The sequence below is a fragment of the Amphiura filiformis genome, chromosome 3 (genome assembly GCF_039555335.1).
Source record: "Amphiura filiformis chromosome 3, Afil_fr2py, whole genome shotgun sequence".
NCBI lineage: Eukaryota > Metazoa > Echinodermata > Ophiuroidea > Amphilepidida > Amphiuridae > Amphiura > Amphiura filiformis.
In genome coordinates, this window is record NC_092630.1 from 20,205,012 (window position 1) to 21,120,778 (window position 915,767).

General features: G+C 36.7%; 19 protein-coding genes, 1 long non-coding RNA gene and 22 other non-coding genes across 42 annotated transcripts; 7 read left to right on the plus strand and 35 right to left on the minus strand.

The window, feature by feature from the left end:
- The first annotated feature begins 6,292 nt into the window (after positions 1–6,292).
- On the plus strand, positions 6,293–150,115 carry LOC140148178 (voltage-dependent L-type calcium channel subunit alpha-1D-like). Its single transcript, XM_072170038.1, is given in 38 exon segments — positions 6,293–6,451; positions 8,677–8,900; positions 40,488–40,591; positions 60,363–60,478; positions 65,778–65,831; positions 68,086–68,121; positions 80,253–80,343; positions 81,127–81,287; positions 83,489–83,714; positions 85,361–85,571; positions 86,509–86,629; positions 87,780–88,038; positions 88,630–88,651; positions 90,335–90,380; positions 94,590–94,764; positions 95,297–95,426; positions 97,747–97,806; positions 98,761–98,867; positions 101,564–101,602; positions 105,210–105,300; positions 105,920–106,080; positions 107,023–107,175; positions 108,967–109,070; positions 109,073–109,170; positions 109,996–110,154; positions 111,448–111,558; positions 112,259–112,342; positions 128,458–128,583; positions 129,023–129,088; positions 130,685–130,942; positions 132,811–132,938; positions 135,102–135,198; positions 136,502–136,604; positions 137,837–137,938; positions 139,873–140,021; positions 141,008–141,136; positions 142,030–142,375; positions 149,520–150,115. Coding segments are annotated over 38 exon segments (5,178 nt in total). The 5' UTR covers positions 6,293–6,399; the 3' UTR covers positions 149,999–150,115.
- On the minus strand, positions 27,684–27,756 carry Trnaa-cgc (transfer RNA alanine (anticodon CGC)). Its single transcript has one exon. It is a non-coding gene; the product is annotated as a tRNA-Ala (tRNA).
- A 17,761-nt stretch (positions 150,116–167,876) lies between the features above and the next one.
- LOC140148181 (uncharacterized) lies at positions 167,877–168,332 on the plus strand. The gene is made up of 2 exons (XR_011858453.1): positions 167,877–168,105; positions 168,249–168,332. It is a non-coding gene; the product is annotated as an uncharacterized lncRNA (long non-coding RNA).
- Positions 168,333–187,910: 19,578 nt separating this feature from the next.
- On the plus strand, positions 187,911–194,953 carry LOC140147112 (ATP-binding cassette sub-family C member 9-like). The gene is made up of 3 exons (XM_072168889.1): positions 187,911–188,516; positions 189,178–189,420; positions 194,756–194,953. The coding sequence occupies exons 1-3, from the start codon at positions 187,911–187,913 to the stop codon at positions 194,951–194,953; spliced, it is 1,047 nt and encodes a 348-aa protein (XP_072024990.1).
- A 1,645-nt stretch (positions 194,954–196,598) lies between these two features.
- On the plus strand, positions 196,599–207,691 carry LOC140147113 (ATP-binding cassette sub-family C member 8-like). The gene is given in 8 exon segments (XM_072168890.1): positions 196,599–196,718; positions 198,740–198,895; positions 201,339–201,473; positions 201,916–202,015; positions 202,018–202,077; positions 205,185–205,225; positions 206,892–207,140; positions 207,686–207,691. Coding segments are annotated over 8 exon segments (816 nt in total). The 5' UTR covers positions 196,599–196,649.
- A 1,467-nt stretch (positions 207,692–209,158) lies between these two features.
- LOC140148182 (ATP-binding cassette sub-family C member 9-like) lies at positions 209,159–245,432 on the plus strand. Its single transcript, XM_072170042.1, has 21 exons — positions 209,159–209,301; positions 210,443–210,521; positions 211,302–211,407; positions 211,675–211,773; positions 212,377–212,542; positions 214,296–214,433; positions 216,231–216,447; positions 216,732–216,937; positions 221,604–221,767; positions 221,944–222,013; positions 222,350–222,507; positions 223,236–223,328; positions 228,831–228,933; positions 229,891–230,116; positions 231,105–231,232; positions 234,287–234,365; positions 234,582–234,690; positions 237,406–237,509; positions 243,151–243,284; positions 244,123–244,185; positions 245,030–245,432. Exons 1-21 carry the CDS (start codon positions 209,239–209,241, stop codon positions 245,165–245,167), a joined length of 2,643 nt encoding a protein of 880 aa, XP_072026143.1. The 5' UTR covers positions 209,159–209,238; the 3' UTR covers positions 245,168–245,432.
- Positions 245,433–251,610: 6,178 nt separating this feature from the next.
- Positions 251,611–251,729, minus strand: LOC140149327 (5S ribosomal RNA). The gene has a single exon (XR_011858578.1). It is a non-coding gene; the product is annotated as a 5S ribosomal RNA (ribosomal RNA).
- A 2,262-nt stretch (positions 251,730–253,991) lies between these two features.
- Positions 253,992–254,110, minus strand: LOC140149426 (5S ribosomal RNA). The gene has a single exon (XR_011858660.1). It is a non-coding gene; the product is annotated as a 5S ribosomal RNA (ribosomal RNA).
- Positions 254,111–256,223: 2,113 nt separating this feature from the next.
- Positions 256,224–256,342, minus strand: LOC140149428 (5S ribosomal RNA). Its single transcript, XR_011858662.1, has one exon. It is a non-coding gene; the product is annotated as a 5S ribosomal RNA (ribosomal RNA).
- Positions 256,343–258,608: 2,266 nt separating this feature from the next.
- On the minus strand, positions 258,609–258,727 carry LOC140149433 (5S ribosomal RNA). Its single transcript, XR_011858667.1, has one exon. It is a non-coding gene; the product is annotated as a 5S ribosomal RNA (ribosomal RNA).
- Positions 258,728–260,994: 2,267 nt separating this feature from the next.
- On the minus strand, positions 260,995–261,113 carry LOC140149431 (5S ribosomal RNA). Its single transcript, XR_011858665.1, has one exon. It is a non-coding gene; the product is annotated as a 5S ribosomal RNA (ribosomal RNA).
- Positions 261,114–263,375: 2,262 nt separating this feature from the next.
- Positions 263,376–263,494, minus strand: LOC140149440 (5S ribosomal RNA). Its single transcript, XR_011858674.1, has one exon. It is a non-coding gene; the product is annotated as a 5S ribosomal RNA (ribosomal RNA).
- A 2,263-nt stretch (positions 263,495–265,757) lies between these two features.
- LOC140149452 (5S ribosomal RNA) lies at positions 265,758–265,876 on the minus strand. The gene has a single exon (XR_011858684.1). It is a non-coding gene; the product is annotated as a 5S ribosomal RNA (ribosomal RNA).
- Positions 265,877–268,151: 2,275 nt separating this feature from the next.
- LOC140149334 (5S ribosomal RNA) lies at positions 268,152–268,270 on the minus strand. Its single transcript, XR_011858584.1, has one exon. It is a non-coding gene; the product is annotated as a 5S ribosomal RNA (ribosomal RNA).
- A 2,238-nt stretch (positions 268,271–270,508) lies between these two features.
- Positions 270,509–270,627, minus strand: LOC140149345 (5S ribosomal RNA). The gene has a single exon (XR_011858595.1). It is a non-coding gene; the product is annotated as a 5S ribosomal RNA (ribosomal RNA).
- Positions 270,628–272,898: 2,271 nt separating this feature from the next.
- LOC140149357 (5S ribosomal RNA) lies at positions 272,899–273,017 on the minus strand. Its single transcript, XR_011858606.1, has one exon. It is a non-coding gene; the product is annotated as a 5S ribosomal RNA (ribosomal RNA).
- Positions 273,018–275,284: 2,267 nt separating this feature from the next.
- On the minus strand, positions 275,285–275,403 carry LOC140149368 (5S ribosomal RNA). The gene has a single exon (XR_011858617.1). It is a non-coding gene; the product is annotated as a 5S ribosomal RNA (ribosomal RNA).
- Positions 275,404–277,667: 2,264 nt separating this feature from the next.
- On the minus strand, positions 277,668–277,786 carry LOC140149381 (5S ribosomal RNA). Its single transcript, XR_011858623.1, has one exon. It is a non-coding gene; the product is annotated as a 5S ribosomal RNA (ribosomal RNA).
- Positions 277,787–280,054: 2,268 nt separating this feature from the next.
- On the minus strand, positions 280,055–280,173 carry LOC140149393 (5S ribosomal RNA). Its single transcript, XR_011858632.1, has one exon. It is a non-coding gene; the product is annotated as a 5S ribosomal RNA (ribosomal RNA).
- A 2,265-nt stretch (positions 280,174–282,438) lies between these two features.
- Positions 282,439–282,557, minus strand: LOC140149404 (5S ribosomal RNA). The gene has a single exon (XR_011858640.1). It is a non-coding gene; the product is annotated as a 5S ribosomal RNA (ribosomal RNA).
- Positions 282,558–284,917: 2,360 nt separating this feature from the next.
- On the minus strand, positions 284,918–285,036 carry LOC140149430 (5S ribosomal RNA). Its single transcript, XR_011858664.1, has one exon. It is a non-coding gene; the product is annotated as a 5S ribosomal RNA (ribosomal RNA).
- A 2,263-nt stretch (positions 285,037–287,299) lies between these two features.
- On the minus strand, positions 287,300–287,421 carry LOC140149432 (5S ribosomal RNA). Its single transcript, XR_011858666.1, has one exon. It is a non-coding gene; the product is annotated as a 5S ribosomal RNA (ribosomal RNA).
- Positions 287,422–289,685: 2,264 nt separating this feature from the next.
- Positions 289,686–289,804, minus strand: LOC140149416 (5S ribosomal RNA). The gene has a single exon (XR_011858651.1). It is a non-coding gene; the product is annotated as a 5S ribosomal RNA (ribosomal RNA).
- Positions 289,805–292,068: 2,264 nt separating this feature from the next.
- Positions 292,069–292,187, minus strand: LOC140149424 (5S ribosomal RNA). The gene has a single exon (XR_011858658.1). It is a non-coding gene; the product is annotated as a 5S ribosomal RNA (ribosomal RNA).
- Positions 292,188–294,455: 2,268 nt separating this feature from the next.
- Positions 294,456–294,574, minus strand: LOC140149425 (5S ribosomal RNA). The gene has a single exon (XR_011858659.1). It is a non-coding gene; the product is annotated as a 5S ribosomal RNA (ribosomal RNA).
- A 2,694-nt stretch (positions 294,575–297,268) lies between these two features.
- Positions 297,269–297,387, minus strand: LOC140149427 (5S ribosomal RNA). The gene has a single exon (XR_011858661.1). It is a non-coding gene; the product is annotated as a 5S ribosomal RNA (ribosomal RNA).
- A 2,861-nt stretch (positions 297,388–300,248) lies between these two features.
- LOC140149429 (5S ribosomal RNA) lies at positions 300,249–300,367 on the minus strand. Its single transcript, XR_011858663.1, has one exon. It is a non-coding gene; the product is annotated as a 5S ribosomal RNA (ribosomal RNA).
- Positions 300,368–303,054: 2,687 nt separating this feature from the next.
- On the plus strand, positions 303,055–352,550 carry LOC140148183 (uncharacterized). Its single transcript, XM_072170043.1, is given in 14 exon segments — positions 303,055–303,104; positions 309,463–309,630; positions 311,239–311,523; positions 313,707–313,777; positions 315,317–315,360; positions 315,362–315,459; positions 316,225–316,290; positions 321,948–322,090; positions 326,504–326,600; positions 327,587–327,720; positions 328,205–328,332; positions 330,132–330,230; positions 337,947–338,071; positions 350,343–352,550. Coding segments are annotated over 13 exon segments (1,467 nt in total). The 5' UTR covers position 303,055; the 3' UTR covers positions 338,032–338,071; positions 350,343–352,550.
- Positions 352,551–367,773: 15,223 nt separating this feature from the next.
- LOC140148198 (synapsin-like) lies at positions 367,774–871,068 on the plus strand. The gene is made up of 15 exons (XM_072170058.1): positions 367,774–368,036; positions 402,980–403,015; positions 439,688–439,726; positions 476,032–477,275; positions 481,609–481,666; positions 484,047–484,138; positions 484,985–485,141; positions 489,454–489,543; positions 849,626–849,664; positions 858,626–858,688; positions 861,333–861,475; positions 863,980–864,054; positions 864,975–865,077; positions 866,289–866,395; positions 868,851–871,068. Exons 4-15 carry the CDS (start codon positions 477,040–477,042, stop codon positions 869,167–869,169), a joined length of 1,482 nt encoding a protein of 493 aa, XP_072026159.1. The 5' UTR covers positions 367,774–368,036; positions 402,980–403,015; positions 439,688–439,726; positions 476,032–477,039; the 3' UTR covers positions 869,170–871,068.
- On the minus strand, positions 502,545–511,405 carry LOC140148196 (metalloproteinase inhibitor 3-like). Its single transcript, XM_072170057.1, has 4 exons — positions 510,886–511,405; positions 504,215–504,463; positions 503,621–503,748; positions 502,545–502,972 (listed from the first exon to the last, which is right to left on the minus strand). Exons 1-4 carry the CDS (start codon positions 511,019–511,021, stop codon positions 502,715–502,717), a joined length of 771 nt encoding a protein of 256 aa, XP_072026158.1. The 5' UTR covers positions 511,022–511,405; the 3' UTR covers positions 502,545–502,714.
- Positions 524,102–545,278, minus strand: LOC140147811 (uncharacterized). The gene is given in 5 exon segments (XM_072169559.1): positions 524,102–524,454; positions 526,755–526,875; positions 526,877–526,902; positions 529,300–529,765; positions 544,797–545,278. Coding segments are annotated over 4 exon segments (771 nt in total). The 5' UTR covers positions 529,721–529,765; positions 544,797–545,278; the 3' UTR covers positions 524,102–524,251.
- Positions 564,525–569,810, minus strand: LOC140147650 (metalloproteinase inhibitor 2-like). The gene is made up of 3 exons (XM_072169420.1): positions 569,545–569,810; positions 566,736–566,945; positions 564,525–564,909 (listed from the first exon to the last, which is right to left on the minus strand). Exons 1-3 carry the CDS (start codon positions 569,702–569,704, stop codon positions 564,779–564,781), a joined length of 501 nt encoding a protein of 166 aa, XP_072025521.1. The 5' UTR covers positions 569,705–569,810; the 3' UTR covers positions 564,525–564,778.
- LOC140148184 (uncharacterized) lies at positions 570,702–575,969 on the minus strand. Its single transcript, XM_072170044.1, has 3 exons — positions 575,788–575,969; positions 573,089–573,277; positions 570,702–571,654 (listed from the first exon to the last, which is right to left on the minus strand). The coding sequence occupies exons 1-3, from the start codon at positions 575,921–575,923 to the stop codon at positions 571,521–571,523; spliced, it is 459 nt and encodes a 152-aa protein (XP_072026145.1). The 5' UTR covers positions 575,924–575,969; the 3' UTR covers positions 570,702–571,520.
- On the minus strand, positions 593,022–601,499 carry LOC140148185 (uncharacterized). Its single transcript, XM_072170045.1, has 4 exons — positions 601,228–601,499; positions 597,533–597,784; positions 594,824–595,051; positions 593,022–593,371 (listed from the first exon to the last, which is right to left on the minus strand). The coding sequence occupies exons 1-3, from the start codon at positions 601,373–601,375 to the stop codon at positions 594,864–594,866; spliced, it is 588 nt and encodes a 195-aa protein (XP_072026146.1). The 5' UTR covers positions 601,376–601,499; the 3' UTR covers positions 593,022–593,371; positions 594,824–594,863.
- LOC140148186 (metalloproteinase inhibitor 2-like) lies at positions 636,048–653,569 on the minus strand. The gene is made up of 5 exons (XM_072170046.1): positions 653,256–653,569; positions 641,602–641,746; positions 638,488–638,660; positions 637,807–637,922; positions 636,048–637,182 (listed from the first exon to the last, which is right to left on the minus strand). The coding sequence occupies exons 1-5, from the start codon at positions 653,404–653,406 to the stop codon at positions 636,943–636,945; spliced, it is 825 nt and encodes a 274-aa protein (XP_072026147.1). The 5' UTR covers positions 653,407–653,569; the 3' UTR covers positions 636,048–636,942.
- On the minus strand, positions 698,820–708,597 carry LOC140148188 (metalloproteinase inhibitor 4-like). The gene is given in 5 exon segments (XM_072170047.1): positions 698,820–699,904; positions 699,907–699,943; positions 701,935–702,059; positions 704,547–704,981; positions 708,241–708,597. Coding segments are annotated over 5 exon segments (918 nt in total). The 5' UTR covers positions 708,365–708,597; the 3' UTR covers positions 698,820–699,707.
- Positions 743,136–747,767, minus strand: LOC140148189 (metalloproteinase inhibitor 1-like). Its single transcript, XM_072170048.1, has 4 exons — positions 747,557–747,767; positions 746,414–746,626; positions 745,195–745,319; positions 743,136–744,691 (listed from the first exon to the last, which is right to left on the minus strand). The coding sequence occupies exons 1-4, from the start codon at positions 747,672–747,674 to the stop codon at positions 744,458–744,460; spliced, it is 690 nt and encodes a 229-aa protein (XP_072026149.1). The 5' UTR covers positions 747,675–747,767; the 3' UTR covers positions 743,136–744,457.
- Positions 760,817–768,641, minus strand: LOC140148190 (metalloproteinase inhibitor 3-like). Its single transcript, XM_072170049.1, has 5 exons — positions 768,627–768,641; positions 767,855–768,207; positions 765,064–765,279; positions 763,055–763,179; positions 760,817–762,171 (listed from the first exon to the last, which is right to left on the minus strand). Exons 2-5 carry the CDS (start codon positions 768,027–768,029, stop codon positions 761,899–761,901), a joined length of 789 nt encoding a protein of 262 aa, XP_072026150.1. The 5' UTR covers positions 768,030–768,207; positions 768,627–768,641; the 3' UTR covers positions 760,817–761,898.
- On the minus strand, positions 772,151–778,619 carry LOC140148191 (metalloproteinase inhibitor 3-like). The gene is made up of 4 exons (XM_072170051.1): positions 778,355–778,619; positions 776,603–776,773; positions 775,211–775,335; positions 772,151–772,396 (listed from the first exon to the last, which is right to left on the minus strand). Exons 1-4 carry the CDS (start codon positions 778,497–778,499, stop codon positions 772,226–772,228), a joined length of 612 nt encoding a protein of 203 aa, XP_072026152.1. The 5' UTR covers positions 778,500–778,619; the 3' UTR covers positions 772,151–772,225.
- LOC140148192 (metalloproteinase inhibitor 3-like) lies at positions 782,818–787,102 on the minus strand. The gene is made up of 4 exons (XM_072170052.1): positions 786,582–787,102; positions 786,206–786,409; positions 784,744–784,901; positions 782,818–784,176 (listed from the first exon to the last, which is right to left on the minus strand). The coding sequence occupies exons 1-4, from the start codon at positions 786,715–786,717 to the stop codon at positions 783,991–783,993; spliced, it is 684 nt and encodes a 227-aa protein (XP_072026153.1). The 5' UTR covers positions 786,718–787,102; the 3' UTR covers positions 782,818–783,990.
- LOC140148193 (metalloproteinase inhibitor 3-like) lies at positions 828,321–839,608 on the minus strand. Its single transcript, XM_072170053.1, has 4 exons — positions 839,328–839,608; positions 834,833–835,078; positions 832,303–832,436; positions 828,321–829,474 (listed from the first exon to the last, which is right to left on the minus strand). The coding sequence occupies exons 1-4, from the start codon at positions 839,464–839,466 to the stop codon at positions 829,262–829,264; spliced, it is 732 nt and encodes a 243-aa protein (XP_072026154.1). The 5' UTR covers positions 839,467–839,608; the 3' UTR covers positions 828,321–829,261.
- Positions 871,069–877,728: 6,660 nt separating the features above from the next.
- On the minus strand, positions 877,729–894,024 carry LOC140148194 (F-box only protein 7-like). The gene is made up of 9 exons (XM_072170054.1): positions 893,869–894,024; positions 888,246–888,717; positions 887,422–887,608; positions 886,662–886,742; positions 885,263–885,352; positions 883,985–884,037; positions 883,072–883,230; positions 881,878–882,020; positions 877,729–878,186 (listed from the first exon to the last, which is right to left on the minus strand). Exons 1-9 carry the CDS (start codon positions 893,967–893,969, stop codon positions 877,961–877,963), a joined length of 1,512 nt encoding a protein of 503 aa, XP_072026155.1. The 5' UTR covers positions 893,970–894,024; the 3' UTR covers positions 877,729–877,960.
- Between the last annotated feature and the right edge of the window lie 21,743 nt (positions 894,025–915,767).

The window sequence follows — 915,767 nt, forward strand, 5'->3', positions numbered from 1 at the left end:
AGGGGAGCATGTTTTTCAAATGTAACTGGTCAGGGTTAATCATTTTGAAACCCATACTCCCTCTGTATTATGGCTTTACCTATATCTTCCACAACTGGAGTGAGTATTTAAAATGGAAGTTACTCAACTGTCTATTCTATTCTATTCTATTCAAAACTCATACTCCCTCTGTGGCAGACTTGAGCTAAATCTTCCACAGGGGTAGTGTGGATTTTAAATGGAATAGCCCATTTCATGAACTGTGAGCTGATTTAGTAGTAAATCATTCCATAACCTATATATATCGAAGTAGGGGAATGCATCAGAGTTATATGGTTTATCCACAAGCATACAGAAATTATGTCACTTCAGTGATGTGTAAGTAATTGAAAGTAGCAATAGAATAGATCCTAGCACCGCTTTGATATTTCTAATATAGGACTTCAGGACTGTAGGTCTTATAGTGGCTCCAAATTGGGATATGTTTTCCAGTGGTTTTTAAGTAGCAAGTTATTGTGAACATTTTAAAAGATAAAATGCATTTGGGCACATTTTAAAGCCTCTATTGTGTCATATTTCTGGTGTTTGATTCCATTTCAATTTCAACAGTATAATAGCTTATAATCCTACCAACACAGATGAGCTTTGATTAATCATAGCTCTCAAATTATGTGTTATTAACAAACCCTAAACCATGCATACTATATTAAGGCCTAGTCTGTAATGAAATGTGACATCACTAATAGATGACATGCTCCATCCCAATGTAGGTCACATCAGGTCTCTCTCTCTCTCTCTCAATTTATATTTCACAATTATACAATCCCATGGTTCAAACAAGTTCCAGTGAATGTTGGTAATAAAGGAAAATCCAGATTGTGGAATAAAATTGAAGGCTTCAGAAATATTTGGTGAGTGAAGTATATTTGGTGTTTCTTTTGGCCAGCGTCTTGCAGTAATCTCAAAATGTTTCTTGTACGACCCGCACCGTCAGTCAGCTAATGTAAAATGAGGTTGTTGTTTGCAAGCGCGGATTGGGGCGTCCACGAATAGCTTCAATATGGCTGTCATTTTGCAATTTTTTTTGGTTTTTTTCAAACTAAAATTTTACACAATAATAGTGCCAAAATGGTCCACCAAATGGCTTCAATTGAGTCTTAATTTTGCAAAAGTTTCTGACTTCTCAGGGGGTACATCCCCCTCAGACACCCCCCTGAGTCGCAAGTCGGGATCGAATATTCATTTTGGGATATAATCAATAATAGTATTCAACTTCCTTTGTATTTTATTGTTCTGAGCAACACTAAAATGGCCATATCTCTGGCACCATAATAGGGTTTCAGCAAAATATAGCTCTGAGATATAATGAGATTGAAAACTGAATTTTGATTTTGATCGACATCAGACTGTGATGCTTGATCGCATCACATTTAGGCCTAGCGATACACCATTAGGGCTTATAGCAAAACATGACTATCAACCTGCATCACATGATCACAATAGACTTGAATCCTGATCAATTGGTTACAGCTCGCTAGTCCGAAGGCCCGCCAGTCCGAAGGTTCGCTAGTCCGAAGGTTCGCTAGTCCGAAGGTTCGCTAGTCCGAAGGTCCGCTAGTCCGAAGGTTCTCTATTCCGAATTCTAAATAAGGTCCGCTAGTCCGAATTTTAGAAAGAAAGAATTAAAGGAAGAAGGATTTATAGAGAAAGTACTCAATGAAGAAATAAAATAAATAGAAAAGTTTGTATTTTAGACATTCATAATAGGCCTAGCTCTCGTTGTTGTTTTGAATTAGGCCTATTTCCATTACCATTGAGGCGATGGTGTATATTTGATTGCAATTTCATTCATTCTGCAAAACCTACATCAGTAATTTTTAAAAGGAATAAATATTCAAATACTTTAGAAAAACAGCATCTATACCATGTATACTTTTTGTGTCTTTAGAACATAAATATACAGTTTTCATCGATTTGGAAATGTATACTGTTATGTACTTGCCATCATTACTTTTAAAGAAACAATGCAAAACATGAACAATGTTGTGAACCTGTGTGCACCTACTCAGGTAACACGCTATATTTGATCAAACACCTCCAATACATTTTGAGACCGGTGTATGGTGGCGCTGATCAGGTTCTTTAAAGAAAATTCGGACTAGCGGACCTTATTTAGAATTCGGACTAGCGGGCCTTATTTATCATTCGGACTAGAGCACCTTTTTTTGATTCGGATTAGCGAACCTGATTAACAATTCGGACTAGCGAACCTTTTAATAAATTCGGACTAGCGAACCTTCGGATTAGCGAACCTTCAGACTAGCGAACCTTCGGACTAGCGAACCTTCGGACTAGCGAACCTTTTTTTCGGACTAGCGAACCTTTTGCAAATTCGACTAGCGACCGTCACGTCCTCCATTGAAATATGTGTTCGACTAGCGAACCTTCGGACTAGCGAACCTTCGGACTAGCGGTCCTTCGGACTAGCGGGTACTCGCCGATCAATTAGTGGATCGTGCCCCCCCCCCCGGCACTTCAATATGAAATGGATATAGGTGTATGGCTGGCACTTTCGCAGTAAGGGGCATTCGGTGCGAGTAAAATGTAAAAAATATGGGGTCATTGGGTGAGAACATGACCTTTTTAAATGGAACCTTTGGGTGAAAGCCAAACAGCACCACAGAAACCTCAAACAACGAATTTTCAGTTCTAAATGGCCTTTTAAAAATTTCTTTGTTTTTTTTTTAAATAAGTGATCAATGAAAATTGCTGTTCAAGTTGAACTTATAAGGGTCTTTGGGTGACAGATCAAATGGAAAAATAGGGGGTCTTCGGGTGACAGAGCATGTGTTCGTAGAAAAATATGTGTCTTTGAGTGACAGCGATGCTGAAAAAGGGGGTCTTAACAGCCCTACATATGCATCACCTACAAAGTGGGAGTGCCCCCCGGGCCCATGGAAATGCACATATTTTAGGTATAAAGTAATTTTTCCAGTATCAGCAGATAAAATCATAAAATTTTGTCAACTCAATTTAAATACCCGCTGGGAAAAGATCATCTTTGCTTTCAGTTCGCTTTGGTTGTTGTGATCACCATCACGCTACAGGATATGTGTTGAAATCGAATTTCACATGCTGGTGTAATCGATCGAAAAAACATTGTAGCTGACAAGATTTATCAAAAGAGATTTTAGTCCCGATTAAAGTCATAAATAGTGAAAGTGAAATGATGTGTGGTACTGCATGGAGACTGCGAGAAGACAAATCTCAGTCTCTGTCGCCTGAAAGTGCTGCATTATTACGACACACATGGGATGGGAGCAACTCAGAGAGAATTCACGGCCTATAAGAAGCGATAGGAAAATTTAGGGAGCGCTTCAGAGCAATCCAATTGAAAGTTGTAGGGCAAGAGAACGGAGATCGTCTCTGAAGAAGTGGGTCGTCGCCGCAGCACATACCCATATAGCTGGGATACGTGAGTGCCCACACCCCGGGTACACACCTTTACAGGGATGATAACTAGATGGATGAAATGGCAAAAGAATTGATACATGGTTCATCAGATGTATCACATAATGATGGATGTGAATATCAGGGTGTTTGTAGTGTAGTGTATTGGGTATAGATAATACATTTTCCATTAATGTTCAGCAATTCATAGAATGTTGAAAGTTATTTCCCAAATATTAAAATGTTGTAATATCGTACACATATCTCATACAATAGATTGCCAAAGTGAAATCTCATCATCCATCATCACTATGGATTTTACCCACTCATGTAACTCCCATAGAAACCCTGCTCTTAATTAAAGTAAAAGGTAAAGGTTGTCTCACAGTGCTAGATCTCTTCCCATACTCCTGTCCCTAGCTCCCATTATATTTGGTTGGCATCCTTTTTTAGCACTATTGTGCTTAGCCTGACTTTGGCTGAATGTTACAAATAAAAAAATAAAAAAATAACTCATTGTCGCGGGGTGGGGGGGGGGTGGTCCTCAAGGATTTTCAGGGTACACATGCTAGATCCAGGGCTCCTGGAGGTAACCCCTACCAGGACTATTTTTAATCAAACAAATACCCCTAGCGGGACCAGATTTCTATAAAAATATACCCGTTTACAACCGGACTAGTGTTAGGTGAAGGTATACTCCTACTGAGACTAGATTTCTATGAAAACTTACCCTCAAACGAGACTTATTTTCGCATGAATTGAATTTGTTTACAAGGATGCAGTGATTTGTATTGTTTTTGCAGCCGCTGGGATGGGACGTGAAAGAGAGAGGTGCTAGAGATACCCGTAGTAGGACTGTGATTACAGATTTTATATCGCTAGCACTAAGCAGGACTAGAGTCTTTTGGAATATGATATCCCTAGCAAGAGTCATTTTGTAGATTTGATACCCTTAGTGGGAATCCCAAGACTAGCGCTAGTCTCACATTTTGCGGATCAAGCATGTAATGGGTACCCGGCCAGAATCCAAGAATCCCTGGCTCGCCGTAAACGAATACACACTTTCTAGTAACATTTTCTTTGGTTATCATTTCTTCTCAACCAGAGGAAACCCTTTGAAAATGAGAAATCAGAGAAAAAATGTTATGCAAAATTAATTTTGAGGCAAATAATTTGTAATAACATCTAAATGTTCACATCAACACCTACCCACTGTTCTTAAAATGTGTTGGGTTTAGGCATCCCAACACATTTTGATGATGGGAAAATTAGACCCAGTGCACGTATATGACATGGTTATATTAAAATAAATGAACAATAAGAGTGTTCACATGATCGGCACCTTCTTTCTTCTTCCTATATACGTGCATACCTCAATTTGAGTATTGTCACACGGGCTTAACATGCACAGTTTACCTATGCACGATCCTGGAACCTAGGATTGATTGCAGATATCAGAACCGGGGATGGTCCCCCTTCTCTTTTCGAATAGCTCTGACACTTGTTGTGGCGATATATTATTTTATAGCCCGTGCCTTCTATTTTAATTTATTTATTTATTCAAAACTATGGTGTCATTCACCTCGAGTGAGATCACTCTCTCGTATCATTTCGATTAGACTATCGTTAAACGTCACAATGGTCTTTTGTGAACGAATGTGTTGTGTACGACGCAAACTGAGAATGAATTGTAGTCTGTGGCATTCACTCAGATGGTTAACATCTCTCCATAAACTCTCCGTAAAGGCCAAGATTTGAACACAACTTCTTAGTTTAGAGCGAGTACAATTCTCGCTAATTATTACTGGATAATGGAGTTTGTTCTACTCCTAGTTCTCTTGTTAGTTTTAATATAAAGTTTCATACCGAATGAAGAAGATGTAGTAAGTAATAAATATAACTTAATTAACAGTAAATTGGATTTTGATTGTCTTCATGTTTGTGTGATAATACTCGTGCTTGGCTGATTCTAAAAGCCTAAATAAGTCCCTGGTTGAACCTCTGGTTCTATGAAGAACTTTATTTTAGCGCCCCTACTCAGGCCAAATCTATGATGAAGAGGCGATGAACCGAATACCAATCTTGAGGGACTAGCCGAGACGAGTGAACCAAGACGCATCTACCAAGCCGTGTGATTATTCCCTGGTACCTACCTCGCCGGTTAAAATATTTAGCGAGTCCTATTCCCAAAGTTCTTTATTAGACACTTAACGTGCACAGGGTTTGACTTTTCCTGTACATGGGACCAACGGCTTTATGTGACTTCCGAATCATGGACATCGCACATACACTACCTATATCTGCATGTGCAGAAGAAATTCTACAATTAAATTCTGTGATGTAACTAAACTTAATTGAAGGATTCCCGACCATATAGGAACTTTTTTTCCCGACAATACAAGTCCACACAAGTGTGTTTTTGTCATTGTGTCGTAATAACTTCTAGTTATATGCATACCACTGCAGTTACAAAGTACATTGAGTAAACTTGAAACCGATGGCAAAATGCGTACACACAGGTAATTATGATATTATTTTTTAATACAGTTGTTACACAATCGTAACCGTTGAGAAAAAACACACTTGTGTGGACCGGGTCTTATACTATATACTATTATATTATTTTAGTCATTTATAACATGTTGAAATACTGTGTTCTTTGGTGTCAAGCCTAAACCCTTCCCTACTTCCCTACTACCCTTTGCTTTCCCACCAATCAATGTTGGGTACTACTAGGCACGCATGAGCAACAATGTAGGGTTCAACAGAAGAACGGGGATGCACAGCACTTTTGATGAGGATTGCAGGTCTCTATCCAGCACCAATAATAATTTGTTGTGTTCTCTTTCCTTTGCAGGTCTACAGGTGGTTTTAAATTCCATCTTCAGAGCCTTGGTGCCACTCATACACATTGCCCTCCTAGTAATTTTTGTAATTATTATCTACGCAATCATAGGCCTGGAATTATTTATGAAAGATATGCATCAAACTTGTTATAGAAGAATTGGTGGTAATGAATCAGGTGAGTGTTTATGAATTTCAATTTTAGAAGTCACATGCCTTCATAGAATATATGTGACCAGGGGTCTATTTCACTAAACTTTGAACCCTTCGTAACTCCAGTAACCGTTTGTAAAGTTACGAATACCTAATACTAGACGTAACTTTACGAAGGGTCCCTGTAGAAATCCCTATTACTAACGAAGGGTACCGGTCGTAAGTGAGTTTAATGAAATGGAACTTACGAGTCGTCGTAAGTTACGAACAATTTCGAGACTTACGAAGCTTCGTAAAGTTTAGAGAAATGAACCCCAGCTCCAACAAAACCCGGAACAAGTCGCCAGGCATGTTTTTTAGTTGTAGGCCTTTAAAGATGACAATCCCATAAAGAAAATCAAATTTTGGAATTCTTAATTTCATGGTATTTGACCTTGAGACTAAGTGGACTTTCAAATCCTTGAAAGTACTTATTGAAAAGAGATTTATTTAATCAATAATTGACAGATGAACTATAACTATACTAATCCTTATTCAATCCTGTGTAAAGCAAGGTACTAATTAGCCCATTACTAAGAATACAATTTAGCAAAAATATCAAGGTGTCATTTATAAAATTATCCATATCTTGAAAAATATTTTTGCTATGTATATATTTTTGGTATCATTTTAAAGCTTATTGTTATTTTTATTGAAATCATGAAATGTCAAAAATGTGACTTGTTCCTGGTTTTGTCAGAACGGGTCACATATAAGCATCATAACGGGCTGATTGTGAGAATAATACGAGCATGCAAAATGAGGACAATTTAACATTCATATCTTTTGTGTTTTAAGTTGCTCGAGAAGTCTAGCCAAGAATTTGCTCACCGATAGCTTCACATTCTATAGGCTAGAGACCATTGCATTCCAAATCTAGTCGGCATCTAGCATGACACCATGTAAAGCAATGGAAGTTCAGAAGTAAACACAGCCGATCACAACAGGCGATTGCATCAAAAATGTTGCTAAAATTACACTTCAGCAAAATTTTAGACTGTCCAGATTTGGTAAATCTTGCTCAAAAGATACAGTTGACTCATCGAAATAACTTTCATCCAAATTTCAACATTAACAGAATAAATAACCTCCGGTGCAAAGAATTGCACCACTGTCCGACCGAAAAACCATAGCAAAGTACTCTAGCATCGAATGCGTAACTATCGTGTGCAAATTCGAAGCTAGAGTTCTCAAGTAAGTTTTAAGCAATTTTAAAAGCAACTTGGATGGATTGAGATGATCATGAATTTGACTCTTCTTGAAGTGGTGACTAAAATATGCTATTCCAGTTGAAATCCACACTACCCCTGTGGAAGATTTTGGAAATATCTTCCACAGGGGAATATGTTTTTCAAATGTAATTGGTCATTGTTAATCATTTTGAAACCCATATGCCACTGCATTATGGCTTTACTTATATCTTCCACAACTGGAGTGAGTATTTCAAATGGAAGTTACCCAACTGTCTATTCTATTCGAAACCCATACTCCCTCTGTGGACTTGAGACTTTGGCTAAATCTTGCACATGGGGTAGTGTGGAACTGGAATAGCCCATGTATTCGCTGTCGTAGTGCACGTTAGTAACCATTGGTTACTGCTCCAAGCCTGGGCTCATACACCTGTTCCGAATTTTGATATGCCATAGGCTTTGTGTTGTGATCATTTCGATCAGTGGTTCGTAACAAAGAAAGCGTGATCCAGTTGGCCTAGCAACGGTCATATTGTAACGTGCACTACGACAGCGAATACAGGTGTTATTGTTTGTACATGTGAATATCAACTTATTACTCTTCTTAAAGACAGAGCTCTTACATAATGCTAATAGTGTCAGATAGGAAGTTGAGATTCTCATTTTGTGCAGCAGCCAGTGATGTTACTAAATGACACATGGATATGTAACACTAATCCTGAAGGAAGAGGAAATGATTAGCTATTTGATGTAAATAAATTGAAATTTTGAGAGTTGTCTGTTTCACAGAATCTATGTTGGGGATATTTCTATCACAGAAATGAAGTTTCATTTAGTGTTGTTATTTTCACATTGCCATGTCTGTTCATAAAATTTACAAAAATTAAATCCTACAGCTTTGCAAAGGATTGTAAAAGCAATATTTTAAGTTTATTGATGAACTTTTTATCAAAATATTACGATCAACAAGGTACAAATTGAATTATTTTTAATTTTGGTTGTATATGTTCTTCTATTACAGAATTTGATGAACTAGCCTTAGAAGAGCCCCATCCATGCTCAACATCACCACATTCAGGTTATCAATGTTCAGATTTAGCTGAGAATCCAAATGATGAAGTTTTGTGTCTAGAAAAATGGGAAGGACCCAACCAAGGAATCACTTCATTTGATAATATAGGCTTAGCTATGCTTACTGTGTTTCAATGTGTTACCATGGAGGGCTGGACAGATATACTGTATGATGTAAGTACATACTCTATTTTCTATATAATTATATTAACTATATTATGGCACAAACCTGCTGCACTAACCTTCAGATGCACTTTGTAAGAAGACGTTTAGAACATTATTTTTTTATATCGAGGGTGCAGTGCAATAAAGGCCTATATGCAATAGCTGCCAGGTGTCATATGTGTACAATATAGAATGCAGAATTGTCAAATTATCTATACGGCAGCTATTGCAGATAAGCCTTTCTTCCGCTAAATCTTCAATATGATGTATGTATAATGTATATAATACAATATTGGGCATGCTTTCATCAGCTGTATTTATTATTATGGTTAGGCGTCCTGTGTATGTACTTTTATGTCATGTAGATTCCTATCAAGAATAAGTACTGTAAAGAACCAATAATGGTTTAGCAGATCTTTACTCCCTAAAGAATCCTTTAAAAGTCTTTATTGGTTCTAATTATGATGACCATTCCTGATAAATGAATAATGCTCTAAAAAGTGGGCGTGCGTTTTCACCTACGAACGAGGACACCCACTTGACATTTCACTTATAAACTGCAGACACACACAAAAACGAGGACGTCCTCGTTTTTTTAACGCTTGCAGAGGGCGCTATACAGCTCAAAATTGCATAGGGGGGTAGGTCCCCCAATGCCGGTAATATGTCAAGGTCCTCGGTTAGTCAATTAATTGTCATGTTTTCACACAAAAGTCCACGGTTAGAATGTGAAAATTCAAATGTATAAGGTCCTCGGTTTTACTGTCCTCGTTTGGCGGTGGATACGGGTAGGGGGGGTGTGTGTGTGGGGGGGGGGGTGTAATACAAATGCACACATACTTCAGTATCAGATGAAACTTTCTTGGTTCTTTTAGTACTGTTATTGTAGGATTCTATATAATATAGAAAGAATGATGTAAGTACACACTCTATTTCTATATATTAACTATATTGAAATTCAAATAATTTCTGTGAATGTTTTGTGTATGATCATTTATTCATATCCTAATTATTACTACTATTATTACTACATGCTGTTATAATATGTATCCATTATGTGGTGGTTATACAACAGGTATACACTCTCAAATGATGTACAGCTGAATTTCAATATTACTTTACATGATTTTCTAGTCAAATTCGGCTCAATCCATGTCAAACTTATTTGACACAAATACTGGTCAAATTTTACTAATAAGGCCAAAAAAAAAAAAAGGTTCGTCTCAAAGCTTGCGCGCACGTTTGTAAAATCCCACGATTTGACAAAAAACAAATGCACAAATTTTTTTTTATTTCAAAAAAAAATTTTTTTATAGTTTTTTCCATAAAAAATCTCCGAAAATCATACTTTTTTCTCAAAATACCATGAAAAAAAGTCGGGAATAACAAAAAAAAAAAAAAAAATCACATTTCGCATTTGTTTTTAAATTTCTCGTGAGCTTTGAGAAAAACCTTTTTTTTTTTGGCCTAAGCATGCTAAATTATTTGTTTAATCAGGAATCTAGTCAAATTCAATGAGAAAATTTTAAAAGTGTAAACAGATATGGAAGCTTGACAGCTTTATATTATATAATGTGAACTATGTCAACATAATATCATTGATGTTCAATGTTCTGTTTTGCTTGGTTTTGTTATTGTTGATGTATTATGTAGATGTATTTTATTTGTTGCATACTGGTAGTGCTAAGAGTGTATTCTGTAAAGTTAATTAAGTTAAACCGTAACGTAAGATATCAAGGTTTCACAGAGAGAATATTAGTTGTTAGTTTTTCAAAGCTATACATATGATCAGAATCCAATTTCATAAAGACCTCCACCGCATCATAATTACTTAAGCCAGGATGATACAATTCATGATAAAATTTCTGAGGTTTTGTAAACCTAAGATGCATAATTTCTGTGAAGTTGGATCCTGGTGTATTAGTATGGACCTAGTGTAATTTAAGTTAGTTTCACATATCAATGCTCAATTGGTACTTGGTATAGTTTAAATTAGTGTGATATAATTATTGCAATTAGTGTGAAATAATTATTGCAATTACATTTTTGTGTGTGGAGTTTGTAGCCTGAAAGTTAGGCAGTTTTTACCAGTCCAATGTAAAACTTGTTGCTTGCTTATTTGTTGTACTGAGCAGGTGGTTGAACTCTTCAGTAACAATATAATAAATTATAAGTAAATTCAAATTTAAATTAGTCCATTTAAAAGACATTTTGAGCAGTGCTCACCCCTATTTCACACAAAATAGAGACAAATTTGTTTTCAAATTCTAAACAAATAAAAATATAACAAAACGGTTTGTATGGAGAGTTTTTGAACATAAACCATTTTGATGTTTTTTAATTTTGAAGAAGTTTAACTAAAACTCATGATTTTTAAAATTAAAAATTTGTGATTAGACTTACAAAAATGAATGTATCTCTCTTTCATGAAATTAAGAACAATAATGCAGTGACATTGTAATATTGACTTGACCTATTGTCTATTTGCTATCTACTGAAGATACTTTATTTCTATAATCATAAAACAGACAAGCTCTTATTAAATACATTACTACAATTGAGGATTATGGAGGAATGATCCAAAGGTCAATAATATACCAGCATTGATTACCAGCGTCGAAATTTTGGTTGTCCGTCGCCGGGACAACTAAAAAGTCTCCGGACAACCAAAAATATTGATTCGGTTGTCCGCCGGACAACCATAAATCTGTAGCCAAAACTCACCTTTTGTACGAGTATCTTTTAGCCGATGATAATATTTAAAATGTGAAACTATTTTTGAATAAAATAAACATGAATTTAAATGTGGTTCCACAACCCATGAGCTGCGAAACTCAACCGCAGCCATTATCTGTTTACTTTATCGAGCCCCTCGATACCTGAAAAAAAGTTTATGCATCGGGGAAGTTCAGTCCTTTGCGCTTGATTACAAGTCTGGATTACAAGTTACAACCATAAAAATGTGCACCACTGTTACTGAATAAGCTTAACATAAAATGCATTGCATTATTATCTTGACATTTTCAGAAGAAATCATGACCAATGTAGTAAAAAACACCCATAATTTGTAGCCAGTATTTTATAAATACCCAACCCTGGCCATATGCATCGGTAAATGTAAACAGCTGGTTTGGGCATTTTGACACATGGTCGGTCGAGCGAGGGCTAGCATGGTTCCCGAATCTGTCAAGCTCTTGCAATAGTAAAATCATGTCTAAAGAAAACTGGCTGTCAGCAAAAACCCAGGCAAAAAATCTGACCTCTGACCGCTACTAAGTGATTACTGATGATGATATTATTATAAGTTTCAAGACACACCGTGGCAATTATAATGTGCATAAAAAATATTCAGATCAGATCAGTTTCAAAACACCCATTGGTTTTTCGGGATTTCCGATGAACTCATGAATAATTAATGAGGTATATTTCAATGGAGATTTTTTTTTTTTTTTTAAAATCTTGACTTCTTGAAAACAATCATGAATTCTGATGGCTTTTAAGCATAAAATACGGCACAAATATGGATTTATTGATGATAAATAATTGATGAACATACAACCTGTATTTTCTTGGATATATTTGATATTTTATTAGCAACAAGGTGAGTTTGGGGAAAGTGTGTGACTGTGTGAATTTGGCGGCTTTGTATGTTTTTAAACTTGCAACTTTAAGCTTAAAAAGTTCATTAAAATTTCGACAACCAAAAATATTTTCGACAAACTGTGGGTTTGTTGAGGTTGTCCGGCGGACAACCTCAAAAAATTGCTTAATTCGAACACTGTTGATTACCCCCTTTTATAAGACAAAAGAAAGGAGGGAATAAAACAAAACAAACCAAAAACATGACAAACTATCACTCAAGACACAAAACTTGCTCCAAGAATTAATTGTAAGATGAGATCAGATAGCAATGAAATACATATGTGGAAGCCATTTATCTGTGCTATCTACTGAAGATAGCAATACATTTGCTATGCTGTCTACTGAACATAGCAATAAATATGTTTTTCTGTGCTATCTACTGAAGATAGCAATACATTTGCTATGCTGTCTACTGAAGATAGCAATAAATATATGTTTTTCTGTGCTATCTACTGAAGATAGCAATACATTTGCTATGCTGTCTACTGAAGATAGCAATAAATATGTTTTTCTGTGCTATCTACTGAAGATAGCAATACATTTGCTATGCTGTCTACTGAAGATGGCAATAAATATATGTTTTTCTGTGCTATCTACTGAAGATAGCAATACATTTGCTATGCTGTCTACTGAAGATAGCAATAAATATATGTTTTTCTGTGCTATCTACTGAAGATAGCAATACATTTGCTATGCTGTCTACTGAAGATAGCAATAAATATGTTTTTCTGTGCTATCTACTGAAGATAGCAATACATTTGATATGCTGTCTACTGAAGATAGCAATAAATATGTTTTTCTGTGCTATCTACTGAAGATAGCAATACATTTGATATGCTGTCTACTGAAGATAGCAATAAATATATGTTTTGTTGTGCTATCTACTGAAGATAGCAATACATTTGCCATGCTGTCTACTGAAGATAGTAATAAATATGTTTTTCTGTGCTATCTACTGAAGATAGCAATACATTTGCTATGCTGTCTACTGAAGATAGCAATAAATATATGTTTTTCTGTGCTATCTACTGAAGATAGCAATACATTTGCTATGCTGTCTACTGAAGATAGCAATAAATATATGTTTTTCTGTGCTATCTACTGAAGATAGCAATACATTTGATATGCTGTCTACTGAAGATAGCAATAAATATATGTTTTTCTGTGCTATCTACTGAAGATAGCAATACATTTGATATGCTGTCTACTGAAGATAGCAATAAATATATGTTTTGTTGTGCTATCTACTGAAGATAGCAATACATTTGCATATCAAAACGTTAGGGTACCCTAAGCATCATTACTCATTTTCTTATTTCATTCCATTAACAACCGCGCGTACCGTCCACTGACATCAACAAAAATCAAACATTTTCTCAAAACATTTGTATTACTAAAATCACAACTTTGAAATTATTAGTCATATATCACAGTCGATATACCAAAACAAACATGAGAATGTCCTGCAATTTATGATTGCATCGAAAATAATGTAGATGATATTGTTTACTCGCCAATAATTTTTATTCACCTCCACCTTTGTATTAAAAATGTTTCGTTTTCTGCCTGAAATCCACGTTTTTCAATTTTTCTATGATTTTCTACGTATTTTGACCATTGATCTCAAAGCGTTATAATGACATGGAACCATTGTATACCTGGTCGAGGTATCCAATTGAAGCTTGGGATGTTTCCAAGCTTATCATCTAAGAAAGAATCTGATTTGTCAAGTATCTCACTCGCCGGATCGCTGTACAGCGAAATATCTGGGTACGAGCAAAAACCCCAAATCACCTCTGCTTGAACTAGGTATACTGGTCTTTGCCGCATTCTGTACACAGTCAATGCAGTGAGCCGGTTCGTATGTTGAGGTTTCACAAAGGTTAAAGATGGTAATCTGAGACTGCATTGAACTACACACAGAGATTGCGTTTGACCTTGTGATCCCTATAAGCAGTGTTGGAAAGAAGTTATAAGTCGCAGTTTGTAATGGGTCTCTCACAGCTAAAACGTTTTGATATGATATGCTGTCTACTGAAGATAGCAATAAATATATGTTTTTCTGTGCTATCTACTGAAGATAGCAATACATTTGATATGCTGTCTACTGAAGAAAGTAATAAATATGTTTTGTTGTGCTATCTACTGAAGATAGCAATACATTTGCTATGCTGTCTACTGAAGATAGTAATAAATATATGTTTTTCTGTGCTATCTACTGAAGATAGCAATACATTTGCTATGCTGTCTACTGAAGATAGCAATAAATATATGTTTTTCTGTGCTATCTACTGAAGATAGCAATACATTTGCTATGCTGTCTACTGAATATAGCAATAAATATATGTTTTTCTGTGCTATCTACTGAAGATAGCAATACATTTGATATGCTGTCTACTGAAGATAGCAATAAATGTTTTTCTGTGCTATCTACTGAAGATAGCAATACATTTGATATGCTGTCTACTGAAGATAGCAATAAATATATGTTTTGTTGTGCTATCTACTGAAGATAGCAATACATTTGATATGCTGTCTACTGAAGATAGCAATAAATATATGTTTTTCTGTGCTATCTACTGAAGATAGCAATACATTTGCTATGCTGTCTAATGAAGATAGCAATAAATACTGTAAAACACTTTAATTTCAGGCAACTTAATTTCGCGAATTGCCAATAAGCCACATTTTTGCGGCAATTTAATTTCGTGAATCAAAAAAAAAAATACAAGCTTAAAATACACTGTATTCCATGACAAAGTTTCTGAATTCATCACCTCAATTTGCACGGTATTTTCTCTTGTTTTGGGGTAGAATTTTCATCTTACCTTTCCCAACAGAATGTTGCAATTAATTTACAAACGATACTAGTATGTCTGTTTTATTCTCGGAACTTAAATGCAAACTATGAAGAAAATTATTTTTATTCGCGAACTTTGACTTCCATGCTTTCAGTATGGAGGCTGCCATTTTGGATAAATCCCACCATGCCCCTACATCCTGGAAAAAGTAGTTTGTTTTAAAACTTTATTTTTTCATCCTACAACACTAAATAATAATATTTTTATCATTTATGACATAACATTACGATATTATAGCTAAAAATAGTAATATTCAAGACTTATCGGTTGATTTAGGGTTGTCAAATTCGGCACTAGTTACAAGTGTATTTTCACAGATGTAATTTCGCGGCAATTTAATTTCGCGAATCGAAGGTGCTCGCGAAATTTGCGAAATTAAATTGCTCGTGAAATTAACTTGTTTTACAGTATATGTTTTTCTGTGCTATCTACTGAAGATAGCAATACATTTGATATGCTGTCTACTGAAGATAGCAATAAATATGTTTTCTGTGCTATCTACTGAAGATAGCAATACATTTGATATGCTGTCTACTGAAGATAGCAATAAATATATGTTTTGCTGTGCTATCTACTGAAAATAGCAATAAATATAATTTTGCTGTGCTATCTACTGAAGATAGTAATGAATATCTTTCAAAATCAAGCTATGCATTTCATGTGATGTGTGTAGATTACTGTATTATTTGTTTGAGCCAGGACTTCCCTGCAGAAATATGGTCACAGCCTTGTAGGACCAGACTCACTCGGGCAAATACCAATGCTAGGCTTTTAAAGTCAGTATAAACATGCTGACCATTATTGAAAGAAGAGAAAGATAAATAATGATGATAATTATGCTAAATAAAATAAGATCACTCCCTACAAATAGCAGGGAATTATTTTCATGTGCATTATTTTCATCTCAGAACTATGAATGAAAAAGCCTGCCAAAATATTTTTGACCTATAGATCAATGAAATCACAAATAAAATCATTGTAAATATGATTTAACTTGATACTGCTAAAATCAGGGGAGTCAGATGCGATATCACCATTTTGGGCAATGGATTAACACATAATCATGAAATATTCACAAACAATTCTAAATGTGTTAAAGGTTGCTAAAACTGGTGGGGTTCGACAAAATACCCCACTGTAAGTGTGTTGATTTTCAATTTGTAACTGTTAACTGTCTATTTTGAACGGGCTCTTAGTCTTGTAGTCTGGTCAGCCTCGTACGTCACTTGTCCTATACCGCCTGGCTAAAATATCCCGCCATACAGTTTGTGTTCAGTGCTACATCAAGAACTTCATTTAAAAAAATTCCTTTAAAGGCCTATGCATCCCTGTTGTCAGCAACAAACAGCATTCCAAGAAATTTGAATGTTTTTTATCATGGATTATTTTGGGTTCATTGTAATAAATTTGAAGGGACGAAAAACAGTATAAAAATAGCACAAAATGTGAGCAATTTGAATCCTTATGGGGATTCAGAGTGATATTGACTTGATTTGCTTTTTTTTCATGCCAACATTTATAAAGTTTTGACGTCAATATATAGCTTGTATTTCACACATCTGCTGCTTGCTGGATTCAGCTTGTGTTTGTGACCTTGCAACAAGTGCCAGTGCGAGTCAATAAGATTGTTGTTGCTAGTATCATGCATTACATAGAATGTCCTTGAATAAGTGAAAATTATTTCTTTTGTTCAAAAATCAAAGTTCTACAAGCTTATACACAGTTGACATTGTTTAGTATCATGTCCAACTTTCATACAACTTTTGTACATTTTAACAACAATAAGAACAAAGAAGAATAGTATAAGAAAACATGCAAATTCATTTTAGACCTTTTTGATCTGACTTTTTTCCCTTTTATTTCTTTTGATTCATTGACATCAGCCAATTGAATTTGCAAGTACAAAATGTGACCAGATTTTGACCAAGAGGATCAGTCACGGTCGGTCAAGTTTGCATTGGCAACATCAGTGCTGGAACTAAATTGCTCTTTTCTTTGTTTGATCAGCCTAAAATTAAAAGGGATGTACCTGACAGTGAAATTTGGGGGTGTTTAATGAGCTGAAAGTTTGTGTTATACAATTTGAAACTGCAGCATACTTTCATTCCCAAGAAAATCTAAAATATATGACAATACCACATTAGCCTTTTCAAGATGGGACACAATAGGATGGCACTGCACGAAATGGGTAAAGTCTTTTGCCGGGTTTTACCCATATTGAAGACTGCCCTCATATTGTGTACGCCATATTTTGATAAGGCTAATTTTGGCCTTTAGATCCATGTATTATTTTCATGCAGTTTATTGATTGTATGCTAATGTTGTTACGTAATCAAGTGTGTGGTATCATTCATAAATGTGTGGTGTAAAAGACGAAGGTACATTCTTTATGTTATCATAAAGAAATGCCATGAAAATGGAGTGGCTTTCATCACCCTTCATATATTTACAACCACTGTCATACAATTTGAGTGAGATTCCTGAGGTATGTAGTGATTCCTGTCATTACATCTATAGATGAGTGTCACCAAGGTCAGTTTCTCATCTCTCCCTGATTTCATTATTGGGTATGCAGGAAGTGTCTCTTGAGTTCCTGTACAAACAACCTCATATTTTGACAGCTTCTATTTTTCACATAATAAAAACAATGGTGACCTGATTTTTGTCACAAATTACGTTTGACAAAAAACTCCCCAACACATTACAACATTTGCAAGATGTTGTCAGACTATGGAGAGATTGCACATAGAAAGGAATGTGTGTGCGTTGCAATATTTGCATGGATAAAAATGTTGATTTATGAGTATTGGTCATTTACACTTGAAATTTGAATTTGACCCTTCTCTAACCACTTGATCTGCAGGCATCAACAACCTTGAATGTCCTGCCTATTCAATGCTATGGGATGCCCATGGCATATGAGAACACACCAATTACTTAGCTATATAGTAGGAGAGTTAGTCCAGCATGGTCAGCCAGCCTGTTAACTCTCTTCACGCGGGTGTCGACTGCAGACGACAAGTTTCATATTTTTTTTTATAATTCAAAAATTTCAAAAATGTAAATTTTCATGACCATATTTGGAATCAGCATGAAAAATGCATTAAAATGAGTACAAACAAGCCTAGTATTGATTCAGTAGTTCTTAAGATAGCTCTTGATATTTTGAGAAAATATTTCAAAACTTGAAATTTTTCCATTGAAGCGCATGGATAGCACGTAGAGCATTAAAAGCCACAAGAGACCCTGCAACTTGGTGATGAGAGTGGGGCGTATTGAAGATATAACCCGTAGGGCGTTGACAGGACTTCCAAATTTGATTGCATTGGGTGCAAATTAATTTAGAGTTATATAATGACCTAGCTTCTCTGATATGTGTAAACTGACATGTTGTGTACTGATAGCAGAAGAATGCACACACATACTCCACCCAATTGAAGTTAACATTTAAAAAAAAAGACAGTTGCAGTTGCTCTCAATCATGCTCTGTGCTGTGTATGTTGGATGATTACTGCCAAACTAGTACTGATTTAGTATGCAAAATGGTGATAAACATGGAAGTACACTCCCAAAAAAATACGGAAATCAAGTATCTAGAACAAAACAATATTTCTTGTCTCATAAAGATAAATGACAAGAAAACAATAACAACAAACAAACCACAAGTCTAAACTTTGATTATTTCAATACATATCCCTATATTTATGATGAAAAGCAGTATTTAAGCAATTCTTTCTTTGCTTTTATTAATTTGATCAAAGAAAAACAACACATATCTGGTTTAAAATGTTTTTCTCAGCACAGTTGATGAATTACTTTACAGAAAATTAAAGAATGATTTGATTTCATGTTTTTGAAAAGAACATTTAATGAAAAACTTAACACTGCATAGCATCCTTACAGGGCATACGTGACATTTTGTGGATTTGGCAGTGTCTGTAATTTTTTCGCCTGTTTGGCAATCTCAAATTAATGTGTGATTCAGGAAAGTGCAGCAACTCAAACGTGGAAGAAATTGAATTCAACTTGAGTAAACCTTTCTTGGGCATTGGACATTTTGCCGTTGGCAACTGAACCTTTAAATATATTCAAAATAAAAACAAAAGTTTAGAAAGGGGAAGAAAGTGCATGCAGTAACTCAAATATTAATTCAAACTTACTTTGGGTTTAGTAAACCTTTAGATTTGAGGCAGTAGTGCCTTTGCTTTCTGAAAGAATGGAATGAAAACAACACAATGTGAATTATTCCAGTTTTTTCCTTTAGTAATTCAAGTTTGAATGAGTATATATATTTGAAGAGTTACAAAATATCTCCATGTTATATTGATGAATTTATGAATTTTCTCACAACAAAAATGTTCACTTACGTGAGCTTTCGGCTTGCGGTCGCTAAGCCTTTTTCAAACTGATGTTATTGATCTCAATGTTGAGTGGAGAATATGTTTCACTCAATATGGTTAATCATGGGACCACTTTCAATAAACTATGATAACACATGTTAGTAGTCACGTATGGTCTGTTCATTGTTATATCCACATATATTTTGTCCAGCTAGACACCTTTAGAAATCCGATCAATTCTGGGGGTTATATTTCATTGCATACAGCTTGTCGTCTGCAAATGAAGACTTTGTGTTGGGTTTTCTTTTTCAGAGCCAATTTACTGTCACTTATGAAAGAGCCTTTATGTCTATTACTCTTATTAAAATAAACACATTTTTGCCTGAATACCACTGTCCATAAAGACTGATGGATGTCAGGAACGGACGATGGCCAAGTTTGTCTACTGCTCCGCTACTTGCTTCAAAGGTCATTCTAGCCAAAATAGACATATGCCTTTGGTCAAGTTTCTGACATGTTTCAAGACATGTCAGGATGTCGAGTGATTTTACTTTTGGGGGAATTTTCATCTCTTCATATCCTGTCATGTTGTTAATTATTGGCTTTAAACACTTCATACATATGCTGTCAGGGATTTTCTTTTTGTTTGTAAACCATCCAGGGATATGTAAGAAGCTAGGGGGTCCAGTTGGATGCATGTAAGGAGCAACAACACTACAGAGAGCTATGAGAAAATATTCCTTGCCAAGTTTTAACATTACACAAACAGTGGCGGCGCCATGGGGTCAGAACTCTTGCTCCCCAGAAAAAACCAAAAATTACGAAAATTTCCACTTTTTACGGTAATTTTGCGCAAACTTTGTTGATTTTGCCCCCCCTGAAATTCACTTTGCCCCCCTAATGCCCCCCCCGAAAAATTTTTCCTGGTGCCGCCACTGTACACAAATATTATACACAAGTGCGCCAGAAATTCTGTTTTTTTTGTACATGGGGAATTATAGCCTAGCTTCCCTTTTGATGTTCACTGATGTATATGGAGAGTGTGACAATCAATTCTCTAGACAGATGTCACAAAGTGCTTCTAATTGCCATGGACATCAAAGGAGCATTTGACAAGGTATGGCATAAAGGACTTTGCTCCAAGCTGAAAGGCAAAGGAGTTTCTGGCAAGCTTCAACCTGGATTGAGAGGTACCTTTCCAACAATGAACAATTCTCGCTATTTCGCAATAAGGGCGCCGCAAGCGTTTTGCGATGTAATCGTGATGTATCATGGGAAAAGGTCGACATCCAAGTCCGCAATACTGAATATTACCATGCTATTACATAGGAACACGTGACAATATTTTTTAGTTTGTCAAAATAAAGGTGTTACACGCGAATCGATACTCAATAATACTTAATAATGTGATTTGAAATGTGCACAATTAATTTTTTCTCTATCGATTTGCGTGTAATACCGTATATTGACAAACTAAAAATATTGTCACATGTTCCTATGTAATAGCATGGTAATATTCGTCTTGCGCGGACTTGGATGTCGACCTTTTCCCATGATACATCACGATTATTACATCGCAAATCCGCTGGCGGCGCCTCTTTATTGCTAATAGCGAGAATTGCCACTGTATCTAGACATGATGAGACGTCTCTTATTTATCTTCATTTGTTCTGTTCTGGGCTCACCATATTAATTCTAGACATGATGAGACGTCCTTATTTATCTTCATTTGTTCTGTTCTGGGCTCACCATATTAATTCTAGACATGATGAGACGTCCTTATTTATCTTCATTTGTTCTGTTCTGGGCTCACCATATTAATTGTAGACATGATGAGACGTCCTTATTTATATTCATCTGTTCTGTTCTGGGCTCACCATATTAATTCTAGACATGATGAGACGTCCTTATTTATCTTCATCTGTTCTGTTCTGGGCTCACCATATTAATTCTAGACATGATGAGACGTCCTTATTTATATTCATCTGTTCTGTTCTGGGCTTACCATATTAATTCTAGACATGATGAGACGTCCTTATTTATCTTCATCTGTTCTGTTCTGGGCTCACCATATTAATTCTAGACATGATGAGACGCCCTTATTTATCTTCATCTGTTCTGTTCTGGGCTCACCATATTAATTCTAGACATGATGAGACGTCCTTATTTATCTTCATCTGTTCTGTTCTGGGCTCACCATATTAATTCTAGACATGATGAGACGTCCTTATTTATCTTCATCTGTTCTGTTCTGGGCTCACCATATTAATTCTAGACATGATGAGATGTCTCTTATTTATCTTCATCTGTTCTGTTCTGGGCTCACCATATTAATTCTAGACATGATGAGACGTCCTTATTTATCTTCATCTGTTCTGTTCTGGGCTCACCATATTAATTCTAGACATGATGAGACGTCCTTATTTATCTTCATCTGTTCTGTTCTGGGCTCACCATATTAATTCCCATCTATCGTATACTAATTTGCTACTCGACCAGAATAGCTAAATTCTATATGTAGTACCTCTGTGGACATGAAATACAATTAAGAGATTTGGTAAGAATGATATGATTAAAGTGAACACATCCTTGTTGGGGGCAATCTATTATTACATTCAAGTCAGCATTATTTCTCTCTTGAATTGAGGCAAAATTGGCTTATTAGCATTCATTGAAGCATGTCATCCCCGAACTAACTGAGATACAAATTAATTGTAGGATTACCCATTGGATTTTGTCAGTGTAGCAAGGTTCTGTCTACACCCTGGGTTGTTAGATTACTCTCCATAGGTTTCATTTGTAGGATGTTAATGCTCTGCATGCTAGCCATGAAGTTTTGAAATATTTTCTCAAAATATCAAGAGCTATCTTAAGAACTACTGAATCAATACTAGGCTTGTTTGTACACATTTTAATGCATTTTTCATGCTGATTCCAAATATGGTCATGAAAATTTACATTTCTGAAATTTTTGAATTTTTAAATTTTTTAAAAACTTATCGTCTGCAGTCCACACCTGCGTGAAGAGAGTTAATATGTTTAGATATGTGTACATCTCTTTTGGAGTAATTGTATTGATAGTCAACGAGGTCTCATTGATAAGTGTGATTAACAGATCTCAAATTCAACAATATATCACACATTTTTGTGTGCATAATTGAAACATAATTGCAAAATTGGATTAGAATGAATGCAAATGATATTCATATTGGCTCAGTGGTCCTTGAGATAGAACTAGAATGTTGTGAAGAATCGGCAAATTCTGGGTGAATTTGTAGAACGGAATAAGCTGCATGCAAATTGTTAAGTCAGATAAGAACTTAATCTGCCAAGTACAGGTCAATGTCTTACTACACTAGGTGTGTTTAGATGGTAGCCTACTTTTGAATGTACTTACTTTTGATCCAGTAACCCTACTTGCAAGTGTGTGTCCACACCGGACTTACTTGTAAGCCAACTCACAAGTAAGCATGTGGCCTTCACTGGTAAATTGTGCACTATCAAGGCCATGCTTATTTGCAAGTTACTGGCAAGTCTTGTTCACATTGGAATAACTTTTGAAAGTAGCTTGTTACATGTAAATAAAATCGTCAAAAATAACTTGCAAGTAGCTACTTGTAAGTGCGGCATTTGGACAGGCACTACTGTTAAGTTTACATATGAAAGTTGTTACTTTTGATAGTAAAGTTGACTTTACTTGCAACCGTCTGAACCAACCGTATGTTATTAAATTATGCAACACTTTTTGATGCTTACAAGCAGAGAAAAGTAATATCTTCCTTTATAATTTACCAGTGAAGGTCACACGCTTACTTGTGAGTTGGGTTACAAGTAAGTCCCATGTGGACACACACTTCTTACAAGTAGCGTAATTTAATTGTTGGGTCGAAAGTAAGTACTTTCAAAAGTAGGCTGCCGTTTAAACACACCTACTGCATGTTTTAGGTTGTGTGAAACATGAACACTTGTTCTCAGAATCACAGCATGATACATACCGTATTTCGTCAAATAGTCGCCCCCCCCCAAATAAATGTCCCCCACCACTTTTTTTCAACCAAGATGTTTAAAAAATGCCGATATTTCCATGCTATCTTGTGTAGTAAGCTTACCAAGTTGCGCACATGGTCCATAATAGCGTCAATAATTGGCGAAAAATCTGGATCAGAAACCCGGAAGTGAGCCAGAAGTCAGTGTTTCTAGTTCATAGTTCGTCATTTTAGCGTGTGTTTTTAGTTTACCTAATGATTTTAACGGGAATTATCGTTCTAAAATTGACCTTGAATAAACGCCCCCCCTTGGGAAAATATAACGCCCCCGGGGGCGTTTATTTGACGAAATACGGTATGTGTGTAGAGGTGCCACCATGGGAACACTCTCTCACTTATGGAGATGCAGTTTAGCATCACTACATGTACCACTTTGACATGTAGATTGCACGTGCTACAATCAATGAAACAGAAAACAGACAGCATTTGAATTGGTAAGATATTTGATATGTAAGCCCCGGCAAAAAACGCAATCTCGGTTTTCTCGCCGCAATTCTCGCTATTGAGTATAATTATCTCGCTTTTACAAGCAATAAAACAAGGTGTTTTATGCCACAAAATCTTCCGAAAATCATTGAGTTCCATGCCGTGTTGACAATTCATGTCATCAAGTAAGCTTAAATGCACTCGCCAGTGTGTAGTTTCAGTGCTTAATTGGTCTCTAAAATGTCATGTCAAGGTAATTGAATACTAAATTATAGTAGTTTATTGTTAAATTTATTAAACTGAGAAAGGATTTATAATGTAAACAACATATGAGGTGGAAATAATTGAATTTCTGTTTACGTTTTTCGTCCTTCGATCGTGAGTCGGGCGCCATGTTTACATACATTGGACTGCTTAGACTCCCAGAGGGCAGTATTTTGTTTTATTTAATTTTTAATTTTTCAATTTTTTGTTTTTTTAAAGCAAATTTGGGGTAAATCTCGCTTTTTATTTTTTCATATCTTGTTTTTTGCCTTTAAAAATTGCGTTTTTTGCCGGGGCCTATTGATATGTGTCATTGGATTGGAAAGTCATTTCTTAAACACTTGAGAAAGTTCCTGCAATCTTATTGGTTCTTAGCCATGTGATATGACATGGTAAAACAACAAAATAATGATGTCACCCATGTTATATGAGACGATAGACGCACAACAGTGGCTAAAACAATACCTTTATTCTCTAATTAAAAATATGAGTACTGACCGATTTGAAATGGTAAATAGTCAAGGGAATTGTGCGTTTATTTAATCATATGTGACCATCCACCACAACTGAGCCCGGATGTCTTCAGTGCCACTATTGAGATATGCTCCATTGAACTTAACAATAAACAATTTGAAACAAAGGATTTATTGACTGTTTTATTGATTTTTCACTACTTAAATGTCAAGTACTATAGACATGATATACATCATTTTAAGGCTAATTTCAAGCATGCAGAATATTTTGGTTGAATATCTCAAAAATGATGATTGGCGACTTCAGGGCTCAGATGTGCTAGATGGTCACATATAACATAATTGTACTAGTCATGAGAAATTGGATGAATTCACCTGAATGACTCGCTATTATGAAATATGTTAGTATTTTGGAGTACTGAATTAGATGAAGTTTGCATTCTATTTTTATTCAATAACACCATCATTAACATCATCAAGAATAACCACATAACAACAGCAGCAGTAAGAACAATAAGAGCAGCAACAAATTTACCTTTCAAAAAGAGCTGAACCATCAGCCAGGGTTGGCTATTTTTTTGATTTTTTAAAAAAAATCAAAAAATCAATTTATTTGATTTAAATCGATTTTTTAATATTTTTTTTTATCCCAAGAACTGCTATACCCCATGATAAAGTCTAAAGAGACCAGTGGAATGCTAGACATATGCACAATCCTATCAGGTATTTACAAAAAATCAAAACATGTTTTCAGATGTGAAAATTTCAAAGAAAAAAATTGGTAAAATCATGGGAAAACACCTGTTGAATTCTAGACCTTGAAAATGATTTTTTAGCAATAGATAAAATGACATCATAGAGGTATTTAATTGTATCCAAAAGGTGTAGAAACATTACAAATGAAGTAAAACAGGCAATTCAAGATAGAAATTAACTTAAATTTATCAAAAACGGTAAAAACTGAAAAAGTTGATTTAAATCAGTGATTAAAAAAAAAAATCATTTGATTTAAATCGTGATTTAAATTGTGATATAAATCAATTGATTTAAATCGCGCCAACCCTGCCATCAGCATATGCACATGAAGATCTTTCCACCAATAGTCAAGGTCAACTGTATTTATTCAGACAATACTTTGTGACAGAATCATAATTTATAGCAAGAATTCTGATATCTGTTTACATACATAACATCTATGAAATAATGATACAAAAAAATACAGTCAAATGTGCAGAGGAAAGAGAGGAAGAAATAACAACAGTTGACATTCAAAAAGTTGATATCAAATTTCAAGTAGTATCATTGATAGTACTAGTGGGAATCATTTTATGCAGAAAGGCTCTGTTGTTATTACTAATTACCACACATTTTCAAGAAAACTCTCCTGCATATATAACTTGAACTACCCTTCCATTTGCAGATGCAAGTGGTAATTTACATTTCTTACTGTCTTTCCTTAGCAAAATGGCATTTTTCCTTAGCCAATAGCCAAATGGCATTTGGCTAAGGTCTGTTTCTGTCAGGTTCTGATTCTTCTACCAATCGTATAATAAGCAATCGTCATATGCGTTTGTCAATTTTGACGGAATTTGGTTAATAGGACCATGGGGGGGAGGGGGTGCCACAAATGTCACATGAAAATGTCTGGCGCAAATGTCATGTCAAGGTCAAAAAGGTTAAAATGCTACTCCTTCACCATATTACATAGCAACTTGACATCACTTGCACACATGCACTATCATTGCTTTTTAAAACAAAAAAGGGCCCAAACTCGATATGTAAAATTTTAAATGTAACACTGACACTTTATAGGTCTAAGACTTGAGCTTCGCAAGTAAAGCATGCATGGTGTTGAATTGAAGTCGGCTCGGAGTCCGTCTTAATAGGCCTACTGACTTTGGTGACAAAATGTGACAGGCCCTACATATCGGTGGGCCCGTCGTAATTTTCACATGCTTTTAGGCAGAGGACCCGCCTTCAAGGAAAATAATCACAGACCTATATAGACTGACCCAACTGCGATTTAGGCATGGGCCTACTATACGTGCAATTTAACCTTTTCCCTTCTCCTTTTCTCCCTTTTCTCTTCTTTTTTCTCCTTTTTCCTCTTTTTCTTCTCTTCTCTCCTTTCCTCTTTTTTTTTTTTTTTTGGAGGAGGTGAATCTGCGCCTGTTTCAATGTTGGAGGGTCTGATGACAACATGGCTTTGTCCAGCACTTGATGGGTGTGGGGGTGGAGGTGCAGAGATTCATGTGCCAACATTTTTTCCATGATTGTAGATTCAGGAGATCTTGCTTTTTGCATGGTCCTGCATTAAATCACAGCACCATGACTGTCTATTCATATGACATTCACTCATCTCGTTGGAGGGGAACAATTATGATTTGAGCATAAATTGTCTCTGAGGGATGTATATAGTGATTCTCAGAAGTGGGTTGACATTTAGGGATTGTTTTCATCTATTGTGAAGATAGTAGCTAAGGTAAAGTTAACAAGTTAATGTGATATCAGATTGCATGTCACTTGGGAACGCTTAGCTAAGGAGTTATATAAACTAAAATCTCCAGACCAATTTGTATTTCATGCTGGCATTATTTCGGAGCCCGATTCCTATGTCCCGCTGATGGAAAATCTCATTTCATTATGAATTTCTGGTCATTTGGGAGAGTTCAAATTTGAACTAATCATATCCCACGGGGTCACTTGATAGTGCTATGCATCCGCATTAATGAGTAATTCCTGCCTGTATGGGGACTTGAACCCCAGACCTCTCGCTTGCGGGGCGAGTGCTCTAACCACTGAACTACACATACTGTCCCTGATAAACAGGACCCAAGTCAGCTACTTATGGATATGAGCAGTCAGGGTAAACAGTACAAACAACACATTACATACCAGTGTACGAGATCAATTAATGATGCTTACCCGCCTACCTAATATTATCATACAAACAAGGGAAGAGGCATACACTGGAACATCACTAACTAACACACAAGATCAAATGCTTAATCGTTATTCTTAAGGTAAGGTAAGCAAAAATGATGAATTGTCATATTAACAGCTTGCACAGGAATGTGTGGAATGTGAGTTGGGTACATAGGTTATGAACTTGACATTCACAGGGGTACTAGTAAAAGGTACATAGATTATGTCATGTAAAGGACATTTATATTTGTTAACATTAAGGGTAGGTACTGTTGGTCGAAGCAGCCAAAATATATCGATTTTCATTAGGCCAAAAAAAAAATATTGTTGTGTTGCCCTCAAGTGGAAAAATGGGAAATTTGGGTCGGACGGTCGGATTTTTTAAATATTTTTTTAATTTTTTTAAACCTTCAGTTTTAAAATTCCCCTCAAATATTAAATAATGCTTCTTCAATTAGGGGACATTTGTCAATTTTGACTTCTGGATTCCTGTTAGACATCAATTAAAGACTAGTCTTTCAATAAAATATTAATTTTAAGTGAAAAACATTGAGTTTTTGAACAAATCTGTAAAAATCATCATTCAAAAAAAAAAAAAAAAAAAAATTGCGACCCTGATTTTTCAGGATTTAGGGTCGGACGGTTGAGGGCAACACAAGAACTTTTTTTTTTTTGCCTTATGTAAATCAATATATTATTGAAAAATAACACTGATGTTTTGCAAAAGTTCATTCTACAAATCATATACTTTCAAACCTTGTTTGATTTATCGTTGTTAATGAGTTATGTATGTTTATGTAAGTGCTGCATGTGTTTCAGCTTCCTACAACATAACTCAAGAACCACAGGACCTACAAAAGTATATCTGTGATATTTGAGTTCTTCTGCACACTCGCTATGAAATGAGCAATGTGATTTTTGCCAAAGCTGACTACCATTCGCAAGATGCTGTGAACTACCAAATCGCAACACTTTAAAATAGTGTCAAACCTTAAGTTAGCTTAGATTATATTCAAAAATCTTTGGGACACCCAGTATTATTAGCCTAAAGTCACAATATTTGTTTATGGTAGAAACAGTTCTCTCAACAAAATATGACACGATCTGGTCCATGGGGGCCAAAGGCGGCAAATTTGAAATTGAGATAAAGGCAAAAACATGGAGTCAAAAAACAATAAAATACATAAGAAAATTTGCATCTCAAAACTTCATAACTTTAGAACCAAGTATACTAGACCTTTGGTGTTTTCAGTATATGATAGCCTAATGTTTGTATAAGGTAATAATCATAGTAACTCAATTTTCAAAAATGCCTCCTTTGGCCCCCATGAAGCAGATCGTGTCACAAATAGTGACTTACTTTTAATATAAAATATTCCCAGAGCAAAAAAATTGTGACAAATTTTGGGAATCCTATGTCTTCTTTAGGGGGTGCCTGGAATAGCCCATTTTGCCCTATTTAAAGCAGAAGTCCATCAAGTCAGTACGCTGGAGTTAATTATCTAAAAAAATATGCTATGTTAATTATTTTGATTTTACAACTGCCAGTCAATCATTGAGCATTGATATTGTGTTAACAATTTATTGTGTATTATACTAAGTATAGGTAACTATGTGCACATAAAGTATCTGTACACTTAAAACAAAAAGCAATATCGTAAAGATGCTAAATAAAGTGATCAATAGATGGAGAATTTTGTTCTGTGTATTTTGACACCTCATTTGGCATGATGCGACTTTATCCCCTCATTATACCAAAAGTTGAATGGAATATTTCTTCCTTCAGGCGATACCCACCGGCTTATCTAGTGGGCTCATTACAGATCAACAAACACTCACTGTTTTAGCATGTTTTGGAGAAAAAGTGTATGCAAATCTTTGTCACTTTTGTAATGCTCTCTTTTTTCATATAAATTGCATAAGGAAAATAAAGCTGAATCGTGCTGGATGCAGAATCAAAATATGCAGAACAAAATTCTCCATCTATTGACTACTTTATTATGTTAATTTAAGTGTAGTGTCCTTTAGTTTTTAAGTGTACCAATACTTTGTGTACGCAGTATATAAGAAATCAATTATGCCAGTTTGGAGGGAACCAAGTTACAAAATAATGACCAGTAAAGAAGTGTGTTGTGATTGGATAAATTACAATGAGTGATTTGATTCAAAAGCAAAATATTTTCCTAATTGAACAAATTAACATTTAATTATTTTTACCCAATATAAGGGCTACAGATAAATTGAACCAATGTTTGCTGAGATATGGTAATGTTCATGTTGCTGACAAGTACAAAAGAAGTTTTACATATTTGCCCTTGGTTTAGGACATTTCAGAACTCAGTTTTCTAGATCACATTACATGTTTAAGTATTAAGTACTGGTAAGGACTTAAACAATATTGTAAGATTTTCCCTATCTGATATCAAAAATGCATCACTTTAAGCCCTTGCTTTTTACAGGGTATTTATAGTTCATCAAAGTACATATATCAAGTAAAAATCTGAATTCTTTTACAAATCTTACAATATTGCTTTAAGAAAATGAAACTTATAAGGCCAACAAATTAAAAAGTTTCTTTTCTGTAGGTGGCCTGAAAAAGTAGGTTTTAGATATGAAACAAACTGTATGAGAACAAATATTTTGACAGATATTGTCATAATATTTTGCTTAAAAACACAATTTTTCCTGGATTTCTCAAATAAAAATATGAAAGGGCGTTAAAATTGCTCCCAAAAATGAAATACACAGCTTTTGGAAAACACACATGTTTTTTTTTCTGCCTAAGCAAAATTTTTGCTAAAGGCTATATAAATATTTAGTAGAAATGTTGAGTTGTCTCTTTATTTGTGCATACCATTTATTCCTGGTTCTTTATGCTTGATTGCATGTTGTACCATTAAATTTCTCTCTTACAACTGCTTGTCTTTATTTATATATAAAAATATGGTGACGTTTTTCAAATCTAAACAAATTAAATCAAGTGATATTATGATATAAATCAGGGACTTTGCACGACAAGTATGCTGTTGTCTTAGCAACCATTAAGGGGCTTGTTCCTGTGCATTGACCTAAAGAACAAGCAAGCGAGTAAAGATGTTAGCCAAAGAATTGATGGCAAAAAGATATGGATGATGATTATATTGTGGTATCAAGAAAAGAGATAACCACGCATTGATGTGTGTTTTGTATTGTCGGATGATGAGGAGGATAATTTTAGATGAAATAATTTGTTTGAAAGAAATTGCATTTGTCAAGCTGACCCTACTAAAAGATTGATTGATAAGCCCTAGCATGTAATCAGATGTCAAACAGTCATTTGGTTTTAAAAGATAAAAAATTATGAAGTAGCTTGAAGTAGATGCGAAAATTAGTGACAATTGTGGACTTATATTACCTCTGTGGAAGTCTTAAGCTAAATCTTCCACAGTAGTAGTATGGATGTTAAATGGAATAGCCCATTGTTATGAAGGAGGAAGCTGTCAAATGAGACCAAATTTACCACCCTAAGACCAGGTAAAATACCTTGTTCTACAAATTAATTCACTGCCCCTTTTATGCATGGCTTTATTTCCGGCATGAGAATTTTCAGGCTTTGGCCTGAATTCAGGCAGTTTTGTTGTCCAAATTAACACATTTTTATTTAATTTTTTTTTTCAGCCTGTTTTAAGGCCGAATCAAGTTCACACGCTTTTTCGGGCAGTTTCCAAAAAGCCATTTTTGTGCATATTTGCATGCTTTTAATTAATTAATTTATTTAGAAATCCTGGACAAACCCAATAGTGAAAACACTAAATTAAAGGGATGCCCATTACATCAAAAACAAAACACACAAAAACAAAAGGTGCCAAGGCAAAATAAGGACAAAGACAGGTGGAATGGTGAAAGGAGACCAAACGAAATGGATAAAAAGAAAGAAAACCTGACTACACAAGGTAGTTGGGCTTCAATTGGGCTTGTTTGCAATTTTCATAATACCCTAGGTGGATATAATATATAATATTCAAAGATTGCTGGATATTGCATACAGGTATTTTATTGTACTTATATTTATAGTGATTTATTTATGTAAATTAAGTATTTTAAGTAGTTCAAGCATTTAAGCAATTGGAGAAAAAAACATCTCCCCTGAAATCTAGGTCGGTATAGGTGAGTGATGAAGGCAATACAACATTATTTTCTTGTAGGTCTAATGCCTTGAAATTGTTGACCCAAGATCAGCAGTGGTACCCGGAGAGGGGGCACCCAATCATGGGCTTTGCCCTCCCATCAATTTTTAGGGTGAAAAATGCACAATTTTTGGCAATTTTTCTGAGTTTTTTCTGCTCACAAACAATTCACATTTTCCCTCCCAATTGATGGCATAAGCACTGCCATAGATTAATGTTAATATTGCCTGTACCACAAATCAACCACATTGGGCTATTCCAGCTGAAATCATCCACACTGTGGAAGATTTTTGAAATATCTTCCACAGGGGGAGTATGTTTTTCAAATGTAATTGGTCAGAGTTAATCATTTTGAAACTCATACGCCCACTGTATATTGGCTTTACCTATATATCTTCCACAACTGGAGTGAGTATTTTAAATGGAAGTTTCCAATTGCCCATTCTATTCAAAACTTATACCTCTGTGGAAGTCTTAAGCTAAATCTTCCACAGGGGTAGTGTGGATTTTAAATGGAATAGCCCATTGTTATGAAGGAAGAAGCTGTCAAATGAGAACCAGGTAAAATACCTTGTTCTACAAATTAATTCACTTAATTCCCCTTTTATGCATGGCTTTATTTCCAGCATGAGAATTTTCAGGCTTTTGCCTGAATTCAGGCAGTTTTGTTGTCCAAATTAACACATTTTTATTTTTATTTTTTTTCAGCCTGTTTTAAAGGCCGAATCAAGTTCACAGGCTTTTTCGGACAGTTTCCAAAAAGCCATTTTCGTGCATATTTGCATGCTTTTAATTAATTAATTTATTTATTTAGAAATCCTGGACAAACCCAATAGTGAAAACACTAAATTAAAGGGATGCCCATTACATCAAAAACAAAACACACAAAAACAAAAGGTGCCAAGGCAAAATAAGGACAAAGACAGGTGGAATGGAGAAAGACCAAACGAAATGGATAAAAAGAAAGGAAACCTGACTACACAAGGTAGTTGGGCTTCAATTGGGCTTGTTTGCAATTTTCATAATACCCTAGATGGATATAATATATAATATTCAAAGATTGCTTGATATTGCATACAGGTATTTTATTGTACATATATTTATAGTGATTTATTTATGTAAATTAAGTATTTTAAGTAGTTCAAGCATTTAAGCAATTGGAGAAAAAAACATCTCCCCCTGAAATCTAGGTCGGTATGTTAGGTGAGTGGTGAAGGCAATACAACATTATTTTCTTGTAGGTCTAATGCCTTGAAATTGTTGACCCAAGATCAGCGGTGGTACCTGGAGAGGGGGCACCCAATCATGGGCTTTGCCCTCCCCTCAATTTTAGGGTGAAAAATGCAAAATTTTGGCAATTTTTTCTGCTCACAAACAATTCACATTTCCCCTCCCAATTGATGGCATAAGCACTGCCATAGATTAATGTTAATATTGCCTGTACCACAAATCAACCACATTGGGCTATTCCAGCTGAAATCATCCACACTGTGGAAGATTTTTGAAATATCTTCCACAGGGGGAGTATGTTTTTCAAATGTAATTGGTCAGTGTTAATCATTTTGAAACTCATACTCCCACTGTATATTGCTTTACCTATATATCTTCCACAACTGGAGTGAGTATTTTAAATGGAGGCTTCCAATTGTCCATTCTATTCAAACTTACATGTATATTCTCTTGGTGGAAGATATTTCCAAAATCTTCCACAGGGGTAGTGTGGATTTTAAATGGAATAGCCCATTAAGCCTGCAGTTAGCTTAATCTTGATGAAATGGGTTGGAAAAATATGTCAGACAGAAAGTGAGTCACTTACTGTAACACCTAGCATAGGAAAATTAAGTTGGCATTAAGACGAATGAATTCAGTTTGGTTGGGTATGTTATAATAGGTGAGCATGACCCAGAAAAAGGTAGCAGGTAATCTTCAAGTAGTATTATATTGCAATTAATGTATGTTTTGATAAGATGTAAGGCTATTAACTGTTGGCTTGTATGTAATGCTCTGAAAAAATATGATGGGTCAAATGATCTGGAAAGTAATATGAGCCTAGCTAAATCCAGTCAGTTTTCATCTTGGATACCATTCAAATATGATTCTTTTCAAATAAATGTTGATTTTTTTATCTCATTTGAATATTTAAGGATATAAAATAATAAGGTGATATTGATTCAGCTGTTTTGTTATTATTATTATTACTACTGTTATTATGTTATTGCTGTTGTTATTATTGTTGTTTTGTGTTATATGTGTTCATTTTGTTTGAATACTAAGCAATGTTATGTGAGACTACTAATATGTGAAGGAGTATATACCTTTTTCTAGAAGTTTAAACTGACTTTCAGCACCAAAATTCACTAACCTTGAATTTTCGATGTGTGACACACATCCTCATTTTGGTGCTGAAAGTCAGTTTACACTTCTAGAAATTGTTTATCACCAGCATGTATGAACTTACATTTGAGTATATACCTTAGAAAAAAAAAGTGGGTTACAATTTGATAGTCCAAAGGGTCATTAGTCCGAAAACCCAATAAGAGTAATTATAAACCCTAATCCTACCCTTAACCATACCCCTCACCCTAACCTTAATTTCCTAAGTCCTACAACCTTATCTCTAAACCTAATTCTAACACTGACCCTAAACATCGCCTAACCTTATCCCTAACACTAACCATAACCTAGGCAGGAGTTTCGCGCGATCGCGCAAAAAGCTTTTGCGATTTGGGGGTCCATCGCGATTTTGGTGGTCCATCGTGAATTTTGAGAATTTTGCCAAACACACTACTTTTCAATGTAAATTCACCAATATTCCATTTGATGCAGGCCCAGCGCCTGTTTACGTGAGTCCAGACCAGCACAATATCCTCCCCGGAAGCCCTTCCGTGATATGCAAATGTCCGATTTTTTTCCATGACGTGTTACCATGTGTGGTAGTTAATTCTTTACATCGATCGTATGTATGAGTGACGTCATTAATCATATGCATAATTGATTGAGCGAAGAAGGGTAGGATATAAGTCACAGAGCGCACGCGAGATACGAATCAGTTCATGACAAAAACAACATTTGGACGCAAAAAAGTACAGTTATGCATTCAAATGTTTATTGTACAGTACAGTAGTAGCTTTTCACATAAAATTTGCATTGTTCACATAATGTATCAACTTCATGGAGAGAAAAACATCGGACTAGCACGTGTGAAATAGGTGCAGAATTCGCATACTTGATTTACTTGAATTATGCGTGTGACTTCATCAATGGATACAAAAGTGGTGGAAAACGCATTTTCGCTTTTTGACTTGAATTTGTGCGCTTTATAAAAAACCGGCCGCGCATTTTGCCGTTTTAAATCGCGCGAAACTCCGGTGCCTACCATAACCCTAATACTTACCATAACCTTAACCCTAATCCTAACCTAAAATGCCCTAAACTCAAACTTTTAACCCTTTTCGGACAATGACCCTATAGACAGACAAACGGGCAGCTCCCAGAAGAGTGTGGGTATGTAATGCTGGGTCATATTTTTGATACATGGTGTATCATAAGATTGCATGAAGGAGTACCCATGGAGTATAACCATGTTATGTTTTGGGTATAATGAAAGAACCAAAATAGGATGTGCATCATAATTGTGTTATAAATAAATAAATAAATGTGTTATTATGTTTATTGCAGGGATATTGCTTCAAAAGTGAGTCTGTATTTCATTGAGTCTTGCAATTCTTGAGTTACATACTGCAACTAACATATGATCTTAATTCATACCTCAAGCAAGATTTGCAAGGCTTAATGATTGTGAACTTGCATGAATGGGCATTTGAAAATGTTCTTGTGACATTTTTTCTGAAATTCAATTTACAGTGTGGATTTGACCCAGGATTTGAAGTTAAAATACAAAATAGTGAATGGCTCATACCCGCCCACCCGCCCATAAATGGCTGGACCTAGCCCTGCAATGAAGCAATACATGCATGAAAGTTTTATTAACCCTGTTGTGTTATTAACCCTATGGTCAAACATTATTATTTATTTGACATCAAATAATAGACATGGCTACCTTTTCATAACATTCCATTTCACTGCACTAACCCCTAACCAAGCTGATACAGAATCCATGACCTTTGGTAGTTTCAGAATGCATTGGGGCTAGCATCCAAGATGTAGATTCACCCTTTCCCATGTACCCCTCAACAGTCTTGGCGGTGGCAGTAAGACGTATCTTCATTAGGCCTTAAAACAAGTTTGTATTGTCCTTTGACCAACCCAAAAATCTGATTTTTTTTTTCATATTTGAATTATCATACATTTGGTATAAAATTGTTGCAATGTTTTGCCTGTTTGGAATTCCTACTGACAATTCTGACATATTAAAAAAAGCCTGGCAAACCATACAAATCATTGTTTACCATTGAAGCTGCGTTTTTTAATATTTGGCGGAATATTAAAAAAAATACTGACCGACTGACCAACCCTGACTTTGGAGCTTTAAAGATGATACAAACTTTTTTTTAGACCTTAGCTGCCACACCAATAGTTGTATCTAGATAACCCATTAAGGGCTTAGAGGCACATAGACATATGGCCATTTCTCATTTCTGTATCACAGCACATATATGTTACTCCAGTAACTAAAATGGACTTAAGTCTTTGTTTTGCTGAGTCCGACATAAATGCAGCTAACATCTCTATGTCATTAAGCCCTGGGCTATCTAAATGCAATAATTGTTCATGTAGCATGTAATGGATACATCTTATTGCTACTGATTCATTAAAATAAACTTAGTACATAATTTTAATTTAGATTTTAATTTAATTTTTTAATTGTAATTACTAATCAAAATTAATAGAGGAATAAGCTGAACTTATTAATTCCTTGTTAGGTGCTGGTTCAGTTTGGTCATGGGTCAAAGGTCAAATGGAGTTAAATAGGGTTATTGCTATAAACATTGTCCTGGTTTAGTTAAATCCAGCTGGAGCTCCAGTGTCCTGGGTTAATCCAGCTAGAGCTAAATCATTGGAAACATTTTGGCCTGTCCTGGTTTAGTTGAATCTAGCTGGAGCTCTAGTGTCCTGGGTTATTCCAGCTAGAGCTAAATCATTGGAAACAATTTGGCCTGTTCTGGTTTAGTTGAATCTAGCTGGAGCTCTAGTGTCCTGGGTTATTCCAGCTAGAGCTAAATCATTGGAAACATTTTGGCCTGTCCTGGTATAGTTGAATCTAGCTGGAGCCCAGTGTCCTGGGTTATTCCAGCTAGAGCTAAATCATTGGAAACATTTTGGCCTGTCCTGGTTTAGTTGAATCTAGCTGGAGCTCTAGTGTCCTGGGTTATTCCAGCTAGAGCTAAATCATTGGAAACATTTTGGCCTGTCCTGGTTTAGTTAAATCCAGCTGGAGCTCCAGTGTCCTGGGTTCTTCTAGCTAGAGCTAAATCATTGGAAACATTTGTGCAAAATGTATTTTATTTCTAACTGCTATAGCAAGAGGCCCATCACAACCCTCCCTGTGACCGTGACAGGCGGGGATCAAGTGGTTCACGAACCGCCTTGTTGTCAAAATTCTAAGGACACTGAAAATTGATCCTTTAGTTCCTGTAAAATGATGACAGATCAAATATTTTGAAAATCTGAAAGGTGTTTGTAAATAAGCAATGTCTCAAAATATCAACCTTGTATTCTGATCAATTAACAATGTCTTTCAGACATAGGTGTTTTGGTACATAGGTAATTATGAAATGTTACCATCAAATTCCTTTGTCAGATTTTGTTTGTATTTCCAATATTTTTTGCACATAACATTCATATTTATTTTACCAAATTGTTTCCAATTGCTTATACATGTAATTTATGCATCGTATGACATGTGCAATAAGAAATTTACATCAAATAATAGATAATGAATAATGCAGAGGTCACCCAATATCCAAAATTATTATTTATATCAGGCTTTTGAGCTAAACAACAAAACTATGTATTGCTTACGTTTTGCGAAGTACCCAGATGTAATACAATATCGTTTTGAATATTGTACGCCATCGCGCGTCACCATGGTCACAGCGCCAACACATGTCAGAACAATACAGCCACCTTACCGGCTCCAGGGAGATATAAACAAGTTAAATGACAAACTTAATTTGTGGCAATTCTGGATGATAAGTCACATCTACAAATAAACATGTTGTCTTTGGGGAAGAAAAAGCAGAAAACAAGAAGATCAATAGGCAAGCTTACAATACACGTTGGCTAGGTTGTTAAGCTTCAATTTTTATATTACCGCATAGCAAAAGCCTGATATAAATAATAATAATAATATTAAATGGCTTATTTTTGTGTGATACAAGAACATATTGCACTCGATATAACAATATTGCACTCGTCTGTGACTTGTGGAATATTTTTGTATCTTGTGGAATATATTCTTGTATCACACTCAAAGCCATTCAATATTATATAAATATGCAACTTTCATCAATGTATACTCACTCATCATATGCTTGCATAAGCTGTAAGATTTAATCCTGCAATCATAATAACATAAATAGAGATAGTAATTGCGTAGATGCTGTTTCCAGAAGTATATCTTAGTTAGGGCATCTGTCATGTATTTGTGACTGTTGAAATTTGGGCCTGTGAAAATTAATGAGAACCTGTATATTTTAAGGGTCCTTGAAACATTTGTCCTATTTCCAGCACTGCCTATACAGATTAAGAAATGACAGTGTGTGCACAAAGGTGGGTGCCACTGTCCCCACTAGTATTTTGTCACGTCGGTGGACATTTAATGCCCCAAATAAAGGGATCAAAGCGAGCTGAAAATGTTAGAGCAGTTGGAGAATCAAAACCTTGGGCCACTACTTTTGAAAACATGCTCATGTCGCTATATCCTAAATTCTATAATTGAACTGTTAAAACAAGAATGATTGTATGGGGTGTCAATTTTAAAATTTGAGTTGATGCCCATAAAATTGATGAGGGCTTGTAGATTTTCAGACCTAAGGGCCCAATTGGTGTCCCATTAAGCATGATGTGCAATCAACCATATCCCTCCTTCCTTCCCCTAAGTTTGCCACAGAGATAACTAAACACTAGCCTGACATGATGCTGCCATTTTGAGCCCTTTTATCTTTGCCATACAAAGATAAAACTAAATTCTCTCCTGACATGATGCTGCCATGTTGAGCCCTTTTATCTTTGCCATACAGAAATCAAACTAAATTCTCTCCTGACATGATGCTGCCATTTTGAGCCCTTTTATCTTTGCCATACAGAGATAAAACTAAATTCTCTCCTGACATGATGCTGCCATTTTGAGCCCTTTTATCTTTGCCATACAGAGATAAAACTAAATTCTCTCCTGACACGATGCTGCCATTTTGAGCCCTTTTATCTTTGCCATACAGAGATAAAACTAAATTCTCTCCTGACATGATGCTGCCATTTTGAGCCCTTTTTATCTTTGCCATACAGAGATAAAACTAAATTCTCTCCTGACATGATGCTGCCATTTTGAGCCCTTTTATCTTTGCCATACAAAGATAAAACTAAATTCTCTCCTGACACGATGCTGCCATTTTGAGCCCTTTTATCTTTGCCATACAGAGATAAAACTAAATTCTCTCCTGACATGATGCTGCCATTTTGAGCCCTTTTATCTTTGCCATACAGAGATAAAACTAAACACTAGCCTGACATGATGCTGCCATTTAAGCCCTTTACCCTGATTATTGCCAAATTATTTCTGCAAGTTGTTCAAATTCTGGACCATGCGACTTGTTCAAAGATTGTTGCTAAATGTAGTAAATATTCCAATACAGGATTGAGTAAGGGGTATCTTACAACTTCCAATATACTTGTGTTATGCTTCAAATATATGACAGATAGTAGCTGCATTGAAATGTAGTTGTGTAGTATAGTATGTGCCGGACCTAAGACCCCAAAGTGTATATCTCAAAGCTTGCAAAGATTTTAGAAACCTAATGTGGATTATGGGTTTCTGTTCCTCTTCTTTTTTTTTCTTGGTGAATTTTTAAATTTTTCCCCAGACTCAAGATCAGTGTGAGCTTGAGATGCTGTAAACTTTCAAAACATACATTACACATAATGAAATATTTACACCAATTTAAAGTGTCAAAAACAACTTTCATAAGAAAAATACTTTGAAAACATTTTAACCGATATTTTTGTTTTAAAAATGTGGCTTTAAACTGGCCAATTTCTCCAAGACAAATGTGCACAGCAGCTTTGAGACATACAATTTTTTGCCCCCCTCCCCAAACTATAGAAATAGCATTGGAATAGTAGAATGTTAGCAACGACAGACAATAACTCTAACAAACCTTGCTTGCTGTTTTTCCTTTCCCTTTCTCTATGCTCTTGCTAATTCGCTCCTCCTCGCAACTGTACATACGTACGCACCTGGGCCTGGATCATATTGGATGATATTTGAAACACAGATTAATGACTCACAAGGACATTTATGGCCCTGGCTCTACTTTATTAGTCTCATCATTGTTGGTTCCTTCTTTGTACTTAATCTTGTACTTGGTGTACTTAGTGGGTAAGTATTACAAATTGTGTTCAGGTTTACAAAGCCATTCGGTCAGAGACGTCAACTAGATTCAGCATGATGCCTCTGTCATCCATATTTGCATGAAAGCAATACAAGTTCAATGTATGTACCAGGTCATGACTTTATGACTTATAATGTCATCATGACTCATTATTGCGCATTATGAATATTCATTTATTCATTGCAATGCTCAATCTGCTTGACCTTTGACCTTGTGGCAGCACTTTGCTGAAGGTTGGCTCCTGAGGTATGTGTTTGATTTTAATACTTGGATTGTAATTTTTTGTTTGTTTCATCATATTGTTTTCAGCACAATTAAGAGTCAACCTTGTGCAAAGTGTATATCTGGATTTTGGGAAAAGAATGAATATTCAATCTGCATAATATTGACTTGGACAAAATGCATTTATAAAAACTCTTCTAGACTTGTTTGAATCATTTTGATTACCAAATTCTGTTTCTATTTAGGTATTATAATGAAACTATTTGCTTTCCACAACATATCAATAATATTGTAGATGTAGACAGAAAATCCTTTTAAAAGAATTTCTTATATTAATCAGGATTGAATATGCATTCTGTAACCTGACAAATCCAGAGGTTCTTGTCCGCTGTCAAAGCTAGTATAGCCCAATGTTGGGCAACTATGAATAACTCTGACGGGAAATCTTTTTTGTGATTTTCAATGGAATGGTTTTAACAAAAGTTGAGTTGTTCATAGTTGGCCCAATGTTGTGTAAAAATACACAGTGCTTTAACAGTGTACTATGTTATATTTACTCACATAATATATCATGCACATTTTTGTTGTATTTGCTTTCATTTTTACTTCATGCACATAGATCAATGATTCCAAAGGTGCCGCTTGGCCCTGGACCATCTTTTGTATCTCTTCTTATCATTGACTCATTCCTAGTATTAAATCTTATTCTTGGTGTCCTAACTGGGTAAGTTGTTCCAGCAAGGTGTGGTATATGATGTGAAAGAAGGACCAGTCTGTCCATGTTTACACAAAGAACTTGCTTGACAGGTGCATAATACTACTGTCAAAGTGCATATTTTGGTGCAATTTATGACTTGCTGAGCTCCCTTATGTAGACCTATACACAAAAGGAATATATTCACCCATTGTCACGTGTGGCATCTACTTGGAACACAAAAACGGCAAAAATTAAATGTAGCCTTAAAAGTTCTATTTTACAGTATTGCTGCAGCGGTAGTCAGTCAAAAGGTGATTGTGTAAACACTTCCTTCCAGAGGTTGTCTCATATAGAAGTAGTCCTGATAATTGAAATAGAGTTCATTTGAGTTCAACTACTGATCCAGAAGTTGATATATCAGTGACCTGCTGAATAATAAACTGGCCTCAAAAAGAAACTTATAATTTTTCACAAGGTCATATCTTAAAATCCTCTTCATAAAAATGAACAAAAATTGCACACAGGATTACTTCAATACTCTACTCTAAACACATATCAGTAATCAAGCAGTTGTCCAACTGACACAACAGCAAAATGCACTGACATGGAACACCTTCCTGGACCAAAATTCACATCCCAACAGATTTCTTTTGTTGGGTTCCAATTATTTGCCTGTGAATGTGGTCCCGGAAGCTGTTCCGTGTCAGTGCATTTTACTGTTGTGTCAGTTGGACAACTGCTTGGTTACTGACGTGTGTTTAGAGTAGAGTATTGAAGTTATCCTGTGTGTAATTTTTGTCCATGTACAGGCGAATAATTGGAACCCAACAAAAGAAATCTGTTGGGATGTGAATTTTGGTCCAGGAAGGCGTTCCATGTCAGTGCATTTTGCTGTTGTGTCAGTTGGACAACTGCTTGGTTACTGACGTGTGTTTAGAGTAGAGTATTGAAGTAATCCCGTGTGCAACTTTTGTTCATTTTTATGGAGAGGATTTTAAGATATGACCTTGTGAAACATTATAAGTTTCTTTTTGAGGCCAGTTTATATCCATTGACATGATAAGAGTGACTGGGTATGGCACCAAAATCCTTGAGCAGTGAAAATCAAGAGTTCTGAAATTAAAAAAATCTTTACCCAGAGGAGCCAGCACACATAAACATTGAAAAAAAAACCCCACCAAAAACAGTGCATCTGGTCGGATTCAACCCAGCAACCTTATTATCTTCAAAATCAGGAGGTTTTCAAAATTAAATAACCACTGTTTACCATACCATGTTCACAAAACTATCTTATAGCGTGTTTCTACTGAGCAGACGGTTGCGGATTAATTCGAGTTAATTCGGGTGATGCGAGGAATACACGGTAACGGCCCCAGCAGAAACAGATCAGGTGAAGGTGAATGCGCGGTAATGCAAGTGAATCCGTCAACCACCTATTGAGGTGGTTAATAGTGGTTAATACGCGGTAACGTTCGCAGTAGAAACAGTACGGGTGAAGATTTTGCGGGTGACACCGGAAGTTAGCCTATTATAATACAGTGTGAGCATTCAAAATCTGACCTTGAAAGGTCACAAAAACTATTTGCTGGACTTCCGCCTTCCCCACTAAATATGTGGGTAGTGAATTGTTACCCTGCATTTACAGCGCAGTAGAAACGACCCAGTGAATGCGAGAGGATTGAAATGCGGTGAAGGTGAATTCAGCGGTAATGCGAGGTGCTCAGTATAAACACGCTAATTGTTTAAACCATTCCATTTTTTTTGTTAAGATGTATTTACATTTTTAGCCAAATTTCATGCTCAAAGGCTCTGAAAAGGTGCAAGTTAGAAAAGTCCATGGATGGTGGCATGATACACAATTTGAAAAAATATTGACAAAGATTGACATTTTTATTCATCAAAACTGAGATTTTGGTATCAGAAGAAAGCTCATATTTTTCTCATTATCCCAGTGAAATTTAACGCCCCAGATATTTTTCCTTTAAATGATGTGAATAGAAAACGTAGTGATTTGTGGTTACCACACCGAAAGTGTATGTACTATCCCATGGGGCCATTGTTATACACGTTTCTGCTTCTCATATCAAAACTGCTGCAGCAATACAACTGAATCTAAGATAGAAAATAGAACATGAAAAATCGGACCACGTCTCTTTAAAAATGGGCATTTATTAGGTCCAATGCAGTTTGTTGTTCTTCAATGTAAGCATTGTTGTATCACCAGTTCGCAATGGAATTTCGGTGCACATTATATAAAGAATTTGAAAATTGGATATTATGTGCATTGTATGAAATGGTGCAGAGCATTTCTGACATATCAACCTCTTGGCGTGGTGCATTACTTCCTGCACATAATTGTATTTGTGTAAACATTGACACGTCCTTACCTACACACCTTGCTCTAATAAGAGTGATTTTTCCGTACCTGCAGTTATAGCCAGCAGTAAAGCTATAGACAATACTTCTCCTATTAGTAATGTTATGACTGTGTGGTGTGGGTGGGTGTGTGTGTGTGCCAGTGATGTCAGCCTGGAGCTGTTTGGTTGGACATATAAAGGTTATGTTAGATTGAGTAGACCCACTTCCGTCTCATCATAACATATTTGCACAACTGGCTTTATTAACAAGAATATAGAGAGCTGTGAATATTGTATGATATCCCAGACAAGGGTAAACAATATAAAAGGTAGTATATGAAGTCATCAGGATGCAAAATGAGATTTTGTGTTTCAACGATGATAAATATTGCATGAGTGTTGCGAATTAATACCAGGCACTTCCTTTTCATATCCGTCTTGACAGCATGACGTCAACAAAGAGCAAAGCAAACACGTCCAGTCTTATTAAGTCATGTTTATTCTCTGAATTTAAATAAAAAATGCTGGTTTAAATAAAACCTGCTGTGTTGAAAGAAGGTGAATTTTATTCACCACGCAATCAGTGTAGAAATTAAAGAGATATGCTTCGCTAAAAACTAAACATAACAAAACAAAAGGAATTATGTCCCATGTGCCACCTGCTTCCAAGTTTGGGCTATTCCAGTTGGCTATTCATACACCCCCTATGGAAACCTTAATCTCCCTCACAGGGAGTGTGAATGTCGAATGGGTATACCTGAATGGGTAACTGCATTTGAAATTGACACCTCCTGTGTGGGAGATTAAGATCATGGCTTCCATAGGGGGTAGGGATTTTAACTGGAATAGCTCATTTAGCCTGAGAGATTTAGGAATTTGGCATTTCAATATTGTTGTACTTTTAACATAAAGACTGCACAAAAAGTAACACACCAAATCCTTACTTGATATTAGGCCTAAAAAAGGTTTGTTAGGGTCAGTCGGTAATTTAAAAAAATATATTTTGCCACATTTAATATTAGAAAGTTCACCACAAAATACAATGGTAAACAATGATGTATCAGATCTTGGTGTAGATTATTCATCCAGTTGGTAAAACAAAAGTTAAATCAAAGGCCATGGGAATTAAAGTAGTAGATTTGCGTCCACCGCCCGCATGCTCCAAAACCTACCGCATATTTTTGCATTATTTGCAAAAAATTTCATTATTTACCAGAAACATGAAAAAATGGCTTTCAAACATAAAATCAGCAAGTTTGAAGTTGGTAAAACAGTCGTAAAAACCGTGAAAATGAGTCTGCAATGATGTTGTTCACCCGTGTTGGCTGTTCACCGCGAGTCCCGTGCATGTAGTTCAGTACAACAAGCATGACAACGCCGGTAGCCAGCAGCCATCTTGAAAAAAAAACCCACATGAATATGCTAATGCCTGACCCCTGTTCCCGGGCCCCTGTTAAGGTCATAATTTCATTCATAAAAACATGCCTGGTCAATCCCAACCACTCCGAGCTACCGATTAAGACCATGTGAATGTGACGTGATTGGGTTCATGAATATTTAATGAGCAGCGATACTGCCTCAAACGGTAAAAAAGATGACGGGGATCACCAAAATGCCGATGCTATGCACTTTGCATGCTTTGTGGTGCCTGGCGTGCTAACCGGCTCCTTTACTTTAACTTGTACAGCGTGAATGGGGGTAGTTCGTTTGTGCCTAAACAGAATATAAATATAAATGAATAATGAAAAAATGCCGTGTGGGATTTCAAAAAGTTCTGGACGCAAATCTACTACTTCAATTCCCATGGCCAAATATTGATACTTATGTTTTGTTTTAAAACATGATGTTTTGGTATATTTATAGAATTGTGTGGGATAAATTACAAACAGGCAAAACATTTTGCGAATTTTTTACCAATGAAAATTCAAATATGAAAAGAAAGCCAAAAAAAAAGTGACCCTATTTTTTTGATATTTAGGGCAATGCAAATCATTTTAGGCCTTTTATCACTAAGGGTATGGCCCATCCATCTGTTCTCTCTGGGCTCAGAATAACCAAGCAGATATTAAATTTACCATGTACTTCAAATCTGTGATATCTTCAACAATAAAAAATTCCTTTAAAAAGGAATGGGGTGCCCAATGTGAGCTTGGACGTGATTGGGTGAATTACATGGTGTTTAGATTATTGTCTGTCCAATTAACTTAGACACCCAGTTTTTGTTACTTATTTGAAAAAATATCCACTTTCAAAGAAAGTCATGAAAGAAAAGTGTTAACATTCGCTGAGACCTAACGGGATTTTTGTGTTTCCAAAGCATTGAGTGAGAGTTTACCGGAAATTCTATTGAAATTGGAAGGTTTTTCTCAACACTTTAAAGATAATCAGGTAGAAGTTGGGTACCAGTATTTTGGAAGGTCTCATTATATAGATTTGTAGGTATTGTGGTTTTGGATAGTGAATGGATGAATAGTAAATAAATTATACTCCTCACCAAAAACATTTGATAAAAATGAAAAATATAATTCAGATCATAAAATGCAGACAGTGTTTGTAATTGGCATATTTATTATTAACTCAGTGATCCCAGCTGTCCCTCAACCAATTACAACAATTCGGCGCGGTATTTGAATCTTGTTCTGTGCATGCTTTTGGCTTGGCCCAATTCTAAGAAAATACAAATTGTATGCCCTATGAATGTTCTAATGTTATTGGTGAGGAGTATAATTCACAATACACTCCAGACACATAGTAACTTGCCATATCATTTGTTATAACGCACCAACTGAAATTATTGATTGGATCCAAACAAAGGATTTGAACCGGTGTCCTTCACCGAAATCATGGCACAGTGCAGTCCATTCAATCAAATATTGTCATCAACCTATTTGATCGTAGTGTATTTGTTATGCGTGTGAGACAACCTATCGCGGTAGATTGCATACATGCTTTTGTTGAATGCATTTGAGTAGACCGCCATTATTGTGAATTAGTAAAGATCAAAGAAAAAGGGTGGCATCACTGATCAATATGCATGATTACAATGTTCAAACACCCCTTACTGTAAATAGATTATCCCATCAAAAGTTTCAAGTCATTAGGATATTCGGCTGGACCCAGATATCTTGCTGTAAATCGGTCAAAATTGAATAAAAGTAGACAAGGAAGAATATTTTTTCATCGCTTTACTAATAATTTCTGTTAGGTCTGACCGTGTTTAGCAACTTTTCTTTCATGACTTTTTGCCAAAGTAAAAACTTTTCGAAATATATCCTAAAAACCGGGTGTCTAAGTTATTTGGACAGACAGTAGTTAGGGACACACCATCTATACAACAAAAAGTGTGTCCTCTGTACAGTGTTATCTTAAGAACTTCATGTCACATATTAATATTGACTCTATATGGATGCACATTTTACATGCCATAGGCCCTAACATGTGATACAACAACGGCACTTTTAACACATCAATATATAGCAATTTACTAAGACAATACACTCATTTATATCCATATACATTGATCTTTACATGAACCAGTTCAACCTGTCATGTGGTCATTTACCATTAACGTCATATATATGTCATCTACAAATTGGACTCTTCATTTGAAATCCACTCTCCACTTGTGGTGGAAGATTTCGCTAATATGTCTTCCACAATTGGGTAATTTCCATTTGCAATACTCACTATACTATGATCAGCTCGTAATAGGCAATAATTATTCAGTTTTTGTTACTGCATGAGTCAATAAAGTCCCAACTTACGCCCGTGTAAATTCACAAAAATGCATGTCAGTCATGCAATACACAAAGCGCAGTTCACGTAAGTGCTGGCTGTGCTGGGGTGTGTGTACGCCATTCTATATCAATCCACAATGTTATGTGTCCCGCTGCATACATACAGTTGTGGAAGATATAGTCAAAGCTATATACGTACAAGGGGGATGTTTCAAAATTATTAACCCTAGCAAAAAAACATACTCTCTTTGTCAAAATTTTTTACACAGGGGTATGCAGTGGTGGCACCAGGAATTTTTTTATGGGAGGCAAAAATAATTTCTGGGGGAAAAATTGCCGTAAAAAGTTGAAATTTACATAATTTTGGGGTTTTTGCCTCAAAAGTGGGGGGAAACTGGGGGGCAAGAAAAATATTGGGGGGAATGCACACCCCCCTTGACCCCCCACCCGTAGCGCCACCACTGCGGGTATGTCAGATCTCAAATGGAATAGGTCAGTCATTCTGCATGACAAGATATATATTTGTTGATATGATCTAGTTTTTATTATCACAGATCTTATATAGCCATGTTTAAATTGCTTGCTCTTTTTATCCCAGTCTGTGGATTGAGCTAGTGCAAATGCTTGCTATCTAGGCCTTTATATTGTGTGTATTGATTTGAAAGTTGTCCTTGCACCGATCCAAAATATGTGGAGTCACAGGCAAACATTTTATGCATTATTATATATGTGGCACCTGGCCTGCATAATTAAAATATCCAGTAATGCCGCAAATATTTTCCAAGGGTCGACACATAAATAGAGTAAAAATTAAATTATGCTGTGCAAATCTAACGAGACACCTCAGTCATGTGTGCAAGCAGCCAGAAAGCCCTAAAGGTGCATAAATATTTTTTCTTCCTTTTATTGAACATGTAGCAGGTCTGCGGCAGTGTTTAGGATAGCGCTTGTAATCGCTCTGTTATTGTCTTAATATGTTTGTGATCGGATATCATGACATTATAGTTTGTATGATACAATCAGTAGTCAAATTAATTGCTAAGCTTTAGGTCGTCTAAGCCAGATTTACATGTGCATCTTCATATTACAAATGTTTTGAGCATAGGATCCTTGTTTTATTCAAGAACGATTCATAAATAATATGATATTGCAGGTGTATTAAAGCTTATTAACACACCTTGCCCTCCCTGCTTTTGGCATCTATACTAATTATAAGAAGTGATCTTTATAAAGCTATTCTTTTATTAGGGTACCATCAACCCATCCAATTAAATATCACTCTGTATCATTAATATGTGTTTATCTTCCTGATTTGTTAACAATATAACCTCCACAGTGAAATCAGGAAGGAATTCAACATGAGCAGGCCTTGTCCTTTGAGGAGTGTGATTGTACCCTTAGCACTCCTTAAATGATTGCACTCATAAAAAATTAGATTTGTTTTAATATGTTTTTCCTAACTATACACAACTTCAATCCATCTCGCAAGCCTTTCTATAACTATACAAACCTACACAAGTTCAACTAACCTTTAACCTAACCCAAAACCTTTACCCCAATCCCCAGAAGAGAATTAGGAGTGAAATTGATTTCAGCTCAAATCTGACCTATATTTAGTGTTCTTAAATATATGAATTTAACCTCATTTCATCAAAATTGCTATTTTTATTGCTAATAAAATGAAGGAGTAACCTTTTACATAATTTTGGAAATTTAAAAAAAAAATCAGTTTTAAAGTGTACAAGTTTTTATCTAACATATATGAATATTTCTTGCATACAACAGCTTTTCTCTTGCAGATTAGAAATTTGTAATTAGGTTATACAAACATGGATCTGTTTATCAAATTTCTAACCCACAAGAAAAGAACAAATTCTATAACCCAGCAGAAGAAAGCCTTCCCAGAATAAAGAAATTCCACCAAAAAGCAATTTTTCAGCTTATATCTGTTTTTCTTAGGCAGATTTATTTGTGCAATACAGATATGCCTATTTAGCAGCACTTCTAAACATTTTGAGTGTGATACAAGTCACACCCTTACAGCACTCCTACATGTCTAGAGGAGTGCGATTCATAGCACCACTGGAAATTTCAGAAGGCAAGGCTAAGCTATCCAGTATAAGTATCCAATAAGCTATTCAGTATGTGGCTATCCAGTTTTATTCAATAGGCTATATCCACAGCTTTGTGTCAAATGATTAATGTTTCAGTACATATGAACATCAATACACAGTACGTAATATCATCGCAGCGACACATTTGATCTGTATGGAGTTCCTGCCTGCTTGTAAGCATACCGCTAATCTAGTATTGATTGATGTTTACGGTATCGATCAATTTCCATTATCGCAGCCAGACAGCCATCATTTTTTTATGAGGTCATCAGTATGTCTTCAACGTGAAATCATTGACTTATTTTTGACTGAAGTGAAGACTGTTCTATTTTAGAAGTTATAGGTGACAAGAATACTACAAGAACAATTCTAAAATTGAGCTCATGCAAAGATTATTAGTGAGACATTACCACAAATATTGGACAGGCCTTGATGCCAATGACAAATTTAGAACCACCATATGTGAAGGTACACATATGGTGATTGAATGAGCATATTTAAGAGTTATCTTATTGTAATACAAAACTGGAAAGTTGCCCTAAGAAATGTTGGTATAGTGAGCACTTTCACCTATGCATAGATTACCAGGTACTCATACAAATAAGTGTACTGCTAAACAAGAAGATTAACTTGTGAAATAGAGACATTCCTTTTTTTTTTTTGTTTCATTGATTCAGACCTAACTTATTGGCTGGCAATTGATGAAAGAAACATTTTGGCGTTTAAATAATCTTAATTGGACGTTTCATTCCAGAGCTTTGGCCTTTATATAGGGCTGCTAGAACATGTTAAAAAGTCCAAAAAGGAATACTAACAGAAAGTGCAATTTTAAGGTGCTTTTTCTTAATGTATTTATTAACTAGCATTATCTGGAACATTATATTTGCTTATAACAACATGAAATAAGATCATCCTGAAAATTTAAGCGATTTTGTTGGCATACAACAATAAGACCTCAAAACACATGGTTTGTTTGGTGGAACCTCAAGTATGATCATAGATGGCTGCCATGGAAAATATCTCCATAGCATGATAGAGGAGCTGAACGATAAGAAGTGCATTATTTCAAATGAATAGCGGCAGTCTTAAACATTGTTCAATCTTTTAAGGTCAGCACATTTTATCTTCAAAAATGATTATATTTCATCATGACATAAGTTTGCTAACATTAATCACTACCAATTTTGAGAAATTTGCTCCAACTCAAAGGTTATCTTTACTACATTGAGCAATATACTGTGTGTGTGCATGGAAGCCATGATGGGTAGGGTAGTATATCTAAAATGGACATGGTGGTCAGAAGTGCATAATTTGAGATGGGTTTAGGAAGGCTTTTAAACATTCTTTAATTTCTTAACATCCTGCACATTTTGTCTTCAAAAATAGTTAAATTTTATGATGTACTTCAAATTTTATCAATCCAAATACAGAGATAATTGCATTTCAACACCTGATGCACAGAATGGTGTCACTTCAACCTGTTGTAGTTCTCATCTCATTAAATTTTTCTTAAAAAAAAAGTTGATCCCTTGATAAACGAATGTCCTCTCTATTTACTGACCAATCAGGAAAGAGTTTGGTTAATGTTTTTTGGTGGAATAAGGAATTTCTTGAAACACTATGTTTTAAGTCTAAATTTGACTACAACATGTAACTGTGCTCCATTTATCAGCTATGGCAATTAGTGTATAGAGCTGTGTTTGCATAGACAATACATGGGTGATTGCTCACATACAAAAAGAGGAAAACTGTTCTAGCAGGAAATGTGTTGACAGTGGACATCCCTACAATAAGATTTGATGTAAGAAAATTATTGAGCAGTCAAGTAACTCAAGTTAGCTCAATCGATAAGGCGTTCGACTATGGTGCAAGAGGTTGCGGGTTCGAACCCTGGCGGTGCCTAGTACACTCTTGTGGAAAAATTGCTGAGTTAGATTGAAATTCCCCTGGACATGGAACTTCCTGCTATTTGTCTCATTGTAACCCGTACAAAACTTGGGGAGCTGATCCTGGTTGTGATGGTTATTTGTGGAATGTCTAGGGTGTGCGCTCTTGAAGCAGCAAAGTCCCTGAATTGTTGTTAAATGGTTTATGGAATGGCTGTAGTTGACAACCTGCCCAAAAGTGTCTTTTTTTGATATGACATGTCACATAGCACTGTTTGCATGATAGTGCATTCATATATCACATGTGATACCTGCTCCATGGACGAAAGAGATACAGACAAACTTCAAACAGTATCAGCATCACCCAATAATGAGGGCCGATCGTTTTTGAAATGCGACAGGTGATACTGCTACGCATGTACCGTGTATTTTTACGGTCTTTCATGTAAAGACACGCAAAGATCTATTGCATACGCGAAGGCACGCAACGCTGTCGCGATTGTTAGACAAGGCAAATTCGGCCCTTATGAATATGTGAGAATTCGACAGTTGGAAAATAGTGTGTATTAGTCTATGACGTGCGCTGCAGATACTTTGTGATGTGAGCTGTTTTAAGGTTAGGGTTAATGATATGAGATATGTAAACAAAAATGATAAGAGAAGCAAATTGGATAACTTGAAATGACTAGTATATGTATGATTATATAACTATAAACTACCATACAATAATTTGAGTATTTAGCTGTCACCAAGCCTTTTCTGCATTGTACATCATCAATACAAACATACTAGGTAAATACATATTAGTCCCAACATCTCACTTAGGAACCTAGAAAAAAAAGTTCTTTCATTACCAATATCTCCAAATGAATTAAGGGGCTGGGAATTGATTCTTCTCGGAGTCTATTTATTTAATCACAAAGCAAATTCCCGATAAGGGAGGGTTGACAGCTACAAAAATCTACACCGTTCACGACGATTTCCAATATCATAAATTGTGCTGATAATGGATTTGTTGAACATACAAGTAATTTCGGATTACAGCTATTGCTTTATATTATACATATATGTAAGAACATCCTTTAATAACAAATAACGCTGAGGCTTAAAAGCCCCAAGTCTGTTAAAAAACATCAGCATTGGTGTACATTACATGTGCTGAGAGAAGAGAGCCTGTTTGAAATTCAAATCAATAGCTTCTCTGTTTTTAGAATTCCCTGGATCTGGATAAAGTAAGCTTAAAGCAGACCAATCGCCAATTATAACCTAGTGCCGGGATGTTGTCTAATAGTGCAGGATGTGGATGTAGTGGGTGCTTGTTTTAACCCTTACCTTGAAAAATAATATCAAACAACACGTCCTTTCACAATTTTTTATTTAAAATTTATTTCTGTTGTAAAATATAATCATTGCTTAATTCAATACACTCACAGACATATCTAATATTATAATATTGGTAATTGATTCTTCTTGTCTTTGTATTTTGAGTGAAAAGGCTAAATACTCTTGAGTTGTTTTATAATGATAGAATGTAAAGCTGAGAGCACATTGTTGAAAGGAAATAGAGCTATATGCTTGAACAGTTTAATTGTGTGACCCTTAAGGGTATCCGTAGGGAGAACGCTTTGTTTTACGGCCAGGTCTGGCCCGGTGCATGTTTGTTCGCAGTCTACAGGTGTAACTAGGTTGTTGTATATTCTATAATTTTCCTGGTGTGTTAACTGTGATTACATCTAGACACCAGTTTATTTTTTATTTGAACGGGACCCTAATTTAATGAGAAAAACGCCAAAAAGAGAGGCCCGGCAAAAGCCGATTTGCAGACAATTTTGTAGCTACAGACAGCTCAGTATTCCATATAACAACTACGGAAACCAATCAGTGCCAGAAGTGTTGATTTATATTTCATCCACTTAGGTTTGGCTTAACCCACTAAAAGGTAAAACTTTAAGGCTGATCATTTTAATTATAAATGTAGTGTGTGTGTAAAAGTATATTTCTCAAAATGGAGGAGAGCGCCTATGACTATTGTCCGTTCTGTCTACATGGTCTATGATAATTATTTTCTTACCAAATATATTCACTTAACACAGACCACGGTTGCCAAACAAATGAGGGCAAACCGCTGGGTCAAATCATTGAAAAGTCGCCCAATATTTTTTTTTATCAACCGTTGGTTTCTATGAGATAAAAAACTACCAGAAGTCGCGTAAGCCAATGTTGAGAAGTCATGCAATATTTTTCTTAACCATCAATTGGTGTCTATAGGACAGGAAATTGTCGCGAGGAAAATCTTCAAAACTCATCCTATTGACCTAGGCCTATTACATCGCGGGTTTGGCAACCCTGCAATATATACAGTTATATAACATCGCACCGCATTGTGAGGTGAACGAACTGAATGTTGACATTGTATTCAGGATTTAAAACAAGAACTGTCTTTAACCAGACAATGCGCGGTTGGTATAAAACATAGCGTGTGATATCATGATATCAACTTCAAAATCTAAAAACAAAAGTAAAGAAATAATTTAGGGCGAAATAAATAAACAGCGTACAGCAGGTGCTATCTTGTCAATAATGATAAGAGGAACATGAAAAACCCAGCAGAGAGCATGCACCCCAGTAAAGAGTTAAATAAAGCAAGGAAAAATCATAATGTGCAGAAGGCCTACTTTTCGGATGATATTCACAGAAACAAAAATAAAGAACTAAAGATCTAAAAACAAAAGTAAAGAAAATTTAGGGCGAAATAAATAAACAGCGTACAGGATGTGATGATAATTATACACTTCGACCAAAAATTAAAAAAATACTTAACACGCGACATAAATAAACAGCCATCTATCAAGAATGACAAGAGGAACATGAAAAAAAACCACCTAATATATGAGAGCATGCACCCCAATAAAGAATTGCTTTAAAATAAAACAATGAAAAATCATGACATGTGAAATGTATGTTGATACACTTATAAATAATACTCAAGGGTGAAATAAAAACACCTTATCTACCGATATTTCCACAGATAAACATACGCAGAGATCACTTGTACTACAACAAAAATAAAGAAATACTTCACAAATGATAAGAGGAACACATAAAAAATAAATAAGCGAGCATGTCCCCAAAAAAATTAGTAAAAGATAAAATAATGATAAAACGTACAAGAAGGGGCAAAATATTTGTCGCAAAAACTTATTAAATGCTCATTTGCTCTAAGATATTTAATGTTTGCAATTTACTCCTAGTTTATCATTTATTTATTATTTATCTATGCTTATATATCTTTTATTTATTTATCTATTAATTTATCTATTTATCAATTTATTTCAATATCATTATTATTAAGTGCCTATTTATAATGATATTTAAATCTATCAACATTATGCTTACGGCATCCAGGAGTTATTATCCCACTTGAAATCGCCATATAAACACAAATTAATAAAGAAATACCCAATGGGTGAAATAAAAAGCATGATCTATCTTTTCAAGAATGAAAAGAGGATATAAAAATATAACAGAGCATGTCCTATAAACATGATAAAGAATTATTTAAAATCGTACAAATGTGAAACATGTAATATGACATATACTTAAGGGAAGGGGTATGAACGTTTGGACAGTATTTATTTTGGGACATTAGAGCACATCAGACATATCGAATTGTATTCTGAATACGAAGAATGTCCTTCTGATATCAAATAATTTTGATTTTTTGAAATTCGCAATTTAATACACATTTTATGGCAAATCATTAAAAATTAAGATATGGATTTTTTTCCCCAAAACACCAAAAGAAATTAGGTCTTTTTGGGAACAAAATCCATATCTTGAATATGAAAGGTCAAAATTTTCAATTAACCGTCGGCTTTTCCTCCCAGCTACATACACTTTAAGAATATATCATTAGATTTATATAATTTACTTTGAGGACTGTTATATATCAAAATTTGAAAAATATCAAATTTTTATAATTTGTCATAAAATTTGTATTATATTGTGATTTTCAAAAAATGAAAATTATTTGATATCAGAAAGACATGCTTCGTATTCAGAATGCAATTCGATAGGTCTAAGGTGCTCTCATGTTCCACAAAAAATACTGTCGAAACGCAATAAACGCTCATTCTGGATCCCTTAAGGGATCTGGAATGAGCGTTTACAGTATTTTTGTGGGAAATGAGAGCACATCAGACATATCGAATTGCATTCTGAATACGAAGAATGTCTTTCTCATATCAAATAATTTTCATTTTTTGAAATTCACGATATAATACAAATTTTATGACAAATTATTAAAATTTGATATTTTTCAAATTTTGATATATAACAGTCTTCGGTAAATTTTATAAATCTAATGACATATTTTAGTATAGCTGGGAGGAAAAGCCGACGATCAATTGAAAATTTTGACCTTTCATATTGAAGATATGGATTTTATTTCCCAAAAAGACCTATTTTTTTTGGGGAAATCCATATCTTCAATACGAAAGGTCAAAATTTTCAATTGATCGTCGGCCTTTCCTCCCAGCTACATATACTTAAAGAATGTATCATTAAATTTATAAAATTTACTTCGAGGACTGTTATATATCAAAAATATCAATTTTTAATGATTTGTCATAAAATGTGTATTAGGGACGCACCATTTGATACTCAGGGGGGGGTAGGAAGTTAGGGTCGGGGAAGAAAGAAGTTGTTTTTTTTACGCCAAAGGCGGCAAGTTTTTTTTTTTTTTATTTCATGCATTATACACAGTTAGGTGGGGGAAGGTTTTTTTTTGGGTTTTTTTAGTGTTGGTGGGGAAAGTTTTTTTTTTTTGCTCATGTAGTGGCTGAAGTTTTTTTTTTTTGAATATTTTCCTTCCCCCACCCTGAGAATCTAATGGTGCGTCCCTTACATTGTGAATTTCAAAAAATCAAAATTATTTGATATCAGGACATTCTTAGTATTCAGAATGCAATTCGATATGTCTGATGTGCTCTAATGTCCCACAATAAATACTGTCCAAACGTTCATACCCCAGCCCTTAACATAAAACAAAATAAAACGGTCATGATAATATGACATTAAGGGCGAACACCACTAATGAAGCGCCTTGGTTGAAATGCACGTGAAAATTAATGTCTTTCTTTGCTCAATTTGAGGCCTTTTTGGCTCTCATAGTTGCCTGATGTACCCGTTACATTTTATTAAGAAACAAGGTAGTATAGTTTCTCTCCATTGATTTTGCAATAGCGCTCCAGGAGGGGGGCTCAGAGGGCTTTCAGATTTATGCGGTGGGGGGGCTTAATGGCTAAAATCGCCAAAACCGCCTGATTTTACATATCCCTCTAGCGTTGGTTGTCAGTAGATTGCAGTCACTCCTCATCAAGTGTTGACAAAGACAACAGTGGTTGTTGAAACGCATACAGTAAGTGCATTTTCTTGGATCAGATACTACGAACTCTGGTTTACTAGTTTACTCTACCGATCCTGATGAATTTGTTCAATCAATAACGATATCTGGGGACCAATCACAAGCCAGATTCATTTAAAGATGCATTACATCATGACCAATTTTAGTTAGGCCAGAAATTGGCCTAACTCTCCATAGAATCCCGTGTTAAAAGTTATCCGCAATCCAAAGTCAGTAGTCCACTTGGGAAGCTAACAAACAGAGGGCGACGGTGACTGAAAAGATTAGATGTGAAAATCTATCAATTGTGCACAAATAATAATCAGAGTTTTAAGCTTAAATGCAATAGCCAGAAGCACAATTGGCAAGTGGAGTACGGAGAAGTCTAGCTACACCCTGGAAGGGAAAAAAACAGTATTTGAAACGAGGAAATGTGCAATATGACTTAATGTAATACATTAGAAAAGGCTTAAAAGGCAACTATTAGGCCCTGATTCATATTTAATCATCATTTAGGCCTGTAAATTAGATTGTCTGTGTAAATTTAGCAGGATCCGACTTTTTATGACGACTTTCAAAATGTGTTACATTTCAGAAACACCAAGCTGTTTGTGAGGTGGCGTTAGCTGTATGGGTTATAGGTTGAAATTATTACAATAATAATAAAAAAAAATCCTGAAATCCATATATTAATTTTTACAATGGATGTCGCATCTGACCTTCTGCTTGCAGAGAGGGAAGTTTTAAGAACTGAGTTGTTTTCCGGCCCCTGTCTGTACAGAAAGTCAGTGGGGTTATTTACTGGTGTGCACCCTAAAAGGCCCTTGTCATAACCAATGGTGGCGGCATGATTTTTCCGTGCATGAGGGTTTAGGGAAAATTAAATTATATGTCTAAACTTGAGGTTGCATGTGTAAAACATGGTCTTTTTTAACGCATGTTTGGGGTATTGAAATGATATTTTTTTTTTTTGCACAATCATGGTAAAGATCCATGTCATACATAAGAGATTATTGGACATACAATACTTGGTAGGCCTAATGATAATGCGTAAACTTTGTACCTGTTATGGAACTGAAATCAGACTGAAAACACAAACGTCATTCGAGGCTCTGTCTCACCAGTTGCATTTACAAGGCCCTTGTTATAACCAGTGGTGGCGGATGATTTTTTTCTTGGGGGGGGGGGAAGGGTCACACAAGGTTCTGAACAGAAACGTCACATACGGACCAACCCACACTGCCGAGAACCGCGAAAGCCGAGAACCGCTCTAGTTGCAGATTGATTCATATCAGTCTGTCTCAGAATAGGCCACCTCTTTGAAGTCTGTGAAAGCAGACAAGGGATCGCCAATTTTGCAGATGCAAGCAACACTATAAACAATTATTTTGCAGGGGTGTGTTGTTTATAGGTTGGCTTGAGTTGGTATGCATTTTATGTTTGTACCAAAATGCTAGCCATTCATCCCGCTCTACTAGCCTAGTCCATGGAATTCGCTTGGCACTGCAAAATAATGACATAATATAAACATGCATATTTGTGAATTGGACTTGGCATTTTTTGAACAATTACAACAAAGAACGTTCGAAAGGACCCTCGTGACTGTCAAGGTAAAATGAATCAAGTATAGCACTTCAGAATAGGTCTAGTGGTTCTTCAAAAACAGCAAAATATTTGAGATTTCAATGTTGGCAGGAATGTGTATATCATTTCAAGTTGTTCTTATTTATAGATTCCAAATAATTTAATCATTTCTTGTCAAAACTTTATATAAGTTATCAAATACTAATTTGATTTTCAATTTTCCAAATTAAAATTGATGTAAGGGGATTAATAAAAGAATATGTGAATAAATCATTTTGAATTGAACTGAATTAATAAACATAATCAGACATGTAATAATGCATTCTTTCTAACTGTATCTCATCTCATCTTATAAAGGTATACAACCACTCATGCAATATTTTCCATCAACCCTTTCATTGTTTTGCAAATGTGACAAGTATGTTCAAAGCATGTGTATTGATCAATTTATCAAACTTAAGGCCATATTGTATAACATTTCTATTAGAAATATGTCTTTTCAACTAAATGTTAGATTTCACTGTCATGTCCCCTCTGTTTAATTTTAGCCCGAACAGATGAGGTAATGCTAAAAAAAATCACTGTTTAATACCAGCGCATACATCGCTAATAGGACTTGCGAAACACTCTGTCGAATGTGACAAATATGTTATGACCTACCCGCACCCCATGTACGTTATGAACATCGCGTACATGTTCGACTAATAATCAAGGATTTTTGTTCTTTAAAACTAAATGGAGTAGAAACTCAGATTTAAGATGTAGAACACATGACACATTTAATATCTATGAACAAATGCATCATCAAGGAGTATTTCGTGAAAGAGGATGCTAGCTCTTCGCAACATTTTGATATATGATTTGTCCATTTGAAACATCTGTCCAATGCCATAAAAAATTTCATGGAGGTGGCCCCTATACTACAAGTGTTGACACATGTTTAGATCCTTATTAATGAATCCAGAACTTTCTTAGGGATCCTGATTTATTGAAATCCAAGCCCATGAACTGGACAAGTCTGTAGTTGTACCAGGACCTAATTTTACAAAATACTTTATATGCAGTGTACTAACTTGTGCAGTGTAGAAGCTTATTATATTTAACATAATATTTGTTTGGGAAGCTTGTGAAGCACTGTGGCATGATATATTCCAATTCTTAATGAAATTGACTCTAGAAAACATACTTGTGGGGAGCCCTTTTGGGACAAACAAAGTTGACTTAAGTATAATATGTCTTAGTGTGTAAGTATATGGTATATAGTTTCTTGTTCCTAAATAACAAGTCAATTGACCAAATAGTTATATTAAAGATATGGGTTACAACCTACATTTTCCATGTATGTTGTATATAATGCAAGCCATGGTTTGCTGAAAATTCCTACTGGCGCTTATAATGCGTTCAAACACAATATTTTGGTCAGTTGAGGTTACCTCTTCAGAAGTAGTGGAACAGACTACACATTTTACCAATTTTGAAATGTTATTTTTATTCAATTTCAACATGTTTTAGGTTGGCAATAGTCAATCAGGTTTCAGCAAGTTGATTAAAACCACAGCAACTGGTACCAAACACTGAAATTGAATAGATTTTGATATATGTTCAAATCTAGCGCTGCAACATGAAAATAAGCAAGCAAATGGTCATGTTTTTAATTAAACTATTTAAACCTGTTTCAAAGTATAGTGAATGTATAAGAATATTGTTATGTTGTTTGATGTCATACTAACAGAAGTACCTTTTTATTTTGACCTCAGAGAGTTTTCCAAGGAAAGAGAAAAAGCCAAAGCTAGAGGGGCCTTTCAAAAATTTAGAGAAAAGCAGCAGATAGAAGATGATCTCAGGGGTTATTTAGACTGGATCATGCAAGCTGGTAAGTACACCATTTACTATATATTACAAATAAATTCAGAATGAAATCCTCTATGTTTTCCATAATTTACGCTGCCTGTCAACACTGCCTGTCAACTTGAAAATTTGCCATATAACAAGAGTGTGACTGCCGAATTTCAAACCTCGGCTCAGGAACAGACATCAATTGAGCTTACAGTACAATTTTTTGACAAAATAAAGATGGAAGTTAAAAAAAAGACAGATATCAACAGTATTATTTTGCTTGCCGAACACACCCAAATAACAGAGGTATCCAGATAATTGAGGGCTAGATAACCGAGGTGAGATTATGTCGATGACAAAATAGCAATCTATACCATTGCTGCCGGTGTTGATGAATGAAGGATGAAGTAGTTTTTCAGTGCTGATATCAATTTGATGAAATAGCCATCTACTGCTGATTTCAGCATTGATGAAATAGGTAGCTCTGTATACTGTTACGGTTGTTTGATGTGATCATTTATTAGTTTTTGTAATAATTATTATAATGTTCAATTCTAGACCTGAATAATACCAACAGCTATCACACTAATAATCTGTATATGTGACACGATCTGGTCCATGGGGCCAAAGGCGGCAAATTTGAAACCGAGATAAAGGTAAAAATATTGAGTAAAAAAACAATTAAATACATAAGAAATAGACATCATAAAACTTCAGAACTCCAGAACCAAGTATGCTAGGCCTTTGGTGTTTTCAGTAAATGATGGTAAGTATAATGTAATAATTACAGTAACTCAATTTTCAAAAATGCCTCCTTTGGCCCCCATGGACCAGATCGTGTCACATATACACATATATTTTGTAGCAATTTTTAACATAGATTTTCGTTTCTATATCAAATTATTCATCTGTTTTCTGCTTTTTGTGGCATTTTTAATTCTATAAACTATACATTTGGGTGCAAATTGTGGGCACTATTTACATATATTTTAAATTTGAATTAGCCAAATAATATGAGTTACACCTTACATTTCATGATAAATAGTTTTTTTTTTTTTTTCCTTGTCATTTGTTAGTCTGTTTGCTGATGATCTAATACCATTTTACAAGAGTCTACCCATGGTAAAGATGCAAACAAGATTTTAGATAAATAGCACCATCATTGTTCAACTTTTCTTTAAAATGACACGGTTTTATATGCCATCAAACAACCGAGCTGTTGATATAGTTATTTGTTGCTCATATCAGTGTTGATGAAATATCTAGCCTCTGGTAATATGGAGGGTGATGAAGTGGCTTTCTGCACATCTGTGTTGATGAATTGGGGAGTGAAAATAACTTATATTGATATAGCAAATTTGGAAAAGACGTCCCTTTCATGACCTTGGCACTGGTATTAGATATACCTATGGTTGATTTGGGTATCAATGAAGATGTTAGTTACTGCAAAAATTACTATTTATATATGATGTTGAATTTATCTCTTGAAAAATTCATAAGCCTCAGAGGCATGATAGGTCAATTTGAGAAAGAACTAAAGAAAAACATTAAAAGCCTTAATATTATCCACTTCCTCCTTTTAGATGTAATAAACATTTCTATGCCTGGATGCTGTTGTCAAAAATAGTTGAGAATTTACCATTACGTATATGTTTCTCACTCAAGTGTCGATTTTATCAACTCAGTGGGCAGGAAATTAACTTTCGCATGTTCAGAGTTGATGCCTGTACACCAGTAGCTAGCAGTACATGCTTATGTTTAACAGCATGTGGTGTTTCAATAAAATCTGCTCTTTTTGAAATAAATTCCAAAAAACCCTTTTACATACGATGAGAGCTAGATTTTATTTTGAGTGCATGGTAAGACATCTAAAACTCACATATGTGTCCACTGGTTGTTGAGTGAAAACTTCAAAAATCCATCCCAAACGAAGACCTACTTCATTTTTGACGGCAACAAACATGGACAAATTTGCCAATTTGCTTATTTACACACTGCAAAATAATGTTATATCTTGATAAGATATCATGCAATATGTTTCAAGTTACACTATTATGGGAAGACCACATACATATTATAAGCAACTGTCATGATAACATTATCAAATGGATTCACATGATTGATGAACCCAACATAAAGAGTACATTATACATGAATGCATTCTGTCATATCAATCCATTTATATTGTATTTCATAATGCTTTCAAATATTATACCGGTTGGGTTAGTTTTAATCATCTCTTATCAGCATATGTTATTCAGGATATAAATCACTATGAAAGTATATATTAGGCTATGGTATCATTTCAACTTAAAAAATAACTTGCATGTAACATTAGATAGCAATTTATAGCGATTTTCTGGTTTTTTTGTCTTTTATTTTGGGTAGATAACATTTATAATTGATTACTCGCGGTAGCTGTGACCAGCAAGTTTAAAAAATAAACTACTGATGATAAAGAAGACTAAAAATATGCTCTGTGACACCATGTTTACACGCAACATTAAAGTACTTGTTCCATGATGTTTTTTGCTGGGTAACTCAATGTTATTTACTGTCCTAAGTTTAATATTTTAAAAGTCATTAACGCCATAATGTGTGATATGTTTAAAAAGCCCCCATGCACTTCAGCTCACTTTTTGAAACGTGGTCCCATTTTGAACATCAACAGCAAATAAGTGTTTTTATTTTATTTTCAACAAGATATAACATTTTAACAATAGCATAACTGCCATTGCAAGTCTACTTGTTATTCATTGAATTCAACCATTAATCATGAAATTAATATTGTAAAGCAAACCATGTATAAAATATAGGCTAACCATGCCAGAACATGACAACAACCTTTCTGGTCATTCCAACAAGATGCAACTGATACATAACACTGTTTTAAGTTGATAATATGAAAAAGTTTAAATCAGTATCTTTTACAAATGGGACCATGTTTCAAAAAGTGAGCCAAGGTTGGGGCTTTCTTTCCGTTGTCAATAGTTTTTTGGTGGATAGCAATTTACAAGTTATTGCTACATAAAACTACACAACAGATGTCTGCTTCAGTGGATACCATTTTGCTGTCTTCAGTAGATAGTAATTTACAATAGATTGCCATCTTCAGTAGATAGCAAATTTACAATTTGCAACATTATTGCTGTCTTCAGTAGATAAAAATTTATAACAGAGGGCTGCTTCAGTAGATTGCTGTGTTCAGTAGATGGGAATTTACAATTTACTGCTGTTTTCACAGTTGATAGTAATTTACAACTGATGGCTGATTCAGTAGGTAATGTTTTTCAATGTATTGCTGTCTTCAGTATATAGCAATTTACAATGATTTGTTATCTTCAGTAGGTAGCAATTTATGATGGATTGCTATCTTCAGTAGATAGCAATTTAGTATGGATTAATATATACAATAGACATCAAGTAGGGATTTCTGCTTTCAATAGATAGTAAGTTACAACATATTGCTGCTTCAGTAGATAACAATGGGCAATGTATTGCAATCTAAAAGATTACAATTTACAACAGATTGCTTTCTCCAACAGATTGCTTTCTCCAGTTGATAGCAATTTAGTATGCTTCGTTATCTTCAGTAGATCAAAATTTACACAGATTGTTATCTTCAGTAGATAGCACTTTAAAATAGATTTTTGCCTTCAATGGATATGACTTCACAATGGGTGTTTCCCAATTCGAAAACACACATCTAATTTCAACAAGTAAGACCTAATTTTTCTTTCCCCTTATTACCAATGTACATTATACCTCACATGCTTCAATGCCTTGGAACAACTATTAACTTTCACATTTTATTGGCCATTTACTGGCCGATCAGTTTCCGTTTGTTGATTTCTCTCATCGCTGTCAACTGCAGATCTTGCAGAGAATACCATAAAACCAGACTGATTTTCATTGTAGATAAAACAAGCTATTTGTAGCTTTTGGGTTGAAAACAGATAAATACTTGGCTCATGTGTGATACTACATTAGTTACACATGTAGCATGAGGACTCCAAACCTTATCTATCATCATAACAGGGTAACAGCAAGCCCTGCATGTCTGTATTCATTCAGCTATCATAGGCTATTTAATATAAGGCATGACCCATGGGCCATGCCAAGACCACCAAGTGATCTGCTAACAGATAGGAACTTTTCAGACAAATATCATACTACAAATGTATAAGGCGAATTCATTACACATTGGGAGAATTTTTCACATGTTTTCAAGAACTAAATTCTGGAAGTCTTTACCGACAGAAAAAAAGTTATTGATGGAAACTCTCACAATAATACTACAAAGTTGAGAAAAAAACCCAACTTATTTGCTTGAAAATCTGGACTCACATGATGCATTTCCAATTGAAATACACATGAAAAACAGACGCTATGCCAAAGGTCACTTTTCCAGACTTCTGTTTACAAGCTGTAATGTCAGCGCCCATCTGGTCATGTGGGCATTAAATTAAGTATCTTTATATAAATAGCCTAAGATCACTGTCAATAGAATATTAAGTTATGCATTGTCTGGAATTTCTCTTATCAGCCCAAGTTTTTTTCTGCTTTACATATTTAATATGGGCCAACTTTGTCTTATTTTTTCTTCAGAAAAATATAAAATTTTATCTTTAAAATGAACCAGCAAGTAGGCCTAATCTGATTTCATGTAAACTGAGCTCAAAAAGAAACTTATAATTTTTCACAAGGTCATATCTTGAAATCCTGTCCATCAAATTGAACCAAAATTACACACAGATTTACTTCAATACTCTACTCTTAACACATGTCAGTAACCAAGCAGTTATCCAACTGACACAACAGCAAAATGCACTGACATGGGACAGCTTCCTGGACCACATTCACAGCCCAGCCCTGTTTCATGAAAAAAGTGTATGAAAAGCAGAAAGCAGCACCGCTTTTATCATCTGTGCAAGGATCTTGTGTGCATTCTCACAGATTTTTTGTCCTGGGTGCCAAATGTTGGGCTGTGAAAGTGAAGGAAGTCCAGGAAGCTGTCCCATGACAGTGCATCTTGCTGTTGTGTCAGTTGGACAACTGCTTGGTTACTGACATGTGTTTTGAGTAGAGTATTAAGGTAATCCTGTGTGTAATTTTGGTTCATTTTGATTGACAGTATTTTAAGATATGACCTTGTGATTCACAAGTTGTAAAAAATTATAAGTTTCTTTTTGAGCTAGCTCAGTTTATATATAGCTATGCCCGCAAGTCACTGAGACAAAGCGTTATTTTCTTGACTTTCTACACCAGTGCATCATTTCAAAACATTCAAAAGGATTTTATAATTAATTGAACTTGTATTATATTTGTACTTACAGAGGACATTGATCCAGATAATGAAGAGGAAAGACAAGGGGAACCACCCAAGCATGGTAAGCTGTAAGATACAGATGCAAGTTATACTTATAGTGAAGTCTATGTTGGTTTTTTAGCTGTCAATTGTGGGTTGGAGGAGAAATGACAAGTATAGTTGCGCATTAGTTCTGGTGGTGGGGCAATTGGGAGTTGCTGGTATTTTTCAATACTCTCAGTAGAGAAATTATGATATTTAATTCTGAAAAATAAGTATACTAAAATTCAGTTGAATGTCAAAAGTTTTGAAGAACAATTTTATTTGTGATTTTTCATATTGAGATTTGCTACTAATATTCACAGTTTTAAGTTATTATGTTAGCACAGTTTCTTACTAATATTTGTCAAATAAGATATTAAGTATGAAAACAAAATCTGTACTTCATTCAAGAGAAACACATAAGGCAGCAATTCTTTAAACAAAAATGTCACCATCATAAGAGTACAACTATTACAAATATTACAAATAAACATTTGCCTGCAATCATTGGCAACTCTCTCGCTTTATAAGACATTCAATTATTATCTCAAATCATATAATTAATATTCATGTTCCATTTTTTATTAACCAAAATTACGCTTATTATTTTAATTCATACTTACAAAAATTGATTTCCATCAATTTGCATCTGTTTGCAAGGCAACACATAGTGTAACCATATCAGTCCAAAGCTTGAAACTTTGTGTTATTCTCATTCAAACAAGTAAATATGTGGCAATACATTAGCATTTTGGGCATATTATTTGTGCATGAAAAAGAGAGAAATTATGATATTTATTATGCTTTTGCTTGTGGCAGATACCTATTTTTGCTGATTATGATGGCTCTGATTAAAATTATAATAGATTGAAATTTTAGATTTGAATGAACTTACAAGTTATTCTGTTTTATGTTTTTTTTTCTTCTTTAATTGACCACTAGTTTTAAATTATCTTTTTTTGTTGTGAAGCTAAAGTTACGTAAATTATGTCAATGTTTGACGCTATAAATGTATATTGTATTGTAAATGTGACTACTAAATATTATCATTTATGTGCTATTACTTTTTCACTTTAATCTTCTTGCAAATATTAATTTTCATTTCTTTATAACTACCATCAGGTTATCTGTTTACAACTAGTGGTCATATTACTGCTTGATGTGTTTTTATAACCTTTTGTGAACTCTTTGTCTTAATCCACATGTGCCATGTCATGATAGAATAAAATGGAATCATGTTCAAAATTAATTTGAGTTGGCAGTGATGTAGAATGCCATATTTCTCTACCTGGTCACGTTTTGGGGAAGCTTGGCCGGCAGTTAGTGTTGATTCATTTATTGATTAAAAGTCCTCCTGTCCTTTTCAAGTTGTCTCGATTTAATTCCACATTTCATCATTTTGTTGCTGAGCATATTATATTCATTTAAGACCTTAACCATGTCATTGATAGGCTCTTTCATGCGTATCCTTGTTTTAGACTTAAGATGAAAGTACTATCAAGTTACACATTTCATATCTAGACATAGAATCTGATAGTACCATCTGGTTTAGGGAGTACCAAGAATAATATTTGTTGAAAGAGGACAACGCTTCTAAAATTGCACACAAACGAGGTCATCTGTGATTACCAGTATAGAATATTTGTTTTTCTATTTTGAGGTAGATTTCATTCATATATGCCATAAAATTAAACGTATTACAGTAATTATCCAAAGTGATAAAACAATGTCCGTCATCCATGTTAGTATTTAGTAATCATAAACCATGATAATGAAAACAAAATGAAAAATGCCCTAATTTGAACTCCTTAAGAAGTAAAATTAATACTTTGGTGTGAAAGAAAGGCTTGATCAATTAACTGTAGAGGAATTGTTTGGTCAATGGCAAATACAATTGCTATGTTTATAAGGCCAAAAAAAAAAGAAGGTTTGTCTCAAAGCTTGCGCGCGCGTTTGTAAAATCCCACGGTTTGACAAAAAACAAATGCGGACATTTTTTTTATTTCAAAAAAAAATTTTAATAGTTTTTCAGAAAAATCGGCGAAAATTTTTTCTCAAAATACATTGTACCATGAAAAAAAAAAAAAAAAAAAAATCGCATTTCGCATTTGTTTTAAATTTCTCATGAGCTTTGAGACAAACCTTTTTTTTTTTTTGGCCTAAGCATTTACATGTACCACCACTCAACTGACATGGCACAATCAATGTGAAATACTAAGACTTTACAAAAGGTTATCTTTCTTTGGTTTCTGGATTGCTTTGACTGAAATGAATAAATCTATTGCTTACTGCAGTGCTGTGGAAACGCCTGGGTGTTATGAACACCAAAGGTAAATTAGATTACAATTTTTTGGTACAAAGGTGTTTTTTATATTATTGTAAGAGTAATGATGCCGACTTGTGCACTCTTAGCTTGTGTATATTTTACTACAAAAAGTATTGGAAAAATGAGGTGTAACAGAAGTGTGCTTGGCTTCTTCCATGTAGCGATGTCATCAAAGCTCAGTTATTATGGAGGCTGTCCTATGCTACCTACATTGGTACCATGTACCATAATTCATGAGGGTTTGAATGTAATTTTGAGGTTACTTATATTGCAATGAATGTCAACAAATAGATGTTATTGGTAGGCCTAATACTGTTTTATTTTGTTTTATTATATTTGGAATTTTAATAAGTGCAAATTATATGAAGAGCATTTTATGCAGAGGTTCTTATATATTACACTCTTCTTTGTTGGTTGGGTGGCTACATCCACTGCATTGGTTCAGTAGGTGCGTTGCTGTATCAAATTGCGCACGTAATGTTAGTCTCACAGAGCTTACACATGCATACAAGGGCGGTTTGATGGCACGCTTGCTGTGCGGTTTGACAGCAAGCTTTGCAGCACAACTGCAAAATAATGATGACATCACTACTAAAATTGAGGTGAACCAAAGAATAAACCCACATTAAGTATTTTTTATGATGAATAAATCATCAAATAAGAACCAGTTCTTTTAAAAAACTGCAGTACAGGATGTAAAGTCACCTTTTAGATAAAAATTCATGCTCGTCCTGGAAGGTGGCACTGGAAAACGGAAAAAATGGAATAATCCCAGCAGGAGCACTGTAGCAGGTTGATGCAACAACCTGAAGCCTAAGCCTGCAGGTTCCAAACTGAGTGATAACTAGGCCTACTTAGTACAGTGGGTGGCGAGCCTGTCTTTTTTCTATTTTCATTCTTTCCACTTCCTTTCTCTTTCTTTCCTGTTCTCTTTTCCCGGGCTCTTTTCTCTCTTCTGAAAGCAACCAGCCCAAAGCGACCCAGAACGAAGAAGCCTGGTTGGTGATCGCCACATGGCCACAACGGCCAGTCCACCCTTGTTGAGATTGTTGACAATATTTGTCTTCTTGGTCATTATTGGGGCATTGGATAAAATATGCACAAGCTAAAGAAATTATAGTCGGCATCAAATCAAAGATTCATTGCATATAATGTACATCTACCTGCTATAAGTACAGAGGATCGAATATCTTACTTAATTTGTTGAGTTCCCAGTACACACTACTTCACAGAACAAGAATTCTCAAGGAGCTAAAAATATACATAATTAAAGAGTGACAGTCTGATATTTGTAATGCAATTAGGCAAAATCTGTTGCTAAAACTGATTTTGAGATACAGCCAAATGAAATTTGAAATTTCTGTTAAATTTTGTTATTTTCAGTAACGTGACAGTGACTATATCTTGGCTAGTAATAACAAGCCCATTTGATGGGATTTTCAGCATATATTTTACATAGCCTGTATATTGGACATGAATATTAGATAAGAAAATTAATGAAATTGCCAAATTGCATAAAGTTTGTACCTTGTGTGCATTTCTGTACTAGTATGGCCTATATAAACTTCAATTAAATGACAATGTAATTGCAATTGTGTGCAATAATTGTGACCTTCAATGAAGTGACAATGTATTGAAAATGTTATGGAATAACTTTTTGGTTACAATTTGGGGCTTAATTTGATGACCTATTTGAGCAAAATATGGTTACTTATCGACATCAGAAAGATGATTATCAAGATATGATGACAAACAATTGTGCAAAGCAATTGACTGTCATCCACAATTGGGCAAATTTTAACAAATTAGGCCCTTACAATATCACCTTAATCTTGTATAATTTTGTTCAAATTGCAATGGTTTTTGTTAAGTTGAAGGGAATCTCCAGATTTAGTCACTCAACACAGTTTACAGATGTGTAAAGCATAGGTTAGATCGCCTATAATTATATGCAGTGAATCTTTCACGGAATCAACATGCTGTCATTTCATACCATTATAATATAATATAATATGTGACCATCCAGCACAACTGAGCCCAGAAGTCGCCAATCATCATTTTTGAGATATTCAACCAAAATATTCTGCTTAAAATTAGCTTTAAAATGATGTATATCATGTCTATAGTACTTTACATTTAAGTAGTGAAAAATCAATAAAACAGTCAATAAATCCTTTGTTTCCTATTGTTTATTGTTAAGTTCAATGGAGCATATCTCAATAGTGGCACTGGCGACATCCAGGCTCAGTTGTGGTGGATAGTCACATATAATACAAAGCTATGACCAGGATGTTATGTGCATGCCATGAAATACTCCATCTCAGTGGAGCGAAATCTTATCTTTCAAATTGGTAAAATGTTGTAATGGTTTAAAGTGATAGCATGTTCATTCTAAACTTACATTTTTGCTGTATGGCTAAACTGTGCTGTATTAATTCAGTGCAAACGACACTGTTTGGCTTGTCAGTGCTACATTTTGTTTTGCAATATGTTACAATTTTACTTTTTGTCAGTTTATGTCATCAAGAAAAATGAGTGGTAGATTTGCAATCACATAACATGCAGATTTTGCTGATTTGGTACTGATGTGACTTTAGAAATCAAGAGCTAAAAACAAAGTAAAACAGTACCAACTGATCAGCAGTGGAAGTTTGGATGGATCTAAATTGATTCACACAACCAAGGAAAATAAATGTTAAAAGCGGTTTAATATGTACAACGACATCCAAAATGTAGGTTTAAAAGGATTTAGGTTTGAAAAGACAACTGATGTTGCGGATTCATAAAAACATAAAAAGGGTTAAACAGTTTTTAACATTCAGAAATGTTGAAGTGGTATGTTAAAAGAATAAGTTATGAAACACTAGCATACAGCCACTTTGGGTATAGAACACATATATCAACTATGCCAGTATGCTCTCAGTGCACACATCAGCATTTACTCAGTTTTGCGATGATGAATTTGCATACAATTCAATTTTCTTGATCATATTCCAACAGTTACCATTTATTTATTTCATTTCTTTGAAGTGTTGACCCATATGATACTATGTCTTTTTCATGTATATATATTCATTTGTTTTGTTTGTTAATGGACAGTGCAATATTCTAACAGGCTCATCAATGTAAAAGGTGGTATTTATCTGTTAATGCTAGATAGCATTTTATTAACATGTTTGGATAACACTTTGTTAACTTATTGAAGTTTTATTCTTTCCCAGTTTTAACATGTTCACACTGTTACTTATACGTTAATAAATGCGTATAACTTGTTGGGGGGTGAAATTGTACAAAATAATGCACACATACTGAGATGCATTTTTTTGTACAATTTCTTGAGGAATAAGTGATATGCATTTATTAACCTATATGTGACCAGCTCCAACAAAACCCGGAACAAGTTGCCAGGCAAGTTTTTGAGTTATAGGCCATTAAAGATAACATTCCAATAAAAAAAAATCATATTTTGGATTTCTTAATTTCATGGTATTTAACTGTGGGACTAAGTGGACTTTCAAATCCTAGAAAGTTGTATCAAAAACTAGGTTTATTAATCAATAATTAAAAATTGAACTATGATAATCCCTATTCAATCCTGTGTAAGACAGGAAACTAATTAGCCCATTACTCAGATTAGCAATTTGGCAAAATATTAAAGTATCATTTACAAAATTATCCATATCTTGAAAAGTATTGATGCTGTGTATATAATGTTGGTATCATTTTAAAGCTTATTGTCTAGTGCTTACATTTATATTCGGATTATGAAATGTCAAAATGAGACTTGTTCCTGGTTTTGTCAGAACGGGTCACATACTTCATACACGAGAAAAAACATCCTGTGATTTTTGCTATTTTTTTATAACAAAATTGTCACTAAAAATGTTGGAAAATGCAAGTAAATATAAATGTATCCACCTGTGATAAAAATAAATGCTTGTGAAAGCACTATGGGTACTACACGAAGTGCGCGCCCATGCAATTATGCAATATTTATGCATTGCTATAAGTTTGCTCAGATTGATTCTCACTATCTCACTATCTAGGAGCACAGCAGCTGAAGGGAGTATCCCATCATGCATCTGCTTGCTCCATAGCAAATACATACAAAACAAAGTAAGAGCGGCTTAGATATTGAGAGCTATGGATAGTTTCACAATACTTTCGAGATCATATTTTTTCAAACAAAAGTCTTAACTCCCCTGATAAAAGCGATCGAGTAATTGAAAGTTGAAGTGAGGGATTTTGTGTACACTTTCTATGGTATGTGCAGTTCTACTGTGGTACTGCAGAGCATGATGGGATACACTCTGCTGCTGTGATCTAGGAGTGTATGAAAAATTATTAACACATATGTGTAGAAATAGATATCATGGAAAGATTGACACTTCAACATGTTAATTAAGTGTTATCTAAACATGTTGATAATATGGTATTATAGCGTTAAAAGATTAACACCAACATTTACAGTAAAAAATTGCTTAAACCTATGAATCCCTTGTACTATACGCTAGGCATATAAAAATTTAAAAAATGGACAAAGCAGCTACGATTCAGATTTTTACTTTTGAGGACCGCAGATATAGAATGTGCTTGTGTGTCACACAAGGGTATGATCAGACGATAGCCATAGGTATACTGTAGCTTATATACCATCATATACACAGTGCAAATTGCTTATGCTTTTATACTATAACAGTACTCACATCCATATGTCAAAATGCATTCAACTGATTTTCCATGTTATCATCTACATTTTCTATGTTACAAACACTGATGAACTAACCCTTCTGCTGTTTTGTTTATCAATTCACCTGTCTGTGAATAGGCCATTTTGAGATGGTAACATGCCATATGAATGCGATGACGGGTTTCATGTTTAGCGTTTCTGGGACCGTATTAGGCCATTCCATTTAAATTCCACACTACCCCTGTGGAAGATTTTGAAATATCTGCCACAGGGGAGTATGTTTTTCAAATGTAATTGGTCAGAGTTAATCATTTTGAAACCCATACTCCCCCTGTATTATGACTTTACCTATATTTCCACAACTGGAGTGAGTATTTCTAATAGAAGTTACCAAATTGTCTATTCTATTCAAAACTTATACTCCCTCTGTGGCAGACTTTAGCTAAATCTTCCACAGGGGTAGTGTGAATTTTAAATGGAATAGCCCATTAACGCTAAAACACTGATAATGTGTTAAAATTACAAACTTTGATCAGAATTCAATAAGACTATCAAATACTTTCAAATGAGGATAAAACCATTCAGAGCAAATTACTAATGGAATATTGTACTGTTACTATTTGCTGATTATTTCTTGTTTTTGATATTACTGTTCAATTATATTGTTTGAATTAGTAGTGTTTGTCTTTCTAAATGTTGTACAGTCTATGTTATGTGATGGAGCACATCAAAAGGGGGACTTTGTTGCAGAGTGCTTTTCAAGTAATAGACAGAAGAAAATAAGATAAAATAATAAGAATTTTGGATGCTTTTTCACTTATAAAATATGAATGCCTTGATCTATTTTAGCAAATGTGGTGTCATTTTAAACTTGCAAAATGCTTTCAAAGCAGAAATACTGAACTCAAAATTGATTTCACCTGCAAAGTCCCCCCTCCTTTTGATGTGCTGTATCACATAATTACTATAGCTTGTTACCTAATGATTTCTGTTTCAGAATCTGTGTGAGTTTATCCTTTCACAGTAAGACTTCTCTTCTATATGCTGCCCATACCGCAACTGTCCTGTGTATATGTGTTTTATGTTTTAAGATTTACAATGGTTAAAACCCAATCGTGCATTCAAAGCACCATTTTTCTTAAAGTTTGTGACAAATTCTACCCTAGAACCAGCAATTTTTAGGTATAGTTCGTCGGCAGAGTACTACACTATTGTAAGTGACATTTTTGGCCAATTTGAGATGTTGACGAATTATGGAAAGCCATATAAATACACATAATTTTAAACCAGGTTTTAAGTTTCAAAATTGCTTAATTATTTTTTAATTAATAAAATAAAATATTGTAAGTGCAATGGAATTTTATTAATGCCTGCAACACTATCGTATGTACCACTTACAATAGTCTCGTACGCTTATTTTGTTTTTCCATTTGCTGAAAGACTATCGTATGTGCCACAATAAAAGTTAAGATGTGAAAGATATCAGGGGAGGAGACTTGAAACTGATCTCACATTGGGAACAAAACACAGAACGGGTTAAATAACTTTGCATTCTAGATGGCAATGTGTCACAGCAGCCCATAGAACAGTGCACATGCAACTTCCAGGTGGCAACAACCAACCTGGCATGTTCATGTTCATACCACCTAAACCAAGCATACTTCAGGCCTATAAAATTGCACAGGGTAATGAGAAAAATATTAACTTACCCAGTACCAAAAATCTGAATTTTGATGGGATAAAGTAGGTCAACCCCAATGAATTCGAATGGTTTTATATCATGTTTATATACACTAGGAGCCCACTTGGTATAATTTATGGGTGTCCATACATTTATCATTACCCTTCACAGTTTACAGAAGAAATCCCATTTTCAAGCATCAAGCATGTAATCATTACATGAATTATCCATGGTGTTATGACAGATCCTTGTTAGAACCTGAGATATAGTGTGTACATTTGCATGTGTCTCACTGATCCAACCTGTTGTCAACATATCTTACATATGTTTTGTACAACCTGCCAGCCAGCCAGCAAGCATCTATGTGGGCGGCTGATTTACTAACTCCCTTTGCTATTCAATTATGCATCACTACTTCTTCAAGGCAACAAGTATGATTTGCCATAACATTGCACAATCAAACTTCATCAATCTTATGATTTGTACAATATTTTCCCATTGCTATCTTTAAAAGAAAATTTATAAAAAAAGAATGCCATACCCAAATGATTCAAGGATAACTATGTGTACCTGGAAAATTATGAATGAAGAATAAAGCTTGGGCAAGCTAATAAGAATAGTTTTATTGCGGAATTAAAGGTTCGCAGTATGATATCCTATATTGTTGCTCTCTCTCAATGCAACCTGGGTTTGATTGCATTTCCTTATTTGACATCTTATGTTCATTTTATCAGAAGAAATAAATTGGCGCATCATCCCAGCCCTACAAAGGCAATAATTATTCATTAAGCAAGAGCCAAGTGAGTTACAATTCTCTATGGGGAACTGGGAAGCTATATCATTACACTAGTTCTCATGATTCCTTATGCTCTGCGTGCTATCCATGCGCTTCAACAGAAAAAGTTCAAGTTTTGAAATATTTTCTCAAAATATCAAGAGCTATCTTAAGAACTACTGAACCAATACTAGGCTTGTTTGTACTCATTTTAATGCATCTTTCATACTGATTCCAAATATGGTCATGAAAATTTACATTTCTGAAATTTTTGAATTAAAAAAAATAAATTGAAACATGTCGTCTGCAGTCGACACCCGCGTGAAGAGGATTAAGTATACACTTCATTTGCTGCTATATCATGGATAAGATGGCAGCTGAGCTAGATGCACTCTAATATTGGCCCTTATTGAAACTGAAAAAATGTAGGAAATAATATACTTGAGTGGATTATTACATACTTCTGTACTTCTGCTTAGGTCAGAAACTAAAGATGAATTAGAAACCATTCTTATATATGGTCAGGGATTAAAAACTTTAAATCTGGAATGAATGATTCAGGGCAAGAGTAAAGAGTTTCCTAAATGGTAACCATGAAGGTTGTACAAAGATTGATAACCTTATGAATGAAGGTGTTGGGTGCCCATGGGAGCTAGGATTCCCTTTTATTGTTTGGTAGAGTCATTGATTGATTCATTCCTGCTCCTTAGCACATTGCTCATCTATTACCTGGTCATTACTTACACAAGATTGTCACAGCTTGATTTGAGAAATACATCTCAGGTAGCTAAAGTTAAGTGAAAAGAAGCACCTATCAGATTGTTACAGACAGATGTATTCCTCTCCTCCCTCTAATCTCTTACTTGGCGATCCACTGTTCTATCACAAGTACAGAATATCCTTCACTTCAGAGTATTGTACATGTTGGCAGTTATTGCTGCCAAAGGTTTCTGTTGTTGTCATATTGAATTCCCAACAGCAAAACCGTGCAAGTTTATAATACCAACCCCAGGATGCCACCTTAAATCCCGATCCTAACCTCAACTCTTATAATAGTTTCATAAACACCAAATATTTAATGTTGACCTTGATACTAACCCTAATCATAGACCTCACAAACCATAGACTTGGAATGGAAGCTCATCTTGACCTGGATACTAACCCTAATCATAGCCCTTACTCATAACCTCACCAACCACAAACTTGGAATGGAAGCTCATCTTGACCTTGATACTAACCCTAATCATAGCCCTTACTCATAACCTCACCAACCACAAACTTGGAATGGAAGCTCATCTTGTCCCTGATACTAACCCTAATCATAGCCCTTACTCATAACCTCACCAACCACAAACTTGGAATGGAAGCTCATCTTGACCTTGATACTAACCCTAATCATAGCCCTTACTCATAACCTCACCAACCACAAACTTGGAATGGAAGCTCATCTTGACCTTGATACTAACCCTAATCATAGCCCTTACTCATAACCTCACCAACTACAAACTTGGAATGGAAGCTCATCTTGACCTTGATACTAACCCTAATCATAGCCCTTACTCATAACCTCACCAACCACAAACTTGGAATGGAAGCTCATCTTGACCTTGATACTAACCCTAATCATATCCCTTACTCATAACCTCACCAACCACAAACTTGGAATGGAAGCTCATCTTGTCCCTGATACTAATATCGTAGCCCTTATTCACAACCTCACCAACCACAGACTTGGAATGGAAGCTCATCTTGACCCTGATACTAACCCTAATCATAGCCCTTACTCATAACCTCACCAACCACAAACTTGGAATGGAAGCTCATCTTGACCTTGATACTAACCCTAATCATAGCCCTTACTCATAACCTCACCAACCACAAACTTGGAATGGAAGCTCATCTTGTCCCTGATACTAACCCTAATCATAGCCCTTACTCATAACCTCACCAACCACAAACTTGGAATGGAAGCTCATCTTGACCTTGATACTAACCCTAATCATATCCCTTACTCATAACCTCACCAACCACAAACTTGGAATGGAAGCTCATCTTGTCCCTGATACTAATATCGTAGCCCTTATTCACAACCTCACCAACCACAGACTTGGAATGGAAGCTCATCTTGACCCTGATACTAACCCTAATCATAGCCCTTACTCATAACCTCACCAACCACAGACTTGGAATGGAAGCTCATCTTGACCCTGATACTAACCCTAATCATAGCCCTTACTCATAACATCACCAACCACAGACTTGGAATGGAAACTCATCTTGACCCTGATACTAACCCTAATCATAGCCCTTACTCATAACATCACCAACCACAAACTTGGAATGGAATCTCATCTTGACCTTGATACTAACCCTAATCATAGCCCTTACTCATAACCTCACCAACCACAGACTTGGAATGGAAGCTTATCTTGACCCTGATACTAACCCTAATCATAGCCCTTATTCATTACCTCACCAACCACAGACTTGGAATGGAAGCTCATCTTGACCTGGATACTAACCCTAATCATAGCCCTTACTCATAACCTCACCAACCACAAACTTGGAATGGAAGCTCATCTTGACCTTGATACTAACCCTAATCATAGCCCTTACTCATAACCTCACCAACCACAAACTTGGAATGGAATCTCATCTTGACCTTGATACTAACCCTAATCGTAGCCCTTACTCAATACCTCACCAACCACAGACTTGGAATGGAAGCTCATCTTGACCTTGATACTAACCCTAATCATAGCCCTTACTCATAACCTCACCAACCACAAACTTGGAATGGAAGCTCATCTTGACCTGGATACTAACCCTAATCATAGCCCTTACTCATAACCTCACCAACCACAGACTTGGAATGGAAGCTCATCTTGACCTTGATACTAACCCTAATCATAGCCCTTACTCATAACCTCACCAACCACAAACTTGGAATGGAATCTCATCTTGACCTTGATACTAACCCTAATCGTAGCCCTTACTCAATACCTCACCAACCACAGACTTGGAATGGAAGCTCATCTTGACCTTGATACTAACCCTAATCATAGCCCTTACTCATAACCTCACCAACCACAAACATGGAATGGAAGCTCATCTTGACCTGGATACTAACCCTAATCATAGCCCTTACTCATAACCTCACCAACCACAAACTTGGAATGGAAGCTCATCTTGACCTGGATACTAACCCTAATCATAGCCCTTACTCAATACCTCACCAACCACAGACTTGGAATGGAAGCTCATCTTGACCTGGATACTAACCCTAATCATAGCCCTTATTCATAACCTCACCAACCACAAACTTGGAATGGAAGCTCATCTTGACCTGGATACTAACCCTAATCATAGCCCTTACTCATAACCTCACCAACCACAAACATGGAATGGAAGCTCATCTTGACCTGGATACTAACCCTAATCATAGCCCTTATTCATAACCTCACCAACCACAAACTTGGAATGGAAGCTCATCTTGACCTGGATACTAACCCTAATCATAGCCCTTACTCATAACCCCACCAACCATAGATTTGGAATGGAAGCTCATCTTGACCTTGATACTAACCCTAATCATAGCCCTTACTCATAACCTCACCAACCACAAACTTGGAATGGAAGCTCATCTTGACCCTGATACGAACCCTAATCATAGCCCTTACTCATAACCTCACCAACCACAAACTTTGAATGGAAGCTCATCTTGACCTTGATACTAACCCTAATCATATCCCTTACTTATCTCGACCCTGATACTCACCCTAATCATAGCCCTTACTCATAACCTCACCAACCACAAACTTTGAATGGAAGCTCATCTTGACCTTGATACTAACCCTAATCATATCCCTTACTCATAACCTCACCAACCATAGACTTGGAATGGAAGCTCAATTTTTAAAGCTGTGCTACAAAGAATTAGATTTGAACACCTGTGCTACAAAGAATTAGATTTGAACACCCACTAAGAAAGTCATTGGTCTGTCAAGATCCACTTGCCCGGTAGGCGATATAGATTGGACTGACCAGTTGCTATGGTTCACAAATTATTTATTGAGGGCCTGTAGGTGAGCTTTTGTTCTTGCAGCATGTATATTTACAACTGGAGACCTATAATAACGCCATGTTGAATTTCACAGCAGCAGATTCAAATCATGCATGTGCGCTATCCTAATCCTGCGGAACGTATACACATGCATAGAAGCGAGATTTGTCTGTACACTGGCGATGCAGCCACGTAAACGCACTGATTTGAATCTGCCACTGGGAAATCCAGCATGGCATTACTCTAAACAATCCTAAACACTATAGACAGGTATTTCTGTTTTTTACAACTTGCCTGATGCATTCATATCTTTCAATTGCCCATGGACACAAATTCAAGCCCTGGTCAGGATTTAAACATGTATAGCAAAGCTGAAATTATACCACATGTATTAGACATCATAACTAGTTCCTTTTCTTATTATAAATGATTAGACACTGTTAACACTCTAATAGTGTCTGACTGCTTATATATATCTATATCCCAACTATATTTGTTTCCCATTTCTTGATGTGTTACAAAATAGTGTAAAAGTGATGTCCTTCTTGCTTCTGTGAGTGGTTGTTGGTGTTGATATGGTATAAGAAGTTCATGTTTTATATGTCATTGTACTCTACATAAAGTACCGTATCCATTGTGTAGTCTTGATGTAATAGGGATGCTGAAATGTTTGCTTAAATTGAATGTGTGAGTTACATTTGGATGGTGATACATTGTAGGTATACACAGGTAAGTGATGTCAAATTTATGTCATGTAAACATGCTGCTCTTTACAAGGAAACCTCATCCTGCCTTATATGTTGTAGTATTGGCCATCATGGGACATGTCTCGTGTCCACTGATGGCCAAAATGTACATACCATATGACAGTGATGTATGTGTAACTTGTTTTGTAATTGGCTTTCTTGTTTTACTTTATTAAACAGTGCCAAAACCTTTAAGTGAGTCTGACTCATCTGAGAAATCGGAACTAGGAAGTGGAGATATACCCCAGTTAACCTGGTTTCAAAAGAAACAGTAAGTGTTATGTATAGCCAAAAGAATAGCACCATTAGTGTCTAGATAGTTACTGTTAACAAAAATTGCAGAATAGATCTCCAAGATGAACAGCTTCTTGTCAATATAGAATTATAAATTTATTCTATAGATGTTAGCAATTAAATTCAGGCCTCCCCTTCCAGAGCAAGTGCCTTGCCCACCACGGGGGATTGAATCAAGGTCTCATGCACATTACATCCGATGTGTGTATTCCTACTGTACTCATAATGCAAGCACTCCTTTCAATTGTTTGCTTGCTTGCCAAAATATTCAACAGTGGTTGTTTGTTCATTTACTGTTTCCACTATTGGCATTTTTCCTGGCTGTTTCAGCTGAATTTATAAATAAAATTGACAAAATGATCAATACTTGTCATTGCTGTATCAGAAGGATCAACCATTTTCGGTTATTCCTTCATGTAATTTTACATGAAATTAGGGTTAGGGTTAGGGTTAAGGTTAGGGTTAGTTTAGGGATAGGATTAGGGTTATGATTAGGGTTAGGATTAGCGTTATGATTAGGGTTAGGATTAGGGTTAGAGTTAGGGTTAGGATTAGGGTTAGGGTTAGGATTAGGGTTATGATTAGGCTTAGGGTTAGGGTTAGGATAGGGTTAGGATTAGATTACATGAAATAATTACATGAAGGATCAACCTAGGGTTAGGGTTAGGATTAGGGTTATGGTTAGGGTTAGAGTTAGGGTTAGAGTTAGGATTAGATTACATGAAATAATTACATAAGGATCAACCTCATTTTCACACAGAAAACATCTACGAAGGTGGAACAGGAGATGTCGTCGGCTATGCAGGCAAGCAGTCAAATCACAAGCCTTTTATTGGATTGTCATTGTTATGGTGGCTTTAAATACCATGACAATAGCATCTGAACATTATGGGCAACCAGAATGGCTATCGGATTTTCAAGGTATGTATGAAGCAACAATAGAGTTTTGAGTTGGAAGGGAAAACTACTCTCTAAATGTGAAAGAGTGAAAAACAGCTCAAAAAGAGTGGTTTTTCCACTCCTCCTTGGAGCTGTATGAGTGACCACTCCTTTTAGAGTGAAATTCACTCTTCAAAAAGAGTGAGGAAATTCACTCGAAAAAAAAGAGTGAATAAAATCACTCTTTAGTGAGAGTGAATTTCACTCCAAAAGGAGTGGTCACTCATACAGCTCCAAAGAGGAGTGGAAAACCACTCTTTTTGAGTTAATAGCTCTGAAATAAAGAAGTGAATGAGATTGACAAAAAATAATCACAGAAATAGGCACAAAATGTTCATTCATTCATGTATTTTTGTGAGCAAAGGAATTACAACACAATAAGTGTTATTACATGTTAATTAAGATTAAAATGGTAATTTTGGCATGATTAAAAGCTTAGTGACGTAGGACTATGGGCCTAGCATCACACATGCAGATAAACGTGCTGCAGTATATAAACATGATAAATTAGAGACTGGTCAGAGATAACAGGCCTATGCTTTGGCCTGACCCTATAGCCTAATCCTAGCTAGAGGCCTATAGTCCTCTGACTTTTGGCATCACACATGCAGATATAATGTGCTGCAGTATATAAACATGATAAATTAGAGACTGGTCAGAGATAACAGGCCTATGCTTTGGCCTGACCCTATAGCCTAAGCCTAGCTAGGTATAGCCTGGCCTTGCTGCATGTGATCCTGTGGCTACTGGTATGTATAGCATGACTAGCGCATCGGACTCGGAGATGTGATCGGGTACATACTAACAATAAAAAGGCTGACGCAGTATAACAAACATTACAATTATTACACAAGTACACTCAATCATTTACAGGTTTATGAAGTAATACATGTACCAGGTATGCATAGCAGTGCATGAGTGTGCTACCGTAATGCCGGACCGACAATGTGAATCAATGTGTTCAACAAATGAAGAAGCTTCATGGGTACAATTATCACCTTTGAGACAGTAACATCAGATTTTTAGTTGTCGATTACAATCTGCAATGATTCAACATATAAATAAAATAGTTCAAAGTATACTTACCAACTAAAAATATTGGCTATTTCTTCGCCAAACTGCTACTGACAACTCCACCGCCATTGCTGCAACGACTATTCACCGAATGAATAATCACAATTTTTTCGTGGCTCTCAGCGTGAAAATCCGCTTTCTGATTGGCTGTACGAACTGTGGATTCACTCCAGAAAGAGTGATTGTAATTTCACTCTAAAATTGAGCGGTAATTTTGGATCACTCTGTAAGGAGTGAATCTACATTGACCGAGTAGAAGCTTTTTTCACTCTAAAAGAACGACTAACCGCTCGAATAGAGTGAGAATGAAATCACTCCAAGTTCCGAGTGAAATTTTCACTCTTTTACATTTAGAGAGTACGCAAAATTCAAGGAAATGGTAGTGTCCATTATTAGACAAATTGTGGAATTTTTGAAAAGAAATTGGCAGAAAGTAGACTAAACTGAATTATCAGATTCAAAGATAATGTTGCATTCGTTATTTCAGTAAATGTTTGGTGTACGTACTATGTCAAGTTTAACCAACCAACTTGAATTGCATGCATATGGAGGGATGTTCTGATATGGATGTCTGTAGTTGTAGTTGAGTGATTTATGATTGAACGGCCATTGTGTATTACTTTATATCATATCACATCAATATACAAGTATATCATAATTCAGCATTTCAAATTGAGACATAACATCCAACATCATGAAAGCAAAATACGTATAACAAGCATTATCGGATGCGCTCTTGTCATCATGAATATTGTATTAACCCTAACCGCTTAAGGGCTTTTTGGCGACGGGAAGGGAAAGAAGGAAGGAATAAAGAGAGAAAGAAGGAAAGAAGTTGTTTGCTCTGGGTGGGATTCGAACCCGAGACACTGGGTCGGCGACACTTTGCCACGGTCTTGGGCTTCGCTGGCCAGCGAAACCGTGCCTATATATCACTTAGGGCGATTGCGTCATCACACCACGTGGGATGCATGCACGAACAGCGCATATATCAAGTAGTATTCTGTAGTATACCATCCTGTTAGGGTTAAGAAGACAGCCCACTACTTTTCCTTCCTTTGACCTACTTGATGTTATATTTCGTTTCCTTTATTTGATACTATATACAGATTTCGCCAACATGGTCTTCATTGTGATCTTCACAATTGAGATGATACTGAAGATGTACAGCTTAGGCCTGGATGGTTATTTTGTGTCCCTGTTCAACCGTTACGACTGTTTTGTTGTATGTAGCAGTATGATAGAAATAGTACTTATGGCTGCTAATTTATTGCCCCCTATTGGTATAAGTGTGCTTCGTTGTGTCAGACTACTAAGAGTCTTCAAAGCTACCAAGTAAGTCCGTTGACTCATGAATACACTCTAAAAACTAATTTATTGCCCCCTATTGGTATAAGTGTGCTTCGTTGTGTCAGACTACTAAGAGTCTTCAAAGCTACCAAGTAAGTCTATTGACTCATGAATACACTCCAAAAACTAATTTATTGCCCCTATTGGTATAAGTGTGCTTCACAGTGTCAGACTACTAAGAGTCTTCAAAGCTACCAAGTAAGTCTATTGACTCATGAATACACTCCAAAAACTAATTTATTGCCCCCTATTGGTATAAGTGTGCTTCGTTGTGTCAGACTACTAAGAGTCTTCAAAGCTACCAAGTAAGTCTATTGACTCATGAATACACTCCAAAAACTGTGCTGAACCATACTATGTTTAGCCATTCAACACATTCGTGCCTTCATTTTGAAACATGTTTAGAAGCTAAACATTATGTATCAAATTCCTAAGTTAAGTTAAGTCAAGTTAGCTCAATCTATAAGGCGTTCGACTGTGGTGCGAGAGGTTGTGGGTTCGAACCCTGGCGGTGCCTAGTACGCTCACATGGAAAAATTGAGTTAGCTTGAAATTCCCCTGGACAAGGAACTCACTGCTAATTTGTCTCGTTGTAACCCGTACGAAACTCGGGGAGCTGATCCTGGTTGCGATGGATATTTGTCAAATGTATAGGGTGTGCGCTCTTGAAGCAGCAAAGTCCCTGATTTGTTGTTTAATGGTTTGTGGAATGATGTGGGGCCGTAGTGGTCAGCGACAACCTGTAAAGTGTGCTGAGGCTTGTGGATCAACGTCTAGGCATTGTGCCTGTGCGTAGCGCACTATAAATCACTGCGCCTTTTTTTTTAAACATCAATGTTCAATGGCTAAACATTATGCGTCAATGCTCTTAACATGTTTATAGTATTGAAACCTGTTTACAAAGGGAAGGCAAGAATGTGTGTAGAGAAAATGTGTAATGCTAAATAGAAATATGCATAATTATCTTACTTTTTGCACTATTAAAGTCTTAAAAGTCAACATGAAAAGACTATGTCTGGAAATTTGCAACCAAGGTTTAATCCCAGGGTAAATATTGAACGGTTTGGACCAACTTCAAAATATGGGGTAAAAGAGCTCTTTTGATGATTGGGACAAGGTTTAACTCCATTCTTCGTTAAAATGGGTGAGGAAGGGGAGCAAGTATTTATACTACTTACAGTGATGCTGAACAAGGGCAGTAAAGATCAACAATGGGTTTCTGAGATTGGCTCACACACCTGAAAGAAATGTAGGTCAAAGTATTGATACTATTGAATACTTTCATACCTAGCTACACTACTGTTTATTATTGCACCACACTGATTTGCTATACAACAAAATCCTAGCTTATACTCAGGGGCGGATTTAGGGGGGGCACAGCCGGTGCGTGCCCCCTCTATTATTTGACTAGCAACGGGCGCCGGCCTAACTTAAAATACAAAAAATGAAAGAAATTTTTAAAAAGCGAACAAATTCGGCCATGACCAGCAAACAATGAGCCAAAACCGTTGAGTTTTCGAGGGGGTAACCCCCTTAACACCATTTTTTTCGTCATCGACCAAAAGGCGCCCCCTCTATCAAAAATTCCTGGATCCGACCCTGATACTTACTTGCCTTTATGTATGTTTCAGATACTGGGCATCACTACGCAATCTGGTAGCATCATTACTTAACAGTATGCGTTCTATTGCTAGCTTGTTGCTCCTACTATTCCTCTTCATCCTCATCTTTGCCTTACTTGGAATGCAAGTATTTGGAGGCCGCTTCAATTTTGAGAAGTACCAGGAGAAACCGCGCAGCAACTTTGACAACTTTTGGCAGTCATTGTTTACTGTGTTTCAGGTGAGAAAAGATTTTATACATTAAATGGCTCATGCTTAAAATGGTACTTTCAGAGATTCCGGAGAGCATCAACAAAGTCTATCTGCAGAATATTCTGAAGTAAGTTAGCCAAATAACCATCAACCATTTTGCTTTCAGAAATATTGACAATATATGAAGAAAACAGAAAGGTTACGTTGGCCTTTGAGATCGCGTCTCCTATTGGATTGCAGAGAGTACCTTAAGCTTGGATATGAAGAATGAAGATTTGTCTCTTTTGACAAGAGAACATAGTATAGTCCATTTGGCCTCCAGTGTGCGTAGTTTACATGTGTAATAAAACACAGTGCATCTGTACACACTCCGCTCTGACAAAGTACTAACATCACTGTATCAAGGAAGCCAAATGGACTATAGGTTTTTTAGTGTAGGGGTTAGGCACCACATCCAATTTGGTCCTATAGAACTATTGGTGCCCGGTAAGGTACCAATAACTCTTAACATCGCTCCCTGGAAATGTAATACATTGTATCAAGCATAACAATGAACATTTGCACAGTGTTATTGTTTTTTATTTAAATAAAAAACAAAAAAAAAGTACCATCTGTACCTCTTTGGGCACCGATAGCGCTATAAGATCAAAAAAGATGTGCCTTAGTAATAAAAAACGAAAAAAAGTACCATCTGTACCTCTTTGGGCACCGATAGCGCTATAAGATCAAAAAAGATGTGCCTTAGTTGCTACATCAGTAAGAATTCTATAAGTGCAAATAAAGTGATGTGTGGGGAATATCGTAGTTTGAGATTGATGAATCTCTGAATGTTCCTTTAACTTTTTGACTAACTTGCCTATTGAATGGCTGGCCATGGTTGACATATTGCCCTATAAGTGTTTTATTTTGCTCAGATATTTTTAAATATTTGTGCTAAAATAATGTTTGTTGTGATTTATTTTTAGATTCTCACTGGTGAGGATTGGAATGAGGTGATGTATGATGGCATTCAGTCCTATGGAGGAGTACACTCTAAAGGCATCATAGCTAGCATGTATTTCATCATTTTGTTCATCGTTGGTAACTGTATCCTTGACACTGGAAAGAATCTCATATTCTTAGACCTCATTTTGTAGATTATATAGTGTGGTCTTAAATGGACAGGTAGAAAGGTGACAGTTAGGAGTAGAGGTTAATTATATACATTATAATTTGGGTGTTTTGTATATGTGTGTAGGTAATAGGTATTGCTTGCAATAAAAGCAAAATGTGCTAAAATTGGTAAATAAATAAATGAAGGAAGGAATGAGTGAGTGAATGAATGAATGAAGGAAGGAGTGAAAATAACAACAGCAATTACAAAACAAGAAAGAAAACCATTTTTTTAACACCTTTATTATTTTAACACTATTCAAAGTGTAAATAAGGGTAGCTCATAAAGGGTATAGTTTATTTAAAGGGGTCATGCCAGGTATTGCAAGAACAAAACAAGTGCCTTAGTTTGACAGATTTGAGATTCCTACCAAGTAGTAATTGATGGAGAGAAATCAAATGATATATTTGAACTTTGTGTGAAATTTATTCCAGGAACCGTTACATGAAAGGCATAACCAAATTTGTAATGACTTGACTCAGAATAAATTGACTTGACTCAGACTTTACACAACATTTAGAACTTGTGACTCAACTTGAGTCTCAAATCCCAAGTGACTCAACTTGACTTGACTCGACACTTCAATGACTTGTCTGGACTCAAGCACTTGATAACTCGATTCGAGACTTGAGTGCGGTGACATGACTACAAGTCTGGGCATAACTGTATCACAGGCCCAGTACAAGGAAGTTAAAAGTGGTGTGGCACTCGCAAAATATCCACTCTATAATTAATGTAATTTTCCCCCGATTTGCAATGGTAAAAGTCTGCAATCATGGCAATATACAATCCAATTAGAGTGTAGCGAGCGGAGTTTATAAGGGCGTGAAGATTTCTTTCTGGATGTGCTTAGAGGCCATTTCCTATTGTTTTTTTAAAACTTTTTTCCCCGCGTTGCTCAAAACTGGTGGCGCCTGACCTGTCACATAGGTTGCGCTGGCCCTGTATCAGATAGTCATAGTACATACTATGACTATGTAAAAATAAGGACTTTAAAAAAAATGAAGGCATATTGCTTGATGAAATCTGACATGAAAGAGTATTGAAAAGTATTTTCCTGAGCTAGCCTTTGCTGCTAATCAGATATCCTGCTAAACGTCTTCTTGGCCATTGCTGTGGATAACTTGGCTGATGCAGAAAGTCTCACAGCTTTAGAGAAGGAGAAAGAAGAAGAGAAACGAAACAAATCCATCCGCAGGGCCAACGAGTTTGACCTGTCCAAGCAGTTACCACCGGGTGTAGATCCTCATGGAGTCAATCGTGGTCCGAAGAGACTCCAAGATAAACGAAAAGCACTCAAACAAGATGTCAACGAAGTTAACCATAAAAATGCCATCAATAAGTAAGCATGAATGTCTGAGACTGCAACAGTATACTCTGTAAAGTTTTAATTAGTCAAAAAAGACGTCTAATTGGACTAATTTATGATTAGTCATGCAAGATATTTTTTTTAATTCAAGAAATGCTGCTGAAATTGTGTATTTGTAATGCCAAAAGAATATTAATAACAGTTCACATCAATTTGCATCATTTTACAATATTTTCATGATTTAAAATAGTCAATTTGTACAAAATATCAAATTGCATGACTAATCATTGACTTAAGACTTTGTGATTTAATTAGTCATTAACGTGAATTACTAATTTGGCAGTTTTTAACCATTTCCGATATACCAAATCCGTATTCACTTAAACCAATACATTTTAACAACCAAAAATCACATTTTAATCAAATACTTTTATTTTGTAGCCAAGATATAAGAGTATTATCATGGCTAATTTCAATTGCATGGCATGTATGATAAGAGAGATGTGATGATGGAGGTAGAACTTTTTGAATGACCCTCGTAATACGTACTGTTGGTTTGCAGTTGCTTCTTGAGTTGAACACTTGTTTTACATTTCTGTCTTTCTGTTCTTTTTTACTTTTCAGATCTGAAGATAGTGAAAGTAAGGTAAGCAAATTAGTTAGAAATGAGAAATGTGATCATTATATGATACATTTTGTTTTTGCGTTTTCTTATCATCCCTGTGTGTCAAACTGGTAGAGGGAGAAAAGACACACACAATGAGCCCAATGATCATAAATCTATACAAAATAATCATTACTTTTTTTTAAACAGCAAGAACATAAAAGGACAAAAGAGACAAAGTTGATGGACAAAGACATCGTTCACTTTCGCTCACATACAAAACATAACTACCATCTTGTGTCATTCTTTCATACAAGCCAGACAAAACAAACAACACGCCCCTACAAAAACTCAACAAGTGCACATCATGCAGTGATGCCAACGCCGCGTCTTAGGTGCACAATTGGGCTACTTGGCGATCACTTGCCGCTACTCAAAAAAGCAGTAATTTGATGTATTTTCCTTTCAATTTAGCCAATTTATAAAGGTTTTGAGTCTCTGAAGCTCCAAATTGCAATTACAATGGGTTTCGTGACCATTTATTGATCGGTCAGTACTTCCCAGTAAGTACCAGAAGTTTCAAAGTCAAGTGCTTTTCCGCCCAATTGGGTGTTTTGCGTTCTAAATTCGGGTAAATCCGCCCAAATATCCGATATTGGGCGCTTTTTGAAGCTTAAAAATTGGGCGACTTGAGAATCCTTTACCGCGGCCTGGCGAGTCAATGCGCCGCGCCTTGACGCTGAAAAGTTTTGGCAACACTGGCCATAATCAGCTTGAAAATTAAAAGGAAAACAATTCAAGAAGATGCTTCAAGATCAGTGGTCCATTTTATGAAATGCAACCGTAATTTCAGCAATTTTATACTCTGTTTTTCTATTTAGAAAAGCATTGAAACTAAGGTTGGTCTAATTACACCTGCATCTATGAATGTAAAATTTGCCCCTATAATATACATAACTTTTGTTACCAGTGTGTTCTTATTTTTTGAGAAAAATGCAAAAATAATCAAAATTTATAAAGGGGTGTTGTACCACCTTAATACAATGATATTTTTAACTGTTTGAAAATGAGAGCAATGATAGATGAGAATTTATTTTGTGACATTGGGATAATCCTGGAGAGTAGCAATTATATTCACTGAAAGATTGAGAGGGGTAGAGGGGGGAGGGGAGAGAAAAAGAGAGTAGCTAGGGAGAGAGACTTTATACCATAGCAGAGTTGCCAACTCTCCCTCTTTTCGCAGGAGACTCCCTACTTTTAACCCTTCAGAACCCTTAATTTGTGGTCATCTCCTGAAAAGGAAATGGTTTCATCCATTAAGATGTACACATTTTGACAAATTTCCCTGATTGCAACAGGAAATCTCCCTTTTTTCAAGATTCAAATGTTGGCAGCTCTGCCATAGGGTGTTATGAAATTCTACAGGAATGCATGTGCTACATTGTCATACTATAGAGAGTACAAAAATGTACCCCCTGAGAGTTTTGAACTATTCAGAATTTCTTAAATAATTGCTGTATGATTTTATTATCAAAATTCATCTTGATATATGAAGAGCAGTAGTAAGTGGGTAAGCAACTGCTTCTCAGTACCCACATTAAACTTACTTTTCTATGTGAATTAAAGTATAATGTAATTACATGAAATAGAATTTATGGTACATGTATGATCATAATTTTTTGCTAAGTCCTATAATGAGCCCTATTGATTATTGTTTTCTTGTAGAGCGCAATTGATGACGAGGATGTGAAGAAATCTCTGAGGGAAGCTGGTAAGATACAAATATTATGCAACACCAGTGGCGTACCGTGGCCGCCCCAACCCCGGGGGGCTGAAGAAAATTCAATTTTGCCACCCCTTCCTCAACAGCCCGAAAAGGTTGACCCAATTTTTTTCTCGGTCGTTTGAAAAAATGAAAGAGCAAAAAAAAAAAAAAAAAAGTTTCAGGCGCTAGCGCCCTAAAAGCAGCCAATTTTTGATGTATAGTACAATTTTTTCAAAATTTTTGATGCTTTATCAAATTTTTTCCGCTTTTTTTATTTACTAATTCTTTTTGCACCCCCTTCGTTTTTTTTGTCGCCCCTGTTTTTGCCGCCTTCTTCTTCCGCCGCCCTTCATTTTGGCCGCCCTGCTTTTACCCGGGGTTGGCGCCCCCAAAGCCCCAAAATACGCGCATGAACACCATTGTTGCCAAGGTGGAATAAACCTTTTACCCACTATGTTCTTGTCAGCAAAGTCACCAAAATGTGTAAATAAGTACTAATTTTATTTACAATTTTGCTCTTGTTTTGCACACATTTTTATCAGTCAAAATAAATCTACTCTTTGCCCAAACAGCATACAACAATTTGACATCAAACTCAGTCCTTTTTTGGCTAAAAATGCTGATTTTACACGCATACGGCAAATTAAAAACTGAAATTTTGGTTGGTCGGGCCTGTAGAATAGGTTTTTTCGTTGCGTAAAGGAAAAATATTGTTGTACTAAATATTTCCTGGGTTTACATGTATGAGAAAAATTTCTTAAGATGCTCAAATCTTGAAAAGTATTGATGTTATGTATATAATTTTGATATTATTTTAAAGTTTGTTGTCTAGTGCTTACATTTTTATTCAAATCATGATCATATGCTAATTAGGTTTCATGCATTTCCTTGCTTGCCTGGTTTGATACAACATTACCAAGGCACACAACTGTATTAATATTTTGTGGGATAGGCTTTTACGACTGGAATTCATAACAATTAGTGGGTTTATAACTGTCAAGCTTTCGTCAGGAGTAGCTCTGACTTCTCTCAACAGAGAACATGTAGACTGCATAATACTGTAATAGAAGTATACAGCTTACCAAGGGGTAGACTTCAGTGAACAGCTCTTTTTTTCTCAGAGCCAACAAACCTTTAAATTTAGCAGATAGGCGAGATCTGCTTGTTTTCTGTTGACAAGAGGCAGTCTTCAGTGAACGGCTCTTTTCAGAGCCACCAAACCTTTAAATTTAGCAGATAGGCGAGATCTGCTTGTTTTCTGTTGACAAGGGCAGTCTTCAGTGAACGGCTCTTTTCAGAGCCACCAAACCTTAAATTTAGCAGATAGGCGAGGTCTGCTTGTTTCTGTAGACAAGGAGCAGTCTTCAGTGAATGGCTCTTTTCAGAGCCACCAAAACCTTTAAAATGAGCAGATAGGCGAGATCTGCTTGTTCTCTGTTGACAAGGGCCAGTCTTCAGTGAACGGCTCTTTTCAGAGCCATCAGTAGGCAAGGGGCGGTCTACATGTCTCATTCTTAGGTACTTTGTCGTGAAGAAGTCAGAGCTACTCCTGACGAAAGCTTGACAGTTATAAACTTGTACGACGGTGAACCTGCTAAAAACCCACTAATTGTATTAATATTAGTGGGCAAGTCTATGTACAAAAATTTTAATTGGCAAATTTTTTGTGTGTGCAATTTTTGAAGCATGAAAAAAATAATCATTTGAAAATTATCACTTACAACTGAACAGAGCAAAGCCTAGTGCAGTAAAAAAGTGACAACATTGCAAAGAAATTTGCCCAAATAACCAATTAAAAACAATTGAGATTAATTAAAATAAATTAAAGGTGGTTTAGAGCATAAGCAAATTGCTTGAAATGAACTGATTGCTTTGAGAGAGAAGATGTTAATGAAGTGATAGAGTGAGTGTCTGTTTTGCATTGATGTAGAGGAAATAATCAATAGCATCTATCCCTAGGTGACTAAAGTGTGGGCATCCTCTTATCAAGTTAAGTCTATATGTGGCTATTCTAGCAAACTAGGACATTGTAGATCAAGTTGTTTACCAGTTATGAACGTCTCTCACATCAAATTCCTTGTATTTCATTATGTTTCCTGCTGTTATTTTGTTGAATAACGTGGCTATCTTAGCTCATATTTTGAAGGAATATGGTGATTATACTGTAGCTTATAGCTTGCTCCATCTTAGAAGATGTTTATTTCAAAATTGATATTTTCCGACTCTTATCTCATTTTCTTTAATTAGGTCAAATGCTGCTACAAGAGTCTTTCACTGTGTCTTAAACAAGCTTGGTGTATTTTTAGAAACAATCAACATGTGTTATTAGCTTTTGTTAATTGTTGACAAGACATTGATGATAATATGGAGTGAATATAATCTAATATTAGCCTTGACACCTGCTGTCATAATGTTATATAACCTAAATATCACATTGTGTATACAATAGTATGCAATATGGATTCACCTGCTGTACACTGGAGGGGTAATATTCACATAGCCATAATTGGTCTACTGGAACTAATCTTGATAAAACATGCATGTATAGTGAAATGTGATTTGCATTATCATGTATTGCTCAATTGTTAGGTGGGGGAGAGGGCGGCACACTAATGTTAGCTAATGTTGCAAGGGTTAATTAAAATTGGGTCTATTATGTGGGCCCCAGGGGCCACCTTTTTACACGGATGAAAAGTGGGTGGTGAAGGTCTGACCCTATGTTGTGCTATCTTGGTTCCATAAGCTTTAATACATTTTGTGTAAGAAAACAATGCACATTGAATCCAAATTGATCTAGATTGATGAGCGTCGTGTAGATGTCGCCTGTGATAGGATTTGTATTGCCTCATCTTGGTGGCATACATTTCCTCTGGTATTCTTGCTGGTTTTCATATAGTTTCATTGATCCAGGAATAGGTGATTGCAGTATATATGCTGTCGTATAAAGACACCCACTTATTTCTTCTACATGTATAGGGAGACACTACCTGAGATTGGAAGAATTTTTTAACTTAAACACTACTAAATTTGATCGCTTACCGGGAGTGCTTTCACAGTACCAACTGGGTCCTCAGCTGGAAGTTATGGCTTCCTTGGATGCTGTCATACTTTTTGATCACATCAAAGGTGTTTTCCTCATCCCCCTGATGATCTTGGATCTAAGTCTAGGTTGTCAAATTATCAGATCCATAACAAGGATGCTGTCATACTTTTTGATCACATCAAAGGTGTTTTCCTCATCCCCCTGATGATCTTGGATCTAAGTCTAGGTTGTCAAATTATCAGATCCATAACAACTGGCTGAGGATGCAGTTGGTACTGTGAAAGCGCTCACGGTCAAATTTAGTAGTGTTGAAGTTTAAACATTCTTCTAATCTAATCTATACCACTATATGAATAGCCATAAAATATGAAAGTATTGAATGATTTTGATTTAAGAATTACATTCAACCTGCATGTTTTATGAATAGTTGTAGGAAACTTTCCCTGATTATTCTAGTAGATCAAATTATGTGATTTGTGCATAGTACCCAATAACAGTTGACTATAGACCATCCCTATGTAACATGTGAATTGCTTTACACAATATAGCCAAGCGTGAGCAAGAACCATGACCAGTTTTGCACTGTACACAAAATCAGCATTGTTGCCACCTGTAGTCAGGATAATACAAAGGGGTGTGGAGTGACACAAACCGGGCCCTTAATAGTTGTATGCTATTGTCAGTATGGGATGATCACAGCAATAGGATTGATAGTGAGCTGTGGTAGTAATTTGTCAAAACATGCTTCATAGTATGTTCATATCTCTAGATTCACATGATATATGGTATTGCAAATGTGATTTCAGGGTGCCCACAGACTCTGGTAAAGTCAGGACATTTTTTAAAGAATTTGCAAAAAAAATCATGGAAAAGTCATGGATTTCTGAATTTGATCAGAAATAGGGAGGTGTAAATAGAGACCGGTTTTAAGTGTTGTCAAAGCCTGTATGCAGGCCCGTACGCGGGGGTTGGACAAAAAGTCCAAAAATTTCAGAATTTACAGGTTTTTCGTCAAAAAATGTCCAAATTTTGGAACAAAAAGTCCACTTTTCACAAAATTGCCCCCCCCTTGGGAAAATGGTCCACTTTTTCAAAATCAGCAAATTTTTAAATTGAAAGTCTGTGGGAACCCAGAACATGCAAGTTCTTTTTTGTTTTTGTGTGTGTATCAGGAGATGATGAAGCAGAAGAAGAAGAGGACGAGGAAGAGGAAGAAGAAGCAGAAGAAGCTGAGACTGTAACTACAGCATCAGCCAGACCTAGAAGGTTATCAGAACTCAATCTGCAGGAGAAGAAACAACCCATGCCATTGTTTAACTCACTTTTTATATTTAGGCCAGAAAACAAGTAAGTACAAGATTGTACATTTTATTTAAGGTTTTTGTAACATAAAAACATGTATAGAAACTTCACCAAATACTTATTTTTAAAATGGATTGTTGGCACTAACTTTGACAATATCTTTCCCAATTTTATGCTTATATTGCTGTCTACATATCGTCAGCCTGCTACGCTAATTGCACAAGTCAGTTTTTGTAATTTTGAGAACAAAGAACAAAATGTGGTTCAAGCATGCATCAGTTACGTAACCACCTTTATTATTTCGGATTATTCCCTTTCATTTGTATTGTTATCATTTGTTCTTGATATTGTGCAAAGATTGATGAATAAATATGTTTAAATGCATGCTTGAACCATATTTTGTACTTTGTTCTCAAAATTACAAAAAATGGCATAGGCAATTAGCGTAGCAGGCTAACGATATACCACTTAGTTGGGCAGGGTTGCAAGGGATAGTAATTACTCAATAATTGTAAACATACTCATTTTATGATGTGCTTGTTCTTAAACATGTCTCTCATGTTCCTTTTATCTGCAGGTTTCGCAAGGGATGTTACTTCATTTGCAACCATAATTTTTTTTCCAATGTGGTGCTTGTTTGTATTCTTATAAGTAGTGTAATGCTTGCTGCTGAGGATCCATTGAATGTGGACGTCAAGAGGAATGAGGTACATCATGTAATGCATTATTCTAACTATCAAAAAAATTAATTTTTCTTCTTTTTTTTATCTAATATTAAACTGAGCTCAAAAAGAAACTTATATTTTTTTACAACTTGTGAATCACAAGGTCATATCTTAAAATACTGTCAATCAAAATGAACCAAAATTACACACAGGATTACTTTAATACTCTACTCAAAACACATGTCAGTAACCAAGCAGTTGTCCAACTGACACAACAGCACAATGCACTGTCATGGGACAGCTTCCTGGACTTCCTCCACTTTCACAGCCCAACATTTGACACACAGCACAAAAAATCTGTGAGAATGCACACAAGATCCTTGCACAGATGATAAAACGGTGCTGCTTTCTGCTTTTCATACACTTTTTTCATGAAACAGGGCTGGGCTGTGAATGTGGTCCAGGAAGCTGTCCCATGTCAGTGCATTTTGCTGTTGTGTCAGTTGATAACTGCTTGTTTACTGACATGTGTTAAGGGGTACTACACCCATTGATTTTTTTGGCATTTTTTGCATTTTGTGAAGAAATTACAAAAAAAAAATTGGACAAAGTGGTATGCAAAATGAAGGGCAAATCTTCTCGCTTTATTGGTGGCATCGGTATCAACGTAGCTTACATGCTTTTAAAAGTAGAAGCCAACAGGTGGTACATCACTGATGATTTAAATTCACTTCATTTTGGAAAGCTTACTATCAACGGATTTCGTTAAAATTTTGGATATGTGTTGCTAACACATTAGGGAAATAATGTTGATATGTAAAATGGGAATAAGTGGTCCCTGATTTCTTTTATGACTTCATGAACTTGGTGCTCCACAACTATCAAAAAACGAACCTGTTAAAATGCTTCTATTTTCAATGTTGAGCTATATTTTGTATTTTTAACTTGCGACATTATTTCACTGAAACTTAATTAAGCCATAGGTAACAGGTTACCACAACCATACTACAGCAATGTTGAAAAAATTGTATTTCTTGTCACCTATACCACCATATTGGGTAGTTTTCCGTAAGCTTAGCTTTTGTGATTTTGGTAACTATTTTATATTTATTTGTGAAATCCATCTCAACTAGGCATTTTAAATTGTACTCACCATTTACATCCCAAGGTATATTAGTATATCCACCTTGCACTTCTCGATATATATCCAGTTAAGACAGAATATCAAAATTATTCCTCATTCTGATATCACAGACTCTCACATGTGTATTCAAAATTGATGCTTAAATTTGACCTGAACCAATTGACCTATAACCTGACATACGGTGACCTAATAGCCTTTTCTTCTCCTAACAACACATAGTATTGACTTGACTAATGACTATATGCATCTATTGTGTAAGTGTTTATTTAATTTATTCAGTGTTATATATTTTGCATGTACCACTATAGATTTTCTATAGAGAGTATAACAAAGGATTTAATGTATTCTATTCATGTACCCTACTTGAACATGTTGAAAAGAATAAATTATGATTTGTTATGAAACACGATCTGAGTAACTAGGTTACAGTAAACAAAAAATATATAGGGCTAAAATGATTTACTATACAATGGTTTAAAACCACCTTTTTTTTTTTTTTTTTCTTTTTTTTTTTATTTCACATGATCCGTGCATATATCGCCTAGCTATAAATGACAAAATATTTTTTTAGACCAATCAAACCAATATATGGGTGTAGTACGCCCTTAAGAGTAGAGTATTGAAGTAAATCTGTGTGTAATTTTGGTTCAATTTGATGAACAAGATTTGAAGATATGACCTTGTGAAAAATTATAAGTTTCTTTTTGAGCTCAGTTTATAAGGCATTATTCTAACTATCAAAAAAAAAAAAATTTTCTTCTTTTTTTTTATCTAATATTAGTAAGACCTAGTAGAGTAGGAGGCAAAATTGAATATACAAATCATTTATTCCTTGTAACATTTAAAGTTGTTGTTTTTTTGCTAGAACAATAGATCATTCAAAATTCCCAAAAGCTTGTGAGATTTTTAAAATAAGTCAAGCTGTCCTGATACACAAATTGTTACAGCGCAGTGCTCTGTACACAGTAACAATGATGTGTGTATCGGCGTGACATATGTAAGGTTAAATTGCTTTCAGGATTTACCAAAATGGACTATGCTCACTCGGACACATGAACAATGGATAATTTCAGTCAATTTATTCAGATATTTTATCAAATATGTGCATGGTGATAAGTTTTTCATTTTGTTCAGTCGATATCTGAATAAAGTGGTTTTTTTTTCAGCATTGTAAATTTTGGCATCTTATTTATCAATCTGCTAACTTTTCCCCCACAGATCCTGGATTATTTTGATTGGGGCTTCACTATAGTTTTTACAATAGAAATACTTCTTAAGGTAAGTGAACTTGCCAGAATTAGCCAAACTAATTCATGTCTATTAGTCACACACTACATTGGCAAAATAGCATGCTGACATACCAGGGTTTAGTCTCATGCCCCCACAGTAATAATCCCCAGAACAATGCAAAGATTCACAACATCTGTGTGGTATACTGCTCAGCTTTAGCTGCCATCGCTGCGTTTGTATATACACTATACTGTCAAAGCGTGGCTTCATCACGGATTAACAATGGTTGGCTCCTGTACAAAGGTATACGAAGAGTTGTTAAACTGAGTATAAACCCAGCCGCAGTTGTTGGGGTTGAGGCGTGTCAATCGACGCTGCTCATCGAGTGTTTACCGGTAAACAATGTGCAATGGAAACTGACTGTTATCCGTCTTTCGCCGCTATTTGGCTGCGAACTTCAGAACCAACCATTATTCATCACCTACAAGCTTCTTTTTTTTTTTTTAGTTTGAGATCCTGTTATAATCCCACTCTCAAGTGTGGTCACATTTCAGTAACACACAAAGAAATTTACAATTATAACAAAAATATCCTTAATTAAAGTATTGATATTGATTGCATAGTCTCAGATGTTGTGGAGGATTATCCCATATTAAGTTGGAGCTATGGCAGAGAAAGACTACAAATTGACCACATGATATTTCCTGCACAACCCATATAAACGTGTGTTAATTTGTTCATGAGAGTATTGAAGAAAGGCAATAATAATATGTTTACACAATCTGTTCCACTCAGACCAAATTCAGAAATTGTGAAATTTTGAGTTAATACCATTAATAACTTGCTCAGTACTTAAGTTTACTGATGTAAGTTTTATTTTTTGCTCGTTATTTTGCTCAATTTCATTATTGCCAACTTTGGTTTGATTGGATCAGATCAGACACAAACAAACTATTTGTGGACAGTCATTTTTTGTGGTGATTTTGTTGATTTGTCATGCAGGTTGTTTCCTATGGCCTGGTTTTACACGAGGGTGCCTTCTGCCGTAGTACTTTCAACCTTCTAGATATGCTAGTAGTTGCGGTCTCTTACATATCCATGATCCTTGGGTAAGTTGAACATTTTGCAATTATATCATAGCAGAAGATTGTATCAGCAATGGACTAAGTAGAATTCTCTTATAGGAAGGACTTAGGTACAGGTATAAGATATTAAAACCATAAGTACCACAGAAAAACTTTTATTTAACTCTAAAAACTGTGGGGAAAGGATTAGACCTGCTATATTTTGATCAAAACATTGGTCTACATTCCTTAAATGATCTACTCCAGTTGACTGTGTGTTTGTAGTAAAATCAGGTCGTCAACAATTTTGTAGTCAAATTCGATAGAAAAAGTAGCAAATTAGAAATTTGCTGGTCTTATTTTGCTAGGAACCTAGTCAAATCTTTTAGACTGTTTAAACTAAAGAGAGCAATAATTAGGAACTGATTAAAAAGAAGGCGCTCAGGAAACTGATAATAGTCATGCAGTGTGATTTTGATGAGTGGATACAGACAGATACGGTAGCAATGCAGGAAAGGATGTTTGTGAATTCAACTAAATTTGTATTGCCCCATAGATTATTTAGACAACCTATTATTTAGAGTGCCCAGTCCTATATTTAACATGGGTATTATTTAACAGCACATGCATATCGTGCTAGTTTTATACACTCTTTTCCAGCTAGAGGGAATGGAATAATTTTGGCAAAATAATGTCAAATACAGCAGGGGTACAACCTCTTGGGGGGAATGACAGGGATAGGCAAATAATTAGATCAATCCAGGGCTCTATTTCACAAAGACTTAAGGGAAGGGGTATGAACGTTTGGACAGTATTTATTGTGGGACATTAGAGCACATCAGACATATCGAATTGCATTCTGAATACGAAGAATGTCCTTCTGATATCAAATAATGTTGATTTTTTGAAATTTGCAATGTAATACACATTTTATGGCAAATCATTAAAAATTGGTATTTTTGATATTTAACAGTACTTGAAGTAAACTTTATAAATCTGATGATGTATACTTAAAGTGTATGTAGGTGGGATGAAAAGCCGACGATCAATTGAAAATTTTGACCTTTCGTATTGAAGATATGGATTTTTTTTCCCAAAACACCAAAAGAAAATAGGTCTTATTTCGAGGACTGTTATATATCAAAATTTGAAAAATATCAAATTTTAATAATTTGTCATAAAATTTGTATTATATCGTGAATTTCAAAAATGAAAATTATTTGATATCAGAAAGACATACTTCATTATTCAGAATGCAATTCGATCAGTCTGAGGTGCTCTCATGTCCCACAAAAAATACTGTCGAAACCCAATAAACGCTCATTTTGGATCCCTTAAGTCAACTGTTAAATTGATAGTAAATCTTGCAAAATTGTAACATCCCATTCTATCAGATTTTATATGTCAAGATGTTGACTATATTTCATACATATTTTTCCACTCATAAATATTTAGTTAACGTCCAGTTATGTCTTTCTGGGATGTGATGAATGCAATAAATTGCAGTCCTTTCCATTTTGTTTCTAATAGAATGAGTGTGATATAGTGTGGTGGGAGGATGGGTGTTAGCATGGAGATACAGTGCAGCTGCATGCTTGTGTATGTCATAGTTAGAAAGTTGCATGAACATTATTGTTCCAAATGTATAGCTACCCATCAATCCTTTGCATGTGTTAATTACAAATGAATTGACTTAGAGCCTTATATATATAACTCCATCAACTAGAACATTCATTGCACTTGCATTTGGCAAGGTAACACATTTGGAAATCAACCCTAGATTTAATAGGAAATAGTGCAACCTATGCGAGAATAATAGGTTGTTTACAAGTGCTCACTAGTTAGCTATCACTATCACTAGTCTCGTCATCATCCTTTCCTGCATGCTGCCTGTTATATTCCACCACAATTAGAATAGATCATGAATAAGGTGAAGCAGAGATATTTTTTTAGGTTATTTTTCTGACATTTTTTATTTGGACATGCAGCTATAGATTGAAAATGACAGCATTTGTATTGGTTTGATATTGTTCTAACAACATTGAATATAATACAAACTGGTTTTAAATTTTCAATGTCTTCAGCAAGCTAAATGTTCTTAACAGAGGGTAGGTTGGACACATCATATGCTGGAACATTTAGACATTTAAACATCACATTCATGCTCAAAATCCTCCTAAGAGAGAGGTTTTTCTCTGCTTGAAGGAGGTGTGTATACAATAAAGAAGCTAAGTGTTCTAGTATGGGATGAATATTTTTTTCATGTTTGACTAATACTAGTATCCAGATTTATTTTAACATTCGCCTTTATATATAAGCTTCCATTTTCAAATTACTTCTTAAATAATTTGAACATTAGTAGAATAATTAGTAAGAGCTTAAATGAATTGCTTGGATATGTAAGTAAATCTTTATGAAAACAAATTTACAATAATGGATGGAGGAACAGTTGGTAATATGTGCATGAATCCACCTCAATGGCCATTTGCCTGATTCTGGGGATTATTTTGCATGTACTATATTGCAAGATTGCAATTAACCATTTTTGCATAAAAGCCCAGTAGTAAAAACCACCATCTTGCCTGTTAAAAAGAAGGGTACCTTATAAATTATTTCTATATACCTGAAATATTTCATCATTTTATGCTCCAATTTGCTATATGCCTGCTAGAACAGATTGATTATACTAAAATGGCTGCTTATGTTCTTAGCTTAAACTCTAACCCATTTAATTTTTACAGTGTTGTGACCAGGAACTGTTACTTTACCATAGTATGCATGCAAGTAGCCAGTGTTTTGCTCCTTCCATCTCTCTCATCATGTCTCTCCAGTAACTCACTTTGCTGTGTTTTTGCTCATATTATATTATAGTTGCAGTTTTATTGTCCCCGCCAAACAAAGTTTGGAAAGGGGACTAAAATGAGTTCCAATGTCTGTGAGGTGGGATGTGTTTCTGGGTGTGCAGAAAATGTTAACATTTTGCACAAAAAATACCCTCAGCATCATTTTTTTTATTTCTCCAACATACTTTGATGGATTGTACATGATTGTGTGATATCAACAAGTGTGAGGTCATCTAGGGGTCTCTTGAGGTCATTTAGCAAATATGTAATGTTTTTTTAACAATCACAATAGCCCAAGAACCACCCTTCCTGGCGGGGACACATTTTACGCACTGCGTAATGGACTAATCTACTTGTTTTTGCAACTTTAATTTGCCTGCTTATCTTTCAACCTTTTATGAAATCATAAAAATCTTTACACATTAGGGGTTATATTTTTACTTTTATCTCACCATTTCATGATTTAATCTCTCTTCATATTAACATATGTATTTGGGTGCTTTAACAATCACTGCACATGATTGCACCATTTGGTGCACATCTATTCATTGTGTGAGCTTCAACAATTCACTAACTCAAGCAAGGACCATCATGTGTACTTGGGTTACGTTGGTTCCCTGCACCAGCACCACGTTACTGAGATTTCAGACTGCCTTTTTTAAGTGGAACAAGGTCAAAGTATAATGACCTATTGTCTTAGTAAACACTATTGCTTAAATGGTCAGTTGGCACCATGTTTGCACGTTCAATTTTGTGCCAATTGTTTATTTTGTTGACACTTTTATTATCGCTGCAATTTCATTATTGAATACTTGTAGCACAGTAACATGTTGAATATAATCACATTTGGTCATTTTTGAAGTGTTGTTAAATGCACATTTCAGCACAATCTCTACACACACAGACAACGTTTCTGTAGGAAGATTAACCCCGCAACAACCTGTTTAGTGTGGGGCTTATGATACAGATGGTTCCTTGGATGTGGTTTGCTGGTTCAATGGGTTGAAGTAAAATCATTAATCCACTCTGCAACTTCAATGCAGTAACTAATCAACTTCATTCATTGCCTGATATACAGCATAGTTTTGTGTCAGGTTATTTGCATATTATTAATGAATATTAATGATCTACTCTGCAGCTTATACGCAATAACCAATCAACTTTGCAGAACATCATTTGCATATTTGTTAATATTAATGAGCTTATTGCATAATTTGCCTCAAATTCCATTAATTCACTCTGCATCCTACATGCAGTAACCTTTCACTTGGTATGGGGATAGAGTGATCACCTCTTGTTGTATAGTTTACGTCAAGTTATTTGCACATTAATGAATATTAATGACTTTATTTCCATATTCTTTATATTTACAAACCTTTGTTGTGGGTCACCTTAATTACAAACTGCGTAATTTCAGTTCAGCATTCTTTATGTGTTTGCCCCTTAAAATTACTTCTGTTCAATGAATTGATAGAAAGGACGGATATGAATTGTGATCGATAGTTGCAAACACAGGGGTTTGTCTCAACTACTGTGTCTTCTTTGCCCAGGATTCAAATGTGTAATGGCCGCCAAAGATATTAGACATGAGGCCAGACTCCGTCATGTTTACATGTCACTCACAGGCATGGAACTTAACTTTTTTTGCCAAAAATGTACCCGTCCGAACAAAGTTGTACTCGTCCAATAATCACGGTCGCCAAATCGCGATCAGTGCTGTTTTTCGTGGGTCCATTTTCTCGGCATGAAAGACGCGACAGCCGCCGTGTGTTTTAAAATCCATGACTCACTTTGTGTGCATGATGCCAAAAACTTAATCATTAATTAATGATAAAAAATAAGAAATTTCCATTCTTAAGTATGCAACATCAGGAAATCTTGCACTTTTTTATGCTTTCGGTAACGACCTACATGAACGATGGTTTGCCTGGGAAATCCCGATTGATGAAATAATATTCAGACTGACGAGTGACGACGTGCGGTTAATGTTTATTTAATTATTTTTTACAGTTTTTAATATATTAAGTTAATGTTTTCCTAAATAATCTACGTTTCCTTTATTATTGTTACGATAAATAAAAGCAATTTTAAAAGACAAAATCAAAATGATAACAGTTTTTGTATTATTGTGGCACCACGTGCTTAGTGTTTTAGCATGACAACAAAACGTTAAGAAGTGCGGAAGAACATTTGCGCATGTTTTTGCACCTGTTTCTGACCAAAACTGATTTAGAATTGAAAAGAAGAAAAAAATATCATAGCAACTACAGATGGAATATGATAAAATATCACGGTGAAAATGCACTTTTATTTTAGAACAATCGACATTTGATGAGGTCAAATTGTACTCTGAGCCTGGGTAAGGGTTAGGCCAGCCGTGAAATGTTACTCGCCAGTCGGGCTGGTGAATTTGAAACTTTACTCGACCGGCTGCAATTTTACTCGCAATTGGCGACCGGACGGGTGGAAATTTCCATCCCTGGTCACTCATGGAGGGTAAAGTAGTGTACCGCTTCAGCAAACTACAATTGGGCTATTCCAGTTGAAACCCACACTACCCCTGTGAAAGACTTTGGAAATGTCTTCTACAGGGGGAGTATGTTTTTCAAATGTAATTGGTCAGGGTTAATCATTTTGAAACCCATACTCCCTCTGTATTATGGATTTACCTATATCTTTCACAACTGGAGTGAGTATTTCAAATGGAAGTTACCCAATTGTCTATTCTATTTGAAACTTATACTCCCTTTGTGGAAGGCTTTATCAAAATCTTCCACAGGGGTAGTGTGGATTATAAATAGAATAGCCCATTTCAAGCATTCTGCATGTAATGGCAGGTAACACACACTACTCACCTTTGTAATGTGCAAGCATGAAGATGCAAATCATTGTTTGATATTGGACATTTGGGTTGATCCTTCATGTAATTATTTTGTGTGAGCTAATCCTAACACTAACTCATAATCCTAACCCTAATCCTAACCCTAATCCTAATCCTAACCCAAACACTAATTTCGTGTAAAATTACATGAAGGATTAACCGACATTTGCCAATAAATGCTGGAAGGTATATACTAAATGGCAGTTTTACTATAGCGTTATTAGGCACTGGGCTATTAGTCTGGACTCTTTCAAGTCAATTCTTGGTGGCATAAGCACAAGCTGGAATGATAAACAGAATATTAATGTGAGAGAGAGGAGTGATTTTGTCCTGTACTGAATGAAGTGGGATCAAAGTTATGACATCTTAGAGCTTTTATCAAAGGATGCAATGTGAAACAAAGAAAGTCATTGACAGCATTAGTATTATTTAAAATCCCAGCCTTGGCACAAATTTCGCAAAACATTTGTGGTCAGTTCAGTTTTAATCAAATGTTTAAGATATAATTCTGAAGCACAATAATTAGCAATGTGAACTTCAAAAGAGACAGTAGTCATTTTGTTTCCAGAAACTGAAATTAATGAATTATGTATTTTATTTGATGTATTAATGTGTATTTTTTGTATAAATAACCTTTATGTACATTTGCTTGTGTTTTTACAGAGACCAACAAGGAATGTCTGCAGTGAAAATTCTGAGGGTTTGCAGAGTTTTAAGACCTCTCAGAGCTATCAACAGGGCCAAAGGGCTCAAGGTAGGTCTCTTTTATCTGTTCAGTTTCATGTGTAACATAGGTCTTTTATCTCTTAAGTGTCATGTGTAAGGTAGGTCTTTTATCTCTTAAGTTTCATATGTGAAGTAGGTCTCTTATCACTCCATTCAGGTGTAAGGTATAGGTCTCTTATCTTTTCAGTTTCATGTGTCTAAATAAGGTACACTTTGGAGATGATTTTGTAAGAAAGTGCCTTAAAACCAATTTCATGGGAGCTTTCCTTAAGATTTTCATTGTTTAGAGACATATCTATAATTGCAAAACACTATTGCCAATACACAGCTTTTACAGTATAATTTATGACTCAACAGTTAATACTGCCTATTTTGAATGCACATTACCATACATGTAAGAACAAATCAAATAAATTTACACCAATAGCAGCAAACAAGAACTGCTATAAGCGGTCATTTATTCCTCGTACAGTGGAATAGTCCAAGGTTACAACCATGGAAGGAAAAGAAAATTTTAAAACTGCTTTTATTACAACTTTTACCAATCTCCTCATGTGTGCACACACTAGAAAAGATTGGGCAGTACATAAGAAGAAGAACAACAACAACAAATCAAATAATAATTTTTAATTTGTCCTGTTTTTCAGCATGTGGTTCAGTGTGTGTTTGTGGCCATCAAGACTATTGGTAATATTATGCTTGTCACCCTCCTGCTTGTATTCATGTTTGGTTGCATCGGTGTACAATTGTTTAGCGGTCGGTTCTACAGCTGCTCAGACCCATCCAAGATGCGTGAAGAGGACTGCAAGTAAGTTTTCATGATTTGTGCGCAGGGGTGTAAACCACAGTATGTAAAATGGCGCCCATCCACGCGTCTGAGGCAGACTACTTTGTCATCAATAGTGCTACTTTCCTAACTAGCTTGTCCGACAGATGTCCTGATATTTTGATTGGGCCCAACCATTTGTTTTTCAACTTTAAATTGGTTACAAGGTACAAGAGATAATTGACACATTGCTGTAAGACAGTGGGGATGGAAGGAGGAAGGGAGGGGAGAAGGAGGGAGGGAGAGAGGGTGGGAGGGAGGAAGGAAGGGAGGGGGAGAAATTACAACCATCATGTTGTACATTTAATTGTTTTGTGCATTTTGGCTAAGGGGTGGTGCAATAATTATGTGTACCCGGGTGGTGAATTATAGGGGGGCAAAGATTTTTGGCAGGCCAAAAGGGGGCAAGCATTTTTTGGCAGGTCGAAGGGGGGGTCAAGCGATTGTTGGCAAGTCAAAAGGGGGCAAGCGATTTTTGGCATAGATATTTTGGGCACCGTTTCTATATTATGCCCTAAAAAGGTTAGGAAAACGTTAGGAACACGCTCAAATGTGCAAAATTTCCTGCTTTCACTAGCGCCGCATTATATGGTAAGACAATTTAAGGTTGTAAATTCAGGTTCCCAAATCTTGCATTGGTAAGGGGGGGCAAAGATTTTTGGCACATCAAAAGGGGGACAAAGATTTTTTGGCACGTCAAAAGGGGGCAAAGATTTTTTAGCACGGCCAGGGGGGGGGGCAAGCGATTTTTGGCAGACCATTTTGAGAATTCAACACCCCGGGGGTACACATAATTATTGCACCACCCCTAAATGAAAAATTGACCTACATGTGAACTGCAATCTTTGTAACTCACTCTTACGATATTCACTTTGAAGATGTTTTAAAAGCTAACCTTAACAATATTTATGTTCTCATTTCTAGGGGGAATTTCTTTGTCTACAATGGTGGAACATTTGAATACCATGATATGGATATACAGGAGCGTGTATGGGAACAAAATGAGTTTAATTTCAATAATGTAGGATCTGCAATGCTAGCTCTGTTTACTGTTGCAACTTTTGAAGGTTGGCCATTGTGAGTATATAGGGTACTTGATTTGTGGGCATCTTATAACCTATCATATATAGTCATTTTAGTAAAGTGAACAAAATTTGCTATCATGTGAACAATAAATTTTCACTCTCCTGAAGTGGACTTTGAGTTGGGTTGACTTTTGTGAAGTTTCCTTCAATATGTTGAGATCATTTGAAGAACTTGGATGCATAAACTGATATATCCATAAATATAACCGGTCAAATGAAATGAAAACATGATAAAATATGTGTTACTTTGATCATGATTTCAACAATTTGCCTTGGAAAAATTAAAGTAGGATATCAATTTCAAACCATCATGATAGGTCAGATGTTGGTGACCTTAACGTAGCAGTCAAGTTAGCTCAATCGATAAGGCGTTCGACTGTGGTGCGAGAGGTTGTATGTTCGAACCCTGGCGGTGCCTAGTACGTTCACGTGGAAAGAAAATTGAGTTAGCTTGAAATTCCCCTGGACAAGGAACTCACTGCTAATTTGTCTCGTTGTAACCCGCATTTAAACTCGAGGAGCTGATCCTGGTTGCGATGGTTATTTGTGGAATGTCTAGGGTGTGCGCTCTTGAAGCAGCAAAGTCCCTGATTTGTTGTTTAATGGTTTGTGGAATGATGTGGGGCCGTAGTGGTCAGCGACAACCTGTAAAGTGTGCTGAGGCTTGTGGATCAACGTCTAGGCGTTGTGCCTGTGCGTAGCGCACTATAAATCACTGCGCTTGCTTGCGCTTAAAACAAAAAGTTTGATAATGACATTCATTGGCTTTTGCACTTGGGCACAGAAGAGGGATCTTTTTTTGTAGATTATTTGGGATTGCATCAAACCCTCATCTCCAAGTCTGTGGGTCTGATCGTCTATGAGGCATGTTTGTACTCTTTTATGTTTATGTTTTTGTTGATTTCACATGTAAATGAGAGTTATGTTGCAGATTTGCATTTGCATATGCGATACAAGCAGGCAAACTAAAATACTTGCCTCAAAACATTGGTTGTGAGTAATTTAGGACTAAAGAAAATGTTTGGCGTTTCTGTAAACATGTAATAACCCACTCAGCAAGATAAACCGTACAACAGCATTAATTTTGATGCAAATTTGAGCTGTATACACTATGAAAAAAATCAGGCTAATTTGCGAGTGAGTAGTGCTGGCACAGCCGGCATCCACTATGATAAAAATATTGGACCTGCCTGTCGTCTATCACACGGTAGAGGATAGTAAAAACCAAAATTCCTATCGTTTATTCTCAATCTTTGTCAGTTAAATATTATTTTAATAACTAAAACCCTGCTTTATTTAGCAAAAATTAAGATACCGTTATGATAGCTCCCCTTTTTCTGATATGAACAAAACTTGTTTACCGGTTTAAGTTGCGCGTAATGCGATCTCGTTCGCATATTATTATCATAGAACACACTACTATTACTCGCGCTTCAACAAGCTTCTTTCACGACAATGCGGTTGTTAAGTTCAGCGCCAACAAGCTAAGCCACAGCCACTGACTAAGAATATACTTATACATTGTTTTTTGTGAGTGAGTTTGTGTTGTGAATGTGCCTCTGCCATAACCACTGACAGCATCTTAAACTATAATAAATTTTATACCTCATCTAAAGATTACCGCCATCTGATTGGTTAAAAGCACAGGCATAGTTTTGACTATGCCCGCAAAAGTAACTATTTCCCGGTCATAGTTCTGCATACAGTGCTTTGTTCCCAGCGTAAAATTATATTGAATAATAGACTATTAATAATGCTCTTATTTTATTTCATTTTTTTGCAGATTACTGTATGTAGCAGTAGATTCCAACAAAGTGAAAAACCAAGGACCCATACATAACAACCGTCCGGCTGTGGCCATCTTTTTCTTTGTTTACATCATTGTTATAGCTTTTTCATGGTCAACATCTTTGTAGGTTTTGTCATTGTCACGTTTCAAAGTGAAGGGGAACAGGAGTACAAAAACTGTGAATTAGATAAGAATCAGGTAGGTCAAGTGGAGAGCGTGGCTCAATGGTTAGGGTACTTGCCTTTAGTGCATGAGGTCCTGGTTTCAATTCCCGGCGGTGGCGATTTGCTGGGATATTGATTTGGAAAAAAAAGTCTGAAATTAATTGGCAACATCTAAAGATTAAATTCAGACTTCCACTCTCCCCATGGTTCATTTAGAATTGGGTAAATGAAACATGAAAGTACCCCATCCTTCGGAGGGGACGTTAAGCCGTTGGTCCCTTGTGCAGAGAGCCATACATGTACATGTATCTCGCAGCCAGTTCCCAACCTGTCCCAGTATTCAAATGGACCCCAATGGAAATAAGCTTCAATAGAGGCATAAAAGTTGAATTCACAATTCGTTTTGAACTCGACTACCGTGTAAACACCCCGTCAAGAAATAATATCCCTCGGTTCCAAAGCACAATGTTTAGATATTTCACAATACCCTCAAAACAACTGATGCGCAGTCATTAACCTCCAAATAATTTATATTAATCTTTAGTTGTAATCTGAATTTGATGTCGCAATTCAGGTTGACTTCTCTGTGTGTAAATGGGGTCTATGTCTCCATGATAAACTCATTGATTTTGTTAACATCAACATTTAAGATAAAGATGGTCTCTATACTATAGGAAATTGTCCATTGCCATGCTTGCATGAAGACTAATTAAATAGTTACAATTAAGCTAGCAAAATCAAAATTCAAATGATTGTTGGTTGGCTGGCCAGGAAGTTTGCTGTTGTTTTCTTCCTTCTGACTGACAACATTACAAGTGACTTTAATAATTATGTTATTGAAATTTGTTTTCATACATAGCGTCAGTGTGTGGAGTTTGCCTTAAAGGCCAAAGCCCAACGCAAATACATTCCAAAAAACTCAAAGCAGCTGAAGATCTGGAAGATAGTGACATCACGCTTTTTTGAATATGGTATATTTGTATTGATCATGTTCAACACTGTCATCCTGGGCATGAAGGTAAGACAATAAATACTCTTGTTTGAATATTCTACAGTTTATGCCAGCCTCAGCTATGACAATATCAGCCTGCATGCCAGTGGTGGGTCACTTTACTTTAGAGCGGGTAAATTAAAAAATTACCCGCTCATCATGTCTAGAGAGTAAAAAACTATTCAAACATTTTTAAAATTTTAAACAACCGCTGTTTAAACAGTGACAACTGTTGTTTAAAGTTTTAAACAATGGAGGTTGTTTGAATTTTAAACATTTAGTTGTTTAAAATGTTAGGCAACCTTTTAAACAGCCTACTTTGCTTCTAATTAAACAACTGTTGTTTAAAAGTGGTTGTTAAAATATCAAGGTTTGTTAAATGGTGGTTGTTTAAAAATGCAGGGTTGTTTAATGACATTTGTTTAAATTCCCAGGGTTGTTCAAATGTGGTTGTTTAAACCCACTTTGGTTTGAATGTTAAACAGGAGTTGTTTACATTTGATATCAAATTGTTTGACAAACTTTGTATACGGTGGAGGCTTTTAACAATCCGATTCTCATGTTACAAAACCAATACAACAACAGTCTTGTAACAATGCCCGAACTTTATACATGTATCACTTATGCTGTGACATGATGATTGAGATCGTAAGCTTGTGCACGCACACATGTATATATATATGCAAGTCATCTGTGTAAACTTTACATGCATGCACAATTCACGATTGATGAGGTTGATCACACAGGCTTTCACAACCAAACTTAACAGATCTTTTATAGTATGATATGGCAGGGAGGCCTTCTAAATGAGTCAATCAACACTGCAAAAACTGTTTATTAAGTGTTGCTCTGCTGTTTTTGCAGTGAACTCCTCCAAACCCCTACTCCTTAGAATTCTGCATACAATGTCTACCATGACGAAAAGGACAGTTTGCAGCATCACAAACGAATGGAGCATGAATCAATGTGACACATAACTTGTGACATCAAATATATTTAATAACCTGCTACGCCAAAATTTACATTTTCAAACAGCACAAGTTTAAAAATGGGGGGGTTGTGAAAAACAGACCCATTTGGGCATCACATGCGGAAGTACCCCTCAGCCTTGTCTGGAGAGCATTAACATCTCGGATCAAAGAAGATCACTTGCAACAAATCAAGTGAGCAATGATACATGCAGCTTGTGGGTCATGTGGAAGGCAATTTTCAATCTAGTTCAACTGCCACTGGAGTAGAATGGAAAACTAGGTATTGCGAAGTTGTTGGCGTGGTTTTGACTTATATATATATTATCTTTGTCGTTTCTCTTTGCCACAGTTTTACAAGCAGCCTGATAATTACTCCAATTGTTTGGACTATCTCAATATTATGTTTACTGCTGTGTTTGGTCTAGAGTTTTTACTTAAGATTATTGCCTTTAAACCAAAGGTAAGTCCAAGGGCAGTGGTATGTAATTCAGCTCTACTTTGTTTGTAATTGGGTACAAACAAGTTTGTGCACCATACTACAGGCATGGTGACCTCAGTGGTTTGGCTTATTATCAGCAAGTTGCAGATTCAAACCTTGACATTGCCATTCAGTACTTCACCAAGGACCTTTACCTCTATCCAACCATGTGTATGCACAGCAGCAGATAGGTGTATCCCATCATGCTCTGCAGTACCACAGTAGAACTGCACATGCCATAGAAAGTGTACACAAAATCCCTCACTTCAACTTTCAATTACTCGCTTATATCAGGGGAGTTAAGACTTTTGTTTTATAAAAATATGATCTCCAAAGTATTGTGAAACTATCCATAGCTCTCAATATCTAAGCCGCTCTTACTTATGTTTTGTATGTATTTGCTATGGAGCAAGCAGATGCATGATGGGATACTCCCTTCAGCTGCTGTGATGTGTATGGTACTCATTTATATTTGGATGATAAACACACTGTAAACCCCATAGCATAACTATACTGAAGAGGGGTCTGACCCAAATTCCAAACACAGGCATAATCTTTACTTTTGTTTTTAATAAATAATGAAAATAAAATACATGTCAAAAAGCAAAACATACAAATAAACTGAATGTGTTCGGTAGCTTATACATGTTAATGTCATATTCGTATTTCTTGTACTTTTCAGAATTATTTCAAGGATTTTTGGAATGCATTTGATTTTATCATTGTATTGGGGAGCATCATAGACATTATTAGTCAAGAAGTCAATGTAAGTTTCCCTTGCTGTTACTGTCCACAATGCATACAACTTGTTACTAATTAACAGCTTAATTAAATTGATCTGACATGGTACTGAAATGTTTTCTTTCAACAGCTACTAATGTACTTTGCATCATCATATTAGTGCTGCAAGTGCTGCCTTGTATAGATAGCTATAATAGCTGTCTTTGGTTTAATATTTTACTTGTGATGTCACAGTGTTCCATTATTTGGACCATCTGAAACATGGGCATATAATGTTCAATGTAAAACACCACATTGTTTTTTCTCCTGAACAAGCTCCATTGTCTTGTCTATTTTTTAGAAACAAAAAACAATAGTTCAAACCAGTGGCGGCTGGTCCAGTAGTTTTACCGGTTCTTAGCACCACTTAACTCATCACACAATAAAGTACATTTATCAGGCTTATAACTCGGGTATTGGAATTGATGGCGTATAGATGAATAATATCACTGCTCTTCTCCATCTGACTCATTAGCTCAGTCGGTAGAACATCGGCCCGGTGATCCGAAGGTTCAGGGTTGTGTAAAAATATTTCTCATAAGGCTTTACAAAGTTGTCAACCCAATAGCATGTGCAACTGATTGTGAGGATTAGAACTTGGATATGTTTGGGTTTTTGAGGCCTGTACCCAGGCCAGGGGATGCAGGGGTGTTCCTCCCCCATCATGCCCATAACCAGGCCAGGGGATGCAGGGATGTTCCTCCCCCATCAGGCCTGTAACCAGGCCAAGGGATGCAGGGATGTTCCACCCCATCAGGCCTGTAACCAGGCCAGGGGATGCAGGGGTGTTCCTCCCCATCAGGCCTGTAACCAGGCCAGGGGATGCAAGGGTGTTCCTCCCCTATTATGCCCATAACCAGGTCAGGGAATGCAGGGATGTTCCTCCCCATCAGGCCTGGGAGGGTAAGTCCACTTTTTGTAGGGAAGCAAATTTATTTTGGAAAAAGGTCCACATTATTGAAATTCCCCACTCCTGCAAAAAAATCCTGGTTATGGTCCTGATCACAAACCAAATGCCCAAAGACTCTTCAAAATATGACATAAAATAATGATAACTAAGAGGCAGCTATTACAGTTTGTCCACTTTGAAGTACAAAGTGACAACTTGCGCGTAAACAGTGTGCAGTGCTGCGCCTCTGCTGCAGGTATGCGTGCCTTCGCTGCAGGTATGCGTGCCTTCAAAGTCAGCACTATGTGTGCGTCTGCATCAGTACTTTGTACTTCAGAGTAGACTGACTGTATAATTGCACTTACATGATGATCTTTGATTACAAATTGTAACAAACTTGATTCTGTTCCATATATCACTATAAATGCATGAGACTAGCACATCTATAGATCATTCTGCCTGCCAGGGCTTTGTTGTCATTGGCTACCTTGGCAACATATACCCATGGTGATGTGTACCATTTAAGTGAGAAAAAACTACTATATACCATAAAGCACATATGGCTGTGGTGTTTGCTGAGAGAATGAGTGGTAACATTGCATAATATGCATGCATCATCATGACCATTCCCTACCTCAGCATGAATTACATATTTCAAATCCTTGATCCATTTTCTCAGACCCATTTCTACATAAATTATGATCATATGTGACATGATCAAGGGGAGTTTTGCATGTGCTTCTAAAGAGGGCATTTAGAGCTTTCAGAAACTGAAAATCCTAAGTTGATACGACTTTTCATTGTGAAGTTACATCAATTTATCAATCGCTGAAAACAATATAAAACAAAAGAATTTGAACACTGTTTTTGCCAATATCTCAAAAACAATATTAGCGACATCCGACTCATTCCCCTTGATCATGTCACATATTATGATTTGAACAGAAGATATAGTGACAGTAGGTTGAGAGGCATAGCATGAGTCGTCCAATTGGAGTTGCACCAGGACTGACTGAGGGGCATTGGGTCTGACACCGGTCATTATTTAGTCATTTTTGTATGGTCAAATTTTTACTCTGATGGGTGGAATATATGCCCTTATGAGTAGTTTCTAAAAACCAAACTGGTAAAGCCTTTATTCAGCTGGCCATTTATTACCCAATTTCTACTAATCATTTAAGGGATCTAGAATGAGCGTTTATTGCGTTTCGACAGTATTTTTTTTGTATCATGAAACCACCTCAGACCTATCGAATTGTATTCTGAATACTGAAGCATGTCTTTCTGATATCAAATAATTTTCATTTTTGAAAATCACAATATAGTACAAATTTTATGACAAATATTATAAAAATTTGATATTTTTCAAATTTTTGATATATAACAGTCCTCGAAGTAAATTTTATAAATCTAATGATATATTCTTAAAGTGCATGTAGCTGGAAGGAAAAGCCGATGATCAATTGAAAATTTTGACCTTTCATATTGAAGATATGGATTTTTTCCCAAAAAGACCTAATTTTTTTTTGGTGTTTTGGGAAAAAATCCATATCTTTAATACTGAAAGGTCAAAATTTTCAATTGATCGTCGGCTTTTCATCCCACTTACATACACGTTAAGTATAAATCATCAGATTTATAAAGTTTACTTCGAGTACTGTTAAATATCAAAAATATCAATTTTTAATGATTTGCCATAAAATGTGTATTACATTGCAAATTTCAAAAAATCAAAATTATTTGATATCAGAATGACATTCTTCGTATTCAGAATGCAATTCGATATGTCTGATGTGCTCTAATGTCCCACAATAAATACTGTCCAAACGCTCATACCCCAGCCCTTAAGAACATTTTGATTTGTTTGCCTCTGTTACGCCAAAATCAACTATTTTGTATTTTTCCATTTATCTCACCTAGAACATTCTAAAAAATACTGTTCATGTGTAATAATAAATAGTGAGTATACATCTGCTCATTGCAGATCAAAGTGTCAAAATTTGATTTTGAGAACTCCAATGGGCTTTGCATTTCACTTTCTTACATTTTGCTTCAAACAATTTGGAGATGTGCAAAATAATCCTTTCAAAATCAGAACAATTAATAGAATTGTTATACATTTCAAGCAAATCAAAAATGATTCAACTAGTTTCTTACATACTTTGACAATAAAAACAAATTTAAGTAAATATATATCTTGTTATTATTGAATGAAATCCAACTAATCTATTTTTCTGTTATTCCAATTTACCCGGATCTTGTAACCTGTTTTGCCCTGTATACCAAATCAGAGGGTTTGTTTTCATATATTTACTTAACCTTAACCTTAAACTTGAGTTGTGAAAACTGACTCCTCATTATTTCTGTTTCTATAACCAGTCAAGATTAATAGGTAAATTTTCACGGGAAAATTTTCTGGACACATGACCAATGCGTATCAATGTGAGTGTAACCTCGAGCCTGATCTCTGACCCCCGGCGGTGACCTCGCTATTCAAGTCTTAGTAATTTTGAATTGGAATAGTATTTTTGACCGCAATTTTGATAAAAAATTGTGCATTGCAAATTTATTAAATATTATGTTATCTTAATTTCTTCACAATATCATCAAAACGTAATTTCAAAAATATCTATCTACGGAAAAAATATTTATCTACGGAAACTCTTACCATAATATTATTAACTTATGACAAGTAACTTATTTTGCATCAAAGTAGGAATTCTTCCTATTCAAATACATTGGAAGAACACCCGCTGTGCTCGGGGTCACATTCCATAATGCTAATATGTCTGCGCCCATGGGTGTCACATGTCCAGAAAATTTTCCCGTGAAAATTTACCTATTAATTCTGACTGATAATAGTGGCATCAGCAGCTTTTATACTGTCTGTGGCATCCTAAAATTTCATTCTTGCAGTGGTTTATTCTTGCATTTCTTTTTTTTCCATATGTGTGCTTTTTATTATTGCTTATAACCATTTTGCCTTTAACGTACGCACCTCATCTGCTGTGGCTGTCATACACACTGCAGAAAGCTAAGGTTGGCAGACCTTTCATTGTTTATTGATCTTAAGATATTTCCATTTTGTTATCATCTTACTTTGTGTTCACTTGCATGCTGTAGCCATAATGTCTGTCTCATGTGTAATGTGCAAAGTTTCTTATTTTAGAGAGATGTTGTGTATATGACTTTGTCACAGGCAGAGATAACATGTAAATGCCTTATCACAGTTGATCAATGAATTTCATATATCCCAGTTTTGCATTCTGTCAGATGCCATAATGGGCTATTCCATTTGAAATCCATAATCCCCCTATGGAAGATTTTGGAAATATCTTCTACAGGGGGAGTATGAATTTCAAATGGAATGAACATATTAGGCAGCTCCATTTGAAATTCACCCTCCCTCAGTTGAAGATTCAGATTAAATCTTTCTTAGAGGGTGTATGAAATTCAAATGGAACTGCCTAATGTGTTCATTCCCTTTAAAATTCATACTCCCCCTATGGAAGATATTTCCAAAATCTTACACAGGGGTAGTGTGGATTTTAAATGGAATAGCCCAATGCTGCTGTCAATAAAGTGGCAATTATCATGTATTATCAAATATCAGCAATAATTATGAAGTCAAAAAGTGAGCTGCTGGAAACTAATTATCCAGAACAATAGCCTGTTTGATAAAATTTCACAAAGTTTTTAGAGGCCTGAGCATTCAATCCCATCAGAATCTGTATCAAAGGCATTAATAATTCTGAAACTACATGATATATGACATATAGCATAGCCAGTATGAGGAGATGAGTTGAAGTCTATTGTATGAGTTTATTCTTCTCATGTTTGCAAGAATGCAAAAATGGTATTATATTACATAAAATGGTATTATATTACATAATATTATATGGCAAATTTCAAAATATCAAAATTATTTGATATCAGAAAGACATTCCTCGTATTCAGAATGCAATTTAGTGTGTCTGATGGGCTCTCAGGTTGCACAAAAAATACTGTGCAAACATTGCTATCCGATTCCGTAAGAGATAATAAATGAAAGAAAATCACTGATTGGATTGGGGCCACTGTATCTTTCCATTTAATTTTAATTGTTTTAGTTTGTTCAATATTGGCTCATGTCCATGCATTGTGAAATTTATATCATTTTCAGTGAAATAATGTGACATCAATTTCATTTGATCACTTTGTATAATGTTAACATCATTACATTTGACATCATTTAGCTGTTGTTGTAATAGTGTCCATAGTGGTATAGCCACAGACGAGAAAATATACAGACAATTCACCAACAGGCAAAGTCCAGCATCATCTGTTAATGAGGGCCCATCATTCCATTGAGCACACACATGAAAACGTGCACCCAAGTTGCACCTGTTACTCTATATTTTTTCAAAGCAGCCTTGACATCTTTTGTGTAAACGCATAAAATTACAGCTCTGACCACGATAGTCACAAACGGTATGTGCATGATTTGTTAGACACTGGCGTTGTAATGATCAGCCCTCATGAATATGCGAGAATTCACAGCATACAAAGCACAGGGACTTTGCCTGTTGAGAACAAAAACAGAAAATCCAATGAGGTAGAGTCAAAGAGTACCGACACTGCCATGTTTGTGTGTCGTTCATGGAGGCCACTTCATGTACCTCCGCATTATTTTGCTATGTGCCCGGCAAACTTTGATTCAGCGTATTGGGCCACTCCATTTAAAATCCACACTACCCCTGTGGAAGATTTAACTAATAAAGTCTTCCACAGAGGGAGTAAGAGTTTTGAATACAATAGACCATTGGGTAGCTTCCATTTGAAATACTCACTCCAGTTGTGGAAGATATAGGTAAAGCCATAACACGGGGGAGTATGGGTTTCAAAATGATTAACCTTGACCAATTACATTTGAAAAACATGCTCCCCCTGTGGGAGATATTTCCAGAATCTTCCACAGGGGTAGTGTGGATTTCAAGTGGAATAGCCCATTTGGTTGTTTGCGTTCTGTGTGTATGTGGTAAAAACATGCTAAGCGCTGTAAGCAACCTTTGATATTTTTTTACCATTGTTTAATCATTTGATATTTCAGATATTGTTACATGTCCAATTGTTTCTAATAATAATATATTTATTGATCATATTCTAATAATCCAGTTTTTAATCTGCTGTGTCATGATTGGTAGTTTGATTTGCAACTTATATGCTAATATAAAAGCTTATTACATATTTGTAATGTAAAGACACACATGTCTCATCAGGCAGTAAGTTTCAATACAGGTGTGCGTTTTTATTATTAATTATTATGAATGAATGAATTTCTATTTCATTGGAAAATATCTTATTGGTGCATTCATTGAAATTAGAGTAGAGTTCAACATGTATATTTGTTATCACATTCTTGTGTTGAATGACTGTGTAAAATAGGTATTTCATGTGATTTTCATCAATGTTTTCAGGTATATCATCTTTAGTGCATATTTTGTAGTTGTGGCTATGCACTGTAGCACTCTATGCAAAGTATGATGAGGGAAAATTTACATCACAAAGCCCATCAAAATGTATATATATAAAACAAATTCATCCTCCATCAATTTATATAGGCTGCATGGTCCATAAATATAAAATGTGGGAACTAGTCATGTGACTGGCTATTGAAATTAGTAGACAACTGGAAATTAGTAGCTAATAAAGATGATCACAATTTCCCCATAATCTTTGCATACAGTGTGACCATTACATTCATATTTGTTCACATTTTGTTTCAAACGATATTATCTTTGTGTTTTAACCAACATTGTCTTGACTTGTTTTGCTGCACTTTATAACACAATTTCTTTGCATATAACTGGAGCTGTCTTATCGTCAACTTCCAGTACTTTGTACTGGTGACATTTCGTGTTTTTCATGTGTAACAAAAGTAATTAACTTTTTAAACAAGAATAAAAAAAAGAATATTAGCTACCTTGGGATTTTAGCTTATTTAACTAACTGTCATCACTGTCATGATTCTATAGACTGTATGTATGTAAATTAACAGCTTCGTCATAACATCAGCCTGACGCTATGTTCTCTTGCTTTTTACTTCCACTACATTCTTGCCTTCGAAAACAACAGATATTTGCTACGGTAATTCATCATCATCGTTCAAGTCTCAGTCAACACAACCATTATGTTGATATCATTGCATGCCATATAGCTGTTTTCTCTTTGTTTTCTTCTATATTTGGAATATTATATTTAAGTTCATTTGCTAATTTGCCCTTTTGTATTTGATAGTAATCATTATAGTGTTTTTATTTCATTTGTTACCATAGTACACAATTGTTCACACTCTTGAACCATTAATGCCATTCTGCATTTATTTTGTTTATTAATGTGTAGAAGTTCCTTTTGCACCACCATGTATTTCTTATTGAACTGCAATAAAGAATTATTCCATTGTTGTTTATTATCTCAATTTTTACCTTTACATATTTGTATTAGAATTTTTTGTAAATTTTGTTTATAGTTGCAATTTTGATGATTTTAGATCAATTTTATTATCTTGAAAGAAATGATTTTGATTTTGATTATGCTCAAAAATTATGTCTCAAAAACAAATGCAGAACATTTTTTTAAAGATTATTTTGTATTAAGATGCCATTAGCACACAGAATAAAATTTTGGTTCATTTACACAAATATCAATTGCTTCATACCTAAACAAATTTTCAAAATATTTCTTTGAATTTCATGATTTTAGGGCAAAAAAATGGGGGTTTTTTAGCGGAAATTAAAAATGAATTTGCCATTTCAGCTGAAATGGACGCGCTAAGAAAAATTAATGCACGTGGGGGCTTTGAGACCTAACATTTATTTTTTTAGCCGCCTTGTATAGGAACTTGCCACGCTTCCTTTTGTCATAATTATAGGCCTATCTTGGGACAGGGTGCACCACTCAGTCCGACACGCCGCTAGTCCGACTACACATATTTCCTATACTTAGGGGTGCATCAGTTCAAAAATGAAAAACACTGTACTAGTAAAAAAAAAAGCATGCGCTAGTCCAAAAATGAAAACCACTACAGCAGTCCAACACGTAGACTATGCCATAGTCGAATTTTATTAAAAATATGTTATTATTAGTCATGATGAACCCATTTTGTTGAACTCAAAATTATACTGATGTTTATTAAAATTAAAGTATTCAATAGTAAAATGGTCATAAAGAGTTAAAAATATCAGACGATTAGTGACAATAAAAGTAATTGAATGCAACATTATCTTGCATAATTATAACGGCTCACTTTAATACTGAACAATTCTGATTTTGGAATCTACCAGTTTATTGATAGTGAACCCCGAAATTTCGACTATGAACTTTGAATTGTAAGCAGAACTTTACCCCCTGGACTTTGCTCTCTAAAAAACACACTGTCAAGCATACTTGTTTATCAGTCCATTAACTACAAGTACTAAGCATGGACGCGCTAGATGTTTGATGAGAGATTAACTTTTGCGTCAACACAAGCGCCGCAAGTACCACAGACAGTTGTTTACGGTGTAGTTAATGGTAATGGCGCGGGCCCAGACGATTTAAACCATAGCGAGGTATGGGCGACCAATCACAAGGCAGATCCATTTAAAGATGCATTACATCATGGACAATTTTAGTTAGGCCAGAAATTGGCCTAACTCTCCATAGAGTTAAAATCTTAACCGCAAGGCAATGTCAGTAGTCCACTTGGGAAGCTAACAAACAGAGGGACTTAAGGGTGACTGATCAGATGTGAAAATCTATCAATTGTGCACACATTAATTAAATCAGAGTTTTAAGCTTAAATACAATATCCAGAGTATGCAAGTGGACTACGGGGTAGTCTATCCAACACGCCGCTAGTCCGAATCTGAAACATTTTTTCAGTCCAACACGCCGCTAGTCCGAATCCGAAATACACTGCGCTAGTCCAAATCTGGAAAACACTGCGCTAGTCTGAATATTGGACTAGCGCAGTGATTCCCAAATTCAGATGTAGACTAGCGCAGTGTTTTTCAAATTCAGACTAGCGCAATGGTTTTCAGTTCCAGACTAGCACAGTGTTTTTTAGATTCGGACTAGCGCAGTGTCGGACTGAAGAAGGGTTTTCCAGATTCGGACTAGCTCAGATTCGGACTAGGTTCAGTTTCGGACTTAAGCACAGTGTTTTGCATTTTCGGGCTAGCGGTGTGTCAGACTGGCAGAGTGTATTTTAGAATTGGACTAGCGGCGTGTCAGACTAGCGGAGTGTCACGACTAGCGCCGTGTTGGACTAACGCCCTGTACCCTCTTGGGACATCTATAATACCCTTGACTCATATCATATAGTTTCTTAAAAGATGCTATGTTGGCCTATTCCAACCAACCCAAGTTTTGGGTGCCCAAACAGGTAATTTTCTTTATAGTGAAAACCAACCTGATCTATTTTAGGGTATTATATAATGTTTATATTTTCTGTTCAGATGGTTCACTGGTTTTAATTTGTTTACTCTCTCCATTAATGTATGGCAATTTGCAAAAGCTTCCCTTTGCATTAAATGAAAGAAGAAAGAAAGAGCAAGAAAAATGTTTTCAGGTGCCAGCTGACTTTGGGATTAATTCAATGGTAAAATTATTTTGTGTCTCATATTGATCATTTTTGTATAGGTGTTTGAAGCTCATTTCACTTCTAAAACATGATTGTTTGATCTGCAGCCAGATAATGAGGGAAAATGAAAGAAACCACACTGGCTATTTTGGCAGTTTAATGTTGAGTTCTATATAGGCATATGGGGGACTTAATGTGTGAATTATGACATTATTGGTCCGGAATTGCTCTGTTGACCTTCAAACACAACAAATTTGGCTATTTTTTCCGTTTAATGCGGAGTTCTATATATGGGGGACTTAATGTGTAAATTATGACATTATTGGTCCGGAATTGCTCTGTTGACCTTCAAACACAACAAATTTGGCTATTTTTTCCGTTTAATGCGGAGTTCTATATATGGGGGACTTAATGTGTGAATTATGACATTATTGGTCCGGAATTGCTCTGTTGACCTTCAAACACAACAAATTTGGCTATTTTTGCCGTTTAATGCGGAGTTCTATAATATATGGGGGACTTAATGTGTAAATTATGACATTATGTCGGAAATTGCTCTGCTGATCTTCAAACACAACAAATTTGGCTGATTTCATTTAGGTGGTGTAAGTTGGGACATGTGTAATGTGTATTATAAGATCATACATTATGGCTTAAAGGCCTATTCAGTGATTTGCTCATTCGGAGGATTGTAAAATCATCAAAATTCATATTTGAGCACCTTTGTTAGTGACATGCATTTGCTAACATATATAGGCTATGTTAGCACATACATGTCACTAACAAAGGTTAACACAAATAATGTGCATGAAACACAAAATAAGACATTTTACATCTACGTAAGTTGAGAAATTAGAAGAGAAATTAGCTACATGTATTTGAATGGGACTACAAATTTGCCAATACTGCTGTATTCCTCATTTTTTGGCAATTCTTTTCATTGCACTTTTAGGCAATTAATACAGAATTAATTTTTCCACTTTTGGTGGGATCACTGAATGTGCCTTTAACTCAGACTGAGACTTATACTGTTACACACATTGGGCTATTCCACTTAAAATCCACACTACCCCTGTGGAAGATTTTGAAATATCTTCCACAGGGGGAGTATGAATTCAAAATAGAATGAACACATTAGGCAGCTCCATTTGAAACTGAGAAAGATTCAACCTGAATCTTCCACAGAGGGAGGATGAGTTTCAAATGGAGCTGCCTAATGTGCTCATTACATTAAAATCAATACTCCCCTGTGGCAGATATTTCCAAAATCTTCCACAGGGGTAGTGTGGATTTTAAATGGAATAGCCCATTATAGCAAAGCGGTTCTACCTGTGGCACACAGGCACAAGCTCTTACAGAAGGCATTATTATTAAAGTTGTTCAAATTAAACCAGGCCCCTGACAGTAAATTTCGCTGATACCTGCTGTCTTTTCTCATCTCGATTTAACCAGCGATTCCCGCTGTTGTTGTGGTTCCACGCCAGCACCCCCGGTACACACATGGAGGCCGCCATCTTGGGTTTTGGGGGTGCTAGTGATCGATGGTCGATCGACGGTCGCCAGCACCCCCGAACTCGCCTACCACCATGACTACGCGTTCAGCATCGCGTATAGTTCGTGTTCGCGACTGATCTAAAAATCTTGTTAAAAATAGCTGTTGAACATTTGAAATCAATACACTACAGCAGGCTTGAAAAAGTCTAACCGTAGATGCAGCAAGCAGCGATTTTATGGGCAATTGAATTACTTGAACGCTGATTAGGCTGGCTGATAGTGTTCCAGGATACGCAATGGCAGGGTAATGGCAGCTTACATACCTGTATATATTATTTGATTAGCTGTCATATCCCATCTTACCTTATCCCTGATTAAACTCAATTCAAACCAAGTGTATGTTTTTGTTTAGCATAATGTTGGTATCTATTCTGTCGGTCCAACATCCGGGCTATCTCTAGTCTCGGGCCCAAACTGCATGTGGCTCACGGTTTGTTATGAACAACAGAAACCGGCTGTGAAGGAGGCTACATACACTGCAAAAACAAGTGTTTATATTTAAACACCATATTGTGTTTATCTGAGCAACACTTAATAAACACATAATTCATGTTAATGGTCTAACACTAATGTTAATTTTTCTAACACTAATGTTCATAAATTAACACTTGGTGTTATATTACAAACATTAGTGTTTGTAATATAACACCAAGTGTTAATTTATGAACATTAGTGTTAGACCATTAACATGAATTATGTGTTTATTAAGTGTTGCTCTGATAAACACAATATGGTGTTTAAATATAAACACTTGTTTTTGCAGTGTAGCGATGTTGTTGGAGTGACATTCAATTTCGGAAAAAACGACACTCGACCATGGAATTTAATTTTAAGTTGTCAGTATATAAACGGTAAATCAAGTAAGTTTCTTCCACTCTGAAGACTTAGAAACGGTTGTTTGATTCCACTGACTATTTGCGATCGAAATTTACATAACACCAATGACAGAAATCATCAACAAAAATCGAATCAGGAACTTCTTTTCACTCGACCGTGAGTCGCATCATCAACCGGAAATGACGTGGCACGGACCGACAGAATTGGTGTTCAGTATCAATGGTTACCCATGTGATTTTTTTGTATATATGTGCCTGGACACCTCGAATAAGCCGTAAAGTCCCCCTCTGGTCATTTTTACATTTTTGCATATTTGCAAAGAGCATGTTTCAGGGATTAAAATGACACCTCAATGAACTTCATATGACAATCAGACGCGAAGTTATGGCTTGTTATAGGTTGTCATGAATCAAAACGCGAAACTGAGCAAAACGTGTTCAAAGTTAGGGAAGCATAATGACCATTCATCAGACGGGCCTCAGAAACTGTAGATTATTTCATATTTCCACTTATTTCTTTAAAATAAAACTTTGTATGTGTTTAGAAGAAAGCTTAAACATTTAAAATCTGCAAACATCTCAACTTCGCCAAAATACGAGATTTGCATATATTTTCACCTGTAGCTCGAAATGAAGTTTGCCGAGTTTACGGCTCATTCGCCGCGTCCAGCCACATATTTATGTGACACAATCTGCTCCAATCACAACCAGCATTAGACTTTGTTGAAATTTGTACAGTTCATAAGGTTATGAGCTTTCATGTCAATTTTCTTATGTATTTTATGCTTCCTACTTGTATCTTAATTTCACTGCCTGACTGGTTACGATTATGTCATATAAAAATGAAGAGTTTTCAGAGTATATTTTTTTCATTTGTGGAATACTTGTATGTAACCTGGATCATATGCACCACAGTTTTGTACTGTATTCCTGACACTATTTAATTGTTACTGAATTAGAATAAAATAAACAAACAAACAAACAGCAAATATTCATCTCTATGCCAAGTTTACAAAATTGTCGCCTAAACTGGTTCAGAATGACATGTTTTGAACCGTTTCCTTACCATCATTGTAATCAAAAAGGCGAGGGACTGGTATATCGATATGCTTGAACAAACCGCTACACAGTTCAATGACTTTCTTGTACTATATGGAATGTGGTGGGTGATTTAAAATGCATGTGCCATGAGCAAACTACGATGCGTACGCACACCGCAGGGCAAAGAACAATGGAAATGGCTATAATTTGCTCGCATACTGCCGGGCAATCACATCACATGTCAATTGGTCTATACTTTGTGATCTTCAAATACATGCTTAACAAAAATTTTACACAATGTTGTTTATGATATGAACTTGCTTTGGGACCCGCAGAAGAACAGTGGGTTACTTTTAATTTGTATCCATTGAGTACCCAAGATTAATTTGACAATTTGACAAAACCAAGGAAAACCTGTTTTGAAGAGCAAAAACAGTCACATTTTTGTTTGGTTTTGTTCATTTACAGTTTCCAACCAGTTGAACCTTTTTTTTAAAGATATATTAAAGAATAACCCATATTAATGAAGACATGCAACAAAAATAAGATTCAGTATAAAAATATTAAGGCATACTGACAAAATCAGAACTATCATACACATTACTGGTTCTAGAGGTTCTTGCTGCTTTACATAAAACACCAGACAGATTCTTGTACATGAATATAATCTTGGATTTCTGCACTACCAACTCCCCCCTTTTGTTTAGATACTTAAAAACTGCAAAAAATACACACATACCATGTGTGGATACCATTGCCACATATCAGCCAACCTCATGCACAGCCAGTCAAGAGCAATATAATATCACCCGCATTAACTCTTTCCACGTGGCTGTCGACTGCATACGACAAGTTTCCAACATTTTTTTAAAAATTCAAAAATTTCAGAAATGTAAATGTTCATGACCATATTTGGAATCAGCATGAAAAATGCATTAAAACGAGTAGAAACAAGCCTAGTATTGGTTCAGTGGTTCTTAAGATAGCTCTTGATATTTCGACAAAATATCTCAAAACTTGGGACTTTTTATGTTGAAACTTACGGCTAGCACGCAGAGCATTAAGGGCCATACAGCCTCCTGAGTATTTGATGTAGAATAAGTTTGATGTAACATGTCTTCGTTATTTAATCTATTCCCATTCTATTTCCAGTGATGTATAACTGATTAACTCAGGGCCGTAGCAAGCGGGGCGGCCTGGGATGCCATGGCCACCCCACTTTTTGAGAATTTTTTTTTTTTTTCTTTATATCTTTATTTCAATTTGGGCATAAATTTGTAACTTGGCACCCCCACATTTGTGATGGTCATTTCCCCACATTTGTGATGGCACGCCCCACATTTGTGATGGTCACCCCATATATTTCAACCTTGTTACGGCCCTGGATTAACTTCTAACGAATGTTTGATGTCTGTTTGAAATACATCATCAATTTTTCGTCATCAAACATTTCTTAGAAGTTAAACATTACTGGAAATAGAATGGGAATAGATTAAATAACAAAGACATGTTACATCGAATATCCTACAACCACTAAAAAGTCAGTATTGGGCTGCCCTTACCCACAAAGTTTGAAACCACAAGTATTTGCTTTGATTATCAATAGTTGCTAAACACATCAAAAGAAATAAGTCCCCCTCTGAAAATTTCGTCATAACATCGTAAAGTAAAACTTTGTACCAATAAAACTTACTTAGAAATAATTATATGAATGTTTACTAAGTGTTTTGTAAAAATTAAAGATGTCCATGGCTTCATGGCTGAATGAACCCAAATTGAAGACAAAACTGCCCTTTCTAAAAGTCACAAAGTAGGCCTATGCTTGTTAACTGCAAGGCGTGTTGGGACAAGGAATGGAACTGGCCATCTTACAACTCACTATGCTGAACTCTGCACCAAGGGGATTTGCATGGCTGAATGATCAAGAATCGATACACATTACAGTAAATGTTCACTTGGTGAGGATTTTAAACTGCACTCAAACACATGGGGTTTTCCATTAGTAACAAGCCATGAATCAACTTTTGTGACAAGCATAGGCCTACTTTGTGACTTTTGAAAAGGGCAGTTTTTGCCTTCAATTTAGGCTCATTCAGCCCTGAAGTCATGAAAATCTCTCATTTTCACACAGCACTTAGTAAACAGTCATATAATTATTTCAAAGTTAGTTTTATTGGTAAAAAACGAAACCTTACAATGTTATGACGACATCTTCTGAGGGGGACTTATTTCTTTTGATGTGTTTATATAGCTGACTGACTGAGCTGGTTCATATAATATACATTATTGTGTCTGACCATTAACACTGTAAAGTGGATTTTCTTTCACCACAAATCATGCAAATTGGTACATACCAAGTTTTATCATTCAATGGATCCAGGCAATGGATAGTATTAAAATTTTCATGATTATGTTACAAATTGTTCCAGAGTCATAATTATGTTCAAGTTGGTATCAACATGTGGTCTGCATGCATGGGTAAAATAAATGGCGACAACTCTCTAGTCCGAAGGTTTCCTAGTCCAAGGTTCGCTAGTCCGAACACGTAATTTACCATTTGCTAGTCCGAATTCTGAAAAAGGTCCACTAGTCCGAATATTGGGTTCTCTAGTCCGAGGGTTTGTTAGTCTGAATAATAAATAAGGTTCTCTAGTCCGAATATAAAATGAGGCTCGCTAACCCTAACCCCAACCCAAACCCTAACCCTAAACCCTAACCCTTATTCTATATTTGGACTAGAGGACCTCTGGATTAGTGAACTTAATTTAGTTTTCGGATTAGCGACCCTTCAGACTAGAGAGCCTTTGGACTAGCGACCCTTAGGACTAGAGAGAAGTCACGAAATAAATTAGTATCATAATCACTTAAATTCAGTTCAGTTGGGAAGCAAAATCAACAGATCAGGTCAAATGTATTTTTTTTCCATCATTATTTCTTTCCTTCTCCCCCCTCTCTCTCTCTCTCTGTCTCTCTCTCTCTCCCTTGATTTCTCTCTGAAATTTTAACGTATTGATAAGCCATTTTGTTGTTTTTTGTCGTTCCGTATAAATGTGTTTGCACTGCAGTGATGTTGTGTCATTTGGTGAGCAGGCCTACAATGATTTGAATACTAATTTCTGATGTGAATGAAATGTATAATATTAACAATCTTATGTTTATGTTGTAATTCACACATACAGCCTGGCGATGGGACTAGGATCAGCATCAATTTCTTTCGGCTCTTCCGTGTCATGAGATTAGTCAAACTACTCAGTAAAGGAGAGAGTATACGAACGCTACTATGGACTTTTATTAAATCCTTTCAGGTAAGAGGAGAAAAACATTGGTAGTAGAGGACAAGCCTTGAGGAATTTTGACAACATTGGGACATGGCTCTGCTTGTGTAACCATGTACTCTCTTAAACCCCCCCCATGAAATTCACTTTGCTCCCCCCCCCCTCAAACAAATTCCTGGTGCAGCCACAGCCTACAGTCATCTGCAAACAAGCATCTTGTAGAGCTCTTGGTGCTGGCTGGCTGGCAGGTTGTTGATGAAGATTAGAAGCAGGATAGGTCCAAATATGCTGCCTTGGGGTACCCTTGATATAACAGTTCTTGATTGCTGGTCTGGCCATCCTCTATAACCTGCTGGATGATAGTGATGCTCTTATGATTGTATATGAATATTTTATGTAACTTTATCATTTTTGATTGTTATAATTATACAATTATTAATATAACTTTTTTGTTCATTTCTGTTCATAGGCACTTCCATATGTTGCACTTCTTATAGTTATGCTGTTTTTCATATATGCTGTTATTGGTATGCAGGTAAGAACTGTACATATATATGTGACACAATCTGATCCAATCAGACCCAAGTTGGAAATAATGGAAAGTTGGAAATTAGGAGATTTATGCAAAAATGAAAATAAATAACAACAAAAAAGAAACGAAAATGGACATGTGAAAAAACTTGGCAATCAAGTATATGAGGGGATGGACAATAAATTCCGGCAACCATTTCATATCTTCACTCAGGCGTGATTCAAGTAACATTTTATTTACAATAATAACAACTAGATACCTTTCAAAATTCACAAAATTACTATCAGAGTACATTTAATTACATAATCTCATTTACATAAATATAATGACTTTCTACGCCAAAATTTGCATTTAAACAGCACAAGTGTAAAACCAAAGCCATTTTGTTGTTTGAAATTTTAAACAAGTTTGTGATAAACTGTGTTTTTGCTAGCTATATTCATTATCGGTTTTGAGGTCCTTGCCGGAAATTGATGGGGTTTGTTTTGGGCTGAGGTAATTTTCTGAGGAAGCGAGAGTTCCCAAGGAAAAATCCAGAGGACCAACACAAACTCAGATAATTTAGCACAATAACCGAAAACAGAATGGATTTAAGTCATTATTATCACTAGCGGCACAACCGCGCCCCGCTAGATGAGTGGGAACGTTCACTCAAACAGGAAGAATTACTGAACAGGTAGACTCAAAGGGAAATTTTTTTTCTAGACCTGTTCCTTCTTGCATTTCCTTTTTAGCTTCTTTCTTTCTTTTCAGTTTCTTCTACATGGGCCTACTTTGTCCCCCCCCCTTTTTAAAAAAAAAATTTTGCTGCTCAGCTGCTCAATTTTCCGTTTCCATGTTAGTTGGTTGGTCGGTCGGTTGGTTAGTCGGTCGTTCCCGTACCCTTACCCTAATCCTGTTATCTCATCCCGTATACCATAAGCCTGTACGCAAGTTGGCTATTCGTGCAAGTCAAGTGGCGCGCGTCGTGTACGCTGACGCGTACCAACGGCGCGGTTTATGCTAGACATGTGGACGCGTTGGTTGGCATAGGCCGTAAACAAACAACCACTATATATTTGCCCGAAAAACTAACTTTTTTACTGATTTTGAGGTCAATTCTTGACCGTTTTCAACCAAATTTTCACATTACCATCTCGGTATATTCCTCGATCTCCCGTATGAATGTGGCAACATTTGGATTGAAACTGACAGAGCCTTTATACACATACATAGATAGATACCCACAACATTCCCCTACCGCCACTTTGCACATTTGTGTCATACAGTTTGTTCACTCTAAAGTACAAAGTAACAACGCGCGCGTATACATCGCGTAAGCAGTGCGCGGTGCTGCGTCTCTCCTGCAGGTATACGTGCCTTCAAAGTCGGCGCAATGTGTGCATCCGCGTCGGTACTTTGTACTTCAGAGTAGACTGAGTGTAGTAACACAATATTTTGCTTAAAAGACTATTGAAAATGTATCTTCCTGTCACTGTTTTGGTGCGCATTTATGGTCTGATCAACAAGCAGGCTTTCTCGCGGTGATTAAGCGTGCTTGTTTTAGGAACTCCAAATATTTTTTGTAATGAAATTTTATTTTGTTTGTTTCTATTGCAGATGTTTGGTAGAGTCAAAATTACTGTAGATGGGGCCATCCACAGAAACAATAACTTTCAGACATTCCCTGCTGCTTTACTGGTGCTATTTAGGTCAGCTACAGGGGAGGCTTGGCAACAAATCATGATGGCATGTGCTGATAGACCATCAGCATTATGTGAACCAATCTCCATACAAGGAGAGGATAAGTCAGAAACATGTGGAAGTGGATTTTCATATGTATACTTCCTTTCTTTTTATATACTTTGTTCTTTTTTGGTAAGTTGTGACCCCAGGGTGACATTTATACAAAGGTTTTTAGCATGCTTGTGAATGCAACTACCCTTAGCTAGGATTTTCGAAAGGGTGACACAGTGACCCTTACAAGGTTCACCCTTTTACAAGGATGATCTCATTTGTTACTGCCAACAAAATGATTCCACATTTATCATTCACAAGCATGCTTACAACCTTTGTATTTGAGTGCCCCCCCCCCCCCAAACAGTTAGGGCATGGTTCCTTTTACTTACATATGGAAGGCTTTAGATCAGACATAGTGGTTTAATTTAAACCCTTACTTTGAGGATGTTTAGTCCAATTGAAATCCACACTACCCCTGTGGAAATTTTTGGAAATATCCATCACAGGGGGAGTATGTTTTTAAATGTAATTTGTCAGGGTTAATCATTTTGAAACCCATACCCCCTGTATAATGGCTTTACCTATTACTTCCACAACTGGATTGAGCATTTCAAATGGAAGCTACCCAATTTGTCTATTCTAATCAAAACTCATACTCCCTCTGTGGAAGACTTCAGCTAAATCTGAAGTGTGGATTTTAAATGGAATAGCCCAATACTCATACAAGAAAACTTGGGTATGAGGAGCAAAAATAATCACCCGGAATCGATGCAATAATTGGTGTGTGAAATACTATGTGTTCTGTGTTAAGTGGATTTAGTATAGAACTTTTGCCGGCATTGTAAGTGGCCATACAGACACTGGATATTCGATGTAGAATATTTGATGTAACATGTCTTCGTTATTTAATCTATAATAATATGAAATCAATAATATGTCATGTTGAATATCTTGTGGAAATATATTATTGATTTTACGTCATCAAACATTTGTTAGAAGTTAAACGCTACTGGAAATAGAATAGGAATAGATTAAGGGGGTAACACCCATTGCATTTTTTTGCATTTGTTTGCATTTTGTGCAGAAATGAGAAACAAAATTGGACAAAGTGGTATGCAAAATGAAGGGGCAAATCTTCTCGTTCTATTGTTAGCATCGGTACCAATGTAGCTTACATGCTTTTAAAGGTAAAAACCAAAAAGTGGTACCTCAGTGATGTACCACATTTTGGCTTCTACCTTTAAAAGCATGTAAGCTACATAGGTAACGAAACATCCTAGATGGTGCAATCTTATCCTTATTTGAATTGTTTTATCAAAACGAACAATTTGACACCTCTTGTCAAAATCAGAGCACTTCAATGTTTTTGACCCCAGAGCCAAAAACATGACCTTTGACCTTTTTTGTTATAACTAAAGAATGGTACATCCTACATAGGTCAAACTATACATTTTCTGAATCCTTGTGACTAGAGGAATACATTGGAACACAATTTGAGCAAGTTTGAAATTTGACACTGTGTAATGTTTGATGACGTTTTCACACCAAAATCTACTCTGGTTCAATTGCTATCAGGCATTTTTATATAGCCCATGATGTCAACTACATGTACATATGTGACCATCCAGCACAACTGAGCCCTGAAGTCGCCAATCATCATTTTTGAGATATTCAACCAAAATATTCTGCTTGAAATTAGCTTTAAAATGATGTATATCATGTCTATAGTACTTGACATTTAAGTTGTGAAAAATCAATAAAACAGTCAATAAATCCTTTGTTTCCTATTGTTTATTGTTAAGTTCAATGGAGCATATCTCAATGGTGGCACTGGCGACATCCAGGCTCAGTTGTGGTGGATGGTCACATATGGTAAAAGTACAGCTTCCCCCAAGTTGTACCGTCCCAACCCCTGAGCTCACACACTATGACCTGGCTATATGGTATAAATAAATGAATAATAAAAGTGGAGTGTACTTTTCATTTATTGTTTGTCCAATCCACAGGTCATCAATCTTTTTGTAGCTGTTATCATGGATAACTTTGATTATCTCACCCGTGATTGGTCAATTTTAGGACCTCATCATCTGGATGAATTTGTAACCCAATGGGCTGAATATGATCCAGAGGCAACGTAAGTAGTAGATAATTGACACGGAAAATTTCCATCATTGGGCCAGTTTAACATGATCGTTTTGTAATTGCCTGCAATAATTTCCTGTGTGTCCCACATTATGTTGTTGTATGAACCAAATTCAAGGTCAGCATCATGAATGATGACACTCATAATTATCGTAGTGTGAATATGACCAGAAGTGATTATGACATAAACGCTCTCATTCATTTATTGTAACTGTACATGTGGTGTAATCTGGAAATTTGGACACAATGATGAAAAAAAACTTGTGTGGACTGGGTCTAAAACAGCCAGTGGTGGCACCAGGATTTTTATTCGGGGGCAAAGTGAATTTTAGAGGGGGACAAAATCAACAAATTTTGGACATTTACATAATTGTGGGTTGTTTTCCTCAAAAGTGGGGGGGGGGACAAGAAAAATAATGGAGGGGGGGCACAAATGCCCCTGTAGCGCCGCCACTGAAGACAGCACAGAAATTGGTGTATAGATAACAGTGAGGTATGAATGCTTTATTCTGTGATTTTTTGTTAATAGTTTTACACTAAGGATACACCCAACATAAGTAGGCCTAGTAGTAAATTATTGAGAAAAGATACTAGCAGATGGCTGAATATGATTCAGGGACAATGAAAGTAGTAGATTATGCTCAAGCTAATTTACTGCCTATATATCGCTCATTCTACAAAATCGGGTGCCAATAGCCTTTTTTCCATTCTTTGGTCCACAAAAACTTTGTCGAGCATTTAGGGCATCAAATATGTTGTTTTTCTGGTAGAACGCAATGAGATCTACACGGACATATATAGTTTTCCATACTTTAAATTCTTTCTTCAGCCTGATTAACCCTTGCAAAGGCTCAAATTTTGCTAAAAATGCGTTTCCACTGCTCAAGTGTCAAATCTGACCCTTAATATTTTCTTTGAATAAATGCGTTTCCTTTCCTTTTTTGTTCTTTTTTAATTAGATAACGCACCATCATATTGTTTATCAACATTATTTTTAGTGATTAAAACGCCTTTGTGTAATTCTAAAATAAATTGCACTTTCCACCAAAACGCTGTGAGCTACGTTACCTTTTTTAACACACGTTATTGGAAAGAAGTAAAACAGAGGTATCAATGTAGTGTGCTGTTTTTGAAAGGAAACACTCATAGGTTTTTAAAAATCACAGTAAAAATCGTGATGCTGTAGCATTTTTGGCATAGAAATGTTGTAAACATTGAAATTTAGACCGACCATGTTAAGACTGGTGAGCTACGTTACCAGAATTCTATAGTATGCACTTGCATAAGATGAACTTCCTAATAATATGTGATAGGTACCAGTGATCGAACCCCATTTATATTAGAATTAAACGACATAACGTTCTAACGTTCACAAATCACATCAAAAACATTAAAAACCCGTGAACTACGTTACTGTGAGCTACGTTACGCACTCATCCACGCATCTGTAAAACTTCTATGAAATGGTGAAATCGGTTTTACATTTCACAAGTGATCTTTTGTTTGCTTTTTATGACCTTGGATTAAGTAAAACCAGCCCATTTTGGAGCCGGTAACGTAGCTCACATTACATTAGTGTTAAAAAATATCATGACTTCCTGAAAGAAAAATATGCAAGTGGTGTTGGCAATCTTTTACATCTGAAAGTAGTGATACATTTACTCTTAAAAAACACAAAAAGCAGGTCTTTTTGAACAACTTTTATTTTTTCAATTTTTACAGTGGATTGGCACCCGATTTTGTAGAATGAGCGATAAGCATACTGGCTGGCTGGCCTATATGGAAATAAAAGAAGGCTACTCCCAGTGGCGGCACCAGGAATTTTTTTTTGTTGCGGGGGGGGAGGGGGCAAAGTGAATTTCAAGGTGGGCAAAACTGACAAAAGTGGGGAGGGGCAAACTGAACTGGGGGGGGGGGCAAGAAAAATATTGGGGGGAAATCCCTTAGCGCTGCCACTGGCTACTCCCAACAAATCATGTGAACAATTTATGTCAGCCTTTGAGCCAGTAAAGATGAGGGAGGAGATTCTGAATCCTATATCAACTGCCTGCATGCCATACAAGGGATTGGTTGTCAAGGGCTTCTCTAACTAGAATTCCACTGTTTATTGAAAAATATGTGTCATTGATAATTTTGTTTTTGTTCTTTTCTACAGGGGCAGAATAAAACATTTAGATGTAGTGACATTACTACGTCAAATATCACCACCTTTAGGTTTTGGTAAATTATGTCCACATAGAATAGCATGTAAGGTAAGACCTGCTTTATTTATTTGTACTCATATTCCACAAAAAGAATATTGTATCTGATAACAATGATTGATATAGTCAAATAAATATTTAAACTGTTCATCTGGACTTACTGTTTATGCTGACTACATGCAGTATCAGGTCTCATGACTGATTATGCTACCTACAGTATCACATCTCATCCGAGGCGCATCTTCATACAAGTTGACTGTCATGAGATAGTCCTCAAGGAACTTTTTTAATGGCTGCATCGTAGGCCCTTGACAGGTTATGGCTGTTGCGGGATCGAAAAAATGGAAACAATCAAATTTTAATCCTTTCAGTTTTAAGGAGGCAAAAAAAAATATTGGTTCCAGTCCACTAATAATGTAGTAAAAGAAAATCACAAACTCCATAGCCCCTGAACTACAAGAATTTGTAAGTTGTAATTTAAATTTTCAACAGATTTTACATTATCACATCTGATATATCTAGGAAAAAGCAGCAATGTAACTCTGACATTTTGTTTCAGGTGATCAATATTATAGATTAATGAACGTGTATTACTTGTTGGGAGAGATATTAGACAAAATAATGCACACACACTGATGTTGACTCTCATGCATTAGACGTATCAACATCAGCGCAATTGCATTATTTTGTCTAATTTCTTGAGCAACAAGTAATACGCATTCATTAATCTATTTCATACACAAGAAGAATAAAACACAGGGTTTTTGCTGTTTTTATAACAAAATTATCCCTAAAATGTTGGAAAATAGAAACTGACATAAATGCATCAACCCGTATTATATGAATCAATCCTACATAACAAGAATGTGTGTGAAAGCTGCGCGTAGTACACGGCGTACAATATACACAATCACCCCCTCTTGTAGATGCTGCCAAGTGTGGAGGTGTGTGTATATTCCAACTGGGGAGATTCACACACCCACATTCAAACTGGGGAGATTTTTTTACACAAATCTCACAGCAACTGCCATACTGTGGAGGTTGCTCTAATCAGAAAATGACAGGTGGTATACCCCCCTCTATGGCTCAAAAACCCCATTTTTGAGGTTATCTCCAACCCGGGTCTCCAACTGTGGAGCTCCACGGTTGTTGGCAGACTCCACAGTGTGAATGTGACAAACCACACACACACCTCCACAGTTAGAACCATTTACAAACGCAATGCACTCTGTGTACTTTTTAACTGCTTTTCTAATTGGCTGCTTTAATATAGGAGTGTATGAAATAGTTATAACATCATTGATTAAATAACAAAGTGTCTAAATATGATTTACTAATGTTTGTGTTTTTGCAGAGGTTAGTGACCATGAACATGCCTCTTAATAGTGACGGCACAGTGATGTTCAATGCAACTCTCTTTGCTCTAGTTAGAACGAGTCTCAAAATTAAAGTTGAAGGTAAGTTGGTTACTTTCTTTAGAGGTGCTAGTCAAATATTTTCATATTGTGTTTTCTATCTTACATTGAGGTCTTAAAACAATCTGATTCCAAAATTTGAGTTATATTGCGCCAGCCATTTTGATATCAGAAGTATAACAAGGTGATGGCTATGTTGGTGGTGCTATGGCATTGGGCTATTCCAGAAATTAATGGCACCCCCCTAAAGAAAACATGTAAGTTTGTACCATAAATTTATGGGCCAATTCCCAGACCAAAATTTTATCCAAAAAAAATGGGAATTCCCAGTTTGACAATAAAATGATTAAAAATTTGGGAATTCCCGGTGTCCCTAAAGAAGACAGGCACATTTTTGCCAACATTTTTGGGAATTCCCAAGCCTGAAATAAAAAGGTGTCTTTTTCTTGGGAATTTCCATGTCTTCTTTAGGGTTGTAAAAATAATGACCAATTTTGTTTTGGGGAATTCCCAGAGCAAAAAATGGTGAAAATTTTGTGTGTAAGCCAAGATGGATGGAACCCTAAGAATGTGTAATAATACACTATAAAATAATACATACTTCTGGTGGGGGTTACCACTTTTTTTTCACACCATTTTAACAAAACATATCTTGGGTGTAAAATTTTACAGGGGTAATGAGAAAAGTATGAGCTTTATCTTCTGATATCAAAATCTCAGTTGTGAGGAGGTAAATTGGGGATGAGGTTGTTGATCTTGTCACAGACCTTTAATAATAAAAAGGGATTTCTAAAGCACCAAACTTAAAATAACCTTTCAACACTGTACTTACAAATATGTGTATTTTGTATGTGTAACAGTGTATTTCACATAATTGAATTTTTAACAGCATCCATAATTGCTGAATGAGATTGAAGGTGATTTTCTGTACAAAATATTTTGTTTAAATGCACCACCGACTAATAAACAATTATATATAAGCCTAGTTGGCCACAATATAATATAATATTTCAGAGCGACGTATTTATAAGTGTAACTTACATAAAATAGACATGATATTATCATGTCTACTTTGTTAAACTTATAAATACATCACTCTGAAAGTGTGAATTACTTTCCTCTGTGTCTACTGCATATTTGACAGCCTTGCTCATGGGATAAGAAAAAACAAGTAATAAAAATATTTGTATCTTCATTTTCGCAAACACACTTTTGTTAACATGATATGCAATAATAAAGTATATTTATTTCAATTTGTTTCGTTGCAATTGCAGGTAATATAGATACGTGCAATGAGGAATTACGGGCCGTTATCAAGAAGATTTGGAAGAGGACTAGTACCAAGTTGTTAGACCAGGTGGTGCCTCCCGCTGGTGGTTAGTATGCAAACAAGATATGGCCAATGGGTTATTCCATTCAAAATCCACACTACCCCTGTGGAAGATTTTGGAAATATCTTCCACAGGGGGAGTATGAATTTCAAATGGAATGAACAAAAAAGGCAGCTCCATTGAAACTCACCCTCCGTCTGTGGAAGATTCAGTTGAATCTTTCTTAGAGGAATAGTCCAATGTCATATAAATTATCTGCAAAATGTTATGACAAATAAGTTATTGGGTGGAATGGGCTATTCCAGTTGAAATCCACACTACCCCTGTGGAACATTTTGGAAATATCTTCCACAGGGGGAGTATGTTTTTCAAATGTAATTGGTCAGGGTTCATCATTTTGAAACCTATACTCCCCCTGTATCATGCCTTTACCTGTACCTTCCCCAACTGGAGTGAGTATTTCAAATGGAAGTTACTCAACTGTCTATTCTATTCAAAATTCATACTCCTTCAATAAAAGACTTTACCTAAATCTTCCACAGGGGTAGTGTGGTTTTTAAATGGAATGGCCCAAAACATCCCCAGTCTTGGATATTTGTACAAGCATGATCATAATCCATATCCTAACCAATCTTGGCTATTACAAAATAATATCCAACTAAAAGAGCCTTATATTCACCACATAAGTATAGTCCAATGCATAACACTGTATGGTAAGTCCGACATATTGGATCGCTAAGCATCAAGCATTTATCGGCAAAAGCCTGAACAATGTAATAAGGGTTTACATGTGTCACACAGAGAACGCAAACAATCACGCACTTTACATCAAAGTTTGCAAGGTGCATAGTGAAATAATCTGGAGGTTACTATTTGCCCTCCATGAGTAACACGTAAACATAGCAGAGTTCAGACTGAAACTGCTTGGGGTGAGACTCAAAATGATGTAAGATGAAAAAAAAAAAAAAAAGTGGGTAATGGTGAATCCAACAGACGAGGACACAAAACACATCAAGAATCAATAAATGATACAAGAGGATACCTTGAATATGAACAAAAGGAAAGAAAAAGAGCAAGGTACACCAACTTGATTTGGGGAAACAAGTAAAATACAGACTAGACAGTATGCAGGGGGGACAAATGTAGGCATAAGAAGTAGGCAAAGGTCGATAGCCAAAAATTACCAGTTCCAAGGTCCACAGAAGTGCTAAACCTGCAAAAACAACCAGGATCAATGGGAATACAAAAGTGCACTAGAACAAGTGATGAAAATCACTTTGCATATAAACAGACATGATAAACCAAACAATCAGTGTAGGCACAAAAACAGGCAAAGTTGCGTGGCCAAAAATTGCCAATTCCAGAGCCCACAAAAGTGTCAGGAAAACAGTACAAAAGTACACTGGAAGTGATGAAAATCACTGTGCACATATAGCAGACAGAGAAAACCAAACAGACAGTAAAAAACAACAACCAACATTTTGAGCAGATAAACTGCTCTTCTTCAAGAACAGACAACAAAATATAAAAGCAAACAACAAAAACTACATGCTGTAGTTTAAAAACAAATTCAAGTCAAAAATTGAAGGCAAGTTCAAATTGAACTCGGTAGCAAACAAGACGGCAAACTAAGCTGTGTCTTAACTCAATTGGAGCAAGTTTTAATGTAAGATGACACAATTATTGCATTATTATTGTATTCACACATTTGGACGCAATATCTACGCAAAGTATGCTTATCATATTGTGAGGGTCTGAGGGAACACTTGAAAATGTATATGCCAGCATAAGTTTGAGACTTTATAGAAATGCATAATAGTAATTGCCAAATAATGTTTTTCTGTATAGAAAATTAAAACCTGTTAATGTTGAATTAACAGTATATTTTATGCTGATACTGTTTATTCAAAAATAAACAGTAAATCAGCATAAAATTGTGAATGGCTGATTTGTTGTTTGTTTACTTTTCTTTGTTTCAGCTGATGATGATGTAACAGTAGGCAAGTTCTATGCAACATTCCTGATCCAGGATTATTTTAGAAGATTTAAAAAGAGGAAAGCTGAAGGGGTCAAACTTGAGGGCAGGCAACCAGGTGATGGCAATGGTGGTGGTGCTATGGCATTACAGGTAAGCCAAGGGGTCAAACTTGAGGGCAGGCAACAAGGTGATGGTAATATGGTGGTGGTGCTATGGCATTACATGTAAGCCAAGGGGTCAAACTTGAGGGCAGGCAACAAGGTGATGGTAATATGGTGGTGGTGCTATGGCATTGCATGTAAGCCAAGGGGTCAAACTTTCGTTTAAAAAACCCCTCATTTAGAGGCATATATGCTTCTAGACGACATTCTACGGTATTGCTCCAGCAGTTTTGATATCAGTAGTAAAACAAGATGATGGTGGCGGTGCTATGGCATTTACATGTAAGCCAAGATGGATGGAATCCTGAGAATGAATGGCATTACAAGCAAGCAAAGTGGCCACATTGTTAATCAAATTGTTTTTGAGTTCAGAGCTTAATATTCAAGTATTCGAATAAAAATTAGTATTAAAAAAAAAGTATAAAAATTCGAGTATTTTGCAATTAATCTTTGTAATGAAAGTTTCATTTTCATTAGAGTGATATAAATATTGCTAGCAATAAAACATTATTGGTTATGGGTTATCACAATGCAGGGGACAAGAGTATTTAGTGCTCTGTACAATGCCATGTTGTTATGTTTGGTTTGTTGTGACGGAACAGCTGCAGTTCTGTGAATATTTTCAATCAATTTAGTGTTTTTTATATTGTATTTTGACATCGTGTCATTAGATGGTTAATTTTCATGTATCAGTGACAGTGCATCGCAAAAAGGTGAACATTATGCTTTCTGCAAAGTTTGTCACTGTGATTTGCACATTGCCGGAGGCAGTGGCAAGGATATTAAAATACATTATAGCAAAGGAAAAACACGTAAAAAAATATAGAAGCAGAAGAAAGAACAAGCCAGTGATCTCTGTGCAATACAAACCATGCAAAATAATGTAAGACATGTTAGGCAGTCTACATGTTAATTATTATTATTATTATTATTATTGTATGTGTTGGTTGACTTTGTTTTTTACTTCTTTTTTAGGCTGGGTTGAGAACCTTGCATGAATTAGGTCCCCAAATCAAGCGAGCAATATCTGGCAATTTGGAAGACATGGAAGAAGAGCCTGAAGAAGGAGAAGTAGCTGATGATGTTGATGAACCTTCACATAGGGTAAGATTACGGCAGGGTTATGACATGGGGGCCGGTATTTTTACTGTTAAATGTTAGGAGTTATGGTAGCTAGCTCTCCTTGTTTGTATTGCAGTTTTAGCATTTTATACATATTTTTAGATCACTACCGTATGATGTTGGGCAGTCAGATGCTTTGAACTGAACATATTCCCCCTTTTTTGGTCCCCACAATGTGGTGGGCTTATGTTATGGTGCAGGTGGTTGTTCGGTTGGTTAGCTGGTTTGTTTGCTTGGTGGAAGCAAAATTATTAATTATTAATCCACTGTGCAACTTCAACATAGTAACTGATCAGCTTCAAACTTGGTAGGGTGGTGATTGGGTGGTTTTTTTGCAATCACTTATTTTTAAAGAAACCTTATATTTTGACAGTATCAAGGACATTTTATATTTGTTATTCACTCATTTTTTCATTAAATGCATAATTGATTATTAAGACAAGAAGTATTTCCATTTAAATTCAGTCCAAAAATTACCATAAAACATCCAAGCATTTGTCAATATCAATTAGCGTTTTCAAAATGGAGGAAGGCCCATGAAAGACCCTCCAAATGTTTATCTTAGAAAGGCAACCAAACAATTTGTTTTGGCCTTAACCTATAATCAACCAATGAGATACTAAGTCTGGGCCACATCAGTTGAGAAAGATTGTTACTACTTCAGCTGGTAGTTGGCTTTAAATTATAACAAATGTCCATTTGTCAGATTGTGCTTTCAGTATCTTATTGTACATCTTGATCATTGAGCCATTTTGTTCTTGTATATATTTTATCTAATTGAAACAATTAGAAGTTCTAGTTACAAAAATATCTTCAAACATATGCTGATACTAAGAAATTAAAAATATGTGTTGCTTTTTTTCTGTACCTTACAGAGAAGTCATTCACTATTTGGCAATGTACTGCACATGTACCAAAATCGTCGCCTGTCGGCTCCTTCTACCAACAACAATCATCCACTCACCATGGGCAACAGTTTGTCCATCTCTCCGTCCAATCATCGCAAACTTTCACCGACAAACTCACTTAAAAGTTACGGCCACACTCCAAGGAGTCGTTCACCTTACAATTTCTCCCCTAAGGGGTCATTGCGGGGCAACCGGCCAGGAACAGGCAATTCTTTGCATGTTTCCCGCCTAATTCCATTGGTTTTTCGCCAGTTAGTGGTGCTCCTTCAAGATTTCCATCCAGACCTGTTAATGGTGGACCTAATAAGTACAGGTAAGTATACTTAGCTGCAGTTTTATGCACTCCCAATGGAAGACATGACCTTAATTCAAATGGGGTTACCTGAATTGGTGATGACTCAGTGGTTGTGAGATTAAGGTCATGTCTTCCTAAGGGGTGTATGGATTTCAACTGGAATAGCTCATTTGATGATCAAATACAACAAGTCTCATGTCATAACTGCAATTCGCGTCTTTTTTTTCTCATCAAAATTACTTTCCTGCAATTTTTAAAAGCTACTTGCTGAAAAGACTTTTAAAACAATAATTAGAATTCCTAATTCCTAGCCACCCATCATTTTGGACAGGCAGTTCATTCCTAGGATGGGCAAAATATACCAAAATTTAAAATTAAGGTCAAATTTGGATTGGCAGTTTGATTTAAATGACAGGCAAACCTCAATGTGTTGCTATGACGCTGCTGGGATGTAACAGTTTTATGTTGTTGAAAATTTTGAGATATTGCAGAATCAAATGCAGCATATACTTTGGAAGTATCTAAAGATCAATTGTTGTGACATGCCACTTATTGTGTTTTATCGATCATAACATATTGTTCCTAATTCATACACTCTTAGATACAGAGAGCCATTCAGAGCAAGTGTTAGAAAATGCAAATCATGCATTGATTGTGTATTTAGAGAATAAAGATATTGTTTTTAACCGGTGGAGTGCATCTATCGTCTCATATAACACGGGCGACATCATTATCCTCGTTGTTTTACGCCAAAAATAATGATGTCGCCCGTGTTATATGAGTCGATAGATGCATGACAGCGGCTAAAAACAATACCTTTATTCTCATTCTTAAACACTTCAATTCAAATAAAAATATTACAAATTTTAATCAAATTAAATTCTACATTTTGCAAGGAATTATGCCTAGGGCTTAAAATCGATCAGTCCCGTTGTTGCTATGCGCCTCCGATTGGTTCAAATAGCGAGTACGCGTATCGATCCGCGTTGATGCACACACGCTGACCCGTGTGATATCATGTCATATCACACGGGTAAGAACCAATAAGATTGCAGGAACATTCTCAAGTGTTTAAGAATGCACGACATGCACTTCACATAATAACTATATGCAGTGTTTTCGGACGCGTTCTTTTTTCTTGCAGGTTGATGCGGGGGCTGATGCATTATATTTGCTTGTATTTTCCAACATTTTGAGTAACACTTTTGATATAAAAATAGCACCAATCATAGAATTTTTTTCTTGTGTATGAACTAGGTGAATAAATCATTTGTTGCTCAAGAAATTACAAAATAATGCACTTGTACTGAGATGTTGATGCGTCTAATACACTTCCCTGCTAGCAATAAAATGCCCGGGTCTAACTCATTTTTGTAAAATGGTGGAGTTAGTAACATAATAAAAATGTAATCAATTCATATGAGTTTAAAGAGATCTCCTTCAAAGTGAGTGTTAATTAGGAACAATATAGTTTTTTGTACTTCGTTTATAGATGGTCTTTCATATGGAACATGATCTGATCCATGGAGCCCAAAGACAGCAAATTTGAAATTGAGATAAAGGCAAAAAATATGCAGTAAAAAACAATTAAATACATAAGAAAATAGACATCAAAACACTTCATAGCTTTAGAACCAAGTGTGCAAGAAATTTTGTGTTTTCAGTATATGATAGCTTAATGTTTGTGTAAGGTACTGAATATAGTAACTCAATTTTCAAAAATGCTTCCTTTGCCCTCCATGGACCAGATCGTGTCACATAGGGTTGTTCTGCATGTTTGAGTTTGTAAACACATGCTTTATTAAAACATTACCATCAGTCATGATCATTTTCAAATAACATATTTTTTGATAACCAATAACAATTAAGTTGGCTTACGTGAAAACATGCTAAAAGTAGCTGTGCAATTATTAACCTTTGTATTAACACTGTAATCAGAATAGGTGATCTGCGGAGGGAGACTTATCATGGTTCCCATTCCTAATTTTAAAAGGTCCATAGGCCTAAAATTACACAGATTCTCCAATTATTGAGTAGTACACTAGATTTTGGAATACAGAACTTAGGACATAGCATAAACAAATCATAAAATATTGTGTAACCAACAAGATTAAACTAGACTTTGTATATAGCCTAGCTCATGATATGGGAAATATACTCTATCGGATTGTCAATCACAGGGACCAAATTAGTTTACAGGCCTCCACCAAAGGTGAATGTCTGAAATGGAAGGATCCACTGTGTCTTTTAAGACACATGCTAAGACACATGCGTAAAACCTCTTTAAAAATGGGGGGGTTAGCACTTAGGTTGCATAATCAGTGCAATACATTACATGGATATTGAACACATGCTCATAAGAGGGTGAGATGGCCAAGTGGTTAAGGTGTTGTGCTGTTGACTAGGAGAATACGATCTGTGTGAGTTCTGGCCTTGGGCTTGCCTTAGGTGAGAGGTCTCTTCCTTTCCCAAAATTATCCTATAAGGTCAGAAATCCTGCAGTTGAGTTCAGTTACTTTACAGAAAATAATTTTAGAATTTCTTCTCACACCTATCCACTGCTTAGGGTTTGAAATCAAAATGTGACCCCAGCGGTCAACCGCTGGTTCCGGGTGGTTCCGTCCAGTTCCTAATGTTTAGATGCTGTAGCCAACCCTACTACAGATCCCATTCTGATCATGTACAACATACAGACACCCTCAATTAAGTATAGTAATACATTGTCCTCAGATCATTTAGTCTGATTCGATTGATAGTTTAGCACCTAACATTGCAAATAACATTTGTAAAACAGTGGACACGGTAGTGATGGGACTCAACCATTATTATCAGAAGAAGAATTGCCTTCACCCATTCAAGATGCGCCTTATAGACGGGGAAACCCATTGGATGAGGAGTACCAGAGTTCACGCTCTTTAAGTCCTCTTGAGCAGGACGAGGAGAGTAGTGGACGAGAACGTGATCATTACCAACAGAGGGAGCCATATTGTTCGCCTTACAGGGAACCGTTCAGGGATTATAACAGGTAAGGTTTATAGTGTGGTCTATATAGGGCAACAATCTGCACATTAGCTGCCCTATGCAATGTATTGAATTTGAATTAATGCTCTGCGTGCTAGCCATGCGCTTCAATGGAAAAAGTTCAAGTTTTGAAATATTTTCTCAAAATATCAAGAGCTATCTTAAGAACTACTGGATCAATACTAGGCATGTTTGTACTCATTTTAATGCATTTTTCATACTGATTCCAAATATGGTCATGAACATTTACATTTCTGAAATTTTTTGTTTGAAACTTGTCGTCTGCAGTCGACACCCGCGTGAAGAGAGTTAATAATTAATTTCCCGTAATGCCATGTGTGGTATTTTTACATTTTCATGAATTTTGGCAGAGTAGGTAGACAACACTCGACCAAATCCTGGGTGTGGATGTTACTATGGTCATATGTACTTAATTTGTCTGTTTCACATGACGGTGTATGTGCTAAACACAATTCGTTCTCATAGTGTCCTATCTTGCTGATTGTAAAAATCGTCTCACAATGAAATACGACAGTGTTATTTGTGTCGTTTCTCACAATATGCAATTAGGCCTTTTGCTGTTTCACATAACGACGTATAGGCCTAAGTTTCTTCAGTGAATACATAAATAAAGTGGAGAGTTTTTGATCAAATCCCATTTATTTTAATTTTATGAATGTCTTCTTTAATAGATGGAATGATTTTATTTCAAGTAGATAGTACAGAAACAATTGATTTGGGTAAAATTAAAAGTGTGATTTTCTTGAAATACATATTTTGTGAGATACACCATTATGTGAAACAGACATTGGTTTAATAGGACTATCTTTGAAATTATTATTGCTGTTGACATATTTCACACTTTAACATAGACATTATGATGACAATTTCTGAGCTCACAAATAATTCTGGCTGGTGTCCAAATTAGTTTATATTTTTAACAACTGTATTGCAAGTCTGAGGTAGCAGAAAATCAGCCTATTTTGCAATATTAACAGCAAATTTCAGCCTGTCAGTCCACCAATAAGTTCAAATCCATGTATATATTATGTTGCATAATGCAGCTATTGCAGGTATGAGTGTTTTGTCCGTTTTTTTCCATTTGTTATTGTTGTTGTTAATGTCAAAAGCTATATTCAAATTAGTACAAACTTGAATCTGTGTATATAGTTATGCCATGCCCCCCCCCCCTCAGAATCTGAAGATCTATAGAAGCTAGCTGATAGTTGATTTGAATGCCAGCAACATGCAAATCAATGTGGTAACATCAAGTTCCTTATAATAACAGATAGAGAGACAGAAAATGAGTGAGAAAAGAGAGACATTGGGAGAGGGATAATAAGGGAGAGAGGAGGGATACATTGGGAGAGGGATAGTGACAGGGAGGAGGGCAAGACATTGGGAGAGGGATAATGAGAGGGGATAATGAGAGAGGGAGGAGGGATACTTTGGGAGAGGGATAATGAGAGAGGGAGGAGGGATACATTGGGAGAGGGATAATGAGGGAGAGACGAGGGATACATTGGGAGAGGGATAGTGACAGGGAGGAGGGCAGACATTGGGAGAGGGATAATGAGGGAGAGAGGAGGGAAACATTGGGAGAGGGATAGTGACAGGGAGGAGGGCAAGACATTGGGAGAGGGATAATGAGGGAGAGAGGAGGGATACATTGGGAGAGGGATAGTGACAGGGAGGAGGGCAAGACATTGGGAGAGGGATAATGAGAGAGAGAGGAGGGATACATTGGGAGAGGGATAGTGACAGGGAGGAGGGCAAGACATTGGGAGAGGGATAATGAGAGAGAGAGGAGGGATACTTTGGGAGAGGGATAGTGACAGGGAGGAGGGAGAGACATTGGGAGAGGGATAATGAGAGAGTGAGGAGAGAGACATTGGGTGAGGGATAGTGACAGGGAGGAGGGCAAGACATTGGGAGAGGGATAATGAGGGAGAGAGGAGGAGGGAGAGGGATAGTGACAGGGAGGAGGGAGAGACATTGGGAGAGGGATAATGAGAGAGGGAGGAGAGAGACATTGGGTGAGGGATAGTGACAGGGAGGAGGGCAAGACATTGGGAGAGGGATAATGAGGGAGAGAGGAGGGATACATTGGGAGAGGGATAGTGACAGGGAGGAGGGCAAGACATTGGGAGAGGGATAATGAGGGAGAGAGGAGGGATACATTGGGAGAGGGATAGTGACAGGGAAGAGGGGGGAGACATTGGGAGAGGGATAATGAGAGAGGGAGGAGAGAGACATTGGGTGAGGGATAGTGACAGGGAGGAGGGCATGACATTGGGAGAGGGATAATGAGGGAGAGAGGAGGGATACATTGGGAGAGGGATAGTGACAGGGAGGAGGGCAAGACATTGGGAGAGGGATAATGAGAGGGGAGGAGAGAGACATTGGGTGAGGGATAGTGACAGGGAGGAGGGAGAGACATTGGGAGAGGGATAATGAGAGAGGGAGGAGAGAGACATTGGGTGAGGATAGTGACAGGGAAGAGGGAGAGACATTGGGAGAGGGATAATGAGGGAGAGAGGAGGGATACATTGGGAGAGGGATAGTGACAGGGAGGAGGGCAAGACATTGGGAGAGGGATAATGAGGGAGAGAGGAGGGATACATTGGGAGAGGGATAGTGACAGTGAGGAGGGCAAGACATTGGGAGAGGGATAATGAGGGAGAGAGGAGAGATACATTGGGAGAGGGATAGTGACACGGAGGAGGGCAAGACATTGGGAGAGGGATAATGGAGGAGGGAGAGACATTGAGAGAGAAATTTGAGAGCAAGATGAAACTGGGGTGTCACCCTTTAAAAAAAGAAAGATGTTGCTTTGTACATAGAAGGGTCTCATCCCAAGGGTGGGACCCTTCCTCTGGCTCTCCCCAAAATGGCTACTGTTACTGCACAGTGCACACATCTAAAAAGTCCCAACTCGGGTTTGCATAAATTCTCATAAGCGTGCACCAGTCACGCATTACGCAATTAGCATAACTGATGTCACCATCTGTGTCCATGCCATTCTATATCAATGTTACACAATTTAAATTTTTTTGCCAATTATAAGCTGAACAAACTTTAGTATTTGTACTTCTTTGAATACATCAATGTGACACAAAATTGTACACAATATGTTAGACTACCTTAAAGTGTTAGAAGACAAGGTTGCTACATCGGCACGCATAGTAGGTGATAAAAGTGGTTTTCCAAGTAAAGTGTTTGGATGCGAGCCGTTAGACCAATAGGCCTATAAAATAAACGCTGTGTCAGACAAAAGTCTTTGAACATGGCAAAAGTTTCGAAGTCAGCAAAAACATCTAAATCCAGCGATGCTGAGGTCTTCATCAGTGCTCGGGCCCCAGTAAAAATTAGAAATACTCGGAGACTCGTTTCTGCATGATTAGAAAACATTAGCACAAACGTGTATATCTAACCCGAGCAGACGAGCCACTTCTGCACGACTTGAGCGCCGTGCGCCTACTACTTGGAATGCCTCTACCATCTGGCAGCTCTGCAGTAAACAACATCATCTCAGCATCGCTGGATTTAAATGTATTTGCTGACTTCGAACTTTTGCCATGTTCAAAGACTTTTGTCTGACACGGCGTTTATTTTATAGGCCTATTGGTCTAACGGCTCGCATTCAAACACTTTACTTGGAAAACCTACCTTAAAGTGTTACAAAGTATTAAAAATTGTGCTTTTAATTTCATCTAAAGTATTAGTTAGTGTCATTCTATGTAATCTTAAAAGTTCTGACTTTGTATATACCATAAACGTTCGGCTAATGGCACACCTGGGCTCCTTTGCCTTGGGTAAATTTCCTAACAAGAATTATGGGTATGTGCCCTTATATGCTGGTGGGATTTTATGGGAGGCATCTTTTAGTTTGTGTCTAAAATTCCAGTTATGTCAAGGGAGTTCATAGCACCATTAGGCGGATGTTTATGGTATGATCTTCTTTATTTTGGTGTTTGCATATTTTGGTTTTGTTCTTCTGTTGCAATGCAGATTGTGCTTTATATTATGTTGGCTTATTGTCATTATGATCTAGTTATGCCAAAATTGTAAATTCTCAGCAAGTATTTTGAAAACAATGCTACACATGAATATTTTCTTTTGTGATTTCTTTGTACCTCAGGGAGCCACCAAAGCTTACCACAGAATGTTATGATGAGGATGCCTCATCAGAGACATCATCCCATCCGCCCACATCGCCTCTTCTTAGTGTGGACAGATCCCCAACACATTCACATGGATCATCACCTTCAAGAGTTTCCAGAGGCAGTCGCAGCCCGTCACCTCGTAGTCAACTACATCAAAATCCATTACGGCAGAGTCCACATAGAGGAAGTCCGTTGCACCAGAGTTCGCTACGGTCAAGTCCGTTACATCAGAGTCCATTACGGACAAGTCCATTACGGACAAGTCCAATACACCACAGTCCAATACGGACAAGTCCAATACACCACAGTTCTTTGCATCAAAGTCCACTTCGCCAGAGTCCATTGCACCGCAGCCCATCACCCCGTAGTCCTTCACCACGGGCTGCCTCAATCACTGGTGACTATGTCACTGGCCGTTCAAGTCTTCCACGTTATCATGATTCAGATAGTGTAAACAGTGTAAAAAGCTACCCTATTGGTAGATCAAGAGGACATTTCTCATCAAACAGGACTGGATCGTCTTTGTTGTCTTGTGTCGGGAGGTCACATGACCAACCAGCCTCGGAGAGAAAAACAGCAATGCCACTTAAGCTGGCTCAAACTCAGGTAAGAACTAAAAGCACAGTATTTGCAACTAGTGTAAAACTAGAATGCCGTCACACGGGTATATTTAGAAATTTGGGATTTTGTATTGTTTATTCAATGTTTGATCTGCACATTGTGTATATGGGCTTTGGTAGGGTATGTGCATGCTGGGAATTGCATGGTGGGTCACATCATTTTTGGTGGGTCATATGTTGTTCTAGCTTTCAGGTTTTCATTTCTTGTTTTTTGTTATTTATTTGTTGTCTAATTACAAAAATGTGTTAGAACTTAATGAGAGAAAGTTTCAAGGTATAAATGCAAATTAGAGAATCAAACAAAATGTATCTACCAGTGGTGTAGCCAATGATATAGGTAGGAGTTGCACAGCATCGTCACCCCAATATCTTCATGTCAGAAATTGCCATTATAGTAGGTGGAATCTACTAGTTCTTCAACAGCCTGGCCAGTTTGTTCTATCATGTTTGGTATAGTTTTAAGAGAGGGGCTGAGGGACTTAAGTATAAAAAAATATGATAGATGGGTATGTGTCTTTCCCATTACACTTGCGCCGCAGACACTCAGCAGCTTAAAGGACTCAATTTTTACATTCTGCGCATCTAATTACGCATCTTTCTCAAGAAAATTTGAGGCACAGGCTGGGATTTCAAGGCACAGACAGACGCTTGCCATATTCTTTCAACACACATATTCAATTGCAAGCTGTACAATAGGTTTTTTAATACAGAAATAAAAATGAATGGGATGTATTGATAGTTGCAGCCTGCATTCAATGAATATCAGTAGCAGGTACTTGTGTCCCTTTTTACATTATAGGAATAAATACCAGAATGATCGCAAGTGGCGCTCACTCAAATGATCGCAATGCAATATACTGTAAAACCTTGTCTACAAGCATATATATGCCTCTAAACAGGTTTTTTTTAATGCAAGAGACGAGAGGCAGAAACTCTCCACAAAAACATTATTTGGAGTTTGAACAACTATATTACTGATATAGGCAACTGTACAAACATGTATTATTGTAAGACCAATCTATTGTAATGTGTTTGTGGAGGGTATTTGCCTTTCGTCTCTTTCGTCAAAAAATACCTCGTTTAGAGGCATATATGCTTGTAGACGGAATTCTACGGTATGTGGTTTAGGAATGTGCTCTTATTATCACTGTATTGCCAATTCTATACAGACAGTGAGACACTACAATATTGTCCCCTGCTATAGCTGAATTTATACTTCATCGCTGAGCGGTAGTGATTGGTTTTTAGCCAATGAGATACAACTCCTTTTATTGCATTGGGAAAAGCAAGCTACCTTGTTGGTCAAATACCAATCGCCGGCAAGGAGTACAAAATCAGCTTATTTTGTGACTCAGTAGCACCTGGCGGTGTATATTGCAGAGCCACATGATTCGCTATTGCAGAGCCACATGATTCGCTGCAGGGCGTATTTCTTTTAGTTTGTTTACCACCTGTACAAAAATCATCATTTACCTGGGGTTGATGCTGTGGGCTGGGGGTTTGGTCATTCTATCGATATCACATGTCATTTTATTGCAGGCTGTTGATGATGATAGAATGTGTCACTTGAAAAACTGTTGGCCTCAAATCACTGGTTACACCACTGGTACCAGTAGTAGTCTAACAAATTTGAATTCACAAGGTTTAAGTCAAACTCAACGTTTGGAAGCTCAGGTTATAACCATAATAATGTTGCACTCTAATTTTGCCTTGTATTTTGCTTTAATGTAATGAAACTTGCATCAAACACAACACAAAGGAACACAGATAATTTGCTGCATGTATTTCATTCAGCACAAAGGCTTAATGTTGAATCATAAACTAACATAAGCTAAATTAACAGGATGAATGAATTTATTGATACAAAAGAAATAACAACTTGGCATGGCAGGTATTACTAAATCAGATGATCAGTCCAAGAGAACGCCAAATATGGATCAGGAGTATTACATAATAATACCCTGCTATGACAATAGCTGCACTAGGTTAATCGTATAATCTCCTTATGTGGTTAGCATGGTTGGGCCAGGAAATCCACAAGGTCAGCCAATGTATGTACATGTATTCGGTACATGTACCATATCTTTTACAATGGGTGATAAATTTCTGGTTTGTTTTATTTCAAAACGCAACATTCGATATTCTAAAGCTTGGTCCAAATCCAAGAGAAGAACCAACTCTAGTAATTTATGTGGTTTCAAATTATATCAGACGTTGCCTTTTTGATAGAAATGGTGTTTGTTGATGTGCACAGTTTCCCATTAGATCATAACATGCTGTTGTACATCCAAGGTCAAAGGTCTTTTAATCCATATTTGGCGTTGTTCTGGGACTGATGATGTTAGCAGCTCTAGTGCATTTCAGTACAGATCTATCGTTCCTGCTTTCAGATTAGGTATATGGGGCAGATGCAGTGGATAACAAAACCTTTGCAACCAACCAATTTACAATGGCTGCTTAGGGGCTGCAGTGCAATAGTTATGTGTTACCCCAGGGCCAAAAGTAGCTTCCCCCCCCCCCTTGGCCATGCCAAGAAGTCTTTGGCCCCTTTTCCACATGCCAAAAAGCCTGTCCCCCTTTTGATGTGCCAACAAATCTTTGTTCTCCACCTTTACACATACAAGATTGTGGGGAACCCAAATTTAAAACCTTTGTCTTATCAGATAATGTGAGCGCATTTGGGGCGTAATATAGAAATGGTGCCAAAACATCTGTGCCAAAAATGCCCCACCCCCTATAATTTGCCACCCCAGGAGTACACATAATTATTGCACCTTAAGCCTGAGCTTGTTGGTAGTCTGCAAAATATAGAATTTTCATATGAGGACCATTTATCCCCCCCATGAAAAACGCCTGTTCCTCTACCAGATGATGGCCACATATAATCACAAGACTGCACAGGAAGAAACTAGAAATTAAACTCATCATTTTGGTGTGCAATTTATAATTATTTAGTGAACAGATTTACAAATAATCAAAAGATACAATGTTGCTCTTTGATTTGATAAGCTAAATAGGCAAAATAGATTAAAGGGTAAATATATAAATCAATACTACAAATAAATAAATTGAATATAAATAGACAAATAAATAAACATTGTTACAAAATTGTATACACACATGCATAATGGGCTATTTCAGTCGAAATTTATACACCCTGTATGGACGACATGACCTTAATCTTAAACACAGGGATTGTGAATGGGTGACTCCATTTGAAATCTACATCCATTAAGGTCATGTCTTCTATTGAGGCTGATGGATTTCATTTCACCTGGAATGGACCAATTTCACTTTATATTAGTAGCAAATTATCAAGAAACGTTCAAATTAAAAACTATCCTAAGTAGATTACTCAGCTGCAATATTTAAAAACAATATACATTTTTTTAAAATTTTCTTGACAAATTTTACAGCAAACATTTTATTAGACAATTTGTTACTGAGCAAAATGTTGTCACATTTTACCCAATCATTATGTAAATGTGTCTTGTTTTCTTAGAAGAGTTTAGAAGGAAATATGTGATACGTATATCTTAATGTTACCATCCCGTGTCATCTCACCATATCAAATTTTATCTTTTTCAAGGTTATGGCAGTCGCCGGATCTCGCCTGAAGGCAAAGCTGCAGTGGGGATCAGCCGATTTGGCTAACCCCGCCGCCATCCCCGGGCCCTCACGGCTCACACAGGGTGCGCTCCTCCTACCATACACCTTCCCCACGTCTACTTCACTACCACGACAAAGGCACTAGCTCCCTATCCACTTCTAATAACAACCTTACTAAAGAGCCTTTGGCTCAGAGACATTCTACAGGGGATTTGGCTATGGCACGTGACCCGTCAGCTGCTTTTTACAAGTCGCTGACAAGACCTAAACCAAGGGAACCGATGATTCCTAAGAGTAATAGTAAATCAAACAACAGCGAAGATGTACGAGGCAGTGCAGACAGTCTGGTTGCTCAGGTGAGGTTAATCTAACCAAGACTCGCTACTCGCTATACTCGCTAGTCAAGTCAGTCAGTCAGTCAGTCAGTTGCTCAAGCAATGTCAGTCAGTACACCGCTGATCAGTAACAGCTGCTACTGCTTTATATTGCTGCTTATACATGGTTGTCAATATTTCAGTTTTAATTGTTCATTTCTTTTCTTTCTTGTGCAAAAACAGTGGTTTTTATCACTGCTTCTTGCCAGTTTTTGTTATTTTGTGAACACTTTTAGAAACCAGTTTGTTTCAAAATCAAAGGGATTCAATGATAAATTTCAGAATTTAAATACAGTAAAAGTTTTTTTAATATTTTTGGTTTGGGTGATTTTTTTTTAATTATTATTCAAAATTCAAAATAAAAGGATCATATTAATTATTATAGCAGTAATGTTTCAAATTTATATTCTATTTATAAAAATCAGTGTCTACCTAATGTGAAGCTCTCAAAACTCTGTGCTGCCACGCTCATATGCTGCTTTCATATAGCCAGCCCCATGGCTTTTCAAACCAAAGGGTGCTTTTGTATCTCAATTGTTGATCTGTGTGTTTCTGAATCATGTGTGCAGAATTATGAGAGGTCCAGGGCCTGTTAGGTTTGATGAACCTTTCTATCCTTTAGAAAAGTATAACCTTATACCAACATTACATATGAATGCTTCAAAAATGTTCTTAATGTGTTCAGTGGGTGATGATCTTGGACTAATGCTATATTTAAGCAATTTGATTACTTAATCAATTTGTCCTGTTTTCTTCAGTAATTTTGGCTCACTTGACAAACTATTTGGTATTTGCCATTTGTCTTTGTGTATATCATCCTTATTTGTTTAGAGCCCAAAGAAATTGTGCTAGATGAAAGTGCAACTGGTCCAAGGTGTGTTAGTGCACTTGAGTCCAATTCAGTTTATTTGAGAGGATGTTGCTGTGTAGGGGCATAGACCCTGGAACCAGGGTCTATGGTAGGGGTGTCAATGCTTCTGTGAGTTACACCAAACCTTTGGTAGGGGTGTCAATGCTTCTGTGAGTTACACCAAACCTTTGGTAGGGGTGTCAATGCTTCTGTGAGTTACACCAAACCTTTGGTAGGGGTGTCAATGCTTCTGTGAGTTACACCAAACCTTTGGAGTGTTCAAGCCTGGCAAGGTTTTTTTATTTATCTAAATTAGCTCAAATCAAAATTGTTCACTATAGTTATGGGGTGACCTTATTCTACATGTGCTATTATTTTCAATTTCATACTACCATTTGAAAATGACCAAAATGTTATGATGAACATTATAAATTTTCATATCCCAATCCCCATCGGGCCCCAAGCGTGTCTCAACATACCTTTCCAATATGATCTATATTTCTTATTTCCAGGAACACAAGAACATGTCTTATAACAAAAAGTGCTTTACATTCATGGCAAGTACTTCACACTGCATTTCCCACCCTGCTAAAGCGATTTGCCCCACAAACAAACAATTTTAGTACTAGAAACATTGCATATGCCACCCAAATCTTCAGTACTAGAATCATTTGCATTTGCCACCCAAATCGTCAGCACTAGAAACATTTACCTTAATTTCCAGCAAGTCGCCCAAATTGTTATACTAGAGATATTGACCATCTGAATCATTTGCCACTTCCAGCAAGTGAAGGCCACCCCAATCTTTATATTAGAGATATTTACCATCCAAGACCAAAGTCAATACATTTGCCACTCCTAGCTTCAAAATCATTTGCCACCCACATTGTCAGTGCTGGAGACACTTGTTACCAAAAAAAAAATTCCATCAAGTAAAAACATTTGCCACCCAAATAATTGTTACCACCCAAATTTCCAGTAAATAGACATTTTAGCACCTTTTAGTGCAAGTTTACTAGAAATAACTAGCATAATGCTTTTGGTGTGTTCACTTTGCCTGGGGCTTGTTAGCAGTCACCGCTAAACTTTGTATGATTTCACTATTCATTGTTTATTTTTATTTGTTTTCAAAAGTATTTCAGTGTTATATAATCATTGGTCAATAAAGACTAAAAATGATTTATTTGCCTTTGATTGGTTTTGAAATCCTAAGTTTGGTACATTTTTTTTTTCAAAAGCATGCTAAACGCACAATTTAATTCAATTTGGCATTTTTGTTGTTCAAAGCATGTAAAGTTCAATTAACCTTTAAGAATAAGTGTATATTATTTATAACAAATGTTCATTGCATTTTAATATACTTATTATTAGTAAGATTTGAATGAAATCTACATAAATTTGAATTATAATTTTGGGAAGGTTACTGTAGATCTTAAGTTGAGCAATCATATAGGATTTTTCCACCTATAATCAAGTCCCCTCTAGGAATCTGAAATGAAACCATACAAATAAGATAAGTATTGCTTGTTAATGAGATGGTGCCTTGCCTGTTTGATACCGCCCTACCCCTGTGGATGAATTCTGGACCAGCACATCTGTAGAAATCCCATCCCTGTATTCTACCCTAAAGACCTCTATCAACTTCTACTTACCAATAACCCTTGCAATGATACACATTGTACATACTGCATTGTTACAAAAAACATCTATTAGTACACCCTATGTATTATGTCGGATATAGATCATAAATGTATATATCCAAGCAAGTATAGATTTAGGTGTTACCATGATAGCATTGTCATGTTGTGTTGCCATGGATACATATAGATAGATGTGCTGCGTATATCAGGTTTCAAAAAATGGTGCATCAGTTGTAATGATGAATCTAAAACTACTTTGATGTTTTCTTTTTTTTGAAAAGATGATGACAATGTGATGGAATGTGCCCATATGGGAGTGTATAACCTGTTAGGCTTTCTTTGGTATAGCTGTATTGTGTGAGTGAGGTGATACATTCATGATTGATACCAACCAAACGATCAATGTTTTTACGTTTCTCTAGGTTGGACAACAGCATCAGTGAGAGATAGAAATCTAGTTCGTCGTGCGTGCATCAGTTATTTGTAAGACCGCGTGTGAATGATTATAACCAATTTAACTGCAACTAATTATCAATAGGGTTTATATGCAAGGATGCAATTAATTAAAAGACAAAAATACTCAGACAAAAGGTTTGTGTTTTCTCTAACATTGCCTGCCCATGTCATTTCTTTTCTTTTGTTCTTTCTTTTATCAAGCCGCATCATTTTTGGGAATTTCTTGTGTTTGCGCTGCACATTTCAGCCGTCATCTTGGATTGGATAAAACTGCGATGAAAATATTTTGTTCTCTTATTTTATCGTTGTACAATTTTCAAATGTGTAAATATACAGTACATCATGCATGCAAGTCCAATAATAAGTTAACTCATATGGTTTGTATATGTTTGCTTTGTATAAGCAGCATGTTGGTTGAATGCATGGTATATGCTTGCTGCAAAAGCATAGCTCTCAATCTTCAGGCACAGTTCATTGAACAAACACGCATCATTGAACTTTGCACAAGATAATGAGCCGTAATGAGCGTGATAGCCAATATAGGAATAAGAATAAGTTTCATTCTTTTTAGTGAATTTTAATTTGAAGTTTTGATTAAAATGCCAAGTTTTGTTTAAAAAACATTTGATGGAGATGGTATTTTTCCTTAACAATGTTAACAAGGTAGTTATCTGGTTGTGCATGTTTTGGTTTTATTGCTGTTGTGAAACTCATCACTTTATTACAACTTCTTCAGCTCCAAGTAAAATCAAATGGCAGGTAACATTGTTGGAAACATGTATGTTCTTTAATTTGAGATCATTATGTATATAAGCTGGTTCCAATCAGGCCCGGTGCCCCCCAATCAGTCCAAAAACAATTAATTGTTTGCTTGCCCACAGCCGACTGACTGTAAAATTTGTGCCAACCTTTTTTTTTTAATTTATACAAAAAATGAAACAAAAAATGTTCTCCTACAAGGACAAAATACCTTGGAAAATGCTTAGACATCCACTCACAAGCAGGAAAATAATTTAAAAAAACATCCACAATTATACAGTAGCAGACAGACCTACGTGTATATGACTATATGTAATGTTGTTACGGTACACATGGTGGAGAATTCAACCAGATTTGACTTGTCACCTACAATGTATCGCAAAGTTGATGATTTATTTCTAAAAATATTCATGCTAAATACATTAAATTTGTCTTTGTATAATGAAATAAATGATTTGTTTTTATTATTTTCAGTTGTGAAAATATTAAAATAAACACATACAAATTATCTTGTGTAATTCTTGTCAGAATAATATGTTCTTTGAATATTTTTTAGTGAAGCTATTTTAGTATGAATAGTGTTCGCAAACCGCACGGTGTACGTTGATGGCTTTAAAAATGGCTACTGATGACATCAAGAAATACCCAGTGGCTATCTGCCGAAATGGCAATGATATCTGACAGCATTGGCAGCTACAGTAAAAATATGTTCGGGAAATATTTGACAGTGTAAGGGGGAGGGGGTGTTGTACCAGAGAGGATGAAGTTGTCAAAGATCAAGGTAGCAGCGCAGGAGAAAGGGCCATGGCATGGCGTATCGGATTCCTGTAGAAAAACTTTTTAAAAAGCGCCGACCTACCAATCCTTCCACTTGAAGAGGCCCTGTGGGCAAGCAAACAATTAATTGTTTTTTGCCTCATGATTGGTCCCCCCAATAGTCTGACTCATGGTACAATACTGTAAACAAGTGTATGTTCGTATGTATGTTGAAATGTGTACCAAAAGGACCAGGGTAGTTCATATATGAGGTACGGGTACCCCATGACAGCGGGATGTGATGTTTATTATGGAAAGAAAGAAAACACTTCCACAGTCCACACATTGAGATTTGTTTCCAAGCCAGCAATTTTGTATGCAGGTCTTACTTGGAACATTTAGTTACAGTTCAATACCAGTTAAACAATATTACCAACTAATACAGGCTAGTAGACTCCAGTGGACAACTTCACTACTTGCCAGATATTGTTCCTAGTATTAACATTTTTGTTTAATAATAAAAATACATGATAATCATATGCATGAGTTTATTCATCTGCATTCACCATTGTGCATGATTTTCAATCAAGTGTGTGCATAATCATCAAATACATCTATCTTATGAATACAACCACTATTCTAGTTATTCTTGTATCAAATTTGGTTTTCGTCATATATTTAGCTGCCATATTGGGGACTTGCATGTGTATGTGTACTGTATAGGTACATGCTGCTTGGAAATGGTGCTGGGGCAAATAGATAAGATGTGGTTGCGATGAGGTTTCCTCCACGGTGGATGAATTTTGGTGAATATTTGGTAATGGATGCATGATAGAATGTAGTTTCAACTTAATAGTTGTTAAGCTTAAGTATAAAGAAGATGTTTGAAGTTAAATTTAGTGTATTTAAAAATGAAAATAGCCATTGCTTACCACATCTTCTTTTTTTGCCTCAGACATTTGGCATGAATCATCAATTTTTAAATGCACATTTTGCTTGAAGTTTGACATAAAATTTATGGATAACATTATGTTGTGAACAATTAACAACTTAAAACATGTTTGTATTCACAGGTACTAGCAGTAAGGGGTGTTTCTCCTGTGCGTGACAGAGATCTGATCACAACAGCTGGTCGAGAGCTTGCAGAGGCCTGTGACATGACTCCCGAAGAGATGGACGAGGCTGCGCATCAGATCATGAGATCAAGACGTAGTAAGGACACCCAGCTACCATATTTTGATCATCTTGGTGGATACGAGCTGAAAGACTACACACAAAGGTCAATGCAGCAAAGAAGAGACTTACTTAGCCGGGAACCAACCATGACCAGTAGCGGTTCTGATGATCCTGATACGGATCAGGAGATGGTTTATGTAACTACATTATAACACTGATTATGGTCCCTATTCTGTCTTGGGTTTTATAATAGGGCCTTTGACGTCAGGTTGGAAGGATAAATTTCTTGCAGCAGCAAGTGGAGTATGTTTTATCATGGCTACTTAGCTATAGGCAGAAATATATGAAACATTTTCATAATAACTGCTCAATTACTTTATAGTTGAAACTGTGCAATTTAAATATTAAATGTATACAAAGTTTTTGTTTGTTTGTTTGTTGTTTGCTTGTTATCAATGCAAGAAGTTTATCCCACAAATGATGTATGTAGAATTGATTAACAGATGTTATAACAAGTGCCATTATGCTCACATTTTTACACATTTGAAGTAATTCATCCATTTCTCAAAGACAAATCCTTGTGTAATTGGTCCTTAATGTGCTTGTCTTTATTTCTTGAATTCTTACTTTAGTTTTGTTGTATCTGTCTGACATCTTCCAAGAAGGTGGATATATGTGTGCAGGAATGTTGTGTGCATTCTTTATTGCATTCAACTGATGAATTTATACAATGTATGGCTGCATGCCTGGATATTAAAAAGGATTAACTCATCAGCAGTCCCAGAACAACGCCAAATATGGATTAAAAGACCTTTGACCTTGGATGTACAACAGCATGTTATGATCTAATGGGAAACTGTGCACATCAACAAACACCATTTCTATCAAAAAGGCAACGGCCGATATAATTTGAAACCACATAAATTACTAGAGTTGGTTCTTCTCTTGGATTTGGACCAAGCTTTAGAATATCGACTGTTATGTTTTGAAATAAAACAAACCAGAAATTTATCACCCATTGTAAAGATATGGCACATGTACCGAATACATGTACATACATTGGCTGACCTTGTGGATTTCCTGGCCCAGCCATGCTAACCACATAAGGAGATTATACGATTAACCTAGTGCAGCTATTGTCATAGCAGGGTATTATTATGTAATACTCCTTATCCATATTTGGCGTTCTCTTGGACTGATCAGCGGATATTTGCAAGATGACTGAGTAGCCCCATCTCACAAAGCACCACCCTAGATTTGACATAACCAGCAATTAATAGTTGACTCAATAACACTATTGAAAACGTTACACAGAAAATGACAGGGTATCACTGAAATTCATCAGAACAAAAGAAAATGTAACACTGAAATTGTTTTCAGTGATATCTCAGTGTTTTATTCAGTGGTATTTATTTAATTTATTTCTTATTTAACCTGGGGTGACCAATCAATGCACTGGCACTGTTCTCCCTTGGTTCCCAGGTGATATATCAAGTGGTCATTGGTATATCAAGTGGTCATTGTCTGTAATAATGAGCAATGATCCAGGGCACTCATTTCCATTACAATAGAACAAGTCAGTGCAGTTCAGTGTGTTTAAATCCATTTCAGTAGGATAATGAATGCCCAATGATTTTCAGAGGTGTTTTTGTCCATTTTTCAGTGTGGTTGGACAATGGTTATTTGCATACAGAATAACAAAAGAACTATTTCAGTGTTATTTTCAGTGGTGCTGTTTGTTGTCAAAAGTTGATTGTAGAGTATATACCGGTATACAATGAAAACTGTAAGTAGTAGGCCTGTAATCATGGCATATGTTATGTTTGTTATTTGAGTATTGCTTTTAACTGAACTTGTAGATCTATTACATCTGTGATTGAGATAATTTCAACTGTTGTGGAAAAGAATTTTACTTTCCTGGGCTGCCCATAAATTACACATCTACAACTTTAAGCTGGGTTTAAAAGTTAATACAAGTTATAGACAGGGTGAGGCTAGGTTAATCAAATCTCTCAAATATTAGTGCAATAACTCTTGATATGATACTAGTACTAAATTGGGGGTCACAATATCCAAATATAAGCAAACAAGTGCATACTCAAAGACCAAACCAAACCAAGTTTTCATTGTCATCATTATGATTCTTATTGAAAGCTAATAATTCAGGCAATTTTATGTGTCAGCATTGAAGTGGTTTAAAACGTGACTGCATTATAGCAATATTGTAACACAAGAAAAATCACTATTTCACACCAGTGCCTATATCATCAATGCATGTATCAGTCAGTCAATCATGTTACGAACATCACATAGATTCACACGAGCAACAATCATGTCAAAATCAGAATTTTGAAAAAATGTTACAATATTGCTGTAAAGGAGTAAAAATGGTTCAGCGAAATGCTGTAAGACACATAAAGGAGTAAAAATGGTTCAGTGAGTATGCTGTAAGACACATAAAGGAGTAAAAATGGTTCAGTGAGTATGCTCTAAGACACATAAAGGAGTAAAAATGGTTCAGTGAGTACCGGTATGCTGTAAGACACAAAGTTGTCAAGCTTTAGCAGAAGTGTCTCTGATATCATCAGAACTGCATGTGTGTTTTGATGTTGCTTGATAACTTGGCATGTCCTACAGCATACACATTGGCAGCATACTTGTTATAAAGATTCCTGTCATGAAGCTGGGCCTTTCTATTCATGCAATGTAAATTCACCTTTCTATTCTATATGCATTCAGTGATGCCAATGCCACACCTTAAGTGCACAATTGGGCCACTTGGCAATCACTTGCCGCTACTCAAAAAAGCATGCCGCTACTTGCCCAAAATTCGGCGGCGGCAGTAATTTCACCTATTCTCCTTTCAATTTAACGTTTTGTGACCATTTATTGATTGGTGCGTAACTTCCCATTAAGTACCAGAACTTTTTAAGTCAAAGTGCTTTTTCACCCAATTGGCTGATTTGCATTCTTAATTCAGGTAAATCTGCCTAAATATCTGGTATTGGGCACTTTTAGGAAGCTTAAAAATTGGGCTACTTGAGCCTCCTTTAATGTGGCTTGGCAAACCAATGCGCTGCACCTTGGAGCTGAAAAGTTTTGGCAATACTGTATGCATTATGAACTTACATTGGAGTACAGGCATTGTGTACACTCAGATGCAAGTAGGAGCTGTCTGTACAATGCATATTAAGAAGATGGGAAAATAGTGAATAAATACATTGATATATCATTGGCACATAATGTGGCACTCGATTAAAGCACATTATTGAATTATTGAAATGCTTCATTTGTGTGTGTTACAAAATCAGCCTAAACAGGCCCATAGCCAGAATTTTTTGTTGGGGAGTGCGGTATATCCAAAATTCTTTTTTTCCTCTATCTTTCAGTTTATTCCCTGTAACTGTAAATTTCCCAAATTTTTCAGTACTTTCTAAAAATGTTACCCAGAAAAGTGAACCTTTTTTTTTTTTTTTTTGGGGGGGTATTTGGTCCCAGCTACCTATCAAAAGTTAACTGTGAGTTATGTGAATGATTTGGTAATCACAGTACCTGAGACGAATATTCGTCATCTCAGCACAGTACCACATTATGATGGAAATAATGGTAATAGAGCCCAGTTCTCAATCATTTTATCTCAAAGTTGTTGTTGGTGTATAGAACATAATTTATTGTATCCAAATCTTGTTGCAATGTACATAGTGTACACACAATAATTCTATAAAATGTTCATATTTTGTATACTCCCAATGTGTCATAAATAATGTGCAATTGTATAGTGTGGTCAAAAATGTCTTTGTATGTATATGACTTTAGTTTTGGCACTTTTTTGTAAAAATAAAAGTAAGTAAACTATGCTGCCTTAAAAAGCTGTGGCTGTAACTGTGGTAACTATTAATTTTTGCTACTGTTGTTGTAAATTGGATTTCATAATGGTATCCATAAATATAACTGGATCAGTGCAAATGAAGGTAATCGTAAAAGCCTAGACTAGGTGTTGCCAATTTCTTGCATACAGAGATCAACTGAACAATTAAAGAAATTGTTGTTGAGATGTGATATAGGGCCTACAGATTTGATTAGAAAGGCAAAAGCATCTTTGGGACATCAATAGGGACATAGCCAAGCATTTTTCTTTCTTTTAGGGGTGGGGGGGGGGGGGTATAGGGGAAGTCTTCTGTTTGGGAAAAGTGGGCTTTTTTTCCGTATGTATGTATTTTACACTTTTACTCATTTTAATTACAAATCTGCATAATTTGTGTGTGGGGTACACACCTGACAGCCTTTGTGGACTCAAGAAACAATACCTGGGCCCAGTATTGTATCAAATTAAATTTCACTAGCCTTTTAATAATTTTAACAATGTTTTTGCAATTTTTCTTAGGGTCAGCCTTCTAGCTCAATCATTTGATCGAAAACAACATAAAGTAAAACTATACTAACTTTTCCCTCTCGTTTTGGGAGAAGTTGTGGAAAATACATCTTGTTTGGGCTTTTTTGATTACCTTATTGAAAGCACCTGATGAGCATGAATATCTGCAATTACATGCAATACATGCTGCAGGATACTTAATAGATACTTTTAAGTATCTTATTAAAATAAGAAAGGCTAGTCTCTTCTGCTTCTTTCAATCTCATTATTTAAGCCATATTATATATTTTCACAATATTTAATCATGATGTTAATCCAATAGAAGTGTATACTATGTGATACATAAAAACAAATTAATGCCAACATGCTTGTCAAATAGATACCGTAGTATTTACAATGTTCACCTGTGCCAGTGGCCAGTACTGAGTGGTACACAGAGAAAAATGCTGTTTAAACATGTTTCACTGTTGGACTTCAGTTCATTCATTTAACATTTTAACATTTTAAAATGTGTATTTCTATGTATGGTGTTGGTATGTTACTTTAAATTTAAAGGCTCAGATGGGTCAGTTGAAGCCAATTTGAACAAATTGGGTGATTGTTAGTTTAAAATATTAAAAGCAAATCTGAATTTTTGCATTCACATAGTTGTATAGGGGAAATTGTAACATCATGGTGGGGTAAAAAATATAAATTGGATCTTGGCTGATAATCTCATCAAAACGGGGTTAAGGCTTTCCTGATGACAGACAATAAACTATATTTAGTCAAACTAATTGTTTTGAATAGCAATTAAATAATAACATGGGTCTTCCTACAACAACAAATAAGCTTGTGTAATACCAGAAATATATCATTATACCCTAGCTGAATAACTTCAGTAAAAATCCTTCAGAAGTGTTTTGAATTTTCATTAAAATACCTAAAATTTGTTTTGTTTCTTTAAAATTTTGATGTTTAAAAGTGTATTCATTAAAAGATAGGTGTAGGATAAGATTATTACAACAGATTGTCTATCAATTTTTTTCAGAATTTTTAGCAGATGTAAAATTTAAAAATTGATCATGTAATATATTTAAATATTCCTCCCATTTCGAAGATTTTATACATTTTATACATTTACTGATGTAATTTTATGTTACGATGCTTAATAGCATTTTGGTGCACTTTAGTACAATGATTTTTGGTGTTTTTAGTTTCATTTTGGATTTTTTGTTCATTTTTCGTTTTAAGCAATTTTGTTGTCTAAAAGTTTTCATACTGGGCTGAACTGTGTGATGTTTTATGCTGTATATATATTATATATAAAATTGTGCACCCTTGTATGTATAAATATCTTAAACAGGAAGTGATGAAATATGTTGAGACTTCAATCTAATTGATCATGTTTTCTCCCAATGAATCAGGCCAGACATTGTAAACCCAAGTTGAATGTACAATCCACATAGTTTAATCTACTTACTCAGTCCACAATTCAATTGGTTTATGTTATTTTTATGTGCATAATTCTCTCTTTTAAGTGCCATGTGAATAAATGAATTGGCATTATTATACTGCTATTATATAGAGGCCATTAAGGGCAAGATTTTTGTAATCTAACAAAGTGTCTATACTATTTTCCAAACATGCACGCATTTGTATTTTGTAAATGTTTCAATTTTTGAGCCGGTCTCAATATAAGCTGGTTCCATATAGTACATCATTTGATAAATGATGTCATGAGCAACCAGTCACATTATAATTAGTCTTTGCCAGTCTATAATTTTTTCTCTTTCTCTTTCTCTGTCAAACTGAGATCTGTACATTTAAATAGACATAAAAAGAACATTGAAGTTCAATATTCTAGACTGGCTGGGCTAAGTCTGTCTATTAGATAAATGAATTCTGTAAACACATGCACCAAATTGCCTTTTTTTGTCAACATGTAAATTTGAAGTGTACAAAATGAAGCCAACTATTTCCTGTCAAATCTTGTTTATTGTGCATTGCTGCAGGTCATATAGGAATAGAAATGGCTCTACAGATATATGTATAATATACAATTTTCTCACCAAAATTTTGTTAGCAACTTTAATGTGAATACTTGTGATTTCATTGGAAGTGTTTTCTGTTTATTTATTTGTTTGTTTGGTGCTATAAGTGTTCAGTCTGTTCCTTTGAGTGTGATGGAAAAACAACAATAAAAGCATGGGTGCCAAGTCTCTACTCTACAATTATGTATATTAATATTCAAAGTATAAATTTTGATTTTGACATTTCTGATTAGGCCAAAAAAAAAAAAGGTTTGTCTCAAAGCTTATGCAGCGATTTGTAAAATCGTGCGATTTGATAAAAAGAAATGAGGAAATTTTTTTATTTAAAAAAAAAAAACATTTTTAGTTTTTCCGGAAAAATACCATAAAAAAAGTCAGGAATAAAGAAAAAAATTTAAAAAATCGCATTTCGCATTTGTTTTCAAACCACTCGTGAGCTGTGAGACAAACTTTTTTTTTGGCCTTCTCAAAATAAAGTAAGAAAGACTTGATTTCTTAAATTCATTTGTTTTAACAGCCTACAATGGTACCATTTTCACCTCATGCATATTTTGCTGGTTAGGATATGTTCACCAGAGGTGACATTTGTTGATTTTTAATTGTTTAAAATTTTAAATACTTAGCCAGGATTGCCAACAATTTTCGGCCCAAACCAGGGTCAAATAATCGGAAAGTTACATAACTGTTCTCTTTTATAATAATATTGGTTTCTATGAGACAGAAAACTACCAAAAGTCACGGGAACCAATGTTGAAAAGTTGCCAATTGGATTTTATGGGACAGGAAAAAGTGAAAAAATCTTCAAAAGTCACCCAATTGGGCTACCAAATTGCGGATTTGGCAACCTGGCCTAGTACTAAATTTTGTTCGGCTTATATAAGTCGGAAATTATTCAGCTTTGTTACTACACGCATCAACTCACGCTAGCGTAAATTCACAAAAGCGTGCCCCAGTTACTTATTACGCAACAAACAACTAGCGTAAGCATAGCACCCAACTGTGTGTATTCAATACACGGTGTTATGAGTCTTATTTTTTCTGCTTTATATAAGCCAAACAAACTTTACACTTAAGCAGAGCGACATTGTTTCAAAGTAAATTCTTACAATATAGTTGTTGTTACATAGCCGTTGCAACAGTTAGGTCTTGAAATCTAACTGTTTCTTCCATAGATAGGTCTGTTTCTGTAATGATCTTTCTGTCAATTTCATAATGAGCCACCATAGCCATAATTATGCTTTGACCATGCATGTTGACCAAAGCTGGTCACTAGGATCATTGGGTGGGACACAAATGTCACATGTCCACTTCCGGTCAACAGCCAAAAAACATGATTTTCACTTCAAATGCTACTCCTTCCACAAATTACATACATGATGATGTCACTTGCACACATGCATCAGATAGTCAGTGTCCAAAACTTATTATCTTGAATTAAGGTCAAAGGTCATTTAGGGGTTACTTCCGGTATACAACCAAATACCTTCAAAATGGTGCTACTTCCACCATTTACATAATACAACATTGTCACTTGGTCGTTAGGACCAGTGGCTGGTGGCACAAATGTCAAGTGAGCAACTCGAGGTCAAAGGTCATGAGTTATCATGGTTGAAAATGTGATTTCCTGTTACATTTACTAAAAATGCTACTTCTTCCACAAATTACATAGCACGATCACTTGCACACGTACACATGCATCAGTTATAGCTAATGTCTAAAAGTTATACAGAATTGAGGTCAAAGGTCATTTAGGGATAACTTCCAATATATAACCAAATACCTTCAAAATATGCTTCTTCTGTCAATTACATATTACTAGGATGTCACTTGGGCGTTAGGACCAATGGCTGGTGGCTTAAATGTCATGTGACCAACTCCAGGTCAAAGGTCATACAAAGGTCATTATGACCGAAAATGTCCTGTTATGTTTGACTAAAAATGCTACTCTTACCACATATTTCAGTAGCATGATATGACTTCACTTGCACACATGCATCAGCTATTATATACCCAGTGTCTATAGAGGGTATAAAAATAATTGGGTCAAAGGTCAGTAAAGCAATATTTCAAAGTAAAAAAAGGTTCACAAGTATCACTGCCCATGATGACACATGCTAGGTGAGAAGTTCCTGGTCAAGGGTCACACAAGGGTCAAAAACATGATTTCAGCTTAAAATGCTACTCCTTCCACAATTGTCATAGCTCAGAGGTAGGATTTGCACACATGCATTGACTTTGCTGGTACACAAAATCTTGAGTTTTGGGATCAAGGGTCACTTCCGGTCATTTATGAAATACCTTCAAAAAGCTACTTCTAACACAAATTAAGTAGTACAGAGTTGGAACTTCCACACATGCATTGACCTTAACTGGTGCAAAAAATTGAAACTCTGATTTGGGGTCAAAGGTCATTGAGGAGTCGCTTCCGGCCATTTACAAAATATCTTGAAAATGCTGCTTCTCATGCAAATAAAGTATTACAGAGCTGGGACTTGCCCACATGCATTGAGCTGGTGCACAACAGTTAAACTCTGATTTGGGGTCAAAGGTCATTTAAGGGGTAATTTCTGGTCATTTACCAAATACCTTGAAAATGCTGCTATTTCTCACACAAATTAAGTAATACCAAGTTGGGACTTGCATTTTGCAGTGACCTTAGCTGACATACTTAAGTTATCATCCAATTTGGGGTCAAAAATTATTTAGGGGTCACTTCTAGTCATTCATCGAATACCTCAAGATGCTAACTCGCACAAATGAAGTAGTACAGAATTGTGACTTCTGTATGTAGCATTGACCTTATAGCTAAATTCCAATTAGGTGTCAAAGGTCATTTAGGGGTCATTTCTGCTAAATGGCTAGGTTGTGGTTTATGAACACTTGCCTAGTTTTTCCTCTAATTTCATGAGAAATTAGAGCACACCTGGGTGCGTAGGCCTATTGAATCGCGCAATTACTTGTATTGTTTACATGACTTGTAATATGGTATGCATGCAGTGATCGCTATGATATTTTGCATCCGTGTGTGATTCGCTGATTTTGTTTAAAGGATCAGAGTGACTGGTTGACACCAGCTTGTCCAGGATCTTTTCCTGTGGAGGGCTCAGTCCCCCTTTCAGAGTTATGTGGGGGCTTAATGGCTAAAATCTCAACATTGTAAGGCTTAAATTGATATATTTTTGCTGAAAATTGATGGGGGCATTTAAAAGAAGGGGCCATTTGATAGAAGCGGGCATTTAAAGCCATATTGTAACATTTCCATAATAAAAAGTAGATTAGTATTTCTTTTCAATAAAATGTTAGCTTTTACTGTGAGATATGTCTCCTTTTATTATGAGCCGAACAACTGAGGTAAAACTAAGAAAATTGGAATTTACTACCAGCAGCGATGTCATCAATGCATATCACTCTGTCTGACTGAGTGTAACCTTTCCACACGCCATGTATGTACTGTGTTATGAACATTGCGTACACGTTTGACTAATGTTTCCATCGTATTAATTACAGGGCAGTTCCTGTACTTTATTCAAAATCTTGGATTATGACAAGTACAGCACCTGAAGTCTTGATTTTTGCAGGGTATGTTACTTAAAAGTACATTACAATCGTGTAAAAATAGCTGACTTTTTGCGCCATGCACAAATTCTTGTGGTGCCTGTAGTTTATTTATGGTTAATAACACTAAGCTACATTGCTAATCACTCAGCATGCTGGGATCAAGCATAGACTAATAAATAAACAGACAGTGCACCAACTGGCAATATTTGTTATTTATTGGTCAATGCTTTCTCCCTTTTGTATCCCATCATGCTTATTGTCAGTATACATTTGTAGAGTAGCAATATATGACCAGCTCCAACAAAACCCGGAACAAGTCGCCAGGTGAATTGTAGAACTTATACAGAGCAGCATTGTCTGGAATATTAGGTATACCGTATTAATGGTAATATACTTTCACACAGGAAATGTTTCCATTCGCTAAAATGCTAAATGTTGGTAATTCTGCTCTGTATAAGCACGTGGTTATTCAGCTGTGAAAATGTGTGCACAATACCACCTACTGAGGCAGGGTAACAGGCAATTTCATCCAAATGGGGACGGTCGACAAAAGCATCAAATTGGGTGTGTGGGGGTGCTATGCTTTTCCTGAATTGGTGTAGTTGTTATCACAATCTGAGCACTTTTGAAATTTTCCCCCATGTAAACTTTGATTCCTGTTTTAAATGGGGATATTTTTGAAGCCTATTCTTTAAGTCATCATAACGATGCAAAATATGCACAGTTAAGTTGTGATTTGATCAACTCTGTCCTCTTGATTTTGTTACCCTACCTCACATTAGTGCAACTTTTAAGATTAAAATCAGTTTCTTACCATTCAAATGTCCTCCAAGTTTACCGTTTGGGGCTGCTTTGGTGATATACACAGCTCAGTGTTGTTGTTGGTTTTCTTGGGGGGGGGGGGCAGGATGGTGTCAAACATGGAACTACAGTAGGTCATTTAGATCTACATTAAATTGCAGTTTAGACATGAGCAATTGATAATGTGTAGGTTTCCATCCTGTCAAATGTGGGCTACTCCAGTTGAAATCCATACACCCCCCTATGGAAGACATGATCTTAATCTCCCACACAGGGGGTGTAGATTTCAAATGGGATTACTTGAATCGGTGACTGTATTTACACTCCCTGTGTGGGAGGCCTATAAATTGGTTACTTAAGTAGCTCAATTTAAATAATGGTTTGGCATAGTATTAGTGCATAGACAACACCTGAGGTCATGCATGTTAATTACTACATGGTAATGAGGCTAATAGTCATCTATGTACTACTGTAAAAGTCAATATTTTCGCGATTTTGAAGATTTTGTCAATTGCGCGAGAATTAAATTTCGCGGTTTTGATATTGATACAATAGAAACCTAATGCAAAAGGTTATTTTACAAGTTTTTATTTTCGCGATTTTATGTCCACTCGTGAAATTCGCAAAAATAAAAACCTCGCGAAAATTTCTACTTTTACAGTAACATTTGAATTTGAAAAATGTTTGATCTATTAAGTTTCATCTTTGTTGGAGTTGAATGTAACAATTATATGTCTTTCAGTGTATTTATGCAGAACAAAATTATCAACATTTAGCACTCTACCGAAAAACTTTCCTGCGCAAATTATGTAAGCCACAAGGTATCACTGGTATTCCAGATATTGTTGTTCTGTATAAAACACTATAGACACATTGGGTCCAGATTTTTCAATTAATCAACATAATTTTAAGAAAGCAAGCTTCTTTTCCTAATGTGCTTATAATTGTTCATAAAGAATGAATGGAAATGTACAAAAGGTTGTAACATTATGTTGTGTATTAGCTGGCAAGTTTATGCATCCTCATTTTGCTTACAAGTGTATACAACAGTGCTATATCTACATTACTAATTTGTAACAGTACATATTCTTGGTCACATGGGACTTCAAAAATTAATAGAGGAGTTTCCTATCTTGAGAATTCTGTGCGATTTAATTTGAGCAAAGAATAGTGAAAGAATTATTGTTCAGTGTTGTTCAAAAATTTGCAATGTTATTTTTTAATATTTATTATGTTTATTATACCATGTAGTATCTTATTTATTATAAACTCACTCCACAAATAAACACATTACATTATTGTAAATCAATGGATTGTTCAAATAAATTATTACATATTTGATATTGATTTGAAAGTGTTACTTATTTACATCATTGTGTCATTTCTCACCTGACTGAAATTCATGAGATTGATCATCCCCTCACTTTACCTCATCAAAATGCATATTTTGGTATCAGATGAAAGCTCATATTTTAGGCCTAATGTGTTTTGTTAGGCGTTATGTACTAAAGCATGATAGTTTGATGGTTACCACCCAGGAAATCATGTACCAATATGATACACATTTATAGGCCTTCCGAAGGAAAAGATCTTATGGCATCACAAGTTTTGTGTCCCTGTGTCCATCACTGTGTCCGTCAACAATTATTATACGGTGACATGAAAGTATGCCACCTACGACAGACTTATCTGAAGACTACTTGTAATTCAGATTACAAAGAGCATGGCTACCATCCACAGTGAGATATCCGATAATAATTATGTTAGCACAATAGGCCATTATATATATTTATGGTTATATGTCGTCCCTATACTGTGTCCTCCACCCCGTGTAATGATTGCAGACTAGATCAGCTCCACTTTTTAATCCCTAGATTTTTGGTTTCATTTTGAAATGAACCTATTTTTTTTTCTGAAACCAGTAAGGTAGGCAAACAATTTGCCTCAATTTTTTTAAATGAAAATTTGAGCAACTATGACTTTTGACCCATATGCATAACAAGTAAATCGACCTTAGATATTTTGTACCCGAACTTGTTAGCTATAGGTCGTACGCGTACAATTTCATTGTTATTGCACCCATGAAACAATCTTATGGGATCATTTCGGGGTCTTTTTTGAGGGCCACGGTCTCACAATACTGCTTGGCAGACAATAAATTTGAGTTCAGGATACCCAATTTAACAAAATAAATAACCTGGTTGCAAACTTTTACGCACACTTGCCGATTGTAACGCTATTTTTCCAAAATAGAACCAATCTATAAAACAGCTTCATGATTATAAGCTGGGGTTGAAGTTTAAAGCACTTGGCCAAAGGTGCTCTTAATACCTGCTTTAACTCGCCACAGACTATCCGGTGGAAACGTTAACAAACACAGACCATGTGTTATAATTATAACATGTCCAAATTCGGCTAATATAGGGCCAAAAAATAAATTGTTTGGTTGTCCTTCTGAAACAAAACTTTGGAGGGTGGGTAGGTCCAACCCCCTTTTTTTCATGGGCTCTTCCTCCATTTTGAGAAGGCTAGTATTGACAAATGCGTGATCTTTTTACGATATAAAAATTATGCATTTTCATTTGGACTGAATTTAAATGGAAATATTTATTGTTTTTAATGAAATGTGCATTTAAAATAAAATATCCTTGATACTGTCAAAATGTAAACAAAGCTCCGCGTATGTCGCTCATTAAAGCCATATTATAACATTTCTGTAAAATGGCATCACAAGGTTTGTGTCCGTCAACAATTATTATACGGTGACATGAAAGTATGCCACCTACGACAGACTTATCTGTAGACTACTTGTAATTCAGATTACAAAGAGCATGGCTACCATCCACGGTGAGATATCCGATAATAATTATGTTAGCACAATAGGCCATTACTAGTATATATCGTCGGCTGTATTCCATAGTGGCGTATAGTGATTTTTGGTCATTTTTTTGAAAATTGGCACATATGTTTTTAATGATGTTCTCTTTCATTTTTTCTAAGTCTCATCAGTCATAATTATCTAATTAATTAGTAAATAATTAATTAAATGTGGCGTATAGTTACAAAGTGACATTTTTGTATTCCATAGTGGCGTATCGACCATACGCCACTTTTTATCTACATTTTATAATTAAGAAATATCGGCAAAATGAAAAACATCGTATGTCATAGTGGCGTACGCGTATCGGACCTATACGCCACTATGGAATACTTAACGACGAAAAAAGTAACGCCATAGGGATTACACGGCGACCGAGGTGGCGTCACGGTTAACGTAAGGTTAGGGTATTGCGTTTTGTTCGCTTTTCCATAGTGACGTATAGTTTTATTGTCAGTTTGCCAGCAATAGTATGTATTTATTTCTTTTGAAAAATATATAACAATAAAATCTATTTAGTTTACTACAGAAATTTCACATCATTTACAAAATATAATGAATGTCTGATTTACACAACTCGATTTTAAATTGGCATTTCTTCAAACCCGATTTTCTCGAAAAGTTGTTTATTCGCGGCGCCCCACTATACGCCACTATGGAATACGGACGACGATATATGGTTATATGTCGTCCCTATACTGTGTCCTCCCCCCCCCCCGGTGTTATGATTGCAGACCAGATCAGCTCCACTTTTTAATCCCTAGATATTTGGTTTCTGAACAAAAGAGAAACCAAAATTTATAATTTGAAATGAGGGAACCTATTTTGTTTTTGAAACCAGTAAGGTAGGCAAACAATTTGTCTCAATTTTTTTTAATGAAAATTGGAGCAACTATGACTTTTGACCCATATGCATAACAAGTACATCGACCTTAGATATTTTGTACCCGAACTTGTTAGCTATAGGTCGTACGCATACAATTTCATTTTTATTGCACCCATGAAACAATCCTATGGGATCATTTCGGGGTCTTTTTTGAGGGTCACGGTCTCACAATACTGCTTGGCAGACAATAAATTTGAGTTCAGGATACCCAATTTAACAAAATAAATAACCTGGTTGCAAACTTTTACGCACATTTGCCGATTGTAACGCTATTTTTCCAAAATAGAACCAATCTATAAAACAGCTTCATGATTATAAGCTGGGGTTAAAGTTTAAAGCACTTGGCCAAAGGTGCTCTTAATACCTGCTTTAACTCGCCACAGACTATCCGGTGGAAACGTTAACAAACAGACCATGTGTTATAATTATAACATGTCCGAATTCGGCTAATATAGGGCCAAAAAAATAAATTGTTTGGTTGTCCTTCTGAAACAAAACTTTGAAGGGTGGGTAGGTCCAACCCCCTTTTTTTCACGGGCTCTTCCTCCATTTTGAGAAGGCTAGTATTGACAAATGCGTGATCCTTTTACGGTATAAAAATTATGCATTTTCATTTGGACTGAATTTAAATGGAAATATTTATTGTTTTTAATGAAATGTGCATTTAAAATAAAATATCCTTGATACTGTCAAAATGTAAACAAAGCTCCGCGTATGTCGCTCATTAAAGCCATATTATAACATTTCTGTAAAATGGCATCACAAGTTTTGTGTCCGTCAACAATTATTATACGGTGACATGAAAGTATGCCACCTACGACAGACTTATCTGTAGACTACTTGTAATTCAGATTACAAAGAGCATGGCTACCATCCACGGTGAGATATCCGATAATAATTATGTTAGCACAATAGGCCATTACTAGTATATATATGGTTATATGTCGTCCCTATACTGTGTCCTCCCCCCCCCCGGTGTTATGATTGCAGACCAGATCAGCTCCACTTTTTAATCCCTAGATATTTGGTTTCTGAACAAAAGAGAAACCAAAACTTATAATTTGAAATGAGGAAACCTATTTTTTTCTGAAACCAGTAAGGTAGGCAAACAATTTGTCTCAATTGTTTTTAATGAAAATTGGAGCAACTATGACTTTTGACCCATATGCATAACAAGTAAATCGACCTTAGATATTTTGTACTCGAACTTGTTAGCTATAGGTACGCGTACAATTTCATTTTTATTGCACCCATGAAACAATCCTATGGGATCATTTCGGGGGTCTTTTTTGAGGGTCACGGTCTCACAATACTGCTTGGCAGACAATAAATTTGAGTTCAGGATACCCAATTTAACAAAATAAATAACCTGGTTGCAAACTTTTACGCACACTTGCCGATTGGAACCCTATTTTTCCAAAATAGAACCAATCTATAAAACAGCTTCATGATTATAAGCTGGGGTTGAAGTTTAAAGCGCTTGGCCAAATGTGCTCTTAATACCTGCTTTAACTCGCCACAGACTATCCGGTGGAAACGTTAACAAACACAGACCATGTGTTATAATTATAACATGTCCGAATTCGGCTAATATATAGGACCAAAAAAATAAATTGTTTGGTTGTCCTTCCGAAACAAAACTTTGGAGGGTGGGTAGGTCGAACCCCCTTTTTTTCATGGGCTCTTCCTCCATTTTGAGAAGGCTAGTATTGACAAATGCGTGATCTTTTTACGATATAAAAATTATGCATTTTCATTTGGACTGAATTTAAAGGAAATACTTATTGTTTTTAATGAAATATGCATTTAATAAATAAAATTAGTGAATAACAAAAATAAAGTATCCTTGATACGGTCAAAATTTAAACAAAGCTCCGCGTATGTCGCTCATTAACAGGGCGCTTGTACCATATTTCACCAGTTTAGCTTTAATTTTAGGCCGATGTTTCTATGGGACGCTGATTAGAGTCTAAATTAGACTAAAAGGAAGATGCAAATCGTAAATTTTGTCACGACATTTCTGTTGACGGAACAGGGGGACTGACTTGCCACCCTGCCATATTATAGCTAGTGGCGTAGATTTCTTGAGGGGGTGGGGACTGGGGAATATTTCTTAGAGTATAGTGAAACCAGCACCTTTTGGTGAAAAAATCAGTTTATGGTACAAATGTGCATGAAGCGGGCGAAAGCTAAACTGGTGAAATGTGGTCCGAGCGCACTGTAAATGAGCGACATACAGGGTGTCCCATTAAAATTACCGAGCGAGTGAATTTGGACGTAAGTGGTCCTGTGTCATAACCTGGGGTACCTTTGTGTTACATAGTAAAAAAAATGAAATGTTTAAAGAAATATTAAAGCGATTAAATAACGCATGCGTCAATTCACTTCATTCCAACCGTCGTTTTATCTTTTCTGTTTCGGTTTCAGGTTTCGGTTTCGGACCTCATTGTTATTTTGAAGTGTTAGCATGGTACGTGTGAACAATCCTTTTATTCTAGTCTTTTGTTGACTACAGAAAAGTTGAACGAAGATAACTTCTGTTTCGGTTTCGGGAGTTATGTTGATTTCTGACATGAAAAACGTGAGATGAGAGGGTTGATGCTAATCTAAAAGAAGTGTCTAAATTTTACGGTCGTAAATTCGCGATAAATTGTACGGCTTCGATTGACTTGCGTTGGGAGCAGCTCGTGAAAATAGCCCAGCGTAGAGATTATACATTAATATACATTAATCAATAGTAATCAGTGTTGCCAAGAATTACGTATACTTGTTCGTGCACTCGCGCAAAAATAGGTCATATGATTATGTAGAGATTAAACGGGGAATTATTTTCGTCACAAATACACCTTAAAACTTGGTAATATGCAACACCAGAGAAGTGCGTTGAAGTGAAACTAGTAGGATTTCTTTCATTGGAATTGGTAATCTGATAATTGCTTCAAGCAAAATTGCCAGACTCAAATCTATTTTAAATGCATATTATTTGAGAGAGTGGGGATGATGAGACGAGGAGATGATCGGGTGGAAGAGAGGATCAGGAGAGTAGTGGAGAGAAGAGGAGATCGAGAGAAGAGAGGAGGGCGAGTAGAGCAGGGAGGAGTTTATTCCGTTTATTTTAATTTTTCCAAGTTGATCATAGGCCTACTGCTAAAACAGTAAGAGCGGGAGAAGGGTAAAGGAAATACAACATGCAATATAATTCAGATATCCACATAATTCAAAAGATGGCACAGGTGAGAGTTGGGGAGGGGGAGAGACAGAAAGAGAACAAAGCGAGAGGAGAAGAGGCAGGGGTCCTTTTTTAAATGTCACAGTAATATGGACCATAATGACATCAAATTTGCGTTCGGACCTGATGTAGGCCTATCCTGCCTAGTTAAATGAGAGACATGAGTAAGAGTGCCCACTTGAAGCGCCAGCGTTGCATATAATTGACTTATCCAACCTTTATTGACAGACATAAGTGTGATCAAGGAGCGTGTTTATAGTGAGACAATCTTTCCGTTATTTAGCTAAACTACCGCGTAGTCTAGATTTGCAATGGTTAGTAAAACATAAACAAATATAGACTGCGTGGCAGTCCAGCTAAGTACCGCATAATCTGGCTCACTATAAACACGCTCAAGGAGGTTAGATATAGAAAGGAGAGAAAATAGATTACGTAACGCATATTGTTCCTTCGTGCCAATTAGAGTTTGCGCCAAGCTATTCACCGAGAGGTACCTTTTGTTCGGGACAAAGGGCTTCCGCCATTAAATCGGTTACTGACCTGACAGCGCATTAACGCTATAATAGGCAGGCTACTGTCAATAAGTGATCAAATGAAAGTCACGTGAACGGCGCCTACACGGACGAGATGTACCTTTTGTTAGTAACACCCAAGGGTGTGCTTGAGTTGTCCCATAAACACAAAAGCACACTTTACCGTCGATATAGAACTATTTATCACCTATCTTAATTTAGGGGCCTATGATTTAAATAAATTCAATAGAGTTGCTGATCGATTGTCCGTAACAACGTGTCATTGCTGCCAGGTATATTAGGGGTCTTTTTATCTTTTCAGTTTCCGTAAGTCTTTTGTTCAGATACGAAAACGCAAGGGATTCAGTAAGTTACTGTAATCTGATTTCATTGTTAACTCTGAAGTACCAATCAGCTTATTTCAATAGAGGTGATTGCTTATGTCAATAAAATCAGGAGAGAAAAAAATTATGTTAACACCAGTGTTTTAATGGCCTAGCGCCCTCTTGGTAAATTGATCTACATTGATTTGACAAAATGCATGCCAATCCGAATGACAAAGTCCACTTTTTTCTGTAAAAACGTTGCAAATAAGCCCTAAAATCACAAAAGGCCCGCTTATGAGCATATCGCACCCCAATGCACTTGTGCAGGGCCACAGTGTCGCCCTTCCCTCGTATCAATGTCTATCTCCCTATTTTGCTTCCTCCTGCCCCCCCCCCATGATCAGTCTCCCCACTCCCTCCCCGTCCCCCGGTCCCTACTCTCTCCTCTCGAGTTCTTCTCTTTCTAGTATGTCCGTCTCTCCCTCTCCTCTCTTTCTTCCTCACCCCTCCCACTCTCGCTTGTTCAGTCTCAACTTAAGTATCTCCCTCCCTCCCTTCCCCTCGCGAAATGTATCAGTATGATCCATGACTGAAAATAAGCTCTGCAAAAATAAACATTTAAAATAAACCCGAGTCTTGCATATAGGCCCAACCAATTATCAGATTAGCTTGCCATGAATAGAATGCATTATCTTTGCTCCAATGCAAATTCTTTTGTATTGCATTTCAATATAAAACATGATTACCAAATCACCACTTGTACGCGCCTCATTGGGATATTTTAGACGCTCGTTTCATCACCAATATGAAAGACTTTTGCTTATAACTTGGCAACATGGTTAGTATATATTTCAATGCAAGACTTTTTTTACGAGGCACTTACGTCTAGGCGTAAGTACATATACACCAAACACAAGTCAATTGAAGCCGTACAATTTACCGCGAATTTAGGACCGTAAAATTTAGACTCTTCTTTTGTCTAGATTGGCACCCAACCGCACATCTCAAGGTTTTATGTAAAAAATCAATATAACTTACCAAAACGAAAACTGAAATTCACGAGCTTCAAATTGTCAGTAACTAACAAAAGGCTAGAATAAAAGATTGGTCATACCTGGGAGACTACCACTTCAGAATAACAATGACTTACAAAAACTATTACGGATACGGAAACTGAAAAGATAAAACGACGGTAGGTCTATCTGTGTCACTTTCTATAATTGAAGACCTGAGCGCAAGAAGACCGTAAGTCCACTTGGCCCCTCAACATGTATACACTAAAGTTACGTATAGTTTCTTAGGGTTTTATAATGTTTAATACATGTTCCAGGGTGAAAACATCATGAAAGATTATGAAAGATTTGTTTTGGTCCCTGAACATGTATAAAACATTCCCAAACTATACGAAACTATACGCAACTTAAGTGTATACATGAGAGGTCTTCAATTAACTACTTCGCAGCTATATATGTTATTATCATGGTTATATGCCTGTTCAATAAAATCAAATCAAATGGATTTCTTAATATTACGAATATCCATTTTTAAAAGCCAGGGCCAATTGAGGTAGTGAAGGAGGGGTCGAGAGGTGAAAAGAGGAGAAGCGGATGGGTGATCGAGATTTTAGGGGAGGGGAGGAAGACAAAAAAGAAAGGAAGAGGGGGAGAATGAGAGTGATGGAGTCACAGGGCTCTAAATTACATAGGCGTAGATCGGGTGAGTGGGTTAGGGGATAACCCCCCCCCCCAATATTTTGCAAGGGGGATGGTCGATGTAATCACCCCCCTAATATTGACGCCTGTGTATTGGTTTCTGTCAAAATTAACCTCATATTTTAGCCACAAAGTGCCATTTTTAGCGCTTCGCGCGAATTTATTCCACCTTTGTCCCATATTTCACCAGTTTGTGAGTTTCAATAGGCCTATGCTAAAATTTCGAGCGCATTTGTACCATAAGTTTCACTGTACCGGGTACTTTAAAAAAAAATATCCCCTCCGTGCCAAAAAGAAATCTACGCCACTGCTCAGGGATATTAAGTGTGTGCATAAGAAAGAATAAGTGCAGAGAAAGGAAAATAAATGAATGAATAAAGAAAATAATAATTATTATGATAGAATCTAAGCATATAACAGCACTGGGCAGCCATTCAATGATGCCCAAACCTTGATGCGTTACGTAATTAGAACACCCAGTCAGATATATTTCACACCTGCCAAACACAAATCACCCAATTTCGATAACTGGATGTTGAATGTACACTCTCATGAATATGGTGTCAGAAAGTCTCACACGTCTCAGTATAACCAAGGTTATACTGATACGTGTGAGATGAGGTTATACTGACACCATATTCACGGTTTTTCTACTAGATATTCAAACCTATGACATCTTTACTAGTGAGTACTACATTAGATTGTGTTTACAAGAAATAATAAGCGCTGCTTCCTCGAAATTTCTTATGCCAACAGCTTTGATGATCAAATATTATCTACAATCACGCACCTGTGTTCAAGGCCTTTCTTTTATCTATTGACCTCAAAAGAAAGGATTAGAATTATCAAAATGCCGTCCCTGACCTGTTTCCAAACATTATTAATGAGTCGGTAAGGGAACGTGCAACCGTTATACTTCAGCGAATACGTATGACCACTAAACAAGTTCAATGGCCTTATTGTGATCTGGCGGGCGTTTTAAAAGCACGGTCCCTGAACACAACATGACTGCGTGGGCATATTTTCGTGCAAGGAACAATAGAGACAAATTGCCTGACAATGACGTCACATCTAATCCCAGTCTATAGTGAGATCAGAACATTATAGGCTGGTGGTCATTATAGTACGATCATTAGGAAAAGTCCAATGCGATTTTTAATGTATTTTCTAAAATTAAAAGAACCACTTTTTAGCGGGAATTTTTGTAAGTTACACAGCTGAAGTTGTGGAAGGGTTAAAAGACTACAATATTACGGCATAAACAAGAATATGGTTGTTTGGTCTTTATTCCTATAGCCGCATCCCTTAATTCCTTGCGTTTTCGTTTCTGAACAATAGAGTTCCCGAAACAGAAAAGATAAAACGACAGCAAGTTTGAAAGAAAGACCATTCAACACAATACGCACTATGGTGGTTAAATGTCAATGGACTTCATGTTTTGTCCTGCAGTGTGAAATCCTTTTCGTTCTTTTTGAACAACCTGTTTCTTGCAAAACATTTAATTAGGTTGTGTTCAAATTTGAAAACCTGCACGATATTAAAAATGAAAGCTTCATGCATGTAAGATGATGCTCGGTACTTGTATATATCTTTTTTCGTTATGTTGATTTTGCATAAAGAATTATTGCATAAAGGAATTACAGCTGGCTTAAAAAAATTTCTCACACACATTTAAGTTTTTGGAATATTTAGTAGAAATTGTAATGCAAAGTTTGAATCTTTTAAAACTTCAACATTATTGTTGCATGGTATCAAAAATCATACGTAAACTGTAAGCACTTGATCATTGTCATTATAGGCTCAAATGTTCCTTGGAGAGTTAATATAACATATTTGCACAACCTAAAGAATTAAAGTTGGAAAGCTTCCATTTGCAGAAATCAAAGTTTTCTCGGACAAACTGTTATTCATCTTCAGTGAAAGCATGACTAACATAACACCGTCGGATTATAAAATAGATAATGTGGACTAAATTTAATGAGATACTTTAATTTAATGAGAACTTTAGGAAGCGGTGGACGAGTATGAAAAAAACGCATGTGATCAAACTTGGAATGAAATGCATTGATGTGCTCATTATGTAATCGTTAATTTCTTCGCAACCAGTCAACCGAATCAAATGAAATTTTCGTACGTGATGCAAAATAAAAACTCATCAGTTTTTACCTATTTGTATACTGCCCACGACCGTTTTCCTTCTTTTCTGTATTTTTTACCACTTTTTGTTCTTCTTCGACTTAGTATTTTGAAGGGACCACCCATTTTCATCCTTTTCTCCACCAGTTTCTTCCTTCTTTTTCTCCGCCCCATTTCTTCTTTCTTTTTCTCCGCCCCGTGTCTTCTTTCCTTTTCTCCGCCCCGTTTCTTATCTTTTTGTCAGGTCCCCCTTTTCCGCCTTGTTTTCTGTCTCCCATGTTTTCTTTTTATCCGCTGCCCGAGTCATTTTTTCTTCCCTTTTCTTTTCCATTCCCGTTTTCTTTTTTTTTTTTTTTTTTTTTTTTTTTTTTTTTTTTTGGCATTTTTTTGCGCCCCTCTGCATTTGCCGCCCTATGCGACCGCCTTACCTGGCCTAATGGTCGGAACGGCCCTGTGTTGGAAATGCGTTAATGAAATAATATTAACAAAGTTGATCAAGTACTGTGATGTGCCCCGAGTAATTTAATTTAATTATCTAGCTTTGTTTACAAGCTGAAAGTATTTCATGAGATGGGAAACCCCTTGCACTTGCAAGGGTTGGTGTGTAAAGTCATTTTGGGATTCCTCCGAATTACTGTAAACAAAGTCAGATCTATGTTTGGAACTTCGAAATCCCCAGTTCAGTGTATTGCACAATTAGGAAAAAAACCAGGAAGTGATGTAATGTGAAAGGTTAACGTGTATAATTAATCTTGGGAAATCCCAAGATTGCATCATCTATTGTGAAGATGTAAATGAGGTAATGGTTTATTAATAGATGATGGGTTTTTGCATGAGTACTGGTATAAAATGTGAGAGCTTGAATTGGCACCTTACAGAATGCCATGAGGCTTCAAAAAAGAAGTACATTTTAACCAATTTACATAGCCAATAATGTGCTATTTTTAATACAGCAACGAAGGAGATAATTATATGAGCACACGAAAGTGCTCCTCCTCATCAAAGGATCAAAGTTCTTCTATCGAATTGCTGGAGTCTGGTTTAAATCTGTCAAATACAGTGGAGCAGTGTCGATAGAAGCCTGTTTCCTGGAGAAGAGTGATTGGTGAAAGAAGCACCATTTTTGGAGAAAGCGGTGCAAGGAGATAAGTGTTTGGAGAAAGCAGCGCAAAGAGATAAGTGTTTGGAGAAAGCAGCACCATTTTGTGTGAGGATTTTATTCGCAAGGATATTTATAAGTGCAAGTGTACAATGGACCTCGCTGATTTTCACAGGACAAGTGAATAAGGATATATACATCAGCTGTCCAGAACATTTCAAGAACTCTATGTTACTATTAAGAAGAAGAATGCTGGCTAAGTATTGATTAGTGAAAAGAGTAATTATATTGTGTGTGCATTTGTTGTCATATTTTGTACCAATCATATCTTGCTTACAATTAAAGACTTAGATTTTGTTTGCTTAATCAACCAGTGTATTTGTGTTGTGCATTCGTGTGAATTTGAGTAAAAGGTGATTTTGGCCTTGAGTCAGTACGACTCGTAACAGTACACCTGCGGCTATAATGTGCTCAACAGTTTATTGTCACTTTTTTGTTTTAATCCTGCACTTTATGGTAACGTATGTTACATTTTCTTAAAATACGGTCTGAATTTTCAAATTTCCTAGGAGTTCTTTCTCAATTACATAAATTATGTGGACCTGAAAACTTATATTATAAGTATATCTTATAAGTTGCATGATAAACCGTATTTAAGGACACTTTGGTTTAATTTTAGTGTTTGCAACGACTAAGGTACGTGTTAACATATTGGGGTAACCTAGGTTTCACGAAACCTTGCGACATATTTCGATGGTATTTTTAAAAACTCAAAGTAGGCCATGGCATTTCAATTTTTGCTGCTTTGTATCAGTATAGATTGTTACTTCAAATACGAGCCATGTTCCAACTGAATACACGTCTAGTTAAGAATGAGCAACATTAAATATCAAAAATATTTCACCATAAATCCCTCAAACAACCTGCCGTGGTTTATAAAAGGAATTGGTGCAATATTAAAAAACATTACCCTTTTCTGAGTATAGTCTGGTTGTTTTATTATACAAAAGAAATTAATAAATTAGAATTCAATGTGTGCGACGCGATTTTTTCCCAAGTACTGCCGATTTATTGGTTTTGACCCTTTAGCCTTTGCAAGTAGACCTGAGATGTCGTCATTTGACGTCACGCTGATGCGCACATTATTTTCAATGCGCAGTAACGATGTTCGCTAAATGATGTGCGAATCTACACCCAATCTTGTCACACTTGTGTCAAGCTTCACGACTTCCCACTCCACTTACATCACAACTGCCTCAGCGATGTTTGTCTTTTTTAAAGACTATTCTTGTTTTAGTTTTTTCCAAATTAGTCGAAAAGGGTTTACAAAGTTAACCGTTTAGTAGGCGGTACATGCATGCTGTGTCCATTTCATTCGTCGGTCTAAAGATCAATTCGATAAAGTAATCTGATAATTGGTTTTGATTGTTTGTTTAAATCAAGTGCATCATAAAAACGATCTTTACTTCAACTTATCTGTCTAATACTGGTTTTATACTGTCATGCCGCTTGCCTCTGAGCGGCGTGACGCACGCGCATTGCAGGCACGCCGACCGAATCAAGGCCTGTCAAATACGTCATGCTGCTTTCCGCAGCGGCAAGCGGCAGGAAAGTCTGACAGAGGCATATATCACCCTTTGACCGTCCAATAACCTCTTGATGAATGTTTGAATAATGATAAGTGGAGTAATAATAACAGGTTAAAAGAATTATTCAGTATCAATAATATTGTCCTTGCACATGGCTGGAACTGAGGTGAGTAGCTAGCTGTTGTAATACCATTATTTTTCGTAAACCAACACAAAATGCCATTAGAAATGCTTGCGCCCCTTTTGTTGATACATGCAGCATGTTTATAGTAGGAGCAGATGTACGGTACATTGGCGTATAATTTCTATCCGGTCAGAAATTATCCGGGAACTCAGTGGACAGAAATTATCCGGGAATTTGCTTGAATAAACACCAGCCTCATTTGTATGTACCGTGCGCCCGGGACCGTGCGTACATCGATATCCTTCAGGCTGATGAAGGCTTCAGCGTGTTTATAGTGAACATACCGAGTTTTGAGTACGTCCTGTTATGTGTACGATACCCGGGGTACGATAGTCCTTGTATGTATACCGAAACTCTTGCTGTTTATAGTGAGGCACTTTTACCGCACAAAATAATCATGTACCACACACCGACATCGCCTGACTAATAGTTACTTGGTACAGCAGAGATACTAAAATAAATACCCGGGATCGATACACGTGAATGTACTATGCACGATTTGATATTAGATGATAGATCTTTGGATACCGGGGTAGAAAATGAATATCTACCGTAATTATTTTGTTCTAAAAAAGCCATATTTAGATCCTTGCACTTGAACGTATGTGTTGAAAGGATATGATAGTTATTAGCTTGAGTATTGAGAAAGAAGCGTGCGTCTTGAACTCAAAAACTGGCCAAAATTCTGATTTTATATTGCGTTGGTCCTGTATGGACTACAGCGTAGCTGCACTCACTCACGTGGAGGCAGTATAAAAGTCGATGACCATTGACCTCAATGGTGTATACAAGCTTACTCACACACAAAGAAGTCAATTACCGGGCTATTGTCAGTAGCCTTAGTCATGTCCCTCCGGCTCATTATGCGTCTCAAAGGTCGGAACAAAATGACCATGCGTGGTGGCTGTGGACTCAACCTACCATGGCTATTTCTGCCATGAAGATATCGGGGCGATGACATTGTGTACCATCTAACATCATACAGCATTTCAACAGTATGATCATGGCGGGGAACAGGTAGCTTCTGTTTTGATAACTCTCGGGGTTGAAAAGAGTTTCCAATGTCCTTCGCGCATCATGAAGAGGCTGCTACTTCCGGTAATACAGTACACAATTTTTATATCCTCGTGTGTTTATAGTGCAAATGTCTCGGGCCAATATATTTCGATTGAGAAGGACATTTATATACGGTAATGGCTAATGTGCAAGTTTCCGAAAAACGCCAATCAACCATACATCTACTCCCACTTTAAACACGCTGCTTCTCAGTGCATCAATTTCAATATCAATGACCCCTTTTCTAGACTAATTTGGTATATGGATGGGTCCTTTTTACAAAATTTTCTCATTTTTTTCGGAAAATAACCCCATTTTGCTTCACTGTAGCCAACATTTTTTTTATTTCCCCAAAATTTTAGAGGAAATTTTTGAATTTTGGTATATCGATGAGTCAAAATTTCTGGAAAATAATATTGATATTCAAATTCTCAGCGGCACACCACTACCCAAACAAAACTTGAGTACCCCCTCTCGCTAATGTCCTCTTATACCTATTGCAGAAAATGCTTTTGATGTTGTTACACTTGTTTACATTAATGTGTCAGCAGTAGCGTAGCCAGCGGGGGGGGGGCAGAGTGAAAGAAAAAGTGCCCTCTGACAAAAAAATGAAAGAGAAAATCAGGAGGGCAAAGGAAAAGAAAAGGGCAAGGAGCCCTTTTGTAGCAAAATTCAGGGCCAAAATAGTGTAAAATACAAATTTTTTTTCCGCGCTACGCGCGCACATTGTAACAATAAAGCCCTTTTTAGCCGGATAATGGGCGAAAATAGTGTAAAATACCATTTTTTCGAATTTTTTTCACGCTACGCGCGCACATCATCCCAATAAGGCCCTTTTCGGAAAGCTCGAAGACATACAGTCTCTATGTATTGTATGATGCAACTGCAATTTTTTCGTCTGTGCCCCAAAAATTTTATTTTGCCCCCCCCCCCCGAGCAAGAAAGCTGGCTATGCCCCTGTGTGTCAGACTTGCAAATCGCCATGCTCGTAATGCCATGGATGATGTTGAAGGGCCATCGCCAGTGGCGAATACCGGATGCGAAGTACTTCTCCAAAATGCCAATCCGAATGAAGAGGTCAACTTTTTTTCTGTAAAAACATTGAAAATCAGCCAATTAAATCACAAAAGGTCCACTTTTAACGCGGTTGTGTACTCCAGACGTTGTTTCTTTCGAGGAATTGTTGTTTCTTTCGAGAATTTCTCTTTTTTCAAAAAGTCCTTGACTCACCCGAAAAGAAAATAGTTAATGTTGTAGTAACATTTCACCAACCTTGGTTACAAATCTGGGAATTATTGGCGACTGTGTTTTTACCGTTTACCTTACGACTAATTCAAAACAGTTACGCAGATACGATATGCTTGCGTAGGGAGGGGGGGGGGGGGTTACAGGACTTTTCATAGGGCATTATTTAATTATTTATTGTTACATTATTCAGAGATGGTACCGAACCGAGACTGTGGGTCAGTCTATCATGACCCGCGTCCATGTACCTTTTTGTTCTCCTTGCAGGGTATATTGTTATCCCGTATAGTTTCTTCTCCTTTTTCTCCTCCTCTTCCTCCTCCCTCCCTCCTCCTCTCCTTCTCCTTCTCCTCCTCAAAGTGACAAGGCTAGCGCTAAAACTACAAAGGCCCCAGGACCCATATGTGGTACATAATATTATTGTTATATCGTTGGTTTATTGATTATAGATTATCTATGCTTTTTTGCAGGATGTCTTGTTGAAAACTCAAAGTGACCCCAAGCAACGCAATGGCAGTATCAGACACATGGGAATGGTACTGTGGGGTTAACTCAACAGATATAGAAGATAGTCAATCTTTGACTAAAGAAAATGTCCTTGGAAGCCCCTGCCTTGTAGATGGGTTAGACACTCTTGCACATCTTGTTTTTGTAATTTGTGCTTTACTCTTATTACTAGTCTTTAAATGCACCCATTATAATAACGGGGACACCAAATTCTTATTGCGGTTTCCCGGACACGAACTGCGGTGTATATTTTTAATTGCATCGCTGATACTGCTTGCTGGATCGATTGGAGAAGGCATTCTTACAGATGCCACATATGACTCACCCACTCAGCCACACTTATATCTACCACAATGTGGCGCCATTTTAGGGACTATTGCCGCAATGGCATGTTACCAGCATATGGAGATGTGGCTGCAGGCTGGCTATATTTTATGGGTAGTTTTGTTGTATTGGATCTGCGCTTTCACCACACAAACAGTTAGATTATTAAACTTGCAGTATCTTGACTTGGGATCAGTTGAGATAGCAAGGTTTGATTTCACATTGGCTTTGATGGTCGTTTATGGAGTTCTTATACTGCTGGATATCAATGCTATTAGATCGAAGGTAAAGGTATATTTGTCTATTATGTCATTGAATTATGAAGAAAATGCGATCTTAGTTAACTGAAGTGCGGTTTATGACTTTTATAAGTCACAATCCATGTGATCTTAGCATCCTCCTTTTATGACATTTTCAGTAGACATGTAGATATCGATGAAAAAAGCTTATTCCAAAAATTTCAGTTGATTCCGATTTGCGTTTGCAAATTATGCATGATTATGTGTATTGCACTGCTCCATAGACCGTGTTGTAATATCTGTGTACCAGAACGTAATTTAAAATTCGCGAGTTTTTTTTGCTAAACGAATTAATCCGCAAGAAATATTTTGTATACATAAACATTATGTAACCAGAGGTTTCCATTGGTATAAGAATCTCAACTTTTTTTGGAGAAAAGTGGGGGATGATGCTGTGGATCACGAAATGTTCTTTTAAATAAGATCGCGTTTTCTAAACTGCTAAATGCCAATGGCTTTTACTCTTAAATTCTTTTTATAAACTCCCGAAAACAGATCATGTTGATCCGAGCAATTCAACATCTAAGTATTAAATTAAAAAATAGGTTGCCCACTTGTCCGCATAATTATTGACAATTAACTAATTAATTGATAAATTAATTAATTATTTAATTAATCTTATTATTTTAATAATCCCGTTTCTATAGGTTTGTCACTGTTGCCAAGCGCCTGAAGACCAGGAAGCAGCTTCCGACATGAAACTGAAAAATATGCGTTATATTCGTCGATTTGCTAACCTGTTGTCTGAACTAACATTCTGGTGGCTCAACTGGCTCCCGATACTGGGATACAAAAGACCAATAGTGGTAGAAGACTTGGGCAAAATACCACATCGACACCAGGCCAGGGAAATTCACGAAAAGTTCAAAATAGCTTATCAAAAGGAAAAGGTAAAGTTGACTCGAGAATTATATAACCAAAGGAGTGTTAATTGACTATTTCCACATTGCTGGTAATAAATATCAAACAGTCATAATTGGCGGTCCTTTCAAATCATCCCCAAGTCAACGAGGTTCAGGAATGCCCTCTCATTGTTAACTGTTGATTATACATAACTAGACAAAATACAATGCTTTGTAACCCACCACGAACAGGATTTAGCCAAAGCAAACAAAGACTAGAGCTATTTAAGGATTCTATAGAAATAGGTAGAAGACTATTAAACTCTTTAGCAATAGGATTATTGATTGGTGGAAACGGTGTTTAACTCGTGCTATCAAATGAGAAACATGTCGCATCAAATTGAGATACCTATGAATACGACCTTCACGCACATTTGATTTTACACTGTAACTCAGAATACAATTTGCCGACTTTACGGCTCATTCGTAGTGTACGCCCACATTTGTCTGATTCTTGGGAGCCTTCTGGGCCGGGGACAGTGATGGTCTGTCGGTTCGCAGTTCACATGCACAAGCTTTACCTACTTGAAGGCAGATCAATACGATAAATTCATACACTCTTAGATAGTGCGAACCAATTATAGCAAACGTATAGTAAATCTACCAAAAAAACGTTGACAACGTAAAGAAAGCAGCAAGTTTAAAAAGCCCCCACCTCGGCTCACCTTTTGAAACTTGGTCCCATTTTGAATATCAACAGCAATAGCATCATTGCCATTAACATGCCTACTTGTTATTCGTTTAATTCAATCATTGATCATGAACTTAATAATTATTATAAAACAAAACATATATAGGATATTGGACAAGAACAACCTTTCTGATCGTTCAAGAATGCTGACAACTTAATATCGCATCGGCAAATTAAAGATACATAACACTTCTGCAAATGTTTTAAGTTGATAATTATGACAAAGTTTAAATCAGCATCTTTTACAAATGGGACCAAGTTTCAAAAAGTGAGCCGAGGTGGGGCTTTTTAAACTTGCTGCTTTCTTTACGTTGTCAACGTTTTTTGGTAGATTTGCTTTCTTTTTATGAATGAAGCCGAGTAGCTCCAAGCTTGAAAAGTCATCCGGTTACGAAGTACTCCATAAGACGAATAAAGCGAAAAATAGAAGTTTGAATAATATTATCCTTGATTTATGATAATAAAAATACGAGTATATGTAGCTATACCTATAACTAAAATGTAAGTGGTTCTTTGTAGCCCTGGGGCAATCTAGTTGGATATCCAAATGTCGCCGTTTGTGGTTCTTTGTAGCCCTGCAGGCAATCTAGTTGGATATCTCTATTGAGCGGCGGTTGTTGGCGGTCTTTCGCGGTTCGTGGTATTCCTTTATTCTTCAAACCCTGTCCTCTATGCTGATTTATTGTTTAAGCTTGTTGGATATCCATATTTCGCGGTGTGTGGTTCTTTGTAGCCCTGCGGGGCAATCTAGTTGGATTTCCAAATTTCGCCGTTTGTGGTTCTTTGTAGCCCTGCAGGCAATCTAGTTGAATATCTCTATTGAGGTGGTTGTTGGAGGTCTTTCGCGGTTCGTGGTTATAATGTTCCTTATCCTTCAAGCCTTGCCCTTTATCGAGGGCTAATTTATAGTTAAAACTTGTTGGACATCCATATTTCGCGGTGTGGGGTTCTTTATAGCCCTGCGGGGCAATCTAGTTGGATATTTCTATTGAGCGGCAGTTGTTGGCGGTTTTTCGCGGTTTGTGGTTTTAATTGGTAGGATATCCATATTTCAAGATTTGTGGTTCCTGATTCCTGCGGGGCAATCTAGCTGGATATCCAAATTTCGCGGTTTGTGGTTCTTTGTAGCCCTGCGGGACAATCTAGTTGGATATCCCTATTGAGCGGTGGTTGTCGGCGGTCTTTTGAGATTTAATTTTCCCTTTAATTTCGGGCCGCCCTCCTCTACATCCCGAGGATGCTTTTCAAAAATTGTAATTATACGGTGTCAAAAATTACTATTACTTGGTATGGTAATTTATCTTACTATGTTGACTTATATTGTTTGTTAAGGCAACTTTCGCGGTTCGTGGTTATAATTTCCCTAATCCTTAAAGCTTTGCCCTCTATCGAGGGCTAATTTATAGTTAAAACTTGTTGGACATCCCTATTTCGCGGTTTATGGTTCTTTATAGCCCTGCGGCAATCTAGTTGGATATCCAAATTTCACGGTTTGTGGTTCTTTGTAGCCCTGCGGGCAATATAGTTGAATATTTCTATTAAGCGGCAGTTGTTGGCGGTGTTTCGCGGTTTGTGGTTTTAATTTGTAGGATATCCATATTTCAAGATTTGTGGTTCCTGAGTTTTGCGGGGCAATCTAGCTGGATATCCAAATTTCGCGGTTTGTGGTTCTTTGTAGCCCTGCGGGGCAATCTAGTTGGATATCCCTATTGAGCGGCGGTTGTCGGCGGTCTTTTGAGATTTAATTTTCCCTTTAATTTCGGGCCGCCCCCTCCTCTACATCCCGAGGATGCTTTTCAATAATTTAAATTCTACGGTGTCAAAAATTACTATTCTTTGTTGGTATGATAATTTAATCTTACTATGTTGACTTATATTGTTTGTGAAGTCAACTGGACGTGACAAAATATCCTGCTATGCATACTGCAGTTACTGTCCGTTTTCCTATACACAATACACAGTGCTCTCACCATTGACGCGTGACCCTACAAATGATGTATGTTGGGAGAATGGACACTTGCCTAGTTAACATCACTGTGTGAAAAATAACCAGCCAATATTTTATTTATTCTCCAAAACTTCTAGCAAATATATTTCTCTAACATGACCTAAAATTACAGCTAGGTTAGATGTTCAGAAATGGTCGTACTTTTGTAAAATATGAGTGAGGGCAAGGCATAGCTAGCCAACTCCCCGTGTTATTTGAATGGAGATTTGACCGAAAATATTGGTATCGGACCGCTCACTTCTGAAGGATGCCACAAAAAACCGGTAAAAGCTACATTTAAATTATTCTAAATAGGTTCTAGAAAATAAAGTTTTGTAACATGTCCTAAATTTTTAGCTAATTTAGGTGTTTGGAGAGGGTCGTACTTTTGTGTTTTAGGAAGGACATGTAAACGACAGATAACACCAAAAATATGAAGAAATTATTTCTAAACCGTGTTAAGTCAAAAATCATTATGTTGCTCATTTTCAAGAATGCTGGTTTACAAAAAGCACGACATTGTCTGATTTCGTGAACAAAGCCACACATAACATTGTTTCCTTTCGTTTCCTTTATAATCGGTTACCCAACTGAAGCTATGAATACCAGCTTTATTGCGATATCGCACATGAAAACAGTCACTTGTGCACAACCAGAGAAGATCCGATTTAATCAGTTGAGCTGTTTCAATGAGTGTTATCTTGGTTTAATAGCTTTTAATGGGGTTAAGTCCTGCAAAGGTCGAGATGAATTCTACTGTAGACATGACTGCATCATGGTATACATTAATTTGTTGCTAAATTGACTTGGCATAATAATTTATTTCGCGAAGACGATATCCATTTTTGGTATGTCGACTTAGCATGACAATTTATCTTGCCATGTTGATTTGTTTGTTCAGTTGTCTTGGCGAGATATTCTATATCGTCATGTTGACATAATGCTGATAATAAGTCGACATGGCAAGATAATTATCTTGTCAAGTTGTGTCACATAGACGCCTCCGTACTGCTTGATAAATGTTATTTGGATATTTTTTTTCCTGCTGGCCTTCCATACTAACATACATGTTTGTAATCAACCTACCGGGACGGTATGACAATTGTCATACATATCACCATCATGTTTTATTGTCCTATTATCATGCGAATTTGCCCGTGGTAGGACAAAATATATTTAAATTAGAATAACAATGAGTAACGTCGTATTGCATACCATAATACCTGATCTAGTTTCTTGGTTATTCAGATTTCTTTTGATCCTTGATGGTGTTGTATCTCATTATGCTGTGTTTTTTCCATGAGAATCAAACAACTTGCTTTAATAAAAAAAATAATATCACAATAGCACTGGATGTTTAAAATTATGTTATCCTTGATTAATGACAATAAATTGTTTAATAAAACATTGAAGAAAAAATCAGTTGGTCACCGGGTTTCGAACTCGGGATAGCGTATCTGGAGTCAAGCGCCCTAACCATTAGACCACGGGCCTCTGCTATAAATTACTGTGTCGAAATACAGCATTTATTATATAAATGGATGCGTCGTCCGATATGAACAAAAGAATGGTGAAAAACTTGATTTTTTGGCGAATGTGGCTCAGAATTTGTATGTAGGGTATCCAGGAAACTGTTAGGGTATATTTGGAAGTGAATCTGAAAAAGTAGTGTGAAGGTGATAACCAGGTAGACCTGTAGCAGTGTCCAAAAATTCTGGATCAGTATGATTTGCAACTAATTTTCGCTATGAAATACCGTGTGAAATGGAAGCAAAAATATTTGTTTATTACGAACAATGATTGGCTGTAGGATTGGTGGCCCTTTTGGAATTAATGAGTTGTCACGATATTACACCTGGGACTGTAAATAACATTTAGCATGGTTTTAGCTATACATTTTGTACCCAGCGAAAAATAACATCGAACAATAGAAGTCAAGTGTTTTAATGTTAGGTGTAAATATAGTCTCGCGGGAGCATCTGTTAGTAGTCTTCTTTATCAGTCTTATTTTTAAAAAACTTGCTGGTCACGGCTACCGCGTGACTCTAATTACTAGCCGTGCATAAATATTGTATAATTACTACGCGGAGTGCTCTTTGACGCGTTCATTTTTCTTGCGGGTGGATGCATATATATTTGCTTACATTTTTCAACATTTTAGGGACAATTTTGTTATAAAAACAGCAAAAATCACGGGATTTATTTCGTGTATGAAATAGGTTAATAGATGCGTATCACTTGTTGCTCGAGAAATTGTATAAAATAATGCACTTGTACTGAGACGTTGATGGGGCTCGTGCATTAGACTCATTAACATCTCAGTACGCGTGCATTATTTTGTACAATTTCACTTTCAACAAGTGATAAGCATTTATTAACCTATAAATAGCTTTTCTTATGGTTTAGATTTTACTTTAAACTCTATTTTAATGACATGGCAAAATATAGTTTGAACATAACATTAGTGAAGAAAACTCAATTTTGGTAATGTAACACTCCAGTGATCCTGTGTGCCACCGTAAACGTCTCAATATTATTCCGCGTATTACTTATATTTTTACACGATTCACGCAAATACTAGTTTTGATTGTAGTATTTGGAAACTTATAACAATAAGAAATATTTCTTTTACTTTTGACCTCTAGGCAAGGGCTGAGAAAACCGGATCGCAACCATCATTATGGCGAGTTTATCGACACGTACACGGTGTGAACATGTTGATATCTTATTCACTGAAGCTTACTGCAGATACGTTGAGTTATGTAGGGCCACTTGCTCTGGATCCGATAGTTCAATATGTGACAAGAATAGTCTATGGAAATGAGGAGGTAGGATATTGGTAAAAAATGATGATTTTGCCAGCACACAATTTGTGAGAGTAATTGCCGAATGACATCCAACGTATTCAGGGTTCGGTTTTTGCCGGCAAAATGGCAAAAACCTGTTTTGCCAGTTTTTGCCGGTTTAAACCGGTAAAAATGGCAAAAAATGGGAAAAAATTCACATATAGTCACCCAAATGTTAAAAAGTAATACAGAAAGCTCATAAACAGTAACACAAAACTTTTAATGAATCATTCTACATATTTTGTGTCTGATCAAGTCCTTAAAATGAAAAAGTTTTGAATTTGATATGTGCCACATTTTGGTTTATGCATTGACCAATGAAAACACATGCCGCTAATTTCTTAATAATTATGTTACTTGTTATTACAAAATCTGGCCTTGTTACTCTCAGGAAATTATTTTTGTAACTTAATAATTTGTTTTGAGGTGAAAAAACTGAACTATAAATCACTTTTTTAGTTTTTGCCATTTTTGCCGGCAAAAAGTGTTTTTGTCAAGCGGTTAAAATGATGGTTTTCTGCGGCAAAAACCTGCGAACCCTGAACGTATTGTATTATTATGTCTCCAGAGAGCAGCGCACTTTTGCACTTTTTCATTGATTTCGCAATGCCGTATGTATGGATTTTATAGAGGTTTGTACTCGCGCTATGCTATAAGCACTTGTTAGATACACTCATTGAAATTGTTCGTTGGCATTACTCAGTAAGTTGATGTAAGTCGTTGGGTCAACTTTCCGAGTAATGCCAACGCGTACAATTTTGAGTAACGCTGACTCGATGTCATTATGTTGGTCACACTCATTTGCACTTACTTTATTGAGTTGTTACAACTCAGAAAATGAAACTAGGTTAGCATAATTTTCTAGAGGTGTGCTATAGTATACAAAATTTTGCACTGATTACAAAAATAAATATTTGAATACTGCTAATTGTGCAGAAAATGATCCAATTACGTGAATTAAGTAACAAAGTACCAAATTGGAATAACTCAAAACAATAAGTACCAGTAACTTAATATGAACGAGTTACATCAACTTACATGTTGAGTTACAATAACTCAACTAATTGGTTCTTTGAACCATGTTTATTTTCTAAGTTCCCTGAACTTGAATTCAGAAGTTGGCATTACTTAAAAAGTTGACGCAACGACTTACATCAACTTTTAAGTAATGCCAACAAAGTTGATTAGTTGACGGAACTTTTTGAGCTTTTTCAGCATTTTTTAAGTTCGGATAACTAAAATGAATTTTGTTTTGGCAACTTTTACACTATTTTTGAGTTGTCCAAACTTACTCTTTTGAATTGCGCCAACAAGGCGAACAAGTCATTTCTATGAGTGTAGGGACGATTTATAGTTATCTGTTATTTAGCATTATGCAAAAATCATAACGTCTATTATAATCAGTTGTAATATAATTCATTTATTCATGAGACAAAAACCACACAACATTTCTTGTTTCCTTACCAACTCTCAATTTTGGATTTGGAGCCAATTTGTCTATGTACCCATGATACCAGTAGATATTGTTGAGAATATGATTTCTATCATTATTACTAATTTCAATTTATTACTTCTTATTGATTTATAAACTTATTTCTGACAGGTAGTGCTTCCAGGTTTTATATCTATTAGCGATCTGTTCTCAAACGGTTTCTTTTTGGTTGGTGTTATATTCATTGCTGCAGTTCTTCAAATGACTTGTATGCAAACATTTGAGTACAAGGCAATAATTGAAGGCATACATGTGAGGTCGGCAATTCAGGTAATTTATTTCAATTCACATACTCTTAAATCTTATACCCAAAAAAAATAATTTAAATCTAGTGCAGCCGTGGCTCAGGACCCATGATTATTGTATGGAATTATGTAGATTGCTGACGTACAAAAATTAGATTTGTAGTTGTCACATTGAAACGCATAATTTATGTAGGCCTACTATGTGAAACTTAACATACAGCCTGTCTCAAAAAAAAATTGTGCAAGTGAAAAGCGCCCTCTTTGACAATTAGAAAATACCTGTTGTGACACGATGCTTACATCAACGTCAATGGCATAGTCTTAGTTCTCAAATGCCGTTTGTTCTGTTCAATTTGCTTGTTTTAATCTCAATATATGTTTAGTTAACAACGAAAGAGTAAAATCACAATTGTGCCACTTTTACTAGGGAAGAGGGCTGTACTTTTTGTAGACAGGCTGTATAGGGTACAGGGTGAGTCAAAATGACGTAAACTCATGTTTGTGGCGCTTTTGTACAAAATCTAGAAGGAATCTATGTGATCGAAACGGTATATGCGGAATGTATAACTTTTTGCAAAATAGTTGCTATTTAAATTGGCCATTACTCATTCTAATGACGCTAGTGTATATATAATTATGGACAATATAAGTGTGCTCTTTCATTTTTAATATGAAACATATTGTAAGGAACACTTGAGGTTTTGACTTTTAAAACCTACATTTTGGTCAAAAATCGTGCTTGGGAAAAATCAATCACAGAGGCCTATTTTCCAGCTAGAATCTCACACAGCTCTATGATGCTATGCACTCAACCGTGTAGTGTAATGAAAGTCTGTGTTAAGTCAATTCACTGCTAGCTTGGACGAAATATTTGTGTGCTCAGGTGTATCGAGGTGGAAACTGTGCATAGATAGATGGTTTATTAGAGAATCGTTTTTGTAGCCAAACCTTTCCATATGAGAGACATGGGCGAAAGGGGTCCTAAAACACTAAAGACACCGATGTTCCCAAGGTATAATCTTGTCTTGTCCAACCTTTATTGGCAGATACAAATGAGTATGATTGATAGCACCGTTAATTACCACCCACCTCTATTGAAATCGGTACTTCAAACTTAACAATGAATTCAAGTTACAGATCAACGCGAATAATCCCTTGCGTTTTCTTTTCTGAACAATAGACTAACAGAAACTGAAAAGATAAAAAGGGTCATAGGGTATGCAGAGATATTACCGATATCTTGTCTTATACAGGGTCCATCAAATGAACGCGGAACAAATTATATTGATATTAGCATTATTAAGGGCTGGGGTATGAACGTTTGGACAGTATTTATTGTGGGACATTAGAGCACATCAGACATATCGAATTACATTCTGAATACGAAGAATGTCATTCTGATATCAAATAATTTTGATTTTTGAAATTCGCAATTTAATACACATTTTATGGCAAATCATTAAAATTGATATTTTTGATATTTAACAGTACTTGAAGTAAACTTTATAAATCTGATGATTTATATTTAAAGTGTATGTAGGTGGGATGAAAAGCCGACGATCAATTGAAAATTTTGACCTTTCGTATTGAAGATATGGATTTATTTTCCCAAAACACCAAAAAAATTAGGTCTTTTTGGGAAAAAAATCCATATCTTCAATATGAAATGTCAAAATTTTCAATTGACCGTCGGCCTTTCCTCCCTGCTACATACACTTTAAGAATATGTCATTAGGTTTATATAATTTACTTCGAGGACTGTTATATATCAAAATTTGAAAAATATCAAATTTTTATAATTTGTCATAAAATTTGTATTATATTGTGATTTTCAAAAAATGAAAATTATTGATATCAGAAAGACATGCTTCGTATTCAGAATGCAATTCGATACGTCTGAGGTGCTCTCATGTCCAACAAAAAATACTGTCGAAACGCAATAAACGCTCATTTTAGATCCCTTAAGAACAGTAAATTGGATGAGAGATTGATTCGTTTACACCCTAAACGTATTTGATTTGTAATTTTCATTTAAATTTATTACAGACAACGGTCTACGAAAAATCTTTACGCTTATCAACCTATGCAACAAGTGGTGGAATGATGACAGTTGGGCAGATCACAAATCACATGTCGACAGATGCTATGAATCTCTACTTTATGTTTCAGTGGATCAATACTCTTCTAGCCATTCCTGTTCAAGTGAGTTGATAACATTTTCCATCATCAAGTGAGTTGATAAAATTTTCCCTCCTTTTTGGGCGTTCCCTCTGCAGAGGATCGCCCCTTTTAAGTTTCATTTTTGACATGCTCATGACCCCTAGTGTAATCACTATTGTCATTAGCGAAAGTTGCAACGAAATATTATTGACAGAAGGTGTTGTAATACGGTATTTGAACAGGCGCGTAGCAAGCGGGGGGACAGTGTGGACGAAGTCAAAATTAAATAAGGGCTGATAATGGAGAGCAGGGCCGGATTTTTATACCATTGGGCCAGATGGGCCCAGGTCCAGGGCAATTTTGGGCCCCCAAAATTGCCCTATGCATCATGTTTTTTGGTCAAAATAGGGCAAAATTGTAAAATTTTCCGCGCTTCGCGCGCATCCAAATACCAAAGTTTATGTTGATCTGGGGCCAAAGTAGTCTGAAATTGAATTGAACAAAATATGTTGGTCCCCCTTTAGTTAAACCAAAATTTGGCCACTGACTTTAGTGCACATGCCTTCCTCGGCACGTGAGTTCGGGGCCTCCAAATTTTGGCCTGGCCCACGGCCCATATAAGGTATAGGCTAAATCCCGCCCTGGTTAAAAGGGCCCGTACTGTTCCTTGTCCATGGGCCCCTGAGGCTCTCGCTACGCCCCTGTATTTGAATAGTAATAGTTGCCAGTTTGTCGCCCACATTTACTCCCACATTATTTACTTATAGACGAATCCAATTTCACGCATTCCTACACCTAAATGGCAGCCATTGCTTGGTCCCCGTCGGCTCCATCTCACATAAAATGTGAAATGATGCGGCCTTGGAGGGTATTTAAACTGCATTCTATCACCCATGATACACGTAGACAAAAGAATGATGACAGTTTACAACACAAAAGAATCTAACATCGATTTTTAAGCGGCTTTAATCCACCCAATTGGGCAGTTACAACACGTGCTGCGGGGCCCGGCTGCGGGGACCCAATAATGGCCGAACAAATCTTAACCATGACTTGGCTCGTTGGATTCGTCTATAGACGCAAATATTTCACTGCTCGCTGTAAGCTGTACACGGTTTCTGTTCCTAAGCATGTAGGGGGATCATGGTAGCGTATTGACTGCTATAGCGCGATATTCAAATGCAAAATAAAAGTGTTTGGCAGGAGCGATTTTGATCAATAATGCCAAGCGGACTACATCATGGCCTAAAGATGGGCCACCAGAGTTCTTTTTTTAATTTTTCAATTTCATCATATTGTGCTGCACAGAAAGAAACGAGCCAAGTTCATCTCCAGTTTTCCACAGCTGATCGGATATCAAGTACATGTATAAGCAATATAAGAATGTAGACAAGCTTCGAATCATGTAACTCTAATGATGCGACAGTCTGAAGCTTCGGGGTCCGCAAGACATAAACATTGCTAGAGTTGTAAATAGACCCAAAGATCAGCAGCTCAAGACGCAACCCCCTCGCAACATTTCCCAAGGAAGTTTCTGTCGGACCGTACGGGAGACCATGAATTAGTTATAAGAGTTATTATGATTATGATTATACGAGGAGGTATCCATACAAACTGCAACACCGTCACGTGTGGATTTTGCATTTGAATAGCGAGCCCTACAAATCAATAGACTACCAACATGGTAAGGGAAACCGTGTGCAGCTTCAAAAATGGGTGGTTTTATTCAACCGAGTATAACTCGGGTTTGCAGAAAGCAAATACAACAATTCTTTTTTTAATTTAGCCGTTCAGAATCTGCTCTTTTCAATGATTTTTTCACTTACTGCTAGATTTTCACTTCCTGCTAGATTTTGTACAAAAGCGCCACAAACATGAGTTTACTTCATTTTGACTCACCCTGTACACTCTTTGCGCAGTACCAGTAAACACAACGTTTTACAGAAAATGTTTAAATGTCGGTTTAAATAAAGCGCATAAAACGTTACAATAACATGCAAAAGAAGTCATGCGAAGTGTTGATTTAAGTGTTGATAAAATAATTTTGCCCCAAATATTTTACAATAATAAAGTAGAAAAGGTTCTTTTTTCAGATCCAATTATTCTGCTACTTACTCATAAATATTTCAATTCCTATCAGGAATCTTGCTCACTCTGTTGTGGTGTTTCTAAATGTTTGATGATTCTTGATAGGAATTGAAATATTTCTGAGTAAGTACCAGAATAATTAGATCTGAAAAAAGAACATTTTCTACTTTATTGAACTATGAACGATCCGGATGAATTGGTTTCAAGATTTTACAATAATGTTTTAACAATCCGACATTTAAATGTTATTAAAACATTCTGAACAAAGTTTTTAAGAACATTTATTTGTGTGTTTGCTGGTTTAGTAAAGTTTTGAAGTTTTTCTTTACAACAATTGCATTGTTTATTTATTTATTTACTAGTAAATAATTAGATTTAATGAATGCTTGAATTACAGGTGGTAATTACATTGATACTGCTCTACTTGAAAATGAGTTATTCATCTTTGCTCGGGGCTTGCGTCTTCCTTTTTATTGTACCTGTCCAGTTCATAGTGGCAAGCATGATGTCGAAACTAGAAAAACAAACATTGGTAGGTAACACACAATAAGTACAGTATTGCTTACATTTTCGCTAATAGACTACACTAGCTCAGTGCTGACTCATAATATAGACGGTTCCAAAAAAGGAAGTCCCCAAAAGACATTTTGGTATAATCCAAAAATGACTTTATCAATTCTCTTGTTTTAAAGTGTGGAACATAGACTGGTTAGTTTATGCATCAAGTGAGCGGTTTTATTTAAATCTGTTGCGATTTGGTAGTTCACAACATCTTGCGAATGGCAGTGAGCTTTGGCAAAAAATGTATTGATCATTTCATAGCGAGGGTGTAGAAGAATTCAAATATTAATTGTTGTCATATTGTTATTATTATTATTATTTTTGGGATTATGTAAAATAAACCGGATAGCGTTAGTCTGTAAAGGTGCTGTGCTGATGATGTGTCTTTCTATTATTCGCTTTTGTTTTATCAGTCCTATGCAGATCAACGACTCAAAGATTCCAATGAAATGCTTCAAGGTATCAAGCTTCTCAAGTTGTATGGATGGGAGGAATTGTTCTGTTCAGCAGTCGAAAAGTTAGAAACCTGGAATTATGGAGCATGTTTAAAATCAATTCCCTTTATGGAATGACAGGTAACCATTAATCCCCGCATTAATCGTTTTTGTATGACAGGAAATACAGTGGTATACGAATTAGGAATGAATTGGAATTCGCTGGTTGCAACGGATATATCAAAATAAGCCTTGCATTGATCTCTAAAGCAACTCATAGTTGAAGATAGATATGGCTTTTGTTTTTGCTTTTAGCATGTTTAGTACATGTATTAGAAGCAGGTACCGTAAAACCTCGTCTACAAGCATATAGTGTGTTTTTGACGAAAGCTAAATTGAAACGAGACAGTATGTCAATACAATAGATTGGTCTTACAATAGTACGTGTTTGTGTATGCTTGTATCGGTAATTAATTTGCTCAAACTCCATAATATTATAGTTTTTTCGATGGATGGTACGCGTCTAGATTAATTTGGCTTTCATCAAAAGCACGTACTCTATATGCTTGTAGACGAGGTTTTACGGTATGTCGATTCAGAATCTGCCAGTTGCCAAGAAGACATGCTTGAGTAAATTCAAAAGGTCAAAGGTCACATAGGGGATTAAATTTGAAAATGCTTTGATCATATTATAAAATATCACAAGTCGTTAGTCTGGTCCCAAGGAATTTGGTCATGCCTGATTAATGAGGTATATAGGTTTAAAGGGTACAATAACAATGCCATGGGTCAAACTGAATAAAAAATAGCAGCAAGTTATTCGTATTTATAATGATTATGGTAAATATAAAAAATGTATAATTTGCTGTATGCGAGTCATCTTATTCTGGAATTGTGGGCTCAAGTTCAACAACCCTATTAGTATAATATTACTATGTAACCTTGGCAGTTCATAGATCATAACATTAAATCTAGACTCGGATAATTTGAGACTAATTGTAATTGGAGCGTTTTGAAAATTGTTGATTTTGCCCTTTGAAGAGATATATGTGATGCGATCAAGCAAAATCAGTCGGAACTCGCAAATATTGATTTTGAGATATAGCCAAACAAAGGTAATATTTCCTTTTGTTTCCTATTGTTTTGGAAACTCTTAAATCGCTCATATCTTTGGAACTGGTTGTTCAATTTTATTGGGGTTTTCTGCCGAATGCAGTTTTGTGAATGTTTTTTACTATCCTATAAAAAACTGAAAATTTAATATTTCCGAGTTCCGACTGATTTTGCTTGATCGCATCACATATGACCATTGACTTACTTACTCCATGGGACTAATGGAAGGATTTGTGATATATGTCATAACTTGATTAACTTGATTAACTTGATTATCTAGTTAAAAGACTAATTATTGGAATCACTTTAGGTTTGGGTAAAAAAACGCCACAAATGGTGAAAAAAATTAGCAATTGAATTAGGTGTTTATAGTGGGAGCAGATGTGCGGTATAATTTCTATAGATATTATCCGGAAACTTGCACTCTATAAACACTAGCCGTATTTGTATGTACCGTACATCGATATCCTTCTCAACCGAAGGATATTGGCGCGAGATATTTGCATCATAATTGTGTGTTGTATTACTGGAAGTAGCAGCGTCCTCATAATGCGTTGGATGTGCGCATGACATTCAGAACGCTTCTCACCCATGTTCGCCGCCATGATCACACTGTTAAACAGACTGTTTATAGATGAGTTGACTTCTGACGTCAATGCCTGGCAGTATGCGCACGCATCATCTTAATTTCCATTGTTTATTGCCTGGCAGTATGCGCGCGCATCATATTTTGTTCAGGGCTCGTGTTTTTAAAACTCCCGCCACATCACAACAAGGCTATTGAACAGTGTAGTGGTTGCATGGGGTTCACTCAAGCATATCGATATACCAGTCCCTTGCCTTTGTTGATGAACATTGAAGTCAACTAGTCTATAGGTTTATAGGTCGCGCCACAATATTTACAAATTCCCCGTGTGACCTCGGGGTCATTGCAAATGTGCGGTAATGTTAATTGGTACATGATTTGTGCGGTAACTGTGTCTCACTGTTCGCTGTACATTAGTATCTTTGAAAAGAGCAATCTATGATTGCAGACATACATAGGTGATGAGTACAACCTGCTTGTAGTGCAGCGCGATATAATCAAAATTGTTTTCACATATTGCTTTGGTAGTTAATCCGATTATTACATCACTTCTCCAGCGAACAGTTTCGGTATAAAAGGAATAGTGTACATGATTAACTCAAAATTCAGTATATTCACTATAAAAACTCTGAATGAGTCTGCAGCTACCTTTTCATCGAAACAAACATTTTTGTGTTCTCAATATGTGATGCGATCAAGCAAAATCAGTCGGAACTCGGAAATATTAAATTTTCATCTAACAGGATAGTAAAAAGCATTTACAAAGCTGGATTTTGCAGAAAACCCCATTGAAACTGAACAACCAGTACCAAAGATATGAGCAATTAAAGAGTTTCCAAAACAACAGGAAACCAAATGAAATGTTTCCTTTGTTTGGCTATATCTCAAAATCAATATTTCCGAGTTCCGACTGATTTTGCTTGATCGCATCACTTATAATACATTTCATTGAATAACAAAAAAGATTATGCAACTATTTTAAACTATTGCGATTGGTAGTTCACAGCATCTTGCGAATGGTAGTGAGCTTTGGTAAAATTCGTATTGATCATTTCATAGCGAGTGTGTAGAAGAATTCAAATATACTTCTGTGGTTCTTGAGTTATGTTGTAAAGAGGGCTGAAACAACAACAACGTTCATAACTCATTAACAACAATAAATCAAAGTACATGATGATTTGTAGAATGAACTTTAAATAATGAACTTTTGCAAAACATCAAAGTGATATTTTTCAATAATAATTATATTGATTTAGATAAGGGACCGTTCACAAACATTTGTTAGGGGGGCTGATGCAAAACAATTTCATCAGGAAAATTGTTCGCCCCCTTTCAGATCTCAAAAATTTCAGGGCACCCCTTTTTGACATGAAAATTATGGGTCAACTCCATAGAAAAGCATATAAACTCAAGTTTATCCGGGAAAAATTGTGGTCAAAACTTTTAAGGACCCCCCCAACAAGTGTTTGTGAAATATTTTGCTGCTTCGACCAACAATACATCATGTACCCTTAATACAATCAATGTCGAATTGTTGTTGACTCAACAGGGTTCCTGACAGCTTCAACACCATTGATCGTTACGTTAATAGTAAGTCGTTTACTTTGTGTTCTGTATAATGACATCCTTATCGTAGGAACGGAAACAAAAATAGAAATTTAAAATGTGTATTTTAACAAAATTAAGGGGAAAGGCAGGATCACTCAATTGTGGGAAACTTTAGACATTGTTTTGTATTGCATCTTTAAAAGTAATGATGATAAATACATAAAAGTATACATTTTCAAGGAAATGATGCAAGAAATCCAACTAGCACGGCAGATATATGCAAAAATGAGCACCATAAGAACATACCTAATATCTAAATTGCGTGTTTGTGTTCTAAAGACACAAATACTAGAAAGGGTTTTCTCAAATTTTTGAATTGTTTCTTTGTTTTAAAAAATATGGGTCAAAAAAAGGATCACAATTCTTTTTGACCCATAGTTTTACAACAAAGAAAAAAATTGGTATAGAAAATTAATTTTGGGGCTTTTCTCAACAATTCCTTGCATCATTTACTTCCGGAAAATGTATACTTTTATGTGTTTATCATCATTACTTTTAAAGATACAATACAAAACAAGTAAAATTTCTTACTCTTTGAATGATCCTGCGTGCCACCTTAAGCTTACTTGAAATTAACGCTGATATCTGGACATGCTCCTTTTAAAAATTGTGTCTGATCGTCAGCTTTTGAAGGCAACAGAATGCAGATTGGCTCAGAATAGATGTCGTATTCCTCTATGTGGGTCTCTTGACTTGTTACTTTGAATTCAATGTGACACCATCAACATTTTCGTCTGAAAACAGGGTTCCTGGCCAAGTTCGGAACAGGTGTAGTCTTTGGTGCCGTATCAGTATCTCATAAAAAGAGCACGACTACCTGTCAGCAAGCTGGCCAATGACTGACCTTGTTATAGGCTTGATTGGACACTGTTAATCTGCTATAAAGCATTCAGATAAAAGACTGATTGGTTTAGCAGCTGGTCATGACATAATCCTACAGGGCACACAGTAGATGGAGTGAAAGACCCATTATTGATCAGGCGCGGATATTAAAAGCACAGCCCCTTTGCGTGTATAGCAGAAAATTATAAATAATAGAATGTTTTAATTTTGTAACTAAAAAAAGTAATTGCATTATGCATTATTTATTTATTTATACCTATTTATTTATTTGTTTATTTACTGACTTATTTATTAATTTGGTAGTTTAGTATTTAGTAATATTCCATGATTCATCGGTTTATTATTGATTGTTAATAACTTGAAAACTTGATTGATTGATTGATTGATCGATTGATAGCCATTTCACATATTCCTAGTTTCTATGGAACGTCTATTTGAATAGCATCGTACATTAGATAAATATCAATATTGATTTATTCTATTCAGCAATATCAAGGATTACTATCAAACTTCTCTCAGCTAATAGTTAGTTGGCTTAGTGGTCATGCACTGAGTTTCATAATGTGGAGGTTCCTGGTTCGATTCCCAGCTCTGTCCATTTTTTTTCAAGGCTGGGAAATTGCAATTTCTGAACTGCTAACTTATTTGGCGCGCGATCTGAGCTAGTCCTTTTCTGATGGCTGTGTCTCTAACAGGCACACTACCTCTGGAATCAAAACCAGGTTCCCGCCCTCTATACATCCCTTTAGCTGTAATATTGTGGCAATCTACGTCGTATACGTGTTTTTTCTCAATCTTTGTATAGTCCTTTGGAACATACACATGGGTAACTGGCAACGACTTGACACCTGATGTAGCTTTTTCTTCATTAGCACTTTTCAATCTACTCGGCGGTCCTTTGTTCCTTTTTCCACTCACCATGTTTCTCTTTGTCAACGGTATAATAAGTACAAATCGGTTGCAGTTCTTTCTTGCTGCTCCTGAAGTTGAAGGTTGTGCTGCCAAGTCCTTGTGGAAAAAGATTGATGGAAGCACTGGGGAAGGAGAGGAAACGGTAATTATTATTAGTTTCATTATTTATTATTGTCATCTTTATTAGCAGGTTTTTAAATATATATAGTAACCCAAAGGGTTTTGTATAATTGTGAGTATCCGGGTGTGGGACATGGTCTAATAAAGTGATACTAGGAAGTTGATACATGCAACACAACTGCCTACATACCCGCACACCAACTCACCCACAAAATCGTCACACCGGTCCAAACAAACACACATCCCTCCCACCCACCCACCCATTATAGTACATACATTTTAAGTCGCTGGTAACCACTATTTCACAAAAGGGTGTACAGCTTTGAATTGATGTGATGGGATTCAATTTTATTCAAATCTATGCTGACCAACAGATCGTTCTACGGTTTCACGATTTAAATTACTATATGGCCCGAAAAGGCATTGAGACAAATAGCATAGCATGTATGTGAATTGTTCCAAAAGTTAACGATCGAGAATGAAAAGAACAGATTAACTTTATCATGTTTGTCTCCCTATGCATGAGTGCGTATATTTATGGCCTTTACAATATTTTCTCATGATTAGGTATGAGGTATACTTAGTATAATAAAATAAGAAAATCCAAGTACAAATAAATCGTCTTCATTCAATTGTCTATACTGTGTGCATATTTGTGTTCTCTTTAAAGCAAATAAAAATAGCTTGTCAACTTTCAGCATGGGAACACGTTTACATGGGAACACATATCAGTTCGGGGGCACTCGTAATAAACGGACGTCTCTAATTTCAAAGACGGATCAGTGATTTCACATACGGGGGTCTGTGATATCACATACGTCGAGCTTTGTTGACAGCTAGGCACTCGATGCAGCACATCGGAACGAAGCTGAGTGTATTAGAATAAGCTTTCCTATGTTTAGCAAATATCTACCTGTGCAAAAATTATATCTATCTGTGCAAATTCTGACAAATGGTCCAAGAACACACTTATATTTTAATGGCCAAAATCAAATGTTTTGAAGTAAAAAAAAATCCCAATTTTACTACCCAATTCATGAATTGGATAGTAAAATTAGCAGGCACTCAACATGCTCAACTTGGGCTAGCTACAACCCTGATAAGGCCTATTCACAAAATTATTCCCACTGCGCTGGCACGTTCACCAAAATTACTAATATCGTTTGCGAATGGGTTTTGAAACTAGGGAGTATGTGATTTATGAGACGTCTCTGAAATATGATACTGTTATGTGACATGACGCTTCAAGAGTATTTGATATCAGAGATGTCTTTGAATTAGCAGTGCCCCCGAACTGATATAGCTCAGCGGCCAACAAAAAGTAATTGTCTATAGTAGGCCCTTCATATTGTTTTATGAAACAAACTTGATATGCGTTTCCCAGATCTTGGATATACCATGAAAACCCTTCACAATGTAATGTCTCACCCACGTGGTCAGACGGCTACACACGTATCACACCCTACACCCAACCCATCGCACATACGATACACATAAATACCCACAGGTAGGCCGCCAGACATTTAGACACCCACACAAACGATCATGCACGGTTGTTTGATGTGATAATTTATTTAATTTTCTAACAAAACATATTATTTTTAATCTGGACAATACCAACAACTATATGTACATAATATTTCCAGCTCTTTTTAAGATAGATTTTCGTTTCTTTCGTAACTTATTCATCTTTTTCTGCTTTTTTGAGGTATTTGTTATTCTATAATATACTGTATATTATTTTGTGTGCACACTGAGGGCGCTATTTATATATATTTAATTTCGCCAAATAATATAACTTATTCTTAACATTTCATGACAAAAAGTTTTTTGAAAATTTCTGATGTTTTATGTCATTATACCAGTGTCCACTTCTTGTAAATATGACAATACGATTTTTGGTAAACAGCGCCAAAAGTGTTCATCTTTTCTTATAAATGACGTAGTTTTACATGCAATCAAAAAACATTGCATGATGATGAAAATCCATAATCCTTATGATACTTTCACCTTTCTAGTATTCTGATGATGACACAATTAGGAAGTATCCATTGCCAGAGGATGATGATGACAAAGCGAGTTTGTTACGCAGTGAACCACTTAGTGGTTCTTACGGAGCCATGAGTTCTTCGCTGGTCACAAGAGCTTTGAGAAAACCTTTACCAGATCATATCGCTATCAAGGTATTGCACTGAGAATGCTACTGACCAATAGTACATGCAATCATAAGAAAATGGTCAACTTTGGGCTTGTCGTTTTATATGTCAACCTAGACAATTACTGTTATACTGGGACTTAGCAAAGTTGTAATTTAAGACTAGCAGTCATATAAAAGTGATGTTTTATCAATTTAGAAGGTGGACCACATCGACTTTGGGCCCCCTGAAAATGTTGAATTTGCAATAAATTTCATCTTCGTGAGGGCGCTGTTCAAAATGTAAATGAATTGTGAGCTCAATTTTTTGGATATGCATTGTATTTATCCTATATATAGCATCAGTGACAACAAAAAATCAGAATTTAGGCGGATAAACTTGCCAGTTTACTTACATTTTTTCTTGCATATTTAATGATCCTGCGACACAACACGCAATTACAGGATTTGTTTTTTACTTTTTGACAAATTGGGCATGCATTTAGTGTGTATACAAGGTTTCAGACCTCTCTCTCTCTCTTTATAAAGAAGGCACAGACTCCCAAAGATGAAATTTATTTAAAGGGCAACTATTGGGTCCAAATTTAGCCTCCCCTACTCCAACTTTAAATCGCTGCCACAGAAAATCCGTAAGAGTTACAGACCTCAAACTTACAGGTTTTTAATATTTTTACAGATACAACATAGTAAAATATAAAGCAAATCTGAGGGGTCAGATGGGGGGGGGGGGCTCCTTGATATGGAGTGACCCATGACAGGAATCTATATATGAGGTATATTCGATATAATTATAAAACAAATATTGACTGTTTTATTTGGGTCAGGTTAAAATTATAGTCTCGCGGTGATCTCAAAACCATGCTATGACCCTCGGCTGCGCCTCGGATCATAGCATGGGTTTGAGATCACCTTGGTCCTATAATTTTAACCGTGCCCCTCATAGCAGTCGATATTTGTATAATATTCTGCAAACAGGTATCGCTTTGTCGTTTGAAATGAATAGTATGTATGGGGCTATTCGAAAAGTAGCCAACCCCTCTCAGTGACATGCCACAACAAACTCCCATAAATTATTTACGACATAGGATTTTTTGATAAGAAGGCCATAGAATATATTTGCTTTAGTTTATTTTAAATGATTTTGAAACAACACTTTCATCCATTGACAGATAAAAGACGGTCAGTTTACGTGGGATAAAGACACCAGCATTCCAGTGCTCTCAGATATAAGTGTCGAAATACCAGCTGGTAAGAATAATTTTGCCAATATACAATTAAAAGTTTTGTAATGGTATAGTTCTTTTCGTATTGCCTCTTGAAATTAACTGAATTAACGGGTCTATCAAAGTTTGAAAGGTTTTGGCCAAAATGGGAGGAGTCTCCCATGTTTACTGTGGATTTTTGCCTAGAAATACTGACCACGAGTACAAAATTGCAAAACTGACGGTGCGTGTGAATGAGAAAACTCGACAGTTTTATATTAGCATGAGAACTTTGGTAAACTCGTAGGAAATTATGAAAATATGTATATTTGATGTTGCATTTCAGCTCACGCTGGTTTTTTCCCGTGAGCCGATGTTCATCTAATTTTGCGATGGTATATTAAAAACTCCAAAGCCAAAGAAATTATTATGGTACTTACTTCCAACTTTGGAGCACAACATATGCCTTAATCATGAATCTCGTCAATGCAGATAATTCGGCATGATTTTGCAAGCTCGGAAACGCCAGCAAAGAAAACTAAATTTGCGTGTATTCAGTACATGCTTCCTGTCAAAATCGTCCAGCTTTTAAATGCACCATTCGTCGTTCTATGTCAAAATATTGTGAATACAAATACTATTTCTGAAGCTATAGGCGTATTTATAACAGCTGTGTTACTTTTTGTGCAGTCTTTATATATTGACTGCTATTCGTTGATTTGGTTATACTTTCAATTTCCCAATTGCAGCTGTATTTTATACTGTGATCATCATTAACCAATATTTTAATGATATCAACCTTGGTTCTCTGACTTTTTTTAAACAGGAAAATTAACTATGATAGTCGGATCAGTTGGAAGTGGCAAGTCGTCCATGGTATCTGCAATGTTAGGGGAAATGACAACACTTAGCGGCAGTGTGCAATTCAATGAGTAAGTCCATCTTACCTTCACTCATATACAAAGTCATCTGGCAAAACAATAAACATTGCGTATATCATCTGATTTTTTTAATCGTTTTACCTGTCACTTTGGAAAAGATTAAGGTCCCGGATCCTTCATAAACTTGGACTTTTTTTCAGACTTTTTTTAGGGGAATCAATATCTATTTAATGCGTGTATAATATAAAAGGGTGTAGAGGTACACAGGGTATCTCAAATAGAGTGTTTCTTACTTATTCGTTGCCTTGTCTTTTGCAGGTCTCGAAATACTGTCGCCTATGCGGGACAGAAAGCGTGGCTTGTCAATGACTCCCTCAAAAACAATATATTATTCGGACAACCAAACAACAATCGAAGGTATTTTGTTGTTGTTTTCTTTTCTTTTATCTTGATAATGTAATGGCTTTCTTTATTTAGTCTTTGTCAAAGACTACTCGCGACTGAGGGGGATGAGCGGTGAAGCCGCGACATCGAGCCGCGAAATGGTGAGTAATCGTGATAGGGGGTCGATATCATTCAAATAGTTATACACATAATTTATGTTTTTTAAGGGCGTACTACACCCCTGGTCAATTTTATGCCTATTTTTGCATTTTTTCAAAAATTTAAGTGCATTGGTGACAAGTAAGGTATGTATATTATAGGGGCAAGGACAACAACTACTGCACTGGAAATTATATTTCAGCACAGACAACAGTTGTGGAGTTACAGTCAAAAATGAGGGAAAACCAATATTTGATCAATAAATCAATAACTACTTGCCTTGAGTTGCTGAATTTTCAGTGAAGTAGTTGTAGTCCTTGCCCCTATAATATACATATCTTACTTGTCACCAATGCGCTATAATCTTTGAGAAAAATGCACAAATAGGCACAAAATTGGCCAGGGGTGTAGTACCCCCTTAAATGTCATTACTCGCATTACTATTACTTTAAGAGCTATAATTTGGTGCATTTTCAGATACAAGAAAGTATTGGAATCTTGTGCTCTCAAACAAGACATAGATATTCTCCCTGGTGGAGATAAGACCGAGATTGGAGAGAAAGGAATCAATCTCAGTGGTGGCCAAAAACAACGAGTTAGTGTAGCTCGAGCTGTGTATTCAGCCAGGGATATTATCATATTGGTGAGCTGAATGTTTTCTAATATGAAGAGCTTAGTTGCAAAAACCCTTACATTCACTTTTTGACTTTTTGAGAAAAACAACTTTTTTAATTGTGCAATTACTACTTAGATTTGATTCATTTTGATTTTGGATAAAGTGCTGATGAATAGAAACTAAAAGAATAGGTTTGGTATAATTTTCAAGCCTTCCTATTTATTTTATTATTTATTTTATATCGTGGCATTTTGCAACTAAATAAATTTTCCCCTTTTCTAGAAACCACATTTGCAATCAAATTTGAGCCTATTTTTTCACTACTTTATGTAACTTGACTAATGCTTTCAAAATCAAAAAGAAAAATTTAAATATCTCATGTACTTTTTAATTATGAATTTTTGTAATACACATTTTATGGCAAATCATTAAAAATTGATATTTTTGATATTTAACAGTAGTTGAAGTAAACTTTATAAATCTGATGATTTATACTTAAAGTGTATGTAGGTGGGATGAAAAGCCGACGATCAATTGAAAATTTTGACCTTTTCAGATTGAAGATATGGATTTTTTCCCAAAACACACAAAAAAAATCCATATCTTCAATATAAAAGGTCACAATTTTCAATTGATCGTCGGCTTTTCCTCCCAGCTACATACACTTTAAGAATATATCATTAGATTTATGAAATTTATTTCGAGGACTGTTATATATCAAAATTTGAAAAATATCAAATTTTAATAATTTGTCATAAAATTTGTATTATATCGTGAATTTCAAAAATGAAAATTATTTGATATCAGAAAGACATGCTTCGTATTCAGAATGCAATTCGATACGTCTGAGGTGCTCTCATGTCCCACAAAAATACTGTCGAAACGCCATAAACGCTCATTCTAGATCCCTTAAGAAGCTTTTTGTTAATTAAAATGATTTTTTTTTTTTTAGTGACCCAAAAACAGTTCCTATTGGTATTAATAGTTAAAGAACATTCAAGGCTACTATTATACATTAAAAAACAAAGGGAAATATACGATAACAACCACCAAAATGTGTATTTCTACCCACACTATAATATCATGCCAATAACTCAATTTCAGCCAGAGGTGGATGTAAGGGCTTTTGCAACTATTAAAAAAGCTCTTCATATATACAAAAAGATTCTTAAAGGTGGTATGCTTTTTTCAGAAGGTTCAAATCCATTTTGAGTTCAATTGAGCGGTTTGGATATTAGAAGATTCGGTGGGCACCAAATGCCTACAGGTTGGTGAAGATATGGATGTGTCACTCGGGATTCACTTCATTCTTTCCCACAAGGTGACCATTGAGTGTGTAGCATTCATAGAAACTTTCAACAACTGAAAATTAATTTTGGTTCTGAGATAAATATGTTTTCTTTCCCTTATTGCACTTTTTGGCTCACCTTGTATCTCAGGCCTGAGAAAAATGTGAGCTTTGATGAAATTCCCATTTTTGGTGTAATTGTGGGGCTGGACTCTCAAATAACCCTTGTCCTCCTGAGGCCATTTCTTGCACAAACACTTTTTAGCGTAAGATGTGATATAAGATATGATATTGCTCATATTAACCGAGTGAACATAAAAACCTTTTGTCTGATAAATGTAATTATAATAAAAAAAATTTGTTTATTTAATGTTGTTTTTCAAGAAAAATGTGATACAGAAGTTATTACAATTGAATGTAATATCTGATATAAACTCTACATGTATATATATTTCTTAAGTTATCTGTTACAGTATTTTTTTGAATCACTAGGATGATCCACTTTCCGCTCTTGATGTACATGTCGGTGCGCATCTTTTCCAACACGGCATTATGGGTATGTTGTTGAGGAAGAAAATAACCGTGATTTTAGTTACGCATCAGCTGCAATTTTTGAGTCAGGCGGATCTGGTAAGTCAACAACCCTATGAGCTAAGCTAGTGTCATTTTGAGTGGCACAATTCAACAATCATATTGTAAAATTTGACCTCGAGTTGTGGAGTATGAATTTTTGTACCCAAAGCATTTTATTCAATGAATGTAGCAAACACAATCATGTAGTTCAAATATGAATTCCTGGTAGATGATCATGTTTGAGACATGTTAATGAATATATGAATACAAAAACCACCTAAGTCCATACTTAAACCAAATTGAGTTAAGCATGGGAAAGTGTTCCTTTACATAGGCCTGTCATATGTATGAAAGAACAACTCAAATTCATCCTCTGTGTCTATTGAGCATGTGAAAAATAGCATGTATGAAAGAATCACCCAATTCCATGATTTGAGTCTTGTAACACATTGATTAAAATCCAGCATGTATAAAAGTCCACTTGTAACACATTCATTGCTAGAGAGTGACTTTTGAAAAAAAAAATGGGTTTAATAAAGGAAAGTGTGTGGTTTATATTACATGGCAGAATGCTTATCAACATTATACATACCTGTGCGCTTTATTTTGTATTATCTTACTAGTGGTAATCTCATTCTAACATTGTTGTCTTTGTATATGATTCAAAAAGTCCAAAATTTAAAATGAACCCCACGAAGTCCCTGAAATGCTAATCGTCATACCTAATACAGGTTAATCCACTCATTTGCACGTAAAACTTACCATATTGACCAGGTAAATCTAACTGAAGGAATTAAAATGATACACAGGTTTTTCTCTCAAAATCACTTCCCATGGACTTAGGTGGCTTTTGTATTCATGTATTCATTTGTCCAATAGAATGTTCATTTTCAGCCTGATTTTTAAGTCGTCCGATTTATTTACTAAGTGTGTTTGTATCAAAAATGCAAATCGCAATCTCTTTTTTGTACGGCCGATCTCACACGCATTTTTCAACATATTCAATGGTCGATCTGCAAATATGAACCGCACATGTAAATGACGTCAAATTTTCACACGTCATTGTTGCTTTATTATAATGATTTCTTACAAAATGGATCATATTAATAGTTAGACTTTCCCTTGTATGTTCAATATCCTGTCTTTAATAGGCCTATATTGTAAAAATATAATTATCGTACGTGCATAATCGACCTCACTCCGTCAAAGGAGAGTGATTTTGAACCATCATGGCGTTCGGAAATCCCTCAACTGTACGTACAAGACCGTATGAGATGGTCATAACACATCAATAAAGTGACTTGCATGGTGCAACCTATATTACTAAAATGATCATATGAATCATTCTACAACTAATCTTTAAATGATTTTATAGTTTAAACTTGATTGCTATTGTTTATTTGTAACCCTGTGGGGCAACCTTGATGGTTATTGTTTCTTTGTAGCCCAACGGGGCAAATTTGATTGCTATTGTTTCTTGTTAGTCCTGCGAGGCAGCACTAATGGCTATTGTTTTTCTTTTTGGCAGTTTGCCTTTATTTTTATTTTTGGTAGTTTGCTTCATTTTTCTTTTTGCTAGTTTGCCTCGTTTTTCAACGTACGTCATATTTGAAGACCAGTTGTAGAATGATTAATATGATCATTTTGATAGGGTGACTGGGTTGATTGGCAACATATGGGCTAGAATTAAATAGCGATATTCTGTATTTTTCTTCATCTGTCCGGGTCAAAATTACAATTAGAATTTCTCACAATAAAAACTAAGATTTTGTGGAAATTAAATTTATATTTCTCCTGAAAATGTTACAATATTCAAAAGTATTTTAGAAACATTTACATTTTATTACTATTTAGATTCTGGTCATGAAAGATGGCAAAATTGCACACCGCGGAACATTTGAAGATATAGAAGAGGAGCAGCCAGATGTGTACAGCGGCTTTAAGAAGGCAATGCAGATGGTCACAGAATCGGAAACAGAAACAGAAGCAGAAGCGGAGCATGTCAGACAAGAAAGAATGTTACTGAAGAGACAAGTGTCCAAGCAACTTATGGAAGAACAGGGTCGTCAACGTGCGGCAACTTTACTGGAGTCAGGCAAGTCTGTGTTTCAACTAATGAACCAGGTTAAAAGCTGTTAAAGAACAATGATGTTTATAAAACCACATCTGAAGTAAGGCTACAAATTAATGTTTTTTTGATTACATCTACAAAACTACTTTCAGCTAACCTAATGTTTACATCTTAAAATCATTTGAATCATCCTGGTCCTGTTAAAAAAATCAGATTTTAAAATATATTGTCATGATTTACCAATTTAAAGACTGTCCAATATAATTTATAATTTGAAATTACAGTACACGAAGAAACTCGTGAAGAAGGTCGCTTAATCCAAGCAGAAGAAATGGAGCGAGGTTCTGTGTCATATACAGTCTACTGGTATTATATGAAGGCTCTGGGGTTTCCTTGTATTCCAATGATCGTGTTCTATTTCCTTCATCCTGCATTCACAGTTTCTACAAACTTTTGGCTTTCCAATTGGTCTGAAGCAGGTCTCACTAACGTAGGTATTTACCATGTGCAGAAGTTTGTGCTGAAACAAATATGGCACAAATAAATAATTTAGTGTACTTTTGGAGTAAAAGAATTGACACAATAATGTCACAGTATTAGACATGATTGAATCAAAAGAAAGTGTGTACATATTATGAACCTTGTCGGTGGTTTAGTACGTTCTCGTGGAAAAATTAAGTTAGCTTGAAATTTCCCTGAACAAGGAAATTACTGCTAATTGTCTCGTTGTATTACCCGTACGAAACTCGGGGAGCGTGATCCTGGTTGCGAATGTGGAATATATAGGGTATGCGCTTCTAAGCAGCAAAGTCCCTGAGATGTTGTGAAATCGTTTTAGGAATGATGTTGGCCGTAGTGTTCAGCGACAACTTTTAAAGTGTGCTGGGGCTTGTGGATCAACGTCTATAGTCTAGGAGCTAAATCTCATACGGGCCTTAATTAAGGATTGAGTTCAACACCCATGTCAACCGATGTTTAATACCATGAGGTGTTAGTATAGACCCTCTAGATCACTGCTAGGGGGTAGTGGACTAAAATTGTAGGGTACGTTTTTCGCCAGAGGTCACGAAAGGTCATACAGGGGTGAAAAATTGAAAATGTTTCGATCTTGTTGAAAGATATATCAAATTACTCGTTTGATAACAAGGATTAAAAAATATATATAGTCTGTGCTACACAGTGTCAACACCCTGTATTATAAATATTTTTTCCATACAGCTCAATACTCCGTTGAAATCAATATTCTATTATTGACACAGATAAAGAAAGTTTACATATGCATTGTGTTATAGGGCTTGCAGCTGGAACTTAACTGAATGGGCTAAACGTGTCCTTTATACCTATAAAGTAGAATTGTAATTCTCAAAATTAAATATATCACAATTTTTACTTTGGATTTCAAAATCTTTACTTTTAAAATGCAGTAAAAGATATCCACAGCAAGCTGCAAGGCCCCGCTAATTAGTGTACTGCTTTTCGAGTGAGTGTACTGGAAACAAAACCATTTTTTTACGATTTTCTTGTAATAGAAACATCATATGGGGTACTAGAGTAGGCCCCTATGCACAAATCGTAATAATGTGTAGAATATAGAAACTCTGTGTGTATCTCATATGATAGTCATGGTATGCTTAGCCTGAGTCGCTCAGCCTATCTCGAACAAAATCGCGATGCGTAGCTGTTGAAAAACGAGAGGAGTCGCTGTACTATCACGGCAATTTTTGACACGAAGATATAGGGATGATGACGATATGTGCTATCTACGACCTATCTTTATTGAATTATCCTACAAAAATAGTAATACAACCACTGACCTCTATACATGGGTAGCGGGCTCACACGTAATAAGATAGTTGCCGATTGAAACCACTGACTATCGATTTTTGCCGTCTCCAATATGGTAGAGGTCAGTGAGTACAATACCAGTCACCTGTTAAAGCGGTCTTGAGTTTTTTTGTACTTCATGTAGCTCCATGTATTTGCAATTTTGCATATCTTCTGGTGGACGCTTTGAACTAATTTTTTCTTTACGCCGCCTTCGGCTTCGATTTTTTTTTAAATTTAAATTTAAATTTAAATTTTAATGTATACCTTTGGATGGGGGGACTTTTTTTACTCATCAGTGATGAGGTTGTTTTATTCCCTCTCCAATATGGCGGCCAAGTATTTCACTATCCATGTATAGAGGTCAGTGAATACAATGCAGTCACCTACCTGGACAACCGATTCTTTAGAAATGCTTAGTCGCGCTAAAAGTCGATCGATACATGTTAAAATCAGCACAATTCAGAGATACACCTTTTGCTATGAAATTAATTTTCTCGGTCAAAGCAATATTTTTCTTTTCTTCAGTAATGTCAGTTAAAAACTTGGTGCTTGGATATACATTTTTTTTAAAAATCCTGGTGTTAAAATTAAGCATCAAATTGTATCTTTTAGTGTGATATTTTTGATTTTTATAGGCCTTGAGTTCGCCTGCGAGCTTTTTACGGAATTGATTTTTTAGCGTCTCAAACTAATATAGTTTGCTAAAGAAAGATATTTCCCACCTCTGTAAAGCACATCGTGTGGGTCTATATATTATAGTTTTGTCAGAATTTCCGTTTTTATTTTACCCTTTTTCCCTTCATGCTCTGAAAATGTCAAACTCGGTGCTTTTATCTCGTGCGCAACCAGCAGAAATAGTCGATATTTTCATTGTTGTCATCCAGGGCAATTTTCCATTGAAAAGCAAAGATCATGAAGATTGCCCGACTAGCGATTTGGTAGCTCAAATCCCCAAATGGTAAATGAGGTGAATTTTAAAAATTTGCTCCCGTGATAGCCTGCAATTTCAATTTATATGGATTCCATGATTATGAAAACCATTTTGTCTGTCTGTGTGTTTGTTTACCTAGGTTAGTCCGTATTAAGAGACGCACGCTTGAGGTTCATGAAAATGCACGGTCCAAACCTAGAAAAATTAGCGTGTTATTATAGGGATTTTAATCTTCTGTCCCTCCTATCTCCATGTGAATTTTGTATGACCTACCCCCCCCCATCGCGGGTTGCCATTTTCATTACACCCTTCAGACTTGTGTTCGGGTTTCTGTAGAGATTCATCAGTGTTCGGGTATGTTTTTAATTTGACATGTAGCCCTATATATAGGCCTAACCATATTTGTCATAATTAAGCGCTATACCTAAATGTATAGCTATGCTATATATTATTCTGTAATATCATGTACATGTAGGCCTATAGGGTGGGTGGGTGCTGAGGTGTGTGAGGTGGGTAGTGGGGTTGTATGTAGGGAATCTTTGGTGTGGTAATCAACACATGCACTTTAACCATGACTTTCAATTCAAGGCTTATTGTTGCCACAAATGTTTTTTTTTCCTTAAGGTTATTTAATAAGTTTTTATAAACTTCCATGTTTAACCTGGTATTGTTTTGGCTGCTTCATTAGGGCCTATGACTTTCGGTGGGTTTCCAAAAGCAGTTTCAAACAAACACAAACAAAAGGCACCATACCCAGTCACCTTCATGACAATTGAAACACTACGTCAAGTATTAACATCCAAGTTATTCTGTTTTTAGGCAAGCAATTTTAAATAATCGCTTGAACAGGTTTTTGTTTAAAAACAAAAACCTGTTTAAGTTAACAATGAAAATGAATGGTTCTTATAAGGCACAATCTCTGATGAGGAACTCAAAGCGCGTAAAGCACGAAATTTACAAACAAACATAAAAACAATCAATTTATAAAGATGTTTAAAACAAAAACCTGTTTAAGTTAACAATGATAATGAACGGTTCTTATAAGCCACAATCTCTGATGGTTCTTATAAGGACAATCTATTTCTGGCGTTTAAATAACGAAAGTCTGGGGCGTTACGCCGGGGCGTTATGAAGGTTATTTCTTTGGAAGTGTGTTCCAAACAGTTTGCTTGATCATAAAACATACAGCGTAATATAATGTTTTGTAAAAGAAAGTTTTGTTTAAAATATTGCCCAATTGCATGTAAGCCTTCGGGCAAAGTCGTTTTGAGGAGAAGCAAATTTCAACACATTGGTCCGAATCACTCACGTGATGATGAAATATCCTCATCGTGCTATAAACATGATCAGTATAGGAGCGCTATTAGGCCTGGGAATTTCGTTGCTATATTGAAGTTCTGGCAACACTGTATCATGCCGGTATTCCTATTAAACCCAGGGATATCGATCCACAATGCTAGTATTATTAGCCTTATATTTCACGCGTTGATTTTGAAAAAAATTTCAGCCGGTGATAAAATGGTGAAATCAAAACGTAAATTCTGACAAAACTATGATATATCGCTCACGGTGATGTGCGTTAGAAAGTTGGGGAAAATCCTTCATTAGCGAACTATATTACTTTGAAAAGCTAAAAGGTTGATCCAAGAAAAGGCTCGCGGGCAGAGTTTAAGCCTATCAAAATCGAAAATCTTACACGAAATGACTGAATTTCACGCCTAAGTTTAACACTAGGATTTGAAAAAAAAATAAGTATCAAGCACTACAATTTGACCTGACATTTACTGAAAAATGAAAATGATTGCATTTCATTTGGCCGAGAAAATTAATTTTACATTGAAAAGGTGTAACTCAAAATTTAGCTCGTTTCAACACCAAATTCGATCGTTTGTATTGCCACATTAAATGACTGAGTGAGCCTTGCTAAACAAAAGAATCGGTTGTCCAGGTTGCTAACTGAATGGAGGCTGGCGACTGTCGAGCATAAATAACCATGACGTCATTGCACTAGACAATTTCGGCGCGGGTATTTTGAATATCGCGTGTTGACACACAGTTGTTTTTATTCGGTTTTTTATGGTCGATATGAGTTTGTTTTAAATAAAACCATGTGATTCGTGTTTGATAACTATATTTCTAACATATAAGGCATAATATCGTGATTGCCGGAGACTTCCTTTAATGATGAATGTCTATTATCTGTTCCAATTCCAGTGAGACACCTCGTACATATTTTCTTGGGTAGTATCCCGAGGGTAATACGTATTTCAATGCATCCAAATGTCCAAGAGATAATAGTCTGAGCCACCCACAATAAACTGATAAACGTGGATGCAAGCTCCAAAATTGTTGCTATTCCAAGTAAAATCATGATATAATCCGGCTGGTTTCTTTACAGTCAACAAAGTCTCTTGGTTACTACATTGCTGGATATGCCGGACTTTCCTTTGCTGGTGTAACTTCAGTATTCTTGGCGTTAATGTCTCTTGTTTCTGGCATCTATTTCGCATCTAAACATCTTCATCTGTCAATGCTAAGAAATGTTATTCGATCACCAATGAGGTTAGTCAGACTTTTCCCTCACTTGTTTTCTTTTCTTTAGTTACTAGCGTTGGCAGAATAAACATTGATAGTATTCTTCGCAAACGCCTAAATCGAGCCAATTTGTGGTTTGTTTTCTAGAGAATTGTAAAGTCAAAGTAATAGTAGATTTACTTTGACGAATTTTGACTTTTCAGATTCTTCGATACGACTCCACTTGGAAGAATTTTGAATAGATTTTCAGCAGACACTCAAATTATTGACATGGTAAGTGTAACGTTATCGCTAATATACAAATGACATATCGATTGAGCTTGTATATCGCGCCATGAATATCTTACAAAATATTATTGCTAGCGCTACTGTTTATTGTTAGCGGCCACAGCCGCCTATAGTATGAAATTGGTCCACTAGCATACCCTCTGTTTGAGTGCTTGTAAAACTTGTGTGAAGCGCGAATTACGATTGTAGACAGGTTTTTGCTCCTCTTTTTAATCTCCAGATATTTGTTTTCTGAACAAAACTTAAAACTTTTAATTCTAATGAAGTCATGTCTGTCTGCGAATAAACGTATGTTTCTTTCCATATAATTTATGTTTACAGAAACTGATCATGACAATTGATGGGATATTTTACTTCAGTTTGTCATGCATAGCAGCAGCGCTAGTCAACGTTATTGTGTCGCCGTGGTTTCTTCTTGTAATATTACCTGTTGGTGTATTATACTTTATTTTGCAAAAGTTATTCATTACAACGTCCAGGTATGTATTGTATACACCCATCGCGTATAATCAACATAGAAACTTCCAAGATATTCTTCAAGAATGAGATGTGAGATAAAACCAGCTTATTTATTTTAAAATCGAGTACGCTGAATTCGAATATGTTGTCTGCCAAGCAGTATTAAAAAAAAAGGGGGGGGGGCAGCCATCAAATATTTTTACAATTTTTTTAAACGCACATATAACAACGACAGCGATGCGATGATTCCCTAAGAAAATGCCCGCGGCACGTGCCCATCTTGCCCCGCACTAGCTTTGTCACTGCAACAAAAACACATAAGAAACTTATTCTATGAAATGCATTGCACATTTTTCCAGTTCAGTGGTTTTAAGTAGTCAAATGACCAATCACACTCAGCTACACTCAGCACAGGGTTGCTCACTATTTACCGTGCGCATTTCCGCCCAAGATCAGAACTGCCAGAGCGTGAGCTGCTATATTTAAAGAGAATGGTTTTACCAGGGACGTTGGTTTACAAATTATCCTCAGTACGACGGCAACTTCGGTAATTTTTACCGGCGTGACCTTTGGTGTTACGTAACAAAATGGTGAAAATAAGCCGGCAATTACAGATTTTTGGAAAACACTCACAAAATGGAATACGCGAGTCATTTCTCGCTTAATTCTCGTATTGAGCCCATAGATACCATGGATACTATGCATTGCAAATTATCAATCAATGTGCTTATATTTTTATACGATGCAGAGAATTACAGCGCCTTGACAGTGTCACAAAGTCTCCTGTATTTGCTTACTTTTCTGAAACACTCGGTGGACTAACAACTATTCGTGCATATGGGTAAGCTTACCTAACTATTCCGATACGTCTCATCTATACTAGCATGCAGACCGGGAGCATGACTCTTGGAGCAATATGTTTCGATAATTAAAGGGCGACTCCGGCAATCACAACATTATGCCTTATATGTTAGGAAAACAATTATCAAGCACGAATCGCGTGGTTTTATTTGAAACAAACTCATATTGACCATAAAAACGAATAAAAACAGCCGACTCTCATCACGCGATATTTCAAAATTCCCGCCCCGAAATTGTCTAGTGCAATGATGTCATGGTTACTTGTGCTCAATTGTAGTCAGCCTTCATTGTATTACTGGGACGTCATTGCACTGGATAATTTCGGCGCCCGGGAATTTTGAATATCGCGTGTTGAGAGACGGCTGCATTAATTCGTTTTTATGGTCAATATGAGTTTGTTTCAAATAAAACCATGTGATTCGTGCTTGATAATCAATTTTCTATCATATAAGGCTCTTTTATTTTTCCACTGACAGAACATGAATATTTGGTCAATTCCAGCCAAAGCGGGCCAAAATTCTCTCTGGGGGCCATTTTGAAAATGTTTTCCTTTTCAATTCTAGACTTATCAAATGAGACGATCATGTCTAGTGAATCATCAGGTGGAAGTGCCATCGGATTGAAAAATAACTTTTCTTGCTAGACCAAATAAAGTGTTAAATGCGCATATGCATGTTACCCACGAATTCAAACATTTTTCACCTGTTGTACGCCATAAAATTTCACTTTCTTTAATATCTTTCAATATTTTATGTGTGACTCATATACATTAGAAATCGGTGAAGACTTTGAACGTAAAATAGAATTTTATTACATATATCTATACAGAAATATTTTGGTTATTACAAACTTTAAGAAAGAACCAGGTGTACAGTTAAGATTGTGTCAATTCTTCGAACTCTTTCCAAAGTAGCTGTCATTTAACATTACTGTATTATTTCGAAAGATTAGAATAAATGCTTCATATAAATATAAAGTTAGATTTTGTATCTCGTCGCAGGATGAGGATCTCGGATGGATTCGTGGGTAACAGCGTCTGGAAAATAGCAATTCCTATTAATTTTTGTTTAATAAAAATAAAAAATACTTTTCCGTATGTCAATAATTCAGGCTGCAATGGCACTAAAATGAATTGTAATCAAAATACAGACTACATGGAATATTTAGAATGGATCATTATGGCATTTTGGGTATAAAAATTTTGAGAATAATAAAATTGCCAAATTCAAATAGACAGAGCAAACAGTTTTATATTATTATTTTAGTAAAATCATTCCATATTTTCATGCAGCAATATTCTATTAACTCGTGTTTGACAGTTCCTATGAACTAAAACACTATCAATACATTGTTAACTATAATTTAAGTAGGGATTCGTGGGTAACCAAAATGTTCGTGGGTAACACATATTTGAAGGTATGTATTGGTAAGCGGCAAAATAGAAAATATTACAGAAGGTTGGAAACCACCATGCGGTTATTCCTCCATTGTGTTTCAATGATTCCCGTTTCTCTAACCAATTGCATTTACCCAAAAATGGTAATTTAGGATAATCAATCAAAACTTCATGATGCAGCTTCAGTATACCTTCAAGAGGACGCTATTAAACAGGACTGTTTTGGAACCTATTTCGCATGTTTTCAAAATGTTAAGATGCATAAGAAACATATAATTTACGAGTAAATCCTTGGATTCGTGGGTAACGCCGAATTCGTGGGTAAAGCTATAAGTACTATAGTACCGTTTGGGGTTTGCGTTTCTTAGGTGTATAAACTGTAAGTACTGTCAAAATTATAGCATACCCATGGCTTGAATATGTGCTGATTTAAACTTAAAATAAACAATCTCCTTATTTTTCAAGGTTAGCATCTATTCGGGATTCGTGGGTAACAAAAGTTTAAACCGTCGTAGATTCTTTTTTAAAGCGGTGAACGTATTTTTACGATTTACAATTTTAAGCGCTTGTCAAACTAAATTCAGTGTCCAAAGTCATTAAATGTTAATTTAAGTTATGGCAATTATATTTGCTGGACTCGTGGGTAACAGTTGATACGTGGGTAACGTTAAATTTGATTTTATGGAATTTTATGGGTAAAACGTATTTGCATCAAATAATCACTTGGACCTCAGAATTATAGAACGAAACTTCGTTTCATGATATAGTCATTTATGGCATATTCACTTAACATTTTTCAGAACGATCATTTTATTTTTGATACGCGGGTAACAAAATTATTAGCCAAATTGACTTAATGGCCTCTAGAGTCCACAAACTTTGGTGGAATTCAATCGGTTTACATATGATGAGAGATCATGCAAACGTCTTTCCAACGGTAATAATTTCATTTTGATTGAAGGACATTCAATGACATATATGGTGCTTTATCTTTGAATTCGTGGGTAACGCCAATTCATTTAAGCTATCATAACTTGTCCCCTGGTATGACTTGCTAGTAAAGGCCTATATGCACAAAGAGAGCACATTAAGCGTGACATGATATGCTCCATCAATAACGTGATTTCCTTTATTAATGACATTTTAAAGTGGAAAGTTAACATAGAGAGAATTTTGTCCCGCTTTCGCTGGAATTGACCATTTAAATATTCATACTTTCTGGTTTTCGTAGATATAAAACTTTGGATAAGAGAAAATGTCCGCGTTTTTTATTTGAAATTTGAGCTTTATCGAGCTACTATTGAGCTCGAATAACAGTGCCCACTTGAGTAGTTAATAGAGAACCCCACTCTCCTGTATCGAAGCGAGCTCACGTATTTAGCTAGTTTTGAAGATTTTGCAAGGTGCGAAATTAACGTAGATACATCGTTGAAAATGCACAGAATTTGTCTTTTAATTAAAGAGTGTCAAGGAAGGAAAGTCCGAGCTAATTATTATTATGATCCTTTTTGATTATAACAAATCATTTTAATATAGCTACAGCGATGTGTTAAAAACTTACTTCATTTATACGCGATGTTCACACGTAGAGATTGTCCTTTGAAATGTGTATGATACTTTCCGTATAAAATATGACATTGCGATTTCACATTTTGGACATCAACGTCGAATAAAACGCATGTCTTACGTAGAACATACTGCAGTTACTGTCCGTTTTCCTATACACAATACACAGTGCTCTCACCATTGACGCGTGACCCCTACAAATGATGTATGTTGGAAGAATGGGCACTTGACTAGTTAACATCACTGTGTGAAAAATAACCAGCCAATATTTAATTTATTCTCCAAAACTTCTAGCAAATATATTTCTCTAACATGACCTACAATTACAGCTAGGTTAGATGTTCAGAAATGGTCGCACTTTTGTAAAATATGAGTGAGGGCAAGGCATAGCTAGCCAACTCCCCGTGTTAATTGAATGGAGATTTGACCGAAAATATTGGTATCGGACCGCTCACTTCTGAAGGATGCCACAAAAAAACGGTAAAAGCTACATTTTAATTATTCTCTGGCAAACCTTCATGATGAGTTTCTTATATAGTATGCCGAAATTGGGTACTGTAGGTGATTGACAAAGGGTCGCACTTTTCTGATAAATAAGTGACAGTGAACATGAAATATCAGCGCCCATAAACCCAAGTTAGTAGCTAGTTAGTGGAGGCCGTCACGGGACTGATTATTGATTATTGAAGTGCCTTATTAATAGATACGCACGATTTAGGGCAAGAAAAACAAACCAGGACACTTTTGGAGACATCATCATCATCATCATCATCATCATCATCATCATCATCATCATCGACATCATCATCATCATCATCACTTTCTACATTTTTTCTAAACAACATAGGGCCTACCGTTTTAATAAGATTTTTTCTTGAAATGCATGTAACTATAATTATTGTTTAGAGCGTGATGAAATAAAACATCACGATTTTCATCACAAAACAAATATAATGCATAAGAAATCGTTTGTTTTATAGCGTGATGATGAAATAAAACATCACGATTTTCATACCGAAACAAAGTAATACATAAGAAATCAATTTTTCGTGAGTGATGAAATAAAACATCAAAATTGTCATCACGAAACAAAGTAATACATGAGAAATCGTTTGTTTTAAAGCGTGATGAAATAAAACATCACGATTTTCATCACAAAACAAAGTAATAGGCCTACAAAAGAAATACATTTTTCGAGAGTGATTAAATAAAACATCACGATTTTCATCACGGAACAAAGTAATACATAAGACATCGTTTGTTTGATTGCAATCAACCGCGACAGTTCGTCTCACACACATAACAATGCACTGCGATCAAATAGGTTGATGACAACATTTGATTGAATGGACTGCACTGCGCCATGATTACGTGCACCGGTTCAAATTCTTTGTTTGGAGCCAGTCAATAATTTCACGTACAGCCTCTATGCAAATTAGAGTTTACACACGCTGCAGCTGGGGTAATCGACCGAAGCTGGTTGCCGTTAGTGATCGAATGCATGAGCTTATTTGCTTTACTGAATCGATTTACTGGATTAATTTCCTGTTAACTGGGTTTAATGCCACAAAGGTCGAATCGCCTTTGCCATGGACCATGACTGCATCATGAATATGCTGATTTTACGACATGTCAAAGTTCATGCAACGCGCCTAGTTTTCAGGACGAAAAATTCTCATTTTGAAAGTAAAGTCATGATATATGGATGTAGTGATCCTTAATCTACCAAAATATATGTTTTTGGGCAACTATAATATTTAGGGAGCACAAAAATACAGTTAAGTTTAAGCAACATGTTAATACATTGGTTTTTAGTCAAAATCAAAAAGAGTTTGAATTAGGCAGAGACTCGGTAGCCTGCGGTAACCATTAACTTTTCAATCACTTTGCCCTCTATCGACCTAGATCAGATATTATAGTCTTTGTTCCAGCCGCCTTGTTTTCCTTCGTGACGAATGAGCACAACCCAGTTTGAAACCGAGACTAGCAATATTTAACACCGTATTATACTATTAATGTACGTAAAAACGCACGGCCCACGTGCTGCGCATGGAACATCGCAATCTCTCCAATACTGTGCAAGCGTGAAGAAATGTCAATTATTATTATAATGGTGCGCTTGGATGGTCAATCTTTTCTGACTGAAAGTGGGCCAAACTTTTCCATATGAGTTTTCCTATGGTCATAACGATCCTGAAAAAGTATAGTTTTACCTATCTGCGACTTACCGGTCTTGAGTTATATGCAGAAAGGTCAAACTTGGGGAGGTAGTCCGATTTTTCTTTTGCCACACATGGGTCAAAAACTAAAAGTGCTCGGATTTCAATGAAAATGGTCTCAAATTGTTTGTTACATGTATAAGACATAGTTTGCACTGTCTGGAATGCTTTTTATTGCCAAAATCCAGCAAAAAAGGGCAACCGTTTTTGCAGCGTATATGGGGCCTATTGGACATGACCTATTTTATTCCGTGGTACTACTAGTATGGCATCAAATTATATCGCTTTTCATTATTTTCAGAGATCAGAAGCGGTTTTATGAATCCATCATGAATCGTGTTACTGTAAACAACACAGCATTTCTCTATGTACAGACGATGAATCGATGGCTTGGAGTGCGATTGGTAAGTGTACTTTAATTAGATAGGATCATAATATACTGCGCCAATAAAGTATCCTTACACTTGGAAAAATAATCACAATTTCCAAACTGAACAATATTGGGGTAAATTTGTTTTTTTAATAGATGCACTATCTAATCCTGCACATTATGACACCACATTGAATCCAATGTGATTTCATGAAGCAAAGTTACAAGCATTTGATTAGACGAAGGTCCCGTTTTAAAATTGACAAACTGGCCTATTCAAAACTCCACAGACTAGACATCTGGTTTGAGAGTGGTGAATGGCTAATTTATGCGTTTGACTTTAATTTAAAACAAAAGGAACAAAAGAAAACTGAAACAAAAGAACTGACAAACAAAATGAAAGTTATGAAAAGTACAAAGAAGCAAAAACTGAAATAAAAACTGCTTTAAATAACGTTTCATTGAAGAAACTGTTCTCTCTTTGTTTCGCTTGTTGGAATCTTTTTTGCGCCTTGTATAGGCCAGTTTGTCACTTTTAAAACTGGACCTTCGTCTATTCAATTGCTTGTAACTTTACTTCTTGAGGTCACATTAGATTCAACGTGGTGTCATAATGTGCAGGATTAGATAGTGCATCTATTAAAAAACAAATTTACCCCATTATTGTTCATTTTTGAAATTGTGATTATTTTTCCAAGTGTAAGGATACTTTATTGGCGCAGTATATTTTCAGTTTATGCGTGAAGTTGGGCCATGCCGTTACCATTCACTGTCAGAATGACCTTGAATACCTTACTGTGTAAAAACTGCCTTGAAATGCTCAATAGCACTTAGTCGTGCCAATCTCATGAAACCTAGTCTTCACTACAATGAATAGAGGATCAATTTAAAGTATTTTCCGTACTTTAATTATACATATACAAGTGGTACACCTCGGTGCATGATCATACATTATACGAATCGCAACATTGATGTGCTTGTTAAATTGCAGGACTTTGTAGGAGCCTCGGTAGTCCTTCTGAGTGGTCTAACAACTGTATTGACATCCACCTTTGGTTCCCTACCACCAAGTGATGTAGGTCTTGCTATTTCCTACGCACTACAAGTATCTATCTTCTTGAATCTGTTGGTTCGTTTCATGGCCGATACAGAGATGCAGATGAATGCAGTGGAACGAGTTAAATATTACACAATGCTTACAACAGAGCCATATGAAGGTATTTCCTATGAATGGCGGGTAGCTTCAAAAGACGCCTAACCTTGGACGCAATCTTGGACGTCTCTAAGAATTTCGCGGTAAAGTTAAATCGACGAATCACAGAGCCAGAAATCACAAACAGCCAATCATCTTAAGGGTGGTCTTAACCCTGGAATTATGGAAACTTTAGGCCCTCATACCTGCTAAATTATTGGTCTAAAGTATGAAAGTATACATATTTAGAATAACAAAGACCTGATAAATTCATCTGTGAGGTCAAACTTCGGCCAGAATGCTCATTTTTGAAGAAAATTCCCCATTTCTTTTCGTTCAACGTAACTAAATAATTTTGGGCCAAAATTTGTTTTTTATTAATTTTTAAAAACTACAGATACAAATGTCTAGGAACCGTTTTTTATTTTTTGAATTTTGACCAACTTCACCAAAATATTTTAAATTTAAGCGAAAATCAGGAAGATAATAACAGAATGGTGGTCCCTGGGAAGTGGTCTGACTGTTACTACTTGCCCTTCGTTTTCTATCGATCACATCACAGACCCTATCACATAGGTTCACAATGATACGAGCTGATAATGGTAGTCAAGGTCTTTTTGTGATCTTTTTAATTTTGGTCAATCTTGGGCGTCTAAGAAAATCTTAGGCGTGTACAATCTTAGACGTGCATGACGTGTAAGATTTCATTGGTCAATAATTGTAACGTTTATAAGATGATTGGCTGTTTGCGATTTTTGGCTCCGAGATTTGTTGATTTAAGTCTACTGCGAAATTCTTAGACGTCCAAGATTGACGTCTAAGATTGCATCTTGGACGACCAAGGTTAGGCGTATTATCTTAGACGTCTTTGTAAGCTATCCGCCATCCACCATCAAAGGTCGAGATAAAGAACTATTACCTAGACCCTATCTAATGATAAGAAAATCTGTCAAATTGTTTGCGTCACTTCGGTTTTACTTGTGTTATGTACGGTTTTCCCCAAATGTTTTCAGGTACTGAGCCACCTGACCAATGGCCACATAAAGGAGAGATACAGGCACAAAACATATCTGTAAGATATGCACAAGAATTGGATCCCGTTATCAAAAATGTGGATATTACCATACCACCCGGACAAAAGGTAATACATCTTCACAAGTATTCGTCAGCGAAGTGTTACGTGTAAACCGATTATCACTATGCCAACTGGATCACGCTTTTGGGTCCTGCACCACGATCGAAATGATCGCAACACAAACATTATGGCATGTACTATCAATTCCAATAGTAACCACTTCGCTGGCGAATTCGGGACACATTAACTATACCTCAGTAAACATAAAAAGAGGAGCTAGCTGCTTTCCGTGTGTGGTAGCTCGAGATACTCTAGCTAAAATACAGGTGTACATTTACTATCTTACATTATCTTGCTGTATTTCAGCTAGAGCGCCATATGTAGCGCTTCCGGGTGTTTTTTTTGGAGAACAATACTGTTACGTAAGACGAAGAACAAACCCGCCCCGGAGCCCGCCCTTCTCATTATTTTATTGTACTTATTGCAGTTTGCCTCCATACATTACGTAATCAACACAAAGCTTTTGTGAGGACTAGTGAGTGGATAAGAAATTGACAGCGGAGGATACGAACGACACGCCGATTTTTAGTTGTCAATCATGAATTGCCGCGACGTTTTAGTATTTTACTGCATGTCATTCCGCAAGCACCATGACAAATTATGCTGTATTTTTTTAAAGATCGTCTCATATGAAGTAAGCTGAATGCGATCTGTACTTTTGTAACATTCCGATCGCTTTTGATCACCTATTATCGGCGTATCGGCGAATTTGCTTGAAACACGTGAGTTCATGTTGTGTAAACATAATTAGCATGGACACAAATGAAATTACGATGCAATACAATGCAATTTGAATGCGCAGCAGATCTGATAAGGATAATGAACTGAGTGCAATGCATTCGTCAAGATAATCGCACGCGCCGTGGAGTTATTGCATTTAGCTTGAGAGCCTATAGGCTCGAAAGCTAAATGCAATAACTCTGGCAAGTGCAATTATCTTGACGAATGCATTTGCACGAGTACATTATCCGTCATACACTTTGAGTGTAGGCCTATTAAAACAATAGGCAATATTAATTGCTGCATTCATTATATTAGTTTTAATATTAGGGAAAATATCTTACATTTTAAAAACACCGTCAGGACATTGACCAGCTACGTAGCATTCACACGTAGCATTTAACTGGTAAAGAAAATCAATCCCTGTAATCAATGGTATCGATTGCGCCATACGTCATACTTAGGTAACTTATTCACGCATGGTTTAATTGACTTGACTTTATGTTGTGATCATTTAATATCGTGGTTTCGAACACAGAGAGCACTGAACCAGTTGGAAACGATCGATTTAGATGTCAGACTAGTACTACGGTGAATATCAACTGGACTTTATAGCTCTATAATTTGAACTACTTATATTAAAACACACGACATTGGGATTTAACAATTTGTTCAGTATTATCATAGGCCTTCAAACACATGTGTTTGAAGGCCTATGGTAAACCCCTATTATAAAGCATGATCATGATATTATGCGCTAGTGTGTGCTTCCCGGGCCCGGCTATGTTATTTTAGATATAGGCCTACATGTATTTCATTTGTAAAATGCTGAATATTTTGCAATGGTGTCATCTTGTATAATTATGATCCACCTGTTTTTGGCCCTTTTTAATTAACAGAAGCTCGATTATTCTCATTTGATGTTTGATTTATTTGAGGTCATTAATCATAATTTATGACAATGATATTTGCAAGGGTGCAACTCTACTAGTCTTATTACAAGACTGCCCTATCCCAACCCTAAACCCTAATCCTAAACTCCGTAAACGAGGACTGGACTCAAGTCTAGCGAGTTGCACCTTATTCGGTAATTGTACACTATTATAGAACACCGTTTGTAACTATACCATTTTAACACCACAGAATGTATATTCGTACTTTTTTGTTGGTATATATATCGAACAGACAATTATATAGTTATGTGATCTCTGTGTCTAAAGCGCCACCTAACTCTACTTTATGGTTATGTGAAAGTAGTATTTCTAGTATTTGAGCGTGCACGTATTATCTAGAATCTATTGTTTAGCGTGCAGGTTTTAGATAATGCATTGTTTAGCGTGCAGGTTTATATAATTTGGGCTGTGAAGGGTAGTTCGCGAAAATAATGCACGGGAGAAGAATACATAACGATGAATAGAACCGGGCACTAGAAGTGTATATAGAAATAACGTGGCCCGGTTTTATGCAGAATTAGACCACGTCTGGTGTATGGGGATTTCTAGCGTATATATTTCTGTGTATAATATTTGTGTATTTGCCAAATGCCAAATATGGGCATTATGACCAATATTTATGAATATTGCAAGGTACCTATAGGGAAAATAGCCGGATGATGTCCAAATTTGGCTAGAATATACCTTATGGTCGATATTATCGAGTGAGTTTGATATTTTTATGAATGAACTGTAATTTGCATGTAATATGATGATAACATATTCAAATCAACATTACTTCTAATTGTGATATTTTGGCCTAAAAAATTCTTTACGGCTTTCGAAAGGAGCGGATACGTGCAATTGGCCTAAACCCTTGAGTGTGTGATTATTACGTAGTCAATTCACTAGACACTGGTGAATGGGAGATGTCCTCTAACTTTTTCTAATGCTCGAGCTAAATGCAATAACTCTACGGTCTCGTGCGATAATGCACTCTGCTCAGTGAATTATCCTTATCAACATGAACTGGCAACACTACAGCTAAGACAGCAAGTGCTAGTATTGGATACAGTTCAGTCAAGAAGAATCAACCAACCAGTAAGGTTGCGAAACGTCATTACTTAGTGTTAGTACCTGGATTTGTTATGAGAACTCTAATCTTAACTTTAATTTGAAAACTCTTAAACACTGATAAATTTGATAAACCATGTTTCTAAAGCTCTACGAGCTTTTGCAATGTACAAACCAGGGGAAATAATTATATTCATGCAGAAATATTTTGAAAATGATTTGGCCTTATCACATTTACGTGGCGTAACCTGACATGTATAGAAACAAGCATTTCATTTTTTTAACACTAATGTGATGCGTGACTTATCTATACTAAAATAATATGTTCTTTCAGGTGGGTATTTGTGGACGGACAGGTAGCGGCAAGTCTTCACTAACGTTAGCCTTATTTCGGATTATTAATACGTACAAAGGTATTATTTTTCTTTAAAAGGTACTGAATATGACTTTTGAGAACTTTTGAATCCTTACCCTAATCCTAATCCTAACTCTAGTTCTAACCCTAATCCTAACCCTAATCCTAACCCTAATTTCGTGTCACATTACATGAAGAATAAACTGTTTCTGTCTGTATTAGGTTAGAAAGAGTAATTGTAATTGCAATTTTGAATTTTACTAAACTGTTTTAGGGCGCATTTTGATTGATGGTGAAGATATTACGCAAGTTCCGTTGACAACTTTACGGAGACGACTGGCCATTATTCCACAAGATCCTGTACTCTTCAATGGAACTGTACGGTACGGTTATGATTGAAATACTCATACTTGCACGGATAAGGCCATCTTAATTAATAGTTCGTCTCAAAGCCCTTCCAAAGTATCGGTGGGACGAGCATTTCGACATATATAAAACACCTTTTCATCTCTCAAAAAGGTTTCACTGTGGTCAAGATGAAGAATTTTATTGAGATTTACGATTTAGGCTATTTACGATGTCAGACATGAGATTTTTGTGTGGCGGATTTGGAAAACAAAAATAAAACAGCGGCAAAAAACCCTGAAATTCACTCAATCCAGCGGTTTAACGCGCAAATTGCGCGCGGAGCGGCTTTGAGACGAACTATTAAATTAAGATGGCCTAAACATGCAAACATGTGTGTTCATTATGTTGTATGAAACATTATGTTCACTATAATTTAACATTCTAAGAAAATTATTTTAAAACGATAGGCATTCTTTCAAGCAGTTTTGTTCCGGAAGCGTTTAAATAGGGCGACTTAATTGCTTTGAAAATTGGTATCAGAGATAGAAAAACTATGTAATGCTGACCCCAACCACTGCCAACGGACAAGGACACAAAACAAATCAAGGATTAAAAAGTGATACAAGAAGATACCTTGAATATGCAAGAATCAACTGAAAAGAAAGAACAAGATATACTAACTTGAAATGGGGAAACAAAGTAAAACACAGACAAAAGGAAAAGAAACAAGAAATGTAGACACACGATGACCCAAAACGGGTAAAACCAAAGCCAATAGTTATTTGGTTTAGTTTGTCTGCTTGTGTATTGTTTACTTAGTGTTGTCGGTCTTTGTTTTGCAAGTTTTTTTGCATTTGTTGTTTCTAGTCTCCCGGCTTGTCCCCATCTACATACTGTTCGTGGGCATACTTTCAATGCTCCTTGTTAGTATATACATGTTTTGTAGGTTTCCGACTGCAAATAACAAACCCATTAACCGTAACTCCACCGTGGCTTTTTGGTCAGAAGAAAATGGCCGGAAGAAGATGAAGAGAATTTTCATTTTCTCGGGTGCGAGTTTGAACCCCAACCCTTCGGGTGCGTAACACTCGAACGGTCATAGCGTGCCACGGGGGATTACCCTGGCCGGCAACCTTTTCACGGCCATATGTGCTGAACCGCGTGATGACGGAATCACGATGAAGTGGTTGTATATAAACAAGGAAAGAGGCTTACGCATCATACACTGGAACATATAAACATTCAAACATTACAAACTAGCGCACGAGATCAAATTAATGATGCTTAATCTTAATATATCAATATAAGGGAAAGAAGAATTACGCATCGCACACTAGCACATTAATTGATCTCGTACACTGGTTTGTAATGTGTTGTTTGTACTCTTTACCCTGACTGCTCATATTCATAAATACCGGACTTGAGTCCTGTTTATCAAGGACAGTCTGTATAGCTCAGTGGTTAGAGCGCTCGCCCCGCAGGCGAAAGGTCTGGGTTTCAAGTCCCCGCACAGGCAGGTATATCCAGAGCATTTACTCTGATATATCTGCCTATATGCACACCATGATTATACCCTAACAAGCCCAAAAGCTACAAAAGGCTACATAATAGTGCAGCAGCAAGCGCAAGTACCCCACGTATATCATATCAATTTGTAAGCGCTCTTTAGCAAAGTCATAATTCATTGAATTTACAATCGTAAGACAAAACAGGCGAAAATAATAACATTTTGCCACAAGATTTACAATTTAAAGATAATTGGCCATTGCTCATTAAAATGAGGCTAGTATATGGACAATATTAGTGTGCTCTTTCATTTAATGACATAAAATTTGAAAAATATTGTACTTGGAAAGAAAAAATGTGCTTGGATAGGTATTTTTCAACAGATTTACCACATTCGCCATTGGCCTTGAATTGTGTTATTTGTTGACTTAAGGGTAGACAAGGTAATGTTGGTCGAAGCAGCCAAAAAAATCGATTATTATTGTCTAAATCAATATATTAGTGAAAAATAACACTTTGATGTTTTGCAAAAGTTCATTCTACAAATCATATACTTTGAAAACTTGCTTAATTTATTGTTTTTAATGAGTTATGTACATTTTACGAAAGTGTTGTTGTTTCAGTCCTCTTTACAACATAACTCAAGAACCACATGACCTATAAAAGCATTTCTGTGATATTTGAATTCTTCTACACGCTCGCAAGGAAATGAGCAATGCAATTTTTGCCGAAACTCACTACCATTCGCAAGATGTTGTGAACTACCAAATCGCAACACTTTAAAATAGTGTATTACCTTACGGGTGTATCGAGGTGGAAACTGCGTAGATGCAATCGTTTTTGTAGTCAAACCTTTTCAATGCGATTGCGTCACCATGCGGAAAGGTTAGGTCGGCCAATGTAATCCCCCGTGGCACGCTATGGCCGTTGCCAATGCAATCCCCAGTGGCACGCTATGACCGTTTGTGTGTCTAGCACCCGAGGGATCGGGGTTCAAAACCGCACCCGAGAAAATTCTCATCTTCTTCCGTCCTTGCATTCTTCTTTACTTCCCCTCTGCCAAAAGGCTCGATGAAGTTGGGGTTATACCACAGAATTAATTTAATTCTGTGGGTTATACAGCCACTTTTTCCCTTCATCAGAGCGTTCACTATTAGTGCTTAATTCAATAACCGCTATTGTTTCTTTGGCCGACTGACAAAAAATGGCCCAAATATTATTTACTAAATGGTGCATTTCTTTAGGTTTAATCTGGATCCAGATGGAATAAGGACAGACCAAGAGTTGTGGGATTCTATTGAGATCGCTCAACTTAAAGGAGTAGTCACAGAGCTGGAAGGCGGTCTGGGTAAGATACTACCTGTTTCATGATTATCAGTTAATAAAATTGTTATCAGTTCATAAATGATGAAGTTTAATCATGGAGGTATATAAATAATATTATATACCTCCATGGTTTAATCATGATGAATAAAATCTCTCGTCTAGTCGGCCATCTTAGAAAGGAAGTTGCCAGCTTGATTAGTCCAAAGTGTTGCCAAAATGAATTAGCCTAAAATAGTATTTTAGAATGGAAATTGACAGCTGCATATAGCCATAATCATTGATAACATGGATGCCTACATGATGAGTTTATCTTCTAAATAGGCAAAATTTCACGGCTTTACCTGACACGTAATGGCGCGAGTCAATTAAACGTCATTTTGTACGTAGGAAGTTACAATTTAATAAACTGCGATTATTTGAAATGGCTGCAATTTTGCAATGAAAAGCAAATCCACCAAAAATTCCTCATATGTAGATCTATAATACATTGGTATGCATATAAGCTTGGGATATGAGCGAATTTGTCCTTGTACTATAAAGAAACCACATTCTTCACAGGCTTATATTCACATTATTCACATCACAATATTAACATTTACCTCAGTTTACACACACACCAATGACAACAATTTTTGTTTAAAAAAACAACCGCATTTTGTCCGAGGTAATTACAGACTCCTCCAATATGGTACCCTCACCCTAAACCCTACAGCTGTGCCACAACATTAACCCTAATCATAATCCTAATCCCAACCCTAACCCTAACATACCCTTAACATACAAACCCTAATCCTAACTCAATCCTGATTATCCTTAGTCCTAACTCTAATCATATGTCCTAACCCTAAGGGGGATAGAATGTGCTTCTTTTGAATGGATAATGATTTGGAAATTCAAAATCATATTTGCCACACAATGTGAATTTTCTTTGAAGATTTCAAGAAAGTGGGCTTAATTTTGTCCAGTATGAAAGTACACTGTGTTTTATTTTGTATGCAATGTGTAGCACTCTCTACTTTGATTCAAATTATGCAAGTGACCTTTCTAATTCAAACTTAACTTTCTAATTTTCTAATTTTCTTACCTATCACACATAACATGCAGATTTTCTAATAACTAGGAAAACAATCAACTCTCCAAATGAGTTGGGTAACTTCAAAAAGAACACTTTTACTTTAATTTCCGTTCTTTCAAGTCTTTCAAATAGAACACAATTTAGGTTCTTTTAGGTTCATGTCTTGAATTTACTTGAGCATTATTTACACTTTATGCTCAGAGACCGTTGTGTGTGTTTGTTTAGTCATGATATAATCTTGGAGACAGCTTGGCTTCTTGATGGTTCTGCCTGATCTTGTCTCTGTTGGGCGCTGTTGCTATTATTCAGGATGATGCTGTGGTCGTTGCTGTTCTGATGCCTGCTGTTGAAGTTGCTGCTCTGGTGGACGCTGTCTGCGTTGCTGTCTAGGTTGATACTGACGTTGCGGTTCAGGTTGATGTTGCTACTGTTCAGGTTGATTGGCAGGAGTATCTTGATCTGGTTCCGCAATGTCTTGGTTGTGTTGTAAGCTTTCTTTGGTGGATCTTAGGTGCCTTCTGTTTCTTCTTAACTTGAGACCACCTTCGGTTTCAACTTGGTAGGATCTTTGACCTAAACTCCTCAACAAAAGGTCAAAAGGTTTTTTCAAGCATCTGTATCTCAAATTATTTGTGACATATTTATATCGTGTTGCATATCAATGGATAGCTACAATACTCTCCTTTACAATGACACCCCATTTGAAACAATAACATTTTTCACGGCTGAGTACACGCCTTGTGAATGTAGTGGGGTCTCAAAAATTGATCATTATTGATCAAATTGATCATTATTCTGTGCAGCAAGCTGCAATCCCATAACTTCACAATCTGGGACCTAATGCAATCCTCCAAGATGACACCGCTCGCCCCACAGAGCCATGGTAGTCAATGACTACAAACAGAATATGGGAGTAGAGTCAAAATGGCCTGCCATCAGGCCAGACCCGGGGCCAGACCTCAACCCGATTGAACACTTGTGGGACCAGCTTGATCGTGCTGTGCGTGCCAGAGAAGCCCATATATGCAACCACATTGCGACGAATCCTTGTTGAAGAATGGAATTCCATCCCACAGTAACGTGTAACCAGGTCGGTGAGCAGCATGAGGAGAAGGTGCCTGACTATTGTGGCTGCCTGTGGTTTTTCCACCCGCTATTGAGGTTAGTGGCTAGCGTTGTTTGAGCACAGAATAATGGTCAATTTGGCAAATTCTGTTTGAGACCCCACTACATTCACAAGGCGCGTACTCAGCCGTGAAAAATGTTATTGTTTCAAATGGAGTGTCATTGTAAAGGGGAGTATTGTAGCTATCCAGTGATATGCAACACGATATGAATATGTCACAAATAATTGGAGATGCAGATGCTTGAAAAAACTTTCCAAACTTTTGTTGAGGAGTTTAGTTGTTTTGTGATTTCACCTTTACGCCATTCTCTGGTCAGTTTGTCATTGTTAGTTGGTTGGATTCTCCTGTGTTGAGTGGTTTCAGGTTTCTGGCTCTTTTGTTGTAACGCTTGATTTCAGAGTTCATTTTCTTGTTCATGCGGACTTTCTAATCTGGTATACAAGATGGTTTCAGTAGCCCAGGATGCATGGGAAGTAGCGTTTGTGTTCTACGACTCATTAGCCGCTGGGCTGGGCTAGTTGCCAGGCCTTCAGTGGGTGTGTTCCGGTAATCTAGGATTGCCAGGCAAGGGTAGGTAAGGGTCATTGTTGGATTTCTTTGCTCTCTTCAAGATACGCTTTGCTATCTCAACTGCGGATTCTGATTGACCGTTGCTTTGGGGCCCGCTTTGGGGATACCCAGGTGATGAGGTCAAGAGTTGTATTTTCCATTTCTTTGTGAATTCTTTGAATTGGTCTCATGTGTACTGAGGTCCGTTGTCTGAGATCAGCGTGTCTGGGATTCCATGTCTTGCAAACTGTGACTTGAGTTTCCCAATTACAGTGCTTGATGTTGTATCTTCCAAGTAGTCAATTTCCCAAACTTGCTGTAGTAGTGTACAGTTATCAAGTAGTTTCTTCCATCTAAATAAAAAATGTCAGTTCCTAACTTGGACCAGGGCTGATTTGGAATTTCATGGGGAATCATGGTTTTTTGCTGCTGTTTGTCTGGCATGGAACTGCACACTTCACACTGCTGTATGTACCGTAGAATGTGTTGGTTCATGTTGGGCCAGTACATACATTCTCTGGCTCGACGTAAGCAGCTCTCGATACCTAGATGGCTGGAATAAACGGACTCTATGAGTGTTGGACGTTGTTGCGTGGAAAAAATAATCGATCTCCCTTCATAATCAGGCCATTGTGGAATGTCAGCTCGTCTCTGAAGTTATAGAAATCTTTCACTTCACTTGGTATTTTCTTTCTTGAGTCAGACCAACCTTCCATTACAGTTGTCTTGGGTTTCTGCATGGTAGGGTCTTGTTCTGTTGCTGCGATGATTTCACGAAGTCGCCTTTCTGTGATTGGAGGATCTTTGACGATGTCTACATCTTCAAAGTCTTCACTCAGATGATCTTGCTTGTCTCCTGGTGTTGCTGGTATGTAGGCTCTGCTTAGAGTGTCAGCCAGCTGCATATCTTTTTCAAGTCTGTAGGTTATAGTGCAGTCATACGCTTGCTTTCTGAGTAGTCTTCGTTGTAGTCGCTTTGGGGCTTCATAGAGTGGCTTTTTCTGGATGATTTCCAACGGTTTGTGGTCAGACTGAATGTTTGTGTGCCTGCCATATGTATACCAGTCCACATGCTACAGCTAGTAAGTCCTTCTCAATTTGTGCATCTAGTTTCGGCGTCTGTGAGGCCACGACTTCTTCTTCTTAGGACTGGTTGCTGTGTGGCTGCTCGTTTGATTTCTTCCATAGTCTTGTCATGTTGTTCAGTCCAGTGCCATTGTGTTTCTTTCATAGTAAGTGTGCGAAGAGGTTCACATTATGTCGCTGGGTTGTGGCATGAACTTGCTATATAAGGTAGTTTACGAAGCCTATAACTCTCCGGACACCTGTGACGTCTTCGGGGTTTAAGCATTTGGAGGATTGCTTGTACCTTTGAACTGTCTGGTTTCAATCCTGTAAGTTATCATATGTGCCATGAACTGAACTTCTTTCTTCTGGATTTTAGCTTTCTTCTTGTTTAGCTTGATATTCTTGTCTTGGAAGAAGGGGGCACGTGCCCTGGGTGCAATCCTTAGGATCCGAAAATTTTTTTCGTGCGCTACGTGTGAATTTCAGCTCAAAATAATTTGAAAGATCAATTTAAGACCGATTTTTAACTTCATTATAACCAACATTTATCAATGGTAGGCCCAATTGGTGTAAATTTTTGCACGCTCAGAATGGACGCCACGACCCCTAGCTACGCCACTGCCGGCAGGATGTCATCTATGGTCTTTGATGGGTAGTGTGATCTTTCCAGGGCTTTATTCAGATCTTTGGGGTCAATGCACACTCTTGTCTTGTTGGGCTTTATTACTGTTACTAAGCTGGATACACATGGAGTTGGTTCTGGAACTTTGGTTATTATCAGATTATTCCTGATTTTGTCATCTCATCTAGTTTCTTCTTCAGGATTTCTTTTGTCTCCACAGGTGTGCGTCTGGGTGGATTGATTACAGGTTTCACATCTTCATTAATGTTGAGATGGCATTCCTCTTCCAATTCTCCGATGCCTTCAAAAACATCAGGATACTGTTTCACCTACTGGATCTTCTTTATTGAGTGCGAGAATGTTTTCAGTTTTCAGCTCTACTAGGTCCATCTTGATAGATGTTTCTCTGCCTCGGGCTCCGCCTAATAATTATTGGAACCAAAATGTTATCAGCTATCACCATTATCACCACAAATTCCGCCTTGTACTTCTTCATGTTCTTTGGATTTTTGGTTGATGACGTTACAGTGGGCCCCGGAATCAATCTCAAAGATCACGTTTGTTTGCTTCCGGCTTCTGCTGCCTTATTTCATAGTTGCTAGGAGTGGGTCGTTTACATTCCGTATTGGGAGGTCTTCAATTTCGTCCAACCAACCAGAGCAGGTCTTCATATTCTTCTTCTGAAGTAAATTCTTCTATGTTGTGTACAAGTTTTGATCTAGATGATTTCTTGCATACTTGGCTGAAAATGGTTTCTGCCTTTGCATTTGCTGCATGTAGCGCCACAGGCTGGGCATTTATCTATTCCGAATACATGGGGCTTTCCACAATATCTGTTTTTAAAAATGACCAAAACTGGAAAGATAAAGGGGGGGGGGGCAGGTGATTTATATATATATGTGCTTTTGCAATATACGGTAGCTCACTAACCATCAGTCATATAAAGTATGATCAAAATTGGCTGACCCTCCATCTGACACTAGACTCGATCCTCCAGTCCTCGAATACTCACGCACGGCCGCTCCACTGTGCTGTATTGAGGACTGGAGCCAATAAGGCAACGTGATGGATTGTGGGTAAAAAAGGCGCCGCCATTAGAGGCCAGAAGGATTCAGGCTAATCTGACACCATCTGCATGACCCTTAAATATTTTACTGACTTGCATCATCATTCTGGTAAACTTTCTCTTCCAATAATAGGATTTTTATCTTTTTACCATCAGATGCTGTTGTTTCTGAAGGCGGAGAAAATTTCAGCGTTGGTCAGCGCCAGCTATTCTGTCTTGCCCGCGCATTTTTAAGAAAATCTAGAATTTTGATAATGGATGAAGCAACTGCCTCTATCGATCAACAAACGGCAAGTATTTTGTTGCTGCTGAGATGATATAATATAGTGTGTTTGATCATGCCATTGTTCCGTGAAAAACACCTTGGGTTCTCTTATCTGGCAGATTAAAGAGAGATAGAAAGAGAGATAGAGAGGGGGGACAGGGCCGTCGCCATGAGGGATGGGGTGCGACACCCTCTGGCGATCCCTAGAAAAGGAACTTTTCGTAATTCCATCCTTTCTATTATGTAAATCATAAATATGAGTACTAGGGCAGCTCCTCTGGTGCCTGATGGGAATTACTAGTACGCCACCACCGGATTGCTCTCATCAGCTCTTATAGCGGGCGCGCTTTCAAGCTTGCTGCTCGCATTGAACATGAGAAGTTCGCCAAATTAACGGCGTCGTTATTTATCAACCTTAATTAACATAAACAAGGGATCCAATATGAATTATTCATAATCGTACGATAACTTGCCTCATTTTCTAGCTAGCAAACCAGCGGGATTTGTCATTCGGTTTGTGTGCTTCATAGAACAACCGTTAATTTAGTGTCACCCCCTTTACCATACCTTTGCTCTTGTCATTGGTGGTCTTTTTGATCTTAGTATTTTAACATTTTGAATTTTATTTTGCATTTTGGTCTTTAATTTGGCCATAGCCCAGTCTCGGTAGCCACAAGTTTCAAGGACTGTATCGATTCTCTCTTCTTAAAATACTGCCTTCAACTTGTCATCTCAGTATTGCTGCTGCGTTTAATAATCGTAATACTATTACTAATTCAACATGTTCGTTCAAAAAGCTGTTTTCCTTTTCCCAAAACAAACCGCTTGTTAACGTACTGGTGATCTATTTATCCATATTACAGGACAAAATTCTACAGAAAGTTGTAGCGGAAGCATTTGTGGACCGAACTGTTCTGACAATAGCGGTAAGACCTGTGTCCCCGGTGCATTAGTTTTGCACTTTTATATTAGTTATAGCCATAGTTATTAGCCATATTAATGGGGTACCCAGCAGTGGCGTACCGTGGCCGCTCCTATCCCGGGGGGCTGAAGAATATCACATTTTGCCGCCCCTTCCTCAACAGCCCGAAAAGGTTGACCCAATTTTTTTTCGGTGGTTTGAAAAAGGAAGAGCAAAAAAAAAAAAAAAAAAGGATTTTAGGCACTAGCGCCCTAAAAGCAATGTATAGTACCATTTTTTCACAGTTCTACAAATTTGTTCGCCCTTTTTCTTTACTAATTCTTTTTGCCCCCTTCTTCTTTTTGCCGCCCCTTCTTCTCCCGCCGCCCCTTCGTTTTTGCCGCACCCTACTTTCCCCCCAAAGCCCCCCCCCCCCAAATACGCGCATGCCCAGGTCGCTCCTGCCGGGGCCCGGGGCTGGAGAAAAGGTACATTTTGCCGTCCCAACAGCCCAAAAAGGTTGGCCCAATTTTTTGGATGGTTTGAAAAAGTGAAGAGCAAGAAAATAAGACAATATGCTATAGCAACACCAACACAAAAAGTTGATTTCACAATCTTTAAATTGGTTTACAATTTTCCCGCCCTTTTTTCTTTAACAGCCCTTTTTGCCGTCCCTTCTTCTTTTGCCATCCCAGTTTTACCCTGGGGGCTCGCACCCCAAAGCCCCACCCCATATACTCGCATGATATGGATAAGTTTGAAGTTGCAGTCCGAGTATTCTGATCGTTTAGATTTTATACTATGGTAAGCATATTTCCACCTTTTTTGTTGTTTATTTCATCCTTCCCTTTTTCTGTATCATCATTCAGCACCGTGTTGCAACAATTCTGGAATCGGACTCAATCATTGTGCTTCGAAATGGTGAAATCGTAGAGCATGACTCTCCAGATAATTTGCTGGCCGATGAAAACAGCTTGTTTTCTTCACTTGTTCGCTCTGATGAGTAGGCGACCGAAAAAACATGGACAAACACGTCGTCAAATGAGGATTATTATTTGTAGGTGTAAATAATGAAAACTATAATTACTCTAGGAGCGGCAACAAATGTGCTGTTGTTTTGCCTTACTTAAAGGGTACCCGAAGGATTACGTTTGGCAGGAAATTTGTTGACTTTATTTTAACAAAGACAAGTATATGAAAATCTACCCTGTTGAAATTCAAATGATGCTAGAAATTGACATGTATCTTCAGAATTGGAAATAATTACCCATATTTGGAAAAACAAATCCAAATCAAGGGGTTTTCACCACCAATTATTGAACCACCATAACTAGTTTTAATGATTTCTACATAGATGTGGGCAAGCTTTTTAATTAAAATTTGCCTTTATTTTCAGACCGTTTCCGACGTACCAGATCTGGCACGTAAAAGAGATGTGACGAAGGCAGAAACTTTTTGAATGACCCTTGTAGTTTTAATTTGTTCCAGGCAATTGGGTGGATTTTTTTAATGGTTTTCTGAATAATTTTCCCTAATGCCGAAGTTAATGTCACCTACCTTGCGTTATTTCCTTTCATAATTATACCTGTGTCTTTGTTACTTTATTATTTTATCATTTTATTAAAATACTCCAGTAAAACGCGGTGATACATCCATTTATAGCATACTTAATACAGGAATTCGCTACACTGCAGTCCACGTATAAACTATTTCTCAACAATCACGGACTTACAGCTAAGAAGCGCGAGCCATATAATACATACCAAAATGAACCATCGCAGCCAGGATAAGTTCCCCGAGTTCTCCTATGGGTAAAAGAGACAGTATTTTAGGTTAGCTCAATTATTTCACGAAAACAAACAGGGACTGTGCCGTGCTCGAAGTCATATCGCCAAACACCAAGTCTAACGCCTTATAATTGAAGACCGAATTAAAAAGACTAGTTTGCGTCTGACGTCAGGGTAAAGGCGCGACGTGATTGGTTGCTGACCTGCGCAGTACAGCATTTTTGGTCTGGTTGACAGGACGTCATATGCAAACTAGTCTTTTTAATTCGGTCTTCAATTATAGCATGCTTACGATTAATCTAACTTGACTGCATTAACAAATCTACATCATTATATATTCTTGAGGCTTCGGCGTCTGGTCTGCACCCAATCGTGTCAATTGACCCGAAACATGCAATTCTGGTCATCATGTGGGCTATAATAATATCTTTATGTCAAAGTAGGTACAACTTGAACAGAATTTGTTTAAGCCTAATATGGTATAAACGTAATGCACAACGATTGTGCTGTATAACATGTATAAGGATTTAAAACATTTGTTTGAATATTTTGAAAGTGCTGTGTAGAAATCTACATGCATTAAATCTGTGTTTCATTTGATCAAAATGTTAAATGATGTAACATAACGTATATAACAACTAAAATGTATTACGAGCATATGAAGAGCAGCTGTTGTATAAAGGTTTTGTCATTCACCATATCACATACATGTACGGTCATTCATTCATTCATTCATTCATTCATTCATCATTCATTCATTCGTTCATTCCTATAATATATAAAACTATATTAAAATCATTAAATCAACAAACATTCAAATCCATTAAGAAACAATGAACATTAAATATTATGGAGGAAAGGCTGGATGACCATAGACGGATCCAACGAGCCAAGTGATGGTCAGAATTCATTCGGCCATTTCTGGGTCCCCCTGTACGAAACTGGTGTTGTGACTTCCCAATTGGGTGAATTAAAGCCGCTTAAAAATCGATGTTATATTGTATTATGTTGTAAATTTTCATCATTCTTTTGTCTACGTGCAACACGGGTGGAATGCAGTTTAAAATTCCCTGATTGACGTCATTATCGATATCTTTGTATCCTTTGTTAGAAACTTAAAACTTGTAGCAAGCAGTTTCGGTTTTCATTTCAGTTTGTTACATAATCGTGTGAATGCATAATCGGTTGGTTTGAAGTTACCTGGTCTAAGTAAAATAAAATTGGTAGAATTGATTCCCCATTTTGCGGTTTTTGTAATAATTCTGAGGAATCCTTGGTGCATTTATTTTGTGATTGTGATAAAATCAAATGCTTATGGAACAGTCTGACCCAATTTATTGAAAGCAAAACTGGTGATAATATTACAATTTCTAATTACCAAAAAATGTTTGGGATTAATGTCTATGACTCTGAGCACAGAATTGTAATCAACTTTCTTGTATTATGTTTGAAGTTTTATATTCATAGATGTAAATTTCAAAAGACTTCTCCCAGTTTCCAAGCTTTTATGAACTTCGTGAGAATGAAATTAAATTGCCGAAGGTATTTCAAAAAATTGACCTTAATGAGGATTGAAGTCACTTTTCCTGCCAATCTGTTTTTATTTGCATTTCCTCTTTTTATTTATTTTTCTCATTCTGCACCTGATGAAAATAACATGGGAAACTTGTCCTTTTTGTCTGTGTCATTGTTTTTTTTGTGTTGTTTGTGTTCGTTTTGTTTTGTCCGTTTTGGTGTTATAAAATTTATATCAAAAAATCAGCCATCTTTTATATTGTGTAATTTGTTAATAAATCATAGACAGTAACACTATGGCTGTCGAAACACGAATTTGTCTTTAAAAAAGACAAGTTCACGGACCAGGTGTATAGTACATGTACTTTGAGCTACTTTGGTCTAACATTCAATATTCATATCTAACCTACTCTGCACTTATTCGACAATAAATAAGTGATATGAGGCTTAATAATGATACCTGCGTCTTGACTCTGGAAAACAATATTTTTTAAAAACCTCATTTTGCATTTAGTTTTTAAGCCACCTCGGGAGCCCCCTACAGGATCTCGTTTTGCATTTAGGTTTTTATTGCGTTGCAAAGTAGCAAAACTTTCTTTATATATGGCCCAATTCGTGCCTGGAAAAGGCTATCCCCTCTTACAACCTATCGTCAGGTCTGATTTCTATAATGAGGTGTCACAGGGTTTGCAAGATATAATAATACCAAATCTAAACACCATGAAATTTACCACATCACGACCAAGCTCACATTGGGCGCCCATTCCTTTTTAAAGGAATTTTATTAAGTCACCTACTAGGAAACAGATTTTGCTATAGCTTGCTCTTGTTAGCTTTTGTCAGGGTCAGGGATATGTATGAACACCAATATTACACATGTTTATAGGCCTACACATGGGTTATTACAAGAGTCAATAAACATTAGCTAACATTCAATTAACTATAGAGTATAGATAATGGACTTAGTTTTGTGCAATGTAGTAATTTTCTGAAGTAAATCGCTTGCTGCACAGTTTTCTATACAGAAAGTGTTCTACCTCATTGGATAAAAACCAATCGCTGTCGCTCAGCTATGTATATTATATAGCTTTAGATGTTATTATTGGAGACAAGTTCTGCCCCTCTTTTTAATCCGCTGATTTTTTGGTTTCTGAACAAAAGAGAAACGAAAAGAAAACTTGCCGTCTCATCTTTTCTGTTTCTGTTTCGGTTTCCGGTTTCGGTTTCGGATCTCATTGTTATTTTGAAGTGTTAGCATGGGGCTTGTGAACAATCCTTTTATTCTAGTCTTTTGTTGACTACAGAAAAGTTGAACGAAGATAACTTCTGTTTCGGTTTCGGGAGTTATTTAATTTCTGACATGAAAAAAGTGAGATGAGAGGGTTGATGCTAATCTAGACAAAAGAAGTGTCTAAATTTTACGGTCGTAAATTCGCGATAAATTGTACGGCTTCAATTGATCGTGAATATAGCCCAGCGTAGAAATATATATTAACATGATTAATATAAATTAATCAATAGTAATTAGTGTTGCCAAGAATTACGTATACTTGTTCGTGCAATCGCGCAAAAATCGGTCATGATTATGTAGCGATTAAACGGGGAATTATTTTCGTCCCAAATACACCTTAAAACTTGGTAATATGCAACACCAGAGAAGTGCGTTGAAGTGAAACTAATAGGATTTCTTTCATTGAAATTGGTAATCTGATAATTGCTTCAGGCAAAATTGCCAGACTCAAATCTATTTTAAATATATATTATTTGAGATGATGAGACGAGGAGAGGAGAGGAGAGGAGATCGAGAGAAGAGAGGGGACGAGCAGAGCAGGCCGGGGAGGAGTTTATTCCGTCTATTTTTAATCTTTGAAACGAGGGATTGTCGTTTCCAGTTCTGACAGAATACAAGCCACTATGGGTCTTTTTATCTTTTCAGTTTCCGTAAGTCTTTTGTTCAGATACGAACACGCAAGGGAGTTACTGTAATATGGCTTCATTGTTAACTCTGAAGTACCAATCAGCTTATTTCAATAGAGGTGATTTTAATGGCCTAGCGCCCTCTCGTCTTGAACATTGGTAAATTGATCTACATTAATTTAACAAAATGCATGCCAATCCGAATGACAAAGTCCACTTTTTTCTGTAAAAACGTTGCAAATAAGCCCTAAAATCACAAAAGGTCCGCTAATGAGCCTGTCGAACCCCCAAAGCACTTGTGCATGGCCACAGTGTCGCCCTTGCACGTCCGGTTCGCGTAAGTTTACCAAATTCAGTGTCACAGTCACAAGGTAAACTGGTCGTCTTTTCAAATCTTGTGCAAAAACTTAAATGCAACCGATTTACTTCTTTCGAGCTATCTTCAGTAGATAGCAAACATAGGGTAGTGTAAAGAAATGAGGATCAAGGATGTCACCGGCCTCAAATAAAAATATGAGGATCAAGGATGTATAGGCTACTGGGCCTATAGAATCGCAGATGATAACATTGACTAAGAAATGAGGATCAAGGATGTGACTTGGCTCAAATCAAGTTTTGAAGATCAAGGATGTGGTCGCGATATAGTATAGAATTACAGGTGCTAAGTATAAAGAAATGAAGATCGAGGGTGTGACTTGGCTCAAATCAAGTTTTGAAGATCATTGATGAAACTGCCCTTTAGTGTAGAATTGCAGGTGCTAACATTGACTAGTGTAGTATAAAGAAATGAGGATCAAGGATGTGACTTGGCTCAAATAAGGTTTTGAAGATCAAGGATGTGACTTGCTCAAATGAAGTTTTGAAGATCAAGGATGTGACTGCGCTATAGTAGTATAGAATTGCAGATGCTAACATTGACTAGTGTAGTATAAAGAAATGAGGATCAAGGATGTGACTTGGCTCAAATAAGGTTTTGAAGATCAAGGATGTGACTTGCTCAAATGAAGTTTTGAAGATCAAGGATGTGACTGCGCTATAGTATAGAATTGCAGATGCTAACATTGACTAGTGTAGTGTAAAGAAATGAGGATCAAGGATGCACATTCAGGATACACAAAAACAATCACTCACGCACAAAATTTTAATTTAGGTAGGGAAATCGCTAAACAATACAAAATTTTTAAAAAGTATAAAAATGCAACTCGTAACACCAAAACCCCTTTAACATAGGCCTACCCATATTGACACACAAACAAACAAAGAAACAAACACAACACAACACGTTATTTTTTATTTTGCAGAAGCACGGATAACACAAATTCAGGTCAACATGCGATGTTTTGTTTGGTTCATTTTGCAGCCTGAATTGCATTGACTTCGTGTTGTCCAATACACGCATGTGAGCTCGCAACGTCAAGCGCGTCGACGCTAGGGCGCGGTTTGCGCGTGAAACAATGATATAGGTTTACGCGTACGCATTACACATGTGACACTGATACGCATTTCGCTTAACGACAATCAAAACAATCGCGTACAGCTGCTTCAGCTTGTCAACACGTGTTTTGAAACTTCTGCAATTTGTTCTGTTCAGTTGCATGCAAAACTGAGTTCTGATGATACTGAGGTTTGGCTGTCACCAAATTACGTATTTAATTTGCGAAAAGAAAATGTGTCTATCATTCTATTTTGTGAAAAGGTGGAATATCTACTTGCAAATGCCTGAGATGCGAATCACCTCTCTTGTCCGTGCTGCATGCTGTCGGTCTTCCTACCGCGCCGTAGACCTACTCCATAAAAGCAGTAAGTATCAGTATGATGGTTTGGTTTTAAATATTGATTATAATTGCAAATTATCATAAAGTTTCAGCTGCGAATATGTTACTTTGATTAAAATTTCGCGATTCACAGCTGTATTTTTGGCATTTTTACGATAGCTGGGCAACAGTACAGCGCGTAGGCCTACTTGTTACCTCATATCATAATATAAATTACACAAAACGTTGTTGGTCTCCCATCTAGCAGCTTCCCACGATCGACTCAATGTTAGTGCTATGTGGTGGCGCTCGGGTAGCTGTTGTTGAATTGTTGTACACTAGACGTACGCTCCAGAGAGTGAGAAAAATATCATATTTTGAACAAAGTCGCTTTGTAGAGAGAAAAATTACATCACAGGCGATAGAGGAAACAAACATAAACACGAGCAGAAATAAAAAGAAGAATTTGAATGCAAAAGTCTACAGCACCCGGTATTCCCAAGCGGTCTCCCATCCAAGTACTAACCGGGCCCGACGTTGCTTAACTTCGGGGTTCGGACGAGAACCGGTGTATTCAACGTGGTATGGCCGTAGACATTTGAAGCACCGATTTTAGCTTACTTATAATAGCTTAGCGTTGGCTGTGTCAGAATGCCTGCTCACTTTTCTTTCAAACGTTCTATAATTGTAGCCAATTGTGCAACACTTTTTTCTTTTCATGAATCTTACAACTAACTTTATTCAAATTGTGCTGATGAGATTCTAGTCTTTTCATTTTTAGGAACTACACCAAATCACGGGTTGCACGTCCGGTTCGCGTAAGTTTACCAAATTCAGTGTCACAGTCACAAGGTAAACTGGTCGTCTTTTCAAATCTTGTGCGAAAACTTAAATGCAACCGATTTACTTGGTTCGAGCTATCTTCAGTAGATAGTAAACATAGGCTAGTGTAGTATAAAGAAATGAGGATCAAGGATGTCACCGGCCTCAAATAAAAATATGAGGATCAAGGATGTATAGGCTACTGGGCCTATAGAATCGCAGATGATAACATTGACTAAGAAATGAGGATCAAGGATGTGACTTGGCTCAAATCAAGTTTTGAAGATCAAGGATGTGGTCGCGATATAGTATAGAATTACAGGTGCTAAGTATAAAGAAATGAAGATCGAGGGTGTGACTTGGCTCAAATCAAGTTTTGAAGATCATTGATGAAACTGCCCTATAGTGTAGAATTGCAGATGCTAACATTGACTAGTGTAGTATAAAGAAATGAGGATCAAGGATGTGACTTGGCTCAAATAAGGTGTTGAAGATCAAGGATGTGACTTGCTCAAATGAAGTTTTGAAGATCATTGATGAAACTGCCCTATAGTGTAGAATTGCAGGTGCTAACATTGACTAGTGTAGTATAAAGAAATGAGGATCAAGGATGTGACTTGGCTCAAATAAGGTTTTGAAGATCAAGGATGTGACTTGCTCAAATGAAGTTTTGAAGATCAAGGATGTGACTGCGCTATAGTATAGAATTGCAGATGCTAACATTGACTAGTGTAGTATAAAGAAATGAGGATCAAGGATGTGACTTGGCTCAAATAAGGTTTTGAAGATCAAGGATGTGACTTGCTCCAATGAAGTTTTGAAGATCAAGGATGTGACTGCGCTATAGTATAGAATTGCAGATGCTAACATTGACTAGTGTAGTGTAAAGAAATGAGGATCAAGGATGCACATTCAGGATACACAAAACAATCACTCACGCACAAAATTTTAATTTAGGTAGGGAAATCGCTAAACAATACAAAATTTTTAAAAAGTATAAAAAATGCAACTCGTAACACCAAAACCCCTTTAACATAGGCCTACCCATATTGACACACAAACAAACAAAGAAACAAACACAACACGTTATTTTTTATTTTGCAGAAGCACGGATAACACAAATTCAGGTCAACATGCGATGTTTTGTTTGGTTCATTTTGCAGCCTGAATTGCATTGACTTCGTGTTGTCCAATACACGCATGTGAGCTCGCAACGTCAAGCGCGTCGACGCTAGGGCGCGGTTTGCGCGTGAAACAATGATATAGGTTTACGCGTACGCATTACACATGTGACACTGATACGCATTTCGCTTAACGACAATCAAAACAATCGCGTACAGCTGCTTCAGCTTGTCAACACGTGTTTTGAAACTTCTGCAATTTGTTCTGTTCAGTTGCATGCAAAACTGAGTTCTGATGATACTGAGGTTTGGCTGTCACCAAATTACGTATTTAATTTGCGAAAAGAAAATGTGTCTATCATTCTATTTTGTGAAAAGGTGGAATATCTACTTGCAAATGCCCGAGATGCGAATCACCTCTCTTGTCCGTGCTGCATGCTGTCGGTCTTCCTACCGCGCCGTAGACCTACTCCATAAAAGCAGTAAGTATCAGTATGATGGTTTGGTTTTAAATATTGATTATAATTGCAAATTATCATAAAGTTTCAGCTGCGAATATGTTACTTTGATTAAAATTTCGCGATTCACAGCTGTATTTTTTTGGCATTTTTACGATAGCTGGGCAACAGTACAGCGCGTAGGCCTACTTGTTACCTCATATCATAATATAAATTACACAAAAAGTTGTTGGTCTCCCATCTAGCAGCTTCCCACGATCGACTCAATGTTAGTGCTATGTGGTGGCGCTCGGGTAGCTGTTTTTGAATTGTTGTACACTAGACGTACGCTCCAGAGAGTGAGAAAAATATCATATTTTGAACAAAGTCGCTTTGTAGAGAGAAAATTACATCACAGGCGATAGAGGAAACAAACATAAACACGAGCAAAAATAAAAAAGAAGAATTTGAATGCAAAAGTCTACAGCACCCGGTATTCCCAAGCGGTCTCCCATCCAAGTACTAACCGGGCCCGACGTTGCTTAACTTCGGGGTTCGGACGAGAACCGGTGTATTCAACGTGGTATGGCCGTAGACATTTGAAGCACCGATTTTAGCTTACTTATAATAGCTTAGCGTTGGCTGTGTCAGAATGCCTGCTCACTTTTCTTTCAAACGTTCTATAATTGTAGCCAATTGTGCAACACTTTTTGCTCTTCATGAATCTTACAACTAACTTTATTCAAATTGTGCTGATGAGATTCTAGTCTTTTCATTTTTAGGAACTACACCAAATCACGGGTTGCACGTCCGGTTCGCGTAAGTTTACCAAATTCAGTGTCACAGTCACAAGGTAAACTGGTCGTCTTTTCAAATCTTGTGCGAAAACTTAAATGCAACCGATTTACTTGGTTCGAGCTATCTTCAGTAGATAGTAAACATAGGCTAGTGTAGTATAAAGAAATGAGGATCAAGGATGTCACCAGCCTCAAATAAAAATATGAGGATCAAGGATGTATAGGCTACTGGGCCTATAGAATCGCAGATGATAACATTGACTAAGAAATGAGGATCAAGGATGTGACTTGGCTCAAATCAAGTTTTGAAGATCAAGGATGTGGTCGCGATATAGTATAGAATTACAGGTGCTAAGTATAAAGAAATGAAGATCGAGGGTGTGACTTGGCTCAAATCAAGTTTTGAAGATCATTGATGAAACTGCCCTATAGTGTAGAATTGCAGGTGCTAACATTGACTAGTGTAGTATAAAGAAATGAGGATCAAGGATGTGACTTGGCTCAAATAAGGTTTTGAAGATCAAGGATGTGACTTGCTCAAATGAAGTTTTGAAGATCAAGGATGTGACTGCGCTATAGTATAGAATTGCAGATGCTAACATTGACTAGTGTAGTATAAAGAAATGAGGATCAAGGATGTGACTTGGCTCAAATAAGGTTTTGAAGATCAAGGATGTGACTTGCTCAAATGAAGTTTTGAAGATCAAGGATGTGACTGCGCTATAGTATAGAATTGCAGATGCTAACATTGACTAGTGTAGTGTAAAGAAATGAGGATCAAGGATGCACATTCAGGATACACAAAAACAATCACTCACGCACAAAATTTTAATTTAGGTAGGGAAATCGCTAAACAATACAAAATTTTTAAAAAGTATAAAAATGCAACTCGTAACACCAAAACCCCTTTAACATAGGCCTACCCATATTGACACACAAACAAACAAAGAAACAAACACAACACGTTATTTTTTATTTTGCAGAAGCACGGATAACACAAATTCAGGTCAACATGCGATGTTTTGTTTGGTTCATTTTGCAGCCTGAATTGCATTGACTTCGTGTTGTCCAATACACGCATGTGAGCTCGCAACGTCAAGCGCGTCGACGCTAGGGCGCGGTTTGCGCGTGAAACAATGATATAGGTTTACGCGTACGCATTACACATGTGACACTGATACGCATTTCGCTTAACGACAATCAAAACAATCGCGTACAGCTGCTTCAGCTTGTCAACACGTGTTTTGAAACTTCTGCAATTTGTTCTGTTCAGTTGCATGCAAAACTGAGTTCTGATGATACTGAGGTTTGGCTGTCACCAAATTACGTATTTAATTTGCGAAAAGAAAATGTGTCTATCATTCTATTTTGTGAAAAGGTGGAATATCTACTTGCAAATGCCCGAGATGCGAATCACCTCTCTTGTCCGTGCTGCATGCTGTCGGTCTTCCTACCGCGCCGTAGACCTACTCCATAAAAGCAGTAAGTATCAGTATGATGGTTTGGTTTTAAATATTGATTATAATTGCAAATTATCATAAAGTTTCAGCTGCGAATATGTTACTTTGATTAAAATTTCGCGATTCACAGCTGTATTTTTGGCATTTTTACGATAGCTGGGCAACAGTACAGCGCGTAGGCCTACTTGTTACCTCATATCATAATATAAATTACACAAAAGTTGTTGGTCTCCCCATCTAGCAGCTTCCCACGATCGACTCAATGTTAGTGCTATGTGGTGGCGCTCGGGTAGCTGTTTTTGAATTGTTGTACACTAGACGTACGCTCCAGAGAGTGAGAAAAATATCATATTTTGAACAAAGTCGCTTTGTAGAGAGAAAAATTACATCACAGGCGATAGAGGAAACAAACATAAACACGAGCAAAAATAAAAAGAAGAATTTGAATGCAAAAGTCTACAGCACCCGGTATTCCCAAGCGGTCTCCCATCCAAGTACTAACCGGGCCCGACGTTGCTTAACTTCGGGGTTCGGACGAGAACCGGTGTATTCAACGTGGTATGGCTGTAGACATTTGAAGCACCGATTTTAGCTTACTTATAATAGCTTAGCGTTGGCTGTGTCAGAATGCCTGCTCACTTTTCTTTCAAACGTTCTATAATTGTAGCCAATTGTGCAACACTTTTTGCTCTTCATGAATCTTACAACTAACTTTATTCAAATTGTGCTGATGAGATTCTAGTCTTTTCATTTTTAGGAACTACACCAAATCACGGGTTGCACGTCCGGTTCGCGTAAGTTTACCAAATTCAGTGTCACAGTCACAAGGTAAACTGGTAGTCTTTTCAAATCTTGTGCGAAAACTTAAATGCAACCGATTTACTTGGTTCGAGCTATCTTCAGTAGATAGTAAACATAGGCTAGTGTAGTATAAAGAAATGAGGATCAAGGATGTCACCGGCCTCAAATAAAAATATGAGGATCAAGGATGTATAGGCTACTGGGCCTATAGAATCGCAGATGATAACATTGACTAAGAAATGAGGATCAAGGATGTGACTTGGCTCAAATCAAGTTTTGAAGATCAAGGATGTGGTCGCGATATAGTATAGAATTACAGGTGCTAAGTATAAAGAAATGAAGATCGAGGGTGTGACTTGGCTCAAATCAAGTTTTGAAGATCATTGATGAAACTGCCCTATAGTGTAGAATTGCAGATGCTAACATTGACTAGTGTAGTATAAAGAAATGAGGATCAAGGATGTGACTTGGCTCAAATAAGGTGTTGAAGATCAAGGATGTGACTTGCTCAAATGAAGTTTTGAAGATCATTGATGAAACTGCCCTATAGTGTAGAATTGCAGGTGCTAACATTGACTAGTGTAGTATAAAGAAATGAGGATCAAGGATGTGACTTGGCTCAAATAAGGTTTTGAAGATCAAGGATGTGACTTGCTCAAATGAAGTTTTGAAGATCAAGGATGTGACTGCGCTATAGTATAGAATTGCAGATGCTAACATTGACTAGTGTAGTATAAAGAAATGAGGATCAAGGATGTGACTTGGCTCAAATAAGGTTTTGAAGATCAAAGATGTGACTTGCTCAAATGAAGTTTTGAAGATCAAGGATGTGACTGCGCTATAGTATAGAATTGCAGATGCTAACATTGACTAGTGTAGTGTAAAGAAATGAGGATCAAGGATGCACATTCAGGATACACAAAAACAATCACTCACGCACAAAATTTTAATTTAGGTAGGGAAATCGCTAAACAATACAAAATTTTTAAAAAGTATAAAAATGCAACTCGTAACACCAAAACCCCTTTAACATAGGCCTACCCATATTGACACACAAACAAACAAAGAAACAAACACAACACGTTATTTTTTATTTTGCAGAAGCACGGATAACACAAATTCAGGTCAACATGCGATGTTTTGTTTGGTTCATTTTGCAGCCTGAATTGCATTGACTTCGTGTTGTCCAATACACGCATGTGAGCTCGCAACGTCAAGCGCGTCGACGCTAGGGCGCGGTTTGCGCGTGAAACAATGATATAGGTTTACGCGTACGCATTACACATGTGACACTGATACGCATTTCGCTTAACGACAATCAAAACAATCGCGTACAGCTGCTTCAGCTTGTCAACACGTGTTTTGAAACTTCTGCAATTTGTTCTGTTCAGTTGCATGCAAAACTGAGTTCTGATGATACTGAGGTTTGGCTGTCACCAAATTACGTATTTAATTTGCGAAAAGAAAATGTGTCTATCATTCTATTTTGTGAAAAGGTGGAATATCTACTTGCAAATGCCCGAGATGCGAATCACCTCTCTTGTCCGTGCTGCATGCTGTCGGTCTTCCTACCGCGCCGTAGACCTACTCCATAAAAGCAGTAAGTATCAGTATGATGGTTTGGTTTTAAATATTGATTATAATTGCAAATTATCATAAAGTTTCAGCTGCGAATATGTTACTTTGATTAAAATTTCGCGATTCACAGCTGTATTTTTTGGCATTTTTTACGATAGCTGGGCAACAGTACAGCGCGTAGGCCTACTTGTTACCTCATATCATAATATAAATTACACAAAAAGTTGTTGGTCTCCCATCTAGCAGCTTCCCACGATCGACTCAATGTTAGTGCTATAATGTGGTGGCGCTCGGGTAGCTGTTTTGAATTGTTGTACACTAGACGTACGCTCCAGAGAGTGAGAAAAAATATCATATTTTGAACAAAGTCGCTTTGTAGAGAGAAAAATTACATCACAGGCGATAGAGGAAACAAACATAAACACGAGCAAAAAATAAAAAGAAGAATTTGAATGCAAAAGTCTACAGCACCCGGTATTCCCAAGCGGTCTCCCATCCAAGTACTAACCGGGCCCGACGTTGCTTAACTTCGGGGTTCGGACGAGAACCGGTGTATTCAACGTGGTATGGCCGTAGACATTTGAAGCACCGATTTTAGCTTACTTATAATAGCTTAGCGTTGGCTGTGTCAGAATGCCTGCTCACTTTTCTTTCAAACGTTCTATAATTGTAGCCAATTGTGCAACACTTTTTGCTCTTCATGAATCTTACAACTAACTTTATTCAAATTGTGCTGATGAGATTCTAGTCTTTTCATTTTTAGGAACTACACCAAATCACGGGTTGCACGTCCGGTTCGCGTAAGTTTACCAAATTCAGTGTCACAGTCACAAGGTAAACTGGTAGTCTTTTCAAATCTTGTGCGAAAACTTAAATGCAACCGATTTACTTGGTTCGAGCTATCTTCAGTAGATAGTAAACATAGGCTAGTGTAGTATAAAGAAATGAGGATCAAGGATGTCACCGGCCTCAAATAAAAATATGAGGATCAAGGATGTATAGGCTACTGGGCCTATAGAATCGCAGATGATAACATTGACTAAGAAATGAGGATCAAGGATGTGACTTGGCTCAAATCAAGTTTTGAAGATCAAGGATGTGGTCGCGATATAGTATAGAATTACAGGTGCTAAGTATAAAGAAATGAAGATCGAGGGTGTGACTTGGCTCAAATCAAGTTTTGAAGATCATTGATGAAACTGCCCTATAGTGTAGAATTGCAGATGCTAACATTGACTAGTGTAGTATAAAGAAATGAGGATCAAGGATGTGACTTGGCTCAAATAAGGTGTTGAAGATCAAGGATGTGACTTGCTCAAATGAAGTTTTGAAGATCATTGATGAAACTGCCCTATAGTGTAGAATTGCAGGTGCTAACATTGACTAGTGTAGTATAAAGAAATGAGGATCAAGGATGTGACTTGGCTCAAATAAGGTTTTGAAGATCAAGGATGTGACTTGCTCAAATGAAGTTTTGAAGATCAAGGATGTGACTGCGCTATAGTATAGAATTGCAGATGCTAACATTGACTAGTGTAGTATAAAGAAATGAGGATCAAGGATGTGACTTGGCTCAAATAAGGTTTTGAAGATCAAGGATGTGACTTGCTCAAATGAAGTTTTGAAGATCAAGGATGTGACTGCGCTATAGTATAGAATTGCAGATGCTAACATTGACTAGTGTAGTGTAAAGAAATGAGGATCAAGGATGCACATTCAGGATACACAAAAACAATCACTCACGCACAAAATTTTAATTTAGGTAGGGAAATCGCTAAACAATACAAAATTTTTAAAAAGTATCAAAAATGCAACTCGTAACACCAAAACCCCTTTAACATAGGCCTACCCATATTGACACACAAACAAACAAAGAAACAAACACAACACGTTATTTTTTATTTTGCAGAAGCACGGATAACACAAATTCAGGTCAACATGCGATGTTTTGTTTGGTTCATTTTGCAGCCTGAATTGCATTGACTTCGTGTTGTCCAATACACGCATGTGAGCTCGCAACGTCAAGCGCGTCGACGCTAGGGCGCGGTTTGCGCGTGAAACAATGATATAGGTTTACGCGTACGCATTACACATGTGACACTGATACGCATTTCGCTTAACGACAATCAAAACAATCGCGTACAGCTGCTTCAGCTTGTCAACACGTGTTTTGAAACTTCTGCAATTTGTTCTGTTCAGTTGCATGCAAAACTGAGTTCTGATGATACTGAGGTTTGGCTGTCACCAAATTACGTATTTAATTTGCGAAAAGAAAATGTGTCTATCATTCTATTTTGTGAAAAGGTGGAATATCTACTTGCAAATGCCCGAGATGCGAATCACCTCTCTTGTCCGTGCTGCATGCTGTCGGTCTTCCTACCGCGCCGTAGACCTACTCCATAAAAGCAGTAAGTATCAGTATGATGGTTTGGTTTTAAATATTGATTATAATTGCAAATTATCATAAAGTTTCAGCTGCGAATATGTTACTTTGATTAAAATTTCGCGATTCACAGCTGTATTTTTTTGGCATTTTTACGATAGCTGGGCAACAGTACAGCGCGTAGGCCTACTTGTTACCTCATATCATAATATAAATTACACAAAAAGTTGTTGGTCTCCCATCTAGCAGCTTCCCACGATCGACTCAATGTTAGTGCTATGTGGTGGCGCTCGGGTAGCTGTTTTTGAATTGTTGTACACTAGACGTACGCTCCAGAGAGAAAAAAAAAAATATCATATTTTGAACAAAGTCGCTTTGTAGAGAGAAAAATTACATCACAGGCGATAGAGGAAACAAACATAAACACGAGCAAAAAAAAAAAAAGAAGAATTTGAATGCAAAAGTCTACAGCACCCGGTATTCCCAAGCGGTCTCCCATCCAAGTATTAACCGGGCCCGACGTTGCTTAACTTCGGGGTTCGGACGAGAACCGGTGTATTCAACGTGGTATGGCTGTAGACATTTGAAGCACCGATTTTAGCTTACTTATAATAGCTTAGCGTTGGCTGTGTCAGAATGCCTGCTCACTTTTCTTTCAAACGTTCTATAATTGTAGCCAATTGTGCAACACTTTTTGCTCTTCATGAATCTTACAACTAACTTTATTCAAATTGTGCTGATGAGATTCTAGTCTTTTCATTTTAGGAACTACACCAAATCACGGGTTGCACGTCCGGTTCGCGTAAGTTTACCAAATTCAGTGTCACAGTCACAAGGTAAACTGGTAGTCTTTTCAAATCTTGTGCGAAAACTTAAATGCAACCGATTTACTTGGTTCGAGCTATCTTCAGTAGATAGTAAACATAGGCTAGTGTAGTATAAAGAAATGAGGATCAAGGATGTCACCGGCCTCAAATAAAAATATGAGGATCAAGGATGTATAGGCTACTGGGCCTATAGAATCGCAGATGATAACATTGACTAAGAAATGAGGATCAAGGATGTGACTTGGCTCAAATCAAGTTTTGAAGATCAAGGATGTGGTCGCGATATAGTATAGAATTACAGGTGCTAAGTATAAAGAAATGAAGATCGAGGGTGTGACTTGGCTCAAATCAAGTTTTGAAGATCATTGATGAAACTGCCCTATAGTGTAGAATTGCAGATGCTAACATTGACTAGTGTAGTATAAAGAAATGAGGATCAAGGATGTGACTTGGCTCAAATAAGGTGTTGAAGATCAAGGATGTGACTTGCTCAAATGAAGTTTTGAAGATCATTGATGAAACTGCCCTATAGTGTAGAATTGCAGGTGCTAACATTGACTAGTGTAGTATAAAGAAATGAGGATCAAGGATGTGACTTGGCTCAAATAAGGTTTTGAAGATCAAGGATGTGACTTGCTCAAATGAAGTTTTGAAGATCAAGGATGTGACTGCGCTATAGTATAGAATTGCAGATGCTAACATTGACTAGTGTAGTATAAAGAAATGAGGATCAAGGATGTGACTTGGCTCAAATAAGGTTTTGAAGATCAAGGATGTGACTTGCTCAAATGAAGTTTTGAAGATCAAGGATGTGACTGCGCTATAGTATAGAATTGCAGATGCTAACATTGACTAGTGTAGTGTAAAGAAATGAGGATCAAGGATGCACATTCAGGATACACAAAAACAATCACTCACGCACAAAATTTTAATTTAGGTAGGGAAATCGCTAAACAATACAAAATTTTAAATATAAAAAATGCAACTCGTAACACCAAAACCCCTTTAACATAGGCCTACCCATATTGACACACAAACAAACAAAGAAACAAACACAACACGTTATTTTTATTTTGCAGAAGCACGGATAACACAAATTCAGGTCAACATGCGATGTTTTGTTTGGTTCATTTTGCAGCCTGAATTGCATTGACTTCGTGTTGTCCAATACACGCATGTGAGCTCGCAACGTCAAGCGCGTCGACGCTAGGGCGCGGTTTGCGCGTGAAACAATGATATAGGTTTACGCGTACGCATTACACATGTGACACTGATACGCATTTCGCTTAACGACAATCAAAACAATCGCGTACAGCTGCTTCAGCTTGTCAACACGTGTTTTGAAACTTCTGCAATTTGTTCTGTTCAGTTGCATGCAAAACTGAGTTCTGATGATACTGAGGTTTGGCTGTCACCAAATTACGTATTTAATTTGCGAAAAGAAAATGTGTCTATCATTCTATTTTGTGAAAAGGTGGAATATCTACTTGCAAATGCCTGAGATGCGAATCACCTCTCTTGTCCGTGCTGCATGCTGTCGGTCTTCCTACCGCGCCGTAGACCTACTCCATAAAAGCAGTAAGTATCAGTATGATGGTTTGGTTTTAAATATTGATTATAATTGCAAATTATCATAAAGTTTCAGCTGCGAATATGTTACTTTGATTAAAATTTCGCGATTCACAGCTGTATTTTTTTTTTTTTTTTTCTATAGCTGGGCAACAGTACAGCGCGTAGGCTATTTTTGTTACCTCATATCATAATATAAATTACACAAAAGTTGTTGGTCTCCCATCTAGCAGCTTCCCACGATCGACTCAATGTTAGTGCTATAATGTGGTGGCGCTCGGGTAGCTGTTTTTGAATTGTTGTACACTAGACGTACGCTCCAGAGAGTGAGAAAAAATATCATATTTTGAACAAAGTCGCTTTGTAGAGAGAAAAATTACATCACAGGCGATAGAGGAAACAAACATAAACACGAGCAAAAATAAAAAAGAAGAATTTGAATGCAAAAGTCTACAGCACCCGGTATTCCCAAGCGGTCTCCCATCCAAGTACTAACCGGGCCCGACGTTGCTTAACTTCGGGGTTCGGACGAGAACCGGTGTATTCAACGTGGTATGGCCGTAGACATTTGAAGCACCGATTTTAGCTTACTTATAATAGCTTAGCGTTGGCTGTGTCAGAATGCCTGCTCACTTTTCTTTCAAACGTTCTATAATTGTAGCCAATTGTGCAACACTTTTTGCTCTTCATGAATCTTACAACTAACTTTATTCAAATTGTGCTGATGAGATTCTAGTCTTTTCATTTTAGGAACTACACCAAATCACGGGTTGCACGTCCGGTTCGCGTAAGTTTACCAAATTCAGTGTCACAGTCACAAGGTAAACTGGTAGTCTTTTCAAATCTTGTGCGAAAACTTAAATGCAACCGATTTACTTGGTTCGAGCTATCTTCAGTAGATAGTAAACATAGGCTAGTGTAGTATAAAGAAATGAGGATCAAGGATGTCACCGGCCTCAAATAAAAATATGAGGATCAAGGATGTATAGGCTACTGGGCCTATAGAATCGCAGATGATAACATTGACTAAGAAATGAGGATCAAGGATGTGACTTGGCTCAAATCAAGTTTTGAAGATCAAGGATGTGGTCGCGATATAGTATAGAATTACAGGTGCTAAGTATAAAGAAATGAAGATCGAGGGTGTGACTTGGCTCAAATCAAGTTTTGAAGATCATTGATGAAACTGCCCTATAGTGTAGAATTGCAGATGCTAACATTGACTAGTGTAGTATAAAGAAATGAGGATCAAGGATGTGACTTGGCTCAAATAAGGTGTTGAAGATCAAGGATGTGACTTGCTCAAATGAAGTTTTGAAGATCATTGATGAAACTGCCCTATAGTGTAGAATTGCAGGTGCTAACATTGACTAGTGTAGTATAAAGAAATGAGGATCAAGGATGTGACTTGGCTCAAATAAGGTTTTGAAGATCAAGGATGTGACTTGCTCAAATGAAGTTTTGAAGATCAAGGATGTGACTGCGCTATAGTATAGAATTGCAGATGCTAACATTGACTAGTGTAGTATAAAGAAATGAGGATCAAGGATGTGACTTGGCTCAAATAAGGTTTTGAAGATCAAGGATGTGACTTGCTCAAATGAAGTTTTGAAGATCAAGGATGTGACTGCGCTATAGTATAGAATTGCAGATGCTAACATTGACTAGTGTAGTGTAAAGAAATGAGGATCAAGGATGCACATTCAGGATACACAAAAACAATCACTCACGCACAAAATTTTAATTTAGGTAGGGAAATCGCTAAACAATACAAAATTTTTAAAAAGTATAAAAAATGCAACTCGTAACACCAAAACCCCTTTAACATAGGCCTACCCATATTGACACACAAACAAACAAAGAAACAAACACAACACGTTATTTTTTTTATTTTGCAGAAGCACGGATAACACAAATTCAGGTCAACATGCGATGTTTTGTTTGGTTCATTTTGCAGCCTGAATTGCATTGACTTCGTGTTGTCCAATACACGCATGTGAGCTCGCAACGTCAAGCGCGTCGACGCTAGGGCGCGGTTTGCGCGTGAAACAATGATATAGGTTTACGCGTACGCATTACACATGTGACACTGATACGCATTTCGCTTAACGACAATCAAAACAATCGCGTACAGCTGCTTCAGCTTGTCAACACGTGTTTTGAAACTTCTGCAATTTGTTCTGTTCAGTTGCATGCAAAACTGAGTTCTGATGATACTGAGGTTTGGCTGTCACCAAATTACGTATTTAATTTGCGAAAAGAAAATGTGTCTATCATTCTATTTTGTGAAAAGGTGGAATATCTACTTGCAAATGCCCGAGATGCGAATCACCTCTCTTGTCCGTGCTGCATGCTGTCGGTCTTCCTACCGCGCCGTAGACCTACTCCATAAAAGCAGTAAGTATCAGTATGATGGTTTGGTTTTAAATATTGATTATAATTGCAAATTATCATAAAGTTTCAGCTGCGAATATGTTACTTTGATTAAAATTTCGCGATTCACAGCTGTATTTTTGGCATTTTTACGATAGCTGGGCAACAGTACAGCGCGTAGGCCTACTTGTTACCTCATATCATAATATAAATTACACAAAAAGTTGTTGGTCTCCCATCTAGCAGCTTCCCACGATCGACTCAATGTTAGTGCTATGTGGTGGCGCTCGGGTAGCTGTTTTTGAATTGTTGTACACTAGACGTACGCTCCAGAGAGTGAGAAAAATATCATATTTTGAACAAAGTCGCTTTGTAGAGAGAAAAATTACATCACAGGCGATAGAGGAAACAAACATAAACACGAGCAAAAATAAAAAAGAAGAATTTGAATGCAAAAGTCTACAGCACCCGGTATTCCCAAGCGGTCTCCCATCCAAGTACTAACCGGGCCCGACGTTGCTTAACTTCGGGGTTCGGACGAGAACCGGTGTATTCAACGTGGTATGGCCGTAGACATTTGAAGCACCGATTTTAGCTTACTTATAATAGCTTAGCGTTGGCTGTGTCAGAATGCCTGCTCACTTTTCTTTCAAACGTTCTATAATTGTAGCCAATTGTGCAACACTTTTTGCTCTTCATGAATCTTACAACTAACTTTATTCAAATTGTGCTGATGAGATTCTAGTCTTTTCATTTTTAGGAACTACACCAAATCACGGGTTGCACGTCCGGTTCGCGTAAGTTTACCAAATTCAGTGTCACAGTCACAAGGTAAACTGGTAGTCTTTTCAAATCTTGTGCGAAAACTTAAATGCAACCGATTTACTTGGTTCGAGCTATCTTCAGTAGATAGTAAACATAGGCTAGTGTAGTATAAAGAAATGAGGATCAAGGATGTCACCGGCCTCAAATAAAAATATGAGGATCAAGGATGTATAGGCTACTGGGCCTATAGAATCGCAGATGATAACATTGACTAAGAAATGAGGATCAAGGATGTGACTTGGCTCAAATCAAGTTTTGAAGATCAAGGATGTGGTCGCGATATAGTATAGAATTACAGGTGCTAAGTATAAAGAAATGAAGATCGAGGGTGTGACTTGGCTCAAATCAAGTTTTGAAGATCATTGATGAAACTGCCCTATAGTGTAGAATTGCAGATGCTAACATTGACTAGTGTAGTATAAAGAAATGAGGATCAAGGATGTGACTTGGCTCAAATAAGGTGTTGAAGATCAAGGATGTGACTTGCTCAAATGAAGTTTTGAAGATCATTGATGAAACTGCCCTATAGTGTAGAATTGCAGGTGCTAACATTGACTAGTGTAGTATAAAGAAATGAGGATCAAGGATGTGACTTGGCTCAAATAAGGTTTTGAAGATCAAGGATGTGACTTGCTCAAATGAAGTTTTGAAGATCAAGGATGTGACTGCGCTATAGTATAGAATTGCAGATGCTAACATTGACTAGTGTAGTATAAAGAAATGAGGATCAAGGATGTGACTTGGCTCAAATAAGGTTTTGAAGATCAAGGATGTGACTTGCTCAAATGAAGTTTTGAAGATCAAGGATGTGACTGCGCTATAGTATAGAATTGCAGATGCTAACATTGACTAGTGTAGTGTAAAGAAATGAGGATCAAGGATGCACATTCAGGATACACAAAAACAATCACTCACGCACAAAATTTTAATTTAGGTAGGGAAATCGCTAAACAATACAAAATTTTTAAAAAGTATAAAAAATGCAACTCGTAACACCAAAACCCCTTTAACATAGGCCTACCCATATTGACACACAAACAAACAAATAAAACAAACACAACACGTTATTTTTTATTTTGCAGAAGCACGGATAACACAAATTCAGGTCAACATGCGATGTTTTGTTTGGTTCATTTTGCAGCCTGAATTGCATTGACTTCGTGTTGTCCAATACACGCATGTGAGCTCGCAACGTCAAGCGCGTCGACGCTAGGGCGCGGTTTGCGCGTGAAACAATGATATAGGTTTACGCGTACGCATTACACATGTGACACTGATACGCATTTCGCTTAACGACAATCAAAACAATCGCGTACAGCTGCTTCAGCTTGTCAACACGTGTTTTGAAACTTCTGCAATTTGTTCTGTTCAGTTGCATGCAAAACTGAGTTCTGATGATACTGAGGTTTGGCTGTCACCAAATTACGTATTTAATTTGCGAAAAGAAAATGTGTCTATCATTCTATTTTGTGAAAAGGTGGAATATCTACTTGCAAATGCCCGAGATGCGAATCACCTCTCTTGTCCGTCTTGTCCGTGCTGCATGCTGTCGGTCTTCCTACCGCGCCGTAGACCTACTCCATAAAAGCAGTAAGTATCAGTATGATGGTTTGGTTTTAAATATTGATTATAATTGCAAATTATCATAAAGTTTCAGCTGCGAATATGTTACTTTGATTAAAATTTCGCGATTCACAGCTGTATTTTTTTTTTTTTTTTTCGATAGCTGGGCAACAGTACAGCGCGTAGGCCTACTTGTTACCTCATATCATAATATAAATTACACAAAAAGTTGTTGGTCTCCCATCTAGCAGCTTCCCACGATCGACTCAATGTTAGTGCTATGTGGTGGCGCTCGGGTAGCTGTTTTTGAATTGTTGTACACTAGACGTACGCTCCAGAGAGTGAGAAAAAATATCATATTTTGAACAAAGTCGCTTTGTAGAGAGAAAAATTACATCACAGGCGATAGAGGAAACAAACATAAACACGAGCAAAAATAAAAAAGAAGAATTTGAATGCAAAAGTCTACAGCACCCGGTATTCCCAAGCGGTCTCCCATCCAAGTACTAACCGGGCCCGACGTTGCTTAACTTCGGGGTTCGGACGAGAACCGGTGTATTCAACGTGGTATGGCCGTAGACATTTGAAGCACCGATTTTAGCTTACTTATAATAGCTTAGCGTTGGCTGTGTCAGAATGCCTGCTCACTTTTCTTTCAAACGTTCTATAATTGTAGCCAATTGTGCAACACTTTTTGCTCTTCATGAATCTTACAACTAACTTTATTCAAATTGTGCTGATGAGATTCTAGTCTTTTCATTTTTAGGAACTACACCAAATCACGGGTTGCACGTCCGGTTCGCGTAAGTTTACCAAATTCAGTGTCACAGTCACAAGGTAAACTGGTAGTCTTTTCAAATCTTGTGCGAAAACTTAAATGCAACCGATTTACTTGGTTCGAGCTATCTTCAGTAGATAGTAAACATAGGCTAGTGTAGTATAAAGAAATGAGGATCAAGGATGTCACCGGCCTCAAATAAAAATATGAGGATCAAGGATGTATAGGCTACTGGGCCTATAGAATCGCAGATGATAACATTGACTAAGAAATGAGGATCAAGGATGTGACTTGGCTCAAATCAAGTTTTGAAGATCAAGGATGTGGTCGCGATATAGTATAGAATTACAGGTGCTAAGTATAAAGAAATGAAGATCGAGGGTGTGACTTGGCTCAAATCAAGTTTTGAAGATCATTGATGAAACTGCCCTATAGTGTAGAATTGCAGATGCTAACATTGACTAGTGTAGTATAAAGAAATGAGGATCAAGGATGTGACTTGGCTCAAATAAGGTGTTGAAGATCAAGGATGTGACTTGCTCAAATGAAGTTTTGAAGATCATTGATGAAACTGCCCTATAGTGTAGAATTGCAGGTGCTAACATTGACTAGTGTAGTATAAAGAAATGAGGATCAAGGATGTGACTTGGCTCAAATAAGGTTTTGAAGATCAAGGATGTGACTTGCTCAAATGAAGTTTTGAAGATCAAGGATGTGACTGCGCTATAGTATAGAATTGCAGATGCTAACATTGACTAGTGTAGTATAAAGAAATGAGGATCAAGGATGTGACTTGGCTCAAATAAGGTTTTGAAGATCAAGGATGTGACTTGCTCAAATGAAGTTTTGAAGATCAAGGATGTGACTGCGCTATAGTATAGAATTGCAGATGCTAACATTGACTAGTGTAGTGTAAAGAAATGAGGATCAAGGATGCACATTCAGGATACACAAAAAAACAATCACTCACGCACAAAATTTTAATTTAGGTAGGGAAATCGCTAAACAATACAAAATTTTTAAAAAGTATAAAAATGCAACTCGTAACACCAAAACCCTTTAACATAGGCCTACCCATATTGACACACAAACAAACAAAGAAACAAACACAACACGTTATTTTTTATTTTGCAGAAGCACGGATAACACAAATTCAGGTCAACATGCGATGTTTTGTTTGGTTCATTTTGCAGCCTGAATTGCATTGACTTCGTGTTGTCCAATACACGCATGTGAGCTCGCAACGTCAAGCGCGTCGACGCTAGGGCGCGGTTTGCGCGTGAAACAATGATATAGGTTTACGCGTACGCATTACACATGTGACACTGATACGCATTTCGCTTAACGACAATCAAAACAATCGCGTACAGCTGCTTCAGCTTGTCAACACGTGTTTTGAAACTTCTGCAATTTGTTCTGTTCAGTTGCATGCAAAACTGAGTTCTGATGATACTGAGGTTTGGCTGTCACCAAATTACGTATTTAATTTGCGAAAAGAAAATGTGTCTATCATTCTATTTTGTGAAAAGGTGGAATATCTACTTGCAAATGCCCGAGATGCGAATCACCTCTCTTGTCCGTGCTGCATGCTGTCGGTCTTCCTACCGCGCCGTAGACCTACTCCATAAAAGCAGTAAGTATCAGTATGATGGTTTGGTTTTAAATATTGATTATAATTGCAAATTATCATAAAGTTTCAGCTGCGAATATGTTACTTTGATTAAAATTTCGCGATTCACAGCTGTATTTTTGGCATTTTTACGATAGCTGGGCAACAGTACAGCGCGTAGGCCTACTATACAAACAGATTGTTGGTCTCCCATCTAGCAGCTTCCCACGATCGACTCAATGTTAGTGCTATGTGGTGGCGCTCGGGTAGCTGTTTTTGAATTGTTGTACACTAGACGTACGCTCCAGAGAGTGAGAAAAAATATCATATTTTGAACAAAGTCGCTTTGTAGAGAGAAAAATTACATCACAGGCGATAGAGGAAACAAACATAAACACGAGCAAAAATAAAAAAGAAGAATTTGAATGCAAAAGTCTACAGCACCCGGTATTCCCAAGCGGTCTCCCATCCAAGTACTAACCGGGCCCGACGTTGCTTAACTTCGGGGTTCGGACGAGAACCGGTGTATTCAACGTGGTATGGCCGTAGACATTTGAAGCACCGATTTTAGCTTACTTATAATAGCTTAGCGTTGGCTGTGTCAGAATGCCTGCTCACTTTTCTTTCAAACGTTTTATAATTGTAGCCAATTGTGCAACACTTTTTGCTCTTCATGAATCTTACAACTAACTTTATTCAAATTGTGCTGATGAGATTCTAGTCTTTTCATTTTTAGGAACTACACCAAATCACGGGTTGCACGTCCGGTTCGCGTAAGTTTACCAAATTCAGTGTCACAGTCACAAGGTAAACTGGTAGTCTTTTCAAATCTTGTGCGAAAACTTAAATGCAACCGATTTACTTGGTTCGAGCTATCTTCAGTAGATAGTAAACATAGGCTAGTGTAGTATAAAGAAATGAGGATCAAGGATGTCACCGGCCTCAAATAAAAATATGAGGATCAAGGATGTATAGGCTACTGGGCCTATAGAATCGCAGATGATAACATTGACTAAGAAATGAGGATCAAGGATGTGACTTGGCTCAAATCAAGTTTTGAAGATCAAGGATGTGGTCGCGATATAGTATAGAATTACAGGTGCTAAGTATAAAAGAAATGAAGATCGAGGGTGTGACTTGGCTCAAATCAAGTTTTGAAGATCATTGATGAAACTGCCCTATAGTGTAGAATTGCAGATGCTAACATTGACTAGTGTAGTATAAAGAAATGAGGATCAAGGATGTGACTTGGCTCAAATAAGGTGTTGAAGATCAAGGATGTGACTTGCTCAAATGAAATTTTGAAGATCATTGATGAAACTGCCCTATAGTGTAGAATTGCAGGTGCTAACATTGACTAGTGTAGTATAAAGAAATGAGGATCAAGGATGTGACTTGGCTCAAATAAGGTTTTGAAGATCAAGGATGTGACTTGCTCAAATGAAGTTTTGAAGATCAAGGATGTGACTGCGCTATAGTATAGAATTGCAGATGCTAACATTGACTAGTGTAGTATAAAGAAATGAGGATCAAGGATGTGACTTGGCTCAAATAAGGTTTTGAAGATCAAGGATGTGACTTGCTCAAATGAAGTTTTGAAGATCAAGGATGTGACTGCGCTATAGTATAGAATTGCAGATGCTAACATTGACTAGTGTAGTGTAAAGAAATGAGGATCAAGGATGCACATTCAGGATACACAAAAACAATCACTCACGCACAAAATTTTAATTTAGGTAGGGAAATCGCTAAACAATACAAAATTTTTAAAAAGTATAAAAAATGCAACTCGTAACACCAAAACCCCTTTAACATAGGCCTACCCATATTGACACACAAACAAACAAAGAAACAAACACAACACGTTATTTTTTATTTTGCAGAAGCACGGATAACACAAATTCAGGTCAACATGCGATGTTTTGTTTGGTTCATTTTGCAGCCTGAATTGCATTGACTTCGTGTTGTCCAATACACGCATGTGAGCTCGCAACGTCAAGCGCGTCGACGCTAGGGCGCGGTTTGCGCGTGAAACAATGATATAGGTTTACGCGTACGCATTACACATGTGACACTGATACGCATTTCGCTTAACGACAATCAAAACAATAATCGCGTACAGCTGCTTCAGCTTGTCAACACGTGTTTTGAAACTTCTGCAATTTGTTCTGTTCAGTTGCATGCAAAACTGAGTTCTGATGATACTGAGGTTTGGCTGTCACCAAATTACGTATTTAATTTGCGAAAAGAAAATGTGTCTATCATTCTATTTTGTGAAAAGGTGGAATATCTACTTGCAAATGCCCGAGATGCGAATCACCTCTCTTGTCCGTGCTGCATGCTGTCGGTCTTCCTACCGCGCCGTAGACCTACTCCATAAAAGCAGTAAGTATCAGTATGATGGTTTGGTTTTAAATATTGATTATAATTGCAAATTATCATAAAGTTTCAGCTGCGAATATGTTACTTTGATTAAAATTTCGCGATTCACAGCTGTATTTTTTGGCATTTTTACGATAGCTGGGCAACAGTACAGCGCGTAGGCCTACTTGTTACCTCATATCATAATATAAATTACACAAAAAGTTGTTGGTCTCCCATCTAGCAGCTTCCCACGATCGACTCAATGTTAGTGCTATAATGTGGTGGCGCTCGGGTAGCTGTTTTTGAATTGTTGTACACTAGACGTACGCTCCAGAGAGTGAGAAAAAATATCATATTTTGAACAAAGTCGCTTTGTAGAGAGAAAAATTACATCACAGGCGATAGAGGAAACAAACATAAACACGAGCAAAAAAAAAAAAGAAGAATTTGAATGCAAAAGTCTACAGCACCCGGTATTCCCAAGCGGTCTCCCATCCAAGTACTAACCGGGCCCGACGTTGCTTAACTTCGGGGTTCGGACGAGAACCGGTGTATTCAACGTGGTATGGCCGTAGACATTTGAAGCACCGATTTTAGCTTACTTATAATAGCTTAGCGTTGGCTGTGTCAGAATGCCTGCTCACTTTTCTTTCAAACGTTCTATAATTGTAGCCAATTGTGCAACACTTTTTTCTCTTCATGAATCTTACAACTAACTTTATTCAAATTGTGCTGATGAGATTCTAGTCTTTTCATTTTTAGGAACTACACCAAATCACGGGTTGCACGTCCGGTTCGCGTAAGTTTACCAAATTCAGTGTCACAGTCACAAGGTAAACTGGTAGTCTTTTCAAATCTTGTGCGAAAACTTAAATGCAACCGATTTACTTGGTTCGAGCTATCTTCAGTAGATAGTAAACATAGGCTAGTGTAGTATAAAGAAATGAGGATCAAGGATGTCACCGGCCTCAAATAAAAATATGAGGATCAAGGATGTATAGGCTACTGGGCCTATAGAATCGCAGATGATAACATTGACTAAGAAATGAGGATCAAGGATGTGACTTGGCTCAAATCAAGTTTTGAAGATCAAGGATGTGGTCGCGATATAGTATAGAATTACAGGTGCTAAGTATAAAGAAATGAAGATCGAGGGTGTGACTTGGCTCAAATCAAGTTTTGAAGATCATTGATGAAACTGCCCTATAGTGTAGAATTGCAGATGCTAACATTGACTAGTGTAGTATAAAGAAATGAGGATCAAGGATGTGACTTGGCTCAAATAAGGTGTTGAAGATCAAGGATGTGACTTGCTCAAATGAAGTTTTGAAGATCATTGATGAAACTGCCCTATAGTGTAGAATTGCAGGTGCTAACATTGACTAGTGTAGTATAAAGAAATGAGGATCAAGGATGTGACTTGGCTCAAATAAGGTTTTGAAGATCAAGGATGTGACTTGCTCAAATGAAGTTTTGAAGATCAAGGATGTGACTGCGCTATAGTATAGAATTGCAGATGCTAACATTGACTAGTGTAGTATAAAGAAATGAGGATCAAGGATGTGACTTGGCTCAAATAAGGTTTTGAAGATCAAGGATGTGACTTGCTCAAATGAAGTTTTGAAGATCAAGGATGTGACTGCGCTATAGTATAGAATTGCAGATGCTAACATTGACTAGTGTAGTGTAAAGAAATGAGGATCAAGGATGCACATTCAGGATACACAAAAACAATCACTCACGCACAAAAATTTTAATTTAGGTAGGGAAATCGCTAAACAATACAAAATTTTTAAAAAGTATAAAAAATGCAACTCGTAACACCAAAACCCCTTTAACATAGGCCTACCCATATTGACACACAAACAAACAAATAAAAACAAACACAACACGTTATTTTTTATTTTGCAGAAGCACGGATAACACAAATTCAGGTCAACATGCGATGTTTTGTTTGGTTCATTTTGCAGCCTGAATTGCATTGACTTCGTGTTGTCCAATACACGCATGTGAGCTCGCAACGTCAAGCGCGTCGACGCTAGGGCGCGGTTTGCGCGTGAAACAATGATATAGGTTTACGCGTACGCATTACACATGTGACACTGATACGCATTTCGCTTAACGACAATCAAAACAATCGCGTACAGCTGCTTCAGCTTGTCAACACGTGTTTTGAAACTTCTGCAATTTGTTCTGTTCAGTTGCATGCAAAACTGAGTTCTGATGATACTGAGGTTTGGCTGTCACCAAATTACGTATTTAATTTGCGAAAAGAAAATGTGTCTATCATTCTATTTTGTGAAAAGGTGGAATATCTACTTGCAAATGCCCGAGATGCGAATCACCTCTCTTGTCCGTGCTGCATGCTGTCGGTCTTCCTACCGCGCCGTAGACCTACTCCATAAAAGCAGTAAGTATCAGTATGATGGTTTGGTTTTAAATATTGATTATAATTGCAAATTATCATAAAGTTTCAGCTGCGAATATGTTACTTTGATTAAAATTTCGCGATTCACAGCTGTATTTTTTGGCATTTTTTACGATAGCTGGGCAACAGTACAGCGCGTAGGCCTACTTGTTACCTCATATCATAATATAAATTACACAAAAAGTTGTTGGTCTCCCATCTAGCAGCTTCCCACGATCGACTCAATGTTAGTGCTATGTGGTGGCGCTCGGGTAGCTGTTTTTGAATTGTTGTACACTAGACGTACGCTCCAGAGAGTGAGAAAAAATATCATATTTTGAACAAAGTCGCTTTGTAGAGAGAAAAATTACATCACAGGCGATAGAGGAAACAAACATAAACACGAGCAAAAATAAAAAGAAGAATTTGAATGCAAAAGTCTACAGCACCCGGTATTCCCAAGCGGTCTCCCATCCAAGTACTAACCGGGCCCGACGTTGCTTAACTTCGGGGTTCGGACGAGAACCGGTGTATTCAACGTGGTATGGCCGTAGACATTTGAAGCACCGATTTTAGCTTACTTATAATAGCTTAGCGTTGGCTGTGTCAGAATGCCTGCTCACTTTTCTTTCAAACGTTCTATAATTGTAGCCAATTGTGCAACACTTTTTGCTCTTCATGAATCTTACAACTAACTTTATTCAAATTGTGCTGATGAGATTCTAGTCTTTTCATTTTTAGGAACTACACCAAATCACGGGTTGCACGTCCGGTTCGCGTAAGTTTACCAAATTCAGTGTCACAGTCACAAGGTAAACTGGTAGTCTTTTCAAATCTTGTGCGAAAACTTAAATGCAACCGATTTACTTGGTTCGAGCTATCTTCAGTAGATAGTAAACATAGGCTAGTGTAGTATAAAGAAATGAGGATCAAGGATGTCACCGGCCTCAAATAAAAATATGAGGATCAAGGATGTATAGGCTACTGGGCCTATAGAATCGCAGATGATAACATTGACTAAGAAATGAGGATCAAGGATGTGACTTGGCTCAAATCAAGTTTTGAAGATCAAGGATGTGGTCGCGATATAGTATAGAATTACAGGTGCTAAGTATAAAGAAATGAAGATCGAGGGTGTGACTTGGCTCAAATCAAGTTTTGAAGATCATTGATGAAACTGCCCTATAGTGTAGAATTGCAGATGCTAACATTGACTAGTGTAGTATAAAGAAATGAGGATCAAGGATGTGACTTGGCTCAAATAAGGTGTTGAAGATCAAGGATGTGACTTGCTCAAATGAAATTTTGAAGATCATTGATGAAACTGCCCTATAGTGTAGAATTGCAGGTGCTAACATTGACTAGTGTAGTATAAAGAAATGAGGATCAAGGATGTGACTTGGCTCAAATAAGGTTTTGAAGATCAAGGATGTGACTTGCTCAAATGAAGTTTTGAAGATCAAGGATGTGACTGCGCTATAGTATAGAATTGCAGATGCTAACATTGACTAGTGTAGTATAAAGAAATGAGGATCAAGGATGTGACTTGGCTCAAATAAGGTTTTGAAGATCAAGGATGTGACTTGCTCAAATGAAGTTTTGAAGATCAAGGATGTGACTGCGCTATAGTATAGAATTGCAGATGCTAACATTGACTAGTGTAGTGTAAAGAAATGAGGATCAAGGATGCACATTCAGGATACACAAAAACAATCACTCACGCACAAAATTTTAATTTAGGTAGGGAAATCGCTAAACAATACAAAATTTTTAAAAAGTATAAAAAATGCAACTCGTAACACCAAAACCCCTTTAACATAGGCCTACCCATATTGACACACAAACAAACAAAGAAACAAACACAACACGTTATTTTTTATTTTGCAGAAGCACGGATAACACAAATTCAGGTCAACATGCGATGTTTTGTTTGGTTCATTTTGCAGCCTGAATTGCATTGACTTCGTGTTGTCCAATACACGCATGTGAGCTCGCAACGTCAAGCGCGTCGACGCTAGGGCGCGGTTTGCGCGTGAAACAATGATATAGGTTTACGCGTACGCATTACACATGTGACACTGATACGCATTTCGCTTAACGACAATCAAAACAATCGCGTACAGCTGCTTCAGCTTGTCAACACGTGTTTTGAAACTTCTGCAATTTGTTCTGTTCAGTTGCATGCAAAACTGAGTTCTGATGATACTGAGGTTTGGCTGTCACCAAATTACGTATTTAATTTGCGAAAAGAAAATGTGTCTATCATTCTATTTTGTGAAAAGGTGGAATATCTACTTGCAAATGCCCGAGATGCGAATCACCTCTCTTGTCCGTGCTGCATGCTGTCGGTCTTCCTACCGCGCCGTAGACCTACTCCATAAAAGCAGTAAGTATCAGTATGATGGTTTGGTTTTAAATATTGATTATAATTGCAAATTATCATAAAGTTTCAGCTGCGAATATGTTACTTTGATTAAAATTTCGCGATTCACAGCTGTATTTTTTGGCATTTTTTACGATAGCTGGGCAACAGTACAGCGCGTAGGCCTACTTGTTACCTCATATCATAATATAAATTACACAAAAAGTTGTTGGTCTCCCATCTAGCAGCTTCCCACGATCGACTCAATGTTAGTGCTATGTGGTGGCGCTCGGGTAGCTGTTTTTGAATTGTTGTACACTAGACGTACGCTCCAGAGAGTGAGAAAAATATCATATTTTGAACAAAGTCGCTTTGTAGAGAGAAAAATTACATCACAGGCGATAGAGGAAACAAACATAAACACGAGCAAAAATAAAAAAGAAGAATTTGAATGCAAAAGTCTACAGCACCCGGTATTCCCAAGCGGTCTCCCATCCAAGTACTAACCGGGCCCGACGTTGCTTAACTTCGGGGTTCGGACGAGAACCGGTGTATTCAACGTGGTATGGCCGTAGACATTTGAAGCACCGATTTTAGCTTACTTATAATAGCTTAGCGTTGGCTGTGTCAGAATGCCTGCTCACTTTTCTTTCAAACGTTCTATAATTGTAGCCAATTGTGCAACACTTTTTGCTCTTCATGAATCTTACAACTAACTTTATTCAAATTGTGCTGATGAGATTCTAGTCTTTTCATTTTTAGGAACTACACCAAATCACGGGTTGCACGTCCGGTTCGCGTAAGTTTACCAAATTCAGTGTCACAGTCACAAGGTAAACTGGTAGTCTTTTCAAATCTTGTGCGAAAACTTAAATGCAACCGATTTACTTGGTTCGAGCTATCTTCAGTAGATAGTAAACATAGGCTAGTGTAGTATAAAGAAATGAGGATCAAGGATGTCACCGGCCTCAAATAAAAATATGAGGATCAAGGATGTATAGGCTACTGGGCCTATAGAATCGCAGATGATAACATTGACTAAGAAATGAGGATCAAGGATGTGACTTGGCTCAAATCAAGTTTTGAAGATCAAGGATGTGGTCGCGATATAGTATAGAATTACAGGTGCTAAGTATAAAGAAATGAAGATCGAGGGTGTGACTTGGCTCAAATCAAGTTTTGAAGATCATTGATGAAACTGCCCTATAGTGTAGAATTGCAGATGCTAACATTGACTAGTGTAGTATAAAGAAATGAGGATCAAGGATGTGACTTGGCTCAAATAAGGTGTTGAAGATCAAGGATGTGACTTGCTCAAATGAAGTTTTGAAGATCATTGATGAAACTGCCCTATAGTGTAGAATTGCAGGTGCTAACATTGACTAGTGTAGTATAAAGAAATGAGGATCAAGGATGTGACTTGGCTCAAATAAGGTTTTGAAGATCAAGGATGTGACTTGCTCAAATGAAGTTTTGAAGATCAAGGATGTGACTGCGCTATAGTATAGAATTGCAGATGCTAACATTGACTAGTGTAGTATAAAGAAATGAGGATCAAGGATGTGACTTGGCTCAAATAAGGTTTTGAAGATCAAGGATGTGACTTGCTCAAATGAAGTTTTGAAGATCAAGGATGTGACTGCGCTATAGTATAGAATTGCAGATGCTAACATTGACTAGTGTAGTGTAAAGAAATGAGGATCAAGGATGCACATTCAGGATACACAAAAACAATCACTCACGCACAAAATTTTAATTTAGGTAGGGAAATCGCTAAACAATACAAAATTTTTAAAAAGTATAAAAAATGCAACTCGTAACACCAAAACCCCTTTAACATAGGCCTACCCATATTGACACACAAACAAACAAATAAAAAAACAAACACAACACGTTATTTTTTATTTTGCAGAAGCACGGATAACACAAATTCAGGTCAACATGCGATGTTTTGTTTGGTTCATTTTGCAGCCTGAATTGCATTGACTTCGTGTTGTCCAATACACGCATGTGAGCTCGCAACGTCAAGCGCGTCGACGCTAGGGCGCGGTTTGCGCGTGAAACAATGATATAGGTTTACGCGTACGCATTACACATGTGACACTGATACGCATTTCGCTTAACGACAATCAAAACAATCGCGTACAGCTGCTTCAGCTTGTCAACACGTGTTTTGAAACTTCTGCAATTTGTTCTGTTCAGTTGCATGCAAAACTGAGTTCTGATGATACTGAGGTTTGGCTGTCACCAAATTACGTATTTAATTTGCGAAAAGAAAATGTGTCTATCATTCTATTTTGTGAAAAGGTGGAATATCTACTTGCAAATGCCCGAGATGCGAATCACCTCTCTTGTCCGTGCTGCATGCTGTCGGTCTTCCTACCGCGCCGTAGACCTACTCCATAAAAGCAGTAAGTATCAGTATGATGGTTTGGTTTTAAATATTGATTATAATTGCAAATTATCATAAAGTTTCAGCTGCGAATATGTTACTTTGATTAAAATTTCGCGATTCACAGCTGTATTTTTTTGGCATTTTTTACGATAGCTGGGCAACAGTACAGCGCGTAGGCCTACTTGTTACCTCATATCATAATATAAATTACACAAAAAGTTGTTGGTCTCCCATCTAGCAGCTTCCCACGATCGACTCAATGTTAGTGCTATGTGGTGGCGCTCGGGTAGCTGTTTTTGAATTGTTGTACACTAGACGTACGCTCCAGAGAGTGAGAAAAATATCATATTTTGAACAAAGTCGCTTTGTAGAGAGAAAATTACATCACAGGCGATAGAGGAAACAAACATAAACACGAGCAAAAATAAAAAAGAAGAATTTGAATGCAAAAGTCTACAGCACCCGGTATTCCCAAGCGGTCTCCCATCCAAGTACTAACCGGGCCCGACGTTGCTTAACTTCGGGGTTCGGACGAGAACCGGTGTATTCAACGTGGTATGGCCGTAGACATTTGAAGCACCGATTTTAGCTTACTTATAATAGCTTAGCGTTGGCTGTGTCAGAATGCCTGCTCACTTTTCTTTCAAACGTTCTATAATTGTAGCCAATTGTGCAACACTTTTTTTTTTTTTTTTTCTTACAACTAACTTTATTCAAATTGTGCTGATGAGATTCTAGTCTTTTCATTTTTAGGAACTACACCAAATCACGGGTTGCACGTCCGGTTCGCGTAAGTTTACCAAATTCAGTGTCACAGTCACAAGGTAAACTGGTAGTCTTTTCAAATCTTGTGCGAAAACTTAAATGCAACCGATTTACTTGGTTCGAGCTATCTTCAGTAGATAGTAAACATAGGCTAGTGTAGTATAAAGAAATGAGGATCAAGGATGTCACCGGCCTCAAATAAAAATATGAGGATCAAGGATGTATAGGCTACTGGGCCTATAGAATCGCAGATGATAACATTGACTAAGAAATGAGGATCAAGGATGTGACTTGGCTCAAATCAAGTTTTGAAGATCAAGGATGTGGTCGCGATATAGTATAGAATTACAGGTGCTAAGTATAAAGAAATGAAGATCGAGGGTGTGACTTGGCTCAAATCAAGTTTTGAAGATCATTGATGAAACTGCCCTATAGTGTAGAATTGCAGATGCTAACATTGACTAGTGTAGTATAAAGAAATGAGGATCAAGGATGTGACTTGGCTCAAATAAGGTGTTGAAGATCAAGGATGTGACTTGCTCAAATGAAATTTTGAAGATCATTGATGAAACTGCCCTATAGTGTAGAATTGCAGGTGCTAACATTGACTAGTGTAGTATAAAGAAATGAGGATCAAGGATGTGACTTGGCTCAAATAAGGTTTTGAAGATCAAGGATGTGACTTGCTCAAATGAAGTTTTGAAGATCAAGGATGTGACTGCGCTATAGTATAGAATTGCAGATGCTAACATTGACTAGTGTAGTATAAAGAAATGAGGATCAAGGATGTGACTTGGCTCAAATAAGGTTTTGAAGATCAAGGATGTGACTTGCTCAAATGAAGTTTTGAAGATCAAGGATGTGACTGCGCTATAGTATAGAATTGCAGATGCTAACATTGACTAGTGTAGTGTAAAGAAATGAGGATCAAGGATGCACATTCAGGATACACAAAAACAATCACTCACGCACAAAATTTTAATTTAGGTAGGGAAATCGCTAAACAATACAAAATTTTTAAAAAGTATAAAAATGCAACTCGTAACACCAAAACCCCTTTAACATAGGCCTACCCATATTGACACACAAACAAACAAAGAAACAAACACAACACGTTATTTTTTATTTTGCAGAAGCACGGATAACACAAATTCAGGTCAACATGCGATGTTTTGTTTGGTTCATTTTGCAGCCTGAATTGCATTGACTTCGTGTTGTCCAATACACGCATGTGAGCTCGCAACGTCAAGCGCGTCGACGCTAGGGCGCGGTTTGCGCGTGAAACAATGATATAGGTTTACGCGTACGCATTACACATGTGACACTGATACGCATTTCGCTTAACGACAATCAAAACAATCGCGTACAGCTGCTTCAGCTTGTCAACACGTGTTTTGAAACTTCTGCAATTTGTTCTGTTCAGTTGCATGCAAAACTGAGTTCTGATGATACTGAGGTTTGGCTGTCACCAAATTACGTATTTAATTTGCGAAAAGAAAATGTGTCTATCATTCTATTTTGTGAAAAGGTGGAATATCTACTTGCAAATGCCCGAGATGCGAATCACCTCTCTTGTCCGTGCTGCATGCTGTCGGTCTTCCTACCGCGCCGTAGACCTACTCCATAAAAGCAGTAAGTATCAGTATGATGGTTTGGTTTTAAATATTGATTATAATTGCAAATTATCATAAAGTTTCAGCTGCGAATATGTTACTTTGATTAAAATTTCGCGATTCACAGCTGTATTTTTTGGCATTTTTTACGATAGCTGGGCAACAGTACAGCGCGTAGGCCTACTTGTTACCTCATATCATAATATAAATTACACAAAAAGTTGTTGGTCTCCCATCTAGCAGCTTCCCACGATCGACTCAATGTTAGTGCTATAATGTGGTGGCGCTCGGGTAGCTGTTTTTGAATTGTTGTACACTAGACGTACGCTCCAGAGAGTGAGAAAAAATATCATATTTTGAACAAAGTCGCTTTGTAGAGAGAAAAATTACATCACAGGCGATAGAGGAAACAAACATAAACACGAGCAAAAATAAAAAGAAGAATTTGAATGCAAAAGTCTACAGCACCCGGTATTCCCAAGCGGTCTCCCATCCAAGTACTAACCGGGCCCGACGTTGCTTAACTTCGGGGTTCGGACGAGAACCGGTGTATTCAACGTGGTATGGCCGTAGACATTTGAAGCAACACCGATTTTAGCTTACTTATATATAGCTTAGCGTTGGCTGTGTCAGAATGCCTGCTCACTTTTCTTTCAAACGTTCTATAATTGTAGCCAATTGTGCAACACTTTTTGCTCTTCATGAATCTTACACTAAAATTGTGCTGATGAGATTCTTACACCAAATCACGGTTGCACGTCCGGTTCGCGTATTCAAATTGTGCTGATGAGACCCTTCTAGTCTTTTCATTTTGAACCATGGGAGAGCGGAAGTCTGAATTTAATCTAGATGTTGCTAACTACACCAAATCACCCGGGTTGCACGTCCGGTTCGCGTAAGTTTGCCAAATTCAGTGTCACAGTCACAAAGGTAAACTGGTAGTCTTTTTCAAATCTTGTGCGAAAACTTAAATGCAACCGATTTACTTGGTTCGAGCTATCTTCAGTAGATAGTAAACATAGGCTAGTGTAGTATAAAGAAATGAGGATCAAGGATGTCACCGGCCTCAAATAAAAATATGAGGATCAAGGATGTATAGGCTACTGGGCCTATAGAATCGCAGATGATAACATTGACTAAGAAATGAGGATCAAGGATGTGACTTGGCTCAAATCAAGTTTTGAAGATCAAGGATGTGGTCGCGATATAGTATAGAATTACAGGTGCTAAGTATAAAGAAATGAAGATCGAGGGTGTGACTTGGCTCAAATCAAGTTTTGAAGATCATTGATGAAACTGCCCTATAGTGTAGAATTGCAGATGCTAACATTGACTAGTGTAGTATAAAGAAATGAGGATCAAGGATGTGACTTGGCTCAAATAAGGTGTTGAAGATCAAGGATGTGACTTGCTCAAATGAAGTTTTGAAGATCATTGATGAAACTGCCCTATAGTGTAGAATTGCAGGTGCTAACATTGACTAGTGTAGTATAAAGAAATGAGGATCAAGGATGTGACTTGGCTCAAATAAGGTTTTGAAGATCAAGGATGTGACTTGCTCAAATGAAGTTTTGAAGATCAAGGATGTGACTGCGCTATAGTATAGAATTGCAGATGCTAACATTGACTAGTGTAGTATAAAGAAATGAGGATCAAGGATGTGACTTGGCTCAAATAAGGTTTTGAAGATCAAGGATGTGACTTGCTCAAATGAAGTTTTGAAGATCAAGGATGTGACTGCGCTATAGTATAGAATTGCAGATGCTAACATTGACTAGTGTAGTGTAAAGAAATGAGGATCAAGGATGCACATTCAGGATACACAAAAACAATCACTCACGCACAAAATTTTAATTTAGGTAGGGAAATCGCTAAACAATACAAAATTTTTAAAAAGTATAAAAAATGCAACTCGTAACACCAAAACCCCTTTAACATAGGCCTACCCATATTGACACACAAACAAACAAAGAAACAAACACAACACGTTATTTTTTATTTTGCAGAAGCACGGATAACACAAATTCAGGTCAACATGCGATGTTTTGTTTGGTTCATTTTGCAGCCTGAATTGCATTGACTTCGTGTTGTCCAATACACGCATGTGAGCTCGCAACGTCAAGCGCGTCGACGCTAGGGCGCGGTTTGCGCGTGAAACAATGATATAGGTTTACGCGTACGCATTACACATGTGACACTGATACGCATTTCGCTTAACGACAATCAAAACAATCGCGTACAGCTGCTTCAGCTTGTCAACACGTGTTTTGAAACTTCTGCAATTTGTTCTGTTCAGTTGCATGCAAAACTGAGTTCTGATGATACTGAGGTTTGGCTGTCACCAAATTACGTATTTAATTTGCGAAAAGAAAATGTGTCTATCATTCTATTTTGTGAAAAGGTGGAATATCTACTTGCAAATGCCTGAGATGCGAATCACCTCTCTTGTCCGTGCTGCATGCTGTCGGTCTTCCTACCGCGCCGTAGACCTACTCCATAAAAGCAGTAAGTATCAGTATGATGGTTTGGTTTTAAATATTGATTATAATTGCAAATTATCATAAAGTTTCAGCTGCGAATATGTTACTTTGATTAAAATTTCGCGATTCACAGCTGTATTTTTGGCATTTTTACGATAGCTGGGCAACAGTACAGCGCGTAGGCCTACTTGTTACCTCATATCATAATATAAATTACACAAAAGTTGTTGGTCTCCCATCTAGCAGCTTCCCACGATCGACTCAATGTTAGTGCTATGTGGTGGCGCTCGGGTAGCTGTTTTTGAATTGTTGTACACTAGACGTACGCTCCAGAGAGTGAGAAAAATATCATATTTTGAACAAAGTCGCTTTGTAGAGAGAAAAAATACAACACAGGCGATAGAGGAAACAAACATAAACACGAGCAAAAATAAAAAGAAGAATTTGAATGCAAAAGTCTACAGCACCCGGTATTCCCAAGCGGGCTCCCATCCAAGTACTAACCGGGCCCGACGTTGCTTAACTTCGGGGTTCGGACGAGAACCGGTGTATTCAACGTGGTATGGCCGTAGACATTTGAAGCACCGATTTTAGCTTACTTATAATAGCTTAGCGTTGGCTGTGTCAGAATGCCTGCTCACTTTTCTTTCAAACGTTCTATAATTGTAGCCAATTGTGCAACACTTTTTGCTCTTCATGAATCTTACAACTAACTTTATTCAAATTGTGCTGATGAGATTCTAGTCTTTTCATTTTTAGGAACTACACCAAATCACGGGTTGCACGTCCGGTTCGCGTAAGTTTACCAAATTCAGTGTCACAGTCACAGGTAAACTGGTAGTCTTTTTCAAATCTTGTGCGAAAACTTAAATGCAACCGATTTACTTGGTTCGAGCTATCTTCAGTAGATAGTAAACATAGGCTAGTGTAGTATAAAGAAATGAGGATCAAGGATGTCACCGGCCTCAAATAAAAATATGAGGATCAAGGATGTATAGGCTACTGGGCCTATAGAATCGCAGATGATAACATTGACTAAGAAATGAGGATCAAGGATGTGACTTGGCTCAAATCAAGTTTTGAAGATCAAGGATGTGGTCGCGATATAGTATAGAATTACAGGTGCTAAGTATAAAGAAATGAAGATCGAGGGTGTGACTTGGCTCAAATCAAGTTTTGAAGATCATTGATGAAACTGCCCTATAGTGTAGAATTGCAGATGCTAACATTGACTAGTGTAGTATAAAGAAATGAGGATCAAGGATGTGACTTGGCTCAAATAAGGTGTTGAAGATCAAGGATGTGACTTGCTCAAATGAAGTTTTGAAGATCATTGATGAAACTGCCCTATAGTGTAGAATTGCAGGTGCTAACATTGACTAGTGTAGTATAAAGAAATGAGGATCAAGGATGTGACTTGGCTCAAATAAGGTTTTGAAGATCAAGGATGTGACTTGCTCAAATGAAGTTTTGAAGATCAAGGATGTGACTGCGCTATAGTATAGAATTGCAGATGCTAACATTGACTAGTGTAGTATAAAGAAATGAGGATCAAGGATGTGACTTGGCTCAAATAAGGTTTTGAAGATCAAGGATGTGACTTGCTCAAATGAAGTTTTGAAGATCAAGGATGTGACTGCGCTATAGTATAGAATTGCAGATGCTAACATTGACTAGTGTAGTGTAAAGAAATGAGGATCAAGGATGCACATTCAGGATACACAAAAACAATCACTCACGCACAAAATTTTAATTTAGGTAGGGAAATCGCTAAACAATACAAAATTTTTAAAAAGTATAAAAAATGCAACTCGTAACACCAAAACCCCTTTAACATAGGCCTACCCATATTGACACACAAACAAACAAATAAAAACAAACACAACACGTTATTTTTTATTTTGCAGAAGCACGGATAACACAAATTCAGGTCAACATGCGATGTTTTGTTTGGTTCATTTTGCAGCCTGAATTGCATTGACTTCGTGTTGTCCAATACACGCATGTGAGCTCGCAACGTCAAGCGCGTCGACGCTAGGGCGCGGTTTGCGCGTGAAACAATGATATAGGTTTACGCGTACGCATTACACATGTGACACTGATACGCATTTCGCTTAACGACAATCAAAACAATCGCGTACAGCTGCTTCAGCTTGTCAACACGTGTTTTGAAACTTCTGCAATTTGTTCTGTTCAGTTGCATGCAAAACTGAGTTCTGATGATACTGAGGTTTGGCTGTCACCAAATTACGTATTTAATTTGCGAAAAGAAAATGTGTCTATCATTCTATTTTGTGAAAAGGTGGAATATCTACTTGCAAATGCCCGAGATGCGAATCACCTCTCTTGTCCGTGCTGCATGCTGTCGGTCTTCCTACCGCGCCGTAGACCTACTCCATAAAAGCAGTAAGTATCAGTATGATGGTTTGGTTTTAAATATTGATTATAATTGCAAATTATCATAAAGTTTCAGCTGCGAATATGTTACTTTGATTAAAATTTCGCGATTCACAGCTGTATTTTTGGCATTTTTACGATAGCTGGGCAACAGTACAGCGCGTAGGCCTACTTGTTACCTCATATCATAATATAAATTACACAAAAAGTTGTTGGTCTCCCATCTAGCAGCTTCCCACGATCGACTCAATGTTAGTGCTATGTGGTGGCGCTCGGGTAGCTGTTTTTGAATTGTTGTACACTAGACGTACGCTCCAGAGAGTGAAAAAAAAAAACATATTTTGAACAAAGACGCTTTGAAGAGAAAAAAATTACATCACAGGCGATAGAGGAAACAAACATAAACACGAGCAAAAATAAAAAGAAGAATTTGAATGCAAAGTCTACAGCACCCGGTATTCCCAAGCGGTCTCCCATCCAAGTATTTCTAACCGGGCCCGACGTTGCTTAACTTCGGGGTTCGGACGAGAACCGGTGTATTCAACGTGGTATGGCCGTAGACATTTGAAGCACCGATTTTAGCTTACTTATAATAGCTTAGCGTTGGCTGTGTCAGAATGCCTGCTCACTTTTCTTTCAAACGTTCTATAATTGTAGCCAATTGTGCAACACTTTTTGCTCTTCATGAATCTTACAACTAACTTTATTCAAATTGTGCTGATGAGATTCTAGTCTTTTCATTTTTAGGAACTACACCAAATCACGGGTTGCACGTCCGGTTCGCGTAAGTTTACCAAATTCAGTGTCACAGTCACAAGGTAAACTGGTAGTCTTTTCAAATCTTGTGCGAAAACTTAAATGCAACCGATTTACTTGGTTCGAGCTATCTTCAGTAGATAGTAAACATAGGCTAGTGTAGTATAAAGAAATGAGGATCAAGGATGTCACCGGCCTCAAATAAAAATATGAGGATCAAGGATGTATAGGCTACTGGGCCTATAGAATCGCAGATGATAACATTGACTAAGAAATGAGGATCAAGGATGTGACTTGGCTCAAATCAAGTTTTGAAGATCAAGGATGTGGTCGCGATATAGTATAGAATTACAGGTGCTAAGTATAAAGAAATGAAGATCGAGGGTGTGACTTGGCTCAAATCAAGTTTTGAAGATCATTGATGAAACTGCCCTATAGTGTAGAATTGCAGATGCTAACATTGACTAGTGTAGTATAAAGAAATGAGGATCAAGGATGTGACTTGGCTCAAATAAGGTGTTGAAGATCAAGGATGTGACTTGCTCAAATGAAATTTTGAAGATCATTGATGAAACTGCCCTATAGTGTAGAATTGCAGGTGCTAACATTGACTAGTGTAGTATAAAGAAATGAGGATCAAGGATGTGACTTGGCTCAAATAAGGTTTTGAAGATCAAGGATGTGACTTGCTCAAATGAAGTTTTGAAGATCAAGGATGTGACTGCGCTATAGTATAGAATTGCAGATGCTAACATTGACTAGTGTAGTATAAAGAAATGAGGATCAAGGATGTGACTTGGCTCAAATAAGGTTTTGAAGATCAAGGATGTGACTTGCTCAAATGAAGTTTTGAAGATCAAGGATGTGACTGCGCTATAGTATAGAATTGCAGATGCTAACATTGACTAGTGTAGTGTAAAGAAATGAGGATCAAGGATGCACATTCAGGATACACAAAAACAATCACTCACGCACAAAATTTTAATTTAGGTAGGGAAATCGCTAAACAATACAAAATTTTTAAAAAGTATAAAAAATGCAACTCGTAACACCAAAACCCCTTTAACATAGGCCTACCCATATTGACACACAAACAAACAAAGAAACAAACACAACACGTTATTTTTTATTTTGCAGAAGCACGGATAACACAAATTCAGGTCAACATGCGATGTTTTGTTTGGTTCATTTTGCAGCCTGAATTGCATTGACTTCGTGTTGTCCAATACACGCATGTGAGCTCGCAACGTCAAGCGCGTCGACGCTAGGGCGCGGTTTGCGCGTGAAACAATGATATAGGTTTACGCGTACGCATTACACATGTGACACTGATACGCATTTCGCTTAACGACAATCAAAACAATCGCGTACAGCTGCTTCAGCTTGTCAACACGTGTTTTGAAACTTCTGCAATTTGTTCTGTTCAGTTGCATGCAAAACTGAGTTCTGATGATACTGAGGTTTGGCTGTCACCAAATTACGTATTTAATTTGCGAAAAGAAAATGTGTCTATCATTCTATTTTGTGAAAAGGTGGAATATCTACTTGCAAATGCCCGAGATGCGAATCACCTCTCTTGTCCGTGCTGCATGCTGTCGGTCTTCCTACCGCGCCGTAGACCTACTCCATAAAAGCAGTAAGTATCAGTATGATGGTTTGGTTTTAAATATTGATTATAATTGCAAATTATCATAAAGTTTCAGCTGCGAATATGTTACTTTGATTAAAATTTCGCGATTCACAGCTGTATTTTTTGGCATTTTTACGATAGCTGGGCAACAGTACAGCGCGTAGGCCTACTTGTTACCTCATATCATAATATAAATTACACAAAAAGTTGTTGGTCTCCCATCTAGCAGCTTCCCACGATCGACTCAATGTTAGTGCTATGTGGTGGCGCTCGGGTAGCTGTTTTTGAATTGTTGTACACTAGACGTACGCTCCAGAGAGCGAGAAAAAAGATCATATTTTGAACAAAGTCGCTTTGTAGAGAGAAAAATTACATCACAGGCGATAGAGGAAACAAACATAAACACGAGCAAAAATAAAAAAGAAGAATTTGAATGCAAAAGTCTACAGCACCCGGTATTCCCAAGCGGTCTCCCATCCAAGTACTAACCGGGCCCGACGTTGCTTAACTTCGGGGTTCGGACGAGAACCGGTGTATTCAACGTGGTATGGCCGTAGACATTTGAAGCACCGATTTTAGCTTACTTATAATAGCTTAGCGTTGGCTGTGTCAGAATGCCTGCTCACTTTTCTTTCAAACGTTCTATAATTGTAGCCAATTGTGCAACACTTTTTGCTCTTCATGAATCTTACAACTAACTTTATTCAAATTGTGCTGATGAGATTCTAGTCTTTTCATTTTTAGGAACTACACCAAATCACGGGTTGCACGTCCGGTTCGCGTAAGTTTACCAAATTCAGTGTCACAGTCACAAGGTAAACTGGTAGTCTTTTCAAATCTTGTGCGAAAACTTAAATGCAACCGATTTACTTGGTTCGAGCTATCTTCAGTAGATAGTAAACATAGGCTAGTGTAGTATAAAGAAATGAGGATCAAGGATGTCACCGGCCTCAAATAAAAATATGAGGATCAAGGATGTATAGGCTACTGGGCCTATAGAATCGCAGATGATAACATTGACTAAGAAATGAGGATCAAGGATGTGACTTGGCTCAAATCAAGTTTTGAAGATCAAGGATGTGGTCGCGATATAGTATAGAATTACAGGTGCTAAGTATAAAGAAATGAAGATCGAGGGTGTGACTTGGCTCAAATCAAGTTTTGAAGATCATTGATGAAACTGCCCTATAGTGTAGAATTGCAGATGCTAACATTGACTAGTGTAGTATAAAGAAATGAGGATCAAGGATGTGACTTGGCTCAAATAAGGTGTTGAAGATCAAGGATGTGACTTGCTCAAATGAAGTTTTGAAGATCATTGATGAAACTGCCCTATAGTGTAGAATTGCAGGTGCTAACATTGACTAGTGTAGTATAAAGAAATGAGGATCAAGGATGTGACTTGGCTCAAATAAGGTTTTGAAGATCAAGGATGTGACTTGCTCAAATGAAGTTTTGAAGATCAAGGATGTGACTGCGCTATAGTATAGAATTGCAGATGCTAACATTGACTAGTGTAGTATAAAGAAATGAGGATCAAGGATGTGACTTGGCTCAAATAAGGTTTTGAAGATCAAGGATGTGACTTGCTCAAATGAAGTTTTGAAGATCAAGGATGTGACTGCGCTATAGTATAGAATTGCAGATGCTAACATTGACTAGTGTAGTGTAAAGAAATGAGGATCAAGGATGCACATTCAGGATACACAAAAACAATCACTCACGCACAAAATTTTAATTTAGGTAGGGAAATCGCTAAACAATACAAAATTTTTAAAAAGTATAAAAAATGCAACTCGTAACACCAAAACCCCTTTAACATAGGCCTACCCATATTGACACACAAACAAACAAATAAAAACAAACACAACACGTTATTTTTTATTTTGCAGAAGCACGGATAACACAAATTCAGGTCAACATGCGATGTTTTGTTTGGTTCATTTTGCAGCCTGAATTGCATTGACTTCGTGTTGTCCAATACACGCATGTGAGCTCGCAACGTCAAGCGCGTCGACGCTAGGGCGCGGTTTGCGCGTGAAACAATGATATAGGTTTACGCGTACGCATTACACATGTGACACTGATACGCATTTCGCTTAACGACAATCAAAACAATCGCGTACAGCTGCTTCAGCTTGTCAACACGTGTTTTGAAACTTCTGCAATTTGTTCTGTTCAGTTGCATGCAAAACTGAGTTCTGATGATACTGAGGTTTGGCTGTCACCAAATTACGTATTTAATTTGCGAAAAGAAAATGTGTCTATCATTCTATTTTGTGAAAAGGTGGAATATCTACTTGCAAATGCCCGAGATGCGAATCACCTCTCTTGTCCGTGCTGCATGCTGTCGGTCTTCCTACCGCGCCGTAGACCTACTCCATAAAAGCAGTAAGTATCAGTATGATGGTTTGGTTTTAAATATTGATTATAATTGCAAATTATCATAAAGTTTCAGCTGCGAATATGTTACTTTGATTAAAATTTCGCGATTCACAGCTGTATTTTTTGGTATTTTTACGATAGCTGGGCAACAGTACAGCGCGTAGGCCTACTTGTTACCTCATATCATAATATAAATTACACAAAAAGTTGTTGGTCTCCCATCTAGCAGCTTCCCACGATCGACTCAATGTTAGTGCTATGTGGTGGCGCTCGGGTAGCTGTTTTTGAATTGTTGTACACTAGACGTACGCTCCAGAGAGTGAGAAAAATATCATATTTTGAACAAAGTCGCTTTGTAGAGAGAAAAATTACATCACAGGCGATAGAGGAAACAAACATAAACACGAGCAAAAATAAAAAGAAGAATTTGAATGCAAAAGTCTACAGCACCCGGTATTCCCAAGCGGTCTCCCATCCAAGTACTAACCGGGCCCGACGTTGCTTAACTTCGGGGTTCGGACGAGAACCGGTGTATTCAACGTGGTATGGCCGTAGACATTTGAAGCACCGATTTTAGCTTACTTATAATAGCTTAGCGTTGGCTGTGTCAGAATGCCTGCTCACTTTTCTTTCAAACGTTCTATAATTGTAGCCAATTGTGCAACACTTTTTGCTCTTCATGAATCTTACAACTAACTTTATTCAAATTGTGCTGATGAGATTCTAGTCTTTTCATTTTTAGGAACTACACCAAATCACGGGTTGCACGTCCGGTTCGCGTAAGTTTACCAAATTCAGTGTCACAGTCACAAGGTAAACTGGTAGTCTTTTCAAATCTTGTGCGAAAACTTAAATGCAACCGATTTACTTGGTTCGAGCTATCTTCAGTAGATAGTAAACATAGGCTAGTGTAGTATAAAGAGATGAGGATCAAGGATGTCACCGGCCTCAAATAAAAATATGAGGATCAAGGATGTATAGGCTACTGGGCCTATAGAATCGCAGATGATAACATTGACTAAGAAATGAGGATCAAGGATGTGACTTGGCTCAAATCAAGTTTTGAAGATCAAGGATGTGGTCGCGATATAGTATAGAATTACAGGTGCTAAGTATAAAGAAATGAAGATCGAGGGTGTGACTTGGCTCAAATCAAGTTTTGAAGATCATTGATGAAACTGCCCTATAGTGTAGAATTGCAGATGCTAACATTGACTAGTGTAGTATAAAGAAATGAGGATCAAGGATGTGACTTGGCTCAAATAAGGTGTTGAAGATCAAGGATGTGACTTGCTCAAATGAAATTTTGAAGATCATTGATGAAACTGCCCTATAGTGTAGAATTGCAGGTGCTAACATTGACTAGTGTAGTATAAAGAAATGAGGATCAAGGATGTGACTTGGCTCAAATAAGGTTTTGAAGATCAAGGATGTGACTTGCTCAAATGAAGTTTTGAAGATCAAGGATGTGACTGCGCTATAGTATAGAATTGCAGATGCTAACATTGACTAGTGTAGTATAAAGAAATGAGGATCAAGGATGTGACTTGGCTCAAATAAGGTTTTGAAGATCAAGGATGTGACTTGCTCCAATGAAGTTTTGAAGATCAAGGATGTGACTGCGCTATAGTATAGAATTGCAGATGCTAACATTGACTAGTGTAGTGTAAAGAAATGAGGATCAAGGATGCACATTCAGGATACACAAAAACAATCACTCACGCACAAAATTTTAATTTAGGTAGGGAAATCGCTAAACAATACAAAATTTTTAAAAAGTATAAAAAATGCAACTCGTAACACCAAAACCCCTTTAACATAGGCCTACCCATATTGACACACAAACAAACAAAGAAACAAACACAACACGTTATTTTTTATTTTGCAGAAGCACGGATAACACAAATTCAGGTCAACATGCGATGTTTTGTTTGGTTCATTTTGCAGCCTGAATTGCATTGACTTCGTGTTGTCCAATACACGCATGTGAGCTCGCAACGTCAAGCGCGTCGACGCTAGGGCGCGGTTTGCGCGTGAAACAATGATATAGGTTTACGCGTACGCATTACACATGTGACACTGATACGCATTTCGCTTAACGACAATCAAAACAATCGCGTACAGCTGCTTCAGCTTGTCAACACGTGTTTTGAAACTTCTGCAATTTGTTCTGTTCAGTTGCATGCAAAACTGAGTTCTGATGATACTGAGGTTTGGCTGTCACCAAATTACGTATTTAATTTGCGAAAAGAAAATGTGTCTATCATTCTATTTTGTGAAAAGGTGGAATATCTACTTGCAAATGCCCGAGTCATGCGAATCACCTCTCTTGTCCGTGCTGCATGCTGTCGGTCTTCCTACCGCGCCGTAGACCTACTCCATAAAAGCAGTAAGTATCAGTATGATGGTTTGGTTTTAAATATTGATTATAATTGCAAATTATCATAAAGTTTCAGCTGCGAATATGTTACTTTGATTAAAATTTCGCGATTCACAGCTGTATTTTTTGGCATTTTTACGATAGCTGGGCAACAGTACAGCGCGTAGGCCTACTTGTTACCTCATATCATAATATAAATTACACAAAAAGTTGTTGGTCTCCCATCTAGCAGCTTCCCACGATCGACTCAATGTTAGTGCTATAATGTGGTGGCGCTCGGGTAGCTGCTTTTGAATTGTTGTACACTAGACGTACGCTCCAGAGAGTGAGAAAAAATATCATATTTTGAACAAAGTCGCTTAAAAGAGAAAAAAATTACATCACAGGCGATAGAGGAAACAAACATAAACACGAGCAAAAATAAAAAAAAGAATTTGAATGCAAAAGTCTACAGCACCCGGTATTCCCAAGCGGTCTCCCATCCAAGTACTAACCGGGCCCGACGTTGCTTAACTTCGGGGTTCGGACGAGAACCGGTGTATTCAACGTGGTATGGCCGTAGACATTTGAAGCACCGATTTTAGCTTACTTATAATAGCTTAGCGTTGGCTGTGTCAGAATGCCTGCTCACTTTTCTTTCAAACGTTCTATAATTGTAGCCAATTGTGCAACACTTTTTGCGCTTCATGAATCTTACAACTAACTTTATTCAAATTGTGCTGATGAGATTCTAGTCTTTTCATTTTTAGGAACTACACCAAATCACGGGTTGCACGTCCGGTTCGCGTAAGTTTACCAAATTCAGTGTCTTTTTTTTTTTGATTTGATTTGATTTGTTCGGGTTGTGAGAACCCTGGATAACCCAAGAAAGCCTCTATTGAAGCTTATTTCCATTGGGGTCCATTTGAATGCCGGGACGGGTTGGGAACAGTCAGGGGTTAACACCCTACTCTTTTCGAAACTGGCTGCGAGATACATGTACAGGTATGGCTCTCTGCACACGGGACCGACGGCTTAACGTCCCCTCCGAAGGACGGAGTACTTTCATGATTCATTTACCCAATTCTAAATGAACCATGGGGAGCGGAAGTCTGAATTTAATCTACAGATGTTGCTAATTAATTTCAGACTTTTTTTTCCAAGTCAATATCCCAGCCAATTGCCACCGCCGGGAATCGAACCCGGGACCTCATGCACTAAAGGCAAGTACTCTAACCATTGCGCCACGCTCTCCCATATGTCACAGTCACAAGGTAAACTGGTAGTCTTTTCAAATCTTGTGCGAAAACTTAAATGCAACCGATTTACTTGGTTCGAGCTATCTTCAGTAGATAGTAAACATAGGCTAGTGTAGTATAAAGAAATGAGGATCAAGGATGTCACCGGCCTCAAATAAAAATATGAGGATCAAGGATGTATAGGCTACTGGGCCTATAGAATCGCAGATGATAACATTGACTAAGAAATGAGGATCAAGGATGTGACTTGGCTCAAATCAAGTTTTGAAGATCAAGGATGTGGTCGCGATATAGTATAGAATTACAGGTGCTAAGTATAAAGAAATGAAGATCGAGGGTGTGACTTGGCTCAAATCAAGTTTTGAAGATCATTGATGAAACTGCCCTATAGTGTAGAATTGCAGATGCTAACATTGACTAGTGTAGTATAAAGAAATGAGGATCAAGGATGTGACTTGGCTCAAATAAGGTGTTGAAGATCAAGGATGTGACTTGCTCAAATGAAGTTTTGAAGATCATTGATGAAACTGCCCTATAGTGTAGAATTGCAGCTGCTAACATTGACTAGTGTAGTATAAAGAAATGAGGATCAAGGATGTGACTTGGCTCAAATAAGGTTTTGAAGATCAAGGATGTGACTTGCTCAAATGAAGTTTTGAAGATCAAGGATGTGACTGCGCTATAGTATAGAATTGCAGATGCTAACATTGACTAGTGTAGTATAAAGAAATGAGGATCAAGGATGTGACTTGGCTCAAATAAGGTTTTGAAGATCAAGGATGTGACTTGCTCAAATGAAGTTTTGAAGATCAAGGATGTGACTGCGCTATAGTATAGAATTGCAGATGCTAACATTGACTAGTGTAGTGTAAAGAAATGAGGATCAAGGATGCACATTCAGGATACACAAAAACAATCACTCACGCACAAAATTTTAATTTAGGTAGGGAAATCGCTAAACAATACAAAATTTTTAAAAAGTATAAAAATGCAACTCGTAACACCAAAACCCCTTTAACATAGGCCTACCCATATTGACACACAAACAAACAAAGAAACAAACACAACACGTTATTTTTTATTTTGCAGAAGCACGGATAACACAAATTCAGGTCAACATGCGATGTTTTGTTTGGTTCATTTTGCAGCCTGAATTGCATTGACTTCGTGTTGTCCAATACACGCATGTGAGCTCGCAACGTCAAGCGCGTCGACGCTAGGGCGCGGTTTGCGCGTGAAACAATGATATAGGTTTACGCGTACGCATTACACATGTGACACTGATACGCATTTCGCTTAACGACAATCAAAACAATCGCGTACAGCTGCTTCAGCTTGTCAACACGTGTTTTGAAACTTCTGCAATTTGTTCTGTTCAGTTGCATGCAAAACTGAGTTCTGATGATACTGAGGTTTGGCTGTCACCAAATTACGTATTTAATTTGCGAAAAGAAAATGTGTCTATCATTCTATTTTGTGAAAAGGTGGAATATCTACTTGCAAATGCCCGAGATGCGAATCACCTCTCTTGTCCGTGCTGCATGCTGTCGGTCTTCCTACCGCGCCGTAGACCTACTCCATAAAAGCAGTAAGTATCAGTATGATGGTTTGGTTTTAAATATTGATTATAATTGCAAATTATCATAAAGTTTCAGCTGCGAATATGTTACTTTGATTAAAATTTCGCGATTCACAGCTGTATTTTTTGGCATTTTTACGATAGCTGGGCAACAGTACAGCGCGTAGGCCTACTTGTTACCTCATATCCTAATATAAATTACACAAAACGTTGTTGGTCTCCCATCTAGCAGCTTCCCACGTTCGACTCAATGTTAGTGCTATGTGGTGGCGCTCGGGTAGCTGTTTTTGAATTGTTGTACACTAGACGTACGCTCCAGAGAGTGAGAAAAATATCATATTTTGAACAAAGTCGCTTTGTAGAGAGAAAATTACATCACAGGCGATAGAGGAAACAAACATAAACACGAGCAAAAATAAAAAAGAAGAATTTGAATGCAAAAGTCTACAGCACCCGGTATTCCCAAGCGGTCTCCCATCCAAGTACTAACCGGGCCCGACGTTGCTTAACTTCGGGGTTCGGACGAGAACCGGTGTATTCAACGTGGTATGGCCGTAGACATTTGAAGCACCGATTTTAGCTTACTTATAATAGCTTAGCGTTGGCTGTGTCAGAATGCCTGCTCACTTTTCTTTCAAACGTTCTATAATTGTAGCCAATTGTGCAACACTTTTTGCTCTTCATGAATCTTACAACTAACTTTATTCAAATTGTGCTGATGAGATTCTAGTCTTTTCATTTTTAGGAACTACACCAAATCACGGGTTGCACGTCCGGTTCGCGTAAGTTTACCAAATTCAGTGTCACAGTCACAAGGTAAACTGGTAGTCTTTTCAAATCTTGTGCGAAAACTTAAATGCAACCGATTTACTTGGTTCGAGCTATCTTCAGTAGATAGTAAACATAGGCTAGTGTAGTATAAAGAAATGAGGATCAAGGATGTCACCGGCCTCAAATAAAAATATGAGGATCAAGGATGTATAGGCTACTGGGCCTATAGAATCGCAGATGATAACATTGACTAAGAAATGAGGATCAAGGATGTGACTTGGCTCAAATCAAGTTTTGAAGATCAAGGATGTGGTCGCGATATAGTATAGAATTACAGGTGCTAAGTATAAAGAAATGAAGATCGAGGGTGTGACTTGGCTCAAATCAAGTTTTGAAGATCATTGATGAAACTGCCCTATAGTGTAGAATTGCAGATGCTAACATTGACTAGTGTAGTATAAAGAAATGAGGATCAAGGATGTGACTTGGCTCAAATAAGGTGTTGAAGATCAAGGATGTGACTTGCTCAAATGAAGTTTTGAAGATCATTGATGAAACTGCCCTATAGTGTAGAATTGCAGGTGCTAACATTGACTAGTGTAGTATAAAGAAATGAGGATCAAGGATGTGACTTGGCTCAAATAAGGTTTTGAAGATCAAGGATGTGACTTGCTCAAATGAAGTTTTGAAGATCAAGGATGTGACTGCGCTATAGTATAGAATTGCAGATGCTAACATTGACTAGTGTAGTATAAAGAAATGAGGATCAAGGATGTGACTTGGCTCAAATAAGGTTTTGAAGATCAAGGATGTGACTTGCTCAAATGAAGTTTTGAAGATCAAGGATGTGACTGCGCTATAGTATAGAATTGCAGATGCTAACATTGACTAGTGTAGTATAAAGAAATGAGGATCAAGGATGCACATTCAGGATACACAAAAACAATCACTCACGCACAAAATTTTAATTTAGGTAGGGAAATCGCTAAACAATACAACAATTTTAAAAAGTATAAAAAATGCAACTCGTAACACCAAAACCCCTTTAACATAGGCCTACCCATATTGACACACAAACAAACAAAGAAACAAACACAACACGTTATTTTTTTTATTTTGCAGAAGCACGGATAACACAAATTCAGGTCAACATGCGATGTTTTGTTTTGTTCATTTTGCAGCCTGAATTGCATTGACTTCGTGTTGTCCAATACACGCATGTGAGCTCGCAACGTCAAGCGCGTCGACGCTAGGGCGCGGTTTGCGCGTGAAACAATGATATAGGTTTACGCGTACGCATTACACATGTGACACTGATACGCATTTCGCTTAACGACAATCAAAACAATCGCGTACAGCTGCTTCAGCTTGTCAACACGTGTTTTGAAACTTCTGCAATTTGTTCTGTTCAGTTGCATGCAAAACTGTGTTCTGATGATACTGAGGTTTGGCTGTCACCAAATTACGTATTTAATTTGCGAAAAGAAAATGTGTCTATCATTCTATTTTGTGAAAAGGTGGAATATCTACTTGCAAATGCCGAGATGCGAATCACCTCTCTTGTCCGTGCTGCATGCTGTCGGTCTTCCTACCGCGCCGTAGACCTACTCCATAAAAGCAGTAAGTATCAGTATGATGATTTGGTTTTAAATATCTTAATACTATTTACAGAGTGTCCGTCCGTCCGTCCCACACGTCCGTCCGTCCTCGCACTATTGCGTTGGCGTCCGCGCGGTTCGCGTTCTCGCGGTGCACTATCGCGTGCTCGCGGTGCGCTATCGCGGAGTATCAACGGGAGTGTGCGCGGAGTACAGTGAGCGCACTATTTCCGGTGTCCTCCAGAATGGTTAACATAAAAATAATCAGTTATGATCACAGAATTAGGTTTTAATTCTGTGGTTATGATAGCTTACTGCTTAAATGATAAGGCCTATAACCGCGTTTGCTTGCACGTTTCTCCCGATTGATTTCATTACTTTAGTAACGGCCTATATCCACGTCAAGATACAAATGTCCTCCAAAGTGGTAGCAGGACAGGGCTTGGAAGAGGCGAATGATGGGTTTCCAGAATATGGGTAGGCCTACCGAACTACCGACTGAAGAAAGCATCACAGATACAAAACAAACAGAGTTGATTAAGTTGTGTCCAGTTGGGTCATTAAGAGACGCATTATAACGGGGGGGGGGTAATTAGAAATAGGCCTATCACGAGAACCGCCCGACCCGAGAACCGCGAAATCTAGTTGACTATAATTGCAAATTATCATAAAGTCATCATGCGAATATGTTAGTTTGATTAAAATTTCGCGATTCACAGCTGTATTTTTTGGCATTTTTTACGATAGCTGGGCAACAGTACAGCGCGTAGGCCTACTTGTTACCTCATATCATAATATAAATTACACAAAAAGTTGTTGGTCTCCCATCTAGCAGCTTCCCACGATCGACTCAATGTTAGTGCTATGTGGTGGCGCTCGGGTAGCTGTTTTTGAATTGTTGTACACTAGACGTAGGCCTACGCTCCAGAGAGTGAGCAAAAATATCATATTTTGAACAAAGTCGCTTTGTAGAGAGAAAAATTACATCACAGGCGATAGAGGAAACAAACATAAACACGAGCAAAAATAAAAAACAAGAATTTGAATGCAAAAGTCTACAGCACCCGGTATTCCCAAGCGGTCTCCCATCCAAGTACTAACCGGGCCCGGCGTTGCTTAACTTCGGGGTTCGGACGAGAACCGGTGTATTCAACGTGGTATGGCCGTAGACATCTGAAGCACCGATTTCAGCTTACTTATAATAGCTTAGCGTTGACTGTGTCAGAATGCCTGCTCACTTTTCTTTCAAACGTTCTATAATTGTAGCCAATTGTGCAACACTTTTTGCTCTTCATGAATCTTACAACTAACTTTATTCAAATTGTGCTGATGAGATTCTAGTCTTTTCATTTTTAGGAACTACACCAAATCACGGGTTGCACGTCCGGTTCGCGTAAGTTTACCAAATTCAGTGTCACAGTCACAAGGTAAACTGGTCGTCTTTTCAAATCTTGTGCGAAAACTTAAATGCAACCGATTTACTTGGTTCGAGCTATCTTCAGTAGATAGCAAACATAGGCTATAGTGTAGTATAAAGAAATGAGGATCAAGGATGTCACCGGCCTCAAATTAAAATATGAGGATCAAGGATGTATAGGCTACTGGGCCTATAGAATCGCAGATGATAACATTGACTAAGAAATGAGGATCAAGGATGTGACTTGGCTCAAATCAAGTTTTGAAGATCAAGGATGTGGTCGCGATATAGTATAGAATTACATGTGCTAAGTATAAAGAAATGAAGATCGAGGATGTGACTTGCTCAAATGAAGTTTTGAAGATCATTGATGAAACTGCCCTATAGTGTAGAATTGCAGGTGCTAACATTGACTAGTGTAGTATAAAGAAATGAGGATCAAGGAGGTGACTTGGCTCAAATAAGGTTTTGAAGATCAAGGATGTGACTTGCTCAAATGAAGTTTTGAAGATCAAGGATGTGACTGCGCTATAGTATAGAATTGCAGATGCTAACATTGACTAGTGTAGTATAAAGAAATGAGGATCAAGGATGTGACTTGGCTCAAATAAGGTTTTGAAGATCAAGGATGTGACTTGCTCAAATGAACCTCGTAGATCACCTTTCTTCTCTAATCAGCCTCGTAGATCACTTTTCTTCTCAAATTAACCTCGTAGATCCCCTTCTCTAATCAGCCTCTTAGATCACCTTTCTTCTTAAATTAACCTCGTAGATACCCTTTCTTCTCTAATCAGCCTTTTTGACCACCTTTCTTCTCAAATTAACCTCGAGATCCCCTTTCTTCTCTAATCAGCCTTGTTGATCACCTTTCTTCTCAAATTAACCTCGTATAGGCAGTGATAGGCCTATCCCCTTTCTTCTCTTATCAGCCTTGTTGATCACCTTTTCTTTTCAAATCATTAAACATAAAGAAAAAATAAATAGAGGTATTAATTTTATCTTTTGTAGGCCCTAAATGCTATCTACAGAAGATAGCAATAAGCAAAAACATGTAAAATAATAATGTTCCAGAAAAACATTGTTTAACACGCGATCTAGATGATGATGTTTCAGTATGCAAAATGTAAGGATTCAGTACGCAAAATTCGGGGCCGTTAAAAGGGCTATCATTTGCCGCGCGCTTAGAAAAAAAAAAGATCGATTGGCTGTCACAGTACTCCTCAGTGACTCCTATAGACATGCGGACATGGCATTTACATTCTGGTGTTTAATCGATCAGCAAGCGCATTCAATTTATTTAAATGAATCACCTAAAGTCAGTGGATGACAAAGAAATGTATACGTCGGCGGCTAATGTGTGCCTTTTGCGCTTACGGCTACTCAATCACCTGGCACCCTTGGGGTGTATGGTAACAAAAGGTACTTTTCGTTCCAGTAGGCGCTTTCACGCGACTTTCGTTTGATTATTTATTGACAGTAGCCTGCTTATTAAAGCGGTTAGGTCAGTTACCGATTATGGAGGAACTCCGACGGTACACAGTGTCATCGACCCTATATCTTCATGGCATAAATCGATATGGTAGGTTGAATCCACAGCCACGATTGGCCATTTGATTCAGACCTTTGAAGCTCTTTGAGACGAATAATTAGTCGAGGGACATGACTAAGGCTACTCACAATAGCCGGGTAATTGATCTTGGTTGTGCGTGAATAAGCTTGTATACCCCATTGAGGTCAATGGTCATCGACTTTTATACTGCCTAGTAGTGAGTGCAGCTGTACTACACGATGTAGTCCATAGAGGACCAACGCAATATAAACTTAGAGTTTTGGTCCGATTTTGAGTTCAAAGCGCACGGCCAATTTTCAAAGCGCATTCTAGCGACCATCATATCTGTTCAACACGTATTTTCAAGTGTATGAGACCACATCTGATTTCTTGAGAAAAATTCATTTACGGGAGATATTCATCATTTTCTAACCGTATCCGAAGATTTTCGTTTGATATCAAAATCGTGCATAGTAATTCACGTGTATCGATCCCGTGTATTCATTTTAGTGTCCCTGCTGCACCAAATAATTATTAGCCAGGCGGTGTCGGTGTGCGGTAGACATGTAGGTTATGAATAGCTGGGAAATGAAATCGACACAAAGCAACAATGCGTTTACATAATCTTTTGCTTCTCCAGGTTTATTAGCTCCATGAGCTTACCGATTTAATGGCGGAAGCCCTTTGTCCCGAACAAAAGGTACTTTTCGTTGAATAGCTTGTCGGAAATCAAATCGGCACAAGGGAACAATGCGTTGACATAATCTTCTCCATGGCGTACCAGGCCCTTGCAACCGTCGATCTTCCTTGGGCCAGGGCTTGGGCGTACTTAGTGAGTTGGCAAATACGTCACCTAATTAATTATTCATAAGTACCTTGAACAGTTGGCATACATGGAGTTAACTCGGAATTTATTTTTGAATCGGATCATCAGAGCCGGGGGTAAGAATTTAGACCGTCTACGTTAAATACCTAGCATAACTAGTTATGTTAAGAGAGAAAAGCCACGCAATCTCGCTTTTCTCGCCGTGAATCTTGCTTTTTAGTGCTTTTCTTGCTTTTAAAAGATTCATTTCTACCACGAAAATCTATTTCTGTGGCGCATGGTTGCAGAATTCGACAACGGCATTGCAACTAAAAAGCTTAAATTTGACCTGATTTTGCAGACTGAATCAGAATTTACATTTTCTGGCACATCCAAGCAACAACACATGTAATATTCTTTATTTACTACTCAAACATTTCAGTATATTGACCTGAACTTGAGCTGATTTACAATATAAATTTGTGTATTTGATGACATGACAGTCCGGTTAAAAAGGCTATAATTTGTTTTGCACTAGTACAATGTAGTAATGGAGCAGGGCTGTCAACTTTCACGCATTGGCCGTGAGTCTCACGCATTGGGTCACTTTCTCACGGTCTCACGCCAAGGTAGTATAATCTCACGCCTAGGTAGTAAATCTCACGCAAAAAAGCTGGAAAATGAGTAAAATCTCACGCATCGTCATGAATAATTTGTTGCTCCTACCCCCCCCTCTTTTCACATTCTCGAGCACCGTGGCTCAAATAATCATGGTACAAAATGAACATTGGAGTCGGCAAATCCCGGTACGCCTCTGTCTCACGCCAAGCAATTCTAAAAAGTTGACAGCCCTGATATGGAGTCAAAAAGAAGAAGAAATACTGCCCTCATTTTTTTAGGGGGGAGGAGGTATGTCTGGTTCCCACAGCTAATACTGTGTATTTGCTGTCTGGTAAGCTGATACAAAACGAGACCGTGTGAATGAGCCGTCAGAGCAGGTCATTCATTCATTCATATTTATTCGGCAAATTCGACAAGAACAATAAATATAATCAATCACAAAATGACAAATAATCACAAATTTAGCATGAAATACATGGATACAAGCAAAGACCCATAAAGTCTAGCTGCAAATGTGTAAACTTATTTCCAATGGGGTCCAACATTTAAAGACAAGACGGTGCCTGGGACGGAGGACAAAACAAGCAAAAGGACAGAAAGGAATATGCCCAGCTAGGTCACGTCACACTCGATGTGACGTGCCCTGAACTCCCAATAACTTTCGTAAGCGACAGACAAATTGCAGGAAAGCGTGCCAATTTAAGCTTCCTGTAATATCTATTGCACATAACGTACGAAGTCACAAACTTACAAACTTCAATATGGCCACACGTTTTGAACTCGCCACCCAAAAAGGGTGGTGGTGTTACGTATTTTCAAATTGTGATCTGTTCAATTCATCATACCTCGGCTAAACAAAAAGATTATGACATGGTTTTGGTCTCATTTAAAAGCTAAATAATACCACTAAATAACCTGTAAATATGAACAATATAGCTTCTCAACTAACGGTTGTGTGGTCGATTGAATTGCAGTAGTCAGGGTGGTGGAGGGGGGAAGCGGAGGAGGGGAAGCGGTATACACAAACTCTATGGGAACGCGATGTTTCACGTGTGTAACTTGAATAAATTCACTGCTACAGGGGCTATAAACTTGGTTTTGGTCTTAATTTACAGCTAAACAATTCTGCTAATTATTTTTAATCATTTTGAACTCTTAATGATTGGTTTAGTCTATAAAATTCAAACTTTCACGCAAAACCACCCGCTTTCATATTAAACACTGTAGTAAGTAATGGATATCTTCAAAATCTAAAAGTGGCTGTAAAATTTTTATTACTTATCCTATCATAGTCAAAGTATACATTTTCTGATAGGAAATTTGATGAGGAATCTAAATATGGACTTACTTTTCCTGTATGGGTTAGGGGTAAAATGATTCAGTTCAAAATATGATGAATTGTAAAAAATTCTAACATACTTTGGGACACCCTGTATTTCGAGATTACCAAACAGCTGTGATTTTTTTATCTTCCAAAGTCTGTAGGCTCACCCTATCCTCTAACTAAATAGATGTTATTTACTTTCAGTTTATTACTGCAAGTTAGTAATAAGCAATGCATTAAGTAACCCTTTTTGTATCCGCAATTTTTTTATTCCACCCTGTATAACTTCAAGGTCACCCTGTATAATGAGTTGAAATATGTATTGTTACATTCCTTATGCCTTCAGCTTTCCAAAAATGTATACTTTTGCTAGTTTAGGGTTGATAATTGTGGAGATATTCTAATTTGAAACTCAATTGGTGTAAAAATTCATATATTTGTGATGTAACGCTACGGGTGGCGAGTTCAAAACACATGGCCATATGCACTTCAAATACTGCAGACCAGCTGTTAATTATTACCGATCCTGTAGAATAACTTACATAATCTTCAATTTCATGGAATCCCGTTGCTCAGAATTGCAAATGTCATTTTTATCTGTCAAATCCGCTGTGTATGTGCTCAGAGATTTTATGATATGCTCCATAAATCACAGCTGTGAAACTGACTTTATACCACTCGCTCGCTTTTAAAGCTAGCAGAAAAGCGAAGCCTCCGGCTACCTCGTGGCATGACGTCACACAAAATTTCTGATGGGCGCTTTATTTATTTGTAACCCGTTTGTGATTGGTTGCAAACACCATTCATCGCAATCGTTAGCCAATCAATGAAGGCGACGGCCTTTTACGGTATGAATTAATGTGACCCGCCAGTAAAGTACGTCTAACCTGATTGGTTTACAAAAATAATTGGATATTTGCTAAGCCAGTCAGCGTGCTTTCGATGCTTAACAACCTGGTCGTAGAGGTTTTTTTTTTTAATAAGCGAATTCACATGGTGATCCAGCGATCGAGTATAAATTCAGCATGACTTCTGCTGTAACAGGTGCAATAACAATACGTTGACACAATCAGTGACATTTACACAATACAATAAGGCCCTTCGCACTTGATTATTAGTTTCCTGTTTACCGCCCGCGTCCAAAATTGAAAATCTCAAAATAATTAATTATTTTATTTTTATTTCTAATTTTCTCCTTTAAAATAACTTTCAACTACTTCTACTGGCCATTTTCTGACTTAAATAATGTCAACAATAATGATGAATGAACAAAGAGTACAACTCTACCTTCACTTATTTATAAAATCAAATATTATTGTTAATTAAATGCCCGCTCTAGTCAAAATGAGTTGAAGGTTGCTTGTAATAGTTCAAACTAAATAAAGAAAATAAAAGATAATTAATAATTAATAATTAAAAGTCACCTCGTCCCTTTTTCAAATTCTTCAACAGGAAACTAATAATCAAGTGCAAAGGGCCTAATGAATTATTTATGACATACATGGGCTGGATTTTACGATCGAGGTAAGGTTTTCGGCCTGTCCCTGCGTGAATATCGTGACTTTTCAGCATCAAAGATACTTGCGATGACCAGTTTTTTGCGGACACTTTGATAACAGGTAACTTTTATAGGTCATAGGGTAGAAACGATAGTTGTACAATTGTACGAAAATATACATTTTGTTATAGGCCTAAAATGTTTACAAAAATATATTGGTCCGTACGTTGTGCATGTATTCAGTTGTTCGACGTATAAGAAAGGAACAGGTTACACAAATGCAGCTGACTCTTGGGTTAACGCACTTCTGGCAAGGTGTTTTTTATGGCATATTTAAAAGTATTTTTGTCAATAATAGCTTTGATTTGGGATGGTAAATTATTCCAATCAAGTGTGGATTGATAGAAAAGACTTTTTGGTGCAAGATCCTACTCTCGGGACATAGAAATTTGAAGCACTAGACCTAGTGGTATAATTATGAACATGAGATATTTTTGTAAAGAATTGATTTAGATAAGATGGGCTCCAGTGAGTGAAAAATATTAAACATGTGATTTAGCCTTAATTGTCTACATGTAGCCCTGTTTTGGGTATCAAGCAGTGACAGTGTCCAAATTGATTTGACCAACATGAACTCTCGAGGATAAGTTCAAAATAAAACGAACCATTTTGTTTTGAGTGATTACTATTTTGTTTTGAGTGAATACTATTTTAGCCTACGTCCCGTATCCTACTATCACCCAAACAAGGAAATCTCTTCACGAATTCACTCACCTTGCTATCCTACATCATCATTTGAAACAAACATCCAAGTTTCCAAAAACAATTTTGTCATTCCACAAAACTACATCAGTGAACTTATTTATTGGGAATTGCCTCTCAGGCATGATCGCACACAGTGAATGCCCCTGTCATACTCCGTGGCAAGCGGCAACAGGCAAGACGTATTAACCAATGACAAGCTTCGATTGTGTCCGTTTGTCTGCAATGCACGTGCGTCACGCCGCTCAGCGACAAAAGTATGACACAAGCACTTGGTCGGACCTCATCTCTAATATGATAACTGACATAGGTCAATATCCTTCCTGTCATGCTTAGTAGCCAAGTCCGTAGAAGATTATTATTCTTGTGATCCACACACTATGTACACATTATACATTTGGCCACATTTTATTATACGATAAATACAAATTTATTAAACATGGTAACACATATTCTCTAGCAATCGGTTATACGATGGAACTGGTAGGCATATCAGGGCTGTCAACTCTCACGCATTGGCCGTGAGTCTCACGCATTGGGGCACTTTCTCGCGGTCTCACGCCAAAGTAGTATAATCTCACGCCTAGGTAGTAAATCTCACGCTTCGTCATGAATAATTTGTTGCTCCTACCCCCCCCCCGCTTTTCACATTCACGAGCGCCGTTGCTCAAATAATCATGGTGCAAAATGAACATTGGAGTTGGCAAATCCCGGTTCGCCTCTGTCTCACGCCAAGCAATTCCAAAAAGTTGACAACCCTGGGCATATTATAAATTCGGGATATTAACCCGGATATTAAATATCTTCCTGACCAGCCAGATCAGCGCATGGTCAAAGACGATTCCTTACTAGCCACAGACCGTCCGCTGCAATTAGTTGAACATGAACCATTCATTATTATAATGGCTGTTGGTCGGACCTCATCTCTCCACATCGATCGAAAAATTGTGATCTATAATCCCCGACATTGCTCTTATTAACTCACATCCACCTGACTACATGTAACTTCATTAATAAAAATTGAAATCCTACTAGCTATTACCTGTTATTGAAAATTTTGTTCGATTTATGTCAACTAAAAGGAAATTTTCAAACCGCTGTATCTAGCGAATAATAAGAACGCACAATTGAGTTACATACGGTACATCAAATGTATGGAGCCGGTATATAAACCATCTCCATACAAACATGGTAATTAAGTTCTGAAGAGAGTCTGTACAAAATTATAGTCAGATTGTCATCACTTTTTTCTACATCTTACCTCATTCCTTCCCACACAAATGTTGATTTAATTAAGAGGGTCACAGAAAGCCACCTGCACTATGGATGTAAAATATTATGGAGTCTAAATGAGTTAACACCAATGGTGAAAATAAGAGAGCTTGAAACAGGGGCTACTTTGGCAAAAAAAGTGGCCCCTGGTTCACCAAGATTTGGAGTGAACCAGTGGCCACTTTGGATGAACCAGGGGCCACTTACCAGGGGTAAAAATATTGGGAGTGATGGGCCAGGGGCTACTTTTACATAAAAATGGCACCTGGTTCAACAAATTTAACTTGGAATAACTTTTTGTGTGCTGGTATGAGTTAAATAAGCACTAGTTCCTTTGAATTTGATGTTTTTTGGTTCACTATCAAGGGGGCCAGTTTCAGGAGAAAAGTGTCCCCTGGTCAACTAATATCGAGATGCAACCAGGGGCCATTTCAGAGTTTCTGGGGGCCAAACGGCTCCCGTCTCCCACTTATTTTCACCCTTAGTTAAAACACGATGAAAATCTCTCCATCTCTCGACACACCCCTACACGAATTGTTTATTTATTTCAGCATGTTGACTTCCCATCATGCATCATTATTGACCTTGGGCTATTCATAACTTTGTGGCGCTTCATGGCTATCGTCACGAACTACAATATCAGGGACTGTCTTTTGGAATTTGCAGAAGAGCATTAAATCAGCGTCACATCGGCTATCTAAGCAAATATAGGGATGTCTTAGCGTCTTTGAGCAGGTTTAGGGTCAAAGAAAATAAGAAATTGAATCTTATCTAACCATTGAAGCCTTCATTCACACAGAATTTCAATATATGGCCTCCAGAAGACATTACACCACCATATAATAAATAGCTATTTCAGCTATCTAACACTGAAAAAGAAGTACCTCTGCTATATATAATATATTAGCAGAGGTACTTCTTTTTATCTATTGTATTATGTATATATGATTGCAACTGAGCAAAACAAAATAGTTTCCTAATCAAAACTTACTTTTACCTTTTTGGTATTTTCCATCAGCAATGACAGACAGTTTAGAACCATTATCAAATGCACTGGTGTCCACATCAAGTTCATCCTCATGGCTGCCATTTTGTGTTGGCCTGGCAACAGGTGCAGTTGTGCTTGGAGGGATGGTGCTAGCTAGACATTACATTGGTATTGGATGGAGAATGACAAAGCAAGATGGTGAGTTAGACTGCCGCCCTTATTCCTCAACAGTCTGGGTTGATGATTGAGAAACTTAATGTGTTAGAAAAATCTTTCCCTAGAATCTGGGGACTGACAACTGCAAAGTTGTGTCCAAATTTACCCTTTTTTAGATAGTTAGTTGTGCTATGGCGCACAACAAAAGTTGCACAACAATATTTATGAGTCTGATACAATACAAAGGGTGCGTTGTCAGTCCTCACTACAGGCATAACACATACGCAGTGTAGATGACAAAGGATTTAGTCTAGGGCTGCTAAGAATACGCAATTGCGTTATTTGCGCCCGCAATTTGCGTTTTTTTTAAATTTTTTTTTTTAACGATTTTATGCGTTTTTGGCGGAAATCACAGATTTTTATGCGTTTTTGGAAAATCGGGTGCGTTTTTTGGCCTCCAAAATCGCGTATTCTTAGCAGGCCTAATTTAGTCTAATAATGGTGAGTTGGTTGTAATCAAGTTGGGATTCAAAACAATGGAGCTGTAAGCTAGAGATTCTAAATAACCTACTCCCAATGTCAGAAAAATACAGCAGTAACAGCACTAATTTAATGAAAAAAAAAAAACACACATAATTGTGCATTTCAACTATGTAGTAATAACTAGACATTGTGCTCACAGAGGTGAGGCTTTTTTTTTTTTTTTTTTTTGAGGCAGCAAAAATTTTTTCTTTTCCCTGCTTTGCATATCAAGTTTTTTCCTTGGATGGTGCATAAAGTTTTTTTTTTTTCAAAACACTCCCTAGCCCCTCCCCATGATAATATCTAATGGTGCATCCCTAACAAGGATTATTTGCTGGTGTTTTAAGTGTATGTAGTTTATGTGCTATCAATCTTAATAATCTCCCACACAGGAGACATTTCAAATGTACTAGTAGTTCACTCATTCAGGTAACCCCATTTGAAAGTAGTAAGTACACTCCCTGTGTAGAAGATAATGCACATGTCTTCCATAAAGCCTTTGCATCGGGGCTTGAGATTGAAATTCCAATTTCCTTTCTCACAAAGTAAGGGCTAAGAATAAAATTGTACAATTGTGTTTGGGAGTGGCCTTCTTCTCTTTCTCCTTTTCCTTGCTTTGTTTTTCAAAGTTACATGTATCTGGGCCAGTATGCATCTTTATTAGCCTGTACTGGCTATCCAGGCTTGTGCATAAAAAAAAAATTATGTATGAGAATTGGAACGGCCCATGGATTTCCCATGGATTAACATGTGTCCCTCACAGACCAACCTGGTTAAACAAACAAACAAACAAACATGGGGGGTATATGGATTTCAACTGGAATAGCCCAATGAAGATCTGATGTCAATTTCTTTTACAAAGATAAACTTGAAGAAGAGAAGCACAGGTAAACTTGCACTATAATAAGGGAGAGCAAAAATCACAACTGCTCAGATTTGACCACATTTGTCGGTGATTTGAACAAGTAATGATTTTATTATCTTGTAAATGTCTCACAGACAAGTCAATTAATTATAAAGAGATGGGGCAACATACAATCCTACATACATGTACATGTATCTGCTGTGCCCTAGTAGGACATTATAAAGAATAGACTTATAATTTTTTTAATGATCTATTCACAATAGATGATGATACAGAGCATGTAAATTTGAATGGAAGTTGGAGGGAAGATAATTTACTAATGCTACCATCCACCCCAACCCACCAAGAACTAGGACATCAAGATACCTTAAACACTACAGCAGCCATAACTACCCAGCATTCATTACTAGCTACACCCAGTCATGCAGTTAGACCTGATCATGATGGAAATTTGGTAGGCACTCCGGAACAGGGTACATCATTACATCAGGATAACCAGAGCTTGCTGAACTTACTGTTTAATATTGCAGAGGACCAAGCAAGGAAAGGTTTGTTATTAGAAATCATGCATTGAATGTTGTGAATTTTTTAATGATATCACTATCAGTGTCAAGTGTAACAGTGTTGAATATATATGGGCAATTTCAAGCAAGCTCATCCAAATTGTCAACATTTAACGCGGCTGTGTACTCTAGCCATTGTTTCTTTCTCAAAATTAAGTTTTTATGATATGTTTGTACCTTGTTATGTTTTTTATAAATACAAGGAATGAAAATCCAGATTTGTAAACTCCAACTGCATTATTTTAAGGATTTTATTTCACTATTCCACTCGTGTTTGAAATTGAAAAGGAAAGAAAATCTTTGTTGTACCAGCAAAGGTACACGCCACAAGAACAACTCATCGCGTTATGTCGCGAAATTTGTTAACGCACAAATACGCGACGATCGCGACGCTTATCTGCATCTGCGCGGCGCATCTTATGGAAACACCACGGAAGCACTGATTTCACAAAACCTAGTGGTCAAATGGCTCCGTTTTAGCTGATAAAATGTGGGTTTTTTCAAGTTCTTTCCCCGATTTAAATATCAAGTTATGAATGGATTTCGCTCAAACTTCTCAAGGGGCTGTGGATTTACCCGATGTTCACGTAATATAAGTTACAAAAACGAAAACTGTCGCATTCTCCTGTGAGATTCGATGAAAGTGCAAAATGTGACCACTTTAAACTTCAACGGCCATTATTTCAATGTTCATTTTCTGGGTAAAATGACGATTTAGGTACACGATAACTCAATAAATACAGCATCTATAGGTAAGCAAATATGATCATCGTAAAAAGCATGATCGACTCAAGAAACGGTTTTCTCATTTTTTTATATTTTGGTCTATTTCCGATTTTGGGCATCATTTTGTGCAAATAGGCGTTTTGAATTTTAAAAGTTCATTTTGATGCCTTATATGGTCAATATCTCAAAAAATAAGGCCAATGTCAAAAAATAAAAAAACGTTTTTGGAATGGAGCCTCAAGATTGAGCTAAAAACAAAATAAAATATTTTGGAAAGAGTGTTTTTTGTTATGATGTACCTAACAAATATTGCCAAAAAACTCACTTTTTTGTGATTTTCTTCATAATTGTTGTTTTTACCCCAAATCTGTATTTATATAAAGATTTATTGATGTCTTGCCATCATAAAAATGTATACTTTTATATGTTTTGCGCGAATAATTACAAAGTTATTGCACTTTTACTACATGCATGTCTGAGAGTACACAGCCACCTTAAGGGGGTACTACACCCTGGCAAATTTTGTGCATATTTTTGCATTTTTCTCAAAAATGGTAGAGCATTGATGACAAGTAAGATATTTATATTATAGGGGCAATGACTACAACTACTGCACTGGAAATTTTATTTCAGCACAAACAACAGTTGTGGAGTTACAGTCAAAAATGAGGGAAAACCATTATTTGATCAATAAATCAATAACTACTTGCCTTGAGTTGCTGAATTTTTCAGTGCAGTAGTTGTAGTCCTTGCCCCTATAATATACATGTACATATCTTACTTGTCACCAATGCGCTATAATTTTTGAGAAAAATGCAAAAATAGGCACAAAATTTGTCAGGGTGTAGTACCCCCATAAATTAAAAGCAGAGATGGTAACAAGTCATTTTGTGCAAATCAGGCCCAAATGACAAGTCCTTTTGTCTAAATCACAAGTAAGTAATTTTGAAAAAGTTGCAATTCAAGTCACAATTCATCAAATCACAAGTCAAATCACAAGTCACTTTTTTATTCAGCAGTTGGTCATGGTGTGATTTGTTGATGGGTATTTTAAATATATTTTCTTATTGCGGTGGATCATTTCTGCGCTCGGGCACCGAGACTCCACTGTAGGAGTTGCTGCGTTTGGAAGCAAAATAATCTATTTTCTTATTATAGCGGTGGATCATTTCTGAGCTCGGGTACAGAGATTCCACTGTTGGAGTTGCGGCGCTGGGAAGCAAAATAATCTATTTATATATTATAGTTGGTGGATCATCTCTGTGCTCAGGCACAGAGACTCCACTGTTGGAGTTGATGTGCTCGGAAGCAAAATAATCTATTTTCTTATAATTTTAAATATAGGTGGATCATTGCTTCCACTATCGTAACTAGAGACATGTTTCAATATCAGTAGATATCATAGAATTCTAATCTAATACAACAATATTTATGATTTGCAGAAGGTTATATACACCGTGGAATCAGCTGTAATTTGTGCAATGCAAGTCCTGTGTGTGGGATAAGGTATAAGGTATGGAGTCAATTATGTTTTTCTGTATTTACTTTCAAATAAATACTTCTAAGTGGAATGTACTCAACAGTATAATGCTTTTAGTCTATTTTTATCAAACTTGGTTACGCTACTTTAGAGTTGCGTAGCATCTTATTGTTGTGAAACAAAAATTTTGGGTAAATTAGATTCATTTCCCTTACACTCATGTATACTAATGGTAATGCCGAGATCTTATCTCAATATAATATTAGACAACATAAACATTTCAGAGCTGTTGGACCTGCTTTATGATAAGCAAGTTATTTGTAATGCATTTGACTAATTTTGGGTCCATTTATTTGTTAAATTTTTTGGGGTCAAAGTTAATTGTGGCAACGTGTTCTTTGCTTACAAAGAAGGAGTTCTACTCAGTTGCCTGCTTGCAACAAAATGCCAACAACAAGTATAATGAGATCCAATGACCATCCATGTATTGTGTATATAACATCTCTAAATTTGGATAAACTGAAACGAAGCTAAAATAATGGGAACAGAATTACATAAATAATATGGAAATGGGAAAGCACAAGCTAAGCAGCAAATATAAAAAATTGAAAAAAAATAATATGTAGAAAAAAGAAAAAACAAAGCAGAAAGGGAAATGTAGGAAAGGTCATCAGATTTAAACTAAGCATACATGTAATAGGAACGGGTTAGATGAATAATAAATAACATGAAACAGGGAATCACAAGCTAAGCAGTAAATATAAATAAAAGGGAACAAAATATGTGTAGCGGTCGAGTCCTGGTTATCTAGCTTTAATTCTGTTGTCTATTTTTTATTATCTTAGTGTGTGCGTGTGGTGAGAGGTACAATAAAATAGCGATTTGGTATGGTATAAATCACAGTAGTATTATATCAGCTAATCAGTGATTCTTCCTATTTGATTGATCGCTCCCATTTACTCACCTAGCGGGACATTATAGTGTGACTGTATAATGATTGATGAATAAAATATGAATGAAAAATATGAATAAATTGAACACATAATACAGTGAAACTGTATTTGTATTAAAGCATGGTGAGAGATGATTTCTGGAGCTCTGTGTTTTAGTGTCACTATATTGGCATATTTATGTGCATGTTTATGACTTTCTTTGAAAACTTGTGGCAAAAAACCTAATAATTGACTCTTCCATTATAAATGTAATATTACCGTAAAACCTCGTCTACAAGCATATATAGTGTTTTTGAGGAAAGCTAAGTTCAAACGAAACTAGCGTAAATATGCCAATACAAAACATTGGTCTTACAATAATACTTGTTCGTATATGCTTGGATCTGTCATTTATTTGCTCAAACTCCATAATGGCACCGGGATTAATTTAGCTTTCATCAGAAGCACTCTAATATGCTTGTAGACAAGGTTTTACGGTATGCTGGTACTGTACTGCAGGTTGATGAGTGCATAATTATGGTGCACTGAAATATAGCTAATATGCATTTCTAACCTGTATTTTAGTGTGGGCTTGTACACACCCCTGATTCTTAATCATTTGTTCATGTTGTATTTTCAGTGTGCTAGCTGTGTAGACTATGATATATGTGAACGTTGTGAACCAAGATACTCATAATAGAACTCACACTTTCTTGAAGATCAGGTTACCAGTCCCTCCTCTTGCCAATCCCAGAAGTGTCTTAGTTAAACCATTTTACTCAGGTAAGCACTAAGATGGTATACAGGCAACTATGTATAATTTGCTCCAATCAAACCTAGGCAGGTGCCATCAGGGCTAACATTTAACTTACCAACTTACCCAAATTCAAGTCTGAAAATATATGATACCAAAATCTCATCAACAATGAGGTAAATCAGGGGGATGAGGCTGTCAAATGGATCACATGCCTAAAAAAGTAGTTGTTCACAAATTAAGATAATTTTTTATCAGTTATCCCACTCCCTCTAAAATGCAGGACCTTTTGGGGAGGGCGAGTTAGCGCAGCGGTAGTTCCCTCACTTTGCACCACTGAGGTCCTGGGTTCAAGCCCCGGCGCGGCCCAAGGACTCATGTGCCTTTGGTTTATCCCGATCCATGCTCGCTCTCGCAGGTTTTCTCCGGGATCTCCGGTTTCCTCCTGCTTTCAAAATCGGCGATCAGTTGTTTCGTTATCAAAACTTCCTTCACCCAATGGAATTTGGGAGCTGCAGAAAATGGGTGGATGTTACAATCTAAGTGCGGATAGGTTTGCGCCGGTTCGGCTGCAACTAGCCTAGTTGATGTAATCTGATTGTGATGATTCACCACGCAGCAAAATTACAGCGCTTTGAATCCTCTGGAAAAAGCGCTATATAAATTCCGAAATTTATTTATTTATTTTATTTATTATATTAAGTAAACATTTTGGGACAGAGGTTTGTGTGAATATTGACATATTGTGTGTGATATAATTGTCTGGGTTTGTTTCTTGGCTTTGAATGTTGCAGGTACAGAGACATCGGCAAAGAGGTTGCCTTGGCATGACATTAATAGACTGAAATCAACTACTTATTGTAAGTATAGAAACAATTCAATCTGACTTCTATCCCAAGTGTGTGCCCAAGATATTTTGTTTTTGATTTATATAATGCGGAAAAAATAAGACTCATAACACAGCGTATCGATATAGAATGGCATGCACACAGTTGGGGCGCAGAGCTTACGCTAGTTGTTTGTTGCGTAATGCGTGATTGGCGCACGCTTATGTGAATTTGCACGAGCGCGAGTTGGGACTTTATTGATGCACGCAGTAACAAAAGCCGAATAATTTCAGCCTTATATAAGCCGAACAAACTTTAATAGCTACAATAAAGGAGGAGTTCTCTATTTAGATACAGCACAGCAGACTGAAAACAAGATATGATAATACAATTATATACTACCATGAAAGGTTCTGGTTAAAACTATGGGCCCGGGATGAGATCTATAATAGTACTTGATCTTACTAAGGGACTGTAGTGTTTTAACCACAACCTCAAATAAATACAGTATGTACCGGGTGTCAAAAAAGGTTACATGTTGTTGTTTTTTTATAATAAAAAAGGAATGAATAGCAAATATTTTTAGCCCTTTTTGTACTTTTTATCCCATTTTTGACCATTTTCGTTAAAGTCTGCCCCCTTAAAAGTTGTCTTTCACCTTTTTGCACCCTCTGAAAAAGTACTTGCTACGCCACTGCCTCTAAGGAGCCACATTCCCTCTCAGACACCCCTCCCCCACTTTTCTGGTAGAGTCGACGTCCCTGCTGAACGATCGGACATACGACACCTACAGGATTATTACCGGCAACAACACATAGAGAAACGAAAGGGAATCGAACCCCAAATCCCACCAAATCTTCTGCGGAATGGTGATTTTGCCACCGGATAAAATATTTTTGTATACGGTGATGTAGGTTGACCCAGTCCGTGTAAGTGTGACAGACGCTTAACTTGAGCTACTGTAACTCGTGCTACAGTTTGTCCGGCCATATACAAATTGGTAACATCCTTTTAAATATCAAAGTTTCTTGATAAAAATTCACCAATAACTGGTGTAATGATCAAATAACCCATAACCCCCAAAATAACCCAATCTATGTACAAATAACACCAACACAGTATACATGTATGTATCAGCATACAATGTACCACACATATTACATCCCAGCATTATGTACTAAAATGCCTTGCTCTGTCCTGTGGATATTTCATACTAGGACTTAAATTTCAGCAAACAGTCAACAATTGATAGACTTCCAGGTTTATTCACCCTAAATTCATTCACAAAACTTGTTCATGGTTATTTACAATGATCGGCTCTGTAAGTTTCTTTAAAAATTGCTTTCTGAGGTATGGAATGTTTGGTCATCTTTTGGTTGAGACCATTTCCTGTGATTTCCTTCTAGTTGCATTTCTGAAATACTGTTTGCCTGATTTCAATCACTTCACCTGGAAATGAGCCCCATCATACTCAACAACAAATCACTGTGGCTGTTAGCTAGTCTCAGGATTTCCAGTATCTATATTGGTTGGTTCTTAGGCTAGATCTAGAGGGGGTACTAACTAAAATTTTTTGTTGCGTCATGAAATTTTGTCATTATGTGAACAACAGATGAAGAGATCAGGATCACAAAAAAAATATTAATATATTCTGGTTAAAAAAAACCCATCCATACTGAGAAAGAAAGTGAGAAACATCCCACGACTAGTCAGCCAGCGACAGTAGTGAAATGAGATGGGCATGATGATATGAGTTTCAGCTTTTTTAGCCTTACTAGTAATAGCATGTTAGGTAAGCTTAAAATTTTCAATAGAATTAGAAGTAGAAATATTCTACTTCTACTTCTACTATCTCTATTTCTTCGTAGAAGTAGAAGTAGAAATGAGTTTGAGCTTCTTTAGCATGCTTGGTAAGCTTAAGATTTTAACCCGTCAGTATTTTATAGGGCATTATTTTTATGGAATTGAATTTTTGGCAATCCTTTCTTTGTAATTTTGCTAGCACCCGGCCTGGCTCAAGAAATTATTCTCTTGCATTAATTGTCTTAGACTGCAACTATATCACATGACTTGAGAACTAAGTCGAGTTACTCTAGACTCCAGTTTGAGCTACCGCCTCCATCACTACAATTTCCACTAACTTTTAAAAAATATCTTTAATGTCAAGCATACTATATGTGTTGGACTCATAGTTGATGTAAGTAATTCAGGGTTAAAATAATGGTGCATGCATTGCATGCATGGTCTTGTACGTATAGCTTGTTTTTGGTTGCAGCGGCGGGAAATTACGATCATTTTAATGTTGATCGCAATAGAAGCAATCGAATGTAGCAATCAAAAATAGCAATCATTTAATGTGATCGTTTTAATGATCGCATTACACAAAATTACGATCATTATTGGCGATTAAAAAAACGATCACAGTTAATGGTCACATATTCGCGATCAAAATTACGATCACTAATAACAATCAAAATAATGATCGCTGCGGGTCCAAATGTGATTAAAATTACGATGATAAAAACAACCAAATTTAATCGTAATTATGGTTGCAATAATGATCGCAATTTTGGTCGTAATTATGATCGCCTCAGCATGGACGTTCTTTTCGTAGGGGAGTAAGTATACATACTTTTACACTTTTACACTTTAGACCAACAATTGCAGCAGTAATGAAGCCCTGCAGTTTTGGTGTCATACTTGAGAATGATGGGTTTGTGTGTTGCACATTTTTTTTAACAAATGCATCCTTTTGTAAAGTGTTTTAGAGTATTTTCATATTCCTCTTGCATGTAAAACAATTACATGTATTCCCATTATTCTGTCCCATGTATGACCGTACACCACAAATGAGCCGTAAATGTCCTAAATTGTGTTCTTAGCTACAGTGTAAAATGTGCATGAAGGTCGTAATTATAGGTATTTCAAGTTGGTGCTACATATATCTCATTTCGATAGCGCCAGTCAAACACCTTTTAAACCAATCAATAATCCTATTGTTGAACAGGATAATAAGCTTCTACCTATGTCTATAGAATTCTTAAATACCTCTAGTCTTTGTTTGCTTTGGCTAAATCCTGTTCAAGTGGTGGGTTACAAAGCATTGTATTTTGTCTAGGTATGTATAACCAACAATTAACAATGAGATTTTTCAATTCAATTCAATTCCCTCAAATGAGGGAAATTTATTCAGTATATAAAGGCCTCCGGCCCTAAAATACATTGTAAATTACATAAACAATATTAACGTATACATCTACTGACGAAAGTATATATCTCTCTTCTTACATGCATTAAATAAATATTTACACAGATTTTTCAAGATCCTGCTATCAGAAGTCTGCATGAATTGGCAATACTTCAGTTCAGTTGGGTTTTCACGATAGTATCTAGGTATAAAACGTTGCAGCTCATTCCTAAAATAATCACACACTAGAACAAAATGCAGTTCATCTTCGACCAATCCAGACTCACATAATTTACAGAGACGTTCATTGCGTGGTATACCTTCATATCTTCCTAAAACTACTTCCAAATTCAAACTACCCAGTCGGAGTTTAGTCAACAAAATCTTCATCATAACATTTTCAATTATAAATAAATACTTTTCACATATGATATCAGTCTTAAAGATTGAATAATATTTTAACTTAGAATTAGTACGCATAGACTCATCAAAACGTTGTAGTTCTATGTCTGTACAACGTTGCTTAAAAAGTGAAATAAAAACATTTTTATTGGCAACACCTTGTGCAATCCAAACGTGACCAAATCCTCTAGAAAACAAAATGTTTTTGACAGCTAGTGCCCAACACTCCTGGCCACGTTCGGCTTTGTTGTACTGAAATTTATAACACTGAAATAATGTTCTATTATGACTTAATTCAAGAATATATAGCCAATACTTGATAACTCTCATCAGAGTTTGAATAAACAAAGGATATCTGCCCAATTCACCTCGCACACCATCACTAGAAGTTGTTTTTGGTATGTTGAGTAGGTACCTGCAGAAACTTAAATGTACTCTTTCAATTAACATTGATTCATCTGTTCCCCATAATTAGCATCCATAAAACATAATTGGGGCAATTTTAGTATCAAAAATTTTGCACATTACATCAGGAGGTAGGCGACCAAATTTACTGGCAATGCTTTTAACACTAAAAAGGGCTTTCTTAGCCTGTACACTTAAATACTCTTGTGATTTGATCCATGATCCAGACGAACTGAATGTAATTCCTAAGTACTTAAATGAATTAACAGTGTCTATTTGCTCGTCTAAATAATACCATTTTTCATATCTCTTTAATACACCACCACGACGAAAAACAATGATTTTTGTTTTCTCAGTATTGACTGTTAGACCCCATACTTTACAGTAGTTAGCAAGAATATTTATTTGTCGTTGCAGTCCAAATACTGTATCACTGATCAGTGCTAGATCATCAGCATAGAGTAAGTGGTTTATATATGCGCCGCCAAGTTGGATTTCCTGGATGTCAGAAGAATTCAGCTGTTGACTCAAGCTGTTGAGGAACAAATTAAAAAGAAATGGTGATAATACAGACCCTTGCTGAACACCTGATAAACAAGGAAAAGAATTTGTGACTCCATTAGGAGTTTTAACATGTGCATTTAATTGCATATACATGGAACGCAACACTTCAAGGATGTTACCTGTAATTCCAGCATCTTTTAGTTTAGAAATGAGCAGTTGGTGATTCACAGAATCAAAAGCTTTACGAAAATCTACGAAAGCAATATATAATCGACCTTTTTTACGTGACAAGTATCTATTAATTACTGTATACATAATAAAAACATTATCTGTTGTGCGATAACCTTTTCTAAAACCAGCTTGTTCTTGGCAAAAGAAATTCACTGCGTCTGCCCAGAAGTTCAATCTATTCAGGAGAACTCCCGAGAAAACTTTACATAGAACTGAAATAAGTGATATTCCCCGATAATTACTGGGCTCATCACGTTTACCTTTTTTAAAAATGGGGACAATCAGCCCAGTGGCCCACTGCAAGGAAAAGCAACCAGAGCTTAATATTGCATTGAGTAAACTTACAAGCATATCGAGCAAGACTTTTGGCGAATGTTTAAGAAATTCAGCAGGTATGCCATCAATACCAGTCGCTTTGCCCTGTTTCAAAGAGTTCACATATTTAGCTACCTCATCCTCAGTTACTTCAGTGTTAAGAAACGTATCCCATTCGGTGTCACTTTTATTGGCCTCCTCGGAGAGGACATTCCTGAACACCGTTGACTTGGGGATAATTTGAAATGACCGCCAATTATGACTGTTTGATATTTATTGCCAGCAATGTGGAAAAAGAAACACATAACCATAACCCTGCTTCTGGATATTGTTTGAAGTCAAATGATATACCATTTTAAAGCTTATGATATATATTTTCTAAACACGAAATAAAACAGAAATGACCAGGACGAATTTACGGCTCATTCGTGGTGTATTGTCACATATGCTTTGGTATTCCTGACTGTGTCTGTGTGCTCTATCTGCCCCATTACAGGACCTTCTGGACCAATATTGGGATATATCAGTGGCATGTGAGAAGTCTTATATTGAATAATGAAAAACACATAAAATGGCTGACTTTATTCACCATTCAACAACATACATGTTTTAAACTCAGTGATGCACTTGATATTTTATCTTATAGTTGACCAGAATGAAGTAGAAGCCTTGTATGACCAGTACCAAGCACTATGCACCAAGCGGCAAGGAATTACCAGAGAACTTTATGACCAATGTCTTGGACCATTAGGACTAGAGAAAAACTTGGTTTTAGACAGGTTATTTAAGGTATTGTTTTATGTTATCAATAATCATCTTGATGGTCTACAACATGTGGACAATTAGTTTTGTCCTCTGGCTGCAATCAATGTTAGGTATACTTGGCAAAACATGTGAACAAAATTTCAGGATTTAGTCAGGGGAATTTACATTACCTATTGAAAGTGTAGCACTTTTATCTTATACTAGTTGCATAACAAATTTGGAAGGAAATCAGGCTAAAATATTGAAAATTGTTAATTGTTTTGTTTTTTTAAAGATATGTATAAGCAAGCAAGATTGTGGAAAGTTATACATTTTATCTGTAAAATTGTCAAATTGCATGCTTGCAATTTCAATAATGTATGTGACTAGGGTTGTAGCTAACAGATTTTGATTAGCATTTTACCAATACTGAACACTATGAGGATACATTCAGTGGTGGTTCACCAGCATTGAAATGAACCTTTAGTGGTGAACTCCACCACTCACCACCACCTGGGACCACCACCCACTTAGCTACAACCCTAGTATATGTCACTGGCATATGATCTTTTTGAGATAATGCATCAATATGATTAATTGCTCTTATAGACTTTTATACATAAACCAATTTCAAAAGGGTTCAATTTATGGGTTGGGATAAATATTGGGGTATTTTAGATATTCTGTAGGTAGATATCATATACGGGCAGTAATAAAATAACCAGTAATTAAGACTTAATTAATAATACTGTTACTTCTGATCCCTATTTTGGGCAGTGTAGGATTAGTTTCAAATGCCCATGCACTAAGATTTTCTCCAATGCTACTCAGATGAATTAGAACGTATAGACCACTTTACATGTGACGTCATTCCCGGCAGTAAGCGCATGAATTATGGCAATTTACATTGCTCTTTGCCCTGCAGCATCGTAGTTTGCTCAAGGCACATTCATTTTAAATCGCCAACCTCATTGCATATAGTAGGCCTACAAGAAAGCCATTGAACAGTGTAGCGATTCGTTCAAGCATATCGATAGACCAGTCCCTTGCCTTTGTTGATAAACAATGATGTCAAGTAGTCTATATCTACCAAAAAAACGTTGACAACGTAAAGAAAGCAGCAAGTTTAAAAAGCCCCCACCTCGGCTCACTTTTTGAAACTTGGTCCCATTTTGAATATCAACAGCAAATCGGTGTTTTTAGCATCATTGTCATTAACATGCCTACTTGTTATTCGTTTAATTCAATCATTGATCATGAACTTAATAATTATTATAAAACAAAACATATATAGGATATTGGCCAAGAACAACATAATAACCTTTCTGATCGTTCCAGAATGCTAACAACTTTTAAGTAATATATCGCATCGGCACATTAAAGATTCATAACACTTCTGGAAATGTTTTAAGTTGATAATTATGACAAAGTTTAAATCAGTATATTTTACTAATGGGACCAAGTTTCAAAAAGTGAGCCGAGGTGGGGGGCTTTTTAAACTTGCTGCTTTCTTTACGTTGTCAACGCTTTTTTTTGGTAGATTTCGTTTTTTTTTATGAATGAAGCCGAGTAGCTCCAAGCTTGAAAAGTCATCCGGTTACTGAAATACTCCATAAGACGAATAAAGCGAAAAATAGAAGTTTGAATAATATTATCCTTGATTTATAACAATAAAAAATACGAGTATATGTAGCTATAACTAAAATGTACGTGGTTCTTTGTAGCACTGGGGCAATCTAGTTGGATATCCAAATTTCGCCGTTTGTGGTTCTTTGTAGCCCTGCAGGCAATCTAGTTGGATATCTCTATTGAGCGGCGGTTGTTGGCGGTTTTTCGCGGTTCGTGGTATTCCTTTATTCTTCAAGCCCTGTCCTCTATCGGGGCTAATTTATTGTTTAAGCTTGTTGGAAATCCATATTTCATGCGGTGTGTGGTTCTTTGTAGCCCTGCTGGGCAATATAGTTGGATATCTCTATTGAGGTGGTTGTTGGAGGTCTTTCGCGGTTCGTGGTTATAATTTTCCTTATCCTTCCAGCCTTGCCCTCTATTGAGGGCTAATTTATAGTTAAAACTTGTTGGACATCCATATTTCGCTTTCTAGGGGCAATCTAGTTGGATATTTCTATTGAGCGGCAGTTGTTGGCAGCTTTTCGCGGTTTGTGGTTTTAATTTGTAGGATATCCATATTTCAAGATTTGTGGTTCCTGAGTCCTGCGTGGCAATCTAGATAGATATCCAAATTTCGCGGTTTGTGGTTCTTTGTAGCCCTGCGGGGCAATCTAGTTGGATATCCCTATTGAGCGGCGGTTGTCGGTGGTCTTTTGAGATTTTCCCTTTATTTTCTGGCCGCCCGCGCCTCTACATCCCGAGGATGCTTTTCAATAATTTAAATTATACGGTGTCAACAATTACTATTACTTGGTATGATAACTTATCTTACCATGTTGACTTGTTTGTTAAGGCAACTTTCGCGGTTCGTGGTTATAATTTCCCTAATCCTTCAAGCTTTGCCCTCTATCGAGGGCTAATTTATAGTTAAAACTTGTTGTACATCCATATTTCGCGGTTTATGGTTCTTTATAGCCCTCTGCGGGCAATCTAGTTGGATATCCAAATTTCGCGGTTTGTGGTTCTTTGTAGCCCTCTTGGGGCAATATAGTTGAATATTTCTATTAAGCGGCAGTTGTTGGCGGTTTTTCGCGGTTTGTGGTTTTAATTTGCAGGATATCCATATTTCAAGATTTGTGGTTCCTGAGTCCTGCGGGCAATCTAGCTGGATATCGAAATTCGCGGTTTGTGGTTCTTTGTAGCCCTCTTGGGGCAATCTAGTTGGATATCCCTATTGAGCGGCGGTTGTCGGCGGTCTTTTGAGATTTAATTTTACCTTTAATTTCGGGCCGCCCCCTCCTCTACATCCCGAGGATGGTTTTCAATAATTTAAATTATACGGTGTCCAAAATTACTATTCCTTGGTATGATAATTTATCTTACCATGTTGACTTATATTGTTTGTTAAGTCAACTGGACGTGACAAAATATCCTGCTATGTAGACATTAATTTGTTGCTAAATTGACTTGGCATAATAATTTATTTCGGGAAGAATACATCCATTTTTGGTATGTCGACTTAGCATGATAATTTATCTTGCCATATTGACTTGTTTGTTCAGTTGTCTTGGCGAGATATTTTATATCGTCATGTTGACATAATGCTGATAATAAGTTGACATGGCAAGATAATTATCTTGTCAAGTTGTGTCACATAGACGTTTCCGTACTATATATGCTTGATAAATGTTATTTGGATTTTTTTTTCCTGCTGGCCTTCCATACTAGCGGAACAATTTTCCACACCTACAGAGTGTTTGTAATCAACCTACCGGGACGGTATGACAATTGTCATGTTCTACGATAGCTGAAGATGACAGAGAGTCAGGTCTCTTAATCGATTCAACAACCATTCATATATACATATCACAATCATCATTGTCCTATTATCATGCGAATTTGCCCGTGGTAGGACAAAATATATTTAAATGAGAATAACAATGAGTAACGTCGTATTGCATACCCTATAATACCTGATCTGGTTTCTTGTGTTATTCAGATTTCTTTTGATCCTTGATGGTGTTGTATCACATTATGCTGTGTTTTTAAATAGGCCCTTAACACAAAAAACAATTTCCATGAAAATCAAACAACTTGCTTTAATAAAAAAAATAATATCACAATAGCACTGGATGTTTAAAATTATGTTATCCTTGATTAATGACAATAAATTGTTTAATAAAACATTGAAAAAAAAATTAGTTGGTCACGGGTTTCAACTCGGGATAGCGTATCTGGAGTCAAGCGCACTAACCATTAGGCCACGGACCTCTGCTGTAAAATACTGTGTCGAAATACAGCATTTATTATATAAATGGATGCGTCGTCCGATAAGAACAAAAGAATTGTGAAAAACTTGATTTTTTGGCGAATGGGGCTCAGAATTTGTATGTAGGGTATCCAGGAATCTGCTAGGGTATATTTGGAAGTGAATCTGAAAAAGTAGTGTGAAGGTGATAACCAGGTAGACCTGTAGCAGTGTCCAAAAATTCTGGATCAGTATGATTTGCAACTAATTTTCGCTATGAAATACCGCGTGAAATGGAAGCAAAAATATTTGTTTATTACGAACAATGATTGACTGTAGGAATGGTGGCCCTTTTGGAATTAATGAGTTGTCACGATATTACACCTGGGACTGTAAATAACATTTAGCATGGTTTTAGATACATTTTGTACCCAGCGAAAAATAACATCGAACAATAGAAGTCAAGTGTTTTAATGTTATGTGTAAATATAGTCTCGCGGGAGCATCTGTTATTAGTCTTCTTTATCAGTCTTTTTTTTAAAAACTTGCTGGTCACGGCTACCGCGTGACTCTAATATTATGTTTGTTTTCATGTGTTACAGTTCTATGATATAAATGGTGATGGATACATAGATTTTGAAGAATTTATTAATGGACTATCAGTACTAGTTAAAGGATCTCAAGAAGAGAAGATTGCATGTAAGTATTTCAGAGCAAAAACACACTAAACAGACAGATAACATAAAAAAGTCACAAGATAGACACATAAGATGACAAAAAAGACACTCAAGGTGTGTATTATACTTACAAAGACTGACACACAAGAAAGTCACAAACGCACCCCTAGGGGTGTGTTGGGGTGTCAACACTAGCTTTATGTACATTATTGTTTAATTTTCAGTTATGTTGTTCTTCATCCTCAGATTTGTTGTTAATGTCTTCCAGTTTCAGTGTAATGTCAAAGTTTACATTTTCTCAGAACACCAAGTTTTGTGCTCCATGCAGCTACCACAAGATGTAATTCAAAATTGATAAAACGCAAAAAATGATGTGCACAAAAATAAGGCACTTTAAAGTATCTGAATTTCATCCTTATTTGATGACCTCCCTCACGTTTCAAAATATATTTTTTTTTTACATCTGCTGAACCTTACTATTGAATTGTTTACTGCGTATTCTGTAGGTTGGACATCTGGCCTTTTACTCCATCCATCACTCCTATTCCCCGGATCTGGAGTACCTCTGTAGTGAAATTTTGCATTGGAATGTACAGTACACTTTCTGTTCATTCTTTTTCGTTTGACACAATGGTTTGACCTTTTCAGTAAATCCCATAAGCCTTTGCTAGTAGAGCTAAGATGTTGTCATTTGACATCATTTGACGTCAAATGACGACATCTCGGGTCCTATCGCAAAGGCTTAAGGTCAATTAACATTAATTTGGTATATTAATAATTACATGAAGGATGGACCCAAATGCAAGCAGTGCCACTGTGTTTAGGTATCCCTCTATTGACTCTCTCCACCAAGGTGTAAATGGTACTGGCATATGCTGAGAAGTTAAAAACAGGCTTGTGTTGGCGATCAAGTAAAATGGATGGGCACATGTGATTTTAGCATCATTCTAGCATGACTTAACCTTACATTTTAGATAACTTACATGATAACTGGTGATTATTTTTCAGATGCTTTTGAAGGTTACGACTTGGATGGTGAGGGTACTTTAAGTAGAGACAATCTGCGCAAGATGTTCAAGGCATACTTCTACATTACCATTGAATTAGTTAGGGATGTTGTCAAGGCTTGTGAGGAAGAAATGGTGGGTTAAATAATAATAATCATGACATTATGACCTGATTATGCAAAATAAGCATTTATTCTTAAATACCTCTAGTCTTTGTTTGCTTTGGCTAAATCATGTTCAAGTGGTGGGTTACAAAGCATTGTATTTAAATCAAAACCATGAATCACAGCTTATCTATATCCATTTTGTTAGGCCAAAAAAAAAAAGTTTGTTGCAAAGCTCACAAGAAATTTAAAAACAAATGCGAAATGCGATTTGTTTTTTTTTTTTTTTTCCGACTTTTTTTCATTGTATTTTGATTTTCCTCGATTTTTTTTTTAAAAAACTAAAAAAATTTTTTTTTTTGAAATAAAAATATTTTCAGCATTTGTTTTTTGTCAAATCGTGGGATTTTACAAATGTGCGCGCAAGCTTTGAGACAAACCTTTTTTTTTGGCCTTATAAGTTCTGTACTTATTGACCAGTAACAATTTCATTTGGACTATTATTCCCTTCTCAGATGGCCAACTTTGATGATACCCAAGGCAGGCCAGTCTCATCATTGTTTAGCGCTCCTATTCCAACTGATACAGGAGGGGCACCTAATGCAAGTGGCAAAGTGCCGTTTCCTGGTAATCCTGGTAGTAGGTAAGTACTTTCAGTCATATTTGGTTTATTAGGAATCGGGACAGGGTCCGGTGTAAGCGGTGGCCCAGGTGGCATCGCGCTAACAGATTCTGCATTGCTTAGGCCAGTATATTCCTATTCCAACTGATACAGGAGGGGCACCTAATGCAAGTGGCAAAGTGCCGTTTCCTGGTAATCCTGGTAGTAGGTAAGTACTATCAGTCATATTTGGTGAATTGAGTCAGTTTAGTTTATTAGGAATCGGGACAGGGTCCGGTTTAAGCATTGGCCAAGGTTGCCTCGCACTAACAGGTTCTGCATTGCCTAGGCCAGTAAATATTCAACAATGCTGGCCTGGCAGGCCAGTAGATTTTTTAAAGATGATATACATGTAAGGCAAAAATATAATTAAAATAAGTGAAGGGTACATGGGACCATTTCTGATACACCTTATATTTTTATGTTCTAATCTCACCGTGACGTAGGTAAGAGCCTATCACTTTTCTGTATGGATATATGTTGGGGTGTATGTATCTATGTGACATATTGGTTAAAATTTTGGATAAAGTTCAAATCCTGTAGCTACCAAAAATGAGTCAAAGGTAATTTGAGTCAAGTTGTAAATTTGTGTTGACTATTGTACTGAGTGACCCGCACAAATAATATAAAAATTAATGATGCAGACCTCCAAATTCTCCAATCTTACTAAAAAGAAAAGGACCAGAAAAACTTCTGCAAGCATCAACAAGAATTCCAGGGTGTGATATTTCGATATTATTTAAGAAATGGTTCCGGGGTGTTCTGAATTGTTCCAAAGTGTTCCGATTGTTTGAAAGTGGTCTGAGTTGTTCAAAGTGTTCTAAGTTGTTCCTAAGTGTTCCAGGGTGTGCCAAAGTGTTCCAAAGTAGACCAGGTGTTCCAAAGTGTTCTAGGGTGTTCCAATGTGTTTCTAGGTGTTGTAGGTGTTTCAAAATGTTTTGGGTTTCAAAATGTACCGGAGCATTTCGGGCTATTCCGAAGTGTTCCAAAGTGTTTTGGTGTGTTCCAGAGCAATTTGGGCTGTTCCAAAGTGTTCCGAGGGGTTTTAAAGTGTTTTGGGATGCTCTGGGGTGCTTCTAGTGATCAGAAGTGTTCTATGGTGTTCTGTAGTGTTTCCAGTTATTCCAAAGTGTTTGGAAGTACCCAAGGTGAACAAACGTTAAAGCAGGGGGCCGGCAAAACAGGCGAGACTTGTCTTTCGAGAACCTCCTTGTTATAACTAATTCTTGGAGCCCCTTTTTGTATACTAGGCTAAATATACTTATTCTTGTTGTAGATGTTTTAAATTAGTTTTGTATGGTGATGTCAATGCTGGCCTTACTGGTCGTCTCCTCTGGAAATAAATTTGCATTCATTCTTTGTACTGTTGATGTTATGCAAATTTAGTCACATGATCGGGTCAACAACTTTTGAGGACACACCACCTGCTATAAATGAATGCCCTTTCTCTGTTATAAGTTTTAAACCATGTATTCCCAGCAGGGCGTGTTTGATTAACCCCAAGAGAACACTACCTGCCTATTGGTCAAAAAGAAATTTTCATTATCAATTGGACCAATCAGCAACATTGATAGAATAATTTCACCATACACAAAAATTGGGGTGAATTATTTGCAAAGCTCCATTCTGATTGGTGATTAAAATGAAGATATCATGTTATTGACCAATCAGAGGCAATGTTAGATCTGCAGGTAGTGCTCAGTGGGTTAAATCTGAAACTACTGCCACAAGAAGTGTGAGATAGTATTTTAGCAGGTCAATATGTGTTTATTCTTTTTCAGGGAAGACATGTGGCCAGTAATGGAGGCTATGTCACAAGATGCAATTGAAGAAATGGTTGAGAATGTCTTCAAGATGGCAAAAGTGGAGCTAACAGAGAGGTAAGATTCACCAATTTTGATGAAGAATAATGTTCCATTTGAAAAATTGTGCTGAAAGATATGCAGTTTTCATTTGCAATTTATGTTATAAGATGCTTGTAGTGCACACTCATTGTACTATGTTTAACATAAAGGTATGAAGCAATTCTTCTCCATCAAGGCTCCTGTTTTGAATATGCAACCTGTACATTGATTCAAACCTAATACCTTTCAATCTTCCGCTCTTCTCCAGCATGCCTCTGTGGCTCAGTTGGTTGGAGCAGCGTGCTAGTGTTAGGTTGCCAGTTGGAATCATTGATTCGCAAGCTTAATTGGAAATAAACAATTTCCTATTGCACCTGCTACTTGTCTTTGGCAAACACGACAATATACAGTTTCTCAAACTGGGGAATATAGCTCGTCAGCCGTGAGTATGGATGGAAACTCTGCCCTACTCTTATCACAAATTAAAGAATGGGCGAAATAAATGGGCCAACACAAATTGATATATACATAGATTCAGGTCATTCTTATTCTCTTCAAATGCACAATCAATATTAATAATTTTATAACTCATTGAATACAAAAACGCAATACCAAACTCTTGAACTTACTATAGTCCTAATTGCGTAGACACAGAAAGAAGATTAAAGTAACCATCCATTGATCCTTCCATCTTCCATGCTTCTTGAACAACCTGTTGGGCACCCGCACTGAAGCAGCTGCTGTAGCGCCCCCTGCTCTCAGACTATGCAAACTGCACTTTTTTGCATCTATCCCTACACTATCTAAAGCCTCCTTCAATAAATTTCTACACCTGCTATAAGACCATCTCTCAACTTATGCACATTCCTCAATCTGAAGAAATTAACTGGTATAAATAGAAGTTTCTCACTGAGATACTACCTAATTGCACATAGCACTTTAGCATCATAACAGGGCAGGCTATCATAACAGGAAAGGTTATAGAGCCTGTCTCTGCGATAACAACCCAAGCTCCCTCCCTGAACATAATTCGACACCACATTCTCAAATATTGATCAATTTGCTGTTCTGTAAAAATCCAGCTTAAGATATAATAGATATTAAAACAAATCACATACAAACGAATATGCATGAGGTTGATTGGAACCCATTCCGAATTTGAGAGTAATCTTTTTGAAAATGTCCGGAGTTACCAGGTCCTTCTTGGATACTGGTTTCACTTCAAGCCTTCCAATAAACATCTGAGAAATTTGGCATCACATGGATTGTTGATAACGTCAGAATTACAATCACGATGCCATTTCAAATTGTAAAAGGCCGCCTCACAATACTGTGCTGCTCATCTTGGTGGTACCAAAAACCGAATTTGAATTCTTCCCTTGCACAAAAATGAACTTTGGATTACTGACTCTAATAGTTCTAGTAACCATATGTCTGAAAGGGCTGCTGCTAGAAATAAATAAAGTAAGGGTCAAAACAAAGCTGATGCCCATTTTGGCACTACCAAAGTACCTACTGCTTTGCAAGCCTGAAGATTCTTCATTGCATACCTGACCATACACACTGGAGGAACTAACCAATTGTTGATGTCTGCCCAATTTCTTGCAGATGCATTTAATTGGCTAGTACCAATGCACCAAAATTAAAGGTCAGCAATTTGCAATTTAAATTATCCGCAAAGCGATCAACTCTATGCGGCCCCCATAACTTATCTGAAACTCCCCAATCGTCAAAATCATATTGCGTAAAGAGAATCTGCCATGTGTTTTCCTCTCTTTGAATCCACTGCACTCGCAGGTTGATACTGTGTGCCTTGCAAAACTCAAAAAAGGCCACTCTTAACTCTTGTAATTCATAAATCATAATAATAATAAAACAGTATTTATATAGCGCATTGTGAATCTCAGATTCCTCAATGCGCTTTACAGATTTAAAAACTACCAAACTTAATTTACAATAAATGATTTTAACTTAAGAATTATACAAACAATACAAAGCATAAAATAGCAGACTAGCTGCATGCAAACAAGTTTAGAAAAAATGCTAAGAGTAACACCAGTGAGAGGCCCACTGACAAAATCCCCAAGGGGGATTGTCGGTGCACCTCACACCGGCATCATCAATAAATAAATATACAGCAAGATAAAAATACAGTTTTACATGATAAAAATGGCACTAATATTCTCAAATAACAATTTAAGCACACTAAAACCAAATGAAACAGTACACAACCATCGATGGAGATGCATGTGTAGAGTGTGTAAGAGACTCGTCAATGTAAACACATCCATGAGCCTCCCACACACCAACAAAATTATACACAACAGCAATAATACATGGCAAAACAAATTTGAACTCCAGCAAAACAAACCAACTCCATCCAAAGGATGGGTGGGACTGCCTATGCAAGAAGCATAAGAGACCCACTGATGTAGCATAAGAGCCAATCCGTGGGCCTCCCATGCCCCTTGAACATAATAATAATAATAAAGCAGCATTTGATAAAGCGCTTGATGCCCAGAGGCCCCTAAGCGCTGTACAATAAAATACATCAAAGCAAAATCAAATTATAAACATGCATAATTAATATCAGAATGAAATACAAGCTTAAAAATACGCTTTTAAAAAGATAACCTATTACAAACTACATCTTAAAAACATGTTAAAAACCAGTTGATACAAGCGTCTATAATACACAGTTGAGTTCAATGTTAAAAATACAACATATAAAATGGTACAGATCAGTAGCAAGATTTTAAAAAGGGCATGCAATATAATACAATTCCCAGCACAAATGTATTGCACTATACAGTAGGAAATTTAAAAAGATAAGTCTTCAATAAACGCTTGAAATCGGCAAGAGAGTTGGCATTCCTAATTTCAATCGGAATGCTATTCCACAATTTGGGAGCTGATGTGCTGAAAGCTCTATTGCCGTAATAGCAGGTCGATACCTCGCGACTGGATGGAGGAGCAAGGAGGCATTGCGAAGAAGAACGAAGTGTGCGGCGAGGTGTGTAATCTGTAAGAAGGTCGGTGATGTATGATGGAGCCAGGCTATTGAGAGCTTTGTATGTGATGAGAAGAATTTTTATCTACCATTGACACCATTGTAATATTATAACCACACTAAATAATAATCATGCTACCTTTTGTGATGATGCACACTCTCATTACCTGTATGCATCTTGACAGTTTCACCTGCTAATCAATTTGCAAACGCTTCAATAGCAAGTTCAACACCTTTCAGTTCACGCCAAGCCGAACTTTTACCTTTCTCCTGATCTTCCCAATTCTGGTGAAAATTCCTGCAACCACAGGCCACGGTCCAAGCACCACAACCTGATGCACTAACATCTGAATGAATAAGAACCTGTGATTCTGAATATACAAATAATGCATTCATTCAGATTATGCAATTGAGATTTCCAGAAGACCATCTCTTCTATAGCCTGTTATCACTAGATAACAAATACACTCGATCCCATTGCACTCGCTTCAGGTTTCAAATCACCTATATGTATAATTGGCTGGCATTTCCATGTGCAAAAATCTAGATTTGAACAATGCAATGGATCCTACCACTGGAGAAAGAGAAATTATCTTCCCTGTAATAAATGGTAGCCAACTTCCTGTTTAAAACTATCTTGCAAGGTAAGAATGGAAGCATGTCATCCACTCTTCTCTGTGTAACTCTCAAAGAACTCTCACAGGGATTCCATGAAAAACCTAACCAATCTAACACCTATGAAGAACACCAAGCCGACATCAATCAAATCTTGTTTCACTCTTGCGCTGTAAGGTTGCACTTTTCTTTAGTGTCTTCTCTACCCATCCATCATCTAAATACAAAACTTCAAAAATACCTTTGCTACGCCAGTACTTCACCAGTGGTCACCAGTGGTTATTTCACCAAAATGCTTAAAGGGGGGATCCAGTTGACCAGGCAAATTTTCAAGGACAACCTAATTAAGTAGGCTTAAAATATAATCAAGTCAATGTTCACCTCTATACCACCAAACTTTGTACAGCTCCCAACTTAATGTGTTTTCCAGATATTTATAGCGGCCTTTAAAAGCATTTTGTATAAATATAAGGAGTGGTAGTCAAACCAAACGGTAATACTAGAAAAGAAAAATATCTAACTCTGCCTGATAGTTCCCAGGCAAAACCCAAATATTTGATTTGATTTGAATTGATTTGAGTTTATTCATGCATATCATTCAATTTACAGAGTTCACATTAAAAAACATAGAATATAAAAGAGACATTAAAATTACATTTAAAATTACAATATACAATACAATTGCAGATATGCATAGGATAACCCTTTAAGCCCTAAAAAGGGCTTATTTCCAAAGGGGTTCTTTAACATTTTTAAACATTGTACACATTACCCCCAAATGAAATAAGGCACATTTTACTCAAAAGTTTTTGCTGGCATATCCGTCAGGAGTATCTCCATTTATTTGTAAACCAGACTTGGATTTAACATCCAATAAAATACGGACCCAAAGGGTACCGCCCAATACATCAAACTTGGCTTAACTTTTCAAGAGAAAATTTCTCAAGAGAAGTTTACATACATTTATTGAGTCAATCCTTTAATATAAATTCCTTAGAAAAGTGCATATACATTAATCCTACTTACCTGAAGCCGGAAACATTCAGGAAAGTAATCTGGATATTTGACATATTTCGTTCAACTTCTCATGCACTATTTCTCAAATTTATTAGTTACGAATTATTACTATTTGTAAACACTTATGCAATTACCTATGGTGATCCAATTATTTTCATATAATTGATTCAAGATAAAATTTGTGGCCCTGTCCCTTTTTTACCGCCACAATTTTTGACCTGGATAGTCTTACTTTCCCCGTAAATACAGAGTCTGTTCCCATCTACACACAGTGTCCGCTCACCCGTAAGATACGGGACCCTCCCAGGAATTTCCCGAGCCAATTCCTAAATTACTCACCCGTAAGATACGGGGCCCTCCCGGTAATTTCCCGAGCCCATGCCTACATTACTTATCCGTAAAGTACGGAGCCTCTCCGGAACAAAGTGTGGCCCAACTTCTCAGAGAAGTTAACCCAACTTAATTCCTTGTATAAGATACGGGCCCTCCAGGGAATTTCCCCGGGCCCTTTTGCACACACACAAGTGTGGCCTAATCTTCTCTTATCATAGAGAAGTTAACCAAAATTAATTCCTTGAAAGTTACATAAATGAATGCAATGAAGAAATGAATGAATGAATGAAAATGAATGAGTTGAATATGAGTTAATTCCTTGTACAATACATAAATGCATGAAAGAAATGAATGAATGAAAATGAATTAATGAATGAATATGGGGCCCTCCAGGGTATTACCCCGAGCCCTTTTGCACACATCGCAAGTGTGGCCCCACTTCTTGGGTCGTAAAGAAGTTAACACAAATTCCTCGTAACATACGGGGCCCTCCCCGGAATTTCCTTGGCCCTTTTGCCCACATGCAAGTGTAGCCCAACTTCTCTTTTTGCAGAAGTTAACCCAAATTAATTCCTTGTAAGATACGGGGCCCTCCAGGGAATTTCCTTGGCCCTTTTGCACACACACACACACAAGTGTGGCCCAACTCTTCTTCTTGCAGAGAAGTTAACCCAAATTAATTTCTTGTAAGATACAGGGCCCTCCAGGGTATTCTCGAGCCCTTTCCACACTCGGCAAGTGTGGCCCAACTTCTTAAAAAGAAGTTAACAGCAATGTATTAACCGGCTAGCTACAGAGCCCTTTTTAAAGGGATTTCCTGAACGCCTAGATCTGTATACCCAAATGCGCCTAACCTCTCCAAGAGAAGTTAAAATGTGCACTTCTTGAATCCTCTCCCTTGGTCAGCTTAACCGCCCTCTTCCTAGTAATTTGCCCATGCCCAGTAGCTACCATTAAAATGCAGACTGCAATACCCCTTAGGTCTATGTACCTCTATATCCCGTCACGATATGGAAGCCTTCCTAGCCAACTACTGCTCCTAAGTAACTGTCCACAAAGGTATTGAATACTGGGATATGACCTAATTTTTTGGGTGTGGTGGGTGGGAAAATTTTCTTCACATTGGAGACCAAACCTACTCCTTTCCATGACAGATAGCAAATGTGCCTAATCCCTGACCAACTGGGCAGTATCACAAGGCTATTGACCACTTCCCATTGGCTACGCCAAACAATAGTCACTAAACCCATTGGCTCTTGCATAAAGCCATTACTATGCAACCAATCAATAAATCAATCATATTGATTTGTCCGAGCACAAGCTTGGACCAGGGTTAGTCTATTTCACAGGGGGTAAATTTGTTTATTGTATAGATACAATAAACTTTATTAACATCAAAATATCAAAAAAACTAAAATATGATACTATCAAAAATCAAAAATTATTATTGCACAAATATTAATCAGAAAGCCAATATTTGCAGGCATGTATGAAAAGGCAAGTCCACCATGATAACTGGGATTCAATGCCAGACCCCACCCCACCAACCCAACCACCACAACGAGCCCACCCAAAAAGCACACCACCACCCCAGGGGAATTGCCTTTCCAGAAATTTCACAGCTACAAAGTAAGATTTTGCATAAGATACTTTGTAAGAGCCTCGAAAATATCGATATGATGGTACCCTGATTTTAAATCAAAATCAATGTGTAATCACCTTTCTTAAAATAAACTGGCCTCAAAAAGAAACTTATAATTTTTCACAAGGTCATATCTTAAATCCTCTTCATAAAATGAACAAAAATTGCACACAGGATTACTTCAATACTCTACTCTAAACACATGTCAGTAACCAAGCAGTTGTCCAAATGACACAACAGCAAAATGCACTGACATGGAACACCTTCCTGAACCAAAATTCACATCCCAACAGATTTCTTTTGTTGGGTTCCAATTATTCGCCTGTGAATGTGGTCCCGGAAGCTGTTCCGTGTCAGTGCATTTTACTGTTGTGTCAGTTGGACAACTGCTTGGTTACTGACATGTGTTAGAGTAGAGTATTGAAGTTATCCTGTGTGTAATTTTTGTTCATGTACAGGCGAATAATTGAAACCCAGCCAAAGAAATCTGTTGGGCTGTGAATTTTGGTCCAGGAAGCTGTTCCATGTCCGTGCATTTTGCTGTTATGTCAGTTGGATAACTGCTTGGTTACTGACATGTGTTTAGAGTAGAGTATTGAAGTAATCCTGTGTGCAATTTTTGTTTATTTTTATGGAGAGGATTTTAAGATATGGCCTTGTGAAAAATTATAAGTTTCTTTTTGAGGCCAGTTTAGTCAAGCGCATCAGAGCAATCCTCAAATTTAATTTTATCTTCAAAGATATTGATTGACAAAACGTGTGATGAACAAAGAACATGGCACCCTTAGATCTCTTGTGTGGGAAGTTCAAGATCACTGACCAGTAGCCATGGGTCTGATAAATTGCTATATTTTGAAAACTTTATATCCAATTTGCTTCAAACAAAAAGCATATTGGTCAGTGTACTTTGCCCTACTCTATAAAGCTGTTTAAAACATGCTCAGACCACTTTCTAGTTTCCAGAAATTGCCCCCAATACCAGGCGTTATATCTGCTTTTTGGATACATTACATATGCCAGCTGATTTTACAGTCATCAGTAGAAAGAAAAAAAAAAAAAAGAGTTAATTTTGAAGTCTGCCTTCTAGTACTAATATGACGAAATGTTTCATTTTTTTTGCATTATATCCCGATAGAATCACGCTGGATCAGTTTAAGGAATTGGCAGTAATTGATAGCAGTCTGATAGCGTGGTTTGATGCCTTGGGAACAGTGTTTTAACATCCTGCATTATCCAAGTTATAGCTTTATAATCCACAAGGTAAGCTGATGTCTACACAAGCAGGCTTTTTTGTTTCTATCTTTGCACGTTCATCATAGATTCAAAATTTGTTCAAAGTAGGGTGAGACTTCTTGTTTTTCAGAGTTCACTGAAGATAATTTTTCACCAGTTTCCTGTCATTCATGTAATTTTTCCCCATGTCACCTGTCTGATGTTCTAGATCTGGATCTGGATAAGGTTAAGTCAGCAGCTTCAACTAGCAAAAGTCATACTATCGCCAACTTTGGTGGAATTACTTTAGGTCAGGTCGAAATGAGCGCGCAATTAATGTGAGAGTGTGCGAAAAAAAAAATTTGCGAGCCTCCTCTTGAAACTGGGTAAGGTTGGTGCTGTCGTGATGTCTTCGGTCAGGGTGTTCCAGTCTGTAGTCGTGATGTTGCCTTAAGAACCACTGGTATTTGTACTAGGTGCCCATTTTATCCATATTTTTTATGCCTCCACCACAAGGCATACATAGGCATAGATCCCATAGGATGGGGGGGGGGAGGGATATGGTCCATGTAATTATCCCCCAAACTTGATGCCTTTATGTGGGTTTCTGACCAAATTAACCTCATTTTGGCCATTTTAACTGGAAAAGTGGCAATTTTTGCATGTTTTGGTCGAATTTATTCCACTTTTAAGAGGATATGGGCCTTTTCTGATTGATTTATTTCTGAAGTTTATGTCCGAAATGTTAAATCTTCAGTTTTTGAAAAAATCACAAAACTTACACTTTATCCCCAAAGAGTTATAGGCCTTTAAAGATGACATTCCCATAAAAAAAATTAAATTTTGGAATTCTTAATTTCAAGGTATTTGACTGTGGGACTAAGTGGACTTTCAATCATTGAAAGTATTAATTGGAAAGAGGTTTATTTAATCAATAAATAACAGTTGAACTATGATAATCCCTATTCAATCCTGTGTTAAGGCAGGAAACTAATTGGCCCATTACTCAGAATAGCAATTCGGCAAAAATACCAAAGTATCATTTACAAAATTATCCATATATAGAAAAGTATTGATGCTGTTTATAAACTTCTGCTATCATTTTAAAGCTTATTGTCTAGTGCTTACAATTTTATTCAAATTATGTGACTTGTTCCTGGTTTTGTCAGAGCGGATCACATATGTGACACGATCTGGTCCATGGGGGCCAAAGGCGGCAAATTTGAAACTGAAATAAAGGTAAAAATAAGGAGTGAAAAAATATAAAATACATAAGAAAATACACATACCAAAACCTCATATCTTTAGAACCAAATAGGCTAGACCTTTGGTGTTTTCAGTATATGATAGCCTAATTTTACTACAAGGTAATAATTATAGTGACTCAATTTTCATAATTGCCTCCTTTGGCCCCCATGGAGCAGATCGTGTCACATATGATGGTTTAGAGTAGGAAAAAAGTGAAATAGTGATTTTTGAATCAAGAAAAACTGAAGGGAAATATAAATAAGGCTCTGAGTGAGTCCTGTGAATTCGAGTCCTGCCCAAAAATGTTGGTACCTGAGTAGTAAAGTCCTTACCTGATTCCTGAAATTTGCAAGTGTAGTGTACTACACACCACAATCAAATTTGCTACACTAAATTTTCCCATGCAAATGAGCAAAAGTGCCACTACTAAATAACTAATGCCCTATCACATGACCAAAACCAGCCAATTATGCATAGGTGTGTTGATTTTTTGGTAAAATATCACGAGAAAAACATTATGAATATTGCTTGCGAGCATTGAAATGCATGACTGAATAATGTAAACATGAGCATGATTGCTTGAAACATGCCCTTCGGTCGTGAATCACTCGCTTCACACTCGTGGACAGTGGAGCTTCATGAATTCTTTATTAAAAAAGTGGAGCTTCACACAAATTACTTGTGAAACCCTGATCTATCCTATAGTATATAAATATCAAATGTTGGTTATCAGCCATTGTGTGTCAGTGGCCTGTAATCAAGCATGCCTAATAGATTTCCTGCTCATCTTTAGCAGCTAACCAGATGACTAGTTGACAGGGAGCTGGACGCTCAGCTTTTTTAACATCTCCTTGGGCAAAAATTGCAACTGAAGAAAAAAAAACCAAACCCTGGTATGCATGTACTGATGTATGAATGCACACGCATCCATTAATACTTTATAAGCTGTTATTTTCGTGTACAGAATTTTTTCGTGATTTTTGAAAATTTTGTAGGTTGTTTATTTCGCGGAATTTATGCAAGTGTAATGTAACTTTATATAAAAACTGCTAAAACTGTATTTTCGTGTGTTGTTATCTTCATGCCTGCACGTCCACTTGTGAAATTCGCGAAAATAAAACCCTCGTGAAAAAAACAGCGTATATATTGGATGGATAGAAACCTCATGTTGTTTACACCTTGTATGCAACAAATTGGAGAATATTTGTCAAATTATGCAAAATATGGGTGATAGGTAGTGTGCCATCCATAATTATTATTATAATATTTTTATTGTCATTATGATTGATGCTGACCCTGGAAATATCCATTTGACAAGTATTTTGTTATGAGTATTGATCACAAGCATTGAAAATTTGACATGGATACCATTTAGATGCATTTTTCTTGCCCTCACCATGGTGACTTGTAAACAGATCTCTAAGAATCACTTTGAATTTCTCAAAGCACACATCAAGGATTGACAAACAGAAGGCCTTAACTCACTTTTAGCCATTTTGAGATTTTGGTACCAAAATCATCTGTAATACCCACAGATTCTTAAAATCATAAAAAGCCTTAAGGGCTGGGGTATGAACGCTTGGACAGTATTTATTTTGGGACATTAGAGCACATCAGACATATCGAATTGCATTCTGAATACGAAGAATGTCCTTCTGATATCAAATAATTTTGAATTTTTGAAATTCGCAATTTAATACACATTTTATGGCAAATCATTAAAAATTGATATTTTTGATATTTAACAGTACTTGAAGTAAACTTTATAAATCTGATGATTTATACTTAACGTGTATGTAGGTGGGTTGAAAAAGCCGACGATCAATTGAAAATTTTGACCTTTTCAGATTGAAGATATGGATTTTTTTTCCCAAAACACCAAAAAAATTAGGTCTTTTTGGGAAAAAAATCCATATCTTCAATATGAAAGGTCAAAATTTTCAATTGACCGTCGGCTTTTCCTCCTCTACATACACTTTAAGAATATTTCATTAGATTTATATAATTTACTTCGAGGACTGTTATATATCAAAAATTTGAAAAATATCAAATTTTTATAATTTGTCATAAAATTTGTATTATATTGTGATTTTCAAAAAATGAAAATTATTTGATATCAGAAAGACATGCTTCAGTATTCAGAATACAATTCGATAGGTCTGAGGTGCTCTCATGTGCCACAAAAAATACTATCGAAACGCAATAAACGCTCATTTTAGATCCCTTAACTCAATCAACTTCCTATTGCATCTATAGCACAATAATACATTTCAATGCAAAATATTATTTTACTCATTTTTCTCAAAAAGGCACTTTTTGAGTTAAGGCCTTCTGTTTGTCAACCCTCGACATATTCATTTGCACAAACCTACATCTGGGTGAGGTGGAGATACATGTTTTCCTCAAATCTATCCTGTAAACTGTTGGCATAGCTATAGAATTACTACACACACCCATTGTCTTCAATTGTTATAGCGCCATCCTTACTTACTTCACGGCTGTTAATAATTTTTAGATTAGAACGGGGGCTAAATTATTTTATTGAATTATTAATTGACCAACCGCGTCTACACACTGAAAGGAATACTGTATATTTTCAACTGTTTTTCATTATGCTGTAACAATCAAGCCCAAAGACTTGTACTAAGACTAAATTCAGTTTATGCATTCTAATTTTTGGAAAAGACATGTTTCATTCTTATAACTAACCATTTATTAAAGTAAAGCAAAAAAGTGAAAATTAGAGCAAATTTTGTCATATACTCAAGATTTTGAATGCTTAGACTTGTTCCAAGTCTGTGATTTTTGTGGCTCGATTGTCAGCAAAACATGCCGAAAATGCATGTTTTTGGCTCTTTTTTCAAGAAATTAGTAAAATAGTGAACTTTTTCTTTTATCTCCAGTTAGGACTAAATGAAAGATTAGGATTGAGCTGCTGTTTCATTTGACAGAACTTGATAATAATTTTTTAATCCCAAAAAATTAGTGCTGTGTTTTTCTGGAATGGGGAGTAGTATTCTCCATGGTGCTTGTAGCAGGTGGTGCTATAAATAATTCAAGTCATTAGTCTAGCAAGGAGAACAGACAGACAGACAGACACAGAGTAATGCTACATGAATGGCATAGAGATTGAATGAGGGTCACTAACCAGCCTCTAGGATATCCTGTGACCATAAGGCGGACTGTGTATCAGGCACGGGTATGGGGGGGGGGGGGGAGAAAAGAGAAGAAAAAGAGGCAAGGAACATTGTTTTAGAAGAGAAACAGTTAAATTGCACATAATTGAGTAGGCCTATGCCTAAAAAGCCCAACAGTCGGGTCGATCGTAAATATAATATAGGCCTGTGATTATTTTAGGCAGTGCTCTTGGCCCACCCATACGCAGGGCCCATCACATTTTTTATGCCTCCACCGGAGGTATTATGTTTTCTGGTTGTCCGTCTGTCTGTCCATCCGTCCGTCTGTCCATCTGTCCGTCCGTCCGAGCTTGCGAGTGCAATTTCTCGGAACTTGTAAGGCGTATTGTGATGCAATTTGGTGGAGGGGTGGCAATTGGTGGTCTCCAAATTTTAGCAGGTTTTCGTCGCAAAATATGGTAATTTGCATAATTTATGCATATCAAGCATAAATTCTAGTTCAATAAAGACAGACTCAATGCTGATGCGAAATTCTAGTTCAATAAAGACAGACTCAATGCTGACTTCAACATCAATCCATGCATGCTTAACCTGCAGTGGTGGCACTACGGGGGCATTTTCCCCCCAAATATTTTTCTTGCCCCTCAGTTTGCCCCCCCCACTTTTGAGGCAAAAACCCTACTAAGTAAAATTATGTAAATTTCCATTTTTTGCAGCAATTTTGCGCAAATTTGTCTATTTTGACCCCTTTGATATTCACTTTGGCCCCCCCCCCCCTGAAAAACTTCCTGGTGGTGCTGCCACTGCTAACCGGTAGGCCTGATTGTGAGTCTGGATCTTATAAAGTGTCAATGGAGCAGTGTAACATTTAAAATTTTGCAAATTGAGAACAGACCCCTTTTTGGTCTTTCCTGAAGTATGTTCAGAGTGAGACTTAGTATCCACATTTCTGTCTGTCTTTAGGGTGTCTCTGTGTGTGTGTGTGTGGAGGGGGGGTGTATGGGTGTGTGTCTGTCTGGAGCAGTATCTGGGGATCAGTAAGAACTACAGGGACACTACTTGGTGGGAGGAAGGATATCCAACTGCGCTTTGTGCCTGTATGTTTTTCGGTGAAAAATATGCATATTAAAGTAGCTAATTTGTATAATTTTAATGCGAAAATCATCGCAATTTGATAGCAGAGTTTTGGGGACAGATTATCTCAACATACATCAGGCATATGGTAGCAAAACCTGGTGGCAGGAATGATACACACCTGCTGATCACCTGATTAGTTTTGGGGTGCATTTAGTTGTTGATTTGCATAATTTATGCGGAACTCTTCTACAAATATGGTTAGTTGGAAATGTGATAAAATAGACCACATGAATATATATTATCACCAGATCTGATTGTTGTATGGTAACGAAACTTGGTCAAAGGAAGGTTATCTACTAGTTGCATACTGGCTTAGATTTTTATCACAAAATGTAGTAATTAAGTTGGTAATTGCGCAAATCTCTCTGAATCTCATCTGGCACATCTGGATTGGGTAAGGGTAAAGTGGGTGAGGTAGGTAAAGTCATTTTGGAGTCAAATCATTATAGATTGTTGCGGGTTTATGAAACTTAGAGTAAACGACCACCAAAGCATGACAAAAAATATCAAGGTCAGTTTGGGGTCATCCAGGGTCATCCAAGGTCAAATCTCCATAGATTGTCATAGGTTCATGATATTTAGTATAAACAAACACCGAAGCAAGACAAAGAATTTGAAATTGAAGCTCATTTTGGGGTCATCCAAGATTAAATCGCCATAGATTGTCAAAGGTTCCTGATATTTGGTATGAACGACCTTCGAAGCAAGACAAAAAATTGGCGGGGTCATCTGGGGTCATCTACAATTATTGTTGCAGATTGTCGCAGGTTCATGAAATTTGGTGGGAACAACCACTGAAGCAAGACAAAAAGGTCAAGGTCATTTGGGGTCATCCTTGGTCAAGTCACTGTAGATTGTAATTTTGGGGTCATCCAGGGTCATCCAAGGACAAATCGCCATAATTTGTCACAGGCTCATATTTGGTGGGAATGACCACCTAATTGAGACAAAGAATGTCAAGGTCACTTTAGGGTCATTTGGGGTCATCCAGGGTCCAGTTGCCATAGATTGTAACTTACAGGTTCATGATATTTGGTAAGAATGACCACTGAAGCAAAGGTCAATTTGCCATAGATTGTCACAGGTTCATGAAATTTGGTGGGAATGGCCACCTAAGTGAGACAAACAATGTCAAAGTCATTTTAGGGTCATTCGGGATCATCTGGGGTCAAATTGCCATAGATTATTGCAGGTTCGTGAAATTCGTCACTTTTAAAACTGGACCTTTTGTCTAATCAAATGTTTGTAACTTTACTTCTTGAGGTCACATTGGATTCCATGGGGTGTCATAATGTGTAGGATTCGATAGTGCATTTATTAAAAAATAAATTTACCCAAATATGGTTTAGTTTTAAAATTAGATTTTTTTCCAAGTGTAAGGATACTTTTTTGGCGCAGTATACTAACATACAATGAAACAGGTTTATGAAAACAAAGTTGGGTATTGAAAAAAAACTACATTTATGACCGTCCACCACAAACCGCTCGTAAAGTCGGCAAATTGTATTCTGAGTTACAGTGCAAAATGTGCATAAAGGTTGTATTCAAATGTACCTCAAGTTGGTGCGACATGTTTCTCATTTTGCTAGTAAGAGTCAAACACCTTTTAAACCAATCATTAATCCTATTGTTGAAGAGGATAAAAAGCTTCTACTTATGTATAGAACTCCTAAATAGCTCTAGTCTTTGTTTGCTTTGGCTAAATCCTGTTCAAGTGGTGGCTTAACCAACAATGATTAACAATGAGAGGACATTCCTGAACCTCGTTGACTTGGGGATGATTTGAAGTGACCGCCAATTATGACCATTTGATATTTAATACCTGCTGTGGAATAATGTAGCACCGAAATAGTGCAGAGGATGTTTAAATACATTCCCATAACCCAATGGGGTTTCTGACCTTGGTATGTCTGCCTTTTGTACACATGTGGCACAGTTGACCATACCTTGCATTGGGATTGTGTGTAAATATCTGGTGTTTTCATCCTTTTATTTAACATTCAAAACATTGAGACTTATGAATAAAATTAATACATTGGGACATTATGAATGTTTTCTATAAGAAAATCCAATTTAATTTTGATAAGTCTCGACTATGAGCTCGTTGGCTGCAATTTTAAAATTAGCATTTTGTGTGTGTGGTAATGGGGACTTTGCCTTTAAAATTAGGTTATATTGATCCAATTTCCCAATCATAGTGCATTGTAGGAATGCCTTTAAGCCTCCTCTGGAAATAGTGTACCCTTTTACTGAAGAAGCAAAGTTTAACAAACCATACCGCCGCTTCTGGATATCGTTTGAAGTCAAATGATATATCATTGTAAAGCTTATGTTATATATTTTCTAAACACGGAAGAAAACAAAATTGACCAGGAGCCGACTCTACGAGCATATCGTCGTGGACGGTCACATTTGTGCAATGTGTGAGTCTTTAAGGTGTCTTTGCCAGTAGATAGATTTGTACTACTATCTTGTATTTGCAGTGAGCCTCTATAAATTTCCCATGAGCTTTGCCTCACACATTTATTGTAATTGCATTGGCAGTCTAATAAACCTTTATACTGGACTGAGATTATGTAATTTACAGTTATCAGCACTAGTACTTGGTTGACCTATATGTATATTGTATACTGTGACAATTTTTGCACATGTAATTTGTCTCGCTTCGCTGATTTTTAACTACTTGGCTTATTTGTAAATTTGCAAAATTTTCATATAGACCTATGCATAAAAGAACATATCCATGTGCTTTTATTGATGTGGCAACTGTATTGAGCTTGATAAATCATGTTCCACGTAAAATTTCCATTTCCAGGAAAAAAATAGGTGATTGATTGGTTAGTCCATTGATTGATATAATGATTATTATGCTCAGCATTTGCAATGGATTGGCAATGGAATAAACAATAACATTTGCACTAAGCTTGGTAATTCTAACCCTTTAAACACCTAGGGCCAGTTTCTTGACACCTGGCTTAACAGTTGGCTACTCTAGCCACAAGGTTAACGAGGTCGTCAGACCAGGTTCAACTGAAAACACATTTTCCAAGCACAGCTAACATAGCCTTGAGTCTTAGTTGGCCTTATGTGCCAGGCTTGTAGGATTAGCACCAGGCTTTGCTAAAAATTTGCATTTCTCGAAATCAGTCATCTGTAGCCATGGTCTACCCAAGCCTGTTTTATACCCCAGGTTAACAGTGCCTTTTTTCTGGCCCTGCCTTACAGCAGGTCTTAGCTTGTAAGCCTGGATCTATTTTAAAATATGAATATTTTAAGTTGGGTATGCGAAGTTTTTCTTTTATATTTTTGAAAAACATGCTGTTTTTCAAGTAACATGATTAGTGTTTGATCCCTCCTAAAGACAGAGTACTCTCATGGTACATTAACCAATTATAAATGTACCATATATAGAGTGGAAGTACCATGGGGAGAATGGAAGTCTGAATTTAATTTACAGATGTCACCAATTAAATTTAAGACTCCCCGCATCCATTGCGGGGACTGAACCTGGGACCTTATGCACCAAAGGCGAGTACCCTATAGTCTATATATCTACCTCGAGTGACCGGCACTTCCACATGTTCCGTGTTAGCTTAGTGTTACTTGGTGCGTGGTGCATATGTACATGAAGAAACAACTCTAAGCCAACGCAGCACATGCTGCAAGGCTTTAAAGCTAAAAAAGGAAGGTTTTTATTTCAAACTCTAATGGTGACCCGCAAGTCAAATTGCAAGAATTGTACATTAAACACACCTAAACAGACACAATGCAATTTGCAGGCAGCAGCTAAATCAGCACCAATATTGCAACATTGAAACAAACAACTATACAAACATCCAATCCAACCCAACTACATCCCCCAGTTAGGCAATGAGGATAAAGTGCCTTGCCCAAGGACACAACACGTTGGCACGAGCGGGGCTCGAACTCACAACCTATGCATTATAACACCAACTAATGCCAGTGACTGTAGCCATTAGGCCATGCTCTCTCAATAAAATGCAAGTTTTTGAGACAATCTTTTGATTCATCTCAGAGTTGAATCCCTGTTGTGTTATTTGTATTGTATGTGTAATGGTATGGTGATGGATAAGGTTATAAATATTGTGAATACTATCTTCTGCTTGGGGTTATTCAGTGTCTTTGCTATTTACTTAAGTTTGAAGTGAGGTGTGGGGAAATTGAAGCTGATATTGCCTTTTATTTTGACATGTACTTGAATTGCTTGTACATGAATAATTTGTATATTAAATGTTATTGCCCATTCACTAACTGATGTTTTACATGTTTTTAGCTTTGTAGTAGGAATGGGCATAAAATGGGTCATCTCTTGTTTTGCTTAGGGCTGAGTTTTTTTGTATTCTATTTGACCTATCTCAGCATGAAATGACAACATTTTTGGTCTGGGGTCCAAGAAAAAAGTGTGCAGCGCCCTCTTATGTCACTAAACCTTATATTTAAGGAAGGAGTGGATTAGAGTGCAAAATCCTTCAAATTAACCCCCTTTCAGAATTTAGTTCTGATTTTGGTGTCTAGATACATGCAAATGAGGTCATAAAGTATTCTGTTGAAAGTTGCATGAAAATTGGACATTGCGTTTTCTTTAAAATTGACATTTTAGGTCAAAATTGAGCGCGAGGGCGCTTTTCAAGATTTTGCGCAGGTTGTGTCTCTTGCGCTATTTTGAAGTTGCAGTGATGGAGGCAACCTCAAGTTTGACCTGTGATGTAAACTCAGTAAACAAGGTTTGTTATATCTGATGCACTTACTTGTATGTTTCAGCAAACACTGTTGCCTTTATCAACAATTAATTGCTACTGGCAATTGGATGCTAGATGTATCTCCAGCACAGATCTCCAACACCAAGACCTGCACTGGAGATCTAGCATCAGTTGCAAGTAGCTATCATCATCAAGTGTTGACAAAGTGTATTTTCTGGATCAGATACAACAAACCTTGTTTACTGTGTTATATGTCCTTCTGTAAAAATTCTTTTGAGAATAGGGTCACATGGGACCATCATAAAGCTGTATTCTATATCCCCGGTCTATATCTCACTGTTAAGGGTCATTACACATGTCTCTGTAAAGTATGCTGATTTTGTTGCAGTGTATTATTCTATAGCTCATCATCAGAAGATATCTTACACTTCCCACAATGCACTGCTTCCATTTCAATTTGCTGTACAGATTTGCTATCCAGTGCAACATGGATCAATAGTGACAAAAAGTACCTCAATGTACAGAGCACATAAAAGTGTGCAAATTATGTTAATTTTATGACTATCCACCCATGTTTAGCTAGTCTATTCTCAACTTGAAAACAAATGGAACATGTACAAAGCATACAAAGCAATAGAAGTGTCATTTTATGAAATGAGGTGATGTATCATGTTGCAAAGGATTCTGGGAAGGGTAAGATATCTCCTCTGGCTTATCACTTTTGGGCCCATTAACAGTTACAATGTTAAAATCATTTATTTTAAATAAAGTTATGCATATCATATGTCATATTCATACCTACGCAGACATAAAATAATGTATTGTTACTCTTTAATACCATGTTATTGTTCAAATGTTTTATAATCATGTTTTCCACATTTTCCAGTGTGCGTTGACTATATTTATAAGTACGTATTTATAAATATGCATGTGACTACCTCTGCGCTGCCATAACAACTTGTAGACAGGTATCTGGAAGTGACCTTCAGTACGGTGGGTGGTCTTCCTGTACATTTTGAATGCAAAGGCAGTAAACGACACCAGATTGTGCAGCAAAATTGTTTATTTTGTTTAACAGCAAAACACTTTCAAAATGTTGTTTTTCATAACATATCAAAAATTTTGTTAGTGAAGTTAGTATAAACTTTGATGATATTTATCTAAAAAATTCCTATCCTTGTCAATAGCATGAGGATTTGGTCACACTTGGGAAAATACGTATTTATATAGTCAGAGCACACTGTATTCAGTTCCTCAAATTATGTATTCATTAATAACACTAACCTATAGGACCTGGGAGAATGCATGATTTGTTTCCACAAATTCTGTGTGCTAATTTGGCAAATTCCATGTGAAATAAGGTGGTACTACACCCCCTGATAAATTTTGTGACTAATTTTTCATTATTCTCAAAAAATAACTACACACTGGTAACAAAAGTTATGTATATTATAGGGGCAAGGAATCCAATTACTTCACTGAAATTTTCAGTGATTCAAGACAAGTGGTTCATTATGTTAAGAAATGAGGTACATTCTAGCGGTACCTCTTTTCTTATCATAAATAACGTGCACGCTTGTCTTGAGTCACTGAAATTCCAGTGTAGTAACTGATTCCTTGCCCCTATAATATACATAACTTTTGTTACCAGTGTGTTATTATTTTTTTTAGGAAAATGCAAAAAATAGTCACAAATTTATGAAGGGTGTAGTACCACCTTAACAAGTCGTATAAAAAGAGAGATGGAGAGAGACAGGGAGAGAATGTGAGCAAGAGTGGGTGAGAGAATGAGGAGAGTACTGGAGGTAACCAGGAGGGAGGGAGAGTACAGGAGAAAGGCATGAGAAGTATAACGAAGGGTTAATGGGAGAGAAGATGAGGGGTGGAAAGAAGAATATTTGATGAGGTGGAAAGAGGAGAGGGAGGAGGAAGAGTAAAAGAAATGAAGAAAGTTACTGTTTCAGCACTAATTGCATTAATATTTGTAGCATTTCCTATTTACTACTAATATAATTGATCATGCTAACCATGTTAACACTTTCCATTCTTGATTTCATTTTTTTTTTACATTTTCAGTCTAATACACTATAAGCCAAACCATTCAACACCTCATCATTATTGCTGCATGCTGTTGCCATGACTACCATGTTGTTTCCACGTTAAGCATGGATGGATGGTGCACATTTTTAAACACCTCACTGAAATCGGACTTTAGCAGTTGGAAATATTGTAAAATGGTTTATTAATTATATTACAAAACACCAAGGATGCGTATGTAGACCAGATATAAGAGACGAGTTGATGTGCAGTAACATCTAACAGTTCACAGTATTACCAGAAAAATGTTTTTCTTTATGATTTTATGAATGTGTGTGTATGGCCAGAGACAACCTTTTTTATGGCTGTATGGAAACCACATACATCATCATTATCGACCCATGTTGCACTATAGCAAATAGGAACAGAAAATTGAAATGGGAGAAATGCATTATGGGAATATATCCTCTCTGCATTGAAGTATTGTTTTTCATTTGCCACCTCAAGATGCGGTGATGAGAAGGTTAATAACCCACTGACAACATTTGTTTTTGTTTCCAGTGTTTTTGACAAAAAATCAATTCCTAGACGCATTGAATCTGCTGTGAATAATGAGTGGAGCCCCGAATAGGGCGAGTTGTCTATTATATGAGATAATGAAGCAAATATGGCCATGCATTCATTTTGATTAGAACATGGCAACTTGACATGCGATCGGTTCACGGTAGCCTGATTTGCAAATGTGACACGATCTGGTCCATGGGGCCAAAGGAGGCACTTTTGACAATTGAGTTTACTGTAATTATTACATTATACATACAATAGGCTATCATTTACTGAAAACATCAAAGGTCTAGCATAGTTGGTTCTAAAGGTATGAAGTGTTTTGACGTCTATTTTCTTATGTATTTTATTGTTTTTTACTCCATATTTTTACCTTTATCTTATTTTCAAATTTGCCGCCTTTGGCCCCATGGACCAGATCGTGTCACAAATATTCTTCATTTTGTTCAAATATTATTAAAATGAAAAAAAGATGAAAAACATATAATGCGTGCACAGATTGCACACACACTGAACCTGTTGGTAGTCAGTACTATGCATAAAATTGTCTCAATAATGTTAACTTTAGTATCAAAAATTAAACAAATTAAAAGTATATATATATATTTATATGATGAATTTTGTTAAGTTTTGGTATACTTGTGTATAAATTTTGTTCAAAACTTTGTATTAATATAAATATCTTGTACAAGGTGTGCAATACTAGGTAAATATCAACATATACATGTGACATGATCAAGGGGAATGAGTCACATGTCGACCCTGGTCGAAAATGAGTTTTACATACGTTTCTAAAGAGGACATTTAGAGCTTTCAGAAACTGAAAACCCCATGTTGATACAACTTTTCTTTGCGAAGTTACGTTAATATATCAATGGCAAAAAACAATATAAAACAAAAGAGTTTTAACACTTTCTTTGCCAATATCTCAAAATCAACATTAGCGACATCCAACTCATTTCCCTTGATCGTGTCACATATGTGATGCGATCAAGCTAAATGAGTCGGATGTTGATCAAAATCAAAATTCAGTTTTAAATTTTATTACATGGGCCATACTCAGAGCTTTATTTTGCTGAAAACCCCATCATAATTAGACTTGCAGTTCCAGAGATATGGCCATTTTAGTGTTGTTCAGAACAACCAAATACAAAGGAAGGTGAATATTGGCTATATCTCAAAATCAATATTCCCAACATCACATCACATTCATTTGTATAACAATTTCACTGTATGAGTTTGATAAAGATAATATCAAAGACCATAAAGATTCGCCAAATGGCCCATCTGTGTTTTTTTATCTTGGGCTATAAACATTTTTTGGTTGTACACGACTGACTGCGACCCAACTTCTTGTGACGACAAAAAAATTATTTTTGTAAAAATCAGAAAAATCCGAGCCAAATAGAAAAATTTCCGTCCATGTTGTGTTTCGCAAATGAAATAACATCATCCCAAACGACAAATTCCCACATTGGTGTGTGCCCAAAAGTCTCACATAATAATTTGTGGTTGTCAATGAGATCAATTTTTTTTCATACAACGTACAAAATGTTTTCTTAAGAATATTAGAACTACCTAAAAAATCTCAAAATAAAAATATGCTGTGATTTATTTTCAAGCAATACATGTATATATAAAAATAATGGACACAAATAATTTCAAGAGGCTCAAATTTATTGTAACCTACAGTTTGTCCACTCTGAAGTACAAAGTACCGACGCAGACGCACACAATGTGCCGACTTTGAAGGCACACATACTTGCAGCAGAGACGCAGCACTACACACTGTTAACGCGCTGTACACGCGTGCATTGTCACTTTGAACTTCAGAGTGGACAAACTGTAGTAAAATATCTGAATATCTGTTATTTTTCAATATGGGCTACATTTAGTAGTTTTTTACACCCAATACTATGTTGGTTCTGCTGCCTGCATGTGGAAAGGACTATCCCCAGAGCCCAGACAGCTGGGCACGCCATGCATTCAGCGATATCTCAGGAAAGAATGTATTAAAATCAAATGGGTTCTTAAGGGATCTGGATCGTGAATTTCAAAAAATGACAATTATTTGATATCAGAAAGACATTCTTCGTATTCAGAATGCAATTCGATGTCTGATGTGCTCTAATGTCCCACAATAAATACTGTCCAAACGTTCATACCCCAGTTATCTTGTCACAAAAATCGTGCAATATTGTCAAAAGTGAACTCTAAGAAATAGACGTTTTAGTAAAAAATGGTCAAAATTATGCACAAAATGGTCTTATATTTTAAAACGGTAAGACTTTCGCGCTTGTAAAAGCTGTATCTGGTGCATGGTCTAAATATGTATCTTTTTGCACCAATTAATCTATAATGTCTGCTTTTAGTGCGCCAAAATTCAAAATAATCAAAAAATCTAAGTGCCATTTTGACTGCAAATTTTTGTTTTGTTTACACCATATTTGATGGCATTAACAACAAACCGAATGCGCCTTGCCTGCGTTGGACATACGTGCAGAGTTGCGCACACACGCATAACGCGATTCGCTGCCAGTAATCACAATATTTCGCATTCACGCATTTCTGACTCATTATTTCCGCCAATTTACTGAGCTGTCTTGAGCCATGTGACTTTTTAGGGTTGAAAAGAGTGAAATAAACTCAAGCAAAAATACGAACAAATATTAGCAAGTTGTATTTTATCAGTTTCAAGTGAAAGAATACATCTTAGTGTTGATAAATATCGAGAAATCTCAAATTCGGGCGTGGACGAATGTGTCTTCCATTACTCTGGCCTTAACTGGATCTAAATACCATGTAGATACAATTAAATTATTTAGTATATAATATCAAAAAATGCAGTGTATCTTGCCAACAGTATTGACATCACTTATGAATGTACCTATTTTTAGTAAAGTGTATGGTACATCATCTGAACGTTCATCACACTAACATGGCCATGTACACTGTGTCCTGGCTAGCAACACAAGTAAACCTGTCATAGACCCTGTTCACATTAGAAAATTTCTTCATTCAACAAAGATAATTTAATCTTGATTAAGCATGCGTATACATTACGCTGAACGAAGATCAAACGAAGACATTGCACTATACATTTCATGATTATTAATGAAGCTCAAACAAAGCTATTAACGCCCGGCTATTATTAAAGCCGGCGAGGGTCACTTGTCACATGATCACTTTCCTTTGTCGAACGAAGCGAGCATACACATTACAAAATTAGCTTCGTCAAAGTATTCCTTCGTCAAAACAACCTTTTTAGCTCTGTTGAACGAAGTAATTTTAATCTTCGTCAAAGGAAGAAAAGTGCATACACATTAGGAAAAAACGATTTTTAATCTTCGTTCGAGGTTCGTCAAAAGAAGAAAGTTTCCTAATGTGAACAGGGTCATAGTCTGCAGCTGATGTATTTAATATAGAAGGTGCAAGTAAACTAAGCCAGATGTACAGAAGTTTTGTAAATAAAATGTTATTAAACTAAAAACACTTTTATTAAGTCTGTAACAGACAGTGTTCTGGTTGTTAATAAACAAGCTTCTATTAAAGATTCTTATGTTTTTACTATAATGTGAGCATTTGTGTAGTCATTTTTACAGTGTTGTGAGGTATTATGATCGAGTTTCAAGCTAAAAAAATCCCGACCCACTTTGTGGGTGGGGCTTGTAAATTTAACATAAATAGAGAGCCCCCTCCTCTGAAAATCCGAACAAGAATTAAGGGTCATGCCCATATTACCTGCAGTTTTCTCCCCAAATTATGCTGGTTTGGAGAACATGAAGGATGAATAGTGCACCAAATTGAACAGTTTGAATGTTTTATTTGTAAATGTTAAAATTACAATAAAAAATGCATGACTGATGGACACTCCTTAGAAATTGCCTGTCTGCTACAGTTATAAAGAGGTTGTATAAAATAATAATTTTGTGACACTTTTTTTGGGTACAATATTGATGTGTGTGTGTGCCAATTTATTTCTTCAGTTGAGTTTTATAGCATGTCATTTTTATTGGATGATGAGAAGTTCATTATGCGTTGATATAATTTAAGCCACTTTTCTCGTCCTGCAAGCCAATCTAGCGAAAATTGTAACTTACCTGACCTGTAGATTTAAGTAACTAAGCAGGGAGCTCTCTATTTATACATGAAATTTACAATAAGGGTGAATTTTATTCTTTACAGTATTTACAGTAATATTCTCACCTTGGGCGGTTTATGAAAATAGTATATCCTGTAAAATCTTCGCTTCTCAAGAAGCTGTAATATTTTGATAAATTTGCAATAGTAATAATGCATAAGAAACCTTGAAAGAATTAACATAAAAGAGCAATAAGTGTCACTTGAATTGTCTATTTACTGAAACACCATTTTCTTCATAATTATACATGTATAATATTGTTACTAGTGTTTAATAAAAGGAAATAAAAGAAGTTTGGACATTTTGTTCTTCAACGAATGGTATGAAATCTGCAGTTTGCTTTAACATGTTCTTTAATTATATGTAATATCAACAATGGGACATGATCAAGAAAATGAGTCAGTGCATTAACACATGACTTCAACAAGTATTCAAATGGTTGGTGTTGTTTTTTATTCCCTGTACTTGGGACTGGTGGGGAATAAAGACATGACAGAGATGTAAGCCACGAAAAAACTCCTGTGAAATGCATGAAAATGCTCGAAAATAACCCAAATGTTCGTTTGTTGTCAGCATCATGACAATGAATGTATCTTAGTTGGTAAGAACATGAAGATTACTTTAACCCTAACAGGACGCTATACTACAAAATACTACTTGATATATGCGCTGTTCGTGCATGCATCCCACGTGGTGTGATGACGCAATCGCCCTAAGTGATATGAAGAGCTTTGTTTCAAAACCCCTTACATCCACTTGCCCATTTTTGAGAACACATCAAAAAATCATCAAAAAATCACTGATTAATGGGGTTTGCAACAAAGCAGTTTTTATGGATGCTTGTGTAGGATGAGCATCCTGCCAAAAACTGCTTTTGTTGAAAAACACCTTAGTGATTATGTTGATGATTTTTTGATGTATTCTCACAATTGGGCAAGTGGATGTAAGGGGTTTTGAAACAAAGCTCTTCATATATAGGCACGGTTTCACTGGCCAGCGAAGCCCAAGACCCGTGGCAAAGTGTCGCCGACCCAGTGCCTGGCATGCGAGGGGTCTCGGGTTCGAATCCCACCCAGAGCAAACAACTTCTTTCCTTCTTTTCTCTCTTTATTCCTTCCTTCTTTCCCTTCCCTTCCCGTCGCCAAAAAGCCCTTAGGCGGTTAGGGTTAATGAACATTCTGCAGGCATTACCAATTCCACAAAGTGCACAACTGTAATATATATATCCAATCAACAGAGATGTAAGTGTAGCAATCGGAGTGCAGCATGTCACGGCCTGGTGTCCAGGGGCCCACTTAAGATCTCACACCACCAAATAAAAGTCCCATAGATGCGTGCCTTAAGAAAATATTGTTTTTTCTTCACAGGAGCAACTCAGTTCCTGAGCTCAGTTCCTAGTAACAGCTATGATGGTTAAATTCAGCCCTTACCTGATGGCTGGGGACAAAAAATAGGTTGACCGTTTTTTAAATTCTGTTTCTTACATGTACTTTATTAAAACTAATATATCCAAAAAAAATCAAGACTTTGGCTGCTGTAGTTTTGTCAAAATCCAAGATTTCAAAAGTTTGGCTATTTTGAAAAATTGGCAAAATGCCACCCTTCCCTGTAATTCAATGGGATTTTGAGATGACACAAAATCGCGTAAGTAAAAAAAAATTAAAACTTGGCAAGTAAGGTTTTCACATCAATATACACATCTTATATCATTTTCAAGGAATTCTGTGCATGAACTCCTGATAACAAGAAGTAAAATTTGAATTCCACACATCTTCGTGTTAATGAGTTTCCACTGTACTACTACTGCTACTACTACTACTAATTGACATTTAATACTGCACCGAAAACCAAAGCAATTTGCACTAAGGCGCATGAAAACAAAAACAGTGGATGAAAACAAGAATAATATAATACATAAAACATCATATAACAAGTATTATTTTTCAGGTGACTAACTTTGGAATTAAAAGTGCTCAAACCCATTACAGGTGAGTAGAAACAAATTCAAAGTATAGACCTCTGGAAAAGGCAACCGTTACTACTAGTTTCACAGCATACCCTCACTTATGATCATTGGGTATACCGATCATCAGACGTCTGATGATCGGTATACCCAATGATCGTAAGTGAGGGTATGCTGTGAAACTAGTAGTAACGGTTGCCTTTTCCAGAGGTCTATACTTTGAATTTGTTACATAAAACATCATAACATCAGATAAAGTCCAAAATCTAGCAAAATGAATAGAGTTACTGATTGAAAGCAATATTGAACAGGTGTTGTTTAAGCAGTTTCTTGAAAATGTCAATAATTGAAGAGGCGGTTTTGATATGTCCTGGTAATGTTGCATTCCTTAGTTTTGGTCCATAACAAGAAAATGATCTGTCTGCAAAGGTTGAATTCTTGGTCTTGTGCTCAGTGAGTACATTGTATGAAAGAGGCAGTTGAACGAAGACGACGATGAGATGAGATGAGATGTTGCATTGATCAGTTTCATGCTTTGATTTGATGTGTTTGGAGAGCCTGTCATCTTCTCCAAATGAGATTTCTACTTCAGTGCCTTCTGACACTCTTCCGCAAGATGGTTGACAAATGAGCAGACAGACTTCTGAAGAATGTAAGTATACGAGGGGGTATCCAAAAGTTTTTGACATTACCCAGAAGTGAAAGAGCTATACCGATGAAATTTTGTCAGTGTAATCACTGGTCCTTATGTACATTATGGTCCAAAAATGGTCTCATAAGTATGTTTACTTTCTTCACAGGTGGCGCTAGATGGGAAGTAGGCGCATAACCTTTTCATGATAAGATCCTCCACTTTCTGGAGTTTTTTCACTGTGGCCGCATCATCCGTAAGTGATGGACGTCCACTTCTTGGCTCATCTGTGAGGAACATGTGGCCAGTTTGGAAATTCCTTTTTCAAAAAGCAATAGTGCTGATATGATGGGCAATCATCACCGAGATTGCTTTCATTTCATCATAGATTTTCTGAGCATTGTAGGCCTAACCCTACAAATGCAGTAACTTAATCACGCTCGTGCCTCACTTTTCACCAACTTGCAGGTTGTGCGCCGACTGCCCATCTAGCGCCACCTGTAAAAAAAAGTAAACATACTTATGAGACCATTTTTGGACCATAATGTACATAAGGACCAGTGATTACACTGACAAAATTCCATCGGTATAGCTCTTTCACTTCTGGGTGATGTCAAAAACTTTTGGATACCCCCTCGTACATCACATCATGGATCAGATAGTTTGGGTCATCTTTGGCAGATCATCCCACGGTGCTGCAGCCAGGTCACTCCAGTCAGCTTTGTTTTTTAGAATAGACCAGTTAGTGGAGTCTCCTAGGTCCATTTGAGTCTGTTCCACAGTTGGTCGGATTTTTAAAGTTGATTTCTGACCTTCCATCCAGTAAGCCCAGATGTGTGGGAACTCTGCTTCACGGGACCTGACAGTCTGATACAGTTGGACTATGGCTCCAAGCTCTGTGCAAGAGATGTTGAGTACAGTAGTCTCTTCTACCATGTGTCAGACAAGGCAAAAGCTGCTGCCCTCCTAATGCCTTCAACCTGTATCTCATTGATAAACAGTCAGTTGCACCAGAATTTCAATCTCATTAGCTGTGGCTGTAAGAGTCATTGCAAATCAGCACTCTGCAGTAGCACTAAATCAGCTCTAGCTTGTAAACTGGGATTTCTGCAAATGCAGGGATCATGTCAGCTGCTGTTTGTAAGACACATATGTGACCAGCTCCAACAAAACCCGGAACAAGTCGCCAGGCATGTTTTTGAGTTATAGGCCTTTAAAGATGACATTACCATAAAAAAAATCAAATTTTGGAATTCTTAATTTCATGGTATTTGACCTTGGGACTGAGTGGACTTTCAAATCCTTGAAAGTTCTTATTAAAAAGAGGTTTATTTAATCAATAAATGACAGTTGAACTTTGATAATCCCTATTTAATCCTGTATAAGGCAGGAAACTACGGTAATTAGCACATTACTCGATCAGACTAGCAATTTTGCAAAAATTTAAAGGCATCATTTACAAAATTATCCATATCTTGAAAAGTATTGATGCTATGTATAGAATTTTGGTATCATTTTAAAGCTTATTGTCCTGTGCTTATACTTTTATACAAATCATGAAATGTCAAAAATTTGACTTGTTCCTGGTTTTGTCGGAATGGGTCGCATATTATGAGGAGAGGAAAACAACAAATTGGTGTTACATGACCTTTGACATTCTTTTGTCCTGAGTGACAAGTCTTTCAATTTGCGCAAGTGTCCTTGACTATGCTTCAGTGGTCACAAAAGGATTCAAAAGATAACCTCAGCCCCAATAATCCCAAGCTATTGTCTGAAACTGCTCCCCAGAGGATGAATCATTAGAACTCAGTCTTCAAATGAGTTCTGCATCATGTAGGCTGTAAAATCATAGCAATATGTTGCAAGAAGGAAGCAAAGACAGTGATGACAGATTTAGAGGATTCAATCATGTTTCACCGTTGTTCATCACCGATTAACAGCGATGCGTCAACTGCCGTCTGAGTGGTTTATTTTCGCGAGGGCAGCTTTAGCTGCCCGAGCGGTAAACTACGCAGACGCTGCTGACGCGAAGTTGTTAATCGGTGATGAACAACGGTGAAACATGATTGAATCCTTTCAACAACGAAAAGAAGCTAAAAATCGTATAAATCACGATTATTTTACGAGGAATGTCAGTTCATCATTGCCACTCAGCCTTACAAAAACTTCGATGATTTCTCTTTTGATATCGGCAATAAAACTACAGAATAAAACGGCAATGTTTAGCCGCTTCCTGATAAATACTGAATTCAACTTGTAAGCTGGCATACGCACAAAGGTTCCAGGCATGACGAATTTTACGCGCTCTCGCGTAACGCGTAGCCTCGCTCGCGTTCACGTATACGCTACAGTAAAAGTGTTGGTTCATCACGGATTAACAACGGTTGGCTCCTGTACAAAGGTATAGGAAGAGTTGTTGAAGTTTGGATGAATAATGGATTCCTATGTGGATGTGTTTGTACTTTAACCAACGAGGTAAACTTGCATGTATTTCTACTCGGGGACAAAAATTGGGTTGAATATCTTTGGGAACTGAGATGTGCTAATTGTGTTTTTGGCAACCCTTTTGGATAAGCACACTTTATTTTTTATTTTAATCACCAACCTTTTTCTTAAATATCAGGTAATCCTATTTCCCATTTACCTCAATGATAAAATGGGAGGGGAAGGGTATATTCAATTGGCAATGAAGGTTTTATATGTCACAGTCAAGTAACAACACAATGGAAATACTCAACACAGTAACTTTATTTCATCAACCAAGTTTTAGACTCAACAATAACAAAACATCTAGGGCATGATGGTGTCAAATACCATGTTGTTATGCTATGTGTATTTAACAAGAATAGAGCAGAGCAGGCAGACACAAGTTGACACATTTTATTGGACTGACTGCATTGGAAAAGACAGGGAATGGTAGCTTAGGGAACAAACCAAAACTATGATGATACTGAAACCCATTTGGTTAGGGAGGGAAGAGATTATAATTTTTGGCCCCCACATATTGGGGCTTATGTAATTGCCCAGATGGTTGTTTGGCTGTCTACATGTTTGTTTGGTTATTTGTTTGTTTGGTTGCTTGTGCAAAGGCAACAATGTTCCCGGATGTCCGACCGAGTGAATAATCATGATTTTGAATGCTTAGACTTGTGCCAAGTCGTAGAATTGTAAGAAAACAATCAAAATTGCATCTTTAAAATTTGACTTTTATTGCCATTTAGAACTAACTAAAGGATTTAGGATTTATCTGTGTTTCATTTGGCAAAACAGGATAATATATTTTTTTAATTCCAAAAAATTAGTGCTACATTTTTCTGAAATAGGGAGTATATGAAGCCATAAGGTTGAGCCTAGTATGACACACAGCGCATGGTCCCATACCATATCGACGCTGAACCCAATAACGAATATATCATGCATTTAATTTATTCTATAATTTGTAAATAAAAATAATTTCAGTCATTCATATCATGTACAAGTACTTAAAACAAGAATTTGTCTTTAAATAGACAAAGTTCACGGATCAGGTGTATAGTACTCTACTTTGGTCTAACTTTCAATATTATACTAACCCACAGATACTAACCTACTCTGCACTGATTTAACAATAAATAAGTGATTTGAGGCATAAATGATACTTGCATCTTGACTCTGGGAATAATTGTCAAAAACCTCATTTTGCATAAATTAGGTTTTTAAGCCACCTACAGGAAACAAACTTACATCAAAATGTCCACTGTATCAGCCCATCAGATGCTATTTCCCATTCGACACCCCATTTCTTTTTAAAGGAAATTTTATTTGGAAGCAAATCGCCTACTGTGTTTCAGGAACACTGCATGTTTAATTGGTATACATCTCAAATTATTTTGTTGAATAGTTTTCTATTATCACTAAAGTAAACACATTGCACTACATATGGTCTTGCTAGTTTTTGTCAGCATATGAGCTTTTATGAACACCAATATTATTATTTTGTAACAGAAAATATAACATTGGATATGTTTATACACACATTGCTTGGTTATTACAAGAGTCAATAAACAATCAATAAACTAACAGTGTTCAATTAACTATAGAGAATGGACTTAATTTTGTGCGCTGTAGTTATATTCTGAAGTAAATCGCCTATTGCAGGTTTCTATGCCTTATCACTAAATAAATAAAATTATAGCTAATTATACTGACCATGGTGACCTGCTTAACCAATCAGTTATGTGTATTGTCAGCATGTGATTGCTATAAGCCAATTGTAAACATGTTTAATAAAAAGGCTAAAAATTCCCTACTCTGAGCAGTCTCTCTGAAGATTAAATGTGCTAAATTGTCCTTGTCATGGAGAGCAGGATTAGATAAAGGCATACAAACGAGGGTATGAGATATTAGGAATTATTTCTTAGCCTCTTTACCATAGATTTGGTATGTTACATACCATGTGTCTTGAATAGCTATTGTATGGGATAAACTGTGCATATGAGATGTGGGTTCAAATGGTTTTAATGTTCACTGGCGTGAACAAAAATATGATATATGCATATTATTTTTGTGCCCGCTTCTATTGGCCCCTATTTCACACAGATCATTTCAAATGTTGAGGTACCCTTAAAACATGCGGTCATCAACCTAGTATGACACTGTGTCTATAGTGTGCTGTACATGTACTAGGTTAGTAGGCACAGACTGTATGTGCTATAATCTGTGCATATGATATTGCATGTACATTTATACTAACCTATGAGATATACAGAGTTGGTAGGGTCTTTGATGTTTGTGTCTAATTTACTTAAAGGTATGATAAAGCAAGGTGTGCCAACTTGATGTGGGGATACACATGAAACACAAGATGGTAATGAAGAGGGAGACAAACAACTAATGAAGGCACGTAATTGTAGGTGAAGTTTGATGCAACAACTGATCTAATGCAATAACCGATCAACTTCAAACTTGGTATGGTGATACTATATGGTGGCCTGATGTGCTGTGTAGTTTTGTATCATGTTATTTGCATATTTTGCCTAAATTTTCATTAATCCACTCTGCAGCTTGAACGCAATAACCGTCATGTTATTTGCATATTTATATTATTAGTACAAACCTTGTTATTTACACACCTTTGTGTGGGGGCCACCGTAATTACAAATCGAGTACGGTAATTTTAGTTAAGGTCAGGTGCAAAAAGAAAAAGTCCCGATTGACCGACCCTTCTTGAAAGGTCCGTCCGACCTATAGTACAGGGTTGTTGTTTATAATGTCCCCTAGCTATGTCCAGTTTTGAAGGACTCGAGTACATGACTCCCATTTTACAAGGACTCAGGCTCGGATTTAAAGGACTCGGAGGACTCGGCCGGCAGCAATGACTCGATGACTCAGCTTTGAGTTCTCCATGAGTCACATAAAATGTGACATTTTTAGGCCTTTAAATATTTGAATATTTACTGTAAATTTTTGCGTTGAGGTTTCCGAATTTGGCAATGACGGAAAGCGGAATTCGAAGAAAATACAATTTGGAGCATTTGGGTGATTTTACATGCCCATTTAGGAATAAATACTAACGCCCAACATTGGTCACAGTGGGTCTGGCATACCACATACTTTTAGGCAGATCTTTTTGGAAATAAATGCATCAAGAGCCACGTGCAAATTGAGTATTGACATTACATCATCAGCCCCAGTGGCACCCTCGATCAGCTGTCAAATAGTATGATCATCTGAACAATTTGTTTGTTATTTTATCTTTCATTTTGCCCTAAATATTAAAAATCTGTTCAAATTTGAAGAATTAGAAAAGGCATAATGTCCACCGTACATGTATCACGGATGATACAATTTGCATATGTGAACCACAGAGAATTCACAACATTGAAGTGAAACAAACACCAGGCTCAATGTAAATTTTGCAAGAAACATAAAGGGGTGCGAGTTGTTTACAATGATTTACCTAGAGACAGAAATGCAGAATCTTTCCCATTATAAAAGTCACTGGTAAAATAATTATCAATGGAGATTTGATCCATGTATTCAGAAGTTTAAAATGATTCAAAGATGCATAGAAGTGGTTCAAAGTTGAGAGATACAGTGTACAGTAATAGGCCTATACAAATGTACAGTCCAAAGAAGTAGAAAAGTCAGAGTAAATGTGGCTAGCTAACTGATAAAGGGGCAAAATATTCAGATCTAGAGTAAATAATTAAATAAATATGCTGGTGATTGTTTTTTTTCTTCATGAAAAAGCGTTGTAGAATAAACATATAAATGTAAAGATATTGGTAGTGCAGGCATTGGAAAGTGTATGTTATGTGTGGTGAAATTGCACTAGTGATGTGCCATGTCAAAATTTACTCAATATGCAAAATAAAGAAAAAAGGACTCGGACTCGGGCTTGGATGCTGATGACTCGGACTCAGAAAACTGATGACTCGGGACTCGGAAAGCTGATGACTTGGACTTGGATATTGATGATTATGTCTTCACAGCTTACTGAGTAGTAAGCATTGTATCATTATTGATCCTTATGCCCTAGCTCCTCTGTGGCACCATTTACCTACATCATGTCTACTGTAGCAATTAACATGCCACCACATAAAATATCCCATGCTAGACTTTGAATTGCTTAATAATTATCTGTGCCTGTACAAAGCTACTGTAGAATTATGGCACTTGGTAAAACAAAACGGGTAATCAAATGCATAATTTAATACATAACCATGCACTATAAACAACCACTGTCATTAAATTCCATCACACACCCGTACTCCGTAGCCAGACATGGCTGTATGAGGGAATATTTGCTGCTCATACCTATACCACACTATGCAGAGATGCTAGTGATGTCAGGGCCCCATAGGCAACATCGAGGTTTTAATATAGGTCTGCTATGACGTCATCCGTCAGGGATTAGACTATTTCCTGTCATCAATATAGGGGTCCTACCTTCCAGGTGACTGTCATATGTGCAGTAGTACCTAGGCTATGCTAAATATTCTGTATGGTGAGCTGTGATGTTTCATTTCAATCGTTCTGAATTTTTTTATTGGATGATTTAATACATGTACACTTAAAACATGTGTTATTTGAAGTCTGTTCTTTGATACTTAAAAAAGATTTGATTACTTGACTCGTGCATTTGTTGTGTGTTCTATATTTAGCCAAAATAGACTAAGAGTTTAAGTGTCTTTTGAATTGGTTTAAGTGGAATTGTGGCCAGTCAAAAATAAATGTTTGTTTCTCTCTCCAATTTTGTACGTGCCTGTTTGTTCCATTTATAACATCACATCATAATTTAGATGTGAATATAATTATATATAATTATCAGCGTTATCTACTGTAGAAAGCAAAGCAATAATAATTGTGTTCTTTGCTGCAACTAGAATTATCAGTATAATACTGTCTACAGCAGACAGCAAAGTAGTTAAATTTATTGGCTATCTTGTATCAGATAGAAACACTGAAATAGGGCTTAATATTTGACCAGTCACACAGGAAATCCCCTAGAGAGAAGTGAATAAATTGATATATGACTGATATAGTTAATAATTATTGTATTATTAGTTGTCTTGGTAGCAACACAAGTATTAGTCTGGATTTTAGTAGGAATACTCTTCAGAATAATGGAAAAATAAAAAACCAGATGAAGACATGTTGGATGAAACTTGAGTCCGTATTTGTGTGTACTTTTCTGTATTTGTTTTTTCAGAATTTGAATGTCAGTACAAAAACATAACCCACCTTTCACTCCTGGTTTTCTATACATGTATGTGTGAAGTCAAGATGTCAGTATTTCGTGAGTATGCAGTGGGTTCATATTGTAGATGAAAATTTAGTTATTTCAGCAATCTTCTATTGATTCATTGCTTACAAAAATCGTTTTTTGTTTGACCTTGACTTAGATAGCATGTCAATATACTGAATTGGCTTGCAATATTGATGGTCAATTTTTGTAACTGGTAAAATCAATAATTGTTGTTGCTTAGAGTTGTTTTAGGTCACACATAATTTTAATGAGATTAGAACTAATTGAGTTGTTGCCAAATATCTATTTATACTTTGTCGGACAGGCACACATATATAGTTGATTTCATTTTATTAATTTCAATTTTATTTTTTAATATAAGTGTACTCATTTCGGGTTTTCTACAAAAAATCAGCACAATGTAATATTTTTGTAGTTTTTATATTTACTCCAGCATAGAAGAATGTAACAAAATAAAAGTGCAAAATTAAATTTATTTATTGCATTTTATTACTTTGCTATCTTTAGTAGATAGCATTTTATATCGCTACTATCTTCAGTGAATAGCATTTTATTACTTTGCTATCTTCAGTAGATAGCATTTTATTACTTTGCTATCTTTGGTAAATAACATTTTATTTCTCTACTATCTTCAGTGAATAGCATTTTATTACTTTGCTGTATTCAGTAGATAGCATTTTATTACTTTGCTATCTTCAGTAGATAGCATTTTATTACTTTGCTATCTTCAGTAGATAGCATTTTATTACTTTGCTATCTTCAGTAGATAGCATTGTATTTCTCTATTTTCAATGAATAGCATTTTATTACTTTGCTATCTTCAGTAGATAGCATTTAATTTCTCTACTATCTTCAATGAATAGCATTTTATTACTTTGCTATCTTCAGTAGATAGCATTTTATTTCTCTACTATCTTCAGTGAATTGCATTTTATTACTTTGCTATCTTCATTAGATAGCATTTTATTACTTAGCTATCTTTAGTAAATTTTTTTTTTCTCTACTATCTTCAGTGAATAGCATTTTATTACTTTGCTATCTTCAATAGATGGCATTTTATTTCTCTACAATCTTCAGTGTATAGCATTTTATTACTTTGCTATCTTCAGTAGATAGCATTTTATTACTTTGCTATATTTGGTAGATAGCATTTTATATCTCTACTATCTTCAGTAAATAGCAGTTTATTACTTTACTATCTGCAGCAGATAGCATTTTATTACTTTGCTATCTTCAGTAAATAGCATTTTATTTCTCTATCTTCAGTGAATAGCATTTTATTACTTTGCTATCTTCAGTAGATAGCATTTGATTACTTTGCTGTCTTCAATAGATAGTGTTTGATTACTTTGCTGTCTTCAGTAGATAGCATTTGATTACTTTGCTATCTTCAGTAGATAGCATTTGATTACTTTGCTGTCTTCAGTAGATTTATCCCACGTTGGGAAAATATTGAGTAGGTGAATTGTATTGGGCAAATATTTTAAACTTGCCTTTAATTTTAGGAAATCATAATTATGTGTATTAAAGCCTTAATGTACGATTTCCGTCAAAAATTTTTATTTTGTTATTCCTTACCCAAAATGCTGAAATAATATTAGAAATAATTGCTGGGAAGGCCTTATGTCCAATGAAGGGAAAGTAAAAGAAACCCCACGGGCTATTTTGGCTGTTAACATGGAGTTCTATGGCGGACATAAAGTCATAATAATGACTTTATGTCAAAATCGCTCTGTTGAACTACTAACACAACAAATTTTGTGTGTAAGTTGGGACATGTAAACATTACAAATATGCCAAAAGTACTCAAATTACCTGGAAATAAATAGGTACTCATGATATGTATTGTAACAATTTATTCCCCATGATATGTCTTGCAAATGTGTTTAAAGTAGTTCAATGAACCTGCTAGATCTAAAAAAATAAGCAAGGAATTGGTAAATAAAAATTAAATTCAATGATGCTTTTAGTAATGTATTTAATATTTTTCACAATTTTAAAATAATTTTGAGTTAAAATAATTTCTTAAGCATGTTTTCGCAGTGATTGATTTCAATATACTTGATGAAATGTTGCAAAAACATGTTGAAATTCTGGAATTGTTTGTCTCTATTTAAGAAATGTACAATTAAAAAAAAAGCCTTGCTACTTGATATTTAGAAGGTTTTTTTCTTTCAATTTTGCAAAAGAAAGTTGTCTTATACAATTTTCAACAGGCATTTTATTTTATTTCTTGAATTGCATCCTCTACTTTATTTATCCACCATGCATTTTCTCTTCTGACTCATTTCATACAAATACCCACCATTTATTACGCATGGAATATTATGCTACTCCGGGTAATCAATATAACGGCATTCCAATACGATATATGCATCTTCAGTGAGGGAAACAATCTAATATTCAGCAGTGGCCACACTGTGCTGTATGATTATTAGCGTACGGAATACGCACACACACATCTAGACTCAAATCAGTCAGGTTGTTACTCACTGCATGTTGTGTAGAGAAAGCAATTGAGTGCATTGGCAACCAAAGCTACCTAGCTTGTAATAATCATTTGATTATAATCTTGGATGTGTATTGTAACCTGTGTTTCCAGTGGGACTATTGTACATCTTTATCTAGGCACGGATATTCACTTGTTTTGTGTTACGGCTATTTGTTTGGCAGTCAGCGTTTTGGTAAGTAGAATTAAGTGTTTTCTTGCCTCGGTTTACCTGAGCACCACGTAGTGGGTGGTATACAACTGAGATGTACTACCATAGGTGTACCTTTATCTTAGCTAACTAAGATCTGAGCACCACGTAGTGGGTAGTATATAACTGAGATGTACCTTTATCTTAGCTAACTAAGATTATTTACTACAATTGACTATGCTCTTTAAAGCAGTAAATGCTCATGTACTGTCCCTAGTGTCCTTGGTTTCTTTCTCCCTTCACTCTTGTTGTCCTTAGAAGCTGCTGTGAACCACTGATTGGCCCATGTGGTTGTCTTTTATAGTGCCTAAGTGTCTATAAGTTTTTGACCTGTGTCACTCCTCATGGGCTATTGTTCACTCTAGCATTTTATAAAAAAAAAAAAACACCCCCTCCCCACACACACACATTTAGTGCGGACAAGTATCTTTCACCTACTTTCTATCTTCATCTTTACTTTACCATCTTCAGTAGATAGCATTTTGTTACTTTGCTATCTACTGAAGATAGCATTTTATTTCTCTATCTTCAATGAATAGCATTTTATTTCTCTATCTTCAATGAATAGCATTTTATTACTTTGCTATCTTCAGTAGATAGCATTTTATTACTTTGCTATCTTCAGTAGATAGCATTTTATTACTTTGCTATCTTCAGTAGATAGCATTTTATTACTTTGCTATCTTCAGTATATAGCATTTTATTACTTTGCTATCTTCAGTCCCCTCTTTGTAAAAATGTCCCCACTAATACAGTGAAAAGCACCACACTGTTGGATCTCCCTCTCCTCCTTTCTCTCTCACTCTTTCTCTTTCTTTCCCCATTTTGTCTGATTCTGCCATTTTCCTCTACCTTTAATATGGTTGTTTATGCCCCATAATATTTGTGTGTGTATCTATCTGCAGTGGTCTGCCCTGGTCTCTATCACTCCCCTTGTTTAAAAATTGAAAGAAAAAATGTATTAAAATTATTTCCCTGCTGGGAGTAACACTCTTTGTAAGACCTGGCTCAATATTCATATCGTTTGTCCTTTTCATATCTTGAAATGCCAAAATATAAAATCCCCTGAGTGGTGTCAAATGAAAGAGAAAAAAACGCAGAATATAATAAGAATAATTTCCCCCACGGAGGCACTCCATAATACTGCCAAAGCCTCATGTAACCGCTCTAGTCTGTCTGTCCAACCACCTGTCTGTCCATCCAGTAATATTTTACATACACACTTGTGTCTTTTTAATCTTACTGTAGCTTAAGCTTAAGTAATTCTTGGCCAAGCTCAAACATACCTGTTGCGTCCATGTAGCATACTAAACGTGTACGCAATGTATGGCGCACGCATGCTTTCTACTGTACCATGCTATGTGCGTGTACTTTTATCGCAGAGACACTAGCATTCGAATTGTTCCAGCTTGGCCAAGAATTACTTACTTTACCTATAGTATATTTTTGTATGTTACCAATAGTGTTATCATGGACTTACACAAGGGGGACCTATGAAGTTTAACGCATTCAAATTATTACCTCCAAATTATTTGGGGAATGTCTTATAAAGACATATGCAAAAAATTACACAAAGTTTTTGAATAATTGCTTGTTTTTTTAATAACACGAGTAAATATAAATTAGAAGAAAAGTAAATATGTTCTGTATTCCATGAGCAGATCATTTGATTCAGGCGGCGGATGACATGATCGAGCCGGCAACTTGTGAAACCGCCCGGCCGTATGGCATTTTCCAATATAGTCGGTTAGTTTTGTGGGGTTCATTATCGAACCCCAACGGTTTTAACTTGTATTTATATTATTTATCAACATAGGCCTATTTGTTTGTGATATTTCAAGCGTTTTAAAATTTCAAAATAATCCCATTCAATTACACGGTTAACGATGAAAATTTACTGAATTTAGAGAATGCAATGCGGCCACCACCTGATTTGATCGACATTGTGCACTGTTGGTCATATCTCAGCAAAAAAATATTTAAAAACATGCAGCATCAAGTGAAAATTATAAATGTGCTTTTTTATCAATATTTCACCGCTGGTATAATACATTAAATTAATTCATGTTAGCTAGGTCAAGCAGGTTTACTTGAGGCATAATGAATTACATATAGCCATTAATGCTGTATTCTACTATATGTTTGTTCAATTCAATTTTGAATCAATTGTTTCCGACAATTGTTGTGCCTTTGCACTATGAGAGTACCTTGCTGATAATGTCAAGTATGGTTAATTCATGGTGTAATCAAGATGAAGAAAAGGAATTTTGATTAATGATGCATAGACAATGTCTATGTCTAGCACACTTTAGAATGGGCTATTCCAGTTGAAATCCACACTACCCCTGTGGAAGATTTTGGAAATGTCTTTTACAGGGGGAGTATGTTTTTCAAATGTAATTAGTTAGAGGTAATCATTTTGAAACCCTTACTCCCCCTGTATTATGGCTTTACCTGTATCTTCCACAACTGGAGTGAGTATTTCAAATGGAAGTTACCCAATTGTCTATTCTATTTGAAACTCATACTCCCTCTGTGGATGACTTTAGCTAAATCTTCCACAGGGGTAGTGTGGATTTTAAATGGAATAGCCCAATTTCATTTAGACATGGTGCATGGTGAGAATTATTTGAGGCACAGGTGGAAATTAAAAAGGTGCAAGTTACAGTTTTGTAAAAAAAATATAAATTAAAAAAAACCACCACATAAATTGAAATGTCAATAAATGCTAAAATAAGCAAATTGATGGTATTGTAAGTATTTAATCATGATAAATGACTTATTTTTATTATTATTATTATATCATTATTATATTAAGCTTGTGCCAGTGCTTCTTGTGCACAAGTTTGATATAAAATTGGGTCGATTGAGCCCATATTTATTGGTTGAGCTATGAGTTTTAAAATATTGGACTCGACTACGTCTCGCCCAATAGTTTAAAACTCATAGCTCAACCCATAAATTTGGGCGTAAAACATCCTATTTTATCATTATTATGAGTTGGATCCAATATCTTCACACACTTGGATTCATGAAAACATAATAATCGTCGAAATTGGTGTAAGGCACTATTAGCAATTTAAAAGAGGGTTTGACGAAAGAATTGGCGTAACCCGACCGACCCCGACTTTTTTTTCTTTCTTTTTCCCAAAAAAAACGATAAAATTTAAAAATAAATAAATAAATGAATGAATTAAAAAAAAAAAGAAGGAAAGAAGTTCCTATGCCTTTATCAAACGAAATTTACAGCTTAAAAAGAAAAAAAAAAAATCCCGACCGACCTACCCTAATTTTTTTTAATTTTTATGTTACGCCAATCAAACAAATTTTTTTTGGGGGGGGCCTTAGCTCACACTGGAATGTTAAAGTTCCTGCTTTTTTGCAACAGTCACTTGCAACCGTGTGAACTGAAGTGCATAGGTCTACTGACTCATGAAAAAAGTGTGAACTAATTAAATGTAATAAAATCTTTCTAGGTAATTTATTTCTCCATAGAAGCATTTTTGTCACCAAGCCATGAATAATGATAAGATGATGAAGTTAATTGCTAAACTATAAAGATATTATAATTGTCTGAGTTGATACACTCTAAGAGAGACAGACAGAGAGAGTATCTAGAACATATTTTTGTTGTTGCAACTTGATTGACTTGCTTTTTTATTTTGTGGACTAAAATTATCCTCCGTTCTTCAAAGTATGAATTGATATTCCTCATTATTCTGGTACCTACCTGCTTGTATCCCAATCTGCTAGGAAGTCATACTTTGCAGGCCCGTAACAAGGAATTAATTGGTGTGAGCTGATTTTGAAAAAGTGGACTTTTTTTTCAATATTTGAACCTTCTTTTGGCCTTTGTCGATTTGGACCAAGCACCCCACCCCACCCCTAGTTACGGGCCTGATACTTTGATTATGTTATACAGTACCAATTAGCAGATTGCTATGTAGTCAAAATGCTTTAGTAGAGATTTTACATCTTTATTTAGTTGTGCATAAAGGTTTAGAGAATTTCTTGTATCTTATCATTGCTGGATGAAAATTATAACTAGATAAAGGAGTTTCTAGGAAATAATGCAAATGACAAATGGTACTTTGATTTAGCAGAACTGGTAAGTTTTTGTGCCTGTTACAATTCTTACAAATACAGAACTGAAAATTTCTGCATATTATTTGCCAAAATCAAGATTCACACTTTTGGAAGTTTACTGCTCAAAATTAGCACATCAAATTTTTTTTTTAAATTGAAAATCTTTGGAGAAAAACGAAAGAAAGCAAATTAAAGCATAAATCATATTTTAATTACATTTTAATCACCTCTGTGTGTATTCAACTGGCAAGTTACTCTAGTGTATAAAGAGGGGATAGCAAAAATCCTGTACTTAATTGTATGAACAATAATTAGACTGCAGAAAATGCAGTATAAATGTGGGAGCAATCAGAAGTACTATAAATTGCATCTAAAAGGGCTACCTCTCATTATAGTGAACATAAAATTGGAATTGGATGAATAACTATCATTTGAGATAATATTATTATCAAATCATCTTAGTATAAAAATGCATTTAGGCATGCGGCTTTCTCCACTCTCTCTCTCTCTCTCTCTCTCCCCTCTCTCTCTCTCACTCCCTTTCTTTTGTCATGTAAGCGATTCAATGAAAGCGGGATGAGGTATATTTTCCATTTGCCTGTATAAATTGTGTAGTATCTGTAAATTAGTAATAATATTTGCCAGTGGATGCAAGCCATGTTTATACTGTCTACAGTAGATAGCACATCATCTTTGTCTGCCTGGCTTCTACAGGCTCTATTAAAGTAGTTTTCAAGAAAAAATTACAAATATAAAATCAATTTTATTTGAAATGCAAATTATATCAATTAAAATAATATATAAGCACTACTTCATCTCTTGATTTTTTTTTGAATTTGCCTTAGCATTTTGCCTTAGCAAATTTTGTCATTTGAAAGTGATACAGCAAATTTCCCTCACAAAATAATTTGTTCACTACTTGCTAGATTTTGTGGGTATATTTTTGTCTTAATTTGTTCAAACAATAAACTGATATTGCTACACAATTTCTTCACACAGTGTGCTATTCTCATAAGCTAAAATTCTTATTAAACATGACATTCTCAGCAATTCAAATATTGAAACAAAATTGCAAGCAAATATCAGGTGAGTGATTCACAAAAACAGTTGAACTTTCATTTTGATACAGCCAAAAATAAATAAAAAAAGATATTAAAAGAAAAAGTTATTGGCATAATGTAACATGATAAAGGGGAATGAGTCGGATGTCGCTAATATTGTTTTTGAGATATTGGCAAAAACATTGCTAAATTTCTCATAACTTGGTAACCAGATGTTTGATTTTGATGGGGTTTGCATGAAAATGTAGCATTGGTCAACTGCCAGAAAGTAATGTAAAAAACTTCAAATTGAAAATTGCCGACATGGACTCATTCCCCTTGATTATGTCACATATGACCTACTTTGTTTTTGTAAATATCAAGCAGAAGTGAAACAAGAAAAGTATTATTTGTTTGTTTATTTATTTTTTATTATTTATTTATTTATTTATTTATTTATTTATTTATTTATTTATTTATTTATTTATTTATTTATTTATTTATTTATTTATTTATTTATTTATTTATTTATTTTATTTATTGAATCAGTGATTGATTGATAAATCTATTTTGTTTATTTATTTATTTATTTATTTATGTATTTAGTTTCTTTTTCAAATGTATTTATTATTTGATTTATTTATTTACTTGTTTATTTGCTTAGTTTCTTTTCAAATGCACTGAAAAACATAAAAACTTGACGTGCAGCTCATACAGCAACAAAACATTAATTTGGCATCTGTGGCTATAACTCAAAAATTCATACTTTTTCAGCAAACAACTCAGTTTGTTAACTGTGTTGCATTTGTTGGTCAGTTGGGGCTGGCTTTTGTACATGTATGACAATATAACCGCTACATTATTATATTCCAAAAAATGTAACTAAAACTCGGCATATACATTAAACATCTTCTTACTATAATTCACCGGAATCTGTCTGTCTGTCTGTATCTGTCCGCATGTTTTCTCGGAGACTAGGGGTCGCACATTCCTCAAACTTGGTGGGTGGGTGCAGCTTGATTAGCCTGAGTCCCTCGGCCCCGATCTCGAAACAATCAACATGGCGGAATAAAATGGCCGTTTCTCGATTCGGGGCCTGAGAACGAACCGTGCAAAAAAGTGGGGCGATTAATTCTTTTGTATTGTATTGTTTTCACGACGAAAACACGTCGGGCGTGAGCAGTAGCTCAATCAATGACGTAGAAACTAGCTCAAACTCATCAGCAGTATTATCGTTGACGCCTGCGCAATACTTGTTGTACGGCCAGTTAGGGCTTGTAGAAGAGATGATACCTGATTAATTATTCATGAAATTAATTTTTTTGTGAAATCAGAGAGAGATGCCATCAGCTTGTCTGTGTGAAAGTGCATAGAAAAACAACAAAATATGTTTAATTTCAAACCTGATTGTCAATGCTGAAACTTTGGCTGGAGAAGTTGAAGGTGACGTTGCTAGTTATCTTTTAGACCGTTTATCTGAAGTCACGGGTTATTTTAGAGCAAAATAGGAGGCATTTTTGTGCCATGTAAACGGCGATCGGTATTTTCTAGTTTGCAATTCATGAATTGTATGTACACTTTCAACAAGCAGCCAGATGAATTCAACTATACGGATTGTATACACACCGTAATTTGTATGTTATTCATTGATCAGTGTAGCCTAGGCACCGGCTAAGCATGTAAGTACTACAGAAAGCTACTAAGTCATGCACGGTCTCAAGACAGACAAAGAAATTCATTGTCGTGATGGTCATGAATGATCATGATGATTGCATACCATGGCATGATAGGCATGTAGCGCCTCTGACGGCATACATGTCATGTACATCAGATTCAGACATGCATAATTGACAGATATGCTGCACGAAGAGCTAATGTTGTCATGTTCTTGAGCCCCCCCGGGAGATCGATGTCATACTAGTAATCAAACCATGAACAGTGTGACCGTGATGGTGCTGGTTTACAAATTTAAATTACGATGTCACAGTGTATGTCAAGTCTGAATCTGAGTGACAGTCGTGCAATGACAAGCATACTCAGTATGCTTGTCATTGCACGACTGTCAGTCCCGCTATCAATACATTGTAACTTGCTTCACCGAGAACTGTGCTGTGCAACTGCACGACTCCTACATCAGACGCTGCACTGCACTTGAAATCGAATGGATGGTATTCTTCATGTTAAAAAACTGGTAAGTTCATGTCTTCATCCCGGGGGGGTACTCAAATTTTTTTTGGGTAGGGGTGTGCCTCCGAAGATTTTGAAGTAGTACCCATGTCTATACCACTTCAAACCCGATTTTTACTACCGATGCATATACCAACATAGAATTAGACTGGCCCCCAGTCTCGGTTCGGTTCCATCTCTGGATAATGTAACAATAAATAATTACGTAATGCCCTATGAAAAAAAATGGCAACTCCCCCCCTTATTTTCTTCAATGCCAAAAACCCATTCCTCTTCATCCACAAATCGACGCCACTAATTACACCCACCACACTCAACCATGCAGCAATATAGAAATATACTCGTATTATAAGTGAACGCGAAAGTCCATTGAGCGCTGATTCCGAGACTGGTCCAATCTGTTAGAGATCTCACTTCCAAATATTCGTTCAACGGCACGGTGATTCCGATGTCAATTACGAAAGCCCCGCCCCAGTTTCAATTCAAATATGGTAGCACAAAGCTATGCCGCGAGATGTGACGCTTAAGATCGGATGGGACACTTGTCAACAACTGAGAGGTATTGAGCTCAAGTGGCACGCGTCCTGATAGACCCATGGTACGCTGCAATAATAAAAAAGGCAACCACTGACTCGGACTTAGGCCTATTGTCCATATTATGTACATTATCGCTAAGCGGTTTGCAAATGTTTGCACATTATTTAGCTAGGAAGCCTTTTCAAATATCCCCGCTGCCAAGCTGCGTTGATTGGTCGGATACAATATCGTTGTTTAGTCGCTACACAAACGTTAATGTAGTGAAAACATGGACGTGGTATATAGAAAGATTAAGCGTGACTCCAAATCCGTAAAAGTGAACTTCCAGCAGTTTGTGGGAGCTGGAAGTCAAATTGCCTACAGACTGGGAGGGTCCGTGTATTGGGTTGATTTTTAATGCTATGTAATCTACATTACCAGCCGTTCTCCACGGACCCGAGGGAGGGTCTAACATAGAATAGACACCCATGACTATACCAGTTGAAAAGACAAAAATACCACCCATTGATATACCAACCCCATATACTGACCCATCCATATACCACTATACTTTTAGAATACCGTAAAAAAATTTCAGATCACGTTTTTAATTTCTTGTTTACTGTATTTTGTATTTTTTTATTCTATTTATCAAGGGTCTATCATTTATTGATTATTATTATTTTGTTTGTTAGGGCGTTAATTATGTGTACCCGGTGGTGAATTATAGGGCAAAGATTTTTGGCAGGCCAAAAGGGGGAGCGATTTTTGGCAGAACATTTTGAGAATTCACCACCCAGCGTACACAATTGTTGCACCGCCTTATTTTGTAATGAACTCATACAAATCCAAAATATATTTATTGTTGTTTTGTTTTCTCAGTTTCCCAATTTATGTTCGTTTGTCTTGTAGGGGCCGATATCTAGCCTAGTTTGTAACAAGTATTGTGTAGGGAAAGATGATTCTTGCACTTATTTATATTTTATTTAACAACATACAAAAACCACGAAACAGTGGCGCAGCCAGTGTCCCCCCGCTCATCATGGCCTTTGGTTCATGCAAGTAAGTCGATTGACGGAAGATGTCTGAAAAAAATTGGATGAGCAATCATAAAATTTGTACCCTGCATGGTGAAAGAAGAACGGAAAAATATTAAAAATAAAAAATCAATAGAAGAAATTTTTTTTTTATTTATATTTTTTGTACGGTACCTTTTCTTTCTACTCATGATTTAATGAAATTTTAAACGAATTTAATATTTGTTCAATGCAATTGCAATTATCATTGAATTATCGAACCAAAACAACATCAATTTGACCCATGCACATCGATCGTGTATGATTTTGGCAGTGCTGTCGCGTGTCATTGTCAGCTGAATTCGGCACCAAAAATAATACTCAACTTTACGCTAAAAACTTACCCGATTGTTGAAAAAACCTATTTATATGATTCGATGCATTTAAAAATCGGCAGTTAATTTACTTTAGTTTTGCGATCCCGAGTTCTGAGAGGCAAAACTGACTTAAAAAACAGCGATGAAAAAATTGCTGTTGCAACTTCGATACCGATTAATTTCAGTGATTTATCAAAACTGGGTAAACAGAAGTAGTGCTGGGCTCGCATATACTACACCGGAAGAATGTCGCCATCTGTTTGCAATGACAACTCAACGTTTGCTAATCGGACTATCAATTGATTTGCCCAGCTCTGAATTTATGGTTCTGATTTGCCTTATTTGGATAGCGATGTACCTTATTTGGAGACGATCAGACAATTTATTTTCGTGAAATTTATGCAAGTGAGTTTAAAGATTTTCACCCATTGATATACCAAAATCTGATTTAGACCCCATTTGAATACCAATTTTAACTTACTACCCATGCGTATACCACAAAAACGGAAAAAATAAGGGTCATTGATATACCAAGCGACAAAAATGCGACCCATGTTTGCGGCACATCCCCGTATGGCCATTTGTACTGAGTACCCCCCCCCCGGGGTCTTCATGCCAAATCATGGGTTGGATCTCAAGACTCAATTTTACAATTTTACAAAGACTTGATCCAAAAACGGAGTCCAACAATTATGACTAGGCCTATCATGCCTAGGCTCGGGCTTCATGGCTTAGGCTTAGCCACAAAGTATTCAAATGTGAGTAAGCCTAGAAGAATGATAGGCCTAGCCTGTCATGGTATGTTTTGCATGAATGTAGGACAAAATACTGGTCATGCTAGGCCTAGTATTATGCTAGTAGTACCATGACTATGTACGGTACATGTAATCCTATTTACCTAACTTTTTCCAAGTCTACGGCTGGGCCTTGCACGCATTTCTCCATTTAGGCATTACACTTACCGTAGTCTATGGCTGGGCCCTCATGCAGCGTACCATCAGGGCATTATACTTGCCGCAGTCTACGTCGACGCACCCCCACATCAGTCTAAGATTGGAACTATTATACACACATCGTATCGTTATGTATGCACGGTGTTACACTTGCATGACTTGCTGTAGTCTACAGCCTAGCCGTGTACCTACCGTTATTAGAACGTAAGTTGCGTAACATTGTGACGTAAGTTACGCAACGTAAGTTACGTTTGTAAGTTACGCTGGGTAACTTAACAATGCAATGTAAGTTACGAAACGTAATTTACGCTTGTGTAACGTAAGTTATGTTGCGTAAATTAACAACGCAACGTAAGTTATGTTGCATAACGTAAGTTACGTCGCGTAACTTAACAACACAATCCAACGTAAGTTACGCAACGTAAGTTACGCTTGTAACGTGTTACGCTATGTAAATTAACAATGCAACGCACGTAAGTTACGCCACGTGAAGTTGTGTGACGTAAGTTGCGTAACGTAGGTTACGCAATGTAAGTTATTCAACGTAAGTTACGCTTGTAACTTAACAACCAACGCAACGTAAATTGCGCAACGCAACATAAGTTACGCAACGTAAAGGGATGTCACATTGCGTAAATTAACAACGCAATGTAAGTTACGCAACGTAAGTTGCGTAACATTGTGACTACCGTGCCGTAACACTATACTGACTACCAATCCTGCATCGTAGTCCTAGGCCCACTCCCAACTGCACATTTATACATGACTTACAAACGGTATAATCTAAGTACATTTTTATGACCCCTATCGCGGGCTAATTTTTTTTTACGACTCCCTTATCTCGAGTCGAAAAGTTTTATGACCCCCTCCCACCTACACAGACTGACGATAAATTATTCATCACCGGAACTAGTAAGGCGCGAGGCATGCAAAACTTAAATGTGAAGAAAGTGTGTGGAGCGTGTTAAAATTTTGATCATAGGGTTAAAAAAGCGTAAAGAAGGTGCTGGAGCGGCAAAAAAATTTGAATTATATATTATTTTGAATTAACTAAAGATTGTATGCATGTACATTTTGAGCGTAAATTGAAAGAATGCACGCGCAGCTTGGGCAAATTTTGTGTCATCAGCCTTCTATTCTATTTTGGGGTAAAAATTATAACCGCCTCTATTTTTGGTCTAAAAATTCTATGATCCCCAGTATATTCATGACCCACCCCCTTTCGAAGAAAATGACAGCCCCCTATAACAAACACACTGGTCATAGAAACAAAATACACGTGAATCAAGTTGAACAATTAATAAAATAAACAGTAAAAAAAGTGAAATATTGTATTACAATCAATATATTTTTTTTTTTCAATTTCCCACGCTCGTTAAAAATGATGAAGGAAAAAAGGAAAAACTATGCATATTTTGCAAGTCAAAGAGCTAAAGCATGAGGAGACGAGTGACAACTCAAAAATGCATGGAAAACGGCCTGGAAAATGATGTGTGAAATTAGAATGAATAAATATTCAGGCAGTACAAATTTGTTTATTTATTTATAATTTCATGTCAAATGTCATGATTATAGTAAACAATGCAAATATTTCATTCATAATAAATTATAACATCCTTAAAAGGAGATGCTGTGACCACGTGATAAGAACTAATTAATTATTCATGAGCTAATAAATGCTCCAATTTTCGAACGCAATCGTTACCAGTCCTCACCTGCAAGCACAACCCGATGACCGTGCGTAAGCAGTTGAAGGACTGGTGGATCAAGTCTACAGCTTGATATGAGGAAGAACCAGTTTATATATTTTAAGGTCAAAGGTCAACGACCGGGTCAAGTCCAATTGAAGTCTAATTTCAAATTGCTTCTATGGAGCTCAAACTTGGTGGGTGTGTTGAACTTGGACTAACAAATAAAATTTTCCACGGTGACCTTTTCGTCAGGCCTACGGTTAAGAGGTCATAGGTCAAAAAATGTACAAATTTCAAATTGCCTCTATGGCCTTCAAACTTGGTGGGTGAGTGGACCTTGGACTAACAAACAAAAGTTTCCACGGTGACCTTTTGTCAGACCTACGGTTAAGAGGTCATAGGTCAAAAAACGTAAAAATTTCAAATTGCTCAAATAATGGAGCCAAGGAAGCTCAGGTTTGCGTTTGTTTGGTCATCCGTGGTCAAAGGTCAGGTCAAATTTCAAATTGAGGGCGAAAGTGAGGTCAAATTGCAAAAAGCTGCAATTGAGCTCAGCTGTGAGGAAAGTGATCCCAGCCAAAGGATACACCCTGATTTTGAGATCTGCAAAAGCCAATAACCATGATAGCCGAAAACCGCGAAATATGGGTAACCGCCTAGTATATATAATGGATGGTATTTAAATAGCGTTTCTTTTCATTTGCTTTGAAAATATTGTTTTTTAGCAACATGTTGTAATTCAGTTTCCTTTACCAATACCTTTATTTTTGGGGGTCAGACAAGCATTTGAACAAATGAGTGTCTTTGGAGACTGTGTTGCATTTGTTGAACACTGTTGGGGCAGGCTTGTGTACAAGTATGACGATATACCGCTATATTTTTAAATTCCATAAAATATGACACAAACCTGCCATATACATTAAAGTATATAATGTGTGGAATTTGAATAGCATTTCTTTTCAGTTGCTTTGAAAATTGTTTTTTTTAGCAACATGTTGTAATTTAATATCCTTGAAAGAGACTTCTTTATTTTTGGTTTGGGGGTCAGGAAAGCATTTGAACAAAAGGGGCGCTACACAAATGGATGTCTTTGGAGCCTCTTGAGAATGGAAACGAGAACCTTGGTCCATAAAACTTCCATGAAAAATTATTAAAAATGCATGCGATCAACATATATGTAAGAGAAATTTTGATTTGAAAAACTGTGTACGCCTCACAAGCCACTATACCTGAACCTTCTAATTTCACGCTTTCAATATGACGGACTCATTATTATTGACTTGATGCACTTTGATGGAGAAGTACTTTTGGATCAGAAAGTTTTTTTATTACAAGATTTTCTTTATTACACACACTGGTTTATAGATTTTGTGAATATAAGGATTTGGTAATTCAACTTGATGGTATAAGAGAGATAAAGTAGCATATTGTTGCCATGGTTTCCATTGAGAATAACAATGATGAAGAGTAAATTTGATAAGAGAGGATGGTGTTATTGATAGGAGAGATGTTATTATACCTAATCTGATACTCTGCCAAAGGAGCACATTTTAAAATTATTATCATTATTACTTTGCACAGAGACTATAAATTTCTAATGGTGACGCCTCTTAGTATATGTTATTACATGGAGGGTTGTGAATATTTTTTTATAAACTAGTTTCTTATATTATTTATTATTTCCCATTTATAATCTCAATTTCACATATCACAGCCTTTGATCAGAATAGATCAGATTACATCTCATAATATTTTGTGTCAGTGTGGAGTAAACTTCTGCAATTTAAAGGTTCGTGACCCGATCAACAGCCTCATTCCCCATTTTTGTTCATCAAAACTAAGATTTTGGTGTCAGAAGAAAGCTCATATTTTTCTCATTATCCCAGTGAAATTTAATGCAAAAGATATGTTTCATTTAAACAATTTGAACAAAAGTGTATGTGTTTATTTAAAGGGAATCTGTACCATAAACCAATCAATGGCTATATAGTTGCAGTAATAATAAAAACGACAAACAGTAAAGCTTATATACGTCCAAATAAAGGAGAAAATCTTAATTCCTTATGACGATCAGCGGTGAGTTTGCGATCCATGGTGGCTGCCATATTGATACCCGATGTATTTTTTATTACGCTGTAACGGTACCCGATTTTGAAACCAGCGAAATCCGTGCCACAAGCCTCGTCCCTCGTGAACTTCGGTGACACAAAGCGAATACTACCAAAGTTCAGATTCAACATTCGTTCAAAAGAAAACGCGACAATTTCTACCCATAAAACTACAGAAGAACATAAAAAAATTTATTTTAAGTAAATATTTATGATCAACAATGTCTTTTGAGAACGAAAAGTAAAAACAGCACTAAAAACCAAAATTAAGCTGTAGGGGTCATGAATGCCATACAGCAACACACGCCGCCGTGGGTCTGTGTGAAAGGTTACACTACCGCTTGTGGCAGAAAGGATTCACAAGCAGCTATCATGGCGGCTCCCTTGAATTGCAGAAACGAAGGATTAAAAGTGCTTTTTCTTTGTTAGGAATATTCCGAAATTCATATAGAGCGTCTGGTATGTTTAATTTAGGGGTATAACTATATTAGCCATTGATTAGTTTATGGTACAGATTTCCTTTAAATTGCAAAACCAAAACCATGACTTATAAATGTGTCAAGAGATGAAAAAAACCTTTCCACTGTCGTCATCATATTTTTATAAAAAAAATCGCTCTAGTTCATCTAAATAAAAGCTCTCCGTGTACTCTAGTTGGCTGTTCTGCGGCATAGAATGGAAGTATTCTAAATACAGCACTGCCTCTTTCATTTTATAGATTCCGAGCACCCGGTAAAAGGAAAAGTACATGTCAAACTCACAACTCCTCATATAGGCGTCTATTATTATCGCAAATTATTATTCACATAATCATTTTATGCAATCATCAATTTTATTGTTGCTAGAAGTTTAGAAAATTTGAACAGATTCAATATGTTTTGAATGATTCAAAATCACATCGAATTGCACTAAAGTGTTAATTGTCTCCAAAAGGTGATGAAACTTCTGGGAAAAAAACCCAACTGTATACACTATCAAGTTGTCGTTTCAATCTTTACAAGGGTGTGTATTAACAGAAAAAATGGGAGAGATCGAAAAGAAAGAGTCTTTCGTATAAGGTGAGAGAAATAAAAATACTATATCTATATATTTAAAAAAACAACATGTAGATTCGTCTTGATTTATACATCAAAATTCACCATCTAACTACTTCAAGTAATGGGTTCTATCCGGGGTTCTATCCACTTTGCAAATGAAGAAATGCAACAGCTTCAGGGGCCTTCGCCCCCTGACCCCCACCAGGGGCTCTGCCCCCTGGACCCCTGCTGGGGCCTATACCGGCCCCCAGACCCTCGCGAAATGGCCGCCCCACTTTTCAAGACCGTCTGACGCCCCCGTACTGTCCAGGCTCTTATACAATGTCCCGAGCTCACACTGTCCTTACTTTTGCGATCGAAGTAGTGCCTCTCTTAATTAAGTACTCTCAGGTTGAACATGACAATGTCAGACATGCAATAGACACTACTATAAAGGCAAGTTTTGATGGGATACCACTATTTTGAAATGTGAAGTCTTCATTTGAGCGTAAATGATTTATTTTACAGAAATTTGTTGATTTAAGGTTGAAATAATACGTAAATACCCCATTTTCACTATGAATATGGGAAAAATTAGTTCAAGAAAAAAAAAGGCAGTTGATTTTCAAACTTTTTAGGTGGGTCGAATGAGGCCAATTTAGTAAGGTAAGGTTGTGTTAAAAGTCTTGGCAAAAACATACTGAATTAGATGTACAATTGCTGTCTGGTTTTACTGCTCAAGGCCCTGTACTAAATGCATAATTGAATCCCAGATATATCAGGTTTGTATGTGCTCTGGATTTGTGCTAGAGGTTTAAATGATCTGTGACTATTGTTGCTGATTATTTTACCAAATGTCTGTGGGAAATCGTCTTGATTATCTGGTATGCGAGTTAGCATCTAGTTTTCGTACATTAGTGGAACCAATGTTTTTTGGCATCCTTACACCTCAAAGGATAAAACTAGAACTTTTCCATTTTTTTTCTATGCCCCCTATTCCCAAGGTCATAATGGGGCCAAAAGTTAATATCTGTCCTATCATGCTGTAATATACCTCAAATTGTTCCTCTCATTGTTAGGAATAAATAAAAACCCTTTTAAAAGGGATGTACCGGCAAAAGGATGAATTACAATGAGTAACATCAGATTTCTTTTTTTAAAAATATAAATATACAGTAAACATAATTTTTAAGTGTAAAGATTATGGTTGTTTGAACAATTTGAGCCAAATTCCATTTGTTGCTATTCTCTCAAAATCAGTCTTTACGTTATTACATAAATTTGAAATAAGATGAAATAAATTCCAAACATTTGGTACCAAATGTGATCCCTTCTACATCCTTAAGAATTTCGGAAGCTAATTCATCAGCAATTTTGCCCATGGTACACCGTACCCTGTTTTGTATTTTTCTCTCACACTATACTTACGTTAAAACTGTCTATAATTGTGATTGCACTAATGAAATTTGTAAAAGCAAACAACATTCAGATCTTTTACTATAGATTAATTCATAACATTCTGGTTTTGAAAATTTAAACACACAGAATATTAAACACTATATCAAGAATAATTATTTTTGGAATATATTAACAACAACTATATTATACTGATACCCAAAGCTATTGTATTAATTTTGTTAGCATGGTTAAAGACTAGTGATATACGTAGGAAAATAATTCGTTACATCTGCACTAAAGCTCCATTTTTCTGATTTATTTCATCATTATTATAGACCTAAATATATGAAGTTAATCAACTTATCCAAAAGAAGGTAATTGTTTATCATGTGTGCAAATAGCCTTTGATAGCAGACTTTTGATTAAGGGCATAACATACACCCTCTTCTATCCTGACATCTAATTATTATCCTGTGAAACTCCTAAATGTAGAACCAATTGTCCTGCCAGTTATTCTCTCCCACCAATTGCCAATTAATTTTCATATGTAAGTTTTCTGGAATAGGCCTAGATGTGTAATCACATCAAAACATTTTCAAGATCATTAGCAAGATCTGCTAGATAACCTTGACCCTGCTTGAAAAGCACTGTCCACTATGACCACACATGTACTGAGTATTATATTGTCCCCTGTGATTTATACTCTAATAAGGTCAATGTGCATGGTAAAAGGACCAGCGAATTTGCCAAATTTTCAATTTAGAAAGAAAGTTCCTAAAATATATACTGATTTTACCTTAGTAATGCAAAATCAACACAAAACATCTTTTGTCTTCACACACCAATTTTGGTACTTCTATTTGCCTTGACAACTTGATCATTGTTTGACAATATTTTCTGCTTTGTTCATACACTATCTAATAGAAAGTTAGAAACAACAACAAACTTGAACCAAATAATAAGTACCGGCCAGCTATGGCTGGCCGGTACAAAAAGTCAATTTTTCATATTGCACTAGGGTGCTTAGTTCAGGAGATAATAGAGTAAATAAGGTCAAATGTCAAATATCTCATGCACAAAAGCCAAATTTTTAAAATGCACTGATTCAATCGAAATTTGTCTTAAATTACTCCTCTCTGCAAACCAACTAGGAAAATAATTTATTTGAGAAATTGAGACCAACCAGTATCGATGAAATCGGACCATTTTTTAATTTTGACCTCTGTGTATGAAATTTGACATTTGACCTATTCGACCTTATAATTCCTGAACCAAGTACCATAGAAAAATATGACAATTGTTTTTTTTTTATTCCTCGTGATAAGAGGAACAATTTGAGATACCTACAACATGCTGGGACTATTTTTAAGTTTTGCCCCTACTGTGACCTTCGACCCCTCGTGGGAACCACAGGGGCATAGAAAAAAATGGAACCAATCAAAATTTTATCATTTCAGGTTTAAGGATGCAAAAAAAAATTGGTTCCACTAATGTATGAATATAAAATGCCAAACCCATAGCACCCTGTACTTATCACTACTTGTGGCACTGCTCCTTCCTTCGTACCTTACTGAACTTCTTGTGGCTTATCAATGATCTCACAATTTATGCTCAAAAATGAATCGCTTCTCACTGAATTTGTGTGTGATTTTTACTCTATACATGCAGTTTTTGTACATGTAGTAGTAGTAGGCAATTTTGTTATACTTATATCATCATCATCTCATAAAAGGTTTACCGTATTTCGTCAAATAGTCGCCCCCCCTCAAATAAACGCCCCCACCACTTTTTTTCAACCAAGATATTTTCATGCTATCTTGTGTAGTAAGCTTACCAAGTTGCGCACATGATCGATAATACCGTCAATAATTGGCGAAAATCTGGATCAGAAACCCGGAAGTGAGCCAGAAGTCAGTGTTTCTAGTTCATAGTTCGTCATTTTAGCTTGTGTTTTTAGTTTACCTAATGATTTTAACGGGAATTATCGTTCTAAAATTGACCTTGAATAAACCCCCCCCCCTTGGGAAAATGTAACGCCCCGGGGGCATTTATTTGACGAAATACGGTATTTATAAATTGTCATCACAGTCACTGTATACAAAACCGAATTGCAACAATTGTATATACAAATTCAACAACGTAATAATAATCAAATAATCAAAATGAGAAAATACTTCTGTAGACATCTCATAACATATCAAATAGAAATCATTCTATATAACATTGAAATAATGCCCAGAAACTTTGTACTCTGCCATTTTATGTGTATCTTGAAAAGCAGAACGTTACATGTGCAGTATATTTGTTATTTTCCTGCATTGAGTTTATACACCATATCAGCTACATTGAAAAAAAATTGAACAAAGGGAAGAAATAAGGCTACTTTAATATTTTTATATAGCGGTTGTGCATAAAATTATTGATTGGCTCCAAACAAAGGATTTGAACTGGTGTCCTTCACTGTAATCATGATGGTGCAGTGCATATTCAATCATTATTCAATCAAATGTTGTCATCAACCTATTTGATCGTAGTGCATTTGTTATGTGTGTGAGACGAACTGTTGCGGTAGATTGCAATCGTGCTTTTGTTGAATGCATTTTTAGTCCACTATATTTATGGTATGATACGTCATATGCACAACCTCTATACATCTGTAAATTGTTTGTCACATGTTGACTTGTGTCTATATGAATAGAGATATCACTTTTCTATCGGTGAGCTTAATATCGAGCATGGTGTGACAATTGTGAAAACGTGACTTGCTGTCTACAGGGAAATAATAGTGAGGAAGAACTGTGGAATTTGAGAAATATGATTTGCTTATCCCTACTCATTGTTAGTGAATGACCGCTTACTTTCAATATATGCCTGTGTTAATTTTAATCAGCAAGAAAGTTTGGGCTATTTCAGTTGAAAACCATGCACCCCTGTGGAAGTTAATCTTCAGTCCACAACGGGGAATGGATTTCATTTTCAACTGGGGTTAATCTTCCACACGGGGAATGGATTTTATATTCAACTGGGGTTAATCTTGTACACAGGGAATGGATTTCATTTTCAACTGGGGTTACTTGAATGGCTGATTCCATTTGAAAACTACACTCCCTGTGTATGAGATTAATGGCATGTCTTTCATAGGGGATGTATGAATTTGAAATGGAGTAGCCCTTTGCAAGTAATTCAACTTGTTTCCCTATTATGCAGTAGTTGATCCAAATTTACTTTGAGTTAGCAAAGCTAATCAAAATACTGTTGTATCTCAAAAAGCTGCCTTGTGTAAATTTTTTATGACTGTCGTCTATTTTTAATGAGATTAAATTATACAATTAACTTTATAATAATTTTTGAGGTATTACCACAATATTACAATCACATGCACATTTATAAAAGACAGAAGCATGCTGAAATATATAATAACAATATGAAATACAACAATGATGAATTAAAATCACACAAGGCAGCGTTTTGAGATATGACAGTATGTGATGAAATGCTGTAATGTGCAACATTTTTATTATGTGCCAAGAAATATTGGTTATGAATATTTAATAGGTTCTGTAGAGCCTTTATTCAAAAAGTTGTATGTAGAACAAGGAGGCAAGATATCAGACCCCATCATTAGAAAAGTCCACATACTTTAAAATGAACAGATACATAATATCTTATACTAGCGGGAGTCCTGCGCCCCCGCTAGTTGAATAAACAGGAACGATTAGTAAATCGGAGTGGTTAGTAAACATGGTAAACGGTGATGACAATCATTAAAACCTGACCTTTGACCTCTGCAGTTTTATACTCCCCAAATGTCAAGGATCATTTTTTGCAAGTTACAATCGGGTCAGAGCAACTTTAAATTTGTCCTGACTTTTGACCTTGGATGACCTTAAGTGCCTGGGATTGTTTTCCCCGAGTTACATGTACAGCCCGATCGGAGAATTTGACCTGACCTTTGACATCAGATGACCTTTACGGTTTCCCCAAGTGTCAGGGATCATTTTTCCGTAGGTTACAGCCTGGTTGGAGTAACTTCAAATTTGTTCTGACCTTTAACCTTGGATGACCTTTGCAGTTTTATACTCCCCAAGTGTCAGGGATCATTTTTCCCATGCTACACTTTGAATTTGACCTGACCTTTGACCTCAGATAACCTTTGCGGTTTCATACTCCCCAAGTGCTGGGGATCATTTTCCCCGAGTTCCGATTGAAGCAACTTCAAATTTGACCTTTGCGGTTTCAAACTCTCCAAGTGCCGGGGATTGTTTTCCCCGAGATACAGCCCGATCAGAGCTACTTTTGACCTTAAATTTGACCTTGGATGACCTAACAAATGCATATTTGATCCTACCATGTCTATACCAGACTACATTAGGGCTCATATTGAAATACCCTACCACGTTTTCACACAGAAAGAAGGCAGGATTCCCCTCGCTAAGCGTGCGCCTTAGGAAAGCTTGGTCAGGAAATCGCGCTCCTAATTTAAGTCAGTGAAGTGGCTAATTGCAGTGGACAGGATTTTAACAAAAGAAGGCTAGCACAGGAAAGCTGCAGGATGGCGCACACCTTCCTGTGTAAGGGAATTTCAAAAGAGCCCTTACCACCCTTTCAAAGTCTATCAATTTCCATCTTCATAATCTTTACCACATCAGTAAATTCATTGACCACTTTTTCATGATGAAAATAAGTCGCGGTCATGAACCGTTTTAAAAATGTCAATTTTAATGTGGACTCAAAAAGGCACATTGCAATGTAATTTTTTAAACGGCCGATCTCCCATGCATTCCAAATCTGTACGAATGAACTGCGCGTACATGTATGAATGAAGTCAAATTTTCACACCTCCATGTTGCTTTTATTGTATAATGATTTCTTACAAACAAAAAGGATCATATTAATAGTTAGTTCATTATCCTTGACTGTCTTTAAAATATTGTGAAATGGACAAATTTTATGCATTTTCAACAATGTCTCCACGTTCATTTCGGAAATGCAAAATCTTCAAAACTGGCTAAATACACAACCTCCGATACATGACCTTCCATACAGGAGAGTGGTTTTGAATAGATTGATGGGTGCACGATCACCCCGTTTGAAAATCGCAATCTTTGTAGTGGTCCCTTACACCAATTCACTTGAATAATTTACCTTCACCTCAGCCAAAACATGTACTCTTTTCCATGTAAAACACATGTTTGTGTCTTTGATGCAATGATGAAACTTGTTGAAAACAGTCTTTTTGTAACATGTTGGAAACTTGAGGCAGGTATGCATAGGCATGCAGCACTGTCCAGGACATTGATTCAGTGTAACCCAATGCTAGTATGTCATGAGTAGCAGCAAGGATGGATAGTCATAGATGGATGAATAGGAGCACAGTCAGCACACCACACTAAGGTTGAGGCTAGGTATAATGCTTATACTAGAAACAGAGTAAAGAGGCTTATTACAGGGGAAAGAAGAACCACGCATCTCACACAAGTACAATTTAACATGAAATTACAAAGGGCACATGCATGTACAGTGAATTTTAGATCTCAATTTAATAAATATTTGCAGGAATTATTCCATGTTTAAGGTGGTATTGGAGTCATTTTCTGGAAACTAGAAAATGGTCTGAGCATGTTTTAAACAGCTTTTAAAAGGGTAATATATTTGTACCATACAGAGAAATCCGGGGGTCAATCCCATTGTGGCCTGTACACCATCCGTGATAATTAACTTTTGAAAAGCACCCTAAACAAGGATTTAACCCTTGGCTAAAACAATACCCTAAACAGGTGTTTTCACACCCTAAACAGGGATTTTATTCCTTGCATCAAATTTCTTACCCTAAATTTCATTTACGCGTATTAGCAATTGCAATTTTGCTACCCTTTTTTCCAATATTTCATGTTTTTGACACCCTAAACGCGTTACGCGCGTATTGTGCCTACACACGAAAAACTACTCTTTTTACGCCTTTTTATTATCGCGGATGGTGTACAGGCCACAATGGGAGTGACGCCCCCGGGGAGAAATTATTGACTCCAAACAAAGGATTTGAACCGGTGTCCTTCACGGTGCAGTGCAGTCCATTCTTTCAAATGTTGTCATCAACCTATTTGATTGTAGTGCATTTGTTGTGTGTGAGACGAACTGTCATGGTAGATTTTGTTTTTGTTGAATGCATTTGAGTAGTCCGTCATATTTACAGTATGATACGTCGTATGCACAACCTCTATTGTGCCACTGGGAAAATAGATCAGTTCAAAATCCTCATCATTGACCCTGTGTACTGATCCTCAATCTTGCTCCCAGGAGGAGGTTCTGCATACAAACCCACATGCATCAGAAGGCTTTTACAAAGCGTACACAGTGTGTGAAAGGTGTATAAAGCATGTACACCGCACACTTTGGGTCCCGGGGGTACTCAAGTTTGGTTTTGGTAGGGACGTGCCGCTGAGAATTTGAAAGTGGACCCATAAATATACCAATTTTTCAAGAAATTTGGACCCATTGATATACCAAAAGTCAAAATTTTCGGCCGAATTTAACCCAAATTGTGTTAGTTTTTACAAATTTTCCCAAAATTTTGGGAAAATTTTGAAAATTTTGGCTAGATTAAGGAAAAATTGGGCTATTTTCCGAAAAAATTGAGAAAATTTTGAAAAAGGACCCATTCATATACCAAAATAGGCTTTGAAAAGGGGTCATTGATATACCAAAAGGCTGAAAATGCTACCCATGTTTGCGGCACGTCCCCGTATGGTCATTTGTACTGAGTACCCCCCCCCCCCCGGGCTTTGGGTAGAGCTTCATTTTGAGATGACCATGCAAAGGGCCAATAGCATTTAACATTCTTATCAGAAATATATCGTTGTCAATATTAATGTTTAACGCTGGTAAATTATTTGTCTATATGCACCATTCATATTTGATTTCCTCACATTCTTCATGATCCACTATGGCTTGTTGAGTGTTTGTGTTTCATACAGGCAACATGAATATGCATAGTATATGTACTGTCATCATGTACATAAAAGATAAATGATGTCAAGAATTTAGCAAATGGGAAAAATGTATGATAGCTAAAGATTGACAAAGACAATATATCCACAAAACACGTCTCGTGTGCCAGTGAGTGGTTGATACTAACACAGCAAAGAACCTGTGTGCCCGAGACTAGTGCACTTATAATAATTGCTCTAGTTTTCTCAGCAATTACATTTTTTGCATTTGTAAGCAAGAAGGAAATTGAACATGGTATGGAGCAACTGAATATTAATTGATTTGTTTTTTAGGCTGTAGACAGGTACTGCAAATCCCTGTTTCAGAAGAAACCATTCCAGTATGGTAGGTAGGTGAAATGAAGACTTTAGTGGAATCATAATTAACATAACCTGTTATTTAAAAAAATGTGGATGCCTAAAATGGTGCAAAGGTGATATTACCAATTAATTATTATGTCTAAATTGCACTCAGATAATTTATGTAAAAAATCTGCAAATGATGATATTTACATTTAGAATGAGAAAGGGCAGTAATAAATCCACATGGTTTCAAGTTAAACTTGAATGTATGCCTTGAGGTGATATGAATCCTTTGTAGACAAAAGTGAACTTGCCATCAAATGTGCCCTATATCAGGATTACCACATAACACATTGTTGCCAGTCACACAATATGGCTCTTGAAGCTGAAAATGCTGAAATAATAACTGTCAGAAAGGGGTCTGTCCATTTTAATGAGGTTTAACATTTTTAAGTGAAAGAAACTTGTACTGCCTATTTGGCCATTTAACATGGAGTTTTACAGGGACTTAATGTCGTATTATGACTTTATGTTGAAATTGCTGTTCACCTACAAACCCACACCAAATTTGGCTGATTTCATTTAGATGTAAATTGGGATATGTGTTAACACTACAAATTATTATATTTATTAATTAAGTTCATCTGTTATGGCTTGTGTTCTGGTTATTATTTTGTTTCCCAAACTTGTTTTTTTTTTTTTTTTTATCTCTTTATATTCATGATTTTTCACCCAAGTGGTCAGGTGTCCCGCAAAGTTCTTGCCTGCCACACAAAAAGTTGGGATACTTCCTAAGTTTAAGGATGTGGTAGCTCTGAAGAAAAATTAGACACATTTTATCCCATACAACTTCACCTGACAGGCCTTTTGAAAGAGTTAAAGTGTGTTCGATCAAGAGATTGCCACCAATAGCAATGGAGCAGGGCCATAACAAGTGGGTGGTTGGAAAGGCCATGCATGCCTGCATGCCCCACTTTTTTAGGAATTTTTTTCACAAGATAAACCTTGCTGTGGTCCTGCAATGGAGAACATTCCTCACCAGTTTTTGCTATTCATCATGGGGACAGATGCACATATTGCTGGTCTTTGTCTGTCTAGAGGAATGTCAATTCACTCAACAGAACAGTCTATGATTGAGTTTAACTTACAAGGTAGTATAAAGGTGATGGAACATGATGAGTTTGGGTGATGATGCATAGTTTTGTGTTGTATTTAATGAGCTCATTTTTGGCCCCACACAATGGGCCGTCTGGTGTAGTTTGCCTGTCCGGGTGGAAGCAAAACCATTAATCCACTGTTCAGCTTAAAAACAATAACCGATCAACTTCATTATTATGTCTTCAGAATCTTGCATCCTATACTTTGTACATAACCTAGCTGTCCGATAAATTTGTGTATCGGTCGCCTGGAGCTACAGGGTTTTTTCATATCTGTAGCCTCTTCATAGAGTGCATAGTTCATACTTTATGTGCAAAAGTCTCTTTTGGTCATGGCATGTTACATTTTTGACCAAAAATCACATTTTGACAAAAAAATCACATTTTGAGCAGAAATCATAATTTTAAGCAAAGTCACGTTTTTGACCAAAAAATGTTTTCTACTAAAATCGTGTTTTTGTACTAAAAATCATGTTTTTAACCAAAAAAGATTCTGAAGACATAATAATGATAAAATTGGACAGATACTTTCGCATGATACCTGAATTTATCGATCTCGCTAGAGTTTTCAAATATCACGCTGGACTTTGTCTCGCATGATATTTGAAAACTCTAGCTCGACCGATAAATTCAGGTATCACGCTCAATCCGTCCAATTTTATATCAAACTTGGTATGGTGATTGGATATGGTGGTCTGATGTGCTGTATAGTTTTGTGTCATGTTATTTGCATATTTATGAATATTAATGAGCTGATTTGCATATTTTGCCTACATTTTCATTAACCCACTTTACAGCTTCAACACAATAACCGATCAACTTCATTATTATGTTTTCAGGGTTATTAGGAGTTAAGAAAACCTAATAATGATAATATTGATGGCTTATTTCGCATGATACCATAACATATCGAACTCGCCATTGGCTCGTCCGATATTTTTATGACTCATCCGATATGTTATGGTATCATGCTCAGCCATCCAATAGTTCATCAAACTTGGTATTGTTGCCTGATGTGCTGTATGGTTTAGCGTCATGTCAGTTGCATATTTATGAATATTAATGAGCTTATTTGCATATTAACTTTTATTTGTATCTACAAAGTTATACTTTGTCACATTTATGTTTGGAGGAATTTTTAAAACATTTTTTTGCCTATACTAGAGATTAGAAGATTCATTATTTTCCTTCATTTTGGGCGCTTACTTTCTTGTTATGTTAGAATGAACACCAAACTCGCTCCTATTCAGTTATTCACAAATGAGAGGGTTTGGGGCTACAGGTGTGTGTTACTACTTGATGTGGATATGGCATATGTATACTGACCTACAATCCTGTGCAAAAGTCATTGGGACACTCAATGTTTTGAAGGTCACATTCCTGTGATTTGAACATGAGGCTGAAAATACATGATACCGTATTTCGTCAAAGAAACGCCCCCGGGGGCGTTACATTTTCCCAAGGGGGGGGGCGTTTATTAGAGGTCATTTTTAGTACGACAATTCCCATTAAAATCATTAGGTACGCTTAAAAGTCACGCTAAAATGACGAACTATGAACTTTTGACACTGACTTTTAGTTCACTTCAGGGTTTCTGATGCAGATTTTCGCCATTTATTGCTGCTATTACCGACCATGTGAGCAACTTGGTAAGCTTATTACACAAGATAGCATGGAAATATCTGCATTTTTGAAACATCTTGGTTGAAAAAAGTGGTGGGGGCGTTTATTTGAGGGGGCGACTATTTGACTAAATACGGTATGTTTGATAGCTCATGTTATGTATTTGCTTACTCCCCCTCCGCAACCACCTTTCACTATCTTTCAGCATTCAACATTGATTAAGAGGAGCAGGGATGTCTTAAATAAACAAAGTATCCCAACATTTTTGTACAAGATTGTAGATAACCTTTGGTTAAATGCAAAGAAATTGGTAGTCACAGGAAAAGTTAATTTAAAATATATTGCAATGTTTCTGTCAGGTTCAAGATATGTCATTTGAAAAATTTCAAATGGAATAAAATGTGCAATAGACTGATCAATGCTGTTGGAAAGTTACAACTTAGCCGGTTTTTAAGCCGCCATGGGTCCTCGCTTTCTGGGCACACCTATGTATTTGATGCAATGGAGTGTTCTCAATAAGATCTTGGACAAACAGGGTATGTGTGTGTATGCATGCACTGTGTGCATGCATCATATCCCTGATAATATGCTTTTATGCCGGGGGGAATGTGTGTGTGACTGGTAAAGGAATTGAAAGGGGTTCAGAATGGGGTTTCCAAGTTATTTCCAAATCAGCAATTGTAACCTTTTTTTTTACTTTTTTCTATGTTATGAAGCATACTGATATTCTGACCTATTATTGGTGTTAAAACATGAAGCTACATGTAGAGTAAGCTCTTTTGTGAGCACCCACAGCTGCTGATAGTTTCCCTCAGTATTTTGTTTACGAGATCAAACTGATGGGAATGTTTGCTGTGACATGGTCAGGAAACTGTCTTGGTCATACGAGACTTGAGGCTCATTGTATGCAAGGTGCATCACAGGAAGAACGATAACATTTAACTCTTGTCTAGCTGTATGGCAGAGTGCTGACACATGGGAAAATATGTGTTACCATTAGAAAGCATGCAAAACAGTTATACACAAAATGAAGTGCCCTTTCCTTCCCTGCTTTGTATCATATATTTAACAAAAACCTGCTGTTGTATTAGTTTGCATATATACGCAATATTAAAATGTAACTTTAAGTTGTCCAATTGGTAGCGTGGAAATTTTGTTTACTGTTAGTGTTTACTATAAATTAATCTTGAGAGAAATTAATTATCCCCTTCGGACAGGAAGGAAGATGGCTCGATCAAAAAAATATTTTTTATGCTTATTATAACTATTTTGGATAGTAATTTGTGAAAAACTAAAAAAAATAAATTACCTCATCAATTATGCAAATTAGGGCATGTGTACAATTGTACACATTGTGACTAAGTGACGACGTTTACAATGATTTTTTGGATACAATTGTACACATTATGACTAAGTAATGGCAGTAAAACTTGGTAACATATGTGAAGCAACAAACTTGAACCCTAAATTTGTTTCTTTTTTCTGTTGCCTTCATACGTCCGTATCTGTAGGCTCTTAACTCTCATTAATTTGGTATAAAATGCTAATAAACAGTTCTTGTCTTTGGAGAGACCGAAAAAGACATCACACTTAATAAACTTGATTTCTGAGACTAATTTTGTTACTCCACTCTACACGATCCATTTTCGGGCCCATCAACGACCAGTTACTCCTAACTATCTCTGTAATAATAGGCCTACATAATGGTTTTTCCAAAAAAATGCATCCAGAGCAAATTATAAACTGAATGGAATTATTGACAAAAGAGTTAAAAAGAACTTCTAATGATGTACAGAGTATACTAAATAACTCCTATATATTGATAAGATTAGTCACACTGTGTACAACTGAACACAATATATTAGTCTTATATTTACAAGGTGAGACACACTGTGTACAATTGTACACACCATTTAAAAAAATTCTACACCACATATGTTTGAAGCATTTGATCAAAAATAGTGTTCCATGTTTTCTACAGGTCTTACACTAACCCCCTGACTAGAATTTAGCTTGTCTACAATGATATTTCATATAAAATTAAAAGGAAAGTACATGTCTTCTGGCAACGTGCTGTAGTGGGTGATGCCCTCTTAGATTATGAAAATGACATTCCGTTAGGCGAGGGCGCTCTGCACTGGAGGATAGCATATGAATGCACAATTGTGCACATGGTGTTTGTTTGCAGTAATAAGCTTCCCATGGTATACAGGGAGCAATAGAAGTCCATGTGTACAATTGTACACAGTATGTACGAAGGGGATAATATGACAAGGGAAAGATGAAGGAGTTTAAATATCCTCCAAACAAGTATCTTGTGTAGGACTGTTACTACAGTGTCTTTTATCTTATGTGATTTACGAATTGACAGGGTAGAAAAGCGTAAATGTTAACTAATCATAATAGCTCAGCTTAGAATCAATATCCAAGGCGCAATGCTAGAAGTACTTAATACCCTGATTTAATTATCCAGCACAGATGTATAGTGTTTGCATGGCAGGACTCTTAATATTTAAGCAAGGACTCAAGCGACCCACAGGAGTAAAGTGAATAAAGGGTTTTATGTCTAGCGGGTAGAGAAAGAAGTGTGGTTTCCTCTGCGTTGTATCAGGTGAAATGTCAGAGAAGGTTGAGAACAAAAGAGCCAGTTGATATCTAGCATATCTCAAGAGATTCTTGATAACAGATCATGTACATGTGTGTAGGAATGATGATTAATGCTTGTAATGTGTACAATCCCAATATTTTAAGGGTAGATGCGGTATTGTTGGTCAAAAAAAAAAAAAAAAATTGATTTTTATTGTCTAAATCAATATGTTATTGAAAAATAACACCTTGATGTTTTGCAACAGTTCATTCTACAAATCATATACTTTGAAAACTTGCTTAATTTATTGTTGTTAATGGGTTATGTACATTTTACAAAAGTGTTGTTGTTTCAGCCCTCTTTACAACATAACTCAAGAACCGCAGGACCTATAAAAGCATTTCTGTGATATTTGAATTCTTCTACACACTCGCAAGGAAATGAGCAATGCAATTTTTGCCGAAGCTCATTACCATTCGCAAGATGTTGTGAACTACCAAATCGCAACACTTAAAAATAGTGTATTACCTTAAGTGGTAAGATATGTTCAAAAATCATCAGGTGGGTAGTTTGAAACGGCATCAAATTGTGATCATTTTATATTGGATGTGAACTAAAATTAGTATAATCACAAAATTATGTTATGGGCAGGGGATAGAAATTGTGCTATCTTCAGTAGAAAGCATTTTGAATAATGATTTGGAATAGCGAAATAGTTTCAAGTTTTCATTTATGTCAGTGGGTAGGTGGCACTTAGGGATAAATGTGAATTTATCATGTACTTGTGCATACTGAAAGTCCTTTTTTGTCTCGCCTGAACTTTGTTCAGGATGGGACTTAGTAATCACTATTTCTGTCTGTCCGTGCGTGTGTGGGTGTGTGTGGATAGATGGATGGATGTATGTGTGTCCGTCCGGAGCTGTATCTGGGGAACCGTAAGACCTTGGTGGGAGTTACGTGATCATGTACACTAATGCGACTTTTGTGTATACTGACCTCTGTGATGGCCATGAAAGTTGCTGGGTAAAGTCAACATTTAGAGTCCAATTTTTGGAAGGTCATTTCCGGGTCATCTGATGAGGTCAAATTAGTAAAAACTGTCGGATGGGCATGAGACTTGGTGGGTACAGTCACCATCGGCCAGGTAATCGTGCCCAACCGAGAACCACCAAAATTTAGGGGTCAAAGGTCAAATTTCAATATTGATCCAATCAAGCTCCAATTGAACAGTCAAATCACCATGGCTTGTTGCAGGTTAATTTACTTCTACCAAAAGTAATCGCGAAAGCAGGTGGTTGTGAGAGCTGGCGAGACTCGTTTAAACTTCTTTCTAATACTAGTCTATTTACCACATTGATTTAAATCAAATGAATTTTTTCTTCAAAATAACCACTTGGAGATATTGATTTACAGATACAGCCAAATAAAGGAAATAATTTCTTTTGCTGTCTTTTGTTTTGAAAACACTTCAACTGTTCATATCTTTGGAACAAAATGTTCAATTTTTATGGGTTTATTTGCAAAATGTAGCTTTGCAAATGCCTTATACAATCATGTAGAAAACTAAAAATTGACTAGACTTAGCTGTGGTCTAAGACCACGAACACAGCCGTGCTGTTACCCCTTAATGACTTTTGACCCCAAAATATATGAAAACCCCATAGAGTTTGGCTAATGTCAATGTATGTGTGCACGTGGCATCACTTTGCCATGTTATTTGTGGCAGAAGGGCATTTTGAAGGTTTTTCGCGTCTCAGACCGGAAGTGACCCCTTAATGACATTTGACCCCAAATAAAAAATACCACATATGAATTGGGTAACCACAATTCATGTGTGAACATACCGTTACTGTCCTATGTTTTTCTTAGCAAATAAAAAATGTTTGAAGGTTTTTCGTTTTATACCGGAAGTGACCCCTTAATGACCTTTGACCCCAAATCTGTGTACACCCCATAGACACTGGGTAATAACAATACATGTGTGCAAGTGGCGTCACTGTCCTACAGAATCTGTGGAAGAAGATGCATTTTAAAGGTATTTCGTTTATACCGGAAGTGACCCCTTAATGAGATTTGACCCCAAATAAAAAAAATACCACATATACATTGGGTGACTGCAGATCACGTGTGAACATACCGTTACTGTTCCATGTTTTGCTTAGCTTATAAAATTTTTTAAGATATTTCGCTTTTTTACCGAAGTGACCCCTTAATGACCTTTGACCCCAAATCTGTGTACACCCCATAGACACTGGGTAATAACAATACATGTGTGCAAGTGGCGTCTCTGTCCCACATAATTTGTGGAAGAAGATGCATTTTAAAGGTATTTCTTTTTATACCGGAAGTGACCCCTTAATGAGCTTTGACCCTAAGTAAAAAAAATACCACATATACATTAAGTGACTACAGATCATATGTGAACATACCGTTACTGTGCTATGTTTTACTTAGCTAATAAAATTTTTGAAGGTTTTTCGTTTTATACCGAAGTGACCCCTTAATGACCTTTGACCCCAAATATGTGTACACCACATAGACACTGGGTAATTACAATGCATGTGTGCAAGTGGCGTCACTGTCCTACGTAATTTGTAGGAGAAGATGCATTTTGAGTTGAAATCACGTTTTGACCCCTGTGACTTCCTGCGTGACCTTTGACCCCACAAGTTTCATGTGACATGTAGGGGCACGGTCAATGATCATTGTGACCAAGTTAGGTCAAAATCGATGTAAGCATGTGAGTGCTAGAGCAAATGTAATGGTTGACAGAAGAAAGAAGAAGAAGAAAGAAAGAACCTGTAAGAAAAAAGACACAGCCGTGACTAACGTCACGGCTGTGTAAATATGCCCAACTTCAGATTGATTTTGCTTGATCATACCACATATGTCTAGCATTCCACTGGTCTCTTTTGACTTTATCATGTGGTATAGCAGTTCTGGGAATCAAGGAAATTGATTTAAATAAAAATAATCTGATTTTTTATAAAAACAAATTCGATTTATGATGATTTTTTTTTAAATAAAAAAAAATCAGCAAATCTGTTAATATTTAATTTATTTCAAACTCAGTTACAATGACATGATGTGATTTAGCTTAGTCACATCACATGTGTATTGCAGCATTTTACAATATTGATTAAGCCAAGATGTAGCATTCATCAACAGGAATCTAGTTGCTATTTAATGTCATTGGTCATGGTCTTGAGGATGCTGGGAATTTTCAAGGGAGGGGATGGTTTTTATCACTGGTGGGTGTGGGTGTGGGGGGTGCATGTATGACATGTCATGTGCATGTTTTGGTGTATTATAGGGCCATTCAGGGAATAAAATTCTGAATAGCAATCATGTGATTTAGTTATAGTACTTTTTCTTCAGCTGAATATATTATTATTAAGGATAATTTTTTACATTTCATGTTTGTGTTCCTTTGACCATGTCACGTACATAATGTTGTAATGCGATTCATCATAAGGCATTATATTGTTATATTTTAAACCAGCCAACATACAAACCACATCACTCACATCACATCACAAAATGTTTAAAGAAGCTATCTTGCACATGAAATCCATCACTGGCATATCAAACTAGAAATACATCACTGAGTATTTAAGCTTCCTTATCATGAAATATGTCCAATGATATAGCATGTGTCATGTCTACTCAGTACTAATGCCCAGGTAGGTTGTGAATCTAATATTCAGAGGCATAAATGTTAGAGACAGAATTTTACTTGTAACCAAGCAATGAATGTGGTGTGGTATGAACATAAGGCAAAAAAAAATTGTTTCGCATCCACCTCTCCCCTCACTTTCTGGGATCAGTCCATTTTTGTTTTTCAATTTTCATATTAAATTTGTTAGTACTTAATCAAAATGTTAATGCAGATGCTAAAAACTGCTAGCAATGTAAATTTTACTTCAAAGCTGCTGTATTTGGTCAATTTAGCAACAAAAAAAAGAAAGAAAGAAACTCAAAAAAACACCTCCCTCCTTCCCAAAAGGTGGGGATGGGGACATGAAACAAATTTTTATTTGTATGTGGCCTAGTGAGATGCTTGTCAAGCAAGAGTCATATTTTATTTGATATTTGTTCCTATCTAACATACTACATTATGCTGAGTTCATGAAATTGAAATTGCATTTCCTGAGATAGGATTATATTTATGTTGTAGAAAACAAAAATAGATACTACTTTTAGCCGTATTTTATATAGCAATTTGGCGATAAAGGACTCACTAAATGGCTTTGTCTCAAATGTGTGCTTTCCTTGCAAATATCCCAGCTTTCTCTAGTATTTACACATTCTGCATTCTTGATGAGTTTCATAAGACATAACTAGAAGGTGTTTGGTTCAATTTGGTGTTACTATATAAATATTTGGTCGAATGTGATAGATGGAAATTTACATTAGAATGTTTCTAATTTCACCAGTTTTCAAGGATTTTATGTTCTGTATTACAACACTGAAAATACATGCATCAGGTGTTTTTTTTCTCTGATAAAATGAAATCTTGACTGGAATAAATAGAAAAATAAAATTGCAATTTCTATCTAATCTGCATAATTCTCATCTGTGCATCAAATCATTCATCCATATGTAATAACACCTTGGAGGCACAAATTTTCTTCCTTTGTATCTAATAAAACTAGAGGTCATCAGCCTGTACGTACTGAAAAATAAACAGCCGGATACAAGTACGATCCAACCTCCCCTATCCCGATTTATTTTATATGAGCCAACGTACTGTGTAATCGGAATAGAAAAACATGTTTTTATGCTTTGACTTTAATTTCATACTTTGAAGCATTCAGAGGGACATTATCTACGTTACATAAATGTGACGTGTCATGTCAAAAGGAGACACTTTTGGGCAGGATCGCAAATGGAGATATAGCCAAAAATCTGCCCGATGGTGATTTTTTCACAATTTGGGATTGTTGCGAATTTGTAATGTTATTAATGTTAAAAATATTGTCTGATAATTTCAGCCCTGAATATAACTGGCATCTTGTATTTTTGAGACATTTTTCAAGGTAATTCCTACTCTCATCATTGTCAATAATATTTTTAAAGACCGATATCTCAATTTCCAATTTTATAATACCATAACTTACGAACTCAATATCTTCGCTTAGGAATGTCCGATTTCATTTGGGTAAACGGCGTTGTGGAGCAAAATATCTTTTTATTTAAGATATGTAAAAACCTCAGAATTGATAACCTGCCCAAAAGTGTCTCCTTTTGACATGACACGTCACAAATATACAGCACTCAAATGCCATCAAGTTATTATCCTATATTGAGTAATCCTTTGTTGACATAATGCAATATTTTGACTTTTAATGTAATGAAATTATACGCAATTCACTTGTCCAGATTTTTCACTTTTTCAACCAATGCTTGGTCCCATATTTGGCTGGATAAAAGAGATTGTAGAATTATGTATTCTGACATGATTTGCTGTTAAGCCTATTGCTACATTAAAGGCAGATAAGATGGCAAGAGTCATATTTTTTCCAGTTTTAGCCAAAGCTGAAAAATTGCAGTGTACTTATTAATATCAATGCATTGATCTTATAGGGAAGCCAATGGCATTTATATTTCCATAGGTCTTGCAGGTTTTGAGTTATGGCCAATAATATATCAAAACAAAAGTTTTGGGTGCTCCCCGAGAAAAATCATGCCCATGTGGCAGAAATGACACCACCTTTATCAAGTTGGGATCTCCTTTATCCTTTATAGGACTCATACCATTTTTCTTGTGGGTCAGCTCAATATTTGAGTGCAAACACAACACCGCTATGTCATGATCCCCTCCAACCTTTCTTAACGGAGAATGAACACACAGTGACCTTCTTTTCCAATTTTGTCATTTCAGATATTTGTGGAACTGATAAACCAAAGCTGAACTTGGGTAAGTGATATAGTAATTTTGTTGGGTGCATTACATAGTGACGGATCTATACTTTACAGTAAATGATGATGTATAGTGATGGATGTTGAGCTCTCGAAAAAATTGCGCAAGACATAGTGACGGATAACTTTGGCAATCTCTTACATATGTGACCCCTTGGCACAACTGAGCCCGGATGTCGCCAGTGCCACTATTGAGATATGCTCCATCGAACTTAACAATAAACAATAGGAAACAAAGGATTTATTGACTGTTTTATTGATTTTCACTACTTAAATGTCAAGTACTATAGACATGATATACATCATTTTAAAGCTATTTTCAAGCAGAATATTTTGGTTGAATATCTCAAAAATGATGATTGGCGACTTCAGGGCTCAGTTGTGCCGAGGGGTCACATATGTGAAATATGTGGAAACAAATTTGAGAATCAATCACATTCACATTGTCTGCCAGATACACATATTCAAAATGATTAATTTCTAGCATTCCATAATGATTATAACCAAATATGTAAATTAATATCAAATTGGACCTTGTGTTGGTTTTGCTCATACATCTTCAAGATTTTGAAGTTTATTTATCACTCATATGTCCAAGCATGCAATCTATCATTAGCCAATCGGTCTTGTAGTACCATACTACCAGAGAGCTAAATAAATTGCACTTATTACACTGTGCAAATAGTGGTAGGCTTCACCATGAATACCAATGAGTCCGTCTTCAAAAACAAATTTATGATATGGTTAAAGGTGATTTTGTAGGCATTTCTGATGTGACAAGCACTGCATTTGCATTCTTTGCTTAGTTGTTCAACTTCATTATTATTATTAATAGCTTTGTTCAGGGCTTCAAGACATGTTGTTGCTGTGACACATTTTTGCTGCAACAGAAAAAACATCAAGATTTGTGACTGTTTTTGGGGGGTGTATTTGCAACATACAAAACATTGTGATGCTGATAATCTTTCTTTCTAGCAACATCTGTTAATCCATCCAAGTCTTATGAAACGCCTTATGTTGTGTATGTTGCTTAATGTTGTTATTAATGTTACTAGCAACCTGATCTAAATGAAATAGCACTTTATAAAATTGTGTTTGGTATGTATTGCAAAGTGCACTAAATTGTGAACATTTGCACTTTGCAAAACATACAAACACATCTTTGAACAAGTTCATCAGGAATGTTGATTTTAGTAACTGTGGATTTTGTTTGTTTCTAACAAATCAATTGGGAGAACTCTAAAGTCATTGATCGGGAAGCTGATAAGACTACCAGTTGGCTAAAAGAAGTCATTTGAATCCGCAGAAAAGGACATGACACTCTAAACAAGGACGAGGGGCCTATGTACTCAACAACATCTTTGACCAACTCAACATGCCCTCTACGGTGCTTCCTGTTGTCCATAAAAAGAAACAGTCAGATATGATGAGTTGCCAGTCTGATGAAACCACTAGCGTAGTGGTTGTCACTACAACATCATCATTTTACATAGGAATTGTTAGAACGAACAAAATCCACAGACATACAAACACAATTTATAAAGTGCTATTTCATTTAGATGAGGTTGGCAGTAACAATAATAAAACATACTGGCTCTCTATAGTATAACTGGCCTGTTAAAATTATGATATGACCCACTGTCTGCCATTCCTATCCACTTAAGTGGGTACTACACCCCTCGATGAATTGTGTCTATTTTTACATTTTTCTCAAAAACTAATAACATAATGGTAACAAATGTTATGTATATTATAGAGAAAGGAATCCAATTACTACACTGGAATTTCAGTGACCCAAGACAAGCGGTTTGTTATTTATGATAAGAAATAAGGTACCGCTAGGATGTACCTCTTTTTCTATCATATATACTGAAACGCTTGTCTTCATTCACTGAAATTTCAGTGTAGTAATTGGATTCCTTGCCCCAATAATATACATAACTTTTGTTACCAGTGTGTTATTATTTTTTGAGAAAAATGCAAATATAGTCACAAATTTACCACAGGGGTGTAGTACCCCGTTAAAGGTATGCATTTTGAGTACCATTGGTAAAATAATCACAAATGGAAATCTATAGGCAACTTTATGATATGCAAATGTGTTTTTAAAGGTCATTTTTTAAGGCCAGGTTATTTATTTTCAAAGAAGAACCACCTTGTGAAAACATGACACCACCCGACAAAACCAAAACATTTCATTACCATGATTACAGGCCTGAGTTGCTGTTACTTAGCCTTCTGAAAGAAGTAGCTATACCTTTCCCAATTCTGTGGATGTGAGACAAAGTCAAATTCATGGCATCTGGTACGAGAGCTGTAGCCAGAATGCGGGGGAAAATGTCCAGATTAGCCTTTTTTTGAAGGTCCACTTTTTACCTCCCTGCAACGCCCCAACAAATTCTGGCTACAGGCTTGTCTGGTACTTTCTGCATTAGTGAAATATGTGAGATTTTTTACTACTGCTGGTGATAATCCACAAGCCTTGGCTGAAAGCAAGCATACCAATTACCATACTTGTGACTATGAGGTCGGATTTATGGGGAATAAAAGTGAGCTTATATCGGAAAGTGGGTTTAGATACCTCGTGATTATGGTATTACTGGTTGACTAAAAATAAAATGTGTATTCTCAGATACCCTCTGCTCTCGAGTCTTTTTTTTTTGTAGATTTAATATGCAGTGCTCTACTTTGAAATTCAATTAGTTCAATATTTTAAAATTGGGGGATGCACTTTTTAACCTACGTAAATGACTCTATGGCACAGATAATTCATTAAGTCTAGTGCACCAATGTCCTTTTTTCCCTTTTAATGTCATTTGGACCAAGAGTTGAACATTATGTAAATGACAATACAATCAAAGTAATGTTATGGGATAATTCTAGAATTTTATTAACCTGCAATAAACTTTAGTTGGTACAAAGACTTGGACAGGTTGGGATTATTGTGACCTCCAATCTCTTGGCTATTTTGTTAGTAAGGTTAGGCAAATTCCAATAATAGGATTTGTTTTAAAATGGCCAGGGAAGTATATAATTATATAAGTGACACTTTTAATAATGGATTTGGGGCACTGGGAATGGATGCAAATCAAATATTTATTGTGTCTGTTTGGCAGTTGATAAATTTCATCCCAGATGCATTGCTGCATTTTTCATTTATAAGACCCAGTCCACACTGGTTTATTTTCGTCATCGTGTCATTATTACCCGATTATGACACGATTATGATACATGAATGATGAGAGCGTTAACGGTATTAAATTACAAAGCCCATTGAGTAAACATTAATACAACAACAAAATGCGTACGCACAGGTAATTTTCATCGGCATTTACGACATGATCATGCTAGAAACCGGCCCGATGATGGAAATTTTCATCATTCGCAAATGATGACACGATTGTAGTATGCCAACGACATTGAGCGGACACACGTTACGAATATTATAATACGATTATGACACGATCATAATCGACGGGAAAAAACACACTTGTGTGGACCGGGTCTAATTCCGACCACAAACTTCGCATGAGTAGTATTTTAATTTTGATATCTCAGCTTGGGTTAAATCTGGGAAGTGGTGAAACTTTGATATGTATACACCTTGCAGCAAAGAAAAATTGCTTTCTTCCAAGCAGGCATTTTGCGTGCCTTACCAATTACACTAAAGTGTCAATGTAATAGAGCAGAATTAAGCTGTGGCTGGCTGGTTGGCATTTTGATGTTTGTGAACAAAGGTTAAACAAATCTCATGAGGAGACATTCTCCATGGGCTGAGAAGACGGGTTGAAATCATTATGCAAACTGCAGAATTATGCAGACTGAACGGTACCATAGTGCTGCTGCAAGTCATAATACAGTTCATTCGCAAAATTAATGGGGGAATTTATTGTATGAGATGTGTCCTGTACACTTCTCAAAAATTTAAGGATTAGACTTTAGGATTAGATTTAAGGATAAAACCACCAGTAACATAGTGCATCAGGTGAGCATATTAATATCATTCAACAACAGAACATTGCACTACTGATTATTAGCAACCTGAGAACAGGAATCAGCACTGTCAGTTTCTGAGCCTCTGAATATTTTGAGTACTGTAGTGTAAGTTGTGCAATTTGTTAATATATCTTTTGCATTCAATTTTCTACTGAAGATAACAGTCTCTTATTTACTGTCTACTGCATACACATATGCTTTTACATGAAATTGCTTCTTATATAATACTGCACACCAACTGGACACAGTAATAACATTAGATGCTATCTACTGAAGATAACAGGCTCTTATTTACTGTCTACTGCATGCACATATGCTTTTACATGAAATTGCTTCTTATATAATACTGCACACCAACTGGACACAGTAATGACATTAGATGCTATCTACTGAAGATAACAGTCTCTTATTTACTGTCTACTGCATACACATATGCTTTTACATGAAATTGCTTCTTATATAATACTGCACACCAACTGGACACAGTAATGACATTAGATGTTATCTACTGAAGATAACAGTCTCTTATTTACTGTCTACTGCATGCACATATGCTTTTACATGAAATTGCTTCTTATATAATACTGCACACCAACTGGACTCAGTAATGACATTAGATGTTATCTACTGAAGATAACAGTCTCTTATTTACTGTTTACTGCATACACATATGCTTTTACATGAAATTGCTTCTTATATAATACTGCACACCAAACCGACACAGTAATGACATTAGATGCTATCTACTGAAGATAACAGTCTCTTGTTTACTGTCTACTGCATGCACATAAGCTTTTACATGAAATTGCTTCTTATATAATACTGCACACCAACTGGACACAGTAATGACATTAGATGCTATCTACTGAAGATAACAGTCTCTTTACTGTCTACTGCATACACATATGCTTTTATATGAAATTGCTTCTTATATAATACTGTACACCAACCAGACACAATAATGACATTAGATGCTATCTACTGAAGATAACAGTCTCTTATTTACTGTCTACTGCATACACATATGCTTTTACACGAAATTGCTTCTTATATAATACTGCACAACAACTGGACATATGCAGTAATGACATTAGATGCTATCTACTGAAGATAACAGTCTCTTATTTACTGTCTACTGCATGCACATATGCTTTTATATGACTGCACACCAACTGGACTCAGTAATGACATTAGATGCTATCTACTGAAGATAACAGTCTCTTATTTACTGTCTACTGCATGCACATATGCTTTTACACGAAATTGCTTCTTATATAATACTGCACACCAACTGGACTCAGTAAAGACATTAGATGCTATCTACTGAAGATAACAGTCTCTTATTTACTGTCTACTGCATACACATATGCTTTTACACGAAATTGCTTCTTATATAATACTGCACACCAACTGGACATATGCAGTAATGACATTAGATGCTATCTACTGAAGATAACAGTCTCTTATTTACTGTCTACTGCATGCACATATGCTTTTACATGAAATTGCTTCTTATATAATACTGCACAACAACTGGACATATGCAGTAATGACATTAGATGCTATCTACTGAAGATAACAGTCTCTTATTTACTGTCTACTGCATGCACATATGCTTTTATATGAAATTGCTTCTTATATAATACTGCACAACAACTGGACACAGTAATGACATTAGATGCTATCTACTGAAGATAACAGTCTCTTGTTTACTGTCTACTGCATGCACATATGCTTTTACACGAAATTGCTTCTGATATAATACTGCACACCAACTGGACTCAGTAATGACATTAGATGCTATCTACTGAAGATAACAGTCTCTTATTTACTGTCTACTGCATGCACATATGCTTTTACACAAAATTGCTTCTTATATAATACTGCACACCAACTGGACTCAGTAAAGACATTAGATGCTATCTACTGAAGATAACAGTCTCTTATTTACTGTCTACTGCATATACACATGCTTTTACATGAAATTGCTTCTTATATAATACTGTACACCAACCAGACACAGTATTGACATTAGATGCTATCTACTGAAGATAACAGTCTCTTATTTACTGTCTACTGCATACACATATGCTTTTACATGAAATTGCTTCTGATATAATACTGCACATCAACCAGACACAGTATTGACATTAGATGCTATCTACTGAAGATAACAGTCTCTTATTTACTGTCTACTGCATATACACATGCTTTTACATGAAATTGCTTCTTATATAATACTGTACACCAACCAGACACAGTAATGACATTAGATGCTATCTACTGAAGATAACATTCTCTTATTTACTGTTTACTGCATACACATATGCTTTTACATGAAATTGCTTCTTATATAATACTGCACACCAAACCGACACAGTAATGACATTAGATGCTATCTACTGAAGATAACAGTCTCTTGTTTACTGTCTACTGCATGCACATAAGCTTTTACATGAAATTGCTTCTTATATAATACTGCACACCAACTGGACACAGTAATGACATTAGATGCTATCTACTGAAGATAACAGTCTCTTTACTGTCTACTGCATACACATATGCTTTTATATGAAATTGCTTCTTATATAATACTGTACACCAACCAGACACAATAATGACATTAGATGCTATCTACTGAAGATAACAGTCTCTTATTTACTGTCTACTGCATACACATATGCTTTTACACGAAATTGCTTCTTATATAATACTGCACACCAACTGGACATATGCAGTAATGACATTAGATGCTATCTACTGAAGATAACAGTCTCTTATTTACTGTCTACTGCATGCACATATGCTTTTACATGAAATTGCTTCTTATATAATACTGCACAACAACTGGACACAGTAATGACATTAGATGCTATCTACTGAAGATAACAGTCTCTTATTTACTGTCTACTGCATGCACATATGCTTTTACACGAAATTGCTTCTGATATAATACTGCACACCAACTGGACTCAGTAATGACATTAGATGCTATCTACTGAAGATAACAGTCTCTTATTTACTGTCTACTGCATGCACATATGCTTTTACACAAAATTGCTTCTTATATAATACTGCACACCAACTGGACTCAGTAAAGACATTAGATGCTATCTACTGAAGATAACAGTCTCTTATTTACTGTCTACTGCATGCACATATGCTTTTACATGAAATTGCTTCTTATGTAATACTGCACATCAACCAGACACAGTATTGACATTAGATGCTATCTACTGAAGATAACAGTCTCTTATTTACTGTCTACTGCATGCACACATGCTTTTACATGAAATTGCTTCTTATGTAATACTGCACATCAACCAGACACAGTAATGACATTAGATGCTATCTACTGAAGATAACAGTCTCTTATTTACTGTCTACTGCATACACATATGCTTTTACATGAAATTGCTTCTTATGTAATACTGCACATCAACCAGACACAGTAATGACATTAGATGCTATCTACTGAAGATAACAGTCTCTTATTTACTGTCTACTGCATATACATATGCTTTTACATGAAATTGCTTCTTATATAATACTGTACACCAACCAGACACAGTAATGACATTAGATGCTATCTACTGAAGATAACATTCTCTTATTTACTGTTTACTGCATACACATTAGAGTCACGCGGTAGCCGTGACCAGCAAGTTTTTAAAAAAAAGACTGATAAAGAAGACTAATAACAGATGCTCCCGCGAGACTATATTTACAGCTAACATTAAAACACTTGACTTCTATTGTTCGATGTTATTTTTCGCTGGGTACAAAATGTATCTAAAACCATGCTAAATGTTATTTACAGTCCCAGGTGTAATATCTTGACAACTCATTAATTCAAAAAGGGCCACCAATCCTACAGTCAATCATTGTTCGTAATAAACAAATATTTTTGCTTCCATTTCACGCGGTATTTCATAGCGAAAATTAGTTGCAAATCATACTGATCCAGAATTTTTAGACACTGCTACAGGTCTACCTGGTTATCACCTTCACACTACTTTTTCAGATTCACTTCCAACTATACCCTAGCAATTTCTGAAATACCGTACATACAAATTCCGAACCCCATTCGCCAAAAAATCAAGTTTTTCACAATTCTTTTGTTCTTTTCGGACGACACATCAATTCATATAATAAATATTGTACATCGACACGCTATTTCGCAGCCGAGTCTCGTGGTGTAATGGTTAAGGCATTGAACTCCTAATCCGGGGACTCGAGTTCAAAATCCGATGACCAACTTATTTTTTCAATATTTTATTAAACAATAATTTTATTGTCATTAATCAAGGATAACACAATTTTAATCATCCAGTGCTATTATGATATTATTTTTTTTTATCAAAGCAAGATGTTACCAATATTTTTCTCATTTTTAGTTCTGTCCTACTACGGGGCAATTCGCATGATAATAGGACAATAAAACATGTGATATGTATGAATGGTCGTTGAATCGATCTAGAGACCTGTCTCTTTGTCATCTTCAGCTATCGTAGAACTGTATTCCAACATGATTGTCATTTCAATTGTTATACCGTTCCAGTTGGTTTATTGCATACACTCTATAGGTGTGAAAAATTATTATAGTATGGAAGGCCAGCAGGGACAAAAACGTATCCAAAAAGATACAACCAAATATGGAAAGCCACTAAAGTCATAGTTACGTAAAGGCAAATTAATAAAGCGGCAAAAATACCCAAATGCCTATTAAAAGGAGGGACTGTCCCCACCATAGACACACGGAACCCCCGATAGAGAGCAGGGCTTGAAGAATGAGGGAAATTAAAACTACAAACCGCGAAAGACCGCCAACAACCGCCACTTAATAGGAAATCTAACTTGATTGCCCGCCAAGGGCAACAAAGAACTATTAACCGCGAATTTGGATATCCAACTAGATTGCCCAGAGGGCTACAAAAAACCACAATTATGGTTGACATGAAGAATGAGGAAATTAAAACTACAAACCGCGAAAGACCGCTAACAACCGCCGCTTAATAGGGAAATCCAACTAGATTGCCCCGCAGGGCTACAAAGAACTATCAACCGCGAAATTTGGATATCCAACTAGATTACCCGCAGGGCTACAAAAACTACAATCATTAAAACATAATTATCTTGCTAAGTCGTGGCACTTAGACGCTTCCGTAGTATAAGCCTTGCTACATATACACGCATTTCTCAGCTTCAATTTGAAGTAAATCGCACTGACTCTGTGTCTCGCTGGCATCGTCAACATTGGGTATGTGTTGTTCATATTTACATTTTCTTAGTTGCCTTGAATAAAGTTTATTAAAATGTATATGTATCCCTATTAACATTACAGTCACACAGTAGATGTGACCAGCAAGTTTTAAAAATAAACGGCTGATAAAGTTTTATTAAATTATTTACTGTCATAAATCAAGGATAACATATAATTTCAAACATCTATGTTTCGCTTTTATTCGTTTTATGGAGTACTTCAGTAACCCGATGACTTTCCAAACTTAAAGCTGCTTGGCTACATTCATAAAAAGAAATAAAATCCACCAAAAAAAAGCGTTGACAACGTAAAAGCAGCAAGTTTAAAAAGCCCCACCTCGCTCACTTTTTGAAACTTGGTCCCATTTTGAATATCAACAGCAAATCGGTGCTTCTAACGTTTAAACAATAGCATCATTGCCATTAACATGCCTACTTATTATAAAACAAAACATATATAGGATATTGGCCATGAACAACATAATAACCTTTCTGATCGTTCCAGAATGCTAACAACTTAATATCGCATCGGCACATTAAAGATACATAACACTTCTGGAAATGTTTTAAGTTGATAATTATGACAAAGTTTAAATCAGTATCTTTTACAAATGGGACCAAGTTTCAAAAAGTGAGCCGAGGTGGGGGCTTTTTAAACTTGCTGCTTTCTTTACGTTGTCAACGTTTTTTTGGTGGATATGCTTTTACATGAAATTGCTTCTTATATAATACTGCACACCAACTGGACACATGCAGTAATGACATTAGATGCTATCTACTGAAGATAACAGTCTCTTATTTACTGTTTACTGCATACACATATGCTTTTACATGAAATTGCTTCTTATATAATACTGCACACCAACCAGACACAGTAATGACATTAGATGCTATCTACTGAACATTCTTATTTACTGTCTACTGCATATAGTTGGTCCATATGCTATGATGTCACTAGTTGATGGAGTGTCCCCTATTTCTATTTGACATACACCTGCCTCACCCCTGATGCTTCCTTAAGAAATTGAGAGACCAAATACTCTCACATAGTGCAGACTAGTACCTTTCACCTACTTTCTGCGGCCATTTTGGGTTGTCCTCACTTTTTAAAAACTCTCCTATCACCAAACCCCTCTCTCTACACCATCTCTCTATAATTCTATATGCACATAAAATGATGAGATACGTGGGGACCCCTACCTATAATCCCCACTCGGTAAAACAGTGTTTTATCACTTTTCTGGCATACCTTAATTGTGGGGACTTTGTGATGTCCCCACTTCGTAAAAAAAATCCATTGAAAAGCACCATGCATGTCCTCACAATTACGGTTGGATGACAGCTCTCCCCCCCCCCTCTCTCTCTCTCTTTCTCTCTTCTCACTGCTACTGATATATCAACTGGCAGTAAAGTAAATCATCATGAAATTCACAGATGATCCCTTGGAGTTGAGTTGTGTAAAACATCCTGACATATTTAAAATTAGGTCACCTCTGATGACATGGTCAAACAGGATAATGTTGCTAATAATGGCTTATGGCTATAATGATATTTTGATGGTTTGTCCACATGGTCAACTATATATTTGCATTTACTCTTTATACTGCCTATGTTTTATATAAAAAAATGGCTTCCTGGATTGGTGGGATAAATATAGTGCTTGAAATGTGATGCCTGTGCATGTTTTTGCACAAGCTCTGTTTAATAAGTTCCTGTGGTTGCTGTGAATGTAAACTAGGTAGATGGTATTGATGTTCTGGTTGCATCAACAATGACCCAGAATTTAGGTCGTCAAGTGACCATAACAGGTGGGACTTGAGGATTAAGGTGGCGCTTAGAGGCAACTCGGTTTTTGACCAGTTTTAGATGTTGTTGGCAATTTCAGCCCAAACATACATGATGTGAAAATCCCTAGATCCAACTAGGTATCCCTCTGGCAGAGGATCACTAGTTCCATACTCTCCAGGCATGTTTTGGTATGCCCTACCTGGGAGGCCCCATGTCACATGGGGGAAAATGGGAGATCACACATAAACATGCCAGATTTCCTAAAATAACGACAAAAGCTGTTAAAACAGGCTGCTGAATTCTGCAAAATTGTGATAAATGAGGAGAAATAATGCTAAATATGTGTGATTTACCATTTTCCCCATGTGACATGGGGCCTCCTGGGGATGCCCTATACCAGTATACATGTAGATTCAAACCATAATTTTACTTGTATGCCATCAATAGCTGTACTCAATTAAATTAGCTAGTGTCTTTATCTTAATATTGCCTTTTCCTGTGCTATTAAGATATATACGTTCTTGTCCATCGTAAGTGGTCCAATGCTACAATTATGTGCATATGAAAGACCTGTGTGTATTTATGGCAATTTGGAAATGGGAAGGAGAAATGAAGTGGTTGTCATGCAAGCTACAATCAACGAAATTAATGTTGGCACAATCTGGCATACTAAATGTAAATTGCCACCCCTCTCCCCCAGTTCAATGTTGATGAAAGCACTTTTTCCATTGGGCTCTCCAGTCTCCCCAACATTGATTGAGGGGGAATGGGGGAGGGAAGGGGAAAGGAGAAGGTTTTGTACTTCTCATCAAACATAGTTATACTAATTTCACTGAATTATCAGAGCGGCAATGAAGAGTTGCAATATATTGTCAAGGTGTGCCAACTATTAATTTTGTTGATTGTAGCTCATATTTCAGGGTGTGAAAGTGTTATGTGCTAGAATAGAATGTAATGAAATTTTGATTTGATTAAGGGCTGGGGTATGAGCGTTTGGACAGTATTTATTTTGGGACATTAGAGCACATCAGACATATCGAATTGCATTCTGAATACAAAGAATGTCATTCTGATATCAAATAATTTTGATTTTTGAAATTCGCAATTTAATACACATTTTATGGCAAATCATTAAAATTGATATTTTTGATATTTAACAGTACTTGAAGTAAACTTTATAAATCTGATGATTTATACTTAAAGTGTATGTAGGTGGGATGAAAAGCCGACGATCAATTGAAAATTTTGACCTTTAAATTATTGAAGATATGGATTTTTTTCCCAAAACACCAAAAAAATTAGGTCTTTTTGGAAAAAAATCCATATCTTCAATATGAAAGGTCAAAATTTTCAATTGACCGTCGGCTTTTCCTCCCTGCTACATACACTTTAAGAATATATCATTAGATTTAAATAATTTACTTCGAGGACTGTTATATATCAACAATTTGAAAAATATCAAATTTTTATAATTTGTCATAAAATTTGTATTATATTGTGATTTTAAAAAATGAAAATTATTTGATATCAGAAAGAAATGCTTCGTATTCAGAATGCAATTCGATAGGTCTGAGGTGCTCTCATGTCCCACAAAAAAATACTGTCGAAACGCAATAAACGCTGATTTTGGATCCCTTAATGTAAAGCAGGAAATAATCAAGGTTTTTTATCTTCAAATTTATTAGAGAAATATCTTTAATGATATGGTGAAATGGTGCTTCTATAGTTTGGTGAGTTTTTTTGTAGTACAGATATTGAGAACAAAGCGAAATTCGATTTAGGATTCATGATGTTTCAAACTTTCAATTACATGTTTGAAGTTTGAAGATTGAAAGTGTATATATTTATTTAAGAATTTATACTCAATGAAAAAAAACCCTGTTCTATGGGCAGGTGGGTGGACTGGTTAAGTAGGGTTGATCGATCAGTAAAAGGCTTAAATGACCCTGAAAAAATCACAGAAAGCTTGAAGATTCAGAAGGGGAAAACCTCAACATTTTTTGCAAACAAATTTTGAATACTTTCAGAATTTTTTCTGTCCAAATCAATCAACTTTGGTCATGGTCAAAAAATGGCTGTTTTTATTTCATACAGCTTAAGAAAAAATCCCCAAAATGCAAAATCTGGGTTGGTCGGGCTCATAGAACAAGGCTTTTTTTTGGTCACCAATATGATGAACTAGGTTGCTATTACTTGATATTGCAAAGATGACTAGAATACAGGAAAGTAATGTAAGATTTACTGGTAATGACTTGGTGTATGTTGGGGTTTGATGTCTGTGTTCTTTATAATAGACAAGCCCAGGTTGTATACATTGATGATTTCATATTTCTCCTTTAGCATGCATAACCAACATAATGTACACAGGCAGAATGGTATTTTGAAATGCTGCGTTTTAGGTGGCCCTCAAAATATTATTGTGGATAATAATGAATATGAAATGGACTATGTATTAAAGTTAAATAATAATTTACAACTGGTAACCAGCCAAAGCCGGTACTGCAGTGCCGGTCTGCTATTCAATTGTGTGGTGCATTGGGTGACATGTATTTTCTATGTCATTTGCCTATACGATGATAAAAAAATAAAAATCATTGTATAGATCCCTGAACTATTAATTGATGGAAGTACAAGAAAGAAAGCATAATTCAGGGGAAAATGCACATGTTTTGAAAAGTTAATTCAGTTTCACTTTCCTGAGTGTGTTTTGATTCCTGGCTTAGGTAAATTCCAATAAGAAAGTGTTTTGATATGAATTAGGATTTGCATAATGGGAATTACAGATTATTTTCAGTATCTTAGGTTAAATCAACACCATGGTGATGCCTTAATATGTTCGGTTAGAAAAATCAGATAACTATTTACAAATCACCAGCAGGGTTGTAGCTAGGATAGTTTTAGTGCTGGGCAGCATTTAATGAAAATCTTGCATATTTGGCAATTTTTTGCCAAAATTGACCAAATTCTTGACTAATCCAATAAACCCGCTAAAAACCCACTAATTGTTATGAATTCCCATCGTAAAAGCCTATCCCACAATTAATCCAATAAAATTGTGCAATTTTGGCCTTTGAGTGGTGGGCTCCAGTGCTAAAATTGCAGTTGAGTGGTGGGCTCCAAAACTGAGTGGTGGGATCTGCCGCCCACCACCGCCCACTGAAGCTACATCCCTGATCACCAGAATTGAATTACAAGTTGAAATGCAGAACAGAGAAGTATAATATTTATATGGAAACAACAAATCTGCCATATACTATCTACTGTAGATAGCAACATACTGAGGTTTTTCTTGTGTGAAAGTTGAGTTGTACACACACTGGCAGGTCATCAGTATTTATACTCTCTCTCAATTTTAAGCAGGTCAAAATGGCTAATTAGGGTTACTTTCATCTTGTTGACTAAATGCATGCTGCATGAAGCACAACTGTGATGTGCTTGTGCATCAGGGGGTGCTTGAGGAAAAGGGTGGTGTCCAGCGTTCAAATTTTGGTTGTCCGGTTGCCGGGACAACTAAAAAGTCCCCGGACAACCAAAAATACTGATTCTGTTGTCCGCTGGACAACCATAAATCTAGCCAAAAGTCACATTTGTAGGCCTATGGACAACCAAAAACTTAGACGGACAACCAGAAATTGTAATCTGGTTGTCCGTGGGACAACCATTTATTTTTCCTAAATTCGAACACTGGTGGTGTCCCCCCTTGAGTTTAGGCAATTTGTAAAAGGTGTGTGTTATAATTATTCATTTAGCTAACACATTTGTGACCTCAAGTTACCTGATTGAACACCTACAAATGTTTTCTGCAAACAAACAGGTAAAATACTCTGGCTTAACTTTTGTTTGTTTGTTTTTTTACAAGTTGCAGCACTTGACTAAATTTTTTATTGTAGCTAAACCTGTAAAAAAAGGCCCATGTAGTAGGGCTATGCGCTATGATGACTTCGCATAATTATATGCCAATGAGTTTGACAATTTTTTGGGGGGAGGGGCTTGATGTGTATTGTTTTAAGCAACAGTGGGCTAGTTTGGTTCCAAAAGGATGATTTGACTTAGGGTCTAATGTGTTTTGACAGTGTCTCTAGTCTATATGTGGATCCTGTAGGTTTCTCTACTGCAAAATTCCTTCCCACAAGGTAATAGGTGTATTGCATAACAATAGATACAGCTTGAAAGGTTGATCCACCTCCTTATGTAGTACGCTTTTTGTATGTGGGAAGGATAATCGGTCACACTGACTTCCGGTAGAAAAACAGGATACATGTATTATAGCAGGAAACATGGATCATCCACTGCTTCCACATTTTGAATTTAAATGATGTGATGTGTGTGTCCTCGATTAAGGTCAATTTATAAGAGCACACACTCACCCCAACGCTAATGTCACATGGTCAGTACACACTTATGTCAGTGCTCAGTAAAGGCCATCGCATTAAACGTCATGCTCTGCTTCTGCTACAGTTCCTTGAGTAAACTGGGTAAGACAGATGCAATCCCGTTGGGATTTTATTCGTATCTATGAACTGGTCCAATCGTAAAAATGTTCATCAGTTGCAGTTGATAAGATGATTACTGGGCTTTCCCCGTTAAAATCCATCCACCCCCTTATGGAAGTCATAACCTTAATCTCTCACACAGGGAGTGTGAATTTCAAATGGAGCCACCAATTCAGGTAACCTCATTTTGGAATTCACACCCTGTGTGTGGAAGATCAAGTTTTCCATCTAGGGGGTGTATGGATGTCAACTGGAATAGTCCATTGTATGCTGACAACCTCTTAGTGGTATACCTACTTACATCATATTATTATCAAGGATTCTCGAGTACTAATATACTATAGGATAAGCCATTCGTTTGCGCAAATGAAGTCAGTCATTCAGCAAATGCGCGATCATGCATGTGATGGCATAGCTGTGTAGGAGTGTATTACCTGTGGAAGAGATGATGCATGTTTACGTCATCGTTTCAAAAAAAAAAGTAAATTGCGAAAACCGACGAACATTTGGTGTGTTTTTTCCATTACTATCATATTTTGAAAAACCAAGTAGCTGAGAAGTTACCTCAATATGCTAGGAAAATATTATAACCGATGACCCCATGATGAGACTGGCTAAATAAGCTGTATTTTTGCTGGAAATGGTCCGAATAATTGGCAGTCGATGTGCGCCATCTTGGACAAATTTAGGGTACCAAACTACCAAAACTGTCAATCAATTACTTTGGTACCGAGTTTGGTGCCAAACTCCCTACCAACCGTCACTCAAACTGCCGATGTGTCAATCAAACTGCCGTAAAGTGACTTCACTTTTTATACAGGGATTGAATACGAGTGTCACGGCCCTGTTATTATTACCACATTCATTCCAATAAGCGCCCATGCCCCAATAAGTGCCCACCAAGGGTATTATCAATTTGCAAAAAGGGTACGTAAACTTGCAATACATTTTCTGCATCAGAAAAGCTACTAGAACATCTCAGAACCCTTTTATAATGTATGTAAATTTGTCTCAAATAAATGCCCCTTACGAACAAATTAAGTAAACCAGGTAAAAATTAAGCGCCCACACAAAATGATTTAGTTAAGCGCCCTGGGCGCTTATTGGAATTAATACGGTTCAACAAGACAGAAAGTAGCAATATTGAAAATACTATACTAGGGGTTGCCCCTTAGTTATTTGGATGATATGCCTGTAATTCTATCTACCATTTAATTGAGACTCAGAATATCTTACATATCTTGTGTCATCTGTTACATGAATCCACTAGTAATATATATGCAGTGTCAGAATTGTTACAGTGAATTCATTAAAAGGGCATTTCGCGATCCACAGCATCATCCCCCCACTTTTTTCAAAAAAAAGTTGAGATTTTTATACCACTGGAAACCTATGACTACATAATATTTATGTACAAAAAAATTCTTGCAGATTAATTCATTTAGCAAAAATATCGTGAAATTTGAATATGGGTATTAGACTAAATGGTTATTAGACTAAATGGTTTTAGACTTATTGGTTATTAGACCAAATGGATATCGGTCCAAATGGTTACCGGACCTAATGGCTATAGGACCAAAAGGTTATTGGACATAGTGGATATAGACCTAATGGGTTTAGACGAAATAGATGTTGACGAAATGGATATTAGACTAAATGGTATTAGACCAAATGGCAAATCCTCGAATTATGTTCTGGTACACCAGAACAAAATTACAACACATTGTCTATGCAGCAGTGGAATACACATAATCATGCATAACTCGCAAAATTGGAATTATCTGAAATTTTGGGAATAAGTTTTTTTTTGTGGATATCTACATGAAGTAGCAATGAGCCTGTCAAAACAAACAATATAGATATATTGTTAAAGTTGTCAGTCAGACATCCTAAATGTGTTTTATTTCTAGTATGTGCAAATAATTAAGTGAGATGAAATTTTGAATATTGTATACCTTCTCTTTTTTCACATTGAGTGTAAAAGCATAAAGTTCATTGTACATCAGAATCTGAGTAAGAATATGTCAATGTGATCAAAGCAAAAGGTTATTACCAGAAGGAGTTAGTCATGAGAAGCTTACTCAGCTCCCTTCTCTGCTATCATTTGTGGTGATAACATCTTCATCTTAAAGCACCTAATAGAGGTCATTTATAGCCTCTCTCATTTGCATCGATGTAAGAGTGAAAATTTAGATGCGCTTTGAATCTTTCAAAACAAACCTGGGCAATTTGTCACATACACAAATTGCTGCAGAGGTGTTAGCAAGGGAAGGCTTTCAATGTGGTAGATGCATTTTTTTCAACAAGAGTCTGAGGCATTTTAAAGCAGAGGCTTTAAAGGTGTTTCTTTCCACATTTTTCATATTGCAGTATTTTCACCTTACATGATGTTGGGGTATGGGAGGGTTCTTTTGATCTCAAATTTACATAGATGCTTGGTTGTCAATCTGTCATTTTAGTAACACTTACGATACACTTCTAAGTTGTTGGCATTTTGAGGCATTGAATATGTAGTTGAGGCATGTGGTAAATTTTTCGTTATAAATTTTAATTTTTATATAAATTTTAAAATTAATTTCTCAAATATCTGTAAGTGCATATATGTTGCTGATTTAGCATAGCAGCATATATGACAATTTTCTTACAAAATGAGTTGAATTTCATAATCTTTAATGAAACTCCTTATTCTCACCAATTTCCCAAATGTAATTAGTTAATGCGATACTGATTAGAGTGATACTATATGGTTTGATATACAAACCTACTATGCTAAATCATCACTGTGCTCTAGACATTGTTTCTTTCGCGAAATTGAGCTTTTTTGAAATTTATGTACTTTGTTATGTTTTTTATAAATACAAGGAAAGAAAATCCAGATTTGTAAACTGTATGATCCACTGTTAAGAACTGTGCACCCGATGAATGAGAAATTTCGCGGGAGAGTAGGCGGTTTATCGCATTACTGAAGAAGTCAACCGACCTGGTTGACGAAACTGTCTAAAACCATGAGTAGAATATTGGATTTGGCTACATAATTAACGAACTTTGTAGTGTTTTTTTGTTATTATATACCAAAATAAAATTGCCAAAAAATCCCTTTTTTGTGATTTTCTTCTTCATAATTGTTGTTTTGACACCAAATCTGTATTTATATTAAGATTCGTTGATGTCTTGCCTTTATAAAAAATGTATACTTTTATATGTCTTGCGTGAATAATTACAAAGTTATGGCACTTTTACTACATGTATGTCTGAGAGTACACAGCCACCTAAACTGTGATTTGACATACTGGCGTATCAAAATACGTCACCATAGGCCACTGTGTAAATGCAGTTGGAACAAATGGAAACTGAAAAAAAAGAGCTGACAAATAAAATAAAAGTTATGAAAAGTACAGAGAAGTAAAAAGATTCATTGAAGAAACTGTGTTGTCTGTTTATTGCGCGTGTTGGGATCTTTTTGCGCCTTGTGTAGGCCAGTTTGTCACTTTTAAAACTGGACCTTCGTCTATTCAATTGCTTGTAACTTTATTTCTTGAGGTCACATTGGATTCAATGTGATGTCATAATGTGCAGGAATAGATAGTGCATGTAATAAAAAAAAAAAATTTACCCCAATATGGTTCAGTTTTGAAATTGCGATTATTATTCCAAGTGTAAGGATACTCTTTTTGCGCAGTATATTAGAAAGGTTCATGCATGACATTAAGACAGTGATCAATGAGCATGCAAATGACTTGGCTTATTTATATGCACATATTTAATTGAGCTTGTTGATAATACAGGTAATTCAAAGGTCAAGGAAAGTGTAAAAAAAGATTCTCATCTCAGAAGCTTACTGTATAATGTTGTGAGATGGCAAGATTTAAAGTGGTAGTGTTGATGCAGCCATATGCCTAGATCACTTCTAATTTTGAGAGATACAGGAAGATAGATAGAGCCATAGCAAGGTTGTAAATTGTGGGGCGACCATCAAAATGTGGGGCGGCCAAAATACAAATATGTGCCAAAATTAAAATAGCACTATAAAGAAAAACATCACAAATTTTGCCCCACAAAAAAGTGGGTGACCATGACCTCCTGGCTACCCCGCTTGCCGCCATGAAGATTCAAAGTGAATTTCAGGGGGGGGGGGCAAAATCTTGTGCAAAATTGCTGCTAAAAGGGGACATATAGGGGCAAGGACTACAACTACTGTACTGGCAATTTTATTTCAGCACAGACAACAGTTGTGGAGTTACAGTCAAAAATGAGGGAAACCAGTATATGATCAATAAATCAATAACTACTTGCTTTGAGTTGCTGAATTTTCAGTACAGTGGTTGTAGTCCTTGCCCCTATAATATACATATCTTACCTGTCACCAATGTGCAATAATTTTTGTGAAAAATGCAAAAATATGCACAAAATTGGCCAGGGGTGTAGTACCCCCTTAAACTGAGAATGCAATATTTGATATCCTTAGAATCTGATTGATTACAGATTTATTTTCACACTGCTGCGAAAGTTAAAATTTCATTAATGCGTTCAATTTTTTCACATTTTGTCAATTTTGAACTACTTTTTGGTTTTTTTAAATTTTGATTTTGAGTTTTCATGTAGATCTAATATTCAGTCATATTTTCATACTACACCAGGCACAAAAAGAAACTGAAATCAGATATATTCATCCTTGCTGTTCAATAACTTGATAATTTTGGATTATTCTGAAATATACATTTTGTTAATTGTACTTTTCTTTCTCATTTGACACCCTGTTCGTGAACATTGAGCAAGAATTGACCAAGATATGCGCCTCAAACTCTCAAACCCCAAAATGAAAAGTTGCAATTTTAACGATTCAATTGTGCCTGTTACACTGTGTGCTTTATTGATTGGCCCGTGGTGCTTGTGTGCAATACAACGATGCATTCCCATTGAAAATCATTGAAAATGCAACTTTTGATTTTGGGGTTTGAGGCTTTGGAGGCGCATATCTTGGTCAATTCTTGTTCGTTTTTCACGACCAGGGTGTCAAATTAGAAAGCAAAGTCCAATTAACAAAATGTATATTTCAGAATAATCCAAAATTATCAAGTTATTGAACAGCAAGGATGAATATAACTGACGAGTTTCTTTTTGTGCCTGGTGTATAGCAAGAAAAGTGCATGCTAGCCATTGGCTTCAACATAAACAGAGGTATTTCCTCAAAATATCAAGAGCTATCTCAAGAACCACTGAACCAATACAAGGTTTGCTTGTACTCATTTTAATGCATTTTTCATGCTGATTTCAAATATGGTCGTGCAACTGTACAATATTTGAATTTTTAAAGAAAATTTGGAACTTTTTTGCAGTTGACACCCGCGTTAGAGGGTTAATGCTCAGCGACAATTTCCACAGTATTACAGTAAATTTTGGAAAAAAATCTTAAAATCTTTCAGAATTTGATTTATTCCATACCACCACCTTACAGGTTTGGTTTCTGTGCAGAATTGATGCCAGGCTTTTATTTCCATTTCTAGTCAGTAGCAGGCATGTCAACTCTTTCTTCATCACTCTGCAATGCTTAGTGCTTGATTTTAAATTTATCTTGTGTTCGCAAACAAATAACATGTTCATTCACTCAAACTGGGCCTCACATATGCCTCTACAGTATATGGCATGTGAGTTTGTGTTTACATGTGGTAGGTCTTGAGACTGATGCACCATTTTGGCATCTATTTGTAGCATCAAAATGTGTTGTGAGATATATTTATATTGGAATATCATAACATTGCCTGAATTGAATAATATTTATATTTCAAGAGAGAGTATTGACAATCCAGTTTAGTAATAAGTTAGTTTATAGTAGGGGTAGGTTAAACAGCCTTTTAAAAAGGGTGATGTTTCATATTTCTTAGGGAACAGGCTTATTTGATGCAGTATGATCTCCTGAGCATTTTGACACCATTTTCATCCAAATCGGCCAAAAAATGAGTTGGTGCCGGCCAAAACAAGTATTTGGACAGGGGGGTCTGTGGGGGGTCTGAAAATCAATATTTTTGACAATAATCACTATTATATGCCTAATTCTGTTAAAGTTGGTGCTGATTTGTATGTAATTGATGTCTAGAATTCCATTTATGAAAGTTGCATAAAAATTGGAGTTGTCGTTTTCTTAAAATGGCTGTTTTACGTCCAAATATGGATGTGAGGGCGCTTTGCATAAAACACGCGCATGTTCGTTTCACAAGAAATTTTAATGATGCCAGTTTGAAGATAATTACATTTGGCATATCCTCAAGAAATTTGGGCAGTATATTGCTTTTCGTTTGACCGTGGTACTATTTTTCGTATTCTCAGGAAGCCTTCCATTGAAACGTGTACGTTTTAAAGTGCATTGACCCCTGTACAGTTAAATGGGAGCATTCTATGAAATATTCAAATGGCTCCCAAAATCAAACCAGACAATGAAAACCGCTCAAATTTCTTGAGCAGGTACTAACTATGATTGTCTTCATACATACATCATTGAAATTTCCGTTTGAAAGATCGTTTGCGTGTTTTATGCAAAGCGCCCTCACATCCATATTTGGACATAAAACAGCCATTTTAAGAAAACGACAACTCCAATTTTTATGCAACTTTCATAAATGGAATTGTGGACATCAATTACATACAAATCAGCACCAACTCTAACAGAATTAGGCATAAAATAATGATTATTGTCAAAAATATTGATTTTCAGACCCCCCACAGACCCCCCTGTCCAAATACTTGTTTTGGCCGGCACCAACTCATTTTTTGGCCGATTTGGATGAAAATGGTGTCAAAATGCTCAGGAGATCATACTGCATCAAATAAGCCTGTTCCCTAAGAAATTTGAAGCATCAAGATTTTTTAACCGACCACTATTTATAGAGGAAAGACGGGAGGATAGATGGTGAATTTAATATGCACTGGAGACAGGAGAAATAGCTATATTTTATATACAATGGAGCATCATGCTAGTATTATACTGGTTTAAATGCTATCAGCAGTAGACAGCATTAAATGCTATCAGCAGTAGACAGCTTTAAATGCTATCAGCAGAAGACCGCTTCAAAGGATACCAGAAGTAGACAGCATTAAATGCTATCAGCAGTAGACAGCATTAAATGCTATCAGCAGTAAACAGCATTAAATGCTATCAGCAGTAGACAATTTTATCAACAATGCTATCAACAGTAGGACCGCTTCAAATGCTATCAGCAGAAGACCGCTTCAAAGGATATCAGAAGTAGACAGCATTAAATGCTATCAGCAGCAGTCAAGTTAGCTCAATTGATAAGGCGTTCGACTATGGTGCGAGAGGTTGCAGGTTCAAACCCTGGCGGTGCCTAGTACGTTCTCGTGAAAATTTGAGTTTGCTTGAAATTCCCCTGGACAAGGAACTCACTGTTAATTTGTCTTGTTGTTACCCGTACGAAACTCGGGGAGCTGAACCAGTAAGTTGCGAAGGTTATTTGTGGATTGTTTAGGGTGTGCGGTCTTGAAGCAGCAAAGTCCCTGAATTGTTGTTAAATTATTTATGGAATGATGTGGGGCTTTAGCTGATGTGGTCAGCGACAACCTGTAAAGTGTGTTGAGGCTTGTGGATCAACGTCAAGGTGTTGTGCCTGTGCGTAGCGCACTATAAATCACTGCGCTTTTTTTTTCATCAAACAGCTTTAAATGTTATCAGCAGTTAGTTCATTTTTGATGAATAAAAAATATATTATTAATTATGATGAACTCAAAATTATACAGATGTTTATCACAAGAATTCAATAAATGGTCATAAAAAAGGTTTATATAATTAGTGAAAGTAACAGTAAAGTACTATACATAGACGTATGTTATTGGATGAAAATTATCTTGGCATAATTCAAAAAATGAGGGCTCACTTATTGAACAATTTTGATTTGGGGATCTACCAGATTATTGATCGCGAAACCCAAAGTAAAAATCGACTATGGACTTTGAATTTTGAGCAGGACTTCCCCTAGGAACTTTATCCCTAACACACACTGTCCATCATACTTGCCATCTATTTGTTATCAATCTAATATAACTGCAAGAGTGTGTGAGCACTAAAGCATACATACTTCCCAGTTCCATACACCAAGCGGAGTTTAACTTTGGCGTCAACACAAAGCACTGTAAATTCCACAGATAGTCGTGAACGTTGTTGGTGGTGGTAATGGCAGACGATTAAAATCATCATGAGATCGGGGCGACCAATCAGAAGCCAGATCCATTTAAAGATGAGTTACATCATGGCTAATTTTAGTAGGCCAGAAAACCAGCAGGGCTTTCCATAGACACCTGTAAGCATTTTAACTGCAATCCAAAGTCAGTAGTCCATTTGAGCTCACTTGGGGAGTTAACAAACAGAGGGAGTTTGGTCACTGAAAAGATCAAATGTGGAAAATCTATCAATTGTGCACAAAATAATACAAAATGGTGTTTTATTTACAGTCTATAATACTGAATTTATTAATTTGTTTTAAACAATTCATTGATGGTAGCACTGGAAGCATCCATTACTGCTTGTAGACAGGAAGTCTGGAAAGGTGACTTCCACGCTGTGGGTGGTCTTCCTGTACTTATGAATGGGACAGCAGTAAGCGTGGCCAATTTTTATACCAAATTTTCTGATTTTTTTTCCAAGTTTGTGTGAGCATAACAAGACTCTCCATTGATGGATTTTTATTGCAGTTGGTAAAAATTTTGATGTTAAGTTTTTCATAACATATTAAAGGGGCATTTCGTGATCCACAGCCTCATCCCCCCACTTTTCTCCAAAAAAGTTGAGATTTTTATATCACTGGAAACCTCTGGCTACATAATGATTATGTACAAAATATTTCTTGCAGATTAATTAGTTTAGCAAAGATATCGTGAAATTTGAATTTCGTTCTGGTGCACCAGAACGAAATTACAACGTATTGTCTATGGAGCAGTGTAATACACATAATCATGCATAACTCGCAAACGCAAAATCGGAATCAACTGAAATTTTGGGAATATGCTTTTTTCATGGATATGTACTGAAAAATGTCATAAAAAGAGGATGCTAGGATCACGAAATACTCCTTTAAAAAGGCAGAGACCCCTGCTGTATAATAAACTAGCTAGGTAAATTTTAAGGAACTTTCATGGAAATTATCAAAAAGGTTCCTATTCTTTTGTGTGTGTATAGTCCATTTACCTGTCACTTGGTAGTCTCATAACATGTCTAATGGGGCTGCCCATGGCCACTTGATGAATTGTTTAATTCAAATTAATCAATTCGATATTATAGACTGATATATAAATGTTACAATAGCTACAATGCTGGCCAAAATGTGCCGAGACATTTATGGAACAGGTACACTTTATCAAGGCCTTATTTCTGTAATTTGTAACATGATGAAATGGAGGTTTCTTTGGTGTCAAGCCTATACATTTTCCTAACACACCAATCCTCCCTCTTCCCTACCAATCAATGTTGTGTGCCACTAGGCGGGCATGACCAAAAAAGTAGAATTCAACATAGACCGAGGGGATTGGGAGCTTATTTACATAACCCTATCAAAACCGTCCCAACACTTATAGCTAGCAAAATGTAGGTGTGTATGATGGGCAAATGGACTACAGAGAAGTCTAATAACCAACCAGCAAACACAAAATGTTTCACAGAAAATGTTTAAATGTTGGGTTATATAAAGGGTATAGAAACATTTTAATAACATTCAAAAAATGTTTTTGAAAACTTACTAAACAGAATGTAAAAAGTGTTGACAAAATATTTTGCAAAAATGTTTGCCCAAAATATTTTACAATAACGTTTTAAAAACATTTTCCTGACCTCTATATAACCCAATATTGAAACCTTTTGAATAAACGTTTTAAGAATCAAAATGCTCTTACATAAACTATCTCTCTTCTATGTAAGATATTGTGAATAGGATTAAAAGTTCTGAAGCTATTGGCCAATTTGTAACAGCTGAGTTACCTTTTGTGAAGTCTTCGTACAAAGCATATAATAATCAAGCATGTGTTCCATTCCTACATAATGTAGAGTTTGTGGAAATTTGGAGGCAAACTAGTATTTGTGAGTGGCATGATTTCCTGAGAGATGTTCTTACTCCCTGTAGTAATGAGCAGAATGTACTGGTAACATTTGGGCCTTAGGCAGTTGGAATTGTGTGATACATGATGAAATGACTTTGATGAAATAGATGGGTTGCATTAGGGCAGCTTTGAGATGGGAGATATACATCAAGCTATTAAAGTTTGCTTTTAATTGCCATTCTATCTTGCTAATGCAAAGCACTAAAACGAATTACCTCTTTTGCTCCTCTATCTGAAAAAATTATTATAAAAATGTACATATAATTAAACTACTGTAAAAACTTGATAGTAAGCATATAGCCTATGTGCTTACTATCAAGTGCTTTTGAAAACATGAAATTGTACCAAAGTCCGGCGCTTTACCAACTGAGCTAATGGGGTTGAGACACACATTTGCAGGTTTACTTGTTCTTATAACTATATGTTTCGATGATTTTCTCAATTTGTGGATGAGGCTCTTCATGTTTGCATGTTTTAAAAGCACTCAATAGTAAGCACATATGCTAACTATCGAGTTTTTATGGCATTTCATTCAAAGGACTAATGTCATCTTATTGTATACTCCTAAAGTGTATATTCAACATAACAGCATGTGTATCAATCAACCGATTGAGGTATATGCATGCCTATTTTGAGGTATATGCTTGCTCATTCAGTATGCATCAATGCATGATTATAATTAAGTAGACTTATGTTGCAGACAGGATTTACTTTAACACACAAATCATTCAATGCAAATTGAAAAATCCAACACATACAAATTCTTGACAACGCATGCATTCATATCTGGTATTGATAGTCAACAAAATTATTGAGACTGTGAGATTATTGCGGTAGCTAGTGGGGCACAAGTCAGTAGTAATAAATTGTATTTACTAGCAAACAATTGTTGGCCCGCACTCCCTCCCCCTCCACACCCCACCCATACTATTTAGATTAGTGAGTGTCCTGGTGGTCAACAATTCAGTGAAATTGACACACAAATTGTTAAAATTAAAAAATACCCTTTGGGCAATGTTTTATACCCCTTAAAATGAAAAATTAGCAGTAGCAGTAAAAGCTATTAGCAGTAAATAACAGTAAATGATATCAGCAGTAGATAGCAGTAAATGCTATCAGCAGTAGATAGCAGTAAATGCTGTCAGTAGTAGATAGCAGTAAATGCTATCAGCAGTAGATAGCAGTAAAAGCTATTATATCAGTGGATAGCAGTAAATGATATCAGCAGTAGATGCTGTCAGTAGTAGATGCTGTAGCATTAAATGCAATCAGCAGTAGATAGCAGTAAAAGCTATTAGCAGTGGATAGCAGTAAATGATATCAGCAGTAGATAGCAGTAAATGCTATCAGCAGTAGATAGCAGTAACTGATATCAGAAGTAGATAGCAGTAAATGCTATCAGCAGTAAATGATATCAGCAGTAGAAAGTAAATGCTATCAGCAGTAGATAGCAGTAAATGCTATCAGCAGTAGATAGCAGTAAATGCTATCAGCAGTAAATGATATCAGCAGTAGAAAGTAAATGCTATCAGCAGTAGATAGCAGTAAATGCTATCAGCAGTAGATAGCAGTAAATGCTATCAGCAGTAGATAGCAGTAAATGCTATCAGCAGTAGATAGCAGTAAAAGCTATTAGCAGTGGATAGCAGTAAATGATATCAGCAGTAGATAGCAGTAAATGCTATCAGCAGTAGATAGCAGTAAATGCTATCAGCAGTAGATAGCAGTAAATGCTATCAGCAGTAGATAGCAGTAAATGCTATCAGCAGTAGATAGCAGTAAATGCTATCAGCAGTAGATAGCAGTAAATGCTATCAGCAGTAGATAGCAGTAAATGCTATCAGCAGTAGATAGCAGTAAATGCTATCAGCAGTAGATAGCAGTAAATGCTATCAGCAGTAGATAGCAGTAAATGCTATCAGCAGTAGATAGCAGTAAATGCTATCAGCAGTAGATAGCAGTAAATGCTATCAGCAGTAGATAGCAGTAAATGCTGTCAGTAGTAGATAGCAGTAAATGCTATCAGCAGTAGATAGCAGTAAAAGCTATTATATCAGTGGATAGCAGTAAATGATATCAGCAGTAGATGCTGTCAGTAGTAGATGCTGTAGCATTAAATGCAATCAGCAGTAGATAGCAGTAAAAGCTATTAGCAGTGGATAGCAGTAAATGATATCAGCAGTAGATAGCAGTAAATGCTATCAGCAGTAGATAGCAGTAACTGATATCAGAAGTAGATAGCAGTAAATGCTATCAGCAGTAAATGATATCAGCAGTAGAAAGTAAATGCTATCAGCAGTAGATAGCAGTAAATGCTATCAGCAGTAGATAGCAGTAAATGCTATCAGCAGTAAATGATATCAGCAGTAGAAAGTAAATGCTATCAGCAGTAGATAGCAGTAAATGCTATCAGCAGTAGATAGCAGTAAATGCTATCAGCAGTAGATAGCAGTAAATGCTATCAGCAGTAGATAGCAGTAAAAGCTATTAGCAGTGGATAGCAGTAAATGATATCAGCAGTAGATAGCAGTAAATGCTATCAGCAGTAGATAGCAGTAAATGCTATCAGCAGTAGATAGCAGTAAATGCTATCAGCAGTAGATAGCAGTAAATGCTATCAGCAGTAGATAGCAGTAAATGCTATCAGCAGTAGATAGCAGTAAATGCTATCAGCAGTAGATAGCAGTAAATGCTATCAGCAGTAGATAGCAGTAAATGCTATCAGCAGTAGATAGCAGTAAATGCTATCAGCAGTAGATAGCAGTAAATGCTATCAGCAGTAGATAGAAATTTATCAGCAGTAGATAAGATAACAGTAAATGCTATCAGCAGTAGATAGCAGTAAATGCTTTCAGCAGTTGGTAGCAGTAAATGATATCAGCAGTAGATAGCAGTAAATGCTATCAGCAGTAGATAGCAGTAAATGCTATCAGCAGTAGATAGCAGTAAATGCTATGAGCAGTAGATAGCAGTAAATGCTATCAGCAGTAGATAATTGATATCAGCAGTAGATAGCAGTAACTGATATCAGCAGTAGATAGCAGTAACTGATGTCAGAAGTAGATAGCAGTAAATGATATCAGCAGTAGAAAGTAAATGCTATCAACAGTAGATAGCAGTAAATGCTATCAGCAGTAGATAGAAATTTATCAGCAGTAGATAACAGTAAATGCTATCAGCAGTAGATAGCAGTAAATGCTTTCAGCAGTTGATAGCAGTAAATGCTATCAACACTGTTGGAAAAGACTGAAAACTACTAACTAATGTTTTACGGGAAAAGCGAAAGGAAAACAAATTTACCCATGGCGAGATATGGACGATCCCAATTGTGTTTTGTCGTTCCGGGTAAGGTCATTGCTAGCTCCCTGCTGTGTGTGTTGTTGTGTTGGCATGGCCTGGGATCCAATAGGTGACGCCAATTTTGTAAACATCTAGTGTGCGATTGAGTTTGATGGTCATTTATGTATGTCATTCCATCAAGTAAACATCGGGAAAATCTTTATGTCCTTGTCCTTTTTGGCTTTCTCAGTCTGAGGGTAAAATGCTAATTTTACATTAAAAAAACAAATAAAACCTATTTTGCTGTGGTTTTTATAGTTCTAGGGATGTGTATAAGTTTACTTTCTAAATTCTCTCACCAGCTATAAAGTGTTTGATTATTTAGAAAATTAACTTTTAAATTTTTTATTGTAGGGAAATTTATAAACACCTATTACTTGTAACAGAAACACTTCATTAAAAATAAATGGCGAGAGAATTGTCTAAATTTGATTACCTTTCATATATGACACATTGTTGAAATTGGATCTATAGTTAGTTTTTGGAAAAAAAAATTATCTGTTTTCATAAATTAAGCTGATTTGATGAACTTGGCAGCATGCCAAAACACTCTGTGTTCAAAGTCTGTAGGGTTTTTCAATCACAAAAAATTATCTACATATCCTGTATTTTCAAGCAAATCTGTGCATGACACCGTTGCCGTTAAAACCACTTCAAGAAAATGTACAAATTCCCCAAAACGGCATGTCGCAGAAACACATTCCCCAAAATTCAAATTTTAATGCCGTGAAAATAATACCATGCTTTGTAGAACATCAGCCTGCAGCATGGTTTGGAAAGTGTTAAAACAGCCATGATAGCCACACTCATCAAAATCTTGTCACTTTGCCTGGGTTGTGTCACATATCATTGTCTATCCATCCACCTTATATGCAGCACAGGATCCACAAACAACTTTGTAGACACCTTTGCTTTTTGCAACGCATTGAAGGTCTGACATTTTGTTGAAAAACTAGTTCTCATTATTCTAATTGAAAAGGGTATCAAAATGGGAACCACATCTTCTCAGCATTTTGTTTCTGGTTGCATGTTGCTACATGTACGAGAACTTTTAATTCAAGTTGTATAACACCCACGTACAAGAATAAGTACCAAAAGCAAAGATTTTTCATTAGTGTAAAATGGACCCAAAGCAAGTACAGCACAGTTATTTTCCTACCCTAACCAAGTATTTTACTATTATAAGTCCCGATGAACATACCCAAAACTGCCGGTAGGGATCAGTCAAGAGGCCTATGAAGAAAAACCTATGAAAATAAAGTTTAACGATGTGCAACAAGTTAAACTCAATTTGCCCTTGCTGAGAAAGTGGCGATTCCAATTGTTTACGGGTCAGAGGTCATGTTGTCATGCCAGCCTTGTGGTGATTGACCCGGGAACCAATGAGAGTCGTCGCATGTCACGGGTTTGGGACATGATCCTGGTGATCAAATCATTGTTGGTTTGAAATCATACAAGACAACATCTAAAAATTTTTACTGCTCTCCGATCATCAACCGCCAGTGTGTTTGACTTATCAATTATCTCAGAGAATTCATCATTGCCGGTAAGCTTATTGCTACTAATCTGTGCTTCAAGATACATCGTACCCGTACAACAACAACAACACTGAGTTTCGTGGAATTTTGTAGAATTTTGGAGTACAATTATTTCACCCAGAATTTTACCTTTATTTCAACTGATTTTTTTTTAGTAACATCTATGCAATTCAGGTCCATTTTTGCTGTTTTTTGCGTATCGTGCCCAGCAGTAAAAACAAGACACATTTTTTTGTTTTTGTACACAGGTGATATACACCCCCTGATTCTTTAATAATTTGTTGCTTCAAAACTCATTGTTAGGTCCCACTATATGGAGAGATAATATCTGTATAATGATAACACCTTTCCTCAGGAGGTATTTTAATAATGTATATGATTATGGAAATTAATGCTATGAAGTCCATATCTCTTTGATGTAATGGTCAAATGGGAGTAAGTGGAATTGGTTAAATACAAATGAAATTCTGAATTGAGCCAATTAATTGCCAAAAATGAAAAATGCATTAAGGGAAGGGGTATGAACGTTTGGACAGTATTTATTGTGGGACATTAGAGCACATCAGATATATCGAATTGCATTCTGAATACGAAGAATGTCCTTCTGATATCAAATAATTTTGATTTTTTGAAATTCGCAATGTAATGCACATTTTATGGCAAATCATTAAAAATTGATATTTTTGATATTTAACAGTACTCAAAGTAAACTTTATAAATCTGATGATTTATATTTGAAGTGTATGTAGGTGGGATGAAAAGCCCGACGATCAATTGAAAATTTTGACCTTTTCAGATTGAAGATATGGATTTTTTTCCCAAAACACCAAAAAATAGGTCTTTTGGGAAAAAATCCATATCTTCAATATAAAAAGTCAAAATTTTCAATTGATCATCGGCTTTTCCTCCCAGCTACATACACTTTAAGAATATATCATTAGATTTATACAATTTATTAGATTCAAAAATTTGAAAAATATCAAATTTTAATAATTTGTCATAAAATTTGTATTATATTGTGAATTTCAAAAAATGAAAATTATTTGATATCAGAAAGACATTCTTCGTATTCAGAATGCAATTCAATATGTCTGAGGTGCTCTCATGTCCCACAAAAAAAACTGTCGAAACGCCATAAACGCTCATTCTAGATTCCTTAAAACGAGTACAAACAATTCCTGTATTAGTTCAGTGGTTCTTGAGATACCTCTTGATATTTTGAGAAAATATTTCAAAATGTTGATGTTTCACGTTGAAGCCTATATGGCCAGCATATAAAGCAGGGCTATCATGCAAATATCAACCTTATTTTGAAATTGACGTAGTTTAGGGCTCGAGCAAACTGACATATGAAAATTTCCATATGTCAGATTGCTCGAGCCCCAAACACGTCATTTAAATCATAATTTCTCGGGCTTGCATCGTTTATTTCTGATCCTTGCATATATTAATTTGTGTCTTGCATTGTCTTACGCCCTGCTAGGGTGCAGCATATAGGCCGCCTCCTTCAGTATTTTTTATTTTGAAATTTACAGCGCAGTTGTGAAGTCAATGTTGCAATTATGTAACTTTTAGAATCATCCCCCAATGTGGGTCTTTAGAACTGATCGAGAGACTGAAAAAGGGACCCTTGGCTGATGCCGCACATATCTGTACCACCTTTACATGTTAAGGCAGCGGTGTACTCTCAGACATGCATGTAGTAAAAGTGCCATAACTTTGTAATTTTTTTTATATTGGTCGTATTTTTTGAGATATTGACCATGCAAAGCATCAAAATGAACTTTTTAAAATCCACAATCGCTTATCTGCACAAAATGATGCCCAAAATCTGAAATGGACCAAAATATAAAGAAATGAGAAAATCGTTTCTTGATTTGATCTTGCTTTTTACAATGAGCATAATTGCTTACCTATAGATGCTGTATTTATTGAGTTATTGTGTACCTAAATTGTCATTTTACCAAGAAAATTTACATTGAAATAATGGCCGTTGAAGTTTAAAGTGGTCACATTTTGCACTTTGATAGAAGCTCACAGGAGAATGCGGCAATTCTTGTTTTTCTACCTTACATTACGTGAACATCGGGTAAATCCACAGCCTCTTGAGAAGTTTGGGCAAAATCCATTCATAATTTGATATTTAAATCGGGTGAAAGAACTTGAAAAAAAAACCCCACATTTTATCAGCTAAACCGGAGCCATTTGACCACTAGGTTTTTGTGAAATTAGTGCTGCCATAGGATCTGCCACGCATTCAGATAAGTGTCGCGTATGCGTAGCGTATCTATACGTTAACAAATTGTGCGACTACGCAACACAATGCATTGTTGCGCATGTGTACCCTGCTGGTACAACAAAGATTTTCTTTCCTTTTAAATTGCGAACAAAAGTGAAATAGTGAAATAAAATCCATAAAATAGTGCCGTTGGGGTTTAAAAATCTGGATTTTCTTTCCTTGTATTTATAAAAACATAACAAAGTACATGCAACGTCTAGAGTACACAGCCGCGTTAATGTCCCTGGGTGAGGAGGTATAAACAATCTGGTAATGTGGTAATCCATATTTCATAAAGAGAGCTTGCATTGACTTGTTTGATAACTGTTCAAACAATAGCAAATAACTGAACAAATATTGTAGATATTTGCCAGTGTAAAATAGATAGAAAATAGCATCCACCAAAAAAAACCCCAATTACAGCGTAAAGAAAGCAGCAACTTTTTAAAGCCCCCACCTCGGCTCACTTTTTGAAACATGGTCCCATTTGTAAAATATACTGATTTAACTTGATCATATTATCAACTTAAAACTATGTGTCTTTCATGTGCAGATGCGATATTTATTTTCAAGATTGATAGAACGAACAGAAAGGTTATTATTTGCTTGTTCTTGCATGGTAAGCTTATATCTTGTGACAAGTTTTGTCTTATAATATTTATGACAATAAATTATTTAATAAATCTTTATCAGTCGTGTATTCAAAAAAACATTCACAACATCTTCGGGAAGTTTATTCCATTTGTCTATCACTCTCTGTGAGAAGAAAAACTTGCTCAGGTTCAGGCCTGTCAAGTGTTTGAAAATGCTTGTCTATAATGTGGTTAACACACAGAATATTGCTGATGTACATACTCCACTGGTACAGGTCTTCCCCAGAGTCCCTGTTTCACTGTCATTGATCCATATCTGTGTGGGCTGAACCAGGGACAAGAAGAGTGTGGTTAACACCATGTTTACTCTTATCTGTGAGGACTGTCATGTAATGTATCAAGTGTGAAGACTATAATACACACAATTGATCTAAAAGTGCACTCAATGTAGAAAATAGATATAGTGTCTGTGAGGATTTGATGGTTGTTTAATGCTCTGCATGCTAGCTATAACCTAGACTTCTCCGTAGTCCACTTGCCAATTGTGCATACTCTGGCTATTACATTTAAGCTTAAAACTGTGATTTAATTAATGTGTGCACAATTGATAGATTTTCACAACTGATCTTTTCAGTCACCGTACGCCCTCTGTTTGTTAGCTTCCCAAGTGGACTACTGACTTTGGATTGCAGTGAACATTTCTAACACGGGACTCTATGGAGAGTTAGGCCAATTTCTGGCCTAGTTAGGCCAATTTCTGGCCTAACTAAAATTGGTCATGATGTAATGCATCTTTAAATGAATCTGGCTTGTGATTGGTCGCCCAGATCTCGTTATTGTTTAAATCCTCCCGACACGCACTGGTACCATTAACTATACATGGTACACAACTATCTAGGGAATGCGGCGCTTTTGTGCTGGCGGATGAACGTGACGCATCTAGCGCGTATTGTACCACCATGCTTAGTCTTGTGGTTAGATTTTATTCATAAACAAGTATGATTGACAGTGTGTTTTAGAGAACGAAGTCCCGGGGTAAACAGGGGGTAAAGTTCTGCTTAAAAGTGAAAGTCCATAGTCGGTTTTTCGGATAATAAACTGGCAGATTCTAAAATTAGAATTGTTCAGTATTGAAGTGTCATTATAATTATGCCATTATGATATGTTGCATTCAATAATATAAGCCTACGTGAGGGCCTATACTTTACTTTTACTGTCACAAATATAATTATATAAACTTTTTCATAACCATTTTATACTAGTATTTTGATGTAATAAATATCAGTATAATTTCGAGTTCAACTGAATGCGTTCATCATGATTAATAACATTTTTATTTATCAAAAATCGACTATGGCATAATTTAGCTATAACCCAAACTGAACACAAGGTATTTTTGCTATCGGAAGGGAAAGAAGAAATAAAAAGGAGAGAAGATGAAGAAAGAAGTCACTTGGTACCCCGGGATTCGAACCTCGGACCCCTCGCATGCCACGCAGAAGATCATCGACCTGTAGCCACAGAGGTTACGCTGCCCCGGGCAGCGATTCCCTGGGTATATATGACTTAGGCTGATTGCATCATCAAGGCACGTGGGATGCATGCACGAGCAGTGGTTATAATAATGAGATTTAGTTAGATCTGGTTCAGTTAGGGTTAAGCTTCAACATAAAAAGTCCAGTTTTGAGATATTTTCTAAAAATATCAAGATCTAGCTGGAGAACTACTGAACCAATACTTGGCTTGTTTATACTGCTTTAAATGCATTTTTCATGCTGATTCCAATTTGAATTTTAAAAAAATGAAACTTCTTGTCTGCATTCATGTCAAGCCTAAACCTTTCCCTAACTTCCCAACATCCCCTTTCCCCACCAGTCAATGTTGGGTAATGCTATTCGCATATAAGCAAATTTGCATGATTCAACATTGTTCGGGGCCCGGCACCACATTCAATTTGGTCCTATAGAACTATTGGTGCCTGGTTAGGTACCGATGACTCTTAACATCGCTTCCTGGAGATATAATACATTGTATCAAGCATAATAATTAAGAGTTGCATAGTGTTATTGGTTTTCATTTGAATAACAAACAAATGCACTATACAAATTTTCAGGGTACGATAAAAGGTGCATCGGTACCTCTTCGGGCACTGATAGCGCTATAGGGCCAAAAAAGATGTTGTGCCTATTCTGCCTAATGTATTACCCTGTTGTAAGTGGCCCAGCATTAAATTTGAAAGTCCATCATCTGTCTATAGGGCCTGCAAAGGGTCCATTACACCTGACATAATTTTGTACAATTTTGCATTTTTATGTCAATTTTGGTTTGTTTGTACAAAAATAGGAACCAGTGGTTTATTTCCAAAGGGTCAAAATTGGTTTGATTCTGGATCGACCTTTCATGTAATTATTTCGTGTAAGCTAATCCCAACCCTCACCCTAATCCTAACCCTAATCCTAAGTCTAATCCTAATCATAACCCTAATCCTAACCCTAAACTAACCCTAACCTTAACCTTAACCCTAACCCTAATTTTGTGTAAAATTACATGAAGGAATAACCTGATTCGGGTCAAAAGCAGTGCATATATCACAAAATTGGGTCAATTGTGATGAGGTATTTCTAGCCAGGTGGCTAGTAATCCCCTTGCTCCCCCAGTTTGTATGCCACTGATTAGAAAATAATAAGTGTGTGCTATCTGTTTTGAGGTCATTCCATGAAATTGGAGGGGTTTGTTTTGGGCCAAGGTAATTTTCCCAGGGAGAATGAGCTCCGGAGGGAAAAAAAACCAAGGCCCAACACAAGCCCTGACTATTTTATAACCATAGAACAGATGGTGCAAAGTTATAATTGTCATTCATTACAGCCATTTGTCAAATTTGTTTTATAAAAATAACATAATTGTTTTGTTTAAATGTATTTAATGTATTTGTCATTCACTGTTATAATTATAATGCGCATTTGATATTTGATGCACAAGTATGCAGGCTTACTCGCAGTGATTACGCATGCTTGTATATACACGTTAAATAAACTATACGCAAATGTGGGTTATTTAAGTGCAAAATTGGCCTGGACTTCTAACAGTTTCTTGTTCAGGGCTCGTGTTTTTAAAAGTCCCGCCATATCACAATAAGACTATTGAACAGTGTAGTGGTTGCATGGGGTTCACTCAAGCATAATGATATACCAGTCCCTTGCCTTTGTTGATAAAGGTCAACTCATCTATAAGACAGGAACAATTTTAAATTCTTTTCTTTTGTCATTTTCTTTAAATAATTTACAGATTGCAGTTTTAAGACAGAATCTGTTTCACGCTACCAAGGTAAGTAGTTTCATTGAATCAAATTATTGAATAGCACTATATGGACCACAATAGCCTCATCCCAATGGCATAGTTCAATTAAACAATCATAGTGCAAAATTTGACCTATGTTGCAAATTTTCAAAGGTCATTCAATGTAAGTGCAAATGTATTGGGGTTAAAGAACTGTGTCGTAATAGATGAGCATGTTGTGGATCCTAGTATAGCAGGTGCACACAAAATACGCCACAAGTGCCAAATTTGTGGGTGTCAATTAATGCTCCCATTCAAACTAAAATCAAATTAAAGGAGCACTCTCTAATTCTAACACCCTCTTTTTATGGTGTGTTTCGCTAGATATCCACGAAAAAAGCTTATTCCCAAAATTTCAGTTGATTCTGATTTTGCATTTGCCAATAGGCCAATGTGTTGTAATTTCGTCATGTTAAGGGGGTGGTTACCCATGTGGTAAATTTGTGACTATTTTTGCATTTTTCTCAAAAAATAATTACACACTGGTAACAAAAGTTATGTGTATTATTGGGGCAAGGAATCCAATTACTACACTGAAATTTCAGTGACCCAAGACGCGGTACATCCTAGCGGTACCTTATTTCTGATCATAAATAACAAACCGCTTGTCTTGGGTCACTGAAATTCCAGTGAAGTAATTGGATTCCTTGCCCCTATAATATACATAACTTTTGTTACCACTGTGTTATTAGTTTTTGAGAAAACTGCAAAAATAGACACAAATTTATCGAGGGGTGTAGGTGTCGGTCACCTACCTTTGCAAAGTATTTTTGTGGGCCCAGAGAACACATCAGACATCGAATTGCATTTTGAATATGAAAAATGTCCTTCTGATATCAAAGAACTGTGATTTTTTTAAATTCGCACAGGGGGCATGTGTCCCTCCCCCCCCATCGATTATAAAATTTGTATGTGGCGATGTGAAGCATTAAGCTTATCTGTTATATTTTAGTGACTTTTTTTTTGTCAACAAATATTCCCTGCTTGTCGACAATCGAGGAAATTGCTATGTTGACAATCGATAACAGACCTAGTTTCTGCTCAAGGGCATTGTTCTTCTGGAAGTTTTCCATAACTGAAAGTGTCAATGGCAAAATGCAACAGTACACGCTACAGTAATTACGAAGCCCATTGAGTAAACATAAATACAATGACAAAATGTGTACACACAGGTAATTTTCATCGCAATTACGACACCATCATGCTAGAAACAGGCCCAATGATAGAAATTTTCATCATTCGCGAATGATGACATTATTGTAATATGCCAACGACATTGAGCAGACACACGGTACTAATATCATAATACGATTACGACACGATCTTAATCGACGGGGAAAAACGCACTCGTGTGGACCGGGTCATAATGAGTTGTGTGTTGTTTCAATTGATTTGGAGATGCAGGCAAGGCAGGCAGCATTCTATTGTTTTGAGGATTATGAAAAGTTATCATATCACAGGAAGATCCAATTGAATACATGAATACAAAAGCCACCTAAGTCCATGCGAAGTTATTTTGAGAGAAAAACCCGTGTATCATTTTAATTCCTTCAGTTAGATTTACCTGGTCAATATGGTAAGTTTTACGTGCAAATGAGTGGATTAACCTGTATTAGGTATGACGATTAGCATTTCAGGGACTTCGTGGGGTTCATTTTAAATTTTGGACTTTGGTTTTTTGAATCATATACAAAGACAACAATGTTAGAATGAGATTACCACTAGTAAGATAATACAAAATAAAGCACACAGGTATGTATAATGTTGATAAGCATTCTGCCATGTAATATAAACCACACACTTTCCTTTATTAAACCCATTTTTTGTTCAAAAGTCATTCTCTAGCAATGAATGTGTTACAAGTGGACTTTTATACATACTGGATTTCAATCAATGTGTTACAAGACTCAAATCATGGAATTGGGTGATTCTTTCATACATGCTATTTTTCACATGCCCAATAGACACAGAGAATGGATTTGAGTTGTTCTTTCATGCATATGACAGGCCTATGTATAGCAACAATTTCCCATGCTTAACTCAATTTGGCCAAAGTATGGACTTAGGTGGCTTTTGTATTCATATATTCAATTATCATGGGGTTTTAAGCATAATATGGGATGTGGTATATCAAAAGGAGACACTGGGCAGGATCATAAATGGAGAAATAGCAAAAAATCTGCCCGGAATGATTTTTTTCACAATTTGGGTTTGTTGCAAATTTGTGATGTTAATAATGTTTAAAATATTGTGTGATAGTTTCAGACCGGAATGTAACTGGCATTTTGTATTTTTTCAGCCATTTTTCAAGGTCATTCCTACTCTCAACATTGTCAATAATATTTTTAAAGGCCGATATCACAATTTCCAATTTCATAATACCATAACAGCATTGTTGACCAAAATATCTATATATGTAAGATATGTTGAACACCCAAAATTGATAACCTGCCCAAAAGTGTCTCTTTTTGATATACCACGTCACATATAGGCTCTATAACACAAAAAATACTAGACTTCAAATGCAAATTGATTTGCTTAACAAACATATTGAGCAATGTCAATATCATTGGAACCGCCTTATAAGCCATGGTAAAAATATCATGCTTGTTTTAATCTGTGAAAATGAAAATCAAATAATGAAAATTTTGAAGTTTCACGAATGTGGAAAGTTTTCAATTTCATGGAAGTTTACATAAGCTTACAAGCAAATACAGTGTATATTATGATAAACCTACGTGCAATAGACATGGGTGCTCTGAGACTACTTTTATCATCTTGTCAATATTATGTGCATTTGCAGCATTACATTACAGAAAATGCAGCATAATTTTTTTGGAATTAAAAAAATATTATCCTGTTTTGGCAAATGAAACATAGCTAAATCCTAAATAATTCAAAAACAGAAGAAGAAAAGATCCACAGCTTTTATCAAATGCAATTAACAGCTTTAAAAGTTGCATGGGTAACTTTGGTAACTTTTTATCACAAAAAATGTCCTTGACTATACTAAAAAAAATTTTCTTAAAAATCCCTACCTACCTACCCTAATTTTTTTTTATGTTACGCCAATCAAACAATTTTTTAGGCGTAACTAAAAGATTAGGATTTAGCTATGTTTCATTTGGCAAAACAGGATAATATTTTTTAATCCAAAAAAATTAGTGCGGTATTTTTCTGGAATAGGGAGTAGTACATGCAGATATGCATCGACCAATGATGATGTGTTACACCAAAGGCATATTTCTTTGTTACTTTGTTACCAAAATGCTCATTTTGGCCCAAAATCCCCCCAAAACGTTTTTTGGCCCACTTCTTTTTCATTCAATTCAAATTAATGGGCCAAATTTTTTTTATTAATTTTTTAAAAATTAGATAAAAATATCTAGGAACCGTTTTTTTAAATTTGTTACTGATATCGGTGTTGATGAAGTAACTAAATCCTATCTACTGCTGACATCAGTAGTGATGCTATCTACTGCTGATATTGGTCTTGATGAAGTAACTGATGATGTAGCTATATACAGCTGATATTGGTGTTTATGAAGTGGCTATTATATCTACTGCTTAATTTTATCAATGAAGTCACTTCAACACCAATATCAGCTTGTGTTAATGAAGTGGATATATTTACTGCTGATTTCAGTAGTGATGAAGTAACTATCTACTGCTGATATCAGAAGTAATAAAGTAGCTGTCTACTAAGCAGTTAAGCTGGGTTGGAAGGTAGTTGAACCTTGATGATTTGTTACTTGCACAAATAGTTTGAACACTGTGTATACTCTCAGAACAGTTTTGATATTCCAAACAGGATCATTTGGATGTCTGGTGTAATAAGTGGTGAGTTAGAATGTGTGTGCTAAATAATCATCAGTGAGATCCACTGGTAAATGGTCAAAATGATATTGGAACATAAAAGTAGCAAGCAGGGCCGATATTCATAAAGCCTTGCTAAATTAGCAACCAACTAGTGCTTAGCAAGATGCTAAATCCACTAGTTGATAGCTACGTAGCAATCAACTAATTTCTTATTCATAAAACCTTGCTAAACACTTTGCTAACTAGCTATCAACTAGAAATATTTAGCTGATAACTTATTTGGGTGTTTTGGGTGCTATGGCCTTCAACAGTTGTGTAACATCTAATACAATAGGCTTATATAATACATGTCTATTGTACTTGAGCTCTGAACCACAGTCAAAATGATCAAAATGTAATGACTCATTGCTGATGGTCTTCATTGAGATTTCGTTAATAAAATTACATGTGTATTTTGTAAGCTATATAGGCCTACAAGGTTGTTACGGCAAATTAAATTAAAAAAGATACTCTGAACAAGTAAAGTTCATATACATGTTAAGTCCTTGGTTTGTTGTAAAAACATACTATACATACTATATTGCTTCATCAAATAGAAAACAACATGCATCCACTTAACGCTGCTCATTTAGCTTCATGAGCAACACTGTGTAAATAATATTAGATAATTTAATAGCATATGATATATCTTGCTTGTTGTCCTGACAAAAGCCAAGCATGATTTATCTTTATCAAATTGACATATAATTTGTTATTGAAAATAAGTCATGCATCTTTACCAAAGAGAACATTGGTAACATGTCTCCAAAATATATATTTTACGTATCAAACAATTGAACAGAATTGCTTCGATTGAACATATCTGCTTAACTAAAGATTACTTGCTATATCATAATCATTTTTCTTGTGCAAATTTGGTTAAACAATACTGGCTTAGTTCAATGTTTATTCATTCACCCTAAATTTGTTGTGTGTTTTTAAGACAGTTTCTTATGTGTAAAACACACTGAAGACCTCAGAAACAGAATATTCTGAGAACATTATTTTTCATAATTGACAACAGTTAATATGAAATTAAAACAATAAATCATGTCAAACTTAGTTCAAAATCATTAAGACTAGTTGTCAACTAGTGACTTAGCGCTGCCCCAGATCAACTCTAAGTTTTGGCAAAATTTTAGAATGTTGCTAACTCTAACTGGGTTTTATGAATAAGAATTAGCAATCAGCTAGGCTTAGCAGCTTGCTAAAGTCAATTTTAGCTGTCAACTAGGCCTAGCGTGGTTTTATGAATATCAGCCCTGGAGTTTATAGATGTCAGGGAAAGTGTTCAGAGGAGAGAGAAGAGGGTTAATTTGTGCAAGCAAGGCAAAGGGAATAAGTGCATGTTTTAATTACTAAGCATGCAGAAAGAGAGTCCAGAGTGTTAATTGAGTCTGTCAAAATCATAGCGCCATGGCCATAAGAAAAGTAGGGCCAAATGATTGAGTATGAAGAGATTCATGGGTTAAAGAGTGGACTTTGCAAATGATAACATTATTGGAGTCAAGAAGTAGGCCTAGGAATTTAGATGTATCTACTTGCTGAATTTCAGTACTATTATCAATTTTCAAATTTATGTTAATATTAGGGTTATTTACTGTATTTTTTTAAAATAATGTAGATATCAGTAGTCTGGATGAATAGCTATCTACTGTAGATATTGGTTGTGATGAAGTAGCTATCTACTGCTGTTAGTAGTAGTCTGTTGATATGGGCAGATATATGGATGTTTTAATGTTACGCTTAATTTTACCAATATGTGTGCATCCATATCAAAAAGATGCACTTGTCGGCTACTACATGTGTCTCATTTCACATAATAGCTAGGAATAAATATCAGACTCATATCAAGTGTAGGTCACTTCAAATCATCCCCAAGTCAAATTGTATAAGGAATGTTCTCTGTATTCCTAACCCATGTGACTTCGGATGATATGAAGTGACCTCCACTGCGGAGATGAGTCTGGTATTTAATCCTAGCTATTATGTGAAATGAGACACATGTAGCAGCCGACAAGTGCATCATTTTGATATGGATGTACACATATGTATTCATATCACTTATTTAATAACCCAATAAAATTATTACCTGTTCAGTTCCTCTGTATATAATATTATTGTTTACTATACATAAGTCTCGCAAACCAGAGTTTGCCGGTTTGAATTCCGCTTCAGCCAAATTTTCGTTGTTCCCCTATTTAATTACCGGTACCAACAAGAATACGAAAATAGAACAAAAGAACAGAAAGCAGGAGAAAGGAAACATGGAAAAACAACTGAGCAGAAAGGAACCCCCATTCAACAACTCCTCCTATACCTTTGTACAGGAGCCAACCGTTGTTAAACCGTGATGAATCCACACTTTTACTGTAGCGTATCTGCCGAACGCGAAGCGAGACTTCACGATTACGCGGGCGCCAGTAAAATTCGTTATGTCTGGAACTTTTGTGCGTGCAATGCGTGTGCAAGCTTGTAAGTTGAATCTGAGAGCTGTTGAATTCAGTATTTTTCAGGTAGCGGCTAAACATTGCCGTTTTATTTTGTAGGCCCTAGTTTTATTGCTGATATCAACAGAGAAATCATTGAAGTTTTTGTAAAGATGAGTGGCAATGATTAAGTGATATTCCTCGTGAAATAATCGGGAATTATACGAGCTGCCCTCGCGAAGTAAACCATGCAGACGACGTGGCCGCATCGTTGTTAAACGGTGATGAACAACGGTGAAACATGATAGAAACCCGAAATCATTTATGTTGACTCTCATAGGAGGTTGACTGTAACAGGTCAAGTAGACTAGGCAAACATCTGGTATTGTTGGCAGCAAGCTAAATGAGTTGCATGTGAAACAAATTGATACCTTATTATTTTGCACACTGAATTCATTATAATCTTCAGAGGAATTTGTGCTATTGTTTAAATTTGTATTTGTTTTAATTTGTATTTCTTGAGATCTGGCACATTCACTCATTATATTATTATTACAGTTTTTCTAAAGTTAGAAAGAACTGCTGAGTTTTATTAAAATACTCAATTAAAGCCATATTGTAACATTTGCTGAGGAAGACGCCCTCAATATTTTACAAATTTCTGTTTTATACACAATTGTAATGTACTTTATAAGACTAACATACCCTCCAAAAAAAAAAAGATTTTAATTTAAAAGTGCTGAATAAAATTGAATAAAATGCAGGAACTGTTGTTTAATTATTAAGATGGAAACATTAGTCGAACGCGTACACGACATTTATAACACAGAGCCACAGTATGTACATGTTGTGTGGGATACACACATCAAAGAATCGTGCGGTAGCACAACCGATGGAGTGACATGCATAGAGGTTATCCGTGTTCTATAAGCTGCATATCCTATCAGCGACTGCTATACCTTGTTCAGGATTTTCAAAAGAAGTACCTGCATGTGTAACCATGACTGTTTCAAAATAGCCCGCCAAAGTCATGCAAGTAACTCCGAGGTCATGCATTGAATTGGTTTGAATGAGGAATACTACGGGAAGCAGTGCCTTTTGTTAGAAGTCACACATGAGTAACGTGGATAACCTCTATTAGCAAGATCGGCACTGATAATAAATTCCAATTTTCTTTGCCTTACCTCACTGCAGTTCTTTGGCTCCAAATTAAAAGGGGACGTATCTGACAGTAAAAGCTAACATTTACTAATCTATTTTTTAAGGAAATGTTATACAATATGCAGGACAATATGGCTTTAAATAAATACTCAATAAAATGAAAATTATTGAAATTTCGCATAGCAATTAAAGGAGTATTAGGTGATACTAGCATTCTCTTTTTATGACATTTTTCTGTAGATATCCACGAAAAAAGCTTATTCCCAAAATTTCAGTTGATTCCGATTTTGCGTTTGCGAGTTATACATGATTATGTGTATTACACTGCTCCATAGACAATGTGTTGTAATTTTGTTCTGGTTTACCAGAACGAAATTCAAATTTCACAATATCTTTGCTAAATGAATCAATCTCCAAGAATTTTTTTGTACATGAACATTATGAAGCAAGAGGTTTCCAGTGATATAAAAATCTCAACTTTTTTGGTAAATAAAAGTGGTGGGATGATGCTGTGGATCACAAAATGCCCTTTTAAGTTATTTAAAACACAAGAAATATAATGGTGTAATACACACCTGTCTTATCATGTGTTATAAATTGAATGCTGTTGACAGTATTTCTGACAGGAGATGACCATAAACAACCAACTTGGAAAGAATGTTTTTAAGATGATTACTTCAGTCATTATCAGTCGGCTGTGGAGCAGGCGACTACTACTACTAGCTTTCTCCAACTGATACAATTTTGAGTTCGTGAAACAAGCAAAAGCATGAAAATGATCCTATGGCATATATTGGAAGCCAATAAAGTGATTTCAAAAGTTGGCCTGCTCCGAGACGCGAAACGCTGAAGGGGTGGGTGCGGGAGGGGGTATCGTGCAAAGCGCAGAAGCTTTTGAAATGCATACATTTTTACATGAATTGTACCTTGCATTTTAAATTATGAATCTGATCCTAAAATTATGAATTTTACCTTAAAATTACGTATTTTATTTCAGATTATTGGGGTGCTCTATAGGGTACTACATTTACTTGGGCCCTCTCACCAAAATTATTGAAGGACAGCCCCACCCCCCCACCCCAGTTCAGGAGCCACTGATAGTTCATCATGTCTTTGACAAAGCAATCCTATAAATGATTAAAGAAAAAAAAGCAAGAAGTTAGGAAAATGATATTTGACACTGATTGAGTTGTTAATACATGCACTTACAATGATTTTAATATTTGATTTAATATTCCATTAAGAACGGAAATAGACAATTTCTATGCTTTAAAGAGCACAGCGTTTAATGCCATGTTTGCATTAAGTGACATTAATTTGATATGCAAAGTTCACAGAGTGTTGAACTCACTTGTCACTTACAATGTCGGCATACATTTCAGCGGTCTTTGAACTGACAAAGCCATGGCAGGCCTCCAAAGGTGACAGACAGACAGTGTAAAATATTCAGTTCATCAGGTGTCTCTTTGCAAAACTGCATCACTATTATACACAGATGCTTCTGTTCAGTGGCGGATCTAGAGCAACGGGGGGTGAATTTAAGTAAAAATTGTAAAATGTTATTCGCACGGGGGGTGTCTGAGGGGGTATGTGCCCCTCTCAGAAGTGAGAAACTGTCGCAAAATGTAGACCTAATTGAAGCCATTCGCACTATTATGTAAAATTTCAAAGCTGACAATTTGTGTAATGACAGCCCAACTGACCATTAATAATAGTAGCAACTATTAGTAATAACAGCAATTTCTTTATGAATATGCAGGGGGTATCTGAGGGGGGGGTGGTCCCCTCTGAGAAGTTACAAAATTGTACAAAAACAATCTAATGTGGTGCTACATGTAGAAGGTCAGGTCAGTAAATATTTTGAATCAAATGAAATATTATATGTAGCTGGATATCATAAAATCGTGATGCAATCCTTCTTGTTATGGACAACAAGTATTAATTTCAATATTATTATTATAACAAAAGCCATTGCCATCTCAAATGATTAGGCTGTTTTTCAACAACAACAAAAAAAAATCATAGAGGCCATGATAGAACCTGTTTCCAGTGTGCAGAGACTTGTTCAAGGGCACTTGCACTCGCATGAAACAGACAAAGTTCACACAACCAACCCCGCCTTTATTTGCCAACCGTTATCAAGGGTGCATAAATTAAAATTGTGCACAGTAATATGATTATGTGTATTACACTGCTCCATAGACAATGTGTTGTAATTTTGTTCTGGTTTACCAGAACGAAATTCAAATTTCACAATATCTTTGCTAAATGAATCAATCTCCAAGAATTTTTTGTACATGAACATTATGAAGCAAGAGGTTTCCAGTGATATAAAAATCTCAACTTTTTGGTAAATAAAAGTGGTGGGATGATGCTGTGGATCACAAAATGCCCTTTTAAGTTATTTAAAACACAAGAAATATAATGGTGTAATACACACCTGTCTTATCATGTGTTATAAATTGAATGCTGTTGACAGTATTTCTGACAGGAGATGACCATAAACAACCAACTTGGAAAGAATGTTTTTAAGATGATTACTTCAGTCATTATCAGTCGGCTGTGGAGCAGGCGACTACTACTACTAGCTTTCTCCAACTGATACAATTTTGAGTTCGTGAAACAAGCAAAAGCATGAAAATGATCCTATGGCATATATTGGAAGCCAATAAAGTGATTTCAAAAGTTGGCCTGCTCCGAGACGCCTTGAAACGCTGAAGGGGTGGGTGCGGAGGGGTATCGTGCAAAGCGCAGAAGCTTTTGAAATGCATACATTTTTACATGAATTGTACCTTGCATTTTAAATTATGAATCTGATCCTAAAATTATGAATTTTACCTTAAAATTACGTATTTTATTTCAGATTATTGGGGTGCTCTATAGGGTACTACATTTACTTGGGCCCTCTCACCAAAATTATTGAAGGACAGCCCCACCCCCCCCACCCCAGTTCAGGAGCCACTGATAGTTCATCATGTCTTTGACAAAGCAATCCTATAAATGATTAAAGAAAAAAAGCAAGAAGTTAGGAAAATGATATTTGACACTGATTGAGTTGTTAATACATGCACTTACAATGGTTTTAATATTTGATTTAATATTCCATTAAGAACGGAAATAGACAATTTCTATGCTTTAAAGAGCACAGCGTTTAATGCCATGTTTGCATTAAGTGACATTAATTTGATATGCAAAGTTCACAGAGTGTTGAACTCACTTGTCACTTACAATGTCGGCATACATTTCAGCGGTCTTTGAACTGACAAAGCCATGGCAGGCCTCCAAAGGTGACAGACAGACAGTGTAAAATATTCAGTTCATCAGGTGTCTCTTTGCAAAACTGCATCACTATTATACACAGATGCTTCTGTTCAGTGGCGGATCTAGAGCAACGGGGGGGTGAATTTAAGTAAAATTGTAAAATGTTATTCGCACAGGGGGTGTCTGAGGGGGTATGTGCCCCTCTCAGAAGTGAGAAACTGTCGCAAAATGTAGACCTAATTGAAGCCATTCGCACTATTATGTAAAATTTCAAAGCTGACAATTTGTGTAATGACAGCCCAACTGACCATTAATAATAGTAGCAACTATTAGTAATAACAGCAATTTCTTTATGAATATGCAGGGGGTATCTGAGGGGGGGTGGTCCCCTCTGAGAAGTTACAAAATTGTACAAAAACAATCTAATGTGGTGCTACATGTAGAAGGTCAGGTCAGTAAATATTTTGAATCAAATGAAATATTATATGTAGCTGGATATCATAAAATCGTGATGCAATCCTTCTTGTTATGGACAACAAGTATTAATTTCAATATTATTATTATAACAAAAGCCATTGCCATCTCAAATGATTAGGCTGTTTTTCAACAACAACAAAAAAAAAAAATCATAGAGGCCATGATAGAACCTGTTTCCAGTGTGCAGAGACTTGTTCAAGGGCACTTGCACTGCGCATGAAACAGACAAAGTTCACACAACCAACCCCGCCTTTATTTGCCAACCGTTATCAAGGGTGCATAAATTAAAATTGTGCACAGTAATATCCACAAAAAGTATCTACATTCTATCCGGATATGTTTTTGAAATTGTGTCACCATTCTTGATCACAATCATGCAAAACTAAATGTGGCAATCGAGGACATCGGTAAAAAAGAGTGTAAGCCTAATGGGTATGAACTTAGAACATCACAAAAATTGTTTAAATTATTGACAGACCTATTAGTCCAACCGACCATCTCAGCAGTCCGGGCTGTAGAACTTTTGTTTTGAAAAAGGTTTTTTACAATTTCCCCAAAAAATCATTAACTTTTTGGCTGAATAACTGAAGATATTAAAGAAATGTTGTAAAATACTACTTTCTTCATGTTTCCCCCATCCAGTCGTACCTGGCTAAGGGTTCCGATATTACGTAAAATCATCAGCATCTACACAAGTAAACATTGTTAAACTTAAAAATGCAGTACATGTATTTTAAAGATGTGTGACCTTATCAAACTGGGGATTTGGGCATCAGAGGCAGGCCCGTAGCCAAGATTTTTTGTGGGGGGTGCTGATTTTGAAAAAGTGGATTTTTTTCAGGGGGGCAATTTTGTGAAAAGTGGACTTTCTTCCACAAATTTGGATCTTCTTTGACCAAAAAAGCTTTAAAAATCTGATCAGAGGAAAGCTCATGTTTTTCTCATGAAGTGAAATTTTAGGCTTAAAATGTATTCCGTTTAGATGTTATGAATGAAAAAGTAATAGGCTCATCCCCATTGTGGTAGGCCTATACCACACATACCCATCATACCATTCTACAGGCCATTTTGATATATGTTTTTACCCTAATATCAAAATGGCAAGTGCAATGATTTATCTCAAATCTTGGGATTTGGATTATTTTGGTACAAACCTCAATGTAAGGTACAAAACACAATACGAAAAAATCTGACCACCTGCCTTTAAAGTCTGCCAGACGTGTACGACATGTATGTCAAATAGGGTTTACCTTGAACTTGAATACAAACAAGTACTAAGTACTTCACATTATACTTTTGGTACTTGGGGGGGGGGAAGATATAAGAAAAAAAGATTTCCGGACCGACCGACCCAACTTCGGAAAGTAATCTATGGACAAATAATTATGAGCCCTGTTGAGGGTAAAATGAGGGCGAGCAATTTTGGCAGGCCAAGAGCAGGGCAAGCAATTTTTGGTACATATTTATGGAGCACCTTTTAAACGCTCTAAAAAGGCTTGTGAAAACACTACAGAACATTCAAATATGCACAATTTCCTGCTTACTACGCTCGCATTATATTATGCACCATTTAAAGTTTGCAAATTGGGAACCAAAAAAATTGCCATGTGCAAAGGGGGGGGGGCAAATATTTTTGGGCAGGCTGAGGGGGGTGCAAGCAATTTTGGGCTGCCATTTGAAAATGGGGGGAGGGGGCTAATAATTATTGCACAGCCCCTTAGTTCCATATCCCTTAATATCTGTGCAATAAATATTGCCAACAGAAGAATCCCCTTGGCATATATCATGCATGGTTATACTCCCTTTCATTTAATCTAATCAACTAAAAGTGTGAGTATAATACATTCTGTCCCCATGCATCATTATATTGAGTGCTTTGATGTAATTCATTTTGATTTTCTGCTTGTCAAGTGTGATTATTATTATGACCAGGCTTCTCCAGGCATATTGTAACATTTTGTCATTTTTGTAAAAATCTAGATTTTTACACTAAAATACCCTGCTAATATTATGCTGTATTTTTGACAAAATCTGAGATTTGATAATAAACCATTGTATTCTGTCGGTTTATTATTGTGATCGGAATATTAGTCCAACGAATATATGAGATACCCGTAATACACTCTACGTACATGGCTTGCGGGATGTCTAACACATCAAAAGAACTGACCTGGGTCACGTTCGACGGAGTGGCTCGCATTGGCGACATTATGCGCTGCAGTATCAAATAGCGATTTTCTTTGTTTTGCCTAATCTGTTCGGGTCAAAATTGAAAATGGACATATCTGATGGTGAAAACTAGCATTTTGTGGAAAGAAATTCAAATCTGTTTTTTTATGGAAATGTTGCAACATGGTTTTAAGGGCCATACAGACTCCGAATAATTGACACAGAATATTGTTTTGTTATTCACTCTATTTCAATTAATTTATATCTTTAATTTTGTGTTGATGGAAAATCAATTATATCATAAGGTGCATTACATAGTGACGGATGTCAAACCCAGGGTGCATTACATAGTGAACGGATGTTGATCGCAAATTTATCAAAAAATGGGCATCGGGAAAACGTTGAGTAGGTAAATTGTATTGGGTATAGATTATAAACATGCCATTAATGTTGAGCAATTCATGTGTCTAATAAAAGTAGACCCTTGACAGATATTTTCAAAACGTTAACATCAGGGGTGTGAGAGTTCTTCTTTTCAGCTGATTTCCTCTTTTTTTGTTGCCAAAATTTATGCATTTACTTTTATTTTCAGCTCATTTGGTATTTTTACCCTGATTTTAGGCTGTTTTCAGCCTATTTTAGTACCGTATTGGTCCGAGTATAGTCCCACCCGTTTTTTATGTGAAAATTTTTCACAATTGGGGGTGGGATTATACTTTTTTTTTTGTTAATTTTTTTCCGGTTTTGGAGTGTCCCTGGACCTAGATGCTAGGATCATTCATGGTTGACCTAAAAAAAAAAAAAAAAAAAAATTCAAGATATTTTGTATTTTTAATATGAAAATTGATACTTTGTTTTCATGTCATACTCTATTAATGATTTCAAAATGCATTCAAATTCAATGCATTTTTTTTTTTTTTTTTTTTTTTTTTTTTTTAGGTCAACCATGAATTTTTTTAGCATCTAGGTCTAGGTTCAGGGACACTCCAAAACCGAAAAAAAAAAAACTTTTTTTTTTTTTTTTTTACAATTTCTGAAATTTTTCGAAAAATGGGGGGTGGGATTATACTCGAACGTGGGACTATACTCGGACGAATACGGTAATCTTTTTTTTGGGTCTGTGGCCTCTCACACCCCTGTAACATGTAGTAAAATCATACGTAATAGATTGCCAAAGTTACCCATCACTATGTCTTGCGCAATTATTTTGAGAGCTCAACATCCATCACTATGGATTTTACCTTAAAGTGTAGGTCCGTCACTATGCCATGCACCCGACGATATGTTATGTCGAATGTCTGGTGGAAATATATTACCAATTTTACATCATCAAACATTTGTTAGAAGTTAAACATTACTGGAAATAGAGAGGGAATAGATTAAATACCGAAGACATATTGCATCAAATATTTTACATCCACTTAAAAAGTCTATAGCGCCCGGCTATAGCGGCCCTTACTTGAGTTTCCATTGTAGCAATATATTTGTGGATAATTTCTGCGGGAACAACAAAGTGATTTTTTTTGTGAGGAGAGTGAATTTTGTAGATGTGTACTTACTACAAATGTTGCTTTCCAACAAAAAATAATGTGGATTAAAGGTGACCAGATCGACAGCCTCATCACACATTTTTCTCATCAAACCTGAGATTTTGGTATCAGAAGCTCATATATTTCTCATTACTCCAGTGAAATTGAATCCTGGAGATACATTCTGTTTAGATGGTGTGAACAAAATGTGGTAATACTAAGTGGCAGCAGTGTTGCCAAAACTTTTCAGTGTCAAGGCGCGGCGCATTGACTCGCCAGGCCGCGGTAAAGGATTCTCAAGTAGCCCAATTTTTTAAGCTTCCCAAAAAGCGCCCAATACCGGATATTTGGGCGGCCTTACCCGAATTTAGAACGCAAAAACACCCAATTGGGCGGAAAAGCACTTGACTTTAAAACTTCCGGTACTTACTGGGAAGTTACTGACCGATCAATAAATGGTCACAAAACCCATTGTAATTTCAATTTTGAGCTTCAAAGACTCACAACCTTTATAAATCGGCTAAATTGAAAAGAAAATACAGCAAATTACTGCCGCGGCCTGAGACTGGTAAAAGTAGCCCAATTTTAGACAAGTAGCGGCATGCTTTTTTTTTTAGCGGCAAGTGATCGCCAAGTAGCCCAATTGTGCGCCTAAGGCGCGGCGTTGGCATCACTGAGTGGCAGCTGCCACCGGAAGTACGTACTATCCTATATGGGCTATGGGGCATTGTTATACACATCTTTGCTTATCAAAACCGGTGGATCAATACAACTCCAAAATTGGAACCATATTGTTTTAATGTTAGGCCTCAATGTAAGATGCAATCTCTATCATTGGCATTGTGGGGTATTGAAATGCTGGTTACATTTGCTACCTTCAATAGATGTTTTGCTGCACTATTCTGCAGCATGCATATGGTCAAGATTTCAATCCATACATATCGTTGGGTTCACCACATAGTGACATCCCAGCAAACACAAAAACGTTTTAAAAACGTTTTAAATAAGTTATATTTTGGCTTTTGGTTTAAGTAAAAACGTTTTAATAACATTAAAATGTCGGGTTGTATAAAGGCCATGATAACGTTTTAAAACGTTTTGTATGAAAACACACTACAACAATATTTTTTAATGTTTTCAAAAAATGTTATTGTAAACTATTTTTAAAAACATTTTTACCAAATATTTTGTCAATACTTAAATAACATTATGTTAAAATATTTGAACCCAGCAAACACAGAAATGTTCTTAAAATATTTTTTTCAAAACCTTTTAATAACATTTAAATGTCGGGTTATATAAAGGTCATAAAAACGTTTTTAAAACGTTATTTCAAATATTTTGGGCAAGCATTTTTTTCTAATTATTTTCTAAACCCCAAAATAACATTCTGTTTAGAATGTTTTTTATCAAGTTTTCAAGAATGTTTTTGGAATGTTATTAAAACGATTTTATACCCTTTATATAACCCGACATTTAAACGTTTTCTGTAAAACTTTTGTTTGCCGAGCAGTAGATTATCAAAAAATGTTTTTTAAGGTTATGAAAACGTTTTATACTCTTAATATACCCTTTATATAACCTGACATTTAAACGTTTTCTGGCAACCTTTTATAACCTTTTGCAAATGATGTCCAAAATGTTTTGTGTTTGCTGGGATATTGTGGTTTTTGGTCATTTTTGCAATTTTGGGTATGTATGTTTTAGATATCGTTCTCTTCAATTACCCCAAGTTGCAAAGCCGAAAATTAGGTTGTTAGTTAGTAATTTTAATTTTAAAAATAATTAAATTGGCGTATGATAAGAAAATGGTAAAGAATGTAGAAAAATTGTATCACATAGTGGCGTATCGTACGAAACGCCACTATGTGATGCACTTATTCGTAAATATGGAAAACAGCGCATCACATAGTGGTGTATCGTGCCATGATACGTCACTATGTGATGCACTTTTTTCGTAAAAGTTGTATCACGCAGTGGTGTCACTATGTGATATGTTTTTTTATTATTTACAAAAAAAGTGGCGTATCGTATGATATGCCACTTTGTGATACACTTTTTCTTATGTTTACGGTATTTTTCAGTTTCACATACTGATGTGTAACGTTGGAATTGTTTTTTACGCTCTTAAAAGCTAATAGTAAGATAGTACAAGAAGGTGCATTGAACACTTTTCATGTAGTAAATTAAGGGGGTACTACACCCCTGGCCAATTTTGTGCCTATTTTTGCATTTTACTCAAAAATTATAGCGCATTGGTGACAAGTAAGATATATATATTATAATTTTTGAGAAAAATGCAAAAATAGGCACAAAATTTGGCAGGGGTGTAGTACCCCCTTAATCATGTTAATTAGAATATATCAAAGTCCCTGATTTTATATAGGCCATTATCATTTTAGCTGAGGGATGCTGCTCCTATCAGTCTTGTAATTGAGTGAAATTTCCTCATTATTTTGTAAATTGATAGCTATCCCATTCCCAGGCTTCATAAAGTATTCATATTCACATTACTGTTTTAAAACTCCCACTGCATGCCATTACTGTGAATGTAAGCTCTCTATAATTGGGTGCTACTCGGTTGTAGTCTGTAGATTCAAAAAAATGCACTGATATTACACTGGTGAGGCCTCATAGGTGAAGGGGTGGCAGCCTGGATATAATTTAGATGAAGTTGTATATGACTATAAATAAAATACTGTACAACATAGAGCAGTGCATATATTAAGAATTGTTGTTTTCTCTTTTCATTTTGCCTTTTGCAATTTTTTTGTATAAAACTTTTGATTAATCTGCTGCCATACAAGGCTAAACTGATTGGAAAGATTTAAAAAAATCATTTTACAGATAGACTACCCCTTGACTCCAGAGGAAATTGGTGGCTCTGGAAAGGGCCATTCCTTTTTTTTTATATTAAATCTTGTTAAACTAAAACCAGTGACCCAGCAGTTGTAGAGGAAATATGGATTATATGAATTACAAGACTTGAAAGTTATTATACTTAATTCTCTGGGTTAATAGGATGAACAAATTTTAACCTTCCCCTAGAGCAGCCAGCGCACATAAATGTTGAAAAAACACCCCAACAACAGTGCATCTGGCCGGATTTGAACCGGTTACCTTCATAATACTAGTATGACACTTTAGCCAACTGAGCTAGCCACAGAGGTATGCTGGAGAAGAGTAGATGTAAAACTATAGATATAAGGTTTGAATGATGTTCGTCACATTCCCATTGGAAGGCATCAGAACTGCATATTTATATCAAATACACAAAGTCACATAGGTTTGTTCATCCTCACCCAGAGGACTAAGTGTGATAACTTTCATACCTATGTGATTTTGTGTATTTGTTATAAATATGCAGTTCTGATGCTTTCCGATAGGAATGCGACAAACACCATTCAAACCTAATACCTATAGATTTATATCTTCTGCTCTTCTCCAGTGTGCCTCTGTTGCTCAGTTGGCTAGAGTGTCGTGCTAGTATTACGAAGGTTGCTGGTTGGAATCCGGCCAGATGCACTGGTTTTTTCAATGTTTATGTGCGCTGGCTGCTAGTGGGAAAGATTAAAATTTGTTCAATTACAAGACTTGTACATCAATCGTGAATGATGTCCGAATATTATGTATACCTTTTACAAGTATCGAGGTTGATGCCTTAAGGGTAGACTAGGTATTGTTGGTCAAAGCAGCCAAAAAAAAATCAATTTTCATTATCTAAATCAATATATTATTGATAAATAACACTTTGATGTTTTGCAAAAGTTCATTCTACAAATCATATACTTTGAAAACTTGCTTGATTTATATTTGTTGTTAATGAGTTATGGATGTTTTACAAAAGTGTTGTTGTTTCAGTCCTCTTTACAACATAACTCAAGAACCACTACAAAAGTATATCTGTGATATTTGAATTCTTCTACACACTCGCTATGAAATGATCAATGCAATTTTGCCAAAGCTCACTACCATTCGCAAGATGCTGTGAACTACCAAATCGCAACAGTTTAAGGGATGGGGTATGAACGTTTGGACAGTATTTATTGTGGGACATTAGAGCACATCAGACATATCGAATTGCATTCTGAATAAGAAGAATGTCCTTCTAATATCAAATAATTTTGATTTTTTGAAATTTGCAATGTAATACACATTTTATGGCAAATGCTTAAAAATTGATATTTCTCAAAACACTCATTCCAGATTCCTTAAAATAGTTGCTAACCTTTTAAGACATAATATCATGTCTTAAAAGACATGATATTATGTCAAGAAAGCAGCCTTGATACCATTTCTTTTGTTCCAGATCTGAGAGCAACATTGTAATTTTTATTTGTACGTAATATGTGATATTAGGCTATATGGCAACTATTTTATGTAAAAAAATAAATTGATAGTATAACTCACACTAGCTCATTTCAAGCGATGTGTTAATTATGGTACATGGCTCCAATACTCCTCACCTACGCTACTACCCATATAAAAGAAATCCATGGTTATGAATGCAAGTCTCATAATTAAACTGTATACAGGCTGTATCAAAATGATTGGTACCCATCAGTTTGGATGTTTTAATGAAAAGCCAGATCTCCCCAATTGCAGCATTGGATCTCCTTCAAATGACTAGATTGTTACAGTTTGATGACCGGTAATGACATTAATATACAAATGAGGGGAATCTTATGCTGTATATTGATGTGGCAGTCATGTCCATAATCACTGGAAACTGATGGGTACCAATCATTTTGATACACCCTGTACGAATACTGTGCCTTGATTGCATGGGTGTTAGGCAGTAGATATGTGAAAGTTAATGCAATGGCCAGGAAAGATAGAATTACTTGTATATGTCTGGAATTATTTAAGTGTTTTCTTTCATAGTATTGTTATAGCATATGAAATCAATGTTTTCAAAGCAAAGTAAGGGGCTTTGTGTAGGTTCTTTTATAATTTAAATTTGGATGTGAGGATACCATAATGCTCTATAATTTGTTTAATTTTGTCACAGAATAATGCAAGTTCAATTTGGTGGATGCTATCACAAAATTGTCTCCTCATGCATTATTAATTCTGTAAAAATGTGTAACTTTGCAACCAAATCAACTATAAACATAGCTTTTGGAGTGATAGAAAGGGCATTTTTTACTTTATATAAATCTTATTATAACTTCATTTTGAAAAAACAAATATGTCTTTAGCCTGAGTGTGAGGTTGTGTCAGCATTCGGGCTCTGTTGTTTTAGTATACTATCCAGGGAGTAAAGTAGGTAATGGGGATACACATCCTGCACAAGAACAAATAAACACATTGGGGAATGATTGCTTGCTACAAGAGGAAACTGAATATATTTAATAAGAAAGAATGAACAGTTTACCAACCCAAAGTGTTACAATTAAACATGACAACGAATAAACACAAATCCCGACCGGCACACAACCCAACTTGAAAAAAAGCAAGGGAATGTGCCAGCATGGGAATCGAACCCACGACCTTCTGATCTCTAGACGGACGCCTTATCCATTAGGCTACCAGCTCCCACTGATAAACGGTGGTTAAAGCTGGGTCTAATGTTATAGCAGTCATGGTATACAATACACACAAACAAATGTTAAGCAAGTACACAAGTGAAGGAGATCATTACTGATGCTAAATCGTTTCCCCAGTATAATTATAAGTAAAGTAGGTAATGGGGATACGAATCCTGCATAAGAACAAATAAACACAATGGGGAATGATTGCTCGCTACAAGAGGAAACTGAATATATTTAATAAGAAAGAATGAACAGTTTACCAACCCAAAGTGTTGCAATTAAACATGACAACGAATAAACACAAATCCCGACCGGCACACAACCCAACTTGAAAAAAAAAGCAAGGGAATGTGCCGCATGGGAATCTAACCCACGACCTTCCGATTTCTAGACGGACGCCTTATCCATTAGGGTACCAGCTCCCACTGATAAACAGTGGTTAAAGCTGGGTCTAATGTTATAGCAGTCATGGTATACAATACACACAAACAAATATTACGCAAGTACACAAGTGAAGGAGATCATTACTGATGCTTAATTGTTTCCCCAGTATAATTATAAGTAAAGTAGGTAATGGGGATACGAATCCTGCATAAGAACAAATAAACACAATGGGGAATGATTGCTCGCTACAAGAGGAAACTGAATATATTTAATAAGAAAGAACGAACAGTTTACCAACCCAAAGTTGTCAGCATTCGAGCTCTATTGTTTTAGTATCACTATCCAGGGAGGCTGTGTCAGCATTCAGGCTCTGTTGTTTTAGTATACTCTCCAGGGAGGCTGTGTCAGCATTCAGGCTCTGTTGTTTTAGTATACTATCCAGGGAGGCTGTGTCAGCATTCGGGCTCTGTTGTTTTAGTATACTATCCAGGGAGGCTGTGTCAGCATTCAGGCTCTGTTGTTTTAGTATACTATCCAGGGAGACTGTGTCAGCATTCAGGCTCTGTTGTTTTAGTATACTATCCAGGGAGACTGGACATGTCAGCATTCAGGCTCTGTTGTTTTAGTATACTATCCAGGGAGACTGTGTCAGCATTCAGGCTCTGTTGTTTTAGTATACTATCCAGAGAGGCTGTTTCAACATTTGGGCTCTGTTGTTTTAGTATACTATCTAGGGAGACTGGACATGTCAGCATTCAGGCTCTGTTGTTTTATAATACTATCCAGGGAGACTGGACATGTCAGCATTCAGGCTCTGTTGTTTTAGTATACTATCCAGGGAGGCTGGGTCAGCATTCAGGCTCTGTTGTTTTAGTATACTATCCAGGGAGGCTGGGTCAGCATTCGGGCTCTGTTGTTTTAGTATACTATCCAGGGAGGCTGGGTCAGCATTCAGGCTCTGTTGTTTTAGTATACTATCCAGGGAGGCTGGGTCAGCATTCGGGCTCTGTTGTTTTAGTATACTTTCCAGGGAGGCTGTGTCAGCATTCGGGCTCTGTTGTTTTAGTATCATATGCAAAACTTGCGCGCATCTGCTCAACACAGGCCTAATTGGTTCATTAAGCGCGGGATTCCGTCGGCGCATTTTTCGTTTTTGACAAAACTTTTGCTGTTGATGGCTTTTAAAATAAACTTTCTTATAATCGTCGGACGGTTTCATAAAATATAAAACTTCTTCTTTCAAATAAGCCTAAATTCGATTATATCCAATGACTGGAACCGGTAGGCAATTTTGTTTTCGTTTGGTCATTTTTTTCAAGCTTCAATGAGGACAGTGCCTGTTTTTGACGATTTTCTACGGGTTGCCAGCGCTAAATTCATCAGCAAAATTAAACTATCTGTCAAATGTGCGGGCGTCGGACGGAATCAAAATCTACATAATATTCTCTTTCCAGTGATATAACACACTTTGTGATTGGTTCATGGGAAGAGGTGGGCAAAACTTGTCCAATCACGAGGACCGTGTCTCCAGGGTTGCCAAACCCACGATTTAGTAGCCCAATTGGGCGACTTTTTGAAGATTTTCCCATGACTTTTGACAATTTCCTGTCCCATAGAAACCAATGGTTAAGAAAAAATTTGGACGACTTTTCAACATTGTCTCCCACGACTTCCGATAGTTTCCTGTCCCATAGAAACCAATGGTAAAGAGAAAAATTGGGCGACTTTTCGATTATTTGACCCGCGATTCGGGCCACAACACTTTACGATATACGGGGATGTGCTTTACTTCCTGCTATAGGCCTAACTCACTCTGTTACGCTAATGTTTAGGACCCATTTGGTAAAGTGGGATGGTCCACTTATCTGAGCAGTGCTCATGAGCCGTGCAATTAGGTCGTCGTGTACAAAAAGGTCACACACACACTGAGCATGCTGAGTGTTGCAAACAAATAGCTAATGCACAAATCAGGCAAAAGTTTTCCATATGCTATCTAGGGAGACTGGACATGTCAGCATTCAGGCTCTGTTATTTTAGAATACTATCCAGGGAGGTTGTGTCAGCATTCGGGCTCTGTTGTTTTAGGGCTCTGTTTTAGTATCACTATCCAGTGAGTTTATGATTGAAATGACCCTCCCCCATTTTAAAGTACAAATATCCCCAATAAATTGACGACATAGCACACCACCTCCTAAATTTACAAAACAAAACTCTTCTAATATGCTGAAGGTGACAACTCACCATACGTGAACTCTCCAAATGACAGCTCACCAAATTTGAATTCTCCAAATGTCCATCCCCCATTTCAAAGTACAAACATCCCAATACATCAACATAGTATACCACATCCCAACTTTACCAAACAAAACTCTGCCAATACGCTAAAGGTGGCAACTCACCTTACTTGAACTCTGCAAATTACAACTCACCAAATTTGAAGTCTCCTAATGATGCCCTCACTTCAATTTACAAACATCCCCAATACATCAACATACACCCGAATAAATATCAGCAACCCTTTACATATGCATGGCTGCTGAATTGAACAATCTCTAGGCCAATATTTCCTGTGAAAAAAAAACAAGCACAAAATTCAGCCTTTGAAATTAATGAAAAGCTGATCTTCCTTTCAGAGTTATTGTTGGTATGCTCTCCATCAACTAGACTCTGTTCAAAACCCAAGAAATATACTTTAAACGAGGTGCAAACATATCTGATCCTTAGCAGTTGGTGACCTCTGATCTCCCATAATGCACTACTGCAAGCGACCACAATTAGCCTAAAAAATTTTGCAAGCTTACAAATATATTTTGAACATTATGTGCAAAATTTACAATTTTGCATGCACTTGTAAGCTCATAAGGTGCTCGCGCAAAACAAAATATGGCAACAAGCTCGTAACATACATGTGCAGAAGTTGCTCACAAGCTCGCAACTAGCACAAGCTTACGAGCTTATAGGTTAAAGGTCACACAGAAAGATAAAAGGAAATGTTTAGGTACCACAAATGACTTGCATAATGGTGATGTACTCACTGGAATTTGGATGATGACCATCTCTTAATTTTACAGACGAAAATTTACTACTTCTAGCAATCTGTTGTGTGGGTCATGTAGGGTTGTAGCAAGCAGAGGCCAATCAAGGTCAAAGGTCATCTAGGGGTCAAATTTTTAATTGCTCTGATTGAGCTCAAAGTTGGTGGACATAATTCTGAAGAGGAGGGAAACATGTTTAAAATTGCTTCAATTGGGCTCAATCTTGGTGGACATAATCCTGGGGAAGAGGGGGACATGTTAAAAATCAAGTGGATGTCATTGGAGGTCAGCCTTGAGGGTCAACTTCCTCCGATTGGGTTCAAAGTTGGTGGACATGGTGAGGATGGGAACATGTTAAAATAAAAGCAACTCACCAATATTCTGTTAGGACAATACACAAGAAATTGTTGCTTCTTGAATATTAATCCACGAGGCGCTGACCGAGTGGATTAATCTCAGAGAATACACTTGAAACTGTTAAAACAGTTTCGAGTGTATTCTCTGAGACTCTGACTTGAACCATTGCTGTGACGTCAGTCTATTCAAGAAACTGTAGATTTTCCATGATTCAACACTTGTGTGCACGAATCTACAGTTAAGTGTGGATTCATACAGAGAAGTGTGGATCCGTACAAAACATATAATCTATAGTTTATTGAATAGAATTATGGCTGTTTCTAAATCATGTAAATTAAAATAATGAAAAAAAAAAGAACATTATCATTACTGTATAAGTGGAAATTTTCGCGAGGGTTTTATTTTCGCGAATTTCGCGATTAGAGCTCCAACCGTGAAAATAACACCTCGCGAATGTATGCAAGTATTACAAGTATAGAGGAGGACTGGGCAATCGCGAAATAACATTCGCGAAAATGTGTCTCTCACTACAAGTCGCGAAAATAACTGTACGCGAAAATTACCACTTATACAGTAACTAATTTTTAAAAAAATGAACGACATTCGAAAATTATAAAACCATTTAACACACAAAAAAATACAATGAATACAGTATTTTATTTGTACAAAGCGCTGAGCTTACGTTTTTCCAAAATTATATAATACAGAGCTTTTATAATTGTATACAAAATTGAATTTGTATGTAAAATAACACAAATTTTTCATTTTGAGTGCGCATTTTTAAAAATTTTTTAATGATGATGGGAATTTTGAATATCGCGTGTTCAGAGATTGCTGTTTTTATTCATTTTTATGATTATTATGAGTTTGTTTTAAATAAAACCATGTGATTCGTGCTTGATAATTATTTTTCTAACGTATAAGACATAATGTTGTCATTGCCGGACACTTCCTTTAATTGATGTCTAACAGGTATCCAGAAGTCAAAATTGACAAATGTCCCCTAATTGAAGAAGCATTATTTAATATTTAAGAGGATTTTTAAAACTGAAGGTTTAAAAAAAAAAAAAAAAAAAAAATCTGACCGTCAGACCCAACTTTCCCATTTTTCCCACTTGAGGGCAACACAACAATATTTTTTTTTGGCCTTATGCATCATTTGTATCATAAACCATACCACAATGCTTTTGTAATAACCATTGATTGCTGTAAAATGCAACTTTCAAATTTGAATATATTTTTTTAAACACTACTGTGTTGTTAATATTGAACTGTATTGGACGAATGGGGTAACAAAATGTGTGAATGATGTAAATAAACCATGGTTAATAATAATAAAGAGAATTTAATACAGCGTCCAATGCAAACAGCCTCTGGGCGTTTTACACAACAAATTATACTAGGACATGTTATGACAATTCCATAAAAAATAGATAAGTATTTCTTTTCCATAAAATATTAGCTGTTACTGTCAGATATGTACCCTTTTAATTTTGAGCGGAACAACTTAGGTAAAGCAAAGAAAATTGGAATTTACTACCAGCGCTGATGTCGCCAATGCGTATCACTCCTGCCGGTTGTGCTATGGCGCGGTCCTTTAATGTGTACTTGACAGTGCCTCACGCCATGTATGTACTGTGTTATGAACAATATTTCCATCGTAATAATTAAATGACGGTTCCTGCATTTTATTCAAATTCTTGGATTTTGACAAAACTTCAGCACCGAAAGTCTTAATTGTTGCAGGGTATTATGTACATTACATTTGTGTAAAAAAACAGAATTTTGAAAAATATTGAGGGCGGGCGTCCTCCTCAGCAAATGTTACAATATGGCTTTAAATCTAAAAAACATTGAGTTTAAACAACAAAATCAATAAAACCAATATTTAAAGACATTAAAGATAATAAACATATTAAGACATTAAAGATAATAAACATATTACACCAAAAAAATTAATAATGCAGGAAGTAACAAGATGATAGCAACTCAGAAAGGGAAAACCATGCTGGCAGGAAACAAACAGAGTAAAAGTTCTTTCTATGTTAAAATATTGTGAATACAATTAATAGTTCTGGAGCTATAGGCGTAGTATAATGGCTGCTTGAAATACTTATTGTGAAGTTTTTGCGAGGGCATATGAACTTTTTAAAAGGGCATTTCGTGATCCACAGCCTCATCCCCCCACTTTTCTAAAAAAAGTTGAGATTTTTATACCACTAGAAACCTCTGGCTACATGTTTATGTACATGTACCAAATATTTCTTGCAGATTAATTCGTTTAGCAAAAATATCCATGTATGTACATGGTCCACCAGTGGAGCTTCTGCGACCCCTACACAGAACTTCCGATAGTGTATTAACTGCGCATGGTGGGCGCAAGGAATCCACAGTCGGATTTTCTGCGCACATACGCTGAAACTCCCCTCTGTATATAGCTCCGGTGGAGCATTTCTGCGCACGGTCGCAGGGAATCCACTGACGGATTTCCGGCGCACGTGGGCTGAAACTCCCCTCTGTATATAGCTCCGGTGGAGTAATTCTGCGCACGGTCGCAGGGAATCCACTGACGGATTTTCGGTGCATGTTGAAGAGAAAAGAAAAAGTGTAGAAAGTATGAAATATTATTTATATTTTTAGAGTCAGAAGTTACAACGGTTGTGCGCATCAAATGTCTCAGTTTAAAAAGAATAAATATATATATTTTTAGAGTCAGAACGGTTGAGTATTTCTGCGTCGCAGATGTTGAGGGAATCCACTGACGGATTCTCGACGCACGCAAGCGCAGAAACTCCCCTCCTTCTTATCTCTTAAACGTATGCGCCAAAAATCCGTCAGTGGATTCCCTGCACCATGCGCAGAAATACTCCACCGGGCGCTATATACGGAGGGGAGTTTCTGCGCACGTGTGCTGATTATCCGTCAATGGATTCCCTGCGACCGTGCGCAGAAATACTCCACCGTTCTGACTCTAAAAATATATATATTTCTTACTTTCTAAGTTATTCTTTTAAACATGAGACATAACTTCTGACTCTAAAGATATAGGCCTAAATAGTATTTCTTACTTTCTACCCTTTTTCTTATCTGTTCTAGGGTAGGCCAATATTAAATCATAACAATTCAAGAAAAACGTGCGCCAAGAATCCATCAGTGGATTTCCTCTGACCATGCGCAGAAATACTCCACCGGCGCCTATATATGGAGGGGAGTTTCAGCGCACATGCGCCGAAAATCTGTCAGTGGATTCCCTGCAACCGTGCGCAGAAATACCACCGACCAGAACTAAATTACAACAGTGGCCTATGGAGCAGTGTAATACACGTAATCATGCATAACTCGCAAACGCAAAATCGGAATCAACTGAAATTTTGGGAATAAGCTTTTTTTCGTGGAAAAATGTCATAAAAAGAGGATGCTAGGATCACAAAATCCTCCTTTAAGTATTTTTTAAACTCCAGTTTTGTTTTTTGCAAAACTATTTTGCCTTTGATTGGAACTATATAGATGCAAAGTCTATGTTGATTTCATGGTGAATTCTTGTACAGAGCACTCTATAGATCGTCCATCTTGTGTCTCTTCATTTATAACAACCATCTTGTCCCCATCTGCTGACACAAATAGACCAAGTGGATTATTGACATCTGCCACAGCACATCCTACATATTCACCTAAGATTGAGAAACAGTAAATGTGTCCATTGCCATTTCCAGCGGCAATAGAATTGCAAACAAAAATGAAACCATTTCTGTGGCATACACCGTAGTTTCCCATCCAGAAATGCAAAGAGGTGCTCTCAATGTGTGGATGACTTGACCATTTGAGCCTGACAGGATCTGCACCCCTTGGTCTTTCTCCCAAGCACTGACAATAATGTTACTATCTGCTGTCACAGATAGAAATCTTGGTATGATGTTAATTTTGATGCCTTTCAGATGCTTGCCTTCTTGCGTAAACCGATTGATGGTTTTGTGGTCTGCTTCCCCAACCAATAGAGTTCCATTATTGTCCAGAGTTATGCCCACTAAACAATCGCCACCAAAGTCTGAGTTATTGTTGTGAGACGTGATCGCAAACTGAAAAACAAATTTGCATTTTGAATCAAAAACTTTCACTGCAGGACCAAGATCAGTGACAAAATATGTTCCATCTGAAGCAATTGCTATGCCCCAGGGTAAAGATCCTGCAGCATGTTGTTTGGTGTCCATACTTGTAATATATGTACCTTTGCTGTTGTAGATGTTGACTCTCTCTGTCCATCGGTCAGCAACAGCTATGCTGCCATTAGGAGAGATGGCAATATTGGTTGCTTTTGTTAGTTTACCAGGGAACTTGTGTCCAAACTTGTTACTTGGAACCCATGATGTAATGATAGTCTTGCGAATGGTGCCGGGTGATGCACGGGGTTTAGATCCTGCTGAACTGGTAGAGGAAGGTCGTCCAAATAAACTGGATGGTGAAAGCTTATTTTGAAGGGACATGGTGACACTTCTGTATAGCAACTCAATGCTGTGGGAATCAGTAGAAATGTGTCAACATGGCAGTCGTAACTATCAGTTGCAGCGCTTATCTTGTTGGGCAAATAGTGATAGGTAATATATCATAAAAATATTAGCCTTGCTCACTGACACTGCTTGTAGAAAATAATCAATCAAGTTGTATGCCATGATTTACTTAATTGTAATAACTCACAAACTCAAGAATGTATCAAACTCTTAACAAAAGTCCTGAATAGCTTTGGTGTGCAATTTCTCCAGTAGTTTGTTCACAACATGACTTTAGGATACCATAAATAGCCCAGTTATTTGAACTTTGTGCACTAATTACTTATCTCTCGGTTCTGAAAGGGCAACAGATAACGGAAGCTTTTATTTGTTTGTGACCAAGTGTCATCAGTTCATTTATTCCAAAATTTCATGAACTTGAAACTGAAAATAGATTATGTTGTTGGGTATACATCAGGGGCATAGCCAGAGGGAGTTGGGAGGAGGGGTGCCCTCACAGAAAATTTTCTGGGATAAAATGGGAACTGCAAAGAGTAGCGTGTCCTTAAGGTGGTATTGGAGGCATTTACTAGAAATTAGGAAATGCTTTGAGCATGTTTTAAACAGATTTATTGAGTAGGATAAAGTACCCTAGTTTGCCTTCTGTTTGAAGCAAATCAGACATACGGTTTCCATAATACATGAAATTATATTTTCTTTGTATCTTATTGTTTTTATCAATAATCAATATAACTCAGTATACAAAGTTCGTTTTGCAAAACCAATTAGATACTTTTTTCACTGACCTGACAGTTTTGAGTGTCTTGGGCGACATTCTTCTCCGACGAATTTTGGCACAAGCGGCGATGATTGGGTCATATGGTCGAATCCAACGAAAAGTGTACACGGCATGTTCAGGGCCATAACTTAAAAGTATTAATCAATTGGCATTCGCTTTTTGTATTGTGTTTATTCGCTTTGATCATACGCTTGCGCCATATATAATAAGACCCCTTCTGTGAAAAACTTAGACACAGAGACCCCAAAACATGCTATTTTTACCCATTTTTTCAAAATATTTCTTACAGTATTTTTAAAACATCTAGATCAGTTATGAAAAGAAGTCATTGGATTGAATCTAAATTGATTTCCTGAAAGGTGTGTATTCAAAGATTGCCTGTTCAATTTTTCACATATTTGTACATAATTATGAATTTTTGGGATAATTTTTTGAGTGGTATTTTTTACATTACCTACGAATACAATTTTTCATAGCACTAGATATATCTTTTAAAATGGAAATCACTAATAAATGCGCAATTGATACAAGCTTTGATATGTTCAATACTGAAATGCATTGCATTCGGACATCTTTATTATTGTGTTTAGCTGCCAGAAATTCTAAATGGCACAAAGGTAGGTTTGGTAAAAAATATGCATTACCTCCGAATACATGTTAAAAGCTGTGCCATTTCCACAAAGTGAGAGAATAGTAAACAATAGTTAAGCAATAGGTGCAGGGTAATACACTCTTTATTTCTACCAAGTTTCAATAACCTGCGTTTAAATATTTCTGAGATGTCAACAATAAAAGCAAGTATTCAGTAGGTAAATCTCGGTAACCGAATGTTACCTACTGAATACACTTTGACATCATGACAGTATTGTGAAACACCGCCATTCATGCCAATGCCCATATTGGTACATAACGAAGGTCTGTATGTTTGCTATCAAATCATATGTCAATGAAAGTTGCGAATTCACATACATGCCCACAATGCAAAACTGAATACGGCTTAATTGGTGAAAAATATGTACTGAAATAGACGACGGTCTGCTCATTTGAAAGAAAAATCAGATTCAAAGAAGATTAGAAGGATAAATACTTGGATTTGTCAACTGTCATGTGTGCTTCATTTTAAATGTTTACCGATCTATTGGTTTCTGAGTAATTTGTGTCCAAATTGATTTATTCGAAGGTAACTTTTGACGTTTTCGCTAAGGTTACCTACGAATAAAATGAAAAAAACGACTGTTCTCATTGTCTCATGATCTAGACAACACATTGATGGACCCTGGTATAAAGCTAATTGTAGTTGCCCTCAAACGAAAGGCCGCAAGACGTAACTGACTCCAAGATGGACTTCACAAGTCTGCAATAACGGTTTTAAGCGATTTGTGTGCAATTAAGCAAATTAAAGTCACTTTAGTGCCTTTGTTTCTTACTTCAATCCTCTTTCAACCGCTGTAAACCGACATTATTAATACATGATAGGGTCTAAAGTATCAATAAACGCACATAAAGAAAATAATACATTCAAAGTGCTTTATAAAATGAAGTTTTGATTATGATATCCACCAAAAGTCTAATTCTTACCTACAAATACTGAAATGTTACTTACGAATACAGCATAATACATGACATGTGTAATGAAGTGTCCCTACCAATGGAAATTAATTGTCAAAAACTTTAAGCGGTACCCCAGGACACTATTATTACCCATATGCGGATTCATTCAACAATTATTTATTATGTAAAATTGCTGATTAACTACTTGTATATCAAAATGAAGTGGTCAAAATTTTGCTAAAAGCATCAAAAAAATGTTGATCTAAGGGAATAGCATTTATTCATTTGGACGTACCATCTAAAAGAGATCTAAAAACTACCATTTTATTAATTCATTACCATAATAGCAAAATTTAAACCTATAAACTCAATATAGATATTGTTAAATCGCTCATGTTACCTACTTAATACCGGGTTTCTTCACCTTTTCATTGTATAAAGCGTTAGGTGTATGCGTATAATTCCTAATATTCTTGAAAACATATATCATACTCGTTCTTATACAATGTGTAAATTGATTCATACTCATTTGATAAATAAAATACAGAAACTGACCTAAACTTCATTTTCAAAAATAAACTAGCATAAATTGACTAAGATCATATTGATCGCGTTATAAAAATAAAAACAAATATTTTCTGGTTGAGCTAGCATTTTCCTGACACCCTGTGGTCTACATTACACGAAAAAAGCGTTAATGGGAATATTCCATTTGTTTTAGGTTGATTAGTATTGCGATAGTGAAAGCATCCTAGTGGTATTCGTAGGTAACATTGGATTTTGATATCACATTTACTATCACACGTCCTGGATTTATTTTTCAAGATTAGTAATGGCACTTTTGGTTCCTATAAGGCCAATATGTCATCAATCAATGGGCAAAAGGAAAAATTGTGGAGACATTTTTATTTCGGACTTTTATTTTTGGCCCGTGAACACTTTTGGTTGGATTCGACCATATATGTGACTTAGAAAATGGGCCCTGTCGTCTCTGTTCATGATTTCTTCCTTTTTCAGATGGATTCCATAATTCTTCTTAATCTCGCGTCACCTTCCTTGCTAAGAATTCTGGACCCTTTCCAATCGATGACATGGGTTTGTTGTACAGAACCACAAGTCATGGACAGAGACGAGGGGGCCCATTTTCTAGGTCACATCTGAGAAGGTGTGTGGACATAGCTCATAGCTCACTCGCTCAGGTCAGTGAAAAAAGTATCTAATTGGTTTTGAAAAACGAACTTTGTATTCTGAATTTCTGCAAACATGATGAATTTATTTACGGAATCAATATAGTTAATGAGCTAAAAGGACTAACTCCAATGCTACTACTAGGGTTACGGTTCGCTATCTCTAAGGTTCGCTATCTCTAAGGTTCGCTATCTCTAAGGTTCGTTATCACTAATTACGAAAAAGGTCCGCTATACCTAAGGTTCGATATCACTAATTTTGAAAAAGGTTCGGTATTTCTAAGGTTCGATATCACTAATTTTAAATAAGGTTCGCTATCTCTAATTTTAAATAAGGTCCGCTATCACTAATTTATTGAAGGTTCGCTATCTCTAAGGTTCGCTATCACTAATTTAAAATAAGGTCCGCTATCTCTAATTTTAACAATCCCGGTATCCCTAAGGTTCGCTATCTCTAATTTTAAATAAGGTCCGCTATCTATAAGGCTCGCTATCTCTAAGGTTCGCTATCTCTAAGGTTCGCTATCACTAATTTCAAATAAGGTTCGCTATCTCTAATTTTAAATAAGGTACGCTATCTCTAATTTTAAATCAGGTTCGCTATCTCTAATTTCAAATAAGGTTCGCTATAGCGGTCCTTATTTAAAATTAGAGATAGCGGACCTTATTTGAAATAAGAGATAGCGGACCTTATTTAAAATTAGAGATAGTGGACCTTATTTAAGATTAGTGATAACTAACCTAGGTATAGCTTAACCTTAATCAAATTAGTGATAACGAACCTTAGAGATAGCTAACCTTAATTAATTAGGGATAGCGAACCTTAAACAAAATTAGTGATAGTGAACCTTAGGTATACCGGACCTTTATTGGAATTAGTGATAACGAACCTTAGAGATAGCGAACCTTCAATAAATTAGTGATAGCGGACCTTATTCAAAAAAAATCAGTGATAGCGAACCTTATTTTAAATTAGTGATATGGAACCTTAGAACTAGCGAACCTTATTCTAAATTAGTGATATCGAACCTTAGAAGTAGCGGACCTTTTTTTAGGTATAGCGAACCTTTTTCTCTATTAGTGATAGCGGGATTCTGATCTCCATAGACTTTACACGTTAGTGATAGCGAACCTTAGAGATAGCGAACCTTAGAGATAGCGGACCTTAGAGATAGCGGGATGTCACGACTACTAGACCATACAAAACCATACTGTCAGTTCAAAGCTACATGATGCTATTGAACAATCATCAGAGCCTTGATACAGCACAAATGACCATACAGGGATGTGCTGCAAACATGGGTCACATTTTTAGTATTTTGGTATATCAATGGCCCCTTTTTCTAGTGCGGCCAACTTTGGTATATGGACAATTCATTTGTGGAGTGTTAGCCTATTCCTTCTGTATGTATGTAGGGGGGGGTGTGTAGTGGGGTGTATGTATGTTCCATTTTAATGGTTAGGTTTTGCCTTCTGCTTTATTTCTCGGAGACTAGGGGTCCACGTTCCTCAAACTTGTTGGGTGTGTGCATCTTAACCCGAGACAGAACCGGTTTGTATTGGTTAGTGGGTTAAGGTCACTGAGGTCATCCAGGGGTCATCTGAGGTCAAATTAGTAAAAACTGTCGTATGGGCATGAAACTTGGTGGGTACAGTCAACATTTTTAAGCCAAATTTTTGGAAGATCATTTCGAGGTCACCAGGGGTCATCTGAGGTCAAATTAGTAAAAACTGTCGGATGGGCATGAAACTTGGTGGGTACACTCAACATTTAAAGCCAAATTTTTGGAAGGTCATTTTGGGGTCACCAGGGGTCATCTGAAGTCAAATTAGTAAAAACTGTCATATGGGCATGAAACTTGGTGGGTACAATCTAATCTCGGTCCCAGCCGGTTTGTGTTCCTCTGTCACTAAACAAACCGTCTGGCGACAACCCTGAAATGACAATCGGTGATTGGTTAATGGATTTCCAAATAAAACTGTTTTCAATTGGCTATAGGACGTGACTTGTGTAAGTGACACTAAACATCATAGACCCTCCACTATTTGTAGTCTTTGTAGATACCGCAAACGAAAAATGTACGCTAGCTAATAGCAGCCACTGAGGCGCCGATCTTCCGATATCGACTTTCATGTACGCGACTTGCAGCGCGTACTCACGTACATTGTGTGGATTTATGTAACCGCATAGCTGTCCATCAACCACTGCATGCGCCGAATGCCCAGCGTTGATTGACAGCAAAATTTAACGCCAGTATTTATGGCGTTGATGTTCAGCCAATCAAAAAAGACGTACTATGAGGTTGTCGCCAGACGGTTTGTTTAGTGACGAAGGAGCACAAATCGGCTGGGACCGAGACTAGGTACAATCAACATTTAAAGCCAAATTTTTGGAAGGTCATTTCGAGGTCACCAGGGGTCATCTGAGGTCAAATTAGTCAAAACTGTCGGATGGGTATGAAACTTGGTGGGTACACTCTACATTGAGAGCCAAATTTTTAGAAGGTCATTTCAGGGTCACCAGGGGTCATCTGAGGTACAAGTTTACTGACTGCCCAGGGATCGCGTGGTTCAAGAACCACCTATTTTTTCAAAATGTTCTCAGTTAGGATTTTGATATGTAATGTTTAGCTTCTAAACAAGAATATGTTCAACGGCTAACCTAGGTTTCATTATTATTGAGGTATAGGTAGGGCAACTACTTGATTATATTTCTACATGTTCATACTACATTAGGGCCTACATACTCTGAAAATTTCTGAAAAATATCATCGGTCATTTAAAAAAAATTGCATTTTTGTTAATGAAATTGAGGTTCTAGCGCCCTCAAAGGACACTCTCCCCATAGAACTACATGTACATACCCAGTTATAGAAAACTGGCCCTTAAATAAAAATGGCCGATTCATTTTCCCCCACATTTTGCATGTGACGTAGATTTAACACCTGGAATGTAATACAAGTGGTGTCGTTGCTGCTTTTCTAAATTCATTTATAAAATGTCCGCCCCAGACCAAGGTGTTAAATAATTATACAGTTTTTGGAGTGTTGGATATATCACCCCATATGGCTGCCCAGTGGCGGGTCCAGGAATTTGGGAAGGGGGGCACATTAAAAGTATTTGCCGCCACTTTCTTGGCCATGGTGTTGCATTTGTGTGACAAAAGGGGTGTGTGATAATTGAAAACTTTTTTTCAAAATGAGGGTTCAATTGAAGCCATTTTGTGGACCATTTTTACATTTATGTTGTAATCATTGCTTAAAACAAAAGTGTACGGGTATCCAAAACAGTCCCAAAACTAAAACTTCTTATATGGGGTACAAAACAGAAGCCAAAATGACACTTCTTTATCCATACGCAGGGAGGGTGTCTGAGTATTTGAAAAAATAAAGTTGCAATTGACGCCATTTTGTGGACCATTTTGACACTATTGTTGTTATCATTGCTTAAAACAGAAAGTGCATGTTTGTCCAAAACAGATGCCAAAATGGTCACATCCATGCATAGGAGGAGGTGTCTGAGGGGGAAAATAAAAATAAATGCCCAATTGAAGCCATTTTGTGGACCATTTCACACTATTATTACTCGATAAGATCATGTGAATAATCTATATCTTTTGTAACAAAAAAATGTAAAAGATAAAAGCAAAACAAAGGGATTTTGCTATTTTCCAACATTGTCCAACAAAATTGTAAAAAAAATGAAAAAAAATAAGACCCTTGAAAAGGGGAGGCACAGGCCTGGTGTGTCCGTGTCCATGTCCATGCCTGGATCCGCCACTGGCAGCCAACACCAGTGGCGACGGTATGACTATCCATAACAACTCCCCATTGTACATCTGGGTGGAGTGGAACAAGTGATATCAAGTGTCTTCTCCAAAGACAACATGTTGGCCCTGCATGATGGGGTTCCAATCACAAGTCAAATGCCCTAACCCTTCCGCCACCATACTCAACTACCTCTTAATGAGTAAAAGTAATGTTATTTTAGTAACTTGCAATATTTATTTTTTCTGTTGAAATTTGCTGTTGTATTGATGTAATACTTTAATATTTGGTGTTTTTCTTTTCTTTCACAGTTTGAGTTTGCTTCAAGGCAGCTAGCATTGAGAGATTTTCTTCTGCATTACATAACCCAATCCCAGAGCACCAAATCTAATCAGTAACAAAGACTGTTGGCTCTGGAAGTGAACCTAAGCCAAAACATTTCATGAGATTACACCAAGGAAGGCAGAGCTATCAGCAAGGAGGTAGGAATTCAGCAGCCATCATTGGTAAATGTATGATCACCTGATGTGTTAAACCTGTCTGCACTATCTGCCTCTAGGACTAAATACCACTGCATAACTTAGGCTTCTTGATATAATCAAAAGCAATTTATTTGCTTTAACGGATGAAGGAGCTGCAAGTGAATACCAAAGATTTCATCAGTTGGTTGCTAAATTGTGTTTCGCAAACTCAGTACATTTGGTACTATCTATGGCAATAAATAAGACTCTGTGGATCATACATAGTTTACCTGCCTGCCTGCCTGCCTGCCTACCACAAGGTACCCAAGACATATTTAAGTAGTTCCTTAGCGTGAGGCAGCATTCATACCTCTCAATTAATGTGTGAGTGAGTCAGGGACTGTGTCAGCCATACTAAACTGGGAATTGCCCTTTTAGGTGGACCACAAGCTGCACAAAAGGATTTATTAAACTGTGCATATATAATATCATATGTGTAGCATTATCACATGATGCTCTTGCTATGATATTATCTGATTCGTATGCATCTTGCTTCACATAACTTTTAAGCATTAACATTTGCTAGCGTAGAGTATTATTATCGGATAATATAAATTGGAATATTAACATTGCCGAGCGGTTGTATGTTTTTAATCTTGTGGAATATCCTATACACTTAACCAGGAGCTATAATACAGTACATTGGTACTGCTGAGGATCATAACAAACCAAGTCTGCATCACAGTGTCAACATCACAGCCCAGCAAAAATCCTATACTGCTTCAAGGTTTATGGCTAATTCTTGCTTTTGATTGGTCAATTTATCAATATAACGTAAAGTCATTGTAGTCTGCCGCCATGAATTTCTTGCGTCGTCGTTTTTCGGACCCTAATGCCATGGGAGGCCTTCCCAATGGATATTTCTCCAATATTGGTGCTGAGCCCGATTCAAGAGACAAACCATTACAGGATGCTCCAAAAAGAGATCTTGGATTTTTTGTGAGTTCATTTACGTCAGGTGTCACAACAGCAAGGCCTGGAGGGTTGATCAGGGTTAAAACATTGCTTGTTGTTGATGATCAGCATACAGACTGGTAAGTTTATAATATCTTATTCTTTTTAACAAGTCCTACTCTGCAAAACCTGCTTGGTCTAATTGTTATGGAACGAAAGTTAACAATAATTTAGTTACAATTTTAGCCAAATTATTAGGTAAACCATGTGTGATAGAAGTTTTTAATAGAATTTCTCCATATTTTGATATTTGGTATTTTCATATGGGCTAATAACAAATCTTGGGCCTAAGGAATCAGAATTTAAGCACAAACAATTTTTAAAATGTTTTCCCACAAATTTTACTGCAGGCTGCTATGGACAAATATCTTTAAAAAAAACAAGAATCTAAGCTAATTGAATAGACAGTAGGCGTGAGGCCTAATTTTTTTAATCAGTTTTTCTAACGTGGGTTAGGCCTAAAAAAAAATTGTTTGATTGGCGTAACATGAAAAAAAATTTTAGGGTAGGTAGGTCTGGATTTTTTTTTTTTTTTTTTTTTTTACTTTTTAAGCTGTAAATTTCGCTTTGATAAAGGCTTTGGAACTTTTTTCTTCTTTTTTTTTTTTTTTAATTTATTTTTTTAATTTTATTATTTTTTGCAAAAAAAAAAAATATAAAAAGTTAGGGTCGGGCCTAGGTCGGGTTACGCCAATCAAACAATTTTTTTTTAGGCCTTATGGTTCATAGTGTGGACTTGTGACTCCATAATTTGAACCATCAATCACACTGCAATCTTTACTCTCAATCAACCAATGAACCAAATTGCTTGGCAAACAAGCAGACTTATTTTTTTTATTTTGAAGAAAGGAGTAAAAAACACACCAGCCTAATACTTCGATCAACTCGTAATGGGCAGGAATTGTTAGGCTTTTACCACGATGCTGAAAAGTAGATCCATGTTAAGAGTGATATAGTTGATCATGACAGATGGACGAGTAACAGAGTGTTACATTGGGCTATTCCGTTTAAAATCCACACACCCCCTGTGGAAGATTTTGGAAATATCTGCCATAGGGGGAGTATGTTTTTCAACTGTAATTGGTCAGGATTAATCTTTTGGAAACCCATACTCCCCCTGTATTATGGCTTACCTATATCTTCTACAACTGGAGTGAGTATTTCAAATGGAAGTTACCAAATTGTCCATTCTATTCAAAACTCATACTCCCTCTGTAGAAGACTTTAGCTAAATCTTCCACAGGGGTAGTGTGGATTTTAAATGGAATAGCCCATTGCCACTGAGCTGGGTATCTCCCAGGAACGTGTTCATGCAATCATCAACGACAAACTCCAAATGTCCAGGGTGTCAGCTTGTTGGATTCCGAATCTCTTTAAAATGTTTTTGAGGCAGATCCCAAGAGTTTCCTCCAGCAATTCATGACCGTGAATGACACCTGCAATCAAGGAAAATAAATGTTGGCACACTCTGGCACGTGAACTTTAAATTGCCACCTATCTCCACCAATTCAATGTTGATGAAAGCACTATTGACATTGGGCTCTCCAGTCTCTCCAACATTGGTTGAGGAGGAACGGGGAAGAGAAGGGGAAAGGGGAAGGTTTATACTACTCATCAAACATAGTGTGATGTGCCTTGAGTAATTTAATTTGATTATTTATCTTTATTTACAATTAAAATCTATTTCATGAGAGACTTTAGAGAATCCCTTCTCATGCATCAAGATGAACAAAAACAAATTGAATCATATCTAATATTGGATTGTGGGGAATCCTCTGTGCACCATTAGGGGAATCCCCAACATTGTAAAGTGAATATGTTGGGAAAAACCCACAGAAAGTGATGTGATGTGAAAAGTTAATTTTTATAATTGTTCTTGGGAATTTCCCAGATGACATTGTATATTGTGAAAATATCAATTGGCTATATGGAATTTTCCAGTGTTTGGGATTATAAGCAAATGTAAACACAATTCTACACTGTACAGTGTTGTTTTGGGCTAATAATAGTGTGCTTACAGTCCATATGCCTTCGAAGAAAGGAAATTGTGAACCAAACATATCTAATGTAGTCAATGTACTACTATCCAGTGATATCGGAAAAGATCTAGAAAAGATCTAGAAATTTGGTGTAAGTGAAAATTGTACGTCGTACTTCAAAACATAGCTGATAAAATGATAAACAAAACATACATTGCAATCCTGTGACCGTGTCAATTTCCAGTTTCTCCCTTGCAAGCGCAATCTGTCGGAACGATGTCAATTTCCATTGATGTTATAAATGCGGATAATTTCTCCGCCATTGTCCTTCTGCGAGAAGGATAACCTCTTAGCCGGTATATTCCGGATAACAGACCCCAATAGAAACATGCTATAGGTCATCGGAGCGACGACTTGATAAACATGTCTAGTAGTTCCTGAAATAGCCATTAGACCCCCAACGAAGAGTTTGAATTTTAACATGTTAGTTTGTTTTTCCCTGTTTTGATGATTTATTTTTATTTCTACAAAAAAGAAGGGAGGTTAGCGCATGTTTAATAGACTATTTTACTAAAAAAATGCAAACTGCATAGTGATTTTTCCATTTTCTGAGACAAGCATTTCTTTTGCTTACCATTATTACAATCTTGTATTAAATCTGCAGCTTTCACTAAGTACAGGTGATTAACCCAATGCAAAGTATTTAAATTAAAGATTCCATATGCATAGCTGTAGGTGTAGATGTCTTTAATCAAATTAATTTATTTGTGCTTAACATCCATCCCAGTGTGTATTCCAAATTACCTTTTGACCTTTTAAGGAGAGAAACTGATCTATGATAATGAGAGCCAGAATTCACCATTCCATACCTCAAAAGATGCATGTGTAAAGCATGGTTGTGATATGACCTACATCTAACTTGAGTCTCATATGATCAATCAAATATCTCTTGAAATCAATTTATTTGAGCACGGTCTTGTACTCATTAACATTAATGCCTCATTATCATTTGATCAGTACCCATGAACATCCTAAATTGTATATATCTTTGTATGTCTGGGTAAATTTATATTTATATATATTTTAATATTAGTCTATTACTCTTGCATTTACCATTGTAGACTTGGAAATGGCGGCTAGCATTTACCTTGGTCTTAGCCAGCTACTTGTAATTGATTTTGAAATAATGGAGCATTCTAAAAGAAGAGGGTCAACTGTAAGGACCGTTGACAGTCCAGCTGGCTGAGAGGATACTAGCTTGAAAGTACAGGAGTTAAGATCTTGTAATGTCAGGTTAAAAGGCCCAAGTAGTTTCTAGAGCTCCTTAGAGGAACATGCAAGAATTGTCTGTATTCAAATGTTTTTTGACCTTTTTCCCTACTAATAATATTGATCAGTAATTAAATCATGAAAGCAATTGGTAACATGTTATTGAATCCACCAGCAAGCTACTGAATATATTATGTAAAGTTTGCTTGTCAGTTAACTGCTATCTACTGAAGATAGCATCTAGCGCATGTTTCAGAACAAACTGATTGAAGTAAATTGCTTTGTACTAATTATGAAATTTAGGTTGTGGGTACACTGGACACACTGGGTAGAATGTAATTGTTGTAGAATTTGGTTGGGTAAACTTTGCCCAACATTGGGCCATTCCATTTAAAATCCCCACTCCCCCTGTAGAAGATTTAGCTAAAGTCTTCCACAGAGGGAGTATGAGTTTTGAATAGAATAGAGAGTTGGGTAGCTTCCATTTGAAATACTCCTCCAGTTGTGGAAGATGTAGGTAAAGCCATAATGCAGGGGAGTATGGGTTTCAAAATGATCAACTCTGACCAATTGCATTTGAAAAACATACTCCCCCTGTGGCAGTTATTTCCAAAATCTTCCACAGGGGGATTGTTGAATTTATATAGAACAGCCCATTGGGTAGACATCTGTGGGTAGGGTAAAAGTGACGTTACCCAGTGGTTGAGTAAGGCAATAAAAACAAATTAGTTCGTTCATTCAATCGACCATCGATGCTTGGTTGATCATTTTATTTACGAAATCAATTAATTTACTATTGTTAATTGTGATAAAATAGTAAATGTAATGCATGGAATGATTTTTCTGTCAGGAGCAAATGTAAATGAATCTGGGGTCAAAGTTCATTTAGGGATCAAGTGAGGTCATTGTTGAAGGTAAACATTTTGCTATTTCTGCCACATACTTTGATGAATTTCAATAGGAGACAAGGAACCTTTATGGCATGTGTGATGTCAATGTATGTGATATCAAATATTTTAATCAGTCACAAACTTTGCCTTTGTGATCTTGTAATTTGGCAGTGATATATTTTATGCACCACATAATTTACTAATTGGAATTGTTAATGCTGTTCTTTTATTAATGCTCACACCTGATTCTTTTGATGTTACTTTTTAATTTCCAGGGCGAAATATTTCAGGGGCAGAAAAATTAGAGGAGACTATGAAATCAGAGTTGAACAGGTAAGGAATAAATTGCTTGAAAATTATTAAGGTTTTGCTTTTCAAAATAATTTTCTGTGTGCTTTTCCCTTTAAATTTGTATTTTGTGATTTTGATCATATTAGGGGAGAGTGGGGAGTGTTCGACCTATTTTTTTCTGACCAGCCTAGCGATGTCAATTTTAAGGTTAGGGATGGCCTGATTAGCCCATGTGAAAGCCCTATGTCTTAGCTATATACGACCACAATCCCAGAACTATAGGCCTTTCAATAGCAACAGGATAGAGCAAACAAAAAGTTCCCCATATTGGGGCAGGTTCGCCCATATGGTGGGGTAAGTTCACCCTAATCACAAAAAAGGTTTAAACATTGCGTAACAATAACATATTCAATGTAAACATTTAGCAAGAGTATACAGGGCATTCATTCTCTTCTGGGGAATCACTAAATTTGTTGCAGGGGTGGGGTCAGGGTAAAATGTAGGGGTCCAAAGTGAGTTTAAACGTATCATGTTTACAACTTCGGGGGATTATGGATTAGGACATAAACGGTGGTTATAAGTAATACTGATACCACATAACTTTAAAAAACATGCTTTTCAGTAATTTTACCTTGTTTAATGGTATAATTATCAATATTTGCATAATACGCTGATGGGGCAGGTCCGCCTCCAGTTTGGGTAAGTCCGCCCGGGAGATATAGGGCGAACATGCCCCATCCTCAAAAGGGCGAACGTGCCACTTGTGCACATTTTTTGTATTTTCTTCAGGGTATGCAAAATATATATCGAATAAGGAGTTTATAACTGCATTAAATCTTTAACAAATCCCATATGTTCCAAATACAGATTTCCATTAAAACCATCTGTATTTAATGTATCAATGATAATACAACATTATTAATGCAAGAAAAAATTATGTTTTGGTGTAATCTTTTTTGTTTTGGCTGCAGTTCGATGAACACGTCCCTATATGTCGCGTAGCTAATATGAGAAGTTTATAATGACCTATGCCACCTAATTTTGCCATCATCAAATTCCCCGATAGCCGTAGTGCTGAGAAACAAGAGGTGGGTGAACCTGCCCCTAGGGCGAACACTCCCCGCTCTCCCCTACATGGATTTTTACAAGATACACATTAAATATTGCTGGCCTGACAAAAAAGTTTGCACCTGCCCCCCTTTGCACATGGCAAATTTTTGAGATCCCAATTTGCAAACCTCAAATGGCAGGAAAATTTGCATATTTAAGCTTTTTCTTATTGTTTTATTTCAAATGTGTCTCAAAATCACTTGACCCTCCTTTCAGTTAGCCAAAAATAGCCCCCATCATTTTACCCTCCCTCCGGGGCTCATAATTATTGCACAGCCCCATATATTGTAAAGTACCATACAGCTGAGATGCTAGTCCTATAGGAAAATATTTCTGCTGATGACCCCCATATTGACATTGGCTAAATAAGCTATATTTTTGACCGAAAGGGTACAAATTGGTGACATTAAATTGGTGATATTTCTTGATGCGTAAAAGGATCAAATACATCACACATTTTTTTCCAATTTTGTCCTCTATTCCTGTATTTATGTACTAGTATTTTGAACTTGCCCCTCCACCCCTCCCCCGGTTGGTACGCCACTGTTGATCATGTCATCATTGTGAATGATGAAACTTGACATAGCATGATCATGTCATAACTGAGTACCATATAATTGTTTTTCAACCTAATAAAGCTACAAGTAACACAATGGACAGTTGAGGAGGGATACAATGAAGAACATAAAGTAAATTTGTTACTATTTCTGTGGTCTGAGTATGCGCTGGTGATTGGCGATCGCATAGAATTGTTGAGGTTTCCTCCATTTCTATACGCCGACGACGAATGGGTCAATGGGCTATTCCAGTTGAAATCCACACTACCCCTGTGGAAGATTTAGGAAATATCTTCCACAGGGGAGTATCATTTTCAAATGTAATTGGTCAAAGTTAATCATTTTGAAACCCACACTCCCCCTGTATTATGGCTTTACCTGTATCTTCCACAACTGGAGTAAGTATTTCAAATTGAAGTTACCAAATTGTGTATTCTATTCAAAATTGATACTCCCTCTGTGGCAGACTTTAGATAAATCTTCCACAGGGGTAGTGTGGATTTTAAATGGAATAGCCCAATAGGTCACTTGTCTTGTTGTCAAGACCATTCATCAGCCAATCAGTGTGACTGTTTATCACTTCTGTGTGTATGCTCGGCGCACAACACAGACTACCGAAGGAATAAAAAAATGACATTAGTTTCTTGTGTGGCATCTAAGACCTTCAATCTTTGGTGACCACAATCTGCAACAAAATATGGATAACAATGTTGTCAAATAAAATAATCAACCCTTAATGTGTTTTTTTTTCTTAGTGCGAATTCTCTGAACTTAACCTAACAGCATACAGTGACACAGGGGTAACAGTGGATTTAAGAGGATATCGTAATGGACAAAAGGTTGCAAGGTATGTTTGTGTGCACTCACCACCTTTGTGTGGACAAGGCAGTTTTGTGTGGGCACACAATTTCTTCTTACATCAGAGATATATTTGATATGACCCATTCTGTGAGACAGGATTAGAAATTATTTTGTTCCCTGGTGTCAGCCAAAGAATGACATTTGTAGTTGCTACTTGACCAGAACCCCAGACCAGGACACAAACATGGTACCTCTTGGTGTCTAAAGAAATGTTTGGTCCACTAGAAAACTGATGTTTTTTGTTTTTACATGAAACAATAATATTGGCAAAAAAAGGAAGAAAATTGCATTGTTGATATTATTGAAAGCTCCAGTCAGTTGTATGTAGCTTTCAGTGTGCATACGGCCAAGCCCCTCCATCCAAACATAGACCAAAATATCACATTTTACACTTCTGACAGCTCTATCACTTAAGGTTATGTTAGCGATTTTCTGATTCAGTGAATCACTGACAGTGCCTTTTATGCCATTACCATATATGGAATATTACCATAACTGAGCAGTGGTGGCACCAGGAATTTTGTCCTGGGGGGGGGCATTGAGAGGGCAAAGTGAATTTCAGGGGGGCAAAAGCAACAAATTTTGCACAAAATTACCACAAAAAGGTGACATTTTCGTAATTGTGGGTTTTTACTGGGGGAAACAGGGGAGGGCAAGAGTTCTGACTGGGGTGCATTTGCCCCTTCATGCCCCCCATGGCACCACCACTGAACTGAGCACTTGTTATTTCATCCATTATTGAAGATTTCAAATCCACATATTGAATAGATAAACTCAGCATCATCAGTATATTTTTATTTCCTCATGGAGTCATTGTTATTTCTCTCCTTAGGACCTTCAAACCTGACTTTGTGTTGGTACGTCAACATGCCAGGAGTATGGAAGTATCAGAGGACTGGAAGAATCTCATCATTGGGTTTCAATATGGGAACATACCAAGTATTAACTCATGGCAAGCCATCTTTAATTTCATGGATAAGCCCTGGGTGGTAAGTATCTGGGCTTGTTCAGATGGGCTTAGAGTTAAGTTTGTTTTAGGCTAACACAAAGCTACCTTTGAGGTAACTTAGAGGTAGTGCACATCTGAGCAAGTATTGCATAGTACTCGGTCTTTAAAGACCTGTAGATTCTGATTGGATCAAACTTGTGCAAATTGCTATCTACTAGGCTTAAGTCCACAAATAGGTTCATCAGAATTGTCCATTAAAATTATATAAAATGTTCTTAAACAAATCCAAATAAAGGTGATGTTGACATACATCAATGTTTCATGCTCAGTGTAACACAGCACTGACGTAGCTGACGTAGATGGCGCTTGCAACACAAACCAGTGGCGTAGCGTGGGTCATCTTATGGGGGCACCGACCATGATGGGGGGGGCATCGAGTCTGATTGGGGGCACAAGCCGTTTTTCAGCAATTTTCCTATGGTTTTTTTTTAATTTCAGAACTTTAATTTTGCCCCTATGACGCTATGCCACTGACACAAAGTCAGTGTTATCTGGACTCTCATTTTGAACAGAAAAGTTAAAGTGATCAACAATGAGAAAGACATAGAGCTGGAAGAAATTAAAATAAAGGAAGCTCTCTCGCGTTGTGGATACCTGGAGTGGGCCTTCAAAACGGTTCAGAAAAAATAGCAAGCCTAATGTTAGTGATCAATCTCAAGCCAAAAGCCAGGTTTTTGTGTGCCTCTTGGAAAAGACCAGAAGAATATTCAAGAAACACGGTTATCAAGCAAACTTCAAACCACACAAAATGCTTCAAAACCACCTTGGATAACGAGACACCAAAACAACAGCAAATTGTGTTGTATGAAATTCCCTGCTTAGGTTGCCCAAAATCATATATCGATGGAACTTCCAGACTTTTCGGCATAAGAATGAAAGGACATTAAACTGAATCTGACTTGACATTGGATAAACCATTTACCAGGGCCAAAAGAAAAACATCAGTTGAAAACACCCCTAAGAAATCCGCTCTGGGATGAAACCAAAATGAGAGACATTGAAACCAATAGGAAAAAGAAGACATAAATCAGGAAAAATAGGGTGTACTTAAACTGCGCAAATGATGTTGACTATGCCTATTTTGAACCCTATTTTAATAATGGTTAATTTTTTATCATAAACGGGTCTAAGAAAGAAGCCCATACTGCAAGTTGTTGTTGATATTGGGCCAAAGAGGTTATCAAGTTACACAATCTGAAGAATTTTTAGCTTTTACAGGACTGACCAAAAAAGGGGATTTATTAAAGTGAAACATCTGACCATGTAGGTGGATATTTTTGACTGTAGTCTATAGGCCTACAAGGTGTTATTACAATCAATATTATAGACAACATTTGGTTGAAATCTAACAGGATGCTGTTTGACTGATCAACATTATACTCAATGCAATGTACGAAAATCTACCCTTTTTGCATGGCGATTTGGGTCACAAAAACTATACCAATTGATCTCAAGGTGTATTCATCAATTGTAAAGTACAATTAGGGCTGTTATAAGACCCACTTTTTCAGCATCGCTGTCACCCAAAGACCCCATATTTTTCCTTTCGATCTGTCCCCCAAAGACCATATTATTTCCATTTGAACGAGTCATATATCACTGATTTTGTTACTTCTTTGGAAATAACAAGCCATTTGAAGCCATTTAGAACTAAAAATTCAATTGTTGAGGCTTACTTCTTTTGGCTCTCACCCAAAGACCCCATTTAAAAAAAGGTCATATTCGCACCCAATGCCCCCCTAATTTAGATCCAAATGGTCTGTCTCTCACCCAATGACCACATATTTTGTACATTTTGCTCTCACCGAATGCCCAAAAACATGCTCTCACCCAATGACCCCATATTTTTGATATTTTGTTCTCACCGAATGCTCCTTACTGCGAAACCTATATCCATGTCATATTGAAGTGCCCCAATTAAAACAAAGTTGTAATCTTTGTGAAATGGGCTCTGAATTGCATACTCTGTAGAATAGTGTTTGGCCATGCAATTATGATATTATTTTTGTAAATATATGACACATTTTTTTAAACTGAATGGTTTTGATGGTATTGTCTGTCATGAGTATGCATTATGAATTCAGTGCACATAAAGGTCTACCCAGCAAACACAAAATGGTTTACAGAATACATTTAAATGTCTGGTTATAAACTTGCTGTAAACAGTGGAAGCACGCTGGCAAAACATTGTTTTGTTTATTTTGTGGCCCTAAATGTCACCGGCGCGCAAAGCATAGCATTGACAAGCACAAAACTTACCGTTCTCTGCGATGTCTGCAATGCAACGTCGAGCACAACACTTTGAAAACGGATGCTTAAGTCAAGTCGAACCAGCTAACGGTAGAAAAAAATGCACGCCAGAGGGAAGCATGATCTAGTGGTCTTTGCACTCAAATCTTGAAACAAATAAAGGTGATGCACAACAGGAATGGTATGGGTTCTATACAGAGATGTAATTTCTCCGTATTTTTACGGAATTCCGTATTTTTTTTCATCCCCAAAAATCTCTGTATTTTCCGTATTTTCCCCGTAATTTTCCGATTACGAAAATGTATTTTTTTCTCTGTTTTTTCCGTGTCTTTGTATCTTTTTTCTCCACGAAAATACCCTGTCTGAACAGGGGGAACAAAAAAATAGCGCCTCAAGCGATTATATTTCGCTAGTTTCGCTCGCGTCTCTGTGGCAACACGTGGCCGCTTGCCGTCGTGACGGCTCTCGCTATAGCGGTGAAACGATAGCTTGTGCGTGTTGTGTATTACTTGTGTAAGAGATTGACGGAGGTGAATTCTGCTGACATCCAGGGCGCTGACATCGTAACAATTGCACACGTGAAAGTTTGTTTTGATTTGGCTCAATGGATTGTGACCGATTTTCTTGGAAATAATTATTGGACCTGAAGTATCGACAATGGAGGTTGATAGGACAGCTATACTGCTTAAAATGGTAACTTTTCCCTTTTTTCAATGAATGGAAAATGGAAGAAATGACAGTTTTTGTGCATGAAATTGACTATAATTGAGGCTAAAATAACAAAATTTTCCAACGGGGCACTGCCCCGTACACCCGCCGGGGCTCTGCCCCATGGACCCCGAGCGCCTCGCACATAGCAGCTCGGGATGCTAAACCGCTCGCATAGTTTCTGTATATTAGTTTCCGTATTTTTTTTAATACCCCACTTACATCCCTGTCTAGAAAGGAGATCCCAAGGGATGTCATTTTTGTCTTTTCTTTTCTTGAGTGATGATTGCAGGAATTTTAAAGGGGGAGGGTTAGGATCTACTAGTGTCAAATCTTTAGGGGCAAACATCACAATAAATTAACTTCAAAAGTCAGGGAAAGCAAAACACAAGAGAATTTTATATACACACAAAGGCCTGTTTTTCAACTGACTGAGCAACTGAACGAGATTTATGTTTGTAAATAAAATGATAAGTGCTTTTAAAAAAATGCATTGGTTCCCTGTAATCTCTGCATACAGACAATAACTTATTTAATAGAAAAGCATTTTACATTGATGTGCATGGTGCATGTCTGGTGTCATCATTCCAACTTTGTATGTTGTACATCTGCACAATCTGTAAAAATATATCTGCTGGACCAGACACATGCCTACCTGGTTGGATATAAAAATCTCAATACTGCCCTCATATGAATCAAAGGAGCAAGCCCAGACTACTTACCGCTTTGTAAATTATGAAGTGAGCCCTCTATAATTCAACAAAATGGCATTAGTTTTATTGTAAGGAAATTGACTATATAATAGTCAGAGGAATTAGAGGGGTTCTATTGGACTCCCTAAAATGTTCAAACTCAGAAAAAAACATGGGTAGAAAAAGAGAAAGAAAGAGGAATAAAAGGGGAACTGACTATAAGGAAAATGGAAAAGAAAGATTTGATATGAAAAGAGCAAACATAAATAATTATACCTAAATTAAGTATTGCAAGTGACAATCGAGATTATTGTTCATAATGTTGAACATTTTTGGGGCAATAAATAAATAAGTAAATGTCGGTGATTTAATGTGTGCTACACTTACGTATCAGCACATTAACAATTCTGCTGCCATTATCAGAATCATTTACACTAGTCGAAAATGGGAAGGAAGTGGGTTCTTGATATGCATAAAAATGATGGAAGAATGTCAAATTATACCTTAAGAAGTATGCACCAAATCACTCCCTTTCGACTCAATATTTTACTAAATTTCCACACTTATACTACCTCCTGCATTTTTTTGCCTTATGTGCTTATAAATTAACATACAGTTTGCATCTCTCTCTGTTTTACATAGTTCTCACAGCTGAGCAAGTTTCAGGAGAAACATGGCAAGGACAAATTTCCACTTGTGGATCAGGCTTTTTATCCCAACCATAAGGAAATGGTGAGTACAATCGTCCTATTATAAGTGGCGTTCACATTGTCCACCCGGAGGAACTTGCTGGAGGTAGCAGTAAGTGCAGCCAAGAGTAGCGGCAGTGTGAATAATGGTCAGCGTAAGTTCCGCCAGGCATTAATCCTATGATTTATTCCTGACAAAAGTCAAGAGTAGCGAGCTTGGTGTAATCGGGTTCGGATCCAGGCATGGGCACGCCTAGGCGAAATGTCAACCGTGCTAGCATGGTCAACCATGGTCAACCATGGTCAAAACATGGTTGACCATGGTTAACTATGGTCAGCGATGATCAGCCATGGTGGCTTGACCATGGTCAACCATGGTTGCCATGGTCACCATGGTATACCATGGTCGACCATGCTTTAGCATGGCCGAGCATGGTCAGCCATGGTCTTCACCTCACTTGACCATGGTTGACCATGGTCACTTTTAAGTATACCATGGTCAACCATGCTTTATCATGGGTGAGCATGGTCAGCCATGTTCATCACCTCACTTGACCATGGTGGACAATGTCATCACCTCACCTGACCATGGTTGACTCTGGGTAGTGAATGAGAAAAAGCGCCCTCTGTTGTTATTAATCATATTTAATGCATATTTACAACGTTGTGAATAAATATTTGACACCATAGAATATAAAAACTAGTAATTTCATAAGTTAAAATAAGATTTTTAATGGAATAAATCTAAATAATATGATTATGCAGTTTATTCCGTTAAATATTACCCCATAATTTCCCTCATTCTTCAGGCCCTGCCCTCTATCGGGTGCTAATTTAAAGTTTAAGCTTGATTGCTATTGTTTCTTTCTATTGTTTCTTCCTTGATTGCTATTGTTTCTTAACCATGGTCAAACATGCACATTTTTGACCATGGTTGACCATGGTCACTTTAGATAGACCATGGTTGACCATGGTCTCTGGCCGTGGTGCCATTTTTCAAAAACATGGTTGACCATGGTTGACCATGGTCAAAAACATGGTTGACCATGGTCAAAAACATGGTTGACCATGGTCAAAAACATGGTTGACCATGGTCAAAAACATGGTTGACCATGGTCAAAAACATGGTTGACCATGGTCAAAAACATGGTTGACCATGGTCAAAACCCTGGTTGTTGAACTATGGTTGACAATGGTTCAACCATGGTCAAACATGCTAAGTTTTAACCATGGTTGACCATGGTCACTCCATGGTCTCTGGCAGTGGTGCCATTTTTTCAAAAGCATGGTTGACCATGGTTTGACCATGGTCAAAAGCCATGGTTGAACCATGGTTGACCATGGTTAACCATAGTTCAACCATGCCTTTTTCGCATACTAGACCCGTGCCCTCCTTTTTTAAGTCCTCTAATATTTTCTTACGATTTTGTTAGGGGGGAAAAGCTTTGGTTTGCTTTTCATTTTTGCATGTTTTATGGAAGATATATATAATAACCTCTCATGCCAGTGGCAGATAGGCCTACAGGTAGGGGCACACCCGGCCTGTGGACCTCTTTCATGTTTAAAATATACCCCAGAAAATAGAAAAAAAAATGTGGCGGGTGGTCCATGAAATGACTTCAATTGGGCCTTTATTTCCAAAGACATCCCAGCCCCTGCATATTGATTAAGAAGTGTCCATTTTGGCTTCTGATTTGGACACCTGTACACTTATTATTTTAAGCAATGTACATTTTTTGTTTTAAGCAATGGTAACAACAATAGTGTAAAAATAGTTCCCCAAAATTATTAGCATGGCAAGAAGAATGTCAATTTTGCCTCACATGGTCACACCATGAGAAAAATAAAAGTCCTTTGATCAGTAGTGTAGCTCTTGATATCTACTCAAATGAAAGTGTAAAGTCATGTTGTACCCTTTACACATAATATTGCCTCCTCCTCCCTCCAGCATTCAGCATTTAGAGGGCTTCCGACGGCTCCCTCCACACATAAGATGCTTATAGTATTTGATGGAATTCAAGATAGACACACATGTTGTAAGTTTTGGGTTTTATGTTAATATTACAGTGCAGCATCCAAAGGAAAAGAGCCAAAGAATAAAAGTTTGGAAAAGTTACAACTTTAGTGTAGCGGCCATTTCATTTACACCTTTTTTGCAAACAGCTTACAAATATTATTTTATCATAGTATGTAATAAGGTCAAATGATGTGAGTTTACATATTATATGAAACTGATATTGCTGCTGCCTCTTCATGAAGTGAATCACATAGACAACACGTGAGTGGCATAGGTCATGATGTCTAATGTGATGATATGGTATGCTGATGTCATACCATACAAGTTTACCATATTAAAGCAGTTAAACCTGGGAGGGGGAATTTTATAGTAGACCTATACTGGAAGGTCCAACCAATTTGGATAACATTCCTAGTAAATTGCTATGTTGACATGGTTGAATACATAGGCCTATCCAAGTTGACTTGGTCATACCCTCAAAACATTCTTGAACAGAAGGTTACTCCCTATTTCAGAAAAAGACAGTATTCATTTTCTTGGATTAAAACAATATTATCCTGTTTTGCCAAATAAAACATAGCTAAATCCTAATTCTTTAAACTGGCAATTTTAATCTTTGGAAATAAGGGCCAAAAACAGTTGTTTTTAGGCCATTTTTCATATGCTGTGACCCGGGGCTGTGACACTCAAACCCAAAGCTTTGTACAAAGAATAATTTCAAGTTATGATTTGTGGAAAACACATTTTCTAATCTTTTTCGTTACCAATTATCAAAAATAACATAAAATAATAAAATTTGGATCCTCTTATCTTAGTCTATACTCAGGATTTTTATTTTTTTGTGCCAAGTCTTCAAACTTTGTGAATACAATTAATTGTCAAAAAACATTTAAAATTTAAAATGTTTTTGGGCCATTTCCCCTCAAATTACAAAACTATTACTATTTCACTTTTATTGCCAGTTAGAACTGAGTAAAGGATTAGGATTTAGCTACGTTTCATTTCGCAAAAGAAGATAACATTTTTTTTTAATTCCAAATTTAGTTCTGTATTTTTCTGTAATCAGGAGTAGTTAGTTCTTCTGAGGATAATCCTCAGTAATAATGTGAAATAAAGGGATGTTACTGTTTCATTAAAAAGTAGGCCCTACATGAGAAAATTTCCTGCTTTTCCCCGCTTTCTTCTTAACATTTTGAAACTATATTAGCTGTAGCTATTAGTATATTTAACTAACATGGAAAGACTTATATTTAACTAACATGTGACTAGTAACAAGGAAACCAAAGTTTTGGGTTTTTTTTCCTTGATTTCATGACTTATTAATTTGTCAGTTTCCTTTTAGCTGGATTGAGGTTATTTTGTTATACCAAATATCCAGGACTTTATGTAGGAGTCTATAGATAAAAGTTACGCAACACATTATATAATGTAGGTGGGTGGTTTAATTGTGGGTGCATTTAAGGGGGTACTACACCCCTCGATAAATTTGTGTCTATTTTTGCATTTTTCTCAAAAACTAATAACACAGTGGTAATAAAAGTTATGTATATTATAGGGGCAAGGAATCCAATTATCACGCTGGAATTTCAGTAACTCAAGACAAGCGGTTCGTTATTTATGAGAAGAAATAAGGTACCGCTACGATGTACCTCATTTCCTATCATATTATAATGACCCGCTTGTCTTGAGTCACTGAAATTTCAGTGTAGTAATTGGATTCCTTGCCCCAATAATATACATAACTTTGGTTTTCAGTGTGTTATTATTTTTTGAGGAAAATGCGAAAATAGTCACAAATTTACCACAGGGGTGTAGTACCCCTTAATAGAACAGGAAAATGCACAGATCGGAATGGACCAGCCTTCCAATATAGGCAATGTCTTTGTATTGCAAATACCAAAAGTATTTAGGCTTTTTGATGGTTTGTGGTATCATGTTCACTCAAAAGTTCACCTTCCAAGTATTAAGCTTTCCTTGTTGGCAAGGTTTGTAAGGAAATGTTTTGCAGGAAAACAGCTGAATGGAAACCTGCTAATAACTTAGGTGTAGGAAAACATAACTCAGACCCACCCCAATTTATTAGCAGAAAAATGGCATTATACAAGGTCTATGTAACAACAAAAGAACTCAAATTTCAACCAAAATAAGTTTACAAATTTGGATTTACCATGCCCCGTGGTAAGATAAAGCCCCATTATCTGACTTGGACTCAACAAGTCACGTTAATACCTTAAATTTCTAACGGCAATTTTCTATTATCACACAAAATTGGGTATTCGACCCGTGTTTTTATTTTGAAATTTGGTCCAAGGCCATTCTGGAATCAATCGAAAAATTCCTTGGGATTGTTATTTTAAGGAAACTTTACTTTTGTGGTGTGCCAATCAGAATGCTTAATCAGTGCCAAACTTGCATTTAGATAAGGATATTTTTAATAAGGCTATTTTGATTAAGACAATTCTCTGTAGAATTTGTATTTTCACAAAGTTTTTAGCTTAAATTCACAGTTGCGGAAAAATCTTAGCATTGTATTGTTTATTATTACATGTTAAAAGAAACTTGGCTTTGAGCTACGAAAGTTTAATTGTAGAATTTTAAAAAAAGTAAGTCCAACAAATTATCAGTTAACTTTTGTTATTGAAATTAACATAAGCTTTGCTTGAAAGTAAGTTTATGTAGTTACAAAACTACAAAAGAGAATTTATTCAAAAATATATAGTATTTCAGTTGTTTAAGCTTTCATTTGTTTTTTGGGGTGCCCTCTACGGAGAAGAAGTAAATGTTATCCAAATGAATACGTACATTTCAAGCTATTTCAGCACATCACATCAAAGCTCCCATTGGGCGCCCCAATCCCTTTTTAAAAGAATTTCTATTTTTTGTAACATTTTAGTCTTTATTTTAATAGCCTTTGCATCATATCTGTGTCCTTTGCGGGTGTCCATTGATTTTCCCTTGAGTGATAAACATGAACATTTATCAATAATTATATAGATGTCAAACTTATTATAGAAAATATATTAATGTTAATTCAAGTATTTGAATATTAAAATAAAATATTATGTGTTCACTTACTACTGCTTATGTGTCATATTGGGCTATTCCAGAAAATAAGTGAACACCCCCTGTCAAGAGAACTTTTCATTAAAAAAAGTGTCTGGGTTTCCAAATTTGCTTTTTGATAATGACTGCAATTTCAGTTGCCAGTGTTACTGAAAAATGCTTGGAAATGCAATTATAAATGAATGAAAACTCACAGAATTGTCCAAAATCGGCTCTGAAATTGAAGATTTCCAAGTTTGAACTATATTTTCATCTATATTCTGGAATGACCCATTACATGTTACATGGCAAGTAACATCTAATATACTGCAAGCATTTTAGTCTAATCTGTGAACAGTTTAACTTCACTATGTGCATTGTGCAATGACTTACCTCCTTCTTTTCGTCAGAAGAAAGATTACAAACATAATGCCACTTACAAATGAATCTTTCTATCAAAAATATAAAAAAATGAAAAGTTGCCTCAATGTTTTACACTTGTACACTGGGGCTTCATCTTGAAAAATCCAACTTCTGTGGGGGGGGGGGCAGACCCTCCCACAGTCACCCCCGCGCCTTGATTGTTTTTGAAGCATAAAAAAAACAGAAGGTCACAAGAAATAAGCCTTAGTTTATAGCCTGCTTATAAATAACCAATAATAGTGTAAAATTTGAGCACCAAATTGCTTCATTTTTGTCAGGGAGCCATATCACCCTCTCCTGTGCATTGCACCAAGCGCATCTCACAAGTGCCCCCCCCTTGTGAAATCATTCCATTTCTGATGAAGTCAGGGGGAACAGAGCCCTGACAAGAAATCAAAAAGAAAATCAGGAAGGCAAAGAAAAAAGAAAAGAGAATGGAGAAAACAAGAGGAAGGAAAAAATAAAAGAAACACCCTAAAATTACTCAAGTGTATTTCTGTGTTTTTCATTTTACACCAGTTATGGGCCAGACTTAGTGTAAAATCCCACTTTTTTTTTTTTTTTTTAAAAGATTACCATACACACCTTCCACCAATAAATACTGGGCCAAAATGATGCGCACCAGGAACAAAAATCCCAGGCCCCTCCGACCACTGAAACCAGTAACTGGAGAAATATTTTTATATGCCCCTTCCTGACCATGAAAGCTGGTTACACACACCCTAGATGAAGTTATCAAATCTACTTGATAGATCTGGGCAAACTGCTTCAAGAGGACTCATATATATATAGAAGAAATGAAATTGAGTACTACGATATGTAACCTGACCATAAAGGTTTGTTCCACAGTTTATGTAGGCAAAATCTGTAAAGAATGCTTGAAATATATCTTTTCCTCTCTGCTATTGTATCATACATTACAAAGATATAGTATCTAGCTTAGGATAAAGCCTCTCACTCGCAGTAACAAAGTATCACAATCCTACTGTAGATCCCGCCATTTGCAATCGTTTATACAGTTATTATTCACCGTTTTTTACAAAAGCGGCTGCCAGAGGTCCTAATAAAAACAGTGCATTGAACAGGAGAGCAGCGACAAAGGGCCGATCATGGCCAGGGGGAGCTTTTAGAATGGTGCTAGTGTGCTCTTGTGTTTGCCCGCTGGTGTCCAGCAAGGTGCCACCGCCCTTGACCATAATTAAACCTTTTCTAATCAACTTTCCTTTGTGTTGAATTATATGGACCTATACTCTCTTTTTACGGTCATAAATATGTTTTAATACATTTTTGAATTGATTTGGGAAAAATCAAATTATGTATCTTCAATTTGAGCATTTTGCTTGAGCCTGGTCCCATCAGGACCCAAGTGAAACAGAGTGACTGTTTAACCAAGCAACAAACAGAGCTCATGCTGCATAAGTATTTATGTTCATATAAAATACATGGTATAGCTTATTCACAGTTTTCAGTTAAAAAGGTAAGGCAGACTTACGGGGTAAACTTCATGTGCCTTATAGAATTTGTCAATTTATGGTGAGGCTTCTCTTTTCAAAAATAATTAAATAATTTAACCTGCAAACTATTTGCTATAGTCTGTGGTTGGACATAATTGAATCCATGCAGACATAATCAATGATATTATTAGCCTGAAATAACCAAAAAGTATGAACCTGCAAGGCCTTCACCAATAGGTACAAAAGCAATTAGTATGACTTTATGGTCTGTGGTTTGACATGAATTAAGACCAAATAGACACACATAATGACATAGGCTTGAAAATTCCAACAAAGTACTGTGAGACAAAGGCAACCATGCAGGTGAGAGGCACATAATCCCATTCCTAATATGGTAGTATCAATTATTAAATCAATCAAAATTTAACAAAGGAATTTCTTCTATCGCTAGGAGTCGCGTGCCATTTGTCAAGTTCACTAATCTATTCAGCGGTCTGTTAATTGATTAGTTAGTGGATGGAACAGACAGCGGACGTTACCCCTTATCAATCAGTGCCTATTTCATGCTATACAGCATGTGATGGAGTGCTAAGATGATAGACTAGTCGTAATATCAGGATGTTTAGTGGTGTGGAACCCAAGTCAATTTTAAAACATGGTTCAGGGAGGGTGGACTCAAGTTTTATGGTGTAGGTCTACACAGTGGCATATAGCCAGGACTTTTTCAGAGGGCAGCAAGGCAACTTGCAAGGGGGGAACATTTGACAAAAATGGTCAAAAATGAGCTTAAAAGTACCCAAATAAATCTACCTATGAATGTGCAGCCAGAGATTTTCAAAACATACCCTAAACAGGATTTGCTGTTATGAGTAACAAAAAAACCCACCTAAACACAAATTAAGCGCAGTTTTGCAACAAACAAGCTTATCCCTGAAAGGTACCCCTAGACAAGAATTTATCTGAAAGGTACCACCTTTACAGGTTTTTGATCAAATACACTGGAGAATTTTGTCAAAAACACTGTGCCAAGAAGTGAACAAACAAAATTGTGCCTTAGCAAATATTTTTTAATATTGGAGAGCCAATTTTCATTGGATTTTAAGAGAACTATGGGCCTAAAGGCAAGTTAATAAAGGAATTGAAAGAAATATTAGTAAAAGATGGGCGGGCCTTTTGCTGAATGTACATTCAAAATTGTCAATATTTGGGGGGAAATAAATTTAATTTTGCATTTCTGTGTTTTCTGTGTAGTCCAATTCTGTGGGTTTTTTCATGTTCCGTAAAATGGAAAAGTGCTTGCCACTTTGGTTTTATGTAGGGCTGTACATATGTAAGTAACATACCAGTTTTCAATAATTTTCAATAACAGTTTTTGCCTGGAAGGGTATCAGGAGATTCCTATTTGCACTTGTGCACTCATATCCTTTTGTACCCTCTGAATTCTGATGGAATTATGTGTGCACGTCTATGAAAACAGGTGAAAACAAGAGATTTCTTGTTCAATGAAGGACAAAGTGAAATATATTTTTCTGTATTCAAACATTGTGTCCAAATCACCAAGGATTTAGAGACAATGAAACTCAGTGTTTCAAGGAAACAAAACAAATGTCATTGTGCAAGATTGATCTAACAATATGCTTGAGACCTGCAGCCTTGTAAAGGGCATTTTGTCTGTTTTGCAATTCAATAGTGACCCTCTTGGTGACTTCTTACCTGGTTTCTTTGTCTCAACAAGAAGACATTTCATAATGTGAATGCAAGAAGGTGGTATCTGCATGCATTTTTGTCGAAATTGAGTTTTTGATTGATTCTCAAATCTGGGTAAATGGGCTTGTTTTTATCAAAGTTTGAAGTGAATTGATCCTGGGAAATGATACTTCAGTGTTCAATAAATAGAATAAAATGGCATAATGATCTGCTGCATGTTTGATTTCTTGTGAAATGCAAGAAAGTCATATCTACCAGATAGGACTCTCTTGCTGAAGTAACATATCATCTACCGTAAGCAAAATGGGCAGATACAACTTTCTTGCACTTAACAGGAAATCGGATATATGCAGATACGACCCTGAGATATATTCACTTCCCTTAATTATTTTGTTTTTTAAGATTATCAGTAAATTGTGTAATGTGTATAAAAATTAGCAATTTCATCTTGGTTGGTGTTTTCTTTTCAATTTCTGCCAGTCAAAAACACTGTTTGAAACACAATCCCAGGGGGGCCACTGGTCATTGACCAGGGGGTATCATGCGTGGCCAAAGATTAAAGTAAAAAGCGTCTTTTTTCATGATCAGGCACTGTACTTAAGTATCGTGAATAGGGTATCTAAAACAAGGAAATTTGAGAAAAAGGGTATACCTTGTACAATAAATCAGTGTTTAGGGTCCTTTGCAAAAATGTAGTATGTGATAAAGGTTAAAAATTATTTTTTCCAGTTATCATGAAGGGTTTTAGAGTCAAAATATGACTGATTTACTTGTTTCTAATGGGGGCAAAAATAAATGTCAATACTTATTTAGGGTATGAAATTGCACATGTCATTCTTGTTTAGGGGTGCATTTTCAGACCTCGTAAATACTTGTTTAGGGTGCTATTTGAAACTTCGTGGCCACGCATGATACCCCCTTGTCAATGACCAGTGCCCCGGGAACACAATGCCTCCTCCAGCAAAATGATGAAAATGCAGATATGACCTTCTTGCATTCACATGACGAGTTTTACTGGCTAACTTTGTTCATAACTTAAACTTCCATAACAGCACAATAACTTAAAACTTCTGAGAGCAGCACAATGGTGTTTATTTATTTTTATTTTTTTTTAAAGGTGCTTATTTATCTTTAAGTAAAAAATAATGTTTGCAAGGATACAAATGATTAACAACAGGGCAATTAGTTGCATTGTGGTATGTATTGTCTTTATTTATATAAAAATACATATCATATACATAAACATTTGTACAAGTAATAAATTAATGGTTCACATTATCACATAATATATTTCATGATTTATTAGTATTTTGGACAATGACATTGAGTTACACAGTGATATCTGTAGAATTATAATGTATAGATATCAATTACCAATATTTTCATATTAAACTTATATCCACAAAGACAGCATTTACATAGTAATGATTTTTTTTTTTTAATTGGTATCTTAGAATAACATTTTTTCCCCAAATAGCTAGGGTCTATGGTACAATTTGATCCATTTACCAGGCCAGTGGTCTTTTAACAAGTTTTTGCTTCTATAGTATTCAGCAAGGTCCTTCAGCAGTGTCCGACTGCTCTTCCTGATTATTGCATAAAAAGAATTAAGAGACGCATTGCTACGCAGCTTGATCAGCGAATGAGGTTCCGATGTGATGATGACGTGATTCAATTAGACAATCAGACCCCACTTCTGTGTTTACACTATAAACAGCACCAAATCGGCAAACTGCTAAAGAACCTTGCTGAAAACTATAGTATTAAAACCGCTTGGGCAATTTATTACTTGAATCGGATACCTTGGGTTCAAAACACGATAGGAGCAAATCTGAACACTCCTTTAACGACTATGCAAAAAAATCACACCAATAAGTCCATGAGTCATTAACCTCATTCATTAACATCACAAAAGGATGTTTAATTGTATTTTTGAAAGCTTTAATAAATTAATGGCAAAACAATATGCACACAAATTGTGTCCACTTCAAAACATTATGTTTTGAAGCGATGTGCATTAATAAATACCAAAGGCCATCTGTTATTGGTTCATTTGCCTCATGAATATTAATGAGTTATAAATATTTATGAATAGGTCAATTTATTACTTCTAGCACACTGAAGTAGCAGACTATTCTATTAAAATACTACTACATTTTACATACATTTGATCTTTACTAATTTGTGGGAAAAGTTGGTGGCACTCGGTGGTCACAAACTTTTAAGCTTAACATTACTGGTGAAGAAATAATGTGTTGGCAGGTGCCCTGTGTAGCACACACAACTTGAGTTAGCATTACTATAGGGCCTTTTAAACACACTATATCCAAGAACCGCTAAAACCCACTAACCGCTCCACCCGATCTTCTGGGAAATTAGCAGTCACTGGTTTAGCAGTTCTCTATGGATATAGCCAAGTTTTATGATATAGCGTGGTTTTGGATCACCACAGTCAAAAGGCCCTATACTAGTAGGGCTAACTTGAGTCTGGTTGCCCTAGTCTAACCCATCTTTGGTGTTGCCTTCAGGAAAGTCTTGTTCTCTTGTTAAATTCTTTGGTACTAATTATTGATCTACAGAGATATTCTACCCTCAACAGAAACCTATCAAAACACATGTTCAAAAATGAATAGAATCTATTACATGATCTGGAAAGCTATAGGATTTGAAAAGTGCCCATCATTTTCCGCAAAACCCTGAAAGCATAAACCAGACCTGCATCTTCTGGGCATTCAGTCAATTCAAATCGCTATTGGTTTAGCCTTGATTTATTATTCTGGTCTTGTTTTGAGTTCACAGAACTCATTCAAGCATTACAGAATTTGTCATCTGTCAAAGGTACTAATATTGCCTGTCCCAGGAGCAAACAGCCCGTCCAAAATGACAGGCAGACAGGTGGCTAGCTAACACACTGGTGTCACACAATGCTCCCCTACCAATTTTTTTGTCATCTCTAATGACCTAAAGTTTCTTCACTTTACGCCTTGTAATAGATTTTATTCATTTATGAAGTGGCATAAATCTAAATATTTGTAATTCGTTGACTGTTTACTTGCCCCTTTTCCCTACAGGCCTCCAGCCATAAGAGATAGGTATAAATTGTTTTTTTGTGTATTTTTTTTTCTTCAAACAAACTAATCTAAGAATAAACTCTTGAAAGGAATCGTAAATGATTTTTTGTTTCATACAGAGTTATCGCCTTTTCATAAAAGAAAGTGTCAAACATAATATTGTGTCATAGAGTATCATGCCAAAAGCTTAAAGAAGTGCATCCAACATCTGATTGATCTCACAAGCTGCATCATTAATTAATCACGAACATATTAGTTTATAAACATGATAAATGCAATGTTGCAGCATGTAAAAGTGGCAGGCTGACAGCCATTTATAATGTGAGCCAGTCATTTTGTTCTGACAGAGGCATACATGTATTATCCTTATCAAATATCTTACAAGAATGTATAATGCTACATGACACTGTGAGATGTTTGACTTGATTGCCTACTATTCCACAAAGGAAAATTTTTAAACCTCTAACATCCAAATAACATTTCATTGAGCTGCATAGATTCGGTAACATGAGGTTTGTAATAAAAGTTAACATATGCACCATATATTGTCAAGGGGGGAAAACCCACAAAAAATGGCACAAACATTTCCCCACTACAAAGTACTAAATAATAATATTACATATGATGAATGTATTATATGTGAATTAAATCAAATTCTTTCTTGTTTTTAACATCTTGTCCAAGTAATGAGGAAATGTACAAGTTTACAAAAGGCCCAAAGTATTACTTTAATTCTAACATAGATTTAAATAAAACATTTACAGCCATGTTGTTAATTTTAAGACATAAACAAAAAACATAGAATAAGAACATATCCCAACATGATACAACAATGGTTAACTGTGAATACACATCTGGGCGGAATATCAACTTGAGTTCTGAATTCGCAAAGACTTCATAAGCATTCTGACCACGGTACCCCGGGGTGTTACTCCCATTGTGGCCTGTACACCATCCGCGATAATCAACTTTTGAAGAGCACCCTAAACAAGAATTTAACCATTGGCTAAAACGATGACCCTAAACAGGTAACACGCGCCTGTTAGCTCCTGTTTTCACACCCAACACAGATTTTATTCCTTGCATCCAATTTCATATCCTAAATTTCATTTCTGCGTATTAGCAATTGCAATTTTGCTACCTCTTTTCTCACTTTTTCATGTTTTGACACCCTAAACACGATACTTGCAGCAGTATCGTGCCTATCCACCTGAAAAACTACCCTTTTACGCGTTTATATTATCACGGATGGTGTACAGGCCACAATTGAGTGACCCCGGCACGGTACTCACATTTAGTGCCTCAGAGAATCTGAAAGTGCATCCATATTTATACCAATTTTTAAAAGTGGGTTTGGAGTATGGCAGGCCTCAAAAATAGGCTTGGATACTTTTAAAGGATGAGATGTCTTTCTGAAATCAGTCATCAATATAGATCCTAGAGGATAACAAATGATCTCCAAGTGCAAGATTTCTGGATAATTATAGATGAGTGGCTTTGTTATGAGTCAATGACTCCTGGATATAAACTTGCTTGGCACAACTCATAATCTGGTGAAAGGTCCCAGTATACATGTCCTGTGTGGTGATGTTTCTTGCATATTGCTTCATATAGTTGACATGTTCCTTTCCAAGGGTCCCATTGACATACACTGTGTTGTTCTGTGTCTTTACTATGCCATGTTGTTGTTTCCAATGGAACTGATATAAGTTCTACTTGTTCATTGCTACATGATGCATCAATACCGCATGTGACGATCTGCATAAGAAAAATATCAAAATTATTTTAGCAAAACATTACAAATTTTCATACTGAATTTAAAGTAGAATATAATTATTTACAATTTCAGCTGTATAAAAAGATTTCCTTAGGTTTGGCTGAGGTTAAACAATGCACTGTTTAAAAATATCTCTGAAGTTTGTTGTATATTCCACTTTGTGAGAGGTGCAGCTTTGGGTGAAGGCATTCATGTATACTTCATCAAAATATCGCTGAGTATCGCGAAGAATTGTTGCCCGCCCTGTGCTTTTTTTATAGAAACTTCACTGGCCTACCTCCCCCCAAGTCCCAAAGTGGAATATACATCGGACTTGAGACATTGAAATTGTGTGTACATTGATACAGCTACTATAGTTTGTTTGGCTTATAATTGGCACAAGACTCATAACATTGTGTATTGCTATGGATGCATTTGGGCACAGCACTTATATGAATTACACAATAATTTTAGACAATTATAAGCAGAACTAAAAATTGTAGAAAGTACTCAGATCTTGAATACTGTGTATAACATTAAAGTAACTTCGAAAAGTTGTTCAAAACTTGAGAAATTATGAGAAAATATAATTATGTTAAATCTGTATAATTTGTTTTTCATATAACCTGACTCATTTGATGTTCTCTCACCTTAACATGACAGTTATTTTTGTATGCATGCCTTAGACCTTCCACCTGTTTGGGTGTGACTTCAGACCATTTGTGATGGTAGTTGCACAGGTTAAAGCTGTGTTTGCCCAACATTTTGTCAAAAGAACCTGAAAAGAAGAGAAAAAAGCAGAAAATTAGCCACATATATTTATGTAAACATATTTTTTTTTTTTTTTTCTTTGTCTTTTTTTGTAATACCTGTACATTGGTTTTCAGTCAAGAAGAACCACGAGTTTGAGCACAGATCCTAGTTCTTTCTAGGGTCTGTGCTTTGAGAATTCTGGTGATTTACTACATTTTTTGCTTTGTCACAAATTTGTGTAAATATTTTATGTTTAAGTACAAGCGACTAAGTGCTGTGGTATCATGGGGTGCCTGTGATGTAATGTAATGTAATGTAATGTAATGTAATGTAATGTAATGTAATGTAATGCATTATTATTGTCTTGTTAAGTAACAAAATATCATTATTTTCGTATGTGGACAGAATATTTCCATCTTTAGTTTATCATTTTATTTGCTTGTCAAAGAATTGAAAAATAGGGAGGGAGAGAGAGAGAAGGGGCGACTTACCCATAAATAGAAACTGCATGCCCTTGTCCAAATGTCCAATGCCACAGAGTATTTCTTGGTAGGGTGTGTATAGGTACATGACTTGATTGCGATGAATATCATCTCCTTTGTATACCTGACTCACTATCACCTTGTATGCTCTCTCTGCACTGTGGATCACATCAGAAGACAAAGAAACAGCACCATTTCTAACAATGTGATCTGCACTGGGCCAAACAACATGCGAGTCTATAACGGTAGCTCGTATAGCTGTAGAGAAGAAAAAGAAGAACAGAAAATATCGTATTTAGTGATTCAGCAGTACTTAATTTACTTGTTGTATGGCCTATGTTTGAAGAGGCCATCCTAGCTTGAATGGACAACTTAACATGGTTAATTTGTCATTTTTTAATACAGAATGTACATTTAATCACCAGTATGCGATGAGAACTACCTGCCGATTGGCCAAAATGAACATTGCATCCAATTTTGAACCAATCAAGGAGGGTATTTAATAAGATCATCTGCAAATTCAAGTTTGACCATAAATAGTATAAAATAAAGCCTAGTCATAATAAGCAATTGAAATTAGCATTTCAAGTTATCAACCAATCAGAAATGCTGTTAGGTGACCAGTAGTGTCCAGGGGGTTAAATAGAGATGAAAATGAATAATACATGAGTATCAACCCTTGGAATTCTCTCTTTAAGACGTTTAAGATTTCAAATGAAATTGAATACAAAGTGTTGTGGCAAATTGAAAGACAGGGATAAAAGTCTGCCATAAACTGATCAGAAATATAATGTAAAGTTGATCAAGATGTACAAAGTTCAGAAGTCCATTATCGCTTCTGAAAACAAACATGGAATGCAGTCATCCATAGCCACGTGAAATAGTTTTGTTTGTTAACACATGGTTATCCAACACTCCATCAGCACATAGTATAGAGTCTAACATCTGCAATGGATTCCATTTGAACCTAGCACTATGGCATATGTCTAAGAGATGGGTGTCAGTGCAAGTATCAAACACTCCTTGACATATCAAGCTTCATATCCTAGCTGATAGAGAAATTGTGTCATGAACAAATGTTAGAATTAGAATTCTATATTTTCACCATTTATCTTGCTTATCGCCCCCTTTCATAAAGACAGATTTCTATTTTTTTAATGTGAAAAGAGTAAATAATGGTATAATAAATCTCTGATTTCAGCTTCTTTGATGATTTGTTATAGGTTGTACTGTCTGTGACCTCAATTCATTTAGTTATTATAGACCCTATCAAATAAACCAACCAGAACAGCAAAAATGGCAGCCTGTTGGTGGACAGTCGTAAGATAACAGGGACAGGTCTCTAGTTTGATTCCACAACCATTCATACCTATCACCTGTTTTATTGTAGTATCATGTGAATTGCCCTGTGGAGGCCTCCTGGTGGACAGAATTTTAGTAAATGAGGATGAGTGGCATCAAATTCAATAGGATCTATTACACATTAGGCCTACACTTTGGCACATCTCCACATTTTATAAGAATTCCCAGGGCAGTTTTGTCAGATGAGTAAAATTAAAAGAACAAAAATTCCAAATAGGTCAACAACAAAATTTGAAAGCCTAGCATGAATAAGGCCTTTTGTTTGAGCCAGAATCATTTGTAGTGTTGCAAGATTTCCACTCAACTTTTGAACTGATATTACATGACTAAAAATATTATTATTCATTTATTAGTCAATCCAAACTTAACTGTATTGGTCATAATGTCCAGTCTTGGTTATTTCTATCGACTCAACTCTCATTCTTTGTGAGGTTGACATTTAGGTCTTCAGTCTACATACTGCCCTTCATGTCTTCCCAGTCAGAGGTCTACTACTACAGATTTGTTGGCCATACGAAAAGGTCAATTCATGTTGACCACCAGTCCCGTATATGGTCGACTTCTGACATACAGGCGGACACGCTCTAAGGAAGGTGCTTGCTCAATTAACTATCAGCTGTATATGTTGTGTATGTCATCATATAAATTGAATTTTGGTGAAATTTGATGGAACGTACTGAGACAAAGAAGATGAGGAGAAGCCTAAAGGCAGTTGTAAGGTCATTTACATTGGAACTTGGCTATAAGCCATCTGGGCATAATGTTGCATTCAAAATGTGCAAAAGGCACAATTAAACATAAAATAGTTAGTTATTTAGTGATGATAAATTGTACAATATTTTATGCATTCAAAATTTGGATACATTGTACAACCTGTACCATAATCTAAATTCCTACAGAACCACACCACCAAACAGATTTTATTATGTCAAACAACAATGGTGACAGAAGGTAAACAGAACACAACAGATGGCCAATTTGTTCAAATCAAATCCTCTCAGAATAAATGCTATTGTACCCAATTGTCAGAGTTATTGTATCAACAGAAAAGGCCACAAGCACCAAATCCTACATCCCAACCCAAAACAATCTGTAACAAAAGACAGTTAGCCAAAATATAAGCTTTACTGGAAGGTCTAGTTTATACATAAATGACAAAGAGTGGGGGTTTAGCCCTTTGGTGATCATTCTATTATGCAAATGTTATTTCTCCTAGTAATCTTGTTGAGTGGCAGGAAAGAAGTGATCAATATTGATTGATTGATCAGTCACTAATGAGCAATTGATCAGTATTGATTGACTGATGGATATGGAAGGAAGAGAGTCATTGTGGATGGTCAACAAAGGAAGGAAGCAGTAATCAATTTAAGATAAGAATCATTTATTCTAACAAAGACCAAAAGATACAAAAAGACAAACTTAACAGATGTCCTGAAGTTTCAGAAGTTCAGATAATAACATTCAAATCAATGATATTTAAAAGTATGTATGTTAGAATACAAGAATCTGCGGCAAGTAGAAATATTGTATTGAGGTAATTAAGAAAACTTTAGCACCACTCCCTACGGTAAAAATAACAGTAGTCAGATAGCTTAGCATGACTAGCCATAGGGAGTGATATTATTTGTATGTATTAATAATCAAAATGATTTGGCTGGAATATTGAAAATAATCAGAAGAAAGATGGAAGGCCTGCTGGAAGCTGGCAGACCAGCTTGACCTGATCAAAAGTGAAATAGTATTGTACTTAGGGGTTCCTAGTCACCTGTCTGGGGTATTGGAATAAATTGGTTTAGAAATAATAAAGAGAAATGCTACTCCCAATGAGTTAGATGAAATCTGTATTAATCAAAACCAGACATTTTAGCAGGATACTTACTAGTAAAATAAACAGCATATTAATTAAGCCTATGTGTCAAGTTGAAGTTTGTCAAAATTAACACAAAACATCTGTATTGTATATATTACTTTAGAAATGAAAATTTGTGAATTTAATTGGCTGTCTCTGTCAGATAAAATCGAATGCACAAAGCCATTTACACTTGACCCAAATTAGCCAAATCTATAAAACCAAAGATACTAAAAAAATTATTTTTAGGATCTTTGATAAAACTCAAACACTGTAACAAGAAGAAAAAAACAACATGCACATGATATGCCCCAGTTGTCAAATAAGTTTGAGAAGAAAAAAAAAGATAATTTAAAACCTTGGCACCAAATCAAACTTGGTTAAAAAATCATCAAAGTGGAACATTCAGGTACTAATAATAGATAAGAATTCATGTTGCCATTTCCCTACCTGTAGCGTTATTATTTTAAAGCTTGCACTACAAAAGCTCAAATTTGTTGCAGTGGGGTCGAAAAACATACATTTATTTTTAAATGAGAGTATTAAGTTTTAACCAATCTATAGTTGCACCAATCATTAAAATATTGTTTTGTTAGGCCTATTTTATGGTTAACCCAACAATGGAACCATCTGCAGGGTTTGATGGCAAACTCCAATGACTCGTGGCTCATAACAATAGCCACGCTTAGCCACTGTTGTATCAACACCAGACTTACAAAAATCCAGGGTGCCTTACCTATGCTCTGCACTGGCCCAAAACCAGATAAGAACATATTAAAAAGCTATAATAAACACTGATAGCTATGTCCTATTGTCCAAAGTGCAATCTGATAATAAAAGTTACATATTTACAACTACTCATCATGAAACACCTGCAATTTAACAAGCTATTCCCGTAATCCTCAACCTCAATTATATATATATTATAAAAAAAGAGAAAAAAACCCACACGTATACATGTAGATACCACAAAATGATATTCTTCCACGCCATCACCTGTGTATGTACAGTTTTATGATGCACACACATTGGACACTTTTAGTAACGCCCGGCAGCACTCTAAATTATTTTTCTTTGTCATAATTAGTTGCAATCATGACTGACTTGGCAAGTGAACCCTAAACACAATATATGTGCAGTGTGTATAAATAAAGGGGAGTGATTTTGGATTTGGAGTGGGCCTGGCTGGAAGGGTTCTAAAATATGTTTTCCTTTCCATTATTTCCTAACGTTTCCTTTGTTGTAATTTGTTTCAATTTGTGGAACCTATAAGTGAGGAGGAAATTCAGGATAACTGTCAATCTTTCATATGTTGACAACTTCACAATTTGATGGTATACTTGGTGACACCTTATATTCCATTACAAAATTTGTGATTTGAATATTTTGTTCATTCTTCATATGTTAATATCCGGGGTTAATAATATTAGTTGAGATATTAATGCACAAACAAAATTGAACGATGCATGCAATTTGAGTTCTTTTACCATTATCATGAGGGGGGAGGTACTCAAGTTTGGTTTTGGTATGGGTGTGCTGCTGAGAATTTGAAAGTGGACCCCATCAATACATGTATACCAATTTTTCAAGCAATTTGGACCCATCGATATATATATATACCAAAAGTCACAATTTTCAGCCAAATAACTCAAATTGTCTTAATTTTTACAAATTTTCCCAACATTTTTAAGCTAGATTGAGACAAAATTGGGATATTTTCCAACAAAATTGAGAAAAATTTTGAAAAAAGGACCCATCCATATACCAAAATTGGCTTAAATTGTACAAAAAGGCCAAAAATGCTAGCCATGTTTGCGGCACGTCCCCGTATGGTCCTGTGGGCTGTGTTATACATTAAAGATGTCTGTAATTAGAGTGTCAAATTAAAAGTGCATTACTTCGCTTTCTTCAGTCTGCTAACCCCCCTCAACACGTTTAACTGTTGCACAGATTATACCAAGGCAATGCCAAGAATGTTAACATGCTACCAAGAGCCTGACGGATCTTGTAACTGATTACTTGTATGACAACTAATACATGATGAAGTTTTAAGGCTGCAGGCCAATCTTAACCTAGGACACTTATTACAATTTTTGGAACTTTATCCTGGAGAAGTAGATGTGTAGCTATTCAGGGTTCATTTCTATTCAAGGCATGCCTTAAGTGTGGTGTTGATTTGGGAATTGCTTTATGAATTCACAGAAAAGAAACAAATGAATTGTGAATAGTGGCAGCGTGAGACGATGGATGTGAAATTACTCAGACTGGAACAGAATGGGAATAAAGAACAACAGGGAAGTCATGAACAAATGAATGATTTAGGCGGCTTGGGTTGCAAAGTACAATCATGCATGCCGTCTGTATATAGGGGATATATGAGGCAGGCATAGAGAGCCACTATGGCTAGTTCAAATCGTACATATCTTTGTACTTTATATTTCTGTAAGCTTCAGTGCTTTAAAACAAGAGTTCTAGGTAGGCCCCTATGTAATTAGATTAGGCCAAGTAAAAAATAAAACATGTTTCACGTCCGGTTTTCAAAAAAAGGAGGAAGAGGGGCTTTTTATTTTCTATTTTTTATCGCAAAATTGGTGTAAATACCCATACTTAGAGCCGTTTTAGCGTACAATCTGTACATACAATAATGCCTGGAAAAAGGAGGAGGCCCTTTTTTATTTGTTGTTCTGAGAGTTACACCCCCTCTAATGATCACAAAACATTCCTAAAATGTTTCTTGTATCTTAACAAGGCTATAGAAAGCATCCCAACTTCCTAGACATATTTTTGAAAAGTTATAACTGAATTTTAAAAATAAAAATTTATTTGAGAAAACCTCAAAAAAGGAAGCGGGAGGGGACGTGAAACATGTTTATTTTTTTATTTGGCCTTACTTGGTTAATATATAAAATGGGTGGTAAATTTCAATTACCCCTGGAATAAAGTATGTTTTTCTGAAATGTAATTGAAAAAAAAAGCCTCTTCCATACAATCATCTGTTTTCTGTATGTATGTAGTGAACATGTGAATACCAAGATTGCCGAGGTACAGGAATTGTGTTTCTTTTTCAGTTTCAGGCTTGATAAGAAAAGTAGCCTTTTGTTTCTCTGTGATAAACCCTTGCAAATCTGAATGTGACGTACCAAACAAACCAACCACACCCTTTTTGAAGGAGTGAACATGATTTTGAACAAAGTCAAGTTGAAAACCCAATATGGGAACCAACCATGTGTGTTGTTGTAGTAAATATCATATTTACACATTCATAACTAAACTTATCACATATCAAACATTGAAGGGAAAAAAGAAAGTCTCCTATCAATCATGAAAATTGGTTAATTCTAAAGTATCTCAATTTCAACTAATTGCAGACTTTTTCATATTAAATGAAATTCTTGAAACTACTGACATGATGTGACATTAAATAGTCTTTATCACTAATAATATAAAGATACAACGAAACTGAACTTACCATAGTCGGACTCACAGTAGTGCTGTTGTGGGTGCTTAGGAAGGCATGTACAACTTTGGGCTATCTTCAGTAGACAGGTCCATATTAAGACACAGCCTGTAAATGTACTCCATTTACTGCACCAAGTCAACTCCATGGCGGATTGTCTACAGTAACACAAATACACACACACGAGTTTTAAACTATTATTCCAAGTTGGTCAAGTTGTAGTGCCAGCAACTGGTATGTAATCAAGGTCCTATTGGTACAGTCCTTGGTTCATATTTGCTGAAAACTTAATCAAGTGAGTGAGTTGATAGTAGTCGCGTGCCAGCCACGCTATATTTATACCACTCCTCCAATTAGCCAATGGGCTTTATGTGCATTGCAATCTCTTTAACAATACACACAGTTTCCACTCAATAGGATATATTGATTAATGAAGGTGTGTAGTGAAGTGTGTCAGAGGCTGTCCTAGTTTTGATAGCTAGCCCTCTTCGCCACCTGCCCTTTGGGTTCTGCACCTGTCAGGGTTGTGTATTGTTTACTTCATTGACAAATTCAACTGAGGTGTATTAAAAGAATCACTACCTTGCTTATTAGCATAATCAATTAGGGGTGTGGCTTAAGTGCAGTGTTTGGCTTTAACTTAAGTCATGGTCGGTGCACAGCTAATGGCGTCAGTAATAGGGGGTCATTTGCATAGATATTAAACTTGTGGTTTGAGCTAAAAACTATTTTTTAAATAAAACATTGAAATTGTGACCAAAAAATCTGAGGAACAAAGACGTGGAAATTTGGCACCCTGTGGCGTGATTCAATTTACAAATTGCATGGATTAGGAGAGGCTGAATTCAGATACATGTACTCGAAGATTTATGATAATTAGGGTGAAATTGAAACAAATTTTAATGATTTTATTAAAATTGAGCAATTTGAGCATAACATGATGTAGCTATTGTGAACTTGAAATTTGTAGTGAATTATGACTTAGTGGAACATGTGCTTTATATAAAAAAATGGATAAGTTTTAAATATTTTAACTCCGATGGTGATGGATTCCCCCCACACCAAAATGTGCTACCTGTAATAATAAAAATTGCAATGTGATTACAAATGTACCAGCTCCACAATTATGAACATCATAAAACTTTTGTCTTTTTGTTATCAAACAAAGATGTTCAGCCATCGTAATTTATGATAATAATTTCATGATTTTGTATGACTCATAGTTTTCTGTAAATTAGAATACAGATTAAAACAATATTATCCCATTTTGCTGGATGAAACATAGCTAAATCATTATCCTTTTATAGTTAGTTCTATCTGGCAATGGAAACCAAGGGCGGATCCAGGACTGCTTCCCCCCGGGGTGCTCTAAAAAAATCTGAAATGTAAAAAATGTCTTGCTGAAAGCGGCATCGCGTCGGCCTTACTTGACGCAGGGGGTGTCTGAGGGGATGTGCCCCCTCAGAAGTAAAACACTTTTGCAAAATGAAGATCCTACTTGAAGCGATTTGGTGGACCATTTTGTCACTATTAGTGTGTAAAATTTTAGTTTGAAAAAGCCAAATTTGTGAAATGACGGGCATGAAGCCTTTTCGTGGACAAGTTTTCCTGTAATTGTTGTAGGCCTGAAAATTGTTTTAAACATAAATTGGCAAATGTTGAAAGCAGAAGCTATTATGGCTACTTTGTTTATGCACTACGCAGAGGGGGGAGTCTGAGGGGGGATGTGCCCCCGTCAGAAGTAAGAAACTTTTGCAAAATGAAGACCTAATTGAAGCGATTTGGTGGACCATTTTGTCACTATTAGTGTGTAAAATTTTAGTTTGAAAAAGCCGAAAATTTATGAAATGACGGGGCATGAAGCCTTTTCGTGGACAAGTTTCCCTGTAGTTGTTGTAGATAAATTGTTTTAATCATAAATGGGCAAATGTTGAAAGCAGAAGCTATTATGGCTACTTTGTTTATGCACTACATGAGGGGGTGTCTGAGGGGATGTGCCCCCTGAGAAGTAAGAAACTTTTACAAAATTAAACCTAATTGAAGCGATTTGGTGGACAATTTTATCACTATTAGTGTGTAAAATTTTAGTTTGAAAAGAACAAAAATTTGTGAAATGACGGCCCGTCCATGAAGCCTTTCATGAAGCCTTGGACAAGTTTTCCCTATTATTGTCGTCTACATAGAATGGAAACGTAGTCTCTTTTGCTCTCAAGAGTGTCCACTGACTCGTACTACAGGAAAATCCCTATGTCGATTTCAGTCGGAAGGCAGTGACTTTGGTGACAAAATGTAGGCCTAATAGCCCCGGAATATCGGCGGGCCCGCAGTAATTTTCACAAGCTTTTGGTACGAGGATCCGCCTTCAATCAAGCAATGCCTAAAATAATTGCAGGCCTATATTATAGGACCTATCCGATCGCCCGACTGTGCGGACGGTCTTTAGGCATGGACCTATACTCATACGTGCAATTACTTTTAACTTTTCTCTCCTCCTTTTCGCCTTTTCTCTTCTCTTTTCTCCTTTTTTCCCCTTTCTTTTCTTCTCTCATTTCCTCTTTTGTGGGAGAAGGGCCCGCTCCCCCTAAACCGCGCCTGCTGTAAAGTTAGGGGTCTAGGGTGTTGGAAGGGCAGCGTCCCCTGCCTAGGGAAATTTGGCATTTCTGAACTCAATTCAGCGATTTGGTGCATACTTTTCCTTCCTTTCTTTCTTTCTCTCTTTCTTCCTTTTTAAAATTTTTTTCGATTCATACCCCGGGTGCTGCAGCCACCAAAGCACCCCCTGGATCCAGCTTGATGGAAACCAAATTTTAATATTTGGACAAATTTGAGAAGCATGGATTTTTAGGGCGTTTTCCATATAAATGCTGTAATATAATCAAACCCAAAGACTTATTTGTACAAAAGGACTAATATTTCAGGTTATGTATTCTAATTTTTGGAAAACACATTTTCGAATCTCTTTTAAAATCAATGATCAAAATTAACATAAGATATTAAATTTATGAGCAAACTCTAAGCCTAAAACTCTAGATTTGAGTGCTGTCCCAAGTCTTTGAATTTTGTGACTGCATTCCCCCAAATTTCAAAATTATTAAAATTTGATTTTATTGTCATTTAGTGCTAACTAAAGGATTAGGATTTATCTATGTGTCATTTGGCAAAACAGGATTATATTTTTCTTATTCAAAAAAATTTAGTACTGTATTTTTCTGGAATCAGGAGTAGGAATTTAGACCATCGGCAACAGCTTCAATCAGTGACATAATAGGCCTACATTCAATATCTCAATCATCATTACCATGTACATTATTTTAACATGACAACAATGAGTGTTTTGTATTTTTAAACTAGTTTTTCAAACAAGTATTGAATAATGCAGATTTTAGAAATACAAAGGGTCCGGTCATATACAAATTTGATATATTCTACTTTGCTTCAAGTTTATGTCCATCTGAGTGATTGTTGTGGCCTCATTGAATGAGGCTGATTAATTAACAAAAGATGCAGCCATGTAATTAAGGCCTTAATGAGATTTCCTGCGCACTTGTTCCCTTTGTCTCTCTTCCTGCCATGCCTTTGAATTGAACCAAATTACACCTGGTGAAGTTACAGAGGATTCATTTGCGAAAGACCTCAAGTTAAATCCTGGAAATGTTTTGAATTCTGTTTAGATCATCATCATTATTAAAATACATTATTTACCAAATTTACTAATCTTTGTCGAAGCAAGACATTTCTAATGATAATTGTGTAATGTTTTACATGCTTGAAAAGCAAGATATTTAGAACTCTTGGATGTTTCTGCTAATGAGTTCACAAAATTATGAGTTCACGAAACATACATACAAATATAGGCTATATCGGAACTTAACTTATCTACTCATTGCTTGAAATCAATTTATTTCAAATAAATACATTTTTGCTTTCTTTTATTTATTTGCTATTCATAACTACAACCTTTTCTGATAACATAAATTTTTCAAAAAATTATTTTTTCCAACTATAGGAACATTACAGGTCAATGCAAGTTCGTTGGTTTAATTTTATCAAAATAGTAGGATACTTTTCTATTGTCAAGCTGATAAAATATCATAACCAACTATGGCAGAGTATGATGGATGAAGCTAATACCACAACTTGCGGTTTCAGCAATTAGTGAAATCAAGCAAAATAGAGGCAATTTCTTTCGCCTGAGGTGACATTAACAACACATCTAATCATGTTGAGGTTCACTGAATTACCAATCAACGTGTCCGGAATTAGAACCAGGGTTAAAGGAGAATTAAACTGCTTTTTAATAGAATTTTGAAATTAGAATTTTGAGCTTGAGAAGTGTACTTCATTATGTTGATAAAGTTGTAACAGTGGGAAGGGATACAGGTTCATTATAATGTGCAAAAACATTTGGTCACTCAATAATTACTTCCCATTCCAGAAAAATACAGCACTAATTTTTTAGAATAAAAGTATTATCAACTTGTGCCAAATGAAACAGCTGAATCCTGATTATTCATTTTATAGTAGACTGGTCACTTCTGTACACTGCTCTCTACAAACTGTTTCGTACAAACAGTTATAATGTTGAAAAGCTGCAGGCTCTATATGGATGATCTCCAGAAGATATTGGACTGGGCTTCTGACTGGCTTGTCCTCTTCAATGTCAAGGTACTCACCATCAGCTGGACAAGATACAGCTCCTCCAGCCATCCAGGGAGAAGAAATAGGTCAATACCATTGGAGATGTTATCTATCATGTCATTGATGAACATGAGGAACAGAATCGGTTCTTCTGAAACACTGCCTTATGAAATGCCTACATTTACCCCCTTGATGACCACACATTGGGAGCGATCTTACAAGAAGCTTGAGATCCGTGCATGGAAGTTTCCGCTAGCCAAACAAATATACTCCAAGACACCATGCAAAATCATGAGAACTGCTAAACCCAGTCGCGGCCACTGGGTTGTGAGCTGTCACTGGGTTTTTCAGTTCTCAGGATGGTGTCTTGGGTATATACTTTGTTTAAAAATGGCCCAATAGTAGGGCTAATTTCCCTGCAGAGCCTGTGTGCATAGACTCTAGAAAGAAGAGTCTATGCTGTGTGCTGCTACCTTGTGTAGGCCATAAAGTGTCAAAAGCTCAACTGATGTCCAAGGCAGCAACTCTGATGACCTATCATTAATATTTGACAAGTGTTGGGTGATGTTCAAGCAGCATATTGGCAGATTCATAGTTGACAGTCCAGTCCGACTGCCTGTCCTGTCCGACAGTCCGGCAGAATGTTGCCTTGCCAGGCAACACAGGCTTTGGTAGCCCTTCCAAATTTGACAGACTAAGGACTAAATTGTTCATGGTGATTTTATAAAAGATCGGTAGAAATTTTACTTTGACACACATGAGCTACATGTAAGTTGACAATGTTTCACCGGGCGAAAAAAAAATTCCACAGGGAGGAAAATAATTTAAATAACAAAACAATTTCTAACAGTTTAAACAAAAATTGATTTAAATATGCAAATTAACTTTATTTTAACTAAAATTGATGAAAAAATACTACTAATTGTACATCCATTAATAATTTTATATATTTTACCTACTTCTTTACTCTAAACCAAGAAATAACGGTATATTAAAATAAGAGCATTGAAATAGAGCATTGCATTGTGGGATACCATGCTGCCTGACTCGGCAACATGCTGCCTAACTCGGCAATATTTCCTGATCAGGCAGTCGGACCGGACTGGTTGAGGGATCTGTTAGACTTGAAACTGAATTGGCATGGTGAGAGAAGTCCGGGGGGGGCACTTCAATATGAAATGGATATAGGTGTAGGGCTGGCACTTTTACACTAAGTGGCATTCGGTGAGAGCAAAATGTAAAAAATATGGGGTCATTGGGTGAGAACATTACCTTTTTTTTAAATGGGATCTTTGGGTGAGAGTCGAAACAGTGCCACAGAAACCTCGAAAATTGAATTTCTAGTTCTAAATGGCTTCAAATTTCGTTGTTTTTTCAAAATAAGTAACAAAATCAGTGAAAAAGGATAGTTGCTGCTCAAATTGAACTTGTAAGGGTCTTTGGGTGACAGATCAAATGGAAAAATAAGGGGTCTTTGGGTGACAGAACATGTGTTCGTAAAAAAATATGGGGTCTTTGGGTGACAGCGATGCTGAAAAAGGGGGTCTTAACAGCCCTACATACGCGTCACCTCCAAAGTTGGAGTGCTCCCCCCCCCCCCCTGGAGAGAAATTAAAGTTTCCATGATTAGGCTCACAATTGGCAGCAGTTTTATTGGAGATTCTTAAACACTTGAGAATGTTCTTGCAATCTTATTGGTTCTTACCGGTGTGATATGACACAATATAACACACTTTAGCGTGTGCACGTCGACATGATACTCGTAGGCGCTATTTGAACCAATCTGAGGTGTATAGCACCAACGGGACTGATCGATTCTAAGCCTATAGGTAATTCTTTGTAAAATGTAGGATTTTATTAGATTAAAATTTGGTTTACTTTTAGAACATGAATAAAGGTATTTTTAGCCGCTGTCGTGCATCTATCGTCTCATTTATTTATATAACATGCAACATCATTATTTTTGGAGTAAAACAACTCGGCTTTGCCTCGTTGTTTTACTTAAAATAATGATGACGCCCGGGTTATAAGAGGCGATAGATGCACAACAGCGGCATGTGTAATAACATTTGGAAATACATATAAAATAATTGTAACTTAATATAATTTTAATGACTTGCCTTTCATGTTTGGACAGCTTAATCCACAATTTCCATTTTTTTACACTTTGACAAGGCCTATGGATGATGATAAAGATGCATTTACTCTACCTAAAATATTTATAAACACCTACTCGGTTACATTACATGACCACACCTGTGAAACTAGCATCTTTAAGGGCAAAAAGGGGCTTTTTTGTTGAGAAGTAAACCAATCTGTAACAGCGAGGCAGCTATGTCCAGCCTCCCCTGGGGCACCAACACCAATCTTAACAGATCTTATTGTTAGTTTCTTAATTAGCTCAACTCTCCATTGTTCTGTCATGTATACATGATCCTCTTTAGTATGCTAATACCGACAAAGTATGCGATACACATCTTAGCCAGTACAAGGAAAATCAAATCGGCCTTTCAGCTTAAAAAAGTTCACGCTTTTCATTGTTTGATGAGATATGATATCATTTTTATGATAAATACAAAAGAATTTGATATGTATCTCGGTAAAAAATTGGCTTTGAAGAAAGTGTAAGTCCATGTTAGTTTGGGCTCAGGGAAACTTTTGGTATTGTTTGACGCTACTTTGATCTGTTCAGATAAGGTAGTAAGTCTAAAAGCCACTTGATATGTATCAACCCTATGGCAAACTGAATCAACTTTATCCATTTCAGGAATGTTTTTTCTACAGAAACAAAGGCTTCTGGTGTGCATGTTTATGACAAATGAGTAACTGGAGTAGGAGTTACTTCTGAGCAAGTTTTGTGACACAGCCTGCTGAAAAAGAGATGTATCATCAAGTTTGAAAGAAAACATCAAAATTGTGTGCTGTTTCAAATGAAATGAACATGCATCATAAACTACAGACTGCATTTGTTAATACAGGGTGTATCAAAATGATTGGTACCAATCAGTTTCCAGTGATTATGGACGACAAGACTACCACAACAAAATGCAATGTATGAGCTACCTTATTTATAGATGAATGTTAAGAAAAGTCATAAAATATTATAAATCATGAGCATTTCAAGAGGATCCAATGTTGCATATTGAAGAATAGGCTTGTCAATAAACACCAAAAACTGATGGGTACCAAACACTTTTGTGTGTGCTATAAAATGGAAGGTATGAGGACAAAATATACTTTACCCTTTAAAAAAGAAAGTACAATTAATAGAGAGCAAAGAAACAATCAAACATACTGCAATTTGTCAATAAATATGTACAAATTTATTTTAACATAAAATAAAGTGAAATTTAGAACTGCAGATCTGTTGAAAATTACAAAAATCATGCATGCATACAGTTGTTGATCAGAGTTGTTGATATTACTGAGCAAAAGCTTTATCTCATCACTTTGTGCTAACCTCTTGAGGTAGTGTTTGAAATAAAGAACAAATGGATGGTGTCCAATCAGAGAAGATATATTACCCTTCCCAGAATCCTTTGCAACATGATATATCATTATCTTGTTTCATCAAATGATACTCCCATTACATTGTAGCTCATTGCATTTGTACGGGTTCCCTGTTTCATGTTGAGAATAGGCTGATTAAACATGGGTCGAGTTAAGGAATATACATATTTTGTAAGATCTGGATGTGCTCTGTTCATTGAGGTACATAACGTCACTATGGCGACCCATGTTGAATAGCAAAGGGTACAGGACATTCAAATGGGAAAAAGGCATTATGGGAAGTGTAAGATATCTTCTCTGGGATAACCTGACCCACCTCATATTTTGGTTGTCCACTACATTTTGTGGCTGACTGCAACATTTATCTGAACTGCAATTATTGCCACAAATGTCACTTTTTGCATGATTTGTTTAGTTTTATCAGTACATTTTGTGCATTTTCCTTTAGATTATGAATTGAATATTACCATTGTTCCTTACTGCCAGTTTGATTGCATGACAAGTTGAAATATGTTAAGTTGTGTATATAGAATTTGGTTGATATATTTTTAGGTTGTCCACAATCAGTTTGGTTGTCTTCTGTAACCTGACAACCACTGATTTCAAACACTGGTCTGAGGCTAATTCCTAATTATCCACTCAACTCTACACAGATTGGCACATAAATTAGTGGTTTTATGTTTTTAACTCATTTAAAAATTAAATCAAACCAGGAATGCAAAAAATAGCATCTGTGCTCTTATCAAACTGGTCGTGTAGCCAAATGGAGACATGTGCACCCGGGGGGGGGGGGGGGCTTCCTGGTTGAAGGTATACGGGGGTGTGCCACGGTTTTGGGGTACCTTTTCAGCGATTTTGGTATATCGATGGGTGGGTTTTCAGTGGAGACCAATGCGCCCAATTGGGCGAATTATGAGAAAATTGCACTTAAAGAGCACAATTATGGCAAATTTGGGTGCTTTTTGGGTACTATTTCTTGAAAATTGGTATACTGATGGGTAGCAAAAACAGCAAAAAGTAGGTATAGAGAAAGTCAGCATCCGAAAGTCTGCGTGGCACACCCCCGTACAAAATTTTTCGAAGAACCCCCATTACAAAAGCTTTGCCTGAATTGCCCCTGGTGGGGCCACTCAAGTTGAGTTACCGATCGCATGATCGTTACCAAAATTGCGGGAAAAGGGGTCGATTTGAGGGAAAATCCACAGACAAAATTGTCCGTGAAATTAAAGAATTAGGGGTAAAACTCGAAATGGATAAAAAGGGGTCACTAATTCAATTGACTGTTACAACATGCATAGGAAGTTTAACAATATAATTCAGGGAATTTGTTAAAAAGCATTTGTAGGTCTACTTAGGTACCTGCTTATTGATAGACACAAAGGCATACTTTTATGATTCTATGACACCATATTAATATGTTGTACCATTGAAATATATTACGGTGTGTTGAAGCCTTATACTGGATGTTAAAATAGGGGCAAGTTTGCAAAAGCGTCCTTGGAATTGTAAAAATAGGGGCATTTCAATCACCTATCAATGAATGCTACAGTGAACAAACTCCAGGGTGGGGTGGGGGCACTCAAGTTTCATAGTGTATACACATGCATGACCAGACCAGGCGTCACCCCCCAAATTTGCCAAAGTGTACAAAAAGTCCCAAAATTTCAGAATCAGGTTTTTTACAGGTTTTTCGTCAAAAAATGTCCAAATTTTGGAAAGAAAGTCCACTTTTCACAAAATTGCCCCCCCTTGGGAAAAAAGGTCCACTTTTTCAAAATCAGCACCCCCAAACAAAATCCTGCGTGCGGGCCTGGACCAGACAAAATGTGAAAAAAAAGGTCCATTACAGAGAATGAATGAGAATCGCATTTAGGGGTCAAAAATGCCTGTTTTCTAGAAAAAAAGTCGAGTTTTATTTCCTTCTTTTTATAGTTGTTGCATTTAAAAGAGTCCCACTGATTTACAAACAAAGTACATTTTATTCAAAACCTGCAACGGTTGCCATGACCTTTCAGACTACTCTTCTGCTTAGTTACCTTTCAGATGCAATTCTATTTAGGGGCTAAAATTGTTGTGAAACCATGTTAAATTCTTGTTTGGGGTGTTTTTTGCTCACAAATTTTTATAGGGCGTGTTTCTGGTCACACACATGTGCACTATGAAACTGAGTGGCCCCAGGTAGTACAAAATATTTTAAATTATGGTAAGCCATTGTCACAATGGGGTCACAGTGCAACTTTTGTATTGGTTTGCCAGCACAGTCTTTCATATCATCATGATCAATGCATACTGACAAATCACATATAACTAGGAACCATGTATCACAATTATAGAGGGCTACATAATGGAAAGCTGTTTTCACCATTGTAGCTGCCTGCGATTGACAAATTGCAGATGGCGCTTCAAAGGTTATATAATAGGTTTATAGCAATCTGGTATTTGTCAGCGATATTAATCATTGTCGTCTCAAAACCCGTATATTCACCACCCAATGTGGGCATGAAAAACAAACTAATACATTCAACTTTTTATCAATAATTTAATACATACTTTAGCTTTTAGCTTCCATTATTAGCTTAAATTAACATAATTCAGGATCCTGTTATTTACTCAGGTATCAGTCATTTGGTGATCAGTAAAAATGTCAAATATATACAAATTTAAAATATAATCTTATAAAATAACAGTTCACATTCTTAATAACAACAAGTATATTTTGAACATTCACTTTTTACATTTATTTGGTTTTCATTATGATACATGATCAGCATTATATGCCCAAAGATTTGAAGGTCATTTCAAGGTCATCTGGGTTCATCAGAGGTCAAATAAATAATAAATTTGCATGGACTTTGCTGGAAATAATAGGCATTAATCATTGACTACCAAAATTTCTAGAATAGGCAAAAAAAGTTTGTTTCCCTGTAGGACATGATTCTAGATCTTGCCGATGTTCGACTGACAAAAGTGTGAAAAAAATATTTTAGTGGTGAACACAATTTACCATTTCTAGGGTAAAACTATTTGTAATTTCTGATTTTTTTATTTAGAACCTTGCATTTCATGTTGTGTTTTCTTGAAAATTTTGGTGTTGAATTGCCATTTTTTTTGGTTCACCAACCAACCATTTTCAAACTGCCCAGTGCACTCAAGTTAAAATCCATTGCAATTAATTGGTAGAATGAATATTTTAAACAGTTCTGTCAACAAAATAGTGACTTACTTTTAATATTTCATCACCACATCCGTGGGACTTCATCAGAATTGTGACAGGAGCGGTAAAGCTAATCATGTGACTCACAGGAAAACCCGGAGTCACATGCCAAAAAAAACTTTTGGTAATTTGCGAAAATTTTTGGTATTGCGATGGGTCAAATCGTTTTTGGAAACTTGGTATATTTATGGGCCCACTTTTAAATTCTCAGTGGCACAACCCCCCACTCCCAAACCAAACTTGAGTACCATGATCAACAATACCACACCGAAACACAACCTTAGCTCAATGGCATCAAGGGCCAGGGCCGTAGCAAGCGGGGCGGCCGGGGATGCCATGGCCGCCCCACTTTTTGAACAATTTGTTATGTTTTTCTTTATATCGTTATTTCAAATCGGGAATATATTTGTAATTTGGCCGCCCCACATTTGTGATGGCCGCCCCACATTTTTCAACCTTGCTACGGCCCTGTCAAGGGCATACTGGAGTTGCTATCTTTGAAGAGCAAAGATTGTGTCATAGATTTTGTGATATTAAATATACAGGGTGTCTCAATAATAACAGGCCGTGTGGATTAGGGGATGTAACTTAAAATGTCAGCAGTAAAATCAAAACCTTTTTGTAGATTCAAGAACCATGACGTTTCTGCTTTAGGATGGTGTATATATAAATCATCAAATTCTGTTGACGAATCACTGAGATAATTGGGATTGTACAAAATACATTTTTGGAATGGGGATGCAGTAGAATGGAAGAAAGAATTGAAGTAAATTCTCAGTCTCTCAGCTGGGTACGAGTTGAACATCAACCAACCAATCAATTAATATCTCAAAGAATGTTTATCACACCTTTCTCTTTCGGTAAAAATATGTGAAAATATCCCGGGGAAAATATAACTTCTAAAAATATAGTTCATACATTTCTCAAGCATCAACAGGGCAATGGGGGTCAGTTAAGTTTCAAACGGGGTCAAAAACGCCAGTTGATGCGTTTAGGAGTCATTTTAATGATCCCACTCATTCACAAAGCGTGTTTCCTCGACTGATTTACATCAGGATCGTCACTCAAACATTATAAATATTGGAAAATTATTTAAAAAAGAAACATATGAAGGGTGTATCCTGTATAGAGGCTGTCAGCGTGACGTCATATGCCGCCATCTTGTGGGTACACGCTGTGACGGTCGTTCAATCTCCATGCGTGAACAGCAAAATCCCCGCATCAACGCGTGATAACAGCTGTGTGGCAAGCTGCGCCCTGCGCGTAGTGTCCGATGCATGAACACGCAGATCGTTTGTACCCACAAGATGGCGAAAGGCTGACAACCTCTATTAATTGGTGCTACCTTTCAGATAAAAATCCTATTTATTTGTTGTTAAAATGCGCTAAATTCATGTATAGGAGTGTTTTTGCTCTAAACATTGCTAAAGGGTAAATCCTGTTTAGGCTATGTTTTCAAAATTACTAGTAGTAGTCGCGCATCAACATTTTTGACCCACTAAACGCCATTCATGTTTTTCTGGTCATGCATACTATGAAACTTAAAAGTGACCCCCTTGGCTCTATTGTTGCTTGAGAAATGTGTGAACAATATTTTTAGCAGATATATTTTCACATATTGTTATTTGAGAGATTAATTGATTGGTTATTTTGTTTAACCCAGCAAGACTGATCGTTTACTTCATTTCTCTTTGTCCATTCTAAACTACAATGTAGCACGTTAGTGTTTAATGTGTATTGCCCCATTGGAACGGTCCAAAAATGAGTCGTGTTTGTAAAATCCCAATTATCTCAGTGACACGTAAACGGATTATGATGATTTGTGTATGATTTTAAAGAAGAAACATGGTTTTGTAATCTTTAAAACAACATTATAATTTTACTGCCGACATTTTAAGTTAAGTCCCCCAATCCACAGGGCCTATTTTTTATTGAGACACCCTGTAATGTGCTCAGTATTACAATTACAAGAGCCTGGATTTGCTGTGCAATATTTGAAGATCTGACATTCTCAGTTCAAGGTAAACCTATGGGAGTAGTTTTCTCTTTCTCCCTCAACAGGTCACATTTCTTATATTCTTTTTTGCGTTGCCATTGGCACTTTCCTCTTCTGTTTCTTGTGCAGCGTGAGTGTAAGCTTTCACAGTCTTCATAAGGGCTGAATGCATCCCATACGCAACTATCTCGTCTGGATCTGTGCAGCCATCGTGGAAACAAATCTGTGTAGTAAATAGAAATTAAATAATAGAAAGATAGCAGAAATGAATGAAAAAAAGTTAGAGAGCAGTCATAAGGGATAATACAATGAAGTGCAACATTCCCTTGGACCGGGTATTTTGGCAAATCCTACACCCAATGACCCCGTCTTTTCAGCAGCCTACACTGAATGATCCCCTTTTTTGAACAATTAGTCCTCAAAGTTGAAATTTCAATGCGTTACGCGTGTATTTTCAGCAAAATGAATGAGTTTTGTCTATTTTGTACTGTAAAATTGGGTAAAAAGCTATTTTTGATTGTCAATGATGTGAAATTTTGGGCGCTCGCATACAAAATCACCCCACTTTCATATTCAAGTGCCGCCAACCCCCCATGCTATGGGACGGAGGGGGGAAAATCCCCCAGTCAGAACTCTTGCCCCCCTGTTCCACCCAGTAAAAACCCCAAATTACGAAAATGTCCACTTTTTGCTGCAAGTTTGCGCGAAATTGGTTGATTTTGCCCCCCTGAAATTCACTTTGCCCCCCATGCCCCCCTCCCCCAAAATAAATTCCCTCCCTTTGCACTAGCCCTGCAAGTATTCCATGTTCATACAGCGGCGGCGCCACAGGGGGGGCAAGCCGGGGCAATTGCCCCCCTATGATTTTCAAAAAGAGGTAAAAGGAAGGAAAAAGAGAAAGAGAAGAAGGAGAGAGAAAAGGGAGGGGAGAGAAAGAGAGGAGGGAAAAGAAGAAAAGGAGCCATTCCCCTCCCTGGCCATGGTTAGAAGGAGGAAACTCCCCCTACCGGTTTTAAAGTTGTTGGTTTTTATATTTTGGGCCCATTTTTGCAAAACTAAATGTAAAGACTGAAAAACTCACTCCCGAAAGAGTGATTCACTTATAAGACCACTCAAAAAGAGTGAAATGTGTTTTTAACATTAAAACCACTCAAAAAAGAATGAAACCACTCTTTAAGAGTGAATTTTAACTCTTTCAAGGAGTTAAATGAAGGACAACTCTAAAAACGTGTTGTCCTTCATTTAACTCCTTGAACGAGTTGAAATTCACTCTTTTAGAGTGGTTTTCACTCTTTTTTGAGTGATTTTAAAGTTTAAAAAACACATTTCACTCATTTTTGAGTGGTTTTATAAGTGAATCACTCTTTGGGGAGTGAGGTTTTCACTCTTTACATTTAGAGACTTTGGAAAATTCTGGCTACGTCACTTTCCTGGTGCTGCAGCACATGCAAGTCTGTGTCATGCAGCAATTTATCATTATAAATAAGTTTACTTTCAGTCCGATATCACACAACTTTTACGGGGTTTCATCACATTGTATATCCAAAACCTATACTAGAACAAAATAGTGCAGAAATATATAAATAAGCAATTGGCTTCATTACGGCCGGCCAGGGTGAAAAGGTGGATCTGTTTTGGTCCTCTCCTAAAATTTTGACCAAGAAAGCATAAAGAACCTAATGGGCAAATTTGGTCCTTTTCTGACTGAAAAGCATTTAAAAATGGACCTTTTCGCTTTGAGTGATCATAGGGGGCGACTACCTCCCGCCTATGCTCCTGATTACGGCTTTCAGTTTGAAATATTTCCAACCTCAAGACACCCCTCCTCCCGCCCATTCATATAAAAAAAAAAACACCCATGCATGTAAGGAGCTCCACTGGTGGATGACGTACATAACACAAAAAACGGCATATCATATACAATGCAACTGACTTAACATACACCACGTTGCGACCAGAGGCGTAGATCCGACCGGGTGGGGGTATAAATCCCCCAATATTTTGATAGGGAAGATGATGTTGGGAAGATGGTTCATACAATCATTCCCAAATGTTGACGCCTGTATGTGGGATTCTGACCAAAAGTAACCTCATATTTGGACATTTTAGCCCAAAAACTGCCATTTTTTACGCTTAGCGAGACTTTATTTAACATTTCCACTATATTTCACTTCGTGCATATTTGTACCATGAACTTCTTTTGTAGCCAAAAGGTGCTGGATTGAGTAGGTCCATGCCTAAAACCATCGGGCTGAAAGTCAGGCCCATGAATGAAATCCATAAAAATATGCGGTTGGAAAATAAATAAATAACCCTAAAAAGGGTGAAAATTGTGCATCAAATGGCTTCATTTGTGCTTTCATTTTGAAAATTTTCCAAATTCTGAGGGGGGCACATCCCCCCTCAGACACCCCCCTGAGTCGCGCAAGCGCGACGGCCGGCGCTGTCGCGCCGCATCACAAATTTACAAAATTGTTTTGCCCCCCCTATCAAAATACCCTGCCGCCGCCCCTGTGTTCATACATACCTGACAAGCATTTTTATCTTCAGGTTCAAAGCAGTCTGTCTTATATGCTGACTTGACACCTTGTTTTTGTCTGCGAGTTAGGTCATCATAAAGGTCAATCCAGTTACAGGTGCTTATGCTGAAGCTTATCATCCCAGTAAGAACCTGTAGTTTGGGTGTATGGAACAAACAAAAGCATCTTGCTCAAAATGTAGATAATAACAAAACATAGTTAATGCCTGAAAATTAAGAACTGTTTGAGAGGGCATGTTGGACCAGTGGTACTGGTTCGAACCCCAGCGGTTGTGCCCTTAGACACAATTTTATTGTCTCTCTCCACCCAGATTTATAATGGTACCAGCATAATATAGTGTTGGGAAGGTGCCAAAAACTCGCTTTTTGGCCAAAAAAAGTGCCAAAATTGACATCACATGAAAGTTTGTTTATTTTTTTAAATCATTTTCTAACTCTTTCATAATATTTATTGAAAAATTGGATGTCACCAGTGGCAGCACCAGGCAGGATTGCTAGCTCAACAAACCAATACAGACACAAACAAACAACATACCGGTATGTTTTATTTTACAAAATGGCACAGGCATAAAATGTTTTATTAACATTCCAAAATCAAATTTGATGCAAAACATTCTAACATAATGCTATAAGGGCAAAAAAGTCAGAGCCCATAGCCGTTACCTATTTTGTGATATTACTCGACAAGTAATTAAACACCTGAGATAGGACAACCTATTCCTTGTTATTCCAAGTGGAACAAAATTGAGAACAAATCAGATTTGGACTTGGATAGCAGAGTTGTTCCATATCTTTACATTTCCACTGATTGCTGTTACTGATCTTCATGAAAACCTGATACTTTGAAACCTGTTACATTATTTGCTCATCAAATATTTTTATTCAGTTTTGGTTTATTAACTTAAGTGCACAGACAATTGGGCAATACTTTTGTGGCATGATAAGAGGTACAATAGTTTATTAGCTAAGTGTAATTTGTAACAGCTGAGCATATGTGTTTTGGAAATGGTATTGTAAATGTTACCTCAAAAACCTGCTCATGATATTGATTTTTTAAATGTGTGTCTTATTTACACATATCTGGTAAATATTGCCCTGGGGAAGTCACATGTAAAGTTGGTAAAGGTATTGATGCATTGTTTGTAATAAACGCCCCGGGGGCGTTGCATTTTTCCAAAAGAGGGACGTTTATTGGAAGTGAATTGTCAATGAAAAAACTTTTAAAATCGGGTTAAATTTCCCAATGGTGCTCCTGTAGAAAGCAGGGATTTATGACTACTGCCACTACCATGGCGCCGCTCACAGAAATCGAGTGAAAAATTACATTTTCGTGGTAAATACAACAAAATTACACCCGTAAGTGCATCATCAAGCAAGAATCTGGTGAAATTCTACCATAATTAGGCAATGAAATGAGTTTGAGTCATGATAAATAGGTTTTGTCCATACAATTTAGCTATCATCACTGCATGACCGACAGGACTGATGCAAGTTTTAAGCTTATACTCACACGATATGGCATGGAAATGTTTGCATTTTTCACAGAAAAAATGGAGTTTAAAGCCTAGTCATAATTGGCAATTGATATGAGAATTTCAAGTTATCAACCAATCAGAAATGCTGTTAGATCATGACCAGTAGTGTCCATGGGGTTAAAACAATATTTGATGAGTTTGAATACTACTGTGTGATTCTATGATTCTACATAAGCCATTATAATAGCTTTGATGTAAGCCCTGAAGTCATGATGTATGCCCTCTATTGTCAGTGGAATAAAGCTGTTTGGCTTAGTGATTAAAATGAAGGCTACTATTGATAACTTTTGACCAATCAGGTGATGACCTGATGCATGAAAGTACTAGTCTTAGGCACAGTCTTGTGATGATGTGCCTGTATGACAGGAAATGTTAATCAGGACTAATTTAAAGTTGGCATCAGCATATAGCCACTAAGGAGGGATAAGTTGCTAGCTGTTGCAGTCAATTTGATTGCTCTACCCTTTCATCATCATGTACAAACTTTGTATATATTTTTATAACTCATCTAAATGATGTTAATATTTTTGTTCATCAGTATAATCAGTATGACTACCCAGCAAACACAAAACTGTTTTAAACAGGTTATATTTTGAGTTTTGGTTTAGATAAAAACGTTTTAATAACATTAAATGTCGGGTTATATAAAGGTCATGAAAACATTTTAAAACGTTTTGTATGAAAATACACAACATCAATATTTGTAAAATGTTTTCAAAATGTTATTATAAATTTTTTTTGCAAACATTTTTGGCCAAATATTTTGTCAACACTTTAGAATATTTGCAGTAGGTTATCAAAAAACGTTTTTTAATGTTATTTTTATAACCGACATTTAAACGTTTTCTGGCAACCTTATCTAACCTTTTGCAGATGATGTCGAAAACGTTTTGTGTTTGCTGGGTATCATGGTTCTGATCATGACTCCGCATATTCATATGATGCAAATTACACATATGCTAATATTTTGTTTTGCATAATTATGAAGACCTACCTGAAATTAGATAAGTTTCTCCATTAACCAGCCATGACACACCACACATGCCATCCCACGGCGCAGTGTAAATCTTTGCAATGGTCTTGGGATCCAATTTAACATCATTATCAGTTTTGAAAATTTTATCTACTTTAATGGTATATTCCAATTCAATAGGCCTTGCCTCGTTGAATCCTGGAAATACCGGTGGGAACATACCACCTCCCAGGATTGCACTAGGAGCATGAAGACCACCACTGGGTGGTAGCAGACCACCACTTGGTGGGCGCAGACCGCCACCAAAAGGTAGGCGCCTATATTGGGTATCGCTCTGGTCGCTGGAAGTTGGGGATGATGCGTGGCTCAATGTCGTATTCTGGTGAGGGCTGCTGTGGCTCTTGTGGTGGTTTTGTTGGTCGTGGGTGGAAGGCAGGCTCATCTGTCGGATATATTTCTAACTTGGAGACCACCTTTGCCTTGATGACTGTAAAATGAAATTGGAGATCAAAGAAATTAGATCAATTGGTTTTGTTTGTTTTCACTAATAAAAACAAATTGATAAGAAGTACATTTATATGTTGTTCTGCATGAGTTATAGGTGACTTGCTGTGTGACAGCATCCAATCAAAATTGGGATCATTCGCTTGAATGGATAGAGTTTATATACTTTTATAAAACTGGCATTATGGGGACATTTTTTGCTATTTTTACCACGTTATGAGGATATAGAAAATTTACAGGGACATCCAATGTCCCTGCAATGCAGGTGCATCTTAAAACATGTAAAAACACCAGAATTGCATAGAGGGGGTATAGGGTCACGATTCTGAGGACATTTTCTGATCCTTAATACGGTTATACACATCCCCTTATCGTATATATGATATAGGCCTATATCGTATAATATGATATATATATTGTATATGATATATGTGACATGATCAAGGGGAATGAGTCACATGTCGGCCCTGGTCAAAAATGAGTTTTACACGTGTTTCAAAAGAGGACATTTAGTGCTTTCAGAAACTGAAAACCCCATGTTGATACAACTTTTTTTTATGAAGTTAAGTCAATTTATCAATCGCTGAAAACAATATAAAACAAAAGAATTTTAACACTTTCTTTGCCAATATCTCAAAATCAATATTAACGACATCCGACTCATTTCCCTTGATCGTGTCACATATATTTCATCCCCTCTTATCGTATAATATGATATATATTTCATGGGACATGACATTATCATATATAGGAAAAGGGTGTCTGTGTATATAAACGTATTTATGGATCAGAAAATGTCCTCTGAATCGTGACCCTATACCCGCTCTATACAATTGTGGTGTTTTTATGTGTTTTAAGACCACCCTACATTATGGGGACATTGGATGTCCCCGTAATTTGTATACCGAGTTACTGTTCCGTTCTAAGGCTTATGTAGGTATATTAACATTTGTATATTGGGTCTAGAGTCCAAAATAGCCTCCACCTAGTACTAGTTGTCAACCCTCTTCTGTGATTATGGCATCTGAAAAACGTTGGAATACCATAATATAGAGCTAGTCTGGAAAGATATATTAGTGCAAATATTTGTTGCAATTGAATTCTTGTTATTTCCAGGTAAACTATCAGATTGACAGGACTACCAGTGGTCCTGTCATATCTCATCACTCTCAAAATTGGTTCAGAATTTGACTAGCTTATTTCATGATAGTAGTTGTGTTCACATTTTGAGTTACACCTGGCGTAAACTTATGCTAACATTGATAAAAAATTCCACAAATAGTTTCCCTACTCCTACCGCTTGTCCACACCTAGCCAACTCCTAGCACTACGCCGACCAGTTCCACCAAGCATTCATTTCTGGTCGGCATAAACATCGGCTACCACTTCCGGTGTTTCCGTGACCTTTTCCAACTACACAAAATGTAATTTCTTAGTTCCGACCAAAAAAAAGGTCAAACTTACATTGGGTGGCAGGCATAGCAGTGTTCTCATTGCATCATACGCCTGGCGGAGATTTCACCTAGCTCGCTACTCATGACTTTTGTCAGAGTAAATCGTCGAACTTACGCTGACCATCGCTCACACTGGCGGCGCTTATACCGCTACTCCTAGCAACTTGCGCCGACCAAGTTCCGCCGGGGCGTACGTTTGACAATGTGAACACAGCTATTGTTTTGTTGTTCTTTATCACATGGGTTAAAAACAACTTGATGATGGACCCCAACAGACAAGTGCTGGGTAGCAAACCAATTGAATTAGACTCCTAGTATGCAGACAAAAATAGATGCACCTGAATTCACAGCAAAGTGGGGGTTGCTATCAAGTCATATGACATGAATGGTCTGCGTTTTAGCAAGCCATTTTGAGCCTGATATTATTATAGCATGCATTACATGTGCAATGTCTTGAATTTTGAAATTGAAAGTTTGTTTTACATTTTGAAAATGGGAAGCTGTAAAAAAAGCCTTGTATTTCATACGCTTAGAGTATCAAAAATGGCGGAAAGGGTACCTTACTTGCATAGATGTTAGTCGTAAACTTGGCACTATAATGGCGATAAAAATCAGTTGAAATGAAGGTAAAATTCTGGGTGAAATTGTACTCAAAAAGTCAAAAACTCCTCAAAATGTTTGCTTATTTATAGGTTTTTCTTCTGGCCTCTTGACTGACCTCTACTGGTGGTTGCCCGGCCTGTAACCAGGATTTATTGGGGGGGGGGGCTGATTTTGAAAAAGTGGATTTTTTTTTCTCAAAATTTGGACCTTTTTTGGACTAGGGGGCGGATTTTGAAAAAGTGGACTTTTATTTCCAAAATTTGGACCTTTTTTGACCATAAAGGCATAAAATTTTGTTCGCTTGCAAATTAGACTTTTTTGGTCAAAAAAGGGGACTTTTTGGGCTTTTGGGGATTTGGGGGGCGTCCACCCCTGGTTACGGGCCTGGTTTATCGCGACTCATAACAGTAAAATAAACACAGCCAAATTAAAAAGTCGCCACTAGTTCCATCCCCATTTAATCAGAGTCTGATGAGTTTATGGCAAAATAATTTATATTATAATTTTCTATACACTTTCCTTTGAAGGTTGATACCAAATTTGATATCAAAAGTTTAATCATCGTGAGCATAGGAACCGTTGTTTGGAAATTTGTGCAATTTTAAAAATGACATAGGGAGTTGTATCACCTCTTCTCAACATCTACACATCTACACACATCTGAGAGGTCTTATTTCATTGTCAAGGTTTACCCATTTTTAAATGCAAATCAAATACCCCGCTCTTTTAATTGCACACAGGCAAGTGTACAATGATTCCTGTATGGGTTGCTTCGGGCCACATAATAAGCTGATACCATGCATGGGCTTTTGTGTGGTCAATTTGTAATCATAAAATCGTCCCCGCAACCGTTTGCTCAGTAGAAACATGTTGAATGTGTCTTCAATTATTAATGTAAATTTCTGTTTTCTGTTTTTCTTTTTCATGCTCACCTTGTTAATTTGATCTGAATGATGAACATAGGTAAGTCAAAATAATCAAATTTCTCTATTTAAGCATTGAACGAGAGGGGACACCATCAAAACATTGAATAAGAGCTAGGAGACACCATCAAAACTTTGAATGAGAGGGGACACCATCAAAACTTTGAATGAGAGGGGACACCATCAAAACTTTGAATGAGAGGGTACACCATCAAAACTTTGAATGAGAGGGGACACCATCAAAACTTTGAATGAGAGGGGACACCATCAAAACTTTGAATGAGAGGGGACACCATCAAAACATTGAATGAGAGGGGACACCATCAAAACTTTGAATGAGAGGGTACACCATCAAAACATTGAATGAGAGGGGACACCATCAAAACTTTGAATGAGAGGGGACACCATCAAAACTTTGAATGAGAGGGGACACCATCAAAACATTGAATGAGAGGGGACACCTTCAAAACATTGAATGAGAGGGGACACCATCAAAACACTGAAAGAGAGGGGACACCAAAAAAAAATTGAATGAGAGGGGACACCATCAAAACATTGAAAGAGAGGGGACACCATCACAACACTGAATGAAAGGGGACACCATCAAAACATTGAAAGAGAGGGGACACCTTCAAAACATTAAAAGAAAGGGGAGTCCATCAAAACATTAAAAGAGAGGGGAGCCCATCAAAGCATTGAATGAGAGGGGAGTCCATCAAAGCATTGAATGAGAGGGGAGTCCATCAAAACATTGAAAGAGAGGGGACACCATCAAAACATTGAATGAGAGGGGACACCATCAAAACATTGAATGAGAGGGGACACCATCAAAACATTGAAAGAGAGGGGACACCATCAAAACTTTGAATGAGAGGGGACACCATCAAAACATTGAATGAGAGGGGACACCATCAAAACATTGAATGAGAGGGGACACCACCAAAACTTTGAATGAGAGGGGACACCATCAAAACATTGAATGAGAGGGGACACCATCAAAACATTGCATGAGAGGGGACACCATCAAAACTTTGAATGAGAGGGTACACCATCAAAACATTGAAAGAGAGGGGACACCATCAAAACTTTGAATGAGAGGATATACCATCAAAACATTGAAAGAGAGAGGACACCTTCAAAACTTTGAATGAGAGGGGACACCATCAAAACTTTGAATGAGAGGGGACACCACCAAAACTTTGAATGAGAGGGTACACCATCAAAACTTTGAATGAGAGGGGACACCATCAAAACTTTGAATGAGAGGGGACACCATCAAAACTTTTAAAGAGAGGGGACACCTTCAAAACTTTGAATGAGAGGGGACACCATCAAAACATTGAAAGAAAACCTTCAAAACTTTGAATGAGAGGGGACACCATCAAAACATTGAAAGAGAGGGGACACCTTCAAAACTTTGAATGAGAGGGGACACCATCAAAACATTGAAAGAGAGGGGACACCTTCAAAACTTTGAATGAGAGGGGACACCATCAAGACTTTGAATGAGAGGGGACACCATCAAAACATTGAATGAGAGGGTACACCATCAAAACATTGAAAGAGAGGGGACACCTTCAAAACTTTGAATGAGAGGGGACACCATCAAACCTTTGAATGAGAGGGGACACCACCAAAACATTGAATGAGAGGGGACACCATCAAAACTTTGAATGAGAGGGGACACCATCAAAACATTGAAAGAGAGGGGACACCTTCAAAACTTTGAATGAGAGGGGACACCATCAAAACATTGAAAGAGAGGGGACACCTTCAAAACTTTGAATGAGAGGGGACACCGTCAAGACTTTGAATGAGAGGGGACACCATCAAAACATTGAATGAGAGGGGACACCATCAAAACAGTGAATGAGAGGGGACACCATCAAAACTTTGAATGAGAGGGGACACCATCAAAACTTTTAAAGAGAGTGGACACCTTCAAAACTTTGAATGAGAGGGGACACCATCAAAACATTGAAAGAGAGGGGACACCTTCAAAACTTTGAATGAGAGGGGACACCATCAAGACTTTGAATGAGAGCGGACACCATCAAAAAATTGAATGAGAGGGGACACATCAAAACATTGAAAGAGAGGGGACACCTTCAAAACTTTGAATGAGAGGGGACACCATCAAAACTTTGAATGAGAGGGGACACCACCAAAACATTGAATGAGAGGGGACACCATCAAAACTTTGAATGAGAGGGGACACCATCAAAACATTGAAAGAGAGGGGACACCTTCAAAACTTTGAATGAGAGGGGACACCATCAAAACATTGAAAGAGAGGAGACACCTTCAAAACTTTGAATGAGAGGGGACACCATCAAGACTTTGAATGAGAGGGGACACCATCAAAACATTGAATGAGAGGGGACACCATCAAAACATTGAAAGAGAGGGGACACCTTCAAAACTTTGAATGAGAGGGGATACCATCTAAACTTTGAATGAGAGTTAACACCATCAAAACATTAAAAGAGAGGGGAGTCCATCAAAACATTAAAAGAGAGGGGAGTCCATCAAAACTTTGAATGAGAGGGGAGTCCATCAAAACGTTAAAAGAGAGGGGAGTCCATCAAAACTTTGAATGAGAGGGGAGTCCATCAAAACATTAAAAGAGAGGGGAGTCCATCAAAACTTTGAATGAGAGGGGAGTCCATCAAAACATTGAATGAGAGGGGAGTCCATCAAAACATTAAAAGAGAGGGGAGTCCATCAAAACTTTGAATGAGAGGGGAGTCCATCAAAACATTAAAAGAGAGGGGAGTCCATCAAAACTTTGAATGAGAGGGGAGTCCATCAAAACATTAAAAGAGAGGGGAGTCCATCAAAACTTTGAATGAGAGGAGAGTCCATCAAAACATTAAAAGAGAGGGGAGTCCATCAAAACTTTGAATGAGAGGGGGGTCCATCAAAACATTAAAAGAGAGGGAGTCCATCAAAACTTTGAATGAGACGGAGTCCATCAAAACATTAAAAGAGAGGGGAGTCCATCAAAACTTTGAATGAGAGGGAGTCCATCAAAACATTAAAAGAGAGGGGAGTCCATCAAAACTTTGAATGAGAGGGGAGACCATCAAAACATTAAAAGAGAGGGGAGTCCATCAAAACTTTGAATGAGAGGGGACACCATCAAAACATTAAAAGAGAGGGGAGTCCATCAAAACTTTGTATTGACAAGGGGGTATTATCTGTGAACAAAAAAGCACATCTTTTTTCATGATCAGGCATGTTACATGCATAACGTGAATAGGGTATTTCAAACAATGAAAATCAGGAAAAAGGGTGTATTTTCTACATAAGATCTTTCGTGTTTAGAGTCCATTGTCAGCATTTTAAAAATATTTGTTCCTGCCTGTTCAAAGCATACAGGGTGTCCCATAAAAAATTACTGAGTGAATAAAATTGAACGTAAGTCGAGAAATAGATATCAAAATAAAAAATTAAATATGGTAACCAATGATAAACTCACAAAATTGTGATATTATTCACCATACAAATGCACCATGATCAAATAGGTTGATGACAACATTTGATTGAATGGACTGCACTGTGCCATGATCATTACGGTGAAGGACCTCGGTTCAAATCCTTTGTTTAGAGCCAGTCGATAAAAGCATGCAGGGCCTCTATTGTTGCCTTTTTTTTTAGCCCTATAGCTTCATATTCAGTTTCCAAGACCCAAATAATTGTAACACAACAACTCGGACTCAGTCCACACCTAAATTCTGGATCAATTCAGTTTTCAAGAAGTGTGACATGGCACACACCCATACCAAAATAAAAGTTTAGTGCCCCCTCTTGTGTCTCAATCTCTTTTGTAGGATGCTCCCCTTGCCTTTTTAAAAGTCTTCCAAAATTAACAATAAAAATCCTTTAAAAAAGGAATGGGGAATACAATGGGAGCTTTGATGTGATGTGCTGAAATGTAACTGTTTGGGTACAATTTTAATGTAACATTAGCATTGCAAGCAAAGAAAGATTAGGAAATGTAAAACATATCTATTACAGTGAGAGAGGTGTTATTCGTACTGCATAGGATGTACATGTAAGAGAATTGGTTTCAAAGGAATAAAGACCAGGTTACCATTTCGGTTACTATTGTTAGGAAATCATGTTGGGGGGGGGTTGTTGGAGCAGAATTATTTGATTAACAAAAAGATGAGATTGGCAATCAGTTGATCAGCTCCACACATGCACAGTCATCATGCTCTTTTTACTAGTGCTGCCACATCATTTCCTTCTATAATCTGCAATCACAAATATACACTGAGTAGTCAGAAACCTTGAGTGGGCAAAACTTTGATGAGTGGGCTTGTTACCATGTAGATGTATACCCATCTCTCTCTGATGGATACTCCCTTTGGCTTTAATAGTTTCCAGCATGTTAGTGATGAGTTTGGACATTATACGCACTATACTAGATCATATTATGGGTTTGCTGCAATATTAGAAGTCAGAATCATTCTTGGATAATTCAATCAATCAGATTCAATTTGAGAGAGTAAGTTAACTGACAGTAAATATTTGTATATTTATTCTTTGTTTTGATTTGACAAGTAGGCGTACATGGAACTAGGGCTGACATGTTGTCATTTCAACAGTCATCATGTTGCTATTGGGTGCTACTTGTTGACTCTTATCAAGGTTGACATCCTACAATCATGTGTATAATATCCATGGACGAAAGAGATAACAGACCGCGTACCAACAGTCAAAGTCTCTGCCTCATCCGATAATGAGGGCCGATTGTTCCATGAATGCGACAGGAGAGACGGCTAGGCAATAACCGCGTATTTTCACGGTCTATCGCGTAATCGCGAAAGCACGCAACACTCGATCGCGTATACACGGCAAGATCGAACAATCGGCCCTCATGAATATGCAAGAACTGGTAGCATACAATACACGGGGACTTTGACTGGTGGTACTTTCTCTGTTATATCTTACTCCTCTGTGATAATATCATTTAGTGTGTTTATACTGAGCACCTCTCATTACCACACTTTCACCTTTCCACAATTAGTGGGAAGAGCAGAAGCCCAGAAAATAGTTTTCTTGACTTTCAAGGTCAGATTTTGAATGCCCAAACTGTATTGTAGTAGGCTAACTTCCGGTGTTACCTGCAAAATCGTCACTCAAACTGTTTCAACTGCGAACATTACGGTTGACGGATTCACCTTCACTCAATCTGTTTCTGCTGGGGCCGTTACTGTGTATTCCTCGCATCACCCCAAATTCACTCACATTCACCTGCAACCTCTCAGTCAGATCATATATCTCAGTCCCTTAAGGGATGGGGTATGAACGTTTGGACAGTATTTATTGTGGGACAATAGAGCACATCAGACATATCGAATTGCATTCTGAATACAAAGAATGTCCTTCTGATATCAAATAATTTGGATTTTTTGAAATTCGCAATGTAATACACATTTTATGGCAAATGTTTAAAAATTGATATTTAACAGTACTCGAAGTAAACTTTATAAATCTCATGATTTATACTTAAAATGTATGTAGGTGGGATAAAGCCGATGATCAATTGAAAATTTTGACCTTTCGTATTGAAGACATGGATTTTTTTCCCAAAACACAAAAAAAAAATAGGTCTTTTTGGGAAAAATATGAAAGGTCAAAATTTTCAATTGATCGTCGGCTTTTCCTCCCAGCTACATACACTTTAAGAATATATCATTAGATTTATAAAATTTACCTTGAGGACTGTTATATATCATTAATGTGAAAAATATCAAATTTTAATAATTTGTCATAAAAATTGTATTATATCGTGAATTTAAAAAAATGAAAATTACTTGATATCAGAAAGACATTCTTCGTATTCAAAATGCAATTCGATATGTCTGATGTGCTCTCATGTCCCACAAAAAATACTGTCAAAACGCTAATTCCAGATCCCTTAATACACTAATCATTTTGAATAGCTTCAGAATGTTGCTAGGTGATTATTTAGATTGTTGTTTGGTTACATTACAATCATGTAAAAATTAGAATTTTGACAAACATTCATCTTCCTCAGCAAGTGTTACATGGCTTTAAAGTAGCATACTGTAATAGTAAACATTTTTGTGGAACATTAATTTTTGTGCTTTTTCATTTTGCTCTTTTTGCAATAGTTAATATTCAATCCATGGAACAGAAATCTTTGATTGTGATCATATGCTTATACCTAAGGCCCTTCACAATTGATTCTGAGTTTACTGTTCATGATTTTAAAAATAGGACGAGGTGACTTTTAATTATTAATTATTAATTATCTATTATTTTCTTTATTTAGTATTAGTTATCACAACCAATTATCAACCGTTTTGACGGGAGTCGGCATTTAATTATTTTATTAATATGCTTACTTTTACACATAGTATAAGGTGCAGTTATGCTGTTTGTTTATTCATCATTATTGTTGATATGATTCATGTTAGAAAGTTGCAAGTAAAAGTCTTTAAAAGTTATTTTAAAGGAGAAAATCCAAAATAAAAATAAAATAATTAAATATTTTGCAATTTTCAATTTTGGATGCGGGCAGTTAACAGTAAACTAAGGATTTAATGTGAAGGGCCTAATGCACTGATGTTTGATTTATTGATTTACATTTGAAAGAAATCTGCTATCTCACTTCCAACTTGGACAACTTTGAACCATATAATAGGAAACCAGTGACATAGGATGCATGCTACTAATGTCATGATTTCATTTGAAATATGGGGGATGGCATAGTGTAATGGGAAACAACTCATTTGCAAATCCAATATAGTCAAAGGTTAAACCAATTATTGAGTATTTTAGACATGATATTGGGCTTCCTGGCATATAAATTTTCATTAAATCATTTATTAATTCATTTCTTCCTTACCAAAAAGCACACAAGATGCACGCAAGCCATTATCACCCAACCACTGATTTGTATTGTAAATTATTGCATGCCCAAATCTGTTGGGTACAAGTCATAGTTGTGCCCCCCCTTGCAATTGTGACTCTGTACACCCAGCTATTATATCATAGATTTTCAATAGAAAGCATAATTTTGTTATCACATTGTTTTTGTTTGATAAGCTTTTTCATTCAGGCTAAAAGAAACAGTAAAGCAGTTAAAAGAAAATATAATAAGCATTTACTATGCTTTTCTTTAATATCAAACTTAAACTTTGAGAAAAAACGTAAGTGCTGCATAGTTGTTGTTGTTATTATTTGTTTGTTTGTTTTTTGCCATCTTTGTCACTGTTTTACATTTTTCTGATAGATAAGGCAAAAAAAAATTGTTGGTTATGTGGGAAAAATGGAAAAGTTGGGTCGGTCGGTCGATTATCTTTTTTTTTAAGCCTTCAGTTTTTAAAAATCCCCACAAAATGTTAAATAATGCTTCTTCCATTAGGGACATTTGTCAATTTTGACTACTACATACTGGTTAGATAATCAATTTAAGACTAGTGTTTCAATAAAATATTAATTTGAAGTGAAAAACATTGATTTTTGAACATATCTGTAAAAATCGTAATTAAAAAAAAAAAAGATTTTTCAGGATTTAGGGTAGGTTGCTGAGGGCAACACAACAAAAGATATGAAAGTAAAATAAAATGGAACAATCCTGTGGAGCTATTCGGCGAATCCAAGTTCATTCATATAGGCAAAGACCCTGATATATAATAGGCCTACATTATAGCCATCAGTATAATGTAGTAGTTCAAGTTCAAGTATGCAGTTTATGAGAAATCATTTATTTATTCTTCTTGATCTTGGCCTTATTAAAATAGATGCACAATGAAAGAAATGCACATACATAATGTGGTACTACAATACTAAGCATTTTTTTAATTTGAAGTTTGAAAATGAAATTGTCCCAAATAAACTATTAGTTTAACCATCCTGAGTACAAACACTGCATTCCCACCTGACCATGCTGATCCAATCTTTTGGGGGAATGGATACAAAACCAGACCAGACCATTAAACTGATTTTTTTTTAACCTGACTTATAATGCATGTGAAAATATAAAAATAAGGCATCCTGATTTTTCTGCCCAATTTTTATCTACAGAGTATTATATCAAATGCAAGTTTAAAATCTATGATATATCACTAATCATGCCAATACACTTTCTTTTTGCTTGTAAAAACTGTAAAATCCGGTGCAGAATGCATGTGTCCTTTTTTTTTAATGTCCCGACTCAAACACAGTCAAAATAAGCTGAGGTGCTCATTAATTGGTTCTTATACACATAATGAAATATTCTCACCAATACAGGGCCGTAGCAAGGTTGAAAAATGCGGGGCGGCCATCACAATGTGGGGCGGCCAAATTACATATATGCCCAAATTGAAATAAAGATATAAAGGAAAACATAACAAATTTCTCAAAAAGTGGGGCGGCCATGGCATCCCCGCCCGCCCCGCTTGCTACGGCTATGCACCAATATAATAGTGTTAATCACACAGTTCTTCCAACATAATGCTTATAAAACAAATTTTGCCAATATTTTTTGTTTAAAAAGAAAAAAATCTAGAGAAATCAAAAATAAAATTGGCCAATTTCTCAGACATGAATGCGCATCGCAAAATGAATGTGTGCGGCAGCTTTGAGACATTATAATACATAATACTATTTTTTTGGCTTGAACACAAATGATGACAGCTTCATACAAGATCAGCATGCTGTGTTAAATTTAAAGGCCTATTCAGCGATTTTCTAACTACCCCACCAAATGATCAACACCGGGAATCAACAATAGGCTGATTTGATTACATTATATCATATCTATAAAACATCACCCACTGAAAGTGTAATTTGCTATCCTTGGTGTGTACTGCTAATGCTGCCTGCCAAAATTGACGGCCTTGTTGTGCAATAAGGAAAAAATGGAATTAATAAAAGTATGGACAAACTGTAATTCTGTTTTCATTTTGGTGTCCAATTTTGTCTTGATCAGATTGTGTTCTTTGTCAGCTTCATTATTTTGCATGTAGGCCTAGATATGCTTGTTCCAAAGATGTCATTTCTTTTAAAATGCAGTTTAGGGTGCTCTCTGATTCAGCAAATTGCTGAATGTGGCTTTGTAATTTGTAGCAAATCAAAAATATGTGATATATTGAATCAGTTATCCTTATGGACACTACTGGTCATCTAACAGCATTTCTGATTGGTGTCAATTAGGACTAGGGTTTAAACTATTTATGGTCAAACTTGCATTTGCAGATGATCTTATTAATCATGTTAATACCCTCCTTGGTTGGTTCAAAATTGAACACAATATTCATTTCGGCCAATCGGCAGGTAGTTCTCATGGGGTTAATTGATTGCGCAAGAGTTGGCAATTTTCCAGAAATGACTTAGTGTAACTTTTCAGTTGAACTTTTAATTTTCAGAAACATGCAGCGGAAGGATACTATTAATTAGTTACTCAACCTAGAAAATAGTATTCAGCTGTTATTCAATGTGAACTCACTGATCCAAGGGAAACCTTGTGACTGACTACATGCATGAATGTGATCTAAAAACCTCAAAGCCTTGACTTACATGCTACAGGAAAGCAAGCACAACAAACTATTCTATAACTCTGAACTCTGAGAAAAAGGTTACATTTAGGGTGTGTTCAGTTGTGTGTAGGCTCAGGGCTGTAGCAAGCAAGCGGGCTGCCGGGGAGGCCATGGCCACCCCACTTTTTGAGAACGGTGTCATGTTTTTCTTTATAGCTTTATACAGTGCGTATATTCGTATTTTGGCCGCCCCACATTCCGGGCCCACATTTTGATGGCTGCCCCACATTTTTCAACCTTGCTATGGCCTGTGTACTCACAATGGGGGCTTCAGGGATGAAAAAGTAAAGGTTTATAGCTTAAGTTAGTTTCACAAACTGTATTTAATGGTAATAATAATAATGATGACAATGATTGGAGAAGATTATTCCTTCACAAAATCTTGTCATTAGTGACAAAGCAAGATCAATGCTTCCCGCTTATGCATAATCATAGAAATTAAAAAAGTACAAAGCAGCCACACCCATGTTCTGAACTAAACTAATCCTATCCAAATATGTTACACATTTGTCCAAATAAGGAAAATGCGGTGGGGTGTGTTTGATTACAGTCTGATTGACAGATGAATTTACTGGACATGGTGTTTCTAATTCCCTGAAAATGCAGAACATAATGCACATGACACATCCTGTGATGCATATTATGATAGTCCGTCATCAAATCACAGTCAATACAAACACTTCCAGTGGAGGTCCCAGGTTCAATCCTCTCTAAATTCCACCAACTGATTGCTCTTTTAAACTCTTATACTTCCATCATGTCTTTTATACTTAACCCATGAACAGGATGAAAAAAATCAGTCAGTAGAAATGGACTGATAATACAACTGTCAATTTCTCCCGCCAATTTCTTCTTTTTAATTTACAAAGTGAAAGTCTTTTTACGTCATTTACTTCTTCTTTCCTTTCATTTTTTCTTCTTTTTTGCCAGTCTCAGTGCATTGCACTGCATCATTTACATGTGTGATGGTGTCCTATGCATATTGCTGTGTTTCATGTGTAACGCTAGCAATGCCTGATTCGTAGGTACTCATTAGCTCTTACAAGTGGAAAAACGGGTGGTTTTTTCCATTTTTTAAAAGTTGATTCATATGACTGATTTCAACCAAATTTAGTTTATGTTCCTCCCAGTAAGCCAAAAAATAAGATTGTTTGCTTGTCCTCCAGTGACCAACCGTATATATATTTACCACACACGCTTAAAAATAAACACGCTTTTAAAAACTTTTACCGACCAGCTGACCGACCCAAGTTTGTGTGTATGTAAATGTTTTTTGGTTTTTTATTATTTTGTTTTAATATTCTATTTTTTAACAACTGTTGATAAAATAAGCTTAATAAAAACAAACTAAAAAAAAACCTATAACAATACAGTTAAATAAAAGCTTTCAGTAGAAATAGATTCTAGAACCTCGGTGTCACACCTATCTAGTATAATTATGCTTACGTTATTTGTCAGACTGTGCTTCAGCAGTAAACACACATGGGTGTATGTGATGTATCTATCCGACAGATCGAAACATGCTATTTTAATTTGTATGTTTATTCTACTTTCTGTAAATATTATTATGTTTTTAAGTAAATAATGTTGCACATAAATAAATATAACAATATTTTAAACATAATTGCTTGAAATATTCTTGCATTTTTTGAGTATTTAAAGATAGTAAGATTATTTTTGAACTGTAATATTTTGACTTTATGACACCAATGCAACGTTCGTTCGTAGCATATGAAATGGGGTAAAATGTTGATGTACAGTGTCTCTCAGTGCACTGCAAACTCATCGTTAAGGGTAGACGCAGTATTATTGGTCGAAGCAAAAAAAAAGAATTTCATTATCTAAATCAATATATTATTGATTTTGATATTTCGCAAAAGTTCATTCTACAAATCATATACTTTGAAAACATGCTTGATTTATTGTTGCTATTTAGTTATGTACATTTTACAAAAGTGTTGTTGTTTCAGCCCTCTGTACAACATAACTCAAGAACCACAGGACCTACAAAAGTATATCTGTGATATTTGAATTCTTTTACACACTCACTATGAAATGATCAATAAAATTTTTGCCAAAGCTCACTACTATTTGCAAGATGCTGTGAACTACCAAATCGCAACAGTTTAAAATAGTTATTAACCTTAAAGTGCTGTTTGACCGAGATACTAACATTTATACACGCATTTAATTTTTTACTATCTAACCGGGTCACAGTTTGAGAAATCACCATGTAACCGGGCACCATCCTATACCCGGTAACTGCGGACTCATGTTATATACTTCAACATGTAATTTCGGTCAGCCGGGCATGACCTGGCAATCAGGGATCGCAGTTTCCATGTGTCCGCATTTCCACGGTGGTTTTTCATGTGTATGTCCCCGCTTGGGGGTAGTTAAAAATGCTTGAAAAGATTCCCATACAAGAGGTAGATTCTAGGGGTAAACATGGTAAATAATGTGTATATACTCACCAAATTGTGCTCTGCAGAACTGTTGTGCTGGATGCTCAGGTTGACAGCTGCACGACGAACATTGCCTTATTCCTAGTATGGCTATTAAGCCAAAAGCCACTGCCAACATATTCCTCATTTTGACAGATTTTGTGTTATAAAATCGATAAAAATATATTTTAATATTATTGTTAGAAAGTATTGAGCCACTCAATTGTGATCACACTAGCCTGCTCAAGTTTGTATCTGCTGAAACCTCTGTCCCTAACAGCTTATATGCACTTTTTGAAGCACAGACCTGAATGAAGCAAGACCGATCATAGTAGGTGGCTGTTCTCTCTTGAATGCAGCCACCCTCTGAAAACAGATCTATGTGGTTTAGTAGAGTAGACGTACAGATGTAGATTGGAGGAGATAAGATGAGTAGCATATAATGACCGACAAGGACATCAAGGAACAGATTGGAATTTCCTGGATTAATGGCTTGTGAATATTGGCCAACGAAATAGGTTTCTACTGCAGATACAGCTGATGCATATCTGATGATATGTTTGAATGAAGATGTCGAGTGGGTGTAGTGATTTGTTAATGTAGAATGTTGCAAGTGAAATGAAATGTTATTTAATAGGAACTTGGCTAGACATGCATCTTTTTCAGGTAGAATTTAACAGTACAGCACAAATCAGACAAAATTGAATAAGAATTGACTAGGTTTTGATATGTAGCCAATTTGCTCAATGTTCAGGAAAGGAGGGGTCCCATGTAGGGATTCACATGTCTGATAATATGCTCACAAACTCTTCATGATAAACCTTTCCCTACTTTTTGTGTTTCGTAGTGAGAAAGTTCTTTTAACTTAAAATCATCTGAGAAACTTTGTCTTGTTCTCTCTGGTCTATCTGTCTCTTTCAGTGGCAGTGAATATTTTTCTTCCCCCACCCACTTTTGAGGAAAAAAGAATTTCCACTTTTTGCCGCTATTTTGCACAAAATTTGTTGGTTTTTGCCCCCTGAAACTCACTTTGCCCCCCCCCCATATGCCCCCCTTCTCCTGATGCTGCCACTGGTATCTCTCTCTCACCTGGCAAACCGTAATAGTGGGGAAATTACCCATCAAACCGTAATAATGGGGACTATTTTTTGAAGTGAGAGACAGTATACCCCATATGGATTAAGGGTATATGCCTACACCAGACACTAAAGGGCCCCCTATTTGTCTTTGATATCATGTGCGTGTCTCTCTCTGGCATTTTGCTCAGGAAAAAAAATATAGCTCAGATTTTATGTGGAGACATGAAATTGAAAATCCACATGTCCCCACTATGTAATGTTGGCCTACACCCCCAATTAATTTTGAATAATTTGCCATAAAATTTGTATTATATCACAAATTTCAAAAAATTAAAATTATTTGATATCAGGACATTCCTCATAATCAGAATGCAATTTGGTGTGTCTGATGTGCTCCCAGGCCCCACAAAAATACTGGGCAAAGGTGGGTGACCGTCCCCTTAAACTGAGGGTTTGCCATATCAGTGGGCTTTTAAAGCCAAAAATGAAATGGGATGGCTTCAGTAATGATGTTTAGCTTTTGTAACCTGTATTCTGGAAGTCCCTATATAAACTAAACGGGTAACAATTATGATATCTTTTTGTTCAATTGATTTGATTTTGATTGCAATAATCAATTTACACCAAATACCATTCTGACATTGTAACCATTAATTTATAATGCTTGCCTAAACAAAACAATGGTGTCATCTTATTTCTTAAAAGAAGCAATTGTAACTGTTAGGTTTTTATTGATTCAGTCTGTAATATGCTTTCATTGCTGTCCACAATTGATTTTTCCATCACTACTGTTATAAAATGATTATCTCTTCCATGTGGAGTAAGATGATTACTTAGAAGAGCCATGACCACTAGGGAACTTGTAAGGATTTCCTGATTTGAGCCAATAACAAACTGCGGTATGGATGATGGTTGCGGATTAGGTTTGTGTGGGCCGTAGGCGTCCTTGTTTTGATGCAGGGGACATAATGTTGATTTTGCACGTCACATTAGCATCGATCCCTTGACTGGGTCCTACATGTGTAAGAGAGCAAGGAAGTGAGGGAGGGCATGGGACATTCCAAGGAGTTAACCAATCAACGTACACACTATTTGTGGTTGAACTACAATGTTTATTAAGGAAGCTTTCTATAATTTGTCAAGTTCAGGGTTGGTGAACTTTTGTGAAGCAGAGCCTAGCAGGTGGCATGATCCTACCTTAGCTGTCTAGTATGGTAGGCTGACAACATAGTATGCACAAACATTTCAGAATATCTTATTTGATTCAGTTGCTACACTCAACTTCTTTTTCAGTGGCTTGTCAAAAACCACAGAAATAAGGCCAAAAAAAATAATTATTTGTTTGTCCTCCACAGCTTTGAAAGAGGACGTGCGGGCGGGCGGATTTTTTTTATTTTTTTTTTTTTTTTCGGATTTGGCATATTTCTGGACCTTGCTAGAGCTAAATGCTACAATCATTCATAAAAAAATAAAAAAACCAACATTTTGTTTCTTTTAATAATATGCAGTTAAAGTTATAATTTGTGTTCATGTTATAGTCTTTGAATGATTTTGTGGGCTTTTTTTATTTTCAACCATGAAAGATCTTAGCATTTAGCTCTAGCTAGGTCCAGAGATACTCCAAATCTGGAAAAAAAATTGAATTTTACTTATTTTTATTTAAAAAAAAAAAAATAGAAAAAAAAAAAAATATTAGTCAGGCCTTCATCTGAGGAGCGGGCGGTGGAGGACAAACAAACAACTTTTTTTTTTTGGCCTAATGTTTGAATTTTATATGCATGGTATGTGCACAGCTATACATAGGCATCTCAAATGTGCAATTTATAATTTTTGCAATGGCAAACTTTGTGAAAAATTATGTCTATTATATTGAATTTCTGTCCATCATTCTACTGTTTTTCAAATCAATGGTTGAAGCCCGGGGGGGGGGGGGTACTCAAGTTTGGTTTTGGTAGGGACGTGCCGCTGAGAATTTGAAAGTGGACCCATAAATATACCAAGTTTTCAAGAAATTTGGACCCATTGATATACCAAAAGTCGGGTTGGTACAATTTGTGACCCTACTTTTCATACCCGACTTTTCATACCCCACCTGACCCGACTTATTCTTAAAGTTTTGTTAGATATTCGCAGTTTATTCCGTTGGTAATCAAATATTAAGCAAATACCATACACATTTCCTTAATATTATTGATAAAGAACAGCATTTTCAAGCATTTTCTCATCTCAAATTTCAAAGCCTCGTTCAGCCATATTTAGATACAAAATTGTGATTAGTATTGATGAGTTTTGAGCCCTGTGCAATTCTAATCGCCTGGACTAAGGGATTGTTCAGAAATACTTTGAGGGGGGATGGGCAAAATGGAGGGGTCAACAAAGTTTTAACAAGAAAATACCAAAAGAACAAGAACATACAACATTTCTTTTTGGAAGCTCGAAGACTTTACATTTATCCAGTCTCTATAAGAAAAGAGTATATGTATATATTCCACTGATAAATACCGGGTCAAAATGATGCAACCGACATTTTTTTCGTCTTTGCCCCAAAATTTATATTTTTCCACTGACCAAGAAAAATTACGCCCTGATAAACAAGTCTAAAGCACTAAAAATCTTGAGTATGTGCCCAGATGTTTCTCTCAATTTGTTATTTTTATTTAATTATTGGTTCTAAGAATGAAACCTGAAAAAATTAGAATGCATACAATGAAATTAAACTTAATACAAGTCACCCTATAAAGTCACCCTATAAAACTTGCATGCTTCAGTGTAGGAAATAGGCTTAAAGGCCTATAAATTTAAAAAATGTATAACCATTAAAACTTAGTGCATACTTGTTATAATGTAAATTGGGATTGAGTTCGTTACTGCACAAATCATAGGTTGTTTTTTAAATTCTTGGAAAGGGTTGATCTAAAAGGTTTTGTATCTCCAAAGATGGGGGGTCAAAAAGTTTCAGGTTCTCTGGAAAACTGTGCATGTACGTAAAGCCTGTGCGTTGATACTCAAACTGTTGAGGTAAGCACGCATACGTATATGGAAGGAATGAAGAGGGGGGGTCAAAACTTTTGACTCCAATTTCCAAGTGCCCAGCCCCCCCCCCCCCAATGTTCTGAACACTCCCTAAACCTGGTTATAAAGTTTGCTCAAGCCAATCAATAAGTGTTTGCTTATATCACGATGCATTGACCAATTAAGCCTTGATATGCTAACTTCATTGAACTTGCTTGGAGCAACTGAGCGGTACACTGAAGTCAATACTCAATCTCAAATGTTGGTAGCGGTGTAAGGGCTGAATAACATGCAATGACAATATTGACATTTATAATGTCACCATGCGTAGGTCTTAATGTGACAGACAGATATACTTCCTCATGAAAAGGTAACTTATGAACGACTGGTTTGGAGATCATGGCTGCGTACGAGGAGGGGCGATGTTTATAAATAATAATTTGTAAATTATAATTTTTCACCAATTACACTGATTTAGCCTTTTCAATTCGGTAGACTTCATTTACACTTTATTTAGTATTCATTGAAATATCTAAAATGATTTATCATAACGATAAAAAGTTGGGTCAAGTGGGGTATGAAAAGTCGGGTATGAGAAGTAGGGTCACAAATTGTACCAACCCCCAAAAGTCAAAATTTTCGGCCGAATTTAACCCAAATTGTCCTAGTTTTTACAAATTTTCCCAAAATATTGGGAAAATTTTGAAAATTTTGGCTAAATTAACGAAAAAAGGGGCTATTTTCCGAAAAAATTGAGAAAATTTTGAAAAAAGGACCCATTCATATACCAAAATAGGCTTTGAAAAAGGGGTCATTGATATACCAAGAGGCTGAAAATGCTACCCATATTTGCGGCACGCCCCCGTATGGTCATTTGTACTGAGTACCCCACGGGGTTGAAGTTTAGGTGACCCAGATTTTGTGTTTTGGAAGAATTTTACTTATTGCCATGTAAAATCAGCTGCTGTGGGCCCAAAATTAATTGCTTGACAGAAAAATTTTTAACAAAATTCAGAACATTATCAAAATATGTTTGACAAGAAACCCATCAAATTGTTGCCAAATTTTTAAGCTTTCGGTGACATTTTAGGATCATTTTAGCCTACAGAAAAAAAGAGGAAAACTAGAGTCAACAGACGCTGATACAAGCCGCAATTTGACCCCTATAACTTGACCCCTGGGTTACGGATGGGGTCAACTGCTCTTGCACTGTGCTTAGGAGGTCATAAGAAATATTCCTGGTGAATTTCAGCTTAATCGGAACTTATACATGGATTTTGATTTTTTGAAAATTTTTGATTGACCTTTTGACCCCTTTAATGACCTTTGACCTCAATGTAAAAAAAACCTTATGTACACTGACAAAATGCATTGTTCCAATTTTAATTTAAAAATTCTAACATGTTCAGTTCTTGAGATAAAAATTCTTGAAGTTATTCAGCTAAAAACAGGAAGTGACCCCTTAATGACCTTTTGACCCCAAAATAAAAAATACCATGCATACATCAGGGAACACTAATTCATGTATGTTGGTTATATTATTCTGGTCTGTTTACATTTTGAGATAAAATTTTTGGTTTTTGACCGGAAGTAACCCCTTAATGACCTTTGACCCCAAACCTGTAGGCATCCTAAAGACCCTGGCTAGTAGCAATGCATGTGTGCTAATGGCGACTCTCTGCTATATATTTTGTAAAGACAGTGATTTTTTGAATATTTTTAGCTTTCAGACCGGAAATGACCCCCTTAATGACCTTTGACCTCAATTCTTTTTAGGAAGTTTTAAGCACTGCCACATGTTGATTCATATGCATGAGTCACATGATCATTGCATGAAATTTGTGGAAGGAGTAGCATTTTTGTGAAATCACATTTTTGACCATTATAGCTAGGTCAAAGGTCACAGCGAGGTCAAAGTCAAATGGAAGGTTTGGCCTAGCCCAATGGTCATTTGGGTCAACTTTGGTTGAAATCTGTCAATCCCTTGCGGAGCTACATGCAGTTGATTGCGGTTGCCAGAAGAAAGAAGAAAGAAAGAAGAAAGAACTAGTGGCAAATGGTGGTCATAGACCACAAACCTAGCTGGGGCATGTTGGTGTTGTGGAGGTAGGCCTATCTGACCCCTGCAAAATGTTCCAAAAATGTTCCCCTGGTCATGAGGGTTGTTGTCACCGAGTTTGAGTCCTGTATTCCTTACAGAAGTCCAGAAAATGCAATTTTGAGATTTGACCCCAGATGACCTTTGACCTGACCCCTGCAAAATGTTCCCCTGATCATGAGATTTGTTGTCACAGAGTTTGGGCCCCATACCCCTTACAGATATCCAGAAAATGAAATTATAAGATTTGACCCCAGATAACCTTTTACCTGACCCCTGCAAAGTGTTCCAAAATGTCCCCCTGATCATTAAGTTTGTTGTTACCAAGTCTGAGCCCCGTACCCCTTACAGATGTCCAGGAAATTCATTTATAAAATTTGACCTCTGCATGACCTTTGACCTGACTCGTGCAAATTGTTCCCCTGGTCATGAGATTTGTTGTCACCGAGTTTGAGCCCCATACCCCTTACAGATGTCCAGATAATGCAATTGTAAGATTTTTCCCCTTTATTGACCTTTGACCCCAATTCTGTATGCAAGTTCTAGGCGTGGGGTATAGCCGATGCATATATGCAAATGACATCATTGTACTATATAATATGTGGCAGAAGAAGCATTTTGAAGGTATTTGGTTAAATACAGGAAATGCCCCTTAATGACCATTTACCCCAATTCTGTTTAGACCCTATGGGCACTGGATATAGCCGATACATATGTGCAAGTTACGTAATTGTAGGGTGTAACATGTAGGAGGAGAAGCATTTTGAAATTTATTGCCAGAAAGAAGAAGAAGCAGGAAAGAAGAAAGATCGGATAGCAAAACAGTACCTAGCTCGGGGGGTTGAAAACCCCCCAGCTAGGTAAAGAAAGAAAGAAGAATTGAGAAGAGACAGAACAAGCCGACATCCGTCGTCGGCTTGTAAAAAAGAACAAAAATAGACCAACCGACCCTACTTGAAAATTCCATCACCCTGTAATATTTAAATGGGGTCTTTTTCTTCGTTGCCTTATGTATTTTTTTGGTACACATTTTCTGGGGGAAAAGCATTGGTACTTAGGTCTACTGATTTGTTACACATCATCTTTCTTGTTTAGCTCTTTGCAATTATTCATTAGCTTTCATTACCTCATTGTTACCTAGCTGGGGGGTTTTCAACCCCCCGAGCTAGGTACTGTTTTGCTATCCGATCTTTCTTTCTTTCTTTCTTACAAGCCGACGACGGATGTCGGCTTGTTCTGTCTCTTCTCAATTCTTCTTCTTCTTCTTCTTCTGGCAACCTCGTGACATTTTGCGTGAATTGCCACGTTTAGCCTAGCTCTCTTATGCTTCGACAGATTTCAACCATACTTGAGCCAAATGACCACTGGACTAGGCCAAACCTTCCATTTGACTTTGACCTTGCTGTGACCTTTGACCTAGCTATAATGGTCAAAAGTGTGATTTCACAAAAAATGCTACTCCTTCCACAAATTTCATGCAATGATCATGTGACTCATGCATATGAATCAACATGTGGCAGTGCTTAAAACTTCCTAAAAAGAATTGAGGTCAAAGGTCATTAAGGGGGTCATTTCGGTCTGAAAGCTAAAAATATTCAAAAATCACTGTCTTTACAAAATATATAGCAGAGAGTCGCCATTAGCACACATGCATTGCTACTAGCCAGGGTCTTTAGGATGCCTACAGGTTTGGGGTCAAAGGTCATTAAGGGGTTACTTCCGGTCAAAAACCAAAAATGTTCAAAAAATTTTATCTCAAAATGTAAACAGACCAGAATAATATAACCAACATACATGAATTAGTGTTCCCTGATGTATGCATGGTATTTTTATTTTGGGGTCAAAGGTCATTAAGGGTCACTTCCTGTTTTAGCTGAATAACTTAACCCAGGGGTCAAGTTATAGGGGTCAAATTGCGGCTTGTATTCAGCGTCTGTTGACTCTAGTTTCTTCTTCTTTCTGGCAATAAATTTCAAAATGCTTCTACTCCTACATGTTACACCCTACAATTACGTAACTTGCACATATGTATTGACTATATCCAGTGCCCATAGTGTCTAAACAGAATTGGGGAAAAAGGTCATTAAAGGGGCATTTCCGGTATTTAACCATATATCTTCAAAATGCATCTTCTGCCACATATTATATAGTACAATGATGTCATTTGCATATATGCATCGGCTATACCACACGCCTATAACCTGCATACAGAATTGGGGTCAAAGGTCATTAAGGGGTAAAATCTTTCAATTGCATTATCTGGACATCTGTAAGGGTATGGGGCTCAAACTCGGTGACAACAAATCTCATGACCAGGGGAACCATTTGCACGGGTCAGGTCAAAGGTCATGCAGAGGTCAAATTTTAGAAATGAATTTCCTGGACATCTGTAAGGGGTATGGGGCTCAGACTTGGTGACAACAAACTTAATGATCAGGGGAACATTTTGGAACACTTTGCAGGGGCCAGGTCAAAGGTTATCTGGGGTCAAATCGTCTAATTTCATTTTTGGAATATCTGTAAGGGGTATGGGGTTCAAACTCTGTGACAACAAATCTCCTGACCAGGGGAACATTTTGCAGGGGTCAGGTCAAAGGTCATGCAGAGGTCAAATCTTAGAAATGTACATCTGTAAGGGATACGGGGCTCAAACTTGGTGACAACAAACTTAATGACCAGGGGGACATTTTTGAAACATTTTGCAGGGGTCAGGTCAAAGGTCATCTGGGGTCAAATCTTAAAATTGCATTTTCTGGCTGGACATCTGTAAGGAATGTGGGACTCAAACACGGTAACAACAAGCCTTATGACCAGGGGAACATTTTGCAGAGGTCAGATACCTCCACAACCCCAACACACCCCAGCTAGGTTTGTGGTCTATGACCACCATTTGCCACTAGTTTGAATTCTATTGGTATGCGACATGATCCAAGGGGAATGAGTCGGATGTTGCTAATATCAGTGTTTGTTCAAATTCTTTTGTTTTATTTTGTTTCCAGCCATTGATAAATGGCTCATAACTTGGTAACCAGATGTTAAATTTTGATGGGGTTTGCATTTATGCGGTTTAGGCCTATTATCATTATATTAGTATACACTGCAAAAACAGTGTTTAGAAATTGAACACCATCACTGACTAATGTTCAGAAATTTGACACATGATGTTTAACTTCTTAAACACGTTTGCAAAGTGAAGGCAAAATTGTGTTTAGAAAGTGTTTAATTTCTAAACACTGTTTTTGCAGTGTATGGATTGTTTTGGTCCTGGTTTTGGTAGCCTGATGTTTTTAACTGGGGTTTTAACACAAGAATCATAGTCGCCTTAGTCAACTTTTGGTTTTCAATAGTCATAGTTGGGTATTACAAGTAATATTTGTGACTATCAATATTACTAATATTTGCTGACTTACATGTAAGCCTACAGCAGATAACTATACCACGGTTCAATAGCCTCATTGCCCTCTGTTAGATTTGGCATGACTTTTAAAAGCACAGGTCCTCAAAAAATATGACATACTCCCATATTTACTTACTCCCAGAGCACCGTCCTGTCTATTACCATCCATTGGGCTATTCCAGTTTGAAATCCATACACCCCAGGCCTGTAGCCGTTTAGGAGGTGCAACTCACCCCACCCCAAAAAAGGCTAATTAGGAAAAAAAATCAGTTTTTCTGTAAAAACATTGAAAATGTTTAGTAAGGTATAGTGCTTTCGGCTACCGCCTCATACGATATCTTTAAAACTCACAGCTTGACCAATATCTTTGTGTATCATGCTCAATCCATCCAATTTTATATCAAAGTATGGGGATTTTATATGGTGGACTGATGTGCTGTATAGTTTTGTGTCATGCTATTTGCATATTTATGAATATTAATGAGCTTATTTGTATGTTCTGCCTATATTTCATTAATCCACTCTGCAGCTTACGTGCAATAACCGATCAACTTCTAACTTGGTATTGTGATAGTATGTGGCTTGATGTGCTGATAGTTTTATGGCATGTTATTTGCATATTTATGAATATTAATAAGCTTATTTGCATATTGCATATTATTTGTATTTACAAACCTTTGTTATTTATACACCTTTGTGTGGGGCCACATATTACGAACTGCATAATTCTAGTTTCAAAGACCTTCACTGCAAAATTGTCAAAACATCTCAGACACTCTCTTGGTGCATGTAAAATGTTCAAGATGAAAATTCTCTGATGGCAGTCAGATGGGTGTCTGAAATGAGGTGATGCTCCTCCCTGCAGTTGGAACATTGTGCAAAATGAAGGCCCAATTGAAGCCATTCATGGACCCTTTTCACTTTTGCTGTAGGCCTAATTATTAAGTTATTGCTTAAAGAGGAAGCCCGGTCAGAGCAGTTCTTCTGGGGTGAACCAAACCTGCCTGGTTATCAAATTAAGCAGTGACAAGGTTATCTCTGAATTTGACAGGTGCTAATTGATGCAGGTGGTGGCCGCATTTTAATGTTATTGCATCAATTAGCATCTGTCAAATTCAGAGATAACTTTGTCACTGATTAATTTGATAACCAGGCAGGTTTGGTTCACCCCAGAAGAACTGCTCTGATGGGGCTTCCTCTTTTACAGTGGCCACAACAGTAGCAAAAAACCAGCCACCTGTTTTATCCACATGGAGGGGAGTTATCTGAGGGGATGTCCATCCCCAGAATTATTTGGAAACTTTAGCCTTCAAACAATGTGTAAAATAATCATATGCCTATATATTATACTTATGATCAACCCAACTGCGCAATTTTTTAGGCATGGACTTACTCAATTGCGTGCAACTTAACTTATTTCTCTTCTCCTTTTTTGGGGGGGTGGGGGGATTAGCAATAAATCAAATTTCTATAACAGTTTCCATGACAAAAAGCAAAAGCGGATTAAATTTGCTTCATTAAATATTCTTTTATTGACTTTGTCATGATGAATTTGGTATTTGGCTGCAGAGTTTATCCCATGATGTAGAGTCGTCTTCAAACAAAATTATTCCATTGCAACTGGCTCTACCTTAGCAGTCAAGGGAAGTATATCGATAATTTAAGAAATACCTTAGTCTAAGTCATCATTTTTCAGTGCATATCCCTTAGGACATACTTAAGTCAATGTCAATTTACCTCATCATCTCCTCAAGAGCACAGTGTAGTGATCCCGATGCCCGCTAGCTGCAGACTCCAATTATCTGTGCAATCCCAGTAGGCCTAGCATCTCATACTTGGCATAGTTGGCACAACAATCACTCCTCTATTTGTGACGTCTGCCATCAAACTAAATGAATCATTTGTCAGGGGATTGACCAGAATCTGAGAGGGGGCTGAACTACATAGAAAATATTTTCGCGCTTGGACAATGCAGTAGGGATCTGGCCCCCCTGGCCCCCTGAGAAGTAGACAATTTTGCAGAGTGAAAGTCCCAATAGGCCTTTTCAAACTGATTATTTCGGATAAAACCTGAAGCATGAAATAATATAGCACAGGCTTAGGAAACAGGGGGCTTGGGGGCTCACCCCCTCCATGATTTTGGTGTGGGGGCTGGAATTCCTTTTCGAGCCCCCCCCCCCCCCTCCCCCAGGTGAAGTTAAAAAATTGTGATAAAATAGAGGGAAAATGGCATCAGACATTCAACATTTGTGAAATATGGTGGGTGCTTTTTTTCTTTTCCCTCTCTATACCTCCCCTTTCAATTTTTTTTCAGGGGGCACTCTGCCCCCATCCCTTGGAACTGCTCTCTCACTCCCTTTTCCTCACCCCTTGCCTAACCGTAATAGTGGGGACATGGCCAAAAATCGGGTCCTCAGAATGTGGTAACCATAGGTGTTAACATTATTTTGATGCCACTAATCAATAGAGCACCCCCTATTTCTATTTGACATACAAGACTCTCAAACCAAAATACTCTCATACAAACTGCAGACTATTACTTGTGACACCCATCTTGGGGTCATTTTGAGGGGTCCCCTGACTTTTAAATAATCTCTCCTACCACCATACCATACACCCCTTTCTCTCTGCCCTTAAAACGATGAGATACATGGGGACCTCCTACCTATAGTCCACTCTGGGGACCTCCTACCTATAGCCCCACTCTGTAAAACAGCATCTTCTCACTTTTCTGGCCTATCCTAATTGTGGGGGCATGGCCATGTCCCCACTTTGTAATTTGTGTCCCCACCTATATAGTGAAAAACCATTTCATGTCCCTACAATTACGGAAAGACGGGATCTCACCCTCTTCCCTCCTTTTGGTGTCCCACAAAAAATACTATGCATAAGAAGAAAAATTTATGTACATGAAAATTGCATATGCAAAAATAAATGACTTTAACTTTGTATCTTATGTAAATTCTCATCATAGGAGTACTCATCAGATCATGTTTGGGGGTTATTGAACTGGTAAAGAACATACAACACTGGGTTGGGTTCAAAATTTGACGTCATTATATTGGTTATATTTGGTCCAAAACTTGACGTCATGGAATCGATAGCCCTGCATGGCACAGAGCTTAGTTTCCATGTGAAAACGGGGATCAGACTTGTGATACTTGTATCGAATGTCTTTTGACATATACTATCACAATGTTATTTCTTTAAATATCACTGCCATCAACTTTGATGTCACTTTCACAAGTTGGATATATATGAAGTTAACCTGTAGTATATTTATGTCATCATGTTTGTATTTGTGGCTCAGTTGTTATCAGTCATTCCTATACATAAATAGTAAAAATTACTTGTTGAGTCACAGTTGTTTCTGTTCATTAGTTCACACTTTTAATTTACTCAATTTTCTATTAAAATGAAATGATAGTTTATAATCATTAAGAATCCAAAAAACACATGAATGGAAACATTACAAATTTAGCCAGAGCATTTAAAAAACTGGTCAATTTTAAATGGAACGTCACCATTTTGTGTATTTTCCTAAAACTATATTATTTACTTTGAGTAAGATATTGAGCAATGGACTATCCAAAGCGAAAACAAAAACAAGACATCATACTTGCAGATATGCATTTCTTGTCACTAGTGGTATTTCAATCAAATTTAGTAAATAAAAATGTTGATATCGTAGTGAATGAAAGAACCAGGTAAATGATCATTTGAACATCTGCCTCATTATCTCCAGCCTGCTTACACCCAGTGGCATCCGCAGGTTTTCAAAAGTGGGGGGTCTCAATTCCCCAACAGGGGTGGAAGAGTTCAGCTATTAACAAGAGTTCAGCTATTAACAAGAGTTCAGCTATTAGGCTGATTTCAGCTTTTTCTATTGCCAAAATTAAATTAATGTGTTTTATTTTATTTTCAGCCCATATTTGGTGTTTTACCCTGACTTTACGCCGTTTTTAAACTTTTAAAGTAATTTTGCTCTTTTTTTTTTTGTCTGAGGGCTCTCACACCCCTGCCCCAACTGTTCAACATTTTTCTCTTTCATTTTTTGCCAGGGAGGCATTCTGCCCCTGGCTTATTCCCTTAAATTTGCAAAAAATATTAAAATCTGTTTTTATTTCCAACAGAAATTACTAATACGACATGGAGTAGTACATGTAGTGCTCTATTTTTCAGGAATCAGGAGTTCCTCACTAAGGGGTGGTGCAATAATTATATGTACCCCCGGGGTAGTGAATTCTCAAAATGGTCTGCCAAAAATTGCTTGCCCCCTCCCCTCTGACCGTGCCAAAAAATCTTTGCCCCCCCCCTTTGACGTGCCAAAACCTTTGCCCCCCCCTTTTTGATGTGCCAAAAATCTTTGCCCCCCCTTACACATAATACAAGATTTTTGGGAAATTTTGCATATTTGAATGTGTTCCTAACGTTTTCCTACACCATTTTAGGAAAACGTACAAACGGTACCCAAAATATCTGTACCCAAAATTGCTTGCCCCCCCCCCCTCCTTCGACCTGCCAAAATCGCTTGACACCCCCCCTTCCTTTCGACCTGCCAAAAATGCTTGCCCCGCCTTTTGGAATGCCAAAAATCTTTGCCCCCCTATAATTCACCACCCCGGTAAACATTATTATTGCACCACCCCTAATAGATAAGTTGCTCTGGCATGCATGGTGTGTAAAATAGCTTCAAAAAGGTTGTTTACCCCTGATTCTGCAATGTGAACCTTTCCTTGGTAGATGTTCAGTGTTTTAGTAATTTGCTTATCCAGATTTGTCACCATGCACTAAGACCCACACATAAATGTGACATGATCTGCTCCATGGAGGCCAAAGGAGGATATACTGTTTTTGCAACGTCCATCCTTCCGTTCCTCCGTCCCTCCGGATGCTGTATCTCGTGAATGGATTGACCTCAGATTTTCAGAATAGGTGGGGCATGGTCAGAAACTTTTTTTTTGGGTTGTGTTCAAAGTCATATACTGAGGTCAAAGGTCATTTGAGGTCAAAAAGTTTGTAAATTAAAATTTGATCTCATATGAACAGCTCAAATTCAATTGCAACCAAATTTGGGTCATAGTTGCACTATGGGCATCTTCATCTATTGGTGATGTTCAAGGTCATATACTGAGGTCAAAGGTCATTTGAGATCAATTTGTAAAATTCCATTATTCAAGACTTTTAGTTCAAATTTGGTCTCATTATGAATAGTTCAAATCCTAATGCAACCAAACGTGGGTCGCACATGCATTATGGACACCTTCATGTATTACTGGTATCCAAGGTCACATACAGATGTCAAAGGTCATTTGAGGCTATGTTTGTTTGTTTACCGCTCATAAAGTTTGACATTTAGCTGTTATAATCTTTCTGAATTTAAATCGCCAATAGACACTATCAAATATTTTATGTTTTTCTTATGCTTATTTGATGCTTATTTGATTTGGTGTGTGGCACATATTATTTGGGGTCACTGTGTGTGGGAGTAAGAGGTGTGAAGTGGGTGTGTGCTTAGGAGTGGGGGTGTGTGAGGTGTGATGGGGTGAGTGTGGAGATAAAATTAATCAGTGGGTTATCTTTCATAATTATGTGCAATATAATATTTTATGTTTCTCTTATGCTTATTTCTTGTTATAATGTATTTTAATAACTTTTACGTGTAATAATAGTAATTAATTTTGATGTTTTAAGATTGTAAAAAGTAAAAAGTAACGCAATTTGGCTGTTTGCCATGAAGTTATTTTGAATAAATATGAAATGAAAAAAAAAAAATGAACATAACCAGAACAGAATTTATACAGGTCATTATCTCATTGCTGTCACACATAATTATATTTTACTTCCTTCTCACATGTTCACACAGGGAGCGGTGGGTGGGAAGATTTTTGTTGTTGTCGTGTCCAATACAAAACCAGCAGTGAATAAAACACCACCTAATCACGCCCAAAACCACGAAGGTGACAAATCCCATTGGTTCCCGGTCGAGCCAAACAATACAAATTTATCTGCATTCAATGATTGACCTCTGACCCGGTAAACAATAACTTGGATTCGCCCATTTCTCAGCAAGGGTAAATTGAGTTTAACTTGTTGCACTGTGTTAAGCTTTATTATGTGTAATAATAGTAATTAATTTTGATGTTTTAAGATTGTAAAAAGTAACGCAATTTGGCTATTTGCCATGAAGTTATTTTGAATAAATATGAAATGAAAATGAAAAAAAAAAAAATGAACATAACCAGAACAGTATAACAATTGAAATAGCAGACATGTTGGTTCTACAGTTCTAAGTAACGGCTCTAGTTCGATTATAACCAAATTAGTATTTGTGTAAATATTTCTATGCTCTGCATGCAATTATTGTTTCAGGTAGGGGGATTGGGTGGCTATGTTCCCCTGGAATTTTGAGGTGATGGGTCTTTGGGAGCTGACGGCGTAGCAGTAAAAGGGGGTCTTTTGGAGCTGTGAACAAATAATTAATGGGGAATTTTGGACCTGCGAACAGTCAAAATTAAGGGTCTTTCTTGGCTTTCTGGTTGAAAATCGCCTGAAAAAAACAGAAATATGAGGAATGGGCAATTTTGGAGTCTTTTAGAGCTGAAATGATCAAAATCAAGGGAACATACCCGTATGGTCATTTGTGTTAAGTGCCCCCCGGGACTGGCCGCCACAACCCCTAGCTATATACGCCACACTCATGGTCACCTAGATTTGTTGAAATCTGCCGTCACTTTTCCTGTATTGGTACATGATTCATAGACTGTTATGTTATTAGTGTGCTGACTCTATATACATGTATTTGACTGTATTCTTTAATGCGAGTGATGCAAAGTCATACACATCCTGATCCTGGTGGGATAGCTGTAGGTAAGAGGTGTCTGCATTTAGCAGTCTTCCACTGCACTGCACTGTTTGATTGGCGTAATATTTAAAAAAAATAGGGTAGGTAGGTAGGGATTTTTTGTTGTTACTTTTAAAGCTGTGAATCAGTGCACATTTGATAAAGGCCTCGGAACTCTTTTTCTTCTTTTTAAATTTATTTTTTTTATTTTTTTTTATTAAAGAACCTGTAACAAAGTAGGTAGCAAAAATCGCCTTGGAGGAGGAAATATCTAAATTTGTTACTTTTGAAACTCAACCATTTGTCATTCAAATGAGTAGGCCTATGTCTTAGTGGAATAAAATTGCATTGTGCCGCGAATAAGGTATCAAAGTACGCAGAACACAATTCTCCATCTAGCAACTACTTTATTATGCAATTTAGATTGAGAGTCTTTAACCCGACAGCTATCATATAGCTTGATCAGCTTGTAATCGTCGGGCCTTATGACATCGCAGATTAATATCAATATATTTTATTTTAAGAATTGTTTTATGACATCTTACCAAAATCATCACAAATTAGGGGCTGAGCAATAATTATGGAGGGTAAAATTTCTGAAGGGCCTGCCAAAATCGCTTGCCTCCCTCTCGCCTGCCAAAATAGCTCCCCCTCTCGGCCTGCCAAATTTTTGGATCCCAATTTGCAAACCTTAAATGGTCTAGATATATGTTGGGAGTACAGGGAGCAGGAAAATTTGCATATTAAAAGTGTTTCTGTACTGTTTTCCCTATTATTTTTTTAGAGCCTTTAATTAAAAAGGCGCCCCATGAATGTGTGCCAAAAATCGCTTCCCCCCACTCGACTTGCCAAAAACTGCTTGCCCCCCCTTCAGCTCGGCAAACATTTTCTTGCCCCCCCAATTTTAACCTCCCCAGGGCTCATAATTATTGCATAGCCCCTTATCCAATGAAAGTACCATACTAGGTTTACTCTCTTTAAACACACAAAATATAGTTTAGACAGATCAAATAAAAGATAAATACAGGGTGTCCCCCAAAAAAGAGGCCCCTCATTGTGCCCTCTTTTTCTCCTATTTTTGAAAAGTTGATTAAATATATTTTGGTATGTAAAGAAACCTTTAATCGTAAGCTTTAATAAACCAAAACAATTATTTCAATTGGCTCACAACTTTTGAAGATATGCCCTTTTGAATAAAAGTACCCATTTTGCACTCTGTCGGATAGCAAACAGAGTGGTTGATGGCTCGTGCTGAGGAGTGGCCTGCACGATCACCAGACCTCACACCACTTGATTTTTTTTCAACGCAATTGATGCAATGAGGACCAGGGCTGAGACCTGTATTCGCCAAGGAGGCAACCAGGTAGAGGGCAGAGCAGCACAGTAAACTCACTTCAGAAGAACCAAAGACAAAGCAAACAGCCTTTTAGGGCTACCTTTTATCCTAAAAAGAGAAATGACTTATGTTGTAAATAAAAAAAAGAAAGCAAGAAACAACAATGTAAGAAAGTAAGAAACATAATAAAACAAAAAGGCCAAGAAAAAATAAGTAATTGCAAGTAAAGCAAAAGAAGTCCCATTCGGCATCCATTTTACCCACAAATTAATGATACTATTAACAAAATCCATTGCCCATAAACCCACCGGTAAAGCCCATTCCATAAATAAAGTTATTTTATAAAGTTATCATTGAGGAATGTTTGATATTCATGCATGGTATGTGTACTCCTTTTCAATCTTCAAGTAGCCAAACCTTCTCCGTGGACAACGGGTACATTTCTTTAAAAGAGCATATATTCAAAAGTTGTGAGCCGATTGATATAATTGTTTTGGTTTATTAAGGGCTGGGGTATGAACGTTTGGACAGTATTTATTGTGGGACATTAGAGCACATCAGACATATCGAATTGCATTCTGAATACGAAGAATATCATTCTGATATCAAATAATTTTGATTTTTTGAAATTCGCAATTTAATACACATTTTATGGCAAATCATTAAAAATTGATATTTTTGATATTTAACAGTGCTTGAAGTAAACTTTATAAATCTGATGATTTATACTTAAAGTGTATGTAGGTGGGATGAAAAGCCGACGATCAATTGAACATTTTGACCTTTTTCGTATTGAAGATATGGATTTTTTTCCCAAAACACCAAAAAAATTAGGTCTTTTGGGAAAAAATCCATATCTTCAATATGAAAGGTCAAAATTTTCAATTGACCGTCGGCTTTTCCTCCCTGCTACATACACTTTAAGAATATGTCATTAGATTTATATAATTTACTTTAGTACTGTTATATATCAAAAATTTGAAAAATATCAATTTTTTATAATTTGTCATAAAATTTGTATTATATTGTGATTTTCAAAAATGAAAATTATTTGATATCAGAAAGACATGCTTCAGATTTAGAATGCAATTGATAGGTCTGAGGTGCTCTCATGTCCCACAAAAATACTGTCGAAAAAACTTAATAAACGCCATTTTCGATCCCTTAAAGCTAACGACTCAAGGTTTCTTTACATACCAAAATATATTTGATCAACTTTTCAGAAATAGGAGAAAAAGAGGGCGCAATGAGGGGCCTCTTTTTTGGGACACCCTGTATATCACTGGGTCTATTTTTAGAAAGCCTAACAAACAATTCCCGTTGATTACGAGCTGATCAAACTTACATGATAGACCTTTTTTCAAACTTGCCAGCAGTATAATTTCCAGAGGGTGGTGTTGCATTCATGAATCAGGCATTAGAATTTTCCTGCTTTTGCAGGATTACCTGCTTTTTTGTGGTCCAAATTTCTGCCCTTTCAGCCTGTTTTTGGCCTTTTTAGCCTCATTTCATACACTTTTTCAGGCTTTTTCAAACTTTTCAGGTTTTTTCATGGATGATCATTTTCATGCCTGGAATGCAACACCACCCTCTTGTCATTCATATCCTCATACAGAGGTTTCAGTAGTGATGCATTTGCTGTACACAGCATCATAGACCCTGTTCACATTAGAAAATTTCTTCATTCGACGAAGATAAGTTAATCTTAATTAACTAATTAAGCATGCATACACATTACGCTGAAAGCTGCTGAACGAAGACATATTTGCGCTGTACACATTTCATGAAAATTAACGAAGCTCAAACAAAGCTATTAACACCCGGCTATTATTTAAGCCGGCGAAGGTCACTTGCCACATGATCACTTTCCTTCGTTGAACGAAGCGGCGTACACATTACAAAATTAGCTTCATCGAACGAAGTATAATTTCCTTTGTCGAAACAACCTTTTTAGCTTCGTTGAACGAAGCAAATCTTCGTCGAAGAAAGAAAAGTGCGTACACATTAGGAAAAAAAACGATTTTTAATCTTCGTTTGAGGTTCGTCGAAAGAAGACAATTTTCTAATGTGAACAGGGTCATAGACATCTGAACTTGGGTAGTAGGAATAAAGAAGTGACTCAACAGAATAATAAAGTCTTACAAATAGTGCATAAATGGGATGTATATAGCATGTGTATACACATACAAGGTCAGCACCAGACTTTTAAGTGCACAGGATGTCCTATCCCTAGGCTTTTACCATGTTTATTTCTTGCCAGTATTGTAACATTGATATCCATATTTCAAAGCTGCCAGATCTCTTGCTCTAATCTTCCTTCGTTTCTCATGCCAGTCACAATAGCTGATCCATATATCTCCTCCACCGTAATCCCAAGCTGTAAAAAACACACATTTTAATGTAAAACTTCAAAAGTACACACAAATGTATAAGTTTTCATTTTGTTAATCCAATGTAAGCTAATGGATGGGAATAACTTCAAAATCATGATCCCATAGGTCAGTTCGGGGACTGCTGTGAGTTCAGAGACTCCTCTGTATTCGGAGACGTGGTTTGTGATTTCACATGCTTTTCACTTGTTTCAATTTTGGCAGCAAATAAAACACTTTAGCAGTCTGTTTGGTACATTAGTTAATGAGTTTTTTTGCTTCAAATTCATCTGTGCAAATTAAAATTCCTATCAATGCAATTTTTCTTAAGCAAAGCAAAATGACACAATAAAGACATTATGTTGTTGTAGCACATGAATGTTTAAACCACAACAATGTAAGGCCAAAAAAAATTATCTTTGGTTGCCCTCAGAGACCGACCCAAAAAATTAGAAATCTTGGGTCGGGTTTTTTTTCAATCATTTTTTCAGAAGAAACCTTAGAGTTGGACAGTATCAATGATATTTTGTATTTGTTATTGGCTTATTTTATTTATTAAATGCATATTTGAACAAGAAGTATTTCCATTTAGATTCAGTCCAAACATGCAAAAATTTTTACTGTAAAATGTTCAAGCATTTGTCAATACTAGCATTTTCAAAATGGAGGAAGAGCCCATGAAAAAAAAGGATCAACCTGCGAGCCTCCATATTTTTGTCTTGGAAGGGCAACCAAACATTTTTTTTTGGCCTAAACAACAGCATTTAAGCACTTTGAAACAAAACTAGCTAAAAGTTAGCGAGAGTATTCACAAACGGATTCACAGCACCCCCAAACTGAGATAAGCCTATAAGGCCCCTAACAGTAAAAAAAACAGTCAATTTTGAGTTTCCCGTCACATAATTTCTGAAAACAAGTGAGGTAACTTTTTCATTATTCATTATTCATTATTTGTCTGCCTTTCATTATATGACCAACACGCATGTAAAATGTGTTGTTATTTGCTGCTCACTCACTTGAAGATGGATGTTTAGACCAAATGAGATTCAAAAGTATATGTGACCCCTCGGCACAACTGAGCCCGGATGTCGCCAGTGCCACTATTGAGATATGCTCCATCCAACTTAACAATAAACAATAGGAAACAAAGGATTTTTTGACTGTTTTATTAATTTTTCACTACTTAAATGTCAAGTACTATAGACATGATATACATCATTTTAAAGCTAATTTCAAGCAGAATATTTTGGTTGAATATCTCAAAAATGATGATTGGCGACTTCAGGGCTCAGTTGTGCCGAGGGGTCACATATTATAAAGAGTCTGCAAGGTTGACAGCAAAATGTATGTTTTGATTTTGATTTTTCCACAAAAAATAAAGGGATATTCATAAATTTTTTGCAAATATAACCAGTTTTCATTGGTATTTTTTGGAAAATCACAATAATGAATTCAAGTGAGGGTCAGAAAATGAAGTGAGGGCGGGTGACGGGAAACTCAAAATTGACTTTCCTTGGCCTAATAAGTCAGAGTACCGAGGTAGGTGTATTAAATCTCTGCCAGGTGAATTTTGCAATGTGAACACTGCTATGCCTGGCACCTAGTGTAAGTTTGACCTTTGTTTGGTTTGGTCCGGGGTTTGGTCGGAAGCTCAGAAGCTAAGAAATTACGTTTCATGCAGTTGAAAAGGGTCACAAAACACTGGAAGTGGAGTAGGCTAGGAGTAGGCTTGGTGTGGACACGCGGTAGGAGTAGGGAAAATATTTTTGGAATTGTTAGTGCAAGTTACGCCGGGTGTAACTCAAAATGTGAAAAAGACTTAAGATAATCTTACCTGCCAAAAGATACTTCCTTTTAGGTTTGAGGACAGTAAGACCACAGTGATTGCTATCTGTAAGTGTGTTGAATACCAGTGTCCTGTGTCTCTCAGCTCTGCCTTTAAACACCTCATCTATGCGTATAGCATACTTCATTATGGGTGGGTAAGGTATAGTGCCGTGGCCTTCTTGTTCAGTCTTCTTGGTGAGGACAGTACCACTGATTACTGAAGGAAATGAAAGAAAACATGTAAACAAGATCAAGTCAAAGACAACCAATAAGCAGTCAGGCTTATGCTTAGTGCACTTTTTAATCTGATTCAACTCAGCATGCATGGGACCTATTTTTATTTGATGTGGAATACTGTTAAGACCCCATTTTTAAGACCCCTAAGCCTTTTTAGAGCATTTTATTTAAAAGGCGCCCTATGAAAATTGAATGTGTGCCAAAAATCGCTTGCCCTCCCCCTTCTCAGCTGGCCAAAAATTGCATGCTCCCCCCTCCCTTCGCCCCACCAAAAATTTCTTTCCCCCTCCCCCAATTTTACCCTCCCCCAGGGCTCATCATTATTGCACAGCCCTTTACTCCTTCATGGCCTGATCTAATAATATCGTCACACGGATGACATAGTGACATATCACGAAAATGGCCATTGTGGGATAATCGCATTTGAAGTTTTTGCAACTTTTACCTGTTTGTCATACATTACTTAAAGCAATATTATAACATTTTCAAACAAAATAGATTAGCATTTCTTTGACATAAAATGTTAGTTTTTACTGTCAGATATATCCCCTTTTATTTTTGTGCCGAACAACTACGCCAAAGCAAAGAAAATTGGAATTTACTACCAGCGCCAGTATGTCGCCAATACGCACCACTCCTTCGGTCATGTTATGGTACGACCCTTTGTTGTGTAGATCACCGTCCCGCACTGTGTGTTATGAACATCGTGTATGCGTTCGACTAATAATTCCATCGTAATAATAAGACGCCGGTTCCGGCGCTTTATTCAAAATATCGGATTTTGACAAAACTACAGCACCTAGAGTCTTGATTTTTGCAGGGTATATTGGTTTAATAAAGTTCAATATAATAGTGTAAAAAAATGAATTTTAAAAAATCAGTGAGGGCGTCCTCAACAGCAAATGTTATAATATGGCTTTAAGGGAAGGGGTATGAACGTTTGGACAGTATTTATTGTGGGACATTAGAGCACATCAGACATATCGAATTGCATTCTGAATACAAAGAATGTCCTTCTGATATCAAATAATTTTGATTTTTTGAAATTGCAATGTAACTTTATAAATCTGATGATTTATACTTAAAGTGCATGTAGGTGGGATGAAAAGCCGACGATCAATTGAAAATTTTGACCTTTCGTATTTTTTTCCCCAAAACATCAAAAAAATTAGGTCTTTTTGGGAAAAAATCAATATCTTCAATATAAAAGGTCAAAATTTTCAATTTATTGGTCGTCAGCTTTTCCTCCCAGCTACATACACTTTAAGAATATATCATTAGATTTATCAAATTTACTTCGAGGACTGTTATATATCAAATATTTGAAAAATATCAAATTTTAATAATTTGTCATAAAATTTGTATTATATTGTGAATTTCAAAAAATGAACATTATTTGATATCAGAAAGACACGCTTCGTATTAAGAATGCAATTCGATAGGTCTGAGGTGCTCTCATGACCCACAAAAAATACTGTCGAAACGCCATAAACGCTCATTCTAGATCCCTTAAGTTCAATGATAATGATTAACATGATTAATTGTAATTCGTCATTAAACTTATACATTAGTATGTCACATTTTTGAAAAATTGATCTCCACTCAAAATTGTACCGGTATTCTCTCATTTACATAATGACAATGACACTGTTCACATTAGAAAATTTCTTCATTTGATGAAGATTAAGTTAATTTTGATTAATTACTTAAGCATGCATACACATTACGCTTAATGAAGATCAAACGAAGATATGCACTGTACACATTTCATGAAAATTAACGAAGCTCGAACGAAGCTATTAACGCCCGACTATTATTAAAGCCGGCGAAGGTCACTTGTCACATGATCACTTTCCTTCGTCGAACGAAGCAAGCGTACACATTACAAAATTAGCTTCGTCAAACGAAGAATTCCTTCATCGAAACAACCTTTTTAGCTTTGTTGAACGAAGCAATTTTAATCTTCGTCGAAATAAGAAAAGTGCGTACACATGAGAAAAAACGAGGTTCGTCGAAAGAAGAAAATTTTCTAATGTGAACAGGGTCAATGATATTGGTCACCGGTACTGGAGTATGACTGGTATTGGTACTGGAGTGAGTGATCATTGTTTATATGCCTATCAATTGTACATGATGACAATGATTATATTGACTTCTGAATTATTCTTGAGGGGTTGTTGAGGACTTTCCTCTCAACTTTTCATGAGTAATTTCATCTTTTTCTGAGTAGGGTCATATATACCTATGAAGATTTTGATTGTAACTTTCTGCTACATGATTTGTACTTTCCAAACAATCCACTATTGTATTTCTAAATGATAATCTCACTATTAAACGAAACTAATCACATTAAATAGACCATTTACACACCCAACATATCAGTACAATTTACCAACCGCCGAAAGGCTGTGACAGCTAAAGATTGTGACCGCGAAACACGGGTGACCGCTAGTTGTACACAATTTTCCCAGAAGTTAATACATAATGAAAGTTAACTTATCTCATTTTGCCAAAAATGGTAGATACGCCGCGCCGATGTGTCATCCGAGCAATGATGTGATGAATATGCTATAACCTACCTATGTTGGAGTTGCACCAGTGTTCCTTGCTGGACTTTGGCCCATGAGGACAATAGCAGGCCCATGAAGTCTGGAGTGATGTCATCAGCAGCAACATTAGTGGAACATTAATACCTAACATCATGTTTTGGGACATTGTGCGATGGCTGTCTGTTGGCATGCTACAATGCTTGGCAGGATGAAGTGTATGTGTCTTGTATAGACACTTAAGTCTATAATGTTGTCATTTACAAGTTCATGACTTATAAAACAAAAGATACAATGTTAAAAATAGGTGTCGTCTGACCACAGTATGTGCTGTTACCTCAATTGAGGTTACCCCCTTGTAAGTAGACACTTTTTCCTGATATTAAATTGGACTTGGAAAAAACAGTGGCATGATCGATGGGAATTATATAAATAAACATAATTTTTCACCAGGTTCGCCGTCGCAAATAATAAATGAAACAAGTGATCCTGTCTGGGAATCGAACCCAGGACCTCATGTTAAACAAGACCTGTGCCTTAACCACTCGGCCACAGGAGCTTCATGATTAGGCTGGTTGAAATTTGAACCCATAAGCGGTCACTTAAACTTATCTCCTCCCCGCAAATAGCCCATAGTAGCTAGGGACGTAAAGCGAGAAATAAATTGCCATCCTCCCTGTGAGGAAATATTACATGGAAAAAACAGTGGCAATATCGACAGGAATTATATAAATAAACATAATTTTTGTTGTTGTGATATTTCATTAGGAAGCTTATATTCTAGAGTTTCTTGTTGGCGAGTATGAGCTTCATTAAATACATCATGGGTGTGATATAGGCATACGGCATGTGTCAACTTGGACCTGTAGGGACTTAGAGAAACCATGAAAAAAGTTCAGTAAAAAGCTAAACAATTGTTTCGTGTAGGTGGCTTTAAATCCAAATGCAAATGAAGTATATGTATAACTATAATTATGCCAGAAATCGCTTATTTATCCAAATCAGTGCGAGTAGGTTAGGTGTGAAAATTGAAAGTTAGAACAAATTACTGTATACACCTGATCCATTAACTGTGTCTTTTTTTAAAGACTCTTCTAGTTTGGAATAATTACTAATACACAACAAAGAAGCAACATTATTTTCAAATAATTATACAAACACTAAATGGTTGCTGTGGTGGCAGAACAATATGTTGGTACAAAATCAGCTTTTATTGACTTCAACATACCATTTGATTTATTTTGTTTATTTATTTATAACATTCAGCTTGAAAAAATAGTGTCAATAGTGGCACAAAAGACACTTGAATAACCAAAACAAGCATAAAATGACAAAACATTAGAAAAGGAAGGAATTTGGGGAGCACTTTTTTTCCTTTTTTAGGGTTTTCAACAACTCTTCCTCTACCTTTTTACAGGAACCAAACGTTGTTAATCGGTGATGAATCCACACTTTTCCTGATCGTATACGCCAACGCAAATACGTGTTACGCATGAGTGCGTCAAATTCGTCATGCCTGGAACTTATATGCGTATTCAAGCTCTGTTGATAGTGTTGAATTCTGTATTTTTGGAAGGAACAGCTAAATATTGCTGCTTTAAGTTTAGTTTTATTGCCAATGTCAACAGAGAAATTACTAAGTGATTTTCTGGCAGTTGGATGTTGAATGGCAATGACTAACAGAGAGGCCTAATGAAATAATCATGTGAGTTAGACGATTTTTAGCTTGTTCTGTTGATTCAATCATGTTTCACCGTTGTTCATCACCGTTTAACAACTCACGTCCGGCTCATCTGTGTGGTTTACTTCACTCGAGCAGCTTTAGCTTGGGCAGCTAAAGCTGCCCTCACGAAGTAAACCACACAGACGGTGATAAACGGTGATGAACAATGGTGAAACATGATTGAATCCCTAAATGACCATGGGTTGATGACTTTTGAAAAAGAAACGAATGAAATGAGTTCAATCAATTGTAATATTGTCTAATATTACATGTATATCCATCAAGCTCAGAAAAAGCACCAGTCTTGGTAGAAAGATGGTTTTCTCATCTCCTCAAGTTGCCAGGGTTCATAGCCATCACCAAAGCTGGCATAATCGCAGGTGTCTATTTCATATTCATCATGCTGAGCTTCAACATGAGCTGAAATTGGAAATATAGGGTAAAACATCATGTGAGCCAGTCTGGAAATAATAAGTATTTGTGTTCACACCGGAGGGGGGGGGGCTCCAATTTTTCATTGTTATGTAGCAAAATTCCGGAAGTAAACCACACAGATGGTGATAAACAGTGATGAACAATGGTGAAACATGATTGAATCCCTAAATTCCGGATTCCCAGCAGCACCTCTCCACCCAAACCAAAGTTTAGACCCCCCCCCCCATTCACACTCTTTTGTATTTCATTGTTGAGTGAGCATCATGAATATAATCAGATCTCAAACTATGTAAAGTGCAATTTGGATGGATTTTCATCAGCATAATACTGGCAATATCATAGAAATTTCGATTTCGAAGCCTATTTAGGTGAAATATGATATACTTGAATTTTTTGCCAAAATGTGCTGCACAGCATCTTCCCCAGGTAAATAAATATATCTGCAGCGAAGCATGTGTTACACCACCAGCCACTGTTAGCATGGTTAGCTCCAATTACAAAATAAGCTGAATTGATACTCTGTCGCTGAGCGACAAGCGATTGGTATTTGACCAATAAGGTAGGGCGCTTTTCCTAACGCAACAAAATAAGTTCTATCTCATTGGATAAAAAATATGAATTTTTGGCAGTTTTTGATTTCAAAACGCACGGTTGTTTGTCAATCCGCTCGCTAGCGACTATCACATTTTTTCAACACATATATTCAAGTGCAAGCCTTACAATTGGCTTCTTTAGAAACCAAAAAGATATATCGTCTGAATATCAAATCGTGCATAGCAGATACACATGTATTGATCCGTGCTGTACAATGTAATTATTTACCAGGCGATGTCGTTGTGTGATGTAATTGTACAAAAAATTGTGTGATCCATCAGAAAACAAACTTTTAATATCAATTTTAAATTTAAGTTTAAAAAATTAAGTACATGCTCTTTTTTAGGCAAGACCGTTTTTACTATGAAACATGTTCCAAACACTCCAAAGAAAGAATTTGGCCATATTTGTTGAAATATCATTTGTTGATTTCAAATGATAATGTTATGGATTCATGCACGCAACTTGCACAAAACATTAGGATGCAGAGATTTCTCGTCTGATGCAATGTCATCATCGTATTTCAATAATGTCTACATTATTTCTTTGATGTCTTCTCTCAACGTTTGTGATATTTATATGTAAAATTCCATCTTTACAAAATTTGTTATATTTCTGTAAATAAAGGAATAATTAAAACATTTTAATGAACATTCAAATCCAATCCTTGGCTAGCCTATTTGGGACAACCCCCTATTTTATCACATGTGATTGTCAAGTACATTTTCATATGAGGTGTCAAGAAGCTATAACTTTCATTAGAAATTAGTACTTAGTTGAAACAAGTAACTTGAAGATATTGGTGAAACGGCATATATCCCCTACCTTCAATCAAGTATTTGGTGCCTTGCTGCAGCAACTTGCCAATCCCAGAGATAGGGCTGCTGTGCACTATCAGTTGCTGGTTGGCTTCAATACTGCCCCCAAATTTCTTTTCCACTCTAAAGGTATAGACGGTCTCCTCCACACGCTCATTGACTGGTACATCCTTTTTGCTGACAGTTCCAAGGAAAACTAAGCAAAGAGCAAAGATAAATCATTTTGGTAAAACAAACCATGTACCATTTTCAACCAAAATGCCGAAAATGGACTTCCCAAGCATTCTTGAGCTTGCTGTGTTCTTTTAAAGGAGTATTTCCCAGGAGTATTTTGTGATCCTAGCATCCTCTTTTTATGACATTTTTCAGTGGATATCAATGAAAAACGCTTATTTCCAAAATTTCAGTTGATTCCGATTTTTTTTGCGAGTTATGCATGATTATGTGTATTTAATACACTGCTCCATAGACCAGCGTTGCAATTTCGTTCTGGTGTACCAGAACGTAATTCAAATTTGACGATATTTTAGCCAAACGAATCAAGTAATATTTTACACAAACATTTAATATGTAGCTAGAGGTGTCCAGTGGTATAAAAATACCAATTTGGGTGACTTCTGATGATTTTGAAGATCAAAATGGACCACAACTTTTAAACTATTAGGAGTGGAACCCCCTGTGTTTTTGTATTATATCCTTTAATTTTTCCTCTTTTATTTGACACCTCCTGGATGGTCATATCTTTGTGGCATTTCGAGATATGCCAGTTTCAGACCAAAAGGTTACTCAGTCAGTAAGTAAGCTAGTAAGTAAGTAACATACATAAGCTGATACCATTTGATGGTTCAGCAATAATGGCCACATACAAACCCAGTGTTAACAAAGTGTTGTGTCCAAGATCACTGTGCCATGTGTTTTCAATGTACAGTACATTTTGATCTTTACTGTACCTCACTTCTTACGCTCTCTAAATAAAATCACTAAATCTTTTATAAGATTTTTGCTGAATCGTGGAATGTTATCAGCCTATAGGCAACAGTAGCGTAACTTTGGTTTTGGGTGCCCGCGGGCATTAATAGCTGGGTGCCCCACTGATAAGGGAAATCTTAGCTGGAACCAATGGGCACCCAAGCTGAGGGGACATCCTTTGGGTGCCCCCCTCAGTTCGGGTGCCCGCGGATTTGCACACCCTGAGCCCATAGGAGTTACGCCACTGATAGGCAAATCACCTACACCTCAATGGCAGCTTTAGCTGGGTCCCCGTCTGCTCCATCTCACCTAAAATGTGAAATGATGCGGCCTTGGAGGGTATTTTAAACTACATTCTATCACCGTGTTACACGTAGACAAAAGAATCATGACAGTTTACAATACAAAAGAATCTAACATCGAATTTTAAGCGGCTTTAACCACCCAATTGGGCAGTCACAACACAGGTTTGCTGCTGCGGGGACCCAATAATGGCCGACCAAATCCTGACCATGACTTGGCTCGTTGGATTAATCTATATAAGTGTGTACACATGTATCTTTACTTCCTTACAGACTGACTTAACTTTTGGACTCAAATGGCCATATCTCAAAATGACACTAAGGTATGACCCCCCAAGTGGTGTCAAATGAAAGAGAAAAAAATTAAGAATGATAAAATAAAAATATTTCCCAACCCCGGTGGTGGCACTCATTATAAGCCCTGGGTTAATATTCATATGGGTCCTTTTTATATCTCAAAATGCCAAGAAGGTATGTACCCCCAAGTGGTGTCAAATGAAAGAGAACAGAGTAAAGAATAAAATAAAAATAATTTCCTCGCCGGGGGTCACACCTATGTTGGGTCCTGTTCATATCTCGAAATGCCAAGAAGGTATGACCCCCTGAGAGGTGTCAAAAGGTAAAGAATATAATTAAAATAATTTCCCAATCGGGGGCGACACTCCACAAAGACCTGGGTCAATATTCATAATTGTGGGTCCTTTTCATATTTTGAAATGCCAAGAAAGTGGTGTCAAATGAAAGAGAAAAAAATACAGAATATATAATAAAAACAATTTCGCCACCAGGGGGTGATACTCCTTATAAGACTTGGGTCAATATTCCTATTTTTGGTCCTTTATGATAACCAAAGAAGGTGACAATGTATACCACAATATACTGCCGAAAGCCCATGGTTCAACTTTGGTGCGGTAACCGCTCTAGTTTTCAAATCATGAGATACATAATATAGGAAAGTGGTCCAAATGTGTTCATTCAGTGGACTCTTCAACTTTTTCAAAATTTTTCATCGATGCAAAGCTCTCAGTGGAGGAAGATTTTGTTCTATCGCAATCGCTCACTGGAGTGTATTCTTTCCATGTACCGCTTCACACTATGACGCATTGGTGATATAATTTTGTCTGATTGATTATGCTGTGGAGACTATTAAAACGTTTTTGCCTTGGACTTTCAATTTCAAACTTGTGCTTTCTTCAAAACATAATTTTGGAAATATTTGCTCTTTTTCATTCATTGAAATGCCAAGATGTCTTTCTTTTCCTTACAAATCAAATAGCAGTACTTACAGACATATTTATCATACAAATTCAACAAAATATTTTAAAACATCCACTTGTACTCTAATATTTTATGCACAAAAAACCGCTCACTGATTCATATATAGCCAGCAATTAGCTGGCGAAAAGAAGTAATCAACATCAGCAATAGTACTTACATATATGGTCAGATCCTTGTTTATTTGAGTGACAGAATGCTTCAATCCAGTCAGGTTCTTGAGCACATAGACCCCAAACTAAAGATAACTGACACAAACCAACGACAACAAGGAACATATTCACAGCTAGTAACATCTTGGTTGTGATGAGGTGGTGCAAAGCTTACTGCAGTAATTCTTACAAGAAGAGCGCTTTTATATGTCGGCCTCAGTAAACTTGTTATCATGCGATGACCATTACATGATTTACAGTTCCTCCCTACCACCTTTGCAGCTTTGTAATGTTCTGCAGCTATGAATATAGTGTTGGAATGGGGTGTGGGAATAGCAAACTGAATGGTATAATTATGTATGATTGTTCTAATCATTTTGTTTCAGCAATGACACCAGTAAGATGGTTGATGCTAGTGATGTAATTACATCAGAGTGTATCATATCACAAGGATCAAGTTATACATGTAATTATCAGTGACATGATAGTTTGATTATTAGCTGTTAACCAGGCACAAAAAAAGAAGAAAAAAACAAAAAGAAAAAAAAGAAGGTTGTTTGATTGTTCTCATCCAACCGACCGTAATCTGGACAATTTTGAACATTATTATGTTTTGATGAGTCCAAGTGTGTGAAAATATTGGATCCAAAACATAATAATGATAAAATTGGATGCTTTACGCCCAATATTTATTGGTCTCGCTATATTTTAAAACTCATAGCTCGACCAATAAATATGGGCTCAATCGATCCAATTTTATATCAAAGTTAAACTGACTGACCTAACCTCATGGCATGAGCCAATCCGACTTGAAATTGGGGGGAGGGGGCAACTGGCTAAAATGGTTAAAAAGTGGCTAAAAAGAACAAAAAATGGGTCATTTTGATGAAAGTGGGGTGAGGGCAGGTCCCCCCTGGTCCCCCTCCCTGGGATTGACACCCATGCCTCATGGATGGGATCTATGGAGAAACATACATTCTTCTGGCCTAAATAGAGCTATATAACTCAAACTAACACATGATGAATCATGCTCTAAAGCTTATGAATGTTTTGAGTCATCCAGTAGTAGAAAATAGACAAAAATATGATTCAAATTCTGGACTCACCAACAATCTTTTTAGTAACATTGTGACCAATTCGCAGAGACTTGACTAATGGTTTGGTCATGTGATGGTAATCAGCGAGGAGGTTGCTTTGCAGTGAGTGGGGTCCCAGGCGTGCGATAGCAGGAAACAGAGACCTCCTTCTTATTAAAAGGGCATTTCATGATCCACAGCCTCATCCCCCCACTTTTCTCAAAAAAAGTTGAGATTTTTATATCACTGGAATACTCTGGCTACATAATGTTTTATGTACAAAATATTTCTTGCAGATTAATTCGTTTAGCAAAGATATCGCGAAATTTGAATTTCGTTCTGGTGCACCAGACCGAAATTACAACGTATTGTCTATGGAGCAGTGTAATACACATAATCATGCATAATTCGCAAACGCAAAATCGGAATCAACTGAAATTTTGGGAATATGCTTTTTTCATGGATATGTACTGAAAAATGTCATAAAAAGAGAATGCTAGGATCATGAAATACTCCTTTAAGTGCAGGCTGTTTCTCGGATGGCTCCTTTAAACTCCTCCCTCTCAAACCACCTCTCCTCCTTTTCGTAGATGATGATGTCCTCGGGTTTGAATAGGTGGCCAGAGTTTTGAGTGGGTGAAAACTACAGAATCCTTATTTTCGTTGGACCTTCCTCTCCAGTGCCTGTTAAAGAGGACACCTGCCAGAGCAGTTCTTCTGAGGTGACCCAAACCTGCCTGGTTATCAAATTAATCAGTGACAAGGTTATCTGTGAATTTGATAGGTGCTAATTGATGTTTAATGTTATTGCATCAATTTCCACCTGTCAACTTAAGAGCTATATAACTTTATCACTGATTAATTTGATAACCAGGCAGGTTTGGTTTTCCCCAGAAGAACTGCTCTGGCAGGGCTTCCTCTTTAAGTAAGCTAGTTTCAGAGCAAGTAAGTGAGACCATACACAGGGCAACAATTAAAGATGCTCCAAATTCACTTGAAAGTGTGTCAAATAATTTGTCTGGTCCTATAAGGATCACAAAAATGTAACATTTGTGCACCGATATGGGGCTACAGGGACCAAGGTCAATTTGCATGTTGTAAAGCTATCCAAAATGAGAGACACTCCATTTTTGTAAAACTTAAGGCAAATTGTTCCTGTGGCTTAAGGATTGAGGAAAAGAATAATTATTATTGTACTATCTGCAATGTTAAGTTCAGAAGATAGAATATGATAAAGACAAAGGTAGTATAATCCTGACCTTTCAAAGCCTTTTTTACTAACCAGACATTGCAAATAGTGCAAACCATTCTTTTTCTGAAATCCCCAAGCTATCTACATTTTTTTGTATTAGTTTGTTTTCTGTTGTCCCATTGCACCATCACCATTGGTATTTAATTTAGCTGTGGATATTGTTGCTGAGTATATTGACTGTAATGGATCATTCTTTAATATGTGACCATCCACCACAAAGTGGTAGTAAAGTCGGCTCTAGATAATTTTCTGTTTATTGCAGATTTTGAAAGAATGCACTTTCAGCTTTAACATGACACCTCAACCAGCTTCATCGGACATCTGGAAGTGAAGTTATGGTTCATCAAAGGTCAAATTTCTTATATATTTTACATAGAGATCCATATACTCAAAATGGAAAATGCTGACTTTACGACCAGTTTGTGGTGGATGGGCACATATGTCCAGATATCCAATTCAAATTCAAGTGATCCATTATTATGACCCAATTAAAAACAAGTTTTCAGACTGGTATTGATATGTCCAAGTAGTATTGTTTTTCATTTAATTATGTGAATAGATCTTACATCTGTTGTACTATATATGTGTTTATATTTACTCATTAAGTTGACCAATGTCTTTTCCTAGCTGTTCCCAAAGTGTTTTAACCTCACTAGTCACTAGCATACACATGAAAACGGAGTGTGTCCAAAATTAATCTCTTTTGTGTGAAAGTTTGATTCTCTCTGAAGAAATCATAAACTCCAAAAAAATGATTCTTCATATAATTTGTATGCCTCTACCAAAAGCATCATGTTTCCTGGTTGTCAGTCAGTAACTTGCAGCTGAGAAGTGTACACCCAATTCATACCACAATGAACCATACAATAACTTGGAAACAAATTGGGTCTTTGGGTGATAGCCATTCTGAATAACGTTTCTGAAAGCTTGTCTGGAAGAAACCAGTTTACCCATGCAGAGAAATGGTTGCTTCCGTAATGACTGTTGATGTAAGGTCATTGTGTTTTGCACCGTGAGGTGATTGTTGTTATGGTTTACGAGTGCTTCATACCATGTCCAATCGTAAGGCCCGTTATGGCCTAGCCATGAACCAATGGGAGTAGACCTAATGTTGATGCGGGTTTGCTTTTGGTTCATATCACATTCAGCTTTCATCAAATTCAGATCGAGAAATTTATTTTTCCGATATTTCTACTTAAGCTTACTAAATTATTCATGGGCCAATTGTCAATTAACTTTGGTGCATCGTATCATTGGCATTCATTGCGTATGGCGATATCTTCTACAATAACCGGGACAAATAATTATGACAGGTTTATCCTTCTAAATATTGCCGGAGATTGGGGTAATTTTTCATCATGCATCGTTACGTGATGGAGAAGGCCGCAAGAGGAAGTAGAAAAAAATTAACAGAGCAAGTTACGAAGATATCAGATTTGCGACGTAATTTAATCATGTATAACTATAAACAAATCATGGATTATTGTAGCTGTATTTTCGGGACATTCCTCGCGAAGACGGCAATTTATATGCGGGACTATGGAAATCAGATGACACAGGTAATAGCTACATGGCGCGGGAAACAAAACATTTATCAAAAATCTGATTCTGCATTTAACACAAATTGCAATCGAGGTTTTGATTTTCACATAACAATTTTTATGAATGAAATGGCATCGTCAAGGTCATTGGACATGCGCAATGAAAATTTGAGGAAGAAAAATAATATCTTGAAATTCATGTGCAAAAAATCTACGAAAAATGAACATACTTTTGGAGGATATGGACCAGTAATAATTCAAAAATCGGCTTTATGAAATACTTTCGAGGCTGCGAAGACGGCGATTTATATGCTTGAACTCTGGCAATCAGATGAGAAAGGCAATATAACGTGGTAGCTGAACTAATAAATTTTATGAATGAAATGGCATCATAAATGTCATTGGACATGCGTAGTGAAATGGGAGTTAAGAAAGTCCCGAAGAAAAAGCATTTCTCGAACTTCACACAGAAGTGCAGAAAATCTACCAAAAATGCATGTACTTTTGGAAGATATGGACTAGTAATTATTAAAAAATCGGCTGATAAAGAACCTTCGAGGCCGGTGCGAGGACTAAGGGTACAACGAATGATATTTCGTGCTGTTGTGAACTTGTTGATATACAATGGATCATCGCCGATTGTGATTGAGGCGAGGTAAACAATCTAATCTGTGCAATGCTGTGATATACTGATCAGTCAAAACAAATCATCAGCGCATGGAGGTTTTAGATGTATGACTTTGAAACCATGGTAACAGCGGCACCAGTACAGGGACAATGTATTCAATTCATAAAGTGGGCGTGGCATCGCAACGACGGCTATGGTACATGGTGGGGCCCAGACGGGTCGCAATTTGCGATGCAAATACGTTGTACAAGTACAACTCCAGAATTGACGAGTCATTCGGTGAGAAGTTTTAATTTAATTACTATATTTAAAATAATGTAGGGAGGATTGGGTTAAATAAATAAATAAATTAGTTAATAAAATAAAATTTAGAATAGAATTTCATTGCTTTATAATTTTAAGTATCAGCAATTAATCAATTTGCATGCATTTTAGATACGGTGGATTGGTCTTTTGATGATCAACAAGCTAAAACATCTTGTTTTGCGCTGGGCGCTCTGTCATAATTATACGAATTTAAAATTAATGATGAATATACTTGGTGTCATGTTATCGGGTCAGGAATATTGATATTTGATTAGATCTCATTGAAATTAATTTCGAGTCATCGTAGTTGCAGGGAATAAATAAATAGGTAACCCAGGCAAACCTTAGTTAACACATTTGCTAGTCAGTCAAATTCGCCGACAATGTCAATGCATTTTTACATAGAAATTTAAAAAACAAGTGCCCGAAGAAAGAAACCTACATAAATATGTTTTCTATACTTCACTTGACCCAAATATATGATTTTTTATGGTGATAAGTCACCCGCACATGGAATTTTAGAGGGATTTGGATAGCATTTCCATTAATCATAATGAGACTAAGATCTAGAAACACCCCCGAAATACCGTTTTGGGGAATTTTGCTAGCTGAAACTTTTTGATGAAAGTCAATCTTTGACAAGATGTAACTTTGCTGGGGAAAGTGCTATGAAAAAATGGTTTTCAGTTTTGGCTTTGTTTACTCAAGGGCTTTAATTTGATATATAAAATGATGCAGTTTGATGGCAAATTTAAATTCACCTAGCATACCTAAAATAAAGATTGGTAGTTGTTGATCATTGATGCATGTACTTTCCTCCCACGGGGCCAGTGAGTACAACAGTGGCTATTCAATGTTATTCATTTCGTATAAAACTGAATGCTTTAGATCTTTAATTTTATTTCAAACGAGTCTTTAATTAGCAAGCAGAGTCTACCTGTCGGGTGAGGTATGGCTATCAGTCAAGCCAAAGGTGCTCTTCTGGTTAGGTGTTGGTTGATCAGTAGTCATAACATTGTGAATTATTCATAATATTGTCACTTGGATATATTATTTGTTTTGTTTTTACAGGATCCGTTTGTTTACATTATGATAAATTAAGGCTACATTAATTACAGAATACACATGTAAGTCTCTATAAATTGAGACGTTTTGCCCAGATGCAGTTGGACAATTATGAGAAGCAAATAAAAATTAGGGGCCTAGATATAGGCGGCCCATAGTTTTAATGGATACACTTTGGGTATACCGTATTATACATCGGATTTACGTTTCAGTATCAATTTCTTTTTTATATCTCGGGCGTTAAAGTTTCAGTGGGTACAAAAATCTCAATTTCGATGGAGTTTTGGGGTCAAAGGACAAATATAATAATTAATTCCAATTGCAAGGCACAATCATGCAGTGAAAAAGAATAGGGCCATACTGTTTGCTCATTCGTACAGTAAGGGTTTTATTGGCACAATTAGTTCTCTTCTTTGTATTTTTGAATTGCAGATTGGGCTGAGACGCTAAAGGATGGGGGTACGAGAAACGCTGGAACTTGAATCATAATTGGATGTCCAGGACTGGAAAGATGCAGCCATAAAATGCATGCATTCGGAATTAGCTCAAATACGCACATATTCAGAATATTATATGATATTGGAAGACAATTAAAATTGATATTTTCTGAATGGGCATTAATGCAGCAGCAGTTGAAGAAGAAAAGGCAGAATGAGTAATGCGTGTGCAGGAATAAAAGACCAATGTTAACATTACCAAATACTTACTATCGATATTATTATTATTAAAACGATGAAGCAGGACACTGTCGTTCTTGCTCTCCTAGTCAAAAGAGAGCTTGTGTCAAACTTACAACAATTGGTTCCATCATCCGTCATCTACCAGTACTATCAATTTGGGATGAAGTAGTAGTCTATCTACAAACACCAACGTTTCTTACAGCGGTTTGTTTATGGAATGTACGTTATAATAAATAATCATTACGGTTAAAGATTGAACTGCTAAAATTGATTTTCTACTGCGCAAAATACCCGATGCCGCTGATTTGCAGAATTGCTGATTGCCGAACTGAACAAGGAGAAGGAGATGAAAATATTATACTATTATCATAGAAGTGGTCAGGCTCAAGAATTGTGTAAACAAGACATTAGACAAGCATCACTATATACATAATGTACTTATGCTGGTATACATTTATTTATAGATTTACTTGAAATAGAGTTATTTTCTTCTTTTCTTGGCCAGTTATTAATATGATTTTATATAAATACAATGTATCAGGTTATTTTGTAAATTTTCTGGATAAATCTTGGAAAAATTATCTCATGTTATGCCCGAGGGCCTGCTTGGAAAGCAGTATTAGCCATCTAATTCATCAATAAAGATTTCGGCAGGGTCCAGGTTAGGACCATTCATCTTAAATTATTTGTTTCCTCAGAATGTGGAATGATCGGGTATGGTAGTTAAAATAGTTACCACCATTTGATTCAATTCAAAACAAGCATCATTACTTGTACTGTGGAATTATAATCATTCTTAGGATCATGTTTGCATGTAATTATATACATGAAGATTTATATCAATTATATACGGTACTTGAAATATAGTTATTTTCTTTCCCATTTATTATTTGATGAGTTTATATAAATTTGTAAATATCACATTATTTGTCAATTTTCTGTATTAAATCAGGTGATAAAAATGTCACTTTATGAGTGCTAGCCATTGAAGTAACAAGTCCTCAATGAACATGATAAAGATTTCACAAATCAAAATAGTTAATACATGTACTATCCAGTCAGGAATTTTTCGTGAAAGTTGTGTTTCATTATGAAGAAGGATTACAATATCGGTTAAAGGGAAAGGTGTAATAATATAGAATTGTAATTAAGTCGTAATCCATTGATCAGGGCTAGCAAATGAGTTCCAGAGTCATAAATTGCATTAGTTATAGGAAAATTTAACAAACACAAACGGGGGGAGGGAGGGGGGGGGAGGGAGGGGGGGGGGTTTGGGGGAGTTCCTAGCATGTCATGACTAGTAACTCGTTGGGAGTAATTCCCTCTGCTTTTTCTGCATATTTTCTTAATTTGATGTATTTCTGAAGGTTCGGCAGCCATTGTTTCATATTTGTCAGCTTTTGCTAAACTTATATTTAATGCACCCTAGCTTTTGATGTTATTTGTAAGCAGCTGCTCCTTACAAATTTTAGAGTAATTCACCCTAGCTTTTGCTCTTGCAACTTTATTTGCTTTGTTTTTGTATGAAGCTATTCTCTTACAAATTTTTAGAGTAATTCACCCTAGCTTTTGCTCTTGCAACTTTATTCGCTTTGTTTTTGTATGAAGCTATTCTCTTACAAATTTTTAGAGTAATTCACCCTAGCTTTTGCTCTTGCAACTTTATTTGCTTTGTTTTTGTATGAAGCTATTCTCTTACAAATTTTTAGAGTAATTCACCCTAGCTCCGTGGCAATTTGTTATGTTTGTATGTTTGTTTACATGTATGTGGCTTGCTGGAACCTTTATATACTTATGTAATTGATAATGCTTATCGTTGTTTATGTAGAAATATTAAGCGAAAATAAATTCTTGATTCGGTTTGATGCTGATATGTGTGGCAAATTAAGTGGTGCGTCTCATATTCATTTCTCGTGTCTATGGGTAATAACGCGTTTCTGAAAGCTTGTCTGGAAGAAACCAGTTTACCCATGCAGAGAAATGGTTGCTTCCGTAATGACTGTTGATGTAAGGTCATTGTGTTTTGAACCGTGAGGTTATTGTTGTTATGGTTTACGAGTGCATCATACCATGTCCAATCGTAAGGCCCGTTATGGCCTAGCCATGAACCAATGGGAGTAGACCTAATGTTGATGCGGGTTTGCTTTTGGTTCATATCACATTCAGCTTTCATCAAATTCAGATCGAGAAATTTATTTTCCCACCCACCACTCCCTAAATAGGAAAGTAAGGTTGAGGTAAGCTTTGAAGTGGTGGACTATTGCTCTGGGGGAAGGTAATTTGAAATACATTTGTAAAGGTATAAATCCAAGCTAAAAAATCAAACTAGTTGGTACTGTTCATGCATGTAATATAGACAGCTTAGAATATTAAGCGAAAAATGTACAATTAAAATGATACTTTTATTCCACTAAGTTAATCATCAATCTGCCATGAGGAAAGTGGATCAATGGGGGGGGGGATCATGTAAGTGATTGAGTTTTTAGTACAACTACAAATCGTGTACATATGGTATAATTAAGCTGAAAATCATTTAAAGATTTTGAAATTCTGATATAATATTAGTCTACAACCTTTCATAGACTGTATACATGTGCTTCTCCCATGAGAAGTACATGTATTATTTTATTTGTGCATATTGGATTTTGTATGTGTTTTAAATTGGGAATGATGTACATGTACATGTTAATGTCTGTGAGACTTGGTAAACAGTACAGTATATTTTTAGTACACATATCGTTAAGCTGAAATATTTATTTCATTATCGAAATGGTTTGATAATATTGATTACCGTAATATTGGTTTTAAAAATAATCAGCAACTGTTCTTTGATTAGTTACATGTACTTCTATGAGTAGTACATGTAATGATTTTATGTGCTGGAAAAAGAAAAGTTGATTGGCACATCATGTCTTAAATTGAGTTTTAGTGTTTCAAAAGAGGACCAACCGTTCTGCTGGTTCCTTTCTGTGCATTTAACATAAGCAGTATGTTTGTTGTTCAGTCGCTTACAAATCTTTAAAGTCAGTGGTTGAGCAGCCACAATTGCGAATTTGTTGCCATTAATTCAAAGATGGCCAGGAATCTCTTTTGAGATCCAGTCATTGCATGTTACAATTTGCCTAATTACAATGTGTTTCAAAAGCATTAGCGTTAGTGCTAAATATGGCATGGTTTATGAGTAGGTGGGTATTTTAGCCTATATAGCGTCAATGATAGTGAATGGGAGTAATTCCCGCTGCTTTTTCTGCACATTTTCTTAATTTGATGTATTTCTGAAGGTTCGGCAGCCATTGTTTCATATTTGTCAGCTTTTGCTAACCTTATATTTAATGCACCCTAGCTTTTGATGTTATTTGTAAGCAGCTGCTCCCTTACAAATTTTTAGAGTAATTCACCCTAGCTTTTGCTCTTGCAACTTTATTTGCTTTGTTTTTGTATGAAGCTATTCTCTTACAAATTTTTAGAGTAATTCACCCTAGCTTTTGCTCTTGCAACTTTATTCGCTTTGTTTTTGTATGAAGCTATTCTCTTACAAATTTTAGAGTAATTCACCCTAGCTTTTGCTCTTGCAACTTTATTTGCTTTGTTTTTGTATGAAGCTATTCTCTTACAAATTTTTAGAGTAATTCACCCTAGCTCCGTGGCAATTTGTTATGTTTGTATGTTTGTTTACATGTATGTGGCTTGCTGGAACCTTTATATACTTATGTAATTGATAATGCTTATCGTTGTTTATGTAGAAATATTAAGCGAAAATAAATTCTTGATTCGGTTTGATGCTGATATGTGTGGCAAATTAAGTGGTGCGTCTCATATTCATTTCTCGTGTCTATGGGTAAAAGGAGGGTCTTAAAACAGCTCTACAATACATATCACTATGGACCACAATGGCCTCATCCCAATGACATAGTCCAATAACCTCAACCATAGTGCAAAATTTGACCTCAAGTTGCAGAGAATGAGTTTTTGTACCCAATTTTTCAAAGGTCATTTAATGAATGTACAAATGTATTGGGGTTAAAGAACTATGCACTAATAGATGAGAATATTTTGGATCCTGGTGCATCACCTCCACAATGGGAGTGACCCCCCCCCCAGAACTGCATTCGAACCGCCTAGCATTTAAACCACCTAGGAAGTATTCGAACCGCTTGGGAAGCATTCCAACCGCCTAGGAAGCATTCCAACCGCTAGGAAGCATACCAACCGCTAGGAAGCATACCAACCGCCTACAGGTTAGCACTCGAACCACTTATTAAGTCCTCAACCACTATTAATGGTTCGTAAGTGGTCAGTAAGTGGTTCATAAGCCCTCCTCAGAGGCGAAATATGTAAATGAGCTAGGCCCTCGAACCACTTAGTGGCATTCCAACCGCCTATGAAGCACTCCATCCACCAAAGAAATTTCCAATCGCCTAGGAAGCATTCCAACCGCCTATAGGCATTCCAACCGCCTATAGCAATTTCAACCGCTTATAGGTATTCTAACCACCTACAGGTGAAGCACTCAAACCACTATATAATTATATTGTTATGTTGGCTAAGCAATTCTATGAGAGTGAAGAATAGGAATATAATCCTGACAGACGCAGAGGCATTTTAGTTCAAAGGATACCAAACAGTGTGTTTTATAAATACACAAAATAATTACAGCTACATAATGATGCAATTTGTCGTCGTTGTTAGGTTGTGGGTTCGAACCCTGGCGGTGCCTAGTACGCTAGTACGCTCACGTGGAAAGAAAATTGAGTTAGCTTGAAATTACCCTGGACAAGGAACTCACTGCCAATTTGTCTCGTAACCCGTACGAAACTCGGGGAGCTGATCCTGGTTGCGATTGTTACTTGTGGAATGTCTAGGGTGTGCGCTCTTGAAGCAGCAAAGTCCCTGATTTGTTGTTTAATGGTTTGTGGAATGATGTGGGCCGTAGTGGTCAGCGACAACCTGTAAAGTGTGCCGAGGCTTGTGGATCAATGTCTAGGCGTTGTGCCTGTGCGTAGCGCACTATAAATCACTGCGCTTTTTTATATATATATTTTTTAGGTTTCATTGTTTGAGGTTTCATTGCTCTTTGCTTCAGCTCTTCTTGTGCCATATGAGTGCTTTTTAGTGGATTTGTGCGTGGTATAAATATGTACACTATTATTATTATTAATAATAATGTCCCAATATACTAACTAGCTCCTCCTTCCTAGCACTAGACCATTCCATATTTCTAGAAACTGCCTACATATGAACATATAATTTATTCAAAGTTACATCTAGTCATATTTAAGTTTACCTATATACACCATCCATATAGTGGCATATCAAAGATCACATACATGTATGATGTTGTCCACATAATATGCATTGTCATGTAACATCCCAAATGTAAAAAGTGAAAAATAAGGCCTATAATAAAGCTGGAAACATGAAAGGATTAAGATTCCATCATCTCTGCATTCACACCAGTTCAAAATCCCTAGCAGAAATTCTATACAGCAAGAAGTGTATCAAAAGTGTATCAAAGTGTATTAAAACTGTATCAAACAGCAATTTGATACAGTTTTGATATACAAAGGGTGTATTGAAAATGTATCAACTAAAAATATAGGGTATCAAAACTGTATCAAATACCACCTAACTGTATAAAAAATGTATCAAAAGTGTATCGAATTTGAACTTAGTTAATTTTGGCCATGCTTGTGGTGTATCAAATTGGACTTTGCAGTTTTTCAGTGTATGTAAAGTGTATCAAAATGAACTTTTTGGTGCTAGATGTATATCAAAAGTTAATCAAATTGGACTTAGTCAAATTCTGGCTGCATACAGTGTATCAAAAGTGTATTAAATTGGACTTTGCCTGTTTTTAGTGTATGTAAAGTGTATCAAATTGAACTTAGTTATTTTTTGGTTGCTAGAGGTATATCAAAAGTGTATCAGATTGGACTTAGTCAAATTCTGGCTGCATACAGTGTATCAAAAGTGTATTAAATTGGACTTTGCCTGTTTGTTAGTGTATGTAAAGTGTATCAAATTGAACTTAGTTATTTTTTGGTTGCTAGAGGTATATCAAAAGTGTATCAAATTGGGCTTTCATAAACTGACCTTTTGTAGTGTATCAAAACTGTATCAATAACTGATCACATGTCTAGATAATGACTCATCATTTTCAAATTTGCCCATGTGGCATGCATGCAATTAACACCAGGATTTGCATTTGGAAATGTACTGTATTTTAGAACAAATTATGGTGTTTTATTTATCATGATGAAGATACAAACATGCTTGTAGACTGCACATAAGGTTGCAATGTAGTTGTAATCAGGGACTGTGATTAAAGAGGATATTTTATTGACTTTGTTCTGATAAGGTAAGCTTACTATATATTATATATATAGGGCCTCTATGTATATGTAATTAAGCATGAATATAGCACATGCCTGTATAGTAGATATTTTTGTTATTGGTTGCCTTTTTGTCTCTTTATTGAGGGTAACAACTTCAGTGACAAGCACTGCTTTCCAAGCAGGCCCTCTGATGTATTTATGTTCCATTTTGGTTGGGTTTTGCTTCTTTTTTGCAATACTTTCTCACACATTTATCCTATTGCGTTGTAATTTTGAACGTTGATAGGGGAAAGTGCATTGAGCTGCTCCGTGATGGGGGAAAGTGCTAGAGGTCAGCATTGGCAGTAGAGGGCAGTGTTGAATTTGAGCTTGATTAGACTAATTTCACAATTTGACCTTTGACCCCTTCACTTTGAGCTTTGGGGTCATTAATGTTTGCAAATATGTTTAGATCATGTAAGGATACTTCTTGTTGAATTTGAGCTTGATTGGACCAATTGTGAAATTTGAAAAACTGTATCAAAAGTGTATAAAAACTGTATCAAAAGTGTATAAAAACTGTATCAAAAGTGTATCAAAAACTATCAAAAATGTATCAAAAAACTATCAAAAGTGTATCAAAAAATGATCAAAAGTGTATAAAAACTGTATCAAAAGTGTATCAAAAAACTATATCAAAAGTGTATCAAATGGCATTTATCAAATAGGGCCAGCATTAGAATTGGAACGCTGATTTGATACAGTGACATATTTGATACACGTTTGATATAATTATGTATAAAATGTGTATAAAATGAAAGGATAAGAATTTCAATGCTAATTTGATACAGTTTAAATTGGAACGCTGATTTCATACAGTGACATATTTGATACACTTTTGATATAATTATGCATGAAATGTGTATGAAATGAAAGGATAAAAATTTCAATGCTAATTTGATACAGTTTAAATTGGAACCCTGATTTGATACAGTTACATATTCGATACACTTTTGATATAAATTATGTATGAAATGTGTATGAAATGAAAGGATAAAAATTTCAACACTAATTTGATACAGTTTAAATTGGAACCCTGATTTGATACAGTAACATATTCGATACACTTTTGATATAAATTATGTATGAAATGTGTATGAAATGAAAGGATAAAATTTGAGCGCTAATTTGATACAGTTTAAATTGGAACCCTGATTTGATACAGTTACATATTCGATACACTTTTGATATAAATTATGTATGAAATGTGTATGAAATGAAAGGATAAAAATTTCAACACTAATTTGATACAGTTTAAATTGGAACCCTGATTTGATACAATTACATATTTCATACACTTTTGATATAATTATGTATGAAATGTGTATGAAATGAAAGGATAAAATTTGAACGCTAATTTGATACAGTTTAAATTGGAACGCTGATTTGATACAGTTACATATTTCATACACTTTTGATATAATTATGTATGAAATGTGTATGAAATGAAAGGATAAAAATTTCAACGCTAATTTGATACAGTTTAAATTGGAACCCTGATTTGATACAGTTACATATTTCATACACTTTTGATATAATTATGTATGAAATGTGTATGAAATGAAAGGATAAAATTTGAACGCTAATTTGATACAGTTTAAATTGGAACCCTGATTTGATACAGTTACATATTTCATACGCTTTTGATATAATTATGTATGAAATGTGTATGAAATGAATGGATAAAATTTGAACACTAATTTGATACAGTTTAAATTGGAACCCTGATTTGATACAGTTACATATTCGATACACTTTTGATATAAATTATGTATGAAATGAAAGGATAAAAATTTCAACACTAATTTGATACAGTTTAAATTGGAACCCTGATTTGATACAGTTACATATTCGATACACTTTTGATATAAATTATGTATGAAATGTGTATGAAATGAAAGGATAAAAATTTCAACACTAATTTGATACAGTTTAAATTGGAACCCTGATTTGATACAGTTACATATTTCATACACTTTTGATATAATTATGTATGAAATGTGTATGAAATGAAAGGATAAAATTTGAACGCTAATTTGATACAGTTTAAATTGGAACGCTTATTTGATACAGTTACATATTTCATAAACTTCTTATATTAATTATGTATGAAATGTGTATGAAATGAAAGGATAAAAATTTCAACGCTAATTTGATACAGTTTAAATTGGAACCCTGATTTGATACAGTTACATATTTCATACACTTTTGATATAATTATGTATGAAATGTGTATGAAATGAAAGGATAAAATTTGAACGCTAATTTGATACAGTTTAAATTGGAACCCTGATTTGATACAGTTACATATTTCATACGCTTTTGATATAATTATGTATGAAATGTGTATGAAATGAAAGGATAAAATTTGAACGCTAATTTGATACAGTTTAAATTGGAACCCTGATTTGATACAGTTACATATTCGATACACTTTTGATATAAATTATGTATGAAATGTGTATGAAATGAAAGGATAAAAATTTCAACACTAATTTGATACAGTTTAAATTGGAACCCTGATTTGATACAGTTACATATTTGATACACTTTTGATATAATTATGTATCAAATATGTATGAAATGAAAGGATACATTTCATTTGATACTTTTTTCATATATTGTCTTGGCATTTGATACACTTTTGATATGTATAAAATGTGTATGCAATGTTAATTTGATACAGTTTTGATACATAAAAGTGTATGAAATGAGGGTTCCAATTCAAATACTTTTTATTTCATACATTTTTCATATGTATCAAAAGTGGTGTATCAAAAATGTATCAAATTTCAGCCAGGGATGGCAGTTAGAAATATATTCCCATCATGCACCTGTTTGACCCTTGGGTCAACCACTAAGGAATGCTAGTCAAGGCTATTAGCAGAATGCCTAATTGAATGGAATGCTTATTACTTAGAAATTTTTTAACCGAATGCCTAATACTTAGAAATTTTTCAGTGGAATGCCTATTACTTAAGAATTTTTTTAACCGAATGCCTAATACTTAGAATTTTTTCAATGGAATGCCTATGACTTATCCAAATGCCACTGAGTGCCAATAGCAAACCGCCTAATTCTAGAACCACTTAGGAATGCCTAAGTTACGAATGCTTAGGAATGCCTAAGTTAATAGTATTGAGCTTTAAGGAGGGCTTAATGAGTAAATAGGCATTCGGTAGCATTCTTGTGAGGCATTCAGAATGCCTGTGAACCAGCTCTATAGGCATTCATTAGCACCTAGTACCGCTATCGTTAGCACTTGAGGGTTTGGCGAATAGCTACAGAATGCCAAATAGGCATTCATGTTTGGTAAGGGTTAACCCCAATATATTTGTACATTCATTGACCTTTGAAATTTGGGTACAAAAACTCTGTCTCTGCAAATTGAGGTCAAATTTTACACTATGATTGTTTTATTGGGGGTTTGAACTATGCCATTGGGATGAGGCCATTGTGGTCCATAGTGTGACAAATATTGTTTTGGGGGTGCCTGCTACGGTGGCACCCCACTATTGGTTTGTAGTTGCAAATTGCTTCAAATTTCGTTTTTTCTAGATTTACTTTGCAACTGATTTGCTTAAAAGTGGGCTCATTACGTGCTTAGAAATAAAAACACAACTTACTTGGTTTTGATTTGATTATTGTTTAATAATATGCACTGGATGCCAGTAAAGTAGTTGTATATTATACAGCAGGAATTAACGCTTGAAATACAAAATTAATGGAAACCAATTTTAGTCTTACGATATGGTACACACACGGAAGATGCCATTCTGTTTTGTCATTTTTTGATGTTCCTAGAATTGCTCCCATGATTATAACAGTTTATTTTTTGGAGGTTTGCATTTGACATTTGTTGTTAACATTATTCAATGCATTTACATTGGAAAAGAAACAACATCCTTAAAATCTTGTGCGTATACAATTTTAGGGGGGATGAAGCAGTATTTGAAGCAAAGTGTAACCTTTAATATTATGCAATAAAATGGCATAGAAAAAATGGTAAATATTCAAAATTATTTATTCATATGATTACATTTGCTATATCATAAGGCTAATGAAATATGAGATTATTTTGTCACGTTCATAAGAGGGTGGCACACCAAGAATAGTGCAACTAATATTTGGCACCCCATTCTGAAATGTCCATGGGGTGGCTTAATCAGGGGTGTAGCCAGCGTTCTTGGTCGGGGGGGGGGGGGGCAAAATAAGAATAAGAAGAAAAATCGGTTGTATCATTTTGACCTGGTATTATTGGTGTGATATATATATACTTGTAGTTGTTTTTTTAGAGAGTCTGTAAAAGAGTCTTCAAACTTCAAAAACAGGACTTCATTGGGACACAAGAAATTGGTATTTTACACTATTTTGGCCCATGATAGTCATGAACTTAGGTGGGAAATGGGCTCTTGCCTCTCTACATTTTGATTGCCTTCTCAATTTTCTTTTTCAAGTTTTGTCAGAGGGGCACTTTTCTCTTTTATTTTTTGTCGGTGGGGGGGGGGCACTTTGTTCCACCGCTGACTACACTACTGGGTTTCATTATACACAGCCGCTATATACACTGTACATCCATCCATTCAAGTTTCTGTCACAGTTGACATCAAGCCAAAAGTTGTGTAATTTAATACAGTCTTCTTCAGGTTCAGGTTCAGCTGTTTAAATATCTGAAAAGAAAAATGTTTCAAAAAGAAGAAAATATTAAGTTTTTGAGCTGACAATCTGAGGATTTTTCTCATGTTAGGTAACAAAAAAAAAGGCTTGTCTCTCAAAGCTATGCGCTATTCACTTTCTCTCTTTTTAAGTAAAACAAGCTAAGTGGTTCTCATGATATTTTTTTATTGACTATTAATTGTGTTTTAGCCCACTTTTTCTGGTTTTTTTCTGCTACAGGGCCTTTCTTTATCTTTGATATATGCGTGATGGTTTGAGAGACAAACCTTTTATGGGTTTTGTCAATATTCAACCCAATAACGTGATTACAAAATTCAAGTGCATTATTATGTATGTATATCAATGCTAAACATTACAGCTGTCTCCTAGTGATAATATCAGTAATTGCATTGACATTTGACATGATGTACCGGGGTTAGTCATCCAAACAGGATGCATAATGCAACTTTGTCTCATATCTTTGCCAATATGCACAAAACCTCAAGTAACAGATAGTATATATACATGTATAGTGTAACTGTTGGGTTGATCATGAAATGCATTATAGAGTTCAAGGGTTCTTGGCCATCCCATGTATAACCATCAAGAGAAAATGATCTAAGAAGGTTCTTCATTAGAAAAAGTTCTTCATTAGAGCCAAAAGTAAATCCCCTGAAAAGCCTTCCTCACTGTCCTTTTTTTTCTCCTCTAAAGAGTATAATGACTTTGCTTTGTTCTACTGAGGCTGTGAGACTACAATCATGTGCAAAATTCCCTGGGACACTTGTTCATATTTATGCATAAAACCATTCCTGTAAAGTTCATCATCTGATGTTTTATTTGTATGAGTCTAACCATAGATTTTAAGGTATTTAAAATCTATGGTCTAACCTATATTTTATCCCTTTTCTTCCCACCAAAGTTTGAACAAACATGTGACACATTTCAAAATTGAGGAGTTGGTATACAACACTGACCCAATAAGAATAATTAGGGCAGCGGCATTGTAAATGTTTCAGCAGTTTTGATTATAGGTCCCCCAGTTTGCTGTTGAAAATACTGCCAAATTGGTAGTTCTAGAAGAAACAACCCTGCCCCCCCCCCCCACTCAACACAAAAGTTGATAATCATGTGTGTCAGTGTGCATGCAAAAGTAGCCTGAATCTTTCAAGGCTTCGTATTGGGGTGCTTTTTTATTTTTTGTCTTTGAAAAATTTGGTAACAAGCATGATTACTAACTTTTGTGTTGCGTTGGGGCTGAAACTGGGGGCTGAAATAACCAGCAGGGATTTTTGGAAGGCAGCATTTTGCTTGCACTGTATAATGATGGACATTCTACACAATTATTTTCATTCATGTAATTGTTAAGGGTCAAAAAATAGCAGCAGAGATTCCAGTGAAACTATGCAATTTGTAGGGTTCAATGTATATGATATCTTTAATTAGTTGAATAAAATCGGACATACCTTTTGACTGACAAGTTTCTTGCTGGCATGCATGGTATAGTTACTGCCTCCTGTTTGGTGCAGGTCCAATTGGGCATGTTGGTAAATTTGTTGGAAAATTCCTCGGAAAATTACTCGATCTGCTGTTTTTGAAGTTCTGCAATACTAGGTTTTCCGCAGGTCTGAGACGACTCATCTCTTTATGATAGCCACAGCTAGTAATATCCCATTGTGCACCAGAGTATATTACTGCAATGAAAGAAAATGATGCTATAAATAATAGTTGTATACAAAGACAAAGGGACTGAGATGCTGGAAAATAACCCATGTATTTTGTGTTTTTAATATTCTTTGCAATATCAGGGCTGTGGCACTTGTATTCAATCTCTGTATAAAAAGTGAAGTCACTTTTTGACAGTTGCTATGCATTTGAGTGCATTTAGCCTGAAATGTGTGTACCTGTATACGGCTATGATGTGCATACTGCTTCATTAATGAAATGGACTTATCCCATATTTAATTGACATGCCACATATTTGATTGACAGTTGGTGGGCATTTGAGTGCATTTATCAGTCTTACTGCGTGCTTCTACTGAGGGCCAAATTCCGTGCCGGGTCATGGCAGGTAACAAGCCCAGTAGAAACGATCTTGGTAATCGGTTGCCGTGTCATGCCGGGTCATGTGCTCACCTTTCGTGATCCACCTCTTGGGATATATAAATATGGTAATTAAGTAACTAATTTGCATAATTTATGCATATCAAGCAAAATAACCTTGTGCACAGATTATCTGCCCGTACCAAAATGAACAGCTAATTAAGCCTTCAGTAGGCTGTTACTCAGCAGTTGTAAGTTTGAACAGCCAGTAGCTTAGCTGCTACATGTTTGGAACAGCTACAATTTAGCCTTCACACATTTTTGAACAGCTATAATTATAGCCTTTACATTTTGAACAGCTAGTTTAGTTATAGCTGTTCAATTTTTGAACTTGGCTTACAGCTGTTAGCCTGTTATAGCCTTCACTAGACTTCACTTCCTCAGTGGTTGACCCAAGGGTCAAATAGGTGCATGATGGGACTATTCTAACTGCCATTTTGAACTGGTGTGGATGAATGCAGACGGAATCTTAATAATACTTAATATGTTTCCAGCTTTATTAATAGGCCTTGTTTTTCACTTTTTACATTTGGGATGCATGTTATGTGGACAATATCATATGTAATACATGTAGTTATCTATGTGTGCAATAATATAATGCTGCATCATGGATAATGTAAGTATAGTTAAGCTTAAATATGACTATTATGTATACTTTGTTATAAAGGTTAATAAGGCTATAATCATCGAACAGCTAGTGAAGGCTATTATTGAACAGCTAGTGAAGGCTATTATTGAACAGCTAGTGAAGGCTGTCATTAGCTGTACCTAATTTACATAATTAATCATTTTGAAGGCTTAGTACATGCTAAGTAACAGCTACTATCTGAACAGCTAGTGAAGGCTATTATTGAACAGCTAGTGAAGGCTGTCATTAGCTGTACCTAATTTACATAATTCATCATTTTGAAGGCTTAGTACATGCTAAGTAACAGCTACTATTACAGGCTAAATTACCTGTTCAGTGAAGGCTTTCAAACAGCTAATTGAAGGCCTTCATTTATGGTAAGGGTGGAGATCTGTACGAGTTACAGTGATGAAACTTGGCAGAGAGTAGCACAGCCAGAGGTTCTTGACCTGATTTGCTCTTCAGCGCAAAATTTGCGTAATCGCAAGGTCATTGTGAGGTCATTTGGAGTCATCCGGGGTCAAATCGCCATATATTGTTGCAGATGACTGAAATTTGGTGGGAACGACTACTGTAGGAAGCAAAAAATGTCAAGGTCATTTTGGGGTCATCCAAGGTCAAATCGCCATAGATTGTCACAGGTTCATGAAATTTGATGGGAACGGCCACCTTAGTGAGGCAAATAATGTGAAGGTCATTTTGGGGTCAAGTGAAATTGCACCGGTTAAAATGATGGGCGTCAAGGTGGAGGTATTGCGGCTGACGCTTTGCGTCGGGAAACGCGCCGGTCGAGAACCGCAAAATTCTAGTTTCATTCTTTCTCTCCTTGTTCAGCGCTTTGATAAATTTTAAAGGCGCTTTATAAATATCTTTATGTATGTATCTCTTACACAAGACACATGCATGATTGCGCATTGAGTGTGTGACTGACTTCATTTGCTCAAATCTGTGGCTTATCCTATTTAGTATTATATTTTTACTTGAGCAGGGATAGAAATAAGGGATCATTTCCTGATAGCCATCCGGGCTATTTAGTCATATTTTCTGATAGCCCAGCTGCCCAGGACATTCAATAGCCCTGAAAAAAGACATTGTGTTTGCCAAATTAATTGCCAATCATTCACTAAGTATTGCACATGTGAACTTGCCAGATGGACTTTTCTTGTGATTTAGAATTTTATCAAAAGAGGAATAAAAAGCTTTCAACATGTTCAATGAGTGATGAATTCTGTGTGATTGCATGTTTGATGATATCTGACTCTTGTCAATTGTCATGCATGTGGAGCTTAAACATGGCAGCGAGTATCAAGAGCCCAAAGGGATACATGGTCATAAAACCCAATAGCCCGACTGAAAAATTTGATAGCCATGGCTATCAGGCTATCACTTATTTCAACCCCTGCTTGAGAATCCTTGGCAATACATGTATTTTAACTTGACTTACTTTCCATCACATAGGTTCTTCCGATAAAGAGTGCTCTTGGTATCCCACAAGCTGATTGTCTATTCTCCCTGGATGTCAGTAGCATTATCTGCTGGGCTCTGGGTACAGTATTGCATGATGGGTTGTATGCCGGCATGATAGTCCTTTGAGTACCCGCAAACATTAAAGGTTCCAAGTACACATCCTTTATGACCATGAAATGCTCAGCAAAGCCATCATCAAATTCTTTATGGCAAATCTCAGCTTGGACAACTGTGGAAGAAAGAGTTAATTCAAGAATGTTTTAACATGAAAGGTACAAGAGTGTTTTAAGGATACGATACATGATTTACCGACAAGTGACTCATTTCGAATGCGATCATGAATTTTGAAGAAAACAGGCTTCATTGGGACTCGAACCAGCGATTCTAAACTTCCTTCAATTACGCGTCTAGCGCTTTACCACTCGGCCACCGTGGCAGTTGAGCGGATGAGTGTAATGATAAAAGATAAATCTCATAATGCCATCTTTAGCCTTTTGTTTACTAAAAAGACGCGTTTTGTAAAGATAGATTAGCCGCTTTTATGCATAAATAGCACCGAACGTTTGGGAAAGGTTTCAAACAAATAATAAAGACACTGATGTGATGATGAAATTGCGTAAGTCGGGAGTTATATGCGTCGCAATGTTTTGTTTTGGTTTTAGGAATTTGACCTTAAAATTTACGACTTCATGACATTATCATTCGAAATCAACAAAAGATATTTAAACACTATATGTCCTCATTCTTTCTCTATAATGTTTTGTACATGTATGTGAAATAGCTTCAACAACATTGGTTCGCTGCATAATGGTAAAATAGCCTTGACCTAAAAAAGGGCGAGAGGTACCATATTTACGGATTCAGGCTAAATTTAAAATTGATATAAAACGTTTGTTTTGTATCTGGCGTGAATTACACTACGGTTTTTATTCCTAGGGCTCTTTGACTTCTTCAAATAATTTTTTTATTGTTGGAGTGGATCCCCTGGCCCTCTATAATTACGCATAAAAGATCGACCCCCCTTAAACTGATTATAACAGGGATGAGAAGTTACCTTATGTCCTTCTCCCTGTGTAAAGAGCATCAAGGTACATGGCGTGTTTCTAATGGGGCTGTTTACCGGTAAAGAGATGGATAAGGGATTAATTCTACTCAATAGAAACCACAGATCCTGGAAATTCCAGGATCTGAGATAGAAACTGACCTTCCCTGCTATTTATTTGGCAAATAGTGGCGAGAGTGTACGGTAACATTTTCCTTCGGAAGGAAAATAGCGGGGACTCTTGCCAGCGATTTATGATTAATCAGTGGCGGATCTAGATCAGTCAGAGGTGGGGGGGCTAAAATGTTTTAAATGGCTGCGAAGTGGCCATATAATGTACCCATAAAGTTGCGCCATGCAGGGGTGTCTGAAGGGGATGTCACAGAAGGATCACAAAGTACTAGTAAAAATCATGATTTTCAGCTAGTATAAATGGCTTGTCACCCACAACATAGCATATATGAAACTTGGACAACACCTACCAATAAATATTTTTATGTGTGGAACCACAAGTAGTCCTTGCTCCCCACATAGATGCAATGATATAGACCGTTTTCACCTCTGTCCACTGCCACTTTATTTCTTTTTTGAACCTTTATTCCTCGCACAGTTTTGCCTTTGGTTAATATTTAAATCTCGCGCGTGTGACGGTTGGCTGGTTAATATTTAAATCTCGCACTCCATGATCAGATTTGTTTTCAGTCTTTTGGTGAAAAACAAGTCATCATCAAACTATGACTGCTTGTGTATAGCCTATCTATATGAATAGTGATGATGAGGTGGAGAGTGTTTGTTAATAGAGGGGGGTGGTGTGAAGGAAGCTTTTTCCCAAAATATGATCATCTAGGATCATCCGTAGGACCTATATCTTTCTAATACAAAATCTTTTTAAAGTAATTGCTTTTGAAAGTATCTTCTATTTGCTTCTATGGGGGGGGGGGTGAATAACTTAATTCTAGAGACACTTTTAATATCTCTTTTCTTTCAACACTTCAAGTTTTAATAATCATCACAACAAGAACGTGCACGGGGATTCAACTTCAATAGGCCTAGCTAGCTACATCATCAACAAAATGCACGACATGGTCATAACATTTAGCGGTAGGTGTTGTCCAACTTCATCTAGCAATGAATAACGCAATAAGTAGTATTACACTACTTGCACCATTGAATGCACTGTCTACATTCTGAAGTTAATATGGATTATAGCAGGGTCTGTGCCACAAGTCTGTGATTAAATGTGATATAAACAGCACACAGGGCCGTAGCAAGGTTGAAAAATATTGGGCGACCAAAATATACATTATGCCAAAATCGGAATAAAGATGTAAAAGAAAAATCATACAAACATTACAAATTTACATGACAGCACAGCCCTCAATGAACAGCTGTGTGTGTTCGTGGTCTATGACCACAGCTATATCTAGTTTTACATTTATTCTGCTGCACTACAATATAGGATATCACATGGCTGCCTATGTATTGAATACTTCTGTACTTTCACAGAAATATGAGGCATGTAATTAGCCCTACCATAGGGCCTTTTATACACACTATATCCGAGAACTGCTAAAACCCACTAACCGCTCCACCCGAAATTCTGGGGAATAGCAGTCACAGAGTTTAGCAGTTCTCTGGATATAGCCAGGTTTTATTATAAAGCATGGTTTTGGATCACCACAGTCAAAAGACCCTATACTAGTAGGGCTAGCATGTAATATCCATCAACACCAGGCTCATACATGGAGGGTGCATGCGTATTCCGCACACACAAAAAAACACCAAAAAAGACCATTTTCAGAGGGAAAACAGGGTAATATGTCAAGGATGGTCCAAATTGGAAAGAAAGATGAAATTTTAAAGGAGGATTTACGTGATCCTAGCATCCTCTTTTTATGACATTTTCAGTAGATATCCACGAAAAAAAAAGCTTATTTCCAAAATTTCAGTTGATTCCGATTTTGCGTTTATGAGCTATGCATGATTATGTGTATTACACTGCTCCATAGACAATGTGTTGTAATTTCGTTCTGGTGCACCAGAACGAAATTCAAATTTGCGATATTTTTGCTAAACAAATTAATCTGCAAGAAATATTTGGAACATAAACATTATGTAGCCAGAGGTATCCAGTGGTGTAAAAATCTCAACTTTTTTTGGGAAAAGTGGGGGGATGAGGCTGTGGATCACGAAATGCCCCTTTAAGGTAGCCGCAAACAATTTAGGGGGTGAAATCCACTCTTTGCATGCAAGTGATTTCTTCTTATTTCAATATTGAGTGACTCATGTTTGAGTGCAGGGATTTTCTCTGGCAAACCACAGACCCTAGAAAGTAAGTGTAATGTGATTAAACTATCAGTTTTTAAGGCCTAAAAACCCCAGTTTGTATTGCCCTTAAAAACTTTTTTTGTGTGTCATCAGGTAAGGATGTTCTAGCCTAGACCTATGTCCTTACTTGACCAGTCAATGACATAAATACATGCACACATACATACATACAACCATATTGCTTTGAAAAATAGTCAATAACAATAAATGATTTTGAGGTGATCATTTCTGAAATTGTCTTTTGAAACGAGACATTTTATTGCAAGTTTTCAATCTGGCCATTTCTAATAAAAGCTACTTACGTGCTGTGTTTTGATTCTCGTCAGTCAACCGATGACAGTAGGCCCCTTCCAACGAAGTGGTGTCCCTCTCACATTGACAAGCAAAACTTGAATGCATAACTACAAGTACTAACATTCCAACTACCCCAATCTTGAATAACTCCATCATGACGTTTCAGTTTCAATTCTTTTCCACGTAAAAGTTGCTATCCTTGTGAAGACTTCAGAATCTTATGTTTGAAAGAAAGTTTGACGTTGCGTTTCTGCTGATCTAATTATGGATTTGTGGAAGTCATGGTGACTTTGTATCTTCTTGACGCAGGAAAGTAACAAAAGTAAACACAAGCCAAATTTCTTGCTAAAAATGTTTGTGAGTGGATTCATTTGTGTTGATTTCATGTTTTTTTAGATTAAAATGTTGTTACTTATTTCGGAGAGATATTTGGCGGATGGTAGGCAGGTTAAATATAATATAGAAACACTGCATAATGTTTGATTTCATCACATTTATGTTCAAATGTAAAGGACTGAAAACTTTGTAAGAGTGAAATATAAACTTGTAGATGCTGTTCTGCCAATTCTCCTGACTCCCTTGTTAAGGTTTTTAATAGACACTCCCTCAAGGGATAGGAAATTACTGGATATGACCCAAAATAATTTAGCATAGTCGTTTTACGTCATATACCTAACTTGTATTCTGTAAACTTTTACTTATAAGGGAGAAAACGGGAAACTAAATGTTTTTCCAATGTATGTATATTTCATATCTTTTAGAAAACCTTTATATTGGGATAAGATGCCAATTAATCGAATAATTTTGATTTTTTTTTCACAATTTTATTCGCAATATAATACAAATTTTATGGCAACTTATTAAAATTTGATATTTTTGATATATAACAGTCATCAAAGTTAACTTTATAAATCTAATGACATGAATTGAAAATTTTGACCTTTCAAATTGAAGATATACATTTTTTCCTCAAAAGACCTAATTTTTTTTGGTTTTTCGGGGAAAATCTATATCTTCAAATACGAAAGGTCAAAATTTTCATGCATTCCACGTGATGCCATTGCACAATCACCATGCCCACCAAATCGCTGGCCGGGCAAGCGCTTCCCCGTGGCATGAGGTTGGCGATCATGTGCGTGGCACCCGAGGGGTCCCAGGGTCAAATCCCGGGGGTGCCAAGTGAAATCTTGGTTCATCTTCTCTCCTTTTTTTGTTCCTTCTCTGCCTTCCAATAGCAAAAAAAGCATGTTCCTTGCTAGAGTTAGGTTAACTATACAATCTGAGGCGGCTGCAACAGGATGAAAGCTAGCCATGCTTGGAATATAAAGGTTATTTATATATTCTACAGAGGAAGAGATAAATAATATGATAGGGGATAGCTCATAGCTAGCTGTATAGGATGGCATTTACTAAGTTCACATGCAGTGCAGGAATTGATATAAGCCTAGAAGCTAGCCAAAATACTAAGGGAACAACCCAAAAGTTTGATGAAGTCCTATAAATGAAGGTCTTTTCGTTAGGGAGGGAAGGGGTGGAAAAGTCTGTATTTGTAAAAAAAGTAGATAAAACCTTTTTAACCATAATTAGCCTTTCTTTTTAGACCGTTTCCGACGTACCAAATGTGTTTCAGTTTAACTAACACATCATAACATCTTAGGATTTTTTTGACAAAAAGGGGGGGGTCATTCAATGTGGGCCCCAAGAAAATGTGGGTCATTCAGTGTGAGACCGGTCATTGGGCGTAAGCTGATAAAAAAGGTCATTGGGTATAGTGTTTGCCTCAAAAAAGGGGGTCTATTGACTGGCACATGATCATGATGTGTACCAATATATGGGAACCCCCCCCCTTTCACTCACAGCTGTATAATGTTTGATATAGTACAACTTTTTATGTGTTTAATTATGGAAATGAAAAATTGGAATTGTGATTCTTGTGTCATGAACTTCAAGGAATATCTGATGCAATTTCTTTTCTTTCTATTTTTCTATGACATGCTACCAATTGCTGTTGATTATGTCATCTGTAATAGGTAAGTGTTGCTTTTTGTTAACAATCTTTTGTGATGTTATTTTATTAGTTACCCCCTGTTTGTTCATGCAATATACAGTGGCGGCACCAGGATTTTTTGCCGGGGGGCATTGGAGGGGATGGGGCATTGGAGGGGGGGAGGGGCAAAGTGAATTTCAGGGGAGCAAAATCAACAAATTTTTGGAAGAATTTCTTCCAATACCTATGCTGTAATTGTAAAGCCTTGGCAGTGGTGGCACCAGGATTTTTTATTGGAGGGGGGGAAGTGAATTTCGGGGGCAAAATGGACACATTTTGTGCTATACCGGGTATTGCCCCCAAAAGTGTAAATTTACATAAATTTTGGGGTTTTGCCTCAAAAGTGGGGGGCAAACTCAGGGGGGAATGCCCTCCTTGCCCCCCCCCCTAGCGCCGCCACTGAGCATGCTGACAAATGATGGATACAAAAGGTGCTACAGATTGGGGCCCATCACAGCCACTACAGAGCCATTACAGACCCAGACTTGGGGCCCGTCTGTCACAGGCTCACATTTTTATTGCAGCACAACCTCTATTTTAAAGTCTTGTCAAGTTTAAAATTGTTGGCATTATTGTGTTCCATGTTGATAACTTCCGCAGTATGTTTATGCCAATTCACCCTGATATGAGCCTATGGATATTATATACTTACCCTTGTTGTTGAAAAAACTTGGCAAAAATACTGTTACTAAATAGTCACCCAGTTGAGACTGGATTTAATTCATTGAGTAGAAATGAAAATATGTGCGTTTGAGCGCCCTCGGCGAATTAACATATATTTATTTTCTTCACGTTATGTCATAATGAATGACTTGGGTGTGCGCCGGGGCGTGTTAGTGTTTGGTAGTCACTTCAGGTTGGTAGCACCACGCAGCACACACGCTTTTTCAAAAAATTTTGTTAAATCAAAAAAAAAAAAAAAATTTAATGTGTATTTTAAAATGTTTTGCCTCTGTCGGTTATCCAGGGTGGGTATTTGACTAATTGTTCAGGGAGGAAAGAATTCAATCATCAGGTTGACATGAGGTAGAAAGCCAGGGGTCATCGTACATTCTCAAATTTTCTCCAAAAATAATATTCAGGAGTTTTTTCAAGAGTTTTCGTAGCCCGCTCCTACCGCGATTGTTTTCTTTTAGACTTTAGGCTTCCCCATTGTTATTAGTCTAGGATCCCACTGCATTGTTTGTACAAGTAGAGTAAGAAAAAAAGATTCACAATTATTTATAATAATTGTGCCTGCTCTCATTGAGCTCACGATTCGCTGTGGCCGGTGCAAATAAATACCAACACAACGCAAGCTTATGTATTAAAAAGTGTTATATTGGCGGGCATTGGTGTCGTTCCTTGGGAGTATAGTGGAGAACTTGCTATGTTATGACACAATTTGCAATGGCGGATCTGTGCAAAGGGTCAATAAATGAAATGATATCTGGCAGAAAATGACTCTGATTCTTACTCCACATAGCAGCATGATGCAATGCTGCGCTGCTCAGTGGCGGCGCTAGTGGGGCATTTGCCCCCCCCCAATATTGCCCCCCCTTTGCCCCCCACTTTTGAGGCAAAATCATGTAAATTTCCACTTTTTGCAGCAATTTTTGCGAATTTACCAATTTTGCCCCCCCTGAAATTCAATTTGTCCCCCCATGCCCCCCATAAAAGAAATTAAAATGTACATTCATAAGTGCATCATCAAACAAGAATCTGATGAAATTAGTAAAATTCAACCATAATTAAGCAATGAACTGGATGAAAGTTTGAGTCATAATAGGTTTTTCCATACAATTTTTAACAGCGATTGTCACTGACATGACTGATGCAAGTTTTAAGCTTACTGAAGTTACTCACACGATATGGCATGGCAATTTAGTGCATTTTTGTCTCTTTTTTCATTGCAAAAAAAGGGCGTTTATTAGAAGGGGCGCATGTAATACAAACAATATGGTATTTCTGTATCAGAATCAATAATATACAGATCATACAGTGTATAAAAAATAGGGAATGATTTTGAGTTTAAAATAAATGCCATGCTTAATGAATCATGGTACAGGGTGAGGCTGTTTACAAGAACTGTACTCTCAGAAATTCTGATGGCTTCCCCTGCGTCAGAGAAACTTTACTGAATGAAGCCATTCAGCGTTATCTTGAAATTTATCTTTCCAATCCTGAACTACATTGATTGAACTAAAACACTGAATTTTGTATCCATTCCACAAATTTGGTTTCACATATCTTGTATTTTTAGAGAATTTGCACTATCACAGTAACTAAAAAGGCTACTTTTAATATCATACAGGTACATATTCAAACAAGTTGGTCTACTCAGGGATATTTGTCTCATATCCCTGGCCTACTTGTTCTATGGTGCATGGGAAGCAAAGCAAGAGTGTGCACTTCCAATTTGGCTTCACTCCAAACAGTTCTGTCAGTATCTACAAGTTGTGCACAAGTCAGGTTTCAATAAGTGTGGCATGGCAAGTTGTTCATCCAAGCGCATCATTGTCATGTTCCCCGTTCTATTGATATTACCCACTGAATCAGAACTGCACCTGCCAGAGTTTCTATTCACTTAAAAACTTAACCAAACAGTGATGCAACACAATGTTATCATGTCTTTTATGTTTAGCACGTGTGTGTTCAATGTTTAACATCCCACACAAAATGTGTAGGGTCTTCCATGCAAGTAACACCTGCAGTTGTCAACGCTCACTGGTTCTGTTAAAACATAGATTGGTCTAATGTCATACTTAACTTGACACATTCTTTGGAAATTGAACTAAATAAATATTATTGAACGTAAAAGTGTGAGTCATTTTTAACAGAAATAACGAAGACATGTTTGATATTTCACGTTTGATACCTCACATGTGTAAAAAGAATTCCACAGTTGTCCAGATTCTCATCATTTTGTAAAATTTGGTCTATAGTGTAAAAAAGATATGCTTTGACTGGTATGAACCATTAATATTATTATGCCTACACCGGAGGTATTATGTTTCCTGGTTGTCCGTCCATCAGGGGCGTAGCCAGCTTTCTTGGTCAGGGGGGGGCAAAATAAAATTTTGGGGGCACTGACTAAAAAAATTGCAGTTGCATCATACAATACATAGAGACTGTATGTCTTCGAGCTTCCCGAAAAGGGCCTTATTGGGATGATGTGCGCGCGTACGCGAAAACAATGATATTTTACACTATTTTCGCCCATTATCCGGCTAAAAAAGGGCTTTATTGTTACAATGTGCACGCGTAGCGCGGAAAAAATTTGTATTTTACACTATTTTGGCCCTGAATTTTGCTAGAAAAGGGCTCCTTGCCCTTTTCTTTTCCTTTGCCCTCCTGATTTTCTCTTTCATTTTTTTTGTCAGAGGGGCACTTTTTCTTTCATTTTTTTTGTCAGGGGGGCACTCTGCCCCCCCGCTGGCTACGCTACTGCCGTCCGTCCATCATTCCATCACTCTGTCTGTCTGAGGTTGTGAGTATAATTTCTCGGAACTGGTAAGGCTTATAGTGATGTGATCTGGGTGGCAATTGGCAGTGTTCAAATTCCAGTAGATTTTTGTCGTAAAATACGGTAATGAAGTAGCTAATTTGCATAATTTATGCATATCAAGCAAAATAACCTTGTGAAACAGATTATCTGGAGATCCGTATGGGTTATATGATGTGACTTGTTGAGGAGTAGCCACAGAGGTCGGTATACACAAGAAAACAACATGTTCACGTAACCACCTTCAACTCATTTGCATAGAATTGGATACCAGGATCGTATTCTGATTTGTCGTGCCTTCTAACCTGTTCTAATTAGCATACTTTTGGATACCTCCATATTTGGTATTACCTAATTAATTATTTATACCTCTATGTTGTTTACATAGTGACGCTATTAGAGCTGGTCACTTAGTCAAACATTCGACGAATCGAACGCTTGCAGTTTTCTTTTTATTACTGTTATATCGTGAAATACCATATAGCTGACGTGTTAGTCCAATATGATAGGAAAATATTTCTGGTGATGACCCCATGTTCACATTGGCTAAATAAGCTGTATTTTCGCTGGAAAGGGGCCGACTTGTCGGCCATTTTGTTTGCAAAAGGCATGTTCTTCTCCCGCGTTACCCGGAAGTGGTAGCGCCAGAACAAATGACGCCATTTCTGGATTTCAGCCGGAACGGTTACGTTCTCTGCCGTGCAGCGGTATACAGATAAGCTCATCTAGGTTTTACTAAAGTAAAACATCTTTGGGAGTAGCACAGCCAGAGGTAGGTTCTTGACATAATTCGATTTTCAGCGCAAAATATGCTAAATCGCAAGGTCATCCGGAGTCAAATCGCCATGAATGGTTGCACTAGGTTAATGATATTTGGTGGGAATGACCATAGCGAAACAAAAAATGTCAAGGTCAATTTGGGGGTCATTTGGGGTCATCCGGGGTCAAATCGTCATAGATTTTTGCTTGTTCATTAAATTTGGTGGGAACGACCACTGTTCAGACAAAAATGTCAAGGGCCATTTGGGGCATTCAGGCAGAGGCGGATTTAAGGAAAAGGGCCCTGTCAGCAAAATATCCTGGGGGCCCAATAGTAAAGAGTTAAAATCAGGAGCGTGCCTGAATTTTTTGTCGGGAGGAGGGCAAGAACAAAATTTGGTAGTGATCATTAGTTCGGCCCAATGTTATGAGATATGTGCGCGTAGTGCGCGACCATTCATTCCATTTCATACTATTTGAAGTAAAAGTTTATGTAGGCCTACATTTGGTCGATATCATGCGAAGCGTGCAAAAATTTGCAATTTCACACTATTCTATACCCAAATCGAGGGTTTATCAGATTTGTGAGCGTTTAAACGGTAGTAAAGAACAAGGAATATTTCCTTTTCTGTTTTTGCTTGATAGTCAAGAAGCAAGCACCCAGATTAAGGTCCAGAATCAGTTTTAATATCATAATCTGACCTCAAGGAATAGGAAGCCAATACGTTGGTACGTGTGAATTTTGACATGGGGGGTGGGGTTGGAAAAATTCTTAAATCCAGGACCTTTTGGCAATAAAATAAGTTTCTGGCACAAATTAATGTGTGTGAAAAATGTTGCCATTTTGAAACTAAACTGTTAAAACATGGTGCAAAAGGAGGGATTTATCCCCCATCCCCACACCCCCTGATCTACGCCTAAGCACTTTAAGGCCGGATTTGCCTTTTGGGGGGCCCTCCCGGTCAAAATTGTGAGGGCCCCAAACTCACTGTGAGGAAGGCATAATGCACTCAAGTGGCTTAGTTTAATTTGATTTACGTATAAGATTGTGGCAGAAGCATAACAATTTAAAGAGAGCCAAGCATATTTTGTTTTCGATTTTACTATGACATTTGCGGGTGAATCACAGAAAAAATCAGTCTGTTTTAGCCCAAAATGAAGGTGAATTTTGCTATAGGGCCAGTATGTGCTTTATGTCTAAAAAGGAAGATGCACAGGGCAATTGGGGGTGGGGGCACATTTTGGGCCCTGTAGTCCATAATATTTGACATTATGAGGCTTATGTAAGGCTTATATAAAGGAACACTGCCCAAGTGCTGGGTGTACCAACTCAGAACCATGATAAAACAAAGGGCCAAGTGGGCCTATAGTGATTAGTTATTGAGAAACGACTGGCCCTTTGTATTGACATTTGGGCCCCAGGAACTCTTAATCTTGTATCTGGGCCAAAATTGGCAAAATTCATATATATATTAGGGGAAAGACCATTAGGCTTAAGTGCATCATGGTCCACATACGGGGTCCTTATAATATCATTATGATACGCTCTAACATTGGGAGCCCTGGACCCATGCTAGATCACCTACTTGTATTTTGAGAATGTGTAATGCTCTAGGTACCAATTCGTAGTCCTGATTCTAACAGAAGTTACAGAAGGTAAGACTATATGGCAGCTATTGTAAGCGGATATATTTTAATTGTCGTCACATGACGATGTTTATAACTTTGTTAAAGAATAACCAAGCTCTAAAGATTTTATCTGTACAATTAAAATAGTACAATTTAATTTGTAGCTACCTGTGTTGTAAGATGCGCTCTGATCTAGACTTAATAAGGCAAAACGTAATTTCTTATATCTGGAGTGTAACAATAGTACAATATTTAATTTTATAGCTATTTGGGTCGTAAGATGTGCTCGGAACTGATTAGGCATGAATATTTTGCAGATTTTCTCTAATAATACATGTACGACTCAGATAAAAAAAAAACGAACAAAAGAGTTTTTCCTATGCATATTGTCATCTTCATAAAGAACTTATGACTCAATGAATTTTAAAAGCAGCACCCGAAGCAACATAACTTATGCTTCAATCTCCCCAGCAAACACAAAAACGTTTTTAAAATGTTTTAAATAAGTTATATTTTGGCTTTTGGTTTAGGTAAAAACGTTTTAATAACATTAAAATGTCGGGTTATATAAAGGTCATGATAACGTTTTAAAACGCTTTTGTATGAAAACACACTACAACAATATTTTTAAATGTTTTCAAAAAATGTTATTGTAAACTATTTTTGCAAACATTTTTGCCAAATATTTTGTCAATACTTAAATAACATTATGTTAAAATATTTGAACCCAGCAAACACAGAAATGTTCTTAAAACATTTTAATAACATTCATTCATTTATTTATTTCCACAATTCACATAGAAATACAAAATACGCATTAAAATACCATCAAAGAATCATGGAGGAGATGGCCGAAAGGCCAGTAAGGCCAGAGGTAGCCATCCCTTTAACAGAAAAGTTACCAAACAGAAAATTCAACAGCAAATAATAAAAATTAAAAACAACAAACAAACAAACAAGAAACAAAAAAAAACTACAATGCTCGTCAATTAATCATATTTTGAAATTAAATGTCTTTTGTACACGCTCGGAAATGTTTCACTGAATAAGACGCTCTTAAAGATTTTTGCAATGAGTTCCATAATATAGGACCAGCTGTACGGACAGCGTGATCGGTGAAAACCCTGCTATTTTTAGTCAAGTTATAGTTATTAGCGTTTCTTGTTTGGTAATCATGAATATTAGATCGTAGGGTAAATAAACTGTCAAATAAGCTCGGTAATTCATTAATACTGTACTTATACATAAAAACTCCCAATTCTAATTTATAGGTGTCATTGTTTGCTAAAATGTTATATTTGGCAAACAAGGGGGCTGTATGACTTCTGTAATGACTACTGGCAACTGTCCTATCGCCCATTTTTGGAGTTTCACAATTTTATCCAAATATGTTTTACATGTGTTTCCCCAAATTAATATTCCATAGTTCAAATAAGGTTGAATAAAGGTACAATATAGAGTATAAAGAATGCGATCTGGTACAAAGAATTTGAGTTTGTTCATTACACCAATATTCCTTGAAATAGTTTTTGCTATACAGTTAATATGACACCTCCATGTTAAGTTTTCGCTCTATGAGTACTCCCAGGAATTTGGTATTATCTACCCTTTCTAGAACGATTTCGCCTAAAATTATCTTAACATCTACATTACAGACAGTTGTTGTTGAATCAATATTTATCCAATTCTTGGACGCTATATGTGGTGTTCCCAGAATCATATAATTGGTTTTACTGGCATTTACTGATAATTTGTTTGCTCTGAACCAATTACTGACTTCCTTTAGTTCATTGTTAATTAACCAAAATTTGCTTCTTATATCTTTATGCGAGTATAGTATTGTGGTGTCGTCTGCAAACAGAATAAAGCTAAGTACGTTAGATGTGTTAACAATATCGTTTATATAAAGTATAAATAGTAGAGGTCCCAATATGGAACCTTGAGGGACACCGCATATGATATCTTTCATGTTGGATTCACACAAGTTATAATATACATATTGTTTCCTGTTACTTAAGTAATTCCTAAACCAGTCCAGTACAATGCCTCGGAATCCGTAGTGTTCTAATTTGTGGGCTAATTTAAATGTCGGGTTATATAAAGGTCATGAAAACGTTTTTAAAACGTTATTGCAAATATTTTGGGCTAACATTTTTCGCAAAATATTTTATCAACCCCAAAATAACATTATGTTTAGAATGTTTTGTATCAAGTTTTCAAAAAATGTTTTTGGAATGTTATCAAAACGTTTTATACCCTTTATATAACCCGACATTTAAACGCTTTTCTGTAAAACATTTTTGTTTGCTGAGCAGTAGATTATCAAAAATGTTTTTAAGGTTATGAAACCGTTTTATACTCTTAATATACCCTTTATATAACCCGACATTTAAACGTTTTCTGACAACCTTTTATAACCTTTTGCGAATGATGTCGAAAACGTTTTGTGTTTGCTGGGTCTCTCTCATCTTTACGTGACTGTCTCTCCCTTCTCTGCTCACTCTTTTTCATCCATTTCCCTACCCCCACCCATTTTCGTGCAGCTTCTCTTTTTCTTGTTTCTCTCTCTTTGCGCACAACTAAATTTGAAGTTTTTACTCAGTACATGACCCTATGTAAGAAAAATCTACCAAATAAACGTTGACATTGTTTAAAAAGCCCCACCTCAGCTTACTTTTTGAAACTAAGGTCCCATTGGTAAAAGGTACGGAATCATCTAAGTGCCACGACTTGGCAAGATAATTATGTTCTAATGTTTGTGGTTCTTTGTAGCCCTGGGGGCAATCTAGTTGGATATCCAAATTACGCGGTTTGTGGTTCTTTGTAGCCCTGCGGGTCAATCTAGCTAATTATTTCTATTGAGCGGCGGTTGTTGGTTCATGGTTATAAGTTCCCTTATTCTTCAAGCCCTGCCCTCTATCGGGGGGCTAATTTTGTAATTTATAGTTTAAACCTGTTGATATCCATTTTTCGCGGTGTGTGGTTCTTTGTAGCCCTGCGGGGCAATATAGTTGGGTATCCATATTCCGCGATTTGTGGTTCTTTGTAGCCCTGCGGGGTAATCTAGTTGGATGTCCCTATTGAGCGGAAGTTATTAGCGGTTCTTCTGACCAGGGTGGGTGGTCATAGCATGTATTTTGCCAAATGACTCAGTTCTAATAAACCCTCCATGACCTTTGACCTCTATCTGTGAAAAAGCTATAAGCATAAGGAACTTGGGTCAGTCAGTACTTCTTGTGACCAAGTTTTGTCAAAATTGGCACAAATGTCTGGCATTACTAGTATTTTACAGACGCATTTTGTATGAATATAATATATCAGATGTAAAGGTGGAAATAATCTTTTTTCAAGTTGAACTCAAAGAATGCTTTATCCCAAGGTAATCTACTCAAAACCGAATATGATGAGAAAATGAATTCCGTTCGATTTCCTCTATTTGTTTGAACAAAATAATTATGTACAATATATATTGCTGAATTGGGTTTCGAGCAAGTATGAAAGAGCGATATTTATATTTATTAAATGAAATTACATCCTGTTGAAAGCACATGAAAACGTAAGGAACAGATATCTATATTTATCTCATTTCATCATTCATATTCTATTCCGGTTATTCTTTCATGTAATTTTACACGAAATTAGGGTTAGGGTTACGTTTAGGGTTACGTTTAGGGTTGGGATTAGGGTTAGGGCTAGGATTAGGGTTATGATTATGATTAGGGTTAGGGTTAGGGTTAGGATTAGGGTTAGGATTAGCTTACACGAAATAATTACATGAAGGATCGACCTCTATTCCATTTAAAATCCACACTCCACCTGTGGAAGATTTTGGAAATATCTTCAGCAGCTAGGGGAGTATGAATTTCAAATGGAATTAGCACATCAGGCAGCTCCATCTGAATTCTATACACCTAAGAAAGATTCAACCAGAATCTTCCACAGAGGGAGGGTAAGTTTCAAATGGAACTGCCTAATGTGCTCATTCCACTTGAGATTCATATTCCCTCTGTGGATGATATTTCCGAAATCTTCCACAGGGGTAGTGTGGATTTCAACTGGAATAACCCAATTCATGATATGCAACATAGGAATATAGTAATTAGTATCATACAGAAGAAACTTATTTTCTGATCATGCTCAGTGGATATAAACTGGCCCATGCATGTCACACTACAATTGGTCAATATGTTTTCATGTGATCAGTGACTCCATGCCTGGGATCTAGGAAAAAGTTAGATTCATTCATTTGCTTTTCTAGTTATGGTATTTCCATATTTGGTAAAGAAGTTGGCGGATTGAAACCAGTATCAACAAACTATCGTAGTCACCAGGGCAAATAATCAATACACAATTCTATCGCATTTGCATTTTATACTGTATGGAATCAAAGGAAGGTAGCAAACCCATGAAATGACCACTGATGTCAAATCACCAAAATTACAACTGTTGAAATACCAATAACGCAACTTACTGGTTTTTTTTTATTGTGCACCATGGATGACATTCAAAACACCAACACTTGTTTTGGAGCAGATAGTATAATCAATGTAACTGATCCAGTTTTAGCAATGGACAGGATTTTCTCCATTAATGATGCAGCTACCTACATGTTTGTAGGGCCTATTGTTTGTGCTGTTGGCATATTTGGAAATGGCACCTTCTTGATATCAGTCTTGACAATTCCACATATGAAGAGTGGCTTGACTGTTTTTATGAGCAACTTAGCCATAGCAGATATTTTCTTTTTAGTAATTTTATTTATGTGGGCATATTTGGATTATTGGACCTCGGATGTTCGCAATGATTATTTGCTTAATGCAAATTATTGTTATGTTCTTCAGATGTCTGTTGATATCCCATACTTTGCGTCATTGGGTTTTGTCACACTGATTTCTGTGGAAAGATACCTCGCAGTTTGCTCACCAATTAGACATCGCCTGATGAGGGGGAGAAAGCGTACATCGATAATGATAACTGCAACGTGGTTGATTGGTTTAGCATTTAGTGTAGTGTACGCATCTGGATATAAACTTTATCCAACCTGTTTTATTTGGCCTTCAGAGGAAGCATTCTCACATTTACCTGTCAATGTTGCATTTTGCCAAACACATACTGCCTTTCCCCAAGTACTCTCAATGTGTTCATTTTTTAGTTGCTTTCTAATTAACATCTCTTGTGCTGTTAAAATAATTTTAGTTTTGATGAACCGAACACTTACAAACAATAATGAACAAATGCAGTTAGCTCAGAATCAAGTTACTCGTACGTTGGTTCTCAACAACATGCTTTTTTTCCTTTGTCAGATGCCACGTCGATTTACATTATTGGATGAACTACTTGAAGATGTGACTGACATTAACTTTTTGAATGTAAATCAAAGGAAAACAGCTTTTTTCATAGGGTATATTTTTCTTCTGCTAAACTCTTGTATTAACCCGATCGTGAATGTCTGTTGCTGTCAAAAATATCGTCATGGAATGCGCGATGCTCTGAAAAAACTTTGTTGTCGTTGCTTATCTTCTAGCAGTAACGGTGGCATCCATACTGTCATGTAACATTTGACCTTTGCAGAATATAGATGAATCAAATTTCACACATTCGGGGCATTCCTACACCTCAATGGCAGACATTGAGAGTCCCATCCCACCTGGGGGGGTGCGGGGATTGCGACTGCACCTCCCCAAATTTGCAAAAGTATACAAAAAGTCCCAAAATTTCAGAATTTGTGAGCGTAGCGAGCAAAAAAATCAGTTTTTTACGCTTTTTTTGTTCAAAAAAGATCCAAATTTGGGGAAGAAAGTCCACTTTTCACAAAATCGCCCCCCTTGGAAAAAAAAAAGTCCACTTTTTCAAAATCAGCACCTCCCCAAAAAAATCCTGCGTATGAGCCTGTGCGTATGGGACCCAGTAATGGCCGACTGAATTTTGACCACCATTTGGCTCGCTGGATTCATTTAAAAATAGCAATCTTGCTTGAATATAAAATGAATTATAGCAAAAAATGAAATAAGTCTGTAGTGATGTATATATAATGATATCTGGCACTAAATCTTACTATATCAGGGGCGTAGCAAGCGAGAGACAGGGTGGACGAAGTGACCCGAGGATTCAGGGGCCCCAAGCAAAAGAGAAAATGAAAAATGAGATGCTAAAAGGCAGGGCCGAATTTACCTGGGCCAGGCCAAAATTTGGAGGTCCAAACTCACCGTGAGGAAGGCATGTGCACTCAAGAGGCCAATAAAGTTTGGTTTACAAATGGGAGACCAACTATAAGATCAACAGTAGTAGCTACATGTAGTAGTGGCAGAAGCATTGCAAAATAGAGGGAGATAAGCATATTTTATTCCGATCTTACTAGGACATTTGCACTCGAAATAAATGTTCAATTCCAGACTATTTTGGCCCAAAATAAAGGTGAATTTTGCTATGTGAAGAAATAGTATGATATATGCGAAGCGTGCAAAAGTTTGCAATTTTGTTATATTTTGGCCCAAAACATGGTGTTTTAGGTCTAAAAAGGAAGATGCACAGGGCAATGAGGGGGGGCACATTTTGGGCCCTGTAGCCCATAATATTTGACATTATGAGGCTCACATACCCATAAAGGAACACTGCCCAAGTGCTGGGTGTACCAACTCAGAACCATGATAAAACAAAGGGCCAAGTGGGCCTATAGTGAATAGTTATTGAGAAACGACTGGCCCTTTGTATTGACATTTGGGCCCCCGGGAACTCTTAATCTTGGATATCTGGGCCAAAATTGGCAAAATTCATATCTATATAAGGGGAAAGACCTTTAGGCTTAAGTGCATCACGGTCCACATGTATACGGGGTCCTTATAATGGTTACAGCCCGCTAGTCCGAAGGCCCGCCAGTCCGAAGGTTCGCTAGTCCGAAGGTTCCCTAGTCCGAAGGTTCGCTAGTCCGAAGGTTCGCTAGTCCGAAGGTCCGCTAGTCCGAAGGTTCTCTATTCCGAATTCTAAATAAGGTCCGCTAGTCCGAATTTTTAACAAAGTTCGCTAGTCCGAATTTTAAATAAGGCTCGCTAGTCCGAATTATATATAAGGTTCGCTAGTCCGAATTTAAAATCATGTCCGCTAATTCGAATTTGATTTAGGGTTCACTAGTCCGAATTATAAATAAGGTTCGCTAGTCCGAATTTTAAATAAGGTCCGCTTGTCCGAATTTAAGAAAGAAAGAAAAAAAGAAAGAAAGAAAGAAAGAAAGAAAGAAAGGAAGGAAGAAGGAAAGAAAGAAAGAAAGAAAGAAAGAAAGAAAGAAAGAAAGAAAGAATTAAAGGAAGAAGGATTTATAGAGAAAGTAATCAATGAAGAAATAAAATAAATATAAAAGTTTGTATTTTAGACATTCATAATAGGCCTAGCTCTCGTTGTTGTTTTGAATTATTTCCATTACCATTGAGGCGATGGTGTATATTTGATTGCAATTTCATTCATTCTGCAAAACCTACATCAGTAATTTTTAAAAGGAATAGGGGGCCTAAATATTCAAATACTTTAGAAAAATGGCAGCATCTATACCATGTATACTTTTTGTGTCTTTAGAACATAAATATACAGTTTTCATCGATTTGGAAACTTATTGGGTTACTTGCATTGTTTCCTTTCTGAAAATGTATACTTTTATGTACTTGCCATCATTACTTTTAAAGAAACAATGCAAAACATGAACAATGTTGTGAACCTGTGTGCACCTATCAGGTAACACGCTATATTTGATCAAACACCTCCAATACATTTTGAGACCGTGTATGGTGGCGCTGATCAGGTTCTTTAAAGAAAATTCGGACTAGCGGACCTTATTTAGAATTCGGACTAGCGGGCCTTATTTATTATTCGGACTAGCTTAACCTTATATAAAATTCGGACTAGCGGACCTTATTTAAAATTCGGACTAGAGCACCTTTTTTTTATTCGGATTAGCGAACCTGATTAACAATTCGGACTAGCTTAACCTTTTAATAAATTCGGACTAGCGAACCTTCGGACTAGCGAACCTTCGGACTAGCGAACCTTCGGACTAGCGAACCTTCGGACTAGCGAACCTTTTTTTCGGACTAGCTAACCTTTTGCAAATTCGGACTAGCGACCGTCCGTCCTCCATTGAAATACGTGTTCGGACTAGCGAACCTTCGGACAAGCGAACCTTCGGACTAGCGGTCCTTCGGACTAGCGGGTACTCGCCCTTATAATATCATTGGGAGCCATGGACCCATACTAGATGACCTACTTGTATTTTGAGAATGTGTAATGCTCTAGGTACCAATTTGTAGTCCTGATTCTATAGAAATTGTATTCCCAAATAATAAATTTGGGCCCTTGGGGCCCTCGACCTTTGACCTCTTGCTGTGGCCAAAACGGGCAAAATTTAATGAAGCTTTTCAAGAATCATAGCCTTCATAGGGCCTAAATGAGGGCATAAATAGAATGTCCTCTTGCATGCACAGGCATATAATATAACCTTTTCAGTACTATTCTACCCACCGCACCTTTGAACCTTGCAGAAAACAAAAAAAGCAAAACAAAACAAAACAGGGGGGTCCTTTGGCCAAAATAACAGGGGGGCCTTGTCAACAACTGCTGACTTGCTGACAGCTTAAATCCGCCACTGCATTCAGGGTCAAAAGATTCATGTATTTTTGTGGGAACAACCACCGAAATGAGAAAAAAATGTCAAGGTCATTTTGAGGTCATCTGAGGTCAAATCGTCATAGACTACTGCAGGTTCATGACATTTGGTAGGAAAGACCACCATAGATGTGCGTCAAGGTGGAGGCATTGCCCGGAAGCATTGCGGGTGATGCTTTGCATCAAGTACCGCGCAAGTTGAGAACCACAAAATTCTATTTATTATTATTTATCAAGTTGATAATTAAAATCTAGTCAACTGGACTTACTATTTTTGATTGGCGACGTTTCACATCCTATCCTGGATGCTTCCTCAAGCCATCTGATTTTTCGGCGGTGATTGGTCAGTGACCCGTGACGGGGTCACAGAACTGATACGTCGAGGGATCTTTTGGATAGCAGAACCACACATTCGATAACAAAGACATTTGTGATGCTTCTGGCGAGATGTCACTAGACAATTTTCAAAATAAAATATTTTGATATTAATCCGCGATGTTATAAGGCCTGCCGAATACGAGCTGATCAAAGTATATGACACATGTTGACGGCCACTCACTGCGGTGAGTAAAACATTGTGCCGAAGCAATTTTACACAGCATGAGCTGATTGAATTTGCAACTTTTAAAGTACACCAATTTTCACAAAATTGTTCAAATGTTGATGATTTTGAATACACATTTTTAGATATTTATTATTTTTTGATAAATAATTAGTCATTTAATGTCTAAATGACTAATTAAATCGCGATAAATCACGAAGTCATAAATTCATCATTAGTCATGCAATTTCTTATTCTTTACAAATTGAATATTATAAGGAATGAAAATACGGTATGTTGAAATGATGCAAATTAATGTGAAATGATATTACTGTTCATTTAGCATTATAAATATATAATTTCAGCACTTAATATTTTCCTTGCATAAATATATATCTTGTATGACTAATTTTAGTTAGTCAAAATTAGTCAAATTAAACCTTTTTTGACTAACTTAAGTTTAACAGTGTATCAGTACCATTTACCAACTGTGAAATAAGGTGACTGTGAAACACAGGTGACTGGTATAATGGTAGTATATTAAATGTGTGGTGTGAAAGACAAAGGAACATTCTTTATGTGTGATCATAAAGAAAATGTCATGAAAATAATTCAGAACATGAGGTTAAAGGTCAACTTCAATACATATATTACACCTTGTACAATGAAATTTAAAACTGAATTTTGATTTTACGTGGCAAACAATTAATCATTTAGTGACCGTTCACAAACACTTGTAAGGGGGGGCTGATGCAAAAAAAAATAATCGCAAAAATTTTTCGGGGGCCCCCCTTTACAGATCTCGATAATTTCAGGGCCCCCCTATTTTGACATGAAAATTATGGGTCAACCCCATAGAAAAGCATATAAACTCAATTTTTCCAGGAAAATTTGTGGTAATTTTTTCAGGGCCCCCCTAAGGAGGGTCCAAAATTTTCAGGGCCCCCCTTTTTGCATCAGGCCCCCCCTTACAAGTGTTTGTGAACGGTCCCTTAGCTTGATTGCATCACGTATAGGAAAGGATGGCAAAGTGGCTTCCATTTTTGAAAGAAATATTTATTGATTTCCATTTACAAATATAATTATGTATTTGAAGTTGATATTAGTCAAATTTGAGGAACAGATGCTCACCCTTGAATTGCATGTTTATTTCTCGAATAACATGATTAATCATTTACTTGATCGCATCACACATACAATGGTATAAAAAAGGATGGCAAAATGGCTTTCATTTTTTAAAGCAAGATTTATTGATATCCATAATAACAAATACTGTATAAGTGGTAATTTTCGCAAGGGTTTTATTTTCATGAATTTTGCGATTAGAGCTCCAATCGCGGAAATAACACCTCGCGAATATATGCAATAATGTATTACAAGTATAGGAAGGACTGGGCAATCGCGAAAATAACATACGCGAAAATGTGTGTCTCACTCCAAATCCCGAAAATAACTACACACGAAAATGACCACTTCTACAGTATAATTATGTATTTGAAGTTGATATTAGTCCAAAATTTGAGGAACAGATGCTCACCCTTGAATTGCATGTTTATATCTCATGCATGACGAATTGCCTATAGAATTGATTTAAACATTACACCTCTATGGAGTGACAGCTATGAATACAGCTAGCCATGACTGTTATTGCCACCTGCTCAATAGGAACATGTTCAAATGAGTTTACGCTACACTGCCCCCTTCTTAAGTGCTATCACAGATCGGCAATGGTGCTATGTCTGTGCGCACACCACCCTACGCCATGCCTAAATTTGGCTAGCCCGGTTTCCCTCAAATATAAATTTGTCAAACTCTATCTGCAGTTAATGTATCAGTGCCAGATGGGCTTGAGGCTCTAACCCCGAGCCGTAGCCAGGGGGTGCAAAAGTGTACAAAAAGTCCCAAAATTTAAGAATTTGCGAGTGTAGCGAGCCAAAAAAAAATAGATTTTTGAAGCTCTTTTGGTCAAAAAAGGTCCAAATTTGGGAAGAAAGTCCACTTTTCACAAAATTGCCCCCCCCCTTGGAAAAGGCCACTTTTTCAAAATCAGCACCCCCACAAAAAATCCTGGCTGTGGGCTGCTCTAACCCCAGATGTTGAATGTCTATTAACAGTGTGGAGTATTATAGTGCCTTATCAGCTTGTATAGTAATTAACAGGAATTCTGGTCTATATTATGTGTGCTAAAGAAAGTAGATCAAAACTTGGCATCTGATGTCTGATAAGACTTGAATTAATAATGCTTCTGGCGAGATGTCACAAGACAATTCTTGAAATAAAATATATTGATGTTAGTCTGGGATGTTATGAGGCCCGCCGATTACGAGCTGATCAAACTATTGTCCAATTGGTCATGTCACACAAGTTGATATGCAGTTTGAAAGTTGAATTTTACACCACTTTGATTATTGAATCATTAAAGCAATGAGCTTTTACAATGAAATACAAAAAAAGTACTATAATTTTAAACCAGTTAAATAGGCCTACCTCTATTGTTATTGAATAATTGAAGCATTTTTTTTCTCTTTTCTGCTCCCAAGGTACTACAATGCAATAACAATGTGAAGTATGGCTTTTAATTCCATGTTCGGGTTGTTCTAAACAGTTTTAGAACCTCGTCAGCACGGCGGCGTACAGTGGTGTAGTGTCCACATGACCCATAATAATTAGGTGACTTTCTTTCAAGTTTACCCGCCATTATTCAGCATGGTTCCACATTACTTCTGGTTAATTTACAGTGTCTTTTATGTATACCAAGGCTAAATGATTTCAACTTTGCTGTTCCATTTTGTCCATTGTATACCCTGGGTCTATACTTACCAGTTAAATTTATCACTGTCAAACAAAAGGTGTCTGTGTGTCTTCTTTGTAAGAAATATTTTGGTTAAATCTGCCATATTTATTTTGCTAAATCAAATGAGATAATTTTATCACAATTAAGAAAAAGGTGTTTATTTTATGGGTCAGAGGAAGGTTATGTTAACGATATATATATATATATATATATATTTTCTAAAGAATATGCATGGTTACTTTTTGTGTATGAATCTAATGCAATCCTTTTGAAATTAAAACTAGAGCGGTTACCACACCATAGCTGAACCATGGGCTTCTGCAGTATATTGTGTTCATAAGGATCATTGCATTTAAATTTCAGCTCAATTGGAGCATTTTGAAAACTTGACCTATGACCCCGTAATGACCTTAAATGAATTTTAAAATATTTTTAACATGTTTAGAATGTCATATTAAGGATCATTGCCTTTAAATTTCAGCTCAATTGGACCATTTGGTGAACTTGATCTTTGACCCCTCTATTGACCCCTTAATGATCTTAAATGAATTTTAAAATATTTTAAACATGTTTAGAATGTCATAAAGATCATTGTATTTAAATATCAGCTCAGTTGGAGCATTTTTGAAAACTTGACCATTGACCCCTTTATGACCCCTTAATGACCTTAAATGAATATTCAAATATTCTAAACATGTTTAGAATGTCATAAGGATCTTTGTATTTAGATTTCAGCTCAATTGGAGCATTTTCGGTTAAAATGAATTTTTTTGACCCCTGTGACCCCTTGGATGACCTCTGACGTTAGGAAATATTTTTATTATATTTTTTACTCCTTCCTCTTTCATTTGACACCACTCGGGGGGTTACACCTTCGTGGCATTTTGAGATATGTCCATTTCAGACCAAATGGTTAGTCATTTGGTAAGTATATAGGCTGATACCATTCCATGGTTCAGCAAAAAACTACAATTTTGATAGTGCAATCTGCAGCTGCACCCCAGGTTTTTTATGCCTTTTTAGTAAAATAATAAGGTGAAAATTTAGGGTAGAAGGTCCAGGCCCGTAGCCAGGGGGGTGCAGGGGCTCAAAAGATTGTTTTTTTAAAGCTTTTTTGATCAAAACTAGAGCGGTTACCGCACCATAGCTGAACCATGTGACTTCGACAGCATATTGTGGTATAGGCCTAGGCCGATCGGAGCAACTTAAAATCTGACCTGACCTTTGACCTCAGATAACCTTTGCAGTTTTATTGTTTTCCCTGAGTTACAGCATGATCAGATCAATTTTAAATTTGACCTGACCTTTGACCTTGGATGACCTTTTGCAGTTTCATACTCGCTAAGTGTCAGGGATCCTTTTCCTGAGTTACAGCCCAATCGGAGCAACTTTAAATTTGACCTGACCTTTGACCTCAGATGACCTTTGCGGTTTTATACTCCCCATGTGTCAGGGATCATTTTTTCCAAGTTACAGCCCGATTGGAGCAACTCTAAATTTGACCTGACCTTTGACCTCAGATGACCTTTGCCCCCCTGGAAAAGGCCACTTTTTCAAAATCAGCACCCCACAAAAAATCCTGGCTATGGGCTGCTCTAACCCCAGATGTTCAATGTCTATTAACAGTGTGGAGTATTATAGTGCCTTATAGTTTGATCAGCTTGTATAGTAACAGGAATTCTGGTCTATATTATGTGTGCTAAAGAAAGTAGATCAAAACTTGGCATCTGATGTCTGATAAGACTTGAATTAATAATGCTTCTGGCGAGATGTCACAAGACAATTCTTGAAATAAAATATATTGATATTAGTCTGGGATGTTATGAGGCCCACTGATTACGAGCTGATCAAACTATTGTCCAATTGGTCATGTCACACAAGTTGATATCACTGTCAAACAAAAGGTGTCTGTGTGTCTTCTTTGTAAGAAATATTTTGGTTAAATCTGCCATATTTATCTTGCTAAATCAAATGAGATAATTTTATCACAATTAAGGAAAAGGTGTTTATTTTATGGGTCAGAGGAAGGTTATGTTAAAGATATATATATATTTTCTAAAGAATATGCATGGTTACTTTTTGTGTATGAATCTAATGCAATCCTTTTGGAATTAAAACTAGAGCGGTTACCACACCATAGCTGAACCATGGGCTTCTGCAGTATATTGTGTTCATTAGGATCATTGCGTTTAAATTTCAGCTCAATTGGAGCATTTTGAAAACTTGACCTATGACCCCGTAATGACCTTAAATGAATTTTAAAATATTTTTAACATGTTTAGAATGTCATAAAGATCATTGCATTTAAATATCAGCTCAGTTGGAGCATTTTTGAAAACTTGACCATTGACCCCTTTATGACCCCTTAATGACCTTAAATGAATATTAAAATATTCTAAACATGCTTAGAATGTCATAAGGATCTTTGTATTTAAATTTCAGCTCAATTGGAGCATTTTCGGTTAAAATGAATTTTTTTGACCTCTGTGACCCCTTGGATGACCTCTGACGTTAGGAAATATTTTTATTATATTTTTTACTCCTTCCTCTTTCATTTGACACCACTCGGGGGGTTACACCTTTGTGGCATTTTGAGATATGTCCATTTCAGACCAAATGGTTAGTCATTTGGTAAGTATATAGGCTGATACCATTCCATTGTTCAGCAAAAAACTACAATTTTGATAGTGCAATCTGCAGCTGCACCCCAGGTTTTTTATGCCTTTTTAGTAAAAAATAAGGTGAAAATTTAGGGTAGAAGGTCCAGGCCCGTAGCCAGGGGGTGCGGGGGCTCAAAAGATTGGTTTTTTAAAGCTTTTTTGATCAAAACTAGAGCGGTTATCGCACCATAGCTGAACCATGTGACTTCGACAGCATATTGTGGTATAGGCCTAGGCCGATCGGAGCAACTTAAAATCTGACCTGACCTTTGACCTCAGATAACCTTTGCAGTTTTATTGTTTTCCCTGAGTTACAGCATGATCAGATCAATTTTAAATTTGACCTGACCTTTGACCTTGGATGACCTTTGCAGTTTCATACTCGCTAAGTGTCAGGGATCCTTTTTCCTGAGTTACAGCCCAATCGAGCAACTTTAAATTTGACCTGACCTTTGACCTCAGATGACCTTTGCGGTTTTATACTCCCCATGTGTCAGGGATCATTTTTTCCAAGTTACAGCCCGATTGGAGCAACTCTAAATTTGACCTGACCTTTGACCTCAGATGACCTTTGCAGTTTCATACTCCCCAAATGCATGGATTGTTTTCCCCAGTTACAGGCACATCGGAGCGACTTTAAATTTGACCTGACCTTTGACCTAACATGACCTTTGCGGTTTCATACTACCCAAGTGTCGGATCATTTTCTCCAAGTTACAGCCCAATCGGAACAACTTAAAATTTGACCTGACCTTTGACCTCAGATGACCTTTGCTGTTTCATACTCCCCAAGTGCCGGGGATTGTTTTCCCCAGAGTTACAGTCAGCCAGCAGGTCACACACACACAGTCGAGGTCACCGATTTTCTAACAGCGAGTTCAGCTATAATCAGTCGCTTATGACTGGACCAAAAGACTATGTCTGAACTTTTGAGGCGATTTGTGACCCCTAGTGCAAAAGCAGAGTCAACATGGACGGTGAGTAGTTTTGTTTACAAAATTTGCCGTAGAATGATACCAAATTCGACATGTTTTTGTTCTTGTTTGATGATGAAAAGTTGTTCCGATGAAAATTTGGGGTGTTGAAATTTGGAATCTTCAAACCGTGTTATTATCCGGGCGGAATTCGATGTGAAAAAACGAGTGAATTAGTCACGTAGCGAAGGATGTAAGCTTTAGTGTGATACCAAATTCATTACATCGTGGTTTGGTTCAGTTTGCAAAAACACGATTTGCAATTGGGGTTGATTTTGAAATGGACTCGAAATCAATCAATGATTATAATATTGTGGAGCTAGCAATGTGGAGCATTTTACATTAATAATATGGCTTGCAAATTTAATTTAAATCGTTATTGTTTGAAGTTTATAATTATTTTATCTTGTTAAATAATTAATTAATTATTAATTTATTTGTTCTATCTTTTATATTATTTACAATTACAGTATCTGTGACGAGTGATGGGAGGCACGAAAAACCGCACTACAAAGAGGAAAACAACAGAGACAAACATGGAACTTCAGTGGTTGATGAGGAACTACAACACATATTTAAATATCTCTAAAACACTGTCATGACTGTAGACTGTCATTATTTTTAAGGGACTGTTGAATTGTAAATTATGGAAGCAAATCTCTGACTGAGACCGAGACGGTATTTGATGAGAAATGACGCCAAAGACGCGTGCGTGCCTTGTGGTTGGAATTGTGAATTTTATTCCTGGACCTGCACCGTACTGCAGAAAGAAATCAGAGGCTTGGAACGTAGAATGGAACAAATCCGAACAATAAATATTTAGTTTATAAATACGATGATCTTGATTTATTAATTATGGTTATGGAATACAATGGAAATACTTCATCGTCAATCTAATTTAAAATATCAGGTACTGAGCTTGAAATCACAAATCATTTTCTTTTTTTAATTGTGCTAAATTATTGTGTAAAATCAGCCTTATTTATTTTTGCCTAAATTTATTGATTTTGACTGAAATTTTCAAAATATGTTTGCAAAAAATTGTCCTGACCGACCGACACTAATTTAAAAGTCTATGCACTCGTAAAACAACCTTTTTTTGGTTGCCTCACAGTTATATTTAAAACCTGAGACCATAATACCTATGGTCTCAGTTTAAAACGGCAAGAAAATATTATTGCATTGTATAGTTGAACAATTGCCTGCATAAATTTACATCAGATTTGGATTGTTCATTTGACTCGGCTTCACCTTCATGTATAAACTATCTATATGAAAATTAGTTAATTCCTGTTCATCGTAGAACTTTCCCACATGGGGTATACAGCGTAGAACGCAGACGCGAAAACTTGAAAAGTTGTTATTGCACAAACACGATTAGTCGGTTCTGAAAATGTTGCAGCTGCGCTGTATGCCCTTGTGTTGGGTACCGGTACGAAAATGTCCACAATGAACATGAAATTAGCAATTTTCCTATCCAGGATCAGCTTTTGAAAAATATTGTTTTATCAAGCCCAGTAATCCCCAGATGTTTTTTCCTGAATTCATTGATCTGCTAGTCCTTCAAGAATGACTATCGGCTTAGGTTAAAATCTATTAATAGCGAGGCGACTTGGCCTTGGCCTCGTTGTTCGGCTTTGCCGAACACAGCTCGCTTCACCGAGCCCCCCATAGCTGAGGTCATTCTCGAAGGACTATGATCTGCCAATGCATTGCATTTGTATAAATCTCTTCCAAAATGTAAATACCATAGTAATTTGATTATTCAGTTTGTACCGCTAGAAGTTAAAAAGAAATAAAACAACTGTTTCAGAAATTAAAAAAAGTGAAATGCTTTCTTTAATAAAAAATAATTTTCAAAATGGAGTGTTTTGTAGCCGTTATATGGCTATTTACCCCACAGGTGTGGTAACCGTATGCAGCTTAGCCTGAGCCCGGGAGCCTGAGTGTGTTTACCAAGCTGGACCAATAATATCTTGCTTTATTCCAAACTTTTATGTATGATAGTGTGATGTTGCATCATTGATTTACCCATCCCTGATTTACCCCAGAATATTTGATAAAACCATTGAAGCCTGCTTAAACAAGAACAAAGTCAAGTTAGTTTGGGCTGAAGATGCAAGAGTGCAAGAAATAGGGCCTACATATAACATATTCCATTTCCCCAGATCTTTCTAGAAAAGAGTGTGGTATCTTGCCTGGCAGTGTGACATCCATTCAATCAATTTAAGCTTAGGGACCGTTCACAAACACTTGTTAGGCCTGGGAGGTGCTCATACAAAATGGGGGGGGGGGCTTAAAAGTTTTGACCCTGGGGGGGCGGCTGAACATTATGACCATAAATTTTCCCAGGAAAATTGAGTTTATTTATGTATGGGGTTGACCTATAATTTTCATTTTAAAAATGAGGGAGGGCCTGAATTTATTGAGATCTGAAAAGGGGGCCCCGAAAATTGTTCGTGATGAAATTTTTTGCACCCCCCCCCCCAACCAACAAGTCTTTGTGAACGGTACCTTACTGTTTTGACCCCCGATCATAATAAAATGATCGCGATCGCCGTAGTTCTGCAGTGCAAAGCTTCATGCTTCAAGTAAATAAAGGAGAACTAGCGTAATGTTCCCCACTTCCACCTGGTTACATTTTTTTCATGCATACACTTCAACATTTCCTTTTCTTTTAATTACTTCAGCTGCACGTAAAATGGTAAACATAGCTTGTTTACTTCATTGTTTATTTCGGTTTATTTACCTATCGTAATTTTGAATATTCATGATCTTGTATGTCAATCGACCAATCACAATCGGTTATTTGCATGACGTAACGCAAAATTTGACCTCTGTCGTGACCTGATAAACAATTCTCCTCGTGTTAGATTCTGTCATGGACGAAAATAATTTTGATGTCGACAGTTGAGATATTTTTCGTGTTATTATCCGGGCGGAAATAGTTCATGTAAATTGAATACTTGTATTACGTGGAAAACAGATCAAACTTTGGAAATATTGTGTTTTTCTGGATCATGATCCGATATTATGTGAAAAATAACCACATTTCTTGACTGAAATTTGAGGCGAATCATATGATTTTTTTCCGAGGTAAGTTTGACCTTCCAAAATATGTTTTAAGCCATAATTTTATCATCAAACACTAATATATAGTATATAGATATAATATTTTGCAGAAAAGCAAATTATTTTATGATATTTTAAGGAGAAATTTGAACTCCAATTTGGGGTTTCACCACGAACTGCATTGAGCTACCGAGGTCACGCTGTGTGCACGGGTCGTGGAAGTTAGAAACTAGACGCTCGCTGCACGACCTGCTGGCTGACTGGTTACAGCCACATCGGAGCAGTTTTAACCTTTGACCTTGGATGACCTCAGATGATGTTTCATGATCCCCTTATTTCAAGGATTATTTGTACTAAGTTGTAGCTCAATCATATTTCAAAATGTTTTTTTTTTTTTTTTTTTTTACGACATGGCATAACTGGGCATTAACAGCAGAGACAAATAAATCATTTAGAAGCTGCTGACGAGTTGGTAGCAACTATATAGCATTTACCTTGTAACCTTAGTGTGTATGTATTGATTTTCTTAAATGCAGCATGGGAAGGAATAACATTTGACCACCAAGCCCCCACCGCACAAGTATTCACCATTATTGTGCAATCAGAGGCAACTATAGCATTTACCACATACCCTTAGTGTGTATTTTCATAAATGCATCATGGGACACTGTAATTTCCTGTGATCTAAATACTAACCACAAAATGGGCTATTCCACTGGGCGATCTTAGACTGCCAGTTTGGTCCTTTTATACCGTGGTTTAATAAGATACTGTTTTAATAATACTTTGGGAATTTCACAATATTTACTTCACTTTCTTGGAAACAATATGCTTGTTATCAAAATAGCAGACAAGCTGTCTCCCAGCGCAAACCTGTGATTTAGTAGCCCAATTGGGCGACTTCTAAATCAAAATGGACCACAACTTTAAAACTATTAGCAGTAGCACCCCCTGTGTTTCTTTATTATATTCTTTAATGTTTTCTCTTCCATTTGACACCACTGGGGTTACACCTTCGTGGCATTTTCGAGATATGTCCATTTCAGACCAAATGGTTAGTCAGTTAGTAAGTAAGCTAGTAACATACACTAATATAGGCTGATACCATTTCATGGTTCAGCAAAAGGTCAAAATTGCCCCCCCAGAAAAAACTGGCAGCCCCACAAAAAATCTTGACTACGGGCCTGAGAAGGTCCACTTTTAAATTGCCACCCCCTGAAAAAGGTTCACTTTTTCAAAATATGCACCCCATGAAAACATCCTGTACGTTTCAGTCCTGTGTGTGGGTGGAGTGGAAGGACTTTGTTTGGATTATTTAATGTGGCTCAACCCTTGAAATCTTGATCCATTCTGAGGAAGTTTTGATTTTGATAGTGCAATCCCCCATTCGTGACAAAAGAACAAATGACGATTCAGTTTTCCTTTCTTAAGTTTGTAACTACGACGTAATCAACAACTAATCATCAACCGTCTGAACGTGCTTTTATGTAAACATGTTTGCAAAGTGATATCAAGAATATGTTTGCATTTTGTGCCACGCTTAAGGGATAGGATAGCAACATTTGCACAGTATTTTGTGGGACCTTAGAGCACATTAGACACACCAAATTGCATTCTAAATATGAGGAATGTCCTCCTGATATCAAATAATATTGATTTTTTGAAATTCATGATATACATGTAATACAAATTTTATGGCAAATTATTACAAATAGATGTTTTTGACATTAACAGTCCTCAAAGTAAATTTTATACTTAAAAGTGAGTGTAGCTGGGAGGAAAAGGTCTTTTGGAGAAAATGTATATCTTCAATATGAAAGGTCAAAATTTTCAAATGATGGTTGTCTCAAATTTATACAAAACAATTGGTACGACTATCAAATCCTTCACCAATAAAACATAATTATGTATTTGTATAGATGTTGGAAATAGTTGATTCATGGTTTCAAACTTCTTTTACGCAACGCTTGTACATAGTGCCAGAACAACAGGAACCAACCAGTGACAGGACTAGTCTTTCAGTCCAATAAATGATACATATATGGAGAAAGACTGCAGTATTAACATTTACAGTTCAAATGAGCCATCATTTTCTTGTTGCGAACCGGGTCTACATGATCTAGGCTATCAGACATCAGACACCAATCTATCGCAACAATTTGGTTGAATCGCTGGTAACGAAATGGATGTTTTGATTTTGATTTTTCCTTTAAAAATGCACAGATATTCATCTTTTTTTTGTGCAAAAAATACCAGTTTTTATTTTTGGAAAATCACACTAAAGAATTCAAGTGCAGGTCCAAAAATGAAGTGCGGGCAGCTTTTTGTAGGTACATGTAGTTTGTGTACAGAGGCGTCTCATGGTTATGATGGTTGTAAGTCATTTAAAGATTTTAATTCCTAGTGTTCATTGTAAAGAGTCAGAGATCTGTTTTGTTTTAAATAGAGAAGATCGAAGAACCATGACTTGCTGTGGTATAAATTGGAGGTTGGTGAATAAATAGAAACAAATAGTATAGAGCCCTCAGTTTCCAGACAGACAACTGTTGATATTTGATGACCACTGGAGAGGGCAGTATACATTGTGCTGTATAGGGGCACATAATAAATACAAAATTTATGCAAAAGGTGCAATGGTTACAAGTTAAGTATATGGCTACTGACCGGGGGCACTCATATATGAAAGTTGTAAGCATCCATGTGAAAGAAAACACAGATTTAGGGTGGTTTTGAAAAGCTCCTTGTTTAGGGGCAAATTTCTCAGCAATTCCTCACTAGGTGCTTTTGTATTGTCTATACTTGTTTAGGGGTAAATTTCAAACCAATTCCTCGCTTAGGGTGTTTTTATTTGAGTAAAATCCTTGTTTAGGTTTAGTTTGAATGATTTTTGACATCTTAGCCTAGGATCATTTTTGAAAGTCGATTCATGCGGATGCTTACAACTTTTATAATTCGACTGTTTGCAATAATCTTGAGAGAGATTTATCAACAAAGTGTGTGTTGCTGAGTTGGTTTGATTAAAGATATTGTAATATCATCAGACAGTGGGAGAAATTAATCACTCAAAGGGGGAAAGCTGGTGTCTTTCTACCTCTACCTTAATAGTTTCTGATGTAGGCCTACTTGTGCTCAAGATGATGCATGTCGTAAAGGGGGGGGGGGTCAGAAACCCATGTACATTTTGTTTATATAATCTGCACCTTAAGTCATTTCACTCTCTTTTCTTATTATGGTTATTATTGTACATTAGAGATCAATAAAACCTGCCTTAAACGCAGTTAATATCCATCATTGCTCAAAAATATACTCAAAATGACATCTTTTTTGTGTCAGAAATTGTTTAGAAAACCCTTCAAAGTTTTCTAAGAATTGGGTATTGTTTCCAAAAGTAAAGAAAAAGATTACATATTTCAAACCTCTTGTGCTCTTTTGTACAGGCACATTATAGCAAATCACTATGAGAAATGAGGAGTTCATTTTCAGAGTCATGACCTCTATAGCATGACCAATCATGGAGAAACACATTGCACATGTTAAAAATTAAAGGCAAAAAACCATATCATGTCATCCAAGCCAATCAAATCTCAGAGGAAAATACTTGTCTAAAGAAATTCTTCTGAAAAAACAGGGTTTGTATTTTCCTTCCAATTATCTAACCTTTCGCTCACCTGTTTTATTTTACAACCAAATTGGTTACAGTGGCGGTGGCAGGGGGGGCATGGAGGAAATGCCCCCCCCATTAAAACTATTGCCCCCCTGTTGTCCCCCAGCGTAAAAACTCAGAATTACGAAAATTCACACTTTTTTGAGGCAATTTTGCCCAAAATTGGTTGATTTTTCCCCCCTGAAATTCGCCCTCCCCCTTGAAAAAAATTCCTGGTGCTGCCACTGATTGGTTATTTCATATGGGCATAGTTTCAACAATTTCAGTATGGTATTCAAGGAAACAGGAAAAGTACCGTCCCTTATCAGGTTTACAAGACCTGGAATTTGATATATCATAGGCATAGGTCCTATCCTCACCTGCAGGCTTCCTGGTGGAGGTATATAACATGAATGATGAAAAAGGGATACTCTAGCTAGAGTTGCTGTGGCTCCAAATGTTAGCTGGTGACTTCTGAATTTTATGACCACTGCATGACATTTTACCTCATCCATATAAATATAAAGAATGTATTACTCTTAATTATTTGATTTTCCTGACACATTGATATGGTCACTTTTAAGCCCAAACTGGCAAATTCTAACATTTGACCTCAGATGACCTCAGTTCCATTTTTGCATGTTCCCCTCATATTGATGATTATTTTTGCTAACTTAAAGCTCAATTGGGTAAGCTTCAACACTTGACCTCAGTACGACCTTTGTCCACCTCGGATGACCTCAGATTGATTTTGTCATGTTCCCCTCATATCACGGATGATTTGCACCAAATTTAAGACAAATTTGACATTTGACCCTTATGATCTTTGACCTTGAATGACCCCAGATTGATTTGTTATGTATTATCATGAATTGCTTGCTTAGCTTCTTGCTACTGACCCTCGTGTGGCATTTGACTCCAAGCTGGATACAATATATTAAGCTTTAGTCTGTGGTTCTCTTGACCAGATTTGATCTTGACTTGATTAGATTTGCGGCACAGAAAATGTGTAATTTTCATAATTATTTGCATAATTTATGCAGTTGTTCAAAGAAGCGTGTGGACAAGATATCTGACAATCTGTATAAAGGCATATGGTGACAAAACTTGGTGGAGGGACGGTAGTCAGTGGTAGATGCGAGTGAAAATCTCCAAACATTGGGATCTTGACTTTCAAGTCAGGGAGAAAATACACTTGTAAATTTGTGATTTTTGGTATCTGTTTTTAATTTATGTTTTCTATGACTTTACCTTTGTATATCTATAATGGTAAAATTACACAGTAAAAATACACAGTATAAATTGTCACCCCAAATGCTATTTGGCACATTTGTGGTCTTTCATTATTGCAAAATATAAACAAGAAAAATGTTCCCAACATGTAACATGGAAGTGATATGAGGTAATGGTCGGTGTCGGGTGAAATTTGAACTTGGTGTAGCATAGAAAATCATGAGAAGTACATGGAAAATATGTGAAATATTTACTATTCCAGGAAATATTAATCTAGACAATGTATGGAATCGGTACTTACCAAAAACAGGTGGATAGATATCATAGTTGGCAAGTTCTTAAGATTTATTCTTGGATCTTATTGTCAACCAACCACCATGTAGGAAGAATACACTCGCTGCTGTAGCCTACACACTAAAAACTACGGGGTTATATTTTCCGTGGTCATTTTGAATTGACCACGTTTGGGGTTGTTTTGACCCTTCAAGGGGGTTGTACTGTTTTAATTTGACCACATTCACGAGGTCATTTTAGCCACGACGAACGTGGTCAAAAACTTAGTGGTCATTTTGCCGATACCGTCGCGCATTGATATCAGTTTCAATCTTCCGCTTTGAAAATCTCAATTCATAAATGAGTTTAAACATGAGCTGCAATTAATGTTTGTTGATTAATAAATAAAACTCATTTTTTGACCGAAGTTACCCAATTTGTCAACTTTATAATGACTTGCATTTGAACTATTTGCACACACGGTGTGCATCGGCTCACGTGGTCACATCAGCGCCATATTTGTTCTGATTGTGCAGCTCAGCGGATTGTCGTGTGTGCTTGTCTGCATGATGGAATATGAAAAGTTAGTTGAAAAGTGAGACTGCAAGGATGCATAGACCCTTGTCTATGCACGCAGATTCATTCCAATTTCATGCTGTCGTGGCTGGTGTCTTGGCTGCAGTTGTTAAGCTTATATCATGTAAGCTTATAATACGTGAACTGTCATAGGCGATGACTGACTGTGTGTGAGTGTGATACACAGATGCATTTTGCAGTTTGCTGTTTATGTAATGCTTTCTCTGTGCAGAAACACACTTATGTCCTGGTGGGACCAGCATGACCATAGGCCTACTAAAAAATCCAAACAACCCCTAAATGTGGTTATTGAGTAACCCTATAAAACAACCCTTTCAAATGGGTCATTTCATTTGACCCCGAAATGAGGTCATTAAGTAACCCAATAAGGCAACCCTTTTGAAGGGTCATTTCATTTGACCCGAAATGTGGTAATATTTTGACCCCAATGGGGTTACTATTTGACCCAAATACGTAGTCATTGCAATGACCCGACCAATGGGGTCAAAATGACCCCGTTAGTGGTATGGTGTTTAGTTGATAACTATGCTGGGGTCATGACCCCGTTTGGGTTTTTTGACCCCGTAGTTTTAAGTGTGTATAGTAGGTAATTGCATGGTATGCATTCAGGCTACAGAGTGCACACCAGTAAATGAAAATCTTGTATACCCTTGGAGGAAAAAATGGTGTTTTGAAAAGTCACTTTAAGTAATCCATTAGAAAAGGCTTAAAACCCAACTTTTAAGCCCCGATTCTTATTTATTCCTCATTTAGGCCTTAGTAATAGATTGTCTTTGAAAAATGAGCAGGATCCGACTTTTTATGAAGATTTGGCTAAACTTTCAAAATGACTTACATTTCAGAAACACCAAGCTATTTGTGGGCTACATGGTGATCTAGTCGGCAGTTTTCTGAGAAAAGTCACTTGTATGTTTTTAACTGCCTGTCTTTATCTGACCTTCAACTTGCAGAAAGTGTAAGTGTTGAAGAGCTAAATCGCTCTAAGGTCAAGAAAATGATGTTTTCCCGGACCCTGTCACAAAGTTTTCGCAAATTTAAAAATTGTTATCGATAAAATTCTTTTAAGATAAGCTACAAGTGACTGTGTGACCATGATGTGGAAGGGAGCATCACCCAGCCTGCTTGGGGCACACAAGGACTTTTTCTGCAATTTTCTTATGGGTTTTTCAAATAGATTGAGAGGGCACATGCCCCTTCATCCAGCAACACCCTGCCTGCCCCCTATGATGCTACGTCCCTGGCCATGTATTTTTGCCTCATCTGCTTATGCAATTTGTTTGTCTTCATGTTTGTTTGCATATATTTAGAGAGATTGAAATGGCAATGCATTAAGTTAGTTAACTCTGTAATTTTGTGATTGCTATCAGCAGTAGATAGCAAAAAATGCTAAAAATGATACCATGTAAATTAGCTTATTTACATAGTAAAAGCCCCTTCAAACTGAAAGAAACCAGTCTAGTTATGTTTACCAGTATCCAAATTTATGATATAATATTTGACGTGTCATGTCAAAAGCAGACACTTTTGGGCAGCTTAACATTGTCAATAATATTTTTAAAGGCCGATATCTCAATTTCCAATTTTATAATACCATAACTTACGAATTCAATATCTTCACTTAGGAATGTCCCATTTCATTGGGGAAAATGGCATTGTGGAGCAAAATATCTCTATATTTAAGATATGTTAAAACCTCAAAATTGATAACCTGCCCAAAAGTGTCTGTTTTTGACATGACACGTCACATATATAAACATGAAAACAAATTCTGTGCCTTTTGGCCTTTTGACCTACTGTCACAAAGTTTTTGCCAGGGTTGGGATAGGTTTTGTACACAAAAAATTGTTTCAAACCCTTTTTTGTTTTAATTGTTTGTTATTGTTGGTTTTATTTACAATTTTTTATTTTACATTTTATTAGTCCCCTGCCAAGATTGATGGAGGGGCTATAGAAAGGCTAGATATCCATGTTTGGTAATTGTAAGATATTTACAAGAAATCCATTTATCACTATGGACCACAAAGGCCTCATCCCAATGGCAAAGTTCAATAACCTCAATTAAACACTCATAGTGCAAAATTTGACCTCAAGTTGCAGAGTATGAGTTTTAGTACCCGAATTTTCTAAGGTCATTCAATGAACGTACAAATGTATTGGGGTTAAAGAACTGTGCCCTGATAGATGAACATGTTGTGGATCCTAGTGTATGCATCCATCTTTCATTTAAATAAAAAATAACAAACTTCTGTGTTGTCCTTCATTTCTGTAATTTTACACCCTTAGAAAGTGTATAGTTTGAGTAATTATTGTATACTAGGTTATTAATTATTTATGAAAGAGTAATATTATTACAAATATTTTATATATTTACAGTTCAAGTTCAATCTGGAATCCCACATATTAACTTTGTTAACTTAAGTTTAAAATTAAAAATTTGTGCAGATGATCAATATCACACCCACTTTTTTGTATGGGATATAGACCAGTGGAGGGGGGGGGGGGTACTCAGTACAAATGACCATACGGGGACGTGCTGCAAACATGGGTAGCATTTCCTGCCTTTTGGTATGCCATGCTGGAGGACAGTTCTAAGATAACTTAAGATGAGAGAGGGCGAGATCTAGATCGAGTCCACAACCATTCATACCTATCACACGTTTTATTGTATTATTATGCAAATTTTCCTGTGATACATTATGAAGGACAGAATTTTATTTAAATGAGGATGACTCTGTTATGAGTGACGTCGTATTGCATACCCTCTATAGGATTTTAAAATAAATCATCAAAATAATTAACAAAAATTATTATAACATCAAAAGTAAACATAACGTGATATCATTTTTATGTTGAACAAACATTATAAAAAGAGCACACAATGATACCAACTTAAATACATTTATTCCTGGTGACTACAAACACAAGATTGAGAATGTTGATATTCAAGACAGACAACAGTGATTTTACTGTCTTACTCTATTCATAGCGTAAGACAAAAATGACCCTTAGAAATGGGGTATGGTTTTGAAGCTTGGGTGGTAAACAACCTCTATTGCCCTGACAGATTTGGCAAGATACATGTGTCACTGTGTGTTTTAACCCCATGAGAACTACCTGCTGATTGGCCAAAAAGAAGTTTTCATTATCAGTTGGACCAATCAGCAACATTGTTTCACCACACCAAAAGATTGGGGTGAATTATTTACAAAGCTCCATTCTGATTGGTGATTAAAGTGTAGATATCATGTAATTGTCCAATCAGTGGCAATGTTAGATTGGCAGGTAGTGCTCAGGGGGTTAAGACAGCACAAAGCAAGGCATACTCATCACCTCTGTTGATCATAGTTCTTAATCTTATCATTATCTCCTTAAAAATTTCTAAATGTGAACCAATCCTGGATGCCATAGCGGCTTTGACACTGCGTCATCTCTCCATTGTTCTGCCATCTGCATCGTCCTTTCTTCCCCTTTTGTTGACATCTTGAGTGCCTGGCTATGCAGTCCGATTCGTCCCACTCAAGGGCATCCTCAGAGTGCATGAGACCAGCATAGACACAAACTTTGTTGCTGGATGGTGGGTTGCAGAATTCAGGATCACAGGAAAATACCTAATGAGTTAAACAATCACAATGCGGAACAAAGTTAATGTTTTAACATACTAAGTTGTATGCATCTCTGCAGAAATATATGTTAGCCATTCACTATAATCATTACTGACAATATCAGTGGAGGCATCAGGATTTTTTTTTGGGAGGGGCATTGGGGGATAAGTGAATTTCAGGGGGAATTTATTGTAATTCTGGGTTACTAGAAGGCAAGAGTTCTGACTGGGGAACCCGCCCCACCATGAGACAATATGCTGCCAGACTCAAATCCAAGGGGGGAGGGGCACTCACACTTTGGAGGTGACACATATATAGGGCCGATAAGACCCCCTTTTTCAGCACTGCTGTCACCCAAAGACCCATATATTTTTTATGACCACATGCTCTGTCACCCAAAGACCCCTTATATTATATTTCCTTTCGATCTGTCACTCAAAGAAAAGACAGCTGAAAATTAACCAAAGGTGTGCAAAATTGCTGTTTTGATAAGAAAGAATTGTTTGGTATATATGGTAGGAATGGGCCTATATGATACAGAATATGCAACTCTATAATCAATTGAATGATCATGCTAGATTTCCTTTCTATATACCATTTCTCAAAGTGACACAGTGACATTGTTATTACCTCACATGTATCACATTGCTTCTGGTATCCTCTTCTCAGACCTTGCTTTTGTCGTCTGGTGACAGTGTTATATATTTGAGCCCAATCACACAGATTAATATGACCAGGAACAGGACCTGTTTGGAAAAACAATATCATACTTCAACTAAAATGAGACTCGTTTGCATTCTTAATTACACCAGGTGAGATCAGGTACACTTTGCTTAAATTACATGAATCTGTAATTTATCTACTAAAGTAGAGAAATAGCTCATACATGTATTTGAATTTGAATGGAGCTTCAACTTTGTCAATACTGCTGTTTTTCTCCATTTTTGCCAAATGTTTTCATTTCAGAAAGACCTTTTGACAATTTTAACTTTTAGGCAATACACAATTTTATTTTTTTACACTTTCACTGGGATCACTGAATAAGCCAGGTACTGTCAGTGTGATTGCACTGATGGGTTGGCACCAAGATAGTTGTTCCTGCTTGAAGCTCAGCCGATTCTAGTTGGAGGTCATTAGGACCAGGTAGAGTATTCCAAAAGTGAGCTGAGGATAGAAAAGGTGATCTTTGGTGGCTGACCAGATTGGATCTTAGAATTCTGACAGCTCAATTGTGGTGATACTTACGATGGGAAAGGTGGAAGGGAACCCTCTTTCAAAATTGCCAATAATTATGATAATTGCTTTTTCTACCTCCAAGAACATAGTTCTTCTTATCCTGCAAGCTGATGCCACAGAGATGTCCATGTTTAGGCCTGCTTCTCAACAACAGCACCTGTCCTGTTGCAATGGGATAGTCAGCAGAAGTTTTGAAGACCTGTTGCACTTTGACTGCATACTCCATCTCCCAGTTATGCAGCTCAAACCTGCAATATGTCAACAATTACAGAGGAGTCATATCTTGTAAAAGATCAAAGGTCATTTGAGGTCAACTGGTAAAATACCATTATTTAAAACTTTGGGGTAAATTTTGGTCTAATAAAGCAGTTTAAATCCTATTGCAACCAAATTTGGGTTGTATAGCTGCATTATCATGATTATGGGTACCTTCATGTATTTTTGGTATCCAAGGTCACATACTGAGTTCAAAGGTCATTTGAGGTTATGTTTGTTTGTTTACCACTCATACAGTTTGACATTTACAGAATGGTCGACTGCAGATTCGTCGGATAACGCTTTTTCAATGGGAAATGAACTTTGCTGCTTGGATGATGTCACGATGAGGTTAGCATTTATTCCGTATTGAAAAGCGTGTTCCGATGGATCTGCACTCGACCAGCCTCTTAATAACTGTTATAATATCTTTCCAAATATAAATCACTCCATGGTGGAGGCATCCCAATCGATGCCTTGCGTCGAAAACTGTGACGTTTCTAGTTAATGTTAAATTCATTTCACTAAAACGTATCAAGACATCTTGCCCAGTTATATCATGGATTGATTTGATCTTGAGGGAATCAGGTGCTGATTGTGGGATAGGCTTTTACAACGGGAGTTCATAAAAACAATTAGTAAGTTTTTAGCGGGTTCGCTGTCGGACAAGTTTAGAACTGTCAAGCTCTAATGAGGTGCTTGTTGAATAGTGTGGTGAATTAAAGTTGTACAGAAATATGGAAATGTATGTGTAAAATTATGCACATACATGGCAGATCAATGATGGCAGAAGCAGGGAGGAGGGAACATGTCCATGCTTGAATTTGATGCCCCCTAAAAAGTCACATAATCATATATAATTTGATATGGTCACTGCGGAGTCACCGCCTTTCTTTATGTTTTTCATGCCATTATAAACTTTGTGAAATGATTGAATTTCTGTAATATTATTGTTTGTAATTTGATTTGTCTTCCCCAGCCCATATGGTATATATTGAATGCAAACAGCCAAGGGCCTTTTAAGTATTATAAAAGAAAATCTACGGGACTATTTTACATAGCAGCACATGGTGACATTCTTGTGATTCGCAACATTTGAGGCCCTGGAGCACATGACCTATTGGATTCATGTATATTTGTGAATGCATATTATTAAAGGACTATCAGCATATCAACTAATATTTGCTGAGTTATGTGACATGATACTTCATGCATACTACATTTGGGCCCCTGTGACACTCTGGTGTCCTTGACATTTGACCTCTGGGACAGAGACCACCACAGGCAATATCTAGGGGTCATTTGCTATCATTGTTCAGAAGAAGGGGAAGAGGGGATGATTGCCATGCATAAAGCAGAATATCTATGCCCTATTTATTACACAGGCATATATGTGACCAGCTCCAACAAAACCCGGAACAAGTCGCCAGGCATGTTTTTGAGTTGATCTTTAAAGATGACATTCCCATAAAAAAAAATCAAATTTTGGAATCCTTAATTTCATGGTATTTGACCTTGGGACTGAGTGGATTTTCAAATCCTTGAAAGTACTTACTAAAAAGAGGTTTATTAAAATCAATAATTGACAGTTGAACTATGATAATCCCAATCCTGTTTAAGGCAGGCAGGAAACTAAGCACATTACCTGATTACTCAGACTAGCAATTTGACAAAAATATCAAGGTATCATTCACAAAATTATCCATATCTTGAAAAGTATTGATGCTATGTATATAATTTTGATATCATTTTGAAGCTTATTGTCCCATGCTTGCATTTTTATTCAAATCATGAAATGTCAAAAATAAGACTTATTCCTGGTTTTGTCGGAATGGGTCACATATAGATAAGGATTCCTTCTGATACTGGCCTATTAATAGAATTCTCTGCAATCTCATTTAAAATTCCATGGGTTACCAATTCAAGGTACCATCAGACAAGAAACCAATTTAACTCAAACCTATTTATTTTACTGGAGGCACCAATATGAATGTGAACTCTGGTGTGACCAAAACAACATTCTAATGCTTCAAGGGCTGATTTTAACATGGGAATGACCAATATGTTCCAAATGTTACCAATTTACAAATACGATATATTACAACAGGCTTTGAATAAAATAGTTCTGAAAGGGGCATCTTAATCTGCCAAAGTATCCATTCAATCTCTATGATATATTTGGGCCTACCACATTGTAAATAAGTAAAAGACAATGTTCTTCAGAAATATGCCATCATTAGGAGTTTTAACTCCTTCAATTAAAAGTTTTAATTGAAAAAAAATTGGCTCTTTGGGTGACAAACTATGAAACTTAAGTCCAAAATATTCTTACATATTTTTAGTGTTTTTTCTGTCTTGATGATAATCTTCTTTCTTGTACTTTTCATAATCGGATCTCTTTGCACTATATGTATGGCCAATAAAAAAAATATTTGCTTGCCCTCCAGTGGGATTTTTGGGGTGGGTCGGCCAGTCCGAAATTTTTGTTGTTGTTTTTTTAATTACTCACTACTGTTTAGGCCTATAGGCAATGAAAATGTGGAAAGATACATCAATACTTCGCCTCAGACCTTCAATATGCAAGATACACCATAAAAATTGATTCAATTAGAACGACTGCATACTTACAGGCATAAGACTTCAAGTTTATTGGAAACATTGATGCATGAATGGATAATTATAAAATAATGTTATAATGAGTTTACAGTAATGATTTTATTCTTAAGAGAAATGTTGTTGGCCAAATTTAGCTTGGAAATGAAATTTAGACACAGAAAAAGTAATAAAAAAACCATTAAAATTATAAACTAAAAACTAAACATTTTTTTAAAGGGCCGACCCTGATTTTGGCCAATTTTGGATTGGTCGGTGGGGTGCAAGCAAACAACTTTTTTTTGGCCTAATAATAAATAACAACAGTTATATTATTCATACCTTGGTATGGAAAAGTTTTTCTGTACTTGTACCAGCTCATTGCCCCATGCTACATCCTCTGGTAACTGGCCATCAAAGGCATCAGAATTGTTGAAATGTTCATCAATCTGCTTCCATGTGCTACTCACAATTCGACCACTTATCACTATGGAAAATGGGAAGATGCATGAGACCAAATTGTGTAAGCAATCTTGAATTGGAAATATAGACACAATTATAAGCAAGATACGAGAGAAAAGAAGACAAAATGTCAGTTCAAAATCAACATAACATTAACCCATGCAGAGGAGGCTTAAATACATTCCCACAATGCACTTTAATTGGGAAATTTGATCAATATAACCTAATTTTAAAGGCAAAGTCCCCATTACCACACACACAAAATCCCCCAGTTTTGTCTAGGCCATGTCAAGCCTTGAGGCATGCTATTCCCAGTCTTGTCTGGGCCAGCAAGCATGAGGCTTGTTTAATAGCTAAACACTAGTCATTTAAAATTCTAACATTGCTTCTGGGTTTTGGCAGAGGGAAGGGAAAGAAGGGGAAAAAAGAAAGACTATCGGTGCCCGCAGAGGTATACCGATGGCACATTTTATTTTACCCTGAACATTTGTACAGTGCATTCGTTTTTTATTTAAATGAAAAACAATAATACTATGCAATTGTTAATTATTATGCTTGTTAAAATTTATTACATCACCAGGAGTGACGTTAAGTGTAATCTGTAACTAACCGGTCACCGATAGTTCTATAGGACCAAATTGGATGTGGTACCTAACACAGTATTTCTGTATCACCATAAAAGAAATTGAGAAATTGCTTATTCGGAATATATGTTAGATTATTTTAGATCATACCTTGTGTAAAGAGCATCATCATGCTAGTACTTGTTATCATGTTTATTTATTTTCTGTTTAAAATGTTCTCACCATTAGCAAAGAAATTATATATTTTTGTAACCAGATGGCATCAACAATATCAATTTCTTTTCAAACTTTGCTCAAGCTTTCATCAACATCACATCCATACCAATTTGTACATCAACATAGAGAGATAATGCTTCCAAAAAGAGATAAAACCGGCCTATTTGGACAACCTTGCTACCTCACATGGTAGAGCAATGACAAATGCTGCTAGATATTTTCACAGAAACTGACTTTTAAGTGGCATTAAAGTATCTGTTTCAGAAGCTGTTAGCCCCTGATGTGGTACTTTGTAGTGCTTTCTTTCCCTTGCTGTGTGGTGTAGTAGGCTTAGCCTTATGTCACTACTGCCACTTCCTATGTTTACTCTGTAAAACCAACGATGAATTGTAAAAAGAACATTTTCCTGGTTGGATGTGAATGTGAACTTTTTACACACAAATGTAGCAATATGAGGAAACATGATTCTTGCAGAAGCTGGGCATAGTAGTGAATTATCAGAGCAATATGTCAGTTATCAATATTTTGTGTAATGTACATGACCACAGATGACATTACTTTTGACCACTCAATATAGTTGTTTCAAAAAGGGAAGATTGCCACCAAAATGCTTTAATATTTGTGATATTATATTTCACATGACTCAACCAAAGCACAAACAATATGCTTTACGTAAACTTGCATATTAAATCAATGGTCATCTTGTATTTTTAGGGGTCAGATTTCAAAAGAATAAATCACAAGAACCACACATCTAGATATGGAATGCTAAAAGTTGTAGATTATTTATAACTTAGGAATACACTTAAAAACATAATTATATAGAGTTCAGATTTGGTCACAGAACCTAAAATGTCAACAACAACAACAAAAATAAATTTTTTGAGCTAAAAGAAAAGGTTAAAAAATGATCAAATCAAATCTAAAATGAGTTTTTTACAAATGCGCACTCTGTTAAAATTTCATCAAAGTCCATGGCTTGGAAGCTTAAAAATAACAAAATGAGAAATATGGCTCTAAAATATAATAAGAAACAAACAACATAATTAATATACCTGAAAATATAGTTTTTGATCATTTAGGAACTTGTTGTATACTTTCCCAATTAAAGCCTTAATGTACGATTTCCGTCAAATTTTGATTTTTTTAAATTCTTAATTCAAAATGTTGAAATAATATTAGTGATAACTGCCGGGAAGGGTTGCTGTCCATTTTAAGTTGAAATAACAAGGTGAAAGAGTGAAAGAAATCACACTGGTTATTTTGGCCATTTAATATGCAGTTCTATGGGAGGACATATTATCATAATTTTTAAATTATGATAATATGTCGAACTTTGCTCTGTTGACCTACAAAGACAACAAATTTGGCCGATTCCATTTAGGTGCAAGTTGGGACAGGTGTAAACATTACAAATATGCAAAAAAAAAATCAGGTTTGAAAAAAATTAACCAATTTCATACTATGAGATTGTACATTATGGCTTAAAAGTGAACATATTAAGGTAGGAGCATCGGATAATAGGCCCATGCAGGAAAATAGCCACTATTTCAAATCAAAATTATGTATCCATATCAAATATATAACCAATTTAAGATAAGTCTTTACTCCACTTATTTTTAATGTTTCATGAAAATTTAAGCGTTTCTTATGTTTTTCTTTATTTTTTGAAAATTCCCAAATTTTTTCTACTAATAATTATTGCTAGCCTAGAGGGAATGTGATATGGTTTCCATAGTTTGTGGGGTGGTTAATAAGCCTAATATCTAAATTCTCTCGCCAGATTTTTTTTGATAAAGTGTTTAATTTTTGAGAAAAATCATTTTTTATATTTTTAAATTAGGGAAATCTAGAAACACCCATAACTTAAAATAGAAACACTTTATTAAAAAAAGCTGGCGAGAAAAGTTTCTAAATTTAATAACCTTTCATATGACACCTTGTTTGTTAAAATTGGCCCTATGGTTAGTTCAGACAATAATTATGAAATTGGGTCATTCAGTGTTTCTAGATCAAATCAAGAAAATTTGAGCAAGTACTAACATTACCTTCAAATATCCCCTTTATTACTGGCCAATATATAGGAAAAAAGTAATTAATATTATTTGCTAACATGTTTGTAATAAAAAGATCCAAAAAGCAGTTCTATAAAGGGGATAGTAAGGAGAAAAAATAATATTTAAACATAGTATCCATTTTCAAACTTTTACCAATTTTAGTGAATGAGGCTTAGTGTCAAAACCACTCTATGTGTAAAGTCAATGGGGTTTCCAAATGATAAAAAATGGCATAACTCAAAAACGCTTTGTTGGCAAAAATTAAAATTTGGCAGGCGAGTTTTTCTTACCCAACTACACATCCTGTATCATTTTAAACCAAATCTGTGCATGACACCGTAGCCGATGTTTCTACCTTAAGGGACCACTTGAGACCAAATTAGAAGGTGTAAAAAAATCACTCAGATGGCCTATTCTTGTTGTCAATCTTCTTCACTTTTTCAATAAATCTACATCTGTGGTCAGCAGAAAGGAACCATATTTTGCATAGTTCTTAAAAGTTGGATTTGGGTTCCTTACAAAATGATTCATTTCAGAAATGTAGCTGCATACATATTCAGTACATTATGTGAGGGGTGGGTAATAAGTTTCTGCAACCATTATGTATCACTCAGGCATGACTAACAACTATAAAACCTTTCAAAACACACAACAATTACTATTAGAGTACCTTCAATTATGTAATCTCATTTGCATATTAAAGGCATTTCCTTATGTATACTGCAAATTGTCAACAATGGCAGCAAATTTAAATTACAGCAAAAGGCATGTGTAATAAACATAAGCAGAATTAAGTACCAATGCAGTTTAAAAGTCTTATATTTGGTACAAGGTAATCTGAATATATCAGTGATAAGAAGAAATGTATCAATCAGCAGATGAGGTAATTAATATATTAGGGACCGCCTTTGAATTTGATCAAACTTAGGTCTTAAAGATAAACAAAAATGGTATGAAAATTGTGAGAGATTGTCACACAGGGTAGAAACAAGAATCCAAATTATGCTATCTCCAAAATGAACAAAATTCTATGTCTTTCATTGTAATATTTTCATGTAACCTTGGGTGCCATCAGCCACACGCTCAGCATTCTTGATGGCATCCACATCTCATATAATTTATAATGTATTTGATTATCTGTATTTAATAATAATTTGTATATATGTGAGAAGAAACCAAATAAACTTGAATTGAATTGAATTGAATTGAAAATGACAAAAACAAATATGACGATTGGTATGGTATAAGAGATGATAGTCAGGACAATAGAAATGGTTGCAATAAAAATAAAAATATGTGCATACATTGATAGTATGCATGTACCAATAATGTATATGGAAATGTATATTTCATCAAAACAGCACTAAAATATGACTAAATACAGTGTTTGCGGAACAGTACTTAGTAACAGTGTGAGCGATTAGCTATATACATCACATGCTAAAATTAACCTTTTGAAATTCAAATTTCTTTTTCAATCCAGAGCCTCTCTATGAGGAACATAAACGTGACATTTTGAAAAAAAAAGATTCAATAAGAAAGAAATATTTGTGATTTTATCGCTGGGACCTCCCAGTATTACCTAATCGAACCAGGTAGCATCAAATTGTTCAATTTTGTTGTTGATTAATCTTGATACCTCTTTGTTTTATAATAAAATAATGAATCTAGCAATTCAATGATATCAAAAAAGAAATACTGTTAAAACCTTAATCATTGAAATTATCATATTATGTCATGATTTAAAAGAAAAAATACATATCAAACTGAAATTTCTCTTTAAAAGCATTAAAAATGTTGAGAGCAGCTAAATTGCAATTTACATACATGTACAATCCTGGGATATTGCAGGGTGAATTTCCATCTGAAGTTACATTTATTAATTTGCTGCCAAATTCCCATTAGTTTAGTTCTATATTCTCATACTGACTCTCTCAATCTCACCATCAGTAGTACTCTGTAAATTGAAATAGCCACTAGCAAGAATTTCTAAGCTGAAGTTTGGTTCCAACAGTTTAATTCAATCATTGAACGGCTACAGGTAGATGGGGAGGCCAGGCAAAGAGAAATCGAGGTGGAAATAAAATGTAAAGATGCAAAATTGAACATTAAGTAATAACCTCACTTCATTTGCAATTTTAGAGAGTAGGGCAGAGAGAGTTGAAGTAAAAGAAAGACAATCGGAAAATTGCATAAAAACCCTTCTTGTTCTGATGTAGATTGCAAAATTAAATTTATTTTTTTGTCATTTTTGTAGTGCTGGAAATGTAGGTACATGTACAGGGTAACTATGATGATTAATGTCATTTTTTGAGGTAATAATTATATTAAATTGGTTTGAAAATGGAGACAAATGACCCAACACAAGTAAATAAGGCTGAATGATGGAAAGGGTAAAACTGAGATATTTATAACTTTATATCGCAGTGTTTTATATAAATCGGTGAATATTTTGATACCAAAATCAATGTTATGCAGCATGCCTTTCAAAATAATTGAATGCAACATCATCTCATCACAATAGACAGTAACAAGTTATCACCATTTGAAGTTCTATTTTTTTTAGTTTAAGGGATCTGGAATGAGCGTTTGGACAGTATTTTTTGTGGGACATGAGAGCACATCAGACATATCGAATTGCATTCTGAATAAGAAGAATGTCTTTCTGATATCAAATAATTTTCATTTTTTGAAATATAATACAAATTTTATGACAAATTATTTGATATTTTTTACATTTTTGATATATAACACTTAACAGTCCTCAAAGTAAATTTTATAAATCTAATGATATATTCTTAAAGTGTATGTAGCTGGGAGGAAAAGCCGACGATCAATTGAAAATTTTGACCTTTCATATTGAAGATATGAGTAGTTTGATATGGATTTTTTCCCAAAAAGACCCCATTTTTTTTGGTGTTTTGGAAAAAAAATCCATATCTTCAATACGAAAGGTCAAAATTTTCAATTGATCGTCAGCTTTTCATCCCACCTACATACTCTTTAAGTATAAATCATTAGATTTATAAAGTTTACTTCGAGTACTGTTAAATATCAAAATGATCAATTTTTAATGATTTAAAATGCAATTTGATATGTCTGATGTGCTCTAATGTCCCACAATAAATACTGTCCAAACGTTCATACCCCATCCCTTAAGTCAATGAAAGACATTGCCATTTCTTGACTTCTGAAGTACCAATTAGTCCAACGAGTAGGACCTCTTTTTCTAAGTTGCCAGACTATATCAGTTCAGACTATGATCACTATCTCACATGGCGCAAGAAAGACAAATGGCGAAAGTCCAGTGACTGCGGCGCTTGGGAGGGGCGGTTAGTGGATTTTTGTGGTTAATCTTTCTTGAGCGATCAGAGTCAGAGTATTCTGTCGGTCCGTGTCACGTCACTTCCGGTTGATGATGTTCGAGTGAAAACAAGTACCTGATTCGATTTTTGTTGATGATTTCTGTCATTGGTGTTATGTAAATTTTGACCACAAATAGTCAATGGAATCACACAACCGTTTCTAAGTCTTCAGAGTGGAAGAAACTTACTTGATTTACCGTTTATATACTGACAAACTTTAAATTAAATTCCATGGTCGAGTGTTGTTTTTTTCCGAAATTGAATGCCACTCCAGCAACATCGCTATGTAGCCTCCTTCACAGTCGGTTTCTGTTGTTCATAACAAACCGTGAGCCACATGCAGTTTGGGCCCGAGACTAGAGATAGCCCGGATGTCCGACCGACAGAATAGTTGGTATACTAAGAAAAAAACAGGTCCTACTCGTCCTACTAGTACCAATAAACATTAGTTTTCCCTTGAATACTTTGTCATAAAACTAAGCCTTGGACCTGATGAAATGTGACCATCCCATGTCAAAAGGAGACACTTTTGGGCAGGATCGTAAATGGAGAAATAGCCAAAATTCTGCCCGGGCGATTTTTTCACAATTTGGGTTTGTTGCGAATTTGTGATGCTATTAATGTTTGAAATATTGTCTGATAGTTTCAGATCGGAATATAACTGGTATCTTGTATTTTTCAAGGTAATTCCTACTCTCAACATTTGTCAAAAGGTATGACGATTAGCATTTCAGGGACTTCGTGGGGTTCATTTTAAATTCTGGACTCGGGTGGTTTTTTGAATCATATACAAAGACAATAATGTTGGAATGAGATTACCGCTAGTAAGATAATACAAAATAAAGCACACAGTTATGTATAATGTTGATAAGCATTCTGCCATGTAATATAAACCACACACTTTCCTTGATTAAACCCATTTTTTTTCAAAAGTCACTCTCCAGCGATGAAGATGTTACAAGTGGACTTTTATACATACTGGATTTCAATCAATGTGTTACAAGACTCAAATCATGGACTTGGGTTGATTCTTTCATACATGCTATTTTTCACATGCTCAATAGACACAGAGGATGAATTTGGGTTGTTCTTTCATACCTATGACAGGCCTATGTATAGCAACACTTTCCCATGCTTAACTCAATTTGGCCAAAGTATGGACTTGGGTGGCTTTTGTATTCATATATTTAATTTCATAATACCATAACTTACGAACTCAATATCTTCACTTAGGAATGTCCAATTTCATTGGGGAAAATGGTGTTGTGGAGCAAAATATCTATATTATTTAAAGATAATGTAAAAACCTCAAAATTGATAACTTGCCCACAAGTGTCTCCTTCTGACATGGCACTCATAAATAATGTTACAAAGTTCATTCAAGTGATATATTATTTATTCCATATTATGTGCTCATAAATCAAAATGGAATTTGCCCCATTCTGCTATAGTCTTTTGCTTCATGGACTGGTGTTGGGTCTAGGGGTGTTATTTTTGGGTAATTTTGTGCCCGGTACCAGCGCATTTTTCGTGGGTAACTGGTACCAAATTGCAAAAAAATATTTAAAATATTTATAAAAAAATAAAATAATTTTTTTTTTTTTTATAATTTTTTTTTCAAAGTTTTTTTTCGGTTTTGTAGTGTCTCTGGACCTAGACCTAAATGCTAGGATCATGGTTGACCTAAAACAAAAATACAAAAAAAATTGTATTCAAATTCAATGCATTTTGATATCATTAATAGAGTATGACATGAAAACTATGTATCAATTTTCATATTAAAAACACAAAACAATGTGCAAAATTCAATTTTTTTAATTTTTTTTTTAGGTCAACCATTATCTTAGCATTTAGGTGTAGTACTGTAGGTCCAGAGACACTACAAAACCGAAAAAAAATTTAAAAAAAAAAAAAAAATTAAATTTCGGTACCGGCAGGGAATTTCCTGCCCGGTAATAGGATTATCGGGCGGGACTCGAATTCCCGGGACTCACTCACACCCTTAGTTGGGTCACAAATAGGAAACCAGAATTTTGTGCCTGATCTGTCCCAGTCCCACTTCCGACCAAGCATTAAACTTTGGAATCAAACATCAGATTTCGCTCAAGTCAAATTAAAACCATTTTAAAGCTTATAATTTCATAGTATTTCACTATTAGTACAGTTTTGTACTGTATTGTGTGGTATATTATAATTTGGTTAATATTTTCAAGTGCCAAATCCTGAGTCATGAAAAATGTGTTATAATTAGACTTTACATGGTGCAAACCTTAAATTTGCATACCTGTCTTGCCCTTACAATTGCAATATTTGCAAGTGGCTGCAAATATAAGTATGGGGCCTGTTTTTTCTTGTGTAATATGCCTATACTGGGTGGACGGCTAACAGTTCTCTATCTTTAAAGAATAAACCTTACAGTTGTTAAATGCCTCCAATAAGGTGGTATTGGAGGCATTTTCTAAAAATTAGGAAATGCTTTGAGCATGTTTTACACTTGTGGAGCATATTAATTTTGTACATTCCTTTGTTTGATCCGGCAAAAGCTAAAATAATCGGTTGTTTTCTCATGAAGAAGCCAAGAATGCAAGCCCCCACCTCACTCAGGGAATATTGGATGAAAGCCAAATGCACCTTGGCAAGTGCCAAAGGAGGAAAAGGAGGAAGTGAAAATGCAATTGGGAATTTTTTGATTTATGTTTAAGTAACATTCCAAGTTAAATTCATTCTTTGTGAATGTGTTTTTGCAGTTTTGTTCATGCTTGGCACCACATTTATTAGAACACACTATGCATAAAAACAAGGGCAAGATCCCAGGCAAGATATGTTTGTGGATTGTAGAGATCAAAGAAAATGGGGGCAATGTTGTTTTGATTCAGTTTATTTACAGGTGGTCCTATATCATTGTGACATGATTGGCACATGGTTTCAGCATTTGTGAAATGAAAAGCACTGGATACTTTTCTCATGTAGATGCCTTTTTGTGTTTCTCCTGGCGTTTGTAACCACCCCAGCCAGGGATCAACATAAACATGAAAAACCACCTTGGCAATGTGGACACAAGAACTGTGGTCGTCCCCGATTGCCAGGACGTGCCCATTTGGCCCAAATTGCATGTTAAAGCATAAAACATGAGTCTGCATATAGGAGGTCCCCTGTTCCATGGTGATTTCTCAAACTGTGGCTGGGTTAGATAATAAAAATTTTTTAATGTGTGTGTCCCCGGTTGTATGGTGTTTTCTCAGACGCTGTGTGTATATTTAGGGGCTGGGTAGCCTAGGTGTGATGTATATGGATGGGGGTGTGGCGGGGGTGTATGTACATGTGTTTGCAGCATTTTCAAAATTGTCTCCTTTTCACATGTAGCGACATGTGTTGGCCCAATAGAGTACCGAAGTGATGACGTCACAGAAAACTTATTTTGCATTTCAGCGTTTTGAATACCATGTATCGGTAGAGCATGATGAAAAACGGTCCAAATTTGGTGGGAATCGGATCATGAGGGCCCCGAGATATGGCCACATGAATACCTAATTAGCCCCATTGAAATCAGTGTAAATTGGCCTGGTTCATAACAGTTAGGCCAATTATTTACACTGATTTCAATGGGGCTAATTAGTTATTCATGCGCGCCATATCTCGGCCCTCGTGATCTGATTCCCACTAAATTTGACTGTTTTTCATCATGCTCACCGATACATGGTATTCAAAACGCTGAAATGCATCATGTTCTACTGAAATATGGTCATGAAAATGCTGAAATGCAAAAAAGAAAATTTTATGACGTCACACTTCTGTACTCTATTAGCATGAAACAGATACAGTGATTGTTGGGTAACAAAGATTATGTGGAGTATATGTTCAGGTTTAATGTCACAGGTCAAAAGTCAAATGAGATCAAAACTGCTGTAATTCAGAGTAATTTGCATGGCATTTTTAGTCAGTTTTTTGCTCAGCAAAGTTTATTCCCAGTATGGATGTAAACAAAACTTATAAGTTATGTTTCAGTTCAAAGGTCAAATGCTATCTATCCATATAAAAAAAACCGAGAACATTTCAGCATAAATGTGAATAATTAGCACAATTAGCAAGCCAATATAGTGGTACATGTGAAGTGCACAGTGGTCCCGCATCATGTAAACCTACTTTTTGCTGTTTTTGCAACTAATCAATACCAATTTTCACAAAAAGCACCCAACTTTGCCCATATTAGGGGCACTTTTACCCAAATGCAGTGGCTGTACTTGGTCTTCACTGAAAACCCACCCATCGATATACTATTGGAGGAAAGGTAGCCCAAAACCATTGCACATCCCTGTACACCTTCAACCATAGAGAACCCCTAACCTTCACCCCGGGCCATCGGGGCCAATACATAATAAATCATTGAAGAGCAAAGTAAGTTTAAACAGTCATTCAACACAAAATTATTGAGCAGGGGGGGGGGCTCTCCCTAAGAAATGGTGTACGGGGATGCTCAAAGGTTTTGAGGTGCATTTTCATCATTTTTGGTATACCAATCGTCCAATGGGGTGGTTTTTTTGTTTCGGGTATATTAATGACCCCTTATTTCTGTGATGGTATTGAGATGGGCTGTTGTAAGTTTTTGGTTATATTGATGATATATTTAAATGATGGGTCACCATTTCAGTAAAAATGGTATAGAGATGGATTGGTTAACTGATAGAAGCGAGGTATAGTGATCGGGTGTTTTTTTGCACTATTCAGGTATAGAGATGGTCAACATTCTGAAGTCTACTTTTAGCACCCCCGTACAAATATTTTCCAAGAGCCCCCCCCCCCCCGGGTTGAGCACTAACCTCAATATTTCGATGTGTAACACACATCCTCATCAGGAGAACTCCAAAGATGTTGTGAAGGACATCTTTGGAGTTCTCCTGATGAGGATGTGTGTTACGCATCGAAATATTGAGGTTAGTGCTCAATAATTTTGTGTTGAATGACTGTTTAAACTTACTTTGCTGTTTGAATAACCAACACATATGAACATTCACTCGAAAATCATTGATTTTGAAAACAATACAACCATTAAAATCGGAGCTAGCAAAGAGGAATCTTGCAGTCACAGAGGAGGTCATCATGATGAGACTTCCAAAGATATTGAATAAATTTAAATAGAATATTGAATAGGTATTGAATACAAAATTACAAAATTGAACAGATTTATATAGCTATAGATAATTATGTACCCTGTTAACAAGAAAGGTTTTAAGGCCATATAAATAGATATATGCAAGCGCAAGTTATGCTATTTAAAATTCTGTACTATCATAAGGTGAGAGAAGTTGACTTACCATATTGTGCTCTGCAGTACTGCTTTTGTGGATGCATGGGCATACAGATGCATGAAAAGACAGCTTGCAGAGATGCGCAAATTATCAAAATCAGTAAAAACATTTTGTAATTCATGTGATAAATCCAAAGTGAAAATTTGGTGCTTGCCATGCATCAATCAAACCACTTTACAAGTTGGAGAGAATCAATCCAAGTATGTCAAGTTAAAGATCTGGTTTAGCTTGTGGTGTGTAGCTTGGGGTGGGCGAGTGAGGTGCACTCAGCCAGCTGGGTTGTGCATGCTTACCTGCATACCTTATGGTTTTAATGTCTTCATTTCAGGACTGTGTAATCCAGAGATGAATGATTCCTGCCCACTGCAGGGATCCACTCACAAAAACTGCTAAAACATTGTCATGTATTTTTGCTATGTTAATTTATTTAAATATATTAAAGAGGAAGTCCCACCAGAGCAGTTCTCCTGGGGTGAACTAAACCTGCCTGGTTATCAAATGAATCAGTGACAAGGTTATCTATGAATTTGACAGGTGCTAATTGATGTTTTAATGTTATTGCATCAAATTCAGAGATAACCTTGTCACTGATTAATTTGATAACCAGGCAGGTTTGGTTCACCCAAGAAGAACTGCTCTGGCAGGGCTTCCTCTTTTAGGGAAAATTATGTTGTGATTTTCTCAAATAATTTACATTGACTTATAAACACTGGCATTGTTATGCCTGCCTGCTAATATGAAACAACAGTTATTTTGTTAAATACCATTAATTACAACTCAGTGATGAAAATAAACACTATGTGATTAATTGTGACGTGTCATGTCAAAAGGAGACACTTTTGGGCAGGTTATCAATTTTGAGGTTTTTACATATCTTAAATATAGAGATATTTTGCTCTACAACGCCGTTTTCCCAAAAAGAATCGGACATTCATAAGCAAAGATATTGAGTTCGTAAGATATGGTATTATAAAAGTGGAAATTGAGATATCGGCCTTTAAAAATATTATTGACAATGTTGAGAGTAGGAATTACCTTGAAAAATGTCTTAAAAAATACAAGATGCCAGTTATATTCCGGTCTGAAACTATCAGACAATACTTTTAACATTTATAACATCACAAGTTCGCAACAAACCCAAATTGGGAAAAAATCACCCCGGCAGATTTTTGGCTATTTCTCCATTTACGATCCTGCCCAAAAGTGTCTCCTTTTGACATGACACGTCACAATTATACTGTTACCCTTAAGACAAGACGTTCAGAGCACCATTGTTTTAATCCGGGTTTTAATTAGGTGTCTGGTGACACAGCCCCAATTAGGGGCTGTACAATAACTATGTGTACCCCCTTCTAATGTACCAAACATCTTTACCCCCTTCCCCGTTACACACATGCCAAATTTTGGGGAACCCAAATCAAAAACTTTAAATTGTATCATCATCCCGGGATCATCATGTGAGCACAGCAAGCAGGATATTGTGCATATTTGGTCATTTTCCTGCTGGTTTCTCATAAGAGTGTATTATGTCACAAAAGTGCCCCAAAATGTGTTTAAAATGTGTTTAAAAAGTCACTTGCCCCCTATAGCTCATCAACCTTTCATGAAACATAGCACTTGAAAAATGAAAACAGTCTGAAACCCTCCTGGCAGAAAAACAAACCCTTCCTATGTGCCATATGCCTGGGTCAAGAGCCATGGATCACAAAAGGGTCGGACCACACTTATCAATAGGTATGGCTAAGGTATCCATTCAATCCCTAACATAATAAGATGATTTGTTTTTCAAAGCTTATAAATATGGCAAATTGACATTGTTCTTTCATGTCTAGTGCGCATTGGTATGATTTGTCCAGATTGGGTTGAGTCAGAATTTTACTTTTATGTGAAAAAAACAGTTAAATCAGTGATAATTTATTTTTATTTATTTTCACTAGGCTTTAAATAACTGGAAAAAATTTGAGCATGTAAGTTTTGCAAAATAATTTCTTACAGTATTATGTTGCATTGGTTCTGATTTGATTTATTAATTGGCAAATTTACCAATCTAATGAAAAACTTTATTATCTTTGTTCATTGGGCTCCCCTTAACATTTGGTATAATAAAGTCGGGAATAAAGTAGTATTTTGTTTTTAGACTGACACTGGTGTCAAAAGATCATCAGCACAAACATCTGGCATGGTTTCCTTTTTCTCTGCATCTAAATCTCAATAGAATTCTGATATTCATTCCAAGAACAACATTGGGAAATTCTGAGTGCTTACAGTTGTTATTGGACTTTAGGGACCGTTCACAAACACTTGTAAGGGGGGGGGGGGCTGATGCAAAAAGGGGGCCCTGAAAATTGTTGACCCTCCTAAAGGGGGGGCCCTGAAAAAAATGGCCACAAATTTTTCTGGGAAAATTGAGTTTATATGCTTTTCTATGGGGTTGACCGATAATTTTCATGTCAAAAAGGGGGGGGGGGCCTGAAATTTTCGAGGTCTGTAAAGGGGGGCCCCGAAAAATTTTCGCGATAAATGTTTTTTGCATCAGGCCCCCCTTACAAGTGTTTGTGAACGGTCCCTTATATTGTTTGTTCATATCTCACACTAGTGATTCAAAATTCCAGTGTTTACAAATAGTCCTGTCCACATTTTGAGTTACACCCTGCGTAAACTTATCCTAACATGCATAAAAATTACACAGATATTTTCCCTACTCCTACCGCCTGCCCACACCTAGCCTACTCCTAGCACTATATCGACCAGTTCGACTTAAAGCATCCAGGCCAGGCAGTCACTTCTGGTTGGCGTAAACATTGGCTACCACTTCCAGTGTTTCTGTGACCTTTTTCAAAAACACGAAATGTAATGTCTTACACTCTCAGAACATTGGATAAAAAATGGATGGGCAGAAAACAGTTGGTTAAAAAACCCCGGGGGAGGGGGGTACTCAGTACAAATAGCCATACGGGGCGTGCCACAAACATGGGTAGCATTTTCGCCTTCTGGTATATCAATGACCCCTTTTTCAAAGCCTATTTTGGTATATGAATGGGTCCTTTTTTCAAAATTTACTCAATTTCTTCGGAAAACAGCCCAATATTTCCATAATCTAGCCAAAATTTTCAAAATTTTCCCTAAATTTTTAAAAACTAAGACAATTTTGGTTAAATTCGGCCGAAAATTTTGGCTTTTGGTATATCAATGGGTCCAAATTTCTTGAAAAATTGGTATATTTATGGGTCCACTTCCAAAATCTCAGCGGCACGTCCCTACCAAAACCAAACTTGAGTACCCCCCCCAGGTAAAAAAACGCCCAACAATGGTTAAGATTCTTGAAATTGGGCAAAATACAGTTTAATACATGGATGGTCAAACCTGTCAATATGGTATTTACATCTATAGATTGGATGAATTCAGAGTTCAAAATTACAGTTATAATTATTTGGGCTATGGTTACCCATAGAAGTCTTATACCCCATTTAGGCGTTTACATTGGGCAAAAGACGTAATCAATTGGACTAAAGTCATAATCGACTTAATTTGTATCATAAGTGTAAACATGTAAGGTACAGTCTATTATAATTCAAAAAGTCACAATTGCCATAATGATTTGTATCATCATTCATTTAAGGGGGTACTACACCCCTGGGCAATTTTGTGCCTATTTTTGCATTTTTCTCAAAAATTATAGCACATTTAAGATATGTATATTATAGGGCCAAGGACTGCAACTACTGTACTGAAAACTCAGCAACTCAAAGCAAGTAGTTATTGATTTATTTATCAAATATTGGTTTTCCCTCATTTTTGACTGTAACTCCACAACTATTGTCTGTGCTGAAATAAAATTTCCAGTGCAGTAGTTGTAGTCCTTACCCCTATAATATACATATCTTACTTGTCCCCAATGCGCTATAATTTTTGAGAAAAATGCAAAAATAGGCACAAAATTTGGCAGGGGTGTAGTACTCCCTTAAAGTGAATTTGAATAAGTGGTCATTAATTACGACTTTTCGCTAATGTAAAAGAAACATGTTGTTGAATTCATGTTTACTTTTCGTAACAACTGACCCATTTTTAATTGAGCTCAATGTTGCTGGGTCTTATGATGCTTGATCACATAAGTGCATAGATTATTGTGAAATTCTCCCAAGTCGGCAGTCCTGGAATGATGTTCACGAGACTATTTTTTTCTTGCAAAACTGGAGACATTTGTTTTATTTGGAACCATTTCCTTAATAAATATACATTTTAACCTACTACACATACTAACCAAAAGTTTGAAAGAAAGAAAGACCAAAGAAAAAAAGCAAGGGATTGTGCCTGCATGGGATTCGAACCCACAACCTTCTGATCCCTAGACGGACGCTCTATCCATTAGGCTATTACCAGCTCCCACTGATAAATGATGGGTAAAACTGGGTCTAATGCTAATTGTAAGCAATGGAGGTATACAATACATACAAACAATTACGCAAGTACAGGAGATCATTACTGATGCTTAATCATTCCCCCAGATAATACATGTAAAGTAGATAATGTGGCTAATTGTTTTGTTTATTATTGGGGTAACCAATTATAGGTTAATAACTGCGCATTAGTTATTTGGAGGCATTGTGAAAAATCTAAACATTTTGCCTTTGGAACCGAGGAATATCCCGAGGGTGCAGCCCCGAGGATATTCCGAGGTCCAAAGCAAAATGTTTAGATTTTTCACAATGCCCACATATAACTGATGCAAAGTTATTAACCAATTCATAACCGTCATTTTAACTCATCACTCAACCAAGTATCCAGATTTTATTCTCCGAAATTTGTTGAAAGAAACAATTTTTATCAAAACATATATTTCGCCCTCCAAAAAGTCGAACAGGCTAGAACGGACTTACCAATTACAGCACTGCGCAATCACGCCATGTGCAAATATGGAAGTTGCGTGCGCGTGAAGTGTTCCGGCGCAGCAGATGCGCACTACGCGGAAGTCATTGTACCGCGTAAGGTCATTGATGGATATCAATAACCTCCGCGCCGGTACACCGCGGTGTGCATAAATCATCTAACGACCAATTTGATTGGGACGCACATATAGCGTGATACGCGGAGGTTATGAATTCCTCTGGGAGAAGTAGTCATGTTATTTCCATGTATACTATATAAAAAAATCCATATATAATAAAATATGTTTATTTCAAAATGCAAATGATGGAAAAGCCATGATCATTTACTTGATTTATAAGTGCTAAAAATTTTTTTTACAAAATGTTTAAATATCTGGTCATATAAACAACATTTAAAAAATGAAAACTTGCTGCAAAATATTCTGACATACTCCGTAAATAAATTCATCAGGATTGTCCATAATACATTATTTACAAAAGTTCTGGTGTACAAATCCAAAAGTATTTCGGTATTAAAGATGTTATAAACATATCTCAATGACGTTTCGTACTACAACGTAGTACTTTCTCAAATTGACTGATCAATCCTCACACTCCTCGTCTGTTTCCTGCTGGAACTCGACGTTGGTGGCGTTTTGAAGTGGAGTAATTGGTTGGGAAGACGCAAAAATCAGAGACAAAGAACAAAACCGAAAACGAAGACACATTAAGGAAGCCATCTTGATCCGGAAAAAGGGGGCCAACACTTTCAACTGAGACGAGGGCAACCACTTCCTACCCCACATTTACGACCAATTACTCCACTCCAAAACGCCATCAACGTCGAGTTCCAGCAGGAAACAGACGAGGAGTGTGAGGATTGATCAGTCAATTTGAGAAAGTACTACGTTGTAGTACGAAACGTCATTGAGGTATGTTTATAACATCTTTAATACCGAAATACTTTTGGATTTGTACACCAGAACTTTTGTAAATAATTCTGACATACTGTTGAATGTGTTGTCAAAATGCTTGCCAAAAATATTTTACAATAACATTTGATAACATTTTAGTGTTTTTTTTATATGAGACACTTAAAAAATCTCATTCATGGCCTTGATATAACCAGGCATTTAAATGTTATTAAAAGGTTTTGATAAAAACCAATGCATTTGTAACAATATACTGCCTAATTTTGTCAGCAAAAGTTGTAGAATATTCTTGGTATAGATACAGGTAGGTGGCACTATTATTTTGCATAATGAAAAGTTCATGGTTTGTTTTAGTTGTACAATGTATTTCAGTCGGTTTTCTTTCAGTAGGTTTCTGATTCAAATATGACATCTGTCCATCATCTTTAGTTCAACTCAGGTACAATCCATCTTGGTGGTGCTGGTGGCATCCCAAGACCCGCATCATTATCCCTCCTCTCCACACACGCTCGCATCTGGCCTGTTGTCTTGAGCCAATGGCATGTTCCTGTGTTTGTCTTGGCACATACTGAGTAGTCTCCTTCACAGTCCTCCTGACCCCATTGGTTGTATAGGGTAGGGTTGTATACACATACCTGACTGGAGATGGAGGTTGACCAAGGATCAGGTGGTAGGATCTGAGTATCTACCTACAGGTATTCAATTAAAGGTGAAATATATTATTTTTAATAATCATCCTTTTTTTCTATACATGTGTATATATCCTGATAGTTTGGATAGGAACAAGTAATAGATCTACATGGTACTAGCTAAGACAATCCACTAATTCTAATTAATGACTCAAAGAACACCCCGGCCCCCCGGCCCCCAACTCAACACAAAAGTTGGCAACCATGAGAGTTACCAAATCTTTCAAAGACCCCCCTTTGCAATGATTTTTCATCATTTCCCCCTTTTCCATGCAAAATCGAGGACCAAATTTGGCCTAAAACAACCCCTTTTTTGTGGTTTTCAATGACTAGAATTTCAAACACCTCTTTTCAATGACTAGAATTTCAAACACCCCTTTTCATTGATACTAAATATTGACATAAAATTACCGGATTTTCCAAAGTACCCCTTTTTGTCTCGCCTGAATGTTCAGGGAGAGACTTAGTAATCACTATGGTGTGTGTGTGTCCGTGTGTGGGGGTGCGTGTGTGCGTGTGTGTGTTCGGAAAAAGCTTGTGAACGCGTTATCTTGAGAACCGTAAGTGCTATGATGATGAAACTTTATAGGGGGTAGCATGACCAAAGGGTGCCGACCTGATTAGATTTTGAGCGCAAAATATGGTAATTAAGTACCTAATTTGCATAATTTATGCGTAATAAGCAAAATACCTTGTGAACAGATTATCTGGAGATCCATATGGGGTACAGTGACGTAACTTGGTGGGGAGTAGCGTGGCCAGATGTTCTCGACCTGATTAGATTTTCAGCGCAAAATATGCTAATTAAGTACCTAATTTGCATAATTTATGCGTATTTCATGCGTATCAAGCAAAAAAACCCTTGTGAACAGCTTATCTGGAGATCCGTATGGGGTACAGTGACGTAACAGGGTGGGGGGGCGCGGGGCCGGGTGTGCGCGACCTGATTAGATTTTCAGCGCAAAATATGCTTAATAGGTACCTAATTTGCATAATTTATGCGTGTAGGATGCGTATCAAGCAAAAAAACACTTGTGAACAGCTTATCTGGAGATCCGTATGGGGTACAGTGACGTAACTTGGTGAGGAGTAAGCGGGCCAGAGGTTCTCGACCTGATTAGATTTTGAGCGTAAAATATGGTAATTAAGTACCTAATTTGCATAATATATGCGTAATAAGCAAAATACCTTGTGAACAGATTATCTGGAGATCCGTATGGGGTACAGTGACGTAACTTGGTGAGGAGAAGCGGGGCCAGAGGTTTTCGACCTGATTAGATTTTGAGCGTAAAATATGGTAATTAAGTACCTAATTTGCATAATATATGCGTAATAAGCAAAATACCTTGTGAACAGATTATCTGGAGATTCGTATGGGGTACAGTGACGTAACTTGGTGGGGAGTTGCGTGGCTAGAGGTACTCGACCTGATTAGATTTTCATGAGGTCAAAGGTCACATACAAGGTCAAAGGTCAACTGAGGTCACCAAATCTTTTAATTATTAATTTTCAACTGTGCATCACATATCCCAATAACAGCTTGATCGGTCATGTAATTAAGGAAATATGACGACTTTAAGATAGTCGCTTTCTTTGTAAAGTATAGCAAAGTAGCACTTTCAATGAGTGATAACTCGTAAAGGAAGCATCTTTCTGTTTTGATTTATTTGATGAAATAGTTCTTTGGTATTGCCAAATTTGATTTTTCAGCGCAACATACTTTATCCAATTTCGTGAGGTCAAAGGTCACATACAAGGTCAAAGGTCATCTGAGGTCACCAAATCTTTTAATAATTAATTTTCAACTGTGCATCACATATCCCAATAACAGCTTGATCGGTCATGTAATTAAGGAAATATGACGACTTTAAGATAGTCGCTTTCCATGTAAAGTATAGCAAAGTAGCACTTTCAATGAGTGATAACTCGTAAAGGAAGCATCTTTCTGTTTTGATTTATTACTTTGATGAAATAGTTCTTTGGTTTTGCCAAATTTTTGGAAGGTCATTACGGGTCATCCGAGGTCACTCAGGGGTCATCTGGGGTCAAGTTATTAAAAACTCGTATGGGCATGAAACTTGATGGGTACAGTCAACATTTCAAGGCAAATTTTTGGAAGGTCATTTTGGGGTCACCAGGGGTCATCTGAGGTCAAATTAGTAAAACTGTCGATGGACATGAAACTTGGTGGGTACAGTTACCATCGGCCAGATAATCGTGCCCAGCCGATAACCGCCAAATTCATTTACCTCTCTACCAACAGATATCGCAAAAGCAGGCGGTCACAAAAGCAGGCGAGACTCGTGGTTCGAGAACCGCCTTGTATCCAAATTTCGTGGACAGTGCAAATTAAATTCCCCCTATTTCGTTGATTTCACGGTCAAATTTTGCGGACAGTCCAAATTAAATACCCCCTATTTTGCCAATTTCACGGTCCTCACTACTGGTAAAAATATTACCCCTTTTCCACGCTATTTGGTAACTCTCATGGTTGCCAACTTTTGTGTTGAGTTGGGGGGCCGGGAAGAACACTCAAACTGAAATGATTCAAAAGTGATTTTCTGAACGCTCCTTTTTTCTCAAAAGAAAGCTGACATGTTGCTACCAATAATCATGAAGGTGAACAATCAATGGGGTTCAGTTTAGGTACTGGACATAAAATACACCTCCTGACTGTTATTGGATTAACCCATGTAAGGCTACTTCAATCATGGAAATAGTGACCTACTATTTCCATGCTTCAATTGTGTCTACACTTGACAACATTTATGTTATATTAATTAAAACTGGGTCGGCAGTGTGAAGATTAATATAAAAGTAAAAAGTATGAAACTACCGTAAAATATACAAAATTTGGCGAGCTTTCGGCCATAGGCTTTTTTCTTAGCCATAATAAAATACTTGTGGAAACGTGAAAACAAACAAAACATCTGCAAAGAATGAATGTTGATATTAAAGGAGTATTTTGTGATCCTAGCATTCTCTTTTTATAACATTTTTCAGTAGATACTCATGAAAAAAGCTTATTCCCAAAATTTCAGTGGATTCCGATTTTGCGTTTGTGAGTTATGCATGATTATGTGTATTATATACTGCTCCATAGACAATGTGTTCAAATTTCACGATATCTTTGCTAAACGAATTAATCTGCAAGACATTTTTTGTTCATAAACATTATGTAGCCAGAGGTTTCCAGTGATATCTTCTTTTTTTTGTTGAGAAAAGTGGGGGGATGATGCTATGGATCACGAAATGCCCTTTTAAGGAAGTGTACATAAATACTCTGGTGGGGGTACTGGGCACTGGAAATTTTCGGAGTCAAAACTTTTGCCCCCCCCTGAGAGAACCTTAAACTTTTTGACCCCCCCCCCTTCATAGTCATGCACAACTTTTGACCCCCCGTTGTAACGCTCATTAAGAAGTAAAGTTTCAAGGATTTTCGACGACATATAATATACGGTAGGTGGCCCACACAAAATTCATACTATATTAATAATTATCTTATCCTAAAATGCCTGTTGGTTTAAACTTTTTTGACCCCCCCCCCTTCTATAAGGAGTCAAACTTTTTTGGTCCCCCTCCCTCTACTACCTTCATGATCAGTTTTATATAGCACATGCCTGGCAAAAGCAACCGTCTTCAACATGCAGAATGCCTATATGCTGCCCTCTATAAAAGTGTGCTATTGGTACAAATATGAGCCCTCTATAATTACTAGAAACTTTTGACCAATCAAAATCCTTCTCAAAGAGGGTGCTATTGTATTTACAATATTGTTGTTCATATACCCATTCATGTGAAAACACAGTGCATGTAAGCAGTGAATACAGGAGACATTGTGTTTTTACTTGAGTTGAGACACAGATGAGGTGATTTTAAATTAGTGTGCTCCCAAAGTAAAATATCAGTATTCAAAATATACTACTGATATAATAACTTGGGTATTTGGGAGGTAGATATTTTTTGATTCGGTGTGCAGTGCAGTATCTGTTGGTGGAATGCATTTTTTCCTTGGGAGGTCAAATGTGGAACTGTTTCATGGCACCCTTCCAAATTGATCAATTGAGATTTTTCTGGCAATTGGGCACCTTTGACCTTTGAAATTGGTCAAATTCTTTTGATTGGCCACTGACTGCAATTACTTATCTTATTCAAATTCAAAATTTATTATAACAGTATAGAGGCCAAGCAACCAAAAGTGCTATGAGACAAATTTAACAGTTTGTAGAACAGATGATTCAAAAGAACGTAGATATAACATGCCGTAAAATGGGGTAACTTTGGGCACTTTTCAGAGTTTTTAAACCACTGCTTCCAAACAAAACCAATTATATTTCTAATTATCCCTTTTTTGTGACATTAGGGTTCCCTTCTACACCTTAAAGTTGAAAAAGGTTTTAAAATAATTTTGTAAGGGTGCCCTATAGGGGTTAAAAATAGCTTGACCAAAGTTACCCCGCATTTGGGGCAACTTTGGTCAGAGTATTACATTCCATGAAGAAAAAAAAAATCAAAAAATTGATCTTCGCTGTATATGGGCAAGTTGTTGTTTTTTGTGACATTTGACCCCTTGCAAAATTAATCAAACACATATCCTTGCTCACAAATATCGATTTTATTTTTTCTGAACAAAATGTAAAAAATGCTAATTTTTGGTCAAATATCCCGATTTTTTCATAAATTTCGAGGAAATCGGACATGAGTGACTACTATTTCTTCCAAATATATTTCTTAACAATTTGACACAAAATGTGACTACAAACAATATTGCTGTACGAAAATATGACCATTTAAAAAAATATATTTGACCGACCAAAGTTACCCCGCTGACCGAAGTTACCCCATTTTGTCATGTGTTCTGCACACATGAGGTTTCTACTCAATTTTGGGGGTAAGTAATTGACTAAAATACCGTAACGGTTGCCATTGAAATAGAATAGAACATGCAGGTTACAATTTTGCCAACATGGCAAAAAGATTCTCCAAACTCATCTGAACATTTTGATATGTTCATCCATTTGAAACATCTAAAAATGTGGGATTGGATGTGTTTGTTTCAATAGTGTACCTTGCAATGCTGGCAGTATCTTCCATATTGCTGTTGGAGTCCATGTCTTTGGCTGGCTGTAAGAGACCTCGCATCCAATGGCCAATCACACTTTCTTAATTGAAGTTTTCCATCTGTCACTTGACCTGGAAATTAAAATACAAAAAAAGGGGATACTTTATCATGTTAGTGCATCCATATCTACCAGAGGCTCCTTATTTATAATGTTGGTGATGTATATAGACTCTACTGTATCACCTTGGTCTGGGGCGGACATTTTAAAAATGAATTTAGGAGAGCAGCAACGGCATCACTTGCATTACATTCCAGATGTTAAATCTACATCATATGCAAAATTTGAGGAAATTCGCACGAGTCCGCTTTTATTTTAGGGCCATTTGTCTATAACTGGTCTTTACATGTAGCCCTATGGAGAGAGTGCCCGTTGAGGGCGCTTATAACCCCATTTTAGGAACAAAATGTGATTTAAAAAAAAAAGCGGACTCGTCTTGAATTTTCTAAAATTTTCAGAGTATGTAGTATGAACATGTAGAAATATAATCAAGTAGTTGCCCTATCTGCTCTCCTCCAAAAAAATAAAAAGTCCTATACCTCAATGATAATGAAACCTAGGTGTATATCAAATAAATTTTGATTTGCATGTGATGTAAATCATATTTCATGATATAACATACAAGCAATAAAATTAACATTTCATTGAATCTGCAAACCATACACTAAAATTTGATATACATAATATACGCTGGCGAAGTTATGTAATAATCGGATTAAAGCCATATTATAACATTTGCTGAGGAGGACGCCCTCACTGATTTTTTGAAATTCATTTTTTTACACAATTATATTGTACTTTATTAAACCAATATGTGACACGATCAAGCAAAATCAGTCGGAACTCGGCAATATTGATTTTGAGATATAGCCAAACAAAGCTTAATATTTCCTTTTGTTTCCTCTTGTTTTGGAAACACTTTAATTGCTAATATCTTTGGAACTATTTGTCCAATTTCAATGGGTTTTTCTGCAAAACCAGCTTTGTAAATGCTATTTAGTAGCCTATAAGAATCTGAATATTTAATATTTCCGAGTTCCGACTGATTCTGCTTGATCGCATCACATATACCCTGCAAAAATCAAGACTCTAGGTGGTATAGTTTTGTCAAAATCTGAGATATTGAATAAAACGCCGGAACCGGCGTTTTATTATTATGATGGAATTATTAGTCGAACGCATACACGATGTTCATAACACACAGTACGTACACGGCGTGCGGGACGGTGATCTACACAACAAAGGGTCATACCATAACATGACCGAAGGAGTGGTACGTATTGGCAACATATGCGCTGGTAGTAAATTCCAATTTTCTTTGCTTTGCCGTGGTTGTTCAGCTCAAAACTAAAATGGGATATATCTGACAATAAAACCTAACATTTTATGGCAAAGAAATGCTAATCTATTTTGTATGAAAATGTTATAATATGGCTTTAACTACTATAGCAATAGGTGAAAACAATTTTTGAATATATCGCGCTGCACTGGAACGTTCATGCGGTACCTCTGCATTGAACCATGTCATGCTGAAAATTGCACCTGTAAGATTAGTATCTTTGAAAAGACCAGTATTGTATTCTATCTACGATTGCAGACATCCACATGTCATGAGTTCAACCTGCTTGTAGTGCAGCGCGATATATTCAAAATTGTTTTCACCTATTGCTATGGTAGTTAATCCGATTTATTACGTAACTTCGCCAGCGTATAGTGCTGATAAAAGTGGTGTTCCAAATATGAATGGCAGTGTTGAAGGTGGTGTTCTAGCTTTGTCCCACTATTGAGCACTGGATGTTCAAACCTAGAACACCACCTTGAACACTGCCGTTCATATTTGGAACACCAGTGTTTAATAGTGGAACATATTAAGGTGTTCATGAACTCATCTGTTACAAAAAAAAGGTGTTTAAATGGTGTTCATTCTTTTAACATCAGGTGTCCAAACATTTTAGAGTGAAGTCTCAGGCCCTTGGATGGAAATTCATAAAAATATGCGGTTGAAAAATATATAAAAAAACAATAGAAGGGTGAGGGTGAAAATGGTGCATCAAATCGCTTCATTTGGGCTTTCATTTTTCAACATTTTTCCAAATTATGAGCTCCCCCCCCCCCCAGACACCCAATTATGAGGATGGCAAGTCCCCCCTCAAACACCCTACTGAAGTGCGATAGGGCGGCTCTTTCGTGCCGTCCAAAAACCATTCAAAAATTGGAAACTGCATGGCCCTATCAAGATACCGTGGCACCGCCCCCTGGATGCAGCAAAGTGCGCCGCCCCCTTGATGCAGCCAAGTGCAGTAGACATTTGAACCTGTCTTTGTTTATACACATTGTTTGTATTTTGCTATTCCATAAGTTTGAATGTATGAAAAGTTCAATTCCTTTTTTAGTCCCATGAAGTGTATACTTTCAGACTCCTTATCAGGTTTTTGATACAGGTTTTGTTGGCATGCATGCAAAGTATTTTTAGTTATAGTTTGTGTGCAGAGATCTTACACTTCCCAAAATTCATTTCTCCCATTTCAATTTTCTGTATGGATTTGCTATACCCTGATCAGCTTGTAATAATTGGGACTTTACTGACTTGCACAGTAACGTAAACCGAATAGTTCTGGCCTATTACGAGCTGATCATAATTAATAATATTTTGTGCAATGTGGGTCGATAGCAGCGTTCGAAATTTTGGTTGTCCGGTTGCCCGGGACAACTAGAAAAGTCGCCGGACAACCAAAAATACTGATTCGGTTGTCCGCTGGACAACCATAAATCTAGCCAAAAGTCACATTTGTAGGCCTACGGACAACCAAAAACTTAGACGGACAACCAGAAATTGTAATCTGGTTGTCCGTGGGACAACCATTTATTTTTCCTAAATTCGAACACTGGTCGATAGTGACGGAGTACCTACATGAACAGATCCAGATCTTGCAAAATATGTTTATTTTGTGACTATCGACCCATGTTTAACCAGTCAATTCGTAAAATGAAAGCAAAGGGAAGCTGTACAAAGTAATGGGCGATGAAACAAGGTGTGCAGTGTTCGAATTAAGGACAAATAAATGGTTGTCCCACGGACAACCAGGTTACAATTTCTGGTTGTCCGTCTAAGTTTTTGGTTGTCCATACAAGTTTTTGCTATTAGTATACTTGAATATCAGTGTATAGGTATGTGGTTATACTTAGGCCTACGTGATATGTGATAAAAGATACACATACAAATGTGAATTTTGGCTACAGATTTATGGTTGTCCGGCGGACAACCGAATCAGTATTTTTGGTTGTCCGCAGGGCCGGATTTACCATAGGGCCAGATGGGCCCGGGCCCAGGGCCCCCAAAATTGCCCTGTGCAGTGTCCATCTTCCATTTTAGCCGAAAAACACCATGTTTTGGACCAAAATAGGGTACAAAAATTGCAAAATTTTTCTTTCGCGTTTCGCGCACACTGGCCTGTTATATAGCAAAATTCAGCTTCAATTTGGGCTAAAATAGTAAAATAGTCTATAATTGACATTTTTTCGCGTGCAAATGTCCTAGTAAAGTCTAAAAACTTGAGTGCACATGCCTTCCTCACGGTGCGTTTGGGGGCCTCCAAATTTGGCCTGGCCCAGGGCCCCAAAAAGGTAAATCCGGCCCTGGTTGTCCGGCAACTTTTTAGTTGTCATGGGCGAACGACAACCGAAATTTCGAACACTGGAGGTGTGATGTATCATGTTGCAAAGGATTCTGGGAAGGGTAAGCTATCTTCTATGGTTGGTCTGTAAACAAACAAAAGTAGGATATTTGATAACTGTATTGGCTTATTAGCTTTTAAAGTGTTCATTCACAGCATGCAATGTTGATAAACAAAACATGATTTAAATTAAATAGAACATAGGTATAAAACATAAATAATAACAGAGTTCCTCATAACTCAGTAATGTTTACCCACTGTGGGTGTAACTTCCTGTGGGACTTTGATCCAAACAGTCAACTGCACTATAGTGTTATTATATTCTGCACCAGGATCCGGGACCAGGATTCAAGTAGAATCTCCCAAGATATCAATTTCTTGTAAAGTGTATTATGGGGATGAATCTACCAGTTCTTTTTTAATTTTATTCATACACCATCTAAAAAGTAAATGCCTGTATGTATGTGGGTTTCTGACCAAATTAATTTTTGGCCATTTTAGCCCAAAAAGTGCCATTTTTTGCGCGTTTTATAGCTTCAATACGGCATTTATACCTTAAACATTTTTCATCCCCAAAAGGTGCCGGATTCACTATACGCCACTGTGCACTACAGTTGATTTTGTGCAGGACATTTGATTGTTGCAATCAATTGATATAGAATAGCATGCACACAGTTGGGCGCAGCACTTGCGCTAGTTGCGCATCGTGTAAAGTGTGACTGGTGCAAGATTATTTGAATTTAAGCGAGTGTCATTTGGGACTTTAATGACGTGCAAAGTAACAAAAACTGAATAATTTTTGCAAAGTATTAGCCGAAAAAACTTGAGGTATGGTTTCTGAATTTGACAACTTAACTTGAAGTGATCACGGAAGTAATAATTATACCAAGTAGTATCTAAAAAAATCTGAATTTTGATGATATTTAGGATCTTCCAAATGAGCAAATTGCTGAATGGGCCTTTAAAATCAGTGAAAGTATAATGGAAGAGTCCTGATTGGTTCCAACTTTGTTATTGAATTGGTGTTCTTGCCAAGCATTTACAATCAGGTAGGAAATCATGTGTTTCCTAGCCCCCTCACAGTTTGCTTACAAGTCCCTTGTGCCAGAGGAGGTAATTTTCTTACACTTCCTTATCCCGTAACTTTATCAGGAAATATTGTGCTGTAAATGTCAAGACCTGATGCATTTGTCCAGTCACAAATATTCAGTCTGTTGTGAATTTATATGTGTATAAATTTGGCTTTGGCAGGGATTGGCTGGGACAAGTCAGAGCCGTGTTCTAAATACCTTTCCTGCTTTCCATGATTTTGTTTATTAATTTCTTGTCCAAACTGAAAAAGAAATTTAAACATTTATGATTTGCAATTCAACAACCCTTCCTATACCATTGTACTGCTGGGAGCCAATCATTGTTAATGCATGATGAGTCCAAACTTTATACATCAAGCTATTTTGTCCAATTCAAGTCCAGTCATTTTGTCATGTCACAAGTCATTTTGTCAAAATTGAGTCAAGTCATTGTCCAGTTGAGAATGTATCTACAACTTTGCTGTGATTTATTCAACAAGTGATCCAAAATCAGTCAGTTTGTATAAGGATGTATGCATCAACTAGTGGCACTTCCTTGCATAAACAAAGGCGCAACTTCTGATTGCCAACTATTAATTATATCGAGAGTTGAAAGCCAGAAAGCCCAAATCACAATCACCTGCTCCCACAAAATGAGCATAAAATCACTAGGGCAATATAGAAGATACAGTCCATTAATCATGACAAACTTCAAAAGAAAACAATAGACATTGTTGAGGAAATATTGACTTTTGAAGGCCAAAGTAAGGAGCCAACTTTATGCTCATTTTGTGAGAGCTGGTCGTAGTGAGTTACAGCTTTTTGGTTCTGAACCCTCGATATAACCTCTGTAAACTATTATCACCAGGAACCAACCTACTCAAGAACCAACCTACACAGGAAGTATCCTGTCCAAGAATCAACCTGCCCAAGAACCAACCTACATGCAAACCAACCTACCCCCAAGAACCAACCTCACCCGAAAACCAACCTACCCAAAAACCAACCTACCCAAGAACCATCCTGCCCAAGAACAGCCTACTCAAGAACCAACCTGCACAATAACCAACCTGCACAATAACCAACCTACCCAAGAACCAACCTACCCAAGAACTGACCTACCCAAGAACCAACCCACCAAAGAACCAACCTATCCCTGAACCAACCTACTTGCACACCAACCTACTTGCAAACCAACCTACTCAAGAACCAACCTACCCAAGAGCCAACCTACCTAAGAACTGACCTACCCAAGAACCAACATACCCAGAAACTGACCTGCCCAAGAACCAACCTATCCAGGAACCAATCTACCCAAGAACCAACCAATCCAATAATCAACCTACCCAAGAACCAACCTATCCCAGAACCATCCTATCCAAGAACCATCCTACCCAAGAACTAACCTGCCCAAGAAACAACCTGCCCAAGAACCAACCTACCCAAGTACTAATCTACCCCTGAACCAGCTCACACACCAACCTACCCAAGAATCAACCTACTCAAAATCAACCTCCCAAGAACCACCATACACAAGAACCAGCCTAGCCAAGAACCAATCTACCCAAGAACCAACCTCCTTAATAACTAACCTACCCAGGAACTAACCTACCCAAGAATCAACCTCCCCAAGAACCAACCTCCCCAAGAATCAACTTACCCAAGAACCATCCTACCCAAGAACCAATCTGCCCAGAACCAACCCACCCAAGACCAACCTACTCAAGAACCAACCTGTGCAATAACCAACCTACCCAAGAACAAACCCACCCAAGAACCAACCTACTCAAGAACCAACCTGCCCAATAACCAACCCACCCAAGAACCAACCCACCCAAGAATCAACCCACCCAAGAACCAACCCACCCAAGAATCAACCTACCAAAGAACCCACCCAAAAACCAACCCACCCAAGAACCAACCAACCCAAGAACCAACCCATCCAAGAACCAACCAACCCAAGAACCAACCCATCCAAGAACCAATCTACCCAAGAATCAACCTACCCAAGAACCAACCTACTCAAGAACCAACCTACTCAAGAACCAACCTGCCCAAGAACCAACCCACCCAAGAATCAACCTACCAAAGAACCCACCCAAGAACCAACCCACCCAAGAACCAACCCATCCAAGAATCAATCTACCCAAGAATCAACATACCCAAGAACCAACCAACCCAAGAACCAACCCATCCAAGAACCAACCAACCCAAGAACCAACCCATCCAAGAACCAATCTACCCAAGAATCAACCTACCCAAGAACCAACCTACTCAAGAACCAACCTACTCAAGAACCAACCAACCCAAGAACCAACCCATCCAAGAACCAATCTACCCAAGAATCAACCTACCCAAGAACCAACCTACTCAAGAACCAACCTACTCAAGAACCAACCTACTCAAGAACCAACCTGCCCAAGAACCAACCCACCCAAGAATCAACCTACCAAAGAACCCACCCAAGAACCAACCCACCCAAGAACCAACCCACCCAAGAACCAACCCATCCAAGAAACCCATCCAAGAATCAATCTACCCAAGAATCAACCTACCCAAGAACCATCCTACCCAAGAACCAAACTATGCAAGAACCTACCTACCCAATACCTAACCTGCCCAAGAACCAACCTACCCAGGAACTAGCCTACCCAGGAACCAACCTACTCAAGAACCAACCTCCCCAAGAACCAACCTCCCCAAGAATCAACTTACCCAAGAACCATCCTACCCAAGAACCAATCTGCCCAAGAACCAACCCACCCAAGAACCAACCTACTCAAGAACCAACCTACCCAAGACCCAACCTACTCAACCAACCTGCCCAAGAACCCACCCACCCAAGAACCAACCCACCCAAGAACCAACCCATCCAAGAATCAATCTACCCAAGAATCAACCTACCCAGGAACCAACCTACTCAAGAACCAACCTATCCAAGAACCATCCTACCCAAGAACCATCCTACCCAAGAACCAAACTATACAAGAACCAAACTATACAAGAACCTTCCTACCCAAGAACTAACCTATGCCCAAGAAACAACCTGCCCAAGAACCAACCCACCCAAGAACCAACCTACTCAAGAACCAACCTGCCCAAGAACCAACCCACCCAAGAATCAACCTACCAAAGAACCCACCCAAGAACCAATCCACCCAAGAACCAACCCATCCAAGAATCAATCTACCCAAGAATCAACCTACCCAAGAACCAACCTACTCAAGAACCAACCTCCCCAAGAACCAACCTACTCAAGAACCAACCTATCCAAGAACCATCCTACCCAAGAACCAAACTATACAAGAACCTTCCTACCCAAGAACTAACCTGCCCAAGAAACAACCTGCCCAAGAGCCAGCCCACTCAAGAACCAACCTACTCAAGAACCAACCTGCCCAAGAACCAACCCACCCAAGAATCAACCTACCAAAGAACCCACCCACCCAAGAACCAACCCATCCAAGAATCAATCTACCCAAGAACCAACCCACCCAAGAACCAACCTATCCAAGAACCCACCCACCGAAGAAGAACCAACCCATCCAAGAATCAATCTACCCAAGAATCAACCTACCCAAGAACCAACCTACTCAAGAACCAACCTCCCCAAGAACCAACCTACTCAAGAACCAACCTATCCAAGAACCATCCTACCCAAGAACCAAACTATACAAGAACCTTCCTACCCAAGAACTAACCTGCCCAAGAAACAACCTGCCCAAGAGCCAGCCCACTCAAGAACCAACCTACTCAAGAACCAACCTGCCCAAGAACCAACCCACCCAAGAATCAACCTACCAAAGAACCCACCCACCCAAGAACCAACCCATCCAAGAATCAATCTACCCAAGAACCAACCCACCCAAGAACCAACCTATCCAAGAACCCACCCACCGAAGAACCAACCCATCCAAGAATCAATCTACCCAAGAATCAACCCACCCAAGAACCAACTTACACTGGAAAAAAGGACCCTACACATTTTGCAAGATTTCACTTACAGAATTTTGTTTTCAGAGGCCATAGTATCAAAGGGACCTATCATGTCTTGCAGGAAATTTTCAAAGATGTTTTTGAAAGTTATTGAAATGTTTTATACCCACATTTTATACCCATTACATGCCCTTTATATAACCCAGCATATACACAATTTATGTAAAACCTTCTGTGGTTTTAATAACTTTCAAAAAACATTTTTGAAAATTTGTTGCAAAACATTCTAATATAATTAAAGCCATAATGTGTGATTTGCTCCACAGCAACACCCTTAATTATTCTTGGATTTTCTATTTTTGCATGATTGTAATACCCAATGGTGTAGTAAAATACCATGTGAAAGGCTAAGCCCGAAGTGTTAGTTTTTATAATAAATCCGGAGATCACAGGTTTTCACTGCTCAAGTGATGGCTGACACATCTTGTGCATGTGTATCATTGAATCAGTGACGTATAAACTGTGTGTATATTGCTATTCATCTTACGTCTTATTTTATACGTCTCAGCTGCATGAAGCTCAATAACGATCGGTGAGATAATACTCACATTGACAATAATTATAGATGCAGGAAGGAAATAGCAAAGTTTTGTTTGTTTTAATTCATTTGTTAAATTAAAAGGGGATATAATGTTATCAGTGAAAACAAACATTTTGTGGAAAACAAATAAGAATCTATTCCTTGTCACACATTATTGCTTGAAGTCTTGACAAAATATATTTGAGTGTAATATAATATTATTATTAGTGATATTCCTAATGAAAATATACCAATAAATTAAAAATGTTGTTGTTTTCTTTTGTTTCATGTCTCATCTATGACTTGATGGTTGACCAATCTATCGATCTACCTATCCATGATTTGTTTGCAGGTAAGTGGTTATGATTGGGTTGCCTTGTGGCCATTTCATATATCAAGGTTTATATATAAAATGGATGGCTGGTTTTTCAACATTCCAAGAAAAAATTCTAAACACATAATAATGATAAAATTGGATGTTTTTTTCACCCAATACCCAATCTCGTTATATGAGTTTCACAATATTGGACGTCTCCTCCAATATTTTTGGTACAGAATTTACAAATTGGTTTTCCTGCTAGTAATCTGTACTGCATTATAATTAGTCTCTTATATTCAAAAAACAAAGCTGGCAAGTCATATAAATCCTCATTTTCCTTCATATTTTGCGGGGAGCTTTAATATCGTATGTGCCAGGGAAAATCGACTGACCGACCCAGATTTTGGAGCTTTAAGGTCAATTCAACTATTTTTTCACCTCATATCATCTGTACCACTTTTCACCCTGTGAATTTCATTTGGCGCATCCTTAAACCGCTTCGATCAAAGTGCTGGTGTATATAGGCACACACTTAAAGAGGCCGCATAGATGCGCGAGCAAAACAACTGCTTCAAAGCATTGACGTCACTGCCACATCAAGGCGAAAAATGGTATTGTGGTGTTTCGCGCAAAATTGTGAGCATCTGGGACTGTAGAAGCAGGCTGGATATTGAATATTATCATTTGACTTACCCATGAAAATGTATGTTGTCTGCTCTTCCAGTTTCCGCCCATAGCACCTGAAACTTGTTTCATCATAAAATATGTCTACCATTTGTTGTCTTGGTAACCGATGATGTAAACCTTTTAAATATCTGTGTACAACTACACGGAAACTTGATGATAATGTTGAGGAGGATTGTGGCTGATGAAGGCCACGATTTGAATTTTGTTGATAATCAGCATGGTGATGCTGCCTGCTGTTGACTGCTGATGATGTGGTGCTATTGCTGGAAGTGTCATGGAGATGTGAGGAATAGCTTCCATTCAATTTGCCTTGTATCACTACACAAGTTAGAAACAAAAGGGGGAAAAACATTATTAAGTTTCATCCCAGAGTTTTATGTGTATTCATGGCTGCCAAAAACATCAAGTGGTTTGAAATAGTGAGTTTTTGTTGCAGTCATATTAGTTATGTTCACATTGTTGGACGTACAGCTGGCAGAACTTGGTCAGCGCAAGTTGCTAGGAGTAGCGGTAAGTGCAGCCAGGAGAAGTGGCATTTTAATTGATGATCAGCGCAAGTTCTGCCAGGCGTAAATCCAACGATTTAAAAACACCGGAAATGGTAGCCGATGTTAATGCCGACCAGAAGTGAATGCTTGGTAAAACTGATCGGCATAGTGCTAGGTGTGGACATGACTATTTATAGTTTTAAATTTTTAATTTTTAATTCAAGGGAATTGACAGTTTTACACCAGCCCAAGACTCTATGATCTGGTTTAGAGTTAGGATTAGGGTTGCTGGGTAAAAAAAATAAAATAAAATGAGGTGCATATGTTTAGTTTTATTTTGATGTTCCAAATATAACATATGAATCACATATCACAAAGGAATATATATAAAAAGTTGCTCAAAGATGTAAGGCTGACAAAATCACAACAAGAATTAAGGGTAGGCCTACGTGCCCTTATTTGCTGGTGGGATTTTTATGGGAGGGCACTTTGTTTAGTTTGTGTCTAAAATTCCAGTTATGTCAAAGGAGACCATAGTGCTATTAGGCGAACATTTACGGTATATTAGTTACTCTAACATATATTTACCAAAATGTGAGTGGCAGAATCTATCTTGCAAGTGTCTTGGTGAGCATGGTGTACATGGTGTTGAAGGGTGTGTCGCCTCTTCTAATTCTCTGCCTCTCTGCAATTCATTGCCATCATTGCCATTCTTTTCCAGTTCAATATAATGTTCCTGTTCAATTATTGCATCTTCATTTTTGTACCCGGATACATATTGCATTGTTGTTGACTCTGTATCCAGTTCATATTGTACTTCAGTGAGAATTGATGTTGTCATTGCAGTCACATCATGCTCTTGTTCCGTTGGTTCTAACATTGCATCTTCCCACTGATCCTCCTGAAATGGCCATGTAGGGAGAGAGTGATGTTCCTCATCCACTTCAGCTACCATGGTTACTGTTTCCACATGGGATGCTAGTGGATGACAAGTTTGTACAATGCTGAATGCAGCAGTCAAGAACAGAACGCAGAATACATACATGTTAACACGTTGGGTATACATAGATAAATGATAAGTTTAAAACATTCCAATGTGTGATAGTACCAAAAATATATACTTTGTGGATCTCCTTTCTGTAACGCTTTTTGAGGTCGTCCTCAAGTTGGAGAGTGACTGAAACTTTGTCAAATGCCAAATTCCAAATCTATTGTATTATAATTATTGCTAAATAGGGTAAAGTTCAGTTATACAACAGAGGTGTGGCAATTGTAAAAAAAGTTGAAATTGTACCAATCCATATGGTATGTTGCAATATTGTGTGACTGACTGGTCAGGTTGTGAATGGGTGCAAAATTTATATGCAATTAGGCCAGTCAACAGGTGAAGGTTATGTAATTATTTTACCTGAAGATACTCGGGAGATACCATGAAATTGACGTGGGTGATTGTTACCATCGGTTACAAGATGCAACTAGGTAATTAGGGGTTTTCATTAGCATTGGACTTGCCTGCCTGTATTAAATGGAAACCAGCAGAAATTCTATTAATTAATTTGCTCTTTTATTTTACTATTGAATGATTTTTATGTAACACAGCTTTGCCTACTTGTATTTTCATTGTTTTCTCCTTAAATCTGATAAAGGAGAGTGATTTTTAGCTCTCCTTAGTTGACCATTCTCTCCTTACATTCTATTAAAAATGCTCTAAACAGCTCTCCTTTAAGGCTCCAGAAGAGCTATTCATTCCTCTCCTGCAAACTCCAAAAGACAGTCCCTGCACTTACAAGAATTAGGCCTACTATATACACTTAAAAAGTGCCTCAAAATCTTGCTCTTGTTTTATTTATTGACATTTATTTTGTTTGAGTGTGTTTATGTGTTCATTCATTCATTCCATTATCAGGGACTGTCTTTTGAAATTTGCAGGAGAGCATTAAATAGCTCTTCTGGAGCCTTCAAGGAGAACTGTTTAGAGCATTTACAATAAAATGTGAGGAGAGAATGGTCAACTAAGCAGTCAGTCATTCATTTGCTTATTTTTGCGTGCCATAATTAAAGGTATTATTTTGCATGAAGATGCAAAGCTCTTTCCCTTTATAAGAATAACAGTGCTCTTACACTGAAGGAGCTACCCTGTATAAAGAAAGTTGAAATAAATAAATATATCTCAGCTTTTCCAAAGTTCCTTGCCTAGCAGATGCGGTACAGCTGAAATATAATTCTAAACAACATGATATGATCCCGAATGTTCCACCATAGACCCTGAAAAACGTATGGTCCCACAGAAATTACAGCATGATACCATCGGAAACATACATGCTAATCAGTGAAGACGTACGTAAATATCATCATAATAATAGGGAAGTGTGTACATTGGCAAGTACCGTGTGTACAAATGTCATCATTTCAGATTATACTGTCTCCTACAGTGGGCACATTGCCCATTTCAATATCAACACAAATTTTCTTTATCAGATCAGAAAATGCTAACTGCATGAATTACTTAAAATTTTTAATTCTTTAAGACATCTTTTCTAGTTAGAACCAGACTGCACCATACACGTGGCTAGTAAAGTTGACCATTTGCGCATTTGTCTTTGACCGATTAGATTGTATTGACTTTAAGAAATGTCAATAAGACAAAGCATATGATTCAGATAATTTTGTGTCCTTGTCCTTTTTTGTTCTCTGTCTAATGAAGGAGTTTCCCAATACTGCCAACAACTGGGCCAAGTTGAATAGTCAATGAACTTTTGTGGCTATATAAATAATATCGGTCAAAGTATAATGCAGGTGAAGTTTCAAAACTTTGTTTGTATTATTGTGTATTAAATTGTTATGATGATGACGAAATCATTGTTATGTAACTGATCAGTGACCAAGCTGCTGAACAGTTCAAAGTCTGCCGTTTTAATTATAATTGTCAAAATGTGGACAAGTGAATGGAAATATATGCAGGATTTGGTTTTTGCTGGCAAAAACCTGTTTGTTTGTTTGTTTGTTTATTTGTTTATTTATTGATTGATTGATTGATTGATTGATTTATTTATTTATTTATTTATTTATTTATTTATTTATTTATTTATTTATTTATTTATTTATTTATTTATTTATTTATTTATTTTTATTTATTTATTTATTTATTATTTATTTATTTATTTATTTATTTATTTATTTATTTATTTATTTATTTATTTATTTATTTATTTATTTATTTATTTATTTATTTATTTATTTATTTATTTATTTATTTATTTATTTATTTATTTATTTATTTACTTACTTACTTATTATTTAAGTGACCTATGGTGAGAGAGCAGAGTGGCAAAAACTGGCAAACACCTGTTTTTGACAGTTTTTGCCTTGTTTAAACCGTCAAAACTGGCAAAAACTCATATGTGACACGATCTGGTCCATGGGGGCCAAAGGCGGCAAATTTGAAACTGAGATAAAAATAAAAATATGGAGTAAAAAAAAAACATAAGAAAATAGACATCAAAAAAATTCATAACTTTAGAACTAAGTATGCCAGACCTTTGGTGTTTTCGCACACATATTTACGTGCTAGTTATATGCTTGTTGCGAGTCAGTTACACACTTTTTTCGAGCTAGTTCTCATTACAAGTTATTAAGATCACCATTATGATCTTAAGTGCCAGCGCGTATTTGGAACAGAACATGCTCACAGTTAGCTGATGCGAGCTTGCATGCATCACTTGATAAGCTCGCAATTACACATAGCTTGTACAAGCTCACATATGTGAGCTCCCAAGAGCAATAAATTATGAGCACGCTCAAGCTTGCAAATATGTGCTTGCAAATATGAGCACGCTCACAGTTAGCTCACATGAGCTTGCATGATGAGCTCGCATGCGAGTTTGTACTGCAATGTGAGTCTACCTTAAATAAAAGAGTGTGTAGTTCTACCGTGTGTCCAAACCTAAAATAGAGGTTGCTAGCATGTCACATGTTGGCCATATGAAAATTACGGTGCAGGTAACAAAATGGCTGTGCCTGTTTCACCTGGACAACATTCTAGCTGTTTATGAATGAAATGACCGGCAGCCACTTCAAAGTACAAACATTCAAACAAAATGGACATAGCACACCACATCCCAAATTTACAAAACAAAACTCTTCCAATATGCTGAAGGTGACAACACACCATATACTTGAACTCTCTAAATTACAAATTCACCATCTTTGACCTCTCCAAATGACCCTCCACCACTTACATACAAACACCACCAATTCAATACATTGTCATAACACACTACATCCCAGTTTTACCAAACAAAACTCTTCCAATATGCTGAAGGTGACAACTCACCATACTTGAACTCTCCTAATAACAACTCACCATATTTAAACTCTACAAATGACCATCTCCCACTTCAAAGTACAAACATCCAAAATACATCGACACAGCACACCTCATCCCACTTTTCCAAACAAAACTCTTCCAATATGCTAAAGGTAACAACTCATCATACTTAAACTCTCCAAATGACAACTCACCATATTTGAACTCTCCTAATGACTCTTCTCTCACTTCAAAGCACAAACATCATCAACATGGCAGGGCAACAACAACATTATTTTGTTACTGTTTTAAAAATAGCTTTTCACAATTCAGTCATTCCTTCACGGATTTCTGTGCAATTCGTTTGAGATAAATAATGCCAGGCAAGCAAAATATTTACATTTTGTAATGTATCTGCTGAGAGTAATTAATCATGATTTGGTTTTATATCAGACACCTAAAATGATAACGAGATTGATACTATATGAAAAAAAGTATGTAAGGTATCTGGTCGGTCGGCGGTGCCAAGTTGAAGCACATTTTTCTCTACACAAAATCTCCATAGCGAGACATAATAGCTTATGAATTATGCATAGAAGAGATAAGAGAAAATAAAAAACAGGCCACACCCATGTATACAACGTAGATCGACTATACAAATACAGTAAACGACACAACAGCGGTTGGGGTGTCTGTGATTATAGTTTGAAAAGCAAATGTTAAAATTTGGATTCCACAGGGGACAACAATTGGAAAATTCTCTGATTTTGATCAAATGGTCTCAGATTGTTCTGCTTGCAAAAACATTAGAAAATGAATAGTTTGCCATATCTGAGGTGGTTTGTACCTTGGTAACATGATAACAACAAAATAAAAATCCATTGAGCAAATTCATTAATCCACTCTGCAGCTTAATAACACGCAGCACGTAATAACCGATCAACTTCATTATGTTTTCAGGGTTATTAGGAGTTAAGAAAACCTAATAATGATAATATTGGATGGCTTATTTCGCATGATACCATAACATATCGGATTAAGTCATACAAATATCGAACTCGCCGTTGGCTCGTCCGATATTTTTATGACTCATCCGATATGTTATGGTATCATGCTCAGCCATCCAATATTATATCAATCTTGGTACAGTGATTAGATATGGTGGCCTGATGTGCTGTATAGTTTTGTGTACTCTGCTCTGATAAAAGTATATCACCGCCCATCAGCTAGTGTGTCTCATTTGGTTTCTTGATTATGTCTCTCTGACTATGTCCATAAGTCAGAAGACATGTTGACCATCAATTTGTACATCCATACACACATAGGATACACAAGTGCCAGTGTTTTGTATCATTTTTCATTAATATGGACCATTTCACCTATCACTTAAAGTCACACCTTTTAGTCAGTACTCAGTGCCCTGGTATGTACAAAAACTAATCCTTTGCAATTACTACAACTAACATGTCATACTTCAAGTGACACCCAAAGTGTCAAATTGTTGCATCACTTTCCTGTCTCAGAGGTCTGGACATGATATAACAAGATATTTCACTAATTAATTGTCACATATGAAGATCGTTTTCTGACCTAGAGTAGGTCTGGTAGACTTTTGAGTTCAATCAAGGAAATCACCCAATCAAGCGGCTGTGTTGTGATTAATTAATTAAGCCGTATTGGATGTATCAAGTGTAATATATGTAGTGAGAAAAAGATTTTTTTTGGTACGTTTTGGGGAAGGAGTCCCAATCTGTGTTTCCTTGGTACCTAATATTATTCGTATCTTCAGAAATAGTCATAACAAGTGATTTTGTGGCTGTTGCGATATTAAACCCTCCCACCCTGGGAGCTGGGCTCCCATCCACCCAAGGTCTGGCAGGTAATAACCCCAGGTTAAAATCTAGTGGTAAATAAAAGTGTACAAGGATACCCAGTAAGTTTGAAAGTGTACAAGGATACCCAGTGAGTTTGAAGGTGTACACGGATACCCTGTGAGTTTGAAAGTGTACAAGGATACCCAGTGAGTTTGAAGGTGTACACGGATACCCAGTGAGTTTGAAAGTGTACAAGGATCCCCAGTGAGATTAAAGATGTACAAGGATCCCCAGTGAATTTGAAGGTGTACACGGATACCCAGTGAGTTTGAAGGTGTACAAGGATCCCCAGTGAGTTTGAAGGTGTACAAGGATACCCAGTGAGTTTGAAGGTGTACACGGATACCCAGTGAGTTTGAAGGTGTACAAGGATCCCCAGTGAGTTTGAAGGTGTACAAGGATACCCAGTGAAATTGAAGGTGTATAAGGATATCCAGTGAGTTTGAAGGTGTACAAGGATATCCAGTGAGTTTGAAGGTGTACAAGGATCCCCAGTGAGTTTGAAGGTGTACAAGGATACCCAGTAAGTTCAAAGGTGTACAAGGATACCTAGTAAGTTTGAAGGTGTACAAGGATACCCAGTGAGTTTGAAGGTGTACAAGGATACCCAGTGAGTTTGAAGGTGTACAAGGATCCCCAGTGAGTTTGAAGGTGTACAAGGATACCCAGTGAGTTTGAAGGTGTGCACGGATACCCAGTAAGTTCAAAGGTGTACAAGGATACCCAGTGAGTTTGAAAGTGTACATGGATACCCAGTGAGTTTGAAGGTGTACAAGGATCCCCAGTGAGTTTGAAGGTGTACAAGGATACCCAGTGAGATTGAAGGTGTACAAGGATATCCAGTGAGTTTGAAGGTGTACAAGGATACCCAGTGAGTTTGAAGGTGTACAAGGATACCCAGTAAGTTCAAAGGTGTACAAGGATACCCAGTGAGTTTGAAAGTGTACATGGATACCCAGTGAGTTTGAAGGTGTACAAGGATCCCCAGTGAGTTTGAAGGTGTACAAGGATACCCAGTGAGATTGAAGGTGTACAAGGATATCCAGTGAGTTTGATGGTGTACAAGGATACCCAGTGAGTTTGAAGGTGTATAAGGATACCCAGTGAGTTTGAAGGTGTACAAGGATCCCCAGTGAGTTTGAAGGTGTATAAGGATACCCAGTGAGTTTGATGGTGTACAAGGATACCCAGTGAGTTTGAAGGTGTGCACGGATACCCAGTGAGTTTGAAGGTGTACAAGGATCCCCAGTGAGTTTGAAGGTGTACATGGATACCCAGTGAGTTTGAAGGTGTACAAGGATACCCAGTGAGTTTGAAGGTGTACAAGGATCCCCAGTGAGTTTGAAGGTGTACACGGATACCCAGTGAGTTTGAAGGTGTACACGGATACCCAGTGAGTTTGAAGGTGTACAAGGATACCCAGTGAGTTTGATGGTGTACAAGGATACCCAGTGAGTTTGAAGGTGTACAAGGATACCCAGTGAGTTTGAAGGTGTGCACGGATACCCAGTGAGTTTGAAGGTGTACAAGGATCCCCAGTGAGTTTAAAGGTGTACATGGATACCCAGTGAGTTTGAAGGTGTACACGGATACCCAGTGAGTTTGAAGGTGTACACGGATACCCAGTGAGTTTGAAGGTGTACAAGGATACCCAGTGAGTTTGATGGTGTACAAGGATACCCAGTGAGTTTGAAGGTGTACAAGGATACCCAGTGAGTTTGAAGGTGTGCACGGATACCCAGTGAGTTTGAAGGTGTACACGGATACCCAGTGAGTTTGAAAGTGTACAAGGATACCCAGTGAGTTTGATGGTGTACAAGGATACCCAGTGAGTTTGAAGGTGTACAAGGATACCCAGTGAGTTTGAAGGTGTACACGGATACCCAGTGAGTTTGAAAGTGTACAATGATACCCAGTGAATTTGAAGGTGTATAAGGATACCCAGTGAGTTTGAAGGTGTACACGGATACCCAGTGAGTTTGAAGGTGTACAAGGATACCCAGTGAGTTTGAAGGTGTACACGGATCCCCAGTGAGTTTGAAAGTGTACAATGATACCCAGTGAGTTTGAAGGTGTACACGGATACCCAGTGAGTTTGAAGGTGTACAAGGATACCCAGTGAGTTTGATGGTGTACAAGGATACCCAGTGAGTTTGAAGGTGTACACGGATACCCAGTGAGTTTGAAGGTGTACAAGGATCCCCAGTGAGTTTGAAGGTGTACAAGGATCCCCAGTGAGTTTGAAGGTGTACAAGGATACCCAGTAAGTTCAAAGGTGTACAAGGATACCCAGTGAGTTTGATGGTGTACAAGGATACCCAGTAAGTTCAAAGGTGTACAAGGATACCCAGTGAGTTTGAAGGTGTACACGGATACCCAGTGAGTTTGAAAGTGTACAATGATACCCAGTGAATTTGAAGGTGTACACGGATAACTTAAAGTTTGAAGGTGTACAAGGATCCCCAGTGAGTTTGAAGGTATACAAGGATACCTAGGCTAGTAAGTTTGAAGGTGTACAATGATACCCAGTGAGTTGTGGGTTTTTTTTATGTTGTTTGGTCAAAAAAAGTTCACAATTTTGGGAAGCAGGTCCAATAGATATTCAGGCAAGTTACACAAAGCAGTAAGACCTTTCTTATGGAAGATATGGATTTTTTCCCAAAACACCAAAAAAAAAAAAAAAATTTACTAAATTATTTACTAAAATACATAACAATCGTGTAAAAAAAACACAGAATTTTGAAAAATATTGAGGGCGTCCTCAGCAAATGTTCTAATATGGCTTCAAAGACTGCAAAGTTTAGGGATAGCAACCTATAATGAAATGTTGTCACTTGACATAACAGCTTGCAACTGTTCCAATTTGGATCTGATGTCATTGAATGTAGTCAACCAACTGTGCATCAGATTGCAGAGGAAGTGATCTTCTTCCTCTATGTGCATTACAGCTGTATTGTGTTCTAGCTCAATTTACCCATAAACATTAAGTCCGATTCACACTCCACATCGCAGCTCGATGCGATGCTTTTTAAACTGAAATCTGAGCCAGGATTTTATGAGCTTGGTGGTGAAAATTCTCATCGCGTGGTGGAAAAACCTGGAGGGAGGCTAAAAAACCCGAAAAGGCCATGTTGATTAATCGACTGAGGGCTTACTGCTTTGTGCCTGAATATCTATGTAGATGTAGATTCTTGGTTCATCAATCATTTGTAATAGTATAAACATTTGCAGTCACATATGCAGGGTTTTCAGGGGTGCAGATTTTAGACCTGCTTCCCAAAATTTTGACCAAACAAACATAAAAAACCCTGATTTTTTTGGCTCCATACGCTAGCAAATTGGGATTTGTTGATACTTTTGCAAATTTGAAGGTGTGCAACCGCACCCTCCATCCCCACGCGTATGGGCCTGAACACTTGTGTTTTTGTTGTTTTGTTCACTCCTCCATTTTTACAGTCTGGGTTTGAACAGTGTTGAAAGGAATTTAAATTGAGTTAAGTTAAGTCTTAAATTCTTGGAAACATATATTAAGCTTGTTCATGCTAAATGTACCAGTGCATTGTCTATTATGCACACCTCTTTTATTATTATTAATATTTTTTTCAGTCACGTTTTCCTTTCGAAAACCTCACATGTTATATCATGTGCTGACTGCACATCTCATAATCTCATGCATATTTAAGTGGAGTAAAGGCCAATGAATTCAATGTTAAACATTAGGTCTGTTCAGACAGGAGCTTACCACCGAGTTAGCATAACACAGAGTTAGTGCGAGGTCATTATTTAACACTGATGCACTCTGTATTAGCTGCAGTGATCGTGTCGTATTAGCGCACTACCGCAGAGATTTCTTTGTGGTACATCTTTCATGTTGTGCTTCGTGTTTGTTAGGGGCTTTGCAATAATTATGAGCCTGGGGGTAAAATTTTCAAATCGCATGCCAAAAATTGTTTGCCCCTCTCTCACCCTGCCAACAGTTGCTTACCCCCCCCCCCTCGCCTTGCCAATACTTTCTTGTCCCCGCCCCCTCTCGGCCTGCCAACAAATCTTTGCAACCCCCCCCCTTTGCGCATGTCAAATTTTTGGGTTCCCTATTTGCACACTTTAAATGGTCTAGATATACATGTACGACAGAAAACACTACAGAACTGTTCAAATATCCAAAATTTCCTGCTTGCTACACTCTAAAATAAACGGACGCCTAAAATTGTGTTCAGGTTTATATAAAGTTATATACTGAAATACAGGGTCAGTAGTAAGGTTGTAAAATGTGGGGCGCCATGACAAATGTGGGGCCAAAATACAAATATATCACCAAATTGAAATAAAGATATAAATAAAAACATAACAAATTTCTCAAAAAGTGGGGTGGCCATGGCATCCCCGGCTGCCCCGCTTGTTACGGCCCTGCTGAAATATTTACCGTGCTGTTTAACAGTGTTCTGTCACACTAAAAACTGTTGAGGAGAACAGTTTTAACGCATTCCAGTCCATAACTAAAAATTGTATATATCAATGTGTTCAATTAAAGACCTGAACACAATTTTAGGCGTCCATTTATTTTAGAGTGTAGCAAGCAGGACATTTTGGATATTTGAACAGTTCTGTAGTGTTTTCCTAAGCCTTTTTAGAGCAATTTAAGATATTCTCCATGTAGTCAGCACATGACATAACATGTGAGGTTTTTGAAAGGAAAATGTGACCTCAGAGGTAGCTTAGTGTTAGCACAAACTTGACTCTTTAGAAGCCTGTCTGAACAAGGCTGTTGTTAAAAAGTTGAAATTACAACCTTTGTCCAGCTATTGGTTTACATTCTAGTTTAATAGCTTCTAATTGATATCAAATATTTTAAGTCTTTCAACTTCATTATGAATATAATAACATTCCATACATTGTGAAAACTTTTCTCAAAGTAGGCTAAGTTGGTCTGAGCTGACTGGTTCTATAGTCATGATTAAAACATCACACCATCTATGTAAATGCAACCTAAAGACCCACATCATCTGATCTTCTCTGTCTGCTATCCTTGGAATACCAACTGATCATTCACTAAATCAGATGTTTACTCCTTATATGGATGATCTCTAATTATAGGGATAAGGATCATGGATATAGGCTTAAGACACCACCCAGCCAAAACAGGCACTCATTCAGTGTATTTCTTGATGCTTGATGCTTGATGTCCCCTGGGGGGTCACTCCCATTGTGGCCTGTACACCATCCGCGATAATGAAAACACGTAAAAGGGTCGTTTTTTAGTGGGTAGGCACGATCTGCTGCGTGTCGCGCTTAGGGTGTCAAAACATGAAAAATTGGAAAAAAGGGTAGCAAAATTGCAATTTCTAAATACGCGGAAATGAAATTTAGGGTATGAAATTTGATGTTAGGAATGAAATCCCTGTTTAGGGTGTCGTTTTAGCCAAAGGTTAAATCCTTGTTTAGGGTACTTTTAAAAAGTTGATTATCGCGGATGGTGTACAGGCCACAATGGAAGTGACCCCCCCGGGTTGATGTCTTAACTCCTAGAAAGTTTCCACTTGTCCAAGCAAGGTGTATGAGGAATGCTGTAACAGGCTCAGTAGAAACAGATCAGGTGATCTGTGATGCAGGTGATGCAAGTTAACCTCACCGTCAACTATCAGTGGGCATCAATCCCGGGGGCACCTTTCGACAAAATGACCAATTTTTGTTCTTTTCAGACACTTTTTGACAATTCAGGTCAATTCGCTATCGTAGTCCGACGTCACTTCCTGCCGAGGTCATAAGTACTTCCATAGTGATGGATCAAGCGGTTGCATTACGATGCTATCTACGCTGTACACGTCGATGTTCTGCTGTTTGAAAATCAAGTTTTAGCTATTTCTTATGGGTTTCACTGCTTAAGTAAGCTTTTGCAAGATGTTTTCCTTCTGAAATCATGAGGTTTCAGGTCTTAAATATGACTGGTAATTTAAAAATTTGATATATAAATTCCATACATTGATATTGCCATTGCGGTTCTCACGAAAGCGTGATCCAGTCACTATGGTAACGCCCCGGGGTCACCAATATGACGTCATGTCTACGATAGTGGATTGTCTCCCCCCCACACATTTCAAGCCAGATTGGCGCTAATGCTGTCAACCATCAACAACCTTTTGAGGGTATTCCAAAGATCTTCAAATGATGGACGCTTTTCCTCCCAGGTGCATACACTTTAACAGTGAGCGCAAAATGTACAAAATAATGGGTCATTGGGTGAGAGATGGATTGTTCGGACTATTAGGAATGCATTGGGTGAAAATATGACCTTTTTTAAATGGGAGCCAAAAGAAGCATCCAACATTGAATTTCTGGTTTCAAATGGCTTTATTTCAAAATAACAAAATCAGTGATAAAACGAAAGTTGCTGTTCAAGTTGAAACATAAGGAAAGAGTCTTTTGGGTGACAGGATTTACCCTGACTTGTTTGCCGGACAGTGATTTGTTTGCTTGGTAATATATTGTGATAATAATTTGTAAGTCATCATCAATGAATGCTACTTTTATGGTCTATTTGACAATCATAACAAATAATATCTGGTATTACAAAGATATTTCTTAAATATGAGACCTTGTTTGCATGTAGGCCTTTAGGTGTGTAAATGCCTTAACAATAGCAAAGGAATGCCAGCCTTACAAAATGTCTGCCAAGGTATGACATGGGGTAAAATTGATTAGTGAAGACAAGACAAAAGTGATGTTCCAATTTGCAAATCAACAAAATTCCAGGCATATTTTTTACTAAATTTTTGTACTAAAAGGGCTCTTCTGCTTAAGTGTGTACTCCCTCTGTATTGGCAAATGTCATTTGCCCATGATATGATGAAATACTTAGTATTGTTATTTCAACAAATATTTGAAGTTGATGGATGTGTAATTTGTTTCAGTACGTACAGGATAAGTGTGACATAGGCTACATGATATAAGCATTACAGTCTAAACGCAGGACAACCGTTCTTTTGTTCTGCTTAGTCGCGCTAAAAGTCGATCGATACATGTTAAAATCAGCACAATTCAGAGATACACCTTTTTGCTATGAAATTTATTTTCTCGGTCAAATATAAAGCAATATTTTTTTTCTTCAGTAATGTCAGTTAAAGACATAGTGCTTGGATATACATTTTTTTTTAAATCCTGGTGTTAAAATTCAAGCATCATATTTTGTCTTTTAGTGTGATATTTTTCATTTTTATAGGCCTTTAGTTCGCCCGTGAGCTTTTTACGAATTCATTTTTAGCGTCTCAAACTAATATAGTTTGCTAAAGAAAGATATTTCCCACCTCTGTAAAGCACATCGTGTGGGTCTATATATTACAGCTTTGTCAGAATTTCCGCTTTTATTTTACCCTTTTTCCCTTCATCCTCCGAAAATGTCAAACTTAGTACTTTATCTCGAGAACAACCAGCAGAAATAATCGATATTTCAATTGTTGTCAACCAGGTCCCTTTTCCATTGAAAACCAGGATTGCCTGACCAGCGATTTGGTAGCCCAAATCCCCAATTCTGGTAAATGAGGTGAATTTTGGAAATTTGCTCCCGTGATAGCCTGCAATTTCAGTTTATAGGGGCTATGGATTCCATGATTATGAAAACCATTTTGTCTGTTTGTTTGTTTGTTTATTTACCTAGGATGAGGTCCTTGGGAAAATCCACTGTCCAAACCTAGAAAAATTCAAGGTGTTATTAGAAGGGATTTTAATTTTCTGTCCTCCTATCTCCAGGTGAATTTTGAATGACCCCCCCCCCCATCGCGGGGTTGGCATTTTCATTACACCCTTCAGACTTGCGGTCGGGTTTGTGTAGGCCTATTTGTCATAATTTAGCGCTATAGGACCTACTTTCTAAATGTAGGCTATAGCTATAGCCGTGCTATATAAATATTATAAGGTACCGGTATGTAATATTAATATGTAGGCCTATGGGGGTGGGGTGGGTACTCAACACATTTTAACCATGACTTACAATACAAGGCTCATTGTTGCCATAAATGATTTTTCCTTTAGGTCATTATAATAGGTTGTTATAAACTTCCATGTTTAACCTTGTATTGTTTTGGCTGCTTCATTATGACTTTCGGTGGGTTTAAGCAATTTCAAACAAACACAAACAAAAGGCACTATACCCAGTCACCTTCATGACAATTGAAACACTAGGTAATTTCTTTGCTATATTGAAGTTCTGGCAAAACTGTATCCAGGCCGGGCACCCAGAGATATCGATCCACAATGCTAGTATTAGCCTAAGATTTCACGCATAGATTTGAAAATTTTTTAGCTAGTAGTCAAAAATTATGGAATCAAAACGGAAATTCTGACAAAACTATGATATATCGCTCACGGTGATGTGCGTTAGAAAGTTGGGAAAAATCCTTCTTTAGCGAACTATATTACTTTGAAAAGCTAAAAGATTGATCCAAAAAAAAGGCTCATGGGCAGAGTTGAAGCCTATCAAAATCGAAAATCTTACACTAAATGACTGCATTTCACGACTAAGTTTAACACTAAGATTTGAAAAAAATACAGTATCAAGCATTACAGTTTTTCCTGACATTTACTGAAAAATGAAAATTATTGCTTTTCATTTGGCCGAGAAAAAATTTTTACACTGAAAAGGTGTAACTCAAAATTTTGTTCATTTGAATACCAAATTCGATCGTTTGTATTGCCTTATTAAATGACTGAGTGAGCCTTGCAGAACAATAGCAATCGGTTGTCCAGCGTCCTAACTGATTATTTGTTACTTATCATGCTTATGTATTATTTAGCAATTTAAAATAAGGACAATCCTCCAATAAGATATGTTGATGTACAAAGCTATACTGAATCCAAACCAAGAACCACACATTCTAAATTTGGTGAAAATACCTGGGGTGTATTTCTTTACACTTTAGGAATACACTCCCGGGAATCCTATATGTGACACAATCAAGGGGAATGAGTCGGATGTCGCTAACATTGATTTTGAGATATTGGCAAAGAAAGTGTTAAAATTCTTTTGTTTTCTATTGTTTTCAGCAATTGATAAAGTGGCGTATCTTCGCAAAGAATAGTCGTATCAACTTGGGGTTTTCAGTTTCTGGAAGCTCTAAATGTCCTCTTTAGAAACATGTGTTAAATTCGGTAATGCGAGTGAATCCGTCAACCACCTATTGAGGTGGTTAATAGTGGTGAATACACGGTAATGTTCGCAGTAGAAACAGTTCGGGTGACAATTTTGTGGGTGACACCAGAAGTTAGTCTACTACAAGACAGTGTGAGCATTCAAAATCTGACCCCGGAAGGTCACAAAAACTATTTTCTGGACTTCCGCCCTCCCCACTAAATATGTGGGTAGTGAATTGTTACCCTGCATTAATACAGTGCAGTAGAAACAACCCGATGAAGGTGAGAGGATTAAAATGCAGGTGAAGGTGAAAGCGCAGTAATGGGAGGTGCTCAGTATACACACACTCAATGAGTGACTTGCAGATGATCAGGCAGATTGGTGACTTATGGCATGCTTTAATATAGGACATCTGAATATAGGAACTGGTGCAACAGCACATTACATAGAAGTATGAACAGTATTATGATGAAATTGTGTTGGCATTTATTGGCCTGTCTTTAAGTTTCCCTGGTGATTTACACCAGCTTTGAAGAAGGTTTTGTTCCAATTTGTCACTTCCAATTTCCTGGATATTTTATTTGTCACATATAAAAGAGTGTGCCAAATTTATTTGGTTGGGTGTCATTTACATCATAAAACTGTCATTATTTCCAGATTCCATATTGTTTCAAAGACATGGCAAATGTGAGTAGCAGTCAGCCCAGTTGAACAAACTTGATTAATATAATAGTAGTGGATTGTCGGCCACACCTTTTGCTTTATGGCGGCAGGCGCGGATTGTGGGGGGCCTCCAGTGACAACCCGGTGTTGTCACTTCCTATTCAAAGGCGTAACGCATGATCGTTCCCAAAGTCAAAAATACCCCCCTATTTTGCGCGGTTTCAAGAACATTTTCAGCATTTGTTACCCCTATTTTACACAAAAACGGGTACAAATTAGCCTTAAAATTACCCCTATTTTTTGCATTTCAAGTACACTTTTACAAAAGCACCCTTTTTAACATTTCTAGAACACATACCAAGAACACAGCGGCCAAACTGGGAAGTGAGTTCCTGAATATTACTTGGAATGCACAAAAGTTTCACAAAAGTGAAATCCGGGAGTAAATTGAGCAAGAAATGGTATAATGATTTCAACACCAGGATTCACAAAATATACCCTACCCTATTTTTTAATTTCGAGTACACCGTCGTCAAAAACAACCCTATTTTTTAAATATCGCGAACATTTTATGTTCGCGAACATAGTTTAAACATAACCCCTTTTTTCTCGAAATTGGGAACGATCATGCGTACACATAGTCAATGTTAAGTGATAACACCGGGAGTGACAACTCTCTAGTCCGAAGATTCACTAGTCCGAAGGTTCGCTAGTCCGAATTCTGAAAAAGGTTCGCTAGCTCAAAGATCGGGTTCTCTAGTCCGAGGGATCGCTAGTCAAAATAATAAATAAGGTTCTGAGTGGGATGTAAGAGCTGTTGAAAAATAGCATAAACCCTATCACATATTAACAATATAACTACAGGCCTGGACGTATAGGTCTGAGTAGGGTGTAAGAGCTGTTGGAAAGTAGCATGAAGCCTATCACATGACAATATAACTATGGTCCTGGGCTTACAGCTACATGTAGGTCTGAGTAGGGTGTACAGCTGTTGAAAAATAGCATAAACCCTATAGAGAGACCTATAGGCCTGGGCTTACCATGCTTTATACAAGTCTCAGTCCCGGGGGGGGGGCACTCAACTTAAATTTTGGTAGGGATGTGCGGGCGGAGTGCCGAACTTTGGGAACTGAGAACTGATTTTTGGGCAAAATAGGGCTTGAAGAACTGAAATTTGGGCCAAATTATAGGCTGTTGAGCTAAAAATTTCCAAATTTTTTCCAAATTTGAGCTTAAAGAGCTACAATTGTCAGAGTTTGAGGCCCAAAGGGCATAAGGAACTGCCGGAGAGCCTGAAAAAGGGACCCTTGACCGCCGCACATACCCGTACCACCTTAACATGTGAGTGCCCCCGGGTCTCAGTAGGGTGTAGAGCTGTTGAAAAATAGCATAAACTCTATCACAGAGAGATCTATGGGTCCGAGCTTACAGGTCTCAGTAGGGTGTAAGTCTGTAAAAGCTGTTGAAAAATAGCATAAACCCTATCACAGAACAATATACCTATGGGGCCTGTATGACCCCTTTTGGGGTGTCAAATCGCTCACCATCTATGGTTTCAAACTGATGTTCGCACATCCCCGTAACTTCCAAAGTCGATACTCCATAGGAAATGATTTGTTCTCTTTCAGAGGTATGTTTATTTTAGTGATGCAGCACTTGGCATGAGAAAGCTGCCACCCCATTGCATGCATTGTTTCAGTCAGGAAGGAAGGAAGGAAGGAAACATTTTTAGAGTGATAATAATGAGATCAGAATGAATGCAAATGCTGTTGCTATCCATTTCACAATGTTTCATACATTAAAAATATAATGGTATTTGGTTGAAATCCACGAAATCAGATAAAATGGACAGCACAAGAATCCAGTTTGAAAACATCAAATTAAATAATAATGACCGACTTGAAAAAGGCATAATTATACAAATTAGTCTTTGTAATTGCAGGAGGTATTTAGCTGCATGATTTTAATGTCATTTTAAATCTATAGCTTCCCACTAGGTAGACAAATGTCAGTGTCTGTTAAGTTGCCCGGTGTCTAACTATGACCCTGTTCAGTGTTCACAAAAGAAAATTTCTTCATTCAACGAAGATAAGCTAATCTTGATTAACTAATTAAGCATGCATACACATTGCGCTGAAGACATTGCACCATACACATTTCATGAAAATTAACGAAGCTATTAACGCCCAGCTATTATTAAAGCCGGTGAGGGTCACTTGTCACATGATCATGTTCCTTTGTCGAACAAAGCGAGCATACACATTACAAAATTAGCTTCGTCGAACAAAGTATTCCTTCGTCGAAACAACCTTTTTAGCTTCGTTGAATGAAGCAATTTTAATCTTCGTTGAAAGAAGAAAAGTGCGTACACATTAGGAAAAAGCTATTTGTAATCTTCGTTTGAGGTTCGTCAAAAGAAGAAAATTTTCTAATTTGAACAGGGTCCGATGGCTAGAACAGTTATGTATTGGTACAACAAATAGTACATAGAATTTTCAGGCAAGAAATTCACACAACACACAATTTTAACAAAAGTAGTTTTCAATATCAGTTTTATTGATTTCGACGCAGCGTATGCCACAAGACATACATGTATACATCCACTGTCCACACACACACAAAACGAATATACAATCATCAACACATATCCCAGACAGTATCAATCAATCAACATGAGTTGTTTTTTTGAGTAAAATCAAAATTCAATACTCTATTCTGATGTGCCATTTTCAGAGCTTTATCTTGCTTAAAACTTCATCAGAATTGGGGTTCTGGTTGCTGAGATATGGTCATTTTACAGTCGCTCAAAACAATAAAACACTATATATAAATACTATTATAGGCTCAATTTCAAAATCAATATTGGTGACAAATGACCAGTGGCATAGCTGCCCCCCCCCATGAGAAGTCTTGCCCTCTTTTTGTCATTTTTAGCCCTCTTTTTTGTCATTTTTAGCCCATTTTGGACCATTTTTGTCAAAGTTTGCCCCCTCAAAATTTGCTTTGCCCCCCCCCTCTCTGAAAAAGTCCTGGCTTAATACCACTGCAAATGACTCATTTAGCGTGATCACTTCACATTATGTTGAGAATTTGCCCGGGGGGATCACTCACATACATGGTCTGTACGCATGCGTGACCAAAAAACAAGTAAAAGGGGTGTTTTTTAGGCAAGGCAAGTTACTGCGCGTGGACGCGCGTTTAGGGTCTAAAAACAGTGATTTTCAAGAATAAGGGTAGTTTTCTGAAACTGGACAACTTGTTTAGGGTACCTTTTCAAATTTTTAGTAAATTATGAGTCCAAAAAGGGTACCGTACATTTGTTGCATTTTCACCAGCCAAAAACTCATTAGGGGGTAAATTGTACACTAAATTACCTTATTAAGGGGCTAAATTTGCTGGTAGGGTAAAACTCGTTTAGGGGGTGTTTGAAAAAAATTTGGTCACGCATGCGTACACTGTCATATTTGAGTGCCCCCGGGAGAATTTGCTATCTGCAGTATATGATACCACAATATTGTGTAAACAGAAATTAGAGTGATCAAGGAACTAATGATTGAATGCAATTGATATGATTTTGATATTTCCTGTGCTTTTGATAAATGCAGGGGTCAAGTTTGATTCAGACTCCATGTCGCAGCATGATGCGATGCTTTTAAAACATTGCAGCATCGCGCGATGAAATTAAAAATATCGCAATGTCGCAGCCGTGATGTGGAGTCTACATCTCCTTGTATGGTTATCTGCTGACTTTAATTCATCGCCTCTATGGATACACATACAGTACTTGTTTAAATGAGCTTTAAAAAATAAAATAAAGCAATGAATAAATCAAAACAATCCATGCCTACCTATATGTATAAACTATTTCGGTTGATCCCATTACGCCAATGCAGCACTTTTTTAGGTCTTATAAGTTTACCAACCATTAAATAGCCAGCCACCTATGTTCCATGTAAAACACTCAAAAATAGCCACATGAATGTGTCTCATTTAAAAGCATTTAGTAGATTGTTTTATATCATTGGCACATGTTGGAACCAGTGTCTTTAAGAAGCAAAGTGGTTAGTATTTTCATCAAACAACATTAAATGATGCAGATGTGTTTTTACACATTTGTCAAATCCAAATACCAAATTTACCTATTTCAGAAAGATATTGTTGATAAAATGTTATAATATTCACCCAAAACGACCTCTGTTAATAGACCAACTCAAGGAAATCACTAATAATCATGATCTACAAAATGAAACTTTGAGCTAGGGAATCTGCAACAAAAAAAAAACATAATATGGTCTTTGTGGGCACCCCAGCAAACACAAAAATGTTCATAAAACTTTCAAAATGTTTTTAAACACTTAAATGTCATGTTATATAAAGATGACATGACTACGTTTTTAAAACGTTATTGTAAAATATTTAGGGCAAGCATTTTTGCAAAATATTTTGTTAATAATTAATTCTGTTAGAATGTTTTGTATAACATTTTCCAAAATGTTGTGTAAATAACATTGTTTTCTTTTTATTATTGTTATTATTATTAACAGATATATTAATATCATTTCTAAGTGAAATATTATAACAATGATCAATTATTTATTATGTAAAGTCATCCATATCACTTTCACAAGAAGTGTTTTGTATATCATTAGTACAAAGGTAAATGTATTCAAATTAAGGCATTTTGTTTATCAATACAATATACATTAATAATCAAAATAGTGGTCCCAAGTCATATACACTCATACACAATATAATTTATATACAATATTACAACAGTCTGTACAGACAATAATTTTAAGAGTAAAAATAATATATAGCACCATGCCTTATATAAATTTATATATCTTTAATTCATATGTACAAAATATTTACATTTTCTATTTACAGAATTGTCATAAAAATTCAACATGGTTTTCATTATACCCGTCACTTGTCTCAAAAGAATCACAGATTGGGACAATCTAGGATGAATACATTATTAAAACAAGGTTGCAAGGAAAGCGATTTCTTATATACAAGGCATTTAAATGGGCTTTTTATTTAAAAAAATCTTAATATCCAGCAACAAATGAATAAATCACTAGGTTTGCATTCATCTGGAGAGATCCCCATGATATTAAAGTGACACAATCTGATCCTCAGATCATAGTCGGAAATCTTGATTTTAGTTATTAGCATGTCAGGCTAACTCAGTCAGTACTTAATGCTCTGCGTGCTAGCGATAGTCTTCAACATAAAAAGTCCCAAGTTTTGAGATATTTTCTCAAAATATCAAGAGCTATCAAAGAACCACTGAACCAATACTAGGCTTGTTTGTACTCATTTTAATGCATTTTTCATGCTGATTCCAAATATGGTCATGACAATTTACATTTCTGAAATTGTTGAAATTTGAAAAAAAAATTGAAACGTGTCGTCTGCAGTCGACACCCACGTGGAGAGAGTTAAAACTTACTGCTGTTGCAAAGTGTTGTTATTTCTTCATTTTCTTATGTCCCCCCCCCCCTCTTTTAAGTTTTGTCTATATCTTGATTTCATTGTTGCAGACGTTGGTTTGATTGGATCAGATTGTGTCACATATTTTGACGAAATCCAACGGAAATGAGGATAAAGTTGAAAGCTTTGGTCATTCTTCCTGTAGATTAAATGCGTATTTCCTGATTAATAGCTACATGAGGTAGCTGCAGGTGAAAGCAAATTACACACCAAGGGTAGACTGTATCTGGCAGACTGTACATTCTACTGGTCTTCATACATGTCATTCAGGATAACCACCTTAAAACATGAAAATCTGTTAGTTCATAAAGGAGTCATTTAAATTGGGGCCAAATTATGTTTGAAACACATTGTTTTGGCATGACTGGAGGAAGTAATTACTTGAATCAAGTTTAGAATGATCTGGATTAGATTAATTCAGGGGTATTTTGTATCTGGCAGACTGTACATTCTACTGGTCTCCATGCATGTCATTCAGGATAACCACCTAAAAACATGAAAATCTGTGAGTTCATAAAGGAGTCATTTAAATTGGGGCCAAATTATGTTTAAAACACATTGAGGAAGTAATTACTTGAATCAAGTTTAGAATGATCTGGATTAGATTAATTCAGATTGAGTGGTGTGGATTATCAGTGGCTACATACAGGTAGATCCACAAATCTACAATATATACCTGAATTGTGAATGTTTCAAAATTTAATACCAAAATGTCATTGTAGCACATAATTTTATCATAATTTGAGAATAATTGTTATAAATAAACATGTAACTGTCAAAATTGCATAAATTCCTTCTTTTTGGCATAGCAATTTGACCAATGGAGTCGATTTAAATACTTAGCAAATGGGATACCACCCCTCATTACACCCTATCAAATAACAAAATTGCTGAATCCAAAAGAAAATTGTGTGATTCATAAGGAGTGATAATTTGGACCAAGTCAGAACTGAAAAGGAGCAGTCTAATGAAGTGCTTGTTTCTTACTGTGGTAGAACATAAACAGTGTTTTTTTAACATTAGGCCTCAAAAAAAGAAAATTGTTTGATTGGCGTTTACAATCCGCCCGACCCTAAAAGTAGGCGCGACCCTAGACTTTTTTTTTTTGCCAACAAAAATAATAAAGAAATTTAAAAAAAAAATTTAATAAATTTTAAAAAAAGAAGAAAAAAAGTTCTAATGCCTTTATCCAACGCAATTTACAGTTTTAAAAGTTTTTTAAAAAATCCCGACCTAACTACCCTAATTTAACCATTTTGTTTTTATGTTACGCCGATCAAACAATTTATTTTTTGAGGCCTTACTTAAATTTACAACAATCAATTTTTAGATTTTATTTATAAAATGTACTCCACATCTTACCATAAGGCATTTTCTTTGGTTTGGACATAATATAATAATAATTTGGCATGATTAATAATGCCTACATATTATACAATATTCAGTCAATTGTATATACAGTCAAAAATGTCAGAACCACCAAAACCAAATGAATGAAGTATAGCTAGCCTATTGTTCTATAGACAATTATGTGAAATTTGTGACACAAAAGAAAATAATTGATTATTGTTTTGTATTATATCTTTAAAAGAACATAAAAGTGAAAGAAAATGATGCAAAGAATACAGCTAGCATGGTAGCTTACGGCAAAAATTAGCAGTTTTGAGAAAAGCACCAAATTTGATTTTCCATGTCACTTTTTTTTTTAATTGTCAAAAGTGGCTGAAAAGAACAAAAATGACCCCCGGATTGATGCCTATGGTCCACCATAACAACTTACTTTAAATTTCCAAATCGATGAAAACTGCATATTTATGTTCTAAAAACACAAAACCAGAAAAGGTTTAAGTTTACCCATTTCAAAAATGGGAGAAAACCTCCTTGCATTTGTCATCCAGTGTGCCTCTATTAACAAATTAGTCTGGTCAAACGCCAAGAATCAATTGTTTTCTTTTGTGTCTCAAATTTGACATAATTAATAATAGTTAGGCCTATACTTCATTAATATTGCCACACCATTAATTCTTAAATGTAGATACAAAAGTGGTACCATAAAAATCTATGGTCATTTCCCTCCTTGGAAACTATTCAGCCATCTTGATTTTACACAGCTGAGTTCCTGCAAAGGAGTTACTACTTGGGTACCTCTTGGTTCCATGTGTTTTCATCCACTTTTGTCATCATTCAAGTGAAGCTGAAGTCAAGCTAGACTTTGTCACAGTTATGTCATCAAGTGAAGCTGAAGTCAAGCTAGACTTTGTCACAGTTATGTCATCAAGTGAAGCTGAAGTCAAGCTAGACTTTGTCACAGTTATGTCATCAAATGAAGCTGAAGTCAAGCTAGACTTTGTCACAGTTATGTCATCAAGTGAAGCTGAAGTCAAGCTAGACTTTGTCACAGTTATGTCATCAAGTGAAGCTGAAGTCATGCTAGACTTTGTCACAGTTATGTCATCAAGTGAAGCTGAAGTCATGCTAGACTTTGTCACAGTTATGTCATCAAGTGAAGCTGAAGTCAAGCTAGACTTTGTCACAGTTATGTCATCAAGTGAAGCTGAAGTCAAGCTAGACTTTGTCACAGTTATGTCATCAAGTGAAGCTGAAGTCAAGCTAGTGTTTGTCACAGTTGTTCATTTCACAAGACTCCTACTCTTGCAGCGGTATACTGTGATGTATCATCAAGAGGAAATGATCTTCTCTTCTCACATCGTCTCATACGGCTGTTTTTCACCCATTCGCATGACCCGTTGGGTCTTCTGACACATGCTGAATGTTTGCCCTCACAATCATCATTGTAGAGAAGATATGGATTGTATGTGCAAACATCTTTTCTTTCGCCTCTGGTGGCCAAAAGATTACACCAGCTTTTATCTGCAAAGAGGGGAAAACAAGGAAAGACAATTGCAATAATTATTCAAATTTAGACAAATCAATTATTTCCATGACTTTACAAATGTTGGCAAAACATCTGATCTAAAAACTTGTCATTATCCAAAGAGCGAGGCCCAATATCTCATGCTTATCATAATCAATTATAATCATTGTGCATTTGTAGCACTCAATGATATCAAGCGTCATTCAAAAGGGCATTTCGTGATCCACAGCCTCATCCCTCCCCCTTTTTTTTTTCCAAAAAAGTTAAGATTTTTTATACCACTGGAAACCTCTGGCTATGTACCAAAAATTTCTTGCAGATTAATTCGTTTAGCAAAAATATTGTCAAATTCGTTCTGGTATACCAAAACAAAATTACAACAGTAAGCCTATGGAGCAGTGTATTCACTTAATCATATTCACACAAACGCAAAATTGGAATCAACTGAAATTTTGGGAATAAGCTTTTTTTTGTGGATATCTACTGAAAAATGTCATAAAAAGAGGATGCTAGGATCACGAAATCCTCCTTTAAGGACCACTCTGACATGAGTGAAATCTCATGGACTATTCCAAAAGAATGTACTGTTTGTCGTACAGTATAAGTGTGATTCACAGCTCGATTTGAGCTAAAGCAAAATCACTCTGAAACAGTGGCAGCACCAGGAATTTTTTTTCGGGGGCATTGAGGGGAGGGGGGAAGCGGATGAATTTTGTGCCAAATCCCCCTGCATTACACTGAAAGCCCCTCTGAGCACCCCCCCCCCCTCCTGCAGGAACAGATCCTGGACACGGTGTTAAACATTCACTGAGTTATGCATGACATCCATGTATTGTAGCATAACCATGATGCAGTTAATCATGTGAACTTGAACTGACACCAATGTTTCCCAGTGTTAGTGGCTAACTGAACAGCATGCCATCACATCACTATTTTCATACCTGTTTGTTTTCATTTCTATTTTTGGAGACTATTTTTTTGTATTTAAGGTAGTATGAACGGCTAAATCAGGCTTGCAGCAAAATAGCCACAGTAGCAAATCAGAATTATACATTATTTTAAAACTTAGAACAAACTAAAGATATGTCTTCATTCCATCTAGAGTTTAAGAGTTTCATACAGATTCTAACATTTCTTATTTCTTTTCTTCTTTTTTTTTTTTTTTTTTTTGTTGTTGAAAATTATCTAAATTTTTCTCACCCATCTACACATTCTGTATAATTTTCAAGCAAATCTGTACATGACACCGTAGCTGTAAACAGGGGCGGATCCAGGAATTTTCAATAGAGGGGGCGCCGAGCCACCGCCACCACCCCGGCGGCGCGGCCCACACAAAGTCAGGCGCCGCTTTGCAATAATACACAGAATCAGGCGCCGATCTGCAAAAAATAGAGGGGGCGCGAGCCGGGTGCGCCCCCCTCTAAATCCGCCCCTGGTAAAAACCACCTTAATAAATTGATACCTCTTGATGGGGTTTCATGACCAATGACATCACACAAAATTGTAAATGCGCTTGCGCAACCCTTGCACGTATCGTCAGCATTGTGGCATTCACAGCTGATCATTATCCATGGGTGTGGATAACCATCTTCAGTCTATACCTCTGCAAAATATTGTGAGTGGTGCCAATGCCAATTTAAAACTGAAGGCTTTTATTAGGCTAATGTAGGACTTAATTGTATGCGGCCCATTAAATACTGAGATATTTATATGTATTTGATTGTTTGTTTGTTTGTTTGATATTAGAGGTTATATTTTAAAGTCTGGTCAATTCAATTCAAGAGAACCTTCAAATATTGCATCAGGAAGACCCAGCTTTGTCAATAAACATAAAACTGATGCAGGGTAAAAATCATTTTGATATCCAAGATAATGGAATACCAATATTGTGAATATACAAAAAGAACAACCTGCCTTTTTATTTTGTTTTGTTACCATAGCAACACACAATCATTTATGGGTATATAAAAGGATGTCATAAACATACCGTGCATTGATCGCAGTACTTCTTAAATATATGTTTGAGACCAGTCCTTTGGCGTTTCGTTATCTCGCTAGTCTGTACCACCCAGTTACAAAGCTGAACTGTCAGACCTTTATCGGTGAACATGCCTGAAAAATAAGACAATATAGAACAAGAATTGATAAGAAAACTGAGTACAAGTAGGACTATGCTAGCAATGTTTAGATACCGCTTTGCAGGTTGACAGCTGATACGCTGGTTTGCAATGAGATTGTAATATGATGGAGGGAGGGAGGGATAATGTGCCTTGGCCAGCTGTCAGTGGTTAGTTGGCTACACGACCACGCATCCGGTCTGAATTTAAAAATTTAATCTGTGACATCACAAAATTATTGCTGAATGGCTGTGAATATAAAATAGCAACATATGTTTGTTATGTTATGCTGGTTATCCCGGGGAAAGTGTACCATCCACTGTATAAATATTTCTGGTTAGCAATTTGATGCAAGATATACTGTAATGTTAGCTAATGTTCTAGGAAGTTTGGTTGTGATTCCCGAGGCACTTGTATTTCAAGTTGCACTGAAAACGAAACTTGGGGTGACTAACTAAGGAAAAGTTAGTTAAAACAATGTCAAGTACGACTAACCTGTAACTAATACGGCTGGACTGGACTAAACTATATGTTAGTAGGTCAGGATATACTAGGGACTTAACTATCAAAATACTAGTTCAACCTTGACCTACTAATATAATAAATTAGTTCAACTAGACCTACTAGAGCTTACTAGGGACTCTACTAATATATTGGGGTGTTCTACTAATGGGCTCTACTATCAAAAAACGATGTCAAGTACGACTATTTTTTTTAATAGGGCATTCTGTACTAATGTTCGACTAGTTCAGCTGACTGAACTAGTCTGTGGAACTAGCCCAATTCTAGCCCGGTAGAAGTGGTCGAAGATATGGAAACTTATGTTTTATTGACCTTTTTTCCCAACCTTGTATTTTTTAATAACTTACAAACCGTTTTAGCATGGTTAGAATTTGAAAAACAGATTTGGCCCCGTTTTTTGAGCCCTGTTTTCTACTACACACGGCATGATGAAGGTTTCCACGAATTCGGCAGCCATGGCAGCCTCAACCATGCATGCACAAACCCACGGTCCATGATCATGACATTTGTGTTCCGATTTACAATCTCATTTCAAATTCTAACGGTTTGTAAGTTATTCAAAAACAAGCTTGGGAAAAATGTCAATAAAACATACCTTTCCATTTCTTCACCATTTCTAACGGGCTAGAATCGGGCTAAAATGTCAATCTCAGGACGCTAGATGTGCTATGTCTACAGCTGCATGTGTGAAATGTCGTCTATAAGCTAGTAGAGACTAGCTCTACTAGCTTAATTTGTCATAAGAGTCATGTCATGTGATCAAAAGGCGGTAAATTCAACTTTAGTACAACCCTTGGTACGGTCCACAACCATGATTCGTTCTACCAATTCAGTAAAGCCAGAAAAGTTAGTTGGACCAACTTTTGTGGTGCAACTAATTTTCACTTATTAGTAAAGTACCATAATTTGGCATAGTTCGCCTGTCCGTACTAACAATTTCCCTCACTGCATGCTGTACTAGCCAAGCATACTAGATGGACGCTTAGTCCGACATTAAAAACTAGTTTACCAGGGAAACTAGTGGTCCTACTAAACAAAAGCTTAGTTCAGCTTACATAATACGAGTTTTTGTTTTCAGTGTGTATATCACCTGCGCTGCATACAAAAAAGCAAATAAAGAGGTCTTTTTTCCGCAGCTGGGCATGATATGGGAGTGTCGCCTTTAGGATGAAAACAGCCAAAATGGGGGAAAAAGGGTACCTTATCACACAGATATTACTCAAAAATGGTAGCTAAATTTGGCAACAAGATGCTGACAACAAAAATCAGGTGAAAGAAGGTTAAACATTTTGCCTGGCCCAACTTCCAGACCCCTGTGGAAGTCAAATGGTGAGTGAACAAATTTATATATAAATTTTTCAAGAAATTTTTACTCATTGCTAATGCTATACCACTTTTCGTCACAATTTTTGGCAAAATTTAATACCGTTGCCAAAAATGTTGGCAAAATTTTAATGCAAATTAACAACTATTTGGGAAATTTCCAACAGTTTTGGCTAGGATGTACAATAGTTTGGAATAAGTTCCTTCTCCGCAGGACTTCTCTTCATGTTAGACCTGGCCTAACTTGTTTTGTGCATACGGGCCTTTGTCACAGGCGTAGATCCCGGGGTGGGGGGATAAATTCCCCAAATATTTTGCCAGGGGGAATGGTCCATACAATCATCCCCCCCCCCCAATGTTGATGCCTGCATGTTGGTTTCTGGCCAAATTAGGCTCATATTTGGCCATTTTAGCCCCCAAAGCCCAAAATTTATTCCACTTTTGCACAATATTTCATCAGTATAGCTTCAAATTGGCAAAATTTCATTTAATTAGTTTAGTTTCAAAATGGCAAAATGCACCATAAACTTATTCTGTCGCCAAAAGGTGCCGGATTCACTATATTTCAAGAAATTTTTTCCAACCCCATCCCCCCAATGTCAGAAAGAAAGCTACGTCACTGGCCTTTGTGTCTCACCTGTGATAAGATATCTGGTCTTTTCATCCATCTTGGTCATCCCACAAATGCCACTATCAGCTGGACTTACAAGCAAAACCTTTGACCTTGGTTTGACCATCTCCTCTCCCTTGTACACTTTTTCTACCATCACACGATAGTTGAGCTTGTATTGCCATGGATTCCAGCTATTCTCATTGGTTGCCTCCCTGTATCTTTGCTGTTGAGGGCGCTCTGCCATGCGTAGTCTTGGGGAAGCACCCAGGAGAACATCCATTGCGGTTGTTGGTTTACTTGTAGAAGGTTTCATGGTATCTTGGACATCTAGTGTGTCTTGGGACAGTTTGGATGATGTATGAATTGGAGGGCCACCATTTACCGGTTTGGATGATGGATGAATTGGAGGGCCACCATTAACAGGCTCATAGAGTTTTTCTAGTACTTTGGCCCGGATAACTGAAAAAGAATGGAAAGAGAAACAATAATTGAAAAGTTAATACTTTGAGATGTCAGAGGGACAAACCTGTTTTACTCTGAGATGTCAGAGGGGCAAACCTGTTTTACTCTGAGATGTCAGAGGGAGGGACAAACCTGTTTTACTCTGAGATGTCAGAGGGACAAACCTGTTTTACTCTGAGATGTCAGAGGGACAAACCTGTTTTACTCTGAGATATCAGAGGGACAAACCTGTTTTACTCTGAGATATCAGAGGGACAAACCTGTTTTATTCTGACATATCAGAGGGACAAACCTGTTTTACTCTGAGATATCAGAGGGGCAAACCTGTTTTACTCTGAGATGTCAGAGGGACAAACCTGTTTTACTCTGAGATGTCAGAGGGACAAACCTGTTTTACTCTGAGATGTCAGAGGGGCAAACCTGTTAAGGGATCTAAAATGAGCGTTTATTATGCTTTCGACAGTATTTTTGTGGGACATGAGAGCACCTCGGACCTATCAATTGCATTCTGAATCTGAAGCATGTCTTTCTGATATCAAATAATTTTCATTTTTGAAAATCACAATATAATACAAATTTTATGACAAATTATAAAAATTTGATATTTTTCAAATTTTTGATATATAACAGTCCTCGAAGTAAATTATATAAATCTAATGATATATTCTTAAAGTGTATGTAGCAGGAAGGAAAAGCCGACGGTCAATTGAAAATTTTGACCTTTCATATTGAAGATATGGATTTTTTCCCAAAAGACCTTTTTTTTTTTGTGTGTTTTGGGAAAAAAATCCATATCTTCAATACTGAAAAGGTCAAAATTTTCAATTGATCGTCGGCTTTTCATCCCACCTACATACACTTTAAGTATAAATCATCAGATTTATAAAGTTTACTTCAAATACTGTTAAATATCAAAAATATCAATTTTTAATGATTTGCCATAAAATGTGTATTAAATTGCGAATTTCAAAAAATGAAAATTATTTGATATCAGAATGACATTCTTTGTATTTAGAATGCAATTCGATATGTCTGATGTGCTCTGATGTCCCAAAATAAATACTGTCCAAACGTTCATACCCCAGCCCTAAATAATTTGAGATAAGATGCAGTGGCTGCAGAACAGGGGGAGGGGCTTGCCCCCCCTCAATAATTTTGGTGGCTATAGAAAAGTACCATTGGGGCCCCAAGTATTTAACATCTTCCGGAGCCTCCGAGTTGTACTTTAAACATTTGAAATTGTAGATAAGCATGGGATAAAATATCTGATATCTGCAGGCACTATTGGGATGGAAGATGATACCAAATAATTATGAAAATAATAAAGCGCTGTAAATCCAAAGTTTCTCAGCAAGCATGGTAAGTTGTGCATTAAAGTTTTCCCTATAGTAGGTTGGGAGGGGAGACTTCCTTCTAGAGGGGATTTCCTGCAATTTATTGGGTCTGTAACCAGGAGACGGGTTCATCAGAGTTATATGGCATTTACACACATTTTCTTGATGAGTCTGTGAATAACTTGTTGGCCCTTTTCCAGTTTTGCATGTGCTTTGATTTGCATCCTCTTATTTTTTTATTTTTCTATTTTGAAAGGACCAATATATTTTCAGTACAGGTGGTCACAGAAATATACCTTTTTTGATATCATGTCAAATTTAGGTGGTCATAAATATTTTTTGATATCGTATCATTTTTAAAAATTTTTTGATATCATATCCTTTGTTGTAGATATGGTATTTCGTTTTAAACTTCATTAATATCCCACCTGAAAGCTGAGGCTGAAAAATGTATTAGAGTCATGGGGTAGCTGTGTACCAGTTTGTGCCCTTTTTTTTGTAACGGTACTGCATGGGTGATAATAAGAGCCAGAATCGTACCTCAGATTCATAGTTCCAAGTTTACAATGCTTTTTGTTTTAGTTTTAGTGTTCCCTAAATCAACTGCAACCCATATGTGCCAGATAGGCCACTTTTTTTTTTTTTTCAAAGACCTTGTTTGTTTTTTTTCAGGCAGAAAAATATACAATGAGGATGGGTATGGATAACAAAAGCCTCATGCTATTGGGTCATTTGAAGGTATGCTAAGAATGCTGACAAACACCTTACTACACATATTACTCTCTTGGCAGCATACCAGATTGGGCAAGTTGTACTCACATTGTGCAACATGCAAAGGGGTGACCATTGCTTGACCTTTCAGCTCCTCAAAATAAATATTAGATTTACCATCCAACAACTTCAAGTTCACTGTGTGGACTAGGCACGGGCAAAGCATGTGCTTTTTCTTAAAATTTAGTTTAAAAATGTTCATAATTCACTAATAATTAAGTTTTTAGAGTAAGTTTGTTTAATAGTATACTGCTGTTTTTGATAAGTAAAACTAATAATTGTAATATGTTAATTAATGTGGGTGTTTATGTTCTTCCTTTTTTCCATGCTCAGTGATGCTGGATGCTATACATTGATAAGCGATTTAATTTCTGGCAAAGCACGTCACACAGTCTATTGCATTCTAAACGTTATGGGAAATGATTATTACCAACAATTGAGGAAATCCACAGAGATTTTGAACTGAAGTAGTCACGTCACGTTATTACACATGGCAATTAAGTGCATGACAGAGAGCCAGTCATGTGTGTTTGCATAGAGACAAATTGTTGATCAACTACAAGTTACTTTATTTTATGTCAGGAAATATCACAAACAATGGGTACACTGGATGGATGAATAAAAGTAAACATGTTTTACAAAGTTTAGATTTCTATTCAACATTAATATAAAAACAATACTATTTTTCAAAACAAAATGAAATACTGAGTGATACTGAGAAATGATGATATATGCCTATTGTGTGTATTGATAGAATATTAGTATTCATGACAATGGGAAAACATGTTCAAATTAGTCAGCAGTTGGATGCTACATCCATTATTCCATTATGGCACTATGTGATGAAACTGACATTTGTGTACATCCATATCAAAAGGGAGCACTTGTCATCTATTATATGCGTATCTTTTTACATAAATAGCTTGGAATAAATACCAGACTCATCTCAAGTGGATGTTACTTCAAATCATCCTCAAGTCACATGGTTTAGGTATTCCCTAAAAGAAAGCGGGTTAAATGTGAATGAATATTGGCGTATACTTAGTATATTATTTTAAATATCAAAATTAGACAATTAAAATCAAGTATTAAACATTTTTGCCTACCTGCATGCTGTAAGCTTAGCTTAGTTAGAGATTTGTTTCACTTACCAAAATCACTCTCACAGAAATGTTGCTGTGGATGTCTTGTGGCACACTGACACCCATATATAATCCTTGTACAAATGGATATCACCACTACTTGAAATACACAGTATACCAGGGTCCTTTCCATTTTCAGCTTTTGATTTTACAACACAAGTTATTTAAAACAAACACTATAATAATCCTTAAATAAAGTTTATCACAACACAGATGCTGCTGAGTTCAACATGTGCACTGATTCACTTTGGCATTGCAAGTTGTTTTTATGCACGCTGCCAAGTGGCTGTTCCATGTATGTGACTTACTCCTATGCACAGTAGGAATTTCCCTTTCATTGACAAAAATGATAGCTGTCACTGGCGCTAAGCATGCTAAGCAGCATACATGTGCCTGACCATGCTGACAACACATACAGCTATGGTGTTTAAGGGCATGCCAAGTGGGTGGTACTATATGCCATTTACAAGAAAAGGAAATGTTTGTCCACAATGATTGACATATCACCAATTGAATACGCTGGCCAATGGAAAAAAATGTTTAGAAATCCCATTTTATAACTGAAAGCTGAAGGGGTAACCCCCTATATTAAATACTATAGGAATGTTACAGACAAAGACAATCAAGACTATGTGAAAAGTATAATAATTTTTAAATACTACTACTAGTACTGTACTAGTATTTGTTCCAGTTTATTCGGAACGAATATGGTAGTATTAGAACTACATGTACCACCATTCAAATGGTGAATTAGGCTAAGGCCTAAAAAAAGAGGTTTGATTGCCCTTTCTCGACCGACCCCAAAATAACAAAAATCACAGATGCTTTTTTTTTCAAAGTGGAAATGTAGCTGTTTAAACATTTTTGATGCAAGTTCTCAGCATTAAATATTTGATTTGATCTTAAAGGGTGTAGACCCAATATATTCACCTAAAGATGTTAATGAATGCTGTATATCAAACACTAATCCACCGCCTTGCACGAAAAAATGGTAGCTGGATGGATGCCAGGGAATTTCATACTGGGATGTATTGCAACACAAATTCCACCAATCTTTGCTATAAAGTATCATAACAAAAGCTGGAACAATTTTCACAAATTAAGTGTGTTCCAGTAGGATTTCGGCATTCTTTGGGACCTTAAAAAAATCAACCCACCAACCTAAATAAATTTTGAGCTGAAAGGGCAAACAGACCTTTTTTTTTTTTTGCCTAATGAAAGTCTATGACCCTGTTCACATTAGAAAATATCTTGCTGCGACGAAGATTAGAAAATCTTGATTAACAAATTTTAAGCATGCATACACATTATGCTGAACGAAGATCGAACAAAGACATTTCACTGTGCACTGTACATTTCATGAAAATTAACGAAGATCAAACAAAGCTTATTATACAGCGATATATACAGCTTTATTTTGAGCTGTACCGTTGACCATCAATTGTATTTCCTCACTAAGGCCAATTCTTCATCTTCTATCTACGTCTGACACCCTGCATGTATGATGGCTCTAATGAGTTGCTTTCCAAACTAATATATAACTGAATAAAATCATTTCTAAATGGGTAAAATCCAATTAAAATATTGAAAATAATACGATGCCAGATAGATTTTTACAACAGCGCATGTGATAGAGACCGATGTGGTGATGAACTTTGATCTAAGCTAGCGAGGGTCACTTGTCACATGATCACTTTCCTTTGTTGAATGAAGCAAGTGTACACATTACAAAAACAGCTTCCTAGAACGAAGTATTCCTTCATCAAAACAAGTTTGCTAGCTTTGTTGAACAAAGCAATTTTAATCTTTGTCGAAGGAAAAATGCTTTTTAATCTTCATTTGAAATTTGTCAAAAGAAGAAAATTCCATAATGTGTACAGGTTCTATGTTTATCATAGTGCTTTCATTGTATTTGTTGCCACCTGTCTTAGAACTAGATCTAGTTCCTCGAGGGGGGGGGTGCGCGCGAAGCGGCCAGCGAGGCGCGCCAGCGCCGACAGAGAGGGGTTGTCATGGTCCCATATTCTGATATACTAGGCACTGAACAAGTGCTAACCTGTCTTAGTCCTGAAGAATATAACATGTTAATAAAAGTTTAGCTTGCACTTTCAATCATGTTCAAATTGTTTTATGTGATTCTGTATTTTGTTTGTTTTTGTTTATTTAAATATATTGATCCTTGATTAAATCTGCCATACCTGGAAAAGTATTATTTGTACTTTCTTATTATAGGCTACTCATTTTTATCTGCCATGTGCTACAGACTATAACCGTATTGTTTGTAATAAACGCCTGGGCGTTGCATTTTTCCAAAAGGGGGCGTTTATTGGAAGTGAATTGTCAGTGAAAAAAGCTTAAAAATCGGGTTCAATTTCCCGATGGTACTCCTCTTAAAAGGAGGGATTTACGACCATACAAGATGCCGGCGCTCACTGAAAATTACAATTTTGTGCGAAATACAACAAAATTACACCTGTAAGTGCATGGGATTAGTGAAATTTTACCATAATTAGGCAATGAAATGGATGGGAGTTGAGTCAAAATAGATTTTTCCATGCAATTTAGCGATCGTGACTGACATGACTGATGCAAGTTTTAAGCTTACCTCCACGATATGGCATGGAAATGTTTGCATTTTTGTCAATTTTTCACAGAAAAAGTGGAGGGGGGCGTTTATTACAAACAATACGGTATGTGCCTTTATTATTCATAGGGAGAGAAAGTACTGGGTACGAAACACTCTTAGAAACCAGAGTGGTTACACTCTGCTAGTAGTTTTTGACAAAAAGTAACAACTTGTAAATATTTGTGCACTTCATTATGACCATGGCCTGAGTTCATATACATAATTATTCCGATAACATTACAACAAGAATATAAAAAAATGTCAACATAGTATATTTTTATTGGAAGACTTGGGTTCAACTCAATCTTAGAGCATTTTTAGGTTTCAACATTTTTGGTTTGTGATTCTGGGTTTGTTTTCGCGTCTGGCCCCAAGGGGCCAGATGCATTTAGTGTCGGGATTAAATCCCCAGGGAGTTCCAGTGACACATTCTAGAAGTTATCTGTTATAACTCAGCTGAAGATATACATACAGTGATCATTGATACTGAGGCAGAGATGGGATTTGACCGACCAGCCTTTTATGACTCTTTATGGTGTCATAAATTTAGTAGGAAGAATTATTGTGGCCATAATAGGTTCATAGGTCAACGCTAGAAAGTACAATATAATAAATCAGAAGATATACAGCTTCAAAATTACATGAATATAGTCGTGTGTTGCCATAATATTAATGTATTACATTATATTGCTGTAATTTTTGTAATAATGTTCCTACAAACTTAATGATATGAAATAGTATAATTTGAAACTATTTTTTGTTCTCTAAAATCCAACGCTAATTATATTACACAAATTGTGAAGCACGCTGGTAAAGTAATGCACTTCATTTCACAAAGTGATCATTGACATACTGAGACAGAGAAAGCAGAGATGGGTTTTGACCAGCCTAGATTAAATTAATTAAATTAATAAATTAATAAATTAATAAATTAATAAATTAATAAATTAATAAATTAATAAATTAATAAATTAATAAATTAATTAATTAATTAATTAATTAATTTTGTGACAGGGATTGGTTAAATATATTAACCCTTAATAAATGGAGACAGAAAGTTTTAAGATAAATAAATAAATAAATAAATAAATAAATAATAAATAAATAAATAAATAAATAAATAAATAAATAAATAAATAAATAAATAAATAAATTGATTTAATTAATTAATTAATTAATTCCATCCGAGGTCAAAGGTTATCAATCAGAAGTCATCCGGGGTCAAAGGTCATATGGAGGTCAACGGGGTGAAACAGTACCACTATCATGCCGCAACTAGGATAATACCATTTTGTGCCAGGGTTGCATTATAATATTAATCTTTTTAAAGAAGAAAGAGTAGTCAGTTAAATAAATAATTAATTAATCAATGTCATCAACAGAGGTCATTCGGGGTCAGGTTATATGGGGTCAACGAGATGAAACAGTGTCGCTATCATGGTGCTGCTACTTGAGTACATATAGGCCTATGTCCAATACCATCAACAATAAAAAGTAATAATTCTCAAAAAAATTTTAAATACCACCAACTATATTCATTTTTATATTTATGTCGATTAATAAAAAGTCATGAGAATATACTAGTACTTGGATCCTGATTCGTCAAGTCTGTTTCCATGACCACAACGCATCCAATCTTTTCTCTGGACCAGACGCATCCCTTTTTAAAGGGATTTTTATTATGTGTGGGTAGGCATCAGAGCATGGTATGCACATTTTTTTCTCTAAATTTATCTCTTTATCGTTCACCAACAACTTCCAGCGCCATGGGCAGTATTTGACTTACTATCAATAACATTGCTATGCCAGGACAAGTGATGTCATATATTTCTGATGAAAAATTCTGTTCCACCCACTTGCATCCTAGAAAGATATGGCAGATAGTAGGCATGTCCACACACAGGGCTCCTAAAGCAATGTAGTTTGTGGGCAAAAACTTAAGGGAAATCAACCATGTAAACAGCTTGAGGATTTCACCATTTCCCTGAGTGCTACGGCTGTATGAAAGACAGCTGAGCTTTGACACTTTGATGTTTTGCAAAAGTTCATTCTACAAATCATATACTTTGAAAACTTGCTTGATTTATTGTTGTGAATGAGTTATGTAAGTTTTACAAAAGTGTCGTGTTTCAGCCCTCTTTACAACATAACTCTAGAACCACAGGACCTACAAAAGTATATCTGTGATATTTGAATTCTTCTACACTCGCTATGAAATGATCAATGCAATTTCTGCCAAAGCTCACTACATGTACCATTCGCAAGATGCTGTGAACTACCAAATCCCAACAGTTTGAAATAGTTGTTATAAATCTTAATCTATGATCTTAGCTTAAATATATTTGGCATGTCACATTGAGCTTAAGAAATTCCAGATTTAACGTCATCAGGCATTGCAAAACTCAAGGATTCTAGGTTTCAATTGAGTTGTGTGGACACACACTTAGGGATTGACTTTAAGGAATTTTAATTCTTGAGCATGCACACCTATCCTCAAGAGTTCTATGACTGTGTGAACATGACTAGTGTCTTTACACAGTTACATTGGGTTGTTTTGATCACACTGCTGGAGGTTGTTTATTTTTAAAGAAATATTCAGTTTGGCCTCAGGATAAAGATTTGAAAGTCTGCATTGGCATGATATATATATACAGAACTCAGTGGTTCAATTCCTGGGATTATAAAATTTCCATTTATAAGTATAAAACATGGAAGTATGTATAAATACTGAGAACTTCTAGATGAGTATATTGGTTGCCCCATTTGCTACGATGTATGGCCCAATGTAAGGTGAGTGTCAGGAGAATCTGCATGCCACGTGCCAAACTATCATTAAACAGGTTATCAATTTACACAGCCCCATGCATCTTCAACTAAATATTGCCTTCCTAGTCATTGTATTTCCTGCATAGTTGTGACGGACTGGGAGAGCATTATCCTGCTGAGGAGAATGTGTTTTGGTATTCCTATTGCCGGCCACATACTATCAACAGATTTCATGCCAGTTTGCTAACAAGAAAATAATTTTCATAAGCTGCATATGCATGCTAACACCCTGCGGCGCAATCTGAAAATTGTAAATACCCGGACCGATCCGGACTGAAAGCAGATCAGATCGGGGCATGATCAGGTTAGGCCGGATCAGAGTGAGTTCTAGCCAAATAGAAATTGAGTCGGAATCAGCAAAAATATAAAACGTCAAAGTAATATATGGTTGAATCCAGCAAAAGCAGGACAAAATTGAGAGCCATTTAAAAAATGTTTTCTGTTTCAGCTCTTAGACTTACCAAATGTTCTCATATGCAGGGAAGTATCAGCAACTTGCTAGAATTTTGTAAGCACTTTTGTATCATGATGTGATGATGAAGATCTTCAAAAGGATCAATTTTACCAAATAAACAACCACCTTTGTGATAGATTGTCAATCCAGATTGCTTGAAAAAATGTCAAAAATGTATAATATGTGAACCTGTAGGACAAGCCATGAATTTGATATCAAGATCCCTTAATTCATTTTAAATCATTGTATTGTAAACTGTATCAGTGTAAAATATTTGGACATTTGGAGCCCTTTTGGGGTTTTAATGAACACTAATTTTTAGTCCAGATAATGACCCTGGTCAGTTGGGTGTCCTCGCTTGGATTCAATTATTTCTAAATTTGCTGCAATGATCACCTGATGATGTTTTGGACTTGCATTATTTCATTGAAAATCAATTTCAATGAAAGATCATGCATTTATTGCCGTGTTCACATTTTGAGTTACACCTGGCGTAAACTTATAAACGCTAACATTGATTAAAATTTCACAAATGTTTTCCCTACTCCTACCACGTGTCCACACCTAGCCTACTCCTAGCACTACTCCGACTAGTTCCACCAAGCATTCACTTCTGGTTAGCGTAAACATTGGCTTCCACTTCCGGTGTTTCTGTGACCTTTATCAACCACACGATATGTAATTTCTTTTAGTCCCGACCAACAAAAGGTCAAACTTAAAGGTCAAGCTCGCTAATCGTCGAACGTACGCCTGACGAAACTTACGCTGACCATCGCTCACACTGCACCTACTCCTGGCAGCACCTACCGCTACTCCTTGCACCGACCAAGTTTTACAGGGCGTATGTCCGACAATGTGAACACAACTTATACTGAGTGGCAAGTGATTGTTATCTATGTTGCTAATATTATGCATTCAATTAAAAAGATGACAAAGAAACATAAAGAAACCAGTAACACAGATTGATTGAGCAAGTGAGATTGGAAGAGAGAGAGGGGGGGTCTGAAGTCGTAAGTGTCACATTAATGTGGACCAGAGTAACATCATCAAAGTTTTTAATTTGAGTTTGGGCCCATGACAAGGGCCCGTAGATTTCAAGATCAACAGTCTTTGATGATGCAAAAATATATATGTAGCACTGGGGTGAGCCAGTTCCTCCATTCTATCCCCAACATTAGGTGATTGCATCACTTCATCAAATAATGAACAAAAATATGATTTCAACTTTGTTAATAAATGCCACTTTCATTATGCACAAAGCAGACGGGCATGTTTACTAGCTTTTACTTGTGAATTTATGTTTCAGTCAGTAACCTGGTGTAGGCCTATCCTGCGCCTATATAATTATTATAATGAGAGACAAGAACGAGGGGGTGCTTGACCACTTCAGACACCGGACCCCAAGTCTTGTCTTATCCAGCCTTTATTGACAGATTGTGTGATTGACAACACCCTTATAATTGCGAATACTACTAACCTATCTAATTGATACATAAACCTTATCAATTTACAAGTTACAGCTAAACTCTCTGAATATCTGAATGATATGTGAGCGGACACTACGAATGAGACGTAAACTCGGCCAATTGTATTCTGAGATACAGTGCAAAATTTATGTGAAGGTCGTATTCATAGGTGTCTCAATTAGGCGCGACATGTTTCTCATTTGATAGCGTTTAAACCAATCAATAATCCTATTGCTGAAGAGGATAATAATCTTCTACATAATAGAATCATTAATTAGCTCTAGTCTTTGTTTGCTTTGGCTAAATCCTATTCGAGTGGTGGGTTACAATATTGCATTGTATTTTGTATGTATGTATAACCAACAATAAACAATGAGAGGACTTTCCTGAACCTCGTTGACTTGGGGATGATTTGAAATGACCGCCAATTATGACTTTATTACCTACCAGCAATGTGGAAAAAGAGATGCATGTTGAACCGAAAAAAGATATCATTTTGTTGAAGGAGCAGAGTTCAACAAACCATAAACCCCGCTTCTGGATATCGTTTGAAGTCAAGCGATATACTATTTTAAAGCTTAAAAGATATATATTTTCTAAACACGAAATAAAACAAAATTGACCGGGGGCTGAGTTTACGGCTGATTCGTAGTGTCCAATCACATATAATAGGCTTCCAGAAACTGAAAAGATAAAAGAGACTCTATACGTCTTATGTATTTATATTTCCTTCCTTCTTTGTAATATCTTCCTTCCTTTCTTTCTTCTTTCCTTCCTTCCGCCCTTCCTTTTTTCTTTCCTTTCCTCCCTTTCTTTCTTTGTTCTTTTCTTTTCTTTCTTTCTTTCTTTCTTTCTTTCTTTCTTTCTTTCTTTCTTTCTTTCTTTCTTTCTTTCTTTCTTTCTTTCTTTCTTTCTTTCTTTCTTTCTTTCTTTCTTTCTTTCTTTCTTTCTTTTATTTCTAAAGAATAGTGGCTTTCTTTCTTTTATTTAGAGAAAATCAAATGAGACATAATAACTGGTATATTTTGCTTTGCTATTACCATGATAACGAGTGAAGATGCATATCATGAAAAATGTATCTATTGACAAAATAGCATGCTGTCAACACTGGTCATCCTCTTAATATCCTTTACCAAGAAATGACTGCTATATGACCTGTGATATGATGATGTCACTAGTTTGGAGCATTATTTTCATGGGTTTAGGTAGAAAAGGGTTTTATGCATGATCATTGATACTAGTAATGACCCAGTAATCCTAACTTCCCTGAAAGGGCCTTAGATTAAATTAAATTATAATGACTTTTATTTAAACCATTAAAAGCATACCTATTTTGTAAATAATTATTAACATTGTATACTTCCAACAATCAGTACTACACTTGCAAATACATGAAAAATCTGCCACATCACATCTGAGTACTGTAAAAGGGGAAATTTTCGCGAGGGTTTAATTTTCACGAATTTCTCGATTAGAGCTTGAACCGCGAAAATAACGCCTCATGAATATATGCAACAATGTATTACTATTATAGGGTAGGACTTGGTAATCACGAAAATAACATTCGTGAAAATGTCTCTCTAAATCGCGAGAATAACTGCTCGTGAAAACATCCCCTTGTACAGTATTGCACTACTTTATATAAGCCAAGAACAGCCCATTTCATACAGTAGCCAAGGGGTGCAATGCACCCCCCAAATTTGTAAAAGTATACAAAAATTTAAGAATTTGCGAGCGTAGCGAGCCAAAAAATTTGTTTTTTTAAAGCTTTTTTGATCAAAAAAATCTAAATTTGGGGAAGAAAGTCCACTTTTCACAAAATTGCCCCCCCCCCTTGGAAAAAAGTCCACTTTTTCAAAATCAGCACCCCCCACAAAAAATCCTGGATACGGGCCTGATTTCATAATTGGCTAGTAATATTTATGATGAGCTACCCCCTTGTGTGACATATCGCACCCCTCCCTCATCCCCCTTGAAGGCAGCCAGTACATTTTAGATTTGTAAGCCTCATTTGCTCATTTTGACCATTTGCGTTAATTTAGGTCCTCTTGAAATTTGTCAAACGTCACTGACATCATGATATGCACGTGTTGTGAATGTGTGACGCACAAAACTTTTGAATAAGAAGAATATTTGGGCAACAGGCCTTAGTGTATTGATTTCTCTCAGAGGATGATTTAAGCACTACCCAACACGCCACTGTGTTGACTTGCGGTTAGCACAGCTGTGTGAGTGAACATGACACCACTGCTCGCACACTGCATAGACGTACATGGTTAAATTTGAATTTGGACCGATATATTTTCAATAAAAAAACATTCAAAATGCTGGTCGATTTCACATTTTATGTTATCTGCAGAAGGTGTGAATTATCCTTTATGTATACATCACTTTTGTTCTGAAATCGACCAAGTAATAATGACACACACACAATTCTTAAACAACATCTTTTGCACAGAATTCAATGGGATTTGAAAAGTAAAGTGGCAGTTGAAACTCTAGTGATAACACTTTTGCAGTGCATGATAGGGCTTCCTTAAATCATCCTCTTGATTTCTCTACAGCCATTTGGAGACTGTTTTGTCTTGTCCCAGGTCCTCCATTCAATATTGGCATACAACATGGTGCAGTCGAAAGAGAACTTTGCATGCAAATTAGGTCACATGTGTATCGTAAAATCGCTCAGAGAGTGAATTCAAAACCGATCAACAAGGAGTGAATGGTTGTTCACTCAGAAAAGAGTGAATTTCTTTTGAAACAAGTGACTTTGTACCATCAAACATCAGCTATGGCTCCAAGATATCAAGCTGTATTAATATTTTAGCCCACTCTGACTAGAGTGAAAATGCATTGATGGCCAAGGGAACAATTTTGGCTCTTTGAGAGTGAATTCCAGCTCGAATGGAGCTAAAAAGTGGGGTTTTCGCTCTTTTACATTTAGTGAGTACTATTTACAGCTTGCAGCTCCTATGCACAGCTCATCTGGGACACTGAAAATGCTATTTACAGTAATATTTAAGGATGGGAGAAATCTATATTGGTCATGTGATCCACTTTTAACCAATCAATTTAATGATCAAGAATATATGATTGATGAAGTATACAAAAGCAGAGTTTACAGGGGCGGATTTAGAGGGGGGGCACACCCGGTGCGTGCCCCCTCTATTTTTTGCAGAGCGGCGCCTGACTCTATGTATTTTTGCAGAGCGGCGCTTGACTTTATGTGGGCGCCGATATCTGTAAAAATGTTATGTGTTTGCTGTGGTTTGTGATATCTTTAGCATAGACCCTATTTATAGCAGTTTCCACTGGCTGGGTAAGTAAGTAGCACATGCTTGATAAGAAAACATACCAGGAATTGAACTTACAGCAGAGTGTAGATTTCTGAGAAAGCATCAGAAGCATTTAAACACCCTACAGGGTGATACCTGTGAAATGTGCTTCCCTAGCCGTGTATATTACCTCCTTCCCACACAGGCTAAGCTGTTATAGATTGATAGTGTTTAAATATGACATTTAATTTCCCCCAGCACTTTCTAAGAATCTGGGTGTTAAGCATGTTGTATTAGGATTGAGTTATGTGTTCTCAAATCTGAAATTGAGGTTGACAAGTTATAGGGCTAGAGGAAGCACAGTATTAGTTTTGTTCTGGAGTTGTCTTTGCATGTCAAATACTAGCATGCACAATCATGCACATGCAGTGTGTTTTCAGATCATTTGTGGTGGGGGTACATAATATAACACATAGCCATAGCAAGATTTAAAAATGTGGGGCGGCTATCAAAATTCGGGGCGGCCAAAATACAAATATGCAGCAAAATTGGAATAAAGCTATAAAGAAAAACATAAAAAAATTCTCAAAAAGTACACCCAGAGGTGTATTAGGCAAAAACACTGTCAATTTATACTTAACACATTGCTGTGTCTGTGAAAAAACTATGAGAGAGGGATATCTCGCCCAAGAAAGTACTGATGAAATTGTTTGCATGCAGTAGGATACTAGCTGATACTGAATCTTGTACAGCGCTCCGTTTTTTGTTGTAAAGCGCTCAATAAATGCCTATTATGTTATGTCATGTCATGTCATGTCATGTCATGTCATGTCATGTTATGTTATGTTTTAATCACAATAAAATACACTGTTTCGATGTTTGCACCCAGGGCCGTAGCAAGCGGGCGGCCGGGGATGCCATGGCCGCCCCACTTTTTGAGAAATTTGTTATGTTTTTCTTTATATCTTTATTTCAATTTGTAATTTGGCCGCCCCACATTTGTGATGGCCGCCCCACATTTTTCAACCTTGCTACGGCCCTGTTTGCACCACAAAATTTGGACATTTTGGGGAAAATGCCATAAAACTTTGACCCAGTTCATAATGCATTGTTCTCCTGGAGATGGTCAAAATGAGATTTCAATAAAACAGCCTCATTCACTGACCAATCACAGATGCCATAATAAAAGCCTTTGGAAGTATTAGGATAAGTCCATTTAACCCAGTATATCGCTGATTCTACAAAATCGGGTGCCAATAGCCTTTTTCCCATTCTTTGGTCCACAAACACTTTGTCAAGCATTTAGGGCATGAATTATGTTGTTTTTCTGGTAGAACTCAACAAGATCTACACGGACATATAGTTTTTCATACTATGCTTTCTTCAGCCTGGTTAACCCTTGCAAAGGTTCAAAAATCGCTAAAAATGCGTTTCCACTGCTCAAGTGTCAAATCTAGAAATGTGATTTCTTTACATATTAATGTTTTTTAATTAGATAATGCGCCATCATATTGTATATCAACACTATTTTTGAGTGATTAAAACATCTTTGTGTAATTCTAAAATAAATTGCACTTTCTACCAAAACGCTGTGAGCTATGTTACCCCTTTTTAACACACGTTATTGGAAAGAAGTAAAACAGAGGTTTTTGAAAGGAAACACTCATAGGTTTTTAAAAATCACAATAAAAATTGTGATGCTGTAGCATTTTTTTCATAGAAATGTTGTAAACATTGAAATTTTGACCAACCATGTTAAGACTGGTGTGCTACGTTACCAGGATTCCATAGTATGCACTTGTATAACATGTACTTCCTAATAATATGTGATAGGTACCAGTGATCGAACCCCATTTAATATTAGAATTAACCGACATAACGTTCTAACGTTCGCAAATCACATCAAAAACATTTTTAAAACGTGAACTACGTTACTGTGAGCTACGTTACGCACTCATTTTTGCATCTTTATGAAATGGTGAAATCGGTTTTACATTTCACTCAAGTGATCTTTTGTTTGCTTTTTAAGACTTTGGATTAAGTAAAACCAGCCCATTTTGTAGCCGGTAATGTAGCTCACATTACATTGAGTTTTAGTGTTAAAAAACATCATGACTTCCTGAAAGAAAAATATGCAAGTGGTGTTGGCAATCTTTTACATCTGAAAGTATTGATACATTTACTTTAAAAAACACAAAAAGCAGGTCTTTTTGAACAACTTTAATTTTTTCAATTTTTACAGTGGATTTGCATCCGATTTTGTAGAATGAGCGATATATAGTAGTATGATTGAAAGACCCTAGAAAACCTCATCAAATCAAGAAAAACCAGTGTGCATGCATCCCATGTGATGCCATGATGCAATCGTTACTAATTGAATGACTAATTAAATGACTAATTATTTATCAAAAATCAGATTTTTGATAAATAATTAGTCATTTAATTAGTCATTCAGTTAGTAATCAATTAGTAATGCACATAAATGACTTATTAAATCGCGATAAATCGCAGTCATAAATCCGTCATTATTCATGCAATTTCTTATTCTTTACAAATTGAATATTATATAAGTCATAAAAATATGTTGAAATGATGCAAATTAATGTGAAATGATATTACTGTTCTTTTAGCATTATAAATACATAATTTCAGCATTCCTTGAATAAAAGAATTACATGTATATCTTGTATGACTAATTTTTAATTAGTCAAATAAGACCCTTTTTTTGACTAACTTATACCCTCTTCAGTCATACTCACATCATACTTTGAAATGTATGAACAACTTCACAATGCCCAACATTTCATCTAATTGTATATGATAGACTCTGCTGTAAGTGCAAGTTGACTGACCTATTGGTGTTTTCAACTGGGCCTTTCATCAAAGTGTGATTTGGAGGGAGTTCAAGTTTAGTATAATAGGCTTGAGAAAGTGTAATGAGTGTGTAATGTAATGTGTCTGTTTATTCATTTAAAAATTTAGTAATATTTAACACATGTGTAAGTTTTGAGAACTATTTTTGAATGTGAACGAAAATGTCGGGTTAGAATGCTTAAAATAAAGATTTGCAGTTTCATGTGGTTAAGGGATTTTATGGTTAATACTGGTACTGATAAAAAAAAGCGATATGCTGGTTTAGAGAAATATGTGTGGTGTAAGCTTTAGTAACTTTTGTACATATATAGGGGCCTAGTTATAAGGTTATCAGCCATAATAAACATAAGCATGACCAGAGGGTCTCGCTCAACTTGATTAAGCCTATATTTACAGTGCAAAATATGGTAATTAAGTACCTAATTTGCATAATTTATCGGAATCAAGCAAAATGCCTTGTGAACAGATTATCTGGAGATCCGTATGGGACCTCTGATGATGACTGTAATATCGACTCTATTCAAAGCCCCAATTGTAACTACTACCTTTGTGACGATCTAAATGACAAACTAAAAACCGCGCGCAACACTTATCCTGAGCTTTCCTTATTTCATCATAATATCCGTAGCTTGAATAAACACTCTAACGACATCACCAATTATCTTTCCGCTATCAATCACAAATTCCACATTTATGGATTTTCTGAATCCTGGTTCAGGTGTGAAGATGATTCTAATTTAGTTGATGTCGGTGAAGGATATAGTGTTGTAAACTCTATTCGTCATGGCCGTAACGGCGGCGGGCATCCCTTTTTATTGATCCCGATATTGACTATACAATTAGACCTGACCTCAACATCGACTGCCCAGATTGCTACTCTGTTTTCATTGAGATAAACAACTCCAAAACCCCTCTTGAAAGAAACACAATCGTTGGCATTATCTATCGTCCTGATGCAGTCATCCTGGACTCTTTTTTATACTGAGCTTTCACGCGTTCTTGATACAGTCAATAATGAAAGCAAGCCCTGTTACATCATGGGAGATTACAATATCGACTTGCTTAAATTTGAAACCAAATCTTATGTCAGCGATTTCATTAATCTGATTTTCTCACATGGCTTTTTCCCAACCATTGATAGGCCTACCCGTGTTACCGAAACTTCTGCAACGATCATCGATAACATCATCACTAATGATCCTTCGGGTCGCATTGATTCTGGCGTGCTAGTTACCGACATCTCAGACCATTTTCCAATCTTTTCATTAAAAAATCGCAATATTAATTCTAGTAACGCAACACGGCCCAGCCAAGATTTCCAAACAAGGCAAACGCGTCAATTAAAAACCCAATAACATCAAGGATTCCTCCACGGTCTGTCGCTACAAAATGGGATTGTGTCTACAAGGATGACAATCCGAAACCGCCTTTAATGAATTCCACGACAGGTTATCTCAATTATATAACATCCACTGCCCTATCAAATCAATAAAGCAATCTAAACGTAAAACACCTAAGAAACCTGGATAACCATAGGACTAATTAATTCAATAATCACTAAAGATAAACTTTTCAGGAAATACCGATCAAATCCCAGCCACGACAATAAACTTAAATATACTAAATACCGTAACACACTAAATCATCTCCTTAGAGTCGCAAAGAAAAATCATATCACTGCTGAGCTCGACGCCCACAAAAACAACATGAAGAAGACGTGGCAAACCCTTAATCACATTCTTGGCAGGAATAAATCCTCTAAGCCACCTTCTCATTTCATTGATAGTGATGGTTCAGAAATCAAAGACCCTGTACAAATTAAGAATAAACTCAATGACTTCTTCACCAACATTGGTCCGTCACTTGCTGCGTAAAATACCTCCGCCAACAACACCAAATTCAGCAATCCAAATTCACTTAATCATAGTATCTTCCTATCTCCCACCACGGAAGAGGAAGTGCTAGATATTTCTTCATCTCTCAAATCAAGCAACAGTTGTGGCGTCGACGGTATAAGTTCAAGCCTCCTCAAACAAATCATGCCTAAAATTGTCGGTCCTATTGTTCATATTTTCAATAACTCCATGTCCACTGGCATTGTTCCATCAATTTTTAAAACTGCCAAAGTAATCCCTATTTTTAAATCCGGCGACAAATATTTATTTAATAACTATAGGCCAATCTCCATTCTACCTGCGTTGTCAAAAATTCTTGAGAAATTGATTTACAAAAGGATCATTAACTTTGTCGAGAAACATGACATTCTTACCAGTGACCAATTTGGTTTTAGACCAAAACTTTCAACTTATATGGCCATTAATAAATTATACGATAAAATTGTCACATCCCTCGACAAAAAGCTTTGCACGGTAGGAATTTTCTTAGACTTAAGTAAAGCATTCGACACGTTAAATCACCAAATTCTCATTAACAAGCTTGATAATTATGGTATTAGGGGCATTGCCAATCTTTGGATTCAAAATTACCTCAATGATAGGAAGCAGTTTGTCGCTTTTAATCAACATCGCTCTTCCACCTTACCAATTGAGTGCGGGGTTCCCCAAGGTTCGATCTTAGGCCCCCTACTCTTTTTATTGTATATAAATGACCTCCTAAATGCGCCTCTAATCTCCTTTTTATCATGTTTGCAGATGATACTAATATAATTTATTCGGATAAAGACCAAAAATCACTGGAGTCAAAGTTGAACAAAGAACTTAATGTTATATCTGACTGGTTTAAACTAAACAAACTTTCTTTAAATATCAAAAAAACCAATTTCATGTTATTTAAAAATAAACATACCCCTTTCCCCGTCAACTATTAAAATTTGCATTGACGATAAGCTAATTGAACAAGTTAATGTAACTAAATTTCTTGGCATTCTAATAGACGACGACCTGTCGTGGAAATCACACACATCCCATGTTACAAAAATTGTCTCGAAATACAATGGTATCATTTAGGAAGGTTAGACCATTTCTCCCTCTGATTCATTGATCACTCTTTATAATACCCTTGTTTTCCCTATCTTAATTACTGTGCCATGATCTGGGCTGACAAAACAATTCCCATCTCCATACACGCTTTCTTAATGCAGAAGAAAATTATCAGAACATGTACCTATTCCGTTTGGCTCGCCCACACCGACCCTTATTCAAGTCTATCCGGACGCTAAAAATCCATGACCTTTACATTTTCCAAACTGCCCAATTTATGTTCAACTACCTTCATGACCTACTACCATCTCATACTACTGACACAGACTATTTTATAACCAACAAAGACATCCACACCCATGACACCCGTTTCTCGAATGACCTTCACGTAACCCTTACCAATACCAGGCTGGCTGAAAATATCCTTCGGATCCAGGGTGCCCTGCTCTGGAACTCCCTTGATCAATCATTGAAACAGTCTCCAACATTGGCTATTTTCAAACATAGACTTAAAGATTATTTAATCGATTCTTATACCACAACTGATTAAACTTCCGTTGTAGGGTATTTTCAAACTGCCCGTCTTACTTGGGTCTGTCCTGTCCTGTCTTGTCTTGTACTGTTCAGCCTGTCCATGCCCCATTAATTTATTTGGCACAATGTTTGATTCCGATCTTGTCCTAATTATCTTTCAAGTGAGGGAATCATACGCTTCTCGTTTCATTCAGCCTTGTGTCAAAATATGTTATTTCTTATATATTTTTTTATTGTTGTACTTTCAAGTATTATTATCTGATTTATTGATTCCGTTCAATTAATTTTCATTTATTCTTATTTCGCCACATGATACATTCGTTGTACATATTAATGTTGTAGCGTAAGTTAAATTTCCATCTTGTTCAGATTGGGTGCCACAAGTTTCACGCTCTGCTTTTTATGCATCCACATCTCTTCACTTTTCATGTTCTTACTGCGTTTCTATAAGTTATATCATTATGTTTTCCTTATCTTTAATTTCCATTTGTATAATTTTATTGTGAATTGAGATGAAAACAAATAAACTTGAACTTAAACTTGAACTTGAACTTGACCTGGGTATGGGGCACAGTGACATAACTTGTTGGGGAGTAGGGCGGCCAGAGGTTCTTGACCCAAGTAGAATTTAGCGCAATATATGCTCAATTGCAAGGTCATTTTGGGGTCATCCGGGGTCAAATCGCCACAGACTGTGATAGATTCATGAAAGTGGGTCTGAATGACCACCGTAGCAAGACAAAAAATATCAAGGTCATTTTGGGGTCATTCAGGGTCAAATCACCATAGATTGCTGCAGGCTGTAAAATTTGGTGGGAATATCCAATGTAGCGAGACAAAAAATGTCAAGTACTACTAATCTCTAACACTGACAGTTACGATGGTGCGCCTTTGTCTTGTAAGCTCAAAACAAGGCTATAAGCTCAGCAGGGCTGAGGCTGCTGACTTCCATAATAACTTGTAACTAATGAAGTTCCAATATAGAAGAGCCCCGCAGGACACGAAAGTGAGGGTGATTTTAGACCTTGCATAATCTTAAAACCGTTACAAAATATTCTATGGTGTCAAAATGTGTTTTCACTCATTTATAGGGGGCGCTTTTAATTACAGGTTAATGACTGCATATTTCTTGTTGGGAGAGAAATACTTTTCTTGAACCACTTTTCTGATGGGCTGCTTTGATATATAGGATCAGGAGTATATGAATGCTTATTAAAGCCATATTATAACATTTCTTTAAAAATAGATTAGTATTCATTTACAATAAAATATTAGCATTTACTGTCAGCAAGCGCGGATCCAGGGGGGGTGCTTTGGTGGCTGCAGCACCCCGGGGTATGAATCGCAAAAAAAAAATAGGGAGAGAGAGAGAAAAGAAAGAAAGAAAGAAAGAGAAAAAAAGAAAGAAAGGAAAAAGTATAATGCACCAAATCGCGCGAATTGAGTTCAGAAATGCAAAATTTTCCTAGGCAAGGGGACGCTACCCCCTTCCAACACCCTGGACCCCCGTATTGGTCACTAACTTTACAGCAGGCGCGGTTTAGGAGGAGCGGGCCTCCTCCCACAAAAAAAAGAGGAAATGAGAGGGAAAAGAGGGGAAAGAGGTAAGAAAAAGGAGAAAAAGAGAAGAAGAAAGTGAGAAAATGAGGAGAGAAAAAGTTAAATTTCACGTAATTGAGTAGGTCCATGCCTAAAAAACCGCACAGTCGGGTCGATCGGAAGTAGGCCTATAGGCCCTATAATATAGGTCTGCAATTATTTTAGGCGTTGCTTGAAGGCGGGTCCGCGTACCAAAAGCTTGTGAAAATTACTGCGGCCAGCCGATATGCAGGGCCTATTACACGGTCACACGGTCACCAAAGTCATATACTTAGGCTTAGAGAGAAAACACAATCTCGCTTTTCTCGCCGTGAATCTCGCTTTTTAGTGCTTTTCTCGCTTTTAAAAGATTCATTTCTACCACGAAAATCTATTTCTGTGGCGAAAGGTTGCAGAATTCGACAACCATTGCAACTAAAAAAGCTTAAGTTTGACCTGATTTTCCAGCCTGAATGTACAAAAAGCGGTCCATTTTCTGGCACATTCAAGCAACAACACAAGTAATATTCTTTATTTACTACTCAAACCTTGCAGTATATTGACCTTTTAAGCTGATTTATGAGGACAAAATTTGTGTATTTTAGATAGTCCGGTCGGCAATTTCCATGCTTTGTTTTGGTATCACTCGAGGGGTATGGAGTCAATGAAATACTGCCCGCACTCAATTTTTTTACCTTTTTTTGATTTTCGCCAATTTTTGGGCATAAATCTCGCTTTTTTCTCGCATTTTGAAGTTGCCATCTCGCATTTTTGGTCAAAAAATTGCGTTTTTTCTCTAAGCCTACATATACTGAGACGACAATAATAGGGAAAACTTGTCCACGAAAGGCTTCATGGACGGGCCGTAATTCACACATTTTGGCTTTTTCAAACTAAAATTTTACACACTATTAGTGACAAAATAGTCCACCAAATCGCTTCAAGTATGTCTTCATTTTGCAAAATTTCCAACTTCGGAGGGGGGAGCATCCCCCCTCAGGCACCCCCCTGCATAGTGCATAAACAAGTGGCCATTTTCGCTTCTGCTTTCAACATTTGCCAATTATGTTTAAAACAATTTATAGGCCTACAACAATAGGGAAAACTTTTCCACGAACGGCTTCATGCCCTTTCATTTCTCAAATTTTCGGCTTTTTCAATCTAAAAATTTACACACTATTAGTGACAAAATGGTCCACCAAATCGCTTCAATTAGGTCTTTATTTTGCAAAAGTTTCTTACTTCTGAGGGGGGCACATCCCCCCTCAGACATCCCCCTGCGTCGCGCAAGCGTGACGCGACGTACGCTTCGCGAACATTTTTTACATTTACGATTGCTTTTTACGCACCCCGGGGGGAAGCAGTCCTAGATCCGCCCTTGACTGTCAGATATGTCCCCTTTTAATTTTGAGCCGAACAAGTGAGGTAAAGCCAAGAAAATCGGAATTTACAACTAGCGCCAATGCATGTTACTTCGGCGGGTGTAATATGGTACGACCCTCTGGCGTGTGTGTGTGTGTGTCCATACGCACGCCGTAAATGTAGGGGTGTGTTGACATCGCATACGCATTCGACTAATATTTCTGTCGTAATAATAAAACGCTGATTCAGGCGGTTTATTCAAAATCTCGGATTTTGACTAAACTACAGCACCTAAAGTCTTGATATTTTCAGAGAATCTTTGTTTACTAAAGTACATTACAATCGTGTAAAAACCTGAATTTAAAATTTTTTTGAGGGCGTTCTGCTCAGCAAATGTTATAATATGGCTTTAAATCTGATTACCCTTTTAAACTAAAATGTAGTGAATGAAGAGCTGGGCCAAATTTCTACTAACTCATGAATGCAATTTCTCTAAGGTGGAGGAAGGCCACATCTAAACCCATTTATACAATGCATAATTGTGTAGTAGGAACACCTATGACATGATAACTATCTATTTTTATTTTTTATATCAAAAAGTTCAATAATACTGATGTAAAACTGTACCTCCAAAAAGTAGTTACCATAGTTACACATATTTTTAATGGTGTTTACAGTTATGGCAAGAATTTGTCAAAATTGCCATCAGGTATACATACCATATATTCAATAGTTCATCATGATTGATCAAATATACATATTTGTGGGCGTTTCTTTTGCACAAACAAGTGGTTTTATAGTAAAGACCATATTTCATTTTTGTCGTACATGCAATCATAGACACTTTCGATGGTCTATGATGCAATGTCTTTACTACCTATTAAATCTTAGCAAGAATTATTAGCCAGTGGTATTTTTATAGGATCTTAATTGCTACGCTAAATAACAAAATGAGTTTTTGGAAAGAAAGTTAATTTTAAGTTGAATGCCCATATTTGGAGTTCCATGCTCATGTGCATTGATTTGTGATGCATAAATATTCTCCTTCAAGTTCTGTGTGATAAGCAAAACCATTATGTGTCATCTATAATTTGCCTAAAATGGGTTGCCCAGTTCAAAAGCTAGTTTGCCAGACTGTATTTTTTCCTGACTGGTTCATTCAAATGCATTGCTATTAAACAAACTGATGTGTATTTCAGCTATTTTGGTCACACCTCAGGATATTAATAATTTCTGGGTAGTTAAGAGCAGAAAACAGTGAGGCAAATAATAAGCAATTATGAGATGGAAGTGAAAAAAACACCACTTTTTGTACAAACATGGGTGAACATCAAAAGAGAAGTTAGGCTGTTCTTTATGTCAAAAAATGACATAGGCCTAGACCAGATTGTGTCACATATTAGAAATACTTTGTCCAAGGGGAGAGGGCACTTGTATTTCAAATTGAATATCACCCACATACAAGGACTTAACGTAAAAAAAAAAACGTAAAGCAAAGAAAGGGATAATTTTTCAAAACAAATATTTTCAAAATTGTAAAAAAGGACATTATTCCTCTGTAAAATGGTAAAATAAATAATTATGCATGTACACAAATTCTTACTTTGGGAAACAAAAATAAGCAAACCATACTCAATTTTTGGAACTTGCTTCAGTCAAAAGGGTATCTTTGCATTTTAGTGAGGAAAAAGGGGTTGTTTAAGGGCAAGAAATTCATAAAATGATTAAAAATGTGAGTGATTTTCACCTGAAAACTTTGAAAAATGAGATATAAATAAAAGCATTTGTACCCACAAATTATACACAGAGTGTAGGGACTGGGTTTTGGCCCAGTTTAATACCCAAATCACCTTGATTTATGACTGAGCCAAATGAGTAAAAAAATCGTTTTGGGAAGGGTGGGGTGGGCAGGGTGACTTTGCCAGAGTTCTAAGTTCGCAGCATTATACTACATGTATTCAATACGTATCATGCGCTTAAATGACAATTATTGTACACCTTTTAAAATTTCAATCATTGAAAACCTTGAAAATATTAACATGGAAGTTGCAGAAGAAGTAGTGTCCAATGATAGACTCAATGATGGATAGGAAAAGCCATCTTCATTGGAATACTAACTACATACATAGATTTATCTTCCTTCAGTTTTATCTCATTATCTTAAAGAATTCAAAAGGTTTATCAAAGCAGCTCAAAATGATAGGAAAAAGAAAGTAGGCGCTAGGGCCAAGTATCTGAATATAGAGAAAGTGGAAATACCACTGGAATCACTTGTGGTTGGTTGACAATCTGTGCCAAGAATTTTATAAAAGAAAAAAAAAACAGTCTGTTTAAAATCTGCCTGGGAGGAAATTATGCGATAATGGCAAATAGTACAAATGCTTAGGATAGTACAAAGATCTATATGGCACACCGTGGCATGTAGAGGGAAATGATCTTGATTGCAAGCCAAAAATGTACCTGCAATGACAATCATTTCTTGGCTGGCAGTCTTGTAATTACTGGTCGGAACTTTTGCAGACATAGTTGAGACTATCAAGGGAGTGGAGGTATGGGACTGAGTCAGAGAGAGTGACAAGAGTTGTATTTATCAGTTTACAGTAATGATCATTAGAGTCTACCTGGTCAGAAATTAACAGTGTTTTATAGTCCAGTCCACCATTTTTGAATTAGCTCAGAGCCCTCATGATATGAGATGAAGTCTATAGTCTAGTGGCACAGCATGCACAAACCCTCTGATCACCACATGTCCTGAGACTGCCCCTTCCATGTGATCCTGAAATATCTTAATAGTGACCAACTGACCATGGTGACCACTGCTATATCCTTTACAGCTCAGAGAGGGTAGGTCATTTGGTTTTTGGCCCTCACACATATGTGGGGCTTATGTTATCATCCAGATGGTTGCCTGCCTGGTTGTTTGGCTGTCTGGGTGGAAGCAAATTCATTAATCCACTGTGCAGCCTTAACGCAATAACCGATCAACTTTAAACTTGGTACAGGGATTGGATATGGTGGCCTGAGGATTATGTGATGAAAACTAACAATTAAATTAAATTTTATGTTCATTGCAAATAAAACATTATTGATTTAAAGGAGATCGCACCAGAAGAACTTGTCACTCACAACCAGTTTTAAAAAGTTACCCCTGATACACCTGATACAATATAACTCTTTAGGCATTTTAATGCTAAATTATATTACTTACACTTCAATGAATGCGCAGCTAATAACAAATTAAGTTTTTTTTATTAAAAAGCAAAGTTTTGCTTGCAGGGGTTTTATGTAGGGCTTTTATTTAATGTAGGATATACTATTCACAAAAATAATAGATAATGATTCTTCCATGCAGTAAACGAAGGATATCAACAGGAAAGATATGATTGAAGAAGAGTATTTAGATCTATTAGTTATAATTACAAATAATTAATGGATAAAGTTGAGGATTTTAGGACTAGGTGTTATGATGACAAGTCCAAGGGCATGTGAATGCCAGGGCATATGTGGCGCGGTCAAGCAAAATCAGTCTGAAGTCAGGCATATTCAATTTTCAGGTTTCTACATGATTTTATAAAGCATGTGCATTGTGCAAAGCTACATTTTGTAGAAATATTCAATTATTAATAAGAAATTATTTCCTTTGTTTGGCTGTATCTGAAAATCAATATTTCTGAATTGCGACTGATTTTACTTGATCACATCACATTATGATGAGAAGACCAAAGGGCCTGCACACAGAGCACAGTACACATGGTAGAGGGAGATAATATGCCATATTTTGCAGCAAAAATACACCTACAACAAAGACCTCAGACCAATAAAACAAAGACCTAAAATGTTGGTGCTTTTTGGGTGCTGATGGGTTGCAAAGTTTTGCTCAGCAAAACGTAGAATAAGGATAATTCACTGAGCATAGTGCATTAGTCAAGATAATTCCGTTTTTAAAGTTGCAAATCTTTTAAAAACTAGATTGTCTCAGCAGCAGGGGACATTAGGCTGTCATGTGCATCTAGGTGTAGAGGCTTATCCTCTTATTCCCACTTGAGCATTCCCAAGTACACTTAAAGCTTTTTGGTCTCCTGGTCAATTCAGTTTTAATTTAGGGGTTGTTGTTATGTTGTTATAGCAACAAGCTCAGTTTTTCTGTCCAGTCAGCTGTCACTTTAGTGGTGTGCAGCCATTCAGGTCTCCCATCTTATTTTTTCATTCCTTTGTTATGTCCATAGTTCTCCTAGTGATGCACTTGCAATTGTTCCTTCGATCTTGATGGACCAAACAATCCCACCCACCCTCCCAAAAGCTGGAAGGGTGAATCAGTTAACTAAATATGGTTAAAGATACTCCAATAAAATGGTATGTCCAATTATGCTGCTTTATGCTTAAAAATAGAGGCTTTGTATGGAATTTCTTCAAATCTTGAAGAATATCACTAGTAGATTGTCTCCACTTTCTACTGCGTTTTATAGAAGGGGAATGAATGCTTTGTATGGAGTTTCTTCAAAACCTGAAGAATCTCGTCAGTAGATTGTCTCCACTTTCTACTGCGTTTTTATAGAGGGTGGTGGAGTTTCTTCAAAACCTGAAGAATCTCGTCAGTAGATTGTCTCCACTTTCTACTGCGTTTTTATTGAGGGTGGTGGAGTTTCTTCAAAACCTGAAGAATCTCGTCAGTAGATTGTCTCCACTTTCTACTGCGTTTTATGGTATTGATTGGTTTTATTGGGCTATCGAATGCTTTGTATGGAGTTTCTTCAAATCCTGAAGAATCTCGTCAGTAGATTGTCTCCACTTTCTACTGCGTTTTATGGTATTGGTTGGTTTTATTGGGCTATTGATTGCTTTGAATGGAGTTTCTTCAAAACCTGAAGAATCTCGTCAGAAGATTGTCTCCACTTTCTACTGCGTTTTATGGTATTGAATGGTTTTATTGGGCTATTGAAAGCTTTGTATGGAGTTTCTTCAAAACCTGAAGAATCTCGTCAGTAGATTGTCTCCACTTTCTACTGCGCTTTATGGTATTTGTTGGTTTTATTGGGCTATTGATTGCTTTGTATGGAGTTTCTTCAAAACCTGAAGAATCTTGTCAGTAGATTGTCTCCACTTTCTACTGCGTTTTATGGTATTGAATGGGTTTATTGGGCTCTTGAAAGCTTTGTAAGGAGTTTCTTCAAAACCTGAAGAATCTCGTAAGTAGATTGTCTCCACTTTCTACTGCGTTTTTATAGAGGGTGGTGGAGTTTCTTCAAAACCTGAAGAATCTCGTCAGTAGATTGTCTCCACTTTCTACTGCGTTTTTATTGAGGGTGGTGGAGTTTCTTCAAAACCTGAAGAATCTCGTCAGTAGATTGTCTCCACTTTCTACTGCGTTGTATAGTGGGCTATTGGTTGCCTTCATGCTTTCCTCCCTTTCTACTGCGTTTTTATACCAGGGTTATAAATGCTTTGTTGCTTATTTGGAGTATCTTTATTTACTTGGTTGTAAATAACGGTGGATTATATATCAGTAAATGGTATAAGCATTGATGCCAGATCTTGCTGAATACAAAATGTTCGTTTGCTAGTGTTGGCATTGTTTATTCTTTTGGAGATTTCTAATTATTTAATTGCGGTTAAAGATGCTGTTTTCCAATCCAATCCTCTGTTTGATCCAAAGATGTATCTGTTTAAGATTTGCTTAAGATGAAATTGGTTAAATGTAATTCAGAAGTCAACTTTTGTTTGTCCAGCCTGTATGGTTGGCTTGTACACATTTTTCCAATAATTTGTGTGTTTATTGATTTATATGAAGATAATCAATAATTCCAAATGCTTGCTGCAATTAATTATCTCAATGTATATAATTTGTTTAATTGATATGAAATCTGTTATTATCTCAATATAGTCTTAATTTCTATGAGATTGTGAAATTATTATAAATAAGCTTATGTGTATTAAATGGTCCTCATGATCGTGGGGGCAATGCGGAGTCTATTCTTTGCGTTGTTGTGCTTTCCTGCTGTCTCGAGACAATCACACAAGACCGTAGAGTTATTGCAAATGCAATAAAACCCACGGTCAAGTGTGATTATCTTGACGAATGCCCTTCTGCGAAGTAATTATCCTGCATAAACCTTTCGAGTGCATCAGATATAATAAAACAATAGGTAATTTATTGCTGCATTGATATTTTAGTTTGAAACTTTAAAAAAAAAATCATTTAGGACATTCCTCATATTCAGAATGCAATTTGGTGTGTCTGATGTACTCTCAGGTCCCACATAAAATACTACGCAAATGTTGCTAGTTGATTCCTTAACCCTAACCGCCTAGGGGCTTTTTGGCGACGGGAAGGGAAAGAAGGAAAGAATAAAGAGAGAAAAGAAGGCAAGAAGTTGTTTGCTCTGGCTGGGATTCGAACCCGAGACCCCTCGCATGCAAAGCACTCGGTCGGTGACACTTTGCCACGGGTCTTGGGCTTCGCTGGCCAGCGAAACCGTGCCTGTATATCACTTAAGGGCGATTGCGTCATCACACCACATGGGATGCATGCACGAACAGCGCATATATCAAGTAGTATTTTGTAGTATTCAGGCGGGTTAGGGTTAATGTTCCCTTGCATGTTGGCTGGAATTCATGGACATTGTGTATCCTAATTTCTTCTTTTCTTGATTTGATCATTTCACCAATTTTCTACTATTTTGCACACATCTTGGGCACCTCAACTGACTATTTCTCCCATTCATCAAGACAGATTGTGGCATGTTTAAACCTAGTATATGGAATTAGGAAGTAAAATTGTGTTAATTTCCTGCAACTAATTAACAAAATGGAGAGGATTTGAGGCAAAAGTGTTGACAAGTCCAAGGCTAAATGATTCAGCGAAGCTAAGTAAGAAGTCAGTTAAATAAAAATTCCCTTAAAAAGGGAAAGCCAGCTTCAATGTAGAAGAGGTCTTGTCATTAGTTTGATAGTTTGGGTGAAAGGCATTTTTAGGATCACGCTACATCCATCATGTTTCATGACAGTCCATCAAACATCAATAAATGAGAACATGCACACTGAAACAGCAAAAAACATTAAATTCTATAACTTCCTGTCAACTCTTTATAGCCAACCCTTTGGCTGCCGAAAAGGAAATTTGCCTCATCAGGAGTGCCTTTCAAATGAATACCATATTGTCTTATTTGTCTGTAACGATCCCCTCTAATAAACGCCCCCCTCCATTTTTCCATTAAAAATGGACAAAAATGCAAACATTTCCATGCCATATTGTGTGAGTAAACATGCATCAGTAATGTCAGTCATGTCAGTGACAATCGCTACTTGCAAGGACAAAACCTAGTATTATGACTCAAATTTCCATCCATTTCATTGCCTAATTATGGTAGAATTTCACCAGATTCTTGCTTGATGATGCACTTTCAGGTGTAATTTTGCTGTATTTACCACAAAAATATCATTTCCCATGGGCACCGCCATGGTAGAAGTATTAGTGTAGTCGTAAATCCCTCCTTTCTACAGAAGCACCATCAGGAAATTGAACCAGATTTTAAAGTTTTTTTCACTAAAAATTCACTTCAAATAAACTCCCCCTTTTGGAAAAAATACAGACAATACAGTAGACAGCATTAAAATTCATTAAACAACATACAATCTTTCTTCATATTGTTTATACTGTGGTTAGTCTTTGTCACAGATGCTTAGGCATGTTATGTGGGGGGTGAGCAGCTGAGCACTGAAGGTGTGACAGCAAGGATGAATCCAAATTATCTGATAATCTCTCACCAGTCTCATGGAAAGCCCTTTTTTGACCTTCTCACCAATGACCCTCTTTATTGGTGTCACTGAAAGACATCTGAACTGGTGTCCGCACATTCACATCACTTCTAAAGTTAAGTGCCCCCCCGCATCAGCTCCCCCCTCAGCCTTGTGCAAACATAATTGAGGCTGCTAAAAATAACATACATGCAAACTATATATTGGTATGCTTCTATCTCACACCAGGAACTAAATTACCAATACTAACAAATTTGTACTTCTGCCAAAATGGTATCTGTAGGTGATTCTTTGCTAGAAATAGTTGACGGCATGCCTAGAAGTGATATCTGTTATGACAAGTATGTACACACAATAGTAAACAGACTCCTACAGGAGGGTATGCAGGCAGGGGTTCCAAGAGATGATGCTGTGGAATGTGTGCCTCTCACTTATGTTTTATTTAAATATGAACAACATTTTAAACAAAAAATAGTTTGCCATATCTCAGGTGCTTTGTTACCTGGGTAACATGATAAAATAGGTCACGGTTAACATGATTTAATGAGCTTGAATTCTAATACACACTCGGTATGAAATGATCAATGCAAATTTTGCCAAAGCTCACTACCATTCGCAAGATGCTGTGAACTATCAAATCGCAACAGTTTAAAATAGTTGCTAACCTTAAAGACAAGCAAAAACATTGGTTTTCCAATGCTGTCCAGGTGTACTCATTATTTTTGCTGAACCATGAAATGGTATCAGCCTATAAGAGTGTATGTTACTTGCTTACTTACTTACTTACTTACTTACTTACTTACTTACTTACTTACTTACTTACTTACTTACTTACTTACTTACTTACTTACTTACTTACTTACTTACTTACCAGCCATTTGATCTGAAATGGACATATCTTTAAATGCCACGAAGGTATGAACCCCCAAGTGGTGTCAAATAAAAGAGAAAGCAGTAACGAAGATAATAAAAATATTTCCTAAAATCAGAGGTCATCCAAGGGGTCACAGGTCAAAAAAGGTCATTTTAACCAAAAATGCTCCAATCGAGCTGAAATTTATATGCAATGATCCTTATGACATTCTAAACATGTTTAAAATATTTTAATATTCACTTAAGGTCATTAAGGGGTCATAAAGGGGTCAAAGGTCAATTTGTCAAAAATGCTCCAATTGAGCTGATATTTAAATGCAATGATCTTTATGACATTCTAAACATGTTTACAATATTTTAATATTCATTTAAGGGGTTATAAAGGAGTGATATATAGGCCTACATATACCACAATATACTGCCAAATCCCCATGGTTCAGCTATGGTGCGGTAACCGCTCTAGTTACTAAAATAAACAAGTCTAAAAACTCAATAAAAAGGAAAACAATATTGTGTCTCAAAACACAATTGCTGCTGGTTTTCATTACAAGAAGTCCCATGCATGCAACCATTTACTCAGTTATATTTTGAGTTCCCAGCATGAAAATAAAGATATTATTTTTATCAAATATTTTAAAATACTTTTTTTTCTACTCTTCCGTTTTCAATCAAACTTGTCCTTGAGGTAGAAATATTTATCGAAATGAACTGCATAGCTGCTGTATGCCTCATGTTCAAGTTCATGCTGTTAGGAGGGAGCCATCTTTGCAAAGATTAGGGATGGATAGTCTACTATGTAGCCCCCTTTTGTTTAATTTATCATCCCTGCAATCTGGCCTTCCTGTAAGGGGGGGGGGGGCTGGATTTACTCAATTTTGATGTCTTATTGGTTTAGCATGTAAACACAAAAGTATGACAAATACTTAGTATAGTAATTCCAAAAGTATGTTTATGTTATCAAGCAATACTATCCCTGTTAGGGCATGATAGTGCACCCCAGTACCGGGGGTTACTCAATTTAGGTTTGAGTTGGGGCGTGCCGCTGAGAATTCGAAAGTGGATGACCCATCAATATACCAATTTTTCAAGAAATTTGGATCCATCGGTATACCAAAATTCACTAAAATTTCTGTCACACAAATTGTCTTCATTTTTACAACTGTGCTTTATATTAGTTGAAAATGTTTCAGGTCTTAGACAAAAATGGGATTGAATATACATTAAAGTAAATAAAAACAGGTCAAATAATGTGACTCACATTTACCCTGTTTTTACATTATGTGAATAATGAAAAGTGTATTATGTTTCTAAATTTCCTGCCTACGCACTTCCTCTGTGTGAGAGAGAAAAAATTAGAGGAGGGAAATTCATAATTTCTTTGATTGATTTCAATTTTCTTGTTTAGTTGAATCAGAAATATAATATTTCTTTGATTTGTACCATATGTATTACTATCTCACTGGTTAACAATAGGGCTACATCACTTTCTTTTATATTTTTGTTTTGTTCATTCATTTTGTTTGACTTTTTCCGCCTATTGAGGACAGCATATTGGAATATGAGTTGCCAAGGGGGGGCACCCTGTGAGAAGTCTCCCCCCACCTCTGGCCCCCTCTATTTTTATGGAGTTTTCTGCATACAGCTAATACACTTATAAAATACATTTAAGAAAAAACATTATTTGCATGAGTTGTTTTTGCGATTGCATCCAGCAAGAAAAGCACACAAAATTAATGTTGATTAGGAAGTGTGACTGTACCCAATTTATAGCCATAGAAGTGATGATGTAACAGGATTAACTACCATAGCAATAGGTTTAGACAATTTTTTAATATATCGCCCTACACTACAAGCAGGTTGCACTCACCACCTGTTTATGTCTGCAATCATAATTGAATACAATACCGCTCTTTTCAGATTTAGGGTGGTTTTGAAAAGCAAAACGAGGATCCATGCGGATCTGCGATTAGGGTTGCAAAACACTCATTTTACTAGAAGAAGGGGTATTTTTTAAGGATGATCCTCGCTTATTTTTCGTAGTTTTTTTAAATTACCCAATTATTGCCCATTAGTGGGGACATATTTATCAAGTTATTCTGGACAAAAGAGTGGGCTTACACGTTGCATCAAACAAGTGTTTTCTTTACTGTGAATTCTATTGTGAGATACCTATGGTATGGTGAGCCAGTACATGTAATCCATCTCAGATTGGGCAGATTATTGCCTGGTGCCACACCACTAGACACCCAGCTGTTGTGTGTGGGCAATCTACGTCATATTAAAGTCATCCCCTGCGAACAACAATCACATGCCTTCCAGTTGTTTCTGCGATTTTTGTTTATATTTCACATCTTGCTTCATCACATTATGACGTAGATGCCCAGGTCATAGGGGTCTTTCCAAAGTTTCCTTATTTGGAAGCATGGTATTTATGGTATGGGGGTTTCCCTTAAGAGATGTATTACACAGTGCAGTCATGCATGTTGTTCACAGTGTTTTGGAATAGTTCAATGGCTGGGAGGAATGTATTGCGTGACAAAAATAGGTGCTGTAATTGTTGGTGGGTTGTAGAGGCATGATAGTAGCAACAAGTGTGGCGTGCCAGCTGAAGGGCAACAAAATATTGACATGTATGGGAATGGAGTTCACTGTCAGGTCTATGCCCTGGGTCTATGCCCGAAACAAGGTTTGTTCCCTGTAATAATGTTAAGTTGCCACACCAAAGCCAACATCCTTCCCCGCTCCCCCGGGCCCGCTCCTCTATTGCTATGTTGATTTCGATAACATTGTAATCATTTCTACATTTATGCGCCCAACATTGAAAAATGGGAGTGGGAAGGGGAAACTGAAAGCTGAATGTGCATTTTCAACTATTGTACAAATATTATGCAGAAGTATTACATAATATGTGGCAACGAACTTCCACCAGGATTGTAGAATGTCCGGTGGCAGTGCCCCCCAAAAAAAAAAAAAAAAAAACTTTTGCCCCCCACACTTTTAAGGCAAAACCCCCAAAATTATGTAAATTTCCACTTTTTGCTGCATCTTTGCGCAAAATTTGTCGATTTTGCCCCCCTGAAATTCACTTTTCCCCAATGCCCCCCCCCAACAAAAATTCCTGGTGCTGCTACTGAGAGTATCTGCTCAATGGAAGCTTTGGGGCTTATGCCCCTGCTTTACATCACATACCTTCTTTGGTCTAGTTGCAGCCACTCAGTCCCAACTCCATCTATTTAATATCAGTGGTTCTCTTGGGCCACTGAAGGCCAAAGATTTAACCAATCAACTTCAAATTTGATATTGTGATAGTATATGGTGGCCTGATGTGCTGTATAGTTTTGTGTCATGTTATTTGCAAATTTATGAATATTAATGAGCTTATTTGCATATTTACAAACCTTTGTTATATGCACACCTTTGTGTGGGGGCCACCTTAATTACAAACCGTGTAGGCCTAATTCTAGTTGCTGTTTTTGCTGCCCATCAGTATACCAAATTTCAATAAAAAGCACCCAAATTTGCCATATTTGAGTGCTTTAAGTGCACTTTTGCCAAAATGTGCCCAATTTTGCGCATTAGTCTCCCCTGAAAACCCACCCATCGATATACCAAAATCGTTGAAAAGCTACCCAAAAAATGTGGTACATCCCTGTGTACCTTCAACCAGGTAGAAACCGGCTGAAACCCAAAACTGTTTTGACCCCTCCTACCAACAGTCTTGGCAAGATTTGGTACTGTACCCATTTGCCATCATACAAGCATCATCTCTGATTAAATAACCTGGTGCTTTCCTTCATCTCTAGGACGGTTGCTGGACCGATAAACATGACATTAAGTCATGCCCATTTCTTAAAAGGATATATGCAGGATCACGGCACAACATCCTATCACATTAATATCATATCAATCAGGTGACATCAGAAAGGACTATCTGATTGTAGGCAAAGCAAATTTTAGATGGGCAAAATCGCTGCAAAAAGTTTTTATGGGGGTGGGGGAGATGGGGCAAGAGTTCTGACTGGGGGATATTCTCTTCCATGTCCCCCCACAGCAGGCCCATACACAGGATTTTTTTTTTGGGGGGGTGCTGATGGATTTTGAAAAAGTGGACCTTTTTCCAAGGGGGGGGCGTAAAAAAAACCCATTTTTTGCTCGCTACGCTCGCAAATTGTCATATTTTAGGACTTTTTGTATACTTTTGCAAATTTGGAGTGAGGGGGGGTGCGACCGCACCCCCCCTGCGTACGGGCCTGCCCCACAGTAAATAGAAAGGAACCCACAAATAAAATTACCTCTATTCCTTATTCCTATCCCCTACCCATATTCTAGTTCTAGTTTTAGTGTTTAATTATAGTTGAACTGTAGAGGGTGCTGTTATTCCTGATATTTAATAGCAGACAGGAGCAGACAGCATGCAGCAAATACTCTTACAGTCACCCTCAATCAGTATTCTTTTTTTTACTTTAAGTGCACCATAAATAACAGCATTTTCTTTCTTCAAATTGCCCAATTGGGACAAAAATGGAAGTGTTGTCTTTTCTTCTCTTGTTCATGTGGTTGTTTCATGTTCTCATGTACAGGGAGGTACCCAAATTTATGAAAAAGTAGTCATCTACTTTATTTTTTCAACAAATAAACATCCCCTGCAATGATACAAATCTGTGTGTGCAAGTTTTAAAGATGGTCAAAGCAATGTGGTTGATATCCCCAGGGGAGTCACTCCCATTGTGGCCTGTACACCATCCGTGATAATAAAAACATGTAAAAAGGGTAGTTTTTTAGGCGGGGCACTTCAATTTGAAATGGATATAGGTGTAGGGCTGGCGCTTTCGCACTAAGGGGCATTCGGTGAGAGCAACATGTAAAAAATATGGGGTCATTGGGTGAGAGCATGATTTTTGGCATTCGGTGAGAGCAAAATGTAAAAAATATGGGGTCATTGGATGAGAACATGACCTTTTTTTTTAAATGGAATCTTTGGGTGAGAACCAAAACAGCGCCACAAAAACCTCGAAAATCGAATTTCTAGTTCTAAATGCCTTCAAATTTCTTTATTTTTTCAAAATAAGTAACAAAATCAGTGATAAATGAAAGTTGCTGTTCAAATTGAACTTGTAAGGGTCTTTGGGTGACAGATCAAATGGAAAATAGGGGGTCTTGGGTGACAGAGCGCGGAGCGAAACACGTGTTCGTAAAAAATATGGGGTCTTTGGGTGACAGCGATGCTGAAAAAGGGGTCTTAACAGCCCTACATACGCGTCACCTCCAAAGTTGGAGTGCCCCGGGGTTTTTAGGTGGGTAGGCCGCGATATCGTGTTTAGGTGTCAAAAACATGACAAATTGAAAAAAGGTAACAAAATTGAAATGTGCTAATATGCGGATATGTAAATTGGACAGATGGAGAGATCAATATGAAAGGGGAAATGATCTTCAAAAAACATGTGGTTTTATGAAAGATCGCAGTTGCACAATTTTCCATTCGGCTCATCCAGTGTGCACCCGGCCAGTTGATTGAATTCATGATTTTAGCCATGGGGCCCAGTTTATTTATGCCTTTTTGGTCCAAAAATATCCAAATCTGCCCCCAGTCCAAAAAGGGCCAAATTTTGAAAAAAGGTCCACTTTTTCAAAATCAGCAGCCCCCACCCTCAAAGAAAAATCCTGGCTACGGGCCTGATGGGGCCTGTGAGCCAATCCTTCTTTAGGGTATGAAATTTGATGCAAGGAATAAAATCCCTGTTTAGGGTGTGAAAACAGGCGTGTACGCGTGTGTTACCTGTTTAGGGTATCGTTTTAGCCAAGGGATAAATCCTTGTTTAGGGTGCTTTTCAAAATTTGATTATCACGGATGGTGTATAGGCCACAATGGGAGTGACCCCCGGGTTGATATCTTGAGGATGGAAGTCAGTAGTTATAGTGACAAATAGCAGAAAATAAACATGAGGCAGCAATATCTATGGGCGGGTCAGGACTTGTATCTTACGGTGTCTGGTCAATTCGAATAAATATATATTTATAATCAATATGGCCTAATACCGGTATGGCATTTGTGACATGATCATGGGGAATGAGTCGAATGTAGCTAATTTTGTTTTTGAGATATTGGCAAAAACAGTGTTCAAATTCTTTTGTTTTATGTTGTTTTCAGCCATTGATAAATTGCTCATAACTCGGTAACCAGATGTCCGAGTTTGATGAGGTATGCATCAAACTGTAGCATTCGTAAATGCCAGAAAATGATGTAAAAAAACTCCAATTGGTAACATGTGACTCATTCCCCTTGATTATGTCACATTTAAGTTATAATAGTCACTTTTATCTAGATGAATTGAGTCAAAATCATAGTTTCTTTCAAAAGTAAATTCAATTTTATTACAAATATTCACACACTCTTCATGTCCATAGTCTTTACAATGAATATACAGTTGAATATTTCATCAGCCTTAACCCCCTGAGCACTACCTGCCGATCTAACATTCTCTCTGATTGGTCAATTACATGATATCTTCATTTTAATCACCAACCAGAATGGAGCTTTGCAAATAATTCACCCCAATTCTTTTGTGTGGGGAAATTATTCTAACAATGTTGCTGATTGGTCCAATTGATAATGAAAACTTCTTTTCGACCAATAGGCAGGTAGTTGTCATGGGGTTAAAATAATGACATTTTATTGTTGCATTTATAGTATTATTACTTATACAGCGTACTCATTATTAATCAACATTTCACATATTCATAGGTACATTTACTGAAGATCAATACAAGAAAATTGAAGTAATACAGTACACTTTGACTTGTCTCATTTCCATTTAGTGATATCACTGTTTTAAAAATAATTGTTATTGTGAACATGATTTTTTGATTATTCAAAAGTAGTATACTTCTGCCATTACAAATTTTTGGAGTCGTAACTTGAAGTCATATCTTCATATTTTACCAATGGTCTATTTTTAATTATAGCTCACAGATGTGGCAAAAATGTGAACTCTGGAATTATTGAAACATTTAGGCTTCATGCATAATTGTAAAATTGTTAGCAGTCTTAAATGGATATCCAGAAGTGACACTGTCTGAAATTAAATGAGCCTGAAGCGCCACTATCCAATGTGAGGAGAGCCCTGGACGCTCTTGGCTTTAGCTTTCTGAAAGGCCCTTGGAGGGGCTCTCTTGGAATGTTTTTGAACAAGTTTTCAAATTTAAACAGGCATAAGGCATTAGGTTGTGTGCCATGTGCCAAAAGTGGCAAACATTTGCAGCAAATTGTTTCTAAAGAATGCTCAATTTTGAAGAAAATTAAAAAAAATAAAAAAATTTGTGAGCGAAGCAAACATAACAATCTTCAGTAATTGTTTTAAATTAATTTTCAAAAACTAGATACCCATTTTTTTTAGATGTTGACCAACTTCACCAAAAAAAAATGTTGAAATTTTGGTGAAAATCACACTTTTTATGATTTTGTTTACAAATTTGAACATTTCAATTATTTTCAGTGAATATTTCTGAAAGTAAAGAAGAAGCATGTCATACCATATCTGCATCTTATGCAGGAGTTCTAAATAAAGTCCTTACCACTGTTTCCACCAAGGACTTGGCTTAGATTAGGGTCAGTTGGACAAGGACAAGCAAATGGGGAGGGGGCTTGTTTTCAAGTTTTCAAGTTGGGTTCACAAAAACCCAGAGCCAGAATCTCCATTAATAATATCCCGATTCAAGACACATTCATCATAGGCAGGTGATGTGAGCCAATTACATGAGCCTTTGGTTTTTTGTAAACATGTTGAATACTTTGCTTCGCAATCCTCCATACCCCCATCTAATGACTGGTGGTGGTAGAAATTATAGCTGCATATCTGGGCGACTGGAGTGTCAGAGTAGTAATAACCAAATGGTTGTCTTATCTGAGAAGAAGAAACAAAGAAAATGGCATTTGGGTCAAGTTCTGCATTCATGTTGATTATAGGCCAAATATACAGGGTTCCCCAATAAAAATTAACAGATACTTTTATTTTCATATAAATCCAAAAGTATATACTGGAATCACACAATTTAAAAAGGAAGAGGTAGCACAATATGTCCTACATATCAGAACAAATTTGGTTCAGTGGTTACAAAGAAATCAATGATTATTTATGTAATGCATGTCCCAGTTTAATTATGAGCTCCTTCATACATGCTCAATGTAGTTCTGTCATCGATGTTGTCGACATCAGGTTGGATTGACATTCCAAATTTGTTATAGTACAGGCGCATTGAAAAGCGGCACTTAGACAGTTCTATAGGGGGCCCTATTAAGGGAGGGGCCCTAATTAGGCTGGGTGTGGTGCACTTTGTTTCACGAAAGACTGAATATATATGACTAAGCTGTAGTTTTTGTTGATAGCATATTGGGGGATGTACTTACCTCACATTCACCACAACTTTTCCTGTAGAAATTTCTGAGTCCCTTTCTTTGGAAAACAGACACTTGTTGCCATTCTGTGGCGAGATTGCAAGCACTGTGGTAGAATTTATCACTGTATGCATTTCCTATAGGATTAAAATAAAACAGTATAAGCATGATTTTAGATTTCTAAATAAAAAAATGTTAAGACATAGTGTTCACATAACTGCAAGCCCCGAAATCACAATGTTTCATTTGCATAACAAGGAACCACTTTAATAAGATTCAACACCCTTTATATATCAATTTAGTTGCTACCTCGTTTCTCATGAATAGTTATGAGCACAATTATTGGCAATGCATAATTTGAATTAGTTCAGAGCCCAGATGAGTTGTCAATAAGTCGAGACAGTGGTTTTGAATAGACAATCAGCTAGACATCCTGGTTTGCATATATAGAGTGACAGAACCAAAAAAGTAATAATGCAACATGGTTTTGTCTCGGGCTACAATATCCACAAATATGTACAAGCTTATTTGCAAAATGAACAAAAATCTATTTTATGTACACCATGTGCGATTGTTGATCTTATCATCTTCTATGTAGGTGTTTAGACGGTAGCCTACTTCTGAAAATAATTTACTTTTGACCCAGCAATTAAACTACTTAAGTACTTGTAAGTGTGTCCACCTCACATACAAAGTGTATCCTTCACTGGTATTACATCTTACATGTAAAATCGTCAAAAGTAAATTGCATGCAGCAACTTGTAAGTGCGTTTACTACTGTTAAGTTTACTTTCGAATGTAGTTACCGTTTACTTTACTTGCGACCGTCTGACAAGCCTAATGATTTTATACTTTGCAGCACTTCAGCACCGGGGTACTCAGTACAAATGACCATACGGGACGTGCATAAACATGGGTAGCATTTTCAGCCTTCTGGTATATCAATGACCCCTTTTTCAAAGCCTATTTTGGTATCCTTTTTTCAAAATTTTCTCAATTTTTTCGGAAAACAGCCCAATTTTTCCTTAATCTAGCCAAAATTTTCAAAATTTTCCCAAAATTTGTAAAAACTAAGACAATTTTGGGTAAATTCGGCCAAAAATTTTGACTTTTGGTATATCAATGGGTCCAAATTTCTTGAAAAATTGGTATATTTATGGGTCTACTTCCAAAATCTCAGCGGCACGTCCCTACCAAACCAAACTTGAGTACCCCCGGGTTCAGCACTCACCTGTTAGCAAATAAGATTTGCCCTCGGCTAGACCGGTGTTCCCACACATACTGTCCATAGTAGCCGTCTTGATGTCCATCACATCTCCTCCCTTCAGACCACTGTCTTCTCCCTTGAATACTTTGTCTAGCTGTACTTTGTATATCAGGTGTGTGGCAAAATTCATGCCAGGTTCTAGCAATGGTTTCTTACTCAAGATTGTGCCTTTTATAGCTGTTGGTTATATAAAAGTAACAAGAAATTATAGTTAAAAATAATTATAATAGCAATTACAAGAAATCCAGGAAATATCAGAACAACCTACGTCTGCCTGTTATAAGAAATCAAAATAATTGAATTGTGGATCATCTGAGCCCACTTGGTATGCAACATATAACATGTCCTATAAACAGGTCACTTCATTCTGTAAACTACCCAGCAAACAAGAAACATGAATGGTCCATATTTTGGGTTTCGGTTTTGGTCAAAACAAAATGGGTTTTTTTATGTTTCTATGTTTTTTTGAACATGAAGGTCATGAAAACATTATGAAAAAGTAAAACTATACAACAACATGTTTAAAATGTTGTCAAAATGTTATTGTAAAATAATTGTTTGTTTTTGCAAACATTTTGTCAACACTTCGATAACATGATGTTAGAATGCTCTGCAGTAAGTTTGCAAAAGATGTTTTTGAACTTGAATATTATGAACATGTTTTAGGCCTTTACCCTTTATAATAGTCTTCATATAACCCGAAATTTAAACTTTATTGTTATTAAAAATAAATTTTAAAGATTTATTTTCTGGCATCCTTTTCTAACCTTTTGCAAATAATGTCGAAAACGTTTAGTTTTATTGAATAAAGCTGCACATCTTTGAAACCCGAGTATAGACCATGATTGTTAAAGTGAAGTACAATCTAGAAAACTGTAATTTCTAGTGACATTTGGAAATGCTAATGAATAATAATTAACGCTATCAACTTAATCAATTACACAAGAGCAAACAAAAACATACTGTGAGTTAAGCAAGGTAAAATCAATTTGACAAGTTTTGTATACAAAAAGGTACCTTGAAATATGTGATCATTAATTAATACTACATGTAATTACTACCATAAACCATACACAAATACTACAATTCATGTAGGTCCGTACATACCAAAGCCTGCTCTGCAAAAGTGTTCTTGTGGGTGCGCTGGCATACATGTACACCCATCAGCAAGTCTTTGTCCAAGAACCAGCAAAAAGCCCACAAGGATGGCTGAGATTCTGTCCATTTTGATGACAATTCTGATAGAATTTCAGTATAAAATCTGGTCCAATGTGCATAGACAGACAGTGGTTGTAATTCTGATGCAGATACTCTACCAGTTACCACTTTATAAAAGTTTACATGCTGGTATATTATATGTACTTACTCCTTGTGGAATACCAGCTTGAGCATTGTTGTTGCCATGATAACTGAAGTGGGTGTGTTTGTTGGATGGAACAGCTTTCCACCCACAGACTTTCGGGACGTAGGTAGTCCAGATTTCTGTGTAGCTGGTCAAAATTTCTTTCTATCTTCCTGAAGCATGATACACTGCATATCTTAGCAAAGTGTGAAGTGAAAAATGTTTAGTTTGGTGGTCATTTATTTTATTGCTGGTTTGTTTGTCATTATTTTGTATTGTTGCTAGTTTTACACCTTTATTAACCCCATGGGAACTACCTGCCAATTGGCCAAAATTAATATTGTATCCAATTTTGAACCAATTAAGGAGGGTATTAAAGGGGCATTTCGTGATCCACAGCCTCATCCCCCCACTTTTCCAAAAAAAAGTTGAGATTTTTACACCACTGGATACCTCTGGCTACATAATGTTTATGTACCAAATATTTCTTGCAGATTAATTAGTTTAGCAAAAATATCGCCAAATTTGAATTTCGTTCTGGTGCACCAGAACGAAATTACAACACATTGTCTATGGAGCAGTGTAATACACATAATCATGCATAACTCGCAAACGCAAAATCGGAATCAACTGAAATTTTGGAAATAAGCTTTTTCGTGGATATCTACTGAAAATGTCATAAAAAGAGGATGCTAGGATCACAAAATCCTCCTTTAATAAGATCATCTGCAAATGCATGTTTGACCATAAATTGTTTAAAGCCTAGTCATAATTATTCTTAATCTTACTATAAATGTGACCAGATCTGATCCAATCAGGCTAAAGTCAGCAATAATGAAACTGAGATATAGGCAAAAAGTGAGGAGAAAAAAACAATAGAAAACATAAGAAAATGAAATGGACTTATCAAAGGTTCATAACTTTGCAACCAATTATTCAAGAGAGGCGGGGATTCAGCATCAGTAATTGAAGGTACTGTTGAGTTAATAATCGTAATAACTCATAAACTAATAAATAATAAATAAATAAATAAATAAATGGTAATTTTGTTCATCTATGATTTATACCAAGCAGATTTCATTTCACAAACCTGAAATGGATAAAAACTAGTGTAGGCTACGTATCTCTGCAGTCCACGTCATAACCTGTAGAAACTTGAGTCTTATAAGTCTCTTATAGTAGCCGGAAACTACTCCCCTTGGTGTTTTGTGACGTCACCGTATATCCCTGCATATATACTTTTTGTTTAACATAAAAGAGCACAAGTTTGACCTAGTAATTGATCATTGAATCAGAAAATGTCAAAGATCTATGTGAAAGTATGCAACATCATGGAATTTAGAGCAGGGATACCTTTAAGCTATTCATAATGTTACACCATAAAAGTAACCGCAATGATCAGCAGCTGATAGGAAGTTTACTTTTTGTGAAAAGTGCAAAAATGTTATATTAAACATATCAAATTGTGTTCCAGGAAAAGTTATTTATAATATTTAGATATCTTGTTGGCCTACTTTTCCATCACCTTCTTGGGAACTCCACTGGTGCATATTATTTTGAAAAACTTCCAAGTCATAAATTTCAACAGAATTTACACTAGATTTTTTTATGCATAGCTTGTCCCTTTTGAATTTTATACGAATGACGGCAGGTTCGTTTTGCATACCTGCATACTGCATATTTCTAGAGTTTCTTTGTGGCGAGTTGTAAGCATCAATTGTTGCAAGATTGGGCATATAATATCGTAAACAAAATATAAACACATATGATATAAACACTTTTGTTTGACCGCAGACATCTTAAAATTGGCAAGAGATGCTATAGCTTAGATTGGATGACTGTGCAATGCTCGAGCTCTGTGTTATGAGTATGAATTAATTTTCTAGGTCTCTGCATCTCAATTTGGAAAAACATTCAGTCTTAAATGATTCAGTCAGCATCACCTTAACATAAACTATTTCATTTTATAGCACATGGCTGTTCTATTCTTGCCTTCTTAACAAATATTCTCCAAAACAAAATACACATTGTTCATGTCAATTATGAGTGTAGATTTGTGACATCATATCCCATAATGCCTATCTTTGGATGGTCTATGCTTAAACCCCGGTACTACAGTAAGGTGGAATGTCCCACTGAATGATGGGACATAATATGAAATCCAGATTTTTGAGCTATGACCTGACACCATAAAGACATCTAAAAAAACATGCCAATATTGGAAATAGTTTGAGTTCAAAATATATAACCTGAACCCTAACATTTGGTGAAGTGGCATTGGGGGGAGGGGTATAATTTAAACTTAGTACAATAGGGGACACGGGGACGAGGTATGGTAATTTTATACATGGATGAGTGTTCATGAACTGATGAGGTAGGGTTTTTTTCCTTCAATGTAAAATTTGCATTGTTTAATAGTAGTTTCAATCTTTTCCTAATCTTTAGGAAAGTCCTTCAGTAGGAATGTCCCTTTTCTTTTCTCTTCTAAAACATTATGAGGGTTAAACCCCTTAGAAAAGACTTGGAAGTGATTCTTGTTACTTTAATATTAATAAACTTATTTAGGTCTATGTATGAAGTTTTCCAATAAAGGATTCCAAAATATTTGAAAAATCTAATCTGACAAATCTCAGAAATTGAGGAGGGAGGGTACGAGAACCAAAACATTGATTTTTTTCGGTCCAAAATGGTGCCATGCAATTCATAAAAGTAAACATTTGATATAAAAAGGTGAGGCTGCCTCTTTTTGTTATTCAATTCTAATGGGGCTCATCAGTAAACCATCCCTGAGTAAACATGGTAAAGTTACTTCCTGTTTTATAAATGATACAATACATTGCTTGTTTGCAATGATACAATTTAATGAAAACGAAATGGTAGATAAACCATACACATGTGGTTAGAGGAAAGTTTGGATAAAGATTAATGATCATCCCTTGGGAGGTCCAGTGAAACTGTTAAGGTGACAGTGCATCTACTACATATCTTGGGTTCTTTTTTTCCAATTTATATTATTGAAATTAAAACATAACACTCATTAACCTATCAAAATGAAAACTATCATGAAATTAAACTGAAGTGCATACACACCCATCCACCTCTCTCTATACACGCCACCACCTCAAAGTTCGCACCAACATCACCAAAACATGCTCTCCAAATAATGTAGCTTTAATATACTCGCCACTAAGAAACTCTAAAAATATGCAGTATGCAGGTATGCAAAACGAACCTGCCGTACTAATGATGGTGACTGGAGAGCCCAATGGGAAAAGTGCTTTCATCAACATTGAACTGGGGGAGAAGGGTGGCAATTTTACATCTAGTATACCGAAGTGATAACTATACATAATTATGTAATGAATGATTTATGACCAATTCCTGACATTGTTATGTTATTTGTTTTCAACAATAATTAGGCATGAAATAGGACAACCCAATTTCGTAAAATGATTATGGTAATTAAGAAGAATTACGTAACACGGTGTTATCATAGGCCTACTGTTAGAAAATGTATTTATTTGGCCTGTATAACCACTCCCTAAATAAACAAATTTCTTTGCCCTCAATTGTAACATACATCAAAAGGACAAAACCTTGTGAGTAACAACAGTTTGATGCAATTTCCCTTCCCGTAGAGTCTTAAAGAACTAATCATGAAATTTGTGTAGGTTAGGTTATGGGATGTTTCACTGACCGCTCCCTAAAAGAGCCAATTTCTTTATCAACAATTTTATTCAGATTCCAAAGCATATGATCTACTCCCATTTCGTGTGCAATATGAAGCTCATATGACATTCCATTGTTGAATTATGAGTCCAAACAAATATTTTACAGTTTAGAGCCTAATACGAAATTTTAGCATAGGGGATGTTTTCAGTGACCACTTCCTAAATAAACCAATTTCTTTATCACCAATTTTATTATCATTCCAAAGCATATTGTCTACTCCCACATCTTGTGCAATATGAAGCTCATACAATATTCCATTGTTGAGTTATGAGACAAAAACAAAATTTAGATGACATATTTTGCATTCACCTCAGACAATCAAGGAAATATATAGTTGGCTCTGACAATATGTTTGGAATTCTTCATTGCTGCTCTGAGAGTTCAGTGAAATTAGTATAACAATGTTTGATGAGAAGTTCACACCTTCTCCTTTCCCCTTCCCTCCACCATTCCCCCTCAACCAATGTTAGGGAGACTGGAGAGCCCAATAGGAAAAGTGCTTTCATCAACATTTAAGTGGAGAAGAGTGGTCGGAATTTTACATTTAGTATGCAGAGTGTGCCAACATTAAATTCCATGATTGTAGATTTTGGCAAGCAGTCAATAAATATTGTGTCATACAGAACATAATATTTATTATGTCAACATATCAATGTGTTGCTGGTTCAAAAGGATAGCATGATTTGATGTACAGACCAGAGTAACTTTGTACAGACTTAAAGCCCTGACAGATATTTGGGGAGTTATATCAGGCAGATTTATCCACCTGATATACTGTGAAGCTCCAAAATCTTTCTTTCTTCTTCTTTATAACCGAAAAATGCTACTACAGACTCAGTCCAACCTCTCTTATCCGGACCCAGGCCCATACACAGGGGGGGGGGTGCGGGGATGCGAGTGCACCTCCCCAAATTTGCCAATGTATACAAAAAGTCCCAAAATATTTGAACTCGCGAGCGTAGCGAGAAAAAAATCAGGTTTTTTACGCTTTTTTGGTCAAAAAAGATCCAAATTTGGGGAAGAAAGTCCACTTTTCACAAAATCGCCCCCCCCCCCCTGGAAAAAAAAGTCCACTTTTTCAAAATCAGCACCCCCCAAAAGAAATCCTGCGTACGGGCCTGTCCGGACCTCTTTTATATGGATATCTCTGTTATCCGGCTGTAAAATCTTCACAGGAAAACATGTTTTTGATGATTTAACACCTTAATTCCATGCTCTGAATGCTTAGAATGACATAGCTATTTTGCATTTAGCACTCTAAAGCCATCTTTAAGTGTTATTACCCCATGTTAAAATAACCTTTTGTTGTCCCAATTTCAGTACTTGGCCAGTCAATGCAGAATTACATGTAATTCACTTATCCGGATTTTTCACTTATCCGGACAGTGCTTGGTCCCATCATGGCCGGATAAAAGAGGTTGGACTGTATTGCCAGATGCACTGATTTTGACCAAACTTAGCCATAAGAAGCACTGACCCAAGCTTAATATAAGTTACACACAGATAGAGGTCAAAGGTCATATAGGGGTTATTAGGGGCATTTGTGAAAATATTAAAATGCTTCTCCTTTAAATCGCACTATGGTCACCAAACGTGGTCAGAAAAACCGCTGGCCCAAACTTCAAATAAGTTGTAGCACAGCTTGGGATCAAAGTTCATGTAAGGCTTAATAGGGGTCATTTTGTGAAAAAAAATTGTGTGAAATGTAATGAAGCAGCTATCATTAGAGGCAGCAATTTGGCAGATAACTTGGGCAGGGAGAAACTTGGTCTGGTATTTTGTGAAATTCCCAAAGTATTATTAAAGCAGCATATGGACCAAACTGGACGTGTCTAAGATCACCAAGTGGAATAGCCCGGTTTGTTGTTAGTTTACTAGTATTTAGATCACAGGAAATTATGCTGTCCCATGATGCATTTAGGAAAATACACACTAAGGGTATGTGGTAAATGCTATTAGATGCCACTGATGGCACAATAATTGTGTATTCTTGTGCGGTTGGGGTTTGGTGGTCAAATTTTATTCTTTCCCATGATGCATTTATGAAAATCAATACATACACACTAAGGCTACAATGGTAAATGCTATATAGTTTCTACTGATGGTGCAATAATGGTGAATACTTGTGTGTGGGGGGGTACAATTTTGAAATATGTCTGATTGGGCTAAAACTTAGTACAAATAATCCTTGATATAAGGGGATAATGAAACATAATGAGGTCATCCAATGTAAAAGCTGCTCCGATGGGGCTGTAACTCTGGGAAAACAATCCCTGGTACTTGGGGAGTATGAAACTGCAAACGGTCATCTGAGATCGAAGGTCAGGTCAAATTTAAAGTTGATCCAATTGGGCTGTAGCTCGGGGTGATCCCTGACACTTGGGGGTATGAAACTGCAAAGGTCATGTGAGGGAAAACAATCCACAGCACTTGGGGAGTATGAAGGTTATCCGAGGTCAAAACTAACTTGTCATGCTAAATAATTGCCAAGTTCTTATGTGATATAATATTATTGATATATACTAGTCATAGCGTATCAGGGGAGCTGGGGAGGGGAAGGCCCGAGCAGCTCTTACCGGGCTGGTCGGCTCTATCTACCAGCCAGAAATCGACTATTGCCCTGTAAAACTTCTTTTTAGCTAAGTAAATACCTTGACTTTCAATGACGATTTTTGCAGATATGTTCAAAAAATCAATGTTTTTCCCTTAAATTTAATATTTTATTGAAACACTAGTCTTAAATTGATTATTTAACAAGTATCCAGTTGTCAAAGTTGACAAATGTCCCTAATGGAAAAAGCATTATTTAATATTTGTGGGGATTTTTTTAAAGTGAAGGGTTTAAAAAAAAATTGACTGACCAACCCAACTTTCATATAATTTCGTTGAGTAGATTCATCAGGTTTGTCAAAGATCATTTGGGGTCAAATCTTGGAATTGCATTATCTGAACATCTGTAAGGGGTACAGGGCTCAAACTTGGTGACAACAAACCTCATGACCAGGAGGATGATAATATGGGCTGCTGACAAATTTGCCCATGTAGCCTATATACCTGGCGGGCTGCAGACCAAAACGACTGTCTTTGTGGTCGAAGGACTACTGCACTTCTAGTTTTTATTGTCTTTGTTATTTAATCTATTCCTATTTTATTTCCAGTCATGTTGAACTTCTAACAAATGTTTGATGACATCGATAATATATTTCCGCCAGACATTTGACATCACATATAATTATTTTCAACACACACTCGTTAGAGGATAAAGAAATGAATTGTAATAATATTGAATATTAACAAACACTTTTTGAACACATATTCTTTGCAAATATGTGGAGTATATATGGCCCTTAATCAATTTGATGCAGGTTTTTACCATCTTTAATTTCTGATTAAATGAAATGAGTTATTTACATGCCTGTGGTTTTTCCTCAGGTTCCCCATTATTTAAAACATCTGGATCACAGAAAATGTGCAATCACTTTGCCAAGAATACAGGCAAATGTAGTAGTTTAAAGTGATCAAAATTGCTTTCTATAAAACTTGAAGGGAAAACAAACAAAAATCCCTATCCATAAGACCCCTAGGCCTACATAGAATTTGGTTACATAGGTGGGTAGGCCTATAGTGCATTACTCACATGTATGACGCATTTGGAGATGATCCGCTAAAATGGGTAGGCTTTATATGCTACACACAAAAAACAAATTCACCAATTTTTATCCTAAAATTCTGTCTTTTTTTCCGCTTCACTTTAGGTGATAAAAGTAAAATGAGAACAAATTAGACCCATATTAACCAAAATCTATATGGATCCCTGTTTTGGGGTACCACATTTATGTTCCTAGTATTTATCCTTTTGGTGACGAAAAACAACAATCCTGTTTTACGGGCCTGACCAAGCCAGATTTTGCATTTTAGGAGATTTTTTTTTAGTTTTGTTAAAGTCGGCCGTTTTTTGACCAAAACTGATTGATTTTGAAAAAAAATTAGAGCATTTTTCAAAATATGTTCGTAAAAAAATCATAACATTTTTGCCAGATTTTTCAAGTTTGTGGTAATATTTTAGGGTCATTTTAGCCTTTAGAAAAAAAATAATACAAACAAAAATTCCAGACCGACTCACCCTACTTTTTTTCATCGCCTTGGCTTTCTATTGGCACCTATTTGCAGCGTTCGAAATTTTGGTTGTCCGGTTGCCCGGGACAACTAAAAAATGTCGCCGGACAACCAAAAATACTGATTCGGTTGTCCACCGGACAACCATAAATCTAGCCAAAAGTCACATTTGTAGGCCTACGGACAACCAAAAACTTAGACGGACAACCAGAAATTGTAATCTGGTTGTCCGTGGGACAACCATTTATTTTTCCTAAATTCGAACACTGCCTATTTGGAATTTGAGACACATGAACTGAATTGTCAGTTTGGTGTTCAGTAGTGGAACTCTAGAGGATGCTGTTATTCCCAATGTTTTGTACCAGACAGTAGTAGACAGGATGTGGCAGATATACACATACTCTGATGCCAAAGATCCTAATAAAATTCCCTTTAAAAGGGAAAGCCAGCCTCAATGTAGAAGAGGTCTTGTAATTAGTTTTGGTCAATGTGAAAGGCATTTTTAGGATCACGCTTACATCTACATGACAGTCCACCAAACCATCAACGATGAGAACATGCACACTGAAACAGCAGAAAACATTAATTCCTAATCTCATGTCAACTCTTTTAATTCATTACATGTACTCCAAATTGTTCTGGTCTGTTTGTTTTGTTGTTGTTGTTGTTGTTGTTGTCGTTGGTTTTTTGTCTTTTCAGCTTTTTACCCACGATATCTCAATTTCCAATTTTGTAATACCAGAACTTACGAACTCAATATCTTCGCTTAGGAATGTCCGATTTCACTGCTTTCGATATATACACTGCCGGTTTGAGTTAACTTACATGTACATTTTATTTTAAAATAACTTAATTAATTCGCAATGTATAGTTTAAGCCTACTATATTATAATAGATAGTGGCCAGCACATTTATAAAGGACTGGTTACTCACTACAATCTTCACTCTTAAACTGTGTTTTTCTGAATGTGCTGATCATGTTGATTGCTAGTCGGAAACTCCTGCGAAGCTATGGACATGGCATCTTACATACTCCATTCTATAACAGTCTGCCTAGTGCCTTGTGTGTTTTCTCTTCAATCATTTTGTTGAATGTAATTTTATGAATCAAATAGTTATGTGTCATTTTATTTATAATAAAGAAGTTATTAAATTAATAAAGTAAGACAATTTATTTATCTATAAGTGCATGTCAAATGGGGTACATTGTTCAATACTATATGCATAAATTATGCCCATATTATAGCTAGGCCCTAAAAACTTTATTTTGCATCGGATTTTTCCGTTGAAAAGACAAAACTGATGTTTATGATAGCAACCATTTCATCAATAACATTTTGAGTCATTTTATCCATAAAACGACACAGGATATGATAGATAACTACTTTCACATCAATATGGTCCATATGATCACAGATTGTTGAGAATCTGTGATATGATCCGAGGATATGATGAAGATTTTGATTCTATAGATCTGTTATCAACATGATATCACGCTGTTCAGTGGTCAAGGAGTAAGGACCCCGGTCAAGGACACTGATATGACATCATAGGTGATGTCAGATTTTCTTCTGCTGACCATATGATGCTATATATATTAACTATTATTGTTACATTTAGGCCTTTAAACTTTTAAAGTCATAATTAATTAGTTCAAACATAACTTTGGTAATACTCACTCGCTTTCATTAGTTGAAACGGCAAAACATACTTACTTTTCCTTACACATCGAATTAAAATATTTTTAAAAAAAATTTAACCAAAAAAAGTAAAAAAAAAAATCATTCCAATACCACTAAAATATAATCTCTTGAGTAAACTGACCCCAAACCTGAAACAGGTACCAGCCCCGAATGGGCTGGCGAAAAGCTCTAAAAATAAAGGATCTTTGCTGATACTTACCTGTATAAACCTATACAACAAATTGATATCCATGTTGCCTGTAGCTGATGTTCCGTTTGATTGATTACTCAGAAAATATTGAATACTCTTTTCTTTTTTCTTTCTTCCATGTTTCATCACCATGTTGTCACCGTGATCAATTGACTACAACAATATCAGGTAAGACAATCAATCTTTATTACCATACCTTGATTATTCAAGTGACTTCTTAAAAAATAGTTATCTTCATTATTTTCTGTAACTTAAGGTTGGTCTTAACCTTGGAATTATGGAAACTTTTGGGCTTCATAACTACTAATTGTTGGTCTAAAGAATATAAAAGTATACCTATTTAGAATGGCAAAGCCTTGATAAATTTATCTGTCAGGTCAAATTTGGCAAAAATCCAAAAAAACTGAGTTTTTGGCCTACTTTGAGAAATATGCACCAGAAATGGTCAAAAAATGCTCAATTTTCAAAAAATCATAAAAAAGACTGTTTTTTGCCCAAATTTCAAATATTTTTGGTGAAGTTAGTACCGGTAGTTTAGCAGTTATGCATGAGGCCCGGAAGTTTTCATTATTCCAGGGTTAAGACCAACCTTGTCCTTAATAAACACACCTTCTTGTAAACAGTAAAAATTGGCAAAACTATGAAGGCCCCATATCTTCATATAGGTGCACCCACATCCAATTGCTCACACAAATGCATCAATGTATAATGGGAATATAATGATTTGCAACTCTGTACCACCCAGTTTTAAATTTTAAATGAACCGTTTGAAACAAATGTCCCTGTTTTTGCTGTAAAAATGTGCATTGTGTGTATAAGTGATTCCATATCTGTAGTGCTAAAACCCATAACAGCTGATACTCTAACGCCCTCTATTATAGGCCCCATTTGATACTTTCTGAGCATTGCCAAATGGGGATATCCCCATTTTTTAGTGTATCCCATATTTCATATGTATCCATCCCAATTCTATACATGTTTTATAGATGCAAAATATTTTTTGAATGTGAAGTGGGGGTGTGAATGTTTTTGGATGTAGGGGTGCACCCCATCTGCATTTAAACAGTGGAGGTGTGCATAATATACACATACCAACTGTGGAGCCTGATTGCAACCATGGAGCTCCATGGCTAGATATATAGTTTCAAAAACAATGTCTTTGAGCCAGGGAATAACACCCTTAGTTTGTGATACAAATACCGTACCTCCACAGTAAGTCAATTGTGTAGGGGTGTGTGTATGTGAAAAATTGTGTGTGTGTGAAACTGGGGTGTGAAACTCCACTGTGGAAACTCTACATTTGGGGAGTATACAGGGGTAGGTGATTGTGTGTATTGCATTTGTAACCACCCCCAACCACCCCCAAATTGCATGTTAAAGCATATAAACATGAGTCCGCAGTTACCCTCTATATAGGACGTCCCTGGTTGGAGGGTGATTTCTCAAATGTGACCCGGTTGCATTATAGTAAAAAATTAAATGTGTGTGTGTCCAGTTGTAGGGGTGTTTTCTCAGACGTGTGTGTGCTTCCCCGGTTGCAGGGGTTTACAAGTATTGGGGTACATGTGCGTGCGGGTAGATGTTTTGGATGTGCAGATTATGCTTGTGTGGCTGGGGGAGGTGCCCGGGGGGAGGTGAATAACATGCACAGGGGTAAGTTGCCTGTGTGTGATGTGTATATGTGGGGGTACATTAAAAAAAACTTGCAAACAAGGACACCCAGCAAATGAGGATATAGCCACCGCTCCCCTTCCCTATACAACCATATACAAACTAAGAAAAAATGCATATAAGATCATGTCTCATTATTAGCTGTGTAAAGTCAGGCAATTGTGATATAAAATAGGATTGATTGAGCCTAATATTTATTGTTGGTCGAGCTATGAATCCAATATTTTAAACTCATAGCGAGACCAATTGGGCGTAAAGCATCCAATTTTATCATTATTATGCTTTGGATCCAATATTTTTGCACACTTGGACTCATCAAAACATATTAATGTAAAAATTTGTTGCACTGACGTACAAGAACAAATTTTTAGGATAGCTTGTTAAACTTTTTTTTTTTTTTAGTTGGATAGTAACATGTCAAGTGGGTCCATGGTCTGGAGCTTAAGGTTTGGGTGTGCAGAGTCCTTGGTTACATGTCCTCAACTCCTCATTTGAAGTTCTTTACAAGTAGGGTGTGTGACTGTTCGGGAATCATTGGATAATAAGTGGATAAGGGACCGTTCACAAACACTTGTTAGGGGGGCCTGATGCAAAGTTTTGACCCCTCCTGGGGGGCCTGTAAATATTGACCACAAATTTTCCCGGGAAAAATGAGTTTATATGCTTTTCTATGAGGTTGACCCATAATTTTCATGCCAAAAGGGGGGCTCTGAAATTTTTAGATCTGAAAATTTTTGTGATGAATTTTTTTGCATCAGGTCCCCCTAACAAGTGTTTGTGAATTGTCCCTAAGAGCAAGTGATTTGTTGACTGTTGTTTGAGGCAAAGGAAAGAGAAATATTAGAGAGACATTAATTAAACAGGAAAGGAATACTCATCTGAGCTACTCAATAATTCCAATTAGGAAAGGACAATACTTGATTACTGCATTTTGTTACTCAAAAGGTAAATATTTTCTTTGACTTTTTTTTGTTTTGTATTTTGAAGCATAGGGCCTAATATATTGGATGTTCTTTTTGTGTGAGGGTGTTATACATTGTCATGGACTGTACCTTTGGAAGGCTTATCGTGATAATGCCCCTTGAAAGGGAAAGGGGTGTTTACATTGATGGATCTATAGCAAGTAATACAAGTGAAAAAAAACCACAATTTTTCAAACAAAGTTAACGATACCTTTCTTGGATTGACAATACTGTATTTTTATTATGAAAACAATAATAATCGACAAATATGTAGACCAAAGTCGTTGTTTAATAAATAAAACATCTGTTATTAATTATGATGAACACATTTAGTTGAACTCAAACTTACACAGATCTGTAGGTAAAGTATTCAATAAATGGTCATAAAAGGTTTATTAATAAGTGACAGTAGAAGTAAATTGTATATATGTTATCAAATGCAAATTATCTCAGCATAATGAAGGCTTACTTATTGAACAATTTTGGCATCTACCAGCTTATTGATCGCGAAACCCCGAATTGACTATACTCTGAGTTTTGAGAAGAACTTCACCTGGGAACTTTGTCCCTAACACACACTGTCAATCATACTCGCCATCAATCCAATCTAACCGCAAGTACCAAGCAGATGTACTTCCATGCACCAAACCTTTGCGCCAACACAAAAGGCTGCAAATTTCACAGACAGCTGTGCATGCTGTAGTGGTAATGTCACATGCCGGCGGATCTAAACTATCACAAGATCTGAGCGACCAATCACAAGTCAGATCACAAGTTGTAAACCAATTGAGCAAGTCATAACATAACTGTCACTTTGCAAAGATGTCCATAATACGCTTGGTAAATATAAAACCATGTTGCAAAAGCAGCAGATGATGAAATGCCGACAGTCTAGTTGTGAACCAGAGCAACTGGCTCAATAGGCAAGTTGATAAAAGGGTTATGCCCTGACCATTATAATGTCCAATCTTGCTGTAAAAGTCAGTTGAACAAAGTCACTGCAAAGTGGAAATAAATACTGTACTTCAATGATTACCGTATTGTCTCTATTAAATGCTCACCCTCTAATAAACACCTACTCATATTTTTTGACCAAAATGCTTTAAAAATGCAGAAATGGTTATGCTTCCTTGAGTAAATAAGCTTACCGATTGCTATCAGATATTAAACGCCCCCCCCCCCCCTTGGAAAAATACAATGCCAGCGGGGGGATTTATTAGAGATAATATGGTATGTATTGAAAAATATATGGAAAACATCCCTTTTTTAGTATACTGTAAAAATTCACCTAATGGTGCACATGGATTCCTTTGCCTTGGTGAAAATTTCATGTACAAATAGAGAGCTCCCTCCTCTGAAAATCCTAACAAGATTTAAGAGTCAGTCTGTGCCCTTATTTGCGGAGGGCACTTGTAGTTTGTGCCTAAAATTTCATTTATGTCAAGGGAGCCCATAGCGCCATTAGGCGATGATCTTTTACTGTATTTCTCCAAATTAATCCATTATTGTCCCAAGCAGTCTAAAGTTCTGTCAAACTTTCACACACAAAAATAACACATATTCACACCAAAATGTCCTGGGCAAAATGTATCAATATTTGTATGCCTTTCTCTTCCCTTTCCTGATTTTAGGCCTTTTTGATTTCATTGATTTAGTTCCACGCTTTTCTCCCATCCGTCTTCCTTTGCTGTACATAATAGCCTGAGGTCCGTACATAGAAATCTGGTTGCCTCCTAAGCCTTTTGATTTGCGTGTCTCTTGGCCACACATTTCTCATATTTCCTGTTGATCTGCCATCTACAGCTTCCATGTCGGTATAGGATGCAGGCAGAATACTCAACCTCGCAATCTTCCATTTCTAACAGGGCAGAATCATGAGGATCATAAGTACATGTCATGGAGGAGGTAGTATCTAGAGAATCGGCGGTGACATTTTCTGGTTCTATTGGGATGAAGATGGAATCATTTGTTGATCGAGCCTGCCTGTTGTGGTGTTTCTGCACAACCTGTGATGGGATCAAAACAGAATATATGATCAATTAAGATTGGATGTATGACTAAATTGTGATTCAAAGCAGGGCCGTAGCAAGGTTAAAAAATGTGGGGCGGCCATCACAAATGTGGGGCGGCCAATATACAGATATATGCCCTACTTGAAATAAAGATATAAAGAAAAACATAACAAATTTCTCAAAAAGTGGGCGGCCATGGCATCCCCGGCCGCCCCGCTTGCTACGGCCCTGATTCAAATTCCATTGGAAAATCTTATCTGACATGTAATGTGAACAAGAAAATCAGGACAATTAATATGTGAGCATAACCTGAAACCCTTTGAAATAAACGCCGATAAAAGATGTAGCCTACATATACATAACATAAACTATGTCGGACTTTTGAAATGGACTCTAATAGAGTCATTAGCTACCTACAATGATTTATGTGGTTTTTTGTAGTTAGCGGACCATCCATGGGCATCGATCTCGGGAGGGACAGAGGAACCCTGCGTTTTTAGATACAGGGTGTCCCAGAAAGATATATACCAAGAAAGTTGGAATTTTGTTACGTATGAATCCAGAGGGGGTACTTAGGTACAAATGACCAGGGACCTGCCGCAAACATAGACTAAGTAGTATTTTTGGCCTTTTGGTATATATCAAGGGCCCCCTTTTAAGGCCAATTTTGGTGTATGGATGGGTCCTTTTTCAAAATTTTCAAAAAAAATTTTCAATAAAAATAGCCCACTCACCTCAACTGTAGCCAAAATTTTATTTTAACAATAGCTATTCAAGACACAGTGTATGCAAGGGTTAATGTACATATGAGATATATGTGTACAAACGGGGAAAGATTTCACTCAGTGAACAAAAATGATCTTGGTTTTGTACTTACAGTACAGGTCTCACAGTTCTCTTCATATTCACTCTTGAGGGCACTCTTCTGCATAGATGTCACTTTCTTCCACGGTCTGATGAAGTTACACAAGCTAATTACAATTTCACCGCCCATAACATTTCCTGTTGGAGCATGGCATTAATATCATGCAAGATAGAAAGAAAATCAATTCAGTAATTCTGAATTAAAGGCACACACACCCAGGGAGGTAAATTAGGAAAATATATGGGGTGGGCAATTTAATTTATTTTGCCCTCATATCAGGGTAAATGATTTACTGGATGGGCAACTGTAATTAATGGCACCCTGGGCATGTGGATTTTCCAACTGGTTTTATGAAGAAATCAGCTTTAATGTCAAAATTTAACTTTACCTCAAACCCCTATGGACCTTTGATGCGTGATTCTTGTTATCATATGTGACATGATCAAGCGGAATGTCAGTCACATGTCAGCATTTCCAATTTTTTACATCATTTTCTGGTTAACGAGTTATGAGCAATTTATCAATGGCTGAAAACAATATAACTTATAAGACAAAAGAATTTCAACACTGTTTTTGCCAATATCTCAAAAACAATATTAGCGACATCCGACTCATTCCCCTTGATCATGTCACATATATCCTCAAGAAAATGGACCTTAATTGTATTTATTTATCATCTGTCTTTGAATGTCACATTGCAGAGAGTAAAAACTATTCTTTTCCTGAATCCCTTGAACTTTTTACGAAAATCGGCGCAACTTTAATTTTTCACTCCTGTAAGGGGTCATCAGGGTCATGTAAGGTCAAATAAGGACCAAATATTATGTTTCACATAATGTAAATGATGGTGAACCAGTTTATTGATGATTAAAAATACAACATAATGATGGGGATTAATAGTGCTCAGCCTCAGCAGACACCTGAGACCAAATTCATGGCATACTAAGTACTGGTACATGGTCTTGGACCTGTTCACATTAGAAAATGTCTTCATTCGACGAATATAAGTTAATCTTGATTAACTAATTAAGCATGTGTACACATTACGCTGAACGAAAATCGAACAAAGACCCTGTTCACATTAGGAAATTTCCTTCTTCGACGAACCTCGACGAAGATTAAAAATAATTTTTTCCTAATGTGTACGCACTTTTCTTCATTCGACGAAGATTAAAATTGCTTCGTTCAACGAAGCTAAAAAGGTTGTTTCGACGAAGGAATACTTCGTTCGACGAAGCTAATTTTGTAATGTGTACGCTCGCTTCGTTCGACGAAGGAAAGTGATCAGGTGACAAAGTTCGCCGGCTTTAATAATAGCCGGACATTAATAGCTTCGTTCGAGCTTCGTTAATTTTCATGAAATGTGTACAGTGCAATGTCTTCGTTCGGTCTTTGTTCAGCGTATTAATCAAGATTAACTTATCTTCGTCGAATGAAGAAAATGTTCTAATGTGAACAGGGTCAAAGACATTGCACTGTACACATTTCATTCAAAAAAAATATCATCCGGATTTCTTCCTTGAAGAAAACATTTACCAGCAGGGCTAACTCTTCCTCCTCTGTCCACGTTTCGCCCTGTGTGTTATCAGCCATGGTTAATGACTTCAATTAACCAGAGACTCTAAACACACTTTCCAAGCTAATTTTAATTGAATAAGTGGGAAAAATTAAATGAAAATGTTTAAAATAATCCGGGAAAATAATAATATGGTGTGAGAGACAGCTGAGATGCATACAACCTTTGACTTCAGCTGGCGGGGGTCATTTGTCACATGATCACTTTCCTTCGTCGAACGAAGCGAGCGTACACATTACAAAATTAGCTTCGTCGAACGAAGTATTCCTTCGCCGAAACAACCTTTTTAGCTTCGTTGAACGAAGCAATTTTAATCTTCGTCGAATGAAGAAAAGTGCGTACACATTAGGAAAAAAGCATTTTTAATCTTCGTTCGCGGTTTGTCAAAAGAAGAAAATTTTCTAATGTGAACAGGGTCTTGGATAGGTACAGGTGGATGACTTACCAGAGATGAGGTATTCTTCATTAACCCTTAGATTGGTCACTCCACACTTGGTGCTTGAGTCCAATGTCTTCACCAAGATTTCTCTACCTTTTCTAATCTTGGGATGTCTCTTGTAAATCTTGTCTGTCAGCATAGAATATGTTAATGATGAACCAATCAAGGCGGAGTTGTTCTTAGTTTCGGTGCGCTCTTTCCACAAGATTACTCCTCGAAATACTTTGGAAAAAATCAAAATATATTTTTAAAGTTAAAAAAATATATATGAAGTATTTGAATTCATATCAATAACAGGCTTGGCATATCTGTATTTTATTTTTAATTGTAAATTAATGACATTTTGCATATTGACTAGAATCCATTTCATTTCCTGGTGAATTATAAAATCAAGTGGAATATTATGTAAAATAAATATTGAATATTTTTATTTGTACTAGACTATACAGATTGCTACATTCAACTTGCCTCAACTTTGACTATTCGCGCTAATTCACACTACATCCTCAAGATTATACTATAGGCTGCATACCATCAAATCAAATTTTTAGATTTTCTCAAAAACTGTTAATGTTTGCAGGAATCTTTTATGTTAGTCAGATTCCTTGCATTATTTTCTTTCTGAAAATGTATACTTTTATATACTTCTCATCATTACATTTAGATATGCAATAAAAAACAATATCTCAAGGAAGGTATACAGACTATAAAAACAATTAGTAAAATGACTGGACTAGATCTTAATGCATATTGCTTATTCTACAAAAAAGAGGTCCTTCCCCATCCCCTACATACTAATACCCCCGACACTGCGCGACCCGAACATCTTTTAGGGCAAACCCTATTGTACCCGACCGGGGTTCACTCCCATTGTGGCCTGTACACCATCCGCAATAATCAACTTTTGAAAAGCACCTAAACAAGGATTTAACCCTTGGCTAAAACCATACCCTAAACAGGTAACACGCGCCCTAAACCGGGATTTTATTCCTTGCATCAAATTTCGTACCCTAAATTTCATTTTCACGAATTAGCAATTGCAATTTTGCTACCCTTTTTTCCAATTGTTCATGTTTTTGACACCCTAAACACGATACGCGCGTATCGTGCCTACCCATGAAAAATTACCCTTTTTACGCGTTTTTTATTATCACAGTCACAATGGGAGTGAACCCCCCGGGACCCCGACCTGCAAGGCTTTTTCTAGACGTGACCGAATCCTCTCTTTGTCAATACCCTGATATAGTGAGTTCCTGATCTTCGGGCTTTTGTGGTTCCACGCAGGACACTGCACTAGTAATAGTACATTCAATGTAATAGAGTTGTAAACACCACCCCTCATATTTTTTTTTAAAACATGACATTTAAATTTGTGTGCAATTCTAATTCTAACATTATACATGAAAATGAGAATCCAAGGAAATGAGAAATTATATTCCTGTGTGAGAAGTCACTGATAACTGAGCAGGGAAAGAGGCATAAAAAGTAATAGGATTTTGATGTACATGGACATTTTCGGTCCAAAGTTGTAAATATGATGAGATTTGATCAACGTATTTCTGTAAAGAAAAATGTTGTATGCATACTTTGAAGTAAACTGAGCTCAAAAAGAAACTTATAATTTTTTACAACTTGTGAATCACAAGGTCATATCTTAAAATAGTGTCAATCAAAATGAACCAAAATTACACACAGGATTACTTTAATACTCTACTCAAAACACATGTCAGTAACCAAGCAGTTGTCCAACTGACACAACAGCAAAATGCACTGTCATGGGACAGCTTCCTGGAAGTTCCTCCACTTTCACAGCCCAACATTTGGCACCCAGCACAAAAAAATCTGTGAGAATGCACACAAGATCCTTGCACAGATGATAAAACGGTGCTGCTTTCTGCTTTTCATACACTTTTTTTTTCAAACACAGCTGGGCTGTGAATGTGGTCCAGCAAGCTGTTCCATGTCAGTGCATTTTGCTGTTGTGTCAGTTGGATAACTGCTTGGTTACTGACATGTGTTGAGAGTAGAGTATTGAAGTAAACCTGTGTGTAATTTTGGTTCAATTTGATGGACAGGATATGACCTTGTGAAAAATGATAAGTTTCTTTTTGAGCTCAGTTTACTTCAAAGAAATAAAATAAATTGATTCACCTATTGATGAATGCACACATTTACCATGAGCCAGATAACATACCTCACAATATTATGTGCCTCACAATATTTTATTTGAACTCATCAGATTTGAGCAGAATAGCAATGAATATATGGATTACATACTTGTAGTAGGATTTTCAAGACTAAGGGCCGCTAAAAACTCTTTGGACTAAATTTTTGTAGAATGCCCATGTTTTTGGGAATGTGAAATATTTTTTTAAAAAGCTATAACTGAAAAAATTAATATAATTCAAGTTAAAAATAATAAAATCATTGATATATAGTGTATGCACGAAAGTTGTGACCAAAGGACCAACTACAACAAAACTATGATTATCTCTTCTTCTATAGCCATTAGCCACAATCTTAGAAAAATATTCTAGGGGTTCTACATAGAAGACAGCTAGGGTTCTTGAAAATGGCAAGAACCAAAGAATGGTTCTTCTGGCCTTTCCATGTCTAAAATGTTGTTTCTGGTCTTTTTAGAACCTTTTTTAGCTCTTTATAGAACTATTTAAGGTTGTACATACAGGACATTTTTAGATTCTACCCAGAAACTTTTTTTTTAAGAGTGCATGATATAACCTTACCCATGTTTTCTTTAGTCTCTGTTTGGATTCCTACATTTATAACTAAAACTTACCCACATCAGCGATGTGACATATATGATCCTGTGGATGGTTGATAGGGCAAGAACACCCCACAGCAGGCATACTAGGATGATCAGCCCATCCGTGGGGAGATAATAACACAACCCCCAGCAAAAGCCCAGCACAATACCATGACACTGACCGCTGACACTGTGACATTATCTCCATGGTCCTCACTGGTAGTCTCTGTAGGAAATGATGTATTGAGAAACCAGGCTGGGCGCGTCACACCAGGCCAGTTTTTCCTCCTGGATTTGATTTGCTGTCGGTGTTGGTCCTCCGCTCCTCAGCAATCTCTGACCTCACTTGCTCTAGCTTAGCCCTCCTATGCACAACTCACGGCATCCTACGGATCCCATGGCATACTCAATTTTTATTTTATCAAGTTTTAAACTAAGATGTCTAGAAACAGGTGAATAGTTTGTACAAAACTCAACCAATTTTGGTGTGTGAAAATAACAAATGATAATTGAATACTTTTTTGTTGTTGTTGTAAATGTTGTTAGTTCTGAAAAAGTCTGTAAGTGCCAAATCCTCAGTTTGGTTTATGTTTCTATTATGTGATTTGCACAATGATTACACCTATATCTAATTAATTCTTTCAACAGCATCATCAAGTAAATGATACGCCCTTTATAACATTGAGTACTTACGCAACGGTATCATGAATATGTAATGTAAAAGGTTTTAAACTCAAATTTGATCAGTCATATTCCTTGTGAATGAGAGTGGAATTGTGCATTAATTTTGTTTCAATTTACCTACAAGCTTTCAACATTGTGAGAAGATGATCACTGATATTGTTGAATAAATACAGCTGTTATTGCAAATAGCTGGTTTACCACATCAACTGTGTCATTTATGTTAAAGACTTTTTAAATTTGGTAACACACCAGCATGGGTGCTTTTATGATTCAAATATATTTGATTAAGAGCACTATATGGTGACCTTACAACATTTTGGTTTGTTTAAAACCAGCATTGCATGTTTCAGAAAGATTCAAATTACAAGATGTTTATTGTGGAAAACATTCGATCAGAATTCATGACCGAGATTTCAACATGTCAACCTGTCGTGCAGTCTTGGCTCAAACAGTGGTACCTTTTAACAAAAAATGTGATTGGTTTAAAGTAATAGGGAAATCCTAGTTGTCATGGTTACCATTGCCATGGCAGTACTTCACGCAGCTTGTGATTTACTGAATAATTTCTTCCATGGTAGGTAATCAACTCCCTGCTAGGCTTTTGGATGAAAACTTTTTTTCACACATTTGACTTCCGTTTTTAAGGCTCCCTGCTCTTCTGAATTTGTAGAGAACTTAATTTTGAAATATTTTGTGATAATGTTGAACGTGACACTTGACACAACTGCTCAATTATATCGCAAAGCATGTTTGATTTTGTGCTGATTTGCTTCACAGTATGGGGTGGGGTGGGTGTGTGTTTGTGGGGGTGTGTTTGGGGGTGTGTGGGGGTGTGTGTGTGTAGGGGGAGGGTAATCCAGGACACACACGTCACACATGATAAATTTATGTGTATGGGGGTGCACATGTGTATGTCCACACTTTGTGGATAAAGTTACTGTATTGAAAACAGCTTTGAAACATGCTATAACAGCACCCTGGTAACAGCATCCACAGTTAGAGGTTTAACCCCCTTCCCTCCCTGGTCTTGTCTTGATTTTGGGTGGGTGGGGATGTGTGACTGGGATTCTAAAAATGTAACTCTAACAGAAATAATGTAGGAGTCAATTGTTGGTTGCTATGGTTTTGTTTACTTTCACAAAATATTGTGTGTTCATAGGTTGAGAACTTTTGAAAGGGAGTTAAGGTTAATTAAGACTACAAAACAATACAAGTAGGCCTCAACTAACCCTAATGCTACTAGACCATACAAAACCATCCCATGCAATCCGAAAAGCAGAGAGGGAAGTAATCTCACATGAAATTTTGTTAAATCACATCTTGAAAAATCACATTACATCATATCAGTTGCAATAATTGCACACTCAATTTTATTTTGTACTACCGTAGGGAACGGTCATTATTTACGCCAATTGTTTTTAAATATTGGAAATTCCTCCCCTCCCTGGCGGGTCACCCAAGGTCATCTAGGGGTCATCTGAGGTCAAATTAGAAAAACCCGTCGCGGGTGCAATTTCTCGGAACTGGGAAGATGTACAGTGATGCAATTTGGTGGAGGGATGGTCATTGGCGGTCTTCAAATTCCAGTAGGTTTGGTTAGTGGGTCAAGGTCACCCAAGGTCATCTAGGGGTCATCTGAGGTCAAATTAGCAAAAACCGTTGTATGACCTTGCGGGTGCAATTTCTCGGAACTGGTAAGATATACAGTGATGCAATTTGGTGGAGGGATGGTCATTGGCGGTCTTCAAATTCCAGTAGGTTTGGTTAGTGGGTCAAGGTCATCTAGGGGTCATCTAAGGTCAAATTAGCAAAAACCGTCATATGGGCATGAACCTTGGTGGGTATACTGTAAACATGGGCATGAACCTTGGTGGGTACTGTAAACATTTAGAATCAAATTTTTTGAAGGTCATTTTGGGGTCATCTGGGGTCACCCAGGGGTCATCTGAGGTCAAATTACTAAAAGCTGTCGTATGGGCATGAAACCTGGTGGGTTCAGTCAACATTTAGAGCCACTCTTTGGAAGGTCATTTTGGGGTCATCCAGGGGTCAGCTGAGGTCAAATTAGTAAATACTGTCGTATGGGCATGATACTTGGTGGGTACAGTCAACATTTAGAGTCAAATTTTTGGACGCACATTTTGGGGTCATCCGGGTTCACACAGGGGTCATCTGAGGTCAAATTACTAAAAACTCATATGGGCATGAAACTTGGTGGGTACAGTCAACATTTAGAGCCAAATTTTTGGAAGGTCATTTTGGGGTCATCCAAGGTTATCCAGGGGTCAGCTGAGGTCAAATTAGTAAATACTGTCGTATGGGCATGATACATGGTGGGTACCTTTAACATTTAGAGCCAAATTTTGGAAGGTCATTTCGGGGTCACAAGGGGTCATCTGAGGTCAGTTTAGTAAAAACTGTCGAATGGGCATGAAACTTGGTTGGTACAGTCACCATTTCAAGCCAAATTTTGGGAAGGTCATTTAGGGGTCACCAGGGGTCATATGAGGTCAAATATGTAAAAATTGTTGGATGGGCATGAAACTTGGTGGGTACAGTCACTATCAGCCAGGGAGTCGCGCCCAGCTGAGAACCGCCAAATACGGGTAACCACCTAGTGGTAATTAAGTAACTAATTTGCATAATTTATGCATATCAGCATTTTGGGGTCACTGATCTGGGTTCACACAGGGGTCATCTGAGGTCAAATTACACTGTCATCTAGAGATGGCCAGTTCCTAGTGAAATTGCACCAGTTAAAATGATACGCATCAAGGTGGAGGCATTGCGGCCGACGCTTTGCGTCGAGAACCGCGCAAGTCGAGAACCGCTCTAGTTAAATATGGGAAATTCCTCCCCTCCCTGGCGTAAATAATGACCGCTCCCTACCTTTAAATAAGTTCACAAATTTACTTTGAAATGTTACAAAAATGTTTACAGCAAGAAAACAAGATTAGATTAATCCGTGTTAAACCAATTTCAATAAATCAACTTAAAAACTTGACTTTAAAATATTAGTAGTGTCTGCAAGGGACATAGTTAAATATTATTTTAATTTGAACATTGTGAATAAATATGAGAATTGGACGGCCATGTTTTCACACATTATGATTTTCATGCATCAAATGTTCAACTCTTCAGAGTACAAAAGTATACCGTATTTCCTTGATTAGTCACCCCCAGGGGCATTGCATTTACCAAAAGGGGGCATTTGTTAGAGGTCCTTTTTAGAACAATAATTCCCTTTAAAATCATTAGGTAAGCTTAAAACTCACGCTGAAATGACGAACTTGGGAACGATAACTTTGGGGTTTCCGACCAGATTTTCGCCAATTACCGACGCCTTATTATTGACCATGTGTGCACTTTGGATAGCATGGATATATCAGCATTTTTGAAACATCTTGGTTGAAAAAAGTGGTGGGGGGCATTTAATTTTCCTACTCAAGGAAGTATGGTAAGTAGTGTATAAAAAAATTACAATATTTCAAAAAAAAAAGGTTTAACCCCAGCAAACACATCAATGATTTTAAATTGTTATAAATGTGTTATAAACATGTTTTGGGTTTGTTCAAAATGTTTTTAAAATATTTAAGGCCTTTATTATGAGCCTTTAAACATTACATTACATTGTAAGTTTTTCACCAGTTATAAATTTCTAAAACAAATCTTGATTGTTTTTTTTAACCGACTGATTACCATAAGTGGTTGAGGACAAGCCTATTCTTGCAGACAAGTTAAAAAGTTGGTGTTTGATGACCATCGGCAGCCTGCATGTTGGTGATATTCACATACGGAGTGCAGCTTTTCACATTTTGAATCAGGGTAGTATGCACACCTTTTTGGTTTGACATCTGGGGGTACAGGAAAAATGATCAGGCTCTCTAGGATCTGTGGCATACAAAAAAAACCAGTCAAAAGTGAAGCAATCAAGCTAAATGAGTTTGGTACACAAAATCAATGTGGCGTTCTTTTAATCGGCATTCTAGGTGACAATCTGCATGTTTCTACTGAGGGTAAAATTCCGGGCCATGCCGTGCCGTGCCGTGCCGGGTAACAAGCCCAGTAGAAACGACTTGGGGTAATCGGTTGCCGTGTCATGCGGGTCATGTGTCGCGCTTTCGTGATCCACCTCTTGAGGTGGATCATGCCGAATCAAAGCGTGTAATCTGCGCAGTAGAAACGAGCCGTGTCATCGGTTGCCGGGTCGAGGTCATGCGTGTTGCAAAAATAACGCGATTTATATTCTACTTGTATAGTCTAGCTTAGGCCTATGATGTAGTAGGTTCCTTCTTTCCGATATTATATACACTGGACACATGTGTGACTCGCATGAACTTGATGAAGTAAAATGGATATGACTTTACTTAGTCTAGGCCTACTTCTTTATAGTTAATGAGTTGGTTATATCTTTATAATTAATGAGTTGGTTATATATGAGCTGTAAATTAATTATCATAATAGCCAATTACTAGATCCACTGGTAAATTAATGCAATTTGGATTTTACTGAAAATACTAAATTGTGATTGTAGGTCATATGCCATGAGCTGCCATCCATGAACATTTAAATTTAGGATATAATTAACCATCAAATCTGTTTTCCGTACTTCGGTTTACAGGAAAAAATGCCGTGCATCGTATGCGAGACACGGCTTTCTGGTCTCAGTAGAAACAAGCTGGGTAACGGTGGCTGGATTATGATCGGTATTTTGTGCCCGGAAAATAGCGGGTCAAAAAGCCGTACGCTCAGTATAAACACGCTGAATGATTAAATGGCCATCAAAAAAGCAAGTTTTATAAAACTAGAATTTGGCCATTTGCCATATTTTGGAATTATTTTTGCCCAATTGAGCAAGCTTCAACACTTAACCTTGGTATGACCTATGACCTCAGATTGAATTTTTTGTGTTCCCCTCATATTGTGGATGATTTGCACCAAATTTAAGACCAATTGGCCAAATTTTGACATTTAACCCCATATGACCTTTGACCTTGGATGACCTCAGATTGATTTTGATTAAGACTATAAAACAATACAAACAGGCCTCAGCTAACCCTAGCGCTACTGAGAGCACATCAGACACAACAAATTGCATTCTGAATATGAGGAATGTCCTTCTGATATCAAATAATTTTGATTTTTGCAATATAATGCCAATTTTATAGCACATTATTAAAAATTGATAAACTTCATGAATCTAATGATATGTATTTAAAGTGTATCCTGTGACTCAATTAAAAACACCTGAAAGGCTGAGAAGTAAAACATTAGGCCCTGCCTGATTATCATATTTTAACATGCTTTTAAAAATGTTGCTATCTTCAGTAGATAGCACATGGTTAGCAATGCACTATACTGCTTTAATTTGAGTCAGCATCATATTTAAACTTGAATTATTTCATTGAGAATGGCTGATGATTATTTAAAATAATCTTTTTAAACATTTTTCCACCCTTAAATCCACCACTGAATCTAGTCCCCACCTATCTGACTTAGGAAACAACAACCAGTGTTTCCATTGGCTGACCATGCCTGGTTGATTTTAATGGAAAAAAAATTGGACTGAAGGCTGATGTGCCAATTTTTTATGATAGTTGTGCTCTGTGCCTAGGCTATAAGCTGTAAGCTTATTAAAGTGTAGGCCTAAGCTTATAAGGACAGGATTCAAAAATATTTTCATGTTTTTTATATAAAACAAATATTGCTCTTTATCCGTAAAATGGTACAAAATACCTACCCTCGTTGACTGGCAACTGTTGGCCTACTATTTTCCTAGTCACCTTGGGTAGGTATTTTGCACCATTTCTCTCATGAGCAGTTAATATTAAAGTGTAGGCCTAAGCTTATAAGGACAGGATTCAAAAATATTTTCATGTTTTTTATATAAAACAAATATCAATTGCTCTTTATCCGTAAAATGGTACAAAATACCTACCCTCGTTGACTGGCAACTGTTGGCCTACTATTTTCCTAGTCACCTTGGGTAGGTATTTTGCACCATTTCTCTCATGAGCAGTTAAGGGCTGGGGTATGAGCGTTTGGACAGTATTTATTGTGGGACATTAGAGCACATCAGACATATCAATTGCATTCTGAATACGAAGAATGTCATTCTGATATCAAATAATTTTGATTTTTTGAAATTAGCAATTTAATACACATTTTATGGCAAATCATTAAAATTGATATTTTTGATATTTAACAGTACTTGAAGTAAACTTTATAAATCTGATGATTTATACTTAAAATGTATGTAGGTGGGATGAAAAGCCGACGATCAATTGAAAATTTTGACCTTTCGTATTGAAGATATGGATTTTTTCCCCAAAACACCAAAAAAAATAGGTCTTTTTGGGAAAAAAAATCCATATCTTCAATATGAAAGGTCAAAATTTTCAATTGACCGTCGGCTTTTCCTCCCTGCTACATACACTTTAAGAATATGTCATTAGATTTATATAATTTACTTTGAGGACTGTTATATATCAAAAATTTGAAAAATATCAAATTTTTATAATTTGTCATAAAATTTGTATTATAGTGTGATTTTCAAAAAATGAAAATTATTTTATATTAGAAAGACATGCTTCGTATTCAGAATGCAATTCGATAGGTCTGAGGTGCTCTCATGTCCCACAAAAAATACTGTCGAAACGCAATAAACGCCATTTTAGATCCCTTAATATTTGTATAATGTCTTACCTCGCAATTGTCACAGTACTTCTTATAAAGAGACTTGAGGCCCTCTAGTTGTGTAGATGTCACTGACGACCACTTCTCATTCCATTTACAACGGCTTGTACTCAGATCAGTTGGATGCCCACTAGCTGCAAAGTCAGTGTTAAAAATAAGTTATTTAGGTTGTTCTGTTGATCTGCAATGGTCGGGTAATGATTCACTGCCCACAAATTTAGTGGGGAAAGTGGAAGTACAAAAAAGTTTTTGTGACCTGACAGCTGCTTAGCCCTAACACGCCCAAGTACTACAAAATACTACATGATATATGCACTGGGTATTCATGCATTCCATGTGATGCAATGATATACACACGGTTTCATTGGCCAGGCCAGCAAAACACCCGTGGCTACCATTTGCCAGCCTAGTGCTTGCCATTTGAGGGGTCTTGGGTGCGAATCATGACCAAAACAAACAACTTCTTTGTTTGTTTTCTTGCTTTATTCTTTCCTTCTCTCCCTTCCAGTCACCAAAAAGCACCTGGGGCATTAGGGTTAAGGTGGATGGAATATGAGGATATTTCTGGAATTTAGGAAACGCTCTGAATATGACTTAAATAGATTAATTGAGTAGGGCATAGTACACTGATGAAACAAATCAGATGGCATCATAATACATCAATTTATATTTTCCTTGTTTCTTACTCTTTTTATCGGGGCAAAAAGTGAATATTGACTGGTGATGATGCGTAATAATAGTTACTTTGTATGGGAACTTTGCCCTGTCATGAAATATCAAAGAAAAGGTCAGCGTATTTAATTGCAAGAGTATCTGCCAATCAAAGCACATGTATAATGTCCATGCATTATATCAAAGGAAGTTCAGTGAATAGATTCATCAGGTTTGTAAATCGTATCAATTAGCAATTTTCGCTTGATAAAACCAATAAATGTTTACTTACTCAAATATTACACGTCGGAGGACTTCATCAGATGTGACCATCTGATCCACTTTCCCGGGAAACTGACTTCTGGTTGTGATAGGTCTTGTCTCCAGTCTTTAAAAGTGGGTCATATACGTGACTTAGGAATTCATGCTCTTTACCAAGATACTTGGCAAAGAGCATGTCAGAAGATACAGAGAAGTACGGGAAGCGATGGAGATCAGAAAGAGGGGGACAAAGACCATGAATAGAGAGGAAGGCACTTATTTCCTAAGTCACGTATATGACCCACATTTAAAGACTGGAGACAAGACCAATCACAACCGGAAGTCAGTTTCCCAGGAAAGTGGATCAGCTGGCCACAAATGATGAAGTCCTCCAACGTGTACTAGTACGAAATATTTAAGTAAGTAAAAACTTACTGGTTTTGTCAAGCGAAAATTGCTAATTGATATCAAAGGAATGCTAAGAATTACCTGTTATGACATAGACATCATCTTGTAGGTTTGGATCACAATAACCAGACAAAGCTTTGATCTCAACTGTTGATGACCATGATATAGCCCCTTTGTACACCTGGTATACATGAACAGTGTAGATGACTTTACTTCTTTCAACTTCTTTGTTCATGATGTATCCTAAAGCAACTGTAAATGAAGGACACCAAAGAACGAGCTTCAGAGGATAATTTAGTATAAAGTCAGCAGATAATAAAAGCATAATGTACAAACTTTTTTTTAATGAAATTGGTTATTTAGTTTTTCAAACCTGATTTTTAACTCAAACAACAATGTGCTCTGTGAGGTTTAGGGATGCACCATTAGATTCTCGGGGGGAGGGGGGGATAGGAAGTTTTTGAACAAAACTTCACCCACTACATGAGCAAAAATAAAAACTTTCCCCACCAACACTATAAAAAAAAAAGACTTGCCGGTGGCGAAAAAAAAAAACTTCGGTGCGAAAAAAAAATTTCCAGACCCCAACTTCCTACCCCCTGAGAATTTAATGGTGCATCCCTTATGTCATGATCTAGATGGTTGGTCAACTATCCGGGGGGTCGGGCAAAAGGAAACACATTAAGCCACTCAGTGTAACTTCTACACAATCAACTTCAAACGTGGTATGGTGACAGGATAGGGTGTCCTCATACGCTGTATAGATTTGTATCTTGTTATGACCGTACTTGCATATTTTACCTAAAATGTTATTACTCCACTCTGAAGCTTGCATGCAATTGCCAATGAACTTCTAACTTTGTAGGGTTATATAGTTTCGTCATGTTATTTGCACATTTATGAATATTAATGAATTCATTTGCATATTATATGTATTTATAAACCACTGGTATTTACAAACCTTTTTGTGAAGGGTTACCTTAATTATGAATTGCATAATTTTAGTTTGGCATATTTATAATACTTGCACATGTTTCAACCTAAATGAAGTCAGCCAAATGTATCAAATGCCCAAAGAACTCCACATTAAATGGATGACAAAAATAGCAGGTGAGATTTCTTTCACTTCACCTCATTATTTTGGCTTAAAATGGACAGAAACCCTTCTGGGCTGACAGTTATTACTGACATTTTTTCAGTAAATCGTACATTATGACTTTAATCAATATCTCCAAGTTGAAGTTGAAGTTTTTGATTCAAACAGGACAGCTTAGGGCCGATTGGCAAGAACATTTATCAAATCTCTGTTGAGAATACACCCTTTCTTAAGTATTGCATAATTTTGTTTAATGACTTGTTGTGTTAAAACATATGAAAATAACTGAAAACAGTTAAAGCTATTTGCCTTTTTCCACATGGGATCACTGACAGTTTACAAGAAGAGCTCTGCAGAAAAGATGTACTTTCCCCATTTTACTTTCAAAATAAAATTAGATAGAACAACAAAGGAATTTCATGAGTTCTATAAAGAGCAAAATAAACATGTTTTACTAATGAGTGTGCACACTTTGAGACAAGTTTTTTTAATTTCATTTCAGTTAACCAAACAGCTAAAAGCAAACTCACTTAATTATAATTGGTTGGGCATCATGCCACCTTTTGTTTTATATATATCTTCAACCAAATTTCATTGAGATAACTTACTTGAGTCCAGCCTTGAGTCTTGTCTCATAATCATGATAATGTGTTTTCTGCACATAATGACCAATTCGATAAGCAATCACACAAACAAACAAATAAACAAGCAAACAAGGTAGAAATGGTTTAACTTACCAAAATCAGCTTCACAAAATTTCTGTTGAGGGTGATTGTTGCCTAACTCCCAGTCATAGCAGCATTGTTCACCATTGGCAATGCCACTTAGTAATGAAATGAATGTGATAACGATGAGTAAGAGTACAGGTCCATCTGATTTCATTGTTAGTAAACTCAATTATCACAAAACTTTTCAGGAAAATACAAATACTTGATGTTGTAGAAGATGATTATTTATTAATGAGGATTTGAGGCAAGGCACTCCTCAAGTGTAGTTGGACGTATACCCAGTCACCAAATGAACTGAAACCACCACAAAAATCATATTCTGTATTATAATTATGATCATCTTAGGATCTTCCAAAAACAATTTAACTCCAATTATCTGTTATTGTCTAATTAAGATATCAGATTGCATTTTTTTTGTAAATTGAGTTGGCATATATTTCATTTTAAGTAGGCCTATAAGGTGACAGATGGAAAACTTTTTTTTTCCAATTAAGCCAATGCCAGCTTTGCAATTGGATAGGCAAATGTGATATGGTACCACGCCCGTATGGTGAAAATGTATCTATTATTAATATTATCATGTTAATTGTAGGCAGATTTAGATTATTTGGTCCCATGCATCTACCTTTGGCTTAGTGCCATCCAATGCAGTCAAGCTATCTAGTTCCCCATGTCATACACCAATTAGCAAGCATATTTGTAAAAACTAGAACGGTTACCGCACCAAAGCTGAACCATGGAGTTTTGGTAGTATATTGTGATATACCGCTGTCACAGGTTTCAGACATTTTATCTTTCATGTGATACCATTGGGGGCACACTTTTGTTTTGTTTTCAAGATAGTCAATGTAGAAAAGACACAAGTATGAGACAGGTCTTTTAAAGTAACTTTGACACAGGTCTTATGAGGAGTGTCACCCCTGGTGGGGAAAATATTTCATTATATTCTTTACTTTTTTCTCTTTCATTTGATACCACTCAGGGGCCATACCTCCTTGGCATTTTGAGATACGAAAAGGACCCCAAATATGACTATCATTGACTCCGGTCTTAAGAGGAGTTTCACCCCTGGGGAGGAAGATATTGTTGTTATATTCTTCATTTTTGTTCTCTTTCAGTTGACACTATTCGGGGTCACAGCAGCTGAAGGGAGTATCCCATTATGCTTTGCGGTACCATTATAGAACTGATTGTGCCATGTACACAAAATCCCACACTTCAACTTTCAATTACTCTCTTAAATCAGGGAAGCTTAGACTTTTGTTTGAAAAAATATCACACATAGAGTATTGTGAATCTATCAATAGCTCTCAATATCTAAGCGGCTCTTGTTTATATTTTGTTACATTTGCTATGGAGCAAGCCGATATACTGCAATGCATGATGGGATACTCCTTTCAGCTGCTGTGATTCGGGGTCATCGCTCTAGTTTATTATTTTGTTGAGTGGGTTCTTAAAACAGATTTTTCTTGAATTTATATCTTTTTTTATCTTTCGACAGCCATGGTGTTACTGTCTATGATTTATTCATTAAACATCGATAAAAAAGATGGCTGACTTTACAATTTTTTTAAACACCAAAAGAACAAAAACAACACTGGATATACTCATCAATAATTATCTGAATGGCTTTTGCAAGATGGATGAGCAATAATCAATTTGTAACACGATCAAGGGAAATAAATCAGATGTTGCTAATATTGATTTTGAGATATTGGCAAAGAAAGTCTTTACATTCTTCTGTTTTCTAATTTAATATTGCTTTGAGTGATTGATAAATTGATGTAACTTCACAAAGAAAAGTTGTATCGACATGTTTTTTTTATTTTATGAAAGCCAGTGGTGGCACTAGGGGCAATAAAACCCAAAATTACACAAATTTCCAATTTTTGCTGCAATTTTGTGCAAAATTTGTTGATTTTTGCCCTCCCCCCCCCCAAAAAAATCCCTGGTGCCGCCACTGTTGAAAGATCTAAATGTCCGCTTTAGAAACATAGCGAGGGTTGGTTGAGAGCCAGAAAGCCTCAACTCACAATCACCTGCTCCCACAAAATGAGCATAAACTCGCTAGGAGGGCACTATAGACTATAATACAGTCTGTCCTGACAAAATTCAATGGAAAACAAAAGACATTGTGGCGGAAATATTGAATTTGAAAACCAAAGCAGGAGCCAACTTTTTGCTCATATTGTGAGAGCTGGTCATAGTGAGTTACAGCTTTCTGGGTCTGAACCCTTGATATGTATAACTCATTTTTGACCAGGGTTGACATCTCATTACCCTTGATCATGTCACATTGGTATTCTCCTTACAATGTTAACCATATCCATTCTTATTAATTTTATTGTTTTGGTAAGATTTGATTCTTGCAAATTTAGCAAAATTCAACCTCTGCTGGAGCAAGAAAAATACATCACAAATTGGATTGAATTTTTTATTAATCTATGATAAAACTTACACATAGTTACAATGCATTCATGAAAAATATATTAATAACAAAATGACATAAATATTATGTCAATATACTAACCCTAAACACCCAAATCTGCTTTTTGCTATCAGAAGTTTAAGAAGAAACGAAAAAGGAGTGATGAACAAAGAAGTCACTTGGCACCCCGGGATTCGAACCTGCGACCCCCCGCATGCCAAGCACATGATCACCGATCAGTAGCCACATGGGTTACGCTGCCCCAGGCAGCGATTCTGTGAGCATATAGCACTTAGGGTGATTGCGTCATCGTACACCCTGGGATTCACGCATGAGCAGTGATTTTCATCGTGGTATTTTATGGTATATTTATGGGTGTTAGGGTTAAAATAGGCTTGAATCTAGGAAAATACATGTTATTTAAATAAATTACACTTTTTTGTAACTCCCCCATCACAGTATATTCTGTCATCTCAATTGTACTGACAAAATGTTCAGACCTGCTTACAAGAGATTGACCCACAAATGGACATGTACATAGAGGTCTCTGAGACACAAACAAGAGTGAACAGGAGGCCTACACCAAAGTTACACCAAAATTTAACCATTTGCCGATATCTCAAATTGAGAATATTTGGCTTTCAGACTGCACATCTGAACTCTTAATTTCTGAACTCAAATTGAGTACAGATCTGGAAATATTGCACTTTTGGTTTAAACCATTAATCAAATGACACTTATCTATATACATGTACTTCATTAAATAATGAATTCATTATTTTAAAATAATTTAATTATAATCTATTAATTGAACATACTCTCCTTACAAAGTTGGCTGCACAAAGTAGCTAAATTATTGAAGAGCAGTAACATTTAAACATCCGGCCAATGGAAATTGATGATCAGGTTCCAGGCAAGAATTTTAAAAAACTAAGAAGGTCACTTTTCATTATTCATTATTTCCCACCAATTATTATTTTGAATCAGTTTAGTGGTCAACTTCATCCAATGACCATCTGAATCATGGACATATATAAAAGTGCATGTTTATAAACATCTTCTTAAAGAGTAACAACGTAATGCGATTGTTTGATTTAAAAATATCAAACACTTTGTTTAAAATGAGTAATAAAACAAATGATATCATTAGATTATCTACCCCCATCCCCCACCACCCCATTGATATAAAACTAAAATGTCAAAATCACCAGAAGGATGTGATTGATATTTTCAGTTAAGTGAAAGTAGATCTCCTCTCAATTTACTGATATTTTGAACTTATAAAAAAAATTTAGATTTTTCTTCAAGGTTTGTGAGAAAAATTAAATTGTCAACAAAATAATGGAAGTTTGAGCAAAACTTCTGTACATGCTTAGGCCAAAAAAAAAAAAAAAGCTCACGAGAAATTTAAAAACAAATGCGAAATGAGATTTTTTTTTTTTTTTTTTTTTTTTTTTTATTCCCGACTTTTTTTCATGGTATTTTGATTTTCGCGATTTTTTTCTGGAAAAAACTATAAAAAAATTTTTTTTTTTAATTTTCCGCATTTGTTTTTTGTCAAATCGTGATTTTACAAACGCTACATAAGCTTTGAGAGACCGAACCTTTTTTTTTTTTTTGCCTTATGAGAACCCAATATAGTCAAATCAACTTCCATTGGCCTTGTATTTGGTAACTTCAATTTTATACATACTATACACATTAATGCATATTATTTATACATATATGAATTCGCTGTCGTAGTGCACGTTAGAATATGACCGTTGCTAGGTCAACTGGATCACGTTTTCTTTGTTACGAACCACTGATCGAAATGATCACAACACAAAGCCTATGGCATATCAAAATTCGAACAGGTGTATGAGCCCAGGCTTGGAGCAGTAACCAATGGTTACTAATGTGCACTACAACAGCGAATACATATATTTTTGGCAAAAGTTCAAAATAGGAGTGACCAACCCCAAGTTCACGACACCAGAAAATTACACAACTGATGTTTTTGATTTTTTTTTAAATTTTGCCTGATGAAATCCTTGCACTAATCCTTAGTTTAACCCAACTTGCAATATAACTTAATATTGTGTACACCATCAATTTTTACTAAAAGTGGACAAAACATACATTTTTGTGTGATTTCTGTAAGACTTGTGTGATAGACAGTTTTGGCCTTTTTCCCAAAAAATTGATTGGTATAGAATTTTAACTTGTATTCTTAAAGTCATACTAAATGATTCAGATTGAGCTGTTTCTTCTGGCAAAGCAGGATTAATATCTGTTTAATTGAAAACAATTAGTTGTATATTTTTCTGGAGTTAGATGTAATTGTAATCATCACATTCTCAAGAGTAAAGCCTGTTGTATACTCCACATAATGGTTCGATGAAATAGAGCCAGATTTTTATGAATTTCCATAAGAAAATTCCCATCACAGATAGTTAAATTTTGTTCAATTTTTTTGCTTTGCTTTATAGCTTCTCAAAATTGTGCGCGTTTTATGCTGATTAGCTGTCGGGAGATTGGGTTATTGGTGACCTCACAAATGCTAGTCATTGTCAAAGACTACTCACGATTGAGGGGGCACACGCCTCATTCGCAAACCGTGACACCCATCAAATAGTGAGCAAAGTGAGCAGTGAGCGTACTATGGTTTCCAAGAGTGTGTGGTCCCCAGTAGTTTATCTCCCTATGGGTAATATAGTTACATGGTCTGTAGCACAGACTACCCAAATGCATGAGCTATCATGCTGTAGGGCCTATCAGAACACCATCCAAGTGATGGTGATACATGTGTGGAGTATTTCAATTTCATCATACAACGCTGCGGTGGAAAGAAACATAGCAGCATTGCATGATGCTGCAAAAATGGAGCATACAACAGCCTTAAGGGGAAAGACTATGTACATGTAAAAAGGCATCATTAGAATCACTTTGAAATATTACATAACACTTATATATAGATTTCAGTTCACATGTAATTCCTACTCATAGACATATCAAACTAAAAAATGCAAAGTTAGCTTTTGATGTTGCAATTTGTCAAATCAATGAATGATGATCAATGAGTGAAAAGTAGTGGCTACAATATTAATATACTTTCACCACATAGTTAGTTCATCAACCTCATACTTAACTTTCCACTTCAGAGTTTCACTATGATAGTAAGTAGTATCAATTATATACAAACATTTAATGCAGCTCGGAAACACACAATTCAATATTATCTTCTCTGTCTTTCAAGTTCTTTACAGCTTCGGTAGTTTGTGTTGGTCGTCCACCCGCATGCACCAGTTGGTTTCCGTATACAACTTGAATGTAATCTCTCACATACTCCTCCTTGATAAAAACATCTTGATGGTTTTACTATGGCATTTCCACCAAAATAATTTTGGACACCTTCGACAATCTGAGTTGGAAAAAGACAAAAATGTACGATGGTGAATTTTGTGTACAATTAACTCACTTAAGGTGGCATTGGAGGCATTTTCTAGAAATTAGGAAATACTTTGAGCATGTTTTAAACAGATTAATTGAGTAGGGTAAAGTACACTTATCAATATGCCTTTTGTTTGGAGCAACATCGGACATACGGTTTCCATAATGCATCAGTTTATATTTTCTTTGTATCCTATTGTGTTTGTCAAAAATCAATATAGTTAATAAGCTAAAAGGACTGGAAAGGCTCATTAATAATTATTTTTGCCAATATTTTGCTAAAAATCAATGCATAAATGTTCAGGGTACTCTTATTTTGCATACTTTTGCCCTGAAACTTGGTCACAGTGTTTTTAATATGTTCTAATGTATTATATAGTGAATCCGCCCTCTAATTTGCATATTTGCATAATTAATGAGTTAATTTGCATAAATGCTAATTAATTATGCAAATATGCAAATTATTATTAAAGCCTGGACTGTAGAATTTAGACATATATGCTTGCAGATGGAATTCTATGGTAGCTTTATTACTAACCTCACACTTCTTAGGGTGTCTGTTCTGACCGGGAGTCTGACAGTATTTTTCATAGAAATGTTTGAGCCCTTGTCTTTGTCCCTGAGTAATTTCACTCCATTCAACATTCCAGAGGCAGTTATCGGTCCTCAGTTGTTTACTGTCTTCATCAAATTTGGCTAAAAAAGACAAATAAAACACAAATATTATAGAATAACATTCAGCATATCCAAACTACGCTACAGGATTCTGATGAGAGTATCCGTCTGTTAATGAATGATTGAAGCCTTATTGTAACATTTGCTGAGGAGGACTCCCTCAATATTTGTCACAATTCTGTTTTTTACACAATTGTAATGTAGTTTATTAGACTAACATACCCTGAAAAATCAAGACTTTAGGTGCTGTAGTTGTGTCAAAATCCGAGATATTGAATAAAGGGCTGGAACTGTCATCTAATTATATGATGGAAATATTAGTCAATCAGGTATGCGATGTTCATTACACAGTACCTAGGTGTACATGGTGTGCGGGACGGTCATACACACATCAAAGGACTGTGCCATAGCATGACCAAAGGAGTAACATGCATTATGAACCACTCCAGCTCAGTGGATAGCTGAAGAAAGATGAACACTGCAAAACATGATGGAAGAGATCAGGGATTGGACATTCCTGATATTTTTGAACTGTAAGAAATTCACTGCTGGGAGCACTCCCTTTAATATAATGCATCATTTGCCTATTAATAAACCCCCCAGGCCCCTTTCTTCAAGCAATGACCCCCTTTTTCATCAAGTTACACCCCTTAAACCAAATCTGCATAATATTATTTTTACATATTGCACACATTTTGAACAAAGTTAACATTTCTGTTGCAAAATTTAGCACATAGTTTATGCCCAGAAAGTAATTTTTACTGTCAGTGACATCTAATCTGAATGATCCCCGTTTCTTGTTCTCTCTTCTTGGAACCCACACTGAATGACCCCCTTTTTTTTTAAAGAAATCCTATACTGATGGGGGCCCCCTAGTGTTGTACTCCGGTAGGTACAGCAGGTGTGCCACTTTCATATAAGTGCCCCATCCCCAGAAATTCAACAGTATAAACCCAAAGATACTAAAAATAGTATCTTTGATAAACCCAGCAAAAGGAATTTCATCTAAATATTATAATCAAAAATTAAATTATAACAAATTGATTTGTGTGATATATTATCACCATGGTCTACTAATTTCATCTGCCAGCTAATTTCAAGTATGGATCCGTGTTCAGTTTTGCATTTAGTTACCCATATGGGTCTACTCAAGCATTTTCAGTCAACTAGAGTTCAATGCATCACACTCCTCACAGCAGGCTGGGCCAGAAATTATTTTCATGTAGGTATTGTTTTCACTGTAAGTTTTGAAATATTTTGTACAGAAAGTTGTTGATTGAGCCATGAAAATGATAACCATGCATATGATAACTGTATGTACTCACCAGATAAAAGATAGCGTTTGCCTTCCTCCAGATATGGGCCACAATTTGCCAAAGCCATGAGGTGGACAAGTTTGCTAGATTCTGACATGAATTCCTCACCCTTGTAAATCCTCTTTACCTTCACTGTGTACTTCTCTAATGAGCCAAAGTCATACTCATCACTAATAGGAATGCTTTCTTTCTTAAGAATTTCACCGCGGACGACTGAGAAGAAAATGAAAGGAAAGGAAATTATTTAAAAAATACTACTAACGTTTCTAAAAGACTCATCAGAAGTTTTGATTGATGATCAAGAAAGCAATTTCTAGTATCTTATGCCATTTCATAAAATTAAGGTAAAACATGGTTGAATAAAATCTTAAAATTGAAAACTTACCAAAATCGGCCCTACAGACATTCTGTTGTGGATGTGGGTACTGTCGACATGTCCACAAACCAAAAGCTTGATCAATGGCAAGAAGCAACACAGCCAACATGGCTAAGAAATTCAGCTGTGCTCGTTCCATCTGCATAATTAGTGATGATGTTAATTGATACCACTTATTAGATAATTGTCTTGGTTAACCTTGAAGTACAGTTCTTGTGGACTACTAATCTGTGATCCAAAGTAAACTTGCTATGATTAGTAGGAGCTGACGAAAATGGTTGAATTCTACTGGTAGCACTCGGTGAATTCCTCTTAGAATGTCCTCTGTTGATTAACACTTGATAGTAAATGTGGAATTCAGTTAATACCTCCATGACTTATATATCTTATTTTAGGAGCTTGATACAAATACTTCCATCAAATAACCTCCCACACACTGTTAACAACTGGTTTAACAACCCACATAATATTTTGAAACCTAGCGCTATCAACAGGAGTAACTTGACTACATGGAAAAGCCACGATACGCAATGCACCAGTGGGGTTTCCCACAAATTTCCAGTATGTGTATTTGAAATACCTCCTGCGGTAGTTGAGTACTTCCGGAAAGGTAGTTTCATTTATTTCAGTGGGTCATTCAGTGCACGTGCAAGTGCTTTTGCCCATCTGTCAAAATCCAGACAGTCACTCAGAAAAAAAGAAACACCCACATGAAACCATAGAGTGACAATCTACCAAACTACCTATATATAAAAATACTTTTCAGCAGAAGAATAGACTAGGAATGGGGTGCCCTGAGGGATGAGATATGTTTAGGTTATCTTTGGGTAGCTATTTTAAGATACAAAATGACTTCTGCTGTTATTTCAGTAGTTGAACTTATTATTAATTTGTTTGAGAAGAAATGAAATGTTATATTTGCTGTTGTAATTTTACCCTAAAGGGAAAGGTGGGGCGATATAGAAATGTCATAATCGATCATGTAAAAGATAATGGCACATTCCAGTGAACGAACATTTTTGGTAAAATAAAAATTTAATAATGGTTTCCCATTTCCGCAAGATAGGAACCGATGAAGTGCAGCCTTAAAATTAAATGAAGGGGACAATCGACAAGTGATTAATTTTTTTAATCAATTAATGGTGACATGCATTATTTCATTGCTAGATAGATTACATTAAAGCCATATTGTACAATATTTTTAAATGAATTTGGTGAATATTTTTCAGACCTGATTTTTTGGCATATTTTTAATGTTTAGGCCTATACATATCCCTAACTTAGCCAAATGTGTTCCATTTGTATGATAACAGAGCCGTTTTGATTTGATTTAACTTTTGGTTAAAGATATAGATATATTGTATCATTTCCATTTGAGGGCTTGCTCCTCAGCAAATGTTACAGTATGGCTTTAATGTCTTTGTAAAAACCATGGAAGTTCCATGATAAGACATTGAATCCCACATAGAGCTCTAAAGCAGCCAAGATAGTAAGTCAATGGGTTTTCTTTCATTCTACCTCTAGTTTGGCTTAAAATGATCAGATATCCCTCCTGACAGTTGTTACTAATGTTATTTTCTCATGTTTTGGAAAGAAAAAATATTACATTGAACAAAATCATATATTTTTGGCCTTAAAACAGTACTATTGAAATGTTAGCAGTATGATCAAAAATAATTCATGGCACATTAATTACACATTAGAAAAGAGAAAAAAACAGGAGCAAAGGCAACTGAACTGGCCATGTGAAATAACGTCACGTATGGTTCCTGAATCTTAATACACTGAGTTGGCCAATGTTTATTTTATTTTGAAAACCAATATTTTGATGTGTTGACTATTTTTATCAAACATCTATTTTATGAAACATCATGACTGCACTTTCAAATATGAGGGTCAATTTCAACCCATTGATAAATAAATGTTATTGAAAAATAAATAATGCAGCAGAATGATATCATCTGAATCAATTACTCATTAACTTGTTTTGTGAACAAGTTTTGGAAAGTAGGTTGTATGAAGGGAAAACTTGAATGGTAGCATGTTGTGTGTCAGTCAGTGTATGATATAGGGGCTTATAATAGCTTTGATGTTAGCCTTTTGGTGAAAATATGGTCTCATATAAACTGTTCAAATTCAAATGCCATACATAATGTTAGTGATTAAGTTGTCTAATTTTGACCCAAAAAAGTGTGTGTTTTTTTGGTCAAAAAAAGTACACATTAAAAAACATCTGAATGACCAACCCTACCCTTTGGAAGGGATCTTTGGACAATCAAACAATTTTTTTCTGGCAAAATGGGCATAGTAGTACATAATGTCAATTAGTATGATGGGTACTGGGGCAAATTGGAATTATTTGGCATGCTAATTGTGCTAATCATTATGCTGAAAATGTTCTTGTTTTCTCACATAGATGCATAAAGGGGACAATATTTGACATTGTATATAAGTTTGAAGACAAAAGTTTGAAAACAATCCATATCCTAAACCAATAGGGTTACCCCCCTTTAATATCTCAGATAAAATAACTTTAAAAATGAAAACAAATAAATATTTGTGAGTTAAAATGTGTATCAAGATATATTAAGATAGTACAAAACAAAATAAGGCATTTTACATTACCCATTCCTCATCAAACTTGAGTCACTCCCTCGAGAGTAGAGTTTCTTAAAATTTGCTTAAATCCAGACAAAAATATCATTAATATTTCTGCCCCCTCTCCAGAATCTAAGAGGGGGCATAAGCCAATTATGTAGGTTTACTGAGACACTGGGGTGGCTGGGGTGGGATAAGGTAAGGGGAAGGGGAGTTACTGCTGCAAAATGATGTTCAATTCAGACTTATAATGTAGGCCTACATCACCAAGAGAAGTGCCAAACGTGTTGTAGATGTTGTATACAGTGATTATTACTCTGCTCTGTATTCTTTTCTTTGCAATATTGTGACATCAACACGTCCACACCCGGGACTTTATGCTTAGGCAATACGGTTCTCAAGCAATAATGTGGGGAAATCTGCCGTGTGAACTGTAGTTTCCCCGTAGTTATCCCCAAGAAAGTTGTGAGATTTGATGTTTTTCTTGAGTGATCCTCAAGTGGTCCTACAGCAATGTGAACAAGCCATTTTGTGGATGCTCATGCTTGAGTGCCAAGTTTAACTTATGATCTTGGTTTAATTATATTTAATATGGTTCAATTTGGTGTGCTAATAATAAGATCCCACAGTAAGCTTCCAGTTGTAATTCCAAAGCTGATGCCATCATGCATTGCAAAACTTGAGGATTCCGGTCTTCAATGGAGTCATTTGAACATGCAGTCAGGGATTGACTTAACCCTAACCGCCTAAGGGCTTTTTGGCGACAGGAAGGGAAAGAAGGAAAGAATAAAGAGAGAAAAGAAAGAAAGAAGTTGTTTGCTCTGGGTGGGATTCGAACCCGAGACCCTCGCATGCCAAGCACTCGGTCGGCGACACTTTGCCACGGGTCTTGGGCTTCGCTGGCCAGCGAAACCGTGCCTATATATCACTTAGGGCGATTGCGTCATCACACCACGTGGGATGCACGCATGAACAGCGCATATATCAAGTAGTATTTTGTAGTATACAGGAGGGTTAGGGTTAAGGAAGCCTATACTGAGGCGATAGTGGTAACCTAACCCTAACCGCCTAAGGGCTTTTTGGCGACAGGAAGGGAAAGAAGGAAAGAATAAAGAGAGAAAAGAAAGAAAGAAGTTGTTTGCTCTGGGTGGGATTCGAATCCGAGACCCCTCGCATGCCAAGCACTCGGTCGGCGACACTTTGCCACGGGTCTTGGGCTTTGCTGTGCCTATATATCACTTAGGGCGATTGTGTCATCACACCACGTGGGATGCACGCACGAACAGCGCATATATCAAGTAGTATTTTGTAGTATACAGGAGGGTTAGGGTTAAGAATCGTAATTCTCGAGTAATGTGAATCCCAAAGAATTCTATGAGGTCTGAACATTCCTATAAACATGATTAATATTGAGGTATCTGTCACCACTGGATGGATCATTACTCCAACACTCATATCAATTTTCCTTTGGTTTAGTCATAATTATTATAATAACAACTAACAGAGAAAAAGGGGGCAATTGCGCATGTGAGGCAGGTTTAAGTTACAGACTAATATGTAAATTTAATCAACAAATTTGTTTAGTAAAACCTTATCATTTCTATTTTGCAGGTAATAATTTGCAAGGCCACAATTTTTAATAGAAACTCAGAAAGTAAGGCATGTTTCATGTGCATGCATTGCTGATACAGGGTGAGGGCTGGTTGTACCCATCCCTACTCCATCAAAGGGGGGAAAGATAAAGAGAAGGGAAAGGGGAAAAAAGGAGAAAACAGGGAGAAAAAAGAGGGAAAAAGGGAAAAGTTTTTAAACTTCTTTTTGATGTTATATACTATACCACCATGTATAAATCACTTCCATTTTATATGATCATAGCAGATTAATTATAGTGATATTAGCCCTACCTATTTAAAAACAAAACTAAGTTATTATCCTTAAATGATCTGTATAGTACAGTATACATAACACCTTGTACATCCATGATAAAATATGATGATATCTTCTATGAACGAATTTCCTGTTCAAGTCAGTACGTCACTTGCTGCCTCTTCACTCATTAGATGGTGGAAGGAAGAAGCCAGCAGACAGACATTGCTGATAAATGTGTGGTTGGCTGCAAAAGCCTCCTGAATAATTCGCAAATTCTCAAAACTCAAATTACATCTTGAGGATTTTTATCAGACATCTTTGACCATGAGAATTTCCCATGAGATAGCATTTCAAAGAAAATCACTGCTCAAGTTTAGAGAATTATTCAGGCTTTTCCAGCCAATCACCAAACTCAAAATTTATTAAGAAAACAAAGTAACCATTTTCGGGTGGTTTTTTTTCTCTGAATCTTATCAAGAAAATCTGCCACCAAATGACATAGGTGTAGGCCCCTGGGGTTTACTACATACACTGGAGACTACCCCCTCCCTACTAACATGATGTGAATGGCCTTAGAGCAGGATTGCAAGGAAGTTTTTAGAAAATAGCTTGTGCACATTGAATCTGTTACTTTTTGAATATTCATTTGAGTACTGTATATCACCAGTGGCGATGCCATGGGGGAAAATTCCCCCTGTCAAAACTCTTGTACTCCAGTAACTCCCACCAGTACCGTAATAACCCAAAAAGACAAAATTGCCACAAATTTGTTGATTTTGCCACTCTGATATTCACTTTACCCCCCCCCTCCCCCATGCTCCCCAAAAAGATCCCTGGCACTCCCACTTTATATCACCTGGGAATCACAGGTCTTGCCCTGTTGAGACTGCCTTAGTTGCTGAGAAGCCCCGTATACCCCTTGTAGTTGTATTTACACTTGGGCCCCAGGGGGAGGATGGAGATACATCCCCCCCTCTAATTTTTTTCCAAGGACTCCCCCCCCCCGAATTTATTTATTTATTTCGAAATATTTATAAATTTAAAACAAATACATAATTTTTTTTTAATTGTACCTGTATTTAAAAAAAATGTTTGTAAAAAGGGTTTTTTTTTTCAGATTTGGAGATTCCCTGAACAAGTGCTACAATCATTTGTGTAGATTTTTTTAAATGGGGACAAAAGTCACTGCATCTATCTCTCCACTATAAATGCAAAATGAAAGAAGAAAAACCCTATATCCGCATACAGAGTTAATGAAGGAAGGAACCACAGACCCACAAAAGTGCAAGCAGTGTCCCATACCAGTGTATGTGGTACAGACAGATAGAACCTGTAGGCTTTCAAAAAGCTAATTATTGATGTGTGGTCAAGACAAATTTGAGCTAATAATATAATTGACATTTTTGGTTGAGTTGGACAAAAAAGTTTACCAATAATTATTTAAATATGAAACACCACGTATCATTGAATGTTTGTCAATATCAAAACTGTTTGAATTGGATTACTTTATCATTCTCAAAATTTGCATACCCAAAATGCCTTAATGATCAATTCTGAATATTGTTAGTGGGTTTTTAGCGGGTTCACCGTCCAGTGGCGTAGCTGCCGGGGGCAGGAGGGCAATTGCCTATTTGGGCCCCGCCCCTCAGACCCTGTGCCCCTAGCGCTATTTGGGAACCCCGCCCCTAGCGAAGGAAGAAAAAGGAGAGAGAGAGAGGAAAAAAGAGAGGGAGAGAGGGGGAAAAGAGAGGGGGAGATAGGAAGAGGAGGGGAAAAGAGATGGGGAATCCATACGATATGCAATACCATACGATTATTGTCAATAAGCCTGGCAAAATTGTCTATTTGGGCCCCGCCCCCCCAGTGCGGGGAAAAAGAGAAAGGGTGGAGAGAGAGGAAAAGATGGGGAAGAGAAGGAAAGAGAAAGAGGAATCCATAGGCCTACGATATGTAGGGCCATACGATTATTATCAATATACTCGACAATATACTTGTAATGACTTCTTGAAGACAAAGAAGTATAATATAAATCTTTTGAAATGCTAATTGGACAAAAGCACCTATAGGAACAGTATATTGACTAAAACAATAAAATGGTCAACCCAAAAAGAAAAGTTGAAAAAGGTGGTCAAGAAGGCTGTGTCCGACATGTTTCTTGTAGCATGCCACAACCGAACTTGATTTTCAGTATCGACACAAAATTGGCCGATTAAGTCATTTACCATTGAGCTATTTCAAACTTGGGGCCGGATTTACGATTAGACCAGATGGCCCCTAAAATAGCCTAAAGTATGCTCCCCAAAACACCATGTTTTGGACCGAAATATGGTAACATTGCTAAATTTTGCGCGCTTCGCGCGCACTAATCTTTACGTAAAATTTACCTTCATTTTTGGCTAAAATTGTCTGAAATTGGACATTTTTAGCGCGCTTCGCACGCACTTTAACCAGGAAATTAGCAATAATTATGTCCAAAATTCATTTTTATCAAGACCAAATTAGTAATAAAAAAGCAAATTTTTCTCAGTAATAACCCGGTTTACCATTTTCTCTCTTGGGCCACTGTATTGCCAAATTTAAATGTATTTACCTTTGTTTTTTCTTTTTCTTTGATTACTTGAAAGTGTACTTTTCTTTGAAAGTACACTTTCTTTTCGATGGGGGTGCGTCGCATCACTCGCACCTACCCCCATTTTCGTTTAGTGGATTTGGGCCCCGCCCCATACAGGCTTGCCCCCCTGGAAAAAATCCCAGCTACGCCACTGCCGTCGGACAAGTTTAGAACTGTCAAGCTTTCGTCAGGAGTGGCTCTGACTTCTTCAGGACAAAGTACCTAAGAATGAGACATGTAGACCGTCCCTTGCCTACTGATGGATCTGAAAAGAGCCGTTCACTGAAGACTGCCCCTTTTCAACAGAGAACAAGCAGATCTCGCCTATCTGCTAATTTTAAAGGTTTGGTGTCTCTGAAAAGAGCCGTTCACTGAAGAAGGCCCCTTGTCTACAGAAACAAGCAGACCTTGCCTATCTGCTGATTTTAAAGGTTTGGTAGCTCTGAAAAGAGCTGTTCACTGAAGACTGCCCCTTGTCAACAGAAAACAAGCAGATCTCGCCTATCTGCTAAATTTGTTGGCTCTGAAAAAAATATTAGAGATGACTTTTATTGCTAGTTAGTTCAAACTAAAGGATTAGGATTTAGCTATGTTTCATTTGGCATCATCATATATACATTATGATAAAAATTCCCTTTAAAAGGGAAGGCCAGCCTCAATGCAGAAGAGGTCTTGTAAATAGTTTGGGTCACCGTGAAAGGCATTTTTAGGATCACGCTTACATCCATGTTACATGACAGTTCACCAAACCATCAATGGTGAGAACATGCACACTGAAACAGCAAAAACATTAACTCCTATAACTCCTGTCAACTCTTTAATTCATTACTCCAAATTGTTCTGTATTTTTGTCTTTACTGCTTATTATTAAAATCAAGAAATACACTGCAGTTGTTAGTTAATTCACTATGTTAACTCAACTTACATGCACATTTTATTTTAAAATAATTTTATATTATTTACGCAATGTATAGTTTACTATAAAGTAGATAGTGGCAAGCACATGATAAAGGACTGATCATTCACTACAATCTTCACTTTTAAACTGTATTTTTTGAATGTGTTGATTGTTAGTCCGAAACTCCTGCAATGCTATGGACATGGCATCTTACCTACTCCATTCTGTAATAGTCTGCATTGTGTGTTTTCTCAGTCTTCAATCATTTTGTTGAATGCAATTTTATGAATCAAATAAAAAAGATAGAAATTGGCCTCACTTTAGTTATGTGTCATTTTACAGTATTTATAATTTATAAAGTAAGACAATAATTTATTTATTTTCTATAAGTGCATGTCAAAATATGGGATATATTGTTCAATATTATAGCTAGCCCCTAAAAACTTTATTTTCAATCGGATTTTTCCCGTATCAACATATCAATTATGCACTCACAGGCAACCAAACATCATGCTATGCTCAGTAGTCCACTGATATGACCTCGTGATCATTCCCCCGCTGACCATGTCATTTTTTTTTGATATGCTGATTGCTGAACAAGTTTATGTTTATGTGTAGGCCTAACCTATGATAACTTTTTAAGTCATAATTAATTCAAACATAACTTTGGCAATACACCTAGGTTTCATTATCATTGAGGTATAGGACTTTTTATTTTTTTGGAGGAGAGCAGATAAGGCAACTACTTGATTATATTTCTACATGTTCATACTACATACTCTGAAAATTTTAGAAAATTCGCATGAGTCCGTTTTTTAAAATCACATTTTGTTCCTAAATGGGGTTATAAGCGCCCTCAACGGGCACTCTCTCCATAGGGCTACATGTAAAGACCAGTTATAGACAACTGGCCCTCAAATAAAACGGACTCGTGCGAATTTCCTCAAATTTTGCATATGATGTAGATTTAACATCTGGAATGTAATGCAAGTGATGTCGTTGCTGCTCTCCTAAATTCATTTTTAAAATGTCCGCCCCAGACCAAGGTGATACTCAATCGTTTTCGTTCGTTGAAACGGCAAAACATACTTTCTTTTCCTTGCAAATCGAATTAGCAGACATCAAAAACATTTCCACCACGAGAAGTAAAAATATTCATACCAATAGAAGAAGGCTATAATCTTAGCTAATCTTTAGTGTACACAAACCCCATCTCAGAATTAGGTACCAGCCCTATGGGCTGGCGAAAATGCAGTTGCAGGTATTTCCAGGATCTGTGGTATTGTCCAGGTATCAATTTCAAACTTTTTTTATCTTCACCAGAGGTATTATGTTTCCTGTTTGTCCATCTGTCATACCATGTGTCCATCATGTCCATGTGTCATCTCATCCTTTAGAGGTTGTGGGTGCAATTAATGGTAAAGGTGTATACTGATGTGACATGGTCATAAGGTTTTTATTGCAAAATATATTACTAATTTGTTAGCTCATTTGTATGAATCAATACTTGCATGAATATGATGAATCAATACTTGTAAAATATTAGCCCAATTGTGGACTATTTGGGGTGCTATAAAGCAACAACCGCACAACATTGTTTCCCCTGGATCCATCCTTTGGGTTTTCATTTCCAGGAATTAGGGTTGTTTGCTGGTCAAAACTTTGCCTATTATTGGTATCCTGTGCGTTAAACAATTATCCTGTTTAACTTGAACTATGCATTCACCTGGACAAACTACCTGTTTATGGTATGTCCTGTCTCTTTACTGCGCCAAAAAAGTATTCTGAACACTTGGAATTATTTATTTTTAATTCTATTACCCCCACGACCCATTATTCAAAATCGCGCACTGTGATTTGTTGAAACGCGTCACGTGAAAGACCATTAATTAGCAATAAAGTGGCCAGGGCAATGAACTTTATGTTCTTCTCGCATCACAGCGCACAGCAAAGCGCGATGCAGTATATTAGCGCTGTTACGCAATCTACGCAAAGCATTACGCTTGGTTACGCTTTCTGCAATACTCGCTATCACTTATGCTTTGGCTACGCGTAGGCGCTCCACCTTGAGGTAAACAACTTGAAATATTTGGGCAAAAATGAGATATTTTCTCTTTAAATCGCACTATTTTGTGGTAATAGAATAGAAATAAAGGGTGCAGCATTATCCTTTACATAAATAATGTGTCCTCGGCAGTAAAACGTTTAAATAATGGGTTCGGCTGCGCCACCCATTATTTACGCTTTTACTGCCGAGGACACATTATTTGCGTGTAATGGATAATGCATTACCCTTTATTTCTTAAATAATGCACACTTAAAAAACAGCAGAGTAACACTTAATAAATGCTTAAACACTTTAATGGCTATACCCACAGATATTGGAATCTGTGATTGGAACCAAAAGTTTGAAATTGATCCTCTGCCTGACCGGAAGCCAATGCAAGGTGTGGAGGTATAGGGTTATGTGTTCACATCATCTTAGTCCAAAAATTATACGAGCAGCTTTATTCTGAATGTATTGGAGTTTGTTCAGATGAGTTTCTATGACCCTGTTCACATTAGAAAATTTTCTTCTTTCGACGAACCTCGAACAAAGATTGGAAATTGTTTTTTCCTAATGTGTACGCACTTTTCTTCCTTCGACGAAGATTAAAATTGCTTCGTCAAGTGCTTTGACAAGTGACCTTTGCTGGCTTTAATAATAGGTGGGAGTTATTAGCTTCGTTCGAGCTTTGTTAATTTTCATGAAATGTGTAATGTGCAATGTCTTCGTAACTTCGTTCGGTCTTCGTTCAGCGTAATGTGTACGCATGCTTAATTAGTTAATCAAGATTAACTTATCTTCGTCGAATGAAGACATTTTCTAATGTGAACAGGGTCTTTGATACCAGTTAGCAATGAATTACCATAGTCCATTGACCGGATAAGTGAAAAATTTGGATAAAGTGAATTATGTGTAATTCTCCATTGAATGACAATATGTCAAAATTGGAACAACAAAAGATTAATTAATATGGGGTGATAACACTGAAACGTGGTATTTGAGTGACATATATGATGTGATCAAGCAAAATCAATCGGAACTCGGAAATATTGATTTTGAGATATAGCCAAACAAAACAAAAATCAATGGGGTTTTCTGCAAAAGGCAGCTTTGTAAATACTTGTAACTATCCTATAAGAAACTGAAAATTTAATATTTCCAAGTTCCGACTGATTTTGCTTATAAATCACATCAATGCAGCATAAATGTCATTCTGAATGCTTCAGAGCATAAACATTAAAGTGTCAAAGCATAAAAACGTGTTTCCTGTGAAATTCACACAACTTGATAACCATGATAACAGAAAGATTCACATAAAAGAGGATAAGGGAGGTTGGATTGTATGGCCATTTAAGATGAGGCGAGTAACAGAGTAAACTAGAGGCAAATGGTGGTCATAGACCACAAACCTAGCTGGGGCATGTTGGTGTTGTGGAGGTATCTGACCCCTGCAAAATGTTCCAAAAATGTTCCCCTGTGATGAGGTTTGTTGTCACCGAGTTTTGAGTCCTGTACTCCTCACAGATGTCCAGAAAATGCAATTCTAAGATTTGACCCAGATGACCTTTGACCAGACACCTGCAAGATGTTCCATAATTCACCCCTGGTCATGAGTTGTCACCGAAGTTTGAGCCCTGTACCTCTTACAGATGTCCAGATAACGCAATTCTAAGATTTGGCCCCAGAATGATGTCTTTTGAGCTGACGCGGGCGAAGTGTTCCCATATGTTCCCGAGGTCATGAGGTTGTCACCGAGATTGAGCCCCGTGCCACCTCACAGATGTCCAGATATTGAAATTCGAAGATTTGACCCCAGCTGACCTTTGACCTGATCCATGCAAAATATTCCAAAATGTTACTCTTCTCATCAAGTTTATTGTCACTGAGTTTGAGCGCCGTACACCCTACATATTGCCAGAAAATGCAGCAATGCTAAGATTTGACATGACCCCTGCAAAATGTCCCCTGGTTGTGAGGTTTGTTGTCACTGAGTTTGAGCCCCATAAATACCCCTTTAGGGGCTATTATTTTCTTTGGAAGGAGGATCCCAAATATACAGGGGGGTCATAAATTTTAGGAAAGAAAAATACGGGGGGTGGGGGCATAATACTTTTGATGACCAAAATGTAGGGAGTCACAAGATGACCACAGATAGTGTGTTTATCTACTATACTAAAATAACCGGCGAAGTGAGTGTGTCTGTGTGTCTGTCTGTCCGGCTATGCGTTTTCGCCGCTTAAGACGATCGATCCGATATTTCGGATATGGATAGGTATCGGAAAAAGCATGTTGACCGCATGGTTTTCGAGGTCATCGAAGGTCAAGGTCAAAGGTCAATATTTCAAACTTTGTCCGATCGGGCTCAAACTTGGTGAGTGGAATCCTTGATACGAGGGGAATGTATGCACAAAATAAAATCCGAGGTCACCCGAGGTCAAAGGTCATTACGGAGGGTTCAAATTTCAAACTTTGTCCAATCGGGCTCAAACTTGATGGGTGGAATCCTTGATACCAGGGGAATATATGCGCGCAAGAAAATGCGAGGTCAACCGAGGTCAAAGGTCATTACGGAGGGTTCAAATTTCAAACTTGGTCCGATCTGGCTCAAACTTGGTGGGTGGAATCCTTGATACCAGGGAATATATGCGCGAAATAAAATCAGAGGTCAACCGAGGTCAAAGGTCATTACGGAGGGTTCAAATTTCAAACTTTGTCCGATCGGGCTCAAACTTGGTGGGTGGAATCCTTGATATGAGGGGAACACGTAAAAATATAATCGAGGTCATCCGAGGTCAAAGGTCATCCAGGGGCTGCATTTTAAACTTCGCCTGATTGCGGGTAAAACTTGGTGAAAGTAATTCTCCATATCACGGAGCATGAACAAAATCAAACCGAGGTCATTCGAGGGCAAAGGTCATATGGGGTCAGTATGCCCAACTGGGAAGTGGTAGAAAGAATCCTCGATATGAGGAGAACGTGTCAAAAAGTCATCAGGGGTCAAATAGCATTGCCATCAGTTACTCTCACAGCAACGGGTGAACTAGTTTTATTCAAAACTAGCGGGAGCTATACTAAAATAACCAGCGAAGTGTGTGTGTCTGTGTGTCTGTCTGTCCGGCTATGCGTTTCGCCGCTAAGACGATCGATCCGATATTTTGGATATGGATAGGTATTGGAAAAAGCATGTTGACCGTGTGGTTTTTAAGGTCATTGGAGGTCAAGGTCAAAGGTCAAAATTTCAAACTTTGTTCGATCGGGCTCAAATTTGGTGGGTGGAATCCTTGATACGAGGGGAATATATGCCCGAAAAAAAATCGAGGTCAAGCGAGGTCAGAGGTCATTACAGAGGGGTCAAATTTCAAACGTTGTCCGATCGGGCTCAAACTTGGTGGGTGGAATCCTTGATACGAGGAGATTACATGCCTGAAATAAAATCGAGGTCAACCGAGGTCAAATGTCATTACGGAGGGGTCAAATTTCAAACTTTGTCCGATCAGGCTCAAACTTGGTGGGTGGAATCCTTGATACGAGAGGAATATATGCCCAAAATGAAATGGAGGTCAACCGAGGTCAAAGGTCATTACGGAGGGTTCAAATTTCAAACTTTGTCCGATCGGGCTCAAACTTGGTGGGTGGAATCCTTGATACCAGGGGAATATATATGCGCGAAAAAAAAAACCGAGGTCAAAGGTCATTACGGAGGGTTCAAATTTCAAACTTTGTCCGATCGGGCTCAAACTTGGTGGGTGGAATCCTTGATATGAGGGGAACACGTAAAAATATAATCGAGGTCATCCGAGGTCAAAGGTCATCCAGGGGCTGCATTTTAAACTTCGCCTGATTTCGGGTAAAACTTGGTGAAAGTAATTCTCCATATAACGGGACCATGAACAAAATCAAACCGAGGTCAATCGAGGGCAAAGGTCATATGGGGTCAGTATGACCAACTGGGCTTAAAAGTGGTAGAAAGAATCCTCGATATGAGGAGAACATGTCAAAAAGTCAAAAGGGTCATATAGCATTGCCATCAGTTACTCTCACTGCAACGGGTGAACTAGTACTACTAAAATAATAGCCGTTGTATGTCTGTGTGTGTGTGTGTGTCTGTCCGGCTATGCGTTCCGACGCGCTTCGACGCATCGTTCCGATATTTCCCACATAGATGGGTATCGGGCGCGCGCTGTTTACCGAAAGTGGTTTTGAAGGTCATCGGAGGTCAAGGTCAAAGGTCATAGGGGAAAAATACCCCGCATGGATCAAAGGTCAAAATTTCAAACTTTGTCCGATCGGGCCCAAACTTGGCAGGTGGGGTCCTTGATACGAGGGGAATATTATGCCCAAAATAAAATCGAGGTCAACCGAGGTCAAAGGTCATTACGGAGGGGGTCAAATTTCAAACTTTGTCCGATCAGGCTCAAATTTGGTGGGTGGGATCCTTGATACGAGGGGAATATATGCCCAAAATAAAATCGAGGTCAACCGAGGTCAAAGGTCATTACGGAGGGGTCAAATTGCAAACTTTGTCCGATCTGGCTCAAACTTGGTGGATGGAATCCTTCGTACGAGAGAAGCATGAAAAACATTATATGGAGGTCATCCGAGGTCAAAGGTCATGGATTTCAAACTTTGTCCTATCGGGCTCAAACTTGGTGGGTGGAATCCTTGATATGAGGGGAATATATGTGCGAAACAAAATTGAGGTCAGCCGAGGTCAAAGGTCATCTAGGGGCTAAATTTAAATTTTGCCCTATTGTGCTTAGACTTGATATGATCGAGCATGAAAAATTACATCGAGGTCATCCCAGTTCAAAGGTCAGCTGGGGTCAAAAAGTGTGTCTCTCATGCAGATGGTGCCCTAATAGCTACATGGCCATTACAGCTGCAGGTGCACTAATAGCCGTTGTCTGTCTGTGTGTGTGTCTCAGTCTGTGTGTGTGTCTGTCCAGCTATGCGTCCGCCAAGACTTCGACGCATCGTCCCGATATTGCACACATAGATGGGTACCGGGGGCGCTGTTTACCAGGTAGTTTCAAGGTCATCGGAGGTCAAGGTCAAAGGTCAAAATTTCAAACTTTGTCCAATCGGGCCCAAACTTGGTGGGTGGGATCCTTGATATGAGGGGAATATATGCCCAAAATAAAATCGAGGTCAACTGAGGTCAAAGGTCATTACGGAGGGGTCAAATTTCAAACTTGGTCAGATCGGGCTCAAACTTGGTGGGTCGAAACCTTCGTATGAGGGGAGCATGAAAAACATTATATGGAGGTCATCCGAGGTCAAAGGTCATGGATTTCAAACTTTGTCCTATCGGCCTCAAACTTGGTGGGTGGAATTCTTGATACGAGGGAATATATGCTAAAACAAAATTGAGGTCAAAGGTCATGTAGGGGCTAATTTAAACTTTGCCCTATTGGGCTTAAACTTGATAGGTGGAATCCTTCGTATGAGGGGAGCATGAAAAAAATTACACCGAGGTCGTAAGCTGAATTTATACTCGATCGCCGAGCGATGCGATTAATCGCTTTTGAAAAAGCGATTTGCAATCGCCGAATTTTATGCGATGCATCGCCTGTCGCTTTTGCATTTATACTTATCACGGCGATAGCGATTGCAGACGACAATTAAAATATTCTAAATGCCACAAAATACAGTTTTAAACATGAGTTGCTGTCAATAATTATTGCTTTGAATTAATTTATCACCAAAAGTTAAAAATCGAGAAAGGTAAATTAATAATAGCAAAATAATAGATCCAGTTGGTTGTATATGATTGGTTGACGATTCACGTGTCAAGCGATATCGCTGGGAAGTTGAGATTTCTTCAACTTGCAAAAGCGACGCTGCTTTTGCCTCCGCGATTTGAATCGATTGATCGGCTTGACGCTCTGGAAATGTAAGTAAACATTGAGCATGCGTGAAAATCGCTTTTCTGCAAAAGCGATCGAGTATAAATTCAGCTTTAGGTCATCAAACAGTATCGCTATCATGCCAGTGCTCTCACAGCATCAGGGCTCTCACAGCTGCAGGTGCACTAGTAGAGTAAACAGGAGCAGTTAGTAAACGGGAGTGGTTAATAAAGATGTTGAACGGTGATGATAAACATATTGTGTCTTGGACTAAAACATGAATAGAAATTATTATTATTACCCAGGTATAATTCTGGTTTACCCTGTGCACCCTGTGTTTTAGGGTTTGGTTAGGGGGATGTCATTTTCTTCGTCGGGGGGTCGGTGACCGAGTAAAATTTTTATGACCCTCCTATTATGGGCACAATTTTTTAGACCCCCCTATGTTGGGTCGAACATTTTATGACCCCCCCACTTCCACCTACACAGACTCAAGACAAATTATTCATTGTCGAACAAAGGCGAGGAGCGATCAAAACTTTTAGAGCAAAGAAAGTGTGTGGAGTGCGTTAAAATTTAATTGTGTGTGTAAAGAAGGCGCGCTTATAGACTAATCCAAGTAGCCAAGTCATGGTCAGGATTTGGTCGGACATCTTTGGGTAGCCGCTAGCACCAACCTGGTGCTTTGAGCGTCCAATTGTGCAAATAAAAGCCGCCTAACACCTAGAGAAGATGCAAGGACGAGGAGGGTTAATAGAATAATAGCTAATAATATATATAATGGAGATAATTCCATGAGGTAATCCCGTCGATCTATTCATATATATAGCCCTTTTGTTCGCAAGTACATCAATGCATAGATACCGCGTGTATTAATCCGATTATTATGTCACTTCAACAGCGAATAGACCATGCTGTGTGTTTTGTCGAAGGAACTGTATTGTGTTATTCTTTTGTCTGCCTGTGTTTTCGCTGAAGTGTAAAGCGGGTGATGGAATGCAGTTTAAAATTTCCGCCAAGGCCGAATCATTTCACATTTTGAGTGCATTGTAGCCGACGGCTACCCAACTAAAGGCTGCTAGTCAGGTGTAGAAATGCGTGTATTTGGATTCGTCTATATGCGCAAAATATCTGCATTATATAATGAAAGATTGTGTGCAAGAATACATGCACAGCGCGCGAAAAGTTGTGAGTCACCAGCCCTTAATAATTCTATACCCCTATTTTGGGTGTTGAAAATTATAACCCCTATAATTGGTCTACAAATTCTATGACCCCCACTCCCCAGTATATTCATGACCCCCCCTTCCAAAGAAAATGACAGCCCCCTTATAATTTAAATTTAAATTAGGGTTAGGATTAGGTTAGGTTTATAAACGGTGAGGATTAGGGTTAGGGTTATAATTGGGGTTGCTTAGGTTAGGGTTATACTTGTGCAGGGTCTACCAGAATTATTCCAATACCCATGAATAGTCCTGTAACTATCACTAAATAGAATTAAATTAATTAAACTATGATCAGTCTTACCTTGTTAGTACTAGCTAGTATTTCTCATTCAAGATCACCATGATTACAGAAAACAGCAAATGGGTGATAACCATGATAACAATAAAATGTACTGGTACCATTAACTCACAGATTATAAACATTTATCCACAGATTATAGAAGGAATTTTATCATACCACGATGCACTGACCAATTTTCATCTAACACTGAAACCTTTTAGAAATGCAGTTTTAACTTGTTGTAGGGCATAAGGTTGTGCAATAAAAATTATTTACAATATTACTTGTATACCCTGACCTATTGACCCCTTAAAAAGCTCAAATGTTACAGTCCATGACATATATACTACATCAAATGTAATGTGGCACCACAATAGTGCTGCCGCGCACGCACAGTATAATACCCAGTGGACTCGGGAGGTATCATGAAGGGTTCCTGCCCTTTACCAATTACTAGACTTTTAAAGGCTTTTATACTATTTTCCCCAACTTCATAAACAAACAAAAAAGGTAGGGAAAACAAATGAATTCATGTCCCGCATTCATGTAGGTCTATTCCATTTGCAAGCTATTTTTGTGTTATGCATAATCTTAAACCATGTTTAATTTCCCTGTAAAATACAAGAACACCAATTGTTAATGTTTTAAACCACACAAATTAATGCAAGATGTTTTTAATCAAACAAAATAAGATACATACTCTAAGATATAAGTATAAAACAAAAAACCCTAACATCAGAAGACAAGAAAATCCCCAACAATCATTTACTTAAGCAAAACATAGAGCCTGTAAACAAATGCTAGCTAGAGTTTGATATTAACTGCCATGATAATGGCACTGAAAGAATTAAAGTTCCTACTGCAAAGGAAACACATCTGATAGTTTCATATACCGGTACTAACATTGGAATTACTAATCAAGCCAAAAACACATTCATTACAAAGAAAGAGGCCAGAGAACACTTTCATTAATACAAAGAAAGAGGTCGGACATAACCATACAGAAATAAATGCTAAACATTTTAAAGCCTGGCTCATTAATCCCCTGTTTCCAAACATACCACCAAAGTCTGTAAAATACGGGTGCAAAATCAAAATCAAAAGATAAGCCAGAGCCTAATACTAGTACTTTTAATAGTAAACATAATATTAAACCTATAAATTTATACTACAATTACTGTTAAGGAGTGCCTTTAACACACCTGCATGGTTCATATCAAAATCACATTTCTATTAAAAAACCTATATAAATATGCCATTACTGCTTATTTCCACTGCATTGACATTCAACCTTAAAGAAAACCTTTGGCTTTGCAATCACCTAAAGTTATTCACTTTGTTCATGTGCCCATATGCCATTATTTCAACTATTGCTTCCTACACAAACTACTGTCACTATTATCCAAGTTTTCTGCAACAACCTTTCAATTCCAACTAACTGCATCCAAAATCATATTAGCCATCAATCCTCCCACACATACATTCCCTGGGCTTGCAGAAACAACAGGTCATTAATTACCTTTTCAACTAATTAAGTGCCTTAGGTTAAATAACAAATTACAGTAACAAACTAACAAACACATTCATTCCTTTAGAAAAACAATGATTCAAAAAGACCAAACCATATCTTCACTAGTCAAATAATTCTTACATAGCATCAAGTCAGGGTTTCATACTCAAAGGGTAACAAAAAAAAAAACATGTGCATTTTCACTTTGTTGCCAGCGGAAGAAAACGGGAAGATTACAGTGGTTTGTTGCCAGCGGAAGAACCCGAACGATTACAATACCTAGCTGGGGGTGTAAACCCCAGCTAGGTAATAAATAGTGACTGGTCTTACGAGGAGTGTCACTCCTGGGTGGGGAAAATAGTTTTATTATATTCCTTACTTTCTTCCCTTTCCACCACTGGGAGATCACAATTTCTTGGAATTTCCACATTATGTTAATTTAAGTCCAAAGAGTTATTCAGTCAGTAAGTATCGGTATTAGTAAGTAAGTAAACAAGTACATAAAGTAAGATACACTTCTGTTGGCTGGACTTTATGGTCCAGCAAAAAATTATCAAACATCTTGAATTTGGTGCAAAGTTACATTCCAATCTTAGGAATTTCACTGTGGTCTGCTCATGCTGCGAGCAACCAACTCCAGAGATCTGGTATATTCCAAATATTTGTTTATGCCAACTTGTTGGCTTTGGTGTGCTCACTCCTGCAGAGTTTGTCAAGGCACTAAGTCATCATACCCCAAGCTTGCGTCCCATGTCAACAATAAAGTATTAAAGATTATTAGAAATTGATATTTATTTCCAATTGTTATGGTCTTATTCACTTCATTATTATTTGTTAGTTTGCAAAGGATTTACAAGCTTCTGTGCATCATAAAATTTAAGGGGTCCATGCAAATGCGCAAGAATTCGACCCCTGTGCTAACAAGCTCGGGCTGCACATAATGAATGTCACCATCAGCATGATCAGAGGGAACTGGACCAGTTCTAAGAAGTATGTAAAGTTTGATAGCCAATTTGAGGCCCCGGCCTGATGCCCACAGAAGTATGGGTCCAACAAGAATATGTGTACAAAAATGCACTGGAACAAGTGATGAAAATCACTATGATCATACATGCAGACAAACTGAACCAAAATAAATACAACAAATGTAGATACAGAACACAGATCCTGTATAGAAGTAAGCGAAGTTTGATAACCAGATATGACCAATTCCAGAGCCGACAGAAGACAGAAAAAAAATATTTTGAGCAAATAAGCTGCTTTTCTTTAGGGACAAACAACAAAATATAATATACTACAAATTCAAACAAGCAAAAACTACATGCTGAGCTCAAGTTCAAATTCGAGTAAATGGCAAGTTCAAATTGAAGAGTGGTAGTATTTATAAGCAAGACAGCAGGTTAAGACTAAAATAAGCAATGTCTTCACACCATGAGTTTGGGTGTACTACTGAGTACATGCATGTTACCAGAAGCTACCAGAAATTGTTGTTATGATTATGAATACATATTACTGAAAATCCCATTATTAAAATTGGACTTTTGGCTCCTCAGATAATTGTTTGTGTTGTGGACAAAAATTAAAATACAAATTATTATTAAAATTGGACTTTTGGCTCCTCGGATAATTGTTTGTGTTGTGGACAAAAATTAAAATACAAATTATTATTAAAATTGGACTTTTGGCTCCTCAGATAATTGTTTGTGGTGTGGACAAAAATTAAAATACAAATTATTATTAAAATTGGACTTTTGGCTCCTCAGATAATTATTTGTGTTGCTGAAAAAAATTAAAATACAAATTATTATTAAAATTGGACTTTTAGCTCCTCAGATAATTATTTGTGTTGCTGAAAAAAATTAAAATACAAATTATTATTAAAATTGGACTTTTGGCTCCTCGGATAATTGTTTGTGTTGCGGAAAAAATTAAAATACAAATTATTATTAAAATTGGACTTTTGGCTCCTCAGATAATTGTTTATGTTGCGGAAAAAAATTAAAATACAAATTATTATTAAAATTGGACTTTTGGCTCCTCAGATAATTGTTTGTGTTGCGGAAAAAAATTAAAATACAAATTATTATTAAAATTGGACTTTTGGCTCCTTACATAATTGTTTGTGTTGCGGAATAAAATTAAAATACAAATTATTATTAAAATTGGACTTTTGGCTCCTTACATAATTGTTTGTGTTGTGGAATAAAATTAAAATACAAATTATTATTAAAATTGGACTTTTGGCTCCTCAGATAATTGTTTGTGTTGCTGACAAAAATTAAAATACAAATTACCCCCCCCCCCCATCTTATGGTGAGAGATTTGATGCCAAAAAAGGTCGGGTCATTGGGTGAGACACTTTGAAAAAAGGATTCTATATTAAGTAAAATTGTGAAAAATGTTGGGTGCAGGGTCATTCGGTCACAGTGAAAGTTTACCCAAAATCCATTCACTATATCTAAGATATTTAAAAAGGGGGTAAGTGTATGCATGACAGCAAACAAAGGATATTATAGGCCTAATGGGTGAGAGGGAGTTGGAAAATGGAGATCAATGTCACTAGAAAATCAATTTGATCTAGCCCTACTAGATAGGACCTTGTGACAATGGCAATCCCTAAAAATGCTGGACCCAGAAATATTGGGGTGGAGTGGTCACTGGGGTTTGGTGGTTCTCGGAAGTATATGTTGTAATAAGAGGCTATGTAGGGCTAAATTTGATCATCAAACTACTTACGTGGTTTCTTGTTGCTGTATCATGCATGGCTGGTCTCCCATCAAACATTGCCTACGTCACATGCTTCTATGAAATGAATAACACTATTACACCACAAGCTATTTTTGTCACAAAATTAGTATAACTTGTCTCCTTTTGATCACTTTAATTAAATTTGTAGAAAGATGTATGCATGTAATCTAGTAAACAGATGTAAATATATGTCACAACGTTCAATTTAAAATCTGCACAATAACCAAGAAGATTTAATTTTATTATTAATTTCTCTAATTAAATGGAACATATTTTTAACTAAGATATCAAATTTCAATCAATTTAACTGATTTGAAATCATAGAAGAACATTCAATTTGCCATAATTGCCGCAATTGCTACCCACTGCAGGGGCTTGTTATATTTCTGCATTGCCATCATTGTCACAATTGCATCCGTCACATAAAATTGTGAAACTGGGTTGATGTCATAAATGTTGTAATAGAACAAGAAAAAGCTATTCTAGCAATTGTCACATTATTGCATAAGTATCTTAATAGCACAAGAGGAAGCTATTCTAGCAATTGTCATAATACATGGTGTCACATGAAAAAGAGAAAAAGTCAGAAACTGTGACAGTGGTATACTGCAATATACTGCTGGAACCCCATGGTTCAGCTATGGTGCGGTAACCGCTCTAGTTTGTTTCTTTTGTTTATGTGCCCCAAACCTATTTACAGTGATACTGACATAATACTGTTTCTGTTGTTTCTTCTTGAAAGAATTTGAGATGACCACCGCTATATCAAGATAGTAGTAGCAAATGTTGATGTTTCAAACATGAACAATAATGAAAGTATGTTTGAAATGCTAGATATCTTGAATAGATAATGATAGTAAAATAGTTGTGGTCATCTTGCCATAAATGCTATACATATTATGTTGAATCTCCCCCCTCCCACACACACACCAAGCCCCAAGGCATTTAGTATTTAGCTTCATCAAAATATGTATGATTCATGTTTTTTGTATATAGTTTCAACAATGACAACCAGCTGATATACTTTTGTAATAATGTATAGTAACTTTTACCTACAAAAAATAATATAAAGAAAGCTCATATCGTTCCTATAAATTTTGTTTTAAACGTTTCTAAACAAACCATTTGCCATTGAGGCCTTTTGTCATCAAGTTTGTTGCAAATTAAATGTTCTTAAAAATAATTGACAATCAGTGGATAAGTATTTTTTATTTTTTTGCTGTAAAGTTTGTGTCATGTTATTTGCTGGGATCACTGCTTTTATTGGGGTTATAACTAAATCATTTACACTTTTATTTTATTAACCATGGACATACAAAGCCCTGGCATCACAGACCAACATACAGGGTGTCCCAGAAAAAATTACCGAGCGAATAACATTGAACATAAGTCGAGTAATAGACATCAGAATCAAGAAATTTAAGATGTAGCGTATAGCTTATTTTGTTGTGCATCACATACGAAAATTGTATTTGATTCGGTTGACTGGTTGCGAAGATATGAACGATTACATAATGCGTGCATCAATGCAGTTCATTCCAAGTTTGATCAACAGGCGCTTTTTTCATACTCGCTCACCGCTTCCTAAAGTTTGTGTATCTCATTCAATTTAGTCCACATTATCTATTTTATAATCCGATAGTGTTATGTTATTCATGCTTTCACTAATGATGAATAACAGTTTGTACGAGAAAACTTTGATTTCTGCAATTGGAAGCTTTCCAACTTTAATTCTTTATTTTGTGCAAATAGGGCCTATGTTATATTTCAACTTTCCAAAGAACATTTTGAGCCAAGAATGACAATGATCAAGTGCTTACAGCTTTACGTGTGATTTTTTTGATACCATGCAACATTAATGTTGAAGTTTTAAAGGATTTAAGCTTTGCATTACAATTTCTTTGAAATATTCCAAAAACATTAATGTGTGTGAGAAATTTTTTAAGCCAGCTGGAATTCTTTATGCAATAATTATTTATGCAACATTTATATCAACAATAAAGAAAAATATATTTGCAAGTACTGAGCATCATCTTACATGCAAGCTTTCATTTTCAATATCGTGCAGGTTTTTAAATTTGAACAAAACCTAATTAAATGTTTGGCAAGAAACAGATTGTTTAAAAAGAAGGATTTCACAGAACAAAATATGAAGCCCATTGACAGTTAACCACTAGTGCGCATTGTGTTAAATGATCTTTCTTTCAAACTTGGAATGAAGTGAATTGACGCATGCATTATGTAATCGCTCCTTTCTTTGTGATCAGTCAACCGATCCCAGCAAAATTAGCGTATATGGTGCAGAATAAGATGGGCTACACGCCGATGTTTAGATTTTTGGATTCTGATGTCTATTTCTCGACTTGCGTCCGAATTCATTCGCCCGGTATTTTTTTCTGGGACACCCTGTATACCTTCAAGTTCAAGTATTATGTAGGAGCTGATGAAAACATTTTCAAAACATGTGCTGTTTATAGTTTGATCAGCGCGTAATCGGCGGGCCTTATAATATCGCGGATTAATATCAATATATTTTATTCGGAGAATTGTCTTGTGACATCTCACCAGAAGTATTGAAAATCATTAATTCAAGTTCTATACTTAATGTGGGTGTACTTGAATTTTCGGCGTAGTGGTAAAAGCCCAATAACCCCCCCTACATTTTGAAAATACAATGCAATGTGTCCGGTTCTTTTAGCTATTAATGTCAATGTAATTCTGATACTGCAAATTTGATTTTCTTCACTCACACATTAGCACTAACAAAAATTTGAACAATCCTGATGGTATTTATCCTTTTGCTGACATGTTCTGGATTTGTAGGCACAGCTCATAATTACTACCTGTACTATCACCATCACATTTCAACAAGTAAAACCACTTCTCAGTACCACCAATGCAATGCCCATGATACAATCATGGAACCATTATAGTGAGCCCTCTTTTGGTGGTATCTATGCTAGTTAGATATTGACCAATTAGAGGTCTCCTGAGTGAAAAAGTTTTGGAACTGTATACTGCCCTCTGTTGCCAATCACAATTTTCTAGTCAGGCAGTGGTACACACAGCTTATGGTAATCCCTGACTTTTGATGACAGATAAATATGCACTCAATATAAAGCAACATTGTAAACATTGGGCTACTACAAAATGTATTAAAATGATTGGAACCAGGATATGTGAGATTTTCAAGAAATGTTACAAATATAAAATTGCTAATAATTGTAATTTTACAGGCAGGGGCATAGCCAGCTTTCTCGGTCGGGGGAGCAAAATAAAAATTGTCTCGGCCCGGTTTTAATGAGGAGGCTTTAAATATTCTTAGTTGACAATATCTTCAATCTACAATGATATGGATAGAAGTGAGAAATCTACATACATCAACCTGCTTTGCCAGATCTATTTATACTTTGTTCAACTGTTTTTTTGTCACCAATTACAAGCTGAACAGAAAGTATATTAAGGGCTCGGATAGGGACGTTTTAACATATTTTTTGTGGGACCGGGCATATTGAATTGCATTTTAAATACGAGGAATGTCCTTCTGATATCAAATAATTTTAATTTTTTGACTTTGATTTGATTTGATTTGTTCGGGTTTTTTTGTTGACATTTGCCATATAATACATTTTATGGCAAATGATTAAAAATTGATATTTTTTTTAATTAACAGTCCTAAAAGTAAATTGTATAAATCTAATGATATGTACTTCAAGAATATGTAGCTAGGATGAAAAGCCATCTATCATATGAAAATTTTCACTTTTCATATTGAAGATACAGATTTCCCCTAAAACACCAAATAAATGTTGGTCTTTTTGGGAAAAATGTATATCTTCAATATGAAATGTCAAACTTTTCAATTAATGGTCAGCTTTTCATTCCAGCTACATACACTTTCAGTACATATCATTAGGTTTATAAAGTTTACTTTGAGGACTGTTAAATATCAAAAAAAAATATCAAATTTTAATAATTTGTCATAAAAAATTGTATTATATTGCTCTGGGTTTTGTAGGCACAGCTCATAATAATTACTACCTGGAACATCACCATCACATTTCAACAAGTAAAACCACTTCTCAGTACCACCAATGCAATGCCCATGGAACCATTATAGTGAGCCCTCTTTTGGTGGTATCTATGCTAGTTAGATATTGACCAATTAGAGGTCTCCTGAGTGAAAAAGTTTTGGAACTGTATACTGCCCTCTGTTGCCAATCACAATTTTCTAGTCAGGCAGTGGTTCACACAGCTTATGGTATTCCCTGACTTTTGATGACAGATAAATAAGCACTCAATATAGAGCAACATTGTAAACATTGGGCTACTACAAACTGTATTAAAATGATTGGAACCAGGATATGTGAGATTTTCAACAAATGTTACAAATATAAAATTGCTAATAATTGTAATTTTACAGGCAGGGGCATAGCCAGCTTTCTCGGTCGGGGGAGCAAAATAAAATGGTCTCGGCCCGGTTTTAATGGGGAGGGAAGGGGCAAAGATGTTATTATTGATGAAATATATACATATACCAAGTTTTCTTTGGAGGGACTGTGCATGTTAAGTCTTCATGCTTGCAAAAAAGGCTTTATTGGGACAATGTGTGCATGTAGCACACACAAATTTGGTATTTCACACTATTTTGGCCCATAATCGTGATGAATTTGGGTACGAAACTAGCTCCTTTCTCCTTTTCTTTTCCTTTACCTTCCCGATATTCTCTTTCATTTTTTTGTCAGGGGGCACTTGATCTCAAGATCCAGTACCAATTCAATACACAATGATACAGCCTCATCTTTTTATTGATCTTGCCATAAAACTGCAGTGAGCCCTCTTTTGGTGGTATCTATGCTAGTAAGATATTGACCAATTAGAGGTCTCCTGACTGAAAAAGTTTTGGAACTGTATACTGCCCTCTGTTGCCAATCACAATTTTCTTTGCTGACAAAAGTCAGGCAGTGGTGGTTCACACATTGTCAGTTTCTCGATTCCCTGACTTGTGATGGCAGTTATTCTGTGCACTCAATGTATAATTCAGTTCGGGGGCACTGCTAATTCAAAGACGTCTCTGATATCAAAGACTCTTCAGTGCCGAGTCACCTGACAGTATCATAATTCAAAGACGTCTCATAAATCACATACTCCCTAGTCTCAAAACCCAGCCGCAAACGATATTGTGAACGTGAACTGGCGCAACGGGAATAATTTTGCGAGTAGGCCTAATCAGCATGATCACAGGGTTGTAGCTAGCCCAAGTGCCTGCTAGCTCCTGCTAATTTTACTATCCAATTTATTAATTAAATCGCGGGCTGAATACACTCTTTCTAGTGAACGTGAGAATCGGAGAATGCTAAAAAAATGTTGCTCTTTTTTTTAATTTATCTTAATATGCTGCAGAATAACTTTGCTCCTCGATTTACATTTTGCAGACTTTCAATTCTCCGGACACATCAAAACTGTTTATTGGTTATTTTCGAGCATATATTTTTTACAGATTTCCAACTGAGCCATGAATTTTAGTTTTAGGCTTAGAGGAAACTGGGGTAATTGTGGCCCCTTTTGCATTTTTACCATGTAATTCTTTAAGTATGAACTGGAGAAGTAAAATTTCTGCATGAGTGGATAGAGGCAATGGGTACCTATAAGATGTGATAAATATAATTGGAAAATATATTGCAATTTGCATAATAATTAACATATTTTAGGGGCCACAATTACTAAGCGGGTAATTGTGGCCCCTGAACAAAATAAAGAATTTAAAGAGTATTGTGAATCCAGTTCTTCCTGATAACTATTAATAACATGTTTTACAGTCATTGCGATAATTCTAGGCCATTGGACTGGTTTATTTACCAGAAAAGGGCATTTTAAGGCATTTTGTAAAATACTTGTTATTATGCTAATTTTTGCATGCCGAAACTGCTGCCGGATCTGACTGTTCATTATACTTCCTTGTTTTGACTTGAAAACATACTAAATATGTCTTTTTTGTTTCAATAATGACCCCAAATGGCTCATTTGATTAACATATAACAGATTAATGACCAAAATAGCTTTTTAGGGGATCAGATGCAAGTAATTTGCTTAAGACATGAACAGGGGCCACATTTATCCCAAGCCGGGTATTACATAATATGCTAATTTAGCTCATTAAATAAATAATTTTTTTTATAAAATTGTTATATCAATGGGAACTGTTATGATTACCTTTCATGTCAAACACATACAAAATAGTCAGTGATGCAACCAATAAGTACCACCCCTATGAATAAAAAAGTGGACTTGCCACTTTTTAGAGCCATTTATGATGTCGCTCCGCTTAATTAGACCCCCTCATAACAATGTTAATGCTATTTGAATATGTTTTCACCAAACAGTAACATAAAGACCACTCTTTCATACAATACAAAGTTAAGTCACCTAGACCAATGCTTAGTATAAAGACACCCTGATAAAGAGAAAGGGGCCACAATTACCCCGGGGCCACAATTACCCCAGTCTCCGCCTATATTTAACACTCGTGCTCAATAATTCCTTCAATTCAGCCTAAGTTTAGGCTTTTCTGTTTTGCTTGAGGGGTATGTGCTATAATAGGTCTATAGTCATTAGATCTATGAAAGATAGGCCTATAATTCCTAACAAATTTCCTCATGGACCTGACTTCTGCATGGGTATGAACCTGCTTAATAAGGCCTATATGGATAAATGCAAGTTAGCCTTTTTTTTTTTTTGACGGAGAAGGGTGCCTGAGGGGATGTGCTCCTCAGAAGTTGGAGAATTGTTTTCAAAAAGTAATGAAAGGCACAATAAAGTCATTTGGTGTAAAAGTTTACACTTATTATTCGTATTATTTTGGGCATAACATATTTCAACGGACCCGACTTGTGAGGGGAATATTATCCTCAAACTAAAAGCCAATTGGTGCATCATTTTGCATTAGGCCCCTATTATTAACTTATTTTTCCGACCATCATGATTAAGCATAGCCTATAGGCCATATAACCATGTCATGATAATGCATAATATGTATTTTAGAATGGATTTCCAGTGGATGCGACTTCCCGTCACAAATTTCAAGCATGAACATAATTATGATGCGCAATGACTCAGAACGTAGGCCTACTGTTCCTTGTTTCTTCTTGTTTTCTTCCTTGTTTTCTTTCCACTTTTCCCCTTTCGTTTGCCTAAAAATCCCGGATATTGAAATGAGCCTGGGTGGCTGTGGCACAACAAAATTTTCAACCCAGTTTTGCTAATATTTTGTCCTGATTTTTGTAACATTTTCGCTCCGGTATTATTGGCAGTTATTTTATATATGTTTTCAGTTGTCGGGTTATTTCTTTCAATTTTGGGAAATCAGACCGAAAAAAGTAGACCCTTTTTCTTTTCCCTCCCTTTTCCGCCCTTCAATTTTTGTAGGGGGCACTATACTGCCCCAGAGTGGGGCCGTGCGGTGAGGCAAAAGTCCTCAAAAAAATCCTAATTTACGACCGTAGTGAGCAAAAAAATATGTTTTTTATGCTTTTTAGTCAAAAAAGGTCCAAAGTTTGTGAAGAAGGTCCACTTTTTACAAAATCGTCCCCTGATGGAAAAAAAAAAACACTTTTTCAAAATCAGCACCCAAAAAAAAACGGGCCTGGCTATGCCACTGCTCTATCACTCCCCTTCCTCTCCCTCCCTTTCCCTTCTCTCTTTCTCTCTCTGTCTCCCTCATTTTTTTTTAAGACCCGGGGCTGCAGGCCCCAAAGCCCCACTCCCTGGGCAGTGGGCACGCGCCTGGTTTTGTTGATCTATTTTGAGCCACCTAATCATAACATAACCCTACCCCTATCAATAAAATACAAGTGTCCATATTTCTCCGAATTCATCCCATGCACGCAGTGCAAGAGTCAGGCCACGAGGTTAGGCCTGAACGCTTTCCGTAGGGGCCTACCATTTTTAAAGTCATTTTTGAATATATTTTTCAAAGGTTGCCGCCACAATGCGTGCCAAAAATCGCTCCCCTCCCCCCTCGTTGACTGGCCAAAAATTCATTGTTTCCTCCTTTTTTTGCCTTGCCAAAATATTCACTCCCCCCATGACTTGGGATTTTTTGTTACTTCAAAACGTTGGATATGGCTCGATTTTGCCAATCTAAGTGTTTCTGGGACCATTTGTTAGAATTTGCACAGATAGATATGATGTTTGCACAGGCAGATATTTGCTAAACATAGGAAAGCATATTCCGATACAGTCACCTTCTTTCCGATATGCTGCATCTAGCCCCAAACTGTAAAAAAAAAGCACGACGTATGTGATATCACAGACCCCCGTATGTGAAATCACTGACCCGTCTTTGATATCAGAGACGTCTTTGAATTAGCAGTGCCCCCGAACTGAATTAGCAACATTATACTACTGTACTTAACAGTTCATTAACACTTTAGCTATGTAAAACAAAGTATTACATTTAATGTAAAATATGTGAAGCGATCAAGGTAAACCCTATTTTATGTATAAAATACTATATTTATGTTTGCAAATTTCAAAAAAAGAAGCTTAATTTTTTGAGTTGTAAGGCTTTTATTAAAAACAACAGAGAGACCGAGAATTTTATTGCCAAAAAAAGGGGAAAACTTTCTGCCCATTTCAAAAAATGGAGATTTGATTTTTAATTTTTCTTTTGGTACCGTATGTACATGTACTGTATCTTATTTGATTTTTAAAGACTACAGATAACATGATTCTTTAAGTAATACTCTTGTAACTTTAAGTTTAAAGTGTAGTACTGTAATACTCTGTTATTAATGCTGCGTTTGTAATTCTTTGTGATTTTTAATGATTTTTTGTGATTCTTCTTAATTGTTCTTTTGTCTATAAAAACAAAACAAAATAAAAGCATTGGCACCGAAGCGTGTGCTCAGTGGAAAAGAGAAAAAAACCCCTATACATGATGAAATGTATTATTCAAGTTTTGTTTAACAAATAAAACCTCATCTGTACTATTTCCTTATAATTTGTTTTATTCTCATCAGCAGGGGCGGATTTAGAGGGGGGCGCGCCCCCTCTATTTTTTGCAGATCGGTGCCTGACTCTGTGTATCATATCAAAACGTTTTAGCTGTGAGAGACCCATTACAAACTGCGACTTATAACTTCTTTCCAACACTGCTTATAGGGATCACAAGGTCAAACGCAATCTCTGTGTGTAGTTCAATGCAGTCTCAGATTACCATCTTTAACCTTTGTGAAACCTCAACATACGAACCGGCTCACTGCACGGACTGTGTACAGAATGCGGCAAAGACCAGTATACCTAGTTCAAGCAGAGGTGATTTGGGGTTTTTGCTTGTACCAATTTTTTTTAGATTTTTCGCTGTACGCGATCCGGCGAGTGAGATACTTGACAAATCAGATTCTTTCTTAGATGATAAGCTTGGAAACATCCCAAGCTTCAATTGATACCTCGACCAGGTATACAATGGTTCCATGTCATTATAACGCTTTGAGATCAATGGTCAAAATACGTGAAAATCATAGAAAAGTTGAAAACGTGGATTTCAGGCAGAAAAGCGAAACATTTTTAATACAAAGGTGGAGGTGAATAAAAATTATTGGCGAGTAAACAATATCATCTACATTATTTTCGATGCGATCATAAATTGCAGGACATTCTCATGTTTGTTTTGGTATATCGACTGTGATATATGACTAATAATTTCAAAGTTGTGATTTTAGTAATACAAATGTTTTGAGAAAATGTTTGATTTTTGTTGATGTCAGTGGACGGTACGCGCGGTTGTTAATGGAATGAAATAAGAAAATGAGTAATAATGCTTAGGGTACCCTAACGTTTTGATATGTTTTGCATAGCGGCGCCTGACTTTGTGTGGGCGTCGAGCCGTGGCAGCGGCGGTGGTGGCTCGGCGCCCCCTCTATTGGAAATTCCTGGATCCGCCCCTGATCAGGTCATATTTTTCGATATAAAGACAAAATTAGCTCTTCTCAGACATAATTTCTGAAAAAAATAAAATGTCACCATGTGAAACCCTTTCACAGATTGCATTACAATGACATTTCTGGAAATCTAGACATCTACTATGTGGGCCTATTTCATTGAGGCTAAATTTGTTGGAATTAGGACAGAAATGTGTTTTGTTCAAAACTACACCAAATTCTAATCACACTTTAGTGCTGTATGACATTTGCCAGGACACATCAAAACAAGTACTTCCCACTTGTAATGAGTCGTAAACAGTCTAGTCATGAACCTGGATAGGTATATTTGGCAAACAAGCGGCTTTCAAAGGTTATACCCACTGATCCACACAGGCGGCGAGTGGCATGGTAGAGAGAGACTGCAAAACTGCTCAGCCGTATGGCACTTTCCATATACAATCAGAACACGGAAGTAAATCGGGACTGAATTTCGCAGATGCCGTGATCACTGATACGCGGCGTTCAATTTGCACACTGAGTAATCGGAGCCTAACCAACACGGCGAATTTAAAACCGTCACAGCAACTCTCACCCAGTAATAATCTAATTTTACTTGTATTTAATTAATTTGAAGGTTAGATTTGTGGGGTTCATTATCGAGCCCCAACGGTTTTAGCTTGTATTAATATTATTATTGTTTGTGATATTTTAAGCTTTTTAAAATTTCAAAATAATCCCATTCAATTACACGGCAATTAACAAAGGAAATTTACTGAATTTGGAGAATGCACGGCGCTCACCACCTGGATCCATTAAAGTTGAGAATTGTTTGCTGCCCTCTGTGTTTTATAACTGTAACATACTACAGTAAGTAATATCTTAGATGTTTCTCTATGATTGGCTGCTGAAGTGGCTAATCAGAAGCTTTGTACTAATGAGCTAGCGGACACTAGCTCATTTCCTGTGTGAGCAGATAAGTCCCTGGTAAATGCCATTCTATTTTGTAACGAGGGCTATTTTTGCCCCCTAGGACCCTGGATCTTCAAATCACTACATGGTCTTATGAATTTAAAGAATTGGTGATTTTGTTTGTTTGTTTGAAAATTAAGAAGTTTGAAAAAAGTTACTAGGAAATATGTAAAATGTTGGGTTATAATGGCTATAAAACGTTTAAATATTTTCAAAAATTGAGACACCAAACATTTGCAACTAATGTTATTTAAATGTACAAAATGTTTCCTGTCAAGATATTTTGCAAAGTAACATTTTGTCAACATTAAAAATTCATTTTGGTAACACAAAATGTTTTTAAAGCATTTTTTATGATTTTTATATCCAAGGGAGCCACTTACACCAAATGCATTGCCACCCTCTGAAATTTGTAAGATGGTAGGATTTTCATCAAAAATCGTGGACTCTATTTTAAGGTCCAAATTTCAGGCTCCTTTCCTGAAAAGGGTATGCGAATGGCATAATAGGCCTGCATGTCATGGCTTAGTGTAGAAACTTCAATGTTAGGCATAGACCCTAGTATTAAACATAATTTTTCATGGTAATTTCTCCCTGCATTTTTGCACACAGATCAATAATATTCTTTATAAAACAATGGCCATTAAAAAGGTTTTGACAAATTTGAAATGATTCCGAAAACAATCTTGTGTTTGCTGGGTTGATGATTTTGAACAGGGTTGTAAGTGCTTTAATCAGGTGGTTTTGTTATTTATTTTGAAAATGTCATATCATTTTTTCAAGCACTTTTTGAGCACACCAGGGCTTACATTTGATATGTTGGACCACAGGCCCAGGCCAACTCTCATCAGCCCTGCTGGGATATATTAAATAAATTAATTGGAAATGTTCATAAAATGCATAAGTTCATTAGGCCAAAATATTTGCCTATTCTGCAATGCCACACTCACAACAATTATATAGGCTAAGATGATGTCAAACAAGAAGATGTACTATTAGGCCACATTTGACCCGGTGAAAGTGCTCCGATTTGGTTAGGAATAATCTTTGGTTTTTACTCAATAAAATATTCAAAACAATCAGTCAAATGCACAAACAAATAGTTTGGAAATAAATTTATTATACAGAAATGCATAAAATCTATAGAAAAGTATAGTACAAAGTAAGTTAATGCTAATCTCCAGGAAAAGCAACACTTGTCAGTGATACAAAAATGCCAAAAAAGTAGCAAACAAATTATTGTTCTTCATATTATCTCATGGTCATTTTTTAGGACTGTTAATAAAGAACTACTTCAAAATTTTGCAGAAATTGTTACCTCTCCTTTTCCATCAATAGCTATCTGATGTCCATCATTTCACATTATGAATAACATGCTGTTAATATTTATATTGTTTGAATACATTTAAATAGTTTTAGGCTTGCATGGTCTTCACAAAATAGTGTGTGAATATCTATATGTATCAAGCTATTCTATATTCAATACCATATTAAGGTGGTACTACACCTCTGGCCAATTTTGTGCCTATTTTTGCATTTTTCTCAAAAATTATAGCGCATTGGTGACAAGTAAGATATGTATATTATAGGGGCAAGGACTACAACTTCTGCACTGAAAATTTAATTACCGCACAGACAACAGTTGTGGAGTTACAGTCAAAAATGAGGGAAAACCAATATTTGATCAATAAATCAATAACTACTTGTCTTGAGTCACTGAAATTCCAGTGTAGTAACTGGATTCATTGCCCCTATAATATACCAGTGTTTTATTAGTTTTTGAGAAAAATGCAAAAATAGTCACAAATTTATCAAGGGTGTAGCACCACCTTAAGGCTAAAAAAGTTGTATTACCCTGAAATGAGGGTTGGTTGGTCATTTTTGTTCTTGTTTTTTGTTTTTTAAACATTTTGCCCCACAAAATATGATGGCAAATGATGATTTATACAGTTTATCAGACTCATTTGGAAAATATCGTAGACTTATGTGGTATGAATTACAAAAAGGAATAACATTTTGTTAATGTTACACCAAAATATGAAGAGAGAAAAACAACAAGACCCAATATTTTCGGTCGAGAAAGGGCAATACAACTTTGTTTGTGTGTAGCACATTATAGGTTTTGTGCATAATACATGCACATAAGGCCTAAAAAATTGTTTGATTTCTGATTGGTATAACCCGACCGACCCAAATAATAGGCCCGACTCTAGACTTTTTTCTTATTTTTTTACAAAAAAATTTAATAAATTTTAAAAAAAAGACAAAAATGTTCAAAAGCCTTCATCATACGCAATTTACAGCTTAAAATATGTGTAATTTTTTTTTTATTTAAAAATCGCTGACCGACCTACCCTAATTTTTTTTGTATGTTACGCCAATCAAACAATTTTAAGGCCTAATCACATTGTGCAATTCAAGTTGTAAACAAAAACAGAAAAGCAGATTATAGTGTTTGTTTGTCTTTTCTTTTCTTTTTTCATTTCCAACTATTTATGTCATTTCTCTCAGTAAGTTTTCCTAGCAAGCAATATTTTCACATTTGACTGATTTAGTATATACACTATAAACATCACTTAGCAGCAAAAATATACTCAAACCATAACAAATTGCAATGTACAATTGATCAGCCTTGCAAATATACATAGATTCTGTACACAAAGTGATTTTGAAACTAATGTTTACATTTCCCAAATATCATTTTCTTTATTATACCTAACTTCAAATCAAAGGGATAGCCCGGAATGGCTTTAAATATTCTTAGTTGACAATATCTTCAATCTACAATGACATGGATAGAAGTGAGAAATCTACATACATCAACCTGCTTTGCCAGATCTAGTTATACTTTGTTCAACTGTTTTTTGTCACCAATTACAAGCTGAACAAAGTATATATATTAAGGGCTTGGATAGCGACGTTTTAACATATTTTTTGTGGGACCTGGTATATTGAATTGCATTTTAAATACGAGGAATGTCCTTTTGATATCAAATAATTTTGATTTTTGCCATTTGCCATGCATATAATACATTTTATGGCAAATGATTAAAAATTGATATTTTTTTAAATTTAACAGTCCTAAAAAAGTCAATTGTATAAATCTAATGATATGTACTTAAAGAATATGTAGCTAGGATGAAAAGCCATCTATCATACGGACCTTTCATATTGAAGATACAGATTTTCCCCCAAAACACCAAATAAATGTATGTCTTTTGGGGGAAAAATGTATATCTTTAATATGAAATGTCAAACTTTTCAATTGATGGTCAGCTTTTTATTCCAGCTACATACACTTTCAGTACATATCATTCTGTTTATAAAGTTTACTTTGAGGACTGTTAAATGTCAAAAATATCAAATTTTAATAATTTGCCATAAAAAATTGTATTATATTGCCAATTTCCAAAAAATCAATATTGATATCAGAAGGACATTCTTTGTATTCAAAATGCAATTCGATATGTATGGTGGGCTCTCAGGTCCCACAAAAATACAGTCCAAACGTTGCTATCTGATCCCTTATCCAATCTCAATAATGCATACTTGAAGCCATAAGTACTATAGACCATTCTTCTAACTGGCATACATCAGCAGTAGGTGCAGTAATAATCACATCAAATAAAAACTTGAAATAAGAACAAAACCAAGATCAAATTTTTATCACATGTTTTTTCAAAAAAATATTACAATTATAAACAATGCGTAATGAAAATTTGGACTTGATTTTTGTTTTTATTTTACATTTTATTTTACTCTATATCAATGTCGATCGAGGCCATACAATCTAAGGCTGACTTGTGTCAATTAAAGATTTGGTCAATTAGAAGAATGATAGGCCTTTAGAAGTATGTAGTCTCACAATTACCCATTCATTGCTGTGTAGATTCCACATGATTGTATTATATATAATGTGTTCATCTTATTTATTATCATGATTATAGTTCCTACAAAAATATCTATTCCTACATTATTATTTACTTCTGATATAAAAACAAAAGTAATTGTTGAATTGGTCTTAATAATTTTAAACTGAAATACTGTAAAAGTAGAAATTTCCGCGCTACATTTATTTTCACGCTTTTCGCATTCCAAGCTGCCACCATGAAAATAACAATGTGCGAATATATTCCTTTTGCGTATATACCACAGAGGAGTAAGATAAAACAGAGCGCGTACCACCAGTCAAAGTCTCCGCCTCATCCGATAATGAGGGCCGATTGTTCCATGAAATGCGACAGGCGAGACTGCTACGCAATTACCACATATTTTCATGGTCTATCGCGAAAGCACGCAACGCTCTATCGCGTATACGCGAAGACACGCAGTGCTGGCGTGATTGTTTGACACAGCATGATCGAACAATCGGCCCTCATGAATATGCGAGAATTGGTACCATACAATACACAGGGACTTTGACTGGTGGTACGCGCTCTGTTTTATCTTACTCCTCTGTGGTATATACACTAATCCGATGAGCCAAGTCATTCCGCCATTACTGGGGGAGCATCTGCACCAAACTGGTGTTGTAACTGCCCAATTGGGTGAAAAAGTGTGCTTCTTCAAATCAATCTTATATTGTATTGCATTGTAAACTTTCAGCATCCTTTTGTCACATGTGTGATAGATCACAGTTTAAAATTCCCACAAAGCCTGCATCATTTCACACTTCAGGTGGGATGGCCCACTTCAATGGCTGCCATTGAGGTGTAGGAATGCGTGGAATCGGATTTGTGTATAGGTCACTGTAAGATAACTTAGATTCGCAAATTTAAAAACAAGGGAAACAAAGCGTGAAAAATTAATAACATGAAAATTTCCACTTTTACAGAAGTGGATGGTTTGAAGAGATTTTTAATTTATTGTTATTTTTTTAAATTTCTTGTTTCATTGTTTTTCAAAGCATAAATGTCAGATTTCTGACACATTTTGGAGTTTTGATATTTCTATTATTTCACTGGTAGAAAATTATGTTCCATTTCTAGTTTGAGTTTAAAATAATGAGATAATTTGTTTAATAATTAGGCCTATAGCTAACCCCATAGGTGTAAACCATCCAAAATCATAGTTTGAATAAATTAGAATAAATGTTTCCAAATCTCTTCAACCATCTCCAAACTTTTGGTAAAGCAATCACAACAATTGGACAACTTTTTGGACTGAAATATCATATTATGGAGTACAATTTGTAACAAAAAAAGGTTAAATAAGATATAAAAAATTTGCAAATTTAAATTCTATAAAATTTGAAATTGATATAGCACTGCCACATATGATTTATAAAAAACATTCAGTACTTCATCAAATCTTAATACTGTTATTCAATTTGCTGAACTGTGCAATGGAAATAGGTAGGAGAGTGGGTAGCACAAGTTTAAAAGATTTGAATTTGTAATGAATTATACCTACCGTATTGTCTGTAATAAACTATCCCCCTGTAATAAACGCCCCACTAATTTTTCAATTAAAATTTGACAAAAATGCTAGCATTTCCATGCCATATTATGTGATTAAGCTTAAAATTTGCATCAGTCATGTCAGTGACGATCGCTATATTGCATGGATAAAAGTTAAAACCTATGACTGAAACTTCCATCCATTTCATTGCCTAATTATGGTAGACTTTCACTAATTTCATCAGATTCTTGCTTGACTTACGGGTGTAATTTTGTTGCATTTACCACGAAAATGTCATTTTCCGCGCGATTCTGTGAGTGCCGCCATCAGTATTAGTATTAGTATTGTCATAAATGATTTAAATCACTCCTTTTTACAGGAGCACCATTGGGAAATTGAACCTGATTTTTAAGTTTTCACTTCTAATAAATGCCCCCTTTTGGAAAAATGCAACTCCCCAGGGTGTTTATTACAGACAATACGGTATTTAATAAGTACCTTATGCCGGAAGTTTGAAATATGGGAGCTTTTTCAATGTGCATACACACAAATTGCACATTTAAAGCCATCTATATTTTTGTTAACAACCTTTCTCATAACTATCTATATATGTACTAGTTTTAATTAATTTGTTGCCCCTCATGTAACATAACTGTTGATACATGTATAGCGTACTGAGCATTATAGCCTTTTGTACACAGTGTATGGTGCATTGTACACCCATTTATTGTGTCGTGAATTTCTTGGTGCACCTTTTCCTCTCCTATTCCATTGCTTTTATTGTACTCTTATAATTTTGTACTGAATTATGCTTAATATAAAATTGTTTTTATTAGGTTAAATAAAAAATGTAAAAGAATATTCATGATAAGGGGCAAATAAAATACATCTTTTACATTCTAGAAGTATACTATTTGAAAATATGGACATGGGCATCTATATTCATATTCTTTTCTGAATTTTCAACCCTAAATAATTGCACACAATATTAAAATATAATAAATTCACTATTGTGCTGTATACAAAAATAAAACAAACAAAAAATCACTTAAATCTTGTTATGTACAACCAACCACACCACCACATATAATATACAATAGACATTGCACATGGAAAAAGAAAGCCATTTAAGTATGTACAGGTGGCTTTTTCAATTAATTACAAAAATACTTATCAAACATCTTCAATACAAATATCATTTTACAGTATACCCCATCTCACAACTGTTTGCAGTGCATTTCAATAACAACACTCTGCCCAATCAGAATGCAATTGTTTTTGACAAATATAAGTCAAAAGTTACACCCAAAATGAACTATTTGTAGTGTTTTTATTTTTAAAAAAACCCTACTAATAGCCTTAGTGTCACTGGTAACAAATAGAGCAGCATCATCATATACCAGTCTTGATCCCTGATTAGATCAACATTATTAATGGTGAAAAAATTGTCAAATCTGTATTTATGGTCAGCTTCATGATAATTCACCCAATTCATGCAGCAATTTAAGGAATATGATTTGACACAAATCTCTTGTACTTAAATTAAGCAACAAGGATAGGCATTGCAAGTACTTGTGATATGGGGTCATCAAGACAATGACACAAAAGTTGTGATTATACATGGATCCTGGGTTTAATGATACATGGATCCTGGGTTTCTATACCAGAAGTCAGCTTGTACCAAAAATTCCTTCCTACAAAGTATTCATAACCTCATTAATAAACGCGATATGTGCGATCCAATTACATTTAGTTATTTGTGAAAACGCGAAGGCAAATCGAGGTCATTAATATCTCACAATTGACCGCAAAATGCGTAATTGTTCCAATGTGGCACACAATTGACCGGCGTTTGTGTGTTGTTGTGCGTCGAACAAACTGCGCGTGCGCTGGCTGCCGTATTTGGATTGCGTACTACCATATTTGCATGGATTGTGAAAGGGAAGATGTAAAAATCAGCTGTTTTTATAAACTTTTGAGCTAATTTTTGCGTTATTTTGTAAGTGACGGTGACGGTTATGAATGAGGTTAATAACTTTCCATCGGTAATATGTCGGGCATTGTGAAAAATCAAAACATTTTGCTTTGGACCTCGGAATATCCCTCGGTTCCAAAGGCAAAATGTTTAGATTTTTCACAATGCCCTCCAAATAACCGATGCGCAGTTATTAACCTCTAAAATAGAAACCCAGGATCCATGAACTATTTGTTTTTATATTGTAGCACAAAAACTTGTGCACAAAAACTTGTGCAACATTGTACACTTGATCACATTTTCTTTTTCAAATCAAAATTCTTAAATTATTTGTGATATGTCCCACAAAACCTGCAATATGTAAAACTTGCCTTTTGGTACAGATCACCATTTTTTTTTGTACCATTTATTCTTTCAAGAAGTTACAATTTGTCATTGGTTCTTGTGAAATTATGCACAGGACTGAACCCCCTAACATCCTTGGAATGGTTTGGTTGGAGGTTCCCCATGTGTTGCTCATCACTGCCCCACTGAAGGGGAGAAAGGGAGGCACCCAGGTAGTATGATACGGTAACATAAGGATTAGTGAAGAGAGAGAGGTTGGTGCACATGTCTTATGGGTTTGGCCAGGGGCAAGAAGAGAAGGCAAGCATGACCACCTTGTTGCCCGGCCGGGGCTTGTTGCCCAGCCGGGGCTTGTTGATAGGGACTAGGTAGTACTTTGGGCCAGGGCAGTCACTGGTTGTCAGCTATGGCATGGGTGGACGACCAGTGGCTGCATGTACCTTTCCCTTTGCTTGGGAACAATGGAACTCTGGGTATGACAAGAGGCAAAACGAGGGTGCACATGCTTTTTGGACCCTAAGGGTTGCTGGTTGTCAGGTATGGGTGGGCAGGTACTCTGTGGCTGCATGTACCTTTCTCTTTGTGTTTACCTTTGAGTTCATCTTCCAAGGCAACAAATGGTCCATAAATCCTTATTAACATTCTGTGCTGTTTTTCAGTTCAAATTTCCAGGGTCAATTTTTTGGACCGGGGGCACTCTGAAAGCTCCTCTGAGCCCCCACAGGAACAGATCCTGGACACGCTGGTGAATATCTCCCAAGCGGGCCGGTTTAGTGAGTTTTAAACTTACTGTCACCCTTTGTTGTACCTGGCTAATAAGAACAGTTCTTTCTTAAGGGCTGGGGTATGAACGTTTGGACAGTATTTATTTTGGGACATTAGAGCACATCAGACATATCGAATTGCATTCTGAATACGAAGAATGTCATTCTGATAACAAATAATTTAGATTTTTTGAAATTCGCAATTTAATACACATTTTATGGCAAATCATTAAAAATTGATAATTTTGATATTTAACAGTACTTGAAGTAAACTTTATAAATCTGATGATTTATACTTAAAGTGTATGTAGGTGGGATGAAAAGCCGACGATCAATTGAAAATTTTGACCTTTTCAGACGTATTGAAGATATGGATTTTTCCCCAAAACACCAAAAAAATTAGGTCTTTTTGGGAAAAAAATCCATATCTTCAATATGAAAGTTCAAAATTTTCAATTGACCGTCGGCTTTTCCTCCCTGCTACATGCACTTTAAGAATATATCATTAGATTTATATAATTTACTTCGAGGACTGTTATATATCAAGAATTTGAAAAATATCAAATTTTTATAATTTGTCATAAAATTTGTATTATATTGTGATTTTCAAAAATTATTTGGTATCAGAAAGACATGCTTTGTATTCAGAATGCAATTCGATAGGTCTGAGGTGCTCTCATGTCCCACAAAAAATACTGTCGAAACGCAATAAACGCTCATTTTAGATCCCTTAAATATATCCTTAATCTTGTAGGCTTTTATTTTCTGTTAGAAAATAGCCTTGCTGATAAATCACAAAAAAATGTGCATATTAATTATGTTTTGTTTTTCCAACAATGTGTGTATCTTACCAGGTACAACTATATCACATAGGCTATACTGTAATGTACCCCCATGCAGGCTTCAATCAAGGTGTAAATCCATGCAGACTAACTGTAAGAAATAAATTGATCTAAATAACTTGTTTCCTTACTTCACTTCAAAACAAGGGGATTCCATAGGAAATGCAACAATATTCAATTAAAGGTAGAGCTAAGAAGGCCTATAAAGATTATGCCTGGCCACTTCCTCTAAAACCTTTGACTTCCTTCTTTTTCCCTCTGCAATTGAAGTTTTCATTTGCTGTTTTGAAATTAATTTCTTTGGAAGACCCTTTGTTGCATCTAGGTAAAACAATGGTGGGAAGAGTGGCATGATGAAAACAATGATTATTATAATCACAATTTATGGATGTGGTTACCACATATTTTGGTTTCTTAATTATTGTTTACTTCAGTAGACAGTTAGTAAACTTGAATGAACTCGGATTGATTGCTTGGTATAATTACTTCCCTTATAATAATGTTGTTTAACATTGTTTAACATGGTTAAGGGGAAAGATGTGTTGTTACCCAATATATTGGCATACATCATTGTCTTAGGAAGAGACCATATGCCATACACCTCTAAATTACCTTTCTTATTTTCTCCGATTGTTATGCAAGTGTAATTGGCCTTCTAAAATGATAGAAAATGTTGCCATCAAATATAACCACCCAACCAACAGAATATCACAGTTATCATTTTGCTCCATCTCTAAGTTACCATGGTAACTACACCAAACTCAGACTTATTGGGCATAGAACATACCTGATGTTTAATGCTTGATTTTGTGTTTGCACATATTCTGCATCAGTAGATCTACTGAATCTTGTTGTCACGCATATTTTCTCTTCTTTTCATACAGTCCCGCATCTCTGTATTTTCAAACCATTGACATGAGCCATTACTTTTCCTCATACAGCGTGAATATCTGCCCTCACAGTCTATATCTCCTTTCATGACATTAGTAGGGTCCCATGTGCACACGTTGGATGCAGTAGCAGTACAGTGTCCATGGAAGCATTCCTGTATCTGTCAACGATAAATTGGAATTCAAAAATACATTTTTATTAAACTTACACAACATTGTGGCCAAGGGGCTGAATTGCATCATGATTCACAACAATAATCAATTATTCTGTAAGAAACAATTGCTTATACTGCATACAGGTGGCAAAAATATGACAAAATGATTCAGCAAATCAGTTTAATAGGGAATGGTGCTTTTGGAAAATCTGCTGTGCATGCAGGCAATTGAGGGATCTTGGCTCTCTTCCATGGACTTCACTCCTGACTATATGGACTTGCAAAAGTTTACTCATTTGCTTGCTGAGCCCCTCTTGGCAGAGAAAGGACTGGGCAGGGCCGTAGCAAGCGGGGCAGCCGGGGATGCCATGGCCGCCCCACTTTTTGAAAAAATTGTATGTTTTTCTATATCTTTATGTCAATTTGGGCATATATTTGTATTTTGGCCGCTCCACATTTATGATGGCCGCCCCACATTTTTCAACCTTGCTACGGCCCTGGGACTGGGTACATTACCAACAATACATTATCATATTGCTCTGCACCCAAGATGATGCTACATGTCTGTAGAATCAGAGGGCCTGTTAAAAATGTGTGCTAAAAACATTTTGATTTTTTGATTTCCACTAAGACCACACCCCACGCCCGGACCCCATGCTGACAGTTCTTTTACATTTTCCTATATTATGCAAAGTATCGGTGTTAAATGATGCTTCGCACTACTACCTCCATATTAAGCTAACACTGAGGTAAGTTCCTGGCTGAACAAACCTTAGAAAGACAGAGTCACCATCATCATGATCATTCAGTCCAAGCAAAGTACCCAGACATTGTCAAATAGGGTGGTATCCTGAATAAGTTAACATACCCTTAGGATAGTAAAAATATTGACTTCTGCTAAACTTGGCAGCCAATGATAAAAAATATCAGGCCTGAAAGTGTCTATGATGACATAGTTTTCTTTTCATTCATATCTGCAAGACTTTACCTCATATATACGTCCTCAATTTGCATATTTTACGGATATTTACCAAGTCTTTTTGTCATCTGAGCACTGTACATTTAAAGCAATAATGTGTGATTTGCATAAAAAATAGATTCTTATTTTCACTGATAGCTACTGATCACATTGTCCCCTTTTAATTTCGAGCCAAACAAATGAGGTAAAACAAAGAAAATTGGCATTTCATTCCAGCACCTACAATGCGTGTATTTAGCTCATCGATTATTATTATCATGATTATTGGGAGGTTCACACAGCTGATGGGATTCAAACAAGACGTATAAGACGAATAGCGATATACACACAGTTTATGTATCAAGTCGACGTACAGCGCCTACAATGCGTGTATAATCTCGCCAATCGTATTATTTATCATGATTGGCGGAGCTACATGCGCAGCTGATGAGGTGTACAAACAAGACGTACTACGAATAGCGATATGTATATAGTTTATACGGTACATCACTGATTATGATGATTCAATACACAAGCGGGCGATGTATTTATTCAGCACTCAATCAGTGATCACAGAATAAAACCAGGAAGACCCGGTGATATTATAAATGTTAAATTTTACTGTAATTAAAGCACTTCAGGCTTAGTCTTTTACAGGGCATTTTATGTACACCAATGACCTTTACAATGGTGCAAAAATTAGAAATTAGAAAAAAATTGAGGGCGTTGCTGTGGAGCAAATCACACATTATGGCTTATAATAGTGTGAAAGCAATCACTACAATTTGTCAAGTCAGTCAAGCCATGCTAAATCACAGAGGACTTGTTGCCTTTTACTACACCGAGATGAGTCACTACTCACTGACAGAATTACTCGCTACACACTGGCCCTTCCCAAAACTCCATTTCTTAATAAACAACAGCAACAACGTACAAAGTGCACAATCATGTGACTGCAAATAGGCCTAAGGGGCTAAACATTTGATCCCCTGGACAAAACTCAATAAATTGCCTCTTCCTTGTGGACTAAAATTGTCTTCTTCTGTCATGTTTTTAAAAACAAATACTCCAGAAAATAAAAGAGAAAAATTATGTGCATGTCTGTCAAGAACATTTCACTACACATTTTACCTAGTATTGTTTTGTTACTACCACCCCTAGATCATAGTCATTCCCAGGGACGTTGTCATATTGAGATGATGTTTGGCAAATGGCCAGATTTTATGTGATGAATCATTAACGTTCAAGCAAAGTTGTAAATATTGTGACGAAAAAGGTTTCTCAAGTAAATAAGTTGTGTTTAATAAAATAGGGTTATGTATGTCCAAATCATTGTTTATGCCAAGTACCCTAAGTATGTAACATAAGGATCCTAATTCCTTTCAGAATTCAAGACAAAGATATATGTGACCCATTCTGACAAAACCAGGAACAGGTCGCATTTTTGACATTCATGATTTGAATAAAATTGTAAGCACTAGACAATAGGCTTTAAAATGACACCAAAGTTATATAAATAGCATCAATACTTTTCAAGATATGGATAATTTTGTAAATGATACCTTGATATGTTGCCAACTTGCTATTCTGAGTAATGGGCCAATTAGTTTCCTGCCTTACACCAGATTGAATAGGGATTATCATAGTTCAACTGTTATTTATTGATTAAATAGGCCTCTTTTTAATAAGTTTTCAAGGATTTAAAAGTCCATCGTGTCCCACAGTCAAATACCATGAAATTAAGAATTCCAAAATTTGATTTTTTTTTTCATGGGAATGTCATCTTCAAAGGCCTATAACTCAAAAACATGTCTGGGGACTTGTTCCGGGTTTTGTTGGAGCTGGTCACATATATGTGTTGCACTCACTCACTCACCTTACAAGAGTTGCAGTACTGTTTGTAAAGATGTCGAACTCCTTGCCTCTGTTTCCTTGTCAATAATTTATATCCAGTAACCCAATCACACATACCAATTTGAAAGTTGTATTCTGCATTTGACAAATATTGGCCTGTTCATGAAAAAGACACAAATGATTGATTATGCATCATGTTCCATTCAATGAAGGCACTAATGATATTGGTATAAATACCATATTTCGTCAAATAGTCACCACCCCCCTCAAATAAACACCCCACCACTTTTTTCAACCAAGATGTTTCAAAAATGCCGATATTTCCATGCTATCTTGTGTAGTAAGCTTACCAAGTTGCTCACATGGTCGATAATAGCGTCACTTTTTGGCGAAAATCTGGATTGGAAACCCGGAAGTGAACCAGAAGTCAGTGTTTCTAGTTCATAGTTCGTCATTTTAGCGTGAGTTTTAAGATTACGGGAATTATCGTTCTAAAATTGACCTTGAATAAATGCCCCCCCTTGGGAAAATGTAATGCCCTGGGGGCGTTTATTTGACAAAATACGGTATACTTTCATGTCCACCAGGCTTGCTGCATACTTTTTATTTGTTTGATGCAACATGTCTTCATGATTCCAATTCTATTTCCAGTCTTGTTTATTTGTTTCACTTGTGACAAATGTCGAATGACATAACATCGAATATATTTCCGCCAGACATTTGACATCTAATATAATTGATTTTCTGTTAAAGCCATATTATAACATTTGCTGAGGAGGACACCCTCAATATTTTTCAAAATTCTGGGTTTTTTTACACGATTATCATGATTATATTGTACTTTATTAAACCAACATATCCTGCAACAATCAAGACCCTGGGTGCTGTAGTTTTGTCAAAATCCGAGATTTTGAATAAAACGCAGGAGCAAATCGCATATTGTGGCTTTAAGACACCATTTCAGAGTGTCTAATGCTTTTTTAAAGATACCATTTCAGAGTGTCTAATGCTTTAAGGCCATAGCATCCATAACATTTAAGTAAAAGCATTTGAAATGTCATCTCTTTGGACTTGCTTATTACAATAGTTTCTTTTGTGCATAAAAAGTGCCTTAGAGCAAAATTTTTGGTTTAGGTGCTATATAAATGGCAATGATTGGTTGATTGATTAATTAATTCTGTCAATGCCCCCTTGGGGTATTTAAGTAATTCTTATTTCCCAAAAATGAATTGTTTGGTAAACAGGGCTACCTGTCTTTGATGTTTTCATTATATTCTGTTAAATTTACTTAATGCAGGGCCTAGTGTTTACAGTACATGGACGTCAATCCTGGGGGAGGGGACTGGGGGATGTGCCTCACCCCAAGTACACACACTTGTAAAATTCAGGCCAAATGTTGCCCCCACTTTTCAAAACGGATTGATGCCACTACTGCAGCATGAAGCAACCCACACAGTGCAGCTGTGATTCAATCCTGAACACAGGATATATACTGCTCAGCAGCTTCTCTGTGCAAGAGTTTGCTTTCATCAAGTCAATTATATCTCACTGATCCTAACCAAGCTTGTTGATCCACATTTCATGAAAATCTCTATGTATTGCCAATAAATTTCATGTCCAATTTGCAATAGTTCCTGATTGTAGGTTTTATTACTCTGCTGCCAAAACTCAAGTGGCATGGAAAAGCTGTGCTAGAAGTCCTGAATGTCAGACAGCACTTTTAGCGGGGACTTTTAGCTATCACTTGAGGGATAATATCAAGTGTGTTTCTGTCATATTGTGGTTGAGTTTGTCTAGTCGCTTGCACTTTGTATGGGCAAAGTTGTCAATGGTCAGTAAGTTGAGGCTATTAAGAGATATATACCTAATGAAATCATTTCCAAAATGAGTAACTAGGTGTTAAGTCAGTTTCCTGCTATAATCCAACAACCTGATTATACCATATGATTAGGGGATGACAAATTGTTGTGGCCTTTATGACCAACAATATAACCTGTTGGCTTAGGCCTATTTCTAATAATAGTTGGAAATTAGGGGTACAGTGACTCCCATGTAGTGACTATGTTAAATGTACGATATCCATCAAATGTTAATTTTGTTATTATTTACTCAACTTGGCTAAAATAATGCATGACTGGTTGAATAAACATGAAATGAAATGGAATTGCTTGCAATGCTAGTGATTCTAAACACCCTCCTGAACAACATGTCCAACAAGAACAAAAAAAGGATAAACCCATCTAATTGTATTCCTCTCATTAGTAGGATTCAGTAAAAGTATAGTTTGACCCCGGACTTTGACCTATCTCTGATGTACTTGAGTTATAGGCAATAAAGGTCAAATGTCAAATTGTGGCCACTACCATTGTCTATACAGGGGTAAAAAATCAAAAAGATCTGATTTTGATCAAAGTTGTCTTAAATTATTCCACTTGGAAAAATATTTTAACCAAAGAATAGTTGGTCGTATCTCAAGTATAGGGCCAAAAAGTCGAAGCCCATTGAATCATGTTAACCTTGACCTATAACCTTTCCATTTCCAATGTACCCACCTGTAAGAAAGTATTGCTTTCCTTCCTTCAGAGACTGCCCACAGTTGGCACCATATTTTGCTATGGTCATAGTTGCAAGCCTTTGTAATGAAATTATATCATGGCCCTTGTATACACGTTCTACCTGCACCTGGTATATCTCCATGCCTCCTGTGACATGACCCAAACCACTCTCAATCATAGCGCCCTCTGTTAGTATTAACGGTACTTCTGTACTTGATTGTGGAAGAACTTTACCACGTATTACTGTAGGGGAAAAAAGTGAAAACAATTATTTAAAACTTCATACACTCTTAGATAGCGAGAACTAATCAGAGTAAACGTTAGCAAAACAGGAACCATGCATTGATTGTGTATATGTGCACAGGCGCGCACTCCGCATACTATGTGCAGTGCTTATGGGCGCATTCAATTGTTATGTTGTGGGTTGATGCATTTAGCTCATAATCATACTCAGAACATGTTAGCTATGAAACAACACAACTTGATTTGTGATCGGTGAACACAACATGTCTAGTTTAAGTTTGTGTTTTCATCTATTTTATGCACTTCTTCTTCTTCTTCTCTACTGCTTAGCTTGCCTTAATGAGATAACACAAGCAGGGGTTTAGAAGGCATTCTGCGCTTTATGCATGTTTTGCATGACAAAAGGAGTTGTCCTTGTCAATTTGTAGCCATGTACTTTTGATTATCTACATAGCTTCTCCAAATCACTGTGTATACATCCATCCGAAGTTGATATCAGTGATGCCAACGCAGCGCCTTAGGCGCTCAATTGGGCTACTTGGCGATCACTTGCCGCTACTCAAAAAAAGCATGCCGCTACTTGTCTAAAATTGGGCTACTTTTGCCAGTCTCAGGCCCGGCAGTAATTTGATGTATTTTACTTTCAATTTAGCCGATTTATAAAGGTTTTGAGTCTTTAAAGCTCTGAATTGAAATTACAATGGGTTTTGTGACCATTTATTGATCAGTCAGTAACATCCCATTAAGTACCGAAAGTTTAAAACTCAAGTGCTTTTCCGCCCAATTGGGTGTTTTGCGTTCTAAATTCGGGTAAATCCTCCCAAATATTTTTGTAAATAATGTGTAGATTTTAGTCCAAATTGATAAGTAATTCATTTAATTTGCTCAATTTTCACAAAGTTGGCCCACAAACATATAGATATAATATCCGATAAGCTACAGTAGTTAACCCCTTAGCTTAGCTATTTAATTTAATGTTAATTTAATTTAAGGGCAGAGTAATGGGAGAGAACATGGACCTTTTCGAGCATCATTATTTCTGAATTGTATCTCCAAAGTATATAAAACTATACATTTTTGGAAAGGAAATGAGTCAAGGAATCCCATGGTGACGTCAGATTTTTTCAAAAATCTCGAGTTTTTGATAAAATCACAAAAAATCACTTTTTTACCCCAATTTTTTTGTGAAAACTTAAAAAAAAATCAGTTCAAAGTAAAAAAAAATCAGTTAGCTTTTAATGAAGAAGAGACATGAACTTAGGGAAGGTTTTTTTTTTTTTTTTTTATTCTTCTCTTTTTTTGAAATATTGAAAAAAACATGTGAAAAAAAGCAATTTTGTCATTCTATTCAGCTAAAAATGGCACATAATGGTGTATATTTTTGTTTAAAACAAATATTTTGAAAAAATGAGAAAACCTTCCCTAGACTTTGATGTACTCTAAATGATAGTGCAAAAAGTTTACCTTTTGCTTGCATATTTTTCGAGTTATCTTGTCACAAAAATCGTGCAATATTGTCAAAAGTGAACTATGAGAAATTGACGTTTAGTAAAAAATGTCAAAATTATGCACAAAATGTCCTTATATTTTAAAACGGCAAGACTTTCACGCTTGTAAAAGCTGTACCTGGTGCATGGTCTTAATATGCATCTTTTTGCAACAATGAATTTATAATGTCTCCTTTTAGTCCGCCAAAATTCAACATAATTAAAAAATCTAAGTGGCATTTTGACTGCCGCCGCATTTGCCGGCGTTAAAAACATACCGAATATGCCTTGACTGCGTTGGACATACGCGCAGAGTTGCGCCGCGAATCGCGCGCGTAATCACAATATTTCTGACTCATTATTTCCCGCCAATTTACTAAGCTGTCTTGAGCCATGTGACTTTTTAGAGTTGAAAAGAGTGAAATACATCAAGCAAAAATACGTGTAAATATTAACAAGTTGTATTTTATCAGTTTCAAGTGAAAGAATACATCTTAGTGTTGATAAAAATCAAGAAATCTCAAATTCGGGCGTGGACGAATGTGTCTTCCATTACTCTGGCCTTAATATGAACTGTGTTGTGTTTTTTAAAGACAGTTCTTGTTAAAGAAAGTGTAGGCCTACATAGACTCACTTGCAATTTTAAGTATGGGTCACTGTTAAAGAGGCCCTCAGTCATGGCCAAAAGTCAACTCTGTTCAATAGAAGCAAACCAATATCTGTAACATACGCATCAGTTATTCCACAGAACATATGAAATGTGCCGGCACTATAGGTTGATTCCAACAGTTTTGAATAGACTGCATTGCTGCCGGGATGCTATTGGTCATTTTTGTTGTTGTTGGATTGCATTTTGTTTGTGTTTTCCCCCACTTTGTTCATTTGAAGTAAGATTTCTTGCTGACTGAACAGTGTTGGAATGAAACATTTTTTTATGCATAGCAAAATTTGCTTTTATTTCATTTTTCTTGGTACATTCACATACTACAGTGTGTAAGTCTATGGCATAAAATGCTACTCAACTCCAAGATAATTGTGTAGCAAATTGATAAAATTGTGTAGCATTTTGCTCCGTGAACCAACTATTTCCAATGCTGTGACTGAATATACAGTATTATTTTCAATGTTTTGATACATGCTGATGTTTGAGTTCAGATAAAATTATACATCCTTGATATCAAATCAATTGGCAAATTTCATGATTTCCTCTTGCCAATAAAATAGCTGCCTAATTGTCATCAATTACTTTTGCCCCATTCTGGTGTGGGAAAAAATAAAACAACTCAAATTGGGTTTCCTGACTCATGACATCATAGAATTGCACCTCTGACATCAAAAGGATATATGTGACCCTATCAGGCACATGGCCTTTGTGTTGGGGCTGAGCCATAACCAAACCAATTGAAAGTAAAGTGTCATCATGCAAACCATATGCAAACACACATACTCCCATAGCATACTATCCCTAGTCATGTGTTTGGCACCGTAGTGATTTGTTGCTCAAAGCCGCACCTGAGATAAAAAGTTTTCTCTTCATCTTTCTAACTTTCTTCCTTCTCTCCTCTCTCCTCAGTGGCAGAGTTTTCTCCCCCACTTTTGAGCCAAAATTATGTAAATTTGCACTTTTATGGCAATTTTGCCTGAGATTCACTTTGCCCCCGAAAAAAATTCCTGGTGCCGCCATTGTCTCTCCTTCACCAAAAAAAGCACCTGATATTTAGTGATATGTTAGGGTTAACACGCAGGTATTTTGCCACAGGGTAGTTGCAAGGGACAGAAGTACAAGGCTAGATATGTGTGCCAAAATAAGGCCAAAAAAAAAAAGGTTTGTCTGAAAGCTCACAAGAAATTTAAAACAAATGCGAAATGCGATTTTATTTTATTTTATTTTTTATTCCCGACTTTTTTCATGGTATTTTGAGAAAAAAGTCTGATTTTCGTGAATTTTTTCTGGAAAAAACTATAAAAAAAAAAAGGCCTCAAGAAAAACATAGAAAAGCACATGTTTTGAGGAGTTTTGGAACATTTCACCTTGAATTTTACATTCATTTCAACTGATTTGGTGCATTTGTTCAAGTAAAATCTGTGGAATTAAGGTACCCCTTTTCCGAGTAATGAAAAAATAAAATTTTCCTTGTTTTTTTTTGTACATGGGTGAACAATTTGAGACATCTTTAGTTTAAATCTGAGTCCCCACCCCAATTTGCCCTTGTTTTTATTTGTTTTCAAACTTCTGACCCCTAATTGACAGTCTCAATCCCCCGTAATGATATTCATCAAAGAACACTCTAGTGGTTGTTGTAGGGGCCAGTCATAGGAATGATTTAATGGAGTTTTTATGTATTTGTTATGCAATATGGCTACGAAAGGGGTTATCAGTCAGGGGGGTGATCAAACCTTGGCCTTGAGTTTTGAAATCATGTGCCTGCACCTGGTTGATATTGAATTTTACACAGTGTCGACGCCAGGAATTTTTTTGGGGGGCTTTTAGGGGGCAAAGTGAATTTCAGGGTGGTAAAATCACCAAATTTTGCGCAAAATTGCCGCAGAGGGTGGAAATTTTTGTAATTTTGGGTTTTTTCCTAGGGGGGGGGGGGGGGGAACAGGGGAAAGAGTTTTGACTGGGGGGCATTTTCCCCCATCCCCCCACCCCTAACCCTGTGGCACCACCACTGATCTGATTTTACAGGTCTTTAAAGTACTGTATGATGCAAAGTAACAAGCTTGATATGCAAGAGAAGAAGTTTTGCCATATAGCTTACCAAAATCTGCCCTGCAGAACTGTTGTTGTGGGTGCTCAGGTAGACACATACAAGCTAGCCCCCTCCTGGCCTGCACAAATAGGGTCCAGAAAAAAGCCACATACAATGCAGACAAACTGAATCCAAAATGCACTGCCATTATTATACAATATGCAGATGATATATCCAGCAAGTTGGTGAGAAAACTTGCAATAATTGTTGCTTGTTAGTTGAAGGGTGGGTTGATGATCATAGCTCCTTAGTCCAAGCATTTGGGTGACAGGTCGAAAGGATATTGAATTGAGAGGGGTGAGGGAAGAGTCCTTTTATTGGCCTGGTACAGGAAATTGTAGGATTTGGAATCCCTCCCTCTGAACAGTATTATTCAACTTCCTGTATGTGTACTCTTGACCAATCAGAAAGCTTTCAGGTGATTGTTATTGATTCGTATGTAAATGAGGTTCATTAATATTTGGCGGGTAAAAGTTACTACGATTCATGTGATACTATGACTGTCAATGGGGTGTTGTCTATATAGGCCTGGGCTAATAAAATGAACTTTGAGCAGTCAAAATGCAATTATATTGTCTTTGATCCTGTGTCACATACTGGGGTACCCAAAAAGGTGGCTTTGTTACATTTTGATGTGCAGCTTGGATTTCAAAACACTGTCTCTTGCAGTATTCCTTCACTTAGAAGATTCAATTAGGTCTTAAATTGAGGCTAATTTATTCTAGATTACTCATGTTTTTATCCTGTTTTAAAATATTTTTTAATTATTTTCTTATGACGTTTGCCATGAAATGTGCCAAGGGTGGCTGAGGATTAGGGGAGGAGGATTAGGGAGGGATTCATATCGTAAATTTGATTTAAAACCCCATTAAAAATTTGAATCTAGTAAAAAATGTCTAAATGGACTCCCAGACATCTAAACCAAGTAAATAAATACAGAAGTTCATTTAAAAGACCAATACTTGCTCAAAATGATTGTAAATGTGGAAAAAAGAGGTGGGGTTACATCCTCCCTACTTTGTGATTGTTTTTGCCCTCACTCTCTCATTTTTCAACCGATTTCCATAAAAAAGGTGTCAAAATGCTCAGGAGGATGAACCACTTCAAATGAGATGTGTAGGTAAAATGTTTGAGCCATTTAATTTTTTCACTATGTAACACAAAGGTACCCCAGGTTGTGACACAGGACCCTTTACATTTGCACTTTACTTGCACAGATTGTATTCGGCCAATATTATTGAACTGGTTGGTTTTACAAGGTTGCTGCATATGCAGTCCATACGCAGAAAGTAGATAGCATTGATGAGTCCTAATATTGGTGGTTGATTATTGTATCACAAATCCTTTCTTTCTTTCTTTCTTTCTTTCTGCCTTTCTTTCTGCCTTTCTTTCTGCCTTTCTTTCTTTCTGCCTTTCTGCCTTTCTTTCTGCCTTTCTTTCTGCCTTTCTTTCTGCCTTTCTTTCTTTTTTTTTTCTTTCTTTCTTTCTTTCTTTCTTTTTTTTTTTTCTGCCTTTCTTTCTTTCTCTTTCTTTCTGCCTTTCTTTCTGCCTTTCTTTCTGCCTTTCTTTCCGCCTTTCTTTCCGCCTTTCTTTCCGCCTTTCTTCTGTCTTTCTTTCTGCTTTTCTTTCTGCAAGTTCTTTCTGCAAGTTCTTTCTGCCTTTTTTTTCTACCTTTCTTTCTGCCTTTCTTTCTGCCTTTTTTTTCTACCTTTCTTTCTGCCTTTCTTTCTGCCTTTTTTTTCTGCCTATTACAAAAGATTTGATTTGATAAACTAACCAGGAAATGCTAGCATTGATTGTAATTACACTTGATCAGATTAGGTGTATTATTACTAGACATCAGAGAAATTCCTTAGTCCAACAAGTAGGGCATGATGCATGACTTCCTCAGTTCATCACCCATATAGCATAGACAATTCAGTTTTATTTATATCATTCAATAATATTTACCATTAACCACCACTGTGATGATGAAAGTACCGTCAAATGTGTGCAGGGGGGTCACTTGGATATATAGCTAGATATGACTGTGGTGTATGCATTGCCACATTTTGTTTCAAATGTCCTCTTAAAAAGTTTCCCTGTGCAAGCAAAATGACCCCTAACTTAAGCAAGTGGTAGGCATGCTTCCCCAAAAAACATGACTCTCAGAACAAGTTTTATCTAAATTTGACCCCTAAACAAGTTTGATAACAGGGTGTCTTAAAAATGTAACAAATATAAAAAGTAGAAAAAAATATTTCCATATAAATTTGTCATCCTTTTGGAACACAGTTTAAAATTCCCGCAAAGCCTGCATCATTTCACATTTCAGGTTGTATGCCCCCGTCAATGGCTGCCATTGAGGTGTAGGAATGCGTGGAATCAGATTTGTCTATATTGAGTCATGGAATGAGCAAGAAACACCAAGATTATTTTCTAGCCCATTTCCAGAAGGTCAAACCAACAGACGAGTGCCAGGAATTACCAAAATGTATGTTACATTTATAACAAGTCTTAGAAACACATAGTGGGTGGAAAAGGCCTTTTTTTCTAGCATTTTTTCCTCAAAATGCCAAAAAATAATGCAGAAAGTTTCACATTCACAATTTTCTACCCTTTTTTCACAATTTTTAATTTTTTTTCTCAAAATATTGTACCTCAAAGTGGACCACCTTTTTGAAAAAAGAAATGCATTAGTATACGCAACTTTACATCCATACTGCCATTTACCATAACTTTTGCTTTTAGGAAAGATACCAAGTAGGCTAGCTATTTTGTATCTGTTTAAAAATTAAGATAAGAAATACTGCTATAAAAATTTGTGAAACAGAAGGAGAATTACAGATAATGTTGTAACAACCCTCATAAATTCATATGTTAGCGTTTTCTTTCCTGTATTTATTGTTAAAGGAAGTTATTAATTGATGAGATCCTAGGTTTATGAGTTTGTTTTAGGAGCAAGTTTGTGTAAAGATTTTGACATTTTATTGTGTGATTTAATAATCACAATATAGCCATCTTGTGGTTTGTTTAGTTGAGGCAGAGAATCTTCTCTGATTGCATGAGGGAATCATCAGTCAGTAGTCACCAAAGATTTGACTAATTCATTTTGTGTAAATACTAAAACAATTATTGATGGGTTCTTGTGTCTTTATTTTATGTCTTTGTGTTATAGGTCTTAAGAATGTGTTAGGAAATAAAGAAAGAAAAAAAGAATTTGAGAGAAAGAAATGTCACCATATCAGGGACTCAAACACATCCCTCCGCATTGCATTATTTCACAATTCAATCTGGGGAATTACCACTGAGGCCATGAAGGATATGTCAAAATAAACCTGGAATTTAAAGCTATTTATTTCTTTTGATGAAATGACATCAATCACATCTGCATGGAACTTGATTTTTAACTCATTTGAGTTGTTATTTTGAAATCAGGACAAATTTTTATTATATTTGACTGTCTCAGTTTGAAGTAGAGAAAGTGGAGACATAAATGCAAGTTTGCATATTCCTCATACTGAGACTATAGAGGTAAAAAGTGCCGTACTGCTCAGCACTGTCGATTCACCTTGCCTAACAAATCCTTGGTAGTTTAAGAACGGTAAGCTAATCAGCTGTTATAATTGCACCAAAAAAAATTGCCAGCAAGTATTACTCATTGTAAATTGAGTGTTTCAAAAGTTCAACAAATTCCAAGAAATGTTATACATGAAATTCACAGATTAAAATAGACAGGTGTGTGTGCCTCATAGATTTTGTTGGTTCCATAGATGTCGGGGAGTAGACACAAAATCAGGGACTGCCTTTTGAGGAGAGCGATCACTCTCTACCATGTCTACTGCTGTCCTTAAATCTGATATAGGAGAGTGATTTTTAGCTCTCCTTACATGACCATTCTCTTCTTACATTCTATTGTAAATGCTTTAAGCAGCTCTTCTTGAAGGCTCCAGAGGAGCTATTTAAAAATGCTCTCCTGTAAATTCCAAAAGACAGTCCCTGCAAAAATATATTAATAATGTGGACTTTCAAACAGTTTGTATTCAAAATGAAACTACAATTTTGAAAATTTTCAAAAATTTAGCAGGAAAAAAAAATGTTCCCTGAATTGTCTGCACATCCCCCCTATACCAGTGGCGTGTAACTTTGGTAATCAAGAAGGAAGCCGGGCGAAAATTTGTCATAAGGTTGCGGAATACAGATCCTCCATTAAGGCATACAAATGCTCAACTAATTGGGGCAAGGTTCAGTGCTGCCCCCTTGCCGGTTTGCCACTGCCCATCTATATATATATATAGATCCTGGAGAAAAAGAAAGTTTAAGGTACTAGTATAATTACTAGCCCCATAACTGTCTCATCGTCATCATTCTAAAGGCCCTTCACATTAAATTCTTAGTTTACTGTTTAAGATTTTGAAAAAGGCACAAGGTAACTTTTAATTATTTTGATAATTAAAAGTTACCTTGTGCCTTTTAAATAAAGAAAATAATAAGTAATTAAAATTACTTATTATTTTTTATTTTGAAACGAGTGGTCACAGGCCAATATCAACAGTACGTTTTGGCACTGCGGATTTAATTATATAACAGTTATGGTTGATTTTATAAATTGATAATAATATAGGGGTGTTCTTTGTTTGTTCAGCATCATCGTTAGGATGATCAAAGTAAGAAAGTAGCAAATTAAAGTGATTAAAATGTCATTTAACAAAGAAAATGTCAAATAAAGATCAAATAATTAAATATTCTCAATTTTCAATTCTCAATTTTGGATGCGGGAGGGAAACAGTAAACTCAAATTCAATTGTGACGGGCCTTATCATCATCAGTCGGCTGCGGAGCTGTTGCGATGTTGGGCTAGCAAAACAATTTTGTTTGGCTGCAGAAAAGTTTTAATATCTCCCAGGAGGTGCTGGACATACTGCAGGAAAAGGTGGTTGATGATATAGATCCAAAAATTATGCAATACTTTAATTCAGGTCCTGTCACTTGAAGAAAATCTTATTAAAATGGATTTGAATTGAGTAAAGTTTGTATGGATAGCCGGCTAGACATGTGAGCAATGCTTAGATTAATACTTCCTACCATATTGACCCAAAATGTATTCCCATGAAATTCATTTAATTTCTTATATAAGATTATTTCCTGTGTCACTATGTTTACTTGTAATACCAATGTATATCTTGGACTATCTGATGCAAAGTACCAATCAGGGCATTTCCTCTGGTTTTCCGCCATTTTCAAATAAAAAATTCTGTGTCATTTAAATGAAACAAGGTTCTTCCTCTTGATAAAGAAAATAATAATAATCAACAAAAAAACCTAATTGGGCTGAAACTAAAAGTAGGGAAGAGTAGTAACGGTGTATACATAGCTTGCACTCTTTCATTTTGTTGGTAAAGACAGTTACAAGAAGTCAGGTATTTTAAAGTTATATAGAGTCTCATGGAGGCTGTACCATTTGTTAAGTGTCAAGTTCAACATTGGTAAACATTGATGTTTGAGAGGCTGAGAATTGCACTTGAGTGTAGTTTATGTTATTTTGAAACAGGAGAATGTGTGATTTTTTTTTTAAATCCAGGCTGGAGGTGCTAGTAAATTGTCAAAAAAAGTGGGATACGTGCTAGAGTTGCATTGGTGGCCCTGAGGTAGCTCCCATATGCAGTCCATCCAAACCATAGATTCTCCAGTTGGGCCAATCCCTGATCAAGTAGGAGCATTTTTTCTTTCGGTGGCCCTGAGGTAGCTCCCATGCAGTCCATCCAAACCATAGATTCTCCAATTGGGCCAATCCCTGATCAAGTAGGAGCATTTTTTCTTTCTGTGGCCCTGAGGTAGCTCCCATGCAGTCCATCCAAACCATAGATTCTCCAGTTGGGCCAATCCCTGATCAAGTAGGAGCATTTTTTCTTTCGGTGACCCTGAGGTAGCTCCCATGCAGTCCATCCAAACCATAGATTCTCCAGTTGGGCCAATCCCTGATCAAGTAGGAGCATTTTTTCTTTCGGTGGCCCTGAGGTAGCTCCCATGCAGTGCATCCAAACTATAGATTCTCCAGTTGGGCCAATCCCTGATCAAGTAGGAGCATTTTTTCTTTCGGTAGCCCTGAGGTAGCTCCCATGCAGTGCATCCAAACCATAGATTCTCCAGTTGGGCCAATCCCTGATCAAGTAGGAGCATTTTTTCTTTCGGTAGCCCTGAGGTAGCTCCCATGCAGTGCATCCAAACTATAGATTCTCCAGTTGGGCCAATCCCTGATCAAGTAGGAGCATTTTTTCTTTTGGTGGCCCTGAGGTAGCTCCCATGCAGTGCATCCAAACTATAGATTCTCCAGTTGGGCCAATCCCTGATCAAGTAGGAGCATTTTTTCTTTCGGTGGCCCTGAGGTAGCTCCCATGCAGTCCATCCAAACTATAGATTCTCCAGTTGGGCCAATCCCTGATCAAGTAGGAGCATTTTTTCTTTCGGTGGCCCTGAGGTAGCTCCCATGCAGTGCATCCAAACTATAGATTCTCCAGTTGGGCCAATCCCTGATCAAGTAGGAGCATTTTTTCTTTTTTCTTTTCGGTAGCCCTGAGGTAGCTCCCATGCAGTGCATCCAAACCATAGATTCTCCAGTTGGGCCAATCCCTGATCAAGTAGGAGCATTTTTTCTTTCGGTGGCCCTGAGGTAGCTCCCATGCAGTGCATCCAAACTATAGATTCTCCAGTTGGGCCAATCCCTGATCAAGTAGGAGCATTTTTTCTTTCGGTGACCCTGAGGTAGCTCCCATGCAGTCCATCCAAACCATAGATTCTCCAGTTGGGCCAATCCCTGATCAAGTAGGAGCATTTTTTCTTTCGGTGGCCCTGAGGTAGCTCCCATGCAGTCCATCCAAACTATAGATTCTCCAGTTGGGCCAATCCCTGATCAAGTAGGAGCATTTTTTCTTTCGGTGGCCCTGAGGTAGCTCCCATGCAGTGCATCCAAACCATAGATTCTCCAGTTGGGCCAATCCCTGATCAAGTAGGAGCATTTTTTCTTTTGGTGGCCCTGAGGTAGCTCCCATGCAGTGCATCCAAACTATAGATTCTCCAGTTGGGCCAATCCCTGATCAAGTAGGAGCATTTTTTTTCTTTCGGTGGCCCTGAGGTAGCTCCCATGCAGTCCATCCAAACTATAGATTCTCCAGTTGGGCCAATCCCTGATCAAGTAGGAGCATTTTTTCTTTCGGTGGCCCTGAGGTAGCTCCCATGCAGTGCATCCAAACTATAGATTCTCCAGTTGGGCCAATCCCTGATCAAGTAGGAGCATTTTTTCTTTCCGTGGCCCTGAGGTAGCTCCCATGCAGTCCATCCAAACCATAGATTCTCCAGTTGGGCCAATCCCTGATCAAGTAGGAGCATTTTTTCTTTTGGTGGCCCTGAGGTAGCTCCCATGCAGTGCATCCAAACTATAGATTCTCCAGTTGGGCCAATCCCTGATCAAGTAGGAGCATTTTTTCTTTCCGTGGCCTGAGGTAGCTCCCATGCAGTCCATCCAAACTATAGATTCTCCAGTTGGGCCAATCCCTGATCAAGTAGGAGCATTTTTTCTTTTTGTGGCCCTGAGGTAGCTCCCATGCAGTGCATCCAAACTATAGATTCTCCAGTTGGGCCAATCCCTGATCAAGTAGGAGCATTTTTTCTTTCCGTGGCCCTGAGGTAGCTCCCATGCAGTGCATCCAAACTATAGATTCTCCAGTTGGGCCAATCCCTGATCAAGTAGGAGCATTTTTTCTTTCGGTGGCCCTGAGGTAGCTCCCATGCAGTGCATCCAAACCATAGATTCTCCAATTGGGCCAATCCCTGATCAAGTAGGAGCATTTTTTCTTTCTGTGGCCCTGAGGTAGCTCCCATGCAGTCCATCCAAACTATAGATTCTCCAGTTGGGCCAATCCCTGATCAAGTAGGAGCATTTTTTCTTTCGGTGGCCCTGAGGTAGCTCCCATGCAGTGCATCCAAACCATAGATTCTCCAGTTGGGCCAATCCCTGATCAAGTAGGAGCATTTTTTCTTTCGGTGGCCCTGAGGTAGCTCCCATGCAGTCCATCCAAACCATAGATTCTCCAGTTGGGCCAATCCCTGATCAAGTAGGAGCATTTTTTCTTTTGGTGGCCCTGAGGTAGCTCCCATGCAGTGCATCCAAACCATAGATTCTCCAGTTGGGCCAATCCCTGATCAAGTAGGAGCATTTTTTCTTTTGGTAGCCCTGAGGTAGCTCCCATGCAGTGCATCCAAACCATAGATTCTCCAGTTGGGCCAATCCCTGATCAAGTAGGAGCATTTTTTTCTTTCGGTAGCCCTGAGGTAGCTCCCATGCAGTCCATCCAAACCATAGATTCTCCAGTTGGGCCAATCCCTGATCAAGTAGGAGCATTTTTTTCTTTCGGTGGCCCTGAGTTTGCTCCCATGCAGTCCATCCAAACCATAGATTCTCCAGTTGGGCCAATCCCTGATCAAGTAGAAGCAAGGTTTTTTTTGTTGGCCAAAATGAATGTGTTTTTGCCTAATTTTACCTGAACTGTTCACACTGTTGTGACTTTGTGAAGAATGTGAAAGATAATGAACATTTTATTCCAGGAATTGTTTTTTTATATTTCCCCAATATTTTCAGTGTATTGTGTTCTTTTCATAGTCTGTATGAAAATTTCAACTAATTGTAAAGAAAGTGCATGATTTTTCATTTGATTTTAAGCTCTGTATATATTTTATAAACTACATGGCAAGGAGTTCAGATGCAAACATGACATACATGTATGGCAGTTTTCTCAATTTGAGATAATGGGCCAAATATGATGAAGAAAAAAGAAAATAATAAGAACATATGTGCTCCTTTTAATCACAGTTTCAAAAATGTACATTGGAATATTATGTCAAATTAAAGCCAGCATTATCAGACATGTGTTGGTGGCCAAATTTCAGAATGTTTGAAAATGTCATTTATATCATGTCTTGCATCTGAACATCTTTATATATTTACACTTATAAATTATATTGCACACACAAGTTGCTTGAATATTATATAATTGTGATGTTGTTTGAAGCAAGAAGCACTAAATGTTTGTTAGTTTGTACATCGGCCTATATATATATTTGTTTGTGTGGGCTTATGATGCATGTGTGGGGTTGGTCAGTACCGTCAACTAGGGTTGTGTTACCTCCTGGGGTCTTACATGTCTTAAGGGCCTGTAAAAGAGTAAAAAGTATAGAAATGTCCCTTAAAATCAAAGAAAGGAACCTTAGGGGGTGTGTAAAAAAAAGCAAAGGAAGATACCTTAGTTGGCTGGCCCTTAAGGTCTCTTTAATCTTTCCGTTGCTCTTTACTGGCACGAGCCCAGAGCCCACAAGCCCTCTTTTTTCACTTGTTATGGGACCCATCAAGTATATATTCTTTGCATTTTTATGAATGTCCAAAATATTTTTGAAGAATGGGGAAGTAGCCCATGCAATCATACATAAGCTCATATATGACCATTTTAGCCAAAAAATGACACATTTTTGCACACATTTCGTCCTTTTAATACCATGTTTGGCCATTTTAGCTAGAAAATGCCAATTTTGTGTGTTTTTTTAACAAAATTTTCAGAGGAAGTTATTCTGGGAGTGAAAGACTCTATTTTTGCTCCACTTCAACATAATGTTTAGACATAGGCCTACCTCCTTCCCCTTCATCCAATAATATTGACAAATCATATCGGACACAACCATTTAACTTTGTGCACAACCACCCACAGGGACGTTGCCAGCCTTTTAGTGTGGGAGGTAAAGCCAAATTTTCATCCCCATTTGTCAATTTTTTGTCCCAATTTGAGTCATGACATTTTACTCTTTGCCTTATCCCTATATTATCTGTGAAATTTTCTTGGGGGGGGGGGCAATTCCCCCAGCTCCCCCTAGATATGCCACTGACCACCCAATACTTGTCAAAACAGCAAGAGTCAAAATAAACCTGTCAAATGTACAATTTATACTTATGTGTTTACACATATTTTCTGAAATATTTTCAGGTAAACATGTAGAAATCACTAATCATGTATATCCCATAGTCAAACCCACAATGTGAACAAAGTTATGTGTTTCTTGCTTAAAACAATTGATAAATATACACCTTTGCTTGGCTTATAAATATATTAATCAAGTTTATTTTTCCCTGCTTTTTCTTCTTCTTATATCCTACTCTATTTCCAATTTCTTTCTGTTATAATCTTCACATTACCTCTCTTGTCTTTGTTCCTCTTCCTATTTTCTTCTGTCTATTGCTTTTTATTTTCTTCCCTGTGTATGTTTATTTTTATTTCCTTATCTAGACTCTAAAATCTGGGCAGTTCCGAGCACATATGATGCAGGTGATGATTGTTTCAGTGTTCAGTCATTGGATCCCCCATACCACAGCAGCTCGTATTTAAAACCTTTGCTCACTCAATCAAATCGTCGGTCGCAACACATAGTGGCGTACGTGAAGGATAAAATATGTCTCCGAGCAAAACGTTTTTGAAGGATATGCCACTATAACGGAGTCAATACTCGTCCACTGTTATCTCTCAGTGGCCCAATTCCATTTGAAATTGATGTGTAAGGTCTTTAATTGTTAACAAAGAATAACTATTATCTATACGCCACTATGTGAAACGGAAAATTTGGAAAATCACTCTACGTCACTATGTGTTGCGACTGACGAAATTATGTTGACCAGCTCTGTCTGGTTGACCAGCACATTAACCTGAAAATAACTGGTAGAAAAATAGCCAACATTGAGTATTTGTTAGCAACTAGTGTGAGAAGAGGTGGAAATATGATATTTAAATAGTTTTGTAATCTTTGGCATGACAAATCAATAAGAAATATGTGAATTTAAGTGAGCATTGGTTTTAAATACTAAGAATTAGATATTGTTTATTTGTGCTTTTTGTTTTTAGTCAAGTGGACATATAGCGCCAATACTGGAATAACTGAATGTTTGCACATTGCACAAATCCTAGGTCAAGAAAACAATGTATTTTTGTACTGCGTCACTGTTTTTTGGTTGTGTAGCCAGTTGGAATTAGCTTAAGGGATCTAAAATGAGCGTTTATTGCGTTTCGATAGTATTTTTTGTGGCACATGAGAGCATCTCAGACCTATCGAATTGTATTCTGAATACGAAGCATGTCTTTCTGATATGAAATAATTTTCATTTTTGAAAATCACAATATAATACAAATTTTATGACAAATTATAAAAATTTGATATTTTTTCAATTTTGATATATAACAGTCCTCAAAGTAAATTATATAAATCTAATGATATATTCTTAAAGTGTATGTAGCAGGGAGGAAAAGCCGACGGTCAATTGAAAATTTTCACCTTTCATATTGAAGATATGGATTTTTTTCCCAAAAAGACCTAATTTTTTTTGGTTTTTTGGGGAAAAAAATCCATATCTTCAATACGAAAGGTCAAAATTTTCAATTGATCGTCGGCTTTTCAACCCACCTACATACACTTTAAGTATAAATCATCAGATTTATAAAGTTTACTTCAAGTACTGTTAAATATCAAAAATATCAATTTTTAATGATTTGCCATAAAATGTGTATTAAATTGCGAATTTCAAAAATTCAAAATTATTTGATATCAGAATGACATTCTTCGTATTCAGAATGCAATTCGATATGTCTGATGTGCTCTAATGTCCCAAAATAAATACTGTCCAAACGTTCATACCCCAGCCCTTAACGATAATACATAAATGGGGGGTTAGTGCTGAAGTATGAAAAAGCTATTTGCCAAACCTTTGTGTTATTATTTAGATGTCAAAATCTGAAAACATTTTTCCTAGAATTCCAAAATTAGGGTCGGTATTCTTTGTACAGTAAAACTTCCCCTAATTTTCAAGATAAGTTGGTTTGTAAAGGACAAACAAACAATGCTTTTTTCTTGGCCTTACAGTACACTGCAAAAACTGTGTTTAGCTATTGAACACATTTTTGCCTTCACTTTTAAACATGTTTAGAAACTAAATATTACGTATCAAATTCCTAAACATAAATGTTTAGTGGCAAAAAATATTCATTAATACTCTAAACATGTTTAGGCAAGAATGTGTTTAGAAAACTAGTGTTGAAATTAATGTTTTTGCATTATATACACCAGGCACAAAAAGAAACTCGTCAGTTATAGTCATCCTTGATGTTCAACAACCTGATAATTTTGGATTATTCTGAAATATACAGTTTGTTAATTGGACGGTGCTTTCTCATTTGACACCCTGTTAAGTGAAAATCGAACAAGAATTGACCAAGATATGCGCCTCCAAATCGTTAAACCCCAAAATCAAAAGTTGTAATTTCAACGATTTTCAATGGGAACGCATCGTTGTATTCCACACAAGCACCACGGGCCAATCAATAAACCACACAATGTAACAGGCACAATTGAATCGTTAAAATTGCAATTTTGGGTTTGGAGGCGTATATCTTGGTCAATTCTTGTTCGATTTTCACGAACAGGGTGTCAAATGAGAAAGCAAAGTCCAATTAACAAAATGTATGTTTCAGAATAATCCAAAATTGTCAGGTTGTTGAACAGCAAGGATAACTCTAACTGACGAGTTTCTTTTTGTGCCTGGTGTAGTTGCAGATACACACCTATGAAGGCACACTGCCACTGGAAACCAACCTATACTATGAAGTTCTTACTATCCAACTGCGGATATATACACATCTATAGTTTTCACTATCCAAATGTGGATTAAATCCAGAGATATGAGACAAAAATGGTCAAATTATCTCCTTGTAATTTTTAATTTTCAAATTATGTGTAAAAACTGAGTCTAAAGCTTTCCAACACTATGTAAGAACAAGACTTTGCAATTTGCGATGCAATTTGTACCATACTCACACTAAACATCACTATGCGATGTGCATCAGTTGCATGTTTCATCTTAATGTTGCATGTGTTTCCGATACTCTTTGTACCATGCGTCAGAGTAGGCCTATCCCGGGGGTACTCAAGTTTGGTTTTGGTAGGGACGTGCCGCTGAGATTTTGGAAGTAGACCCATAAATATACCAATTTTTCAAGAAATTTGGACCCAGTGATATACCAAAAGTCAAAATTTTCGGCCGAATTTACCCAAAATTGTCTTAGTTTTTACAAATTTTCCCAAAATTTTGGGAAAATTTTGGCTAGATTAAGGAAAAATTTGACTGTTTTCCGAAAAAATTTAGAAAATTTAGAAAAAAGGACCCATTCATATACCAAAATAGGCTTTGAAAAAGGGGTCATTGATATACCAGAAGGCTGAAAATGCTACCCATGTTTGCGGCACGTCCCAGTATGGTCATTTGTACTGAGTACCCCCTGGGAGGCCTATATGCCACTATGTGATGCGTAAAGATGTTTGCCTAACCCTAATTGTAACCCTGAACTGTAATACTAACAGATGGTGTATACGTCACGACCGTAAACGTTCGCCTAATGGCGCTATGGGCTCCCTACTGTTATTTTAGACACAACCAAAAGTGCCCTCCCATAAAAATCCCACCAGCAAAAGGCACAATCGTCATACCCTTATATCGCCTTACCCTTTTATTGGGATTTTTAGAGGAGGGAGCTCGCTATTTGTCCAGGTGCGCCATTTTAGGCGAACATTTACGGTATGCATTCAAAAGCAAGATTTATACTTTCTTAAAGAATGTTTACGTTTATCATTTGCCAATTTAATGACCAATGATTAGACAATTTTTTGCTCTGGGACTTGGAAAATTGGAAGAAAACAATATTCAAAACCCACAGGCTAAATCTTTCAAAAATGACTACAAATCGGCATATCCACTATGTGATGCACCCAACGTTATGTTTGCAATACACTGGTAGGGAACTTTGGGCGCCTCGGTTAGCCATGCTATTTTTTGGTCTGAAGGCCCATTTGATGTGTTGTTGTTGATGTTGCTTTTAGTTTGAATAGAAAAAGTGAATAGATACCATCACTGTCCCAGGCTATCCTAAGGTATGCTTCACTCAACTACACAAAGATGATGGGTCTAATTTTCACATCTATGGCAACTCAATCAATAAAACAATGAATGAGAGACTATTTTACCCGGGGGGGTACTCAAGTTTGGTTTTGGTATGGACGTGCTGCTGAGAATTTGAAAGTGGACCCATAAATATACCAATTTTTCAAGAAATTTGGACCCATTGATATACCAAAAGTCAAATTGTCGTAGTTTTTACAAATTTTTCCAAAATTTTGGGAAAATTTTGAAAATTTTAGCTATATTAAGGGAAAATTGGGCTATTTTCCGAAAAAATTGAGAAAATTTTGAAAAAAGGACCCATTCATATACCAAAATAGGCTTTGAAAAGGGGTCATTGATATACCAAGAGGCTGAAAATGCTACCCATATTTGCGCACGTCCCTCGTATGGTCATTTGTATTGAGTACCTCCCCGGCTATTTTATGACATGACATGCAGATACTTGATTGGCAGATCCCTCTCTGTGTATTTGTCATTTGATGACTTCCCCTCCCCCTGCACCCACCACCACTTCTCACATCACAGTATGTGTTTCCATTGTAGATTGCATGAGTTCAGAATGATACCCCTTTGTCAATGTCAAGTGCACCCCCCCCCTGCATTGGTTCCACTGTTATGAGCTAGTTCATTCCTTTTGTCCCTGTTTTTCAGTTGCAAACCGCTTGCATTAGAGGTTTTAGACCCTGGTTTTAGAGATATGCTCTTGTTATGTGGTTAACTAAAACTAAATGCACAGGAAAAGAAGCCATTGCTTGATAGCCCTAAAATGCGTTTCCACAGCCTTCCACCATTATTTCAAAAACAAAATCTTGGATGGACTTCATAAATGCATAATTGAGGAATAACTTGCTATGCTGCATGAATAGATCCTATCATCTGCCCGGAGGGGGTTCTCCCTGGTTGAAGGTATACGGGGATGTGCCACGGTTTTGGGGTACCTTTTCAGCAATTTTGGTATATCGATGGGTGGGTTTTCAGTGGAGACCAATGCGCCCAATTGGGCACATTTGGGCAAAAGTGCCCCTAAAAGCGCCCAATTAGGGCAAATTTGGGTCCTTTTTGTGATAAATTGGTATACTGATGGGTGGCAAAACAGCAAAAAGTAGGTATAGAGAAAGTCAGCATCCGAAAGTCTGCGTGGCACATCCCGTAAATTTTTTTTCAAGAACCCCCTCCCCGGAATCATCTGCATGAGAACTGTTGAATTCCTTAATGCATGTTGCTGCTGCCAGCAGATGTAGATTTGGTTTAGTTGCTGTAAATAAATGCTATACCAAAATATATCTTGTCCTAGTAGATACCTCATACCTTAGTAAGGGGGAGGTTGTACGGTTCGTGCTTGATTTCCACACCTGTTAGCAACCTGTTGACTTATTTGTTGTGATCATGGCTTTTTTTATTTTCAACTATGAAAGATCTTAGCATTTAGCTCTAGCTAGGTCCAGAGAAACTTCAAATCTGACAAAAAATTGAATTTTACTTATTTTTATAAAAATAAAAAAAAATTGAAAAAAAAAAAATATTGGTCAGGCCTTCATCTGAGGAGCGGGCGGTGGAGGACAAACAAACAACTTTTTTTTTTTTTGCCTAATCAATCACTGCACTACTTATGAATTGAAATTGCTGCATACTGCAACAGATTACATTTTCCAGCCAATTGTTGGAAAATGTAGCACTAAATAGTATTTCAACAGGTTCACTGTAAAATGTAGACTATGCCATAGTCGAATTTTGATAAAAAAAATATGTTATTATTAATCATGATGAACGCATTCCGTTGAACTCAAAATTATACTGATGTTTAATAGAATTAAAGTGTTCAATATAGTAAAATGGTCATAAAGAGTTTATATAATTAGATGATTAGTGACAATAAAAGTTATATTGAATGCAAAATATCTTGCATACTTATAATTACTCACTTAATATTGAACAATTCTGATTTTGGAATCTACCAGTTTATTGATCGCGAAAGCCCGAGTAAAAAATCCGACTTGTACTTTGACTTTTAAGCAGAACTTTGCCCCGCGGACTTTGGACTCTAAAACACACTGTCAATCATACTTGTTTATCAATCCAATTTAACTGCAAGTACCAAGCATGGTAGTAAGACGCGCTAAATGTACGTCCATACACACCACTGAGAGTTTAACTTTCGCGCCAGATCAAACGTGCCGCAAATTCCATAGATTGCTGTGTACGATGTAGTTGATGGTAATGGTACGTGCTCGGAGGATTTAAACCATAGCGAGATCTGGGTGACCAATCACAAGCCAGACCCATTTAAAGATGCATTACATCATGGCCAATTTTAGTTAGGCCAGAAATTGGCCTAACTCTCCTTAGAGTCCTGTGTTAAAAATGTTAACCGCAAGTCAAAGTTAGTAGTCCACTTGGGAAGCTAACAAACAGAGGGAGTACGATGACTGAAAATATCAGATGTAAAAATCTATCAATTGCACACAAATTAATACAAATCAGCGTTTTATGCTTAAATGTAATAGCCAGAGTATGCAAAATGGGCAAGTGGACTACGGAGAAGTCTATGTAAAATGGGGTCTTGGTAAGATTTTACAAATAGATGTGTCTTCAACAATTGAAAACTTTAAAAACTAGAAATGTGTGTCCTGGTTAGAGACACAAGCTAAGACACATAGGCCTATGTTCAATTGAGACATATCTTCCAGCAAGACATGTCAGACTAGAAGACACAAAATCAAGACATGTCTCAAAATCAGCATCAATTGACACATCTTGCATTTGAAATGTATCTTGGACAGAGACATGACTTTGTGTCTTAAATTAGGACATGTCTTGCATACTAAACAATGGGCTTTACATGACATGTCTTAGATTGTGTTTTCAGGCAAGACATGATTGTCAAGGTGGATCCAGAATTTGAAATTAGACAGTATTTTTCCTTTTCTTTTAATATAAGTCCTCTCATTGCTGTTCAAGCACCATCTTTTCTCTTTCTATTTTTTTTTCACGCTTCTTCCCCCATTTCTAGTTTTGGTTATTTTTCTTGTTTTTCATTCTTTAACTTTCACATTTCTGACTGTAACTGTATTTCCAACAAAATTTCCAGTTCTTTCAATTTTACTGCACCCTGACCGACTTCAATTTGTACCTCCACTTGCTTGTCCAAAATAAATTCATGAAAAACCTCTTTGTTAACCCTATTATATTACCCCCTATCAATTTCGTGCCATATGGCACGAAATGCATGTAAAAAATTTATTTTTACAAATAAGGTCTTATCTTTGGAACAGTTTTGATAATTAATCACTTCTCTATCAACAAAATGCCTTTTTTTCCTAATATAACTACCTTTAACACATCATAAAATGGTTTAAAATGTTGGAAACCTGCATATTTTAACCATTTTAAGGCCAAATTTTGCCCTAATAATAGCCCAAAAATGTCCATAAACTTTTAAAATATAGTCCAAAGTAACTCGGATTTCTTTTTATTACATGTAGAAACACGGCAGTGTATTTAAAACTGCATAAAAATGGTACATTGATGTACTCATACACTTCAAAAACGTAAATCAAAATAATTTTTTCATCATATTTGGCTATGAGCTCATTAATTATTCATGAGCTAATTTGCATAAAATTTACATAATTATTAATCTTGTTTTTCTCAAAGCTTAAAGTCCAAGCTTGTCAATGGTATGCCAGTTATTGGTTTTTACCCAAGCAATAACACTGCAACGCAGTAGTTAATGATATCTCCACACCACTCAAATATACCACTTTTGTGGGGGTAATAGAGTAGGGTTAACTAAAACATAGATCAAGGCAGTTTTGATTATTTGCTTACTAGCACTCATGCTTTACATTCAGTCAATCAGTCATACTGTTTGCCAAATGTCAGTAAACCAGGCTTTTTCAATACCATACTGTACTCTTACTTTTGACACTCAGTAAATGAATGTCAATCTTTTTACAGTGTTTCCCGGACGAGCCCCTACTTTCTGTTGTGATCTAGTAACTGTGATTTCACTCACTGGTCTATATTAATTTTTGAAAAAAATATTTATTTGTCAATGCTTTTGCACATAAATTGCAAATGACAATACTCAATGACTACTCTACTCCTCAAATTAGGATAGTTTCACACAACAGACTTTGACTCTTCTAACTGATCAGTTTTGAGCTCATCTTGATAGAAGGCTAATATAAATCCCTTTTTGAGGAAATTGTGCACTTTGGTGTAATCCACAATCTTACTTCACTCTGCTTTGAGAGCACTCAAAACTGCATCATTTTACAGGCTTAGAAAAATAATAAAAATATTTTTTATTTCAGCTTGATTTTGATTTGAAATTTACTTGCGTCCACACAGACGCAAGGCACTGATGCAGCTTACTGAACAGTGTGTCCAACTATAGAAAAATAGCGTCCTGGACGCACGGACCTGCCTTAGCAGGAGCCTTGGTCATTAGTCTCCTCCCAGTTATTGATAGAAACTGTTTTTGTTTAGAACTTGTGTTAATTATCACACAAGTGTTCGTGATGTCAGGTCGTGATGATTGTAGGCCTACATGAATTGAAAGCAAAATAAGTATTTAAACTTTATGTAATAGAATCAAAAGTCAAGATGATTATATACACTTTCTTGTCTAAATATAGAATTGTTTATGTTTTTCAAGGGTGACGATAATTACTTGATCAGGGATATAAATGGTGTTATAACTTGCTGATAAGGATGTAAAAATATGGTTACTATTTTAGTGGTGCAAAAAAAAAATGAGCAAAATGCTAAACGTAATATACTTCTATTTTACTAGTACTACATAATGTACAAAGTCTCTGCTAGATAGGGAACTGGTGGCTCATTATGTGTGTCTTTTCTCCCTCCACCAGTTCGAAACAGGGAATAAAAATTTTTTTTTTAAAGTCTCTGCTAGATAGCCCTTATAGTTGCTTGGCAAATCAACTTTGCATAATTAGGAGTATGTTTAATTTACATCTTTGGCCTCGCTTTCAGTTTTCTGCTTCGCTAACTCTGGCCTAATTGGAGTTAGCAGAGCCAAACGCCACCAACAGCAGCAAAGTGGTCAATTACAAAAAAGGTGGATTGCTACGCTCGCAAATGGGACTTTATGGGTCAAAAGGGGGGATGCCCCCTCACCCCTCCCTGGTTGCAGGCCTGCCCCTGGGTCACCTGTTTTTATGGTTTTAGTGGCTAGATCAATGAATATACAATGTATGAATGTTATTATGTTTGATTTTAAATGCAAAAGACTTTCTTTTTATATTTTTTCCCCATACTGCAGTTGGCGACACCCAAGTTTCCATGTGTTGTGAAGATTGGACATGCATTTGGAGGAATGGGCAAGGTAAGGATTGAAATAAGGTTGTTTTTGTTTGATGCCAGAAACTTCTTGGCAACTTTCCAGTAGGTTTTCATTTTTATCACCAGGCTTCAATTGTGACTCATTAGGCCCAGTGGCAGTTCATTGACTTTAACCTGATGTGACAAAGGAAACTGTCTGCTTGATATATTTTGAGAGTTGGTCAAAACAAGTGCTCAATTTCTTTTTGGAATTTATAATTTTTCATAAATAACAGTGTCTATAATAGCTCTGGCAATATGAGTTTAAATTTGAAGCATTTTGAAGAAGATTCCGTAATATGGGCAATTCCAAGCAAGCTCGCCCAAATTGTCAAAATTTAAAAATGATGTCAAGAATGTGATTTTGGTCTCATATTGTAGCTAAAATGCTATATTTTCTGAAAACATAACTTATTTTCTGAAGAAATGGTGTTCATTGTTAGAAATCATCCTAATTTGCCTAAATTTGCATATTCTTGACTGGTATAAAAGCAGCGAAACTAAAACACAGCAGCTGCTATGTACTGTAAAATTTTTATTCAGGGCTTGTGTTTTTAAAACTCCCGCCACATCATAATAAGGCTATTGAACAGTGTAGTGGTTGCATGGGGGTTACTCAAGCATATCGATATACCAGTCCCTTGCCTTTGTTGATAAACAGCTTGGCCTGGGGTGTAACAGCAGAAATAAGTCACTAGTCATGCACCAAATGAAATGTTGAAAAATAACAATTGAATCAGCTGCACAAGCGCGGGTACTTAGCCAAAATTGCCCTATTTTAGGCCTAGTAAATCACTACATTTTTGGTACACTTTCAGTTCCTACCCCCCCAATTCACTTTGCCCTCCTCCCCCAAGAAAATAATATTCCTGGCACCACCACTGCTTCACCCCACCAACACAGCATATCCTGTGGTTTTGACTAATAATATGTCATATTAAAGCTCAAAGGTTTGATACAGAAAAGGAAAAGTTGAAATAGTTTTGTTTTTTGACAGGAAACCATTTTTGTTTGATGTTCATCTGTCAGTAAAACTTGAGAACTGATGAAAAGCTAACACTGACACAACAAGGACTTGTCAATCACATTTCCCTGAAATAGGGATGTCACCAATCACATATAATTATTTTATTGGAGTAATGACACGAGTTTAATCATTATATTTATAATGGGTTTCATTGTGATGTGTTGAACTTGAACATGACTGACCTCTTGTGAACTTGACACAAAAGGATAAACAATTATTAATTTCAACAAATCCATGCTAGACTGTTTGCTTCCATGGCATTTCATTTAATTTATAAAAACTGGGGTTGTTTTTGTTATTGTGTCATAATGTTCTGATGACATGCTGAATCAGGATAATCAACAAACAGTTGAAGTGATCACACTAGTAATGACATCATTGTGTTGTGTAGTGGTGGATCTATATCATTTTCCACCTTTATGTGGCAGTGACCTCAATGCGTTAAGGCAACTGTTTCGCACGCGCATCTATGTGGCGTCTTTAAGCATGTGCACGCCAGCACTTTGAGCGACACGCACGATTAAGGGCCCGATGAAATGCGCACAGACATCACTGCCACATCAAAGAGGAAAATGGTATAGAAGAGTCAGAGGGGCCCCAATTTGGGAAAACTTGTGAAAACGTAAAAAATGGGAGCAAAGCGGCCATCGTGTCGCGCTTGTGTGAGCAGGGGGGTGTCTGAGGGGGACGTGCCCCTTGAGAAGTGAGAAAATCTTCAAAATGCAGACCTAATTGAAGTCATTTGGTGGACCATTTTGGCACTATTATTGTTATGTGTAAAATTTTAGTTTGAAAAAGCTGAGCAGTTGTGAAATGACGACCCACAGTGGCGTAGCCAGCTTTCTTGGTGGGGGGCCAAATTAAAATTTCAGGAGCACAGATGGAAAAAAATTGTCGTTGCATCATACAATACATATACCGAAACGGGTTTTGTTTTTTAGAGGGACTGTACATGTCTTTGAGCTTCCAAAAAGTCTTTATTAAACATTTTGTATTTTGCACTATTTTCACCCATGATGGAAATGGAAAGGGCTTATTGTGACAATATGCATGTGTATTTTGTATTCTGCAATATTTTGGCCCATGATCGGGGTGAATTTTGGTGGAACAGGGGCTCCTTGCCCCTTTTATTTTCCTTTGCCCTCCAGATTTTCTCTTTCATTTTTTTGTCAGAGGGGCACTTTTTTCTTTCAATTTTTATCAGGGGGGGGTACAGGCTGCATGGGAAAGTATGTTTTCCTGCTGTGGTATGTGCCAGAAATTGCTCCCCCTTTCAACATGCCAAAAATTGCTTAGTCTCTCCTCACTTTCGACCTGCCAAAAATGCTTCACCCCTTTTGGCCTGCCAAAAAATCTTTGCACCCCTCTATAATTCACCACCCTGGGGGTACACATAACTATTGCGCCACCCCTTAAGCTCGGTTCATAGTTCACTTCGCGCACACACATTTTTCGCAATGAAAGTTAATTTATCCAAAACTTCGAGCGTGCGAAGTGGACTATGAAGCGGGCATTATAGTTGGCCAAATTCTTCGTTTTGCAACAGTCTTGCAAATTGGCCAGTATATACCATTGCTAGCTATTGGCTTGATAATTAATTATGTTGAGTAATCATTTTCAGGTGAAAGTGACCAATCATGAAGATTTCCAAGACATTGCCAGTGTGGTCGCCATCTCAAACACATACACTACAACTGAAACCTACATTGATCCCATGTATGATTTAAGGGTGCAGAAGATTGGACAAATCTATAAGGCATTTAAGTAAGTGTGTTCTCTCCAAGACAAAAAAAGGTATCAAAAGGGTTCTATGAAGTTTCCCTCCAGCGGTTGCCCTCCAGACTTTTGTCAAGGCTTTTAATTCAGAGATACCAAAAATGTTTCCCCACAAAAAGAGCTGCTTCTTGTTTGTTCCACTTGGACCACAGATGAAGAACCCTTTTGGTGCCTTCTTTGCTAGGAGTGTTGAGAAGATAAACAGAGCGGGTAAAGCCTTACTTGACAATGGGTGGGGTGATATCACATTCATACATGAAAAATAAGGCAACAGTCAGCAAAATCAAGGAAAGCTAAGAGAGAGAGAGAGTAGAGGGAATGAGATAGGAAGGGAGAAAAAAGGAAGAGAAGAAAGAGTGGAAGTAGGGAAAGTAAGCATATGTGTTATATGAATTGGATGGGGAATTGGAACTTAAAAGAACCTTTATGTCATCCAAGATATAGTAATTCTTAAAAGAAAAAGGAAACTGAAGAATTCTGTCCGCAAGACAACATGACAGCCACCTTCAATGGGCTGTTGCAGTTGAAATCCATACAACCCTTATGAAAGACACAACCTTAGACACATGGAGTGTGAATTGCAAATGGGGTTTACGTAAATGGGTGACTCCATTTGAAATTTGTACCCCCTGTGTGAAAGATTAATGTCATGTCTTCCATAAGGGGTGTATGGATATCATGTAGAATAGCCCAATCAGTGGATGTCTGCTGACCCAAGTGGGATTGCAGCCCATTTCATACATCCTGCCTAACATAATTTCAGTAAATGAAACAATTCCTCATTGGGATTAGTGTACTCGCAATTGCCTCAAACCCGTTATCAGGTAAAACTTAAAAACAGGATTTTGAATCGAATATAAAACTGGAAATCAGAGGGTGGGACATGATAATCTTTTAATTTGAGCCTTTCTCCTCCTTGTAACACTAGTACTGTTATCCTTCTTTCTTTAATTGGTCTAAAGACTCTAAAGCTTCTCAGGTCATGTGGCAAGACATTTATACTTTCTGTTCCAAAACACATTAATTGAATTACTTGATGACTACCAAATTATTCTACATCAATTATTGGCTTAAGGAGGCCACATGTCACTGGGGAAAGTTATGCAGGGGAGATCACACAAATTTGAGTTAGTGCACTTACTTTTCCTTGATTGTAAAATTTAGCCAATTTAATGTGATTTTAAGCTTTTTTAGGCAATTAATCAAAATTGTATGTGAATTTGAAATTTTAAACAAATCAAATCGTAAGTCAATCTAAACAAACACACAATTCTAAGCAAACTGCCAGTAGGGAGCGCTCCCGTAAGACCTGCTCCAAAAAAATGGCTCTGATACCTGGCAGGTTCAGGTTGTTTGTTGTCATACCAATGCAATAGCTCCCTCATTTAGTTACTACTAATGCTAAGGGTGTGTTTTAAGGGTGTTGGCTATGTGCCAAAAAGTGCAAGGTAATAACAATGCTAAATTGATGAGGAAGGGTAAATATAGTCTGGGGGAAATAGAGCCCAGTATGCAGTGTGCAGTACACCATCCGCGATAATCAACTTTTGAAAAGCACCCTAAACAAGGATTTAACCCTTGGCTAAAACAATACCCTAAACAGGGATTTTATTCCTTGCATCAAATTTCATACCCTAAATTTCATTTCACGCATTAGCAATTGCAATTTTGCTACCCTTTTCCCCAATATTTCATGTTTTTGACACCCTAAACGCGTTACGCGCGTATCGTGCTTACCCACAAAAAACTACCCTTTTTACGCGTTTTCATTATCGCGGATGGTGTACAGGCCACAATGGGAGTGACCCCCGGGCAGTGTGTACCAATAAAAAGTATCAGATGATTTGATTTTGTTATATATACTGACACACATATGTGTACATCCATATCAAAATGCTGCACTTGCTGGCTGCTACACGTACGGTATCTCTTTTTACATAATAGCTAGGAATAAATACCAGACTCATCTCATGTGGAGGTCACTTCAAATCATATTATGTAAAATCAGACACATGTAGCAGCCGACAAGTGCATCCTTTTGATTTGGATGTACACATTTTGCTGCCAAAATTGTAATTTTGCTCGTTCAGGCCTCAACCTCAAAGCGACTAACATCTCATCAGTCCTGAATAACACCTGTACCCATTATTTTTGGTAATGATATGTTCGTCACCCTTAGGGACCGTTCACAAACACTTGTAAGGGGGGGCCTGATGCAAAAAAATGTCATTGCAAAACTTTCAGGGCCCTCCCTTTACGGACCTAAAAAATTTCAGAGCCCCCCTTTTTGACATGAAAATTATGGGTCAACCCCATAGAAAAGCATATAAACTCAATTTTTCCAGGAAAATGTGTGGTCATTTTTTCAGGGCCCCCCTTGGGAGGGTCAAAAATTTTCAGGGCCCCCTTTTTGCATCAGCCCCCCCCCCCCCTTACAAGTGTTTGTGAACGGTCCCTTATTGCTTTCTATTGATTTTGTTCCTTTCTTGCAGACGTACATCCATCTCTGGGAATTGGAAAGCCAACACAGGCTCAGCTGTAGTAGAGAAGATTGCTCTCACTGAAAAGTAAGTAATCCGGGGGGGGGGTGCTGAAGTTTGGTTTGGGTGGGGATGTACCATTAAGAAAACCCATCCACATATAAGTTTGGACCCATCCCTATTTTGGGGGAAAATTTTGACAAAATGACTTGTCCATAATTATACCAAAATTGGTCTAGAAAAGGGGGTCATTGATATACCAAATGGCCAAATGAAGCCCTGAAAACAAAGCCCCAATTGAAGCCATTTGATGCACATTTATGCTATTCTTGGTTACAGTAGCACAAACCTCAAACTGGGAGTCTAATAATGCTGTGCTTGCTGTAAACCAAATAACATTGTATAACTATGCTCATGTCTTTATGATTAAAGTTTCCAAAATGAGGGGGACATTTGAAGCTATTTGATATTGTGTCCCCTCCTCTCTCCATCTTTGAAAAGCGGGAGACATGTCTCCTGTCCTTCAGGCAACATGTGTTTGTGACTTTATATTACAATTAAGAAATTGAATCAGGGGCATTTGATATTGAGAAGTGGGAGAAGGCCCAACCTCCTCCCCCTCCCAGATTGACACTCATGGCCAGTGTCTCAGTGAATCAATGACTTTTGATGAAGATGATGGTACATAGGAAGAGGATGTTATTCGCTGTCGTAGTGCACGTTAGAATATGACCATTTGCTAGGTCAACTGGATCACGCTTTATTTGTTATGAACCACTGATCGAAATGATCACAACACAAAGCCTATGGCATATCAAAATTCGGAACAGGTGTATGAGCCCAGGCTTGGAGCAGTAATCATTGGTTACTAATGTGCACTACGACAGCGAATTGTTGAGAAGATGAACAGGATGTTAACTTATGATTAAGCTAAAGACATGTATGGACATTTGCTTTTAAAAATTGAAAATGTTAGCTGTCATTGTATACTGTTTTTATCTTTGTAGGATGAAGTGTTGGGTTGATGAATGTGCATCTCTGTTTGGTGGCATGGACATATGTGCAGTGGAAGCTGTTCATGGCAAGGATGGTAAAGATCACATCATTGAGGTTAGTACTCGGCCGGACAGTCTCTAAAATAATAACATAGTAACAGAAAACTTCCAGAGGAAGGGTCAATAAATCAGTGGCATAGCTAGCCGTTGTGGCATCCGGGCCAAGGATACATAATGGTGCCCCCCCAATTCTTTAAACAATTACATGCGGAGTGCGCGAAAATTTGCACAAATACCATTAATTAATTTTGGTTATATATAGGCCTGATGAAGTTGAATTTCGGTCTTAGATTGATCTTTCAAATGACTTTTTGTGCTGAAAAGTGTGTGAGACGTGCAAAAATATTGACTTTCATTACTTGGAGGGGGCGCAGAATCGATGCTGCATTGGTCAATTTGGGGCCCCCTAAGGTGACGCCCAGGGTATGTGCCCCCCTCGCTATGCCACTGCAACAAATTCACTAATACGGAAAGAGTTCAGGGTTTTCTTTTTTTGAGAGTGACTCTCGCTCTAGGGATTATCAGATATTTTCTGTACAAAATATTTTGTCTGCTCCACCAAATGGTCTCAATTATATATATCGTATATCTTCTAATAAACGTCCCCGGGGTGTGAAATTTTCGAAAAGGGGACATTTATTAGAGTTCATTTTTACAATGATTATTCCCAGACAGATAGCCAGGTAAGCTTAAAAATCACACCGAAACAATGAACTATGAACTTGGGATCAATGGCTCCCGGTTCACTTCCAGGTTTACGATATGATGCCAATACCAACGCCATGGTTACCAATCGTGTGTGTACCATGGTAAACTTACTTACACAACATAGTATGGACATATTTTAGAGGGCGTTTATTTGTTCAATTTTTCAAAAAGACTGGAGGGGCATTTTTAGAGGATATACGGTATTGGCCAAGGTGATCCTAATAACTCACTTCTATTTCATAGAGTATAAATAACCCACTCTGCATGTAAGTGTACATTGCTTTCCTTGGTGTCTACTGCAAGCATTTTTATGAGCTCTGCGGTGAAAAATTCTCATTGTGCCGTGGAATTTTTATCGGCGATGAGAGTTGAATTTTGTTCGCTCTCTCTCTTGAAATATCGCGGTCATGCACACTTGTGATTGGCTGCTGGAAAATCAAGGCAGGCACCCAACTATGTGCTCGCCATTCTAATAATTCTATATCAGTCCATGATGTTATGAGTCTGGGCCAAATATAAGCCAAACACAGTACATATTCTATTTTTCCTGCTTTACAGGTTAATGACTGCTCCATGACACTCTTGGGTGAGAACTTGAATGTTGAGGATGACAGAAAAGCAATAGTTGAGCTGGTGCTACAAAGAATGAGTGCAAAAATACTTAACACAGCACCTGCACCTGCACCCAGGTAATATATCTAACATTATGTGGTGTCCAAGTTTTGTCTTGCAAAGACTTGCAACCAATCTTTAATTTAAGGGGCCATGTGAGAGGCCTACTTTACACATGCGTGACAAACAAAAAAGGATTGGGTGTTTTTGTTTTATTTTATAATCAAATGCAGCAAACCTTTGACGAGCGCGACTTCTGTGATGTTGCAAATTTGGAGCTAACAACGCGTACGGCGCGCCGTTCATTCATAAATTTCCACTCGGCAACAGCAGATTGCCTCAGCAGCCAATCAGAGACAAGTGCGTCCAACGCAGTAAATACGTGATGTATACTTAAAATACGCGCTCGTCAAAGGTTTACTGCATTTGATTATAGTATTGTTTTGTTTTTGTTTATTTCATTCCATAAGTAACATATGTTATGAATTTCAGGGTACTGTTAAAGAAACATATTCAAGAAAAGTATTTCTAATCATGCTTTGGGCAGTCCAAAAGGATACTTGATTTGGCTAAAAACATTACTATTTCTTTCTTTTTTTACATCCATTTATTTTAATGGACTTAACTAGCATATTAGGCCAAAGTTTAGGGGTAAAATTGAGGGAAAAACCTGTTAAGGGGCATATATTTTTGGAAAACCTGCAACAAAATTCTTTGCTCACAGATGAAAATTTGTTGAGGGGGTGTTAGCAAACAATTTTGTCATGTATGTGTATGCTGTCATATCTGAGTAGCATGGCCCCCAGGGGCAGTGTTACTGAGCCCTGGATTTGAAGAGCATACATAGGTGCCATGTGAAGCTGCCATGTGATGAGTACAATATACTGTGTATAAATTGCCAGATGTTCTCAGGGTAGCTACTGCACTTTCCCACTTCTGGCACTGAGCAGTTGGCATGTAGGCCTTTTCATTCATAGTATATAATAATTCTACTATTAAGTCCACTTTGACCAGGAAAATGCCATTAGACACACATATTAAGCAGCTTGGCTAATGTTATAAATAGATACTTGTTTATGTCAATCCTTTATACCTAGAAGATATAGGTGTATGACACATCACTTCTGAAAACACCCAGGGTAGCCTCAGTACCTTGGAACCAACCCCTGTTTGGCCTCAGATCAACACATGTATCATTGAAGCTGATGGGTAGTTTTCTAATAACACTCTTTGTGCATCTGTGTCACAGCTTGTCACACTGATGGATAGGATACCCAAATGTACAGGATTTGTGCCAGGGTGTATGGCTTGTTGTCATGGCAAAGTCACTCTTTCCTGCAGCATTGAAGCTTTAAACAATTTTGAATTATAAGGTGGTTCTCAAATCACTAGGCTTGCCGCCTTTTGTTGATGAGTTATGCTGAATTCTTTGGTTAACCAAGCAGCCACCCTTATACCCCCACCATACCACCCTTATCCCGTAACCACTATCATACTCCACCACCTAGCCTATCCCATCCACCCTACCCCATCACCCTGTTCTATCCTACCACACCCTACCCCACTACTCCCACCATGCCCTATTCTACCACCCATGCACCCCATCACACTATGCCAATTACTACCTCACCACCCTGCCTACACCACCTTGCCACTCTTATCCCCCACCACCCTACCCCTACCATCATAATGTGACCCCCTAGGTCCTTCAGTGATGCCACCACCCTACGTCAACACCCTTTCTACTAATTGGCCAAAAACAAAATTGTTTGCTTGCCCTCCAACGGCCGACCCAAAATTGGCCAAAATCAGGGTCGGCCCTTTAGTTTTTAGTTTATAATTCTAATGTGTTTTTTTTAAATTACTTTTTCTGTTTAATTTTGCCAACAACATTTTTCTTAAGAAGAAAATCATTACTGTAAACTCATTATAACATTTATAACTTCCCATTCCTGCATCAATGTTTCCAATAAACTTGGTGTCTTATGCCTTTAAGTATGCACAGTCATTCTACTAATTGAATCCATTTCTATGGTGTATCTTGCAAAGGTCTGAAGTGAAGTATTGATGTATCTTTCCACATGACCAATATTCATTGCCTACAATAGGCCTATACAGTAGTGAGTCATTACAAAAAAATATTTTTTGACTGACTGACCTACCCCCAAAATCCCACTGGAGGGCAAGCAAACAATTTCTTTGGCCCTATATCCCACTACCCTACCACACTCTGGCCACAGCACCATACTATCCCTACCACCCTCCCTCACCACTTTACAATGTGTTTCAATGGGATGCTTAATTTACGGAGTGATCTCATAATAATATAAACTTAACCCCATTTGTTCTATTTTCCCCCAACAGCAAACCAGCACCAGCACCAGCACAAAGCAGCTCAGGCATGTTCTCAAGCAGTGGGTTACCAAGTGCAGGCCCTCCTCCATCCAGATTATCAAGCTCCACTTCAAACCCAACCATGCAGTTACAACAAAGACCAAACCCTGGACCAGGATCGGCATCAGTTCCAGCATCAGCTACAGCATCAGCGACACCATCACTGGCTGGATCAACATCAGCATCTGCATCTCATACTCCCAACAGCACACCCAAGAGCACAACCCCAACATCTACTACAGGTAGACAACAACAAGGCAGTTTTAGCAGTCAGACAAGCACGCCAACCAAAATGAGTACCCCGACATCAAATGCTACCACCACCGCTACAGGAGTACCACCACCAATTGATACAAAGGTGACACCAACAGAGGAAGAAGATACATTCAAGAATTTGAAGAAGACATTTGCAAACATATTTGGGGATATGTAGAGATATATGAAATCCTACAAACAAAAAATATTTATGGTGCAATTTATGAAAATAATTATGTACATAAAATACAAATATGAGATATGAAAGAGAACAGAATAATGTATGACTGTTAGAATCACAAATATCCAGTATTGAGTTTGCATGGTATTATGATATGTAATAAGTTTCTCACAAGCAATTCAGTGTTGTACAGTAAATCATGTTGAAATATGTATATACTTGCAGTAGTTTGTGAAGTCATTTGTAGTAACTATATTCACAATTCTTAAACACTTGAGAACGTTCCTGCAATCTTATTGGTTCTTACCCATGTGATATGACACGATTTCACACAGGTCAGCGCGTGTGCATCGACGCAATGTGTGTACTCACTATTTGAACTAATCGGAGGCGCATAGCATCAATGGGACTGATCGATTTTAAGCCCTAGGTAATTCCTTGTAAAATGTAGGATTTAATTTGATTAAAATGTGCAATACTTAGGATATTTTTATTTGAATTGAAGTGTTTAAGACTCGGAATGAGAATAAAGGTATTGTTTTAAATCACTGTTGTGCATCTATCATCTCATATAACATGGGAGACATCATTAATTTTGGTGTAAAACTCGGCTTCGCCTCATTGTTTTACTTATGAGACAATAGATGCACTCCAGCATCTAAAAACAATACCTTTATTCTCTAATTAAAGCGACATTAAGAGATCCGTCAATGTCATACTACACTATTTCCCATACTTACCATATTTTGGTATGTTTAAAAATAAAGTGTCTTGGAGTTATCAAAGAGTTTTAAAATATTGGCCAAAAAAGTAACATCAAAATGTTTGCGTACTACATGCAAATTTTTTCCAAATAAATTGCATGTATGGGGGTGGGGCTCACATATAACACATTTACTGACCTTTTTGAACAATTTGTTTGGGGTTCTGTTTGGGACCCCTTCTGTAGAAAATGACAGCCTATAATGTAGTAACTAAACCCCTAAAAACAGGCAAATCTTAGAGCTTGGTAATTCTTTGTGCTCGGGCATGCACAATTACATGCAGATCCAAAATGAAATTTCTCCATTGTGATACAACACAGTGATGGTTCATTTTTGCCACAAAACACTTTAGCTATATTCAAATTGTTGTCAACTGGTAGCCTACTACATGAAAGTGAAGTTTGTCTCAAAAATGGATGCTGATATTTCTGAAAATGGTTTATCAGTCATTTGGAAGCGACTTCGGACATTCTATGGTCATCGACGGATCTCTATATGTGACTTTAATATACATAATTATGTTGGTCAAATATGCACAACCTTGCCATACAACATAGTGTCAATGAAGTTGTAAAACATTATATTAACATATCTGGGTTATTTAAAGATTTTAAAGAAACAAAAAAAATATTTGATAACATTATTTACCACAAAATGTTTTTATACTGTTGTCAAACTACTATGAGCACTACAATGGGGCAGAAGCACTTTTTAGCCACTATATTTTAGCCACTATTCTGGGTACATGTACCGTATTTGTTCCGGTAGTGCTGAAGTAATTTTACTCCGGCATTTCACATTTTTTCAAACTGTTTTCATAATTATGTGTAAAAATGTCCAAAATCTAATCATCCACTTTAGTGCAGTGCATCCTTATATGTGACGTGTCATGTCAAAAGGAGACACTTTTGGGCAGGGTAAATGGAGAAATGGCCAAAAATCTGCCCGCGGGTGATTTTTTCACAATTTGAGTTTGTTGCAAATTTGTGATGATATTAATGTTAAAAATATTGTCTGATAGTTTCAGACCGAAATATAAGTGGCATCTTGTATTTTTTGAGACATTTTTCAAGGTAATTCCTACTCTCAACATTGTCAATAATATTTACAAAGGTCGATATCTCAATTTCCAATTTTTTAATACCATAACTTTTGAACTCAATATCTTCGCTTGGGAAAACGGTGTTGTGGAGCAAAATATCTCTATAATTAAAATATGTAAAAACCTCAAAATTGATAACCTGCCCAAAAGTGTCTCCTTTTGACATGACACGTCACATATTGCTGTTGACTTCAAATTCAAAGGATGGATCTGTAACTTTTTGGATGGGCTGTTAATAGAATACTAGTATCGTAAAACCTCGTCTAAAAGCATATAGAGTGCTTCGGATGAAAGCTAAATTAATCCAGGCACCATTATGGAGTTTGAGCAAATAAATTACAGATCCAAGCATATACAAACAAGTATTACTGTAAGACCAATCTATTGTATTGGCATATTTATGCATGTATCGTATTAATTTAGCTTTCATCAAAAACACTATATGCTTGTAGACAAGGTTTTAAGGTATCACAGATGCAAGTTAAAATATCATGGAAGGGCGCTTACTGGGGCATGGGCAATTAATGTAACAAATACGGTACTCTAAACCAATCCGCCATTACCAAAAAACATGACATTATACCTAACAATGAGGTTTTTGTAGGATAACTCAATAACATAGATAGCACAAACTATACATTTTCTTAATCCTTGTGATCAGACGAGTAATTTGATGTATCTTTCAACAAGAAATCGCCAGGGATCAAATCCAAAATGGCTCCAAATTGTCAAATTAACATTGGACCTTGTACTTCATGTGTGGAAACTCATGCTTCTAACAGAAAGTTGGTAGGTATAAATATGGCAGCCAGTGTAGGTTACGCAGGACTAGATGATATGATCACATTTCAGTTTTTTCTGCAGTTGTTTGATATTTGCATATATGATGCAGATTTTCTTGAGAGCCAATTATGATGCATTGAAAGTTTGTGTACAAGGGATACTCAACAAAATCAACCAAATGGGAGCAACAAGTAAAGCATATATGCAAACCAAAATCCAAAATGTAGAAACTCGGTTTTACTGTCATTAAGATCATTTTGAACAAGTTCATTTAGAATGATCCATCCACAATGCAACTAGTGGCCACCTGTCTGCCCGTTATTTTGGACAGGCAATTTGCTCCTGGGAGGAGCAAGATAAGCTCATTTTCTAAATATAAAGCTTGTTAAAGTTCTGTGAACTCAAAACAAGACCAGACTAATAAATCAAGGCTATATTATATAGCAATAGCTATTTGAACTGACTGAAATACCAGAAGGTACAGAGGTCTGGGTTTTGTTTTTAAGGTCAAATTTTGGACAGGTGGTTTTTGGTGACATATTATGTTTCATGAAATTTTGTTCAATAACTTTGCCCACAGTTTGTAATATGCAAGGTTTGTAATATGGAGATAATTTGTCAGTATCTCTGGGTTCAAAAAAGCCGTCTTTAGCAGAGGCATAACAAGGCAAAGTGCTGTATTGAAGACATAAAATTATTGCTGTGAAGGTTGGCACAAGGAACATGAATGTCCAGAGAAAGTGATTTAATTTTGGACCCATTGATGATCTCAAGGACCTCATCTAAAGATAATGGCTCAAATTGGTGAAAAGAGCTATTACAATTTTCAATGATATTAACAAAGAATTCGGGAACTGAATTGTCAAGAGCCAACCAAAGATATCTCGTCAAAGGCGGCGTGAATGTCGCTCATTAACAGTGCGTGCACATCCAGAAAAATATCCTGTTTTGTCAAATGAAAAATGGCTGAATCTTTAAGGTTAAATCTTTAAGAATTAAAATCCTTCAGTTAGTTCTTTAAGGGTTAAAATTCTTCAGTTAATTCTAACTGGCAAGTCCTGATTTAATATTTTTACAATTTGAGGGGAAATGGGACTAAAACATGCAATTTTGGCACAAGTGTAAGCATTACAAATTTTGAGTATAGGATATGAGTTTGCTCATAATTTTTGTAACTTTAATATTAGAAAATGTGTTCTCCATAAATTAGCATGCATAACCTGAAATAAGTTTTAGTACAAGTCTACATATGAAAAACGCCCAAAAAAACATGTTTTTGGCCCTTATTTCTAACAATTTTATTTACCAAAAATTTAAATTTTACTTTCATTGCCAGTTGAAACAATCTAAAGGATTATGATATAGTTATGTTTCATCTGATATGGATATATTTCTCAGATTTCATTTGGCATAACAAGATAATTTATAGTCTATATATCTACCTCGAGTCACCGGCACTAGCTTTGAAGTACTGTGTGTGCTGCGTTGGCTTAGCATGCTTGCATGTACAGGGTGTCCCAGAAAAAATTACTGAGTGAATAAAATTGAAATAAGTCGAGAAATCGACATCAGAATAAATAAAATTAAAATTTTGATTTGATTTGGTTGACTGGTTGCAGAGAAATTAACGATTACATAATTTGCGCATCAATGCAGTTCATTCCAAGTTTGATCAACAGGCGCTTTTTTTCAAACTCGATCACCGCTTCCTAAAGTTCGTGTATCTCATTAAATTAAGTCCACATTATCTATTTTATAATCCGATAGTGTTATGTTATTCATGCTTTCACTTAAGATCAATAACAGTTTGTCCGAGAAAACTTTGAGTTCTGCAATTGGACGCTTTCCATCTTTAATTCTTTAACTTTTCAAAGAACATTTATATCAACATTAATGAAAAAAGATATTTACAAGTACCAAGCATCATCTTACAAGCTTTCATTTTCAATATCGTGCCAGTTTTCAAATTTCAACAAAACCTAATTAAATGTTTTACAAAAAGCAGATTGTTTAAAAAGAACGAAAAGGATTTCACCGAACAAAATTTGAAACCCATTGACAGTTAACCACTAGTGCGAATTGTGTTGATTGATCTTTCTTTCAAACTTGGAATGAAGTGAATTGACACGCGTTATGTAATCGCTCATTTCTTCGCAATCAGTCAAACGATTCCAGTAAAATTAGTGTACAAGATGCAGAATAAGATGGGCTTCACGCTGATTTTTAGATTTTTGGATTTTGATGTCTATTTCTCGACTTACGTGCAAATTCATTTGCCCGCTAATTTTTTCTGGGACACCCTGTACATATGCGGCACATTGATCACACACGTAAAAGTATGTACAAGCGCCAAGTAACGCTTAGTTAACGCAGAAAACGGTGAACTTCAAAGCTAGTGCCGGAGACTCGAGGTAGATATATTGTACTGTATTTTTCAGAAACCAGGAGTATTGTAAACACTATTTACAAACAGTAGAACTACTTTCTGAAATGTTTTGAAACTTAAATATAGCATAATATACAGATAAATAGCGTGATTTTCCTTTTGTTTTCTACATATACAAGTTTTTTAAGTGTATATTTACTAATGTATTGTCTAGTCTGTGATGTAGATGAGTGAATTCTAGCTAAATATAACAATAGTGGCCAGTATGTGATACATTCCTTGAAATAAATGGCAATAATATTGATAATACTAATCTCAGTCTGCATGTAAGATGAATGTTATTGTGCTGTGTCCCTTGGCTAAGTTAATTTATTCATTCAGTTAAAGGAGTATTTCGTGATCCTAGCATCCTCTATTTATGTCATTTTTCATTAGATATCCACGAAAAAAACCTATTTCCAAAATTTCAGTTGATTCCGATTTTATGCTCATGAGTTATGCATGATTATGTGCTCCATAGACAATGCGTTGTAATTTCATTCTGGTGCACCAGAACGAAATTCAAATTTCACGTTATCTTTGCTAAACGAATTAATCTGCAAGAAATATTTTGTACATAAACATTATCTAGCCATTGGTTTCCAGTGATATAAAATTCTCAACTTTTTTTGAAAAAAGTGGGGGGATGAGGCTGTGGATCACAAAATGCCCTTTTAATTACCCAGTCCCTTGCATATTATAGAGCTTCCATAGTGACATTGTGAGGTGCATTATGGCATTAAAAAAGGAATAGCCAACTAGATTGGCCTGCAGGGCAACAAAAACCACTATAACTGCAAAATATGTATACATCCATCCGAAAAGCTTAAATTTAAAAGAATGAGGAAAATAACGGGGGTAAAATTAAAAAGTAGAATATATTCTATGGTGTCAAGGTCACTGGGCCCTTTTATATTGGAACTCACTTGCAGTGTTTAGTCGTCCTTTGGGAGTCTTTGTTGCCCTGCAGGATAATCTATATAGTTGAATATCCAAATTGAGCGGTTAGTGGGTCTTTTTTTCACAAAGAACCACTAAACACGAAATATATATACATCCAAGAAGCTTAAAATATAAATTAGACTCCCCGATAGAGAGCAGGGCTTGAAGAATGAGGTAAATTATGGGGTAAACGTTTAAAAAAGTAAAATATATTCTATAGTGTCAAGGTCACTGGGCTTTCTTGCCATACGGGGCCCTTTCATATTGGAACTTACTTGGGGAGTGTTTAGTCGTCGTATGGGAGACTCCGGCCTCTGCCTGCCAGCCATGCGGTCTTGATGTTTTTTTATTGATACTGGGGGCCCAGTATCAACTAAAAATATCAAGGGCGTGTCATGGCTAGCCTGAGGCCGGAGACTCCCATACAGCGACTAAACACTCCAAGTGAGTTCCAATATAAAAGGGCCCTGTAGGGCAAGAAAGCCCAGTGACCTTGACAGCATAGACATCACAATTGTCCTCACATTTTTTTTTAATGTCCTCACATTGTACATGTCCTTACTTAAATTGGTTTACAATTACACAGAGCCGCAAGTCCATAGCAATGTTGGAAGTCTCAATTTTGAGACCTGTTTGGGCTGGACTCAGTCTTGAGACTTCATGTCTAGTTGAGACCTTCAAAACATGATATTGAGTCGGTCATTACAGTAAATATTGGGTAATTTAGACTCAAACCATACAGCTATATTGTATTTGTGTCAAATTTCACAAAAAACAACACATCCATGAAAAAGTCCAAAACAATAACCCATTAGTACTTGCCCCCAAAACACCCATCCATATGACAATGGATATAGTAAGAAGCTGAAAATGAAACCCTTTTCAGCAGCAGCACATCAAATTTTGTGCAAAGAAATCCCCACTATGGGGAAATGGGAATTTTAATCTTGTGGCACTGCAAGTCGAGAAGCAAGCAGATTGACTGCTCAGTGATTGAAGTGGGCAAGTGCAATAGCTGCCCTGTGAGAGTGGCAATTTACACACAGTAAATTGTACTCATCTACACATGGCAGCTCTTTTGGCACTGAGCAGTCAAAATAATCTTTGCAATCAACTGGTCTCATTTATATTTTATACAATATATGCAGTTTTTGTTAAATATTAATTGTGGGTTCTGCTCCATAGATTGATTTCATATACAAAAGTACACATCCTTCAACTCTTGCAACCAACCAACACACTGTAGTTATCCCAGTTTCCAAGCGTAAAATTCAATTAAAAAGTGTGATTTGATTCCATCCTACATTGTAAAAATAAGGCTAATGAAAGTTGATTCCAAGTTTCCCGTCACCTGCCCACATCACTTTTTCATTTTGACCAAAATTTTCATTATTTCCATGAAAAAGTCAATTATCTGAGAATTGGGTGGAAATAATCCAAAATTTAAACTCAAAATTTCATACATACCCTGCTCGTGGTTGCAGCAGTTTTTTTTAGTGGTAGAGGATGACTCAAATATTTTCTCAATCTGTTGGAAAATGTCTGTAAAGATTTTCTAATTAGCATTAATCCCTGGTTTCAAACAGTCTTACATCAATAATATAGATAATAATGAAATAGAGAAAAATAATGAATAATGAAAGAGTCATCTCATTACTTGTGACAGGAAACAACATCAACTTTGATGAGCCTAAGATCCAATTTGTAATTGTGTGAATGATGTGTAAGTGGACAACATAAATGAATCTAATAAAACACAAATCATAAAAATATACTTTCAATTTAGTATATTTATTATTAAAAATTAATACATCATAAACTTTGCAATACCTATTCAGGATGAATGCACTTTGAATGCAATTTCACACACCATTTTTTAAAGACTATTTGCAACTAAAAGAGAAATAGGCAAATAATTCAAGAAGTTGAGTTGCAGTTCTACGAAACCAAAAACATTTTTTTTATTGTGTGTGTTAGAATTTTAGCACCACAAGATAAATGTGTGGTACAGTGGTTAAGATTCCAACCAATCATGTCAGTTCCATTGGGGTTTCATCTTTTTCAAATTTTACAAATTCCAAAAAACAAAAGTTACATTCCAGTTCAAAAATAGGTACACCCACTTTTGACAATAATTTTTACACATTTTCTCAAAGAAACCATTTTCCCATTGCCTTTGACAAGATGAGATATTTGACATTTGACCTACTTTACCAATGTAATGGTAGTCTCCACATATCAACATAAAAATATACCTTAATAAGCATAAGTGTTGGACAAATCTAAGAAAAAGTTGGTGTGCTCATTTAAAATTCCCAATGAGGCAAAACTTCCCAAAACCGCTCAACGAAATTCCCTAAATATTTTGTATATTACGACGTATAATAATATATCAGGAGAGAAAATAGGAGGTACCAGTGCTCATTGTTGAGCTAAAGACATTAAAAAGAAGTAAACATATCCAAAAATCTCTGTAGATGTCTAGGGCAAAAAATTACAAATTTACTTAAATTTGACAATCTTTTGCATTGTGGGGCACAACCAAATTTTGTAACTTTAGCATAATTATCTTATTCCAGAGATGGTTTCTTAGATATCTTCACCACTGAATAATTGAAATAATTTTGGTTAAGTAGGGTTAAAATGCTGTCAAAAGTGGGTACACTCTTTTTAACAATCCTGTAGTGTCCACCATGTGAAACTGAAAGACACATGCCATCTAAACATGCCATCTAAAATAGTTGTTGCAATTATATTATTCTACAGGCACATTTAAAATCGAAAACCTCCACCACCTGGAAATAGACGATTCCCAGAACTTCTTCCACTGGTGGCATCTCTCAAACCACCTCCTCTGCCCAGTCTAAAATCCGATTCTGGAAAGATGGGGTCATGTCTGGCTCCTGGAAATGGTCCTGCATTGGGAAGCCTGCCTCTCCTGCCACCTGGTAACATTGGAACTGCACCACTGAACGGGTCCAAATCATAGTCCCCACCTCTGAGAAATGCATAAGAAAGAAATATTGATGTCATTTAAACTGAAAATTAATGGCTATAAAGGGCATTTGTACAGGGCAAAAAAGGTTAAAGCCCTTTGAGTCCTGGTAACCATAGCTTATTTGGTGATGTTACCGAGGTAACTGTTATTGAGACTGATTTATCAACAGGATCAACATTAAGGATCATCGAGAAAACACTTTTGAAGAGCAGAATTTAGCCAGGTTTCACCACAGTGAGTTTTCACTCACCATGCTTCAGTAATATTAATAAACCTGCTCTACATGGTGCTGAAAAGTGCTACCCCACAAGAAACATGCATATAAGTTTTTAGTGCCACGTAAGGACTTTTCTGGTGCATTAAATGGCAATTTCTGCATACAAAGCTATTGGATTAGTTTGATGAACAATAATAGAGCCAGTGCTTATGTAATTTACTGACAAATCCGTGCCAACATTGAGAAGATGGATCTTTGTAAACTGAACTAGAATTTTGCAGTTTTCAGGATTGAGCAGTTCTTGACACAAAATGGAGGGTGCATTGCCATCATTTTAACCCCAGTGATTTCACTTGGAGCTGAGGCTCTATTTTAATATCAATTGTTAAAAAAATGCAAATGAGCTACCAAAGCTATGCACTTTTCCAAAATGCATAGCTAAAAGTGCTATACATAAATTTGAGCTAAATTCCACGTCATATTTACCTAACGCATCGCGATTTGCGAGCCATACATCGTATTTACCTCAAAACACATCTGGATGATCTGGAATCGCCCGAAAATCAAAAATATCACACAGTCGCCATTTGCTCATTTTGTTTATTTATTAACATGGGGATATCCCTCAAGCTAGCAATGCAAAGCCCCAGGTAATTTTGGTGGTTCCCGAATCTGTCAAGCTCTTGCAATAGCAAAATTACGTCTGTCAAATCAACGGATATCAGCAAAAAACCTGACCTCTGACCGTTGCTAGGAGATATTTTCAAGTAGTTTCAAGACACCCTGAAGCTGTATATACCAATTGCGCATAAAAAATTGTTTATATGTTTACTGAGCATCGCTTTCAAAATACCCACTTTCTCTCCCTGGATCATCCCCATATTGTTACGTCGCGATAATGAGCTCATGAATAATTAATGAGGGAAATGTCAATGGCGAAAATTTTGACTTCTTGAAAACAATCGTGAATTCTGATGGCTTTTTAAGCATAAAATCCAGCACAAACATGAATTTATTGATGATAAATAAATGATGAAAACATACAATGTGTATTTTCTTGAATATATTTGTTATTTTATAGAGGCCCTGCATGAAATTATCGATTGGCTCCAAACAAAGAATTTGAGCCGGTGTCCTTCACCGTAGTTATGGCGGAGTGCAGTCCATTCAATCAAATGTTGCCATCAACCTATTTGATCGTAGTGCAGGGTTATGTGTGTGAGACGAACTGTCACGGTAGATTGCAATCATGCTTTTGTTGAATGCATTTGAGTAGTCCGCCATATTTACAGGATGATACGTCACATGCAAGGCCTCTATTAGCAACAAGGTGAGTTTGGGAAATGTGTGTGAATGCGGGAATACTTATTGGCAGCAGTGATAGCCAAGATTTGATGACAATGACAGAAGTTGTAGATTAGCTACGCAAACACAAATATTGCATCGCTAAATGCTACACTTTCTTTTTTTGCATAGCAAAATAACTGCTATGCAAAATTTGGAAACTGCTATACAAACATGTGTTTTGCATAGCACAAACCGCAATGCAAACAAATTGACTGAATTCGAACCCTGGACGAAAACCTTGTGGAATTTAAAGCTATTTAAGACCGCTAACTGACACCTCTCCACCAAGTCACATCACTATACATCTTACCAGTTCCAAGAAATTGTGCTTGTAACCCCAGACAAACAAGATACCTAAACAACTGACTTTGGTGCGCCTAGTGAAGTCAACACTAGCAACAATTTTGGCAAGGACACAAACAAGTGCGCCTTTTTTTCAGATATGTACGCATTAAGGGGCTTCTATTTCTAAACACCTAGTAATAGTACAACTTCGGCCATCCATCATCCAAAATCACCTTGGATATGTGGCTTCAATTTCCGCAGTGGTTAGGAACTAAGTGATTTGTCTATGCTCGTAAATGGCGAATACTAGAAAGCAGAACTGATTCAAATTTAGGTCAACATTTTAGAGAATGCAACACCTACAGGGTGTTTATTACATAGAATATATCCAGGGTGCATTGGGTCTGGGAGAGGAGGCGCACCATGCCATGGTGTGGAGGCATCATGCCATGGTGGGGTGGCATCATGCCATGGTGTGGAGGCATCATGCCATGGTGGGGTGGCATCATGCCCTGGTGGGGTGGCATCATGCCATGGTGGGGTGGCATCATGCCATGGTGGGGTGGCATCAGTGATGGATACACGATTCTTGATCTAGCTTACCTATATCCAGGTGGATACATAGGGTGCATTGGGTCTGGGAGTGGAGGCATCATGCCATGGTGTGGTGGCATCATGCCATGGTGTGGAGGCATCATGCCATGGTGGGGTGGCATCAGTGATGGATACAGGATTCTTGATCTAGCTTACCTATATCCATGTGGATACATAGGGTGCATTGGGTCTGGGAGTGGAGGCATCATGCCATGGTGTGGTGGCATCATGCCATGGTGGGGTGGCATCACGCCATGGTGGGGTGGCATCAGTGGTGGATACAGTATTCTTGATCTAGCTTACCTATATCCAGGTGGATACATAGGGTGCATTGGGTCTGGGAGTGGAGGCATCATGCCATGGTGGGGTGGCATCACGCCATGGTGGGGTGGCATCAGTGGTGGATACAGCATTCTTGATCTAGCTTACCTATATCCAGGTGGATACATAGGGTGCATTGGGTCTGGGAGTGGAGGCATCATGCCATGGTGGGGTGGCATCACGCCATGGTGGGGTGGCATCAGTGATGGATACAGGATTCTTGATCTAGCTTACCTATATCCAGGTGGATACATAGGGTGCATTGGGTCTGGGAGAGGAGGCATCATGCCATGGTGGGGTGGCATCACGCCATGGTGGGGTGGCATCAGTGATGGATACAGGATTCTTGATCTAGCTTACCTATATCCAGGTGGATACATAGGGTGCATTGGGTCTGGGAGTGGAGGCATCATGCCATGGTGTGGTGGCATCATGCCATGGTGGGGTGGCATCATGCCATGGTGGGGTGGCATCAGTGGTGGATACAGTATTCTTGATCTAGCTTACCTATATCCAGGTGGATACATAGGGTGCATTGGGTCTGGGAGTGGAGGCATCATGCCATGGTGGGGTGGCATCACGCCATGGTGGGGTGGCATCATGCCATGGTGGGGTGGCATCAGTGATGGATACACGATTCTTGATCTAGCTTACCTATATCCAGGTGGATACATAGGGTGCATTGGGTCTGGGAGTGGAGGCATCATGCCATGGTGGGGTGGCATCACGCCATGGTGGGGTGGCATCATGCCATGGTGGGGTGGCATCAGTGATGGATACAGGATTCTTGATCTAGCTTACCTATATCCAGGTGGATACATAGGGTGCATTGGGTCTGGGAGTGGAGGCATCATGCCATGGTGGGGTGGCATCACGCCATGGTGGGGTGGCATCAGTGGTGGATACAGGATTCTTGATCTAGCTTACCTATATCCAGGTGGATACATAGGGTGCATTGGGTCTGGGAGTGGAGGCACCATGCCATGGTGGGGTGGCATCAGTGGTGGATACAGTATTCTTGATCTAGCTTGCTCCATTTCCTTATGAGCTTGGTACTTCTGTTTGTAGAGCTGCATAAAAGGTGAAGAGCAATACAGAAGAATGATATATTAAATTGTATTGATTCTGATTTGGCACAAATATAAATAATGGTTGCAAGTTTCATAACCACATCTTGAAAACATTTATATGGTTGTTATCCAAAGCTACAATATGATGCTTACTAAACTTTTGGCTTCAGTTTTTAACCGTTTCCGATGTAATAAATCTGTATTTGCTTTAAGGGATGGGGTGTGAACGTTAGGACAGTATTTATTGTGGGACATTAGAGCACATCAGACATATCGAAAGACATTCTTCGTATTCAGAATGCAATTCGATAGGTCTGATGTGCTCTCATGTCCCACATAAAATACTGTCGAAACGTTTAAAACGCTCATTCCAGATCCCTTAACCAACATATCTTAACAACCAAAAATTACATTTTCCTCATATCACAAATGAAATCTAACGGGAGTAGTTAGCAAACTTATGAAAAGGGGAGCGATGAAGTTCACGTCTCGACAGCTACAAGTCAACATGGAATGCCCTCTTGAAAATTATCAGCAGAACGTTTTTATTCCACTACAAAATGTATTATGCAACAGTATGCATAGGAGATCTGACCAATCTCAACACGTCTGCAGGATCCATAAGCTATCATGGATGACATCAATTCACAAAAACAGAAAAGGGGGATCCTTTTTATATGCAAATGATAGGCGTGATTAGCACAACAACTAGCGCAATGTATTCACGCTGTCCCCTCCATACATTAAATACATAACAGAGCAGGAATCTCGGACATGACTCAACATAATGGCTAGCACAATGATAAAGTGTATCCACAAATATCCTTTCATACGTTAAACAAGGATAGACCATTCCATATTCCACTTGGAGTAGATAAAACATGCTAAGCAAATGAGGGAGGGAAGCATTATGGGAACCAGAAATATTACAAAATTTGGAGGGCAGCTGCTCAAAATGTGAACTGGAAGTGTGACACTATTACATCAATTTGATGACAAACATGTCATGCATCATGCCTGATTTCTCAAGCACTTGGCTACATAAACATACCTGCCTCCAATTGCCATTGACATCATCCACCCTGCCTCCATAGTCTTGTAGCACTAGCTGTCTCCATAACGATGCATCTGTAGCTATGCTGTGAAAATGAGTGCACACTTCTGACATCCTGAGTAAACTAGCTGCATCTAAGAAGCTGAGAATGAAGAGCTGTAAGGAGCACACATGATTACTTTTATTGGTCCCATACTCTAATTTGTTCAGCTTATACTTGGCGCAAATTATTTGGTTTTTGATAATGCACAAGTCAAGAAAGAACCAGTCACGCATTATGCAATGTACAACTAGTGTAGTTGCTGCGCAACTGTGTGCATGTCATTCTCTATATCAAAACGCTGTTATGAGTCTCATCTTTTTGCCAATTATAAGCGAAACAAATTATATTGGACCCATACTAAAATACTATAAAAAGTGTCTGGCAAAAGAGGGCATTGTCTAAGTGGACATTCCCAGTTACATTCCCTTGCTGCTGTTGTAGTGAAGACATCACTTATTACATTACATGCAGATATTGAATCTATATGCTCATATGCAAATGAAGGCCCCGCAAAATGGGCCTAATGGATCTAAAGTGCCCTGTGCTATTTTGCTGAAATTTTCACAGTATGTAGTGTGAACATGTAGAAATATATCTATATCATTGCCTTATCTGATCCTCTGCATAAATAGAAAGTCTATCCAAACTTAGGTGGACAGTAAATAGCCTGAGCAAGTTATTGGGGTATCAGAGCCATATTTGCAAATAAAACACAAATAAACAAGATCCTTTCGTGTGATACATCATGGAGGAAAGGGTCAACAATTGAACAAATTCTTTTTTTTCACAGGCATTTAGATGTGAAATCTACTTGTAAAAATGAATTTGAAGTTGGTAATGTATGTTATTTACACCTCACTCACTCACCTGTATTTCAGGAACCAAAGCCATTAGGCCATGCAGAGGGGCCAGTCCCAGCTCTGGAATAACAAACAATGTCCAGATATAAATAACAGCAATGCTTTCTTATCATAAATGTGTACATCCATATCAAAAGAAAGCACTTGTTGGTAATTTTCGGAAAAATTGAAAATGCATTCATAGATTTTCATAACTAGTTTTTTATGCTGTCCAAAAATATCTTGGGTCAAAATCTTGCTTTTTTACCAAAATTGGACATCACATTTGGTTTTGCCACATTTTTGTTAACATTCTAAATTCAAAATGCATGGCCATACTCTACCTTTTCAAGAGGGAAAATTATATTCTGTGATTATTACTTCATGTTGCTTCTGTTATAGTCAACCTCCCTTTGGAATCTGACAGTGGAGAGGTACCTTACTGAGTCCTTAAAGTGAAGATTTAGGGATTCAATCATGTTTCACCGTTGTTCATCACCGTTTAACAACGATGCGGCGCGTCGTCTGCATGGTTTACTTCGCGAGCGAAGTAAACCATGCAGACACGCCGGACGCGAGTTGTTAAACGGTGATAAACAACGGTGAAACATGATTGAATCCCTTTCATCAACGAAAAGAAGCTAAATATCGTATAATTCACGATTATTTTATGAGGAATGTCAGTTAATCATTGCCACTCAGCCTTACAAAAACTTCGATGATTTCTCTTTTGATATCAGCAATAAAACTACAGAATAAAACGGCAATGTTTAGCCGCTACCTGAAAAATACTGAATTCAACTTGTAAGCTGGCATACGCACAAAGGTTTCAGGCATGACGAATTTTACGCTCTCGCGAACGCCGTAGTCTCGCTTCGCGTCACAGATACGCTTAGAGTAAAAGTGTGGGTTCATCACGGTTTAACAACGGTTGGCTCCTGTACAAAGGTATAGGAAGAGTTGTTGAATAAGTCAATAAAACAGGTAGGTATTTGAAAGAGCTGGCAAAAAGGAAGTTTAAATGGCAGTGCTGATAAATAAATATGAAGCTGCTCCATTCAATTGTACGGAGCTATAATAAACTCAACAAAATGTGACATTGACTGTTTCTTAGGTTGACTTTGGTCTCATCACCTGCAGGGGATGTAAGTACAAAAAAATTACAAATCAGATTTTTGATAATATTTCTTAATAGATCTTCTGATTTTAGCAAATCACAAATAGTGCCTATAAACTACACACTATTTTACCTCTTCAAAAGGTGGCAACTTGGTTGAAATGAATAGTGACTGCATTGAACACTTACCAGCTCGCACAGCTCCTAATAATGGGTGAGCTATACTATCTTTGTACTGTCTTGATAATAACTGCAGCTGTCTAAATGGGACAAAGTCATCTGGATGTCAAGAAAAAAACAAGCAAAACAAAACAAAACAAATTAAGGATAGCAGTCCAAATTAAGTTGTTCATTTTCAGTCCATTTTACAAGCTGACCTCAGTCAGATGACCTCTGACCTCAGTGTGTGACGTACCTTGAATACCTCCATTACATGAACATGCAGCCATGCATAGTAAATATTCAATAGACAATTTTTGTTAATTTTCAGTATATTTCACAAGTTAACCTCAAATGACCTTTGACCTCAGTGTGTGACCTTGAACACCATTATTAAATGAAAGTTCCCATAGTATATGACTTCTCTCTAGTCTAGTCCGAAGGTTCTCTAGTCTGAAAGGTCACTAGTCCGAAAACTAAATTAAGGTCACTAATCCGAAGGTTCTCTAGTCCGAATATAGAATAAGGGTTAATGTTACGGTTAGGGTTAGCGAACCTTATTCTATATTCGGACTAGCGAACCCTTGGACTAGAGAACCCGATATCGGACTACCGAACCTTTTTCAGAATTCTGACTATGACTAATGGTAAATTAGGTGTTCAGACTAGCGAACCTTCTGACTAAGGAGCCTTCGGACTATGGAACCTTCACACTAGAGAGCTGTTGCCCCCCCCCCCAAAGTGCAGGTTTGGTTCAAGTTTGGTTGCAATTGAATTTGAACTGTTTATATGAGACCAGATTTTTCATTTCCAGCTTATTTTGCCAGTTGACCTCAAATGACATTTGATCTCTGTATGTGACCATTAATACCACCAATACATGCACAGACTACTACAAACAGTCAAAGTCTCAGCATCACTCGATAATGAGGGCTGATCGTTCCATAAAGTGAGACAGATGAAACTGCTATGCACATACCACATATTTTTACAGTCTTTCACATAAATGTGAAGACACAATAATGCTCTGTCGAAGGCACACAATGCTGGTGTGATTGTTAATCACACACGATCAGGGCGCATGATCGGCCCTCATGAATATGCAAGAATTCACAGCATACAAAGCACAGGGACTTTGACTGTTGATAGACAGTCTGTAGTAGTCTGTGAGTGTGAAAACATGTGTGTACCCATAGTGCAGCTATGGCTTGGGTCCAACAATTATTTTCCTTTTTCTTTTTTTTTCTCCATGTTTTGATGAAATCGTCCGGGTGTGTGTATAGGCCTCAGTATTTTTCTTCAGGAGCTCACACTCTCCCGGAAAATTACCACTGCCCAAAACAAAACCCTCCAATTTGAGGCAATGACCTCAAAACAGTTAGTATGCATTTATTATTGTCTAAATAGTGCATAATTAACCAATAAATACCTGTATGTTCTGTGGTTAGATTGGCAATGAAGTCACTTATTGTTAACTTGAGCTGCAAATGGGTTTGACCAGTCGTAAGTGCTGAAAAAGTAAAAATAAATGGGATATATCAATTTTTCACAAAATTACACAACTATGATTTTCTAAACATAAATCCTTAAATTAGAACTGTGGTAATCAGTTGAGGACCATTCATAAAATCACAAAAAGTCACAAAATCATGAATAATCAGTGTCAGTTTCAGCTTCATGGGGGTTCTCTCCACCCTCTACGCGTTTCATATAGTCCCACATGTGTTAAAGACACTAAGACCTCGATAAGTACCCACCTAGGTTTCATTATCATTGAGGTATAGGACTTTTTATTTTTTCGGAGAAGAGCAGGTAGGGCAACTACTTGATTATATTTCTACATGTTCATTCTACATACTCTGAAAATTTTAGAAAATTTGCACGAGTCCGTTTTTTTTAAATCACATTTTTGTTCCTAAAATGGGGGTTATAGCGCCCTCAACGGGCACTCTCTCCATAGGGCTACATGTAAAGACCAGTTATAGACAAATGGCCCTAAAATAAAACGGACTCGTGCGAATTTCCTCAAATTTTGCATATGATGTAGAATTAACATCTGGAATGTAATGCAAGTGATGTCGTTGCTGCTCTTCTAAATTCATTTTTTAAATGTCCGCCCTAGACCAAGGTGATATACCTTCTAAGCCCTCGATATATACCTTCATGTATGTACATGTACAAGGACTTACCATGCACCAAGAGTACTGGTCCCATTGGTACCCAAGCTAAAGAACATTCAGCTCCTTGACACATAGGATGAGTATAGGTAATTTTGTAAGCAGCAGATGAAGACTTCCAATTAGATGGCATTGCTGATGTCATGTCCACATCTAGTGATGAGCCTGTCTGTTGACTTCTATTACACTCCACATCTTCCTGTTGACAAGGTCAAAGATTTCAAATTTCTATCCTATAATAGGCATGTACATGTCATACTACAAAATAAATTATAGTCTATGTATTTACCTCGAGTCACCGGCACAACCTTTGAAATTCAGTGTGTGTTGCGTTGGCTTAGTGTGGTTTCTTGCGTGTACATATGTGGCATGTTGATATTGCGCGTAAAAGTATGTATATGCACCAAGTAACACTAAGCTAACGCAGAACACGCTGAACTTCAAAGCTAGTGCCGGTGACTCAAGGTAGATGGGTAGATATATATACTATAGCCCCAAACCGTGACTCTGACGTAAAATGATGTTGAAATTCCAAGAACAAAACCTGGTTAATCGTCATGTGAAAAACGGTCTTGATGTGCCTGTAATAGCATAAATTGTTTACTTACAGTATTTGTAAAAGACCAACCATCTACGCCATAATATAGCCCCACACAACACATTGCAGTGGGGACCAAAATGTCCTACTTTTCATGGGTGAAAAAAATTCCAGGCATTTCTAATTTCAATGTACACAAACTGGCTGTGTACCATTTCGGTTGGATTTGAGCATTATGAATTTATTTTGATAACGTACTTGTGATAGTTTACTGACATTCATTTATCTATAAATATACCTGTGATAGTTTTGCTACAAATCCTGTTTCCAGCATGAGTACATGTAAAGCAATACACAGAATTTCACATTGATTTGACGATTGCCACCTTTTCAGTAACTGTCTTAACCGCAATGGAATTGCTTTATCAGTTGCCTCACGACACAACATTGGTTCATTGAGTCTACAAACTACAGCTTGTGTCACAGCACTGGTGCTCCCTGTGCTCTGAGAACATCCTGGAGTAGAATCCATCCCCTGTGACTCTTCCTGCTTCTCACTCTGTTGTACAGTTGACCGCTCATCAAAACTAGCCATATTGTCCTGGTGAGATGAAGCCGATGAAGAAACAGAGGAAACTTGGTCACATTGTGTAGTGAGTATGCGAATCAAGTCACCAGATACGATATCAAATTGTGATGGCAAGGATTCATCTGTGCATGGGAGGGCATCTCGGCCATTCAAGCTAAGCTCAAAGGAATCAGGCTCCAATCTGTAAAACAATAGAATTGAAGTAAACTGTCAATTGCTGGTATATAAACATGCTTTAGTAACATAATTGTAACATGATTGGTTTGAACTTTTTCCCGAGTCATGCATAGTTCACAATGTCATATGCTTGTGGGATGTACTCATTGCTCTGAAATGTACATTTCAATTTTAAACTTGTCAATCCCTCCCCTCATTCCACCGATCAATCGCAAAATTGCTCATGCTCACCTAGTAGTACAATGAACACAACATTTTGGTGACAAGGCAGGGGTTTGAGAAATTAGGGAAGGGTTTAGGCTTGACACCAAAGAATGCAGTATTTTAGCCTGATACAAATAATGAAGGTAATTGGGCCATAATACAGCATAATTGTACAATGAGTGTCCAGACAACTTTGACGAGGATTGTCCATGAAAAGTCTAATCTAATCTTTTGGATTTGGGGATAGTCACTCAAATTCATAATGCCTTATTTTTTGCTTTACATGTATTGACATACAAATAACTATTTCTTCTCAAGAGAAATGATAAAATGAAATTGAAAGAGGTGTGACCATATAGACAACCACATACCCCATTTTTTTCTTCATCAAAACTAAGATGTTGATATCAGGAGAAAGTTTTATTTTTTCTCATTATGCTAGTAAAATGCTCAAGATATGTTTTGTTTAGATGGTGTGTACCATGTGTACTTTAAGAGGGACCCCATTATAAGGGCCCGCAGGGCAAGAAAGCAAGAGTAACCTTAATGTAACATTGACCAACAGCTGAACCCCATAGTTCAGTTATGGTGCAGAAACCATTCTAGGTATCAACAGTATAATGTGCAATGTGCATACTGTCAAAATTATTGTTTCAAAAAAGCATCAATATCTACCAAAGAACGTTTCAAACCGGAAGAAGTATTTGTGACCTGTTCTTACGAAACATATATCCTAATGTTGAGAAAAATAAATAAATCAATTTTGGATTTATATAGCGCCTTTTTCCAGATCTTAGAGAACTCAAAGCGCTGTAATTTCGCTGCCATGGTGAATCATCACATTCAGATCACATCAACTAGCCCGCAGCCAGTTGCAGCACAAACCTATCCGCACATAGATTGTATCATCCACCAATTAACTGTGCAGCTCCCCAAATTCCATTGGGTGAAGGAAGTTTTTGATAACCAAACAACTAATCACCAATTTTTAAAGCAGGAGGAAACCGGAAATCCTGAAGGAATACCTGTGAGAGCGAGCATGGAATTGGGATAAACCAAGTGCACATTCCTTGGGCACGGCCGGGGCTTGAACCCAGGACCTCAGTAGTGCAAGGCGAGGGAACTACCGCTGCGCCAATTCTCCCTTAAGGCCAGAGTAATGGAAGACACATTCGTCCACGACCGAATTTGAGATTTTTTGATATTTATCAACACTAAGATGTATTCTTTCACTTGAAACTGATAAAATACTACTTGCTAATATTTGTTCGTATTTTTGCTTGATTTATTTCACTCTTTTCAACTCTAAAAAGTCACATGGCTCAAGACAGCTTAGTAAATTGGCGGAAATAATGAGTCAGAAATGCGCGAATGCGAAATATTGTGATTACGCTGGGATTCGCGTCAAGTGACGCCAAGGCGCAACTCTGCGCGTATGTCCAACGCAGTCAAGGCGCATTCGGTATGTTGTTAACGCCAGCAAATGTGGTGTAAACAAAACAAAATTTGCAGTCAAAATGCCACTTACATTTTTTAATTATTTTGAACTTTTACACTGAAAGCAGAGATTATAGATTCATTGGTGCAAAAAGATGCATATTTAGACCATGCACCAGATACAGCTTTTACAAGTGTGAAAGTCTTACCGCTTTTAAAATTTACGTATGCTTTGTGCATAATTTTGACATTTTTTACTAAAACGCCGATTTCTCAGAGTTCACTTTTGACAATATTATGCGATTTTTGTGACAAGATAACTCAAAAATATGCAAGCAAAGGGTAAACTTTTGCACTATCCTTTAGAGTACATCAAAGTCTAGGGAAGGTTTTTTCATTTTTTCAAAATATTTGTTTTAAACAAAAATATACACCATTATGTGCAATTTTTAGCTTAATAGAGTGACAAAATGGCTTTTTTTCACATGTTTTTTTCAATATTTCAAAAAAGAGACGAATTTCAAAAAATAAAAAACCTTCCCTAAGTTCATGTCTCTTCTTCATGAAAAGCTAACTGAATTTTTTTTTCTCCGACCGGATTTTTTTCTAAGTTGTCACAAAAAAATTGGGGTAAAAAAGTGAATTTTTGTGATTTTTTCAAAAACTTGAGATTTTTGAACAAATCTGACGTCACCATGGGATTCCTTGACTCATTTCCTTTCCAAAAATGTATAGTTTTATATACTTTGGACATACAATTCAGAAATAATGAAGCTCGAAAAGGTCCATGTTCTCTCCCATTACTCTGCCCTTAAAGGCCTTAAAAGATAAATACAATCTTTTTAAGGCCAGACTGTTGATTTTTGTAATAGGTTACATGTAACTGGTTGTGATACCTGTATTACTTTATCAAAGCACAAGAATATTGAAGACAATATGATTGAGATAATCCTCCATTTAGTAATGAGTAAACGATGATGATGCGTGTGATGAACCGCGCCTGAAGGGATTCCCACCATGATTTTACATTTCCATTTTCACTCTAGCAGTTTCTAGCTTATTCTGAGTAAGACCTAACACTTGTGCTGACAGCCAATATGGTCACTTCTCACTCACTATTCAAAATGGATGCAAGTGTACAGAAGACATCAAGAGCCAAAAATATGAAAAACACAGACCTGTACTATTATAAACTAGTGTAAAAAGTACTACAGATCTGTCTGTGTTTTTTAAAAAGTATAAACATGCAAAGTTCACCCGCATTGAAATACTGTAGCGAGTCCTCAGTGTTTATCTTCCAAGCAAGCATGCAAGGAATTTAGCGCAAGCATAGAATTGTGCAATTGTGACCGAAACGGCTTTATGGAGAAATTACAAACCATCCATCATGTCCATGTCACTCTTGGTGAAACAATTCAAGAAGTTCAATTTCTTTATCAGGGGAATAAACTCCTAATATAATAATTATAAAAGGATAAGCAAATTGCATGGTGTTTTCTATGCGGAGAAAATTGACTAAAGGCCCTGTGGCCATGGTGGCGGATGGCATGCCTAGTTCCAGTAACTGTAACTCGTCATACCTAGAGTTACAGTGCACTCTATTGATATCTGTTCCACAAATAAGAAACATCACAATATGTGGGCTCATTTTGGGCTCTAAGGATGTAGCTGAGGAACTCTCTCAAGGACAGTTTGGGCATGCACTGATGATTTTAATCCCATTGTACCAGGGTTTGGGCGTGCTTGGATGATTTTAATCCCACTGACTGTACTAGTCTATACTCCCAAAGTTGAGGTAATTGATCTACATTGATCTCATCTTTTGGGTGGGTTCAAAATTCCCTGAGTTGGCAAAACCTGCAATCTTCATGGGAGTAATTTACTTAGTGCAAAAGTGGTCAAACTATTGCTCTGCAAAATGTCTTGAATTTCATGATTTGGATTTATCATTCTACCTGGTACTTAAGTGATGTTTCTACACTGAGTAGAGAGGGTCTACAGCATCTCTGAGGTAAAACTGACAAATACAAGGTATATTTCTTGATGCTTGAAGTTTGGATTTCTTAAACGTACAGTGCATCCCTATGTACCGCTGCAAGATTTCAGGTCCGTAGATGTCATTATGTTTATGATAAAGACTGAAGTCTTGCTGGCAGGACTATGGCATGCCTGAGTGTGTCCATGACAAACTAAAGGGCCATGAATGATCCCGGACCTGATGCCAGACATAGACCTAAAGGTACTAATTTCGAGGAGCATGTAACAAACACCAAATTGGTGTCGTATGACCTTTGACATTTCTGTTTCTGTTTTCGTAACTTCCCTTGGGAAACTCAGCATCACAGACAAAGCTGCACGCCTGCACCTACGCTAAGCTGGTTAGACCAGTTACATTTTTGATGAGAAACGTTTTACGTCTAGGTTAATCAGTCATACTGGCTGACCATGTAGACGTCAGAATGATTTTTACTCTTGGGTCTAATGAGTATAAGCAATGGCCAAGATGGGGTTCGAACCCACAACCTTCCAATCATCATGATCACGAGTCCAATGCTCTAGCTACTGCGCCACACATTCTTTTGTCGAGAGTTGACATGGTCTTTCAATTCGTGCCGAGTGCCTTGGCAGACTGAGACTTGACTATGCTTCAGTGGTCATGAAAGGATTCAATAGATATTTAACGGCTCTGCCCCACTAATCCCCAGCTATTGTCTGAAATTGCTCCTCGGAAGATATATCATAACAACTCAGTCCTCAAATGATAGTCATTACCGACCAAAAGATAAATGACTGATTATCATTGAGGACTGACATCCGCGCAGTCTAGCATGCTAGCCTGATGCATGACATGCATGGCTAGCTCGAGATACTCTAGCTAAAATACAGGTTTACATTTACTATCTTACATTATCTTGCTGTATTTCAGCTAGAGCTCCAAACGACAAGCTTCCGGGTTTTTTGGAGAACAATACTGTTACGTAAGATGAAGAAGAAACCCGCCTCGAGCCCGCCCTACTCATTATTTCATTGTACTTATTGCAATTTGCCTCCACACATTACGTAATCAACACAAAGCTTTTGTGAGGATTAGTGAGTGGATAAGAAATTGACAGCGGAGGATACGAAGGACACACCGATTGTTAGTTGTCAATCATGAATTGCCGCAACGTATTAATATTTTACTGCATGGCATTCCGCAAACACCAAGACAAATTATGCCGTAATTTTCCAAAGATCATCTCATATGAAGTAAGCTGAATGCGATCTGTACTTTTGTAACATTCCGATCACTTTTGATCACCTATTATCGGCGAATTTGCTTGAAAACACGTGAGTTCATGTTGTGTAAACATAATTAGCATAGACACAAATGAAATTACGATGCAATACAATGCAATTTGAATGCGCAGCAGATCTATAGAAATAACCTTAAATAACGTTGCCCGGTTTTATGCAGAATTAGACCCTGTCTGTGCATGGCGGGACTGAAACGCCCGGCTGAAACGTCACTTACTCGAAAATTTGTGCAACTAATGTTCTAAGCACACCAAGAGAACAGTCTTCATCCAACTGAACACGTTCTGTTCGGGCCTTTAACCGCAGCCGCAACTTCATCTCGACTTTTCTGATGTAAAAACCCGTCTTGAATTTTACAATGTTTTGATCCAGTCATAAGTAACCCATGTATTCCAACCGTTCAAGGTACTTATGAATAATTAAGCAGGTGACGTAATTTACCAACTCTATGTCGGTCATACTGCAGTTACTGTCCGTTTTCCTATACACAATACACAGTGCTCTCACCATTGACGCGCGACCTTTACAAATAGTGTATGTTAGAAGTATATTGCATTTGCCTAGTTAACATCACTGTGTGAAAAATAACCGGCCAATATTTAAACTATTCTCCAAACTTCAAGCAAATATATTTCTCTAACATGACCTAAAATTACAGCTAGGTTAGATGTTCAGAAATAGTCGCACTTTCGTAGAATATGAGTGAGGGCAAAGCATAGCTAGCTCATAGCTAGCCAACTCCCCGTGTTAATTGAATGGAGATTTGACCGAAAATATTGAGCTATATTGGTAACGGACCGCTCCGTTCTGGGATGCCACAAAAAAACGGTACAAGCTACATTTAAACTATTCTATGAAATTCTAGAAAATATAGTTTTGTAACATGTCCTAAATTTTTAGCTAATTTAGGTGTTTGGAAATAGTCGCACTTTTGTGTTTTAGGAAGGATATGTAAACGACAGATAACACCAAAAATATGAAGAAATTATTTCCAAACCGTGTTAAGTCAACAATCATTATGTTGCTCATTTTCAAGAATGCTGGTTAACAAAAAGCAGGCCATTGTCTCATTTCGTGAACAAAGGTCCACATAGGCCTACCATTGTTTCCTTGCGTTTCCTTTATAATCAGTTACCCAACTGAAGCTGTATTATAGCACCTCATAGCGATACCGCACATATAAAACAGACACATGTGCACAACCAGAGAAGATCCGATTTAATCAGTTGAGCTGTTTTAATGAGTGTTATCTTGGTTTAATAGCTTTTAATGGGGTTTAAGTCCTGCAAAGGTCGAGATGAATTCTACTGTAGACATGACTGCATCATGTCAGAGAAGATGTAAGGAAGAGGAGGGTTAACAGAATTATACAATTGAGATAATCCCGTAGGTAATCCTGTCGCATCTATTCATAGTCCTTTATTCTGAAGTAGTTGGACATCCACTTATAGTATAGCCTTTGATGTGATGTGTGAGACCGCTCACGGTTGACCGATTTGCACTTCAGAATGGGAAATATTTCCAATGTTTCTATAGAGATTTTGTCGAAAAGTTATGAAAACCGTGTATTAAGGACCTACTATTGAATGGGATACCACATGTGGATAATACAAGAAAGAAATCGAGTATTGTAAAATTTCCCCCACAATCCGCACTTTTTTGTAAACATATACGGTACATTTCTAAAGAAGATTTTTTAGGATATTGTTAAAGAATTGATGATTGTTGATCATTTCTATTTAATTTTTTTATGTATTTTCCTGTCATTTCCTGTAAACCTAATAAAGATATTCTGATAATTGAAAACACCCTCTATCATAAATAATAGAGGCTGAAAGTGACAAGAAGCGACGAAAATTGTAATTTGCCATGAAACTTCAGTCATATTTTATCTGAAAAATTACAGGGCCTGCATGTATGTACGCATGGCATGATGACATTCAAGCACTGACCTATCCCTAAAACTAGTTAGCTGCAACTTGTGTATCACATCCGTCCCGGGTCCAAATCCCATTGTGGTATTCTATTGTTTAGCGGCTATAGAGGGTAATGCATCATTTACTTTGAATGAGCGGTCTCACACATAGTTTGTCTGAGGATAGCTGGATCAACCTCATCTTCCTTACATCTTCTCTGATCATGTACATGACTAAGTTGTAGTGTTTCGCCCATTTTACGAATTACCATGTTTGAATGTCAGTTTCCATTATAATAATCCATATTTATTCAATTATTACTGTTTATTATTACTATACTATTAATATTTACATTCAATCATTGTTATTAATCATTAAATAACAAGACGGTGATGTGATGTCACGGGGGGGGGGGCACTCCTTGAGGTGACGCGTATCCTATAAGCATGATAAGGCTGTTAATACCCGTCGCGCAAAGACCCCATTACCATGATGCTCTGTCACCCAAAGACCCCATATTTTTCCTTTAGATACCCCGGTATGTCACCCAAAGACCTAGGCCCTACCTAGACCCTGATTTCCATCTGAACAGCAACGAGTCGTCACTGATTTTGTTAATTCTTGAAATAACAAAGCCATTGGAAGCCATTTAGAACTAGAAATTCAATTTTCGATGCTTCTTTTGCCTCTCACCAAAAGACCCCATTTAAAAAAAGTAATATTCTCACCCAATGCCCCCCCTAATTTAGATCCACACTCTCTCACCCAGTGATCCCATATTTTGTACATTTGCTCTCACCGAATGCCAAAAATCATGCTCTCACCCTTGCAATGACCCCATTGCTCTCACCGGATGCCCCTTCCATTTCATATTGAAGTGCCACCTCCGGGGCTGAAATGTAACCGTTTGGATACAATAATGTTACATAATGTTTATGTACCAAATATTTCTTGCAGATTAATTCATTTAGCAAAAATATCGCCAAATTTGAATTTTAAGTTTCGTTCTGGTATACCTGAACGCAGTGGCGTAACTCCTATGGGCTCTGGGGGCCGCGCCCCCGGGCACCCGGGCTAAGGGGCACCCTGGCCAGGCCTGGATACACATGCATTTCGACACGATAATACTTTGTTATAGGAACGAATGAAGTGGACACCTTTACCTACCATGGAGAGAATTAATCTTCATTTGGGTGCCCCCCTCAACACAAAATTTTCGCGCGCTTCGCGCGCAGTGCACCTTAACTTGTCATTTGAAAGACCGAAATTCAACTTGATTATACCAAATTAGTGGTATTTAAGCTCGATATTTCGCGCGCCCGCGCGCAATTGTTTTAGGAAGAAGGGGTATTTTGTACTCTTGCTCCCGGGCGCCACAACCTCTAGCTACGTCACTGCAGCTAGTGATAAATCTTGAAAAGTAAAGCCATTGGAGAAGATGAAAACATTTTTTGTTAACATGAAGTTCATTGAAAGATGAAATTAATTTGATCGGAAACACTGTTTTTTTTTTATGTTATGTATATATGGCTTTCAATCAAGTGCATAGCAAGCTTTTTTTGGTCGGGGGGATAATATTTGAGGGCAAAAACGAAAGCAATTTTGCGCTTGCATAATTTTGACCCGGTATTTTCAGAGGGAATTTTCGGTTTTCTTAGAGAGAGTATGTACATTTAAGTCTTTGATCTTCCCAAAAAGGCTTTATTGAGACAATGTGCGGGCGTAGCGAGCAAAATGTTTGTATTTTACGCTATTTGGGCCCATGATCTGGGTGGAAAGGGCTTATACTTTGATCAGCTCCTAATCGGCGGGCTTTATAACATCGCGGATTAATATCAAAATATTTTACTTTGAGAATTGTTTTGTCACACCTCTCCAGAAGCATCACAAATTACTAATGCAAGTCCTATACTTTGTCTACTTTCTTTAACACACAAAATATAGGCCGGACAGGTCAAATAATGGCTCTCTTAACGTGGGTCTACTTTTGGCGTAGTGGTAAAAGCCTAACAAGTCCCGCCTATTACGAGCTGATCAAAGTATAATAGGGACATTGTGCGCGCGAGCAGCGCGCAAATCTTTTGTATTTTGCACTATTTTGGCCCATGATCGGGATGAATTTTGGTGGAAAACGGGCTTCTTGTCCCTTTTCTTTTCCTTTGCGTTCCCGATTTTCTCTTTCAATTTTTGTCGGAAGAGCACTTTTCTCTTTCATTTTTTTGTCCGGGCGGGGGGCTTTGCACCATGGACACCATTGGTTAGGGGCACCCGATCTGCTTTCGCCCCCGGGCACCCTGAACCAAAGTTACGCCACTGCCTGAACGAAATTACAACAGTGGCCTATGGAGCAGTATAGGCCTACACATAATCATGCATAACTCGCAACGCAAAATTGGAATCAACTGCAATTTTGGGAATAAGCTTTTTTTCGTGGAAATCTACTGAAAAATGTCATAAAAAGAGGATGATAGGATCACGAAATCCGGGCCCCTTTAAGCTAATACACTATTTTAAAGTGTTGCGATTTGGTAGTTCACAACATCTTGCGAATGGTAGTGAGCTTTGGCAAAAATTGCATTGCTCATTTCCTTGCGAGCGTGTAGAAGATTTCAAATATCACAGAAATACTTTTGTAGGTCCTGTGGTTCTTGAGTTATGTTGTAAAGAGGGCTGAAACAAAGTTTTGTAAAATGTACATAACTCATTAACAATAATAAATTAAGCAATGAGTTTTCAAAGTAGGCCTATAATTTATGATTTGTAGAATGAATCGATTTTTTGGCTGCTTCGACCAACAATACCGCATCTAGGTTGTAAGTGCGTTACGTCACATGATTAAATATTCATACCAATCGTGAACGGTTGGAATACATGGATTATCGTATCTTGTATTCAAACAGTGAACGGTATATTTGAATAATTAAGCAGGTGACGTATTTACAAACTTTACGGGCGTGTTGTTTGTTTCCGGTTGTTTGTGTGTTGGTTTCATCATGCAGTTATTGTTGCCTACATATAGGGCCTACATGTATGCACACAACACAGGGGCACTCACAATATGCAATTGACCCCTTCTGGTAGCGCTGTGTTATAGATATAGGATATGAATTAGCGTCATATATCAAAAAGTATAAAAGCTATGATTTTATAGTAGGCCTACTTGCTCTATGTTTCAATTATGCCTACTTATTCTTTTCAAAATATCTGAATTTTCAACCCGGTACAAGCTTTAATAACGGGGGACCATACATTTGTATGAGAAAGAAATCTACCATCTATATCCAAACTCCCGTGTTATTCCAATGCACATTTATTTTAGGCCCGAATGCTATCTTCAGAAGATAACTGTTTGCGAGTTCCGAGATACACAGTAGCCTACTGCATATCTCGGTTTAATCTTCACTAAGCGGGTTTATGGCTGGAAAGGTCACAGTGAATTTGCCGTGGACATAACACCTTTGTTCCATTAAGGTATATAGGACATTTTTTGTTTTTGCTATAGCCCCGAATGAAATGTATTTAATTATGTTTGTAGGCCTACTCACTCAGGTAGCATTGTGTGTGAATTTTACATCCAAACTAAGTGCTATTCATTTTATGGGCATTTTAGTGTCTAAAATGGTCCAAAATGAGGGGTTTTCAATGATTGCCGTCCATTTCTAATCGTCACCCCCATAGACTTTACATGTAAAATAAAAAAGCTCATAAAAATTTAATAGCACTTAGTTCGGATGTAAAATTCACACAAGATGATTTTTGAGTGATTACAAAGAAAATACTTTTCATTCGGGGGCTATGTGGAATTTTTCTTAATGTCCTTGTACAATGACATTTCACAATAAAATGTCCATTGGAAACAAAGGTGATAACTGCACTATGTGTTTGTTTGTTTGTTTGTTTGTTTGTTTTTTATCTACTCAAGATACCATTTACGGTGCGATTTGCAAATCACCCGTTATGACATGCATCATCTTCTGTGAATACGCTCGAGCCCACTTACGGCCTGATCATTTACGCCTGCATCATTTACGGTCTGTATCATTTTCTCGGAACGCGCAAACAGCTATCTTCTGAAGATAGCATTGCGGGCCTAATAAAACAACAGAAAATATTTCACAAATTTAGAAAACATCTGTTAGGAAAGTTTGTTTTTGATGTTTTTTTGTTTGTTTGTTTTTCCGCTTTCTACTCAAGATAGTAGGCATATATTTTATAAAATACAAAGAAAGATAAGTAAGAACTACGGGTTGACAATATTTTGTTATAATGTAGGCCTCCTGATGATACCATTTGGAACCGTTAACCGTATGAACTAATTAAAAAAAATCATAGATTTATCACTGACACAATTTCATTTGGTATATTTGTTGTACTTTATGTTTGTTGTTTGTTTCCTTGTTTGTTATCTACTCAAGGTAGAATTTACAGTGTTATTTGCAAATCATTATAGGCTCTTTGCGACACTCACGCATCATCTGCTGTCAAAAACACGCACTCAAACCCCGCGGCCTGAATCAGTTTCTCGGAACGCGTAAACACCCCTACGGGCTTAATGAAACAACACAGACTTTATAGAAAACGTCTGTTAGGAAAGTTTGTTTTGATGTTTTTTGTTTGTTTGTTTAATGTTTATTTGTTTGCTTGTTAGTTTTTCCGCTATCTACTCAAGATATGGAAATTATTTATTTATAAAATACGAAGAAATTGAGAAAGGTTGAATATATTTTGTTAGGCCTATCTACTGATAAAAGGATTTTTAAACCTACAGCCTGTCTCAAAAAAAGTTGTGCAAGTGAAAAGCGCCCTCTTTGACAATTAGAAAATACCGTTGTGACATGATGCTTACATCAACGTCACGGGCATAGTCTTAGTTCTCAAATACCGTTTGTTCTGTTCAATTTGCTTGTTTTAATCTCGAGATATACTTTATTAACGACGAAAGGGTAAAATCACAATTGTGCCACTTTTACTAGGGAAGAGAGCTTTGCATGTAACTAAGCGATAGCATCAAGTTTATCAAGAGTTCCTTCGTGTAATCAAAAGAATGCATCAATTACACAACTGTTTTTACTATTTTATCATGATGCAGGAATAATGATTCTCTTTTTCCACGAAAAAGATAAATAAATATTTCACATTCTGCTGTAAAATTAAATATATGTGCACATCAATGATTTTATCATGGTAAATACTGTTCTCTTATCTTAGTCACTCAAGACATGTTAAAAGACAAACAAATATTGCACACTAAGGTCCGTATGCACAAAAGAGTTAGAGAGGGTCTAAAGTTAGACCTGGTCTAACTGGAATTAAGTTCCACTAGGAATGGTCCTTTACTCTTATTTCCTTCCTAGAGTAGCTAGCAAATTCTAAAGATTTTAATGCAACGTTCAAAAATAATACAAAATAAGTTAAGCAAATGCAAAGGAAAATGTCCTTTCTCATGGTATTAAATTCCACTTAGATCAGGTCTAACTTTTTACCCGGTCTAACTCTTTTGTGCATACGGACCTTATTAGAGTATATTACTTGTTGGGAGAGAAATTAGACAAAATAATGCACGCACGCTGATGTTGATGCGAATAATGTGTCTAATGCACGAGCCCCGAAGGGAGAGTGCATTAGACGCATCAACATCAGCTATATCATTGATTTTACATGTACAGCTCTCTTCCCTAGTAAAAGTGGCACAATTGTGATTTTACCCTTTCGTTGTTAAATAAACATATCTCGAGATTGCAACAAGCAAATCGAACAGAACAAACGGCATTTGAGAGCTAAGACTGCGCCCTTGACGTTGATGTAAGCATAATGTCACAACTGTATTTTCCATTTGCCAAAGAGGGCGCTTTTCACTTGCACAACTTTTTTTGAGACAGGCTGTATATGAAATAATACAAACAAGAAGGAAATCATAGACTTAGCATGAGACGAGTCAGAAAGATCATTTGGTATATTTGTTATATTTCTTGTTTGTTTGTCTGTTTGGTTTTTTTTTATCTACTCAAGATACCATTTACGGTGCGATTGGCAAATCAACCGTTGCGACATGCATCATCTTGTGTGTACACGCGCGAGCCCACTTACGGCCTGCATCATCATTTACGATCTGCATCATTTTCTCGGAACGTGCAAACAGCTATCTTCTGAAGATAGCATAGCGGGCCTAATGAAACAACAGAAAATATTTCACAAATTCAGAAAACATCTGTTAGAAATGTTTGTTTTTGATGTTTTTTGTTTGTTTGTTTGTTTTTTCCGCTATCTACTCAAGAGAGTATTTATTTATAAAATACAAAAAAAAGTAAGTAAGAAAGGTTGACAATATTTTGTTATCTACTGATGATACCATTTGGAACCGTACGAACTAATTTTTTTTTTAAACATAGATTTATCATAAGACAAGTCAGAAATTTCATTTGGTATATTTTTGTACTACATGTTTGGGTTTTTTTTGTTTGCTTGTTTGTTATCTACTCAAGGTAGAATTTACGGTGTGATTTTTGCGACATCACGCATCATCTGTCAAAAATACGCGCTCAAAGCCTACTTACGACCTGCATCATTCACGTGCAAACAGAAAATATTTAGAAAACGTCAGTTGAAAGTTTGTTTTTATGTTTTTTGTTTGTTTGTTTGTTTGTTTGTTTGTTTGTTTGTTTGCTTGTTAGTTTTTCCGCTATCTACTCAATATAGTAAGTAGGCCTATTTACTTATAAAATACAAAGAAATTGAGAAAGGTTGAATATATTTTGTTTACTGATGATAGTCAATCTCAGAGATATAATTTAGGGAATCACCCATGAGTAGGCCCTATAGAAGATGGGTAGCATTCTTCACTTATCATGCTTATAGCGTGTTCAATCCAGTTGGTCGCATAGCTTACGGTTGTTCTGTCCTGTTCTGGTCAGGACTTCTATAACATATATCAAACACCACAATAAGCCGTTGAAGTTGTTGGAATTGTTGATCTCGTGAAAAGAAACCGGTGACAGTGTGACTCATGGACAGGGTCTTGGCTAGAAATCGAGCTATATGCCCATCATTTGATCATTTGAATAAAATTGCCTGTCCTAATAAAACATTTTCCAGACTTCTACAGCCCACTGGGGTTTAAAGAGATCAAATATGTGTTGCTATGGCCTTGTTTTGCAAATTTGGTCTACTAAAAAGGTCGATAGCCTTTTTCAACACCTATAGTATAGTAGCATCTGTCATAGGCATTGATTTTGCCCGTCCCCAGGAGCGAACTTCCCGTCACAGTCTAAAATGACGGGCAGATAGGCAGATATTGACACCGCCGGCCACCATGTCTATACGCTTAAATCTTTAACAAGTTTAAACATAAACATTATTATGTTTGATGAATCCAAATGTTGGATCAAAACATAATAATGATATAGGCCTAATCGGTTGCTTTACCCACAATAGGCCTATTTAGTAGTCTCGCTATGAGTTTTAAAATATTTTACATCGCTCAATATTTTTGAAACTAGCTCTACCAATAAAATGGGCTCGGTCGATCCAATATTCATATTCATATTCATTACGAACCGATAGTAGGTCTATATGTGCTATTACACCAGGCAGTCTCTGTTACACCAATCACATCTGGTTTTCGATCATAATTGTTTTAACTAGGTCTACCTACCTATTTTTGTAAAATAAATTAGATGACAGAAAAATCTCAATATCATCAGAACTCTTGCTGGCAGGTGATGCGTTACCATAAAGCGTGTTCACAAACTACTGCCCGCGATTGTCTTGATTGCTGCTAGGCGACAATTATTGGCAATGCGTATATCGCGTGTGTTACCGCGGTCCGCGGTTCTGCGTTGCGGCGTTAAGTTCACTCCGCACGGATCTACGAGGTTAATTTGAGAAGAAAAGGTGATCAACAAGGCTGATTAGAGAAGAAAGGGATCGACGAGGTTAATTTGAGAGAAAGGTGATCAACAAGGCTGATTAGAGAAGAAAGGGGATCAACAAGGCTGATTAGAGAAGAAAGGGGATCTACGAGGTTAATTTGAAAAGAAAAGGTGATCAACATGGCTGAATAGAGAAGAAAGGGGATCTACGAGGTTAATTTGAAAAGAAAGGTGATCAACAAGGGTGATTAGAGAAGAAAGGGGATCTACGAGGTTAATTTGAGAAGAAAGGTGATCAACAAGGTTGATTAGAGAAGAAAGGGGATCTACGAGGTTAATTTGAAAAGAAAAGGTGATCAACATGGCTGAATAGAGAAGAAAGGGGATCTACGAGGTTAATTTGACAAGAAAAGGTGATCAACAAGGCTGATTAGAGAAGAAAGGGGATCTACGAGGTTAATTTGAAAAGAAAAGGGATCAACAAGGCTGATTAGAGAAGAAAGGGGATCTACGAGGTTAGTTTGAAAAGAAAAGGTGATCAACAAGGCTGATTAGAGAAAGAAAGGGGATCTACGAGGCTAATTTGAGAAGAAAGGGGATCTACAAGGCTGATCAGAGAAGAAAGGGGATCTACGAGGTTAATTTGAAAAGAAAGGTGATCAACAAGGGTGATTAGAGAAGAAAGGGATCTACGAGGCTAATTTGAGAAGAAAGGTGATCAACAAGGTTGATTAGAGAAGAAAAGGGATCTACGAGGTTAATTTGAAAAGAAAGTGTGATCAACATGGCTGAATAGAGAATAAAGGGGATCTACGAGGTTAATTTGAAAAGAAAAGGTGATCAACAAAGCTGATTAGAGAAGAAAGGGGATCTACGAGGTTAATTTGAGAAGAAAGGTGATCAACAAAGCTGATTAGAGAAGAAAGCGGATCTACGAGGTTAATTTGAAAAGAAAAGGTGATCAACAAGGCTGATTAGAGAAGAAAGGGATCTACGAGGTTAATTTGAAAAGAAAGGTGATCAACACGGGTGATTAGAGAAGAAAGGGGATCTACGAGGCTAATTTGAGAAGAAAGGGTGATCAACAAGGCTGATTAGAGAAGAAAGGGGATCTACGGGGTTAATTTGAAAAGAAAGGTGATCAACACGGGTGATTAGAGAAGAAAGGGGATCTACGAAGCTAATTTGAGAAGAAAGGTGATCAACAAGGCTGATTAGAGAAGAAAGGGGATCGACGAGGTTAATTCGAGAGAAAGGTGATCAACAAGGCTGATTAGAGAAGAAAGGGGATCTACGGGGTTAATTTGAAAAGAAAGGTGATCAACACGGGTGATTAGAGAAGAAAGGGGATCTACGAGGCTAATTTGAGAAGAAAGGTGATCAACAAGGCTGATTAGAGAAGAAAGGGAATCTACGAGGTTAGTTTGAGAAGGTGATCAACAAAGCTGATTAGAGAAGAAAGGTGATCTACGAGGTTAATTTGAGAAGAAAGGTGATCAACAAGGCTGATTAGAGAAGAAAGGGGATCTACGAGGTTAATTTGAAAAGAAAGGGTGATCAACCAGGCTGATTAGAGAAGAAAGGGGATCTACGAGGTTAATTTGAGAGAAAGGTGATCAACAAGGCTGATTAGAGAAGAAAGGGAATCTACGAGGTTAGTTTGAGAAGAAAGGTGATCAACAAAGCTGATTAGAGAAGAAAGGTGATCTACGAGGTTAATTTGAGAAGAAAGGTGATCAACAAGGCTGATTAGAGAAGAACGGGGATCTACGAGGTTAATTTGAAAAGAAAGGGTGATCAACCTGGCTGATTAGAGAAGAAAGGGGATCTACGAGGTTAATTTGAGAGAAAGGTGATCAACAAGGCTGATTAGAGAAGAAAGGGGATCTACGGGGTTAATTTGAAAAGAAAGGTGATCAACACGGGTGATTAGAGAAGAAAGGGGATCTACGAGGCTAATTTGAGAAGAAAGGGTGATCAACAAGGCTGATTAGAGAAGAAAGGGGATCTACGAAGCTAATTTGAAAAGAAAAGGTGATCAACAAGGCTGATTAGAGAAGAAAGGGGATCGACGAGGTTAATTCGAGAGAAAGGTGATCAACAAGGCTGATTAGAGAAGAAAGGGGATCTACGGGGTTAATTTGAAAAGAAAGGTGATCAACACGGGTGATTAGAGAAGAAAGGGGATCTACGAGGTTAATTTGAGAAGAAAGGTGATCAACAAGGCTGATTAGAGAAGAAAGTGGATCTACGAGGTTAATTTGAAAAGAAAAGGTGATCAACAAGGCTGATTAGAGAAGAAAGGGGATCTACGAGGCTAATTTGAAAAGAAAGGTGATCAACAAGGCTGATTAGAGAAGAAAGGGGATCTACGAGGTTAATTTGAAAAGAAAGGTGATCAACAAGGGTGATGAGAGAAGAAAGGGGATCTACGAGGCTAATTTGAGAAGAAAGGTGATCAACAAGGTTGATTAGAGAAGAAAGGGGATCTATGAGGTTAATTTGAAAAGAAAAGGTGATCAACAAGGCTGATTAGAGAAGAAAGGGGATCTATGAGGTTAATTTGAAAAGAAAAGGTGATCAACAAGGCTGATTAGAGAAGAAAGTGGATCTACGAGGTTAATTTGAAAAGAAAAGGTGATCAACAAGGCTGATTAGAGAAGAAAGGGGATCTACGAGGCTAATTTGAGAAGAAAGGTGATCTACAAGGTTGATTAGAGAAGAAAAGGGATCTACGAGGTTAATTTGAAAAGAAAGTGTGATCAACATGGCTGAATAGAGAATAAAGGGGATCTACGAGGTTAATTTGAAAAGAAAAGGTGATCAACAAAGCTGATTAGAGAAGAAAGGGATCTACGAGGTTAATTTGAGAAGAAAGGTGATCAACAAAGCTGATTAGAGAAGAAAGCGGATCTACGAGGTTAATTTGAAAAGAAAAGGTGATCAACAAGGCTGATTAGAGAAGAAAGGGGATCTACGAGGTTAATTTGAAAAGAAAGGTGATCAACACGGGTGATTAGAGAAGAAAGGGGATCTACGAGGCTAATTTGAGAAGAAAGGGTGATCAACAAGGCTGATTAGAGAAGAAAGGGGATCTACGGGGTTAATTTGAAAAGAAAGGTGATCAACACGGGTGATTAGAGAAGAAAAGGGGACCGAGGAGGCTAATTTGAGAAGAAAGGTGATCAACAAGGCTGATTAGAGAAGAAAGGGGATCGACGAGGTTAATTCGAGAGAAAGGTGATCAACAAGGCTGATTAGAGAAGAAAGGGGATCTACGGGGTTAATTTGAAAAGAAAGGTGATCAACACGGGTGATTAGAGAAGAAAGGGGATCTACGAGGCTAATTTGAGAAGAAAGGTGATCAACAAGGCTGATTAGAGAAGAAAGGGAATCTACGAGGTTAGTTTGAGAAGGTGATCAACAAAGCTGATTAGAGAAGAAAGGTGATCTACGAGGTTAATTTGAGAAGAAAGGTGATCAACAAGGCTGATTAGAGAAGAAAGGGGATCTACGAGGTTAATTTGAAAAGAAAGGGTGATCAACCAGGCTGATTAGAGAAGAAAGGGATCTACGAGGTTAATTTGAGAGAAAGGTGATCAACAAGGCTGATTAGAGAAGAAAGGGAATCTACGAGGTTAGTTTGAGAAGAAAGGTGATCAACAAAGCTGATTAGAGAAGAAAGGTGATCTACGAGGTTAATTTGAGAAGAAAGGTGATCAACAAGGCTGATTAGAGAAGAACGGGGATCTACGAGGTTAATTTGAAAAGAAAGGGTGATCAACCTGGCTGATTAGAGAAGAAAGGGATCTACGAGGTTAATTTGAGAGAAAGGTGATCAACAAGGCTGATTAGAGAAGAAAGGGGATCTACGGGGTTAATTTGAAAAGAAAGGTGATCAACACGGGTGATTAGAGAAGAAAGGGGATCTACGAGGCTAATTTGAGAAGAAAGGGTGATCAACAAGGCTGATTAGAGAAGAAAGGGGATCTACGAAGCTAATTTGAAAAGAAAAGGTGATCAACAAGGCTGATTAGAGAAGAAAGGGGATGGACGAGGTTAATTCGAGAGAAAGGTGATCAACAAGGCTGATTAGAGAAGAAAGGGATCTACGGGGTTAATTTGAAAAGAAAGGTGATCAACACGGGTGATTAGAGAAGAAAGGGGATCTACGAGGTTAATTTGAGAAGAAAGGTGATCAACAAGGCTGATTAGAGAAGAAAGTGGATCTACGAGGTTAATTTGAAAAGAAAAGGTGATCAACAAGGCTGATTAGAGAAGAAAGGGGATCTACGAGGCTAATTTGAAAAGAAAGGTGATCAACAAGGCTGATTAGAGAAGAAAGGGGATCTACGAGGTTAATTTGAAAAGAAAGGTGATCAACAAGGCTGATTAGAGAAGAAAGGGGATCTACGAGGTTAATTTGAAAAGAAAGGTGATCAACACGGGTGATTAGAGAAGAAAGGGGATCTACGAGGCTAATTTGAGAAGAAAGGGTGATCAACAAGGCTGATTAGAGAAGAAAGGGGATCTACGGGGTTAATTTGAAAAGAAAGGTGATCAACACGGGTGATTAGAGAAGAAAGGGATCTACGAAGCTAATTTGAGAAGAAAGGTGATCAACAAGGCTGATTAGAGAAGAAAGGGGATCGACGAGGTTAATTCGAGAGAAAGGTGATCAACAAGGCTGATTAGAGAAGAAAGGGATCTACGGGGTTAATTTGAAAAGAAAGGTGATCAACACGGGTGATTAGAGAAGAAAGGGGATCTACGAGGCTAATTTGAGAAGAAAGGTGATCAACAAGGCTGATTAGAGAAGAAAGGGAATCTACGAGGTTAGTTTGAGAAGGTGATCAACAAAGCTGATTAGAGAAGAAAGGTGATCTACGAGGTTAATTTGAGAAGAAAGGTGATCAACAAGGCTGATTAGAGAAGAAAGGGGATCTACGAGGTTAATTTGAAAAGAAAGGGTGATCAACCAGGCTGATTAGAGAAGAAAGGGGATCTACGAGGTTAATTTGAGAGAAAGGTGATCAACAAGGCTGATTAGAGAAGAAAGGGAATCTACGAGGTTAGTTTGAGAAGAAAGGTGATCAACAAAGCTGATTAGAGAAGAAAGGTGATCTACGAGGTTAATTTGAGAAGAAAGGTGATCAACAAGGCTGATTAGAGAAGAACGGGGATCTACGAGGTTAATTTGAAAAGAAAGGGTGATCAACCTGGCTGATTAGAGAAGAAAGGGGATCTACGAGGTTAATTTGAGAGAAAGGTGATCAACAAGGCTGATTAGAGAAGAAAGGGGATCTACGGGGTTAATTTGAAAAGAAAGGTGATCAACACGGGTGATTAGAGAAGAAAGGGGATCTACGAGGCTAATTTGAGAAGAAAGGGTGATCAACAAGGCTGATTAGAGAAGAAAGGGGATCTACGAAGCTAATTTGAAAAGAAAAGGTGATCAACAAGGCTGATTAGAGAAGAAAGGGGATCGGCGAGGTTAATTCGAGAGAAAGGTGATCAACAAGGCTGATTAGAGAAGAAAGGGGATCTACGGGGTTAATTTGAAAAGAAAGGTGATCAACACGGGTGATTAGAGAAGAAAGGGGATCTACGAGGTTAATTTGAGAAGAAAGGTGATCAACAAGGCTGATTAGAGAAGAAAGTGGATCTACGAGGTTAATTTGAAAAGAAAAGGTGATCAACAAGGCTGATTAGAGAAGAAAGGGGATCTACGAGGCTAATTTGAAAAGAAAGGTGATCAACAAGGCTGATTAGAGAAGAAAGGGGATCTACGAGGTTAATTTGAAAAGAAAGGTGATCAACAAGGGTGATTAGAGAAGAAAGGGGATCTACGAGGCTAATTTGAGAAGAAAGGTGATCAACAAGGTTGATTAGAGAAGAAAGGGGATCTATGAGGTTAATTTGAAAAGAAAAGGTGATCAACAAGGCTGATTAGAGAAGAAAGGGGATCTATGAGGTTAATTTGAAAAGAAAAGGTGATCAACAAGGCTGATTAGAGAAGAAAGTGGATCTACGAGGTTAATTTGAAAAGAAAAGGTGATCAACAAGGCTGATTAGAGAAGAAAGGGGATCTACGAGGCTAATTTGAGAAGAAAGGTGATCTACAAGGCTGATTAGAGAAGAAAGGTGAGCTACGAGGTTAATTTGAGAAGAAAGGGTGATCAACAAGGCTGATTAGAGAAGAAAGGGGATCTACGAGGTTAATTTGAAAAGAAAAGGTGATCAACATGGCTGAATAGAGAAGAAATGGGATCTACGAGGTTAATTTGAGAAGAAAGTGATCAACAAGGCTGATTAGAGAAGAAAGGGGATCTACGAGGTTAATTTGAAAAGAAAAGGTGATCAACAAGGCTGATTAGAGAAGAAAGGGGATCTACGAGGTTAATTTGAGAAGAAAGGTGATCAACAAGGCTGATTAGAGAAGAAAGGGGATCTACGAGGTTAATTTGAGAAGAAAGGTGATCAACAAGGCTGATTAGAGAAGAAAGGGGATCTACGAGGCTAATTTGAAAAGAAAGGTGATCAACAAGGCTGATTAGAGAAGAAAGGGGATCTACGAGGTTAATTTGAGAAGAAAGGTGATCAACAAGGCTGATTAGAGAAAGAAATGGGATCTACGAGGTTAATTTGAGAAGAAAGGTGATCAACAAGGCTGATTAGAGAAGAAAGGGGATCTACGAGGTTAATTTGAGAAGAAAAGTGATCTACGAGGCTTAATATGAGTAGAAAGGTGATCAACAAGGCTGATTAGAGAAGAAAGGGGATCTACGAGGTTAATTTGAGAAGAAAGGTGATCAAAAAGGCTGACGGTTGTTAATAAAGGCTGGATAAGACAAGATTATGGAACACCCACAGTGTGTGGAAGACCGGTGTTTTTAGTGGTCTATATATATAGCGCCCCTGCCGCTATAATGTCCTCTAATAATACCTATTCGCCACTTGCACGGTTCCGCCATTATGCACTATGTGCGGGGAGAGCCTCGAACTGGCAGCATACATGAATGGGAATTGAACCAGTCATATAACATTCTGTGTAAGGTTACGTAATTCTTCCTTTCATGTATGCTGCCAGTTCGAGGCTCTCCCGCATATAGTGCATAATGGCGGAACCGTGCAAGTGGCGAATAGGCCTTTGATGTTGTTAAACTGCACATTCCGCTTTTTTTTCTGTTTCTCCTCCTCCCCAACTGTGACTTGTGTCGTCTGTTGAATTATGTGCATAAATTGTTAAGTTGTTATGTTGTATTTCAAATCTCTCTTTTACATAGATCCCCTTTACCCTTCTCCCCCTCTCACTGTTATATGTTGTTGTTGTGTTGTGTTGTGTTCTTTTTTTTTTTTTTTTTTTTTGTATTTTTTTTTGTGTTTGTCTGGGTAATTTGTAACAAAAATTGGGCTTTCTTAATTCATCTGTTTATTGCTTATTTTACCCTGCTATGCAATTGGCAAACTTTAGCAGTAGACCTATGATCAACATGGACAAATTTAAATAAACTGAATAAACTCCTCCCTCCTCTACTCGCCCTCCTCTCCTCTCCTCTCCTCCCCTCCACCCAATCATCTCCTCGTCTCATCATCCCCACTCTTTCATTTCCCCTACTTCGCAATTTGCAATCTGTTAAACATGTTTAACAGCCTGGCCGGGCAGCCTGGTCAATGAATGACAAATAATATACATTTAAAATAGATTTGAGTCTGACAATTTTGCATGAAGCAATTATCCGTTCCAATGAAAGAAGTCAAAGTAGTTCTTTGGTGTTGCATATTACCAAGTTTTAAGGTGTATTTGGGACGAAAAATAATTCCCTGTTTCATCTCTACATAATCATATGACCGATTTTTGCGCGATTGCACGAACAAGTATACGTAATTCTTGGTAACACTGATTACTAGTGATTAATGTATATTTCTACGCTGGGCTATTTTCACGAGCCACTCCTGCCTAGGCGGAAGTACCTATACACCCAACGCAAGTCAATTAAAGTCGTACAATTATTCATCGCGAATTTATGACCGTAAAATTTAGACACTTCTTTTGTATAAGCACCAGCCTTCTCATCTCACATTTTCATCTCAGAAATTAAAATAACTCCCGAAACCGAAAACAGAAATTATCTTCGTTCAACTTTTCAGTAGGCAACAAAAGACTAGAATAAAAGGATTGTTCACCATGCTAACACTTCAAAATAACAATGAGATCCGAAACCGAAAACTGAAACCGAAACAGAAAAGATAATACGACGGCAAGGTTCGAATCCCGGGGGTGCCAAGTGACTTTTTTGTTCATCTTCTCTCCTTCTTCGTATCTTCTTTAACTTCCGATATCAAAAAGCAGGGTTTGGTGTTAGGGTTAAATGACATGAATGCATGTGGTGTTACTAATACTATGCTATAGAATAGAACATTTGGCTCATATGAGATCACATCTAGGATATCAATTTAAATGATTTGGTACATGAAGATCAGTCAAACTAATTATATATGAACTTGAGACGGTCAGATTTAGTGACCTTCTCTGTCAAAACATTATATTTTTGTGAGCATGGTGAGTGAGATTATTTCATTGGCAAATGCTTAATCAATGCTTAAGATGCAATATTTTGATAAAAGTAGACCTATATCAAACAGTTTGAATTAAGTGGAATAACTTGCATGATGGGAGCAAAAGGATTTTTATAAATTAATTTAGTATCCGATATTATAGTAGGCATACTTTAATAGTAGTAGATTAATGGTTCCTTCTATATTCAGTCTGTGAGAAGAACAAATCATATAGATCAGGGCTCAAGAATAGCGGCGCTGCACACATGTGGCGCCAGTGGCTCCTGAGTAGTGCTGGCGCCTGCTTAGATTTAAAAATAAATAAATAAACAATGCGATTCCCATGTTATCCTTGTAAAGACAGGCTAAAATAGTACAAAATGTTGCACCAAATGGCGCCATTTGCACCTCAAATTAAAAAAAATCGATAGCTTCACAGGGGGAAACCCCCTCTGACTCCCATGGATTCGCAGCCATTGAGTGGCGCTTTGCATTTTTTTAAATTTCATGTGGCGCTTCAACAAATCTATTTGAGGAAGCCTGATATAGATGTTTAAGAAATTGACCTCAGACCACAGATATTGGAGCATCTCTCTGTGCTCAAACCATGTCACTAGCCAGCCAATTAGCCAAGTTCATGAATTAGTGACAATGGGCATTCACCGGTCAACTTTCATATTGCAACATCATCCCTATATGTCAAAAAAAATAACTTCACCATAGGCTACAGAGCAGCTGTATGAATAATTGTCCTGTGAATGAGGTTAATATTCCATCCATTCCCTGGGTAAAGTCAAACACTACTGAATATAGTGTTATGAAGTTTGTCATGGGGGAGTGAGGGTAGTCTTTTAGTAGCCTGCAGATCCATTAGATACTCTGCATTATCCTGTAAAATAATTTTAATGAGGACGAAGCAAATGCATTTGTCTACTTCGTTTCAAAGTAGCCAATTTTGGTTCAAAGGGCAAGGTCTTGACTGAATGTAATATCACCTAGGCTGAAGCCTGGGCGAAAATATCCGCACAGTCGGGTTGATCATAAGTACACCACGCACAAAAAGAAACTCATCAGTTATATTCATCCTTGCTGTCAATAACTTGATAATTTTGGATTATTCTGAAATATACATTTTGTTAATTGGACTTTTCTTTCTCATTTGATACCCTGTTCGTTGCAATTTTAACGATTCAATTGTGCCTGTTACACGGTGTGCTTTATTGATTGGCCCGTGATGCTTGTGTGCAATACAACGATGCGTTCCCATTGAAAATCATTGAAAATGCAACTTTTCATTCTGGGGTTTGAGGCTTTGGTCAATTCTTGTTAGTTTTTCACGAACAGGGTGTCAAATGAGAAAGAAAAGTCCAATTAATAAAATGTATATTTCAGAATAATCCAAAATGATCAAGTTATTGAACAGCAAGGATGAATATAACTGACAAGTTTCTTTTTGTGCCTGGTGTATATTATAATATCAAGCCCTCAAGTTTGGTAGTGACGTATGTGCGTATTTCCTGTGCCACAGTATCAAATCGCACACATAAAGTTAAACACCCTAAATGTGCACTCACGCATACATGTGCGTTTTGTTGGCACTCTTGCAGCGCAACCACGAAGAAGCATTGACATTACTACCAAACTTGAGTTGAACCAAATTATATAAATGGTGTTTTTGTCCAGGCTTTTTTTTATTAACTCCATGCAGACACATTGTGTGCAACTGTTTTGGAATTACCTATTTACCTCATCCCGAAAAGAACATCACAATAAAATGTCACATATACGACTGTTTTCTCTTTTGAACAATATAACTTTATTTGGTAAACATCTGTACATACACATAATAGTTTTGCAATAATACAACATGGCCATGGTAGGAAACTTCATCACTTTTTGTTCAGAAGTTCCCTGAAAAAATACTTTCTACATCAATATGACATAATTAATAAATTACCAATCCTAGACAATAGATCCTCATTAATGTGTGCTGTTTTTGTTTCGCTAGTGGTCACCAGTCTTTTGCGATTCAAAAATGATAGAGATGATTTTTGTAGTTGATCTTCATGACATGAATGTTGGACTTTTAAACTTTCCACTTGCTAGGCAGAAATGCATTTTTTTATTGTTCTAACATGCATGAAATTTCAGTATTCAGTGAGAAAAACAGGTATTTTGCATACTGTGATCCATTATGTATGTTTAAAACTGGGCCTATCATCACTGCTGATGGTAGTAGAATTAAAAATTTGTTGTCCAACAAAAAATCTTTCAGCCAGAATCGTGGGTGACATCATCAAGTCCCCAAATTTGTCTCTCACTAGGATCCACAACATGTTCATCTATCAGGGCACAGTTCTTTAACCCCAATACATTTGTACATTCATTGAATGACCTTTGAAAATTTGGGTACAAAACTCATAGTCTGCAACTTGAGGTCAAATTTTGCACTATGAGTGTTTAGTTGAGGTTATTGAACTATGCCGTTGGGATGAGGCTATTGTGGTCCATAGTGTCTTAACGACACTGGTTTGTATGAGACAGGGAAGTACTGAATGTTGCAAAAGCCAATGTTGAAATTGACATCCAATTTGTTTTTTACCATTGGTTTCTATGGGACAGTTTGAAACTTTTCTTATTCCTCTCCCATAACCACCTCCCCAGCATGTCTCATACTGCAGACACCGACATTCCATAATGTTTCCCCTGTCCCATCATATATATGTCTACAATGTATATGCAGCTTGTTTTAAACCAGGACTTTGAATGAGATCATATGCTGTGTTAGCTGGTGTATGATTAACATTACAAGAGTGCAATTTGCAAGTGATTCACCGTACTCTGAGTTTTAATTGCAGATTTATTATAGATTTAATTAAGGAGATAGTGCTCAAGCTCTTAACATTGGAAATGGTACAACTTGAATGGATAATATTGATGGTCTTGATTGGATCATTGAAAGATATTTTAAATGTCCCCTACAAATCTTGAGGATTTTGTAAGTTACTTTATGTTGACAAGTTGACAAATTATATACTAGTCTCAGTTTTAACATGACATTGGTAACTGCATTTGATAAAACCACAATGTCCCAAAATGATTCACATCCAAACAGCTTTGTGTGGATAGCTCATTTTAAACAGCATCCACTTGACCAGGATTGAATACAAGGAAAGACTATTTATTTACTACTATGAAAATCTACCACAGTGATCTCATTGTTGTACAAAATAAAATAGAAATGGTTGTGAAAAAGAAAAGGCAGTTTGCTAATTGTTGAAAAATCATTTTGCATGATCATATTTCTGCTAAGTTATATATACCAAATACAGTTGAGATAAGTTCCATTTCCACCAACATCAATCCTTAGCTGGTGATTATTGATCGGTAATTAGGGCGAGTGTGTCACAATGGTGATTGGTTATTATTACATGATGCATGCCAACAAGTTCACATCACATAATTCACTATAATGAATGTGCAAAATGATAAGAAAACCACAAAGCAAGGTGTTTTTGTTTTCACTAACTACAAGAAACTTACAGGGTGATGGTCCGTCTCAACCCCCTTTTTCTCCATCCAAATGGAGATCTTGGTACCAGTGGAAGGCTATTTATATCTCATTGACTCTATACAATGTGCAAGGCTGACAGATGTTTTCTTTGGAATTTTAAAGTCAACATGTGTCTGATGAGAGTTTTTACTTGACACATAATTCTCTTATCTGGGGCCTTCAAATCCATGATTTTGGCCCTCCCTCCTATCCAAAGGGA

What these genes read in the sequence shown, in the direction of transcription:
- LOC140147112 (XM_072168889.1), top strand. Translation starts at nt 187,911, where the DNA reads ATGGCAGTATCAGACACATGGGAATGGTACTGTGGGGTTAACTCAACA. An exon ending in TCAATGCTATTAGATCGAAG is followed by an intron (nt 188,517 to 189,177) that starts GTAAAGGTATAT and finishes CCGTTTCTATAG; the next exon opens with GTTTGTCACTGTTGCCAAGC. An exon ending in TAGCTTATCAAAAGGAAAAG is followed by an intron (nt 189,421 to 194,755) that starts GTAAAGTTGACT and finishes TTTGACCTCTAG; the next exon opens with GCAAGGGCTGAGAAAACCGG.
- LOC140148182 (XM_072170042.1), top strand. Translation starts at nt 209,239, where the DNA reads ATGAGTTCTTCGCTGGTCACAAGAGCTTTGAGAAAACCTTTACCAGAT. An exon ending in CAACCAAACAACAATCGAAG is followed by an intron (nt 211,774 to 212,376) that starts GTATTTTGTTGT and finishes GTGCATTTTCAG; the next exon opens with ATACAAGAAAGTATTGGAAT. An exon ending in GATGGCTTGGAGTGCGATTG is followed by an intron (nt 228,934 to 229,890) that starts GTAAGTGTACTT and finishes GTTAAATTGCAG; the next exon opens with GACTTTGTAGGAGCCTCGGT.
- LOC140148198 (XM_072170058.1), top strand. Translation starts at nt 477,040, where the DNA reads ATGAATTTCTTGCGTCGTCGTTTTTCGGACCCTAATGCCATGGGAGGC. An exon ending in GATGATCAGCATACAGACTG is followed by an intron (nt 477,276 to 481,608) that starts GTAAGTTTATAA and finishes TTTAATTTCCAG; the next exon opens with GGCGAAATATTTCAGGGGCA. An exon ending in TCATGGATAAGCCCTGGGTG is followed by an intron (nt 485,142 to 489,453) that starts GTAAGTATCTGG and finishes TGTTTTACATAG; the next exon opens with TTCTCACAGCTGAGCAAGTT.
- LOC140148196 (XM_072170057.1), bottom strand. Translation starts at nt 511,021, where the DNA reads ATGGAGTTGACTTGGTGCAGTAAATGGAGTACATTTACAGGCTGTGTC. An exon ending in CTACTGTGAGTCCGACTATG is followed by an intron (nt 504,464 to 510,885) that starts GTAAGTTCAGTT and finishes TCTTCTCTACAG; the next exon opens with CTATACGAGCTACCGTTATA. An exon ending in CATGCAGTTTCTATTTATGG is followed by an intron (nt 503,749 to 504,214) that starts GTAAGTCGCCCC and finishes TCTTCTTTTCAG; the next exon opens with GTTCTTTTGACAAAATGTTG.
- LOC140147650 (XM_072169420.1), bottom strand. Translation starts at nt 569,704, where the DNA reads ATGCCAACAGACAGCCATCGCACAATGTCCCAAAACATGATGTTAGGT. An exon ending in CTGGTGCAACTCCAACATAG is followed by an intron (nt 566,946 to 569,544) that starts GTAGGTTATAGC and finishes CATTTCCTTCAG; the next exon opens with TAATCAGTGGTACTGTCCTC. An exon ending in AAGGAAGTATCTTTTGGCAG is followed by an intron (nt 564,910 to 566,735) that starts GTAAGATTATCT and finishes TGTTTTTTACAG; the next exon opens with CTTGGGATTACGGTGGAGGA.
- LOC140148184 (XM_072170044.1), bottom strand. Translation starts at nt 575,923, where the DNA reads ATGTTACTAGCTGTGAATATGTTCCTTGTTGTCGTTGGTTTGTGTCAG. An exon ending in ACAAGGATCTGACCATATAT is followed by an intron (nt 573,278 to 575,787) that starts GTAAGTACTATT and finishes CTCTTTGCTTAG; the next exon opens with TTTTCCTTGGAACTGTCAGC. An exon ending in CACCAAATACTTGATTGAAG is followed by an intron (nt 571,655 to 573,088) that starts GTAGGGGATATA and finishes TTCCAATTTCAG; the next exon opens with CTCATGTTGAAGCTCAGCAT.
- LOC140148185 (XM_072170045.1), bottom strand. Translation starts at nt 601,375, where the DNA reads ATGATGGAGTTATTCAAGATTGGGGTAGTTGGAATGTTAGTACTTGTA. An exon ending in CGAGAATCAAAACACAGCAC is followed by an intron (nt 597,785 to 601,227) that starts GTAAGTAGCTTT and finishes TTTCTTCCACAG; the next exon opens with TTGTCCAAGCTGAGATTTGC. An exon ending in AAGAACCTATGTGATGGAAA is followed by an intron (nt 595,052 to 597,532) that starts GTAAGTCAAGTT and finishes CTTTCATTGCAG; the next exon opens with TAATATACTCTGGTGCACAA.
- LOC140148186 (XM_072170046.1), bottom strand. Translation starts at nt 653,406, where the DNA reads ATGGCAAGCACCAAATTTTCACTTTGGATTTATCACATGAATTACAAA. An exon ending in GTACTGCAGAGCACAATATG is followed by an intron (nt 641,747 to 653,255) that starts GTAAGTCAACTT and finishes CATTTTCCATAG; the next exon opens with TGATAAGTGGTCGAATTGTG. An exon ending in AGCAATGTGATACATGTGAG is followed by an intron (nt 637,183 to 637,806) that starts GTAATAACAATG and finishes TTAACTCATTAG; the next exon opens with GTATTTTCCTGTGATCCTGA.
- LOC140148189 (XM_072170048.1), bottom strand. Translation starts at nt 747,674, where the DNA reads ATGGACAGAATCTCAGCCATCCTTGTGGGCTTTTTGCTGGTTCTTGGA. An exon ending in CTTTTGCAGAGCAGGCTTTG is followed by an intron (nt 746,627 to 747,556) that starts GTATGTACGGAC and finishes TATAACCAACAG; the next exon opens with CTATAAAAGGCACAATCTTG. An exon ending in CAAATCTTATTTGCTAACAG is followed by an intron (nt 745,320 to 746,413) that starts GTGAGTGCTGAA and finishes TTAATCCTATAG; the next exon opens with GAAATGCATACAGTGATAAA.
- LOC140148190 (XM_072170049.1), bottom strand. Translation starts at nt 768,029, where the DNA reads ATGGAGATAATGTCACAGTGTCAGCGGTCAGTGTCATGGTATTGTGCT. An exon ending in TGAAGAATACCTCATCTCTG is followed by an intron (nt 763,180 to 765,063) that starts GTAAGTCATCCA and finishes ATGCTCCAACAG; the next exon opens with GAAATGTTATGGGCGGTGAA. An exon ending in AGAACTGTGAGACCTGTACT is followed by an intron (nt 762,172 to 763,054) that starts GTAAGTACAAAA and finishes ATCCCATCACAG; the next exon opens with GTTGTGCAGAAACACCACAA.
- LOC140148191 (XM_072170051.1), bottom strand. Translation starts at nt 778,499, where the DNA reads ATGAAATCAGATGGACCTGTACTCTTACTCATCGTTATCACATTCATT. An exon ending in TGATGTCTATGTCATAACAG is followed by an intron (nt 775,336 to 776,602) that starts GTAATTCTTAGC and finishes CTGACTTTGCAG; the next exon opens with CTAGTGGGCATCCAACTGAT. An exon ending in AGTACTGTGACAATTGCGAG is followed by an intron (nt 772,397 to 775,210) that starts GTAAGACATTAT and finishes TGTATGCCACAG; the next exon opens with ATCCTAGAGAGCCTGATCAT.
- LOC140148192 (XM_072170052.1), bottom strand. Translation starts at nt 786,717, where the DNA reads ATGCAGATGGAACGAGCACAGCTGAATTTCTTAGCCATGTTGGCTGTG. An exon ending in TGTCTGTAGGGCCGATTTTG is followed by an intron (nt 786,410 to 786,581) that starts GTAAGTTTTCAA and finishes TTTTCTTCTCAG; the next exon opens with TCGTCCGCGGTGAAATTCTT. An exon ending in GACACCCTAAGAAGTGTGAG is followed by an intron (nt 784,177 to 784,743) that starts GTTAGTAATAAA and finishes TTTCCAACTCAG; the next exon opens with ATTGTCGAAGGTGTCCAAAA.
- LOC140148193 (XM_072170053.1), bottom strand. Translation starts at nt 839,466, where the DNA reads ATGGCAGTGCATTTTGGATTCAGTTTGTCTGCATTGTATGTGGCTTTT. An exon ending in GTTCTGCAGGGCAGATTTTG is followed by an intron (nt 835,079 to 839,327) that starts GTAAGCTATATG and finishes TTTCCCCTACAG; the next exon opens with TAATACGTGGTAAAGTTCTT. An exon ending in AGTACTGCAACTCTTGTAAG is followed by an intron (nt 829,475 to 832,302) that starts GTGAGTGAGTGA and finishes TATCGTTGACAG; the next exon opens with ATACAGGAATGCTTCCATGG.
- LOC140148194 (XM_072170054.1), bottom strand. Translation starts at nt 893,969, where the DNA reads ATGAAGTTGCGGCTGCGGTTAAAGGCCCGAACAGAACGTGTTCAGTTG. An exon ending in TTAGTTGCACAAATTTTCGA is followed by an intron (nt 888,718 to 893,868) that starts GTAAGTGACGTT and finishes ATTGTTTTACAG; the next exon opens with ATTGGAGCCTGATTCCTTTG. An exon ending in ATGTATCCACCTGGATATAG is followed by an intron (nt 878,187 to 881,877) that starts GTAAGCTAGATC and finishes TGCATTTCTCAG; the next exon opens with AGGTGGGGACTATGATTTGG.